This window comes from Dasypus novemcinctus, chromosome 2 (assembly GCF_030445035.2).
Source record: "Dasypus novemcinctus isolate mDasNov1 chromosome 2, mDasNov1.1.hap2, whole genome shotgun sequence".
Taxonomy (NCBI): domain Eukaryota; kingdom Metazoa; phylum Chordata; class Mammalia; order Cingulata; family Dasypodidae; genus Dasypus; species Dasypus novemcinctus.
Window position 1 is genome coordinate 154,985,564 of NC_080674.1, and position 1,002,717 is coordinate 155,988,280.

General features: G+C 40.1%; 5 protein-coding genes, 1 long non-coding RNA gene, 3 other non-coding genes and 2 pseudogenes across 40 annotated transcripts in view; 6 read left to right on the forward strand and 5 right to left on the reverse strand.

Annotated features, from left to right (window-relative positions):
* Positions 1 to 79,380: 79,380 nt before the first annotated feature.
* On the forward strand, positions 79,381 to 80,711 carry POU4F3 (POU class 4 homeobox 3). The gene is made up of 2 exons (XM_004476580.1): positions 79,381 to 79,500; positions 79,815 to 80,711. The coding sequence occupies exons 1-2, from the start codon at positions 79,381 to 79,383 to the stop codon at positions 80,709 to 80,711; spliced, it is 1,017 nt and encodes a 338-aa protein (XP_004476637.1).
* Positions 80,712 to 182,523: 101,812 nt separating this feature from the next.
* TCERG1 (transcription elongation regulator 1) lies at positions 182,524 to 247,992 on the forward strand. 13 transcript variants are annotated; one of them, XR_188901.5, is made up of 24 exons: positions 182,524 to 182,628; positions 185,120 to 185,345; positions 188,512 to 188,664; positions 189,762 to 190,155; positions 194,398 to 194,640; positions 198,884 to 198,946; positions 200,114 to 200,314; positions 200,954 to 201,066; positions 201,809 to 201,897; positions 221,257 to 221,417; positions 222,610 to 222,666; positions 222,805 to 222,871; positions 223,984 to 224,034; positions 225,408 to 225,543; positions 226,369 to 226,458; positions 233,646 to 233,764; positions 237,042 to 237,192; positions 240,548 to 240,712; positions 240,945 to 241,127; positions 243,272 to 243,451; positions 244,146 to 244,229; positions 245,638 to 245,738; positions 246,555 to 246,648; positions 246,924 to 247,992. XR_188901.5 is itself a non-coding variant. In XM_004476581.4 (23 exons), exons 1-23 carry the CDS (start codon positions 182,570 to 182,572, stop codon positions 247,123 to 247,125), a joined length of 3,288 nt encoding a protein of 1,095 aa, XP_004476638.1. In that variant the 5' UTR covers positions 182,524 to 182,569; the 3' UTR covers positions 247,126 to 247,992. The 13 variants fall into 13 exon arrangements, 11 of the variants coding, with proteins under 11 accessions (XP_004476638.1, XP_004476639.1, XP_004476643.1 ...); XR_011646826.1 differs by lacking the exon at positions 223,984 to 224,034; XM_004476581.4 differs by lacking the exon at positions 246,555 to 246,648.
* Positions 210,647 to 211,714, reverse strand: LOC101441016 (POU domain, class 5, transcription factor 1 pseudogene; annotated as a pseudogene).
* Positions 247,993 to 249,228: 1,236 nt separating the features above from the next.
* Positions 249,229 to 252,281, reverse strand: GPR151 (G protein-coupled receptor 151). The gene has a single exon (XM_004476640.3). It carries the CDS (start codon positions 252,261 to 252,263, stop codon positions 251,004 to 251,006), a length of 1,260 nt encoding a protein of 419 aa, XP_004476697.1. The 5' UTR covers positions 252,264 to 252,281; the 3' UTR covers positions 249,229 to 251,003.
* A 233-nt stretch (positions 252,282 to 252,514) lies between these two features.
* Positions 252,515 to 252,645, forward strand: LOC111760041 (small nucleolar RNA SNORA24). The gene has a single exon (XR_002793842.1). It is a non-coding gene; the product is annotated as a small nucleolar RNA SNORA24 (small nucleolar RNA).
* An 84,940-nt stretch (positions 252,646 to 337,585) lies between these two features.
* Positions 337,586 to 835,276, reverse strand: PPP2R2B (protein phosphatase 2 regulatory subunit Bbeta). 15 transcript variants are annotated; one of them, XM_071210511.1, is made up of 12 exons: positions 835,098 to 835,202; positions 834,900 to 834,977; positions 585,637 to 585,721; positions 583,030 to 583,054; positions 432,535 to 432,632; positions 428,665 to 428,830; positions 422,957 to 423,069; positions 389,502 to 389,679; positions 378,229 to 378,393; positions 347,174 to 347,343; positions 340,875 to 340,966; positions 337,586 to 338,293 (listed from the first exon to the last, which is right to left on the reverse strand). In XM_071210511.1, exons 3-12 carry the CDS (start codon positions 585,646 to 585,648, stop codon positions 338,014 to 338,016), a joined length of 1,299 nt encoding a protein of 432 aa, XP_071066612.1. In that variant the 5' UTR covers positions 585,649 to 585,721; positions 834,900 to 834,977; positions 835,098 to 835,202; the 3' UTR covers positions 337,586 to 338,013. The 15 variants fall into 15 exon arrangements, with proteins under 15 accessions (XP_071066612.1, XP_071066599.1, XP_071066604.1 ...); XM_071210498.1 differs by lacking the exons at positions 834,900 to 834,977; positions 835,098 to 835,202 and adding exons at positions 606,044 to 607,646; positions 796,401 to 796,694; XM_071210503.1 differs by lacking the exons at positions 834,900 to 834,977; positions 835,098 to 835,202 and adding exons at positions 606,044 to 606,237; positions 606,761 to 606,852.
* LOC139439860 (enoyl-CoA hydratase, mitochondrial pseudogene) lies at positions 517,629 to 521,754 on the reverse strand (annotated as a pseudogene).
* On the forward strand, positions 562,918 to 563,024 carry LOC111760044 (U6 spliceosomal RNA). Its single transcript, XR_002793845.1, has one exon. It is a non-coding gene; the product is annotated as a U6 spliceosomal RNA (small nuclear RNA).
* Positions 743,843 to 743,929, reverse strand: LOC111760040 (small nucleolar RNA SNORD35). The gene has a single exon (XR_002793841.1). It is a non-coding gene; the product is annotated as a small nucleolar RNA SNORD35 (small nucleolar RNA).
* Positions 835,277 to 839,134: 3,858 nt separating the features above from the next.
* Positions 839,135 to 861,915, forward strand: LOC131274370 (uncharacterized). Its single transcript, XR_009181627.2, has 2 exons — positions 839,135 to 839,341; positions 859,048 to 861,915. It is a non-coding gene; the product is annotated as an uncharacterized lncRNA (long non-coding RNA).
* A 131,618-nt stretch (positions 861,916 to 993,533) lies between these two features.
* Positions 993,534 to 1,002,717, forward strand: part of STK32A (serine/threonine kinase 32A) — a 154,304-nt gene continuing 145,120 nt past the window's right edge. For 4 of the 6 annotated variants that reach the window (XR_011646840.1, XM_058280458.1, XM_058280470.2 and 1 more), the window contains exons 1-2: positions 993,538 to 994,167; positions 998,365 to 998,511. Coding sequence is in view for 4 of the 6 variants with exons in the window: in XM_058280458.1 (XP_058136441.1) it covers positions 998,460 to 998,511 (52 nt within the window). In the remaining 2 variants the exon portion in view is untranslated. Of the gene's footprint in view, positions 994,168 to 998,364; positions 998,512 to 1,002,717 lie in introns of all 6 variants that reach the window. The other 2 variants (XM_058280464.2, XR_011646843.1) reach the window with 2 other exon arrangements.

A 1,002,717-nucleotide genomic window follows, 5' to 3' on the forward strand; every position in this document is an offset into this window, starting at 1 on the left:
AAAGTATTACTTGTAAGTAACATTTGATAGCCATGTTCTTTGTTCATGGATGGATCTTGATTTCTCACAGATAAAGCACAAATTTATGAAAGCAATTATTTTTATATCAACTTGAGGATATTTGATATGCCTGCCAACAATAGGGGAGGGTGTTTTCCTTAAGCAGAAGAGGGAGAAGGGACGGAACACCTAGAAGAGATACATTAGTTCTAAATGTGATGTGTATTTGTAAGAAATAACAGAAGAAAGTGATCTACATTAAGGACTGGGTGGGTGTGAAAGAGAAGGAAATTCCATTGGGCTCCTTTTTCTCATTTTAAAAATAGCTCCTAAAATTATAAAATCCCCCTTTAAATGATTACATACTATCATAAAAGGGCAGTTCTTTAAATTGCAGCTTATATAGGAAAATGTTAAAGAATGGGAGGGAGTACATTCCATTTTCATTCTTCAAAACTGAACTTTTTTTTCTGTTACTGAATTAAGTAAATAACAAATGAGCTGTGTGTGGCCATTTGTGTTCAGTAGATCATAATGTATCCTATGTATGTATGTATTATAATAAACAATTCTGGGACACTTTTTTTTTTTTTTGGCCAGACAATCTATCTGTTAAAGAGTAATGTTTCACGAAAATGAAACTTACCATTACAGAAATTATTGGTTTTCACATCACAGAGAAGGGAGGTTGGAGTTTTGAGCTGGAGCCCTAGAAAGTAAGCACAGAGAAGCAGATACATTAGACATGGCAGAAACCCTGGGAAGAGAGATGAGCCATTCACGTGCTAGTCTACAGCTTATCTTGTGGGGAGAAGAGAGCAGCTGAGCCCAGAGAGGGATGAACCCCAGAAGAGAGATGAAACTCGTCCAAGCCTTCAGCTGATATTGGAAAAAGCTGGAACCATGGAGTCAAGGGAGAGGGAACCTGAACCCTTGCAGACATTGGCAGCTATCTTGTTCCAATATGTGGCAACAGACTTTGGTGAGGGAAGTAACATCTTTTATGGCTTGGTAACTTCTATCCCAAATAAATACCCTTTATAAAAGTCCAAAAAAATTATTGGTTTTATTAAATATTTTTACTGATTCTGATGTGAATCCTGTCAAAACCAAGGATAAATTTTAAATCGTTAGTCCCAGAATACTATCTCATCTGGATCTAATTCTTCTACAAGTGAACACAAGATATGAGAGTGTATGTAAACATGTAGGATCATTTTGCATGAAGAGGATTGGTTGCTTTTAACCAAATAAGCTAACATTATCACACAGGAGAATACTTTTAGTCTCAAAGACATACTTGAGCCGACCAACACTGACTCAAAAAAAAAAAAACAACCTTTATGCATTCATGCTAAATTGATTTTATTGCCTAGTAATCTTCTTTCAACAGGATCATCTACCATTTTGGGCTCTTACCAGGTTCTGCAATCAACCTGAGGTTAACTAAACCATTCCAGCATTCTGAGATAGGTGACTTGATACAGGTGAAATTAAGGTCATAATAGTGTTTGATGATTGTTTGCAAGATAGTTGTAGTTAGGGTGTACTCATTTTCTTAGGCTTCTCCAAACAGATTTTTTTTTTTGGGGGGGCAATGGGGTTATTAAAGAAAGCATGATGAACATTGCTGTTATTTTTTCTGTTAAATTATCTTTCCTTTTTTTTTGAAAAAAAAAAAAAAAATGCCCGAGAAGGCCTTTTTCTAATCACTTGGCTTGTTCTAGAGGAAAATATCACTTCGGCTTTCTAACTACTTCAGAGTTCTACTACTTTGATATAGTGACCATATTAGCCAAAAGGGGTGCTGATGCAAAGTACCAGAAATCTGTTGGCTTTTATAAAGGGTATCTGCTTCCAAAGGGACAAGGGATAAACGTTTGTATTACCAAAAGGAGAAACTGGAAGGGAAACATGAGTCGCTGGTCCAGAACAGTTCTGAAAATGTGCAGGGCATACTTCATTAGATTTTTTCTTCTTCTTTATTTTCTCTTAAATGTTACATTAAAAAAATATGATGTCCCCATATACCCCTCAACCCCCTACCCCACTCCTCCCACACCAACAACCCCCTCCGTCATCGTGGCACATTCACTGTACCTGGTGAATACATTTTGGAGCACTGCTGTACCACATGGACAGTGGTCTACATTGTAGTCTACACTCTCCCCCATTCCACCCAGTGGGCCATGTCCTTTTAATCGAGGCTGACAGAGGTTTTGTTTATACGGCTCTCTCAAAAAGCTTGTTGGTTTAGCATGCAGGAAGTAGGGGTCCAAGCCATCAGACAGTAAAACTTTCCACAAGTCCTTTCTGGATAACTGCATTTTCAATCCTGACTTACAAGTTCAAAGTTTAGTTAATTCCTCAAATGATGCACTATCATCTGGGGACTTGATTTCCAGAGGCTTGGAATTTCCAGACTCATTTTTGGGTTTCTTTGTGCCCAGCAATTCAGGTCTCACTTATCTCCCTCATCTAGCATTTTGCTATAAGCTGCAAGGAGAAACCAAGCTGCATTCTCTGAGTTTACTTTGGAAAGTTCTTCAGCTAAATGTCCAGGTTTGCCATTTTCAAATTCTACCTTCCATTTACTAACATCAGGAGTCAATCTTGCTAAGTTCTCTGCAACTTTAAAACACTTTAAAGGCTCATTGCCTTTCTTCCAGTTTCCAATATTAGTTTCATAATTTACTTCTAAGTCCTCATAAAAAGTCTCTTTAGCATCCATATTCCTACCACTGTCTCTTCAAAGCACTCTAGGCCTTTTCTATCAAACATCTCATAATTGTTTCCTTCTAAGTCCTTATCAAAAATAACTTTAGGCTCCATATTACTACAAACAGTCTCTTCAAAGCAATCTAGGCCTTTCTATCAAGCATCTCACAATTCCTCTAAAAAATACCCCTCACCCATTTATAAAACCATTCTAGCATTTTGGTAATTGCAAAAGCACAATGGCACTTCTGGTACCAAATTCTGTATTAGTCAGCCAAAAGAGATGCTAATGCAAAGTACCAGAAATCTGTTGGCATTTATAAAGGGTATTAATCTGGGGCAGAAGCGTGCAATCACAAGGCCATAAAGACTAAGCTACTTCCCTTGCCATGTGTTGGAGCAAGATGACTGCTGGTCTCTGCGAGGGTTCAGCCTTCCTCTTTCTCTTAAGGCTCCCTGGTAACAGCTTCTTCTGATCTTGGCTATAGCAGCCTATAGCCAAGATGAGCACAAGGCTCATCTCTCTTCCTGGGGCTCTTTTCTTTCCAGACTCAGCTGCTCTGTTCTCTTCAGCTGCAAACTATCAGGCTCATCTCTTCCCAGGGCCTCTGGAATGCTCTCAATTCCTCTATGTTCTCTGTGTATCTACTTCGCTGTCTTTGAGCATTGGTTTATATAGCCCATGGGGGCGGGGGGCACTCAAACAAAGTCACCTTAATGACATGGTCAAATAAAAGCCCTAATCTTGATGTAATAAAGTAAAAGAGAAACCTATGAATCTAAAAATACAATCTAATATGCCCAGAAGAACGGCCTGGTTTACAAACACAATCTAGTATCTATTTTTGGAATTCATAAACAATACCAGACTGCCACGGTGACACTTTTGTTCTTAAAGTATTTATAAGTGGAGTAAAGGTTTAAAAACTTGATGATTGTTCAAAATTGTTCTTACTTAATTCTTTGTGGGAAAGTAGGGGTGGAAACAAGCCTTTTAATGACTTAACCTTGTTTCTGTTGATTAAATTAAGCTTATAACACTACTTTGTAAAAATCTTAAGGTGAATATCTTCTTAATAGTTTTCCAAAGGCCTTGTGATTTCATCTCTTCTTAAATTTTCCACCAGACAGCTATTATTGTGAGATAATGGTATATTTCTCCCAATTAAAATTAGATAGCAAGGATAATACAAACCTAGCCAGATTAATTTAGTTTCTTGTTAATTTGTTTTCAAGATTGAGGCTGCTCACATATTAAATTTGAGTTCTTATACTAAATGTTGCCTGTTTTTATATGTAAACATGTTTCTATATAAACCATTGAGTTCTAGTTCCTGAATTGCCCTCCAACGAAAAGTTTATTTACTGTAGAATCTGAGTTCTGAACATTTAGAGCCTGTAGAGGGCTCCAGAAGACAAAATTTACTCTGCTGTGTAGCCCTGACTGAATCTTTTCTTTTCAGCAGCTCACCCTAAGTACACATTACAATGCCACCCAGTATATCTACACACACCAAACAAAAGCCTTACAAAACAATACTTGCATTAGGATGTGGGGAGTGGGGTATATGGGAAATTCATATTTTTCAATGTAACATTTTGTGTGATTTATGTATCTTTAAAAAAAAGATAATTAAAAAAAGGAAAAAAAAAAACAATACTTACTCTTACTACCCAATATACCCCTGATTATTTCTCTTTGTTACATAAACATTTTTGGTCAGGACCTACTAGCTGGCTTTCACAAGTGCAGTTTGGAAAACACTAGCCTATTGAGTTGCAGGGTGACTTGAGTTATTCAATTACTCTCATGATATCACTGGTACTATTTTGAGTAAAAAGTGATATGACTTTATCTTCTGTGTTTATTTTGCTGGGACAAATAATTAGAGCTCTTAAGTTGACCAAAGGTGAAAATAATGTATACATTAACTTCTTAATGATTACTTAATGCTCTTGAACATGAATGGCATTTTATAATTTTTCATTTTTAAATAGGTGACTTGTAAGTGACTTTTAAAAACATGTCCTGTAATTATATATTTTTGTCACCATTTGTCCTAGGGAGGGGGGTAGAAGATTGGCATATTGGTGCTACTTTTTATAAAATTCAAGTCACTTTGCAGAAACTATTTGCCCCCTCCGAGATGGCTTGCTCATCTGTTTGCTCATTATTTTTCTCGTCTGCTCCTTTTTTTTTTTCTTTAAGAGGCACCGGCAACCAAACCTGGGACCTCCCACGTGGGAGGCAGGTGCTCAATTGCTTGAATCACATCTGCTCCCTGTTCATTTTTATTTTTGCTCATTGTTCTTTGTTGTTTTTTAAAAATATTTATTTATTTATTTATTCCACACCTCCTCTCATTGTTTGCACTCACTGTCTGCTCTCTGTTAGTTTTCTTTTTTTTAGGAGGCACTGGGAACCAAACCTGGGACCTCCCATGTGGAAGGGAGGCACCCAATCTCCTGAGCCACCTCCACTCCTGCTTGTTGTGTCTCTCATTGTGTTTCTTTGCTATGTCTCTTCATTGCATCATCTTGTGGCATCATCTTGTTGTGTCAATCTGTCATGTCAGTTCTCTGTCTTACTTATCTTCTTTAGGAGGCACCAACAACCAAACCCGGGGCCTCCCGTGTGGTAGGCAGGCATCCAACTGTTTGAGCCACATTTGCTTTCCTGCTCTTTGTTATTTATTTATTTATTTATTTATTTATTTATTTATCTCCCCCCCCCCCAATTGTCTCCTCTCTGTGTCCATTTACTGTGATCTTCTATGACCGCTTCTATCTTTATCAGCGGCACTGGGAATTGGTGTTTCTTTTTGTTGTGTCATCTTGTTGTGTCAGCTCTCCGTGTGTGCAGCACCATTCTTGGGCAGGCTGCACTTTCTTTCGTGCTGGGTGGCTCTCCTTATGGGGTGCACTCCTTGCGTGTGGGGCTCCCCTACATGGGGGACATCCCTCCGTGGCACAGCACTCCTTGCGCACATCAGCACTGTGCATGGGCCAGCTCCACAGGGGTCAAGGAGGCCCAGGGTTTGAACTGCGGGCCTCCCATGTGGTAGGCGGATGTCCTATCCATTGGGCCAAGTCCGCTTCCCATCTGCTCTTTGTTTTGCTTGTTGTCTTGCTTGTTGTTTTTGTTCGTTGTCTGCTTGATTGTTTTTGTTTTTGTTTTTGCTTGTCGTCTGCTCATTGTTTGTTTGTCTTCTTTACGAGTCACAGGGAATTGTACCCAGTACCTCCTATGTGGGAGGCAGGTGCTCAACTGCTTAAGCCACATCTGCTCCCCAGAAATTATTTTTGAAAGAACTGCCTGTGAAGTTCATAACTCTAATTATATTGATATATCAATAAGAGATTGTTTGGTTTTAAATTTAATTTTGTACTTAATTTAGAGTTCACCTTAGCCATCAAGCATTCTAAACAAACCCATTTTGATATCTCTGTGAGAAAAATTGCATATACTCCAACATTGTATCTTTTCCAAACATATTACTACTGTAATTTTATAAAAACTATTCTGAGATAAACTATATAAAAATAATTACCCATTCATGTCACCTTAGACAAGCATTTTACTTGTATTTCTCATACCTGTTCCTTTTGGGGCTCTTTAAGCAATAAAGCCTGTTTCCTGCAATGCCATGGTACCAAGCAAATATTTGCAATTAAACTTGTTGACAATTGTAATCATTTGTTGGTTTGTTGGTTTTTGTGGTTTTTTTGAGGCATGTATTGAATTCAAACTGTAAGAGCGAGTGAATAGTTTGTCTGCAGTAGGTGTTTTGCAACAATCCTTTTAGGAAAGTGCTCCTACCTCTCTTGTTCAGCTTTGAAAACTGAGTTTTAGAGAGGTGAAGTGACTGCCTGAGGCCACACAATTGACCAGTGATGGGACCACGATTTGAACACCGCTCTGACTTCAGAGCTCATGCTCTTAACCGCTGTGCTCTACTGCTTCTAAGAAAATGGAATATTGCAAGTCTGTGGAATGCCACTGGTCTTATGTATTAGTGTCTGTCAAACACTGCTGTTCTGGCTCCATCTATCTCATCTGCCTTGGGCTGGAAACTGGCTCCCTTGGGGGGGCAACATACTCTGTTTTTAGGTAGCATATTGGAAACCATAGAGAACAGTATTTATGCTAATTTGTGGAGAAACATTTTAAAGTAATTTTCTGTGACCTCCACAATATGCAGTCAGCCAATTTGATATATTTTAAAATAATTTGGCTATATCGTAACCTGTGTTTATTTTATTTTCAATTTTATCTTAAATATTTTCCCAGTGGCAAACTGAATTATGATAATCTTACAATATTTCTACCTTGCTTCTTTGTGCTTTTCAATATTTCTGGTGCCTTCTTCCATTTAACCTTGGCATTAAAAAATAATATTGTACATAAATAAGTTTACATGCTTTGATTTAATGATGTTTTCATATAGTACACTGAATTTTCTAGGCAGAAAGTGCTGAGAATAGCAGTGTCTGTTTATAGTTATGTTTATGACAGATTTTTTAAAAGAATATCTTCTCAGTGAATAAAACTGATGCTTATGTCGTTACTCTGTTTATAGAGCTGTTTGATTTTTACATATTCAAATTTCATATTTTAGTAATGTCATTCCAAATCCTTGTGGATTTCTAATTTTAGGTATTTTGGCATGAGGAAATCCTTGACTAGTAATGGTTATAGTGATAATTGTCATCTGAAAAAATAAAAGGAAAACAAGATACAAGTTTTGCTGCGGATGGTTTGAGGGAGACCTTGCATTCTCTGACAGCAAGTCAGAAAACTAGGCATGCTGTAAATAGGTTCAACAGTAAACAGATTTTATTTTTGACAAATTTTGTAGCCACTGGGAATGTCTCCACTATGGTAAGTATACCAGGGAAACTGCTGAGATAAATGAGATTGTAACATTCTACTGGTAATATAGCACATGCTTTCAGAAAGGTGTTTTTCCCCTGAAAATATAACTGGATTATGTCGTGTGTTTTTAAAAACATTTTGCCATCATTTAATGCTGAAGAAGAAAACATGAGTGTTGTTTTACTTTGAAGTATTAAAGTTAGGGAAGGATCTACTTTTTTTACAAATTTTCCATCAATTAAAGTATTTCCCTGTGATTTATTCAAATCCTAATAAATTATACATTTCTGCTCTTTAGCCATTCATGTGAAAATTATCTGGAGTCATCTCAATAGAATGATGCTATATGGCCTCCTGAGGCCCCAAGTGTATGCCAAAGAAGTTTCATCCACTTTTTACAATACAAAGTGACAAATATTGATAAATCAGATAAAGCTGAAGAAAAGTCTTTGAAGGTTGAAGAAATGATTAAAATCTACTTAAGGGTGAGTATTTTTGTAAGGACTCTATTTTTATGGCAAGCTTCTGTGCTGAGGTCCTAATATTTTTTTTTGTAAAGCTATTTGTGAATTGCAGACATCTATCAATTTCTCAGAAATGGCCATATCCAAAAAAATAAAATAAAATAAAATAAAAAGCCTCGCTGGTACATTCAGTCATGTTCAGAAACTGTGAAAACAACTTTACATTATCTGTGAAAACAACTTTACAGCATATTTTGCCTCTCCTGTTTTACAACCCAGAAGGATTGACTTTTTATTTGTTTTGAGGTTTTGATTATCAAAACTTGGCAGTAGTTTCATGCTTCATAGATTTATTTAAGGTGCAGAAAGGTACAGTAGTCGGTTTCACTTGTTTTCCTTTCTTTGTGGCCTAGATGAGTCAGAATCCAAAGAAATCTGCACACTTAAAATAGGAGAAAAGAATAATTTTTGATACTGTTCAACATTGTAGTAGGGCCATCTTCTACACCTGTTGTCTAGAAACATGGTGAATTTTTTTGTGCCGTAATAAGAACTCAGTAAAATGTATTAGATGAGACAGGGTAAAATATTCTGCACATAGAAGCCCTTTAATAACTGGTAAGTGACTTAATGGTAAACTTGGAAATGTAATAAAGAACAACATACCTCTGCCTTTTATTTGGTTAATTTTCAGTTTCCCTAGTCAATTTTAATGGTTATAAGAAGAAATTATTGTAAATTTGGAAAAGGATTTGTGAAGGTCATTATTTTCTATATACTTCCTATTAATATTTTAAAATTTGTCTTGGTTTCTTTAGGCATAGTGCCATTTTTGAGTGGTTCTTTTAACACCAGTATCTCTAATCTGTGAGAGGGATGGCAAGCAGACCCCTGAGGGCCCACAAACCTGATACGGGCAGCTCAACCCCCACTACCAGGGGCATTCCTCAGTCATGCAGTTATCAAGAGAACCCTAGCCTTTCCGTCGAAATGAATAATATTGGCTATTTTTTGTGAATATGTGATATGTGATTCATTGTGCTGTGTTTTTCAAACTGTTTTTGTCCTTTCAACAACTCTTTGAAGTACATTATTATTTTTCCCTTATTGTACAAAGTACAACTGAGGCACAGAGATGTATCACTCATCATCTCAAAGCAAAGCCAAGATTTGAAGTAAACTTCTGCTTTATACTGTGTTCAAGTCACAGTTCTTGCCAGGTATGTGACCTGGGATTAATTACTTAGTCTTTCAAAGGCTCAGTTTACTCATATAAAATGGGATTTATAATATTAGTACCCATTTAATGTTCACAGGATTGTAATCAACCTTAAAAAGGTAATACCACTGAAAGTATTTTGTGAAATGTAAATCACCATTAGTAGACCTTCTGAATTTCCTTGAATTGTCAGAATGGAGTTATTTTTAACCACAGTTGCATTTCCTACCTTAGTTATTAAAACTTGTGGAATAACCCAAGTAAATATGTTAGCATTTTTGGAGGCGAGAGAAGGGAATGCTTCATATTTGAGCTTGCACCTCTATATTTCTGTAATACACCTCATTAGTCAACTAGGTAAAGACAACGAGACTCTAGATAATAACTTTTCCTAATCCTAAGCAATTGTCAGTGCCTGTTACATGTAGCCAGGAGGTGAGGCAAATACATGTGTTGATAGTTTCACAAATCACTGAGCACAAATGGTCAAGAGGCTTGCTTTCCTGACTAGAATCCCCTCTCGTGACTCCTCCTTATACCACAGAAGAGCATAAGTATTTCCCCAAAGTCTGGTGTTCTTTGATGTGGGTATATATTTAACAAAGCAGTACTTCACAATTACCCTTATTATTGCTCTGTTGTCTGCCATACAATCTGCGCAACCTGATAAATCCTTTAGTGTGAATCTGTTACATAAAACAAAAATTTTCAATTCTATAGTGTATATACCTGTATATAAAAAGATGATAAATTAATTATGCTTAAGAGTGGGAACAAAGGAAAACAATTAAAATAGAAAATATGATGCAAATATTTTGCCTAAAGAACATATTTGTTTTGGGAAATCCTCTACAGGAAAAAATTAGCCCTTTGTGTGTAGAAGGGGTAGGGGCAGGTAGGTGGGAGGTAGTCTAACAAATGCAATTTTTAAGATTTACTAACAGTTCTCTCAAAAGAGCTTAAAAATTATCTAGGCATTCAACAGTTCAGAAGTTTGCTTTTATCAAACAGCTTTGGAAATAATGTTTGTAGTTGATTTCCAAAAAAGAAAATCCTTGTACAAGTACCAACATTCAGGTTACAAATAACCACACTGAAAAGAAAGCACTAAAATGTTTTGACTGTTAGCTACAGTTTAATGTGCTGTTGTACATGAGAGTCACACTTATACCTGAAGTTACTACACTTCCAAATGGGACAAAGGAACAATAGGATAACTGTTGAAAAGATATATCATTCGTACAGAATATGTGAAATAACTTTACATTACTCATTCAAGGATTTTCTGAATAAATGGTAGGGAAATATTTCAGAACAAGCTGTCATTTTCTCCATTTTTTACTTGTGTAAAATCATCATCCAGATGATATACTCTGAAATGAATTATGTTATTAATAAAACTAAATTAGTTCTGGTATACATCCTCATATATACAGTCATATAATATTCGATAAAGCCACCAAACCCTCTCAACTGGAAGAGAATAGCCTCTTACAACAAATAGTGCCTGGAGAACTGGATATCCATATGTAAAAGAATGAAAGGGGATTACCAACTCACACCTTATACAAAAAACAACTCAAGATGGATCAAAGACCTAAATATAAGAGCCAAGACCATAAAGACTTTGGAAAGCAGTGTAGGGAAGCATCTACAGGACCTTATAATAGGAAATGGCTTCATGAATTTCACGTCAAAAGCACAAGCAGCAAAAGAACAAATACATAAATGGAACTTCCTCAAAATTAAAGCTTTCTGCACCTCAAAGGAGTTTGTCAAGAAAGTGAAAAGAGAGCCTACACAATGGGAGAAAATATTTGGTAACCATATATCTGATAGGAGACTTATATCCTGCATATATAAAGAACTCCTATATCTTGAAAATAAAAAGACAAACAACCCATTTAAAAAATGGGAAAAAGATTTAAACAGACACTTCTCCAAAGAAGAAATACAAATGGCTAAAAAGCACATGAAAAAATGCGCCAAATCTCTAGCTATTAGGGAAATGCAAATCAAAACTACAATGAAATACCATCTTACTCCCATAAGATTGGCGGCTATGAAAAAAACAGAAGACTACAAATGCTAGAGAGGATGTGGAGGAATGGGAATACTCATCCACTACTGGTGGGAATGCAGATGATCCAGCCATTCTGGAGGACAGTTTGGTGGTTTCTTGAAAAACTAGCTATAGATTTGCCATATGACCTAGCAATTCCACTGCTGGGTATATACCCAGTAGAACTGAAAACAAGGACACAAACCAATATATGCACACCAATATTCATAGCAGCATTGTTCACTATTGCCAAAAGTTGGAATCAACCCAAATGCCCATCAAGAGATGAATGGATAAATAAAATGCGGTATATACATACAATGGAATACTACTCAGCTATGAGAACGAATACACTACAAACACATGTGATAACATGGATGAATCTTGAGAACCTTATGTTGTGTGAAGCAACCCAGGCATTGAAGGACAAATACTACATGACCTCAATGATATGAAATAAGTAAACCGAGCTGCCTCAGAGAGCTAGAGACCGGATGACAGGCTTAAAGGAATTTGGGGGTTAGAGGAAGGATGCAAGCTGAAACCTACCTGGGTGAAATCTATGATAAGCTGGAGGTAAGTATTTGTACAAGGAAGGGATAAAATGGGGGCATAGAGTTACCTTCGGGTAGGGCTTTGCGGGCTTGAGCGGGGTTAGGGATGGGAGGATGGGTAATATTGCCCAAGAAATTGGGGGGAGGGTGGGGGAACATATAAACATAGGAGATTGTCATGTATGTGGTTGAGAATATAATGTTGAGAAAATCTTTTCAAAAATACAATAAGGAAGGTTACCTGTTTAAGATGCTTAAAGGGGAGAATCTGATGCAGGACAGGCTTCTAGGGAGTGTGTGAGTGCTCATTTTGTCATAGAGGGTTATATCATTGGATGGAGACCCATATAATGAGAGTGAAGGTATATCCACATCCTGGGGAGGACTGATGTTCTCAAATAGAGGAAATTGTATCTCCTGAGAGAAATGGTGGCTCCCAATATGTTAGGGCAGTGGAGCATATCAAGCCCTCAACATTGTTGCAAGTATCTCTGAACATGGCCCTTCAAGCAATGAAGATTGATTGTCACTGTGGGCCCTGAGGGGAGGGGGAAAGAGGTATTGAATAGAGGGAATCAATGTAACTGTGGGGCAATGGAAGTGTTCCACAAGATTATGCATGGATGGATATAGGACATGTTAAATTACACCAAAAATGTATAGGGGCCTATAGGCTAAAATGTAAATCATAATGTAAAACATAAGATAACTAAAAATTTACAAGATCATATAGTCTAAAATATAAACCACAATGTAAACCCAAGTATTATCTTGTTTGAAAGCTGTTGTCTTAATCAGTTTCAGTAAATATAGTATGAACATGTAAAAAGATTATTGCTGTGGAAGGGAAAAGGGTTTTATGTTGGATATGTGGGAGTACTGTATATTGTATATATGAATTACTGTGATCCAAAACTTTGTGAAGACAAGCTTAATAATTAGAAAAAAAAAAAGGAAAAGAAAGGACATAAACACTGAGGAAAAGATGGAAGAAGTTGCCTTGCAAATTTGCATACAGGGCAACACATTGCAGTGATGGAAGGCAAAATATCAAAAACAAAGCTTTTGCATTTTTAAATTTTTGATACCCCAATTGATTTTTACCTTAATTTTTCTAAATTAATATGTATTCTATATCTAACCTTTAAACTCATCACTATATTCCTTTTTACTATTAACGGAACTTGGCAATATATTGGGTTTCATTTTCGAAGAAGTTTTGGATCTCAGAGAGGTTCAACAATGACAGGGGAGGAATACAGGTGTGGGATGTTATTGATAGGGGACACATGGTTGGCAGGGAGTTCTCCAGGGCATATATCAAGGTACATAAAAATGTTTGTGTATTTTCATAGTGGTTACAATTAAAAACAACAACTGAGGGAGTGCTGAGTTCCTAGCCAGGGGAGCTCTATCACATTCCCTAATGGAACAGCAACAATCCCCCAAGTGCAATGGCAAAGACCAAGAAAGAAGGATGGTCCAACAATGAGCCCTTGATACTAATGACTATGCTTGTGAGCCTGTGTGCCTGAAATAAGAACAAGGCCTAGAGCAGCAGGGTGCCTAAGAGTTACCTCCTGAGAGCCTCCCAATTGTTCAAATGTGGCCAGTCTTGAAGCCAAACTCAGCATGTAAATGCATTGCCTTTCCCCCAGCGTGGGACTTGACTCCCAGGGATGAGCCTCCCTGGCACTGAGGGATTACTACCAAGTACCAGCTGATGATGTAACTAGAAAATGACCTTGAATAAAAGGGTCAACTTGGACCAGCAGAATATCTCAGCCTACATATATCACAAGTTAAAAATGCTTTTGACCTGAATAAAAGGGGGAAATGGAAAGGGTAAATAAGTTTATATGGCTATGAGTCTCCAAAAAAGAGCTGGGAGGTTACTAGTGGGGTCGCCCTTACGCACACCTCAGCCGAGTCCCAGAGACAGATAAAATAGATACAACCCCAGGTATTGGTTCTTCTGAGGGCTACAGAGACCCACAGGTTCTATGGTCATGGCAGATGGAGTTCAGTGCCATGTCAGTTGGCCCTACTTTGGAGTTAGTGTTTCTATGTGATGGAGCTGGACTCAGATGTGATCTTTGTTCACAAGCCTCTCCTGTTACTTTTACTGGACCTGTGGTTGGTGCCGGGGTTTAGTGTATACACAGGGGACCTGAATCTCTGGACTGTCCATGTGATAGGCAGGCCCTGAGCCTCAACAGAGTTGCAACTCCTATCCTCTGGTTTATTGGACTTACCCCACTCAGCTAACATGGAGGTGAAGAAGATCAACCACCACACCAGAGAGCCAAGAGTGCCTACAACTGAAAGCAGGAGAATTGCATCCAGCATCCATGTGGAATCTAAGTTCCCTCTTGATATAGATGTAGAGTGGACACAACCATTCCGGGGTCCACAGGATGGAGGAATAGAGTATGGATTAGAGTGGACTTACTGATATTCTATTCATGAACTATTGTGATTAGTAATCAAAGAAAATGTAGCATTGATGTGGAAAAAGTGGCCATGGTAGCTGCTGAGGGTAGGGAGTGAGAAGAAGAGATGTGATGTGGGGGCATTTTCAGGACTTGGAGTTGTCCTGGGTGGTGCTGCAGGGACAGTTACCAGACATTGTATGTCCTCCCATGGCCCACTGAGGACTGGGGGAGAGTGTAAACTATAATGTGGACCATCGACCATGTGGTGCAGCAGTGCTCAGAGATGTATTCACCAAGTGCAATGAATGTCCCATGATGATGGAGGAGGTTGTTGTTATGGGAGAAGTGGGGTGAGGGAGGTAGGGGATATAAGGGGACCTCATATTTTTTTAATCTAACATTAAAAAAATAAAGACAAAAAAATAAAAAAATTTTAAAAAAACTAAATTAGCACTCCTTTCTCAGTGGGTTCCATTATAACCATTTAAGCAAATGTATTGGTTTACTGAACATTTTAGAAGATTTCAAATGTTTTAATCACTCAAAGTTGAAAATATAAACACATTTTGTCTGGACATGATTTAACTTTATTGTGCTTTCATCCCACTCATCACTTCCGATATACCACACAATTAAACAAAGTGACTAGAGGGACCCTATCTTTTTTTTTCTTTCTTTGAAACTGTTTTTATATCTCTATTTCACACTTCCTAAGAACATCACTTGTCTATCCATAAAATTGTACGATTATTTATTTACTCATTCTGGGTAGCAAAGGATTCCCCATTAGGAAGAAAGAAGTTTGATTCCCAGCAACTTGATTCCCTCAGGAATAGCCAGGGGTATTAAGTCGCAGGGAGTATCTTTTCTTTATTTTCTCTTGTTTTTCATTATTATTGGAGTGATCAACTTAATGTGACTACCCAGAAGCCACCTTCTGGGTTGCACTTCAAATTTAAAATCAAAACCTTGGATTGCAGGTGTGAAATTTCTGGTACTAGCTTTATCTAGATTGGATCTGGAACATTCAGTGAAAAGGCCTCTTTCCACTAATAATGAATATTGCCTGTAGATTCCATCTTAACAGTACACTCTAACCTTTTAGGTAAGCGCCTGGAGGAAAAACGAGCCTATTTTATGACCAACACAGGACTTTTCCCCCTGGCAGACCTAAGGATTATGTAAACATTCAAGCCTCTACTTTGTTACAGTACTTTCCACCCTGGGATCACAAATTACATGAGTGGGGATTGGATGTGGCTCAAACCTTTGAGTGCCTGCTGCCCACATGGGAGGTCCCAGGTTCAGTGCTCCGTGCCTCCTAAAATCCAAAAACAAACAACAAGCAAACAAACAAAAAAACCAACTCAGGGGAGCTGATGTGACTCAGTGGTTGAGGCCAACTTGAGGTCCGGGGTCCATTCCTCCACCCCATTAAAAAAAAATTACCTGAGTGGGGCTTTCAAGTATGAGAAAATCATTTTCTATTGTCTCTCCATGCATTGGTAGTAATGCTGAAAATCTACTTGCAGAATTTTCAAAGAATTTGTAATCTACTTCACTGGGTCAGGAACAAATGAATGTCATTTGCCCATTGTTCAGGAGCATATTAAATTACATTATAAGCACAGAAGAGACATCTTTGCCATTTTCCCCCATACCTGTTGATTTTGCATAACTGTATTAGCTCAGATTTTTATGAGAATTTTCTCCTTCTTCCAAGCAATCGAAGGCTGGCAACATGAAAGAAGAAGAGAAATTCTGAAAGAGTTCTTTTATTTATTATTTCTTTCAACTGATAGCTGGTTTAATTGCTATTTCAATACCCTTTACAGATATTTTAATAAAGGGTGCAATTGTGGGGGTATTATCTGTCCTGTTCCATAGAAAAATACTTGAGCAGAAGTCTGTGCATTTCAGTTAAGGTAAAGAAGAGGTCTGGAAAGCATAACTTTGAATATTTTCATAGGCAAATTAGAAAGGTTTGTTTCAAGGTGGCACAAAACACATGAGTGTTACCAGTTTTAGGTAATCAGCAAAATATTTATCTCCCTTTTCCCTCCCCCCTTCCTTTTTAATATGCTTTTATGTGGAAAGTGGACTTGGCTCACCTGATAGAGCATACACCTACCAAGGTTCAAACCCGGGTCCTCCTGACCCGTGTGGTGTGGCTTGCCCTCACCAGGAGACCCTGAGCATCGAACCCTGGACCTCCTATATGATAGATGGGAGCCTAATTGGTGAAGCCACATCCGTTTCCCTGGATTAATTACTTTCTACTCTGTGAGTGATTGTGATTGTATTTATGGATGCCGAAGTAAGTATGTCCTGCAAGTTAGAAGTATATGGAGAAGGAAATTGGAATTTGACCAATGTAGGTAGAAAGACCTTCTAAATATAATGTTGCCATGCAGCTGTGTGGCTTTTTGAATCCAGCTGGTCTATGTACAGAAAACAGTGCCACATGAATTTACAGATTGTATTGTTTAATGTAACATAGAAGGGACACAGAAAGCTTTAACTGCATGTTGGGTTTTGTTAATGCAATTAATGGGCTCTATGCTTTGTGCAGCCCCTGCATATTTTCCTAACATTTGAACAAATGAGCTAATGTACTACTTCCAGGGAGCTTGGTTTCAGGTAATAGGCTGTTTTCTCTCTGTGTTATTTCTATTTTAATTTCACAACTTAATGCCAATTCCAGTGATCATTGATGTTAACAAGGTATCTGTATGGGGGTTGGGTGGAAAGCAAGGGCAGGATAAATACTGTAGAGATCTACTTTTCTTGTGTTGTTTCATGCCTTTATTTGCTCTATAATCTCCTCTGAGTCCTTGGCTAAATCCATCTCAGATGAGGAGCCTCAGAGAGGAAGATGTCCAGGGTTATTGAAGGAGTGAGGGTGGATTCCTGTCAGTAAGAGGGGCTTATGTGAAAGGTAATTCTGATCCAGATCATTATGTTGGTCTGCTGAAGATGACAATAGGGTTCTTCCCTGCCCCATTTTGTGGAAAATAATGCAAAATCACATGTGCAAAATTTGACTAGATATTGAAAACTGCTCTCCAATTTTTTCCCTGGTGAGTAAAACAATATTTCAACCACATTTATTAATGCCCCAGCAGTGACACTCATTCACTACTGACTCCTACAGAGATTAGACAGGATGCAGGTTTATGAACTAGCAATAACTCCTGCTTCTTTCCCACATGATAAAGCATTAGAGAATACAAGTGAGGCAGAATAACTTCATTATAGGGTTTAGCAGTTTGATATTATTTATGAGTTCCAAAAAGAATGATTGTTTGTAGACTAATCTATTCCTCTGAGTGAAGTACCCTTTGACGGTTTTAGATTTAGCTGAGATGCCTTTGATTAAATTATATTAAGATTAGGGCTTTGATTCAACCACACAAGTAGGGTGTGACTCAGGGTTGAGTCCCTGTCCCCTTGGTGGGCTATATAAATGGACACTCACGGTGTCTGGACATCGATTTGGAGGGAAGGTAACAGAGAGGATTCGTTTGTGAAATATACACGGAGATCCCAGCTACCTGTAGAGGATTCCCTTCTTGGGTAGGCGGAGATGAGGCATCTAGCCCCGCTCGGTGGGGCCGAGCCAGGCCGAGCCGGGCCGCGGTAGCGTTTGGAGCCGGGCGGGGCCGGTGCAGGCCCCGGCTGCGGGCCGCGGTAGCGCTTGGAGCCGGGCGGGGCCGGTGCAGGCCCCGGCTGCCGGCCGCGGTAGCGCTTGGAGCCGGGCGGGGCCGGTGCAGGCCCCGGCTGCCGGCCGCGGTAGCGCTTGGAGCCGGGCGGGGTCGGTGCAGGCCCCGGCTGCCGGCCGCGGTAGCGCTTGGAGCCGGGCGGGGCCGGTGCAGGCCCCGGCTGCGGGCCGCGGTAGCGTTTGGAGCCGGGCGGGCCCGGGTCAGGCCGCGGCGGGTACGGAGCCGGGCAGGGCCGGTCCAGGCCGCGGTGGCGGGAGGTGGACGCCGGAGCCGGCTGGGCCGCTGTAGCGAGCGGAGCTGGGCGGAGCCAGGCCAGGCCAAGGCGGCGTGAGGAGCCGGGCAGAGCCGGTCCAAGCCTCCGCGGGGGGCGGAGCCGGGCCTGCGGAGGTGTTTCTGGTTTTTTTTGTTTGTTTGTTTGTTTTTTGTTTTTTTTTTTTTAATTTTACTTAATTTTTTTTTTTTTTTTTTTTTTTTTGAGCTTCTGCAGTACTGGGGAGTTCGTGGGCCCTGGGCGGCCTATTGGGGGTTTGTGGGAAGGGAGGTGCTTGCAGACCCATTTGGGCAGACAGACGGGGGGGTTTTAGGGCAAAGTGGGGGGAAGTTGTTGTTTTAGATAGTGTTGCAATTGTGACACGTGTGTACTTGTATCTCTCTTCTCCCTATCCGTTCCCCACCGTTTGCCCATCCTCTTTTTCTTTCTTCCTTTCTTCTTGCCTTTCTTTTTTCTTTATTATAATTAGTTTTTTTTTTTTTTTTTTTCGGTTTTCTCTTTCCCTCTTGTCCCTCATCTTCCACTTATTTTTACTTTAATTCAAGTATACAATAGGTGCTACAGGGAACACCTCACATTTGCTGGGTTTTCCCATCCTCCACTGCCTCATTTCTGTGTGAACTGATTTAGGCTACCTACACTATCCCCCTTCCCCTGCATCTTGATATCCACTATCATCTACTGTCTCTCCTATATTCCACCCCCCACCTCCCGTTCTTTGATCCACAAAGTGTCTAACTCTTAATTTCTAATACCTTTGTTCTGTTTTCTGTCTATTATCCACTCTTGAAACTATTACCTTTCTTTTCTTTTTCCCTCTCTCATGAAAACAATAGCTGTGTAGTTCATACCATATTCCTCCCAAATTCAGTCATCAACTTCATAAAAGGTACTCTACCTACAGCTATAACTCTATACAATCTACATGAATCTAACCTCCATCCTTCCAGATCTCATATTCCTGCTTTATTAACATACATCACCAATACAACTTTACACTTTTCCCTTGCTTACACAATTGCCTTTCCCCAACACTAATACTTTCCTCTAAAGTGAACTTAACCAACAACAAGTAACTAGAATAAGAAGAAAAAAGTGACAAAGAGAAGATATAACACCTGTGCAAAAATAACAACTAATTAACCTCCAAGAGCAGACAAAGAAGCTAAGGAACTGATTAAATTCGTCAAAATAAAGAGATGACCAGAAAGCAACAAAAATCTACGAACCAAACCAATAATCAGGAAAACATGGCTGAATCCAATCAACAAACCAACAATCACGAAGGGGAGCAAAACTTGGCACAAGCAATGAAAGATCTCAGAACATTTATCACCGACAAATTTGATGCAGTAATGAAAGAGGTTAACAACATGAAGACATCACTTGGAGGGGAAATTGCAGACATACGCAAAAACATAACAGATATGATGGGAATGAACACCACAGTTCAAGAAATCAAAAATACACTTGCAGCAAATATCAGCAGACTAGAAGAGACAGAGCAGAGAATTAGTGATGTGGAAGACAGTACATCAGAAATCAAACAGATAGTAGAAGGGGTCAATAAGAAGATAGAAAAAATCCAATTAGGATTTAGGGACCTGAATGACAATGCAAAACGCTCAAACATACGTATTATAGGCATTCCAGAAGGTGAAGAGAAGGGAAAGGGGTCAGAAAGAGTGTTGCAGGAAATAATGGCTGAAAACTTCCCAAATCTACTGAAAGAGACAGATGTACATATCCAAGAAGCACAGCGCACTCCACAAGTCATAAACCCCAACAGGCCCACCCCAAGACATATACTTGTCAAATTATCCAATGCTCAAGACAAAGAGAAAATCCTAAAAGCAGCAAGAGAAAAGAAAACCATCACATACAAGGGAAGCTCAATTAGATTAAGTGCTGATTTCTCTTCTGAAACCATGGAGGCAAGAAGACAGTGGTATGATATAGTCAAGGTACTAAAGGAAAAAAATTTCCAACCAAGAATACTCTATCCAGCTAAACTAGCATTCAAACATGATGGAGAGTTCAAAATATTCGCAGACAAACAGAAACTGAAAGAGTATACCAACAAGAAACCTCCCCTTCAAGAAATTCTAAAGGGAGTTCTGCAGGAAGAAAGGAAAAAACAGGAAAGGCAAAGTTGGAGGAGAGTATAAGACCAACAACAACAACAAAAAAGACAAAAAAAAAATATACAAACAAAATATCACAAACACAAATCCAATCAAAATATGGCTAACACAAATAATTCCTTGATAGTAATAACACTGAATGTCAATGGATTAAACTCACCTATCAAAAGATTCAGACTGGGACACTGGATAAGGAAATATGACCCATCCATATGCTGTCTACAAGAGACACATCTTAGACCCAGAGACGCATGGAGATTGAAAGTGAAAGGCTGGAAAACAATCATACAAGCTAACAATAACCAAAAAAAGGCAGGAGTAGCTATATTAATATCAGACAAAATAGACTTTAAATGTGAAACAATTGTGAGAGACAAAGAAGGATACTACATTTTAGTCAAAGGGAAAATCTGTCAAGAAGATCGAACAATCATAAATATCTATGCCCCTAACAAGGGTGCCTCTAAATATGTCAGGCAAACGCTGGAAAAACTAAGTGAAAGAATAGATACATCTACAATTATAGTGGGGGATTTTAATACACCACTATCAACTCTGGACAGAACATCTCAAAAGAGAATCACCAAAGAAACAAAACATCTGAATAGTATATTAGAGGAGCTCGATCTAATAGACATATATAGATCGCTACACCCAAACACAGCAGGATATACATTTTTCTCAAGCGCACATGGATCATTCTCCAAGATAGATCATATGCTAGGCCACAAAGAAAGGCTGAACGAATTCAGAAAGATTGAAATCATACAAAACATTATCTCTGACCACAGTGGAGTCAAGCTGGAGATTTGCAAGGGAAAGAAGCCCAGATTTCACACCACGATTTGGAAATTAAACAACACACTCTTAGAAAAACAGTGGGTCAAAGAGGAAATCTCAAAAGAAATCAATGACTACCTTGAAACAAATGATAATGATAACACAACATACCAAAATTTATGGGATGCAGCAAAAGCAGTACTGAGAGGGAAGTTAATAGCCATAAATTCATATATCAAAAAAGAAGAAAGAGCAAAAATTGAAGAACTAACTGCACATTTGAAGGAATTAGAAAAACAACAACAAAGTAACCCAACAGGAAGAAGAAGGAAGGAAATAACAAAGATAAGAGCAGAACTAAATGAAATAGAAAATAAGAAAGCACTTGAACAGATAAACAAGACCAAGAGCTGGTTTTTTGAGAAGATTAACAAAATTGACAAACCTTTAGCAACACTAACAAAGAAAAAAAGAGAGAAGATGCAAATACACAAAATAAGAAATGAGAAAGGCGATATCACCACTGACCCCACAGAAATAAAGACTATCATAAGAGGATATTTTGAAAAACTATATTCCAACAAAAATGACAATCTAGAGGAAATGGACAAATTCCTAGAAACACATAAACAGCCCATATTGACAAAAGAAGAAATTGATGATCTTAACAAACCAATCACAAGCAGAGAGATAGAATCAGTTATTAAAAATCTCCCAACTAAGAAGAGCCCAGGGCCAGATGGCTTCACAGGTGAATTCTATAAAACATTCCGGAAAGAACTGACACCAATCCTGTTGAAACTATTCCAAACCATCGAAACAGAAAGAACATTACCCAACTCCTTCTATGATGCCAACATTACCCTAGTACCAAAGCCAAACAAAGACATCACAAGAAAGGAAAATTACAGACCAATTTCTCTAATGAACCTAGACGCAAAAATACTTAACAAAATACTTGCTAATCGTATTCAACAACACATTAAACGAATTATACACCACGACCAAGTGGGATTCATCCCAGGTATGCAAGGATGGTTCAACATAAGAAAATCAATCAACGTAATACACCATATAAACAGATTGAAGGAAAAAAATCACATGATTATATCTATTGATGCAGAAAAAGCATTTGACAAAATACAGCACCCTTTCTTGATAAAAACACTCCAAATGATTGGAATACAAGGAAATTTTTTGAACATGATAAAGAGTATATATGAAAAACCTAAAGCCAATATTGTTTACAATGGAGAAATCCTAGACTCCTTCCCTCTAAACTCAGGAACAAGACAAGGATGCCCACTGTCGCCGCTCCTATTTAACATTGTCTTAGAAGTACTTGCTCGAGCACTGAGGCAAGAACCAGAAATAAAAGGCATTCAAATTGGAAAGGAAGAAGTCAAAATTTCATTATTTGCAGATGACATGATCCTATACATAGAAAACCCTGAGAGATCTACAACGAAGATTCTAGAACTCATAAATGAGTTTAGTAAAGTCGCAGGTTATAAGATCAATGCGCAAAAATCAGTAGCATTTCTGTACACCAATAATGAGCAAGATCAGGAGGAAATCAAGAAACAAATACCATTCACAATAGTAAATAAAAAAATCAAATACTTAGGAATAAATTTAACTAAAGAGGTAAAGAACTTATACACTGAGAACTATACAAGATTGTTCAAGGAAATCAAAGAAGACCTAAATAAATGGAAGACTATTCCTTGTTCATGGATAGGAAGACTGAACATTATTAAGATGTCTATCCTACCAAAATTGATCTACACATTCAATGCAATCCCAATAAAAATCAATGCAGCCTTCTTTAAGGAACTAGAAAAACTAACTATGAAATTTATTTGGAAAGGAAAGAGACCCCGAATAGCCAAAGACATACTGAAAAAGAAAAATGAAATTGGAGGAATCACACTACCTGACTTCAAAACATACTATAAAGCTACGGTGGTGAAAACAGCATGGTATTGGCATAAGGAGAGACATATAGACCAATGGAATCGAATTGAAAGCTCTGATATAGAACCTCACATATACAACCACATAATATTCGATAAAGCCACCAAACCCTCTCAACTGGGAGAGAGTGGCCTATTCAACAAATGGTGTCTGGAGAACTGGATAGCCATATGTAGAAGAATGAAAGAGGATTACCATCTCACACCTTATACAAAGATCAACTCAAGATGGATCAAAGACCTAAATATAAGAGCCAAGACCATAAAAACCTTAGAAAGCAGTGTAGGGAAACATCTACAGGACCTTGTAATAGGTAATGGATTTATGAATATCTCACCAAAAGCACGAGCAGCAAAAGAACTAATAGATAAATGGGACTTCCTCAAAATTAAAGCCTTCTGCACCTCAAAGGAGTTTGTCAAGAAAGTAAAAAGGGAGCCCACACAGTGGGAGAAAATATTTGGCAATCATATATCTGATAAGAAACTTATAACTTGCATATATAAAGAACTCCTACATCTTGAAAATAAAAAGATAAACAATCCATTTAAAAAATGGGAAAAAGACTTAAACAGACACTTCTCCGAAGAAGAAATACAAATGGCAAGAAAGCACATGAAAAAATGTTCCAAATCTCTAGCTATCAGGGAAATGCAAATCAAAACCACAATGAGATACCATCTTACACCCATAAGATTGGCAGCTATGAAAAAAACAGAAGAATACAAGTGCTGGAGAGGATGTGAAGGAAGGGGAACACTCATCCACTGCTGGTGGGAATGCAGAAGGATCCAACCATTCTGGAGAACAGTATGGCGGTTTCTCAAAAAACTAGCCATAGATTTGCCATATGACCCAGCAATACCACTGCTGGGAATATACCCAGCAGAACTGAAAACAAGAACACAAACCAATATATGTACACCAATGTTCATAGCAGCATTGTTCACTATTGCCAAAAGTTGGAATCAACCCAAATGCCCATCAACAGACGAGTGGATCAATAAAATGTGGTATATACACACAATGGAATACTACTCGGCTGTAAGAACAAACACACTACAAACACATGTGATAACATGGATGAATCTTGAGAACCTTATGTTGAGTGAAGCAACCCAGACATTGAAGGACAAATACTACATGACCTCAATGATATGAAATAAACAAGCTGCCCTAGATAGCAAGAGACTGAACGATAGGCTTGCAGGAAATCGGAGGGTGGAGGAAGGATATGAGCCGATGTCTGCAGGGGTGGAATTTAAGACGAGATGGTGGTAAGTATGAACACAAAGAAGAGATAAAAGGGGGGCAAGGGGTTGCCTTTGCTTGGGGCTTTGCGGGTTTGAGGGTGGCTGGGGAGGGGCGGGTGGGTAACGTTGCCCAAAAGTGGGGGGAGGGAGGGGTAGCATACGAACCAGGAGAGGGTCAGGTGTTGGTGGAGAGTAAAATGCCGAGAAAATCATATCAAAATATAATAAAGAGGGTTACCTGTTTAGAATGCTCGGAGGGGAGGGTCTGATGCAGGACGGGCTCCTGGGGAATGTCTAAATGCTCATTCTGCCAGAGTGGGTGACACCATGGGGTAGAAACCCAAGTAGTGAGAGTGGGGGTGGACCCACATCCTGGGGAGGACTAATGCCATCCAATAGAGGGAACTGTATCCCTCGAGAGAAAGGGTGGCTCCCAGGGCATTGGGGCAGTTGAGCAAGTTAGGCCCTGAACACTATTCCATCTATCTCTGGAAGTGGCTCCTCAGGAAACGGAGGTTGGCTATCACTGAGGGCACCAAGGTGGAAGGGAAAATGGACGTTAAATGTGTGGAACCAAAGTAAATGGGGGGTAAGAGAGGAGTTTCTTGAGAGTACACAAGGATGGATATAAAACATGTAATATTACACCATAACATATAGGAGATGACAGACTGATAATGTAAACCATAATGTAAAACATAGGATAACTAAAAATGTAAAGAACTGTGTATCCTAAAGTATGCACCATAATGTAAACACAGATGTCACCTTGTTAGAAAGCTAATGTCTCAGACTCTGTACATCACTTTAAGTAAATATGATATGAATAGGGCGTAAGAGTATCACTGTGGAAGGGAAAAGGTTTTCTGGTGGATGTGTGGGAGTGCTGTATATTATATATATACATTGCTGTGGTCTAGGACTCCAGTGAAGAAAAGCTGAATAATTAGGGGGGGGGGGGGGAAAAAAAAAAAAAAAGAAAGAAAAAAATAGGATGTGGAATTTTTTCAAGTCAACATTCTTTATCTAAGTTCTTTAGCTAACTTTATCCAAGTTCTTTATCTATCCTTTAAACTCATCGCTATATGCCATTCCCTAGTAAGGGACCATGACATTATATTGGGCTTCAAATTTCGGGGAGTTCTGGATCACAGAGTGTTTCAACAATGGCAATGGAGGGATACTGGTATGGGATACCAATGACAGGTGATATATGACTGACAGGGAGCTGTACAGAACATATGTCCAGGGTGCATGGTAATGTTTGGATATACTCATAGTGGCAACAATTAAAAACCACAGTAGGGGGGGTACTGGGTTCCTGGCCAGTGGTGCTCTGTCGTGGTCCCTAGGGGAGCAGCGACAGTCTCCCAGGTACAGTGGTGGGGACCGGGAGGGAGTGAGGGTTCAACAGTGAGCCCCTGATACTAATGACTATGCTTGTGAGCTGATAAACCCAAAATAATAACAAGGCCTAGAGCAACTTTGTGCCTGGGAATTTCCTTCTGTCAGCCTTCATGTTACTCAAATGTGGCCAGTCTCGAAGCCAAACTCAGCATGTAAATGCAATGCCTTCCCCCCAGCGTGGGACATGACACCCGGGGATGAGCCTCCCTGGCAACGAGGGACCACTATCAACTACCAACTGATGATGCAACTGGAAAATGACCTTATACGGAAGGTTCAATGCGGATCAGCAGAATATCCATGTCTACATAAAATACCATGACTTTAAAATGCTGTTTGACCTAAAGTAAGGGGGAAATGGAAAGGAGAAATGAGTTTATATGGCTACGAGTTTCTAAAAAAGAGTCTGGAGGCTGGCAGAAGGTTTGCCCTCATGCACAACTGAGCAGAGTCAGAGAGACAGATAAAGCAGATACAACCCCCAGATATTGGTTCCTTTGAGGGCTAAAGAGACCCATGGGAGTTATGGTCATGGCCGATGGGGTTAACTACCAGGGCAGATGGCCCCTCTTTGGAAATGGTGTTTATGTGTGATGAATCTGGACTCAGATGGGATCTCCCTTCATAAGACTTTCATGCTAATGTGCTGGAGGTGCAGTTAATGTTGGGGTTTAAGATATATTTAGGGGATTTGAATCTCTGGACTGACAATGTGATAGCCAGATCCTGAGCCTCAACAGACTCCAGCACCTACAATCTGATTTATTGGACTTACCACACTCAGCTAAGATGGAGGTGAAGAAGGACAACCACCACACCATGGAGCCTAGAGTGATTACAACTGAAAATGGGAGGATTGCATCCAGCATCCAGGTGGAATCTGAGCCTCCTCTTGACATAAAGGTGCAATGGACACAACCAATCCAGTGTCCACATAGAAGAGGTGGCATTGGATTGGGAAAAGTGGACATAATGGACAAAGGGTATGGGGAAAGGCAGGAAGAGATGAGAGGTGGAGGCGTCTTCGGGACATGGAGCTGCCCTGGATGGTGCTTCAGAGGTAATCACCGGACATTGTAAATCCTCACAGGGCCTACATGATGGAATAGAGGAGAGTATGGGCCATGATGTGAACCAATGTATATGAGGTGCAGAGGTGCCCAAAGATGTACTTACCAAATCCAATGGATGTGTCATGATGATGGGAACGAGTGTTGTTGGGGGGGGGGAGAGGGGGGGTGGGGGGGTGGGGTTGAATGGGACCTCACATATATATTTTTAATGTAATATTATTACAAAGTCAATAAAAAAAAAAATTAAAAAAAAAAAATAAATGGACACTCACTCAAGAAGACACACAGAAGAAGATACAGAGGAAGACAGAAGACAGAGGGAGTAGAGAGCACTCCATAGACATGGCAGAGGAGAGAACTTTGATCCTGGAGCACCAGGGAGAGATGACAAAAAGAAACAAGCCAGGGAAGTGGCTGTGGCTCAAGCAATTGAGTTCCCATTTACCATATGGAGGATCTGGGTTCGATTCCCAGGACCTCCTGATAAGAAAAGAAAAAAAAAAAAGACATCCCAGACCTGTGTGGCACAGAGAGGCACAGGCCCCACGTGGCAAAGCAACTCACCAAAAAGACAATGATGCAATCAGATAGAATAAAAAAGAAACAAGCCCTATGCCAGCCTGTAGCTTAGAGAGAGGAACCCTTGCAGAGATCAGCAATCATCTTGCTTCAGCATGTGGCTACTGACCTTGGTGAGAAAGGAACCTTGAGTCCAACAATTTAGGGCCTTGTAACTAAGCTTTTACCCCAAATAAATACCCTTTATAAAAGTAAACAGATTTTTGGTACTTTGCATCAGCACCCCTTTGCCTGACTAATACATAGGGGATAAACTCAAATCCACCCTAATTTATAACAGCAGCTCTTTCATAATCTTAATCATAGCAAATGACACAAGACACCTAAATGTGCTGTGACACAATGTTGAGAGTCACTGCCATAAAGCAGTATCTCTGAAATATGACTATACACCAGATTCTCCCAAGGAAATTTTTAAAAATACATGTTTCTGGACCCTAGCTCTGAAGATTCTAATTCAGTAGACCTAGAGAGGCGCTTGAGTATCTATATATACTCAATAAATATATATATGTATATATGTGTGCACACCTTTATGTACGTATGTGTATATATTTATATGTATGGATGTGAATACATGTATATACACAGAAGTTTATGTTTGTGTGTGTATGCATATATATGTACATGTGTATATGTTTTAGTGTCCTTCCTCAAAATAGTAACAAGGTGAGGTGCAAAGTCAAGAAAAAAGGCCTCATAAAAGCAGCAGAGTTGCAACCAACAACTACACTCCAGTTCATTGGACTCACCCAGGACAACTAGCAAAATGATGGTGAAGGACAACTCCCATCCCAAAAGCAAAGAGTATCTACAACTGCTAGTAGAGCAATTCCTTTCATCTGCCCCATAAGATCTAAGCTTCCTCTCAATCTGAAGCAGAGTGGGCATCACCATCCCCAAATCCTCAAGGTCGAAGAATAAACAAATAAAATGCAGGAATGCAACCATGGACCAAAGTAAACATGTTTTTTTTTAATTCCTTTTTTTTTTTAAAGATTTATTTATTTATTTAATTTCCCCCTTCCCCCGGGGGTCTGTTCTCGGTGTCTATTTGCTGCGTCTTGTTTCTTCATCCGCTTCTGTTGTTGTCAGCGGAAGGGGAAGTGTGGGCGGCGCCATTCCTGGGCAGGCTGCACTTTCTTTCGCGCTGGGCGGCTTTCCTCACGGGCGCACTCCTTGCGCGTGGCGCTCCCCTACGCCAGGGGATACCCTTGCGTGGCACGGCACTCCTTGCGCTCATCAGCGCTTTGCATGGGCCAGCTCCACACGGGTCAAGGAGGCCCAGGGCTTGAACCGCGTACCTCCCATGTGGTAGATGGACGCCCTAACCACTGGGCCAAGTCCGTTTCCCCAAAGTAAACATTATTATTGTAGTAACTGGAGGACTTGTAACATTAATATAAAGATAGTCGTTACCAGAGTTTCTGACGGGAGGTGGAACATAGGGCAATTTTTAGGCACTGGAATTGTTGTGCATGATATTGCAATGATGGATACAGGCCATTATTCATTTTGTCAACCTATAAAATTGTATGGTGCAAATGTAAAGCATAATGTGAACTATAGAGCATGGTTAGTAGCAATGCTTCAGTATTTGTTCAATTGTAACTAACGTACCACACTAATGTAAGCAGAAAATTTGAGAGGGGAGGAGGTGGGGTATACAGGAATCCCCTATACTTTTGATGTAACTTTTCTGTAATCTAAAACTTTTAAAAAAATAGAGTTAAAAAATAAAAAGCATTTGGATCTCATGGCATCCTGGATCCCTGGCCTTTTCCCCACTCCTCACCAGCTTGGCATGGAACTAGCTGCACTCCCTGGGCAGATCCCTGATCCCAGTCCAGAGAGATCAGAGTAATCCTTGAGCATATACCTGGAGCATGAATACCTGGCCAAATCTGTCTGATGGTGGTCTGAGGGATATGCCATTATAGAACTTGCCCTGTGTGTAGAAGGCAGCTCACAGAACTCTCTCTAGAATGCTGTGGGAGAGCAGTTAAGTCATGTTGCCTGGGGCAATGGATTGCTGGCTATAGGACATAGAGTGCAGTGCCCTGGATTGGGAGGAAACTGTTTCCTAAGGAAGAGGGGGCGTTCAGAACCATGTAAATGGGGCAATTCCTTGGGCAACATAATCACAGCCAAGATAAGATGTATGGGCAGAAAGGATCAGGTGGCCCCTACACTTTGGTCTTGAGCTATTCTCTGTAATGACCATCTTTGTCCCTCATAACTGTTTTTGACTTAAAGTCTATGTTGGGAAGCGGACTTGGTCCAGAGGTTAGGGCGTCTGTCTACCACATGGGAGGTCTGCGGTTCAAACCCGGGCCTCCTTGACCCGTGTGGAGCTGGCCCATGCACAGTGCTGATGCGTGCAAGGAGTGCCCTGCCACGCAGGGTTGTCCCCCGCGTAGGGGAGCCCCACGCACAAGGAGTGCACCCCATAAGGAGAGCCGCCCAGTGCGAAAGAAAGTGCAGCCTGCCTAAGAATGGCGCTGCCCACACGGAGAGCTGACACAAGATAATGCAACAAAAAGAGACAGAGATTCCCATGCCACTGACAACAACAGAAGCAGACAAAAAAGAAGAGGCAGCAAATAGACACAGAGAACAGACAACTGGGGCGGGGGGGAAGGGGAGAGAAATAAATAAAATAAATCTTAAAAAAATATATATATATATGTTACCCGATAGTAGTATAGCTGCTAATGTCTTTTGGTTACTACTTGCATGGTATACACTTTTCCATCCTTTTACTCTCAATTTATTTAGGTCTTTGAACTTAAGGTGAGTCTCTTATAGTTGAATCTCTTATAGTTGAATCATGCTTTTTTAATTCCATTCTGCCAATCTCTGTCTTTTGGCTGGAGAGTTTAATCCATTTTCATTTAAAGTTGCTACTGATAATGCAGGACTTCCTTCTGCCATTTTGCTATTTTGCCTTTAAAAGTCTTATACCTTTGTCCCTCAATTCTTACATTAATGTCTACATTCATATTTTATTTGATTTTTTATATTGTACCACAATTAGTCCCTCTTTATTTCTATCTGGGTATTTTTTTCATATATTTTCATTGTGGTTACTATGGGTTTAATATTTAACATCCTAAATCTATAACAATCATATTTGATTTGTGTGATGATTAAGGCCCTGTGTCAACTTGGTTGGGTGATAGTTGTCCAATTGTTTGATTAAACATGCACTGGCCTGATTATTACTGTGAGGAACTTCTTCAGAGTTCCCAGCTTATAGCTTGCCCTATGAAATTTGGACTTGTGCAGTGCTTCTGGCAAAACTACCATCTGTGGAGTCACAGAATGCCTTATCCACCATCATGGTATTCTACATAGCATTGCTTTTGATCAAAAAACCCATTTCACAGCAAATGAAGTGTGGGAATGGGCACATGCACATGGAATTCACTGGTCTTACCATGTTTCCCATCATCCTGAAGCAAATGGGTTGATAAAACAGTGGAATGGGCTTTTTTTTTTTTTTTGAGGTAGCAGGACCAGAGACTGAACCTGGGACCTCGTATGTGGGAGGCTGGTGCTCAACCACTGAGTCACAATTGGTTCCCCTGATTTGGCTCCCTCATCTGTTTGCTCATTGTTTTTGCTCATTGTTTTTCTTGTTGTTTTGCTCATTGTTTATTTGTTTTCTTTAGGAGGCACTGGGAACCAAATTTGGAACCTCCATGTGAGAGGTGGGGACTCAACTGCTCAAAGTATATCTGCTTCCCCTGGAATGGCCTTTTCCTATATATATATATATATATATTTTTTGGGGGGGGTGAAATGGACTTTTGAAGACTCAATTATGGAGTGGCAATATCTTGAAGGGCTGGGGCAGTGTTCTCCAGGAGGCTGTGAATGCTGTAAATCAGTATCCACTCTAGGTTACTGTTTCACCCATAGCCAGGATTCATGAGTCCAGGAATCAAGGGGTGGAAATGGGAGTGGGACAACTCACTTTTACCCCTAGTGATCCATTAGAAAATATTTTTTGCTTCCTGTCCTATTTCTCCAAATCCTCTCCAACTCTTGTAGTTTACTGTTTTTTTAAAAATAGTAGCCATTCTAGTAAAATGATAGCTCATGGTTTTGATTTGCTTTTCCATAGTAGCTAATAATGTTGAGTATCATTTCATGTGCTTTCTAGCCATTTGTATATCCTCTTGGGAGAAATGTCTATTCAAGTATTTTGCCCATTTTTAAATTGGGTTGCTTGTCTTTTTATTGTTGATTTGTAGGATTTCTTAATATACTCTGGATATTAAACCATTATTGGATATGTGGTTTCCCAATATTTTTTCCCATTGGGTAAGTTGTCTTTTCACTTTTGTGATAAAATCTTTTGCTGCACAAAGTTTTTAATTTTGAGAAGGTCTCATTTATCTATTTTTTCTTTTGTTGCCTATGTTTTTGATATAAAGTCTAAGAAACCACTGCCTGGCACAAGACACTGAAGATGCTTACCTATATTTACTTCTAAGAGTTTTATAGTACTGGTTCTTATATTTAGATCATTGATCCATTTTTAATTAATTTTTGTATGTGGTGTGAGATAGGGGTCCTCTTTCATTCTTTTGCATATGCATTCTCCTGGAAGCATTTGTTGAAGAGATTATTCTTTCCCAATTGAGTGAACTTGGCACATTTGTCAAAAATCAATTAACCATAGACATGAGGTCTATTTTTTTAACTCTGAATTTGATTTCACTCATCGATGTGTCTATTTTTGTGCCAGTGTCTTTCTTTTTTTTTTTTTTTAAAGAAAAACAAAGAAACTGAACAAGACACAGCAAATGCAAAACAATGAGGGGGTGGGGAGAGATATATAAATAAAAATAAAAATAAATCTTAAAAAAAAGATAAAGAATATCAGTAAGACACAGTGAGCACTAAGAAAAATTTGAAAACCTGAATAGGAAAAAAAACTCATGGGAATGAAAGACACAATAGGTGACAACCTGTCTAGATTGGAAGACAATGTAGATGAAACAGACAAATTCCTAAAAATGCATAAACAACCTACATTGACCCTATCAGAATTACAAGAACTTAACAAACCAATCACATTTAAAGAGATTGAATCAGTCAAAAATCTCCCAATAAAGAAAAGTTTAGGACCAGATGGCTTCACAAGTGAATTCTACCAAGCATTTTGAAAAGAATTAACACCAATCCTGTTTAAACTCTTCCAAAAAATTAAAGAGAAGGGAAAATTACACGTTTTATGAAGTCAACATCATCCTAATATCAAAGCCAGATAAAGATACTACAAAAAAAGAAAATTACAGACCAGTGTTTCTAATGAGCATAGATGTAAAAAGTCTCCACAAAATACTTGCAAAAAGAATCCAACAGCATATTAAGAATTATACACCATGACTAAATGGGATTTATTCCTGTATGCAAGGGTGGTTCAACATAGGAAAATCAATTAACCTAATATACCACATTATCAAATTGAAGGGAAATAATCATATGATCATCTCAATCAATGCAGAAAAAGCATTTAACAAAATCCAGCATCCTTTATTGATAAAAACACTTTGAAAGATTGGACTAGAAGGAAAATTCCTCAATATGATAAAGGGCTTATATGAAAAGTCCACAGCCAACATCATACTCAAAAGGGAAAGGTTGAAAGCTTTCCCTTTAAGATTGGGAAAAACACAAAAATGCTCACTATCACCACTGTTATTCAACATTGTGTTAGAAATTCTAGCTAAAGCAATTAGACAAGGAAAAAAAAAAGACATCCAAATAGGAAAAGAGGAAGTAAAACTCTTAGTATTTGTGGATGACATGATGCTGTATTTAGCAAATTTTCAAACGTCTATGACAAACTACTTGAGCTAATAAATGAGTTCAGCAAAGTGGTAGATTACAAGATCAACATGCAAAAATCAATAATGTTTCTTTACACTAGTACTTAAAAATATGAGGAAGAAATCAGGAGGGAAATTCCATTTACAAGAGCAACAAAAAGACTCACATACCTAGGAATAAATTTAACCAAAGAAGTACAGGGTCTATATTCAGAAAACAACAAAGCAATGTTTAAAAAAAATCAATGAAGACCTAAATAAAGGGAAAGACATTCCATGTTCATGGATTGGAAGACTAAATATTGTGAAGATGTCAATCCTACCCGAACTGATTTATAGATTCAATACAATACCAATCAAAATTCCAACAGCCTACTTTACAAAAATAGAAAAGGCAATTACCATATTCATTTGGAAGGGTAAGTGCACCCAAATAGCCAAAAGCATTCTAAAAAAGAAGAGTGATGTGGAAGGAATTTCACTGCCTGACCTTGAAACATATTACAAAACTAGAGTGGACAAAAGAGCATAATATTGGCATAAAGATAGACACAAATCAGTAGAATAGAATTGAGAGTTCAGAAATAAATCTTCACCTCTATAGCCAAATGTTTTTCAACAAACTTATCAAGGCCATGTTAATAGGACAAAAGAATCTCTTCAACAAATGGTACTGGGAGAAATGGGTTTCCATAACCAAAAGAATGAAAGAGGACCCCTATCTCACTCTCTACACAAGAATCAACCGAAAATGGATCAAAGACATGAATATAAAAGCCAGGACCATAAAATTCCTAGAAGAAAACTAGGGAAACATCTTAAAGATCTTGTGTAGGCACTGGTTTCTTGGATCTTACACCCAAAGCATGAGCAACAAAGGAAAAAATAGATAAATGGAATCTCCTCAAAATTAAACACTTTTGAGCCTCAAAGGATTTGTCAAAAGTGTGAAAATATAGCCAACTCAATGGGAGAAAATATTTGGAAATCACAAATCTAATAAGGGTTAATAGCCATGATATATAAAGAGATGATACAATTCAAGAATAAAAAAATAAATGACTCAATTAAAAAATGGGCAAAATAATTGAATAGACATGTTTTCTAAAGAAGAAATACAAATGGCAAAAAAAAAATCTTCATGAAAAAATGTTCAGCATCACTTATGATTAGGGAAATGCAAATCAAAGCTACACCTATTAGAATGGCCACAATTAAAAAGATAATTACAAGTGTTGGAGAGGATGTGAAGAGATAGGAACACTAATGTTGGTGGGAATGTAGAAAGGTACAGCCACTGTGGATAACTGTCTGGTAGTTCCTAAAGAAGTTGAATGTAGATTTGCCATGTGGTCCAGCAATACCACAAGTGGGTGTATACCCAGAAGAACTGAGAATAGTGATACAAGCAGACATCTGCACACCGATGTTCATAGAAGTGTTATTCACGATTGCTAAAAGATGGAAACATCCTAGGTGTTCATCAACTGTCAAATAGATAAACTGTGATGAGCATAATGATGGAATATTACACTGCTGTGAGAAGAATGAAGTCATAAAGCATATGACAACATGGATGAACCTGGAGGACATTATGCTGAATGAAGCAAGCTGGACACAAAAGGACAAATACCGTATGACTACACTACTATAAACTAAATATATTGTGTAATCTCATGGACTTAATAACTTGATATGGATCACCAGAACATAGAATGAGGTTAGAGAATAGAAAATTGAGGGTCACTGTACAGAATTGGTAAAAAGGATGTGTATTAATCTTTGGAAATGAATGGAAAAGGTGAGAGCACAACATAATGTATGTAACTAGCTATACTATTATATAGGTATGACAGTGTTTTTAAGGAAAAATCTAAGGTAATACTTAGTACTAAAAGGATAGCCAAAAAAAAGGTAACACGGGACTGTATAGCATAGTGAAACCATATGTGAAATATGAATGGGGTAAAATTGCATATAAAACTGTTTTTCTTTGATGGGAGGATTGCATCCAGCATCCAGGTGGAGTCTGGGCCTCCTCTTGACATGGAGGTGCAATGGACACAACCAATCCAATGTCCACATAGAAGAGGTGGCATTGGATTGGGAAAAGTGGACATAATGGACAAAGGGTATGGGGAAAGGCAGGAAGAGATGAGAGGTGGAGGCGTCTTCGGGACATGGAGCTGCCCTGGATGGTGCTTCAGAGGTAATCACCGGACATTGTAAATCCTCACAGGGCCCACTTGATGGAATAGAGGAGAGTATGGGCCATGATGTGAACCAATGTATATGAGGTGCAGAGGTGCCCAAAGATGTACTTACCAAATCCAATGGATGTGTCATGATGATGGGAACGAGTGTTGTTGGGGGGGGGGGGGAGAGGGGGGGTGGGGGGGTGGGGTTGAATGGGACCTCACATATATATTTTTAATGTAATATTATTAGAAAGTCAATAAAAAATAAAAAAATTAAAAAAAAAAACTGTTTTTCTTTGAAACTGAAAAAATGTAGTTAAAACTGCAAGATGTTAATATCAGACAAAAAAAATTCAATTAAGTGAAAGAAACTAGACAAAATACTACATATTGTGTGATTCCATTTATATAAAATTTAAATATAAATCAATTTATAAAGATGAATTAGGTTATTGGTTTTGTAGGGCTGAGGAAGGAAGGAGGGATTAAGAGGTGACTACTAAGGGGTAGGGAGTTTTTCTTTTTGGAGTAATGAAATTGTTCTAAAGTTTATGTAGTGATGAATACACAACATTGTGATTATACTAAAAGCCATTGATTATACAGTTTGGATAGATTATATGGCCCGTGAATATATCTAAAAACAACAACAACAACTGCTTAAAAAATAAATAAATGTGCAAGAATAGCCAGAAGTAGCAACTCTGTACTGCAGGGAAAGCATTGATTGAGAGGTGATGAATTTTCTTGCTTGTTTGTCTGTTTTTTATTTATTATTATTGAAATAATGAAAATGCTCTAATAATGATTTAATTATGAATGCATAAATATGTGATTATACCAAATACCACTGATTTCACAGTTTGGATGAATTGTATGCTTTATTAATATGTATCGATAAAATTGATTTATTTATAAATAAATAATAAAAGAAGATCTGCCCAAGATGAATGCAAAGTTCAGGGTCCTTCCCGTCTTTTTTGAGCCTGTGTCTTGTGCTTGGCATGTGCTTGCTAGTTAGGAGCTTCCCTGTTTACAGGAGTTTGAGTGCTCCCTCTTCTTCCCAGGAGACAGACCTTCCTCCTCTCCTGGGTGTTTCACTGCTGGATTTAAAGCAGGTAAGCCTTTTTTCAGGTCATCTGTCTCAGTTATTTCTTACACTGCTTTCATTGTCTCAAGATGCTTTGCCTGGAGGGCAAATTATTGGAGAGGAGCACACCAGAGAAGAGCTTCCCAAGACAGTCTTTTCCAGTTGGAATGAGGCCAGGGACCCACAAAGGAGAGATGGCTGGCTCCAAACTGCCCTAGAGAGAGGATGAGGGAGGTGCCAGGAAAAGTGCCAGGAGCTTCGTCCATGGCTCCCCCAATCTGTGCTTTCTTGACCTGCCTAGCAAATGCAGCCCTTTAACTGCCTGCCACAGCTCTGAAGAAGTGTACTGTCTTTAAGTTGGCTCTGCCACCTTTGTGTGGGACAGAATGGAACAATGTCCACCCTCAGAGCCAAGCACTCAGTGATTCGTAGTAGCTAATCAAAAGCCATGATCAGCAATTGGCCTTTGCCCACCCCAGAACTTGGGGAAATGGATCTTTATATCCCTTTCTGGCACTAGCAAGCTACACCAGGGGCCAGACATCACTGCTGTGTCTGCAAAAGTTGGGGCTTGGCAATGGTAACTGCTGCACAGAGAGAACAACTTACTGGCATTTACTGTAATTTACCAGCTTCTGCCTCCTGCTTTTCCCCAGATGCAGTGTTCTACTCGACTCTTGTGTTCTACTGGACTCTTGTGTTCTACTGGACCCTTGAGTTTCAAAATAGTTAATTCAGATAGTTCCTGTCTGTTTAATAATTATTCTGGTGGAGAGACTTATTCCTAGAGCTTCCTACTCTGCCATCTTCCCACAATCCCTTGAACTAGTCTCTAAACTCATTGTGTGGATAATCCCTGAAGGAGAGCACTTGCACGGGTCAATCTGTAAAGGCTAGGAAAATGGTTTTCTTTCTCTCTCTCTCTCTCTCGTCTCTGTCTTTCTCTCTCTCTCTCTCTCCTGGCAATCAAGGAAAATTCTGTCAGAACACTACAAACTTAATAAACAGATTCCCCAGAGTCTAAATTTCAGGTATAACATGTTAACAATCCAGATTTCAACAAAAGGTTGTAAAACATAAAGAAACTGGAAGCAGAGGCCCAGGAAAAGACAAAGATTAAAGCATTAGAAACCATCAATGAAGAGGACCAGACCTGAGACATACCAGACAAAGGATTTAAATAAAATGGCCCTAAACATACTCAAAGAGGAAAGCAGATGTAGCTCAAGTGGTTGATCTCCTGCTTCTCATGTACAAGGTCCCAGATTTATTCCCTGGTATCTCCTAAAAACAACAACAACAACAACAACAACAAAAAAACAAATGAAAAAAACCAACTCTCACTGGGGAGCAAATGTAGCTCAGTGGTTGAGTGCCTGCTTCCCATGTACGAGGTCCTGGGTTCAATCCTTGGTACCTCTTAAAAAAACAAAACAAATAAATATGTATATACACACACTCAAAGACCTAAAGAAAAATATGGACAATGAACTTAAATCAGAAAAACAATAGATCAGGGGTTCTTAACAAGGGGTCCATGAGCTTGAATTGAAATTCAAAAACACATTTTTTTTGGGGAAGCAGACTTCACCCAATGGATAGGGTGTCCGCCTACCACATGGGAGGTCTGTGGTTCAAACCCCGGGCCTCCTTGACCCAGCGTGGAGCTGGCCCATGTGCAGTGCTGATGCACGCAAGGAGTGCCTTGACATGCAGGGGTGTTCCCTGAGTAAGGGAGCCCCACACGCAAGGAGTGTGTTCCATAAGGAGAGCTGCCCAGTGCAAAAGAAAGTGCAGCCTGCCCAGGAATGGTACCGCACACATGGAGAGCTGACACAACAAAAGACACAACAAAAAGAAACACTGACTACCGGTGCCACTGATAAGGATAGAAGCGGTTACAGAAGAACACACAGTGAATGGACACACAGCAGACAACTGGGGGGGAGGGGGGAAGGGGAGAGAAATACATTTAAAAAATAAATAAATAAAAACCCCACATTATTCTTGTGGGGACATATTGCTGTGGGTGTAATATATTTATTAAATAATACACAGTATAGTGTGGACTTAGTAAGGGGTTTATGGTTTTCATCTGACTGGCAAAGAGGTCCATGGAACAAAAAAAGGTTAAGAACCCCTGCAATAGATGAACACAAAGAGAATACCAATAGAGAGATGGAAATTATGGTAAAAAAAACAAAAAGCAAAACAGAGCTGAAGACCACAGTAACAGAAATTAAAGGAGAACTGTTGTGGCTCAGTGGTTTGAGCACCAGCTTCTGACATACAAGGTCCCATGTTCAATTCCTGGTCCTGGAATCTAAAAAGAAAAAAAAAAGGAAAAAGAAATGAAAAGTTTCCTTGAGAAGGAGTCCAACAGCAGATTGTAGCCAGCAGAAAAAATAATCAGTGAACTTGAAAGCAAGACAATTGAAATCATTCAATCTGAAGAGCAGAAAAAAGAAAGATAGCAGAAAAGTGAACAGAAACCTGAGGAGCCTGTGGGACACCATCAAGGACACCAATGTGGGAGTCCCAGAAGGGGAAGAAAGAGAGAAATGCACCAAAAGCATATTCAAAGAAATTATAACTGAATTGTCCCAAATATAATGACAGACATGAATATATATATCCAAGAAACTCAATGAACTCCAGACAGGATAAACCCAAATAGATCCACACCACTGCATTTTATAATCAAACTGTCAAATGCCGACAAAAGAAAGAGAGAATTCTGAAAGCTGCAAGACAGAAGCAATGTATCATGTACAAGGGAGCCTGAATAAGATTAAATGTTGATTTCTTATCAAGAACCATGGAAGAAAGAAGGCAGTGGGGGAAAAAATTGCTAACCAAGAATTCTCTATACCGCAAAACTAACTTTAAATCATGATAGATTATGACATTCCCAGATAAACAAAAGCTAAAGGAGTTTGTCACCACTAGACCAGCCCTACAAGAAATGCTAAAGGAAGTTCTGCATGTTGAAAAGAAAGAACAATAGACAATAGATTGAAGCTGAATGAAGAAATAAAGATCTCAGGTGAGGGCAATGACATGGGTAAATATAAATGCTAATACTTGTATTTTTTTGTTGTTGTTGTTCGTGACTCCACTTTGCACCTTCTACAGGATCCAAAATGCAACTGGATGAAACATATTGATAAATCAGTGATTTTGGACTCATAATATATAAACATTTTTCAATGGGAACTACATAGAGATGAAGGGATGGAGGTGTATAGGAATATAATCTGTATATACAATTGAAGATAAATTGGCATCAAGCCAAATGAGATTGTTATAGATTTAGGATCTATAAGTTTAAGTTCCATGGTAACTACAAAGAAAATATCAGAGAATATGTAAGCTCGCAGAGACAGAAATTAGAGTACAGTTGGCCAGGGGTAGGGGCAGGAGGAATGGGAAGTTAATGCATAATGGATGTAAGGTTTATATTTGGGGAGATAGGAAAGTTTTAGTAATGGAAGATGTCAAGGATGCCACAATATTGTGATTGTGGTTATTCCCATTGAATGGTATGCTTAGGAGTGGTTAAGATGGAAAATTTTATGTTTATATGTAGACTCACAATTAATAAAAGAAAGCAACTAAACAGAAAATGACTATTAAATACAATACATTATCTTGGATTAGATCTAGCAGGGGAAGAGAAAAGGCTCAAAGGGACATTTTTGGAACTTAGGAAAATATTGGAATATGGACTGTAGGCTTTATATCAATTTTAAATTTCTTGAACTTAAGGATAAGTGAATATCCTTGTTCTTAGGGAATATACCTGGCAGTATTAAGTGTTTAAGAAGCATTATCTATATAACCTATACTCAAGTTTCTGGAAAATGGATTCATAAATAGATGGACAGACAGAAAGACAGACAGACAGATAGATACATAGACTGATACAGCAAATGTGGCAAGATATTAAAATTAGTGGATCTAGTTATCTGGGGGTGGTGGGGGTATGTTGGAGTTCTCTGTAAAAAAAAGAATCCAGCAGATTTCATTCTGACCAAATCTGTGTGAAGACAAAAATAAAGGCAAGAATAATTTCAGATTTATATATGATGATTTTATGGATTATAACCTTACTATTCATTTAGAATCCATGAAAGAGGTCAGTTTTAGAATGCTTATGGGAATTGCACGGCTTTCTAAATGTTGTTTTAAAGAATTGGAGTATAATTCTTTTCATTCTTTACCATGAGTTTTAGCCCCCATAAATTCAATTCTTCTTATTATTGTTTAACATAATATTTAAATATTGGGAAACATGAGCAGAACTTGCTCTGACAATGTGACTGTGCCTTGCAGTTTAAACAAATACTGTCCTGGGGCAGTGATGCGTTTACTATTATTGTTTCCTGTCATCACTATACATATACATGTTTTTGCTATTTGTGCCTCTTTTATACTCATTCTATTCTTCAAGATTGTCTTTATGAAGATACATCTGTTTAGCTTTGGTGATTAGCAGAAACATTAGCAGACCTACTGTTTCAGAGCATAAATAATTAATGGATGTTCCTCATTAATTTCTCCTGAAACTGACTCTTGTTAGACTACAGTTAGATATATTTCTTGAATTAAAAGCAGATATGAAGAGCAGGGACTCTCTGCCTATTTTGAGAATAGACCGTTTACTCTTGAGGGAAATTTATGACATCTGAGTCCATCAGTAGCAATAAAAGAAATCTGTTTTAATGAAGTGCAACACATGTCTTTTGTCACAGTTTTAATTTTTTAAAAGGGCAGAAATATTCGCATCAGAAATGTGAAATAATTTGCTAAGGGCTTTATATCACAAGATGTCGGTTTTGCTGATTCTCACACAAACTTGCCTTTCAGCCAAACAGATCCAAACAAGGATTCCTCCAACCCCTGCATTCGATCCCCTCCCCTCCCTTGGCCCTTTTCATTACTGCTGGGGGGCTGCTCTGACTTGATATACATGCAGTGGAAACCTTGCCTCAGTTTATAGTTTTTAGTTCCCTTCCTTGCTATTTATTAATACACATTTCTTTTAGATCATCGGTTCCAATTAATGGGCAGAAAATAAAAATATAGGGCCTGAGGCAAATAGCCCAGAGAAATACTTCCCTGAGGGTTTTAGCCTAATTAATAGTTAAGTTTCCTTCTATGAAAAAAAATTTCAAATGCACATCCCTTGTTCTGCCACCCAGAGCAGGCAAAGCGTACCCACAAACATGAACAAAATATCCTCTTGGACTTCCCAACTATCTTAAGAAATTAAGCTCTAAGCAGGTCTACACTTCACCTAACCAAAGGCAAATTGTAGTTAGTAACAAATAAAACAAGTGAACCAAGTTTGTAATACAGAAACGAGAACCAAAAATGTAGTGATGAAGTATAATATCTTCCACATGTCTGTGCTAAATTTCTGAGCAGTGGCAGCCATTGCAGGAAAGAGAAGCTGTATTTTGAAAATGTCTTCTCAGTTACTGCCAGGTATTAATGAGAAATGTTGGTGTCAAATGAAAGTTCAACAATATCAGATTGATAAAATAAATTATAATATGGCAATACAACAGAACAGACCCCATCCACTCCAAACAAAATAAAAATAACTTATAATAATAAAAGTCATAATAAAATAACTTTTTGACCACTATGCCAGACACAGTGCTAAGTGTTGAATAGTAGTTTTTAAAGAATGCTTTTAAGAATAATAATAATTCTTTAAAATATATATTATTATCCCCATTTTAGAGATGAGAAAATGGAAGCACAGAGAAGGTTAAGTGTCTTGCCCAGGGTCACACAAGGAAAAAACAGCAGAACTGGGCTATGAATCCTGGTAAGCTGAAATAGAAAAATTGATTTTCAAGTTGATTGTTAAGAGAGAAAGGGGCATTATGAAAATGATTACCTAGTATGCTCTCATTTTATTTAAAATTTTTTTCTTTTCTTCCTTTACCAATGGTCATGTGTCACTTTTGCATTTTTGCAATTGGAAAAAATTCCTTTTATATTTGAGATAAGTACATTGGGTAATTTTTAAAAATTGGCTATTTATAGGACTACTCTATGTGTCTACTCTAATTAATGTCTACTTAATATTAAGTTGACATTCTTTCCCTTGAGCTTGCTGTCTAAATTCAGGAAAGAAGAGGCAATTTGTAAAAAAAAAAAAAACTCTGGAGAAAAGTATAAAGCTCTAGCTCTCTGTTCAGTTTGTTTCCACCATAAATTCGATGCAAAAAGAAAAAGCTAGGCAATGATTCTTATGTCTAAACAACCGCAGCGTAGCCTGCAGGCTGAGGCTGAAAACCTGAGTGCCAGTAGTTAGGTTAAGAGACTCAAAAGGAAAAGTACACACTAGCATGCTCACAACTCAATCTCAATATTGGTTTCTTTTATAAATGGAGCCATAAAGTTGCATTGAAGTGAATATACATTATTAGTATCGCTTACCATGTTTATGATCTGCTTCACATCAAAGTGACATAAAAGCAGAGTTAGTACCAATTAATACCCAATTGCTCATCAAACTTTAATTTGTATTTGCTTTCCCCTGATTGATACATCTTTTATAAGTGAAAGTCTCCATCTCTTTATAACATATGCTATCATTCAAGGCCACTTGTTTTAATCACTCTGCAAACCAGCATGAAATTGTCTAATAATTCACCCAGGTTTTGTCACAAATGCCTGAAGTTACGGCAGTTTTTAAAAAGGAGCAGCAGTCCTCTTCAGAACATTTGGAATTATTAAAACAGTGGATCAGATCCCTGGCTAGGAAGCAATCTTGTTCGACTGATGAATGAATAAAATGATGCTTTTTTCAGAGGCATGAAGTTTATTTCTGTTTTTATGCACTGGTTTGGGTTTTGAACTGCAGAATAGAATTGATGGCTGCAAGGCAGTGGCGTAGGTTTTGGGAGAAGATTGCAGTTCAGAGGTGTCACCTGTCAGCTTGGCCTTGCAACAGCAATTTTCAATAGTTCCTCATCCACTGGCAGTGCTAATTTGGATCAGACATATGGTAAAGAGCACTATCTTTCATTTTGTCTTTTATTAGGACTTCTACAATTTGTGATTTTGTCTGGCTGTTACAGAGGCTTGAGAGTTCTAAGGCACCAGGGGAATTCCCAGCCTATGTGAATAGGATCTTCAGGCCCACCAGAGCCAAAGCAAAGGCTTCTCAGCAGTCCAGGCCACATCCACGTTTTAAAGGTTCTTCATTTATTAAAAAGCAAAGGAATTCCAAAATGGGCTATGAAAATTGGCATAATGTAAAATCCTTACTTGAAATAATGTAAATGCTTTGAACATTTAAAACAGAGGGAGAAGAGGAGGAAGAAAAGGAAGACAAGAAGAATTACAATGACTTTGTAATAATCTCATTCAGAAAAAAATCTCAAAAGACTAAAGGTCCCACCCCAAAGAGCCTATTGGTAGGTCCTGAGCCCTTGCAAGCCTCTTGTGGAAGGTCAGAGACTGGGCAGATGCCTGAATTGAGAGGGGTGGAGGTGGACGTTGGAGAGTGTCTGGTCGTTTGAACTATTTTAATATGTGGTTCAAACCATCTTAAAGTGTATTTTTTTCTCCAAGCCTACCTTCTCCAGGGCAAAGAAGGGGTTGGCTGGAGGGTACAATCCCTTTGCTACATTGTCTTTCCATCCTCCCATCCAGTTTTTTTTTATGAGGTACTTGAGATTGAACCCAGGACCTTGTACATAGGAAGCAGGTGCTCAACCACTGGGCCACATCTGCTCCCCAATGAGAGTTGGTTTTTTCATTTGTTTTTTGGAGGTACCAGGGATCAAACCTGGGGCCTCATTCATGGGAAGCAAGCTACTTGAGCTACATCTGCTCCCCGCATTGGTGTCTTGAAGAGGGAACAGACAAACGGAGTGTGTCTAGACCAAGCAACCCAAAGGCAACTCTCCCCCAACCGTGGAGCAATACGGCATGGTGGTAAGAACACAGATTATGGAGTTAGACAGCCTGCTTTCAACTCCTGACTCTGCCCCTTCCTATCAAACCTCCATGCCTCAGTTTCTTGGCTGTAAACGTGGAATAATAACGATACCTCCCTCACAGGATTGTTGTGAAGATGAAACTAGATTGTCCTCTGAAAGCACATGGCCCAGTGCCTGGCATGGCATAAACAAATACAACTAGGTATTATTACCAAACTGGCCCTTGCTGGCCTCAAACCTACAGAGCCGGGAATATGGGTGAGTGGGTCCTAAGTCCTGCTACTGACCAGGTCAGCTAGGTGTTGCTGCAAGAAGCATTACATGTCCAGGAAAACCCCAAAGACAGCTCGCTTTATTTTTTAAGTCATGAAATATTTCAGACTTCCTGTAAGGCTTCGAAAAGAATATAACCAACCTCAAGGTACCCACCACTCAGCTTAAGAAATAAAACATAATGAACAATAAAGTGCTATACAGCTATTAAAATGAATGAACTAGAGCAATGTGGATAAATCTCAAAGGTAAAATGTTGATCGAAAAGAGCATGTTGCAGTAAGATGCATACGCTATGATGCCATTTATAGCAAGTTTATACACATGAAAAACAATCCTATGTATGAATTGTTTAGCAATGCATACATATGTATTAAAAATGTCAAGATATGGAGGGGAGTGATAAGCAATGTGTCTTAGGAAAGCTTTGAAGAAGGGGGGGCTTTAATTCTCAGGTGTCCTAGCTTTGTTCTCAGCAGGACCAACGCCAGGAGCAACTCCCTCCCTGCTGTCTTTAAATGGATGTTAGCCCCTATGGAGACAGAACTCCAGGCAAGCAGTGTTAAGTACACTGAAAGCAAAATTCTTCCTTTGAATGTACTGGGCTCCCCTTAAAGTCCAGGGGTGCTCTCTCTGCAGGCCTCAGTCTCTCTTTGATGCCCCAGTACCTCACGCTCATCATGACATGACATTTTCAACCTGAGTTCTGAAGGTTGGATGTAACAGAAAAGCAGCCAACCAGGAGCATAAATGTATATGAAATGAAATCAATAAAAAGTGCATTTTTTCTTTCTATTGAAGATGGTCCTGGGAGGGCACATCACAGAAGCTGGGACAGTGCTAGGGAGATGCAACTGGAAGGAAGAGGTAGGTAAGAAGGGAAAGAAGTGTGAGCAGGGGTTTGGGGGTAGGGAGCTGGGCGGGGGGGTGCTGGGAGAGTCAGTTAGTGTTAATATTCACTGTGTGAGCCAGGGTTTAGTGGGAAAAGTTCTTCATTTTCCTATATCACTTGAAAAAAAAATTCACTTGTCAGTGCTTATGGGGTGAAACAGGGATTTCTGTTTTGTTCATTCTACTTGATCCTAAGAGGTCATCACAATAAAAATTAGTTCTGAGATCTTATTGATTTCAGAACTAGGTTGATATCTGATCATGAGCTTATGATGAGATTAAAAACTTAGATTAGGCAAAGAGAGAAATGCTTTTATTCAATCTTTTTTTTTCTGTAATAACAATGGTGAAATTTTTATATCTTATAATAATAAAATGCCAGGCATTGCAATGAGCCCATTGCACGCATTATTTTGTTTAACCTTCATGATAAACACACAAGGTGGGAATTGGAGAGTTAATGTGGAATGGGACAAACACCATGGAGCCAGGATTGAACCCAAAGAGCCTGACTCAAAATTTTATGCTCTATCACCACCCGTTATACTACCCCCACTGAAAGACATGATGCAAGTAAATGCTTTGTTTACCAACAAAGTAATCCTCAAACTGTGACTAAACTTTACCACAGTGCTCTTCTAATTTCAGGGCCGTGGAGATTATCAGAGGTGGCCATCTCTATCACATAGCTTGTATTATAAGTGTATTATAAGTGATAATGTGGTTGGTAGTTGGAATCTTAACCTGGGAACTGGGGACCTATTTTCTAATCCCTCCATTGTTCTAAAACTACCTCACTGCAGCAGATACCTCTTTGCCCGAACTTGCTCACCCCTCTTCAAACTGTCTTCCCTTTCCCCAGTGCTGGGCTCTGCAGCCTGTTTTTTATTACCTGACCTGCCTCTGGGGCCTCACGTGATTGAAGCAAAGGTGGACACCTGACTCTGGGGAAGGTAATCCACTGGTGGAATGAATCAGTCAGGCTGTTTTCTGGGAATTTGAACAAAGAAAGAGAGGGTTTAAGAATAATGTTATCTCATTTCGAGGTCAGAGTGATGTTGGGTAGGGATTCCTGAAGTCATCAGCTTCATAACTGCATCCTAAAGACCAGAACTTTTGATTCTCATGCTAGAGAAATTTGTATATTATGTGGTTCCTTATTCATTTCTTTTAGTCCCCTTTTCTTTTCAAGAACTCTTTACTTGAGGTCACGAAAACTTTTGCTACTACATCATCGCTGCTTATGTTTTCCAGTATTTCAGCTTAGTTTGCATCAGTTAAACTTTAGAATGCTTGTCTTCTTAGAGCAGAGGTAGGGTGGGGAAAGACACTCATTTAATTTCAGAAAATGCTATTTCCAGAGCATAAGATTACAATATATATTGATTTGTATTAACTTCATTTTCAGGGAATAATAGGTATTTTCTGAGCTCTTGTTGCCAGAGTCCAGGCACACAATTTTTACGCCTGTAATTTTCTGGTACCATCTTGTGACATTGCAGAGAGCTAAATGTGAAAGTGGTCCATTAAAAGGGTTTTATATCTCTTTGGGTTCCTTGGTTATAAACAATAGAAACTATATCTGGCTAACTTAAACACAAAAGGAAATACTGGAAAATAGGGTAGCTTACAGAAATCATTTCTTCTCTCCCCAAGACTGGTTTGAGCAAGAAGCCTTGAGGAAGAGCCACCAGATATAGGCTTGTTATTTTCATGAAGGAGGATCAATCCCACTTAGTTAAGTTACGTAGTACAATAGGTTTGTTCTTGTGCGGTGCATGACCATGTGTGCTGTGGCATGGTCCTACATTCTGACACGAGATGGCATGGTGCTAGGTGTTGGTTGGGTGACTGCTAATACAGTAGGAAGAGATGAAGGAAGTTTTTTTTTTTTTTAGTTTCATTTTATTTTTTAAAAAATATTTATTTATTATTATTATTTTTTAATTACATTAAAAAAAATATATGAGGTCCCATTCAACCCCACCGCCCCCGCCCCCCACTCCCCCCACAGCAACACTCTCTCCCATCATCGTGATACATCCATTGCACCTGGTAAGTTCATCTCTGAGCATCACTGCACCCCATAGTCAATGGTCCACATCATAGCCCAGACTCTCTCACGTTCCATCCAGTGGGCCCTGGGGGGATCTACAGTGTCCCGTAATTGTCCGTGAAGCACTATCCAGGACAACTCCACGTCCCGAAAACGCCTCCACATCTCATCTCTTCCTCCCGTTCCCCACACCCAGCAGCCCCCATGGCTACCGTTCCCACACCCATTTCACATTTCCTCTGTGGACATTGGATTGGTTGTGTCCATTGCACACCTATGTCAAGTGAGGGCTTAGATTCCACATGGGTACTGGATGCACTCTTCCCGCTTCTAGTTGTAGACACTCTAGGCTCCATGTTGTGGTGGTTGACCTTCTTCAACTCCATGTTAGCTGAGTGGAGTAAGTCCAATAAGTCAAAGTGTAGGAGCTGAAGTCTGTTGAGGCTCTGGGCCTGGGTGTCATATTATCAGTCCAGAGATTCAAATCCCCTACATATATCTTAAACTCAGCACCAACTACAATTCCAATAAAGTAGCATGCAAGTCTTGTGAAAAGAGATTCCCTCTGAGTCCATTTCCATCACGCAGAAACACCAGCTCCAAAGAAGGGCCATCTGTCATGGCAGTGAACCCCTTCTGCCATGACCATAGAACCCGTGGGTCTCTTTATCCCTCAAAAGAACCAATACCTGGGGTTGTATCTACCTTATCTGTCTCTTAGACTCTGTTCAGTTGTACATAGGGGTATTCCTTCTGACAACCTCCAGACTCTTTTTTAGAGACTCACAGCCTTATAATCTCATTTCTCCTTTCCATTTCCCCCTTACATTAGGTCAAACCGCTTCCCGAAGTCATGTTATTATATGTAGACAGGTATATTCTGCTGTTCCGCATTGAATCTTTAATTCAAGGTCATTTTCTAGTTGCTTCTTCAGCTGGTATGTGGTAGTGATCCCTCGGTGCCAGGGAGGCTCATCCCCGGGTGTCGTGTCCCACGCTGGGGGGAATGCATCACATCTACACGCTGAGTTTGGCTGTGAGAGTGGCCACATTTGAGTAACATGAAGGCTGTCAGGAGGAAACCCCCAGGCACAATGCTACTCTAGGCCTTGTTCTTATTGCAGATGCATAACTCAAAAGTGTAGCCATTAGTATCAAGAGCCCACTGTTGGGCCCTCCTTCCTTCCTGGTTCTTGCCGTTGCACCTGGAGGATTGCCGCTGCTCTCCCAGGGCCCACAACAGTGACCCCCCGGCCAGGAGCCCAGTACCCCCCCAGCTGTTGTTTTTAATTGTTTCCACTATGAGTATATATAGACATTACCATATACCCTGGGCATATGCCCTGTATAACTCCCTGTCAACCATATATATCCTGTCAATAACATCCCATATCAGTATTCCTCCGCTGCCATTGTTGAACCACTCTGTGATCCAAAACTTCCCGTAAAGTGAATCCCAACATAATGTCAGCTTCAGAAGAGTCTTAGATCACCAAAATTCATATATACAATATACAGTATTTCCCCAGATCCACCATAAAACCTTTTCCCTTCCACAGCAATAATCTTTTAACTTATTCATATCATATTTCCTGAAACTGATGTACAGATTCCGAAACTATAGTTTTCAAACAAGGTAACATTTGTGCTTACTATGTGGTCCATACTTTAGGTTGTACAGTTTTCTAAATTTTTTAGTTATCCTATGTTTTGTCTTATGGTTTTCATTATTAGTCTGTCGTCCCCTATATGTTTTTGGTGTAATATTAGCTGTTTTATATTCATCCTCGTGTACTCTCACATAACTCCTCTTTTGCCCCCTTATTTACCTTTGTTCTATCCATTGCACGTCCATTTTCCCCTCCCCTTAGGGCCCACAACGCCTGCCAATCTAATGCCCTGGGAGCCGTCCTTTCTCACGAGAGATACAGTTCTCTCTATTCGACGGCATTAGTCTTCCCCAGGATATGGGTCCACCCCACCCAATGGTAGAACCCACCTTGCAAAATGAGCCTTCAGCTATTCCCTCCGGAGTCCGTCCCGCATCAGACCATACCCCCTGAGCGTCCTAACCAGGTGACCCTCCTATTTATACTTTGATACGTTTTACTCAACATTTAGTTCTCAACGAACTTCTGGCACTCTCCCATGTTTGTATGTTGCCCCTCCCTCCCACCTATTTCTTGGACCATATTACCCCTCTTCCCATCCCCAGTCCCCCTCAAACCCAGAAAACCCCACCCGAAGGTAACCCCTTGCCCCCATTTTGTCCCTTCTTTGTGCTCATACTTACCCCCAGCTCATCACAGATTCCACCCCTACAGACATTAACTCACATGAAGGAAGTTGACAGCCTCCATCTAGTCTTCACCCAAAATCTGTATCATCTGCAGAGAAGGAGAATCTGATCTGTAACAACACAGACAGTTTCCTAAGATTATTCAAAAGTCAATAACTATTCCTCCTCAAGTCCCCAAATACGTCTGTTTCAAGCCAGAAAATGCCTCCTCCTTTTGTTTACTTACCTCTTTCCAGCGAAAACAAATTTTTAGTTTTGGATCGTGTCCACATGTGTAATATAAGAGCTTCCCGGTTTATTCTCTATTTAGGGTCACAAAGATCATTGTCCTCTAAAATATTCATCACTTACTTTAAAATAATTTTTAGCACTCAAGTAATTCATGTTCATTGTAGAAAAATTGAAAAACAGAGAGAGAGAACAGGAAGAAAATGAAAAGTCTAGATAACCTCAGATAATTTATCTAGAAGTATACAGATACGTCTAGAATTTTTCTCAATGTTTAATGTATTTACATACATAAATGCTCACAATTTTAAAAAAGGGAATCATGCTGATTATATTGCTTTCATTATCCTTTTCATCCAATAATAACTTGTTATAATTATAAAATATTTCCTTTACATTGTTTTCATATTTCCAACAGCTTCATTTTTAAATAGCATTTTCAGTTATTCATGCATTATGAAGACAAAGATGATTTACCATGTTCCTTACTTCTCATTTGTATTTTGATTTGCCCTCTTACATTACCGCTAACCCTAGATTTTTCTGAAGTAATACAACACATTCTCTTTGGAGACACAATGATGGTTTAAAAAAAACCCAAATTGCATTGAGCACCAAAATTTCCTTTATGAGTGCTCAGATGTATTAAAAGTCTTTAAGCAATTGGATGCATTCTTTATATGGAAGAACTAGCATTGTCTCCATTTTACAGCTGGGAAGAAGGAGACAGACAATACTTGAGACTGTCAGAGAAGTCATTGGTGGAGCCCAAAAGAGAACTTGAAGTTCTAATACCCAGCTCTCTAATCAAACCACAAAGCCACACTGCTTCCCCTTTCTGCTGCTTCAAGGCTGGGCTGGAAAGGGAAAGCGCTGCCTCTCACGGAGCGCTGAATGGTGATTTGCCATTCAGGCTGCTCTGTCAAGAGAGGCATAGACTCCCCAGCTCTCAATTGCGGGTGGAAGCTTGTTTTCATGTGCAGGACCCATTGATCTGTTTTGACAATGACTCCTGAATTATATGGCCCCTAAATGTTTGCCGCCAGAGAGATCTATACTGTGGATGCGATGATGGGTACTTACTGGAAACTCTTGCCTGATATATGAGTTTTGCTGTTTTGTCTCAATGAAATATTCCTGTGCACTTGGAGATCTCTCTCCTCTCAATTCTTTCCCTCACCTCTGGTATAATGAGTTGTGCAAGAAAATAGTGAAACAAAAAACTTTCAAATATCTTAACTTTAAGAATAAAGCCATATTTCCTATGTGAGTATAAAGTGGCAAAAGCTTTTTGGAGGATGATTTGTTAATTTACTTTGAAAAAGCCTGAAAAAATCCATTCCCATTTACCCAGCAATTCTGCTTTGAGTAATTTATCCAAAGCTAATAATTGTGGAAGAGTGTGAAGATTGAATTACAAAAGATCTTCTTTTTCATGTCATTTACTGTGGTGAAAAAATTAAACCACTTCAAAGTCAAACAATAGGAAATTGGTTAAATGAATTGTGCTTTGGCTATAGAATGGTATTATATGCTGTCATTAAAAATAATCTGTATTTTAGTATAAATCATTTATGATATAATGTTAAAGAAAATAGTACACAAAACAATTTAGGCAGTTCAATAATCTGTTTTGTAAAAATAACATATGCACACACATTTTCACCCTTACATAAATGCACACACACACGCAAGGTGGTCCTGCCTGCTGTTGCTCTGTCTCCTGCTGTCTCCCCCTGGAGTCTTTCAATGGTCCCATTCCCATTCCCCATTCCCCAAGAAGTTCCCTCTTCCTGAAACATCTTCCTTCTCTCTTCACCTCCACATCCCTTCAGCTCTCCACTAAGCATCACTTCCTTAGGAAAGCCTTCCCTGGCCCTACAAATAGGTTTAAAGATTTATTTTATTTATTTCTCTCCCCTACCCCCGCCCCCAGTTGTCCGTTCTCTGTGTCTGTTTGCTGCGTGTTCTTCTTTGTCAGCTTCTGTTGTTGTCAGCAGCATGGGAATCTGTGTTTCTTTTTGTTGCATCATCTTGTTGTGGCAGCTCTCCGTGTGGGTGGCGCCATTCCTGGGCAGGCTGCACTTTATTTCGCACTGGACTGCTCTCCTTGGTGGGGATCCCCTATGCAGGGGACATCCCTGCGTGGCACAGCACTCCTTGCGTGCATTAGCACTGCACATGGGCCAGCTCCACACGGGTAAAGGAGGCCTGGGGTTTGAACCGTGGACTACGAACTTCCCAGGTGGTAGACAGATGCCCTAACCACTGGACCAAGTCCGCTTCCCCACAAATTGGTTTATATTCCCTGTTTCATGCTCTCAGAAGACCATAGAGAAGACAGACATTTTCTGCATAACCCTGTAACCATCATTAGTGCTGTTGACCAAATACAGTGTAACCACACGTTTGGAAACAAAATAACATAATTTTGTCACAAATCATAATGTAATATCAATAAACTATTAAGTATTCACCTATGTTTTCAGAAACTGTGGACACCCAGTACTTCTGATTCCTCTCCTTCTAAACACATGATTGAATGGTGCCTACCTTGCCCCTATGGGGGCAAGAATAGCCAAGTGATTTGTTTTGGCTAATGAAATGTAAGCAGAAATGACTTGCATCAATTCCATGTAGAAGCCTTTAAAGGGTGGTCCAAAATTTGCTCTAATTTCTCCTCTGCCCACCCATCACGGATGGGCTACTGTCCAATGGTAGTGACTCAGTCAGCCTTCATCACTAAGTGAGGTTGACCTGGGCAGAGATCACTTGCCACCTGCACTGACACATGATGGGTGTGAGAAAAATTAGGCTTTGTTAGTTTAAACAACTAAGATTTAGAGTTGTTTCTGCAGCATAGTCCAGTTTATCTTGACTAGTATAAGCATTTATCACAGTTGTGGTTTTTAAATTAATAGACCTTTTCAGGACTTGAGGTTGTCCTGAATGATATTACAGGGACAGATGCAGGACACCATATATCTGGCCATAACCCACTGAATGGACTGGGAGTGACTGTAAACTACAATGTAAACTATAACCCATGCTGTGTAGCAGTGCTCAAAAATGTATTCATCAAATGCAATGAATGTGCCACACTGATGAAAGAATTTGGTGATGTGGGAGGAGTGGATGGAGAGTGGGGGTATATGGGAGCCTCTTGTATTTTTAATGTAACATTTTGTATGATCTATGTATCTTAAAAATCTATTAAAAATCTATTAAAAATAGACTTCATTTTTCAGAGCAGTTTTAGGTTTACAGAAAATTGATCAGATGGGAAACGGACTTTGGCCCAGTGGTTAGGGCGTCCGTCTACCACATGGGAGGTCCGCGGTTCAAACCCTGGGCCTCCTTGACCCGTGTGGAGCTGGCCCATGCGCAGTGCTGATGCGCGCAAGGAGTGCCGTGCCACGCAAGGGTGTCCCCCGCGTAGGGGAGCCCCACGCGCAAGGAGTGCGCCCCGTAAGGAGAGCCGCCCAGCGTGAAAAGAAAGAGCAGCCTGCCCAGGAATGGCGCCGCCCACACTTCCCGTGCCGCTGACGACAACAGAAGCGGACAAAGACAGAAGCGGACAAAGAAACAAGACGCAGCAAATAGACACCAAGAACAGACAACCAGGGGAGGGGGGGAAATTAAATAAATAAATAAATCTTTAAAAAAAAAAAAAAAAAAAAAAATTGATCAGATAATACAGAGAGTTCCATATACTCCCTCTTTACCCACATTTTCCTCTATTATTAACATCTTGCTTTACTGTGGTACATTTGTTACAATTGATGAACCAATACTGACACATTATTATTTCACATTTGGGCTATCTTTTTGTATTCTATTTTTTAAAAATAGAATTTCATTGAAGTATATAATTCATACATGAACATAAATAAGCAGTAAATGTATAATAAAGGTTGTGAACTTACAAAGCAAGCATGCATATCATCATACAGGGCTCCCATTCATTACCGCACCACCACCACCTTGCATTGTCGTGAAACTTTGTCACGAACTATGAAATAGCATTGTCAAAATACTACTACTAACTATAGCCTATAACTTACATTTGGTGTATTTTCCCGCCAACCCACGTAATTAGTAACAACCTGTATTAGTAGTACGCATTTGTTATAGTTCATGAGAAAACATTCTCATGTTTGTCCTGTTAACCACAGTACATTTTCCACTACTGGATTCTCTGTTATACAGCCCCAAGTTTTGTACAGTTCATTCAAAGTGTATACTTGAAGCCCCCTAATGTTTCTTAGAATTGATATAATGTCTTCCCTGTCATTGCTGCAAAAATATTACAATATTACTATTAACTATTGTCCAAAAGTTATATAGATGCAATTTTCCTGTGATTTCTAACACTTTGTAAAAGAAGAACATTCTTATATTTATACTATTAACCACAATCTTCATCCACCACCGAAATCACTATGTTCTGCTCTATGGGTTTTGACAAATACATAATGAAATGTAGCCACCATTACAATATTATACATGAAAGTTTCACTGCCCTAAAATGTCCTGTGATTCCCCTATTCAACCCTTTCTCTCTCCCTTCAAATCCCTAGCAACGAGTGATTTTTTTACTGTCTCAAAGTTTTGCTTTCTCGAGAGTATCATATAGTTAAAATCAAACAGTATGTAGACTTTTCAGACCAGATTCTTTGACTAAGCAATATGCATTTTAGTTTCCTCTATGTCTTTTTGTGACTTGATAGCTCATTTCTTTTTATCACAGAATAATGTTCCATTGCACGAATGTGTAACAGTTTGTTTCACTTTTTGAAAAACATTTTGGTAGTTTCCAGTTTGGGGTTATTATGAATAAAGTTGCAGTAAACATTCAGGGGCAGTGCAGGTTTTTGTGTAGCCATAAGTTTTCACCTCTTTTGGGTAAATTTCTAGGAGCACAATTGCTGGACTGTGTGGGAAGACTAGTTTAGCTTTGAAAGGGTTTCTTAGACTGTCTTCCAAAGTGGCTATACCATTTTGCTTTCCCACCAGCAATGATTGAAAGTTTAGTTTATTTTTCAGCCAATGTTTGTCTTCAGATATTATTACTATTACTCTGATCTTCCACTCTGTTTGGTTCCTTTTCCTGATTTCTGTCTCTTTATCGACATTCTTCTTGTGTTCATCTACTGTTTTCCTAATTTCCTTTAGTTCTTATAGCAGTTTGATATCGTTGTGAATTCCAAAAATTGATATTGGATTATGTTTGTAATCTGACCTGTACTTGGGCATGATTGAGTTATGATTGGGGCTTTGATTGGGCCATGTCATTAGGGCATTGAGTCACCATCCCTTGGTGATAAAAGACATGGCAAAGGACAGAGCTGGGAGCTTTTAATGTTGGAGTTTTGATGTTGGAGTTTGAAGCCTGAAGCTGGAGCCCCAGGGAGAGAGACAGAGCCATTCACCTGATAGTCTATAGCTGACCTTGTGGAGAGAGGCAAAGTCTAGAGAGCCTCATAGTCTACAGCTGACCTTGTGGAGGACGCAGAGGAGCTGAGCCCAGAGGAACCCAGGAAGCCTGAACCCTCACAGACGTCAGCAGCTATCTTGTTCCAACATGTGAAAATAGACTTTGGTGAGGGAAGTAACTTATACTTTATGGCCTGGTATCTGTAAGCTCCTACCCCAAATAAATACTCTTTATAAAAACCAACCAATTTCTGGTATTTTGCATCAGCACCCCTTTGGCTGACTAGTACAGCTCTTTGTGTTTTCTGTCAGCTGTTTGTGCATATTTAGGACAATTTTAAAAAGTCTTTGTCTGGTATGTCCAATCTCTGTTTTTCCTCATTGATGATGTCTATTTATTCTGTTCCTTTGCATGAGCCATCATTTCCTGTTTCTTGGTATGTTTTGTATGAAGTACAAAGGAATTGAAGGGTGAAAGTAATATATAAGGAAATAATATTTTTCAAAATAAAAATTATTTTTAACTGAAAATTCCTTAAACGTAACACATGTCTGAACCAATCAGTTATGTATGAATTTATTTTTGTCTGTCCTAGTGGCTTTATAGCCTGCTGGAGGCAACATGGTTAGGGGTACCCTCTGAGGTCACACAGACTAGATTTCACTCCAGGCTCTGCCACTTCCTGTCTTTGTTCTCCTAGTTACTTAACATTCTTTGCCTCAGTTTTCACATCAGGGATGAAAATACCTGCTGCCCATGCTGGTAGTGAGGATTAAACAAGGTAGTAGACATAAAGGCTTACTACAATGCCTGCCCATAGCGAAAGCTTGGTAAATGACAGCTACTGTTATTGCTGCTATTGTTTTTTTGTCATGCATGACCTTTAGGGGATGACTAAATGACTGGTGAGAGAATAGCTTTCATGTATAGGAAGTAGCTTATTTGTCTGCACAAATCGTAATGAGTATGTTCACTTAGCCCTGTGAGGAAGGTACAGAGAGTATTCCTATTTAACAAATGAGGAAACTGAGACTCAGAGTGATTCATTTGTTTCCCCCAGGTCACACAGTTGGGCACAGGTAAGGTTTCCAGCTCATGTCCTTCTGGTTCTAGAACTGGTGTGCTTAAGCTATTATGCCGTCTTCCACTGGAGCAGATGCATGTCACTCCTCCTCACACAGCATCTTTTGTGATGTACCTGCTTGGCCCCCACATAGTAGTCCCGTTTGCTGCTACCCATTGTTGTGTACACATCCTAATGTGGCATTTCTCAAATCTGGTAGAAGGTCCACTGGCTTTATCATCACCTGTAGTTTTCAACACCAGTCACTACCATGAGCGAAGCAGGAGTGGATCATGGATGACCAACTGTGTAATTCCCTGAGAGCATCTCATCTAAACATACCGTTTCCCAAATCTGAGAATTTAAAGACTGTCTTTGGAGGTTATCATCATGCCATATGTTCTTTTCTTTTCTTTTTTTTAAAAGATTTATTTATTTATTTATTTCCCCTCCCTCCCCCCCGCCCCCCCGATTGTCTGTTCTCTGTGTCCTTTTGCTGCGTGTTCTTCTTTGTCCACTTCTGTTCTTGTAGCGGCATGGGAATCTGTGTTTCTTTTTGTTGCGTCATCTTGTTGTGTCAGCTCTCCATGTGTGCGGTGCCATTCTTGGGCAGGTTGCACTTTTTAGCGCTGGGCGGCTCTCCTTACGGGGCGCACTCCTTGAGCGTGGGGTACCCCTATGTGGGGGACACCCCTGCATGGCACAGCACTCCTTGCACATGACAACACTGCGCATGGGTCAGCTCCACACGGGCCAGGAGGCCCTGGGCATCAAACCCTGGATCCCCCATATGGTAGGCAGATGCTCTATCAGTTGAACCACAACTGCTTCCCTGTTTTTTTTGTTAAAGGAAGACTTTTACTTCATTTCAAAGCTGGCTGCATAATTAATTCCATTTGCCTCAAAATTAAACATATTGGGATAAGAAGTCCATTACAAAAGGGTTGAAATCTTTACATACCTTTAAAAAGTGTATGTGATACTTTAAATCTGCATTTCCAAAGTAAGCTCTAAGAGGAATTCTTTTCAGTGACCCATGGCTCCCTAAATGAAACTGACCCACAGTTATACTTACCAGCATGTGCATGTGTGGACTCTTAACTGCCTGATTTATCCATAACTGGTCGAAGGAATGGGGCTAAAATTCACACTCAGGTTCTTGGTGCCATTAGTTAATTAGCAGGACCTTAATGCTTGGAATCTGAATACTGCCAAATGTTGCAAAGAATAAACAAAGACATCCACTTATTTTCTCAGCTTACAGAGATATTGCCACACACTTACTAAGTTGGTCTCACTGGGATGCTTAATTAGTAATAAAATGGGATTTTTTGTCATTTCAAGATTAGGGGAAGCGGACTTGGCCCAGTGGTTAGGGCGTCCATCTACCACATGGGAGGTCCGCGGTTCAAACCCTGGGCCTCCTTGATCCATGTGGAGCTGGCCCATGCGCAGTGCTGATGCATGCAAGGAGTGCCCTGCCACGCAGGGGTGTCCCTCGCATAGGGGAACCCCACACACAAAGAGTATGCCCCATAAGGAGAGCCGCCCAGTGCGAAACGAAGTGCAGCCTGCCCAAGAATGGTGCCACACACACAGAGAGCTGACACAACTAGTTGATGCAACAAAAAGAAACACAGATTCCCGGTGCCGCTGATAAGGATAGAAGCGGTCACAGAAGAACACACAGCGAATGGACACAGAGAGCAGACAACTGAGGGGAGGTGGGGGGAAGGGGAGAGAAATAAACAAATAAATAAATCTTAAAAAAAAAAACTTGGAAAAAGAAGATTAGTTGGGTGAGACTTTCTTCAAAAATCATAAAATAGTAATCCATCTATATTTACAAATGTGAGTTGTTGAATATCTGGTTATGTTTCTAGTAGCAAGTACTGGTAGCTGCAAGTACCAGTCTCAAAATATTTTTCTTATTACTTATGTGATATATAATAATCTTCCTAAGAAATGCGGAAAATACAGATGAATAAATAAATCAGGGAAGCGGACTTGCCCAGTAGTTAGGGCGTCCGTCTACCACATGGGAGGTCATCGGTTCAAACCCCAGGCCTCCTTGACCTGTGCAGAGCTGGCCCAGGTGGAGTGCTGATGCGCGCAAGGAGTGCCCTGCCACGCAGGGCTGTCCCCCGCGTAGGGGAGCCCCACGAGCAAGGAGTGCGCCCCACATGGAGAGCCGCCCAGCGTGAAAGAAAGTGCAGCCTGCCCAGGAATGGCTCCGCACACACAGAGAGCTGACACAAGAAGATGACATAACAAAAAAAGAAACACAGATTCCCATGCCGCTGACAACAAGAGAAGCAGGCAAAGAAGAAGATGCATCAAATAGACACAGAGAGCAGACAACTGGGGCAGGGGGGTGGAGGGGAGAGAAATAAATAAATAAAATTTAAAAAAAAAAAAAGAATAAATAAATCATGCAATACCTTACAATAAAATGCTAGACAGTCATTAAAAAACTAAGAAAGACCTGTATGTACTGACGTGAGCAGAAGCCCACGATAACCACTGCCACCCTCACATGTACCATGCCACAGCCATGGCAACAGCTACCACTTATTGAGGGCCCGTTTCAGACACTGAACAATCTGCAGAAATTAATTTATTTTCTCCTTAAAGCAGCCCTATGATTAAATGCCGAACAGTATACCTTGAATGCAGACACATCACTCTTTGGCACTTTCCTGTCTTAGTTTCCTGGGGCTTCTGGCACAAAGTGCTACAAATGAGGTGGCTTAAAACAACAGTGTGTGGTCTCAGCTCTGGCGGCTGGACATCTGAAGTCAAGGTGTGCAGGGCCGTGCTCCCTCCGAAGTCTGTAGGGAAGGCTCTGCTCCACACCTCGCTCCCAGCTTCCAGGGCATTCTTGGGTTGTGGTGAGACTCAATCACTGCCTCTGTCATCACGTGGCTGTCTTCTTTCTGTGTCTGTCTGTGACTCCTCTCCCCTTCATATTGAAGGCCCCCCTTACTGCAGTGACCTCATTTTAACTTGTCCAAGTCCATCGGTAATGACACTCTTTACAAATAAGGCCACTCTCAGAGATGCTGGGGATTAGGACATCAACATACCCTGGTGGCACAGAACTCAACCCATCACACTGCCCAGTAGCACTTTCTGGTCTCTAAGATGGAGCTGGGTTTGAACAGCGGAGCTCCACCTGAACATATGCTCTCCCTCTGTAAGTCTCTAGAAGTCCCTTAGTAACTTTGCAGACAAAATGGGACAATTTTAAGAAGTGAAGTTGCAACAAGATATTTTGAAACTAGAGAGCTATCTCTCTTGAATATAAGGGGCTTTCAATTCAACAAACTTTACCAATGTTCTATGGCAAAATAGTTCCTTTGGTGGTCTAGACAGGACCGAGCATTTGCACTATATATAGACTTTAGCTAGTTCTTAAGAAGCATATTATGGGAACTTCTTAAAATTAATGTTATTTACCTGCTAGGATGTAAATGCTAAAAAGGATGTGGTCTACATTATGGACAAGGGCTCTGTAAAATGTGATACTAGAAAATGGAAATTTTACGAGTTCTGGGAACAGAAACAGGTGATGTGAGTGAAATAGGGGAAAATTATAATTTTTGCTGCATTGCTAGAACTTAATAATCCAAGGTACTTTTTAAAAAAATTATGACTAATAGAACTACAACATTCCTGGGTTAACTGTCTCATGTTGACGCCATCAAGTTGTCTGTTCCTGAAAAATAACCTTTCTGCTTAAAACAATGGTTCTTTACACTGGTGTTCATGGGGCTAAAATTGCAGAATTCTAATCTATACACGTACTTAGTGTTGTCAAATTAAACTCCAAGCAGGGGGCATGAATCTCACTATTTTGGGTGGTAGCCTCATCTCATCTCACTTGGAAACTTCTAGGATGGGTGGTAGTAATGTGTAGTGAATGGATAGATGAAACCTTAACAAGCTTTTCTTTTAGATGGTCCTCACTAGTTCTGTGACCTTGGGTAAGTTGCTTAGCCTCTTACTACTCAGTTCAACTCATCTCTAAAATGGTAATAATAATACTACCTACCTCATTGGAAAGTTGGAAGGACTAAATCAAGAAATCTCAGTAAAGCCTTTAGCACAGTGCCTGACACAGCATCGATTGTCTTCACCAGGATCATCATCATCATCAGCATCACAGAAAGGAGTCAAGGAGCTGTCATGGTGTGAGGAGATCAAAGACTCCTGCTGCTGATGGACCTACAAGGCCCCAGGGCTACATCTGATTATAAACCACCCAGCTTTTCTTGAACTGGGGTTAGTTTCCATGAGCCCCACTGTTCCAGGGCCTTCATGAGACATCAGTCTCCCTCATTTCTATGGAATCTTTACAATACTTTCCTCCTGTTTTGAATGTTCCTTGACACCCACAGCCTTACTTCAGACAAGTACTTTCAGAGGCATGGAGAGAAAAGTAAAACAAAATTAATTCCACAAAAAAGAGAAACTATCTGATTGACCCTCTCAAGCTAAAGCCTAGTTCTTTGGGTATAATGCTAACCTCAAAGCCTAGTTTTTTGGGTCCTTTAGAAGTATATTATAATTTACAGTTTGCAAATACTTTCTTATACTTTACTACATTCAACTCTCACCAACAAACTTGGGAGGAAGGTAGAACAGAGCATATATTATTATCCTATTTCTACAGATGAGAAAACTGAGGAAGGAAAAGCAACTAACTTGTTTAAGATCACACAGGTTTCTAGCCTGTTGTTTTTTTCACTGCATCAAAGAAAAAAAGTGTTTGCAGCCATTCTCTCATTCTTTACCCATAGCAGACATCACTAATCAACCACAGCATTCTTTTCCACCACCAGAACTCATGCCTGGAACTTATTCTTGTCACAGTGTTCCAAACAGTTCTTGCCAATTTGAGCCTAAGTAATGCAGGAGCTATAACAAATATATTGGTCATTCCTGGACAAGACTTGCTAGCCTTCATCTTTGCTCTCATCATCTAATTCACTTAGTTTATCAAAGCAGAAGCATTTTTCCTTAGAAACCATATGCCTGTGGGATATGTTGTCAACGTGAGTATGTACTTTTCCAAGGCAGGAATCCTGTGCTGGTCATTTTCATATCCTATGACTTGTAATAGTACCTGATACAAATAGACATTGAAACATTTTTTGATGGATAGATGAATGGATGGATGGATTTAGTGATTTATTAGGCCTATATGAGCAAGTCCTGAGTGGAAAAGAGCCTCCACTGCTGATGGTTTTATAGACTTTCTCTTTGGATGATGGCTTGACGCCTTCGTGTCTCCTAGGATTGGTCTGTCAATCTAGCAAGTACTGTCCACCTTCCAAACATCATTTATCTCCATTTATCAGAAGATATTATTAGACATTGTGCTGCTGAGGTAGCAAATTAGTTAAGGCTTTTAGTTCTGGGCCTGTGATAAGAAATTTAGGGAAATGTTTTCTGCAGGGGAGGGCAAGTACATGGTCTCTCAATTACTCTGGCCTGATGACAGCTGCTAGCACTCTGCTGAATGATCAATAACTGGCTGCCAGTCCAGTTATTCCTTGTTGGCTATTTTAAGGACTGCCACAGAGACCTATCATGGACTCATGAGAAAATATTCTGAAAGAAGGAAGGCCATTGTTTCTCTCTACACCAGGATCTAGCTTTGACCTCGGTCATAGGGCCCAGAGATGCTTGTAAATTCAGGACTCCCTTCAGATACGAACCATTGAAAGCTACTTACAGTGGGGCAAAGGAGCAGCCATTCCTATGCACTTAACCATCCACTGGGGAGCTGTCCCACTGGTGCCTAAACTTTGGCAATGTTGGTGAGAATTTGAGATTCCAGCTATTTCTACCTTCTCTGGGTTGCTTTTTGTTTCAGTTGCCTCTTTCTCAAATGAGCTAAAGGGAGTTTACAAGGATTCCACCAGTCACCAAAGAGTCTTAGTTTAGGAAGAGAGTTGCTTTTACAAGGACGGATTAAAGTCAGAAAAGAGCATTTCCTTCCATTATTTTTATATACAGAAACTCTGGGAAGAATTTACAGAACTGGGGAAAGTGTTTGACCTAATAAAATTGCTTATGGTCTTGCAGTTTATTTAGTCTGCGATGTATGATAGAATTGGTTCCACATATGCATTTCCATTTCCTGTACTCTTTTGGAGAGCAGATATTACAATCCCTTTCATGGTAATGATGGCTAATAAAAAATACTTAGTGTAGATGCCAGTTAACTTTTTCTTTTAAAAAGCAGCATACTTCAAAAATATGAAAATGTATAGAGAATAATAAATTAACCCATGTATCTATCCATAACTTAGAAATAAAGTTTAAATACAATTGAATCTCCCCAGTGATATTCTTCTCCCCAACCTTCATTCCCACCCTAACGGAGTCACTCTCCTGATGCTGGTGTGTATAATTCCCCTGCAGGGCTTCACACTTCTGTATGTAACGAGAGACAATAATGGTCTTCTGCATGTGTTAAAACTTCACGTAAATGTCATCGAATCAGTTTTATCCTTCTGCAAAATCTCTTGAAATGAACTTACTGGACTCACCAATATATATGTGGGATTTTTTCCCCCATTGATACATGTAGTTTAAGTTATCTTTTTTTTTTAAGATTTATGTATTTATCCTCTGTCCCCCCCATTGTCTGTTCTCTGTCTATTTGCTGTGCATTCTTCTGTGTGTCGGCTTGTCTTCTCTTTAGGTGACACTGGGAACCTAGCCTAGGACCTTCAGGACTGGGAGAGAGATGCTCAGTCGCTTGTGCCACCTCAGATCCCTGCTCTGCTGCATCTCTTATTGTCTCTCTTCTGTGTCTCTTATTGTTGTGTCATCTTGCTGTGCCAGCTCTCGGCATAGGTTCAGCTTTCCTGCACGGGCCAGCACGCCGCTCAGGCCAGCTCATAGTGTGGGCCAGCTTGCCTTCACCAGGAGGCCCTGGACCTCACATAGGGAACATGAGAGCTCAATCACTTGAGCCACATCCACTTCCCTTAAGTTAACGTTAAACATCAAGCAATGAAATTTTTCAGGACCAATTTGAGAGTTAAAGTGTGGCCTTCTCTAATCCCCAGAACAGTTTAGTTCTCTGCTGTGGATTCTCTTCATACCCTGTTCTTTTTTCTAATGTTTAATCATAAATGCTTTTAATATTTTTTGTTTAATTATTAACTAATGAATATATATGTCATGTCTGTCTTCCCCTTCTAGAAGGTAAGTTCTCTCAGGGTGGGGACCATAAATGTCTTGCTCATGGCTGTACCTCTTGCACTTAGCCCATTGTTTGGCACACAGCAGGCAGATAAATGGAGCAGGCTTTATTGACCAGGATAAAATTTGGATTCCTTAGAATTACATGAAAGGCCTTTTGTGATCTGGTTCCTGCTTCCATCTTGGGTCCCAGTTCCTGTCCCTCTTTTGAACTGACTCTGCCCTCCACTCCCTTACCTTCTCCCTTTGTCCCACTAAAATCTGTAGTTCCTGAACTCTCTTGGTCTCCTGCCTTTGCACATACTGCTCCCTCAGACTGGATTATCTGCTCACTGTTGTTTGCCTGGAAAACTCTTTCTCATCCCTTGAGACATGTCTGAAATTACACCTCCCCTGGGAAGTCATCTGTAACAATTTCGAGTAGGATGTGGTGCTCCTCATCTATGCCCACACAGCACCGTCAAACTTTCTCTGTGCTTTAATTCATTAATTTATTGAAAAATATTTCCTGAGCACCTCCTACAAACCAGGCCTTATTCCATGTTCTGGAGATACTGAGATGAACGAGGCAGACACGGTCCCTGTCATTAGTCATTTATAAACAAGTCGGCAGGATCTATGGAGGAAATAAACAGGGTGATGTGATAGAGTATGATAGTTTGGAGCTATACAAACTGGAAAAGCATGTTCTTATACTTAATCTATGCTACAGGTGTGAATTCATTGTAAATAGGGCCTCTGGTAAGGTTACTTCAGTCAAGGTATGGCCCAACGCAATTTGGATGAGCTTTAATCCTATTACTGGAGTCCTTTATAAGCAGAATGAAATTCAATCAGATAGAGAGAAAGCCTGGAGAAGCAAGAAGCTGAAATTCAGCAGAATCTAGAAGAGAACTGAGAAGCCAGGAGAGGTGCCATGTGCATAGCCATGTGACAGAGGAGCCAAGAGCCAAGGATCAGCAGCAGCAACCCCAGAATGCCAAGCTTTGGGAAGAAAGAATTGCTTTGATGATGCCTTGATTTGGATGTCTCCTAGCCTTAAAACTGTGAACCAATAAATTCCTGTTGTTTAAGGCAACCATTACATGGTATTTGCTTTAACAACAAGGAACCTGAAACACAGAATCACTGGGCTGTCTTCTTTAGGGAGGGTAGTTGAAGAAAGACTTTCTAAGAAGCTGCCATTTGAGCTGACACCTAAAAGGATGCAAAAAAAGTCAACCATGTAAGAGAGAACTGGTTGCTGTATTTCTCACAGTGCTTTTCCCCAAGCCTACCTCCCCTCTGCTGGGAAGAGAGGAATTGCATGCAGTATGCCTGCTTTCCCAATGCCTGGACTAGTGCCCAGCATACAGTAGGTGCTCAGTGAATGACTAATGAATTATTTCATAAATGAATAAATAAAGGAGTCAAATTTTTTTGACAGAATGAACCTTCATTATCAACAGGCTCATTTCACATGAAATATTCACATCAGCCCAAATTGGGCCTATCTCAGGTGCTAATAGCTGTGAAAGAAAGGAATCCCACTGAACCCTGTGACCAGGCTATACCCAAGTTCAGAGAGAAAAGGGTTTGCTTCCTTTTGGAGTTTCCATGCTTTTAGTAAAGTCACCCCATGCAGACGCTTCGTGCTAGACCTGCTGCAGCTTAGCTCCATTGTCACTAATTTGTCATTAACATTTCCACAGCATTAAGGGTAATTATCCCCAGTGGAGTAGTTGGCATGTGGCAGGCATGATTTCACTTAATCCTCATGAAACCCTATTATCTCCATTTTACACATGAGAAAACAGAGGCTCATTAAGTCCATACACCTTGTCAAGGTGCAGCCAGGACTCACCCCTGGGTCTGTGGCCCTCGGAAGCCTGTGCTCTTAGCCCCTACACACCAGGCCTGCTTCCTGAATGTGTGACCTGTGGGGTTAGAAGGGTTCCTTGCTTGGTTGCCAGTTGCCATCTTGAAATTCTTAATAATTTTTTAACAACGGACCCATATTCTCATTTTGCTCTGGGCCCCACAAATTATGTAGCTGGTCCTGTCTACACTACTTTGCACCCCATACCAACACATCAGATGTGGTGAGCACGCTGAGTATTGATGACCCTGTGTCCTTCTCTGCATGCACTGAAGCCCAGGATGGACACTCCTTGCCTCAAGATCTGCATGCTCAACTTTTAAAATACATAGCTTTTTTTCTGATTATCAAGATAATACACCCAAATGGAAACTATGGACTATAGTTAAGAGTGCAATTATAATATTCTTTCATTAATTATAAAAAAGGTATCACATTAATGCAAAGTGGTAATAATAGGAGTGTATATAGGAACTAGGTACTTTCTGCATGAATTTTCTGTAAACCTACAACTTCTCTAATAAAACATTAAAAAATAACAATACAGGCAAGCCATGGGGGTGATAGACAAGGGCACTCTAGTTCTATCTATAAGGATCAAGTTTTTATAAAGGGAAAATTAATTACATTGGGTATAAAATTTTGCATCCTATGTGTAAATTTCTCTATGCTTAGAATAACTTTTAGATTTACTTTTGAATGGATCCCTTAAGAGGAAATCCAAGAATTTATATCACTCAGGGAAATCTTTGTTATATTTGTAATCTACTTTTGTTCAACTATATGCTAGGTAAACACCTTTGACTTTTAACTACAATATTAATTGACATGTGCTGTGAAACATTCAAATATTATTCTTCTTCCTGGTAAACATCCACCTCATTTGGAAAAGGTAACTTAGAACTCCTACATTCCTTCTTTCACTTCTAAATCCAGCCCTTAAATCCCCTTCTCTTTGCCAAAGCTGAAACCAACCTGGTAGGGTTTACCACTTGATCTCATGCTGGTGATCCCTGGACTTTCTCTTGCCATGAAAAGACTCATATTGTGGAGGCTGCAGTGTTGTGGCTGGTCAGGTAACTTCTGTTACTTAGCAACTTTCTCCTGCTTTGTTAAGTTGGGCTCTTCAATCTCCTTAATGAATAAGAGCATCAAGCCAGGTAATTGATGCCTGGACATTCAACTCATGAATAATTGACTGTCTGGGTAATCCTAGATACATTTCCTCGATCAGATTGTACAATGGAACAGTCATGTCATAGCCAGTGTCAAGTTTTGTGGGTTTTTTTTGGTGTGTGTGTGTCTTAATCAGTTTTATGATGTCAAAAATCTGCTTTCTTGACCCAAAGGCTCAGATGAACAATGGAAGCAGTGATCCTCCCAAACCCAGGACATGCTTCCTCTTTCCTCCACAAGAGCTCAGCATTTCCCCTTCAGTTTGGGCTTAGAAAAGTTTCAGCTTTTCTTGTTTATCTTTCAGGTATCTTTTCCCACATACATCGGGAAGGTAATGTGGTCTAAAGGGGAGGTGGGGACTGGGAGTCGGGTTTCCTGGGCAATGCCACTCACTTACTCTGCAGCTCCAGGCCAACCTTTAGATTGCCTGACTCATTTATTCATATATTTATTAATTCAACACATATTCTGAGCACCTACTGTGTGCCCGGCACTGGACATTTGTGATAAAGTTGGTCTTGTCTGCTTTCATAGAGCCTATATTCTAGTGAAAGCACACAGGTAATAAAGAAGTAAACGAAAAAAGGACCTATATTTAAATAGTGGTAAGTGCTAGATTGAAAAACAAAAACAGAGTAATAGGATAAAAAATGACTCATAGAGAGCCACCCAGCGTGAAAGAAAGTGCAGCCTGCCCAGGAATGGTGCTGCACACACGGAGAGCTGACACAAGATGATGCAACAAAAAGAAACACAGATTCCCGTGCTGCTGACAACAACAGAAGCGGACAAAGAAGAAGACACAGCAAATAGACAGAGAACAGACAACCGGGGTGGGGGGATTGGGGGGAAGGGGAGAGAAGTAAAAACAAAGAAAGGAAAAAAAAAAAGAAAATGACTCATGGAGGATGGAGTAGATGGAAATAATTTTATTGGGTGGTCAGGGAAGATCAGGGGATGTCCCTGACAAGGTGATATTTGAATTAAGATCTGAATGACAAGAAAGGGCCAGCCAGGAGAATAAATGGCAGAAGTTTCTAGACAGAGGAACATGAAAGGCAAAGATTATAAGATGGAAATGGGGTTAGCATGTTTGATGGACAGAAAGAGGGCCCATGGGATTGGAGCAGAATGATGGGGATCATGGTGTGAGGTGTGGTTGGTTCTAAAATCTTGGGGTTGATGCCCAGTGCCATTCACCTTTGACCCCTTCCAAGACCACAGAAAACTGCAGCATCCCTTGTCAGTCATGGGGGCCTAAATGAGGTAATGGGAGTGAAACTAAATTTTTCAAATTATATGCCTCATGATGGTGCAAGCATTCGGATATGAAAATCAGAGGTTGTCAAAACTCAGCACTTACACTTATTGAGGCGTAGGCTGTGTTTGCGGCACTCAGTATATATAGAGGTGGCCAGAACAAAGTCCTGGTCCCCATGGAGTGTAAAGCCTATTAGGAAAATAAGCCCAAAAAACTAATAAATCAATGTAACACAGATATTGTCTATCAGATGGTGATAAGTATAACAGAGAAATAAACCAGGGAAATGGCCTAGGCTGTTTGTGTGAGGGGAGATGGTTGAAACTTTAAAAAGGGTGGTCAGAAGAGACCTCGCTGAGAAGGTGACGTTTGAGCAGACACCTGCAGGTAGTGTGAAAGTGAGCCATGTGGCTCTAGGGTGGAGGAACATTTCCCAAAAAGGAGAACAGCAAGAGTGCCGTGTTTTTTTTCTGTAAAACCTCCCAGTCACCTACCTGCCTGGGTCAGATGGGCCCTTCCATAGACTTCTATTAAAGTACATATCACTCTCCTGTTTAAAATCTTCCATTGCACTTGCATCTAAACACAAATTTCTTACTCTGGCTCATGAAGTCCTCTTTAATCCACCTGCCAATCTCATCTCCCTTTCTTGTCTCCCTTGTTCCATAGGCTCCAGGTACACCCCCTTTCTGGTCCTTGAACATACAAACTTATTCCTGACCCCGGGCGTAGCATTTATTCTTCTCACTGCCCAGAAGACACTTCCCAGTCACTGTCACACAGCTGGCTCTTGGCTGGTTCTTTCTCCTGGTTCAGGCCCCTGCTCCTCAGGGAAGGCTTCCCTGATCTCCACCAACCCCAAGCAGCCCTAGGGCCACTCTCCGTCAAAGTGCCACTCCCACTCAGCAGTTGTCAATAGTTCTGGATCAGGAAGACTGACTTACCAGTTACTCACAAAGGTTGTAGTCATTTCCTTCAGCAGTGAAACCCACCCATTATGTGTAATGTGTTCCTTAAAGAAAAAGGAGGCTATAAATGTGAAAGGAAACATTAACAAGGGTACCCACCTTTCATACTTTGAGGCTTACAGCCCTTTAGCACATGGCATGATATTCTTTTCCAGAGCCTTCTGCCAGGACTTTGGATTTTTAAAAGATTCAGCTGCAAGTGTGTGCACAAGTTTCTACACTGTTCAGGGATGCAAGAGCAGAAGAAATGGATGGCCTGCCATTCTCACAGAAAAAATCTGAAAAAGGAGTAGATTATTTATATAATCTACTAGAACTTGAATCCTGAACCCAGTGACAGGGCCAGAACTTCATTGTCCTTTTAGCTTTTTAAAAATTGCTTTGAGAAATATAGTAAATTCTAGATAAATATACACGGGAAGAAATGGAATGGGGTATTGTTTGTTTACAGTATTTTGTTTTGTTTGTTAAGTGATGAATTTTAGTAGGAAGGTAACTGTGTCTGCAAAGCTGTTCTGAGCTATTATATTAAAATATACAAGATCATGTCAAAAGATGAATGATCTTTCACCCCACTTTACCCAAGCAGGTTAGGCCAGATGGAAGACTTGGGTCTTGGAATATATCACCACCAATTCCACCTCTGACACCATCGTCAAAAACGGTCCCCCTCCAACACACACAAATAAATCCATTGGCTTGAAACATCCCAAGATTCCCCAGGCTGGCAACCCTCAGTACTGCTGTGTTCGGGGCCACATTACAAGCAACAAGACACATACACCAGTGTATCCTCCCAGGTCAAATTTAATGATGGCGTAAATAGGTCACTGTAAATTTCTTTTAAAACCACATTTTGGTGACACGTTACCAGAGGATGGGAAATGAAATAGCTTTAAGAGCAAATTGAATACTTTCCCCTCAGTAAAGAATGATTGGTCCTGGTCCCCCGATGTAGAGCAAGGGGCAGTGATGGATTCAGATGGAGATGAATCTACCTACTCTCTTTCAGACAGAGAAGGCTGCTCAACCTGACCTGCTGGAAAGAACCCAATGAAGGACCTGGGCTGAGGCGGCTGCTTTGTACCTCAGCCTCCCCGTACCGCCCCGCTAGGTAGACATCCCTCCCCCATGTTCAGAGGTCTAACCCTGACTGAGTCATCACTGTTATTTCCAGTTTGGTGGATTTTTTTTTTTCCCTTTCAAATTCAGGAGACCCATCAATTATTTAGCATGCCATGATCTCAGGCAGTGACACCTCCATTGGTCTATACAGTGTTTCTGAAGGAAAACCATCTGGCCTTCCTTAACTTGTTCATCCCTGGGCTTCTCTCCCTGCTTGCAAGGTGTAGCAGCCACAGAGAGAGCCAACCCATCAATATTTAACAGGCTTAATTAAAGTAAGCCGAGAGGCCTCGGCCTCTTGCAATTGGCTCCCTTTTCCAAAACAATCTCCTGGCATCTCAAGTAGGGGGCACAGGCAAAAGAATAGGAGTTTGACCAAAGCTGGGGTGAGGGAACCCAGACTTCTTCTTAACAAGACCTTCCAGAGTTATAAACCTGTGCAGGAGAGTGGAGTGGTAAATTCCCGGGCTCTGGCTGCGGGGCTGGGAAGAAGGAAAAGCTCCTCCACCCCACCCCAGTGTCTTGGGCTCTCTTTTGACAACTCTTGAAAGAGACTAGAAGATGGCAGAGGGGAACCGCTACCTGAGGCTGGGGTGCATCCATGAAACTAACATGAATTACCTGTTAACCCTGGGGCCCCAGAGAAGGTTTCACAAACCAAGGGCTGGGGTTTGGGTTATGGCGCCCGTGTCTTCCCACACTGTCCCCAAGGGGCCTACGCCTGCACCTCCATCCTGCCTAGCCAGCCGGAGAGCAGGGAGCCCTGGGATTTATACATCTATTAATTACCTCCAGCATGGAAGAACTGCCTATAAATACAGTGGCACTTTAGATAAAACTTTCATGCAGCTATTTAGATCCTTTAAAATATAAATGATTTCCTCTAAATTTTTTATCATAAATCAGGGCATGGAGCTAGGCGACAAGACGTCTATTTCCCCCCTGATGGGAGCAAAGTCTTCACTTGTTTCCTTTTTTCTTCCCCCCTCCCCCTTTATCCTCCTCCTCCTTCTTCTTCCTCCTCTTCTTTTTAATTTCCAGGGGCTAGTTAATGACTCTGCTTCTCTCTTCTGGACCCAGGACTTGAAGGAAAGTGAACAAGTGGCAGCAAATTTCACCTCATTTTCCTAGTACGTGTTGAAAGACTTGGGTCAACAGATCTGAGTTCAAATTCTAGCCCTGCCTCTTATTTCCTGGTGATGTCAAGGAACACACTTAACTTCCCTGTGCCTCAGTTTCCATTTCTGTGAAATGTAGGTCATCATGATACCTGCTTCAAAGAGTGGTTGTGAGGATTAACTGATGTAATGCACAGAGAAGGTACACTAGTAAAAGCTCAAGAAACGAAACAAACTGTGTGCTGTTAGATGTCATTTCACCTCGCTGAGTCTAGTTTCCTTATCTGTAAAGAAAGGTTGGGCAATAATGCTCACTTCTGGGGAGTTATCGTGAAGGCTGAATAAGACCACAGCAGAGTAAGATTCTTTTATTTTTTATTATTATTATTTTTAAAGATATGTAGATCACAAAAAATATTACATTGAAAAATATAGGGAACGGACTTGGCCCAATGGATAGGGCGTCCGCCTACCACATGGGAGGTCCACGGTTCAAACCCCGGGCCTCCTTGACCCATGTGGAGCTGGCCCACGTGCAGTGCTGATGCGTGCAAGGAGTGCCCTGCCACACAGGGGTGTCCCCCGCGTAGGGGAGCCCTATGCGCAAGGAGTGCACCCCGTAATGAGAGCTGCCCAGCGTGAAAGAAAGTTCAGCCTCCCCAAGAATGGCACCACGCACACGGAGAGCTGACAGAGCTGACACAACAAGATGACGCAACAAAAAAAGAAACACAGATTCCCAGTGCCGCTGATAAGGATAGAAGCGGTCACAGAAGAACACACAGCGAATGGGCACAGAGAGCAGACAACGGGGTGGGGGGAGGTTGGGGGGGAGAGAAATAAATAAAAAATAAATCTTTGAAAAAATATATAGGAGAAGTGGACTTGGCTCAACGGATAGAGCGTCCACCTACCACATGGGAGGTCCACGGTTCAAACCCCAGGCCTCCTGACCCATGTGATGAGCTGGCCCACGCTCAGTGCTGATGTGCGCAAAGAGTGCTATGCCATGCAGGGGTGTCCCTCACGTAGGGAAGCCCCACGTGCAAGGAGTGCACCCCATAACGAGAGCTGCCCAGCACGAAAGAAAGTCCAAACTGCCCAGGATTGGCGCCACACACGCGGAGAGCTAACTCAGCAAGGTGACGCAATGAAAAGAAAACACAGATTCCCAGTGCCACTGACAAGAGTACAAGTGGACACAGAAGAGCACACAGTGAATGGACACAAAGAGCAGACAACTGGGGTGAGGGAGGGGGAAGGGAAGAGAAATAAAATAAAAAATAAATCTTAAAAAAAAAATATATGAGAAGTCCCCATATACCCCCCCACCCCTCTCGACTCCTCCCATATCAACAACCTCTTTCATCACTGTGGTACAGTCATTGCATTTGGTGAATACATTTTGGAGCACTGCTGCACCACATGGATTATAATTTACACTGTAGTTTACACTCTCCCCCATTCCATTCAGTGGGTTATGGCAGGATATATAATATCCAGCATCTGTCCCTGGAATATCATTTAGGACAACAGAGTAAGATTCTTAAAACAGAGATCATGTGGACATTGTTCATCACTCTATTCCCAGACCAAGCATGTACCCAGTATTGAGGAGGTGCTCAGTAAGGGTCTCATGAGCATGTGAAGCGATGGAGCTTCCCACTCTGCTTGTAGAGGACCCATCAGAACCATCAGAATTTGGTTTCAGATTTGGCCTCCACTGCTTTCCAAAATCCACACTTAGAACCTTGACATATCCTTGCTGAGTGGGCCTGGGGAGGCTGTTTCTTCCAATTCTCTTGTAATGATGAGGAAGCAGGCTCATAGCTGGTGGGTGACTTGCCCAGCAGGTCAACACATATCCATGTTTGAATCCAGACCTCCTATGCTCTGTCTGTCACCCCTTGCTGCCTCTTCAGAACCATACCGGCTGGGCAAGAGCTATGGCCTAATTATTTGGCTACAGAAAAGATGAAAATCAACCAAATCACATAGGGATGGACATTATGACTTGGAGCTCTAAGAAGCCTGTGAAATAATTAGCTTCATTTATCAGGAAGAGGACCATGTGTTTATTGAGTCTAGATTCTTGAGGACAAGCAAAGGGCTGGCCATGCTACTGATGACACATATATTCCAAAGTCTAGAGCTCAAAGATGAAGACAGCACCAGCAGGACCTATATTAGGAGGGATAGGGGAAGAGTATGAGAAAAATCAAGAATTGACTGTAGGAAGTTAGTAAGAAGAGTGTCCTGGCCAATCGCACCTCAAATACAAACTGTGGACCCTGATTTTCCAGGAAGTAGTGGACTAAACCCAGAAAACTTGGTGGCCTCCTTCTTCCACTTTGGAATTCTGTAGCCCAACTCCTCCATAGCAACTGAAGCACCCTTTGAAAGTAGAATTCCAAATCTATCACTGACCTGCTTGTATCCCTCCAGTTGGTCCTCCTTTCCTGGTAATTAGATCAACCTCCCTACAGGATCTGGCTCTTACCTTCTGGCAGACCTCATCTCCCCCATGCGCCAGCTTGCTCCCTGCAGCCTTCTTGCTCTTCCTTGAACACCCTAAGTGTGCTCCCAGTTCAGGGCATTTGCACTTGCTGTTGCTTTTATTCTTCAGCCTTGACTTAAAGTTCATTCCTTCCCTTCTTGCCCATGTACTCCCTATTCCATCACCCTGATTTATTGTTTCGGTAGCATTTATCAATATTGCAGAGATCTTTTTTATTCCTCACCTTTCACTAAAGTAGAGCTCCAAGGGGGCTATTTGTCTTGTTTGCAGCTGAATTCCTCTCTAGCTCTTATCATAGGGCCTGTGCATAACAGGGGCTCAATAAATAAGTGTTCAATGAAAGAATGCATGACCTGGAAGGGCTCTCAGAGATCTCTTGGCTGGGTCCTTTCATTTTACAGGTAGGGAAACTGAGGCTGAAAGGAGGCAGGGATCTGCCTGGAGTCCCACGGCCTGAGACCGGTACTCAGTCCCAGGCAGGAGAACCCAGGGGAACCAGAGGGCTCCTGGCGCGTGCTGCTCCCTCACCGGTGATCGGCCTCCAGCTCCTGAGTCCCTCTGGGCTTCTCCAATCTTCCCAGGCCACACAGACAATAGAAGGCGAGCGGCCGACTGGCGAGTCCCACAGCAGCTGTGCAGGCGGGAGTACATGTGAGAAGTTTGTGAAAGGAGACGAGAGAAAGAGAGGAAAGCTAGGCGGGCGGCTGCGAACACCTGGCCCGGCTGCTCCGCCAGCTGCCTCCCCGCGATGGCATCTTGAGTTCGGGCCACTCTATTTGGGCCAGCTCTCATTCCACCTTCCTTACACCCCTGTCCCCCGACTCTCCAAGGTGGGGCTGGGAGGGGTGGGAGTGGGGGCTGCTGGCCTCTAGCAGTGGGGGCACTTCCCGAAGCGTGCCTGGAACCTGGCCAGCCTCGTAGCCTTTCAAAGGGAGGCCTCCTTGCTTTCTGGGAGAGAAGTTAAACTGAGATCACTCCAGCTCCCGAAAGTCCCTGGGCTCCGCTGGCTGGTGACAGTGAAACTGGTGCCAGCCCAATTGTTGGTCAAGAGCATGGGCTTGGGAGTGAGACAAACCTGGATTTCAACCCCCAACCTACTACTGCCTAACTGTGTGGCCTTGGACAACTCCATCTCCCTGTGCCTCAGTTTTCTCATCTGTTGAGGCTGATAATCATTTCAACCTCTCCAGCTTGATGTGGGGGTTAGTATACAATAGTTCTAAAGTGCTTAGCACACAGTCTGCACACAGGAACCACTCCACACATGGTTCTTGTCAACGTCACCACTGACATACTCTTGGCCAGAGTCCTGGAAGGATATCAACGCATTCACTCATTCTTCACAAATTATATTATATTCTTACATGTGCCAGATCTGTAGACAGAGGAACGCTGGAGACATGGGCTCTGGAGACACAGAGACAGGTATGACTCTGGTTCTTCAATGAAGTCCTAGCGTCCTTTAGAGGCTGAAATGCCAGGTTTTCAGAGCCTGCAGTTGATTCCTACACACTAACAGTGAAAACCACTGACCAACCAGAAAATGTCTCTGCCTCCCCTCTGCTTCCCTACAGGGCTAGTCCTTCTGGAAGACATAGTGCTTTGTGTACTGACAGTTACAAGTGACAAGTCTTCCCTGTCCCCATCAGACTCTGAGATCCTGAAGCAGTGACCTTTATACCTGCATCACCCAGCACAACAGTCAGCCCTCAATAGGTATTCTAAAAATAGAATGACCCTAATGCCAACTCAGCATAAATACCCATGTGGTCCTTCCTTGGACCCTCAGACAGGCGTGTGTGTGATATGCATACATGCACATATGTTGGTGTACTTTGACGCCATTTGGTGGGGCATGAGCTCTCCCCCCAGGCCCCAGTTTACCATAGTCCTTGTCCTCCTTTTATATACCCAGCTGGAGTTACTAATTTATTTTACTAGCCTTACCCTGACCGAATTTAAGTGTGCAAATTCTGGAAAATGTAGAGGATAGTATCAGGTGTCTTCTTAGGTTCTGCTTCCAATTGCTTTCTTTATTGCCTTTTGCCAGTCTTCTCCAGTCTATTAATTCCAGGGCCTTCTCAAAAAGATTGATCCCAAGAATGGAACTGGAAAACTCAGGCAATATAGGGGCCAGATGCAAGAGTGTGTTTTGATTTGTGATACCAACACCTGAAGGTTCTGAAACGGGGGGCTGGTGAGGTGAAGGTTAGTCCCGGAGGCTTAAGGGAACAGGTTGGTTCTTCTCTGGCCCTGACCCCTGGTTAGTATGTCCCAGGCCTTTGAGGGGACAGAGTAGAGGAGGAGGGTGGGTTTGGGTGGACCTTTCCATCCCAGTATTTGGTGCTCAGGGTCACAGATGAACAAAGGAATTATGGAGTGAGGATGGGTCTCAGGGCACCATGGGGCCAGGCAAGTTGCAGACTCTTCTCCCTGGAAGAGCCAGTGATCCTACCTCTCTTTCCTCTTCTCCCTTGGTGCTCCAACACAATCCTGGGCATAAAACAAGACTGAGTGGTTTTAAATGCTGATGAGTGATAAAATAACTGCATTTGGCTTTCAGGAAGTTGACAGTCCTTGAGAGAAGTGCCTGACTTGCTCAAAATATATTTCATTCAGATTTGCCAGGATGTTATTCTTTTGTTAGAGCTAAAGCACTTACCACTCATGTAGTTCAACCCTCTCCTTGTGGGTAAAATGAGGTCCCTTAGATCACAGAGACCTAGTGTTAGAACCCAGCCTGAAACACAGGCCTCCTGAGACCCCACAAATTCTGGTGTGTATTCCAGGTTGCTTTGTGTCTTGTGCATCAATCCACACACACCTCACTGCCAGTTTAGACTGGAAATTCCTTGAGGGCAGGAATGGAGTCTAGGTCACATCTGGGTCCCATGGAGTCTGGCACAAAGCAGGTGTTGGATGAAGGAGCTGCACCTGCAGACAAACCTTTCTCCAGAGAGATGAGCTGGTCCCATACTTGGGGACCAACCATTTTGAAGAGAAGGTCCTGGAAATTTCAGAATGGAGATGACCATCCCTGCTCCCAATCTTTCTTTTAAGCTGGGGGAGGAAGACAAGAATTTATTAGAAGATTTTAATGTGCCAGGCACTGCACCAAGTGGTTTTCTCAGTATATTCCTCACAGCCATCACAGGGGGGGTTAATCCCATTTTATAGATAAGGAAACTGCAGTTCAGAGAGGGTTAGATGCATTTTTGGGGTCTCTAAGCCAGTAAGAGGCAAAGGCTCGTTTGGAATCTCACTGGCAGGTTGAGTCACAGCCACTAAGCACCAGGTTGTGAGGAGGCGTACTGAGCACTAGGTTCGGTGCTCAATCCTTTCCTTAATACTCTAACTCCAAAACATCTTCACCAACACCCAAGGGGCAGATAGTCCATTTAGGACCAAGAAAACCGAGGCTCAGAGAGGTTTAGTGACTTGCTCCAAATCATACAGCCGAGTTCCTAGTACTCGCAAAGGGAATGGGCCGCGTTTAGATTCTCCGCACGTAGGCTGGGTTCTTTTACCCAGTCGCACAAGAGGTTCCAGGGGGAAGGGGCCAGCTCTAATGGGGAGAAGAGGGATTCACCGGTGGGAGAGTAGGGGTAGGGGCAGGATCTAGGCAGGGTTTCCTTTTAGGCCACGGGGTGCTCTCCTCCACCACCTCACCCCCGCACCAGGTTAAGATTCTGGGAAACCCAGCACCACCCAGCCGGCGTGCCCGCTCTCGCCTGCAGGTGGGAGTCTCTGAATCCCGAAAGCGTCTCCTTCGGCGGAGACGGCGGCCGCAGCGAGGTGGAATCAGCTGGGCGCGCGGGGCTGCTCGCTCAACCTGGAGGGCTGTGCGGCCGGGGCCCAAGATTGCCCATCCATTATTCACGGTGTTTACTAGAGCGGGGGAATGGAGAAAGAAAGGAGAAGGAGAGGGGAGGAGAGGGGAGGGAAGGCGGGAGCGGGGCAGTAGTCACGCCAGGGCCCTCCAGCGCGGAAACTCCGGGAAGGAAGACGAAGTCGCTAAGTGGTTGAGAGGTCGCGTAGTCAGCCGCGGCGCGGGGCACAGAGCAGGCCTTCAGTAAATATTTGGGGGAATGAATGAGTGAGTGAATGGCTCTGCTTCTGACCGGCTGTGTGGTCTTGGGCAACTCACTTAATCCTTCTGACCCCCGTTTTCCTCATCTTTCAAACTGAAAAGAGTGCCTACTCCATAGGGTTGCTGTGTATAGAGTCCCGTGGACTCTCTCAACCGCCTAGCACATACTAGGAACTCAAAAATGGTAGCTGCGATTATGGACCGTGACACTTTAAAGCGCAGGCAGCCCCGCAGAAGTCCTGAACTGCCACTGTTCTAAAAAGTATTCAGGAATCTTCCTCAGACTGGGTTGTGAGTTGTTGGGGCCCAGGTTGTTGTTTTCCTCAAGTGAAGGCAAAAAAAAAAAAAAAAGGTAAGCTTGGGGAGGAAGGCACAGGCCTCCCGGGCTGGGCGGGCACTTCCTGCGCCCCCCACCCCGGCGGGCGGTTGGGGGGTGGGGGTCCCCGGGCTCGTTCTGGCAGCCCCTCGCCCTCCCTGGGGCTGTCTGGGCCTCTCGGAGGCGCCTCTTCGCTGCGCCGCGGGGCTGGACTCTGGTGGACGGCTCGGGCGCGGGGCCAGGAGTGCCCTGGAAATGGGCAGTTTGGCGGCAGCCGGGCCGACGGGGGAGTGTGTGTGTATGTGTGTGTGTGTGTGTGTGTTGTACGCGTGTGGCGGGCGGGGGTGGAGTAGGGTCAGTTTACGACTCCCGGGTTGCCCCGGGCTGCCCTTCGATCCGGGCAGCGCGAGTTGGGACAAGAAGGAGCGGTTTGGGACTTTGGGGGGGGGGGGGGGGCGGAAAGTCCACGAAGAAGAAGAAAGAATCCGGAAGGTCTGCGGGCTGGAGTCGGGTGGGGCGGGGCGGGCCCGGAGAGGCCTGCCTGGGCCGGGGTATAAATGCCGTGGCGGGGGCGGCCGCGGCGGGCGCGGAGAGGCGCGCTGCGAGCTGCTGCCTCGCCTCCCGGGCCGCCCCTGCGAGGCTCCGGCGCTCGAGCACGCCTGCGCGCGACCCGGCCGCTCCTGGCAGGCTGCTCGTAAGATGAGTGAAGAAGCAGGTGGGGGAGAGGGGAGGCAGAGAGCGAGAGGGCGAGGGGAGCGTCGGCGCTGAGCGGCGCTCACTTGGAGCGCGGCGAGCGAACGAGAAGAGCCTGATCCATGTCCCCCGCTGCCTCCCCGCCAGGCGCGTGAAGATGATGGCCATGAACGCCAAGCAGCCTTTCGGCATGCATCCGGTGCTGCAAGAGCCCAAATTCTCCAGCCTGCACTCGGGCTCCGAGGCCATGCGCCGAGTCTGTCTTCCAGCCCCGCAGGTACGTAGTGGAGCATAATTACCGCTCTAAGGCACATTTTTGACAGACACTCGCTTCATGTTTTTTTCATGTCGCCCAGAACAATTGCTGCTGTCTGATCCCCTCTCCTTGTCTCCCCCGCGCTCTCTCCCCGCGCACTCTCTCTCTCATTCATGTCTCTGATCCACACGTCTGTTCCAGCAGAGCCGCTGCCTCCGTATTAATTTTTATGACCTGGGCTTTGAGGAGAGGCATCTTGGTTGCTTGAAAATGTGTTTTAATCCTGAGTTGACAGTATTCCCCACTGACCGTGATGTGCGCCTTCTCGCTTGCAGCTGCAGGGTAATATATTTGGAAGCTTTGATGAGAGCCTGCTGGCACGCGCCGAAGCTCTGGCGGCGGTGGATATCGTCTCTCACGGCAAGAACCATCCGTTCAAGCCCGACGCCACCTACCATACGATGAGCAGCGTGCCCTGCACGTCCACTTCGTCCACCGTGCCCATCTCCCACCCGTCTGCTCTCACCTCGCACCCGCACCACGCCGTGCACCAGGGCCTCGAGGGTGACCTGCTGGAGCACATCTCGCCCACGTTGAGCGTGAGCGGCCTGGGCGCCCCAGAGCACTCAGTTATGCCCGCGCAGATACACCCGCATCACCTGGGCACCATGGGCCACCTGCACCAGGCCATGGGCATGAGCCACCCGCACGCCGTGGCGCCTCACAGCGCCATGCCCGCATGCCTCAGCGACGTGGAGTCGGACCCGCGCGAGCTCGAGGCTTTTGCCGAGCGCTTCAAGCAGCGGCGCATCAAGCTGGGGGTGACCCAGGCGGACGTGGGCGCGGCTTTGGCCAACCTCAAGATCCCCGGCGTGGGCTCGCTCAGCCAGAGCACCATCTGCAGGTTCGAGTCTCTCACTCTCTCTCACAACAATATGATCGCGCTCAAGCCGGTTCTCCAGGCCTGGTTGGAGGAGGCCGAAGCCGCCTACCGCGAGAAAAATAGCAAGCCCGAGCTCTTCAACGGCAGTGAGCGAAAGCGCAAACGCACGTCTATTGCGGCGCCAGAGAAGCGCTCACTCGAGGCCTACTTCGCCATCCAGCCAAGGCCTTCATCCGAGAAGATCGCGGCCATCGCTGAGAAACTGGACCTTAAAAAGAACGTGGTGAGGGTCTGGTTCTGCAACCAGAGACAGAAACAGAAACGAATGAAGTACTCAGCTGTCCACTGACTGCAGCGGGGCTCGGCGTCCGGGCCCTGGAGAGCCGAGCGCACGCCCTCTGGGGGAGGGGGGGCGGTTATGGGGAAGTCCAAGACAGTTCCCAGGCAAGTCAGGCTCTCGCCCCTGAAACCACGGACTTTCCCATTTACCCCGCCTAGCTACCTACTAGCACTGGCGCGCGCTCGCTCCCTCTTTCTCTGTCTCTGTCTCTGTCCCTCTCTTCCTCCTTCCCTCCCTTCCTTTTTTATTCCACCAAAATCATTTTGGCGTTTGCGGAAAAATCCTGGAAGATGGCCGCGAGGGCTCTGCGCTGTCCGAGGTGCTGACACCCGCCCTCTGGGGCGCTGGATGGCTCCGCCTCAGGGTAGAAACTAAAATGCAGGAGTAGAGAATTTATCCCACAGCCTTTGGGACGAAGGCACTACTTTGCTAAGCGCAATAAGACAAGGGAAGAGGGTATGAAGGAAGCGATAATTAATACAAAGTCTAAAGATACTTAACTGGGGCACAAATAAATACTGGAGATTTAAAGTACATGAAGTATATGTATGTTTCCAAAGGATCACCTTATGCTTCCACTCCCCCGACTACATTCTATCCATCCCATCCTTTGGTTTGCCGTAAATTCCCTTAAGGTAGCATGGATTAGTTTCAGGGAAAGTGTGCGGGGAGCGGTGGAGTCTGAGCTGTTTTTCTGCAGGAGGGCTCCAGAAAAGGTGGGTCCTGGGTGGCTAGAAAATCTGTGATCGTCCAGGTTTGTAAGCAGCAGAAAATATCTGCTCTGGCCATCCTCTACGGTCTGCTGGCATTTGAGGGATAATTACCGCCTGATGGAGAGAGAGGAGAGGGTGATATTCCGGACCATTTGAGGACTCTCCCACCTCAATTCGCTGCTCCGGTCAGGCTCCCAGTGAAGCTGCTTGAAAGTGACCGTAACTTCTCAGAATCATATGCAAGACCTTCCAACCTCGTTGAGCTTTTATTTTGGTTGTTGTTAGCATCATTAAATACTATTATTTATTTAACTTCGTTTCTTTCCTCCCCCCTTGTGTGGGTGTCTGTCGATGGAGATACATTTACAGCTTTGGGTGATAAGGGGCGCCCCGGCTGCCAGGAGCCTTCCCCCAGCTGCTCTGGTCCCATCACATAAATTTTTATTCTTTCGTTGCTTCATAGTTTGAGTGTTGCTGTGTGACCTTTTGTTTCGTTCTCAGAATAGATACAAATACAGTCTTGTTTTCTCTTCCTCTTTATCCCTTGATTTAACTTCGAAAATAAATGCTTTATTTTTCAACCCGAATTGCAGTGGTTTTCTTTCTCGGAGTCTAAGGTGGTACTAGTCTTAGAAAGGAGTTAAAAGTGAGAATTCAGAAGTGCCGAGGTCACTTACGGCCAGCCAGCATGCATCTAGCCAGCTTCCTGCCATCTCTTTCCCCCTCTATTGCCCTGGCGTCTCATTGGGTCACTCGGATCTACTCCAGAGAAAGCAGGCTATCCGACACGGGACCTCGGGGTTTCAAGGCACTTCCCTCCAGGCTTCCCCGCGAGCGAATCATCAGTCTCTGTTCCCTCAATTTAGCTCATATTGCAAACTTTGAAGCTTGACATATCGAAGTTCGAGCCCCAAATGCCTCCACTCACGAGTCTGGGACAAGTTTCTTAACTTCTCTGAGCCTCGATTGCTCATCTGCAGAATGAAGATGCTAATACATACCTCACTGGGTTATCGTGAGGACTAAGTAAGATCGTTTACTTAAGGCGTCTTGGCACAGTATTGGCACATGATAGGAAGCAAATTATTATTTAAAAAGATTCAAACAACTGGGAGGAGGGAAGAGATAGAGACAAAGGGAGAAAAGTGTCAGCAGGAATGGAGTCCGCTGGCGTCCGAGGAATTGCTACCCTAAAGGTTACTCTATCACTGCTTCTCGCGGAGGTAGGGGTGCTAAGTGAGATAGGGCTGTAAAACTTCTGGCACATATTAGGTGCTCAACAGATGCCAGGTCTCCCTTTCCGTTCCACTTTCTCTAAAAGGGAGGAGGAAACCTTTTTACTTGTGAGTCGCAAAAACACCTTCACGATTTAAAAATTAATGCTTCAAGTCCAGGAATCGTATGCACTTTTCCCATTGCGTCTTCAAAGAGCTCTGGGTCATCAGACCTCTCCCGCATGAAATTTGGAGCAGAGCGGGTCTCCCCCCGCCCGCGCGGTGCGTCCCTCGACAGCAAAATCAAACCTGGAGCCGGGCTCCAGGTCCGGGGTTCCAGCCCCTCGCCCCCGCCTCGCGCAACAGCCCCGGCGATTTCTCCACCTCCCTCTCCATCGGGTGTCCTTTAATAATAAATGCCCTTATGCCATTACATTATATTGTGGGTTTTGAAAATTTAAAATACGGCTGATGCAATATTAATTGCCTATAGTGGTATAAAACACAGGGCCAGAACCTAGCCGAGTTGCAGAGGAGGCGGCAGTGCGCATCGCGCACCCCCGCGAAGCGTTCCAGACTGATGCGCCAGAGCCCGCTGCGAGGTTTCCTGCAGGTAAGGGCCTTCGGTTTCTCCCACCCGCAAAATAACACGATATCCGCTTTCATCCTGTTTCCCCTTTAGATAAGGTCCGTTCTGCCAGTTTTTAGTGTTTTCTCTGTGTTTTGAACTAACTACCTCAAAAGTTTGGGAGACTTTTTGGGAAAGGGCTAGAGGAGCCTCCTGAGCGCAAGATCTGCGCCAAGACAGACCCCGCGCGCTGGTCAGACGCGCACTTCTGCACCTGGTTCGCTTCAGTCGCCTTGGACCTCCTAAGTATTTTGACTTGTCCCTCCCTGCCGGCGGGATCTGCGGCCCAGTCCGCGACGCGCTCCAACCTCTTCCACCCCACGAGCGCGCCGGGTCGGCGCCGCCGCCTCTCTCCTAGGGCCATCTCAGGAAGTAATGGGAGATGTGGTTTCCCCGGGTTGGTGCAGTTGCCTCTGCCCCTCGCCCGCCTGGTGCAGCCCTCTCTGGGGGGTAGGCACCAGCAGATTTAGTGTTCACACAGACTGTCTGCATCCCCAATGGGCCAGTTCCTGTGTGGCCCTGGACAATTCATATCACCTCCCCTAAGCCTCCACTGAGACCTGTAAAATCTCTGAAAAAAATGTTTTAAATAGTAATGGAAGATATATCTGGAAAATACCTGGAGCAGGTTTTAATTTCCCAAATAATGCCTGTTTGCAACACTCACTGCCCAACCGTGGGTCTCTTTAAAGTACACTGGAAGAAAGCAAGGCTAATATCCTGGACCGCCTGTATGGAGAGCTGCAATCAGGCCTCTCAGGGTTGAACCTTGAGGGTTTTTGGTGGACTCAGGAGGAAGAGGAAGGCTTCTCTGCACTGGTGTGGCTCAACAGGGGCCTGATCCAGTGTGTGCAGCCCACCCAGGTCAGCACCGCAGAAGCCCTAGAAGACAGAACCTGGAGCTATGAGTCCTGGGCTTCTTCGTCAAGGCTGTATGCTCTTGAGCCAGAGGCTTCCTCTGTACTTAAGAAAGAGTTAGTTTTGTTCACTGCTACATGCCCAGAGCCCAGTTCAGGGTCCGTCCCAGAGAGGCAGACAATAGATATCTATTGAATGAACAAACAAGGTTCTTCTTTTGTAAAATGAAGTTTCCTTTTCTAGCCAATCCTCTGTGGATTCTAGGACTTGTAGGGAAGAACAGATATCATCAGGGAGAGGCAAGCCTTGCTGGTAGCAGAGTCAGGGTCAAGACTTCCATTTAAAGGTGTCTAGTTTCCTTCTTGTTTAATTTGGAAGAGGCTGTGCCTCACCCTGTGGGTATCATAGGTACAGAGGGTGGGTACCCACTGCATGAGCCCTCAGCACCGGGTGAGGAAGGGTGGGAGAGCAGGGGGTGACTTCTGCCCTGAGTGTGCATCGCCCTCTCTTGCCCTTAACTGAGAGCCTATGTTCCTTTACTTTCCTTCTGAGATGGAAAGAGCTCCAGCTCTGGAGTGCACTGGTCTGGGGCAGAATACCTGCTCCACTTCTTACTTCTGTGGAAGCTGGAGCAAACGACTTTAGGACTTCAAGCTTCGGTGCTGTCATCTGTAAAACTGGAAATAAGGATTGTCTCTCAGGATTGCTCTGATGATTAAATTAAATGATGTAAGCCAAGAGCCTGACGTGTAGTAGGCTATAGAATGAGGGTGGCGGTGCCTACAGGCGTGGTAGTCAGGGATAAGGCAGAAAGTGTAAAAGAAAACGCTTTGCACGCTTTGCATCCCTGCTGCAGAAGGGACATTGAGTTCCCCTCTCCAGGGTTCCGTGGTGCTAATCCATAGTTCCACTGTGAAGCTTCCAACCTGAGGCTCTTGGGACCTGGGGCCTGCTCCCCGGGTGGAGTCCAGGCAAAGAGCTAGGGTGGGTGATCGAGACTAGGTGCAGAGCTCCCATCCCAGGGGTGGGGCTCCCATGGGCGGAGGAGGCGCGGCGGGGGGGGGGGGGGGGGGGGGAAGGTGGGGCCTCAGGGTCGGGCTCCCTCGCCCGGCTCCCACCTTTGGGTCCTGTGCTAGTATGCTTGAGTGGGGAAAGCAGAGTCTAAAAGACGCTCTTTTTTTTTTTATACACGGACATACTGAGGTCCAGAGAGGGGCAGGGACTTGGCTGGCTCTTTTTACCTAAAATACCTCTCTTCCCCAGCTCCACTATCACACCATCTGGTTTTGTTTATCAGTTCTTATCACTCCTTGATAGCACCTCGCTTATTTATTTAGCAGTAAAGTAAACGCGCTTGAAGAGAGCAGGCACCTCGTCTGTCGGAATTCACGGTCTCCCTGAACCCAGCGCAGGCCTCTCACTGAGAGAGCGCTCCACAAACGCTTATTGGGTAAATAAAGGAATAATAATATCTAACATTTACCGAGGGCTTCTTTTCTGTCAGGAGGGGCTTTGCGTGCATTAATTTGTTAATCCTTGATCGAACCCATGAATTGGTACAATTTTTAATCCCATTTTACAGATGAAAATATTGAGGCACGGAAGGTTCCTGTTATTTGTCCATGGCAAATCGTGCGCACAGCTAGTCAGTGGCGAGGTGTGGCAAAACCTCGGTTTTTTCGCCTCATCTCTCCCAGCAGTGAGGACAACCATGACAGGAAGCCGGGAAAGGGGTCGGCATGGGGGTGGGGCGAAGCAGGCACTGCACGTTCGGCTGGAGACGCCTCGGGGAGGCGGTGGAAGCCGAGGACGCCCGCGATCCTCGCCGGGTCCCCGGAGCTCTCCCGCGCGTCCCACGTCAGCAATTCTTCCCGGGGTTCCGCGCCGCCCTCCCCATGTCCGTCGCTTCAGTTCTTTTTCACGCAAACAGCTCTAAGCTTCCCTCCGATTCGCAGCAGAGAAACTCAGGCCCCAGAATGCGGGAGCGTGGTGGGTCGCCGATCCCGGTGCGCGGTAGTTCTCCCCCGCCCCTCTCACCCGCTGAGCCGCCGGAGCCCCCGCGGTGGCCCGCCCCGGCGCGCCGACGGAGCCAGCTCGGACCCTGGCGGACGAATTAGTCTCCACTTCGATCGCCCTTTTCCGATCAGGTCAGGTTTCCCTCCGCCCCCGACGGCGCTTCCGCAGCCGCGCGGCTCGCAGGACTCCCCGGCTGGGTCAGGGTTCGCCGGCTTCCTCCGGTGTCTCCGGAGGGGGCTTTCCTTTGGCGGCGTCCTGGCCTGCGCGGCCGGGCGTTGCGTCCCGGGAGTAGTTGCAGAAAGTGCGGGGGCGGCGAGGCCCTGGTTCTTCCGGGGGGATCTCCCACCCGCTGCTTCCAGCCCTGCGTGCGCGGAGTCCTTGTGCACTTAAAAGGTCAGCTCACTGCCCCCTCCCCTCAGCTCGGCTCTCCCAGCGCTGGGCTCCCAAAACAACATGATCGATAGGTTTAAAGTTTTTGTTGTTTGGGATTTCACGAAAAAAAAAAAAATCCAAGTACTTATTCTGGGAAAATTCAGAATTTTGTTGGATTTCTTTATACATATTTTATGGTTTAATGTTGTTTTTACCTGGAATACATAGGGAGGGGGGCTCCATCACAGTTTCGTGGGGCAGGGTCTCTGGCCAAACCCTGTCCCCAACCCCCAATCCCCAGTCTCTCCATCTCTCTTGTATTTATCGCCCCACCCCCACCCCGCCTCACAACACTAGCTGTACTCCAAGTCCCAACATCCCCGCCCAGGAGAGTCCCCCTGTGCCTGGGGCTTTGCTAGGCGGCTCACCTCTCGGCAGATATAGTTAATGTCCAGCCCTCATAAATCAAGACCATAAAAAGCTTACTTTCATATGCACTCAATTTCTACCAAACCTAAACTAATTGCATAAATTCCTTTAGGCCACTCAGAGCTGCTCTCTGGGTTGGGATCTGATCAATTAGTCATTAGGCACTCCATTAGCTGGGGTTTAAGCTGCCTCATATAAATGTCTCCTGTCAATTTGCTTGTAATTGAATGAATAAAAAAGGGTACAATTATTAGCACAGAAGATGGGTGAGGAGAGGTCAATTTTATCCAAATAGTCTAAAAATGTCTTAATCTAACAACAGCAACAACAGTAACAATTAGAAGGCGTTTGGACAGCAACCACTTTGTGAGTCCTTGTAGGTGTTAAGGAAAGCTCTGACCTGAGACTCCGCAATCTGAGTACATATCTGCCTTCTACCACCTTGGGAGACTGAAGATTTACTCACACTGGGACTTCAGGTTTTTACCTATAAAATGAGTTGTTGGAGGTGATTTTCTTTTTTTAAAAAAGTAGTTTTATATTTTGTCAAAATAATTAATCGTGCACATAGTTTAAATATTGACTAATACCGAAGGACAATTTTGAGCAACCCACTGGTCTCAACACTTTTAGCTGTTCCTTCGGGTAGTTAATTACATAGGTAAAAAACAAACAAACAAAAACCAAAACACCAGAATGTGCTTTTGACAGTCTTCCTCCCTTTCTCTTTAAAATTCAGGTATTATTGATTAATATTTTGAGTTAAAAGTATATGATTCAAATTCAAAAGAACTAAAAGATCTGCAGTGAAAAATCTTTCTCCCATTCCTGACTGACACCATCAAGTTCCTTTTGTTGAAGGCAAACAGTATTATCAGCTTCTTATGTATGCTTTTGAGATATTTTATTAGCTGCCATTTCTTGGTTTGTCCTCCTTAGTCATTGTTTTTAACTTCTTGCTATTATATTGGAGGACTAAAGTTAAAGTAATCTTGAATACTCTTCCCACACCAGGGGTCCTGGGAAATCTTATATAAAATCACTACTTTAAATATGAATATGGCGGAAGCGGACTTGGCCCAGTGGTTAGGGCGTCCGTCTACCACATGGGAGGTCCGTGGTTCAAACCCCGGGCCCCCTTGACCCGTGTGGAGGTGGCCCACGCGCAGTGCTGATGCACGCAAGGAGTGCCGTGCCATGCAGGGGTGCCCCCGCGTAGGGGAGCCCCACGCACAAGGAGTGCGCCCCATAAGGAGAGCCGCCCAGTGCGAAAGAAAGTGCAGCCTGCCCAAGAATGGCGCTGCACACACGGAGAGCTGACACAACAAGATGACACAACAAAAAGAGACACGGATTCCCGTGCCACTGACAACAACAGAAGCAGACAAAGAAGAAGACACAGCAAATAGACCCAGAGAACAGACAACTGGGGCAAGCTGGTGCGGAGAGGGGGAAGGGGAGAGAAATAAAATAAATCTTAAAAAAAACATGAATATGGGAACTCTGTATTTTTAGCATGATGTTTTTGTAAACCTACAATTTCTCTAATTAAAAAGAAAAAAGAACGGAGTGGGCAGTTGAAAATTCCGATCCTTCTTTTCTCCTGACCAAACAACTAACTTGGAGGTATAGACACCAGAATGGAGAAATACTACCTGCACTCAAAGATAGGGTGTTTATAGGTTAATTTAATTTCTATCCCTTCTCTTTCCAAATAGAATTTAATGCAATCTATCTGTTACTGCTATAGAATCAGATGCTATATCTGTGATAGAGATACCTTTATCTAATAGATACTTCAGTTCATAGAGCGCTTGGCTTTATTAGATTCCATTAAAAACCTGTCTTTTCTTCACTTACTCCAAGTGAGCTCATCTCTCTTGTAATCTGGGTTTTTCCTTGGTGTACACAGCTATGACAGGACCCCTTTACAGGAGAAGCCATTGACGACATCATTTAATCATTCACCTTGGGTTGGATATTGAGCAGGAGACTTTGCAGAAACTTGAGCTAAGCTTCTGCATGAGAGGGAGCTAAGAGCTTTGGAATGTAAGTTTTACCTCTTACAGGAGTCCAAGGTACTGATTTACTGCTGGGAGATGTACAGGGAGCTCCTGGGGTGGGGATTGATTTGTATTGAGACCTGCACACTCTTACACGAAGGAATTTCACTTCTTGTAGTGAAAAGCACGGATTGGAAGCAAGTTAACAGGGATAAGGGGAATCTGTACTCTGGCCTTAGCTCCAGGCCTTACTTGGTCCTGTGTGACCTTGGGGAGTCTATTCAGTTCTCAGTGCCTCCTTTTGTGAGTGTATGTGGAAAGGCTGGAATGGTCTATATTTGAACTGTATTTTGGCTTATTTACTTTTTCTATTTTGCTTTTGAAAAGATAGTTGTACAATCAAACTACAGTTATAGAGCAGGAAGAAGGGGTGGTCAAGTGTGGTGTATCCTGGCTTCCCAGTCCTCGGCCTTCTAAAACTATGTGGCAGAAACATCACCCCCTGACCCTCCTGCCCCGCCTCACCTCCCAAGACCAATGGTCTGTAAGTTCAAAAGTAAAAGGCAGGATGAGTGTGGAGCAAGGGAAATGAAAACTTTTTGTATGGCTAAAGAGCGCTGACTCTGCAGGTCTGGGGAGATCCAGCCCAGTGGGGAGCAGAGGAACTGGGGGTTGCTGTGGGCTGGGCAGGTGCATGGGGTACCGGAGGCCAGGCCTGCTCTGGCTGGAATCCACAGATTAGAAAGTGTTGACCACCCCCCCACCTGTTCTCTGCTTTCAAACCTTCATTTCTCTACCCTTCTGACTTGGACTTGCAGCTGTGGGTTCAACCTTTGGGCACTGACATTGCCAATTGCTCGGGTGAAATGAATGAAACATGGACTGCCTTCAATTCTTTGTCTCTGACTCTGCAGTTTCTCCTGTCTCCTCCACACATTTTACTTCTTCTTTGTTTTTTCCTCTAGTATTTCACTCTTGCTTATGGCTTTGTGTAGGGTGGCCCTGTCTCTTCTCTTAATACTCATAGGCCATTGAGTGGAGGGCCTGTATTTCTTGACTGTCACAGAGACTTACCAATATATATATATTTTTTATTGACTTTGTAATAATATTACATTAAAAATATATATGTGAGGTCCCATTCAACCCCCCCCACCCCCCCTCTCCCCCCCCCAACAACACTCGCTCCCATCATCATGACACATCCATTGGATTTGTGAGACTTACCAATATTGACTTAAATGCTTTCTTTCCACTGTTGATGTTAGACACGCAGTCCTAGATTGTGAGCTGGGGAGAGTTCTTAGAGATCCTCTGGCTGGAGAGTAGATGCAGTAGTTCCAGGGGGAGCTCAGGAATCTCTGCTTTTCACAGTTTCCCTGGGTGATCCTCATTACTTCCCTAGATATAGGAGGATTTCTCAGACTTGTTTTATTTTCCACCGAAGTGCCCTGCCCTGGAGTCTGGGTATAGATCCTGAAGCACAAACTTTCTTTCAACTGTTATTTCATTAACAGTGGTACATATTCTGCATTCCATTCTGTAACACACACACACACACACACAACTGTGTTAGTTGTGGAGCAAATTAATGGAGCGTCTAGAGAGTATGGGCCATGATGTGAACCAATGTATATGAGGTGCAGAGGTGCCCAAAGATGTACTTACCAAATCCAATGGATGTGTCATGATGATGGGAACGAGTGTTGTTGGGGGGGGGGGGGAGGGGGGGGGTGGGGGGGTGGGGTTGAATGGGACCTCACATATATATTTTTAATGTAATATTATTACAAAGTCAATAAAAAATAAAAAAATTAAAAAAAAAAAAAAAATGGAGCGTCTAGAACCTTTGGTTACAGCCACAACCGTGAACACTGACATGCATCCCAGAAGTACAAATTGCCTCGTTTCAAAGTAAATTCTACTGCAACCCTGTGAGTAGGGCAAAAAGGAGACCTAAAAGCAATTTAGTAAATGTATAGTAAATAACATTAAGACAAGCAACATATCTACTGATCACTTTAAGATAGTAGGTTTTAAAGAGATATTTGTTGTGCCAGTGAATGAGCTATTCTTGCTAATTACCCTTCATACTATACCCCCCCTTCAAAATGTGAAGGGAGGAAAGAAGAAAAATATATATTTTTAAGATTTTATTTTTTATTTATTTCTTTCTCCCCCCTGCCCCATTGTCTGCTCTCTGTATCCATTTGCTGTGTGTGTTCTTCTGTGTCCACTTGGATTCTTTTGAGTGGCACCGTGAATCTGTGTCTCTTTTTGTTGCATCATCTTGCTGCGTCAGCTCTCCGTGTGTGGGGCACCATTCCTGGGCAGGCTGCACTTTTTTCATGCGGGGTGGCTCTCCTTGTGGGGTGCACTCCTTGCACATGGGGCTCCTCTATGTGGGGGACACCCCTGCATGGCAGGGCACTCCTTGTTCACATCAGCACTGCACGTGGGCCAGCTCACCACATGGGCCAGGAGGCCTTGGGTTTGAACTGATAGGTGGATGCTCTATCGGTTGAGCCAAATCTGCTTCCCAAAAGGAGAGAATTTTAAAGAACAGACTGTTCATATAGTAGAAATACTATCCCTTGAAGATGTTTTTCATATCTAGATGAAGCATATATTGTAATCCATATTTTATACATTATGTACCAGAAATGGCAAACAACTTGTCCATGGTCACACAGCTAATAAATGATAGAATTATGGGGTTAAAGCTGGAGCTGTCTGTACTCTTTCCATTATGCTATACTAGCTCTTGTAGAAGAAAAGGGACTTAAGTTTTCAGGGGTGAAATAGTTGAAGGGCTATTATGTGAAAGAAGGCCACTCTTGTTCTATGAGGCCCTGAAAAATATAACTAGATAAGAAATTAAAGTCACAGAGAAAAGAGATTTCAACCCCTTATGAAGAAGAAGATTCAGGCAGTCAACACAGGTCAAGGGTGGCCTTGAAGGATTCAAGCAGAAACTTGAGTGAGTTGTGCTGAGGGGGATTTCAGCATCAAATGTGTGCTTGGATGAGATGCCATTTCATCCCAACCTTAGAGCTGATGCTGCTATAGATGATTGCTCATCCTAGATCCCACCAGCGAAAAGCCTTAAGGAACCATGTCATCAAAATTTTTGCAACTTCTTTAAAGTGGCGTGGAATATAAATGTTATTTATAAATTTTTTTCCTTTGCATTTGCCTTTTGGAATACCAAGATAGAGTCTTGAAGTTAATAATAAAAAAATCTTTAGGCTGTGCTTCTTTATCAATTTAATGTATTAGAAGAACTCAAAAGCACTTTACTGCTCATAGAGTTAGCAGTTAGCATAGGGAGCCTCTGGAGATTTCAGGGATAAATTGGAACGTCATTTGGAAGCTCTTACTCAAAAATGGTTTTGTAGAGTAGGGACTAAGTTTGAGAGCTCTGATTGCTTTTTGCCTACTGACACTGCTTTTTTTCTTACCCTTTGCTGTTTTTTCTTCCTTAAAAAAGAAGAAAGCTTCCTTTCTTTTGTGCCCCCAGCTCTTTCCCTCCTGGTCTCTTTTTCCCTGATCACGTATGTCTACGTGTTTGGGAGGACTGGTTACTGTTTTTAAGTTCTTCATCTGAACCCTCAAGTTTTCCAGAGACATCTGGCTATATAGAAAGCTTTAAGCTAGTTATAATACCAAAAGGCAGACAAAAACATGCACTTAGGATATTTGCAAGGCAAAGGAGGGGGAGGGGGAGAGGGAGGGGAGAGAAAATAAATAAAAAATAAATCTTAAAAAAAAATCTAATTCAGAATTGTGCTGGACTTCTTCCCATGGAGTTTATGGGAGGTTTTTTTTTTTAAATTACATTCAGGGGAAGGGGCAACATAATTTATTCAATACTTAAGGCTTCTAAAGATCTTTATTTAACCCAGCATAAAATAAAAATGAAAAAAGTAATTATGATTACTTCAAACTTTTTTTTCTTTATTCTCTAGCACAAGTTTGATCAAAGAACTGAAGTAATATGGAGTCTCTTCTGATTTCTGTGAAAATGCCTGTCCTCATTGGAAATAGTTGTGGTTTTGTAACATTTAACCAATATTTGTTGAGCAATTACTCTGTATCAGATCCTGCTCAAAGTGCTGAGATGGAGCAGAGAATTCCACTGACCTGGTGCCTGCCCAGTTGGAGTTTACTGGGTGGTTGAGGACTAGGGATAGCGCTTTCTCTGGGCCTCGGGAATATGTTTGATAGGTGTGGACCAAGCTAACCCGAGCTTTGCCTGTCTGTAGTATTTGGGCCCCAGTCCCGCCCTCTCTGACTCACTCTGTTAGACTATATAGCCGATGCATGCTACCCCCACCCCCCACCCCTTTCTCTTTCTCTTCAGAGAGAAGACTCACAGAAGGTGGAAAGAGGAGATAGAAAATAGCCTCCAAACCCCTGTGATTTAGCTTCAAATCAGGTGGCACCAAGTAATGAAACTTGTCTATGATTTAAAAAAAAAAATGACAGGAGGAAGTAACAGTCAATTTAAGAGGAAGGTTGTGATTCCTGACAACGGAGCTAAAGCAGTCCACTGCTGGAGCGCCCCTCTGTCTCCCGGCTGCCCACTAATCGCATGGACCAAGGTTTCACAGGGTCCTCCTCTTTGTTCACTGAATGTTGAGAGGGACACATCTTCTCCAGGACCTGCCTGTAGCTGGACATTTCACAGTTTAGACTCAGTTCCCTAAGGTTTCCTGGGGAGAAGGGAGTGTAAGACCTGCCTCTTTTTTTGGAGGATGAGGGGTTCAGTGCCAACAAGGGAATTATCATGGCTTGTGTTCTAGGACTGAGAAGGTTAGATAGTCAGAAATTGGGTGATGCTTACATTATTCCCAAGAGTCAGAGCAGGACGTCTTTTCTTTTTAATTTTATTTTCAAAATCAAGGTTATATGGGTCATAGTTTTAACAATTCAAATCGTTTAACAAAGCTTGTTATGAAAAAGAGCTATGAACCAGTCCTCCTCCTCTTGTACCTTGATTCCCTAAGGCAACTACTTTCAATCCTTATAGTTGTTTTTATTTTCTAATTTAAAAAAATATTTTGTTGTTGTTGTTGTTTACAAGGGATTAAACCCGGACCTTGTACATAGGAAGCAGGTGCTCAAATCACTAAGCTATACCCGCTCCCTCAGCTGGTTCTTTTGATATTTACTATTATATCTCTAAAAATCATGTTCCAATTACCACCTTTTTATTGCTCTGTTATAGGCATTATCTATTGACTTCCCCACAATGAATACGAGGACTTAGCTCTGTCTCTCATCCTCCCAACCCAATTACAATCCCCTCACCATTCCAATATAGTTAAACCTCAATTTTGGCTAGATCAATATTCAGTGCTCATATGTTCTATATGAAATAACATCTACTGCTAAGCCTTGCAAGATACTAAAGTTTTATTCCTTTTCTGCATAATATTTTATTTTTCTGGGCATTAATAATGATTGCTTTTTTCTTTCTTTTGTTTCTATGTGTTTATTATTAATGAACCCTAAACACTCCTCCTTTATGTAAATTTACTCTCAATACTTTCAAGCACATTAGGTGTTCTGTTAGTTTAATCTTCTTGAAGAAATCTGTATTGGAGCCTTCTGACTTGCTTCAGGTGACCTGGTTGCTCTCTAGGCCTGCTAGCAGCTGCTATCCTAGATTCCCCTAAACATCAACCTGGGGATTCCCTTCACCTCTTTTGAATTAAATCCAGTTTCCAAGGACCTATACTTTCTTTTTAGGTTTGTGTCCCATTTAGGTGGCCTGAGAAAGCATGTAAGGGAGACTGATTTTTTGAAACTTTTAGACCTAAAAGTCTTTTTATCTTATAATCACACTTAAATGAATCTTTGGCTGACTATAGAATTCTAGGTGGAATTAATTTTTCCTAAGCATTTTGAAAGGATTGCTTCATTGCCATTAGTATTTACCTGGTGATACTGTTGAGAAGTCTCATGTCATTCTCATTCTTGCTTTTGGTAGGAAATGTGCTTTATCTTTCTTTAAGCTTTTAGGGTATATTCCTTTCATTTATTCCGCTAAGCAGTTTTTAGCCTTGAAATTCATGACCTTAATTCTGGGAAATTTTTTTGCATTATTTCTTTGCAGTTTTCCTTCTCTCTCTCTCTCTTTTCTGTTATACTTCTGGGATGCCTGTTATTTGGTTGTTGGTTTGATTCTCCAATTTTCTGACCTTTACTGTTTTTTCTATCATATTATTCTTTATGGGCATTTTCCTCAATTTTATTGAGTTTTTCATTTCTCTTATCATTTACATTCCAACAGCTCTTTTAGTTTTTAAATTTAGAAAAAGTTTGTTCTTGGTTTGTAAATGCTATATCTTCAGTTATATCTCTAAGAATATTACTAATAGCCGTCCCCCCCCCCCCCCCAGATGGCTCCCTCTTCTGCGTGCTTGTTGTCTGCTTGCTGTGTCTGCTCATCTTCTTTGGGAGGCACCCCTTATATTAGTTACTATTTAGTTAATACAGAAAAAAAGTGGATTGGAAGCTCTGGGAACATGCATTGGGTTTGTTTACTTTGGTTTTCAGTATAGGGTGATCTGAAAGGGCTGTTTCCTTGGAGGATTCCCTAATGGTAGTATTTTTCCTTTTTTAGCCTGGTTAGGTTCTTAAAGAAAACCCTCCCAATTTCTGCTAAGGGGATATATGTCTCACGGCCCATGTTCAAGGTGCTGAGTAAAGGAAAAAGAATGGAGGGTTCAACATTTAGAATGCAAAATTTCACTTAATCTGTATTTTCAAAATGGTATCCCATCATCCACTGTGCCTGGTGTCCCAATCACAATAACTTAAAAAAAACACAACATTTTTCAGTGAATAAATCACCTGCATTCTGCTGGGTTTGAGGAGAGGCAGTGGCCCAGCTGTGCAAACTGGGGGAAATAATCGGTGGGTGTAACTGTTTCTTCAACAATCCTCCCATTTGCAATTTTACCCTAACTCACATTAGCAGAGACACATGATACAACCACTTCATGAGCTTTTAGAGAATCTGCTGTGCAATTCAGGTTGCTGCTCAGCTTTTTCATTTCTGATTTAAGATGCAGTTTTCTTAGGTCTTTTAAAAGTTATACTTAAGAAATGCAGACTCTTATCTGCCTGCCTTCCAGTTTCCAAAAACAATTTTTTTTTGCATTTGTGTGTTGCCTTTCACATTCTTTTTGTCCTGGTAGACTCATGCTTTAAATATCTTTGGCATTTTAAGATTAGGTTTTGGGAGAGAGTAGAGCTGATGCATGTGTTCAACCTCCTTCTTTAAGTGGAAGTATTCGACCCGGGATTGTATACCTAGGTCTCCTGGGAGAGCCAGGGATGGGCTTTGAGCAAGTCTGTGAACCTCCTGAAACTGTATGTAACTATGTGTCTTTATGTGTATATTCCCATCCTTACAAAATCTATAGCTTTTGTCAAAGTCTCAAAGAGATTTGTGACCTCTTCAAAATCCAAGGGCCATTTCTCTAAAGGCCATGTATAAGTTACATTGGGAAGAAGATGCTACAGGCTTGAATATACTCAACTTTAGGAGAAGCCCTGAGCAGCTCTAAACTCTTCAGCTCTACTGCTAAATGAAGGTTTCAATTGCAATTTTCAAGGAATAGTTCTTGAAAACCAGTTCTTTCCTATGCATTTTGCCACATGATATAGCTCTCCTAGGTCCAAATAACCACTTCTCTGTCCTTAAGAGCACTCAGATGTTTGAAATCATAGGCGGAAAATAACTGAACTAGATGATGTTTTTATGATTATCCAGTCAGAGGTAACAAACTTAAACGCCAGACAGACATTTGCATGAGAAAAATTATACATGAACAGGGCAGCAGAGAGTGGTGCAGATTATGGTAAACCAGAGAATACATGCCTCATTTAAATGGGGCAAAAGCTACTTAAGGGAAGAGGACTTGGCCCAGTGGTTAGGGCATCTGTCTACCACATGGGAGGTCTGCGGTTCAAACCCTGGGCCTCCTTGACCCGTGTGGAGCTGGCCCATGTGCAGTGCTGATGTGCGCAAGGAGTGCCGTGCCATGCAGGGGTGTCCCCCGCATAGGGGAGCCCCACGCGCAAGGAGTGCACCCCGTAAGGAGAGCCGCCCAGCACGAAAGAAAGTGCAGCCTGCCTAAGAATGGTGCCACCCACATGGAGAGCTGACACAACAAGATAACACAACAAATAGAAAGACAGATTTCCATGCCGCTGACAACAACAGAAGCAAACAAAGAATACAACGCAGCAAATAGACACAGAGAATAGACAACTGGGGTGGGGGTGGGGGTGGGGGGAAGGGGAGAGAAATAAATAAATAAATCTTTAAAAAAAAAAGCTACTTAGCATCATCCAGCAATTGCCATGTAGGTATGAGCACAATGTGAGAAAATCTGATTTTTCAAAAGTAGCTGGAAATATGGATTTCTAAAATGTGATATTATATCTCTGACCATAAAATAAATTTTGAAATGATATGGGCCAAACTAAAATATATGTAGGACAGATTTAGTTCACAGACCATCAGTTTGTGATATCTGATATTACATTCTTTTTCTTTTCCATATAAGGACACTAAGGCTTGGAATTTGAGGGTACTGCCATGTCAGGGTTACCCAATGGAAAGTTCTAGACTGGTCCTTGGGTGGCCTGGATTGTTGTGCGCTCCTGTATAGAACAGTCAGGATGGGGAGGGAGGGAGAAGAGTGAACGTTTGCAGTGGGGACAAAGGTGAACCTTTAGTGAGGAGACAGGGTGAAGAAAGGACCAGGATGGAGAGAGTGCTGCTTTTGTTCCCAACAACTGTACTTTTCAGGTTCGTAAGAATAATACAGAACTGGGAAGGGACTGGTGGTGGCGGGGAGCGAGGCAACAATGGTGAGGAGTTTTAAATGATCCTAGAATGGTCCAGTGCTGTCTAATAGAATTTGCTGTGATTATGTCCAGTATGGTACCCACTAGCCACATGTGGCTACTGAGCACTTGAAATGTGGCTGACACAATGGGGGATCAGAACACTTTTTTATTTAAATTAATTTAAGGGGAATCAGAAGGGGAGGTCAGTGGTTGAACACCTGTTTCCAATGTACAAGGTCCTGGATTCAATCTCCAGTACCTCCTAAAAATTTTTAATTAATTAATTAAAATGTAAAAGCCACCTGTGGCTAGTGGTAACTGTATTGGGCAGCATAGGATAGACCAGTATATCCCGAAGTGTGTTATGTCTTCCTCTATGAGTGGTATGTGGATACTTATATGGATACAAAGAAAAACATTTCTATTTTTATAACTATACACACCACCTCCTACACATACACATTCACACACACATGCCAAGCATACTGAGCCCATGATTTCATGACTATCATCTTCTGGTTGAGAAGGGAGTAGATTTAAAGGAAAAAATGTTTAGCAAACATTTTAGTAAATATATATAGTAAAATAGTATATAGGTGCTGGGAGGGAATAATTTATAGGTGGTGCACACATATGGCAAATATCTTCATGGTCATACAAATTACAGAAATTTTGCAAACAATGAGCTATAAGTGTATTTATCAAACTGTGTTCCACACACTAGTGACTCAAGAACTATTGTGTCACCATATGAAAAGTGTCTCATAGGCAAGTAAAATAGGCTCAGGACATTTTCAGAGAGGGGTTTAGTTTGTTCATTTTAACTGTGGAACTTCTCAGAGTCTCTGGTAAGTTAGAATGCATAAGCAGCACTTCTCAAACATATTTGACCAAGGAATGACCCTTCTCCCTCTTATTTTCTTAAAAGCCACTATTGTTTTGAGGGGTGCTAGTGTTCCTCAAAACCCAGTCTAGGAAACAATGTGGCCCACCTTGCCTTTGAAGAGCCACGTGGTAAATGTTTTAGGCTCTGTGGGTTATTTGGTCTCATCTCAACTCTTCAGCTCTGCCCTTGCAGTGCAGAAGCAGCCAGAGACCATACATAGACAAACCACTATGTTCGCAAGAAACCTTGATTATAAAAACAGGCATCGGGCTGTGTTTGGCCCTGGGCCGCAGTCTGCAGATCTCCGACCCTATGTCTCCCAGTGCCTCCCAGATCCTCCCCAGTCTAAGGTGGTTCTTAGATCTAGAGCAGCGGTTCTTCTTTTTCTTCTTTTTTTTAATCATGTCATTTTTTTTTAAATTTTATTTTTTTAATTCATTTTTTAAAAATATTACATTAAAAAAATATGAGGTCCCCATTCACCCCCCACCGCCCCCACCCCACCACTCCCCCCACAGCAATACTCTCCCCCATCATCATGACACATCCATTGCATTTGGTGAATACATCTCTGGGCATCACTGTACCTCATGGTCAATGGTCCACATCATAGCCCATACTCTCCCACGTTCCATCCAGTGGGCCATGGGAGGATCTACAATGTCTGGTAATTGTCCCTGCAGCACCACTCAGAACAACTCCAAGTCCCGAAAATGCCTCCACATCTCATCTCTTCCTCCCATTCCCCACACCCAGCAGCCACCATGGCCACTTTTTCCACACCAATGCCATATTTTCTCGATTACTAACCACAATAGTTCATGAATAGAATATCAGTAAGTCCACTCTAATCCTTACTGTATTCCTCCATCCTGTGGACCTTGGAATGGTTGTGTCCATTCCACATCTATGTCAAAAGGGGGCTTAGATTCCACATGGATACTGGATGCAATCCTCCTGCTTTCAGTTGTAGGCACTCTTGGCTCTATGGTGTGGTGGTTGATGTTCTTCAACTCCATGTTAGCTGAGTGGGGAAAGTCCAATAAACCAGAGTGTAGGAGCTGAAGTCTGTTGAGGCTCAGGGCCTGGCTATCATATTGTCAGTCCAGAGATCCAGATCCCCAAGATATATCTTAAACCCCAGCACCAACTACAATTCTGATAAAGTAACAGGAAAGGCTTGTGAAAAGAGATCACATCTGAGTCTAGCTCCATCACGCAGAAACACCAACTCCAAAGAAGGGCCAACTGATATGGCAGTGAACTCCATCTGCCATGACCATAAAACCTGTGGGTCTCTTTAGCCCTCAGAAGAACCAATACCTGGGGTTGTATCTACTTTATCTGTCTCTGAGACTCTGCTCAGGTGTGCATAAGGGCAATCCTTCTGACAACCTCCAGACTCTTTTTCAGAGACTCATAGCCATATAAACTCATTTGTCCTTTCCATTTCCCCCTTAATATAGGTCAAAAAGCATTTTTAACTCCTGTTATTATAGGTAGACAGGGATATTCTGCTGGTCCGAGTTGAACCTTTTATTCAAGGTCATTTTCTAGTTACGTCATCAGCAGGTACTTGGTAGTGATCCCTCAGTGCCAGGGATAGAGCAGCGGTTCTTAATCTTTTTTTGTTCCATGGACCCCTTACTAAGTCCACACTATACTGTGAGTTACACAGTATATCACACCCACACCAACACATCCCCACAAGAATGATGCTTTTTTGAATTTAAATTCAAGCTCACAGACCCCTTGTTAAGAATCCCTGTTCTAGAGGCTCTTCAAGGCCTCCCAAATGCTCATTCTGTTGCTCTTTGGTCATATATCCTCACTTGGATGATCTTTGGGAGACACTTCATTTCTGGACAATGCTGAGGCAGAATCCTGGCTCCCTTGTCTCTCAGCATTTTCACTTAAAAACTCTATGGCTCACAGAGTCTCCTCACAACAAGCATGTGCCCCTTCAAATGGAGAACAGCATGTTCTCATATAAGAGAGTGGGATAGAATCTTATCAGACAAAACATTGGGTGAATGAGAAATCCCCTGTTTAGCCCAGGTAGTCTGTCTTTTTGGAAAATTGAAAAACCATATCCAGTTTTACAAAAATCCACCCCAAAGCCCTAACAGATTCAGTCTGGAGCAGAGCCACTGATTCCTGGAACCCCACCTCTCTGAGCAGCGTGGGCCCCTTGACAAGACTGCGCCCCACTGAAACCCGTCTTCAGCTCAGGGTGGCGATGGGTAGGGGCTGCTCTGGGCAGCTTCAGGGCCCTGGAAAGGGGAAGAGGAGCTTCTTCCGAGGAAGAACCTGTAGAGAACGGTAGCCACAGCTCTTGGCCGCTGCCAAATTATAAAAGTAGGTAGGAAAGGAATGAGGCTGCAGAGAGGGAGGGGCACTGCCAGAAACATTTTGCCAGTTTCTAGCTTTGCCAATGATTATAATGAATTTGATCTCATGGCAACTGGAAAATGGAGACTGTGGAAAGAGCAGGGGCTCTGGAGTCAGAGAGACTTGGGTGTGAACTTCAGTTATTAGTTATGTGACCTCAGGCAGGCTGCTTGGACTGGCCTCTCTCTCCCTATCTGTAAAATAGGAATGATGATAATATAACTAATATAAAAATATTTTAATATATATATGTTATTAGAGAAGTTGTGAGCTTATAAAGGAATTATGTGTAATGTGCAGAATTCACCCCCCCCAACACCGTATATTGTTGTGGAGCTTTTGTTACGGATTCTGAAAGAACATCATCGGACTATTACCACTAACTATGGCCTATAGCTTACATTTGGTATATTTTTTCCAAATACACTCCCTATTATTAATACCATGTATTAGTATTGTACATTTGTTACAGTTCATGAGAGAACACTCTCCTATTTGTACTGTTAGCCACGGTCCATCGTCTACCACATGGTTCCTGTGTTAGGCAGTCCCATGCCTTGTATCCTCTACCCAAAGTGTGCACTCAGTGGCTCTCACTTCCATCACAGAGTTGGGCAGTCAGTAAATTTTTGAATGAGTACCTAATATTTCTTGAGTATTCACTACATGCCCTGTACGTACTGTGCTAGACTCCAGAGAAAGACTGAAGAGGTTCCTGCACTCATGAAGCTTACATTTTTTACTGGGGGATGGAGAGAGGAAGAGATTATACAAGTAACCTAGAGAAGTACGTGAAGGAAATAAAGTGATATGAAAGAAAGTAACTGCCAGAGTTGTAAATACCCACTTGGGCTAGGGTAAAAAGGCACGGGCCTCTGTGGAAGTGACATTTAGAGTGTAAAGGAGTAAAGGAGCCAGCTCTTATTTATTGTGTCCTTAACTTAAGCCGGTCACCTGCCCTTCATTTGATGTTCACAATAACCCAGTGAGGTAAGCACTAAAAATTATCCACAATTTATAAGTGAGAAGAGTGTGGCACAGGGAGGCTCAATATTTTATCGAAGACCACATAACAAAGGAGGGGCCAAGCAGGAACCAAAACCCATGCCTTTCTGATACCAAATCCACTGCTCTTTCCTTTATACCCAACTTACCTCACAAGGTGTACTGAAGCTCAAATAAGAATATATGTCTGCGGTGGACTTGGCCCAGTGGTTAAGGCGTCCGTCTACCACATGGGAGGTCCGTGGTTCAAACCCCGGGCCTCCTTGACCCGTGTGGAGCTGGCCCATGCGCAGTGCTGATGCGCGCAAGGAGTGCCCTGCCACACAGGGGTGTCCCCCGCATACGGGAGCCCCACGGGAGCCCCACGGGAGCCCCATGGGAGCCCCACGTGCAAGGAGTGTGCCCCGTAAGGAGAGCCACCCAGCATGAAAGCAGCCTGCCCAGGAATGGCGCTGCACACATGGAGAGCTGACACAGCAAGATGACGCAACAAAAAGAAACAGATTCCTGTGCCGCTGACAACAGAAGTGGACAAAGAAGATGCAGCAAATAGACACAGAGAACAGACAACTGGGGGGGGGGTGGGGGTGGAGGAGAGAGAAATAAATAAATACATCTATATAAAAAAAGAATATATGTGAAAAATAAAAAACAAAACAATAAAAAAATATGTGACGTGTTCAGCTGAGCACCTGACATACAGGTGCTTTTATAATAGCCACCTACGGTAGGTGCTTATTAAATGCCAGCCCTGTCTTCATCTCCCTCAAATCAAATCCTTCGGGCCAAGCTATTAGAGAGCAGACCCCAAGCCTTGATCCTGGAGAGTCCTGTGGATTTCTACACCGAAATACGTCCATTGAAACAAAAGAGGTTCTTTGGCTTGAACCCCCGTCCTCTTCCTCGACTGCAGTCCAACAAAGAGGGGAGGGAAGAAGGGGTCAGATCTAGGTTCCAGGCGAGCTCAAAACAGTGTCCCGGGAAGTGATCATGTAGACCAGGCCTCTTAAGGTAGGTTTCTGAACCCCGCATACCCCCCACCTGCCCTTCCCTTCCTGGTGTGCTCCCTAATATCCTGCTCTGCATCTCCCGAGAACTAGTGCTTCAGAGATGAAAGCCAAGGAAATGCAACAAGCCATCGGCGGCGCTCACTCAATTGATTTTTACACAAAATTTGCCTTCATGCACGAAGAATGGAAAAATGATCCCATAAATAATGGATAACAAAAACAAATGCAGGGAGGAAATCAATAGTCACACGCTTGATACCGCAGGGAGATGGGAGAGGAAAAAATGGAGCCCGTTCCAGCTAAACGGTACCCTGGGGAACCCCTTTCTAGCACTTCCTGCTGGGGAAGGAGAGGCATATCTTGCCCCAGCAGGACCCCGGAGCCAGGGAGCTGAATCCTTGGAGACGGGCCTGGGAGAGTTGAGTCTTATGGCGCCTCTGGCTTCAGTGGCTCTTAGGGAGATCTGGGCTGTCCCCATGTTTCAGAGACAGTCTCAGGACTTTGGAGCCATCCACCTCTCAAGGACCTGATTTCCATCCCACAGACCAGGGTACATGCCCTGCTTCTTTTCCTGAGCAGTCGACAGACCTGGGGGACTCCAGACACCTCTTAGAGCTGCCAAAAGGTTCCCTCTTTATCTCATCGTAGCAAATTGCTCCCAGATCTGGGGCTCACAAAAGCAGCATGGCAAGGTGGTAGAGGATCTTACTACCTGTGTGACCTTTGCCAAGTCACTTAACATCTCTGAACTTTAGTTTCTTGACTATAAAATGGGGCTTATGAAATCTCATACACTGATAGTAGGGATTCAATGACTTGCTGTATCAAAAGCACCTGGGATATAGTAAATACTCAAAAACAAGGTAGGTAAAAATATCTCCAAGTTACATCTAAAATCTGTGTCTTTCCTTTCTTGCTCACTTCCACTGAACGCATTCACCAGTGATGGGGGAGAGCATCTATTCCTCCTCACTCTTGCCAACACGCCCAGTAAATCCTTAGCATGCCACATGTTCCTTCACCTGCAGCCTTTAGCTGGCTTTGCAGCCTCCACTCCAGTTACTTCCTCTCTATATGAACTCATGATCCATTCACAAGTATTGCTGCTTTCCCATTGTGTCATACTCTTTCCTGCTGCCATATCTTTCACATGCTGTTCCCTCTGCTTGTCAAAATTCCATTCATCCTTCAAGTCCTTGCTCAAAAGCCCCTTCCTCTGTGATACTGCTCCGTCTTCCCAAGCCTGAGTCGGTTAGTTGCTTCTTCCTCTGTTCTCCCGTAGTACCATGTACATGCTATCACACGTACATGTATCACACAGGTATTACTCCTCTCTATCCTCAGTGATAATTGTTAAGTGCTCAGGTAATATTTATTGGATGGATAGGGAAGGTAATATGCTCGGTTCTGTTTGGGGAAACAAAACTGAAAAGGCAGGAATCCCTGCCCTCGAGGAGCTTGCGAGGCTTGTTGAAATTTTCTAGCTCGGGGTACATGTTCATTTTCTTAGTTTCTATAGTGGTCACAAAATTCACATGAACATTGCAATGAATTTTACACAGGGGTATGGAAATGCATGTGTGACCTAAAGGGAATAGAATACACACGAGTCCAGATTAAATTTTAGAAATTTAGGGGTAAGGAACAGGCAAGGGAAAAAAATGACTTTGTCAAAGTAAATAGGAAATTCGAAATGGCGGGTGCATGACAAGAACACACTGTCCAGCCCTCGAGTCTCCCAATGACATATTTCACTACGAGGCTGACTCAGATAGTTGGATCCCACACAGAAGTGAGAGCAAATACAGTTTGTAGTTAAAGAAACCACAAAAAGGTAGAGAAAAAGTTATCAGAAAAGTTGAGATGAGAAAGAAGCAAATACTGAAATGCTGAGTTTAAGCATACCAGGACCAATCACTGAAATGAATGAGAGGAGGATTTTGAGCTTCTCATTCTCTTGATTACCCGATTTGAAGCCCCAAACCTATCAGAGGAGCTTGATCCTTAATGTGAATTATTATTTTATAAATTATTAAGAAGAGCAATATCTCTCCATTTACTGAATGTCATAACAAAAGAGATAGGAGGGAAACCAAGACATTGTCTACCCAAAGAGCCCAGCATTTGGACAGTGTAAAGTCACTAAATAATTCAGCAGCTATTTGAAAGTATAGTGTTTTGTAATTTCGACAGAACCATCTTAGTCTGGCTCTCTGTAGTGCAGAATTTTAAAAAGATGCTCGCCTTGGTGAAGATCTATTTCTAGGAGAAAAGGGAGTTGAGTGGAAACGCTGGTCAGGAGAAAGAAGGCTGTCTAATTAGAGAGCTTTATGTTTACTCTGATTTTAAACTTTCATGAGAATGTCCAGAGTGAGGTCTAACCATTTCCTAGTAATTTCTTTCTCTGTGCCCACATGTTTGTGCTCCGACTCTACATATCTATACCCTGTACATTCATGGTATATGAGGTGAATGTAATATACTGATAGAAAGAAGATGGAGCAAAGAAATGTAGCCCCAAGAACTTTCCCAGTGAGGGTGACCATGACCTGGTCTGGCTTATTCAGAGAAGTCGGTAACACCATATCAACCATGCTTGTAAGAGGATGCACCCTGAGAGAGCTGGAGTGCTGATCTTAAAGGAAGCCATCATCCATAATTTTTTCTTGGTTTATTTATATCTGAGTTTAACTCCAGGGAGGATTTCATGCAGTTTACCATTGATGTACAATTAAAACAAAGCATTCTGAGAATGACCAGGAGGCTTGGATAGCATCAAAATAAGAAACCACCTTGGTATCTAGGTTCTAAGACTCATGGACCTTGGGCAGGTGACTTCATCTCTTGGTGTCTCAGTTTCCTGATCTTTACGAGGCAGATAATAATCATGCTTAGCCCATAGGGTTGTGAGGATTATGACAGAAAATAATGCAAAGTAGCAGAGTGATGCCAGGCACATGGTAAGTGTTCAGTATGTGTTAGTAACCATTATTCCTTGGCCTTCAGTTCTTCTGACCCCCACAACTTGGGGTAAGGAGATAGCTAGTTACAGAGAACAGAGATCTGTGTTTAATGTGGCTATCGAGTGAGAGCCTTCTACAAGTACTTATTGGCAAGACAGACTCCTGTGGATGAGTTATGTAAGTGGCATCCCAGAGGTCCTGGCTTGGATGCAAACCAATTAAGTTAAGCACTTACCGCAATCACAAGTGCAACTCATAGGTTTTAAAGTGGTAAGAGAGTATATGTGAACTTGGCTTTGCAGTACTTTGTTTTGACAAATCCATTAGAAATATGGTTTGTGAATTCTTCAGTCTAGTTCTAAATTCTGGGATGCTTTTCATCTAATGACATGTAGAATTCTGGATCTACCTCTTTCTAGCTATGCAATTGTGGATGTTTGCTTATTTTTCTCGTTTTGTTTTTTTTATAAGGTACTGTGGATTCAACCCAGGACCTCGTACATGAGAAGCAGGCACTCAACCCCTGAGCTACATCCACTCTCAATGAGAGTTGGTTTTTTTTGTTGTTGTTGTTGTTGTTCTTTAGGAGGTACTGGGCATCGAACCTGGGACCTCGTCTATGGGAAGCAGGTGCTCAACTACTTGAGCTTCATCCAAAAAAAAAAAAAAAAGCGTTCAGTGTAGAATAGGAAACAGAAATCACCCTATGAATTTTGAAGCACAGAACAATTTAATATTGTGGATTAATTTCCTATAAAGTTGTTGGAAGGGCCGGAGGCCTGGGCTATAGGAATGACCCTTAGAACACTGCTGAACACCATGGGAGCTATACATTTTGTCACAGTCAGGACAATGAGAATTCAGCTGAAGCTTGCCACTGGTACAGCTGAAGCCAGGAACACACTATCTTTGCTGCTGTCCAGGGGTAAGGAAGCTGCCATTGCCACTGCAGGTGTCTGGACACTGGACCAGTGAAACTAGCTGCCACTACCGTGACAACTGGCTCTGGAAGCTAGAGATGAGACATTAGTGTTGCCATAATTTTTCTTGCTGGGTGAAAACAGCAAACATAGCAGAAAATTGCCCTTCACCTTCGCCTCATTCATGCCTTCTAAATCTTGTCCGAGTGCATCAAATACATGAATTCTATCTCCCACCCAGAACCCTAGTTTTAAGGGAGTCTGGAAAAGAGGAAGTCATCTCAAAGAAGGATGAAATTGATGCTGAGTACCAAATGATCATAGCCCACAAATTGACTACCTCATACTACCTGATAGAGTTATTGTAGAGATTAAATAAGATGATGAAGTACATTGAGCACTACCTAGCAAAGAGTGGACAATCAAATTATTTTTGCTATGACTGTGGTGGGATTCAAGGCTTCATCTTCTAAAAACACTCAAAGGGAGTAATTCTTTCTTTGGGTGCCAGGCTCACCTTTCTGTGAGGATAGAATTGTCTATCTTGTTCACTGTCTTCCCAACACAGGGATACACCATAGGTGCCTATAAAAGCCTTCCTTGTCTATATGCCAGTGCTTCAGGGAACCTCTCCAGGCCATGCCTCCTCTCCTCCTTTCAAAACCCTTTCTCTCAGGAAACAGATGTGGCTCAAGCAATTGGGCTCCTGTCTACCATATAAGAGGTCCAGGGTTTGACGCCCAGGGCCTCCTGGTGAGGGCAAGCTGGCCCACGCGGTAAGCTGGCCCATGTGGAATGCCAGCTCACGCAGGAATGCAGCCCCATGCTGGAGTGCCGTCCTGTGTGGGAATGCCGCCCAGTGCAGGAAAGTCACCCTGCACAGGAGTGCTGGCCAACGCGGAGAGCTGGTGCAGCAAGATTACGCAACAAGAGACACAGAGGAGAGAAAATAAGAAGATGTAGCAGAACAGGGAGTTGAAGTGGTGGAAGAGAGCAATCACCTCTCTCCCACTCTGGAAGGTCCCAGGATCAGTTCCTGGAGCTGCCCAATGTGAATACAAGCAGACAGAGAAGAACAACAATGAATGGACACAGAGCGCAGACAAAAGGGGGAACGGGGTGGGGTGGGGGTGGGGGAAATAAAATGCCCATCCTTTTACCTCAAACCAAATTTCTAATTCTTTGCTTGCTCTCTTCATGGTGAGACCTGGGTAGATGCTTGTCTTGAATTCAGTTTCAGCTGTGGGCATTTAAGCATATGGCTTGTCTCTTCCCTCCCCTTGTTGCTTCAGCTTTGGCTGTTCTGCTGATTCTAGCCTCTGGTCGCTCTCTCAGCTTTTCAGGGTTTTTCTGTCTGCAGGTGATCCCAGGGTCCTCTCTCACGTGGGAGGGCAATATGGAGGCTCTTCCTCTCCTCTCTCCTCCAGTTATATAGGACTCCAGTAAAGGATTAAGATCCACCCTGCATCCTGCAGTCTAACCAAAGATCCTTAAACAAATCAATCAAATCAAAACTGATCTAATCAAAAGGTCCCTTAACTGATTGCAACCAAAAGTCCCACAGAAAATAGGCTTACATGCACAGGAATGGGTTAGCTTAAGAACATAATTTTCTGGGGTCCACAAAAGATTCAAACCACAACAAAAATGAAATTATATTTTATTCTCTATTCTTTGTTGCAATCCTGGGCATGTTACTTAACCTCTTTGAGTTACCATTTCTTCATTTACTCAATAGAGATAATATTAGTTCCTACCTCAGAAAATTATATGATGACATATGTAAAGCATCTGGCACATACAAGTGAAAAATACACTTGACCTATTATTACTATTGTTGAGTTATTATTTATTCATTGACATAGTGTTTAGAAGTCATTTGAAAACTAGGTGATGTCAGCAGGTAAATAAATTAATATCCTTGGGTCTGTAATCAGTGTAAGGAATTAAAACATGTCATTTCCAGGAAGCCAGGAATACTGCTTAGCATGGAATAACCCTAAGGGAAATTTCCAATAAGTATGGGCAAGTTTAGTGTTACTTACCTAGTTTGTTTATCCAGTTTGAACTGCTTTAAAGCTGTAGAAGCCAGTGGAATAGATAACATGTCCTGAGTTGTTTACTATCTCACATTTCATATGAACTGGTTTACCTAAGCTTGTTAGGTGGAATTCTAAGATATTCTAAATACCATGTGTTCACTATAGTATGAAAGGCCATATTGAAAATTTGTAAACAACTCATGTGTAACTACACAAAAATGCCAAGGTAGGCCATGGTATGTGTACTCATTAACTTAGCCTTCATGAACATTTATGGTGTGCCAGACATTGAGCTAGGGCTGTGAGAAAAAGGTAAACAAGACAGAGACCCTGTCCTCAAGGTGCAGGGACTGCTGTGGGGCACTGACAAAGAGATAATTATTGAACAATGTTATTGAAAGTAATCATTTTAGGATTATTTAATAACGTTGAAAGAATAAGACAGTAAGTTAAAAATGTAGGAAATACAATGGTATATAGATGGTCATCAGGGAAATGCAAATAAAAACTGCAGTGAGATACCACTCTTTGCCAACCAGGATGGCTATTATTATTATTTTTTTAAATCAGGGAGTAAGAAGTGTTGGCAAGGATGCAGAGAAGCTGGAACTCTGGTGGGATTGTAATATGGTGTGGCCACTGTGAAAATCAGTTTGTTGGTTTTCCAGAATGTTCAAAATAGAATTACCATATTACCTGGAAATCCCACTTTTTTGGTATATACTCAAAGGAATTGAAAGCAGGGACTCAAACAGATTATGTGCACACCAATGTTCATATCAGCATTATTCACAATAGCCAAAAGGTGAAAGCGATACATTTGTCCATCAACAGATGCATGGATAAACAAAATGAAGTATATACATACAATGAAATATTATTCAGCTACAAAAAGGAGTGAAGTACTGATATGTGCTATAACATGGATAAACTTTGAAGATATAATGTTGAGTGAAATAAACCAGATAAAAAACACAAATATTGTGTGATCTTTCTTAAGTGAAATACCTAGAATAAGTAAATTCATAGAGACAGAAAGTAGATTACAGATTACCAGAGATTGGGTGATGAGGGGAATGGGGAGTTACTGCTTAATGTGTGCAGAGTTTCTATTTGAGGTGATGAAGAAGTTTTAGTAATGGATGTTGGTGATGGTAGCACAACATTGTGAGTGTAATTAATATCACTGAATTGTACTCCTGAAAGTGGTTAAAATGGGAAATTTTGAGTTGGATGTGTACTACTACAATAAAAATGTTTTAAAAAGGTAGATTTCACGTCCCTTGATAATAATTATTTCCCAGAAAAAAACTGAAAAGAAATACGGTATATCAAAATGTTGATTAATCATTTTGTTAAAGTGAGGGGATTATGTCTACATTTCCCCTTTCAGTTATCTATTTTTCAAATTTTCTCTCTTTTTATGTATTACTTTTTAAATGAAGAATTTAAACATAAAGTGTTTTAAAAAGAAACTTTCATTTTAAGAAAAGTCCTGAAATCAAATCAGAAATCATCCACCTCCTATCTCTTTGGTACCTTCACCTTGACAGCTGCCTCAATTTAGGGTTCCTTGCAAGCAACGACTAAGACTTGAACTTCAGTGCAGGTACTTTTTTTGGGAGGCAATCCCAGGAAGCCTGACTGAAAGAATGTGGAACATGAGACATGGAATGTGGAGCGTGAGACAGGATGCATCATTGAGCTGGTTACCACCATGGCAATTGGGGTCCTGGGGACTCCTGAAGAGTCATGTTAAATCTGCATCAACTAAACTGTCTCTCCAAAAGATGAGAAGCTGGGTCTTTATCTACTGACTTCCAGTCCCATCGTTAAAGGATTGCTCTTGGAAGCATTAACTCTTTCCTACTTCCAGGCTGCACTGCACCAGGGCTAAGTGACCATCCGTGGCCTTGGAGAAAGTCTTGAAACAGAATATCAGAGAGACATCGGGTTGGGAGCTTGAGGTGAGATGCTGACAGCATGCATAGAGCTAACCGTCAGTGTAGTGAGATGAGGTGGACAGAAGGCATGGGCAGGGCACACAAAACACCTGCAATGTCCAAAAGATCTCAACTTAAAGTTTATGTCCTCCTTGCTGTTTATTTTGGACCAATAACTCAGAGACCTGGAAAGCTGGTTTATCACATTTGGGAACAGCATGACAGTGGGAGCAATAACAAATCCAATGACTACCAAGTTCTGAAAGATCTCAAGTGGCTGGAATGATGGGACAAATTTAAGGATGCAATTTAAATAGCAAGAAATGCTAATTAATAATTTAGATATAGCTCCAAACAACCAGTTGCAAAGGCACAGGTTTGTAAAGCATGGCTTTACAAAGGAAAATTTCAAGCACAAAAAGACATGTAGATTCAAGTTAAACATGTGAACCGATGGAAAATTCATTCACTCTCAGACCACCATCTCTGCATTGAATGAGGAAGAATAAAAGGCCCACAGAACTTTGAACTAGCCAGGCAGGACTGCTGGGCTGGGGCATGGGTGGGTACACCAAGTGGAGTGTGGATGCAGGAGAATCACCAGTGCAGGCCATGAGTGTTGCCCAGGTGGGAGCAGGAACCATGTGTTTTGGGCTGAAGGAACTGAGGATGATTAGCCTAGAAAATAGAAGCCCCAACGGGGCAAGAGGGGAAAGGAACATGAGTTCCTTTAAATACCTTTAAATATCTCAAGGGCTCCTGAAGGGAATCAGTGAGAGGTTGTGCCCCATGATGATGGGAAGCAGGAAGTGCGGAATCAGGGACACCCGGGTTTGTTGGAATCCTATTCTGATGTTAGCTGGCTGGTAGCTTTGGTCAGGTTGTCCATAAAATGAGAACAGAAATGATACCTGTGGTATTGTGTGGATAAATGAGATTTGCATATAGTTTGTTTTGCTTAGTACCTACCACATATATTAAGTGCTCAAAGAACAATGATAGCCAGATGGGTTTGAACTTAACTTATGGAAGACCTCTCGCACCATCGGAGTGGCCCAAAAATCGGATAGGCTGCCAATCCAGTGAGATCCCCGTCACTGACGGTGGTCAGCCGGATCCTGGAGGGTCTCTGCTTGACCCCTTGGAGGAGATTCGAAAGCTTTGTTGTCTTTTGCATCGCTGAGATAACCTGGGGTCTTCACCCGGCCTGTGTTCCCTCTTGTGCCCAGCTTAGAGTTACAAGGGGCAAGGGTTTCCATGGGAACCCTGAGGCATTCAGAGCTCTGTGTCTGAACCTTCATCCCAGAGGAAAGAGGCAAGCATTGTAACTGTCTCCCAAGGAATAGTGTGCATTTTAAAAAATTGTCTAATTAAATATTAACCTCAGAGAGAGCATGAACAGGTCTCTTATGTAAATTTTGTGCATCTCATAACCATCTGGGAAAGGATTTAGGTAGACTACTCCAAGGAAAATAAATCTATATACACATTTCCTTCCTCCATGCCATCACTGACAAGTGGCCTAAAGGGCTGACCTGGGGTCACTACCCTCTCTGGGTCTCCTTTATTGACTTGAGCGGTCCTTTCACTGGCATTTGGGGGAAGGGAGTGTGCAAGTGTCAGGAGGGAGGCCTCCGAGTCAAATGACATCTTCTTTCCTGCCTTTCTGTCTCACCTTCTACTTTTTTCTTCTATCTCTGGAACCCCAAAGTATTGAATTTATAGGAGAGGGTGGAGGGAAGAGGCAGAAGAAGTGGTGGCGTGATTTCTGAGTTAGAGAATCGGGATGAGTGGGAGAGCGGAACATTCAGTAGAGTGGCTGGGAGTCAAAAGACTTGGATTTTTGCCTTAGCTTCGTGAACTTGGACGAGTCCTACTGATCTCTCTGGGCTCTAGGTTCAACATCTGAAACAAAAATGAGGATTTGAACTACGGCTCATTAATTTCGTAAGCAAACATTTTAAAAAAGCATTTCCCCGGGTAGTGTGATGAAGAGGGCCCAGTTTCTGCTCTTGAGGAGCTCTCAGGATAGCTCAGAGGGTCTTAATCTAAAGTCCATGTATCCCATAATGGTCACAATATAGCGTCCAGCGAATCTGTGAAACCCCTACATTGCACCCCAGATCTATGTATATTTGTATTATTCTGGGGGAAGGTATCTCAGCTTCCATCAATTTCTTAGAGGGATCCATGATCCTCCAAAAAATTAAGAAACCCCAGCCCTATTGCAGTTCTTTCCATACCTTTGTCATTTGCATTCTCTTTGTTATCTGTTTTACCTGTGTACCACCTGTGCTTAATTTAATTTTTCTTTAAAATAAAATTGGATGCAAAATCATATCTACTTTAACAACAGTATCCATGAAATGTGGATTTGATGCGCAAAAAATGTACCCAAAATCTTAAAAACAAATACAAATCCATTAAAATAAGAATTGCTCCATAGGACACCACCGCAAATCTTCTTCAGTACCACCGGCACTACACATCTCACCATCGATACGTTGGACAGCACTGGTCTGGTGGTTCCCTTGAAACCAGTCCAGCTGTAGGTTACATGGCTCATTAGAAATTTCCTACCCACCTTCCATCTACCCCCTCCTCGATCTCCTCTGTAGCCAGTCAGGGGTCAGGCATTAACGCCCTTCTTTTCCGTGGTGTCTGACTTCGTGATCAGGCATTGTCTGAGGAAGCTGCCAAGCACCCGAGTTGTCCGCAGACCTGAACTGGCCGTCAGGGGACTCGGAGTCTGCACCTTGAGTCACCCCTCCTGTCTGCCGAAGCCTGCATGGCTGGCCTTGCCGCCGCCTGGCTGACTTTTGCGTAAATGACAGGGGCTGGCAGAGGGCTGGCAGTGAGTGGAAGCAGTCCTGACACCCGAGCTGTGTGCGGTGCGCTAATTACACTGATGTGGGGTCTGGCCCACGTGGTCCTTTGCTCAGAGGAAGCATGCAAGGCAGGCGCTGGGAGTGAGCGGCACTACAGAGGAAACAGGGGAGCAGCAGCACCTAGGCACATCCATAATTTATAAAACGCCAGCAGCAACGAAGGCAGAGAGGGACCAGAACCAGGAGAACAGACTAGCATAAAGCTTTTTAATGGTCTTTTTCTATTAATGTCAGATGGGCGACGGTTTTTCAAGCGGGTGGAAGGGTTCCAAGTACCCCACAGTTCAGTCACAAAAGCTAAATGCTGCCATTTACCCCTCCTCCCTGAGCTTCGTGGAAGAGCTCAGCTGCCCCGGAAGCCAAATGTAGTATTTGAGGTTCCAGTGCACATCTGATCCTTCTAGAGAAGCGGCCTGCTCTTAGAAAGGAGTTTCCAGCAGAAGAGTGGAAACTGCTTCCTTCTGTAGTAATAATAATACTATCCACAATTTAGTATTCCTGACACAAAATTACCTTGCAGTGTAGTTTTTAAGAGCACAACCTCTGAATTCAGAATTCACCAGTGGTGAGTACATGGAAACCTGTGCAAATGCTCTATGTCTCAGTCTCCCAACTTGTAAAATGGAAATGATAAAATTACCTACCTCTTGGGAATATTAGGATGATTTGCTGTGATAATGTATGTAAACTTACCTAACAGAACATGTAGTTCTTAAAAAGCACAAAGCTTTAACTTCATTCCAGGTGCTTCCAAATTCAGTCTTATTTTTCTGCTACTCACATTTCCCCTGAAGTAACCACTATCCATGCATATTTGAAAAATGCTTTTGCTGTGTAAGTAGCCTTTTAAAACCTTCAAGTGGTTTTTTTAAATTTTAAATTTTAGATTTATCCATAATGTTGCACGTTATATGTAGCTCTGGTTTATTTATGTACTCTGTTGTACAGAATTCCATAATTGATTTTCTCTTCTTATATTGCTGTTCATAATATATAGTAATTAGGGCATTCCAATTCCTTTACTTTACTCATAGCCCCACTCTGAATTTCCTTCCACTCTTTTTTTTTTCTTATTTTTCCCCACTCCCTCTGCTCCGTTGTCTGTTCTCTGTGTCCATTCGCTGTGTGTTCTTCTGTGTCTGTTGTATTCTCATTAGGTGGCTCCAGGAACCCATCCTGGGACCTTCTGAGCCGGAGAGAGTGGCTCATTCTCTTGCTCCACCTCAGCTCCCTAGCTCTCTGTATCTTACATTGTCTCTTCTCTGTGTCTTGTTTTGTTGTGTCATCTTGCTGTGTCAGCTCTCCGTGTGGGCGGCTCTACTCCTGGGCGGTCTGCTCTCCTGTGCAGGGAGGCTCTCCTTGCACGGGGGCCACTCCTTGCACAGGGGGCACCCCTGTGTGGGGCGACACTCCTTGTGCACAGCAGCACTCCTTGTGGCCACACAGGCCAGGAGGCCCTGGGTATCGAACCCTGGACCTCCTATATGGTAGGCAGAAGCTCTGTCCATTGAGCCATATCCGCTTCCCTCCAGTCTTTCTTTTATGGATTTTCCACTTGGCTTTCAAGTCAGGAGCCCCCACTATGCCCCCTGAAGTATCTTTCCCACTGGATCAACAAGTCATATGCATTAGAAGTAGAAAAAAATTTCTGTGACTGTTTTCTTCAACACTTTCTATAGGTAAATTTTTACCTAAGCTCTCCCTGTGGATTCAGAAACTCCTTGGAATCAAGTATATCTCTTATGCCTAAAGTCTCCTCCCTCATCAGCCTGAATCACTGAATACCAAAACTGGGGGCAAATCTGACATATCAAGCAGGAAAAAGGTGAAGGCTTTCAGTTATATTGAGTAATAGCTAATCACAATTGAACTGCACAAACATTTTAAGATGAAAGGAAATCCAAGGTCTCAGTGGATGGAATTAGGCACAAAGAAAGAAAAGCAGAGTTGTAAAGAGGTAAAAGGGACTCAACACAAAATAACAACAACAAACACCCATCTAGGTTTGCAAAAGGAAGATGCTGATGCTAAAGCAGGTAAGAAGTATCCACCAACCTCAGATGAATGACTTTAATTTAGATGCTAAGATTGCTCATTCCAGTATACATTGTATTATTTTTATACTTTACCAAAATTTCCCAAACCTAATTTTCCCAGTTAGTTAGTCCATGTTAGAGTCTGCCTAGGCCCTGTAGTCAAGGAGTTTACAATCTAAACAATATTGATGTAGCCTGACCATGCACAAGTATGCCTTAAAAATAAGACAATCTGACATTTGAGAGCAATTTGGCAATATCTAGCAAGCTTGAGGATGTGCATATCCTACAACCCAGACATGCTGTGTCTAGAGACACAAGAAGACATGCACAAGGATGTTTACTGGGGAGGCAGATGTGGCTTAAGTGATTGAGCTCCTGCCTACCACATGGGAGTTCCCTGGTTTGGTTTCTGGTGTCTCCTAAAGAAGACAGCAAGCTGGTGCAATGGGCAGGCATGACAAGCTGACACAACAAGAGACACAAAAAGAAAAACATAATGAAAGACACAACAAAGCAGGGAGTGGAGGGTTCCCGGTGACTCCTAAAGAAGTCAAGCAAGACAGAGAGCTCACTCAGTGGGAAGGTACAGCAAGCTGACGAAACAAGATGACTCAACAAGAGACAAAAGAAGAAAAAATAAACACAATGAGAGCCACAACAAAGCAGGGAACAGAGGTTGTTCAAGTAATTAGACACCTCCCTTCCATATCGGAGGTCCTAACTTTGGTTCCCAGTGCCTCCTAAAGAAACAAGGAAGATGAACAGACATAGCAGGTGCAGACAATGAGGGGGGTGGGGAGAAATAAAGAAATAAAATAAATCTTTTAAAAAAAAGGTCTAAAGTCCCAGCAAAAGGAATATGAATGAGTCTGCTGCAGGGTTCTGCACAACAGTTTAAATAAATGCACTAGAGTTATATGTAGCAACACAGATAAATCTGAAAAAATATACTATTGTTTAAGGGTACTTAAAAATTAAAAAAAAAAGTTTTATTTATTTCTCTCCCCTTCCCCCCCCAACCCAGTTGTCTGCTCTCTGCACCCATTCACTGCGTGTTCTTCTGTGACTGCTTCTATCCTTATCAGTGGCAACAGGAATCTGTGTCTCTTTTTGGTGCGTCATCTTGTTGTGTCAGCTCTTCATGTGTGCGGCGCCATTCCTGGGCAGGCTGCACTTTCTTTTGCGCTGGGCGGCTCTCCTTATGGGGCGCACTCCTTGCGCATGGGGCTCCCCTATGTGGGGGCACCCCTGCGTGGCAGGGCACTCCTCGCGCGCATCAGCACTGCGCATGGGCCAGCTCCACACGGGTCAAGGAGGCCCGGGGTTTGAACCACGGACCTCCCATGTGGTAGGCGGATGCCCTATCCATTGGGCCAAGTCTGCTTCCCTTTTGTTTTTTTTAAAGGATACTTATTTTACAAAAACAACTTTTAAGTGCACGTTAGGATAAGTGGTGGCTTCAAGGGGGTTGGAAGGAAATGGGACAGGAAAAGGATTTGAAGTGCAAGTCCAATGTTAAATTTTGATCTTGAGCAAATATGTTAAAATATTAAGATTTATCACATTTGCATGGTGGATTCTTGATTTCTTATATTATTCTCTATGCTTTTCTATATAATTGAAATATTTAATAATAAATTCAAAGTACTTTATGAAAACCATTTTAGAGGTCAACTGTAATATACTTTTTAGTTTATACTTTTGGAAAAGGATTCACCTCATATGTCCACACAAAACTTATGCATGAATGTTCACAGAGGTATTACTCATTAGAGCAAAAAGTGGAATCAATCCAAATGTCCATCAACTGATAAATGGATAAACAAAATTTGGCATAACCATATAATAGAATATTATTCAGCCATAAAAGGAATGGAGTTCTGATGCATGGCATGACATGGGTAAACCATGAAAACCTTATGCTAAAGTGAAAGATGCCAGACACAAAAGACCACAGATTGTATGATTCTATTTATATGAAATGTCCAGAACAGGAAAATCCATTCAGACAGAAGGTAGGTTAGTGGCTGCCAGGGACTGGGGTGAGGGAGGAATGGGGGTGACTGTTAATGGGTATGGTGGTTTTTTTTTTGAGGTGATAAAAATGTTAGATAGTGGTGATGGTTGCATACCTTTACAAGTATACTGAAAACCACTGAATTATACACTTTAAAAGGGTGAAGCATATAGTATGTGAATTATATTTCAATTTTTTAAAGTTTTAAAGGATTCCTTAACAGTTCTCTTAGTGATTTGCAACTGAGTACAAAAAAAGTACATCTATCTGCATAGAAAAAGAGCAAAATGTTAACTAACACTAGTTATCTCAGAGTAGTGGGATTAGGAGTGGGCTTTAATTTTCATCTTTATTTCTTTTCTATATTTTCCAAATTTTCTACAACATTTTCTAACTTTACAGTTTAAGAAGTGTGTGTGTGTGCGTTTTAAAAGAATTGTTTTCAAGTTATTCATTGCTGACATAGCTGGAGAGCACAGATAGTTAAAGATGAGCTAGAAGTAATGATAACTGCTAAAATTTACTGGGTGCATATATTGTGCTAAGCACCATCTAAGTACTTACTTCACGTGTATTTGCTTCCTGACTTAAGTACCGTCCCATTTTACAAATGTGGAAAATTGGGCTCAGAATGATTAAGCAACGTGTTTAAGGGTACTACAGCTAGTAAGAAACGGTGATTGAAATGGGTTGACTTCCTCAAAAGCCAGAGCATTTCATTCCCACTATTTTTTAGGAGGCTCTGGAGACTGAAACTGGGACTTCCCATGTAGGAAGCAGGTGCTCAGCCCCTTGAGCCACATCCACTCCCCGAGTCCCCCATAATCATGCTTCTAAAGACTGAAGTTTTGGCAGAACTCATTGGCCAATGGGAAAGTGGGTATTAGTTAATCCAACAAAAAGTACAAAAAATTCTTATTCATTTACATGTTCTTTCCAGAAACACATCTATTTTACAAAATAAGAAGTACCTGTTTAAAAAGTGTCTTATTTGCCTATACCCCTTTTGATCAGAAGCTATGTTTTCAAGACTAAGTTAAAAAGAGAAAGATACTGGAATATCTTTTTGTTGTTATTTATTTATTTTTTCCCTACCCCCGGGGATGGCTCTCCTGTCTGTCTGTCTGTTGTCTGCTTGTCTTCTTTAGGCAGTACTGAGAACCAAATCCGGAATCCCCCATGTGGGAGGCAGGAGCCCAACTGCCTGAGCCACATCCACTCCCCTGGCCTATCTTTTTGCACACAATGAAGAGATGACTGGGTTGCACAAAGAACAATGTAGTCTGGATAATAATGAAGTATATGAGATTATTTAGCTACAAAGGCACTAGGATTCTCAGCCTGCCTCATGTACCCAACACAAAGAAAAATAGGTATTTGATAACTCTCTAGTTCCTCTGTCTGGGGATGCAGCTAAATGGAATCATAAAACTCAAAGCATACTTTGGGGTCTGAATATTCTAGTTTGGCTGTCTCCACCAATCAAATGGGACAGGTAAAGGAACTGTGGAGCTCGGATGCTCCATCCAGCAATATCTCAGGCTGAATTTGAGGATTTTGAAACTCTAGTTTGGAGGAAGAAGGAAGATTGGCTGGAGAGAGGGCAAAAGGATTTTCTGCTATACCAAACAAAGATTCGTCTATATATATTATAAGTCTGAGGAGGAGGTGGAGCATTAAGAAGCAGGTAGCCAAAGAAAGAGCAAGGGAAGTCACACTGTGGCGATTTTTGGTTTGAATTATTATTATTCAAGGCTCAGGTACATGAGATCATTCATGAATCACGTTCTCTGGCCCACCTGAATCTCTTAGGGGGTGTGGTGAATGCCCAGTTTCTAATCCTCTTCTGACACTTCAGTTGTCCTTTGGGAACATCTATGCCCCCTCTTGTGGGACTGTCAATCAATGCATCTTTTCCTCTCCTGGCCAAAGGTGGGTTTGTGACCAAAGCAAGCCAGGCTACCTCAATCAGGAGGAAAAACAGATTTAAAGCACCATGGTGGTACTACCCTCAAGAGAACCTTCTTATCAATTCCAGCTGTGCATGTGGATACCCTAAAACTGCTTTGGCTTCTGTCCTTTCTGAAATCTGATCTGTATTTCGAGAGAGCTCCCCCATAACCTTCCGCTGCGTTCTTGTTTGTTTTGCTTAAGTGGGCTAGTTAGTTTCTGTGACCTAACTGAAAAGTCCCTAATATGTGAACTTTCCATTTCATGATGCTTCAGTGGCTGAAGAGAAATTTGGAGAATTTGGAAAGCATTCTAAGGATAGTCACCAAAATAATTAAAGGATGATAGATTTGTAGTAATGTATTAGTCAGGGTTCTCCAGAGAAACAAAACTGACAGGATATATTTATGTGTGAAAAATTAAGATATTTATTATAGGAATCAACTTATGCAACCATGGGGATTGGCAAGTCCGAATTCCATAGGGCAGGTTGCAAATTGGAAGCTTGATGAAGGTAATATTGAATTCCCTGGGAGAAGCCGCAAGTTGGGAATGCCCATGATTGTGACAATGAATTCCCTAGGAGAAGCTGGCTGACTGAAAGAGAGAGAGAGATTCTTCTTTCTGACTGCTGAAATCCTCAGTTCTCCCTTTGATGGCTTCACTGCTTGGGTGAGGAAACTCCTCTCATTGCTTAAAGCAATCTCCTTTTTTGATTGTAGATGTAATTGACTGCAGATGCAACCGACTAATGATTTAGATCTACAGTAACCTGAGTAAACAACTGGACACCATAACCTCTCCAATGACCCACACATGAAATTAGTGATCACAGGGGCCTACCTAAAGAAACTTAAATGTGTCCTGAGAAAGGGCATTTGAGATGAGTTAGAATAGTAGTCTTTGGCTGAGTCTATACTCCCAAACAAGATGGAGAGTTGAGGAAATTATCCTGGAAATTCATACAAATGTATTTCCCCTGGAGTATTTTTCACCTGGGATGAATGTGTCATTTAAGAGATGATTTGTGTGTAGGTTGCCACCAATTCTTCACATTTTATATGTAGACATAACAAACTTCTTGAAAAAATTGTTTACACTATTGTCTACATTTTTCCCACCTCCTAATTACCCCTTAATTCATTGCAATCTGGTTTCTGAGCTGACAGCTGCCATAGTTAAATTCAATTTACATCAGTTTTGCAAATGTTGGGTTTGAAGTGTCCGTGAATGGGCCCTTTTCAGACCTCATTTTATTCGGTCTCTTGGCAGTATTCGTTACTGTTGACTGCTTCCTCCATCTTCACGGTCTTCCTTTAGTTTCCATGACTCCATATTCTCCTTGAATTTTACACCTACTTCTCTGGCTGATTCTTCTCAATGTCTTTTGCAGGCTCCTTCCTCTACCTTTTTTTTTTATTTTAAAAATTTTATTTAATTGTCATTTTTTAAAAAGATACATAGATCACAAAAAATATTACATTAAAAAATATAAGAGGTTCCCATATACCCCACAACCCCCACCATCAACAACCTCTTTCATCATTGTGGCACATTCATTGCATTTGGTGAATACATTTTGGAGCACTGCTGCACCACGTGGATTATAGTTTACACTGTAGTTTACACTCTCCCCCAGTCCATTCAGTGGGTCATGGCAGGATATATAATATCCTGCATCTGTTCCTGCAATATCATTCAGGACAATTCCAAGTCCTGAAAATGCTGCCACATCATACCTCTTCTTCCCTCTCCCTGTTCTCAGCAACTCCCATGGCCACTGTCTTCACATCAATGATACAATTTCTTCCATTGCTAAAGTCATGATAATTCTATAGTAGAATATCAGTAAGTCCACTCTAATCCATATTTTATTCCTCCATCCTGTGGACCCTGAGATGGTTATGTTCACTCCACCTCTAAATTGAGAAGGGGTTTAGATCCCACATGGCTGATGGATGCGATTCTCCTGCTTGCAGTTGTAGGCACTCTCGGTATGATGGTTGACCATCCTCACCTCCCTGTTAGCTGACCTAGGTAAATCCAACGAACCAGAGAGTAGGTGTTGCAACTCTGCTGAGGCTCAGGGTCCAGCTGGCACATGGACAGTCCAGAGATTCAAGTCTCCTGAGCATACACCAACCCCAGCGCCAACCACAGGTTCAGTAAAAGTAACAGAAGAGCATATGTAGAAGGTCACATCTGAGTCAAACTCAATCACACTCAGGAGCACAAATTCCAAAGTAGGGCCACTGGCAAGGCACTGAACTCCAGAGCCATCTGCCATGACCGTAGACCCTGTGGGTATCCATAGTCCTCAGGAGCTCCAGTACCTGGAGTTGTATCTACTTTGGCTGTCTCTGGGATCCTGCTGAGATGTAAGAGCGACCACTCTGATTACCTCATTTTGAAGTCTCTTAGCCATATAAACTCATTTGTCTTTGCCATTCCCCCTTTTATTCAGTATCTTTTTCTCGTTGCATCACAAGCAGGTAATAGTCTACCTATCTCTTAACCTTGGTATTCTACATGGTTTTGATTTAGGGTCTTTCCTTAATACTCTACCCATTTGATAGATGTTTTATCCACTCTCATGGCTTCAATTACCATCAGTTTGCATATTTTTCTCAACTGTTCCTTTCTCTCTCTCAGACCTTCCTGAGCACTACATCCTGTGACTAATTATCCTGTGTACATCTTCTTTTGGGTATGTCGTGGATACTTCAAACTGAACATTTCCAAAACTGATTTTCCCTTGTATGTCTTATCTCAACTAATACTGTCACTAGCCAGACAATTTTAAAAGTCAGAGACTGAAGCATCATCTTTAATTCTTCCTTTTCCCTGACTTCCCAAAGCCAATACATCACTAAACCCTATCAAATTAGACATATAAAATATCTCTCAAGTCCATCCATTTCACTCCAGCTCCACTGCCACATCTCTAGTTCAGACCACCATCATCTCTCACTTGCATGACTGCAACAGGCTCCTAGGTAGTTTTCCTATCCCCGGAAGTATTTTCCTCTGGTTCTTTACCCATGTAGTATAGCCAGAGAGAACCTTGGAAGCACAAATTGATGTCACTTCTCTGTTTAAAACTAATCTATGCTTCCACTGCCTCAGGATAAAGCCCAAATTCTTTACTTGATGATAATGGCTGACCCTTCCTCATGTGCTCCTGCTAGCCTCTCCAGCCTCATCTCTATCTGTTCTTTCCTTTCTCTATATATTCTAGACATACTGAACTTCTCACACAACTCTCTCTGATAGTCTTTCATACATATCGTTCTCAGTGCCTGGAACACCTTTTGTCCCTTCTACTTTTCACCTAACTCTTGCTCAATTTACACATCTCTTCTTTCTGGAAGACTTCTGTGAACTCTTCCTCCTGTCCTTCTGCCCCTTAACTCAGTGTCTTTGCTATGTGTTAATATTGAACTTTGTTTTCCCCAATCATATCCCCTATCACAGCATATTGAAATTACATGCATGTAATCTCAGAGAGATTATGAGCCATGGTTTCCCACCATTGTATATCCAATACCTAGCACCTGGTTAGTACTCATTATACATTTGTTGAATGAATTAATTAATAACATATAAGAGTATAAGAAAAGTTGGCCAGTTATCTCTTCTCACTACCCAGAAACAAGAAGAGGAAGTATTTAAATGGGAACATGGGACATTTGATTAAGCTATTTGGGAAGGATTTCTACAACTTTGGGTTACTAAACATTAGCCTGGATATAGCAAGCAAATGGTGGCATCTCTGCAGTGGACATAAAATTCAAGAGAGAATCTCACCTACTTAGAAAAGCTGGCAAAAGAAAGGACTAGGTAATATATCCAGATCATTTTGGGTCATGAAAAACTTACCAAATTTGGGACCTGGCTTTTTAATCACTTTTATGTTATGAAAACACATATTGTTAAAAGATGAACAACTTAAAGGCTGAAAAGAATTACTATAATTATTCCTTTGCATATATCCTCAACAAACTTGCTCCTCTTTCAATTCATCATACTGGATTGGCAAAACCATAGCTGAGGTTGTATCTATGCAGCTGAACGAACTAACGAAAAATTTCATAACCACATTAACTGGTCTCACTTTAAATGAATGCCTTTGAAACTCAATAGGACCCTTATGCTGCTAGGCAATCTTATTATCTATTCTTGGTCCAGTCATTTTCCTATATCCTACACAACTGTTTCACACCATTTCCTTTCCAAATCTCTAATACCTCCTCTGCCATACTTATTTTCAACTGTTGAAATGATGACTCTGTTTTATACTTTGCTGAGAAAATTGAAGCTATCAGTAGAAAACATTCTTATACTCCTATACCACCACATCTACTCACCTTCCAAGATATGCACCCACATACTCTGCCTTCTTATTACCATAGATAAACTTCCTATGCTCCTATTTAAGCCGATTTCTTTTCTTCTGCACTAGATCCATTTTCCTCTCACCAACTTTAAGGCATAACTCTGGGAAACCTCTCCTATCTCCCCACATGATAATTTTTTTGCTCCCTACTGGATTATTCCAGCTGCATGTAAACATCCTGCTATTTCCCCTATCTTATAAAAATTATCTCTTGACCCCATTCCCCTTGTCAGATTTTACCTACTTCTTTGCTCCCCTTGTCAGCAAAATTTCTCAAGAGTTGTCTGTGCTTTGTGTCTCCAATTTCTCTTGTCTCATTCTCTCTTGAACCCAATATAACCAAGTTTTACTCAAATTGATCTCACTGTGGTTACCAAAGATCTCCACATGGCTAAATCCAATGGTCAATAATTAGTCCCCATCATCCTAGTCCCATTATGAGCATTTGACCAGTCAATTACTCTCTTTTCTCTAATATAATTTTTTCACTCTTCTTTCAGGATGTCATATTTTATTGGTTTTTCTCCTATTTCACTGGTTAATCCTCCACAGTTTTCTCTCCTGTTACCTCCTCTTCTCTCCAAACTCTTATTTGCAGTGCCGCAGGGCTCAGTCCTTGGACCTCTTCTTCATTTACAGATACTCCACTGATCACCTCACTAAGCCCCATCTCAATGATGTTTTGTTTTTTCCCCCTTATTTCTCCCCCCACCCTCCATTGTCTGCTTTCTGTGTCCACTTTCTGTGTGTTCTTCTGTGCTGTTGTATTCTTAATAGGCGGCTCTGGGAACCCATCCTGGGACCTTCTGGAGTGGGAGAAAGGTGATCATTCTCTTACTTCACCTCAGCTCCCTAGTTCACTGCATCTCATATTGTCTCTTCTCTGTCTCTTTTTTGTTGTGTCATCTTGCTGCATTAGCTATCCGTGTGGGCAGCATCACTCCTGGGTGGGCTGCACTTCAGGGTGGGGCTGCACTCCTTGCATGGAGGGCGCTCCTTGCATGGGGGACACCCCTGTGTGGGGCGACACTCCTTGCACGTGGCAGCAGTCCATGTGGGCTAGCTCACCACATGGGCCAGGAGGCCTTGGTATCAAACCATGGACCTCCTATATGGTAGGTGGAAGCTCTATCACTTAAGCCACATCCACTTCCCCCAGTGCTGTCATTGCACACATTTATGTTTCCAGCCTTCAGCTCTCTCTTGAAGTAAGACTTGTATATCCTAATGTTGCCTCAATAATTCTAATCAGATGTCTAATAGACACCTAAAATTCAATATGTTGTCCCCACCAAACCTACTTCATTCTCAGCCTTACTCATCTCAGTGTAGTAAAATTTTATCCTTCTAGTTGCTCAAGCCAAAAACCTTGAAGTCATTCTTCACTCAATCCATCAACAAATCCTATTAACTCTTCCTTGAAAATATATCTTCCCACTTCTCACCACCTCCATGGCTACCACCCTAATCCAGGCTTCCATCATCCCTTGCAATAGCTTCTTCCACCCTTTGGTCTATTCTCAATAAAGCACCCAATGTAAGTCAGATTATGTCACTTCTCTACTCAGAACCATTCTCTCAGGGTAAATATGCAAGTCCTTGCAGTGGCCCACAAGGCCCTCTATGATCTAGATTCCTTCTTCCTCTCTGGTCTGATCTGATCTGATCTTCTGCTACTCTCCCATGGCTGGCCATGCTCCACTCTCTGGCCTTCTTGCTGTTCCTATAATATGACAGACCACTCTCCCTTTGGGACTTGGCTATAGCTGCTCCTTCTGCTTGGAATATTCTTCCCACAGATATCTATTTGCCTCTCTCTCTTTCCTGCAGTGATGGTTTGGAGCTGTATGTACTCCAGAAATCCACGCCTGTGGGTATAAACCCATTGTAACTAGGACTTTTTGATGAGGCTACCTCAGTTAAGGTGTGACCCACTGTAATCAGGATGGGGCTTAATCCTATGAATGGAGTCTTTTATAAGTGAAATGAAATTCAGAAGAAAGAAAGCCACGGGAAGAAAGGAGCTGAAATTCAATGGAATCTGCAAGAGATAGAGAGGCCAGGAGAGGCCGCCATTTGCATTGTGCCCAGGACCAAGGATCAACAGCAGCCAACCTCAGAATGCCAGTCTTTGGGAAAAAAGCATTGCCTTGATGATACCTTGATTTGTACTTTCTCTTAGTCTCAAAACCACAAGCAAATAAATTCCCATTGTTTAAGCCAACCCATTGCATGATATTTGCTTAAGCAGCCAAAGAAATGAAAACACCTCACTTAAATCTTTGCTAGAATCTCACTCACTCACCTACAGACCATCCTATATAATACTTTCAATGAACAGTACACATGAGTCTCCTGACCCTGCTCAACTTTGTTTTATTTAAAATAACACCGATTACTTTCTAATTTACTTATTTATTATTTTTACAGTTTATTTTCTGACTCCTTATAGAATTTATATTGTACCAGTGCAGATACCTTATTCTGCTTGGGGGTATGACTTTTCCAAGTCTCTAGGACAGATTTTCTCCATTTTGGCACTATTGGCCTTTGAGCTGGATAATTCTTCGTTGTGGGAGAAGCTGTCCTGTGCATTGCAGGAGGTTTAGCAGCCTCCTTATCCTACGCCTACTAGTTGCCAATAGCATCCCTCTAGTTTTGATGACCCAAAATGTCTTCACACATTGCCAAATGTCACGAGGATCAAAATAGTCTGCAGTTACAAATAACTGATCTAGAAGAATGTTGGACACTAGCAGACATTCAATAATTATTATAGAAGGAAGGAAGGGATGGAGGGAGAGAGGGAGGAAGAAAAATTTTAGGTATATTTATTCCTTGTGCATTCTCCCAACATTCATAATTTACCACAGTCATCACCAGGAGCAGCTTTCCCAGTCAGAGCAGTAAGAGGCTAGTTCTCAGTCACTCAAATGACATGATGGCTATCTCTGTTATGGCTTTTGTGAAAGACAATTTGTGGGGGAGAAAAGTGTGAACCTAAGGGTAGTAAAAATGAAATCAGCCATCAGAATAAAGATGCCCTGAGATGCATGCTGCCTGGGAAGGTAATGCTTACCTCCTTACAAGAATTGCTCAGATTTCCTCACTAGGATTTATAGGCCTTGACCAGATGAATGTTCACTCTGCTTTGATTTTCTTTCACCGCTTTCTTTCCTCATTTTTGGGGTTTCAATATCTGTTTCACTCCAAGGATAATAGTAATAAAAATACTGTTAATGATAAGAGTAATATTTTTTGAATGCTTACCATGTACTAGTTCCTATGTATTATTATTTACTTAATGGCAACTTTGTGAGGCAGGGCCTACTATTAACCTCATTCTACATGTGAAGAAACATAAAGCTACTTACATGTAATAAGTTTAGTATAAGTAATATATTTAATCATAAGACCCATGTAAAATCAGTTTTATTAACTGACATCTGCATATGTCATCAGAGGCTATCATTAATTCTCCACAACCAGAAAATATATAGCACATAAAACAATAAAGAAAACAACATTAAGGTTTTGCTGGTTCTTTGATTTGAATGTTCTTTTTAGTTCCAAAGAAAAATACTCTGTAGGAAAGAATGAGGCCATTGGTTCTACTTGGTGAAGAAACTGAATGGGCCCTTAGCATGATTTGAGGAGTAAGGCAAGGCTGCTCTTATCTAAGAGAACCGAAGATTCCTTTCAGCTGAACTATTCATTTACTTTACTTATTACTTTTTATGTTGCCAGGTAAATCATACATATGAAAAGCCAAAGAAACCAAAAGATCTTGAATTAAAAGTAAGTTCCTCTCCTTCACCTGACCCCAGCCACTTAGTTCTTTCTAGAGGCAACTGCTGCCTCCAGTTCCATGTGAGTCTGTGTGGTCCTTTGTTTCACAGCCACTCCGGGAATCCAGCGCTTCCTCTGTCAAGAGCTTTCCTGTTTCCATAGCATGTAAGCAGACATCTCTACGCAGGAAAGAATTTGTTGCTCAACCCCATGCTTGCCTCCTTCACATCACCCATCCAGGGTCCTGAGACAAAATTTAACAAGGTCCTGCATTTGTCCCACAAGTCTCTGTTCCCTCTCCACCCCTCTTGGAAAAATCTGAATACAAACTATTCCATGGGCATTTAGTAATAAAACAGAAACAAAATGTATAGAAGCACTTGCTGTGGTTGGCTTTTTTTTTTTTTTCAAAGCAGTGTTCCTTGAATTTCCCTTCACACATGCTTCTCCCCTCCTCTGCTGTGCTCAGATGCCAGCTGTATGTTGCCAGGGTCCGAAGAAGGACCTGTGGGTCTCCCCTGGCAGATGCTGCCACTGTTTTAGCCTGAAGGCCCTGCAGGCAGCCCCTGGCAACATTTTTAATTCAACATCAAACTTCAACTTGAAATTTAAAAAAGAGTGGGGAAGTGACAAGATGTCAATGCCTTGGAACCTAGCAAGTAGGGCTTATAAATGTCTCCAATCTGGATTTCTTTGAGCTGGGGATGATTTCATGTTCTTTGTGGCCAGTGTGACTGTACCCCATCAAAGGGACCCTGTGGAATGCCAATAAAGCTAAAAACGGATGCTACATCTCAAGAAGAGTCCCCGGTTCTGGTCAGAGAACCTTTAAAATGAAGGCAGTAGGAAAATATTCAGAGCATATTTTTTTAAGTCAAAAAGGCAGGTTGCAAAACATCGTCTTTAAAGGGACCCATTTGCGGGGGCAAATGTATATGTGATTGCACAATCGTCGGAAAGCTATACTCCTAAAATTTCGAATTCTAGGATTATATAATATTTTTAAAAATTTTATTAGACTATATAATATTTTAAATTTCTTCTTTAGATATTTCTCTATTATCTGAAAAGTTTTACAAAGATCCTATAGATTACTTTTATAGCCAGAAAATGCTACCTGTATAAAATTTGAAAATAAAAGCAACATCAAAGCTGGGTCTCCATTCTCTTAGTGCTCACAGATCCCTAGAATAGAAAACAGCAAGTCCTCAAGAGTCTATATAGCCTGACTCATGCTCAGATCTCCAGTTCGGGGGGCTAGTTCCCCTAGCAGAACATTTGGTACATTGAGATCTACAGTTGAGTAATAATAGCTTCCATTTGAATAAAACTTCATAGTTTACCATTGCTTTCATCATCCCATTTGACCCCCACAGAAACTCTGGGAAGTAAATGGAGCAGCCATTTCTATACTCAGTTTGCATATAAAGAAACCGAAGCTTAGAGAAATTTAAGAGGGATGCAGCAGACTTGGACTGAAGCCTTGTCTTCAGAATTGAAGTCCATGGCATTTCCCCCCACCTACTTTAAGATATATGTGCATCAGGAACAATCTTGTGAATTCCTGACCATGAAGAGCTCAGTCAGGGCAGTGATGAAAAAAGCTTTCCTCTGGAACCAGTAAGGTAAACCTGGGAAGCATTGGGGCTAATAATTCTGAAGGTAATGCATTGTCAACCCTTGATGTTTACATTGCTGGATGTCGGTCTTGAAGTTCACTGACTTGTGATGCCCTACATGGCCTCTGATGACCATCTGTAGGTTTTTAAGCCACTGAATTTCTGGCAGGGGCTGTCTTTTGTCCATCAACCAAGCTCTGGCACCTAGCACAGTGTTTGGCACAATGTGGTGCTCTTTGTTGAAGAAACAAAGAATGAATGACTTCAGCTCAGAGCTTTTGGGGAGGGGCAACCCTCCTTCTCTCCCCCAGGTTCTGAGTCTGGCTCTCCCCGTGCCTCACCTCCCGGCCTCTCAGCTCCTCATCTCCTACCAGACCGACACCCTGTCTGCTGATTAGAACTTTGACCCAGAAATGAGTGGGAGAGTAGAGATGAGGGAAATGTGGGGATCGTAGGGAAAAAAAGACATATTAAGAAGATAGTGATGGGCAGTAAAATTCAAGGTAATAATAATAATCCCCTTCCCCCAAAAGGGAAAGCAATTTCCCCTCAATTTTAGCCACTTTGAGCGCTAGCTATAAAAATAAGAAATGAGAAATAGAGTCGGTACTTGTCATTTCAAATACAAATGGGCATGTACACGCAGCCTTTATGGCTAGATAACTTCCACTTCCAGCGCTCAGTATTTATTGGTTTTGACTTATTGATAGAACATCCTGGGGCCTGAAGTTCTCCTTCCCACAGAGCAAAGACACCATCAGCAACCGCTTTCTCCTCTCAACCCATGAATAATAATGTGGATGATGATGACGGTGTTATTATTATCATTTGGTATTTAGCCAACGTCTTTCCCCGAAGTACTTAAAGCACTTTATAGGCATTGCCTTATTATTCCTCACAATACCTCCCTGGAGAGAGGGTGAGAACAGAGATCTGATTTCCATTTCACTGAGAAGAGAAGCTGAGACCCAGAGCAATGAGAGGGCTGCTCCAAGGTCACCTGGAGAAATGGGGCTGAGGTTAGGAGAAGAACCAAGGGCTCATAATGGTTGTTTAAGGGCGCCTTCCCACCTGCCATGAGGGAGAATGAGTCATTAGCTCATTCACTGAGTTGCAAGTGTAATAGGACATTAAAAGGGAAATTTTGGCTGAGGCATATCCTAAAGGGAAATGCTGGAACAAGATACAAACATTTTAAAAGTCGTGGCTGAGAAACCCCTCACTCACCTTATGGGCATAAAAGGACCAGGAACTGGAGATTAGAGAAGGATGTTCAGAGATTTCTTTGTAGAGCGATGTTGATGTGTTCAGAATTTCATCCATCTACGGGGAGGGGTGGGAGTTGCACTTTACCTCAAGCACAAGCAGAAAGGTTTCCATGAGAGCAAAGAGTTTAAAACGGCTCCTTTGCTGTTTGGGGTATACAGTGGTCTGGTGTGTGTTATGTCCGAGAAAGCTAAATAATAAGAGATTAGATGCAGTAAACTCTAACAGTGGAATGGAGGTATGGGGCTTGGGATCTGGTTGCTCTCCTAGAGTTTTTTATTTATTTATTTATGTCTCTCCCCTTCCCCCTGCCCCTCCTCAGTTGTCTGCTCTCTGTGTCCATTCGCTGCCTGTTTTTCTGTGACCGCTTCTATCCCTACCAGAGGCACCAGAAATCTGTGTTTCTTTTTGTTGCATCATCTTGTGTCAGTTCTCCATGTGTGCAGCACCATTCCTGGGCAGGCTGCACTTTCTTTCGCCCTGGGTGGCTCTCCTTATGGGGCACACTCCTTGCGTATGGGGCTCCCCTACGTGGGGGACACCCCTGTGTGTCATGGCACTCCTTGTGCGCAGACCTCCCATGTGGTAGGGGCGGACGCCCTATCCATTGGGTCAAGTCCGCTTCCCTCTCCTAGAGTTTAAAGGAGCAAAGAATGCATGTGTTTCCTAGTGTGGGGCCAACTTAAGTTTTTTTTTCTTTTTTTTACTTCAGACAACAGATGTTTTTATTTATTTATTTTAAAATTTAATTTAATTTTTTAATTTTTTAAAATGTTTAAAAAAGATACTTAGAGTACATAAATATTAGGCCAAAAATATAGAGATTCTCATCTGCCCCACTCCCCACACCTCCCGCATTCTCCCACCCACATAAACAACATCCTTCATTAGTGTGGCACATTCATTGCAATTGATAAGCACATCCTGGGGCATTGCCGCTGAGCATGCAGAGTTGCACCACCTTAGATTCTCTCCAAGGGGCAAGGGGACCATGGAAGGAAGCAGGAAGTGGAATCCAAGATGGCCAGGTGCTGTGGATGGAGATGTGAGCAGTCAGCCAGAATGGGGATGCATTCAAGGAAACTGAAGCAAGAGATCTGCATTGAAGGGATCTTCAAACCACTTGTGAAAGCCCCTCAGGAGAAAGAGCCGGCTACGCTCAAGTCAAGTCTAGAGTGCACCCTGATCCTAAATCACGACCACTGTCAATGGAGGACTTCACTGCTCCTGTTACCTTTTCTTCTTCAGCCCTGCCCTGCCCCTGGAGGATGCAGGGTCCTGCCCTTACCATGGGGATGCAGAATTAGAAGTCCTAGAAAAGAAGCCTATCACAGCCCATTTCCCAACTCCAGCCCCAAACCACTGAAGGGGTGGGAAGGCGTAACCACAATATTTAACTTCAAGTCATATTAGATCTTTTTATTGTTACATGGTGCCTGGGCATTTTAATTACTAAGTTGAGATACCATTTTATGATTAAAGTGAATAAAAGTTAGCTAAGACTAAATAGAGAAGTCATGGCACCTGCCTACATTTTCATCAAGGTCAGAAGAACAACCCCCACAGAGCAGATTTAAATGGCTTATATAAAGGGCAAATTTAATTGCTTTATGATTACATTCTGTGAGCTGTGCTCATTCAACAAAATGGTTACACAAGTGTCCATGGGTTTGGGGATTTTTTTTTAAAAAAAATTTATTTATTTATTTTAATTCCCCCCCCTCCCCTGGTTGTCTGTTCTCTGTGTCTATTTGCTGCGTCTTGTTGTCTTGTTTCTTTGTCCGCTACTGTTAGTGGCACGGGAAGTGTGGGCGGCGCCATTCCTGGGCAGGCTGCACTTTCTTTCACACTGGGCAGCTCTCCTTACAGGTGCACTCCTTGCGCATGGGGCTCCCCTACGCGGGGGATACCCCTGCGTGGCATGGCACTCCTTGCGCGCATCAGCACTGCACATGGGCCAGCTCCACACGGGTCAAGGAGGCCCGGGGTTTGAACTGTGGACCTCCCATGTGGTAGACGGACACCCTAACCACTGGGCCAAGTCCGTTTCCCTGGGTTTGGGGATTGTGCAAAGAAACACTGAAATGCTGCAAACCTGTCCCATGCACCATCATTTATTCCCAGCTATATCCAGTATCATAACAGCAGCTCTCATTTGTTAAACAATGACTCTGGGTTAGGCATGGGCAAAACACTTCATATACATCATCTCATTTAAAGTTCTTGGTTACCTTATGAAGTAGAGATTTCCCCCCATTTTCTAGATGAGAAAATTAAGGCAGAGAGAGGTTAAATAACCTTGCCCACAGGCACACAGCTAGTAAGTGACTGAGCTAGAATTCTACCTAGGTTTGCCTGACTCCAAGGCCCCACTTCTATTCAATGTCCCCGTCTTCAGAATCGGACAAGCTGTTCTTGCCCCCTTCAATGCTAAATGCACCTCCCAACCGCAGCTGCATAGAGTTAAACATTTTTTCCTCTGTACTTGTATATCACAAAGTTTAAAACCAGCCCAAACTGCATGTCCTGAATTTAGCCCCATGCCTTGGTATACAGCTAGCACTCCATAGGTAGCTAGGGACTGACGGATAATGCCTAGATAAACCTGTGGACTTTGGAATCAAATTGACATCTGCCACTTGATAGCTGTGTAATCTTGGGCAAATTACTTACCTTCCCTGAGCCTCACTGTCTTCATCTGTGAAATGGGATTGATAATACCTCCATTGGAGAGCAGTTGGGAGGACTTTGAATAAGTCTATTACCACTTGGTATAGCTTCAATAGTTATTTGTCAACTGGGTCACTAAGTCAGAGGCTGCCTTGTGTTATTCTTCACACACACATGTAAGCCTCAGTTTTCCATAAGATCAGAGGTTCCCTAAGGCCTGGGCCGGCTCTCCTCCTCTCTGCAAGTGTTGGGCAGACACTGCTGGGAGGACACTAGTGTCTGACTAACATTGCCTTTGTTATCCAAGATTGCATGGTCTGGAAGCCTCCTATTGATGCAGATAAGTCTACAGGCAGGAAAAGAACATTTCAGGGAAATGAAGTAAGAGCATGTGGCTAATATAGGTGCTCAGTTAAGTTGTTGGATGATAAAAAAAATTGCTATGAGCCAGTGCATATCCTAAGTGCTTTATATATAATTTATTGAGTCCTCATGCAACCCTATGAAGTAGACTCTATTACTTCACCTTTTTTTTTTTTCTTTTGGGCTTGAGAAAATTGAGGCTTAGAAAGGTTAAGTAACTTACCCAAGGCCACACAATTATAATGGGGATGTTGGTTTTGAAACCCATTAACAATGACTGGACCTAGTAAGTGTACCTATAAAAATTCCCCCTCTGTTCTCTCTTATCCATGATTCTAGTACTAACCTAGTGTGAGGTTAGTTGTTTATATGTCTTGTCTTGCCTTTAATTTGTAAGCAGTTTGAGTGCAGGGACTATGTCTTTCTTATTTTTGTGTCTTTTGAGGGTCCTGCTCAAGTGTGCTCATTAAAGGCTTGTTAAATAGAAGGCCTGTCAAATCTATACCCAAAATATGGATCAAATCCATCCACTTCTCTCTAAATCTTTTGCAAGTCCAGTGCAGGCGACTAGCATCTCTTTCCTGGAGAACTACAAACTAGCTTCCAACCTGTATCTCTGCTTCTATCCTTGGCCCCTTCAATTTCCACACTGCAACTGGAGTGATCTTTTTATACTATTGTAATAGGAATAACACATTTAAAATGTTAAACCAATGCATCATTCCTTATCATAAACAAGAATCTTACACAACCTATCTGCCACTGCAACTTCAAAGAGTACACAGTAATGCCCTTCTGGAGGAAAGAAAAAAAGATGCAGGAATTCCACAACAGAGGATGAAGAAGAGGGATGCTAGCCCCTTCCACTCGGGGGCCTGATTATGGAACACAATGACATGTGTGGCCCATTCCCCCTTGCTAGGTAAATTGATGGGAAACTTGCCCTGCTTCCTGATTTGGACTCTGGGAGGGGATTATTTCACAGGGTGCCTCCTGGGCAGATGTGAAACAGCCACATTAGGCTAAAACTGGTGACAAGTTATGGGTTAAACCACACACACACACACACAAATCTCCCCTTGGCTCCCTTGCAGCAATGAAAGTGTCCAGAGGTTCCCATGTGCTCTGTAGAGGGATGTGGTGGAGCTGTTTGGAGACTTACAAAATGTGCCTTAGTTTGCTAAAGTCTGCTGGGAGCAACGTCCCAGAAATGTGTTGGCTTGTATAATGGGAATTTATTAGGTTAAAAGCTTATAGTTCCAAGGCTGTGAAAGTGTCTAAATCAAGGCATCAATAGATGCTGTCTCAACAAGTTGCAGCTGTAGGAATCAAGCACATGGTGCTATCATCTAAAAATGCTTTCTCTCCCAGCTCAGTTGTGGGCAATCAAGCATGTGGCAGGACATAGTGGTGGCTCTGCCATCTCTGTCTTCTCCAGGCTTCCTTTCTTCCTGACCTCAGCTGTGAGTAATCAGGCATATGGCTTGTTTCTCCCCTCTCCTCCTGGCCTCATCTCTTTCAGCATCCCAGGGGCCTCTTTCCATGCCTCTGCGCTCTACTGATTCCAGCCTCCAGCCTCCAGGACCTCTCTCTCAGCCTTTCAGCATTTCTCTGTCTCTGCAGGTTTTTGTGTCAGCTACTTTTAGCACTCCATTTATAAAGGACTCCAGTAAGATTAAGACCCACCCTGGGTCACACAATCTAATCAGGAGCCCTTAACACATGTAATTTGATCATGTTCCCACCTACAATAGGTTTACATGCACACGAATGGATTAGCTCTAAGGATATATTTTCTGGGATCCACAAAAAGCTTCAAACTGTGGCACCGTGGCAAAACTGAGAGCTGCAAGGCTGACTCCAACCAAGACTTGTAGGGTAGCCGTGGACAGGATGCAGGTAGCTGTGCAGCACCAGCAGGACCAAGGTTGGGCTCAGACAACAGGGGTGGGCAGACTCTAGCACTCACCAGTTACAGCCTTCTGCAGCAAGGAAGTGATGAGGAGAGAGCCAGGGGCCATCCTTGCTGCAGAGGCCAGGAAGGACTCAAAATCCAAGGGCCCTCCATAGCCACCACAAGGACTCACATGACCTCCCTACCCCTGAGAGGCCATCTGAAGTAGAAAAAGGGCCAAATCCTTCAGGTATTTTCCTGGAAGTTGACTGTTGAAAACAGAGGAGAATGACGTATGAAAATTGAAGTTTTTGCTCAAGTTCATTAAGGTTTAAGGTTGGATCCACGTGAGGAAATAAAGAGGTTACATTTTCCTTGCACATCTGAATGTGGTTGAGTAAAATGTCAATCCCACTGCATAACCTCCAGATGACATCACTGGCCTACTTACACCCTTCAAAGTTTCCAAGTTGCAGGTAGATTAAACCTTAGCTTTGCCCCATGGCCTACAAGGTGCAGCATCATCTGGGCAAAGCTGACCTCTCCCACCTCCCCCTGGTCTTGCATCAGTTCTTAGAACATGCAAACCTCCATCCTGCTTCGGGGACTCGCAGTGGCTGTCTGCCTTGCCTGGAATCCTCTACCCTTTACATTCTCACAACTGAAATCTCCTCTTCTTCATATCTTAGCTTAAAAGTCAGCAACTCAGAGAAGCCTTCCTCGGACAACCTAATCTAAAATAGGCCCCTCCCTCCTCTTATTCGTTATCCTCTATCTTGATGCTCTCTTTCCTTTGGAGCAATTATCACCATTCAGAATTATTTTATTTGTTTCATCATTTACTTGCTTACTTCCTGTCTTCTCACCCAGACTCTAAACTTTATGATGACTAAGTTCCTAAAAATTTGTTGAAAGAAGGAAAGATGGCTTATATCTCTGGCATGAATGGACCTGCTTTGTCATTCTATCACAAACTATTTACTAATCATCGTAGCAGGTACTGTCAGCCTGGATTCCTTTTAGCAGGCTGGTTCTTGCAGCCCCCAGTCGTGGCAGATGTTGGCTGGTACCAGCACATACACTTATGCTCTTCTCTAAAGGACTCTTCATGGGAGGAGTTTACACCCTAATCCAAGGTCATCCCATGGCATGTGACTGAATGATTGAAGGACCAGAACAGTCCTGCTCCTTCAGCTCTGGGCAGGTCAGTCTCTGAGGTGCAGTTTATGCTGCAGTGCTTCGTTGGTATCAGTTTGAGACTAGACTTTTCCTGAAAGTACATGCCACCTAGCTCCTTCTCTGTTCTGTTCTGCTTCCCTTCCTCCCCCACGGTTTCTTCTGAGAGCAGCCCCTCATGAGTCCTTCGTCAATCACTTGCTCAAGAACCCCTATCTCAGCCTCTGCCTTTAGAAGTGACCTAAGCCAAGTCCCTTTTGTTACACTGCGCTAGGCAGGGAGCTTGAGGGTGGGGATACACAGAGGACTGGATCATGGGCTAGCGCTGGGCAGGGACCTATGGCAGTGTCACCTTCCTTTTCCCCCATTTTCCCCACTGATTCAACTGTGCAGATGCCATGGATGTGCCATTCAGAGCTCCTTAAATTATTGAAGAAGCTCTGAAAGGAGGGAATGTAAACGAAGATGAAAGATTCCAATAGAAGACAGACAGGTCCCACTGCTTGGGGACGACCTAAGCTATCATGTCTGGGGAACAAAAACCCGCACGTTTTCGCTTCCTGCCGTGAGAAAGCTCCAAATACTTTGGAAGCTGAAGAAGCAGCTCTGACAAACACAGGGAAGAGCCAGGCCAGGTGGGGCTGATGGCTCCTTTTCATCTCCCCCATCTTTGGCTCGTCAGGAGGCGGGCACTGTAAATCTGACAGCAGCGGCTGAGATGAGGGCAGCCCTCTTTTCATCTCCCCTGATGTTTTCGGAGCCACAGAGGAGTGGGAAGCCAGCCAGGACCCCGCCGTCAGAAAGGTGGTCCCAGCTCACCTCTCGGCACCCTCCAGAAGAGGAGGACAGGGACGGAGGCCATCCAGCCCCAGCTCGCAGGCTGCGTAGGGTAGGGTGGAAATACTTGTGTGGAGCCCGAGACGGTGCCTCCGTCTGAATCAGCCTCCGAGTTACGACAGGCACTTGCAAGTGAAGGAAGGAGACTGAATTCAGGTCAAGAGTAGAATCCAAGCTGGAGCACTTTTTAAAAAAAATAGATGTAAATTTATGTATAGTTTTCCAATTTAAAAGGTTATTACACACTCATACAAAATTTAGAAATTACAAAAAGTATGTGATAGAAGAAAGAAAGAATATAAGCTTGAATAAAAACCATCTTTTTAGTCTTCATTTGATATAACCATCATTAATATTTTAGTGTCTTTCTTTCCAGTAGTTTATACTACACATGCAAACACCCATACCCACTCACATATACAATGTTTATAAATTTGGCATAATATTAACTAGAGTTTTTCATTTAATGCTATACTGTGAACAGTTTCTTATATCATTTTGTAGAAATTAGAACATGTTTTTAATGACTATATTACATTATAAGAATTTGTCATCAAGCATCTTATCAGACCACTCTTAAACATATAACATTTAGGTTATTCCAAATTTTTCGTATTATAAGTAAAGCTTTTATAAACATATTTATACAAAGTCTTTGATTATATTGCTGATTATTTCCAAATTAAATGAAGGGATTTTTAATGGAAGTGTTTTCATCTGAAACAAACTTCCATGCCTATTTTGAAGGCCTAACTAACTGTATTTATTAAGAAATATATAGTCAGCCAGCTTGGTATTAGCATTGAAATTGATTCTAGTCCCAAACTGAGAAATGCTCAGCAATGGATTCAAATCAGCTGGGCAATCCAGCCTTGCCAATGGCAGGCTCCTTCCACCACAGCTGTGGGTACAAGTCCCATTTGAAGTTCAGGTTGGATAGGGAAGCTATCCAGTGCTGAAAACAGAGCCCTGGATGTAGAAGTAGCTCAATGAATGTTTGTGGAACAAAGGACTCAAAGGCTAAGGTGGGTGTGCTGACTTTGGATTCAGTTGATACCCAACTCTTCTTCTCACTAGCAAGGTTTCTTGAACTTTCTGAGCTTTGGTTTTCTCATCTATACAGTGAAAAGAAATAGAATTTGACTCTGAGGGTTGTTGTGAGGCTTGAAGGAGCATGATGTACCCAGCACAAGGTAAGCATGGGCAAATGATATTACTATTATTACTAAGCTTTGTGTACTTCTTATGGCAAATGACATAACAAAGCAGGATTTTCCAGGAGTGAAAACTGAATTCCAAGGAGATCTCTGAATAAATAAAACACTGCAGTAAAATCCTAGTGTTTCTAAACAAGTTTAGTTAAAAAAAAAACCTTCAGAAAAAAAGTCCATTTAGTTGATAATAAACATAAAACACCAATTTTGAAATAAAGAGGCCAGTAATGTGTTACACAATTCAATGTACCTATTTATATCTATTTCAAAAGACTCAAAGTTAAATGATTATAAAAAGATCTTTGAGAAATATTGGTAAGGAAATAAAGCAAGTTATCTATGTATTGCGTGAAGTACATTTAATTCGAATCCAAATGTAGTAAGTGTGTCCATTTATAATAAAAGCCTAGAGATGTAAAAGCATCCAATTCGGCTTTGATTTTAAAGTGGAATATTTATTTCCTCAAACACATTTGATGTGGTCTGTCTAAAAGAGCCTATGAATATTCACAGCCCACACATGAGCTACATGTCTACTTACATATAATACACTTTTTACCCAAGCTGAAAGATGTACCTTTTTTCCTTTGGAAAGAAAAATCACTAAAGTACAGTTAAAAAAGGAAAAGCAAACAGTTCCTTAAATAAGTTGCAGCATCCAGAGGGACTGCCAGTCTAATAAATTGTTTAACTGGTTTGGGATGATGAGGCTGACAAGCCAACATGAAGTTTAAAAAGGACATCTGCCAAGGTGGCCAGTATGCCTGGGGCTCAGGTTGCCTCCAGTGCCTCTATCAGGCAAGATGAAATTCTCAGAAGCCCCACATGCTCTGCTGGAAGCAAAGCACAATTCACTGACCGGCATCCGTGGTTGATCTAGCCGAGCCCTTTCCAACTGCAGGGAGTCTTGATGTTGGGGCCCTAGAGAGTCTTCTTCACTTAGGACCACTGGGTGGACACATCTCAAATGGGAGTTTGGGATCCTGGGCAAGGGTGTGCACGTACACAGGTGCACTTCATTGTATTGAGTAGCTGTGATTCTCAAGATAATTTGGGTGTCATAAGATTTTTAGTAAGTTGACTACTGCTTTCCACATATGGGGGACAGTAATGTAAAGGAATCCTATAGCAAATTCTGTTCTAAAATGAGGAATTCCTTTGGAATAGATTTACTGTCTTCTATAGTTATGAGGTGGGATATGGCATGAACAAGCAGTCAGCAAATACTGGGGAGAGGTTTAGCAGTGAAGTGCCTGGCCTTTGGAATCAGCCTACATTTGAGTTCAGATTCTACTACAAAGTTGAGTAGTGTTGTTTACCCTCACCAAGCCTCTATTCCTTCATCTCTAAAATGGGAATAATAATATCTGCCCTACAAAGCAGTTGGAAAAAATTAAGTGAGCATAGGCCCAGGAACAGAAGTAAGCACTTACTCAATATTAGCCCTCAAAATGACTGCAGCTCCTTGAAGTGGAGCCACCACCCAGGATGCTGCTGAATCAAGGTTGTGACTAACACAGGCTTGAAGAAGAGTGAGAACCTACACACAGATTTGACTCCTCCTCCTCTGCTTCCCAGTCTTTGCCTGAAGTCTTGTGAAAGCTCTTCTTCCACTCCCTCCTGGTTCTCTGCATGTCTGTCTTCCATATTCCTGAAAGCCCTTTGAAGGTCCTATTAGATGTGTATCACCAGGGCCTGGCACAGTTCCCTGCACATACTAACTGAAGAACTGAATTAGTTCAAACTGTAATTCTGAAGATCTCCATGTGTGGCATCAGGCATCAAGAAAAGGGAAAAGAAGACCCCATGAGTTAGGATTCTTTTACTTGTACACACAGAAACTCCATTCTAAATTGACTTAAGCACAGGTAAAGGAAAAACCCAGGACTGGGGTGGGCTCAAACGATGCCACTAGTTCCTCATTTCTTTTCCTCCATCTCTTAGCTTTGCTTTCTCTGGTTGGCTCCATTTCAAACAAGCTAGCTCAAAACCTAACACCTTCTGAGCTTCTAATCCAGCAGTAATAAATCAAAGTTTTGTCCCAGTAAAAGACTCATTGTAACTCTAATGTGGTCATGTGTCTGTCTCTGAGCCAGTCATAGTGTGATATGTTGATTGGCTTACACCTGAGTTGTATATGCCTCCCTGAGCTGGGAGTAAGAACAACTCCCCTTTAATTTTATGAATTGAGATTGGAGTTGGGGTGGTGTGTAGTAACCTTGCCCAACAAGAGAGCTGGCCTTTACCCTCAGCTTCTGGGAGGTAATCACTAAGCCCTTGGAAGGTTATGGTTATGAACTTGACCTCCTGAGGGGGTGGAAACTGAGATCTGACACATGGACAATCAACCATGCTTACAGGAAGGAGGCCCAATAAAAAGTCTGGACACCAAGGCTCAAATGATCTTTCATGATTGGCAGTATTCTGTGATGTTGCCACACATTGATTCTGGAAAAAATGACTCCATGGGGAAAAGAAAACAGAAATACCATCTGTGGAATTTCCTGTATTTTGCCTTATATAACTCTTCCTTTGGCTGATTTTATTGTGTCCTTTAGCTGTAATAAACCATAACTGTGAGTAAAGCAACTTTACTGTGACTTCTTTAATGACTTGAAGTGAATTATCAAACCTAAGGGAGGTCTTAGACCCCTGGGTTTGGAATTAATGTCAGAAGTAAGGGCAGTTTTATGTGGACTGTTCTCTAACTTCACAGTTGACCAACTTTTGCAGTGGGTTCTCAAGGCCGGTAATGGGTGGCAAAACCACAGATGTTGGGAAACAGATGTTGCTCAAGAGATCAGGCTCCCATCTACCATGTGGGAAGTCCTGAGTTTGGTTCCCAGGGCCTCTGGTGAAGGCGAACTGGCCTGTGAGGTGAGCTGGCCCACATGGAGAGCTGGTGCAACAAGATGACTCAAAAACGACAACAAAAAAGGGACCCAGAGGAAAGACAATGAGAAACACAACAAACCAGGACCTGAGCTGGCGCAAGTGACTGAGTGCCTCTCTCCCATGTGGGAAGATCCCAGGATTGGTTCCTAGTGCCTCCTAAAGAGAAGACAGGAAGAGAATACTAGCAGACACAGAAGAACACACAGCGAATGGACACAGAGAGCAGACAGAGGGCACAAGTGGCAAGGAGGTGGGGGAATAAATAAATAAAATAAAATCTTTAAGAAAAAACAAAACCCACAGATGTCTACTACAAGGACTAATATAGGGATGCCATCATATTCATGTAACTATCATTCACGTATTCATTTATTCAGTCAACATTTATTGAACATCTCCAAAGTGCCAGAGACTGCACTAGGTGTAGGGGGCATAAATGAACAAGTCAGACATGGTTCCTGCCCTTTTGATCTTTAGTGGTAGTGATTCTTCAGAATACTTTGCCCAATCCCTCCTAGGATTTATTCCACATGACATGGGGTCAAGTAATTTACTTTATTGTTTTGTTTTCATTTTTTTAAAATTATTTTTCCTTTTTAGTTTTTCTTTTACTTTTTGTTCATTTTTTCTTGTTTTTATTATTTTTCTTCTTTCTTTTTTTTACTGTTTTCAGGTAATTTATTTTTAAAGCCTTCAGTCCATTTATTTATTTTAGGCTATAGTGAGATGTTTAACATGGAAATATATTGTGGGCCACTGGAGAAAAGATCTGATACTCAAAGATAAAAATGCTACCACCAATGAGAATAATCCTTCATGATTTGTATGGAATTTTAGAGACTGCAAAGAGCTTTCAATATTCTCATTTATTCCTTATAATATCCCTAGTATTATTATCATTGATATTATTATCATCTCATTCTACAGCTGGGAAAACTAAGGCTTTGAGGAGTAAAATGATTTGCCCAAGGGTTTGGAAGTTAGGACTCAAATCCATGTCTAGTTCCTTTCTAATTTACTGGTATTTTGCCAATTATGGGTCCCTTACCAGTGGCACACTGATAGCACATCACAATAAATGACCTCACATAGTGAGAAATTTATTTTCACTTCAATTCTCCTTCAATTATTTTATTTCTATCAAGGGCAAAGTCTCTGTGTTAAGGAGTCTTCTTTTTTTTTGGTTATTGTTTTTCTTGTTTTATTCTATTTCTCTTTTTTTATTTGTTAAGAGGTCTTTAACACCTTTCACTATTTCTCTCACTCTCTTGCTCTCTCACTCTCGTTCTCACTCTTTAGCTCTCTCTTGATTTTTGAAACCAAGAAAGTGCAGGAGTCAGACTCAGACTCAGACTCAGAACTCTGCCAGGCAAAACTGAGGAGTTGGAATCTAATAATATCCTTTTGTTTTATTTATGACAAGTGATATTGGTTTTCCATTCTTGAGATATTGTTTCCCTTTGAAATACTTTTTTTGAAGTTAAAATATGTTGAATTAAAGCATATACTAAATAAAAAATGATATAGGTGTTTTATGAGTATGTGCCAGTCATGAAAACTGTACCCAGATCACTGCATCTGGGAACATTGCATGGACCAAGCAAATAGGGAAAAGGGTCCTGGAAGGGAAGGTGCAATGTTTCTGTCACTTCTCTTTTACCCAGGGAGGAAGAGTATTGAGTCATATCTTACTCCATGTAAAAGACATGGTCAAGATTCTCCAAGATGGTGATTCTGATGCTGGTATCTGCAGACTGATGGCAATCCAAAATGATGTCTCCAAACCCTTTGCAAAAAGAAAAAATAAGGGCAATATATATGTGAGTGCAAGAATGCCAATTCTTCGGTAAGAATGCATTGTTCTGGAATTATGGGTTTTTTTTTGTATGAGTGCATGTTGTGTTTAAATGCTCATTCTTTAGTGACTAGTGGATGATATAGGTGCCCATTGTTTATTGTGACTGTTTCAATATTTTTGCTTGGCAAAACCAAAAGGTGTCCATTCTTATCTTGATAACCCCTCCCAATATTTTTTCCCTATGTTTTATTGAACCTCTGTTCTAGGAAACTTTAATTGCAGGAAACAGCCTGCCTTCTGTTGTTAGAGGAAGACGGTATTGATAGAACCAGCATTATAACTGTGGTTACTAGCCGTGCGAAACAGCAAGCCATGAATCCTTACTGACACAGGCACTGCTGTTTACCATTGAAGAGATCCCACGTTCTCTCCAGTGTAACTAAATAAAGATCGGAGATTAGAGAAATAAGGTAGCTGTTAAATTAAAGAGGAAAAAGTTCAAGTTTCAAGGAGGCTGTCACAAATACAGACAAGCAAACAAACCAATCCCCAAACTCCTATATCAATAGGAAACTCTTGGTGAGCCTAAGGACCATCTCAGTTGGGGCAGGAACGCTGACAGCCTGTTAAAATGACTGCCCAGGTGCTCTCAAACTTTGATGGTGGAAATGTAAATTTGTCTGCCAGGTTAACTCTTTGACCTGGCAATTCCTTTTCTATGAATTTGCCTGAGGAAACATCATAAAATGGACACAAAGAATTAATTATAAAGATGTTCATTATAGTGAAAAGGTAGATAAAAGTTAAATACGAAAACAAAGACGTGGTTGGGTAAATCATGGCACATTCGTACACTAGAATACTGTGTAAGTACATAAAACTATGTTGCAGAAAAGTACTCAATATTATGCAAGGATGTTAAGAATGCGTTATTAAATGAAAAAAGCACAAAAGAGCAAAAGAGTGAAACATGTACCTAACATTGGATGCAGTATGATTTAATTCTTATTTAAAAGACTGATATAATGTGTCTGGGTGGTGAAATCATGGGTGAATTCTGTTCTTTTCTTTTTGTGTAAAGGTATTTTCTCAAATATCTATGGTGAAAATGTACTACTTTTACTTTAAGGAAAAAAAAGCGTTTTAAAAAATTGGCCCTGTTTAACCTGTTTAAAATGGGTCAGCAACCATACTCTTAAGCTTAAAGGTGTGTGTTTGTGGACTTGCATTTTGCAGTGCTGACGTGCTTCCCGAAGGGAGACACTAAACCTCTCTGCAAACTCTTTGTAGATTCCCATCTGTGACTTGATAAATATTTGATGCAGTGGCCAGTCAACATCCCTACATTAGTGAAACTTCTGCCCAGGAGCAACTGCACTGTCCTCAGCTATGAGATCGGAGTAAGTTAAGAGTGTATTCATTAGCCACTTCAAAGGGTTTGGTTTTTTTTGCTGGAAATTTTGCAGACTGGATTATTGGCCCTGCTGTCTAATGCGTGAAGACATGAAGACAGAGCATGGCGAGGAGAACCCTGCCTCTTCGCTTAACTTTCTCCTTCCCTTGTATTCCTAGCCTATGAGGCAAATTAGCAGCCCCTTTGGTTCAACAGCTGTGAGTATCTAAAATGAGTTTAGGATCTGTCCAGTAACTTTGAGGCCAAAAACCTGGAGTCCTGTTCCGTGCCTGATGTAGTCTTGTACAGTGGGATGCACAACTTGTTCTCTCTACAGCGCTGTGGTTAAAACTGATCATTAAAATGTCAGCACTTCTGCCCTTAAATGTCTTGAGTTGATCAAAAGAATGGGTGAACAAAATGTAGCAAGGCAGAGCAGGAAACTGAAATGAGCTGAAATTAATCCCAATTACAGGAACTTTCAGAAGGACCCCGGCAAACTCTTACTCGTTATGGAAGACTATCAGAATCCATTTCCACTCATCCAGGCTTGGTGCTGCTCCTCTGAACTTCTGCAACCTGTGCTTCTCTTGTGAGAGCCCTTAGGCTGTATCATAATTGCCTGGTTCTTTCTGTCTTTCCCTAGTAAACAGTGATTCTCTAGACCGTCCTGTTTCCCAGGGCCTAGCATAGTATCTGACACTTAGAGAAGTGCAGAATAAATATTTATTGAATACATTGTTTCTTGAAATTACCGCTGCAGAGGATTTAGAAAACTGTGGATCACATGGCATCAAATTTGGAAAAAACCTCCATTCATTGCTTGCCGTTCCTCTCTCTATAGCTCTCCCAGCAAGCACTTGCCCAGTTTGCTTGCACACCTCTAGTGACAGGGAGTTCATCTCCTCTCAAAACACTCAAAAGTAGACTTTGGAATGCCTGAGGAGGATGAGCAAAAGAGGAACAGGGCAGGTCCTCAGCAAAACTGGAAAATAGATGTTAACCCAGATACCTTGTCACTTCTAGTTCCTCCTCTCTCTTTATTTCTTGCTTCTTGAGGCCCTCTATCCACTTCCTTTTTTTTCTGTAGGTGCTTGCTCTCAGCTAAGGGTCAAGTAAACCCCACCGTGGTGGCTACCGACAGAAGTTGAAGGCTCTGCTTTTCAAACCAGAGGACCAGACAGTGTGCCAAAGAGTCTTTCAACTCCAAGATAAACAGGGAGTCTCTTCTGAAGCATTATTTTTATTTGAAGATCTGGAGGGAAAATTTTTTGTCTTTAAAAGATGAATATAGTATGGAGAAAAAACATATTTGTATGAATTTTAAAGAGGAAGCACAAGACTTAAAAGAAGGTGATGAGAATCTTTTTTGAGCTGAACCCTCCCTTGGTTCAGGACGGGCACAGCAAATGCCCATTTGATTCAGCTTTGACAGGCCTCGTGCAAGTCACTTAACCTAAGCCCCAGTTTCCCTAGTTGTAAAATGAAATTAGAATATTTGCCTCTTGGGATGTTGTGAGCTACTATCTAATGAGAACCTAGCAGAGCCTAGCACATTATAAGCACTTAATAAATAGTAGTTCTTATTAGCTTTAATTTTAAAATTAGCACACACAAAAAAGCATAGGCTCAATCAGACCCACCCCTAAATTTGTGGGCTACGTGCAAAAGTATAAATGGAGAACCATATGTCTAAATATTTAAAAGCTGTAAACAAGTTAACAAGCTGTTAAATCTAATAAAATATGTTCTGTTTTTCTATCTTTGAGGCAAAATACAAAACAGGTTTTTATATTACTGAAAGCAAAATATTAAAGTTGAAGTTTAGTTTTTTTAAAAGCACGTCTGGGAGTTCTGTTGTTTGGCTGATGTGTGGCTGAGAAATAACAGAGATGTACATATTTCACACATTACTCTATATTTCTTCCATAACATTTATTTTCTTTTCTCCATTTTAGTAAAATTACTAATTACATTGTTACAGTCAATATTTTTACATACTTTGTAGTAATGCCAAATTAGACAAACTTTCTTAAGTTGCAATTTTTATTTTTTCATTAATTTCAATATGGTGAAAACTTGCTGTTAAGCCAACAGCAACTGAACTTGTCATTCAAATTATTGTAGCAACATTTGCATTCAGAAATCAACAATGTATTTTACATATAAAGTTCAAATAATATGATGGTGGTCTTATGAAAAATTATTGTTATCATAGCAAGAAATAGAAAATATTTTAATTTTATCATATAAATTACTACCACTGATATTGCAATTTTTACCTTCTAAAAGCAATATCTAGATCCGTAAAATATTTTTAAGTTCTTTCAAATTTTTCAAGGCTGGAATATTATTTAAAAAAACAGAAGATGGCAACATATTCTGTGCTTTACTGGAATCTCTCTTAAATGGAGACAATACCTTCATCTCTAGTTACCCCCAAAGTAGTCGAAATGGAGATTACCTTGAGGATTATTTGTATGTTAATATTCTCTTTTATAGTGATACAAATGTTTTTGTTTTCTTGTTCAATTTTCTTATATTTTATAGGAATGTTACATTTGTTACATACTTCATATGCACCTTGTTTGTTTAGAGAAACTATTTTCTCTACATTAAAAAAAAAAAGTTAGTCTTATACAAGGAAAATAGCCAAACTTGCATCTTTGAATTTTTGTAAGCTTCTGCTAACATAATAAAAGCAAGCAACAGTTGACACCAAATAATTGTGGATAGTAAAAATTTAAAAATAATTTTCTGCCAACGATCACAATCTCTTTACTTAAAGGTCATCTTTTATTTCTCACACCGCTCTAGTGCATCTTATTATCTTACGCAAATTAAATATATTAAATCTTATTGCTTTATTAGCAATTAGTCACCATCCCCTCTGTGAGTCCAAAAGTGGTTGTAGGAGCAAATATGACATGTTTCTCATCCAAATGCTTCATCTTTGGGGAGAAAATATCCCACACAGTTACCGAATTGTTCCAAGGAAAGTCATTGCCTATGGACATAGTTGAGACTACAACTCTTAGTAAGAAATTCAAACGTGCATTCTCCGTGGCTCACAAAAAATGCTTGTTCTTTACTAACTGCTGTTATCATTAGCTTGCCCTCAATATTCTTTTAAATCAGTGCCCAAAATTCAAAGTCATTTTTGCAATTCTGCTTTTTACAAAGAGTATAAAACCAATGAAATACTTGTTAATTTTGACCTTTTCAAGTTTTATATTCTAATAGCTCCATAATAGTTGAATAAATGTTAGTTGTTCCAAACAATTTTGTCCTAATATAATCTTGTTAGTTTTTAAAACTGTATATGTAATTTCTCCTTTTACTTTAATACTATTTTGAATTATCCGCTTTTTCAAATGATCATAATTTTTATTAGTTTTTATCCTTTTTGTATGCCTGACTATTCTGGCATCAGATTTGAAAGTTAGGTTTTCTAATAAACTAGAAATTTTCCATTGTTTTCTAGAAATATTGTGCTGCTGTTGTCACACAAAGCTTGGTTAAATGTGGTGCATCTAATATTATTCTGAAGAACATAACAGTTATATTTGATATTGGCCTTGTTTTTGTTGTTGAAGGCTAATTATTGTTGGCTACCGTTTCAGGCTTTTTTCAGTTCTAGTATTTGCACACATTCTTTTGGGGGGAGGGGTGAAAGTAGCGTTTTGTTTTCTTTTAATGGAAAGTCTAAATATTTACAGCCACAAGTCCTTTTACTGGTCAAAGCTGATTGTGAAGGCTGTGAAGTATATAATAACACCACCAAAAATGTTGTCTTTCAACTTAGAAAATAAAGCGTCTCTACAGTTTCCTTTTCCATTTGAAATAATTACAGTATAAGTGAAATACCTTTTCTGTCATATTTATCCAATGCAAAACTCATAACTGATCATTTGAGTCCATAGAAAACTCATAATTAACAATTTAAGCCAACTTATATTTTTCTGGAGGCACAATTTCAGAATATGGCAGACGTTTTTTAAGGATCACTACCCAATAAATGGAATGCTTTAGAGTTTATATCTTTCTTGTCCAATTTGCTGATTTAGTAGTGAATGTAATTTTCTTTATCTGCTGTTGGGCAGGGCAGAATTGTATTTGTTTATTCTGAGTCGTGTATTTGATATAAAAAATTATCTTTTGCATTTTCATTTTTGGATCAGGGGAAAAAACCTTCATTAGTAAAAAGCATAAATTTAGAAGTGTCTCATTTGACCTGTGCAAGTTGTGGATTTGATAAGAATGATTTTCTCGCTCATTTTCATTATTTTGCTCAGTAATTAAATTTTCATTTAATGAAGACTTTTTAATGTCTGTTTGTGAATTGTACATGGGTCACATGCCACAGAAGTCTGCTTATGTTCTGCAATTCAAAAAAAATTGAGTAGATCACCTCTTTAAATATTTTCTACTTTTTAGTCTTTTGCTTTACTTTTCTGAACTCTACTTACATATTTTGTGTTTCTATCCCAGTCTCAACCTGTTCTCATTCTTCATAATCTAAAGACTCAAAAATTTAAATTATATATAATGGCATAAAAAAATGTAGCTAAAGTAAATGGTAAAATATTGAGAGATTAAAATATTTTTCTTTTATGATCTCAATAAGGTTATTTTTCTTCCAAAATATTCAAAATTATCATTAAAATTCAAAGGCAAAGTACATATTATAATTAATGAATATTAAAAGTTAATGAAAATTATTTAAGTAACACTTACAGTTTTTAAATTTAAACAAGTCTTGTTTTGATACACATAAAATTGTTTGCAATTCTTGCATTTAATGACCATAAGTTGCTAATGGAAAGAATTGGTTTTATGCTTCATGCTTCAAGCATGGTTCTAGATTGTATATAAACAAATTTAAGGATAACATTATTTACTATTGCAAAATGTTCGTTGGCTACTATTGTAACTATTGCAAATAGTTCTCTAATGTGCATGTACTTACGGGCCCATGAATTGGAACTAGAAGAAAGCAAGAAAATGGATCTTTGCATTCCTGGAAGATTATACTTGGTTATGCAAGAATCTATAGCATTCGTGACATCTGAGAGGAAGGATTTGACAAGCAAATTAATTTGTCTTTTCTCTTACCTAAAAGCTTCCATGGCTCAAATTCTCCCCACACTCCTAAGACATGCCCTTTTGTGATGTTGGCAGCAGCAAAACCCATGATTCTTCGTGACATGTGACAACATTTTGTTCCCAGGAAGAGGGCAAATGATGTGGAGGGTGACGGGAATACCCTGTATCTTCATTGTAATGGTAGTTATACAACTGTGTATATACTCATCCAAAAGCACTGAGCTTTATAAAGGGTGAATTTATGTTATTTAAATTGTAGATCAATAAATCTGACTTTAATGCTAATAAACAGAAAGAAAAAGGCAGAATTTTCAAACAATTAAAGCTAAAAAAGAGATAGTCAATGGAATGAAGGAACCACCTGGTAAGGATACTATAGAAGGAACTGGCTGATAGGTCATTGATTTGTAGACATTGATTTGTAAGGTCCCTATCACTTGCACTAGTTGTGTCCTTGTTTATACACTTCTCTACTCAGGGAAGGGCAACCATTAGCCTGTATCTTACTATTGTGTGAATTAGAACAGGCATCTCCTCTATGTGGAAGAGGTACAGGGCAATGGAGCAATCCTTGGCTAGCCTTGATATCTCTGGGTAGGCAGAACAAGAAAACCTGTCTTGGAACAGTTCATAGGAGGAAGAAGGCAGAATCTTTTTTTTTTTTTTTTTCTTCCTTTCTTTCTATTTTCCTTTGGTCATGAATCATCCCATGGAGAGTTTATTCTCTTGTATCTGAAGTTACCTTATGTGAACCTTTCAGCAACCATTTGGAGGCCAGACCTCAAACCCCTATGATATGGCAGTTATCTAAGTCCAGAAGTGACAAGAGAAGCAAGGAACACAGGGCATGTGACTAGTCAGTATAGCTGCACAGAGGCAGCTCGGCGGAGTCCTTAACCTGCCCTGACAATGAAGGACCAGCTCTGGAATCAAATGGACCCAAGTGGATTTGGTTGAGTACAGCTGGCAGTTGAGGCAGAACAAGCAGCTATATTCCAAAAGTCAATGGCACCAAGGGAATCTGAAAAGATATTCCAATTCAGGGCTCAAAAATATTCGTTGAATGAATGAAGGAATGGAGAGAATTATGGGAAGATGGTAGAGTGGCAGTAAGGCTTTTAAATCTTTCCAAATCCCCTGTCCCACCTCCCACCCACACACACACAAAGACAAGACAACTATAATATTAAAATCCCAAACATAATGTCAACATGGGTGGATATGATAGACTCACAAATCCCAAAATATAAGCAGGTGGTGGAAAACCACCTATAGCCAAAGTTCCATGTTGAATCAGTTTCTGTGCAGCAGGAAGCAATGACATATCTGATAGACATGAGATCAGGAAGACTCTAAAACTGACAATAGGTGAAAAGCAGAGTGGACCAATTGAGAACAGCAACTGCAACTAGGAGGGATGAGTGTGTGGGGTCCAAGGTAAGGTCAAAAGGAGCTGAAGCAGTCTTGCCTCTGAATTTTCAGTTATAAATCTCCTTTTCAGGGGAAAGTCTCATATGAAGGATAAACTTCTAAGAATAGAATACAAATGGGGCAAGATGTGTAATAGGAATAAAGGAAAAGGTCTGAATGAAAAGCAGAGGAAACATCAGAAAGTACAAAACCTTCATTAGTCTCCCTGGCTCTCAGTCTTTTCATTCTTTTTTTTTTTTTTAAATTTTTTAATTTTTTATTGACTTTGTAATAATATTACATTAAAAATATATATGTGAGGTCCCATTCAACCCCACCCCCCCACCCCCCCTCTCCCCCCCCCCCCCAACAACACTCGTTCCCATCATCATGACACATCCATTGGATTTGGTAAGTACATCTTTGGGCACCTCTGCACCTCATATACATTGGTTCACATCATGGCCCATACTCTCCTCTATTCCATCAAGTGGGCCCTGTGAGGATTTACAATGTCCGGTGATTACCTCTGAAGCACCATCCAGGGCAGCTCCATGTCCCGAAGACGCCTCCACCTCTCATCTCTTCCTGCCTTTCCCCATACCCTTTGTTCATTATGTCCACTTTTCCCAATCCAATGCCACCTCTTCTATGTGGACATTGGATTGGTCAGTCTTTTCATTCTTAAAGTGAAGGCATTGAATGATCTCTAAAGGCTGAAAATGCTTGCCTATAACTAACACTCTAGCCCCTTTTTATAAGGACTCCAGTAGGGCCAACTTACTCCAGGATGACTTCATCTTAACTTAGATAATTATATCTGCAAAGATCCTATCTCCAAATTAGGTTGTATTCCCAGGTGAAGGGGGTTAGGACTTAAATATATCTTTTTGCGGGGCACAGTTCAACTCATGAAAGACTTACAGTTAAAACACCAAATCACTTAAATGGGAAAGGAAATAAAATTATCATTGGATTTTATTTTGGAAGAAATGGAGTAACATATTGATATATTCAAGATACTCAAGGATAAAAAAACATCAGCCAAGGATTTTATATTTCTCCAAAATGCCACAAATAGTTATGAACATGAAAGAATCAGAGAATATTGTTCCCATGAGCCCTTCCTGAGGAATTTACTAAAGAAAAAAATTTTTAGGCCACCAAAATGGAAAGATGTTGGCATAAAGACTGGTAGTGAGCATTAAATATATATTGACCTATAAAACTATGTTGGCTATAAAAGTATATAGCTAGGGAAGTGGATGTGGCTCAACAGATAGAGCATCTGCCCACCATATAGGAGGTCCAAGGGTTTGATACCCAGGACCTCCTGGCTCATGTGGTGAGCTGGCCCACTCACAGCACTGCTGTGTGCATGGAGTGCTGGCTCATGTGGGGATGCCCCCGCTTAAGGAGTGGCCCCTGCACAAGGAGAGCTGCCCTGCGTGAAACCGCAATCATCCCAGGAGTGGTGCCACACATACAGAAAGCTGATGCTGCAAGATGACGCAACAAAAAGAGACACAGATCCCCAGTGCTGCCTGATGAGAATACTACCAGACACAGAAGAACACACAGCAAATGGACACAGAGAGCAGACAATGGGGTGGGGTGGGGGGGGTGGAGTGGAATAAATAAATCTTAAAAAATACGTGTGTATATATATATATATATATATATATATATATAGCTAGGCAATGTAGATGTTGTACAGTTAAAAGAGGAGGATGACAAGATAGATGAAAAAAAGAATATGCTTGTTGATTGTCTTATAGCAACTAACTTGGGGTAAAAGGACATTTATTCAAATAAGTAACTTAAAAAACAAACCTTCCAAAATATCAAATGTATTTGAGACTGCAAATAAAATAGACTGCATAGAGAAAACCTAATGCTTCATAAGATATATAAAAATTACATAATATACCTATTATATTGCATATACATAAAAGATAAAACAATGTGAAGTAAAACAAGGAAGGTGCAAAAGTGTATACATACTACCAAGGCAAAATAAGAATATATGTGTGTATGTTCTTTTGCAAAAAAAAAAAAAAAAAATTTTTTTTTTTCCAAATAAGAAAGGACGAACCAGAAACAAATAAAATTGGTATAGGGAAGCGGATGTGGTTCAAGCAATAGTCTACCATATAGGAGGTCCAGGGTTCGATGCCCAGGGCCTCCTGGTGAAGGCAAGCTGGCCCGTGTGGCAAGCTGGCCCATGCAGAGTGCTGGCCTGCACAGAATACTGCTCCATGCAGAAGTGCTGGCCCATGCAGAGAGCTGGTGCAGCAAGATGATGCAACAAAAAGAGACACAGAAGAGAGGTAATAAGAGATGGAACAGACCAGGGAGCTGAGGTGGTGCAAGAGAATGATTGCCTCTCTCCCACTCTGGAGAGTCCCAGCATTAGTTCCTGGAGCTGCCTAATGAGAACACAAGCAGACATAGAAGAACACACAGTGAATGGACACAGAAAGCAGACAATGGCAGGAGGGGGGGAGAAATAAATAAATAAATCTTTAGAAAAAAATTGGTAAGGTACAGGGGTTGAAGAAAACTCTAAGTTACCTTTTCACATAGTTTTGACTTTTCAGCTATGTTTCTGTTTTACATATTCAAAAATTAAATTAAATTGACAAGGATGGAGAGTCCTAATTTTAAACTATAAAATGAAACAAATGAGCTTATTTCAAGTAACCTTGAAATAGATCTTTACCTTTAGTGGGTTCTGTTCTAAGGATTTTTAAAAAAACTATGAAAAATCTTGCACTTTATTAGTAAGTTTGTTGTTGGTAGTGGTATTGATGTTGTAATTCAGATACTATTGGGTTCTCACTGAGGAAGAAAGTAGGTGAAAATGTGGACTGGGAGGAAGAGAGTTTTTCTTGTGGTGTTGAACTGGAGTTGGGGAATCAAAATGAATTCAGTGTTTTTAATAAAATATACTCCTGGCTCTTTCTAGTGAAATAAGGGTCTAGAGGCAATGACACCCCAATTGCAGTGAACACATGTACCATTCAGATCTTGGCTTCTGAGAACTTTTTGCCACTAAAAGGAACCAAGACTCCTTGGAGAAATGGCTGATTTCCAGGTCTGGATTAAGGAAAGTATAAGATGAACTGGGCACTTCCTCTGTTAGAGAGCAAGGAAGTGCTAAAAACGCATGGGGATACATCAGAAGGACACAGAGACCAGTTTAAGGGGTTCTCATTGGTTATGTTTGTGACAAATTGAGAATTAAAGGAAAATTGAGGCTTCCCATTGATCAAGATGGCAGTGTAAGATGCTCCACAGTGCCATTCCCCCACAGAATCTTTGAGCTAGCAAAAACTGGCAGAGCCACCTTCCTTAAAACTCTGGAAAACAGTTAAAGGGTTGCAGTAATTGGGTGAGGACCGCATCAAGAAAACAGAGCTTTTAAAACAGTAGGAGAAACCTGCGGGGTGCACTTACTGGGCCCTCCCTCGCTCCGTCGCAGGCCTGGTGTGGAACCAGCCTACGTTTAGTGTGGGTCCCTGGCCCTGTTCCAGAGGGAAGGAACAGGGCGTCCCCTTTGTGCACACTGGGTGCCTGTGTGTTGGTGCCAGTCTATCAGGTAGCAGCCTGAAGACTGAACCAGGAACCTCCTCTCTGGCTTACCCTCCTAGAACTTGCCATGCAGTCAGAAGCAGCTGGCAGACAGCAAAAGCAGTGTAAGAAAGAGCTAAACCAAACTGGCCTGAGGCAAAGGATTGCCTGCTTTAAGAAATACAATAGAGAGCGTCCTGGAGGAGGGTAGAGCCTATTTCATAGGGAGTGAGAGGCATTGGAATTTCTATAAATGGAGCAATTCCTAAGGCCACCAACCAGTGTTAGCCCAGGACAAGATGCAGGCTCAAAAAGATGTAGAGGACCTGCACTTCACTTTCACCTCAGGCTGATCTTCTTGATAGGAAGAGCTAAACTCTGAAAGGAAGCACCAGCTAACACAGAGCCAACTTGCAGACTGTGAAAGTGTTTTTGGTTTTGTTTGTTTTGTTTGTACTCCTGACTCTCAAGGAAGTCTCTGTCATATCACTACTGGCTACAAACCTAAGGAAGAGGGAGCTCAGGGACTAAAATCCAGAGTTAACATTTTAAAATATTAAAACGCACAGTGTCTTGTAATAAAAGATTACAAGACGAATGAAAAAACAGGAAATGATAGTCCATCTGGAGGAAATGATGGAAACCATCAAAGAAGAGCAGACTTTGGACATACCAAAGAATTGTTAACAATTATCCTCAATATGCTCAAGGAGGTAAAAGTAGACACAGAGAAAGAATTAAAGCATATCAGGAAAACAGAGAATGAACAATAAGAGAATCTTAATAAAGATAGAGAAATGTTTTTTAATTATACAAATGGAAATACTGGAGTTGAAGATGATAATAACTAAAATGATAAATCCCTAGAAGTTTTCAACAGCTGATTGGAACTGGCAGAAGAAAGAAGTCAGTGGACTTGAAGACAAAACAATCAAAATGATACAAGCTGGGAAGCAGATGTAGCTCAAGTGATTGGGCTCCTGTCTGCCATATAGGAGGTTCAGGGTTTGATTCCTGATGCCTCCTGGTGAAGGCAAGCTGACTCACACTGTGCTGGCCTGCCGAGAGCTGGCACACAAGATGATGCAACAAGAGACACAGAGGAGAGACAATAAGAGACACAGCAGACCAGGAAGCTGAGGTGGTACAAGAGAATGAGTGCCTTTCTCCCACTCCAGAAGGTCCCAGGATCAGTTCCCAGTTCCACCTAAAGAGAAGAAAAGCAGATACGGAAGAATACACAGTGAATGGATACAGAGAGAAGACAGTGAGTGCAAACAACGAGGTGGGCGAAGATAAGTAAATAAATATTTTTAAAAAAAACATGATACAGGCTAAGGGGCAGAAAGAAAAAGAATAATAATTAAAAAAAGCACAGAGCCTAAGCAACCTGTGGAAAACAGTTTGGCAGTTCCTCAGAAAATTAAGTATAGAATTATTGTATAACTTGTTAATCCAACTTCTAGGGATTCCCCCAAAAGAATTGAAAGCAGGGGCTCATACAGATACCTGCACACCAATGTTCATAGGGCATTATTCACAATTGCCGAAAGATGGAAGCAACTCAAGTGTCCATCAGCAGATGAATGGATAAACAAAATGTGCCATATGCATATAATGGAATATTATTCAGCCATAAAAAGAAATGGAGTTCTGATATATGTGAGCACATGGATGAACCTTAGGACATTAGGCTACATGACATAAACTAGCCACAAAGGGACAACTATTGTATGTTCTCACTAAAATGAAATAATTAGAATAAACAAATTCAGACTCAGAAACTTGAATACAATTTACTAGGAGCCTGGGGGGAGTAGAGAATAGGAGCTAGTTGCTTATTTGATAAGGAGTTTCTGTGTGAAGTAATGAAAATTTTGATACTGGATGATGGTGATGGTAGTACAACTGTGAATGTAATTAACTCCACTGAATTATATATTTGAATGTGGTTAAAAGGAAAAATTTTAGGTTGTATATATGTTACTAAAATTAAAAAATTAAAAGACCATAGGACTGTACAACATGAAGGGTGAACCCTACTGTAAACTATGGACTCTAGTTAATAGTATAATTCTAGCTGTATTGTTTCATCAATTGTAACAAGTTATCACATTAATGTAAAATATTAATCATAGGGAAAATTGTGTGTGTGGGAGTAGATAGGAGCTCTGTATTTTCTGCATGATTTTTCTGTAAACCTCCAACTTCCCTAATAAAAAATTTTTCCTTAAAGAAAATTGATAGTAATGTATTATTGTGGATTGATTTGCCATCTGCCAAAAAATATGTTCAAGTCATAATACCTGGTACCTGTGAATGAGGCCATATTTGGAAATAGTGCCTTTGCAGATATAAGTTAAGATGATGTGATACTGAATTAGGGTGGGCATGATCCAAAGATTGGAATCCATAAAAGAAGAGGGAAATTTAGGCACAGACACAGCTGGGGGAAAAACCCTGTGATGACCGAGCTAGAGACTGGAGTGATGTATCTACAGGCCAAGGGACACCAAGGTTGTCAGCAACTAGGACACGGGAAGAGGCAGGGAAGAATCCTTCCCTAGAGCCTCCTGAGAGAGCAGGACCTGCCAAAGCCTTCATTTTGGACTTCTAACCTCAAGAACAACATGCAGATAAGTTGCTGTTGTTTGAAGCCACCAAGTTTGTGGATTATGGCAGCTGTAGGGAACTAACCACGCATAATCTGAGGAATTCACTATGATGTTCGACAAAATTAAAAAGTGAATGTGTGGAAAGTGAAAGCTCCTTTTCTTAAAATAGTAGAATGCCAGATAATAAATGTAAAAGGAACGATAGTACTAGAAAAATTGTGGTTTTTGTAATCACCAATATAATTGATTCCAGCAAGGGTTATTAATGGATGCTACAACATTAGGTGGAAGTTAATGGGGAACAAGGTAGTTTCATGTTCTCAAAGGATCACCTCCCAGATTACCTATAACTATGTGGAAGGAAGGGTATCTTTACAATGGAGAACTCTGACAGGCAGCACGTTAATCATCTGGTGAAACTTGCCATCACCAATGATGGGACACACTGGTACTGTGTACCCCTTGCTGTGACACATTGAGAAGGACCCATCATCACCTCAGTGGCTAAAATAATCATTAAATCTAATTCAGAGGAAGTAACCAGACCATTCAAATTGTGGGACATTCTATAAAAGAATTTACTTGAAAGCTAATGGCAGGAAAGACCAAGGAAAAAAAAAAAAGGAGAATTATTTTAGAATAAAGACTATATATAGAGATGTGACCATTAAAACAGTGTGTGATTCTTAGTGAATCCTGGATAAAAACAATGGCAAAAACAAGACAAAACCTGTTTTGTCAAGAACAAAAATCCAAAGGACATTACTGGGAAAATTGGAGAAACTTGGTAAGTATTTTATATTAGATAATATTATATCAATGTTAAATCTGTTATAATGATAATTTGCTTCTATAGGACAATGTTCTTCCTTAGGAGATAAATGCTGAAGTGTTTAGGACAAAGTTTCATAAAGTTTGCAACTTTCAAACAATTCAGCCAAAAGAAAAATACATTTGGAAACATGTATACCTATCTGTATCTATTTCTATATCTGTATTGGTACTGGTGTCTTTATATCTATTTATGTATCCATCCATCCATGTATAAGGGAGGGGGAGAACAAAGGTAGCTAAATGTTAGCAAGTGGTGAATTTAGATGAAAGATATTTGGGTGTTTATGGTACTATTCTTTCAACTTTTTCGTAGGCAAACAATTTTGCAAAATAAAAGATTGGTGGAAATAAAAATTAACAAATGGACTGGAGGTGAAAACCTGATCCCAGGAAAGTCAATCTACAGCTAGCAAGCTAGTGACCTAGGAAGGACCTGAGCAAACTGGCCTGAAAAGATGAGCTCTATTATATCAGGCAGGATCCTTTTGGCTTCAAATAACAGGATACCCAAGTCAAAGTGGCTTAAACCATATAGACAACCTCATTATCTCATATAACAAGAAGTCCAGAGGTAGATGGTTCCAGGGCTGGCTAATTCATCAGCTCAAAGGTGTCAACGCCCTCTTGTGCCAGTTACTCTGTGGTTTCTTGGTTATACCTCATTGTTACAGATGGGCTACAACAGCTTCATGTCCTTACACGACACATCCACAGCAGGCAGGAAGGGGGTAGGCTAGCTCCTCCTTGGGCTTTACCTCTTGTGTCAGGGATAAATATCTTTCCCATAAGTCCCCCCGAAGATTCCCCTTACATTTCATTACCCTTACAAACAAATTCATTGCCTGGGGTCGTTCACCTGAATAAAACCGATAAGGTTGTTAAATGGGCACCAACATTGATGACCACAAGAGCCAAACACTCACTCAGGAATCTGAGTCAAGAAACCTGGCCTGAGTTTGCTGTTTCCAGTCCAGGTGATGGTGAAAGGACAAGAAGAAGTTAAGGTGAAGCTACAGCAAAGTCATGGACAAGCCAAAGTTAAGATAACAGAGAAACATTATAGAGAGGTTGAGGCAGCCATTTGGTGGAAAAAGGAGAATGGAACATGTGTGTTAAGATGAGTGAAGCTGTCTGGAAGGTTAGAAATTGCTCCCTCAGCTGCCCGGATCTTTGATGGTTTCTGGTTATGATTTCGGTTCCAGGTCACTTGGAATGTACCTGCTAGGACTCCTTATTTGCAAGTAATAGAAAGAAAAGACAAAAACAAAAACAAAATAACAAACAACAACACCACATATATACACAACTACCCTAGCCCAAAAGGGGAATTAGTTATAAGTGTACAGGGATGTCTTCAACCACCCAAGGCAGGATTAGCCAGGCCTTAGGAAATATGAGAACCTGCACATGCTCAGAATCAGGTGGCTTCTCTCTGTCTCTTGCCTCTGTGTTTCTCGGCAGTCTATTTCATTCTCCTCTCTACAGTAGGATGTCTGTTTTCCTGGTCCTCTTGTTGAAATTCATCCATCTATCCCTCCTGAATTTGCTTTAAAGTTCTGGCACCACACTCAAGTCACAAGTTTCAAATTCTTGAGTTTGGCCTGATGTCCAGTGTGTCAAGTTCATAGGCCTCAGGTCACAGCCAACAAGCATGGAGTAGGGTGAGCAGTATTTGGAGAACAGGGTTACTGACTTGAGGTTGGGAAGATACCCTTAAATATCTAAGGAGATAAACCACTATCTCCTTAAAATTTTGGTTCTCAAATACCACCTCCCACCATGGGACATTTGGCAATGTCTGGAAACATTTTTGGTCATCACAGCTTACGCGGTGGGTGCTATTTGCCTCTAATGAGTAGAGGCCAGCGATGTTGCTAAACACTCCTACAATGCCTCCACAACAAAGAATTATCCAAACCAAACTGTCAGTAGGCCTGAGGCTGAGAAACCCTGTGCCCCTTTTGATTCTTGTAAATATTTTTTCAACCAAATGGAGCATCTATACCCCCAGGGCACAGGCTCATGCCCAGTACATTGTAGGACGTGGTAAATATTTGCTGGAGAGAGAGTGAATGAAAACACCATTCTAAAACTGTTTGGACACTGATTCTACTGCTGATTACCAGGCCTCAGTGTGCGCTGTCTGGTAGGAACCATGGAAGCCTAAAAAGGCAGAAAAAGTTAAGGTTCTTGCTCTTGGGGGATTGTTAAATAAGAAGAAAGGATGGAATAAGCAGAAACAGATACAGACAGAAGACAGAACTGTATGTACACAAGCTTGCTCTTGCAAATGCTCTGAACATAAACAGCAGCTGCCTAGCTGGTACCTGCTCCTCCCCACACACCATAAGGGAGAGCTGTAAATCCGTTAAGTCCTAAACAGCTGTTGGGTATGATACAAGAGACTTTTTTCCCCCACAATAACTTGTCAGGCAGGAAGGGACAAGCTCCAGGCCATTAGGCTTCTTTTTTGACTTAGTCAATACAACATCTGCTTTGATTTCCTAAGGAGCTTTGTCAGCTTGAAATATTAGAGAGTAAAGGAGAGAGAGAAAGAAAGAAAGAGAGAGAAAGAGGCCTGTAAATGGTTCAGAGAGGAGAAGGCTCCAGGAATAAGGAGTAAGGGAAGTTTGTAAGGTTGGATATTTTATTGAAATGCCTGATAAACTTAGCTTGCTACTTAACAAGGGGAATAGTTCTGAAACAATAAACTTTATTTTTAGATAAGTTTTAGATTTACAGAAAGATTACACTGAAAGTATAGGGAATTCTCATACCCAGCCCCCGCCCCCACACCCACAGCCACACCCACACACGGTTTCCCCTACTAATAACATCTTACATTAGTGTGGTATGTTTGTTACAATTGATGGACCAATATTGAAGCATTGCTACTAATCAAAATCTACAGTGTACATTGTGGTGTCCACTTCGCGCTATACAGTTTTTCAGGCTTTGACAAATGTGTCTGCCATTGCAGTATCATACAGAACAATTTCACTGCCCCGTGTCCCACCTATTCATCCCTCACCCTCTCTTCTGAACCTCTGGCCGCTGCTATCATTATCACTTTTTTGTTGTTCTCCGGCTTAAAACTAGGAAAACTTAGAGGAGGTAACGCGTGGTCTTTGCTGCCCTCCACTGATTATAACGAAGACTAGCAGATGCTTTGAGAGAAGGAGAGGTTTTATGTACCTTGCTTAACACTCCCTCATTTAATCTCTCAAAACATATTCAGCGAGTTTATACTCTGTGCAGGCTCTGCACAGTGGTGAAATATGCAGACAGGTTCCCTGTTTTCAAGCAGCTTACGTTCTAGCAAAAGAGACACTTTGCATAGGTCAACAAATAAGAAACATTTACGGTTGTTCAAAGTACTCCGAAAGTAAAAACAGGATACTGTGGGGGGGCAGGGAGGTAGCAGGAGCTGAGGCTGGAATGGTGATAGAACCAGTGGTGCTGAGAGCCACGAGCCTCCAGGCAGAGGGGTGAGTGGCTGAGAGCTCCACAGGCAGGGAAGGGCTTGGTCGGCCCGGAACCCAGTGTGTAAGGGAGGGGGGCGCAACTGGGGAAAGGGTCAGAGAGCCAGGCAAGAGCCACATCACTGAGGACCCCACAGCCCTGCGAAGGAGCTTTGGACTTCCCCACTCCCCCAGCGGCTCCCTCGTCTGATTGCTTGTTGTTTTTGCTCGTTTTCTGCTTGTTGTCTGTTTTGTTTGTTTGTTTTTCTTTAGGAGGCACCAGTAACTGCACCTGAGGCCTCCCATGTAGGAGGAGGGCACTCAACTGCTTGAGCCACATCTGGCCCCTGCTCATTTGTTTTTGTTCTTTGTCTCACTTGTTGATCTTTTTTTATAATTAATTTTTTATTTTTACAGAAGCTTTAGATTACATAAGTGTTACATGAAAAATACAGGGGATTCCCCTAGGCCCACCCCCTCCCCCTCGCACACTTTCCCACACTAATGACATCCTTCATTAGTGTGGTACATTTGTTACAAGTGATGAACCCATATTGAAGCATTGTGCTAGCCGTGGACTACAGTTTACATTATAGTTTACGCTCTGTTCAGCACAATTTTGTAAGTTGTAATATACAATGGCCTGTGTCCATCTCTGCAATGTCATGCAGGACAAATCTAATGTCCCCAAAATGCCCCCCATATTACACCTATTCTTCCCTCTCTCATGCCTCACAACCTCTCATGGCAACTGCCTTTGCATCAAAGGATAATTGTTCTTCCAATGCTAGAATGATAAGTTTATAGTAGAATAATAATAAGTCAAATTTAGTCTATTGTTCATTCCCCAATCTTGAAGATTTTGGGGTGGTGATGCCCACTCTGCTTCTAATTGAGAGGGGGCTCAGGTCCCATGGAGCAGGTGGATTGAGCTATCTTGCTCGCAGTTGCAGAAACTCTGTTCCTTGGGATGGAAGTTGTCCATCATCATCTCCTTGTTAGCTGTCCTGGGTGAGTCCAATGAACTAGAGAGTAGTTGCAATTCAGCTGAAATTCAGGGTTCAACCTGCACACGGACAGACCAAAGATATAAGTCTCTGGGACATATATTTATCAAACATAGTGCTAATTATAGGTTCAAATAAAAGGGGAAGAAGAGCCATGTGTACCTATAAATGAGTCTAACTCAGTTACAGTGGGGAGCATAAATTCCAGAGTAAGGCTCACTGACAGGATGCTGAATTCCTGAGCTATCTGCCCTGCTTATAGTTTCTGAATGTCTCTAGAACCCTCAGGAGCCCCGCTATTCGAGGTAGTTTACTATGACAGTCAATGAGATCCTGCTGAGACATGCACAAGCGTAACGTCTGGAATGACCTCCCAACTCACTTTGAAATCTCTTAGCCATAAAAACTCATTTGTATTTACCATTTCTCCTTTTTGGTCAAGGTCTTGCTCATTGTCTTTGCTCACTGTCTGCTCATTGTTTATGTTCTTTAGGAGGCACTGGAAACTGAACCTGGGACCTCCCATGTTGGGAGGTGGGTGCCCAACTGCTTAAGCCACATCCAGTCCAGGAGCTTGGATTTTATTATTCTGGATATATTTTATTTGGAAGAGGAAGCTACTGAAGGTTGCTAATTTTGTTTGTAAAAGATTATTCTTTTCAGTAGTACCTATTAGCTGTAGGATATCAATAAAGATTTTCCAAGAAATATCAGAAAGAGTTAATAGTACATACATTAAGAAAATAAGTAAGCATCTGGAAGCTTACTCTGTCTCTTGTGTGGATGGTGGATTGTTGGGACACAGAGCTAGAGAAGTGGTTGTGCAGAGGTCAGGGTTACGCTATGGTGATGCCTTGGAGAGGGACAAATACAGATGGATTTTGAGATGCATTCTGAAGTTGCACCTTCAGGACCCGCTGATGGTTTGGATGTGGAAGACGAGGATGAGAGCAGCTAAGGCTTGGGGTAAGAACATCAGCTCTGACATGCAATTGATGAGAAGTGGCATCTGCAGGCTCCGTTCCTGGCTTCTCGTGGGCCAGCAGGCGAACCTATTGGCCTGTGTGCATTGCTGTCTTCCCTTATGCTCGGTCTGAGTGATTATACCTGACAGGGCTCAGGGAGGCATCCCTCATAAAAATGGCTATAAAGCCTTTTTCTAATGTGAAGCTGCCCATAAACGTCAGGTGATGAGAATTACTGTCCCGCAGACTCATAAAAGGGAGAATGTGTCGTGGCTTGAGGAAGCCACAGCGACTGTGAGGGCACAGAGCTGTCTTTCCCAGCCGTATTTCAGTTCAGGGAAGATACAACTGGAGGAAGCTGAGTGCAGATTGGGGCCAAAGTAGCTCAGAGCCTTTTATGATAGGCCCAGTTATCAAATCTGCCAGCTGAGCCTCCCTTCGTCTGGCCCAGAGTGTCTTCAAGGTAAAGCGGAACATGTCCTTATCTTGTACTAACTCAATCAGGAGGAGTAGTGGGGGACGTGGTGTTAGTGAACCTGGTTTCAGGAAGCTTCTGATTCTGGGGAAAACAACATATTGTTTCCCACTTTTCCAATCCTTGACGCACCTGTCAACTAAGTGGTACATAGCACCCAGGTGTTCCTCCTGCTTTGAGAAGCTTCCCTGCTCACCATCTGCCTGGCAATCCTTTGGTGCACCCTGTATGCCTAACAGCCAGGCCCCCAAACCTCTTTGTTTCTGTTCTTTTATTTCTCTTTTTTTAAAGATTTATTTATTCCCCCTGCCCCCCACCGTTGTCTGCTTTCTGTTCTTCCCCACACCCCGTTGTCTACTTTCTGTGTCAATTCATTGTGTTCTTCTGTATCTGCTTGTATTCTCATTGGGCGGCTCTGGGAACCCATTGTGGGACCTTCTGGAGTGGGAGAGAGGCAATCATTCTCTTGAGCCACCTCAGCTCCCTGATGTGCTGCATCTCTTATTATCTCTCCTGTGTCTCTTTTCGTTGTATCATCTTGCTGTGCCAGTTCTCTGTGTGGGCCAGCACTCTGCGTGGGCCAGCCCACCACGCAGTCCAGCTCACCTTCACCAGGAGGCCCTAGGTATCAAACCCAGGACCTCCTTTATGGTAGATGGGACCCCAATTCCTTGAGTAACATCACTCCCTCACTCAACATAGACCAAAAAATAACTGGGATCTTATGATAAACATGGCATTGCACAGGGGTCCTGGAAACTGGGATGGGGGCACAAGAGTAGGATATGAATGCCAATTAGAGTAGAAACTTCGGGGAGCACACTGAAAAAGTAGAACTACAGTGAGTAATCGTGACTAACATCCATTGAGGACTGCCCACACTCCAGGCCCCAACTCACAAGCCTTGGTCTCCCACCCCTTTGCTGGGCTCACTGGCATCTGTGCTGTGATTTCTTAAGCTCCATAAGAACAGGGGTTGAGTGTTATCATCACTGTTTCCTTTGTCTAATACAGGACTGGTGCAAATTAGAAAGGCAGTGAAAATTGTGGAGCGAAGGAATGTGTCATTTCACTAATAATGAATTCCACTAATAATGATTTGATTTAATATTTATTTTTTTAGTTCAGTTACTTTGGTCTAACAAGTTCTTCTGCAAGGGACCTGTGTCTTTTAATGGCAATTCTGGAAGTCTCCTAATTCAAAATTCATGAAGTTTTGGTGTTCTGACGCTGTGGGTAAGTCATTTAATTTCCACATTCCTCCCATTCTGCCATTTCTATTTTGTTCTAAAATCCTTTTTGTATATCCTATCATATATATAATCCTGCAATATATCATATATTAAATCCTATAGTTCTTGGTGATAACAGAGTTCACTGGCATGGGAATCTGGATATGATACAGAGCAAACCATGACCCCAAACCAGAACACAGAGTAATGCCTGTGATTTTACTACGCACTCGATCTCTGAGGTTGGATACTCCTACGTCCTAATCTGGGCTGCCCAAGTCCAAAACCTTGATGTCTAAATCTCCCCATGTGCACCGCACTCAAATCCACACAATCACCGAGATTTACTGATTTTTACCTTTTAAATAGTTTGTGAACCTGCCCCTACTCCCCCATCCTTACTGTTAATTGTCTTAGTCCAAGTTCTTGTTGTGGATACTTCCAACAGTTTTCTACTACGTTCCCTAACTGCAAGCATGATCTGTTCTAATGAACTATTCTCCTTACAGCCGGGGTAATCTTCCTAAGAAGCATGTATGATTATGTCACTCTTCCACTTGAAACGCTTGAATAATAAGTTCTTATCACCTATGAAATAAAATATAACCTTCCACCCACATTTCTAGCACCATCTCCTGATGCTCCCTGATATACCAAATACCTCAGTGTTACTGACATTCTTATAGTTCCCAAAATTACTTTTGAAATGCTGCCCCTAAAGCATGCTTTCCTGGTCCCCGTCTATTTCCTCAGTTTCCACCTCCTCAATGAAGTCCCCCCTCTAGACACATCTCTCCTTCCAGGTCTGCCTGAATTTTAAGAAGTATGGCATAACATTCAGAGCAAAGGCAGTAGGGTGGGATTGCCTGACTCCCACCACTTGAGGTGTTAAGACAACGTTGCTTAAACTCACTATTCCTCATTTTCCTCATCTGTGAAATGGGAATAATAAGTAGCTATCACACACGCCTGCCATGAGGAATTAAATGAGAAGTTCCATGTAAAATACTTGCATATATTAATCCTTACTAAATGCTCATAATTTCTCTTGGCTAACATTTGGTTTGTCTATTTTCTCTGCCAGATGTTGTACTCCATGGACAGTAACTCTTGTGTCTTTAGCAACTATGAGAGTTCCTAGGATGTAAGTGTTCATCAAATGTTTGTCAAACAGACAAATGAATGGAAGATTTACTTCTGAATCCAAAATTAAATTACTTATTCAGAATTTTTGGTAATGGAAAAGAGTGCAATGAATTTCTAAAATGGTGAGTTAGAGAATAGCAATAAAAAATTATTCCTGCATCCCATTGTGGTATCCCACCCATGTCCTGAGACTGGCATAATGCTTTGTGACCCACTGTGGGTGCTGAGTTTGGTGGATTTTAAGAGACAGAGCCTTGCACACAAATTTAATTGAGAAAGCACAATGTCATAAAAACCCGGGTTCTGGTCCTGTCTCTTCCACTAACTGGATATGTGACCATGAGCGAGTTAATAATTAACCTCGCAGGGTCTCTGTTTCCTCATCTGTAGACCAAGTATGCCAGACAAGATGATCTCAAAGGTTCCCTTCATTTCTTTGATCAACTGAGTTGTAATTTCTCAGGGTGATAATTTGAGAACTTGTATAGGAAAGATAGTAAATGAAACAATTGTATTATAAATGTCTTCAATATTACCTTTATATGAGGATTTAAGAATTTCCTTTAAAATTTTGAGAAAAGAAACAGAACGAATGTTAATACTAGGGTTTTAGAGCTGAATGAACCACAAAAGAGAAAACTGTGATATAAGGGGGTAAAAAGAGAGGCTCTCTACCGGCCCTCACAAAAGCATTGTGCTGACTTTATACAACAGATTTGATTAAAACATTTATTATGTTAATAAACCAAGAGATTGTAACTGTGATGTTGATTATTCCAGTTAAAATCCAAATTAGGGTAATCTTAGAGAAGTGATTATCATTTAATAAATGGAAAGTTACAGAATCAGATCGTATCCTGTTGAGAAAATGATTGGAAACAAAACACGGATGCCACTCTAGAGCAGTGTAGACTAACCTGTGGCCCCCAGAGCCCAGGTGTCCATGGAATTATCTTAAGGGGTCACCAACCATTCATTGTCTACTAACTGAATCAGCCAATGGTGTTAATAAAAATGACTTCACTTCTCTTTGTTATCCTGTTCCAACCCAAAACCTGAAGGGCATGGGCTGGGGCAACCACTGTGACCAAAGAACACACCGGGTACTGAGTCAGACATGAGTTCACTTGGATTTACAGACAGGAGAGAGTCTCTGGTGGCAGTGGTCCAGAGAATGAAGGTAGTGCTCCACAAAGGGGCAGGAAATGAGGGATGATATAAGGGGTTTCAGAAGGTGATATAAGGGGTCTCATTCCTTAGGGTATGCGAACAGAGTTTCTGCTAGGGTCCCATGATATTCACATATGGGGTCTGGTGATGTTATTGCAGGAATGAAGTTTTACCACTTTGAGGAGATTATGGTTTATAATACCATCTATACATCCTTTCCCCTCCGGAGAGCGCTGTTAACTTTTAACTTATGTTTAGGTCGCAAAGGATATGTGCTGAGGACTGAGGGGGAACCCGGGCCCCACATTCCCATAAAGTTTAACAGAAAAGAACACACATACACACACACACACACACACACACACACACACACCCTTTTTGTTCTTTCTAGCTGAAGAAATAGGCTTAGTTACCTATGCAAGCAATGAGGAACTGTTCGGTAGGCATAGAGTACTCCATTGCAAGGACAGGCACAGAGGGTCTCAGGGCAATGTATATCTCTATTTAGAATAGTGAAATTATCAGGCTATCAGGACCTGATACCATTAAACATTCAAATCAAATAACTCACTGCCCTTATTTTGCTTCCAATCTCATTGAGCTGCTTTCTCATAATTTTGCTTGTTTTGTAAGTTTGCCCACAGGGAAGACAGGAACATCTGGTCCACCTGGAAGTTGGAATTTCTTTGTAAATTAGTAAATTGGCATTTTGGTTTGTAAGATGGTCCTTTTTGTGTTCAGTTTAATGCAAGAGTTCTTGACCTATGGTTCCAGTCTCATTTGCCAACAAAATCTGTTTGGGGGGCTGTAAAGCGAGGGTTGCAATCTCAACCACATGTGTGTCCTGAAGTCTAGGCTACCTTGGAAGCTCTAATAGAACCCATGTAGCTGTCCCTCTTTTGGGGACACTTCTGCATCATTGTGCCCACTTGCTCTTACCACTGGCTAAGCATCTTCTCCAATCTTCTCATTTTATGGATGGACAAATGAAGAAGTATATCTTAGGGTAGGGGCTGTGGAACACCCCCTGCACTTAGCATCTTTGAGAGCTAGCTACCTGAAATCTTAGAACAAATTTTAAAAAACTTTTTGTTTTGAAATAACTTTTTTTTTGCAAACATATTTCTTTTTTTAAAAAACATTTTTTATTTTTTTAAGAGATACTTAGATTACACAAAACATTACACACAAAAATATAAGGGATTCTAATATGCCCCACTTCCCACACATTCCACCCTTGCCCACTTTAACAGCTTCTTTCAAAAGTGTGGTACATTCATTGCTATTGATGAACACATTTGGAGCATTGCCACTAAGCATGGATTATAGTTCACATTGTAGTTTATACTCTCTCCCACTCAATTCCGTAGGTTATGGCAGGGTGATTTTTAAAAGAGTTGCAAAGGGAGGTGGATGTGGCTCAAGTGATAGAGCTTCTGCCTACCATATGGAAGGGCCTGGGTTTGATCCCTGGGGCCTCCTGGTGAGAAAGAAGAAGAGAAAGTGTGCCCGCATTGCAAGCCAGTGACAGCATGAGTACCCGCATGGTGAGCCAGTGCACTGCACAAGTAAGTCACACAACAAGAAGATGACACATCATAAGAGAGATAAGGCAATAGTCAAAGTGAAGTGCAGCAGAAACCAGGAACTGAAATGGTGCGAATGATAGGGAACCTCTCTCCCCATCAGAGGTCTCCAATATTGAATCCCGGTGAATCCTAGAGGAGGGTAATTAAGAAGACAACACAGACAGCAAAAATAGCAGGGTGGTAGGAGGGGAAGAGGGGAAAGTAAATAAATAAAAATCTGGAAAAAAAAAAGAGTTGCAAAGTTAGTAGAGCACATTCCCATATCCTTTCAGATAGCTTTCTTTAATGTTAATGTATTACATAAGCAGAGTATATTGATTCAAACTAAGAGATACAGTACTATCAACTAAACTACAGACTTTATTTGGATTTCCCCAGTTTTTCCCACAAGAGTCCTTTTTCTGTTCCAGGGTTGAATCAAGGATCCCACTTTGCATCATGTCTCCTTAGTTGTCTCCAATCTGTGACCGTTTTTCTATCTTTACCTGTCTTTCATGACCTTGGCACTTTTGAAGAGTACTGATCAGGAATTTTATAGAATGCCCCTCGACATATGTTTGTTTAATATTTTCTCAAGTTGAGACTGAAATTATGGATTTGGGGAAGAATACCACAAAAGTGACGTAAACTCATTGCACTGTGTCAAGGGTATATCATTGATGATGTTAGCCTTGATTCTTGGTTAAGATGGTGTCTGCCAGGTTTCCCCACTGTAAAATTACTGTTTTTCTCTTTCCATATTCTATTGGCTAGAAGTGAGTCATTAAACCCAACCACACTCAAAGAGAGGGATATTAAGCTCCATGTTCCCAATGAAGGAGTATTAAAGAATTTGTGGGTATATGTTAAAACCACAACAGTATTTTATAAATGGGGGAAGAGGGAGATTTTGGGGCTATGAAATACCCTGTTTCTCCTTCAAGTTTTGCCTACCAATTTTAGTATTTATAAGTGGCTTTTGCCTGCAGGAATTATTAATACTGTCATGTTCCATTGGTGATTTTCTATATTCCTCACTTCTACACATAATAGAAACAATATGTTTTTGTTGTTTTTTTTCTTTTTTAATCTTTTTGTATGTTGTATAAATGAGCCAAAGACATCTTCTGTGTAGTGGCCCTGTGTGTTGTTTACTTTTTCACAGAAGCCTAGGTCCCTTAGAAAAACCCACTGGTGCCAATCTCAAATTCTCACACATCCACTTCTTTTAAAAGTAGCTCCAATAAGCGAATTTAACCCTGAAAGTTAACTTGCTTTGCATACCCAGCAAAACTGGTGTAACACCTGCTCTCAACCGATAAAATAAGACCCTGTACAAGGACCCAAGCTGCTTTGGCACGTTGGAGCTCTCTGATCTTAAGACCTCATACCTTTGCTGACTGTGCCATTGCTAAACAGGGGAGCACTTTACTTCCTTTCTCCTTCCTCCAGGTGTCTGGGAGTTTCCTCTTGCTCTGCTTGCCATCTGCTAGCTCCCTCCTGCAGCTGGCTTCAGGAAGGTTTCCCGCTGTGAGGGAGTTTCCCTTTCTCGCAAACCAGTCAAACTGCCACCCCTGATGAATAGCTTGTGTGTTATTGCCATCTAGTGGGCAAATCTGTTTTTCTTGGCCAACTCCAAAATCCTCACATTTAAACTCAGCACAATATAATATAAAATTTAAACCATTTTTAAGTGTACAATTCAGTAGCACTAATTACATTCATGATGCTGGGCAACCAACACCATCATCCACTATGCAAAATTTTCATCCCCCAGACAGAACTTTGTTAATAATACATTCACCCATGTTGTGGCATGTATCAGAATTTCATTCCCATTTTTTGGCTGAATAATATTCCAGTTGTGCATCACATTTTGTTTATCCATTCATCAGTTGATGGACATTTGGTCTGTTTCCACTTTTGGGCTATTATGAATAATGCTGCTACGAATATTGGCATATATTGGTATACAAGTATCTATTTGAGTCCCTGCTTTCAATTCTTTTGGGCTTATATCTAGATGTAGAACTGCCAGGTCATATGCTTCACTTTTTGAAGAACCACCAAACTGTTTTCCACAGCAGCTGCACCATTTTATATTCCCATCAACAATGCACAAAGGTCCTAGTTTCTTCCTATCCTCCCCAACAGTAGGAACAATAATTTTTAAACGGATATCTACTTGTATTGAAGTGTATTTCATGTCCTTGTTATATGGCTCCTCAACTTGGCCAAGTTAGATAATTCCTTCTCTTACAGATGTCCTTTCTTCTGGAAGATAGGCTCATTGGTTTCTTTTCTGCTACCTTTTCTCGTCATCAGATTTCCAGTAAGTTTTGGCATTTAAAAAAATCAGGGAGGGATTGTGGGAAGATGGTGGGTAGGAAGCTCCAGGAATCACTCCCTTTACAAGAACAACTATTAAATAGGTAGGAACTGTCAGAAGCAACTATTCTGAAACTCCAAAGCCCAGGAGAACACTGTGTAGCACGCAGGGAAGAACGAGAGGATGAGGCTGATAAATTGCAGTAAATACCAGTGATTTGCAATGTCTGCTCCAAGGCAACCATCACCCATCACCCAACTTTGCAGAAGGCAGCAGTAAGGTGCTGGTGCAACTTGCTGGTACCACGGGGGACATAAAGACCCAGTGCCGCAAGATGCGGAAGTATATGGTCCCAGCGCTGATCACTGCTTTTGATTAGCTACTTCAAACCCAGAGAGGCTAAGAGGCCAGATGCTGGAATCAGAGGAGCAGCCTGCAGCTGAAGCAATTAGCCCCGGAAGAGAGCGGAAAGACAGCCATGTTCCTGAATGCCCATAGCTGAGCTAAGGGAGAAAGAGGCCAAAAAGGAGAAGGCAGGGACCACCCTATTTTGCATTACCACATGGCAGGACCCAGAATCTCCTGCAGCCATCCTTTGGTGAGGCAGCATCTCTGATAATGCCTTGATTTCGACATCTTCATAGGCTGAGAACTGTAAGCTTTTACCCTAACAAATTCCCATGATAAAAGTCAACCCATTTCTGGTATTTTAACTTTGAAGGCTCTAGCAAACTAAAACAGACTGTGTAACAGAAACAGTGAACCCTAAGGTAAACAATGGGCTGTCGTTAATAGTGCAATTATAAAAATGTGCTTTCATCAGTTGTAACAGATGCACCACACAGAAGCAAGGGATGAATAATAGGGTGGTATACGGGAACCCCATACTTCTGCATAATTTTTCTGTATACCTGCAACTTCTCTAATATAAGAAAAAGAAAAAAAAAATCACACAAACCACTGCTGGCCCCTTTCCAACAAAAAGTCAAGCATGAGATTTCTTTTCTCTTAATCTCCTTTATGAGGATGCTCCTATTCTTTACATATCTTATTTAGCTTGTGTTGGATAGCTGATGTCATGAATTCACTTTTACTTTCTTATCTATTCTCAGACATACTAATAATGTAAGCAGCTACAGTTTGTTGTATATCACTTTAAATATATTTATGCAGTTCTCTAAATTTTAATGTTTCAAGGGCTTAGAATATTTTCTTTATTAATGGAAAATTTTAAGTATGAAGTAGTAGTGAGTCTGGTATTATAAACCCTCATCTACCCATCATCCAGCTTCAACAATTATCAAGGTGTAGTAGCAGACCTTGTTTCATCCATAATATCCTTGCCCCACTTTATACTCTTTCCCCACCCTTGCAATGGTTTATTTTGAATCTAACCCCAGATATTACATTATTTAATCTGAAACCTTTCAGTGTTTATTAGAATGTTTTTGCTGTCAACTAGAAATGATAATCAATAAATTTACTTATTCACTTATTTGCTGATTGACACTGAACTACATTCAGGGGAAAGAGGGATTAAAAATAATGCATTCCCTACTTTCTTGGAGTTTATAATCTGATTGAGAAGGTGGACAATGAAGTTGCTATCTGTGTGGCCCTAGTTACCTCTTAGTTCCTTAGTTTTTAGTTACATAACTTGTCTAAGCCTCAGTTTCTTCATATATAATAAGGAGATAACAGTGAGACCTTACTTAGATGGTTGTTGTGAAGAGTAAATGGGTAATGCATAGAAATGTGAGCATCAAAATGATTACTGATTTTAGTTGATTGAAACATATTGAATCTATTAAAAACCCATGAATCCATAACAATACTCAAAAAAAGGGGAAGCCAGATAACTCGATTGTCCCCAGTTGAGATGGCAATCAAATCATCTTTTTACTGTGGAAACCAATAAATAAAGGGAAAGAATTAAACATTTATCACCTTTTAAATAGAAACTGTATTTTAGGGTAACTAAATAGCCTCCATTGTGAAGGAAATCTCTAATTTACAGGAGAATGCCATCCAATAAATGTGGAAGGTATCATATAATTAGAAAATCATTATTTTGCCACCCTGAAGCAAAGTATTGATTCAGGAAAGGATAAAACCATTAGGCCATTAGGTTAATGGTTGATAGATAGGGTGGACATTTACCTCATTTTGCCTGAGATGGTTCTGATTTATGACTGTTGTCCAAGTGTAATTATTAATAGTACCCCTTTTTAGTCTCAAGTGTCACAGCTGGGATGATCGTCACCCTATTGATAGTGAACTGGAGCCAAAATAACATCATGCAGATAGTATTCTGATTATGATGGAAGGTCTGATTTTCATCAACTTAACCCAGTGTCAATCTTAGCATCATTAAGAGTGGGACAGCTACATATTCATATGTCTTTTGATGTAATGCAGTTGAAATACAAAGCATTACCTCTTGATAAAAATGTTTAAATCTGAGCAAGTTTTCAGATCTAACTTCCCTCTTACAGGAGTGACATGGGTTAGAGGAGGCAATCAGAGAGAGCCAGAAAGTGAGCCTGGCCTGGTGTCTTTAGTAAGGCAGTGTCATGTTAAAAGGAACTGTTCCAGGTTAAAAGTGACTTAAGGGACTTAACAACCAGATGCATTGCATGGTTCTAAATTGGGTCCTGCGTTGTCCAAACCAGCAGGAAAGGAGATATTGGGGACAGTTGGGGAAGTTTGAATATGGACTTGGTAGTACTGTTCATTTTGTTAGATGTGAAAATGTATTTTTTTTTTCTATGTAGAACAGTTTCTATTTAGAGGTAGAATGTTATGATGCCTGTAATTTAACTTTAAAATACTTTGGCATTAAAAACAATGAAGTTGGGAAGTGGCTCAAGCAATTTGGTACCTGCCTACCATATGGGAGGTCCCAGGTTTGGTTCCCAGTGCCTCCTAGAGAAGATGAGCAAGACAGTAAGCTGATGTAATGGGCTGGTGTGGCGAGCTGACACAAGAAGATGAAGCTACAAGCAGATATAATGAGGAAACATGATGAGAGACACAACAAGCAAGGAGTGGAAGTGGCTCAAGTGATTGGGTGCCTCTCTCCCACATGGGAGTCCCAGGTTCGGTTCCCAGTACCTCCCCTCCAAAAAAAAAGATGAGCAGACAGGGAGCACAAACAACATGGGGCGAGGGAGGGAAAAAAAAGCAATATCCTGGAAACCTCAGAATAATGGTTACCTGCTTCACAGGATAACAGTGAAGGTCAAATTATAAATAAACAAACAAAACAAAACAAAACAAAACAATGAAGTCAGTGGACAGGGAAAGAAGTAAAATAGAATATGTAAAATGACATACATATACATACATACATTAAACATTAATGCTCAATGAATATTACATATGTAGTAAGTGATTGGAGTGTTACCAGTTAATGTAGGTTGCTATAGGAACAGACTATCATAGGGTAAACTATTTAAACGGGTGCTGGGGAAAACCAAGTTTCCTCTCTGAAAAAAAATAGCATGGCGGAGAGCTGTTAACATGGTCCCTAATCATCCCTCCCTCCTAGTTTTAGTCCTTCTGTCATCCTCCCCTCCTCTTGAGCATGGGCTGGACTTAATGATTTGCTTCTTATCAGCAGAATATGGGAGAAGTATAGAATTTCACTGCCATATTTAGGTTATAAAAAGTCTGTGGCTTCTGTCTTGGGCATTCTCTATCTCAGATTTCTCCCACTGGGAGAAACAAACTGCCATGTTGTGATTGTCCTTATGGAGAGGCCCATGTAGCAAGATAAGGAACAGATTTCCTCAGTCCAACAAATGAGGAGGAACTGCTGCTTGCCAACAACCATGGGAATGAACCTGGAAGCAGATCCTTCAACCCCAGTTGAGTCTTCAGCCCTGACTGACAGCTTGATTGCAACTTCATGAGACCTTGAACTAGAGGCACCAGTTAAGCCACACCTGGATTCCTGACCCATGTAAACTGTGAGGTAATAAATTTCATTGCTTTAAGCTGATAATATAGAAGTGATTTGTTATTCAGTTAAAGATAAATAATTTAGATAGGAAAGGGTTTTTGGATGAATGAGGGCAGTAAGAGCCTTACAAGCTGAGGGAAAAGGCATGAAATAAGTACCTGTGGTGAGAAGAATGGGTAGCTTCGAGGAACCGAAGGAAATTGTATGTGATAGTATATATATATTTTAAAAGCTTATATGTGATTGGGACTTAGAGAGAAATGAGGAAAGATGAAGTTGTAGAGATGGGGATGACATAGATTTTGAGGGCTACACAGACTATATCAAACTATGTCCTTTAGTCTAAGGGAAATGAGAAGCCAATGAAAGGATTTAAGTAAGGGAAGTTTTAAAAGCTTAACTTTGTATGTCTCAGAATGGACTAGAGAGAGGCAAGAGTGAAAGTTAATCTGGGGGTCCTACGGTCATGGCAGATGGCTCTGGAGTTCAGGGCCTTGCCAATGGGCCCTACTTTGGAATTTTTGCTCCTGAGGGGGGTCTCAGATATGACCTTTCTACACATGCCTCTTCTGTCACTTTTACTGAGCTGTGGTTGGTGCTGGGGTTTGGTGTATGCTCAGGAGACTTGAATCTGTGGACTCTCCATGTGCCAGCTGTGCCCTGAGCTTCAGCAGAGTTGCAACACCTGCCCTCAGGTTCATTGGACTTACCTAGGTAACAAGGCTAACAAGGAGGTGAGGATGGTCAACCACCATATCAGGGAATCAAGAGAGTCTACAGCTGCAAGCAGAATTTCATCCATCAGCCATGTGGGATCTCAGCCTCCTCTCGATTTAGGGGTGGAGTGGACACTGCCATCCCAGGGTCCTCAGGATGGAGGAATAAAATATGGTTTAGAGTGGACTTACTGATATTCTACTATAGAATTATTATGACCGTAGCAATAGAAGAAATTGTATCATTGATGTGGAGACAGTGGCCACGGCAGTTGCTGAAGGCAGGGAGAGGGAAAAAGAGGTGCGATATTGGCGCATTTTCAGGATTTGGAGTTGTCCTGAATGATATTGCAGGGACAGATGCAGGACATTATATATCCTGCCATTACCCACTGAATGGACTGGGAAAGAGTGTAAACTACAACATAAACTATGATCCATGCTGTGTAGTAATACTCCAAAATGTACTCAATGCAATGAATGTATCACGTTAATGAAAGAAGTTGTTGATGTGGGAGGAGTGGGTGTGTGTGTGGGGAGTGGTGTATATGGGAACCTCTTATATTTTTTAATGTAACATTTTGTGTTATCTCTGTATCTTTAAAAAAAAGATAATTTAAGGAAAAAGAAAGTAAATCTGAAGGAAGAGCAAAATCATCTTAGGGTATTTATGGAAAACAAATGCCATTGCCTTTTTCAGCTCAGACTCTGAAAAGGTCAGCACTACTCCATGACCTTCTCTGGTTATGCAAAATGGGTACAGGGATGGACATACGGCTCATACCAGCTAAAAAGCTGGCTAGTCAACATCACATCTTGTTTTCTCCCTGAAGTATTTGAACCTATAGATAACCAGAGACTTGACAGCAGGGCTGTTGATGTTGGGAGCTGGAACACTAGTAAGTGAGTTGAGTCTGGTGTTGCCTTAATATCCATAGTGAAGAAAGAGTAAGAGGAAGAAGTAAGTTTGCAGAAAGAGGAGACTAGAGAAAATGGGCAAAGATAACAGAGAGGAGAGGCATGGTGGCACCTGAGAAGAAAGGAACAGGGAGAGAAGCTCCTTGGGTCCTGGCAACTTCCCAGTCCCTGTAAAGTCTCTGCACAGGGCCTCTTCCTATTCAAAGATTTCATGATTTCTCAGTTTCCTCTCCAATACTCATTTCAGTTGTGTTAGTTCTTTTCTTTGCAACCAAAATATGTCTTGACTATAACAGATTTCTGCAACATGATTCAATAAATCATTTGATCTCTATAGATATAAAATATGTGTGTGCATGGGGGATGGTGTGGGCAGAATGCAAATGCTCTCCCATTTGCTCTTCTCAACACTTGTAAGCTGCTGAGGACGTATCTTCAGCCTCTGTTTATTTGTGAAGATGCATTTACAACTGCTCTGAATTCTCAGAGTCCTGAGCCCATTCAGACAGTCCATATGCCAATACAACACCATGGTCGAATATACAACCAATGATTTCTGGGTCTCTCACAATCCTGAGATCCAAAAGAGATTAGGAGATGGAAAGTGAGAACCCCTTTTCTAAATTCCACAGTTAGGTCATATGCCAATGAAGTAGTAGTTAGAAGGTAGGTGCAATTGAGATGGAAAATCTGGAAAAGTATTGTGCACAGCCTTGAGATTTCTCTTTGGGGAGTAGTAGTTTGGGGAGACTTTATACTCTAATTGCTGTTTGGGGTTAGAGCATAGTGGTCATGAATGTGAACTCTGTTACCTGCCAGCCTAGGTTTGCATTCCAGCTTTGCCACTTGCTGGCTGTGTGATTATTGTTAAAAATTATTGTTTAATTTCTCTGTGCCTTTGTTATCTGTAAAACAGGAATAATAACTTTGCTTAGCCCATAGGGTTTTTGTAAAGGTTCAAATGTGTTAATACAGTCAAAGCTTAAAACAGTGTCTTGCAATTAGGAAATTCTCAATAAATGTTACTTATTGAATGAGATGCTTATATAACATACTTGGCATATTAAGAGCTCAACAAATATAAGCTACTATTATTATTTTATGCTTTGACCCAGTATTTTGATAGAGAATGGCATTTCCTATTCAGAGTAATATTGTGTATACAGTTCTAGTTTCTTGGCTGATAGCTCATTGTCTTCACACATACATGTCCAAGAAGCTGGTAATTATCTTGATTTTGACCTATTAGGTAAAGAGCTAGCTAGCAAAATGCCACAAATTAACAGAGTTAACAAATATTATTTATTGACTGTTTACTATTTGTCACCTGGTAAATAGATTATAAACCCTCATAGCAACCCATTATTTTCCAAAAACGGAGCTGGGGCTATGAGAAGTGAAGTTACTTGACCAAGATCACAGAGCCAGTAGTTGGTAAAGCCTGGCCTAGAATCTTGATCTCATTTATTCCAAAGCCTATCAGCAGCTTCTATACATACTGACTGGGAGATAGTTAGCAGGTATATCCAGCCAGGTACTGTCCATTTCTGAGACGTCTTTAAATGCTTCAAAGATCAGTATTTCCATAAAGAACTAATATAGCTGCCCACCAGTAATACAGCTGTAGAGCCCACTCTGCCTCTAACTTAAGAGGGGCTTAGATCCCACATGGCTGATGGATGGAATTCTGTTTGCTGTTGTAGACTCTCTCGGTTCCCTGATGTGGTGGTTGACCATCCCCATCTCCCTGTTAGCCAACATGGGCATGTCCAACAAACTGAAGAGTAGGTGCTGCAACTCTGCTGAGGCGCGGGGGCCAGTTGGTATACAGTCAGTCCAGAGATTCAAGTCTCCTGAGCATACACCAACCCCGGTGCCAACCACGGGCTCAGTAAAAGTGACAGAAGAGGCATGTGTAGAGAGATCACATCTGAGTCCAACTCTATCACATTCAGGAAAACAAATTCCAAAATAGGGCCCAGTAGGTGGTCTTTTAAAAGTATTTACATTCTAGAGGAGAGAGGAACAAACAATACATTAACCATGCTATCTTTCTGGTTTGGGCGAGACTCAAGATTTAGCAGTCTTCAACTGTTTTTGGTGTGAGACACACTTGTGCTTGAATTCTGGCTTCACCTCTTAGCTGTGTGACTGTCACCTCAAACCAGTCATGTAACCTCTCTGAGCCTCATTTTCTCCATATGTAAAATGGGGATAATACATCTCAAGAGCTGCTTTTAAAGAGCGATGGCAGGCTTAGAGCCCTGATCATATCAATTGGTCCTAAGCCAAAAATGTTGCTTAAACTCTAATATACTAATTTTTGGGGTCAATTGGGCAATGATGGCATTTGCTTTTCTGCTCTTTACAGCTCTGTACATTATCAATATCCTAAGAGTGATCATACTTTGACAATTAGCTGGTATTGATTCATTTGTTTTCTTAAGAGATGCCTTGATCTCTTTATGTTTCCCCTGCCATACATAGCTGCTATTGTTTCTGTTGTTCTAATTTATTTGTATTTATATTTTGTACAGATGGAACCAAACAATATGTAGTACCTTTTGTCTAGTTGCTTTCACTTAGTATATTTCCTTTTTTTTTTTTAACCCTTAATGGAAGATTATTAGAGACTGAGAGGTGATTATTAAGGGGTAGAGTTTGTCTGTTTTTTTGTCTATTATTATTATTGGAAAAATGTAAATACTCTAATAATCATTAAAGTGATAAATGCACAACTATGTGATTATACCAAATACCATTGATTGTACACTTTAGATGGATTGTATGCTTTAGTAATATGTACTGATCAAATTGATTTAAAAAATTAATTGACTGAAAAAAAAGATGTCCTGAGTCTCTAATTTTTCCTCACATTCAACAATGTGAGAATAGCTGTATAGATACACCTCAGGTTAGATATTTGCAGTATATTTTCTACAACAACAGAGCACAAAATACCTGAATTTCAAGGACATGTTTATGTGAATAAAACATAGCAATGAAACACTAGTCATATATAAATATATGATTATCAAATATATATATATACACACATGTGTACAGCACTTATTCCATAAATATAAGATGTAAATATCTTAATATATATCAATCTAAATAAGATAAAAACATCATATAAAACTCTTATATATCTGCAAGGAGTTTCTTCTATTCATTGTTGTCTAACAGTTTACAGATGGCAGTGATTTGGTTTCTATAGTTTCTATAAGGTATCCATATCAGCAGTCGGGACTGGTTTGTAATGAGGCAGTTATACCAGTATTATTTTCAAAGCAGTTGCCCAGGACTTGGGATGCATGCTGAGGTTGAGAAAAGGATCTAGCCCCACCTCTCTTAGACTCCAGTTTGTCAAGTGTCATATCTTTACTGGAATTTTAACCTTCCCATACTTCTCCAATTATGCTAAGAACTCTGAATTCAGCCATTATGACCTATTATTACAGTCAGCTGATTTTGAATATTTAACTAGAATTCAGTCAGTACTTTTTAAAAAAATTGAGGTGTTTAATATTTTTAATTGAAAAATAACCTACATATAAAATTCACCCTTTTGAAGTGTACACTTAGTGGTTTTACTGAATTCACAAGGTTGTGTAATTATTACCCTATCTAATTTAGGTGTATTTTCATCCCCAAAAGAACCCCAACCCTATCAGCAGTCACTCCCCATTCTTCACTCCTCCCCCACCCCCAGGCCCTGGCAACCCCATTCTACTTTTTATCTCTATAGATTTCCCTTTTCTGGACATTTCATGTTAATGGAATTATACAATATTTGGCCTTTTGTTTTGGCTTCTTTCATTTAGCATAATGTTTTCAAGGTTTATCATTGTCATAGCATGTATAAGTATTCCAGTCTTTTTTATGGCTGGATATTATTCCATTGTATGGATATACCACCATTTGTTTATCCATTATCAGTTGATGGGCATTTGAGTTTCCACCTTTGGGGTTTCATGGATAATGCTGCTATGAACACTCACATACAAGTACTTATGTGGACATACGTTTTCATTTCTTTTGGATCATGGTGTTTAAGAGGGTGATTTTGCTATCAGACTGCCCTGGGGTTAAGATCAGGCTCTGTCATTTAGTGCTGTGTGACCTTGTGCAAATTACTTCTTTGATACTCAGACTCTTATTCTTTAGTGTTTTGTGAGGCTTAAAAAAATAAACTTGAAAAAAATAAGTAATAAAATTTTGAGATTCAAAGAGTGATGCTTTAAACTTTTAAGTTGTGTAGGGCCTTGCCTTCTGCAGTTCACGTATCTTAATGTAGAAACTTATAACATACGTGACCTTGTAACTAATTACTTACTATAATTTGGGAGATGTTCTTGTAGTTAATAATATATTATTTAATGAAGATAACCGGGTGGTGACTTTAAGAGCCCTGTTACGGTAAAGCCGGGAAACTGCTCATTTCTCCAGCAGCTCTGTGATTGGCTTAGGCGCCACACCCGCCGATTTTTGATTGGCTGACGCAAGTGAAAATGGTCCCGGCCTAAGCTACGGGCGACCAATATGGCTCCATAATTGGCTCTCCTGGAAGTTGGCAGACACGTGGCTAGCCCAGGCCAGGAAGTACGTGGGAGGACTTAGGTTTGCTTACCGCGAGAGGGCGCAGGCAGTTCCTCGTTGCTACCGTCGCATTTCCCATAAAGCCTCCGCGCGACCAATCAAGGGGCTGTCTCTATACCGCTTTCAAAGTCGGCGGGTCCTCTACCCAATAGGAAGGAGGATCCCGTTCCCACCTCTAGGATTGATGGACACTTTCCCCAATCATTTTGTAGATCTCCGCTACCTCCGCCTCTCTCGCACGGGATTGACGGTTCTCCCAGCCAATAGGGAACGCCGGACCGGCGGGTGGATGATCGCGGCTTTCTGTAATGGCGGAGCGTGGCGGGGACGGGGGGGACGGTGAGAGATTCAACCCGGGGGAACTCAGGTAAGGGGCGCTGCTATTTTTTATATTTCGTTGCGCTGGAGTCCTCGGAACTGGGCCTGCCGCGCTGCAGTCCGGACGAAGAGTGGGCCGCGGGGCCGTGGCGGCTAGGGTCCAGGACCGCATGGGGGTTAGAAAAGGGGTAAGGGGAAGGTGGCTTGAATGAGAGAATCGGGCCGGGGGCAGGGCCCCGGCTCCTTCGCGTTTTTCGGGTGCTCACTGCTGCTTTCGAGGGGCCCCTACGCCCGTCGCGACTCGCGGCTTGGCCTTCAGCCTCGGGGCCCCGCCGCTGCCGCGTGCCGCTTTCGCCTCAGCGGTCCTCAGCCTGTTTCCTAGCCACTCTCGCCCGCGGGCCCATTTTCCCTTTTCGACGCCCCTCGACCTCTCGCCACATGTGGCTCAGCCTTCTCCACGCCCTCGCGGCCGTTTGTATCCCCACATTTGCCCTTTTTCTTCGTCCCGCACATCCGTTGCCTTTCTTAACATCGGGTGGCTTTCTTCCTTTCTTTCCTCTTTTTATTCGCTGTTACCCCGTGATTGTGAATACGATTACAGCAATCGTTAGGTGCTTCTATGTGCTAGTTATAGGTTTGTCTCATTTAATACCCACAACAACCCTTTGGAGTATTTGTTATTGTCATTTTGCAGGCCGCTGACCCGAGTCACTTTCAGTTCAGTTACTTGGCTATCTTGCAGGCGAGGAAACTGAGCCACATAGAGGTTGAGTCAGTAGAACAAGGTCGTAAAGGTGGAGTTGCTGCTTCAGGAAGTGGCTTGAACGCAGGCAATCAGGCTTCAGAGCCCGCGATCTTGATAGGTGTTCTATTCTACTATACATGCCTTGCCCTAAGGAGTGCAGTTACCTTTCTTCCCCTAGGACTTCAGTGCTTATGGAATTTTTCATTAGAAGTTGATAAAGTAAAAATGTCCTGGAAAAATCCTTAAGTGATTTTTGAGGAAAAAACAGGTCTTATGCTTTATTTACATTTGATATATGTTTTTTCTAAATGGCAGTAAATGTCATTTCAGTTGTTGAATTCCCATTCTGAATTGCACCATTGTCAGCATTTGAAAATTGAAAGAGCTGTGTAGGTTATGAGGATCCTGTAATATTTTCTAGAACTTATTTAAAAGTAAGTTGTTTAAGGAACTAGATAACAGTTTCAGGAGAAAATGGTTTCTTTTAGATTCTTGATTGTTACACTCACAATAAAATCCTTATTCTACTGTTGTCAGTTGATAATGTCCTGTATAGCATTTACTCCCTCCAGTACCAGAGCCAGTCTAGAGTTAGTATTGAGTTGTAGCTCTTTAGCTTCCTTTCATCTGGAACATTTCCACAGCTTGCTTTTGTCATTTATGACATTGACGTTTCTGAAGAATACAACCCTTCCCTTCTTTTTTTATATAGAACATTCTTCACTCTGTGTTTTATCTTTATTAGATCAAGGTTTTATGTTCTTGGCCAGAATGCTGCATAGGTGATATTGTGTCCATTAGGTACCCAGTGTCTACTTATCCTTCTTAAATGATACTAATATTTTCTTCCATTTAAAAACTTTTTTTGAAATATGTCATCCATACGTAAACGTACATAAGCAATAAGTGTATAGTAAAAGCTGTGAACTTAACAAAACAAACGTGTATCTTGTACAGGGCTCCCGTACATCACCCCACCACCAACACCTTGCATTGTTGTAGAAAATTTCTTATAAATTATGAAAGAGCATTGTCAAAATGTTAATACTAACTGTAGCCCATATCTTATGTTTGGTGTATTTTTCCCCCAACGTACCAGATTATTAACCCACTGTATTAGTATTATATGTTTGTTAAAGTTCATGAGAGAACGTTCACGTGTTTGTTCTGTTAGCCACAGTCCGTCTTCCACCACAGCATGCACTGTGTTTATACACTCCTATGCTTTGTACAATCCTTTCAAAGTGTGCACTTGGTGGCTTTCATTTTTATCACAGAATTGTGCTGCTATCGCCTCAATTTTAGAATGTTTTCGAAACGCCGAAAGGAAAAATCCTTATGCCCCCCCATTGTTGTCCCTTAGAATTGATATGTCTTTTTTGCCATTGCTGCAGAAATACTACAGTATTACTGTTAACTATCATCAGTAAGTTAAATTCATCGTAATTTTCCTGTTTAAGATGATACTAATTTTTGATTATCCAGTAAAGGTGTTGCCCAATATCTCCATTAAATTAATATAGTGTTTTCTTCCTCCTTCCTAGAACGAAAACACTGTGTAGAAGGAGGCATTTTAAGACCATCCAAATACTCTTCTGCTCAAAATTCCCTCCTAGATGTAGCATCCGTTTTTTCATTCTTTCTGATCCAGTTTTTACCATGATAGTTACAAAGTGGTGATTTTCCAACTCCACTTGCTCTTAAGGGCCTTTTAAATTCCGTGTTATTAGAACTCAATAGCTACAGTCTTATAATTCTGAGGAAAAAAAAAATTATTCATTGCTTTCCCACACAGGATGGCTCAACAGCAGGCCTTAAGGTTCCGAGGCCCTGCTCCTCCACCAAATGCAGTAATGCGAGGCCCACCACCTCTCATGCGACCTCCTCCACCTTTTGGTATGATGCGAGGCCCTCCTCCACCACCTCGGCCCCCCTTTGGACGTCCTCCTTTTGATCCTAATATGCCACCAATGCCTCCTCCAGGAGGGATTCCTCCACCTATGGGCCCACCACATCTCCAGGTAAAGAATGTAGAGGTTGTCATTTCTTTGTTGGCATCAGCATTGATACTATATATGGCTTTTGCCTTAAAAACTCGTGTTCTGAAATAATTCCGATTTATAAGAAAATGGAATCTAAAGAGAACAGCCATGTATTAATGTGTTGGTTCCAAAGCAGTGGTAGTGGTAATTAGTATAGAAATTCAGACCAGATATTTAGATGGTAGTAAAAAATATATATATATAAAATTAGGATTGAATAGGGTAGTTATGACCTCCTTTATTTAGTCTTTTACAATTGTCTTTAATAATTGGTCATCTTTATGGGAAATGAAGTTTGAAATCTTAAGGTAGGGTGAAAGAAAATTATTTTTAATGATGTATGTTGCCAACAAATAAAAATACATATGTATATATTCCTGAGTAGCTCTTCTCCCAGAAATGATGCCTAGGATAGAACCTGGAAAGTGAAAACAAACACATTTACATTTTTTTTAGGCACATTATTTGTTTTTTTCCCTCTCTTGGGGGAAAACAAAAACAAAAACCGATAAGTTATCCTGCTACTTTAGAAAATGATTTATTATGGGATTTATTTAAAAACTTTCCCAGTGTTGAAACTTTTAGGTATCTAAGGTGTCTAGACTTGCCTGTTGCCTAAAAATGAGGTCATGAAGATATGAACTCTCGAATGTCTACTTCTGGGATTGTATTCTTTTTGTTTGAGTATCTTGATATTTTCCTAGTTGTGCAATTCTGAAACCAAATATCCTGTCGATTAGCTTGTATAGTCAAGAATTAACTATACTAAAAGAGAAAGGTAATGATGTGCTGTGCTATTTCAGTTATGTTAACTCTGTTTAGATAGAGTTGTATGTTTGGAAGAGACAAAAGTTTTAACATTAATTTACTGCCTTACCAGTAGTGAATACCCCTTCTTTTAGACAATGTTTTAGATTTTCTCCAAGATTAGAAAAAGAAATAGCTCTTGACCTACTGACTGGTATGGCTTATTACATGTGAGTTTGTTCTCATCTGTGTCATTAAGAGTTAAACCTACATCATTTTAATAGAAAATATTATAAAATGCAATGAACTAAAGTAACAAATTGAAATATATCAAGTGTTGTAATGGGATACTTTTGATGTGTCTAATGCTTTTCTTGTTCTTGATGGATAATTGTATGATATTTACATTAAATACAAGTGATTTCAAGCTAGGAGTACATGAGACATATTTGGGGTGGATATTTTACAGAATGAGTCCATGTGCTGATGATTGAAAGAAGCTAAACTGAGTTAAAAAAAAATGAAGTGTGGGAAAGAAACCATTTTTAGGAAAATGAATTGTAGTTTCACATAATTAATTTAGTGTAAGTTCCATTCTCCAGAGTAAGGTGCTTTGGATAATTGAACTTTCATGTTGCTTGTACATTATAGAGGAAATCTTTTTAAATCCCTGTTCAAATCTATTTTAAAAATATCAGATCACTTTTGTGCTTTAGTAAGTAAGATTCAGTGGTGACAGTTGAATTGTTTGGTTCAGGGTTTTGGTTGTGTCAGCAGTCATTTAAGAATGACAAGGACATTTCAGATTGAAATGATAATGGCTCTTGGATATTAAAAAAATTCCCATTGAAAGTAACGTGTAACTTTTTCAATATATTTTTTAAACTTAATTGATGCTCATGTCTTTGAGCTACATTATTATGTTAAAAATGATGAAAATTTAAAAAAATAAAAAATAAACTGCAAAAAACTAAATAAGAAAAGAAAGAAAAACAACAAAAAATAAAAACAAAATAAAAAAATAGATGAAAAAGTTCCTAGCTAAAACATTTTTTCCTTATAAGAAAAGAGAATAAAGGGTTAGGTATATCTGAGTTTTCTGTTTTGGTTGTTGATGTCTTATTTTGTAAAATAATGTTTCTCTTATGGTTGTATAAAAAGTTCAGTAGCTTATGACACCACCTGCAAATGACTGCAATAACTTTAAACACTTCCAACAGCAAGTCAGTTCAATTCTGACTGTACCTACCCAGAGTTAGGCCAGACTCTGTGAGACTGCCCTTCAGACGCCAGTTGCAAGGTTGGGGACCCAGGCCACCCACACTTCTGACCAGCTGGCTACAAATTCTGCAGTTCCCATTACCTCCTCAGATTCGGTAATTTGCTAGAATGACTCACAGAACTCACTGAAAGTGCTGCTATACTTACGATTATAGTTTTTTTCTAGAAGGATAAAATAAGCCAAATGACGAGACACATATGGTGAGGTTGGGGACGGTCTCAGACACAAGCTTCCATGTTACCTCCACATGAAGTCAGAATGTGTCACCCTCCTGCATGATATACCTTATCGTTGGTGGGAAGCTCACCTAAGTTTTGAGTGTCCAAAGTTTATATGGAGTTTTATTATATAGGCTTGATTGAATTCTGTCACGTGGTTGAATTCTGTCTCTAGCCTTAGCATTTGATTTGTCATCTCCTTAGCATTTGAAATATCTGGTGTGTTCCTGGGCCTATCATGAATAACAAAGACTTTTCTGTCATGGGAATTTCCAAGGATGTAGAATTTACCTTCCCAGGAAGCAGGACAAAGACTGGACCTCTTTGGAGGCCAAATTCCTTACTATGCAGGTTGTTAGGTCTTGTTGGTGAGCCAAGGAGGCATCCTTGTGTCTGGTGTTAATGTCCTTTCCTTGGACCAAGGCTTTCAAAAAGGTTGTATTTGTTTCTATGATTCGTAAGATGTTAAAGACCAAGTTCTGTCTGTTAACTAAAATTTTTTTGCTGGACTAAAATAGGCCTTAATGTTTTTTGAACATTGGCTAGTTTAGTCCTCAAAAGAATATAAAAAGTGTTTTTTTCTTTTAAAAGGAATAGATGAACTACATATGAATGTATGAAAAATGCAGATAAAGTATAAAGAAAAAGGAAAACTCAACCATAATGCTATAACCCAGAGATGGCTATTATTAGTACTTTGATGCATTTCTTTCCAGTTTGTTTAGTAATAATTTTTGTTACAGAAAAATGTTTTTTTACACAACCTAAATGAATGTATTTGTACAGACTATAAAATTATGGTTTCTCTTATACTGCTTTACTTTTGGGTAGAATTCAGTTAAAATTTATATGTATTTCAGATAAATACAAGTGATTTACTGTTCTTGTGAATTAACAGAGACCACCCTTCATGCCTCCACCCATGGGAACCATGCCTCCGCCTCCTGGTATGATGTTTCCACCAGGAATGCCTCCAGTCACTGCTCCTGGTACTCCAGCACTGCCTCCTACAGAGGAGATATGGGTTGAAAATAAAACTCCCGATGGGAAGGTAAATTATAAAAAATATTTTAAGTTATCTCCTTGGTGACAAAAGAGTAAACATTAGAGTACTGGCAGATTAAAACACATGACAGCATCTTTGCCAATTAAGAATGAAACTATAATGTATTTAATAATAAGCTGTGTGGGAATCCTATATTTTATGCATGATTGTTCTATAAACCCATGATTTCTCTAATAGAAAAAGAAAGTGAAAGAATGAGCCTATGACAAGGGATAAGATAGAACTCCAGGAAAGGCTGGCTGGATTATTGGACTTTTGTAGTGACCTAAGGATTTCTAGAGTGCTAACATACATTTACCTGTGATTTGGAAGTATGTATTTTAAATATATGTCAGGGGTCTCTTGATTTGCTAGCAGGATTCAGTAGAGTAAGAATTTAGTCAGTCATATTCAGGATAGGATTCATTACAGTGAAAGGATACAAAGCAAAATTAGTGAAGGAAAAAGGTGCATTGGGTGAGGTCTGGAGAAAACCAGGCAGAAGTTCCCAAGAGCTCTCTCTGTGTGTACTCACACGGGATATGCTTAATTCCCGCGTGGAATTGTGAAATTGTATGAAGCCTGAGCTTAGGAATCGAGTGTTCTCTTTGGAGTCTGGTCACATAGGAACCCACTGCCTAGCATGCACCAAAACTCTGGACTTCCAAAAGGAAAAATGATGTTCAGTATAAACCACATTGTTTGTATAAACAGTTTAGGCTTAGTGAGTCATTCTTATCAGTTAGGGAATGGTGGTTACTCTCCCCAAAACCACGTTCTCAGACACCAGCCAAGAGCCAACTTTGCCGGCAGGCCTTTGCTAGCAGTCTCAGGCCTGTTATTTTATATCTTTTCTGCACAAAATATAACATTGGTGTTCCTTTTTCTGAGTGTGTTAAAAGTGTGATGTTTTCATTTATAGGAAATTAGGAAAAAGAAGGCAAATTTACCTATAGTCCCCTATATACGAATAGCCAATTTTGATATATTGTCTCTTTTCTAGGTGTTTTTTTTAAAAAAATGCCTTTTGAGATAAATTAGAGTTCTTATTGTTTTTATTGATAGTGATATCCTATAATATCAATGCTTTGCCTTTTCTGTAGGTTTATTATTATAATGCTCGGACACGTGAATCTGCATGGACCAAGCCAGATGGAGTTAAGGTTATTCAGCAGTCAGAACTGACACCTATGCTTGCAGCCCAAGCGCAGGTTCAGGCCCAGGCCCAAGCCCAGGCCCAGGCGCAAGCTCAGGCTCAGGCACAAGCTCAAGCACAGGCCCAGGCCCAGGCACAAGCTCAAGCCCAAGCCCAGGCTCAGGCTCAGGCTCAGGCCCAGGCCCAGGCCCAAGTACAAGTACAAGCACAAGCAGTAGGACCTTCCACCCCTACGACTAGTAGCCCAGCTCCTGCAGTATCCACTTCAACATCATCATCAACCCCATCCTCTACCACTTCTACCACAACGACCGCCACTTCAGTTTCGCAGACAGTATCAAGTGAGTACCAGCCAGCTTGTGTTTTCACTTAGGGGCTGGAGGAATGAATAGGTAGGGATTTCATTCCATAGTGATTTCTTGAGTTCTTGGTGTTGTACTTGATGTTATTTAAATATATTTTTGACATGTAAGACTTTTGGGCTAGAGGAGAACAGAAATTTGCATTTGTAGAACATATTTGCCTAGTTGCAGTTGATGGAACTAAATTGGGGGATTGCAGAATTAGCTGTTTACATTGGCCCATAGTAATGTGGCTGGGTGTTGTGGGATTTGGAAAATAAGTATAAGACTTAGCCTCTACCTTAAAGTGCTTCCGGTTTTTCTAACTGAGGAGACAAGAATAATGTAAGTGAAGCAATCAGAGGGTAGTAGTGCAGAATTATAGTGAAAAGAAAAGATATTCAAAAAAGGGAGAGAATGAGTGAGGTGGACTGCATGGGCATTGAGATTGTTTATGATGGAGGATGTAGGGTAGGAGTTGAATAAGCCAACAAATGAGAAACGGTCTTTTAGGTAGGAGGAACAGCATGCAAAAAGGTCAAGAGATGAGAAGAAAAATGTAATTTATGAAATTGTTAGTAGGAAACTCTTTGGAGGCAGTAGTTAGTGGTTAATAGATTGAATAAGTGTGTGACCAGAACCAGGCAAATCGGTGAAGCAGGCATTAGGGAGCCTGTATAAATGCAGTGCTTTGGAAGTTTATTTCTGGTGCTGGTTTTGTGGATTGTGTTGAAGTCAGGGAGACTTACTAGAACTTTTCAATAATTTTGTTTAGGTGTAAATAGGGCCTCGAGTGGGATGCAGACAGATAAGATGGGGAGTTAAGAAAGACACAGAAAGGCAAGAGAATTTTCAAGTATAAAGTCATAGAGGCTAAAAGGGTGAATGAGAGTCAGTTAACAGCAGATTTCAGGGTTAAAGAGAGAATAGTTTATTTATTTGCTCAAGTGATTGCCATTCTTCTTTTTTGCCTTTTTTTTTCTTTTTTTGTATATATGTATAACTACTTATTCTACAGGCTGAGACAGAGCCTAAAAATATTTAAGTAATTTTTATAGATTTGATTATTTGCTTTGATTCTGCTCTTAAGATAGTTGTCCTTAGAGGGTGATATAATTTGGATTATTTTGCTACCTGGGTAAGATAAGAGTAAATAGGTGTGAGTTGGGTATTTTTGGTTACTTTGTTTTGGAAGCTTGAGCTTTTTATTGTGTAAATGTTATTGTCCTGTGAAAAATATGTTTATGGGGGTAATATAATCATAGTAGATTTAAATTTGAATTCATTTTATTGATATAAGAAGTAACTGAAGAAGTAAAGTCAGTGTAACATGAAGGGCTTTTTGAGAAAGACTGCATCATAATTTTTAGACAATTCAGGGGAAAATGTGCTAAATAGGAAAACGCAAATAATGCTTTATAGGTTGGCTTTCTTTTGTAGTTAAGGGGAATTGTGATATGGAAGTGTTACTAGCTAACTGGCTGAGAGTCTCTGCCTTTTTATAGGCTTAGTGCTTCCAAAATCTGTGTGTGTGGCAAGGTAGAAAATTGGCTATTTTTATGGGGTTCCTATGATAGTCATAGGAGAAAGAGTTTAATAAAAGCAACACATTTCTTCAAGGATGCTCTTTCTTCCTTATGTTCTGTTCCCTTTTTTGGAAGGAGAGTAGTAATCTTCATTTTGTTTTAGAGAATGATTGGAAGTCAGATACTTTGTCCATTTCTGTATCAAAATGGTCTGGATAGGCCCATGGCTAGCTTTCTTTATCAGCTGTATTCTGTTCAGAAATCCTGATTGCCATTTTTTGCACTGTCCTCTACTGATTAGGAGGCCTTTATTCTACGAACAAAATAATAAAATCATGTTCATGTGCTTTTTACTACTTTTTAAGTATCAGTTTTGGTGTTGTCTTTCTAATGTCCATTTTTATTTGACTTGATTCAGTATTATGAGTTGTTGTCATACTATAGTCTTAATATTTTTCCACCTATTATAAAGTCACTTGTGTTTCTTAGTTAAGCACTGTGGATGCATTGATACTATATTGGGAGCTAAGTGCTTTAGTGGTTATTTTAGTATTTGCTATTTGGTATTTAGTATTTAGTATTTGGAGTTAGGAATTTACCTACTAGAGTCTTGGATGTCATTTTCCCAGCTCACCATTTAATTCTTTTACTGCCTTTATCCCTTTCCTTTCATGACTCATGGCCACTCAAATTCAGAAAATCCTGACCTGGCAAGTAAGCGGAATGAGTTGAATGAATACTTTTTGCCATTTCCATTGCCACTCCGTTCCACCTAAAATTTGTAACTCATTTTACTTTGGATCATAATTAGTAATTATCTTATAATACTTTAAATAATGTAATTCTGTGAACTACAGTATAGATCTGTGGGTAATTGGGACAAAAATTAAAGAATATTTATATTTTAATCCCAGTTGAACATTAACTCATTTTATCATGTGCAAGTTTGTGAGAAATGATGATGAAATCCTGCTTCTCAGGGAAATTTGGAAGAATAAACTAGATATATTTCCAGCCATTACAGTAGCTTATAAATGCTAAATGATATATGTATGGGACTGGGCAAATGTTGCATGTGATTTGTGTTTTTCACACTGTTATAAAATTATATTAATATGATACTGTACCTTAAGGCTAGGTCTATGCTAGACCAACAATTCATTCCTGGGCCCCTGAAGATACTTGTTTGGCCCTGCTGTCTATTTAGCCAAGGTGAGTTCCTCATTAACAAGTATGAAATTGCTCACATCTTTCCAGCCTAAGTGAGTTTTTCATTATTAACAGCTGGAAAAAAAAATACAGATACTGACAGATTTTGTTGTCAGTTTGGATTATTGGGTGGTTTGTATTAAACAGTGTGGTTTTCCTTAGAATAAAAATGGCATAAAGACTTGGGAAAGCACTGTTTTTACTTCATTTAATTTCATAAATTAATTCCTAGTCCAATACAGGTAGACTTGGTACTTTTCTTTACATCAAGAAAAAGATAAACTATTTATTACCAGTGAATTCCAAAATGAATTTTGTTTTGGAACAAGATGGATTATGAATAAATAAAAATGTTTTGTAGTAATATTTGAGAACTGCAACTTTTAAAAAAAGTACGAATGCATATTTTTCTTTGGTCACAGTTTGATTTAAAATGTGATTAATAGGGATGAAACATTTTTTTACATTTAGAAATGGATTAGCAGAACCCAAATTATTCTGAATTTCACATTTTTCCTGGTCTCACATTTGGGAAACCTGAGGCTTTTTTGTTTGTTTTGTTTTTTTAACTGTATTTTGAAATAGAGGAAACAGGTATTTTTTAACTCCATTCATTCATATCCAGTTGGTCATAAGTTACTTGCATGTTTTTCTGTTTTTTTTCTTGCTTGGACAATCTTGTGTTATAATTGCTTTTCCTACTTCTCCCTTTCCTTCCTCTGCATCTGTCAAATTAATTCATGATGAATACTGATAACTCTTCCATATAGAATCTTCAGTCTGTTCCTTCCATCCCCATGTTTTACATTCATGAAATTGTACAAATGCCATGAATGCATTCTTTTTAAAAAGTTCAAACTAATGAAGCATATCTCTAAAAAGTGAAAGTCATATCCAGAGGTAACTACTGTTAATATATCTTGGTATGTATTCTAGATAATTTCCTCTGCATTTATGTAAGTTCTCTCCTTTTCCTACCCAGTAAAGGGCAGACTCCTTAGCCTAATGTTCAAAGCCTTCACCTCAGCTTCTGGCCTTCCTTTCCAGCTAAACTCACTGTTGTACTGGTGTACGCAGGGTTTTACTATTTGACTGCTGGCCCTCTGTTTTTTAAATAATTGCTTGGTGTACTCTACCCTTTGCCTTTACTTGCACTTTCTCTACCACTTGCTTATTTCCTCCTTCCACTCCCTCTTTTCCTTGTTGAAATTCGAAATCTTTCAAAGCCCATCATCCCAGTATAAAATTTTCTGTACTCCTCCATCCCCAGAGTTGGAAGGTCTTTGGGTCTTGATTTATACTCCTGTACATTTATCCCATTTCACTTTATATTTTTGTTATTTTTATGTATTTCATGTAACTATTTTCAAGCTTCTTGAAGACACAGACCTTTTTACAAATTTCTTGACAGTGCATGGAATGGGCCCTTAAATACTTATTGAATAAATGAATGTAGTAACATGGTTTATAAAGGAATGATACATATTTTTGTTTTATCTTTTATCAGCACCCACAACACAAGATCAGACCCCAAGTTCTGCTGTTTCAGTTGCCACACCCACAGTTAGTGTTTCAACTCCTGCTCCTACAGCCACACCTGTGCAAACCGTTCCCCAGCCGCACCCCCAGACGTTACCTCCTGCTGTTCCTCACTCAGTACCTCAGCCAGCAGCAGCAATACCTGCTTTTCCACCAGTAATGGTACCTCCGTTTCGTGTTCCCCTTCCTGGCATGCCAATTCCACTTCCAGGTAAACCAACAGTTTATAATAATAATCTTTCCAAATGTTTTCCATATTGTCAGTTTGTTCTCATGTGTCTGTTGCATTTGAAATTTGCCCTGAATCTCACCTGTTTGAAATATTTTTGAAAGATTCATGGCTAACTACAGTATTTTTCTTAAGTTTGGTCCTTTTTGTTGTTGTTTACATGTCTTAAAATTAGAGCCACATTTAAAATTACACTTATTTTGGATAATAGCCTTAGTTAATTAAAAGTGATTATCTTTTTGTGTAAATGTGTTCGGAATGCATTATTTTTATGGGATTGAGTTTGTAGAGTTGAGAAATCTCACGTCTTAAGAGCTAATACAAGTTGAATGATTTATTTATATTGTGCACTGTTCTAAACAATATTGGTATTAACTCATTTAATTTTCACAAACATCTTTGCGGTAGGTACATATACAGTTTAAATTAACTGCCCAAGGTCACATAGTGATGGTACTGGGATTTGAGCCTGGGCTGTCTAGATCCAGATACCACGCTCTTAATAACGCTGTTACACTGGGAAGAAATATGAGTCACTGAACTATAAAAAAAATTCATATAAAACAGAAACCAGAAAGTTCCTTTGTAACAATTGTGTGAAAGAAAGTCTGACTACCAATTAAAAGTTAAGTACTTAATTATGGTGAATTCATTTGTTTATTGTCTTAGGGGAAATCATTAAGAGTAGGGAAAGAACTAAGATTGCAGAATCCCAGGGTAGGGATTAAACAGCCATAGTGTTGGGCTTCCTAATTTGAATACATTTGCAATTATCAAACACATTTGTGTTGAATGAAATTTATCACTGTAAGGATCCTTGATTCCTGGTCTGTTCTTTTTAGGTTATAGATGAAAGTATTGAAACCTTAGAGTAGTCAAGGTTAAAGCGCTGGTTTATAGCAAAAATTAATAGAACCTAGACTTCCTGTCTGTCAATTTCACATTTCTTCTACTATTTATTATTGCCACTTCATTATACCAGTTTCTGTTTGAGAACAGAGTTGTAATACAGCTTTTCTTAGGTTTATGTACTTGTTAATTAAGCATCACTGCTGCCTTACTGGTCATCTTTCTTTTCACCATTTTAGAAAGGACATTTTCAGATATTACACATTGGCAAGAAGGAGGAAACCAAAAATTTCTAGAATTAGTATGTTTTTTTCTTTTTGATAGAAAAACCTTTTACATATATTTTGGTACAGTATTACATAATTAAAGCCCAGTATGTGATGTTTAAGAAACCCACTTAAAAATAAGAAAAAAAATTTTTTTTCTAATACTAACGTTATCCTTTTTCTAGATTAAATTTTATAAAAGCAGTTGGATATGTTCTCCTTTTTTAGAGGAAATTTATTTCTAGAGGAAATTAAGCTATTAAATGGAGAATAGCATGACATTTGGTATAATCTCTTGTTCCAGTCTTGGTCTGTGTCAGGGTCAAGAACAGTCTTAAGACCACATTGAGACTTTGGTTTTGCCTTAAAGATTCTTACTAGGTCGAGTGGATGAAAGGTAGAGTAGCAGAATTCTTTTTTATAGAAAGTAGAACTTCATCACAATAAAATCCCTCCAGCTATAATTGCATGTCTTTTGTTTGTTTTAGGAGGTACTGGGATTGAACCCGGGACCTCGGACATGCCAAGTATGCACTCAACCACTGAGCTCCACCTGCTCCGCTGTAGTTGCATTTTGATGTCATGATTTTCCCTGATCCTGATCCTGTCATTAAAAATTTTTAGAATGGTATTGACCATTTGGGTTACCAAGGAGTTGGTACCTGTGAAATGTTTGGCAGAAGAAAGTATTCAGTAAATGGCAGTCACTGATGATGTTTTGTAGGTGAGTTGGAAGAGAAATTAGATAATTTATAAGATTATACCCTAGATACCAAGACTCTTTGGAGAAGGAGCTAGTGGTAGCATAGAAACATCTTTGATATTAATATTTGTTTATATATTAGGGCATCTTTGATATTAATATTCATTTTTCTCATTTTCCCTTTCAGTTCAGTCAAGGTGCTTTAATGAAAAAAAAAAGAAAAACATTTGTTTTTCTCCTCCCCAGATCTTTGATTTCATGTACAGTGTGATTTATCTCTCTCTCTCTCTCCGCCCCCCCTCCATTTTGCCTTCTTTTTTTCAACTTGGCAATAACGTGAAAAGGAGGGATTTGGTTGTACTGTATTTCGGTGTCTTAAAGTCTGTTTGAAATAGCATTGTCTGGCTTTAATGAGCATACTTAGGAAGCGGTAGTCAAATAAAATGAAGCAAAAGTGAAATAATTAGGTAATATAAGAATAAGAGGTGAAAATTGGGGATAATAAAATTGGATTAGCATTGTAGGATTTCTAAAACTATAAAGTCTTAGAATTTTAGGAAATTAACTGTCATTGACATTAGAATGATCCAAAATGTTAAGTAGAATTTTCTAATTTCTAATAGATCATATTTGAGGACAGAGTTGTAGGAAAATTGAACAATTGCTCCCTTAAAAATAAGGTTAAATTTTTTTTTTTGAGTCTTCATGATATACATGTAATCACCTAGAGAAAAATCCTTATCTTTTTAGCATGAGAAGAAACATACATAACCTTTTAGTATAGCTATTATGTTGATGATGAAATAGTAGAGTTCTGTTGACCCATTTCATTTTAACAAGGGTAGTTAAACCCAAATGTGAATAGATTTTCTTCTGTTTAATTTGTTTTTGAAATTATTTATTGAGAATTGTTTTGGAGAACGGTCTTGGAGAATGAAGTTCATATATTCTAAGAACTGAATTTCTAGTTCTAACTCAATATAATAGGTTCCTGCAGATGGCAGTATTTATACTAAATTAAATTTTATACATGCTATAACTTTCTTAACCAAATGAATTTCCCACTGCTTTCTTTAAATGTTAGGGACCATAAAACTATACATAGAACTTTATTCAGCATGCTTTTTTGAAAATTCAGTGCTTTTGTTTTAGTTTCAGAATTGAAAGTTTAGCCTTATTCCTTATTTTAAAAAGTAATTAAGAAATTATGGACACTTCTAAAATTGGCAGTAGTTTCGTGTGTGTGTGCGTGAACATATTACATTTTACAAACCTAGAAGTTTAATTTTGGTCTCTGAATTTGGAGAAGTTTCTTTTCCTGTCTTTTAGTGAGAAAATAGTTATTTTTATTATTTTAAGATTTCTGAGTGCCAAGTTATAATGTTTTGTTTTTGTCAGCCAAAAAATTAAAAATTAAAAAATTATTTCCCCTATACTTTTCTTTAACCTTTAGCCTTTTCCTTTAAAAAAAAAATTCACTTTCAATTTTGAATATCCTCAGTCACCCTTAGTTTTCCAGTTTTTCCTTTCATTTCCTTTTTTTAAAAAAATGATTTTAATGTGTCATGAGACTTCGTCTTCAAAGAACTTAGTAATTTGTATTCTTTAAAACAAGTGCTACTTCTTCACCCTGCTTAAATAATAGAGGTTTCTGTAGCAGTCAGCCTGCATAGTTCTTAAGAGATACTAAAGGGGCAGCCAGCATTATTTATTTATTTATTTCGAGGCGTTACCCTGCTCCACAGTGTTTGAAGCCCATGAGATTCCATAGAGCAGGCACTAAACATGGTTAGTCATTAGTTGAATACTACCCTCCTGTTTCTCCTTACTCGTCTTTTATATAAAGTTATTTGCAGTGGAATATTTGATCTGTCTTATACCTTATTTTCTTTTCCTTTCCACTCCTTTTCCCTTTTTCACTTTCTGCTTCTGCACGGCTGTGCTCTGTGCCTCAGCTCCTGCATGTAGATCCAACTTAGCAGCAGCAGAGAGAAAGATAAGTGTCTTGTCAATGTCATGCTGCATCTGCCTTTCACTGGTGTCTAAGCAACAGCAGCATGGGTTTCATGTCCTGCGGGAAAATGTCCCACATGAGTGAGAACTTGCTATGTTTATATAATGAAGGGGCTGTCCTTAACAGAATTTCAACTCTTTTGAGACTCCTTCAAATGTAATCAGAGCTGGTTTGATAAAAAGGTAATTGATGCTATGATTTAGAATTAGTGTCACTGGATTAGGCACCACTTCCCACAAAATGTCAAACAAAAAGAAAGCTTACTCTATTCTTGGTCTTTTTCATTGGAAATAACATTCTAAATTGTAGTGGTAAATTTATTTCCCTGAATCCCAGTGGTAGCTGACATACAATGGCAGCTTTCCAACGTATGCTTGCTTATCCATTTTACAGGTGTAGCAATGATGCAAATAGTCAGCTGCCCGTATGTAAAGACAGTCGCTACCACCAAGACCGGTAATTTTTAAAACCATCTTAGTTTGTTTTGTCTGTAAGTTGGCATGGTAGTGAATGTTGTTGTTTATCCTTTTATTTATTTATTTATTTATTTATTTCCCAAGTGAGTGGATTTTTTTATATTTTTCTTTTTAATGAGCAGTATAAATGCAGTTGTCATATTTGGCCAACACTTAATTTTCCCAATTGCCTGTAGCATTAGCTTCTTTGGTTCACAAAAGCAAATAAGGTCAGATCACTTTATATCTTAATTTGTGTAATAAGTGTAAACAACTTCATTCTCATATTCATAACATTTAATTTTGTTTTTGATATGTGTTTTTAAGTTAAATATAAAAAAATCATTTCCATGTGTAAAGTGATGTGATTATGCTTGCATGCTAGTGAGTACATGTGTGTGAATATTTATGTGTATAGTATAAATTTACATTTTAAAGTTATTGAAGTAAGATAAATACCTGAAACTTAAATTCTTATTTAGTATTTGGGCTGGTATTTTTTTTTAAATTTTGATTCATGTATCTTTATTTTATAGTATTTCATTTATGTAGTATCAGTTTATTTAGCTAACTTAAAAAGTATAAATCTTGGTTGGTTTTTAAAAATTGGAAGTAACTTTGCTTTCTTTTAGGAATAGAATAAACTGACTTAAAAAGTTTATAGGACTATCTGACCTAGTCATTTAGTATATTAATGTAGATTTGATAAACTAGTTTAAAACGGAAAATCTTATTCATACCCCTTTTCTTCAGTGTCTTAGAAATAGAAAATAGTTTTGCCTCAGGAAATATGCTCGGTTAAATATGCTTATTGCCTTGATTTCATTAGCATTTGAAAGATTATCTTTATAAAAATGTATTTCCAGTCATAGGGAATGTGCCATTTATAATTTAGTATGTTAAGACCTTGTGGCTTGGTGAAACCAAAATTTCTGACTGAGCTTTAGGTACTGCTTGGGTTGGGTTTCGGAGTCTGATTGAATTAAGGCATTAAAACTAAAACATTAGGGAAACAGAATGAAGTAATATTTAAATCACCATTTTATATGATTTTTTTTGTTCCAACTGGTTCATTCTGTTATTAATGAAATAGAAAGATTTAATTTAAAGTTTTATTTTATATTGCAATTTGGTACTTGATCTAATTTCTTTATTTTTCTTTTTTTAGGTGTGTTACCAGGAATGGCCCCTCCTATCGTACCCATGATACATCCCCAGGTTGCTATTGCAGCTTCACCTGCTACCTTAGCTGGAGCAACAGCAGTGTCTGAGTGGACTGAATATAAAACAGCAGATGGGAAGACTTACTATTATAATAATAGAACATTAGAATCAACCTGGGAAAAACCCCAAGAACTAAAGGAAAAAGGTATAGTTGTTTTAATGACTTGGGAGGTAATATGAACCATGATATTATAAATGGAATGTTATTTGTAATTCTGAGTTAATTCCTTTTTTAACGCTTTTGAGGGATTTTCTAATTACTTAGTTGTCAGATTATTTATTTCTACTGAATTGATAATATTCATTTGTTTAAAAAGCAGTTCTACTTAACTTCTGTCCATCTGGAGAAATTAAATGAAATTGTATAATTCTTTGTATCCTTATTGAGATTGATAGTACTTATGAGGAAGGAATGTATGTGTAGTATGTGTACTGAAGAAAAAAAATTAGGCCCTCTTTTTCATATTACAAGTCCCTGTTTCTGCTCCTAGGTATCGTAAGCTCTTATTCCTTTCAGTGAAATGAATGAGTGCTACAAATAATATATGAATTATCTTAAGACTTTCTGTTCCTCTGGCCAGCAGTTCTTTTCTAAAGACAGTGTCCTGATTGTTAACATAAGGTATTTAAAGTTGAACAGTATATTAGATTCAAATCAATGATATTATAAAGCAAGACATTTTATTTTTATGGTAAATAACTAGAAATCAGAATATTTTAACTATTTAGTCGCTGAAAGTTCTTAGAATATTATATCAAAACAAAATCTTGTTTTTTTAAATAGAAAAACTAGAAGAGAAGATTAAAGAGCCAATCAAAGAGCCCTCTGAAGAACCTCTGCCAATGGAGACAGAGGAGGAAGATCCTAAAGAAGAACCTATAAAGGAGATAAAGGAGGTAAAGGGCCGTGACTTGTCATCCTGGAGCCAGTTTACTTGTAGATGAAAATCCCCTTGGTAAATTTTTAGATAATTGTTAAGTGTTTGATCTTTGAAATTTTATGGTTCCTTGAAGTTTCCAATTCAGTTTTTCCCCTTGAAAGCTTCATTAACTTCATAAGCTAAACAGGCCCATAGAAAGAAAGGGCCTTGGACCAGAACCTTAGACATGATCTTATCTCCTGACTTCTAGACTGTTACATGTTAAAATTATAAGTGTAACTTCATACTTGGAAAAGGTTGTTTATGTTTTATCTGTGTGCTCTTACTGTTGTATTCTGACATGGAATGAACCCCGTGTAGAATGAAAAGAGCTATGCTTTTTGGAAGCTTCCATTATTCAGTGAGGAACGAATGGTTGCCATGTTTTATTAGTAGGACAATTAGCAGAAATAAGAAACAAGAGTAAGTTAAGAGATCTCATTTAATTTGCTATACCATAGTTCCCCATTTCTGTTCCTAAGCAGATGGTCAGTGAGTGTGAAATAGGACCAGCTACTGCTGCTGGGATCTGCAGTGGTAGGATTAAGCTCTGTTTAGGGTGCAATGATTTAGAACTTCCTTAAGAATTCCTTCTCAGGGTCTCCCTTCCACATTCTAGCAATGACCTTGTGCAGGTTGCACTTTGAGGGATTTACAGGGATTATTCAGCTACAGTTTTGTGATATTAAGTAAATGGGAGTTATGTCATTTCCTTATAGGAGCCCAAAGAAGAAGAGATGACTGAAGAAGAAAAGGCTGCCCAGAAGGCAAAGCCAGTAGCTACTACACCTATTCCTGGTACTCCATGGCAAGTACTTAGTGTGTTTTGGGTTTTTTTGGTCCTCATATGGTTGTACCTGATTGTTATGTGGTTTATCTTATAGAAAGTACAAGTACTGTTTAGAGGTATATGTCTAATTTATGTTTTGTCTACTAAATATTTTCGTTCTTGTTCATTATCTTGGGATGTTCAAACCTAAAACTTAGTTTTTCCAGTCTTTCTCCTTTTATGGTACTCTCCCTTAATGTTTATTGTTTATAGTTAAAGACTTGAACCATTGTGGATTCTGAATCTACTTTTATTGTTTAAAAATTTCAAAATGCGTTTATATATGTGTGTATTTGTGTATTTTATAACTGTCTATAATTGAATTATGTAAAATACTGTCTTTTTAACTTAAGTGCAGAATAGTGTTTTTCTTCTCTTTGTTTACTTGGTTCTCCCTTTTCTTCCTCTCTCCTCATCAGTGTCTCCTTTCTTGCTCTAACTCATTTACTCTGTGTACAGCCACAGTGCATTGAGTTGGCTAGTCTCCTATGTCTAATGATATTTAGGTTCCCCTCCAACTTTGCCTTGCTTTTTTTTTTCTTTTGTTTTGTTTTACTTTTAATGAATAAACATCTCTTCTAGATGCTCCTATGATTTTCTCCTTTGTGGTTCTGTTCATGGAATCATCTGCCTCTTGTGATTGGGAATGTTAAACTACTCTAGTAGTAGATCAATATTTTAGTTGATCCTACTTGGTATGGGTGTCATCTGTGGGTAAGATGGTAGCCACGAGTACGTGCTTGTGCTCATCTTTGGGGGTGCCACTCAAGGACTTTGTCCGAGTGTGTTCCAGAGTTATTTGTAGACATGTGGGGAAGACCCCAGTTTTCATGTTTGTCAGGAAAATATCCCATCTTTTTTCTAGGCCTGATCCCACCACTGGAAAATAGTTAGAGTATAATTATTTGTTTCCCCCGACTAGTATAGTTTCAAGAAAATAAGGGCTTGCCCATCCCTGGCCTGCCTAAGCCTCGGCCCGTCTCCCAAGTCCCTCAGTCCCTCCCTCCTTCACTCCCTCTCTCGACACAAAGGCTTCAGCTGGCCTGCATGTCCAAAATCTTTCCAGGTTCCCACCAAGTCCCCCCACCCGCCCACCCCAGAACCTGAAACCAACCCAGACAGGCCCAAGTGGGGAGCTTGTGTCCCACTGGGCATTCGTCTTGGCTGGTACTTTGTGGTACTCCAAGACATTCTCCATGTTCTGCCTCCTGCCCCCATGCCACTCAGCAGCAGACATGTTCGGGGTGGAGGAGGGTTTTCCTTGCTTTTTTCTCCCTTGCTTTTATAATTAAAGAAATAATATCCTGTAGAGGCAGTCTGGATTTTATTATTGCATCTCTGCAGTGGTCTTTAATAGAGTATTCCATTCCTCAATTGCTTACGAAGTAATAAGCAGACTAGAGGTGTGATCAGATTCTGCTTTGATCTTTTTGGCAAGACTAGTTCATAAGTGATAGTGTGTACTTTCCTTCGGATGCATGTAGTTGTCTCTTTTAGCAGCCATCGATGACGATTATTGCCTAGAATGAGTGGCTTTTGACCACAGGAGCAGTTGTGCTCTTCCAGTGGACATTTGGCATGTCTGGAGACATTTTTATTGTCACATCTTAGGGAGGGATACATAGGACAGTCTCCTGCAACAAAGAATTATCCAGTCCAGAATGTCAGTAGTGCTCAGCTTGAGAAACCCTGGCTTATATCCATTAAATCTGTAAGGGTTGAAAGTGGTGGTATTCTATTTCTCTTCATTCCCTTTTCATTTGTTGGCCGGAGTACTTCCATAGATACTTCCTCTTATCAGCTGTTTGGTTACCTAGCGGTACAAATTGCATAGGAAAGGAAGGATTTACCAGTTTTCAGAATAGTGAGTTGGTTCTCATGAAGAGTAACGAATATGTTTACTCATTTTCTTTTTTGAGTATTATTATGAGTTCATATATTTAAATATGTATTTCTTTCCATTTCTGTCCATTGCAGTTATTTATCCTTACTGATGTTTAGTTGTCTCATATTTAGCCAGGCTCCTGAGTCTTTTTATTACAGTTCTATGATAGTTTTATTTTGTGACTCGATTGTCCAGACTTACCTTTTGTATTCCCTGTCTCAGACCTGGATTCAGCCATTTTGGTTTCTTTTTGTGACAAGTGGCATTTGTAGTTCACAATGTAGATTATAGGGATAGTTTTTGTTACTGAATTAGTCATTTTTTTAGCACTATTTGGTAGACATGTGGAACATAGTATGTTTTGAAGGCACTTAGAATCGTTTTCTGATGCACAGTTTCATTTTGTTTAAGAATTATGGATAATTTTTTGCCTCATCCCAAAAAGAAAGTTTCAAAGCAATCTTTTCAAAGAATATATTCCTGGAATGTGGTTTCTCTGTTTGAGTATTGTAGAAAAAAAGTTGGTACACACAGGTGTGTCCCTTTCTACCTGCCCCGCCTCACCCCACAATTTTCAGTCTCTAGTCTGTCTAGCAAAATTTTCTTTTTTTTTTTGTAGGTATTGGGGATTGAACCCCAGGACCCTCATACATGTAAAGTAGGTGCTCAACCACTGAGCTACGTACCTGCTAGAGCCAACATTTTCCTTTGAATTTATGTAATTGGTGATTTTCTTATCTCTTTTTCTCTCTGAAATATCTTTAATTTGCATGTTAGGTCTCTTGGATCTATTATCCTTCAAACCTTTTACTTTTTCTCTTATGGTTTGTGTATGTTTTAAAGAGATTTAACTTTTTAAGGGTTTTTATTTTATTTGCTCATATTTCATTTATGTTCTTTAGTATTTCTCTTAAACTTTGTATATGTTTTAATTATGGTACCTGATTTCCTTCTCTCTGGCTGCTGGGACACCTTAACCTTGGGTAGGTTGTTCTTTTCTCATTTGGCCAACTGGAGCTTAATTCTTATTGTGTGGGCCTACATTGTAAAAGCTGGCTGCACTTCTCTGCCAAGGCACCTGTATGTAGCTTCTCTGCACTCCCTAACAGCTGTTTTTAGTCTTTTATAAGTCAGGGATACCTGATAGTCCCATATGGTGTCCGTGTCTCCTTTCTCCCAAGCATCCACATATGCTTGAATGCCACATTCTTGGGATCTGCTGTTCTCGAGTTGTTTGCCCAGCCCAGATAGAAGCCCTGCATCCATTTGCTTTGTTAGGAGCTAAGCCCAAAGTTTCAAAGTTTTGCTCCTTGGCTCAGGAGAGGCAAGTAGTTTGATATTGGAAGTGGAAAGGAAGGGAAACTATGTTCAGATTATGTTCCCAGAATTAGTTGTATACATATATATGGTATTTATTATTATTAAAGTATACATGAATGCATGAAAAGCTTACAATATGAAGGAATTATGTGGAGGGGTTTGTGTCTATATATACATCTTAGTGTCTTAAAAATAAAATGTTACTCAGTGCTTTTTACTAAGTATTTCTCAGAAATCTTAAAGTTTTAGTATTTAGAAATCTACTTGTGATGGCATAGTTTTCCATTGTATGAAAATGTATGTTTCCTACAAATGGATATAGGTACATAGTTTTCTCTTCCATCGCCTTCCCATTTGTTTTTTTGATGCATTAAAAATTGGCAGACATCAGTGTACTTCATGCCTAAGCACTTTAGCATGCATATCATTAGCACAGGGCAGTTTTGTGACAGCAGAATTCTTTGTGGTTTCTTTGTTAATTCTGAAAATGTCATGAAGCTTCTCATGCACAATTACCACCAGAGGGCTTCCCTCAACAGGGAGTTTGTAATTTTATTTTTCAGAGCTATTTGAGCACACTTGGTATTTTGTAGCCAAAATGATGTAGTAGGATAGTATCTCCCTCTTAGTGTAGTAACTGCTGTTAATATGGATCAAGCAGTGTTTTAGAAATTGGCATGGAAAATTTAGGCTTAATTTTTTTTCTCAGTGAAGTTACATACATATCACCCTAAGATGTTATAAGTGTCTTAGAATGGTGCCCAAGGAAATTCTTGAGGACAATTCTGTACTAAATAGTTGGATAAAAATCTACAATGCTCCCCCACCAAAAAAAAATTAAATGTAATGAGAGGTTGAAATTATTATTCCATAGGATTGGTGAACCTTAGTTTTTGGCTAGGGGCTTCTTGTCAAAAATGGGTTTCTACTCTGTCATTTCCACAAAAGGTTTTGGATTTAGTAGTACATTATACATTTTCCCTTATTTTTTGTGTTCTTGAGGTACAACTGAAGTACAGTAAGCTACACATATTTAAGGTCATTAGCAAGATAAACATTTTTATTACCACCAAAAGTTTTTTTTTTAGATTTATTTATTTATTGCCCCCCCACCCCCCTGCCCTGGTTCTCTGTTCTGTGTGTATTTGCTGCATCTTCTTTGTCTGCTTCTGTTGTCAGCGGCACGGGAATCTGTGTTTCTTTTTGTTGCGTCATCTTGTTGTGTCAGCTCTCCGTGTGTGTGACACCATTCTTAGGCAGGATGCACTTTCTTGTGCTCTGGGCGGCTCTCCTTAAGGGGCACACTCCTTGCGCGTGGGGCTCCCCTACAAGGGGACACCCCTTCGTGGCTCTGCACTCCTTGTGCGCATCAGCGCTGTGCATAGGCCAGCTGCATATGGATCAAGAAGGCCCAGGGTTTGAACCGTGGACCTCCCGTGTCGTAGATGGACGCCCTAACCACTGGGCCAAGTCCGCTTCCCTACCAAAAGTTTTATGTTCCTATCCCTTCCTCAATTTCTATCCCCAGTGATCTCTTTGCTTCTTAGGTTACAGATTAGTTTATATTCAAGAATCATAAGAGTATGAATTTTTTTTGCCTAGTTTTTTCTTTATATACTATACAATTCCCCATTTAAACTGTGCAATTTAATTGTTTTTAATATATTCAGAGTTGTACAGCCATCATCACAGTCAAATTTAGAGCATTTTCATTGCCGTAAAGAAACTCCGTGTTCATTAATAGTCATTCCCTATTTTGCCCCCCACCCCCCCAACTCTCCTAGCCCTAGGCAACCACTGATCTACTTTCTGTCTGATAGATTAGACCTTTCTGGACATTTCATATAAATCATATATTACGTGACCTTTTGTAACTGGCCTACCTAGTTTCTTTCATGATAATCGTTTTGAGATCCATGCATGTTATTGTGTACATCAGTAGTTTGCTCTTTATTGCTGAGTAGTATGTCTTTTTATGACTATCACGATCTGTTCATCCATTCACTTGTTGACGCACATTTGGGTTATTTCCAGTTTTCATCCATTCCACTCCTAGGTATTTACCCAAGAGAAATAAAAATGAATATTCAGAGTAACTTTATTTGTGATAACCAAAAACTGGAAACAACCCAAATAAATTACTAATAAAACTGCTATGAACATTCTTGTGTAAATCTTGTAAGCATTTCCTGCCCCTCCCCCCCTTTGGGTAAATAGAATGGTTTGAATTGTATGGCAAGCATATGTTTACCTTCCTAAGAAGCTGCCAAATTGGTTCTACCATTTAAATTCCCATCAGCAGGGCATTAGTGTTCCAGTTGTTTGTCATCTTCACCAACACTTGGTACACTCGGATTTTTAAAATTTTAGATATTTTAGTGGGTGTGTAGTAGTATCTCTTGGTTTTAATTTGTATTTCCCTGGATACTAATGATGTTGAGCATTTTTCATATGCATATTTGCAATTTGTACATTGTTCATGAAGTCTTTTAACATCTTTGCCTTTTTTTATTTTTTTTAATTCATATTATTGAGATGTGAGAGCTTTATATATTCTGGTTACAAAAGTCCTTTGATAATACCCATTGTGAATATCTTCCCTCAGTCAGTAGCTTACCTTTTCATTTTTGTAACAATTTCTTTTGGAATGCCAGAGTTTTTAATTTTAACATTCCATTTTTCATTTTATTTATAAAGGATGGTTTGTGGTTTTTGTGTTTAAGAAACCTACCCCTAGGTCAGAAAGTTTTTCTCTCATATTTTCTTCTAGAAATTTTATAATTTTAGATTTTACCTTAAGGTTTCTGACCGATTTTTTAAAAATCAAGTTTATTGATACACATTAATAACATAAATTCATCCAAAGTATACTATTAGTGGTATTTTGCTGTAATCACATATTTGTACGTTTGTTACTTCGGTCATTATTAGAGCATTTTGATTATTTCAGTAAAGATAATAAAAAACAGACAAGAATATTCCTTACCTTTCAATCTCTATGCCTTCCCCACTGTACATAGCTGCCGTTTCTAGCTATTTTATCCAAAATATATAATCAATGGCTTTTAGTACAGTCATAATGTTGTACATTCATTATCTCAAAAATTAGGACAATTTCATTACTCCAGAAAGGATTCCACACCCCTTAGCATTCCTTCCTCAGACATAACCACTAATCTCCTTTCATCTTTATAAATTGATTTCTATATACATTTTATATAAGTGGAATCATACAACATGTAGTACTCTGTGTCTGGTCACCTTCACTTAGAATACAATTTTTTTTTTTCTCTGACTGATTTTGAGTTAATTTTTGTGTATGCTGTGAGGTAAGGGTCCATGTTCTTTTTTTCCCCCATATACGTAAGTAGTTGATCCAGGACTATCTGTACTGAATTCTTTCCTTTTTCCATTAAATCGCCTTGTAATCCCTTTGTCAAAAATCATTTGTCTATTTCTGGGCTTAAACTTTCCACCAATACCAAATTATCTTGATTATTGAAGCTTTATAGTAAGTTTTGTGATCAGATATGGTAAGTCCTTCGACTTTGTTTTGCTTTGTTTTTTCAAATTAACTTGTTTAAGCCATATCCTTTGTATTTCCATTAAAGTTTAGAATCAGCTTGTCACTTCCCACCCCAAGTCTGTTGGAAGTTTGAATTAGATCACATTGAATCTATAGATAAAGTTGGGAAGAATTGACATCTTAACAATATTGAGTCTTCCACTCCGTGCTTGTGATTTAAATCCATAAATATGCTTTATTTTTCCATTTATTTAACCTTGACTCTCTTGTTTCTCTTTTGTTGTGTCGTCATATTGCTGCGTAACTCACTTGCGCGGGCATTGGCTCACCGAATGGGCACTCGGCTTGCCATGTGGGCACTGACTCACCATGCAGGCATTCACGTGGGCACTCAGCTTGCCATGTGGGTACTCGCCACGCAGGCACTTGGCTCATCCTGTGGGCACTAGCATGGGCACTTGGCTTACCGCGCAGGCACTCAGCTTGCCATGTAGGCACTGGCTTGCTGCACAGGTACACTTTCTTTTCTTTTTTCATCAGGAGGTCCCAGGGATCAAACACGGGTCCTCCCATATCGAAGGCGGAGGCCTTATTACTTGAGCCACATCCACTTCCCTCATTCTTCTTTTTCAAGATGAATTTAGCTATTTGGGGTCCCTTATCCTTCCATACAAATTAGATGATTGGCTCTATTAGTCTGCTGAAGGGGTACTGATGCAAAGTGCCAGAAATCTGTTGGCTTTTATAAAGGGTATTTTTTTAGGGTTAAAGCTTATAGTTACAAGGCCCTAGAGAGTCCAACTCAAGGTTGTTTTCTCACCAAAGTAAGTCGTCATGTTGAAGCAGGATGGTCGCTGATTTCTGCCTGGTCTCACCTTCCTGAGCTTCCTCTTAAGGCTCCATAGACCCAGCTTTTTTCTTATCTCAGCTTTAGGCTGGCATCAGGCTTATCTCTCAGGGCTTACTGTATCTCGGCATAGGGTTTATGTCTTTCCGGTCTTTCTATATCAACTGCAAATGGCTCATCTCTCTCTGGAGCCCTAGGATCAAAAATGACAGAGCTCTCTCTTTTCCTGATGTGTCTTCTTAAGTGAATGTCCGTTACTATCATCCCACCAAGGGATGGGGACTCAACCTGATTTCTACCTTACTGAAGTAGCCCAATCAGAAGCCCTAAATTGGTTTTATCAAGTAAACTTAATCAGAGGCTCCTCAGCTGAATCCAATATAATCAAAAGGTTTCACACGCAGAGGAATAGATTAGTTTACAAACAATCTTTTCTCCTTTTGGGATTCATAAAATAATCTTAAACTGCCACGTTGGCTTTTCCATTTCTGCAAAGAAGGTTGTTGGAATTTTGATTGGGAATGTATTGAATCTGTAAATTGCTTTGGGTATTGACATCTTAGTGATAGTCTTCCAATCCTTGAACACGGAATATCCCTCCATTTGGTTTAGTCATTTTAAATTTCATCTAGCAATGTTTTGTGATTTTTTTTTTTGTACAAATCCTTTACGTACTTGGCTAGATTTATTCCTAGATATTTGATTCTTTTAGTTGCTATTGTGAAAGGAATTTTTTTCTTGATTTCTTGTACTGATTGTTCATTGCTTGTGTATAGAAACACTACTAATTTTTGAGGGTTGATCTTGTACCCCATAGTTTCATTTATTAGCTGTAGGAGCTTTGCTTTGGATTTTTCAGGGTTTTTTTTTTTTTTTTTTAATCAATCTACTGTGCCCCAGGATTCTTTATTGAAGAACAAAGTGATGACTGGTGTGAGGATTAAAATCAAGAGCATCATTCAATGTCACCTTCCCAACAATGGGTTTCCCCCAAAACCCCTCTGCCCCCACCCTTTGTGGTACCAATCCCTTCCTTGGTGAATTTAGAATTTAATCACAAAAGCCCCAATTACAAGGTTGCAAGCCCAGGGTGCCGTCTCTCCAGCTTCCCCTTTTCCTCCTGCCTCAGCTCCCAGGAAGCTCCCGCACCTTAGCTGGAATGCATGGGAGAGCCCAGGCTGCCCACCTGGCAGAGGGGAAGGCTTCCCACTCTGGGAAAGGGACAGAGGAGTTCAGGGTAGCAAAGTGAGGGCCCCCGTAGCCCGGGGCCCTGAAGTGGGGCCCTGGTGCCAGAGGAAAGAACACAGGTGCCCCTGGGAAAGGAGAGCCAGCAGCCTCGAATTCCTCCCGCTGTGGACAGTCACTGCTCAACTGCTTGCCTTTCTGGCGCTGGTTACAGAACCACACTCGGTCCACGTCCTTCTCCAGCCCGAGCTGCTGGGCGATGTGGCTAATATGCTGCAGCGTGGGCTTTGGGCACTGCAGGAACGTGTTCTCCAGGTTGCCCCTCACTCTGTTCTCGATGCTCGTCTGCTTTCTCTTCTGGGCCTGCTGCAGGAGGGTCTCCATTTTGCATAACTCCTGGAGTTTCTCATTGCTATCCGCCTCCTCCACCCACTTCTGGCGCAGGGGCCACAGCTTGCACATGTTCTTGAAGCTCAGCTGCAGGGCCTCAAAGCGGCAGATGATCGTCTGGCTGAACACCTTGCCGAAAAGCACCTCCAGAGTAAGCCCCACGTTGGCCTGGGTGTACCCCAGGATGATGCGCTTCTGCTTCAGGAGCTTGGCAAACTGCTCGAGTTCCTTCTGCAGGGCTTTGATGTCCTGGGGCTCCTCAGGGTTCTGCTCCATCTTCTCCTTGTTCAGCTTCTCTGCTCCAGGGGCTGCAGCGTGGGGCTCAGGGGAGGCCTCGTCGGGGCTGCCCTTGGCCCCGGCCGTGCCCTTGGCCGGTGCGAGCTCCAGGCCGCCCTAGGGCAGCAGCCCCACTCCCACCTGAGGCCCGCAGAAGGCGGCCCCTCCGCAGAAGTCGTAGGGCAGGAGGCTTGGGGGCAGCCCCCATACCTCTGCGCCCGGCCCCTGGCCCACCAGGAAGGCCTTGGAAAAGGCCCAGCCAGGCCCGGGGGTCGACCCAGCTGGCGGCCTTAGGTCCTTCAGGCCCCTTGCCACCCCCGCCCGGCGGCAGCGAGAAGGCAAAGTCCGGAGCCAGGTGTCCTGCCATGGGGAGCATGGCACCCTGAGCCAGGGCCTGCTGGAGTGAGTCAGGGTTTTTTGTATATAGGATTATTTCATCTGCAAATAGGAGAAGTTTTACTTCTTCCTTTACAAATTGGATGCCTTTTATTTCTTTTTCTTGCCTTATTACTTTGACAAGAACTTCCAGTACAGTGTTGAATAACAGTGGTAACAGTGGGCATTCTTGTCTTGTCACATCTTAGAGGGGAATCTTTCAGTAGTTCACCATTAAGTAGGATGTTAGTTATGTACTAACTGTATCATGTTCAGAAAGTTTCCTTCTATTCCCAGTGTTCCATTTGTTTTTATTAAGAAATATAAGAAAAAGTGCTGTATCTTATCAAATGCTGTTTCTATGTTGTAGCAGTTTGATATTATTGATGAATTCCAAAAAGAAATATTGGACTATGTTTGTAAACTGGTCTTTTTCTTTGGACATACTGGTTTACTTGATTAATTAATTATGTAAACCTCTTGTGCCAGATAAAAGGCATGGCAAAGGACAGAGTTGATGCTTTTTGATGTTGGAGTTTGATGCTGAATCCTTAAGTTGAAGCCCCAGGACGTAAGCTCACAGAGGAATCAGAAGCAACCCCCAGGAAGAGAAGAACCCTGAGGCCAGGAAGAAGCAAGCCCTAGGAAGTGAGGAAACCTGAACCCAGGCAAGACCCTGGAAGAGAGGAACCCAGGAAGCCTGAACCTTCGCGGACGTTGGCAGTCATTGCTCCAACACGTGAATTTAGACTTTAGTGAGGGAAGTAACTTATGTTTATGGCTGGTATCTGTAAGCTCCTACCCCAAATAAATACCCTTTATAAAAACCAACCAATTTCTGGTATTTTGCATCAGCACCCTTTTGGCTGACTAATAATGTGTCAATTGAGTTGCTTATGGTTTTTCCTTCATTCTTTTAATGTGGTACATTATGTTAGTTGCTTTTCTTATGTTGAAACAACCTTGGTTCAACCCATTTTATTGTGGTGTATAAATTCTTTTAATGTGCTGTTGGATTCGGTTTGCTAATATTTTGCCGAGGATTTTTACATCTGTATTCATAAGAGATATTGGTGTGTAGTTTCTTGTGGTATCTTTATCTGGCATTGGTATGAGGGTGACACTGATTTCATAGAATGAGTTGTGGACTGTTCTCTCCTTTTCTACTTTTTGGGAAGAATTTGAGCAGAATTGGAGTTCAGTCTAATTTGGAATATTTGGTAGAATTCCCCTGTGAAGCCATCTGGTCCTGGGCTTTTCTTTGTTGGGAAGTTTTTGATTATCGAGTCAATCTCTTTCCTAGTAATTGGTTTGTTGAAATCTTCTATTTCTTCTTGAGTCATTGTAGGTAGTTTGTGTGTTTCTAAGAATTTTTCCATTTCATCTAGGTTATATAATTTTTTGACATAGTTTGTAGTATCCACTTACAGTCTTTTTTATTTCAGTGGAGTTGGTAGTTATATCCTCATTTTCATATCTGATTTTTGTTATTTGTATCCTCTCTTTTTTTCTTCAGTCTAGCTAAAGGTTTGTTGATTTTATTTTTTCAAAGAATTTTTGATTTTGTTGATTCTTTTTTGTTGTTATTTCATTTATCTCTGCTCTGATCTTTGTTATTTCCTTCATCTGCTTGCTTTGGGTTTAGTCTGCTCTTGTTTCCTTTTTTTTCTCCTGAGGTACCAGAGATTGAACCCAGGACCTTGTATGTGAGAAGCGGGTGCTCAACTACTGAGCTATACCCATTCCCCTAGTTTGCTCTTTTTCTACTTCTTCCAATTTTGAGGTTAGATCTCTGATTTGAGTTCTTCTTTTTTAAGGTTAACATTCTGAGCTGTAAATTTCCCTCTGCACTGCCTTCTGTGAGTCCCATATGTTTTGCTATATTGTATGTTCATTTTCTTTTGCCTCCCTTGTGACTTTCTCTTTAACCCATTGGCTGATTAAGAATATATTGTTCAGGGAAGCGGATTTGGCCCAACGGATAGGGCATCCATCTACCATATGGGAGGTCCAAGGTTCAAACTCAGGGCCTCCTCACCCGTGTGATGAGCTGGCCCACGCGCAGTGCTCATGTGCTCAAGGAGTGCCATGCCGTGCCATGCAGCGATGTCCCCCACGTAGGGGAGCCCCATGTGCAAGGAGTGTGCCCCATAAAGAGAGCCGCCCAGTGTGAATAAAAAAGTGCAGCCTGCCCAGGAATGGTGCTGCACACACAGAGAGCTGATGCAGCAAGATGACACAACAAAAAGAGACACAGATTCTGGATGCCACTGACAAGAATACAAGCGGACACAGAAACACAGAAGAACACACAGTGAATAGACACAGAGAGCAGACAACTGGGAGGGGGGGGGTGGGGAAGGGGAAAGAAAGAAAAAGAATATGTTGTTTAGTTTCCAGATATTTGTAAATTTTCCCTTTTTCCCTCTTACTGATTTTTAACTTCATTCCATTGACATCAGAGAGTACACATTGTTTGATTTCAATATTTTAAAATTTATTCAGACTTGTTCTGTGAGTTAACTTATGGTCTATCCTGGGGAATGATCCATGTGCACACAAGAAGAATGTGTATTTTCTTTTTGTTGGGTGCAGTGTTTTATATATATCTGTTAAGTAATGTTGGTTTAGTGTATCCTTCAAGTCCTGTACTTACTTATTGGTCTTTTGACTAGATGTTCATCTATTATTGGGGGTGGTGTGTTAAAGTCTCCTACTGTTAATGTGGAACCATCAGTTTCCTTTCAGATATGTCAGTATTTGCTCCATTTATTTTGGGGTTCTAGTGTTAGGTGCATAGATAGTTATATTGTTATATCTTTCTGTTGAATTGTCTTTTTATCAGTATGTAATGATCATCTTTACCCTTCATACTGTTTTTGATTTAAAGTCTATTTTATCTGATATTAGTATAGCCACCCCAGCTCTCCTTTGGTTATTGCTTGAATGGAATATATTTTTTCCATCCTTTCACTATCAGCATACTTGTACAGTTGACTTTAAGTTGTCTTGCAGAAACATACAGTTTGGTTCGTGATTTTTTTAATCTATTCTGCTAACCAGTCTCTGCCTTTTGACTGGAAGAGTTTAATCAATTTATATTTAAAGTCACTATTGATAATACAGATCTTCTGCCATTTTACTGTTAACCTTTGTAAGTCTCATAGCTTTTTTGTCCCTCACTTTTCCTAATACATACTTTTATATTTATTTGCTTTCCTACTTTGTATCATATTGAGTGTCTTCTCATTTTTAATATCTAGATATATTTTTCATCTCTTTTCCTTGTGGTTACCATCTGGTTAAAATTTAACAGTTACATTCAGTTTGATTCCAACTTCCAGCGTGTGCATATACTTTTCCTGAACTATCTTGGCCATCATTTTTTTATACTGGTTACCTGTTATATCTTTCTATGTTACATGTCCAGAAACAGATTTATCATTACTTTTTATGCACTTGCATTATAGCACCTCTGGGAAGTAAGAAGTGGAGTTACATACCAAACAATACAGTAATGCTGACATTTATGATTACCCATATGATTACCTTTACTGTAGGTCTTGGTCCTGCTTTGAACCATTTTCTAGTGTCCTTTTGTTTCAGTCTGAAGAATTCCCTTTAGCACTTCTTGTAGGGCAGGGCTAGTGGTGATGTACTCCTTCAGCTTTTGTTTATCTGAGAATATCTTATTCTTTCATTTTTGAAAGGAAGTGTTGCTGTTTATAAAATTTTTGGCTGGCAGTTGTTTTTCTTCAGCACTGTCATAACCCACTGCCTTCTTGCCTCCATGGTTTTTTAATGAAAAATGGTCAGTCTTATAGAGATTCCCTTGTATGTAGGATGTTGCTTTTCTTTTGCAGCTTTCAGAAGTCTCTCCTTGTTTTTTACATGTGATAGTGTAATCAGTATATGACATGATATATTTTTCTTTGTTTATCCTGTTTGGTGTTCTCTGAGCTTCTTTGATGTGCATAATGTTTTTTTGCTAAGTTTGGGAAGTTCTCTGTCATTGCTTCTTTCACTATTTCATTTGCCCCTTTCTTTTTTTTCCGTCTGGAACTTCCATAACGTGTTTTGGTGCACTTGATGGTGCCTCATAGCTGTCTTAGGTGCTGTTTGCTTTTAATATTTCTTTTTCTGCTTCTCAGCCAGAGTCATTTCAGTTATCTTCAAATTAAGTGATTCTTCTGCCAGCTTCATTCTGTTCTTTTGTGCCTCCTGGGGATTTTTCATTTATTATGGTCTTCAACTCCATTAGTTCAGTTTGGTTCCTTTTAAAAATTTCTCTCTCTTTACTTAGATTTTTATATTGTTCATTCATTGTTTTCCTGATATCTTGTAGTTCTTTCTCAGTGCTTATCTTCATCTCCTTAAGTGTTTTTAAGATCATATTTGATCGGTATGTCCACATCCTTGTCATCTTTGTTGGTATTTTCTATATTTTTATCTTCTTCTTTTGGGTGGATGGGCCATACTTTCCTGTTTCTTTGTTCGTCTTCTACTTCTTCTCTTGCACACTGTACTTTAAGAAATTTTAAAATGTTGACTCTGGGATTTACTTCCTGAGATGTAGGTTTCCTGGTTTGTAACTAGCTGGTGATAAGATAGATTTTCTTGAGCTTCAGCCCTCAGGTCAGGAAGGTCTGCCGATGGCGAATGCCCGGTGCAGGGTTTTCCCTGTCTTACTGGGCCTCAGTCTGTCCTGGGCTTGTGTTTGTTGTTGGAGTTTCTCTGTTTACAGGAATCTGGTTGTTCCTTCTGTTTCCCAGGGGACAAACCATCCCTTCTGGGTATCTGAAGCTAGCAGGCCTCTGTACCAGACTGCCTGCCTCTGTAGTTTTTGTTGTTTTTTTTTTTTAAAGTCACCTTTCATTGTCTCACACTGTTTTTGCCTGAGGGCAAACTCTAGGAGCAAGGTTACTACTGGAAGAACTTTCTCAGTTAGGTCTTTCCTAGCCAAAACAGGACCAAACACCACCAAGAGGATGCAGACAGGCTCCAGAGTGCCCCTGTTGGATGGGGCCAGCCAGGAATGGTGTCAAAAACTTCCGGTGGTTTCCCAAAACTGAGCTTTCCTGACCTGTCCAGCAAATGCGACCCTCAAGCTAACTTTCCCCTGCATCTCTGAGGAAGCCCTTTGTCTTTAAATCTCTACTGCCTTTGCTCCTGTGTGGGGAAGGTTGAAACAGTGACTGCCCTCATAATCCTGATCCAGGATCCACATTTTCTATAATCAAAAGCTGTGATCAGTCACTGGCCGTGCACATCCCTTTTCTTGGGGAAGTGCACATCCCTGTTCTTGGGGAAGACAATTTTATGTCTCTGTCAACAGCTGCTAACCAGGGACTGGACCCTTGGTGGCCTATGATGGGGGGTAGGAGATGGGTGCCAGTAGCCGCCACACGGGGGAAAGCAATTTACAGTTCTTTATGGTAATTTTAAAGACTCTTCCTCCTGCTTCCTCTGGCCTCTGGAGTTTCAAAATAATTGTTTCAGAAAGTCCTGCCTGTTCAATAGTCCTGGAGCTCCCTACTCCACCATCTTCCCTGGAAGTCTTCCCAAAAGTTGTCCCTATTGTTAGTGTTTTTATTATAATTTTTGATCTTTTGAAACGAGATACTTTTTCTCTTTTTTTTTTAAGGTTTATTTCTCCCTACCACCTTGTTGTTTGCACTTGCTGTGTCTGTTCACTTTCCTTGTTTCATTTTTTTTTTTTAAGATTTATTTTATTTTGCTTATTTTCCCTCCCCCCCACCCTTGCTGCCTGCACTCGCTGCCTGTTTTCTGTGTCCATTTGCTGCACGTTCTTCTGTGTCTGCACGTTCTTCTGTGTCTGCTTGTCTTTCTGTCTTCTTTTTAGGAGGTACCGGGAATCTCCGATTTGGGAGAGGGGCACTCTTATCACTTGAGCCACCTCAGCTCCCTGGTTTATTGTGTCTATCATTGTCTTTCCTCTGTGCCTCTTTTTTGTTGCATTATCTTGTGTCAGCTTGCGGTGCAGGCCAGCTCTCTAAGGCGTGGGCCAGCTTGCTTTCACCAGGAGGCCCTGGGAACTGAACCTGGGGATCCCCCCCCCCCGCCCAATATGGTAGACGGGAGCCCAATTGCTTGAGTCACATCTGTTTTCCAAATGTGTGTGTTTGTGTGTGTGTGTGTGTGTGTTACTGGGGGCTGGGAATGAACCCAGGTGGCAAGCCAGCCCTCAACCACTGAGCCACATTGGCTCCATTGGCTCCCCTGAGTTGGTTTTTACTGTGTTTTTGCTTGTTGTTTCTTTCCATTTTCCTTAGGAGGCACTGGGAACCGAACCCAGGACCTCCCATGTGGGAAGCAGGTGCTTAACTGCTTGAGCCACTCCACTCCTCAGCCTTCATTCTTTTAATATGGTACATTACATGGTTGATTTTTGAATGTTAAATTAGTGTTGCATTTCTGGGCTAAACCTACTTGTCATGGTGTATTATCCTTTTTATATATTGTTGACTTTCATTTGATTTACTAATATTTTATTAAGGGTGTTTGCATTACATTCATTTGGTATGCTGATCTGTAATTTTGCTCTTTTGTGATGTCTTTGTCTGGTTTTGGTATTAGAGTTATGCTGATTTCATAATGAATTGTGTAATGATTGGTGATCTTTATTCCTCTATTGAAAAAAATTGTGTAAGAGTGATGTTACTTTCTCCTTAATATTCTTTGGAATTAAAAAATGAATCTGGGACTTGAGTTTTCTTTTGGAGGTTTTCAATAACAAATTAAACTTCCTGAATGGCTATAGTGCTGTTTTAGTTTGCCCAAAGGGCTGCCAATGCACAGTACCAGAAATGGGTTGGCTTTTATAAAGAGGACTTACTTGGGGTAAAAGCTTACAGTTCTAAGGCTGTGAAAAGTCCAAATCAAGGTACTGTAAGAGGTGCTTTCTCACCAGTTAGCGGCCATGTGTTAAAGCAAGATGGTGAGCAATCTCTGCCTAGGTCTACTTCTTCAGCTGTAGGCAAACCTGACCTAGGGCTTGTCTCTGACCAGGCCTCCTCACTCGTCTCAGCAGCTCTGCTTTCTTAAATTCAGCTGTAAGCTATAAGGCATACGACCCATTTCTCCCTGGGCTTCTGCTCTTTGAGCCTTTCATGTGGCTTCTGCTCCTTGCAGAAATGGAGCGTCTTTTTCTCATATGTCAGGATCACATATAGCAGCTTCCTTTTCCTGTATCTGTGTCTCCATTTTTATCAGACTCAGCAAAAGGGCGGAGAGTCCGCCTTCGTCATGCCTCAGTGATGTAGTCCATTTGAAAGCGTCTCACACCTGCAGGAATGAATTAGCTCACAAGCATAATTTTCTTTTTTAGGGATTCATAAAATAACTTCAAACTGCTTTAAGTTTTTCACATTTTCTATTTCTTTTGGCAATTTGGTGTTTTAAGTTTTTTTATTTTTTGTCTAAGTTGTTGAATGTAGGATCTGTTGATAGTCCATTTTTCATTCTCCCTTTTGATCATTTCTACTTAAAAGTTTGTTAGTTTTGTTGGTCTTTTTAGAAAAACCAACTGGTTACTCACCTTTTATTTTTTTCCTGTCCTTTATTTTTTCTTTACTTCTACTTACTATGGGTTTAATTTACACTACTTTTTCTAGTTTCTTACATTGGGGTCTTAGGGTTATTAGTCTTCGTTCTTCGTGTGTCTAATATAAGCATGTAAATCTGTAAGTTACCTTCTGAACTCTGCTTTAGCTGCAGTCTACAAAGTTTCATATGTTGTATTTTCAGTGCCATTCAGTTCATATTATTTTAAAATTTACTTTTTGACTTTTGCTTTTGACTCATGAGTTATGTAGAAGTCTGTTGTTTCATTTCCAGATACATGGGGTTTTTCTAAATACGTTAGCAATTTAATGACCCTATTTATAATACTTGTTATGATTTCAGTATCTTTACATTTACTGACACTTACTGATCACCATATGTTCTTTCTTAGTATCATGAAATTAAATGAAAAGACTCTGTATTCTATACTTGCTGATGGAGTGTTCTATAAATGTTTGTTAGATCAAAGAGATTAGTAATATTCAGCTCTTTTTTGATTTTTTTTTTTTTTTGGTCAGGTTGGTCTGTCACTTGCTGAGAAAGATTGGTATTAGTTTTCTGGTTTTTTGGAATTGCCTATTTTTCTCTTTAATTTGGTCCAGTCTTGCTTTTGAGACTCTGTTAATAGGCTCATATACATTTTGTAATTTTATCTTCCTGTAGAACTGTCCCTTTTATCACTATGAAATGACCCTCTTTGTCTCTGGTAACTTTGTCTTGAAGTTTATTTTCTCTGTTATTAAAATAGCCATTCCTGGTTTCTTATGCTTCTCGTGTTTGCATGGTACCTTTTTCTTCCATTTGAAAATGTTGCTGGCCATTTTTGTCTTCAGTTTTTTTTCTGCCCTCATCTCTTTCTTCCCTGCTTCTGGGACCCCAGTGGCATGTATGTTAGACATTTTGATATAGTCCTGTAGGTTTCTGAGCTTTTGTTTATTTTTTTTTACTCCTCTGCTCATCAGATGAAATAATTAATAATTTATCTTCTAGGTCATCTCTGCTCTGCTCTTGAGTCAGTCCAGTGAAATTATATTTTAGCTATTGTATTTTTCACTTCTGAAATTTCCATTTGGTTCCGTTCTTTACAGTTTCTATTTTTCATTGCTGAGAAACTCCTACATTTCATTTCAAGTGTGGTTTTCTTTATCTCATAAAGTCTCTGGTAATTTCAGTTGGTAGGTCTTAGGCTTGGCAACTGCTGATTAACAAAAACAATGGTTTTTGTTGGAGTTTTAGCTGCCACCATGCTCATGTGACTGTAGTCACCCTCAGAGGAAAGCAATGAGGGGGCAGAAATAGGGAACTCATTCCTTGCAGTCCTTTCTCTAATCTTTTGGTTTGCCTCCTCCACTTCAAAGAGTCCTTAGGTATTTGTTTTTCTGTGTTTGAGTTTCTAGTTGTAAGTAACAGGAGCAATGGGTTGTAGAGGGCTACGCTGCCATAGCACAGTCAATACTTTTCTACTTTTTATGTAAGATGTAATGAGATTTAAGGGCTTCATAGAAGGTCATATTTGCATAATTCTGGTTTATTAAAAAATATTTACAACTACTTAATAAGTAGGGTCATCTGTTTTTGTCTTTAGATCTGCTTTATACTAGTAGTATTTCTTGCCATTAAAATTGAACTTTGTGATAGTTTAAAATTTAATGTTCTCATATTGCTTGTGCCAGATGAAGTTCCTGAGCACTCTAAACTGATCTCAGATTGCTCTGTATTTCTTGGTTTTCTCAAGTAATATGTTCTGCTGCTTTCTTTTTACCTTAACCAAGCAGCGCCTTCTACTCTAAAAACCAGGTTTGCTTCTCTACAAATAATTACTAGTAATAAGAATATTTCCCTCATCACTCTCCTAACAGGGTGACAGTAAAAGACCTAGAAATGAAATATACTCTATAAGGAAAAATTGTGTTCTATAACATTAAGAAAATATTTTTAATCAATCCTTAGGTGTGTTGTTTGGACTGGTGATGAGCGGGTCTTTTTTTATAATCCTACCACTCGTCTTTCTATGTGGGACCGGCCTGATGATCTGATTGGAAGGGCAGATGTTGACAAAATTATTCAGGAACCTCCTCATAAGAAAGGAATGGAAGAAGGGAAGAAACTAAGTAAGTTTATTTTTTTAAAAGGAGGTACTGGGCATTGAACCCAGGACCTTGTGACTGAGCTACATCCACTCCCCTAAGTAAGTTTTAAATTAGAAATTTATCCTTTATATTATTATTCTTTTAATATTTTGATAGAAAATATAAGTACTATTTACAAAAAATAACTTTCAAGGAATTTTTCTTTTTTTATTAACTTATTGTCCTTGTTAAGATTTTTGCTAAGTCCAGGATAGGTTGATAGTATGTACTCTTGCTTCATGTCTAGTAATAATACCAAACACTTCTTGAGCCTTTCAGGTCAACAAGAGCTAAAAGTAATATATTTTTGAAATAACCAAAATTATGGAATATTTTTACAAAATACTTTATTGTTCACTAAAAGGATATAATATTCTAAAGTAGATTAAATTTGGGAAAGATAAGACTTATTCCTGAGAGAGTAGAGATTCCTAAATCTTACTAAGGTTGTCTTTTAATCTGCTTCAGGTTCAGACAGCATTCCAATACATACACAATGAGCACAAAGATTTTTAGATAATTTTTATTACATATTTCTTTTTGGTAATTTTTATAGTATTTCTGTTCCTGGCATATAATGTAAAAACATGATAATTAAATCATTTAACACTTGAAATCAAACAATTCCAGTGTTATTTATAATAATTGAGTTTTCATGGGTTGTATATATGTAGTAGTACCATTTTCTGGTTACGTTTGATTTCCAAATCATTGAAACTTTACGTATTGGAAACCAAAGGTACTAAGCACCATTTTTTTCTTTTGGCTATGAATTAGTATGATATTTTATAACTGAAGTATTAAATAATGCCAGGAAAGTATGTGATTTGCTTTTTGTTTTTATGAATCTGTTTTTAAGTATTTGATCTCATTGCTTGATAAATATATTAACATGCATCATAAAAAGGCACTGTGAATTCTGAATCAAGAAAGTCTTATTTTATATAGTTATAAATTTATGGTTTGGGTAAGAAACATTTCAAAGTGAATTTTAAAATTTAATACAAATGGAGGATAAACAGAAGGAGGTATACAATTATGTCTTTTTAATATTTTATAAAGGAGTGATTATTAGAGGATGGGTATTTTATACAAACATATTATTATTTTTTAAAGAAAAGATGGAATGTATGTGTATACATAGTCATTAAAATTTTTGAAATGTTTTTGCCAGGGCATCTGACTCCAACAATGCTGTCCATCCAAAAGTGGCAATTCTCTATGAGTGCAAGTGAGTGAACTAACTATAAATTGTAGCTTCTTTATAAAGGATGTGTTCTGATAGTGGTTAGCAGAAGGATTCATGCCTAAATGTTTCGATTGTTGCCTGCTTACTAGTATTCTGACAAAGTTAAATTTTATCTTATAGTTAAAGAAGAACAAGAATTAATGGAAGAAATTAATGAGGATGAGCCTGTAAAAGCAAAAAAACGGAAGTAAGTACTACATATAGTTTATTTAATTCAGATAGCTTTTATCTTTTAGATGTTTATTAGGTTACTGTCAGGTCATGATTGGAAGGCACAGGTAACATATATCTTGTTAGGAGATGGAAGTCGTCGTGATAACTCTCTTTTAGGCCTGATATTTAGCTTTGCTTTTAGAATGTAGAAATGGTATCCCTTCTTTTGCTAGATTTACAAAAGATTTGGTTATTTAAGTATGTATTATTATGAAGCCGGATGACATTTTAGGAATCGGCTGATGGGTTATTTTCAGAAATTTGTTAGGCATAAATATTAAAAAAAATAATTTTCCTCTCTAATACAGACCCCATTGGATACCATTCCAGAGCTCCCATAACCACAGATATAGATGTCTCTCTATTTCTGTGTATTTGCCTTATTACTTAACCTAGTCCTTGAGTCCTTACAACCTGGTGAGGGAGTAATCCTTGAGCTTGGAAACTGCTCTGAGGGAATGAGATTGCTGTAAATGAAAGCATTGGCTTGGCCACTGCTCTAGAATTGGGTAAAATGTGAATGCAACTTTGGTTTTTTTTTATGGGGGGAGTGGAAAAGTGGGAGAGAGGTTTGTGTGAGGGGAATGGGACCATTATTTAGCAGCAAAAAGGAAAGTTTGAAGACATTTTAGAAAGTGGTTGGTCGCAGTCCTTATCTGAAAAAGGACAGATTGAATGCAGCCAAATTTGGCAAAGAACAAGTAAGACAACCCCTGTCCCCTGTCAAGGGTGGTCCTTTAAAAAATTTCTTAATGGGCAAAACATTGAAGAAAATACAATATTAAAGAGAACCACTCATAATCTACCACCCTAACCCAGTTATTCTCATTTTTGCAATTGATTTTTTAGTTCTTGAGCAAATGTATAAGTATTTTCATTAGTTGTAATAAACCAGTTATGTGTTTTTTATTTAAAATAGTCTATCTAGAATATGACATTTGTTTTCTTAATTATTGTAAATGACTGTATTCATTCTGTTTATGTACCATATATTTTGGATGTTCCTATGATGTTAAACTTTTAGGTTGTTTTTAATTGTTTGTTCTTATAGACAACTTTGTAAGGTTTTTTAACTGCTTTTATCAGGAGAATGTCAAAGAAGTCCTTTATGTGGATTGCCCGAGCTTCTCTATTTAGGTACAAAGCTAAAAGCCTATTTTTCCTGGCTCAGTTTTCTTTTATTTCTTTTATTGAGATAGATAGTGATAGTTTGTATTGTAACATTTTGATTTAGTATACTTCTACAAAGGTTATTTGTTTTCATTAGTTATTATATTTATTGGATGTATTTTAACTCTTTAACTATTTAAATAGTTCTTAAATTATATAATAAGAGGGTATATATATTGTTTGGCAAATTGCTTTTATCTGTTTGTTTTGTGCATATCGTAGGTCACAGACTATCTGGCTAAGTTCCTGCAGGTCACGGACTGTATCTTCTATTTCTTTTGATTCGTTCCCTAAGTTGCTCATTACCTCTCAGTTATCATATTTGTGGGCTAGCCTTTAGTTCCATTTAAGTCTCCTGGGCTTGGGCTACCCTCACTTGCCTATATAATAGCGTGCTTTTACATTTCCTCATACTCTTGATTTCCTGATTCCCTAAGTTTGTATAGAGAATATGAAACATTTTTTTTTTATTATATTGAGCAGATCATATTTAGAAAGGATGATCTGCTCATATATACCCAAGTATTACTGAATTACCTACTTTTTTGGACTATTCATGATTGGCCTTATTTATAGCGCAGATGTTTGAGAGGTGACTTGATTTCATGTTTAAATGTTATAAATACCACATAGGAACAGGGCTACCCTCAGCCCTGAGGTGCATTTTTGGAGGAACAAGAAGTAGTTTAGTTATTGGCGAACAGTTCTAATTCTGCCTAACTACTCCTGGGCCCATGTTGCTCTCTGGGACCTGTCCTTCAACTTAAATCTCAACCTATCACCCAGAAAGTGAGTAATAAAATTGTCAGGTAGGTAAGGTATATGTATCACATATCCATTTGGCCAAGTTTGCAAATATTTTAATTTTATTTTCAAATTAAATGTTAGAGATTACTAAGACTCGTACCTTATTTCTATTAGATGTTTTTCAATATTTTATACATTTATAATGTAAAACTTTCTAGAAAATATTGTTTTTCCTCTCATTTCAAGAACTAAAAAAATATGTATTTTGTGCTGTTTGATTCTAACACAGTATTATTGAGATATTAAGGTCATTTGGTGTATCATCTAGTGTCAGGGAGAGACAGCACCTTAAAGGTACATTTGTTTACTAACAATGTAGCCATTGTAACATTGTTAGAAGCTCATTGTAACTTTATTATTATAATGAAAGTTGCTGTTCCCTTAGGGTTCATTAGAAACCCTCAGTATAATTTGTTTTGCCAAAATATGCTGCTCAGTAGTGAGTCTTGAAAATTCCATTGATTTCTAAGAATTTTATAAGGTTATTTATTAATATTTTGTCAGTTGATGCCCTATATTTAATTTTTTTATAGGAGAGACGATAATAAAGACATTGATTCAGAGAAAGAAGCTGCCATGGAAGCTGAAATTAAAGCTGCCCGAGAAAGGGCCATTGTCCCTCTGGAGGCCCGAATGAAGCAGTTCAAGGACATGCTGCTAGAGAGAGGGGTCAGAAAACAATCTTTGGGGGAGATATTTCTGTTTTGTATAAGTAATATAAATATGTCTTGCTAAAAGGTCAAACCTAAGGTTAGTGCTCATGTTATGGGGGGTGGGGGTGGGGTAAGGGAAGCCTGTCAAATTACTGTACTTCTTTTTGAAACAGCCTTTGCTTGGCTAATCATATCATATTTAACTAAATGCCATTTTACTATCCTTTTAAGTACAAATAACGTTTAACATTTATTGGGTCATTAAATTTTGGTGAGTAATATAAAGGCGATTATTAACATTACAGAATGGCGGACTACTTGGGATAGGTAATGTATATAAGATCCTTCCTTTAATATTTTCAGAATGGTCTGGTTAAAGGAGAATTGGTAATTTATGGTATTAATATTAGTGAAACTTAGCTGAAAAGGGATTTTAAGCTTTTGGTGGTTATATTCACAGATTCATTTCAATAAGTAAAAATGTTCAATTTTAAATCTCAGTATTCATAAGATTGGAGCAAGCCTGGGAAATCAAAGTACATATCTTCAAGGCCTTTTCTCATAAACTGATTTGTAAAATGTCACACAGTAGTGGTTATTTTAATGAGTAATTAAGTGTGTTATTTCTATATAATACAGAAATGTTCAGAGCCAATTAGTGTGGAAATTTGCTATTGCTCACCTCCCACTGCTTGTCATTTATTAGTGATGGAAACTTCAGGATGGTTTTTATTATGTCTCCTTTATAAATTGATGTCCTGTAGATCTCAAGCAAAATTATATGACCTTTATGTTTTTAGAGCAAGCTTAATTATGAGGCAACACATTTTTTATTTTAAAGGTGTCTGCTTTTTCAACATGGGAGAAAGAGTTACACAAGATAGTTTTTGATCCTCGGTACTTACTTCTCAATCCTAAAGAGAGAAAACAGGTAAAAGTAAAATAACATTATTTAAGAAATATATATCCTTTGCCAACATAACTTTTAAATAGAAAGGATTTGTGTTAAATCAGTCCTTTAAAAACAAAGCCTCGTATCTTAGAAGATAGTCATCCGCTATATGTGGTCATTTCTGCATCAGAAATATTTGCATAGTTTTGCCTATTTGGACGTGGAGATTGCCTCATTGACTTTTTGTCTTTTTGCCTCATACACACTTAGGTTATATCTAATACAGTTTCAAACTTCATTTCACATGAATTTTTTATCTTTTATTGGGCAAAAAGTATAAATTTAGAGTGGAAAAATAGCAAAATAGATGAGTAAAAAGGAGAAAAATCTTCATCCTCTAATCTTACCTAGCAAATATGGCCACCACTAAACATTTGGATTATAGTCTTGACCATTATGTGCCAATATATACATATATATGGATGTATATTGTTTATAGACAATACTCAGACATATATTTCTTTCACATAGTACCCACACAAAATCCATGTCTAAGCATCTGTTAAAGTGTCTGATTTCATCATAAACTTAGAGAAATGATGGATATTTCAGGGTGTCTGCTGATGGTGTCAGCATGAATTAGAGTTACCTTGTACTGAGTTCCCATTTATTCCCATGATGATTCAGTGACACATATCATCTCATGGTGATTGCTGCTTTCTCTAAAGCATTGCACACTTCCAACCTATTTAATTTTTGAATTACCTGGACCATCCCAGCACTGATCTCTGTAAAATGTGAGTATGTTGAAGCCCTTGCTATAGTGCTGTTGAGCTATAAGATACCAATGATCCATCTCCTGTTTTTATAATTTAGTGGTTGGAGTAGTTTTCCACACAACTGTGCCATCGTGTATGTAGGTCTGGTCTTGGATTTTAATGGATAGGATATTATGGTGAGCCAGAATTGTATTTTAGTACTTCTGATAGGAAGACATGGCTTTCCAAATGCCATATTTGCACCTGCATTTCAAGTATAGCTGTCATTTTTAACAACGACTTGTTTAGGCGGGTTTGCTAATCTCAATTGTTAGCTCTAGCAATATCTACAAATCAGCCTTGGTTCTTTTTTTCCCCCCACTGTCTGTATCTGACCTATCAGCAAATCTGTCTTCGTAGTAATGCATAGCTCTAGTTATCTAAAATTATCTTGTTTGTCATCTCTCCTCTCTTATAGGAGATACATTCTATGATGTCAAGATCTTCTCTTTTCCACTGCTCTGTGTTGTACCTGGAACAATACCTAATCTAAATTGTTCTGAAGACTTACTTTAAAACTTATAACCCTTTCCTCTTCATGGGGCTGATTAATAGTTTCTGACAGAATGAAATTATGAGAACTAAAATTTCTTTTCTAATTTTAGAGGTATTCTGGTGATATCTCATTAATAGAGTTATCAATTATTCTCTTTTAAAAATGTTCTCATCTGTTTTGAGTAGAATTCTTTTCTTGCAGTAAGAGTGTAAGGAGAAATTAAATTTAACATTAATTTTGCCAAAGTTTTTTGAGTACTTTATTAGTTGCATGAGAGTATAAAATCATGGAAAAATGAGCTTTTGTAATTTATTTTGTAATTTCATATCTAATTTGTACATTGATTTTATTTTTTATATTTTTTTCTCAAATTTTTAAAGAAGCCTTAGATTACATAAATGTTATGAAAAATACATGGGATTCCCATATACACCCCTCCCCCCCACTTTTCCATATTAACAACATCTTTCATTAGTGTGATACATTTGTTAGAATTCATGAACACACACTGAAGCATTCCTATTAACCGTGGACTGTATTTACATTATAGTTTACACTCTGACCCGTACAACTTTCTCGTTACAACAAAATTTGTGATGGCCTGCATCTGTCATTACAGTGTCATGCAGGACAGTTCCTGTACATTAATTTTAAAAACACATAACTGTAACCATTAATTTCGACTTGTGATTTTTTTGAATTCTTGCTTTTGATAAAAGATCATTTCAGTAGTCAGAAATGCTTTTATTTCTATTTTTTAATAACATTTTAAAGTGGTTAATATATTTCAAAAAAAGCAATCCATTTCCAAGTTTGTTATTTGGTTCTGATGTATAAAGTAGTTATGCTAACACTTTAAGTTGTATGTTATTATTTCTAAATGAATATTTGAATGTAGCATATGTTCTTCAGAGAATTTTAGGATTGAGAGTGTTAGAATATGGTAATGAATTACCAAAAGAAGTATTTATGATTGCCAGTGGCCCATTCAGTTACTGTTTACCAAATCAATATCACATTACACATTAAATTAAATTGATATGAGAATCATATAATAGAGACCCAAACTTTAAGCAGACTTACATTTTGAGGAAAAAAGCATGTAGAAAGCGTACAGCTTGATAAAGTTTTAGAAAGTGAATATACCATGTAATTACCTAGATCAAGAAATACAACACCAGCAGCCAAGAAAGCCCTCTTGAAGACTTACTTTTCCCCCTTTACTATAGTCTTCACTAGAGCTCTCATTATAATCAAATAATAAGTTGAAGGCTTACTTATATTTTTCCTTATGCCTATAAAAGTGAACTTAGCTAGGAATTATTTTTAGCTAGGAATTATTTTAAAATATATTCATGACATAAAATTTTATTCACATATTGACGTTGTCAGAAAGTGCCTGCTTAAAACAGGGACATAAAGCCAAGTCTAATGGAAAGAATGACACAAATAATTTGGAAAAACATGGAAGCATGACAGAATTCCTAATTTTCTATGAGGTGTTCATCTGTGTCATCTCATGTGGGATATCCCAAAGAAGGAATGTGTTCTCTCCAGTTTCTCAAAGAAAGTTAATATAAAATTCACTTGGATTTTGTACATTATTTAATACTCATACAAATAAGGAAGTATAGGCTGAAAAGGAGAGAGGGTTTGGAAGTAAATCATTTTGCCTCTTAAGCTGGCATGTATTTTTGTATGATTTTCTGTGGTGCTATATTTAGAGGATATTGAAATTGACCTCCATGTTTAGCAGGGGACTGGTTATATATTTGTAGATATTTTTATTTATCTTTTGAAGATTGAGGTAGATAAATATCGACTGAGCTGGAAAGATGTCTAAGTTGTTTTAAAGAAATTTTTTAAAAGTGTTTTCCTTTTTCCAAAGATGTTCATGCACATATTAAGGAGCCAAATCATTCCATAAGGTATGTTAGGTAAAACACTAGAATGCTGTCCCAATTTTATCTTCCTGAAGAAATTTCTCACAGTCTTCTGACTTGGCTTCATTCTGGTCTGATTGCCCTCTATACCTCAAGAATGACAGTTCCTTACCCTCACTCCTAGCATTTCCTTCATCTCTCTTTTTTAGACCAGAATCACCTGTTCCCTACATCATAAGTCTTCTCTCTGAAGTCTTCTCTTCCTTGGTTTACTCCCTTTTTACGGAATTCATCTCTCTAGTAACTTCTTGAGAGAGCATGCCTAGGAAATAAATTTTTGGAGGCCTTAAAAATTTTGAAAAATTCTTTATTATATCCTTATTTGGAATTGTTTGGCTGGGTAAGGTGTTTGAAGTTGGTAATCTTTTCATTCAGGATTTTAAAGGCGTTGCTCTGTTTCTAGTTTTTAGCTTGTTTTTTTTGAAGACAATTTTTGCATGCATGCCTGATTATATACCCTTCTCTATAACTGTTGTCCTTGGTGTTCTGAAATTTCATGATGATATGTGCCCTTGTGAAAAGGTCAATTGTGCTGGGCCTTTGGTGGCCCTTTAAAACTGGAAGCTCATATCCTTCACTTCTAAGAGATTCTTCTGTATTACTTGTATTATTTTTTAAAAATTTGCTTCCTTGGGAAGCGGATGTGGCTCAAGTGATTGGGCTCCCATCTACCATATGGGAGGCCCCGGTTTTGATTCCTAGGAAGTCCTGGTGAAGGCAAGCTGATGGTTGGTGCTGTGAAGCTGATAGCCTGTACTGCAGATAGCTGGCACAGCAAGATGACACAACAAAGGAGAGACAGTGAGAGATGCAGCAGACCAGGGAGCTGAGAGGCTCAAGCAATTGAGTGCCATTCTCCCATACTGGAAGGCTCTGGGATTGGTTCCCCGTCCCTCCTAAAAGAGAAAGATGAGAAGGAAAGACAAGCGGACATGGAAAGAACACACAGCAAATGGACAGAGAGAGCAGACAGCGAGTACAAACAATGGGGGGAGGGGGTAGATAAATATTAAAAAAAAAAAAAAAAGATTTTGCTTCCAACTGTTTTTTTTTTTTGTTCTTGGGCAGAGATTTTGCCCTGCTTGACTGGTCCTAAAAGTTTATCTTTTCTGTCCTGTTTTCCACCTCTGTCTTTTTGCTTAACTTTTCAGATGATCTTTTCCCACTTTTATTATCCAGTCCATCAGAGTTTTCATTTCTGCTGTCATCTTTTTATTTCTGAGTTCTTTGAATAGTTTTTCTTGTTTCATGATTATAGTATCTTTTCATAGTTCTATGAAATTGTTGAGGATATTTCTTTCTTTAAATTTTCATTTTCCTGCATAGTCTCTGTTTCTGCTAAATTTTTTTCTGTTTGGGACCTTGTTTCTCATGTTGAAGGTTTTCCTTACATATTTCAGAGGCCTTGATTCTGCTCAAGATTAGGAATAAAGCACTAAAATACTTTGGGCACTGTTAACTGTGAGCTTTTGGGCTGGCCTTCATGATCCTGGGGCTTTACTGTAGCATAATAGTTCTCATCCAGGGACAGTTTGGTCTCCAGGCCATTTTTGATGGTCACAATTGAGGGGATGCTGCTAAACATCCAACAATATGCAGGGCAGAAACCCCTGAGAAAGAATTATCCAGCCCAAAATGTCAACGGTGCTGAAGTTGGAAGCCCTTCCTGTAGGGTAATTTAGTCTGGGTTGTATTGTTGCGGTTCTCTGGAGCCACTATTATTTAGACTGGTCAGATTTCCCATAGGGACTACTAGTCTTCTGACTAGAGGGCACCGATCTTGCTGCATTGGTTCTGAGAGGCCTGTCTTAATATGTGGTATGTATGTAAGAGTTTACTTAATCTGGTATACCTCATTCCCAATTCATGTTCCCCTAGTTCAGAAATACCCTGTTTTTACCTTCTAGAGCAGGAGTTGGCAAATGTGTTATGTAAAGGGTCAGATTATAAATATTGTCTGGGCCATATGGTCTTGGTTGTAATGGGCAACTTTGCCATTGTAGTGCAAAAGCAATCATAGACATATATTTAAACATTAGCATGACTATGTTCCAATAAAGCTTTATTTATACTAATTGAAATTTGAATTTCATTTAATCTTCATGTATCCGGAAGTATTCTATCGATTATCTCTCCCCCCTCCCCGCCAACTATTTAAAAATGTAAAAGCAATTTTTGGACTATATAAAAACAGGCAACAGGCCGGACTTCGCTGCAGACGTGGTTTGCCCACCCTTGCACTAGAGAATAACAACTTGCCTTTTACTGGGGTTTAGGGGTACAGTCCCCCAATTGTGTAAATTAGGGAAGGGGAATCTAGGATTTAAGTGCTTCTTAAACAGCCCTTCAATAAATACTCTTAACTGTAGCTGTTTCCCACCCCCACTTCCATAGGTATCTGTTGTTCCCATTTCCTGAGCTCTTTGAGGATTCTCTGATGAAGTATTTGGTTGCTTATTTTCTCAACTGCTGGTTTAGGTTCATCTTTTTTGCATGCCTGCCAAATATTTTATTTTTTAAAAGATACTTAGGTTATATAAATATTTGTAAAACCTATCCAATATGCCCGGCTTCCCACACCTGCCACATTTTCCCACATTAACAACATCATTAGTGATGGTACTTTCATTGGAATTGATGAACACATTTTGGAGCATTGCCAGTAAGCATGGATTAAAGTTTGCATTGTAATTTACACTCTCTCCCACCCAATTCTGTAGGTTATGGCAAGATTTATAATGGCCTGTATCTGTCGTCGTAGTGTCATTCCGAATAATTCCCAAGTCCCAAAAACTGCCCCTGTATTACACCTGTTTTTCCCTCTCCCTGCCCTTAGAACTTCCAGAGGCCACTACCTCCATATCAATGATATAATTTCTTTCATTGCTAGAATCACAGTAAGTCTGTAGTTGAATACCAGTAAGTCTACTTTCATCCATAGTTCATTCCCCAATCTGGAGGATTCTGGGATGGTGATGTCAACTCCACCTCTAATTGAGAGGGAGCTGTGATCCCATTGGGTTGATGGACGGGACTCTCTTGGATGCAGTTGTAGACTCTCAGTTTCTTGGTATGGTAATTACCCATCATCCTCTATGTTAGTTGTCCTGGGTAAAATCAGTGAACTGGAGAGTAGGTGTTGCAAGCACCATTGAGATTCAGGGCCCAGCTGGCACATGGACAACCCAAAGATTTAAGTCTCTTAGACATACACCTACCGACTCTAGTATTAATTAAAGGTTCAAATAGAAGGACAGAAGAGCCATGTGTAAGTAAACCAAAACTGAGTCCAACTCTGTTACTCTGTGGTGCCCTGCCAGATCTTTTACCACTTACCTATCTGCTTTTCACCTTCCACAGTTTTTTCTTTTCCTTGTCCTTGTTGGTTTGTGGCTTTAAAAAGAAATCAATCTGCTCTTAATTTGTTGGGGTTTGAAGAAGGAGGGAAATAGATATGCATATTCAATTTATCATTTTTACTGTAAATTATTAGGTGGAAGAAAATGTATATTGTAAGTCATGGTTACATCTTGGTGAAAATAATTGTCTTAAGAGGATTGTAAGAAAAAAAGTAAAGTGGATTCCATTGCTAATGATGCTTTTGTCTAGGAGAAGGGATTATGAAGACTATGATATCTCTCATGCATTTCTGAATAGCTTAAAATTTTTACAATAAACTTGTATTCAATTTGTAATCAGGAAAAAATAGAAAAAAAATACAAGGGCTTTTTAGCTTTTTTTCTTTTTTCTGGAAGCCTAAATGGAAGGCTGTGTAATATTGTTAACAAAAACTGTCAAGTGAGAGTTGCTATAGATAAGTTGCAATAATTGCATTACCTGTAATTATATTCGCCCTGTTACATTTTGGATAAAGATATTAGTTTAGTATTTTTTAATAGACTCCATAATTTGGTAGTTAAGTTACCTATATGAATGACTGTCATGTCAAATTGTTTATTTTTGTGAAAGGTGTTTGATCAGTATGTAAAGACCAGAGCAGAGGAAGAACGCAGGGAAAAGAAAAACAAAATAATGCAAGCCAAGGAAGATTTCAAAAAAATGATGGAAGAAGCAAAATTCAATCCAAGGTATGTAGTTCATTACCATCAGTTATCAGTTTTTAAATATATATATATATGTATAACTATCTTTTGGATAATTAGACGTGAAAAGTTCCCTCTTCAATTATTTCTGCCTTTCTAACCTTCATTCTTAATGTATTTATTAGAGGTGCTCTATATAAGAGGCATTTGTTTTTCAAGAAGGGTACCTTTGTTTTAAATGCTTCCTGAGGTAGCAAGTTTCCTTCTCTACAAACTGGTACATGATAGAAAACTTGCCTCTATTTTCTTAAAGCTTTATACATAATAACTGGCAGTATCGGAGTATTATTTTGATTGAATTGAAGTGATGAGCACCTCTCTTTCAAAATTTTCTAGGTGTCCAGATTTATGGTTTTGTCAACATTTTCAAATGGTTATTAGTATATATTGGATATATATAATGGGCTGAAGAAAATGGGGCATTTTAAACTTGTGGGTCTAGCATTATAGTAATAATAATAATGCTAACAATTATTGGGCATTTATATGTTTATATGTGATATCTCAGTCCTTTTTTTAAGATTTATTTACTTAATTTTTCTTTATCTATCCCCCCTCACCCCCCTGACCCCAGATGGTTCTCTCTTCTGTCTGCTTGCCTTCTCCAGCAGGCATTGGGAACCAAACCCGGGCTCTCCCTCCCACATGAGAGGCGAGTGCCCAACAGCCTGAACCACATGTGCTCCTTGCAGGCTGTGGCCCGCTGACCTAATTTTAATTTTTCTCTTTGAATTGGGAAAAAGATCACTGTGGCAAAACTCTTTAGTGGAACTTGTAGGTGTAGAGCCTAGAGTTTGTTCCAAGGGACAGAATGACTGGGGAGTGTGTACTTATTATTTTAGTGCCTGTTTTTTCCATGTCTTTTTTTTTTTTTTTTTAATGAAAATTTCACACATACTGCCTGACTCATGGTCATTTTATTTCTATCTCCCCATCCTCTAACACCATTTGCCCCCATCCCTCCCCACCGCCCCATCACAAGGATTTATTTATCCTGTATATTTTAAAGTAGTCCTTCTCAGAGTTAAGAAAATGAGCAATATAGTCAATGGATCCAATGCTAAAACTAGTCTGTTCTGATTTTAAAATATAAAATATTTTACCTATTCTATAAACAATGTAAGTATAGAATAATTGAATTCTCACTTCTACACATTGATTTAGTATTTTTAAAAAAGGCTTAGTTATAGTAATAGTTAAGTTTTCCATTTTAAAATTATACGGGAAGGGGCTAAATTTATTATGAAATAAAAGCAAACAGTGGACTTAATGTGATCTCTTTTCTGGGATGCACATTATTTCTTTTAACTTCAAATTTTATTATAGCTACTGATCTATTGTTCAAACCAGATTTTCAGTGTATCCTGTTTCTGAAACGTTGAATTAGTGAAATTTGATTTTGTGAGCAACACCAGTTGTGCACAAAACATTATTAGAATCTGCTTTTGGCTAGCAGAACTTAAAAGTGACAGGGTTGTTAGTGAGTAGTACTACTAATCTTTAGGTGATATTGTATATTCTACATTTTGAAGTAAACCAGCCAGTTTTTCTTTATAATAAAAGCTGTAATTCAGTCTTTGTGTTTAGCATATAAGAAAATGTGTTTTATTTTTCACATTGAAGTAGTTTTTAAAGGGAAAATGAGCTTTATTTTTCCCCTTTAAAAATGTGCTAAATATGGGAGCATTTTTTATAAGAGTAAATTCTTATTGTGTAAGGTTAAAGCTTCAAATATTGAAATATATAACACGTATTTACAAGCTATATAATGTTTTTTTATTCATGGAAAAACTTCTTTTTTATACTTTGCCTCATTAGTCCTCAGAGACCTCATATTTATATTTAACTTGCTTGGAGTTTGCTGAGCTTTTAGGATGTATATATTGGTATTTTTTTGGTTTTGTTTTTAATCACATTTGGGAAATTTTCAGCCAGTGTTTTTATGCTCCAATTAATTGATTTCCCTTCTGGGATTCTAATTACACATATATGACATATTTGTATTTGATATTATCTTACTCTTTTACAAGTGCTGAGACTGCTCTGCCCAAATACCTTTTTTTTTTTGGTCTCCTCTTTTAATATTTGTTGATCTAACTTCAAGGAATATTTTCCAGATCTGTGCTGAAACTCCCTTTCTCTTCACTCATTAAGACCATCGCTTTGGCAACTCACTAGTAGACCCACGGTCCATGCCTCAGACTGTGTACTTTTCTCATTTTCTTGTTTCTTAATAATCTCCCTTGCCTATCCTTAAAAATACATTCCTTTTTGTTGTATCAGTATTAAGTATAATAGTTGCCTTTAAGGTGTTTGTTTAGTTAGAACATCTGGCCATCTTGGGTTCAATTTCTGTGGACTTTTTTCTTTCTATGGATCTCCTGTTTTTTTTATATGTTCAGTGATTTTTAATGGAGTATTGGATACTGTGGATAATATTTTAGAGACAGGATTCTGTTACTCTAATATCTAGCATTTGTTTTTCACTCTCAGCCCTGCAGCAGCTTATATCTAGTAATCCTTGGGTGGTCTTTTCCGTTTTTGTATAATCTGGTCCTTGGCCATGAACTTGGGCAGTCCATTCTCTGTGGACATTGGGGGTCCCTCTCTATATTAGCTTCCTCTTCTGACATTTTAGCATCCAAACTTTTATATTTGCTGCCTTCAGGCCAGTGGGACTACTGTGCTCTGCTTAGACTCTAGCTCTGTGCAATGCTTGGGAAAGTGTCCCTAGGCAGAGGTGGTGGGTCTTACTTCATGAGTTTCCCCTCTTTCAGAGATCTCGGTATTCTTGCTCTGCCTGTTGTCTACTGCTTGAAATCAGTTGCCTCATGTATTTTGTCCAGTTTTATAGTTGCTTGTGGCAGGAGGACTAATTTACAGTAAGAGTTATTCTGTCATGGCTGGAAGCAGGAGTCAGCCTCATCTTAAAATGGGTGGAAATAGATGGCTCCTAAGTCTCTTCAAGCAAACAAATTCTTTGGTCTCTGGCATTTTATAATGAATATATATCCTTTGGATGGGGTTTATTCTCCTCCCATATACTTGTCCCCTCAACACCATGTGTATGTCCTTAACCACTTGTTCTCTCTTTAGCCCTTTTATTCTTTTCTGTACCTCATTGATTACTATTTAGGCAGATATTAGGACCCAGTATCTCTTTGGCACATTTTCTTGCTGGAAAAATGGTATTTTTTTGCTCTGCCTTTCTTTAAGCAGAAATGGCTCTTCCAAAATTTACACACTTGCCATTCTGTTACAGAGCTACTTTTAGTGAATTTGCAGCCAAGCATGCTAAAGATTCACGATTCAAAGCAATTGAAAAGATGAAAGATCGAGAAGCCTTGTTTAATGAATTCGTGGCAGCTGCAAGGAAGAAAGAAAAAGAAGACTCGAAGACCAGAGGTGAGAAGGTAAGATGCAGGGGTGTGATTGATGGGAGAGAGAAAGGCAAGGGACTAAAGCTCGTGCTGTTTCTAACCTCAGTTATGGGCATGAATAATAGTACTTGCTTGTACTGTTTGGGCTTTTAAGTTAACTTTTAAAATTGTTTATATGTATGTATTCTATCACTTTATTTCCACACCGCTTATATTAGTAGCTTCACCAGACTGCATAGGTTTGCTTTAAATTTGATTAATACTCATTTTTTAAAGATGCCTGGTAAATCCAGAACTCATTAGGTTTGCCGGTCAGTGTAGCAGTAAGATTTCAAGATTCTTTATAGGTGGTAACATTTAAATTTCAAAGAGATCTTTATCCTTTTTTCCCCCTCTTTAAGATAGTATTTTTAGTGACTTCCTAATCTTTCAGTAAACATATCTTACATATAAATTATTGCTTATCAGAATTAAAGGTCAGTTATTAAAGATTAATGAATTCCAAATGTCATTTGATAGAAGTGTCAGGAATGGAGAGTTAGCTCAGCTCATCACTGGGAGGAGGAGGCAGGCTGGTGGGGAGATGGCACCAGTAGTGCATGAACCATCAAAACAGGCAATCGCTTTCCTTAGTGTCCCAATATGCTCTGTGAACAGAGAAATAAGTTTTGGAGCCTAATCATTCTTGACATTTAAAAAGTTAAAGTTATACAAATTCTGTTAAACCTTGGAGGGAAAAGAATACCACTCTTGTAAAGGAGACACCTCTTTCATTTAAAAAAGAAATGGTATCAGGTGAAATAACTTCTGTCAGAAATATCAGACTTCTGATTATCTGCTTTTTTGGGCAAAGTAACTTTTTTCACAATTATTTCACTATTAATGTTTTTGGTAAAGGAGTATGCTGCTTAGAGGAAATGTGTAAAATTTAGTTCTGCTATATAAACATTTAAATGTGGAATTAGAATCATGTTGATGGAATTGTTTGCTACTTTTGACTTGTAGTAATAACCTATTCTGTTAAAGCCAACTAAATAAAATTAATATTGTATGATTGCTTTTAGACAAATCAAATGTATTTCTTGTTTCATTTGAAATTAATGTTCTTTTTCTTAAAAAATTCTTGTAACCATTTTATGTATTCTGTTTTATAACAAGTGGATAGATTTTACCGTTTTGTGCTGTGTGGCCTGTCAATCGGTTCAGCCTGACAGCTGTCAGTCACTGACATGGAAAGTGTTATGGGATTCCCTAGTGAGGAAAGAATTGATACCTCTCTGTGTGGTGACTTTAGCCTCCTGCAGTTCTGGTACTTTTATTTTTTTAAAGTAAGGTTTAAATATAGTAGATTTTATATTCACATACTATGGAATATTTGGTTAATGTAGTTTTACAATTTTTATGACTTTCATTGTGTATTCTTTGGAAGTATGTTATCTGTATTGTTGTGTTTTGTTTTATTCACATTTTAATTGTATAATTGAACAGTAAGATCAGCAACAGTAGCATGAACCTGTTAAGAGTTTCTTTCCTTGATCTTAAACTATTTTTTAACTTGTCTTTGTGGAATTGGTACAGTTAAATCAATACCGGAATAATAACGGTTTAAAAATAATTACTTGCTGAGTCAAAAGCCTGTGAAGGACATTGACTTCTGGTGAAATTCTTGTTTTCCTTAATTAAATAGGCATTTTCAAGCTAAAGGTTTGATCATTTCCATGTACTTCTCAGGGGTAGTTTCCTATTTTATAAAAACTCCTTTAAAATTCGAGTTATTTTTATTAGACCTGTATTTGTTTTGTTTGCCAAAGAACCTACCCTGGAATTTTAATTTACAAAATATAACCAATTTACCTTTTGGAACAGTACATTTGAGGTTATACGTAATGGAATTAATCCTGTGTTAGGGAGTTGGCATTGTTCTCTGCTCTCTCTCTTTAAACTTTCAAACATAAGTATTGTTGCTCCTACTACATTAGACCAAGGAGACTGTTTTCTCCCTATTAAACCAAACACCCTAGATTGTAAGATTTTTACTTATAGAGGGAAGAAAATGGGGAGAATTGGGCCTTTAAAGTTCACTGTGTTTATATTTCACAATTTAACATAAATTTGCCCTCTTGCTGTTAAATGCATCTAGAAATTTGAATGTTCTTATCAGGTATGAGGTAGAAAAGATGAACAGTTACATTAAGTATTTCCTTAATCACTGTCTGGAAATACTGGGTGTAATCATTTATCATTGATGTAAATAAAACCAGGAGTCGAGTTCAGTAGTAGGGGAATCATACAGATGATTAGCTCTTTTTTTTTTTTAATCGATGCAGAAACTCTGTTTCTTATAACCTTACAAGTGTTGGCCAGAAAGGACCTCACCCTCCTTGTTAATCCTGTGATATGGGAAATGAAGTTGGAGGAGGAAATGATAGGGTTGGTTAGAATGAACAGAAAAAATGAATCACTTACTTTTTTGTACACACACATCTTAAATTTTGGGTCATGTGGGGAGACAACATATTTAATCTGTGTAGGGGAGAGGTTCTTAACAGAGCCTGAATTTGAAATGTTTTGCTACATTGGGGGTTTCCATGATAGGAGTATAAAGTAATAGAAATGAGGTTAATATTTAGAACATTTAGGTCCTTAAGGATACATAAAAATAAATACCTCATTTACTCCTTTCCTCTTCTGTGTTAAAAAACTGAAAAAATATAGTTTGGGAGAGGGGTTAAAATACGGCAGACTGAATGCAGTTTTTTAAGTAATGGTTTTAGCCTACATAGAAATTCTGTAATTTTCTTACATATCAAGGTAGGAGCACTCTTTTTTATATAATTAAAATTCAAAATTTTACCCCATTCATGTTGATTTTAGACATTTGACAAAATAGTTTCTAGCTTTGCAGTGATGTAACACTTGCTATTTGTGCTCAACCATTTCTACCCCCTTCCATTCATCTAATTTTAAAAATCAATCATTATGATCTTGATTTTAAAGTATTTTATTATCAGTTCATTATCCTGAAACTTGGCTAAAAATAATTGCAGCTCAACGTAAATTCACATTCCCTCCAAACACATTGGTAGTTCTGAGATCACCAGATACATATAACCTATTCTGTATTTGAGTAACTTATTTGGAGAATATCATTTATCTTGAATTTGGCAGATTTTAAATGAGCCTTGTGCTTGGTTGATTTTTATATTTTAACTACAGAGCAATTCTGATGTTCTCTTTCACTAAAATTTAATTTCACTCTATATGCATTGAACAGTTATTATTCTAACCTTTAAGGTAAGTAAACATTTTTTTCCCTTAGTTGTAAACATTTAAAATACAAGGAGTAGCTCATGGCACATTATTTTTTTTCCCCTATGTTAAAATATAGATTAAATCGGACTTCTTTGAATTATTATCTAATCACCATTTGGACAGTCAGTCTCGATGGAGCAAAGTAAAAGACAAAGTAGAAAGTGATCCACGTTACAAAGCTGTGGATAGTTCATCAATGAGAGAAGACCTTTTCAAGCAGTACATTGAAAAAATAGCCAAGGTAAGTGTTTGCCTTTTCTCTTGCTTTTGCCATGGAATAATAAAATTCCTTAATTGTGTTATGAGGTTATTTGTTATTGTTTGGGGATTTGGGTATTTTTCTCTCTTGGTGGAAATGAGATATATTCTTGGTAAAAACTAGGTTTGAAAGTTTCTGTTTGGCAAACTCTTCATTCTGTGAAAACATTTCGATGGAAGTTGGTAAGAAGGATAATGTAATTTTATTTTTACAGAATTTAGACTCAGAAAAAGAAAAGGAGCTTGAAAGGCAAGCTCGCATTGAGGCAAGCCTTCGAGAACGAGAAAGGGAGGTTCAAAAAGCTCGTTCAGAACAAACAAAAGAAATAGATCGAGAGAGAGAACAGCACAAAAGAGAAGAAGCTATCCAGAATTTCAAGGCTCTTCTGTCTGACATGGTGAATATTAATCTTTTACTTTTTTCCTCTGAAATACTGCATATTAGCAATCTAAGTATTTCTTCATTATGAATATTTTAATGTATTACAAGTTGACTTTAAGATATAATTTGGTAAGTTATTTATACAGTATTATAAGATCAAGTACTTGGTTATTAGCACTGTTAAAATAGGAAAACCCTAGATACTTTGCATATTCAAAAGTTAGATGTTGTATATAATACATTCATATTCTTGTAGTCTCAACTTTACTTTTTATTGTTCTTGATGGAAATTATCAAACGATTACATACTTACCTGCCATAGTAATAAAGCAAGTATGCTGAACATAACCTTTTTCTTAATGATTTAGGGTCATCATTGTGATGATCAATTATTGTACATGTAGATGGTATGAGATATAGGACTGGAGGTGTACTGACCCCAGGAGATACCCTGGAACTTTCTTGAAAATCCTTCTGCATTACCCCTCAGGGTTGTTGAGGTATGTAGGGTTTTTTGTCCCTACACTGAATGCCCCCAGAATGCTCTGCTGTACCACTTGTTATTGTTTTCTCTTCTCTTTTTTTCATTGTCTCTTCTACTATTTCTTTTCTTTTTCAGTCTGGCGCATCTCATTAACTATTGTTGCTCTGCTACTTTCTGGACAATTAGAGTAATTTCCTAATTTTTCTCCCTGCCTTTAGTAGTTCCTCATATTCATCCTCTTTTTTGCAATCACAGAAATCATTGTAAAAAGGAGATCTGATATTGTCTCTCTCCTGATGCTTACAGTGGGTGGTGATTCTCCCTACTCCCAGCAGTTACCTTACAGGTCACATTTAAGCTCCTTAACATAATGTAAAAGATGGTTCATTCCTTCTCCCCTGCTTTTTTTACCCATGGTTGCCTCACTTCCCTCCCTGAGCTCTTGCCTTGCTGAATTTACCTTAGTGTACCATACCATCCTCCCATTGCACATGCCAATCCCTTCCCCTATAGAATGCTTTTAACTACTGTTCTCACCACCTTGACAATCTCTCTCTTCGATTACACTCAAGTATTTCTTCTGTGAGGCTGACCCTTACACATCTAGGCAAATTTGATCCCACCATTCCTTTTACCACCCCTGTGCTCAATACACACCTCTGTGGTACTTATTACATGTTATTACAATTATTCGCTTACATGCCTCTCTTCCCATCAAAAAGTGAGCTCTTCGAAGGAAGGGTTAACAGGTTACTGATTTTGTATTCTCAGTGTTAAGCACAGTATTAACATGACATATTCAGGTACTTGATAAGCATTGGATAAATATATGTTTTTATATTTTTCTTCTTTTTTACTTTTCAGTCTCCCTGGTTTCTTAGTGTTGGTAGCCATATGACTTAGGTTTTAAAACCATTTAGCAGTGAAGCATACCTTTCTGCTGGTTGATGAGCCAGCCAGACCCATCATATCTTCTGTTACCTTCTTGGCTGTGTTCATTCTTCCTTATACTCAAGTGTTACTTCTAGTATGTTGTTGATAAGTCCAAATAGGAGCCCAAGATATGTTGAGTGTTGCCGTTTTTTTTTTTGTTTTTTTTTTTTAATTTTGAACTGCTAAGTGCTATAATAGGACAAAAATATATTCCTCTTTTATTCCTATCCATTTCTTTTACTAGAAATTGGTAAGATGTTATATAGAATACCTTAGTGCCTTTAAAATTCTTAGGGGCCGTGGTCAATGGGAGATTGCTTCTCTTCATTCTTCCCTGCCTCAGAATCCTTATTTGATAGCCTAGGTGAGCACTGGGAGGTAAGATTTCTGACTCATAGAAGCAGGTTTTTAGTGACTTCTTTTCTAGGTCATTTGAAAGGCACATTGCTTAGTTACTTGTTGATCAACTCATTGCTACTTTAGTGTAGTGTCCTGATCTAATGAACTTGCTGGAAGCTCTTTTTATTTTTTAAATGGCCTTTTAACACAAAATTGATTTATAATACCTGTCAAGTGAATATGTTTTTTTAGAAGATGTTATTTCTTAATTTCAGACTGGCTCCACCTTTTTAAAGTAAAAGTAATTTAAAATATAACACTCCTAAACTAAGCAAACAAGCCTCTTATTGATAAAGTGTAAAAAGACAAGTCTCTTTGGTGATATATAAGTTCTCTGTTTTTAGGTACGTTCTTCAGATGTGTCATGGTCTGATACTCGGAGGACTCTCCGAAAAGATCACCGTTGGGAATCTGGATCCTTATTGGAAAGAGAGGAGAAAGAGAAGCTTTTTAATGAACACATTGAAGCACTTACCAAAAAGAAGAGGGAGCACTTCAGGCAACTTCTGGATGAAACATCTGCGGTGAGAAAGATTCTCTTATTTTTCCCCATTTAGTCTAGATGAGTCTTCATTAATAATTCTAAAAATTAGAACATTGATAAGATATTTTAGTTTCATTGTCTTTAGGTCCATTACTGGAGTTCATGGGTTTTATTGTCACTTTCTTTTTCTCTCTCTTTTTTTTAAAGTAAAATGTTGATATTTTTATCTGTATGTAGAAGTTGCTTCATTTTGCAGTTTTCAAATTCATATCTGCTTCTATGGTGACTCAAAATGCCCTTTCTTTTTGTGTGATCAATGTGATCCCTGATAATAGATTTAGATTCACTTCTTTTGCTCCATTTTCAATTTGGTACTGTGGCCCCTTGTTTGGCGATTTGTACTTTGTTATCCAGGTTTTGTTCCTATTTATCTGCTCTCTTTTTTGGTGATGGTTTCTTCAGAAGTTATGATGTTTGCCCATGTAAATACAGGGTTTGCAGGTGATTGTCTTAGGCCACCTTGAAAGTATGGCCATGAAAATAACTCTTGTGGCAAGCCAACAAAAAGAAATTGCATTAAAGCTGCTTCCCTGTCCCTAACTAGTCCAGTTACGCTTGGGCATTACAAGAGATTGCAGGTCAGTGTGTAATATTATGTACCATATGTGCTGCAGTTTGACTCCATAAATAAAAATGAGTTGTATTTATGTTTTTATTCACTTTTCTTTTCAAAGATAACCTTAACATCCACGTGGAAAGAAGTAAAAAAAATCATTAAGGAAGATCCTCGGTGCATTAAGTTCTCTTCTAGTGACCGGGTAAGATGATTTTTGTATCTCTGTTTTACTGCTAATTTATAAATATTAATTTGGTGCTGAATCTACAACATTAGTAACTTTACCTAAATGGAGTCATGTTTTAAATTCCAAGCAAATTTCCTTTTTTTTTTTAACTTTTATTTTTTAATTATCTTTTTTCAAAGTTAATAGATCACACAAAATATTATATTAAAAAAGTGAATTTTCTTTTAAATGTATGAGAAATGAATTTAATTTCTAGGTTCATATTTTGTTTCTTTCAAATATATTAAAGATAGCACAATAGGGAATTAGCAGTTTTAGTCCTTGGCATTAAGCCTGTGTTTGGTGGGGATATTAATTTAATGAGCTATAGTTTGTCTTTATTGTACAAATAGGTCCCTCTAGACAGATAAAATATATTCAGGCTGATATTTTGTACCAAGCTATCAGAGGGACCTGACTCTTAAGCCACTGTAGCAGAAAAGCATAACATGATACCGTGATACCTTGTTTTTGTATTATCTAGAGATTTTGGAATAGAAGAAATCTTCAGCTATGTGAGGTTTATAGAAGCTGGGCCCTGTTCTGGTACAGTCTTACTCCTCCTGTGTAGTAATCAGGCTCACTCAGAGGTGTCATTGATGCCAAGAAAAATGTTGTATACTACCGTCCATTTCATTTCTTGGTCTTTTATTTGTTCTGCCTTCCCACTGTTGGCCTTTCCCAGTTGTTTTCTCTAGGTATGGAGTCTGAAAACCATAGATATAATATTATTATTCCTCCTCCCACTCTCATAAATTGGATTTTAGATGACTGGACTGCAAAATATCATGGCTGGGAAAGGGTGGTCAACTGAGAGTCTAGAGCATCAAGTCTCAATTTCTAACTTTCCTGACCATTTTGAGTTGATAATAAGCTCTTTTTTTTTTTTTTTTAAGCCCAAAGAGTTTATAATTCTTGGTACCATTACCATACCAGAAAGCTAAATGCTCAATGTAAGCTTAAGTTCAGAGTATTACTTTACAGTTGATGTATCCATAAATTATACTGCATTAATATCTTTGTGCTTAAAGATAAACAGTCTATAGGAAATGAACGTAATTTTTAATTTCCTTATTTTTGTTACAAAGAATAAAGGAAATGATCATCATAAAACACTCAGCAAAAGGGTGGCAATGTAGCAAGCCCCCAAATTTTAGCCACTAATGATATATTATATGACTCCTTATTCTTGCTTTCTTTTTGCCTTAAAAATATGTATCATATTTTGCATTTTACTGAATTTCATGTAAACAAAACTGTGCTCTACCGTCTTTTTCCTTGAATGTTCTACTTTATGATGTGACTTATAAACTGAATTTTAAAAAATTGATGATAAATTTGGAATTGATGGATTTTCCCCCCTGATCTTATTATCTTTTTGCAGAAAAAACAAAGAGAATTTGAAGAATATATTAGAGACAAATACATCACAGCCAAAGCTGACTTCAGAACGCTTTTGAAAGAGACCAAATTTATAACATATAGGTGTGTGCAATGAAATGTTTCATGTTGGCAATCATTGTCTTTACTAGTTCTTATACTCTAATGGCCAAGGCATACTTTGCATTCACACACATTTGACATTATTAATTTTTAGGAATAAGAAGAAGCCAACTTCTTTTATCAAAGGCCGAGTACAGCCCATATCAATCTTCCTTTTTTTGTTTTTTGTTTTTTGTTTTTTAAAGAAAGGGCCCAGATGTCAATTCTTATTTTGTGTTACCCACCCATCCAGTTTTTTAAACATACTTTTGTTTTTACTTCACTGCTTTTTTAAAAGGAGTACCCTCAACTATACAAGAATTGTATTTCCTGAAGAGACTCTTTAAAAAAAATCCTTCATTAATTAACTTTGCCTCCTCTGATGACTGTTCAGTATGATTAATGATTCTAAAGCTTGAAATCATCTACTTAACCTCAGCAAAACATTATTCTCAGAGGAAAGCAGTTTGCTGGATAGTTTTAAATTAAAATTTTAAATTATAAAAATTAGAATCTTAAAATAAGATTTCTCTGTAGCACACCCAACAATATATCATCAGGAAAACAATTAACCTTTGCTTACCTATCAGTATACAGGAAAGCATTTTTTTGTTTTATGCTCCAACTTTTCTTCCTTTACAAGAAAAAAATTGATTCATCTGAATGAAGGGTATGTGCACGGGAGGATAGATAGTGCTGAGGGTGTGGTTTTTAGGTATTTTGTCATTTGGATTTTTTTGGTCAGGATCCTTAATGTTTTGCATCAGCTTGGGCTTTTAAATTAGATGTGAAGTAAGACTTCTTTCTACATTTTTATAGTTAATTTAGTGAAAGATGTGAAAGTGAAAGCTTGTGAAAGATGCTGGGATTGGCAGCCCCGCAGACTGAAGTCCTCTGTTCATCCACAGAACAGGTACAGCACGGGCAAGATTTACCCACCCACCCTCAGCCCTGATCTGGAGGGACCACCAGTAGGGGTGGGAGGGTAATTCAGCTTCTGAGGCCCTTTCACTCCTTGGAGTCTTTGCTGAGGCGACTTACAAAGGTGACCACTGCAGTGAAATTTTTCTTTAAAAAAAAAAAAAAAAATGGAAACACAATTAGGAACCAGATGAACATTTCCAGCTCATTTCTGAAAGACCTGTGAACAGCAGTCAGTAATCCATGGACTTCTTTCTCTTATTTCAGATCTAAAAAGCTAATCCAAGAATCTGATCAACATCTGAAAGATGTAGAAAAAATTTTGCAGAACGACAAACGGTATCTAGTACTGGACTGTGTGCCAGAGGAAAGGCGTAAACTGATTGTGGCATATGTCGATGACCTGGATCGCCGGGGTCCACCCCCACCTCCCACAGCCTCAGAGCCCACAAGACGATCAACAAAATAATTCTGAATATTCTTCCAAAGGGGTATCTATTAGTTCAAAATGCTTGCATGAGCCAATTTTCAGATTTTTACATATATGTGCATTAGTCAACCTATTGCAAAACCATCTGACGAACAGAAGGAGAAGCATTCGTGAATAGTTTCTGAACAGACAACACTTTGGAAATATTTATGCTTTTCTTTGTGTGGCATGACTGACATACTCAAATATAGGCCGTCTCTAGTAGATCTAAAATCTTGAAGCTAAAAATCATCCTTTTATGAGGTGTGGAAGTCAGTGACTTTTGGTGACGTTCTTCCTAGCAGTGTTATACATGCAAGATGTAAGAGCATTTGTGGTTTGAACTTGCAAGATGCAAATACCACAGACTCCAAGAAAACCTATGTTGGGGTTTGTTTTGTTTTGATTTATTTTTTAAAGCGGGTAAAAGATGAAACACTGAAAATTGAATTCTTATCTTCCAGAGGCTAAGATTATTATAACGGACATGCTTTTACCTTTGTCTCTAAAAGAACAGTTTAGTTTTATTTGTTCACTTATATGCCTTTGATTATACCCTCTGAATTGTAGGCCAAGTCTTGTTATTTAGCCTAAGAGAAGATTTAGTAATGTCTTCTCAGGTATATGGAACTATGGTCATTAACTAACATGTTGGCCAGGATGGGACTGCTGGTCAAATGCATTTTATTCACCATTAAGTGATCTTTATCAATATTCTGGATTAGGCAACAAATTACCTTTCTGGGGTGTTCCCTGTAAACTATACTCCTGTTTGAATGTTAAGCTTTTGTTCCTACAGTTTAATTTTAAATGTTTGGATGTTCAGTTTATGTATTTGAACAACAATAAACCAACCCTTTTTATATATGCGGATTGTAAATGATTATTGTTAAATAATGTATAAAGACTTATTTTAAATCTGTTCTTAAAGAAGCAGCACATGTAATTTGGCACAAAGGTGGTTGGCTTGAAATCTTGAATATTGCCATTTTGAAAGGCTTTGAATAAAATAATTATTTTCAGTGTAAAAGGGAAGAAAATGTTAAAGAACCGTTTTGGTAGTCAGTCTCTTAGTGATATCTTATTGCTTCATAAGCAGAAACATACCAGTTTTTATTTGTTTTCTTGTTTTTGTCTTTTATTTTAACATATCGATGATTTGTGCCTTTTGGGTATATTTTCAATGCGTCATGCATATCACACCCTGAAACTTACCTTTGATTTCCAGTTGTTTTTTCCAGCATTACCTCCTTAGTTAAAACCCTCTATATTTTTCTTTCATAGGTTTCCATTTTCAGAGTGCCACATAAATACAGTGTTTAGAAAATATGTTAAGGGTATCATTTCTTTTCCCTCTTATCTCATACCTTCTATAATTGTAACAAAACTTAAAAAAAGAGGGTAATACCAAGGAATTCATATTGTGTTTCTTTTGTGTTACAGCACACATTCACAAGCATATACATACACATCTATATTAATAGTTTGCTTAAATATATTACATGCCACAGAAATTGTAAACTATGGAATTGATTTTGAGACTAAAGTCTTAGCCCATAAGCTCATTTTCATAAATTCATGGAATGATTTTTAAATTCTATGAGGAGTGAAACTGGAGTTTTTGACTAAACACAACTGTTATAGGTATATATGACAGTACTATAAAGGTGAACTTTCTAGAATTTCTTATTTTGTTACTCTGAATTACACACAGTTTTGCTTGTCCATTCACTGCTGTTTCTTACAGTAGAAAAGTCTGAAGAAAATAGTTTTGGTGATATCTAGTATAATTTTCTATTTTTATTTTTGAGGATTTGGGTTTTATTCATAAAAGGGGCAAACCAAACTTTTCTATGCAGATTTTTATAAGGGATCAAGTCAGGACTTTGTGTATTTTCTTAATGAAAGGTTTACTATAATCATATTGTGTTCCAGTAATCTGTACCTTGATTTGGTGCTTACCAAACTTTAAAAATACATGATTTATCTCATTCTGAGACCTGTGCCAGTGTTAAGGTCAGACTTCCTCAAAAACCCCAGTGTGCCAAATAATTATTTTGAGATGATAATTCAAGGTAAAGACAATGTTAAGCCTCCAGAAACTGAATTAAAACTTCATTTATTTGTTTACAAGTTAAAGTTTCAAACATACATGCTACACATACTTTATATATAATGAACATAACAGTCTTTAAATAATTCATGACTGACAATTTTAAAGGTAATCCCCTTGTATGAATACTTCATCACAAAACAGTATTTTGAATACTTGACTTTTATTGTACTGTGATTTTGTGAGCCTCAAATAAAATTTGTAATGAATCAAGTTAAAAAGAAAGCCCTATCTTCTGTGTTAAACAAGCAAACTGACTATTGTAAACACACACAAAAACAAACAAAAAAAACCATGGACTGAACAGTTTGTTTTTAATGAAACAATTAAAATTGTTCATCCCACAGCATATTCATTATAGTTCAGATTGTCCATTGCTTAACGTAAGGGTGTTTGTTTTTCATGAGAGAACCCCTCAGTGAAAAAACCCCTCAGAGTTCCATTACAAAGTAAGTAATCAGGAATCATGATTAATAGTCTTTCAATAGGAGAAGAAATGTATCATGATCATTGTTTTATTGGGTATGCTTTACCTTACTACAAAATGAATAGTTATTGCCTGTTCAAATTTTAACCATTTGTCCCAGAAACAAAATTTTAATTCCATTGCTTTTCTTTCTACATTGACCTTGTGCTTTTTATTTTCGTATTCTTTTCAGCCAAATTTCCTGTCTTGTGACAGTTGAATACCATATCTTCCATATTCCTTTCTTTTCCTTTTATTAATCTTGATCATTTTTATAACTTATAAACCTGAGACATATAAAGTCGAACAGGGTTTAAATTGTGTTATTGGTAATTTTAATGCCATTTATGAGAAAGGTCACCAGCTTCATCCTTCCCTTATATATGAGGGTGGCCTTTAGTCATAATTAGTAGCTATATTAACTGTTGCTTATAGTTTATCTGGAGAGGGAGACTATTGGGAGGAACAGATTTTGGCATGTAGAAGAATGAGAACTAACACTTGCATTTTTGAAGAATAGATAGGTTTTGGAAGTGAAGGGCAGTTTGTAAGTTCTTCATTCATATCAGCATACAGACTGTCATGCTAGGTTGCCAAAATCCTGTCTTAAAAACTGAGGACTCATTGAAGTGTCTATATAAAAATATCAGTGAAGCAGGCTTAAGTATAAGGCTAAGTTTGAGTTTATTTAAACTTAGCCAAAAATAGCCATTAGTTTGAAATTAGTTTATAATGGGAATTAAGGTATTGCTCATTCTACATTTGTTCATGAAAATTGTTTCAAATTTTCATTAAATATGTGAAGGTAATTAAGGAAAATTTAATCATTAGTGTATTAAAAATCTCTTTGATGGACATAGATTTTGAGCTTTGGCTACAAGGAATAAAATTTGATAAAGTGGAGTTAGGAAGAAAGTTATGGTAAAGGGGTTCAGCCCCAGAAAGCTTGGCTAGCTTTGTCAGAGATTAGCTTTACTCTAGCCAATACAGGGCTGATCATAAGAGGTACTCGATACAAAAGCCTTTGTGAAAAAGTCACAGAATAGCTGGGTTTTCTAGTACACTGCACTTAAAGAGGATTCTTTGGACAGTGAGGTTATAATTATAAAATACAATGAATACTTCTTAACATGGTGTTCTACTTACCAAATTGTACATTTTGAAAATGCAGATTGTGAAGCATTTTGAAAATTCCTAGTGATGATTTTATTGTATTTTATATTATAAGGTCAGCAATATTGATAAGCAGCAGTACAAGTAAATACAGTAATCACAATTTGTTTTGCTTTGAAACGTAATCTACTTATAGCCCCCTGTCTCTTGATCTTCATGTTCCCAGGGGATAGGGTCATTGTCTTGTACAGAAGAAACAGTATCCCTCTCATGCCAAAACTGCTCTACATCAGGGAGGATGGGAATCTCTGCCTTCTCAGTTTTCTCTTTGCTGGAGGAGGAAGAGCCAGGTTTCTCTTTCTCTGGAAAAACGGATGTTGAGGATTCTGGAGATGGAAAGTTATCAGGAATTACCTCTGAATTACCAGCGGGTGTTTCCCAAGACTCTGGGGCAGTTGAAGCATTTTTGGTTATCATCCATTTCCATAAACCTTTCAAGCCTTCCTTGAACTCCTCTGACATCAGGAGAAAAATGATGGGGTTTGCTGAAGAGATAGAAAACATTAGGACTTGAGACAAGGCTATGAAACCTTGTGGTGGGGTCGGGTGCCCAGCCTTCAGATGCCATACCCACAGCCAAGCTATCCATTCAGGGAGCCACAGAATAGCAGAGGTGATGGTGATGCTAAGCAACATCACTGTGAGTTGCTTTGAACGAATCTGGTTTCTAAGATTTTGAGTCTTAGTTCCTCGTTTTTGACATTGTCCGTAAGCTCTCCAGAAATAAAAGCTGGCAAAGAGGAACGGAAGGCAAAATACTAGGAGAGGGTAGAGCTTACCAAACATAGACATGAACTGTTCGGCCATAGCTGGTACATCCAAAATGCACATTTCCACACCTGCATGATGCCTGGTGGTGCTAAAGAACCATTCTGGCAGAGGTAACAGGCTAGCTACAGCCCAGATTGCTGCCAGCACTGACCAGATGGTGCAGTTATGGATACTTACTTGCTTGGCTGGATCACTTGCATACATGAAGCATACTTTGGCCACTGCAACAATTGTCAGACTCTTGGCTGCCATGCACATGTGAATGAACCAGTCAGAACACTTGCAGACAAACCAGCCTAGATCCCAAATACCTTTGGAATATGCTGTAGCCCGGACAGGTGCAGAAAAAAGCAGAAGAGAGAGATCAGTCAGGCTGAGATTCAGAATCAGGGAATGGATCATGGATGGCTTTCCTTTCCAAGCGCTGTGAAGGAGGATGCCAACCACACACAGGTTCCCCACGAAGCCCACCAGGCAGACAGCCACCAAGAGAGCTGGGACTATGGTCCTCCAGTCCTTGGAATCAGAGGGCAGGTACCCTCCGGCAAAGTGGAGGTGGGCAAAGGACACGTTCATGGTGCTGGGGTTGGAGTCTGCGAAGGCAGCTGCCAGCATCGGCGTTTCCACACACTCTTTAATGGAGTTAGCTTATTTAGGCTTGCCTTTCTGCGTAGGAAATAAGTACTCTGTCGTCAGTGTCAAATGACATCTCTGGGCCCTCCCCTTCCTTATTTCCTGAAAGCAGAATATGGAAGAAGGTTGACTGCTAAGCTCGTCTCTGCTGCATGTGATAAATTTATGATTGCACTGAAGGACAGGCAGCAGGGGCCCACGGTAACTGCTCATTAGCAAGTCTAATGTCAGCCCTCTGTGTATCCTTGGGTCCTGTCAGCTATGGCATTCTCCCTTCCTAACCATGGAAGAACATACTCTTGTTTATTGGCAAAGCTGTCACCATTTAATTGGTATCAGATTTTGACTTGCACAAGTAACATTCCTCTGTTAAAAACCTGGAATGTGCTGAGTTGTTGGGTAAACTTTGCTAACTTTTTCAAATGCTTCTAGGAAGCTATACTAATGCTTCTGATGGATGCTGGGCAACATAAGATGTCAAGAAATCCAAAGCGATAAAGGTGAAGTCTTGTTCAGCATCTTGCCGTGGATCATCTTGTATTGGGAATAATGTTCCGGGAAGTATCAGGACTATCTTTTTAATATAGGCCTAAATACTGTTATTAAATAAAACATAGTATTTAAGCAGAGATTGAAATTTTAAAAATTGTCAGCTCTGTGGAGTAATAAAAACAATATCCCTCAAAGATAAATGAGGAGAGCATACAGGGGAGTGGGTTATGTTGGTGGGGGAGGGGCCTCACTAGAACCAGTAAAGAGAATTGCTTTTAACCAGCTCTTTCTCCTGATTGGGGCTAGTAATCCAGCAAACACTACATCTGAACAATCAAGTTTTAAACTTGGCATCAGAATCACCTGGATGGTTTGGTTCAGTAGGTCTGGGGTTGGCCCCAGAATTTGCATTTCTAACAGGTTTCAGAGGATGCTGATACTGCAGGTTGGGAGACCATACTTTCTTTTTTTAAAGTTAATCACACAAAGTTACATTAAAAAACATAAGCAGTACCCATATGCCCCACTCCCCACCACCCACCCCATCATTTTTTTTAATGGTATTTTTTTGAAGATAACGTAGATCACAAAAAATGTTACACGAAAAAATATAATACGTGCCTATATACCTCCCACCTACCCCCATCCCACTCCTCCCACATCAACAATCTCTTTCATCATTGTGGCACATCCATTGCATTTGGTGAATACATTTTGGAGCACTGCTGCACCACATGGATAATAGTTTACATTGTAGTTTACACTCTCCCCAGTCCATTCAGTGGGCTATGGTAGGATATATAATGTCCAGCATATGTCCCTGCCATATTATTTAGGACAACTCCAAGTCCTAAAAATGCCCGACATCACATCTCTTCTTCCCTCTTCCTGCCCTCAGCAACTACCGTGGCCACTTTCTCCACATCGATGCTACAGTTTCTGCCATTACTAGTCACAATAGTTCTATAGTAGAATGTCAGTAAATCCACTCTAATCCAGATTTTATTCCTCCATCCTATGGACCCCGGGACAGTGATGTCTACGCCACCTCTATTTTGAGAGGGGCCTTAGATTCCTAAGACATGGATGATGGATGTGATTCTCTTGCTTGTAGTTGTGGGCTCTCTCGGTTCCCTGGTTGACCATCTTCACCTCCCTGTTAGAGACCATACTTTGAAAACAACTATTTTAAACCATTGCTGCTTTCCCTCCCCTACCACCATGCAGAGATGAACCCTTACCATCACCCCTCCCTGTTGACACCTGGCTGACACGAACACAATTGAATAATGAAAAAGAGAATTGGAAAGAATTCCTAGTAAAAAATTTGATGATGAGGGGAGTGGATGTGGCTCAGGCGTTGGGCACTTGCCTTGCATGTGGGAGGTCCTGGATTCAGTTGCCAGTGCCTTCTGTAGAGGGCGAGCAAACAATGAGCAGACAGACAAGAGAACCATCGGGGTGGGGTGGGGGGGGATAAGTTAAAAATAAATAAAGTGAATATTTTTTAAAAATCTAATGATGGCTGACTATGTTTTGTCTAACTATTGAGTTTTTAATGGAGAAGGTTTACATACTAAAAAGACTTTTCAACAAGTGATGGTGATGAAGGCGAGCAAATGGTGACTTAAGCGTCTTTTCAGAAAGAGTAATTCCTAAAGGATTTACTGACATAAGAGAAGCCAAAGAAAGGTCAGCAATTTCTATGTGGAAGGCATTTTAGAGATCAAAAATGACAATTTAAAGTTTGGGAAATTAAAAAATTGTAGGATAAAGTTATTCTTGTTTTATAATGGGTAGTGGATACTCAGGAGATCAGAGGAATTCGAATTGTTCAGGGAAAGGGCTTGTGGCATTGAAATGAAGACACGCCCTACCCTGAGTGTGGCTAAATATAAATGCTCCGTATCATAGGGTGCAGAGTATGCCGGACAGAAAGTCAGACATCTGGGTTCTGGTACTTACTTTGCTTTACCATTTTTTCTCAGAAAAGTAACAAGATGATATTTGAAAAATTCCTCAAAGCCTCAAAACTCAATAAATAGGTGCTGATCAATACGACTATTGGTAGAGCTGTTAGTGATGCTGGTTTTTTGTGTTTTTTTTTTCCCTAGCTTTTTTTAAAATGAGGTACCAGAGATTGAACCCGGGTCCTCCAGGATACATGGGAAGCAGCGCTCAACCACTGAGCTACACCGGCTCCCCTTCTTCCTTCCTTTCCCTTTCCCTTCCTGCTGGGAAGTGGTTGTACCAGTGACACAATAAATTGTAGTCAATGCCTTGGGACTAGAAAAGCTACACCCATATTCCTAAGTGTCTCAACAATGTAGGGCGACTCCCATTAGTACTGTGGGCAATGAAATATCCTTAAGCACACCATTTTTGGGGTAAAGACATCTATTGCTATCTCATGGTGAAGAAAATGCAGGGGCAGGGAGGCATGCAGAGAAACTTCTTGAGTGTCACTTACAGAAAGTGGACATTTTGCAAATTATAGATGATAAGGAATTGAGTTCCATGTGATGTATGTGGAAGAGTTCAGTTTAGGGCCAGGAAACAAATATACTTCACATTATGTTGTACAATCTTATGACTCTCAAGGCTCCTTGTGATTAGTAATCGAAGAAAATGTGGCATTGGTGTGGAGAAAGTGGCCGTGGTAGCTGCTGGGGGTAGGGAATGGGAGGAAGCGATGAGATGTGGGGGCATTTTCAGGACTTGGAGTTGTCCTGGGTGATGCTGCAGGGACAGTTACTGGACATTATATGTCCTCCCATGGCCCAGCGGGTGGAATGTGGGAGAGTGTGGGCTATGGTGTGGACCAGTGACCAGGAGGTGCAGCAGTGCTCAGAGATGTATTCACCAAATGCAGTGAATGTCTCATGATGATGGAGGAGATTGCTATTATGGGGGGAGAGTACAGTCTATCCAACTATCCAAAGTGTACACTCAGTGGCTCTTTCATCACAGAGTTGTGCAGTCATCAATTCAGTAAATTTTTGTATGTTTTCCTTAGTCCAAAAGAAAAAAACCACATAACCCCCTTATATTGATCCTTAACATAGATATAGTACCTTCTTTGATATTGGTGCAAGAATATTACAATATTGCTGTTAATTGTATTTTTCCCATGTATCACTATATTCTTACTGCCTTATAATAGTGACGTACATTTGTTCTAGTCCACAGAAGAACATTTGCACTTGTACTATTAACCACAATCATCCACCTCTGGGATCACTATGTTATTCAGTCCCTAGATTATTCTCTAATTTCTTTCAATTGACATTTATATCCCTAAACTACCCCTTTCAGTCACAATTCCATTTATAAACCAGCTGTGTTAGTTATGCTCACTGTAATGTGTTGCCATCAATTCTATCCATTTTCACACTTTTACAGTAAAGCTAATAAAAAATTCTACATATATTGAGCATCAGTACCCCTTCTCAGTCCTCATCCTATCTCCTAGTAACCTATAGTCTAGATTTTATTCCTCATATTTAGTTCATATTAGTGAAACCATACAGTAGTTGTCCTATTGTGTAGATTTATTTCACTCGGCGTAACGTTCATCCATGTCATCATGTGTGTCCCAATTTCATTTCTTCTTACAGCTGCATTATATTCCATCATATGTATATACCACATTTTGTTTATCCAGTCATCAGTTGATGGACACTTAGGTTGTTTCCATCTTTTTGCCATTGTGAATAATGCTGCTATGAACATCAGTGTGCAAATGTCTGTTTGTGTCGCTGTTTTCAGTTCTTCTAGGTATTATTCCTAGTAGAGGGATTGCTGGATCATACAGCACTTCTATATTTAGCTTCCTGAGGAACCACCAAGCTGACTTTCACAGAGGCTGTACCATTCTACATTCCCACCAACACTGAAGGAGTGTTCCTATTTCTCTGCATCCTCTCCAGCACTTGTTTTTGTTTTTAAAGATTTATTTATTTATTTAATCCGCCCCCCCCCCCCCCCCCCGTTGTCTGTTCTCTGTGTCTATTTGCTGCGTCTTGTTTCTTTGTCCGCTTCTGTTGTGGTCAGCAGCAAGGGAAGTGTGTGTGGCGCCATTCCTGGGCAGGCTGCACTTTCTTTCGCGCTGGGCGGCTTTCCTTACAGGGCACACTCCTTGCGTGTGGGGCTCCCCTACACGGGGGGCATCCCTGCATGGCAGGTCACTCCTTGCGCGCATCAGCACTGCGCATGGGCCAGCTCCACACGAGTCAAGGAGGCCCGGGGTTTGAACGCGGACTTCCCATGTGGTAGATGGACGCCCTAACCACTGGGCCAAGTCCGTTTCCCATGTTGTTTTCTGTTTTTGTTTTTGTTTTAAATAATGGCCATTCTATGACGTGTGAGATGATATTTCATTGTCATTTCAGTTTGCATTTCCCAAATAGCTAGTGATACTGAACATTTTTTTCATGTGCTCTTTTACATATTTGTATTTCCTCTTCGGAGAAATGTCTATTTAAATATTTTATCTGTTTTTAAATTGGATTGCTTGTTCTTTTATTGTTGAGTTGTATGATCCCTTTATGTAGCATGGAAATCAAACCCTTATCAGATATGTGGTTTCCAAATATTTTTGGAAATATTTGAGTTGGCTGCCTTTTCACCTTCTTGACAAAGTCCTTTGAAGCACAAAAGTGTTTGATTAATTTTGAGGAGGTCCCATTTATCCATGTTTTCTTCCGTAGCTTGTGCTTTTGATGTAAGGTTTAAAAATCTGCCTCTTACCACCAGGTCTTGAAGATATTTCCCTACATTTTCTTCTAGGATTTTTATGGTTCTAGCTTTTATATTTAGGTCTTTGATCAATTTTGAACACTATTGAGTTAATTTTTGTGTAAGGTGTAAGGTAATGGTATTTCTTTCTTTTGGATATGGATATCCAGTTTTCCCAGCACCATTTGTTGAATAGACTGTTCTGCCTGAGCTGGGTGGGCTTAACAACCTTGTCAAAAATCACTTGACCATAGATGTGAGGGTTTGTTTATGAACCATCAATTCATTTCCATTGGTCTGTCTATCTATCTTTATGTCATTACTATGCTAGGTAATATGATTTAAAGTCTGGAAGTGAGAGTCCTCCAACTTCATTCTTCCTTTTCAAGATGTTTCTGGCTATTCAGGACCCCTTACCCTTTCAAATAAATTTGATAATCTGGTTTTTCATTTCTTAGAAAAGGCTGTTGGAATTTTAATCAGGGTTGCATTGGTTCTGTGTGTCAATATGGGTAGAATCGACACTGTAACAGTATTGGTCTTCCAATGCATTTATTTAGGTCTTCTTTGATTTCTTTTAGCAATGCATTTAGTTTTCTGAATACAAGTGCTTTGTGTCCTTGGTTAAGTTTATTCCTAAATATTTGATTCTTTTAGTTGCTATTATAAATGGAATTTTTTCCCTGACTTCCTCCTCAGATTGCTTATTACTAGCTTGTAGAAACATTACTGATTTTTGCATATTAATCTTGTATGCTGCCACTCTGCTGAACTTGTTTATTAGCTCTAGTAGCTTTGCTGTAGTTTTTTGGGCTTTCTAGGTATAGGATCATATCATCATCAAATAGCAAAAGTTTAACTTCTTCCTTTCTAAATTGGACATTTTATTCCTTTTTCTTACCTGATTGCTCTAGCTAGAACTGCTAGCACTATATGGAACAACAGTGGTGACAGTGGGCATCCTTGTCTTGTTTCAATTTCAGTGAGAAAGCTTTCAGTCTTTCACCATTGAGTACAATGTTCGCTGTGGATTTTTCATATATGCCCTTTATCATGTTGAGAAAATTTCCTACAATTCCAATCTTTCATAATACTTTTATCAATAAAGAATGCTGTATCTTGTCAAATGCCTTTTCTGTGTCAATCTAAGTAATCACGTGATTTTCTTCTCTTTGATTTGTTAATGTGGCATATAATGCTAATTGATTTTCTTGTGTTGGACATCCTTGCATGCCTGAGATAAAATCCATTTGATCATCATGAATAATTCTTTTAATGAGTTGTGGAATTCTATTAGCAAGTATTTTGTTGAGGATTTTTGCATCTGTATTCATTAGGGAAATGGGTCCTAATATTCTTTTTTCATATTATCTTTATCTAGCTTTGGTATTAGGATGATATTAACTTCATAGAATGAGTTCAGTGGCATTCCTTTATGCTCATTTTTTGGGAAGAGTTTGAGTAAGACTGGTATTAATCTTCCTTGAAGATTGGTAGAATTCACCTGTGAAGCCACCTGGTCCTCTTTATTTTGGGGAGTTGTTTAATGACTGTTTCAATCTCTTTGCTAGCGATTATTTTGTTGAGGCCTATTTCTTCTAGAGTCAGTGTAGGTTGTTCATATGTTTCTAGGAATTTTTCCATTTCATCTATATTGATTACTTTTTTTGGTGTACTATTTTTCATTGTATCCTTCATGTCAGGAACAAGGTTGGAGCCACAGAAGTGCCCAACAATTTAGTCCATGCAGGCCCAAATTGCCTGCAGTTGCCCAGAGAGGTTGAGGAAAACACCCCCCCACTCCTGTCCTCTTGGGGGCAAGGATGTAGCCACATGGGTGCCAAACAATCTCATCTGTGTGGAATGAAAGTAACTGCAGTTGCCCAGAAAGGCTGATGCAGCTCTCCCCAGCTTTCTCTCTGCTGGGGGCAGGACTGGAGCCTGGGCTAGGGAGCAATCTGACCTGGGTGGAAAGAAGCAGGTCCCTACTTGGTCCCCACTGTGATTTTCAGTCAGCCCCATTTCCCCTTATGCTGGGGGCAGAGCCCTTCAGACTTGAATAGGTTCAAACATCAGCTGTTCTTAGGACTGGACTTCAACTGGGTGAATTTTCTAATCAGTAGCTAAAGTCAGTGCCTGACTGTCTTTCCACCCCCGGTTTTTGGAAATGAAGTTCCAACTCCAGCCACAGAATATATCCTGAGGTGGCTTGTGCTGCTGGTGGAGGATGGGTACTGCCCACCTCGACATGGAAAGCTCTCTTCATGAATCTCCCCGCAAGTGGGCAGTCTCGTCCTTCCTTTCTTTCAAGATGTTGTTGGATGCTCTTCTGGTTTCCTGGGCCTGGAAACAGGTGATTTAGATAGCTCTGGGTGATTATTGACTGCCCTGTAGGATAAGCTGACTCTTGGAGTTCCTTATTCTTCTGCCATCTTGCTCAAACTCCTTCCCCATTGTGGTTTTGCTTTGGTTTTCTCTAATGGCTAATGATGTTTGAGCATTGCTTCATGGGAAGTTTGATTTTTTTCCCTCTCAGCTGTGATTTTATCAGGAAAACAAAACATTAACCATAAAAATAAATTATTTAAAACTGTAAAACATTAACTTATAAATGGGTAAGGTTATGATTTATTATTTAAGTTAAACAATACTTTGGAAATTTAGGATTATCATTATTTCTACTGGATGATGATACTGTATTTTAAGATACTTGGATTTGCATCTTAAATCTTTTCTTTTTCTTAGAGAAGTTGTGAGTTTACAAAACAATCATGCATACCATACAGGATTTCCATACATCGCCCCACCACCAACACCTTGAATTGTTGTGGAATAATTTTAACAAAGGATGAAGGAACATTTTCAAAATATTACCACTAACTATAGTGTATATCTTATATTTGGTATGTTTTCCCCACAAACCACCCTATTTTTAACATCATTTATTGGTATTGTATGTTTGTTTTAGTTCATGAGAGAACATTCTCATATTTGTACTGTTAACCACAGTCTGTTATCCACCATGGGGTTCATAGGGTTATATAGCCCCATGCTTTGTAAAATCCATTCAAGTGTATACTCGTGGCTCTCATTTTCATCACAGAGTTGTGCTGTCATTACCTCTGTCAATTTTAGAACCTTTTCATTTCTCCAAAAGGAAAAATCCCATACTTCCTTATACCCCTCTATTGTTGACACTTAAAATTGATATGAGATCTTCTTTGTCATTGCTACAAAAATATTACAATATTACTATTAACTATAGTCCATGTGACATTAGTTGTATTTTTTCCCATGGATTATATTCTTACCATGTTATAGAAGAACATTCTTGCATTTGTACTATTAACCAACAAAATCATTATGTTATACAGTCCCTTGATTATCATCCGGAAGTTTGAGTCTTAGGATGCAGCTGAGGGAAACGAAACACTGTCATGTAGTACTTCCCAAATATATTGAAATTGATCCTGGGAAGAATTCCTCAGTGTTTCAGTAGAGATAAATGTTTGCCTGAAAGATTATAAGGCTGAGTTTTCTACATTCTTTTGGAGGAAATTTATTTTAACTTTTTAATTGGAAATAGTTGCAAATTTACAGAGAAAAAAATTCACAAATGGTTCAAAGAACTTCCTGTATACCTCATCCAGTTTCATCAATTATTAACACTTTGCAACATTTGTTTTGCTATTCTCATTCTCTATGTATGTGTATATGATCATCATTTTTGGAAGCATTTGAGAATGGAAAATAAAGTTTTGAGTTTTCGTCCTGAATTTTCATTAGTCACAAAAATCAAAATGAGATTATGGGTTTGTAGCAGAAAAGAATTCTTTCCTTTGACAACCCTTATTATCCCACACAATTTTCTATTTTTCTTTTGATATATCACTACTCTTGCATCCTGGTATTTGACAAATGAGATACATAGCTTGTATATCCATTTTTTCTAATTTCCATTTAAAGGATAAATGTAACTTACCAAACACAGAAGAAAAAGAACATCATTTGCCATTTCTCTTATTTACATTACAAATAGATGTTATTTTAATCTTTGTTGATGTAACATATTCACTTAAAAATACATGGTTACAATTATGTATGTACTCAACATTTGTCAGTTTTCCTTATTTTATTTTGGAAAGTTGTGTAATGATTGAACTCCTTTCCTGTTTGATAGAAGGAATTCTTGGGGGAAATGATATGCGTGAGATGGACGGAGCAGGCCATTCAGAGAAAAGATTAAGAATTATTTGGTATGAATACATCCATTTGTTGGTGAATAGATAAACAAATGAGTATAGCCATATAATGAAATACTATTGTGCAATAGAAAGGAACGGTAAATGTTATAACGTGGATGAACCACTGTGCTAAGTGGAAGAAGCCAGCCACAAAAGTCCACTTATTAGAAGATTCCATTTATTTGAAATGCCCAGAAACGGCAAATCTATAGAGACAGATTAGTGGTGCCTAGGGCTGGGGGTGGGAAAGGGGAGTGACCAATAGCCCAAAACATCTTTTTGGGGTGATGGAAATGTTCTAAAATTGGATTGTAGTGATGGTTATGCAACTCTATAAATTTACTGAAAACATTGAATTGTACACTTAAAATGAGTGCATTTTACGGTATATAAATTATACCTCAATAAAAGTATTTTAAAGAAAAGTTATTTGGGATGGAGAAAAGGTAAAGTGCAGCTGTCCCCACTCCTAGAATGCTGAGTAGCTCCTGGCCGCAGGGATACTCTATTCAGGGTTGTGATGGAAGGAAGAAAAGAAGGAAAAGAAGGAAGGAAGTAGGGAGGAAGGAAGGATAGGAGGGAGGGAGGGACTTATGAAGGGAGAGACTGTGGCCCAGAAGGACCAGGTCAAAGGATTATGTTAGGTGAGAAGGAGGGTATGGAGGGGAGCAGGGAGAAGTGAGATGCAGAATGTTGGGTCTTCGAGTTCGTTGACTCTTTATGCCTGGTTTCCCTGCCTTGGAAATAGGCTTCCAGCCTTGCCTTCTCCCTCTACTTCCATGATCATGCTAAATCCCTATCGACAGTGCAGCTACGCACCCCAAGGCCTCAGCTGGGTCCCAGGCTGTTTTTCCCAGCCGGTTCACGCGTCTTAGTGATGGTGCCAAAAGGGGACCCCCAGAAGTTAAGAAGCAGTAATAAAGCAATGGAAAATCTGAGCCCTAGGCATCTTCATTATTATCATTATTATTTGCTTTATATTTAAATTGCAAGGGACCTCAGCCAGCTTAATATTCAAAAGAACCCAAACAAAGCTTTTGAGTGGCTTCTGATAAAAGTAGAGCTAAGTAAGTGTAACCTCTTACGGGACTGGGCAAAGTTTACTGGATGGTTCAGTTCCCAGGAAAAGCTAATGAGAATCACAATCATTTATTCAGTGAGGTCAATCTCTGTGTTAAGCATTTTAGGCACCGAATCCTCTCAACAACCCCTGGAGAGGGGGTGTTATTATTTCCCCCTTTTTACAGATGATGAAATTGAGGCACAGAGAGGTGACATAACTGCCCAACGTCATACAGCTAGTAGATGACAGAGTTGAGTGAGAAGCTCCCACGTGTTCAGAAGCAGGGGATACTATTCTCTAAGCAAGGAAACTGTGAAATTGGTATAGTTCAGTCCAATAGATACTGACTGAGACCTTTGGTGATGGGGCTACAGGGCTGAATAAAAGCCAAACCTTGCTCTCTAGGAGCTCACTGGGCAAAGGTGGAACGCCCATGTAGCTTTCTTTCAGTGGTATTTACTGAGCCAGTTCCTCCTGTGCCAAGCCTAGTGCTAGCAGAGTGTGATAAGAGTCCCTTTTCTTGAGGAGCTACAACCTAGTGGGCGAGACAAATAAGACATTTCAATGACAGTGTTGCAAAAGTACTGGCTGCTGTGGGTGCCTGGAGGAGGGGGGCTGTGACTGGGACCTGGGAGCTGGCAGTGGGGCTGAGGGGAGCAGTCAGGAAGAGGCTGCCTAGAGGAAGTGATTTTTAAGCTGAGACCCCAGCTGTGCACCTTACCTCCTCATCTCTGCAAGAGCCTGTTCGGAGTTCATCATTATTGTGCATTGTATGTCCCTGTAGGAAACACACCAGAAAAAGGCTGTTGCTCATTAGACAGGTTAGCCTGTTTTACTCCAGGGCTCTAAGAGTTAACTTCTTCTACTCAGAAGTTTTCAAGCAGATGAAGCACCGGTGGCAGCACGGAGTGGATCAGGCCAGGCTTTCCTGAGCAGCTGCAATTTGTTAGCAGGCTGGAGAGTTTGTAGAGCAAGCTCCGCTCCCGCTCGGCATGGGAATTGCACAGGCTAGAACTCAGTGGCCGTTTCTTTACCATCTCTTCACTCCCACCCCTGAATGTTAAAGAAAGGCCAATGGTAAGTGTTTCTTTCTTGTTTTGCCGTGACTTCTTTCTCCAGTCCCTTGGTTGTGCTCCTTTTTGTCCTTGCACTTTGCGTTTGGTATTGTGGAGTAGCGTTTGCTCTGAGTCCTTGCTGAATGACATATCCTGTTATTTAGTCTGGTGCTCTGGCGTGTGTGCCTGCAGGTGCAGCTGGCTGAAGAGCCAGAGCTGTCTCTGAGTAAGTGAGTAGGTATGGCTGGTCTGAGTGGCAGGCCTACAGGAGAACATCTATATAGCAAACACCTTGTTGGTGGTTGTGCAGCTCCTGCATCTCACTATCAGGGAAAATGATGGAAGACTGGTTGAGCTGTTAGTTACAAGGTGGTCTTAAAGTCTGGCAACAAGATTAGAATATTATTATGTTAGGTAATATCAATAAGTCATTTGTTAGGTGTTTATGTTTCCAGATTAATGGTCACCCTGTATAGTTTAAATTCCACAGAACTGGGTCTGTGTGGCAGTTTGATATTGTTTATGAATTCCAAAAATAGATATTGTATTGGGTTTGTAAAGTGGTCTGTTCATCTGGACATTGTTAGATTGTATTAGATTCAGAGGTTTCACTTTTACTTTATTAAATCAAGATTAGGGCTTTTATTTGACCATGTCATTAGGGGACTAGGTTTGAGTCCCTGCACACACACACACACACACACACACACACACACACACCTTTGTGGGCTATATAAACAGATGCTCAATCAAAGACAGGGAAGTAAATACACAAGAGAGAAGAACACAGAGATTACTTTTGGACACTGGAGCCATGGGGAGAGAGCTGAGCTGTTCCCCTGACAGTTTTTGCAGCTGAAGAGACCAGAGCCCTGAACAGCTGAGAAAGCCCAGAAAGAAACGAGCCCCTCGGGGTTGGGGTGGGGGGAAGACAAGCCTTATGCTAACCTACAGCTTAGAACGGAAGGAGCTGGGACCATGGAGCGTTAGGAGGAAGAGGGAGGCTGAGACGGCAGCCATTTTGCCCTAACTCGTGGCAACAGACTTTGGTGAGGGAAGAAACTTACACTTTATGGCCTTGTGACTGTAAGCGTCCACTGCAGATAAGTATCCTTCCTAAAAGCCAACAGAGTTCTGGTACTTCGTATCAGCACCTTTTTGGTTGACTAATATAGCCAGTACTATAATTAGGAGATCGGAACTCTTGTCCCTGAAAAGATGAGTCTGGCAGGGAGCCCTTTTGGACCGTCTAGATCAAATTCATTTTCTGGATTGTACAGACTTGTCCTAGGGCACTTGGTTCCTTGGTAGCAGGGCACAGGCTGGAAACTAGGTTGGTGTCTTCTGTTTTCCACTCTGTCTTGAATTTTTTCCTGCCAGTGTTCTCGCCTTTGCTAGTAACTACTCGTTTTCACTTTATGGCTGGCACTTTGGAAAGCAAAAGGATGGTGAGAACATAAGGAGATGGCTACCTTGTGCCACTTATGGAGATCGTTAAACCGAGTAAATCAAAGTTCTAGCCAAACTCAATGTGGTTGATACTTTGAGGTATTTTATTTTACTCCTCATTCTTTTCTTTTTTATATTATTTTATTTTTATTTTTTAAACTTTTTATTCCCCCCCCAATAGCTACCTCATCCCTCCTCCCCCCTCCCCCATAGCTACCTCATGTGTCTGTTCTGCTCGTCATCATCTTTAAGAGGAACCGGGAATGAACCCAGGATCTCCCATGTGAGAGGCAGGCGCCCAACTGCTTGATTATTTGCGAGAGTTTGATTTTACATTTGTTATGCTGTGAATTGTAGTTGCAGCTATGACTTTTGTTATGTCACGAGGGCCCTGTGAGAATTGTCTCACGTATCAATTTCTCTACAATGAAAACATAAATCGCTCTTTTGAGGAGGCATGTTATCTTAGGAGAATAGAACCATTTCAGCAAGTAAAACACTAAAATATCAACATGGGCCCGGAATGATTAAAATCATGCTTTGAATGTAAGAAAGCCATCCCTGGCTGTAGCTATCTTATTTTGTAGATCTTGCTTGCCATGGGTCCTTCCTGAGTGACATGTCCCGCTATTCAGAGGAAAACACAGTAGGTTAAAAATTCAAAATTCCATTGCCAGACCAGGTTGGATAATGAGTTCTTTTCACATTCCTACCCATCCTGAGTGATCAGGATAGATGTGACTTTCTCTTCTCACCTATTAGAGCTGTTTCCATGACTACAAAATCCAGTAGGTGGCGCGCCGTCTTCACACATCCCAAGACTGGATGGGCTGCCGAAGGAATGCACAGTGTTCAGAGAGCCAGGGCCAACTCAATGCCTTCTAGGAGAAATGTTAGGAAAGGAAGATACTTTGCCTTCCCTGATCCGGGACGTGCCTGCCTTTTGAAAATGGGAGAGGCAGCTCTTGTCGTCTGAAGGTTTTGCCTTTCATGTTTACTCTCGGGAGAGAGAAAAAGTGGTTTTTAAAATATGTTTAATACCTCCAAGAACAATATCTTCCTCCAAATCTTTGAGTGAAATGATATTTTGAGGGAAGGAAATGGAGGCTAGAACCTGATTCCAAATGTTTTAACCTGAGTACAAAATGTTTACGAATCAGCTTTTCTGCTGAGTGCATTAGAGACAGCAAACACTGATCACTTATCCCCTCTAATCACAAATGCTTGCTTTAGGAAAATGTTGGGAACACAGGAAATTATTCTAAATTTCTTCTTCTAAAACTATCCTGCATTATTTTACCTTTGCTTAGTAGTTGTAGATAAATGGAAATATCGTGCAAGTTTGAAGTTATTCTCATGAAGTATTTCTATAATTTTTACCTTCATTAAAATTTTGTGGGTTGGCTATAGGAGGTGGTAATATCACCGTTTTATAGGGGGAGAAACTGAGGCTCCCCAGAGTCAGGACTTGCTAGTAGCTCCAAAGCTGGTTAGTTGCTGAACTCAAATAGACCCTTGATTCCTGGTTCCTGTTCTAGGCTCTTTGCACCAGACCAGCTTCCCAGGGGAATGTAAGAATCTCAAGAGATGTTTGCAAGTGCTCTGTATTAGTTTCCTTTTGCTGCTATGATAAATTACCACAAATTCAGTGCCTTGAAAGAACATACAGTTATAATCTTACAGTTCTAGAGGTCAGGAGACCTAAAATCAAAGTGTCAGCAGAGCTGCATTCCTTCTGGAGGTGCTAGGGGAGAATCCATTTCCTTGCCTTCCTGCACTGAGGCCACCTGTGCTCCCTGGCTTACGGTCCCCTTCTGCCATCTTCAAAGCCAACAGGATGGCATCTTCAAATCCCCCCCTCCACACACACACCTGTGCTTCCCTCGCCACATCTTCCTCTTTGGACTCTGGCCTTCCTGCCTCCCTCTTAGTTATGGTCATCTGCAGGGGCAGATGGACCTGCACCCAAAATTTGATTCAGATGTTGGGACTGAGGATGCCACACGCACACCCAGAGGGTATGCAAAGGTTTATTACTTACGTGATTGAGGTCTCTGGATGGAGCAGGAAAGGCCCAAAAAGCAGGTCAGAAATGGCTTGAGAGAGCAAGGAAAAGAGACTGGCCTGGAATTGCATCGTGTAGGAGATGGAGCCAGGTGAAATTTCTCACGTGTGGGCAGGGGCTTGTGTGGTTTAAATCTCCCACTGGTGCCGAAGGAGGGAGCACCCCAGCTCTCTAATAATTTTTCCCAGATGTGGGGCATGTGGGAAAGAGGAGCTGGTGTGGCTTAAGAGCTGTCCAGAGTCAAACATCAATAAATGGAGTGAGAGTTTTCATTACACTTCACCCTTGATGTTTGATGACTGAAACATGCCATGCATTTACTTACTTGTTTAAGTAAGTCATATGTTGCTCTATGGCCTAGAAGGAAGGTGAACATTTGTTGAAAGGTTTGTTCAAGAGCCTGGCATTGTATATTCTGAGAAGTGAAATGAATGCCTTGGTCACTATCAGGAATGCCTGGAGCTCCAAAGTGGATAAAGAGTATCCAGCTGAGGCTTTGAATTGTGGTCTTAGTCTATGTAGGGACTTGTATGACCTTGATTTATAGTTTGAGCATCTGAGAGGTAGGAGATTCCCAGAGTTCTTTACCCCAACGGGCATAACTCTTAGGCAAGGACCCAAGAACTTGTAAAAAATGTACAGATGGGGTCAGGTTTTTGGCCAGGCCACCCAGCGCTGAGAAGACTGCTTACATTTGGCCAATTGTGCTGCCCCTTTGATTCTGTCCTTTCCCATGGTGAAGGGATGAAAAGCAGCAACACTCCACTGAGCTCCATCATGCATCGTCTGTAAAGTGTACAAACTCCCATTGCTTTTTATTCAGTTGTTCCCAGGGCTTTCCCAGATAGTCAAGGGGTCTGGGAGAAGAGTGACCTCCTCTGGCACCACGGCATCTGGCAAGGGACTGATGCGTGGGGAGACCACCCCAATTTGAGGTGGAGCTATGCCAGGGGTTTGGCTCCATACTGTAGCAAGACAGTCTCAGTAGCTGTGCTGAGCTTGCAGGGTGCTTCTTCCATGGCACAAGGAATAATGGGTGGCTGGGTGATGACGGGCATAGGCTCAAGACCTACCAGAGCTTATATTTCCAGGAGAACCAGTACGTGGCCAGCAGTTGCCTCTCTAATGGTATATAGTGCAGGGCTGAGGGGGGCAGTTTCTTGCATCAGAAGCCCAATGAGAGGAGTTTGCTGAAGCCTCTATAGAGAAGGATTCTCCAGGGACACTAACTCGAGTGCCTGTTATGGCCTTTGACTGGAGAGGCCCCATTCAGCTTTGTAAGTAACAACATCAGTGAGAATAAGTAAAATTTGTAAGTGAGGAGTATGTTGCCTACACCCTTCCCCCCCCCACAACCCCCCAAAAAAGCCTAAAAGGTGTTGAGCTTATTTTAATTTCAGGGGCATGGAGAGTGTCGCTGATTGTTTCTGGACAGTGTCAGCAATGGAGCAGCACTTGGTTTACCACATAATTTTCAGGAATTTAACCAAGCTGGCTGGGCCTTGTAATTCGTGTCGTCTCTTTCATGAGTTTTGCTGAGTTGATTTGTATTTGTATGTCCTCAGCTGAGTGTGGACGAGGATCCCTTCAGCCTAATGTCACACCTGTGCTCCTGGAGAAACGTGGGAAGTTGAGGTCTTTCCTGCACAGGCTGTGAGCCAGGCAGAGCTGCTGATGTGCCCTGTGGGTAGTTGGGTAAAGGTCTGCTGTGGCTCTTCAGAGGTGAAGGCACACTGTGGCCAAACGGCTGTTGAAATAGGCACTAAATAGAACTTATTAGCCAAATCTAGTAGAGCGAAGTATTTACCAGTTGCTGATTGGATGGCGTCGGCGATGCCAGTAAGATTGGGTCTGTGGGCCATAGAGGATGGGATGTTGGCATTGAGGTCACACTAATCCACCACGGAGTGCCACTCATTCTTCCCAAGTTTAAGAACAGGTCAAGGTAGACTTAAAACGGCAAGTGGGGACAACTGCCCCTTCACTAAATAGGGCTCATATAATAGGTTTAAATCTTTGAAGGCCTTATTTTAATTTACATGGGGCCATATTAACTGTTTTGCTGGGGATAATGTCTGTGGGGTCTCATTTTCCTGAGTCAATTTTTAAGTAGCAAAGAATTGACTTACTTTTAATTTATTTATCATTGGGTCAGAGTGTCCATGCCCACTGTAGGATATTTCAGCGTTCAAGAGGTGCCAGGATGGTGGAGAATTTGGGTAAGGCATAACAGCTCTGACGGTTAAGGTGAGTCATACCTATTTCTCCTCTATTTCATATTTAGTAATTCCCCTATGATTATGGGTTTGCTTGTCTAAATTTAGTGACTTTCCCAGGTATAACTATAATCTGAACACCAGTATTAAGGCCATGAGGTTTGCCACTTGGTGCATTTCAGGTGTTAAATTCAATTCAGAACCTAGTCTATAGATCTACAAAAGCCAATCAGCACACCTTTGCCCTTTTATTTTTATTTTTTTTAAAGATTTATTTTATTTATTTCTCCCCACCCTCTTGCAGTTGGCAGTTGTTGGGTCTGTTTGTTGTGTGCTGGTCTTTTTTTTTTCTAGGAGGCATCAGAAAATGAACCTGGACTTCCAATGTGGGAGGGAGGTACCTAATCGCTTGAGCCCTTCCACTCCTTGCTTTGTTGTGTCTCTCATTATGTATTCCTCTGTGTGTCTCTTGTTGTATCATCTTGCTGTGTCAACTTACCACGCCAGCCTGTTGTGTCAGCTTGCTGTCTTGCTCATCTTCTCCAGGAGGCACTGGGACTGAACCCAGACCTCCCATGTGGTAGGGGGGAACACAGTCCTTCAAGCCACATCTGCTTCCCCCCTTTGCCCTTTAAAAAACATATTTTCCTTTAGTAAATTTTGGATTTCCAATTGTGTAAAATTGTGGACTTCAGTGTCAGGTTTTCATTTCCTCCCCTGTATTCAGGCAGGTTGGATTTATTCTTTTATTTTTCTTTTTTGTGATCATTGGGTATACCTGGGAGTGATGGGGTTCCTTTCTATCCTGTTAATATTTATAAGTTTTTTTCCTCCAGAGAGTCTCACATCAGTATTGTCAGGGTCGGGGGTCTCCCCTATGGTGATGGTTTCTCGTTTTAGGATTTAAGGACCCTGGGCTTAAGGTGGGTTTGAATGAACCCCTTCACTGTGCCGTCATCAGGCCCTTTGTTGTGACAGAGGCACGAGTGGGGGCCGCAGCGGCAGAGGCACTTAAAGGTGCGGGCGAGCCCTGCGCTCTTAGGGGTGTGGCCCTCAGGACCCCACCGAATGGCTGCTTTTTCTCCTCAGTGTCTTTCGTGAGCGACCACTTGGTGGGCCCGTTTCTCAGTACTGGGTACAGTGTTGCTGCTGTGCGAGCTGTAGATCGTGGACCAGTGCCTACCGGAGACACAGCGATCCAGTCACAGGTAGAGCTTGATGCCCAGACTAGCCTCAGTCCCAGCTTCATTTGAAAACACAGATAGGTTTGGGCTGAGACACACGACCCAAGGCCCCAGTCTCATGCTCCTGTCCTAAAGGCCGTCTACTCAGCAAAACTGCTGATTCGGGTCAGTTAAGTCTCTTGCAGAGGCTCAGCAGGACTCAACAGTGCTCCGTGAAGCATCACAGCGCAAAGCCCAAGCCAGCCAGCAGACAGCGATTCCAAGCGCGTGCTTGCCAGCAGCAGGAGAGCTGGTCAGCCAGGCAGAGAAGGGAAGAAAGCCCCAGTGGTGACGGCGGTCGCCTCGACGTCCTGCCGGCCACCGTCATGGTCACCTGCAGGGGCAGATGGACTCACACCCAAAATTTGGTTCAGAGGTCGAGACTAATGATGCCACATACACACCAAAAGAGGATGCAATGGATTATTGCTTATAATCGACTTACCTGGGGAGAGCAGAGAAGTCCTCTCAGGTGGGTCCAAAATGCCTTGAGAGAGCACAGAAAACAGACTGGCCTGTGTGAGGGGCTGGGGCTGGGGCTGGGGCGGGGACGAGTTCCACACGTGGTCAGGGGCTTGTGTGGTCTAAACCTCTTGCCCGTGCCAAAGAGGGAACCCCCCGGCTCTCTAATCAGCCTGCTCAGATGTGGGGTACATGGGGAAAAGGGAGAGGTGAGGCTTAAAACCTTTTAGACTACTCATTACACTCTAATTAGGACACTCACTGTTACAGTGGGTTCACCCAGATAATCTGGGATACTTTCCTCATCTCAATATCCTTAATTTAATCACATCTGCCAAGCTCTTTTTGTCATGTAAGGTAGTATATTCATAGGTTCCAGGGATATAAGATGTGGGCATCTTTGGGGGTACATTAGTCCATCTATCATGTGTTCTAAATTTTTTTTTTATGGCAGTAAATTTGGGAAATGATGGTATGAACAAACTTAAAAAGGAATTCTCTGAACTTTTATAAGCAATTACTGCAGCTTACATTTGTTGAGACTTTTCCTATTTGGGAAGTGCTTTTGTTAAATTTTTACGTGTATTATCTCATTTCATTCTCATGACAATACTAAGGAGTGCTATTATTCCCATTTAGCAAATGAAGAAACTGAGGTTCAAAGTAACTTGCTCGGGGCCCTAGGGCTCATAGAGCAGCAGAACTGGGATTCAAACTCAGATATATTCGACATCCAAGACTGAATCTTGGGGATTCGCAGTGTAAATATTTGAATTTGTAAGGGAAGGTGCTTAGGATGCTGCATCCGCCAGCTTAATTTAGCCAGGATCAGAGCCTCTTCCCAGGCTGGGGTTTCTCAGCACACATCTTAGGAGCTGATGAGCTCAGCGACGATTACCAGCCTTTCTGTGATGAGGGGCGGGGGAGCCTCGGGCCAGAAAGGACTGTTGAGGACTTAAAATGTGCTTAGAACAACTGAGGGACTGAATTTTAAATTTTACCTAATTTTAATTATTTAAATTGAAATGGCATCTGGGGCTAATGGCTCCCACATTGCACTGCACCACTAGTTTTATGTTCAAGTCTAGCCCAAGCCCAGGCCAGGTAGGTACTTTACTTTTGAGGATAATACATTATTTGACAATTAAGTGCTAGCAACGGCTGTTTGAAGAATGGTTTTTTTTTTTTTTTTTTTAAAGATTTATTTATTTATTTAATTTCCCCCCCTCCCCTGGTTGTCTGTTCTTGGTGTCTATTTGCTGCGTCTCGTTTCTTTGTCCGCTTCTGTTGTCGTCAGCGGCACAGGAAGTGTGGGCGGCGCCATTCCTGGGCAGGCTGCTCTTTCTTTTCACGCTGGGCGGCTCTCCTTACGGGGCGCACTCCTTGCGCGTGGGTCTCCCCCACGCGGGGGACACTCCTGCGTGGCAGGGCACTCCTTGTGCGCATCAGCGCTGCGCATGGCCAGCTCCACATGGGTCAAGGAGGCCCGGGGTTTGAACCGCGGACCTCCCATATGGTAGACGGACGCCCTAACCACTGGGCCAAAGTCCGTTTCCCGAAGAATGGTTTTTAAAAGCTTTGAATATATTTCAGAAAAAAGAAGTGTGTCTTTGTGGTGGGAGGTAATAGTAAAAACAGGATTTCAGATGTCATGCAAGGGTCCAGTGGGAATTTGGTAACCCATTGAGACCTTGTCATTGATGGAACAACCTGGAGTTAGAGGCTGGCAATGTCCCCTAAGGATTGATGTCCAAGTTGAAGACTCTTCAATGATTCAACAAGAATATATGAAGATATAGCCCCACTTCCTTGATTTCTCTGCAATTCTGTGGTTGTGTCAAATCTTTGAAGCCACTTGTTTCAAGGGAGACAGGATGTGTGATGTGCACTACTGAAAAGATCACCTGTAACGCTACACGAGACCGTAATGGGAGATGTAAATCAAGTACCAAGTTGCTGTTATGGCCCGGTGGTGTTCATTCTTACTTCAACTGCGGAAAACTCTTTTCAGACGAAATCTTAGGCAGAAGCCAAATCTCTGTGTAGCAGGTTGAATACCACACCTCCCTAACTGCGCCCCACCCGCCCCCGGCCCCAGTTCATGTCCACTCAGAGCCTCAGAACATGGCCTTATTTGGAAATAGGGTCTTTGCCGATGTTATTAGTTAAGATGCGATCGTACTAGATTAGAGGTGAGCCCTGAATCCACTCAAGAACAGGACTGGACAGAGACACACGAGGCAGGAGGCCACGTGAGGACGTGATGGGAGGCAGAGATGGGAGCAATGCAGCTGCAAGCCAAGGAACCCCAGGGGTTGCTGGGAGCCCCAGAAGCAGGAAAGCAGGGAAGAATCCTTCCCTAAAGCCTTCAGAGGCGCATGGCTACTCAGCTGACACCTCGGTTTTGACCTTCTAGACTCCAGAATTGTCAGAGTAAAGGCCTGTTTGAGACTACTCAGTTTGTATTATTTTGTTACAGCAGGCCTGGGGAGCTAAGACAATCTGCAGCAGACTGTCTGCAAAAGGGAAGCAAGTATTGGGGTGGATCCTGGGCCTATTCTCTGCAGCCCCCTTCTCTTGCTGTTGTGGCCCTTGAGGTAACTCTAGAATGCTTTGGAAGCAAAGAGGCAGGGGAATTCCTGCATCTGGTGGGGAAGACTGCATGGGAATGGTGAGATGTAATACCAGGTGTCTCTATATGCAATTTTCAAATACATTTTAAAATTAAATTTAAAGAGTAAAGAAATCAATTCCTTCCCTCTCACCAGCAGGAACTTTTCTGCTGTCAAGCATATTTTATACACGTATATGATTTTGAAAGTCTCCTACGGGATGCCATTGCAAATACTCTTTTTCTCTTCATATGCTATCATACGTAACTTTCTGTGTGATCAATGTAGATACACATTTTTGAAATGGCGAACACTAAGAGTTCTCTTTCATGCTTGAAATGGACAGAGTGTAGGATGGTGAGGGATGGGTGTCCTTTTGGATTTCATGTCACTGATCTAAACCAAGCCATTCCTGTTAACCTTGGATACATTCTTTACTCAGAACCAACGTTAACAATGGCTCTTCTGGAAACCTTTCCCATAAACCCCAGATGTCACTAAATAGGCTTTAAATCTAACTACAGCCTTTCACATTTTTGCGTTATGTGGGTACAGAGATTACGTGGATAATTGAATTATATTAAGTCCTTAAATTCTTCATATCTTCTATTTCAAGCTCTTTTCCCACCCAAACTTGAACAAATGAAAAAAATAACACCTACTGCTGGGCAAGCAACTGTCAGCAGATCTTCAGCAGTCTTCTTAAAATTATTGTTGCTTCCTTTCAAATAGTAATTATAATTGCCCACATCTGTGGAGGTATCAGGCTCCTTAAAATACATCTTTCACAAATATCCTAAGATGAATGCATTTTTATTTTCATTTTATCCAGATGAAAAGAAGTTAATGAAGTAAATGATTCAGGGTCACATGGCTAGTAAATGACTGGCTTGAAATTGGAACCCGGGCTGTCTGGCTTTGGCACTTGAGCTCCAAAGTGTTAACCTGTCGCCAAACAAGGCTTTCTTTCCAGTAACTCCACTACTGGGAATGAGTTATCAAAGAAGCTATGAAATTAGCCACTGGTAAGTGTATAATTGTCCTGTATGTTTTTCTGATGTTAAGTGGTTATTTTTCCAGTGACATTGACTAACCTTGCAGTTATTTCCTCTCAATAGCAGCCCTGCTTCTATGAAACAAATGTCATAGTTTTGTGAATACCCTTCCAGATACTTCTTTATGCATATGTACAAATAAATTATATTCATTTATATCATTTTGGATGGGATCCTACTAGGTTCCATTGTAAACCTCTTTTTACAAGTGGCCCCAGTCCTCTCATTAAGTCCTGCCTTCCCTTGCTCGCAATAAACAGGCCAAGGGGGATGCTGGAATCAACATCTAAGAACTATTCGATGAAAACATTTGGTATTCAAGCTTGTTTTAGAAGGCTCATATTTTGTTTTTCAAATGTCTATAGCTGAATTATAGCAAAAACTTAATTAGAATATGAAGAGATGGGGAGTGTGGATAATTTTCTGAAGATCATTTTTATTTCTCCTCTTGATATAAAAAAATCTCTTCTTCCTAGTTCACTTTTCTTAGTTATCTTTCTTCAGTTAATTGAAGGTTTGGTGCTCCAGGTTCAGCATTCTGAAGTTAATGATCACCCTGCCTAGCTGGGGAAGGAGAGGGTGCTGGCCGATGTGCTGTCATATCAGCTTGTCCCTATATCTAGGATTTCAGAATGAAGCCTGGCTCCAGCTCCCTTACTTGGCGATGTCTTTCTTTCTCTTAAAACCCAAGTCAAGAGGGGAGATATTTGATCAATCCAATTAACTGAGGTTTCAGATTTTCCTATCACTGGCATGGTAAAGACAATGGAAGCCCGAGATGTGGCTGTCACTCATGAGGAACTTACAACCTAGACACTTCTGGAACAAGAGGGACACCTAGAAAATAGAGGCTGATAATTATACGAGGTAGTGCAGTTAAAAGTGTTCTGCCAATGATCAAGTGTTACACAAATGTGTAATTAAATATCGCCTACCTAGGTTTTGGCTGTATTTAAAAGATAAGAAAAAAAATCATGAGTATAACTTGTGGTCCATTGAGCCCAAGATTCTTGTCAGTGCTGATACACTACATACAATCTTGTATCCTGCTTCTCTCTTTAGCATTATAGAATACACCTTTTGCCATGTTTGCTAATCTCTGCCAAGCATTTTTAATGGCTGCATAATGTTCCTTGTGCGGAAACAGTATAATTTACTGCATTAAAATGCATAAAAAACGGGGGCTGTTGTCTCTGGTCATTAGTTATTATATATAAAATGGTCCAAATTCCAAATCCCCCATGTATATTAGTGAGCTGATAATAATTGTATTAGTTGTGGATTGGTTAGGGTATAGGCTGGACTACATACAATAGAGGTCCAAAATTACAAAGGGCATAAAAAGAGTAAATTTGCTTCTTTTTCATCAGTATGATGATAAATGGTCCAGGGCTGATATGGTGACTTTCATCAAGAAGTTCATCCAAGGACCTCAGCTCTTTTACCTTGAACTTCATCATCTCTAGTAGATACAGACTTCTGCATAATCCAGAGGGTTCTCCATCACCCAGCCAGGTTTCATATATTGCTCTCCTTACCTCCTGTTGAGTAGAACTTAGTTGTGTGGCTCTGGTTAGCTGCAACAGAGACTAGGAAATGTGGTCCTTTTCTGAAGCAACCCAAAATGGGCTTTTCTATAACTATGGAAAGAGAGAATGTTTACTGGGTGACAACCAATGATTTCTGCCACAGGAGTTTTACCTAGAAGTAGAGTTATTTGGTCAAAGGCAACCAACATTTTAAATACTCTTTTTTTTTTTTTTTTTAAGATTTATTTATTTATTTAATTTCTCCCCCTCCCCTGGTTGTCTGTTCTTGGTGTCTATTTGCTGCGTCTTGTTTCTTTGTCCTCTTCTGTAGTCGTCAGTGGCACGAGAAGTGTGGGCGGCACCATTCCTGGGCAGGCTGCTCTTTCTTTTCACGCTGGGCGGCTTTCCTCACGGGCGCACTCCTTGCGCGTGGGGCTCCCCCATGCGGGGGACACCCTTGCGTGGCACGGCACTCCTTGCGCGCATCAGCACTGCGCATGGCCAGCTCCACACGGGTCAAGGAGGCCCGGGGTTTGAACCGCGGACCTCCCATATGGTAGACGGACGCCCTAACCGCTGGGCCAAAGTCCGTTTCCCGTAAATACTCTTGATATATGGATTGCCACGTTGCTTTTCAGAGAGGTTGAACCAGTTTACATTTTCACTGACAGGAAATGAAAGTGCTTTTGTTCAGAATAAATTCAATATGCGATAGGGATAGATACCGGATTAGAAAGGAATGAGTAGATTTATAGTGATGAAGAAATAGAGTTGATGGGTATAAACCGTACTGTGTAGAATTTTGGTGGTAAAGGGAAGAAATAGAGGCAACCATCTACTTTAATTCCTTTAAAATATTTTAAAAAAGAACATTATTTAGGTGTAGTTTACATGCCATAAAATTTACCCATTTTGAGTGTACAATTTAATAATTTCTTAGTAAATTTACAGAGTTGTGTACCATAATGCAATCCAACTTGAAAACATTTTCATCACTTTAAAAACAGCCTTTGTCACTCCCCTTGTCTACTACTAACCCCAGGCAATCACTATTCTACTTTATGTCTCTCTAGATATACTTTTTCTGGACATTTAATAGAAACAAAATCATACAATATGTGGTATTTGGATTTGGCTCCTTTTACCTAGCATACTGTTTTTGAGATTCATCCATGTTGTAGCCTGTATCAGTTGTTCAATCTTCTTTATTGCTGAATATTATTCCATTGTATGGATATACCACATTTTGCTTGTCCATTCACCCATTGATAGACATTTGTGTTGTTTCCATCTTTCTGCTATTATGAATAATACTTTTTTAGAAATAATAGTGAACAAGTACTGATTTATTACCAAGTGGATAGCCCTGTGCTGTGTGATTTACAAAAATCTGAGTCCTTATAACAACACTGTGAGGTTATCATCTCAAATGACAAGTCCAACGCTTAGAAACATTTAGCATTATTTTGGTAGATCATCTGCAAAGGTGGCCACCGTCAATCTCCCTACCCTGTTTGCAAATTCACCAAGAGAAGTGTCGAATACTTTGAGGATGCACTGGTCTTGAGATTTAGTTTCACCAAGTTATGCTATGCCAGTTCCAGTTTCTTCATTGAAGAAACCTCAGTTTCTTCATTGAAGAATTTCAGAACTTAAGAATTTTAGTACCTTCTACTTTTGTGTTTTTTGAGGAAGACAACTACTGTATTCTGAGAGAGAGAGAAGACAAAGAAAGGAGGACAGAAAAGGGAGTTGGGGAGAGGAACAGGAAGAGTATGAGAGAGACTACAGAAACTGCAGAAGGACACGGAGGCAGCCAGCCTGCCAGTGAAGACATTTTGGACTTTTGAAGCCAGCACACCCAAAATCACCAGTTAAAAACAGCCATATGAATATCACATGTTTGTAATGTTTCGTGGATAGAAGATAGAGGGACAGCCCTGATTAGCTCTGCCCAAATCCTGACTTTCAAAATTAAAAGAAAAATAAGTTGTTTTAAGCTACTTTTTGAGGTGGGTATTTACATAGTCATAGATAATTGAAATAATAAGTTAAACTCATGTACCTAGTATATTCAGGATTAGAATTCACACCGAAGATTATCCGAAAGCAAAGCCTGAACTTTTTACCACCCCTTTAAATTACCTTATTGAGGGAAGCAGACTTGGCCCAGTGGTTAGGGCGTCCGTCTACCACATGGGAGGTCCGCGGTTCAAACCCCGGGCCTCCTTGACCCGTGTGGAGCTGGCCCATGCGCAGTGCTGATGCGCGCAAGGAATGCCCTGCCATGCTGGGGTGTCCCCTGCATAGGGGAGCCCCACGTGCAAGGAGTGTGCCCCGTAAGGAGAGCCGCCCAGCACGAAAGAAAGTGCAGCCTGCCCAGGAATGGTGCCACACACACGGGGAGTAGAGCACACACGGGGAGTAGACGCAGCAAGATGATGCAACAAAAACACAGATTCCCGGTGCGGCTGACAACAACAGAAGTGGACAAAAAGAACACACAGCGAATGGATACAGAGAGCAGACAACTGGGGTGGGGTGGGCGGGCAGGGGAGAGAAATAAAAAAAAAAATCTAAAAGAAAAAATAAATAAATTACCTTTTTGAAGAATGCTTTGATTACCATCCACATACATGTCTTTCTATTGTACATTAGCAAGAGTGGAATTGTTGGGTTATACAATAAGTTTATGTTCAACTTTTCAAGAAACTGAGAAACTGTTTTCCAAAGAAAACACCAGTGCACCACTCCCACCAACAATGTATGAGCTTCTGTTTCCAAAACTTATCGTCTGTCCTTTTGATTATAGCCACGTGCATTGCTACGTGACAGAGGAGCCAAGGACCAAGGACTACCATCAGCCAGTCCCAGAATGCCAGTCTTTGGGAAGAAAACATCGCCTTAATGATGCCTTGAATTGAACTTCTCCTAGGCTCAAACCTGTGAGCCAGTAAATCTCCAATGTTTAAGCCAACCCATTGTGTGGTATTTGCTTTAGCAGCAAGGAAATTAAAACAGCATCTCTTGATTGCCTTCTTTTCATTCAAACTGAGATTTTCCTTATCCTTGTTACTATTAGTGATCTTTGGATCCTGGATATTTTAGGGTATTATGTTAGAAGACTCTGGATCTTATTTAAATCTCTTTTAGCAGGACTATTCTGACCCTGTTGGCAGGAGGAGGGGAACACCACTGTGTTTTTCCCAGGTGGGTGGGGGTGGAAGTCCTAGGTTCCCACTATGGGAACACCACCCTGGGCCGGGAAAGGAGGGTGTATCTCCATTTATCTAGAACTTCTTTAATTCCTCTCAAAGAATGTTTTAAATATTATAGTGTCCATGTCTTACGCTTATTTTGTTCATTTATTCCAAAGTATTTTATTCTTTTCAAAGCTTTTGTGAATGGAATTGTTTAAAAAAAATTTTTTTTTGAGGTACCAGGGCTGGGAATTGAACCCGGGACCTTGTATGTGGGAAGGCCAGCACTCAACCACTGAGCCACAGTGGCTCCCCTGAGTTGATTTTTTCATCTGTTTGCTTGTTATTTGCTTCTTTTGTTTCTAGGAGGCACTGGGAACCAAACCCAGCCTCTCCTATGTGGGAAGCAGGCACTCAATTACTTAAGGCATATCCGCTCCCCATTAATTTCATTTTTGAATTATTTATTGCTAGTATATAGAAATACAATTAATTTTTATATATTAACTCTGTGTTCTGTGACCTTCTTGACTCATTTATTAGTCTAGTAGTTTATTTGTGTGGATTCCATAGGATGTTCTACATACAGGTCGTATGTGCAAATAGAGAACGTTTTACTTCTTCCTTTATGATCTAGACACCTTTTATTTCTTCTTGCCTGATTGCACTGACTAGAGCCTCCAGTACAACGTGTACAGAAGTGTTAGAATGGGTGTCTTTGTTTTGTTCCTAATTTTAGGAAAGCATTCAGTCTTTCTCCATTAAGTATGATGTTAACTATCGGTATTTCATAGATGTCTTTTAGCAGGTTGAGGAAATTCCCTTCTAAGACTAATTTGTTGAGAATTTTTATTATAAACAAATATACGTTCTTATTTGTAAGATGTGTAATCCAGTAGCATAAGAAACTTGTGCCCTGTGTAAGGAGGTGGCCTATGGGGAAGATGAGAAGGCACTCTGTTCAAAGTGACCTACTAAGTGTTATAAAATCCCCAATAATAACTTGTCTTTAGAGTTAATATTTGGTCTACTTCCTAGAACATACGGGTTCTTGATTTTGTTTTTGTCCTTCATAAACAAACAGGTGATTGCCACGAAGCTTCCAGTAAGAACAAATATTTTTCGTTTTGTCATGCTTAGTGATCTCTGTGTACCTTAATGGGGTTATGTTTGAAAACTGTGCTTCTTGTTACCACCTGCAATTTTATTTTTCCAATTCCTGTCCATTTTTAATGTTCATGTAATTGCACAATTACACAATTGTGCAAAGTCTACTCTGCTGCGGTCTGATTAGAAGGCAGTGCCCCCTTGTGGCAGCTAAGAATACTAGTTGTTCGGATGCTGGAGACAGGCCTGGATACGGTGTTGTAAAGGTGGGTTGTGGGTGTGGCGTGGAATGCCTTGGATGAAGTAGAGAATGAAGCCTTGGCAAGTGGAGGCAGGGATGTTGAGGCCTGGTTGGAGCCGTAGCTTGTAGCTCTGAGGGCTGTATTCTGAACTGCTGATCTGCTCTTTGTATTATTGCTGGAGAAAGGATTCTTAAAAGATGAATTTAGTTTGCAGAGAGCTTGCTTAATCTAGCAAACAATAGGAAAACTGTTTAAAACAGTAGTTCTCAAAATTTTGGTCTCTGGATCCCTTTAAACCTTTACAAATTATTGAGCATCCCAAAAATCTTTGTGTGGGTTGTAACTACCCATATTTACCTTGTTAGAAATTTAAACTGAGAAAAATTTAAGGTATTAATTCATTAAAAATAACTCAATTACGTGTTAATGTAAATACTATTTTTATAAGCAATAACTATACTTTTACAAACGAAAAAGAATGGTGAGAAGAGTGGTATTCTTTGACATTTTTGCAAATCTCTTTAACGCCTGGCTTCATAGGAAGGGGCTGGTTGTGTAGCTGTTTCTTCACTCAATCTGTTGCAGGAGCCCATTCATGTCTGGAAAATGACATCGTATGTTCAGAAGGTAATGAGAATAAGAGCGAAAAGGGCAAATAACTTTTTAGTATAATTATGAAAATGGTTTTGATCTTGTGGGCCCCTGAAAGGGTCTTGGGGACCACCCAGAGAACGGCTATTTTATAAGATTAAAGCACATTTGTGATAAGCAAATATATGTAGTTGAAGATAAACCATTCATTTTTCTACATTAACTAGATTACTTAATGAAACAGCTCTGCTGGGACACCAAGTTGTACTTGAATCAAACAAAATTTCTCTAAGAATTATAATTCTCAGTTGTTACTAATTCCGGTTTTCCCTGTACCCCTGTGGGTTTTATTGTACTTCCACGGGAGTCTTTGATTAGGTGCACATGGCAATTATCTTTATGTTTCTAGTTCAGCTGCAGAAAATTTGGTTGGCATTTTATGTTATTTGTCTCTTCCTGCTGCTAGTTGGGAATGTGGTGATTAATTTGCAGGGTGTGATCAAAGTGTTGCTTGACTTTCATGTCATATTTTATCTTCAAGAGAGAAGATAATGGTAAAAATAGAGTAGAAATCTCTAATCGAGTATCTGTCTTTCAAAATACAGCTGTCAAAGTATATTGAGTTGGAGTGGACTATAAAATCTTTTCATGGGATTTCCCTCTGCTTGGAGGGCTTCACTTTGCAGAGACTCAATAACAAAGAACCTTCTGTTCTGATCTGGCCCCTGCTATTGTGAACACCATGCTGGGAACAAGAAGGTTAACATCACAACCTTTGGGATGGGTAAGTACCGTATAGCTCGCAGAAACTTCAGGACCAAAGTAATAGGCTTTACTTGTAACTTGAAAATTATTTTATTTTATACACTATTTTGAGTAAAAGCCCTATTATGTAAATCAAGCAATTCTGAATTCTCGTCACCAATAAATCTTATCTGTAATGAGAGAAATTTTAATTAGATTTTTGGTGACCCCGTTCACTTATTTAGTACTGGTCTATTAAAACCAAATTCAGTTTGTGTTTCTATAAACATATCATCTCATGCTGGGTGAGGGTCAGGAATGGGGATAAAAGGAATTTTGTTTTTGAGTAGACACACTATCTGCAATTACCAGCAGGTCCGAATAATTCGGTAGTTTTCTGCAGTTGCATAGATGTGGACAGCAGAGGGCGAGGAAGTAAAGCACTTTGCTGCTAACTCCCCAAATGTGGTGCAACTCGTGAGGGTTGAAAGGCCAGACTGTGAGGTTGCAGAGGCCTTCCTGCACGGGAGAGGCTCTGGGTCTCAAAGGACCAGCTTGTACTCGGTTCTAGCTGGTGGTGGGCCTGTGGGAAGAAGGCCCCAATATTGTCAAGGCTTCTGATTACTTAAGAGAGCCAACAATCCAGATTTCTCTGTGAAATCTTCTGTTTTAAAAATATGGTTAAAACATTTTTTAAAGCACCCTTCAGGCAAAGACAATCAGAAAGGGCAAACGTTTCTGTTATTTTTTTAAATTAATTTATTGAAGTATATTACTCACACACAAACATACATAAACAATAAGTGTATAGTAATAGTTGTGAACTTGCAAAGCAAACATATATAACATCATACAGGACTCTCATCACTCACCCTACCACCAATACCTTGCATTGTTATTAAACTTTTTAAACTAATGATTAAAGAGCATTGTCTAATACGCTAAATACCAAAGTATTTTTCCCCCAACATACCCTATTACTATTATCTTTATATCATTTATATATGAACACACATAAACAAGGGTATAGTAAAAGTTGTGAACTTACAAAGCAAACACGCATAACATCATGCAGGGGTCCCATATATCAACCCTCCACCAACACCTTGCATTGTCGTGAGATATTTGTTACAAATTTTGAAAGAATATTGTCAAAATCTTACTACTAATTATAATCCTTATCTTACATTTGGTGTGTTTTCCCCCCAACACATCCTATTATTATTTTTAAAATATATTTTTTATGACAGAAGTTGTAAACTTATAAAACAATCATGCTCACCTGCAGAATTTTCAAACAACACCCCTCTATCAACACACCATACTGTGGTGGAACATTTGTTACAGATAATATCATCTGACTGTTACCATGTCCATATGTACATTTGCTCACATTTTCCATACTGCCCCATTATCAACACAGTACATCTTTGGCATAGATGCACAAATATTATATTATTATTGCTAACCACAGTCCATAGATCACTCCAGTTGTATTTTTCCCATGCTTCTCCACATTCCCATCATCCTGCAGTAGTGATATACTTTTTTTTCTTCTTCTTTATTTTCTTTTATATGTTACATTCTAGCTCACAAAGGACACTCTTGCATCTGTCCCATCAACCACAATTCTCATCTACCTTTTGGGTTACTGTGCTATTCAGTTTCTAGATTATTCTCTAGCATTCTGTCATTTGGCACTGACATACCTAAGACTACCATTTTCAGCCACATCCCATTATAAAATAGCTGTTAATCACTATTTGTTACCATCCACTCTATACATTTCCTTACTTTTATAGTAAAGCTAATTAAAACTCCTACATACATTAAACATCAGTAGTCTATCTCAGCCCTCCTCTTATCTCCTTTAAGAATCCACCACATACCACCAGGTCTTGAAGATATTTTCCTACAATTTCTTCTAGAAGTTTTATAGTTCTTTTATTTTTAGTTTTTTGATCTATTTTGCATTAATTTTTGGATAAGGTGTGAGGTAGGGGTCCTCTTTCCTTCTTTCGGCTATGGATATCCAGTTCTTTCAGCACCATTTGTTGAATGGTCTGTTCTGCCTGAGCTATGTGGGTTTGACAGGCTTGTCAAAAATCACTGGACCATACATGTGAGGGTCTGTTTCTGAACCATCAGTTTGGTTCCATTGGTCTTTGTGTCTGTCTTTATGCCAGTACCATGCTGGTTTTACTACTATAGCTAGGTAATATGATTTAAAGTCTGGAGATAAGGGTTCGCTTTTCCTTTTTATGATGTTTCTTGCTATTCAGGACCCCTTACCCTTCCAAATAAATTTGATAATCATGTTTTCAATTAAAAAAATGCTGATGGAATTTTTATCAGGATTGCATTGAATCTGTATACCAATTTGAGTAGAATTGACATCTTAATGGTATTTAGTCTTCCAATCCATGAGCATGGGATGTTCTTCCAATTATTTTGGCCTTTTTTTGATTTCTTTTAACACTGAGTTGCATTTTTCTGAATACAAATGATTTACATCGTTGTTAAGCTTATTCCTGACTATTTGAGTTTTATCTGTCATATTCTATTTTCACCAGTCTTTTGACACTTTTGGTTACTTTTATTGATATAATCTTCATTTCTAGACTCTCTTCCAGGCCTCTCTCTCCTGTCTTATCTTTTCAGGCTCTAGCACACCCTTTGGTATTTCCTGAAAATCTGGTTTCTTGCTTAGGAATTCTCTCAGTTTCTGTTTATCTGTGAATATTCTAATTGCCCCCTCATTTTTGAAAGGAAGTCTTGCTGGATTTAAGATTCTTGGCTGGAAGTTTTTCTCTTGTAGTATCTTAAATATATCAGACCACTGTCTTTTTGCCTCCATGGTTTCTGGTGAGAAATCAGCACTTAATCTTATTGGGTATCTCATATATTATGCATTCCTTTTCTCTTGCTGCTCTCAGAATTCTCTCTTTGTCCTTGGCATTTGGCATTTTGATTAGTATGTGTCTCAGAGTTGGTCTATTCGGATTTTTTCAGATGGGGTAGTTGTGCTTCTTGGACATGGATAACTATGTCCTTCAATAGGGTTGGGAAATTTTCTATCATTATTTCTTCAGATATTCCTACTGCCCCTTTCCCCTTCTCTTCTCCTTTTAGGACACCCATGACATATATGTTTGCATGTCTTTTGCTGTCATTTAGTCCCCTGAGACCTTGTTCAATCTTTTCCATTCTTTTCTTCATTTGTTCTTTTGTTTGTTCACTTTCAGAGGCCATTTCTTCAAGCTCACCAATCCTTTCTTCTGCCTCTTCAAATCTGCTATTATATGATGGCAACTTTTAAAATTTCACTTATTGAACCTTTCATTCCCATAAGATCTGCTATTTTTCTATGTTTGCTTTCAAATTATTCTTTGTACTCATCCAGTATCTTCTTAATATCCTTTGTCTCTTTAGCCATCTCATTAAATTTATTAAGGAGATTTGTTTGAACATCTATGATTAGTTGTCTCAACTCCCTTATGTCATCTGGAGGCTTATCTTGTTCCTGTTACTGGGTCATATCTTCCTGTTTCTTGGTGTGGATTGTAATTTTTTGGTGGTGTCTTGGCATCTGGCTTACTAGAGTATTTATTCTGGGTGCAGTTTTTCTCTTTAGTTTAGGGCTTCCTGTCCTTTCTCCCTTGCTGGTTGTGTAGTAGGAGTCAAGGATGTATTTGGTGCTAAAGCTGTGGAGGCTCAAGATGCCTCATTGCCCCAGGGACTGATGAAACTCCTCCCAATTTTTCCCTTTGCCAGGGATAGTGTAGCAGTGTAATATTATTGATGAATTCCAAAAAGAAATATTGGATTATGTTTGTAAACTGATCTTTTCCTTTGGGCATATTAGATTATATTGAATTCATAGGTTTGCTTAAGTAATTATATAAACCTCTTGTGCCAGTAGGGCATTGAGTCCCCACCCTTTGATGGGTGGGGATTCACAGATAAAAGGCATGGCAAAGGAGAGAGTTAAGGGTTTTTAATGTTGGAGTTTTGATGTTGGAGTTTGATGCTGAAGACTTAAGCTGGAGCCCTAGGAGGTAAACTCACAAGGGAAAGAGATGCAAGCCCCAGGGAGAAAGGAAATTTCAACCCAGAGAGAAGCAAGACCCTGAAAGGGTCTGAACCCTTGCAGCCATTGGCAGCCATCTTGCTCCAATATGTGAAAATAGACTTTGGTGAGGGAAGTAACTTACACTTATGGCCTGGTATCTGTAAGCTCCTACCCCAAATAAATACCCTTTATGAAAACCAACCAATTTCTGGAATTTTGCACGAGCACCCCTTTGGCTGACTAATACCAGTAGGGACAGAGTCATAGCTGTGTGGAATAATCCAAGTCATGTAGGCTTACACTGTAGTTGCCCAGAAAGACTAATGAAGCTTCACTTCCCTTTCTCCCCTGGCTGGGGTGGGGATGGAGCTGCAGGTGTGGGCAGCAATCTATGCAGTGCGGGTCCAAGATGACCACAGTTGTCCCAGTAGACTCCTGATTATTCAGGCTGGGGGCAGAGTCAAAATGGCAGCCACCAGCCTCTCCAACTTGGACAGATTCACACCCCAGCTGTTCCTAGGGTTATACCTTAGCCAGCCAGTCTACTAATCAGTAGCTGAAATCGGTAGCCAATTGTCTCCTCCTCCCCTCTTTTTGGGAAATGGAGCTTCCAATTCCAGCTGCAGAATAGCTCCTGGGAGGCTTGCACCACCAGAATAGGATAATCACCATCCTCCGCGGCTTGGCCGATAATTTCCCAGAGAGGCTGGCGCAGGTCCCCCCAGCTTTCTCCATGCCAGAGGAGGGGCTGGGACTTCTGTTAGAGCTGCAAACTGATCTGGATGAAAAGAAGCCAGTCCCTACCAGCACTGTGATTTTGAGTCCACTCTGCTTCCCCTTGTGCCAGGCGTGGAATTAAGATGGTGGCTACTGGCCTCTTTCTGACTTGGACAGGCTCAAATTTTAGCTGTTCTTAGGATTATACTTTAACCCACTGAATTTATTCATCAGTAGCTGAAGTTGGTGCCCAACCATATCTTCCTCCCCTGTTTTTGGGAAGTGAAGCTTTCAATTCCAGCCCAGAACAGCTCCCGAGGCGGCTTGTGCCTCCAGTAGAGGATGGGCATCAGCCTCCATGGTGTGGAGTGCTCTACTTATGAGTCTTCTCTGCAGATGGGCAGTCTCCTCCTTCCATTCCTTCAAGGATGTGTCAGGATGCTCTTCTGGTCTCTTGGAGCCTCAAACAGTTGCTTCAGCTAGCTCCAGAGAGCTCTGGGTGTTTGCTAACTGCCCTGTAGCAGGAGGTGGCTCTAAGAGTTCCTTACTCCGATGCCATCTTGCTGGTTGTCCCGTTTCTGTTACTTTTTATAAAAGGCAATTTCCATAGAATTTCTTTAAAAGAAGAGTCTGTTCTTAAAGCTGTGGGGTTGTGGGAAGGGAGGGCAGTATGGAAAACAAAGGTAGAGTTGTTTTAGGATATCAGGGGAAAGTCTTACCATCTCTACTGAGATGCAGATTTCAGGATGAAAAAATTTTGTTTTGGAATCCTGAGACAGGAGATGACCTGCCTGCTAGACCAGGAAAACTCTCCTTCAAACAACCAGGTACTTGAAAATCTACTCTGCTGCTGAGGGAAAGCCTGTACACTCCAGGTTTTGTGGGATTTTTTTTGATGGTTTAATGTTTTATTATTTATTTATTTATTTATTTCTTCTTTATTTTTTTAATGTTACATTAAAAAAATATGAGGTCCCCATTTCCCCCCACCCCCCTTCCCCCCTCCTCCGCCCATAACAACGACCTCCTCCATCATCATGAGACATTCATTGCACTTGGTGACTACATCTCTGAGCACCGCTGCACCTCATGGTCAATTGTCCACACTATAGCCCTCACTCTCCCACATCCACCCAGTGGGTCATAGGAGGACATACAATGTCCAGTGACTGTCCCCGCAGCACCACCCAGGACAACTCTAAGTACTGAAAATGCCCCCACATCACATCTCTTCCTCCCACTCCCTACCTGTGGGATCTTTTGACTTAACTATTTGTCTGTTTTGCCTGTAACTACTGCCACCCTTCTCAGAATAGTACCTTGACTTTTCATTTGGAAAATACAGTGACCCTACGGTGACCTCACAGCCTGCGCTCAAGTCTTCCTGCAACAGCCTGCTGACGGGTCTCCCTGCATCCACCCTGGCCTGATGTGGCAATTTGAAATTATTTTATGAATCCCAAAAAGAGAAAGATTATGTTTTAAACTAATCTCTTCCTCTGGGTGCGATATCCTTTAATTGCATTAAATTCAGTTGAGGGTCCTTTAATTAGATTACTTGATCAGATTGATTTAGGGCTGATTGGACCAAGCCAGTGAGGCATGACTCAGGTTTGAGTCTCTGCCCCTTTGCTGGGTCTGATAAAGACAGACACACAGACACAGGAAAAGGAAGCCACCGTTTTTGATCCTGCAGTGTGAGAGAGGACTAGAGGATGGCTTAAGCACGAAGCCCCAAAGACTGGGCCCACGGAGCAGCTCAAGCAGAGACAGCGAGCCCAGAGGCGATGGCTGAGACCTTGCAGAGATCAGCTCCTATCTTACTTTGCCACATGCCCAGACAACAAAATCAACAGTAGCTGACAAAGTAGCTCCTATGGTGCCTTGGTTTGGACTTTTTGCGGCCTTTGAATTGTAAGCTTTTATCCCAAATAAATCCCCTTTATAAAAGTCAATGCAGTTCAAACTAAAACGCCTACCTTCAGACTGTTCTTTGTTCCTTTTCTCTTTGCACCAACTAAAGCCATCTTCTCAGAATTCAAATTTGATCAAGTCTTTAGTGGCTTCTTATTGCATGTAGGTTAAAGATAGAACTCCGCACAACCTGGCCCATGCCCATTTTTCTGATTTATCTTTATTATTTCTTTCTCCTCTTTAGACTCTAGTCACTCTGGCCCTTGTGTTTACCATGTTTTCTTATATCTCAGAGCTTTGGAACAAAACTGTTTGAAGTCCCTAAAAGAATTTAGATAAAATTATAGTTGAGACCACAGGTAACAAGAAACAAGGAGTGAAGGTAAGGTTGACCAAGCATTTTTGAGTTATGGTTATTCTTTATCCTTTATTTAAAGACATAAGGGAAAAGGATAGGGAATATTGACAAACTATTTACCATAAAATTTGAATTAAATCTATTCTAATGGTCTTATCATAATGTTGAATTTCTAAATGTTCATGAAAAAAAAGGCAAGGAACTTTCCTGTAATATTCAGAGTCTGGTTCTAATTGTATCTTCCAAGGATTGTGGACCTATAACTTAGAAGCTACTTATATTTGTAGGGAAAAGAGCATTTATTGATATTATTGTTGAAAACGCATATCACACTTATGACATTAACCACAGACCATTAACGTACTGATCATCCTATAATTAACCCAAACAATACATTTTAAAAAATCAAACAAAACCCCAACTTATAATGAATCTTACCCTTAACCCTCCTGGCCCAGTAGTTTAGGTCAACACTGTCCAATAGTCCTTCCTGTGATGACAAAAATGTTCTACATCTGTGCTTTTCAAAATGGTTAGCCCCTGAAACGTGGCCAGTGCAACTGAAGAACTGAATATTTAATTAAATTTTTATTAGCCACATGTGGCTACTTGCTGCACTATTGTATAGCTCAGGTATAGCTTATCTGGTAGTTAAGACAGTATCTGAGAGACTTATCTTCTTCAGAATTTATTTTTGCAAGTTAAAATAAACTTGGATGATTCTAACATTAATTTCAAAAGCACCATATGAACTCTTATTTTTTCACAGGGCCTATGCACATGCAAGGTCCTGCTGTCTGGAATATTATTCTTTTTCTTGCCCAAGCTAATTCCCCCTCATCTTTCAGACCTCCATTCAAGCATTACTTCTGGGAAACCTTCCCTGATGTTTCTCAGAAGATCAAATCTCCTATTAACAGCACCATGTCCCTCTCCTTCACGGGAGCAAATGTGTGTGTTAGAGGGAATGATGCCAAGGAGAAGGAGCGCTTGGTCATGCCAGAGACAGTGAAATAGCCCAAAGAGTGGTCTTCACTTTAGGAAGTGAACAGATATGGGATCCACATCACATGGGTGGTAGGTGTTTGGTCTTTAGCAGGAGGAGGGCCTTCCTGTGTTGTGGTAACAGGGCAGAAGGAGCAGGTGGGTGCAGGCACAGGGAAGTTTTTACATTTGGAGGTGGAAAGATGTGGGAGTTCCTGTCTGGTTCCTATTTTCTTGATTAAGTTTGGGGTGAGGTTGTCAAGTAAAAGGGGGACAGAGGGTAGAAGGTTTGAGGAATTAGGAAGATATATGACCTGGCTACTCCAAAACTGCAGAATTGCTGAGTATGAGTGAATGCTTACTTGAGATTGGGGATCCTGATTTCTAATGCTCACTCATGAACTTTCCTCTGACAAGGCTTGGCTTTACACGTGTGCGCACAGAGATAGCTGATGGTTGGGTTATTCAGGGTTGGGGTTTTGCCAAATCCAGAAAGAAATGAGAACAGACATGTGGAAATCAGAAATGGTTCCTCCCCATTTCTGCCCCATGGTTGATCTGAAGTTGGTGAATGCTAGTTGAGTTTGGACTTGAAATCTTGGTCACATGCTCCATATCCTCCTAAAACTGGTCAGTTAGTTTCTAATACCTGTTATTTGGGGAGCTACCAGAAGACCAGAAGAATACACAAGTCAGGCTTTCCTCCCAGCCCTTGGCTACACAGGATGGCGTTGCCCTTGTCACACAGGAGAACACCAACACAGCTACTGAGAATCCTTCTCATCACTGGCACATCCGTACATCTCCCTCCTAGAAATACTTATCATGAAAGAGAACACAATTCTCTGACAGGGAAGATAATTGAACCTAGCCCTTGTCTTCTGGGGCCTAATGATTCAACAACTACAAAGCCCTGCATATACTTCAGCTGGGATTCATTTTTATCTAGAAGAAACCAGGTTTATAGCCTGCTCCATAGTCTCTGGTGGTCTGTCCACAGGAGAAACTTCTCTGATGGGGTACCCAGGTGTCAGGGTGGGGGGTCCTTTGGGGAGGTGGTTGCTTAAATGACTGAAGCCTCCGATCCCCACAGTGCAGGAGTGTGCTGAAGGCACTCTGAGCACCTGAGCCCTGCCAGCAGCTGATGCTTCATGCTTCACTCCTCTTTTTTATTGAATTGTTCTGTTTATTTTTCTTTTTTTCTCTTTGTTTTAAAATCAATTTTTAGTTACATAAATATGTGAGTTAATTCTCTTAAGAATTAAACAGGAAGATAGAGCTATGCTTTCCTTTGACCACTCTTTGCACTTGCAGTTCTCCTTTCCTTTCCCCAGAGGTAACTGCTGATATTAATTCAGTGTATAACTTTGCAGACTGTTGGATTTGCCCACTGTATAATTTAGGATTAGATTTAGCCTGTATATGATAAGAGAAACCCAAATAACAATAGCTTAAATACGTTAGATATTTCTTCTCACATAAGGGAAGTCTGGAAACAGGCAATCTATAGCTGGTATGGTAGCTTCGTGATGTCATCATTGACCCAGGTACCAATTTGCCATCCTCTGCCCTTTGCTTCTTGTTAAGGTCACCTCTTTGTGGTTGTCCAAAACTCTAGCCATTGTATCTGCATTCTGGGGAAGACAAAGAGGAGGAAAGGAGGCCATGTTTGCATACACTGCTGATAATATCTCATTGATCAGAATTTAGTCACAAGGTCATACCTAGCAGCAAGGGATTTGGAACCTGTAGTCTTTCAGCTGAATTCATTGCTATGACAAATAAAAGCATGGTTAAATGCAGGGGGAGAAGACAGTTGGCATTCTTTCCCACACAAGGATGTGTGTATAAAAGTACATGGCATTATTTTCGTATTGTTATATTGTACATATAATTTTGTAACTTGGCCTTTCCAGTACAATGTGTTTGAGAGATGTTAGCATGTTACCACATACAGTTCTAGTGAATTTCATTCACTTTTGCATATTGTGAATATGCTATAATTTTTAAGCAATTTCTTCACAGATGGTCATTTAGGCTATTTTTGGTTTTTCACTATTACAAACAATGCTGTGGTGAACACTCCTGAGCACGGCTTCTTATGCACACTTGGGTGCCATATTCAAGAACAGACATTGAGAAGTGAAATTGCTGAGTTGAAGTTTAAGCATATTTAAAATATGTTAGATATTGCCAAATTTGCCTCTAAAATCACTTTGTCACTTTATACCCTCTCCATCAGTGTATGAGAGTAATGTTTCATCTAACTTGGTCTATACTTACTATATTACTGTGAAATTTTGAGCACCTTTTACTGGCTTCAAAGGAATATCTGCTGAGGCTGAAGAGCTTTCCACCAGGTTTGTAAATTAGATTTTAGTTAAAACTTCATACTTCCTGTCTGTTTTATTGTACTAGCCTGCTTTGACAATTACCACGAAATAATTTGGCTTAAGCAATGGAAATTTATTTGCTCATGGTTTTGAAGCAGAGAAAATATCCAAATCAAGGCATCATCAAGGCCACGCTTTCTTCCGGAAGTCTGCCAGCAATCTGTGGCTCCTCTGTCACATGGCAAGGCACATGGTGGCAAGGCACATGAATGGCAACATTCCCCCAGATGTTCTTATTTGTCCTAATTAAAGTCATCCAGCCACTTTCCCACTTCTCTTCCGGGTTTTGTTGATTTCACCTTCCTGCTTCTGTGGCTCATTCCATGTCTGTCTATCTGTCTGTCTGTCTCTATTCATTCTGTTTATAAAGATCTCCAGTAATAGGATTAAGACCCATCCTGAATGATGTGAGTCACACCTTAAGTATTTTCATCAAAAGGTCCTATTTACAATTGGTTTGCCAACATAGGAATGAATTAAAGAACACGTTCTTCAGGGGTACACACAGCTTCAAACCACCATGCTGTCTGTGAAGTATTATAATTTTACCACAAGCTTTTCTTCTGGTTTTGAATGTGGCTGTTTACTTTCCAGCCACATCTTGGTCATCAGGGGAAGAGGATTTGTGTCAATCATAGAGAAGACCTTTGTGTACTGAGAGCCTGTAACTAGAAGCTACTGTTTGCTAAGCACTTACTATATATTGGACATATTTATGCCCTAAATACTTTCCATGTGTTATCACTGTTCTTCACAATAGCTAGGCAATATCATCTCCATTTCCATAGGTGGGGAAATGGACACATTCAAGGAAGTTGAGTAAGTTGAGCAGATAGAAAACAGTAGAGTTGGGACTCAGAACCCAGGCTCACCAAGGTATCGTAACCCCTCTGATAAATTGCATATGCCTGTGGTGCTATAATGTTATAAACCCAAACCCTTATTGATTACTCCATGGGCAGTGCACTCTGATAACTAGTGCTATGTATGTTGGGGATAGGGTGGGAGATGAAGAAGTGAATGGAGAGTATTAAAAAGATCTTAGGTATTACCTAATTCTTGTCTTCAGGGCCCATTCCTACCTAGCATGAGAGTGTGTACTACTCACCCAGTGTTTGGCAAAACTACCTTCTATCAATAATGAACTTTAATTTCTAAGTGCTATAGAATTTCCTGGGGCAGGAGATCCCCTGGCATGGGAAGAGGTGGATTGGGAAATTTTATGGAGGATCCTAGTCAAAGCCACCATCTGCAAGAGCCTCCTAACTCATCCCTCTCCCCCTGCTTTTGTTCCACTTGAAACCCAGAGTGATCTTTTAAAAATGAAAATCGGACAAGGCCACTAAGCTCTAACTACATGGCCCTTCTTGTTGGAATATGCCAGTACTCATTCTTACTTTTAGCCTTTTGCATTTGCTCATCTCTATAGAATGTTTAGCCTGGAGATATTCTCAGGTGTTGGCTTAAATCTTCCATCAAGGAAGTATTCCCCCAAATGTTCTTATTTGTCCTAATTAAAGTCATCCAGCCACTTTCCCATTGTACTCCTTAATTTCTTTCATAGTGTTCACTTGAAAGTTCTTGTTCATTTATGTAAGTGTTTATTGTGTGTTTACTCCCTGTTGGGGATTAATGATAAACCCCCTAAAAATATGTACTTATTCTTAATCCATCCCTATGTGTGTGAACCCACTGTAAACAGGAACTTTTGAAGATGTTATTTTTAGTTTAAGGTGTGGTCAACTGAATCAGCTTGGGCTTTAATCCAGATTACAGAAGTCCTTTATGAGTAGAATGAAATTCAGTCATGGAGGAAAAAGCCATAGGAAGCAAGAAGCTGGCAGACAAAGAAGTCACCTCCATGTGATGGAAAAGCCAAGGATCACATGGACCAACGATTATGGGCAGCAAGCCCAGAATGCCGTAGTCTTTGGGTTAGAAAGCTTCGCCTTGCTGACACCCCAATTTTGTGCTTCTCCTAGCCTAAAACCATGAGCCAATACATTCCCATTGTTAAGCCAAATCACTGCATGGTATTTGTTTTAGCAGCTGGGAAGCTAAACCATCCTCACCAAGGCACTAGACCATAAGCTCCACTGAGACAGGACCTTGTCTGTCTTGCTCCTACTTGGATCCCCACCTAGAACAGAGTCTGTTGTAAGAAATTTTGAATGAACGAATGAATGAAGTGGGCTCTGGAAGCTCAAGGTTTAGTTGACTTGTGAGCTTGTTCCTTGGAATCTGTTCTTTCTTTTAGGGCATAGAGGCAATTAATATTTAATAAGCAACTGTTACATGCTAACCACAGAAAACTGCTTGACCTATGTAACCTCATGCAAAGTTTACCATAATCCCATGAGGAATTGTTGTTCCCATTGTGCGGAGACTGAGGCAGTTAGCACACCCCATGAGGACACTTGGGTCTTATCAGGACTTGCACCTAGCTCTGTCTGTCCCTTCAAAGCTCATGCCCTTCTTAATTCCCTAGAACCCAACATATCTAGCAGTTTTCTACTCCTGGGGCTTTACACAGTTGGGTTCGAATAGTACCATGAATAAAAAGGTGCATGTGGGAAATCGATGCGGCTCAACCAATTGGGCTCCATTCTACCATATAGGAGGTCAGGGTTCAATGCCCTGGGCCTCCTGGTTAGGGCAAGGTGGCCATGGTGGAATGCTGGCCCATGCTGAAATGCCGCCCCATGCAGGAGTGCCCCCCTGCATGGGGATGCCGCCCAGTGCAGGAAAGCTGCCCTGTGTAGGAGTGCCGGCTGATGCAGAGAGCTGGTGCAGGAAGATGATGCAACAAGAGACATGGAGAAGAGAAAATAAGATGTAGCAGAACAGGGAGTTGAGATGGTGCAAGAGAGTAATCACCCCTCTCCTACTCAGGAAGTTCCCAGGATCGGTTCCCGGAGCTGCCTAATGAGAATACAAGCAGACACAGAAGAACACACAGCGAATGGACACAGAGAGCAGACAACGGGGGTGGGGGACAAAAATAAATAAAATAAATCTTAAAAAAAAAAAAAAAGGGGGCATGTGTAGGAGGGTGTCGTCAAGCCAAATGCCACCGGGAAAGGCTTGACAACTTCTTCCTACTTCTCCCTTCTTGTGGTGTTTGGATCATAGTCAATCAGCTATTTATTTCTACCTTTTACAGGCGCAAAAGCAAAGCATTCACACATTTTCTTGGTATCTTGCCCCGTTTTGCCACTAAATAAATTTTCTTAGGCTGGCCCAGCTTGGCAGGAAAACACGCATGTGTTATGTCGATGTATTTAAAAAGTGGGTAATTCATTTGTTAAATGAATACAGCAATTATTAATTTCAATTTATCCTGTTTATTGGGAACAGCTGTTCATTAACATTTATTTAACTGCTAATTTTAGAGCCAAACTAATTACCTCAAACACAGCGCTGTGGTGTCCTGTATGGAGAAGCACTCTAAATGCCCTGCCTGCTGGAATGCTATTTCCAGGGTGCTATTTTGCAGGTGACCAGGTGGGGGCTCTACTGATTTGAAGTTCAGAGGGTATGTTGCAAACTTGTCCATCAGGACAGAAATGCTGCCAGGTACTTTAAAGCCAGAGGGGCAAATTGTCCCCAGGGGCCAGGCACGGAATAAAAGTGAGTGAAGTGGGAAGGTATCAGAACTAACACAGCCTCGCTGTCTTTGTTGCCTTTTTTCCTTCCACTTTCGATAGGCATATGGTTATGAGACATTTTTCCCTATGGTAAGAACATTATTCAGGAACGGTGCTAAATGGCCATTGACCCTCAGCTTAAAGGTGAGGAGTGATGGGGACTGTAGCAACCTGGAGAGCCTACCACTGGAGGGGCAGGGTGTGTGGGGGGTGGTAGCCGCTTCTCAGATGAGGCAATTGTCTGCTGGGAATGTGCACCCCACAGAGCTGGATCTCCTGTTTTTTTTGTTCTTTGTTTTTTAAAGAGAAACCAGATATATGGATTTTTATGTTAAGTCTCCCAAATTTTACATGGTAGCTCAAGTTTTCAGAGTATGGTGCAGGCCAACAAAATATACCTGTGGCTTGACAGCTGCGCTTTAGCAGCTTCTATATTAAGGGCTTCCCAAAGTCACTTTTCTCTGTGAATAGTACTGAGGTGTCTGGTGACTTGTCTTCTGAGGCCAAATCTAATTTGTTGTTCAGTCATTTCTTTGGTCCATAAAGTTATCTTTCTCATTGAAAATATTTAATCCTAAGCAAAATCCTTAATCTTCCTGTGCTTCATTTTTCTTATTTTTAAAATGAGAGAGTTAAATTTTTATTTTCTATAAGATCTAACATTTATGATCCCAGAACTTTAGATCATATGATTTTAATATGATTTAAAACCAAGCAGGAGGAAGCAGATGTGGCTCAAGCAATTGGGCTTCTGCCTACCATATAGGAGGTCCAGAGTTTGACACCCAGGGCCTCCTGGTGAAGGCAAGCTGGCCCCTGTGGCGAGCTGGCCCATGCCGAGTACTATCCCGTGCAGGAGTGCTGGCCCACATGGAGAGCTGGCACAGCAAGATGATGCAACAAAAGGAGACACAGAGGAGAAATAATAAGAGATGCAGCAGACCAGGCAGTTGAGGTGGCACAAGAGAATGATCGCCTCTCTCCCTCTCCGGAAGGTCATAGTATCAGTTCCTGGAGCTGCCTAATGAAATACAAGCAGACACAGAAGAACACACAGCAAAAGGTCCCAGAGAGCAGACAATGGAGGGAGGGGGGAAAATAAAAAATAAATAAAAATCTTTAAAAAAACAAGCACGCAGGAAACACAAAACTTATAGAAAATATTAAAATACTAAAACATTTTTTTTTCATTTAGAAGCCATTTTACTTTGAGTCTTTTATTTCTCTCTTTTATGGGGAAATCTTCGCCATAGGCCAGAGGGTCTTAAGCTTCAGTGTGTTTAAGCATCACCTGAGCTCTTGTCAAGATGCAGATCCCCAGGCTCCACCCCTGAGATTCTGACTCTGTATGGCATCTGGTGGTAAGTCACCCTCTGGGATTTTTTTTTTTTAGGTACTGGGGCCGGGGATTGAACCCTGGATTTTCTATGTGGGAAACCGGTGCTCAACTACTGAGTTACATTGGCTAATACCTAAGTTGGTATTTTCATTTGTTTGCTTGTTGTTTTTTTTTTTTTTTTTTTTTTGCTTTTAGAAGACACCAGGGACCGAACCTGGACCTCTCATGTCGGAAATAAGTGCTCAGCTGCTTGAGCCACATCCACTCCCGACCCCCAGGGATTCTGATGCCATGAGCTTCAGAGCATGCTTTGTGAATTTGTGCTTGATTTTGTTTGTTGGCATTTGGCATCTGTTTCCATCACCTTCTAAGTCTGCACACTCTATCATTATAGGGTCTGGAAAGTTAAAAATTACATTTCCCTGACTCCTTGACCACTAGGATTCTGGATGCAATTTAGGTTCTGGCAAGGAGATGCCTTTAAGATTTTGAAGGTAGAAGGGAGATAAAGGCCATTCTTCCTCCCTCCCCCCTCCTCCCCTCTTCCTTTCTCCCTCCCTCCTTCCCTCTCTTTCTCTCTTTCTTTCTCTTTTTCTTCTTCCCCTCCCTCCCTGAGATTTTCTGCTGCCAAAATATGTGAGTATTGGCAGCAGCTGAACTCTCTTCACTGTTTATTCTTTGGTGTCCTAGTGCAGGAAGCTCTGGCTTCAGCAGTGGTGGTAGCCATGGCAACAGCAGTAGCCTGACATCTCAGTGGCATTAAGAGCTCCTGCTGTTGGAATTTATAAGCTTGATGTCAGAACCTATATTAGTCAGCATAGGTGAGGTTGTGCTGTGGTAACAAACAACCTGAAAACCTTTGGTGATTTGTAATAACATGTTTGTTTCCTGTTTCTGCTGTGGGTTCACTGTGGATTGGCCAGGACTGTGTTCTGTGTCTGCTCACACTAGCATCTAGGCCAATGGAGCAGCCATCAACTCAATGGCAGAGGGCTGAAGAGTTCCAGGAACACTGTGCTGGCAGCACATGCCACTTCCTCCGGAAAATAAATGGCCAGAACTAATCAAATGTCTCACCCAACTGCAGAGGGACCAGGAAGTGCATCATATCACGGTCCCAGAAGGCAGAGAGCTGGAAATACTTGGTGAATAGCACTCACAACTACCTCAAAATCCTAGAGGCAGCCTCCTAAATTCTATTCATCTCACTGTTTCAGTGATTTTGTAAGAACCTAATTACTGGATTGAATCCTGTTCTTCTTGAAATATCTAGAGTGGTTTCTGTTTCCTGCACTGAACACTTACCAGTAAATAAAGACTACCTTAGATTGTGTTTTTTTTGAAAATGCTTAATCACATGTTGTTTTACCTTTGGAGGTCTCACCTTAATGTTCTCCATTAATGAAATGCTATTCTGTGTTTATATAATTAAGGAATGTATACCATCTGTGAGAGTTTGAAATTATTTTATGAATCGCAAAAAGAGAAAGACTATGTTTGTAAACTAATCTATTCATATGAGTGATACCCTTTGATTACATTAAATTCAACTGAGGTGTCTTTGATTAGATTACCTGTTAAGATTGAGTTAGGGCTTTTTAAAAAAATTTGACTATGTCTAATTGGGTGTGACCTAGGCTGAGTCCCCATCCCCTTGCTGGGTCTGATATAAAATGAACACTCAGACAGACAGACACAAGAAGACATGGGAAGAGAGAGCTCAGTCAGTTTTGACCTGGCCATATGACAGAAGATGAAGGTTCAAACAGTCGAAGCCCTACGGAGAGATGAGTCATTTTACCAGATAGCTCACAGCTGAGATTGGGAAGAACCCTGTGCCAGTCTGCTGCTGAAATCAGGAAGAAGCTGGGCCCATGGAGCCTCAAGAGAAAGAGGAAGCCTAGAGGGGAAGGCAGAAGCCAGCCAGAGATGGGCGATCATCTTCCTTCAACACATGGCAACTGACTTCGGTCAGAAAGCAACTTTGAGTTGGACTTTTTGAGGTCTTATAACTGTAAGATTTTACCCCAAATAAATACCCTTTATAAATGCCAAAAAATTCCTGGTACTTTGCATCAGGATCCCTTTGGTAGACTGATACACCATCCATCAAAACCTGGACTTCTAGAGACCCTCCTTTCTGTTTATGACAACTTCAACCACCTATCAGGTCAACCCTCCCTTGGCATCACCCCACAGTGATGCTCTCCACAAAGCAATCACACAGAGTGCTCCAGCACACTAAGTGATCATAGTGTTCCCACCACACTAAACTATCACACAGAGTATTCCCACTGTATAAGGTATCACACAGAGTGTGAGTATTCCAGAGCACTAAATTATTACAGAATATTCCCACACAACTTACCGCACAGTGTTTCCACCACACTAAGCTATCATACAGAGTATTCCCATTCTCCTTGGCAATCTAGTATAGTATTAGAGTGTGGCCTCTGAAAGTAGATAGCTGCATTTGAACACCAGCTCTATTTCCTGGTAGTTTGACCTTAGAAAAGTTCTTACTCTTTCTTTGCCTCATTTTTTCTTATCTGTAAAATGGAGATAATTTCTATTTAATCAAGTTGTTTTTACATAAAGCCTTGAGATGGTGACTGGTGTATGCTCAATAGATTTTAGACCTTTATTCTTTGCCCAATTTTCCCAAAGTGTGATACATACAGGTCTAGTAGATTTTTGGGCTGGTGGTGGTGGTGGTATATCTCCCTAATATTAGATAACTGTTCTTCATACAAGTATACCTCTTTCAATTTTCTTTCAATCTTTCAAGGACAAAGTCTTGGTTTGATTCTAACCACTAATAGCAGGAATTATGTGAATGAAGTTTGGAAAATCCTGAATCAGTTCATGGACAGATTTCTGCACTCACTTAATTTGCTGCTGGTCCCCATGATTATGTAACCTCTTCAATGAAGAGCTTATTCATACCCATACATAATAGCCTGATTTGTGGCTTCTCTTGCAAAGCAACAAGAGAGTAAATGTTAATCTAGAAGCAGCTGGAGGCTAATTCCTGGGTTAATATGTCCTTCTGAATTTTACTAGCTTGCTTCTACACATATCCTTAACAAGAAATAAAGTTGACATCTTCCTAGTTCCACAAAATTCAGCTCTAGCTCCTCTCTCCCCTTTTTCTGTTAGTAGTACCACCATTTTCCTAGATGGATTTTAAAACTTCATTCTATGTAGAGTGTCATTTACATCCAGTTAACACCAAGTCTTGTGTTTCAATCACTGAATTTTCTTGTTTATTTCCAGTCTACTTTCATTAGGTTAATTCATAATCTTATCCCTCTATGCCTTAGTCATTGCTACAGCTTCCAGAATGGCATGTCTCCTTCTCCTTTTCTCTTTACCAACATGCCCCCTCCCTCCCATTCCCAAATTTACCCATTCTTTTGATAAGGTGACTTTTCTCTTTGCCAAAACCTTTGATCATGCACAGCCTGGGATTTTTATCTACAACAGAGGTTATACATCATTTTACCGTTTAATGTCAGTCTATTGGGAGTGGCTGCCTGGGGAACTGTGAGGAAGATTTCCGGGATCTGAGAAGAGTAGTGGGGGAGATAAATCAGTATTGTCTGCCTTAAACTTAGAGTGGATGGCAGTTGGCCAACTTGGTCAACCCTCAGCTATCAGTATCCAAGATCACTTATTGTTCTTATAGACATTCTGCCTGTTTTCTCTGACTTTAATCCTTCCATTATACCTCTCTGAAAACCCCATCTTTTTTGTCCCATCATGACAAACACTGGATCTTTATATTTTTGTTTCCCACACAATGCTGTGTTCATAATAACTGCTTAATAATATTTGCTAAATGAATTGCAGAATATGTCTTCTATTATTGCTTTGAATAGTCTAGGCATTTTGTTTTTACTTAGCTTATCTAAGAATTTGTCTTAGCTAATCTTATGGATTTGTCTTGCCTTTAAAATTAGATTGGGTACTATTGTAGGCTGGGATGAACCAGGCTTTGTACTTACTGTACAACCCTTTTTGTCTTACCCATAGAGGCTTAAACAGTAATGTTTTGATTTGAGTACTTTTGTCCTTGAGGCTTGTTGGCACACCAGGGTTGGGTTTAGGGACATATGTACTTCCCAGCCTATTATTGATTTTTGGAGACCCTTGAATTTCCTAGGAAGGAGTGAGGATAAGGAAAACTAGACAGATGACTGCCTGACAAAATACCCTCCCCTATACCTATTCCTATCTACTCTTCATCTAGCTAACAACTCTCATTTGTCATCTCAGCTTGTTGGCCACATCTCTTCAGAGAAATTTTTTGTCTTACCTGAGTAGCTGCAATTCCTTTCTGATAGCTGTGATAATTTTTATTACTTTGCATTTATTTTTGTGATTATTATCTTTTTTTCCCTGATGGCTCTGACTACCTTTGCTTTTTGTTGCATCCCCAAGCTCAGCAAGTTTCCTGGCACATAGCAGACATTTAGTAAATATTGCTCGGATGAATGAATGACTTCCTAGTACATTAACTCTATCTATCTATCTATCTGTTGTCAGTGGCATGGGAATCTGTGTCTCTTTTTGTTGCGTCATCTTGTTGTGTCAGCTCTTTGTGTGGGCAGCACCATTCCTGCACTTCCTTTCACGCTGGGCGGCTCTCCTTACGGGGCACACTCCTTGCGCGTGGGGATCCCCTACGCGGGGGATACCCCTGCGTGGCAGGACACTCCTTGCACGCATCAGCACTGCGCATGGGCCAGCTCCACACGGGTCAAGGAGGCCCGGGGTTTGAACCATGGACCTCCCATGTGGTAGACGGATGCCCTAACCACTGGCCGAGTCTGCCGCCTACATTAACTCTTAACTAAATTTTGACTCGTTAACCCTCACTTAGCATTATCACTACCACAACTTGGTGATTATAATTCGAACATGAGGATGGGTCAAGGATTTGGTGTGGTGGGAGTGTGGAAAACATATCTCTAATAATTATATATTCTAGAGTGTAGTAATCTTAAACCCAATGCTAAATTTCCCATTAATTTCACTAAAATTTACCCAATATTGAATATGACTTCTTTTATTTTTGACTGAGGATGTCCTTCGGAGTCTTCCAAGGTCTCACATTCATCCTGTACATATCATCACCTACCTTGGTTCTGTGGAAGGACCAACCAATACAAGCACAGCTTAGGACTGTCAGAGTAACTCAAACAAGTCTTACATTTTTAGGAGAATAATTCTTTTCCTCTGTGATATCAAAATGACTTCAGGACCACATTTTCTAAGGTACTATTTCACATTTAATTTAAGCTCTAAACCACTGGCTAATATGACCTGAAACCAAGGTGAGAATTCTGCCCTTTAAAAAAATTCCCCACTGAGCACATCAGAGAGATGCAAATAATTAATTACTAAGTCAGTCTTCATTTTCTGCATAGTTACACTGGACTAATATTTAGACTTCAGCCAAGTTTTGGATGCAAACAATGTGCAGGCACACCCGTGTCCTTTGTCAATTACAAGGTTTGAACCTGCATGCTAACCTCAGGAGGACCTTTCCTACAGATGGGACTTCTTCCACATTTCAGTGGAAGAATCCTCAGGTGCAGTGCTAAGGGGTATTCTCGTGGTGCAGTGGAACCTGGAAAATGGATGAGAGGAGCTGTCATAAGAGCATGTGCTTGCCATAGAGCAGAGGAGAGCAACCCAGCCTCCGGGATGACAGCGATGCCAAGGGCGTTCATGAGGGACCTTAGTATTCTTGGTGTCATCCCTCCGAGGCATGGGGCCTTTATCTTGAATGTCTCTAGTTCTACACTCCTCCCCATGATCCCTCATTATGAATTCACCTAAAATGAGTCTGTTTATATCATCTACCTGTATCACTTCTGGTGGCCAGAGTGTAGTTGTTAAAAATAATACTAATTACAGCAATAATAATAGCTGTCATTAATTGGCCATCTGCTATGTTCTAGTGGTTGCTAAGGGGTTTACATGTGTTATCTAATTTATTCCGCATGACCACCCTATTGTTGTAGATGTTTTTTATTTTGGGAGGGGGCAAGTGGTCCTTGTGTATCTTCATGCAACTCTCCCTTGTGTGGGGGAATCCAGATAGTGCCCTACTTCCAGGGGGGTGTCACAGCTTCCATTTCCCTGCTTCCCGCATATAGGTCAATCAACCAGATACTTGTATTGGGTTCTTTGACTATGAGCATGTGCCAAGAGACAAAAGGCAGAGACAGGGGATAGTGGGATCATTTGTGCTGCTGGCAGCAGTTCTCTGGGCTGCTAGTCTTCTTGTCCAGCCTTCAGAGTATTCATGGCTCCTGCTGGTTTTCTACTTTGCTTCTGTATGTGGACTCTAATAAATTCCTCTTTTCCTTGAACTCCATTGCTTACAACCAACTACTTCTGACTATCAAATCTATGAATTGGGTATGGTTATTCTCCCTGTTTTACAGTAGAGGAGGCTAAAAGCAGATCAGTTAAATAACTTGATCAAGGTTACATAAGAGTATATAGCAGGGCTAGGACTCAACCCCACAAATATTAGATACCAGGGCCCATTCTTTCCATTGGCCACCTGCCATGCGAAGGAACTCTTAGCTCTGCATGCCTGGTTCATCAGTTGTGGTTAAAGCAGCTCAATAGGACAATGGAATGACTATTCTTCAGAAAAGACACATGGCTAGGTTTTTCCTCCATTTAAGGAGATTAAAGCTGCCTTGATTTCTTTACTCAGGTTGATATATTAGATTCCTCCTCTCTTTAGCCTCTTTTCCCTTCTTTAGTATACCAAAGGGTTGCAAATCCATGAGTAATTTTTTAATTAAACACTAGTTTTTTGTTACTTGAAATCTAAAGCACCAATTAAAATGTACACAACTGCATAAAACTTTATCACTTGAGCCCCAAGACTGGAAAACAGTGACAGGCTAGAAGCAAATTACATGCATTTATCAGTAAATGGGGCTGTGTATGCTAATGGACTTCAGCCTAGGAACTTGAGGCATGGCTGCATAAGTTGGCTAAAAGTACAATTCATTAACAGCATCCAGTGAGGGATGGATTCACAGTATGTAGTGCCAATATAGGTCCCACAAGAGCAGCTGAGTAGATGCATTTACTTTTGGAATGAATTTTGCAGGTTGTTCAGGAATGGGATAGAGGTAGGGATTTCAAGGAAAACAAGACCAGGCTGACCCAAACAAGGTGTATTAGTCAGCCAAAGGTGTGCTGATGCAAAATACCAGAAATCTGCTGGCCGTTATAAAGGGTATTTATTTGAGGTAGAAGCTTACAGTTACCAGGCCATAAAGCATAAGTTACTTCCCTCACCAAAGTTTATTTTCACATGTTGGAGCAAGATGGCTGCCAATGTCTGTGAGAGTTCAGGCTTCCTGGGCTCTTCTCTTTCTCAGGTTTTTCTCTGGGTTCAGGGTTCCTCTCTTCCCAGGGCTTGCTTCTTCCTGGGCTCAGGGCTCCTCTCTTCCTAGGGTGTGGTTATCTTTCCTCTGTGAGCTAACTTCCTGGTGCTCCAGCTTAAGGCTTCAGTATCAAATTCCAACATCAAAACTCCAACATCAAAAACCCTCAACTCTGTCCTTTGCCCTGCCTTTTATCTGTGAGTCCACACCCACCAAGGGGTGGGGACACAACACCCTAATGGTGTAGCCCAATCAAAGCCCTAATCATAACTTAATCATGCCCAGGTACAGACCAGATTACAAACATAATCCAATATCTAATTTTGGAATTCATAACCATATCAAACTGCTGCACAAGGCATAGGAGCATATGAGAAGATTAGCCCTTGCCACATGCCTGGGATGTGTAAATTACTGTGCTAGTAGATTTACATTTTTTTTTTAATACTAAAGGCAACTTTTTGATATAGACAGTATTATCCACATCATACAGGTGAGGAAATTGGGATTCAGAAAGGTCAATTGCTGGAGGTCACATAGGGAGGAATAATTAGGACTTGAACCCAGTTCTGACTCTAGAGCTATATTCTATGACTTCAGCAGGTTGTTTTACCTCAGTGGACCTGTTTTCTGAGGTAGAGGATCTCCAGTCGTCAAAGCATTTGCAGACATTGGCTTTGAAATTGGACAAACCTAGTTTCACATCTCTTCCTCTTACTGGCTATATGAAATCTGAAAAATAACCTCTCTGAGTATTGGTTTTTCTATATGCAGCATTGAGTTGAATACGTTTTCATGAGATATAAAAAGATTGCAATAATATATGGCACAATGCAGGATGCAAGTTGACCCTGAATCCGTAGTTATTGATATTGCTGTTATTTATTTTCGTAGCTTATTTTGCCTTTTAGGATTATGCATTCCTTGTGTTTACTTTCCTCTGTACCTCTAAAGTACGGCAAGGCCTCCTTTTCCTAACTCCAGTTTTTCCTGGCTCTTGCCCTGATGTTTAAGCACTTGCAGAGCCCTCTGTTAGCGCTGTGGTGCTGGGGAATGCCCATGGGAGTCAGGCCATCTCCGCTAGGACTTCTTTTTATTATTGCAGGTGATAGAACACACAATTCTAACAAATTAAGCAAAAATGGTTCTGAGTTTAGACTCGACCAACGCATGTAATGCAAAGCCAAAGAATGGATTTGGCTTCAGACTCTACAGGGTCCAGGGCTCCGACAATGTCCTCAGGACCTGGTTTCTCTCTGTCACATGGTTTTTTTTTTTCCCTGTAGTAGCTCAATTGTAGATGAACACTCTTTCAGGGTGACAAGATTGTAGCAGTTCCAAACCTACGTCACCCCAAGTTCATGTCCTGGGGCAAAAGCGAGAGAAACCACAAAAGTCTCAAATTCCCTCTAGATTCTCTAAGTCAAGTGCTCTACCCCCACTGTCAAACCCAGGGCCCTGGGATGTTGATTGGCCCCACAGGGTGGGTGGGGCAGGTGAACCCAGAGAACTAGACTGGGAGTGGGGGAGGGAGTCAGGAATGAAGTGGAGAGGGATGCTGGCAGCAAAAGTGCCAGCACTGTAACAGGAGCACAGTTGCTGCCCCTTCAGATGATTGCAAGTTTCTTAAAGAGCCAGATAATAAAACTTGAGTCTTTGTGGACCACGTATGGTTTCTGTCACTTCCTCAACTCCAGCATAAAAAGAGCCATAGATAATTTGTAAACAAATGGGCGTGGCTGTGTCCCAATAAAAGTTTATTTATGGACACGGACATTTGAATTTCATATAATTTTTATATGTCATGAAATATTCTTCTTGTTTTGAATTTTTTTCAAACACTTAAAAATTTAAAAACCATTCTTAGCTCAGTTGGCTATGGCCAACTCCTAGTCTAAAGGTAAAAACAAAAATCTCCCAGAGCCTTTGCCCTTTTTTCCTCCCATTACCACATCTTTTAATCTGGTATAGTACCTGTAGAAGAGGGAGTTGGGGCCATCAGTCAGCATTTGGTGAGGAGCAAGTGTTTGTTGGGCAGTAAGACTCAATTCCAAGTCACCACGAGCAGTTCTGTGTTTATCTGTATTTGTGGGCATCCAAGATTATAATTTTGGATGCACTAATTTCCTTTGCTTTGTAAATTGTGGAGGGCTCTTTGAGCAATCACCGAGCATTTTCTTGCCTTCCAACTGGTCTTCTGAATAGCCACAGGGGGTAGAAAGTAGATGTACACTCTTAGATCTATTTATACTCTAAGTTTTGGCAGTAGCCAAAGTAAAATTCTTCTTATTCTATAAGGGAACATCAGTATTTTACATTAAAAAGTGTCAAATTGTTTCTCCTCCACATATGTGAATTTGACAGAGGGAAAAGAAAATAGGGTTGAGATTTCAATGAGATCAGCATTATGATTATGCACTAGTGCTGCTTTCAGTGAAGTTTTTTACGTCCATAGTGAAATTTGAAATATCGAGATACGTTCATAAAGCTGAAATGATTGTGTCAAAGGATTTTTAAAATCCTGAGTCTATGTCCTTCCTGTCTTTGTTTATAAAATTATGCTAAAGATAGAGGGTCATCTTTTTTTCTTTTTAAGGCCAAGAAAAAGCCAAACAAAAAAATTCCCAAAACATGAGCATTTCTGTTTTTTTGAAGGGGAAGTGTGAGTAAATTCCATGAAATTCAAACATCTTAAAAAGAGTGGTTATGAAAGTGTGATCTCCACAATTTTTGGGGCATGCTTCTTTTTCTACATAAAACTTTTAAACATTGAGTCCTAGCTTATGCATATTTATTTATAAATTGCATATCTATTACTGACTCCACATAGATTAAATATTAGTGAAGCAATATTTTTAGATGAAAATAAATATTTCACATTTTAATGGATCAAATTGCATCTTGGAGGCCATTGGTTTAGAAGCTTGGAGCTTATAATTTAACAAGGATCTTCTGTGCTTCACAGAACCTGAGAAAACATTTCATTAGAGCTGCCTGAACTGGCTTCCATAGAAGTCCTTCCTGATGACTTATAACATTCTGGAATCCTATGCAAGATGGTGCATGGATGTTCCTTTTTCGGGAATTTGGGTCAAAAGTGTAAGTCAGATTCTCAATGATTAAGATCTACTGATTAAAGGCAAATCCACTAATGTAGTCCAGCTGCTCTGTAAAACAGAAACCGGAGTAATTTGCAAGGGTCAAGGCAGTAAAGTCTGAACTGAGACTGGAATTCACATTTACTCAGTGCCTAATTCATTGTCTTTCTAATTGTTCACATCTATTATTTTGTTTCAATCTCATTTTTTGGTTATTAGGCATTCACATACAAAATTATATAACAATTGCCCTCAATTGTAAAATGGATTTTCCACATTATAATGCTAATAAGACTTTATTGAAGCATAATTTACATAGGGTAAAATGCACACATTGTAAGTATACAGCTTGATGGATTTCAGCAAATGCACCTCTATGATTAAGATACCGAACTTTCTCATCACCCTAGAATCTTCCTCATTCCCTTTCCTATTCAATCCTTCTTTCCCACCAGAGGCAATCACTATTAATGATTTCTGTCACTGGAGATCATTTTGCCTAGTCTTGAATTTCATGTAAATAGAATCATATGGTATACACTCTTATTTTTGTGACCAACTTCTTTCACTCAACATAATCTTTTTGATTTTCACCCAAGTTGTTGTATGTGTAGATTGATCTTTTTTTTTAATTGATGAGTAATCTATTTTATGACTCTACCACCATTTGTTTATCTATTCTTCTGCTAATGGGTATTTGGATCATTTCCAGTCTTTGGCTACTATGAAGAATGAGGTCATGGACATTCATGGACATGTCTTTTTGTGGATATGTGCACTCATTTCTCTTGGGAATATATCCAAGAAAGAAATTTACGGGTCATAGGGTAGATGCTGTTTAACTTCATTAGAAACTGTCAAACAGTTTTCAAAAATGTTTGTACTATTTTACATTCCTAACAGAAGTGTGTGTACAATTGCTCTGCATTATTACCAACACTTGGTACTGTCTGTCTTTTAAAATTTAGCCATTCTGGTGGATGTGTGGTGTTTTTCTTCCACATTTTGCACATGTGAAGATGAGATGCTTTTTAAAGTGAATATCAAAAGAAAATTGTCAGGCAGAGGAATAACAGATCAGAGATGATCTTTGCTTGTGTTCAAACGAAGACTTCATGGGTTGCCATCTTGCCTGGGAGATTTGCTTGGTTACCACTGTTTTTTTTTTTTCATTAGAGAAGTTGTGGGTTTACATAAAAATCATGCATAAAGTACCGGATACCCATAAACCATCCTATTATTAACATTTTACATTAGCATAGAACATTTGTTACAATTGATAAAAGCACATTTTAAAAATAATTGTACTATAAACTATAGTACATGGTTTCCCTTAGGGTTCACTAATTGTGTTGTAAAGTCCTAGGCTTTTTAAATATTTTAAAAATTCTAGTAACATACAACCTAAAATTTCCCCTTTTAATCACATTTAAATATATAATTTAGTGGAGTTAATTACTTCACAATGTTGTGCTACCATCACAACCATCCAATACCAAAATTTTTCCATAGTCCCTTAAACATTCTTAATTCAAAAGTTATAACAAGTAAACAGTGAAGTATCTCCTTCCTACCCTGTTCTTCTCACTAGATGCATCTAGTGTTACGAGTTTCTTGTGTAAACTTTAGGAAATGTTTGTTATAAATACAGGCATATATGTATCAGGTCTTTTTTCTTTTTTTTGTACAAATGGTAGCAGATTGGTACACTGTTCAATACTATGCTTTTTCACTTAACAATTGACTGTTTTAGTTTGCAACTTTCCCTCTTCTAAAGTAGTGTCAAAGAGATCAAGATTACAAGTCTGAGTTAGGGGAAGCAAAGTGTTGCCATGATGATAACTCAACTGCCCAAGGCCAAAAGTGTTTCAGAAAAATCTTTGCTCCAAAATAGAGTTTCAAACATTGCAGGAGGAAGCTTAAAAAGACAGAGGCACATTGTTGGAGGAGCAAAGATATGCAGTTATTGCTAAGTTAAAAATCATGTACCTTTAATGCAGTATTTCTCTTTTTTTCCCCTTGAAGTGCTGTTACTTTGTTGGTGGGCATTTCAGCTTTTGGCATCTTACCACAGAGGCAACAGAGGTTGAGGAAGATGAAATTCATAGGTGCTCTTTTCCTGGTTTGGAATCTAAATACTGTCTGTCTCTCGTGCAGTGGCCCTGGAGTCTTTTAAGAAACTGATTAAAGATGTGGGCTTCGGTCCCAGAAAAATCTGTTTAGGTACACATATATTTAACTTTAATTTTAGGATATTCCTAGACTCCCTGAAGCTCATTGGTGGTAAATTCCCTGAAGTAAACAATTGGTTCTGATTTGGCGGGGGAATAAAGATAGTTTGTGCTTTATTGCTTATTGATTTGTTAGAATAAAAATCATGGTAATGTACAGATTGGGCTATTAGTAATCAGATTGGGCTATTAGTAATGAGTCTTTCATATTTATAACTTTAGGAACTGTGGTAATTAAAAAATCCTTATTGCAACTTTTTTTGGAGCACATGATAGAATATATCATAACTTACAAATTACTTCTTTCTATCATTTCCTTCCAAAATATATGTTCGAGTTTGATCACGTAGAAATTATATACCAGAGTGTAGTAGTTAGAAACATGGGCTTTGCTGTCAGAATGGCATGGGTTAGGGGAGCAAGCCTGAACTTCTGCTCTGCTACATTGGTCCAGGACAATTTAGTCTTTCTTAGCCTTACTTTTTTTCATCTCCAAAGTAGAGTTAACAGTTTACAACATGGTGTGAGCATTATGTAAGATAATGAGTGAAAAGCTATTAGCGCAGTGTCTGGCAGAGAAAAAGAGCGATGTTAATGCTATCTGTTAATTCTGTTGTAATGACTAAGGTTCTTAGTATTTGGAATTGTATCAAATGAATCTATACTGTATTCATCATGGTTTTAAAAGATAAATAATTTAAATACCTTGAGACTAATTGAGAAGTTCAAGAGTATGACAAAATCACAGTTAGAAACATGTGGTTGGAGTTGTTGGCCACTTGGGGGAATGGATTTTATAGAGATACTAGAAATATTAAAGAACAGGATAATTATTGTAACAGTAATCTTTTTTTTTTCTTTTGATCACCTTCTCTAAAATTTATTCCATTCTATTAAATAACTTGCATTTATAGCATGCATTAGCTGGTATGTAACAGTAACCTTAACATCTTGTATGTGTATATATTGGTCTTCTCCCTGATAAAAAGCTCTTTATCATCACTACTGTTAATCAGATAGGTGAATGGAACCCTATTCATAAAGCAAGGTGAGGAACTTCCTAAAATTATAATGTATGCACCTCCAGGAGCTGGTCTCCTGATTCCTGAGAATTAAAGGGAGTCTTAGGAGTATACCTCAAAACCTAGCTTTGAGGATATGTGTATTTACATGGTGTATGTGTATTCACAAATACCACGTTTCTCAAATTAGGAAAGATTGTCTCTATCTTTCCTATTGCAAAGACAAAATCACTGTGACCCTTTTTTCCTTTGTTGTTATTATTTTTAATGGAAACAGGGAACAACTTAGCAGGCCTTCTGAAAACTAACAAGACTTTTGCCAAGCTCAGGTTGTGTGTGTATGTCTGTGTGTATACGTATCTCTATATACGTGTGTGCTGGTGTGTTTCTAGTCTGTGTCTTTTCCCAGTCATCTCATGGCTGAGAAAAGACATGAAAAAATAAAAACACAAGAAGTCCATTCATCACTGGGTTCTGCCTCTCTGCCTGACTAGGGCTCTCCTGGGAATCTTAATAAGGTGCCCTGAGTCTAAGCTCCTCTCCCCACCCCCCAGAACAATCCTGGGAACACTATAATTTGAGGCTCTTCTATCACCTTCACCCCCCAGGCACCACAAGACCTCCCTTCCCCCATTCATCTTTGGGCCCTTCCGAGATGTGGGCAAAGGAAACAGTAAAACGGATAGACTGATAATCTTGTGATCACATCGATCTTCAGATGCGTTGAATATTATGTCAGTTATTCATCGCTCAGGATATCATTGCAGGGAAAAATCACATTAAGAGGCACCAAGAAAACTAAAGGTTATAAATTCTAATCCCAGCACAGTCACTGGTGGCTCCCGTGTTCTCTTAGGAAATGTTTCCTCCCTAATCTCACCTTCCACTAGGCAGAGAGAAAACTGGCTTCCCAGAGGTGAAGAAAGGCTGACTACATCTGTAAACATAATACTCCTACTGTTCCTCTTAATTCTCATGTATCTTGAGATTAGGTCTAAAAATGTACTTCTCTGTCAGTTGACTCTTTGTGATAGTTTAAAATGATTTTATGGATCCCCAAAAGAGAAAGATTATGTTTTTTAACTGATCTATTATTGTAGGGTGATACCCTTTGATTGCATTAAATTTAGCAGAGGGTCCTTTGATTAGATTACTTGATAAGATCAATTTAGGGCTCTTGATTGGACTACATCAGTGGGGCGTGACTCAGGTTAAGTCTCTGCTCTCTTGCTGGGTCTGATAAAAACAGAGGCACAGAGAGAGACATACACAGACACAGGGAAAGGAAGGCACCATTTCGACCCTGCCATTTGAGAGAGGACTAGACGATGGCTTAAGCTTGAAGCCCCCAAGAGGCTGGGCCCACAGAGCAGCTCAAGAGGAGAAAAGTCCCAGACAGTACCTGAGGCCCAGGGAGAGATGAGCCATATGCGCAAGAGCTTGTAGCTGAACTCAGGAAGAATGTGGAGGAGCTGAGATTGCTAGAGGAGGCATGGAGAGTGACAAGTCCTATACCTGGTTGTCCACAGCTGAGCTCTAACTTCGGCAGAGATCGGCGGCCATCTTGCTTCAACACGTGGGGCTGACTTTGGTGAGAAAGCACTTCTTATGGTGCTCTAATTTGGACTTTTCATGGCCTTAGAACTGTAAGCTTTTACCCCCTTTGTAAAAGCCAACCCATTTCTGATACTTTGCATCAGCATCCCTTTAGAAAACCAAAACACTCCTTAATGAAGGATTTTCTCCTAGATGACACAAAAAACACATATCCGTGAAGATGGCAAAGGCCACAAGATAAATATATCCCAACCCAATATATCAGAGAGGTTGACAGAAAGAATGTGGGAGTGCATAGACTGCCACCAGGCAGTGATCAACCTCTCAAGTCCAAATGTCCTCATTTTCTGAGTTAGAGCTCATACTGATTGCAGAGGGTAATTGTGAAGATGACATGAAAAATTCTAATGTGCTTGATTCTGCATCCTCCAACTTCAAAGAATTGCTCGTTTCTTTATGCCACACTCTGTGGGGAGTTCTCAAGCCATTCTTGTCTCTGAAGGTGGCTGGGGTCAGGCTTCTATGTTTCTGGAGGGGTCTGCGCTGGAGACGGATTCTCCTAGGGGCCTGGTCCAACAGGTGCTGCTCACCTTCCCAGCCCCCTTCCTGCCACTGAACATGACTCCTTTATTTCATTTCCTCAGAGACACGCAAGCACAAGGAACATCCATCCTTCTATTCACTCATTCAGTATTACTCCTTGAGCTCCTATTATGCTCTGTGGAGGAAAAGTTGTGAGCCTACATCCCAATGGGAAAGATAGACTGCAAATGAGTCAACAAGCAAGTACATAGGACATTTTGGATAGCAGTAGGTATTATGAAGGTGGTAGAGTAGGGTGCTACCCTGGAGAGTGAGGTGGGGTGGGCAGTCAAGGAAAGCCCTTTGGAGGAGAGGATGACGAAATCGCGACCTAAAGGATAAGAAAGAGCTAGTTACATGACGATCTGGAGAAAAACATTGCAGGCAAAGGGAGTGATAGGGTCAAGCCATGATAGGGTAAGGAGATTCATTTGTTCAAGAAGCAGAAGGGAAGAGTCGGACAGGAAATATGCTGTGAGATGATCAGAGAGGTAGGCAGGTCTAAAATTTATGGGCCATAGAAAGGAATGTGGATTGTGTGAGTAGAGGATTTTAAGAAGATGGGTGGCATGTTCTGATTTACTGGGAGTGGGGGGAGATGACTCTTGCTGCCGTGTGTAGAATAGACGGTAGGGGGAAAAACAGAGGTGGGAAGAGCAGTTAGGAGGCTGTGGTAGATCAGGGGAGTTGATGGTGGCTTGGACTTATCAGTAGGGAACTGTAGATAAAAGGTTGGGCTCAGGATATATTCAGGAAGTGGTATGGGAAGACCTGCTGATGGATTAAACGTGGGTAAGGGTGGGGTGAGGGAGAGAGGATGGAGTCAAGGTGGATTGTGGATTTTATATTTTGGCTACTTCAATACCTATAAAGAAATGACAATTTTTGTTCACAAACTGTATCAGCCATTCCCTGAAGTAGGAATTTTCTCATTGGCTCTCTCCATGGGCCCTGACTTCCTGTCTCCTCCGTCTCCTTAGTCTTCTCTGCTCTCTGTGAGCAGTTTCTTTAGCAGGCTGAATGTTTTTGAGCAGGGGATGACATTATTTACAGCTTTTTATTGACAGCCTACTGAGAGCCAAGACTTGGGCTATTGCCTACAAAGAATATGGAAAGATTCTTGGAGCCTTTATTATGCTAATAGTTATTGTTATATTCCTAGAGGGAGCCTTTTCAAATTCATAAGACCACAGAGTACCCCTTCCTCCTCTTTTCCCCCTAAGACTTTCTGGAGGGACAGGCGCTTCACATGGTGGTTAAGCAGAACACGCTGGTAAGGAGTTCCTGCTGTAGGCTCAGGATCTTGGCTCTGCCATAATTTGGCTGGGTGAGCTGGGGGCAAGATGCTGGGCATCATTAAGTTTAACTTTCCAAATCTTTGAAATGGCAGACCCATTTTATAGGTCAGTTAGGAGAATTCTAGGTATGAGCCCTGGCAGTTACATACTTAATAAGAGTAAATTATGGTTGTTGCTGTTTTTTTAAAAAAAGTTTTATTATTTATTTATTTATCTCCCCCCTTCCCCCCCCCCCGTCATTGTTTGCAGTTGCTGTGTCTGTTTGTTGTGTGCTGGTCTTCTTTTTAGGAGGCACCGGGAACTGAACCTGACTTCCCATGTGGGAGGGAGGTGCCTAATTACCTGAGCCACCTCCACTCCCTGCTTTATTGTGTCTCTCATTATGTTTTCCTCCTTGTGTCTCTTGTGTCATCTTGTTGCATCAGCTTGCTGCACCTGCCCATTGCATCAGCTTGCTGTCTTCTTTGTCTCTTTGTCAGTGCCTCTTTAGGAGGCACTGGGTACTGAACCTGGGACCTCCCATGTGGTAGGCAGGAGCTCAATTGCTTGAGCCACATCTTCTTCCCTGTTGTTGTTCTTACTGTTATTTTTATTAACGTGGATAAAGTCTTGTGCTGTTAAAATGAAGCACTAGTGGGGCATGATCTTTTGCCACATTCAGCCGGTTATAGAAACAGAGGTGGAAAGGATCTCAGAGGGCATTTCCCCCAACATATTCTGTAATTGGAACAGAAACTTTTAAAATGAAGGCCTTTAGAGGGATTACTTGTGGCTGCAGATTTCACAGAAGATGTTTTGGTGACTACTAGTCACTCAAGGATCTGCTCAAAGAAGGATGTTTTAGTCCAATACCCAAGAAATACTGCATAATAGATTCCCTTCTAGTTGGATCCTAACTTGTCTGTACAATACAGGCTCTGGCGAGTCCTGTCAGAGAAACCTGTCAGAACCTGTGAGTACAGCTTTTCCCATTTGCTTTGACTGGAGAATCCTTTTGTCCACAAGCCTTAACATCCTGTGGAATGAGTGTTCCTTGGAGCGTCCTTTAGGAAATACTCCTGTAGCTTAGGGAAGTCGCATTTGAAACTGGGGTTTGCTTTCTGAGACAATTCCCTGAAGCAGAGGTCGTGGCAGCCACGAGGCCCCTCCTGACAGAGGGTCTAGGGAGAGGCAGTCCATGAGTGGTGGAGGCTTCATCTTCTGAGCAGCACTTCCCACCTGCCCCGCCCCGGGGCATGAAGCCTCTCATCAAGCTCTGAACAGCAAAGCCTCTTCAGGAACAAGGGAATTTACAGACACGGTGCACCGTCAGCCCACGGGGTCTGATGGGTGACTTTAGCCAAGAGGGCGGGTGTGTGCCAGGTCACATCCTGCCCGTTCTTCTCCCCCACGTGGGACCTGAGAGGTCTGTAGTCTGCATCAGCTAGAGAGTGTATGTGTGTGGTGGGGGAGAGTGGATTGTGGGGAGCTGAAAAAACAAAAAACGATGAAAGGGAGACAAATAATAGAATTTCTTCCTTTTTTGAGGGGTAAACAGAGATAAGCTCTTCAGGAAAAAAGGAAACCTGGCAGGTAGGGTGTCACTTTCTAACGGTTCAGAAAAACCTCGCTTTGAGGTTTTGTCTGTCACGTGATGGCAGTAAGAAAGAGGCTGATAGCCCACAAAAGGGTTCTCCATCATTCTCACTACTTTATCGCCAAGAAGCTTTGCCCGGGGAGAAGTTTTCTCCTTTTCAGATTTCAAGCTTGAACTCTTGTACATCTTCTCATTCTAAAATTCAATAACTTTGTTTCCACACAGGGACGTATTCTGAGTCACAGCTCCAGCAGGGGAGAGGGTCACCCCAGTGTTGCTGCAGAGTTAGAGGTCCATGAAGGAAGGTGGAAGGACTGGGTGCCTGTGGAAGCACCATTTAATTATGGTTAATAAAGCCTTAGAGCTCCTGTCAAATATTTGAGCTTTAGGCTCAAAAATTTAACTTGGGGTTGATTAAGCCAAAGGCTTCTCAGCTTTCTGGAGACCACACTTTGAAATTCATGGGCTTCTGTTATAGAACTTTCCCTGTGGCGTTGTATTTTGTATTATGTGCCTTCAAGGACTGTAATTTAGTTGGAGAGACGGCATGACTGACAGGTAGTTGGGCAAAGCATCTGGGTAAGAGAGCAAGGACTCTGGAAGCTAAGAGAAGGAGAGACACTGAGAGGCTGGGGGAAACCAGGAAGGCTTCATGGAGGAGGTGAGTCTTGAGCCAGACAGTCATTTTTAATTAACTTAAACAATTTCCAAGAATTAATATATAGACATGGTAATATTTTAAGTGCTACAAAAAGATATTCAGTGAAAAATAAGTATCTTTCCTTTCTTAGATCCCAATACCTTGTTGTTGTTTCTTTCCCCAGAGGGAGGCAATTTCTTATATGCCCTTCCACAGGTATTCTATGCTTACACAAGCATATATGTGTGGGATTTCTTCTTGTTTTTTTTTTTTTTTTTCTTTCAATACAAATGTTAGTATCTTATAACCACTATTCCTTTTTTTTTTTAACTTAAAGTTTGTTGGCCAAATATTCATACATGTAGAGTTGACTTACTCTTTTTTAATATCCAAGAATATTCATTGTATGCAAGTGTATCAGTCAGGGTCTCCAGAGAAACAGAAGCAACAGGATATATGCGTATATCTATCCAGAGGTTTGTTTTAAGGAATTGGCTCACATGATTGTGTGTCCAAGAGCTGCAAGTCAGGTCCACAGTTGGGAATTTCTTCTAAGAGTTGATTTTGAAGTCTTGAGTCTGAAATCTATAGGGGAGGCCAGAAGACTCAGAAACTCAGAAAGGAATAGAGGGTATAGTCTTTTTTTTTTTTAAGTTTTATTTTATTTATTGATCTCCCCTTTTCTCCTGTTGTTTGCTCTCTGTGTCCATTCACTGTGTGTTCTCCCGTGTCTGCTTATATTCTTGTCAGGTGGCACTGGGGATCTGTGTCTCTTTTTGTTGCATCATCTTGCTACGTCAGCTCTCCATGTGCACGGTTTCACTCCTGGGTGGACTGTGCTTTTTTTTGTGCAGGGCAGCTTTCCTTGCAGGGCACACTTCTTGAATACGGGGCTCCCCTACACAGGGGACACCCCTACATGGCATGGCACTCCTTGCCCATGGAAGCACTGCATGTGGGTCAGCTTACCACATGGGCCAGGAGGCCCTGGGTTCGAACCCTGGACCTCCTATATGGTAGGCAGATGCTCTGTCAGTTGAGCCACATCTGCTTCCCAAGGGTGTAGTCTTGAGGCAGAATTTCTTGTTCTCTCTGGATCCTCAGTTCCTTGCTCATAAAGCAACTGATTGAATGAGGCCCACGCACATTATTGAGGGGAATCTCTTTTACTTAAAGCCAACTGATTATAGATGCTAATCCCATCTACACACTACCTTCACAGCAACAACTAGGCCAGTGTGTGACCAAGTAACTATAATCTGTCAAGTTGACCTATAAGATTAACCACTAGTGCAAGTATCAGAAATGCTTTTCTAGTCTCCTCTTGATGGGCATTTATGTTGTTTCCAGTCCTTAGTTACTAAAAGCAGTGCTACTATAACTATCCTTATGTTTATGTCTTTGTGCACATGCATGAGTGTATCTGTATAAAATATATTCAGAAACATGAAATTTCAGGGTCAAAGAGAATGTAAGTTTTACATTTTGATACAAATTAAAGAACTGAGCAAATGTGCTAGAATTACTTTTCATTCCCTGCTGGTCTACAATCATGATCCGTGTTTGCACTGGGCTTTGTAGAATGGATAAGATATGGAGGGATGTGAAAGTAATTTTCAGAAGAGAACAACTTAGGTGAAGAGTCATAATTAAGAATGAATATACATGTTTGAGGACTATGAAGAAAGCTGCCATGTTAACTACGATTTATTGAATGCAAGTTCTTTACATATATTATCTCAATATCTCTATAAGTCAGGTTCCATTATTGCTACCGTTTTATAGATGAGGACAGTGAGTCTTTATTGAGAGGTTAAATAATTTGTTCAAGACCACACAGTCTGCAAAATAGTAGAAAGTGGTACTAACACCAATGCTGGGGCTCTTAAACTCAAGTTGATAGTGTGTGAATTATGTGTGTGTGTGTACAGGAGAATTTAAGAGGATTTCAACTCTTCCTAGAGTTTTAGCAAAGAGTGACTATTCTAGAATCTTGGAGTTGTAAGGTCAACTCTTTAATGCCTGTCCCTATATAGGAACCCTTTATATATCATCTCTGCCTGGCGATTGTCTTCTGTGGTCTGCTTGATACAAGGTTTGCTGCCTCTTAATCAGTTTGGTTTGGGTTGAATACTATGATCAATGAGAAAATCCTTTCACACATTGAGTTAAAATCTTCCTTCATTCCCTTCCACTAATTTGATACTAGTTCTGGTTTTTTGAGTCATACAGAATAAGGTTTGATTCTTGTTCAAATTCTCTCTCTCTCTCTTTCTCACATAAAAAGAGGGAAAGTATACTGTATTTCAGTGTAACAAAAGTTGATTTGCATAGATTTTGGTTTCAGTAGTTTGTAGAACATCCAGTTTTCTTTTATATGAATCCTTGGTTTGGGCACAGCCTTTGGCCAGTGTTATTTTTCCCACGGTCTCAAGGTTTGAGTTTACCCAGACTCACCAGACATCCTATATCTACTATTAGATAAAATCCAAAAGTTATTTCCTACAGGAGCTAGAGCATCTTAATTTCAGGATTTTTCTTTGAAATGTGGAGCCATGCAGGCCTGGCACATTCCCGGGAAATGGAAGTGTGGGGCGAGAGAAGGATGCTTGAAGGGTGAGATGGAGCAACTCCGCAGCTCTGGGGGATCTGGGGCTAGTCTGGTGCAAAGGGGTGTGGGTGTGGGTGTGGGTTGAGTTTTGTCCAAATCTGGGCCAGGACCATTGGGGGAAGAATTGACCCTTGGGTATAAATAATATCAGGAGAAGTTGCTCCCTTGGTTGGTGGTAGGTATGGTGGAACTTTAGGTTATTCTGCCACCAATTTCAAATATCCCATCGAGATGCTAACCAGACTGAATGAGGAAATAACAGAGAGAGGATTGAGAGGAGCTTCAGGGCTCTCTTTGTGAATTGTGAAATAAAGATTGGAACATTTCATGTCTGGAAAAGCCTTTTAACCACAGGCAAGCCTGACTCCTGCTTTAAGCTAATAGAGTACAAGTCTTCTGTGCATATCAGAATGATTTTAAAAAATAATATTTCGTCGCTTCCAAGTAGCTTTGACTAAGTATTTTGCAAAAATAGATGTCTGGACAGTCTAGTAGAGTGATTGAGGATGTGGGTTTTGGATTTAGATTTGAATCATGCTCTGCCTGGTTGTGCTCTTCAGCAAGATACTTAATTTCCAAGCCTCAGTTTTATTCTTTTATAAATGGGGATAATACTATCCATGACAACAAATAGAAAAAATAAGAAACTAAAGAAAAAGTATCCATGCCATACATCAGTGGTGAGTCTTAGGTGAGATGGGGGTCTGACACATAGCTGATGTTTATTGACTATTTTATATTATTAGTAAGATCTGGTTGAATATAACTCTTAGATGAATAGCACATAGTTTGTATGGTGAGAGCTCATTTACTCAAGTACTTGAAAATGTTAATTTCTTCAGTATACTTTTATTTCATAGGCCATGCACAGATAAAGCCAATTAAAGTTATTTTAGATTGCTATGAATTGTAGGGTAGCGGGGTTGGAATGGAAGTTTTATTTTTTATTGGAATAAAGCCACCATTCCATCAATCTATTCCATGCCTCAAGGCACCCAATGCTCTTTCATTCATCTTTGTTCATTGCTTGAGCATCAGGCAATCTGCCCAGAGCTATTGTGGAGGTCTAAATTCAGAATCTACCTACCTATAAGGTCCAGAAAGATGGATGACTTCAGCCACCTGAAACTGTTATTAGAAAACACCTACACTAACCTATCAAAAGAATGAGAGGGAGGGAGAAAGAATGCCCTAGAGAAAGGGCGGATGTGGTTTAAGAAGGGAGTTGTGATGGATTGGTTAGCACCTGCAAACAGAAGGTCGGAGCCCGGGGCTCTTCTGGCTGTTGCAAATCCAGTCCAGATGTTCCGTGACTTGCTCAATTGCTGTTCAACTTAAGTCCATGCCATTTGATGGAATTTTATGAGACATTTTACAGCCATTCCCTGACACTGCCTGGGGAAAGAAGAGCCATAAAATCCAACCTTCTTTCTTGTTCCATTTTGTGAGATCCTTCCTGCAAAAATAGCTTTTATGTGGTTCAAAACCGTTGACTACTGTTGGTTTCTACTAATAGATATAGGCCAGCCTCACTGAGGAGGCAGCTTTTACTGTTCATTTTGGGAAAGGAGCATATATTTGAAGGTATTAATGGTTCTTTTTACCAAGAGGGAACAATAGCTGAGCCTGACTCTTTTGCTTGACCAAAAGGAGTACAATATAGCTGAAGCTCGCCTTTTTGTTATGTTACTCTCCATGGATGTTTAAGAGGTAGGCTTTGGAGTAACCTAGATTCAGACTCATGTCTTGCCTTCATTTCTTCCTAGCTGCGTCATCTTGGACAAGTTAGGAACCTCTCAGGACTGGTTTCACCAACTGTAAAATGGGGACAAGAGTAGCATTTCATAGGGTTGTTAGGGTACTTAACATACTTAGCATAGTGCCCAGCACAGAGTAAGACCTTAATACATGTTATCTAATATCATCAATCTTTCTCCATGGCTTATCTGGTAGTTTTGAGTGGTTGGTCTATTTTCCTTGTCACATATCATTTTCTTCCTGGCATGTTTCAGTCTCTGAAACTATCTTCTTTGTTTATTGGTTTGTTCACTTTGTTTGTTGTGTCTCTCCTTCCACTATGATATGAACTCTTAAATGGCAAGACTACATGCCTTGCTTCAACTTGTTCAACTAGACTAGTGAAGGCACATAGAGGTGCTTTATAAATATCTGTTGACCAACTCATCCATTTCAGCCATTTCTCTTCTCTTTCTTCTCTATGATTCCTCCACAAATAGCTATTTTATTTTAGCATTAAGGGTCCAGCCAAAGATGAGAATAAAAAGTGACTGCTGCTTTGGTTTGAATGAAGTCTAGGATCAGGAAAGCTTCTAGGGAAAGTAGGATAAGACCAGTCGAATTGGGATAAAGAGAATTTTTTTTTTTCCTTCCTCAGAGACCAGTGTGAATATTTTCATAGAACTCTGGTTTCAAGGTTTATAAAATCATTTGAACAAGTTTAAGCAAAAAAGAAATATTATAAGGAGTATGGCAGTTTGAAATTATTTTATGAATCCCCAAAAGAGAACGATTGTTTGTAAACTATTCTATTTCTCTGGGTGTGATACCCTTTCATTGCATTAAATTCAGTTGAAGAGCCTTTGATTGTATTACATGATAAGATTGCTTTATGGCTTTGGATTGGACTACATCAGAGAGGCGTGACTCAGATTGAGTCTCCACCCCCTTGCTGGGTCTGATATAAATGGACCCACCGACAGACAAACACAGAAGAAGGAAGCCTCCTTGTTTGATCCTGCCATGAAAGAGAAGGGATCACATAAGCATGAAATCCCGAGGTTGGGCCCATGGAGTAGCTCAAGAGGAGTTGGCGAGCCCAGAGGGGAGAGAAAAGACTCCAGTTTTGCCCCTAGCTGAGCTTCAATGAGAGAAGCCAAAAGAGACAAGTCTATGCCTGGTTGCTCTCATCTGAGAATAAAAAGGCAACTGCTGCTTCAGCTTGGTCTAAATGAAGTCTAGGATCAGGAAAGCTTCTAGGGAAAGTAGGATAAGACCAGTAGAATTGGGATAAATTGGGGACAGTACAGCTTGGAGGGGCAGGCGGAGATCGCCTATCGTCTTGCTTCAACATGTGGTTAGACTTTGGTGAGAAAGCACCTCTTGTGTGCCTCACAGCCTTGAAACTAACCTTTTACCCCAAATAAATACCCTTTATAAAAGCCAATCATTTCTGTTACATTGCACTGGGGCCCCTTTGGCAGACTAAAAGGAGCCAGGAGTCTTTCTGGGAACCTAAGGGCATGGCTGTCATCAGGCCTCAGGAATGGACTGGAACCAGAACTGCTTTCAGTTCTTCTGAGTATATACCTAGTAGATGATTGCCAGATCATATCGTAGTTCTACACTTAATTTCCTGAGGGAACGCCAAACTGTCTTCCACAGCAGCTGTACCATTCTACATTCCCACCAAAAATGAATAAGTGTTCCTTTTTCTCTACGTCTGGATATATTTTTCATATTTTTTGTAGTTACCAAGGGGTTGAAATTTAACATCCTAATTATATAACAATCAATTCTGATTTGATATCAACTTAACTTCAGTAGGATACAAATACACTGTTCCTGTACTTTTCTGTCTACCCACCTTTTTTTGTAATCATTACAAATGATATCTTTGTACACTGTATGTCCAAAACCATAGATTTATCATTAATTTCTATGTCTTTACATTTATTCTTACTTTAAGAAGTAAGAAGTGGAGTTATAGACCAAAAAATACAATGCAATCATATTGGCATTTATAATTACCAACATGGTTACAGAAATACCAGAGTTCTTTATTTCTTTATGCTTTTTACTATTTAGTGTCCTTTCAGTCTGAAGAATTCTCTTTAGCATTACTTTTAAGACAGATCTAGTGGTAACGAATACCCTCAACTTTTGTTTATCTGGGAATGTCTTAATCTCCCTCTCATTTTTGAAAGAAAGTCTCACTGGATATAAAATTCTTAGTTGGTAATTATTTTTCTCTCAGCACATTAAGTATTTCAACCCACTGCCTTCTTGCCTCCATGGATTCTGATGAGAAATTGGCACTTAATCTAATTGGGATTCTCTTGTACATAGTCCCTTGCTTTTTTCTTGCAGCTTTCCGACCTTTCCCCTTCTCCTTGGCATTCGACAGTTTGACTAGTATGTGTCTGAGTGCATTTCTCTTCAAGCTTATCCTGTTTGGTATTCTCTGGGATTCTTTGGATGTGCATAATCACATCTTTTGCCAAGTTTGGGAAGGTTTCTGTCATTATTTCTTTGAATAGATCTTCTGCTCCTCTCTCTTCTTCTCCCTCTGGAACACCCATAAGGCATATATTGGTATGCTTGATTGTGTCCCACATGTCTCTTAAGCTATTTTTGCTTTTTACTAATTCTTTTTTCTTTTTTCTTCTCAGCCTGACTCACTTTAGTTTTCTTGCCTTAGAGTTCACTGACTCTTCTGCCAGCTCCAATCTGTTGTTGAAACCCCCTGGGAATTTTTCATTTCAGTGATTGTGGTCTTTAACCTCAGTAGTTCTGTTCAGTTTCTTTTTAACATTTCTATCTCTTTATTGAGATTCTCATATAGTTCAATCAGTGTTTTGCCTGATAGTCTTTAATTCTTTCTTTGTATTTTCCTTAATCTCCTTGAGAATACTGAAGACCATTTTTTAAAGTCCTTTTCCAGTATGACCACAGTCTTGTCTTTTTCATTTGTATTTTCTGGATTTTAATCCTCTTTCTTTAGATGGGCAATCATGTCATGTTTCTTTGTTTTTCTTGTAATTTTTTTACACACTGTACATTTTAATGTTTTAAATATTAACTCTCTGATTTAGTCCCTGAGCTTTCTGTTTCTTGAGTTTGTCTCCAGCTACTGACATGACAAGAGTTTTTATTGAATGTTGGGAGCTATCGAAACTAAACAAGCCCATGGAAACAATACCTTTCACAGTAATTATAAATTGGCTTTGCATTGACTTGTGCTTTCCTTCAGAATTCAGCCCTCCTATCAAGAATGTCAGCTCAAGGTGAATGCAAAGTGCCAGGTTTCCTTGTCCTTTCTGAGCCTGTGTCTTGTCCTTGGCTTTTGCTTGTTAGTAGCCTTAGGAGTTGCCCTATTTACAGGAATTTGAATGTCTCTTTTATTCCCTGGGAAACACAACTTTTCCTCTCCTGGGTGCAACATCACAGGAATTAAAGCATGTAAGCCTTTGCCCCAGGTGGCCTAACTCAATGCGTTTTTACATTTTCCCTGTCCCAAGCTGCTTCTGGAGGGCAAATTCTGGGAGGGAGTGGGGCAGACTCCATTGGAGTTTCCTAGGTCAGTCTTTCCCAGTCAGAAGGAGGCCAGGGATCCACAAAGGGAGTGCCGGCCCCTCCACACTGCCCCAGGGAGGGGTTGAAGGAGGGGTCTGCAAGGGTGCTGGGAGATTTTCTTATGGCTCTTTGAAGTGCATTTAATAAAAAAAATTTTTTTATTTGGCACTTGTCTAGTAAATTCAGCCCTTTGACTTTTCTGTGGTTTTGAGGAAGTTATTGTATTAGTCAGGGTTCTCCAGGGAAACAGAACTTGTAGGAGATATCAGTAAATATTATGAGATTTCATAAAATTGTCTCATGTAACTGTGGGGGTGTACGAGTCCAAATTCTGTAGGGCAGGCTACAAGTCAGGAACTCTGATGAAGGTCCTTGATGAATTTGCCAGGAGGAGCTGGCTGGCTGAAGTAGAGATGGGAATTCTCTCTTCTCATGCTGAAATTACTTCTCCTTTTAAGGCCTTCAACTGATCAGTTGATCGTATAATAGATGTAATCAGCCATAGATGCAATCAACTCACTAATGATTTAAGTCCATGAGATGTCCTTGGAAGACAATTAGCCCAGTGTTTGCTTATTAAACAACTGGGCACCATTACCTGGCCAAGTTGACACATTAGCCTAACTATCACAGGCACTGTCTTTAAGACTCCTTGCCACTTTTGCCCATGGCAGGTTGGAGCAATGCTTGCCCTTACAGTCAGGCCTCAGCAATCTGAAATATCTGATCAAAAGTAGTGATCAGTGATAGACTGCACACTCCCAGATCTTGGGGAAGTAGGTCTTTTAAGTCCTATCTTGGCACGAGCAAGCTGCACTAGGATTTGGGGTTGAGGACCTCACTGTTGCCAGCTCTGAGTCTGGGGGATGGGTGAAGGCAGCCGCTGCACAAAGAGTGAAACTCACCAATATTTACTGCAGCTTACCCGCCTCTTCCTCCCACTCTTCCCTGGATGCTGCAGTGTTCTACTGGACCCTGGAGTTTCAAAAGAGCTGAATCAGATAGTTCCTGCCTATTTAATAGTTCTTCTGGTGGAGGGACTGATTTCTGGAGCTTCCTACTCTGCCTTCTTTCCACGGTCATCCTCTGAAGCATATATTCTTTTATCTGGTTTCTTTCACCCAACCTTTTGTTTGAATTATTTATCCATGTTTTTGTGCAACATTGTAGTTCAATCATTTTTAACGGATCAGTATTCCATTTTGGAAAGGAATACATATTTTTATTCTACTTTTGATGGTAACTTGACTTATTTTCTATGAACAATGTTGCTCCTGGTTTATAAATGCACATTTGTTGCATATATGCTTAGAAGTGAAATAGATTGCTAAGTCATAGTGTATGAATATTTTTAACATTAGTAGATAATGCCAAACTGATTTTCAAAGTGGTACCTATTTAATATATTACTAACAGGGCATATGAGCTCTGGTTGTGTCATATTTTTGCCAATATTTCTTAGTATTGGTCCATCTAATTTTATTCATTTTGTGTATGTACAGTACTATTTATATTTCCTTGATTACTAAATGTAACATATTTTTTTAATGTTTATTGACTTTTTCGGTATCTTCTTTTTTGAATTGTCTGCCAGTCTCTTGATATTTTTCTACAGGTTTTTTTTTTTTTTAATGCAGAGTTGTAGAAACTATTTTTCAGAGGGAGCTCTTATCTTCCTATGCACCTTTGTTCATCTTTCTTCTTGTGCCTCTGATGCTTTCTTCCCTATGCCTTTGGGTGGTCCTCATTCTTTGTTTCTTAAAGAGGGCATCCAAGATTGTCTCCTCAGCCAACTGATATTCTCACTCTACATTCTCCCTGTGTAATCTCCTCCACAAAGACCACTGCACCCTGATGACTAACACTCTTTCAATCCACCTCTCAGTGACACACCTTTATATCTAGATACTGTCTGGGGCTCTCTCTTTACCATACAGGTCCACTGCCTCAAACTCAGCATGTCCAAAGTTAGACTCCTCATCTTTCTCTTTTCCTCCTGTCTAAACCTACTCCTGTTCCTTCATTCTCCATGTCTGTCCATGCCATTGCTGATTGTCTTAGTTTCCCAGCTTCTAAAACAAATATCATACAATGGATTGGCTAAAACAGTGGGCATTTTGACACACAGTTTTAAGGCTAGGAGAAGTCCAAAACTGAGTATTGGCAAGGTGATGCTTTCTCCCAGTGGACCATGGTGCTCTGGGGCTGGCTCCCAGTGATTATTGATCCTTGGCTTTTCCAGCATATGGCAATGCACATGCTGAGGACTTCTTTCTCCTCCAGGTTCCATTGACTTCCCTTGACTACTGGCTTTTCCCTGTGGCTTTTTCTCTGTGGCCTTCCCTGTAAGGCCTCCAGTAACAGGTTTAAGACCCATCTTGATTCAGTTGGTATGGTGGTTAGAAGTGTATATACCCTGGAAAAACATATTCTTAACTCTAATTCATTCCTGTGGGTGTAAACCCATTGTAAGTAGGTCCTTTTATACAGTGGGGTTAAGGTTTAACCTACCCATTCAGGATGGGTCTTAATCCCCTTACTGGAGTTCTTTATAAATGGAATGAGTATCAAGAATATGAGATATATGGAACCAAGAAGAGAAGGGAAAGACCATAAAATGCTGCCATGTGCCTTGCCATGTGGCAGAGGAGCCAAGGATCACCAGCAGCTGGTCTTTGGGAAGAAAGCATTGCTTTGATGATGCCTTGATTTGGACATTTTCACGGCTTTAAACTATAAGCTAATAAATCCCCATTGTTTAAAGCAAACCCATTTCAAGATATCTGCTTTGAGCAGCCTAGGGAACTAAAACAGTTGGCCATATCTTAACTGAAAAAACTCATAAAAAGGTCCTATTTACAAGGACTTCACACCTATAGGAAAGGATTAAGATTAGAACATGTTTTTCTTGGGTACATAGTTCAATCTGCCATACTTATCATCTTAGATAGCAATCTAGGCAGCTTTATTAGCTTCTTTCTTTCTTAGATCTCCATCAAATCAGTCTCTGCATTACACTGATTTTAACTCTTCAATTTTTCCTCTACCCCCAGTTCAGATCCTCATCATCTTTCTCCTAGACCACTTAAACAGCTTCCAAAGTAGGCTCTCTGCCTTCAGTCTTATCCACTTCAAAAGCATCATTTATACAGCTGGCAGAGGGATCTTCAAAAATGTAATTCCAACTATGTCAGTTCTCTCCTTAAAATCTTGCAGCAGCTCTCCGCAGCCCACCGAGTGATGTCAATCTTGTCTACCCTACCTCACCAGCACTCAGCAATTACTAACCAGGAGGCTTTCAGCAAAATCAGATTGCTTGTAGTACTCAGCATTGGTGTGCTTGTCAACCGTGTATCTGTTCTCATGTTATTTCTCACCTGGTTGGTCTGGTCATCCTTTAGGATTTAACTCAGTTTCTTCTCCTCCAGGAGACTGAGTGTTCTAGCTCTTTAAACCAATAATAACACTCACATCTCTGACTTTGTATTTACCCTGTTTTCTTGAAATTATCTGTTTGGAATTGCTTTTCCTATTAGACTGTATTCCTTGAGGACAGAGACTTGTTTATTTCTGTAGGTTATTGTGTGGGACATTATCAGGTATTGGATCATCGATGTCTGTAAAAATGAAAAATAATTTATAGCATTTAGTGTTGTGCATAATGACATGATATTTAGTGTGGTGAATAAATCAATGGGCTCACCTATGCAAACCTGTGCCAATGTGCATGTCAGGAAGTCTTAGTGTGAGGCGGTTCTCCTAGGACCACGACAGAATGCTGCTTGAATGGTACCCCAGACAGAAAAGTTGAATGCTTATTCAGTAGGAATTGAAATTAGTCAATTAGATTTGAGTAGACCCATTATTTCTAGGTACATGGGAAAAGAACCCCAATAAAATCAAACTGATCTTAGAGGTTCACAAGACCTGGTTTTAGTTCCTGGTCTTGGAGTAACTCTCTGTATTACTTGGGGCAGATTGCATCATCTCCCTGGTTGTGAAAATGTCTGAATAAGTTGAAATGTCTCCAAAAACAATAATGTTCAATTATTGCTCATCACCCAGGGCAGTTATTCTAACCAAAGAGTAGTTGTGACTGAGTAATATAATGAGCAGGTGAAAAATGATGTCGTTAGAGTCTTATGTGTAGTCATTTAACTTTATTATCAACCAAGCCAGCAGAGTTTTAATTTGTAAATGGATCCCCAGCCCTGATGTAAAATACAATTAAAAAAATTTACAACCTTTGTTTCCAGGTTGTGTCCTTAAGCAGCTGGGAAGTATCTACCATTCCTATAGGAAGGGTCATGAATTCAGAGATTATTCTCTTAGAGAGGATGGTCCATTAGTTGAAGCTCTGTGTGTGCGTGTGTGTGTGCGCACATGTGCACACGATGTCAAGAAGAATCCACTTTGTTTAATACTGGAGAAAGGGAAAAGCTGTAATCACCTTTCTTGCTGTAACCTCCCTAATGTCACTCCGGGGACACAGTGGAACTCATCTGAGCCTGATGGAGTTAGTTAACCATCCCCATGCTGGCCCAAGTGAAGAGCTGCTTTGAGCCATGTTCCATTCCAGAAATTGCATGCTCTTTTTGTACTTTGGAAAAAAACCATATTTTGAACTGAGCTTTCTTGTTTCTTGACGGACACTTTATCAGTTTCTATGACATCTGTCACATCTTTGATGAATGTACTAATCTTTGAATTTCAGGTCTTTCTTTCATCAGGAAACATCACAAATATTAGCTAATTAACCCTTAAACTTTTTCAAAAAGAACATGAAAAATAAGAGCTTTGTCCTTCATTTCGACAGGGAGGAAATGAGAGGCTGAAAAATGAAGGATGCCATCAAGTAAATGCACCATTGAATTAAGACAATAACCCTGGTGTCCTCCCCTGCCCTCTTCCTATTAGAGTCCCATCATGGGCTCAAGAACCATTCCACAGTGTATTTAATAACAGGACTGCGTTGTGCTAGCATGTAATATGACTGACCACTTTGCTTCGCAGAGAAATAGATCATGTTTAACATGCAATTGTAATTGTTTGCTGTTCTCTTTGATAAATTCAGACTCCTGCGCTTGGAGTTGGAAACTACTGGCCTAGATAAAATATGACTTTCAATTATGCTATAGTCAGAGAAGCTGAAATAAGAAAGCCAAACTGGGAGAAGTCAAGTTTTTCATTAGAGTGACGTGGACATATGGACTAAAACCCAACATTCACGCCTTACACATTTGCTGCCAACACAAGCCTCCGTCCACCTCCAATTTATTGTGGTACTTCTTGGCCACCCACAGAGCCTCCCCTCCTGTATTGTGGACACCCAAGCAAATGAAAATGCCAATCTTTTCCCACCCTTGTCTTACTATATTAGGCATGTACTCAGCTCTGAGAGAGAGATATCTTTGGGGACCTGGCTTTGCCTTTCCCTAAGAACATCCTGGGGAAGGTTTGTCTCACCTCTTGCTTCCAAGTGGGAAGGCTGAGAATAATAGCTCTTGTCACTTCCCTTTGCCTTGTTATGGGGAATATTTAGTGCCGGAGTGGAGATGTGGGGGTAATATCGGATGTGATAATGTGGCTCCCTGCATCAGTGAACATGGTATTGATTGTAAGCTGTCAACCTTTATGCATGCTTTGCAGGGTCCCAGAAGGCTAACGACTGCAGGGAGGGAAATGTTTCAGGCAGGGATACATGAGCTCTATTAACTAACTCTGCAATCAGAGCCCAGTTACTTGCTCTTAATGCATTTTGGCTCACCAGCTCTCAATTTTTTATTATTAAAAATTCCATAACTTGGCTGAGCAGTCCTGTGATGCCATTAGGATTTCCATATACCAGGTTCCCCTTAATTCAGACTCCCAATAGGGCACCGCTCATCTTGTAAGCTTCCCGAGGGCAGGGGCTGTGCCTGTTTTCCTTGATTTATTTGTTCATTGATTCAACAAATAACCACTGAGCACCTACCATAGCCCAGATACCACTCTATGCTCTGGGGATAGAAGAGTGGACTAAACTATATCTCAGTCCTCATAGAATTTAGAGTGGGCAGGAAAGGCCTCTTTCAGAAGGGGCATTTATGTCAAGTTTATTATTCCATTGCCTGTGCCTAGATCATAAATATTGTCTGAGTTCTGAAAACCGTGGTTCCCCAATGGAGCAGCTCATAGTCTAACTATTGGAATATTCCCTGATATGTCAACCTCACTAAGGCTATGCATAATTCTTTTTTTCACATGATGCATTATTGACCCTCCACCTTGTCTCCTTACTCCTCTTGGTCTGCTTTCCTGCCTTTTAGTTGTCAGTCATTCTGGAATATTGTAAATTTCTTAAATACATCATGTTCTTTTCTGCCTTCACATATACTATCCTGACATCTGGAACACTATCTTCCTTTCTTTTTCCCTGCATAACTTACCCCCTACTCATCTATCAGGTTTTATCTTAGGAATTGCCTCCTCTGGATGAGATGATCCTCCTTTATTTTCTCCTGGCTCATCCTAGCATATATCATACATTTTATAGTAGTAGCAGAACAATAGCAATAAACATACATGGAATAATTATTGGGGGCTAGATACAGTTCTAGGAATTTTGTGCGTATTAAGTCCTTAAATCTTCGCAGTAATTTTAAGGGACGGGTGCCATTACTATTCTTATTTTATCCATAAGTAAACTGACACATTGAGAAATTAGGTAATTGCCTAGGGGTCACTTAACTTGCGAATGGTGGGTTTCGGTGGCAGACTTGGCATCCTGGGCTCTGAACCATGGCATTCTACTGCTGCTGTTGCCTGCGAGCATGCATGTATCCCCCGGGACACTGTAAGCTCTGTGTACACAGGACTGTCACTTCCGCTTCCCCAGGCTGCCTGGCACAGGGCTTGGCAGGTCATACATGGTCAATCATTAAATGTTTAGTGAGTAAATGAATGAAGGGCTATCACCCACTGGAGCGACTGCTTAGAATGCTGAAAGGCTGCTTTTCCTCTTCATGACGAGGCTGTCTCCTCCCTCAGGTCCACTCTAGCCTCCCTGGGGTCCTCCTTGGTCCTCACCAGAATTTACTGCCACAGCAGGAATCACAGCATGTGTGGTCTCTGGGTTTCCGTAGGAGACGTGCCCTCCCTGCTGCCACCTTTCCACTCACACCACCGTCAGCATCCAAAATGACTGGGGGCAGCAACCGAGAGCGGAGATGGGTGAGGAGGAAGGGCTTCGACGCGGCTGTCCAGCCGGCAGAGCCCGGCTCGACTCTCCAGGGAATGGGGGGAGGGGGCAGGGAGTGGATTAGGGACCTGGCCGTAGCTAACTCCTGTTTCTATTCCTACAATGGTTACTGTTTCGATAGCATCTGAGTCAGAAATCAGCAGAGGCAGCAGATCACTTGGATTTTGCCACCAGCAGTTTAATCAATGGGCCGTGGAAGATCTAAATTTGGGAACGGTTAAACAGTAATAATAAGGTCAGGGTCAGGAGTTAGAGACCTCTGTGAGCCACTTGACTTCACTCTCTGCTTTGGTGACAGGTCAAATTTGTATTTCTGGTCAGCTGTCAGGCAAGATTTGGTCACAAAGAGATGGTGTGCTTGAGAGTGTTCTCACTAGTCGGGAAAAAAATGAAAAAAAAAACCAAACAAGACAAGGTTCTATGCATTACTGCTCACTCGGATGGAAGAAGTATAGGATTTGGAACAGAACAGATCTAGATAACATTTTGGGCTCTTGTCACCATAGTTGTGTCATTTAACCCTCAATCTCTTTTCTCTACTACAAAAATGGAATAATATATTTACCTGTCAGGTGATGGTATGATTTGAAAAGTGTCTACCTAATGCCTGTCCCTTAAGTGTCCAGTAAATATTGACTTCCTTTTGTTCATTCTTGATGCTTTTATTCTTTACATTTTATATTTGAGTACAGTGCCTGGACATGAATGCTCAATTAATATTTGTTATTAGGTGGATGGATGGATGAAGGAAGGGAGGAGTAGGGCAGCTCCAGCAACTTGAAAGTGTGCTTCTAATAAAATGAGAGAAATGTTGGCTCCATGCTCCCATGCTGTATGCATTTCTGCCTCAGGACCTGCACATGTTCTCTCCATTGGAAATACTGTGTCAGGCTTAGTCGGGTGAATTTATTTAAAACTCTGCTTAGGTGTAACCTATTCTGAGAAACCTTTCCTAACCACTCTTCATTAACCATTTCGTCTTCTGTACTATTTCTATACCTGTACATGACTCATTGTATTTTAAATATGTCTACAAAATGCAAGTTGACCATATAAGACTGTCATCTCCTAGATGACTTTTATATCTCAGTCACCCCAGCCCCTTACCTAAGGCCTGGCTGCCTGACATATACCAGAATAAATGTTTAATATTTTCATGAACCAATGGGCTATCACTGGGACTAGTTTTCTAAGTAGTTTCTTCCATCTATCTATCTATAACGTGAGAAGCTTAGAATTGAGATGACATCGTCCTTTTACTACCTTTTTTCTCCTTCCAAACGAAATATACTTGAAAGTTGGGACTTCTGATAAATCCACAAACTGAAAGAACATTTTTCTTTTAATGATAAACCTCCTGTCTCAAGCCATTTTCCATCCACTAAGTGGAAGTTAGAGAAAAAGAGTCGTCACGACAGGTTTGTGTTAGACACAGACACTGAACCCAGACCCAGTTTTCTGGGCATCGCCCACCTCCTCTTTAAGAATCCTTTGAATTCATTTATTCTTCTTCCCAGTAGTGTGCCATGTTGAACCCCCTGAAAGTGGCTTTCAAGACTTTTTATCAAATTGCCTGGGCTCATGTCTTGGCTCTGTTACTTATGAGATGTGCAAATTTGGTCAAGTTATGTCATGTCTCTGGTCCTCAGTTCCCTTATCTTGAAAATGGAGATAAGAGTAGAGTATCTGCATCCAGAATTTTGGAATTAAGTGAATTAATTCATGTGACATTCACAGAACAGTGTCTGGCTGGCCCCATAAATGTTCAATAAATGTTAGCTACTCTCACATACTATTAACAGAAATAGTACAAACAGTATTTTAACAGCTCTGGCTTTATAGTCATAGGCCTTGACTTAGAGTCCTAGTTCCATCTTCCATGGCCATGTGCCCTTGACTAGGCTGACAACTTGAGTCTGTTTCCTCATTTGCAAAGTGAGAATAATAATGGCGTCCGTCTTTGGGGTGTTGGGGAGAAACCAATGAGATGATGAATGGAAATCAGTGTGTCCTCAGTGTGTGTTGTGGCTGTTAATATTTTATGGTGCTTTAACCATATCAAAGTAGTTATAAGTGGGTTTCTTTTGATTCTCACAATAGTTCGGTGAGTTTGGACACATGGCTTCCTGACCATTTTAAAGGCAATGAGGGAAGCGGACTTGGCCCAATGGATAGGGTGTCCGCTTACCACATGGGAGGTCAGAGGTTCAAACTCTGGGCCTTCTTGACCCGTGTGGAGCTGACGTACGTGCAATGCTGATGCGTGCAAGGAGCGCTGTGCCACACGGGCGTCCCCATGTAGGGGAACCCCACGTGCAAGGAGTGATCCGTAAGGAGAGCTGCCCAGTGCGAAAGAAAGTGTAGCCTGCCCAAGAATGGTGCCGCACACACATGCTGGCTGCCTACCACATGTTGATATGGTTGGGTTAATTAGAAGATTGATGAGAGGTTTAAAGATGCATCTTTTGTTTTCAATAGAAGAGTAAAGGCAGGAGTCATTCTTTATGGACTTAAGAAGCAAGTTGGTTTTTACTGCTCATCTACCTATACATATCCCATTACTTCATGCTGGCTTTTATCTTCCTTCCCATAACAAGAAAACATGAATGTGTGCCCAATTTCAGTTTTTGAATTGTCTTATTTAAATGTCAGGAACTGAATGTTATATTAGGGTGATTTTAGTAAAATGTGTGTCTCTCATTTTCCCCTAAGTCAACTGATACCTTCCAGTTGTAACTCTTATTAGCAACTGTCTTACCAAGCAGCTGACCTTGCAGTGGAAAATAGGTTCAGGTCCTTAGAGCCAAACATACTCTTAAAAAGGTGGCAAATCAGCTTTCAGGTAGCTTGTACTATCAGCCAAAGAGACTGATTTCTGTGTGCCACCCACTAAGCAGCATCACCAGTACCAGAGCTAAAGAGGATCACGACTATAAAGTACCTAGTTCAGTACAAAGCAGGAAATTCAGGAAATGTGGTGGTTATTACTTCCTGAGGCCAACTTTCTAGGACCTTACCCATCCTGTTCCTGTCTCGGAGTCTTGGGATGTTGCTTTTGATGCAGCGTGTGCATGGGGTAAAGGAGAGAATGGCTGCCCTCTGTTCTCAGCGCTGAGACCTTTGGCAAATTCCTCCCACTCTCTGGATCTCAGGTTGTGCTGGGGGGAAAGGGGGTTTGACTATAGTAGAGGCTCTGAGTTCACACATGGGTAGCAGGGGGGCCTGTGAACCCCTTAAAACTGTGGCCAAAATTCTTCATGCATGTGTTTTAGGGAGAAATCTTGACTCCAATTTGTAAAAAAACCACTGTCCCCTGAGACTCTGACACCACCAAGGGCTTACATGCACTGTAACATCAGTTAATCAGTGTTCCAGGATGTGAGAAACACGCTCCCTGTGGGACACAAGAGCATTTTTGGTGGTGCGTGGACACGTTTGTTATATTTATGGTTATATTATTTTAATATTAGGAAAAAACTGGCACATCAAAACTGACATATTCTGAATATTATTTCTTTGAAGGAGGCTAAGTCTTGCTTTCAAAAAAGTTAACTTAAATGTTAAATGAGTAATAGTACAGAAGTGGGTAGGTGCTTAATTGGGAAACAATGATCCACCCCAGCTCCCACCTGGTACAGCCAGAGGAGCCGAGTCAGAGGAGTGGACAAAAGACCATAGAGGAAGCTGATGGTAAACTTGGGACAGTAGTCCGTTGGTTCTTCTTTCACATCACAATTCTCTGTGAGTCGAGACGTTTCTGACTCTCTCAGGGCTCCTCCTAGAACACTGTCTCCTCAGTCCAGGCACCCTGCCAATGAGTTTCCACCTTGGTCACTTCACTTGAGATGCCTGGAGAGAGGATTTCATGGCAGGGAACATGAGAAACATTGAGAAAGCCACGTCTTAATTAGCCTGCTTCCTCAATGTGGAGAGGTGTTTTTTCATATTTTAATGTTTTTGAAGTTGGGTTGCAGCTTATAAAATTGTGTTCACTTGAGTGTTCTTTCCTGTCCAAAAAGCTGTTATGAAATGGATAGCAGTTTAGAACTGACACAATATGGTTCTTATACTATTTTTTTTTTCTCCTCTAAAACAAATTACACTTGAAAGTTGGCACTTCCAATAAATCCACAAACTGAATGAAAATTTCTCTTTAAATTAAAAGACTCTAGTCTCAAGCCATTTCTCATCCTTCACATGGAAGTTAGAGGAATTGAGTCACTATGGCAGGTTTGCTTTAGATGTGGAGACACTAAACCCAGACCTAGCTTTCTGGGCACTGCCCACGCCTTTCTCTGAGCTGTCTCTCCTAATGTAAATCCTTTGAATTCACTTATTCTCTTTCCCAGATGTGTGCCATATAGAACTCACTGGAAGTGGTTTTCAAGAGGTTGTAAGTCTGAAATAATTTCCAGCTGGGCAGTAGGATGAACCAGCCTCCACAGGCTCAAGCAGATATGGCTCTGATGTCAGTTGTTGATTCCCCTAGCTTTCATTTTGTAGGAAGAGAGCACCCTTGTCTATTTTTCCAAGAGGGTGTGCTTGGTCAGACTTTACAAATCAACATTTTTATTGACCATTTTTGTTCTACCTACAATAAGTTTGATGGCCTTGGCACTTTAGGTTACAAAACCCAGGAGGAGGGAAGGGGGCTGCTCAGGAAACACCAGACAGACAGATCAGCCTTTTCTCAGGGAGTCAGGGGTTACCATTGTCTCAAACCTACTACTTCCTTTGGAATATCAGAAATAAGCAACCAGGACTCGGCCTTTAGAAGGCAGTGGAATAAATAAGTTGAAAAAGAGAAAAAGCCAGTGAAAGTGTAAGTAGACAATTCTATGGAGACATTTAAAAGGACAAAAAGCAAAAGTAAAAATGCAGCAGATGGAATCTGGCCCCACATGGCCTTGCCAAGCTAACTCTGAGAAGAACTGTGTAGAAAGGGTTCTCTTTATGTTCCCCGAAGCATTTGTGGTGTTTCCCAGCCAAAATCCCAGGCTGTTTCTATGGCACTGACTAAAGGAGAATATAGTGGGTCGGTGTGTTCCCTCCCTTCTCATCCTGTGGCCTTTTCTCAGCTTCATGAAAAGGAGTAAATCCTGGCTCAGATAAAATGTTAAAAAGAAAATGGAAAAAATCAGTGATGAAGGGGTAAGAGACGCTGACTAATTTTAATTTTTCACAAAACAAGGAGAATTTCTCTATGAGTAAACGGTGTTTATTTTTTATTTTTTTCTCAATCAAATGGAGTTGCTTAATTAAAAAAAAAACTTATCTCTTTTCTCCTTAAATACTACAGACAACCTCATTTTATCTCAGCAGACACCTAGAAACAGAACACTGGACCCACCAGAGAAACCGGGTAATAAAAGCATCAGAAAGTCAACTATGGAAGAATTACTGTTAGCTGGAAACTCTCAATTCTAAACAGAAGTGTCCCAGACCTATTGGGTTTGACAAAAGTTTCTTAGAACTGGGGAGCTGGGAAAGTTGGACTCCTTTGAATTCTATTCCAATTGTTTTCTGCATAGGGAAATTAAAGTCAATGCATTAAATGAAGACCCAAAGAAACATTTAAAAACGTGTTTGACTAGTATTCAGTATGTGAGATTAAGTAATAACTTGTCCTCCTAGTTAACCTTGTCCTGGAATATATATAGGTTATTTGTAGCCGCCACTGCGATAATATTTTCTGAAGGATGCCAAGCTGTATGCAAGATCTTTTTGCTAAAGTCCAGACTGTCGACACTGATCTCGTCTTTTCTCCGTTTGCCCCCCACGCATACTTTCCGGGGTTTTAGGATAGCCCGGGGTTTGCTGTTTTCCCTCGAGGCCTCAAGGGTAACATCACGCTTGGTGTTTCGATCGAACATCCTGAAGAAATTGTTGTAGGAGCCCGTCATGATGACACTGCAAGGCAGAGAGGAAAGAGGTGACGGCAGAGTGCTATGGAGAAAGGCAGTCACATATCCCTATTGTGTCTTTCCAGAGCAAATGACACCACGCTGTGGCCAGCTCATGGCACCATTAAAAAAAAAAAAAGGGCTCTGTATGCTGTAGCATGACAGATGGCTTTCTTTTGAGTCACTAAGAGCAACAATTACTTTGGCTGGTAAGGAAGGATGGTGATAATCTGTGTTGTTATTAATTAATTTTAGGAGGAATTGGGGATTGAGCCCAGGACCTCGTATATGCCCACTGAGCTATATCTGCTCCACCTTATTTATTGATTTTTGACTGATCCTTTGGGTTCTTAGGCTCAGTAAATGAGTCCAGTGGTTTTAATGATCCCAGCCCTAGCCTGTGAGACTAGAATGAACTGATGAAAGTAGAGACACTTTTGAAAACCAATCTAATGACTAATCACCACCCAGATTTAAAGCACGCTGCCATCCAGGGGATTCCTGGGTCATCTGATCTCTAAGTCTTTACGGCATTAGCACGATGGGAGAAATGCTGACAGTATAGGTCACCAACCCATGGTGAATCCTCTCCCATTTTAAGAACTAGCTCTAAATTCAGCTTTTCAGAAAATTTATATAGAAATGGATGCCATCATGGTCACACTAGGGAACAGAGTAATTGCACTCAAAGTTTTAACGGATTCGGGATGGTGAAGACAGATTGTTTCCACACTTTTATAAGAGTTTTCCATTCTCAGGGATATCTGCAATTGATCAAGAGAGGAGGGAATGCCAAAAGCCCTTCAGGAGCAAGGGACAGGATCTTGGGTGGTGATAGTTCAGGATAGTGACAGGTGACAGTGCTTCTCAAATTACACTGCCTAGGGCCTGCTGGCCTGGACGTGGTGGGAACCCACCCGTCTCAGGCATCTCGCACATGATGTGCCTTGTGAGGAGGAAGGAACACTGACAAGACTGGGCCACAGCAAGGGGTAAGGATTTGGGGTACTTGTCAGTTGTGCCAGGCAAATTAACCAAGGGTTAGAGTTTGTTGGTCTAGCCCAAGAATCGAATGTCTCGAAATGTGTTTGTCTCTGTGCTAGAGGGAACTAACTGCTGTTACTTGTCAGGCAGTGTGCGGGTGCCTTACCTCCATGCTCTCATTTCAACTCAGTTGTCTAGGAAGGCATTTACAGACAGGAGAAGAAAGGACTGCATGATGTCCCACAGCTAGACAAGTGGCAACGTCATGATTCAAACCCACATCTGCCTGAATCCAGGGCATAAGCATTTAGCCACTTTGCCTCACTACTTCCCATGCATTGATACTTGCTTCTTCCATCTATCACCTTACCTGTTTTTAAATAAGAAAATCTTTTTTTTTTTTTTTGAAAAAAAATCTCAACCTTACACCCAAATGAAAATTTCTAGCAGTGATATTATGAAAAGAATGTTGATCTTATGATTCAAATTCAAAACTTCTTACTCTTGTATCTACCCCTTATTCATTTGTGAATTTGGGCAGGTTACTTTTATCTCTCTGAGCCTCAGTTTCCTCAACTGTAAAATGGGGATGATAGGAATAACCTTCTGGGATTGTGATCAGGATTAAATAAAACAATGTGTGTAGATGCCTGGTATGGAGAACGTGCCTTATCAGTATAGTTTTAAAATCTAGGCTAGGCTAAAGGAGAAATTGGGGCAGGGCTTCCAATAGCTGTTCTGGTTTCCTAGAAAAAGAATAGAGCTGGGATTGGCTTCTACACCCTTTGGGGACTTTTGTTCATATGTCATGGTTTCTCTCTCTTCACTCTGCCCTCTGCCAGCTGGATGGGGTGACCTGAGCGCTCTGTGGGTGATGATTCCTTCCAGGCCTGCTAAGTGGGAGGTTCATTTAGGTGCAGTGGCCAAAAAAGCCAAATACTGGTCAGAGGGGGACAGGCTGTGTTCACTCAATGCTCGAGGCTCTGCTGGCCTGCCTTGATGATATGTCAGTGCTTCTGAACACTATTCTTGGTGCCACCTTCACCAAGAAACTAAATCAGCCCCTGGCAGCCTACACTTGGTTCTCATGGAAGACAGAATCATCTGTATTTGTCAAGCTAAGAATGAACTCTCTGGAGGTAAATGAAGTATTGTTGAAATCAAAGGCCTTAAAACAGTAATAAATCACTTTCAGGGAATGTGATAAATGAGGCTGACTAGAGTTCAGGTAATGAACCACCAGGCCTTTGGCCAGTTCTACCCTAGCAGCTTCAAGGGATTCTTTCAGATCTAGAAGCATACTTGACTGCAGTCATCATTTTAGGTATGTTGACCTAGCTCTGGAGATGTCTTATGTGTAATATGGGGTTTCGGGGCTGACGGTAAATTGTCTCCTGTGCCAGTCCTGAAGAGGACCCAGGGGTCTCATTGCATCCTCCCCTTCTTGGAGAATCACTCTGATCCACAGAATGCCTCCCTGGTGGGCCTCAGAGCTAATTTTGGGTTTTCTTTTGGGTAAGCCATGCTTAGGATAAATTTCTCGTGTCCTCTTCAGGGAGAAGACCCACCTTTGGAAAGTTTTCCAGCCCCAGAGCATTTCTTACCTGTCTGATCCATTCCACACACACTCAAATTTATCAAAAATGCAGTCATTTTCGTAGAGAGAGCACAGTTTGCTGCGGAGGTAGTCATGAACCTGAGGGGAAAACACATCAAGACAGATGGTCAATTACTATTTTCAAAAATCATTTCTGTGCACACTTCCTCTTCTGATGTGAGTTGTTAATGCTTTCAGTGTCCATGTGCCTCAGACCGGAGGGCACTGGGTCTGAATCCTGGCTTGGCTCTTCTCGCTATGGGACTTTAGGATGGGGACGTGATTGGGGTTGTTGACAGTGGCTTGGAACAGGGTCCAGGAGGTAGTAGATGGCCATTCTCTAAGCAGATTTGCTGACAGGTATCAGAGGACAGCATTCATTCAGTCTTTTATTCAACAAATATTTATTGAATGCTCTGTGCATGGGATAGAGCAGCGAACAAAATATACTCGTGGTGCTATTATCCCAGTGTTGGGGGAAGAGACTGAATAACCAAGTAAATATGGTAGATGTTTTAGATGGGGATAAAATTAAAGTACAAAAAAGCATGGACAAAGGGATTCCTGCAATGGAATGAGGTTAGCTTCATCCGATATTCCCTTCGATGTTTTGGGTGTTTGAAAAGCTCTGAGTTATTTGTTCAGTGAAAGTATTTCTAACTCTGCAGATTAATTTCCCCCACCTTTACTTTCTTGTTCCCAAACAGTTCTAAGTCTTGTCAGGGTAATTGCTTGCTTCAGGGCTATGGGACAATTAGATGGGGAAGAGGGATGCAAAGGTGAGGCCCTTGTCCTGCATGTAGTATCCCTACTTAAATGAACTCATTGACTTCTCCTCTCTCTTCTGCCCCTATTACCTTTTGAGCATTTTGGAAGTGGCTCAGGCCTGATTTAGAAGGCCTTTGCTGGGAAGCAGACTTGGCCCAGTGGATAGGGCATCTGTCTACCATATGGGAGGTCCGCGGTTCAAACCCCAGCCTCCTTGACCCATGTGGAGCTGGCCCATGTGCAGTGCTGATGCGCTCAAGGAATGCCGTGCCATGCAGCGGTGCCCCCCATGTAGGGGAGCCCCACATGCAAGGAGGGCACCCCATAAGGAGAGCTGCCCAGCGCAAAAGAAAGTTCAGCCTGCCCAGGAATGGCACCGCACACACAAAGAGCTGACGCAGCAAGATGACGCAACAACAACCAAAACAGAAACACAGGTTCCTGTGCCGCTGACAACAACAGAAGCTACAAAAAGAAGAACACACAGCAAATGGACACAGAGAACAGACAACTGGGGTGGGGCAGGATGGGGTGGGGGGAAGGGGAGAGAAATAAATAAATCTTAAAAAAAAAATAGAAGGCCATTGCTGTCTTTAGGGATAAAGATCTCAAGTGATCTTTTTTTTTTTTTTTAAAGATTTATTTATTTATTTAATTTCCCCCCCTCCCCTGGTTGTCTGTTCTTGGTGTCTATTTGCTGCGTCTTGTTTCTTTGTCCGCTTCTGTTGTCGTCAGCAGCACAGGAAGTGTGGGCGGCGCCATTCCTGGGCAGGCTGCTCTTTCTTTTCACGCTGGGCGGCTTTCCTCACGGGCGCACTCCTTGCGCGTGGGGCTCCCCCACGCGGGGGACACCCTTGCGTGGCACGGCACTCCTTGCGCGCATCAGCACTGCGTATGGGCCAGCTCCACACGGGTCAAGGAGGCCCGGGGTTTGAACCGCGGGCCTCCCATATGGTAGACGGACGCCCTAACCACTGGGCCAAAGTCCGTTTCCCTCAAGTGATCTTTGTTATGAATCTTTGAGTGAAGAAGCACAAGAGTCAGGGTAAAAAAAAAGAGGGTTGATTCTGGGTCTTGAGCAGGGGTTGGCAAAGTTTCCCTATAAAGGGCCAGTTAGTAAATATTTAAGCTTTGTGAACCATATGGTCTCTGTTGCAATGACTCAACCCCGCCGTTAGAATGCAGAAGCAGCCACTCATCATACATAAATGATTGGAGCTGTGTTACAATAGCACTTTATTTACAAAAACAGGCAGTGGAGAAGATTTAGCCCATGGATTTTAGTTTGCCAACGCCTGGTCTTAACTTTCCCCCCCAAACCAGCACAGACTATTTCCTTGGAGGGAAGTGACGGTGGAGTTTAGGTATCAATTGAAGGCTGAACTTTTCTTCTGATGGTTGGAAGACCTTGCCTTTAAGAATTGGGCTCTTTTTCTTGACTTTACCATTGACTTACTTCTGGGCTTTGAGTAATATAGGGAAGGAGAGGGAGAGGAGTGGGGCATCTAAAAAGGAAGGATGACAAGTTGGGAATTAATCTAGTAGACAGTGAAAGCTTAATTTGTTGTTCTGTTACTCCAGGCTTCCCACTTTCTGGGGAGAAACTTTTAGCCAAATAGACTGTTCATTTCTAGCCCATCTACCTGTACTCCTTATTCTCTGTTATGGAACAATATGAAAGCAAGGCACAGATGTGAGAGTTCTGAGAAGGCAGAAACAAGTTTTGAAAACACTTGTTTAAAAAAGTTTCTACAACTTGGGACTTCTCAGAGCCTTAAGATGCTCAAGCAATTGTAAAATTATAAGCGGGTGAACAGTGTATTATATTACTTCCCTAGAATCATCTTTTTTTTTTTTTGGTGGTGGTAAGGTGCTGAATAGTGACTCGAAAATAATTAGGATTTTGATAGGTAGTGAGGGATCAGAAGTAAAAATTTATCAACACAGCAGTTAAGGCCTCTCAATCTGCCCCCTTCTCTCTGAACCTTTCCTGATTGCTCACCATTCACTGTTTGTATTTAGCTTTATAGAAACACCACAGGTCAGGTAATAATCATCAAAATGTGTGTGCTTTGAAATTGGGGTCCTGTTAGCAGGAAACATGTTCCTAAGAACTTCATAAATAAATCTTGAAAGATAAAGGTGGGAAGGAATCCATTATTTCCCCCTCACTGGCACCTATGTTCTGGAGAGTGCTTGGCTGTCTCCAGTTGAGGGCACCTGAAGGAAAGGCACGTGTACCATGAAGGGATGTGGCCGTTTTGTTCTGTTGTGAAGAAATGAATCCTTAGGCAAAGCAGACTTGAAAATAGCTAATCACCCTTAAGTATGGATCTTCTCGTTCATTGAAACTTGTTTGTGATCAGTTCATACAGGAATGAAAATGCATAGCAGGAATATCATCTTTCTCCTTGCCAGGGCAGGCATTTTTTTCCCCCACTGGATCAGGCCTCACCATCTTTTTCAACAGTATTCTAGATGCACTTGAATCAGAGAGGTCATCTATTCCCATATTTGATATAGTATATAAATTGAATAAAATTGCTTTGAAATACATCCCCTAAAGTTGAAATAAGTAAATAAAGTCATGATACTTAATTTTAGTCTATGTGCTATGATATCTACTTCTTGGTGTTCTGCAAAGAAAAATGAGAAAGATTTCCAAGTCTGCCACCACCTGAACATGGTTTGAGAATTATGAACTCAAGATGATTACTTCATGTCATAGCTCTGTTCTTCAAATAAAAGTGCTAATTTCTCTTGCCCTCCCCCCTCCCCACCATGTGGCCTCAATCTACTCTCTTCTAAGAAAGGCTTTCCACTGGTCACACCTCTGTAAATGCCACCCAGGTTCAGGCCCTGGTTCCTAGGCCCTCTCTTTCGTATTAATAATTGTAATGCTATATAATTTTTCTGAAGCAGCTGAAAGAGGACGCTCATGTTGACCCCAGCACTGTGCAATGTAGAGCTATGGAAGCAGGTGAGTGTTTATCTTTGTTTTCTTTGTCTTATTATGGACCTTGGCATTACTTGATCCCTTGAACAATTCTCTCTCTAACCCCACCTCCTATCTTTTTAGTCTACTCCCTTTAGTATCTTGATTCCATTGATTCTTCAAATCCATTGACATATTCTGTCCATTTCTACCTGAGATTCAGCAGCGCATCATTACAATGACTCCTTTGGCATATACCTTTAGGTCCATTGCTTTCTCTCTGCATCCACTGTAATTGCTTGGCAAAGCCTCATCCCTGGTTAATTCTAAGATCCCAAGCAGGTGAATGTGGCTGGGAGAAAACAGTCAATCATACAGAATGGCCTCACTTTAAAACAATAATATAACCCTTGAGTGGATTCTTGAGCAATCCAACCACATCTGCTCAGTCAATTCACTCTCTTAGCTGAGTATTTTATACGTAGTAGTCCTTCTCATTCAGCTGATAACCTTGCCTCTTGTGATGCTATAAGAAGAAAACTTCTACCTGTTCCCATCACAAAATTTACAAGTACCTGTAGCCATATATTTTGCCTACCTTTCCATTTAAGACCACTTTTGCCAAGGACCCCAACCCTTCTTGCTTCCCTCAAGGACTCTGCAGCTTCAATTGTTTGTTCTCTACTGGCTTACTCCTATCAGCATAAAACATGCTGTGATAACATCCTAGAGCCTGTATCACATTTCTCTGTTCTCTTCAGAAGAAAATTTCTTGAAAAAAGCTGATTGTATTACTTTGTTTATATCTTCTACTCACATTTTCTCTTGAATCCACTCTAATCAACATTCATTCATGCTACTCTACCTACACACCTCTTTCATTAAGGTTGCCGATAATCTCTACATCACTAAATCCAATGGTCAATTCTCAGTCCTGGGCATAGTTGACGACTGTCTCCTCCTTGAAACATTTTCTTCACTTGCCTTCAGGACATTCCTCTTTCTCAGCACATTCTTCCTCCCTGGTCACTTCCCCCAATCTCTCTTGCCAAATCCTCTTCTGTAAATACTGGGGCTGCAGGGCACAGTTCTTAACCTCTTCTTTTTCCTAACTATTCTCATTGCCTATGTGATCTTATCCAGTACCCTGGCTTTAAATTTACTTTCTATGAGTGTATTTATTTCTGTGTTCCAGCTATATATATATCCAGATTCACACTGAGCTGTTCTACTTGCTATCTCCATTTGGATGTTTAATTGGCTTAACAAGTCCCCAAACAAACTTTGATTTCCATATCTTAACAAAATGACAACTCTACTCTTTACTTGTGCTGGATAAAAACCTTGGAGTGGTCCTTGATTCTTCTTTTTCTCTTATACCCTACATCACCTTTGTTGTCAAATCCCATTGGCTCTACCTTGGAAATATATCCAGAATCTGGCCACCTCCATTGCTGATACCCTCATCTAATTCCCCATCACCTCTTGTGGTAACTTCCTAACTCATCTCCTTGCCTCCTCCCTGACCCCCCACCCCACAATATTCCTTTTGAAATATAAGTAAATTCTGGACTTAGGTAGTGGTTTGTGAATGTGCTAAGAATCACCATCTAAGTCAAACCACTCTGTCTGGAATTTCCCCACTTCTTTTGACATGATCGAAGATATGTTAAAGTCAGACTTTTATTCCTGCCTCTGGAACGTTGCTTCATTGTGACCTTGGCTAGAATTAACGTCTCTAAATACTCTCTCTCTCTAAGTCACATTTTCTTTCAATAAAGCCATGCTGAACAATGCTTCACCTTGTCGGCAACTTCACACATCCTTCTTGATTCCTCTTCCCTATTGCATTCAATCAACAAGTAAGTCTCCTCGACTCTCCATCTCACTTGTCTCCATCAATATGCCACCACTGCAGTCAAAATTACCATCATCTCCTCTTATCCATTTAAAACACTTTCATCTGTTTGGCATCCAGTAAAGTGAAACACAGTAAAAGCACAAAACTCATGTCATTTCTTAATGTAAAACAGTTTAATGGTCCTTGATTGTACCTGGCCTAAAGACAAAATATCCTAATCTCTTTATAAGGGCCTAGAAGACCTCTCCACAGTCTTATCTTTATGGCCTTGTGTTCCATATTCCCCTGGAAAGAAGTCCTTTCTGAATCTACTGATTTCAGGCCTTTGAACATGATTAGCCAGGAAAAATACACAGCATTCACGACTCAGCTTAAGGGTCACTTCTTTCAGGTCACCTTTCTTAACCTGGCCTTCCCGGTCCAGGATGCCCACAGCACTCAGTGTGGTCCCTTCCACACTTGCTCATTCTCTTCCTTGTTTGTCATCTGGCTTCCCCACCAGACAGTGGACTCCATGAGAGCTTACTTTATTTGTCTTGTTCACCTCTGTATCTACAGAATCCATTGTATCATAAGTGCTCAGTAGAAATTTAGGTTAAACTGAATTCAGGCCCCTTCCTGTGCACCCCTGTCTTAAACCTTATATCAAATTTATCATTATGTACTGTCTTCTATTAAATTGTGTTGTAAACCTTTACAGGAAAAGATATACCTGGAAGCCCACAAAGGAAGTGCTTGTTACCTGGTAAGTCTCGATGGGGCGGTTTTCCATGTTGAGATCCCAGACTTTAACGGTCAGGTAGTCCCTGGTCATGATATACCTCCCACTGTGGCTGAACTTCACATCCGAAATCGAAGAGATAATTTCAGAGAAAAACGACCTGTTGCTTGGATCTTCGGGCTCTTCAAAAACTGTAGGACAAAAGCAAAATGAGATGAACTTAGCACATCCTTATCAATTGCCTCTAACATATTTGGGCCACCTAGAAAGTTATCAGGGTCTAACTTAGAGCAGGGCTGGTGCCGAGAGAATGTAAGTAAGTTCTTAACAGAACTGTCAGCTTCCTAGCAGCAGAAAAAGCTGCCATTGGTTTCTGTATTTTCTTTCTCATTGGACTTCCTCATCCATAGATCTGGCTGTTTCCAAGCTCGGGATCTATGGGTCTAGCTCCATTTCATGTTTCACCTGTTCTCTCAGAGTCAATGAACATATCAAAATCTGGAGTCGAAATAGCTTTATCATAAAATTCACCCATTAAAAGTATACAGTCCAGTGGTTTTTAGTATATTCACAGAATTGTGCAACCATCACCAGAATCTGAATCTAAAAAAGAAACTCCATACTCAATAACACTCTCTGTTCCCAACCTCTATAGTCCTAGGTAACCACTAATTTACTTTCTGGTTCTATGGAATTACCTATTCTGGATGTTTCACATAATTGGAACCATACAATATGTAGCTTTTCGCGACTGGCTTCTTTTACTTAGCATAATGTTTTTAAGGCTCATCCATGTTAGAGCTTGCATTGGTATGTCATTCCTTTTTATTTTGTTGCTGATTAATATTCCATTGTGTGTGTGTATGTGTGTGTGTGTATGTATATATGTTTATCCATTTCATCAGCTGAATGACATTTAGGTTGTTTCTAGTTTTTGGCTTTCATGAATAATACTGTTGTGAATATTCATGTACAAATGTTTTCTATTTTCTTAGACATATACCAAGGGGTAGAATTACTGGATCATATGGGAACTCATTTAAAACTTTTTCCAAAGTAGCTCTACCATTTTATATTCCCACCAGCAATGTATGAAGATTCCATTTTTTCCTACATCTTGTCAATACTCATTATTGTCTTTTTGATTATAAACATCTGAGTATTAGATGTTTTCTTCATCCTCCACCCTACATACTCTTCCACATTACCTCCTGACAATGTCTTTTGCATACACTATACATACCTCTTTGCAGGGATATCTAGGCTCTTATTTCTCTCAACAGCTTCAGCTGGTTTCTACTTAATAGCAAAAAAGGCATAACTCCTCACTATGATATTAAAGTTCCTCATGGGTTGCCTCTAACTCATTTTTTAATTTCTCTGGTCCAAATTGGATGTATAGAATATATTTAGACATATTCCATTTCTATTCTTTGCCTGTGCATTCCTTCTCCAGTTATCCAAACTCTGCTTGATTCATGTACCTCATCCTCTCCAAACAATTATTTTAGCCTCAGATAGGCTTTCTTTTCTCTCAAGGCCTATTGTGCTTGGTCTGACCCATTTATTTAGCATTTCCTCAGGTACACTTCTCACATTATTATCTAATAATTCGTGGGTTTGTCTTATCTCTTCAAATAGGATGTGAGCTTCCCCCCAAAAAGAGTATCTACAACTGCAAGCAAGACGGTTCCATCCATCTGTCCCATGGGATATAAGTCCCTCCTCAGTCAGAAGCAGAGTGGACAAATCCTCAAGCTAGAGGAACAAATAAACATTAGGGGGGAATGCAACTGTGGACTAAAATAGACTTATCATAATTCTAGTTTTGGAGGAACTTGTATCATTGATAAAAAGGCAATGGTCACCAGAGGTTCTGAGGGAAGGAAGAGGAAGAATAGATGTAGCATGGGGTACTAGGGGACATTGGAAATGTCCTGTATGACATTGCAATGATAGATACAGGCATTACATGTTATCAAAACCTAAAAAATTGTGCAGTGCAAAGTGGAAACTATAGTCCATGGTTAGTAGCAAAAAAAAAAAAGTGAGCTTTTTGAGGGCAGGATTTTGGTTTTACTTATCATTATACTTACTTATGTTTAATAAATAAATGTTGCTTGATTGGAATCAAAGCCAGAGAAGTTAATGAATCCTTTGCATGCGTTAAGTTTAGCCATATGCGTTTGCTAATATTCACTTATCTTTGATCTACAAAAATGGCAATTGTGTATGGTTCAACTTAGTAAGTGTTTATATCAGAATTTTAGGCTGAACCAAATTCCACGAAGAGATCCCAAGTATAGAATATGTTCTCTTTCAAACTTTGGTGAATTAAATTATGAGCCACACCAAAATATTAATTTTCATAAAACCATTTAAAAGGAAGACAAAAAACTCGTCAATCAGATGTGAACTTGAGAAAAAATCCATTGAAACAGAAAAATGTGAGTTCGTTACGGTCTCTTCTTCTAGAGCTCAATGCATGCCCTTATCTACTGGGCTTCAGTTGGGGATTGAGTGGAGGCCTCTGGATCCTGCCTACTGTAGCCTCACAGCTGAGAACTAGATGTGTAGACACCCTTTACATTAGTTTCAATTCAAGGCAATCTCCTGAGGACTAGAGACTTAGAAACTGAAGGCACACCCCATGTCACATCTTAACAATGGCAGGAGCCCCAATCTCCTAGGCGTGGTCACCTCCTTGTGATGCACCTGCAGAGAGCTGAAGATAGCAAGGGACAGGGTTTAGCAAACTGCACTCTCGAATCAGATTCAATTCCTGCCTTTGCCACTTACTAGCTGTGGACATTGTATTTGCTCCTCTGAACTTCAATTTCCCCAGCTGCAAAATGGAAATAGTAATTGTACCTACCTCCTAAAAGTGAGGTGCTGTTTGTAAGGCCCAGCCTGACACACTGTACATACTCGATAAACTTAAGTCACTATTTTTGTCATCAGCAGCATGTCTGCTTCTGTGTTGACCAATCATATGTCATTCATCAAGATCCTCAAGAATTTGGGACTGAGAACGACAGAACTTGTGAGCTATTTAAATGAAATAATATTTACAAAGAGATCCTCTCCCTTTTATACCTAGGAGGCTCCAAATACTTGGCATATAAAGGCTGTTGTATCAGCATGATAAAACCTTCAAATGACACTCCCACAAGATGGGGGTGAAATAAAAGCAGACAGTTCTTTAATCAACCCACCAGTAATAATTTACAGAGTGCCTACTTAATGTAGGACATAGGGGACAGGATATAGGTAATGTCGCAGCACAGTGTTTTGCAGTTCATGATATGCCTACATATATTCAAGACCTAATATCAACTCCATGAATTCTTTTCATTCAAGCAGCAGTGACATTGGATTGTGTTAATAGTTACTATTTATGGAAAGCTTGTAATATTCCAAGCACTGTGTAAAGAAGGGCTGTACAAATTTAATGTTATTTAATCCTTACAACAATCCTATGAAGTAGAAACTAGGATTCCTAATTTATAGATATTGGAAACTGAGGCATTGAGAAGTTTATAACCTGGCCCAGGACAAATATGTAGACCAAGGTAGAGATGTGATTTGAACTCAGGTCTGTTTGACCTCAAAATCTGTTTTTGATCATGATGCAATTCTACCTTGTATGCATACAAGACCTTATTTTAGGACCTGTAAGAAGATATTAGTGCAGGGTGAACCCTGAATCTCAGCAGAGTTGTAGCCAACACCTACTCTCTAGTTCATCAGACTCACCAGGACAACTAACAAAAGGATGATGATGGACATTGCCCATCCCAAGAAGCAGAAAGTATCTGCAACAGCAAGCAAGACAGTTCCATCCATCTGCCCCATGGGATCTAAGTCCCTTCTCAGTTGGAAGCACAAATTCTCAAGAAAGAGGAATGAACAAACATTTGAGGGGAATGCAACTATGGACTACGGCTATTATTCTAGTAATAGAAGAACTTGTAACATTGATATAAAGGCAGTGGTCACCAGAGCTTCTGAGGGGAGGGAGAGGGAAGAAGAGGTGGAACATGGAGGATTTTTGAGTCATTGGAATCATTCTGCATGATATTTCAATGATGGATACAAGCCATTACAAAATTGTGCAGTGCAAATTGTAAAACATACTGTAAACTATAGACCGTGCTTAGTAGCAATGCTTCAATATGTGTTCATCAGTCTTAACAAATATACCACACTAATGAAAGATGCTGTTAATGGAGGAAAGTATGTCAGATGGGAGGGTGTGGGGTAATGGGAAACCTCTATATTTTCAATGTAACATTTATGTAATCTAAAGCTTCTTTAAAAATAAAGAAAAAAGTGATAAAAGTAAAAAAAAAAAAAGTAAAAAAAGTAAAAAAAAAGTAAAAAAAGGGATATCAGGTTAGAACCACATATAATTCTGGAATTGTAGAGCCAGGAGGAACATTAATGTTCATTAGTCCTACTCTAGCCCAAGATCACAGCTGGGGTGGGTGCCCAAGACAACCCAATTCCTGAGTCAGTATTTTTCCCACTGTATCACATGATCTCTGCAAGTAAATGAACTGTGCCAGAACCAAGGGTGCCACCCCTGTGTTGAAAGTGAGAAACTCTGAACTGAAACATCCCTTGAGGATAGTGTATATGAAGATGACAATGGATTGTGAGTAGTGGGGCAGAGAGAGTACTTAAGGGAGCAAAATCATTTCAAACCCCCAAGAGTGTGCCTTCACACCAAGGCTCACGCCAGCGTTGCCCGTCATAGGGTGGTGAGCCCAGGACTCAGCAAGACCCTGTCAAGCCTCGAGAAGCCCAGACTCCCAGGCTGCCCCTCACTTGGACTCCGAGCCCTGTGGTTAGTCAGCAAGGCAACCTTTCCTTCCCCGAGCCTCTTGGTCACTTTCTCCCGGTTTGCAGACATGGACATGTAATATTTTTACTTATTTGCATTTACTAGAATGCAAGCTCCATAAGGGCAGGGTCTGTTTTTTCCTGCTATAGTTCTTAGAATGTAGTAGGTGCTTGATAAATATGTTAAATGAATGAATGTTGACAAACCATTTTACTCTTTAAAGGAAAATAATACCTATTTGTTAATGAAAGGTGGTCCTAAAAGGAACCCTGCCTCTAGGCTATGCTTTCTTGGCCCCAAACGCAAGTTTCTTTAAGTTCTTGAAAATTTGGAAAAAGACATTGCATTGGCAGGCATTTGTAAATTCAAAGTTTTCACTAACTCAGGCGGAACAATCACTTATGTTATTTAACTGTTTCATGTGCGCACACACGTGACTTACTTAGAGTTTACAAATAAAGAATAATTGTTGAATGGATACAACATAGATCCAGTCCTACCCATAGGAGCTCACAGGCTATGGGAGGACACAAAGTTTATTAGACAAATTCAGTTTCAGTTGTCTCAGAGTCTACTGCATTATTACAGTGGGAAAAAAAGTGTTGGGGAACTGACCAGTGGAAGGGGAGATGGAACATTGGTATGTGCTTCATGTAATTTACTTCGTGTTCCCTCCTACCACCCCTCCAACACCTTAGACACTCAAAATTTGTCAAACATGGTACAAAAATATCTGGTGCTCAAGAGAGAGAGCTTCTCAGACAAGTCAGAACAGGCATTTCTCCTGTGGACCCTTGGCTTGGCTTTAAAAGTCCTGCTGACCTATAGGGCTTCCAAATTGATGTCCAAAAGAGACATCAAGAGAAGAAATAGAGAGAACCAGCCTGGGGACAAGACGAGCTTGGCTCCCTTTGCGATGAAGCAGTCTTGCTGAAATCCTAATCACCCAGATCTGTTTGCCAACAATAATAGTAACAACAATGCATCTGCCACCATTTCTTAGTCCTCATGCTTGGCATACATTATCCCACTGAATGCTCAAAATGTAGGAGGAAGCTACTATTACTGTTCTTCTTTACAGACAAGGAGCCCGACCAGGAGAGATTAAGTAACTTCCCCCGGATCATACAACTGGCAAGTGGTAGAGATGGGCTTTCAGCTCTGACCTAGCTGGGTACACAATCAGGCCTTGCCTTGCTTGGTCAATACCATCCCTCTGTTTAAACAGTTAAGTCAATCTGGGCTTTCCCATGTTCTAGGTATACCTTGCGAATTCCCACTTCTCTGCCTTCTTCCTCCTCATCTCTTCCTGTGCCCTCATGGGGCAGTGGAAAGAACATCAGGCTGGGAGTCAGGGTGCTGGGTCGGAATCAAGGCTGTCACAAATCGGCCGGCTCTTACCATCTACCGAGCACTTACGATGCATGTGTCACCTGCGTTAACTCATTCAATATTCATAGGTATTAATGCTTTCTCTTTTCCATAAAGCAGCCAGCTCAGGCACAGGCATTAAGTAAACAGCAGCTGGCCCATGCGCAGTGCTGATGCGCACAAGAGTGCCGGGCCATGCAGGGGTGTCCCCGCATAGGGGAGCCCCATGCACAAGGAGTGCGCCCCGTAAGGAGAGCTGCCCAGCGTGAAAGAAGGTGCAGCCTGACCAGGAATGGCGCCGCACATGCGGAGAGCTGACACACAAGATGATGCAACAACAAAAAAATAAAATAAAAAAACAAACAGCAGGAGGATTTGAACCCAGAGAGTGTCCTTCTAGCTGAAGTTCTTAACCTCGGTCCCACTGCCTCTGACTAGATGAGTTTGGGCAGCTCTCTGGGCCTGTTTCTTTACAATATAAAGGAGTTAGGATTGCCAACAAAGTCCCTTCCTGCTCTTAGATGATAAAGCCTATGACCGTCCGCTGGTCTTTCAATTTCTCTCCTCATCCTCATTACTCTTGTGTAGCCTTTCCAGTGGGATTCAGCAGAGCACTAATAAGTCAGTATTCCTGATTTGGAGATTAAATGAGCTTGGGAAACTCCAGTCCTATTTTGGGGGTTGACACTGCACATTAGCCTATTAAAGGTGCTGAGAAGCCCTGTAGTAAAAAAATTAACATACTTTAAAATATGATCTCTTAAACTTGGCACCACTGCATTTGGGGCTGGATAATTCTCTGTTGTTGGGGGTTCTCTTGGGCATTGTAGGGGGTTTCACAGGACCCTTGGCATTGTAGGGTGTTTTTGCAGGACCCCACCTAAATGCCGCTAGCAATCTTCTCTGAGAAAAGAAAATGTCACCATACATTGACATATATCCCCTGGGGGGTGAGGGGCATAATTGTCCCTGGTTGAGAACCATTGCTATTGATTGAATCCTATTTACCAAATCTTATTTGATCACAATGCTCTCACCCATTCCATCCCTTCCCCTCTTGATTTTCTTGGCAAATCACCTACATACAGCCCAAGGCTCCTTAGACGACCTTTTGGGTAACGATGCTGTAGTCAAAAGTGACCACTATTCTTTTGAATCCTATGGGCTATATTGTGTGCCCTTGGTAAGCATGTTTTATGTTATAACGTGTACACATATGATGCATCTCCGTGGAGCTCTAAGTGGCCTGTGTCTGCTGGCAACCTTTAGAACAGTGCACAGGACCATTCACCCCGGTGCACTCATGCCAGGCTAGATGAAAACAGTCCCAGAAATCTGGGAAAGAGTTGAAATCACAAATATGAGAGAGGAGTTACAAAGAAACACGCTGACTTTAGAGAAACCCAAGGCTAACATTACAGTAATTCAAGAGGGAAAAAAGGCGGCTGAAAGGAAGTGTGCAGTGCAGTGTCACGGCCTCTGGGGAAAGGAGAAGTGAGAACGCCGGCAAAGCACCGCGATAGGCTGCTCCTGGGGTGCCTGCTCTCTCTGGACCTCTCGCTGGTCACTGACAGGACTCACGCCCGGGAGGAAGGACGGGACTCAAGGCCACTACAGGTGATCCTAAAGGCTGCCTCATTCCTAGTCCCACCCGCTGTGGCCACTAAGCGCAGGGGGCCCTGAGGTCAGCGGGCCTGTTGAAAGCCCAGCTCCGCTGCTTACGAGTAAGGAAGCCTGGAACAAGTTGCTTCTTTTCCCTCATCTGTAAAATGCAGGTAGTAACAGTGCCTGCCTTAGGGTGGCTGTGGATAGATGAGCTCCTCTCCCTTGAGCACGTAGCACAGGGCCTGGACCCAGCAGGCTACGGGGAGCAGAAACAACGCAGGAGTAGGCGCCGCTTAAGGCAAGGTTAGTGTGAAATGAGGGCAAAAGCCTGATGGGTCTTCCAGGTCAGCCAGCTCTTAAGAACTGCCAGGTGTCCTACCAATTTCCAGCTTCCCTGTCTGAGATGTTAGACAGATACACAATCTAGCTCTTCCTGGATTATCATTTGAAATCCACACTACTAGGTACAAATGTTCTAATTTGGTGTTGAATAACGTCACCACCCTGGGTTTGACGACTTGGGCAGATGAGAGGGAGATTAAAGGAAACTAGCTGAGGGGCTGTGAAAGTTTGTTCACAATGGAAAAGGAACAGATCCAGAATCATGCACGGGGTTTTAAATTGTTCACTTCTGCTGACATTTCTTCTACGAAGAAGCACAGCTGGCACACTTTTCCGTTTGGAGACATGGTTGACAATTTCCCCATAATGGGGACACAACTGGCAATTTTCCTACAGAGCGAGGCAGATGGCAATTTTCCCTCAAAGATATGCAGGCAACAGTTTTGCCCCTGGAGAGAAAAGGCTCGCCGATTGAGATGCAACCAGTAATTTTTGCTATCCAGAAGACACATTCAATAATTTTGCCCAATGAGAGAAATGGACAACAATTTTCCCACGGAGGGTTAGAACTCTCATACAAATAAAGCTGGCCTTTAGCCAGCTGAGGACAGTGAGAGAAGTCATTTAAGATTTAATTAGTGGCTCATGTACCACCAGGGGCCTAATGGCACAGTCTCCAGACATGAGCTGGAGATTGAGAATTTAGATGGTATTAAGACTCACATGCAGGTTTCTGAATTGGGGAATAATGAAGCTCAGTTGTTTAACCTTTGCAGTTTGCTTTTTAAATTGCCCTTTATTAACTCCACAAACAACTGTTCACCAGTGATCAATGCAGCAATATCATGCATAGCATGATGGAAACTGAGAAGTTAGCTTAAAAGAAGACTGTATAGGTTCCTAGCTTTTATAACTGCTTTTAATATATTTCTGTATGTATTATAGTTTCTTCATAAATATAGTCTCTTAATAATCATGCAAAGTTAAGCAATAATATGCATAAAAGGATTTTTTTCAGACAAAAACACAAACTAAAAATTCACAGTTGGGGGAGTGGATGTGGTTTAGCAGTTGAGTGTCTGCTTTCCACACGGAAGGTCCCAGATTTGGTTCCTGGTGCCTCCTAAAGAAAAAAACTGAACAATGATTAAAAACGAGTAAACAATAAGCAAAAAAAAAAAAAAAAATTCATAGTGTGGGAGAAACGGAGAGACAATGGGTTCTTCTGAAGAGGTAGGACTTAATAAGAAGTCGAACATTGAATGATTACAAAAAACTGGAGGTTGTAGAACTTTTTCTATAACAGGCCAGAGAATAAATATTTTAGGCTTTTGTGGGCCATTCAGGCTCTTACAACTACTCAATATGGCCTCAACTTTGCCATTTGTAGCACAAAAACAGCCGTAGATAATACATAAAGGAATGGATGTGTATTACAATAAAGCTTTGTTTACAGATACTGAAATTTGAATTTCATACAGTTTTGTGAAATGAAATAGTAATCTTTTGACTTAAAAATTATTAAAAAATGTAAAGCCATTCTTTGCTAGCAAGTTGTACAAAACAGGTGGTGGGTTGGATTTGATCTATGAGACATGGTTTGCTGACCCCTGGGTCTGTTGATGATTTTGGGGGTGAGGAGGGAATAAGAGAGGTGCATACTATACTAAACAGAGGAATCAGCATGAATAAATGCCCGAGTGATAAGTGAATTTCTGGGGGGCAGTGGTTTCCTACGGCTGAGTGGTACAGAGTGATCAGGTGGAAGGGCTGGAAGATGAGACCAGTGCTTAGCAAACTGCAGATTCTTTCCTCAGGTGTGCCTGTCAGGCTGGGGTAGAGAGAAGGTAATGGACTCTGGGGTCAGACACACTTGTGCTAAAACCCGTGCTTCCACTATTTACAGGCTGGAATGTCTTTGCCAGCTTTCTCTACTTCTCTAAGGTTCAGCTTCATCATCTTTAAAACACAGATATTGATATCTACTTCGCACGGCTATAAGAAACAAATGAGATATAGCACCTAGCACCATGCCTACCTGGCACATGGTCAGAAGTCAACAAATACGAGTGCTACAACCAAGGTTTATTACACACCTGATAAGAGTGAGGCACTTTGACAGGTGATGGGATGACCAGATTGAGCAAGACAGAAAAAAGATGCCCATGCTTTTTGCCATATCCTTCAACAAAAAAAGTGGGGACACTGATTTATCCAGGCTGGGGGATCTTCTTATCTCTTCAAGAAAGAAAAGTTGCCCATTTTTCCTGGTAGTAGGCAGGATAATGACTTTTCAAAGATGTCAATGTCCTAAGCCCTGGAGTATGTTATGTTGCATGTCAAGAGCCTCACATGGAATTAAGGTTGCTTATAAACTGACTGAGATGGGGAGATTATGTGGGCCAGCCCAATGTAATTGCAGGATGCCTTATAAGTGAAAGAGGGAGGCAGGAGAGTCAATGTCAGAGTTATGTGATGTGAGAAGCCTGACTTTGAAGGTGGAGGAATGGACCATGAGCTAAGGAATGAGAGAAGCTTCTAAAAGCTGGAAAAAGGCAAGAAAACAGATTCTCCCCTAGAGCCTCCAGAAAGGAATGCAGTCCTGCCAGCATGATTTTAGCCTAGTGAGACCTATTTTGGACTTATGACTTCCAGAACTGTAAGATGACAAGTATGCGTTATTTTAAGCCACTAAGCTAAGTTAGAGGGTAATTTGTTACAGCAGCAATATGAAACTAATACTCCCCTTCATAGTTTCAATAAAGAAAGGGATAGAGTTTGTGAATCCTCCATCTACTCTGGGAAGCTGCTCTTATTTCCCTGGGCCTCAGTGCCAGCTCTCCATCCTTGTGGATTCTGGGTCCCTGAAGAGCCCATTTCCTGTCAGCAGCTGCTCTTCCTATCTTTGGACAGGAAAGGCAGCCCAGAGCAGGCTGCCTCTGGGCATGGGTTGTAACAGGTTCACTGCTTCCAAGAAAGCTGATGAATTGCCACAGTTCAGCTACCCTTTTCTCCCAGCATTTTCAGAAAAACCAAGCACAGCAGCTGCACAGACAGAGCAAGCCAAAATGCTCAAAGACAATTAGGACTTAGCAGTACAGTGCGAGATTACACATCATCCTGCTGAGTCCTGAATGATGGTTCTTTCCAAAGCAATGCCACTTCTCTGCTCAGACCCTTACAGTGATGCTCCATTGCCAGTGGTCAACAGTCCCACACCTTTGGCGGGTATTCCAGGCCCTTCGTATCAGGGCCTAGGTCAGCACTCCAACAATGACTGACAGTCTACTCATTATTTGTACCAGGGTCAGAGAATGCCTGCCTCTGGAAGCCAGGCAGGTCATGAAGTAGGTGAAGCACACATGGGTAGGTGACAGGGAACAGTAGTGACTGTGGCAAACTAGAGTGCCCACACCCTATGAAGGGGCAGCTTCCACTCAGCTCCGGCTGATTGCTGCCATGCAGGAATATGGGTCCAGCATTGCCAGATCACCCCAATTCAATGTTTGGATTTTTCTAAGGAATCCTGATTTTTCAATATTAGCAACTAAATAAAATTTTTTGAGTGTGTGGACAAACATAAGCCATCTTGTAAGCCATGTGGACCATAGTCTGTGGCCTCTGTTTTATGCCTAGTAAAATGATGGCTGACATTTATGGAGCACTCAGGATGTGCCAGGACTCAGTCCATGCTCTGTCTCCTCCTATGCCTGCTCTCTGTTTCTCTGAGGCCTATTCAACTTTCAGAGCTCATTCTCTTTCAGGAAGCCTTTCTGGACCATTCCAGCTCACTGCAGCATCTCCTTTTCTTGCTAGTTCATTTGCCTCTCTATACTTAATTTTTTAAAACATGCATTTGTTCAGAATTCACAAGGAGCTAATCCAGATCAGGGAATGGACCTCACAGACAAAAGATGCCAGTGGTTACAGTGGCACCTGGTACCTGCCAGGCATTGTGCATATGAAGAATTAGCTCCATTTTGCAACTGAGGAAATGGAGGCCAAGAGAGGTTGGGACCCAAAGGACCATGTGGTCCTTGTGTCAATACAGCATCTTTTTTTTTTTTTTTTTTTTTTTTTTTAAATACAGCATCTTAAGGGCTCACGAGCTCTAGGATTGGACCTTTTTCACGAAAGAGCCTCAGCTGAACTTTGTGATCTACAGAGAAGGGATATGAGAGCCTCAGCTTGGCTGAGGAGTTACGTGTCAAATCTAAAGACTGAATTTAGGCTGATGGCCACAGTCAAGTTCATTAATGAGGGACTGTCTGTCCTCCTTTTGTGAGGAATAATCATCGATTAGCCACGTGGGGCTGGTTCCTTTTTGAGAACTGTCATTCTGGAAAGATATTGATTGGAGGAGGTCTCTGAACACATTCTCTCCAGCAGGCAGCAGTAAGGAGAGGCGCACCAGCCGAGACAAGATGAAGAGTTGGCAGGAGGGGTCGTTGCAGGATCTTAATTAAGAAATCTGGTAACAGGGAGGCCTCGCTTTTCAAGACTCATATTTGGTCTTTCCATTCTATCCCTCTCTCTGTAAGACTGGTGAGTGCTAAGATATCCATGGATCCAGAGGCCTTACGCTAGTACTGTGGAATTGTACATTCTTAGAGCCGGGGCTCCAGCAGCTCGATGACAATGGCCATAGGTCTTTGCATTCTCTCCATACATCACAGATTCGAGATTTCTTGGTTCTCTGCTTTTTCTCTCCTTTCCCCCTAAGATCTCTCTCTTTCTCTTTTAAAATAATTTGCTCCCAATAGGAAGCTTTGTAGCAGCTGCTCCAAGAGAAGTCTGAGCTCCCCGGGGAGCCACTGCCCTGGTGGAAGAGCCTGTGAGTGAGTGGCCGTTATTAGGGTGATTGCTGGGAAGGTGGTTGTCATGGCACCGCTGCGAGGCCAGGCTCGCACTGCCAAGATGTCCCGGCTTCCAGGCTGAATACATAATCACTGCCATGAGAGGTGTCCCCGTGCAAAGGGAGAGGGGAGCAGCTTCCTGCTGACAGTAATCTCCTCGCGGAGCACGGTGAGGAGTTCCCGGCTGAGCAGGAGGGCACAGCTCTGCAGGGGCCAGGCACAGCGTGGACAGGGGTCTGGGCTGGGGGATGGCCACTGCTTCGTCTTCTCATGGCTCAGGTGCTACGCCTTGCTGTTTCCAGTACTAGTTTTCTGCGGGAAAACACTGACAGCCCTGTGTCTCGAATGCTTCTGGGGGTCTGCACACACAGAGTTGTAACAGCCATGCACATGAGTGCCTCATCTACCAGGCATGGTGCCAGCCTCTTCGTGGATGTTAAAGCCTGTCCATTTTCACAGCACTGAGGCTCGGAGGGGCAGCTGCCTGTGACCAGAGGCCAGGATGGGCAGAGCTAGGGTGAAAACTCAGTTCTGGCTCTGCAACCCAGCTCTGGTTCTGCCACCCATTTTAGACCCATGGTGCATCATTTCTCCTCTGGTGCATTGACTAGAAAGGGTGACTCTTTCAAACTGGACCTGAGAGCAGCCACTGGGAGCCCCCACCTCTGGGAGCATAGTCCCAGTAAAATGAACTGAATGGGTCCAAGGATTAAAATGCTGACTTGGGTTTCGCTATTTGTGTGCTCCAACCAACAGCAGATTAACTGGGTTGAGATGCCTCCTTATGGACTTACTATGATGCACAGGGGGTAGAGATGGGGTGGGGTTACAATGTGGAATAATGACAGAATTTATTGAGCACCTACTACCGACTGAGCCTTTCCACTGGCTCCCATCCTGCTTCCCACACTGGGACTTTCCTTCCCTGCCAAGGTGCCTCCAGGACCTTGAAGCCACTGTGCTCAGATAGAGAGAGGGCATCTTTTTCAATCTCTGTAGAAAATGAAGGCATTGTTCTTCAGTCAGCCCTTTTGTTTAATGATTTGCTCACGGGGAAGGAAAGAGGCTGTGCCCTGTTCTCATTTTGAATTTGGCTGAAAAAGAGTAAAAGGTCTATCTCCATTGTTGCTCATGTATTTCTCACAGATTCTCGAGAAACATGGAACTCTGATAGGTTGATTTCCTGAAAGCCGCACTCTAGGGTGCTCTGCCCTAGTGCTTGGCTTCCCAGCTACCCCTCCTCAGGCCTGCTGAGTCAAAGCTGGGAACTGTTTACAGATGTCAGCCATCAACAGTATTCACCCCTGGGTGTGAGACCTGGGTTTAAATCCAGCTGATCACAGTGGCACCTGGTACCTGCTCCTGGTAGAGGCTCTACCTATAACCAGATCTTTGACTTTGTGTAAATGACTTGCTTTTCCAAATCCTGGTTTTCTCGCCTAAAACTCCGAGCTCATGGATTGTTGTGATAATAACAAAATACTAACAAATACTGATTGCTGACTATGGGCAGGCATAATCTCACTGAATCCTCCCAGCCATCCTCCAATGCAGATACCATTGCTAGCCCCATTTCATAGAGGTGTACAGTTGGGCTAGGAGAGGTTGAGTGGCTCGTCTAAGTTACCTGCACCCAGGGTCGTCTGACTCTAGAGCTTACACTACTGTCCACTATGATTCACTTACTTCCTCTAGTCTCAGCAAAGCCAAGTTTCCATTCTAGGAGGGTCTCACAAATATTTATAACTGGCCTTTACGATTTACCTTCTGGAACTGCAACAGTTCTTGGAACTTCATTTCAGAGGGTGGCTTTCAAACGTTTCTGACAGTTGTTCAGTAGGATTTTAAATTCCTTACAAGGCAAATCCTTCCCATCATTCCAGGCCCTGCTGGATCCCCCCACCCCCCACTCCCATCATATCTCTTCTGGACAGTTGCATTTCTTCTCTGAACTTCTAGAGCATGGTCCTCCAGCTCTGGTCAGGACACAGAAGTCATAGTGCAGAATATGATAAACTATTGTGATGTTATCCTTAAAGTAGCTCCTGTATATTAGTTGGTATTAAATAATATACTATCTTATAAGAGAGTCTGTTATACATACCATAAAAGCTTGAGGAAAATTTGTAGGAGAAAAGATTAAAATTGAGACAATTCTGAGTTATAGTTTGTTTGATTTTCCTGGGAATCCAGTGCCTTCATTTTCCACATTTGGTTTGCAAATCATGGCACTAGTGTATTCTGATGACAAACGTCACATTTTATGTGGTGTTGGAGTCTATTGTAAACAGATCTCATTCATTGAGTCAATAAGTTTGACTTAGTAGCCATGATATGTCAGGTTGCCTATGGGTAACCAGCAACCATGCGTTATATTAATACAGATTTGTGGTTTTGTGGATTCACTATGTCATGAACACAGAAGATGCTCAATAAACAGAGACTGAAAAAATGCCAAGCATCAGAACTTTGAGGAATATCTTGGAAAGGCTGAGGATAAGGGCATGTGGCATCACAGTTCATTTCAACAGTGTAATGCAATATTCAGCATAAACACTTTTTAGTCAGCATTTTCTCCCCTTTGACACATTTCACATTCAATTTAAAATGAACTTTACATTAGAAATATTTCATAATTTTATATCCTCTTGCCCAACTGTAAGTACACAAAGGCAGTAATTGCATCCTATATGTCTTTCTATCCCATTGTGTTTAGCACAATGCCTTGTTAACATTTTTTGACTGATTCATTGCTTTGTTTGATCTCACCGTCTTTTTCCTTTTATGCTTAATGATCCCATTTTTCTCAAATGTTAACTCTTCAGTGGCAATTTCACTACATTACAGGGATTTTTAAATGACATCCAAATTTCAGGCTCAACTAGTTGACTCCAGGATTAAGGATGCCTGTACATAAGAGAAATCCTATTTAAATCCTTCTGTTCAGGTTAAAGATATCAGAGAAGATAAAAGCGTGTATCATTCTAAGCCTCGAGGGGGCCAGCCTTCCCCTCCCTCTGGTGCCTCTGGTCTGTGCTGGACGACGGCGGGAGGCCAGCAGGGGCTTTAAGTAAGTCAGCAGATAAAGGGACTTGTGCTGATGGGGCTAAAAGCTGCTCGAGTGGACAAGAGACCTCATAACTCAGTTATTGATGCCTCCTACTGAGCTGTCAAAATAGAATTATATGAACCGCACAGGGGGCTCGAATTAGCCGATACAGTTAAACATGGGTCAATTACACACGCAAGAGATTCCCGCTTCCTTCTCCACCCTCCACTGCCAGGCAAGTACTGAGGGTGACTGCATGCATTCTATGAAGTAAGAAATCAACCCAATCGGTGTCCCTGTTCTAGAGCTGTCCTTTCTGGGCCTTGATTTCCTCAGCTATAAAAAGGAAGTACTTTCAACTCAGAGTTTTTGTGTGTGTATGTGTGAGGATAAATTAAGATAATGGATGAGAAGGGATTCCGGTGAATGGTTACGTGGTAAACAGCAAAAATACATCAATTTAATCATCTTATGCTTTGCTTTTTAAAAAGGAATCTCAGAGTCAACAGAATTTTTGAGTTTCTGCCCCAAACTGTCCTTGCCTTAGCTCTTGCCAACGTTCAATGGCACCTTCGTCTAGGCAGGTGCTTATTCCAAAAATCTGAGAGTGGTCCTTGACTCTTCCCTTTACCACAGTTATTGATCCAGTTGAGGCCCCCTCTCTATCAGAAATATGTTGAATTCCTGATCCCCAGAGTCTCAGAAGGTGACACTGTTTCCAAATAGGGTGTCTGCAGATGAAACCAGGCAAGTTAAAATGAGTTCATGCTGGAGGAAGGCGGGCCTGTGATCCCACATGGCTGGGGTCCTCATGGCACAGAGGGCTGCCAGGAAGCCACCAGAGAGGCCAGGGCACGGGCATGGAGCTCTTCTCCGCAAGCTTAGGAGGAAGCCTGGCCCTGTGGACACCTTGATTTTGGACTTCTAGGCGCCAGAACTGTGAAACAAAAATTTCTATCGTTTGAAGCCAACCAGTCTGGTACTTTGTTACAGCAGCTCCGGGAAACTAAGGCACTGCCCTGTCTAGTTCTGAAGCAAGCTCTATTTACTTCACATCCAAAGGATAGCCCAAATCACCGTAGTTTTTACCACGTCCACTGTCCCCATCTTTGTCCCCATCTTCTGCCTGGTCTGTCTGAATAGCTTTCCAACTATTCTCCCCACATTTACTCTTCCTGCCCTGGTTTCATTCTTTACCTAGCCAGAGAGTGATCTATTTAAAAATTCATGTGCGTATAGCCACTACCACATTGCTCCTTTACATGAATCCCTCCTATATCTTTCCTTTTTGATAAATACAACCCAAATTCCTCACCATTGTTGCCATGCTGCCCAGCTCCCATGTCACTTTTGAGGAACACAGGATGGGGGGGGGTGGGGGGCAAGGCGGCTGTCCTGAGCACACGGTCCTCATGAGCCCGGGCCACCGCCGGCCCCTGCAACCTCCGCTCATGCGGCGCCTCTCAAGACACTATAAGCGCTCATCTTCCTTCTGCCCCTCAACCTGCAAAGCACAGTCCAGGTGCAGAGTCATTGGCTGCTTCCTCTTTCCCAGAAGCGCTTTCCCACCAAGCCGTGCATTATCTTATTTGCTTCTGTGTTTGTTGTCTGTCTCCTCCGACTTGAATAAAATGCCGCGAGGCCAGTTCGCACCGTTTTCCTAGCACCTGGAACAGTGCCTGGCACATGGTGGGCAGCCGTAAATGTCTGTTGAGCAAGTGGATAGTAGGTTGATCACCGTTATTTCACAGACTCCTCTGCCATCTACTTTGCCAGTGAACACCAAAAGTTAACTGCCATTTTTCCAATTTGTAAAAACCTGTCGCAAAATTTTCAATCTTAGTCTGTATTTTAGTGTCACTCTTCAGTTTTGGGTGCCGAGGAATGCTTATTAATTTTAACATTCATACATGTTAAACATAACATGCATATTCTGTTGTATGTACATATATATCTATGCATACACACAGTGCAATCCCACAGTTAGAAATGAGTAAACATGTGCAAAGAGAAGAACCAGATGCAAATTTGTCAAATTGAATGACTACAGCTGTTTAGTTTTTCAAGCATTTCTTTAGCACCTTCACTATGCTAAGTACTGAAGGAAAAGAAAAAAGAGCCCTAGCCTTAACAGAGGTCCCATTTAGTGGGAGCGATACAGTCAGAAACAGACCATTTCAACCCACAGTATGAGCTCTAGGGCAGAGGGCTCTTAGCCCAACGTGGGGGCGAGGAAGGCTCCCTGGAGGAGAGGCCCTCTGAAGTGAAACTGCTCTCACCTCCAGTGAGGAAGGATGGGCTCTTACAAGATCCTGCCCTGGCCAGGGCGTGTCTGGACTCTGGCAGGCCAGTGTTCCTCCCTGGGGAAAACATCTCCCGCCGCACTCCCTCCACTGGGGTTCTCTTGAACCTGGAATTCTGGATGCTCGCCCGGTGCGGTGCCTGGGACGGTCTCACCAGTGATGGCCTGCCACAAGCCAGGGTGACAGGCACGCTGTCCTTGAGACGTCCCAAGCCTGGGACAGCCAGAGCCCCTATAACTTTAGGGCCAGCCTTTCTTCATGTGGGGCCGCGCACATGTCCTTGAGCCAGTTTGGGGCTTTGTTGCTCTTTCATCCAAGACCCCAAGCAGGGGAGAGGGCAAAACCCGGGAAGGTGTCAGCAGTTAGTGAATGACCCTCGTCTATAAAATTAATAAGCCCTTCAGTTCTTAGGAAAATCCACTCAATTGGAGTCTCTAGGATGACTAATTGACAGAACTGGTTAAATTAATCAAAAATGGAAATGAGGGCTGGAGGAAGGGGGAAGGGCTTCTATTTTTATTCTGTGGCTTGCGCCTTGCCTGAGCTGCTAATTGCTGCTAAGCCTGAACAGGGTAGAGCAGCTTCAGACATTGGATGGGGGTGGGGTGGGGCGGGGTGGGGGCAGGACTTCAGGGGGTTCTGCTCCTTGTAGCGAGTGTCTGGCTTCCCTCCAGGGTGGGGTGTGTGTCTGTGTGTGTCTGTAATCCTGTCAACAGGCAAAAGCATTTTAATAAAGGGCCATGTCTTTTTAACCTAACCAAGCTCCCCTGAAACAAACAGTGTTAATTATGCCCCAGATCAATACTGAACCCCTTTTGGAAGTGGTGCCAAACCTCGGAGGTTTTACAATTCATAGCAGCTGCAGTCTCAGCTGATGTCTTTGGAAAACATTCCTTCAGAGACCTGGGGAATGAGCCGCAGGTTTATTAAGGGATCTAGTGACCTACAGAACCAGGACTGGGCAATTAAGTTGGTAGATGAAGGTGAAGAATGAGAGAGTGGATTTCATGTTCTGTGTAAGGGCAAAGTTATTTCCAAGAACAATTAGAAACACCAGGCCGGGAGAGCGAGCTGATGGGGACAGTATAAATTGGAGCCCCTTGAAATTATCCTTCTGGATGCCAGCAAAAGGTCCTGTTCTTTCTCCTGCTGCTGCATAAACCGTAAGTGGAAGGGTTCCTTCTCCTGGAAGCAAATAGTGCAAGGAGGAGTTGGAGGCAGACAGACCTGGGTTCAAATCCTAACTCCTCCTCTGTGACCTGGGGCAAGTTTCTTCACATCTCTGTGCCTCACTTGTAAAATGCAAATATGAAGACTAATCTTAGTGGGTTGTGCGGTATGCATGATGTACAGAAGGGCTTAAATATAATAATCCACTGAGAATTGGAATTTCTGGTTTTGAACTATTAACTTGGATTCTCTTTGGAACTGATGCTGTTCACTTAAATGTCTCAGCCTTAAGACCTAAAGTGCTTATACTTTCCCTCCCCCAGCCTGAAAAAATCAGTTTCTTCTCACATCAGGCCTGTGACGGGCAGATGTTAAATCCTCTGCTGGGTTGATGCTGACTGCCCTACAGATGGGCAGCCTGCCTGGGTTTCATCTAAAGGAGGGAATTTCCATGGCCACGTGTCGGTGGGCAGATTTGCCAGCGGGGAAAGGCCTTGCTGCAGGCGGCAGACTCAGGCTTGCTGGTGGAGCCCGCTCAGGCGCCTGGAGCTGCAGGGAGGCCCCTCCCATCGAGACCCTCCCTGGCCAGCCTTATCAGCTGTAAGCCCTCAGCCCAGGATGGGTCCTCAAAAGATAGGTGAAGAGGGAGGCAATTCTGCCCAGACTGCAGCTGGATTAGGATGCACCCGAACGTACCCTGTGCCATCAGCCACTGAGCACTGCGCTCACACTCGTCATTAGTTCACCCTGCAAATGTGCCCGGGGAGCCTCCCGTGTGCCATGCAGGGAGTAACTGCTTTTTCTTCAATTAATTAATTAATTAATAGCCAAAGAACTCCCACGATCATTCTCTGCTCTCAACTTGACTGCTCAGAAGCATGCAACACCCTCAATCCCAGCCTCTTTCTAAATCACTCTCCTCTCCTGGTTTTGTTAACTTCTGTTTCATTTGGTTTTCCTCTTACCTCCCTGGCAACTCATACTTAGTCTCTTCTAAAAGGTTGATATGATGTGGGGGCATTTTCAGGACTTGGAGTTGTCCAGGGTGGTACTGCAGGGACAGAGGCTGGACATTGTATGTCCTGCATGGCCCACTGGGTGGACAGGGGGAGACTGTAAACTACAATGTAACCCATTATCCATGTCGTGCAGCAGTACTCCAAAATGTACTCACCAAATGCAATGAATGTCCCACGATGATGAAAGAGGTTGTTAATGTGGAAGGAGTGGGGTGAGGGGGTGGGGGGTATATGGGGACCTCTTAAATTTTTTGAATGTAACATTTTAAAAAAAGAGAGAGAGAGAGGAAAAAAGGCTGCCTCCACTTTCCCCACACTACCCCATCACTAGATGCTTGCACACTCCCAGCCTCGGTCCTGGGCACTTTGCTCTTCTCCATCTACGCCAGGGGTTCTTAAACTTTTCTGTTCCATGGACCCCTTTGCCAATCAGGTGAAAACCACAGACCACTTACTAAGTCCACACTATACTGTGTATTATTTAATAAATGTATCACACCAACAGCAACTTGTCCCCACAAGACTTTTGTTTTGAATTTCAAATCAAGTTCATGGACCCTTGTTAAGAACCCCTGCTCTAAACCCTCTTCCCTAAATGACTTTGCTTTGTCCCAAGACTTTAAATGCCACAGCATGGTCATGACTCCTCAATTTCTATCTTTAGCTCAGATCTGTCCCCTGACTTCCAGGCTCCTGTATCCAATTGCCTACCAGCCAATTGGATATATCATAGACATCTCATAGACATACATCTGTGGATTGGATATATCATAGACAGCTCAATCCATTCACATGCAAAAGAGGACTTTTGGTCTCTCCACTCCAAACCTGTTCCTTTATTTCCTCATTTCAGTATATATTATCACTATACTCTCAGTTGCTCAATCTCCAAACCTAAGAGTTATCTTGAATTCCTCCCTTTCCTCCACTTCTCCAGTTCCAATCTCTCAGCAAGCCCTTTTACTCAGACCTCCTAAGTTGATCCTGAATCTGTCCACTTATCTCTCTGCACTGTCCCCAGCCTGGTGAGAGCCACTATCATTTCTCCTCCCGGCTGTGGCAAAAGCCTCCTAACTGGTCTTCCTGCTTCCATTTTTCTTCTTTCTTTCTTTTTTTTTTTTTTAGGAGGTATGGGGGAGTGAACCCAGGACCTTGTATGGGAAGCAGGTACTCAACCTCTGAGCTACATCTGCTCCCCCATTCTTCATTTTGGCCACTAACTTCATTTCATTTGAAGGCTCTTTTAAGACCATACACAGAGTCTTCTTTCCCCCTGCTTAACTCCCTAATGACTTCCCATCTAACTTAGAATGTAATCCAAGGGCTCCGGCCTGATCCCTAAGGCCTGATGTGATTTGGCCCCAGCCACCTTCATGGTGTCATCTTCTACACTGCTCTCCAGCCCAACCGGTCTCCAGCCAGTGACCTTTTTGTCTGTTCTTTGAACACACACTTTGTTTCTGTTTCAGGGCCTTCTCAGTTAGGTGCTCCCTTTCTGCTTGGATCCTTTTGATAATTCAGGTCTCCATGCAAAGGCATGGGGAGCAGGGAGGAGCCCCACCCCAGTTACCCTCTAACTCTGTTCAATTTTTTTTATAGCTCTATTGCTGTCTGAAATGATCTTGTTTTTTGATTTGTATGCTTGTATATGCCTTCCCTCTCCCAGATAGAATACAATCTCAGTGGCAGGAACCAGGAGGCATTTAAGAAATCTTAGCTGAGGAAGGGACTTCTGGTGTCCTGGTTAAGAGCTTCTGGCCTGAGTCAAAGCCCAGCTCTGCTGCTTGTTCTCTGGTGGCCATTAGCAGATAATTTCCCCTCTTAGCTCATCCTCTTCTATAAAATGTGAATATTAGTATGTACCTCCTAGGGTTACAAGTATGGAGATAACACATGCATATTTGGATTCTTTCCTGCACCCAGTAAAATGTGATTGATATTAGCTATGATTATGACTGTTGAACTGACCAATTTTTTTTTAAAGATATATAGATCACACAAAATGTTACATTAAAAAATATAAGAGGTTCCCATATGCCCCCACTCCCCACACCTCCCTCTCCTCCCACATCAACAACGTCTTTCATCAGTGTGGCACAGTCATTGCATTTGATGAGTACATTGTGGAGACTGCTGCACCACATGGATAATGGTTTACATTGTAGTTTACACTCTCTCCCAGTCCATTCAGTGGTTATGGCAAGATATATAATGTCCTGCATCTGTTCCTGCAATGTCATTCAGGACAACTCCAAGTCCCGAAAACGCCCCTACATCACAGCTTTTCTTCCCTCTCCCTGCCCTCGGCAGCTCCCATGACCACTGTCTCCACATCAATGACACCATTTCTTCCACCGCTGCTGCCCTCCCTCCTCCTGTTCCCTCAGAGACGTGGTGGGGAAGTGCGGCAGCGTCACCGTCGCAGCAGTGACAGACCCTGGGCTCTTGTGAGCGCCAGGCTCTATTCTGAGGCTTCCTGGGTGTCATCTCAATTCATCCTCGCAAGCACTCTATCAGGAAAGTCCTAACACTGGCTGCATTTTACAGAGGTGTAAACTGAGGCACGGACAGTGTGAGTCACTTGTTTGAGATCACCTAGTTCAGAAGCAGACAGACTGAGAGGGAGAACCATGACCGTCTCCCTCCCCTGCCCTGGCCCCGGGTCTGAATTCACTGGTGGGTGGCTCAGCCTGGCTGAGGGAGCGGCTGGGAGGAGCAGTCGTGCTGGGCTCCTCCCTTGCCCAGCCCCCGCCCCTAAGCCAGGTGCTGTTGGGGGGCAGGCTGGGGGCAGTAAAGATCTTGCCTGGCTGACTCCCTTCTAGAGCTGAGGCGCCCAGCAGAGTTCTCCTGTCACCCACCAACCTTCTCCATATTATAGGAGTGAAACCACAACCTTCAAGAAAACATGGGGAATAGAAGGGCCGCCCGCGTTTCACCGCCCTGCCACCGTCCCTGCCAGTCTTGGTCCACGTACAGGTGTCTGCACAGTGCCGCATTCCTGGCGAGCTTTTAACTTTGCATCCTGCTTTAACATTTGCCATAAGCATCTCCCACGGCCCCATCTTTAGGTGTGTCCACAGCTGTTTGGCAAGTTAGGTTTCTCAGGTCCTTTGGGTACCCCCTTTTCTCTTTCCACCCCCACCTGAAGATTCCACCTGCTGCTTTTCTTTTAAGTGGCTAAAACAAAATCCACAATTTGGGGACCCTCTTCAACCTCGAGTGGCTTTTGAGTGGGAAACAGGTTCCCCCTCATCTCTTTCTCTCACAGCCTGGAAGTCAGCTGAACTTCCCTTTGTTGCGAGGGAGAGTTTTGTGGCACCACAGGGTCGCACCCATGACGTAACAATGCACACCGGCGGGGGATCACAGAGACTCGCGCTACAGGCTGCTGTTGCCCCGTCTTTGTCTACTTTCCCCCTGCTTTCCTCTAGAGCCATGCTCCTGGTGTGTTCACCTCCTGCCAGGGGCTGTGCTCAGAGCCCTGTGTGTATTAGCTTTTCACCCTTAATACCTGGAAGAAAGTATCAACTCTAATACCTTGCCCAGGCTTCCTGTGGCCAGAAACTGTTGGCTCCAGGGCCTGTGCTCTCATTTTCATGCCTCTGCTTCTTCCACTGGTCTTTCTAAATGCCACTGTCTTTCTACCAACAGATGATCAGGGAGACCTCACTCTATGCTGGACACTATGCTAAGTATGGGTAATTCAGTGGTTAGAAGGATAAACAACGGTCCTGACCTCATAGAGATTACATTCTAGTGGGGGAGACAGAGAGAATAAAATGCAAATAACCATGGCTAACTTCAGACTGAGATGAGTGCTATCACAGAAAGAAAAAAGGGTGAAGAAATAGAAATCTGGGGTAGATGGTGTAGGCAGAGAAATCCTCTTCGAGAAGGAGACATTTTCCCAGAGGCTTAAAAAATGAGAACCTATAGGCAGGTGGGGGGCATGGTGGGAGAACACACCAGGCAGAGAAAGAGCCTGTGCAAAGGCCCAGAGGCAAGAAAGGGCTGGATACGGTGGAGGCAGAGGAAGCAGAGTCCGGGTGGCCAGAATGGGCCAGTCACAATTAGAGAGGTAGGCAGGGATGACATCATGCAGGACTTTAAGGCATTGAAAAGGACTTCAGATTGAATTTCCCTTCCATTCCCTAGGATGGCAAGCGCAATACAACCCCGACACTTGTGCATTGGAAGGGAAAAGCACCCCCTGGGCTGGCAAAGTGTTACTGCCACCAGCACCTATTGTTCCAGGCACTGGAATCTCCAACTGCAAGCACAACTCTTGTCACTAGAGCCAGAAGCAGTAGAAGAAAAAAAAAAAGGACCGAGAGAGAAGGAATCATTCAACCCCTGCTGAGTATGCAGAGTGAGGGACATATGGAAATTAATATATGCAGCTCTGATAACACGGATCTCCTCGGCATTTTGATTAAACGCCGACGGTTATTAAATACCCTCTTTCTCAGAGCTCATCTCCGAAAGCCAATGTTGCTTTTCATTTTGAACTCTGATGAACTGTCTCAATTCCGTTCGCACACCTCGGCCGAGCTGCGGTCGACTGAAGCCCGGCATCTGAGGAGGATGGAGAAAATCAATATGAAATGTCAGGCGAGAGGTCATATTGAACTTGTTTTCCCAGCTGGCAGGAGCTGGGGGCTCAGCAAAAGCCACACAAAGGGAGACGTGCACCAAAGAAGGTCGACACTTTGGATGAGTCAGGAAAATGAATTTTGTTTGCTTCTTAATTAGATTAGGAGGCGGCAGGAAGCAAAATTCCCAGCAGCCGCTGGTGTCGGCCTGGGGCACCGATGGTAGGGCTGGGGCGGAGGGTGGCAGGCTGCTAGCCTGCTGCTGGGTCTCCCGAGGGACTGTTCTCAGGACTTGCCAAGGGTGTGTGGGGCCCAGGCTGGAGAGAGGAGTAGCCCCGGGGCGCCCCAGGGGGCGTGGCTTGACAGGCCTGTTGCCTGGAAGACTTTTGAAAATTATATATAATAAACTGATTTAAAGAGGTTTCAGATTACAGAAGAGTTACATTGAAAGTATGAGGGGGAAGTGGATGTGGCTCAACTGATAGAGCGTCCACCTACCATATGGAGGATCCAGGGTTCAAACCCTGGGCCTCCTTGACCCATGTGGAGCTGGCCCATGCGCAGTGCTGATGCACGCAAGGAGTGACGTGCCACGCAAGGGTGTCCCCCGCATACGGGAGCCCCACGCTCAAGGAGTGCGCCCTGCAAGGAGAGCCGCTCTGCGTGAGAAAAGCACAGTGGGGCTGACCTGATGCTGCAAGATGATGCAACAAAGAGAGACACAGATTCCCAATGCAAGCAGACACAGAAGAACACACAGCGAATGGACAGAGAGCAGACAATGGGGGAAGGGGAGAGAAATAAATAAAAAATAAATCTTTAAAAAAAAAAAGTATGAGGGATGATTCTTCCCTCTGCTTTCCCCAGTTTACTTCTCAGCTCCGAGGCCATTCCCTTGGGATGAAAGGTCCTTGCATAGCCTCTGAAAGCACTACGTGGCTCCTGTCTTACCGCTTATGACAGCTGTAATGCTCTATCTGAGACTCTGGTTAGCGAGCCTTTCCTCCTTAGACGGTACACAGGTTGAACAGTCCCTCCCCCCTCCCCCAAATCCATGTCGACCTGGTACCTATGAATGTGACCTTTATGGAAATAGTATCTTGGCTGAGGTGAGCGATTACGATGAGGCCATACTGGATGAGGATGGACTTCAACTCCAATAGGACTGGTGTCCCTCTAAGAGGGAAATTTGGACACAGAGACGCAGCCACAGAGAGGAGAGTGCCATGGGATGACAGAGGCGGAGACTGGAGTTGTGTGGCCACAAAGCCAAGAAAGGAATGCCAAGGCCTGCTGGCAATCAGCAGGAGCCGGGAGGGAGGAGGGGACAGACTGTCCTTTGAGCCCCAGGAAGAACCAACTCCACCCGCTCCTAGAGTTCAGACTTCCAGCCTCCAGAACTGGGAGAGCACATGGTTCAGTTGTCTTCAGCCACCCCGACCTATGGTATTTTGTTACTGGAGCATACAGACTGTGAGTTCTGGGAAGGAGGAAACCAGGTCTGTTTGTGCTTCCCATTGAGCCCCCCAAGTCTGGTACATTACCTGATATATAGTATGTGCTTAACAAATACTACTTAAATAAACGAATAATGGGGCCTCCTACAAAGGGCAAAAAGCTTGGGGTTTCAAGTCTCTTCCAGCCACAGTCGTGAAATGAGGGGAATTCAGGAGGAATAACTGCAATAACAGCAGTGGCAGCTGATGCCATTTACTTACTCCTGTGTGCCCTGCAGAGTGCCAGGATCTTACACATACAATGATGTATTATCATATGGCTGTTCATACTATTTCTACTTTCAGTGAGGAACTTGGTGCTCAGAGAAATTAAATTAATTCGTCTGAGGCCACATGGGTACTGAGTGTCAGAGCTTCTTCTCTAAACCATTCTAGTTCTGGAAATTTCTAATGCCTTGTCTTTTCTTCATCTTAAGTTCAGGATTGATTAAGCCTCTCAGGTAGTTTATTCCTCAGTATCCAGAACCTGTGTGGGTCTCTCCGACTCCATAGCTCAGGCTGGTTTCCAGCACACTGGGCTAAGAGGCTGCCAGGGCTTCTCATGCTGCATCTGGCACTCTCCTGGGCTGGTGGCCCTTCCAGCCTGGTTCTGCCTTCGCAGCCAGGCTGAGCTCTCAGCAGAGAGCCCTGTCTCCTTCAGCAGCTCACGCTCCCTCTCCCACAACACTTCTCAAACTGAACCCCAACCTTCAAGGTCCCCCAGGATGGCTTCCCATCAGTTCCCATTTCCCTATTTCCTATTTGTGTCAACCTTCAGGCATAAATTTATTTACTGAGTAAATATCGATTGAGCACTGAATCATGTGTCAGGCCTTGGCGATACAATGTGAGCAAACTGATTTAGTTTTCATCCTCAGAGAGCTTACAGTCCGGTGGGGAAGGACACTGAAAAACTAATATCATGTGTCACGAATGCCCACCTCTAATATTGCTTACACCACACAGGCTCATTTTAAAAGAAAATTTTCCCTTTTCCCCTCCCTTCTTGTTGATTTACATAGTCACCACCCTTACCTAGCTTGTGAATTTCCCTTTAGTGAAACTAAAGCAAAACCTTCCAACTCTCCTACATTCCTTCTTACTAGCACTGAGTTAATCTTCCATAAACATAAATTCTATAACTGTTTCCTAGCTATCTGATGTCAAGTCGCTCCCCATCTACAAGGAGCCCATACATGCATCCTTGGGGGTCAGGCAAGCAGGGGAGGATGTGGGGGGCGTACCAGGGGGTACAGGAAGCCATGAGCTACGGGTTGCGTCTTTTGGGAACATCAATTTTACTTGAAATTTGGAGGTGGGGTGGAAATGTAATTACTAAACAGTAGATGTTTTATGGGGATAAAAATGCAAAAGTCACAAGAAATTTTAAAACTGAAAAATAGGACTTCCATAGGAGCCGGGAATAAATGAGTGGTGAATGAGTGAATGGATGAATATATAAGAGCATAAACTTTTTTTTTTTTAGGTACGGGGGCTGGGGTTTGAACCTGGGACCTTGCATATGGGAAACTGGTGCTCAACCACTGAGCTACGCTGGCTCTCCCCTAGTTTTTTTCATTTGTTTACTTGTTTTATTTTTGGGAGGTGCTGGGAATCAAACCCAGGACTTCATACATGGAAAGCAGGCAATCAACCACATCCGCTCCCAGAGAGCATGAACTTTCAATCTCTTAAGAACCGTCATCCCTGTATGATCTCAGTTCTTCAATATCCCTTTTTGCCCAAGGCTGACACTTCTTTATAAGATCCTTTAAAGGTTCAACATACTTTGCTAACTCCAGGTTTTAGCACGTGCCATGCATGCTGCAGAAGACACCGTGCTTTCTCTTTGTCACCAAACCAAATCCTACTTATACCTTGACCCTTGACCAGTGAGGCTTGGCCTTCTCTGTGAGGTCTACCCCAAATGTCCTACTCTCCTCTGAGTGCCTTAACCCTTAATTTTCTCAACCACACATTTTCATATTAGACACTCACTACAGTAAACACTGATCTGTAAATATTTCATGGGAGTATCTTGCCTCATCTGCCAAATTTTAAATTCCTTAAGAAATAAGTCTTACCTTTCCACTGTGCTTTTCTAATACTATTAAGAATATCAGCGATAGCCAAAAAATCATGCTGAAGGACTGACTAAATGAATTTTAGTCTACATCAGCGGGTCTCAACTAGAGATGATTTTGTACCCTCGGGGATATCTGGCAATATTTGGAGACAGTTTTGGTTGTCACATCTGAGGTTGTGCTACTGGCATCTAGTGGGTAGAGGCCAAGGATGCTTCTAAACATCTTGCAGTGCACAGGACAGCTGCCACCCCCTCCCCAAATTGTCTGGTCCAAATTGTCAATAGTGCTGCTGTTGAGAAACCTGGTTTGGATTATTACATCTTTCTAAGTGGCTCCCTGTTCTCCTTATTCACCCAGCCAGCATCCAGCCTTCACCTTTCTGCCTTCTGCCAGAGTGACTTCTCTAAAAGAAGTAATTCTTGTCATATTACTTTCCTAGTTACTTTAGAGACTTCTCTGATTTTGGAAAAAATTCAAGTTCTTTATCCTGGCCTTTATGACCTGGTTCCTACCTTCCTCCCAAGTCTCAATACCCTGCTTTCTCCAAGTCACTCCCTATGTACTACCCTCATCAGTCATCCTAGATTCCATAAATGTATTATGATCTTTCATGCCACAGGACCTTTGCACATACCGATCCTTCTGCCTTGAACACTTCTCTTGGTAGCTCTTGTAAGCACTGTTCTTAGATCAACAGTAGCACAAGCATTAGAAAATATTTATTATCTATCATGGGCCAGACACTGTTTAGGTATTAGGGAAACAGCAGTGAACAAACCATGCTGTCAAAGAGTTGATAGTCTAGGCAGTTACTCTCCAATCAAACTGCAGTGATGGACCTGTTCTGAATCTATACTGTCCAACATGGTAGCCACTAAGGCATGTGTCTATTGAGTACTTGAAAAGTTGCTAATCTGAACTGAGAGATGCTGTGTGTAAAGTGCACTCTTAATGTTCAAGATTTAGTATGAAAAAGGATGTAAATAATCTCATTAAATTTTTAAATATATTTATCTCATTTAAGCCCCATTGCAAACCCATGAAGCGGTTATTATTATCTTACCTCTTTTACTTATGGAAAAATGTAGGCTCAGAAAGGTTAATGAACTTGGCCAAAGTCTGCCGTCAGGCCTGGCTCTGACCTGAGTCTGTGTGATTCTAGAATCCACACTCTTAGCCATTACATTATGCATGCCATCTCCCCGATGCTATACCAATTAGAGCAAATCAGTAAATGAGCAAACATAAATGACCAGAATGACCATAGAATATTCATCTCTCTCCTAGACACGCCTACAAAAAGAGGAGTCAAATTACTCATGTCTCATGTGAACTGAAAACGAAAACTGGGACAGTGGGACAGAAAAGTCTTCATTTTCTGGCTTTCTGCAGCAAATTGGGGTGGCAAAAGAGCATCTAGCAGGTCTAGTCTCCCTTGAACACCTTGGCATCTGTAAATTATTCAGCCAACATGGACATGGGTGGCTGCTACCCTCCAGGCAGTCTTACTCTGGGAACAGAATCTTTTACAGAAAGTGTCCCTGTTAGCTCCGGGGCCATCTGGTCTACCCTGGCACTCACCATCAGAATCTAAGCAGGTCTTACCTGCTTACCGCCAGTCTTAACCTTTTGCTTCCAAGCACTCAGCTCCCAGTAGCTTTGGAGCTGCTTTGCTCATCAGTGCCCTAAAACTCCAGCATGACCCGTGGTCCAGTGAGGCTGGCTGCACTTTGCTCCAATTCCCTCCTCTCTGAAGCTTTGGTGCCCATTTGAACCACTGGGGCTTCAGAGTGTTGGTTTCCACAGCACAACCTCTCAAAGTAGCCACTGAACTCTTTCCCCACTCTCATCCTTGATTCCTTGTGTCCTCTCAGCCTCCCACAGCCCACTGGCAGGCCCTGATAACTCTAGAGTCCATCTACTCCTCTCCATTTCCATATCACTGAACCTGTCTAGCCCATTCTCACCTCTTGCCTGGATTTGTCTCCTAACTGGTCTCCCCCATCAAGTTCTCAGATTTTCCCCACAGCAGCAAAAGTGATTTTCTTAAAACATAATTTGGATCACATCATACCATTATTAAACCCTTCACTGACAGGGATCATGTCACATTCATTTCCGCGTTCCATTGCTTTCAGCGAATGTTTGTGGACTCCAACACGAGATTTCATCTTTATTGAAATGCCAAACACGGAGCTGACTTCTGAGCTAGGCCCGCAGTGACTTCTGTGCTCCCAGGGTATGAGACCACACGAAGGAGCTCAAAGACCTCCCTCTCTCCTCCCGCGTGCCAGGGACCAGCGGCCCATCTGCCCCATCGTCCCTGGGGCTCTTACTCACATTTAGTGTGCCTGTCACACAGGGCCGACGCCCGCATGTCACACAGCCGGATTGTCCCTTTGCTGCTGCTGTACACAAAGGTGTTGCAGTGATGGGGGTGGAACTCGGCCGCCGTGATCACCTCCGTGAGCTCCTCCATGTTGGCTGGCTTAATGTCCACGATATCTGGCACAGACGAGTCAAGGAGGGACCCAGAAGAGGAGGGGGAGAAACTCGGGGCTGATTAGGAACAGCACCACCTCACGTTTGCAACATGTCAGCATCTACCACACACAGGGTGGGGCCTCATAATAAAGCTGTGAGCAAGTAAGTGGGGTCATGGGTCCCAGGCAGATGAAGCTCAGGGACTTTAAGAAAATGGCCCAGGGTTACCCACTGGTTAGAGGCAGGATTAGAACTCAGGTCTCCCTGACTCATTCTAGGTGTTTAATCCTCCATAACATGGAGAAGGCATCCTATTCACCTTCAAAGTTACTTGCTCACATAAACATGCTAAATGTGCCAGGTTGTGAAGACTTCCATTTCCCACTTTACAACAGTGGTTAAGGAACTAGTCCTATTCCAACTGAATAATTCAACTTGTTTGAATCCCTGATCTTGACTCTTGACTCCTGGGCTGATAAATAACATCTAGTATAGATTGCAAACCCTCTTCCATAAAATGCCTGAGACCTTCTTTCAGAATAATGTTAAGGATAATGGTAATAATAGCTGCTACTGTTTATTGAGCACTTACTTTATGCCAATCACTGTGTTAAGCATATTATATACTTTATCACTTAATCCATACAAGGACTGTAATCAACAATTTTTATATGACTTGTTTTCAGGAGTAGAAATGGAGACTCAGAGTGTGTAAAGTAATTTTCCCAATATTGCATGGCCAAAGAGTGGCAGCACAAGGATTTCATCCCAGTCACAAAATCTAGGCTCTTATTAATAATTATGTGTGGCAGTTTGATATTGTTTATGAATTCCAAAAATAGATGTTGGATTGTCTTTGTAAACTTTTTTCTCATCTGAGCATATTAGATTATATGGGATTCAGAGGTTTCACTTTTACTTGGTTAAATATTGATTAAGGCTTTGATTGGGCCACGTCAGTATGTCATTGCATCCCCACCACCTTGGTGGGCAGGGACTCACAGAGAAACCTCACCACAGAGAAGGGAGGGTGGAATTGTGAGCTGGTGCCACAGGAAGTTAACAGAGAAGCAGATACATTAGACATGGCAGAGGCCCTGGGAAGAGAGACGAGCCGTTCGCTTGATAGCCTACCGCTGACATTGTGGAGAGAGGAGAGCAGCTGAGCCTGGAGAGGAATGAGCCCTGGGAGAGAGATGAGACTTATCCCAGCCTACGGCTGATATTTGAAGAAGCTGGAACCATGGAGCCAAGAGAGGAAGAGGGAGCCTCAACCCTTGCAGACATCAGCAGCCATCTTGCTCCAAAATGTGGCAACAGACTTTGGTGAGGGAAGTAACTTACTCTTTATGGCCTGGTAACTGTACGCTTCTACCCCAAATAAATACCCTTTATAAAAGCCAAAAGATTTCTGGTACTTTGCATCAGCACCCCTCTGGTTGATGAATATATTATGGAAAATCTGTGTGGGAATTTAAATATCAGACAGAAGCCATCCAGTGGTATGGTGGGATAGTTTTAGACTGCCATGAAACATAGCCTTAGTTTATCATCTATTATTTTTCAGTATTTTTCTTTCTGATCAAGAATTATTATGCCTCTATGTTTAAAGATCATAATCCTTGTACACTGGAATAAACAATCTGGCCTTTCATTTATAAAGGTGACTTCAACTGAAACATATTCCTTCTTTTTGGTGTCTCACCTGAGTTCTTCCCCAGACAGAAGAGTAGGCTTGTGTTGATAACATCATATCCCTACCTAGAGCTTGGGGTCAAGGGTACACTTTGGAAAGGCACCTGGTGGGGGTTTAGGTGCTGTCTGAGGACCTAGCAACTTTCCTGCAAAGGAACAGGCCTTCCAATGCAGAAGCAATTACAGGTGACCCAAATGATTTCCACTTTTCCTAGGCTCTGCCATTTGGGAGGCACTTTTGTGATTTTGGCCCCATCTGTATGTCATCAAGTAATATATATTTTTAAAATTTTATTTTATCTCCCCGCCCTTGTGGCTTTTTTTTTTTTTTTTTGCATGCTGTCTGCTCTCTGTGTCAATTCGCTGTGCTTTCTTCTGTGTCTGTCTTTATTTTTTTATTCCCCTCCCCCTTGTGGCTTGTTTTGCTGTCTGTTCTCTGTGTCTGTTCATTGCACGCTCTTCTGCATTTTTGCTTGTCTCCCATTTTGTTGCGTCACCTTGCTGAGTTGGCTCTCCATGGCACTTGCAGGCCGGGAGTCTCTCTGTGGAGCCCAGGCGGGGGGCTCTCCACAGTGTGCGGGCCAGCCTGACTTCACAGGGAGGTCCTGGGACATGAATCCAGGGCCTCCCATATGGTAGACAGGAGCCCAGCTGATTGAACCACAGCCGCTTCCCTCAAGTAATATTTTTTGCTAAGGTTTTTCTTCCCATTAACTTTAAATTGGCTTACTTTTTTCTTTCCTTAGCCTTGTGTAGCAGTTCGATATAATTGACGAGTTCCAAAAAGAAATATTGGATTATGCCTGTAATCTGATCTCTACCTGGGCATGATTGAGTTATGATTAGGGCATTGAGTCCCCACCCCTTGATAGGTGGGGACTCACAGATAAGAGGTATGGCAAAGAACAGAGTTGAGGGTGTTCTGATGTTGGAGTTTGATTCTGAAGACTTAAGCTGGAACCCCAGGAAGTAAGCTCCCAGAGGAAAGTGAAGCCTGCCCCAGGAAGAAAGGAACATTGAACCCAGAGAAAAGCAAGCCCCAGGAACATAGGAACCCAGGAAGCCTGAACCCTCACAGATGTTGGCAGCCATCTTGCTCCAAATAGACTTTGGTGAGGGAAGATAACTTAGGCTTTATGGCCTAGTATCTTTAAGCTCCTACCTCAAATAAATACCCTTTATAACACTCAGCAGATTTCTGGTATTTTGCATCAGCACTGATTTGGCTGACTAATACACCTTGTCTAAGAAGTACCCAATATTCATAAAATCATGGGTTCAATGTGCTAACCACACTTTTCATAATATGCATACAAATAAATGCATAACAATTAAAACAAAAAACCTTGAGCACCAGGAGTTCGAGCATCAGGTTTAGAACACACTACATTAAATCTACAATCAATAATCTGATATAGACTGTCCTGTTAGGTTGGGACAGGTGCTTTCATTAAGCAGGCAGCAGGGTCCCCTCCTTAGAGTTTAGATGAGGTATAAGTACATGCACTGATAGTTTTAGTCATACTCACCCTGACCATGCAATCGTCTATTATCAGACATCACCTTTACTCCTGTTACAACTATTCTAATATGCAATTTATTGTGACGATGGCTTTGTATTTGGCTGTGCCTCCTTCTCCTTCCCTCCTCCTAAATCCTGCTACGTTCTTTCTAAAATTAGCTTGAGACTGAAGTACTGTTACATTTTACTACGATTTCTCCACCAAACCCAGATGCAAATTACTTGGGCCTCCAGGGCATATGGGTCCCCTGGATTCATGAAATACTACCGTTCAACGCAACTGCTGCTGGGGTTATAAATATTATTGCAGTTCGCCCTGCCTGCTGGGGAGCAAGGGCTCGTGCCAATCGGCGCCCAGCTCTGAAGATCTCCTGACCCTCACCCCGGGTTTTGTGGCCACAGCATGTGGTGGGGTAAGCAGAGGTTAGTGCTCGGCTGTTGTCAGATTTCACTGCCTTCCAGAAAGAGCCTCGATCCCCTACTGTGTCAGCAAGCAGGTTTCTATTTTCCCAAAATAGGGAAAGAAAATCAGGGTGTCAGCTTTCTCAGCCTCTACCAGGATAGCTCTAAAAACAAAGCTTAACTGGAAGGGATCTTTGCTGTGTGGGAGGGGGAGGTGTTACATCTACAGTTCTTTTTTTTTTTTTTTTTTTAAAACACCTAAAAATAAAGCCCCAAAGTCAGAACTGTGAAACGAGGTGCCTAAACATATCTTTGAAAGCAGGAACTTCCCACACTGCGAAGATCACCACCATGGGGCTGTGCCCACTGGGTGTGCTTAGGGCTGCTTCAGGGTTCCTGCCTCCCTCAGCCCAGCACCTCTAAGCCTGGCTGTAAACCTCAGTCCCAAGCCACTGCCTGCTCCTACTCTCCCTTCCTCCCTCCCTTTGATAAATCACAACTCTACACCTATTTTCAGTAAGCACGATGATAGGATGAGGAGGAGGAAAATAATGACCAGCAGCTGAAGTTTATCAAGTGCCAGCCTGCCCTGTGGGGAGCACTTGACATGCACCGTCTCAGTTAACCCTCATCTCAGTCCCATGAGGTTGGTACTATTAAAAGCCCCATTTCTGGCTGAGGAAACCAAGGCAGTGAGCGAGGGAAATTACTCCTGGATATATGACTAGTCAAGACAGAGCTGGGATCTGAACTCAAGTTTGCCCAGCTCCAGAGCCTGTGTTTTTACCGCAGTGCCACTCTGCTTTCCCCAGGAATGGGCCAAGCTTTGTGAATGTAGTAAGTCTGGCTCTCTTGAAACTACCCCTGGCTTATCTGAAGGGGCCTGCATTCTTGGAATTCACCCCCTCCTTTGGTGAGCACCTTTTTCTGAACCAGAATATTGGACATGGCATCTGGCTCGAGATTTGTGTGTCCTATGATCTCTGAGTTTTTGAACCAGAAGTGGGAACAGAAACCTGACAAGGGATTTCTTGGATTGCTCTCTGACAGAGGATTTGCTGACTTCTAGAAACATTGGGGGATGATGTCTGGCTGCCAGAAATTCAATGGGCTTATGAGGATGATGGGAAATGATGCTTCACATCTGCATCATCTGGAAATTCAGGCCTTTCCCCCCACGTTGTTCTAAACGGAGATCCATGCCTTTTAGCAGATGTGGCATTACCCTTCATGTCGGGAGGGAAGGAGAAAGGAGATGAGCAACGCAGGCTCCCTGGGTTATCTTGAAAATGGAATGATGCATTTTGACAGCCAATTTTCTCTTCCCTATCCTTTAGTGCTCTCTATCCAAATTATTTCCCTGTTGTCCTAAAGAACAAAATGGCAAAAGCAAAACATAGAATTTGATTCACGGCTAATATACAATGCAGACAGCCAGCAGATTGCTATTAAATTAACCCTGGGGCTTGACAGATCTGTTCTTCCTGACCCCAACTGCTTACGGCATCCCTTATTAATGCTGAACCCAGGAAAATTACCTCTGCTAACAAAAGGGGTTAATCTGGCTCTCTGCTGGGACTCTGGAGGCAGTTCTGAGGACAGGAGGGGGCCCAGCTAACTTGGCAGCTGCGCTCTATGGTTGGAAGACAGAAGGCAGGAAGGTGAGGGCACTGCTGTGCCAGGCAGTAGCCTAAGGCATCATTTAAAATAATAATTGAAGACGCTGGGAGGTCATCCCTTAAGGGATTCACTTTAAACAAATAAGAAGCCAGTGCCATAAATTACATCGGCGGCGGGGTGAGGGAATGGAGAGGGTTATGGCAGAATGGTAAGAGGTAGCACACGGGCCAGGCAAAAGTCATTTCCCTAATCACAGGTCTGGAAAAAGCTTTCTACACAAAAATGTCCATTGCAACATTACTTACAAAAGAAAAATGTTGACAACAACCAAAATATGCAGAAATAATCGAGTCACAGTTAAGTCCATTGTGATCTATCTCAGTTTATGCAGTGAAATTAACTCTGAAGCCTGTAAAAATATAATTATGCAAAATTCTATCTACAGTATGCTCCTAACATCATTTAAAAATTATACTCTGACAATACTGAGCTAAAAGGAAAGATACTAAAATGTTACTGGTAGTTCTATCTGGGTAGTGGGTCTATGAATTTTTTTTTCCTTTTCAAATTTCAGTATCATTTCCACATTTTATTTTGATGAAGTTTTAGTACATTAGGATGAGAGTAGACTTGAGAGATTTTCTATGCTTATTATATATTGTATTGTAGGTGAGGGAAGTTAGATAAAAATGTATTTACAGGCTGACCATCGCCATTTAAAAATCTATATATGGTGAATAGATGTAGCACAAATGGTTTAGCGCCTGCTTCTTATGTAACAGGTCCCAGGTTCAATCCCCAGTACCTCCTAAAAACAAAACAAAGAAATGAAAAAAAAACCAACTCTCATTGGGAGCAGATGTACCTCAGTGACTGAGAGCCTGCTTCACATGTATGAGGTTCTGGGTTCAATCTCCAGTACCTCTGAAAAAAAAAAATCTGTATGTATGTACATATCCATAAACATATATACACACAGCAGAAATAGGCAGGAAGGAAATGTAGTTTTATCTTGTAGGTGGATTCGATTCTAAATGTAAATTGCCCTTGAATATCCCTTTAGTTACTCTAGCTTGGGTCCACTTTACTAAGAATCTACAATCTGTCAGTAATAGTCTGAGTGCTGGGGATACAGCAGTGACCAAAAGAGCCAGAAAAATCCCTGATCTAATGGCGCCTATTCCTAGTAAGGGACATGGTTTATTGACCATGTCAATAAACAAAGTAAATACATATAATATATAGTGTAGTAGATAGTGATAAGTGCTGAGCTGCAAAATACTGCAGGGAAGGGAGGGAGGAAGTATATGTGTATGGGGAAGGGGGTTTTAGATTGACTAGTAGAAGGGTTCCTGGGTAAATTAAGTCTCCAAAGAGCTTGCTCCATGGGAGGAGAAATCCCAGTTTCTGCGTACCCACTCACAAAGCCCTAGGCTGGCCTCAGATGCAGAGGAGAGCCCACACCTGCAGGCCGCCAGGTTTCTTAATACAGGGGCTCAGTGAGGAGGCTGTCCTGGCACACACAGGCCAACGTACTGGACGTGTCACTAGAAGGGATACTCTCCTTTTACACTGAAGGTCAGTCTGAGATGGATATGTGCATTTGATCCCATGGCAGGAGGAAAGCTACTGCAGCAGCAAGAACGAGAAATCTACACTAGGCCCCACAGCTTCCGCCAAAGCCTACCTGGCTGAATCCCAGTGCATTGAAAGGAAGGCCGCCACTGACTGTGGTACTGAAGAATGACAGAAGCTGGAAGCCAAGAGGCAAGGCTGTGTAGTTCCCTTATCAGGAAGTCAATCCCAAAAGGCCTCAGCTCAGTTGACAAATGAAGCTGATGCATGGGGCTACTAAGGTCAAGGTCAAAGGTGAAGCCCAGTTGACTTCTCGCACAGAAAACCTGTGAAATGACCAAAGACTGGACTTCTGCAAAGCATAGCCTCTGCTTGCCTTTTTGTCCTTGTTTCCATCATGCTCCACCTCACTCTCTGGCCTCTAGTCACAATGGCTTTCATAGATTTCTTCCAACATGTCGTGCTCTCTCCTGCCACAGGACCTTTGTACATGCTGCACCAATCTCTCCATACGTTTGTGTCAAGTTAGCTCATACACTTCCTCTTTCAGAGCTCAATGCAACATCACTTCTTCAGTATAGTCCTTTTAAAGTTCCCTAGTTGATGTAAGGTTTTTTTAACAATTATGAAACCATATTTCCTTTCTTCATAGAACTCTGCTTATAATTATATATTCATTAGCATGATTATTTGATGAATCTCATCTTGAAAGATGAAAATTTGTCTGTTTCTTTTCACTATTTGTATCCCCAGGGCTTAGTTCATTGCCTGGAACAAATTAGGTGCTCATAAATTATTTGTTGAGGGCTGTATCTTTACTTTTACTTGGTATGGGTCAACTGACTAGGTCTCAGATTTGATCAGGTAAGAACTTAGGTCGGCTCATTTGTCAGTCCTGAGAAGAGAGTTCCAGGGATCCTAGGGATAACTTGGGTTTCATGAAGGAGCAACATCTTTTTATAGAAACTGTTCCTTTATTGTAAAGTTAGAGCTGCCCTTTGCCTCAAAGAATTATAATCTAGAATTGGGTCATTTCGGTCCTGATGTGCTTAATCCACTCAGGCCAAAGCTTGACGACTTTAAGCCAGAACCTAGTACACAAGATAGAGGAAGGCTGTGGAGAGAAGGGAGAGGATGCAAGAGCAAGTACCACGAGGCAAGGAATGTCTCACTTGGGTAGGTTGCTGAATACAAGGTCCTGGACTTCATTAGAGTAATATTCATTACTATAAATACATAGATATGAAGACAAAAGAGCCCATGTAATGCTTAGGATCATCTTGCCTATCACTAGTGGTACTCACACCATGCTTTGGGAAAACCCACATTATTTTATCCTGAACAACGTTTCTTTTGCTGCCTGAGTGTATTAGAGGCATTATAGAGATGGGGGCTAAACAATATATGATTTGAGACCTGCCTGGTAGTTGGTGTTTTTTTTGAGGCTGTTTTGAAAGGTGGTCGCTTCCTACCCCAGAGGTGGCTGCACTTCAGTGATGATAGGCTAAAGGGTCCCAGATTGTAGAGTCTGCTCAGTGCTTAGGGCGGTCTGGTTGCAAAGGCCTATACAGATATCAGTTATCATCATTCTCATGATGACAATGATTATTTTACATATGGCTGCTTTAAGGGTGAATGGCACGGTCTCATTTGTATGCCAGCATCTGGCAGGCTGTCACACATCTGCAGAATATAACCTAAATTGCGCTATTAATATTTCCCCTTTGCATTCTCCCCAAGGCATCTGTCTTCCAAAATGCCTAAAGAAACTTCCCTCCTCCCTTGAAGGCCTTGAGGCAAAATTCAGAAAACGCGTCACCTAGACTGGGAAAAGCAGAAGCTCAGAGTGACAGCCAGCTGAGCCTGAGCAGACTTCTGGCTCTTGGAATAGATGCCAAGGGAGAGAGGGAACCACCACCCACATTCATTCTATTAGGAGCTGCACTGCCAGGCAGAATCTGTAGGCAGGTGCTCCCAGGCCCAGACGGCATGCTGCGTGTCTATACTGTGGGCAACAGAAGACGCAAGCAATGGCCAGTTCTCAGTGTTTCCAAACATCCCTCATCATTGCTTAAAGCTGCCTTCCATGAAAAGCCTAGAAACTACTGGGTACTGTCAGTCATGGAGACTAGCTACCCGTGTACCAAACCAGGGCCTTTTCTCTTGGTAGACAGGTAGACCACATATCCCAGTATGCCTCATAGTCAGAGGCGACCATGTGACTGAGTTCTAGCTTGTGGAATACATGCCACGGCAGGGCTAGGTCCATAGGAATCTCCCATGTGTGATGGATGCCCCATGATCTCCCGGTTCTGCTGTGCAATGTAGATAAGCATGGTGACACTGGGGGCCACAAGGCAGAAGCCTGCGTTTCTGAATCAATGATTGGAGGAGGCTTCCTGCTCCTCAGGATCATCAACACTGGACTTTACAAGAGGAAACAATTTTTTAACTGTGTTTGAGCCATTATATTTTTAAATTTAATTATTTTTTAAATATCAGGGCTTTCAGAGTTTTACCATAACTAATACAGTTTTGCACCAGGTTTCCAGCTGTCTACTGGATTACTCCACTTGGATGGCCTAGTGAATTCAAACCCGACTAGTCCAACCAAAATGGTATTTTCTATGTCATAATATTCTATGCACTGGCATTCAGAAATGGATTATACAAAGCCTATGCCCATTCTAAAATGAGGAAACTGAAAATACACAAATTTGTGTGAAAATACACAAATAAATAATTTTAATAGGGTTAAGTATTATGAAGATAAAAGGAATAGTAGTATCCAAAGGTTATTGGACACTAATTGGGAATTAATTGGAGAAAGTGCCTCTGAGGAGGGGACATTCGATTGAAGCCTGAATGATGACATGCAGTTGGCCACTTTCTGGGAGCAGAGTATCCAGAAAGAAGAGCACATGCAAAGAATGGAAGTGAGAACAAGGGTTTTCGCGGGATAGAAAGCAGAGTGGATTAGTGCACTGCGATATGAGAGGATATCAAAGAGGAAGGCAGAGCCCAGATCACGTGGGATCTTATAGTCCAAGGTAAAGAAGTTCAAAGGGAAGGTATTAGAGGGTTTGAGCAGGGGAGGAATAAGATCTGAATTACAGTCAAAAGGACAATTCTGACAGTTATGTGGAATATGTATTGTGTAGGAGAGCAAAAATAATGAAGACCAGTCAGGAGATTACTGCAGTCACACAGGTGAGAGACAAAGTGACTTACATTATACTCTCATGGGTTGGTAGCAGCAGAGATGGAGAAAAGTGAGTGGACTTGAGATATGTTTGGAGAAAGCACTGGTAGCGTTCATGGATAGATTGGGTTGGGGGTGGGGGAGGCTGGTGAGTGAAAGAGAAGAACCAATACTGACTTGTAGGTTACTCAACTGCCAGGATGGAGAAACCATTAAGTGAGGCTGGGAATTCTTGTGAAGAATCAGGTTTGTGGCAGGATTAAGCACATGATAGGCATTCAATAAATAGCCAATTGTTCTAACTAAATATTGCAGTAAGGGGGTGTTAGTGGTGAGAATACTCGTTCAGCATTTTCCTTGACTTCTCTAAATTTTACTTTAATGGGAGATAATAATACTTAAGTTATGGGTCTGTTATATCATATATGCCTTTGATGGATAGAGACTGGAAAGAGGTGTGATTGCAAGTAAAGTTCTGTTTCTTGGTCTGAATTTTGGTTACAAAGGTGTGCTCGGTTTGTGAAAATTCATCAAGATGTAAATTATGATACGTGTCCTTTTCTGAATGTATTTAAATAAAGAGGTGAAAATGAGATACTATTTAAAAAGTTACTAGTACAGTGCTTGGCACCTAATAAATGGTAGCAGTTATTATTTTCACTATTATGATACAATGGAAACCATTTCATATATACCTGCAGTCCATGCTATCCATATAGACTATTTATAAATCCTTTAACAAGAAGTAGTAACCCAATTGAACGCTACAGTCTTATCTACCAGTTGATAAGAGTCCTACCTATTTTAAATTCATGACACATAAATGCCTCCCCATGTAGGCACCGATTCAGAGTTCCAATCCAGAACTAATCCTGGCCGCCATTTGTGAGTAATTCAATATTCCCCTATTTGTATTTTGGTAATCAAAGAGCATCGTGGATGTCAGGGTGATTTAAAAAGGGAAAGTTCTTAACAAATGTTAAGTGTTGCAGTGGTGTTAGCTCCTTTCTATTCCATTCCACCCCCCCTCCCCCCCCCCAGCCTGCTTCTTACCTCAAGGATAACTCTGAGGATTGAATGCCCCATTTGGTACTGGCCATAAGGAAAGGATACTAAAACTTTGATTGGTTATTTCAAAGTTCCATAGGTTAATCCTCAGGTCATCAGCTGACATGTAGGTTTCGTAGTCGCTGTTGACAGATATGGAATTGATGTGATATGTGTGTGCGTTGGCAAATACTCTCCGTGGGGTGGCCTCCACCATCAGGTCCATGGGTCTCAGGACAGGTACCTGGGATGGAAGAGAAATGAGTCACTTTAGAACCAAAGCTCTTCTCTAGGGAAAGGGACCCCACTGAGTGTTGGTGTTTACATCCTTTATTACTGCACACAAAATCACAGCCACATTAAAGAAGCTCATAGAGAAAGGAGGAGACCAATAAAAAATCACATATTCTGTTCCCTTCTGCTCCTTTGAATTTTACTCCTTGGTCAAGGGAGGTCATTATCATTTAGCTGTGGTGGGAAACTTTATCCTTTATCAATTCTAAGCATTCTTTCCAGGCTCTTCCAGTGTCTTCATCTCAGGGGAACTTGGAGTCTACTCTGGGGTCATCAGCATTCAGGGCTGTTGATCCAGTTTTTTTGTTTTGTTTTGTTTTAAACATGAAATCTACTTCAAAAAGGAAATTGTGGGAAAAATTTAGAAAAATCTACTTCCCCTTTGATCTAAATGTAGCCTGCTCATCTTTTCATCTCATGGCTTTAGCGGTCCTGTCCGCAATCCTTATGGGCACTTTGGGAAATCTTAAAGCCACTTGAGGTCCTACTAGCCCGAAGGCAATCATTAACACACATAGGGAACCACGGACAGCTTGGTTTACCTGGGAAAACTTGGTTTATACCAACCAGGGTCGACGTTCACGTACAAAAGTGTCCCCGTCCACAAAATAAATTATATGGTCACCTTAATAAAACTAAAAGGTGATCAGTATTTGTTGAATAAGTGAGAGCATACAAGTTTATATTTTCTTCCACATGTCAGAGATGCAGGCATGTTAAGTAGTTTCCCACATATGAAGCTCTCTCTGGCAAATACGAACAAGGACTCATCACTCTTCTAACTCCCTCTTTGGATTTAAGGGTACTTCTGACAACAACTGGGTGAATTGGCTCCTGAGAACACAAATGCCTGAGGGGGGTGGACTTAAAAAAAATAACAAACGATAAACAAACCACTGCTACCAAAACACAGGTGTGTTCTTTTAATAGAAACAAGAAAAGAAAATGACCTACAATGATTTTCTGTTCCAGGAAATCTTTACTTGCAACTGAGCCCCGAATGATTTGATACCAGGTGCTAGATTAAGACTTCAATTTCAAGACTGGCTTCAGCCCAGGGGGTGAGAAAAAGAAGCAAAAACAAAGGAAAAATTTCGTGAAATACCATCACCTCGACAATATAACCTTTCATAAAACAGAATTCTCCAAGTTCAGTCTTGAGGGAGTAGAGGTCACCTTGGAGGGAGATTTTTAATTAAATGAATGATTCAGAAGAAGCGGAGAGTTCTGTACAGGTGGTGCTGGATATCCTGGGAACCAGAAGTGGCTTGAGATGTGGATTTAGGAAGAGTGAGGGTGCCTCTGAATATCAGGAAAGGAATGGGGGAGGGGGTGGGGTGGACTGTGGGCTCCCCCTCCCCCTTATTTATGGAGACTGGCTCTATAGCATAAGCTCTGGATGACCGGAACTGGGAGACCTGGGTTCTGATCACAGATTCACCACTTGCTACACCTACAGGCTGTGTGACTGTGGACAATAGACACACCCCTTCTGGGCCCTGGACATACAATCTGAAAAACCCTGACAATACCCACTGTGCCCTAATTATCATGAATGATGGCTGTAAGGGTTTGTTGAGATGATTTACGCTCTGATTCACCTACCCTTCCAGCTACCATTTATCCAGGACTGTGCGAGACCCTGAGGGGCTCATTGGTGAGCACAACCAGACGTGAGTCCTGCCACCACACCGCTGGTCTGATCAGGAGAAGTAGGCATGAATTAAATCGTCTCATCGGTAAAATGCGATAGGTGCCCCAAACAAGAGGCCACAGTGCTGAGGTTAGGGCCAGGGAGGTCTGGAAGGGCTTCCCGAGGAAGTATGAGTGGGTTGAGTTGTGAAGGATGAGGAGGGGTTTAACCAGGCCAGAAGAGGGAAAAATGTCTTAGTCAGTGAAAAGAGCATGTGCGAGGGTCCTATGGTAGGAGTGAGCAAGGCAAGAGATGAAACAGAGAGTGATAGCAACCTTGTGTGAGATGAGGCTGACAGGGCAGGCAGAAGGCAGCCTCCAAGACAAGAGCTGTGCCATTCCCCTGAGAGAAATGGAAAGCAATAAAAGGATTTAAAATGATGGTGACATTACCAGGTTTAGATCTGATGAGACCACTCTGGAGAAACAGGGGAGAACAAGACAGAGAACTGATGAGGCAGAACTTTGAAAGGGAAGGAGCCACACTGGTGAGCACCACCTGAGGATGCACGGGAGTTACCGCTTTGTAATGGAGGAGAAAGTGACTTTTTTTGCCCTTAGGAACTCTACCCTCAGATATTTATTGGGCATTTTTACTCTGTGTCAAGAAGTCTTCATACATTATCTCGGGCAACTCTTTCAATAACTCTGTGAAACAGATACCAATACAAATTACAATTACAAGGAAAAAACTCAAGCTTAGAGTTTTTAGCCCAGGGTTGCTTGCTACAGGTGGCATAGCCAGGATTTGAGACCAGGGTCTACCCAACTGCAAAGCTAGTGCTCTTTCCACAGTGCCAGGCCACACACATCACACGATGTAGGAAAGGATAAACCTCTGTAATTGACGTGAGTAAATTGCCAGAAGAGTTTATGGAATAAATAGTATTATTGGCAGTAATAGTGGTTTTCATAGCCACAGTAGTACTCTGGTTTATACTGTCTCATAGTTGTTCCTGGTATTTGAATAGGGAATCAATTGCATGCCCATTTTGGGCTTTTGGAGACACATGCCATGCTTTTATATCAGTTACAAAGGAAATCCACACCTGGAGCTTTGGAGTACTACCTGTTTCCTCTATGCCCCCAGAGGATCCAGAGGTCAAAGCAGGCTCCCCAAGGCCAGAAGAGAAAGGGAATCTGCAAGGACTTCCTGTGGCTCCACTCTAACTCTTCCTGGGCCTCCTTTATTACCATGCATTATCTGCAGAGGTGTCCTGTGGCTGTGGAAATGGGGAAGGGACCGTGACCACCAGGATCAAGCGGCTTTTCAGAGTAGGCACTGCCAGCCCAGAGCTTCAGCTTAATGTGGCTGGTCTGCAGGCTAATTCAGGCTGATGTAGTCCATGATGTCACACTGAATGGGTGAGGGCTCTGTGTAGGTATCTGGGGACAATGCCTCCTTCATTTTGCTCAGATAAGGCAGGGGGCTGAATGTCGCTCTTGAGGCATTCCAACATCATTCTAGAGCCCAGGGAAAGGGATGTCTGGCAGTCCAAGTAGGACAGTATTAGGAAGCCATGGTGGGACTGTGCATCCCATCTGCTCTAGCCACTTACTCCTTTCTGGGCCAGGCAATGAAAAGAGGTGGAGGTTCTTCCCATAGCCATGTCCATAAGCAATTATTAGGGCTTTATGGGGACGGTTTTAGCTGACGTCGATGGATGTCATAGAGCTCCTGTGCACTATGCTGGTCTCTGTTTAGATCCCCACCCCTTACCCCTGCACCATCATGATCTGATTTAGCCCCTCAGTAGCCACCCTTACCAGCTGATTCTTCTTTTTGCCTCATTTTACAGATGACGTGCAAGAAGGTGAAGTATCTTGCCCAGCCTCACACAGCAAGTCAACTGAGGAGCTGGGCTACGAGCCCAGGCAGGTTGGTGCCAGAAAGCACACTTAACCATTATTACTAAGGAAACTATTAGGATGGAATAGGAAGTTGCCATTTCTGCAAGTCAAGAATTGTGAAATGTCACTAACTTCATGTGGCTCAACATAATACTTTAGAAAGACTGTGTTGTAGAGATGTCACCTTGAACTGCCGAGCAGTGGGCTTGGAAGGGACTTGGAGCCTCTTCTAGGCTGTCATCTGGCTGTGGGGGAGGGAAGAGGGGCTTCAGGCTCAGCCTCTCCTGTGGAGGCTGATTCAAAAGGACAAGCACCCCAGGCCAGCTGCCTTGCCTGCACACCCAGCATCGTGTAAGAATGGCAACTGAATAATGGCTCATGGCCCAAGAGAGCAGCCTAGAGTCTACAATAAAGCCGAAGTTTACAGGGATAGAGTTCAGTTATAGTACCCCGACTGCTTAGGAGGATTTAAATGCTTACATGTGCAGTTCAACAGTAAACTTTCATTGATATTCCAGGAGTTGGCTTGGTAGATACTATTATCCTCATTACACAGATGTGGAAACTGATGCACAGACAGGTTAAGTGATTTGTCTAAAGTCACACAGCAAGTCTGAGGCAGAGCAAGCACTCATGCTTGGCACTCCTTGACTCTGGAACCAACCAGATTCCAGGCCCTAGGTATGCACTCCTGGAATCTGGGGATATAAAAGTAAACAGATGTTCTAGAGCAGGTCACCCATGCCTAAATGGAGGTCATGTGCACAACCAGGCAGTACTGGCCAAAGGGGACCTGTGACCCACCTGGGGGGGGGGCAAGGGAGACCTCAGAGAGGTCAGGAAGATTGAGCTAGAACTTGAAGGGTGAGTGGGAGTCCACGGGGTGTGGGGTGGGGGCCATGGAGAGGGGGAGCTGTGTTCTAGGCACAGGGACGGCATGTGCCAAAGCTCCGAGGGAGACACCAGAGTGGATGTGTGCAGGTTGTGAGGTATGTTTTCAGAGGGAACGGCGGCGATTTAATTATCCTCTCCGACTCGCTGTGGGGCGCTGGCGATACAGCAGTGAACAAAGCCAAGTCCCTGCATACACACTGTGGGTATATGTTCTCCTGCATGTATGTACAGGAAGAGTTGAGGTAGGCAAGGGCATGGAGGGCGGGGGGTGTCCTATTTCAGATGGGGTGGCATTGAGAAGGCACCTGAACCAAGTGAGGGAGGGAGTCCATCGCTCTCGGGGGAAAGTGCAAGTGTCAAGGTCTTGAAGTGGGAGTGCAGGAGGGAGTGAGGAGAGGGGAGGGGAGGTGGTGAGGTGGGAAAGCTCCGGGAGCAGCCACTAGCTGTCACATACCGACTCCTCTTCCTGTTAAGAATTCCTGCCTTCTTGCCCTCTTCCTCCTCCCTCTCCATTCCTTCTGTCTTTCTCCTTTTTTCTCATGATCTTTCCTACCTCTCCTCTTGGGATACACCAGGTCATCTTTCATTTCCCAGAACCCCTTACCTAACAAAATGAACATCGCTGGCACTGGGCTTCCTTGGACCGTGTCAGTGGTTCTTCACCGTCTTCCTCAGCACCTGAGCAGGTGCTGCCGGCTCACAGCGCCCAGCTTCAGAGACAGTAAAAGCTGAGCAGAGCCCTGGGAAATGGGAAGCCCTGAAAGCCCCCACTTTAAAAGACATCTGTGAAAACACACAGCAGGGAGAGGCTAGAGGTGAGAACGCACTGCGCCTTCATGTGTGGACTTTTTACAGAGAGAAAAAACAACGACTGTGTTTACCATGGCAACCTCCAGCACCCCTGCAAGGTGGCAGGTTTGAGGCAAGACTGAGAAAGAGGGATGGCCAGAGAGGAGATAAAGAACAGAAAGAAAATATGGTCATGGAGAAGGAATATAAAGAGATGCCCATTTGTGGAAAAACGTGAATGGTTTTTAGCTGGTTCCGTAGCCCTGGGTCAAATTTGATTTAGTTGAGCAATCAAACATTTGAATGCCCTTCCTTGGCTGTTAAGTACAGTCAACATAATCAACAATATGGGGTGTGTTAAAAATTACTATAGGAAGTGGATGTGGCTCAAGCAATTGGGCTCCCGTCTACCACATAGGAGGTCCAGGGTTTGATGCCCAGGGCCTCCTGGTGAAGGCAAATAAATAAATAAATAAATCCTTAAAAAAAATTACTATAAACATAAATTCAAGCTTTCTCCCTATCTCCTTGTGAGTGTTTAATAGATGCTCCCTACTCCTTCCCCCCAATAATTCAGACTACTTTATATTTAGACTGACTGGATATATTCAGGTCATGGGGCTTAGTGAGTTCTATGTCATCAATTAGAAAGTGAACATAAGGATGTTATGACCACAATCTCACCCGAGATAAAACCTTCAATAAACATTTGTTGAGCACCTACTATGTGTAGTAGTAGATCATATACTCATAGGAAAAAAAAAATCTCTATATTTGTTTTAGAAATGATTACTGGGATGCTTTTAACATTAAATTGGGGGACTGGAGTAGAAACGTTTAAGAAAAACGTGTTCACATAACCTTTTAATGGGTATTGGGGGTATCAAATCATTATGGTATTTAAATTCCATTGGATGTATGACATAATAATTTTATTTTCTACTGCCAATGTTTAAAATACTCCTGGTATCACATTCTCTGTAATTATTTAACACTGCAGTGGAAACGCTTGGGTCCCAACTGAAAATGCTCGGGAAGGTGCCTGGCTTTTCAAAACTTCTGGGATACACAAGCCCAAATTTGAAGTCGTGCAGACTGGGGCTTACGTCCCCACCCTGACCAGTCACAGGGCTGGGGGCTTGTTTCTCAACCTTTCTCTGCATCAATGCTCACGTCTGTAACGTTCGGGACAGCAACTCTCTAAATAACGTAAATTACCTTGTGCCAGGATTGTGCTAAGCATTTTAAGCACATCATATTATTGACTCCTCATAACCACCCCTATGAGGTAGGTCCCAATATTATTCCCATTTTACAGGTGAGGGTCCTGAAGCAAAGGGCGGTTATGAAACTGGCCCGAGGTCATACGGTTACTAAGGGGTGGATGCCTTCGAAATCCAGCCCTGTGGGAGCTATGATTAAACTTCTTGCCATTAACTTCGAATCGTATGAAAGTGGTCCATTCTGACAGCTTGCCTGGGAAGATTTTCTGAGTTCTTCTATTGGTTATGGGGTTTTAGCACCCCTTCTGTCCATCAAGGGCATTTAGTCATGATTACAGAGCTTAGCTGCTCTAGAAAAGTGGCTGGTGGAATGATTGGTCACTGGGTAGCAATTAACTTCATTGAAAAGGAAAAAAAAAAAAAAAGCTGAAAACTCTCCTGGTTAGGAGTTTTCCAAATAGCTTCTGCCTACATTGTCATGAAAACCTTGAGCAATGTGGATGCTCATTCAATTACTAAACCAACCTGGGGGAGAGAGTCTGGCATTATGTGTACCCATTATTAAGGAGTAATTCAGTGTAACAAACCCAATCAAGTATGTACAAAGACTGTCAAATAAAATAAACTGCTAACAAATTAAATTACTTTCCATTTTCATTGGGAAGGATGCCAGTCATTTTTCATTATAAAAAATATGAATCTTAATTTCATTTTTTAAAAACATGAAAAGTAGCATTTAAAGGCTTCTTGTGCTGTCTACATTGAGGTTTATTTTCTCTATGCACATCTCTCCTGGCCCTGGGGCATTTTCCCTTAGAGAATTAATGAAGCATTACGCCTCACCCCAGTCAGAAAACTTGTTTTCTCCGTGGATCAATGGTGGATGGAGTTCAAAAAGCTGGAGCAATAGGTTGGCTCCAGCTTACGGTGACATATCAGCGCTGTTGTTTCCAGAATGGAACTGCCACTCAACAGCACCCCGCCAAAAACCCCAGGGAATCCTATCCAAATAATATAATTTTTAGATTTCCCTGCTCACACCCTTCATCAGGCTCAATATGTCCCTGCTTTCTCCTTTTATTGGCTTTGGCATACGTATTTGTAATAAGCCTCAGAGAAAAAAACCCTTCAGAACAAATCAGGTTATGTGCTTCAGGTTCTTAAATTCTTTGAACTATATTCTTTTCTTTGACAAATATTAATTAAATACCATCTATGGGCCAACTACTGTACCAGGAGGTGTGTATACAGAGACGATCAAAATAGTTATGTTGTGGAACTTAAAGACAATAATGTCTCAAGGTAAATATATTGTTTTAAAATGTCATTGATGTTAAAAGAGATGTATATTTTCTCATGAGAGAGAAAAAAAACACAGAGGGCCTAATTTAGATTGCAGAATTACGTAATTCATTTTTGAAGAAGTGACTACTGACCCTCCAAAAGCAGGGCCATAAGCATCCTCTAAATCAGTGGTTCTGGAGACATTGTTAATTGTTATAACTGGGACAGTGCTACTGGCATCTAGTGAGTAGAGGCTAGAGATGCTGCTAAACATCCTACAAACACAGAACAGTTCCCCCACAACAAAGAATTATCCAGCCCCAAATTCCAAGAATTCTGAGGTTGAGAAACCCTGCTCTAAAGGAAACCCTTCGAAAACAGAATCTAAATATAGAGTGGACAGAACAAACCCAGGATCAAACCCCACAATAGTTCCAGTATATAAAGATGTTCTGGGTTTAAAAGCTCTTCATACCTATATCCATCCATCCATCCATCCATCCATCCATCCATCCATCCATCCATCCATCCATCCATCCATCTTTAAAGACTCATCTCCTGTTGCCAACTGCAAGAACAACACACAACCAAAAAAAGCTGCCTAGGGAATTTATATATATATATAATATATCTATATTTTAAACCCAGTGAATCAAAGATGGTTTTCATGGCAGACTTACAATTTCCTGCTCTCAATGTCTTTAACTTCTTTGGACTCTCTAAGGAAAGGAAAGGAAAAATACCTTTTCCTTAGAAGATAAACTCGCTATCTAATTACCAGCCCATGCAGCAGCCTGTAATTCTGCCAGTTTTATCTTTTTTTTTTTTCTCGCAGGCACTTCCATTTTCTGCCAACCTCACTATTTCTCAAAGAGTGTTTCTTTGCTCACTGCCTTTCCTGTTATTTCCCTTGATGTTTCACATTGTGTAATTCTACAGGAAAAAAAGACATCTTAAAATATCTCAGTAGAGGAAAATTTCAATTAACACTTATAACTAGGAAAGGGATGGTGGTCAGAGAAGCAGTTGTTTAATTTTTAGTTAGTTTGGTTAGGGTTAATCACACAAAATTTTTTTTTCAACTGCTATTGATAAAAAAGCTCTGTTGATGAACTTCCCCTAATAGTCATTAGGAGAAACACCACTGATTCTTTGACGACTGGGATCTGCACGGGGTGGGGAGGGAGGGTACACGGGAGTATCACACTACTTTCATTTATTACTGGGGGATATATAGAACCAAGAAGATAAATACAAATTTGATATTAATTTCAAGATTCTTAGAGTTGGAAGTTAGCTGATAAGCCATTTATACCAAAAAGATTTGGATGTATACCAAGATGAATCTCTAGGAACTGTGAAAACACAGCTTTTCACAGATAAGGAAGAAAGTTATATACAGAGCAAAATGTGTCAGTTCTGCCTCCCACCAACAGATGGCGGTAGTGATTTCTAATGACGATTGGAGTTAGGAACCATCTGAACTATGAATGACCTTTCAGAATTTGCAAGTGCGGTTCCCAACCCTGGCTGCACATTTTAATGCAATGGAGGTTCTTATCAAAAACGGACGCTGGGGCCCAATGTCTGATCAATTAAATCGTTATGCCTGTGAGGTGGAACCCAAGTGGTGGTATTTTGAAAAAGTCCCCAGATGACACTAGGTACAGCTTGGACAGAGAACCAATGAAGAGTCTGAGGGTAAATTAAATGGAAGTATTTCCATACACCAAACTCTTAAAGACTGTTATCCTTTGGGGTATGAGGTTATACAGCTTAAAGTGAGTTTTCGGTTCTTTACTGATTGAAGGCTTTTTTTTCTTAACTTTTAAAAGAACATTCTTATTATTTTTATAAAAATATATAGAAAGGAAATAATTTATGGAAGGTAAAAATGATAGAGAAGGGCTTACTATCCATAATATACAAAATATACAAATTAGTGAAAAGACAAACAACTCAATATAAATACAGGCAAAGGATATGAATAGAAAAGGAAAAGCAAATGACCAAGAGCTATAGAGAAATATGGCCGAACTCATTAGTAGTTGGGGAGATGTGAACTAAGATTTTTAATCTTCCAGACCCTTATAAAAATTTTACTATATGCTAGTCACCCTTCTAGGCCTTTTGTAACTATCAATTCATTTAATACTCAAATACTTTATAAAACAGGTATTCATAAAACACTCCTTTAATTGACGAGGATAACCAAGACACAAAGCAGTTATGTGTCTTGCTATAAATTCACATAAGTAGTGCTTGCTGGAGCTGAGATAGGTACCCAGGTATTCTAGCTAAGAGTCCTTACCCTTAACCACTACACTATGCTGCCTCTCGGTAAGATTTCTACTTGGATGGGCAAAATTTTAAAAGTCTGATAGCATCCTATCAGACTGGAGATGGAGATGGTATGAGTAAATGGATACATGCTGGTGGGTGGGAGTATGAATTGCAATTAACTTTTCAGAAAGTAATATGGAATAGCTATTAAAACTTTTAAAATGTGCACATCTTTTAGCTTAGCAAATAATACTGTAAGGGAATCTACCATACAGAAATGAAACATTTGTTGCAGCATTTTAAGTTATAATTAATTTGTATCAAAAGTAATACAAAGCAATTATTGACTATTGAATATTGATAGACTATTGAATGTCTATCAACAGAGGAATGTTTTAATAAGTTTTAGCATCCCCATATTTTAGATATCGCTATTTCAAAGAAAAAGATGAACTTACCCAGAGGGATATTTATAATATTGAGCAGAGTAATGTGTATTGTATGATCTCAATTTTGTAAAAACAAACTAGAATCATATCTCTTCATCTATTCTTGTTAATGTCTGTTTAGGCATAGAGAAAGGTACGGAAAGACACACCAGAAACTAGTAGCACAGGTTACTTTAAGATGCGGGTCCACAATAAAGTATTATTTGATTTGTCTTTATAAATATGCATTACTTTTTTTAATCCACCCCCCCCCCCACAGCTTTTTGCATGCTGTCTGTTCTCTCTGTCCATTCGCTGTGCGTTCTTCTGTGTCTGTATTTATTTATTTCTCCTCCCCCTTTGTGACTTCCATGCTCTCTGCTCTCTGTGTCCATTCGCTGCACTCTCTTCTGTGTTCTTGCTTGTCTCCCTTCTTTGTTGCGTCACCTTGCTGAGTTGGCTCTCCGTGGCACTTGTGGTGTGCGGGTGTGCCTGCCTTCACAAGGAGACCCTAGGACTTGAATCCAGAGCCTCCCATATGGTAGACGGGAGCTTGTCTGACTGAGCCACAGCTGCTTCCTAATATGCATTACTTTTGTAAAGTAAAAGAAAAAGAAATCATCATGTCCAATGTTCTACCAGGGGAGAATTATTAGGATTCCTCTGTCTGCCCTGGACTCTCCCTGGGAAAGCTCAAGCAGCTCTAAAGAACATGCCTTCATCCTTCTGAGCTTTCCCTAACCGTCTACTTGCTAGTTCCTTGGGTCAGCCAGGAATTAGACCACTCCTACTCCCTTCCTCCACACAACGCTCCAGATATCTGAGGACAGAAATCAACCCATTACACTCTTCCTTCAATAAATTATCCCAAGACTCAACCTCCAAACGCCACACCTCACGAACGTCAGGGCTGCTTGGTCTCTACAAATGCTTCGTTTTACTCAATACAACAGTCGAGCTGAGAACACACCAGTTTAGAACACAGAGGAACCTTTATGCTTCTAAACAAAAAATGTGCTTCCTACATATACAGCTGAAGAGTGATTTACCTTTGTAATAATTCACTTTGCTTTGTCAAAAAAATCCCCAAGTTTTTTTCCCAAAAAACTAAAGTCAAGTCAAATCTTTTCTATACTACTGATATTCTGAATCAGAATGTGATTTCCTAACCCTTTCTTCCTGGACTTATTCTTTCCCTTAAAAGTAAAAAACTTTTAAGGGGTGGGAAATGGCATGTTGTCAACGTAGGAGGTAGTGGTCAGAATCTAATGAACTATGGATTCTGGGCAATTGGATTTTTCTGCATACTGAAGACTACTGGTCAGAAGATAGATGAACTAGTTAGGAAGATGAAGAAGACAATAACAGTTTTCTGATCAGGCTTGAGAGTGTGAGGTACCTTAAATTTCTTGTCTCTTAATAGCAGGACTGAATTTGAAGGTAATAATGATCCTGGAAAATAAAACTATTATATGAAGTAAGTGGGGTAGAAAGAACTCTGGAGGGGTGGGATTGATAGTTCCAAGTTGAGAGAGCAGGAATAGGTAAAGAAGAGTGGTAAAGAAATTGGACAAAAGAAGAAGAGGGTATCTGAGAAAAGCTACAGCACATGGAAAACTGAAGAGGAAAGACGGGCAAGCTTCTTGAACTAGGAACAGAGAAAGGAGAAGGCAAGAGGGGTGAAGTAATATTCTAATCTGGGCTCTTTAGAGTTTACAAAACAGAAACCTACTCAAACTTTCTTTAAAAAAAAAAAGGAGGGGGATATTATTGTAGGAGAGATCTTGCAAATGATCAGGGTGGGAAATGGAACATGTGAAATGGAGCAGGGACCTGGCTGTCAGGGACCTGGGAAACTCTACTTTACTTTTGGTTTCTCTGTCTGTCTTTCTCAGGGGCCACATGGTCTCTTGTAGTGATTCTCTCTTCATGTTGGTCTCTGAATACAGTGTCCAATGAGCCATCGAGCCTTGACTCCATAGCACTTTCAGTCCAATTGCCCAGCACTACCAGAAAGGAGAGAAGGAAACAGAGCAGGAAGAATGCAAGAGTCACATCCTTCTACTGAGGTCTCATCCCTGTCCTTTGGACAAACCATATCCATAATCACCTCGACACCTTTTCCTATGATGCACCCCTATTCACCCCTTTTCTTTCTCCCCAGCCTCGTCTCTGTCTTCCCTGGTCCTGATTGCTCCAGTTAATAGAATGCTCCTCATCTTCATTCCACGGATGGACCTAATCCAGAGGAGGATAATCAAATATTTTTAAGGGCCCTAAAGAAAAATGATTGAATCTTTAGGGTCCTTCCTCACCCTGGAACAATTCTGACAACCCTTCTGGAATCATTTTCTAACTCGATTTTTCAGTGTTTCAGTTTAGTAAATATGGTATTTTATTCAAAGGGAGCAAAGCACAGTTGACCACTATTCTCTGGAATTTTCTTTTGGAGAATTTAGAATGCTGCTATCATAGAATTTCAGTCTTTTCTTCTTCTGGCATTGAACACATTTCTCCTTTATAATTTACCCTGACTCCACTGCCAATCTTAGAAGCTCTATGAGCCCTTTCTATGGTTGTCTTTTATAGACTAGATCCTTAAACTCTATTAGGATAAGAGTTTAGCCTGAATTGAATACAAATTGACAAATTACTTTTTCTCGAACAGCACACTGTTTTGAATGACTTGTAGTTTGAATAGCTTTAATTAACACTTTCACGCTGTTATTTACTAAGACCCTCAGATATTTTTTGCTCATTTACCTTGTCTGCCTTTCCATGTTATAGACATAAAGGGTTGATTTTTTAAATGAGTATCAGCAGTATACTTTACCCTTTTAGAACTCTATCCAATCTGTTCCCCTTGCATTTTCAAGGTTGCTGTCCATTTTATAACTCATTTCTGACCTCTCATTTGGCCCTAACTTTGTGAAAAATGAGCCTATAGAATAGTGGGGAACAGGAGGAATGGTGGCAGGGATGGAAGCTATAGCCTTTGAGACTGAGTTATAGGACGGTAAATTCTATTAAAATATTCTTTTCCTCCTGAAGGAAAGAATCTGAATTATTTTTCTAATAGACAATGCAGAGGACATCCTTTAAAAAACACAAACCCCTGAAGCTACCAGTTAAAAGGAAGGGAAAACTCTAATCACACAGAAGGAAAAGAGGACAAATATGCAGTTCATTGAAAATTACTGTAGTTGAACATCAAATTACTGCACTTGAGCTCCACCTAGTCACATTCCATTGAAAACTTACTTCACCTCTAATCTCGGAATAATAAATGCACATATGCATTTAATATTTGAATTCAACTACATATGCTTAGCAGAGGAACAGACAGAAAAGAAAGAGGAAAGCAACATTAAATACTTTTGTCTATTGCCACTGTAATCTGTTCAGTTGTTAGAGGTCCCTAAGTAAGAATGAGATGGGGGTGGGGGAGGGAGATGAATCTGCTCTTTCCTTAGACAGTTTGGGTATTTGTAGGGGATTCTCTTCACAAAAATCCTGCAAGATTGATAAGTGTTTTCTCTATATTTTACAGTGAATTGAGATCGGTGTTGTTAAATGACATAGTAAATGATGGTTATCCAGTTAGGATAATCCGAATTCATGAACCATACTCTAAAATGTAAGGGAATCTATAATCTGGAGACTTTTTAGGCTTTTTAGTGTCCTAAACTATGAATCTTTAATCTTCCTTTGTCCAAGTCTAGTTAATAGTTTATTCTAACAGTTAAAGAGTTCAGGATTAGCCAAACAGTATTTACTGAGCATTTACAAGGTTGCAAAGTACGTTTGTATACTATGGCTATGTAATCACATCTCCTGCACCGCTCGGCCCCCCCCCCCCCAAAAAAAAACCAGCTAACCAACCAAACAGCTCACAAAATGAGAAGACAAGACAAATTAAAAGTCAAATAATACAAGAAACTCATCAAATAATTTATAGGCACGAGCCAAAAGAGCCTTGGAAGCCATGATAAGGACTTTGGAATTCATTCTAAGTGACAAGGAAAACCATCTGAGGCTCTTATTCAGGGAAGTGAATATGATTTACATTTTTAAAAGGACATTCTAAGTGCTATGTGAATATAATATTTTAGAGAATAAGAACGAATGTAGGGAAAATAATTAGAAGGCTTTTTAAATAGGAGAGATGGATAGAGGTTAAAAAAAACAAGCTTTGAGAGTTCAGGAAGGAAATGGAAGAGAAAATGAAACAATTACAAAGATATGATCCACTTTAAAGCAACAATAGTAAAACGGGAAACATGGAAAATGGTGATCAATATGATTCATAGGCTTGAGGAAATGATGCAAAACAAAATGAAAAGAAAAAAGTACAGAGATATAATCTTCAGATAGAGAAGACTCTCTCTATTGAAACAGGGGGGATCCAATGTATGTATAATTGGTGTTTGTGAAGAGCCCCAAACAAATGAACAGGGAAAAATTTCAAATCTATTTTAAAAATACATGGAAAGTGGGTTTTACACAAATTGCCAAGAAGTAGAATATTACAAAAATATACATAATGGAAATATTGTTCTTAAATTCAGACTAGATATGGTCACTTAGAAGGATTAAGTGTTTAAAACCTATCCTCCATTTAAAAAAATCAATATTTGTAAGTGTTAGGAGAGGGGTTAAAAAGATGTTAACACCAAAGAGATGTTGGCTTGATGTAATCAGAAGAATTTTTAAAAGGAGTGAGAAAGGAATCACTTTTTCAGTTATGTGACTCAGTGTTAATTAAAGCTGTAGCTTATATCAATAGAAACCCATACCCCAGACTTTGGGAAACAAAGTGATATTTGAAGGTAACTAGCATGACATCTGGGACAAATAAGGAGATTATTATATGTTAATTTCAAATATTTATAGAAAATCTACTTTGTCTCAGGCAAAATGTTGGGTCTTGGAATAGAAAAACAAATAAGTTACTCTGCCCTTAGGTTGCTCAGTGTTATTCCATGTATCTTTTCACAGTTGGGAATTGCTCAACAGTTGGTTTGATGAACTGTTTGCATAAACAAATAGAGCATCTATCTCTCACCTGTACATAGCTGCAGATTTGAAACACCAGAAAGAGTAAGATTATATCTTTTATACTTGCTTCCTATAATTTTAATAGTACCTAATGCTTATTGAGGGCTTATTAGATGCCACTCTGCTCAAACACATCATGTGTTTTATCTCATTTAATTCTTGCAACCGCCATATAAGGCAGGTAGTATAAATGACACTTAATCACACTTTACAGATGAAAAAACTGAGGCACAGTCCTGATAGGAGGTCCTTTCCCAGTGATAACAAAACTACATCCTCTGCTTACCTTGACTGGCTAAGATACCTATGGGCTCCCCCCGCCCGCTCCCCCCCACTGCAATGTCTTTTACTAATTTCCATTCCAATTCCTTATCCTAGTGTGATCAGAATAGGAGTATGTGACTTCAATGGTGGCCTGACTTCTGGTTATTAAAGAGGAAACTGCAGAGAATAGGGAATCAGGTACAGATGGGGACTGTTAGACTGAAAATTAAGTTAAATGATAAGCAAAACAAAGGGAAAGAATAAAGAGAAGATTTCACTGGAGGTTAAGAGAAAAATAATGAGCTCTTTTTCCTACACAAAAGGAATATGTAAGTGGTGAAGGAGAAAGCCAGGCTGCTAGAGCTTGGCAGGGGGTAATTTATTGATCGACAAGTAAGAATGTGCCAAAAAGAAAGACATAGGGGAGGAAAATTATTTGCTGCAGTTTTCACAAGAGGAGACATCCAAGGAGGCAAAAGGAAATGTAAATTTCCCAAGGAAAGAAGATTATGAAGTCAGATTCTTGCCTTTAGGTCCTCAAAAGGCAAAGCCCTGGCTTTGATGCTGAACACGGATCAAACCACACAACTGGCCGTCAATACTGACGAAATCTGAGCTGTTTGGGGTGTAGGAAACTGGGACTAACTATCCCTCAATCTTCTATAGATGGAGTCAGAGAAAATCTAGATTTGCTCAGCAAAGGGGCTCAATGGGTCTCTGCGGACTCTCCTGGAGAAAGGGGTAGGAGTTAGAAGCCGAGGCAAAGGAATAGCATCTCAAGAAGGAAACTGCTGGAAAGGGTGAAGCCTCAAAAGACACAGAAACGATAAGCAGAATTTGCCCAAGTTTTCCATATGAAAGTAACATTATTTCAACAGGGGAAACCACTAGCTGAAACTGAGAGAAATAAGGACAGCTAGCGGAAATGGAAACCATAAGAAAACAAATAAAGGTGGCAGACAAACCTCCCTTCTTAGATAAACAGTATACACAGCTGTTCAATTTGGGTTCATTTAACACTTTCTTGTTCATTTCCAAGTCCTCTAAGGAGTCTGACTCAAGGCTCTCTCCAACTACTTATTTTTCCTTCATGTGTACTCTCTTGCTTAAGGTGATATTCTATTCTAGGTATATATATATATATATATGTAAAAGGCCTTTGTCTTTAATGATTGAAAATGAGATACATCTAATTCTTAAGTTGTGATACCAAATATTGGGAAGCATTTTCATTTTTTTAAAGTTGCAGATTTAGGCAAGCTTAGTTTGCAGACTGTTTGGAATTTCAATCTCAACATATATGGCACTTGCAAATGCTTCTGCTCATACATTTTTTTTCCTTCCCCAGAAGGGACAAATGCCAATAAAGCTCATCTGCTTGAGTTATGGCTTTTTCCTTTCTGATAATCAGTGAGAATTATGCAAAGGCACAGTGTTGTTATCAAACAGAAATACAGAGCGATCTAATTCTACCTGACAATTTGGCTTGGCACATTGTTTCTCTAGAATCTATTGCCCTGCAGATGCTGGCAGGATGAATTCTATAGAAAAACAGTCCAATTAAGGGGAACATTTCTGGAAAGTCAATTCTGATGTCCAATGTTGCATCTGAGTTTGCAAACGTTAAGTGGATTAGCAGTGAGCTTGTGCTGAAAGAAAAAAAATAAATATTCTTTTCTTAGTGGCCCAAACAAAGGGGAGAAATATCAAGAGAACTTTTCTTTTTTTAATTTAAGGAAAAATGACTCACTGGGAACATTTTCTTCATTGTTACTAGAAAAATAAAGACAGGTAGTGTAATATCTGGCAGTGGATCCTTTGATCTAGGGAAAAGCCCTGACCCAGGCAGAGAATTGTGCATTTTTGATGACTGGTGATTGGAAGCTGAGGCAGAGAATATACAGGAAGATTCAACCAGAGTCCTGGGTTGACTTTTGACAGCTTTGCAGATAACGGTTACTGCCATCATCCCAAGGCCACTCACCTGAGACTTGGTTGTGGCTTCTCCCTATAGAGTAGTAACTACAGGGCATATAATGCTTCTTAGGTCAGTGAGAATTTGAAAGGTCACCGGTCTTTCAAAAACAGGCATTGAGGGATGGGGTATAACTTACCTGAATTTATCCACAGAAACTCAGACTGATGATTTACTATCCATAAAGATCTTTTCAAGGATTACACAGTTTTATTGAGAATCTTCAGTAGTGGCCCCCTGAGGCTAAGGATGTGAACATCACTTAAATATTGGGGTAGATATGTCTTAGTCATATGACCAAGTTAGAAGATTCTTTCCTTTCATCTATCCTCACAGAAGTATATCCTTCCCTTGAAAAGCAGCAACTGGGACCTACAAGTTATCTCTCTGTGATGAATCTTCCTGATTTCCAACTTGGAGTTAGTTAGCTGGTATTGAATAGTTAATTCTAAATAAATAAATACAGATACTGTGCTAGTATTTTTTTCTGATAACGTCTTATGGAGTTGTTCTTTAACAATCTTATTCCTATTTTACTGATGATAAAACTGTTACTTTGGGAGCTTAAATAAATGGTTCAAAGCCATACAAAGACAGAGTTTGGATTTAACCCAGTGCTGTAACCCTAAAGCCTTTTAAACTGCCTCACTAGACTCTTCCAGACAGTTTCAATTGTGAGCTTTCCAACCCCTGGAAGATAAATGCAAAGAAGTCTGCCATGTCTCTCTTCTGATAGTCAGAACATTTTGCTCATATACTCTAAAAAAACAGGCAATTATTTTGTTTTCTTTTGAAGTACCCACTTGGCTTGTTCCTTCAGCTACCCCTTTCTCGATTAGTATTTTGAGTTTGTTCACATAAGATAGAATGTATTTCTCTTTTGGGTTCTAGGGAATTTCAGCTGGCAGCTTATATGTTTTAGGTTGAGCTGTAATTTTGAGGAATTACTTCCCTTTCAAAGATACCGAGGTGTGAAGGAGAAAGTTCCCTCATCATTGGAAGTGTGAATGTCTGCATTGGACAAGTGCATTGTGCCCTTTCAATACAGGTGGCACTGTCCAAACTCCCTCTCCAAAGCTCCCAGAAGGGGGCTTAACTGATAGTCCTGCCCTTTTTGTTGACAGTAGTTCACATGAAGCTGAGAATGAGTGTTTCTTGAGCTTTGCCACACAAGTGGTACTTTGGGTTTATTCAGTGCTGTGACTTCTCCAGTTGGAATCTTCTGGGCTCTTACATTCTGCCAGCTACTTGGTATTTTATACAATACAAAGTGAATTGAAAATTTGAATAATGTTCTGTCAATTTAAGCTTTTAAATCTTTAACATCTTCATTCAGTTCTTTTCAGTTGATGGCCACACTTGTACTTTAATTTTTGCCCCTAGGAATATCCTAATATTCGGGAGCAAAGAACAGTCATAGTTGGCCTCCTAGCTATCTCAGAGCTTTTTGCCCAGTGAATGGGAGAAAGGGAAATGACAGTAATAACAATGATTGCTATGGTGATTACACAATAGGGAAATCTAGGATCAAACATAGAGCAAGTGCAATCTGAAAACATGCCCCCTTTGGAGTCTGGGAAAGCTTTGGTGGCTGCTATTGTTAGATTAGCAGTGACAGCCATTAGTAAATGCCAAAGAAACAAACTGCCCCTTCCTGGAGCCAGTGGGCATTTGTCTCTGTCGTGGCTCTGGGCATGGGCTCCCTCTCTCTGCTTGGATAGCAGAGCACATCCTGCTGCAGAGGCAGGCAGGAGCTCTCTAAAATGGTTCTGCACTGCTAACCAACCCCAGCCACTTCTCTTTCTCTGGCCCAATTCTTGCACGGACAGTTGAGGCAATGATTTATATGTCGTAAGCCATTCTGACAAGTGCACTCTATCTTGGCTTCCTCCAGCCCAAGGACTAATCGGAAGCTTATCTTTTCCTTTGTGTAATAGGGAGCTGTCAGTTTCTATGACCCTCCAAACAATTCAATCACTCCGGGGAGGATTCACCTTGCAGGGAGGATGCCTTGATATTGGAGAAGCTCAGGGGAAGCCATGCCCTGACATGCATCAAAACAGTGGCAGTCAAGGGGCTAGAGGACAACATGGCCAAGCTGACAAAATGCCATTTGCTTCCTAAATGTAAACTTTTCATATCCTCGAGGAACTACTTAGAAGCCAGTATTATCCAGTCTTGAGCGCAGAATGTTTAGCTGTCTGAACAAAACAGGGTAGAGAAGAGAGGGCTTTGTTGCTCTTGGGAAGAAAGCAAGTTCCTTAAGGAGGCCTGGCCCTGCCCTGCCTCCCTGCCTGCACCAGGCTGACCCACAGCACTCCAGCCATTCCGGCTCTTGTTCAGGCCTGTGATCCTCCATGGTGGGCTTCCCACCCCGAGGCCTTGGTCCCGCGCCCCTCCTCTGCCTGGAATGCTCTTTCCACTCTCCATCTTACCTACCTCCTCGTCAGCTCAAACGTTAATTACTCAGGAAAGCATTCTCTGCTCTTCCTGAATGGGTCACATTTGCTCCATCATCTGCTTTCCTAAGCATCACACATGTCTTCTCTGTAGCCCTTATCACAGTCTCTCTTTTACATTATAGAATTTTGATTCATGCCCTTTCCAACAAGTAGACTGTAAACTCTATGAAGGCAGGGACAGTGTCCCTTATATTCACAGCTAAAATGCCAGGGCCTATCACAGCGCCTGGAATATCTGGTTGGTATTCAATAAATACTTGTGGAATCAATGAAAAAAATGAATAAACGAGAAGCCTAGGTTGGGTCTATGTTGTTACTGATTTGAACGTAAAGTACAGCAAGGGCACATCTAATTGGGTTTGTGTGACAGTCACCCGTGGGTCCATCTACAAAGATAGCAAGCAATACTTGTGGGAAGGAATGATGGTGGCATAAAGTATGGCTCAGTTTGGTCACTTCTATCTCAATATCTAGCCACTAACTTCTGAATTGCTGTTCTATTGTCTGTGTCGAGAATCTTATACTTACTTCCCCCACAAGAGGCTTCTTTCAGATGCTATTTGAATTTGGAGAGCAAAATATCGGAAAAAGCCAAGATTATCAAACTTTCAAAATTTTTAAACATTACTTGTCTGGTATTGAAATATCAGGATAATTGGATGAAGTTTTTACGGATGTTTTGGCATTAAACAGACAAAGTACTTGTTTAACAGAGTATTGCATAGCTCTCAGTTCCTGGAAAAAAAAAATGAAAGGAAGTGGGATCACAGAACAGAGAAGAAAATGTTGAGAAGAAACCCAGGCAGTGTCCACATACATAATATGATGGACATCATAATATGATGGGCACACCAAGTTGGTACTGCCACTCTTTTCAAATAAAAGCTCGCAGCCAGCTAGTTCCTCATTGGACTATAACCTCATGAGGGCTTGAACCATACATTCTGCCCCTGACCATATGTGCAGAGCCTTCCCTAAATAAATGGCACATATGATAGAATTTAGATTAGGCAAAAGGAAACATTTGTGAAGCATTTATGATGGCTTTTAGATTGGCTAATGGGAATTTTCTGCTTCAGAAAGTCTCTTAATGTAGGATAAAGTCTACTCTGGCTGAGATGGTTGAAAACCACTGCTGTTGGGAGGCCAGGTAACTTGGTGGCTGAGAGAGAGAGTTCTGCAGTCAGACAGTCAGGAGTGAACTCTGGTTCTGCAACTTGCTAGTGGAGACACCATGCAGAGTTTGCTTCCTTGGTATGGAGCACAGTTTCCTCATCTGTGAGATGGCAGCAATAGCTCTTAGCTCATGGAGTTAGGGTGAAGACTAAACAAGGAAGATAAAAAGTTCTTGGAATAGTGTCAGGTACTGGTAAGTTCTCATTAAATGTTAAATGAACTCAACAGTCAAGACAACGGCTCTTTTAAGGTTCTCTCATCACCATGTGATTCTGTGACTTGCAGAACAGTAAGAGAAGAATGAAAATGATACAATCCTCTCAGCCAGCATTTCCAAAGTGAGGTCTATAGCCCTGCTACTCAAAGTAACAGCCCCATGAACTGCTTGCTACTGATTCATGCATGACAAGAAAAGGAGTACAAGCCAGAATCAATATACTGTTTGATGCATTGAGAAAGTCTTGGTATGGAAAAAAGTGTCACCTGAACTAAACAGTGGAGAGTGACACAGATGATTCACATTCTGGTGTAAGCAACTTATCCATTGTGGACCAGCACTGGTCTACATCTTCAGTTAATGTTCTAAAGAACAGTAATCACACGAATTGAGGACAGCGTCTTTATGATTAAGTAAGGTTGGTGGAAAATACTGTATGCCATGTATCTTTCTTGGGGTTTGAAACTGCATAGTATATATATTATAGCATAGTAAAGGTTCTGAGAACTCCTGAAGGAGATACATTTGTTTAACTTAGGGTTTCCCTTATTTGAGCATGAAACATTTGTGAGTGTATTTGTGTGTGAGTGTAACACGGCTTCTCGCCTTTTCCTGGTATAGTATATGAATCCAAGGGGTAATCTGAGTGTGACCCACCCTCCCCCACCCCAATAAACAAAAACCTAACACTTTCAGGTAGAAAAGACCTTTCCTTGTGGCCCAACCATTCTAAGGAAATCAGAGAATGAAACATTTTTCCTACCACCTAAAGGAGTTAACTCTAACATGCAGCTGCCTTTGGAAAATGTTTTCCACCAACTGGCTGATTATTTTTATGTGTCAAAGGAAAGCAAGTATCTTGCTATGCCTTAACCCCTAGGGAAAAACTTGAAACCATTTTCTCTGCTAAGACTGATATTTAAAATGCTTACATCAACGCATGAGTTGAAGCCTGGTTTGCAACATACTGGGATCAAAGTGATCATGTCCTCTACTGAACTCGATTCCAAATCCATTTGCCTTAATTATTTTCTACAAAAATCTTATGTATAATGAGCAGAGGTCCTAGAAATCCTCTTGTGATTTTAAATTGGTTCTTTTTACAACCTGGTAGGGAATGGGATCTACGTACAGTTTTTTTTCTTTTAACGTACGTTTTTTTGATCTCCTGCTAAGTAAGCCAAATTGAAAAACAAATAACAAATGGTTCCAGGCTTTGTGAACACACTCGGGTTTCGTGAGCAGGCGCTGCATGTGTACTGCGTTGACGGGCACGCCTCTACGTGTGCATGCATGCACACGTGTGAACATGGAGCTTCAGGGTCTGTGGACTCATATTCCTCATCCCAGCAAGAGTAAACTCCCACTTCAGGGCCAGAAACAATGTCACCCCCATTGTCTTCATAATTCAGATCATTTCTTCTGAAAGACTCAGGAAATGGAGATATTTCCCTCCCTTCAATCATCCAATTATGCCTTGCTTTTCCACTTTCCTCTAAAAGTAAACAGAGAGCCCTTTAAATGAAAAGATGAGAGAATCCCACTAATAACTTCTCTTTTGGGAAGAATCCATCTGGGTCAGTGTGAATTAGGTTTGAGACAGTGACAAGATCCTTGCCTGCAAAGCCTGAAAAAAGCCAGCAGCCTTGCCTGGCCTGGGCAACCTTCCCACGGGTCTGAAATTCATACCATTTAATGACCAGAGTTAGGAAAAGAGAATGGGTCATGGTCTGGAACATTGTCCTGCCTCTCTATTAAGGGATCTCAAGATAAACTGCAGTCAAGGTCAAGGAGACATTCAGATTTTTTTCTTTAATGTGATTCTGTTCTTTTTCTGACACTAGTGAACTTCTCAGCTTGCCACTATCATTGAGTGTACATATAGGGAGTATCATTTACTAGTTCCTATCACATATAAGAAGCCATGCATGACTATATTTATACATCAATATAATCTAAGTATCTTTTTAAAAAAAGTATATATGTATATATAAAAAGAAGCCATGAACGCCTTCCCAAAGGTTTGGGACAAAGAGGGAAGTAGACCTTAATCCTAAACCATGTACAGGATTCAGCTTATATTTACATTTATGTTGCATATAATAACTACATGGCATATGTGGCATAACAAAGGCAGCTTTGAGATGAAAGTATTTTGTTATCAGTAAATAAACCCTGAACCCAAGGCAATTTAGGAGAGTTAGTACAAACACATACTCTGAATAAAGAATAATGGATAGCTGGTACCCAAATATAATACTGCTTGGAACCTTTTCAATATACTCATGAAGATTTTCTGAGACTCCGACATCCAGGTGAATGACAAGATGGGAAGGAAGAGGAGAAAGCTGATAATATATACCGAGCATCGTGTGATTGCAAGGTATCATGCTAGACAGTTTTAACACACTACTCTATTTCATCTTCTTGGCCTTTGTGAGAAGAACATAGAATTATTTCCACTTTAGCGATGATGGCTGAGGTCTGGTCAGAGTCTTGGTCATTCCTTGGAGACTGTGTGGGACAATGTTAAGAGCATGGAGTCAGATTGGATCTGCTTAGAAACATGACTCTGCCAGTCAACTACTTGGGCTAGTCACTTCAGCTCTCCTTATCTAAGGTCCTCATCTGTGAAATGGGTATAACAACAGAGACCACCTTCGCAGGGTTACTGTCAGGAGTCAGTAAGATGGTGCTTCCTGTAACATATCTAGCAGAAGATCTGGCACATACCAAGTACTAAACATCTGCAATACGATTATGTCTACAGCATACTGGGCACTAGGTGGGTTGTCCCATGACTTATCAAGGATAAGAGGGAAAAGAACTTGAATTAGTAAAGGTCTAACAGCTGGCACTCAACTTTAGCCAGAGTGGTTAGCAGATGCTCAGTCTAAATAAAATTTCTTACTTACTACAGAGGCAACCATGTTTCAAGAACAATATTGTTAAGAAGGTCAACCACCACACCAGGGAGCCAAGAGTGCCTACAACTGAAAGCAGGAGAATTGCATCCAGCATCCATGTGGAATCTAAGCCCCCTCTTGATATAGATGTGGAGTGGACACAGCCATTCTAGGGTCCACAGGATGGAGGAATAGAGAATGGATCAGAGCGGACTTACTGATATTCTATTCATGAACTATTGTGATTAGTAATCAAAGAAAATGTGGCATTGGTGTGGAGAAAGTGGCCATGGTGGCTGCTGGGAGTAGGGAGTGGGAGGAAGAGAGGTGATGTGGGGGCATTTTGGGGGGTTGGAGTTGTCCTGGGTGGTGCTGCAGAGACAGTTACCTGACATTGTATGTCCTCCCATGGCTCACTGGGTGGACTGTGGGAAAGTGTGGGCTATGGTGTGGACCATTGACCATGAGGTGCAGCGGTGCTCAGAGATGTATTCACCAAATGCAATGAATGTCTCATGATGATGGAGGAGGTTGTTGTTATGGGCGGAGGAGTGGGGTGAGGGGGGTGGCAGGTATATGGCGACCTCATATTTTTTGAATGTAACATTAAAAAAATAAAGAAAAAAAAAAAGAATAATATTGTCGGGAAGCAGACTTGGCCCAGTGGTTAGGGCGTCTGTCTACCACATGGGAGGTCCGTGGTTCAAACCCCGGGCCTCCTTGACCCTTGTGGAGCTGGCCAATGTGCAGCGTTGATGCGTGCAAGGAGTGCCGTGCCACACAGGGGTGTCCCCGCATAGGGGAGCCCCACGCACAAGGAGTGCACCCCTTAAGGAGAGCCGCCCAGTGTGAAAGAAAGTGCAGCCTGCCCAAGAATGGCGCCGCACACATGGAGAGCTGACACACAAGATGACGCAACAAAAAGAAACACAGATTCCTGTGCCACTGACAACAACAGAAGTGGACAAGGAAGAACACGTACCAAATGGACACAGAGAGAACAGACGACTGGGACAGTGGGGGAGGGGGAAGAGAAATAAAATAAATAAATAAATCTTAAAAAAAAAAAGAATAATATTGTTCTCAGATGGATCTACAAGAAACCCTGAAGTGGGACAGGGGGAGGGAAGAGGAAAATGGAAAGACAAAAAATTGAACCAGAGGGTGCAGATGTAGCTCAGTGGTTAAGTGCCCATCTCCCATGTGTGAGGTCCCAGGTTCAATCCCTGGTACCTCCAGGAAAAAAAAAAAAAAAAAAAGAATCAGGAACTTCACTTCAGAGTGAAATTTAGAGGATTTAAGATGTTCCCTGAGTCTAATGATCATCCAGCTTTGGTAACCCATGGCTTTGTTCCATGTACCCTTTCTGCCTCACCTTCCCTAAAACAAAAGGTAAAATCCACCTGTGGCCAAGGCATAAGCTCCTTCTACAGTTTCTCTGACAGGCCACTCTACAGCCTTGCTTACTAATTTGTTTCGTGGTTTACATTAAACATTCAGATGAGTATACCAGGCATTCTAATTTAATACAAGAGGCAGGTCAGCAGCATGAATCACAAAAACATGAAAGCAAGTCCAAGCACTACCAGTTACTTAGCTGTCTGACCTCAGGCAAGTTGCTTAACCTCTCTAGCTTCAGGTCCCACGTCTCTAAAATAAGGATACTAGTACCTACCCTCATAGGTTTCTACCGAAGATTTAATTAGCCAGTGGATGCAAAGTGCTCCTGGAACACAGCAGATGCTCAATAAACGTTTGCTACTCTGATTAATATCCAACTGAATCAGATCCTTTAACTAACATTGAACAGAGCCAGAGAGCAGGACAGGATCATCCGCAGCGCTTGCCCCCAAAAGGCAAAGCATGTCAAAACACAGAGGCTTGCCGGTAAGGGTAGCGCCTGAGGTTCCTGTGGAGTACTTTCCCATCCCAGAGCCGAAACCCCATGACACAGACAGATACAATAAGATAATGATGGCAATCAATAACAATAACAGAAATTATTATTTATTTTCATAAACACAGTATGTGCGCCCCGCTGAGATACACGCATCACATGCCAGCGTTCACTTGCGGGGCAGTCAATCAATGGGAGATCTCAATATCCGCCCACCTCGGCGGGCGGGGGAGGGATGGAGCGGAGGTTGAGAAATTACCCACACCAGAGTGACACGTCCACAAAGTTAATCTAATCCGGGGGGGCCATCCGGGTGCCACTGCGAGCCTGTGAATATGGAACAGGCTTGATTGATTTTTCACCGCAGTAGCTAAACACTTCATTGTTATTTGCAGCAAATATAAGGGAAGGAAAGATGAAACCATGAAAGGATTGGATATTAAGCCCCCACAGTAGCAATAAATCACAAAATGAAGTCTAAAAAATTAGAAACGGTTAGAGAAAGGCTATATCTGTGTCCTGAGAGGCCTTGGTTATCAAAGTATAAACCCAAAATTAAAACCTGGGGCAGTGAAGGCTGATCCTGACTCCCCCAATAATTTGCCCTGAAACTGGCCTGAGGTTTCCCGTCCTCCCAGGCTGAGCATCACCCCATGGCCACCATGGAGGAAGGGTGGAAGCAGAGAGGTGGAGAGAGAGAAAGGTCTGGCTTCCCAGTTCTAGCTGTGGAGCCTGGGGGAGCTACCTGGCCTCGCAGTCTGAGTTGCCCCCTTTGAGCATGAGGATCATCACATCTGCACCACAGAAAAGAGGGAAGCAGGGCTGCATGTCCTGCTTTTGGCACCCTCGGGGCTGTCGGAGGAGACCTCAGTGGGAAAGCCCACCCATCCTTTAGGAGCATCCGGTGAAACTCTTCCTGATTCTGCACCTTCTCCCTCCTGCATGCCCTCTGAGCTGCAACGACGATCTCAGCTTTTCTCAGGACACTTAGCCCCATCCAGTATTTCTCAAAGTGTGGCCTCGAGACCACCGGTACCAGAATCATCTGGGGGTTTTCAGGAGGGGTCTTGTCAAAGAGATCATCTCTTAAGGTCTAACTCAGACCTTCTACATGGGAATCACTAATGGTGAGGCCAGCAGAGAATTCCAAAAAGCATCTGGGTGACCATGACACATACTGTAGTTTGAGAATCATCACCTAAATTAATTTCACATTACAACGACTGAAAATGTGCCTCCCCTTTGCTCCTTGAGCACAGGGAGTCTGTTTCATTCATCAATGCAGGCTCACTTTGTAGTATGCACTTTGCACAGTGCCTAGCATATACTAGGCACTCAATAAACAGAATGAAAAATACACTGAAAGTTCTCATGTGTTAGATACTATCATTCCTATTGTCATTGAAATCAGTAGCCAGGCAATAAATAGTCTCACATAAGGATGATGGGCAGAAGCTCTGGGAAGAGACAGACCTGGGTTCCATACTTAGCTTTGCTACTTAGTATCTGCCTGGTCTTAAGCTGGTGCTTACCTTTCTGAGTCTCTGTTTCTATATCCGTAAATTGGGCATGAAGCCTGTCACAAGGTTATGATGAAGACAGAGTTGTAAAGTGTACACAGGATGCTCAGCCCAGAGCCTGCCATTAGGAAGGGCTGAACAAATGTAGTTGCTGATACTAGTACACTTAGATCAGTAGTCTGTTTAGTCAATTCTCTAGAAAATAGATTGGGTAGTTAAACGAGTTTTTTTACTAAGAGGATTGCTCTTTTGGGAAAACTAGCTAGTGTATTTAGTTAACCTGCCTAATTCCATGGTCTGTCAGTAATAATCCTCAAAAAGTGAGAGCTGGTAAACGCTCACGTCAGTTTGCCATGTTATCTTAGCCTGTGGCTAAGGAGGTATCTAAATGACCACCAATGTGATTAGAAAACAGAAGTTAGAGAGAGTAGTACTCAAAAGCCCCAGATTTGTAGTCAAATGGACTAGGTTTGAATCCCAGCTCTGCCACTTTCTCATCATAAGATCTTGAGCAAATTCCTTGCCTACTTGGAGACTCAGTTTCCCCTTTTGTGTAATACATTCATTCAACCAATATTTACTGAGCACCTGCCATATATGCCATGCATTGTTCTAGGTGCTAGAGACGCATTAGAGAACAAAACAAAGTCCCTGATTTCACGGAGCTTGCATTTTACTGGGGCAGGGGGAGACAATGAACAAATGATATATTAGGCAATAACAAGAGCTAAGGAATAAAGGGCAAGATAATGATACAGTGAAAGGGAAGGTGTTAGTGTGCTATCTTTGATAGGGTATTCTAGTAAACCTTTTCTGATAAGGTAACACTTGAGCAGAGACTTAAATGAAGTGAGGGGCTAAGGCTTGGGTGATTCAGAGAGGAAAAAAGAACCTACCTGAGAGGCATATTATGAAATTAAATGATATCAGGATATAAAATGTAGTACCTGGCAGATAGGATGCACTCAATAAACGGTGGCTGCTATTATTATTATTATTATTACTACTACTACTGCAACTACTACTGCTATTATTTCTACGGGCTCCAGGAGGGTTTGGATAAAATCCATTAGAATACTTAAGCTCATTATATCGCCTTCATATTTTGGGAGGTTGTAACAAATTGGGGGCTCACACCATTTAGACCCCATATTTATAACTTGTTAAAAAGCAAATTTCACCCTGGCATAGGTTCCCAGGGAACTGGCAGTCAACCATAATCAGGAAAATTATAACTCCAGCTACATTTTATAGGGAGAAGTGCACAGAATATAATTTCCTACCACACGGTTCCCATCCCAGTCTGATTAAGTCATTCGACAACGAGCTCCTGTTACCTAGACGGGGCTCAGGGAGCCTCTCACCCCTGGGTATTGGGAGGGTTGGAAAGAAGAGCACAGAGAATCTTGCTGAGTGGAACTGCGTAAGACCTCAAGATCTTTAGTTCTCCATGTTGAGCAGAGGGCTCTGGAAAGTCAGTGTGTGTGTGTGTGTATGTGAGAGAAACAGAAAGACACAGAGACAGAGAGACAGAGACAGAGAAAGACAAAGAGAGACACAGAGAGCGAATATCTGATCTGGGATAAAGATGGCACTAATTATTAAGAAAACCATTTCAAAATGCCCAGACATATGTGCCCCAGTTTAAAAGCCATAAGCTCCTAAATTATGTGACACTGGATAAGTTATGTTCCCTCTCTAAGCCTGCATCAGGTTTGAGGGCACAGGTCCCAGAGCAACGTAGATCCAGATTTGACTCTCAGACTTGCATGATCTTGGGCAGTTACTTAACCTCTCTGAGTCTTATCTGTTAAACAGGCATTTGAACAGTGAACTACACCTCATGGGGTAGCTAATGCAGGTAAAGAGCACAGTATTGTGCATGGATATAGTAAGGGCTCAATAAATACTAGAAACCAGCATTTTCACCTGCCAAATATCTGTCCTCTTCTCCTCATTGGCTGCTCTGAAGGTTAATCAAGGGATTAGATAGGGAAACACTGTGTGATATAGACGGTACTTTATAATTATGAGGCGTTATTATTAAATTCTTATCATGATTATTGCTTTGAAAGTTATCCTATTGAGCAGTGGATCCAGTTCCCATAAAAGAACTTCTCATAGGCTCTCTAGGTAATGAGTAATTGCATTTAAAAAGCTATCTTCCTTGAAAAAGGAAAAAAAAACCCACATTCTCACTTTGAAATTCTGAGCCTCCCAGAACTGAAACAGAACAGGTTTACCACTCAATGAGGATTAATTAGCTGTCGGGTATTATTAAATGTTCTCGCTCAAGATCTACAAGAACCGGAAACTATGAAAGTGAGCGAGAGGTAATCATAGTCCGGGGAGGGAAAAAAAAAAAAGCCACAATTGCTGGCGATGCAAATTTCAAGAGCAGAGCACATTAGTAAATTATAGTCTGAATTCTATCATGTTGGCTCGTCCTGTGTTTGGAGTCATTGTTCTGATTCTCTGATCTTCAGGGTTGCCTGGTTCCTTCTTCTACCACTGGGCTCAAAAGGAAGACAGGCTGGCCTTTTCAGGGTTTGCTTAGAAAGAATGCTGGGCTGTGGATGTTTTCAACACAGTGCCAGCTCTCTGTAGCCAAGGTAGGGAAAGGAGGTGAAACCAGATATGGGTATTTACAATTTTATAGCAAATGTGTCTCCCACATTGGTACTGTAACTGCTGAAAAGATTGAAAAGCAACAGAGGCTCATTAAAATAATAGTTTCAATGAGCGTTAGAAGTTAAGATCCCGTGACCACAGAGCTCCATGTCTCAACCAACAGGGGCACGTGTTAAAAAGGCAGATGCCCCTGAACGACCTGACTTGCTGACTAGAATCCCTGGGAATGGCGTGCATGGCTGCAGTACCACTGAGTTTTGCTGCCCTCTGCTCTGCAACTTAGAAACTAAGCATGGAGAGAAGAAAAGTGATTCATTGGCCCAGGGTCATATATCTAGTTAATAAAAACAAGATCCACATCTGTGATTTTCTAGTTCCCCTCCACCCCTCAAGGCCTACTTCTGTGTTGGAAATACATAAGTCCACTTCATTAACATCACTGTCTTGCCATGGGGAGAATCTCTGCTTTTGGGGAAACTTAAATATATGGTTCTCTCTCTTCATCATGGGGATGGAATTCTCCAAGGTGCTAAACATGGGCACATGAAATCCCACAGGCTCCTGTGAACAGGAACATGTAGCAGGAACCAGAGATGGCATCTAAGAAATCAATCCACCCAGCAAACAAGGATGAGTTAAAGCCTACGTACAAGCTCATTGTATGACCTTCGCAGTGGCACCTAATCTATCCGTTTTCCCATTGGACTGCCATCTTCTGAGGGGCAAAAGAATCTTATTCCTATAGGATCATCAGCAGTGCCTGCCACTTAGTAGACGTTGGTGAATGGGTTTATAGAATGAATTCAAAAGTGTATAAAGAGAAATAATATGAATTTTCTCATATACCTAAGTCCCGCATTGGCAGAGGGCAATAGCAGCAATGCTAATGAAGATGACAGTAATAGTTAATTAACAGCAAGAAACGAACATTACCACTGAGTTCTTTCTGTGAGCCAGACACTCAGTGGCTAAAGTCTTTATTCCAACACACTGTCTTCTGGAGTTCACAGTAATCCCAAGAAGTAGCTACTATCATCGTCTCCATCACAGAGATGAGAAATTAGAGGCACGAGGAGTTTAAGAAATTTACCCAATGTACCACCCAGAAAGTAATGGAGCCAGAATTTTAAGCCAGACAAACTCAAAGTTTATACTCTTAATTGCTCTATTATCCAGTGTTCAAAAACTCTGAACCTCGAGAGCTTCAGGGGTAAGCTCGCGCTGCACCTGCCCGGTCAGAAGAGGCAGGCTTGCGGGGCAGTTATGCAAGGTTGAAAGCACCAGCTGAGGAGAGGAAACAGAGCAGCCAAAGCTTATCGGCTAAGGAGTTCAACTGAAGACCACGTGCCCCTTAGCACAGAGTAACACGCAACAGCCACCGTGGCAAGCAGAGTCTGTGCCCAAAAAGACCTGCTGAAGGAACATGTGAAGACCTGATGAATGAATGATGAATGAATGAACGAACGAACAAGGGCACTAACTAGCACACAAAGACCATCTAATTCCCATATCTACTTGGAAACCTCAGGCAAGAAGCTCTTTGCCCCGTGAATATTTCATTGTCTGCCTTCTCAGGGTTTGGTCTTCAGTAGAGCAGCTGGTTTCTGAAAGCCCATCTTGGACAGTTTTGAAAGTCCCCTGGGGCTAGCATGGTCCCAGCATGTGCCTGCTTTACCACTTTACTATGTCCCAAACCAAACTTATTATCCAGTCTTAAAACTATTTACCTACATCTGGAGAGCCTTCCCTTTTTTTTTTAAAAAAAATTTATTTATTTTTTATTTATATCTCTCCCCTTCCCTGCCCCCCTCCCAGTTGTCTGCTCTCTGTGTCCATTTGCTGTGAGAGCCTTCCCTTTAAAGTCTATTTTTTAAAGAAATCCGTTTTAAATACCACCTCTCTTGAGGCCTTTCCTGGTTGCCCAGAACCAAATGTAATTTCTCCTCCCTTTGATCAAACTGCAACTTTCTGTCTCTCTGTCTTTCTGTTGCATTTGTCTCACTCTATTCCACGTCAAAACCATTTGTACATTGGTGTCCCAAGTCCTCCTTCCATAGCAGACTGTATGCATTTCTGGAGCCCAGGAAGGAAGGCACTCCACCTATTAGCAGAGATGATTTACTGAGAACTAGGAAAACAGAAAGGGCTTTCTTTCCTCCTCATTCCATTCTATCCTCCTAAGTCCATGAGCAGGATGTATTATAGTCATTGTTTTGCAGATGAAGGCATGAAAGAAACTTGCATGACTAGGGCCCACAAAGGTTAAGTGACTGAGAATCTGGTAAGGGGCAGCATTCGAACGCAGGCCAGTTAAATTCTGAAGTTTGTGTTCTGAATCACAAGACTTTCCATCTGGGTAGTCCCATGCCCCGCCTAGCACAGAAGGTGCTCAGGACACCTTAGATGATGTGAACAGACAGAAGCTAAGAATATAGTAACGTATGGCAGTGCCACTTGGGCAAATCCTCAGGGACAGGAAGAAAGCACCGGTTTGTCGACATCAGGGGTTGGCATCTTTCCCGCGCGCTCCATCTGTTGCCAGAGACTCAGGCGTGGTGAGTCTCTGCCCCAGCTCCCCCACTGCACGTTCGTGTTCTACGCCACGGCAGCAGCCCGCAAGGGGCCAGCCTGGGGGGACCTGCCTGCCCCTGCCGGCCGCAGGACAGCGCACGCTCACCCGCAGGGTGGTGATGGTGGCAGGGTCTCGGAGCCGGCCCTCCTCATCTTTCAGGTTGTAGCCTTCTGGCCGCTTGTCACGCTCGCTGACTTTCCACAGCTTCACGGTTTTATCTGCAGGAGGCAACCAGAGCAAGTCAGAATTACAGTGAAAATAAAGCTGGGAAAAGGGTAGAGATTTCTGGGGAAGAAGGTGTGGGCAGAAGTGGAGGTAATGATAGAAGGAGTTGCTATAGGTGCTGGCTCCAGGGAAGGGGTTTCAGAACATAAATCTTGTGTCTTTTGGAGGCAGAACTTCTGTTTCAGAACAAAAATGTATGTTGTGCAGAGACAAAAAGCTTTCCTTGACAACTGGCTTTTTGGGTCATTCAATACAAATTGTTATTGAACACTGAATAATAATAGTAGCCATGTATATGTTACTGTCGTAGCACTTTACGTGGAGAATTTATTTCATATAATAACCCCGGGGAGGTAGGTACTATTATCCCTCTGTTTCGGTGTCCCATATCACTGAAATGCTGTCCTTGCCAGGACCTGATGGGCATGCCATAACCTACACCTTTTCACTCCTTGACCTTTCTTATTCTCACTGTTCACTACCCCTCCCTGTCACTCTGCTACTGCCACATGGCTTCCTTACTGCTTCTTTCATATACTAAGCCCACTCCTACCTCAGGGCCTTTGCACTGGCTGTGCCTTCTGCCAGGAAGCCCTTTCCTTCTATTTCATGCGATTTGCTCCTTCACTTTGTTCTCTTGGTTGAAGACCTAACCTCAGAGAGGCCTTTTCTAACCAACCTATATAAAAATGCTATCTCCACCATTCTCTCTCTTATCCTGTTTTATTTTTCTTCAGAGTACTTTTCACTACCAGAAAATTCATTACATGCTTAGTTATTTATTAATTTTCTGTTTCCCTCACTAGAATACAAGATTTTGGTGGAAGGGATTCTGTTTCGTTTATCACTATACCTCCAGCATGTTGAACAGTGCCTGGGAAATAGTAGATGTTTAATAAACATTAGTAGGATAACCAATGAATCTAATCTACTGGAGCATATTGTTAGGAAATAAATGGTAAGGAGACTAATCAAAATGCTTTCTCTTTGTAGTCTTTGAGTCCCCAGTCAGAAATCACCTTTCTTAACTTTGTCCTAACCCAGGATTTTAAACCTCTTTATGATGCCTATCATTCACTAAAGCATTAAAACAGGCTTGAGAGCTCCCATGCCAACAGGGGCCAGAGAGGTAGGAGTGGGGTAGGGGGATGAACGAAGGAGTACGGGGCTCAGGTCAGCTGGAGATGGAATTCCCTACCCACAGGCTTTCAATTCTAATTTTTTTTTCAAAAGAAACACGTTTGGGCCAAACAAACCGTGCCTGTGGGCTCCATGCCTCGCTGGGCCCCACATTCATAATTGTTCTGGTTTTAACTTCTCTAGAAGGCAGAGTTGTAGTTGCCTTCTTTGTGCTCTCCTCCGGGCACAAAGTGGGCTTTAGAATCAGACACCCTTGGACCCAATCCCCCCTCCAGCTCAGCAGTCATGTGGCCCAAGGACTGATATTCCCAGGCAGGAAGCATGAACCTTCTATTTGTTGAGTGCCAAACAAAGAGGGATTTCAAATCTAGTAGGGAAAAAAAAATGCAGGCTGCCCAATTGGTGCAGGCTTACAAACAAATAGGCTTAACTCCTCTACGCCTCAGTTTTCTCGTTTGTAAAATGGGGCACTTCACGGGGCGCTTCAGAAGATGAAATGAAACTGCATGTAAAGTGCTTAACACAGTGTTGGGTTTCCAGGAATGGTCCAGAAATAACAGCCATTTTTAGAATGAGCAAACTGACCAATAACGTGTTGTCCTGTCAGCCAGATCAGCAAGCTTTAGCTTCATCCCGTGCTGATCTCAGCACACTCTTTCCTCTGTGTACTATTGTCAGAGGAGAAAAGACACCCCTGTACTGTGCCATCATTAGGGTTCCTTTCTCCACTCCTCCTCTTGCTCCTCCACTTCCCCTTCCCACCTCCTCACGCCCACACCCCTGGGAGGCTCCCTTCCAGACGGAGAAGTGCACCACAGCCCTGCTTGCCTTGAAGCTGCCTGAAACACATGCCTTGTCCTCGGAGCTCTCAGTGCACAGCATTGTGAAGTGGACTTTCAGCAGCAAGTTGGTCCCTTTAGCAGATAAGTGTCTCCGTTTTCTAATATCTGGGGATCACCGAGGCTGGTCACGGCTGCCCCTCCTCGCAAGGCTGCTCAGCGTGAGATCAGGGCAGCTCAACTGCAGACTCAGCCTGCCTTATACGGGGGCAGGATCCTGGCAGCTTTTCCCAGCTGCAGGGTTTAATTTAGAACTTTCTATCTATATGCCAGCACTCCTCTGTTCTCGCCCTCTGTGGATATCCTGCTGCATACTAAACTGTTTTTCAGGGTGAGAAAATGAAACACGGGCCATATTTATACCGCCACTTCTTGATTAGCCACTGATCAGCTGTGGCCCAGAACAACCCAAATCATGAATTTTAACACCCAATATTTTCTGTTGCTGGCTTTGGAATGTACCCTGCTCATATCTGCGGGGCCATCTTTATCTTATTTTTTTCTTATTATGAATGACAAATTGCTATACAGAGAAATAGAGAAATCACCGTAAAACATAAATAAAAATCACCTATAATCCCCCTGGCCAGGGACGATCATTGTTAACATGTTGCATAGCTCCTTGTATATTCTCTTTGTGTGTTTTCTTTGGTAGTACAAACATAGAATGATATGGTATCTACTATGTATTATATTTTCCCATTTTATTTTCTTGAATTTATTACATGAGTAGTACATGTATTTGTAATTAGAAAATGAATATAAAGGTAAAAAATTTAAAATCTCCTTCAACTCTACTACACAGAAGAACATTTTGTGTAGACCCTTCATATTTGTGTGTACAATTACATAACTGCTTAAATAAACATACTTCATTGTTTAGAAATGTTTTGCCTAATCATATGTTTATCCACTCCAACATCCATCTATAGAGATGGATATACTTTATAGTAATGAGAACTGGTTAAGGCAAAAAGGTATACTAGAGGGAGATTTATTAATAAACTATAGAAGAATCATGTGAGAGAACACTATGCAGTCACTGAAAATGTTTAGAAGAATACTTGGCAATTAGGAAGACATTCTGTTATTTTTATGTTACCACCTAAAAAAATCCCTTGCTGAACAGTTTGTAGAACATATCAGATTTTTGTTAAGAAACAAATTTTTCCATCCTTTTTGCATTTTTTCTTTCAGAGATATTAACTGTGGTTCTTCCCAAATGGGAACACTTTTATTATCTTCATTATGTTCTCTACTTTCTAAATTTTCTACAATGAACATGTACTAGTTTCAGGGCAAAAGAAAGAAATTCAGGATAACTTCTCCTCTCATCAAGGGTACTAAAGTGGAAGTAAAAATTTAAGTAAAGCGATGTGTTTTCACGAAGTAATTTTAAGTTCTAGTTTCCAAGTGAATGTTGGTTTTATTTTTCATTAAAAATTATAAAGTGGGGAATATATTCTAGTGGAAAGTAAAAACTGTATACAACTATAGTGAGATAAGCACCTTAAAAAATTTTTTTTTTCAAAAGGGATAATTGATGGTGAATTCAATCCAATTCCCCATGGCTTGGAAGCCTGGAGTAATTCTTGACTTTATTATCACACAATTCTTCTTGACTCAGTATCTTGAAGCTTTATGCATAAAAAAGTCTAAGGAACATGTGGCTGTTACTATGAGCAATGAGTTTTTTCTTTCTTCTGGCTGGTTCTCCGAGTAGTTTATCATCACTTGTGGCAGCTTTTAAACACAATCTTATCATTTATCTTCATTTTCTCTTTCATACAGTAATTCCAATTGTCTCCCATTAAATTTTGCATGTTAACCTATTTAGCTTAAGGGGATTCTCAACCTTAATATTAGTATAAAAAAGAAAATCACATAAGAACATGGGAATTCTTCTTATAAGAATCATTTTGAGATGATGTTGGCATATGAAATAGCATCCCAAATGGGAAGATAATATCCTTGTTAATCAAAAAACTATTTAAAAACTCAATTAACAGAACATTATGCTATATAATTAATCTTCATTGCATTTCGCCAATTTCTTTCCCATCCCCTCTACAAAGTCGTTACTGTCTCTGAATTTTATTGCAATAATCAATAGGATAAATTTCATAATATACAATAAGCTAGCTATATAAGATAGACACTTTTTTCTGCCTGAAATAATTAAGTCAAAAAAGTCTCTTTTATTCTAAGTAGTATTGAATCTGAGGTGCTTTTGAGCCAAACTTAAACAGCAAAATTGAGTGGGAAGAAATTGAAACAAATTCATTGTGGTCTGTCTTCCAAGAATCCAAATTGGTAAACAGAACAACAAATGTAGTTATGAGAAAGGATGAAATTACTTGGGATCTAGAGAAACAGGGAAGTAGGGATCTGATCATGTTGAGATGAGATTAACTTGAATAAACCCTTTATATTTGAGGGATTTTAAGTTCATAGGCATTAGCCCCTCCCACTCCCCTTTTAAAATAAGGTGAACAAAAACTCATAGAAATGAAAATAAATAAAAATAAAAAGAAATTTACAAATCACCCATAATATACAGATCAAAATGAATCAACATGAACCTTTTGATGTGTTCCTTCCTATTCTCTCTCTCTATATATATTTGTTTGATCATATACACATGGTCTGCTTTTTTTTTTCTTCACTTGCCAGATGCCTATTTCCCTTTCTTTGTCAATGCTAGGGGTTGGCAAAGAACAAATTCCTTGTGTCTTTATTTATATTTAAATGTATAATCCTTGCAGATTCATATACAGAATTAAATAAATCACCATCTGGTTTATTTGCTTGAGAAAGGGTATTTAATTTTTATATACTGATCCCCATAATTATCATGCTGCTCAGTTAGCACTCTTTAATATATGACTTTATTTTCAGTTGTTCTGAGCAAGTCTAAGGAACATGTAGCTTTTACTATGAAAACTTATTTCTTTCAGCAAGGCTAGTACAACCTGGAGGGCAGCTAATTCCACTGAAAAAAAGACTTGTTGAGCTAATGTGTAATAAAGCTCTTATTCGACTCCAACATCCTCTCTTTCTGACCTCAAAATCCCCCCAAACCTACAAACAGATAAGAATATGGAGGTAGGGAAATAAACCATTTCTTGATGTGCTCTTTCGAAGGTTCCCATCTCTTCTTGATGTGTGTTCCTAGGTTAGAACTTGATTGTGTTAGGGACAGAGACATCTGCTTTACAGACCTTAAAATATATTCTGGGATTAATAACTTCTAAACAGTATGCCATGCAGAGTTCCCTGAAATATATTCCCAGAATAACATCCAGTGAATTTTAAGACACGAAGTCACATTCCAAAAGCACCAGCAAATGATCTGCATTAGATGAAAACTGCTGATAACAGATCATAACATAATTGGGTCATAAGTTTGTTATTTTTCAAAATAATAGCTACTATTTATTAAGTGCCTAGTCTGCCAGGCACTGTACTAGGCATTTTGAAGATATTATTTTTGGTTGTTTCAAAAGCCTGGAAGGTAAAGACAAAAAACAGGCTAGGAGTGATTGAAATACATGGTTCAGCTGACTCTATCTCTGAAAACACCCAACAGGAAAAGTCAATGCCACGTACCATTAGTAGACAGAAGAAAGTAGGCTGCATTCTGCTGAGGGAGCCATCTTATTTTATTGATTTTTTCTTCTATTTCTAAACTCTTCAGGTAATCGAACTCTGGTTCATGGCTCTGGAATGTGCTGTAAACATTGTATTCACCCCTACGATGAACCTGATTTTTACTCTGTAGGAAGGGGAAAAAGATACAAAAATTAAATCACATAAACCAACTGTAAATTCACCACTTTTTTTTTTTTTTTTTTTTTGAGTACAATGAATAAGGGTGGGATGGATAGGATGCATCCTTGTGGGATGAGGGCAGAGGCATGACAGCCACAGGATATCTTAGCACAGGGTCTCTAAACTTTTTTTTTTATTAAACTTTTTATTACAGATTTTTCAACATTAACATGGTCTCAACTAATTAAGATTTTTCAAGATATGTCTTGTTAGAGATTTCCTCTCACTAGGTTTGCAATAATTCACAAGCTTTGATTCAGTTCCCCCTGATATGCATTAAGGAAAGATAAACCCTGCCCCATAAGCCTATGTGTCTGAAAACACAGCACTTGCCCAAAGGGTTGAACAAAGAAACCACATGGAAACAGGAGTAAAGTGAGATAAAGACCTTCTCTCCCTGCAGATCAAAGCACCACCTGCTCCTCCAGCTTTCCAAGAAAACGGAACTCCCTAAGTCACTACCCTCTCGCTATACAAGGGAAAATGTTCACTTCTAGGGCTTCTTATTGGCCCTTGCACCTCACTCGAACCCTCACCACCCGCCCTCCCCCCCCACTGATTATCATTTCCTTGCCTAGGAAAGTTTGGTATAAATTCAAATCCCCCCTTTCTAGAAGTGGCATGAAGTCTCTCTTCAGACCCCATTATGCCAGTGGGAGTGAAGTCTATTCTTCAGACCCCCTCCATTGGGAGAGCTTCTCAATAAACTTTCTGCCTGCAATCAGTCTCCGTGTCCAAGTGAGCGCCCCTCTTTTCTCCAGCATGTCTTAAACAATTTAACCCAGAAATGCTGCAAATTTCACACACAAAGAAACACCAAAGGATGATGAAGAAACTAAAATTTTAAGTTTAATTCACTTCCAAGGGTCATCCTATGCCCATTCTTTACTTTCTAGAATCTTGTACCATAACATCAGAAAATAATGGGTCTGTAAAGCTTTTGATCGTGCACCCCTTTTGGTAGGACATCTGAGCAGCACTCCAGTGTATATATATTTATAAATTATGTATATTAGCTTCTGTAGTAATATATGGCATAGATCATAAGTATTCATAGAGATAGAAATTAAAATAGCATTAGACTTTAGAGTCATTATAACTGGAAGTTCTCATTCTGCGTCCTAATGGATGTCTTAGATACCCTTTAGAATGAGTCATCCCACACAGGAGTCTGCATACACTTGCATCAATCCCTTACAAAAGTACAAAGTTGTAGCATCTGTAACGTATAGTGTCCTTTTAAAATCTCACCAGATCACGACATAACCTCAGAGGTAGACATGGCAGAGAAATGAAAAAAAGAGGTTTGGATATATTAAAGTGACTTGTCCAAGGCCACATACTCATAACTAGCAAATCTGGGCATAGACACCCCCCCCCCTTTTGTTTCCAACATAGATAACAAAACTGTCAAGAGCACAGAGGTGGCATCTGTGTCATTAAGAGAATGACGGCAATTTACCTCTGGCTTTTCCCTAGCACTGATTATGCAAAGAGCAAACAGCAGACACTAAATAAATGATGAGAGGATGAAAAACAAGGGAAATGGATACTGCAAAAAGGACGAGAGAAAGAAAAAAGGGGAGAGGGAGAAGAGGGTGTGAAGGAGAAAGAGAAAGAAAAGGGGGGAAGGGAGTTTTAATCCAGGCATTTTAGGATCTTATTTCCAAGATTTTCAAGATTCAGGCTTTGGAAAATTCTGTTCAAGAATTCAAATCCAGTTCTTATCAAACATTTGTTATAAAAGCTTGACTCTTAATAAAAGGCTCAGTTTTCAAAAGTATATATTTCTGAATGGGTATAGAACATCTGAACCCAAATCTGTTTACCAATGGGCGACAGTGCTGAACCCCGAGTGAAATACACTTGCGAGGGCTCAGTTGTTCCTCCCAGCAGGCTTTGCAGGAGTGTGCCTCCTGAGAATTCACCTACAGAATTCACTCACAGAAGTCAAAAAGCAGACCTGACCTAGATGGCTGTCACATGGCCTTGTTTCTCAGGCATGGCATTCATTTCAACCCCAAGATGGGCCATATAGCTAAACCACCTAACGGCATGTTATTTATCCACGTTGACATTTAATTTTGCATCTTACTGCAAAAAGCCATCCTGCTTTTGAAAATGTGTCCCCCATCATTCTACTAATGAACCAGGCTCCCCAAATATTTCAATAAATTAAAATAGGTGAACCCTATAAATAGCTAATGGAAAATGTGGAGCAGAATATTACTGGCAACATGCTGCCTTGGGTAATTTATGCTAAATAGCTCCTTGGTTCCTCTTTATCATCACTGTGAACCTAATTGGATTTTTTAAAAAATTGGAGAAGAAGGTTTTAAAATCAATTTTTAAAAGGATTCAATGCTGACATACTTGTTTCTGTCCTGCTCATGGCAGAGAGAACCAGTCTACCTTAACAATAAATTTATAAGAGTGTTGATTTGCCACCATCCAAATCAGACTGTCAAGTGTGTGGAGTGAGTGCCAGACCAATTAGCACCAGGCAGCTCTGGAAAAGCAGGAAAAATTCCAGGTCACGAAGAGCTATTAGTTCCTACTTGCCAACCACATTTTCGTGTTTTCAGGGCCAATAGAATAGGCTGGTGCCTGATTTAATGCTGAACACTTGAATTTATACAGAACCCCGAGGGATTCTGATGCCCTTATAGAAATTAATTGCAAATATTGTGCAATTACCAAATATATCACCTCTAAATGAGGCTTTCCCTTTTCGAGGGGAGGTGTAACACAAATGGCTTGGAGGTACCAGGCAGGCTTTAAATTGCTAGGGAAGCCTCTTGTGAAAACTTCCTCCCACACTGGACCGCCCCCCAGGTTCCAGAGCGGAGCACTGGGTAGACCTCCGAGGCAGGCGGTGGCGGACAGGACAGTCACCAGAGCCCAGGCCAGCCAGCTGGAAGGGCCAGGCCCAGGCCAGGGAGGCTCAGGGAATCAAATTGGGCCATAATCCCATTCTGTCAAAACAGAGCAGATACCGCCCAACTCAATTTACATGAAAAAGAGGAAACAATTCCTAGTGGAACCTGAGTCCCAGGAAGAAAAGGGCTTTTGGAGATTCTCTGAAAGCCAGAACTCCTGCTCAGAAACTGTGCTGCATATGGCATTCAGCTCCAGGGACCTTCAAGTCACCTACTATAAAAGGTGTGTGGTATGCGCTGCTCAGATGTCATTTGGTGGCACTTCACTCCCTTTGGTAGGGTGAGCTATCATTTTCTTCTCTATTGACCCAAATTGTCCCCTTCACATCTGTTGGCAAATAAAGCCATTTTTTTTCTTCTACATTATGGCAGTACCCCAAACCAAGGCAGACTGAATTTCAAATCCTAATCTAAAAAGAGGAGTCGTGCTCAAGCACCCATGGAATTTCGCAGGTTAGCTGAGAAGCAAAGCCCTTTTGAATGTGCAACACAAGGGCTTAAAAAGATAAGTCCATGCCCAGAAAAGTCTCTATTTTCAGGTGCTTTTATGAGCCTGAATGTGGAAGTGTTGATGTTAATAACTTTTTGGCAGTTTTTAGTTCACTAGCAAAGCAGCAAGGTTAAGGGCGACACGTGAGGATTAAGGAACAGTAGGAGGCCTCCTTTTAAAAGAGAAGAAAATGGGCATTTTGCATTCATTGCCACTTACCTCCTGCTCTCGTTGAAATATTACAACCCGACCCCCCTTGTCCCCTGTCGCTAGTAATTCTCCCGTGTGGTTGAATTCTACCGTAGAGATAATGTCAGCTGAAAAGAAGAAGACAAAGGCAATTTAAGTAACTGCACATTTACTTTGGGCGGATAGATAATAGACATACTTTTCTGTACATTTATGGGTTTAGGGCTTTGTCTCTAAAGCCCTAACAAAGATTTTATGTTCTATATTTTAAGTAAATTTCCTAGATGCCCACTCTGCACTGTGATCTCTTGGAACATCTGGAGAGAACAAAAAGGAAAGCACGCTCAGACCCTTTTGTTTTGGATAAGAGAAAATTAATTTCCTTATGGTTCAGGGAATGGTAACTTTCTTTGCCAATTTCTACCAGCCCCAGACCCTTCACCCACCAGTGGCATTTTGTATTCCCTTTGCTACTGCACCTAGAAACTTCTCCAAATGGGTTTCAGATAGAGCTGAGGACTGTGGTGAAACAGGGCTGGGATGCTGGGAGGCTCAGACACCAAAACTCAAGTAACAAAGCAACAAAGAAATCATTGGGGAAACTACATGAGTCGAACTTTCAGAGAAGGGCCCCCCACAATGCTCCAGCTTGACCCATGCTTGTCCCCCTTTTCATGTGAGCTCAACACACGCCTCTAGAAGCTCACAGCCTTGTTACAACCCCAGGAGAAAGATGCTGTGAAATGGGGTCATGAGGTCAGAGGGAAGAGGGCAATTTGTACTCTGTATTTCTAAACAGAGAAAATTCACAGGCACCAAGAACTCCGATCACAGATAATTGCTGAAGGAATGCCAGCCAGCCTGCCAAGTCTTTCTTCTACGCTGGTTACCCCCGGAGGAACACGGACAGGTAAATTACCTATGATTGGATTTATTAGGGCTATTTTTAGAAAAATGTCAGAGGTTAATTCTCCTACAATTATTCCCCTGCACGGCTCCAACAATTGCTACTGAGAGTGCAAATGAGTTAAAAAAAAAAAAAAAGAGGCAGGGTAATTATGACTATGGCCATCGACAGAGGAACGTTCTGAAGATTATATCTATTTGAGCAATGCAAAGGCGAAACAGTGAGGTGGAAAACTAAGGCAATTACCCCTGAATAATTCAAATCTCAAATCTTACTTTTATATCATCATTTCAGAATTTTCTTTGTATGCCTGATTTATTCAGGCAAGTAGTGTGAAATTCTCCACTTACATATAACTGCCCTTTTCCGTACACGAAAATGCTACAAATGGTCATCCTTTGTGTAGAGGTTAAAAAGAATAAGGTATAAGCCATAATCACTTTCAAGCTAGGTGTATTTAAAAGAACAATTCCTGATCTTTTGCTTTGGCCCTTCATGATTGATATCGGGGGTAGCAAACTCAAATCCTACAGGACCAGACAGGTAATGTTATGGATCGAAGCAAACCAGGTGAACTAAAAAGCTTGTGTCCCCCCTAAGGGACAAGTGGTTACTTAGCTTCAGCTAATTGTGGCTGTGAAATATTGCATGCACTTCCAGGTGTTCTGCTTTTTTTTTTTTTTTAAAGAAACTGAAAATGAAGGTTTTTATGCAAAATCTCTTGAATTTTAAATACTAGCAGCTAATGTTTTTTAAATGTCATGCCATTAAAAAATAATCTCATCTATAGGCCAGATATGGCTTGTAGGTCACCAGTTTCTGTAGAATCTTCATTCAGAAAATGCCTTTATTTGCAAAAAAGAATGAAGCTCTGACACATTACAACATGGATGAACCTTGACGGTATTAGTATTATTTTTTAAAGATTTATTCCATCCCCCCACCCTGTTGTCTGCTCTCTGTGTCCATTCACTGTGTGTTCTTCTATGTCTGCTTGTATTCTCATTAGGCAGCTCTAGGAACTGATCCTAGGATCTTCCAGAGTAGGAGAGGCGATCATTCTCTTGCAACCCCCTGATCTGCTGCATCTCTCATCATCTCTCCTCTGTGTCTCTTTTTGTTGCATCATCTTGCTGTGCCAGCTCTCTGTGTGGGCCGGCACTCCTGCACGGGGCAGCACTCCGCGTGGGCCAACTCGCTTTCACCAGGAGGCCCTGGCCATTGAACCCTGGACCTCCTAAATGGTAGACGGGAGCCCAACTGAGTCACATCTACTTCCCTTGAAGTGAGTGAAATAAGCCAGACAAAAAAGTACAAATGCTATAGGAGCTCACTTACATGAACTAATCAAAATATAAAAATTTACAGAATCAGAAACTAGAATACAGATTGCCAGGGCAGGGTGGGGGGTGATAAATAGGGAGTTAATGCTAATTGGTATGGAGTTTCTGTTTGGGGAGAGGGAAAATTTTGGGTCATGGATGGTGGTGATGGTAGCACAACATCGTGAATGTAGCTAACAGCACTGAATTATATATTTGAAAGTGGTTAAAATGGGAAGTTTTAGGTTGTATACATGTTACTGGAATAAAAATGAACAAAAAACAACAACTTTGGAACTGTACAGCACAGAGTGAACCCTAATGTAATCCATGGATTATTGTTAATAGTGTAATTATAATCAGATTGTTTCATCAATTGTAGCAGAGTTACCAAACTAAATGCAAACTGTGTGTGTGGAGAAGACAATATATGGGAACTCTGATGTTGCATGGTTTTTCTGTAAACCTGTAACTGCTCTAATAAAAATCAAATAAAATAAAGAAAATGCCACCTCATTCCTTATTGACGATCTAAACAGGAAATGTAGTCCATTTACTCAGAACAACCCCTCCACTGAAAGTCCTTAAGGAAACACACACACACACAGACACAAAATAAGCTTCATGGTCTCCAATCTCCTGATATAAAGCTTGAAAGACCAGCTATATAAATGTGTGTGTGGAGAAAGAAAGTCCAGAAGTCTAGCATGGCTGGAAAGTCAACCTCAAGTGAATTCTTTGACCACTGTCCTTTGTTACAGTTTGTACACCTTAGCAAATAACTTTCCATGTTCAGAGGAGAGAAAGAGGCTGCATAACATTTGCAGTTGCTTCAGAACCCCCTGGCTGGAAAGCACTGAGTGCTAGAATACATATCTAACCTTAGTTACCTTGTCTAGCTTTTCACAGGGACTCCAGGTCTAATGAGCAGTTAGCACCGAATTATTCACAGAGCTTCCTGACTTGGGTAGAATTTAAAGGCTGCTTCATTTCACTTTCAAGCTTCTGTCAGGTAGTAAGGAAGGAGTCACAGCTTTCAAACTAAAGCAAACACAAACACCCCCCAGGGAAAGGGAGTGGTGTTGAGTAAGTAAGGAGAGGGAGAGGGTTGTGGGCTGACCAGATCTGAAGCTTTACAAAGCCAAGCCTCTGCCTTCAGAGCTAAGATTCTGCTTAAGAGCATTTTATACTCTTCCAGTGGCAGCATTTTAATGGGCAGCACCAGAGTTGTGGATGGACTGGACTACCCGTGCATTTATAACTAACTAAAAGGCGGACCTTCTCTTTTGGTGAAGTTGAATCTCGGAAGAACGAGGAAAACCTTTTTCCAGTGTGAGCAAACCCCTGGTCCAGCTGCAAAGTAAAGGTCACTCAGAGGGAAACAAAACTTGCTTTACAGGAATAGCATACACATTGTCTTTCGACTCAGACTCACTACGAAAATGCCTTTACTCTCCATTTAAAATCTATACATGTCAAAATAAGGTAGGATTCAAGTTCAAGTCTAAGTCACATGATCCATGCCAGTATTATTAGAACTCTGCATTATGGCATGTTAGACTTGGTTTCAGCTAATAAAAATTTCCCTTTGTTTTTGAAGTATTTTCATTTTTTGGGCTATGTCTCCCTCAAGAACCTTGGAAAACAAAGGCTGAGTAGCATGACAGGATTCTGAAATTCCTCAGCCCTCTTCTTGCAAAATTCTTACCTTTATTTTAATCCTGCCAACTGGTTGGTTTGAACATTGGGTTGTTTATATCGGGCTATTCCCTACCTCCCTTCAGAGTATATACCTTTGCAGCTCAAGTTAATACCTGTTTTGAACTTTCATGCTTCCTGACTCATTTATCATCGCTAAACCTGTGGGTGGAACGAGAATACCTTACTGTCCCATCTGTCTCTGCATATCTTCATCTATGACTCTTCAATAATTGATGCAAAACTCATGAATCACCCAGCATTCCAATTTCAAGATACTGAAACTTCTGATACAAATACTCTTGTGTCTTCAGCATGCTCTTTAGTAGAACAATTTAAACTGGAAAACATGCTATTCAAGACAAATTAATTTTTGTGGGTATAGAAAAAGGATATGGTGATAATGATAAACTGCCAACTTGGAGAGGGACTACTTCATCTGAAGACATGGTTAACAGAAATAAATTCATCAAGTTCAACCTGACTTTGGCCTTTAAATGATTAGTTCATATGACAGCTCAACATGTCATTAAATCCCTGGCTGAATCATGCCATTGAACAAGAAGCTATAAGCTTGAGCATTTTTCCTCTGTTTTATATATATGAAGCTAAAATGTACATTGACTAAAAACAAAACAAAACCCCAGTTTCAGAGGTCAAAGGTAGTTAAAATGATTTTTTAAAGAAAACCCTCGGCAATGTGAGGCTTGCCCTGCTCCACATCTATGTGTGCTGATTTAATTTCCACAAGATGGTGACCTGGTAACCTCATTTCTAGTTTAACATGCATTGTTAAGGAAGAATTTTTCTTTTAAAATCAACCTCAGCATCTTACAAGTGTCCCAGACTGGTAATTTCATACATAAATTCTTCATTTACCTGAAAAATAGAAATGGACTTGGCTATTACTATTTATGTAGTATAAGGCAGAAGCAAGCTGAAGTGGTCTCTATATTGTCCACTAGGACTTAGTGTATATAGGCAGCACCAGAGCAGCAGGGTAAGGCAGGCACCTGGATTATCAGATCAAATAGCAGGGTGACTGTTTTGATAAAATGAGGGCTCAGTTTAGACTTAGAGAAGCTAGAAATCCAAAGCCTACTGATGGAATAAGATCATGCTGATGAGGTCACTAGCTCTGGCCTCTCAGCATTAACTATGGGAATTGAAATGAGAGGGTAATACAATTTAGTCTTCAGTACCCATTCAGTGTTGGACTGTTCAAGAAACATTTGGTAGCTATGAAGTCATTTACCCTACATGTATGAGCTGACTTTCTCTTTCTGCGCTATGCATTCAATACTTGGTTTTATTCATGATGATCCAGTTGGCTCTAGGTAGAGTTTCCTATTTCTTTTCAGCTAGGACAAGAATCTCAGCAAGGAAGGAAAACAGGTTTCATAGCACATGACAAAGATGAAATGGTAGTAGCTGCTGGAAGTGTTGAGTTGAGAGGGGCTTGGGGGTCACTTCTAGACTGAGAGGCTATGGGTCCTGAGGGTGAGAGGTGACACAGGTATCCTGTATTATTTCCTGTAGAGGGGCTTCTAGCTAGATTAGCAAGTGAGAGTGACTTTGTGGATCATTGGACAAACAGGAATTTTAGGTTTCCCAGTGGGAATTAAAATTACTCTTTCCATCTACATTAAATTGTGGATTCATTCTCAAGTCCTGGGTCACAGTTCAAAAGCAGCAACCATTTTCTCTGTTAAGTTTTGATAACTGAAATAGTTCCTTAAAGCATATTTTCTATCGATACAGGGTGGTGAAAAAAAAAGTCTGGTTATGGCCAGTCACAAGATAAGTCCAAGTACTGCTTCTGGGATTGTGACAAAATGGTCTTGTTGAAAGATGTTAATGTATTATAAAAATTTAAAAAAGAAACAGGCAATAAAATAGTATATATCTGTGGCATTTTGAAGCTGGGTGGACCCCAGAAGATCATGTCCTTAGAGTTAATCCCTTCCTGTGCATGTAAACCTATTGTGGGTGGGAGGTTTTTTTTATTAGATTCAGTTAAGGGACCTTCATTTTGATTAGATCACTGGGTGATCTTATCCTCTACTGGTGGGTCTTAATCCTCTACTGGAGTCCTTTATAAGATAAAAAATAATAAAAAGCTGCAGACACAGGAAAAAAGCCTCAAAGACATAGAGAAGCCTGTAAAAATCAACAAACCTAGGAGAGAAAAAGCCATAGACAGAGTAGCACAAAGGTGAAGCAAGGGAAGCAACAGACCTGGAGGAGAAGGGAGAGGGGAGAGGGGACAGGCTGATCTCCCACAGCTGATCACCATGTGGCTGATCAACCACAGCTGCAACTTGGTGAGACAGCACCTCGTGGCAATGCCTTGATTTGGACATTTTCATGGCCTCAAACTGTAAACTTTTAATCTAATAAATTCTCATTATAAAAGCCAACCTATTTCTGGTATATTGCTCCCAGCAGCTTTTAGCAAACTAAAACAGTATCATATGATTGTAATTTTCATTTAGAAGTATATCTTTTCTAATGGGTAAAGCAATATACACTTATTAAAACTTCTATTAGTACAAAGCTACTTAAAATATAAAATGAAGTTTCCTCTACAATCTTAGGCCCCCAGAGACAACAACAACCTCCTACAAATACACAAACTTCCTACCCACAAAAGAAAATATTAATAAAAACTCTGTCAAGATAGAGTACAAAACTGTTACTCAGTTTTGGTTAGGATTGTGTGGATGGTTTGTTTTCTTATAATCTTTTCCCAATTTTTCAGTATTTTCTATTTTTTTTACCATGACCATAAATAATAAAATACTTTTCACTATAGATAACTTTAATTAGTTTTCAAACTGAATAGAAGTTTTAACATTTATCTCAGTGAGTTTTTAAACTACTATTAAAATTTATTTTTAAATTCACTCTTTGTGGATAGAGTTCTAAGGGCTATGAAAATACTTAGAGATACATGTCTACCATCAGTCATATATCCATCATATCCAAGAAGTTCCTTCATGTTGCACCTTTGTAATAAGCAATTTTTTAAAAAAAGGAACAAATTATGAGAATAAAATGAGCTGACCCATACAAGAGCCTCTAAAAGTTAACAATGCTGTACAAATGCAAAAGCTTAATTCTATTGGTCTCTATAGATTTGGTGAAACTCAATTTAGGGTCAATAGTCATTTCTTGACTATACAGAGTCAAAGGTTTAAAAAAAAATTCTGTCTAGATATTGTCACTATTTAGAATTTTGTTTAGAGTAGTGGGAAGTTCAATTCATCAATACATCGTTGTTGACCTGCATTGCAAACTTTGGCTTATAGATAAAGGTTTCTGCCCTTTGTTCTTTACTCCTTTGCCTTTTAATGACTCCGAGTTTGAGTCCCTTGGTCAGGAGAAATAACTTCCTGACTTGACACCACCTCTCGGATGCATTTATTTAGGTCCTAGTGACAGAGTGATAAATATAAAATTTTGAGTAGTAATAGCAAAAAGATCCAATCTTGCTTATCAATTTTGATCTATTGACAGAAAATGCCTATCGAGAATTCTGAGGTTGTAGCTGGGCTTAGTGGGAAAGAGTGCTGTGATCAATTAGTCATGTCTGCCATGGGCATGGGCTGATGAAGAGAATGCACTGGCTTGATTCCTCTGTAATCAGACCTGTAGTCTAATCTCTAGATACTGAGTCCTTTTCCTATCACTCGAGTATAATTAACTCCATGCATCCTGGGTTTAACTTTAATCTGGTATTCCTGTTGTATGACAGAATGCAGTTAGAAGCATCCAAGAGCCCCAATTCCCAAGATCTTATCACCACTGGTATTTGCTATTTATCCACAAGCAGAGTGCTAGGAGATGGGAACTGTTTAAGTGTCAGTCTGCCCCTCTAGACCAAATTCATTAAGAGCAGGTGTTGTATTGTGGAGGACATTCTTGGTTGGCTACTCCTACCCAGTGCCTTTATTCTTGCCTCTTTCCCCCAGTGGGGACTGAAAAGCCAGATATTTGCTTTCTAGCTTTCCTTGTAGCCAGGGATGGCCATGTTACCCAGATCTGTCAATGAGGCATAGGGGAAAGTCTCCTGGGGGTAGGGATTGGGCAGGGGTTGGTGGGGATTCTGGGGAAGAATTTTTTCCATGAATAAAAGGAAGGAAGCAAGTAAGGGAGGCCTTCTGGCTACATGGACTACCCTTTGTTTCCAGTCTTTGAACCAAATAGTTGGTTACCTGTGGTCATGATTTGTGCAGCTATAGCAGCCATCATGTGTCCGTGAGATAACAAGCCTAAGGAGAAAAGGCTAAGAGGCTGAGTTTGATAAATGGAAGAATGGGGCAATGTCCTCGATGATATCATTGAATTGCAAAACCTACCTTAGAACAACTTAGGTCTGGACTTGTTAAACAATAGATAACCCATGGGTTAAGCAACTGTTACACAGGATGTCTGTTACCTGCAGCCTAATGCAAATAATAGATAGGTCTTTCAAATGTTGATTTTCTCATAGCACTTTTCACGGAGTCAGATTATTATTATGATTATTTTTTAAAGATTTATTTATTTCTCGCCCCTTCCCCTCCATTGTCTGCTCTCTTGTGTCCATTCGCTGTGTGTTCTTCTGAGTCCACTTGCATTCTCGGCGGCACCAGGTATCTGTGTCTCCTTTTGTTGTGTCATCTTGCTGTGTCAGCTCTCTGTGTGTACAGCACCACTCCTGGTCGGGCTGCACCTTTTCCACATGGGGCAGCTCTCCTTGCGAGGTGCACTTCTTGTGCGTGGGGCTCCCATACACGGGGGACACCCCTTCATGGCATGGCCCTCCTTGCACGCGGCAGCACTGTGCATGGGCTAGCTCACCACACAGGCCAGGAGGTCTTGGGTTCAAACCCTGGACCTCCTAATGGTAGGCAGATGCTCTATCAGTTGAGCCACGTCTGCTTCCCAGAGCCAGATTATTACTGAAAGCTGAATTGGAAAAGATCTACACTTGTGCGGCAACCTCCCTGCACAAACCTGTCACCAGCATATTTTGATTGCACTCTATCACACAACCACTTTTCCTTCCCACTTGCTTGGTTCCCAGGCTAGAGGAGGTTTGATTTTCCTCCTTCCCCTGCTGTGGAAATGGTGCAATACTTCTCAACCATTCAAATGTGAAAGCAGCTTACTGGGCTAGAATGCCAACTCCAATTTATTCATGGTGTCCACTGTAAAATTATGACTTCAAAGGGACCAAGCCATGTCCTATTTAGGAGCCAAACTCTTCCTGCTAATAGGCAGGAAGCCCACCATGCTTGCTGAGCTGTGAAAATCCAGATGGTAGGAAGCAGGTGAGTAATGAATGCCATGCTGCTCCTATTAAAATGCACACAGCTTCTCCACACTGACCAAATCCCCAGCACTAACCAAGTGTAAGCAAATCTAGGGACATGTGAGCTGATGGAGACTGCTTTTTCATTTATAACAATTTCCTGCTATAAAGAAGCCTAGAAGAGAGCATTTTCCTGTAGTTGGAACAAAATTTGCCTAAAGGGCAAAAGAGTCTAAAAATTGTATGTCCTTTAAATACAGAAAAATTCAGGGAGGAAATTTATAGCAATCCAGAATTGCCTACAAGCCTGAGTGGTTTACAGTCAAGGTGCCTACCATCTGCCACCCACTCTTTCAAAAAGCAAAGGGCTAATTAACTGCTTGGGCAATGCAAACTCTGTCACTCTCTCACCAAACATTCAGATCTATTATCTGTATAACATGCAGCATCTACAGTTGATCCCAAAGTGAGGTCCACAGTGAGCAAACTCATCACATCTGCTGGTACAGGAGCTCTTGGGCAGACCTGTACCAGGCCAACACACTGAACACATCGGCTAGGTATTTATTTGGTCAGAGATTTTCTGTACCGTATGCCACAAAATCAGTAAGAGAGGTACTTGCCTGGTGGGAGCTAAAATTCCCCATGGTTGTGGGTTGGTTTAAATGTCATTTCTTCAGGAAAGTCTTCCGTGACTTCTCCCACCAGCAGGACTGTTTCCTTTATTACACATCCTCACTGCTCCCCGTGCTCCTTCCTAACAGTTACCATTACACAACCAGCACTTCCTACAAGGGTGAGAGAACCCTGTTAAACGCCCATCTCACTCTCTCAATTGCAAACTCTGCAAGGAGCTTATTCATCACTGACCCTCAGTGCCTCGCTGAGTGTCTTAGGAGAGCAGAGAGACTTCTTGAGTTTTTTCTTTAATGGATTACTGAATACAGCCAAAGGGAACTAGTACCAAGGACTCCAACACGTAGAGGAGGGACAACCCTGAAAAAAGTACCAATGAAGAAAATATTTATGCTAGATAAAATTTTTAAGAAATGGGAAGCAAAGGGAAGTTCTCATTTGGAATAGTGAAGATCTTATAACTTTAGATAAATTGATCAGTAAAGAACAAGGTTAATCCTAAAAAGCCTTTGAAGCATCGGTAGGGATTTAGGGACTCTGTAACTCATGGGAAGAGTTGAGAACCAGATAGATTGGTGAATAAAGGGTACTGGGGTAGGGTACTATTTGGGAGAGGACTTGGAAGTGGAAGAGAAACAGCCAAAAGTAGATTCTGAGCAAATGAGTCTGAGAGGTACAGTATCTATTTACTGAACACTGACTATATGCATGTTGCCGGGCTGGGTGCCAGGCATAAACTAATAAGCAAAACAGCCGTGATCCTTGCCCACAGGGGGCTTTCAGTGTAGAGGACCAGGAAGTAGTGAGAGATTGGGATATAGGTAGAAATGTTGGATCAGAGGTGGTTCAAAGACCTTGAAACAAAGGTCTTTGAGCTAAAAAGAATCTTAGTTCTGACCTCGAAGGCAACAGGAAACCACTCCAGGAACTTATGGTAACTCATACCCCACTCATATTCTTACATTCAAGAAATCTCTTCTTCTCCAAAGGACAAACTAAATACTAGATGCAACCTATCTTTTTGTCTAAATCTAAATGGACCTAGAGATTAACGAAAAATATGGTAGAAAAAGATTTGTACATTTCTTCCAAATCATATTTGTATATGTCAAACAAAATAATGATGCTGCTAGTAATTCATAAGGTATGATGCTATGATGGTTCTCAATGTTCGTTGCAAAGAAGTGGAAAATATTAGAACCAAATGTACCAATTACATTTCCATGAGTCATTTTGCCCCTCTTCTTTTCTTTATCTTTTTTTTTTCCTTGCTAGAATTTATGGCATTTTAAAGAATATTATAAAACACTACTCCCTCTTTGATAATAAGCACATTATAAAGGGCCTAATGTAATAACTGATACACAGTAGGTAAATAGTAAAAGAGAGAATGTATAAACTATTGTTGATTGTCAGCAGCAGCATTACCCAACCTTTAATATTCATCAGGCAAAGCCACTATAGTCTATCTTTACTGCTTTTTCCTATCTTCTGAAAGTTATATATTTAGAAAATCTATTATATTTGATTTCATATTCATGTAGCAGTTTAGATACCAGTGAATAATACAAATTGTGGAAAAAGCAGGAAAGACTGAAAATTGATAAGTTCATTTATCCACCCATTTATTCATTGAAAAAGTATTTGTTGAGCACCTGTGATGTGTCAATCACTATTCCAGGTACTGCAATACATCAATGAAAAAAAATAGATAAAATCTTCATCTTCATCGGAATTCATCCTAGTTGTGGGGAAAGACAATAATCTGTTAATATAATTATTTAGTATGTTACATATTTTGGAGGAAATAGGTTGAGTAAAGAGGATTAAGAGTGCCATAGGTAGGAGAGAAGCTGAAATTTTAAGTAGTTTGTTTGAGCTGGGCCTCATTAAGCAGGTGACATTTCAGCAAAAACTTGAAGGAGCTGAGAGAGTTAGCGATGTAGATATCTACAGGATATGGGATATGAAAGAAAGAGAGGAATCAAGGATGATTCCAAGGTTTCTGCTCTTAGCAATTGATCTGATGGAGTTGCCATACTGAAAATGGGGAGTTTGTGGGAGGAGAAGTTTTTCTCTGTGTGTGGGGGGAGGAGATCAGAGGTTCCGTTTCAGGCATGTGAAGTGTGAGAGGTGTATAAGATAAGTGGAAATGCTTAGGTGGTAATTGGAAATAGGAGCCTGGAGTTTGGAAGAAGGGTCTGAGCTGGTGGGAGTTATTGGCATCCAGATAGTATTTAAAGCTAGGAGACTGGATAAGATCTCAGGGAGTGAGTGTCTTAAAAGAAGAAAGAATATTTAAAAGACTGAGAAGAGAAGAAGAACCAGCAAAAGAAAAAGAGGTGCATCCAGAGAGATAGGAGGGACAGAAGGAAAGCTCAGCATCCGGGAGGACTTGTGAAAAACAGACAACAGGGCACCGTCATGTCAAGCACTGCTGATGCGCCAGGCTTGGCCTGCAGGTTTCGCATTGTGGCTGTCACTTTTAACTTTGACAAGGAGTCTTTCTGTGGAAAAGTCAAGGTGAAAGCCTAACTGGAGCTTGTTCCAGAGAGAATGGGAGGAGAGGAATCAGAAATATTGACTCTTTCAAGGAGTTGTGTTGCAATGGGTAGCAAAGAAATGAGATGGAAGTTGGTAGGGAAAGTAGGGCCAAGAGTGTTTCTATAATGTCAGAGAAATGACATATTTATATTCTAGGAAAAAATAATGTTGAAGGAAAAAGAGGGTGGACTTGCCAAACAAATAAATGAATGTGCAAATAAACAAAAATCAGCATTGAGGCCTGCTCTGCCACTATCAGTTGAAATAATATTAAAATCAGGTACAGGTTCAATTCTTACCCACAGCCAAAAGATGGAAAAGAAAAAAAGATATTGAAAACCTATCTTTATTTAAAGTTTAAAAGGGCAGCAGACTTGGCCCAGTGGTTAGGGTATCCGTCTACCATGTGGGAGGTCTGCAGTTCAAACCCCGGGCCTCCTTGACCCGTGTGGAGCTGGCCCGTGTGCAGTGCTGATGCGCTCAAGGAGTGCCCCTGCCATGCAGGGGTGTCCCCACATAGGGGAGCCCCATGTGCAAAGAGTGTGCCCCATAAGGAGAGCTGTCCAGTGCAAAAGAAAGTGCAGCCTGCCCAGGAATGGTGCCACTCACATGGAGAGCTGATACAACATGACGCAACAAAAAGAAACAGAGATTCCCGTGCTGCTGACAACAACAGAAGTGGACAAAGAAGTCTCAGCAAATAGACACAGAGAACAGACAACCAGGGTTGGGGGGGGGAAGGGGAGAGAAATAAATAAATACATCTTTAAAAAAATAATAATAATAAAATAAAATGCCTCAGATACAGGTTTTGTTTTTTTTTTTAAATAAAGTTTAAAAGGATTCTCAAAACATTGGTGCTATATGAGTTTCTCCAGTGCATCAGTATTTCAAAGAGCCAGGTGATCTCTATGAATGAAAAATAACCTCTTGGCTTTCTTTCTCACTTCTTTCCTTCCCTCCCCACCTTCCTTCCCTCTCTCTGTCCTTAATTTTTTTTCTCGAAGCTGAGAGCAGAAAGGACTCTATTCCTTTTTCTACATACCTGAAGGCCTGTTACCTCCTACCTGCCTTCCAGGCAGAAAACTGAATATTGCTTTAAAGTGATGAGAAAGCTACTACATCACTTCCACATGGGTAACCTGACCTCCTCATGGCCTTTCTGGAGTGACTTTCACCACTCTTCTTAATGTCTGATAGAAGGAAACAAGCCTGTCAGAGGGAGGAAAACACACACACACATCTTACCCCATGGAAGATTTATAGACACTTTGCAAAGGGCCAGGCCCAGATGAGGGTGCCAGGAACTTTCCAAGTGATTTGTAGGATCTTCTTTCCAAGCTTTAATGGAAAACTCTCCTAGATGCACATTCCTCTACTACAGTTTGACTACAGGGAGAGAATTGCAACTGTCTTGCAGAGGACTCATGGAAGACTCAGAATTAACTAGCTATTGATTTCACCTCAAGATATTTCAGTCTAGGAAAACACCAGTCTTGCACAGTTTTAAAGAGCCCAGTGATAATTGAAACTACCATTCACTGACTTGGCCTACTACAAGTCAGGCATTGTACTAGACTCTCCAATATGCTTTCTACCTAAATCGATAGGACTATACTTGTTTATTGAACACCAACTCTGGCCAGAATCTGTGATTTCTGTTTTATATTATGTCAATTAATTGTCACTCAAACGCCATGATTTTAGTATCTCCACCCCACTACCCTACCCCCACCCCCATTTTTCAGATGAGAAAAATGGCAGCTCAGGGAGGTCAAACACTTTACCTAAGCTTAGAAGGACAATAATTACTGGAACTGGGATTTTAACCCAATGCTAGTTCCAAAATCCGCATCTATCTTATTTTCCCTCTGCCTTCTACTATTTTGTGTCCTTACTCCCTTTTATCTGTCATTCCTAATTTTCTTTCTGATCCTCTCTTGGCCTTCCCCTTGCAGCTACAGGTCTACTTAGCACAACAGAATGTGTCTTCTGGGTTCAACCTTAACTTTCCCATCCTATTTCCTGTACTCCTTGTCACACACCTGAAACTTGAGTGAAGTTTAATATTTCTGGCTCCCTAAGAAAACATATTTTTTGCTGACCAACTTTCATGCCATTTCCTTTACCCCAGACATTCTTTCCATTACTTGTGCCTGCTGACATCTCATTGTCTCAGTCAGTATGTCCCTCAAGGGCAGATCTTACTCAATAGTATAGTCTGGGGACATAGCATAGGGACTGGCACCAAGCAAGTTTGCAAAAAATGCTTGTTGAATGGCTGAATGAGAAAAACAAATACATGAATCTTCTGAAGGCCAGCTCAAATGCCACCTGCTCTCTGAAGCTTCTATGTGTTCCCGTGATTGGAAGAAACCCCTTTCTTCTCACAATTCCTAGTACCTTTGCACTTTTCAGAGGTTATCTACACCATTCTCACTTAGGTGAATAGTTGCCCTATTTTCCTTACTGAAATGTATTTCCCTAAGGGCAGAGTTCATATTTTACTCATCTTTCACTCTGCCAAGCAAAAATGACGTTTGATAAAGGAATACAAAACCTGACCCCTCTCTAAGGATACAGTTTACTATAGCTCTTGACCTTTCTCAGGAGGTCTCGGAACTCTTTGAGGATCTGATAAAAGCCATGAATCCTTTCCCACAAGCTGTAGATATTTCTATGGACATGAAAGTTCATATCCTATTATCAGGCAACTTCTGGACCCCAACTTAAGATTCTCAGCTTCGGTGGGTTCTGGAACCCTCACCCTGACCTCAGAATTTGGCCTTTGTAATTCCTCAATCTAGAGTTTATTCTCATAGAGTTTATCCTTTATCCCCTCCTTTCCAAGACACAGATGAAATGAGTCTCTACCAGAAACAAGGACAGTTTCCATTTAAATGATTCACTAATCTAGATAGCATTTTCTTATCAGCTTGACTCATTTATATTGGATTTTTGTACAAATATTGATAGACTGTTTGAATACCATGTTTGTGGTGTCTCCCTAACTAGATTACAAGTTCCCTGAAGACAGAATCCTATTTGTTTCTTATAGTAGACAGCATCTCTCTCAGTATCTAGAATCTCATTCTGTGCACTGCAAACCTGACATGAATGGTCTCCAGTTGAAGATTTAGGATTCTCATGGGAACAACTGATTGTTGGCCAATGCAATACTTACGAAAGTTCTCTCCTAAACTTAAAGGCACATGTGCTTCTTTTTGCATACAGCTAATAATAATAATAATAATGATGATGATGATGATGATGATGATGTTATTTTTAATGGTTCATTGTGCTCTAGGTACTTCTGGAAATCAAATGCCAAGACTATTTTCAGAGCATTTCCTCCAAACACAGCAGATGGGAAAAGGGTGAAAATAGGATCATATTTCTATGTCTCCAAGGACTCCGCCTTGGAGAACATTTCAAATGCTGATTTCAACAACCCAAGTTACTGCTATTGGGGAATATGGGCTCAGGACTTGACAGCAACTATTAAACACAGTAGCAAAATTCCTTTCTTTCTAACATAAGCCGTAGCAGATACTTAGCCTTGAGTGTAACACATTAATTATTTTCTGCAAAGTTCTTGGGAAGAAACAAAATGTCAGTTTTTTATTAAGCAAGAGACAGAATCAAATCATTAAGTACTTCAGGTATAGGTTCAACACTGGCCACAATTCCAAATACACCTCCTGTTTCCTCAGCTGAACTTAAATCAACTGTAAAATGTACCAGAAGCCAATTTGGGGAAGCCTTGGAATAATGCCACATTTTGGTAATTTATCACTAAGGAAACAACTGTCCTTTCCTACATCTCAAACCTCATCTTAAACATCTCCCTTTCTTGCTGCATTCTAGCCCCACTCAGGGCCATGTTTTTTCCCACTTTGGAGTCTTCAAACATGTTGGTCTCTCTGCCTAAATTATACCCTTTTCCTCTATTTCCTCTGTTAACATCTATTCCTGAGTGATGCCTCTTTTGACTGCCCATTCTAAAGTTGCTCTATTTTGCTCTTTAGGGAACCCTGCTATTTTCCTTAAAAGCACCTCATAACACACCATTCTGTACTTGTTTTGGTGTTTATTGTTAATGTCTCTCTCCCCTGTAAGACTATGAAATTCACCAAGGCCGAGATCATAGTTAAATTTTTCACCATGTTATTCATGGCACCCAGCCCAATGTTTGATACACTGCAGACAGGCAGTGATGTTTGACAAAAGTAGGGTTTTCTAGCACACTTGTTAATAGTTGTTGCCTGCTCACTTGGGTTTATAGTCTTTCTCTAATATTGTTGCTACCCACTCACCCTTACCCCCACCCCCAAATTTGTTTGGCTATCAGTTGAATATACCAGTGTACTCCTCTAGGAACTGGGTGTAACCTACCTATGGGAATGTGAAAATTTAAAAGCCAATTAAATCTACATTTGCCTCATTCTCCTGAGGAAGATCTGCTCTTAGCTAATCACGTACATGAAAACACATGCATTATAAAATATACATACACTCTCTGATTCTTAAATTCTAGCCTTTGTCTAAACCGGTCTCCAAGTTCCTGGAAGAAAGGCAATAGAACACCAGAGACAGGGTGGGGAGATTTTTATATGCCGACCAGTCTGACCCAGTGAACTATTTGAGTCGAACACGCAGTTGGAATTGGATTGCCTGATTGCCGGGAAGGGATTTCTGGATTAGACAGTTCATTAGTGGCTGAGTCAGCTTCTCGGGCCTGAAGGTCTTTGCTTGCTCTGCATGCCTGGAGTTTGCAAAGTGACACAGGGTAGGCTGCCTGAGTGACAGCTGCCAGTGAGTCACATGGAATAATGGCTTAACTAGCAGCTGCCACTCCTTCCCCTGGGCTCAGGAGCCTAAGCGTGTAGGAGGTTTGCTCACCAATTGAAAGCTTATCTACTGGGTACCATCTATATGCCTAACTTAGGGCATTGTCTTGAAAAATAATTCTAAGAGTTGGTCACTGGCAGCAACCCACCCTGGTTTAAATTCTAGCTTTACCACTTGGTACCTCTCTGAATAGCTAATCTATGAAATGGGGGTGATATGATACTGAGGATTAAATGAGTAAATTTATGTAAAATACTTAGAATGGTGTCTGACGCATACAAACAGCAAAAAAAGTCTTAGGAGAATACCATTAATGGACTTTACTTATAAATTATATAATGAAAGGTCAATGGCATGAACTTAGATGTCAGAGATACCATTTAGCACTGTCATTTGCAAGTGATGTGACTTTGGCAAATTACTTGAGTTCTTTGAACCTCAACTGCCTCATCTGCAAAATAAGGATAATAGTAGTACCACTTTGGAGAATTATGAGAAGCCAGACATAAAAGGACAAATACTGGACACTCTTACTTATATGAAATAATTACAACATGTGAATTCATAAACTCAGAAACTGGAAGACAGGTTATCAGGGGTGGTGTAAGGGTAAGGAATGGGGAGTTAATACTTAATTTTTACAGAGTTTCTACTTGGTGTGATGGAAAAATTTTGGTAATAGATGGTGTTGATAGCAGTATAACATGGTGAACGTAATTAACTCCATTTAATTAAATATTTGAAAGTGGCTGAAATGAGAAATTTTAGGTTGTATATACGTTACCAGAAAAAATTTTTTAAAAAATCCCACAGGATTGTACAACACAGTGAACCTTAATGTAAACTATAGTTAATAGTATTATTATAATTAAGATTGTTTCATCAGTTGTAATAAGGTACAACACTAACACAAAGTGTTAATATTAAAAAGGAGAACTGTGCATGAGGTGGGGTATATGGGAACTCTATTTTCTGCATGATTTATCTGTAAACCTATAACTGCTCTAACACAGACACACAATTGGCATATTAACAAGGTGCCTGGCATATTATAGACACCAAAAATAAATGATAATTTGTTATTCTTCCAAATGAGTAACTTCCCTGGATACTAGGAAAGAAAGAGCAAGGCTCCGCAGCTCCACGTCCTAGGGCTAAAGTCCAGAGGATACAAATTACAGTCGTTGGGTGATAGCTGATGAGCAGAGGTATTTCAAAATTTTTAAATAAGTTGCCAGCATTTAAAAATTGGGAGGTTTTGTATTTAAAAGGTATAGATTTCCAGATTCTTTAGAAAAATAAAAAGATTGGCACCACTGGGCTGGCATTCCTACATGGCACCAGGCTTGAGTTGGAAGAGGCTGCCCCTTTAGACGGGGCACCTGATCTCGAATTTGCTGCGTTTTCTACCAGTTCTTATTGGACTCCTAACCTTGAGCTCCCACTTGTCCTCTTGTGGTTTTCCTTTATCTTGCTCCATTTATGTTTCTTGTCTGGCCCCTGTAGGCAACTGTATTAGCAGCTGCTGACCTGGACTGTTAGTTGGAATTCTCTGGAAACTGGTAATGCTACAGGGCGGCATGCAAGGAAACCCCTTTATCCACACAGCCACAGCCCATTCATCTGCGCTGGTAAAGGAAAATGCAGAATGGGGAATAGTCAGTACCACTTCCATAGGCTCACCTTTCCACTGAGGTGAGCACACCCATGGAGAACTGCCTCTCACCCTAAAGTTGATCCCATAAATTCACGATTTACACTCCCTAACTCTTCTCCAGTTCCATTCAGACTGAGTGAAGAGGATGTGGGCAAAAGACAGGGGTGTTATGTATCAATGCTTTAGAGCCGAGTTTCCTAAAATTATTCCACAGATTATTCACCCCTTGAGATGCTGTTCCTCAGGGGGAAGAGGTCAAACATTTTTGGGAAATAGTACATATGCTATTGCCCCTTCTTATGGATTTATCTGGGCAGATTAAAGACTCAAGTCCTGTAGGAAAGAAATTCATCCACAATTCATACCCTTGGCAGATTTTTGGTGAACACCTTCTATGTGCCAGGCACTGTTCTAGGTGTTGGGATTAGCTTTGACAGACAAGATCCCTGACCTCAGGTAACTCATTCCAGTGTGGATACATCATTGTGTTCCCAAATTAATCTGGCTATAGGATGCTCCTGGGAAACCCTGCTTTAGATATAGCACATAGACCCTTGAACATCCAGTTTCCAAAGACCCTTCATGAGAGGGGGCTGCTGAAGCATAAGAAAGCGAGGTTACTCCTGAACCCTCCTTAGAAAAACATGATTGGTTTCTAGAAAAAGTCAATGAGGCCACTAGGGCAGTCTTAGTTTGGGAAGAACCACAGCCCCAGCTGGGGCTTCAGATTTGGCAAAGGTTTCTGAGAATATCACACAAAGGGTTAACCTGACGTTCACCTCCATGAGTGGAGCTGTTTTTCTCTGCCTCTAATATGACTCAGTTGGAAATGTATTTGTTTTTCACTGTTTAATCTTCTGCATCACCCACTGTTGATTAGATTTAATTAATTTATGCTTCTAATGAATTTAGAAACTTGCAGTGCTGTAGCAGGAAAATTTTCAGACAGCATCTGGCCACCAAATGGATTGATTACCTTGTCTGCGAAACTATCTCAAACATCTGGGGCCTGATTTTGTGAAACATTCAGAAGCTCTTCCAGAGGTAAGAAAACACACATGGAGCAACTTAAACACCCATTGAGCAGAAAGAAAGAGGGTGCTAGAAATAGGTAGGGCTCACTTTGATTTGCAAATCTGGATCCTGGCTCTCCCCCAACATGAAATCACATTTTGCTGTTCATTGGCACAGTTTCAATAGCGCCAAATAGACTGATCTGAATCTATTTTGTTGAACATAATCAGAATCCACCAGGCCCAAGCCCAGGCTGCCACTGTGTGAACTTCTTTGGCACTTACGTACGTGTAGAAGCTCCCACTGATCATTAAGATGAAACATTTATAGAAAACATTTAGAGAGAAGCACTTTGCTCTCATTCTTTCAGCAAACATTTATTATAGGCCCACTGTGTACCTGGCACTGAGCCATGTGCACCTCTTCATTAGCTATTCTTGGCAAAAACCCTGCAGGGTAGGCAGGCATTTTGTATCTCACAGATAAAACCGAGTAACTGCAAAAGCAATAATTATTAATGTTAATATGAATACTACTAGTAAAGGATATGGAGATAGACACACACACAAACACACAAATTCCAAGCTCTATACAAACCTTTCACATGCATTAACTCATTTAATCTTCACAATAAAACCATGAGCTATCATTGTTATCACACCCATTTTACAGATGAGGGTGCTGAGGACAAGGAAGTTACATCACTTGCCTGAGTGATCCAGCCCAGAGTCCCTGTTGGCAGAGCCTGCCTTTAAACACAAGCAGTCTAACTTGAGAGCCCTTTCTCTTACCTGCTTTGCTATATCATCTCTGGATATCACCTACGGAAGACCTACAAGGTTGTTAGGAATAATCCTAGGGACTTTACTGTATTATATATTAATCTACATCTATGCCTTATAAAGTGGTATTATTATTCCCTTTTCAGAGACAAGGAAGCTGAAGCCCAGAGACATTAAGTAACTCGTCCAGGTCACAAGAATTAGTAATGGAGCTAGGGCTCAACTCAGGAATGCAGGGCTCCAGAAGGCATTTCCTGAGTCACCTGCTAAAAGATGGGAGAAAAGGAGAGAAAAGGGGGTGTGGTGAACTCAAAGCTTCCTCAAAGCTGTACCACATGTCCAACTGGTTGGGCAAGTCTGAAGAGAGGGTGGCATAGCCACTTTGCATAGCCCAGCCTATACCAGAAAAAGAGGAGCTAAAGAAAGTAAAAAAAAATTAAGAAAACGGTTTCATCTTGTAGAGGTAGGTGACAGATGCTGGAAATCTTATTGCCAGATGGGTGTTTATCTGGTTCATATTCAAAGACAAAGGACCAAAAATGAGGTAGGCTGCCTGCCATAAAAAGCCTATGAAAGTGATCATACAGAATTCTCTGAACAAGGAATGCAGATTCTTGCACAATTATATATTGAAGTCCAAGAAACCTGGTTGGCCTTTGTATTTTTGGTATAGTATTATTAATAGTAGCATAAATGAACATGGTTCCTGTGATGAAATATTAAGTAGGGTGATTACCCTCCTTCGAAAGGTCCTTCTTTCCTTTCACTTCTCTCTTGTCCACTGTGACAACCTCACCAAGGCACTGCCCTTTGCTGCCTCTGGATCTTTGTATATGTTCACTTCCTGCCTGTAATCGCCCATCTCAATCTTCTTGGTTTAGCAAATCCCTGTTCATCCCCCAGCCTCTGATTGGGCATTTCTTCCCCAAGGAAGCCTTCCCTGACTTTCCTATGCTGAGTTAGGTACATACCTCACCTTTTAAGTGCAACCTGTATTTCCTTCTATTTTGTACTTATCATATTGTAAAGCACCTGCTTGTTTATTTTTGGTCTTCCCTTTGAGAGAGCACGTGTTAGTTACCATGGTATCCCCAATGTATGGGTCTGGTACATAATAGGTGACCACAAAATATTTAATTGAATGGATGGATGGAAGAGTTGTGCACCTTGCAACATCCTCTTGGCTGGCTCCCCTATCTGAAATCCTTTACCTTCATACTTGGTGTCACATCTTAGAAGTCACTAAACTCTCCTTTAAACTTTCTTCATGTCATTTCCCTCTTTATCACTTCCCTTCAAACACTTACCTAGAAGTCAGAATAGTTACAACCTCTGGGGAGAGGAGATGAACCTGGAAGGGCATTAAGAAATCTTATGGGGTCCTGGGGGGGTTCCATATCTTGATCTGGGTGATGGCTACATGGGTATATACATATGTAAAAATCATCGAGCTGAACACAAAAGAATAATGCACTTTAAGTAAACAAAACCTCAGTATAAATAAACAAATCCTTTAAATGCTCACTTCTGTTGAGAGGACAAAATATGGATCTCTTGGCCTCAGAGTTTGAGGTTCTTCATTAATTGATTCAACCCTCAACTTAGTTGTTCAAGTTCACTTTCCTAAAACACATGTCCTGATTTTCTCAGAGGTCCTCAGATTCATCTCACTCACTCCTACTTTTGTGCTTAAAGTCATGCTGTCAGTCTTACCCAAAATGTTCATTTCTCTTCCTCTGACCTTTTGGATGTTCCTCCTATCCTTGAAGACCCAGGTCAGAGCCATCTGTCTCCACCAACCTCATTAACATCTCTTTTCTTTGGACCCATGCCTATTGTGTCTGGTTCATTCATTGAAACAAACATTTCCTGAAGACTGTGAACTCCTTGAGAACAGGGACTTGATCTCGTTTTGTTTTTAAAAGTCAGTATAATGTCTGGTACAATGGTTAGATTATATATATAAACACACAAACATATATATATTTGTTGTTGAGTATTCTGAGAACCTACATATGTGCCCTTACCCTTGGCCTACCCTATGAAATTGTACAGAGATCAACATGACAGGTTGTCCATGTCCTCTCTAGGAGAAAAGCTTAGTATCACTGTCAAGACCACTGGATTCAGACCTGGTTTCAAATCCAAATTTTGCAACTCATTGGCTCTGTGATTCAGTGCAATCAATTGCCATCACTAAAATTCACTTTTTCAACTGTCAACTGGGGACTTTCTACTAGGGCTGTATGAGGATTATGTAAGAAAATAAATATTTTTTCATTTTATTAGTGAACAGTTATTCAATTAGTTGTTTTGCTAAATATAACAATCATATTCAAATAAAAGTCCATGCTCTTAATATTATCATGCAAATGTGCTTGACTCCAGAGAACACTTAACACATGGCAGATATCATCTTCAGAATTATTAAATATGAATGTATGTTTCAGCAAGAAAAATCTGTAAATTAGAAGGTAAAAACATTGAAAGCTAGAAGAATAAGGCACATTGTGAGATACATACACATGCACAAAAACAGAGAGTGAATTTAATCTGTAGGCAATTCCTTAGGGAAATTCCATCACATCCCATTAACATGGTCCCAAAGGCAAGAGCTGGCCTCTGATCTTTACACATTTAATATCTTCCGAAAAAATTCTGAAACCATAATCATCTTGAAATGGTGTATAAAGGCTAGTATATCTGATGGTTTCATGCAACTGCATTCTACTTTAGTTCTAACTCATAAAATTCTTTCATCATCCCAATTCCTGATGTTTCCCTACAAACTTTTGACCCTAGGATGGCTCTCTGCTCAATAAGATTTTGACAGTGAGGAAAGGAGAGTGCTGAGGAACAAATTCTCAGTGTGTTTTTACACATTCATTTGAAAGATAGTTTAATACTTCTAATTCATATATCCTTCTATTTATGCGATCAATAATTCAGAGCAGTTTCTCTGCAGCATTTTAGTGACAACAGAAAGGGCAGGCTATTTCTCCTCTTCCTTCGCTTTCCTTTCTTCACTTAGTCGTGCCTGGAGCCTGGAGAGTACAGACTCTCAAGAAAACAGTTTCCATGGTGATTTTTCCTTTGAGTACCCGACTGTATTTCGCTCTTTCTGGAGTGAATTAATGCTTTTTATTGCTTTCATGCTAAATATATTGAAGATTAGATTTGATTTCCTCTGCAGTGATACAGTTTTATCAGGAAAATGGAAAGTAAAAACACAGCATGAAGAAACTATCTTCCTGCCACTACACTATCAGAATGAAAAGGAAAAAAAAAGTCATTTCAGAGGGAAAAATAGCCAGCCACAGGGAAATGGATGCAGGTCTCTGGAACCTGGGACATGTATGCATGCATCTAACTATTAGACAGCCTGCTTAGGAACAAATGTCTTCATACCTTCATATGATGAAGGTGGTATAAATTGACCATAAAACACCAAGTTAGAGACTATGCTGATTTTTAATGTGTGGTCATCTTCTCAGCACAGAAGATAAAAGATCATATAGAATAGGTAAAGTTTCAAACCCACGACACTGCCCCTCCTATGTGTTTTATTAGGGAAAGCTTTGCTTTCTGCTAAAGCTAAATAATTGCCCTCTTTACCTTTCAAAAAGGGTGACACTCCTAAGATGCCCATAGTACTCTGAATTTCCTGCCACAGAACATATCATACCGATGCTTGCCATTCACTTGTTTATCTTCCTTGCTAGACTTTTGAAGGGTAGGGAGTATATCTGTCCTGTTCATTGTTGTATCCTCTAGCAGAGCATATAGGGGAAATGAAAATTATAACAAGAAAACCAAGGAAGGGTAACTGAGGAATTGGGTTCTCCCTTGTAAAGCATCATATGTTGGCTAGAGATGGAATCTTGCATAAATAAGAAATCCAAATCTCAGCAACAGCTACTGGTTTTTGCTTTGTCTCCTGTCCTGAGCTCTGCTGAAGGGGTTAAAGGAAGACTCTGTATGGGAGGGGAGGGGCAAAGAGCAGGCTTCAGCCAGTGACACCTCCTTCTCTGCCCTCAAGTGCTCACCAGCATAGCCTGAAGTCAAGTAATCACTGGGTACCAAAGAACCAGGATGGAAGCTGGGATTTCAGCCAATTCAAGCCAACCAGTAAGTCTTGAGCATCTCCTTCAAACAAGGTGCTCTCCTAGGTGCTGTGGGGACAAAGAACTTCTGCCCCCAGAAGTTTAGAGTCTAGGAGGGATTCTCTGGGGATCACGCAGAAGGCACCAGGACCAAGTACACACGCCTATTCTTCAGAGTTATGTATTGACAAGACCAGGAAGTGACGTCGAGTGAACAACACGTTAGGCACTCTTCTAAGTACCATATGTAAATGAACTCTCTTGATCCTCACAGCAAACCTATGGGTTGGCACTATTATTTTAATTTCACAGATAAAGGAACTGAAGCTTAGAGAGGCTAAGTAACTTGTTTAACATCAAAGCTAGTTGGTAGTGGATCCAAGATTCAAACCCATGCAGTGTGGTCCTAGAGCTAATATCTTGACAATGATCCAATTCAGAATCTCAGACTTGCGGGATCTCATCTAAGAAAACTGCTCCACCAAGCATTTCCAAGAGTCTCCTTTGTTGTACAAATTATCCAAAGTCTATTATGGTCATAAATGCTTTTGGAACAATCATCAGAATGCATAGAAGACCCCATATGAAATTTCAGATTTCGAAAGGAAGATTAATTCTGTGGCTAAATAGAAGTCTGAACAGAGTGACTACTTCCTTGGAACTATGATATGAACTATAGCAGGACTGTCTCTGACTCCTAACATTTCCCTAAGAAGGGACTAACTGGTGTATTACTGAACATTAACTTTGATCCTATAGAACTGATACACTCCAGTGTTTGTGAGGTAGCTCGATAAAAGGTTTCTTTTGGAACTTCAGTTTCTAAACCATCTTGCAGGAAATTCAAAACTGATCATTGGTCTACTGAATTGCATTCCGTAAAAAACAGTGGCAGAACAAGCTCTCCATGTATTATTAGCTCGTAAAAACTTCCCTTCATCTCAAAGAGTATAGATCCCTTCAACTATGTTAAACATATGCATTTAAAAAAAGAACAGGAAGGAAATGCATCAAGGCTCCAAAGGCAGGATTATGAGGTTTCAAATTTTATTTTTGCTTTGTTTCTCAGTTTTCTGTAATGAACATGTCTCATTTTAAATTTCACAAACTCACACATTTTTAAAAAATGCAATGATTCCCAAACAAAAGAAAAGTGTGGATAGCGGACAAAAAGATACCAATATAATGAGTGTTTTCTATTGGAGCTCAGAATTAGGAAGAGAGAAAAAAAGTTTCATCTCCAGCATTATCCATGCCACTGTGTCTCTCCTATGAATGGAATATCCTAAATGAGGCCCTTTTCCCATATTTGATGAGAAGAATGATATTTAAGCAGCCAAAATCTGAAATAAGTGTGTATGTTTATTTTTCTCCCAGAGGTGAGAATGGGGGCTCTGAGATGATGCTCATTATACACCCAGGGTCACAGAGTTAACTGATGTCTATGTGTCTGCCAGACTCTAGTGCCTGCTTTGTTGTTGTTGTTGTTTTTAACACTTGCTCTCCTGCCCTTCTGAATTGAAGAGAATAATGCTCCAGCTTTTGGGTAGGATTATATTTTTATCACTAGAAACAGAGGCAACCAGGCAGCCTGAATAGCCATGGGGAGTCTGATCAAGAAATGTATTCTCTGCAGTTTCAGAAGAAACTGATGAGGTTCTCTAAGGCTCAAGGGAGAGAGGACAGTTCTCAACGTCTATAAGAAGTAAGTTTGGAAAGGAAAACACATATTCGAAGTGTCTCCCTGCTGGAGCTACATGTGGCACACCAGCTGGATCCTTCTCCAATCTCCTCTTTATTAGCCAATCCAACCATATTTTTAAAAATCTTGTCATTAAATAAAATATTATACATATCATGAAGACAGCTCTGATGATAGGCTACACTCCAAGTGAGCTAGCATGGATGAAGATAAGAAGAGGAATACACAATTGTTGTCAGTTACCAGCTTTTAAAGCATCTGCAAAATCTGCCATATTGTTGGATAGCTGCTGTTCAGTGCATTCCCAGGAATACAACTCTGCTTCTTGGACATTCTCGGGGTCTTTCGGTATCTGGATAGCGGCGCTTTATTTATAGTACTGGCCAGAAATTACATTCTCTTGCCAGAGACCCTATTAATTCCAGAACATATCTATTGTCAAATAATTAGCACCTTGTATAGTAGAGACAAAGCCATTTCATTTCTGTGTATTCTTCTGTCCTCCCTCTCCATTTTCCTTGGCTTTCCATAGAATTTAATTGAGTATTTAATTTGTGGGTTTTTTTTTTGTTGTTGTTTGTTTGTTTGTTCGGTTTTGTTTTCCCAGGAGGAACCAGGGATTGATCCCAGGACCTCATGCATGGGAGGGAGGTGCTCAACCACTGAGCTACATCTGCTCCCAAGAGCTCAGGTTTTGAAGTCAGATAGATCTGGAGTAAAAGCATAGTTCTGTCACCTACTAGTTACAAGATTTTGGGAGAATCAGTCACCCTCATTCTCAATTTCCCCCTTTGTAAAATAGTGAGGAAAATCTCCCTTTTCACAGGATAGTTGTGAGGATGAAATAAGACAATGCAAGGAAAGGGGCTAGCACAGCGCCTGGTGTCTGGTAAGTCCTTAACACGTGTTAGAAAGACAGAAAAAAATATGACATGACTGACAAGAATTTGGGACACAGTGGATATACTCACTGAATTTTTTTTTTGCCTTTTTTCATGAGTTTATCATCTCACAATGGGTTCAAACTAATTTTTATATCTAAACTGTTGGCTAGAGCCTTTCTTTATGACCCTCAAGTTAGAACCATAAACATCTCCAGTGACTTGTTGATTAAGATAAGGCCCAAGGACTCTCTCCTCATTTACTGTTTAAAAACAACCTTTCTTGGAGATTGTTGATAAAGAGCAGGAATATTTATGACTCAGGCCTCTTGGCAAAATCTCTGATTCTGACTCATTCATTACTCACCCAGAGAGAGGAGGAGGCAGTTGAAATCATCATTCACTTCTTCTTCTCGGTTATGGAGAAAGGTCAAAGGTAAGCTACCAGCACAGGGCTGAGTATAAGAAGCGGAGTTTCAATAACTCCTCTTTGACCGCCAGAGAAAAAAGGAATTTCTGATACACGTACACTTATGAAAATGTTCGCAAAGCCCTCCTTCATACAAGTGCTACGGCATTGCTAAATGCTGATACTCTGCCTGGTGTCCCAGGCTTTCAGCTCCCAGCACAGAGAAACTACAGGTCCTCCTCGAGCAAGGGAAAATCAAGTGAGAAGGAAGAATGGACAGGAACAGAAAGGAAGCATGACCTGGAATTTCCACAGTGACCATGACCTTGAGCTCATTTATAAGAATAAACAGCTTATAAGAAGGGGGGCAGTGGGAACACAACCCTGCAGAAGTGTAAGAGGAAATATAGTAGCTTTCCAAAAACAAAGCTAAAAACAACAATTATTCCCAGGCACAGTGAGAGCATTGAAGAGACCATTACTCTCACACTGGAATCACCAACAAATATAACACTATAAAACCTACAGAATGTAAGAAATTTAAGAATATGCAAATCAAAGGGAAAAAGTAACAGCTAAGAATTAGTAAGCACTTTGTGCTAGGCCCTGGGGTACAAGCTCTAAATGCAGTCTTTCATTCAGTCCTCAGAACCAAACTGTGAGATTGGTTCTACTTCTATACGCAGTTTATAGCGGGAGAACTTGAGGCTGAGAGAGGTTAAAAAACTTGCTCAAGACCACACAGTTAGTTAAGTAGACAGATTCTAAAACCTATCTGCTACCACTGCTCCAGTAAAGAAAAGTTGTGCTTGACACAATACTATCCATTACCCACTCCAAACTATGTACTATAAACTGTCAGATGGTCAACTACCCATAAATTGTTGCACACTCACTGCAAAAATAATTTTTAAGTACTAGATAGTACTCTTGGCCCTATGTACAAAATATGGGAGAAATTTGGGGCTAAATTTGGATCTTTGGGTATTATTTCCTCTGCAAATATAAATCAGACAGGTTACCAGTCTAGAGACTCTGTTACACTTAGCTGTAAACACTCCTGGAACATAGTCAGTGCAAGTTATGTGGGGACATGGAATAAAATTTATAGTATTTCCAAAGCACAGGACTGTTAAAAAAGAAAAAATGGCATTTATGGGAATGCTCAAGGTTATTTGAGTTCAATGGCCACGGATATATTTTTGCAAGATAGCAAATAACTTGGAGGGTGTGCATGGAGACTTCTGTCTAGTTTCAATACAGCAGATATTTCCAACACTGCTACCCGTGTTCCATATTTTAAATAAATGTAGAACTCAAGAGACTTCCCATAAACACTGGGCTTTCACAAGAAGCATGCGGCCTAATAAGAGTATACTTTCATAAACTTGAGATTAGAGGGAGAAGACAGATGGGATACATAATTGCCAAACGAAGGCTATTCTTGCTTGGGCTGGAGCTGTAGACCAACCTCCCTGCGGAAGCCTAGATTTGGCATCTAGTTTGAGAACGGCACAGGTAGATATGGGGAAGGGAAATTAAAACAAACAAAAAATATGCAAGCAATCATTCTTGGGGTAGTATAGGCTGTCGTTACTATGATGGGTAAATTCTGCTTGCTAGGACCCAGCCTCGAGGTCTTTTTGGGGAACTGGTTGGAGCGCATCTATCTTCGGTGCTGAATTTAGTCTGAATCGCATCAATCATAGTAGTAGAAATGGTGGAAGTAGTAATCGTAGTAGAAATAAGAGCAGCAGCGAACATGAACTGAGCATTTCCAGGCACAGTTTTTAGTACTTACACACATTACCTCATAGAGTTGTTGTGACGGTAAAACAAGTCAGGTACTTTCATTGTCGCCTTTTTACAAATGGAGAAACTGTGCAAGTGCCGCATGTGGAAAATTTCACTTAGTCCTTACAGTTACCTATGTTGGTATCTTATTGTTCCCATTTTACAGATGAGGAAAAACGGGTGCAGAGAATGGTGAAAGAGCTGGAATTTGCCTCCAGGTATGTTAGATTTTAATGCTTATGTTCCTGGCATTACTCTTCCGCGTCTGGTATCCCATCCTGGCCTCAGGCCCCTCATACTCTCCATCCTCCTCCTCCTCTCTCTGCCGGTCCTAGTGAGACTGAAACGTGGGGTCTCTGTTTCCTCAGCTGTCAGGTGGGATAAAATCAGTGCCTACCTTAAAGGGCTGGTGTGACGACCTAAATCCTATACGGTGTGGAAAGGTGTGCATGCCTCCCACGTAAAGACCTGAGGTTCGTCATTAGAACTAATTCTAATCGGCACTCCTGCCCCCCTCCCTGCCCCTGCCAACAGCGCTTCCTTCCAGGGCCCAGAAGGAGCATAAGGATGAATTTTTCGAGGAGAAGATGTAACAGGGCCAAGGGTTAATGTGCGGGAGATGAACTGAGCCAGATGAGAGGAAAAGGTGAGGGGGAATTGGTTTGGATTTTATTGCTGGGAGCCCCCATCTTTGTTATTATTTATATAAATCACTTGGCTGGGAAGGCACTACCAGCCAAGCCTCTGAGTGTGCCGATGATAATAAATAGGGTAGCCCAATAAATAATGGGGAAAATCAGGCTGCCAAATGAAGAAGGATTTAGATCATTTAAATCCTAGGCTATAAGTTGTCAAATCTAGTTTAATACTGATAAGTGTGGGATAATAACTCATAGCAAACACTCCCCTCCCCCCCCCCCCAACTCCCCTACCACAGCCCTTCTAACCCCCTCTCACATCCATTGCAAACAGAAGGCGAACCCTGAGGGAATTGGAGAATGAAAAGGGATGGTATATCCTGACCAGAAATGAGCCCAAGTTATTACATAATAATCCCAGATGCCTTGGCTTCGGCTTAGAGCAAACACAGAGAGCTAATAGAATGCTGCAAAGTTCCATTAGCTGCATAAGAGCTTCTAAATTGGAGCCAGTTTTATACTATTAAATCAGATAGGGGAAGAGTCTCACAGTTGGGTGTAATGAAAAAATGGAAAGGATTAGGTAAATATAAAACCATGGGCATTGCTGGAGTGGCTATGGAGTGGCCAGAGGGTGCAGTCAACTTCGAGGGTCACTCCTGTCAAAACGAGAGACAACTGAGTCATCAGAATGGCCTTTTCTCAGCAGCCCTGGCTGTTCCCACAGGACTCACACTCACATCCAAAGGCATGACTTTGAGGGCACAGAACCAGGATCCAACCTGAGAATGCTGGAATGTTGGGAAGCTGAATAACCCAACCTCGCTCGATTGGATGATGATGTGTTATTCATGCCACAAATGTACTGAATGCCATCTTTGGGCTGAGCTTTGTTCCAGAGCTGAGGACACATCATTACACAAAGCAGACCGTGATGGTGACAGTTTCTAACAACTGAGCATTTACAATGTGCTCCAAGTTTCCACACATTAGTTCTTTTAAGCCTCACAGCAATCTAATGATGCTGGTACTATTATCACCATTATTTTATAAACAGGTACACTGAGGGTCAGACAGAGAGTAACTTGCCCAAGATCAGGTGGGAAGGGATGGTGCTGACATCCAAACTTCATCTGTCAAAAGCCCATCTGCTTTACACTGCTTCCAAATGAGAAAATAAATGACAGCCGCCACAGGTAGAATAACATCTCTGCCAGCTTCTCCCTCCTCCCTGCACCATCCTCTTTCCTAGGTGTGTGCACAGGTACAAGTAAGTGAACTCAGGTGACTGTTGACTAAAGTGAACTAAAATGTTCTTCCTTGGATGTAATATGGTAAGTACTACTGATGCTACCAGCATCGCAGCTCTGCATTCTGTTCAGTTGTTACCTCGTGGTCCATGTTCCTGGATCACTTTTGGCTACCTCGATTGGCTCTTTTTAGAAGCAAGAACTTACTTTCATTCTCTTTCCAAACACTGTCCTACAGAAGTACAATGTGAGCCATAGATACAATTTTAAATGTTCTAGTAGCAACATTAAAAAATAGATAAAATCAACAATATTTTATTTCACCCAATTTATCCAAATTATCTATATCTAATGAATATAAAAATTACTAATGAGTTATTTTGCAGTTTCTTCTACTAAGTTTTCAAAGTCTGGGGTGTATTTAAACTTTGAGCATGTCTCAGTGTGGATCAGCCACATTTCAGGTACTCAGCAGGGTGGCTACCATATTGGACAGTATGCTCTAGTCGCATCTTGAGTGTTCATCAACTGGCCCTAGCTAGATTAGAGCTAGGCGCTGTGCCTCCTAGTGGCATTTATTGAGTGTCCACTACGTGCCAAGACCTGTACTGGTCTTTTCATCCATAACACACTTAGTTCTCTCAGCAGCTTTGCAAGAAAACATTGCAGGTGATGATTTCTGAGGAAAAGTGATTGGAAGCTCCAAGACTGTAGTGAATATTTAATGTTGTCTCTGTAACACAGCATACAGCCTTGCACAGAACAGGATACAGCAAAGATCTACAGAATGAATGGAAGGTTACTTGGCAAGCCTGCAGAAGAACTGGGATTTGAATCAGATATGCCTGATTTTAAAGCTCATACTCTTTCTGCGATGCCACCTTAATTCTTGTGGGTCTGACAAAGTCCCTAAAGTGATGTGCAGTGATTCTGTAATGCTTATTAAGCATATGAATCTTTTATCCCAACCGCATAATTTATAGATGCTGAGCTCTTGATCCAGGTGTTCCCAATCACATAATTTAGAGACGCTGAGCTCTTGATCCAGGTGTTGGTGTTCTATCTAGCAGTCTCTCCCTCTTCTTTTACTGTATTGGTTTAGCCAACAGTTATTAGGCACACATTTAGACCTTAGAGTTGCAAAGATCAACACATGAGCCCCACCTATGAGTAGCTCAGTCCAGTTGGGAAGAGAGATGTACCACAGAGTGTTTAATACAGTTAAATGCAATAGAAACTTAGATTCACAGTAATACTGGGCTGGAAGTGACTCTAAGTGCCATTTTACAGTCTATTTGTGTTCCCAAAAATAGGTTCTTGAAGGAGGAAACTCATGCATATTGACTTCCCAAAGCATTTCTCAGAATGCTAAGCAAATGACAGGTGAACATTTCTTCATTAACTGGCCTTGGTTCTGCCCCTACTTTCATGTGTACCAAATACTGAGTCAGATTCCTTACAGGCAAAGAGTGGCTTTGTTAGATTTTGCCAAAGTTCTAATTAGAGACCATGCTTCTCAGAGAACACAGGGATAAAAGGGTTCTTCATTTTGGCATATAAGAGAAAAATCTTAAAACTGATTCCTCTGAGGGTTTTTCAATTAAATCAATTAGTTCTAATATTTATCTGGTGATGATTACATATTAGCTTGTATAACAAAACTGTGAATGTGATAGTACTTGTCCTTTAGGATATCAATGTCTGGTGAGGGATAGCAACATATAAAGAGGTAATGGTTTTACAGGGTGATAGGAACTAAGATAAGGATGCAATGGAAACTTCTATGAGTAGCATCTAACTTGAACTTAGAGAAATCATGGAATGCTCCCTGTATTAGTCAGCCCAAGGGGTGCTGATGCAAAGTACCAGAAATGTGTTGACTTTTATAAAGGGTATTTATTTGGGGTAGAAGCTTATAGTTACCAGGCCATAAAATGTAAGTTACTTCCCTCACCAAAGTCTGTTGCCACGTTTTGGAGCAAGATGGCTGCCGACATTCAGCCTTCCTTTTCCTCTTAAGGCTCCATGGTCCCAGCTTCTTCCAATATCAGCTGCAGGCTAGGATAAGTCTCATCTCTCTGCTGGGGCTCATTTCTCTCTGGCCTCAACTGCTCTGTTTGCTCCACAAGGTCAGCTGTAGACTATGAGTCTCTCTAGGTTTTGCCTCTCTCTCCAGGGCTCGATTCTCTCCAGGCTCAGTTGCTCTGCTCCCTCCACAAAACCAACTGTGAACTATCAGGTGAAGAGTTCTCTTCCCGGGGCCTCTGCTGTGTCTATGGAGCCGTCTCTGTTCTTCTTGTTCTTCTCTTGTGTGTTTACTTTCTGGTGCTCCAGCTCAAAATTCCACCTCTCTTCTCTGCCCTGTAGTTTCCTCTGAGTCCCTGCCCACCGAGGGACCAGGGACTCAATGTCCTACTGACATGGCCCAGTCCAAACCCTAATCACAATTTAATTTAATCATGCCCAGAGGAACAGACCAGTTTACAAACACAATCCAATTTCTATTTCTGGAATTCATAAACAATATTAAACTTCCACACTCCCTGAAGGAAGCATCTGGAGTCTAGTCTTCAAGGACAAATGAAAGTAAGTCTGGCCAAAGGGCAAAGGATAGGGGAGAGAAGTATAACAGGAAAAGGGCACAATTTGAAAGAAGACTCACAGAACATGTCACATATGGAGACCAATAGAGTTTAATATGACTGGAGCATAGAGTGCTGGGCTGTGCAGAGGAAGGGAGTGTCTCAGGGACACAAGAAGAGGGGACATCAAGGGTTTTAAGAAGAGAAGTCAAAATTGTGCTCGGTAAGAACATTTTATTGTAGCCTGTGCTGCTTCATTTAGTGCTTATTGCATTTTTTTTGGTCACCATTTTTCTCTCTCCACCACTGCACTAAGATGCCAAAGACAAGGACTCCTGCCTTATTTCTTGTTGTATCCCCAGTGCCCTGGTGCACTATTCCTGCATTATTGATGCTCAATCTTTATTTTGATGAAATGATGAGTGACATGTGTGGGAATTCTTGGCAAATTGGAGGGGATTTAGTCTGCTGAGGGCATGTTACTCTGGGGGTCCTTTACCAGGTCCTGAAATCACAAGCAAAGCTTATATGCAAAATAAGTTTGTTTTTTTTTTTACAGAAAGGTCATAGTATTTCAGGTCTAAGACCTTATGAATTACTGCATAAATGGGAGAGGCATGTGAAACATATTTTTTGGAGTCTTCTCTAGCTAGGGAAGGTCATCTGAGAAAGGTGGAACACTAAACAATGGTTGACAAAGAAGTAGCAAGTGGATAGACAGATGTCAATGGGACCTAAATGTTTCCAAGTGAAGGATATATAAAGGTGGTGTTAAAAAAACAAAACAGTTCTATGGTGGCAAGATGATGTGTGCTAGAAAAGGAGATGGTGCAGCAATTTCCTTTTCCCCCACTTCTCTGGAGTTGGCAATGGACAGCTACCCAGGCCTTAAGGAATAGTGTTCTGCAGAGAGCTACAAGTGAGGAGCTTTGAAACTACCATGAAAAGAAGCCATTGCACATGAAAAGCCTTAGAATTATAGCACCCAAGGAAGAAAAAGATATTGTCTTTGGAAAATACATGTATCTCATCTCATTTCTTATATTGGTTTCTTTTTTAACAATGCACATGTTTTGCTTTTATAGAGACACATGCGGAAAAAAATTTTCACTTTTGAGAAAAAAACAGGGATAAAATGCAAACATGAGCAATCTAAAATAAAGAAAATCTCAGGAGGGCACTGTACTTCTCAAATTGTATTCCACTGTGGGCTCGCTGGCAGTGATTAGCGGCCCACGAGGTCCGGGCAGCCTTCCACGGCTCGGCGGGAAGCCCCTAGGCCAGCGCGTAGGCCTAGGTTCTCCAGGCGTGGGGGACGCGCGGTAAAAACCACGGAGACAGCCTGAGCGCAGGAACAAGTCTGCTTTATTGCGGAAATACACTTGGTTATATAGGGTTGGGTAGAGGGAGGGGCAGGAGCTGGGGCGGGTTAACTACGGGGCGGTAGTGGATAGGCAGAGTTGTGCAGGCGGCTATGAGGTAGGCAGTAGCCAGGGAAGAAGGCAGATTATATATTGGCAACGTGGGCGGGACTGGCGGGAAGGACAGCAACGGCTGGAGGAAGGAGATAACAAAGGCTGGGGGAAGGGATGCAGCAACATTCCACCAGTCACAAAACTCACAACCACCACATTAAAACGCAGATTCCCAAGCCTCACCCCTGTTTTACTGATTCTGTCTCTTCAGGGATGGGACCTGGGAATCTGCAATTTTATAAAATCTCCCCAGGTAATTCCTCTGCCATCTGCAGGGATTTTGGGAGCACCTGGTAGATAAGGATGAATCACACATCCAGTAAAGTAGTTTCAAGCCTAGGAAGCAAGCTTTCTTCTTCACGTGTATATGCTTTAGACATTAAAACAGCATGGGGCAGAGGTGAGCTTAATGAACCCTCTTCACTTTCATTTAGTGTTGTTGTTCTTTTAACTTTCCAAAACATCAAAACATTTTCATATTTATTTTTTAAAAGGTACTTATAATCTGAAGTTGGAGATGGTGGTGCCAGGGGGGTGGGAACTGATGTAAATAATGAGCTGGCAGGGTTGTATATTCATATAAATTCCACTTTTCTGGGAGTGGGGAATGAACTCAATCATGGTATCCTGCAGACAGCATACTTCCTCTTGGCTCCCCTAGTATTTTTTTTTTACTCTCATATCCCTCCAGAGGGAGAGACTCAAGAGCTAGAGGCAATAACAGTAAGGGAGTACCTCTCTCAGGAAGCATGGCTGCATGGTGGGGGTACGCAAGTACTCTGTAGTGCTCGGAGGATCAGGTCACAGTAGAAGGGATTGAGTCACCATCTATCATGTTTGCTAGAGCTGCCAGTCCTGCCTCTGCTGGGAGGTTGGCCCCCAATACTGAGAGTCCAAGATTTTAGGTGGCCTAACTTTTCATTTATTCTATCATGCCATATCCAATACACCCTTGTAAGTCACCTTAAATTCTTTCTGAAACACAGTAGAATAAAAATGTTCTAGTTCAACAATTCCATTTTGACAGATCAATATCGGCCTAGTTTCCAAATATAAACAGGTGGACTGAACTGTTTCTGTGCTTCCAGCTAAGAAATTGTATTTTTTTTGTGGAGGGAGACTTGGGCGGGTATATGGCTCACTGGTGATTCTTCACGGAGGTAATGGGATTTCCCTAATCGAGCCCATTAGACTATCTTCTTGTAATTATCTCAGGGGCCAATCTGTCTATGTAATGGGCTCTGGAGGAATCAAACCTTCACGTTCTTACAAAGGAAAATGTTGTGTATATGTCAGAAAAAAACCATTTTGAAGAATTACTGGCTAACCATCTCAAAAACAGCCGGGGTAACTTTGCTGTGATATTGCAGGAAATTGTTGGATTTGGGACTTTATTGCTCCAAGGGGTATTTCTTTTCTTTTCCTTTTTTTTTTTTTTTTTGGTGGGCTTTTTAATAAATCTAAAATGTGTGGCACTGGGGACAACACACCATATGGTGAGGTTGGGCTGCTGCTGCCTGCTTGCTCTGTGAGAGGGTAGCAGAATCTTAAGGTTGGCGAGACTGCCAAAATTCTGAATGGCTTGGGGTATAACTAAGGACCAACTCTGCTGCCTGGCTGGTTTGAGCTGGCCAATTGTCCTGGTTCCCCTTATACTGACATTTTGGACATGCACTACCATTTTTTGGCCAGTGTTACCTGAAGATATTCTTGTTCTGCAATAATATTCCAGTTTGTTCATTCCCATTTTTGGCAAAATTTTAGTGTGCAGGGTAGAGAGAGTGGAACTCCATAGTGAAGAGGAAATCATGAAAACTGGAATTAAATAATTCTAAAAACATATAAATATGTAATACATGAATCAGGTTCTGTGCTAGACATTTTTCTTGTATTGTCTTTTTTAGTCCTGTTTAACAACTGCACTATGGCTGAGAATTGGTGTATAATTACTAACTGGTAGGAAATGAAGGGGTAGACAAATGACTGGGGTGGGGGTGGGGGCAGGAAGAATTCTTTTTCTTCATGTGTCACCACCAACAGTGAATTCTAATAGGGTTTCCCAATGTATCCTGGACTGGAAGGACTTGAGAAATGATGTAGGATTCATACATTCCTACATGTGACTTTGCTGAAAATTTATAAAACCATCATACTAGAAGACATCATTCTTCAGGATTCTCTCCAGTTGTAATACATGTAAGATGCCTACTGGGGACTGAATCATATCTCCCACAAAAGTCATGTTCAGGTCCCAATCCCTCGTCTTAGGTGTGTGAACCCATTTGTAAAGAGGACCTTTGAGGGAAGCAGATGTGCCTCAAGCAGTTGGGTACCCGCCTACCATACAGGAGGTGCCAGGTTTCGTTCCTTTTGCTTCCTAAAGAAGATGAGCAAGACAGCGAGCTGATGCAACAGACTGGTGTGGCAAGCTGATGCAACAAGATGACGCAATGGAGAGACAATGAGGAAACACAGTGAGAGTCACAATAAGCAGGGAGTGGAGGTGGCTCAGGCGATTGGGTACCTCCCTCCCACATGGGAGGTCCTGGGTTCAGTTTCTGACGCCTCCTATAAAGAGATGAGCAGACAACAAGCAGACACAGAGCAGACAGTGAGCGCAAACAATGAAGGGGTGGGGGTGGGGGCAAAAAAAAAATCTTAAAAAGAAAAATGAGGGCATTTGAAGATGTTATTAGTTAAGGTGTGCTCAAACTGAATGGAGGTGGGTCTTAATCCAATATGGCTGAAGTCCCTATAAGTGAAGGAAATTGGGCATAGAAGATGCCAAGAGAAAGAGCCAGAGGGTAGAAGTCAAGTCGACAGAACCTGGGAAAAAAAGACATTTCCATGTGCATTGTCATGTGATGGAGAAGTCAAGGAACCCCAAAGATTGTCAACAAATCAGAAGACACACACCCCAGGAGGAAGGAAGCCTTCTAGTCTCTGAAATCATGCCTGTTGTGAAACCAACCCACTGTATATTTGTTTTAGCAGCCAGGAAACTAAAAACAACTCCTTTTTAAATAAAAGTAAAGACGGTGTGGTTTCTCTATGCCTAACAAGAAAGAACTGGCATTAATTTCAAGCAAGTGCCTCTGATTATTATTACTTTTTTTCTGGACTAAATGCCATTATCATCCTGTCAACCTCTTCCCCCAACCAACTCCAAATCAAATTTATCAAGTGCTAAGATTCTATAGCGCTTTTTAAAAAAATTATTTTATTTTTTTCTGTTTTCTATAGTGCTTTTAAAAAAAATTATTTCTTTTTGATTCTGTTTAAAACTTATTTCCATTCTCTTCCTTGTCAAGTTGATTTTCCCCAAGCTTCCTTTTCTAGTATAAGGAAGAAAACAGGCACCAAACTGTTAAACCAACAGAAGGAACTGTACACCAAGTCATAAGTTAAATGCGCTCCAAATATGCTCACAAAATCATGGAACAAATATCGCTGCCAACCAGTCTGCCTCCATATTGAGCGGTCTGCAGCCAGGATTACCAAGATTAAACCAGGGCTGGATGATGTGCAAAAGCGGGCCCGACTGACCTTATTGATTCCTCCCCGCTGAGAGAGACTCACAGGTTAGCAGAAAGAAATCAATTCAGCTGCATTAAGCTAAGGCAAGTGCAGATTTATTCATACCATGCCTGGAAATATCTTTATAAGATGGCAAAAATATTTACGTTTTTACAGATACACGCATTTATAAAAAAATACTCATATATTTACTTAAAGAGGTACCAGCTCCCTCTTTCATTTTATAATATTTTAAAATCTGAACTAAAATAGCATAGGAGCTAAGGCCAGTCCTGCGATTCCTCCCACCTACAATTTTGGTTCTCTTTTTTAAATAAAAGAGGTTATTTATGTTGAGATATAACTTGGCTGCTTTAGCTCCACCCCAGATTTGTGGATGGAGTGGTAGAGCAGACACAGATACTGCAGCAAAAGAGGCAACTGAAGTCATTTGCTCTTGAGGAAATCATCATTTTAAGCTTTTTAGATTAAAGGAACCTAGCCTTTAGGCTACAATGCACCATGGGGAACACAGAATTCATTCTCACTCCTCCCCCAGTGAGAGCCCACAGGCCGGGACTGAAGAGCGCTTTCAGAATGAACAATGGGTGGAAAGCACTGCCCTTCCAGCAGAGAAATGCGGAATTCCACTCTCACCCACACACGTGTCACCAGGGAACCATCCGTGTGCTCCATCAGTACTGGGACACCAGCCAGGTGATCATTAGTACTTGGGGGCTCAGCCTTAACCTAAGAAATCACCAGAGGAGCCAAAGGAGGGCTCCTCCTCATTCCTCATCTTTAAGAAACAAAGAACAACACATTCTACTGCAAGAAATTGTGGCTCTGCTTGAGAATAGCTTAGAGCTTGCTGTTCCTATAAACAGGTTATCTATCTACTTCTGAGCAGGCCTCTCCAGGTAAGACATTTATCCTCTGCCACCATGGCCACTCATGGCCATTCAGGCCTTTGGAATGCACTGCCAGTTACTTGGATGTACTGCTGGGCTTCTGGTGGACGGCCTGGAAACCAACAGAAGTATCTTTCTCAAGCACACATGGTCAGCACCACAGGGATCAGGTGGTTAAGAGACAAAAGGTCAAACTTACATTCAGTTTAGATGGGAAACTGCCCATTCCCAGTTCAGTGGGAAAATAAATCATCGCCTAAAACCCTTCAGCTGTTCAAAGATGGGCACTATGGCCAGAGTCATCTGTCTTTGCAACAAGTGCTTACCCCATGTTTTACTTTCTTAGGTTGCTCAAGCAAATACTAAGCGATGGTTTGACTTAAACAATGGGCATTTAAAAAGCTCACCATGCTAAGGTTAGGAAAATGTGCAAACCAAGGCATCATCAACGTAAAGCTTTTTCTCCTGAAGACCGTGGCATTCTGGGGGTTGCCTACTGGTGATCCTTGCTCCTTAGTTCATTGCAAGGTGACCTCTCCTGGTCTCGCCCTTCTCTTCTGAGTTCTGTTGATGTTTATCTTCTGGCTGCGCCCTCTGTGGTTCTCTGTCTGTCTGAATTTCATTCTGCTTATAAAAGGACTGCAGCAATAGGCTGAAGAAGACCCATCATGACTGAGCCTTAACAGCGCAACCCCTTCAATAGATCCTCCTTACAGAGGGCTCACACGGGCTAGAAAGGGCATGTTTAAGAACGTGTTTTTCTGGGGTACATAGCTCCAAACTACCACAACCCATTTGCCCACAACTCTAAAATGTGTCTTGACCATGACAGGGGCATGGGATGATGAGTGAAAAATTCTGGACTAGGAGTCTGAGCTCTTATACCAGTACTACCTCATGGTAACCATATGCCCTTGGAACAAGTAATTTAAAACTTCCCAAAATCAGTTTCCTCAACCATAAAGGAAAAGAAAGAATTACAACTGATATTCTAAAGTTTTGAATTTTTTGTCCATTAAAAACAGGTTAACAAAGACCTGATTTCCAGGGCTGTTATGGAAGACTTAATTAGACAATGAATACAATAGCTTTTTATAACACAATAGCACTGTTCAGTGCTATATGCTGTTAATTATTGCTACATGGACAGGAGAAAATCCTTTAAGGGCTTGCTTTATCTTAATCTTTATCATGAGCAGTTTTGCACAATTTTCAAGGGTCCTGTTATCTGGTAAATCACTGAATCCCTCTGAACTTCAGTTTTCCCATCTAATCTGTTTGCCTTCCACATGAGGAGAGAAAGAAGTAAAGGAGGTGAAAAGGTATTTTAAAACCACAAATTGTCCTAGAAATGCAAGCAATTATTATTTAGGGAACTCATTTTGACTTTTGGCATTACAATGCACATGCTGTTAGTTCTTGGCTCAATGACAGATTTTAATTGGCCTGGCTCTGCAAACCTTACAGAGCTATTATGCGTTACACCTGTGATGGCCCTGCAGCGTGTTAATCAAGACAATTAGGCTGGGGACCCAGAGAACCACTTCCCTCCATTGTGCGTAATCCTCTGCACTTTGAGAAGGAAATTAACAGCTGCTTTATGGTATCTGATATTATCTCACTTTCTTGGCAAGGGATCCCAATCAGATCTACCTCAACTAAGGAACATCTATCAGTGGTTCCTGGAATAACACAACATCTGTGAAGAAATATTACCTTTGACTTTGAAACAGCTCTTTGGCTGGGAGTTTTTAAAAAAAAGGACACGTGTGGCACTAGCTAGATGAAACAGCCCCTGGGTGACAGCCAGAATCAGAAGAAAGTCGATGTCTTTTAAATGATATATTCCAGAGAAGAGAGGAATAGGGGACGAGCAGATCAATTTAGCTCTCAAAGCAGTTTATTCTCTAGCTGGCAAAAGAAAAAGGAGAATGAAACTTCTGGGAAAATACAACTGTCTGCTCCTAGGCTTCGCGCTGACATTACAAAAGCTATCAGAATTTTCTTCCTTTTCCCACCCCTGCACGCACATCTCTTCTAGGAAGCATGGGAAACATATTTTGAGATTTGGATTCTTTTTCACCCTTGGGCAAAGCAGCCTGGATTGATAATTAGTGATTGAAGAGGTGGCAAATATGAATGCTGGCAATGTGCTGATCCTAACATTCTGAATTTACATGCACTGATCTTATTAAATCTTGCGAGAAAGAGGTCCTGTGGAGGATATTTTGCAGATGAGGAGACTGAGGCGGCTCAGGAAGGCTAAGCTGAAAACTCTGGATTCAAATTCAAGGCTCTTGACTTCAAGCCTTTGGCCCTTCCCATGAAACACCGTGCTGTGTCTCCTAGAGGGGGAAGGAGCCTCCTGCGAGGGGCAGGGACCATGCCCGACTCGTTCCTGTGACCTCAGTACTTAGCACAGTGCTTGTCACTCCTAGGCACTTACTATGGAATTTGATTTTGAGAAGAGGAGTTTCCCAAATTTTTTAATATCTCAGAAATGTCTGAAACTAAAATGCCCATCACTCCTTTCCTAAATATCCACTCTGCAGTGGCTGCTTCAGAGGAAATGGCTCTTGTTGCCCTAAAGGCAGGCGGTTCGGCTGTGAGACAATCCTGGGGAGCGGGGTGTGTGCTGCAGCAGGTGGGTCATTCCAGTTGGAAGCTAGACCCTGGCAGGGTATGCGTTTGGTCTGGGTCTCCTCTGTTCTCTAGGGAGGCCAAAATGAACTTTCTATCTGTGGTTTCCAATCTATGCACCAAAGCACCCCATAGCATTGCAGCAAACTTGCAGGGGTGCTGCAGGATATTTTAAGTTTTTAGGGAAATGCCATGATAGTCCACATCGGTCAGATAGATACTGTGAGAACTACTAGGAGGAGGGAACTCATCATTTCAACATTACAATGTGGTGTGTTCCCTTCAGTAACATCCTATCTGCAAGGCTGCATTTTCAGTAGTTAATGTGATTAAAAGCATGTACTGCATAAAAATAATTTGGAACTGGAAAGGAGGGTGGCAGTTTCCAATCTGATTCCAAGATTTGAGAAGCTCTGCCCAATAGGTGCACATATTTCATTGTAAGTAATTGTGGTTAAAAATGAAATAATATTTCTTTCCATTTATGTGTATTTTTTTTTTTCAAACAGCTACTAAATTGTTAGGGTATAAACCTTTTTTAAGTGGTTTGGACCTAACTACTTAAAAAAGACTGTTAAGATTTCTTTTGGCCCAGAAGCACCATGAAATAATTACTGTGACACTAAGGGTACCATGAAGGGAGAGAGTGTGGGAACCTCTACTCCATATCAGTCCTGGACTATCCTGAGATGTCCCAGGTCTGTCCCTTCCTCTGAGTTTCCCCCTTACAGCAATGGTCTTTCCCATTTCTTTTATTCTTGGGTACAAGGAACAGTTCTCTTTTCTCTTAATTTTACTATAAGAAAGACAAGCATGTGATGACACTGGGTAACTGACATTTGAGTAGTGGTAGGAGTACATTAGGGAGTGGTGAGGACATTGGCAAATAGAGGAGTCCACTCCCTGGCTAAAGGAGAGAGCTACGACTCAATTCCAGCAAAGTATTGTCATATCATCATCAAATTAACATTGTCAGATTTTTCCATTCTTTTTTATTTTAAGATCTTAAAATGGGGGTGGGGTGGTGGAGTGGGGAGTAACATTGCTTAATGGGTATGGAGTTTCTATTTGGGGTGATGAAAAATTTTGGAAATAGATGGCAGTGATGGTTGCACAACATTGTGAATGTATTTAATTCCACTGAATTGTATGCTTAAAGATGGTTACAAATGTAGATTTCATGTTATATATACTTTAACACAATTTAAAAAGAGAAAAATTTGTACCAAATTTTATTTTGCAACTTTTTTTTTTTTAAAGATTTATTTATTTATTTATTTAATTTCCCCCCCTCCCCTGGTTGTCTGTTCTTGGTGTCTATTTGCTGCGTCTTGTTTCTTTATCCGCTTCTGTTGTCGTCAGCGGCATGAGAAGTGTGGGCGGCGCCATTCCTGGGCAGGCTGCGCTTTCTTTTCACGCTGGGCGGCTCTCCTTACCGGCGCACTCCTTGTGCGTGGGGCTCCCCCAGGCGGGGGACACCCTTGCGTGGTGGCACGGCACTCCTTGTGCGTGGGGCTCCCCCACGCGGGGGACACCCTTGCGTGGCACGGCACTCCTTGTGCGCATCGGCACTGCGCATGGCCAGCTCCACACGGGTCAAGGAGGCCCGGGGTTTGAACCGCGGACCTCCCATATGGTAGACGGACGCCCTAACCACTGGGCCAAAGTCCGTTTCCCTATTTTGCAACTTTTGATGATTCTGCTACCTACCTCCTTTCCTTCTTTTCTTTTTTTTTTTTTTAAGAAAGGTGGGGAATCTTCTTCTTTGAATTTTTTTAATCCCTGCCCCCCCCTTGTGGCTTTTTGCTTGCTGTCTGCTCTCTGTGTCCATTTGCTGTGCGTTCTTCTGTGTTTGTATTTATTTATTTCCCCCTCCCTTGCGGCTTGCTTGCTGTCTGCTCTCTGAGTCCATTTGCTGCGTGCTCTTCTGTGTTTTTGCTTGTCTACCTTTTTTTTGCCAACCTTGCTGAGTTGGCTCTCCATGGCACTTGTGGGCTGGGCGGTGCTTCACAGCGTGCGGGTGAGCTTGCCTTCACAAGGAGGCCCTGGGACATGAACCCAGGGCCTCCCATATGGTAGATGGGAGCCCAACTAATTGACCCACAGCCACTTCATGCTTGAATTTTGACAACAAAATAAAAGTTTTTTTCTGAATCCAGAGGCTTTCGTCTACATGATTTTTTCTATATCTAGATCCTGCACCAAGGAATAATGCCTTTAGTTTAGGCTGAATCAACCCCGAGATATAAAACTCAACTCTTCTATTAACAGGCCCCCTACATGTACAAACACATACACACACACGCGCGCACACACACACATTTTTTTCTCATACATTCAGTGTGGTCATGGCAGCTCATTTACTTAGCTCTTAACTGCAGATCAGACACTGGGCTAAGCATTGTAACTACATGACCTCATTTATCTGCCTGTGAGCACGGGACTTTCATGATTCCCACTCAGGTGGGAAATTGAGGCTCAGAGCAGCTAATAAACAGCTCAAAGTCAGTCAGCTGTTAAGTGGCTGAGCAGAGATTTAAGCCCACTGCTGTCTGATTTCTAGAACCTGTGCTTTTTTTTAAAAAAAACAAACTTTTAATTCTTACACAATTGTAGATGCACATGCAATTACAAGAAATAATGCAGAGTTCCCATGTACCCTTCACACAGTTTCCCCCAATGGTAACTTCTTACAAAACAAGAATACAGTACCACAACCAGGATCTTGACGTGGATACAGTCCAGACAGAGAACAGGCCCAGCACCACAAGGACCTAAGTTCCCTCCCGTGCCTTTTCTTGGCCATGCTCGCATCCCTTGGCCACCATAGCCTCTTTAACCCCTGGTACCCACTAATCTAGTCTCCATTTCTGTAATTCTGTCATTTCAGGAATGTCATATAAATAGAATCATAAAGTATGTAACCTTTTGGGATTGGCAGTTTTCACTCAGCATAATTCTCTGGATATGCATCCAGGATGGTGGGTATAGTGTTAGTTTTTCCTTTTCATTACTGAGTAGTATTCCATGCCTACATACATGTTTATTTAACCAATCATCTATGGAAGGACATCTGGGTTGTTTCTAGTTTTTGGCAGTTATGAATAAAGCTGCAATAAACATTTGTGTACAGGTTTGTGCACAAGTTTTTATGTGAACATACGTTTTCATTTTTCTGAGATAAATGCCCAGGAGTGAGTTGCTGGGCCATATGGTAGTTGCATGTCTAGTTTTAAAAGAAAATGCCAAACCATTTTTCATAGTGGCTCATCACTGTACATTCCCATCAATGTAAGAGTGATAAGTTTCTCTGCATCCTTACCAGCATTTGTTGTTGTCATTTTTATTTTAGTCCTTATTATAGGTGTATAATGATGGCTCATTGTGGTTTAATTTGCTTTTGCAAAATGGCGAATGATGTTGAATATCTTTCATGCACTTATTTGCCATCTATATACTTCTTTTTTGGTGAAATGTCTTCATGTCTTTTGTCTACCTTCCAATTGGACAGTTTTTTTTTTTTTAACTGATGAGTTCTGAGTGTTCTTTATATATTCCAGAGACTAGTCCTTTTTCTGATATGTAGTTTGCAAATATTTTCTCCCAGTTTGTAGCTTGTCATTTCATCCTCTTAACAGGGTCTTTCACAGAGCAAATGGTTTTAATTTTCATAAGGTCAATTATCCTGTTTATGGATTGTGCTTTGTGTCAAGACTAAGAAATCTTTGCGTAGCCCTAGATTTTTTTCCTATATTTTTCTTCTACAAATTTATAGCTGTTTTATATTTAAGTTCATGATCTATTATACAACTAATGGGAGACTCAGGTGGAGGTTCTTTTTTTTTTTTTTGCCTGTGGAGATCCAGTTGCTCCAGCACCATTCTGTTGAAAAGGCTATCATTCTTCCATTGAATTGCTTTTGCTACTTTGTCAAAAATCAGTTGGGCAGCAAATTTGTGTGAGTCTATTTCTGGATTCTCTGTTCTGTTTCATTGATCTATATGTCTATGCCTCTGTTAATACCACCGACTTTCTTTTTTTACAGTAGCTATATAATAAGTCTTGAAGTTGGGTGGACCGAGTCCTCTTGCTTTATTCTTTTTCAAAATTATTTTAGCTATTCTAGTCTTTTGAATTTCCATATAGATTTTAGAATAATCTCATCTACATCTACAAAAAATCTTGCTGGGATTTTGTAGGAATTGAATTAAAACTTCATGCCAATTTTGAGAGAATTGACATCTTCACTATGCTGAATCATCAAGATCTTCTCATTATAAACTGATAATATCTGTTTATTTTAGGACAGAGGCCCCAAATTCAATTGCCCAAAAAGGGCCCATGTACCAAGTTTAAGAACAGTAGCCTTCTTTTGATAGCAAATTGGATACAGACTTGTATGTCTCCACTAAAAAGGAAACAATAGCTCAGGGAAAGTTAAACGACAGACCACTCAACCTCAACATTAGAAATTAATAGGGAGTGGTGGGGATTGCTGCTTGCTGGAGTAAGCATGCCCCCATCAACAGGGAGGTACTACTTAATTCCTCTGCTTGTTGCTGCTTGAGAACATGGGCACAGCCTTTCAACAGAAGCCAGAAAGCCATCTTTTTTGCTAAATCTAAAAACATTGGCACCTAGTTTGACTTAACACAAAACAGGGTCAGATACATCTCAACGAGCTGACTTCTATGACCAGTGGCCTCTCTGTGGTCTCTGAATAGAGGAGAGCATAAGAAAAGGCCCCAGCCTCAAGGACCTTACCCCCAGCAGTCAGATACCACAAGGCACTGTGGAGGGGCCGTACGGGCGTGCAGGAAGACCCTCACCTCTGCTTCTCGAGGTCAGGCACGGCTCCCAGGGAAGTATATCTACAGGGCAGCTCAGAGGAGAGACATTTTGAGTCTAGCTGTATGTATACTAGGAGTGAGTAGGAGACACTTTTCAGGGAATCCAAATTGTTGTTGCCTGAGATACTCATGGGAAGGTTAAATTCAGTTGATGACTCATTATGTGCTATTTAATGCACAGCATCGCAGGCAAATATTGACAGGATCATAGCAGCAAAGCAAAGTTCTACTCTGGGCAGCAGAGAATGTAGTAAGGAAGAGGTCATGTACTCCAATGCCGCTCCAAGTGTTGTGTTACTTGTTAGTAGGAATGACAAAGAAAAAAGGCTTTCAGAGGTGAACAGTTTCTTCCTCACATTAAAATCTGAGCTCCTCACCATTGCTTAAGAGGCCATGTAAGGTCTGGGCTGTGCCTGCCTGCTCAGCTCTCTCTTCTCTCTTCCCTATCTGACCTTCTTTCTGTTCCTCCAACACATCAAGTGTAAGGTCTTTGCAGTTTGTCATTCAGTTATATTCATTCAATAAACAGTGATTGAAGACCACTTCTCCAGGTACTGGAAATACCAGCAGTAAACAAAGGTTATCCAGTTCCTGTCCTTATGGAGCTTCCAGTTTAACAGGAGAAACAGAGACAAATAACATTATGCCTGGTGTAATGAGTTCTATGAAGAAAAAATTAAATAGGGCTAAGGCTTAGAGAACAATGGACAGTGCAAGTTTTGATAGGGGTTTGGAGAAGGCATTTGAGCAGAAGCCGAATGAAGTCATGGAGCAAAGAGCAAAAGAACAGGGCAAGAGCTTTCCAGACAGAGGGAACCACAAGGGCCAAGAACCTGTGGTGGTAGCACACTTGACCTATTTGAGGAGTAGCAAGAAGGGCAGCGTGCCTGGAGTGGGAAGAGTGGAAGACAATGGGGTTGAAGAGGGGGCCAGATAATGCGAGGCTTTGTAGGCCTTGGAGCATTGTGGGTTTTTCCCTTCAGCATAAGGAGAATCCTTTGAAGCATTTTGAGCAAGGGAGTGACATGAGCTGACTTTCAGAGAACCGTGGATGGAGACAGTAGAGGCAGAGGAAACTGTTAGGAGTTTTTTACAATAGCCCAAGCAAGAAACGGTGGAGACTTGGGCCAGAGTGAGGGCAGTGAGGGCAGGAAGAAGCTGTCCAATTTGAGACATTGTCATGAGAAAGCTGATAGGATTTGCCTTGTCATTGCATCTGGACTGTGAGAGAAAGGAGTCCTGGATGATTCCAAGGCTTTTGTCCTGAGTAACTGCTCTATTCACTGAGATTGAGACAATTCTGTGTCTGCAACTTCACGAGGCTGGTTCCTTACTGTGATTCAGGTCTTACTCCAATGTCCTCTCTTTGGAGAGGCTTCCTATGACTGGCCTTCATCCTATGTGCAGTTCTTGGTTTTATTTTATTTCTCTGACTTAAATATCTGAAGTTAGCGTATTCATTTTTATTTAACTCATTTATCATCTGGATCCCCCACTGGAAAGCAAGCCCCAAAAGAATAAGGATCAATCTCTTTCTTTAGTTTATTGCTCTAGCTTCAGTACCTAATTTGATGCCTGGACCAGAGGATATGATCCATAAATATCTGTTGAATGAGGTCTGGAAAGTGCTCAATGAGTTTAACTAGTTCCCAAGGTTTCTTTCATGGGGTTCTTTTCGGAGCCTTTAATAAAGCCATTTGTTAATAGATTAAATAACATTGATGATCTACACTATGAGAAGTACTTTGCCAGACTCTGGAGAAACAGGAGTAAGCAAAAAAAGCACAGTTCAGACCCTCAGGGAGCTTATATCAACCTAGTAGGATAGTAAATAATTTCACAAACAGCATTTCTACTGTGTTAAGAATTGTGAAGGGAAGGTGCACAGTGCTTCGAAAGCGTGTGGTCTGGTGACCCCAACTTGTGGAGCACAGGGGAATCTTCTGTGGGCTGAGATAGACAGGAGTTGCTGTGGGTTCAGGATTTCTGAGAAGGGAATGTGCTATGACTCTAGATCCCAATTGTCATGGAACTTCCTGTGAGAAGAAACATGTTTTGGCAAAAGCTGAACTAGTCCAGCCTTCTCAGGTATTGGGGCTCTGATGGGTGAAGAACTTGGGTGAAGATGGGAAGCTGATTCATGACAGAACTAGGGTTTTGCACTTGATACATCTGTAAAATGGGCAGGCTACCTATGTTACTGAGTTGCTGTGAGGATGAAAAGTGCTGACGTCTATAAGGTGGTTTGCACAGGGCATGACACAGATGTAGCACTAAACACCTAATAATTATCATTAGATTTTAAATTCTTGAAGGGGATTCATCAGGTTAATGCTCTTCCTACACACATAAACCTCACACACAGTAGAGGCTCAATGGATATTTGCTGAATGAAGGAATGAATAATGGTTGCCTCAATGACACATCATTTTGTATCCGGCCACCCTTACCTGAGATGGACAGAGTAAATAGAAATAAAAAAAGCCAAATCCTTTTGTGTGGTTCAGCTGCCTAGGGGTTGGTAGCTGCTCCTAATTACTGATATTATAGGAGAGAGATTCTTGCCAGCCGAGGACCCTTGGAAGCTTGAATGGAAGGAAATCAGTCTGATCCTTGGTATTAAGCTAAGGATAAGTTATGTGGCAGGAGGGCCCAGAGGATTCAGTGATTTTATGTATCCATGTTACTGGCAATAGGAAGACATAACCAAAACCAGAAATAGTTACTCCTAAAATGGCATTTTCCTTTGCACTGCATTCTGTGTGCTGGATTCCTATATATTTTTTCTCAGCTGGTATGGTAATGGAAGTGGTTTTGTATTAAGACTAATCAGCCTGGCTCTCCAGGAGCACCTTGTACCTGAGAACATCTGAATCCTTTGTAAACAGCAGGTAAGCCTCCTGCCTCTTGGGGGATGAGCTCCTGGATTTTTGCTTAAATCAAGTAGAATTGAAAGGGAGAAGCTCCCCATCATGAGTGGGTATCAGAAGGGATAATTCTCAGGCCTCTCAAAAGCTCAGGCTTGAAAAGGACCAAAATAATCTGCAAGTTCCCAAAGATATTTGCCTAAAAAGGTTCGTTACAAATCTCGCATGTGTTGGAGTTAGGGATGAATGAATGATTGGAAACTGGAACAGCCATTTTAGAGGACAATTTGGCAGCACCTATTACGATAAGCAGACCTTTCAACTCAGCAATTCCACTTCAAGTTTTATAGAGAAATCCTGGTATATATGCTAAAGAGGCAAAAGCTATGTCTCAGTGCTGTGTTGGGTGAAAAAAACCTGGGATCAGTCTTAAGGTCTATATATCAATAGGGGAATGATTAAATAGAGAGTGGGATACGATGCAGCAATTTTTAAAAAATGAGGTCGACTAGATGCAACGACATGGAAAGCTAAAACAGATTATTAAGAAAAAAAAAAAAGCAAGTTGCAGTATGCCATATGTGGTGGTTTAAAAATACATCCAGAAACTCTTTGATACTCTTTCCTTCAGGAAGTGGAGCTTGCGTTGTCTCCCCTTGAGTAGGGGGCCAGACGTAGTGACTGGCTTCAAATGAATAGCACAGGGCAGAAATGACACTGTGCCACTTCCAAGACTAGGTCATAAAAAGGCTTTCACTCTTGAGAGAGCCTGAAGGCTTCAGCCAACAGCCATGTCAGCGAGCCACTGTGGAAGCAGCAGCTCCAGCCCCAAAAGACTGCGGCTCTGGCTCACATTCAGATGGCCACTTCCTAGAGACCCTGAGCCAGCACCACTCAGCTTAGCTGTCCCTGGATTCCTGACGCTTAGAAAATGTGTGAGAGAATACATGTTATTGTTAAGCCATTGAGTTTTGTGGCAGCAAAAATAACTAATATACCATTAGAGAAATAATATAAATTTTAAAGATTTAATGCATATGCACCCAAGACAAATATGTAGAGAAAGGTCTGGAAGAAAAGGCACTTAAACTGACTACAGTGGTGCCTTTTGAGGAATGACTAGGAGTGGGGGTGTGTGTGCAATTAGCTTCATGTGTACGGTCTCCGTTTTTGTTGTACGAGAATCTGTACATGCATTACAGGAGTAATTAAGAAAAAATAAAATATAATTAGAAACCCCATCCCTTTGGAATTTCATGGCAAGTCCGATAAGGCTGAGGCTTACCTTTGCTCATCTCTAGGAAAACAGTTTGCTTAACACACTTGTTTAAGAATAAACAAGGTTATCAGTGGAACTCTCCAACCTATTTAAGAAAGCCAACTCCTGTCAGTTACTCTTAAAAATCATCTTAGCATTAGTCATATAAAATAAATGACTTTTTAAACTCATATTTCTTATCTACTGTTAAAGCAGGTCAAAGAGACCTTTATTTGGACAAGACCTATTAGAAATATTCTTACTCCCAAAGAGTAGTCAATTTTTTTTTTTTTGAGTGACAAAGCTACCTGTACTAAAAAGGTCGAGTTACGTATTAATGCACATTGGTCTGATTTTGTTGTCAGACTAAGATTATGGAAAAGGTATTTTAAAAGTTAACTTTGTGTGGGATTTCTTTTAGGCTCGTGCTAATTTGTTTTTCAATTTAGCAGCCTGGGGGGCCGTGTCCTTTAACGGCATTTCTGTGGTGAGGACCCTGATCCCCGCCAGTGGGGAGATTCGCTGCAGGCACCAAAGCTTCATGCATTTTCAGTGGAATTGGGTCCAGAGCTTACTGCAAAATGCCTTCTGGGTGAATGACCAGAAATGCAATCACAGCACATTCATTTCAAAAATCCCTTTCATGTATCATTAAAAAGCAGCCTGCATATTTAAATTTGTATCTCCCTGACCCTGGAGTTTGGAAATGCAGAAGAATGGATTTCTGTTTAGTTTTGGGATGACGGGAGGGAATAAATGGGAGGCATTTCCTTTCCTTTACTATTAGGTAGCTTTCGTGCTTCTGAGAAATTCTGAACCTTATGCCACTATCCTATGGAATGCAGGAATAAGAATAACTAACATTTACAGAGCGTTTTACACCCTACAAAGTGCGATAGCATTCACTGCCTCATTTAACGGGCAGAGAGGCTCTTAATTATGCTTTCTGATGAGGGGACAATGATTCTTTCAGTTCCAGCATCTGCAGAGATTACTCTGGTTTTCCTTTTATATGGACACACTAAAGAAATAACGATGTGGCACTCTAGCTTCCTCAGGCTGGAAAAGAGTACACTGCAGCAGGTGAGCGATGTATTCATTTTCCCTGTGCTGGAGCAAGTTCCATGTTTCTTTGGAGTCACTCACATGTATATTTGACTCTGCTACAGGAGGACAGGCTGGTATAGAAGGTAACTCATGGGCCTCTAGAATTCTGGCTCTGCCATTTTCTGGCTGTGTAGCTTTGGGCAAATCATTTGATCTATCCACTAAATATTTAAAATTATTTCACTTATCAGTTTTTGCATCTGAAAAAAATAGGTCTGATGGCAGTAACAGAAACATGATCAGGTTTTCAGGAGAATTAAATGAGCAAATATTGTAGAATGCTTAGAAGAAAGGCTGGCATAGTCATTCGGTAACCGGAGCTGTGGTTATTATCATCATGGATGTAGAGATAAATGTTGCCTGGGGATATAAAGGTTAATTTGACTACTCTCCAAGGACATTTTAGGCTGGCTGGGTGACAAGAGACATTCATATTCGCTCATTCAGTCATTCATCAACATGTATGGAGCAGCTCTCTACTGGGCACAGTTCCAACCTCTGGGATACAGCAAAAATGTTCCCGGTCCTTACAATGTTTACATTTTGGTGGAGAAGGCAGACAGAAACAAAATTAAATGAAGGCTAATGAAATGTTAGGAGGGTAAAAATTGGGAGTTGAGCTAGAAAATGAAGGGCTGGGTGAGAGCAGGGTATTCTTTTATTTTACGTTAGGAAATGTCAACCTTTCAAGACGTGGGGAAGTATAGTTCTAGTAGAGGGAAGAGCATGTGCGAGGGCCATGGGGTGGGAAAGAGCTGGGCCATTTTTAGGAACTGGCTGGGGCCTGAGAGGTGGGCAAGGTACTTAGACCATGATGGGGTGTTACGGTTTCATCCGTATTTTAAGGTGAAGCTACTGAAGGTTTAGGATTAACACATGCCACGCAGGGGTGCCCCCGCATAGAGGAGCCCCACGCGCAAGGAGTGCGTCCCATAAGGAAAGCCACCCAGTGCGAAAGAAAGTACAGCCTGCCCAGGAATGGTGCCGCACACACGGAGAGCTGATACAGCAAGATGATGCAACAAAAAGAAACACAGATTCCTGGTGCCAGTGATAAGGATAGAAGCGGTCACAGAAGAACACACAGCAAATGGACACAGAGAGCAGACAATGGGGGCGGGGGAAGTTGGGGAGAAATAAATCTTTAAAAAAAAAAAACGACTAACATGGTTTTACACAAATTTATGAAATTTAACTCAGATTTAATATGCAGTAAATTTATTATATATAAATACCTACTATAGATATATTTCTTTTATGATAGAACTAGCTTCTATGTGGGGTGAGAACTGTGGAATGGAGCTACTACAGTAGGAACACAAAAAGAGAAAAAGAGTCACAGTCTAGCAGAGAACTACCACCTGCCATTGGAGTTCACAGCAGAGACTTGGAGAACAGGGAACTGGTCATCATTGGAGGTGACCATGTAGAGAGCATTGCCTTTGGACATGCAGGCATGTCTGGAAAACATAGATAGCCTCCCTAATTTTTGTGTGTCTTATACAGGCCATATGGGTCTTCTCTGTAGTGCCCCCAATTTAAGGTATGGATCACTGACATCTGCATATATGACTGATGTGGGGGTGGGGGGCTGGATTATCTTTTGTATCCCAAATTACACTGATACTTAGAGTACCCTGTGGGGCTAACCCTCAAATTCCTGAAATAACCATGGCTTGATCTGTACCCCTGAGGTGGAAACCTTCGCCCCAACCCATCTTGGCTTCTGAAGGCCAAGAAACCTTACAGGGTTCAACATCCAATTTCCACAAGGCATTGAGACAAAATGGAACCTTCCATGCACCCCAAAGCAGGATCAACGGAATTGAAGCTGGACAGATACAGGCAGGCTGAAGTCTGAATGAAAATGATCAAGGAAGGACCCAAAGCTCCCAATGATACCTGAGCAGACCCATCCAAACAAAGGGCCTGGCATCATGAAACCATTCTTGGGTGCATTTTTGCCCACGTGATAGTTCTGTTTTATGCACTATTTCTGTCTGGTAGGCCACTCTACCTCTTGATAATAGCATCAGTGATGTCAGCATTCTCTGCAATTGCTTAGACAAGCATCCTCTTTGGATTAAAAGTTTACAACCACCAGATGACTGAAACTCAGAATGAATGCCCAAAAGGAACATGTGAACTGGCATCAGAGGAGCAGGTCCAAGTCCAGGTTCTGCCATTATTCAGCTTGGTGACTCATCCTCCGAATTTCAGTTTTCTTGTGGTTCACAGTTATCAACATCTACCTCAAAGGTTTGTAAAGAGTACTAACTATAAGGTGTGTCAAAGTATTTTTTATTAAATTAGTAAAATACAAATATGGCTTTATCATCAAATGACTTTGAATGTTTATATGGCATTTTAAAATGTTCTACATAATTTCAATTGCTGGATTTAATTAGCCAATGAGCTAATTAATGAGTTTCCTGCTAAATTCCAGGCTCCATGAGGACAAATTCTTTGCCTGATTTTTGCTCACTCTGAATCCCCAGCACTCAGGAAAGTACCAGTATTGGTAGGTGCTCAACGCATACATTTTGAATGAAAGAAAGAACAACAAACGAAATTCCTCTAGCAAATGGACAAACACCCCTTTATGGAAGACAGAATATTACTTCCATTTTACAGGTATGGATTCTGAGCAACAAATGAAAATGTCCAGCTAAATGTATGAGAGAGCAGGACCTAGTCCCACTGACTCGCCTGTCTCCTGAGTTTGCCCACTTCAGATCCCTGCTTTCTTTACATGGCATGCTTTTTCAAATGGAATTGAAGTCCAATGCTTTCCTCTAATGCAGTCTTTCAGCTCCCTTCTGAAAGCCATCTGCTTCTTTATATGTCAAAACTTATTGATTTATTTGAAAACTTTTAATTAGAAGCTTCCAGGCAGTGGCTGAGTTAAGTTTAGAAGCTTCCAGCTTGTCTCATATGCAGCAGCTGCAGTAAGGCAATAAGGCTTATGATTTAAATTCATTATTACCTCCATGTTGATGTCATTTTCTTTCCCTTGCTATTGCACTGTTCCAGGAAGTTACATAAGGCTTAAGAGCCACCAGACTAATATTGTTTCTAAGAAATGACCTTTGAGGGAATTTTCTTTATGTGATCAAAGATGCTGGTAAAGCTATGATAGTAAGTAATATACTTCCCTTCTACCTTACCTTTTGTCTAAAGATTATTACTGAGAAATTTTACAAACATTAATTAAGCCAACCTCATAGCACTATAGGAAAAAGGTATTATCCACAGTAGGAAACTAAAACTGAGTTTAAAGTCACATTAGTGGCACACTTAGAGCCAGCCAATCAGCAACAGAATTATGACTATTTTATTCTACCACAGAATTGTGGCTATTTTATTCTGTCCCACTTTTACCCCACCTTTCCTCGCAGGCTTAGAAAACTCTTACTCAGCCTATCAGGCCCCACTCGTGCGTTACCTCCTCTGGGAAGCCTCCTTTACCTCCCTACCTTCCAAGTTGAATTAGGCTCATCTCCTCCTTTCCACTCCCAACAGCCACTGCATGCACATTCACTGAGCCCTTATTAAAATTTTCGCACTGTTGCCATTCTTGCTTATCGTCTTTCCTGGACATCAGCTCACTGAGGACATTCACTGATGCTAATTATTTTGGTGCCCCCCCAAATCTATTTGAGCCTGGCATATAGCAGATATTCATTACACATTTGTCTAATTGGACGAGGTTTCTTTTTCAGTTATCAAAACACACTTTCTATAGTATAGCCAAATTCCCTTAGCCCATAGTTTAGTACCGTATTGATAATAAACTTTCCAAAGGAAGGCTCTCTCCACCCAAACTGCTCTACTTTCTCTGAAGAGCATACAAAAGTGGTACACCAAGGAATACTGGTCCAGATCACATTGAATAAAACAGCTTCTACTGGGTTTGCCTTACGGATACTTCAGGACTCTAAGGGATTTGATGCTCCACAGAGCGCTTGGACAAATGGATCTCAGCCTGTTTTGTACAGCAACGCATATTAACGAAGTGTCCACATGGGGGGCTCTGATTGGCAAAACCATTTCTACCCTGGCTTTCCTTTCTCTTTCATTCAAGAGAGAGGGCACAGGGGCAGAAGTGAGAGGGAGTGATGGTATCATAATTACCTTAAATCTACTCTAATTTATATTAAAAAGCAACACATTTGAAAACTCCAGCACTGTGCTGTTATTAGTAGTATACTATCATGAAAAGTCTGACAATTACTGTAATGTACCAACAATGTGTTACAATACCCTATTTATACCTAACTAGTTGAACATGACTCTGGAGGCAGGAGAGCAGGCCAATGTTCCTAAACAACATTTTGGGTAACAGGAAAGGTATGTGTTTTTGAAGCTGAAAAACCCTTTCTATATTATGTAAAAATTAAATGAGATAATTGCATACAAAGCATTTAGCACAGCATGTAACACAGCTAACACCCAATAAATTCAGCTAGTGTTAATAATAACCACATTAATAATTACTATTTATTGAGTGCTTATTATGTGCCAGGCACTATGCCAAGAGCTTTATGTGTACCCTTTTAGCATTCCCAACAACGTTATAAGGTATTGTTTTAATCCCTGTTTTACAGATGAAGGAAATGAAATTCATAGAGTTTGTCATTTTCACAGGTAAGTAGAAAACACCAAGTCCAAATACCTGAGAGCCCAATCAGATTTCCCACCTCTTTTAAAGCAAGTGTGGGAGGAGTGGGGTGGGAGGGTGTGGGGTATAAGGGATCCTCATATATTTTTTAACGTAACATTTTTTTTTTGCGATGTATATTATCTTCAAAAAATATAATTTACAAAAATGATGGGGTAGGGGATTGGGGAGGGGATATATGGGAACTTCTTATGTTTTTTATGTTTTTTTTAATGTTTTTTTAATGTAAGGTTCTTTGTGATCTCTTAACTTTAATAAAAAAAAGTATAAAAAAATAAATTAAATGACAAGCAGTAAAGATAAATAACTAAATAAAGCAATTGTGCAGCACTGTGTGCCCCACAATGGGTCAGGCAGATATGGGATGACATGAACTCTCTGCCTTCTGGCAAATTATAGGTAGCAGGAAAGGACAGGAAAGACACCCAAGGAGATGAGAGGTAATAAGACAGTACATGATGGCTTGCCAACTAATCAATTTAGACCATATTTGTGGTTTGAAGAACGGAGAAGCTGGAATGGTCAGCAGAGACCTTGGAACTTGAGTTGTACCTGGAGCTGTTTGTTGAGCCTACTCTACTGTGACTTTGGACATAAGAAATGTATTGGAAACATCTGGAGCCCCTTCTCAAACTTCACTCCCCCCACCCCTACACACATCCTGTGAGAATCACTGTTGAAGTCTGTCACTGGGTGTTGACGAAAATATTTAGTGAGTCTGGACTCTGTGGTCAGATTACCCGAGTTCAAATTCTGGCTATGTCCAATCTCTCTTTGAACCTGTTTTCCTATCCATAAAATGGGAAATAAAATTACAGTAATGAAAAATGAATGTAAAGTTTTTAGCAGTGTGCCTGACACCTAGTGAATATTTGATGCATGGTAGTTAATGCAAGTAGTGGTGGTTTATTTCCCTGACTTGATGAGGGAGAAAAAGGCTGGGAGTCACCGATATGAGATGTGTCAGACAGGAAATGGCTTGTGCTGGGCCTATGGCAAGGAAAGGGCAAAGAAGGAGCTGCTGATGGGCACTACATTTTAGTTATCTTGGGTCTTGAATTTTCCAATCTAAAGACATCTTAGGCTGATGACTCTTAAACAGCTTTGACTCCAAATGGCCACTTAAACATAATAGATTGATATGATTTCACACAAAATGCCCTTAGGTAGGTCTGGTAGAATTCCTTGAATGGACAAAATATTAGAAAAAAAAAAGTTAATGATGTTGGCTAAAACACAGGAAGTTTACTGCAGGATATTGAATAAACTCTCATAGGAGGGATTTTTAGAAGCGACTATAAGCAGTTATAAACGATGTAGGCTCAGTAGTAAGACTCTTCCTGAATTCACTCAATTTCCTGGAGGCCTCAGTTTCCCCATCTATTAAATGGGGATAATAATAGTACCAATACCTCCATACAACATAGATGTGAGGATTAAGTGAGATAATGAATATAAAACACTTAGTACAACGCCGGGCACAGAGAAATCACTCACTCAATGCTCACTACCCTTATCAGTCCAGGCACTGTGAAATCTTAATTTCAAGCTACAGCAATGAATGAAATACCTAAGATCTCACATAATAGTTTTTTTGCAGCTGTTTCTTAAATGTCCGCAAACTCTAGTCTAATTCATTCTGTTCACTCCAGGCCTTCAGGATCAGGTCCAGAACACAGCAGGTGCTTGATGGTTGTGACCCGAATGATGAGTGGATGTATGAGACCCAATCCTTATGTTTCAGGAATGCACAGAAGGCCAGAGAGACGCAAGGACAAGGAACTACAGTGCAGGGTGACTGCTGTGCCCCAGGTGCTCTGGGTTCTCAGAAGGCCTGGGTGACAAGCAACATTGTCCTGGAGGCCAACCAGACCAAGTCCAGGTCTGCCCGGCCTCAGGTAATAAGTAATATGCATTGAATGCTACCCGGCATCTGACTGTAGTCACTTAGAGCTCTCTAGTTGCATCTCTGTCATTTGGCTAATGTTCCGCACACATCTGTGGGGTGACCTGTGACTCTCCTGCCCCCAGGAGCACCTCAGTGAGCCTGTTTCGTTAGGTTTCTGCCCAAAGCACTTGGCTGTAACAAAGTGGAGAGGGGAGAAATCAATACAACCTGAACTGAACACACACGTGAAACATCAGCCTTTAACTCTGAAATCTCCCTCTTGTCACAGGCATCCAAAGTGCTTTTGCTCCATGATCTATCTGCTCAGAGCACAGTAAGCAAACATGAAGTGGGGTGGAACATGGCTGTAGGGCACAGGCAGGGAAATATAATATATAATAAATGGGAACCCACCTCAGTGTGGTCGAGGAGAAGGATCACACAGCCTGCTCAAATGCCAGCTGGGGCTCCTTGGATAGGTGTCTCAACTTCCCTGAGATTCGCATTTCTCATTTGGAAAGGATAATAACTAAGATTAGTAAGACTGTTTTGGTAATTTGGTGACCAATAATGAATGTAAAGCACCCAACACAGGACCTGAATCTAGGCAGATGCTCAATAAAGGGGAGCTTATTAGAATAGCTTTTCTGTTGCTCAGAAGAGGTAAGCAAGGCCAAATGCAGAGAAGAGTGGTGACTAAACAGACTAGCAAATGCTAGAACACTTTAGGTTTCCTACAGTTCTGTCAAAGAATCATCACCTTCCTGGTGCGACATATTATGTTAGGGCTGGGGATCCAAAGATGAATAAGACAAGGGCCTTGTCCTCCAAGAACATAAATAATTTTAACTCACTTCTTAAGACAGACTTCACAGAAAAGATGAATGCACAAGGGAACAGGGTACACAGCAAAGAGGTACCTAACCTAGCTCAACGTGGAGAAGGTGGAAGCAAGTTGGGTCTGAAGGAAAGCAGAGTCAGCAACAGGAGGGAAGGTGGGCATTCCTTCCGGGTTAGCTGAACAGCATCACTGAAGAAAGCGGCCTGAAAAAGATGGAGTGGGGGTATGTGTGTGCAGGGATGTAAGAGTCGGGCACTGGGCAGGCACCAGATGAAGAAAGCTTTGTCTGCCCACTTTGAAGGGAGTTTACCATGAGAGGATGGGAGTCCCTGACGGTTTTTAAGTAGGGACACATTTGCACTTAGACATTTCACTTTGGCTTCAGGGTGTGGTGGGAAAATCTACTAGGCCATGAGACCATTTAGGTGCTATTTCTTCATTCCTTTCCATGTCAAGCAAATATGCAAGCCTACTCTGGCCTGTTCTGGGTGGCCCAAATTGGGATTCATACATCAAGTATGACTTCTGGACACTTAATCATTCCCTAATGGACAAGCTGTTTCCAGCAGATGTCTCTGGGCTCTCATGCTCCCTGTTCCCCCCGAGTCCCTATTTCTTGATCACATACTTGTCCACTTTGGTGGTGCCTAAAAGATGTTGTTCATTACTCTCCATTACGCATTTCCACTCAGTTGTAAGCAACCTCAGTGGGGAGGTCACAAGTTCCAGCCCTTGTGCCGATTGCTACAGTTAGGATAACTAAAGTCCCTCGAACTGTGCTAGCCCCAAAATGCCTACATTTATGGATCATTTTCAACCCTTTAAAGAAAGACACACACACATCTGTGCTCTGTCCTAACTGTCCTACTAGATCTTCAGTTATTAATAAAAAATTAAGCTATTTTATTTAATCACATATTTCACTGCAATACAATTAAGAACCTCATTCTTCTCAGATTTGAGTTAATGAGGCAATGATTAAACTCTTGGCAGAAAACATAGTTGTAATGCAGATTTCAGAAGGAATAAGTAGATTTTGTCAAAAGTGTGTGATACACTATTTTATAACACATGTGTGTCTCTAATTAAGTTCCATACAGGTGTTAACATGTTGTAAAAAACTTACTGTCAATTTAAGAAAGCCCACTCAGAAATGATTGTAAATAGTTACCTGTATTTACAATTCCCCTGCCAATGTCCACATTTGTAGATTAAAAGACAGTTTTCAGGTGCTGCCTAAATGCTTTCACATTCCTGAGCTTGCACGAGCACAGGGCATCCATGCCCGGGTAACATGTGTTCACACATAGGACAAGGACAATTTTCAGAGTTTCTTGCATTCTGATAAGAAAAACTGGATAAAGTGGTGAAATAGAACAGTACAAATAAGGTAAGCCTATTCTTCTTTTCTCCTTATTTCTCTGAGCTTGTGTTTGATAAGCAGCAATACTCAGAAGATGGAGGGAACATCAACTACACACTATGAGAAATGACTACAAACTCTTTATGTGGCATCTGTTTTTACTGGGGGCACCTGTACCACTCTAAATTGTAAAAACTAGCTACAGTACAAAAGGTACAACGTGCTCCATTTGAAAACACCAAGAGCACTCATTCTTTCCTCACATCCTGTGGGCTGGCTCTTATGCTTTTATGTAGATTCCTCTAGCGCTGCATACATTATTTTTAGAACTTGGTTTCCTCATCAGATTTATAAGAGAAGATAGTTAATTCAGGCTTTGTATCCACAGGAAGTGCTTGGAATAAACTTGAAATCATAGGAGATTTTGTATTTAGATAAAAAGAAAGCTTTAGTTCTCCCAAACAGACATTAGAAAGACTTTGATTAAGTCACCCTGGCACACAGAATGGTTTCCAATGGAGCGCCACTTCCATGGCGCATCCATAACTTTCAAATCCGGCATAGAGTCACCTTGAGAAAGTGTTTAGGCCAGCGATTTTGCACAAAATCTTTTGCACAAATCTCCATTTGTCATAGTAGTGATTAAAGAATCAATTTAAGATGTTCTTTTAAAGAAAATGAAAACTAATAAAAGTCACTAACAAAATGAGGAAAAAAGGATAAAGCCCACCGAATCTACCTGAGACCTCTTTTCACCTTCTGTAATATTCCTGGCTTAAAAACATAAGGATATCTTTGCTAAAATTATCTGCTCATGAAAAGTTGCTGTTCCATATATTCAGTAGTCTTTGATATATTTTGCTGATGACAAATTCTATTCCTCCTCAAAAAAATTCATTACGTTTTAACAAGAAGACTAGGGGGAAAAATGCAAGAGAAAATGTGTCTAAATTAACCCGTAATTAAAGGAAAGACCATATTCCAGAGATATCACTCCTACATTATTATACCCCAAATAAACAGTAGGAAGAACTGTGATTAAATCCCCAAATGAGCAACCGGTGGGAAGGAGGAGCAAGGTCTGGGTTTTAGGCAGCTGAGAAGACTGGAGTTAACATCTGACAAAAATTGAGGTGGAAACATAAAATTCCTCCTGATAACAGCAATTTTTATTATAGCTAATGTTATGCTAAGTACTTAACTAGATTTTCATTAATCCTCATGATCATTTCATGAGATAAGTTATCTCCATTTTCAAATGAGAAAAATGAAGCTAAAACTGAGAGGTTAAATGCCTCAAAGTTATACAGCTAGTAAGTTGTGAAGCTCCTTCACAAGTGGTGAAAGCTATGGAACCATGCTTCTGCTCTACAGTACCAAAGAAAAAGCTTAGCAAAGTACAGAACATCTTAGTAAAGTTTTCCAGTTTCTCCTCACATATATCTAGACTTTACTAAATATTCAGGTCAAGGAGGCATATTTGCAAAAGTATGGAATGTCCTTCAAAATTTGAACCCTTATGCCCAATCTTATTCTTACATGTTCAAGGAATCCAAAGACAAATCAAATTAGTTATTTAGTTTAAAAGCAAATTTCATTTAGCTCATGTTTTACCTGGGGTTAGCAATCCATGGTAAAGAAAATCCCTGGTGTCATGCTCCCAAGACTGTTACCAACTTTCACGAGGGAAGTGGTGACTGCCCTGCTGTGTAGCTCCTTCTTACATGGGACAGAGTTAAACTTCAACACTGGAGGACTCAACTGTTGTGGTCAATAAGGACCAGAGCCCTTGGAACTGCGGCTGCTTGAATAGTAACACCCAAACATTTAAAAAATAATTACCTGACCTATTCTAGGGGAAAAGATCTTTTTAAAGATTCACAACGAATGTTTACATTTTAAAGGTTCTAAAAAGCCCAGCTATTAGAAATTGGTAATAATTTTGTTAGAGCTAATATTTCCCAAACTTTTCGGGGGTGGGGGAGGTAGGGGTAGAGGGGGCAGAAAAACAGTTAGTTTCATTTTCTCTACTTGTTACCATCTCCACTGTCATCCTCTAGCTCCAGCAAGCCTCATCTCTCATCCAAGTCCACTGTCATACCTCCTAATCCAGTGTCTAGATGCCATTCCTGCTAACTTCCTATCCTTTCTCCTCAATAGCCAGAGCAAGCTCTTTAAAAATTGAGCTACATTATCTTCACTTCCTGTTTCTGAGATTTTCTTATGGTTGCTCATTCTTCGTCAGTTTAGCTATCTTCTCTTTAGAGAAAGCTTTGGTAACCATCCTAAACAGCAACCCTCTTCTTCCCCCTTTCCAATCTATCAGTCTGTTACACAATCTTACCATGGTAGCATCAGCAACACCTGGGAACATATTAGAAATGCAGGTTCTCAGGCCCCTCCCCAGACCTGCTGAATCACAAACTCTGGGGGTGGAGCCCTCCAGGTGGTCCTGATGCAGCTAAGTTTGTACTGCTCTATCACAGTATTATGCTAATATCCTGCACACTTATCACAAAATGTAATTCTTTTTCATTTGTTTACCTATTATTATCCAAGTCCCCCATTAGACTCATAAGCAGACCCTATGTCAGTAGTAATTGTGATTGCTAGGGGTTAATTAATATTTGCTGATTGAATGACATGGAATATACCCTTAAAAATACTGCTTTAAATTAGGGCTTATATTAACCTGTGGCTAGACTTCGAGTGTTATGAGCCACATGCCACCAATTTTTCTCTCCACTCATTTAGTCAACATTTATTGACATCTTTTATATGCCAGGCACTGTTCCAGACTATGTACATACCAAAATGTTGTTCTGAAATAATTTACATACAAGCAGGACAACAGGTAAACACAATTATCTCATTCGATTAGTATATAATAGAGCTTAGCAAAACCTATCAAAAACATTAAAAATATCCATGCACTTGTCCTGACCTTGCTATTCCATTTACAAAATTTAATTCTAAAAATATCCAGGGATGTGCACACAGGTTTATTAAAAGGATGTTTGTCACAACATTATATGCATAAGCAAAAAATCAGAAACAACCTAATTCGAAAACTATCCTAGATATAGAATACTAAAAAACTTGGAGTAATTTAAAAATTCTTAACATTTAAATTGTTCACACTATATTAAGTTAAAATTGTATAATATACAGCTTTTAATTCCATAAAATGGAAATACTTATATATTTGAAAAGTATATACCAAAGTTTTAAAAGAAAATATGTAGGTGGTGTTTTAACAGGTAACTTAAATTTTCTCCTTTCATGCTTCTCTATATTTCCAATTTTTCTACAATTATGGTTGGAGGAAAACATTAAGGGCTACAGCTGGGAGGGGCAAGTAAATGTGCTATGTGGAATGGAGGTATGGACACAGCGGAGGGATCATTTGGGCTGGATCTTGAGAACTCATGGGAGCAGCTGTCAGGAAGAAGTGTATGCAAAAGTAGGGAGGCAGGAAAGTGCAAAGTATGTTTGGGGACCATGAGGCCACAGCTTTCCACCAAATTTAGTCTACAGAGAGCAATCTGTTTACCTTCTCAAAAGAAAACAAAACCCCATTTGGACAGTGGCGTTATTAATCAATAAAGAGTTTATATGGCTATGAGTCTCCAAAACGGAGCCGGGAGGTCGTCAGAGGGGTCACCCTTATACACACCTCAGCAGAGTCCCAGAGACAGATAGGGTGGATGCAACCCCAGGTGTTGGTTCTTCTGAGGGCTACAGAGACCCACAGGTTCTATGGTCATGGCAGATGGAGTTCAATGTCATGTCATTTGGCCCTTCTTTGGAGTTTGTGTATCTGTTGATGGAGCTGGACTCAGGTGTGATCTTTTCTCACAAGCCTCTCCTGTTACATTTACCAGAACTGTAGTTGGTGCTGGGGTTTAATATATACCCAGAGGATCTGAATCTCTGGACTGACCATATGATAGCCAGGCCCTGAGCCTCAACAGACTTCAGCTCCTACACTCTGGTTTATTGGACTTACCCCACTCAGCTAACATGGATTTGAAGAAAGTCAACCACCACACCATGGAGCCAAGAGTGGCTACAACTGAAAGCAGGAGGATTGCATCCAGCATCCAGGTGGAATCTAAGCCCCCTCTTGATATAGATGTGGAGTGGACACAACCAATCCAAGGTCCACAGGATGGAGGAATAGAAAATGGATTAGAGTGGACTTAATGATATTCTGTTCATGAACTATTGTGATTAGTAATTGAAGAAAATGTGGCATTGGTGGAGAAAGTGGCCATGGTGGCTGCTGGGTGTGGGGAATGGGAGGAAGAGATAAGATGTTGGGGCATTTTCAGGACTTGGAATTGTCCTGGGTGGTGCTGCAGGGACAATTGCCGGACATTGTATGTCCTCCCATGGCCCACTGGATGGAACGTGGGAGAGTGTAGGCTATGATGTGGACCATTGACCCTGAGTTGCAGCAGTGCTCAGAGATGTATTCACCAAATGCAATGAATGTCTCATGATGATGGAGGAGATTGTTGCTGTGGGGGGAGGGGTGGGGTGAGGGGGGTGGGGGTATATGGGAACCTCATATTTTATGAACATAATAACAAAAAAATTAAAAAAAAATCGGAATCTACTTATACATCAAGGGGCGAGCCATGTTCCATGAAGCTCTATTCTCAGCATTTCGAAAAACTACAGACAGTTTTCCATTGTGAGAAGGTAATACATGTAAATAGAAACCATATCGAGGTTCACTCTGGCTGGATTATTGTAAGATAACGTCAGATGGAAGAGGAAGGAGGACATTCGAAGACAGCCTTACATCTTAGACCTGAAGTAATCAGTGCCAGCATTCTAGAATCAAGCCTAATCCCATGATCTGGACTTTGTCAATGGCCAAGGATACTAAATGAGCAGTAAAAGATCTCTTTGATGCTCATTCATCAATCAGCACCAATGCAGAAATTTCAAAGACCATGATAAGTGGCTTGACAACCTGGAGACAGATGATAAGGTCTCAGCGTCTGATCACTAAACCCACAATAAATCCCTTGTGAACAGGTGCTACTAATTCTGTTTTTAAAATACCCATCTTGTGCTGTCAATCATTTTCAGGTCACTTACATGTGAACCTGCTGACCTCAGGCGTATTCAGTTTTAGTTAAAACTCAGTTGAACATAAATTTTGGGAAGGGTACATGTGTTTTAAATGAAGGGGAGTGCCTTGGAGACTATACCAGAGATCAGAAAACTCTATCAATAGAGCAGTTACAAACAACGAGTTGTCTAGCAAAATCAGTTCTTCCTTTTTTCAGCAGGAATGGAGATTTTCTGGGCATGATTAGGTAGAAACATCAAACTATTTTTCCTTTTTTCTTAGTTACATAACCAATCTATGTTTCTCAATCTCCCTTGCAGTTAAGAGAAGCCATGCTTGACTGAGTTTTAGCCAATGGAACATAGATGATGGTGATATATGCCTTCCACCTCCCCCCATGTCCTAGCCTGGTCCTTAAAAAAAACTCCCAGGCACAATTCTCTGTTCCCACCTGCCAGGAGAATAGAAAGGAATTCAAGAACCTACAGGAGGAGTTGAGCATATGTGTGCCTCTAAGCCAGAAGTCCGACTTTGAAGCCATCCTACACAAACTTGCACATGCACGCAGTCATGGACGTTTGTGGTGGCTTGGGGTGATGTACCCCCTGAAAAGCATGTCCTTAATCCATTCCTGTGGGTGTGACCCCTTTATAAATAGGGCCTTTTGAAGTTGTTATTTTTAGGTAAGGTGTGGCCAACTGAATCAGGTTGGTCTTAATCCTATTACTGGAGGACTTATAGAGAAGGCCAGGGGGAGAAGCCATGGGAGAAACCCAAAGCTAGAAGACAAGGGAACCCAGAAGAGGAAGGAGAAGATGCTCCTATGTACATTGTCATGTGATGGAAAAGTCAAGGAACCCCAAAGATACCAGCCAGTCATAAGTTATCTACCCTGGGAAGACTCACGCACTCTAGCCAGAGAAACTTGAGCCAATAAATTCCTGTTGTTGAACCAACCCATTGTATGATATTTATTTTAACAGCTGGGAAATTAAGATGATGTTCATTGCAGCACTGCTTACTGGAACAGAAAATGGAAGCAACCTGAATTACATCCATAGAAAAGTGGTTAAATAAATTGTGGAACATCCATACAATAACATATAATGTAGCCTTTAAAAAGAATAAGATGGCGCTATGTGTCGATATGGAAAGATCTCTTAAACAGACCTACTGTTGAACACAAAGAGCAAGTTACAGGATAATATAGCAAACATTCACTGACTATTTATATGTCATGCACCATTCTAGGTTCTACAGATAAAGCAGTGAACTACAGAGATAAAAAACCCTTGCCCTTATGGAACTTGAGTGCAGAGAATGTATATGTTAAAATCCTAACTATATTAATAATATGCATATATTTATTTTTAAATACAGACAAAAGATCAGAATGGTATCCATCAAATTGGTCATGGTGATGACATCTGGAGAGGGGAGTGATTTGGGTGGGAGTTAGGGCATGATATTAACATTTGGTCTATATTCCTCTGTGCTGTTTGAATTGTTTTTTATGCATTTGTATTTTACTTGAGTAGTTAGAAAAGTACCAAATAATAGAACAACAAAAAAAAGTGCTCTGCCCAGGCCAAGCCTTAGAGCCCCTCAAGGTTCACAACCAGAAAAGGGCAAGGCAGGCTGCCTCCTTCCTCAACTAGCACCATCTGCTTTATTTATGTACACCCATAGGAAAGACTTTATTATTATTTTTCTGATCAAAGGCTTCTGTGGCAACAGAAGTTTAAAAACAATGAATCTCATTCATAACTGGACAACTAAAATATATACACAAAGGAATAAGGATGGAAATTGCATTTAGGCATAATACCAGACTAATCCCAGATCATTTAAAGGTTTTGTTGTCCAGACCTTCCAATATAAAGGCTCTTCTGCCTGTAAAGAACAAGATTTTAGCTTTTGAGATGTCAAATAGCACTCAATAAATATCATAAATGAGTTCTGATATGGAAAACGCATTTTCAAATAAAGGGTTTTGCTTTATTTTATTTTAAAATTGTGTTAGCACCCAGAAGACCCCTGTAATAGTGAAGATAAAGTTAATCCAGTAATGCATTCACCATAGTAAACCTTCAGAACAGAAACACATTACTTCCCTCTGATGGAATTTTAAATCAGTGTAAGAGATTAAACAGTATTATCCAGCTGGTGGAGAGCGACTGGGAAAACACAATGGATTATGGGAAATGACCATCATGGGCGCCACTGTTTGTGTTCCAGGGGCTCCGTTTGGATCTTCCATTATTATATGTCTGATATGATTCTGGGGAGGTGGTGTCTTTTCTCCTTAACTTCTCATTTCATCTTTTCAAAAGGTCCATACAAAACAGAGCCATGCTTCACATTCTTCTTTCAGACTGTGGTTTATTCAGATCCAGGTTTGAATTAAAGCTGTGGAAATGATCTCACAACTCCATTTTTAGTGTTTCATTGACCAGGGGAAATAGAAAACATTTTCCCTTGGATTAGCACATCCTCTAAAATCATGAATTATGGCCTAACTATAAAATCAAGCAAGGAAGCATGTAGCTCAGTGGTTCAAGTGCCTGCTTCCTACATACAAGGTCCCAGGTTCAACTCTCGGTACCACCTAAAATAAATTAATCAACGAAACAAACTGAAAGAATTCAGGGTGAGTGGCTTGAGTGATTCACAGAGCCTAAAGGGAATCAAAGTCCATTTCATCCTTCTTTTTCCTTCCTTACAGCTTGCTTTTCATGGGCTCCAAGATTTGGGAGGTCACTTGAGTATTTTCCTGTACATATAAAAGAAAGCAACTAAACATTTTAGGCCAAATTCTCTCCCAAACAATCCAGTTTATTCCTGAAACATCTTCACCATAGATGCCATTTTTAATTGCTGTATCTTTTTAAGTGCAAATTATTCAGATAATCTATGTCTCTTAGCACTCAGTGACAGCCTATTTACATGGGCCACCTCTTCCCCAAAATTCCTCATCCTTGCTCTCAAAGTAATCCTGTGGTAAACTGTGGTAATGGATAATGTCATCCATAAAAGGAAATGAAATATCTCTGTACTTATAGGAAAAAAAGAAAGAAAATGTACATTTTGTAGGCCTGATGAATTTGCAAAACCCTAAGCATGATGAATAAGTAAAATACTTTTTAGTATCCAAATGTCCCTTCTATTCTTTGGAATCTTTGGCTAGTACAACTTGGTGAATGACTTAAAACTGCTTTGTTAGGTTTCTGAAAACTGATAGGATAGTTTGGTAACACATCCCATGGGGTGGTTATGAGAGTGAAATGAGATGATATATGTGAACTGTTTCACACACAGTGCCTGGCACATGGAAAGCATTCACTAATGGTAGCTATTTTTGCTGACAGCAACACATTTTTCTTACATAAATGGAATAAAACAAATACAGTCTGAGAATGAGGGCCAATGATAGAAAGCTAATTTTAGCCAAATTTTAGTAAAATCAAGGAAGATCTTTTCAACAATGACATATTAAAAATGAATGCACTTGGGAAGCGGCTGTGGCTCAATCAATTGGGCTCCTGTCTACCATATGGGATGCCCTGGGTTTGCTTTCCAGGGCCTCCTTGTGAAGGCAAGCTAGCCTGTGCCTGCGGAGAGCTGGTGCAGCAAGATGACGCAACAAAGGGAGACAAGCAGGCACAGAGGAACGTACAGCAAATGGACACAGAGAGCAGACACAAGCAAGGCACAAGGGGGGGAGGGAATAAATAAAAAATAAATAAATCTTTAAAAAAGAAATGAATGCACTTACAAAAGTAGAAATAAATATGTTTCCACTGATATAAAAGATCTAGAATAAGCAAATTTATATATAAGTAGATTAGAAGTTAACAGAGACTAAGGGAAGGAGGAATGTAAAATCTATTGTATACTTGGTACAGAGTTTCTGTTTTGGGTAATGACAAAGTTCTCATAATGGCCAGTTGTGATGTAGCACAACATTGTAAATGTAATTAATGCCACTGAACTGTACATTTAAAATGACAAAAATGACATATACTTGTTATGACAATAAAACATGTAGAATCTCTTTCTAAAAAAAAATGAACGCACTAGGGGAAAGGGTGTAGCTCAAGTGGTTGAGCACCTGTTCCCCATGTACCAAGTCCTGGATTTAAAAAAAAAAAAAAAAAAACAAACACTACTCTGAGGGAGTGCACTTCCCAACACTGGAGATTTTCATCTGAAAATTGGATGACCACTGGTCAGCAGAGGGATCCTAAAGAGAATTCAGGCAATTGGTAGGATGTCGGACAAGATGAGGGCCAAAATGCCTTCCAGTTTTAAGAGTGTAATCTTCTATGAGTGTTATGTACAACCAGACACATGTCCATGGTTAACCTATTTTTCTTCTTGCTTACAGAGTGGCAAAAACGTTTGGGTTCCAGCATTCCTGAAGACAATTTTCTATCCTGGTCTGCTGACATCTCCCTTGAAAGTATTCTTTGCTATAAACATCTCCTGCCTGAAATGTCCACAGAGCGTATCAGATTTCATAAGGCAGATAACCTCAAAATAACTGTTAAATTCCAGAATGGAACAGATCTCTCTATGAAATTGTAATGTAGAAAATAAAGTTCTCCTAACCCTAACTGTCTCCAAGAGAGTGTTTGCAAGGATAACATTGTGGGATGTGACATGATGAGAAAGGCCTTAATAAAGATGCGAATGCAATTTCCACACGTGCTGCCAACCTCAAATATGCAGCCTACTCAGAGGCAATTTGAGTAAAAATTGTCATGGCTATTGTCAGTGTTGTCACTTCTTGATTTTCTTCCTCCCAGGGGATATGTCTTATTCATTCTTGGACTTACTGATGACACCCAGCACAATCCCTTGCAGGCATTCAATAAAGGTCATTTGAGTTGCATTTTCACACTCCCTAAACTTCCTCTATGGTGAGTTTTCTAACGCAAAGAGAAAGGAACGTGAAGAGAGGAGATGGTTCAAATGTATAAAGCAGGGACTAATGACAGAGTCATCAAAATATAAAGCTGGGCCATAGAAGGCACATTTAGGTAATAATTTGGAAAACTCAGAATCTAACACATCTGTGCCTTATATTCTCTACCCGCTGTCTTGCCTGAAAGGAGGATACTTAAATCTGCACCGGTGGGCATGACCACCCATCTATGGAAATCTGAGCCAGAACCAATCTCCTTTGTTGGGTCTTCAGGATGACTGTTAGCTGATCAGAAAACACTGAATGTGGGGGATTCAGTGTGGGGCAGAATGAACACAGCTGGCTGGCACAACAAGCTGTTAGGAACAACAATAAAAATACCATTTGATTCGTGGGCTGAGTCCTTCCATCTTGGGAAATCTCTCAAAGTTGCTAGAAATGACATTTCAGCTCTGATTTTCCTGGCCAAGACTGTTTCTTAATCCAGAGATTCAAAAATAGCACTCCATCTACATGGTGTCAACACAGTGACACTTGAGTCTCTTCTCCTTTAGTCCTTGAGAGTGATTTTAGCTCTTTAGGAGATAGCATGGGAGACTAAAGCCTGGGTGCTGGAAACAGGGCCATGCCCACATCTCGTTTCCAGAAAATGGATTACTGCAAGCTATTGACTCTTGCATTTCCTATCTTGAGATCTGAATCCTGGGCCTGATGTACAGTGAGGCGTGCTATTGGCATTTGCAGAAACCTTGACATCCCACACTGCAGTTCATGATTGGTGTCAGACAAAGGAGTGTATTAAATGACTGCCAGCCCGATGATAAGCCCAGTTATTACCGAGGTGTAGTTTCCCCTGGCCTAAAGACTCATCCTGGTGGCACTGAAGCATGCCGGGGAGAAGATAAAATTTAATTAATAATTTCCTTAGAGGCCAACAGTCTATTACAACTATGTTCCTTGCTGGTTTCTGCAATGACCTTATAGCTCATAAACATTACAGATGCATGTGTGGTCATAGTCTTATCCGCAGTTTTAATTTATGGCTCAGGTTGCACTGCATAATCAGCTGGACTGAAATGAAGATTTTTAGATGCTATTGCTAGAAACGTTGCAGGCTCTGCATAAGGTAGGTGTTGCCTCTCTCCCTTCCGTTCAGCCCCGTGCCTAGAACAGACAATATAATTTCCTGGATTAATACACATTATGGACAAAGATGGGCATGATGGTGAAATCTGCTTCTGATCTGCAAAGGATATATTTTGATTCCTGTTAGAAATGGAGAATCTGAACACTAATTTAAGGTAGTTCTTTTGTATGCCCAGAGATGTTAATCTAATTTTAGAATTAGAAACCCAAAATTGCAAGAAACAATATAATATGGGGGTAGAACTCTCCTACAGTAAAACCCCATTTCTTTAACACCAGACTACAATTTATTTTGAACCTATTGTGTGCCCAACCCTTTACAGAGCTGTAAGAGAAACAAATAGGAAGTCTTAATTGTCTCTGTTATCAGTCCTGAGCACAAAGTCAAGGTATGTGTTTCATAAATGTCTTCTGAATGAATGAATCAATGAATTGATAGTGGGATATTTTATATTTTCAATCATTGAAAACATGGGTAAAATTTATATAGTCAGAAAAATCATAAGCAAATCTATTAAAACAATAGTTACTACCTTTCTAGAACTGAGAACCAATGTTTGTTGAATATCTACAGCCAGACCCTTTGGTACTGGGAATACAGGGGATGCTGCAGCAATCACTGGTGCAGATTTTTCAAGTGTGACTGTCCGATAGCAAAAGTGATTCCCCTCAACTTGCTAAAAAGCAAAACAAAACACCTCAAACTCTAAAAGTGGCAGTTAGATTCTCTACTAATTGGCCTTTAACTGCATTTTCTGCCCTTATCTTTGGCGTATTCCTCTCGCCATCCTGCGCTCTAGCCTATTACTCCCCATTTCCTCCATACACCCAAGCTTCGCTGCAGTGCCTGGAATGAATAGAGACTCAAATACTTGTTAAAGGAATGAAATAAAAAAACTTTGGTCACCATGCCTTTTGCTATTGGCATTTTCTCTGGGTAGATGTTCTTCCCCAATTGCTTGACCATTAAAATATCTGTTCTTCAGAGTCTACCTCAAATACCACTAGAACATAGTAATCTGTTGGTGTCCATTTCATTCACTCATTCATTCACTCATGCTCATCTCTCTCATATCATTCTAAAATGGCATCAACATATGTTAGTTGAATTGCATGGAAGGATAGGAATATCTATGGCTTTATGGGGACATAGCAGGACATAGTCTTCAGTGCCAAAGCACGTCATCTTCCTTCCAATTCTTACCCACATCCAGATGATGATGAGAGTAGTTATCATTATGTAGCACTTATTATTTGCTCTTCACATATAATATTCATATATAATTAATCACTTTCACATGACACCACCATGACATATGTATAATTATCCCCCAAGTTACAAATGAGGAAACTCAAACAATTGCATTTTGTAACCTTCCCCTTAAATCACACAGCTAGTGATAATGTCAATATGTCAACCCAGGTATAAGTCTAAACCTGTGTTCTTAGCCACTATTATCCTATCTCTCTCATAACTCTTAACTCATCATAAACAGATGTGAAGGTATGTCTAGCTAGCTACAGATCTGAAGAAGAAAACCTGGGTACTCCCTGGGCATTTGCCAACTATCCAAATTTGTGCAATTATTGGACCGACTAGATATTTTGTCGACATGAGCACAAGCATCTTGATATTTGGAAAAACCTGATGCTCAAAAGCATGCATTTCAGATTTATAAGAATGCCTGTCTCTATATAATAACCCAAGCAAGGTATTTTTCCTGAAAATAGAAGAGATCTGAACTGAAAAACAAGACCAAACATTTTTAGACAAAAAACACATATTGCTTAACAAGTAACAGTGGAAAATGAATTTTCCTTTCAAGCTATTACAACATTTCATAGAATCAGAGTTGCCTGAATGTGGTACTTTATGTACTTGGATAATCTGAAGATAGCACAAGCAGATCAAATTCAACTAAAGTTCAAATATGGGGAGAAGGAAGATGCTACAACTGAAATGAATTTCGGATCAAACCAGATTCTTCACTATCCACTGCCATAATGAATTAGAACTCTACTGTCCAAACACTGTTGCTTCAAACCAAATAAAAGATATTATTTTGAACCCACTTTACATGTGGGATATCTAAGACTTCAGTATTAATTCAGGACTCTCAAGATCCAAAAGTTTCCTGTGACATACCCCATGGTCTCTCACCAACTTATAAAATTATAAATTCCCAAAAGATGGCTCCAGTAATTGATATTTTAGACGATCAATGACTATTCTATGCTTCCACTTTGCAAAATTTTCTATTTCACTCTTTTGATTTTTACTATTGCCCAAATCATACCACAGAAGAGGACATGAGATCCTCTAGACCTAACATCTCAATATTTGCTTTCTTTCTTGTCCAATTTTTATAGAGTTGATTTATATTTACTGAACTTATGCTTCATATACGGTGACAACCTTTGTTTCTGAACTCCCCTTGGCTACTTCACTATATCAGATGAACTTATCTGAGGAGAGATTGTGCGTGTGTGTGTGTGTGTGTGTGTGTGCATGTGAGTGAGACAGACACAGGGTTGAGAAGGGGGAGTATGGTTAGACATGTGGATATAATAGTTTCATATAATAATTTATACATATGGAAAAATACTTGAAAACTGCTGTCACATAGTCTGACTCAAATTCTGCTTTTTAGAAAATTTCCCCCAAATATGTAAAAAAATATATATATGAGGTATAGTATGGTAAGGGTTATTAAGAATAATGAAAAACTGGAAACAACCAATGTCTAAGCCTAGAGTCTAAGTTCAATAAATTAAGGTGCATTTATATTGTAGATTATTATATAGCCACTGGAAATCTGTAATAGAAGAATTTTTAATGATATATTCATGGTCTATTTCTATTACAGTTGCAATCGTGGTGATAGTCTCACCCCCAGGGTTAATTCACAACTCAGGTTGCACTGTATAATCAGCTAGGCTGAAATAAAGATTTTCAGATGCTACTACTAGAAACATTATATGTGTGGTATATATTTAGTCTAGTCTAGTCTAGTCTCTGTCTTTGTTAACGTATATGCATAGAATAAAGAGAGAGAGATTTCCAAAAGTCACAGAATATAACTTGGAGTGCTCTAAGAATCCCTTATTTCTTACCTTTCATTTGCTATCAGTTGTTGACTAAATAGCATGAATAATTTTAATTTTTGTGTTTTTATGCTTTTATGTTTTTTTGCTATTTTCCATCCTCCACATAATTTTTTTATAATCAGTTAAATGCCGTGCTATTAAAAAATAATTTCTCAGAGGCTATAAATGGTTTAAAAACGACAGCATTTCTCTAATACAAGGCACCAAAAAGGAAATGCTTGGAGTTGGGTCCCTTTCTTTGCAACTGTCAACAGACACAGGTTTGCAGCCAATACAACCTGCACATCCCAGACAGTAGGTGAGATGAATTTCTGTGAACGTGAAACTAAACCCCTTCAGGACCAAAGACTTCTGAGACTCTGTTCCAGAGCATGCAGAAATTTTGTTGCTATCTTGTTGGGGGATAGGAGAAGCAAGAGGACTGTGCTTCTACCTAGTAACCAAACCAGTAACTTATTAGAAGAATATTAGGGAGAAATAATATAGAAGTATGTGCATGCATGTTCTTGTGTGTGCCTGCTTGTATGTGCATTTTAGCACATAATTTAGCAGAACTTGACCCACAAAAGAAGGAAAGGCACTGGGATGCAGAGGGATCAAAATATCACAGGACCTTTTGTGCCAAGCAGAACAGGCTGGTTAAAAATTTGCCCCTTCTTTTATTGGAAATAATAATAAAAAAAACCACAACAATGTTCTAGCTTTTTTCAAAATTGCATCCAACTTTTGTCTGTACTATATAACTATGTACAAAGAAGGTTTTCTCACTAAATCACTGTAAAAAGAACGTGAAATCTCAGTAACTAAAAATTTGAGGGCAGGCTAAGTGCCCTAAAACTTTGATTTGGATGTATTTGGGGGAAAATACAGTCATTACTTTTAAGTAAAGGATGCTTCTATATCAACCTGAAAAAATTGCTGTGAATGAAAAGTCTTCTAGACTAGTTTTAATTAAGTAGAAAATATTTATATTAACTGCACTAACACCAGTGGGAAAATTCATTCAAGACAACCACTCTTTGAGAATATTGGACATTTCCCACTATAATCCTATTTACCCTATCCACATCTCTAGTTAAATATCATGAATTTCGGTAATGCCAAACTTGTTTTAATATAGTTTGATTAACATGAATTCAGAATTGGAATTCTAAGTATATGTAATCTAATGATATAGACTTTTGATCTTAAATCTAGTATTAAAAGTGCTAGTTCTTAGTTGACAAATATATCAACGTAACTTTTTTTTCAGCCAAATTTCAGCTCTTCAGAATGATGGCTGCTACATAGATATGAAAATATTGTCCACTGTTCTATTAGGATAAATATCTCTACCACACAAAAGAAAATTCTATTCCCTTAACTTTACAGGATGTCAGCTCTTTGATGAATTCAATACTGAGATGTTAGAATTATGTAATTTTAGGACTGCACACACAAATTAGAAGCAAACTCAGAATAAATAAAAGGGGATAGAGAATAAACTTGTAGAAACTATGATTACAAAGAGCAGCAAACAGAAAACAAAAATTGTCCAAGACTATGTGGAATAGTATTAAGGAAAACGCCTCTCAGAGGTCATTCCTGAGCTTTAGGATGACTCTAGAGGCCCCCTAAGCTCTCTCCACTTCCCTCTGGCACACTCTTCAGTAAGCTCTACTTTAAATGCATTAATGTGGTTTACCTGGTTGTCAAGTTAAGTGCTCCCTGGGATAGTCAGCCAGGTGCCAATTATGGAGATGCCCCTTCCTGTTCATCCCACATCCTGATATGGACAGCTCTGCCATTTCCTGAAACTCTTGTTACCACAGCATTTCACCCACCTGGGGAGTTACTGCCACTCCCCACTGTCTATAGCTTCCCCCGCCTGGAAAACTGGCAGAGAAGAAAATGAAGGAAAGAAACACATTTAGGTACAATGTAACCTCCACGTTCCTTCCATAACAGATCAATCATCAGAGAAAGGGAAAATGCTCCTGGAAGCAATTAAATGATAGTGCCTCTAAGATTTTCTTTAAGTCAATTAACTCTGGATCCTTTTCTTTGTAACTAAGTATATTAGTCAGCCAAAGGGGTACTGATGCAAAATACCAGAAATTGGTTGGTTTTTATAAAGGGTATTTCCTTGGGGTAACAGCTTACAGATAGGCTAAAAGCATAAGTTACTTCGCTCACCAAAGTCTATTTTCGCGTGTTGGAGCAAGATGGCTGCAGACATCTGTGAGGGTTCAGGCTTCCCGAGTTCCTCTCTTCAAGAGTTTTGCTTCTCTCTGGGATCAGTGTTCCTCTCTTCTCAGGGTTTGCTTCTTCCTGGGCTCAGGCTTCCTCTCTTCCTGGGGCTTGCTTCTGTTTCCTGTCTGAGCTTACTTCCCGGGTTCTAGTTTAAGGCTTCAGCATCAAACTCCAATATCAAAACTCCAACATCAAAAACCCTCAGCTCTCCCCTTTGCCATGCCTTTTATCTGTGAGTCCCCACCGACCAAAGAGATTCAACACCCTAATGACATGGCTCAATCAAAGCCCTAATCATAACTTACTCATGCCCAGGTACAGACTAGATTGCAAACATAATCCAATATCTATTTTTGAAATTCATAACATATTAAACTGCTACAGAAAGCTAACAAATATAATACTTGTTATTTACTTTATAATAGCCAAGTCTAAGATAGAATGCCTTACAGAGATTATTTTGTTCATTCTTCACAACTCTGTGAAGTAGTTACTACAATAAATCCCCATTTTACAGAAGAAGAAACAAATACAGAATGAGGCTAAGGATTTGCCCAAGGCCACATGGCTCTTTAGTAGCAAATCTGGAATTTGAAATTTAGGTCTGTCAAAAACCAATCAATGAATTCAACAAATGGAAAGAAAAAGAAAACAGTACTTATAAGCACTGTTATTTTCCTTCCCTTGGTCCGGGTGAGGGTTGCAAATTCAGATGCCAAGCAGGAAATTGCAGGGAGTGGAGCAGGCTGGGATGGGCCCATACCAGCCTGGCACCTCACACATGATCTTGGGTAGGAGGCCAACTGCTGCCCTCGGCAGCCAGCTGTGGTCAGGAAAGACGCATGCGTCCATGGGTTTTTAAAGGGGAGACGTAAACATAGATATTTTAAATTTTTAAAATCATCTGAAATTTAAATGTTGATGACTCCTTGAAAAAAATATTAAACACTGCGGGCCGATTCTACACTGGCTAAACAAAAACCATCTCCTTGTAGAATTCAGTTCATAGCTAACCAGTTCTACTTTTTCTTTTTCTCAGGCTCAAATTTGACAGGGGTGATGAGAATAGCACTGCTGACATTAACAGTATAGCCTTGGTGATCCAACTACTGAACCTTATTCTCTCTCTCATTCCACTTTGGTAAGGAGCTCAGTACCAAATTGTTTTCCTACCTCTCCTCTCAAGGCAGATTCCAAACAGAGCAGGCCTGCCTTCCCGGCTGGCTGACAACTCGTCCCTCCCGCTCCCGCAGGCTGTTGTGTTAGCCTCTCTGGAGCTGCCTCGGGCTTTCTTATGTGGCTCCTCCATTTACTGGCTTCTGCTGAGTCTAGCTATATTTTGAGTCTTGGAGGAGAAAGAAAAAAAAAATCCTTTTCAGACTCCCCAAAAATATAGTTCGGCTTCAACCTTCTTTGTCCAGACTGTAGAGATGATGGTAAATTCTATGCCTACCAACAACATTTCTTCTCCTTTGCATGCCCTGGTGAAAAAGTAAGAGTAATTGCTCTCCAAAGTAGGGAAGCTGAGGTTGGGCAGAGAAACCTGAAATCATAGCAATAAATACTTTGGAAAAACTTTAAAATCAGGGGTGTAGGGTGTGATTTAAATACAGCCCTTTGCTTTACAATTAGACCCTGTGCAATAACAGAAGCAAACTTCCCTCTGGTTTGGGTTTTTGACATACACAAACCTCTGTATTTTTTCATCTCCCTGAGTTTCTCTCAGAGACCTTAGCATCAGCAAATCAATCTTGCTCACTGTTGTGCCCTCAGCACCTCGCACAAACATTAATAAATATTTGTTGAATAAATGAATAAAATGAAAGAAGGGCTCAGACCAGTTGGGATCAAGATAACATCTATGCAGTGATGCATTCATTCAAATACGACAAAGGAGTGGGAGAGAGAATTCTGAGTGTATTTGTGGGTGAAGAAGAGAGAGAAAGCACATGAAACTAGGGGGCAAATAGGCAAGACATGGGAGAAAGAAATGAGAGGGTAAGATATGCAATGTAACCGGCTCCCCAATCTCCAAAAAACTTTCAGTAAGATATTCACTACCGTAAATGATTTAGGAATCAAGTTAGAGAGTTAGGAATAACAGTATAGCTATCATGTGTGCCCAGCCTGAAAAAACAAATACGAAGGCAGCAAAGGCCTCTCCTTCTGGAGGATCTGACAGTCTAGCATGAAGCAGCCAGGGAAATAAAACCTTATACCATAGCACAAATAATTGCTCAAAGGTTCTCACAAAGCATCACTGATTAATGTAAAACAATTATTGAGCATTTACTACATGCCAGTCATGGGCTGGACCCTCATGATACGGCAAACAAGACAGCCAAGGCCTCTTGCCCTCCAGGAGGGTAAGGCAGTAAGTCTAAGGAATGGGATGGTACCCGTGATAGGGGCTTTGAAGGGCGTAAAGAGGGGGACGATATATGATATCGATGATGAATGGGATTCCATGTTACCTACGTGGTCAGGGTTAGTCTCCCTAAGGAATGACGACTGAGCTGAGGCCTGAAGGATGGGAAGAGGCCACCCAGATGAAGACCTGTGGATAAAGCTTTCTAGGAAGAGTGAAGAGTTGAGTGCAAATACCCTCAGGTGGCATAAGAAAAGCATGGTGGGGAGGTGTGACTGATGGTCAGAGAAGCAGGCAAGGGCCAGACCAGGAAGATACATAACATTACCAGGTCTGGAAGGATAATGGGTGGACTTACAAAGACTCAGGGCAGATGAGAACTGCAGTGCAAGGGTAAAATGTAATCACAGCACAAGGGCTGTAGCATGCACCATCTCTGGGGGAAATGTTCTCAAACACTCTCCCTCCAGGGGGTGGGAAATAATGTAGTGTAGTTAATTGCCCTTTGGGGCTCCTCCTTGTATAAATGTAAAACTAGGGATTATCTAGCCCCAGATGCAAATGAAAAGGGCACAATGGGTCACTGGTTTTCCTGAAGACTCTTCTCACTTGAGGTAGAAGTGAAAATGCCAATTACCCTCATTTCTGCGGAAAGGAAAGAGGTGGGGAGGATGGGAGAGGGGAAATACCCAGAGAATTGTGCTTCCAACTTGCTTGCAGATTGGCTTGAACATCATAACCACCACCCCCAAAATAAGAGCAAAGTGGGGGGAGCGGGGGTCCCTGTGCTCTTGGGACTTTAAGCGATTAAAAAGAGCTGTTATTTGGCTGATTTTCACACTTCATTAGCATATGCATAATTTAAGGAGAAACATGCTGGGGATAGGAGGGGGCTGGCAGGAGTGAGGGCAGCTCCCTCACCCACAAATTGGAAATTGGGGGCAGTAGCATTGGGAGTGCTTAATTATGCCAGCAAAGCAACATAGATAGCTCTGCAAAGAGGGATGAGCGTATGATAGAGACTTGGAACAAACACAGAAAGACACACCACGAGCACACCTGCACCGAGAGCTATAAGGCAGCACTGCCACACTATTCCTCTCAAAGATAGAGTCACGTGTGTTGATTCTCATGTGCCCCAATTCATTTCCCGCCGACACCCTCGATCAGACACCCACATTTTTCTTTTTCAAAACTCTGGCAATGCCAAAAAGAATGAGGTATTATATTATGATTGCCCACATTCCACTAAGCATTTGACGAGAGGAAGAAAGAAATGGGGTGGTGTTTTAGGGATAGAATACAATGAACTCTAGGAGAAGGGTCAGGCCTTCAAACTTTAATTCTGAATTATCTGAGTAGATTACAGGAAAGGAACAAAGGCAAAAGACTCATAAAGAGTTCTTCAAATTTGGTAATTTTCAGGCTTTCTTTCCTCCACTCAAAAAAGTATCCTTTAAATCCTCAAAGAGGGTGGAAAAGAGGCAAAGGCAAAGAGAGCCTGCAATGGGAAGGTTCAACAATGCTTGGTTATCTGTCTTTCTGGATTTATTTCCCTGCTTGTGCCCTTTGAAGGGATATATACGTAAGTTATAAAGTGGTGCATGGAATGGTTTGGTGTCTTTCGGAAAAGAAGTAGCAGGGCATTCTACAATTCTCATACCATATCTCGTCTTATCACCATGTACAATATCATATGACTAACTTTAAAATGATGTATCAATATAGTTTTGGCATCATCTATTCTGAGATGATTTGCAGATCCTTTTCTGCTTTGGAAGCTGCTTCAGCATCAACTCTCCCTTCTCCTGATAGCAGAACTTTTTCTTTTTTCTCAGTTCAATCTGTAGTGTATTTTTTTTAATGTTATTTAAAATGTAATGGGGGGAAACGGACTTGGCCCAGTGGTTAGGGCATCCGTCTACCACATGGGAGGTCCGCGGTTCAAACCCCCGGCCTCCTTGACCTGTGTGGAGCTGGCCCATGCGCAGTGCTGATGCGCGCAAGGAGTGCCCTGCCACGCAGGGGTGTCCCCACGCAGGGGAGCCCCACACACAAGGAGTGCGCCCCGTAAGGAGAGCCGCCCAGCGCGAAACAAAGTGCAGCCTGCCCAGGAATGGCGCCGCCCACACTTCCCGTGCCGCTGACGACAACAGAAGTGGACAAAGAAACAAGATGCAGCAAATAGACACAGAGAACAGACAACCCGGGGGGGGGGGGGGAGGGTTAAATAAATAAATCTTTTTAAAAAATAAATAAATAAAATGTAATGGGTTTTTTAAAATGAGCATTTATCTTTTTAATTGTATTTTTTGAAGATACATAGATCACAAAAAATCTTACATTAAAAAATATAATCCTACGATGATGAAAGAGGTTATTGATGTGGGAGGAATGGGGTGAGGGGGGTGGGGGATATGTGGGAATCTCATATTTTTTGAATGTAACATTCAAAAAAATATAAAGAGAAAAAAAATAAGAGGTTCCCACATACCCCCCACCCTACCCCACCCCACTCCTCTCACATCAACAACCTCCTTCATCACTGTGACACATCCATTGTAGTTGGTGAATACAGCTTGGAGCACTGCTGCACTGCATGGATTATAGTTCATATCATAGTTTATACTCTCCCCCAGTGCATTCAGTGGGTTATGGCAGGATGTATAATGTTCAGCATCTGTCCCTGCAATATCATTTAGGCCGACTCCAAGTCCCGAAAATTCTCCCACGTCACATCTCTTCTTCCTTCTTCCTGCCCTCAGCAACAGATACAAACACACATAGACACATGGATGTATTAATATATACACTATTCTTTGAAAAGTGCAGTGTATGCACTATTATGTGTGTGTGTCTATGTGTGTGTGTATCTATCTTGACGCCATAAGTTAATCAGCATAACCCATCCCCCTGGCAACAGTGATTGGTTCAAGGATAAAAAGTAATTCAAATTGGACCAATGAAAGGCAGATCTAGGACTTTTGTTGGTACATGTGAGGAGACGCCATTATACTATTTTCACTCCCTTTATAGCAACTGCATGCAGCTCTCCAAACATGTCAAGCATTTTCATACCTCTGTAATTTTGCAGATGCTATTCTACTTCTTGAATGAATGAAGAAATCCATTGGTTCTTCCATATGTTATTTTGGCTTGAATCCCCAAACCTTATGCTACCATATTTAACTTAATAAGCATGCACTCACTACCATATACCAGATCACAGATACAACTGAATGGACTACCTCCCTAGCAACAATTCTCCCCTTCTCTTGCCAAATTTCAAGGAAAATTTGGATGCCACTGATACCCCTCTCAACATCAGAATTTGGCCCTAATTGGCTTAAGACCACTAGTTATCTTGCTGGCAATAGGTTTAGGGATGGGTACAGAGTCCACACAGAGGTAATGTAATATTAGGAGATGTTTCCTGAGGATTTAAGGAGATGTGAAGCCCTGCGCAAAGGCAGCCAATTTTCCATCATAAAAGAGAGAGCCAGGAACAGCTGTTGGATCTCCACAAAACAGAGCAGACAGACTGTAGGCCCAGGATGACTTATCTGGGCTCTGGATTGGATTAAGTCTTACCTGAAGCTGGTGTTCTTTTGAACTTTTGAGCTGTGTATTCCAAATTTTTTATTAAGCAAGTTTTAGTATGAATTTTCAGTCCTTTCAGCCAAAAGAATTCTGGCTGATATCTGACAAAAATATTAAACAGCTCAAGAGCCAAAACAGAAACCTGTGGAGAATTATAAACTATATTCTAAGTCAACTCCCAATTGTTCTTTCATTCATCCATTCAAAAAATATTTGAACACATATATGTGTCAGGCACCGTTCTCAGAGCTCAGGGATGCAGCAGTAAATAAAACAAACAAAAATACTTTCCAAGCATTCTAGCATAGGGAAATATGTAATAAACAATAAATTAAAGTATACAGAATGCTGGAAGATGAGGATAGGAAACAATAGAACCGGTTAAGGCAGTTCGGGAGGGCCAAGGATGGAAGGGGACTGACATTTCCATTAAGATAGTTAATACAGGCTTCATTGAGAAGAAGACACTAGAGCAAAGTCTTGAACTAAGGAAATTAGCCATGCAGGTATCTGGGAGAAGAACATTCCAGGAAGAAGAAACAGCAAGTGCTAAGACCCTGAGCTGGCTGAGTTTGAGCAGCAACGAGAGGGAGTTGAACAGGGAGAAAGCAATAGAAGATTGGTCAGCCAGGCAGCTAGAGGGCTGATCACGGAGGGCCTCGTAGGCCACGACGAGGGCCCTTTAACCTGAGTGAGATGGAGAGTCGCTGGAAGATTTTGAATGGAGGAGTGACCAGATATGACCTACAATTTTAAAAGGAATCAGTCTGGCTACCATGTGGAGAACAGATTTTGGGGTCAAGGAAAGGGTAGAAGCAGGGACTTAGAACAATGCATGTTGGAGAGGGTCTTGGATCAAGGTGGCAGCAGTGGAAGAGGTAAAAAGAGTTTGGACCCTGGATTCTTTTTTAACTAGAGCCAATAGGGTTTTCCTTTCTTTCGATTTTTATGTTTAAAAGAGCACCATCAGACCAGAATGTGAATATACTGCAGGCATGGATTCTCATGAGCACTGGGTGAAGACAGACCCCTACGCCACCAAAGGACGCGAATTGTGACCTCATCAGCCCACCACCGCCTGCATACAGCTCGCAGTGTGAGAGAAGCTGCCCGGCACTGGCACTAGACTGCCCTTTAAGAAAAGAAGGGCTTATTTGCTTCCTAAAACTGGCAGAGCTGTATTTTTTCTCTTTATGTGTTTTTCCTCTCAGCTCGTCCTGGTCCGTGAAGCTGGACTTTCTCCACAAATGCAGACATGGCTTCTTTCTGGTTTTCACTGGCAAAAGTTGAAGAAAAGGGTTACTTCTCAAACTTACTTCCTCCTATCAATGTCATTTCAAAAGCTGCCGTCACTGATTCTTTGGCCATTGCTGCTACAATTTTAGAATTGCTGATAATATTTTCTATATACTTGGTGGCTTCTTCAGCCAGTGTGTCAAAGGGAAAAATTCTGCTTATAAGACCAGTTTGTTTGGCATCGTGGGCCAGACGTGGTCACTGGGGAGAGCCATCTCTGTCTCCAGGGACTTCCCAGTGGGCGGGTGAGCCTCTGGGTGCCCCTGTACCTGGAATGGCTCCCAGGAAGATTTCTGCAAATAGAGGTGTTTTTCTTTCCCCCACAACAAAGATGCTATCACACATCACAGCAGGTTCCCAGCTTCTGTCCAGGGTGTAACCATGGACAGCAACTATAACTGGTTTCTTGACCTGGCCCCAGTCAGTCCTGGAGGCCCAGGAACTTGGAGTAACAGCTCTGGAATGTCCGGTTCTGTATTTCCTCAATATCAGCTCCAGCTGCAAAAGCCTTATCCCCGCAGGGGAAAAAAACAGCCCAAAGGCTGAGTTGCCTTTGAAGGCCTCCAGGGCCTGTTGAGTTCCAGGGTCAGGCCACTTGGAAGGTACACTGAGAGCTTTGGGCCGGTTCAGTCCGATCAGATCCGCCTTGCTATTCTTCCCTTCTTATTCTGTGATGCTGCACCCATGGTGCAGGAGTGTGGCGCCAAAAGCTGGCTCAGCATTGCAGCGTGCCATGGACAAGAGCAGCAGGTGCACAGGGAGGGCCATGGCACCCCGAGGATGACTCGAGTCAGTCAGGAGCTCTGACGCATTGCTTCTGGAGTGTGACTCAGGAATGACTCCTAGGTTTTTGGCCTGAAGAACTAGAATGAAGTGCCATCAACTGAGAAGGGGACAGCTGAAGATGGAGAAGTTTCATTCAGGGGACGATCCCCAGTTCATTTGTAAATGTTAAGTCTGAGACGTTTTATTAGACATCCAAGTGGAGATGTTGAAAAGGCAGTTGGTTGTACATCTGGCATTCAGGAGAGAGGATGGGAATAAAGACATAAACTTGGGAGTTGTCGACATACAAATAGTATTTAAAGCCCAAGACTGGATGAAATAACAAAGGGAGTCACTGCAGATGAAAAGAGAGGATATAAGGACCAATTCATTTAATTATCTCATTTAGTCCTCAGAATAACAACATTACTGCTACTGTCAGTTCATTATCATTATTTTTTATTGCTATCCTAATTATACAATTGAGGAAACTGAGGCCTAGAGAAGTTAAGGCCACACAGCGCTTTGACCAATATAACACAAGCTCAGCTGTGTTCAAACATGTACGTAGCCAACTAGAGTCTGAAACCCAGGAAGTCTGACTCTAAAACCTGTGCTCTTAATTATTAGTCAATTTTGCCACCTATTCCCAAGCAGGATTGTTTAATAAGCCGATGGACATTTAGGATTAGAGTTAAGAAGAGGTTGCAGGACCTGAGAGAGGCCAACTGAGCTAAAGGAACTGTTTCCTGCCTCCAAGATAGGACTGGGCTGCAAAAACAATGCCCAGAAAAAAGGTAATGGCTGAATTTCTGTTATCCAAACACAAGGAAGTCACTTGGCTCAGTGATCCTGTAACTTAGTCCAATTCTCTCGTGGATATTGTTTTTTAAAAATGCAGACTTCCAGCCACCCACTTCTAGTGATTCCCATTCAGTATACAGTCACTGGAGCTTGGGAATTTCATTTTGACATGACTCTGGAAATTCTGAACACCTTTTGGAAATATACTACTATAGGATATTTGGATTATCTCTGCCCAGTAAACCTCTACCAAAAAAGGACAATAAAATTGGACTTTATTTATCTTCATTTCACGGATGGGATTAGAATAGAAAGAAGATATCTGGACATGGCTAATGCTAGAGCTTAGCTTGTAAAAATAGTTTGATATTCTTTATAAGGATCTTTAGTCTTTCGTCAACTGTAATCAACTGCCACTTGAACTGAAATCAGCCTTATTTATTATTTATATAATAAATGAAACTGGGCTTCAAGTTTGCAAAGCAAATGGTGGGTCTTTGCTAAATATTCACTGAAAAGATGAAGTGTGTTAGAATTTTATGTCGTGTATTTGTCAGCAAAGACATAAGCTTAGTTGAATATCTTCACCCAAAGACAGTTGCAATCTAAGTGTAGTAGCATTTCACTTAAGCTATCAAGCAACATCATTTACAATAGAAACTGCCAAAGATCTGCACTGCCAAAGAGCTATAAATAGAGTGGGTTTCTGTGAATGCCTGCTCCCTTTTCAGCTCTGATTAAATAGATAAGTCCAGAGCTTCTCAGAAATGCACAAATTATAAACTCCAATAATTCAACAGTTGAATAAGCCCAGAAAAACATGAGGAAAATAGCTAATATTTGTTCCCAGTGTAGTTAGAATCTAAAGGTAATTGCAAAAATGATTTCCTCCAATACCAAATGCCATTACCAAATGTTTGCATATCCTATTGCTTTCTGTTTCTACTCGGAGTTTTAAAAGCAGTCCTGACAAATTGCCTCTATTTTAGCAATGTGACTAATCACCATATTAATAGGATGTAGTTTCATTTTAAGAATTTTTCCAGACCACAGACTCATCCCCGTGGTTTCATGGGGGACAGGGGTGGCAATCAATGAGAAGGGACTAATTTCTAAAGCAGGTAAACCCAGACAAATAACAATGATTTCTCTCCTGACCTCCACTCTACCCCAACCTCCTCTTCTTTTGGGCAAGGGAAAATATGGGAACAAAGAAGAAATAATTTCTCATTTCCATCCAACCACCTGTCCATGTCCATCAATAATGCATCCTTCTAATCACATTTTATTAAACATTTACATAGCAGTATAGTGTACTAGTTAAGATCATGGGCTCTTATTTGAGCGATCATGAGCAAGTTATCGGTTTCCCCATCTGAAAACTGGGACTAGTGAAAGTATTCATCTCATTAGGGCAGTTAAGAATATTAGATGGCTTTGGATGAATTGTATGCTTTCTTAAAATATATCAATAAAATTGTTTGTTAAAGAAAAGAATATTAGATGGGATAATGTACATATAATTGCCAGCAGAGGGTCTGGGGCACAATAGATGCTCTACTGCTGTGATTGTCACTTTTATCTATGCATATACTCAATTGGACACAAACATGCACGCACACAGGCTACCCCTACTTTTTTGCCACTTTGCAGTTCACTATTTCACTTAGCCAGTTGCTGCCTAATAAGCATCTCTGCTTCATCTCTTTCAGTTAGCCACTCACTCCATGGTTGTTGCTGTTGGCTCTAACAATGGTACATCAACAGATGATAAGACCCATCTAAGAATGGCTTTGCAATACTCTGATATCTGAGGAGGAGTTCAGGAATGCAGGGGCGTTGTCTTCTTCATAAGCTGGGGAATGAAAAAGACAAAGGGCATCCTCATCATGTGCCGGGGAGGTGGATGCACTAAAGTTATCTGCTCCCATGCTCCGAGTCAACACATACTTGTGCTACCACCATGTCATCATAAAGAACAGAGTCATCATAAAGGATGGAGTGAGTTGAACTTGAGACTCCCCATCTGGCCTGACTATGTACAATGCAAATGTTATTAAGGGATAGGTTTAGGTTATTAGCTGATAGGATCCCACTTCTGGGGGATCTGACTGCTTTGGTAGCTGCAATTGGAAAAGCATTCTTTTTCTTTGAATTTCCATTCATGGGGTGTCCATCATTTTCTAAGCACTATGCTACATGATTTGGGGAAATTGGCAAATAGGCAAGATTCCTGAACTCAAGGTAATAATGACAAGGTACAGGACACATGATTTCTCTGACAAATGCCAGCAGCAGACCTAGACCACTACAGATACTTAATAAAGACTTGCTGAATGAATGAACAAATGCACAAGCTGAGCAATCTCACCTACAAGACCAGAGGAGAAAATGAAACGAATCACCCCAAATTGAGGAGCCTCTCTTGCTAGTTACCATTGCCAAAAGACATTTTTCGCTTTGCAGCTTCTAAGCCTGGTCTGCAAGCACAAGCCCTGACTTAGAGCATTGATTCCTGGTGAGCACTGTCACCTTGTGATTACTGCTATTAATTAAGGTCCACTCTGGCCTTTTGAGAGCATAGAGATAGGCACTTGATACAGCACAACTGGCAAGGAGAAGCATCTGCTTAAATCATCAGCCTGGGTCCCCATCCCACAAGAACGCCATTTTTTAGAGGGGAAGTAAGAAATTGGCTAAATTCTTCTGAAATGTTGGGAGCTAACCCTTTGTTAGCTCCTGGCATCCCTGCTCTCCTCTGACAGCATGGAAGTCGTCCACCAAGAGCTGTACATTAACAGGCACTATTCCGTGACAATCAATACAATAAATTGCTCCCATGCATATCCTATCAGCTACTAGCTGTAATGTGAATACAATCATGCTTTAGCTTTCAAGACACTCAAAAACTGAGAATGTACCATCTGTGGATTCTTGTCATCACATAAAGCAAATAATTGTTTTCTTAAAAATCCATGCCACTATTGCTAATTTTTTCATTTCCACAAGCGATACCACTAACAACCTCTGGGTATTTACACAGTTTATTTAATTACGCAGAGAGTTTGTGTGTACTGCGCATTATACAGTAGGTCCATGTATACTGAGCTAGCAATCCTGATTTCTAAAACCAGGTCTCTTGCTTTGTTTCTTTTCTCTGTCTTTAACAGAAGGACAATAATACCCGTTTTTCTGGCCTCTGGAGGGATTAATGTGCCTAAGAGCTGTAAAGCTGAAAGATGCTGCAACTGTGCTGAATATGATAGAACAAGATATGCTTTGTAACCTCATGCTTAAAGAAACCTATCTACTAGGCATATCCGGCTACCAGCAGCCGAGCACTTTACTGTCGTCAAATGGTATTTACTGAATATTCAATAACTGTCTTGTGAACTCCAAATTAACAGGAGACTCTGGAGAAGGTAATTTTAAAACATCATCCCCCTCCTTTGTTATCTGTATTTGTTTGTTTCAGAGTCTGATATTGTTATTGGGACAGAGGACCCCAATGCACAGCTGTAATTTTCCTTTGAAAGCTTAGAAAGCCGCTCCTAAAAACGCCCAGCTTAGATGTTGGAGTTCAGAGGTTGGCAGGGTGCAGCTGGGCAGCCACAAGTGCCGGCGAATGCCACGAATATGGAAGAAAACTGGGGCCTGTCTCAGGTGCAGGTGGGGAAATGGACAAACAAGCCATTAATCTTCTTTCTTTCTGTAACTACGCCATCCTAGACAGGAATTTGTCTTATTTTTAGTCTCCTTCTTAGGAGCTTTCCATTTTTATCTGTTTCTCTGGGGGCTGGGTGAGTTTGTTTTTGATCCTCTAATTGGCTTTTACCCTCCAATCCTTTCTGGTTTCCCCAGAAGGCAAATTGGCCCTTTCCCTGCCTACTTTTCCCCAACTTTTTCCACTTCATTGCCTCATTTTGCTTCTGTTTTTCATCTTCCAATGAGACTTCCCCTTCCCTTTCCCCTAACGTCTCAGTGGAGAGATCTGTCAAGCCTCCCAGGACCACGGCTTACCCTCTCTTCCCCTGCTGAAGCCCTCCCCAGTTTCCACGGTGGCAATTTATTTCCCTTACCCACAGCATCCACAGTCCTTAGTTTTCATTCTCTCTGCAACACATTCTATGATGATTTGTACCCATGAGCTCCTTACTGGTAGGGATATGCCAGAGGATAAACTTTCAGACACCATATGACACTCAACAGAGTACTGTGTCTAGAGGAGGTGCTTAGGAAATATTTCTGGACAAATGAATGCTGTTTGGACAAATTATACTTGGCACTGGTACCAAAAACAAAAACAAAATAACAATAGCAGTAATTAATATTTCCTCAGCACCTAGAATGTTCCAGACACATGGCTAGGATCTTTCTAAACCTTATCATAATTTTATTCCAGTGTATAGAAGAGGAATCACAGCCCTGAGAGGTTAAGCAACTTTCTCTAGCTAACAAATGGCAGATCTGGGTGTCAGGTCCAGGTCAGTCTGACCCTGGAGTTTGTTCTCCTAGCCATTTTGTTGCAATGTCCTCTTTTTCCTTTTTGGGCCGCTTAGATCTATTCAGACTCAACAAGAGTGACTTTGTCTAAGACTTTATAAAACCTTGCATAAGGAAAGGTGATGGACACACTGAAAACTCAGAGGTGACTTTTTAATTTCCATAGGGAATGCCTGCTGATGCCTGACAGAACAAAGCCATGGCCATAGAGTTTATCTACTCCCTAATTTTTAGGGTGGAAGTGACTTCGTTCCTAAACGACACAGACCATCTAGGTTTCTACATGAAATTTTGTTACCTAACAATGACCATATCAGTTAATTGCACTGGGGTAATTTAAATAAGAACACCATAAACATTTTAACTCTGAATGAGACACACAAAGGTGGAGAGGGAATGGGAGAGGGCCAAAGGAAGGACTGCTTTGTGAGGTGGTGGAGAAGAGTGAGTGGGGGCCTCTGTTTACTCTGTTAAATACCAGCACAGTAAGAGCCCAAGGTCAGCATAAGAAGTGTGAAACCTCACGATGGACTATAGTTAATAGTGCAATTATAAAAATGTTCTTTAATGAATTGTAACAAATGTACCACACTAAGGCAAGGTGTTAATAATAGAGTGGTATCTGGGGATTGTCTATTTTATGCATGATTTTTCTGTAAACCTACAACTTCTCTAATTAAAAAAGTGTGAAACCAGTTAGGGATTCTCAGCTTCTGGCTGACGGCGCCTATGCATGGGGCACACCTGACTCCTGCTGCACTGCAGTTGCTCAGCCTTGCTGCAGATGGCACAGTGCCAGTCTGGCCTGGACAAGGCACGTCCACTTTTTAGTCTTAGGCTAAAAGAGCTACAACCCAAAACAATAGAGGGGAACAAAAGGGATTCAGCAACAGTGGGAATGAAGCATGAATCACAGATAGAGGAGATTATCATCAAAAGCTTTACAAAATCTGCCAAAGCAATATAGCTCTCTGCTAATGACTGTGACTGTAATTTCTGCATATTTTAACAGATGTTCTGTTTATAAAACTGCAAACGGATTTAGGGGTTATGAATAAAGCCAGGAGACCCCAGAGATGTTTCTTTGTACGATCAACTGACCACAGGCCATTTGTTTTACAACAAAGATGCTCAATGATCCATAGTCCCTGATTTATACCAGTCCACGTACACTAATGGTTGATGTCTCCATGGTACTTCTCATTAGCATCTGAAGGGGATTGGAGGAAAAGAGATTATGGGAATAGCTCCCCATTGCTTGACATGATAGTTCATTAGTGGGTGCGGAACCTATCTGAAAAAAAACTAGATAATCATAAGCTGAAATTTGAATTATTACAATAATTAAGAAATCCAATTTAATGATGTAAAAAAAGAACGTCTTTGTGTAAACCTAGCTGTATGCAACCTGGTAAGCTAGAAATGAGAGGGTGTTTTACATTGTCCAAATAAAAGGCAAATCATGCTAAACTTCCAATAATAATTATCATCCTAATAGTAAATGTTGTTGACTTTTACTGAAGACCTACTATGCATCAGGCATTCTGCTGAGTAATTTATATAAGTTGTCTCACTTCATCTTCACAACTGTATATTATAAGGATTTCTGTGGACTGGACTGGAAAGGAATCAAGTTTGGGAGCATTCCCAGCTACTAGCTACATTGTTCCTTCTCATCACCCTTCTCCTTCTCTATGTGTGTTCTCTCTAATGCTATCTCTAGCAAATTTCTCTGCTTACTCATCCTCACTGCTGCCTCATTTCCTTACAGCTCTGACTTGAACACATGGTGTCATTTTATCTAAAACTCTCAAAACTAAATGCCCCATCCTGATGGCATTGTCTAGCTTAAATTCTCAAGGGAAGGAATCTAATTGGCTCAAGTAAATTTTTTTTTGGCACTAGGCCTTGAGAATTTAAGCTACTGATTTGCTGCCTGTCAGTCTTTGCCCTGTAGTCCAATCAGCTGTGGATGTATGAGGAAGGGGTACAAAGAACACAAAATGGGGTCTCCCTGTTTTAACACTTTGAGTGGAATCCACTCTCTCTTTAGATGAGAAAGCCCCCTTCAATACGTCTAAATTCAGCCCTGAGGGTGGTAGAAAAGGGTATAGACAATGGAGTCAGGCCACCTATAGAGAGGCCTCTTATTAGATGTAGGACTTGGGCAGTTACCTTATGAGCCTGAGCTTTATTCATTCATCCATAAAATGGGAATATTATAACCACCTACTTCATAAGGTTGTTATAAGAATGAAAAGGATGTGCAAGTACTGGACACAGTCCCTGTAAGAAAAACCATACTTAATAAATGTTAGCTATTACCACAATTTGATTAACACATTTGATTAATAATAAATTATAATTGCAATCACAATTCCTAAGCAGATAAACCCAAATTCAAAGATTAGTTAGTACTCGAGTGGCTCCACTTAACCATGCTGGGATGAGAGAAAGGAGCAGCTGCATGTGTCTGCCATTCAAATCAACTTGGTAATTCTGTTTTTATTGTGAACAGACAAAAGCTGGGTCCTCAACTGGTTCTCAATGATGAGAGTCTTTGTGTCTAACAGAGGTGCCAGGGGTGCTCTCAGGCCCTCCTCAATGACCCCCACAAATGCCCAATTGTCTTGGGGCACAAGAAATAACATCTGGCTCTATGGAACTCACCCAAAATTTTAAACCCTGGCCCCCAGTTCCATGCCCCTTTTTTTCCATCTAGAGTCCTACCTTCGAAATCTGCTTTCCATCATTTCTCTGAAAAGCATCCCGCCCTTCCATTTGAAATGTCTGGGTCAGTACCCAACATCTGGCACAGCTACCCCCAAATTTGTTGGTTAATTAAATTCTACCCAAGAACTCAACAGGGGGTGGCAAATGAATACCTGAGGGCACTGCCTGGCTCTGGAAGTTTCATTTGAGTGCAAATTATCACAATATGCATGTATTCGTGAGCACAAAGGAATTAGTAAATGCTCCAGAAACATCACCTTATTCCATCTGTTGCCAAAGTTCACATTAAGTACCAAATACAAGGAAGGATAACGATTAAGTGAAAATGAACTTGTGCTTGGAATTTCAATATCCCCAGGTGATACAAATAGGCACATTTAATTTGCTCTGAAAAATCCCAAACTCTGGGACCTGAACATATGGTCTGAGTTATTTAACCAAATAAGACATGGGATTTCCTACAAGTAGAGTTTTGCTAGCAGGTTGGTTAACAGTTCTCCCTCAGCTTGGATTCGCCAAATCATAGTACGGGGTAGGACAAGGATTTACTAAAGTCTCTCCACAAAGGGCACACTTACAAATAAAAGAGACCAAAATTTCATGTTCTGCCCCAAGGCCCAGAAGCCACCACTGGTTATGCAAGGGCTTTGAACCCAAAGGAATTCTGGGGAATTGGAAGGAGTTCAGCTTGGCTCGAAGATTTAAGTTTCAGATGAATTTTTCTTCTGTCCTCACTATCAATATTAATATGATGCTCAAAGAGTTGAAATTAGAGCCATAAGGAAAGTTCATACCATAGAAGGAAGGGTATGAGGGGAGAGTAGGAGTGAATTTAGCTTATGGATCATCCCATGTGTAAGATCCAAATCCTACTTCTCTCTCAAAGATGTTTACGTCACAGAGCATGTGCCTAAAACTGTCAAAACCTCAATGCTTCAGTTATTATTATCTAGCCCGAATTAGAGCACTTTTAGAGTATTTATTAGGAGACCAAATCCCCAGACAATTTATGTTACAAAATTTTCCTATGCTGTGTATTTGTCAGTCCTGCACAAAACCCACCATTAGAACCACGCAAGCCCATGCACATGCCTTGTGTGGGCGAGTATTCTAACGCAGTGCTGGATCTTATCAGCTACATTCGTTAACTTTAGTACAATTGAGACACTTTTAAAGATAAAGGTCATTAATATTTCAGCACATCATTAAATTTAAATTCAGAACTGAGAACTGTTATAAGTGGGAATCTAACCAGTTTTAATTAGACATTTAATAAAAAGTCTCTATGTGAAGAGAAACACTCAATGAGTATCAGGAGAAAAGGAACCACAACGGAATGAATGTTTGAAAAATGTTATATCCTTGCAAAGTCATGTGACTTAATTTGAGTCGTCACTAGTAGATCCAGCAAATTACATTGCTCAAAACAGATAAAGGCCATTATACACATTGTCAAAACCTACCAAATTGTGCAATGCAAAGTGTAAACCATAATGCAAACTACAGACCACGGTTAGTGGCAATGCGTCAATATGTGTTCATCAGTTGTAAAAAATGTACCACACTAATGAAAGAGGTAGTTAATGGGGGAAAGTGGAGGAGGGGGAACGGTATATGGGAATCTCCTGTATTTTTATGTAACACTTATGTAATCCAAACTTTCTTTAAAATTAATAGTAAAAAAAAAAAAAGACCCCATCACTCTATGATATATGCTGCTCGTGCAAACACAAGAAACCGTCATCTACTCAGTTTGCAGTACTGGTAAGGAATGGCAAGGAATATGAACTCCAGAGTTAGGCACCACTGGGTTTACACCTGACACTTAAACAATGAGCTCTTTGGCAAATTATTTTGCCTACCTAGACCTCAGTTTTCCCATCTACCAAGTAGGGAAAATAATAGGACCTGCCTCATACAGTTGTTGTGGGAATTAAATCCGGTGATAGTTATAGGCAGTTACAATGTGCCAGGCATTGCTACAGGCAGTTAAAGATGCACTATTTTATTTAATTCTCCCAATAGTCCAGTCAATTAGGTACTTTTACCTCCATTTTATTTTATTTTTATTTATTTATTTTTTAAATTTTATTTAATTCCCCCCCCCTCCCCCAGTTGTCTGTTCTCTGTGTCTATTTGCTGCGTCTTGTTTCTTTGTCTGCTTCTGTTGTCGTCAGCGGCACACAAAGTGTGGGCGGCGCCATTCCTGGGCAGGCTGCACTTTCTTTTGCGCTGGGTGGCTCTCCTTACAGGGTGCATTCCTTGCGCGTGGGGCTCCCCTATGCGGGGGACACCCCTGCGTGGCAGGGCACTCCTTGCGCGCATCAGCAGTGCGCATGGGCCAGCTCCACAAGGGTCAAGGAGGCCCGGGGTTTGAACCGTGGACCTCCCATGTGGTAGACGGACACCCTAACCACTGGGCCAAGTCCATTTCCCTACCTCCATTTTAAAGGTGAGGAAATCAAGACTTAAAGAAGATAAGTGACTTGCTCCTGGTATCACTACCAGCATTTGGCAGCTCCCCTCCACACCCACTCTTTTTAATTGACTATCTTCTCTATTACACCATAAACACCTTGAGAGCTGCAGTTGTGATTTGTCACTCAATAAATATTTGTCAAATGAATGAATCTTCTAATATTGTTTAGAAAGGCAAAAATCAGTCTCTCTAGAAGAAACGAGAAGTCCCATTGAAAGCAGAACTGAAGGTAGGACAGAAGTTGTAGACCTCCTGAAACTAATTATTTTTATACTGGACACAAATCTCTTCAAGTTGGAACAAAAACTGTCCCAAAGAATAAATGCAAAGTATGTGCTAATGCCCTTGAACTCAAACAAAAGCAGTTACTCAAGGAAAAGCTAAGTGTTTAGTGATTCACAGTCTGTGATGGGCTCATAAGAAGAAATGAGGCTGAGTAGGAAGAAGGCAAAACAGGTGGGGGCTTCGCATCTGGAAGTGAAGAAAAAAACTAACGCTTTAGAGGAGGGTGCAACTTTGCAGGCTGCAATAGTTGCTTCAGTCTTCAGAATAAAGCTGTTAGGTCCCAAGATGGTAGCATAAAAGATAGCAATTCTCCTCACTCAAGCTGTGGGGTCAGATTTTATGTGCCGGGAAGTGATTAACTTTATTGCAAGGAGAAGGATTTAATTGCAGAGAGTGATTAGCCAACTGCTTAGATCAATAGAATGCAGGTCAAACTGTGCTTAGAAATACGCATGGCTCTTATTACATGGAAAGTTGAGGACTGAGAAATCATTTGGGGACTCTGAGTCATTTGAGCATGAAGTCAGCTGCAAATCTTCCCTTAGATGGCAAAGACACTCTTTTCTTTACCCAGCAATGAGGGCATGCTGACTCAAGGAACATTTGCCCCCTACTCTTGGAATTGGAGAAAGCTGATAAAAACAGCTGGGATCCTTGAATGCTGTTTTTAAAAGCAGGGAAAGAATCCTGCCTGGTCTAGCTCTTCATTCTCTAATGACAACGAAAATCAATGACTTTGAAAATGGAAAGCAGATAGATTGTTCTCATTTATCCCAGAAGACATTTGGGCAGAAGACAGAGGAGTGACATCATCTAATATACCTCAGTTTTTGTGCTAGCCAAAGCCCTCCTATTCAATCAGTTCTGTATTGGTAATAACCTTTTGAAGGATTTCATTGATAGCAACGAAACATGGGAAGTCAGATACTCCTGGAGTTCAAACTGCACCTTAGGAGAAAAATGGATTGGTTTGAAAGTGGTAATTGCTTAAACGATCCCTTCCTGGCTCACAAGGCATCCCAACAAACTGAGACTGTGCATAGGGTCATGGCTCAAAGCGTAAGCTGTGTCTCTGCCAGCTCACCCAGGTGGGGACCCCAAAATGAACCTCAATCTATGACCCTGATCTGATAAGTAGAGAACACAAAATCATTTCATTATCTAATTCAATAAGTCTAAAATCTTAAATTATTGGCATTTATCTCTTAGAATCCAAATCATACAACAGAAGAGATCTAGAAAACTGTCTTACCCCACCAAGGCCTCTAAAGCAGCTGAAGAGATAACATCAAGGGAAGCAGATGTGGCTCAAGCTACTGAGTTCCTGCCTACCACATGGGAGGTCTGTGATTCAGTTCCCGGTGCCATGTAAAGAAGACAACAAGCTGGCATGATGGGCAGGTGCAGCAAGTTGACACAAGAGACACAAGAAGAAGAAACATAATGGGAGACACAAAAAAGCAGGGAGAAGTTCCTGATGCCTCCTAAAGAAAAATGATCAAGACAGCAAGCTGACACAACAGGCAGGCATGGCAAGCTGATGTGACAGGCAGGTGCAGCAAGCTGATACAACAAGAGACACAAGAAGAAAAAACATAATGAGAGATGCAACAAAGCAGGGAACAGAGGTGGCTCAAGTGATTAGGTGCCTCCCTCCCACATTGGGGTTCTGGGTTCAGTTCCAGGTGCCTCCTAAAGAAATGAGGAGGAAAACAGACACAGCAAGTGTAAACAATGCAGGGGTGGGGATAAATGAATAAATCTTAAAAAAAAAGAGATAAAATCGAGTAAAAGGCCACATCTTTCAGAATTCTCTGGGAGGCCTGCAGGTGGCATTTCACTTATCTTGGTGATACATTTGTGAAATTAGTTGGTTGATAATATGAACAGATTGTGCCACTGAACAGATGGAGGTAAACACACAGTGAGCATGCGCACGCACACACTCATTTGTCCAAGGTCAAACCAAGTCATCCTGAATCAGTGGTAGGCACAAGACTTGTTCTAAGTTTCAATCTCTGGGCAAGTTGTTTTTAAAAACTGTGTGGTTCATGCCTACCAAGGAAACATTCTTCCCTGAGGGTTTGGGGCTTCATTTCTATCTTTCCCACTGGGAGCTGCCATGAATTTTAGGTCCCCTAGGAATAAAACATATGACTCCAGGAAATGGCTTGTGCACAGGCTTTATGCATATGGCTTCTGCTCTAGTGGTGATTACTCTGGAATTCTATGCTTGTGATGCACAGAAAAGAAAGAAAAGACACTTGACTCTTCTCACTATTTGTTGGTATCTGATATCCTAAATGCTGTCTCTTAAGTCCCTTCAAGGACTTACGATGATGTTTTCAATCATACTCAGATCCAATCCAGAGCCTCCCCAAGATGAAAACTGAAGTGACAGAGGTGCTATGGCATAATGGAAGGAATTCTGCATTAAAAGTCAGCCCATGTACCTAAAAGAATTTAAATCAGGGCTCGAATAGGTATTTGCACACCAGTGTTCATAGTGGCATTATTCAAAATAGCCCAAAGGTGGAAGCAACCCAAATGTTCATCAACAATGAATGGATAAACAAAATGTGGCATATACATACAATGGAATATTATTCAGCCACAAAAAAGGAATAAAGTTCTGATCCATGCTCCAACATGGATGACTCTTGAAAACATTACACTATGTGAAATAAGCCAGGCACAAAAGGACAAATATTTATGACTCAATTATATGAAATATCTAGAATGGGCAAATTCAGAGAGACAAAAGTAGATTAGAAGTTACTAGGGGCTGAGGGGAGGGGGAAATCAGAGTTAATGTTTAATGGGTATATATTTTCTGTTGGTGTGATGAAAAAGAGTTGATAATGGATGGTTGTAATGGCTGCAACAACATTGTGAATGCACATGCCACTTAAAAATAGTTAAATGGCAAATTTTGTTATATATATTTTATCAAAATAAAATTAAGACAGAAAAAAAAAAAGTCGGCACATTTGGATTTTAGCTCCAGTTTAACAAGTAGTCACCAACTAGAATAGCATGGGCTAACGGACTAATCCTGTGTTATCCTCAGGTGACAAATGGAAAAGGAGTACATGGCAGAAAGACACTTTGCAAACTGCTGAGTGTCATGTAAGGCAGGAGACTGCAGCCACTTGGGGAAGTGCAATGATGTACGTGACGCTGGAGCGAGTGAGCAGGAGGTGGGGTTAGTTTTAGCCTTGGCTTGACTTCTAATCGTCCCATGACCTTAGGCCAGTGACTTCCCCCTCCGGGTCTCCACTTCCCCATCTGAAAGATCAGGGAATTGGTTTTAGGACCTAGACTCTATTATTCTACTGTCTTGCTGCCCTTAAGTGTGGACTCAGCGCCAGGGGCGTCAGCAACACCTGGGAACCTGGTGGAAGTACAGAATCTCCATCTCCACCCCAGACCCACTGACGACGAATCTGCATTTTAACAAGATCCCCAGGTGATGCGTTTGTACATCAAAGCATAAGAATCTCTGGTCTTGAAGACCCCTTCCAGCTTTTTCATTCTATAATTCTCCTATAAATGGTACCATGCATAACACTGTCACGGAACATCTACTTCGTGAGACACTGCATAACTTACTATTCATGGCTGAGGAGGAGTGGCAGTATTTTGTTGCTTTTTTTAGGTATGCTTTAGTCAAGTGAGTCCAGTTGGTTCTGGGAAAGGAGCAGCATTTTTTGGTTCCGCCTTCTCTCTCTGATCACAAAGGTCATTGACACTATTATCCAGATATGGGCTTAGATAGATGAAGATCATTATTTTATGTTAAAAGGTAATAATAAACCAAATTTGCTAAGACATAAATTGTGCCAGTCATAGTATTAGGTGCTTTCAAATATTACTGTATTTAATACTTAAAATGGGCCTGGGAAGGAGGTGCTATTTTTATCTTCATTTTGCAGATGAGAAATGTGAATCTTGGAGAGGTAATGTGCCCATGGTCACACGGCTGGACCTTGTCACAGCTGGGATTTGAACCTGGATCTGTCTCCTGCCAGGCTGTTTCAGCTTCACCATCACATGACACACCCTCCCTAGCCATTTGGTTGAAACTCCCGAGGCACCTTCTCCTAGGTGTTCCCACTCACCCTTGGTGCCTTGCACATCATTCTTGCTGCTCTTCCCATCTTCCATTTCAGAGTTGTGTAGTCACTGTGATAATTCAAATTGAAATGACATAGAGCTAAATAAGTAGTCCAGTTCCTCATCTGCGATAGCAACATCTCAATTGCTCAGAAGTCACATGCACCTAGTGGCTACCATGTTAGACAGTGAAGACAAAGACAATTTCCATCATCACAGGAAGTTCTATTACATGCTACAGAGAAGAATTGCTGGAATTATTACTCTGTCTTTGGCCTTGTTCCATATTTCACAAGTCCTCAATTTGAAAGCTCTACTCCTACATGCACACACTTGAAAGAGCCTCCTCAGCACACCCCAGCTGAGAATAAGAGGCTGTCTGGTGAGGAAGAATTGAGAGGCCCTGCATCCAACAAGAGGAGAGTCCAAAAATTTGATCCTGATTTCAAGATCAAAGACCACATCCACAGAGGAGAAGTCAGAGCTTTGGTGTGTGTTGCCAGACATCCCAGCCTTGGCCTTTATGATTCACTGTGACAAATACTCATTTCTGTCAAGGGGGAAAAAGTCCAATCAGGCAGAATTTTATTTCTTCCCTGAAATAAAACAGAACTGACTAGCCAAGGTATCTCCAGGGACATCTGCTATGGGGCCTTAAATTACCCAGTAACACTTCCAGTCTATCCCACTTCCAGGTTGCAGTTTGCAATCAACATTTATCTCTATTGGACAGACCATCTGCAGGTTTCTAATACCAGTTTATTATTACCTTGTAAATATAAAATCCTCGAGGCAGGAATGCCAGCTGCTAACACAGGAGTGTGTATGAGCCACCCACTTTTCCAGTAATGAATGTCCCTGGGTCTCTGAGATGCCAACAGAAACATTTCAAGGACTGGCCAGACATTGTGCTTTGTGTTGACGCAGTGTTAGGGGCTTTGGGGGCAGCCCTCTCTAGTGAATTCACCCACACAGCATGCTTTTCCCTTCTCTGTCAGGTGTAAAGTTTCCTGCTTGGTTGTCAGCCTTTCTACTTTGGAGATTAAGGTAAATAACAGGGACAAAAATATTCTTAACCAATGCTCAGATCCAGACCCACCATATCAGTCTGTCTGCCAAGTTTTAATGAATAGTAGCTATTATTTTGAGGTCCCAGGTTTCCATTCTCCACTAACTCAGCAAATATGTGCAAAGGACCAGCTTTGTGCCAGACATTGCATTATGATCTGTAGGGCCCCGAAGAGTTCAGAGTCTCATGGGGTTCCCAAACTAGTGAGGGGGTCAGGCATATTATCTAGTAAGCATGAGAAGAAATGTACCATGATAAATTGTAATGTACGGTGGGAACAAAAAAATAAGTTGCTGTGGTAGAAATTAACAGGAGGGGCTTTATTTAGATGTTGGTGGCCAGATAAAAACCCTCTCTAAGGAGGTGGCCTATCAGCTGAAACCTGAAGGACGCCAAGCAGCTTAGCCAATGTGGCCAGAGTTTTGTGAGAGAAGGTTGGAGATACGAGCAGGAGGTGAAGCGTAGCTGCGTCTGACAGGGCTTCTGGGGCCTTTGTAAGGAGTATAGCTATCCTTCCAGGAACAATGGGAAGTTACGGGAGGGTTTGAAGCAACAGGACGACATGTGCTTTATGCTTTTAGGTCCTTCTTGCTGTGGTATGAATCACAGACTGGAGGTGAGGGGTGGGGGTAGGGAGTGGAAGCCTGGAGATGGGGGGGGGGCTTGTGAGAAGTGGGGGGGGGGGGTACTGGTGGCACTGCCGCTGTGGGGATAGAGGTAAAGGATTGCATTCGCACGGTATTTTATGGGGAACTCAGAAAGGACTTGTGAGCTGACCGCTGAGTGGGGGTGAGGTGAGGAAAAAGCAGAAACCAACGAAGACTCCCAAGGTTGCACAAAACTTGCCCAAAGCTACACAGCTTGTGAATGGCTAAGCCAGGATGTGACTCTTCTCTGCCTGTCTCCAAATCTGGTGTGTGCTCTCCCCTTTTACTTCACTCATCACCACCGCAGTTTATCAGTTGCTGGCAGCAAGTCTCTATAGCTTCTCTCTTTGTATTGGTCCATATTAAATGTTTTCTCCAGCTCATCCTTCTGCTTAAAGCATTCCTGCCACCTGGAAACCTGTCGCCGCCCCCCCCCCTTGCCACCCCCCACCTGGTTGACCCTTCTCTTTCTCTAGAAACTTTGACTTGGTTTCCACCCTCCTGCCATTTTTTCCCTTAATGCCCAGTATATCAAAGTGTAAGGCAATTACTTGTCTCGTCATTTAATTTCCACCCTAGACTAAAAGCTCTAGGAATGCAAGGATTGTGCCTATGTTGTCCATCACTACCCACGAAGGCCTGGCACAAATCCCAACACTCTATTAGGTAATTATTCAATGAATATTTGCTAAATGAATTCCTAGCTCACTTGTGAGGTTGAGATGGGGACTTGGCCAATTTAATCCGAGGGATCTAGATCCTGGATTAGTGCTCTCGTTGGCATGTTGTAGAGAAGTGGGACCCAGGAGATCTGGATTAAGTTTGGGCTTTTGTTCTGTGATGTTTGGAAGGCCTCATTTCCTCTCTGGGCCTTTGTTTCCTCTTAGCTCAAAATAGCAAAGTTAAACTTGGTACTTGGACATCAGAGTGGAGGAAAAAAAATCCAAATTAAATAATAAACGCGAAAAAGTTTTACAACTACACATATGGATGATACTTCCTTTGCAAGGGGATCACTGTAACTTAATTTCCCTTTAGAATGGCTCAGAAATGAAGATTCTGGGCTCTCTAGTCTCATGGACCTGAGGAGTCTTGCTTCTAATAGTTATTAGCTATTAAGCTGGGGCAAAACATCTTCTCTGAGCACATGAGGATAACAGCACTAATTTCACAGGAATGTTCTGGAGATTAAATAAGCTCTAGTATATAGATGTGCACACTATATAGAAACACCTAATAAATCTCAGTCATTCTTTTTATTTAAAAAAATCCCTCTTTATACACACACACACACAATGTCAATTAAATTCTAAACCAACAATTTGTAGATTAATTATTTGAAAATATATATTTTAAATGTCACTAAAGATGAATATATTATGCCATACCCAAGTTCAGGAGCAGGATCTTCAAACACAGTTTGCTATAAACTTTGTCCCTAAAATACTACGTTACTCTAAAAGCAAGATGCCTTTTCTTTGTAGAAGTCAAGTCAAAACAATGCTCAGGAGGCAAGAATCATTGTGCCGCACTGTTCAGTGAAAGACAAATCCAACAGCACTGGCAGCTGCCAGAGTCCTCAGTGATCTGAAACGTACCATATGGGGAGACATTTGTTTTTTTTTTTTTATAAAAAACTTTTTAGCCTCAATAAAGCACTTCCTTTTAAAAACTCCATCTCCTAATTCAAAATCAAAACCTCCCATTTTCCACCGCTCTGCTCTACTGCCACTCTGGTTATTAGAAAACCTGCTGCTAGAACGTGTTTGGCTCCCGAATAGCCAAATAATCAAAAGATGAAGGACTGACTTAAATTGCAGGAAAGAAAATGGTGGGAAAAAGGGCAGGCAAGAGGAGTAGGGCCGGGAATAAACAGGGAAGGACTTTAGAGGGCAGGAGGCAAGAGTCTTGGTAAAATCCCAAGAGAATAGGCAGGGATGTAGGGGAAGGAAAGGGGAGACAGGACACCACATGAGGAGAAAGCAGCAGGGAAAGGGGACGTGACCCTGCTAAAAAGCCCCACTGGGAGAACATCAGGAAGGCAGGGGACTGTGGTGGCTAAAGCACAGACTTGGGACTGTAGACCAGCGACTGAGTCTTGGCTCCTGTGCATGCTAAGTGTGGACTCTGGGAAAGGTATACCTCTCTGAACCTCAGTTTCTTCATCCACAAAATGGGGTGCCCAAAATGATTAAATGAGCTTATATGTAGAGGACTTCAAGCACAGTGTCTGTACACAGAATACATTAAAATAAATGCTTAAGAATAGGTGATGGTCAGCAGAATGGGTGCAAATCCCTTATAACCCATCTCCAACTTTAAATAAATATTGAAGGAAAGGGAAATAACTGAAAACAAACAAACAAACAAAGACAAACAAAAAACACTCTTCAGTCCCTTTATTTTTGGGGGGGACAATGTTAATTTTCTGATTTATCAATTCATTCAAGTGCTGCTTTCTCCTTTTGTAGCATCTGTACTTGGAATCTGAGGATGATCGGTTCTTAGGGTAGGAAGGGGATGCATACAGAAGACATTTATACCACTTCTCCCGCAGAGCCACAATCTCCTCCACAGCTCCCCCAACAGATGTGTGAGCTGGCTCTCCCTGCACCAGTCTGCTGGTGGGAAATCCAGTGCCTCCAGCCAAGTGCCTTCTCTTCCTTGGCTAAAAAAATCCCCCCTCTTAGCAAGCCAAAGTATATCTCCTGCCACTGGTCCTAATGAGGCTTTCTGGAGTTAAAGTACCCGTATTTCTTCTTCCAATCTATAGTCATTCAGCAGCCCCCCTATTCCCTGTGCTTCCTGAGGGCAGAGATACTGCACACAATACCTGGCATATAGTAGGAGCTTAATAAGTATCTGAAGGAATGACTGATATTCTCAGAATCAAAGGATTTACAGAGAGAGCATCTACTAGGGGTGGTAAACACAAATTCCTTCAGGAACCCAGGCAGGTGGCCGGGGCTAATTGAAGAGTGAATGTTCTGCCTAAAGGCATTTGAATCCAAATGATTTCGTAGAGTCCATGAGCTGAACAAACCCATTTACTGGTGGGTTGTAGCTTGTTTGGGACTTCATTTTCATCTTATCTACCCTCTGCCATTGGAAATTTGAATCTCCTCAATTACATCCATTACAAATGCTAACTCACCCTTAGAATATCCCCAAGGATAGTGGAAGCAATACTGTCCCTCCCAAACTCTTAATTATTTAAAAATTTGTTTTCTTGAGCTAAAAGCTGCTTCCTTGCGATTTTCACCCAGTTGTCCTAGCTGTGCCCTTTGAGGCTGGCAAAACAAATTGAATTCTTATTCGTTTGATTCTCCTGAAAATATTTGAAGGTATATACCACCCTTCAACCCCTGCTAAACCTTCTCCAGATTGAAGTTCTTTCTGCTGTAACTGATGTCAAGATTATGAATCTCCCTCCATGCTTACCACTCTGCTATCAATATTGCTCTTCAAAATACCATAAAAGAATGTACAGTATTGTTAATAATAGTGGAAAACTTTGGGAAGGAGTCAACTATACAACAATAGGAAGTTAGTAAAGTAAATTTTGGCACATTCAATGGTAGCCAGTTTATATGCTTATTAAAAATCATGCTAAAGAGCTTAGAAAAATGTATATATAATAGATTAAATGAAGAAAGCAAATATAAAACAATGCATACATGTTCCCAATTTTATTTAAAACTACTTTTAAGAAACAAAAATTGGAAGAAAATGATAATTTAGAATGAAAACTAACTTTGTTCAAAACTTAGCTCCATAACCAGACAAAAAATGAAGGTGGTTATTATTTTTTAGAATATACCATTCAGAAACAAAAATTTTGATTGTAGATCCTTTAGCACAGAAGAATCTAAGACGGTCCCTCCCTTGATCTGGGCCAGTGTTTCTTAATCAGGGGCTGATATAGGGGAAACCTTTTCAAAATCCACATGCTTATTAGTCCCTTCTCCTCAACCCCCTACTGAGATTCTTATACAGTCAGATTGGGGCAGGGAGGGCAGGAAATATTTCGGAGAAGACTCTCAGGTGATTTTGATGCATACATTGGTTAAGAATCTAATAAATTAGACACTAGATTTCAAGTAATGCTGCCAAACATCATATCCTCTTTCCTGGCAGGCACATCACTCTTTTAACTCACTCTGAGTTAACTGAGACCACCGAGGCTCATGCTGATGAGTTGCTCTTAAAGGCTACATGAATTCAGGTGGCTCTGTGAGACCCCAGGGAAGGTTCTGGCATTGATCCCCATAGAGTTCATGTATTAGATTTGGCCCATCAATCTAGACTGTCAAGATCTTTCTGTTCTGGCTCTTCCTACTAGCTGCAAGTCATCCTAAAACTCAGTGTGAATAACATTTAATGTCCTTGTCATGCCAACCTCCTCTTTCCCAAGGTAGACATTTCCAGTGTCATTAAGCCAAACACCCATTTTTCTCTTTACCATACAACCTGGCCACCCTCTGCCACAGGTGGCTAAGGGCAGGTAAAGTCTGGGCATCACTGACGACACAGGGGCCACTGTTTCCTTTTTTGTCTGGCTATATTTGAATATGATGTGGAAATGTCTCTTTTTTTTTTGTTGCTTAAAAGTCTTTAACCAAGGTTTTCATTACTGAAGTAATATTTGCTTATTGTAAGAAAATTAAATATATGAAAACATGCGAAATAAAAAGCACTCCCATCTTCCAGCCCACTTTCCCAAGGTGGTCACTGTTAACAACTTAGTGTGGACAAAATACTTGGCTCGGTTCCATTTCATCTCTTGGATCAACAGCCAAATGTTTCTACCACTCACTTCATAATAATTTATTTTGGTGCCAACTTGTAATTATTGATTCAATTCATGTCTTTCACTTCCATAAAACACCAACTGAGTTGGTCCAGTTCATGACCATGAGAGACAGAGCAAGTTACAACGCTCCTGCTCCCTCAGCAATGTGACTGGATGGTTGTCGTGAGGCCTGCTATGTGGAATGGAATAGGAGAGCAGTTCCCAAATGCTGGTCTTTCTCAGGATCATCTGGGGAGTTTTTTTGTTTTTGTTTTTTTAATTGTATTTTTTTAAAATGCACTTTCCCAGGATATATTCTCAGCTGATTTTTACTAAGAATTAGCAACGTTTGGGTCCAAAGGGCCTTATTCCACAGGCTTGTTTCTCCATTGCCACTCATCCTGCTACTCCTCCAACTGATTCCTCATCTTCTCAGTCACAACCACTGCCCCGTTGAAGAACTGCCCCAAGCAAGTTCAAAATGCAGCAGCACCCTTGAGCCTGGACTTTGCCATTTCTCACAGACTCCCCTCACCTACTTTCCCTCTTAGAATTTCCCTTCACAGAGAATAAAATTCAAGTTAACTGACTATTCCATTCATCCCTGTTTTCTCCGTGTCTTTACTCTCATTGTTCTGTTTCCCTGCAAATCTTCCTTGGACCTTTCCTCCCTATATCTGCCTATTTATCTCTGCACCCTTCAAGGATCACGTCAAATGGCACATCATCCATGAAAACTTTCCTTTTAATGCCCACCTCCTGCCTCCTATCAAATGAGAAAGTGACCTGCTTTTCCTCTGAAATCCCTACTCCACTTTACATCTTGTATTATAATTTACTGAATAAATCTTATATCTTTGACTAGATTATGAACTGATTCATGAATGTATGTTGAATGAATGAATCCGCAGATAAGCATACAAAAGGAGGATTGTGGAAGAGGCATCAGTAGGATCCTACCTGTACCCTACTGCCCCCAAGAAAACATCAAAAGCCTGTAAATCCACCAGCAATCAGCCTATTGGATGTGTAGACATTGTCTGGTTTGGTGGGTTCCTAGCAGCGTATTTGGTTTTGAAAGAACTGTTAATAATGCAGATTTATCACTACTTAAATCTTTTCCCATGGGTCTGCAGTTAGAGGACTATTACCTGGAGGACAGGTGAGACCCCCAAAGACTGCAGGGCTCCCAGACTAAGTGACATGTCCCTTCCGGTGGCTCTGCCATAACCAGTTCTGACTGTTGCATAGTCTGCTTATCATTCTGCAAAGGTTCTTCTTTGATTTTAGGCTCAAGTCCAAACCTGGTCTACAGGTCCTGCATGGTCTGCCTCCTGACTTTCTCCTGGTCTCAGTCGATAACATCCTCTCACTTGCTCACTCTGCTCTAGCCCCACTCCCTTTTCCCCAAAGTGGTGGATCTTCTTCCACCTCACAGCCTTGCTTACACTCTTCCCTCTGCCTGGCGTGGCAGGCACACTCCCAAGTCTTAGCTTAAATGTCACTTCCTCAGGGAGGCCCTTCCTTATCCTACAAGATTATATCAGGTTTTCCCAGCACAGTGTATGATGACTCCATTATAAAGGAGTCATCACTCCTGGTGTTTATATATTCCTCTTGTGATTATATCTTCAAAGTCTCTCTTCCTCACTAGATTGTAAACTCCACAAGGTAAGGGAACAAAGCAATCTTGTTAACGGCAAATTCCCTAGCACATGGCACCAAATCAGGCACATATGGCATTCAAACAATATTTGTTGAAAAAATTAATGAAGTGAATTCCAAGGGCATTCATTTGTGCTAAAAAAAAAAAGGATATAGAAAAATCATGGGCATTTTTTTCAATGCCTCCACCTCAGCCTGCTCTACTTGCTTGGTGGGCACTTTTTCCTCATCCTTATTCCATATGAGACCCCTGAGATTTATAAACCACCACATGTTTATTGGAAATGGCTGGGTAGAAGCATCCCAATATCAGCCCCATTGATCCAAGGGAATTCACGTATTTTGAGGACCTAGATGTGTAGACACCATCCCACACACCTTAGGTTATTAAATTTCCTCAGGGACCCTATGGAGTTTATTATTTCTATTTTACAGATAAGAAATGTGATACACAGAGAGACTTAGTGACTCATCCAAGTACACAGAGCAAGTAAAGGCAGGAAGAGTCTGACATTGTTCAACAGGTATTCACTGGGAAGAGTGCTGGCTTAGAAATCAAAAGATTTAATTTCTATTAATTTCTTAGGTGACCTTGAGCTGGCCATTTATTCGGAGGTTTTGACTTCCTGTATATAGGGATAATATCTGAAGATGCATTGAGACCAAGCCTTCAAAAGTTTCTGAGCAGGAATAAAGTACAGCACGCTGGAAGGAGTTCTTATCCAGCCTCATTTCCCCTACCCTCAAGAACCAACAGATGGCCTTCTCTTCATCTGAAAACCAAACACTCCTACCAAGGTCAGCTATGCCTACAAATCAGTGCAGGCTTTCTTCTCCTACACAAAATCGCCAGCTGGAAATCAGCTCTAATTCTTTCTCTTGCTTCAGGCCTTGCTCTGAATAATATATTCTCAAAACGAACTATTTTGGGGCCAAGAAATCTGTAAATCTGAGCTGATTCATCACTTTTGCATTCAGGCAATTACTTTCCTCTTTCTTCTGCCTTGTCAGATAGAGACATTTTATCTCCACTAACAATTCTTCAGTGGACTATGTGGAGAGTTGCCCTCCTGTCATAAGATTCTTTGCAAAAGATTAAAAATCTAAGGATGAGTCTCAAGAAATAAATATGAAGGAAATAAAACATTGGCGTGGGATGGAGGTAAGTGGGAGAAATGCAATCATAGCATGGTGGACCCAAAATGAATGGTGACTTGGAATCTCTGTATTCAGAGACTGGTACTACAAGTGTCAACCCTTGAGTATCCCAGCTAATTGAAGGATAGGGAGGTAATAATAATAATAACAGTGACAATAATTCCAGAAAAAAGATTATTTAAAAACCAGTGCTAGCTAACTTTTGAAAGCTTACAGCTTTTCTCCATAAGATTTACCTTTTTAGCTGTGTTTTGTCTGGATAAGTATGTATTAAAATGAATCTGCTTGTGCTCAGAAATGTATAGCTCTAAATGCCTCTGTTAAAGAAGATCACAAGTCCCTAACCTAACTTCACACCTAGAGAAACTAGAACAAGAAGAGCCCAAAGTTAATAGAAGGAAGGAAAGAGTCAAGATTAGAGCAAAGATAGAGGAAATAGAGAACAGAAAGACAATAGACTCAACAAAACCAAAAGTTGCTTTTTTGAAAAGATCAATAAAATCAACAAACTTTATCCAGACTGACAAAGAAAAAGAGAGAGGGGACACAACTAAAATCAGGACATGTAACAACGCGGATGGACCTTGAAGCCACCGTGTTGAGTGAAATAAGCCAGTCCACAAGGACAGCTGTTGTAGGATCTCTCCTATATGATATACTTAGAATAAGCAAATCCCAAGAGGAAGCACAAGGGCGGTGACCAGTGCTGGCTGAGGCGAGCGGGGAGTAGTTGCCAGACAAGTATGAGTTTTGGTGTGGAGGTGAAAATCATGAAAGTTACCCAGCATTGTCAACATACTTAATGTCAAAGAATTGTCCACTTAAAATGGTTTAAATGATTTTGTTATGGATGCTTTTATCACAATTTAAAATAATTTTTTAAAAAAACTTGGACCAACAACTCACCAAGTTTGGTGAAAGACATACACTTTCAGATTTGAGAAGTTTGGAAAAGTTCAAACAGGATAAACTCAAAGCAATCCATGCCCAGACGCATCAGTAAGGAAATGGCTGCAAACTGTTACAAAGAAAACGTTCTTGAAAACGACCAGAGAGAAACAACACATTAGAAGTAATGGAGTAAGGTAGTCTTTTCAACAAATGGTAGTTGAACAAATGGAATCCATATGCAAAAGAAATAAAAAAGAAAAGCACTGATCGAACACACCTTGTACAAAAAGACCTAAATGAAAAATGTAAAATATAAAGCTTTCAAAAGAAAACATAAAATGTGGTATAAACATATGATGGAATATTATGCTGCAGTAAGAAGAAATGAAATTGGGATACATATGATAACATGGATGAATCTTGAAGACATTATGCTAAGTGAAATAAGCCAGACACAAAAGGACAAAAATTGCTTGGTCTCACTAACATGAACTAAATATAAAGAATAAACACACGGAGTTAAAACCTAGAGTAAAGGTTATTAGGAGATAAGAGGAGGGCTGTGAAGGAGTACTGATGCTTAATATATGTAGAAGTTTTAATTAACTTGGCTATAAATGTGGGGAAATGAATTGAATTGATAGTAACATATTATAGTGAGTAGCAGCTGGTTTATAAATGGGATTGTGACTGAAAAGGGTAGTCTAGGGAAGGAAATGTCAGTTGAAAGAAAGCTAGAGAACAATCTAGGAACGGAATAATACAGTGAACCCAGAGGTGGATGAGAATAGTGGTTAATAGTACAAATGCAGGAATGGCTCTCTATGAACTAGAATGGATGTACATCACTATTGCAGGGTGGTGGGAATGTGGAGAAGCATGGGAAAAATACCATTCATGTAACTTCTGGACTATAGTTAGCAATACTATAATATCTCGGATCAATGCCAAAGGTGTACAGTATTAATAATAGGGGAGTATGGAAAAAATATGCCAAATATACGCTACGGACCATAGTTAGTGGTAATGGTCTGATGGTATTATCTCACAATCTGTAACAAATGTTCCACAGAGTGGTGTGTTGATGAAGGGGTGTGGTGTGGGAATTCTACACATGTGTACAATTGTTTTGTTAGTTCATAACTTCTGTAATAAAAACATATTTTTAAAAAATGAATCTGCTTTCACAGAAGAAACAATATAGGAGATATCCTTAAAAACATGGGAGGTAAAATGGAGCATCCAGTCAAAGTATAAAACCAACTGCCACATATGCTCATTTGTGGATAATTGAGAATTGGTCAATGTTCTCTCAGGGGCAGAGCATAATCCTTCAGAAACCCTATGTTAGGTGGGATTTTTCAATGTTACATAAGAGAGCAATGTGATCACAAAAGCATTTGTTCCTGCAATATTAGATGAGAAAGGCCAGGCTGTGTGTGGGGTCTTCCTTTCTATTATTCTCCCTCTAGGCTATCTATCATTTGAGATTGAGAGCCATATTTCCAAATCCACCCCCAACCCCAGCATCTCACACTCAGCGAGTCCCAAGTTTACCTCTCTCCAAATCTGTCTCTGTTCTCACTTTCTCAACTAAGTTCCTGGGACTCCATCTGCCGCATTGCCTGGTCCGAGACCCAGGATTCATACTGAATACCTCCTAGCTCCACTGCTTATCCAGGTACAAGCCCTGTTGATTTTATCTCTAAAATGCCCCTCTAATAATTCTCCTCCCATTCCCTACCCGTTACACTGCCTTAATTTTGGACTTCACCATCTCTCACTGAATAAGTGCACTAGCCTCTTCACAGGTCTCCCTCCTTCTGCAATTCTATCTTCTGAACAGTGGCACCTTCCAGCCACGTCCTGCTTTCTTACTGTTAGGGACTATCATTCCTACTCTCTACTATGAAACACACACACATACCACACCTCCCCACACAACAAAAACAAAAATACAAAAACCCAAATACATACAAACATACCACAGGCACAAAGGCATACATTCTCAAGGCACACCACCCTGCCGGCCATTCCCCCAGCCCATATCACTCTTTCCTATTTTCAGATCTGTGCACAGGTTATTTTTCCTCCTGAGATGCCTTTTCTTCACCATCACACAACCCATTTATGTCTTACTTTTCATTCCAGATTCTAGCCCAAAAGGACCTGGTCTCTGTGAAACCAGCTGAACTTGACCGCCTTTCCCCAGGCTGTCAGAACACTTTGCATATGCACATCCTAGTGTACCAAGAAGGTCTGCTCACCTTGTCACCTTACTAGGTTTTGGAGTCTTAAAAGGCAGAACTTAATAGAATGGGCTTTGAGAGCAAACACGGGGTAAAATTCTCGCTATTTCTTACAAGCTTGGGAAAGTAAATTCTCTATGCCCCATTTTTTTTTTTTGCTTGAAAAATAGGGATACTAGAACCACTTAACAAAGTTGGAATCAGAAATAAATGAGGAAATGCATAGTACCTAGCCCCTAATTAAGGCTCAGTAAAATGGCCACCATTATTAACTATTCAGAGCCTCTGTGCCCAGGACTCTACAATGTTTAATTACATGAATTTAGCTTTCAGCTGTACTCTTGCCCCACCACATTTCATAAAAGCATATTCACATATTATTATCACACTGGATCCTCCTAACATTTAAGTGAGAGACACGGAGGGGACATTTTACCAAAGGTGCAGAGCAGGTTGAGAGGATAAGTAACATTGCCGAAGTAGCTGTGAGTCAGCAGCCTAGGTGGGACCCCAATGCAGCCTTCAAATGCTATTTTCATGTAAAGTATTGTTTCACATTTCAAAAAATCAGTCCATCTAAAAACGGTATGGCTGACCAATCATTTGTATCATGTTGGGGGCTTTTCTAGATATGCTAATTTTACAAGAAAAGAAATTAGTAAAATAAATCAGTAAGATGCCAGAAGGAGAACTGGTCCCCCAATTTAGAGCATAGTCTTGCAAATGAGAATGCAGATTTTCAAAAGTGATCTTTGGAAAGCGTAGACCAGATTACATCATTCCCTTACCCTTAAGCTCTCCAATGCCTTCTTGCCCTCAGCATAAAATCACACTTCTTACCATGGCTTCAAAGCCTCAATATGGTTTGGAACCTCCCTACCTCTCCTACCACTCTCTCTCATTCACTATGCTCAAGTCACACTGGCCTTCTCACACAGTGCAAGCCTATTACTGACTCAGGGCCTTTGGACCTGCTATTTCCTCTGCAGGGAGGTCTTGTCTTCTACATTTTCTCATCTTTGGCACCTTTTTCTTATTTAGATCTTAGTGTCAGGGCCTCTCCTATCTATTATTTAATGTTGGCTTCCCACAGCTCTGATCTGCTCATATCAATTTATCATCATATAAAATTTCAATTTGCTTTTTATACTCTTCCTCCAATTAGAAAAGAAACTCCACAAGAGCAGAGACTGTGTTGAGCTCATTCACTGCTCTATCTCCAGCACCTAGAACAGTTCTAGCACACAGTAAACACTTGTTAAATGGATAGTTTTTATTACCACAAAAATACCAAGATAAATATTTCTATGCTTTCACAATATAGATGGACAAGCCCCTAAAATTAGATCTCCTAGGAAGAAGTGAGCCAGCGTTAAACATCATTCTTACATCTTTGAGAAGAAAGGACAGCAGTTTTTATCCAAGGAAAGCTCAGTATTCTGGCAAAAGGGACTGTCTGGAGATACTTCCTCTGTTTGAATGAAGAGATCACCCATGCTTCTGCTCCAACTTGGAACTCAGCCCCTGCTTCTGCTTTCAGTCTGGAGTTTTAATCTGACAACCTGCATGTCACTGCCTATGGTGGGCTTGCTCTGGTGCCAAAGTGTTAATTAACTTGGAGGACATATCACATAAAGAGCAAAATGAGCACCAAGAGGGGAAGAGGTGATCTTCAAAGTAATCTCTAGGATTAATTTTTAAATGATCTAGAAAATTCATTTCAAATGTCATAGTGTTTGATCAACTTTGAAGTTAAAAATATTGGAAATGGACTCAATTACACCTACTTTTTCTTCTCAAGCAGAGAATCAATTTTCCTTCTAACATAAAATAATAGTCAAAATAATAAAAACTAAATTTGTTGAGTGTTTTCCCTTTTTCAGGCCCTATGGTAAACATTTTCTATACATTAGGGCTCAAAGACCCTAGAAACAGAGAATGGAAAAATCAACAGATATCCTTGGGAAGTGTACTCCTACTCTCCTTACTTCAAGTTAATTATGCTCCTGCAGGTTCTCTTTGAAAGAAGCAGAGGTTATCCCCTGAGGTGTAGTGAAGCACAACTCCCCACCTACCCTGAGAGGTGTACCCTACCAAATCACTATTCCAATCACAAACAGTCTGGGAACCAAAATTCTTGAAAGTTCAAAAAAAATGCTTACCATTATTTGACTAAGGGGGATGGATAGCCCTATCTCTTTCCCAGACACCTATGCACTTAGTTGAAACACATGCTTAGCTAAATCAGAGTGAAATTCACTTGGGTTCAAACTTCTCTGCTAAAAAAGGTAAGAAATAACAAACTCTATATTAGAAATATATATATGGCTATTATAAATACACAATTTCCCATAAACATCTTAGTCTAAAAATATTTTGAAAATCAAATTTGACTTGTGTTAAAGACATGCTTCAATTCTACCTGTTTATATCTATTCCCCCAAACAAAGCATCAAGCACACTTGTATGATTGATGTGCTGACTCTCAGGAACTGGCCACAGGTGACTGCTCTTTCCTAGCACTATTTCATGAAGTGTTTCAAAATGGACTGAGCATCCATTACTCACACCATAAAACACACAGAATAGAAACCATCAGTTTTGGGTGGCATAGATGCAATTCATCTATGAAAATGGTGATGTACAATCATCTTCATTTTCTTCCCCAAATGTAATCCAATATTCTTCCCAGGACTATAATTCAGACAACACTCTATCAATTTCTGGGAAAGCCAAGGTACCCATTAGCCCACTTATAATCTGGCAGGGTGATTTTGCAAAACTCAGCAAAACTAAAGTTCCTATTGCCTAATTTCAGGCTAATTTGAAAAAGTAAAGATGGAAAAGACTCAACCAAACTTATGCTGTAATGGTCCTTGCTTATGAGTAATCCAAGGGCTATCTGAAAGTTTAGGGCTGGAAACCTATTTTTCTCCTGGATTTCTGGTGGTTGATGTGAATCTAAAGCGAATCCAGGCAAAAACCCCAAAGATTCTCTCAATAAATTCCATTTTCCTCTTCCTCATTTTTAAAAAACTGAGCCACAAAACTTTCTTTATCAGATGCCACAGGAAATTACACAAAGCAGGGTTTGGATTTGATAGATGGAATTGTATCAGATTGTATACCAGCAGAATTTACTGAAAAATCAAAAAGCTTATTGAATTTTAGACTATTTATTTCAAAAGTTCAGAAATATAGTCAGTCTCCTCTTCCCCCACCTTAAAAAACCAGATGGAGATCTATCACATGACAAATCATAGGGAAGGTAAAGACATTGATGCCCAGGGCTCAGGTTGCCTCAGCTTATGTTCCCTATAACCATCTCTTTGGTCTTCGTACCAGTAAGGGCAGACATTGCTGGCACAGCAGCCATGCTCTATTCTCTCTGATTTATGAGTCAGGTCTTCGACTCTCTAGAGCAACCTCTTCAATAGCTTCAGGATTAACACCTATGGATTTCCATTTGGTCCTTATCATCACAGAAGAGGGTTATCCATACATTGAATAGTTGAGTTTGGGTCTAAGCATTGGGTAAAGGGGGAGAGGGGGTATGCACTGAAAAAGATAGATTCATGGGACTGATTCGTGGTAGAATTGTAATTATTGAAATAGGCTTTAACAAAAGTAGAGAGAAAGCACTATGAGGGTACTTCACAATAATTAATTGAGCCTCCCCTAGTTTTAAATTAAGAAAAACACAAAAATCAATAATTTCAAATGTGTCGTACTTATTGACACTAATGAAACCTCCTGAATAAGCATTTAATGCAACTCCACTGCTATTGTAAATTTATGTTCCTCACTGAGTGAGCATTACAAGGTCAGGTCAGCTCCCCTGGGCTTCACAAAGCTGATGTTATGAAATAGACAGTCCCTCACTTATGTTGTATAGGATACAAACCTTCAGAGGGCTGTTGAGCTGTCCATGGTGCTGGGAAAAGTAGCTCACTTTCCCCCCCTTGGTTCAGCAGGAGACACAACACTTGAAAAATGACATATCTCACAATGCAGTGTCTTACACTTACATGTTTATTTGGAAAAGGAAGTCACATACAATCACCTAATACTAAGATTTCCTAGCAAGCTTTGGGTTTGATGATGCTACCACAAGACTCTCCTTTTACTCTTTTACACTCAGATATCACATAACCACTTCAAATTACATTAACTTGTATTTTCTGGCATTCTTCGTAATATAAGTGTTCTTTCCCTCTAAATAAACTGCAAATTCAAGAGTTGAGGAAATATTCATGAAAAGGCTGGAATATTTGGAATAAAATGTAGGTTCCATTACTTATTATCTGGGATGTTAGAGGCCATCCTGAAAACAAGTTCTTTTGAGAGCAGGGAGGTGAAAGGAAATTTATTACAACCTTTGCCTTGTGAAATCTACTCCAAGACAAATACCCCAGATTTCATGATGTAACAAAGTGAGGTGGGACAGGACCCTGGAATCATCAACTTACCAATTTATCAATTCGTCATCCCTAAACCCAATAGAAATTATTTCCTGTAGCATAAAGGAATTCGAATAACATGTATTTTGATGGGGTTTTGTTTTCTATTAGAATTCGAACTTCAGAAATGTCCACAATTCTATACTTTAAAAATTACATTTTTGTGCAATTCCTTCTTCATCTATTTAAATCCTTCCAATTCTTAAAGATTCAGTTGATATGCCCCTTCTTCCATGAACATTCACAGATGGCTCCAAGTTAGAGTAATTTAATTTTTTTCTGCATCCATGTATCACTTCTGCCTACACTATACATTTGGAACCAAGTCATCTACTGCCCTGGGATATCTCTTTTCTCACATTGATATTCAACATATATTAGCTGGCTTTTTTATGTTTACAATTTATTCCTTCAACCTTATTGAACACTGGCTCATAGTAGGTGCTCACTAACTATTTGAGCTGAACATAGCGCTTACTACACTTTTTGGAATTGCTGGTTAAATCTCTGCTTCCTCCCTATCCTTTCCCCACATTAAGTCCATGAAGGCAGGCCTACCTTTCTTCTCAAGCTCAATACTGCATCCTTGGTGTCAAGCACATTATAGGGGCACCTACACACACATACACATTCACATACACACAATTGGAATAAATGAAGGAATGAAACAAACAGGCCAGCTAAATTGACAGGGATGACTGCTCTACCTTGTATGCCCACACTCCCACCTATAGGTAAAAAAAGTTTCAAATCTAGTTCAAGTGGATAAACCACATCATTAAATGAACTTATTTTATTTGAAATGGAAATCACTTTCAAAGTACCATAGATTTTTGTTAGGAAGGTCTGTTCCCTGGTATAAGAAAGAAGGAACATGGATGAAAGCTTATGTTAGGTAAACTTACATATGAATAAAAGGGGAACAAAAAAAAAGTCAGCCAAAATACAAGAATTATACTGTTCTCAAAATTTTTATATCCGGAAATGATTAAGGTACTGTTCTTCAAGATAGAGCTGAGGAGGAATTTCTATGAACCCTTTTCAAATGCATGCCAACTGACTTTACATATTTGTATATTTATTCAATAATATTTATTATAGTTGGTGCTAGGAATAGGGAAGTGAACAAAATCAACACAGTCCTGCCCTCATAGAACCTACAGTCTAACAGAATGAGAAAATAAGGGAAATGTCTCCAATTTATTTATATAATAAGCATTGATAAAGAACCAACTCCATGCACAGAGGGGTTTTCAGTTTTCTGGCCTCAATGAGTCTCTGATATTATTGAGTGTAGAACAGATGACACAGCAGCTAATCTGATTTAATAAATCCTTTAATTCTCTTGGTAAATACTGGGGAAGCAAGAGGATCATGAAGAAAGAGAGTCCAGAATTAGACTTTAATCCCTTTTTCCATCTTCTTTCTACTTCCTCAAATAGAAACACTAAGATATTTCCTTGCTCAGGGGAAAAAGAATTGGGAGTTTCCATGCTCTATTTGGAGTGTTTGTGTGTATTTCAGTCCAGGACACTTTCTTTCATGGTAGTGCCCTTACTCCTGCAATGGTTTCAGTTCAGAGATGTTAAGGAGAAACTCCCTACCGCATGGACTTACATATCTTCCTGGGTTCTAGGAGCCATGATGCACATTCCCTAGCTTAAATAATATTCTTTTTCTCTTTGCTGTGAAGGAATTGTCTATTATACCTTCAAGTTAAGTATTTCTTTCTTTTAAAAGATATTCTCTTGCAATTTTACACATAGCTTTTGGATTAATATCCAGATTCATGCATCATACAGGATAAACCTATGTATCCAGGACCAAATTAAAGGGTGACATCCACAAAAACCAGAAACAAGGGCTGGTGTATTGCTTTAAAAGTTCCTTATTTATAGATAGCTTAATTGCATTAAGTGGCAAAGAGTAGACTGCTTTGTTGGTAATGAGTTTTTATGGTCTTAGTCTTCAAAAGCTCAGATTCCATCTGTGACAGCAGACTGTTGTAGAATTCAGCTATTAATAGCTGCTGGTACACATTTACTCAGAGTCAAGAGGCCCAGGGCTGTTGAGACAGCCAGATGGAGATCATACCAGAGGGTGAATGTACGGACAAAAATGATGATCTATTTTTCCTCCAACACAAAACAGACAATGATTAAAAAAAAAAAAAAAAAAAAAGACAATCCTATTTTATTGTAAGCCAGACTCTCTGAAGAGACTTTTCTTTTGCCTTTGGAATTCTCAGGTCTGGTTCTAAATCTTGTGATTTATCACTCTTTCTGATGTTCAAATAACTCCTTATTTAGGTTACAAAGAGAAAAATGTCCAGATGGGTTAGCAACCCTGATTTAGTAAAATGATACCAAGTACTCATTTAGAAAATCAGAAACAAAACAATTTGGTTATTATTCAAGGGAAAAGTCAACATCGATAACTCAACAGTCTTCTGAATCAGAGATATTTTCCTTAACACGAAGAAAAAGGGACAAGAAATGAGCTGTACAGCAGTAGACATTTCTTTACCCAAAGAAAAGACCCCCAAAAGTCTATTTAATGTGATTTAAAGCGATTATGGTCTTAACTTATCTTTATTCTAATGAGAGTAAGAAAACTACACTGCAGGACCAGAGTGCCACAGCTACCACACTTTGGCATTATTCTGTTAATTAATTCTTTTAAGCCAAAGTTTTATAAACATCAATCTCTTTTTTAAAAAATTTATAATACCCTGCCAAGTGAATAAGGGAAAAACTATCCTTCAATATGTTATTCATTATAAAACTGAATGACTAAATTACAATTTGCAAGAGGTACATTTATCAGTAGCAAAATATGAAGATTTTGTTTTTTCCCCCACTTTATTAGAGAATTTGTAAGTTTACAGAACATTTATGCATAAAATACTGGATCCCCATATACCGTCCAACCACCACAGCTTGCACTGGTATAGAAATTTTATTGCAAATGATGATAGCACTTTTTAATAACTGTACTATTAATTAAAGTCCATGGTTCAACTTAGGGTTCATTTTTTGTGAAGTGTAGATTTAAATTTTTTTTCTGTTACCATATATACAATCTAACATTTCCCTTTTTAGTCACATTCAGATATATATTTCAGTGCTGTTAACTGCATTCACGATGTTGTGCTACCATCACCACTGTCCATACAAAACATATTCATCATTCCAAATAGGAACCCTGTACATTTTGAGCCTTAACTTCCTAGTTTCTATCCCTAAAAACATATTTTTATGTTTTTAAAGCATATAAATATTAATGTGGGAATGCTTGTAGGCAAGGGAAAGCAATATCATTGAAAATGGGCAAGGAATGAGCATATCTTTTTGCCTGGTCTGCAACATAAGTATAACAACATGGACCTTGGGAAGCCAAGCACAGCTAAAAGCAGGAGGTACAAAGAACTAGGGCTTGGATGGGAACCCTCCACTCTCGCACTTTAAGAAAGTTCCAGGCAAACGTGGGGATGGTTTGTTAAGGACCTGGAACCTATTTCATACAGACACCATATAGAGAGTCCTGGAGATAAAGCAAATGAAATTAACCTAACAAAGAGGCAAAGGTCACAGGATCAGAGAGATTCATCAGGAATGTAGGATGTCTCAGACTATTCAATGATTCCAGGGTCTGTCCCCTGAACCCTTAATTTATAGGCAGGGTCTTTTAAAATAAAAAGAAAATAGTCCTAAAATCATGATAATCCCATTTTATTACAGGCAAATGGTTAAGAGTATAGATTCTAGAGTTAGACTGCATTGAGTTCAAAGTTTTGTTTCCATTTTACTAGTTGTATAATCCTGGGAATATTTCTTAAGTCTCTATTTCCGCCTTGAAAAAAAAAAAAAAAAGATAGGGTAAGAGTACCTACCTCATAGCATGGTGAAACACATAGTACAGTACCTGCCTACAGTCAACATTCAATAGATATTTCTTCTTCTGCATTCTCTTTTTCTACTTCTTTTTATTACCACACAGAAGCACAATGCTTCTGTTTAAATCCTTGTGGGGACACTTTGATCAATCTTTTTAATTTTACTCATCTGTAAAATGGGGCTAATAATCATACCTACCATATACGAATACAGGAACTAAATTAGATAATATATGCCATGTGCTAAACACACTGGCACAGGCTAACTCCTGTATGAAAATTAGTTAGTATGATTTCATCATCATAACCATGTCCACTCAATAAGGTGTCCTCAAGGATACTTAAATGTGATAATATATATAAAACCCTACCACAGTGCCTGAAACAAACATTAGCTCTCTCTTCCTGCATTCTTGGTTACTCAGTTATACGTATCACATAAAATAATTAACAATTGCCATCTTTGCATATCATCTTTAATACTTATTGGTCTCCAGGGCTATTAGGTGACTTGCTACCATACAATCATTTAACTAAACAATTGGGGTATACGGATCACATGTGCTCAGCAAACTACACAGCGGTGGCACTTTCACCTTCATTTTTATGCTTATGTTAATATCAGAAATTCAGCAACATAAAGTATTTCCAGGTACTTCCGCTGGAAGTAGCAGCTCACAGGCTGCTTTTACATCTTAGTTTCTTGCATGTCATCTGTGAAGTTCCACATTAACTTATCACTTCAAAATCCCTTCAACACCAAGAAATCAAGTTTATCATTAAAAACTGACCTTACAAATGTATGCAGGGCGCAGGGCTTTGAGTGAGCAAATTCTATCAAGGAATTTTATTCCCTATGTAGCAGGGAGACTCTGCTGCATTATGTTCCCTTTCATAGAATGTTTAACTACCTAGCTCATAAATTCATTGCCATCTTTAAATCTTTACTAGTCACAGCAAGAGTTGACACAGGATCTAAGTTGACACAGGATCTAAGAGCCTAAGTTCTTAGGCTCTTCAAAACAAAACCTGTCTGTATTGTCATACCAAGTTCCTTCAATCTGTTTGAACCCTGGCAATGGAAACATGGCATTTTCCACCTTGACTCTGCCTTCAATTTGACAAGGAAGTGTCTAACTTCAGGACATTCAATGGTTATGATATCTTGACACCTCACCTACTGTGGGAGTGACATGTTGAAACAGTTTCTCCATTCTCAGAGGCATTTTCATATTAAGCTCTGGTGAATGGAAAGTAATGAGATGGACTACAGAGTGTAGTCAGGCAGACCATCTCTCTCTCTCTCTCTCTCTCTCTCTCTCTCTCTCTCCCTTTCCCATCCTTTCTCTGCCCCTAGCAGCACAGCTGACAACTTCAAACATTTATTAATATTGATCCCTTGCCCCCTAACAATCAATATTCAATGTCTGAAGAAAAAATAATATTCAAGATGCAGACCTGCATTTATTTTCACATAATACTGAGAAGAAATTAGGGATGACTCATTATATGAATCAGTTTATATCTTTAAGATTAAGAAATGACTGCCACTTTTACATCTATCTGAGGGTTTTGCTAATGCGGCTCTAAAAAGTCCCTGGTGAAATGTTTTTACCACATTTCTGGTTACAATAATCTATTGTCTAATGATTTCCTTATTAAAATGTGATGTTTATAATATCCAGAGTTTTTTTTTAAAAGAAGGATACTTCCTGTGCATGGTAGATCACTTGTCTTCTAATAAAAGAATGCTAACATTTATTGAGGACATACACTGCCCTAGACAAAGTCCCAGCTGCTTACATACATAATCCATTTAATCATATTATCCCTTTTGAGGTAAGTCCATTATTATGATTCACATTTTATACAGATAAGGATGATGACATTTTGATAGAATGGATCTCTTGACTAAGGTTACAAAACAGTTAGCGGTAGAACTGGAATTTAAAATTGTTCTATTTGAATCAAGAGCCGAAAGTGTTAACCACTCCTTTACGCTGCACCTTTACTGGTGAACTGAACTTCTCCAAGTTATTCTTGTTTGGGTTTAGCTATAAATATTGCACTTGTCTAAATTTATCTAACATGCTTATCAAACAGATTTCACTATTGAGGTTCAGACCTCTATTCAGGGCCCTGATATATTTTTCCAAATGAAAAGTCATAAGCCTTTATAATCTTTCAGGAAGGTCAATGTCTTTGGTTTGTGTTCCAAAACTGGATTTCAGACTTCAGAATAAAAGATGATCTCAAAAGTTTTGAAGGGTCCCTTTGGCCATTTGTATTTTACACTCTAGCAGGAACATTTTTAAAAGACTTGTAATTCAATTTAATATATTATTTTTCATATACATTTGGAGAGAAAATACCACAAATGCTCCTTTAAAAACTTATCAAGAAATACTGAAAATAGAAAAATGTGGCCAGACTAGATAAAAAAATCTCAGTGACCATTATGATTTCCCCATTTACCACCCAATGAGGAAATACAGAGCCTCTGCAGCAGGCGGGCAGGCCGGGCCCCACCCTCGTGAGTCAGGTTTAGCTTTGGGGAACATGTTCATCCTTGGTTTTTCAGCTGTCCACAAGAAACCTGTGATGGAATGACCATGGCTTCATGTCCCTCCTTTTCCTCAGGCTTCCAAGATATAGGGAATAGGAATGTGCACAAACCTTAGCACTCAGTATATTCCAGCCCTCTCAGTAGACAGAAGAGGATAGAGAGGCGCAGCAGGGTAGAGAACTGGCAGCACCCGTGCCAGGTCCTGGGTCCCAGAGCCAGTCCCACCTCCCTCTACAATACCATATTCCTTCTCCAATTTAGGCTGAACTCTACAGATAATCGGGAAAGGATTCATTGCTTGTGAATAAGGCCAACAGAAAGTCCCTTCTTCTTCATATTGCCAACCAGTAACTGCTTTATTACACAGAAAACAAATTTGGTAAAGAGATCCCTGTACATTAAGCTATAGGTATAGCCTAATGATCTGGGTTGGAGTCCCAGGTCCAACAGCTATAAGCTGTATGACCTTGGTAAGTTATAAAACCTTTCTAAAACCAGGCTTTGGGGAGCAGATGTGGCTCAAGCAGTTGGACCTCCCACGTGGAAGGTCCCGGGTTCGGTTTCTGGTGCCGCCTAAAAAAGGCAAGCTGATGCAATGCACTGATGTAACATGCTGACATGACAAGCAGGGAGTAAATGTGACTCAAGTGGTTGGGCACTCCCTCCCACATGGGAGGTCCCAGGTTTCGTTCCTGGTGCCTCCTAAAGACGACGAGTAGACAAAACTAGCAGACACAGTGAGTAGATAGATGAGGGAGCCATCTTGGGGGGAGCACAAGAATAAAATAAAACCAAGTTCTACTTTGTATAAGAAAGTAATAATAATGGGGGGTGGGGGTATATGGAGACCTCATATTTTTTGAATGTAATATTAAAAAAATAAAGACAAAAAAAAAGAAAGTAATAATAATAATACAAACTCGTAGGGTTGTTTGGGCCATATAAATGCAGTAATATGTTTAACACATAACAATATGTCTGACATCATAAACATTCAATCATTATTAGACTACATTGTAACATAAAATTCACCACGAGGTGTACAAGTAATTCTGCTTACTAACCCCTCCCCATGCAATTACCAACAAATCTACCAGACATAATGTACCTTTGGCTAAATTCTTAAATGGATGAAAACAATTTTAACTTTCTCCCTACCCTTACCCTCCCACACACACCCACTTGGAATATGAACTCCCATAAAACCACTTAAAATATACACTTTGTATCCCACCACATTAGAGAAGCCTATACATAACAATGGAGTGGTAATGCATTTGCAAGTGCCCTATACAAGGAACTCCATTTGCCAAAATTACAGTATTGGGATCGATAGCAAGGATTATATTTATTTTCTGACTTCTTTTGTGCTGTGTCAGAATGAGCGATGACATGTTTCCAAATTCCAGCTAACTCTACTCCACCCATATTTTTTAAGTTGAGCTGACACTGTTCATCTTCTAGAGTGCTACTTGCCTGCTTTCCTGAAATGAGTCGTTTAGAGTTTGCTGCTCTCTGCTCCTCTTAACTTTCAGGGACATAGGTGCCTTTGAACTGTGACTTTGCCTAATGATTGATACCCTGGTCTCTGTCACTTGGAAAACACAAATATTTGTGGGACTCTGAGAACTGTTCTTTGTTGAGATAAGTCATTACCCAAGGTTACATCTGCAGAGATAGCTGCAGGTACAAATGTAGCATTAAGACATACTGAAGGCCCTTCCAGTTAGATTTTTATTAAGTAATTGGCACAGTACTACCTTGCTAAAGTAAGCTGAGTTTTTGATCATTTGTAGCCATTGAAGTTACCTCTTCCATCAAAGACATTTGGAAACCATGTTCCACCAAAGTTCACAAGACCTCAGAAAATATCCTGTCTATTCATTCATTTATTCATTCACCCATTTATTCAACAAATACATATTTAGAATTCAGTGCTAGGTATTCTGACAACAAATATCAGTAGCAATAATAACTGTAAATCATATCCTGGAGGAATTTATAATCTAGAAGCAAGAATAATCCAGGTATACAAGTATAGTAGGTTAGAAAGTTATAGAGAGATGTCAGAAGAAAGTGATGTGGCTATAAAATGGCCCAGTAATATAAAGTATTAGCACAGCACTGTTCAATAGAAATAAAGTACAACCCATTATGTAATTTTAAATTTTCTATTGCCTTATTAAAGTAAAAAGAAAGAGGTGAAATTAAAATTTAAAATATATTTATTTAAACCGATATATCCAAAATCTCATTTCTATGTGCAATCTATATTACAACACTATTAATGAGATATCTTACATTATTTTTTTAAATAAGTCTTTGGAGTCTAGTGGGTATTTTACACTTACAGCATAACTCAATTCAGACTAGGTAAATGTTAAGGCACAATAGCCATATGTAGCTAAGGGCTACCCTGTTTGACAGCATAATTCTAGAAAGTTTAAAGAGGGATGAAGGAGGGTGAAGGAGAATGGAATTAGGGACTTATGAGGGATCTAGGTATGTGAGGTATTTAGGAATCTCTCTAGCATGCTGTCCCATACTGTGGTAACCCTGTCTTTCCTGAACCCCTGGAGAGCAGGCTTTGTTTTCATATCCCTAATAATGAGCTTAGTATGTACCTATATATGGTGTTAAAGAAGTCTTTACCTGAAGAACAAATGAAAGAAAAATAAGAATAACTACCACTTTATGCTGGACCCTGTGCTGGTATTTTGTATACATTCCCTTAACACTTAGGAAGAATTTGCAGGGAGCCACTAATTTTCATTTTACAGGAAGGGAAGCTAAAGCACAGAGCACTTAAGTGATGTTAAGGTCATAGAGCTAGAAAGAGATGAGGGAGAGGGGAAATGGGCAGGCAGACAAAATAGGAAGGAGAACATACAGAGAAAGAAATTAGAGTAGCCTAGATACAAGGTGAGATTAGATGAAACGGACAGTTAAGGGAGCACATCACAGGATGGGTGTGAGAACAGGGCCCAGGATATGTGAAGCCTCTACCTCCTCCCCATAGTGTGTGTGTATGCGTGTGTGAGTGTGCATGCTTGTGTTACATGCCAACATCTTTATGACTAACTGAATAACTTGTTGAACAACTCTTAACAAGATTTACATTATTCACTGGACCTCCATTTTGTTGCTCCTGACAAGGTTTCCTTAAAAATAATCAAGAAATAAAAATAAATTACTAGCTTCTAAAAGCAAAGGACATTTTGGGAAGTGAGAATCAGAGAAACGCTAGTTGGAAAGTGTCTCAGAGGTGGAAATAACCCAAGTGTCCATCAGTAGATGAGCAGATAAACAAAATTCATGTATACTTACAATGGAATATAATTCAGCTGTAGAAAGGAATGAAGTTGATACATGCTACAACATGGATGAACCTTGAAAGCTTTATGCTAAATGAAATAGGTCAGACCAAATATGATTCCACTTACATGAAAGATCTACAATAAGTGAATTCACAGAGACAGAAAGTAGATTACAGGTTACTGGAGTTTGGGGGTAGGAGGAAATGGGAATTAATACTTAATGGGGTCAGAGATTCTGTTTGGGGTGATGAAAGAGCTTTAGTAATGGATAGTATTAATGATGGCACATCATTGTAAATGTAACTAATGTCACTCAATTGTACACTTAAAATGGCAAATTTTGTTATATATATAACACATTTTGTTATGTTATTACAATAAAAATGTTTTTAAACATAGGAAGTGCCTTAGAGGTTTAACCCAACCTTCTGTACTATACCCTGTTCATCTCTGACAAATAGATATCCATTCTCCTTGAGAAAAAAACAAAAGAAAACAAAAACTTTCTCCTAAGACAATCTCACCATCAGAAATTTCTTCAACATACTAATCTCCAGTATCTCTGTGTGTAGCTTCTAATTAGTTAGACACAGCTTCTAATAGTTCCCTACAGAATACTCTTCTTCAAACAGATATCACATCCCAGGCTATGTGATGTTGGTAGGGTTGGCAGGAAAGCAAACGGTTCTTATGCAGTATACAAGTATGGATTCAAAGTAAGTTCTAAAAAGTAGATGGAGTTTCCAAAAACTTAAAATCATGCCATTGGTACAACTGGAAGGTAACTAATAACCAGTGCTCATCCCTATAAAATTTAATACTTTTAACATTCTTACTAAAGCTCAGAAGAAAAGACATTAAATTTCCTGACAATGCTAAATAATTGGTGACTTGGAGAGCCAGGATTGTATTAAAAACAAAGTCTGCAGCCTCTACAATTATAGTGGGGACTTCAATGCACCATTATCACCATTAGACAGAATATCTCAATAGAGGCTTAAGAAGCAGAGACCTTCCATAATACATTAGACAATCTAGATCTAAGGCATATACAGAACATTATACACAAATACAGCAGGATATACATTCTTCTAGAGCACACATGGATCATTCTCCAGGACAGACCATATGCTAGGCCACAGAATGAGAATCAATGAATTCAGGAAGATTGAAATTATACAAAGCAATTTCTCTGATTATAATGGAATGAAGCTGGAAATTAATAGGGGACAGAGACAGAATAGGCACAAAAATATGGAAGATAAACAACACATTTTTAAACAATCAGTGGGTCAAAAAGGAATTATGGCAAAAGAAATAAGTAACTACCTTGAAATGAATGAAAATAGGACCACTACCTATTAAAATCTATGGGATGCAGCAAAAGCAGTGCTGAGAGGGAAATTTATAGCCATAAATGTTTATATTTAAAAAGGAAGAAAGCTAACTGCACACTGGGAGCAACTAGAAAAAGAACAACAAACTAATCCCAAAGCAGGCAGAAAGAAGGAAATAAGAACAATTAGAGTGGAACTAAATGAAATTGAGAACACTGGAAAAAATTAACAAAATGAAAAGCTGGTTCTTTGAGTAGATTAATAAAATAGATGAACCCTTGGCTAGACTAACAAAGAAAAAAAGAGAAGTTGAAAATACATAAAATAAAAAAACGAGAGAGGGAATATCAGCACTGATCCCACAAAAATAAAGAGTATCATAAGAGGATACTTTGAAAAACTGTATGCCAACGAGACGGATAACTTAGATGAAGTAGACAGAGTACTAGAAACAACAAGCAGCCTACACTGATGACAGAAGAAACTCATGAACGCAATAGACCAATCACACAGAACAAGATTGAATTAGTCATCAAAAATCTTCCAACTAAGAAAAGCCCAAGACCAGATAGCTTCACAGATGAATACTACCAAACACTCCAGAAAGAACTAAAACCAATCCCGCTTAAACTCTTCCAAAAAATAGATGTGGAAGGAACATTGCCTAATTCATTCTATGAAATCAACATCACCATAATACCAAAGCCACATAAAGATGTCACAAGTAAAGAAAACTACAGACCAATCTCTTGAATAAATCTAGATGCTAAACTTTAAAAAAAAAAAAAAAAACAAAAAAACTTGCTAATTGTATCTAACAACACATCAAATGAATTATATACCATGATCAAGTGGGTTTCATCTCTGGTATGCAATGATGATTCAAATAAGAAAAATAAAAATAATATACATTAACAGATTGACAGAAAAAAATCACATGATAATCTCTATTGATGCAGAAACAACATTTGACAAAATACAGCATCCTTTCTTGATAAAAACACTTCAAAAGATAGGCATGGAAGGAAACATTCTCAACACCATAAAGGGCATCTATGAAAAACCCACAGCTAACATCATATTCAATGGTGAAATGCTAAAGACTTTCCCTCTTAGATCTGGAACAAGACAAGGATGCCCACTGGCACTGTTTTTATTTAACATTATGTTTGAAGTACCTGTTTGAGCACTTAGGCAAGAAAAAGAAATAAAAGATATCCAAACGGAATGAAAGAAACAAAAAGCTCACTATTTGCAGATGACATGATCCTATACATAGAATCCAGAAAAATTTACAACAAAGCTTCTAGAGTTGATAAACAAGTTCAGTAAAGTGGCAGGATAAAAGATCGACGTGCAAAAATCAGTAGCATTTCTGTATACCAATAGTGAGCAATCTAAGGAAGAAATCAAGAAAAAAAAATCACTTTAGCAACTAAAAGAATCAAATATCATGCTCACTTTGGCAGCACATATGCTAAAATTGGAAGGCTATAGAGAAGATTAGCATGGTCCCGGCACAAGGATGACATGCAAATTCATGAAGCATTCCATATTTAAAAACAAAACAAAAATAATCTAATTTCTAGGAATAAATTTAACTAAAGATGTAAAAGACTAGTACACAGAAAATCATACATTGTTAAAGGAAATAAAAGAAGACCTAAATAAATGGAAGAATATTCCATGTTCATAAATCAGAAGACTAAACATCATTAAGATGTCTGTCTTACCCAAACTGATTTACAGATTTAACACAATCCCAATAAAATTATGACAGCATTTTGTACTGAATTGGAAAAGCTAATTATGAAATTTATTTGGAAGGACAAGGGATCCTGAAGAGCCAAAAACATATTGAAAATGAAAAGTGAAATTGGAGGAATCATGCTACCTGACCTTAAAATACACTACAAAGCCACAGTGGTCAAAACTGCATGGTATTGGCACAAGGACAGACATACTGACCAATGGAACCAAACTGAGAGTTCTGATATAGATCTTCACATGTATGGTCAACTGATATTCAACAAGGCCACCAAACCCACTCAACTGGGATAGAAAGGCCTCTTCAACAAACAGTGCTGGGAGAATTTGGTATCCATATCCAAAAGAGTGAGAGAGGATCCCCACCACTCATCTTATACAAAAATTAACTCAAGATGGATCAAAGGTCTAAATATAAGAGCCAAGACCATAAAGCTCCTAGAAAACAATGTAGAGAAGCATCTACAATATCTTATAGAAGGAAATGGTTTCATAAATTTTATACCCAAAGCATGAGCAACAAAAGAAAAGATAGATGAATGGACTTTCAAATAATTTTAAAATTTTGTATTTCAAAGGAGATTGCCACGAAAATGAAAAGGCAGTCTATTCAATGGGAGACAATATTTGGTAACCATTTATCTGATAAGGGCCTAATGTCCAGCATATATAAAGAAATCTTACAACTCAAATAAAAAGACTACCAATCATTTAAAAAATTGGGCAAGATTTGAAGAGACACTTCTCCAAAGAATAAATACAAATGACTAAAAAGCACAGGAAGATGGGAGGTCCAGGGTTCAAACCCAGGGCCTCCTGACCCATGTGATGAGCTGGCCCATGTGCAGTACTGATGTGCGCAAGGAGTGCCGTGCCACACAGGGGTGTCCCCTGAGTAGGGGAGCCCCATGCACAAGGAGTGCGCTCCGTAAGTAGAGCCTCCCAAAGTGAAAGAAGTGCAGCCTGCCCAGGAATGGCCCCGCACACGTGAAGAGCTGATGCAGCAAGATGAAGCAACAAAAAGAGATGCAGTTTCCCAGTGCTGCCTGACAATGCAAGTAGATGCAGAAGAACACACAGCAATGGACACAGAGCAGACAACAGGAGGAAAGGGAGAGAATTAAAAAAAAAAAAAAAGGCACATGAAGAGATGCTCAACATCACCAGCTATTAGGGAAATACAAATGAAAACTACAATGATATCATCTTATACCTATTAGACAGGTAGCTATTAAAAAAACAACTACAAGTATTAGAGACGATATGGAGGAGAGGGAACACTCATTCACTGTGGGAATGGAGAATGGTACAGCCATTGTAGAAGATAGTTTGACAGTTCCTCAGGAAGCTAACTAAAGAACTGCCATACAATCCAGTAATCCCACTGCTGTGTATATACCCAGAAGAATTGAAAGCAGGGACATGAACAAATATATGCACACCAATGATCATAGTGGCATTATTCACTTTTACCAAAAGTTGGAAACAACCCAAATGCTCATCAACAGAGAATGAATAAGCAAACTGTGGTATATACATACAATGGAATATTATTCAGCTGTAAGAAGGAATGTAGCATTAACACATGGGACAAAATGGATGAATCTTTAAGACTTTATGTTGAATGAAGAAAGTCAGTCACTGAAGGACAAATATTACATGACTTCACAGATAAGACTTAAGCAAACTGAACAGATTCACAGAGTTAGAGTCTGGAAGACAGGTTATCAGGAGTCACAAAGGGAGTAGAGTATGGTGAGCCAATGCTCAATATGGGCAAGACCTACAATAAGGTGGAAAGGGGTGGTTGGGCAGTGGATGGGGGTGATGTTGGTACAGGGATTTGAGGTGGGTCAATGGTGCTGGAATGTGAGGGCTAGGTTGAACTATCCATGGAATTTGGGGAGGGCTGGAGAAAAGAACGGGTGAACTCGGGATTTATAGGTCTGTGGTTAAAACTACAGTGGTGAGAATGTTTTTTTTTTAAATATGGTGGGGGAGGGTTACTGGTGTAGGGTGTTGGGGATGGGGGTATATGTGGGAGAGGGTGCACCTGGGCATGCTTCTATGGAATATGAAAGTGTTCATCTTGCCACAGGGTATTATCTCAGTGGGTGGAGACCAACACAATAAACAAAAAAATGTTACACTCCCATCCTGGGGAGTCCTACTACAATGACAATTAGAGGGGTAAGAATTTCTCAAGAACATACACAGTGCCTAATAAAAGAAAACATCGCTATTGCCAAACCCTCAATATTAATGCATGTAATTATGAAACTTATTCTTCAAAAATTGAAACTTAATGGGGGTGGGGGGAGAATCAAATAGATGGAACATAGGGCATTTTTAGGGCTTTGGAACTGTTCTACATGATCTAGCAATGACAGATATAGGCCATTATAAATTTTGCCAAAACCTATAAAAGTGTGTGGTACAAAATGTAATCTATAATGTAAAACAATGACCATGGTTAGTAGCAATGCTTCAATATGTTCATCAGTTATAACAAATGTACCATGTAAGATGTTATCAATAGGGGAAAATGTGAGAAGGGGATGGGGCAGGATATAGGGGAATCCCCTATATTTTTTAATGTGAGTTTTCTGTAACATAAAGCTTATCTGAAAACAAAGCAGGATGACGTGTGGGGTGTGACATGAGCAGCAATGGCATTCTCAACCTTGGGCTCATGTATGTGGCTCAGCGTGTGGGGATTAAGGGCCACACAAGGCCTAAGCTTTGCCTCAGACCATTCTGACCAAATCCATGGAAGTGCTGGCTCATGGGGTCTTCAGAAAAAGAGAGGCGGCAGAAGAGGAGTGATACTTCCAAAAGCAGACTAGAAAACAACTGGCAGCCTTGAAGAAACACCTTGATGATGAGATCATTCATTCTAATAAAGAGATTGAGCGTCTGCAGAAAGAAATTGAGTGGCACAAGCAGAGGATCAAGAAACTCAACTATGATGATTAAATGTACACCATTAACAAGAGAATGGTTACATAATCATTGTCCACTTCTAATGGGCATAGTTATTGTTTAATTAATATTAGTCTGTGTGTTGCCAAAAGACTATAATAAATTGTTAACCAGTGTGTGTGTGTGGGGGGGAGGGGGAATAAAGCAAAAGAATTAAGACACTGGGAAACATACAGAAGAAACTCACTGTACCTAATAGATAATAATATATTTATGGCAATGAAAGACACAATGAAAAAATTTATTTTTGTATTTTGTGTTTTAAATTATTATTTTTATTCATTTTTTGGGGGGCTTTGTTTTTGGGGAGGTTTTGAGTTGCAGAAGGGTCACAACTGTGGTGGGGAGAATCAATGGTATAGGGTGTCAGTGATGGGGGATGCATGGGAAGGGGGGCACTTGGTGCATGCCTTTATGGAATATGAATATGTTCAAGTGGTAATGGTGTGTTGTCTTGGTGGGTGGAGACCCACACAATAACTGAAAGAATATTGCATTCTCATCCTGGGAAGTCCTGCTACATTCTCTAATTGAGTGGTAAGGATCCCTAGAATACATGGGTAGTACCTTGCAAAGGAAGACTAGACCAGAATGCCAGGCCCTTGATATTGATGCTTGTTCTTGTGAAATTGAAACTTAGTCTAGAATTATATATTAGCTAAGAGTTACCTCCTGAAAGTCTCCCCTTGTTGCTCAATTGTGGCTTCTCTCTAAGCCAAATTCAGCATATAAACTCACTATCTTCTTTCTGGATTGGGACATGATTCCCAGGAATGAGCTTCCCTGGCACTGAGGGATTATTACCAAGTGCCAACTGGCAATCCATTTGGGAAAATACCTTGCCCAAAAGGGGGAAATATTAAATACAAATGAGTTTTTATGGCTAAGAGATTTCAAAGGGAGTCAGGAGGTCATTCCAGAAGTTATGCTTTATGCTCATCTCAGGAGGATCTCTTTGAATGCCACAGTAAACAATGTCTCAAACAGGGGTGCTCCTGAGGGCTCTAGAGACATCTTGACATTATAGGTAGTGCAGACAATCTCAGGAATTCAGCACCCTGTCAGTGGGCCTTACCTTGGAATTTATGTTTCCCATTGTAATAGAAGGATTTTTTATTTGAACCTATACCTATAATTAGCACTATACTCATCAAATATATGTACCAGAGATTTAAATCTTCATGCTGGTTGAGCCCTGAATCTCAGCAGCGGTGCAACACCTATCTCCAGTTCATCAGACTTGTCCAGGACAACTAACAAGAGATGATGATGGGAAATACCCATCCCCAAAAAACAGTACCTACAATTGCAAACAAGACAGTTTCAGCCATCTGCCCCATGGGATCTAAGTCCCCTCTCAATCAGAAACAGTGAGCATCACCATCCTAAAATCCCTCAAGACTGAGGAAAGAACAAGTATAAGGGGGGAATGCAAGTATGGACTAAATTAGACTTAGTATATATATTTTAGCAATGGAAGATCCTGTAACATTGATAAAAAGGTCATGGTCACCAGAGATTCTGGGGGGTGGGATTGGGAAGAATAGGTGTAACTTGGCATTTTTGGGACACTGGAATTGTTTTAAATGACCTTGCAAAATCAGATACAGGCTATTACACATTTTGTCAAAACCTATACAAATGTGTGGTGCAAAGTGTAAACTTTAATATAAAGTACTGACCATGGTTAGTAGCAATGCTTCAATATGTGTTCATCAATTGTAACAAATGTACCACACTAATGAAAAATGTTAATAGGGAAAAGTGTGGGAGGGGAAGGAGGTGAGGTATACGGGAATCTCCCTACATTTTTGATGTATCATTTATGTAATCTAAAGCTTCTTTAAAAAATAAGTAACAAAAAACAAAAACAAAGTCTGCAAACAGGAACAATAAAAACATGGTAAAGTTCTTTGAACAATGTGATAAATGAGTTAGACCTAACAGACATATACAGAACACTGCATCCAAATTCAGCAGGTTATATATTCTTCTCAAGTGCCCATGAATCTTTCTCCAGGATAGCCCACATTAGGGCACAATGCAGCTCTCAATAAATATAAAAAGACTGGAAATATACAAAGTGCCTTCTCAGATTGCAATGGAAGGAAACTGCAAATCAATAATAGACAGGAAAAAAGTAAATTCACAAATGTATGGAGACTAAACAACACAAAAAATAATCAGTGGGTCAAAGAAGAAATTACAAGTGAAATCGGTAAGTATATTTACTGATTGAGACATATGAAAATGAGAGCACAACTTATCAAAACTTATGGGATACATGGAAGGCAGTCTTGACAGGGGAATTTATAGCCCTGAACACCTATATTAAAAAAAGAAGAGTTAAACTAAAATATTGAACTGAACTAGAAGAAGAACAGCAAACCAATACCAAAGCAAGCAGAAGGAAATAAATAATAAAGATTAGAAGAGGAATAAATTATATAGAGGAAAAAAAAGAGAAAATTAACAAAACCGAAAGTTGGTTCTTTGAAAAGATCACTAAAATTGATAAACTCCTAACTAGACCTATAAAGAAAAAAAGAGAGAAGATGAAAATAAATACAATCAGAAATGAAAGGGACGTTACCACTGACCCCACAGAAATGAAAAGGATCATTAGAGGAGAAACTGTATGCCAACAAACTAGACAACATAGATGAAATGGACAAATTCCTAGAAATGCACAAACATCCTGCAATGATGCTACAAGAAATACAAGAACTTACCAAACCAGTCACATTTAAAGAGTTGAAACTGTCATAAAAAATCTGCCAGCAAAGAAAAGGCCAGGACCATATGGCTTCACAGGTGAATTCCATCAAGCATTTTGAAAAGAATTAACACCAATCCTGTTTAAACTCTTCCAAAAAATTGAAGAGGAGAGAAAGTTATCCAACACATTTTATGAAGCCAACATCACCCTAATACCAAAGCCAGATAAAGATACTACATGAAAAGTAAACTACAGATCATTCTCTCTAATGTACATAGATGTAAAAGTTCTCAAGAAAATACTTGCAAATCAAATCCAACAGCTTATCAAAAGACTTATATATCATGACCAAGTGGGATTTATTCGTGGTATGCAAGGCTGGTTCAACATAAGAAAATCAATCAATGTAATCCATCACATTAACAAAGTGCAGGGAAAAAAACCACATGAACATCTCAATTAATGCAGAAAAGGCCTTCAACAAAATCCAGCATCCTTTATTTTTTTATAAAAACACTTCAAAAGAATAGAAGAAAAATTCCTCAATATGATAAAAGACTTATATGAAAAACCCACAGTCAACATTGTACTCAGTGGGGAAAGGTTGAAAGCTTTCCCTTTAAGATTGGGAACAAGACAAGGATGCCCAATGTCACCACTGTTATTCAATATTGTACTAGAAGTTCTAGCTAGAGCAATTAGACAAGAAAAAAAAAATTAAAGGCTTCCAAATAGGAAAAGAGGAAGTAAAACTGTTTTCTGAAAACATGATCCTGTATTTAGAAAATTCTGAAGTATCCACAACAAAGCTATCTGAGCTAATAAATGAGTGCAGCAAAGTGGCAGGATATAAGATCAATATGCAAAAATCAGTAATGTTTATGTACATTAGTATTGAACAATCTGAGGAGGAAATAAGGGGGGAAATTCCATTTATAATAGCAACAAAAAGACTCAAATACCTAGGAATTAATTTAACCAAAGAAATACAGGACCTATATGCAGAAAACTATAAAACAACACTAAAAGAAATTTTAAAAGACTTTAGCAAATGCAAAGACATTCTGTGTTCCTGGATTGGAAGAATAAATAAATGTCAATCTTACCCGAACTGATTTACAGATTCAGTGTAACACCTATCAAAATTCCAACAGTCTACTTTACAGAATTAGAAAAAGTAATTAGCAAATTCATTTGGAAGGGAAAGTGCACCCAATAGCCAAAAGCATCTAAAAAAGAAGCTCAATGTGGGAGGAATTTCACTGCCTGACCTTGAAACATATCACAAAGCTATAGTGATCAAAACAGCATGGTACTGGTATAAAGATAGACTGTTGATCAGTGGAATAGAATTGAGAATCCAGAAACAAACTCTTACCTATATGGTCATTTGGTTTTTGATAAACCTACCAAGTCCATGTTAATGAGACAAAACAGTCTCTTCAACAAATGGTGCTGGGAGAACTGGATATCTATAACCAAAAGAATGAAAGAGGACCCCCATACCACCCCCTATACAATAATCAACTCAAAATGGATCAAAGACCTAAATATAAGAGCCAGGACCATAAAACTACTAGAAGAAAATGTAGGGAAACATTTTCAAGACCTTGTAGTAGGTGGTGGCTTCCTTACACCCAAAGCACACACAACAAAAGAAAAAAATAGATAAATGGGACCACCTCAAAATTAGAATTTTGTACCTCCCAGGACTTTATCAAAAGGGTGAGAAGGCAGCCGACTCAATGGAAGAAAATATTTGGAAATCCCACATCCAATAAGGATTTAATATCTAGAATATATAAAGAGATGTAACAGTGCAACAATAAAGACAAATGACCCAATTTAAAAATGGGCAAAAGACCTAAATAGGCATTTGTACAAAGAAAAAATACAAATGGCAAAAAAAAAAAAAAAAAAAGCACATGAAAAAATGCTCAACATCACTAATGATTAGGGAAATGCAAATCAAAACGACAATGAGATATTATTTAACATCTATCAGAACGGCCACTATTAAAAAGACAGAACTACACGAGTTGGAGAGGATGTGGAGAGACAGGAACACTTATTCACTCTTGGTAGGAATGCAGAATGGTACAACCACTATGGAGGACTGTTTAGCAGCTCCTAAAGAAGTTTAATATAGACTTGCCACATGACCCTCCAATACCACTACTGGGTATATACCCAGAAGAACTGAGAGCAGTGACACAAACAGACATCTGCACACCAGTGTTCACAGTGGCATTATTCATGATTGCCAAAAGTTGGAAACAACCCAGGTATCCATCAGCCGATGAAGAGATAAATAAACTATGGTATAGTCACGTGATGGAATATTATGTAGCTGTAAGAAGAAATGAAGTAAAAAGTATATGACAATATGGATCAACCTGGAGGACATTATGTTGAGTGAAGCAAGCCAGACACAAAAGGACAAATACTGTATGAATGTGTTACTGTGAACCAAATATATTGTGTAACACATTGTATTATTATAAAACAAAAAGTATATATATCCAGTAATTTTACTGAGAAATCTATGTTTTTATTCACCTGTGTTTTCTTTTTCTTTTTAAATTATTGTTTATATTTTCAATTATTAAATGTACAAAATAAAGTTAAAAAAAACATGATAAAGTTCTAACTTGCTGGCTTCTTGGCTGTGTTTGGACAATCACCAACCCAAGAGGGGGTTGAGAATAGAATGCAAATAGTATCACCTATCAACATTTCTGCAACTTCATTCACCCTTCTCTCCAAATGTTCATTTACTTCCTGAGGTATCAGGAAGAGGTGTTCTAACACAAATCTTCTGAGTTTTGCCAGGAAGTCAAGTTTATCTTTCACATCGTCTCTGGGCAAATAGTACAAGCATAAGCAAATGGTTTTCAAGGCCAATTGTTTGAAAACTTGAGTCTTCTGTAGCCTGAGCTGAAAGAGCAAAGAGCTCAAATAAAAAGCTCATAATGAACCCATTGCTATATGCCATTTCCTAGTAAGGGACCCTGACATTATATTGGGCTTCAAATTTCAGGGAGTTCTGGATCACAGAGTGGTTCAACAATGGCAATGGAGGAATACTGGTATAGGATACCATTGACAGGTGATATATGGCTGACAGGGAGCTGTACAGAACATATGTCAAGGGTGCATGGTAATGTTTGGATATACTCATAGTGGCAACAATTAAAAACCACAGCAGGGGGGGTACTGGGTTCCTGGCCAGTGGTGCTCTGTTGTGGTCCCTAGGGGAGCAGCGACAGTCTCCCAGGTGCAGCAGCGGGGACTGGGAGGGAGTGAGGGTTCAACAGTGAGCCCTTGATGCTAATGACTATGCTTGTGAGCTGATAAGCCTAAAATAAGAACAAGGCCTAGAGCAGCATTGTGCCTGGGAATTTCCTCCTGTCAGCCTTCATGTTACTCAAATGTGGCCAGTCTCGAAGCCAAACTCGGCATGTAAATGCAATGCCTTCCCCCCAGCGTGGGACATGACACCCGGGGATGAGCCTCCCTGGCACCGAGGGACCACTATCAACTACCAACTGATGATGCAACTGGAAAATGACCTTATATGGAAGGTTCAATGCAGATCAGCAGAATATCCCTGTCTACATAAAATAACATGACTTTAAAATGCTGTTTGACCTAATGTAAGGGGGAAATGGAAAGGAGAAATGAGTTTATATGGCTACGAGTCTCTAAAAAAGAGTCTGGAGGCTGTCAGAAGGATTGCCCTTATGCACAACTGAGCAGAGTCTGAGAGACAGATAAAGCAGATACAACCCCCAGGTATTGGTTCCTTTGGGGGCTAAAGAGACCCATGGGAGTTATGGTTATGGCAGATGGGGTTAACTACCAGGTCAGATGGCCCCTCTTTGGAACTGGTGTTTATGTGTGATGAATCTGGACTCAGATGGGATCTCTCTTCATAAGACTTTCATGCTTATGTGCTGGAGTTGCAGTTAGTGTTGGGGTTTAAGATATATTTAGAGGATTTGAATCTCTGGACTGACAATGTGATAGCCAGGTCCTGAGCCTCAACAGACTCCAGCACCTACAATCTGATTTATTGGACTCACCACACTCAGCTAAGATGGAGTTGAAGAAGGACAACCACCACACCATGGAGCCTAGAGTGATTACAACTGAAAGTGGGAGGATTGCATCCAGCACCCATGTGGAATCTGAGCCTCCTCTTGACATAGAGGTGCAATGGACACAACCAATCCAATGTCCACATAGAAAAGGTGGCATTGGATTGGGAAAAGTGGACATGGTGGCTGATGGGTATGGGGAAAGGCAGGAAGAGATGAGAGGTGGAGGCGTCTTTGGGACATGTAGCTGCCCTGGATGGTGCTTCAGGGGCAATCACCGGACATTGTAAATCCTCACAGGGCCCACTGGATGGAATGGGGGAGAGTATGGGCCATGATGTGGACCATTGACCATGAGGTGCAGAGGTGCCCAGAGATGTACTTACCAAATGCAATGGATGTGTCATGATGATGGGAATGAGTGTTGCTGGGGGGGCGGAGAGGTAGGGTGGGGGTGGTGGGGTTGAATGGGACCTCATATATATATATTTTTAATGTAATATTATTACAAAGTCAATAAAAAAAAAAGCTCGTAATGTAGGTTATGTTTATCTGCACATGAATTTCTATTTAGAGGAGATGCCTCAAAGACTAGAGAAAGAGGATGGGCTTAAGTAACAGCTTTGAGTGCTAACTCAGGCTTGATACATTGCTGCCTGATTGAGTACCTTTGGATAAACTTAATTCAAACATTTAATAGGATGATTTTTCTGTGTTGAGCACTGTGAAATGGAAACCTTGTCCTCCCGGAGCTTAAATTCCAAGTAAGTTAATTACTTCCATACATGTTTTCACATCTAAAAGAAGGAAACACACTACTATTTGCTGGATTTTTATAATTAAATGATAGCAAATTTAAAAGTATCAAGCCCAGTACCTAGCATATAATAGTTGTTCAAAAAAAAAAATCTTAGATTCTTTTCATTGTCTTTGGGAAAAAAAACCTAATATCTTCTTTGATTAAATTTATACTTTAAAATCATAGCTCTAAAGCAAAGAAAAACACACAGCAAACAGTTCCTTAAATTAATACTCTCCAAATAACCCATGTCTCTTGGGAAGTCCATCCGTTTCAGATACTACCCCTTCCAACAGTCCTACTTCAACTCTAATTTGTTTTTGTGCAAAAGAAATATAAATTGCTTCTTTTTCCAATCACCAGCAAGTATGGTGTACTAGCCAGCCAAAAGGGTGCTAATGCAAAATACCAGAAATTGGTTGGTTTTATAAAGGGTATTTATTTGGGGTAGAAGCTTATAGTCACCAGGCCATAAAGCACAAGTTACCTCCCTCACCAAAGTTTATTGCCATGTGTTGGAGCAAGATGGCTGCCACTGTCTGTAAGGGTTCAGGCTTCCTGGGTTCCTCTCTTCCCAGGGCTTGCTCTTTCTAGGCTCAGCACTCTGTTATCTCCATGAGGCCAGCTGTAGACTTTGAGGTGAATGGCTTGTTTCTCTTCCTAGGGCCTTCTCTCTTTCCTTATGACTAACCTCCTCTGTGTGCTTACTTCCCCAGGCTCCAGCTCAAGACTACAACCTACCTTCTCTGCAGTGTGGATTCTCTGATTCCCTGCCCACCAAGGGGGTGGAGAATCAACCTCCTACTGAGGTGGCCCAATCAAAGCCTCAATCATTATTTAATCAAGTAAAAGTAAAACCTCTGAATCCAATATACTCTGATATGCCCAGAAGAGAAGACCAGTTTACAAACATAATCCAGTATCTATTTTTGGAATTCATAAATAATGCCAAACTGTGTAGCACAGAAATCAGAGCTATAAATGAGACTAGCCTAAGAATTAGAATATATTATATAGAATTATATAGAAAATATATTATTGATTGCCTATAATATGTCAGACATTGTGATAGGATTGAATTAATGAAAGAAAACAAATATGATTCTCTCTAGTTGGGGAGATGTTTGCCATGGGGAAGCCACAACCAGGAGAAGACATAAGACAAACATGCATACTACAATCTCTAATGTCAAGATTCATAAGAGATGACATGGTCAAGGAGGGTTTTTGGAAGAAAAGGTAGGATTTGAGCTGAGACTTTTCAAGGTTGGAGAAGACCGTTCAAGGCCTTTTACTGTCCCTATATATAAAGATTGAATGCACTAAAACTCAAGGAAGAAGCTAGTTACAAAAATGCTTTCTCTCTCTGAATTCATAGAATCTTCTCTGAACTCTTTCATTATTCACTAGTACAAATTCTACCTGGGTTCCATCTCATCCAAAAGGCAGCATTAACTACTCTTGGGCAAAAGATAATTGGTTTGGATTTCACTACAGAGTTTGCATAGGGACTGTCCAATCCAACTGCCTCTGCTGCCAAAAAGTTAAAGCAGTCCAGGATAAATGTACTGTTTGCATTTTGTATTGTGAGAACCCCCCTTCCTACCTCCCAAACTTCCCTATGGGCAAGAGATAATTATAACAGCTGGTGCTGCCCACCTACTAGCCAGAAGTGGAAGGGATCAAGCTAGTAATGAAGATATTTGATGCTAGAAACCTTTTAAAATTCTAAATCCTATTTGAATTGGGAAAGCTCTGGAGATAAGTCCTTTGAGACAGGGCTCCATCCATTTCCCCATGTAACATGATTCTGAAGTCAGAACAATCACCTTCCATTCGTGGCATGGCATATAGTATCCTTCCCTCAAAGTACTATATATTTACTCTCAGCTACATTCAGCACCTTTCTTCATCCTGATCTTCTTCAATCTTCTAGATCAGAAGTACTTGGACAGACACTGGGGGATGAACTTCAGGCAAATCTGTATCTCTGAAATTATATGGCCTATTTTATGTTTGGGGCATATTAGCATTTTTTCCCCCTTTTAAGAGGAATCATAGCTTTCATTAGATTCTCCAAGGGCATGCCATGACCCCCCAAAAGATAAAAAATTGGTAATCTAAATCTATTAGGTTAAATTTCTATTTAGGCCATTTCCAAATACTTGCACTCCAACCAGCACACAAGGAAAAGGGGGGGATATTTGAAAAGCGATTTCACTGTTTCTTATCTGCTAATAACAACCAAGTACTAATGATGTTGCAAGGCTTGGCTCCTAGACTCTCAATTAGTAAATTAGTATAAAGTAATTCCTTCAAAATACAGATCTTTCTATGTTCCAATGCTTAAAAATTGTCCAGGTGTCAGGCTCAGTGAATAATGATCACCCAGGTTCTTAACGGCATCATTTTTTATTAGTCGTCTAATCATATGCGGTAGCCTACTGAGCACTATACAAGGAGGAGTACATAAACTCAGTTACTTCGGAGCCCTATCCAATTGCCTTATCAATAAGGAAGATTATGAAACTGTACCTCCCCCACTTGCCCCATCAGTGATAAAGAGTAGAAGATTAGGGTTCAAACAGCCTCAAGAAAAATGTATTCCTAATGAGCTCAGACCTTATTTTATACATTTCTAAAAAGAGGGGGCTTGGAATGGATTGGATTAATACCAGAAAAGTCACTGGGTTCTCTGACAAGAAAGCAAAATGTGCACATTAGAAGATATAATCTCTTTGCCTATTAAGGCCAACAACTAACCACATGACCATCTACTTCCCAGACCCTCAGGTTATTTTCCTATAATTTGGATGGAGATTCTGCTTACTTGATCTACCTTACACAGTTATCCTGACCATGAGATAATGATTTCAAAAATATACTGAAATATTTCCAACCCCCATCCTCCCTGGATCCTTACTTCTTCCACACATACGCAGACTTAGCAGGGCCCCAAGAAAGATGCCACAGTGCATTTGAGAACATTAGCTTCAGGAACAGGCAGCTCCTTATCTGGAAAACCAGGAACCTCCATTCTAAATACATTTTGGAAAAGAATGTGAGATTCCATTCAGGAGGCATCCCGGAAACTGAAAACAAGAGATTATGTTACAAAGAAGAGCTCAACAAAGCCAGCTGGGTTTGGCACCTTTAGTTATTTCCTTTTTCTGTTTAGTTTTCAGAACTTTACATCCATATATCATTATATATGCTTCAAAGAACTTTCACATCTTACTCATCTTTCTCTCATTAGTCACCTTGTGAGGTGTGCAGAACAAACTTTTTTTCATCTTTGACCTACTGCATCTTTTCTTCAGCCTACACAGTGATGTAGGGTTAAAAAGTCTTCTTAATCAACAAGTCCCTTTTCCCAAAACCCTTCATAGCCCTTAGAATAATATTCCATCTCCTTTATTTTACTCTCTCATTAACACTTTATTTTTAGAACAGTTTTATATTTGCTGAAAAATTAAACAGTACAGAGAATTCCCATATACCCCAACACAGTTTCTCCTATTAACATCTTACATTATTCGTATGGTACATTTGATTCAATTAATGAACTAGTGTTGTTACATTATTATTAACTAAAGTCCATAGTTTATTGGAATTTGTCTAATGTGGTTTTGTTTTCATACTTAGACTAGGGTTATGGGTTTGGGGAAGAAGATCATTGTGGAAAAGTTTCATTTTCCTCACATCGTATCAAGGGTACTACTGCCAACACAATTTATGACTATTGATATTGATCTTGAATACCTGGATGAAGTAGTATTTGTCAGGTTTCTCCACTCTAAAGTTACTCTTCCTCCCCTCCTATCACATTCTATTCTTCAGAAGGAAGCCTCGATGTGTAGTATACACAGAAAGAGTGGACAGTTATTCTCCCCCTCCTTTAGAATGGAGCAGCTACATAATTTATTTGCAACTCTTTACACAGAAGGTATTTCTCTTCCCCCTATTAATATGTATCAGTATGGACTCATGATCTCATGGATATTTATTTTGGACTGTGGGTTATAATCCAATACTACCTTATTTTGTTACAGCTTTGACCAATGGGAGCATTCTCATTGGCTCCTGTGTCCCTTTGACATAGTCCATCAACATAGGTGTTTTGTTTTCAGCACTTTCTTACTTTCTGGCTTTGCAAGATCCTACAGGCTCCTACTGTATATTTCCTGCAACAATTCTACAATCCGCCACTTCTCCAAGGAGCCCTGGTTCCTTTTATTAGAGAATGGTATTAGAAACTGATGCTAGGTGTGCTGCTACTACTCGAGTGTCTTTTCTTTAAGGCCCTCTCAACTGACACAACAAAGAAATGTAGGTGTGAATACAAACCTATCCCTCCCCAATATACACATATGTATACATATTTCTATATGTAACCATCTATATCTATCTATCTATATTTTTTTAAAGATTTATTTCTCCCTCACCCCTCGTTGGCTGCTCTCTGTGCCCTTTTGCTGTATATTCTTCTGGGTCCACTTGTATTTTCGGCAGCACTGGGAATCTGTGTCTCTTTTTGGTTGTGTCATCTTGCTGTGTGAGGTGCCGTGTGTGAGGCGCCACTCCTGGGTGGGCTGTGCTTTTCTCGTGCAGGGCGGCTCAATGTGGGGTGCACTCCTTGCGCATGGGGCTCCCCTACGCAGGGGACACCCCTGCATGGCACAAAACTCCTTGCGTGCAGCAGTGTTGCACATGGGCCAGCTCACCACACGGGCCAGGAGGCCCTGGACCTCCCATATGGTAAGCAGACTCTCTATCAATTGAGCCACATCCGCTTCCCTATATCCATATTAAGTTAAACTGAATTCTTACTGATGTCTCCAACTCTAATTCTTTATCATATGAATCACTCTAGCTCCTTTTCCTTGCCTATCTAGAAATTCTCACCCAACAGTGAGAAAGGATTGTAAGCTTCTTAAAGACAGCATCGGTGCCTTATTCACTGTTGTTTCCAACTACCGTGTTTGGCACATACAATGTACACGTTGGCTTGCTATTGCATTTAACCAATAATTTCAGTTCTGGAAGGAACTAGAGATAAATTTGCAAATGTTACCAAATATGGATTTCAAAGACTAAAATCACAACAATTTATTAGGGCAACAGTACAAAAGGGTACACCAACAAAGGTCTGATTTAAGTGTTTTCATTCCACTCAGTGAAAAAAAATGACAGTAATACATCTAAGCCACTTAAAAGGGATTCAGGCTTCCCTGAAAAGGATTCAAGTAGCATAAAACAGTTTGTTTCTCCACAGCAATTTACATTTATTAAAATAGATAATAGGCATAATCATTGTCAAAATAGAGCTTCTACCCTGTATAATGTCTTGATACATTCTCTAAGTTCCTGACAAACAGGCACAAAGCCACAGCAGATTAGACTTTAAGTGGGGTATCACTCTAATAGCACAGCAGAAAAACCAATCTCACCCTTCTGGGAAGGAAAATAAGACCTGAAAGCAGGCTTTAAAGACGAAAGGTAAAGTACAAAGGGAAAGGTGCTAAAGTGATGTATCAGCTGCAAGGAAACTGGGCTCTAAGGTGACACTCTGCATTAATGATGCTAATTTATGTCTGGGTAAGAGTGTGTGCATGACACGGAGGAAATCTGAAGAGGTCTTTATATTATACTGTGGAGGGGCTCATTTTGAATCTCTTGGAAAGGTATGTGCTTTATACAGGGACTGCCTCACATGGGCATATATTATGTAGTTATGTAGATTCTGTGTCAGTTTCTTATGAATGAATTACTTGTTTCCTTACATCTATTCTGGACTCCTTTTAATCTGTTCTTTTTTTAAAGAATTTATTATGCTCAAATATGTGTAACAAAAATTTTGCCATTTTAACCCTTGTCAGTGTATAATCCAGTGACTTGAGTTGTATTATATACATTATATAGTATATGTAATATTACTGTCATTACCACCACCCATTATGAATAGTTATCACCCCAAAGAGAAACTCTGTACTCACTAAGCAATAACTCCCCATTTACCCTATCCCCAGCCCTTGCTAACCTCTAATCTGCTTTCTGTCTCTATGAATTTACTTATTCTAAATATGTCATAAGTGGAATCATACAATATTTCTTTCTTTGTGTCTGGTTTATTTCAGTTCCAATCTATTCTACACTGTAGCCAAAATGACTTTTTGAAAAACAAATTTGTTCACTAGCTCCCCATCTCCCCCACATTAAACATTTTAACAATTTCTCATTGCTCCCAGGACACAAAGCAAAAATGCCTCATATAACCTCAATGCTCTGCAAGATGTGGTTTCTGACTAAGCCCACCTCTGGGAACTTGAGCCACACTGGCTCAACACACAGCCTCTCTATTACCATAGGGCCCTAGTCCATTTGTTTTTGTCTACGTGGATCATTCTCCCACTTCCCCTTCAACAACAGCTAGATTCTTCTAAGGCTTCAGAATTTAGCCCAATTATTCTTCACTAGGGAAGCCTTCTCTGTGCAGGTCCAATCCTCTTACTCCATACTCCCAAAGCACTACAAACTCTTCCATTACAGTGCTTGTCACAGTTGTGATTTTGATTAATTTATCTCCCCAGAGGAGAGAGATGTGTCAACCTGTACATCTGGCACCCAGCCTCATGCCTGGTACACAATAAGGGCCCAGTAAATGAATGGACAATGATCACACTGTCAACCCATGCCACTGTTAAGGCTTTCCTACTCATGAAGCTCACCTTTGGATTCTGAAGAATGCTATTTCATGCCAGATACTTGATGGGTCACCCTAGTGATGGGCACAAGAAATACCACTGTCAGGCTTTGGTAGTTTCCAAAGAAACAGGAAGCCCCTTTTATCATATGGATTGTTAATGCATTGAAATGGGCATAGGGGGATATGAAGTAGTAATCCTATCCAGCACAGGTCAGCTACAGTACTACTAGTCCTATCCCTTAAGATCATTGTTATCAAATAATTTTGCTTTTTTTCCCCACAATATCCAAAATGCTGCTATTACAAGTTCTAATCATTCGGCCTGGATTTCATTCAACATTCAACAAATACTTACTATAACATATTTATTATTTTCCAGGCACTGTGCTAGACCCTGGGCTGTATGGTAATAGAGAAAACGTGCTCACCTTCAAGTGAAGGAGACAGCCAACACACTAACATAAATGCAATCATTTCACATTGTTAGTAGTACTAACAAGGAAGGAAATTTGTGTTCTATATGGGTAAGGTCATTCCCATTGTTTCATCTTGATCTTAAGTGGCCTGGATGTCCCACTGGGCTAACCTGCACCATTTATTGCTCCCTGGTATCAAACAGATTACAGTATTTTCTTTTCAGTTGATGAAGTATTAGAGGATTTTATGTTTTAGTGTCAAGATGTCCCATAAAAATTTAAACACATTCACTTCCTCAAATTAAAGACTAGGCAAAACACAAGGTAAAGCTTTCTATAGAGTCACTATAACCCCTCAAAATCTCTGTTGTCAATTTTGAAGCACTCCCAAATGATCAAGACACCTTCTTCTCTAAGGTGTATATCTCAACAGAGTATTGACTAGTGCCAAGAGATTTTTCACTTGGTTTCAGTGAAAGGTAATGCAAGGAGTAGCTGGTGGCACAGAGAGCCTTAAAGGCGTCTATGGGGAGTTAGATCACCATTATAGTCCCTGAGGTCCAGAATAGTGTTTGAAACATAAATGCCCCACAATGATTATATGTGAAATGTTTGCTGAAAGAATGATGATGCTTTGAGGAAATCAGCCAGTTAAGCATGGGACCAGGGTAGAAGTGAAATAAAGACAATGATTAAAATTGAAGGGACTTGCTTTCCCAAAGAAAAGGTCTAAGAGAAGTGATACCAAGAGCAGTAGGCTTTTAGCCCTTTTTGTCTAAGGCTGCTGGGAGAATCTCCAGAACAGACAACAGCTGCCTGAGGTGCCACAGCTCAAGACTAACGCTCCAGCCTACTTTCTCCAGTGGAGAAGAACAATCAGCAGATAAATTCTTCTCTTAACTCTTCTGAACAAATAAACTAATTGTGTCTTTGTTTTTAACATAACAAATTATCGCCTGATTAGAGGTCATTAGTGACCGTTAATAAATGAAACTGTTTGCGTTTCCCTAGTATATTTGAATTACTCAGTCTTGCCATTCACACTAGGTCAGTCAAGCTTCCAAAGGGAAAGCCCCCTTATTGGTGTCTCTTGCTAGGCTTAAACAAACTAACAATTAGCCTTGGGAATTGAAGTATGATGCAGTAGAATTCATTATTTGGTTAATTCCTGTTCTCCCCACTGCAGAACCATTTCCTTTGTAGGAAGACATACTCTTTGTGCCAAATAACCCTCTCTGTGAACCTTCTCGGCAATTCCCAATGATTGCTAATGCATTGTCCAGCAACAAGGACTTGTTTATGTGATGCTAATACAGACAGTCTTAAGCCTACAACACAGTTGTGTACTAGAGTCCAGAAACGTGCAGGGAGCACACTGAGGACTGTCAGAAATATGGTGGTGTTCGGAACAGAGTCTAGATGGCAAACAGTGGAGGCAGAATAGAGTATTTATAGGCATAGGTCAACTGGGTAATCCAGAACTTAAAAAAGTCCAGTCTGGGGTTTTGGATTATCCATATTAGAAGCAATATTCTTGAAAAGAACTGGATAATTGCCAAACGTCCATTTCCTTTTGTGCTGAGCAGTCACAGAGGGGGCATAGAGTGATTAAGAGAGATTAACGATCTCAGAAGTGGTTGACATAACAATTGCCATTTGGGAGCAAATCCATAGCCCATCCCATCTAATTGCTTAAAACAAGTCCCCCAGGAAACCCCACTTTTGACTACTAACATGCTGAGGGCATAGAACTAGAGGAGTTACTAACAGGGCAAGCAATGGCAGCCCATACATACATTACTGAAACTAAGTTTACCTTAACCTAGCTGAGTAAATGACTCATGCCTTAGCTCAACATGTACAATAACAGTATAGAGTTCATTGAAGCTAAAGAAGCCTTCCCAATCAGTTATCTCACTCGTCTTTTCATCAGCCCTATGGAAATGTTTGGGTAGAAATTATTAATAGCACAGTAATGGTTAAAAAAAAAAAAAGCAGTCTCCAGAGTCAAAACGTGGTTTTCAAATCCTGGGTTTTCTACTTATAAAGCAGAGTAAAGTCAAGCAAGTTACTTACCCTCTCTAAGCTTCAGTTTTCTCATCTGTAAAACAGAGATAATACTGGCACCTACCTCATAAGGTAGTTATAAAACCCTAACAAAGTAATTAGCATCTATAAAGTACTTAGTACACTACATGGCACATAAGTGCTCATTAACTGCTATTGTTTATCTCTTCCTTCTCCATCTCTATCATTACCACCATCATCACCCCCACCACCCACCATGCCACCATTCCCAACAGGAAGTTAAGGTTATTACTAAGTCTGCCAGGTTTTCCTGAAGTCACCCAGCTACTAAGTAAATGAGCTATGACTAACCCATTATCAAATGACCATACCATTCTCCCTGTCTAGGATACTTTTCATTTGTCTCCCCTTCACCTGAATCATTCCTCCCTGTCCTTCTGGTCTCAGTTTAGCTATCTCCTTCTCCATGACCCCTCCTGTGAGCCCTCTTACATCATCTCACAGTGCCTGGACTTGTCCTATCACAGAACTCCTCATACATTACAAGTGCCTGTTGTCCTGTCTGTATCCCACATGGACCATGGATTCCTTAAGGGAAGAGACCAGGTCTGTGTACTACACCAGTGCAGAGCACAGGACCAGGCACACAGTGAGAGCTCAGTGAAAACTTAATGAAAGGATGGAAGCCAGACTCTTCTCATCTGCAGCCATGTATTCAACTATTATTTTTCTTTGGAGCACATTTTTAGAAATCAAAAGATAGCCATACTTGGCTGGCTTCACACCATATACTGCTATTACATAAGAATCTTGTTCTCATGTTGAAAACTCAAGGCAACTTTAATCAAATTCTAATGGATTCCATCTCTGAAAAAAGTAGCTGAACTTGTGAAATGGGAACCTTGAAGTGACTCTTACATTCTATTAAAGAAAAAATACATTCATTCCTGTGTACACCTCATACTTATTCACTAAGCTATGCACAATGCTTACATAGTCACCAGCTTCTTAGCATTTTGAAAAGGGCACAGTCTTTGTACTTTGATAGGAGTTCAGAAACATTTGGACTCCATGAGGCACAATGAAAAGCAGGAGTTTGTCCTTGCTTGTCTCTTCCAATATAAGCTCTTAAAATCCTGACTCTGAACTGTCCCTGTCTCACTTGCAGTTTTTATTTCAGTGCTTTGGGAAATTTTGAGTCTGATACAGATAGAAAAACATGACCAGATAACAAAATATTCAATTCTCCTTTTCCTCCCTCTTGGAGGAAGTATAGGGGGCATAAAAATTGGATGTTTCATGGAAATTCACACAAAGGGTATCTAGTCTTCTCATTAAAGTGACATCATCCAAGGCAAACCAAATAAAACTGAAACCCCCCCATTGATTCCCTATTAGAATGCGTTGAAACATTACTTGTTAGGGATGAAAGAGGGTACATTTAAGTTACAACAGATATAAACCCTTAATTAAAATAGGCCAGAGAGAAAAATGGTAATTTTTCTATGGCAAGGAAAAAGCTGAACTCTGCCCCCACAAACACTCCAAGGTATTATTTAAAAACAAACCCTCTTATTTTATCATCTTATATTAAAAACACATTAAGAAATATCACCTGCATGGAATCAGCAGGAATGTACACAGCCAAGGTTGCACAATTCCCTGGAGACACCAAAGCCTAGCACATCTTTGATATTCTCTGATGGGGATTATACATCAACATATACACATTCATTTATGTGCATATAAATATATAAATCTACCCTTTGTTTTCTTCCCCCTTTTGTCTTTGACCACCTTTTTAATTTGATTTGCTCCATGATAAATATTTATTTGGGACCTTCCTTCTTCCGACTGCCTCTCTTAAGGGAAGCTCTTTTCTTCGGAATATTTTCTCCCTCTTCTGATCTGACTCAGAGTTCGTATCTACCTCTGTCAAAAACTCTACCTCAAGGGAGAATCTCTGAGGATGCTTTTCCTCAAATACAAATAAAGATCTTTCGTGCTGAATTTTATTTTCCAGAACTCAAAAATAGCCAAATGCGGAGGCTATAAAGTCAGCCTCACCACCAAGTCTCCAGAAGTGACTCTAAGGGCGTCGAAGGAGTCTCTGGGCTGCCTCCTTCAAATCAAGTGGAACTACTTAAGGGTCATACTGAAAGGACTTAAGAGTATCTCGTACAGGTGAGAAGTTTTTGTTTTTCCTACATAGTGGCGGCTAGAAATGCTTTTTCCCACCCAAAATGATTTAGTGAGATCCTCCATTCTTCATTAAACACAAAGTAGGATGCTCCTAGGATCTCTTCCTTTGCCTTCTGACCCCTTTTTCTTTGCTAGAGCAGTTAGTCTACCTTCCTGTTCACTGGCCTGTTCTACATACCTCCTGAGAATCAATAAGCAGGGTCTGCTCTTGTCTAACCTATAACCAGTCATAACGTATCACTCCCATGGATCAACAAATTCTATTGAAACGAGGTCTTAATTCTTAAAACAGTAGGGCAAATGATGCTTCTTAGCTACACTAACTTTCTTTTCAAACGCAAATGATTTTGTTTGGATCCTACAGTACAATAATTGTTAAGCAACAGGATCTATTCAACACTTCTATATTGCCATTTTATTAAGAACAGTAGGTATAAATAATAACATTAATACCTTTATTTCCATAGGTGCTTTCGTCTGGATAATTCATGCTTCATTCTTGTGCCACTATTCTCTGTCTTGGGTTCTCCCTTGGCTCCTGTGACAAACATGGGGTTCAGGTCCAGACTCCTGGGTAACGATGCTCAACTTTGGGTAATATATATGTGGACTTACACACTCCCACACCCCTACAGTCTGTCATAAATTCAGATTAATCCAGTGACCCAGCCAACACTACAGAGATTTTGGTGTTTCAGCCTGCTCACCTGAAAGTGTGCTGCCTTCTGTTTTAGAGACATAGCACAAGGGTTCTCCAAGTGTCATCCCTAAGCCAATAGCAACAGCAACCTCCCGGGAAACTGTTAGAACTCAAACTCTCAGACCCCATCCCAGGCCTGTTAAACCAGAAACTCTGGGGGTGGAGCCCAGTAATTTGTTTTTGAAAAACCTTTCAGGTGGTTCTAATGTACATTAGTTTGAGGAGGCTGGGTGGGGTGGTTAGGAGAGCTGTCTTCAGGTAGAGAGGTGTCACATGGAGGAGATACGAAGCTTTTTGAGTAAGGTTTCATAGCATAGGGCTGAGAGCAATGGGTGAAAACTACAGAGACAGCTCTGGTATAGGGCCACTTTTCAAGCGATTAGAAATAATAAACAGGAACAGGCCATCACATTGATTAGAAGTAGCTCTGTTTCTTTCTCTGGAAGTATTCGGAGTTATAAAATTATACTCTGAGAGTCTATGAATAAGGCAACATGAGAAGTACTAAAATTAATGATACAAGATTTAAAACAAATCAAAACAAAGTTAACCCTTATTAGTAAGCTTCAACATATTGCAAATATAAAAAAGAGCCTATAATTAATCTATTACCATTAATTTTTTAAATATTTCAAACTATTATGTTAATAGCTACCTCTTGATGGTACATTAGGTAAATAATGGCTTTAGTTTCCTTAATGCTTTTTTTCATATTCAGATTCCAAAGCAAAAGACTACATTTGTTATTTCAAAAGGGATCAGTCACCACCAGCCAGAACTGCTACTGGATCAAAGTTTAAAGTAGGGATGTTATCTTCTTACACTTCTGTTTTTAAGTCAAAACAATTGTCTTTCCACAGTAAAGATTATGCTTTAGGACATATCAGTAACTAATAATAACCATGAAAATAGCAGCCTGACATTATTAAACAGTCTCTATGTACTTGGGACTGCCCTGAGAGCATAACATGCTTTGTCATAGTCACATTCACAGCAGCCGTAGAGGTGAGCACTTCCATCCTCATCTGTAAAACGACATTGTACTGTTCCTTACCCTTATTTGTAACCAGGGCTTAGGGAGGTTAAATAGCTTGTCCAAGATCATAGAACTAGGAAGTGGTGGAGCCAGGATTCCAACCCAGCATCTCCTGAGTCTGTGCTCTTAACCAATTATGTATATTTTCTAGCATAATTTTGAACCCTAGGGATTGGTTGAGAAGAAAGACTATATGGTCCAGTGAAAATAGTACTTATGACAAATCAAGGCCTCTGGAAATACTCAAGAGAACCTGACCACCCCTTACTGAATGTTCAATCTATGTAAAGGTCTGAACTATACAACTCCTGTCAATCCTTACAACAAGTTAGTTACTATTATTGTCTCGATTTTACTACGGGCAACTTCAGTTAGAGAATTTAAGTAATAGGCCAACCTTCCTATTACATAGCTCCCCCCACGCATAATTAAATGAAAACGAGGCAAAAGATGTACATAGTACATAAAAACAACTTAGTAAATTTAGCTTCCCTCCCTTATTTTTCCAAGGATAAAAACGGCGTTGGTGATGATTGATCCACTGTCTTTCTTGCTTAATTTCTTACTTATTACAAATGGAAGATATTTGTAAGTTAAATATTTGGGTGAAGTACACAGTTATGAAATAGATCTAAGTTCACTGGCTTCTCCGCATCTTTATAATCACCAAACCCTAGCTCTCTGAGTCTTTGTGGTCCCAGACCTTTCCATTTGGCAATAATCACAATGACTTTAGGAATGAGCACTGCCCACACCCAGCTCAGCAGTCACCGAGCTGCTGCTCACCTGAAGAGCCTGGTGGGAAGGATGCTGGCGGCCATTAGAGAGTTAGGAAAAATGAACATTTTCCCCCTGAAACTGTGAGACTGCAATTGGTTGGAAGATCAGTGAAAAGCTGATTTATCTAATATTCTAATATCATGAAAAGAGCTCTATTTTAAAGAATCAGACTATGTGGGCCTCAGTCTTGGCTCCAACACAAACCAGCTATGTGATCATGAGCCAGTTTATTTACTCCACTGGAACTCAGTTTCCTCATTGAGGAAATTGAGAATATAAAGCTTTCTCTTCAAAATGTGTTGTGCATAGTAGAAAAGAGCTGTGAAAACACTTTACAGAAACCTAAAACGCCTTCATAAACGTATGGTGGCATCAATATTTTATGTAGCTCCTTCCTCGCCTACAATTTGGCTCCTAACATTTTAACCTGGGTAGCCACCTGGCTTACTGACAGACTAATTTAAAAGGCAAGAGGAAGGGGTACTTGGTTTAAAACTGACCGATATCAGAATGCATCTGTGGAACTATTTGCTCCATTGTTTTGATAGTTAAGAGGGATTTCCATTGGCCTTACTTCCCTGTAAGTAAGCTTGAGAAATTCCCGAGGTCAGGGCATGTAGGCAAAAATGGCCTGAGAAAACTTTCCATGTGAGCAACAAGGAATATCCCACCTACTATGTCAATGAGCAGGACAGAGAGACAGTCTCAGCAGCTCGACCATGCATTGTGCCAAAGACTCCTTTGGGTTCTTAGTCAGATTTCAAGGTGCCCCATGTCTTCACTAGAGTAGAATTTGGCCTATATGTAGATTAGTTGGGACATTAGGGAATGGGGGTAGTGTGAGTGGAGAGACGAAGAAAAGATAGTATTTAGTACTATTGACTGTTTTCACATCTTATTGGAAAGATTCATCCAAGAGATAGAAGATCAAGAATGTAAAAAATTTAGGCAATGTCTTCTTTGTTGACCTTACATTTTTCTTGTACTATTGTGTCGCCTCAAGTTATTGGACAGATTAAAATAGCTTCATGATGTCATGGCATTATCTTGCTTTTCCAGTTATATTTCTATTCTTTTCTTCAAATATTTTTTATCAACCCAAACAGGTAAAACTAAAGCAAGGAGCATGCTATTCTAAGTATAAATTTCCCTTGAGCCTATAATAAGAAAGGCATATTCATTCTTTCAAGTCACTAGTTGTGGAGCTATAAATCTGACTGCTTGAGCAATCACCTCAAACTCTGGCTCTACATCATCTTACCAAGTTAACTTTGCAGTAACAAAAACAGAGGTCATGGAGGTTGTTCAGATCATGATAAATGACTGGGAAGAAAACCCAAGGCTTCTCAGACATCAAATATACCATACTCTCTAAAGCCAAGATCATCTCCTGAGTGGGAGGTGGCATTTTCCTGTTTAGGTTTCTCTGATAAAACGTTCTCATGCTCGGTCACTAGCAGCCACATCTGCAGCCATACACTGCACTTGACCAACTGCCCCATTTGCAGACCTCTCCAGTAGGGCTTGTTGTCACTAATCCACTGATTAAATATTTTAAGACTGGCCTTTGCAAAACATGCCAGAAATTCCTTCAGGGTAATTAAAACCACCTTCTGTGTCAATAAATGCAGACCGTGAGATCCTTCGTGTACAGTGGGGCAGGCTCTGACCGGCTGTCTCTAGGACATTTTTCCTTAGATGGGCTTTCCGTCACTGCAATTGATTCTCACTGTCTAATCCAGACCCTTGCCTGGTTCCTTTTTGAAATGGTTGGCTGAGGTCAGAGACATTGTCTTATCTTTATTGTTTGAACCAAGACACAAGGACCAAAGAGGTTCTGAACCTAAGGGCCAAGCTCACTGTCAATGCCCTTTCTGGGAGCTTGAAAGGGATTCTTGTTACAAAATTTGATGGTATCTAGTATCCACTTATTACCACTCTTCTGGGGTTCAAATTGATTTTTATTTGAAAAGTTAGTAATGTGACTTTGAAGTAAAAGGAACAACTTAGGTGAACATTTACCCAGAGCTTAGTTCTTTGTGCATAGTAGACACTCTATGAAATATTTTTCAAAACAATGACAGCTTTATTGTTTTTATATTTGATCCTGTAAACAATGTACGTGTTTTTTTTAAACTGTCATACATTATAGACATTATAAAGGTAAATAGTAGAAGTTACTGAAAGTTCCATTGGCCTGAGATAACCATCTTTAATATTTTGGTAGCCATTCTATTCAGGGAATTCTGTATGTACACCTGTAGAAATTTATATGAGGAATCATTATATATATCCTTATTATAATGGATGTAGCTACCTTTAATTTTTTAAGTCTTTTTTTTTTTTGCTTACTTCTCCCTTCTCCCTCATAACCAAAGTTAATAACTTCTATTTTTTCATTCTGATATCATATACCAGCTCATATCACGTGAATGAGTTTTCAGTTGTTCAAATAGTTGCTGGTTGGATAAAGAATAGGATGGAAGAACAAACAAACAAATGAATGGACGAAAGAATGAATAATAGGCTATGCTCTTATTGTTTTTTATTCTACCCCCCGTCCCCCCAGTTGTCTGCTCTCTGTGTCCATTTGCTGTGTGTTCTTCTGTGACTGCTTCTATCCTTATCAGCGGCACTGGGGATCTGTGTTTCTTTTTGTTGCATCACCTTTGCTATGTCAGCCTTCCATTTGTACAGTACCATTCTTGGGCAGGCTGCACTTTATTTCACGTTGGACAACTCTCCTTACTGGGCTCGCTCCTTGCACGTGGGGCTCCCATAAGCATGGGACTCCCCTTCGTGGCATGCACTCCTTGCGCACATCAGCACTGCGCATGGGTCAGCGCCACATGGGTCAAGAAGGCCTGGGGTTTGAACCGCGGACCTCCCATGTGGTAGGCAGACGCCCTATCCATTGCGTCAAGTCTGCTTCCCACTATGATCTTAATTAGCTAGTAAAGTTTGCAAGTGGCTACGCAAATCACATAGCACATCTTTTGACATCTCCCTTTATCGTTGAACTTTAGTAGGGATAGGAGAACCTGATTTCAACATTTTTAGAACAATCTGCAAATTTAAACTCTCAAGTAAAGAATATGTCACTGACTGCATGCGATGCTAACTACAGAGGTTACTGATATACTCTCAAACTCAATTAAATTAAAAAAAAATTTATTTAGCACCTGTGTGTCAAGCTCTGTACTGTTGTTTATAGATTAAACTAATGAAGTAAAGATATAAGAACAGCCTTCCAGGAGTTTCTGATCTAGTGAGGGAGACAATATGTAGGTTCTGCTTCTTACTGGCTGTCTAAACTTGAGTCTCATTCCACAATGAGGAAATGGGGATAATACCTATACCTCAGAGGTTTGCTGTGATGATTAAAGAACTCAAAGAATTCAGGAAAACATCACAGGGAAATGAAGGTCCCACGCTTTGTAGATCCCAGGCTAAGGGAAACAGCAACATGTAAAGGCAGAGAAGCAAGAATGACCTGGTGTAGTGAGGACAAAACAAGTCAGCCTGGTTGGTTTAAAGACCAGCTAGGGGAGACAAGGAGATGAGGAGGCAGAAGGAAATACTACCATTTATAAGCACAGGAAAAAAATTGGGAACAGCACTCTTCTTAAAGGGTCAAACAAATGTAAAAAATATTTCTTTGCCTTTTCAGTATGTGCCAAAGTCTAGATCAAGGCCATGCATGTGGGTGACTCAAAGGAGACCTGCTTGTCAAATAACTGGAAAAAGAGAAAACCTGGTCTGCACAATGGGCTCAAGTCCAAATTTCTAAGACTTATAGGAAAAATTCTAATCAGAAAATTTCCATCCCAAATTGTGCTGAGGAAGCTTGGGGACAGAGCAAGCATGTTGGCAGCAGAAGCACAATATGATCATCAGACTGCTTCTGCATCTTTCAACTCAGCCCACAGAGTCCTTGAGGTCCTGGTGAGACCTCAGCATGTTTTTGATTTCCAACCCCTCAAAGGGTTAGAGGACCTACTGGAAATATACCTTGTTCACATAGGTATATTTCCTATGTGAACTCCATCAAAATTGTCCCCCTGTCTCCTATGAAGTAACTAGACAGTTCTGACTTCCACAGCATACTATTGGGTTTCACCCAGCCTAATCCTACAGAACTGAAATGAAAGGGAGAAGGGATTAGAATTTAAGTCACTGCAGGAGACGTCAGTTGGAAGCACTGGACTATCCCAGTTTCTTCTGTTAGTTCGGGGTCCCAGGGCAGTTCTCCTCCTCTCGTATCTCCTTTTAAACTGACACCATTGAATTCCAGGCAGTCTGTCCCCACTGATCTTCCTGCTCTAATCAATATTCTCTCATAACACCAATTCCACCTTTGCCTTCCAAACAGAAAAGAGATGAGAAGTAGATTTTAATGTTAACTCCTAATTCTCCATCAATACTTGGTGTTTCTAGAAGTTTCTTTAATATTTTTGTCCTCTGAGGCAGTTATTGGGTCACCGACTTACCACAAATCTTCATCCATTAAACATTGATCACCATCCACCCATCAAACTTTAGTTATTGAACACTTAGGTCAGACCTTGTATACCTGTTTTTATACTTTATAAAATATCAAACTTAAAAAAGTGGCTCAAAGAGTTTAATATTCTTACTTCAAGACAGCAAGACACATCATGGGGAGGTGGTTAATTGCCCCAAATATTCATGTTAAATGAATTGAGACTTCAAATTGACTCCCAACTGTGATCCCCAAAGACTGCAGAAATGCAGATAGCCAGTATACTTTGAAACGGGACTGAAAAGCACTGAAAATATAACCACAGTGGTTGTTGATAGAATTTGGACTTTTCATTTCCATCAAATCAACTTTTGAAGAAAACTAAAGACTTCTGACATCTGGAAGTCTTAGGCCAATGAAAATTAGAGTCTAGTTTTCTCAGACTTGCCTGGGTTCAAATTTCCTTGAACCACACATGGTATTAACAGTCATTTACAAAATTAGTCGACTAGCAAAAAAGTTAATGCAGCTTTCAGAAATGCCAAAGTTGTACTCTGCCAGAGGTTAGCTCATTAAACAACCAACAGAGTTTGAAATTAGAAGGGGTTGTCATATTGGGTCAATTATTCTTTGAAGCTATCTACTCATCAGTTTGAGGAAAATTAACAATTCTGGGTCACCAGGTTCCATAACTTAGCTACAAATGATGCCCTGGGGCCATGAGTCATTTTATCTAACACGGGTGGGTACTGACTCCCAGGGAACAAGCTACACCCCCATGTATTTAATGGTAGAGGCTGAGAATTGAGCTTCTCCTCTCAGAAAGGGCAAATGCACCTGAGACTTCGGGAGGAACAGGGGCCATGGTAACACACTGCAAGTCAATGGTTATATCTTTATGATTTTTGTCCCAATCTTTACCCCACATAAATTCACTAGGATGAACTTAAACATCCTGAAAGTCTGTAACAATGTGAGGCAGAGGCAAAATATGGCAATAAAACTGGGAAAAGGTCCACAGCAGTTGGAAAGGTATTTCTTGGTATGTCTTTTTAGAGGGCAATTTATTATCAAGAAATGTAATGGTTCTTATCATCATTTAATTCAACATCCATGCCTTTAAAAAATTGTTTTATGGGAAGTGGCCTTGGCCCAATGGATAGGGTGTCCGCCTACCACATGGGAGGTCTGTGGTTCAAACCCCGGGCCTCCTTGACCCGTGTGCAGCTGGCCCATGCACAGTGCTGATGCACGCAAGGAGTGCCCTGCCAAGCAGGGGTGTCCCCCACGTAGGGGAGCCCCACGCGCAAGGAGTGCACCCTGTAAGGAGAGCTGCCCAGAATGGCACCGCACACACGGAGAGCTGACACAACAAGATAACGCAACAACAACAAAAAAAGAAACAAAAGAAACACAGATTCCCGGTGCCACTGATAAGGATAGAAGTGGTCACAGAAGAACACACAGTGAATTCGACACAGAAAGCAGACAACTGGCGGGGGGGGGAAGAAATAAAAAATAAATCTTAAAAATAAAAAACAAAATAAAAATAAAAAATTGTTTTAAGAAAATATCCAGAGACATAAACAAAGATTTAGATTCCTACAATTGTTTATCACATAATTACAATAGCAAAAAAAAAAATTGCCAATAACCTGAACTTCAAGCATTACGTGATAGGTAAAATTACTATTCAACTATAGGATGTTATTTTTTAAATGCTCACAGTATTGTGTTTGGGACAAAAAAGCCCCAGGTTTTACATCATTTTACAATGTAATTCCAGTATTCATTCATTCATTCATTCATTCATTCATTCCCATTCTCTCCCTCTCTCTCCCTCCCTTCCTCCCTCTACCCCCCCCCCCCCCTCGTGCGTGCGTGCATACACACACACACCAAACATCCTGGAAGGAAATATACCAAAAATGTTTATAATGATTATATCTGGAACTACCTAGAGGTTAATTTTATTTTCTTCTTTAGATTTTCTGTATAGTCCAAATTTCCATCATTATGCATGCATATTCTCTATAGCATCCTTGTCTTTTCCTATATAGCATTTAACAAGATTTATATTCATATTCTTATATTTGTGCTTATTTAATGTGGATTTTCCCAATAGAATGCAAACTCTATAACAGCAGGGTCTACAGCTATAGTTTTAAAAAACTGACTATTGAGTGAACATTTGAGGGGGACACTGTTTGAAAGAGGTACGGTTACTTGCGGGGATTCTAATGCACTATCAAGCATTCTGTAATGTCTAATTTCCAGCTCACTTGCTCAAATGGCATGCCATTTTCGTTGCTTACTTTTGCCTCCTACCATCACACAAGGCATTGTTTTCCATTAAGAAAAGTCTTTACCATTCCTCTCCACCTGTTAGAATCCCACCAAGGCTGTTAAAACGTCTCCCTAGCACTTAATAGGACTACTCATTTAGAAGTTCAACATTTATTGAACTTTAGTTGGATCCCAAGCACTGTTTTAGAATAGGGGTTGAAGAACCACAAGAGACCATCTGATTTTGTAAATAGATTTCACTAGGATACAGCTCTACCCATGCACTAAAATGTCAGAGACTATATGGTCCACAAAACCTAAAGTATTTACTATCATGCCCTTTACAGAAAATGCTTACTGACCCCTGTCCTAGGATGCCTATATACCAAAATTTCAGCCTATTTGAAGGTTATATGGGCTCCAAAGTACATACCCACGAGCTTCGTAAAAAAATAAAAAATAAATTACTGTAATATACCTAATTATTGTTTTATTATTATTATTGTAATATACCTAAATTTGTTCTTAGGAACATACATTTTTGTGTCAGACATACCTATAGTCAAGTTCTGGGGGTGCTGACTGCTACTGGGCAGATTACGCAAGTTATTTAAGTGTCACTTTCCTCATCAGTAAAGTAGAAATGTACTCCCTCCCTTTCTCATTCTCTCAATAAATGTGTCATGAGTGCTATTTGCCAGGCACTGCATTAGGAAATGGATAAACAATGGTGAATAAATATCTAAAAGTCTCACCTCATTCAGGTTTAATTGTACATGTTTCTGAGGACTGTTGTGAAGACTAAATGACATAATACATAGAAAGAACATAACCTCATTCCTGGTACATTGCAAGCACTCAGCATGTAGTGGCTTTGCCTCCCCATTATAATTACAGTAGAAGCTCTTTTAATGGACTTCTATGTAGCTGACTTACTGGATGAAACAATGCCTTCCATTCGCTCTATAAAATGGGGCTAAAGCTAATTTAGTAGGCTAACTTCTGGTACACAGACTCACTTCTGTTTCTTCTGGTTGAGTTGCATGTTTACTGAGTCAGTTGTGTTTGTTCCCCATTTGCTTGATGGAGTTATAATTGTTATTTAAATATCATGAAAGGTGATTAAAAGAATGATGTAAAAAGAATGAGAATAGTTATTTCCTATGAAAGCTAAGGTAAATATTTTCAAAAAGACTTCAAAAAGAACTGTCTAACTAAATGTGGGAGAAAGAAATAATTGGGAGACAATCATAAACACCTAGAAGGACTCTCAAGTGTCCACGCTTGCATTCGACCTCAGGGAAACCAAAACTGAACATGATCTTCATCATTTTGGTTGTGGTTTGGGCAAGAAAACTAACAACCCCCTATCAGTAGACCTATATTCAAAGATAAGGCCTTGGCTATACATTAACATGAGTTAATGCTGTTTGAAATACGTATTTTCATTTTTTTTCCCTACCTTAGCCTTTAGATTTCACCAACCATTGGTCCCAAATACATGGAGTAAAAGAGGAATTCTTTCGTATTTATTTAATTCTACATAAATGCAATAGTATGTTGCCTCATCTCTTGCCATATTTTTATAGGTAAGGAAACACTCAGAGAGATGGAGGAATCTGTCCAAGGTCACAAAGTGCATTGCTGGAAGTGGGTCTAGAACCCAGGTATGCTATGATTCCACACCTCAGCACCCTAATGATAATAGAGAGGTAAACACAGCTTGGTTTCACTTAGCCTGACATATATAGTTAATTAACTATTGAGATGGACAGAGTGCCAACTGGCCAAATAGATGGTAAAGTGCTTGAGAACAAGAACTCAATCTTAAACTTTACCATACTCCCTAGCACATTTCACACAGCACCTGGCAATAAATAATTTTTGTCTTGAATTCATGAATTTTCATTCCTACTACTTATACCAATGGAAGAAACTGGGGCCTTTCTGATTTCTGAGAACCAGGTTCACATGGGGTTTATAACTCCCTCCAGGGAGCACACACTAGCAGGGAGAAATTCTGCTGTGACTGTCAGTGGTGTCATGGAGCGCTCAGTCTCACTGACTGGCACTTGCTCTTCCCTTGTCAGCGCAGCAAGATGAGCAGCACCCTGCTCACCAGATGGTTATTTGTTCCACCAGCCACCTTTGCTGCATCCCTGATTTGCTCCAGCCCAGGAGAGTCTCCAGCATTCATGCTGCAAGGCAGCTTCTGCCAATAACTTTGCCAAATGGCTCCTTTCAAAGTCATGGGCTGCCCAGACAGACTGGCTCCTCCATCTGCAGCAGCTTTTGGCAAAGAGATGTTTTCCCTTTTGGCACTGCCTCTTGGCTGCACCAAAGCTATCTTGCCAGAAGGATGATCTGACCCATCAGTAAGTATATCCAGGCCTGGAGCTTTTGAGGTCACTGAAAGCCTATACCTGTGTTCTCCCATTCACACCCCTGACCAAAATGTCAGACCATATCATAGAGACCTAGAGGATCACAAATACAGACATAATACATCATAGAAACCTAGAGCCAGAAAAACCTATAGCACACCTATCTCTCCTCCTCCACTGTCAGCCTCATTTCCATAGATTAGGAAACTGACTCCCAGAGAGTGGAAGTAACTAATTATGTGGAAGGAACCGGGAATCATACCCAGGACTTCTGATTTGCCTTCATTACAACTGTTTATGATTCTGCTTTGCCTTTCAAGTTTCCCTCATTTTATTTTCAATATCTTAGTACTGGTATTTTTTCAAAAAAAAGTATTTATTTTACAAAATGAATGTTTTCTCAGTGTCAACCCTGTGACTTTTATTTTACACAGGTGTGTCCATATGCTACATTTAGACCATCTATTGCAGAGTTTACGAACATAGGCTTTAGAATCAGACAGATATGGATGTGACTTCTGTCACTTCCTGTTGTGTGACCTTGGACAACTAATAATTAAGCTCATTCTGCTTCCATTTTTTTTTTCATTACAAAGAGGCACTAAGAACAGCATTAACCCATAGACTTGTGAGGATTAAATTAGAAAAAATACTTTAGAGCCCAAAGTCAGTCCCTGGCTCAGTGTAAACCCTCCACAATTATCAGCAATCAATATTATTCTTTCCTAGCACTCAAGTCCATGATAATTTTGGAAGATGCTATACTGTGCACATATAAGTATATATGCCCAGTACACTCCCATTTTCTATTATAGGAAATTCAGGTTTATGAAGTTAAATGACTTTTCCATGATTATGCAGAGAATAAATGGAGAATCAGAGATTTCTTCTTACTATTTTGCTAAGAAATGAGTACCAGTATTTTGGCTTTAAGGATGATAAAATAAGGGAGGAGAACATTTGCACAAAAATGTATATACATGAATAATCACAGTCACATCTTATGTAATTTAAAAACCTAGAAACAATTTTATATCCATCCACCATGGAACTATTAAAGGAACGACAGTACAGGCATATTATAGAGGAATTATGTGGCCGTTAAAAAGAACAGGGCAACCTAGGTGTTCTGACATGGAAAGATCTTTTGGAGTAACACTGAGTGGGAGTGAGGGGGTACAAAGCAAAATAGAAATAAAACAAACAGTAGGATTCCATTTATGCAAGCAAACCACTCCCTCTCCCAATGATCCACTTGCACAAGGAGGAAACATACCCAGCTAATTGCTAACCCTTGGGCAGGGAAGTGGGGCGGGCGTGGGAAGAAGGGAGATTCTCGCTTTGCTCGATCTGCTTCCATGATGTTTGGAACATTTCAAGTAAGAAGGCGTTTGTGTGATTTTGCTTAATAAAGATATAAAGGCAGAGGGAAATGTGAATTACACTCAACAGTGTTGGCAGGCATGAACCAACAGCACTCCTAATTGGGTGTCTCTGGCCCAGTTTGACTTCTGCAATCTCATAAACAATGGTAATCTCGCCAAGTGGCTTGAACAGCTCTCCTCTCAGGTAAAACCCTCACTGGTGCTGTTTTGTATTTAGGGATCCAAGTTTTGTCTTTTAGACCACTTGGGACCTCTCGGCATCTTGCTGCAATATTCCCTAGGGGAGCTGTTTTCAGCATTTTTGCCTTCCACACATCTTGTACATCTGTTGAGGGTCACAGAGCCAGGTCCCTACATTTAGTGGAGGGGGCAGCCAGTCATTCCGTGCCTGCTTCAGGTTGATACTACTTAAAAGGTATTTACAGCAGTGTAATCAGGAAGGCTTGATGGGGGAGGCTGTCGTACCCCAGCAGAAAGCCCAGGACTGCTGGGAATGCATCTTCTCATAGGTAAAGAGCTAATTGACACATTCAATCTAGCAGATTCCATCTTTTTCAGGTTAAACACCTGCCTGTACAGGTCATGCTAGACCCCTGGAGTTGAAACATCTTTTTTCCCCTCACTCATAGAGCCCCCTGCATTTCCTTATATGTGTTGTAAACAATCATGTCTCTTTATGCCCAAGCGCAGAACTGAGAGTCTGACCTCTCCCTACACCTCTCCCTATTTCCCATAGGTCCTTCCTTCAAAGAAACCAACCAATATGAATTAGTTTTCCATGGATTCCACACATGTATAGCCTATCCCATCATCCCCAGCTCCTTCCATAATGAATTTGGAACATAAGAACTCAAGAGATCCTTAATTATTTAAGAAAAAGTTCTTAGTGGACTTGTGGAAAGAATCTGAGCTTCCCATGGGGTAGCTCGTCTGTTATGTCAGAGCTGACTTTCAGACTGATTCTAGAGTTCTTTTGTAAGGGCAAAAAATGGAAATTTGGTGGTAAAGAAGACAGGTTTGGTGAAAGCAAACTCATCCTATTGAAGTGGAGTGAGTGGAACGAGGCTGGGGAGATCCCCTGGCCAATGAACGGCCTCAGACACACCCAGATGTATATGCAAAAGGACATGCTGCCTTCCCACAGCTGCCTTGGCTCCACTCTGTTCGTGCTGGCCCAGGCAACTGTGTGATTCACAACTAGCCCTGGAGAAGGAATGCCGGGATGGTCCAGTAGGACCATCTCATTTCAGCCTGGGGAAGAAATTTGTTAATGTCCTAAGCTGAAGGTGGGGACATTGAGAAGGCTCTGGAAAACCAGTGAGTTCTCACATCTTGCTTGCTCAATTCCATAATTTCTTTCTTCCTTATTATAGGGTAGAATACATCACCAGGAATAAGTCAGCTAAGGACTCCAGCATTGATTGGGTGGGGAAATCATTTCCCATTCTGTGGGGTGATGAGAAAGGCCCAGAGACATGCACTGCAGTATGGGGGACAGATGGAATGAGTGAATCCAGCAGCTCTGAATGGGCACTGTGGAGATTATGTGGAAGATGGAACACAACCTACATTCTCCCCACAAAATCCTGAGAAGAGGCAGCATGGGTAGGCGAGGAACACAGGCCACAGTCCCCCTAGTTCTGGGCTTCAACCCTGCTGCCACTACTTACAAGTAGGTGACTTTACTTGTTTCTTTGTTTCTCTGAACCTCTAAATTTCTTATTCTGAAATGCAGGGCAAATATAACCATTCTCACTGGGCTTGTTGAGGGATCTTAATAAAGTAAACATATGAGGAACACCTAGGATAATGCCTGGAATACAGACAGTTCTCAATAAATGCTAGTTTTCTTCTTTCTGCTAAATGTCTAATTTGGACCCTTAACTTCTTAAATGCAAATGCCAGAGTCTAGGAATGTCAGTTTATAGCTATGCTCCTTTCATTGAGCATTACTAATATTTTGACAGGACTGGCCTAATATTATTCACCACAAGTTCGTTGGTACGTTTCTGACCAGCCAGCAAAAAGGCTTGAGATTGCCCTTGGGGACCTTGATGCTAATAATGAATACTTGCTAGTGATTTTCAATGCATTCTGGTTATTATATTTAGTAGCAGAACATTTCCCATTCCCAGAAAGGTCATTTACAATAGTATAAGGCAGCTTCTTTCCACCTTCCACTTCAGATTTTTCCGAGAACAGCAGAGAGCACAAACATTTCATCCATTTGCATCAGAAATACCACTCTGATCTTATATTTGCATCTAAATACCAAAGCAACTTAGGGAGCTACAGCGCAGTTCTCCATCATATGACACCATCTCCTTTCATTTTTCCAGTGCCTTCCCAGGACCTTCATATTGAAGGCCATTGTCATGTACCTCCCCAGCTTTATTCATCACAACTTTTCTCTTTCTTGAGGGTGTGTGGGGTAGAAAGGGAGACCTTCCCTTGTTCACTTTTATTCTGGTGCGCCTAAGAATCTACAACAATGCACAGATGGCTCAGATCTCATGTGGAGACCATGTAAAACCAATACTCACCCAAGATTGGACCCTTTTTCTAGCACATTGCTGAGAAATGGCCATATTGCTTTGTTCCATTAATTTCAGTGTGTGGTTAATTACTGCTTACCAAGGCAGCCTATTCCACTGTGAGGCACTTTATGTTACAATTTCTTCTATCAAGCCAGGATGGGTTTCTCACTCACTGGCTCAAACTGTGCCTGTTGGCATGCTCTTCCCCTCAGCATCTCATCATTCACATGGTTCTGAATATCATTAATATGCTGGTGACCTCTAATTCCAAATTTATATATCTAGTCCAGGTCGTTCTTTCAGCTTCAGACCCAGATATCCAACTGCTTACTTGAGAGTCTCACTGTGAGTCAGGATGTCTCATGGACCCTCAAACTAATCAATTTCCAAAATCTGTTTCTCTTTCGTGAAAAACCCCACTGTGCATTCATTCTTGTGGCAAAATGCTGAGAGCTGCCCTTGACATTGCCTTCTCCATCCACATCCAATCTTTCACACCAAGTGAGTCTTAGCCATTCTTTTTCTAGTGTACTACAAATCCATCTCATTCCCTCCATCTCCACTGCTCTCACCATCCTAGAGTACAGCCATGGCCTCCTAACTATCTCTCCTCTTTTACTCTTACTCACTTTTTATACTTGGCCCCCTGACCCCCATCCCTCATATGCGGTCACAAGACTGGGCTTTAGGAAAAAACAAGCCTGATCATATTTTCTCCCTGATCAAAATCCTCTAATGGCTTTCTATCCATCTTTGGAATAAGTCCAAACTCCTTATGGTCAACAAAGCTCGATGTGACCTGGTCCCTGAACACCTCTCTAGTCTCTTTTTTCCAATACTTTATTATGAGAAATTCCAAACAGAGAGCAAAGATTTTAAATTACAGAGAATATCCATATACCCACCACCTAGATTTTACCATTAACATTTCATACTTGCTTTATCACGTATCTATCTATCCATTTGTTCACCCCTCTATCTTATTGTTGGTGCATTCCAAAGTAAACTCAAGACTCCAGTCTCATTTTCATTCCTCTTCCCCTTGATACCTACAAAACAGCTATAGTAATCTTTTTACTCCTTGAATCTGTCAGACTATTTTATACCTCTGGGCTTTTGTACCTGTTGTTCCTTTTGCCTGAAATTGCCTTTCCTGAGAAGCTGTCCCTGAACTCTCAGTCTAGATTAGTTCCACCTTATATATGCTGTCATAGCATTTTGTGCTTTTCTTGAATATCACTTACCCTAAATGGCCACTATACATTTATTTGCATAATTATTTGTTTAATGTATATCTCCTCCACTCAACTGAAGCTCCATGAGGACAGAGACCATGTCTGTCTTGGAACATGATGGACCACCTCTGAAAAAGGTAAATAAATATTTGTTAAAGGAATTAAGGGCAGAATGAATCCATTATTGGAAAAAACTACTTGTAATAAGCAAACTTGTTCTTTCCCTAATATGTACAAACAGCATCATCTTTCTAAGGCCTCTGAGGGCAGATGGCACTTATTCATTGTAGTTAAATTGCTAAATGGCAAGATCCATGGCTAGTCCAAGAGGACGCTGTGGTGGGTTTTGGTGACATCTCTTTCCCATCTCCATTAGCCCTCTTCCTCAAGTTCACCCCAAATTAACACAAAATCCAAGGAAAAACTGAACTTGCTATGTAAAAATACAGGTTAAGTAAAAATATCAATAGCTATAATTTATTGAGGGCTCACTTTTCATTAGGCACTATCCTAAGTGCTTTCCCTGTATTAAATAATTTTTCCCTGTGGGATAGGTTCTATTATTATGCCCATTTTATAGCTAAGGAAACTGAGATCAGAGCATTTGTTTTAAAACATGTTCCCTTACTTTCCCTTCTAACCAGATTGCCATTCCAACCATATTGAATACTCTGTCTATGGCCCCATTGGTAGTACGAAGCTGAATCTAGGAAGCTGAATCTAAGGGAAAAAGGGTTTTCCTTGGCTGTAACAGAAGTCTAAAAATATAGTAAGAAATCCACATATAGAGCAAAGAGATTTGAGAGATGAAACATTGGTTAGGAAACCTCCTGTCCCATAGCTGAAAAAGCCAATCGACCGATCACATTGACTTTATTTTTGTGGTCATTCCAGCTTCACCCAATACTCTTCCTCACACACAACCCATTTGTCCACTTTCAAAGCATTTCTGCAAAGAATTTTACCCCAGATGGAAAGAAACACAGCTTCCACACAAAGATAAAAACCATTTGATTTTCTCCATAACAGAAGCTGATGGTTAAAGGAAAATGAGGCAGTGGAAGAGCATGGGCTTCAGAGTTGGAAGACAAGCTTTTCCACTATCTATGTGATTTCAGCTAATTAGTAATAGCTCTGAGCTTTGTTTGCCTCGGTTTCCTCATCTGAAAAGTGAAATAACATCCACCTAGCAGGGTTTGGGTACATTGAAATGCTACATATAAAAAGCTCAGCACAGTGCAAGGAACATAGTAAATGCTTAAAGAAGGAAACTTTAAAAAGGGAAGAAAAGATAGGAAAAGGAAGAGTGGTAATTTTAATATCCATAACAAAAGGAGTCATGGGAAATGTTTCTAACAAATGCATTTACTTTCTTTCTGAGAGAGAGAGGCCGACAAATAGATTCGGGTAAAAGTATCCTTTAGCATTTGCATTGCTCTTAGCTGGATGAATTTGCCTGCAGCTACCACTTACAATGCAAATTGAGCTTAGAGTCCTTCACACTAACTACACAGCAAAATCTTTCAGCTTTAAATAGAATACTGCAGTGTGGAAGGATATGAGGAAAGGGAAGAAAAATTCACAGATAAATGCAAAGGAGATTTTGGAAAAAAAAATACCCTGACATATCTGAGCTGGTAGGGGAAAAATGCACAAATATCAAAGGAAACAAAAAGAAAAGCAAGGTCTATAGAAGGACTTAGAAGCTAATTCCCTAGTAAATGGGTTTAAGTTTGTAAGGAGAAAGAGAACTTTGGGGCAAGATCCCAATGAAGAGAATTTAACAAAGAATATTTTGATCTGCTGCTCATTCAAATTGTATAAGCACTTCCTAAAGTATTCATTGGAAGGGGAGAGACTCTTCCCCCTCTGGCCAGCACAATTTCATGAATGTTTCCCACAGTGAATAGCTTAAAACCTAGAGAACGTCCTGCTCTACCCATCTTCCGCTATTTATACCATTTAAGTTCCACCTTTTCCTTTTCATATCTTTACCAAAAGAAAGAGCTCTGGGAACTTGTGAAATAAAGGTTTGCTAAGGTTGATGTGTGTGTGTGTGTGTGTGTGTGTGTGTGTGTGTGAGAGAGAGAGAGAGAGAGAGAGAGAGAGAGGGAGAGAGAGAGAGAGAGAGGGAATGAGGAAGGGAGAGAGGGAGAGACTGATTGTCACATAGAAAGACTTCAGAAAGCAGAATTCTTTGCTCTAAACTTATGCCTTACTTTTGACTTTATGAACCCAGATATTCTATCTAGAATCAGCATTTACAAAAATGGCATAAACTAGGAATAAAGGTAGTATCCAGGACCCTGAAATCAACAAGGAATGTCATGTTAACTCAGTTCTTCTTTCTGCAAATAGACAATGAGCACTTCCTAAGCACATGGACCCAACCTGGCCATCTTCTCAGGTTGATTAAGTTCCTACTCCTGAGCTTTGAGGCATAATGCAACATACTGCATACAATTCATGAAGTTGGCCTTCTTTCTTTGTAGTCACAAACAGAAAGAAATGTCCCCCAAAAGCAAAAGACCCAAGGACAACTTTTATCTTGGACACCATGCTCAAACACAGAGCTAGTCATATTCTAGTCTACCTGGTAACTGAGTTAGTGACAAAGTGCTGAGACTGTGGCAGAACATCCTACAACCATATTGTCATCATGCAAATAAAAAGGATCAGCAGTGGTGCACGGTATGAGAGAGGGATGGGCTGAACATCTTTCAAAAACCCTCTAAGCTCCTGGAGCTCCTACAATTCTGCTTCTTCTCTCTAGCACTGTGGGCACATTCGTCCTGATGTTCTCTGATAATGATGATGAATGGAGAATATATTTTCAATAGTGCTGGGCACTGCCTCTACTAAAACTTCCAGGGATGTTTATAGAAAATGCCACCTTTACCCCCAAATTGTGTGTCTTTTTCTCTTTCTTTCAGAGCTTGAGCTCTTCTACTCCCCACATCACATTTCTCTAATAGTCTCTTGATTAACTATTATCGAATTATTAGCATCCAAGTATAATAAGAATAATCTTAAATAAATATACTTTGTTACAGTTTCCTTAGGCGCTTTTGCATACATATCCTCATATGGATATTAATAGGTGAGGCCTAATGCAACACTTTACATGAGTGGCTATGGATGAAGGCCTACAGGTAGAAAATGAAAGCAAAAATGCAAAAGTTCTGACATTTGAGAAAAAAAAGCCTCCAATCTCTATTCCCATACAAAAGGCAGAATGAGATTCCACCTGCTGACTTTTCCTGCTTGCTGCATGGCACTCAGGCTAATGTTAGAACAAGCTAGTAGAGAGAGAGATGACAATTTCACCTCTTGGCAAAGCTCAGCTTGCCGAACCCTCTCGTTTTCTGCTGGCTGTTGATTCAGCAGAAACTACTGCTGCAGAATTCATAATGGTGATTTTTAAAGGCCCCACTGATCGCATTGCTCGCCCCACGTGTCAGACGCATTCGCTGGCCGCCAGAACACTATTTCCCCAGTCACCTTTTTATTTCTTGCTAATGCATTTCCAAAGGGAGAGGGGCTCGCCTTTCTGCAAAGGGCCTTAAGGGGTTTGAATTGTCTGAGCAGGTAACTCGGCTAGAGAGATGAATGGACAGGAAATGAAACCATGCCCTCTCTGAAGCCGACGGGAGAGAGCACCCTTTGGCTCAGGGAGGGGTGGACCCGCGGTTATTCCAGGTTCCTCCCTTCTTGTCTCCTCTTAGGACCCCTGCAAGCATCTGCTACTCAGGGTCATTCTTCCCGCCGGGGTCCACACCCTGAAAAGCCTCATCCCCGAGAGCCTTTTAAACTCCCGGGGGCCGCGGGTCCACCTGCTGCTGAACGCCGGGCTCGCCTCGCGGAGCCCGGATGGATGTCTGGCGCACTAGCGGCTGCCCCTTGGAGCCGAGACCCCGCCCCAGCCCTGGGGCCCGGAGGAGTCTCCGCCACTACGCGCCCAGCTGCCAGCCGAGCACAGCGATCCGCAACTTGGGGCCGGCCCCAGCGGCGGAATGCGGTGGGGCTGGCGTTACCTTCGGTCGCATAGCTGTGGTCGCGCAGGAAACTGTTGTTGATTTTGCGGGTATCAATGTCCTCCTCCATTGACAGCAGGCTTACTTGCGTGGGAACCAGAAGCCGGCAGACAAGTATCCATGATCCCTCCCCGCAGCCAGTCTCACAGGAGAGGGGGGCAGGGGAGCCAGTGGGACTGCACCATGGTCCGAGCCTAAGGAGGAGACGGGGAGGCGGGGAGAGAGAGAGAGAGAGAGAAGAAAAAAAAATCCAGCAATGGAGCTGTCACCTCCTCCACTCGGGATCTTCTAGGCTGCGGCGGCGGCTCCTGCGGTGCGCTCACACCAGCTCCAATTCCCAGCGAGGATGCTGCGCCTGCCTCAGCTGCCTCCGGATGCCAAGATGCGCCGTGCCCCGAGGGGTCTGGTCCCGCCCGCCCGTCCCGGTGGCGCTGACAAGCCGGGCTGGGGAGATGCCCAACAGGTTCCTCTCGTTGGCAGGCGTTCCAAAATGCAAAAAAGATCCCTCCTCCCGCCCCCCCGGGAGAGCGGGCAGCCGCGACAAAATGGTGCCTTTCTGGACCCGAGCTGCAGTGGCGAGATGGCAGGGGCAAGATTCAGGCTTGTCCGGCCCGGATGAGGGTGCTGGTCCCACGAGAGGGCGGCTCCGACGCGCGGGGGCTAAGGAAGGCTGCCGGGAGCTGGGCAGGGCGCTGCGGCCGGCGCCAGCGCACTCACCCTCACACCCACACGCGCGCGCTCGCAGCTGCTGCTGCTGCAGAAGGAAGCTGGAGGCGGCTGGTGCATTAAAGGCGAGGCTCCTCCCAACCGCGTCAGCAGCCCTAGGTCTCTTCCCCAGCAGCGGTGGTGGCCGAGGCAGCGGCTGCGGCGGCTGTCTGCTGCAGTGGGGCGCACGCAGCCGTGAACCGGCGCCTGAGCAGCAAGCAGCTAGCTGACGGGTTCACCGGGAAAGTACAAACGCGCTCTTCCAAACTGCCCGCTCCGGGATCCCGCAACCACGGACAGTGTCTCGCTTGCATCCAGAACCCCTAGCTCGCTGCCTGTCTCTGGACACCAGCCCTTCAGGACGTCAAGGGGAAGTAGGTTCCCTTGGGTACGCAGGAAGTCTACATCCAGGTCGCTTTTGCCCACCTTATATAATTCATGAGGTTCCTGGATGAAGTTAATGGGCGAGGCCTTGGGGGCTCCCGAGGGCTCAGAAAGAAGCGAGAGAGTGGGGAGAAGAGCTGCTCATAACCCAGCTTAAACCCTCTGTGCTACGAATAGAAGGGAGAACAGGGCCACAACTTCGCAACTGAGTTCACATCTGACTCCTCCATTCCAACGGAGCGAAAACATCTGCTGGTGTTGAGCGTCTGTTTACCCTATATCTACACAGGCCTGAGTTACGAATCTAGCCAACACGGGGGCGGGGGGGGGGGGGGGCGCCTGAAAAAGTCCACTCCCCCTACCCCCTTTCACTTCATTGTAGTCAAACTGTCACTGTCCCGATTAGATTTTGCTTGTGCAAACACAACACCGCAAGAACTTCCAATTTGCTTTTGACAAGGAAGGTGCATTGGAGCAAAGGATAGCCCGGTGCTCACGGAGAGATATTGCTACCCTGAGGGAATTTCAAGAATCCAATTAATACAAAGGAGACCTGTCTTTCTACTTGAAGGAGGAGGAAAATACAGAATTTCCTCCCTCACCTATGTTTCCCCAAACTGCAAAACAATTCCGCATTTGGGAAAAAGAAAGAGAGATCGTTATTTTTGTGAAAGACCCAAAATCATTTATGAAATGACCAAAGTAGAAAGCCAATTTGGAAAAGACATTTCCCTGGTTTCCTCTTGTAGAAGTTACTCATTTCTGTGGGTGTCACTGCAGGGAGAGGCATCATCAAATGTCTTGCTCAGTTAAGCTCCACAAGTTTACCTGGATGAGCCCAGAGGGACCTGTGAGTTAATTATATACATGCAATGCTTCGGCTAACACAATTTAGAAAGTATTTGAAGTTCAAAAAAATGGGGAAACAAGTCCTTAACTGAGGTTGGGAATTGTCATTAGATTTCCATGAAGAATAAATGTTTCTTGTAAGTGGAAAATAGCATTTTTCCCATCTCCAGAAAGTGAAGGAGGAAGAGACAAGAGAGTGGAAATGTTCTTTGATCTATTTTCCAGGAGGGGGTGATGGCTGTGTGGTGAGGGGGTGGGGATGGGAAGTTCAGCTTCCAATAGATTACATTCTATTCTCATCTGCTGGTTGTCTTACATACCTATTTTATTATTTGTCCAAATTTCACATATCTAATTTCAGCAGCAGATGAAGAATGGTGCAAGTTGATTTAATCCAGTTCAGGTGCTTTAACACCAGTTGCATTGGCTGATGCTTCTATATGAACTGCATCCATCTCCAAGGCTCCGGTGTTAAGTTAATCTGCAGTTCTCTTGGAGATTGGCATAGTGGTGGGAGAGGAAGAGGAGGTGACAGAGGAGAAAGGGGCTAAGTTCACCTCCTAGTGTGTCCAAGAGGCAAGAAGACATTTTATCTTCAGTTGAAATGACCTGAAGTTTCCACAGGAGGCCTTGGATTAATATATGGGAAATCCTTCCCCCTCATCTTCCTGAGATCAAGCTGAGTGATGAATCAGGCGGGCCCAGGCTCATTGGCCAGGTTCTGCTTGGGGAATTCTCCCCGTTAACCAGTGGGGGAAGTGGCCCCTCCATAGATTAGGCCTCTGGGTTTACTAAATTTTCCTTTTGACATTTCCAACAAAATTCCTTCTGCATTTCTTCATCATTACAGGCATTTCTTCTCTAAGACACAAGTTCTGCAAAGGCAAATTAGGCGGATCTCCACAGATTGAGTAGATTTTTGTTTTAAAAGATTTATTTATTCTTAAAATTTATTTCTCTCCCCTTTCCTCCCTACCCCCCAACTGCCTGCTCTCTGTGTCCATTTGCTGTGTGTTCTTCTGTGCCTGCTTGTATTCTCGTCAGGGGCACCAGGAATCTTAATGTCTTTTTTGTGTCATCTCTCTGCATCAGCTCTCCATGTGTGTGGAACCACCCTGGGCATGCTGCACTTTTTTTGCACTGGGTGGCTCTCCTTATGGGGCACACTCCTTGCACGTGGGGCTCCCCTAAGCGGGGGACACCCCTGCTTGGCACGGCACTCCTTGTGCGCATCAGCACTGCACGTGGGCCAGCTCAGCACACTGGTCAGGGTCAGGAGGCCCTGGGTTGGAACCCTGGACCTCCCATGTGGTAGGCGGCTGCTCTATCTGTTAAGGCAAATCCGCTTCCCAACTGAGTAGATTTTGAGGTTTCTATTTTGCATATCACCCTTTGATAGTACGAGCAATGACAAAATCCACCCAAAATGAAGAAAAATGAAGTTGTTGCTTTGTGATTTAACACAATGACATGATAAAGTAGGTAAGGGAGAGAAAGGAGCCCTGTGCAATCCTGTAGTGGTGTGAGGACTGCCTACGCTACTTCCCTGAAGACTTGGGGACCTTCATTCTCTTCCTCTGACATGTCAAGTTCTTTCCAAAGCTTTGGCTTTTGCACATGCTGTGCCCAATGCCTGTTGGCATCCTACAGGGTTTTGTCTCAGCTAACTGCCCCTACTTAATTGGGGCATTTCCTGACTACTCCATAGTCCCCACTTCTGGTACTTTCTGTCTCATCTTTCTTTTTCCTTCCCTATGGCATATTGCATTTTGTAATACTTGTTTACTTATTATTATCAGTTTTTCCCACTATATCTCAATATTTCATCTCAAGTAGTTATCTTAAATGGATAAATATTTCTTGAATTTTTTTCAGTGATATTAAGGTTTGTCACCCTACCTTTTTATAATCTGTGCCCAACCCTCTCCACAAACTGTTGGAAGCCTGAAATGTTCTAGCTCATAGCTCCTTTTCCTGTGCAAATAATGTTTCTATTCATTCATGCATACATATGCACCAAAGAGATTTACTAAGCACTTACTATATGCCAAGAGACTGGGGATACAGAAAGCAACAAAGGAGTTCTCTTACTTCATAGAACTTAAATTCTATAATCTGATTTTAATAATATGAGCTTTCTTAGAAATGTAACCACTGCATTATAAATCGACCAACTGTAGCATAATATTAAGTGCCCATGCTTTGATATCAGGCACAGCTGGTTGGTTTTCTGCAACTTAGTATTGTGTCTTGGAGCAAGTTCCCAGATCTCTCTAAGCCATGGTTTCTCTATCTATAAACCAGGAATAAGAATAGTATCTACTTCATAGCATTATTGTAAGAATTAAATGAGAGAATGCTGAGAAAGAATATATTGCTGTTACTTGTTGAACATCTACTTTCATCATCATCATCATCTATATTCAACAAATATTTAAGCACCTATTATGAAAGACTCTGGGATAGGACTAGAGCTTCAGCAGTATCAATGCATGAGATAGATAGTCAGCCTCTGCCAATATGGAACTTAGTGTCCAATTTACAGTAATGTAAAGGGGACCATAGGCAAGAAAAGGGAAGGCACAGGGAACTGCGTGGACTTAATAGGCTGACCTAATTCAGGCCTGTGCTGACATCGAAAGGGGCAGATACAAACAGTCTTCTCAAGTTACCCATTCAACATGACAGCCTGTGATAAGTCTCTTTTTGACCACCCTTTCATGCCCCACCCCCAACACTCACATATAAGTAGGTGAGTGTTTCCTACATCCAAACCTTTGAAGTCATCTCATCCAATGAGCATCTTAAATATCTACAGTTAAACATTTTATTAAAACCTTTGACCTAAGCCAGTCTGGGGGTCCACTAGGACTACGTGTCAGGTGGTCCTGGTTTGTGTCCCGGCTTAGGCATTTGTGAATTTCATGACCTTTGGCAAAAAATTTAACATCTTTGAGTCTCTGTATTTGCAAAATGGAACAGAATAATAGGAGTCACTTCTCAGGGTTGGTGGGTGGCTTCAAAGCCATTGTAAGGAAAGTAACTAATCCAGGTTTGGCCCATAACCAGGCGTCACTAAAATGTCAGTTCTCTCTCCTAGGGGTGCCTCCTCTTTCCATCTGCAGAAAATTGAAGAGATGTACCACAAGTCAAGCATTTATGTGAACAAAAGTGACCTAGAAATGTGAGTTTTACCACCTATAGATCTGTCTTAATGAGCAACTAGAAACTGGATACCAGAAAATTTACCATCTTGCAAAAAAAGCTCCTCATAGGCCACGAAGTCTTGTGCAAATGGAACAAATTTCACATTATGTGTGTGCAGACCTAGTCACATTTCTCTATGTGGGAAGCATATGGAATCCCTCTCTAGGACCACTTAGCACTAAAGTCACAACTGTGTCTCTGAGGTGGTTTATGTTCCAACTGCCCTGAAGCCGACCTCTTGAATTTCTAGCAATGCTTGCAATTCCTTTTTGTGCGTATTATAACATGAGTGCTCCTTCAAGATGTCAGTTAACCTAGGAAAAGAAAACAAAACCTTTTGCCCTCAAGGAGTCATATGAATTCTAGGCCCTGAGCACTTAATGGGTTTCACCAACTAAAACGTTCCCTCCATTATTCAAAGCACAGAAACTTGTGCAAACACACAGGAGGGTGCTGGAGCCAGCACATACATTGTGCTGATTGTGCACATCTCTTCCCAACTCCCTTTTTCAGCGGCATCATTTTGGTTGCTTAAAATCTGAGATCTGCCATGGTGGGATATTTGTATTATGGAAATTTTTCTTTTTAGAGCTGGTTGTTAAATATTTACCAGCACACCAGTACATTCCTTTCTGCTGTACTCCATTCCCCCTATGTGCTCTACTGGAGCCAACATATTTCTACTCATTCCCATTGCCTGTCTAAAGTTGCCTCCATTTGCTTGACACTGTCTCTCAAGCTATGTTAGATTTCCAGAGCATTCCATCATCCAACCGAACTTCTGCCATAATGTAAATGAACAATTCTTAAAATCCTACCTTTACCACGAAGCTTTCCCATATCCATCAAAGGAGACCCGATGCCTTTGTCTTATCCTTTCCAGGCTGGTTATGAAGTTGCCTTGGTGAGTATGTGGGTGATTTCCCCTATAAGCCTCCTAGACCTGATAATGTAATTTGATAATTTGTAATTTGGTGTGTCCCCACTCTTAATGAATCATTCTTTTCTACTGTTCAGGCCCCAATGCCCCCTTATTTTTGCCCTTGCTTTGCTTACATGCAAAACAAAAGTATCCTTTGTTCCTGATTTCATTTGCCAGTTCTTTGACTTGTCTTGATAGGATACATTTTAAAAATTCTTTTATTAGTTAGGATACTGATGCAAAGAGAGAGAAGGTACAAAATCCAAAAGCCCAGAATTGGAAGTCTGGGAGTAAACATCCACTTGTACCTTTTCTCAATTCAGTGGATTTAGAAAGAGTTAAATTTAGGCTGTCCTTTGCAAGATAGTTTTAATCTGCATTATGTCAGTTAGGTACAACTTGAGGATTTCAAAAGCCAGTTTAGTAACACTACCAAGTATCTCTTAGTACCTGATTACTTTTCTCAAGTAAAACCTATTATAATTTAAATAAGAATATAAATGGGGAAAACTCTTCCAAATTTCTTTAAAATGTGGTAAACAGTACACTTTACAGAATTTATCCTAAGAAAACAATCATAGATGTGGGTGAAAATATAGCCATAAGGTTATTTCTCAGAGCATTGTTTATAATTATAAAAACCTGGAAATAACCTAAATGTCCAATGATACAATTGGTTAGACAGATTACGGTGTTTTTTTTGTTGGTTTTTTTTTTTAATTATTTATTTATTTTTAAAAATTACATTCGAAAAATATGAGGTCCCGTTCACCCCCACCACCCCCACCCCCTACTCCCCCCACAGCAACACTCTCTCCCATCATCGTGACACATCCATTGCACCTGGTAAGTACATCTCTGAGTATCACTGCACCCCTAGTCAATGGTCCACATCATAGCCCACACTCTCCCACGTTCCATCCAGTGGGCCCTGGGGGGATCTACAATGTCCCGTAATTGTCCATGAAGCACCACCCAGGACATCTCCTCGTCCCGAAAACGCCTCCACATCTCATCTCTTCCTCCCATTCCCCAAACCCAGGTGTTTTAATATAACATACCATGTGAACTTACTGTTGAGTTCATATTAAGTTCATATTATTTAAGGGAATTATTGAGCCATGGGCACAATAATAATAGCAAATAGCTAACATTTACATGCATTTTCTACGTGCTAGGTACCCTGCCTAAGACATCACTTACATTATTCTCATTTAATTCTTACAACAAACTTACACAGTAAGTACTATTATTATCTCCATTTTGTTGAGGCTAACAGAGTTAAATGACATACCCAAAGTCACACAAATAGGGACAACCATCTGTCTCTGAAGTCCATGCTCTTAACCATTGTGCTTTGAGCAGTTGTATGCATACTAGTGCTTCTCCATGGGCATGTGTGTCAGAGTGGGTGGGGGTCACATCAGAATCATCTGGAGCCACTTTTCCAAACTACCCGCTATTAGATTTTGATTTGTCCCTCCTGGGGATGAAGAGTCCCTCTGTTAAAAAGTCATTCATTACTATTGTGTTGATAAGAATGTAGAGAAATAGAATGGGGCAGCTACTTTGAAAAATAGTTTTGCAGTTCCTCAACAAGTTAAACATAGAGTTACATATGGTCCAGCAATTCTACTTCTAGAACAATGAAAACATATCTTCATCCAAAAACTTGTACATGAATGCTCATAACAACATTATTCATAGTAGCCAAAATGTGGAAATAACTCAAATATCCATCAACATTTGGATAAATGAAATGAATGAACAAACAAAATGTAATATATTCATACAATGGAATATAATGCAGCCAGAATAAAAAGAATGATCCATGCTACAACATGGATGAACCTTGAACCATTATGCTAAATGACATAATATGTATGGTTCTATTTATGTGTAATGTCCAGAATAGGCAAATCCCTAGAGATAGAAAGTAGATTAGTGGTTATCAGGGGCTGGAGGGAGGATGGAAAGGGAATGACTGCTAATGGGTTCAGGATTTCTTTTTGGAGTAATGAAAGCATTCTAAAATTAGCTAAGGGGCAATGGTTGCACAACTCTGAATATACCAAAAACCACTGAATTGCATTCTTTAAAATGTACATTTCATGGTATGTGAATTATTTCTCAATCAATCAATCAATCAATAAAGCTATTATTAAGGATTTTTAAAATCCCTGTGACCATGAACCATGTTACTTTCAGTATCTAATGACAAGGATAGATATCGATGTTACGTTGTTTAAAAAAAAACCACACAATAAAACAACATGCACTGAATGATTCCTTTTTTTGGTTAAAAATGTGCAAATACTAATATAAATATATCAAAATATTAGCAGTGATTATCTGTGGTTTTCTTTTATGTTCATATTTTTGTCAAAGAAAATTTAGAACATGTATAATTTCTGTAGTAGAAACTTTATATTTTAAAAAGTTGCTTTTCTAATGACATGAAACTTTTAGGAGGAAACCTTTGTATTGAAAAGATCAAATCATTTCCTTCACAACAGGAATTTGAGAGTCACTGATATAAAAATGTATAGAATATCAGAATGTATAGAACAGCTCTGTCCAATAAAAATATAATGTAAGCCACATTGTGATTGTAAATTTTCTAGTTGCCTTATTAAAAAGCGAAGAGTAGGTGAAATTAGTTTTAACAACACTTGATTTAATCAAATATATCCAAAATATTATGTCAACATATAATCAATATAGAGTTATTAATGATATACGTATATTTTTGTTTCACATTACAATTTTGAAATCCAGGGTGCATTTTACACTTATAGCACCTCTCAAAACTAACCACATTTCAAATGCTCAATGCCTCTTGGGGCTAGTGGCTACTGCATTGGGGAGCACAGGCATAGAGGAACTATTTCAAAAACTTTACTCCATTCACAAAGATTGATTTAATGTATTATTATAAAGAGAAATCTGTATCTACTAAGAACTTAAACTAGAATGTAATGCTAAAACCAAACCAAGCAATGTCAATCTGATGAATCTCATGACATATATTATATTTCAAACTAAGTATATATATGAAAATAGATACATACACACATATATATTGTACATATATATTATGTAACAGCAAGTTTTAACCCAACCTGTATTTACCCCTAAAACTAGTAAACTTGATGGATTAAATAAAAAAAGATCAAGACTCTGAAAATGCTCCTATGATAGCATATAACAAACTCAAATATTGAGAAGGATATACTACGCTGTTCAGTTGCTGTAATAGTTACCACTTTAAAAGCCAAACTGTTTAGTTCAACACGTATGGCTTCAATTTGAATAGGAGAAGAAGCCAAATAACCATATGTCATTGATAAAAAATTAATTTTAATAGCTGGGCATCTGGATGCTATTATGACCATTCAAGGTGGAGAAATTTAAAAGGAACAGCTACAGGCATCTGGTTGAGAACTATTAGTAGTCTTTTATATTGTGTTAGACAGTAGAACTTTGTGGTCACATGAGCAGTGGATTAATTTCCAAGTACTTATTGAATTATACATAGCATTGCTCTTAACACATATATGTAAAGTTTTGTGTGTGCAATTGAGCCCTCCCTCCTTCCTTACAGACTTTCTTCACTGATTCCTCCTGATTCTCCTTGTTACCTCAATGCACTCTCCTTCTCAGACTCACTTGCTGGCTCTTCCTCACTTCTCTGACCTCTAAATGTACAAGCATTGAGAGTGTAGTCCTTAGAACTCTTCTCCATGCTAGGTGACCTCATCTAGTCTCACAGCTTACCGCTCCCATAACCATAAAACCCCACACTTGAATTTTTAACTCATATCTCTCACCTGACCTCCAGACTGATATCACCAATAGCTGACCTGACATTTCACAGGGGCATCCACAAGGCATCTCAATTCCTAATTCTGTTCCCACCATACCTGCTCCACCTTCCTATTCCTGGGCTCAGAACTATGGTTTCATCCTTGATTTCTCTTGCTCATTCCCCACATCCTTCCAGGCCATCAGCAACCCCTTTTAGTTCTAACTTCAAAATATACCCAGAATCCAATCACTTCTACCACCTCTATGTCTACGACTGTGCTCCAAATGCCATTGTATCCCACCAAGATTATTTCAATAGACTAAATGGTCTCTGATTCCTCCTTCGCCTCCCTACAGACTAGTTTCCATGCAGCAGGCAGAAAGCTCCTTTTAAATGCAAATCACTTCAAGTCACTTTTCTACTCAAAGCCATTTATTGGCTTCCTACATCATTCAGAGTAAAAATTTCTTAAAATGCTGAATAGATTTGACTCCAGCTATAGCTCTATCCATATTTCTTTTCACTTTTCATCTGCAGCACTACGAACTCCTGCCTCCTGCCTCCCCACACCACACAGACACGCTGGCTTCCTTGTTTTCATCATGCATACCAGGAAGAACTCTCCCATCTCAGGACCTTTGCATCTGCCATTTCCTCTGTCCCAAGTGCCTTCCTCCAGATACCAGCATGGCTGAGTACTTCACTCCATCCAAGCATCTGCTCCAATACCAACTTTTGTGGGATACCTTCCTCAATCACTCCATAGAAAATAAGATAGTGACCTCCTCCCCCAGCACTCCCTATCCCTGTATCTCTATGCAACAGTATATATTTATTTGACTTGAGCTAATATTCCAGTGGAATATAATGTTTAAGAAGACAGGAACTCTTTTATTCCCTGCTTTATCTCCAGCACCTAGAATGGTGCCTGGCACATATTGGTTACTTTTGTGGGTCTTTTGAAAGAATGGCAGAGCCAACGTGTATTTGCTTAATAACAAAGATTGATGGGGGGGGGGGCCTCAATGCACATTAACTTTAGGGTGTTAAACACACATTCAGCAAGGTTAAAGCTAAAAAGCAGCTTAGAGAATTGCATAAGATGGTGGAGTGTGATGCTTCAGGGTTCCATCCCCCGACAGAAGTTTTGAACAACCAGCAAGAACTGGCAGTAATGTCTTTCTAAAAGCTCCAGAAAACAGTTAAAGGATTGCAGTAACAGGATGAGTACTACGTCAAGAAAAAGGCCATTTAAGAGTTATAAGATCTTGGGAAGTAGATGTAGCTCAGTGGTTGAGCACCTGCTTCCCATGTACAAGGTCCTGGGTTCAATCCCTGGTACTTCCTGAAAAAAACACAAAAAACCTTATTAAAAAATGTTATAGGTTCTCCACTATTATAAAGTCAGAAAACTGTATATGTTGGAGAGGATATGGAGAGATAGGAATGCATATCCACTGTTGGTGGGAATGTAGAATGGTACAGCCACTGTGGAGGACTGTTTGGCAGTTCCTAAGGAAGTTGAATGGACTTGCCACATAACCCTGCAATGCCACTACTAGGTATATTCCCAGAAGAACTGAGAGCAGAGACGTGAATAGACATCTGCCCGCCAATGTTCATAGTGGCATTATTCACGATTGCCAAAAGTTGGAAACAACTCAGGTGTTCATCAACTGATGAATGAATAAACAAATTGTGGTGTATACACATGATGGAATATTATGCAGCAGAAAGAAGAAATGAAGTCATAAATCATATGACAACATGGATTACACTGAGGACATTATGTGAGTGAAGCAAGCAAGACACAAAAGGACACTGTACAATTGTGCTATTATGGACTAAATATATTATGTAAACTCATGGAGTTAATAATTTAGAATATAGGTCACCAGAAAATAGAATGAGGGAAGAGAATGGAAAGTTGAGGGTTAAACTATGCAGAATTGTTAAAAACGTTGTTTATAAATCTTTGGAAATGAATAGAAATGGTGAAAGCACATCATGTGTGTGTAACTAGAAGAGTTATTATATGAGTATGACAGTAATTGAAAGGGCAAGTTTAAGGTCTTGTTTATTACTAGAAGGAAAGCTAAAAAATGTATCATGAGACCGTATAAGATAGTAAAACCTCATGCAAAACATGAATGTGGATGATATTGCATATATGACTGCTTTTTTGCAAAATATAAATAAAATATACTAGAGAGAAGGAAAGAGAATAGCAGCTATGTACAGCAGGGGAAGCATAGAGATTGAGAATTGATGAGTTTTGTTCGCTTGTTTTTTATTACAAGTATTATTATTATTGGAATAATGAAATTGCTCTGGTGTGATGAATACACAACTATGTGAATGTGTTGGGTGGCACTGATTGTACATTTTGGAAGGTTTTATGCTTTATTAATATGTATCAATAAAATTGATTTGTTAACAAAAAGTCATAAGATCTTGTTGTACTCTGGCTGGCCCCTCCCCCATCCCTCACCAGCTGGTGCAAAGCTGGTCCATGCTCTCAGTGCAATCCCTGGTCCTGTTCCTGAGCAGCAGAGTAGCCCTTGTGCACTTACTAGGAGGATATATATCTGGCCCATTCTGTCTGCTGGTGGTGTGAGGGATTTGCTGTTCCAGAACTTTCTGTGTAAAGGGAGGAATTCCTAGGGCCACGTGCACATGCCCAAGACAAGAGCCATGTGCAGAAAGCATCAGGGAGGACTCTATGTTTTGGCCTGGAGCTACTCTCTAAACTCATAGTATGGATAAGCCCTGAAGGAGAGCACTGCAAAGGTCAGTCCTCAAGGACTGGGAAAGGTGTTTTCTTTTTTCTCTACTTTTAAAAAATGTTCACTCCTGGCATTCCAGGAATGCTGTCAAAATACTAGTTGAATACATGCTTAAGGAACAGGACCCTCAGATTCTAAATTCCAGTGATAACACACCAAAATATTAAAATGTCCAGATTGCCACAGAAGATTATATAACATACAAGGAAACAGGAAGCCATGGCCTAGACAAAGTAAAGCATTAAATGTTTAGAAACCATCAGTCAGGAGGATCAGACCTGGGACATTCCAAACACAGACTTTTTTAAAAAGTCCTAAATTTGTTCAAAGAGCTATGGAAAGCATGGAGAAAGAACCAAAGAAAATAAGTACAATGATAGAGGAACACAAAGAGAATATATAATATGGAAGTTATGAAAAGGAACCAAACAGAGCTGAAGATCACAGCAGCAGAAATTAAAAATTCCCTAGAGGGCTTTGATAGCAGATTGGAGCTGGCAGAAGAAATAATCAGTGAACTTGAAGATAGAACAACTGAAATCATTCAGTTTGAGGAAAAGGGAAAAGAAAGAGGAAAGAAAGAAGAAAAACAAACAGAGCCAGAGGAACCCATGGGATACCATCAAGTTTTCCAACATCTGCATTATGGCAGTCACAGAAGGAGAAGAGAGAGAGAAAAGGGCAGAGAGAATAATCAAACAATGGCTGATAACTTCCCAAATTTGATGAAAGACATGAATATACACATCCAAGATGCTCAACAAACTCCAAACAGGATAAACCCAAATAGAACTATATCATGCCATGTTACAATCTGTCAAATACCAAAAATAGAGAATTCTGCAAGCTGCAAGCTGTTATATACAAGGGAGCCTCAAAAGGATTAAGTGCCAATTTCTCATTGGAAACCATGGTGGCAAGAAGGCAGTGGGAAAATATATTTAAAGTTCTAAGAGCAAAAAAATTGTCAACCAGAATTTTGTATCCAGCAACATCATCTTTCAAAAATGAGGGAAGAATTAAGACATTTCCAGGAAAACAAAAAATGAGGGACTTCATCATTACTAGATTAGTGTTACAAGAAATGCTAAAGGGAGTTCTGAAGGCTGAAAGGAAAGGACACTTAAACAATTGACTGAAGCCACATGAAGATCTCTGGTAAAGATAATGACATGGGTAATATAAATAACAGTATTAGTATATTTTTTATTTCTAACTCCACTTCTTACTTCCTACAGGATCTAGAATGCCTAAAATGTAGTGGCAAATCAATGATTTTGGACTCATAATGTATAAATATATAATTTGTGATAAGAACTACATAAAGGTGGTGGGATGGAGGGGTATAGGAGCATAGTTTATATGCACTTTAAAGTTATTAAGTTGGTATCAAAGCAAACAAAAATTTTATAGATTTAGGACAATATGGAGTTAATGCAAAATGAGTGCAGTGTTTCTGTTTGGGATGAAGAGAAGGTTTTACTGGATGGTGGTGAGGGCACTGTAATATCGTGAATGTGGTTAGTCCCATTGGGTATGCTTGGGGGAGGTTGGCATGGGAAGATTTACATTGTATATATGTTTCCACAATTTTTAAAAAAGAAAGAGAAACTAAAGAGCTAATGACAATGAAGTGCATTACATTATACTTGATGGGATCTAAGAATGGAGGAGAAAAGTTTCAACAGAACATTATTGGGACATAAGAAAAAAATGGAACATAGAATGTACGTTTTATATCAACATTAAATTTCTTGAGCTTGATAATCGTAGTTGAGGTGATTATATAAGCGTATATCCTTGTTGGTAGGAAATGTACATAGGATTGTGTTCAAGGAGTAGGAGTAGACAGTGTGCAACCTGCTTTCAAATGTTTAGATAGATTAGAGAGATAGATGGTAGAAAGAATGTATAGTAAATGTAGCAAAATGTTAAGATTGGTGGATCTGGGTATCTAGAAGAGTGGGAGTATTTTAGAGTTCTCTGCCTGAGGTTAGTATGATTTTTGCAACTGTCCTGTATGTTTGAAATTAATTCAAAATAAAAAGTTAAAAGAGTGACTTAGAGGGAAGCAGCTGTGGCTCAATCAGTTGGGCTCCCATCTACCATATGGGAGGCCCTGGGTTTGTGTCCCGGGGCCTCCTTGTGAAGGCAGACTCACCTGCATGCTGCAGAGATGCTGCCCAGCCTGCAAGCACTGCGGAGAGCTGACTCAGCAAGGTGACACAACAACAACAAAAAGAGGGAGACAAGTAAAATCACAGAAGAGCATGCAGTGAATGGAAACAGAGAGCAGACAGTAAGCAAGCGGGGGAAGGGGATGTGGCATTAACTCAGCCCTTCGTTTTGCTGATGACATAAGGTTAGAGAAAAGAAGTGACATGTCAGATCACCTGGTGAATTAGTGACAGATCCAAACCAGGAAATCTGGTGTCCTGGCTCCCAAGCTCCTCCTCCCTGCCCACGATGAATCTCAACTTTTGTTGTGCTGGGTATACCACTTTTTCTTAAAATAGTAGAAATTTACCTGACAATTACATGATGAAGATTAAAGTATCTACTGATGTTGCTTAATTCCTCCATATTTTAAGGTCATTATCAAGGGGAGAGATATTTGGAAAGTCACTTTGGGGCCAGTGCTGCACAAAACTGTGAAGTAACAGAACTTCTGTTTGTACCCCTGAACTCTAGTTCTCTGCCCTGAGGTGGGTCAGGAGAGGGCTTCAGGAGCAGATGTCTGGAGTCTCCTGACCCACAGCTGCAGAGTTCCAGGGAGGAGGCCTTCAGGCTTACTCAGAACCAGCTCTCATCATCTTCTCCCTGCCCCACCGTCTGCCACTTTAACTTCTTTGCAAAGTATGGGACTTTTGGGAACTACAGAACATACAACATTATAAACTTAGCCCATCACAGGGGAAAACACTGAAAAATTGCCAACCCCAACCATTATAACACTTTAGTGATAAATGGTAGAAGCCAGAATTCAAGAACTAGTTGGCCTGTAGACTTGTAAATAGGCTATATAGTTTTTAAAATTTAACAAATATGTGTGGAATAAAATATGGAGTAAAAACAATTATATTAAACATCCCTTAAAGAGAGACCTCTGTCATTTCCATTTCGCATCTGCAGCACCACCAGGACAGAACAAAGGATAATAACCAAAGTTCATGAATTTACATCTGAAAAATAACATAGACCCTAAACAGTGATTTTTAATATTTTTGAGATCACAGATATTTTTTGGAATTTGAGGAAGATATTGAAGTGTCCTCAGAAAGAAAAACATAGGTTAGAGCACTTTTAGTTTCGAAATGTCGACTCAATTGTGTCTATTCCATAGATGAGAAAAAGAGAGAAAAAAAAGGTCTGAGACCAAAGAAAGGTCCAAAGTTGAATGCAAGTTTAGAATTACAGCGTCACTACCTCCTGTGCATATTTTTACATGGAGAATGAGAATAGCTATCATATATACAGCACTTAATAGATAATGCTGTAAGGCCAGATGTGGGTCTCCTTTCTTAGATGGGTCAGTAAAATGAAATAAGTAAATAGTTAAAAGTGTAGCTTTTAAAAATTAGACTCCTTGGGTTCAAATCTTGGGTCGATATTTCCTAATAGTATGGTCTTGGGCAAGTTGCTTAATCATTTTGTGCTCCAATTTCATTTGCAAAATGAATACACTAATAGTTTCCACTTCACAGGCTGGTTGTAAACATTAAATGGGTTAATATACATAAAAATGCCTAAAATAGTGCTTAGCACGTAATAACATCTAATAAATGTTAGCTGTCAGTTTTAGGAGTTGGTTACTATCTTAGTTTGCCAAAGTCTGCTAATGCAAAATACCAGAAATAGGCTGACTTTTTATAATGGGAAATTTATTAGGTATAAAAGCCTACAGTTCTGAAGCTGTGAAATGTCCAAACCGTTCTCACCAAGGTTGTCTGCTGGCAGATCCTGTAGTCCAGTCTATCTTTGCTGAGGTCCCTGCCTTCCCTTCTGGACTCTCAGTCTCCACGGAGCTCAGCTGTGAGTGATTAGGCATATGGCTTGTCTCTTCAGCCTTAAGCTGTTCCATGGGCCCAGCCCCTTGGGGGCCTCTTTCTGTGCCTCTGTGCTCTGCTGATTCTAGACTTGAACCTCTCACAGCCTCCTGGGGCTTCTCTGTCTTCCTGCGGTCCTCTCTCACATGGTACAATCAAAATGGCAGCTGTCTTTCTCTGTGTCTCTCTGTGTGTTCTCAGTTTATGTGAAACCCAGCAAGAGGACAGAAACCCAATCTGAGTCATGACTCGCTGATGTAGTCCAACAAAAATGATCTAATTAAGTGATCTAATCAAGGTCCTTTAATTGAATCTAATGCAATCAAAGAGTCTCACACCCACAGGAATGGATTAGTTCAAAACATAATCTTTGCTGGGATTCAAGAACTTCAAACTGTCACAGATATTTTAATTTGTACGTGCCTTTTCATTGCCCACATGGAACCTGGATTTATTCATGGTTCCAGTTCTTATCCTTGACTTGTTTTGGCAGATCTGTTTTTATAAAACTTTTTAAAGCTAACAAAGATTCCATTACAAGGGAGTATTGCACTGTTGATGTCAGAGAAATTATAATGGAGACATACTCATTCAACTCCAAGCACTTACACCTGCCTACAATGTGTTTAGCACTAGTCTTTTTAGGGTCTAGTAAGGAGATCACAACTGGATTGCAGAGATAATGGCCAACATTTATGGGTAAATAAGAGAATAGTTAAGTGTGGACTAGCCACAATCTAAGACATTAGAGGCATCCTGGAGAGCAAGAAGAGCCTCAAAAAGTAAAAAGGACAAATAAAATGCCTGACATATGCCTTGAATGCAGGATCAGCTACTTAATTTGCAAAGCCCAATCCAAAATAAAAATGTGGGACCCTTTATTCAACAAGTATTAGGAATTTCAAGACCAGGAAAGTAGAACACTAAGCTGAGCCTGGAGCCTTTTGCTCCTCACACAGGACCGCCCATGGAGCTGGTCTTGCCTTGACAATTGGAAGGACTCAGGGAGGCATTCCAGCCTTTAGCGAGTTGACGCTTCCTAAGCTTGTTGGTCGTGCCATGCATATCCCTGCCTCTGCATCCTTCTTGTGCTGTTCCTCCTAACTAAGTTTCATTCTTTCCCCAACCTCTCTTTCAAAGCCCAACTTAAGACTGAGTTTAAAGGGAGCATGATAGAATGAGAAGAATTCCAGATCTGAAGTTAGAAGAGGTAAGGCCAAGCCTGCCTTTCACAGCTGTGGGCAAGTCTCTTAATTTCTCTGAGAGTCTGTTTCCCTCACACACAAAATAGGGAAACTAATTTTAAAAGTCTCTCGCAGGATTTATGGGGGGATCAAAAGGTATCACAAATGTAAAAGAACTTTGAGATAATAACTCTTATATTGAAAAAAGTTTTTAAGTTTTTTGATAAAGCCTTCCTTAGATTCTAAAGGCAATAGCTAGTACTCCTTTTGAGGCCCCACTGCATTATTAAAACATACACACACACACCTCCCACTACCATCACCTACTGGGCATATTTGAATTTACTGTTTTACACTCCTATTTACTGCCTTAAGGCCCTCGTGCCTTGGTCTTTACCCCTTCTGAAGCACCCTCCTTACTAAGTCAGAGCTATCTTACAAATCATTGATCTGGGTCTGTCACTCTTTTGTTTTACAGCCTGCATCACTTCCCTTTGCCTAATGCAGTCTCCTAAACCCAATGGCACAGAGTCATTAGTGTCTTTTGAGGTGTTATTCAGTTTTCTGGGAAAAGAGGAACTGAGTTTGGAGAAAGAATCTCTGCTGAAGATTTATGATGCATATTAAAAACTCTAAGTCCTTCAACAAAGAAGTCAATTTAATTTTGTTTAAAGCAGAATTTTCCATATTAATTTGACCCATTAACATTCTGTAAGATACTTGTGTTCTGCAGAAAAACCTGTAGGATGACACAGGCTCTACAGAATGGCTCATAGATTGGTTAAACTAATTCCATCCTAGATTTCTAGCTCATTTTCTGTCATCCTCTTCACAAACCCTATGCTTCAGGAATAGTGGGCCACTTTCAGTTTCTTGAAGACCTTTGCACTTCGCACCTGCTCTGCCCCTGAGAATAATGTATTTTCTCCTATCCATCCTCCTATTTATTCCCTGGTGAGTTGTTACTCGTTATTTAAGGTCCAGCTTAATACCCCTGTAAAGATTTCTCTGACATCCTTGGTAACCACCCTCTCTTCTACTTCCAGTAGTTAATTGGATTTACAGAACTCTGTATATAAAAATAATAATTACTGCTGTTTATTGAACACCTCCCGTATACCAGGTTTTTAGCTTCAATGTATTGTAAGCAAACTTACATGATTAAAATCATGTCTATTTTACAGATAAATAAATACACAGATTAAGGAACTCACTGTTTTTTATCTTTTGAATGGTACCCATTGTCCACCTAGGTGCTCAAGTAAAAAACCTAAAAGACATTTTAATACCTTCTCCCTTTACCCAACATCTAGTCAAGGGCTGAGTCCTGAAAATTCAAGCTCCCTCACAGTCTTAAAATCTACCCACTTTTATCCATCTATAGTGCCACTAATTTAGCTTGAGTCACTATCATCTCTCAGCAATTTTTCTACAGTAGCTTCTTAGCAAATCTTCCTATCTCCGTGTTGCAATAAGTCTGAGTCTCCTAAAGTGTAGATCTAGTCATGCCACTGCCCGCATTCACAGTCCTTACGTCGCTGCCCATAACTCTTAGAAAAAAATCCAAGACACTTAACCCAGTTTAAAAGATCCTTTAAGGACTGGCTACCACCTGCTTCTCCACCTTCATTTCATAGTAGGTAGGACCTCACAATCCACACTGGCAGCCACACTGCACCTCTTACAATTTCCTTGCTGTGCTAAGAGTTTTCTCACCCCTGGACCTGTTTAGATTGCTTCTTCCTGTTTTTGAAATTCTCCTCTTTCTCTGCCTCATTTTGCTACTTCTCACTGGTCCTTCAGGACCGAGCTTTCTAAACAAAGGTCAAAGTGAGTGCTCTTCCTCTGTGACCCCATAGCACCTGGGCACCACTTGCTCTTCTTCAGTGAGATCTTTGGGTCCAGGAGCTGTGTCTTAATCACTGTTGTATCTCAGTACCTATCAGTGGCTGACACAGAACACAGAACAAACATGCAGTAATCATTTGAATATGAGTTAGTTTAAAAATGAATGGATGAATGAAAGCAAAACTGAAAGGTCGGTCTTTAAGTTGCCCTAAGAGAAGGATTTAAGAGCTTTATTGCACACATCTGCTTGCCTCTGACTTTTATGTCAAAACACACTGTTCTCCTTTCAATTTCCAAAAGCACCACATGGCTCCCACTGCTGGGCTTTTGCATTTGTCTAGAATGCTCTTCCTTCTTCCACCCACTGCTTAGTTAACACCTTCTTAATTCTTCCCTTCCAGAAGAGAACAATTCTCACTGAGGCAGACCAAATCAGCTCCTGTGCTTTGTTCACAGCCCAGTGTGCCTCTCTTCCATCACTCTCACTGCCATGAACTTCTACATCTATGTCTGTGACTAGAGACTTTTCTTCAGTAGATAGCAAACTCCAAAGAAATAGGATCATGGTTGTTTTTTATTACCATCATTTCCAGTGCCTAAGTATAGTGCCTGATAAGAAAAATAAAAGTTCGTTAAATGGATGCGTGAATTTAAAAAAATTCTGTCTCATCAGCAGTTTGTTTCATTTTAGCACTGTGTAGATAAGAGGTGCCCAATAAGTAATACTTGTTTGTTAAATGGAAATTAGAACTGATTTTCTTTGTCCAGTTTATAAACAGTTGTTAACTAGCATGCTTGAGGCAAATTAAATTCAGTCCTACAAATTAAGCAACATTTCTGCATTTTCATACAACCTTTCAAGATGTTCATAGCTTCCCTTGAAATGCATGTTGTCAAAAGAATTCCATCACTGCCCAGCTCCTGAACTCCACCTCATTAGGCAAATAAGGAGCTACAAATTCCATCTGCACCAAAGGAAAGGACAACAGCTCTAATTCATAGATTCCATAATGTGCACATAATTGGGAGGCTTGAAAACCTGTCATGTCACAGATTAGTCGTGATTCTTCAATAATTAAAATGGCAAAACAAACAGTTGTGAGAAGTCATTACTGTCTGTCAAGTCATTGGCTAAATAATATTGACTAAATGATGGCCTGTCTCAATTTTCTTTTATTCTGAGAGATGAGCAAAAGAGAATAGGCTTAAACAAAAGCAGAAGGACTGGGGATGACATCCTCAACATGGCAATGTAAGGCATCTCCTGGAAAAGCCTCCCCTGAGAGTCAACTCATAAAAGGACAAATCCAATTTGCTTGGATCTGGAGTACTGGAAACTGGAGAAGGAATCCACAAATGCTGAATCAAAGAAAAACAAAAACACCAAAATCAGGTAGAAGATTTGTGTCCCAGACCTGCCAGTCCAGAGCCCTCCCCACCTTAGTCCCACACAGCTTGGTCCCTCCTGCCACAGTTACAGACCATATAGCCCCTCACAGAAGCAAGTTAAAAGTCCACCACTTATCAAGGCACAGACCCAAGTCCACAGAGACCCAAGGTGGAACACAAGGGGCTGAGGAGTGCTGCATGCAAGTGAAAAAGGAGACCACAGTAGAACTGTTGGCAAGAGGGACACTTGCTCAATCCAGTTTGTGTTGGTAAAACAGTAGGATATATATATATATAAAAGACAGCACACAATGAATGGACACAGAGAAGAGACAATGAGCACAAACAGTGGGGGAGAGAAGTCTTTAGAAATATATATGTGGCTCATATTTGTGGCTTATATTATTAAAAAACAAGCCCACAGCCAGGTCCTGAGAATACTTGTCCCTTCACCCTACATATCATCACCCTACATATCACTGAATGATATTCCACCTCCTTCCTGGTACTTTCAGCCATCTTAAAAGAGTAACTGTCACCTACATCTATATCTGCCCCCTGTTAAAAGTTTTTTGCTTTTAGCAGTTTTTAAAACAAATTTTACTGATATAAATAAAGCATACAAAAACAAACAAACAAACAAACAAAAAAACAACAGCAGGATATAGATTCTCCTCAAGTGCACTTGGATTGTTCTCCAGGATAGGCCACATGTTGGGTCATGTTGGGTTTTGAAACTGTATGTACCCCAGAAAATTGTATATTTAAAGTTAATTCTTTCTTGTAGGTATAAACCTATATAATACGTAAGATCTTTTCACGAAGTTACTTCAGTTGAGGTCTGGCCCAAGGTGAGTCTTAATCCTCTTATTGGAGCACTTTATAAATGGGGTGAGTAGAGAGCAAAAGCCACAGGAGTAAGAAGAAAACTAGTACAGGTCACAAAACAAGTCTCAATGCATTTTTTTAAAAAATATTTTTTAACGTTTTTTCTTCCCCTCTCCCTCCCCCTCCCGGCTGTTTTTGCTGTCTGTGTCCATTTGCTGTGTGATCTTCTATATCTATTTCTCTTTCTTTGTCTTTTCTTCTCATCTTTCTCTTCTAGGATTCACCAAGATTTGATCCTGAGGACCTCTGATGTGGAGAGAGTTTCCCTCTCACACAATTGTGTCAATTGTGCCACCTCTGTTCCTGGTCTCTGCTGTACTTCACCTTGACACTCTCCTTCATCTCTCTTTTGTTGTGTCATCATCTGCTGCGTGACTCACTGGCATGGGCACTGGCTTGCTGTGCGGGCACTCAGTTTGCCACATGGGCACTGGCTTGCCATGCAGGCACTGGTTCACCACACGGGCATTCACGTGGGCACTGGCTCACCATGTGGGCACTCATGTGGGCACTTGGTTCACCACATGGGCACTTGACTTCCCATGTGGGCACTCACATGGGCACTCAGATCATTACACAGACACTCAGCTCACCGCATGGGCACTTGGCTCACCACACAGGTACTTGGCTCACCACATGGGCACTGGCTCCCTGTGCAGGCACGCTTTCTCTTCTTTTTCACCAGGAGGCCTCAGGGATCAACCTGGGTCCTCCCATGTGGTAGGTGGCGGCCTTATCACTTGAGCCACATCTGCTTCCCTCAGTGCATTTTAAGAGACTGAAATTATATAAAGCATCTTCTCTGAACACAATGGAATGAATATGGAAATCAATAACAGGCATCAAAATAAACATATATGGAAGTCAAATAGCAAAATCTTAATCAATGGGTCAAAGAAATTATAAGGTAGATCCGCAAATATCTTGAGATGAATGAAAAAGTGAGAAAACACATATCAAAACTTATGGGAAACAGCAAAGACAGTGTTGAGAGGGAAATTTAAAGCCCTAAATGTTTTCATTAGAAAAGAAGAAAGCACTAAAATCAAAGTCCTAACTGTACAACTGGAGTAACTAGAAAAAGAACAATAAACTAGCACCAAAGTAAACAGAAAGAAATAACAAATTAGATCAGAAATACATGAAATAGGGAAGCGGACTTGGCCCAGTGGATAGGGCATCCGCATACCACATGGGAGGTCCGAGATTCAAACCCTGGGCTTCCTTGACCCGTGTGGAGCTGGCCCATACGCAGTACTGACGTGCACAAGGAGTGCCGTACCACGCAGGGGTGTCCCCCACATAGGGGAGCTCCACGCTCAAGGAGTGTGCCCTGTAAGGAGAGCCACCTAATGCAAAAGGAAGTGCAGCCTGCCCAAGAATGGCGCCGCGCACATGGAGAGCTGACACAACAAGATGACTCAACAAAAAGAAACACAGACTCCCGATGCCACTGATAAGGATAGAAGTCACAGAAGAACACACAGCAAATGGACACAGAGAGCAGACAAGTGGGGGGGGGGTGCGTAAATAAAAAAGAAATCTTTAAAAAAAATAAAAAAATTAAAAAAGAAATACATGAAATAGACAACACTAAAACAATAGAATTAACAAAACCAAAAGTTGGTTATTTGAAAAGACCAATAAAATTGACACAGCTTTAGCCAGACTGAAAGCAAAAAAGGAAAGATGCAAACAAATAAAAACAGAAATGAAAGGCGGGATGATACTATTGAACTCACAGAAATAAAAAGAATCATAGAAAGATACTATAAACAACTGCATGCCAGTAAATTAGACAACCTAGATGAGATGGACAAATTCCTAGAAACACACTACACTGACTACAGATGAAAAAAGACCTCAGCAGGCCAATTACAAGTAAAGAGATTAAATCAGTCATCAACAACCTCCAATTCAAAAAAAGTCCAGGACTAGATGGCTTCACAGGTGAATTCTACCAAACATTCTAAGAATTAATTCAATCCTGCTCAAATTCTTCCAAAATATTGAAGAAGGAAAAAAGTATCTAACTTATTCTATGAAGTCAACATCACTCTAATAACAAAGCCAGATAAAGTTACTATAAGAAAAGGAAATTACAGACCAATATCTCTTACAAGTACAGAGGCAAAAATCCTCAGCAAAATACTAGAAAATCAAATCCTACAGGACATTAAAATAATTAAACACCATAATCACATTGGGTTTAACAAAGATATGTTAAGGGTGGTTCAACATAAGAGAACTGAATAATGTAGATACTACATTACCAAAATGAAGGGGAAAAAACATATGATCATTTTAATTGATGCAGGAAACATATTTGACAAAATCCAGTATTTTTTCTTGATAATAATTGGAAAAATAGAACAGAAGATAATTATCTCAACATGACAAAGGGCATAGATATTTTTAAAAAACCCACTGCAAACATCATACTCAATGGTGAAAGACTGAATGCTTTCCGTCTAAGATATGGAACATGACATGGATGCCAACTGTCACCACTGCTATTCAACATTGTACTGGAATTTCTAGCCAGAGCAGTTAGGCAAGAAAAAGAAATAAATGGCATCCAAACTGGAAAGGAAGAAGTAAAATTTTCACTATATGCAGATGACATGATCCTATATATAGAAAGTCCTGAAAAATATACAACAAAGCTATTAGAGCTAATAAATGAATTCAGCTTAGTAGCAGGTTACAAAATTAACACAAAATATAAGTAGTGTTTCTTTATACTAGTAATGATCAAGCTGAGGAGGAAATCAAGAAAAGAAATTTCATTAACAATAGCAGCAAAAAGCACAAAATATCTCAGAATAAATTTAACCAAGGATGTAAATGACCAATACATGGAAAACTACAAAACTTTGCTAAAAGAAGTAAAAAAGATCTAAATAAATGGAAGTACATTCCATGTTCATGGGTTGGACAACTAAATATTGTCAAGATATCAATTCTACTCAAAATGATTTATAAATTCAACACAATCCCTATAAAAATTCCAACAGCTTACTTTGCAAAAATGGAAAAGACAATCAACAAATTTAATTGGAAGGATAAGGACCCTAATAGCCAAAAATATTTTGAAAAAGAACTATGACTGACTTTAAAACTTATTATGAAGCTATAGTGGTCAAAACAGCATAGCAATAGCACTAGGATAGATATATAGACCAATGGAATCAAATTAAGCGTTCAGAAATAGACCCTAACATTTATGGCCAATTGAATTCTGACAAGGCTGCCAAGTCCACTCGGTTGGGAAAGAATAATCTCTTCAAAATATATAGGTTACCAGGAGATGGGGTGGGGATAGGGAATGGAGAGTTAATGCTTATATGATACAGAATTTCCATTTGGATTGATTGTAAAGTTTTCATGATGGCAGCACAACATTTGAATGTAATTAACAGCACTTAATTATATATGTGAATGTGATTAAAAGGGGAAATTTTAGGTTGTGTATATGTGACTAGAATAACATTTTAAAAAATAGGACTTTACAACACAATGAACCGTACTGTATGCTATGGACTATGGTAAATAATACAATTATAGAGGAACATCTGAGGAAGGTGGCAGAGTAGGGAGCTCTAGGACTCAGTCCTTCCATCAAAACAACTATGAAACAGACAGGAACTGTTTGAGACAACTATTTTGAAACTCTGGAGAGCAGAGCACTGTACAGGATCCAGGGAAGATTAGGAAGAAAGGGCTGATAAACTATGATAAAGAACTGTAAATTGTACTATGTGTGGTGGCTACCAGTGCTGACCCCCACTCTAATGCTAGGCTGCTTTGGGGTCCAGTTCCTGGCTAGATTGCTGATGACAGAGAAGGACATAAAAATACTCTTCCCCAAGAACAGGGGTGGAAATGGTTGATCACTGATCATGGTTTTTGAATAGCAATTCAGATTGCTGGGAGTCCAGCTCTGAAGTCAGCCATTGCTTCAAACCTGCCCTGGACAAAGGTAGCAAAAAACATTGTTTTAACCCTCTGGCTCCCTGGACAGAGGTGGAAGAGATGTAGATTTAAAGATGCAGTACTTCCTCAGGGCTTCCAGAAACAGCTGAATAGCTGCAGTAACTGAGCATGGAAGGAAAGCTCAGCTTTGGGGAGCCATTGGAGAAGATTTTGGCACCCTTCTAGATCCTCTTGCCAGGGCACTTCAAACCTAGTCTGCACCTCCATGATGGGTTGCTGGTCCTGTTTTGTCTGGGAAAGATGGACTTGGGAATGTCCTTCCCAGGATGACCCTCCTCCTAGAATTTGCTCTCCAGGTAAAAGCAGCTAGAGACAGAGGAAGAAGTAGAACAAAACTATTGAGGCAGACTGCCTGGGACAAAGCCCTGCTGGCTTCAGACAAATGGCAGAGAGAGGCCTGTCTCCTGGGAAACAGAGGGGACAATCAAATTCTTATAAACAGAGGAATCCAAAACAACTAACAAGCAAAAACTCAGGACAAAAAAGAGACCCAGAAAGACAGGGAAACTTCTGCACACTGTGTTTGCCTTAAGGAGACCTTCCTGATAGGGAGGCTGATGCTTAGGAAAATCTGTCTTACCAGGAAATGGTTAGAAAACCAAGAAACAGACACCCCAGGGAATAAATTCCAGAGTTGACATTTAAAAATATTAAAGTATACAGTGTGCAACAAAAAGAGTGCAAGACAAAGAGGAAATGATGGCACAGCCAAAGGAAGAGGGTAAAAATATGGAAAACACCAATAATAAAGATGAGAATGTGGACATAAAGAACAAAGGATTTTAAAAATGATCTTAAAAATGCTCAAGTAGATGAAGGAAAGCACAGAGAAAGAACTAAAGAATATCAAGTAAACAGTGATTGAGCAATATGAGAATCTAAGTCAAGAGATAAAAATGTTAAAAGGAAACCAAACAGAATTATTGGAATTGAAGACCACAATAACTGAAATGAAAAATGTTCAGGAGGGTTTCAAGAGCAGATATGAGCTGGCAGAAGAAAGAATCAGTGACTCTGAAGACAAAACTGTTGAAATAAGTCAGGCTGAGGAGCAGAAAGAAAAAAGAAATATTAAAAGTGAAAATAGACTAAGACAGCCATGGAACACCATTAAGTGCACCAATATTCACATAGTGGGAGATCTAGAAGGAAAAAAAAAGAGAAAGGGGCAGAAGAAATTGTCAAAGAAATTATGACAGAGAACTTCCCAAATTTAGCAAAAGACGTTGTGGCCGTTTGAAATTATTTTATGAATCCCAAAGAGAGAAAGATTATGTTTGCAAACCAACCTATTACTCTGAGTATGATACCCTTTGATTGCATTGAATTCAGTTGAGATTGTTGATTAGATTACTTGATGAGATTGCTTTAAGAATTTTGATTGGAATAAGTCAGTGAGGCATGACTCAGAGTCTCTGCCCCATTGCTGGGCCTGATATAAATGGAGACTTTGCAATGTGTGAGAGAGGATTGCTTAAGCACAAAGGCCACAAGAGGCTGGGCCCATGGAGCAGCTCAAGAGGAGACCAGCCCTGGTATATACCTGTTAGCTTACAGGTATACTTGTAAGCTGAACTTGGGAATAAAGTGGAACAGTCAAGACTGATATAGGCAGCCCAGAGAGGGACAAGCACTATGACTGGTTGCTCAGAGCTGAGCTTTAAGGGTAGATTCTGGAGGATAAGAAGAAACCTGGGCAGAGAATGGTGGCCATCTTGCTTCATCACATGGCAACACACGGGATCAACAGTAGTTGACTTTGGTGAGACAGAATCTCTGCTGATGCTTTGATTGCTGGTACTTTACATCAGCAGCCCTTTGGCAAATTAAACAGACATGAATACACAAATCCAAGAAACTCAGAGTCCACCAAACAGGATAAACATGAAGAAATATACACTCCCTCATATAATGATTACACTATCAAATGAAAAGGATGAGAAGAGAGTTCTGAAAGCAGCAAGAGAAAAGCAAACTGTTACATACAAAGGAGTCCCAATTAGACTGAGTGCCAATTTCTTATCAAAAACTATGGAGGCAAGGAGGCAGTGGGTTGAAATACTTAAAGTGCTGAAGGAAGACAACTGTCAGTCAAGAAGTTTACATGTGTCAATTTTTTTTTCAGAAATGAGGGAGAAACTAAAACATTTTCAGATAAAAGCTGAGGGAGTGCATCACCACTGTGCATGCTCTAGAAGCACATTTAAAGGAAGTTCATACTTAAAGGAAAGGACACTAGGTGTGGTTCAAAGTAGCATAAAGAAATAAAGACTGTGGTAAAGGTAAACATTTGAGTGACTATAAACACGAGTGTTACTGTATTATATTGTTTGATAGGTAGTCACACTTCTTCCTACAGGTGCTAAAATGCAAATGCATAAAAAGTAATGATAAATCTACATTTGTGGACATACAATGTACAGAGATATAAGTGATAACAAGTACATAAATATGGTGTGGGGGGTCAGAGGGTTATAAGAAAACTATATATTTTGTTGACTGCAAGAGACTTACCTTAAATACAAACATACAATTAATTTGAGCGTTAAAGACCAAGGGAATAGAAATGAGAGCTCAGAAATCAATCATCACATTTATGGCTAACTGACTTTTGGCAATGGGGCAAAGACCATTCAATTGGGAAAGAATAGTGTCTTTGACAAATAGTGCTGGGAAAGCTGGATCTCCATGTGCAGAATAATGAAAGCGGACCTTGACCGCACACATATACAAGCATCAATTCAAAATGGATGAAAGATCTAAATATAAAAGCCTGAATTATAAAACTCCTACAAGAAAATATTGGGAAGCATCTTCAGGACTTTGTGTAAGGCAATGTTTTCTTAGACTTTATACCCAAAGCACACTTAACAACAACAAAAAAAATAGATAAAAGGGACCTCATTAAAATGAAACCTTTTGCACCTCAAAGAATTTTATCATTAAAGTAAATTGACAAACTATACAACGAGAGAAAGCATTTGGAAACTACATATTTGAAAAGGGTTTAATATCCAGAATGTATAAAGAAATCCTTCAACTCAACAACAAAAAGACGAACAACCCAATTTTGAAAAATGGGCAAAAGACTTGAATAGACATTTCTCCAAAGATATACATATGACCAAAAGATGCTTAAAATCATTAGTCATTAGGAAAATGCAAATTAAAATCACAATGAGATATTATTTCACACCATCTAGCATGGCTACTAGGGGAGATCCAAGATGGTGGTGTGGAAAATGGTGGGCTGTAGTCCTCTTCCAGAAACTTAGGGAGAGTAGGCAGGTATACCTGGCAGAAGGGAAATGTAGGGCTGCAGAGACAATTGGAGAGGGCAGCTAGAAAAGGGTGATTCATTTGGCTGGGGGAAAGGGAAGCCATAGGAGACAGGGCATTCATGCCAGCACACAGATGGCTTACAGGGACTAGGAAGCCAGAGGGTTACTTGGCAGGAAGACCAGCTCTCAGCTGGCTCCAGAGTGATAAAAGCCCCCAGGTGACCAGCGGAACATCCTGGTACTTGGCAGGCTCTTAAGGTGGGGGAGCTGCAGGACAAACAGCTGTGGGCTCAGCACCCAGCAAACTCAGGGGGAGAGATGTGTTGGGGGTAGGGGAGATAAGAGGGGGGGGGAAAACTAGCACTGAAGCGGCTCCTGGGAGAGGGGAGAGGAATATGATTGGACATGCTAGCACACCTATCTGCCCTGGGAGAAAGAGATGAATTGGGCCAGTGCAGATATGGGTTGACAGGTAACTTATAGACCTAGAGAGAGGGGAGCCAGAAGAGCCAGCTGGCAACTGTAAGAAGCCCAACTGACCTGAGGGGATAAAAGGTGGGGGAGAGGCAGATAACAAGTCTTCAGAAGCCCACCTAACCAGTGGAGTGGGTGTAGCTCAGAGGTTGAATGCCTGCCTCCCATATATGACATCCCAGGTTCAACACTCTTGAAAAACAAACAAAAACATTAACTGGCCTGAGGGATAGGGGGGGTGGGAAGAGGTGCCTCAAGAGCTGCAGGGATCTGGAATTAAAGGACAAGCCACCTTGGGGCAGGGAACTTAGAGATTAATTTTTTAGGTCTTTTGATATATTTTTATTTTACTTTATTATTTAGGGTTTTTTCTCTACACCTGGGTACCTTACCTGTGGAGGACAGGCTGCAGAGTGATTGATTGGTGAGCACTAGCAACCTGAGATGGTTTATAGTGTCCTGAGAGGGAAGGCTGTTTTTTTTTTTCTTTTTTCCCCCTAGTTTCTTATTTGTTTTCTTTCTTTCATTATTCCTTCTTCAATAGCTTTTCTTTCATTACACCTTCACTTGTTTGGTCTTCATTTTCTTTCTTCTCATCTTTTCAGTCTTATTTTCTATTTTTTTCTGTTTCTTTTTTTATTCCACCTTTTTAATACTTATTCCTTTTTATTTTTTTATGGTTTTTCACTCTTATTACTTTTTATCCTGGTTCTTTTATGGTTCCTTTTCCATCTTTTAAATATTATTATTATTTTTCTCTTTTTCTTTCTTTCCTTTCTATGTTCTTGATAATTTTGGGGGGAGAACATGGAAAACTACAAGAACATAAAATAAGTGGAACCAAGGGCCAAACAGGACCCTTAAAACAGAACAAAATAGAACCCTAGTGCTGACAGAGAAACTAACCAATTGAATAAGTCCATGAAGGTAAACAGATGCCTAGACACCAGCAAAAAATTATAAGCCATACCAATAAACAGAAAGACATGGTCTAGTCTAATGAACAGACTAAAAAACAGGAAGAGACACAGAATGTGGAACAACTAATCAAGGATGTCCAAATAAATTTCATGAATCAACTTAATGAAGGGAAGGAAGAGATAAAGAATATTGAGAAAACACTGGGAGAACATACAGAGGAAATTGTAAACAATCATGAAAAGATACATGATTTGATGGTGATAAATGCACAATGCAAGGAATTAAAAAAATACACTGAAAGAACATAATAGCAGATTTGAACAGAGGAAAGGATTAGTGATGTTGAAGATAGAACATCTGATATCACACAGATGGCAGAACAAATAGATAGAAAGAAAAAAATCAGCAGGAACTCAGAGAATTAGATGACAGCACAAAATGCACAAATATATGCATTATAGGCATCCCAGAGGGAGAAGAGAAGGGAAACAGGGCAGAAGAAGTGTTGGAAGAAATAATGGCTGAAAATTTCCCAACTCTTTTGAGGGACATGGATGTACATGTTCTGGAAGTGTAGCATACTCCTAGCAGTATAAATCCTAAAAAGCTTACCCTGAGACACATAAAACTGTCAAATGCTGAAGGTAGAATTCTGAAGATAGCAAGAGAAAAGAGATCCATCACATATAAAGGAAGCTAAATAAGATTACATGCTGATTTCTCATCTGAAACCATAGAGGCAAGAAGGCAGTGATATGACATAGTTAAGGTGCTAAAAGAAAAAGAAACTGCCAGGCAAGAATTCTGTATCCAGCAAGGTCAGCATTCAAAAAATGAGAGAGAATTCAACATATTCACAGGTAAACAGAAATAAAGAGAGTTTGTCAATATGAGACCTACCCATCAAGAAATACTAAAGGGCGTGCAGCAAGTTGAAAAGAAAAAAACAGGAGAGAGAGGGTTGGAGGAAAGTGTAGAAATGAAAATTATTAGTAAGAATAACTAAAAGGATAAAAAGAGAAATAAACACAAAATATGATATATATAAACCTAAAGAAAAAATGACTAATGTAAGTATTTCCTTGACAGTAATAACATTGAATGTTAGTGGATTAAATTCTCCAATCAAAAGACACAGATTGGAAGAATGGATAAGGAAAAATGACCCATCTATATGCTGTCTACAAGAAACTAACCTTAAACCCAGGGACACAAGGGGGCTGCAAGTGAAAGGTTGGGAAATGATTTTACATGCAAATAATAACAACAACAACAAAAAGGGTGGGAGTAGCTATACAAATATCAGACAAAAGAGGCTTTAAATGCAAAACTATTGTAAGAGACAAAGAAGGACACTATGTCTTAATAAAAAGGGTAACCTATCAAGAAGAAAGAACAATCATAAATATTATGCACCTAAACAGGTTGTCTCCAAATACATGAGGCAAACAATGGAAGAAGTAAAGGGAAAAATAGATGCTTCTACAATTATACTGGGGGACTTTAATACACTATTATCATCATTAGACAGAACATCTCAACAGAGACTTAATTAAGAAACAGAGACCTTGACTAATATTTTAGAGAATCTATACCTAATAGACATATAAAGAACATTACACCCAAATATAGGATATACATTCTTTTTGAGTGCACATGGATCCTTCTCCAGGATAGTCTACATGCTAGGTTACAGAACAAGTTTCAACATGTTTAGAAAGATTGAAATTATACAAAATAATCTCTCTGACCACAATGGAATGAAGCTGAAAATTAATAAGGGGCAGAGAACCAGAATAGGTACAAAGATATGGAAGCTAAACAACACACTTTTAACCAGTCAGTGGGAGGAAATTGCAAAAGAAATTAAGTAACTACCTTGAAACAAATGAAAATGAGATTTAAAAAAAGCAGTGCTGAAAGGGAAATTTATAGCCATAAATTCCTATATTAAAAAAGAAGAAAGAGCTGAAATCAAAGACCTAACTGCAGAACTGGAGGAACCAGAAAAAGAACAAACTAATCCCAAAGCAAGGAGAAAGAAGGAAATAAAGATTAGAGCAGAACTAAGTGAAATAGAGAATTTTTTAAAAAAACACTAGAAAAAAACAGAATGGCTGCTATTTAAAAAAATGGAAAATTGCAAGTGTTGGAGAGGATGTGGAGAAATAGGAATTGTTGGTGGGAGTGTAAAATGTGCAGCCGCTGTGGAACCCAGTTTGGCAGTTCTCAGGAAGTTAAGAATAGAACTATCATATGACTTGGCAATTTCCCTTCTAGGTATATCCCCAAAGGAACTGAAAGCAGAGTTCAAATATATTTTCACACTAATGTTCATAGTGGCCCTATTCACACTCACCAAAATATGGAAGCAACCCTAGTGGCCATCCACTGATGCACGGATAAATAAAATGTGGTATATATCCATAATGGAATATTATTCAGCCCTAATAAGGAATGAAGTTCTGATATATGTGACAACATGGATAAACCTTGAAGATGTGTTGAGTGAAATAAGCTAAACACAAAAGGACAAGTACTATATGAGCTTACTCATATGAAATAATTTGAATAAGCAAACTCACAGAGGCAGAATCTAGAATGCAGTGACCAGGGAATGGGATGGGGGTAGGGAACAGTGAGTTAAGCCTTAAAATGTACAGAGTTTGTATTTGGGACAAGACAATGGAAAAGTTTTGATATTGGATGAATGTAATGGTAATACAAGATTTTGAATGTAATTAACAGTACTTAATTATATATATATAATGTAGTTAAAAGGGGACATTTTAGGTGATACATATGTACTAGAATAAAATTTTTTTAAAATCCCTGGACAGCACAATACAAACACTGAAACTCAAACCATGGACTATAGTTAATAGTACAATTTTTAAAATGTGCTTTTATCAATAGTAACAAATGCACCACATCAATACAAGGTGTTAATCATAGAGTGGTATATGGGAACCCTGGATTTTATGCATGATTGTTCTGTAAAACCACAATTTCTGTAATAAAAAAATGCCATAGCATGTTAGCAAAAAAGGCAGAGGGACTGAGGAGACACAAAAAGGTAGCTAATTCTTGTGAAATGATGCAACCTTTGATATGTCTATAAATAATCGCTTCTTTTTTCTTTTTTCTTTCATATTTTTAAGAGGGTGAGCAATGACATTTTAAGACTGCTCATCTCATAATAAAATCAGGTGCTGTTTAATGGGTGCTTACCTAGTTCCAGGCATTATGTTCATTTCTTTTTTAAGAAGCTTTATTGAGATACAGTTCATATATTACCATAAAATTCACCTTTTTACAGTGTACTGTTCAGTGGATTTTAGTATATTCACTAACATGTGCGACTATTACCACAATTTTACATTTTCATCACTTCAGAAATATACCCCTTACTCTTTAACTCTCATCCTTCTTATCCCCTAATTTCCTTAGCCCTAAGCATATACTTTCTGTCTTTATACATCTGCCTAACCTGGACATTTCATATAAATGAAATTAAATATCTGTGACTGGCTTCTTTTACTTAGGATGTTTTCAAGGTTCATCCACGTTGCACTATATAACAGTACTTCATTCCTTTGTATGCCAAATAATATTCCATTGTATAGATTTACCACATTTTTAAAAATCCATTCATTAGTTGATAGTTGGGCTGTTTCTACCTTTTGGCTATTATAAATAATCATGCTAAAAACATTTGTGTAGAAGTTTTTGTGTGGACATATGTTTTCAATTCTCTGGGTATAGACCAAGGAGTAGAATTGCAGGTTCATATGCTAATTCTATGTTAAACATCTTGAATTGCTGCCAGACTGTTTTCCAAAGTGGTTGCACCATTTTACATTACCATCAGCAGTGCATTCTCCCCAACACTTACTATTTTTTTATTCTGCCCTCCTAATGGGTATGAAGTGGTATGTGCTCATTAATTTATGCACATATTATCTCTCATGACCACCTTGTAAATGAGGTATTATTAGCACCATTTTATGATTAAGACAAACAAGATTCAGAGCTATCTTAGATCAACTAGAATGTGGCGGATCTGGGATTTGAACCCAACTTTACTTGACTCTTAACCAACTATTCTGTGGAAATTTCTGCCCCAGTCCTCATACCCAGGAAGTACATATAAAATACTTGTCAAAAAACAAAGACCTTAGAATCCCATAATTCCTTGAAAAGAATATGTAGATGATATTGCAGTGGCATATTTGGCCATTACACATTTTCATCAAAATCTGTAAAACTGCCCCAGTACAAAATGTAAACCGTGATGTAACTATAGACCTTTGCTAGCAGTAATACTTCAATATTGTTTCATCAATTGTAACTAATGTACCACAATAATGTAAGATGCTATTAATAGGGGAAGATACAGGAGGAAGAGGGAGTGGGTTATATGGGAATCCCCTATACTTTTGATGTAACTTTTCTGTAACCTAAAACTTCTCTAAAAATAAAGCTTATAAAAAATAATCAGAGGAAAAATTTTTCTGAAAAATAAGTCTGTTCAGTTTGAAATGCCCTGTGCTAGTGACAACTTTTGAAACTAAAGAAATCCTTACACTTTGTGTTCAAATTTTTTCTTTTTTTTTTTTTCTTTTGGTGATTCACTCCTCTATTACTCAGAACATAACACACCTACACATGAAATAAAATGGAATATTCCAAGACTTAAAGGCATAAGAGAAGGCTGTCGACACCTGAAAGCAGAAAAACACTTTGGTATAATGGGATAAGTGGAGGCTCAAACTGTCAAAGAAGATGGCTTTTATAATTTATTTATTTTTTATTTGACTTTTATACTTTAAAACAAAAGTTCCAGGAAATAGAAGCTGACCAATTAAGAAAGGCTATCATGGTCTCTTAAATAGGTAATGGTATCCCTTGATTTAGGACAAGCAGAAAAAGAAAATTAAGTGAAATAGTGAACTGAGCATATATTTATCATCTCTTTTCCCAAGATTTCTTTAAAATTATAATAAAGGGGCAAAACAGCTACAACCACAACAATGAAGAAAAACATAAAGTAGGTCACTAAGTAGATTATGGATTTCTATGCATTTCTGGGAAAAGAAAATAGATGGAAGGGTGATGACAGATGACGAGTTGCTACAGAAACCTGGAGAGTCTCAGGACTTAGAAATGCTAAAAATGACATGAGATAATGGCTGGAAAATGGAGGGGGTGGTGCTAAAGCAAAATCTATAGATAGAATTGATTCACCTGCTTTTCATTCCCTCTGTTCAATTTCTCTCCCAACTCCACTTTGGAGGATAAAATGGAAGATTCTTCCTTTTGGAAAAAACAAGTCGGGGCAGGAGGGAGGGGGCTAATATGGCAAGTGTGGGAATTTTATCTTCAGAATGAAATTCTCTGCATTCTGGCATTTTGGGATCACAAAGTATAAAATCAGATCCTTGTATGCTAACTTTATAATTAAACCAGCCAGTTGATAAGTCTTATCCATGTTCATTCAACTATTTGATTGATTCATACTTACATATGACTGGAGAGTTTAGGATCATCTAGATAATTGAATGACATTTACAACGTGAAAAGAAAAAGATCAAGATCAACAGCAAAACAGATGCTAGGGGAAACATACTTTAAGGAACAGAAATAAATTTAAATAAATCCTAATTAGTACTTGCAGAAATATTAAAAAGGAGAATACATCTACAAATGAAAAAAATGAGAACAGGATGGTATGGAATAAAAACAAGAAGAGATTAAGAAAAATGAATGAAATAAAAAATACATGATGGGAAAAAATTTAAATCATTAGAATGCTAAAAGATGTAGTCAAGGAAATCTTTTAAAATCAAACAACAGCAACAAAAAGAAAATATTTAAATATTTAAAATATTTAAAATAAGGAAATTAGGGGATTATTCTGTGAAGCCCAACATCCAGCTGATAGAATTATCAGATAGAATTATCTTTGATAATTTCTTTGAAATACTTGAAGAGAACATCCACAAATTGAAGAACATGACTCTTCCAGATGAAAAGGACCCCACTGGATATCTATATCAAATTTTTTTTAGCTGTTAAGAAGTCCTTTATTATAAAATTGTAAAATAAGCAGAAAAATAGAATTGAAAGAAATTACAAATTTTAAAAGACAGTGCAAGACCAGGCTAGTTTTAATAGAATCAATTAAAAAATAGCATAACAACAAATATTTATAAATGTAAATAATAATTAAAATATAATAGAAATTAATTATAACATAATTCAAATTTTTTTATTATAGCTCTAACTATTGGACATAATTATCTCTAAGAATGAAATAAATTATTGGGTTAGTTATTTAATTTTCATTTAGGCCATAATTCTTTCTAGATAATGAAATTCCTATTTGGGAATTCTTCACATCTTATTGGAATGAATTACAGCAAATAATAATTTGCCAACTCATAATTTTATGAGGCAGAAAAACTCAATCTTGTTCAAGAGTAGTCATGCTAAATAATTATTGATCCAGATAGATTATTTTAATTAAAAAGTATGAATAAGGGAAGCAGTTGTGGCTCAATTGACTGGGCTCCCATCTACCATATGGGAGGCCCTGGGTTTGTGTTCCAGGGCCTCCTTGTTGAAGGCAAGCTGGCCCATGCCCACAGAGAGCTGATGGGCCATGCACTCATGGAGAGCTGATGGCCTGTGACCATGGAGAACTGGCACAGCAAGATGACGCAACAAAAGGGAGACAAGCAGACACAGAAGAACGCGCCGTGAATGGATACAGCAGACAGCAAGCAAGCCACAAGGAGAGGGGGGATAAATAAAATAAAAAATAAATAAATAAAACCAAAAAAGTAGCAAAAAAAAGTATGAGTAAGAAAACGTTAAAGAGAAATGAAGTATCCAAAAATATCTCTCTCCTCCAGTCCTCCTCAGTTAAATGCAAGTGTTTATTTTATACAAAAAAAAATTAAGGAATACTGATCACAGGAACAATTGGCCAGTTGCACTGAGTAATTATTGTTCATATATTATAATATTGTTATTTTACATTTATCTGATCTACTCCAGCTCTTTTTTGGTTACTATTTGCATGGAATACATTTTTCTAACCTTTCACTTTTAACCTGGTTGTGTTCTTATGTCTGAGGTGCATCTCTTATTGACAACATACAGATGGCTCATATGTTTTTAATCCATTCTTTCAGTCTATGTCTTTTGATTGGGGAGTTCAATCCATTAACATTCAGTGTTATTACTGTAAAGGCATTACTTACTTCATCCATTTTTCCTTCAGCTCTCTGTTGTCATATCATTCTATTTGTCTGTCTTTTTAGCTTCAGTTTATTCTTCCTAATACTCTTCATTTCTAAACACCGCTTGTTTTTTCCTTTCAGGCTGCAGCACCCCCCTTTACTTTGCAAGTACCTCTTGCAAATCTGGTCTTTCGGTAACATATTCTGTCAGTTTTTGTTTGTCTGTAAAGACTTTGAACTCACCCTCATTTTTGAAGGACAGCACTGCCAGATACAGAATTCTTGGCTGGCAGTTTTTTTCTTTCCATGCCTTAAATGTATCATACCACTTTCTTTCTGCCACCATGATTTCTGATGAGAGGTTGGCCCTTAATCTTATCAAATTTCCCTTGTATGTAATGCTTTGCTTTTCTCTTGCTGCTTTCAGAATTCTCTATCTCTGAAAGTTGTCATTCTAAATTGTAGGTGTCTCAGGGTATGTCTATTTGGATTTATTCTGTTTGGTGTGGTTGTCCTTCTTGGATATTGATATTTATGTCCTTTATAAGGGTGGAAAGTTTTTGTCATTATTTCCTCAAATATTCTTTCTGCCCTTTTTCCATTCTCTTTTCCTTCTGGGACACTGATAATGTGAATGTTTGTGTACTTCATGTTGTCATTTAATTCCCTGAGACCCTCTTCCATTTTTAAAAAATTTTCTTCTCTTTCTGTTCTCCTGTCTTTCCCTGTTCAGATGTTCTGTCTTTGAAATCACTAATTCTGTCTTCAAGCAATTCAAATCTGTTCTTATATGCCTCTGATGTATTTTTAATTTCATTCATCATGTCTTTCATTGCAAAAGGTCTATTACTTTTCTTTGCAGGCTTTCAAGTTGTTCTTTATGCTCTCCCAGTGTTTTCTTAATGTCCTTTATTTCTTTACTCATATTTTCTTTAAATTCTTTAAAGTGATTTAGGAGAGATGTGTGATTATCACTGATTAATTATATGAAATCCTGTATCTCTTCAGCATATGTGGTTTGTTCTTTTGGCTGGGCCATCTCTGCCTGTTTCCTAGTATGGCTTGTAATTTTTTGCCTATAGTCTAGGCATCTCAATATATTGGTGAATTTACTCTGATGGCTTATTTCTCTCTCTTGCCCATTTGTTTTTTTACCCTACTGCTCTCTTTGATATTTTATTCAACTTATTTTTGGTCTTTAAAATTGCCCAGCTTAAGTTTTTAAAATTGGTCCAGGGACTCAGTAGTGGGGCACAGATTTTCTCCCAGGGATTGGATATAGAGAATGCAGAGACCAAGTTTTTGTCCATGCAATTTCTGGGCCCGCCAGTAGATGGCACCAGGCAAAGCACCTTTCTACAGAGGTATTTCAGTCTTCACTTTCCTGTGTTCCTGTATTTTTTTTTACGATTTATTTTTTTATTTATTTCTCTCCCCTTCCCCCCTCCCCTCCCCCCACTCCCCCATTGTCTGCTCTCTGTGTCCTTTCACTGTGTGTTCTTCTGTGACCGCTTCTATCCTTATCAGTGGCACCGGGAATCTGTGTCTCTTTTTGTTGCGTCATATTGCTGTGTCAGCTCTCCGTGTGTGCAGCACCATTCCTGGGCAGGCTGCACTTTCTTTCACACTGGGCATCTCTCCTTATGGGGTGCACTCATTGCGCATGGGGCTCCCCTATGTGGGGGACACCCCTGCATGGCAGGGCACTCCTTGTGTGCATCAGCACTGCACATGGGCCAGCCAGCTCCACACGGGTCAAGGAGGCCCAAGGTTTGAACAGTGGACCTCCCATGTGGTAGGCAGACACCCTATCCATTGGGCCAAGTCCGTTTCCCTATTTCTGTGTTGAATCTTCAGATCAGAGATTTAAAACAGGCTCTGCTGGTGGAATTCACTGAAGAAAAGCATCCCTACCTCTCCTCCCTTTCCCCCTCAAACAGCTGTCAGGGAGGAAGATGACAGGGAGGAGCATCTCCTGAAGTGAGCCAGGGGTTTTCTCCAGCTTAATATCTTATGGATGGGGGAAAGGAACACTTCCTGGCAGCCAGAGGGGATTGGTAACTCACATTTGTTGTTTCAGCTTCTTCATCTCTCTGTCCCTCCCTCTCCTGGGAATTTTGTAGCACTGTCCTGGTCTGCTGACCTTCAAAGCAGGTCCCTCAGAAAGCTTTTGGCTCTTTCTCCAATAATTTTGAGAGAGCATTCAGCTCTGTCAGTCTGCCACCATCTTCCCACAACCCTCAATTATTTTTAAGAGACTCATATCTACATAGTCATTGTGTATTTTCAGAACACCAAAGACAAAGAAATCATTCTAAAAATTTCCTGGAAAAAAACATAGGCCATCTATATGATAGTAATTATGAGATTGTCATTGGAATATTTTCTTTAGGAAGTTTCTGTTCTCAAACAACAAAGGTACATCTTCAAAGTTTCAAGAAAGAATAATTTTCAAACAAGCATTCTATACCTAGCCTATCATTTCAGTGTGAAGACATAAAATTCTAGAAAAAAGGTGTTCCTCCTACAACTTCTTTGGAGGTTATTATTGTAGAGTAAGGAGATAAACCAAAAAGAGTAAGACATGGGAGTCAGGGGACAGTAATGGAAAGACAAGGGTGTGAGTTGTACAACAAGTCTAGAATTTTGATGAGAACAGGACGACAGTATTCCAGCAGCATTGACACTGTGAGTGAAAGGGGATTCCAAGAAACAAATAACAAAATGCTATTATGAAACAAATGGAGGCTATGCAAAAGGAAGTAGTGCAAGAAAGAGGAAAAGCAATTAGAAATACAAGGAAAAATAAAATATTGAATAATAAATGAAGTAAAAGCATAACAAACTTCTTGACTCTGCAATAAATATTAATAGGCATAATAAGGCAAAACTGTTTACTGAATTGTTCAATCTGTAGAGTTAATCTATAGACAAAGCATAGAATAATTATAGCTAAAGAAGGATTTATAAATGGATAAACCTTCGCATGATAAAACTAATACAGATGATACAGTCTGGGAGGAGCAAGATGGGAAATGGTGTAGAGAGACAAGAAAGGAAGAGAAGGCTGGGGTGCTCATCTTTTTATCTTACAAATTGAACTGTTAATATATAATTTAAAGTTATGTATTAATTTTAATAACCAGAGGAAATAAAATGGTGGTATGTGCTATAAAAATCTAGTTATAACACTATCTGAATTTGTTTACTTTGCACTACTTTTTTTCCCTAACAAGAATTTAAATGCCATGAAAAAAGGGACCTGTTTTGTTCCCTGCTGTATTTCTAGTGTTTGCTATATATTAGTTACCCAACAAATATTTTGGGCCTAAAAGAATGAATGAATATTGGAAATCAATAGTTTCTATCTAAAATTGATAAATCAAGATATAGTGAAATAAGCATATTATTTAAAGAAATGAAAATAGCCATTAGAAGAAACAATGAAATGAGTTAAAAGATATTGCTTTTCGGTAATAGGACAAGGAATAGAGTTGGGGAAAAATAAGGCAATCTGTACACTTTTGCTCACTTTGATTTTCTACCATGTCCATATATTACTTTGATTAATCTTTAAAAGCATTTCAAAAAATAAAATATTGGAAATACTTAATCAGACTGGTCAGTTGACTTATTCCAATTTCAGTTTACTACTAGATTTATTAAGACTGGATAGAAGTGACTGAATCGCTGGGGAGTCTAAAATTTAATGAGTTATATCTTTCTTTTGCCAGATGTTTTGCCAAAAATATTTCCACATTCCTTTAAGAGAAGTATTATCACTTTCACCATTTATAAATAAGATTAACCCAGTGAGATCAACCCAGTGAGTAAGTGTCAGAGACAGAGCGTGTATCTGAGCCCATCTGCCATTCTTCTTCCAGAATATATCAGTGGGCTTTTGAACCCCCAAATGCATACTAGCTTATAGGGGGAAGAAGCAGCAGTGCAGAAGTAGGGAGAGTCATCCATTACTGGAACTTTGAGGAAAGGGGTAGGCTCTTGCCTGTTAGAGAGCTTTATGTCGTGGTTGCTACCCTAGCAACTTCCAAAGGTTAGTGTCCAAAGATAGTGACAACATGACTAAATACATTTGAAGAGATTTCACAAATTGAGGCACGCCTAATTTTTAAGTCAAATATGATCAAGAAATTTCCATTAGCGTTCATTGGCTTGTTGGTGCTAACTTAAAAATATAAGTACAGATGAATTCAAATGAAACACAGACTCCCCAAATGTTTCCAGTGGTCTCATTCTATCTACAGAAACATGTTTACAGAGTCCTGTTTATGTACTTATAGAACAAATATTATATGTGAGGAAATTTGTAGGTGCTATGCCAACAATGAAGTGAAATACTAAATTAATGAACAGGATATGGTAAGAGAGAACACGAAATGCAAGAGGAAATGAGTGGTTACTTGGATAGAATGGTTAGGGAAGAGCGCTCCACTACATTTTACCTGATTCAAAGGATCAAGGGTTGGTCTAATGGGTAGTGCTTCACTAGGGAAGGGAATAGAAATGCAATTATCCAAAGATAAGAAAAAGCTTGGAGGGTTCAAGGAGCTGAAATATTGAACCAAAGTAAGGGTGAGGGAGAATGGCTCAAGATTAAATTGGAAAGGTCATTAAAGACATAGCACATAGGACCTGTAGGCTATTGGAAGAAATGAGAATAAAATCCAAAATATGATGAAAAACCTCCTAGGAGCACTGAAGTATGATCCTATGCTTTATCTACTGTTTTAATTTGCTAGGTTGACAAAAGCAGATACCATAAAATGGGTTGACTTTTAACCTTGTGAATTTATTAGCTTACAAGTTTACAGTTTCAAGGCTGAGAAAAATGTACAAATCAAGGAATCATCAGGTAATGTATTCTCTCCCAAACCTGGCTACTGGTGATCCTGGACTACTCTGTCACATGACAAGGCACATGGCGGCATCTGCTGGTCTCTCCCTTCTCTTGCCAGTTTTATTGCTTTCAGCTTCTTACTTTCATGGCTGTTTTTCTCTCTCTCTGCATTCATCCTGATTATAAAGGACTTCAGTAAGATTACTACCCCCTTAGGCCACATCTTAACTGAAGTCACATATTCAAAAGGTCCTACTTGATAATTGAAGAAAATGTGGCATTAGTGTGGAGAAAGTGGCCCTGGTGGCTGCTGGGGGTAGGGAGTGGGAGGAAGAAAGGTGATGTGGGGACATTTTTGGGACTTGGAGTTATCCTGGGTGGTGCTGCAGGAACAGTTACTGGACATTGTGTGTCCTCCTGTGGCCCACTGGGTGGACTGTGGGAGAGTGTGGGCTATGGTGTGGACCATTGACCATGAGGTGCAGCAGTGCTCAGAGATGTATTCACCAAGTGCAATGAATGTATCGTGATGATGGAGGAGGTTGTTGTTAGGTTGTTCTTATGGGGACCTCATATTTTTTGAATGTAACATTAAAAAAACAAATAAAGACTCCATATGGTATGAGAAAAAAAAAGGTCCTACTTGAGATATGTTCACACCCACAGGAATGGATTAAGTTTAAGAACATGACCTTCTGGGGTGCATGCAGTTTAAAACACACATCTACTCAAAGACGTCTCTGGTTCATGTCCACCAGACTCAGACATCATACGCCTTCCTCTCAAAAGCTTCCACTTCTATTTCTCCTTTTTCCCTCCCTCCCTTCCAAATATTTATGAGTCAACTCTTTGTCAATATAACTACTGGGTTCCTATACTAGTCAAATAGCAAAATATCACTGTCTTTAATCTTTCTAGTTCCTCACATTACATCCAATCAGCAATTATATCTAATGAACTTTTTGGCAAAACATTTCTCTAGTTCTACCTTGTTCAGCCTTTTGTTACTGCTAATCTAAATTTAATTTTCACAAAAATCCTAAGATGTCTGGCTCTGGATATACTGTGATATGCCAGCTTAGTATGGTGTTCTTACTGATTGCCTTTTCTATGCCTTCTTCTCTTTCTAATCCCACCTGTCCTTCTTATGTTCAGATTAATGGTTCATACACAGTGCTCTGATCAAGCTGAAATCCATCTATTGTTTCCCATTGCTATCAGAAAAATATCCAGACTTCTTAACTTGGCAACCATACTCCCATGATCTGATTCTATCCTATACTTCTCAATTCATAGCCCAATTCTTTTCTACAAAGAGTTTTGCTAAACTGGAATCATTTTATATATAATAATACTAATGCAGGGATTCTCAAATTGTGGTACCAGCACCTCAGGGAATCCCAGAGACCTCTTTAGGGGGTCCATAGGCCGAACTATGTTCATAATAATACTAAGATGCTATTTGCATTTTTCACTTTAATTCCCTGAAGAATTTATGGTAGGGTTTTTCAGAGGCTACATGACATGTGCTATCACAACAGACTGAATGCAGAAGCAGATATGAGAGACAAGCTGTCTTCTATTAAGTGAGATATTAAAGAGATTTTTTAAAAATATAAAGCAATGCTACTCTCCTCACTAGTGATTTTTTGTTTTGGAAAATACAATAATTTTTCATAAAAACATTTTACTGATGTTAACATACAATGAGCTTGTTATTGCTCTTTTTAAATGAATTAGTATTTTTAAAATGTATCTGTTTTAATTTCTAGTCCTCTCTAATTTTGAAGCTTATAAAGGGGTCCTGAAACCAAATAGTTTATGAGCCTCTGTCTTAATGATTAAGAGTATATGCTTTAACTTCTTGTTGCTTAAAAGTGACCTCTTTCTAAGCTGAACTCAATGTATAAATGCACTAACTTCCCTCCAGTGTGGGACATGACATCCAGGGGTGAGTCTTGGCACCGAGGGATTACTACCAAGCACCAACTAACAATGCAACTGGAAATAAACCTTGACCAAAAGGGGAAAATGGTAAAGATAAATAAGTTTATATGGCTAAGAGACTTCAAAGTGAGTCAGGAGGTCATTTCAGAGGTTATGTCTATGCATGTCTCAGCAGGTATATTAGTCAGCCAAAGGGGTGCTGATGCAAAATACCAGAAATTGGTTGTTTTTTATAAAGGGTATTTATTTGGGGTAGGAGCTTACAAATACCAGGCCATAAAGCATAAGTTACTTCCCTCATCAAAGTCTATTTTTATGTGTTGGGGTAAGATGTCTGCTGATGTCTGCTAGGGTTCAGGCTTCCTGGGTTCCTTCCTTTGAGGTCTTGCTTCTCTCTGGGTTCAAGATTCCTTTCTTCCTGGTGCTTGCTTCTGTTTCCTCTGTGTGCTTACTTCCCAGGCCACCAGTTTAAGACTTCAGCATCAAACTCCAACATCAAAACTCCAACATTAAGAACCCTCAGCACTATCCTTTGCCATGCCTTTTATCTGTGAATCCCCACCCACCAAGTGCTGGGGACTCAACTCCCTAATTATGTGGCCCAATCAAAGCCCCAATCATAACTCAATCATGCCCAGGTACAGACCAGATTACAAACATAATCTAATATCTATTTTTGGAATTCATAACCATAGTAAACTGCTATAGCACAATCCACTGACTGTTAAATTAGACACTAATAGTGGGGCTCCTGGAGGGCTCTGGAGACACCCAGGTACTATGGTCAGGGCAGACAGCTCATGAGTTTGGCGTCTGGTCAGCGTGCCCTACTTTAGGCTTTGTGCTCCCTAGTGTGACAGAATTAGACTCAGTTGTGGTTTCCCTACACATGGCTCTTTGGTCCCTTCTATTTGAACCTATAGTCAGTGCTGGGGTTGGTGGGTGTATGTCCAAGAGAATTGAATCTTTGGATTGTCCATGTGCCAGCTGGGCTCTGAGCCTCAACAGAATTGAAACATCTATTCTCCAGTTCATTGAACTCACCCAGGGCAACAAACAAGGAGGTGATGATGGACAACCACCATACCAAGGAACTGAGAGAGTCTGCAGCTGCAAGCAACAGAGTCCCATTCATCAGCCCTATGGGACTGAAGCCCCCTCTCAATTAGAGGTGGAGTGGGCATCACCATCCTAGAATCCTCAGGATTGGGGAATGAACTATGGATTAGAATGGACTTACTGGTATTCTACTATAGACTTATTGTGATTCTAACAAAGGAAGAACTTTTATCATTGATGTGGAGCAGCGGCCACTAGAGATTCTGAGGTCAGGGAGAGGGAAAAATAGGGGGCATTTTCAGGACTTGCGAATTGTCCAGAATGACATTGGAATAACAGACACAGGCCATTATATATCTTCCCATAACCTACAGAGTTGTGTGGGAAAGGGTGTAAACTACAATCCATGCTTGGTGGCAATGCTCCAAGATGTGTTCATCAATTGCAATGAATGTACCGCACTAATGAAGGATGTTGGTAATGGGGGTAAATGTGGGTGGTATGGGGAGCAGGGCATATGGGAATCCCCTATATTTTTTATGTAACATTTATGTAATCTAGATATCTTTAAAAAAAAAAAGAAGAGTGTATGCTTTAAAATCAGATTGATGTGGAGTTCAAATCCTCATGTTACTGACCTCAGGAAAATTAGTCATATTTGAGTCCTCAGTTTACTAACTCTCTATGGGCTAACAGAAGCAAAATGCTTAAGCCAGAATTGGCACATACTACACACACAGTGAATGGTAGATTTTGCTGATGTCATGAACACCACAATGAATGACAATTACTACTGTCATTCTACAGAATGCCTTGTGCTTTTTCACCTTAAGTTATTAGTGATATTATTGTTTCTGTAGGGACTGTCCTCTCAGATATATCTTTACTTACTGAAAGTCAACTGTGGTAGGATATTTCATAGAAATAAACTGTCATTATCTTGCTCTTCCTAGGACCACTCCTCAAGCAGTAGAGATAGCTGTTTCTGAGCACTCAACTCAGGGAGAAGAGAGAACTAGGAAGACAGGAATGCTAAATTCTTTGTAAGCTTTTAGCTAGACTTTTATAGCTTATAGCAGAGCTATTAATCTTAGAATCTTAAATATAAGAGCCTGGTGCCTACGAGAAGGGAAAAGTAGATTTTTGAAGGTCAAAAGGTTGATTTAAATGCCTGGAAGATTGAAAGCATGACATTTATTCTATGAAGAAGAAAAAAGGAAGAATGCAAGTTGATTGCATAAGAACATTATTATAAAAGGAAACCAAGTTGGACCAAGCGGCAGGAAGGAAGACCATCAGGATAAGTTGGGAGACTGGATGGCCCCTGAGTCTCTGATAAGGTCTCACTGAGCCTAGTCCTGCGATAGGCAGATGAGTGAGAGAAACAACAGATAGGATGTGGTAAACCTCACAGAAATCAAGTCCTATGGTCTATCCCAGAGAAGTTGTAAGCTTATCAGGGAAATCTCATGTCTGACCAATGTGATACCTGAGTGATGGTTGTAACAATTTTTCACATAGATTGGCTGAGAGTCCTGCAACCTCAGCATAGGAATAAAGAGACTGTTAAAAGTTCCTGTAACTCCCTGAGAGAAAAGCAGAAGCATCTAAGAGCATGCTGGTAGACCCAAAGGTGCCTGGAGTCAAAAGGAGTGCACGGACCTTGAGAATGGAGGCTACCTCAGGACCATTTTGAACAGAAACATCTGATTACACTAACATCAGGAACCAGATAAAACAAGCCACACACAAGCCTAGCCTGAGAGAAAATATATACAAAATATATTTGATAAAGAACTTGTATCCAGACTATGTAAACTGTCTCACAACTCATTAATAAGATGAACAAACTGGTAAAAATTGGCACAAAATAAAGATACTTCACCAAAGTGTGGAAAATAAGCACATGAAGATGTGCTCAACATTATTAGTCATTATGGAAATGCAAATAAAACCACAATGAAATACCATTACACACCTACTAGAATTGCTAAAATTGAAGGCTAACAATATAAAATATTGGTGAAAATGTAGAGCAGGTGGAACTCTCATACACTGCTGATGGAATGCAAAATGTTAGTAACTTTGTAAAATATTTGGCAATTTCTTATAAAGTTAAACACGTACTTACCGTTCAACTCACTTGTATTTACTCAGGAGAAATACAAGCATATGCCCACACAAAAATTTGTATTTGAATATTCATAACAGCTTTACTCATAATAGCAAAAAACTAGAAATAGGCCAAATCCTCACCAACTTGTTAATGGTGTAGTACATCTTTATAATGGAATTTATGCTATTCAGCAATTATAAGTAACCATAAATAAATGCAATATAAAGTTCAAAATCAACGTGCTAAGGAAAAGAATCAAGAAATGAAAGTCTATATGCTATATGACTCCACTTACATGACATTCTAAAAAAGGCAAAATTGTAATGACAAATGGCAGCTCAGTGCTTCTTGCCAAGGTCAGAAAGTGGTGGGAGGTGATTGATTTCAAAAGAGTAGAAGACAATTTCTTGGGGTGTGAGAAATACTCTCTGTGCTGCCCAGTGCAGTAACTTCTACCTACAGGTGGCTGCTGAGCACTTGAAATATGGCTAGTATGCCTGGGGAACTGGATTTTTAATTAGATATAATTTTATTAAATAAAACTCAAATAAATTTCAAAGTTTTAATAGAAAACATATAAGTAGTTTTGGTGCACATTGGGCATTTAAATCTTCTTTTTCAACTGAGAAAGTTTAGCTTTGCTGATGCCTTGATTTTGGATTCCTAGTCTCAATAAATTTCCATTGTTTAGGTCAACCCATTGTATGGTATTTGTTTTAGCAGTTCAGAAACTAAGACAATTATGAATTGGCAAGATTACATTTTCTTCCATTAGCAGAAGTGGAAGTTAAAATGGTGGAATAAAGCTGTATTTCTGTGCAGGTGAGTTGGTGGACTATTGTGACTATGTTTTTTAATCCATCCACATGCCTTTTCCTGAAGGCCCAGTTCCAGCAGCGCTTTCTCCCAGAACATCTCCAGGACTCTGGTCAAAAGGAATGTTTCTCATATTCGCATTCTCAAAGTTGGCTTATATTCTTTTCACAGAAATTTTCATGTAACAGGTAGCCGAAGAATGTTGAATTAATGTCACCACACAAGGAATACAAAAAGATGCTACAATAGCATCTGTGTACTGTCTGGAGAAGGTACTAAAGACAAGGTAAGTGAGAACATTCCTCCAGAGCCTGACCCATTAGCTCCAGGGCAGAAGGCACCAGGTTCCAGGTATGTCAAGCGCCCTTATTAGGGGAAACCCCTTTCTCCCTTGCCCTGGCTAAAGGCTGTTCATTTGTCAAGAACCCGCTAATTTCCTTCCTTCTCCCATATCACTTCCATTTTCTACTCCTTTGAAATCCTACACTACTTTAACTTCTTAGCAAGTGTGAGTTTTCACTATTTCATATGTGTTTATCCTATCTCCCTCAACCTAATTGTGAGGTTCTTTGCGACATGGATTTCATTGCCACAATATTATAGCACTTCGGGTTAGGCATTCAAACTAACTGACCAGGTGCTGGCAGCATTTAATTCACTTTGAGGAGAAAACATAATTTTCTTTCTTCTTATAAATATGACCGTAAAGAAAACTCATAGAGAAGAATAGCAGCAGGTATACTACTGAACATGCCCCAAGCCAAGTTCTTTATAAACTTTCTCACATTTGATCCTGAAAAACAATGGGATCCCTCAAACCATGGTTCCTGATCTTCCCTGAAGCACCTTGGGCACCACAGCAAACTCACAGGGGTGAGAGCTTTAAATTTATATTTTTGATGGAAACATGTCTGTTAGATGTCATGCAAACTATTAGCTTGAGGCAGATAAAGTTTCAACCTTAGATTGTGCTACATTCCTTTCAATGATGGCATAACTTTGCAGAGCAAGTATGTATAGCCATCCCAGGGAGCTCAGGATGGAGGAATAAAATATGGATTAGAGTGGACTTACTGGTATTCTACTATAGAATTATTGTGACTCTAGCAATGGAAGAAATTATATCTTTGATGTGAAGACAGTGGCCGCAGGATTTGCTGAAGGCAGGGAGAGGGAAAAAGAGGTGTGATATTGGGGCATTTTCGGGACTTGGAGTTGTCCTCAATGATATTGCAGGGACAGATGCAGAATATTATATATCCTGCCATAACCCACAGAATGGACTGGGAGAGAATGTAAACTACAACATAAACTATAATCCATGCTGTGTAGCAATGCTCCAAAAGGTACTCATCAAATGCAGTGAATATGCCACACTAATGAAAGAAGTTGTCGATGTACGAAGAGTGGCGTGTGTGGGGAGTGGGATATAAGGGGACCTCTTATTTTTTATTGTAACATTTTGTGTGATTTATGTATCTTTAAAAAAAGATAATAAAAAAAGGCAAAAAAAAAAAAAAAAAGAAAAAGAGCAAGTGTGGTGGCAAAATCCATATGGAGCAGAAAATGAGGGCAGTGATGTCCAAATGGATTCCAAGGCTAAGAAGTTTCACAGGTTCAACAGGTACACCCACTCCATAAATAAGTAATTGTGGTTAAAAATGAAATTAAAACATTTTTCTTCCATTTTATGTCTATTTTTTCCAAAGGGCTCCTAAATGATTTGGACATAAATACTTATTAAGTTGTTTGGAACTAACTTCTTAATGAAGGAACTGTTAGCTATTTCTTTTGGCTAGGGGCCCCATGAAAAAACTACTGAAATACCAAGAGTTCTGTTAACTGAGAAAGTTTAGAAAACTCTGCCCCCTATTTACATATTATTATCCCCATTTTATAGTTGAAGAAGCTGATAACCCAGAGTGTTAAGGAACTTGCCCAGGGGCACACGTCAGTGGGTGGCAGACTTAGGATTCCATTCCAGGTTTTTCTTAATATAATACCCTTGCTCTTAACCATCTGGATTTACTTTAAGATCCTTCAGAGCAGCAACCAGAGGCAGTCACCAAGGAGAAAGCAGATGGTCCAAGAGAAGCCACACTGGGAGAGGAGTTCCCTTGGGGGCAAGAGAGGGTGGTGGGAGGTCACAGAAAGAAGCAGGGTCGGTGACCCCAGCTGTTTCTAACCACCAACTATTCCCGCAATCAAAATTTACACTGAGAGATTAAGTGACTTACTCAGGGTCCCATGAGGCGCTCATTCAAACTCCTAGGCTATGACATACTCCCATATTAAAACCAGAGGCAAGAGGGAGTAACTTAGTTTTAAAAATAGAGCAGTTCTGGAATTCAGCTCATGAGCTTCTGGGATGTTCCTGGATTTTTATTCCAACTGCAATCACTTCAAGGAATGACAATGTGACCCTTTTCTCATATGAGGATCTGGGAACATTTTCCTCACCATTATGCACATATTACTACCCTCTTAAGAGGTCAGTAAAACCTTTCACTTCAAAATCTGATTTATTTGCATCCCTAATCTCCTGTTAGTTATGCAATCTGCATAATACCTATGCGTGAAATATTTTTAACCAAGCTTTCCAAAATATAGAGGGAAGCCTCATAATAATGGAAGACATTAACTATCCTAAACAAGAATCCATTTGCAGATTAAATTTGCTAGAAGGTCAGCTTGCAGCTGCCATTGTGTTGCAAGCCCCACGTGTCCCTCGTGTCACATTCTGTGACATATCTTGAGAAGAGTCAGGGTCTTTTCCAGTCTGCTGATTCTCTGTATCAATTAGAATAGATTTAAGAGTCCCCAAGCTCTGGTTTCTAGGTGGCCTTGCACAATATTATTAATAATTCATCATACCTGTGCTGATTACATATCTAGTGTTCCAAACACTAAGGTCTACCCCATGGCTAACTTCTTTATCAGTTTCATATCTCATTGATATCCATTTTTCTAATTACAGCTAGGAAATTTAAATTTCATTTGTTAACTTAAAATTAATGAGAAGAACCTGTTTGCTTTTTATAAGATTTGATTCATTCTTTCTCATCTCCTAAGTAATACTGAGATATTCCATTCCATGGGATAAATCCTATAAATTTTCAGTTTTCATTGTATGAATTCATTTCGACTGAGTCTAGTAATTTACAATTTGAAGTCTAATAAGTTTTTGCAAATAATTTTTATTTTTATGGGAGCCCAACAGTGAAGAGGGCAGTAGGGTGTTCATTTGGAATTTCAGAAAATTTTAGGGATAGGAGAAACATTTTAAAGAGCTCTTGGATTCAAAACCTACTTTGATCATTTATGAGCTGTAATGCCCAGGACAGGTTATTAACCCAGAGCAGAGACGAGAGTGAGGCAAGCCAGGTGCCCAGAATGCAAAATTTAAGGAGCTATGCATTTTCATGCCCTTGAGAGTGAACATCTCCTTCCTTACATTTTGCACCCAAGCACCTTTCCTGTCTCACCCTGGCCCCGGCCCTGATCTCTGGGCATCAGTTGCATTGTTTGCAGAAGGCTGCTGATAAGAGCAACCTTCCTCCTGGAGCTGTAGTGAGGATAAAATGAGATAATTCATAAAGGAATATAGTAAGCACTCAATAAATGCTTGTTGCTAATGTATTATGAATGCATTACACTGCATTATGTAATTTTATATAATGCTATTTTTATAATTTCTTTTATAATTATTTTACATTTACTATTTTATGATAATTATATAATTTTATCATGTTACCTCAAGCCTTTTATATTTTGTTAGAATAAGGTGCCTAATCATTACCATGTCCCTAGTGTCCAGCATGGTCCTTGCTTACGTCAAGAGCAATATCTCCTAATATTCTTTCTAAGAATCTTTGTAGTCCAGTCACTTTCAGATTCTTGAATTCTCCACACTCCATTGTCCGCCTCCCCATTGCAGTGGCTGTTCCCCACCTGAAGTTCTTTTCCATCCCTTTCAATAAAGTTCATTCTACCTCATCTTCATGTCACTCTTCAAACATCAGTTCCTTAGAGCCTAGATCAGCTCTTCAGACATTTTCTTGGTTTTAAAATAAATAACAGTTGGTAATAATGCATTTATTTGTCTGATTATTTGATTAGTATCTGTCTCTCCCATTAGATGTTAAGTTCCAAGAGGGCAGGGACTCTTTATGCTTTACTTGGCAATTTATCCTCAGTTTAGTAGCGTGTAATCAGTGGGTATACAATAAATAATTGTTTAGTGAATGATATCAAAACAACATTGTCATTGCCCCTCATTGATAGGGCTATCCTCAGCCAGAGAAAGAAAATGCACCATCCCACAGATTACTGGACTTGGTATTAACAGCTCCTATTGCTTGTTTTTCGGCACAGTGGGCCCCATAACTCTACATGGCCACATGTAGGTCCTGTTTTCTCCTATGTGTAGCTACTGTCTCTGCATATGTATCAGTTCACAGATACTTTTAGAGCACCTAGGATACGTAACACTCTAAGCTTGGCTGGATACATAAAACTGAAAAATATACTTCTTTCACTCAGCGTAGTTGGGGGTGGGGGAAAAGGGGTGAATCACATGTATGAAGTTCTAATTTGAGAAGGTGTAGGTAAGTTTTCTAAGAAAGGTACAAGCTACCTTCCCCCCCCCCCCCCGCCCCTGAGATGGCTCCATCATCTGTTTGCTCATTGTTTTTGCTTGTTGTTTGTGCTTGTTGTCTGCTCATTGTTTTTGCTCAATGTATGCTTGTTCGTTTGCCTTCTTTAGGAGACACCAGGAACTGGACCTGGGACCTCCCATATGGGACTCAGGCACTCAGCTGCTTGAGCCACATCTGCTCTCCACAAGTTACCTTAAGGAGAGTGACCCTGTCATTTGAGAGATCAGTGGCCACTTTTTGAACGAGGTGATTTTTTTTGAGTTGAAGAATGAATAAGAGTTATCCATATGAACTGTGGAGGGAAGAGAATCTGTATGCCCAGTGTCTGGAAAGGTGAGAGCAAAGGAGGAAGGATTTTGAAGTACTCTGTACATTTGCAAATAGTTGACATAGTCCATGGCCTCTTCTTTTATTTCTTCATTCATTCATTCATTTATGCATTCATTCATTCTACAACAAATGCTTATAAATTCCCTCCAATATGGCAGGAACTACCTTGGTATGAAAATATACTAGATATAAGACAAGTCTCATGCTCAGATTATATGCTGTTATGTTCAAATCCTGTCTTTATTTGAGAAACCTTCTCCTGTTATGCAGGAATTGTTGATAAGAAAACCATGTGCTCAGCCCTGTAGGTAGATACTTGCCTAATGCTTCATTTTAGGTCATTTTTTAAAGGCAGTTGTCCTTTGGAGACCCTGTCTGCTCATGAGGGTTGAGTGAGATACTCTGAAGGCAAGACTGAGCATATATTTGGCTGAGTCTGTTTGCTGTGATTTCAGAATAGTAAGTCAAGTACTTAAAACAAAACAATGCTAAATAAATGTTTTGTTCTTATTATTACTATTGTTAACAATTCAGGATGGTAGCAAAGGTAGAGGGAAAGGACTTATACATTGAAAAAGGCATGCTTCACATGCAATGGCCCAGTTGGAAGCACCTACTCTCCAGTTCATTGGACTCACCCAGGACAATTAACAAGGAGATGATGATGGACAATGCCCTTCCCAAAGAACAGAGAGTGTCTCAACTGCAAACAAGATAGTTCCATCTATTTATCCTATAGGATCTAAACCCCTTTCATTTAGAAACAGAGTGGGCGTCACCATCCCCAAATCCTCAAGATTGGGGAATGAACAACGGACTAAGGTAGACTTATTATTCTATTATAGACTTATTATTCTAGCAATGGAAGAACTTTTGTCATTGATATAAAGGCGGTGGCCACTAGAAGTTCTGAGAGGAAGGGGAGGGAAGAATAGGTGTCATATGGGGTCATTTTCAGGACATTGGAATTGTCCTGCATGACATTGCAATGATGGATACAGGTTATTATATAATTTGCCATAACCTACAAATTTGTGCAGAACAGAGTATAAACTATAATGTAAACTACAGTCCAGTCAGTAACAATGCTTCAATACGTGTTCATCAGTTTTAAGAAATGTATCACACTAATGAAGGATGTTGTTAAATTGGGAAAGGGTGGGAGGGGGAGGGGGTGAAGCATATGGGAATCCCCTATATTTTTACGTAACATTTATGTACTCTAAAGCATCTTTAAAAATACGCTTTAAAGCATATTTTAAAAAAATGATAAGGTAGGAATCCTTAGGGTTTACTGTCTCCCATTATAGTGACTAGTCATTTTAGCCCAAACTTTTAAACTAGTTTTACTCCCATGGCAGAAATATTTAAGACAGCTCTCTTCTTATTAAGAATGTAAAGAAATGGATGCCAAAAAAAAAAATATTTACAGGAAGACAGATTCTCTTTGTACTCTAGGACTCTTTATATTTTGATTTCCTGGTTTTCAATGAATTTTCTACAACTGTCACATTGAAACAGCTCCCTCAGCCTCCTGTTCTTCCATTTACCTTTATCTGAGGACCCCATGGGATATGGTCCTTAACTTATATGATTATTTCTAATTTATAAAGATAAATTGAGACCTGCAGAATGTGAGAAATTTGGCCATGATCTCAAACAAATACAGTAAATATATTTCAGATACTGTTCAGCAATTCAAGGTCAAGGACTAAAAGCTAAACTCTTAAATCCTTTAATGAATTGAACGATAAGGGGTGATTCTTAAAAGTAATGGGACTTTCCCATTCTCCACTATGTGGTTTTGGTGAGATTTTCAATCAGGGCTAATCCAACTCCAAATCTATGGATTACAAAAAATTAGCAGAGAAAATTAACTACGTATATATGAAAGCACAATTATAAAAATAAAATTTCCTCTGTATATGAGTTTTTTTGAAAGTGGATTTAATGCATATGTAAATTAATTATAATTCATGATATTTCTTGCACAAATCATTACTTCAGAAAACAATGCAATCATTGAAAACTAATATTGGTATTTTGAATGTTATAATATTTTTAAAAACTTATTACAAAAACAAGAAAAAATTATTGCAGTGTATTTTCTCTTTCCCCTGAAGAGGGCCTTTTATCATAAGCAAGATGAAGTGCAAAATAGAGCCCAAGCATGTATAACTAGGGTTCAGAGGAGACTGTTCATGGAGTCCTTTGGGAAGCAATGATTAGGGAGGCAGTAGTTTACAAGCTGTCCCACTGGACTGTATCCTTGTACTTCATTACAGCCTTTACCATATCCAAAAGCTAATGTTCGGTATGTTTTCCTGGTCTCAGCTATCTAAGAATTTGATCTCTTGGCACAATCCACCAAAGTACTCCAAATTTGGGAACCAATTAGGCATACAAATTCGGATAATTAAGCTATTAGTATTGCAAGAAAATGTTGTTGCCTTAATTTAAGAATGAAACATCAATGGATGAGGATGCTGGCAAAGAAGAAAGGTTACCTACTAATGATTAAATATAATAGGATTGGATTTTATGAACAAAGGCATTTCCTTTGACATCATGATGCAGAAGGAAGATGTGGTAACCCAAATGGGTGCTCCAAAAAGTAATAGTGGGCGCTGGGGCATCTTCTGTGGTTCAATTCAGGGCTAGAATGCTTAAAGTAACTTTCCAGCTCAAAATATCTCCCTAACTAGTCTACCCCGGCATTAGTCCACTCCAGCATTAGAACAGTGGCTTCCACAAAGGACATTTTCATCTGGATGTCCCAGTTAAAACACACACATTCTAGAGCTTAAAGTCATTTTTCCTTTTCCTCTAACCCAACGTATCTAATTTATCAGAAAATCATATGGTTCTACTTTCTACATAGTTCTCAAATAAGTACTTGCCTATTTTCAATTCCTCCACTCTAGTCCAAGGCACCATCATCTCCCCCCTGAGCTATTGCCACCAGCCTCCTCACTGGTCTACTGACTTCCTCTTTTGCCCCTTGTAATCTATACTCTGCTGAGTGACCAGAGGAAAACGTTTTTAAAAACGTGAATCAGATCATGTCATTCTTCTCCTTAAAATCTTCCAATGCCTTCCACTTGCATACAGATTAAAATCCAAACTGCTCACCTTGGGATTCAGTTGAAAATATTCTTCCCGCAGTCCTTTGGATGCTTAGCTCTTTCTCATTCAGCTATCACCTCCCCCTCCCACCTTGTCAATCTAAAGACATCATCCTCCCTAAACCTACGGACACCGGGTACATCTACCTTCCCCCTACTCCATTAGTATTTCTTCATGAAAATTGCCACTGTGTGAAATTTCAGTGCCCTAGGCCAGGGGTTCTTAACCTTTTTTGTTCCATGGACCCCTTTGCCAGTCAGGTAAAATGAATAGTACTGTAATTCATTCATAGCATACATTCATAAGTGAAGGAAATACTAGATTTCAGTTAGAAGTCAGAGAAAATAAAGATAGTAAGTTGATTTTTTTTTTCAATTCAAGCTCATGGACCCCCTGAAATCTTTTCATGGGCCCCTTGGGGATCTGTGCATCCCTGGTTAAGTACCCTCCTCTAGGTGTTAAGACTCTCTCATGAAGTTGCTCCTGTACTGAGTTAAACTGTCGCATCCAAGTGCAGACTTAGAGAAAGAATCTGCTCTAATCATCACACATCCTGAATGACTCACTCATGGATTCACTGCCCTTTGTTTTCTGCCAGGGTACCATTTTGTTTTGTCCATATATTATGCTAGATTCTGAGCCACTATAGCAAAAATCAATTGCTCTTGGCTTCTTTCACTGTGCCTGAATTCTTGTCCTTGTCTCTTCCATGCTAAAACTTAAAAATCTTTTTAAAAAAGAAGTCCCATGTCAACAATGTTAATATGTCTTTATCTTCACATTCCTTTTTGCAGACAAGTTATTTTTTTAAACATACTACCTCACTGCACTGAATACCTTTTGACTTTCTAGTGATGGTGGATTTGTCAGACTCATGATTTTCACACTGGGGCTAGCTGTTTCCCTTTCAGCTGAAAGCTCCTTGAATACCATGCATTGACATGCCATCTCTAAAGGAAATCTATAATTTCATTCACTTTGAAATGAATGTGCAACATTCAGTCCGTAGTTGGTACTCAAATACCTTTTCTCAAACACAACACTATCCAAAACAAAGGGAAGCAAAGGGTTAATGTTTAAAACAAGGCATTTGAGTTATTAAAATTCTTTCCAACCCAGAAAAATTAAAAGGGAAATTCTAACAGATGTTACCTCCTTTTAAAAATTTTTTGACTGTTCAGAGAATACTCTTTCTCTTTTAGGGTATAGTATGGTCTCATTGTATACGTAATTAATCAAATGATTTCAAGTATGTGCACTTGGCCGAAAAAGACAAGCATAAAGCAAGTTGTTCCCCTGATTCTTCTTTGTCTGTCTTGGTGCTGTTGTATCTGCAGACTCTATGCCATAACCTGGCACATGGCTGGCACTCAAGACATGGAATAGATGAATGAATATATGTAGCTGGTACGTAACAGAACTGGTATTCTAAGTCATCTCTGTCTATGCCAACAATTAAATTGGACTGATTTCTCAAACTCATGTGAGCAAATTTAGCATTGTTTTCCTGTGCAACTCTTTGACCCTTGCTGTATACTATCTTAGTATGTCTAGTCTGTGTGTATTTTTCTCACCAAGAGCTTATAGGTGCCTCAGGGTAGGGTCATTCCTTGTACAGCATTGCATATATGCATAAGAGCCAAAAAATGCCTTGTACATTGTCATCTACCATTTATTATGTATTCAAATAAGAAATTTACTTTACAGATAAGGATCCTCATTTATTAATATAAAGAGGTACAAAGTTATGCCCAAGACACACTATGATAGAGCTGATTCTAGAACCTAATTGACGTGGCCCTTCACATTTTTATGAACAAGGTAGGTTACGTATAAATAAGCAATATCTCCTGGGTCCCAGTTCATGCTCTCTCTGATAACACAATGGCTGCCAAAGTCAATTATTTTACTCTTTCAGCCCAATTTTATTTCATGCTCTAGATGTAACAAAGTCAGGAGAAGGAAAGTGAACAATCTGAGAAACTTAGAAATGTTAAGTTCTGTTTTCCTCATCTTTTACTGAGGCCTATCATTATATTTATTATCCAAGATGCAAAGTATTTAATAGTAAAGCACCAACCAATTTGACATTTCCCCCTGGAAATTATTCATCTCAAACATTGATACATGTCACCTGGCAACAAAATTTTGCCCTTTACAGGCACCCTATAACTTTGTGCATTATCAATCCCCCCTCCTTTTCTTGAAAACATATTATCTGGTCTACCTACATTTTTGTATGTTTAGGTTCCACCAATGCATCCATTATGAAAATGACAATATTGTCAGAAAGAATTATGACTTCACTGCTTAAGAAGCATGTGAATTCCTGAGGAGGTAACAAGGCAGAGGAGCAGAAAAATAGGAAGAACATACATGAAAAGAACTTTGCCTTGGGCCTTGCACCCTTCTGCATTTTGCTGGGAATGGGTTTAGCAGCCTTCCAGAATTTATGTTTGTGCCATAACAAACTTCCTTTACGTCTTTTCCCATAGTACAGGGTAGGATTTTTAACTTTTAACTAAAGTTGACAAAACTAAAAATAATGATACAGTAAAAAATGATGATGATGATGGCAGCACCTACCATTTATAGAGGGGCGACTAGTACTAACACTATGCTAAGTTTTTGTATACATTACTTTATTCGATCCTTATAACTCCTCCATGCCTCAGCCCCTACCCCCTCTTGATTTAGATGTGGAGTGGACACAACCATTCTAAGATCCACAGGATGGAGGAATAGAGTGTGGAATAGAGTGAACTTACCGATATTCTATTCATGAACTATTGTGATTAGAAATCGCAGAAAAAGTGGCATTGGTGTGGAGAAAGTGGCCATGGTGGCTGCTGGGGGTAGGGAGTGGGAAGAAGAGATGAGATGTGGGGGCGTTTTTGGGACTTGGAGTTGTCCTGGGTGGTGCTGCAGGGACAGTTACCAGACATTGTATGTCCTCCCATAGCCCACTGGGTGGACTGTGGGAGAATGTGGGTTATAATGTGGACCACTGACCATGAGGTGCAGTGGTGCTCAGAGATGTATTCACCAAATGCAATGAATGTCTCATGATGATGGAGGAGGTTGTTGCTATGGGGGGAGGAGTGGGATGAGGGGGTGGAGGGTATATGGGGACCTCATATTTTTTGAATGTAATATTGAAAAAATAAATAAAGACAAAAAAACACAAAAAACAAAAAACAAAACAAGACAAAACCCTTCAAGGGGAAGCAGACTTGGCCCAGTGGTTAGGGCGTCCGTCTACCACATGGGAGGTCCGTGGTTCAAACCCCAGTCCTCCTTGACCGTGTGGAGCTGGCCCATGTGCAGTGCTGATGCGCGCAAGGAGTGCCCTGCCACGCGGGGGTGTCCCCCGCATAGGGGAGCCCCACGCGCAAGGAGTGCACCCCATAAAGAGAGACGCCCAGCGGGAAAGAAAGTGCAGCCTGCCCAGGAATGGTGCCGCCCATACAGAGAGCTGACATAGCAAGATGACGCAACAAAAAGAAACACAGATTCCCGTGCCGCTGACAACAACAGAAGCGGACAAGAAGACGCAGCAAATAGACACAGAGAACAGATAATCAGGGGGAGGGGAGAGAAATAAATTAATTAATGTAAAAATAAAATAAAATAAAATAAAACCTTTCAAGGACTCCCCATTGACTTAAAGATAAAGTCCAAATGTCTGATAGTTTAGGAGACCCTCTAAAGACACCATCAACCTTTGCCTCTCTATTAATCTTATTTTATGACACTCTGCCCCTCTCTTGAATGGTCTCTCTATTTGCAAACACTTTTGGTTCTTCCAGTGTTCCATGCTCCCTCTTGAGCATGGACCTATAAAGATGTTGCCTTGGCCTGTAAACACATTACTTCCTCTTCTCACCTGGCTAACTCCTGCCTTCAAGTCATTAACATCTTTTTCTTGAGAAGGCCATCTCCAACTCCTCATAAACTGGGCAGAGTTCCTTTGTTGTTTGCTTCCATGGCACACTCTCTTTCCTCAACTGTAACTCATAATACTTGTAATGCCTAGCCCAATGTGCATTTTTTCTGCTAGATAAAATCCCTGTGGAGGTTGGTACCAGGGCTTCTTATTCAAGGTTATTTACTTAGCATCTAGCTGAATGCCTAATCTGTAAGTAGATACCAAATAAATGAATGGAAATAAATTATATGCAAACTCTATGTATGAGCATTCTTATTTTATAGATGAAGAAACAGGTTAAGAGGAGTTATATAACTTGCACAAAGATATACTGTTAATAAATGGTGGAGTCAAGTTTGAACCCAAGACTGATTCCCAGACCCATGTTCTTAATCAATCTACAGCTTTGCTTCTCAAAATTTCCTCCATCTATATCAGAAAAAATAAAAGCAATTACTTTGGAATATTTAGCTCAGAAAAATTGAGTAGAAAAAGTGCAGGATTCAGGGAGGTGAACTTTCTTCCATCTAATTTCAGAGCAATGTGAGAGAAACTGGGCAATTTTCTATCTTTCTGTACCCTGGGTGCATTTGTGTAGATCCGCAAAACATGGTTTCTCCCTCTGAACTATAGGTGGTAGTGGGTAACAGTCAACCTACAGGTGTAGTTTATAGTCCTTCCACAGCTTTATATGGAAAAAGAGAAAGTGAGTTCCTCACATTTTGAAAGAGTTGCCCAGGCAACAAAGACAGAACCAGAGCAACAGACCACCCAAGCGGGACAAGCTGCAGCATCCACACTCTCCCATACTGATCCTCACATCTTAATTCTGTGGGGCACGGCATTCATATACGAACACCTTTAATGGGGTGGTGCTGAACGTGTTACCTTTCCCAAGTGGACACACTTTGTGAAGGTATCCTCATGGACAGCATAAACAATATCTCCACATTCTTGCTGTGTGGCCAGGTGATAAACCCAATGTTTAATTTGTAGACTGTTCCAGAATAGTAACTTCAAAGGTGAAAAGTTCAGTATTTCCAATTTTGTGGTTTGTAGTAAGAGAGCTGGCCAATGGAGTAAAGATTGTTTTTCAAAATTATGCTAGACCAGTGTGCATGTAATGGCAATCCCTAACAGAGCTCTGTCACTTGATAACTGTTTGAACTTTGAGGAGTTATTTAGCATCTTAATGATGAATTTGTTCACCTATAAAATGAGGATTATAAAGATAAATAATTACCAAAGGGGTTTTTGTGAGGATTAAATGAGAAAATGCATATAAAATGCTTGGGATAATGTGTGGCACTGGATAAATGAAATTTATAGTGCATTTTGAATGGATTATACAAAGCATGGGACTGTATGAAAAATGAATACTGGGGAAGCGGACCTGACCCAGTGGTTAGGGCGTCCGCCTACCACATGGGAGGTCCGCGGTTCAAACCCTGGGCCTCCTTGACCGGTATGCAGCGCTCATGTGCGCAAGGAGTGCCGTGCCACGCAGGGGTGTCCCCGTGTAGGGGAGCCCCACATGCAAGGAGTGCGCCTCATAAGGAGAGCTGCCCAGTGTGAAAGAAAGTGCAGCCTGCACAGGAATGGCACCACACACACGGAGAGCTGACACAACAAGATGACGCAACAAAAAGAAATACAGATTCCCGTGCCACTGACAACAACAGAAGCGGACAAAGAAGAACATGCAGCGAATAGACACAGAGAACAGACAACTGGGGCGGGGGAGATAAATAAATACATCTTAAAAAAAAAAAAAAAAGAATCCTGTGGTAGAAGATTGAATGTGATGAACAGAACAAATATGAGAACAATTCTCTCATGAACTGTAACAAGTATATAATACTAACCCAGGATGTCAATAATCTGGTGAGGGGAAACGGACTTTGGCCCAGTGGTTAGGGCGTCCATCTACCATATGGGAGGTCCGCGGTTCAAACCCCGGGCCTCCTTGACCCGTGTGGAGCTGGCCATGCGCAGCGCTGATGCGCGCAAGGAGTACCCTGCCACGCTGGGGTGTCCCCCGCGTGAGAGCCCCACGCGCAAGGAGTGCGCCTGTGAGGAAAGCCGCCCAGCGTGAAAAGAAAGAGCAGCCTGCCCAGGAATGGCGCCGCCCACACTTCCTGTGCAGCTGACGACAACAGAAGTGGACAAAGAAACAAGACGCAGCAAATAGACACCAAGAACAGACAACCAGGGGAGGGGGGGGAAATTAAATAAATAAATAAATCTTTAAAAAAAAAAAAAATTATCTGGTGAGTTGAGGGGGAAATATACCAAACATAAGATTAGGGCTGTAGTCAATAATATTTTGATGATGCTCTTTCATACTTTGTAACAAATGTTTCACAACAATGCGAAGTGTTTCTGGTGAGATAATGTATGGGAGCCCTGTATGATGATATGCATGTTTGTTTTTTAGGTTCACAACTTTTACTATGCATTTATTGTTTATGTATGTTCATGTATGAATGATAAACTTCAGTTTAAAAAGTTAAAAAAAGAAAGTGATCATATCTATTAAGGTATATTTAGGTTTGTGAAAAGGTAGGTGGACAGAAGATTAATAGTCTCTTTGTTTGAGTCTTGTTAGCATGAGTTTAATATAAAAGCAAGTCAGAGTCAAGACGACTCCTAGGATAATCTGCAATGAGGGCTGTCAACCCCTCGTGACAGAGGCTGCCCTTGCTGTAACTGCAAAGCCTTTGCCAAGTCTAATACAGGCTGAGGCACACAGTGGGTGCTCAAGAAATGCCATTGAAGCTGCAAACAATGGGCATGTGCGGGCAGTTCAAAGCACTATAGGCATCTGGGTGTTTAAAGGAAATTGTCCCTTCCTAAGAGTCATTCAACGAGTCCTCCAGTAACAACCCACTGCTTGATTGCTTTGTTCAGAAGTACTTTCCGACTCAGTTATCCCACAAGACATCCTGTTCATTGCACATAACTGCATGACTGCCAGTCTCTACTAAGCAATGGCTTTTCACAATGGCTTGCTGGTGTGTGTGCGTGTGAAGGGAAGCAGCTGGCCACAGGAGAGAGCGTCACAGAGCAGGACAAAGCTCTACTAATCTGCTCCCAGCTCACTGTTGGGTCCTATTATGCTCGGGGTGCACGAGTGTGTTTGTGTGTATGTGTATGTGTGTGTGTGTGTCTGTGTGTGTGTGTGGCGAGGGAGTGGAGAAGTCAGCAGTACTTATCCACTTTTGGAAAAAAAGGCCCAAATCTCATACAATCTACTAGAATATTATTCTTCAGGCATAATTTAGATTCTCAAAAAGTATTGTCTCCTTTGATTGCTAAAACCTGTTTGGTGAGAATTAAAATGGAAAATGTATAAATGAGTACTTCTTAGAAATAGATCATTTCTGGTCTACCAGACCAAATTAACCTTTTCTTGGGTGCAAAGTACAATATAATGGCTCTGGTGTTTGTTCTTGACTAAAAGAATCAAGAGAGAAAAATTCTAGAATGAATAATCTCCGAATGCTAATTTTGCAAAACTAATATTTGCAACCCACTCATATTGTAAATCATCTGGTTTCTGCTATTTTGAAAAACAAACCACATGAAGTACTAATTAATAAAAAATATCATGTCTTATTAATGCTCATACAGTAATTACCAAAATCACAAATCCATCTGCTAAGTAGTCAGCAAACAAGACAAATGACTGTGCTCAGTTAAACAGATTATCAAATGCCTTTGGGAGTCCAATCTAATAGCCCTAACTAAACCATGAATCAAGCAGCTCCTCCTTTGCCACGTGGACAGGCAATAACAATCCCATCTCCCCATGTGAGGGAAGACACCCAGTTATCTCGCCCTCTCTGGAGAGAATGCACTTTCATGCAAGAGTCAGTGCTACTCATGTATCTTCCTTGTACAACCTTTGTACTGATACTGAAGATTCGACTTCTTAAAATGACACAAAGGAAAACACCCAAAATACGTCACTGAAAGCTAAACATAACTGCAATGGCTTCTGCATGTGCAGTGCACAGCAGGGAGGCATCTCAGCTCCCAATGCAGAGAGGAAATCTCTTCTTTCTGTGACTTTCCATGTCCTTTTTTCTCTACTCCCCATGTGACATTTGTTACCTGTACACATTTCATGTCTCTTCTCCTAGCCAGGCATCTTGAGAACAGAAGCTGTGTCCTCTTATTCTGTCAAGCACAACAACAGTGGTAGCTGCCTACCATTTCTGTGACGATTTCTCTGCCAGTCACTTAGAAGAAAGCTTTAATTTATATTATTTCATTAAATATTCACAAAAGCTGCTAGAGGTAGGTCACATCTTCACTTATGTGTGAAGCAACTTAGGTTCAGACAGCTTGGTTCTGAAAGATGCCAAAGCTTGTGATTTTAAACACTACACTAAACTGATAAAGTGCCTGGGCAGGGCCAAGTACATAGTAGACATTGATAAATGCCTTAGCATAAGTGAGTACCTCATATGAATTCATTCCCATATCCTATTGCTAGTTAAGATTAAACCTTCAAAGTTATTTTCTTTCATTTGTATTTTTCTCAGTTGTGCATGATGCCATGGATTATTATTAATATTAGGTATCCAAAACTCTCAGAAAATCTCCCCTTACCTTTTTACATCAGAAAATAAACAGCTCTCCAGGATTCTATCTCTTAGTTCAGCATCTGCCAGGATGATATTCACAATTGGGCACATTCGATGGCTTTTCATTTGTGTCGTTGTTTCTCACATGTTGGGCTGCAGGAGATGGTAGGAGGCTGCCCAGTGTTCTTGGCACTTCGTCCAATCTCCCCTCAACATCCTAGGATCCACAGTCACATGGTGGGGGTGGGGAGCTCAGGGCCTGGTGCCACTGACTTCACAATAGTCCATGTTTCCCATTGGTAGGGTATTGGGCTTTTGCTGATTTAACCCATTGAGCATGCAGTATTCTCCCTCCATCCTGATAATAATACCTCTACCACGCAGCCCATGTGCTTGGAAGAAGCACACCCCACTCTCAGCCATAGACTAGAACTCTGGTTGGTTTATGCCACATCCTATCAGCCATACCACAGCAATTAGTTCTAAGCAGAAGACTCAATTCAGGCCAAAGAGAAATAAGGAGATGGCTGCTGGGGCTTTTGGGAAAAATTCTTCTTGGCTCAGAGAGCTACCAGGAATGAGATTTTCTCCTTGCTGGATATTCATGTAGAACAAGAGAAAACCATAAGATGCTGGAAATCATTTTGGAACTATGAAGGAATCCAGTCATATGACTAAGCAAGAGCTACAGAAGACCAAAAGAAAATGGAAAATTGTTTTTGATGAATTGCTACCTGCATAATCCAGACTTATCTCAAAGCTGGGCCTATTTCTATATTTTTCAGCTACAGGTGAGTTTAAATTTCATTTTTTCGTTAAGGACTTTTTTTTAAAGGTTTATTTTTTATGTATTTCTCTCCACCCCCCACGCCCCAGTTGTCTGCTCTCTGTGTCCATTCACTGTAGTGTTCCTCTGTGACCACTTCTATCCTTATCAGCAGCACCAGGAATCTGTGTTTCTTTTTGTTGCATCATCTTGTTGTGTCAGCTCTCTGTGTGAGCAGTACCATTCTTGGGCAGGCTACACTTTCTTTCGTGCTGGGCAGCTCTCCTTACGGGGTGCACTCCTTGCACATGGGGCTCCCTTACACAGGGGACACCCCTGCGTGGCAGGGCATTTCTTGTGCGCATCAGCACTGCACATGGGCCAGTTCCACATGGATCAAGGAGGTCCAGGGCTTGAACCGCGGACTTCCCATGTGGTAGGCAGACGCCCTATCCATTGGGGCGAGTCCACTTCCCCTGATTAAAGACTTTTGAGTTTGATTTTCTATGACTCAAAATTAAAAGGTTCTTAGCCTATATGAATGGCAAGTTTTATTGCTTCATGTTCATCATCGTATTCATTTTTTCAAAGAATATTAAGTATGATAGTGGCCTGAGAACCATAGGCGGCCACTTAATAGCCAATCACAAACTTTAAGCAGGCAAAATTTACCTGTCAAAGCCTAAGTAGAATTGACCTGTGTGATTTAGGGCCAAGATCTCACAGATTTCCCTCAAGTGTGTTTGACATTAGTGAACCGGGTTCCAGTCTGTTGTTTCTACAGCAGTCATAAAGCCTAATTATGAAGACATTATGAGATCACCGTTCAACTGGACTAAGATGTAATGACCATCCTAACAGATCAGCTCATCCTGGCCCAATTTCCTAGAGGTTTTCTTGGGTTCTACATATATTTAAAAATTTTAAATGAATTAATAAATATGCACGACTAGTGAATGACGTTCTAGTCTAAGATCCTATGCTGCCATTGCTTACAAGGACAACTGCCCTGGAAAATCATGAAGTCAAAACAAGTAAGGGGATTACAGGTTTTCTTGTAAAACAATCTGCCACAAAGCATGTTTGTTGCTGTCTCATTTTGATGTGATAGCTTGGATCTTCTCTCTTAGAACTCTAGTTGGGAAGGATGGGCCCTTCCCAAGTGCTATAGAATTTGGATATAAGTAAAGGGGAGGAAAACAGGAAGAGACTGGAACAGATGGCACTGGATCCCTAAAGCGGGTACATCCAAAGACTGAGAAAATTAGACAGTTACCTCTTGTTGTTAGGACCTGCTTCATGGGTAAGCAATTTGTGCAATTGCCCAGGGCCCCATGCTTAGAAGGGGCCCTGGCTTGTTTCAGTGATATGCTGTTGCTGTGGTAAAATTCTTAGCATTTTTGAACAAGGGGCCCTGCGTTTTCACTTTGCCTTGGCTTCCATAAATTATGTGGCCTATCCTGTTCATTACAGGTCTCTGGTTCCCTTTTTACCAAAGTATTAAAGGAAAAAAAAAGAATAGAAATTCTACCAAAGAAATGCCTTGGATTTTCTATATGTCTCCCTCTTGTCTCCCCCCCCACCCTTGCAGCTTGCTTGCTGTCTACTCTCTGTATTCGCTGCACAGTCTTCTGTGTTTTTTGCTTGTCTCCCTTTTTATGTTGAGTCACCTTGCTGAGTCAGCTCTCTCTTCACAAGGAGGCCCCTGGACATGAACGCAGGGCCTCCCATATGGTCGATGGGAGCCCAACTGATCGAGCCACAGCTTCTTCCCCGTCTCCTGTCTTTTACGGCCACCTCTTCCTTTTTGACCGCCTTCTTTGCATGGAATAAATATTTTTAGTGTTCCATTTTCATTCTTCTGTTGATTTACTATATATATTTTTTGTTATTTTCTTGGTTGTTGCTCTAGCAATTACAATATGCATATTTATCACAACTTACTTTATTTTTTTTTTTTTCCATTTACTTGTTTTTTTTTTTTTTTTTTAATTTTTTAATTTTTTATTGACTTTGTAATAATATTACATTAAAAATATATATGAGAGGTCCCATTCAACCCCACCCCCCCACCCCCCTTCTCCCCCCCCCCCCCCAACAACACTCGTTCCCATCATCATGACACATCCATTGGATTTGGTAAGTACATCTTTGGGCACCTCTGCACCTCATATACATTGGTTCACATCATGGCCCGTACTCTCCTCTATTCCATCATGTAGGCCCTGTGAGGATTTACAATGTCCGGTGATTACCTCTGAAGCACCATCCAGGGCAGCTCCATGTCCCGATGACGCCTCCACCTCTCATCTCTTCCTGCCTTTCCCCATACCCTTTGTCCATTATGTCCACTTTTCCCAATCCAATGCCACCTCTTCTATGTGGACATTGGATTGGTTGTGTCCATTGCACCTTTATGTCAAGAGGAGGCTCAGATTCCACCTGGATGCTGGATGCAATCCTCCCATTTTCAGTTGTAATCACTCTAGGCTCCATGGTGTGGTGGTTGTCCTTCTTCACCTCCATCTTAGCTGAGTGTGGTAAGTCCAATAAATCAGATTGTAGGTGCTGGAGTCTGTTGAGGCTCAGGATCTGGCTATCACATTGTCAGTCCAGAGATTCAAATCCCCTAAATATATCTTAAACCCCAACATTAACTGCACCTCCAGCACATTAGCATGAAAGTCTTATGAAGGGAGATCCCATCTGAGTCCAGATTCATCACACATAAACACCATTTCCAAAGAGGGGCCATCTGCCCTGGTAGTTAACCCCATCGGCCATGACCATAACTCCCATGGGTCTCTTTAGCCCTCAAAGGAACCAATATCTGGGGGTTGTATCTGCTTTATCTGTCTCTCTGACTCTGCTCAGTTGTGCATGAGGGCAAACCTTCTGCCAGCCTCCAGACTCTTTTTTAGAAACTCGTAGCCATATAAACTCATTTCTCCTTTCCATTTCCCCCTTACTTTAGGTCAAACAGCATTTTAAAGTCATGGTATTTTATGTAGACATGGATATTCTGCTGATCCGCATTGAACCTTCCGTATAAGGTCATTTTCCAGTTGCATCATCAGTTGGTAGTTGATAGTGGTCCCTCGTTGCCAGGGAGGCTCATCCCCGGGTGTCATGTCCCACGCTGGGGGGAAGGCATTGCATTTACATGCTGAGTTTGGCTTCGAGACTGGCCACATTTGAGTAACATGAAGGCTGACAGAAGGAAATTCCCAGGCACAAAGTTGCTCTAGGCCTTGTTATTATTTTGGACAACTTACTTTAATTAATACTAATTTAATTCCAAAAAATATAGAAACTACTCCAATATAACTCCATCCCCTCTTTCTTTCTTTGTACTATTGTTGTATATACTGTGTATATGTTAGATGTGTATATATATATATATTTACATCTATATATGTTATAAGCTGTACAATATAGTGTTAAAATTGTTTTAGACACTCGTGTCTTTTAAAGAAGTTGAGGAATGAGAAAAATATATAGAATCTTTATATTAGTCTACATAGGTATTATTTGCAGTGCTCTTCATTTCTTCCTGTGTATTTGAGTTAGCTTTGGGTGTTATTTCCTGAAGTACTTTCTTCCTTCAGTATATCTTATAAGGCTGATTTGCTAGCAACAAATTTGCTCAGACTTTGTTTATCTGGGAATGTATCTATTTTGCTTCACTTTAAAAAATACTTTTTTAGTATTTTTTTAAAAGAAGCTTTAGATTATATAAATGTTACATAAAAATATATAGGGGATTCCCATATGGTTCCCCTCCCCCACCTTCCCACGTGAACAATATCCTTCATTAGTGTGGTACATTTGTTACAATTAATGAACACGTATTGAAGCATTGCCACCCACTGTCGAGTATAGTTTACATTATAGTTTACACTTTGACCTGCACAATTTTGTAGGTTATGACAAAATATATAATGGCCTATATCCGTCACTGCAATATCATGCAGGACAACTCCAACATCTCCCAAATGCCCCCATATTACGCCCATTCTTCCCTCTCCCATGCCTCAGAACTTCTGGTGGCTACTGCCTTTATATCATTGATAAAAGTTCCTCCATTGCTAGAATAATAAGTCTATAATAGAACAATAATAAGTCTAGTGTAGTCCACTGTTCATTCCCAAATCTTGCGGATTCTGGGATGGTAATGCCCACTCTGTTTCCAGTTGAGAGGGAGCTTGGATCTCATAGGGCAAATGGATGGATCTATCTTGCTTGCAGTTGGAGGGACTCTGTTCCATGGGATGAGCATTGTTCATCATCATCTGGTTAGTTGTCTTGGGTGAGACCATTGAACTGGAGAGTAAGTGTTGCAACTCTGCTGAGATTCAGGGCTCAACTGGCACATGAACTGGTCAAAGATTTAAGTCTCTGGGACATATATTTAACAAGTATAGTGCTAATTATAGGTTCAAATAAAAGGCCAGAAGAACCATGTGTAGGGAAACAAAAATGAATTTAATGCTGGGGAGCATAAATTTCAAAGTAAGTCCCACTGATAGGGTGCTAAATTTCTGAGCTTGTCTCCCCGGCTTATAGTGTCTGGATATCTCTAGAGCCCTCAGATGCCTTCACTTTTGAAGATTTGTTTTGTTGAATATAGAATTCTTCATTGACAATATATTTATTTCAGCTCTTTTCTGCCTCCTGGTCTCCGTTGTTTTAAATGAAAAGCCAACCATTAATTGAATCGATGCTCCCATGTATATGATGTCATTTTTCTCTTGCTGCTTTCAAGATTTTCTCTTTGGCTTTGGCTGATAACGTCAAGGTGCAAATCTATTTGTATTTGTCCTATTTGGGTTTATTTAACCTTCTTGGGTGTGTAGATTAATGTTTTATTTATTTAATCAAATTTAATCAAATTTGGGAATTTTTCAGCTATTTTCTTCAGATTTTTCTGTTCCTTTCTCTTCTTTCCTGTGGGACACCATTACACATATGTTGCTATGCTTGGTCTTGTTCCACAGGTTTCTAAGCTTCTATTTTTCATTTTACTTATTTTTTCTCTCATATAGCATAATTCCTATTGACTTAAATTTCATTGATTCTTTCTTATGTTATCACAAAACTGCTGTTGAGTCCCTCTAGTGAATTTTTCATTTGGGCTGCAGTACTCTTTGACTACAAAATTTCCCTTTAGTAGTTTTTAATAATTTCTACATCCTTATTGAAATCTCTACTTGTTGATCTCTTGTTGCACTTTCCTTTAATTCTTTACATATGGTTTTCTTTAGTTATTTGGATGTATTTATAATAGCTGCTTTGAAGCCTTTGTCAGCTAACACCTGCTAAAACTCAGTGACAGTTCCTGTTACTGCTTTTTACCCTGAGTATGGGGCACATTTTCCTGTTACTGGGCATGTGTCATAATTTTTGCTAAATATGAGACATTTTAAATAATACATTGCAGCCACTCAGAATTCTGCTATTTTTTCCCCTGAAGGTTGTGGTTGCTGGTGATTTATTTATCAACTTGCCCAGGCAAATCTCTGTGTGAAAGCTGTTTTCCCTGAAACCACTAATGCCTCTGCTAACTTTTTTCTTATTAAAACACGTATTGTTTTCGTTATTAAACTTGGCTTGCTAGAGATTGCCACTTTGTATAGCTTAGTGGTCAGCTAATGATTGCACATTGACTGTGCTCAAATACCTCAAACCAGTAAAATTTCCATCCCCTGACGCTGGATTTGTTTGTAGGTAGGGCACACATTCAAAGTTTAGGCGACTTCAAGCCTTCCTGGGTTGTAGTATCTGCCTAGCCCTTTTGAGTCTTTCATGCACACAGACTAAGCATTAATCAGAAATGTGTGAACAGCTTGGGTCCACTTCAATCTCTACATGTGTACAGGTTTATCCAGGAACACGCTTTTCCTAACCTACAGCTTGGGGCTGGAGGGGCTGATGGCCCTTCTCACTCAGCTACCTCCAAGAAGCCATCTCCACTTCTATTGACAACTTTTTGTCAAATGAGTCCCCTTCAACATTGTTAGAGAAGCTGTTGGTTCACATGTCCTGCCCTAACTTGACAGAACCCGCAAGCTGGGGTGAAGCGAATGAGAGAAGCCCCAGGCCAGAACATCACAGATTCCCACAGTTCTTAAGTGAAGTCAGCAGTTTTTTTAAAGAGCATAAATGCTTTCATATTGTTGCTTGCCTTTGGTTGATTTACAAAGCACCAAATGGTTGTTTTTGTTAATTTTCTATAGTACTTTTTGGGGAGAAAATTTGCTCAGTTTCCTCCCTGAATCATAGCTGAAAGTCCTGCCCTCGGTCTTCTGTTTTAACATTTCCCTTTATTGCTCTTCTTCCTTCACGGATTCCATTTCACACACTTAAGTCCAAGGTATGCTAATGACTCAAAAGCAATAAAATGTAAGATAATTTCAGAAACAAATTATATACTACTATGGAAATAAACCACACGAATGGACTTGGTGCAAATTTAAAGTGAAGTCTCCAAACACCACCTGCTGGTCTAAGTCTTACGAGCTTTCCTCTTGGCAAGGAATGGCACCTATCTGATGCTTGCCTATTGCTATTAATTAGTGTTCCACAACTATGGCAGTCATCACTAATTGTGAGTTTTTTTCCCACTAAGACCAGAATGGCCTCAAAATCCTTCCAAAACAATGTAATTCAAACCATCGGAGATGGCTCAGGAGATGAGACTTCTTTGTCTTGCCTTCTTTTAGACTCCAAATTGGAATTTGCTGTTCTTCATACTAGTTGCTCTGCTTCAACTCTTCAGTCAAGGATTTGGATTTGGTTTCCCTTCTCCTTACCCCCCCTTGTTTTCTGTTTTCTGTGTCCATTTGCTGTGTACTTTCCTGCGTCTGCTTGTCTTTTCTTTAGGTGGCACCAGGAACCAATCCTGGGACCTTCTGGAGTGAGAGAGAGGTACTCAATCTCTTGTGCCACCTCAGCTCCCTGGGCTGCTGTGTCTCTTATTGTCTCTCTTCTGTATCTTTTTTTGTTGCATCATCTTGCTGCAACAGCTCTCCACTCAGGCCAGCTTGCCACATAGGCCAGCACTCTTGCCTGGACCAGCATTCTGTGTGGGCCAGCACTCCACATGGGATAGCTCTCTGCTCAGGCCAGCTCGCTGTGTGGGCCAGCTTGCCTTCACCAGGAGGCTCCAAGAATCAAACCCTGGACCTCCCATATAGTAGATGGGAGCCCAATTGTCTGAGCCACATCCACTTCCCAGGAACATATATTTTATTACCTCAGGCTTAGTGCCTTTAATTCAGCTTTTCTTCTGGATCTCTGCACTCACTCCTTTGGTGATTTCATTCATTCTTTGATTTTAAATCTGACCTACTTCTTGACTCTTCCTGGATTTTTATTTTTAGATCATGCCACCTCCTAATCTTCAACTACCTACATCTTACTTGCACCTAGAAGTAGAAGGCTTAAGGCCATCTCCAATCCCATTGACCAAGACTGAACTGATTTCCCACCTGGAATCTGTTCCACTCTAGGTTTTCTTCATCTTGATTGATGATACATTTATCCTTTCAGACTTGGAGTCACCCTTGATTCTCCTTTATCTCTCTCCCACCACCAGGAAATATTGTTGGCTCTATCTTTAAAACAAGTCAGGATCCTACCCCTTTTATCACCATCACTATTGTCATCCTGGCTGAAGCCACATATATCTCTCAATAGATTATTTTAACTGGTTTCCTAATTTTTAACTTTGCTTCTTTTTAGTCTATGATCAATAGTAGCTGAAAGGATCCTTTAAAAAATAGGACCAATCATGGGAGGGGATGTGGCTTAAGCAATGGAGCTCCTGCTTCCCACATGGGAGGTTCCGGATTTCATTCTCAGTGCCTCCTGAGAAAACAAAAATGAACCAACTCAGGGAAGCCGATTTGGCTCAGCGGTTGAGCACTGGCTTCCCATATAGGAGATCCAATTTCAATCCCTGGCCCCGGTACCTCAAAAAAAAAAAAAAAAAAAAAATGTAAGGCCAATCATGTCACTCCCCCAGGCAGAACAGCAAAATATTCTGATGGTTTCTCATTTCACTTAGGTTAAAAGCCAAAAGCTTTTCTTTGCAATAGTCTACAAGATATGTCTTTCCAACTCCTTTAATTCTCTGATCTTGTCTTCTTTCATACTACCTCTAACTACTTTCCACCCACACCAGCCTTCTTGATGCTCCTGGAAAACAAAAAAAACATCATGCTGGCTTTTTGAAGACTTTGTACTGGCAGTTTCCTCTTCCTTGAAATGCTCTTTCCTTAGAAATCCAGGTGGCTAATTTTCTCACCTCCTACAAGTCTGCTCAAGTACCACCTTCTCAAACAAGTTTAACCTGACCACCTGTGTCAATTGGAGATTATTTTTATGAATCCCCAAAAGAGAAAGGTTATGTTTGTAAATGAATCTATTCCTCTGGGTGTGGTACACTTTATTTATATTAAATTAGGTTGAGGGACCTTTGATTTGATTGCTTGATAAAATCAATTTAGGGCTTTTGATTGGACTGTCAGTTAGGCATGACTCAGGTTGAGTCTCTGTCCCCTTGCTGGGTCTGATGTAAATGGTCACACAGGCAGAGAGAGGAAAAGGGAGCTGACATGTGAGAGAGGTTTCACCCACTGTTGAGCTGCAAAGAAGGAAGTCCCTGAAAGGCTCAAGAAGCTGAGGCCCAGAAAGAGAGAGAGAGAAGGCTCGGTAAGAGACAAGCCCTATGCCAGGTTTGCCTACAGCTACAGAAAGGAAAGACCTTGGCAGAAATTGGCTGTCATCTTGCTTTGCCATGTGTCCAGACAGCAGAATCAATAGTAGCTGACTTTGGTGGGGAAGCACCTCTTATGGTGCCTCGGTTTGGACTTTTCATGGCCCTGGAACTGTAAGCCTTTACCCCAGATAAATCCCCTTTATAAAAGCCAACCCATTTCTGGTACTTCGTATGAGCATCCCTTTGGTAAACTAAAACATCATCCTATTTAAAATTGCAAACCCATCCTTCCCATCTGCCTATCCATCCCTACCACTTCTGGAAACTCTCACCCATCTCCACTTTCTTTTTTGTTTCCAAAGCTATCAATTGTATTATATAATTTACTTATTTATTATCCTTATTGTTTTTATCTGTCACTCCCTCTCCAGAATGTAAAGGGACAGGGATTTTTGTTTTGTTCACTGACATATCTATAGGTTCTAGAAATGTGCCTGGAACATAATAGGCTTTCAAAAAACATTTGATATTCAGTGGTGGGTCTGCAGTTCTGATACAGGTGCTTTTGAAGACATGAAATAAATGTGACTATAGTTCCCAAAGAAACTTCAATGAAAGCACAGTTCAAAGGAATGCAAAGAGAATCTCTGTGAATAAGAGGAGTACATGGTAAAAAAAAAAAGAGTGGTTGGGAAATGATGGAGATTATATTCTCATTTGGGGCAGTAATGGAGCACACTCACTTATTAAAGGTTCTGAGAAGTTTTGCAGGCAAGAAATGGACATAATTTTATTGTTATTTTTTAATTTTTGAAACAATCTCCAACTTAACAAAGAAAGTTTGTGCAAGTTAAATGAGTAGGAAGAAGTTCTGAGTGTGGGTTCTATAGAAAGTCTACCTGGATTTGTAACTTAACTTTGCTATTTACAAGAGTACTTCATGCCCTAAGCCTTAGCTCTTTCATCTATAAAGTGAGAGTGGTATCTATGTCATAGATTTTGAGCTATGATTAAATAAGATAATTAAGCAGTGTCTAGTATATAATAAGAACTCACTTTAAAAAATTATACAACTATTTGAGTGCTTATGTTCTGTCAGGTAATGTCCTAGGTGTTGGCCACACAGAAGTAGAAATAGGTCCCTGGATTCATAGAGCTTGTGTTCCATAGGTAGAAGACAGACTATAGATAAAACAACAAATAATGAATACTTTCTGATGGTGACAGTAGTATGAATACAATAAATCAGGGATATCTGATAGAAAGAAGGGGACAGTAGCTGATTTAGGTAGGATAGTCCAGAAGATCTTTCTGAGGAGGGGACATTTGCCCTGAGGGCTGAAAAGTGAGGAGTCAACTAAGCAAAGATGTCTGGAGAAATCCCATCCTGGGTGGAGGACAACGGGAGAGGTGGAAGGGGGAAATAAACATGACTTGTTCAGGAATTAGATGGAAAGTTCATGTGGCTGGTAAGGGTGAGTACTGGAGAAATAGAATCTTTATCATTTTAAATAACACTAGGACATCTGGTCTTTATTTTGGGAATGGCTCCTCAGTTTATAATCCTATGGGGTGAGGTGAATAGTTCTAGAAGGACAGTGGCAATGATCCAGTGGCCTGGAGAGGAAGGAAGATGCAATTATCAGAGTCCTAGGATTCACAGGAACGGAGCACCTGCTTTGAACAGGTTTCCCAGGTTAGAGAGGTGGGTGACCTTTGCTATCCTCTTGCTGTAAAAAAAACAAGACAGTGAAATTAAGGTGGATTCACCTCAGAGATGAAGTTAATGGGGATGTGAATCTTTTAAAATACTGTTGAAAAGGCCCATATGTGGGTCTCTTTGGCATTGTGGTTTCTCTTGACTTTAGATGCTATCATTCTTGTTGAAGTCTACAATCACTTCTCTGGGTTGACAAGTTAGTCTAAAAATTCTCTTTTGGGTATTCTCTCCACATCTCCTTCTTTCTGGAGGGCAGAAACCAATCTCTTGAGTATAACTAAACAACCAGGAAAATGCTCAGCAAACACAAGTTATTACTTTTAACTGGTGCAGGCTCAATTATTCACCATACCATAATTAAGTCCTTTTCCAGGAACAAAACCCTCCCTACATGTCCCAGGAATGTAAATTCTAAATTCTCATTAGTGTTTATATGACCCTGCCAAATTAGCCTGAAAATTTTGTCCCCTATTGTGCTGAGGACATTTTTTAAGTGCTCCTCTCAGGGATATCACTGAAAGAGAAAGTGGTATCTCTGTAACCCAAACAGAGTCTTCTGCCATAATACATTGGTAAGTGACAATGTGATGAAATTGTTTTATGTGTGTTTGCTTTTGTTTCCTATCTTCATGTTTCCGAATGCGGAAACAATCTGTTCATTAATCTAATAAAGAATGGGAAATGGAGATAAGAAGATTGCCGAACTCCCTAAGGCTTCAACACAAAATTTCTTAGCAGGAATGTTTGCTCACAACAGGCCTGCTTGGGAATGCCCAGAGATGGCACCTGCGCCACTCAAGTATCTCTCCTTTCTAAAGGGGCAGCATTCTCTTGATGAACTAAGCCCAGGTGATAGCATCTTACAGCGCCAATTCAAAGACCCAAGGGTTGCTCATTTGCCTACAGGAATTACCTGTCTTCTTTCTCTCTCTCTCTCTTTTTTTTTTTTTTTTTTTTGCCTTTTGAGACATTTCATTGTTCTTAACACATCTAGCAGGGTGTAGGCAGAAGGCATTAGGGAAAAAACTCAGACCAGTTTTAGCTCATTAGTGGGTTTAGGAAAAGCATGGATGGGTGATAGAAGGGCCTGAAATTGTTGTACAAAGTAAGGTTTAAGACTTCTCTGGGGGTTTTAATTAGCTACACCTTAGCATATTCTTTCAATACCATGGATAATTGTGAGCTAACTCCAAAAAAAAACACAACTTAACTTCCTTAATGACTAATTTATTAGAGATTATTGCCCCAAATTGTCAATTTAGAAGTATAATTTAAAAGAGAACTGTGTGAGTGTTAGAGCATGGGTGGGTGTGTTCGTGCATCTGTGTACATACAGGTGTGTGCACAGGTATGCATTTTGTGGGTTTCTTCAAACCCCAGCACAGGTGTGCGTTTTGTGGGTTTCTTTTACTGTGGGTTTCTTTAAACCCCCACAGCCCATCTGAGTCCAGTCATCAGCCACAGGGTGATAACATTTCCCATCATTCTTCTCTGGGCATCAGGAGAGTTCTCGACTCCTTGGGTCTTCCTTAGTACCTTTGTACTAAATTATTTGGACTGGCTCAACCCCTTCACTTAGTAACTATTCATATTCTTCCATTTCTGTTCTCATACTAGTTCACAACATCCCCATGGAATTAGGATTCTCGGATTCAAACCCCTTTTTTGTGTTCTAGAGTTTATCAAGTTATCAGCCTGCACCTCAGTTTTCTATCCAAGTTTTGAAGGATCAGTTGAATTACCTAAGATTTCAACTATTTGGGCATGAGAGGTCACAAAGAGACAGCAGAGCTGGCAGTCCCCATGGCTGAGTTCTTTCCTCCTGACTGAGTGCTTTTTTATGCACATCACATTTCTGATAAACAAGGTTGCAGAGCAGTGAGAAAAGGAAAACTAACTGTGTACTGCATGCCAAGAGATAACTCACACTGACTTTTGTCAAGAGAGCCTCCCTGAGAGGGAGGGCAGGTAGAGAAAGCTATACCAATAGAGATACTATAGCTGTGATGGTATAAAAGAAACCCTCAGAATCTGGAAGGACAGTCTGGGAAACAGAGTTTCTTTACCTGTAACAGCATTAAGCATTTTTAAATTTCCATATGGGAATTTTATTGTATGTTATTTTAATCAAAGCAGGTTATAGTCTACCTTGGAATAATAACTTCTGTTTGCTCCTTGAGAAACTTTGATTAAAAAAAAAATATATATATATATATGTATATGTATCCTTTGCTTCAGCATCTGAGATTACAAATAAAGGGGACTGGAAAATAATCCCACATGTTTCCAATTAGGTGAATTGTTTGCTTGTAAAGTTATTTCCCAAGCTTTTTTTTTCAATTAATATATTAAATCCTCAAGGAGTACCCTGGATAAATGCCCAAACTGCTCTTTGGTTAAATAGAATAGCATAAAGTCTGTATGCAGGGAACCCAATCAGTTTAGGGAGCAGGTTAAAACAGCACTATAATTATTTGTGTTAAAAATCAAAAGGGTTTTCATGATTGGGAGATGTATTTTTCATTTTCTATCAGATAAGCATTTTGGCCATGATATCTGATTATTGAGGAAAACCAAAAGAAAAGAAATAACCTTATTATCAGCCACATGTGTGATGCTATTACCAACAACTTTGTTTTCTTCTGAAATTTCCTCCACAGTCAGATTACCAAGCATCCAGATAAAATTAAGTGAAACACTTGTTAGCCAGGAGCTTGTGGCTTAGTTTGACAAACAGAACCCATGAGGTGCCCTGGAGTTAAAGGGAAGAAGTCAACTTTCACAAGTGCAAAAAAAAAAGTGTAGTGTTCCTGGGGAAGGCTTTGGTCTCAAAGAATGAATTTGCAGCTTTTCTACATTTAGCTATAGCTAAATATTTGAAACTTGGATTCTATTTCATTGGAGCTGTATGAGAAATTGGAGAACAAATAATATCAAGAGTGAAAGGTGGTGTTGAGGTGAAGCAGGACTATTATTCCAACAGCGTAAAGCACATCCTTCCAGATCGGTTGGGAACATCTATAAAAAGGGAGGGTTGGACTGGAAATAGAATTGTGGAGAAGACAAGACTTGCCTTTGGTGCAGAAAAAGAGATGGGAAATCACCACTCTCCTAGAGAAAAGCATTCTTACTCCACCAGTTACCCATTGATTCATCTCTTTGTGTATATATATATTCATTCCATTACTATTTATTGAGCTTCTACCAGTTGCCAGACACTGAAGATATAACAGTATATGAGATAGTCTTAGACCCAGTCCTTATGGAACTTAGAGTCTACTGAAGGTGCTAACATGAGGGAAGGTCTGGTAGCTATCGAGTGCATAGTGGGCCACACAACATGGTGAGCTGTTAGGGAATAGATTCCCCAAGAGCATGGCATTTTAGCAGAGGCCTTAAGGATGGTAGGTGTGAATGAGGTAAAGGAGTGAAATGAAGGAAGAAGAGAAAAAGATATGCTGATAGTATGTTGGAGGAACTAAAAAGAACTTGGTTTGTCTTTGGTATAGAGATTGGCAGAGCATGGTAGAAAACGTGGTTGGAGGAGTGACCAAGTCTTAGAGCCATGCTGCTTTGAGAGCTGATTTCTGAGGTCTGCACGGGCTTAGATCCAGTGGAGGTGGGTTTCAACCCCAGTTCTCATCTTTTTTCAGCACGTTCACTTTTAAGCCTCATTTCCTCATCCATATAATGAGTGTTTTAATCTTTCAGCTGCTAAAACAAATATCATATGATCGGTCGGTTTAACAACAGGAATTTATTGACTCACAGTTTCAAAGGCTAGAAGGCTTGCTTCCTCCTGGAGTTGGTATCTTCTCTCTGACTGGCAATCTTTGGGGGTTCCTTGGCTTTTCTATCACATGGCAATGCACATGGTGGTGTCTTTTCTTATCTCTTCCAAGTTCTGTTGCCTCCAGCTCTTGCTTCTCCTGTGACTTCTCTCTGTGGCCTTCTCTACAAGGCCTCCAGTAATAGCGTTAAGATGCATCCTGGTTCAGTTGGCCACTGAAGTAACCTCATCAAAGGTCCTATTAACCATGGGTTCACAGCCACTAGATTAAAATTAAGAGCATGTTTTACTGGGGCACATAACTCCAAGTCACCATGATGGGATATACATACATACTTCATAGGATTACTTGGAAAATTAAATAATGAAATACAAGTATACTGGGGGATAGGAGGCATTCAATACAAGGGAACTATTGTCAGTCCTTTTAAAATGTCAAGTGTTTCTCGTGCCACAGGTATTGCCATTCCAACAAAAAATAGTGTCTCAGAGAAAGTAAGCTCTGTTGTCATCATTTCAGGCATCAGCAAGTCTAAAAATATGCGCTGAAATTTGGGGGTGGGGTACTTTCCTGATGGGTCTCAGCTACTTATTCTTTATGAGAGGTTAGTCCCGTCTTTAGTGTCAGGAAAGCAAAGACTTCCCTATATAAACAGTGGAGTCACCTGCTGAAATACCATTTTAGGCATTGTGTCCATTTCATTACACTCATCGTCCCAGTCATTCATGCTCCTAAGATCCCCAAATCGCCATCACATCCTCCCTCTGGCAAGGAAGTAAATACATGAGACACCACCTTCTTGTTATCGACCTTAAGACTCCTTGTAAGCAGGGGTGAGAGTGGGGATGGGGAACTAGACAGTTATTATGGATGATTTCTAAAAATGACGGGCCTAAGGATCATCATTAGATGAGGGGAGCTTGGTTTCTCTGTGTGAGTTCTGTAAACTCCTGCACTGAGAACTTACTCCAAATCAGTTATTGGGGATCATAGAGCTAAAAACATACTTTATGCCTGCCCAGAGCATATGATCTACTGGGAAAGACAAATAACTAGTAAGCTCGCATTTTAAAATTTGGTTTTCATATGCCAGCTCCTGTGCCAATGCTTCACATGTTTTATTAGAGTTCATCCTCTAAGTATCGCTTTTGTCAAAGGAGTAGTAACTTCAATTTGCAGATAAGAAAACTGAGACTTAAGAGCTGGGGTTGATCTAAGCAGTCTTACCCCAGAGTCTTGCTTTTGAATGCTATGCCCTATCCCCTCCTCAGACCTTATAGCACATAAATAGGTTACTATGATATGAGGTATTAAATGTACTAACTACTAAGTTCTGTGGAAGCACAGAGAAGGGGATTTTGACCACGGGCAAAGAGAATGGAGGGGAGAGCAAGCCAAAGCAACTTCCCAGAGGAAGTGGCTTCAGCACCTAGGTCTGACAGCTGAGCAGAAGTTGGCCTTGCAGAGTGTGGGGACAGGAGGGGTCTTTTCAGGCAGAGTGAGCAGCAATTATACTTTCATGGAGGATTAGAGAAGGAACAGCAGGAGCTCAGCATAGCTCTTGGTTATCTATGTCAATAAGGGAAACACGTGGGAGAGATAATCTAAAATTTATGTCTATTTGGCTTCTGAGTGGATAACGTTTGTATTTATTTATATCCTGCCTTGTTCCTCAAAGGTTTGGAGGTAAAATTCATCCCATAGATTTTATGCAGTGACCTTCCTAATTAAGTTTTTCTCAGCACTCTCATATCACATCTTTGTATTCCCTGAGCCATATGCAGAGAGACTGGAATAAAAGTTGAATTGAATTTACATACTTTGAGCATGGAATAAGTAGTTAGCAAGGGCAGCTTGTCCCAGAAGCTTGGTGGGTGGCAAGGAAAGCTGGGCCAAACTTAACATGGCTTAGATTGATATACCGTATTTCACTGAATCTAAGATGCTATTAGCTATAGGGCATGCTATTACTTTATGTGCTACTAAGGAAGAAAAGATGCTGCAAATTAAACTATAATGCAATTTTATGTCACCTATTGCAATTTTATGTCTATTGCAAGGTGCAATCTGATTTCAAATATGTTAAAATGTAAAAACTGTACATCTTTAAGAAGAAGATATATAATGATGATACTATCCCCAACCCCAAATAGAAATTCTAAAAGATGATAATACTCTGATTGAAGGTGAGAGAAATGAGAACATGTACCATTTTGGATGGAAATTTGCCCAACCTTCATAAAGCCTAAAGATTTTTCAAAGACTTTGGCCCAGCAATTCTACCTCTAGGAACTTAACTTAAAGAAATGTAAGAGTTTATAAGCGTATCATCCCACAATTGTTTATAGTAGCAAAAAATAAAGAACAACCTAAAATCTTCATTATGTATGTTATGGCAGAGTTATACAATAGATTAAAATGATAGAAAAATATTTATTTAGATGGATTTTTTCTTATAATATATTAAGTCTTAAATATCAGGTAAAGCATTCATTGTAGGATGAAATTACTGCTGTGAAAGAAAAATATATTTCTTTTCAAATTTGCATAGGAGTAAAGTCTTAAAATATTAATTAGGTTGCCTGGATGAAAAAACTTTTGTTGATCTTATTTTTTTCTTTTCTCTATGTTCTACTTTTTCTAACACTGAAAAACCAGAAACTAGTTAGATACAGGCTTTTAAGCCGATAATATGCCTGTGAATACTGGAAAATTAACTACCTTGAGTTCGAAACTTCATTTTCTATGGAGTAGGATCCTGAGTCTTTCCCATTTCATAAATGAACCTGGCCCGGATCCCAGCTTGTTCCAAGAAAGGCCCTGGTGATGGGTTTGGAAAAGTTTGTTTGATTCCCAATAAGAAATGCAGCTGGATCATTCTAGAGTTTTCCCTTAAAATGAGAAAATAAGCACTCTAGACCACAACTATACAAAGAGGGCCAGGGAACTAGAAAGTTGTGATGTCATCTTGGCTGAAGGCAAATGAGATCCTGCCCACCAGGCAAAGCAAGAAGCTGAGAGGGGAGATGACAGGGCCCAGGTGGAAAAGACCAAGGGCCTCAGGAAGCTGCCGTGAGTAAAGATAGAACCCACCCAGCCCCAGCCCCTCTGTTGATCAATTTACGTATTTATACAGCAATTCCCTTGAGTTTCAGGCCTGTAAGTGGGAGGGGGGGTGATGGTGAAAAGTAAAGGTTAGGCCTGAAATTTTACCTGGATAAAATGGTACATCCTCTGTATCCTTCTCTAAGCACCCTACCTGCTACAGATTCAGAGGTTTGTGCAACTCATTTACAATTCTTCACAGATGAAGAGGTAATTTTATGATGAATGCATCATTGGTAGCTTGGACCTCACCTTATGGATAAAGTGCAATATCTTGAATGTATCTATTTATTAAGTGATGTGGTATTCCCAAAAGGGAAAGGAGATACGTGCTTTCTTTGACTGGTTAATCACAGAATTCCTGTTTGAATAGGAAAGACAGTAACTATGCATCCTACTTTTATGTTTTATCCTATCACCAAGTGAGTTGCCATTTGTTGTATTTTTTCCATATAGCTTTATATTTCTTTATTACTTGTTTTAAAGAAACAAACTGTCCTTTATAATTTCCATTATATATCTAACTCTTCATAACTAAAAATTTAGTTCATATAAAATAGTTCTATTTTGTAATCATTTTTCTTTCTTGTTTATGGACAGGTTTGCTATTTCTTTTTTGTCTGCTCTGCAAGATTTGATCCATTTGCAATCTTTGAATATGTACATAGTACCTACTTATGTACCTACCTACCTACCTATCATCTATTTTTCTTTTGTATAACATTTGACAATTGTAACCTAAACAGTAAGAGATTTCAAGTGACACAGTATTCTAGGTCAAGGGGAGGGGACCCAGCCCTCGGGGGTCAAGGTATTCTAGTAGGCATCTGCTGTTTGTCTTGCATCACTCACCTCCTCCTTTGGGTAAGAGCACTCTCATCTATTTGGGGAAACCGTCTCTCCACCCCATGTTGCCTTAATAGGCTGCCCATCCCAGTGCTCTGCCATCCTGGCTGCAGGTCCAGGCTTGATAATCAGAGTATCTTATCTACCTGGCCAGGCAAATTGACCCAGCTCTGGGTACCTAATCCAAACCCAACAATCAGAGACCTTCTCTTCTCTGGAATGTTTATGTCTCCTCACCAAGAGAGGAGGATTTTTCTCTTCTCTTTCATCTTGGATTGTGAGCCATGAGAACACAAGTCTGGAGATAAACTTGACTCATTCCAGCCAGGTGGGAGAAGCCCATTGACAGGAGGGAAAAACAAGGCCAACATCCAGGGAAGCGCAGAGCTACAAGGGCACACAGTGATGAACAGATATACTTAAAGATGAGGCATTAGAGAATGGATGCCCCAGCAAAATCCCTTGCCTTGCTTTTTTGGTATAAACTAGTTGGAGTTGAGTTTCTCTCATCTGAAACTGCCCAAGTTCTTGATCCTGATACTTTGGGCACCTTCAAATTATACTAGGCACATGCGTATGCTCTCAATGCATGTAGAGTTGTCTATGCTCAGTTGAATGCTCTACCATAAGAACATCTAAATAGGTATAATGTTTTTTAAAACAGCATTAGAGTAAAGTTATCTAAAAAAGAATATGAATGACTTCAGCCCCAGCAATATATTTTCTACAAGCTGTAGCCTTACCACAGAAAGAAGTATTCCTTGTCTATTGGTTTCTTGCCCTGAAGATCAGACTCTAATCTGAACTGGCACATTTGCCCACTTCCAATGCAATTAGATTTTCCGTTTCTCCTTGCCAAAGATCAACCACAGTCAGAAGGCAGGGTTTCCTGGTGTCTTGTCTTCTTGGTTCTCAGGAGTATTAAAGACACTTAGAAAGAAAACTATTATGAGGCTATATAAGATGCAGAAAGATTTTACAGAAATCCTGGTTGACTTTAGAAGGCAACTGGAAAACAGGACACTCCTCTCACCCTCTCCCTTCTCAAACAAATGCCATATGTGTGTTCACAATGCATTCTGGCTCACTGCTATGTGGTTGACCTTCGATAATGAAAAGATGCCCAAACACTTGGGACCTAATTTTCCTTTCAGCTCATTGCTACAGTCATATTTAATATAACTGAGGAAGAAAAAGAAAATTATGGCAAGTAGGCATGGAATTTTTTAAAGTACTCCATCTATGAGACAGATCTCTAGAACACATCATGATAATTGTGGTGGTTCACAGAGAAAAGAGACTTTTGGGGGTTTTGGAAAATGATACTTCCATTAGGTGAGGATGTGTTCACAACCACTTCAGCACTGTGTCATCTGTGAGAAATGGGACTTTTCATTTCATTTTTCTATGTACCACTAGCTCAACCCCAGATTCATATATTGGATGAAGAACAGTTGATATAAAGGTTTGCTATTCCATGTGTGGCACAGAAGGATGATGAATCTTCTTACTACATCAATATAATCAATGCCTTTTCCCTCAAATTAAAATAGCTTCGTTGTTGTTCTGATTGTAACACTGATACATGGTTATTGTGAAAATAATAAAATAATGAAGAGCAGTATAAACAGGACATTAAAAATCATCCAGATTCCTACCACACACATACAAAAATAACCCTTGCTAACAATTTAGGGAACATCTGTTCAGATATTTCTCATAGAAATCAAAAGGTTTCTTTCCTTACCATCCAAAATAAATCAAGTTGAAAGACAGAGGCAGTTAAATGATGTCTCTGGTGTAATGCAAATTATAATAAATGATGCTGTGATATACCTTCTTCTCCCTGACTAGTGCAAGTACTTCTTTAGGATAAATGCCTACATGTAAGATGGCTGGTTGGAGGGAAAAGCACCTTTTACTTTTTTATACGTTACCAAATCATCCCCCAGAAAGAATGTACCAATTTGTGCTCTCACCAATAGTTCACAAGAGTTGTATGTTCTCCCTGCTTTGCGCTATAGATTACTGATACCAATGATATAGTACTTGTTTTTAGGTCCATTTCTTTGATAAGTAACAAGATTCAATATGCTTTCATACATCTACTGGACATTTTAAAATCAGAGTGCCCTTGTATGCAAATAGAAAAGAGCTCTTTATAATCTAGGGATATTAATTCTATCATTGTTATATATATATATATATTTGTAATTTTCATTTGGTTTTTGCCCTTGCTCATAGGGTTTTTTTCTATCTTATTTTTCAATTAAATTTAATAGATCACAGGGACTGTTACATTAAAAAAACATTAAAAAAACAAAAAATATAACAGGTTCCCATATAACCCACTCCCCACCCTCCACCTCATCATTTTTTAAATTGTATTTTTTTGAAGATATATACATCACAAAAAAATGTTACATTAAAAATTATGAGGTTCTCGTATACCTCCCATCCCCCTACCCCACTCCTCCCACACCAACAACCTCCCCCATCATTGTGGCACATTCATCACACTTGGTGAACACATTTTGGGGCACTGCTGCACTACATAGATAATAATTTACCCTGTAGTTCACACTTTCCCCTAGTACATTCAGTGGGTTATGGCAGGATCTATAAAGTCCAGCATCTGACTCTGAAATATCATTTAGAAAAACTTAATATCCCAAAAATGCCCCCACATCACATCTCTACTTCCCTCTCCCTGCCCTCATCAAATACTGTGGCCACTTTCTTCACCTCGATGCTAAAATTTCTTCTACTACTGTTCACAATAGTTTTATAGTAGAATCTCAGCAAGTCTACTCTAGTCCATATTTTATTCCTTCATTCTGTGGACCCTGGTTTGGTGATGTCCTCTCCACCTCTAGATCAAGAGGGGGCTTAGATTACACATGGATGATGGATGCAATTTCTCTGCTTGCAGTTGTGGGCACTCTTGTTTCCCTGGTGTGGTGGTTGACCATCTTCACCTCCCTGTTAGCTGACCTGGGTAAGACCAATGAACCAGAGAGTAGGAATCACCACTCTGTTGAGGCTCAAGGCCCAGTTGGCATATGGGCAGTCCAGAGATTCAAGTCCCCTGAGTATGCACCATCCCTAGCGCCAACCACAGGTTCAGTAAAAGTTACAAAAGAGGCATGTGTAGAAAAGTCACATTTGAGTGTAGCTCCATCACACTCAGGAGCACAAATTCCAAAGTTGGGCCCTCTGCCATGGCACAGAACTCCAAATCCATCTGCCATGACCATATACTGTGTGGGTCTTCATAGCCTTCAGGAGAACCAGCACCTAGGGTTGTATCTACTTGGCTTTTTCTGGGTCATAGGGTTTTTTTATGTTAAAACTTTGATTTTTAGGAATATTCATAAATATATTTTCCTTTATGGATTCCTAAGCATGGTTCTTTTATCTTCTAAAGTAATAAACATGATTCTATGATTCATCCAGAATTTTTATAATTTGATTTTTATCATTTCAACCTTTGAGACATCCAGAATTTATTTTGGTGTACAGCGTGAAGTTACAATCCAGATATTCAGATAGAGTCAGATGTCATTTCTTTGTTTTGATTTTAATTCACTCCCCAAAATTGCATTGTTTGGGATTGTGAACAAGTAAATTCAGTGTGCTTCCTGTTTCCCTTTCCAAGGGACCAGGTTTATTTAATAAAAGGCCTTATACTAATTCACAAAAAAATGTACACTCTAAAAGCAATCAGGGACATAGCTTTGGGAACTTGGGGGTTATATGGGGACCTCATATTTTGTGAATGTAATATTAAAAAAATAAGTAAAGACAAATAAATAAATAATTTTTTAAAAAAGCAAAGCACCAAAAAAAAAAAAAAAAAATCAGTGCTCTTAGCCTCCATTCCCATAATTAAGTGAAATTCTCAGCGTTCTCACTGTAACTACCTTTTTTCTCTCCCACTAAAAATAGCTATGAGATTGTAAGAGTGAATGACATTATAGGGTTAATCTTGAATCCATTCTTAATTTATATTCTTTAAAGTGCAAATATTAGGAAACTTGCATCTTTTAATTAACAGTAGTTCCAATTAACTGCAAATAACCTCCTAACTCTATAAAGTGCCCATGTTTCAGAGCTGTTAGACATTTTTGATGGTGAAAAATCTAGAGTTCAGAGAAAAGTATTCTTTTCCCAGAAAATCTGGAGGGACCCATGTGAGTGGTCCCAAATTAAGTTTACTGAAACAAGCAATATTTTCTGAGGAGCTGAAGACAATATCCCTGAGAAACTTGATCCCTGGGCCTTCACCTGGACTCACCACCAAAGAGCACTTGTTCCCAAGACACACCATTCTTCACACTGGCCTTTTAATGCTAACTTTCCACTGGGCAAGTGGGCCATTTTGTCTATTCTTTAGGCCTGATCAACAAGTATACAAGGGGAGGCAGCTCCAATGCCTTACTTTTAAAAATAATTTATTGAAGTATATCACTCATACATAATCATACAAAAACAATAAGTATATAGTAATAGTTGTGAACTTATAAAACAAACACATAAAACATCATACAGGATTCTCATATCTCACCCTACCACCAATACCGTACATTGTTATTAAACATTTTTAACTAATAATTCAAGAGCATTGTCAAAATATTACTACTAACCAAAGTATTTTTCCACCAACCAACCCTATTATTATCTTTATGTCATTTCTATATGAACATACATAAACAATAAGCATATAGTAAAAGTTGTGAACTTACAAAGTAAACATGCATAACATCATATGGGGTCCCATGCATCAACCCTCCACCAACACCTTGCATTGTCGTGAGACGTTTGTTACAAATTATGAAAGAATACTGTCAAAATCTTACTACTACTTATAGTCCTTATTTTATATTTGGTGTATTTTCCCTCAAACCCACCCTATTGTTATTTTTAAAATACATTTTTTTATGACAGAAGTTATAAACTTATAAAGCAATCATGCACATGTGCAGAATTCCCAAACAACACCCCTCTATCAATATACCACACCGTGGTAGAATATTGTTACAAATAATATATCTGATTGTTACCACATCTATAGTGTACATTTGGCACACATTTTCCATACTGTCCCATTATCAATACAGTACATCTTGGCATAGATGCAAGAATATTATACTATTACTGCTAACCACAGTCCATAGGTTACTCCAGTTGTATCTTTCCCATGCTTCTCCACATTCCCACCAACCTGCAATAGTGATGTAAATTTGCTCTAGCTAACAAAGGTCATTCTTAACATCTGTACCATCAACCACAGTTCTCATTCACCTCTTGGTTTACTGTGCTACTCAGTTCCTTGATTATACTCTAGCGTTCTGTCAATTGGCATTTACATACCTAGACAACCATTTCCAGTCACATCCCCATTTATAAACTAGCTGTTACTATGTGTTACCATCAACTCTATATATTACCAAACGTTTCAGTAAAGCTAATTAAAACTTCTACATACATAAAACATCAGTAGTCCATCTCAGTCCTCCTCTTATCTCCTTTAAGAATCTACCACCTACCACTGGGTCTTAAAAATATCCTCCTATAATTTCCTCCAGAAACCCCACGGTTCTTGCTATCATTTTTAGTTTCCTTATCCATCCTGGGTCAATTTTTGGATAAGGTGTGAAATAGGAGTCCTTGCTTCTTTCTTTGGCTATGGATATCCAGTTCTTTCAGCATCACTTGTTGAATGGACTTCTGCCTGAGCTGTGTGGGTTTGACTGGCTAGTCAAAAATCACTTGACTATACATGTGAGAGTCCATCTCTGAACCATCAATTTGGTTCCATTGGTCTATGTGTCCACCTTTATGCCAGCACCATGCTGTTTTTAACCACTATATAGCTAGGTAATATAATGTAAGGTCTAGAGATAAGAGTTTGTTTTTCCTTCTTAAGATGTTTCTGGCTATTCAGGACCCCTTACGCTTTAATAAATTTGATAATTGTGTTTTCAATTTTAAAAAATGCTGCTGGAATTTTTATCAGGATTGCATTGAATCTGTATATCAATTTTAGTAGAATTGACATCTTAATGATATTTAATCTTCCAGTCCACGAGTATGGAATGTTCTTCCAGTTATTTAGGGCTTTTTTGATTTCTTTAACATTGCAGTTCTCTGAATATAAGTGCTTTACATTATTGGTTAAATTTATTCCAGACTGTTTGAGTTTTATCTGTCATATTTTATTTTCCCCACTCTTTTGACACTTTCAGTTACTTTTATTGATATAATCTTCATTTCTAGACTCTCTTCTGTCTTTTCTTTTCAGGCTCTAGCACACCCTTTAGAATTTCCTAAAAATCTGGTCTCTTGGTTAGAAATTCTCTCAGTTTATGTTTATCTGTGAATATTCTAAACTCGTCCTCATTTTTGAAAGACAATCTTCCTTGATATAAGATTCTTGGCTGGAAGTTTTTCTCCTGCATATGTTATGCATTCCTTTTCTCTTGCTGTTTTCAGAATTCTCTTTGTCTTTGGCACTTGACATTCTGATGAGTATGTGTCTTGGAGTTGGTCTATTTGGATTTTTTCAGATGGAAGTACACTGTGCTTCTTGGACATGGACATTTATGTCCTTCAATAGCATTGGGAAATTTTCTACTATTATTTCTTTAAATATTCCTTCTGCCCATTTTCTCTTCTCTTCTCCTTCTGGGACACCAATGACACATATGTTTGCATGTCTTTTGCTGAGATCTTGTCCCCTGAGATCTTGTTCAAATTTTTCTGTTCTTTTATTCATCTGTTCTTTTGTACGTTCACTTTCAGAGGCCATTTCTTCAAGCTCACCAATCCTTTCTTTTGCCTCCTCAAATCTATTATATAATTCCAATCTTTTTTAAAATTGCATTTATTGCACCTTTAATTCCCATCAGATCTGTTATTTTTCTATGCATGCTTTCAAATTCTTCTTTGTGTTCATCCAATGTCTTCATAATATCCTTAATCTCTTAAGCCATCTCAATGAATTTATTAATGAGATTTGTTTGAGCATCTATGATTAGTTGTCTCAATTCCTTTATGTCATCTGGAGGCTTATCTTGTTCCCTTAACTGGGCTATATCTTCCTGTTTCTTGGTGTGGATTGTAATTTTTTGTTGTTGTCTTATCATCTGACTTGCTAGATTACTAGAGTATTTATTCTGGGTGCAGATTTTCTCTTTAGTTTAGGGCTTTCAGCCATTTCTCCTTTGCTGGTTGTGCACTAGAAGCCAAGGATGGAGTTGGTGCTATAAACTGTGGAGGTTCAAGCTGCCCTCATTACCTCAGGGATGGATGAAGCTTTTCCCAACATTCTCCTTTGTCAGGGGTAGGAACTGAGTCACAGGTGTGTGAAATAATCCATGTCATGCAGGCCTAGACTGTAGTTGCCCAGAGAGACTGATGAAGCTCCAAACCCCTTTCTCCCCTGCCTGGGACTAGGATGGAGCTGCAGGTGTGGGCAGCAATCCAGGCAGTGCAGGTCCAAGATGACCGCAGTTGCCTGGGTAGACTTTAAATTATTCAGTCTGTGCCTGACAAATATACCTGCAGTTACCTGGATAGGCTGGTGCAGGGCCTGCCAGCCTCCTCCCACCAGAGGTGGGGCTGAAGCCTAGGCTAGGGCTGCAGGCTGATCTGTGTGAAAGAAACTGGTTCCTATGGTCACTGTGATTTTTGGTCAGCCTGGCTTCTCCTCATGCTGGGGGCAGAGTCTAAATGGTGTCTACCAGTCTCTTTCTGACCTGGACAGATTCATACTTCAGCTGTTCTTAGGGTTATACTTTAGCCAGCCAAATTTACGAATCAGTGACTGAAATCAGTGACCAAATCTCTCTTCCTCCCCTGTTTTTTGGAAACGGAGCTTTAGATTCCAGCCTCGGAATAGCTCCTGGGGCAACTTGTGCTGGCAGTGTAAGATAATCACTGGCCTCCATGGCTTGGCCAATAATTTCCCAGAGAGGCTGGTGTAGGTCCCCCAGCTTCCTACCTACCAGAGGTGGGGCTGGGGTTTATGCAAGAGCTGCAGTCTGACCTGGATGAAAAGAAGCTGGTGTCCCCCCCCCCCCCCCAGCACTGTGATTTTCAGTCCACCCTGCTTCCCCTTGTGCCAGGTGTGGAGTTAAGATGGTGGCTACCAGTGTCTTTCTGACTTGGACAGGCTCAAACTTTAGTTTTTCTCAGGATTATACTTTAGCCTGCTGGTTACTCATCAGTAGCTGAAGTTTGTGCCCAGCTGTCTCTTCCTCCCCTGTTTTGGGGAAGTGGAGCTTTCAATTCCAGCTGTGGAACAGCTCCCAAGGTGCCTTGTGCCTCCAGTGGAAGATGGGCACTGGCCTCTGTGGTGTGGAGCATTCTACTTACAAATCTTCCCTGCAGATGGGCAGTCTCCTCCTTCCATTCCTTCAAAGATGTTGCAGGATGCTCTTCTGGTCTCCTGGAAGCCCCAAACAGTTGCTTCAGCTAGCTCCAGAGAGCTCTGGGTATTTACTAACTGCCCTATAGCAGGAGCTGACTCTAGGAGTGCCTTACTCTGCCGCCATCTTGCTGGTTCCTGCCTTGACTTTTCATACCAGTGACTTGTTAGTTAGCAGCAGATACCAATCTTCTCATTCTTACCTCTTTAAATGAGTAAATGAATACAAATTAAAGTTTTAATCTCAGACTGTAACATCAATGGTATTTTCCCTACAAGTAGTTTCATAATGGTCTCATTACTGCTCCTTAGTGCAACACATTGAGACATTTCAATTGCTGAATTGCTACTACATATATTCTTTGAGAACAGGTATCCAGGTAACCATGGCAATCGTGTCTCTAGGCGGCATGGGAGTGGGGTGGGAAACTATTTCATTAATTGAAGGAAAGGGATTGAAAAGAGATTTTCAAGCTGTAGATGAGAGAGAGAAAAAAAGGGTGGATTTCACAATCTTCTTTTCTGCTCATTATTAAATTATGCAACCTAGAGAAACTCTAAATTATTTGAAAGGTTTAGAGAAATCATAAGATTAAATAGCAGCAGCATTCTTAGCCTTTCCACATTATTACAGTGGAGTGACCTGTACCAGATTATATTTTGGTAGGTTTTTATATAGTTTGATTGAAACTCGATGTATCTTCTGAAAAAGCCAAATTGTGTCCTGTGATTTGAAGGAGAAAAAAAAAATACTCATATAAGCAACAAGGCTGTGTGTAGGCGGCGTAAGAGCTCTATAGATTTGTAAGAGCTCTATAGATTTCAAGTTGATAGCTCCTGCAAATGCTGATTTTATCAGTAAAATTAGTTTTCATCCTTACTTCCCTGCCCTTCCTCCATGCTTGGTAGTCCTCAACATTTAACATTTTTATTAAAAGTGTAAAAAAATTACTGTGAAGAAAATGGGAACATCTGGAGGAGATGGAGAAAAACAAATGTCTGATATGGCTTCTCAGAGGAATCTAATATTTTGGTTTCATTTGAAAGGTACTGCAAATTGGTGATTAGATCAACTTCTGTTATTTAACCAAATGCACCCTTGTCTAAGTTGATGCTTTGACTGTCTGACAGAAATGTTCTAACAGGCAATTTAGGATTTGTAAAAACCCAATTATCCAGATAGACAACCTGACTTCCAATATATTACGGCCATAGTTTATAGAATTTCTTTGCAAATTAAGCCAACATATGACACCTTAGTGACCCATGTCAACTTTCTCCAACTCCTGATGAGTGCCCACTTTGGAGCTCTCTGCATGCCATATCATCTAATTAATTCAGGAGGAAAAATGTCCAGAGAACATTAGGTGCAACCATTATCAAACAGGGAAATGTGGACTTGGATATATAGTTTGGGTTGATTCCTCAAAGGGTAAATGCACTGTTCCTCAATCACTAGGAAAGGCAATCAGGAAGTTTTATTTACAGAATTGAGGAAAGCAATAAAAACCTGGATGGGTAATTATTAACCAAATGGGTTTCATTTTAAAACAAACATTTCTTTTCTGCCAAACAGATTTCTGTCTTGGAAAGTGGCTAATTTTCCAGAATTAGGCCAGAAGTCCTGGTGTGAATTATTATAAGCATTTGGGTACAGTCCAAGTGCAACGTATTGATTACCTTGCTCCCCATTGCAACCCTGAGGATTTTAGTTTCAAAGAACTGAAGTTGAGCTGCTATAGCAGCAGGTGCTGCTGTTTTTGAAGGGCTGTGTTTCCAGGGTACACCCACTGGGAGAGCCAATGGGAAATAAAAATAGCAATTTGTTTTCTTGAACACTTAGAGGACAGTAGGGGCAGGCATATTAGACCTTGCCATCTTGGATAACATGGTATTATGCTATGCACATGAGTAATTTTTGAAGGCAGAAAATCATCATATGAGGCAATCTCATTTGTAAAAGAGCATTGCTAATGGTCTGGAGGAAGGACTGTTGTTTCTAAGAATGACCTGAGCACTAGAAAAGAAGGTGACACATACCTGTGTCAGTTAACAAGGAATTACTAGGGACACCTGCCTCTTGGCCTGTGTGTCCTCAGCTGCTGACTACTCTTACTATACAAAGACAAATACTACTGATGGGGGAGTTGGGCAGTGGAATTTTTTACATTTGGGTTGTTAATTCTAATCCAGCATTTAGTTTTTGAGCCAATCTGGTAAGGTGATTCGTCTAAAACTTCTTTACCTTGTGTTCCATTTCTTAAATGTTAGCCCCTGAAGCGACAGCCTTACACACAGGGCATACAGTTAGCCAGAAGCTAGTATAGCACAGTCTCCCAAGGTGCACTTAAGCAGCCAACTTGCAGTGGGACCAGATGCAGAGAGAGAAGGCCCTTGTTTATTTCTTTACAGGTCTCTGTGAATTTCTTTCTTAGAGGTCCGATAGGACACCAGCAAGAGATCACAGGCCAAGCGATACTTAAAATTATGGTGATCAGTTCCTCTCTTTTCAGTTCTGAGATGGAAGTTAGATTAGCCCACTGAGAGTTGCCCCTTCAAAAGACAGTGTAAGCAACAGTATTACTTTTCTGAGCCCCAAGTCTATTTGTTGGCCTCAGCATCTCAGATAAATGTGGGTCTCTTAGCATAAGCTAGAACTGTAGGTGGTGAATACTTTTATTATCTCAAATCATACTAGAATGAGTAGAGAGATTACAATTTGTCACTGAATGTGGATGTATGGAGAATTTTACATAGAGTATATAAAACCTTTTCAATGTCTGATTTGCAATCCAAATAGAGAAGCTAACCAAAGGTCTTGATGAAATAACATAATTGAAACTTAGCTTCACTACTATAAATGCCCAATTCATGTCAGAGTTAGTCAAGACCCTTCCAGAAGGACTGTTCCAATCTAAACAATTCCCATGTCATGCACTGCCCCTCTAAAGTGCCAATAGGATGGCACGTGGGTAGGTGGTGGGGGGATGAAGGTAGAGGGAGATATTTAGGCAGTTTAGGAAAACTCAAGAGGGTGCCTGAGAGCTGCTTTCTCTAGAAATCTAAAGCACAGTTCCTAATCCTGCATCTTGTTCAGCTTTGAACATTTTCACAGCAACACAGGTTACTGTTTACTGTTGTCAACCAGTAACCTGCTCTTTGACTCAGTTTGAGCCCAAAAGAACAAATTGTGGCTTTCTGCATGGCAAGTGATCAAACAAAGCTCAATGCTTGAGGTTGAGAAAAATACTCCATAATATGCTGCAAAAGCCTTGGTCAACTTACAGATAATATTCAAAATTTGAACTTCTACCCTAGTGGGCATTTGTTATTTCTGCCCAGCACTTACTCCCTCTTCTTGTGACAATGGTACTGCAATTCTGCCTTACAGTACATCTTTCCATTTTCTGCCCTTGTGCTTTGCCACTGTGTCCTGACTTCCAAGCTCCAAAAGTGGAGCATGTGGCTAAACCAATCTGTGCATTCTTCCCTCTAGTGATTGGGTCAGGGACAGCAGGGACTGGCACTTGATTAGGTCAATCAGTGCCAATGAAATTCATTTCTGGGTTTTGCCGAAGCTGCTGGAGAAGTGGACTTCCTCAGTTGCTGAGCTTAGTGCTTTGAGTGTGAAATGATTGAGGCTTGGCACCCCAGCCAGAGAATGGAGTCAACATACAGGAAGTCAATTTGAGAGACTGGGGTAATGACACAAGGTGCTAAGCACATGGCTTGAAGTCATATACCTTTATGCCCAGGGCCAGCTCTACCCTGTGACTCTGTGTAATGAGGCAATGTCTTCTCTTTTTGCTTAAGTCTCTTTTGTTTAATGTTTATACCAACCCTCCCCATCTTATCTCCTGCCACTACCTTTTTGTGTTTCACCATCTACCACTTAAAACTAGTATCAGTGACCCCCACTGTCCACATACACCATGTGTTCTCATGTACCCCTGGCTCTGCTCATTCTATCAACTCTTCAGTTGCCCTTACCCGCCTCTTCCTTTCCATGTGGCTAAATCCCACTACTCATCTTTCATGGTTGAAAGCCAAATTACCTTCTCTATAAGGCTTTCTTTAATACCCCTTTTCCACTCCACCACTTTTCCTGGTCCTTTTCTCATAATCATTTTCTTTTATTCTGTACAACTTTAACATTTTGTAAGAATACTTTTTGAGATTGTCCATCTCTCCCATGAGGCTGTGAGTGCCTTAAGATCAGGGAATGGGCTTTATTTGTCATTTAGAGGCAAGAAGCATCATTAAGAGCACAGGCTGGTTTTGGATTGGATCCAGACTAACTTGGTTCAAATATTGGCTCCATTACTTCCTAGGTCATGTGACTTAAATACAGTAGCCACCCTCTCTATGCCTCAGCTTCAGTATCTGTAAAATGTGGGATAATGTGACTATTTGGTGAAGTTGTTATGAGGATAAAATGAGTTAAGTAAAGTGCTTAGCACAGAGCCTGAAATATGGTAAAATTTCAATGACTATTGGATATTATTATTATATTTCTAATGTCTAATAATACCTGGAATAAAATAGGTACTCGAAAATATAAATGCAACCATGAGAAGAAGGCTTATACTAAGTAGAAAGAAAGAGAAAGCAGAAAAAACTGAATCAGTATAATTTAATTTTCTTCAATTCATATGTCCCTGTGAGAAAATATTGAGGCAGTAAAGAAAATTTGGCAGTTTTGAGGAGATTTGTTCATATACATTCATTTGGTATAGAAACTTCTAAGGAGAGAACATTGGCCAGGCCCTGAGTCAAAATTGATGAAGATATAATACTTGCCTGCAAGGAGCTAGCAGTTTAGTAGATGAATCTGCAAGGTAATTAAATACGTTTGAGTGGATGTACAGTAAGATGTGTTTGTATACATACCATGAGGGCACAGAGTGAGGCTTCCTGAAACTGATATGCATCATCCGAGGGGTTTGCTAAAAACACAGAACCTAAGCCCTTACCCCTGGAGCTCCTGATACTGGGTCTGGGGCCACATATCTGTATACATAACTGAGCACCATAGGTAATTTTTGGCATAGAAGACAGGATGATAATCTTTGCCTGGATGGGTCAAAGAAGGTTGTATGGAGAAGGTGAAGCACATGATGGGTTCTGATGGATGATTGGGAATTTGCCTAAATTTGAGATGAGCAGGACAACTGAGCTTTGAGAACAGATATCCTGGTACTGCTATTAAAGATAGAGCACAGAGCCTGACCGTTGTTCCATCGATCCCAATATATGCAAAAATTATGTTCTTATTTTGAGTCCAGCGGTGCCAGCTTGGCTTCACAGTGGGTTGTCTAGACAGCCCTTGAAAAATTCATATACCCCAAAGGTCCAGATTCAGTGGGTCTGAGGTGAAGCTTAACAACAGTTCTTTTTAAAAATATTCATGTGATAATAAATGGGCAGCTAAATAGGAAGTCTATGGGGTCCACAGCAGGATCTAAACTCTGGACCTGGCAGCCAAGAGGCACGTGTTCTCCTGGGGTATGGTAGGTTGGACATGAATCAGGCAGGGGTCAAGGCCTCATGCTTGAAGAAATATCAGAAGAGGGTGAACAAACTTATGATGCATTTCAAAGGTTTACATTTAATAAATTAATGCTTTTAGCATAAAACATAGTTGTGGCATTCACAGGGTAATTTATACATGTACATGTAAAATTTTTTGTGCATTTAGTTTAATTCTTAGTGCATTTGGGCAGTATGGATACAACATTCAAGTGTGTGAATGTTGCCATGTTTCAATCCTGGTACTGTAGCCCTATGAATGTATAAAACTTTGTGTAGGGAGATGGCCAAACACCTTAATTTTAGATTTTTCATATTTGTGAGACCTGGTAAATGGTCCTTCTATTTAAAGGCTTCCACTTACCAGCTTGGCTCTTCTTTAAATTCACATCTAGACACAAACCCCAGATTTAAGTGAAATACATATTTCTAAGAATGGGACTTATTTTTTAAAGTTCTCCAGTGCCTTAATATATCTGGTCTGCCCTGGCATTTGGGAATCACCAAGATATCTTTATACTTTTGTAATTTTGAGTTCCTTTAGATAAAATTCTGCCTGCCCTAATAAACTGAAAATATTGTCATGATCATCATCTTTCCATGGGAGGAGTACATAACTCTTCCTTCCTTTCTGATTATTTTTATTTTATATTTTGGGGGATGGTCACATTTTCTACAATGACCATTTATTATTATAAACCAGGAGAAATGACACCCTAAAGTGCTTGTGGTGAACTGTTTCCCCTCACACTGTATCCATTCATTCTTTTGACTGGTAACAGCATCTGGATAGGGCCTGTCCTTTCACACTGTCTGTGGTCTTAGTGAGCCTGTCAACCCAGCCGTCTTACATGTGATCTGAGCTAGGACAATCAAGTTTTCTCAAAACTTTGCACCCTGAGCTGAGCTATGCAAGGGCAGGAAAAAACCCAATAAGGTTAGAGCCAATTCATTCCTGGAATAAATTTCTGATGTGACAGTCAACTGGATACCTGGACAATTGACCAGAGCTGCCCTGGTTCCTGACCTTTCTCAGCTAGACTGAATTTGCTGAACTACCTATGTTCTGCCAACAATTTTCTGTGTTGCTAAAGTTAGCCAGAATTGGTTTTTGTTGCTTGTAACTGAAGAACCCTAGGTAGTACAATGTCATAAGCAAATCAGTAACAACAAAATCAGTAATACAAAGTTTGTATTGTATGGAACCACAGGATCAGTTCTGGTGGTAGAGTATAGCTGGGATGGTGGGAAAACCAAAGTTAAAAAGAGTAGGTGAGCAAATTTGGCCATTAGGTGTGTGGAAGCTCCACCCTTTGGAGATGTGTGATATGACTGGTTATTCACTTTGCACACAATGTTAGCAAATGAATGGGAACAGTGAGTAACAGGTTGGAGGGGTGGGGTCTATAAGCACAGTAAGTTTTGGGATACCCAAAGTAAAACCCATAATGGATGAACTCTGTAAAAACAATAAACAATAATTAGAAGTCCAAAGATAAATACCAATTACATGCCTTCCCACTTCCTCAGCCCCCTAAACACAATGGATCACTGATTTATAATCTAGAAAATGTAACAAGAAATGCACAGGAGTCTGCATCTGAATAAAACTACAGATTGTGCATAAATCTGCAGTGTGGCTCCTGTTAGTGTTCACCACCCTCATTTACACAACCGATAGCCTGCTACATTAAACATACACACACATGCACTGACATAGACATACCTACAGTCGCGATTTATAATAGGCCTGAAATACAATGGGCCAAGTTATTTGCAAAACTGTTACCAGGGCATATGGGCATAGCTTATCATCTGGGGAGCAATGGATATACTCAGCTCTAAGCACCGAGCTCACTGAGTTGCCATGCATTACCACAGAACAAGTACTCTACCTTGAACTGAGGGGAAATTCATTTAGGAGGGGAAAAGCAAAAATGAGTTCAGAAGTGTTAATGGAATTGGTGTTAATGGAATTGAATTAATGGAATTGAACCTGTTCTTTAAATAACAAAGTGATATAAAGTGATACAAAACAGAATCTGGTGACTTGTCGGAAGGAAATGGACCCAACCAAGTGAAGGAGTCGATGTGGTGTAAGGGCCACAGCTTGTGGAACACTTAGTGTTAAGCCTTGCTTGGAGCCCTTTAGAAAATGCAATCTCTGTTAATTTTACAACAAGCTTATGAGATAGTATTATTACCACTTAATAAAGGTTTAAATGATTATTGACTACTGATGCTGGACTTCTCCATAAGAACGCATACTTCCATAGAGTACTGATACATGAGACAACATAGGTAAACCTCAAAAACATTGCTATGTGAAAGCAGCCTGACATAAAAGGTTTATGATTCCATTCACTTGAAATATCCAAAATAGTTAGAGATCTAGAGAGACAGATCACAGATTGGTGGTTATGAGGGGCTTAGAAGATGGGGAAATGGGGAGTGACAGCTTAATGGTTATGGGGTTTCCCTTTTGGGTGATGAAATGTTTAGGAACCAGCTTGAAGTAGAGGTTGCACAAAACTATAAGTGTACTAAATGCCAGTGAACTGTGCACTTAAAAAGGGTTAGTTTTATGTTATGTAAATTTCACTGTAATAAAATTTTTTTAAGAGTGCATACATCCTAAATAAATACGGTTATTTTAATAAGAAAGTCAAAGACAGAAACTAGGTAAAGATATGTTCAGAGAGAATTTCAGAAGCTCTGCTAAATAGCATTAACTAGTTTCGTTGGCCACTAAGGCAGAACTGAGGTTTGCAGTATTTCTAGGATGGAGTATGAGAACTTTCTTGAATTGGATCTGAGAGGTACTACTGGGGGAGGTGCAATTTTCTTTGTAAATACCATGTTATGTCAGTGTGGTAGCTTAAGGCTTTTATGGACCCCAGAAAATTATTTTCTTTAGGCTTTCCTTTCCTGTGGATGTAAATGTATTGTTGATGGGAACTTTTGGCTAGGGTAATTCCATAGGTTGTGACCCAGGGTGAGTCTTAATCCTTTATAAACAGGATGAATATGGAAAGAGAGACAGAAAAAAGCCATCAGAATATAGAGAAAGCCAGAGGATGCCAGAAGCTGAAAACAATGAAACTCGGAGGAAAAGAGAGAGACCAGCAGATGCCACCATGTGTCTAGCCATATGAGAAAGGAGTCCAGGATCAGCAGCAGCCAGTCTTTGAAGAGAAGTGTCTCCTGATGATGGCTTGATTTGGACATTTTTCTCAGCCTTGAAAGAGTAAGCTTGCAACCTAATTAATCCCTACTGTAAAAAGCCAACCCATTTCTGTGTACATAGCATTTTGGCAGCCTAGCCAACTAAAGCAGTCAGTGTGTCCTGAAGAAAAGAGGACTACATAGTTCAGTTTTACCAAGAGATTTTTTTTCAACTTGGATTGCTACATGAAGCCATTTTGTCTTCCTTCTCTGAATACCTCACTACTTCTGGAAGGTATATTCCTGGTATCAACTCTCCAAGACCTCCAAATGTTTAAGGACACGCTACTGAAAATACTGCCCTGCTAATGTGGCATGGTCAATGAACTGTTGAAATGATGCCTGGGCCAGTCTCTAAATTGGCAGATCAGCTGGACTGCCAAAAATGTATGAATTGAAAGAGTCCAGATCCATACAGAAACACTTCCACCAAGTACATGCATGTGTAGACATGTGTAAGGGTGTGGTGGGAAATGCAATGAATGTCTCATGATGATGGAGGAGGTTGTTGTTATGGGGGAAGGAGTGGGGTGAGTGGGGTGGGAGTATATGGGGACCTCATATTTTTTTAATGAAACATTAAAAAAATAAAGACAAAAAAGAAAAAAGGGTGTGGTGGGGATGGTACTATAGTGTTTTCTTCACTCAGCTCTTACCCAAGACTTATTTTCTGTTCCATAAAATAAACCAAGTACAAGCATACAATGTTGTGGTTCCTGAACTTCCTTGACCATCAGGATAAAAATAGCCAGCATTTCTTGAGCACTTACTACATGCCAAGAACTGTGTTAAATATATCATCTCATAAACGTCTCCTGAAAGCCCTGCCAAATAGCTACCATTTCCCTTGTTCATTGATGAGGTAACAGGCACAATCAAGTTAAATTATGTGGCCATCGACACAGCTGGTAAGAGGCAAGACCATAATTCAGATTTAAGGAGTCTTTATCAGAGCTCACACGGTTACCCATGATGCTAAAATATTCCAGGGTTGGAGCCTAGGAATCTGAATATTTAGATGCTCCCTGGTGATTCTTATGCAGCAAGCTCAATTCTGAGAAAAAGAATCCACTGGTGAGTCTTAATGTGCGTACAAATCACCTGGGGAGCTTGTTAAAGTGCAGAATCTGATTCTGTAGGTCTGGGTTGAGATTTCTAATGAGCTCCAGGTGATGCTGATGCTGCTCATCCTCAGACCACATCTCAAGTCATAAATTGTAGGGCATGGCACGTAGTTATACAGTGGTTTACATTGTTCTCTAATGAAATCTTGAGATCAGGTATCTGCAAATAAATTATAAACACCTGAAGTGTCTTGTAAAGTATCTCCATCCCATCCCCTAGCAGTGCTAGATGTGTAGAAATAAAGCCATTCATAGAATACTTGTTAAGTAATTCTTGAGAGAAATTCTCTGGCTCTTTTAAAGCCCAAAACAAGAAGAATTGGAACCAAGGAACAGCTTGCTCTCAGAGCACAGGGACCATGTCTCACTTCTACATGGAGGAGATAAAGGAATCTGTTCCTGTGTTTGGCCACTTGACAGGTTATCATCATCAACTGTCATCCTTTCAGTGAGGACTGGAAAAATGGGCTCTAAAGGGACATCAACAAAGTCGCCAGAACTCAGAACAAAGGCAAATGACATGTGTCCTCAAGGTTTTTAACATTTTTAATCATCTCTGATGAAAACCAATCCTCAGGTGTCAGGGTACAAATATTTGTTGTTCTTTTTATATTATTACAAGCTCCTTGCCCAATTTATTTGCCTTTACACTCTAACCCCATGAATGGAAGAGCTCTGCCTGAATTCTTCACTCCCGCTTTCTTCATCTTCCTATCTGATCCACAGCTATGTAGAGCTGTCATCACAGAAAACTAATTGCTCTGGTTGCTCCCCAAAGAGCTTGCTCAAGATCTTATCTAGCTTTGTTTGACCAAAGATTAGTCTTTTGATCTTGGAAAGAAAAATATGTCCAACTCAGTCAGCCATTTAAAATAATCCAGGACATTGTCATCATACCTTTTTTTAAAAAATTACCACTTCAAACTTAGGGTGCTCTCCATCCCTTTTCATAAATCCTCTGACCCCAAACATATACAAACTGATGCACAGACTTGAGAGTACACATATTTCCAGAAGAATATATACTATAGATGTGTATACATACTTACATGTATATGTATATATATGTGTATAAATGTTCATATGTATGTGAATATATGCAACAACACATTTTGGGACACAAAGAACTTATTATTGAGATGACTTGAAATTATTGAGACAGCATGAAGAGGCAAGGCTTTATCCAAGTGGAACACAGTGCCCAGTATTTCCTCACCTGCAGTAAATACATATCTTGACCTCTTACAATGTAAGCCTCAAAATTGAGTGAACCTGAACTGCTTCAGGTGCGCCTTATTTAAAAATGCAGTTTCTAGACTCTGTGCCCAGCAAATCTGATTTAGATCAGGGGTTGGAGCTCAAGAATCTGCAGTTTCTTAAGTATCCAAGGTGATCTTGCTCTAGAAACTCACAGATTAGAATGGCAGACACCGTGTAAACAAAAAATTGCAATCCAACCTGGTAAACTAAACAACAGAAGTGCATGCTATGTATAGTGCTAGCAGTGAAGAAAGGGCTAGTAGAACTCAGTCCAGAGTAGGGAAGGATGTTGGGGATGGTTTCCCCAAGGGCGTTTGAGTCTTGAGGGAAAAGTAACAGTTTAGCAGTTGCCAGTTAATTGGATATAAGCAAACAAACGCATCTTCTGAGGTATGACAGTTGAAGATAAAGTTAGGGGGCAGTGGGCAAAGTCAGAGGCAGGTGGCATTATGGTTATGTACCTTGGGGGCACCAGTCATATCACAGTCATCACAGGTTTATATATTTATGATACTGATTTATTGACATATGGCAGCAAAATATCTTGAAGAAAGGGTATCTTTTTCTAATTTGTGGAAAGGCCATTGGGCTGGTGGTAGGAATAGGGGAGGTGAAATGTGAGGACCATCTTCCTTGCAACCCACATATCACTCCATAAATAATATGGAGATCCTGGAGGAGGCCATTTCAGCCCACAGTGTTGACTGCATGCCAGAAGTTATAGACCTGCTCAAAATGTCAAGTGAACTTAGGACTGGGAGGAAATTGGGGAAGTGGGAGAAGCTGAGCTGGGGGAGGGTCACCAAATATCACATTTACTGTTTTCTTTCTCTAAACGCCGGTGTCAAGGCATTAATCAAATAACCAATATCCAGTGTTCCTCAGTTATGACACCAAGCAACCATTAGTCACAGATCCCCTTTCAAACTTTAGACACAGTCTAAGAAGAGCAGAGTCTTTTATTTCCCAGGAGGACCCTCAATTTTCAATGTCCCTAGTCCTTATCTGTTTCTGAGAGGTTAAGTAACTTATCCAAAATTAAACAGTTAATAAATAGCAGAACCAAGATACAAACTCAGAAATGTCTGACTCCAAAAGTCACAGTATTAATCAGTACTTAATCCTGCTCCTATCCACTCCTTCCTTCGAATAATGAGCATCATCACTATCATCATATTAGCTAACTTTTTGTGAGCTCCTAATCTCTACCAGGAATTGCTTTAAGCTCTTCCTGAGCATTAGCTCATTTAAACCTCACAACAAACTTCAGAGGTGGGTTCATTATCTCCACTTCAGAGATGAGGAAAACAAAGGCACAGAGAGATTAAATTATATACCTGAGATCATATAATTAGTAAGTGGTTGGAGCTAGGACTCAAAATAACTCAAGATAGGTGTTGGCATATTGCTTAAACTGCTAACATACTTGTATTTTGTTCTTACTAGCAGCCTTTTTTTTTTTTAAGATTTATTTATTTTTATTTCATTTAATTTTTTCTCCCCTCTAGTTTTTTGCACTCGCTGTCTGCTGTCAGCTCTTTGTGGCAGCGCGGGCTATCAGTTCTTGCACGGGCCATCTTGCCTTCACCAGGAGGCCCCAGGAATCAAACCCGGGACTTCCCATATGGAGACGGGAGCCCAATCACCTGAGTCACATCTGCCTCCCACTAGCAGTCTTAAAACCAAGGTGTTTTAATAAACATAGAGAAAAACAGAATGGTTCATCTAGGTTAACATTTTAGTTCAGTTGGAGAGTACAGTAGGAATTTGAAATTTCCAAGTGTAAGGTCTTTGTCTTCAAATATAATCTTTGGAAATGAAATAGAATTTTGTACTAAGTGGGCAAAACCTTCCTACCCAGCACATCTTTGTTGGCATTAATTTCTTCATTCCATTGTTCAATGATTGATGAGTGTTTTCTGAGTATCTGTGGTTTCAGGGGCTGGGGAATCAAAGTGAATTGAGACATGATCCCTATCCTCAAAAACCTTACACGCCAGTAGAGGAGTCTCACAAGGAGACCAGTGATTGCAGTATAGCCTATCAGGTGCCAGGAGAGATTGTGAACTCGCTGAGGAAAGGGTCTCTGCTTTATCTCCATCCAGCAGCTAGCCCAGTGCCTGTGTGAAAACACAAATATTTATTAATACATGTGTGAATAGATGTACTACAGTGTTGCTAAGGAAGTGGTGTATGGGGAAGAGCTGAGCTAGGTAGGGATGGGACAGAGGGGATAAATAGGAAGGTTTCTATATCCTTGAAGATGGTGCTTAACTGTGTATTGAAAACTGAAGAATTAGTAGGAGTGAGTCAGGCAAGGAAAGTGGTCAGAGAAAGAGGGATGGGACAAGAGCACAGTATAGGAGCTGAGATGCTGATGACGGGACTTCGAGAGGCTTCTCAGGTTGGCTGGGGTGTATATACAGAACTATGACATACCGACATGCTGGGAAGAACAAGGAACTCCATGGGGGACAAAGGGGAGAAATAGAACTTAAGAGGTCAACAGGAGCTAGGTCATGATGGGTTTTGTTTCTCAAGTTAAGTATTTGAACTTGAAAGCCATAGAGGAACTCTTGATAGGTTTTAAACAGGAAAATGTCATGATCAGTTTTAAATGATTGTAAAATTTTATACCCCTCTTCCTTAACCTTCCACAGGGATGGTTTTATTTGATAGTGGTTCAGGCAGTTGGATTTGATAATGGATCCAATGCTCAATTGGATCAGAGCTTAATGAGTAGTGGTCATCTGAATCTGACCTCAGCTCTGTTCTAGATCAAAATGACTATATAACTCTCTCTGGGTTTCTTACTTAGCTTCCCTCGGCCCTACTGAGAGTAGCAAGGATATTCCCAAGCCCTTTTTCTGCTACAAAGGGCATTCCATAGAGCAGATATTATCACACTCCATTCCTGTAGAACCTACTGGGAAGAAAACCCACACATGAAAATGAAATGAAAATGGCCCAGGGTCTGAGAAGAGCAGCAGACAAGAGAGGCATAGTAATTAGAATGGAAAACCCCCAGACCCTAATGGAAATGGACTTGTAGTGTAGACAAATCTAAACAAATCAGACTTGGAGCTCAGGTCAACACATCACTCAGGCAGGGCATTCGCCCTAAAGCCCAGATGACAGTTTTTACATGTTTGGGGAAGGTAAGTAGTAACAGGTTTGATTTCTAGCATCTTGAAGCTGCAAGCCCTTTTTTGTTGAGTGTGGTTCTGTACTCCCAATGCTTTATAACTAGTTTCTGATTATAGAATCAACTTACGGTTGTCATAAAAATTCAAATAAAAGAGGAAAAAAAGCCTCTAAGTAGAAAAATTATTCTTCCTCCCACCAACCAGTCAGTCATTCATAACATTTTGATACAGCTCCTGCCCAGGCCTTGTCCTCGAAGGTGCAGAGCATTGCTGTTGATGTTGTCTTTTGAAAGAATATTAGTTCAGTTGTATAATTTGCTTTTTTTTCAATTATTATATTCCATGAATATCCTTCTGTGATAATATGTTCACTGCATCATTTCTAAAACTTACAGAGTAGTCCATATTTCGATATACTATCATTTTTTCAGTCTCTTCTTCATAGTCATTTGGATGGTTCATAACCATAAATACAGCTATAGAGGAAGACAGTCATGATGGACAGTCACGTGGTTACCTTCTCTCCTGCTTTTATGATTATTTACTTAGAACAAAATTCTAGAAGTTGATTTGCTGAACCAAATGGTATGCCTTTTAAAACTTGGGCAACATACTGCCAAATTGCTCCTCCAGAAAAGTTGTATCAATCTACTGTCTCAACGACAATAAAAAAGTGCCTATTTTGATCCATATTTAATAATTTTAGGTAATATCATTGTTTCTAACCTTTGCCTACCTGACAGCTGAAAATTAGCACCATGCTGTTATTTTAATTTTTTACCTCTTTGATTTCTAGTGAACTTGAGCATCTTTAATCTAGTATTAGGCATTGATTCTTTTCATGAATTACATTTACATGTTCTTAGCTCATATTTTTATTTGGTGATTTTTAAAAATCTTTCTTCTTGATTTATAAGAGCTTTCTTATATATTAAGACAATTGGCCCATCGAAAATCTGTTTTATAGCCAGGAAATTGTAATTTGGTTTAGTGCACCTGCAGATAGCTTCCAATCTGAACTGCCCAACATCAGTATTGGATGTTTGAGTGTAAGCAATCCACAGCCAGGAAGACATTGTCCCCCTGCCCCAGAAAATTCTCTTTCTGAAGTAAACGACATAGGGATTTTCTATGGTGACCCAATAAGTAAAATGATCTGGCCTATGACCTGCTTTAGCTTTGGCAATTTCTGGCCCCTGCTTTTGTATGTCCTTAGAGAATGGAGTGGATTAGGAGTCATCATCAAAGACGGGTTCTTAACCTTTTTTTCCATGGATCCCTTTGCCGGTCAGGTGAGAACCACAAAATACTATTGTAATTTATTGCATACATTCATAAGTGAAGGAAATGCTAGATTTAAGTTAGAGGTCAGAGAAAATAAAGATAATAAGTTTTTTTTTCAATTCAAGTTCATTAACCCCCTGAAATCTGTCCACAGACCCCTTGGGGGTCCTTGGATCCCTGGTTAAGAATCTTTGATCTAAGTTGTTTTCAAGAGAAGGGAGTTTGACAAAAGCTTATTCTAGGATGGTCTAGGATTCATTTGCTTAAATAGTAACCTGTAATCTGCAAGGAGAAGTAATAGGTCAATATATTCAATACTCCCAGACCTATTTCTGTTTCAGGGTCCTTTTTAACTTGGTCTTTTGAATCTGCACACGTTGGGAGCTCCTCTTTACACTCTGTATTCTAAGCCCTAGGAGCACTTGAGATGTGCAAAGAATGATGCTTGTTTTATTCTCTGGGTCAGTCCAGGTTTTTGCTCATGCCAACCCTTCTCCATTACCTCCTCTTCACTTCCGATGTTCCCCTTCTCCTTTGTCAGGAGAGAGTGAAAGGATCTAGCAAAGTCTGAATATGTGTTTGGAAAACAGGTAAGGAGATTTAAGGATAAAAACCTTAAAGCTGTAAGTCTAGTTGGAGACCTAATTAGAGATACCGTTTCAGAATTACAAGCATACCATTTGATTCTGATCACTCTCATTTCATAGAGGGTAAGGAAGTTGTCCAGGGTCACAGAGCTGCATTGTGGTAGAACTGGACTTCTAAACCAGGTCTCTATTACTCCAACCCCATCTCATGAGCCTGCAATGCCTCATAACTCAACATGTCCACTTCCAGGGAACAAGGCCCAGGGGGCTAACTAACCGGCCTAGGGCACTCAGATGTTCTTGGCAGAGCTGAATGGAGACCGCAGGCCCCCGACAAGGAGATGACAGTTGGTTCCCTTCACTGTGCTGACTCATCTTTGAGATGATGAAGCAATTTAATGGGAGAACATTATTAAATATGAACAAATTGGATTGAAGCCATTACTCAAGAACATTCTGTATAAAGTGGGCTAAACCTATGTTCATTGCTTGGTTCCCAATTTAGGGGTGTTTCCTAGGAGCCCAGAACAATTAATCCTCATACCAACCCTTTGTGGTGGTTATAATCCAGGTGTCAGTTGCCTACAAATGAAAATCAATGCAACCAATCTTTGTGTGATATTCCCTGTCTTCATTGAGGTTTGGTGGGTTAAACCTTGAGCTGCTATCACAAAGAGAATTTCATTTGAAAAATGCCCCCCAGATATTCTTTTCTCAGAGTTCCTCTTCTTTGCACCACCAGGGAGAAGTATTGCTCTCTGCCTCAAGGCTCCTGGGCTCTTACGTCCTCTGGCGGATTGGTACTCCACCCCACCCCTGGCATTTCTTATCCTTTTGCTGCGCAGAGCATTACTGAGCATATTTCGTTAGTCAAACATTCCCTTGGGGTCCCACTTTTCTCCCTAAGCAATTATTCTGAACAAACATGACATCCTCTATTTTTTTCCCTCCATCTTTAGGTAATGCTATTATCTACATCTTGACATAATGTTGTTATCCCCATTATAAGGAGTTTGAAAGTCACTGAGGGTAATTTGCCCAAAGTCACATTGCTATCAGGTTGCACTGCCTGAATTCAAAGCTGCATTTGTCTGCATCCCAAAATTCTGGCTTTGTTTAACGACACTAACTCCCTAATTCATTGTATTAAAAGTATTGACCCACTTCAAAATATTGCGTAAAAGAGCTATCCTCTAAAAAGAAGAATTAAAATAACTTGACCTTTCAGATCTCATTCAGAAGGTTCTCATAAATATGCCTATCTGCTATGTCTAATTTACCTCTTTCAAGGCTGAATTACCTTTCATAGGTAATTTGTTTCTTGAGCTCCTCTAGGCAGGTGGGCCCTCCAAATGTAGCCCTTAAACCACTTAGACTCTGGGACTCAAAGATGGTTTTGTCCTGTCTGTAATTCAGTGAAGCAGTTCCTAAATGTGTTCCACAAAACACTGATCCTTTGATACTCTTAAATATGTGGTTCTGTGACCAAATACTTTGGGAAACTGAGATAACAAAGATCAAGTAGGTGTTTCCCAGTTGTGTTCAGTGGAACCTCAATGAGCAACAAGTGTGAGCTGTTAGTTAATAGATATTCTATTGAAACAAAAGTCTGAGGTCAAATAATTTTGGCAAATTGTAAATACCCTAATTCCCTCTTGAAGATTCATGGTCAATATTAGCACATTAAAGGTCCTGCCAAGTTCTGCTAAAACATTGTTTAACTTTGACTTGGTAATTTCCAGACTTATTTGAGCTCTTTTGAGTTTGCAGCCACATGCAACAGAACCCACACTGGGTAGGCCTGGGCTTTGAATTCTGCTCTCCCATATTTTGAAAGGCATATGGGACAGGGCAAGGGGCCTGGCAGAGGGCCCTCTTTAGGGATTCCTGGCCTGATCTTGTCACCAGCTTGTGGCTGATTGTGAGCAAATCCCTCCTCCTCTCTGAGCCTCAGCTTCCCCATCTTTAAAATGAAGGCATTGCATCAGATTGTCCCTACCTTCCCATCCAGTTGAAGGACAATAACTTTACGAAATGTAAGGAATTGGCCACAAACCGAAATATCATGATAACCTGTGTGTGCTTATATCTTCTTAATCTCATTCAGTGACTCAGAAGCAAACTGATAATAATCTTTTTCAAACTATAGAAACACGTATAAATAGTATTTATATAGACATATGAATATTTACTTATCCCCATCTGCTAGCAAATCTTAGAAAGTCAAATATTCTCTGGAATTACATGTTCATTCATGTTTTCAGAACTTGGATGTTCTCCTTGATCAACCAGTTCTCCCAGGACAGTGGAAAAGTCACTGAAATCTCCACAGTGGGACCCCTATGACTTATATTCTTTATTTGTAAAAAGAAAATAACGACAGTCTGCCCTTCATTCCTCTAAGACATTTAGTCAGAACTGTCAGTCATGGTCAGAAAAACTCTTTGCTCTGTCTAAACGCCTACCACTGTTTGAGGTCCTCAGATGTCTTGCTGCCCCCTTGGCCTCTCCTCCAGCCCCCTTCCATTCATAGAGCTGAGTGCGTGCTCTGCAAACACTCCTTTGATAATATTAATACTGACATTGCATGGGGGAGAATTTCATGCCCCAATAAGAGAATTTGCTCTGCTTCAAGGACATTTTTCTCACTAATAATTCTTCTTCTTAAAATGCAGAGCAGGGTAGCATCATGGTTAATAACTAGGCTTCAAAATCAGACAAACCTAGGTTTGAACCTTGCACTGTCACTTCCAGCTGTGTACCCATATGCACGCTACTTGCTGACCTTCAGAGTCTTCATCTACAAAGTGGAAATAATATGATTCATACGGGAAGGCTGGTGCAGCAACACAATGCAGAAATGTTTGCATAGCTCATTGTACAGTGACTGGGCATGTAATATGTGCTTAGTTGTGTCCACTAAACACATTATTTATTTTAGACATAAAATGCAAGGAGATCCAGAAGAAAAAAATTGTCACAGTACCAAAGCAGGGCTACTGCACAGTCATCAGAAAGGATAACTGTAATTAGTGCTCATAGCACATGTTCATTAGGACGGCTGCAATATTAATGCTAGTCAGGGGCCCGCTTTACGTAGTGCTGTCCTTGTTCATTAGTGAACACTGCCACCTGGTGGATGAATACACCACATGCAGGCAGAGAAACAGCAGAGGTTATGCCAGGTCACCTGGTCCCACAAGGAAGAGGCGTTTTTACCCATCCTTGTCCACATTGATTTCAGATTCTTGATGTGGAGCCAGCCCCAGTGGTAGATTTGTGGATTCCTCCATGTATATGTTCCCTTCCATCTTCATGTAGTCTTCAAACTGCCACGAAGATGTGTGGTTGGAGAGAATGCATTCTTTCACTACAGCTAGTGTTGGCCCAAAGGTCAGAGCCTTCTCTGAAAATAGTATAAAAAATAGATCACCCATGTCCACCAACCGCTATGACACTCTATCCCATCATACTATTTTATTTTCTACATAAAGAAGACCCTTACCTGAAAACATTTATTGCAGTGTCTCGCCCCCTCCCTCCCCTGCCCTCTTAAAGGAAGGAGGCCCTTAGCGCAGGACTGCAAGCCCAATTCCATTACGAGCACCAAACTCCAGACACAGCGCATGGCACATCGTCGGTGCTCAGAAATACTTGTTGCTTATAGAACTAAAAATAGCACTCAGTAGTGCTAATAATCACAGTGGTTTTTGTTGGTGGACTTGCCTTCTTTTGCCAGGCACAAAGCTGAGTTTTGTACGTAGTTTGTCTCATTTAATTGCTATAATCACTCTGCATGGAGGGGTAATGTCACTATGCACATGGAATCAGAAATTTCCAGGGCCTAGAAGTGATCATTCTGGTTGAATAATCGTAACTCCTCTTTGCCTAGCATTACAGTGCCGTACCTCATTTAATCCTCACTCTTTTGAAATCTGTACTATGATTTTACCCATTTTATAGAGTTGAAAGCTAAGTCTCATAGAAATGAAACAATTTGCAGAGAGTCACTTAGTTTTGATGTTAAACTCAGGTCTTGTCTAATTCTAAAAATCACGCTCTTTTCACTACAATACATTGCCCTCTATGAGTGACACAGTTAAAAAGGGATTTCTTTATTCTGTCCTGGCTAAGTTTATTTTGTTGTTGTTCTTTTTATTATTGTCTTTTTTGTTTTTAAAGATAAATAGATCACACAAAGGTTACATTAAAAAACATAAGAGGTCCCCATATACCCCACTCCCTCCCCACTCTTCCCACATCAAAATCCCTCTTCATCAGTAAGGCACATTCATTGCATTTGATGAATACACCCTGGAGCACTGCCACACTGCATGGACCATAGTTTACATTGCAGTTCACACTCTCCCCAAGTCCATCCAGTGAGTTATGGCAGGATATACAATTTCCTGCATCTGTCCCTGCAATATCATTCAGGACAACTCCAAGTTCTGAAAATACCCCATATCATACCTCTTTCTCCCTCTCCATGCCCTCAGTAACTCCCGTGTTCACTGTCTCCACATCAATGATACAATTATTTTAATTGCTAGAGTCACAACAATTTCATAGTATATACCATCAAGTCCACTCCAATCCATATTATATTTATATTATATTCCTCCATCCTCTGGATCCTGGGATGGCAATGTCCACTCTACCTCTAAATCAAGAGGGGGCTTAGATCCCACATGGCTGATGGATGCGATTCTCCTGCTTACAGTTGTAGATATTCCTGGTTCCCTGGTGTGGTGGTTGATCATCTTTACCTCCCTGTTAGCTGACCTGGGTAAATCCAATAAACCAGAGGGTAGGTGCTGCAACTCTGCTGAGGCTCAGGGCCCAGCTCGCATATGGACAGTCCAGAGATTCAAGTCTCCTGAGCATATACTAACCCAAGTGCCAACCACAGTTCAGTAAAAGTGACAGAAGAGGCATGTGTAGAAAGGTCACATCTGAGTTCAACTCCATCACATTCAGGAACACAGATTCCAAGGTAGAGCCCACTGGCAAGGCACTGAACGCCAGAGCCATCTGTCATGACTATAGAACCTATGTGGTTCCATAGCCCTCAGGAGCACCAGTACCTGGGGTTGTATCTACTTTGGCTGTCTCTGGGGTCCTGCTGAGATGTGCATAAGCATAACCTCTCTGGTGAACTCCCAACTCATTTTGAAGTCTCTTAGCGACAAAAACTCATTTGTCTTTACCATTTCCCCCTTTTATTCAAGGTATTTTTCTAGTTGCATCACCAGCTGGTGATTGGTAGTAATCCCTCAGCACCAGGGACACTCATCCCTGGGAGCCATGTCCCATGCTGGGGGGGAAGGTAGTGCATTTATGTGCTGAGTTTGGCTTGGAGAGTGGCCACATTTGAGCAACACAGAGGCTCTCAGGAGGTAACTTTTAGGCACCCTGCAGCTCTAGGCCTAGTTGAAATTTCAAGCACACAGGTTAATAAGCATAGTCATCAGTACCAAGGGCCCATCATTGGACCATCCTTCTCCACTGGTCTTTGTCCTTGCACTTGGGAGATTGTTGCTGTTCCATTGGGGAATGTGACAGAGCCCCCCAGGATAAGAACTCAGCACTCCCTCAGTTGTCATATGTAACTCTATCCACTATAATACCCAATGAACATCCAAACATATCTATAAGCATGCCCTGGAGAACTCCCTCCCACCCATGCATCCCCCATTAATGACACCTCACAGCAGTGCTCCTCCCCTCGCTAAGCTTTTGAAACAAGCTGTGATGGTTAAATTCACATGTCAACTTGGGTAGGTGACGGTGTCCAGTTGTTTGGTCAAGTAAGCATTGGCCTAATTGTTACTGTGAGGATATTTCATGGATTTCAGTCATTGGTATACTGATTGCATCTATGGCTGATGTATCTCCAACCAACTAAGGAGATTGTCTTCAACAGAGACTTCTCATCCAATCAGTTGAAGGCCTTCATGGGAGAACTGATGATTTCAGCAGTTACAAGGAAGAATTTTCATCTCTACTTCAGTCAGCCATTTTCCCCTGGGGAATCCAGAATCTTGCCTCCTGACCTGGGGATTTCAGACTTCCCCATCCCCACAGTCACATGGGCCAATTCCTATAATAAATCTCATATCCCTTGTTGGTTCTATTTCCCTGGAGAACCCAAACTAATCACAAGACTTGCTCCCAAGCTGGGCTTTCCTACAGCTAGGTCTTTAATGATCCTTTGCTGGCTTCTGCATCTTCACTTCAATGATAATAACTAGCAAAGATTTATTGAGACCCTGACTATGTGTCAGGTGGGGTTTGACATGCTTTACCCTGAAGGATCTCCTTTAATCCTTACAACAGCCCTGTAAAACAGGTTCTATTGATATTATCCCCATTTTACCAATGAGGAAACTGAGGTTAAGTAACCTCAGAGAGGTTAAGTAACTTCTCCACAGTTACTTGGTTTCTAAGCCAGAGCTCCAATTTGAAACCAGACACCCTGCTTCCAGAATACACTCTGAGTGGTGTTTCTAGGGGGGCTCATCCTGATGTATCCCTTTGCTGCAATCAGGTAAAGGGCAGGCCCTCAGACGGCTTCCTAGGTGCTGTGCTTCCCTGAAGGTTTAAGCCAAAGTCCTAATAGGTAAGGAGGCAGGGATGCTGGGCATCTACCTCTCCGTTCCCCTTTCCTCTCCTACCTCCTAGTTTGCAGTGGTCTGCTTGTGTTTACTCTTCAAATAGTTTGCATCTGTAGGAGCAGCAAATCCCCAAGGGTGCACAGGCCAAAAAGAGAGACCAACTCAGCCCAAATCCAAAAATATCTTGACTGCAGCAAGCAAGCTAGCAATGCAGAGGAGGAAATTTTCCCTTGCAAGGCCTGGACACTTCCCAAAGACAGTCATCTCAGCTTACGTGAGCAACATTTACCACTCGTGAATGCAAACACGGCCCCAGGAATCCAGGACAATCCTGCCAAATATGTGTTCATTAAAAGTTATTTAGGGGCCACCCATATGCATTTTTGGAAACTTGACCCTGTATTGAATTATCTGTCTTGGCTCACCTGATCTGGGCCAAAGAGGCTCAGGCAACACCCAAAGGGCAGTGGCAAAGTCGTTCGGTGGGTATCAATTCAGACTGCTGGCACTTCTTTGACTCTTTCCCTTACTGCAGCAGGCAGGGCACCCATATTCATTCATCTACTCACGTTTTCATATGTTGTTGTACTTACACAGTTATACATTTATTCCATAATACGTATTAAGAATCACCTCTGCTTTACGTTAGTGTCGGGTGCTAATGACCCGAGTTAGACATAGTACTGTGCTGGTAAAAGCTTAACAACTGGCTCCGAATGTAGTGCTGATGTGAATGGAGGTCGATATTTTCCTTTATATAAATGGCAAGAAAAAAGTGAAAAAAGTGAAACAAGAAAGATGTGTGTCTATGATATTATGAACAACTTCTTTGCTGAATCAGATAATAGTTTGAAGACTGGAAGACTGATTTCTCAAAAATTTTGTTTTAGCTACTCACAATGTAATGACTACAGACACCATGATATACTTTTAAGTTTACTCTACATTATTCAGATTTTCGCCACCAGTTTGTTGAGTCCAGATAATCAGCAAAACAATAAATCAAGCTCTGGTTTATAGCATTTGCTATTTTGATGTGTAAATACTCCCATTGTAGCTAATTTCTAACTACCAACATTGTGTCACTGAATATAGAGTGGAGAAGATGTACATGATCTCATGCCCATAGATAGCAGTAAAATCTACCATTATGCGTGGAGTAGTGTTCAAAGCAAGGGGGTGACATGAAATAAGATTGGGGGAGAGGAGGAGTATACAGCCAGCACATGTACGCCACATTAATAGAGTCTGTTCTAATTTAATTTTTTTTCCTGTTGATTAGTCAATTGCCTCAACAAAATTTACTGATTTAATCATTATTTTCCTATCAATCTGAAACACCAATTTGTTCATATACCATATTCTACTGTGCATGTGAATATATATTTCTAGATACTCTGTTTTGTTCCATTGAGCTACTTGTCTGTTCTGGTGCCAGCGTCATATGGATTTATTTAATGTAAGTTGATTTTATATTGTGTTTAGGCAAACAAAGTTCCCTCTCTTATTATACTTTTTGAAATTAGTGATTTTTGCACATTCATTTTTTCCTGAATAATTTTACAATTAATTTTTAGGTTATCTCCCTGCCATCCTGTCACCATCACCTTCCCTTCCCTCTCTCATAATACAAAAAATCATAAGGATTCAGAGAGGAATTGACTTGACAGGATTGATAGTTTTACAATATTTCTTTCCAAATACAATCTTGTGATATTTTCCATCTCAGATAATAACAACTTCAACTTTCTATTTTTTTCAGGCCAAAAACCATGTAGAGTCATCATTGACTCCATAAGTGCCCTTGTTCTTTCCTACCCCCCATCCAACCCATCAACAAGTCCTATGAAATCCACCTTTAAAAGTCAGACAGAATTTATCCACTTCTCACCCCCTCCGCTACTGCCACCTTGGTCCAACCCTGGTTATCTCACCCCAACTTATGAATTGTTCTTCCTGCTTTTACCCTCCATCCTCTGAAGTCTATTCCCATCACAGGAGACAGGGTGATCCTATTAAAACATTAGTCAATGTGTAGCACTCTTCCACTCCAAACCTTCCAGTGGTTTTCCATACCACTGACAGGAAAAGCTGGTGTCCTTAGAAATGGCCTCATTTCCTCCTTCTCTCATTACCACACACTCTACTCCAGTAAGAATGGCCTCCTTGCTGTTTCTCAAACACATCATGTGTGCTCCCCTCTCAGGGCCTTTGCACTTGCTGTTTCTTCTCCTTGAAACACTTTTCTCCCAGGAAATGCCTGGCTTTTTCTTCACATTCTTAATGCTTTTGCTCATCTTTACCACTGAGGTCTTCCTTGACCCCTCTATCTAAAATTGCACTCCCCTTCCAATATTCCTTGTACCTCCTTTCCTGTTTTGCTTTTCTCCATAGCATTCATCACCTTATAAAATTCTATGTAATTTCCTTATTCATTAAATTTTCTGTATCCTTCCACTAGAATATAAGCTCCATTAGAACAGGGAATTTCATCTGATTCATTCACTGCAGCATCTATAGTACCTATACTAGTACTTGCCACATAGTGCTTAATAAATAAATTTTGAATGAATTTTGAGTCTTCCCATATACTTATATAAATATAACTGTAAATATGCATTTATATGCATATATACATAGTTTTATCTTCAATATAGCTTTGTGGTTTTCGTATCTTTGAGACATCCTTAAAATAGAATTTTATTCTGTCATCTAAAAGAGTGAGGTAGACTTGTATCTATTGTTATAGAGAGGTGTCTATAATATATCACAATAAAAAAAATTCAGAACAGTCTGTGTAGTATGATTCTGTATTGGTAAAAAATAAAAATATGAGTATGTGTCTACAGTTGCAAGTAGACTTCCCTTACTTTCCAACCCTCTTACTAGAGTTTGGCATATACTGTAGATAGGGTAAGAAAAGGAAGCCTTGGAAATGCAGGGACAGTGGCAGAAATCCTTTGAGAATAAAAAAACAGATTTTGTTTTGCGAAAAGAGAACTTTGCAAAGAGAAGGCAAGTTTAGCAGGTAAATGGCTTAAAGATCTTATGTGTATTCTAATCTTTGACTCATTTACACCTCTGCTTCACTCCCCACTAGTCTGACAACTCACCCCAGAGATTGAGTTTAAGGAGCAGGGGAGGAAGCAAAAGAGTTTAGAGGTGGTAAAAAGAGGAGAGAGGGAGGAGGGCAGAGAATAGAGGCTTCGATGTTTGGGCCCAAAGTGGGACAGATGTGAATATGAAATAAAAGAATATTATCTCTTCTTTTGTTATTGAGGACACCATAATATTGATTTAGTAGTTTTATCACATTTGACTTGAGTTGATATGTAGTCATTTTTGGTAAAGTTTTATGTGTGCTTGAAAAGCATGTGCTTTTTCTAATCTATGGATACAGGATTTCATATCCATAATACTCATTACATGTACTACTTGTGTTCAGTTATTTTATAACCTTACTTGTTTTTGTTGTCTGTTAGACCTATTGATTTCTGGGAGGGAGAGATTTGAAAATTTCTCCTTATATTGTGTAATGGTTAGGCTAATGTGTCAACTTGGTCAGGTAATGCTGCCCAGTTTTTGGTCAAGCAAGCAATGGGCTAATTGTAATGCAAGGGCATTTCATGGACTTTAATCATTAGTGATATGATTGCATAAATGGCTGGTTACATCTACAATCAACTGAGGAGAATGCCATCAGTGGTGAGTAATGTCTCATATAACCAGTACAAGGCCTTAAAAGGGGAAGTGATTTCAGCATTCAGAAAGAGAATTCCCATCTCTATTTCAGATAGTTAGCATCTCCTGGGGAACTTATTAAGGACTTTCATTGGAACCTCTGGTTTGCAGCCTGCCCTATGGAATTTGCAATTGTGCATTTCCATGGTCACATGGGACAATTTTTATAAAATCTCTTACTATTTACAGATATCTCCTGTTGATTTTGTTTCCCTAGAAAATCCTGACTAATACAGCTTGGTTCTGGAAGTGGCTCTTGAGAAACAAAACCTTAAAAATGGTATTTCTGAATTGGTTCTGGGAGTTTTGCAATTGACTCTCTACTCTGATTAGATTTAATGACACTATTTCCAGTAATCAAGTGGCCACTGATAGTCCATGCATGAGTTTGCAATAGAGATACACAAAATATCATCACTGTATATGACTACTTCGATGCTTATAAGAGGCAAGGATCTGGGTGAGAATGTTTTTAACACCTTAACAGAGTTTTGTAAAGCTAAAAGTTACAAAGATGTTGGCTGGCTCTTCCTAAATATGCTGGATACAGTTAGGAAAGAAATGGATGAGCTGAAGGCTTCAAATTGGCAACTTAAGTGCCTTATGAATCATGTGAAAGTTTCTATGTATGCTCAGAAAGAAAATCTTTTCTTCGGCTATAGACTTGAGATGTCTGAAAACCAGATTCAGAGTATCATTGTACTAGTAGCAGAGTTACAATGGAAACTAAAATCTCAACCTTGTGAGGTGTCTGCTGTTAAAGTGAGGGCATTGATTGGAAAGGAATAGAATCTTGAGAATTGGGATGGAGACATAAGGGTTGATGATGATACCAGTGGGGGCAGTGAAACCCTAAATTCTGCTGAGACTTTGTCAGATAAACCTGTAATGGTCTACCCTGAGAAGACCACCCAATGTCAAGCTTGCATCATCCAACCTCCAGTCTGCCCCAAGCATTCCAAACCTCCTCCCTGCCCTGAGGTTACCACCCAACTTCAAGCCTGCACTGCCCAATCTCCAGCTTGCCTTAAGGGGTCTTGACATCTTCCTTGCCCTGAAGAAACCATCATCCAACCTCCATCCTGCAATCCAACAACACCATTTGAAGAGGTTAATCCTGTCTCACCAGATGAAACTGCAAGGGAATGCCCTGAAGTAATTGGCTTGCAAAGCACTTCTAATCTTCTCCTTATGCACCCCCACCACCCCTCTTCTCTTCCAGACCTAAACTAGACTAAAATCAGAACAAATCCCCAAAGATGAAGTACCAAAAATGTGACCAATGAGGACGTACACTATACTCTAAAAGAGCTGCATGAGTTTTCCAATTTTTATAGACAAAAATCAGGGTAATATGTTTGGGAATGGATATTAAGGGTATGGGATAATGGTCGAAGGAATATAAAATTGGATCAGGATGTATTTATTGATATGGCCCCACTAAACAGAGATTCTGGATTCAGTGTTGTAGCTCAAGAGGTTAGAAAGGGCTCTAGTTGTTTGGGTGGCTGGCTGCAAACTGGACGAAAAGATAGCCTAGAATGCCTGAGGTAGAGATGCCTGATTTACCCTGATATACTGTAGATGATGAAATCCAATGGCTTAGAGAGATTGGAAAGCCACAATGGATTCACCATTTAAGACCTGCTCACTCACCCCTAGGAATGCCCAGAGGACACAACTTTTACCAGGACTATAAGAAATAAATTTGTGAGATCAACTCCATCTTCCTTGAAGAGCTCTGTGGTTCCTCTTCTGTGTAGATCAGATATTCCTGTGGGAATTGCTGTCACAGACCTAGAATCCTTAAACACTATGGGGATGATTGGATCCCAGGCTGGCAGAAGCCATGTAGAAGCATTTAATTGCCAAAGACAAGGTGAACATGGCTTTGAAAGACACACTCAAAGCAGTAATTAAGAGTCTGAGTGGAGCAGGTGTAGCTCAGTGGTTTAGAACCTGCTTCCATGTACGAGGTCCCAGGTTCAATCCTGGTACATCCTAAAAAAAAAACAAAAACTGAGTTACAAAGACCTATGATGTTGACTAATAGATTATGGGTTACGTAGAAGTAAAATAGATGGGCAGTCTGCTAAATTCCTACTTGATCTGTACAAGCCAAAGAGTTCTAGGTCAAGTGAATAAAACCATAACTTAAATAAAGAAACAGAGGGTCAAGGTCCCTTAATAAATTCCCAAACTTGAGACAGTTTACAGACCCAGAGCCTGTTGAATAAGGGGAAGGCCAGTCCCCTTGGGGAAGGATTCTGTTACAGTGCCAAAAATTTATACTGTTAATCTACCTCCCAGATTTCCCCAAAGAGACCTATGACTTTTTACCAGGGTAACTGTGCATTGGGGAAAAGGAAAGGATCAGAAGTGACATTAATTCCAGGAGACCCAAAACATCACTGTGGTCTACCATTCAGGGTAGGGGCTTATGTAGGTGAGGTGATTGATGGAGTTTTAGCTCAGATCCATCTCACAGGGGGCCCAGTGTGTCCCAGACCCATCTGTGGTTATTTTCCCTGTTCCAGAGTGCATAATGGGAATAGACATACTCAGTAACTGGCAGAATTTTCACATTGGATCTCTGACTTGTGGAGTGAGGGCTGTTATGGTAGGAAAGGCCAAGTGGAAGCCACTAGAACTGCCTCTTCCTAGCAAAATAGTAAATCAAAAGCAATACCAGATTCCTGGAGGGATTGCAGAGATCAGTGCCACCATCAAGGACTTAAAGGATGCAGGAGTGGTAATTCCCACCACATCCCCATTCAACTCTCCTATTTGACTGTGCAGAAAAAAGGTGGATCTTGGAGGATGACAGTAGATTGCCATAAACTTATCCAGGTGGTGACTCCAAGTGCAGGTGCTGTTCCAGAGGTGGTATCATTTCTTGAGCAAGTCAGCACATCTCCTGGCACCTGGTATGCAGCTTTTGATCTGGCAAATGCTTTTTTCTCAATTGCTGTTAGTAAGGACCACCAGAAACACTTAGTTGGTTTCTTTGGATTTTGGAGACAACACATTCCTCGTTTGGGTGTGCTATTCCAATCCATTTACTGAGTGACCAGAAAAGCTGCTAGTTTTGAGTAGGGACCAGAACAAGAGGAGCCTCTGTGACAGGTCCAGGCTGCTGTGCAAGCTGCACAGCCTCTTGAACCACATGATCTAGCAGATCCAATGGTGCTGGAAGTGTCAGTGGCAAATAGAGATGCCGTCTCATTTTGAGATTGTGAGAATCATAATGCAGACCCTTAGGATTTTGAAGCCCAGCCCTGTCATCCTCTGCAGATAACTACTCTCCTTTTGAGAAACAGCTTTTGTCTGGCTTCTGGGCCTTAGTAGAGACTGAATGTTTAACCATGGGCCACCAAGTTTCCATGAGACCTGAGTTGCCTGTCGTGGGCTATTGTCTGACCCACCAAACCTAAAGTTGGGCATGCACAGCAGCACTCCATCATAAAGTGGAAGTGGTATATATGAGATAAGACTTGAGCAAGTCCTGAAGGACCAAGTAAGTTACATGAGGAAGTGGCCCAAATGCCCATAGTCACCATTCCTGCCATGTTACCTTCTCTTTCCCAGTCCATGGCTATGGTCTCTTGACTGAGGAAAAGAAAACTTGGGCCTGGTTTACAGGTGGCTCTATATGATATGCAGATACCACCCTAAAGTGGACAGCTGCAGCAATGTCCCTCAAGGACAGTGGTGAGAGCAAATCCTCTGAGTGGGCAGAACTTTGATGAAGGCACTTGGTTGTTCATTTTGTTTGGAAGGAGAAATGGCCAGAGGTGCATTTGTACACTGATTCATGGGCTGTTGCCAATGGTTTGGCTGGATGGTCAGGGACTTGGTAGGAACATGGTTGGAAAATTGGTGACAAAGAGGTCTGGGGAAGAGGTATGTGGATAGACCATTCTGAATTGGAAAAAAACATGAAAATATTTTTGTCCCACATGAATGCTATCTGGAGGGTGACTTCAGCAAAGAAAGACTTGAACAATCAAGTGGATAAGATGACCCACTCTGTGGCTAGCACTCAGCCTCTTTACCAGTCACTCCAGTCATTGTCCAATGAGTTCATGAACAAAGTGGCCATGGTGGTAGGGATTGAGGTTATGCATGGGCTCAGCAACATGGCCTTCCCCTCACCAAGCCTGATTTGGCTATAGCCACTGCTTAGTAGCTGCAGAGAGCAACACTCAGCCCCTGATATGGCACCATTCCTTGAGATGATTAGCCTGCTCATCTGGTGGCAGGTTGATTACATTGGACCACTTCCATTATGTCAGGGGCAGTTATTTTTTTCTAACTGGAATAGACACATACTCTGGATACGGGTTTGTCTTCCCTGCATGCAATGATTTTTCCAAAACTACCATCCATTGACTCACTGAATGTCTTATCCAACACCATGGTATTTCACACAGCATTATTTCTGATCAAGCAACCCACTTAACAGCAAATGATGTGCAGGAATGGGCATATGCTCATGGAATTCACTGGTCTTACCATGTTCCCCATCATCCTGAAGCCAATGGATTGCTAGAATGATGGAATGGCCTTTTTTTTTTTTTTTTTTTCTTTTATAAAGGGAATTTATTTGGTGTAAAAGCTTACAGATCCTTAGAGGCTATGAAATCAAGGCATCATCAGAGATGCTTTCTCATCAAAGGTCAGCTACTAGCAGATCCAGCAGTCCTGCCACATGGTGAGGCAAGATGGCGGGACTCCTGGACACCTCTCTACTTTCCTGGAGCTCAGCTGTGGGTGATCAGATATCTTTCCCTGGGCCTCATCTCCTTAAGCCTCTTGAAACTTCTCTGTCTTTCTATAGGCAAACCTCTTTCTCACATAGCTGGGTCAAAATACCAGTGTTCTCTTTTCTGTGTCTCTTTTTTTTCTCTCTCTCTGTGTTCTCAGTTTATATAAGACCCATAAAGAGGGTGGAGAATCAACTTAGGTCATGCCTCAAGCCCTAAAGTGATCTAATCAAGTGATGTAATCAAAGGTGTCTTAACTGAATTTAATGCTATCAAAGGGTATCACACCCACAAGAATGAATTAGTTCAAAAACATAATCTTTTCTGGGATTCACTATAGAATATCAAACTGCCACATATAGGAAAATAATGTCACTACAGAAGTTCACAATTATGTACCTGAAGGCATAGATCAAATCACATATCTCATATCAATACCTTTGAAAATATACAATTCAAACATTTCTAAAAACTTCTAGAAAAAAAAAAACCTCTTCTTGGAGTTCATCTTAATTTCACTGTGAAGGACTGAAAACCAAGCTACAATTTAGCTGCGTTGCTGATGGAATATGAAGATCAAGCTTTTACTGGGTTTTCATAATGATTTCCTAATTTAAGTTTCTGGTCAAAACATCTACTGATATCCAGACCTGTATTTACCTGGATATCGTCACATGATGGTGCCTTAGGTATCTTAAAGTTAATATGTCCAATAGGTTATTCTGTTTCCTAATAAATCTGTTTTTGGCCTTTTGAAGACTCAATTATGGTGCCAACTAGGTGGCAGTAAGTTGCAGGGCAGTGTTCTCCAGGAGACTGTGTATGCCCTAAATCAGCATCCACTTTATAGTGCTCTTTCTCCCATAGCCAGGATCAAGAGGTGAAGATGGGAGTGGCATCATTCACTATCAACCCCAGGGATCCACTAGGAAAATTTTTGCTTCCTGTCCCTGCAACCTTAAGTTCTACTAGTCTACAGATCTTAGTTCCAAAAGGAGGAGTGCTCCCACCAGGGAAGACAACAATGAGTTTATTGAACTAGAAGTTAAGACTGCCGCATGGCCACTTTGGGTTCCTCATGCCTCTGAATAAACAGGCAAAGAAGAGAATTACTCTACTGGCTGGGGTAATTGACCCTGACTATCAATGGGGAAATAGGACTGCACCTACATAATGGAGGTAAAGAAGAGTTTACCTGGCATACAGGAGATCCCCTAGGGCGTCTCTTAGTACTACAATGCCCTGTGACTAAAGTCAATGGAAAATTGTATCAACCCAATCCAGGCAGGACTAACAATGGCCCAGGATCTTCAAGAATGAAAGTCTGGGTCACCACTCAGGCAAAGAACCATGGCCAGCTGAGGTGCTTGTTGAAGGTAAAGGGAACATGGAATGGGTAGTGGATGAAGATGGTGATAAATACAAATTTTGACCACATGACCAGTTACAGAAATGAGGACTGTAATGGTTATAAATATTTCTTCCTTGTTTTGGTATATTTATATATGCACATAGAACAAATATCTTTGATTTCTTCCCTAACATTTGCCCTTATCATATGGCATGAGTTGTATTAGTTTCACGTTGTAGTAGTTGAGGATGTCAAGTTTAAGAGTGAGTATTACCTAAGATCTCGCACCTTATTCTGGAGGGATTTAGTGCATTTCAGGTAGTACTCAGGACAGTTGAATATTGTTAGGTGGATATAAGTGTGTGTGTGTGTATATATATATATATATAGAGAGAGAGAGAGAGAGAGAGAGACACTAAGTATGGTTTCAAGTGATGTGTATGGCTGCCAAATTGACAAGGGGTGGACTGTGACTAATTTGTCAACTTGGCCAGGTATTGGTGCCCAGTTTGGTCAAGTAAGCAATGGGCTAATTGTAATACAAGGGCATTTCATGGACTTTAATCGTAAAGGAATCGATTGCAAAGATGGCTGATGATACTGACAATAAACTGAGAAGATTGCTGTCAGCAATGAGTGACATCTTATCCAATCAGTTGAAGGCCTTAAAAGGGGAAGTGTTGGAAGTGGAAATGGCCCAGTGGTTAGGGCGTCCATCTACCACATGGGAGGTCTGCGGTTCAAACCCTGGGCCTCCTTGACCCATGTGCAGCTGGCCCACGTGCAATGCTGATGCATGTAAGGAGTGCCCTGCCACGCAGGGTGTCTCTGCACAGGGGAGTCCCATGCGCAAGGAGGGCACCCCCATGCGCAAGGAGGGCACCCCATAAGGAGAGCCGTCCAGCACGAAAGAAAGTGCAGCCTGCCCAGGAATGGCACCGCACACACGGAGAGCTGACACAAGAAGATGACGCAACAAAAAGAAACACAGATTCCCATGCCAACAACAAAAGCAGACAAAGAACACGCAGCAAATAGACACACAGAACAGACAACTGGGGCGGGGGTGGGGTGGAGAAGGGGAGAGAAATAAATTAATTAATTAATTTAAAAAAAAAGAAAAAAAGGGGGGGGAAGTGTTTTTAGCATTCAGAAAGAGAATTCCCAACTCTACTTTGGACAGCCAAAGTCTCCTGGGGACCTCAAGGACCTATATTGGAGCCCTGGTTTGCTGCCTGCCCTACAGAATTTGGACTTCTTCATCCCCACAGTCAGGTGTGACAATTTTATAAAAGCTCATACTATTTACAGGTATCTCCTGTCTGTACTGTTTCCCTAGAGAACCCTGGCTAATACAAATGGATACTCAAATTCAAGAAAGAATGAAGCCCCAAAAGATGAACTAAGAAGACATTCACATCTAGAAACAGACCCAGTGAAATTCTGGAGTATTTAACTTACTATAATTCTTACTAATTTCTCTTGTTTATTGTATGTCTTCTATATAAGAGCATGCAGGAATGTTTGTCTATTTTGTTCACTGTGGTATCCTCAGCTCCCAGTTCATAGTAGGAACTCAAGTAAATTAAACCTGTTGAGGTAATGAATTAAATCATTCCACTTATTCATTTTGGGTCCAGTTTCCTTCTTATTGAAATTCCTCTTTCAATCCTTCTTTTAGAATAGTCTTGAATGCTAAAGACTTTTAGTTCTCATGATAGGAAATTTCTATTTTGCCTTCACTCTTGTACTAGAGTTTAGCTGGATAAAATTCTTTATGACATTTTTTTTTTCCTTTGGAAATTTGAATCAATTATTCCTTTGTTTTCTGGCTTTCAATGTTGATGTTGAGAATTCGTCTATCAGTCTAACATTCTTTGGAAGGTAAACATCCTCTTCTCTCTGGGTGTTTTTTGCTTAATTAAACTTTGAATTTTCAGAAAATTGCAGATTCACAAACAGTTGTGAGAAATAATACAGAGAGATTCCTGCACCCTTTACCTCATTTGCCCCAATGGTAATACCTTGCAAAACTGTAGCACAATATTACAACCAGAATATTGACATTGATACAATAAAGACACAGAGCATTTCTATCCCCACAGGCATCCCTCATGTTGCCCTTTTACAGACACACCCACATTCCTCCCCTCCCCATTCCTTCATAACCCCTGGCAACCACTAATGTTTTCAATTTCTATAATTTTGTCATTTAAAGAATATTATATAAATGTCATTGAGAAATTGGACATAAAAACTGAGACACTGAATATACAAACAGACAATGGCCTGAACTTATATGACAATAGGACTCTGACTCATAATCTGTGCAGCAACTAGATGGGGAAGCCAAACCACAACCTTGGCAGAAACCAGCACAGGCAGCCAAACCACACACTCTTTAGCAATTAGCACAGAATGGTCAGGACTTGATTAATAATGTCCAGTTTCCGTATTTTTTTGCCCTCACTTCTAACTCAGGCTCAACCAAAGAAAGTCAAATATACTCACCAATCCAATCACATAAAATGTGGGGTTTCTACTTAGCCCACCTTCAGCTTCCCCATGCCAAAAACCTTCAAGGAGAGCAAATTGAAAACCTTCCCTTTTATGCATCACAAAGCTTTTATACCCCCCTCCCTGCCGTTGACTATCTTCCAAACTCAAGTTATGGTTTCTGATTCCTTTAATATAGAGCCAACTTGGAGAAAATACAAATATTCTTACCTGAGTGGTTTTCATTCATTTCCCAAGTGTTCTCAGAGGTCGCTCTGAAATATGGTCTGCATTGCCCCTTGTCGCAGACCCAGCGAAACCCACAGACATTGACTGTGCCTTTCTCCTTGCAGTGCCAATGAGGTAAGTCAGTGCTGGGTCTGAACTCTGCTCACTTTGTGTTGAATTCCTTGACTATTTATTCCATTTAGTAATAAGGGTTTGTTTGGTTGTTTTTTCCCCTCATTTGTTTGGCATCCCTCTTTATCCTTTTTTGCTCTCTTTGGTACTTCCATTTTGTGTTGTACTGTTTAAAAATGTGTGAAAAGATAGCCTACTTAATGGGAGAAAATATTTTTAAATCACTTATCTGATAAGGGTTTAATATCCATGATCTATAAAGAGATCCTACTGTCAATGATAAAAAGACAAATGGTCCTGTTGAAAAAAGGGGAAAAAACTTGAACAGACATTTTTCCAAAGAGGAAATACAAATGGTGAAAAAACTCATGAAAAGATGTTCAACATCACTAACTATTAGGGAAACGTGAATGCAAACTATAATGAGATATCATTTCCCATTTATTAGAATGGCCACTACTGAAAAAACCAAGAACAAAAAACCAGAAAACTACAAGTGTTGGAGGGGATGTGGAGAAATAGGAATGCTTAATCACTGATGGTGGAAATGTAAAATGGTACAGCTACTGTGGAAGACTGACATTTCCTAAAGAAGTTAAATAAAGATCTGTCAAGTGATCCAGCAATACTACTTCTAGGTATATACCCTGAAAACTGAAAGCAGGGACACAAACAGACATCTGCACACCAATGTTCATAGTGGGATTATTGTCAAAAGATGGAAACAACCCAGGTGTCCATCAGCTGATGAATGAACAAAAAAATTGTGGTATATACATTCAATAGAATATTACTCAAATGTAAGAGGAAATGAAGTCATGAAGCACATGATAACATGGATGAAACTTGAGGACATTATGTTGAGTGAAAGAAGCCAAGGACAAATATTGTATGAGTTCACTATTATAAACTAAATATAATGAGCAAACTCAAGGAGTTAATTGCTAGAAGATAGGTCACCTGAAGATACAATGGGAATAGGAAATGGAAAGCTGAGGCTTAATCTGTGCTGAAATGGTAAAAAGTTTGTTTATAAATGTTCTGGAATGGATAGAAATTATGACAGCACAATTTAGTGTTTGTAATTAGCAGTACTAATATATGGGTATGAGAGTGGTTGAAAAGGAAAATCCAAGGTGTGTATATTGATCACTAGAAGGAAAGCTAAAAAGTGAAACATGGGACTGTATAGAATAGCAAACCCTCTTGTGGGCAATAAGTGTGGTTAATAGTACATATATAATGATGTTTTTCTCTGTAACAGAACAAATATATATTAATGTTATTAGATGTTAATAATAGGGTGATATGGGCAAAAATACAACCAAACCACCCTATAAACTATAAGGATAGTAATATATTAATATTCTTCCATTAATGATTAAAAAAAGGAAGTATGCTAAGTGAAAGAAATCAGGCACAAAGTTCTATATATTGTTTGGCTTCATCTGTACAAAATGTAAATACAAATAAAGCTTTAGAGATGGAAATAGATTAGCAGTTATATAGAGCAGGGGAAGAATAGAGGGACTGAGAATTGACTACTAAGGGGTAGGAGGTGTTTATTTTTGGAGTAATGAAAATATTTTAAAATGCTTTAATAATGGTTATAGTGATGAATGCACAACTCTGCCAAATGCCACTGATTGAATACTTTAAATGGACTGTTTGGGTCGTGAATGTTTCAATAAAATTGATTAAAAAAATAAGAATCACAGGACAGAATGCAGGTTTAGGCCCTATTAAATTGTTTGAGCCAGCTTCACAGGCCAGCTAGGTTGCAGTTTGTACTGGACCACTGTCTTTCAGACAAACTTTGCTGTGGGTCATTAATAAAATTAAACTTCTCCTTTTCTCTTAATTGCTTATTCTAAGAATTTGGCTATGCTCCAGAGAGAACATTCTTTCTGGTTGTCTGCTGGCTGGGGGCTTCAGATTGTTGGGTCTGCATTAGCAGGCAGCACACAACCATCATGCCAGGGAATAAATAAACGAAGAGCACAAGCATCACTTTTAACCAACCATTGCCAGCTCTTATGGGATCATCTAAGTCTAAATCCTTTCCTTCTCCAGGAAAAATTCCTGCTCATTACAATCCTAATTCTTGTGCTCCTCTCTCTAAATGGCATGATTTTGTCCTTCAATGGCCACCTGGGAATATTTGACTTCAACAAAATTGTTCATTTGACAGGAACCTCAGAAAAGAAAGAGAGTACAATTTCTCAGGCCCAAAAGGCAGCATTTTTAATTACTATGCAGAAACACCTAGACAAAAATTCTGATTCAAAATCTGCTTCAGTTAAAGATCCTTTGACCAATGGCTAACGATGTTAAGCATCTTTTCATGTGCTTTGGCTATTCATATTGTCTTCTTTGGAGAAAGATGTATTCAAGTCTTTTGCCCATTTTTTGTTGAATTGTTTTTCAGTTGTTGAATAGCTAGAACTTCCAGTACAATGTTCAGTAACAGTGGTGACAGTGAGTATCTTTGTCTTTTTCCAGATCTTAGAGGGAAAGCTTTCAGTTTTTCACCACTGTGTATGATATTAGCAGTTGCTTCTTCATAAAGGCCCTTGATCGTGTTGGGGAAGTTTCCTTCTATTCTTGTTTTTCTAAGTGTTTTTATTAAGAAGCAGTGTTGGATTTTGTCAAATGCTTTTTCTGCATCAATTATGATGATCATGTGTATGTTGCTTTGTTCTGTTAATGTGGTGAATTACATTAATTGATATTCTTATGTTGAACCACATTTGCATACCTGGGATAAATCCCACCTGATCATGGTGTATAATTCTTTTAATGTGCTGTTGAATTCTGTTTGTTAGTGTTTTGCTGAGAATTTTTGCAGCTGTATTAAGAAAGGATATTGGTCTATAATTTTCTTTTCTTGCGGTAACTTTAACTGGCTTTGGTATAAGGGCGATGGCCTTGTAAAATGAATTCTAAGATCAATTGTTTTGGAAGAGTTTGAGCAGTATTGATGTAAATTCTTTTTGGAATATTTGGTAAAATTCCCTTGTAAAGCCAACTAGTCCTGAGTTGGGAGGTTTTTTATTACTTTGTTGGGAGGTTTTTGATTACTGATTCCATCTGTTTTACTAGTTATTGGTTTCTTAAGATCTAGTTCCTCTTGAGTCATTATAGATAGTTTGTGTGTTTCTAGGAATCTGTCCATTTCATCTAGCTGATCTAATTTGTTGGTGTACAGTTGCTTATAGCATCCTTTTTATTTCAGTGTGGTCACTAGTAATAGCCCCCTTTTTATATCTGATTTTAGTTACTTGTATCCTCTCTTTTGTTTTTGTTTTTTCTGCTTTTTTAGTTAAAGTTCTGTTGATTTTATTGATGTTTTCAATTTTTGGTTTTGTTGATTCTATTGTTTTTTTAATTCTCTATTACATTTATTTCCACTTTAGTTTTCATTATTTCCTTCCTTCTGCTCACTTAATGTTTAGTTTGCTTTTCTTGTTCTAGATCCTCTAATTTTGATGTTAGATCTCTACTTGAGATCTTTCTTCCCTTTTAATATAAGCATTTTGAGCTATAAATTTCCCTCTCAGCACTATCTTTGCTGCATTCCATAAGTTTTGGTATTTTTAAACACCAAAATTGTGTTTTAATTTCATTCACCTCAAGTTATCATGGATTTCTGCTCTTATCCTTACTATTTCCTTCCTTCTTGCTTTGGCTTATTTTCCTTTCTTTTTCTAGGTTCTAGAGATGAAAGCTTAGATTCTGATTGAACCTGGCTACTATAACTCTGCAGATCAAGGCAGTCAGCTCAGGTCTGCTACTCCTGGCCATCAACCGCAACTCCAATTATATGGAATATATTCTCCAACCACAGTGGAGTCAAACTAGGAATCAATAACAGAAAGATTTCAGAAAAATCTCTGAACACTTGGAAACTGAGCAGTCCACTTCAAAGTGGACTTTCTTATATTGGCTGGGCTGTTCATATATTCGTAGATCACCTGAGTGGTATGTTTTCTGTGCCATGCCTTTGGGACAGTGAAAATTGCAGCCCTACCCTTGGTAACTATGACAACTCCAGTCCTGGAAAAACAATTTAGCAGTGCAAACTCTATAAAAATGCAGACCAAATGTGCTAAAAGCTTATCTAGAATGTATGAAGTCCATGCTAAAAGCTTACCTAGGATGTGGAAGATATATGCTAATTCAAGCCTATTGAGCACTGAAACAAAAGAACCATTTGGCCCTTCCCCTCTGTATAAAAGGAACTCAAAATTCTTGTTTGGGCTCGGGTTTGAAGCAGAAAGCTCCTGAGTCTGGCTGGCCATCAATAAATCATTTTTGCCTTCTCAAAATCATTCCTGAGTCCTGGCCTTTCTATAAACAAATAATTGAACCTCTCTCAACTTCTACAACACTTCCTATGTTGCAGTGATGGCAATATTGCCATATGGGAGCTGCACAACTGGATGCTAGTGACATAGTACCAGGGTCACTGAGAGTCAGCTGTATTGACATTTCCAGTGATGGTGCCCAACCTCTAGACAGTTGGTTTGGACAACATGGTCAGATCCAGGGACCTGTACAAAGAGTGACAATAGAATGACTTCACCTATATTCTCCCCTCGATACTGCTCCACTGGAGCCATGAATATAGAGGGCAGCAATATGGAAATCTTCACATAAATAAGCCTGACAATTACATGTTGCATCTCTATGAGAGTTGTATGCTATCTCTAAAATTCACTTATTGTGGTGAATGATTTGTGTGTCCTGGAAAAGATAACTTACTAAATGCCTGGCAGACCCCCTATGGAGCCAGCATATTCCAGTTCAAAGAGCCTTTATCTGCACTTAGTTGTGACATCTACGTGAATGATAAATACCATGTTACTGGCTTAGAGGACAAGAAGACTACACAGCCTATGAAATCATCTACTGAACACATGTGGGTAATGTTGATAGTTGAATTGGGCCTAAACATTTTGAAATTGTAGAAATTGAAAACTTTTAACCTTAAAAGAAAGAGCACAGAAACATTTATCCAAATCTTGGCACAGAACTACAGTGAGTTTACAAAGAGGAGGCAAGGAGTGCTTCTAAAGAAGGTTACTATGGAGGCAGAGTGGATAGAGGGGCTAGGGGTTGCAGGACTGAGGAATGGAAATGGCTGACCCATATTAGTGTCTGTCATTTTCTTTCCATGTGACTGCCTGCTACCAATTGTTCCTTGCTCTTTACCTCACCTTTGGTCCTCTGTAAAGCAGTGGTGTCTCCAATGAATTTATTTCCTGGTTTTGCATTTTGCGAAATGGTTTTATTTTGTATTTTTACTGTAAGTTAAACATTTTTGTAAATTGTGAATATGTTTGGTTTATTACGGTAAGGGCTTTAGTATGAATTAAAAAAAACATACATTTTATAATATATGCATTTAGTGCTATAAATTTCCCTGTTGTCTTTAGCTGTGTCCCACACCTTTTAATGTTGTATTTTCATTTTCATTCACTTTTAAGTATCTCGTTATTTCTCATGAGACTTCCTCTTTGACCCATGGATTATTTTGAAGTGGACTGCTCAGTTTCTAAGTGTTCAGAGATTTTCCTGTAATCTTTCTGCTATTGATTCCTAGTTTGACTCCACTGTGGTTGGAGAATATATTCCATATAATTTAATTCTTTTAAATTTGTTGAGATTTGTTTTATAGTCCTGGATATGATCTATATTATATGGTGTATATAGGATATTTACACTTAATGCAATTTTGATAAATTGCTTCTTCATTCTACAATTTTGGTGTTTTTGCTGTTGTTGTTGCTGTTTCTTCCAGGTTTCTTTTTTGCTTGGTTTATTTCCCAGCTATATACTCCCACAGTAATCAGTATTTATATTAACATTAAATAGGAGTAGTGTCTGCATTTTTCATTATTTATCCCCAGTATTTAGCACAGTTTCTGACACATAATAACAGTCAATATTTGTTTAATGAATAAATGATCTGTTGATCAAAAAAGCCTATAAAGGGCTCCACTGAGGCTGGTGCCACAAGGAAATGGTATTATAATTGGGAAAGTAATCAGTGCTTTCTGAGAACAAATCTCTAAGACTGAATACAGGTTTGAATTCAGAAAAGACATGGACACTTCCAAGTTCAATGAAGCAAATTGTGAGAGACATACTACAAAAAAGTGGAGAGAAAATAAAGGCTGCCTTTGCTATCCATCCACCTGCCTTCCCATAAGTTTAACTCTGCATTCCCTGAGACCCTACTATATGCCAGGGATCATTTTCTCAGGGAATCAGAGGAAAATGCTATGCAGTTTCTATTTTAGTGTGAACTCCAGAAGGTATAAGAGATAAAACATACCAAAGATGATATAATTAAGGTCAGACCAGAGAAGATGTCAGGAATCATAAGTGTAACTCACTGTAAGCAAGGGCACAGGAGGGCAGGAGTCCACCCTCTGGGTCTTGTAGAGGTGACAGGAATCATTTGTTACTCTTGTACGTGCTAGAACTGTCCTAGGTTCATGAAATCAGTAGTATAAATTGGGAAATATATGTCATCCTTCAATGTGTTCTGAAGCAGGGTTGAAATCTCAACCGTTTCATCAAGATGAAAAAATGAAACACTCAACAATTTTTGGTAAGAATTTGGACTGGAGCCACCAGCATCCTGGCCGTTGGGAACACAAATATTCTGATTGCAGGTATTTTTCAGGACCAAGAACAGTAGAACACATATGGGTATGTTGATAAACATGTCCCCACGTGGATATTGGTTAAGATGGGCCTTTGACAGATTCACTAATAAAAAATGCTACCAGGTCATCAAAGAGGCAGATAAATAGTAATTGGGAGATTGGGGAAGTCTTCACAGGGGAGAATTTCAGCGTGGCCTTAACTGATTGGGTGAAATTTTACTGTAGGAAGCAAGAGTGGTAAGAGGCAACTTAACCAAAAAGAGTGTGAAAGTGTAAAGTATGTTAAGGACTTCTAGTTTTGGGGTGTGGCTGAGACATTGTTGGCACAGTGTAAGGAAATAAAAATGAAGAATTTGACTGGGTTTGGGAAATGGAGAAACTTGAGAACTATACAGGGTAGGTGAGATTATCCTGATGGCACCTGGCAGCCATTGAAGACCCCTGTAGCATCATACAAATTGTCTGGTCTTTGCTCCAATTCCTGGGGAGGCAACATCTGAATCTTTGGGATTTCCTGTGATAGGAGAATCTTTTTTTACTCATAGTGTACCCAGGACCACATCAGATAGTTCATATGTTATGAGGTGGAGGGGACAGCCATGAAAGACCAATCATATGATTAGTGGGTAAAGATTTAAGCCTTGTCATGTCCTCGAACCCTAGAAGTAGAGGGGGCCTGCAGGTTGAATTCTACCATGTGGGCACTGATTCCACCAATCCTTGGGCACACACACATATATATATAAACTAGGGACATTCAAAGCTCCAGTGAGCTTTCATGATCGATAAGATACAAACTTGGAATCTTGTATTTGAGATCCTCCCACCCAGAACTTGACCTATGTGTCTTTTCTTTTGGCTTCTTCTTTTTTGTATCCTTTCACTATAATAAAAATAAAATCATACGTATTTCACCTTCAGTGAGTTCTGTTAGTTATTCTAGGGAATTATCTAATCCACAGGGTGGTAGGAACTGCTGCATCTGTAGCCAGTTGCTCAGAAGTGGGGGTGGTCTGGGTCCCTGAACTTGTGACTGGTACCTGAAGGACATCTTACAAAAGGTTGTCCTTAACCTTTGGCATCTTGTAGTCAGATCCAGAACTGAATTGAGTGAGTTATTGCAGTACTTGCAGTTAGTCTCAGAAACTATTGTGGAAGTTGCAGAAGTTTTTGTAAATCCAGATAACCCCTAAATAGGAGTATGGTTTGATCATGGAGAACTCTCGTGGCTATATGGAAGATTGGTTTCATTGGGGGCACAAAGGTGAATTAGGAGGCTATAGCAATAGTGATAAAGAAGCAGTGGAAAGGAGAAAACTGCTGTTAAGATGTGGTGACTGAATAAGGAGTTTGAAAACCCAAGTTTTCTAGTTTGGGGTGCTAAGTTGATGAAGATGTCATCAACAGAAAGAGGGAACCAAGAAGGACCCATTCTTCATCCCATTACCTCTCCGCCCCTCACTCTGTTCTCCACAAAGCCTGATGCTCTCAGACCCTTCTGGATCCCTGGACCCTCTAACATCACTTACCCACTCCAGAACTGCCCTGTTTAGACAGTGTCAACTTTCATATCCACTCTCCAGACAGACTGGCTTTATGACCTTTAGAAAAATCCTTTAACCTATTTTGACCCCCACTTCCTCATTTTAAAATAAAAGGACTAAAACCAGGATCATGCGCACTTCTAAGTCCTAGATTTTTGTAATTTAGTTCTCTAGCCAGGACCAAATATAGTCATTGGTTAAACTCTCAGGGAATCCCCTTCTAACATTGAGTTGGTATTTAAAGAAGGCACAGTGCCTGTACTTGTCAGCCAAAGGGGTGCTGATGTAAAACACCAGAAACCAGTTGGCTTTTATAAAGGGTATTTGTTTGGGGTAGAAGCTTACAGTTACCAGGCCATAATGCATAAGTTATTTCCCTCACCAAAGTCTTTTGCCATATGTTGGAGCAAGATGGCTGCAGATATCTGCCAGGGTTCCTGGTTTCCTCTCTTCCCAGGGCTTGCTTCTCTCCAGACTCAAGGTTCCTCTCTTCCTGGGGCTTGCTTCTCTTTCCTCACAACCAAGCTCCTCTGTGTGCTTACTTCCTGGGGCTTCAGCTCAAAACTCCATCATCAAAACTCCAACTTTCTTCTTTTGCCATGTCTTTATCTGTGAGTTCCCACCCCTTTGGTGTTGGGACTCAACACCCTTCTAACATGGCCCAATCAAAGTCCTAATCATAATTTAATCACACCCAGGTACAGTCCAGTTTACAAACATAATCTAATATCTATTTTTGGAATTCATGAATCATATCAAACTTCTACAGTGCCCAACGAAGAAACCCAGCAGTACCAAGAGATTTCAAGCAGCAGCCATAGAAGTCTAAAAGGGGAGAGGGAACTTGGGTAGAAGAGATCTCTGATTCCATGATCGCTACAAATACCCATTTCCTACCCTCTCCTCTGGTGTAGACATCTCTGTCTACAAGTGGAAACCACAGAGGAATCATCGTGAAGGAGAGCATGAGAGCATCAAACTTGACTGTCTACTTGGGCTTTCAGTCTGCCAGCTGACCTTTGGGTATAACGCTGCCTGAGCATGCACGTCACCTACAGAAGTAGCCTTTTCACCTATGACATCCACACCCTTGACAACTCCATTTCAAGTTTCCTTTTCCTCTTATTTTATATTATTTAATTTAATTTAATTATTTTATTGGGGGTGGTGGGAGCAGGGAGCAGAGAAGCAAAGGTATAAGGAAATCCATTGCCCTAGACTCAGACATACAGCCCCTGCCTATTGTTGGGGGGTGGGTGACAATTGTCCATGAAGCCTGCAGGAATTTACTAACTACATTTCAGTCAAGACCAAATTCAGAAAGACCACCCACCCCCTGTACAGCCTTCCTGGCATCTGCTGAGCCATTGGCATTATTGGCAGCACCTGTAGGGGCATCCCCAGACTATCCATGGAAAGAGCCATCATCTGCATCAAGCTTCCTTTTAAAATTAAAACATGACTTCATAGAGTAGTTCCTGGAACAACAATATCAGCATCTCCTGGAAACTTATTAGAAATGCAAATTTCAGGCCCCCACTCCAGACCCACTGAATCAAAATCTGCTTTTTAAATTTTTTTTAAATTTTATTCTTTTTTTAAAAGATACATAGATTACATAAAATGTTACATTAAAAAATATAATAGGTTCCTATAGACCCCACTCCCCACACCCCCACTCCTCCCACATTAACAACTTCCTTCATTAGTGTGGTACATTCATTGCATTTGATGAGTACATTTTGGAGCATTGCATGGATTATAGTTTATGTTGTAGTATACACTCTCTCCCAGTCTGTTCAGTGGGTTATGGCAGGATACATAGTGTCCTACATCTGTCCCTGCAATATCATCGAGGACAACTCCAAGTCCCCAAAATGCTCCAATAGAGTGGACTTACTGGTATTCTACTATAGAAATATTGTGACTCTAGCAATGGAAGAAAATCTGCCTTTTTAACAAGCCCTGTAGGTGAGTCTAATGCATGCTAATGTGCGAGAACCATTGATGGAGAGAAAAAAGAAAAAACACATTACTCCTAAATAATACATGAATATTTTTATAAGCCCTGCATTATTTTGAGCACCAGGCAGACCCAGTAATATAATGTGCTTAACTATTTTGAATGGATGAAATTTAATTTTTGTGAATAAAGGAGATATTTTATGAAACCTAGCAGGGTCTCTATAGGCAAAGGAAGTATGAAATTAGCCAGGAGACTCAGGTCTAACAAATTTAGGTAATTAAGGCAAATAAGTGCTGGGTTTTTACTTGCTTCATCTAAATGCATGGGGCTCTAAAAACTTCTCTCTTTTTTTAAACTATGTAATCTTTGATTTAAATGAAATCTAAACTGAAACCCCAAAGGTAAAACAGATAATTGGCTTGTGCTCCGGGGAAACAGGCCTGGGGCTAGAACTCTACCTCCACTTGCTTCGTTCTCTCCTGAGGCACAGAGGGCCCCAGGCCAGCCCACCAACCGCAGAAAATGGTTTTCATTCCCTCTGCATTTTGCATACCTGATGCAAAGTCCTCGGGGAAATTCTACCACATTCATGGGACATTTCAATAAATACAAAAAAAATTTTTGTTTTCATTGTGATTGTGTTTTTCCCTAAAGAATAAGGATGGGAGGGCCCAGGTGAGCACAATGGAAATGCAGGTGCTTCTGATGTAGGCTATGGGTGGGGGGCTGTTCATCCGTTTGTAGATAACCTGAGCTGCATGTGTCCTGAGCTGTGCGCATGAGACAGTGATAACTGCAGCCCTGCCCTTGGTAACCATGACATTTGACAACTCCAGTCCCAGCAAACCAGTTTAGCAATGCAAACACTATAACTTTAAATATTCAGGGAGAATACAAACCAAATGTGTTAAAAGCTTACATGGAATGTATGAAGTCCACACTAAAAGCTTACCTAGGATGTGGAAGATATATGTTAATTCTAGCTTATTGAGCACTGAAACAAAGAACCATTTGGCCCTTCCTCTGTATAAAAAGAACTCGAAAATCTTGTTTGGGGCTTGGGTTTTGAGCAGAAAGCTCCTGAGTCTGGCCAGCTATAAATAAATTACTTTTTCCTTCCCAAAATTATTCCTGAGTCCTGGCCTTACAGAAGGGAGACTGAACCACCTAGCCAGGAATATGCTCTCAATGAACACCAATAATGGAACCTGGCAATCTGGGAAGCCTATTAAGTTGCCAGCCCAGTAAGTGGGAGTGATTCAGAATCTGTGTCTGACACCATATTCTGCTTGGGTAGTTGAGACTGAATGTGCGGGTTTTATTTCTACAAGGCTTTTTCTGAAAAGAAAGAACCCACTTTTATTTGCATGCATGTTTGCAGCCTTTTAGATACACAGAAACCTGACTTTATCAGGTGTTGAGTCTTCTCAGAACTTTGTGTCAAGTCTCCTATGGAAAACATCCAGGGTCAAAAAGTCTTCAGTAGAAAGAATTTTAGGCATTTTTAATCAAATGGTTTCTTAACTATTTTTATTTTATGAGCTAAACTTTTTCTGCAAAATAAATTTTATCCAGAAATAGATTAAAAAAACAGAGTTCATTCCACCTGCCCCTTCAGCCCACCCACCTTATTATCCACTGACTTTGAGCGATTCAGCAAAGCCCCAGTTTAAAAACCACTGAGTGTTAAAAAAAAAAAAAAAAAAAAGAAAGACTGAAGGCTGAAGGCCAAGAGATAAAAGGCCTCTTCAAAGGTCCAGGGTTAGAAAGCATCAGAACCTGGATTTAGAAAGTAGATCTCTGGTTCTGAGATCTTTCCTTTGCTCATTAGGCACATAAAATTACTCATTTGGCTGGCATAGGTTCTAGCTTCTAGGCATTCATTCATTCATAGTATAGCTCAAGTATAATCAGAGGTAATTTGTAGCATGAACAGAACAAATTGTAGTTGTATCTTAGCAAGCACCTTAGAATAGGCATAAGTTTCCACAGAGGAGCACGTAGCCCTGTCAAGTTTCATATTTACTAGACCTTTTACTTCTTTCTTTCTAAAGAAAATGTCTCTATTCTTTTTTTCTCTTTATTTTTTTAAAATGTTACATTCAAAAAATATGAGGTCCCCATATAATCCCCACCCCCCCTCACCCCACAACTCCCACATCAACCTCTTTCATCATCGTGGGACATTCACTGCATTTGGTGAATACATTTTGGAGCACTGCTGCACCACACGGATAATGGTTTACATTGTAGTTTACACTCTCCCCCAGTCCACCCAGTGGGCCACGGCAGGACATACAATGTCCAGCATCTGTCCCTGCAGTACTGCCCAGGATGGCTCCAAGTCCTGAAAATGCCCCCACATCATATCTCTTCTTCCCTCTCCCTACTCTCAGCAACTACCATGGCCACTTTCTCCACATCAATGCTACAATTTCTTCCATTACTAATCACAATAGTTCCATAGTAGAATATCAGTAAACCCACTCTAATCCATACTCTATTCCTCCATCCTGTGGACCCTGGGATGGTTATGTCCACTCTACCTCTATATCCAGAGGGGGCTTAGATTCCACATGGATGATGGATGCAATTCTCCTGCTTGCACTTGTAGGCCCTCTTGGCTCCCTGGTGTGGTGGCTGACCATCTTCACCTCCCTGTTAGCTGGCTGGGGTAAGGCCAATAAACCAGACGGTTGGAGTTGCAAGTCTGCTGAGGCTCAGGGCTTGGTTGTCACATGGACAGTCCAGAGATTCAGGTCTCCTGAGTATACACTAACCCCAGCACCAACCACAAATCTGGTAAAAGTAACAGAAGAGGCATGTGTAGAAAGTTCACATCTGAGTCCAACTCCATTACACTCAGGAACACAAACTCCCAATAGGGCCAACTGACATGGCACTGAACTCCAGAGCCATCTGCCATGACCATAGAACCTGTGGGTCTCTGTAGCCCTCAGAAGAACCAGTACCTGGGGTTGTATCTGCTTTGGCAGTCCCTGGGACCCTACTGAGGTGTGCTTAAGTGCGACCCCTCTGCTGACCTCCCAGCTCTTTTTTGGAGACTCATAGCCATATAAACTCATTAGTCCTTTCCATTTCACCCTTTTATTCAAGGTCAAAAAGCAGTTTTTAACACCTGATATTACATGTAGGCTGAGGTATTCTGCTGGTCTGAGTTGACCCTTTTATTCAAGGTCTTTTTCTAGTTACATCATCAGCTGGAGCTTGGTAGTAATCCCTTGGCACCAGGGAGGCTCTTTGCTGGGAGTCATGTCCCACCCTCGGGGGAAGGTAATGCATTCACATGCTGAGTTTGCCTTAGAGAGTGGCCACATTTGAGCAACATGGAGGCTCTTAGTAGGTAACTCTTAGGTACCCTGCAGCTCTAGGCCTAGTTCATATTTCAGGTGCACAGGCTCATAAGCATAGTCATCAGTATCAAGGGCTCATTGTTGGACCATCCTTCTTTATTGGTCTTTGCCATGAAACTTAGAGGTGCCAGGTACTATATGTATCTTAAATGCTAACCAGAACAGAAAACTAGAACAAGTCTCCAAGGCCTTCAAATAAATATTGAAGCTATGGTTAATTTTCTTGTTTTCAAATCATATCTGTGGTTAATTCTCTTTGTTTCAAACTTGTATAAAAGCTATAGAAAACCTTCCTGGTGGAGAGGCAGATTTGAGATTGATTAGATCTCCTGTCCTCCACTGGCCCGTAAATTCTCTTTTCCTTCCCAGGTTATTTCAGGGTGTTTTTCTATCCTGAAATGCTGAGTGAACAAACCCAGCCAAGGGCCACCCTGGCCCTCCTCAATTTGGCACCCAACGTGGGGCAGGTGTCCTTGTGAGCTGCTGGCTGGATACCTGACCCCAAGATAAAGTGATTATGGACTCTGGCTCTGGGAGGTGGGAGTGTTTTACTCTGGGAGTTGCGAATGAAGTCTCTTGCCCTGGGCATCTAGGATCCTTAAGGTGGTGGACTGCAAATGAAAACAGACTCTGTTCTGTGTTATATGTGAGAACTGTATTGTCTTTCTTCTCAGCAACACAATAAAGCTATAGGCGACAGGCCCCAGGGTAAGGAGGTGCTGCTGAAAAGGGCTGCCTAGGCCTTGGTTTCTAGGTACTTGTTCGATTAAATTTTAACTAGAAGTAAAAGGAAGAGCATCCCCCTAGGTTGCATTATTAAGCATTGAGAACAATCTGGGTATGAAACTGTTAGTAAAAAGAGAATGATCCATCTTTGTAAAGAAGTCTGGCCTCAACATGCATTGGATGATGAACAAAAATGGCCAGCCCAAGGGTGCTTAGAATATTATACTATTCTACAATCGCACTCATTCTGTAGATTAAGTAAATAGGAAGAAATTTGTTATAGTCAATATTTTATGGCACCAGCCCAAAATGAAAAATTGCAGAGGGAATGTTTTGGGTATATTGCTGATTAGTCAGGGCCCGAACTCCCAATGTTCCCGAGGCAGAGATGACAAGGGATCATTATCTCAACCAGCTAAGGAATTGGATAATCAACCCTCTACTTCAAAGTGAGTTAAATCACTATAAAAATGAAAGCAGCAAAAATCAGAAAAAACTTCTTCCTGATTCTAATCCCACTGATGCTGATGAAGTTTGAGATGCCATCACTGTTTAAAATACTTCTAGGCTTGAAATTGCCACAGCCCCAGTATCTCCTCCTTCCCCATATCTGGGGGAAGGAAACAAACCTGAATCACTGTTAGACACTCCCCCACCCCCACCCCAAATGGCCTCTCCACCCCACACCCAAAGTGGTGAAACTTTTGGATGGGGTTCCTCTACTTCGGATGGGCAAGGCCAGGGTCAGCTTCCCCTCCAACAAATACCTGCAGGAATAGATGAGCAAGGACTACCAAAGGGCTATCTATATGCACATATTCCATTTTCAATATCAGATCTATATAATTGGAAAGATCTGGTCCCTAGCTATAGAGAGGACCCCAGAAGGATGGAAAATCCTTTTAAATCTCAAAAACTTAAAGATAAATCTCTCTCAGCCCCACCTCTGGGACTCCTAACCTAACGAAATAATTTGAACTATTTGTACATGAATGGCATGTAGGAGTATTAGTACAAGAATTTGGAGGAAATTTCTGGCTGGTTGCATACTTATCAAAGCAACTTAACTCAGTTGCTAGAGGCTGGCCAGCCTGCTTAAGAGCAGCAGCTGCTTCCTGTGATCTCTAGGAGGCAGAGAAATTCACACTGGGCTCTCCCGACTGAGTCTTTACCCCACATTATGTTCTTACTATGCTAGAACAAAAAGAGAGTCAATGGTTAACTATGGGCCTCCTGAGCAAATATCAAGCCATTTTATTAGAAAACTCAAATGTCATATTAAAAACTCTATATAAGCTCAATTTGGTTACCATATTGCCTGAATTTAAGGAAAGACCAAAACAGGAAAACTCCCAGGTATGATTGTGTACAACTCCTTGATGAAATATACTCTACCCTCCCAGGACTAACAGACATCCCATTACCAGACCCAGCCCTAGAATTGTTTAAAGACAGAAGCAGCTACATGGTCCATGGAAAATGCAGAGCAGGCTACTCAAAATTCACTCTTACTGAAATATTAGAAGCAAAGCCTTTGGATGGAACTGGATTCAGATGTGATCTCTTTTCACAAGCCTTTCCTGTTACTTTACCAGAATTGTAGTTGGTGCTGGGGTTTAATATATACCCAGGGGATCTGAATCTCTGGACTGACCATATGATAGCCACGCCCTGAGTCTCAACAGACTTCAGCTCCTACACTCTGGTTTATTGGACTTACCCCACTCAGTTAACATGGAGTTGAAGAATGTCAACCACCACACCATGGAGCCAAGAGTGCCTACAACTGAAAGCAGGAGGATTGCATCCAGCATCCATGTGGAATCTAGGCCCCCTCTTGACACAGATGTGGAGTGGACACAACCAATCCAAGGTCCACAGGATGGAGGAATAGAATATGGATTAGAGTGGACTTACCGATATTCTATTCATGAACTATTGTGATTAGTAATCGAAGAAAATGTGGCATTGGTGGAGAAAGTGGCCATGGTGGCTGCAGGGTGTGGGGAATGGGAGGAAGAGATGAGATGTGGAGGCGTTTTTGGGACTTGGAGTTGTCCTGGGTGGTACTGCAGGGACAATTACCGGACATTGTAGGTCCTCCCATGGCCCAATGGATTGAACTTGGGAGAGTGTGGGCTATGATATGGACCATTGACCATGAGGTGCAGCGATGTTCAGAGATGTATTCACCAAATGCAATGAATGTCTCATGATGATGGAGGAGAATGTTGCTATGGGGGGAGTAGTGGGGTGAGGGGGGTGGGGGATATATGGGGACCTCATATTTTTTTAGTGTAATATTTAAAAAAATGAATAAAGACCAAAAAAAAGAAATGGTAAAGGGTCATAGGGATTAAGGTAAGACACAGCATCAAATATAAAAGAGCATGGTTCATATCCAAGGGTTGTTTGGGAGCCTACCAGTCTTGAATTTGCTGGTGTCAATGAGCCTATTTGTGTGGATTTATCCTTTGGTGTGTGATGAGCACATGAGCATGGATGGGCACATGAGAGCCAATATCTGAGCAATTTCAGAGCTTGATTAACAAGGAAAAAGTGAAAAACAGATTTTGGTTAGCAGGAAAAGTTTCTTTTAGGGTCTTCTGGATGTTTAGACTTCCATTTCAAAATCATGAAAACTTCGAAGGAGTTTAATCAGAAGAACATCACAAATACATTCATAACTGTGATCCAGTGTTAATAAATTATTTTGTATGTGATTTTGTGCATTGTTTGATACTACAATAAAGGTAACTAACACACACACACACAAAGAGGCAAAGCCTTTGCCTGCAGGAACTTCAGTACAAAGAGCTAAACTAATTACTCTCTTAAGGGTCCAGCAACTAAGTGCAGGACAAAAGGCAACTCTAAACATGCTTTTGCCATCCTACATGCACATTTGGGAAAAAAATGGCTCCATACTAACCACTGCCAATGAAGATAAACATGTAGACATGATCTTACAGTTGTTAAATGCAGTTTTATGACCAAAAGAACTGGCAGTTATTCATTGTTAAGGACATCAAGTTACTAATAGCGAAGAAGCTAAAGGCAATAGACTAGCAGATAAAGCAGTCAGAGAAGCAGCTGAAAGAGAAATTCCCCAGCAACCCCCTTGCTTTGTTTTATCCAAACCACCCACTATTATCTTACAGTGAATGGGAATCTGAACTAGAGACATTTGGAAAACCACAGTACTCAGAAAAATATTTAGTAAGGGCAAAAGAATGGGGATTTATAAGTTTAGCTAAATAAGGATGGTTACAAAATACATATAGTGATATGAGTAAAAATCTTGTACCGGAAAACCTACTCAAGCCCATCATAGCACAATTTCATCAAATTGCACACTATGGACAAGAAACCCTTTACAAATGGCTCAGAAAGGTTCTAGTTGGAGTTAACTTACATGAACTATTCAAGCTATACCTGATCTATGTGTAACATGCACTAGAGTCAATCCTTGGCCCCATCCAAAAGTACCAGTTTTTAAAAAATGGAGTATAATATGGGGAATTAGGCAGAGGAGAAGACTGGCAAGTTGATTTTATTGTAATGCTTAAGGCCCCTGGAAAGTGGCAAGTTGATTTTATTATAATGCTTAAGGCCCCTGGATATTTCAGATATCTGCTAGTATTTGTTGACACTTTTTACTGGATGGGTAGAAGCTTTCCCTTGCTGAACTGAGAAAACCCCATGAAGTTATTAAATGTTTGCAAGAAGGAATTATTCCTAGGTTTGGACTCCTTCTATCCATTCAAACTGAAAATGGTGCTGCCTTCATCTCTAAAGAGGTCAAAGATGTTTCCAGTTTATTGGGTATTGATTGGCGACTTCACTCTTCTTATAGACCTTAATCCACAGGAAAAACAGAGTGAATGAACTGAACATTGAAAAAACATCTAGCAAAAATTTGCTTGGAAACACAATGAAAATGGGATAAAGCCCTGCCCATTGACTCCTGAGGATAAAAGTAGCACCCTGAAGAGGACTAGGTTTAAGTCCTTATGAAATGACACATGGAGGGCCATTTCTAAAAGTAGAATATGCTGGAAATATGCATCCTAGTTCTGAGTTAGCCACTAGTCAATGCATAAAATCCCTAGGAAGGACTTTAACTGAAATCAATAGCTATGCTTCCAACTATCTTAAGTTCCCCACAGACATTCCTTTGTACAACTGCCAATTTGGAGATTGGATATGGTTGTGTACAAGGAGAAATGTACACCCCCAAGTGCAACTAAATCCCAAATGGGTAGGACCATACCTGGTATTACTTTTCACTCAGTCTTCTCTTAGGTCATCAAACTGTGAATACATCACACTAGAGTCAAGCTACAACTGATCCTGCACAGTGACTCTCCTCCCCTCAGCTGGAAAGCTGTTGCCATCAACCCACCCAAAGACCCTGAACATAAATATAGCTGTGAACCTCTAGATGGATTCAAATATTGTTTAAGAGGAGTAACTGGTAGTTATTGTATTTGCTATTAATTGGCTTTTCTTTGTTTTCCTAGGAAGGTGGATCCTGGTTAACTTAATACTTTCATTTATTGAAAATTAAGGATTTGTGGACAGTTGCCAACCTCTAGCATTTCTGGACTACTCTGAGCTACTTCTGATACTCCCCCCAATTCTTTGAACAAGACTCAGTATTACTTACATTCAATGGATCAGTTTTTCTACCATGAAACTCCATAACTGCTACATTCCATCTCAGCAGCAAGCAGTCAGCTTGAATGACTACCAAATCCCCTCAAATTAATTCCATGATTGGAAATAACAGTATAATCAGGGGGAATTTGTAGCATGAAGAGAACACAATGTACTTATAACCTAGCAAGAACCTTAAAATAGGCAGGTTTCTATAGACGAGCACATAGACCTGTCAGGTTTAATATTCACTAGACCTGGAATCAATAGGTGTATTTCCAAGAGACATGAGTTTCTAGGTTGTCCACATGCCAGCTGGGCCCTGAACCTCAGTGGAGTTGCAACACCTACTCTCCAGTTCACTGGACTCACCCAGGACATCTAACAAGGAGGTAAGGATGGACAACTATCCACTCAGGAACAGAGAAATTCTACAACTGCAAGCAAGAGAGTCCCATCCATTAGCCATATGGGATTGAAGCCCCCTTTCAATAAGAGGTGGAGTGGGCATCACCATCCCAGAATCCTCATGACTGGTGAATAAAATATGGACTAGAGTAGACTTACTGGTATTCTGCTATAGACTTATTGTGATTCTAGCAATGAAGAATTATATTATTGATGTGGAGACAGAGGCCACTGGAGGTGCTGGAGTCAGGGAGAGGGAAAAAGAGGTGTAATGTGGGGGCATTTTTGGAACTTGGAATTGTCCTGAATGATATTGCAATGACAGATACAGATACCCTGCCAAAACCTACAGAAAGGGGTGGGAGATAGTGTAAACTACATTGTAAACTATAATCCATGCTGTGTGGCAATGCTCAATTGCAATGAATGTACCACATGAATGAAAGAAGTTATTAATGTGGGGAAAGGTGGGAGGTGTGGGGAGTGGGGCATATGGGAATCCCTTATATATTTTTTATGTAATATTTACCTAAGTATCTTTTAAAAATAAAAAATATGTTAAAAAAACAGAGTAAAAAAAATAGAAAACAAACAAACAAACTTAAGGCCCCCAAACAAAAAGAAAATGTCTCTATTCTTATTACCATGAAACTTAGAGGTACCAGGCATAATATGTATCTTAAATGTTAACCTAGAGCAGAAAACTAGAAAAACTCTCCAACACCTGAGTCTGTGATTAATTTTCTTTGTTTCAAATCATATCTGTGGTTAATTCTCTTTGTTTCAAACTTGTATAAAAGATGTGGGGGCATTTTCAGGGGTTGGAGTTGTCCTGGGTGGTGCTGCAGGGACAGTTACCGGACATTGTATGTCCTCCCATGGCCCACTCGGTGGACTGTGGGAGAGTGTGGGCTATGATGTGGACCATTGACCATGAGGTGCAGCGGTGCTCAGAGATGTATTCCCAAGTGCAATGAATGTCTCATGATGATAGAGGAGGTTGTTGTTATGGGGGGAGGAGTGGGGTGAGGGGGGAGGAGTGGGGTCAGGGGAGTGGGAGGTATATGGGGACCTCATATTTTTTGAATGTAACATTAAAAAAATAAATAAAGACCAAAAAAAAAAAAAAAAAAAAAAGCTGTAGAAAACCCTCCTGGTGGGGAGGCAGATTTGAGATTGATTAAATTTCCTGTCCTCCACTGGCCAGTAAATTCCCTTTTCCATCCCAGCCTAGATTGTATGTCTGTCTCTCCTGCTGCACTGATCAAATGAAACTAGCTGAGGACCACTCCAGCCCCTCTTCAATATATGGAGCAAATAATATTTATTAAACACCTACTATGTTTCAAGTGTCATGCTTGCCACTGTGGACTCAATGGTAAACAAAGGAAGATGTGGTGCCTGCCCTTATAAATTCTAATGTGGAATAAATATACTGATTATATGATCACACAAATAAATGTAAAATTGCAATTGTTATTTAGTGTGAAAGAAAGTCACAGAGTACTATGATAACATATAACAGTGCATTTCCCAGATAAATTTCAGCTCCCTTCTTTGTTCTTTAGGGAAAAACAATCATAATTATGACCTGGGGAATATCATCTACTCTGAGTTGTCAGGGAAGGTTTCATGGAAAATGAGAAACCATGACTGAGATCTAAATGTTGAATGGTTGTCTTAGTTTGCCTGAACAGCTATATACCAAAGAACTGTGGACTGGTTGGCTTAAAGTTTTTGGGATAAATGGATATTGCATGTGGAAAGAGCATGTTTTTTGGGGGTGTAGAGGGTAAACAGTTATGAATAGAATTGTGAGCCCCATAAAGACATATTTATGGCCTAACCCCTGGTCCTGGGATATAAACCCATTTGTAAATAGGATCTTTGAAGATAATATTAGTTAAGGAAAGGTCAAACTAAATCATGATGGGCATGAATCCAACATGACTATAGATTTGGACCCAAGGAGGAGGAGACAGAGGAGACAGATGGCCATGGGACAGAGGTAAAGATTGAGTTATAGATTGCAGTTACCACCAGAATGCTACAGACTTCAGAGTACATGCGATCCTGTGGATACCTTGATTTTGGACTTCTAGACACCAATAACATAGGACAATAAGTTCCTATTGTCTAAGTCAGCCAGTCTGTGGCATTTGTTATAGCATCCCTGACAAACTAAGACAGCGGTTATGAAGGCAAATAAGGGAGGAAAGAGCATTCCTGGCAAGGAGACCAGCATGTGCTAAGGCCATGTAGCAAGAGAGTGTATGGCAAGCTGAAAGGCTAGAGTGGTTGGAGCACAGAACCAGGGAAAGACCTAGCCAGGCTAAGACCATTCAGGACTATGGAGAGCATATTAAGGAGCCAGTTTTATCATAAAAGAAATGGGAAGCCATGAAAAGGTTTTAAAGTGTGTAGTATGTGTGGATAGGGTAGGGTGGGGATTTTTATAGTCATATATTTCTTTCAAAATCATTTCCAGTGAGAAGAACAGATTGAAGAAGTGCCCAAGGAATAGACAATGGCGAATTGATCCTGAATGACGGCAGGATGGAGAAGAGGATGAATTTAACTGCTATATGTGACTTAATGGGAACAAGATTCAGAGGTGAATGGGGTATAGACATGAGGACAAGGAAGGTGGTAAGGATGATTTCTAGTTTGTGATTTGTGAATACTGATGGTGAATATTGCAGTAAATCAGATTTGTCCCTTCCCACATTTGCCAACCCAGTGGTTCTCAATCCTGGATGCACATTACAATCACCAAGAAAGAAGGGAAAAAAACAATTCTCAATCTCTATCCATACCCATTCTGATTTATTTGATCCAGATGAGGCCTGGACATTGGTATTTTTTCCAAATTCCTCTGGTGATTCTAACATGCCCTCAAGGATGAAAACTACTGCTCTAAGAAATCTCCCGTCAAGGAAGCTCAAGTGGTTCCTCCTTTGATTTTATGTCACCATGGAAAGAGAACACCATGATCTTCATGGCAAATTGGTTCACATCCCAGAAAGAAAGAGCTTTCCAAGAAATCCTGGCAAATATAGCTTAGAACATATATTAAAATAGTTAGCCACACCTGGCCAGTGGAATGGGAGACTTCTGTAGAGTGAAAGGACCCCAGACTACAGGGAAGTCCCGGTCGGCAAAAGGGCAAGATGGTGGCAGCGTGAGCTTGCCTGGTAGTGTCTCTGCAGGGGGCGGCTGGGCAGCGTTGAAGGCTCTGTGGGACCGCGCTGTTTCGGGGATTTTTGCTGGTTGGAAGGTGTCTGGACGTCAATTCGGTGGGAAGGTAACAGAGAGGATACGTCTATAATATATAAACGGAGGTCCCAGCTGGGCGCGGGAAGTTCCCTCCTTGGGTGGGCGGAGCCGCGGTAGCGGGCGCTCCGGCAGCTCCGGAGCCGTGGCGGCCAGGGTTTTTGTTTTTTTTTTCCTTATTCTAGAGGCTTTGTGGTGCTGAAAAATTCGCGGATACTGGGCTGGCTGGTGAGGGATTGTTGGGACAAGACTCCTTTGCAGATTGATTTGCGGAGACAGACGGTGTTTCCCTGTGAAGCGGGGGACGTTTTAGCCTCCGGACAGGGGGGCTTCCGCCTGGAGCCCCATCCCCACAGGTCCGGCTGCCGATCTGCAACGGAATTGGATTTTGGACAATAAGGGGACACAATTGGGAGACTGTTGTAGGGTGCAGTGAGGGAGGAGGACACGTCTGGAAGCAGATTGGGGAATATTTTGCGAAGTTTGGGATTTAGGATCTTAGAGTCTGTTTTCGGCGTTTCCAGCTGAAGCCCACCCCACCCGGCGGGGCTTGGGATCTGGGTCATTGAACTGGCCGTGGTGTAGAGGTGCCCTCAAGTGGCCGTTGCGTGTGAGCACAGGGAGGGAGCTGTCCAAAGGCTGATACCCTGAGGAGTTAGGTGAATTTCAGAGATCAGACATTCAATATAGAATTCGCCGATCTGGCTTCCCCCACGGGGCTGGCACCCAGCTACGGGGATCCCTGAGGGCTGTGTTGCACTGCGGGGCTCCTAAGCTTTCTGTGGACCAGATTTGAGGTTGCCAGGTCTGGGTCCCCTGGACTCTGGCGGTCCACACCCCAGACTCACAGCTCTTGAGTCTTCAGTGTCTCAGACTTTCCACCCCCGAATCCATCACGCCCTGGGGTCTACCTGGGGTCCTTGAGTGCTCTGGACCTTAACGTTGGCGTTTTATCTTTATTGGTTCATATTGTTTTGTTTTTATTTTCACTTTATCTTATTTTCTACTCTTTTTGACGCCCTGATTGCTAATATTGCATTATCCTCTAGTCTTTTCTCCTAGCGTGCCCCCCAAAGTCCTTTTTTTTTTTTTATATATATATATACAGTTATTTAGGGGTTTCTTTGCTTGTTGTTTTAGATAGTGTTGTAATTGTGACACGTGTATACCTGAATCTCTCTTCGCCCTATCTGTTCCCCACCGTGTGCCTATCCTCTTTTTCTTTCTTTCTTTCTTCTTGTCTTTCTTTTTTTTCTTTATTATAATTAGTGTTTTTTTTTTCTGGTTTTCTCTTTCCCTCTTGTCCCTCATTTTCCACTTATTTTATTTTAATTCAAGTACACAATAGGTGCTACAGGGAACACCTCATATTTACTGGGTTTTCCCATCCTCCACTACCTCATTTCTGTGTGAACTGATTTAGGCTACCTACACTATCCCCCTTCCCCTGCATCTTCATATCCACTATCATCTACTGTCTCTCCTATATTCCACCCCCCACCTCCCATTCTTTGACCCACAAACTGTCTAACTCTTAATTTCTAATACCTTTGTCCTGTTTTCTGTCTGTTATCCACTCTTGAAACTATTACCTTTCTTTTCTTTTTCCCTCTCTCATGAAAACAATAGCTTTGTAGTTCATACCATATTCTGCCTATATTCAGTCATCTACTTCATAAAAGGTACTCTACCTACAGCTATAACTCTATACAATCTACATGAATCTAACCTCCATCCTCCCAGATCTCATATTCTTGCTTTGTTAACATACATTACTAATACTACTTTACACTTTTCCCTTGCTGACACAATTGCCTTTCCCCAACACTAATACTTTCTTCTAAAGTGAACTTAACCAACAACAAGTAACTTGAATAAGAAGAAAAAAGTGACAAAGAGAAGATATAACACCTATGCAAAAATAACAACTAATTAACCTCCAAAAGTAGACAAAGAAGCTAAGGAACTGATTAAATTCGACAAAATAAAGAGATGACCAGAAAGCAACAAAAATCTACAAACCAAACCAATAATCAGGAAAACATGACTGAATCCAATCAACAAACCAATAATCACGAAGGGGAGCAAAACTTGGCACAAGCAATGAAAGAACTCAGAACATTTATCACCGACAAATTTGATGCAGTAATGAAAGAGGTTAACAACATGAAGACATCACTTGGAGGGGAAATTGCAGACATACGCAAAAACATAACAGATATGATGGGAATGAACACCACAGTTCAAGAAATCAAAAATACACTTGCAGCAAATATCAGCAGGCTAGAAGAGACAGAGCAGAGAATTAGTGATGTGGAAGACAGTACATCAGAAATCAAACAGATAGTAGAAGGGGTCAATAAGAAGATAGAAAAAATCCAATTAGGATTTAGGGACCTGAATGACAATGCAAAACGCTCAAACATACGTGTTATAGGCATTCCAGAAGGTGAAGAGAAGGGAAAGGGGTCAGAAGGAGTGTTGCAGGAAATAATGGCTGAAAACTTCCCAAATCTACTGAAAGAGACAGATGTCCATATCCAAGAAGCACAGCGCACTCCACAAGTCATAAACCCCAACAGGCCCACCCCAAGACATATACTTATCAAATTATCCAAGGCTCAAGACAAAGAGAAAATCCTAAAAGCAGCAAGAGAAAAGAAAACCATCACATACAAGGGAAGCTCAATTAGATTAAGTGCTGATTTCTCTTCTGAAACCATGGAGGCAAGAAGACAGTGGTATGATATAGTCAGGGAAGTCCCAAGCTGTGCCACTAAGCAGATCAAATGGATGCATTGGACAGACCATTGCTTCTCAAACCTGAGTACACATTGGCAATTCCTGGAGGTCTGGTTCAAACACAGATTGCTGGGCCCCAAATCTAGAGTGTTTGATTCAGTAGGTCTGGGAAGGTGCTGGAAAAATTTGTACTACTAAAAAGTTCCCAGGTGATCTGATGCTTCTGGTCCGGGGACTGAGGCCAGGATTAAGGTCAAGAAAGTGAGGTGACTGGTATGAAGTGCAGGGTAGGACCTTGTCATCATTTAAAAATTTGATCTTTTGTTTATCATTCATTTTTGCATTCATTTTTTAAAGATTGCATTAAAATATTATTTATCTTGATTGCTGATTTTTTGGTACTCCTTAAAATTTTGCACTCAAGTTCCTCACTCACCTGATTATAATCCCAGCTCTGCTAGAGAGCACCAAATACCACTTGGTTTAATCATCTGAGTATGCTGTGCTGATTAGGTTTGCCATGACTTTTTTAAAGACTTATGCTGATCCTTTTTCTTCCCCCCAGTGTTGAATCTTATTCATGAAGTCATGATTTTCCAATTTGTCCCCTGAGGGTTTGCATTTCCTTTACTCTGAAGAAAACAGTCTGAAAGGTCAATATAATGAAATGCAGCATTATAAATGAAAACCTTTTGAAAAAGCAAGAAAAACCTTTTGGATCAATACTCATTATTTAATGAACATCAATGAAATAACTGTCCTGTACCTTCCAGAGAGTCTGTGAATCACTCCCATTTATGTTGTGGGACATAAATATTTGTGTAAAGAGGAGAATGACTTTCATTGGCTCTTGACAGGGAAACTGTGGTTTCTGTAAATGTAGTAAATAGTTGTCAAATTTGGTAATAAATTTGTGCTCCCAATTTCCAGATTTTTTGGCAGGGCTCTCGTTTTTTAGAGAGCTAGAAGAGCTGGAGGTTTTCAGTGGAGGAACACCAGGCCCTTCAGCATCCAATCAACTATTGTCACATTGGAATCTTTTCCTGTCTGACTGGCTTCTTGCCTGCCATGGTCCACCATGGGTTCTAACCAAATAGGACTTTCTGCTGCTTTTAAACATAGTATGAACACTGTTGAAAGTATCTCTGGATGTGGCTCCTTGGGAAATGGAGATTGGCTGTCGCTGTGGGCCCCAAGGGGAGGGGAAAATGGATGTTGAATGAATGGAACCAAGGTAAATGTGGGGGCAAGAGAGGAGTTTCACGAGAGTACACAAGGATGGATATAAAACATGTAATATTACACCAAAAACATATAGGGGACGACAGACTAATAATGTAAACCATAATGTAAAACATAGGATAACTAAAAAATTTAGAAAACTGTATATCCTAAAGTATGGACCACAATGTAAGCACAGATGTCACCTTATTTGAAAGCTATTGTCTCGGAGTCTGTACATCAGTTTCAGTAAATATGATATGAATAAGTTAAAAGATTATCACTGTGGAAGGGAAAAGGTTTTATGGTGGATGTGTGGGAGTGCTGTATATTGTATATATGAATCACTGTGATCTAGGGCTCTTGTGAAGAGAAGCTCAATAATTAGGAAAAAAGAAAAGAAAAAGATAGGATGTAGAATTTTTCCAAATCAATAGGTATTCTATATCTAACCTTTAAACTCATCGCTATATTCCATTTTACTAGTAAGGGAACCTGACATTATATTGGGCTTCACTTTTCGGGAAGTTTTGGATCACAGAGTGGCTCAACAATGGCAGGGGAGGAATACTGGTATGGGATGTTATTGACAGGCGATATACGGTTGACAGGGAGTTAAATAGGGCATATGTCCAGGGTGCATGGAAATGTTTGGATATACTTATAGTGGAAACAATTAAAAACACCAGCTGGGGGGTACTGGGTTACTGGCCAGGGGGGGCTCTATCATGGTCCCTAGGGGAGCAGCGGCAGTCCCCCAGGTGCAACAGTAAGGACCAGGAAGGAATGAGGGTCTAACAGTGAACCCCTGATACTAATGACTATGCTTGTGAGCCTATACACCTGAAATAAGAACAAGGCCTGGAGCAGCACTGTGCCTAAGAGTTCCCTCCTGATGGCCTCCGTGTTACTCAAATGTGGCCAGTCTCGAAGCCAAACTCAGCATGTAAATGCAATGCCTTCCCCCCAGCGTGGGACATGACACCCAGGGATGAGCCTCCCTGGCACCGAGGGATCACTACCAAGTACCAGCTGATGACGAAACTAGAAAATGATCTTAAATTAAAGGTTCAACGCGGATCAGCAGAATATCCCTGTCTACATATAATAACAGGAGTTAAAAATGCTGTTTGACCTAAAGTAAGGGGGAAATGGAAAAGACAAATGAGTTCATATGGCTATGAGTTTCTAAAAAAAGAGTCTGGAGGTTGTCAAAAGGATTGCCCTTATGCACACCTGAGCAGAGTCTCAGAGACAGATAAAGTAGATACAACCCCAGATATTGGTCCTTTTGAGGGCTAAAGAGACCCACAGGTTCTATGGTCATGGTGGATGGGGTTCACTGCCATGCCAGTTGGCCCTTCTTTGGAGCTGGTGTTTCTGCATGATGGAGCTGGACTCAGATGGGATCTCTATTCACAAGAATTTCATGCTACTTTACTGGAATTGTAGTTGGTGCTGGGGCTTAAGATATATCTAGGGGATTTGAATCTCTAGACTGACAATATGATAGCCAGGCCCTGAGCCTCAACAGACTTCAGCTCCTACACTCTGATTTATTGGACTTACACCACTCAGCTAACATGGAGTTGAAGAATGTCAACCACCACACCATGGAGCCTAGAGTGCCTACAACTGAAAGCAGAAGGATTGCATCCAGTATCCATGTGGAATCTAAACCCCCTCTTGACAAAGATGTGGAATGGACACAACCAAGCCAAGGTCCACAGGAAGGAGGAATACAGTAAGGATCAGAGTGGACTTAATGAACTATTCATGAACTATTGTGGTTAATAATCGAGAAAATGTGGCATTGATGTGGAAAAAGTGGCCATAGTGGCTGCTGGGTGTGGGGAAGGGGAGGAAGAGAAGAGATGTGGAGGCATTCTCAGGACTTGGAGTTGTCCTGGGTGGTGCCCCAGGGACAATTGCCGGATGTTGTATGTCCTCCCATGGCCCACTGGATGGAACGTGGGCAAGTGTGGGCTATGGTGTGGAACACGGGACATGGGGTGCAGCAAGGCCTGGAGATGTACTCACCAGACGCAATGGATGTGACATGATGATGGGGGAGAGTGTTATTAGGGGAGGAGTGGTGGGGTGGGGGTGGTGGGGGCGAATGGGGACCTCATATTTTTTAATATAATATCTTTAAAAAAAAATGAATAAATTGAGTAGAATTTGGAAAAAAAAAAAAAACATAGTATGTGAACCTACTGCTTCCTGTATCCATCAAGTAGTTTGTCTACATGGAAGTGCCTTCCTTGCTTCTCCACATGTCAGAATCCTATTTACCCTTTGAGATCTAGCTCAAATATCACCTGATCAAAGAAGACTTCTCCAACTTCTCAGGCTTTCATGTCCCCATAATCCTTTCTGTCATTCCCTGTTTAGGATTCTTCTATCCCAGCACACCATTCTTGAAAAGTTGATAAACCTTTATCATCCTTTGGAGGAGGTCAACTCTACTTTCTATGTGACTGATTGTCAAGGCAGCTTTGCCTAACTGTCAAACTTTAATCAGCAACAAAAATAACAAAAATCTAGGTTCAGGCCAGAGAATTTGAACTTCATTTTTCTAATGCTCAATTCTTATAAAAATCATCAGTATGGGAAGCAATACTCAAGAGTCAGATCAACGAAGAGTACATTCTTAAGTCACACTGTTTTTGCCTCTTTACTGATCTATGTTTTGATGGTATACAATCTACCTGACCTAAGAAATATTATAAGGTAGCTGGTATAGCTCAAGTGGTTGAGTGTCAGCATACCACATATGAGGTACTAGGTTCAATCCTGACCCCAGTACCTAAAAAATTTTTTTTTAATTAAAAAAAGAAATATTATAAGAATGTTTCCCCATGAAACCCATTGTGATATTGCTGTCAGGAAGTTCTTAAGGAAAACCTGCAAATGCTTTTATTACCCACTGAAGAAACCATCCTCATGCTTGAGGACCAAGAAAAGATGTGCTTTTTCTAATTGACTGGTGAGCATTGATCTTGTTGGTGGCTATAGATCCAATCCTGCTTTCCTCTTTTGTCCTGGCTGGGAGAAAGCATTGAGTAAACACTTGTATAGCAGTTCTGATGTGCATTTGAAAATATTGATCCTATTTGTGGCTTCATATCATTTTTCAAAGTTTATTTATTTTTTAGTCTTACTTCATTAGTTTAATTTTCTCCCTTTCTGTTTATCTATCTACCTCTATGAGACACTTGAAATCCTTTTTGAAAAGTCATAAGGGATAGATCCTTAGATAATTAATATCTCCTTAAAGGCAGAAAATATATCTTATTTGTTTTGAATTTTCAGTACCTCATCTAGAACTTGACACATTGAATGAGTTTTTAAAGATAAAAGGGGTAAGGATGACATTAAAGAGGGAGGAGCTGTGCATTTTGGGTGGTAGAGTTATCTATACCCTACTTATATATCTATATTAAAAATGGGAAAAATTCAAGAAAATTTTTATGACATGCAAGATACACAAGATATTTTAGAATACATAAAAACCTGCTCCACATGTTCCCAATTGATTTTAATTTTGCACCGATAGATGTTTGGTAGACATGGCTAACAATTTCACAAGTTTAAGTATGAACTTATTGTTAGAGCCATTATTCACTAGTTTTCTAAAGCATATCTGTTTTTTTGGTTCAAGGTATTAGACCTGGAAATAATATAATGCATTTTTATCCTCAGTATAGCCATCCTAACACAGAAATGTTATGAATAGAAAACGAGATGAAAAAATACTTTGTAAAGTTAAAAGTCTTAATCAAAAACAATGTGTTATGTATATATTCATAAGCACACACTTTACAGGGCATTCATTTATGTGTCAGCAGAAAATTCCAATTTTTGTCATCTAATGTAAAAGAACAATTAATGTAGTGTATAAAAAGCATCTCATATAAAGCAAGTAATACATGAGAACAAATGGACTATTTGGAATCATCCTGGACTCCTCTCTTATACTAACACTTACTCCACATCCAGTTTGTCAGCATATCTGGTCACTATCAACCAGCTTAAAAGCTGGTACCCTGGACTGTCACATCCTCAATTACTGTAATAGCCTCCCAAATAGAACCCCTGCTATGGTCATGTTCCCGTTCAGATGACTCTCCATGAAGTTTGGAAACATAAGTTAGATCATGTCACTCCTTTGTTCAAAATCCTCCAGTGGATATTCATTTAACCCAGAGCAAAAGCCCAAATCCCTATGATGTCCCATCAGACCCAATGCTCCGTTCTGTTTTTAAAAATATTTTTTAAAATGTACTTGTTATGTAAATGTTACATAAAAATATAAGGGATTCCCATATAGCCCATTCCTCACCCCTCCCGCACTTTCCCACACTAACAACATCCTTCGTTAGTGTGGTACATTTGTTACAATTGATGAACACATATTGGAGCATTGCCCCTAAGTGTAGATTACAGTTTACATTATAGTTTAAACTCTCTTCCACACATTATTATAAGTTATGACAAAATACATAATGGCCTGTGTCCATCACTGCAATATCATTCAGGACAATTCCAATGTCCCGAAAATGCCACCATAGTACACCTATTTTTTTTTTTAAAGATATTTAGGTTACATAAATGTTACATAAAAAAAACCAGGGGATTCCCATATGCCCTGCTCCCCACACCACCCACACTTACCCCCATTAACAACATTCTTCATTAGTGTGGCACATTCATTGCAACTGATGAACACATTTTGGATTATTGCTACTAAATGTGGATTAAGATTTACATTGTAGTTTACACTCTTTCCCACCCAATTCTGTAGGTTATGGCAAGATATATAATGGCCTGTATTTGTTAATGTAATATCTCTCAGGACAATTCCCAATTTCCAAAAATGTCCCCTATTACACCTGTTTGTCCCTCTCTCTGCCCTCAGAATCTCCAGTGGCCACCAAATCCACATTAATGATATACTTTCTTCCCCAATGCTCCATTATTTTTTTTTTTTTTTTAAGATTTATTTGTTTTGTTTCATTTACTTATTCTCCCCCTCCCCTTGTTTGCACTCACTGTCTGCCATCAGCTCTCTGTGGCAGTGTGGGCCAGCTTACCTTCACCAGGAGGCCTGGGGAATTGAACTGGGACCTCCCATATGGCAGACAGGAGCCCAGTCACATGGGCCACATCTGCCTCCTCCCTCTGGTAAGCTCTCTAGATGCCTTTTCTACTACTGCTGCTTCATCATTATACTCCAGTCACCTGGCCTCTTTACAGTATCTAAAACATGACAGGTGCACTCATATATATGTTTATTTGTTAATTGTCTGTTTCCTTCAACTAGAAAAATTCCATGAAGGTAGAGATTTTTTTCTGTTTTTTCACTGATGTTGCCTCAGTACATAACACAGTGTCTGATATTGTTTAGTTTCCTTGTTGCTACAGCAAATACCATGCCATGGTTTGGCTTAAATAATGGGAATTAACTGGCTCACAGTTTTGAGGTTAGGAGAAGTCCAAAATCAAGATGTCATAAAAAATTGTTTTTGTTTTAAAAGATGTCATTAAGGCACTGCTTTCTCCCAGGACACAGTGGCGTTCTGGGGCTGGCTGCCAGCCGTCGGTGATGGTTGACTTTTCCACCACTTGCAATGCACATGGCAGCCTCCTCAGACCTCTCCCTTTGCTTTTGGGTTCCTTTGACATTCAGCTTGTGGCTCCTCCCTCTGGCTCTCTGTCTGTGTCTGACTTTTAATCTGCTTATAAAGGACTCCAGAAATTCAGAATAAAGCCTAATGTGATTCAGCTGGGCCACACCTTAACTTAACACCTTGAAGAAAGTTTATTTACAAGGGGTTCACACCAATCGGAATGGATTAAATTTAAGAACATGTTCTTCTGAAGTACCTAGCTCCACGCCACCACAGACACATAGAAGGTACTTAATAAATGTTTGTTGAATGAATGACTAAACCATCCCTGACCCGCCTTCCTCTAACTGATTTTACATGCTGTGGTAGAATAATCTTCTTATCATGCCATTGCCTTGCTCTAAATCCCTCAGTGGCTCTAAATGGGTCCAGAAGGGAGTTCCCATTGCTCAGTTAGAATGCCCTCATTACTATTTCAATTTATTTTTTCAAGATTCTTCTTTTGTTTTCTTCAGACTCATCTACCTTGCTTTACATTGTACACACTACAAACTTTCCCATCTCTGTGCTTAGATTTAAGCTGTATCTTCTGCCTGGAATGCCCTTTACCTCTCCAAAGGTACAAATTTTACTCATATTTTAGTGCCTAAATCATTTGCCATCTCCTCTACAACACCTTCTTTGATATCTCCAGCAGGCAGCAATTAGTCATTCTTTGCTGAGACCTACTGAAGACCAATTTTTTCTCCTTACATATCACTGTATTGCAGAGAGTAAAGTATAGGGATAAGAGTTTGGAATCTAGGAGTGTGACCTTGAGCATGCTCCTTAAGTCTGTGAGTCTGATGTCCTCAATTAAGGTTAGCTATTATCATCATGAACAACAGCAGCTGCTGCATCATTTCTTCCTTGAAATACAGTTAGGCTATTTTCCTGCTAAACTTTAAGTTTCTTGAAAACAGCATAAATATCTAATTCACCTCTACAAACACCTAGGAACTCAGTATATATTTGAGTAAATTTGAGAATCAAGGCTATAACCTTGTCTTCTGAGTTAAAGCGAAGACATTTGCCGTCTTGAGTCTCTTTTGTGATCATTTTCCAGAAAGTAAATCCATTCTTATACTTGTTTTAGTTCTCAGATATGGCTGGCATGGAGATTGAAGCTCACCAGAATTAGGTTTTCTTATTATGTTTCCTAGGATACCAAAAGAATTCATTAGTTAAGAACATATCAGCATAAATCTTTCTGAAAGATGTCCAAGAAAACATAAGGTTAAGGAAGAAAATAAAAGAGAAAAAATCAAGTTCAATAAGATCTGGTACCTGCCATTGAGGAGATAGCTCCATAAATGTAGGTGCCTTTTAGAGTCAATATACATAGTAAGAGGTAGAATACAAGCAAGCTGGGGTGCTGTGGGAGTAGAGAGGGAACACACTCCATCCTTTGGGTTGTTGAGGAATATTTCCAGAGGAGATAATATCTGCCTTAAACTTTTACATGTAAGTGAATTTAGCCAAAGGAGAAAAGTGGAAAGGGTATTCTATCCAGGCAGAAAGCATGGAAGAAACAAAGACAGGAAAGCCTGAAATAGCATGATATGTGCTAGACCTTACAAGTAGTTTGGTATGATAACAGCTTCTGTTCCAGGGCATAAGTGGGAAAGTACAAAGCTGGGGACAGTTGAGAGCTAAGTCATGGCATACTCTAAATGCCGTATTCTGGAACTTAAATGTAAAGGAGAGCCATTAAAAGATTTTAAGACAGAAGGAATGAGATCAGATTTATGCTTTAGAGAGATTACTTTGTCTGCAGGGTTGAGGCTAGACCTGAGGATCACAAGAATCAAGGGAAAAATCATGTCAGGGGGCTATTGAAAAACTCCAAGCTAGAGAAATGCCTACAACAGGGAAGTAGGATGATAACAGAGGGCATGTAATGACAATAAACGCTGGATAATAAAAGCAGCAGAGTTTGGAGACCAGTGCATGAATTCAATGGCAGGAAGGAGAAGCCTGGGTTTCTGTTTCAATGACTGGGTAGAAATTGGTGTCAATCACCAAAGCAGGGAATGGATTGTAAGTGGCCGGACATGAGAAGGGGAGAGGAGTTCAGTTTTAGTAACACAAGCACATCATTGTTCAGAGCCTTAACCTCAGTGAAAGGATCAGACCTGAAGACAACATTTTTGTGTCAACAGAATATAGGGATATATAAATCATAAAAATGAGGAAACTCATTCCAGGATAGAGTTTATTTAGAGACCAGAACACCAATGAACATAATACTTAAAGAAAAGGATGTGGAGGCCACTGAAGAAACATATTAAGAGTGTAGAGAAAGAGGAGAATCAAATGAAAAAAGTTTGTGGAAGCCAAAGGAGTTGAGTATTTCAGGAAAGAGAATAATCAACAGGATCAAATATAGCTAAAATGTAAAGTAAGGAAGGAATGGACTAAAAAGGGTTTTTAAGATTTGGCAATGAAGAATTGTTAGGTTTGATCAAGAAGAAAAATAAGGGTTAAGCCTGCTGTTTGAGAGAGATGATGTAATGCTGACAAATGACAGTGAGAGGGGAGAGGCAGCCAGCTTTTCTGTTGCTTATCTATCCAATCAAGGAGAATGATTTTCAAACTGGAAAGGTAGAGCTGATGCCTTTTAAAAGGAATTAAAGACAAAGATTGTTTGAAGATAGTAAATACAGGACCTCATTGATTTAAATATAACGAAGCCTTCCAGGCACAGGTGAATTAAATTCCAGGACACATGCACATACACACACATAGCCTGACATTAGGATTTCAGAACTTTCCTTCCTAAAGCTTTAAGAACCATAGATAAGGATGTCAAAGATGCTAAAAGACTGGAGGTTAGCAAAAAAGGATGGGGAACTAAGAAAAATTGTTTTCAAATATATAAAGCACTATCACACAGAATAAGAAAGAGTTTTTATTTTATGTGACTCCCCAAAAGACAGAACTCAAAGTGTAGAAGTTGCAGAAGGGCATATTTTATCTAATTATATAAAAGGATTTTCCTATATCTAGCCATGACATGAGACTTTGAAAGGTAGTGTTACCCTGACATAGAAATGTTCAAGCGTTAGAGCACCTGGTCATCTGTCAGGATGAAGAGTTGAACTCAATGCCTGACATTCATTTCCTTGCCTCCCCTTGAATATATCATTAGTTGGAAACAGCACTTTTTCCTATTGACTTTAGAATATAGAATAAATTATATGTTATCCCTGGATTATATTATCTCTATGGTCCCTTCTAAGTTGGAACGTCCATGTTTCTAGATTCTAGAATCTACAGTGGATGCTGAAAAGATGAAGTAAAAGGAAAGCTCAGTTAACAAAATTATTTGGGAAATGATGAGGACTGGAAAGGATATAAGAGTTCGTGTTGTATTAGGCTTTATTTTTCATGGGATCCCTTGCAGGAGAACCAGGATTATGGACCGAATATGGGAGTATTCCATACAGGTTTCAGACCATTAGGTTCGTAAACAAATATTTGCCAGTGTCTCACAGTTCCAGACACAATGCTAGGTGCAGGTACTGTGTAGAAAATGTGTCAACGGAGGCACTAGGCACACTTAGAACAGAAGATGATGTGGTTATAAAAGACCTTTTATCTTCTCCCCATTGGCCTGTTAAAATGAATTAGAATGATCAAAGTCATAACATTGAGTTCTTGTTTTGTATAGTTCAGCCTATAAATAAAATACCACTCTCTGTTTATTACTGCAAGAACATAATTCACAGAGGAAGGTTCAGAGAGGTCAGTATTTATGACTACCTGAAGTGTTTCATTTGCAAGAATTATAAATGGAAAATCTGGCTCTTAGTTAGAAATGAGATCTTCTAATACATAAATTTGCCCCATTGATTTTTATGTATTTCTTAAACTGCACTGCCTCTTTCAATATTGTTTTGGAACAGAGTGATCATAAATATTTAAATAACTGCTATTCAACAATCAAAGAAATTAACAATAATAGCTGTTTAACGATACAGATGCAATCTGCTGAAGTCAAGACAGGCAAGTTGAAATAGACAGGGTTCAAAGTAAAGTATTACTTGGTGCTGTTCTAATAACCAAAACAAGAAAAAGTTCATAATATCATGCCTGCAACATATTAGGTACTTAGTCAATATTTTTGCAACAGAATGTATGCATAAAGGTAGCTACCACTAAATGAATGTAGGAGAGAAGGAACATTTTTGCTTTCACATTGACTGAAAGGATGGCGTTAGAAAAAACATGGTGAATGAGATCCAATGCTAACTAAATACTTTCAATTCACTTTTTAAAAAATCTATGGATCGGGTTGAAAGAATATGTTCCAAAAACACAGAGTGATTTAAATCCAGTGTCCACCATAAAATACAAGTGGCCCTTGTCTACACAATTATTCTAGGAAATATTCTTGTGTCACCTAAACCCCTAGTCTTTCCATTGTAGTATCAGGAGATGTTAAAGTAGTCAGCACATTAAGCATGTCCCAGAGAAACCTTCCTCAATCTCCTGGGCCGGTGAGGGTTGCCCTGCAAGTCAGCTCTGGGACTGTGCTGTGAGGAGTGTAATTAGCTGATAACCTCCAGCTGCCACACCTTCAGGATTCACTACAGCCTCAATTCCCAGGGCAAGCTCTTCTTCGGTTATTCCCAACCATGGCTGTGCTATTAGGCACTGGCCATACCTGACCAACAAAGGATTCCTCTAGAAGGCAATCTTTGTCCTGGTGCTCTCCATTAACTAGGCTGAGATTTTCTCAGAGCATTGCAGTCTGATGCTCTTCCTTGCTACCCATTCCTGCTCTCCTTTTACAGATGTCATATTTGCATTGCTGTCTGTACCTCTCTCACTCCTGTTTCTTGTCTCCTTTATCCTCCATGAGCATTCCCTTGATAAAGGTGTTAAGAATTGAAAAATGTCCCCCACAAAGACAAGTTCAAATCCTGATCCCTGGTCCTGTGGATATGAACTCACTTATAAATAGGACCTTCCCAGATCTTGTTAAGGTGAGGTCAAATAGAATCAGTGTGTGCCTTAATTCACTATGACTGGGGACCGCATAAACAGGAAATTTGGACACAAGGAAGAAGAGACAAAATGCAACAGATGGCCATGTGATGGAGGCAGAGATTGAGTTATGCCAGCAAGCCACCACATTTGCTACAGGTTTCGGAGAAAGCATAATCCTATTGACACCTTGATTTTGAACTTCTAGCCTCCAAAACTGTGAGAAAATAAATTTCCCTTTATTTATTTTTAAATTTATTTATTTTTCTCCCCTTCCCCCCCACCCCACCCTGGTTTTCTGTTCTCTGTGTCTATTTGCTGCATCTTCTTTGTCCGCTTCTGTTGTTGTCAGCGGCATGGGAATCTGTGCTTGTTGTGTCAGCTCTCCGTGTGTGTGGTATCATTCCCGGGCAGGCTGCAATTTCCTTCGCGCTGGGCAGCTCTCCTTATGGGGTGCACTCCTTGCGCATGGGGTTCCCCTACACAGGGGACACCCCTGTGTGGCAGGGCACTCCTTGAGCGCAACAGCACTGCGCATGGGCCAGCTCTACACGGGTCAAGGAGACCCAGGGTTTGAACCGCGGACCTCCCATGTGGTAGACAGATGCCCTAACCACTGGGCCAAGTCCGCTGCCTAAATTTCCCTTTAATCCAACCAGTCTCTGGTATTTGTTATAGCAGCCTTGGCAAACCAAGACAATCTTGTAACACTTTTAATTCTATCTTGGCATCTCCTTCCTGGAGACCTCAAACTAATAAATCAGTGAATACCCACACAGTACATTATATCTTTTCTTCAAAGCAGATATCATATTTTATAATTATATATTTATGTAATTATTTAACAAATGCTTCACCTCTTATCAAATTTTAATTTCTACTGTGATAAGAATATGTCCAGTTCATTCCTAGGATATATAAAACTGTGGCAAATAATAAATGATTTATAAATATTTACTAACTAAACTGAATGAGTAAATAAATGAAAAAAGTGATAGTATTACATTGTCATGAAATATTTGGGGGTTTTATTAAAGAAGTTGGAACAGAGTATCACAATCAACTTTAGTAAGAGAAGGGGACAAGGAAGGTAGACAGACGGAAGGTTGAAAATAAGCCAAAAGTACTTGTGAAGTTACTTAACTGTATCTTTCTGCTAATGGGATTTTGATAGGGATTGACAGGTGAATTCAATAACACAAAGTTCTCAGAGCTCAGATTCTCAGAATCTTGTATTAATTCCAAATGATTATAGTACTGATGAACCTAGTTAAAATTAGTCTTATCCTTGAAGCTGAGAAACTGGTGTGCATAACTGAAAAAGGAAGAAATTTCCCAAACCAAACCAAGAAAATTTCCATGAATACTGAGAACTTAGAAAAGCATTTTAGGAAAAGGCCTATATAAATAAAGTTTAAGGGAATTGTGATAGCCTACCTGATATACTGTCATTAATTCTTGTAGTCACTGCAGAAATTTTGAAGTCTCTTATAACATGCAATAGGTAGCATATGTTAAGGAAATAGAGTCTACTTGGTGATGGCAATATGTCAAGTTAAAAAAAAAAAATGTATCTGAATTTCATTTCTGGCCATGGTGGGGTAACTGGTTCCAGGTTAGCCTTTCCACTGTAAACAACTAGAAAACTGATTAATATATCGAGAGAAAACTATTTTTAGTTATTAAACATCAAGCAGCATAGAATTGTGATGCCTGAGAAAAGGGAAATAAGCAAGTTAGACCATATAATTCTCCTTCTGGCTAGAGGCATTTGATGAACCAGGCATAGGAAAGGGACACCCAAGCAAAACATGTCAGTTTTGATGAGCTGAGGAGTTAGAAAGAACTTCAGGGATTCTGGGGCAGGAGGAACTGATGAGGCAAATTCCAGAGAGGGGAGAGTAGAGAAACATCTCCAGAAATTCCTTGTATGAATGTATCCCAGTTTACTTGGCCATTCTTCTCTTGATAGATGTTGAGCTGTTTCCAGTTTAGGGCTATTATGAACAGTGCTTCTATGAACATTCTTGTACATATTTTTGGTGAACATACATATGCATTTTTATTGGTCTATACTCAGTAGTGGAATAACTGGGTCATAGGCTGTATGTATGTTCAGGTTTAGTTGATTTGCCAAGAAGTTTTCCAAAGTGGTTGTCATAGCTTTTACTCCTACTAGTATTATACGAGATATCCAGTATCACTTCATTCACAACAACACTTGGTATTTTTCTTCCAATTTAGGTATTTTGTAGGCTGTGTAGTGGTATTCCATTGTTTAATGTACAATTCCCTAATAACTAACTGAATTGAATACATTTTCATGTGCTTATTTGTCCCTACACATGCTCTTTTTTGATGTGTCTGTTTAAGTCTCTTGCCAATTTTTCGTTTGGTTGCTTGGATTTTTCTTGTGTATTTGCAGGAGTTCTTTACAATCTAGTTTTAAGTCTGTTATCAGTTATCTATTTTGTTAACATCTTTCCATCCTATTGTTTGCCCTTACACTATCTTAATCTTTGGATGAATAGAAAATGTTAACATTAATGTAGTCCAATGTTTGAATATTTCCTTTTGTGGTTATCACTTTTTATACCCTGTTTAAGAAGGCTTTACCTACCCAAGGCCATGTATATTACATCTTCTCTTTCTTCCAGAAAATTATTGTTTTGTTTTACATATTTAGAACATTTCATCTGGAATTGTTTTATGTGATGGGGTTAAAATTATTGTTTTTCACAAAAGAGATAAATTTTCCCAACATAATTTAGTTAAAAGACGATCTTCTCTGTTTTGCAGTGTCATCTTTGCACAAAATAGAAGTCCACATAAAATCAGATTTGTTCTAGACTTTATTATTTTCTATTGATCTATTTGTTTATCCTTTGTCAATATCACAATATATTTCATGTAATGTAGCTTTATAAGAAATCTTGAGAAGTGGTTAATCCTCCAATCTTTTTTAAAATGTGTTGGCTATTTTTCTTCCTTTGCATTTTTTTTAATTTTAATTTTTTAAAGATACTTAGATTACATAAATGATACATACATCCTTTGCATTTCAATATATATTTAGAATTAGCTTTTCATTTTTCCACAAAAATATTCTGGAATTTTTATTAGGATTACATTTCTCTATAGATTAATTTGGGGAGGAACTGAGAATTTTACCATGTTAAGTCTTCCAATCCACAATCATGATACATACTTCTGCTTACTTAATTCTTCTTTATTTTCTCTTAATAAAGTTATTTTAGTGTTTGTGTATGTGTGTTGATGTTTTGAACAATTTTGCTTAGATTTAATTCTAAGTATTTTTGGTTGCTATTATAATCATATCAACTAAAAACATTTTAATTGTTCCTATTATATGGAGATACAAACTAATTTTTACAAGTTAGCTATCTAGAGACACTGACAAATTACCTATTTATTATAACAGTTTGTAAATTCTTTTGTATTTCTACCTACACAATCATGTTATCTATGAATAATTACATTTTACGTATTTCTTTCTATTTCTTATATTTTTATTTCTCTCTCTTACCTTATTGTACCAATTAGAAACTCTGGTACAATGTTGAATGGCAGTTGTGGTAGAGGATGTCTTTGTATTATTTCCAAACTTCAGGGAAAACTTTCACCATTTTACCATTAAGTATACTATTTGGTATAGAGTTTTTCTTTATACCCTTCATCAGGTTAAAAATATTTCTCCCTATGCCTAGTATACTAAGAGATTTTATCACACGTATTTACAATATAGTTCTTTTTTAATCATCTGAGAATTTTTGCTTTTAGTTTTTCAGTCCATTTATAATTAATGTAACTAACCTAACATGATCATCTATATTCTATTTGTCCCACCTGTATTTCTCATTCTCTCCCTTTTTGTCTTCCTTTGGATTATTCATGCATTATTTTTAAAGATTTATTTTTATTTATTTCTCTCCCTTTCCCACCCCCCCCCACCCCTACCCCAGTTGTCTGTTCTCTGTGTCCATTTGCTGCATGTTCTTCTTTTTGTCCACTTCTGTTGTCAGCAGCATGGGAATCTGTGTTTCTTTTTGTTACGTCATCTTGTTGTGTCAGCTCTCCATGTGTGTGGCGCCATTCTTGGGCAGGCTGCACTTCCTTTGTGCTGGGCAGCTCTCCTTATGGGGTGCACTTCTTGAGCATGGGGCTCCCCTATGCGGGGGACACCCCGGTGTGGCACGGCACTCCTTGCACTCATCAGCACTGCATGTGGGCGAGCTCCACACAGGTCAAGGAGGCCCGGGGTTTGAACCATGGACCTCCCATGTGGTAGGCGGATGCCCTAACCACTGGGCCAAGTCCGCTTCCCTATTCATGAATTTTTAACATTCTAATTTTCCCCACTATTAGCTTGTTACTTATACATTATTTTATTCTTTTAAAATAGTATTTATACTAAAGATTACATTACACATTTATTATTAGAGTATAATTTACATTAGTGATTTTACTACTTCATAATGAAAGCTAAGAGCATAGTTTAACTAGCTTAACCTTTCCCTTCTGCCTTTTCTGTTAATTTTGTCCTATATTTTAAACTTTACATGATGCTATTATTTTTGTTAAGTTTTTCAGTCAATATTCAATGCTTTTCATTGTTGTTCATTCATTTCTGCATTTTAATACATGTATGCTTGCAATAAATTATCTTAGACTTTATTTGAAAATGTCTATATTTTGCCTTTATTTTTGAAGAATATTTTTATTGCATATAGAATTCCGGAATGGCATTTATTTCTTTCATTACTTTAAAGTTGTCACTTCATTGTCTCCTGGGTTCTATCATTTCCATTAAAAACTCAGTTGTCTAATTGTTTTTCCTTTCATGATATTATGCCTTTTTTATTTTATTTTTTATATCAATGTTACACAAGATAATAACTACAGTAACAATAAATTTGCTTTGTTCCATGGTTACAATCCCCCCTTATTTTTCTTCATTCCTAAATGATATTGGATGGTGTCCATTCTGACTGCTTCAGACTGAGAAGGGATGTTGATATTATGGGGCAGAGGAAAAGAATTGATTTTTGCAGTTGAAGATAACTACTTGTTTGGGGCATGGAACTCATCATCATTTTGTTAGTTGTCCAGGGCAAGCCCGAAGAACTTGAGAAAAGAAGTTGGCCACAACCCTACTGGGTTAGCTGAACAACCTGAATATTTAAGTCTGAGAAACATACTTAACAGGTACATTCAAAATTTTGTAGTTTCAAATGAGAGGATTAGAAGAATCATGATTAGGAGAATTATAAATGAGTATGTTATATTGGGAAAATGGGTTTTCATATATTCCCAGATAGGGCCTGCCAAGGGGGTACTGATTTCATGAGTTATGTGGTTTGCCTATGGTGTCCAGATATCCCTAGGACCCTCAGGAGCATTTTTGTTTGAGGATTTGTTTACTATGGAAGTTTGTGACATCTACTTGAGACATGCCTAAGTGTAACATCTGGAATGACCTCTGAACTCACTTTGAAATTTTTATCCATACAAACTTTATTTGATTTTCCCTCTTTTGGTCAAGGTCTTTTTCCTAAAGCATCACTGATTAACCTTTCATAATAATCCCTCAATGCCAGGGAGGCTCATCCCTGGGAGTCCTTTTCTTGTTGGGTGGGAAGGTTGTAGTTGTGTTTTGTCTCTGTTTTTGTCTCTGTTCTTTTTCTTTGGTTTTCAGAAGTTCTACTATGATGTACTTATTGTGATTTCTTTCTTTTTTTTTTTTAAAGCCTTGATTGGGGTCAAAAGTACTTAAATCTGTGGCTCATTGGCTTTCATCAACTCAAGAAAAAAAATTAGCAGTATCTTCTCAGATATTGACTTTGCTTATTGTCTCCCTTTCCTCCACCACTTGGAGTTCAGTTACAATTATATTAGAACTTTTTACTATATACCACGCATCTTTTAGGTACTTTTTATTTGCCATCCTTTTCAATTTATTGCTCCAGCCTCAATAATATTTATTGACCTGACTTATTGATCAGTAATCTCTGCTGCTCTAATACAGCAGCCCTTAAATCCATCCATTGAGTTCTTTTATTCTCCTAAGATTTTCATGTATTGCTCTGATAAGGACTTACTATTTACCTACCCTTCCCCCTCTCTTAAACCGTGTTCTTGTTTGTTGTTATTCTTGGAACATGTGTGCTTTGTAATTCAAGAAGTTTGTGGCTAAATTTTACAGAAATACATTGTCCCTAGAAGCCTTCTTTTGTTATTTCTGCCTCCATTTAAAAGAGTGCATTATATTGTCTGGTTGGAGTAATTAGATATTGTGTGCATATCAGACACCTCTCTGTCAGCCTTGAAAGGAGTTACTGATTCAGATGCCTGCTGACTTAAAAGAAGACAGATCTCAGTTAATGTTAGAGTCTCCACAATAAAGGTCCCTGTCTTAACTCTAACAGCAAAGCAATTATTCACGTAGCTGACATAGGCCAGATGACTTCTAATCAAGAAAGCACCACTCCACTTCTGAGAGAGTCAGGATCCCTATGCTGGCTCCCATTATGTACGTTAAAGAAGAAGCAATTATCTGGAATTACCTGAGGATGGAGGGCTATAGGAGAGGAAAATGGGGGAGAGGGTTAATCACAGGGCTGTGTTTTACTTTTAACTCTGGCTGCTCCATTCTCCTTTGCTCCTTCTTCATCTATCCAACTTTGACATTTTGGAGTTCTAGGACTTTGTCCCGGGCCTCCTTCTCTTTTCAATCTCTACTTTTTCACTTAATGATAATCTATGCCCATGACTTTAAATATAATTTATACCTCTAACTTTACTCTTCCTAATACTCCAGACTCAGGTATCTAATGTCCTATTTGATGTTATCTTATGGATATATAATACATAACTCAAAGTTAATCTTCTGCAAGCAGAATTCTGATACTCCTTTATAGAGGCCCTCCCTAAACACCTATTCTAATGTTACTCACATAATTCTAACTGTATTTTATTAATAGTGGTTTCAAGTGTCAAACTTTATTATATTTGCTTAAGTCACTTTGCCCAAAATCTCAGAATTTGTATGTGTTAGAGCCAGGTGAACCTGGGCAGTCTAATTTTAGAGGCCAAATAAGCCATTATCCAACTTTTCAAGGAACCCACAGTTTATTTGGGGAAAAATGTATGTTTACATATGAAATAGCTAAATTACAATAAAAGTGGATGCATGATCAATGATATGAATATGCTTATGCTGCAAGTTCATTTAGTGAAAATGACAATGTTAAAATCAGACTAGAATAAAGACAGATTGACTCCTCACACCATTCAAAGAAAACTGAGTCCCTTGCCAGTAAATTGTTAGCCAATTAGTAAGTAGTATGGGAACCTATCTTTGAATCTGGATTCCTTTTTATTTCAAATAGAGCTTATTGGTTCAGATTCTCTGCCATCTAATACTTTGAAATTTCCTTGGGCATTTTTGTTTTGAAAGGAAGTTGCTTTTGCCTTCTTTTTAAAAGAAAAGTTTCCCTTACAACAATCCAGTTCACCTTATAAACAAGCAAACTGAGGCTTGCAAATCTCAGGTGTGATATAGCATGTGTATGCTGTAAAGAAGAATCAAGGCTGGAAAACTCATATTGCTATCAACTGCATACTCCTTGTGCCACTTGGTGTTTTATTTCCAGTTCCTCAGAATGGGAGTTTTATATTGGAAGGGTGTGAGTGTGTGTGCATGTATGTATGTGAATGAACATGTGTATGTTGGGTGAGAGAGGAACCACTGTGCGCCATGGCCATATGTTCACGAATGTCATCAGTAGAACATTACTGAAAGCCTCTGAGAGCCTCAGGAGTGTTGAGAGGAGGATGATTCAGGCCGGGAACAGCATTTCCTGACTACCCACTCATAGGCACATGGCCAGAAGGGCTAATTTTATTCCTAGTCTTCAGATTCATATGAAAAGATGATATTGCTGAAGCTGGTGATAAGAGGCTATTGGTAAGAATTAGAATGATTAATTGTAAAATCTAATATTCTGAGGGCAGGGACTATATCTGTTTTATTTCATCTTTGAATACCAGTATCTAATACGCTGCCTGGCATGAAGTCAGGACCTAATAAATATGTATTGGATGAATGAATGAATAATAAATAGAGGTAATATTTTATATTTATTGTAGTAGATCCTGCCAGTGAATAATTTCTCTCCTGAGTCACTGAAGAATTGGCAACTCAGATTTCATTGTGAAGGATATTTTCAGACCTAAGGCTCTTTGATCATTAGCAAAGCCATTCCCTGGTGTATGTTAGGGGTGTGCTTAAATAATTCAGCAAGACATATACTTTGAGTGCTACTATCTACACATTGATAGAGGGATCTGGGGATGGCACAGTGAACAGTTAGACAAGTCCTTGCTCTCAAAGATCAAGCATTCTGGTAGATTGAGCAACATAGTAAACATAGAACATGACTGGCAGTGATAAATGCTATGAAAAAGGAGAGAAAGGAGAAGAGGAGTGATGGAGGAATGCTATTAATATAGTGTAGACCCAACCATCGTCCCTGGGGAAAGCATTGTTCAGGGCCTAGAATCAATTTAATGAGGATTTTTATAAGGTCTGCCTCTTGAAATTACATTGAAAACCTTTCAAGGGATTCAATGGCCCCGAAATCATAAAGGTTTTGGAAAATTATATTACACTTTAACTATCTAGAAATCTGCTCACTGAATGACTGGTGGGATCAAATGATGGTAGCAATGATCAAGAAAGTAATTCTAGAGCAACATATGGAGGGATTATAATAGGCAACATGCTTTGCATACTTACTACATGCTGGGTTTGATGTTAAGCCGTTTATATTCATTATCTCGATTTATCACCAAAAGATTATAATGCAAAAGGCATTATTTTTATCTTTTTTTAAATTTTTTTTTATAGAAAATAAGGCATGGAAAGAGTCACTCAGCTGGTGGGTAAAAGATCCAGGATTGAGCCCATGCAGTCTGACTTCAGAGCCAAATTATTCCCTTACAGAATTAAGTAAACTGCTTCCAGAATCCAAATGTTTTTAACCATTAAGATAGACTGCTCCTTGAAAATATAACAAAAAATACGGTCTAAATATATGAAGGGATCTACCTATCTATCTAAAAAGTTGCAAAGTCTACCACAAAAGGCTGTGGTATTCCAGACAGACCTTGCTTTTCCTCAAATATATCCAGTTTATTCCTGCCTCCAAGTCTTTGTACTTGCAGATCCCTCTGCCTATTATGCAGCTGGCTCTTTCTCTTCGTCAAGCCTCAGCTCAAATGAATGTCTTCAGTGAGGCCATCCCTGTCTGTCCTCTTCCTGGCAGTCCATGATCCCCATCCCCTCTCTATCTTATTTATTCTACTTTGTTTTCTTCACAACCTTATCACTATTTGAAATTTCCTAGGGGTTGATGCTTACTTCTCATTGTCTGTTTCCCCTACTAGAATGTAAGCACCATGAGGTCAGTGTCAGTGTCTGCTTTGTCCACTGACATTTCTCTAGAACCCAATCCTGTCTGGTACATTGTATGTAAAGACTTCAAAAACACTTAAATGAAGTAATTGTCCTTGTGGTGAGCAGATCAGCAACCTGGGAGCTGTCCTTCTGTGAGGGACTATGTAACTGGGAGCATCTGCCCACCACTCTGTGTAGAATGAGTCAAGTGCCAGGTAGGAAGAGAGAGAAGTACAACTGAGATCTAAGAAATACTTGTCCACAAGTACCCAAAATGGGGGGAATGGGCTGAGGGCTATTGAAGAGGCTGGGAATGAAGTCTATTTGTAGGAGGACCAATGTGAAATCTGTGTGCTGAAGGGAATCTCTATAGTTTGGTATGCACAAGGTTATCATGTCAACTTCATCTGACTGTCCTTATGTCTTGTTTTATTTTAGTTTCCTACTTTTTATTTTAGTTCTAAGCATCATTTTGCTTATAATGAATGGTATAGCACCTGTTTCCCCTTATCAGAATGTAAGCTTCATGTGAACAGGTATCCTCTGTCTTTTATATTCAATGTCTAGAACTATGCTCAACACAAAGTTGGTACTCAAAAAATGTGTATTAAATGGATCAACAAATGGTCCAACATCAAACTGTGTTTGTGGACAAAGGCAGGTAGAATAAGAGAATGGAACAATTGTCTTTTGAGTCCCTGCTAGATGCCAGGCACTGTTCCATATGCTTTCACATACTTTACTTCACTCGTTTACCCTGTTAAATTGCAAGCTTTGAGAGCCTAACCTTTACTAAGCTAAAGTTTATGGAGTGGAAGATGCATTTCTCTTTCTTTGCTATATAATCAGGTTTTGCTTTGGAGTGTTCTTTAAATGAAGGTTCAGTATCTCCGGGAGCCTCACACTTCAATTAATTCATTGACGTTTGTGCTACAACTTGATAGTGTTGTATCAAATAAGTATTTTTGCATGATGCGCAGAGCATATCTGAAAGTCAATAGAGAATCGTTACTAAAGTCTTGGCCACTGCCTGACCTATGGGAACATTTTCATTTATCGTCTCAGTTAGGATTTATCTGCATCAGAGCCAAAAATACACTTTCCAGAGGACTGGAAATGAGTGCAAATAAAGTGATTTTGTAGGAACCTGATCCCAGCGTATGCAACTAGTCTAGCCTGGGTCAGTTAGACAGGAAAGAAATTGCAAGTTTGCACAGGGGCATGTTTGAGATTGGAGTGGGAGAAATTGTAGGAGAGCTAGTTCAGATAATATCTGACTGTCTCAAGTGCCCAGCCCTGAGCTGCAGGCACGGCTGGACCATTGCTCAGTGGTGTCTAAGAGGCCCAATGTAGGGAAATGCGTAATATGTATCCTGCCCCTGAATTACTTTGTTATGTACCCAATGTGAGAAGGATAGTACTTAACTGGGAACATTACTGAAGGCTTAATACTAGATAATAATCTTTTCAGCTGATTTTGTGTGTAAATAGGGCCAATTTCAAAGAAGAATGAGCTTCCTTTTAAAAACTGTAACTTAATAGTGCCATTACACATACCTTGTTTGGTCATTAAAAGTATCTTGAAATTGGTTTTCTCCTGAGACCTTATCAAGACACAAACAATTTGAAAAGAAATAGATTCTTTACAGAATAGATATTTTTGTCCTTTCTACACAGTCTCTACTCGGATCTGCACATTGTTTCAAGATATTCACAGTACTATTAGGAACAGTCAAACCACTTTCTAAGGGGATATAGAGGCCAAAACACCACAGTGAAGCTGCAGATTGGGGTTTAGTCCCAGCTCTTAAACTAATTAGCAGTGTGGTTTGGGGCAGTTCACTTGGTCTCACACAAGATGGCAGGTGGGGCTCCAAACAGGAATTTCTGGAGCCAGCTCTGGTTTTCTGGTTTGGTGAGAATTGCTGAGAACTGATTGGCTGTGCTCTCCCATTCACAGGCTGCAGCAGCTCAGAAAACTGCTGTATACACATGCAAGGGAGGAAATTAATTTTGCCCTTTTGCTTCTGAGTTCATCTCTAAGACCCTCCCTTTAACAGGTCTGTAGCTATGCTCTTTCCAATTGAGACTTGGAGATTGGAGTGTTTATGAACAATACAACCAACCCCTTTTGTTCCATGATGCCATATCTGGAGTTCCCACACCTTGGACTAAACATGGGGAAGGAAGGAAACCATGCAAAATTTTATATATATATAAGTAATATCCCTGAATACACACACACACACACATAGAGTTTACGTTCTATCATCCTAATGCAGTGTTTCTTGAAGGTCTGTCCTTGGAATTCCTACATCAGAATATTCTGGAATGTTTCTTGAAATGTAGATTTTTGGGCTCCACTCAGGATCTATTCAGTCAGAGTTTTATTGGAGGGGGCCTGAGCCTTTCAATATGCATTTTTAACCAAGCACCGTAGATCATTCTTAAGTGCACTAGTATCTGAGAACCACTGTCCTAGAAGAAAAGAAACAAAAGACTTGGTGCAACACCACTTCTCTACTGCTGCTACTAAACGTGATCATTCACTCATTTATTCAGTGGAGGTTTATCATGTGCCTACTACACCCCAGGTACAGTGGTGAACAAAGCACAATGCACCTGCTCTCATGGAGCTTGTGGAGAAGTGAGGGCGAGTGAATAATAAACACAAATATGTAATGCATCAAGTAATGACAACATCTACAGAGTGAAATAAAGGACAATGATGGGGACGTGCTCTCTTTCAGATAGGGTAGGCAGGGAAGGCCTGTTTGAAGTGTGATATTTGTGCAAAGACCTAAAAGAAGTGAGGGGAACAATGTGGCTGAAGGAAGAAACTTCCAGGCAGAGGGAACAAGTACAAAGGCCCTGAAGAAGGAATGCTCATGATGTGTCTGAGGTGCAACGAAAGGGCCAGTGTGGCTGGAATTCTGTTAGTGAAGAGGGAAAGGTAAGAAGATGCAATCAGGTACAGATCACACAGGGCCCTGTAGGCCATGGAAGGACTTTAGATTTCACTGAATAAAATAGGAAGCCGTGGGAGGGTTTGAATAAAGACTTTAAACTAGTCAAATGGCCATTGCCTTGTCACTTGTTTGCTTTATTTCTAGGCTGTGGAAACAGTAATGTCTGGATTGGTGGGAGTGGTGATATTATATTTCACTTTTATATTCATTCCATTCCCTTGGCCGTTGTTTATTTTTTTTCCCTGGTTGAGTTCCTGAGACACTGTAAAATAGATATTTTGCTCAAGGATGGGACAAAGCATAAGATAGCATTGTTAGGGTGGGCAAGTCTAGACTGTCTTCATTTATTTATTCATGCATTTATTTATTCAACCAACTACCCAGTCTTTTCTGAGGGCCCACTATGTGCAAGGCACTGTGCTATTGCTTCACATGCATTACTATACTTATTCTTACAACATAACTGAGTTGGATTTATGACCATCATCTTCCAAATAAAGAAATGTAGGCTTACTCAAGGTCAGTCAGTAGGCCAGGGGAAGTGTTGGAGCCTGAATTCAAAACCAAAGATTCAAAAGAAAAGCCTGTACTTTTCCCTGCATGTCAGAGGTAGAGAACAAAATTGGTGTCAGCCTACCTGGGTTCAGATCTCATCTCAGCTAATTGCTAACTGTGTGACTTGAACAAGTTATTTCCCTTTCTGTGCCTCAGTGTCCCCATCTATAAAATGGGGATAATAAAAATTTCTTCTTGGTTGGACTGTTATTAGAATGAGTCAATACATTAAAACACTTAGGATAGGACTTGATATCTAAATTAATTTCAGAATACTTGAAATAATTTGGACAACTCTCGTCCCAAAAAGCAAAGAGTATCTATAACCACAAGCAAAACAGTTGCCCCCATAAGAACTAAGTCCCCTCTCAATCTGAAGCAGAGTGGACATTACCATCTCCAAATCCTCAAGATTGAGGAATCCACAGATATAAGGGGGGAATGCAACCATTGACCAAAGTAAACTTATTACTATTGTAGTAACAGAAGAACTTGTAACACTGATAAAAAGATAGTGGTTACCAGTGGTTCTGAGGGGAGGTGGGGAGGGACTAACCGGTGGAGCATAAGACATTTTAGGGCATTGGAATTGTTCTGCATGATACTGCAATGACAGGTACAGGCCATTATCCATTTTGTCAAAGAGCTATAAACTTGTACAATGCAAAGTATAAACTATAATGTAAACTATGAACCATGCTTAGTAGCAATGCTGCCATGTTTGTTCATCAACTGTAACAAATGTACCACACTCATGTAAGATGTTATTGATGGGGAAAATGTGATGGGGGGAGGGAGTAGAGTATATGGGAATCCCCTATATTTCTGATGTAACTTTTCTGTAACCTAAACATTCTTTAAAAATAAAGTTAAGAAAAGGTCAGTCATGTCTTCCTAACCTTTGCTCATCACACTGATTTTAGGTCAACTCTCTCCTGGAAGGGTCACCTTGCTGTTTATATATGAATATGCATAGCATATGTACTATTCTATCATGAGACTTTGAGGCACCAGTAATTTTCTTACTAAACATGATATGAAAACATTCTTAATGATTCTGTCCTAAGACAGCCTTCCTCTTCCTTCTAAATACCATGATTTGCAAGGGCTGTCTTTGGAAGAGCAAATTCACCTTATTTCTCAATGCCTGGAATGTTTACTGCCTCTTTAAAACAGAGCATGATGCTCCTGGCATTACTCTTGAGAATAAAAATTTCTTTGTCTGGATTTCAAGATAATATAGACAGGTTTCTGTGTTCATAAGACGGTTCTGGTCAGAAGCAGTCACAAAGAGACATTCATAGGTTTAGGACATACATAGAGCTACCTGCAAATATAATATAATGCAGCAGGAAGGACTGCTTTTAGGGACCATATAGCTTTGTTTTGGGTGTATAATTCCTTAAAATATGTCCATCCATGATTAGCCCCTTTAATCCATTCTTTTCACACCAGTCAGAAATAACTTTATGTGCTGCAAATATGATCGGTTTTTCCAAAATTTATACCTTTCAATAATTTCCAGTTGCTGTTTGGATGAAGACCAAACTCCTTAATTCACACTCCAGAAGCAAGCAGGTTTACACCACTCTATAGCCTCATTGCCCCCTGTTCTCCTTCTTGTCCCTGGGCTCCAGCTGTAACAGACCTTCTTCCAGAACCTTGCATTCACCACGACGTTCTGGCAACTGGACCTTTGAAAACAAAGTCTCCTTAGCCTGGATAAAATTCTCTCCCCCATTCTGCCTAGCTAAGATCTACTCATTCTTCAGATCTTAGCTTAAGTGGCATTTTTTAGGGCAAGTTTCAGGGAAAGTATTATCAGGGAAAACTTTCTGATCTTCTAGTCCCTGACAAAACTCTGTTTAACCTTGTCCTAATGTGATGTCCTCTCCTTTTCAGCATTTATCACAGTTTACATGAATTTACTAGGTAATCTTATTTTCTTCCATTAGAGCAGGAATCTATCTATTTTTATCACCAGTAAAAATGCCTAGCCAACGTCTGACACTTAATATCATTTATGTGCATGTATGCATTGTATGTTTTGAATGACTGAATGAATAAGTGAATAAATGAATAACTTCTCTTACAAGGATGTTCAGTGGTGACTGAATTTGCCCCTAAAACTTTCTTAAAATTGTCAAACAATGGGATCCATAGTGGACTTTCATAGACATGTCTAAAGCCATATATATTTATTTGTCTCCTGTCTGCTTTCCCTAACTGTGCCTTTTCAGACACTTGTGAAGATAAAGGCCTTGGGCATCTCAGCCCATCTTTTCTTCCAGCTCTATCTGCCAGTGCAGGAACAATGACTCAGAAAACTAATGGGCCAGTCTCTCTAATGATGGCAATGATTTCACTGCCGGTGATTTTTCTATTAGATTTATAAAATTGAGTCAAAATGAAGCAACTGCCTTGGGGCACAATAACCAGAGAAAAACAAGGAATCCAGAAACACAAATCAGAATAGCACTGACCAGTGTATATTACAGGTAAATACCTCAAAAGGTGATGTAGGTTGACAGAGTGATTAAATGAACATCAGAAGCACCTTTTGATGGGAAGAACACAGAATTGGCAATCAGATCAGGTTAGTGTTACCAGCTGTAAGAACTGGACAGAGATATTGTCATAGCAAGCATGGCTACCAGGCACATTCCACTCGATATTTTTAATTCTTCCAATAAACATGAAAAGGAAGTGTTATTGCTTCCATTCTTAAAGCTGAGGAAACAACTCAGAGAATAAAAAACATTGTCATGATTGGAATTCTGGCTTATTTGATTCCAAAGCCAAAAGCCTTTCTGACTAAATAGCGCATTGCACCAGTCCTAATTACCTTCACCTGTAAAAATGGAGATACTACTTTCGGATTGTATAATTACCTCTATATGATAACACATGAGAGTGCCTGATGCTCAGTTGGCTTTTATGAAGCATTAGTTTCCCTCCTTTCTCTTTCCTAAATTTCAGCTGCTGAGGCTGTTGTGAACTTTATTAGGAATTCCTTAAAATGGTTACCACACCCAGCTCACAAAGCACAAATCACTTGACCCTCACCCCAACACTGAGATTTTATTATATTCCTATTTAACTCTGACACCCAGCAAGATTAACCCATTTCCAGGGGAAGGTCAGTGTCAGTAAAGGACCAGAGTCCAGGTCTCTGGACTGCTGGCCCAGGATTCTTTCCATCACCACCTTGTAACTGAATACTCTGTGCAAGACTTGATTTCTGGAACCTCCACTGATATCAATTATATTAATAATAATAGCAGCTAACTTTTATTGAGCTCTTAATTTATTCTGGGTACTGCGCTATATACTTTATATGCATTATCACATTTATTTATCGAAACAATTCTTTGATATGGGTATCAGTTTAGCGCCCATTTTATTGATGACAAAACTAAGGCACAAGAAATTGAATGACTTTCTTTAAATTAGGAGATTTTTAAAGCCAGTACTGGAATATAAAATCTAGAAGTAAATTTACAGCTACTGTGGAGCAGACAGAAGCTCAGTATCATTCCATTGAATGTGGAAGGGATGGCAATGACCTTGATTCTTCCCAGGACAGTCACTTTTCTGCCAGACATCAGAGGCCTTGACCAAAAGCAGCCTCTTTTGGGTTGCAAGATTTCACTCTGTCATTTCAAAGAGATCCTCAGTTGATCAATCTCTTTCTCCCAAGTGCTTTCCCTTGAGCTTGTGATATAGTAGTCACACTTGACTGTTGTTTATCACAGACTAATTCCCAGCTCTGATTGCAAAAAAAAAATTTACCTGGGAACTTTAAAAACTAAGCTTCCTGGGGCTTACTTCCACAGACCAAATTCAACTGGGCTGTGGTGCATTGTCCACAGGTGATGCTCATGCACAGCCAGAGTTAAAACCTACTGTTAGAGTTGTGTGCAGAGAGGTATCTCTCCCCTGCTGGAGTGTAGCTTCTTAAAAGTAGGGATGGGCCTGTTACATCTTTTAATTTCCCACGTGCTAAGAACAATGCCTGAATTATAGTAGGCAATATAGTGAGGCAGATAAAAGACTGGACTCAGGAGTGGCGTAGTCTGGATGCAAACCCTGATCTATCACATATTAACTGTACAATTTTGAGAAAGTTACTAATACATTCTGTGCCTTGTTTTCTAATCTGTGAAATGGAGAAAATTTTAATACTTTTCTTGTGATGTTTTTGTAAAGTATGTAACATAGGACCAGGCACATAATGAGCCCACAATGAATATTAACTACGCAAGTAGGCAAAGAAACTCAATCGCAATGGAATTACTAAGACCAATATTTGCACCTGTCACTAGAGTACAGCCTATGGGCGTACAAAAGAAGTAATGGGTATTTTACAAACAGTATTTATTACTCTCATAACAATGCTTCGGTATGACAAGCAAATACATCAGGTAACTTAAGGCCCCGCAGTGGGTAATTGTCAGTGCTGGGATCAGAACTCTGGTCCATCTAGCTTCAGAGCCTACTCTATGCACCTTATCACTAAGACTTCATGCCACTCATTCATACATTCAATCAACAAGTATACGTTACATGTTTACTATGTGCTAGAAAGTATTCTTGGTACTGGAGGTATGGGAATAAACAAAATAGACAAAGCCTTGGCTCTCATGTAACTTACATTCTCTAGAGGGAGAAGACAGGAAATATTAAGAAATAAGTAAATGAACATATAATATGTCATGTAATGACAAATGCTATGAAGTAAAAATAAAAAGTTAAAGTAATCACAGAGTGTGTGTGTGTGTACACAAGTAATACTTTAGATAGGAGGGCAAGGGAAGGACTTTTTGGTGAAGAAACATTAGAGTGAAGTGTATGATAAGACATGATTTGATTCTGGATATTTTGAGGAGGTCAAGCTCAGAGAATTTACCATAGAACTGGAAGAAGAATATGTGAGAAAGGAGGAACTCAAAGAAGACTCCAAGGTTATTATTGTCTTAAGTAAATAGAAGAATGGAGTTCTTATTTACTGAGCTGGAGAAGAATGCAAGACAAACAGGTTTTACTTGAAAGGAAATCAGGAGTTCTATTTTGAGATCTCTATAATGCAGCTAAGTGGAAATGTTGGGTAGGCATTTCAGGTGAGAGGTTAGAACTGGATTATAAATTAAATAGACGTTATTTCGGACCAGGGGGCTGAATAAGATCACATAGGACTTGGCCCAGTGGTTAGGGTGTCTGTCTACCATATGGGAGGTCCGTGGTTCAAACCCCGGGCCTCCCTGACCCGTGTGAAGCTGGCCCACGTGCAGTGCTGATGCATGCAAGGAGTGCCCTGCTGCAGGGGTGTCCCCCTTGTAGGGAAGCCCCATGCACAAGGAGTGCACCCTGTAAGGAGAGCCGCCCAGCGCGAAGGAAAGTTCAGCTTGCCCAGGAGTGGCACTGCACACACAGAGAGCTGACACAACAAGATGACGCAACAAAAAGAGAAACAGATTCCCGTGCCACTGACAACAACAGAAGCGGAAAAGAAGAACATGCAGCAAATGGACACAGAGAGCAGACAAGTGGGCTGGGGGCGGGGAAGGGGTGAAAAATAAATAAAATAAATAAATCTTTAAAAAAAAAAAAGAGTTCTGAGTCCTGGGCTCCAATATTTATAGGTAAGGGCGATGATGTGGAACGAGCAGTGAAGTCTGCAAAGGACTGGCCAGTTAGGGGGAAGGAAACCATGAGAATGTGTGGGCTTTGAGGCCAAAGTAAAAATTCTTTCAATAAAGAAGCACCAATCATCTTTGTCCAAGCTGCTGAGAAGTATAGGAAGAGGAGGCTCCACAGAGGATGCCTAGATTCATCAATGTCGTGTCCTCTGGCGACTTGCACAAGAGCAGCTGTGGTGGAGTGCTGGGAAGGAGGGAATCGGAGGAGAGGGAACCGCAAAAGTGAGTGGAGATGACCCTTCTAAGGCTTTCTTTTTTCCTTAAAAAAGGAAGCAGAGAAGAGAGCAGTAGCCAGAAGGGGATACAACCTCATGAGATGGGTATTTCAAAGTGGAATGATTTAGAACATGTTTGTAGGCTGCAAAGAACAGTCCTGTGAATAGGAAAAATTTGATGTTAGCAGAAAGGGGGTACGATTGCCAGAGGATGTGCTTGAGTAGGGGAGGGAAAGGGATCCCCTTCAAAAGTGGAGGCTGACCTTAGAAGAGAGCAGGGATGATTCAGCTACTTAACCTAGAAATGTAGAAAAAGATTGAAAAAAGTCATATCAAACACTGTGAGACTCCATCTCATTTAATCTTTACAGTAACACCTTGAGGAGAGTATTTTTAGTTCCCTGTTACAGAGGAAATACCATGTACATCTGAGAAAGACTAAATCTAGGTGTGGGTTTGTGAAGATGAGACAGATCTCTGAGAAAATGAGTAGTCAGGGAAGGCTGTGGGTGGAAGTGTGTTTGACATGGGCCACGAAGAATGGGTTGGTTCTAAGAGAATTCTACAATGGATTGAGAAAAGAATTCTAAAATCATGAAAAATTAGAGTCCCATAAATGTCAAAAAGACAAAATACATTAATGAATTCATTCTTAGCATGCACCCTGGAGCCAGGCTGCATGTGTTCTAATCCCACCCCTTTTACTTAATAGTTATGTAACCTTGGACAAGTTATCCACCTTTTCTATGTCTTGGTTTCCTTATCTATAAAATTAGGGTAAAAATAAAAGTTAAAAAAATAAAAAATAATAGAAAAAATTAAAAATTTTAAATTTTAAAAATACCCCCAAAAACAAAGAATAAAAAAATAACAAAGAAAAGACAAATTTTTTTAAGACACAAAAAAATTAGGATAATAATAGTACTTAATTCACAGGGTTGCTTTGAGGAATATATAACACCCACACTTATACACACAAATACATTTATATGCACACACAATGGAATTGGGCCTAACAAATAGTAAATACTATCTAAGTTTTGTTTTTTATCATTACTTAGGAAATAATAGAGTTAAGAAAAAATTGTGTATTTTTTCCTGTGTGTGTATGTGGGGAGTGAGGGGAGGACCTCCAGGAAGCCTACGTTTGGGTGCCACTGGAAGATATTCTACTTAAAGAAGTTCCCTCCTCTTGAAGGAGTTATTACTGATAGGAGAGAGGCGACTGTGTTCACTTCCTCTCCCACTCAGTCCCTCATTTAAGAAGGATTTGTTGAGTACCTACTCAGTGTCAAGCTTTGTGCTAAACCAGGATGCTAATCCCTGTTGCTCAATTTGCTCTTGGCCACACAGGAGACAGACAGACATGTAAATAGACTGTTTCAATATACCCTGAAGGCTGCTCTCACACTGAGACTCAGAAAGAAGTGTGCAATGCAATGAATAGATTAGTACTGATTTTAGATTCAGATAGTTTGTATTTGAGTTTTGGCTCTGTCCCTTGGTTAACTGTGGCTTTGGGCAAGTTGTGTCTCTAAGTCAGTGTCCTCATTTGCAACATGGAGATGCTGACGTCTGTTTCAAGGGATTTCTGTGAGGAACAACTGAGATTATACAGCCTTTGAGGTGCAGCTGCTGCTTCTCCTTCTCATTTCGTCTTCCCACTACTATTGTGATTTGTGTGACTCATAATAACAACTCTGTCTTTGGAGCTGGTCGAGGAAGTCTTCCTAGAAAGACTTGACTTGAGATGAGTAGGGGTTAGCCACATGGAAATATGAGGAGGACAATTCAGGGAAAGGAAGTAGCATGTGACAAGGCAAGTTACCCTGTCTCTTTAGGAAGAAAAAGTACACTTACTAATTTGTTGGATCATGAAAAAAAGCATTCCAATGTCCGATGCCAAATGAAATTCACCAGAAAATATTGGGGTAAGGTTCCTAATACTTGTTCTCTCATTCCTGTGGGTCTCCCCTTCCTCTCTGCCCTAATCCCACCCCCACCCCTGCTCCCCAATTCCAAGCCTACCATCTCTCACATGATATATTCTGGTAGCTTTGGGACTAGAGTGATTGTTTTCAAATGTCTCCACGTAACAGCCAGTGTAAACTTTAAAAAGTCATTGTAACCCTCTCTTCTATCCTGAATCTTTTCCACTTGGCTGTGATTATGATTTTGTTCTTCTAAGCCTGAAACCATTTTGCTGGGCATCCTCTTGTACCATGGGGGAGGGAGTTATTTGTTCTCTTAAGGAAGTCCACAGAGAATAGAAGACAATATGATTGTCTTCTCAAAACCCTGTTCATGCATCAGCATTAGGTGGTTGCCTTTTCTTATATTTGTGTTGTTATTTCAAGTTGAAGAGAAGCACTCTAATTAAACTAGTGCCCTGAAGTAAGGCCCCAGAATGCACTGCAATCTCAGTGATCAAAACAACTTATATTCATGTAGGATTTAATACTTTTCAGAATGTTGTCATACATGGTTCACATATTGATTAAAACATTATCCCGACAACGGCCGTGATATTTGTTCTACTTGCATTCAACCAAATGTTGTTACACCTACCTGTGTGCTTAGTATTGTGGTGGTGATGAGAGTACAACAGAGTAAAACTACAAGTGAGTCCTGCTCCTATGAGGCTTCCAGTCTATCAAGGAGCCAGCTGTTAACAGAGCTGTTATTTATGTATTTATGTATTTACGATGACAAACTGGGACAAGTGTGCTGAAGTAAAGAAACCCAGTTCTCTAAGAGCTGTGATTAACTGAGGGTCAGGAATTATTTCACAGCTTCACCTAAGAGTTGAAGCCTAGAATTAAGGAGGCAAGGAAGAAGGGAAAGCATGCCAAAGGTCTGTGGCTGGAGAGAGAATGTTTAAGGAATGGAAGGCAGCCTGTGTGGCTGGAGGTCAAGCAAGATGGTTTGAGGCCAGACTGAAGAGTCAGGAAGAGATGAGAATAATGTGGCGACTTGCAGGCCTTTGAAAGCCATTGAAAAGTTTTAAATGTGAGCGTGTTTGTGTTTGGGGCAATGGGGTGGTAACATGATCATATTTTCAAAGATTATTCTGGCTACAATATGGAGAATTGAATCTCTATCTGATGGATGAAGGAACAGGTTTGAAGACTGAAAATGGCAGAGGGAAGGAAAAAAATATTTGTTGACCACATATGTTGATTTATCCTACATGCAAATGTGTTGCCAAGCATAATGTGCCTAGATAATGCCTTGGATATAGTAAGGACAATATGTAAAGGCTGTTCATTATAATTTTTATTGCTGCCACCTTGAATGTGGCATTCTAAATTATTTTTTACAACTACCTTATGGGATATTATCACCCATATTTTACAAATGAGGAAACTGAGGCTCAGAGAGGTTAAATAACAACCAAACGCCACCCAGTTGGCATGTGGCAGAGCTAGGACTCAGGAACCCATGAACTTATTGAGTCAAAGAAACAAAAAACAAAAAAAACAATGTCAAGACAGAGCTGGGAGAACAACATAAGGCTTCTGTGTAGGATGATTCTGTCCTCTAAGAAGTCCAGGAATTGTGAAATTCTTAAAGATGTTCTAGAATTACTTGTAAGGGGGTTGTTTGGGTCATTTATATTTATTTGACTTCCACAAGGCTCTATGCAAATTATCCATTTTTACTTTTCCAATGAAATAAACTGTGAAGTTCATAGCCATAACTTTTCCAAAACAGCCTAGAGAGTGTCATGATTGCTAATATTATAAGCAGAAAACACAAACTCAGATTTATTCTGACATAGTTTTCTCCTCAAATAAACTTTAAAGAAAAATAAGTGTACTAGTTTCTGGTGACACAGAGATATGTTTAAGGAAACCACTCATTGGTTAAGGTGGTGCAAAAGATTAAGAAAAACCTGACTATCTAAGAAAATACATGGGAGTGGGTAGGACACAGAAACAGAGAGCACTTATGTGCTGTGATTTACTAAGAACTTTATTTCTATTGTCACGTTGAATTCTTATAACATCATGGGAGTAGGTTTTTTAATTTACATTTTATAGATAAAATTGAATATAGAACACTTAAGTGACTTGGTCCTGTTTGTGGGCCTCGTGCCTCTTGCACCTTCCCCTAGCGCCTTATCCATGACGCTACTGTTCGACAGATGCTATCATCTTTACCCATTGTCTTCATTAGGAAAACAACCAATTAAAGGCATCTCTCCTCATCCTCTCCCCCCCTTCTCCTAAATCTGGTGACAGTGGCTGATGCAGAGATAGATTATTTGATATGAACAAAATGGGGTTTCCATTTTGGTTGGATAAATCTGTTAAATTTGATTTCATAAAAACAGTTTAAAAAGTTCTTGTTGTGGTTCATTTCTATGATGTAGATTATTTATTTTGCTTAATAGTCAAACCAGCAATTGAGTAGACCAAGTGTTTGGGTTTCTCATTCTAAGCTGGGAGGGAAGGAAGGGGGCACCTATCAGAAATATCAAAATCGTTTAGGCAACTTCTTTTATGGGGTGAGCTGAGGTGTTTTGTATTTGGAAATTATTCCCCTGGAGATTTTGACCCATGTCCCCATACCACCCCCACCCCCACACCAACTCTCTCTCTCTCTCTCTCTCTCTCTCTCTCTCTCTATATATATATATATATATATATATATATATATAGGGACTTAGAATTTTCTTTCCATGGGGGGGGGGAGATTTCTCAAATGGTCATTCCCACCAGTAATCTTTTAAGGGAAATATCCAGTTAGACAAAGAAATCTATGAAATATAAATGTTTACGAAAAATGCTATTCAATTGAGTGATGATTCCACACCTCTACTCCCTTTTCCTCAGGGTACTGACTGAAGTCACCTTATGGTACAGCAGAGTTTAGGTCATGCAGCTCTCATTTTATAGACTTAGCCCCCAATCTTAGGTCCTACTTTAAGGATAAGAAATAAGGGTGGGTTTTCACAACAGGCTGGTCACCAGCTCAGTTCCAGAAAAGCGTGGCTGGACCTGAGGTGGAGTTCCCATCCTCACCACCCACTGCCCTTTTAATCAAGTACCTTGGTAGGACAAGCCCTAAGGTTGACAGCTGGCCAGGCAGTTACTTTCCTTGAAATTGTTCTTTTTCAGGGATGTGTCAGATCAAAACAAATAGGCAAATCATATACAGAAGATGCATGACCAGATACTGGATGTAGAAGTGTTGAAACCTGCAGTGCTTAGTAGAAAGTGAACTGCACATAATGCTTACAGGGCATATGCACGTGCACACAGAAAGTACCCACGGTCTGCATAGCATGCTATGTTAGAAGGCAGCAGAGGAGAGCCCCAGAATGAACAAGGACTGAGGGCTGTTTATACAAAGATCAGCTCACCCTTGCCTTAAGACATCAACTTAGCACCCCCACAAGACACATTTCCAGCTAGTGCTGAGAGTCAGCGCTGCTCTGATTGCGCTGCGACTAAGTACAGACTCCAGGTGAACCTATCAAACAATCAACACTATACAGTCAGGTAGGAAGCTAATTCTCTTTTGCTAATTGCTTTCTTGGGCATGCACCAAGTTACTCAACAGACAGTGACAAAACAGATAGCTTAGATAAATGCATGTGGCAGCATCTCCTGAAAAACAATTTTTTCTGAACATAGTTCCAAGGACTTGTTTGCATGTTAAGTGGAAGGAGGGAAATTGACAAAATATTTCTGAACTGTTTTCTAATCAGCTGTATCAGCTTTGAGATCACCTTGTCAACATTCACCTGCTCTTCAGAACATAGTTCCCTTTCCTTGTAGAAGATAGGCTGCTTTTAGAAGCAGATCTAAGTCTGTCAGATACAAGCCTTTGCCAGGGATGACAGTCATCTAGTAGCTACAGAAAGCAGTGTCAGCAGAGCCTGTGGGAAGTCATACACCAGCCCACTTTTTCTCACCCACCCAGACACTCTCCCTCTCGTGTCTGTACCTTCTGTGTGGCAGCTGGAAGAGAGGATGGTGTTCGGAGGTCTGAAGATGTAAGGCAGGTAACGAGAGAAGCATTTCATCTTCCAAAAAATAAAAAATAAAATTCTAAATAAAAAACCAGTCTTCCGAATCCATAAGGATTCTCTCGGCCTTTAAAGCTGGCTACATCACCAATATGTTCATGTAGGTTCTCTCCCAGATCGGCAAACCTGGGAAGCCTGAGGAATAACTGGAGATGGGTCCCATTTTGCCATCAGCACCAGGAAGCACTGCCTTACATTTCTGCATGCAGCTCAAACTCAGAAGCCCCCAAGCAAGCCGGGATATAGCCTCTTCATTGGCTGCAGCTCCTCCGAGCAGGATTTGCTGAGTAAGTCAGCCCTGCCTGTAAACACACGCTGAAATGCCCTGCCTGAAACCTCTACCTTTTTGCATGTGGTCAGAACCTCTTTTAGAAGCAGAAATCCAGCAGGATATGTGACCATCTCTAGTTTAACTGAAAGATCAGATGAAACAAAGACAGCATAGTGTTCCCCTCTGAAGAGAGATGGCTGTTAAAAGGAGCCACCGTACGCAATACCATGGATCTCAGGAATATTAAAGTACAGTGCAATGAAATGGGTCTCTGTCCGAACCTAATCTAGATTTAGTTCTTTTTTTTTTCAATACGAAAGCCCAAACAATAGTTCCATTTATCATTTAGGTAAAGCCAAAAGCTGGGTTGAGTAGTTGGTGACAGAGGGCTAACACAGACAGATTCTGTGCTCCACCGTTGCTTTTATCCCTGCTAGCACTCATGCTGTAGTAATACTTAGTTCCCAGTTATCTGCTGTGCAAATATAAAGTCAAAGCCTGAGAACAGAGTCTAAAGCCAGTGGAGCTGACACTCCATCAGCCCATGTATCCGGATGGAACTTGGAAAAATGGAAAAAGTAAATTGATCCAAGGATTATGCCAACTTTACCAAAACTTTCAGAGATTTCAAATCAGGGAGAGAAAGAGAGATGAGTATAGTATGGTAGGGAGAGAAAGAAAAGAGAGAGAAAGAGAGAGAAACAGTTAAGGGATATGACCAAATACAAGTAGTTTGGAGTAGGGAAGTCGATTTGGATATGGCCCATAAAATAATAACGACTTTGGAATATTTATCACTGGTAGACAAGCACAAGTCATCAGTTTGGGATTTGTAAGACCTGTTTAAGACGCTATTGTATATGAAGAAGAGAAAGAGGTGAGTGTCCTTTGTGCGGCATTCTGAGACAAAAGAAAACAACTTTTAAATACTCTGTAAAATAAAACCAATATACCCCTGAGTGGAGTTTTTAAAAATAAGATTTCATATCAAATGGAAAGCCTCCATGGGCACACCTCTCTACAAAATACTTAACTTAGCCTTGGAGAGTACACTGCTCTGCCCAGGAAAGCAAAGTCTTAGAGTCATAAAGTAATCAAGTGCCAGTCCTGGCTATGGTAATGTAAACCGACTGGTCCAGTACACCACCTCTCTAATTTTTGGATCATGTGATTTGATAACAAAACTATGACGGAGCCATGACATTTAGTTCTACTAGAATCGTGTGATTCTTTACCTCCTTAGCCCCAGGGACTTGGCAAGGTAGGGCCATCCAAAGTAAGGTACTCTTTAAACAGTGCCTCCATGGTCTGCTTTGGTTTTGTGGGCAACGTCAAAGACATGACAGAAGAGCATATTGAGAGGTGCCTTCCTGAGAGATGCTTTACATCCAACTTCTATTGAGTGGTGGGGCAGAGTGGAAGGAGTACAGGCTATGGGGTCAATCAGACTCAAGTTTGAATCCTAGTGCATTCATTGTGTGGTTGAGTAGACAGGAATAAAAATTTAACACCTTTGAGCCTCATTTTCTGTATCTAAGAAATGGGAACAATAAGAATTTCCTCAAATATTCTTGAAAAAAATATTTGAGACAATAAGCATAAAGTACCTGGCACATTGCAGACACTTGAAAAACTGCTGGTACATTGTAGACACTTGACAAACTGCTGTTATTGTTGGTCTTAGTTTTCCAGGCTGCTACGACAACTACCACAAACCACAGGGGTCAGCTCAAACAATTGATTGGTTCATAGTTTTGAGGCTAAAAGAAGTCTAAAATCAAGATATTGGCAAGACTTGGTTTCTCCCCAAAGACTATAGTGCTGTGGTAATGGCTGCTGACAATCCTTGGGGTTCCTTGGTTTATATTTCTGAATCACATTACATGATGACATTCTCTTCTTTCTTATCCCTTGACTTCTGGGTTCCCTTTGTAAGGCCTCCATGCCTTAACCTACTGAATGTACTGGGGGACAGTGTGAACTACAGGGTAAACTATTACTTGCGTGGTGCAGCAGTGCTCCACAATGTGTTCACTATGTGCAATGAGTGTGCCACAATGATGGAGGAGGTTGTTGGTGTGGAGGAATAGGGTGGTGGGGTGGGGGGTATACAGGAACCTCTTGTATTTTTTAATGCAACATTTTTTGTGTGTGATGTATATATCTTCCAAAAAAAAAAAAAATACAATTTACAGCACACCAAGAAACAGGAAGCTGTGGCCCAGTTAAAGCAACAAGATAAGCCTCCAGATGACATAAAGGAGTTGAGACAAACTCATTATAGATGTTCAAACAAATCTCCTTAATAAATTCAATGAGATGACTAAAGAGATTAAGGATATTAAGAAGACACTGGATGAGCAAAAAGAAGAATTTGAAAGCATACATAGAAAAATAGCAGATCTTATGGGAATGAAAGGTGCAATCAATGAAATTAAAAAAACATTGGAATCATATAATAGCAGATTTGAGGAGGCAGAAGAAAGAATTGGTGAGCTTGAAGAAATGGCCTCTGAAAGTGAACATACAAAAGAAGAGATGAAGAAAAGAATGGAAAAAATTGAACAAGGTCTCAGGGAACTAAATGGCAGCAAAAGAAGTGCAAACATATGTGTCATGGGTGTCCCAGGAGAAGAGAAGGGAAAAGGGACAGAAGGAATATGTAAAGACATCATGGTAGAAAATTTCCCAATCCTATTGAAGGACATAGATGTCCTTGTCCAAGAAGCACAACATGGGGAAGCAGACTTGGCCCAATGGATAGGGTGTCTGCCTACCACATTGGAGGTCTGCGGTTCAAACCCGGGGCCTTCTTGACCTGTGTGGGGCTGGCCCATGTGCAGTGCTGGTGCAAGCAAGGAGTACCCTGCCACACAGGGGTGTCCTCCGCATAGGGGAGCCCCACACGCAAGGAGAGTGCCCCTTAAGGAGAGCCGCCTAGAGTGAAAGAAAGTGCAGCCTGCCCAAGAATGGCACCACACACACGGAGAGCTGACACAATAAAATGACGCAACAAAAAGAAACACAGATTCCCGATGCCACTGATAAAGAGAGAAGTGGTCACAGAAGAACACACAGTGAATGGACACAGAGAACAGACAACTGGGGCGGGGGGAGCGGCAGGGAAGGGGAGAGAAATAAATAAAAAATAAAAATCTAAAAAAAAAAAAAAAGCACAACATACTCCCATCCGAAAAAATCCAAATAGACCAACTCCAAGACACATACTCATCAGAATGTCAAAAGACAAAGACAAAGAGAATTCTGATTGCAGCAAGAGAAAAGCAATGCATAACATATAAGGGATATCTAATAAGATTAAGTGCTGATTTCTCACCAGAAACCGTGGAGTCAAGAAGACAGTGGTCTGATATATTTAAGATACTACAAGAGAAAAACTTCCAGCCAAGAATCTTATATCCAGCAAGACTGTCTTTCAAAAATGAGGGCGAAATTAGAATATTCACAGATAAACAGCAACTGAGAGAATTTCTAAGCAAGTGTCCAGAATTTCAGGAAATGCTAAAGGGTGTGCTAGAGCCTGAAAAGAAACAACAGGAGAGAGAGGCCTGGAAGAGAGTCTAGAAATGAAGATTATATCAATAAAAGTAACTGAAAGTGTCAAAAGAGTGGTGAAAATAAAATATGACAGATAAAACTCAATTAGTAAGAAATAAACTTAGCCAATGATGTAGAGCACTTGTATTCAGAAAACTGCAACTCAATATTAAAACAAGTAAAAAAAGCCTTAGATGACTGGAGGAACATTCTGTGCTCATGGATTGGAAGACTAGATGTCATTAAGATGTCAATTCTACTCAGATCAATGTACAGATTTAAAGCAATTCTGATAAAAATTCCACCAAGCAGTCCTGAATAGCCAGAAATATCATAAAAAGGAAATGTGAATCCTCATCTCCAGACTTTAAGTCATAATACCTACCTATAGTGGTAAAAACAGCATGGTACTGGCCTAAAGACAGACACAATAGACCAGTGGAACCAAATTTATGGTTCAGAAACTGACCCTCACAGGTATGGTCAAGTGATTTTTGACTAGCCTGTCAAACTCACACAGCTCGGGCAGAACAATCCATTAAAAAACAGTGCTGAAAGAATTGGACATTCATAGCTGAAAGAAGGAAAGAGGACCCCTATCTCACACCTTATCCAAAAATTAACTCAAAATGGATCAAAAAACTAAAAATAAAAGCAAGAACCATAAAACTCCTGGAAGAAATTATTGGAAAATATTTTCAAGCCCTGGTGGTAGGTGGTGGATTCTTAAAGGACATAAGAGAAAGAGATGTTTAATGTATGTAGGAGTTTTAATTAGCTTTACTGTAAAATTGTGGAAACGAATAGAGTGGATGATAACACACAGTGAGTAACAACTAGTTTATAAATGAGGATGTGACTGAAAATGGTAGTCTAGGTATGTAAATGCCAATTGATAGATGCTCGAGAATAATCTAGGAACTGGATAGCATAGTAAACCAAGAGGTGGGTGAGAATTCTAGTTGATGGTAGAGATGTAAGAGTGTCTTTTGTTAGCTAGAACAAGTGTATATCACCACTGCAGGGTGTTGGGAATGTGGAGAAGCATGGGAAAAATACAGCTGGAGTGACTTATGGACTATGGTTAGTAGTAATAATATAATATTCTTGCATCTATGCAAAAGATGTACTGTGTTGATACTGAGGCAGTATGGAAAATTTGAGCCAAATGTACACTATGGACATGGCAATAATCATATGGTATTATTTTATCTGTAGCAAATGACACCACATTGTGGTATGCTGATGGAGAGGTGTTGTTTGGGAATTCTGCACATGTGCATGATTGTTTTATAAGTTTACAACTTCTGTCATAAAAAAATTTTTTAAAATAATAATAGGGTGGTTTTTGGGGAAAACACGCCAAATGTAAGATAAGAACTATGATTAGTATTAAGATTTTGACTGTGTTCTTTCATAGTTTGTGAAAAACATCTCATGGCAATGCAAGGTGTTGGTGGAGGGTTGACGTATAGGACCCCTGTATGATGTTGTGCATATTTGCTTTGTAATTTCACAACTTTTACTATACACTTAATTGTTTATATATGTTCATATATAAATGATATAAAGATAGTAATAATTGGATTCATTAGGGGAAAAATACTTTTTAGTAGTAGTATTTTGACAATGCTCTTTAATCATTAGTTAAAAAGGTTTAAAAACTATGCCAAGTTATTGGTGGTAGGGTGAGATGTTATATATGTTTGTTTGATGTTACATATGTTTGTTTTGTAAATTCACAACTATTATACATTTATTGTTTATGTATGTTTATGTATAAGTGATATATTTCAATAAATTTTAAATACAGTTTACAAAAATGATAAGGTGGGGGAGTGGGGAGAGGGGTACATGGGAACCTCTTAGGTTTTTTGTGTATTTTTTTATGTTTTTTAACATAACGGTTTTTGTGATCTATTAACTTTAATTTTAAAAAGTATAAAAAATAAAAATAAATAAATTTTAAAATATATATATTAAAAAAAGGTTCACCCTGGTTCAATTACCATACCTTATCTAAAAGTAACATCTACGAGAGGTTCTTTTTACAATGGGTGCATATCCACAGGGACTGGGATTAAGATTAAGAACATGTGTTTGTTGAGGTCCATAATTCAATTTACCCCATGTTGTTGGCCTTCCCTGAGCTTCAAAAGCCAGACTTTGGCCCAAGAGCAGCCAAAGAGTGGAGAGTGGTGAAGAAGGGGGCTCAGAAGTCAGCTTGAGTTTAATTCTGTCTTTGATATTGACTTACTGTGTGATCTTTGGCAACTTATTTAACATCTCTAAGCCTCATTATATGTCTAATAAGAATGATAATAGAATCTCATATAATTTTGTGAGGGCAAAATTAAATGGTTCATATAAAGGGTTTAGCACAGTGCCTAACACATTTTAGTACTTCCTCAATTTAATTGTTATTATCTATAATAGTAATATTAGCCCTTAATCACAGTTCCTTTCTATAGACTTACATATTTGGTCTAACCAATGAAATTGTAAACTACCTGAGGAGGAGATCAATATTTAGTTCATCTCTGCATCCCCAATGTTCTGTATTTGCCTGGCACCAAGAGGTATCCAATAAATATTATTAATAGTTGAGTAAGTGAATAAATGAATAAATATGAGATTATGGGAGAAAACTTATGGATGATGTTTTGAACATTTTGTGGGGTCCTTCATGACATGAGTGAAGTGAATTTGAACCTATTGTAAAGCTGGAATAGATCATTCAAACAAAGGTGTTATGAAATTGATAAATAGCTATGTCTCAACCTTGTATATTTTAGTCTTGATAATAATAGGAATTTAGTAAATGCCTTCTGAGTAAAATACTTGGTAAATACTTCCTGAGTGAAAATATGCTCACTGATGTTGCTGCCCAAAATTATCCTCAAAGAACTAAATAAAAAGACTGTCTTCTCCACTGGAAACAAAAAAACAATGGCTCTAGCATCCAACTCCCAAACGGCCATCGAAACCAGTCAGAATCCTAAAGACCTCAATTGAAATTGTCTTCTTTAATCCCGATGTAAATGTCTGAGTTAGTGCCACACCTAGGTACTCTCTCTACCCATAGGCAGAATGAACAAGAGTGTGGAAAAACAAATTTGATGTTTCCTTGAACAAGTGATTCTGATGCAGATGGATTGCATTGTACCATTTGAATAGTTTCCATGAGCTTTCACATCATTTTCCTCTATGGGTCTCTGAACAACCCCGTAATACAGAAGAGAAAACAAGCTGAGAGGATATAATAATTTATCTAAAGATAGCCTCAAAGGAGATCCACTGTTTCTGCATCAGAATCAGTTGGTGAACTTGTGAAAAATACAGATGTCATAGCACCCAAGCCTACTGACCCAGAGGATATGGGAATAGACACAGGATTTGTACATTAGATCTTAGATTAGATCTTAAGAAACGCTGGAGTAATGTGTTTAATTTTATGTTTTGACCTGAAGCATAAGTGTTACAGAAAGTTTTCCAAATAACCTTGTCCTAAATCATGATTTTTAGCCAATAATTTGTTGCTTCCCTGACTATATATCAGATACTAGGCTGACTGATAGGAATACAGGATAAAACCTACAGTCCCTGATCAAGAGAGTGTATATTACAGAAAAAGACTAATAATCTGTTATTATTCAGCCTCATAAAGGCTGTGACAGCAGGAAGATGATCTGAAAAGATTCTTAAATAAGGTGTTTGGAGATTATAGAGACCCCAAAGGTCAACAATAGAATTTCCATACTTTTGCTTTAGGCATTATTTACAAAAAAGCTTTTGTTAAAGGGCAATTATCAGGAAGTGGTTGTGGCTCAATCAGTTGGGCTCCCATCTACCATATGGGAGGCCCTGGGTTCATGTCCCAGGGCCTTCTTGTGAAAGCAGGCTTGCCTGCACACCAAGGAGCGCTGACTCAGCAAGGTGATGCAGCAGAAAAGGGAGACAAGCAAAAAACACAAAAGAGCATGCAGCAAATGGCTACAGAGAGCAGACAGCAAGCAAGCACAAGGGGGGAGGGGAAATAAAAGTTAAAAAATTGTTAAAAAGGCAATTATCTGCAGAGGGAGTGTAGTTCAGTGGTTGAGTGCCTGCTTTGCACATATAAGGTCCCAGATTCAATTCCTAGTACTTCCTTTAAAAAACTTAAAAAGGCAGTTATCTTACTGGGAGGCATAGTGAATGAACAGTTAGCAGTCATTAACTCCATAAGCAGAATTAGACTGATAAACCTAATGTTATTAGACATAAGAGCAGGTGCATCAAGAAAGGGATGACAGCTTTATAAGGAAGGGGTTTCTAAGATAGTGGCAGAGGTGCCTAGAGGAAGGGCCCAAGATTAGAAAGACATCTCTGAAAGGGAAACCAGAAGCTTAGGAGAAGGCATAAAGGTGACCTATTTTGCTTCTATATGAGAAGAACCCTGGCATCTGGCAGAACAAAGAGTGAGACTAAGAAATTTGCTAGATGACTTTCACAGTTGAAGTTTTGACATCAATGGCATAAGAGCAATTAATTGTAAGTTTCTTGAGTGCTGCACTTTGGACCTGACAGCTCCAAGATTTTTCCTTACTGATCTATTGGGGGATATAAAGCAGTCACTTCTGCCCTGCAAAGTCCCAGCATGGCTAATGGACTTGGACCCTCCAAAAGCCTGTTGCAACAGTGTCATTCCCAGCTCTTATGGGAAAGTTACCCTGAGATGATTCCCTTTTTAGCAGGTTCTTGCAACTGCCTTTGGGGTTGTTTTATCTTCGTATCTTCTTCATTTTTTTAAGAAAAGAAACTAAAGCCCAGGAAAAAATTAGCTTATTTAAAATCAGTCAGGATGAGCCCATTCAAATTTTTACTCTCAAGTCAAAGCAGCACAAATCCCTATTCATTCTTCAAATTTGAAATAAAATATCATATCTTCAGGGACACTTTTCCTATTGGCTCAGACTGGGTCAAATCCCCATTATAGACTCTCCTTTTATAACACTGATTCATTATTGAACATATTTATTAAGCATATGCTTTTGCTTGGAACTGTGCATGATACTAAGGAATTGATAGTAATCAAGATAGTTACAGTACCTGCCCTCTTCTTGGGGGAAAATAATTGTTCCTAGGTGTGATACTTTGAAATTTTTTTATGAATCCCCAAAAGAGAAAGATTATATCTTTGAACTAATCCATTCCTGTGGGTGTGAGACTCTTTTGATTGGACTACGTCAGAAGAGAGGCATGACTCAGGTTGAGTCTCCATCCTCTTGCTGGGTCTGATATAAACAGAGACACAGAGAGACACACATGCAGGAAAAGGGAGCTGCCATATGGATCCTGCCACACGAAAGAAAGGTCTCCAGGTTTGCCCACAGCTGAGTTCCAGGAAAGGAGCCCCTGAGAGGTTCAAAGAGCTGAGGCCCCGGGAGAGCAGAGCCATATGCCTGCTAGCTCACAGATGAACTCAGGGAGAAAGTGGAGCAGACAAGACTGAGAGAAGAGGCTCGGTAAGAGACAAGGCCTCGGCCTGGTTGCCCTCAGCTGAGCTCCAGGAGACAGCAGATGGTGGAGGGAAAGGCAGAGACCTGGGCAGAAATCAGTGGCCATCATTGCCGCATGGCAGGACCCTAGAATCAATAGTAGTTGACTTTGGTGAGACAGCATCTCTGATGGTGCCTTGATTTGGACATTTCACAGCCCTGAAACTGTAAGCTTTTACCCGAAATAAATTTCCCCTTATAAAAGCCACCCCATTTCTGGTACATTGCATCAGCAGCCCTTTGGCAAACTAAGACACCAGGGTATAGGGCCATGGTGAGGATTAAAGGAGATAATTCAGTAAAATGCTTAGAAAAGTTCCTGACACCAAGTAAGTGCTATCCAATTACTGTGATAATTGTTGTTTAGCATCTCATTCCTTTGCCAGATTCTAAGTTGCAGGAAGGTAAAACTTTAATGTTTCTGTGCTAAATTCTGAGCCTGAAGTTCATTGCCTGGTGCATAATAGGAGCTTGATAAGTATTGTCTGAATTGAATCAAGTATGAGCTGGACAAGAAGAATTATAATTTCTACTACCTTCACCACTCCAGCCAGAGTATAAAATTCACAACTTTGTAAATTATGATCTGAAGATAGAGAACCCTTTCTTGTTTAACTCATTCATCCACTGATAAATATAATATTTTTAGTATCTCTTAAATGCCAGGCACTCTTCTAGATGTTGGGGATACAGCAGTAAATACTATATTGAGGTTTTGTTCAATGAGTCTATACTTCAGAACAGGAAGACAATAAACAAGTAAGCATTACATTAGCAAGATTATCTCTGATGGTGAAAAGCAGAATGAAGAAAATAAAATGGAGGCTGGGGTAGAGAATGATTGCTTTGCTTGGGCCATCAGGGAAGACTTCTCTAAGGAGATGACAATGTGAATGGCCAAGCAATGGTTTTGGCTCTCTCATCCATCCTGCTGCTACTGCAGTGTACCTTCACAACAGTTTCCTCTTCTAATTTAATTGTTCTTAAATTATAATTCATCTAATGTCTGCTTTTTTGTTCTAATATAAGTCCTGTGAAGGCAGAGACCATATCTGTCTTGGCATTCCCCAGACCTAGCTGAGGGGTCAGTAGAGAATTGATGTATATTTTTGACTTGCACGTGGATCAATTGATCAGTCAGCTCTCTTTCTGTGTGACTAAAGCACTAGAGAGATGGGCAGTTACAGATAAGACTAAAGAGGGCTTTGAAGGTGGAGGCAAGGCTGACTGTAGAGCAGATGGTACCATGCAGCAAATGAAAAAGGAAAACCTATAACCGAAGATTTTGGCTGTCATTGAAAAGACTATAGAAGGAAGAGCATAATAAAGCCAAGTATATTTTCCACCAAATTGTGTATGCTATCTCTATAATACCTATAAAAGACAGACAAATAATATGTTCGAATTTATAAAGAGGCGTTGGAACAATGGATAGTATGATATTTTTAGTCTGAGCTATGGAAATATGATGTTCTTTTAGTGAGATGCCAATAATCAGAGTAATAACGGCTACCACCAAATCTTACTGAATTTTGACTAGGTTCCAGTCACTCTGCTAAGCACTACACTTAGAATAGTTCTAAAATCTGGTCCTGCTGGAAAATCTACGGTAAAGTAGATGTTATTGTTTTCTCTATTTATAGATGAGGACATTTACCCAGAAAGGATAAATAACCTGCCAATTGCAAGCAAGTGGAGGAGCTAAGGTTTCGGCACAGGCCTCCGCTTCCACCCCTCACGGTCTTGATGCTGCATGGCTTCCCGGGTTACATGTCCTTTGCACTCTTTTCCCTGTAGTCTAGCACAGATGGAAGACATGACCTGGAATTAGATGAACCCCTTGCATTACTGGTTTGGACCTTGTAGGCATCTGATCAGGGCTGGTCAGGTTTCCTTTTGACCTATTTAAAAGAAAGGGTTTGCTAAGAAAATGACTAGCATAACCATGCAGGGAAAATCTAACCAAATCCATGCACCTACTCTGGAGATTCAGTATGCAATGAAGGATTACTATTTCCAAGACAAGGTGAATGTCTAAGGCATAGGGTGTAAAGATGAATAGGGAGTATATAAACAAACAAACTATAAATAAGAAAAAGGAAGAAATATAGAAATAAAATTTTAAAATGTGAATATATTAAAAATTACAGAAAGGGCATAAGATAACGGATAAAATGGAAAATCTCATACCTAATTGGGACATTTGGACAGAATCCAAGAAAGCTTCCTAGAGGTGATGGCATTTGAAATGGGATTGGAAGGATAGAGGGGAGTTAAATCTGTGGAAATGTGATTATTACTAAATTAAATTATTAATTTATACCAATTAATTAGTATGTAGAATGCCTCAAAGCCTTTGTTAAAAGAAAGCATTCCAAAGTAAATTCAGAATATGTTTCCTATTCTTCAAAAGGAATTTTCCTGTCTGTTTCCCTTCCTGCACATCTCTGGATTTTAATTAAGCCCTGAATGATTGGAAAAAGAATCAACAGGGTGATAAAACAACATTTTAAAAATATTTCCTCTGACTGTGATATCTATTTTGGCCTTAGAGTATTCCCCAGGATTAGGCAGCAGTATTTCCTTTTGGATAGATGAGAATATTAGAGAATATTAAGGCAATCCAGCACATGAACCCAGATGGCAAGGTCTTAGTTCTGTGACCCATACGCCACCATTTAGAGATAACAGCAAAAGCACCTGAGTTATCAGATTTAATGTTGCCTCTAGAAAACACTTTTAACCCGATTTTTCCCTTGATTCTGAGAGGTCATAACAGTAAATCTTTCAGGAAGCAAGAGGGGAGAAAATGTCCCACTTGTTGTTCTCGAGATGGAGCAAGAGCAGCTCATTTAGCAATGGATATTCCCTTGGGAGTGCCACACTGCACACACAGCCGGCAGAGAACTTAGTTTGACCTGCACAGTGTTTTACTTTTTAGTTCAAACTTCACATCTTTAAACAGAGTAGGCCCTCACTAGTTCTTACATAGGAAGGTATTTACACATTTATAATATTCCCCCCTTATTTCAGTCTATGAATGTTGCTTTGCAGCAGGGGTTCTCAACCTTGACTCTACTGACGTTTGGACTGGATAATTCTTTGTGGTAGAGGGCTGTCCTGTGCATTGTAGGATATTTAGCAGTATCTCTGGCCACTGCCCAGTAGATGCTAGTAGCATTCCCCAGTTGTGCCAGGCCAAAATATATTCAGACATTACCAAATATCCCCAGAGAGACAAACTAATTCATTCCCCCCTCCTCCATTATGAAATACTGATTTAGAGTAATATGGCCTCCATGTCCTGGACTTGGGTAATGGCAGATTAATTGAGAGTAAGGGTAACTAAATTCTAACTGTAATTCTTTGTGCCTTACTTTCCTCACCTCACTCTTCTGCAGGTCTGGTGTCTAGATTTTATGAAATAATATTTGTAAAAGTGCATTGAAAATTTAAAAATATAATGCTGCTGCCATTTGTTCTCTCCTGTATCTTTAGGCAACCACTGATTCTGGAACATTGAAAAATGGCAGATATGTTCTGCAATAAATAATTTAAGTGTGAAGGAATCACATTAACCAAGTATACAGACAGGGAAATGAACTTAGCAGTAAGATAAGTCACTCCTTTCACGAGGATGAATTTTTTTTTAGAGTGTCTTATCTTAGTGGTCTTTCCTGCTGAATGTAAAATGGTTGTTCATTTGTTTGTTCAAGGATTTACTCAATAAATATTTGTTAAGCACTCACTATGTGCCAGGCACTGCACTGGGCATTAGGAATACTTAAATGATTGTAGTTGTAGTATACATGTAAGGCACAGGCCTGCCTTCACAGAGATTATCTAGTAGAAGAAATATACAAAGAACAAGAAAATTATAATGCATTCATTAAGTGCTGTAATGGATAACCTTCAGGCCTCCAAAAGGGCCACGAGGTTCCGAGTTCAGGGTTAGAGAAGACTTAACGAGGGAAAATAAAACCAAAGTGGAGATTTGAATGATGAGTAGGAAGTTGCCAGGGAAAGAGTGAAAAATAGTTCAGGCAAAGGGTAGCGCATGTATGTAGCGCTGGAGGTTAGCGCTGGGAAGTCAAGGCACACTCAGCATCCATCTCCCAGCCCTGGTCCAACCCCCACCTCCTCTTCCTCTTTTGCTTGTTTGTGTGAAGATGTTTGGTTTGTTTCCATTTTGCAAGAAACTGAAAGCAACCCAGGGAAGACATTAGATCTCAACTGTGAAAAACAACCTACCTAGAAATGAAATAGCTGAATGAACCCAAAACTGGTAACAAGCAGCTACAGCTGCTTTCCAGGGCATAAACTCTGCACAGGTTCCTTGGTGCATGTTTTTTCCTCATTGGAGGGATCCCCTCCCCCTAGGCTATATAAAAATACAATACTCAGGCAGCACAGGTGTCCCTCATCTCTGATATGAAGCTGAGCATGTGAAGCCACGATCCACTGACCCTGATCTAAGGAGTTGGCCTTCCTGGGCCTGAACCTTTGGCCTTCCTGAACTAGCCATGATAGGAACTCTTCCCTGCTCTTTTGTACCCTTTTAGCTGGGTAAACAATAAAGTGGTTATTTGTTTAAAAAAAACTTTTGTTGTGACTGAGCCTGTGCTCCCATGACATAGTGGGTAGCAACTTACTCCACAGATTTTGGCATAGCAAGCAGGGTGCACAGGGAAGTGTAAAGTGGGTTGATTCTCTGGAATTCTTTTCAGTGCTCATGTGTTCCTTTTGTTATATGTCATCTGGAGCATCTTCCACAGTATACAACTCATGGTTCTTTGGATTAAACTTAAGGTCACCCCTGCCCTACCTGGGGAGAGGTACTGATCCATGGCTCTGGGATCTAGGATGTATTGTCTCTGTCAGTTGGGGGAAGAATGTCCTTAAATGAGACTTTGAGAATCCCCTCATAAATGCCAGAGTTGGCTAGTTGGTTCCACCCTGAGATCAATGAGGTTGGGGCTTCTACTGCCTGGTGTACACTCCCCTGGCTTATGGCCTCTTATATCTGTTTTCATCCTGGAATCAGGCATACCTGCACTCAGGCCACCCAGACTGAGTTTAGTGTGAGGCTGGTCATTTATTCAGGAGACTATTAGAACTGCAGATGGGGACCTGGAAGTGAAAAAAAAATCAGCTTTCGCAGAGAAGGAGATATTGGATATGAAAGATGGAAATGGAGAGAAGTCTGCAGAGGATCTCCTCATGTTGTTGCCGCAAGTATACAATGAAGATGCCACTACAACTTTGATCAAACAGGCTAAATGTGGGAGTTTTGACTGCCTTGTGTCAAACCCTGTCCTCCAACAAATTCTCCCTTAAAATGGTGTTAAGGGAAGAAGAGATGGTGGGTGGGGAGGGAGTGGCTGACAGTGTAGCTGCTCGCACTCTGCAGCCACAGCTTCTGTTTGACTGGATCCTTCAGCGAGTCAGATGAACATGTCTCCTGAATTACAACTAAGCCTTGGAGTAAGGAGGAAGAAGCCATGATCATGACGCAAAAACTAGGTGTTGGGGTGTGGATATTCCACTCCCTCTGGAGGAGTTTAGCCCCTTACCAGACTTCTACTTCACGGTGGATTATTGATGATTTTATCAGAAAGAGGCCCTCTGAATGGAAGGACAAGCTAGTTCTCCTTCTCATCCAAGGGCTTCCTCTGGGAGATGCAATGGAGTAAATTTATTGTACCCTTCCTCTCTGAGCAGGGACTCTTGTATTAGGGAGGTGGCCACTGTGGTAACTAACCAAGGAGCCAGACTGGAGGCAGTAGGCACCCAGCTGTTAATCTGGCAAATCCTGAGACCTGCAAAATGGGACAGCAGTCATGGCATTCCCTTGGGGACCCATTCACCAAACTATGTTCTTATGGCTACTAGAGCAAGGGATTCCACCTACAGCAAGGGAAGGACACCATAGATGGATCTCCAATGGAGAACTTTGGAAAAACATAAATTAGAAGGAGGGCCATGGGCTCAAGAGGGACAATCTGCCCCTGCTGACCCCCTCCTCATATTCCCCAGGTACAGGCAGTGGAAGAGGAGGAGGATCCTGACCATCTCCTGCCTCTCCCTTCAGCCCTGATTGAGAACTTTGGCTCTCAGGAAGGATCTCTTTACCCACACTTAATTAAATTGAAAATGGCCTGGGGTGGGGTCAAGAGCCCCGTCCACCTTCCAGAGACTGAATGCCATACACCCCAGTGCATGTACAACTTGGGAGCAGTGAACAAACCCTTACGGTGCTTTTGGGTACAGGCAGCTAGGTCATCATCATTCTGGAAGATATGTTGGGAGGTTTCAGGTATTCCACATGGGTGTGGGAACAGGAGGTTATTGCTACTCTATGGGTTTGTCCCTTTGGCCCCTTGAATGCCACTTTGGTGGTGATTCCCATCACGGAGTGCATTATAGTGATTGAAATCCCTACACTGCTGAGCATCACAGTAATGGTTATGGGGATATGATTTCCCATCCTGGTGAATTCTGGCCATTATGGTTGAGCAAGTGATAGACTGCACACTAGTACTCCCATATCCTTGCCACATTATTCAACAATGGTAGTATCGACTGCCTAGCAGGGAAAAGGACATTACTGAACTCATAAAGGACCTTTTATCTACAGGTGTCTTCCATGCCACCAACTCTGCCTATATTATCCCAGGCTGGTGGAAAAAAGCACGTGGAGTGTGGCAGCTAACTATAAACTATTGGCACTTGAATGGAGAAGAATCCCCTTTGGTGCCCATGGTACCAGACACTGTGACTCTCACAGAAGTTATTATGGCCTCCAAGACATTGCATAGACATTGTGCAGTCATTGACCTGGTGATTGCCCTTTTCTCCATCTCACTCCAGGGTCAATTCACTTTCATGTGACATGACCTACATCATAATGACAGTGTACTGCTGCTGCAGAGGCACTTAAACTTGCCCAATATCTGCCACCAATGTGTGGGACCCCTGCCCTCAGGACTTCAAGTATCCCATTATATTGATAGCATCATGTTGATGGGCCAGAGCAAGTAGCAAGCTGTGTTGTGATTGCATATATTGCTACTTGGGCTTTGACAGTCCAGATGGACCATATATCCCAACAAGAAAATAGACTGAGAAAAGTGTGTCTCTCCTACAGAAGATGCTTTATGACCACCCTCTCAGGACTACTTATTGCTCTCCAACCTACAGATTTTTCCCAGTGGCAATCTGGAAAGAAAACACCTCCATCCCACTGAGCCAGGCCATCATGGCAGCAGGGAATCTAACAACTGCTGGATTCATCATTCTACCCCTCATTCTCTTTTCCTCCTTTATTGTGTCCCGATTGCTACTCAAGGAGCTTATTTCCTCTGTCTCACATTGGTACTAACATGAAGAAATCCTTCACTTATGCCCTGTGACAAAGATAACAGGACAGCCAATAACTGTCTTCTTTCCCATGCCCCTGGATAACTTGTTGGGATGCAACAACTCCCAAAATAATGAAACTGCAAATGGCTGTCATTGTTTCACTAGTATCCCTGGGATGACCAGGGACACTCTAGTAGTGAACTGTGTCCCTCCAGGGTTTATCTTCCTCTGTGAAGGAAACAAAACTGTTTGGCCACTCCCTGTGTAAGTTGTTGGATAGTGACAGGACAATGCACCTTCAGGTTTGACTGTTCCCTTGAAAATTCATAAACAATCTGAGAGTTCTCCCTGGACTGTTCCCTTCAATTTATCATCCTGAGCAAAATATGTTTGCCTGGGTGGGGGGAGGAGTCCATGATTCTGGATTTGCCTCCTCCAGCTGATCATTATCGCCCTGGCTGGGAGTAAGTGCTAATAAACCCAGGATATGCTGTCAGTCACCTAGCATTGCTGAGTTCACAACATGAGCCCTTCAAGCTCAGCAAAAGTCTTTATACTCTCTAGTCAAAGTAGTTACTTGATAATCACAGTGCCTTAAAGATTTTCTTTTAGCCCAACAATGGCATGTGTGCTATTACTAATAGCTCTTGTTGTAAGTAGGCTAATACCTCAGGGGAGGTAGAACAGGAGGTGATTAAAACCCAGAAGCAAGCCCACTAGCTTCAAAGTGTGCACTGTGCACTTTGTGCGAGCTCTTCAGCTGGCTCCAAGGTGTTGAGGAGAATGGATGCAATCATTAAGCCAGACGGGTCTGATCGCCCTGCTTGGAGTCATGGTGTGCGTAGGAATCATCAATGCCTCTTAATGTGGGGCAGCCACTTGTGTTCCCAAGCATTTGCTATGGTTATTGTTGAGAGCCACGGGCTGGTAGGCTCAACCCCACCTTTGTGACTGAAGTGGGAGGTGGGTTTATGATGTGGAAGCTAAAGCAGTGTAGGCTAGGCCTGGATGAGAGGCCAAGAGGTGGAATGCTGGGGAAGTCACAGACATACTCACTGACAATCTCTCAGCTCTCACTTAACCCCTTCCTCCACCTTCCCACCTTTTGCCTTTTGCTTGCTGGAGTGCTGCTGTTTGGAAGTTTTCCATTTCGAAAGAAACTGTAAGCACCCTGAGGAAGACCTTACAGCTCACCTCATCGAAACAAGCTGCCTGGAAATTTATCAGCCTAACCAGACCTTGAACCCAAAATTGGGAAAAAGTATCCTTGGCTGCTTGCCAGGGTAGCAACTGCACAAAGGTTGCTTCTTGCATGCTTTTTGCTTAATGGTAGGGCCTCTACCCCTAGGTTTTATAAAAACACAACATTTAGGCAGCAAAAGATTCCTCATCTCCAATGTGTAATTGGGCATGTGGAGCTGCCATCCACCAGCTCTGACCTGAGTAATAAAGTGGTCATTTACCAAAAAATCTTAGTTGTGCCCAAGCCATTGTTTTCACAGTACCACATAGCAACTTGCTGCACAGTGAGGAAACAAGGCATTTCAAATGGACTGATAATGTGATAGCCAGGTCCTGAGCCTCAACAGACTCCAGCACCTACAATCTGATTTATTGGACTTACCACACTCAGCTAAGATGGAGTTGAAGAAGGACAATCACCACACCATGGAGCCTAGAGTGATTACAACTGAAAATGGGAGGATGGCAGCCAGCATCCATGTGGAATCTGAGCCTCCTCTTGACATAGAGGTGCAATGGACACAACCAATCCAATGTCCACATAGAAGAGGTGGCATTGGATTGGGAAAAGTGGACATGGTGGACGATGGGTATGGGGAAGGGCAGGAAGAGATGAGAGGTGGGGGCGTATTTGGGACGTGGAGCTGCCCTGGATGGCGCCTCGGGGGTAATCACCGGACATCGTGGATCCTCACAGGGCCCACTGGATGGAATGGAGGAGAGTATGGGCCATGATGTGGACCATTGTATATGAGGTGCAGAGGTGCCCAAAGATGTACTTACCAAATCCAATGGATGTGTCATGATGATGGGAACGAGTGTTGTTGGGGGGGGAGAGGGGGGGGTGGGGGGGTGGGTTTGAATGGGACCTCACATATATATTTTTAATGTAATATTATTACAAAGTCAATAAAAAAAAATGCTTGAGAGAAGACAGTATGTCAGGAGCAGAAAGTGCAAGGAGGAAAGTGGTGAGTGATGCTATAGAAGGGAGTAGGGGTTGGCTCATGATTCATCCCATAAGCCATGTTAAAGAGATTGAATTTGACCTAAGACAGTGGAACCCCCACTGAAGGCTTTAGAGAGATGAATGATGCGACTGAATTCTAGAAATATTATTTTAGGTACAATGTGAAGATGGACTGGTGGTGGTCAAGACTGGAAGGAGGTTGGGAGCAAACCTAAGAGCCTGCTTCAATATCTAAAGAGAAGATGGTATCCACACTAAGATAGTGTCAATGGGGCTAGAGAAAGATTAAGGGATGTTAGAGATTTTTGAAATACCTAAAAGGAAGAATGGTTTGCGTCTTAGGGATTGAGTGCATGAATGTGTGTTGAGGGTGGTAAGGAAGGCAGTCGAAGATGATGCCCAGATGTTTGGATAGGCTTTTGGAGGAAATAACTGGGTGACTAAAGCAATTGCTACTGGGAAAAAGGTAACAACAAGGAAAGCTGGTTTGTTTAAGGGGCGCCTGCTGAGTGCTGGGCATAGAGCTAAGTGCTAACAAGTATTGTCTCATTTAAGCCTTGCAACATCCCCATGAAATAAGATTTGTTATTCTCAGAACATTAAAACCAATAATCACATGCTCAAGGACACACAACTGGTAAGGACAGAGCCAGGATTCAAACCCAGTCACCTGCCTCCATAGCCTATTCTGCTCTCTAAACCACTACATATAACCATTGTTCATTCACTTAAGTGAACTGACTTAAACCTTCTGGGTTTGTGTTATAGGTCTTCCACTTACTAGTGATGATTTTGAGGGATTCATTGAATCTCTTAAGTTCTTTGAATCTCAATTTCTTCTGCTAAAATCTGGGTGTTGAAATACCTCCTTGCCCAGGGCTAATATAATATTAATAACTATGACAACAAACTTCTACTGAATACCTAGAATATTCCATGACGTGTTATAAATACTTTGCATATATTAAATAATTTAACCCTTGCAAGGGCACTTGAGATACCTTCAATTATTGTCCCTATGTTATAGATGAGGAAACTGAGATACAGAAAGATTAAATTCCACACTAAGAGTTGTAGCTGGGATGCGAACCTGGGTGAAGACCCCTGGAGACTGTGTTCTTCACCACTGTGCCATGCTGCCTCTCCTGAGATGTGAGATCTTAGAAAGTGACTGTCACACCAAGAGCCTAGTGCCTGGAATGTTGTAGGTGCTTCTTTCTGACTGAAGAGATTTTATCAAGTTTCCAGGAAGTACCAGCTACTGGTTAGTTAACAAGACAGGCATGGCCCATGTCCTAAGGCCTTTCTTGTGCTTCTGGAAAGCCATTTCTAGTAATGGTTTTTCCATTTCAAGGTAGGCAAATCAAGCCTCTCCTACCTTTGAGAAGTGAAATGTCGTTGATTTATGGGAAGCACTTCAGAGGAGGACAAGGGAGCCAGATACTAGACGCTGATCTTTCTCCACTGCAGTGATTAACCTGGGTGTCTACCTAAAGACCACATAGGGGCCCTTGGAGGGCCCTCCCTCCCTCCCTCCCTTCCTCCCTTCCTTCCTTCCTGATCTATTTGTAGGCAAGGAGTCAGAATTTCAGCATCTAGATGAAAGAAAACAACTAGCTCATTCAGTGGAATCAGAAAACTCTGTCTACTAGATGTTTGGTGGCCAGGGAGTCAGGGACATAGACTCACAGTATTTTTAACTGCAAAGGATATTCGAGAGTGCAGCTAACCCCACAAAATCAGACAGGCACTCAAGTAGTGGAGACATTAAGAGGTAATGCATAAGAGTAAACTGGTATTTTGAATGGGTCCCTTTTCCTTTTGCACCCCAGTTCCTCCATCTACAAAATGAGATTAAAACTAATTTTGCAGTTTCCTTCAACCCCAATATGCTATGAATCTGAGTATTCAAATCATATAGTTACCTGTTTGCTCATTAATATTTTTAACCACTAGGACATTTAATATATTCTTAATGTTGTGCAACTATCAGCATTATCTAGTTCTGGAACATTGAACACCCCAAAGGAAATCCTGCACCCATTAAACAATCACTGCCTCATTCCCCACCTCCCCCTCTTCTCCCCCCCCCCCCCCCCCCAGTCCCTGACAACCACCAATCTACTTCAATCTACTTTCTGTCTCTATGGATTTACCTAATCTGGACAAATGAAATCATACATGACATGGTTTTGTGTCTGAGTTCTTGCACTTAGCATAATGTTTTCAAAGTTCCTCCATGATGCAGCATGAATCATTATTTAATTATTTTTTATGGACAAACAATATTCCATTGTATGGATAATACCACATTCTTTTCTCTGTTCATCACTTGATGGTCTTTGAGTTATTCCCACCTTTTTCTATTATGAATAGTGCTGCTGTGAAGACTTGTTTTTAAATTACTTTGGGTATATACCTAGGAGTGGAATTGCTGAAGCCACATGGTAGTTCTGTGTTTAACTTTTTGAGGTGCTGCCAAACTGTTTTCCACAGCAGCTGTTTACCATTTTACATTTCAACCAACAATGCAGGAGGCTCCAATTTTTCCACATCCTTTCCAACCTTGTTATTTTCTGTTGTTTTATAAAAATTATTATAGCCATCCTCAAGTATGTGAAGTAGTATCTCACTGTGGTTTCTATTTGCATTTCCCTAATTTGCATTTCCTGAATGAGCATCTTTTCATATGCATATTGATCATTTGTGTATCTTCTTGCAGAAATGTCTTAAGTCCTTTGCCCATTTTAACTTGGTTGTTTGTCTTTTTGTTATGACTATTCTTATAAATAATTTATTTTTAGTTATGGCAAAATATACATAAGATAAAATCATTTTAACCATTTTAAGTGGACAATTATTTGACATTACATTCATTGACAATACTGTGTAACTTCCACCACTATCTATTTCCCAGCTATTTTCATCAACCCAAATCAAAACTCATACTCATTTAAGCAATAACTCCCCATTTCCCCTCTCCAACCCTAGTAACCACTATTTTGCTTTCTGGTTCTTTGAATTTGCTTATTCTAAGTATTTCATATAGGAGAAATTATACAATATTTAGTCTTTTTTATCTAGCATATTTCACTCAGCATGATGTCTTCAAAGTTCATCCACGTTGCAGCAGCTACCAGCACTTCACTTCTTTTTACAGCTGAATAATATTCCATTGTAATGATATACTATATTTTGTTTATCCACTCACCTGCCAATGGGCTCTTGGATTACTTCCACCTTTTGAACAATGCTGTGAAGAACATTAGTTTCCAAATATCTGTCTGAGTCCCTCCTTTCAGCTGTTTTGAAATATATCTAGGAGTGAAATTGTCAGGTCATATGATAATTCTTTGTTTAACTTTCTGGGAAACTGCCAAACTTTTCCATAGTGGCTAAACCATTTTACATTCCCATCAACAATAGATAAGGGTTCCTATTTCTCTGCGTCCTTGCCAACACTTGATTTCAGTTTTTGTAACAATAGCCATCCTGGTAGTTGTGACGTGGTATCTCATTGTAGTTTTTGTTTTGTTTTTTTTAAGATTTATTTATTTATCCCTCCCCCGCTCTTTGCGGCTTGTTTTGCTGTCGTTCTCTGTGTCCATTCACTGCATGTTTTTCTGTGTCTGCTTGTCTCCGATGTTGGGTCATCTTGCTGCGTCAGCTCTCCATAGTGTGTGGGCCGTCAGCTCTCCATGGTACGCTGGCCAGCTTGCCTTCACAAGGAGGCCCCAGGATGCAAACCCAGGGCCTCCCATATGGTAGACAGGAGCCCAACTGATGAGCCACAGCCACTTCCCTCATTCAGTTTTAATTTGCATTTCTCTAGTGGCTAATGATGTTGGGCATCTTTTCATATACTTATTGGCCATTTGAATATCTTCTTTGGAAAAATGTCTATTCAAATCCTTGGCCCATTTTTAAATTGGGTTGTTTGTCTCTTTGTTGTTGAGTTTTAGGAATTCTTTATGGATTCTGGATATTAAACCCTTAGGGCTTCCAAATATTTTCTCCTTTTCTCTAGGTGGTATAGGTTGTCTTTTCCAGTTTCTTGGTGATGTCCTTAGAAGCACAAGAGTTTTAAATTTTTATGAAGTCCATTTTATCTATTTTTTCTTTCATTGTTTGTGCTTTTGGTATAAAATCTAAAATCCCCATTGTCTATTATGAGGTCCTGAAGATATTTCCCTATATTTTCTTGTAAAAGTTTTATAGTATTAGCTTTTATATTTAGGTTTTGATCCACTGTGAGTTAATTTTTATATACGGTGAGAGGTAGGAGTCCACATTCATTCTTTTGCATGTAGATTTCCAGTTGAATGGATTTGTGGGCAAATAATACTTTGAAGGAAGTGGACTTGGCCCAATGGACAGGGCATCCGCCTACCACGTGGGAGGTCCGCGCTTCAAACCCCGGGCCTCCCTGACCCGTGTGGAGCTGACCCATGTGCAGTGCTGATGCACGCTAGGAGTGCCGTGCCATGCAGGGGTGTCCCCCGGGTAGGGGAGCCCCACACGCAAGGAGTGTGCCCTGTAAGGAGAGCCACCCAGTGTGAAAGAAAGTGCAGCCTGCCCAAGAATGGCACCGCACACACGGAGAGCTGACACAACAAGATGATGCAACAAAAAGAAACACAGATTCCCAGTGCTGCTGATAAGGATAGAGGTGGTCACAGAAGAATACACGGCAAATGGACACAGAAAGCAGACAACTGGGGGTGGGGGGAGAGAGGGGACAGAAATAAATTAAAAATAAATCTTAAAATAATAATACTTTGATTAGAAGTAAGGGGTATTAATTGTTCATTTTTTTGTTGGTGATATAAAGGCAATTAACTATTTAGAATTTTCATTCAATTGCTTTGGTATTATGTTGGTAGAACCTTAGCTTAGAATCCTCTATAGATATTTATTATTATTCTCAAAGATGAGTCTTATGCTTGTTTATACCAGATGTACAAAATCTTTTAGTAAATACATGAGTCTGATCATCATTTTAAACTCACAGAGAAACAAGTTTATTAAACTTTCCAAATATTAAATATTAAAAATAACAGTCTGAGTCATAGGATTACAAGCTGTATTTATTTTCTTTTAATCTGTTTCCATCAGCATAATAGCTGACATTTACCTAGCCTTTACTCTGTATCAGCTTCTATGCTTTATGGGGATCATTGTATTTAATCCTCACAAGTCCATGAGGTAGAAATGATTATTTTTCCCATCTTCAGAGGAGGAGAGTGAAGTTAAAACAAACAAAGTTATGTAACTTGTTCAAAGTGATGCAGAAGGAGGGGCCGCTGGGATTCGAACCCAAAATGTCTGTTCAGAATTCAGGCTGTTAACTTGGCTAAGTTAGTCTTCTTGATTCTTTCAAGTTTGTACTAAGAAGAAAAAGAGTATAACTTTATGTGATAAGAAATGAAAGTATTTAAAGTGTAATACCTGTATGTTTTATGTTGCTTTTAGATAAAGTTTAGATTTTTTTTAGTTTTAATTTCATGAACTGCATAAATTTCTACTTAAAAACAATATCTAAAGATAGCTTATCTTTAGCAAGTTTTATATTGCTTATTAAAAATATTCTCTCTCAGGTATCTCTGATGAGAAATGGCATTTTATATGAATCAGGGACTAATAAGAATAAGAATTTAGATTCTGAAGCACGTGTTCAATGGTAAGTTATAGAAAATTACCATCAGTTTTCCTTGAAAATAGTTACTTAATATCAGTATTTGGTAATCATTACTACTTGAATATCATGTGTATAGACCTTCCAGTCTTGAAAATATCTGGAATATTTGATTAATGATGTGCAGTAAGAAGTACACACTGAGAAATGACTTATGCCTAATTTGGGAAACAATTGCTCTAATCATTCAGGAGAATCACTCCTGAAACAATAGGTAATAATGACTCTTAAAAATCAGCTGACAAAATATAGAAATGTCATGTGTTGCAAACTGTTTCTATTGCTGACCTAGGCAGAAATTATGCTTCAGCTCACATGCAGTGTTTTACTATGAGACATGAAGCATGAGGACCTCTAATTTGGATGCAAAAGCAAAAACAAAAGCCAGTCTGAGTTGAAAGGTGGGTTTTAATTTTCACAATATAGCTACAAGGAAGGTTGTATACTGAAAGACCTAGGCTTCTACTTGAGCGTCAGATTACCAGTCGTGCATTTTACCATTATGCTGTAAAATATCATAGTATCCTATGCTTAAATTCCTCTAATATTTTCCCACTGCATCCAAAATAAAATACTTAGCATGGCTTGAGAGACCTCATCTACACTTGTCTCCGCTTCCCTTGTCAACCTCATTGGAAATACTTTCTGCTGCACACCACTCCGGTACCCAGGCCTTTCTTCTCATCATGATCACATTGCCTCTGCCTCAGGGCCTTCACATTCGCTCTTCCCTGTGTGTAAATACTGTTCCCACAAGGCTTTTGAACTTGGCTTCTACTCAATATTGCCACTTCAGAAAAGTCTTCCCAGAACAAACTGTCTAATGTAGCATACCTTACCCCCTGCCCACCCAATACTACGTTTCTGCATGTTATGTTCTTTATAGCATATATTAGCATCTGAAATTATTGCATGTTATTGTAAGCATGCTTTTTTGTTATCTCCCCCATACTAGAATGTGAGCTCCATAACATCATAATACTTAGCGCCCAGTACATATTTATTGAAAAAACATGAATAAAATTCAATATTCTTACCCCTTAACCATAACTGATATAACGTTTACTACATCATCTCTTTTTTTAAAAAAAGTTCTACTTATTAAATTAAAAATAAACATGCTGATGAAATAGGCATAACACTTACTTGAAACCTTGAACACAAAACCAGGAACCACCCTACAGTGTCTATGTACTTAATTATTTATTCTAGGCTTTTAAATTCCATTAGCAAATAGCCTCGGCAATAAATAGGATGGTGCTGAGTCTGCTGAATTATCAACCTAGAGAGGAAAAAAGGAGGCACGTAATCTTCCCCCACACTCCAGACCTCAGCTTCAAGGCAGGTAGTCCAGAGAAACTTGGCATGTTGATTTGCCTGACTTGTGCCAAATGTTATGAAGATCAAGCCAATGACCCGCAACACTTTGCCCAATAGCAGTAATAGAATTGGTTAGCCAAATCTGCCTTTTCTTCTGGTCTTTGATACTACTGTTTGACTACTCCAGTTGTACCACATTACTTGTTGTAAAGCCCAGATTTTGTTCTGGTATACTCCATTCAGGAATGGCAATCCTCTACCAAACTTAGATGCCAGTCAAATTGCGTAAGTTCGTTAGGCTAATCATATTCTCCTTACCAGTCATTGGTTTAGGGGTGGATATATGGTTCAAACTGTGGCCAAGTGTACAGGAAAATAAATTTTTTTGAGATATCTTGGAAAAAAAGTTCCTCATTTTAAAAAAAGCACACTGTCCTTTCGCAAGATATTGTTGTGTCTATCTGATTATGATGTCCAGAATGGCTGTGGTTGTCATGGGACATTCCAAGGACAGGAAGGCAGGAAGGTGGAGAGAATCTGGGTTCCCCATGCTTTAATTCAGCCAGTGAATTAATCAGCTCTGGGGGTTCCCTGACTCAAGATTTTTAATTACATGAAAAACTGGATTACAGCAATAACAGTTTGGCTGGGCTCCCTGTCTCTGACTTGACCCCCTACAACCTATTATTGACCTAATGCTAGAAAGAACAATTTGCCACTCTATCTCACTCAGGCAGAGCTCCACGTCTTTATTTACAATAGCCTACAAGACCCTCACATCTGGTCTGCCATTGTCTGTCTGTCTCCATCTCTCACAACTTCCCCCTTTGCTTACCCAACTTTAGCAACACTGGCCTCAAGTTTAGTCATTGAACATACCAGATAAGTTCTTGCTTGCCTTGGGGTGTTTGCACTGGCTGTTCCCTATGACTAGAACTCTCCTCCACAGATATCCATATGGCTTGGTATCTTGCCTCCTTCAGATCTTTGCTAGAATGCCATCTTTTGCATGAAGTCTTCCCTGAGCATCCTATTTGAAAGTGAACATTCTACTCTGTACCCTGTATTGCTTTATTTTCCTCCTTTGCACTCACAACATTACATTCTATATATTCCTTGTTTTTTAAAAAAATTTATTGACTATATCCTCCACTAGAATGCCTTGCTCTTAGTAGGTGCTTAGTAGATATTTCTGGCACTAAGGAAAGGATAACAATTCTTTTATTATTTCAGATATTTTGTGATGAGTTTTCTGTTGCAGCTGAAAGCATCTTGAGTGATGGATTTCACTTGAGCTACTTTGTGGCTAGAGCCATGAATTTTGAAGACAGTCAACCCTATTTTAAGTTTACAGCTGGTGAATCTAGAACAGAATCTCTCCCTACTCTAACCAATAGCATTTTTTAAAAAAATTTTTTATTTATTTCTCTCCCCTTCCCCTCCCCCCCCCAGTTGTCTGTTCTCTGTGTCTATTTGCTGCGAGCTCTTCTTTGTCCGCTCCTGTTGTTGTCAGTGGCATGGGAATCTGTGTTTCTTTTTGTTGTGTCATCTTGTTGTGTCAGATCTCAGTGTATGCGGCACCATCCCTGGGCAGGCTGCACTTTCTTTCTTGCTGGGCGGCTCTCCTTATGGGCGCGCTCCTTGCATGTGGGGCTCCCCTACGCAGGGACACCCCTGCGTGGCAGGGCACTCCTTGCATGCTTCAGCACTGCACATGGGCCAGCTCCACACGGGTCAAGGAGGCCTGGGGTTTGAACCGCAGACCTTCCATGTGGTAGATGGATGCCCTAATCACTGGGCCAAGTCTGCTTCCCCTCATAGCATTTTATATTGTGCAGTAGAAGATCAGCAGTAGAAAAACTGCTGGAGAATGATTCAAAAGTTTGTTTTCTGGTCTCTATGAGACCTTGAGCAATTTTAAACATATCCCCATGAGCTACATATTATCTGTAGTATGTATATTATCTTTTATACTTATAATGTGGAATAATAAGACCTACTCTAACTATATAGTAGGGGTTATAAGAATTAAATGCTTCATGTATGTGAAAAGTAAGAAAGTGATATGAATATCTGTAATAAGTTGTTTTTAATCTTTATACTTTTAAAAGTATGTATAATTTTTGTTGTTATATATTGGATTGTGTCTACCCAAAACATATGCTGATGTCCTAACCTCCATTACCTCAGAATGGGACCTTATTTGGAAATAGGGTCTTTGCAGATGAATTAGCTAAGATGAGGTCATACTGGTAAAGGGTGGACCCTTAATGCAATATGCCTGATGTCTTTGTAAGAAGAGGAGAAGAGACACAGAGACAAAGACATACAGGGGAGAAGGCCATCCAACACAGAGACAGAGTTGTGGTGCATCTATAAAACAAGTGTATTAGTCAAAGAGGTACTGATGCAAAGTACCATAAACCTGTTGGTTTTATAAAGGGTATTTATTTTGGGTAAAATCTTATAGTTACAAGGCCTTAAGGAGTCCAACTCAAGGTACATAAGAGGTACTTTCTCACCCAAGTCAATTGCCACGTACTAAGTAAGATGGCAGGCCTGCTCTCTCCTTCCTTCTTCCTCTTAAGGCTGTAGGGACCCAGCTTCTTCTGATCTCAGCTGTAGGCTGGCATAGGGTTTGTTTCTTTCTGGGCTTCCTCAGCTCAGCTGCTCTCTTCTCTTCAGCTGCAAACTATCAGGTAAATGGTTCCTCTCTATTCCTGGGGCCTCAGGATCAAAGTTCTCTCCTCTGCCATGCCTATGGAGCTCTCTTCCTGTGTCTTCTTCTATGTGTCTTCTTGACTAAATGTCCATTTATATGGCCCACCAAGGGGAAGGGAATTTAAACTGAGTTGCACCCTACTGACATGGTCAAATCAAAGCCCTAATATTAATATAATTTAATCAAAGACATATCAGCTGAATCTAATACAAGGGGAATCACACCAGAGAAACAGACCAGTTTTCAAACATAATCTCTCTTTTTGGAATTCATAAATAATTTCAAACTGCCACACCACACAATGCCAAGGATTGACTGCAAATACCAAAAGCTGAAGAAACAAGGAAGGATTTTCCCCTACAGATTTCAGAGGGAGCATGGCTTTTCCAACACTTTGATTTTGGACTTCTAACCTGCAGAATTGTGAGTCAATAAGCTTCTGTTGTTTTAAGCCACCAAGTTTGTGGTATTTTGCTACAGCAGCCCTAAGATACTAATAGAGCTTAATCAACAGTAATACTAGAATTTTAGCCATTGATTAATTACTGGAAACTATATTCATTCCATAAATCTTCAATGAGCCCCTATTCAATTACAGACTACATTTCAGGGTATCTCTATCACAATGGTTAGGAGCACAAACACTGAGGTCAGCCAGGGGAGTAACCGGGGTAACTTGCTACATTTCCTGAGCCTCATTTTCCTCCACTGCAAAATGGGCTTAAGATGGCCCAGACCTCTCATCTCTGTGGCAAAAGTGAAATTCAATAATATATTGATAGCAATTATTGCAGAATCTGGCCCAGTAAAGCCTAATTAGATAGAATTATCATTATTGTTAATCTACCATGCCAGGTATTATGCAAGTGCTGTTAAAGATTTCATTATTTTCTTAACAAAGATTTTCAGTAATTTTTCAAGATAGCCCAGAGAGTCTGAGTAATTTTCCCAATAAAAATAGTTGAACCAGGAATAAAATTTGGGTCTGTGTGCCTAAATGCCTGTCTAGTTCTTACTTCTTCAGTTCCAGCTTGGTGGCAGCTACTCTAGGCAGTCTTCCTACCCTGCTATGGGTTGGGTGACCTACCCTTTTATCTAGCACTTCCCCCACATGCACTGGACTGCGATTGATAATCACTTATTCTTCAGGAGAATGTAAACTGCTTAAATGGGGGAAGTCTCCATATCTTGTTCACACTGTGGCGTCATCCCCCAGGTCAGTGCCTGGCACATAAATACTTGTTGATTAAATTAATTTAAAGTGATTGGAATTAGGAAAGGGTTGAAATGAACAGATGTGTAGTTTTTGTCCTTCTTGGCTTGGTAATTTCTAAATGAACCAATGCTTTCAAAGAGAACAGGAGGTATGAATTCAGAACTGTGAAAGGAAACTTTCCCTTTCCCAACTACAGTCCTGCAAGCTTCCTGTTGAGTCTCATCAGGCCACCTTCAAAATACAGCAAGCCCACAGCTCTCTCACAGCCAGATATCCTCCATCACAGCTGAGAAAAATGCTTTCATCTTGTGGCAACTTGTTCATAATCAGACAAATTTTGCTTCTAGCAAATTGAAGCCCCTATACAAAGAAAAATTGCCAGGAAATCCCTCTGTAGACTACTTGATGTTAAAAGGAGATTCCAGGCTTCCTTTTGACACATAGAGGAGAGATTTTTATAACCTTCGATTCCGGGAGCAGAGAAATGGGCTGCGCAATAGCCTTGTATTTGTTAGCATTCTGCTATCTTTTATTTATTTATTTATTTAATACTTTTAAAATTATTTTTTAAAAGATACTTAGATTACAGAAATGTTACATAAAAAGTGTAGAGGATTCCCATATGCCCCACTCCCTACCCCTCCCATGCTTTCCCACATTAGCAACATCCTTCATTAGTGTGGTACATTTGTTACAATTAATAAGCACATATTGGAATATTGCCACTAAGTGTGGATTATAGTTTACATTGGAGCTGAAACTCTCTCCCACACAATTTTGTTAGTTATAACAAGATATATATAATGGCCTCTGTCATTGCAATATCATTCAGGATAGTTGCAATGTTCCAAAAATGCCCTCATATTACATCTATTTTTTCCCTTTCCCTCCACGCAGAACTTCTGGTGTCCACTGCCTTCATATCAATGATAAAAGTTCTTCCATTGCTAGAATAACAATAAATCTATAGTAGAATAGCAGTAAGTCTACTCTAGTCCATTGTTCATTCCCCAATCCTAAGGATTCTGCCTCTAATTGAGAGGGGGCTTAAATCCCATGGGGCAGATGGAACTATTTTGCTTGCAGTTGTAGACTCTGTTTCTTGGGATGGTCATTGTTCATCATCATCTTGTTAGTTGTCCTGGGTGAGTCCAGTGAACTGGGGAGTAGGTGTTGCAACTCTGTTGAGATTCAGGGCCCAACTGGCACATAAAAAGCCCAAAGATTTAAGTCTCTTAATCTATCAATTCTAGTACTAACTCTAGGTTCAAATTGAAGGAGCAGAAGAGCCATGTATAGGGAAACCACAACTAAGTCCAACTCTTTCACACTTGGGAGTATAAATTCCAAAGTAGGGCTCACTGGAAGGGTGCCAAATTCCTGAGCTGGTAGCCCTGTTTATAGTATCTGGATGTCTCCAGAGCGTCTGCTATTTGTGGCAATATTTACTGTGGCAGTCAATGAGATCCTGCTGAGACATGCATAAGCATACTTCTGGAATGTCCTCCCAACTCACTTTGAAGTCTCAGCCAAATAAACTCATTTGTCTTTACTCTTTCCCACTTTTGATTAAGGTCTTTTTCCAGTTGCATTGCTAGTTGGTGCTTGGTAACAATCCCTTGGTGCCAGGGAGGCTCATCCCTGGGAGTCATGCCCCAAGCTGGGGGGAAGGTAATGTGTTTATATGTTCAGTTTGACTTAGAAAGAGGCCACATTTGAGCAACAAGGAGGCTCTCGGGAGGTAAATCTTAGGCAACCTATAATGAAACTAGGCTAAGTCTCAACTTCAAAGGAAAAGCTTCATAAGTACAGTCATCAATATCAAGGGCCCATTAAAGGTCCATCCTCCTTTACTTGTCACTGCCCCTATACTCAGGGGATTCTTGCTGTCCCATTAGAGAATGTGGCAGAACTCCCTGGGATGGGAATTCTATATTCTTTTGGGTATTGTGTGTATCTCCACCCACTGTGACAATGCCCCATGAACACTGGAAGTTATTCATATGCCTTATAGGTATGCTCTAGGCGAACCTCCTCCCATGCATAAAGATCTTGGAAGATAATGTAGGGAAGCATTTACAAGATCTTGTATTAGGAAATGGTTTCATGAACTTTATACCCAAAGCATGAGCAATAACAGAAAAAAATAGATAAATGGGATCTCCTGAAAATTAAAAACTTTTGCACCTCAAAGTAGATTCTTAAGAAAATGAAAAGGCAGCCTACTCATTGGGAGAAAATATTTTGTAACCATATATTTGATAATGGCCAGTATATATAAAGAAATCATATACCTCAAAAATAAAGAGACAACCCATTTAAAAAATGGGCAAGTGATATGAACAGACGCTTCTCCAAAGAAATCATGAAAAGATGCTCAGCATCTCTAGCTATTAGGAAAAAGTAACTCAAAACTACAATGAGATATCATCTTACACACATTATACTGGTGGCAATTAAAAAAAACAAAGGACTGTAAGTATTGGAGAGGATGTGGAGGAATGGGAATATTAGCCACTGCTGGTGGGAATGCAGAATGGTGCTACCACAGTGGAGGACAGTCTGACAGTTCTTCAGGAAGCTAACTATAGAACTGCCACATGATCCAGCAATCCTACTCCTGGGTATATAACCAGAAGAATTAAAAGCAGAGACATGAACAGATATATGCACACCAATGTTCTTAACAGCATTATTCACTACTGCCAAAAGTTGGAAACAACACAAATGTCCAACAACAGATGAACTAGAGAGCAAACTTTGGTATGTAATACAATGTAATATTACTTAGCTGTAAGAAGGAATGCAGTATTAACACTTGCGATAACATGGATGAACCTTGAAGACCTTATGTTGAAAGAAGCAAGCCAGGCACTGAACGACAAATATTACTTGACCTCATTGATATGAATTAAGCAATTTGAGGAGACTCATAGAGCTAGAGTCTGGAAAATAGGGTTACAGGATACAGAAGAGGAGTAGAGGGTTGTGAGCCAATGCCCATTTGGGCAAAATCTATGATAAGGTGGAAGGGTGTAGTTTTGAGTGGATAGGCATGACAGTGGTGCAGTGATGCTGTTAGGTTGGATGGCGCTGGTCTGTGAGGGGGTAGGGTGGGGATTGGGTATCACTGATGACCTTTAGAAGCACTCAGAGTAGTGTCTAATCTTCCATCCTTTCTGCTCTCACAATAGCCCTCTGAAGTTAGGAAGGAAAGAGTAGAATTTCTCAGCCTGTTTCTCAGCTCACCTATGTTAGAACCATTTGGGATGCTTTGAAATATGTAAGTTCCAGACCTACTGAATCAGAATTTCTAGGGATAGGACCTAGGAATATGCATTTTAACACCCTCCCCAAGTGAGTCATAAGCATGGTAAGATGATATCACTTAATGACCTGTCTAAAGTGACTATACTGGGTAGCTGAACCAAGCTTAAATTTAGAGATAAACACACTTCAAATCAGTGCTTGATTAATAACCACACATTGATGGCTTGGGGTTGTTAATCCAGAAAGCACCTGTCTAAAATGATAGGATCTCTTCTTCCTGAAATGGGGATTCTTATCACAGGAGATTACACCTTATATCTAGGAATAGGAGCTGAGAGGCAAGTAAGGTTTTTAAATCTTTTAGGCAAAGATCTGTGGGGTGAATTTACTATCATCCTGTGGCATTTATGCTGCATAAACATCCAAGAAAGGTTACTTGTCAATCACTGACTTCTTACTCTGAAATGAGAAGGTCACAAGTGCTTTGAGACAATCAGCATTTTTCCTTTATTTCTTTCCTTTTTTCTTGGTTATAACAGTCATTATCAAACAAAGGATGCTGGAAAAACCATGTCTATTATACCTCCATTTCTCAAACATCAGTGCAATGATGAACCATTCTTCCAAATGTCTTAGGTAAAGGACTCCTCTTTGCTAGAAAACCATTCACAATTATTGGCTTTTACTTGCAGGTATATGGAATGTGCCTCACACAGGCAGTCAAATTGATGTTTTTCTCTCATTAGAAAACTAAATCAATAGACTGCCTCATCCTTCCCTCTATGTGAGTGATATCTTCAGAGGGAGGGGAAGGAAAGAAGGTTAAGCCCATGTAGTGAAACAAAATAAATAAAATGGTTATTTCCCGTGAGTTAGATGGAATAACTCGTATTGGCAGATATCAAAGGACTTTAGAATAAGAAACAAAGAAAAGACCTAGAAATGAAGCAACAGGAAGAGAACCATTTCCCTACAGCTGGAAAAAAATGGAAATCCCACCAGATAATTCTGAGGTCTTCTCATGCACAGAATTATACATCAAATCTCAAGAAATTGTCTGATGTCCAGAGTGGGCAATTTCCAGCACGTAAAATGAATCAATGATGAAATGGTGAAATTGCATGAGAAGAAATCATATATTATATGAAATGTTCATACTAGACAAATCAAATAAAAGAATCACACATGGTGAATCAGAACTTACCAGTGTGTTTTCCAAGAATTAAACTAAGCAAAAAGTGCTTAGATGGTATCCTAACCAATAGGAAATGGTGAAAGTTTCAGGTCATCTCTGAATCTCTCTCTCCAAAAAGCCACAATCGTATATCCTTCTGTTTTAGCATCTATACGAGGAAATCTAATAGCTTTCTTACACTTAATATGCTTAAAATAAAGCTCATGATTTTCCTTCCTAAATGTATATTTCCTTTCCTGGTTGTCCAGTCTCAATAATTGGCATCCATCAATGACCTCTTTTAGTTTGCCAAAGTGTTGCTGATGTGAAATACCAAAAATGGACTGGCTTTTATAAAGGAAATTTATTTGGGAGTAAAAGCCTACAGTTCCAAAGCCATGAAATGTCTAAATCAAGGCATTGTCAGAGATGCTTTCTCACCAAATTCGGCTACTGTTGATCTTGGTGTCATGCCATGTGGCCATCAGGCATATGGCAGGGCTCATTTCCTGAGCCTTGAGCTGCTCCATGGGCTCAGCCCCTCAGTGGCCTCTTTCTGTGCCTCTGTGCTCTGCTGGTTCTAGATTCTGCGACTTCTCTCAGCCTGTCAGGGCATCTCTGTTTTCCTGCAGCCATCTTTCTCACATGGCAGGATCAACATAATAGGCAGTTCCCTTTTTCTGTGTGTGTCTGTCTCTTTCTGTGTCTCTGTTTCTAGCAGACCCTGCAAAAGGGTAGAGACTCAACTGAGCCATGCTTCACTCCCAAGCAGAAGGGTCTCACACCCACAGGAATGAATTAGTTCAAAAACATAATCTTTCTTTTTTTGGGATTCAGAAAAGAATTTCAAACTGTCACATGACCCAATTGCTCGAGACCAAAACCTGGGAGTGCTCTTAATCCCTTACCTTCCTTCATCCTTAAAATCCAGTCCATTACTTCCAAAATAGATCTTGAAAATTTTCTATGTGCTAAGTTGTTTAAAATTGCTGTTTAATATTCTTATAACAGTTCTTTAAAGTAGATTTTATTATACCAATAGGACCAGTATTTAGATCGTTACAAAATACTTAAAAAGTATTACCTTCTATTATAGTATAAAGGTAGTACTGGGACTAGGTAAAGTGCCAACAATATCAGTAATCAAGATAAATACTATTTTAATGCAATATTTTTAGAACTCAGAAAATATCAAGAAAACAGAAAATGTTCAATAATTATGATTAGTTACTATGATTATATCATTGGAACACATTTTTAAAGGAAGAATTCCTTTGTCAATTTTATGTGGTCCTATTTTAAGACTTTTTAATTTAAACTATCAATTGTCCTTTAGAGAGATGCTAGTGACTTACTCACCAGCAATCAGCAATGTATAAGATTGCCCATTTCCCAAATTCTCCAATTTAAAACATTAATATATAATACATAAAATAAATAAATTTTTATAGGTATTTCATCCACCTAATCCTTAGAACTATCCTAATGAGTACCTATATTATTATCCCAATTTGCAGATGAGGAAAACGGAGCACAAAGAGATTAAATATCTTGGCCAAGGTTGGTAGAACTGGGAAGGAAATGCCACAATAGGAATAAGTGAAGTGAAAGTGAAAACTTGAGTGATTTTTTTACCTGACTTTGATCAGTGTTGAAGACTAACTTGGGTAGATCAGGGCAATTAAAAAAATGAAGCTGCTTTTTTCTAGTAGTAAGTGAAAGTCATTCATTAATCCACTCAACACATATTCAGCTGCCATTGAGGCAGTATTAGTGCAGGTTTAAGTGACATCCAAGATGTGCTGGAAAGGAAACCTAGAGGTGAGGGGCAGTGTGTTAGCCACCGACCTGATTCTCCTTTTAAAAGACATTTCTCCCTTGATTTAACATTGTGAAATAGATTTTCCAGATGAAAGTCTGCAATGACTATCATTCTGACTCTGACTCCATGACCCAATTAACAGTTAGTACATGCAAGTTCCTTATTTATCATATTCAATAAACATTTGGACCATTGTTTTCAGTTCACCTGCATCAATGAAGGTCATCTAAGGGCATAGATGAATAATGCAAATTCCAGGGCCTCATCCCAAAGCTACTAAATCAGAAATCTGTCTTTGAAACAATGGTGAGTGAGCAAGGCTTTGGAGTCCCATGGACAGTGTTTGAAACCTCACTCAACTATTTATTAGCTGTGGGGCCTTTGGCAAAGAACTGCATCTTAAAAAACAACAACAACAACAACAACAAAAAAAACAACTTCAATATCCTCACAGGTAAAGTAGGAATAAAACTGCCTGTCTCAAGGTTTTGACAAGGATTACACTAGAATGAGGGCTTAATAATAATATATATATAATAGTAGCTTACAAATACTGAGTTCTTAAAGTGTCAAATGCTGTACCTGCATCATGTTATTAACTTGTCTAAAGCACATAGTAGAGCCCTCCCCTCATAGTAAGTCCTCAATTGATATGTTATACTTAGAGCGGACACAGAAAACTTGTAAATAGTCGGAAGTCAGTCAGAATGATAAGATTTAAGTCCAGAGTCTGAGAATAATGGTTAACTTAAAACAACCCACCTAGCCTGGGGAACGCAAATGCCAGTACCCTACATCAGAATCATCTGGCTGAATTCCTCAAAACATATTTTATCAGCCTGATTCTCTAAACTCTAACTTAGTACTTCTTGGGGGACAATGGAGTCTATTGTTTAAAAAGCACCTCAGATGATGTTGATGCAAAACCAAGATTTAAAACAACTGATTAAGTTGATCTTGAGTTTGTTCAAGACCTATTAGGTTAGGGACTAGGTTATTTTTCCACCTTTTCTGTTTTATCCCTAATATCTAGCACAGTGCTACCAAATAGAAGATGCTCAAAAATATTTGCTAATTAGCTGAGTGTAAAATGGGTCCATTAATACCTCCTGTGTCTACCACATATGTGCTTTAGGAAAATTGTTTGTTAGTCTCCACTTACAGGTGCCTCAAAAAACTAGTAGATGTTACCCAAAGTGTAATTTTATAGTTTTATTCATTAACTTACTTTAGGGTGCCTACCTTAACCCTTGAAACATTATTCATTTGGCTTCTGGGTGCCCACCATTAGATTAAGTCTCTAAAAATGGGTTACAGCAAGGTTGCAAATAAAATACTTCCTCCAAATGACTCAAAATAATTTTTATTCAAATTATATTTTACTCAGAATTAAAATGCTAGGATGACCCCAAAGTCCACATATGTTCATGAATGTTAGTTTCCTTATGAAAGTTCAACCCTGTAAACTGTTCACTACTTCATCCATTAAATTTGGTCTTAGACCTCATATCTTTGCCAACCATCAATGCAAGAAAATATGTTTCAGGCAACACTACAGCAATCTGCCAGAGCAGCTAAACCTTGATTTAAAATACCCAGAAGTGCTATTCTAGTTCCTTCTGATTGCTTATCATTTAGCTCTTCTGAAATGCAGGTAGACATCCTTTGGGAGAGTCATGGAGGTTTCCAGGCTCAGCTTATTACGGGAGGAAAATGAAGAGAATTAACAAAAAGTTCCTTAGGAAGAGGAAAACTAATGCATTATCTCAGGTAAAGGGTCCTGGAATAGAAAAATCTCCTGAGAACCAGAAAGGCCAATATATACTGATATTGGGACCCATAAGCTGTATGACTAAAGTTTAATTCTTAATTCTCCCTACGTGCTTCATGCGTAGAAGGAATCTTCAACCTAGAACTGAACGATGAGATTAATAGCAGATAACTTGAAATGTTTGGCTCAGAATTTTACAGAGCCGACAGATCATCCTGAAATGAGACTTGCCTAGTTTAGCCTCTCTCTCTGTAAACCTATTTCACTGAAAGTGCATTTTAGTGAAGCCTCATTGGTGGAAATAAAATAAGCTTCACCATAGAAAAGGAGGTAGAAAGAAATGATTAAATCCATTTCTGGTTCAGAGCACTCTTCTGGAATATGTGGAGACTTAACATTCATGGAAGCAAGGATGAAAGTTTACAAAGCTGGAAGCAGCACAAACCCTCAGGAGGCAAGGTAAAGATAACGTGGAGCTTTTTCCTACCTTCTGTGGTTCCAATCTCCATAGTGCCTTTTAGTTGACTGAAGCACCATAGTGTGTCCTGGGTGAGAGTCCCAATTCCTGAAAGCAACACAAGGAAACATTCGAGGTTAGGTAAGAGTTCCCACTTGTTCTTAAAAGGCCAACAAGAAAATATGTACACAGTGTAATCGACGCATTTCTAAAAGGAGATTTGCACACCAGGTATCATGTTGTTGGTGAAGACACCCCAGTTAGTCCCGGGAGGATGGTCCGTCTGCAGGCACCACGTCCTGCTGTGAATCGCTGCTCTGTCTCTTCCCATCTAACCATGCCAGGACTATTCTGAACTGGAGCAATTGGAGTTCGTCCCTTCTCAGCCCCTGGCAGCATCCTCAAGCAGTTACGAAGGGCCTGCAGTCACACCCTGTGTGACTGCCCCTTTTCATAGGAATACTAATGCTTTCGATTGTTTTCTTTCTGTAGTGGTAGGGAATGAAAAGAGGCAGTTCCTTAGAGGGCAAAGAGGAAAAGAAAAGCAACTTTAAAAACAAACCAAAAATCTGGGTTTCATAGCTTGTGTGGTTGAACGGCCAGGAAGGGGTCAGACATCCAAAGAATTTTCATCTCTCCAGTTTGCTCCTTGACTATTTGCCAAGGTCTGAGCTGGACTGGAGAGTAGGGAAAGAAAAGAAGGTCGGAGCTGAGGGATGGGGTGGGGCCAGCACAAAATGGGGGTGTCAGTTTCTGATAAACATGGCCTGTTTAGTTCCTATGGAGATTTGTGTTTCAAATTCCAGTTGAACATTAAATTTTCTGATCCTCAGGCTTGTTGTGACTTCCGGTTCCTGCTAATTTACGAATTCAAGTCAAAAGGTTCCTTTCAAAGCGCTTCTGGATGGTGCTGCTGCCAGTTTGCTCCTCAACAGCATGAATGTCCCCTTCAATTCTACCAGGTTTTAACATTCAGGGTGATATTATATAGTCAGGTTTTAGGAGAGGATGTGAATTTAAGAATGACTAAATTCAGTAGGAAAAAAAGCAGATCAAAACCAAACTGACCTTTTACAAATGTAAACAGAACTGAGAAGTCATCCGCATTGTCAGCAACAAATTTTTATTGAACTCCTATATGGAAACATGCATTTACTCAGCCACATGAGACGAGACTTGTTCCACATACACTTTTCTCACTGTCGTTGACTGTGATGGAAGCAACATAAGGCCATCACTTTGCAGTTAGATAGGGTTTTTGTGTTGGTTCTGATCTGGATAAGTTTCTAAATATGATGAGATTTTGATTCCTCATTTTTAAAATGGCATAAACTCAGTTGTTTGGAATATTAAATGTGCTGAGCAGAGTGCTCATCAAACACCTTAATAAAGGTGGCAAATATTTAAAAATATTTAGTAGTAAAAAAAGAATATTAGTTGAGAAAGTTCGGTGAACACTTTACATGGAATATCTTCATTCTCACACAATTCTATAAGGGTAATATTATCAGCCCATCTTACAGGTGAAGAAACTGAGGCTCATGAAGCGTTGGTAACTTGCTAACAGCCAGACCTAGGATATGGCAGAGCTGGGATTTCAATCCAAGTTGTCTGAATCCCAATATTCTCCATGTGTGTGGGTCAGCCTGCCCATTAAATTCCAATATTCCCAGTGTGCAAGGGTCAGCCTCACCATTTAACTGTTAGGGCTGTCAGGTTCAGAGAGTGGTTTCACAGTTTAAGCTAGAGTCTCATTGGAAGGCTGAGCTGTAATGCCATTCCAAATGCTAAGTGTTGAAATATCAACGTCTCCTCTAAGACCACATGGGACTAAATCTTCATCACCTGGGAGGAGAGACAGACAGCATTTTGCAGCATTTATTAGGGTCCTGCAAAATCACACCCACAGGCCTATTCCTGATCCTTTATTGTGCTTCCACCTCAGGCCCTGGATTTCAGCAGCGGATACCCTTTTTTAATAGGTTCTTAGTTTTGCCTGTGTCAATTCACAGGTGTGATGGTTTGAATTATGTGCCCCAACAAAGCCATGGTCTGAAATCCTGTGGGTGTGAATAGGGCCCTTTGAAGATATATTATCAGTTAAGGTGTGACCAAACTGAATGAAGGCAGGCCTTAATTTGTATGACTGGAGGCCTGATTAAGAGAGAAAATTCGGCTCTCTGCCTAGAGGAGACCACACCAAATCTTGGTGTGTATTTCCATCTTTCTCTTCCATTTTTCAGCAAACTCTGTTCTTTCCCCCATTTCCCAATAAATTCTTTTTACTGGCCTAATTTTTAAAAAAAGCAAAAAAAAAAAAAAAAAAAGGAAATTCAGGGTCAGGTAGAGAAGCTAGAAGCCAGAAGTCAAGGGGAAGTGGAAGTTGAGACCAAGATTAGTAGCAAGCCAGTACCAGAACACTACAGACTTTGGACAGAAAGCATGGGCTTGTTGATGCTTTGATTTTAGACTTTCGGTCCTGTAAACTTTGAGCCAAGATTCCTATTATTAAGCCAACTCTTTGTGGGGCATATGCCACAGCAGCCTGGTGAACCAAGATACCAGGTTTTTCCCTATTTTTTGTCTTGGCACAGTTCCCCTATCCTTGGGCTTAACTCTGGATGTAGACTCAGAAACTGCCATCACAAAACATGTACCTTAAAGCAAGCAGATGTTTACCACTCTGAGGTAGGTACATGTACACACAAACATCAACACACACATCATGGCAGATTTAAATATGAGCCTGTGTATATGTATTCATATTACTTCAGGGCATTTTATTTTTCAAGTTCTTGCTTAAGTGAGAAATCAACTTATTTCACACCTGAAGAAATTGTCATAATGAGTTACTGACTTGTTGAGAGTCACAGAGCAAGGACTCATGTGACCTATCCACACACCAGTGACAGTTCCTGATGATTATCCATAGGTAGGGTTGCCCATGCCAGTGAGCTCAGTTGACAGTGCTTGGTTAATTGGTGTGAGGAGTCAAGGCAGCCAAGGTTAGTGTTGCTTTTCTTGTCCAGGGCAGGATTTGATTGGACAGTTTCTGTCTTACACCATTACCATCACATCACCACATAATGCCATTAATGATGCAAAGAGAGTTTGAACCATGCCATCTCTACTCTAAAAGTGGTAAAAAGGAGCTGAAAACATAATGCCTAGATGGCTTAGGCTATGAAACATCCTGTACAGGTGTATGATATTTAAAAGAGCTGAAACTTGATTTGAGTCAGTGATCAAAACTGGTGGGAATGGTGGAAGCTGGAGGACTCAGGCATTGTCTGGAATGGGGCATAGAGCAGGGGTTCTTAACCTTTTTTGTTCCATGGACCCCTTTAACAGTCAGGTAAAAACCACAGACCCCTTACTAAGTCTACACTATACTGTGCATTATTTAATAAATATATCACGCCCACACCAACACATCCCCACAAGAATAATGTTTCTGTGAATTTTCAATTCAAGCTTCCAGACCCCCTGAAATCTTTCCATGGACCATTCGGGGGATCTGTGGGCCCCTGGTTAAGAACCCTTGCCATAGAGGATTTCAACCCAGTGTTGTTATATTGGCTGCATATTTTTAGAAGATGTCAGAAATTTGGATTATTACATGAAACCTCTGAATTTTTAAATGTTGTTAATCAATTCAAATTAGAGCACTTTATGGTTTTCACAGATAGGGCAAACAAAACTGCATCTGAAGGCAGAACATGGTCTTTGTTATACCAATTTGCAAACCTCTAGTTAGAGTTTGCAAGACAGTTTGCAAGACAAATTATAAGACACCTGAGATAAAACCTAGTCCATCCTCTCTATTTCACAGATCAAGAAGTGAGTTCCCAGGAAAGGAAAGAACTCACAAAAAAATAAAGTTATATCATGGAGTTTTTCTTTTTGGAATTATGAAATTGTTCTAAATTTTTTTTTTGGTGATGAATGTACAACATTGTGATTATACTTTAAAAACCATTGAATGTACTTTGTGTAGATTGTATGGTATGTGAATATATTGCAAAAAACTGCTTTAAAAAAATAAATTTGCAATAGTTGCAGACCAGTATTCTAAGATGATTCCAACTCTGACACCAGATTTCCTTTTTAGCAAAAGGCTACATGTCATGGTGATGGTTTGGTGAGCACTCCATCTAAATTTCATGAATGTTCTTTAGAGAAGGATGTTTGATTACTAAAGTGGATGATTGGGAGAATTAATTTGGCATACTGAGAAAAGAAAATTTGTTTCTTTTAAATTATAGGCCTTGACAGCTTGTCTAACCCTGGTGCAAAATGACACTCAGGTTGCTATGGTAATGGTGTCAATAAGCTGACGTTTTCTACCAGGAGACTGGTGCAGATCCAGCAGCTAAACATCCTGGAAGACACTTGTTCCTCTCTCCTCAGCCATGGCTCAGGAATATCTTGAACCTCACCTATTGGATAACCATGAGGTCAGCTCACTGATGGTACGTACATGTCTCATTTCCAGGATCATGTAATTGCTGATTTCTGAGTCCAATCAGACCCTGAAGATCATTTGGTCCCATCGCCTAATTTAAAAGCAAAGGACACTGGGGTCCTGAAGGGGCACAGCCACATGGTGAGTAAACAGCAGAATTAGAGACAGATCCCAGGGCTCTGGTGCCCAGAGCAGGGCCCTTCAGAGCTGAGGCCAGACTTTGTGCTCCTCTTCTGCACCACTGTGGTTGCATGAATACAATGAACAGAGGGCATGACACCCAGCAAATAAAGCTCCTTATTGATTGGGAGGCCATTGTAAATAGTTGTGTTCCCGGGCTTAGTACCAAGAGTGTGCTTCTTTCTGCAGTGGGATGGGAGGCAGGAGATGTAATCCTGGCCCAGAAAATATTCTGAGAGGACTCTCTCTTGAAATTGATGATGTTATGGGCTTATAGGCTGAAGATATGTATGTAAAAGCATGGAAAGCCTCAAACTGGGCAATCCATTCTTGAGTGTGTCACTATCAGGATACCATGATTACTTAACGCAGGCACTAAGCATAAATGAGTAGCTTGCTTATACACCAGTCCCAATTTATGTTATAGAAGTCGAGAGAGGTTCAATTATTTGTGTATAAAAAAGCCAGGACTCAGGAATAATTTGGGGAAGGAAAAAGGATTTATTTACGACTGGCTGGGCTCAGGGCTTCTCATTTAAAATCCAAGACTGAACAAGTTTTTTGAGTTCTTTTTATACAGAGGAAGGGCCACATGGTTCTTTGTTTCAGTGTTCAATAAACGTGAATTAATATAGATCTTCCACATCCTAGGTAAGCTTTTAGCATGGACTTCATACATTCTAGATAAGCTTTTAGCACATTTGGTTTGCATTTACCCTGAATATTTAAAGTTTATAGAATTTGCATTGCTAAACTGTTTCTCCAGGACTGGAGTTGTTGTCTTGGTTACCAAGGGCAGGTCTGCAGTTCTCACTGTCCCAAACGCACAGCTCAGTCAGGTTATCCATGAAGCGATGAACAGGCTCCCCAACCATAGCCTACATCAATACACCAGCCGCAACTTGGTGTGCAAATCTTCCCACCTAGGATGCCAGATCACTAAGAAGAGAGACTCAGCTGCTCCAAAAACAGTTAAACAGTAAATATACGTAGGGTCTATTTTAGCAATTGCCACTGTTTGATAAAGGCAGGCCATTTAGTCTCCCCAACCTGCCAGAAGCTGGTGAAGAACAGATGAGCAGTGAAGGTAAAAATGTCAGATTTTTAAATCAAAGCTCATGCTCTGCATAGGATTGAATCAACCATTAGAGTTATTTTAGTAAATCATCCTTGGATTGATTTGCTGGGTTTATTTCACTGGGTGATTTCAAATGAAAACCCAAGTTTTAATTGAGGAAACAGACCATTATAACATTCTATCTGATGGAAGAAAAGAAAAGGAATTGGAAGTGGCTACCTTTGCCTGATATTAAAAAGACAGGCTCATTAGGAACTAGTGGGATTTGCTCTAGGGGTGTGGAGGTAAACAGATGAAGAAATCTTGGATTATTGTTGAGAGACTGGAGTTACTCATTCTTTATTGATCTCTTGATTTTATATCCTAAGAATTTATTTGCTGAACAAAAGTAAGAACATTTTTATACTATCAAAGAAATAATCAAGTTGCAATGTGTCTGGCTGGAAATCTAACCCTATTTTACAAAACAAAGGAATTGGAGGTGCCTATCAAGGAGATTGATGTAAATATTTGTGTGTTAGTTATTAATATTAATACATTGAGAAAGCTGTTATTTCTTGCTCAGTGCATCCCAGCATGTAATTTTGGGACATAACTTAAAAGTAGTATAGATTAAAGCATTGCATTTTGCTTATCTTCTCTCTATATACACTAATCATTTTGTAATAATTTTCTAATATTTGTAGTAAGGTTTTAATAAATGGCAAATTGTAGTCCTTTCTCCTCTCTTTTTAAAAAGCTGTCTGGAGATACAACAGATGGCATAATAAACTGGATATATTTAAAATGTACAATTTGATAATTTTTTATTGCCTTGAAACCATCGTCTTGAAAACAAGAATCAATATTTTAAACATAGCCAATACTCCCAAAGCTTCCTCCTGTCTCTTTGTAATTCTTTTCTTCAGCCCTTCTCTGCTCACATCTCTTCCTTCCCCCAAATTCATGCAACCACGCTCTGCTTCATCTCTATAGATTAGTATGTGTTTTCTATAATTTTATATAATATGATCCTATGATATATACTTTTTTCTGGCTTTTTTTAGCAAAATATTTTGGAGATTTGCCTATGTTTTTGTGTGCATCAATAGCTCATTCCTTGTTATTGCTGACTAGCATTTCATTAGTTGAATATACTGTAGTTCTTTCATACATTCACCTGAATTTGGATTATTTCCAATTTCAGGCTATTACAAATAAAGCTACTATAACGTCTGTACAAATATTTGTATACATTTTATTTTATTGGGTAAATACCTAGGAGTGGAATGGCTAGGTAATATATTAGTTATATATTTAACATGCTAAGAATTTTCCAAACTGTTTTCCAAAGTCATTGCATGACTAGCAGTATATGAAAGTTCCAGTTCCTCCCTATCCTCACCAACGCATAATATGGTCAAGCTTCCTAATTTTAACCATGATTTTGGGAAAGTAGTGGCACCTAATTATGTTCTAATTGTGCGTTTTCCTAAATAAGCATCTTTTCAGGGGCTTATTTGCTATTTATTTATTTTCTTCTTTTGTTTGCCTTGTTACAATGGCTAAAACCTCGTATACAATTTTAAATAGATGTAGTGAAAGTAGACATCTTTGCTTGTTCCTATTCTTATGGAGAAACATTCAGTTTTTCACCAGTAAGTCCAGTGCCAACTGTTGTTTTTTCCCCATAGATGCCATTTATCCATTCCTCCAGTTGAGGAAGTTCTTTTCTATTCCTAGTTTGCTGAGAGCTTTTATCAGAAATACTTACTGGATTTTGTCAGATGATTTTTCTGCATCTATGGAGATGACAACATGTTTTTTTTTTTTTCTTTTAAGCTTTGTTTATGTAGTGAAATATACTAATTGATTTTTGAATGTTAAACCAATCTTGCTTTCCTGGGATAAACCCCATTTGGTCATGGTATATTATTCTTTTTATATATTGTTCAATTTGATTTGCTAAATTTTTTGTTTAGAATATTTGCCTTTGTATTAATGAGGGAAATTGCTAGTAGCAAATGCTGGCCTCATAGAATGATTTGGGAGTCATTCACTCCTCTTCAATTTTCTGGAAGAGTTTGTGTACAATTTGTATAATTTCTTCCTTAAATATTTGGTAGAATTCACCAGTGAGTTTCATTTTGTGAATGGCTTTATAGTTATAAATTATAAACTGAAAATGGTTTTAAACAGTACATTCAATTTTTTAAACACATATAGTGCTAATCAGCTTATATATTTCTTCTTGAGTTCCTTTAGTAATTTATGTCCTTTAAGAGAATTTATCCATTTCATTTAAGTTGTCAACTTTATTGGCATAATGTTCATAAATATTATTTTGTTATCCTTTTAAGTGTGAAGAATATGTAAGAATGTACCTCTCTCATTCCTGAAATCAGTGATATATGTCATCTGTCATTTTTCCTGATCAATCTGGCTAGGTATTCCCAAAGAACAAGATTTTGCTTTTCTTGACTTTCTCTATTGTTTTTTTTTTTCTCCTATTGCATTGATTTCCTTGCTCATATTTATTATTTCCTTTCTAGTTTCCCTTGTTTTATTTCTTCTTTGACCCATAGTTTATTTAGAGCTATGATATTTAGTTTCCAAGTCTTTGGAGGATTTTCCAGAGATTTTCTGGTATAGATTTTTAATTTAATTCCTTTGTGGTCAGAGAACATACGTTGGTTGATTTAAGTCCTCTTACTTTATTGAGACTTATTTTATGACCTTAGATATGGTTCATCTTGGTAAATGTTCCTTGAGTATTTGAAAAGAATGTGTAGTCTGCTGTTGTAGAGTAGAATGCTCTATAAATGTCAATTAGGTCAAGTTGATTTATTGTATTGCTTGGGTCTTTTGTATCTTTATTTTTTGTTTTTGTTTTTTTAATTTAAAAAAATTTACTTTTTTATTTCTCTCCCTTTCGCCGCCCCCACCCCCCAGTTGTCTGCTCTCTGCGTCCATTCACTGTGTGTTCTTCTGTGATTGCTTCTATCCTTATCAGTGGCACCGGGAATCTGTTTCTTTTTGTTGCATCATCTTGTTGTGTCAGCTCTCCATGTGTGTGGCGCCATTCCTGGGCAGGCTGCACTTTCTTTTGCGCTGGGTGGCTTTCCTTATGGGGTGCACTCCTTGTGCATGGGGCTCCCCTGCATGGCAGGGCACTCCTTGCGTGCATCAGCACTGCACATGGGCCAGCTCCACATGGGTCAAGGAGGCCCGGGGTTTGAATCGTGGACCTCCCATGTGGTAGGTGGATGTCCTATCCATTCGGCCAAGTCTGCCTCCCTCTCTTTTGTATCTTTACTGATTTTCTGCCTACCTGTTCTAATATATTATTCAAAGAAGAGTGTTGAAATCTCTGAATATAATTGTGGATTTGTATATTTCTCCTTTCAGTTATGTCATTTTTTGCCTTATATTTTTGAAGCACTGCTATTAAAAGCATTAACATTTAGTATTGTTATTTCCTCCTGATTAATTGATATCTTTATCACTATGAAATGATTTAGGTAATATTCTTTGCTTTGAAATTGACCTTGATGTTAATATAGCCACTCCAACTTTCTTTTACTTAGCATTAATGTGGTATACTTTTCCCCACCCTTTTACTTTTAACCTATTTGGTCTTTATATTAATGTGTGTTTCTTATAGTTAGCATATAGTTGGATTTTGATTTTTTAATCCAATATCAATATGAAAACCTCTGCCTTTTATTTAGAGTTGTTTAGACCATTTATATTTATTGTGCTTATTGATATAGTTATGTTAAATCTTATTTGTTTTTTCTTTGTCCCACCTGTTCTTTGTTCATCTTTTCCTCTTTTTCTGCCTTCTTTTGTTTCCTGGTATTTTAAGTTTCCATATTATCTCTTTTTAGGGGGAGAGGAGAGATTTGATTCTTAGTCACTAGTTTTGAGAAGTTTGGTTATTATGTGTCTTGGCGTGAGCTTCTCAGCTCTGTGGGTATATAGTTTTTATTCAAATTTAGGAATTTGAACTTCTGTTCAAATTCTTTCTCAGCCATTATTTTCTCAAATATTTTTTCTTCCCTCATGCTTTCTCCTTTGGGACTCTAATTACATATATATTAATTCACTTAAAGTTAACAAACAGTTCACCCATGCTTTGTTCACTTTTAAATCATTTCCTCCCTCCGTTTTACTTGGGATAGTTTCTATTGCTATGTCTTTAAGTCCATTTGCCTTTTCTTCTGTAATGTCTAATCTGCCATTAATACCATTCAGTGTATTTTTCATCTCAGACTTTATTATTTTCATCTCTAGAAGTTTGAGTTGTCTTTTTTATATCTTCCATGTCATTACTTAATTTTTTAACCATATGGAGTACAGTTATAACAAGTGCTTTAATGTCCTCTGCTAACTCTAACATCTGTTTGTTCTGAATCAGTTTCAATTGATTGACTTATTCTCCTCATTTTAGGTTGTATTCTCCTTCTCCTTTGCATGTCAACTAATTTTTACTGGATACCAGACATCATGAATTCTACCTTGTTGAATGCTGAAATTTTTGTTTTCCTGCAAATTGTCTTTATTTTTCTTCTGGGATGCTTTTAAGTTACTTGGAAATGGATCTCTTCACATTTTGATTTTAAGATTTGTTAAGTAAAACTAGAGCTGTGTTTAGTCTAGAGCTAATTATTCCTATTTCTAATGCTAGACCCTTCTGAAAATTCTACATGATGGCTGATGAATTATGATGTTTTCCAGTCTGGTTTGTGGGAACAAACACAATTCCCAACCTTGTATAAGCACTGGGTACTGTTCTTTCACAAATCTTTTTGAGTAGTTATTTCCAGTTTCCTATAGTTACCTCACATGTGTGTGCTAATTGATACTCTGCTGATTACTTGAGGAAAAGCCTCTCAACCTTTCTTGAGTCTTCTCATTGTACTGCTCCCTCTGAATTACACTGTCATGCAAACTCCAGCTGTCTTGGTTCATCCAATTCTTGTTTCTAGCTCCTCAATTCTGGGAATTTGATGGGATACACCTGAGTTCTCCTTCTCTATGCTATGACCTGGAAACTCCCTCAAGGCAGTAAGCAGGGGCAGTTGTGGAGCTGACCTCATTTCCCCCCTAACTCTCAGGAATCATGGTCCTTCACCGATTTCCAGTGTCTTATAAACCACTGTTTCTCACATTTTCCCTTTTTTTCAAGCAGAAGTATAAATCTTAGTCCTTCTTGGTCAGAAGTAGAAGTACAAAAAATTAGAATGACTTTTTAAAAATACTCCTTCAGGTCATAGAATTTCACTTCACTAAATCAGCAGTGAACACATAGCTGAAGATATATGCATTGGGTTCATCTGTTCTCTGTAATCATTTTTATTCATCGGATATTATGTTGCATAGGGTCAGTCCTTGATAAACAAACAAATATTATGTTATGTTTATGTTGCACATGGCTTTGATATTCTCTCAGGTACTTTCATAGTTCTTTTGCCTCTTAAGGTCAGTGACCATAAGAAGTTCCTGGATATCTAGCTTCCCTCTGTGGCATCTCATCCTCTCTGTGACTTTTCAGAATGTGTCTGTCTTGTGTACAACTTCCTAAAGACAATATATTCTGCTAAAGGAAGTGTGAAACAGTAAAATCAATTTTTCTAAGTCATTAGCTAACTATTTTAAGAGATTCTTTAAAAAGTTCTTCAAAATTACATACACATTTAAAACCATTTACCCCAGGGGTTCTTAACAAGGAATCCATGAGCATGAATTGGAATTCAAAAATACATTATTCTTATGGGGACTTGTTGGTGTGTGTGTGATATATTTATTAAATAATATATTGATATTACTGTAATCTAAAACTTTCACGAAGATAAGCTTAATAATTAGGGAGAAAAAGAAAAAGATAGGACTTAGACACTGAGGAAAAGATGGAAGTAGTTACCTTGCCAATTTGCATACAGGGCAACATTTATTGCAGTGATGGAAGGCAAAATATCAAAAAAAAGTTTTGCATTTTTAAATTTTTTGATACCCCAATTTATTTTTACCTTAATTTTTCTAAATTAATATATATTCTATATCTAACCTTTAAACTCATCACTATATTCCATTTTACTATTAATGGAAACTGGCAATATATTGGGCTTCACTTTTGAAGAAGTTTTGGATCACAGAGAGGTTCAACAATGGCAGGGGAGGAATACTGGTGTGGGATGTTATTGACAGGGACACATGGTTGGCAGGGAGTTTTCCAAGGCGTATATCCAGGGTACATAAAAATGTTTGGATATTTTCATAGTGGTTACAATTAAAAACAACAACTTAGGGAGTGCTGAGTTCCTAGCCAGGGGAGCTCTATCACAGTCCCTAAAGGAACAACCACAATCCCCCAAGTGCAACAGCAAAGATAAAAAAAGAAGGAAGGTCCAACAATGAGCCCTTGATACTAATGACTACGCTTGTGAGCCTGTGCACCTGAAATAAGAACAAGGCCTAGAGCTTCAGGGTGCCTAAGAGTTACCTCCTGAGAGTCTCTGTGTTGCTCAAATGTGGCCAGTCTCGAAGCCAAACTTAGCATGTAAATGTGTTGCCTTCCCCCCAAGCATGGGACATGACTCCCGGGGATGAGCCTCCCTGGTGCTGAGGGATTACTACCAAGTTCCAGCTGATGATGTAACTAGAAACTGACCTTGAATAAAAGGGTCAACTCGGACCAGAAGAATATCTTTGTCTACATATAATACCAGGAGTTAAAAATGCTTCTTGACCTGAAGAAAAGGGGGGAAATGGAAAGGACAAATGAGTTTATATGGCTATGAGTCTCCAAAAAGAGCCAGGAGGTTATCAGAGGGGTTTTCCTTATGCACACCTGAGCAGAGTCCCAGAGACAGATAAAGTAGATACAACCCCAGGTATTGGTTCTGCTGAGGGCTACAGAGACCCACAGATTCTATGGTCATGGCAGATGGAGTTCAATGCCATGTCAGTTGGCCCTACTTTGGAGTTTGTGTTTCTGTGCGATGGAGCTGGACTCAGATGTGATCTTTGTCTACAAGTCTCTCCTGTTACTTTCACTGGAACTGTAGTTGGTGCTGGGGTTTAATGTATACCCAGGGTACCTGAAACTCTGGACTGACTACGTGATAGCCAGGCCCTGAACCTCAACAGACTTGCAACTCCTACACTCTGGTTTATTGGACTTACCCCACTCAGCTAACATGGAGGTGAAGAAGGTCAACCACCACACCAGGGAGCCAAGAGTGCCTACAACTCAAAGCAGGAGGATTGCATCCAGCATCCATGTGAAATCTAAGCCCCCTCTTGATATAGATGTGGAGTGGACACAACCATTCTAAGGTCCACAGGATGGAGGAATAGAGTATAGATTAGAGTGGACTTACTGATATTCTATTCATGAACTATTGTGATTAGTAATAGAAGAAAATGTGGCACTGGTATGGAGAAAGTGGCCATGGTGGCTGCTGGGGGTAGGGAGTGGAAGGAAGAGATGAGATATGGGGCATTTTCGAGATTTGGAGTTGTCCTGGGTGGTACTGCAGGGACAGTTACCAGACATTGTATGTCCTCCCATGGCCCACTGGGTGGACTGTGGGAGAGTTTGGGCTATGATGTGGACCATCGACCATGAGGTGCAGCGGTGCTCAGAGATGTATTCACCAAATGCAATGAATGTCTCATGATGATGGAGGAGAGTGTTGTTATGGGGGGAGGAGTGGGGTGAAGGGGGTGGGGGATATATGGGAACATCATATTTTTTAATGTAATATTAAAAAATAAATAAAGACAAAAAAATAGCATTTCCCATACTGGCAAAGAAAAAAATATATATATATTGGATAGTGTGGACTTAGTAAGGGGTCTGTGGTTTTCATGTGTTGGCTTCAAACAAGAATGCTATTGTTTCAGGAAGTGAATTTGGCTCAACCGATAGAGAGTCCACTTACCACATGGGAGGTCCAGGGCTCAAACCCATGGTCTTCTGGCCCATGCACAGTGCTCATGTGCAGAAGGAGTGCCGTGTCACACAGGGATGTCCCCTGTGTAGGGGAGCCCCAGGTGCAAGGAGTGCACCCCATAAGGAGAGCCGCCCCACGTGAAAAAAAATGCAACCTGCCCAGAAGTGGCACCGCACACACAGAGAGCTGATGCAGTAAGATGACATAACAACATGAGACACAGATTCCCGGTGCCACTGACAAGAATACAAGTGGACACAGAAGAACACACAGCGAATGGACACAGAAAGCAGACAACTGGGGCGGGGAGCGGTGTGGGGGGAAATAAATCTTAAAAAAAAAAAAGAATGCTATTGTTTCTATATCAAAATCCAGGTCCAGCATTTCTTCCTCCAGGAAGGAAACAGTCTCCCCCACATAGTAATTTGTTCTCTTTGTTATTGTCATATTACTTTGTACTTATTTTAAAATGATGTATCCTTCCTTTCCATCTTATTAAGAGACTCCTGATTTTTTCAGGGCTACACATTGCCCTATTTTAACAAAACTATTTCACTTATTATCTCAGACTCCCTTGTACCTAGGTTTGGTCGTGTAACTCATATCTGCTTCTGCTGGGGGATTCTGGAAACATTTTTTGCCTCATGGATACAGATGCTACTTTCCCCTGCTGCTACCATTGCCCCACTTCTTCCTTTCTGAGATGATATATGATAATGGGAGCAACAGCAGTTTTCTGGCCATCCTAAGAGAAAGAACCACAGAGACCTTTGCTCTAGTGTCTTCAAGCCACTGAACCAACATAGCAACTGCTTGCCACTGGGCTTTTCATGGCAGAAAACAACAAACAGCAACAGCAACAGCAACTTAATTTGTGGGAGATAGTATATAGTCAGTTACAACAAAATTCAATCTCATACACAAATGGAGAGAGAACATTATCTCTGTATAATTGCATGATCATTTTTATTTCTTGCACAATAAAAACTGAACAGCCAGTTTTAGGATTTTAAGCAGCAAATCAATTCAGAACAACCTATTTTGCTCATCTTCTGGCTCACTACTTTAAATCTTTAACCAAAATGTCAAGTACTAAAGCACAGCTAGTACTACATTATAATTCTTTATTTACTTCTCTGTTTATAGCATGAATTCTTTGAGGGCTTTACACTGTATCTTATTTATTCTTTCACCTTTAGAGTCTAAACTTCTCCTGGTATGTATTAGAACATTGAGAAGTAGTTGTTTAATTGAAATAAAATAAAAGGAGAAGAAGCTTTTTAATCCCATGCTAGAAGATGCTCCCACAGGATAAAAATCAGTGCTCAGATATACATGGTATGATAGGCAAACAGAAGGAAGCCAGGATTTAGGGCCAGCACTCTGTCCTTGTACCAGTGTTTCACTCCCTATAACAGAAAGAGGAACTCGTGTGGCTCCACAAGGATGAAAGTGACTTCTAGAATCCTGAAGAAAAACATCTTGGACCAAAGAAGCCTTGGTAGATGCTTTAGAAAATATTCCTCCACTTTTAGAATATTTTCTGCCTGTAATTGCATGCCACCTAAGCAGGTAAACGTATTAAAAAATAAATACCATATTTACTGCATTGCTTCACTTGAAATGGATGGTGGACTATAATGCACAGTGGCAAAAAGCCAAACAGTGGCCTGCTCGTTTTATTTGGTTTTCTTCTGTACTGATTGTTTACTTATCAATTTGCCTTGTATCTGGGAGGTGTGGTATCCTCTGGGGAATGGGGTCTGAGACCAATGGCAACCAGCAACCATTCCATCTGGATTTCTCAGGCCTGTATATACAGGTTGAACAAGTTGCAGGACATGAAATCCCAAGTCCTGAATCACCGACAACTCAGACTGAGCAAGTGTGAGATCATACTTCTGTCTGAAGGATTGCAAGAACATCTTTGCCATTTGTTTCCCTGTGATGTAGAGGACAGATAAGATGCCCAGTGGAATCAGGCAATTTTGACATTGTAAATTATTTTGGATTTTGTGATTTTACATATTGGAAGTTACTCTCTTCGAATCCACATGCCTGAAATCCCAAGAGAGGTCACTCCCAGGGTGGGGCCTTGAGTATTGTGAAGAGATCAGGAAGAAAACAGGGTTCAAAAACCCAATTTCTCTGGAAGTTGGAGGAATGGATTACAATAAGAACTTTACAATGACGGCCTAATTTGCAGTCATTAACTTTTACAGGCATGTTTAGACTACCTAATAAATAATACAATTATACTTATGGAATATGCAAATGGAGTCTAATTTGCAAATAAATGCCTGAAGAATTTTTAAAACTTCAGAGGCATCCCAATCTTAGGATTTGCAGCATTCTTATTTGTGTGGTTTTATTTATTTTGTTTTATTTTATTATTTTATTTTATGACATGCCATAAATTCAATTAAATTCTATGGACAAGAACATTTTAGTTTATTTTTTTTTTCTTGCTGAAGAAAGAAAATGATTTTTAAAAAGGGGCAAGCAATGAGCACATATGCAAGCAGGAAAATCAAACAGTGCCACATCAGAATAAGAGGGAAGGAAATCCAGCTAGCTAAGCAGGTACAGCCTTACTTGTCATCCTTCACCCTCATCCTCAACTTTCTTCCCTTGATATGGAAAAAAAGTAGATGCAATTAGAATCTGCAAAGTTAGAAGCTAAAATAGTGCTGACAGCAAACAGAAACAGAAAGTAAACACTCACAATCTGCAGGTAAAGAAAATACTGTAAGGGATGGTCTTTCAAATATATTCCTAGAACCTAGGGTGGCCTCTGGCAGCCACACAGCACAGAAGTTTGGCGAGGCCCAGTACAAATGGAAGCTACAAAGTCCCCCCGTGCATATACTCGCAGAGTTAACCATAGTAGGGACAAGCAGACGGAAGTGCATAAGCAAGACCTCTGATTCCATTTACGCATTAGGATATGCTCTCTGGCCCGGGAGTGACTGTGTTGAGGTTCTTTTCCACACTGGGCATGGAGGAGCCCGTCTCACTTAGTCCTCTCAACAGTCCCATAGGGTGGGTGTTTATAAGCAAAGAAATGAAAACTCAGAGAGGTTCAGGGCCTTGCCAAGCCCACATCACTAAGAGTGGCAAAGTGGGGATCAAAAGCCAAGTCTGAGGGCCCCAAACCAGGCCTCCCCACTCCAGGGCATCTCATCTCCATCAGGTGCCTCTTGCTAAAAGAAATATGGAATTCTGGTGACCCATATTCTGCACTACGCATATGGACAAATGAAGTTTGCTGATTAAAAGGGAGCTCAGAATGAATCCTTTAGTAAGTGAAGGATTCATTAGCAATGGCAAATTAGTGCATTTAACGTCAAAACACCCCACAACTCTATGTATGTATGTGCCAAACGTAAAGATTTAGAAAGATGGCAGTCAAGAGGGCCATTAAGGAAGACTTCTTGAGGTTCATTTTTGGATGACCTGAATTTCTCCTCAGTCTATCCATCTCTCAGTTCATTCTCTATAATGCAGAACATCTAAATATTAGGACTTTTTCTTGCATTTCAGCCTTTTCTTTCAGGTCACATGGTTCTCCTGGGAGAGGCCTCTTCTCCTGTTGGAGCCCTGGTGACTGGACAGTGTCTCCTGAAGCAGCCATGTCTGTGGGGAGCTCTGAATTGACTAGGCACATCTGGCTCATCTGTTGAACCCCAACGAACTAGCACCAGAACTACCAGCATGTCATTCTGCAGGGAACGAGCTACTTTTTGCCTTCCATGGTTTTGTGCAAAGGAAGATGAGATGTGTGAATAATAAATAGTAAGAAGAGCAGTTACAATGGCAGGGGAGATGAGGCTGGCCAAATGTCATTGGGATGTGCCATTTCTCCCAGCTTTAGGATTGATAAGCTTCTATTTCTTGTTGCATCATTTACTCATTCAGTAACATTTTGAACAATTATTTAATGAGAGCCAACTATGTCTGAGGCTCTGGGGCTATGACAAGCCAGGTCACTGTTCACATGGAGCTTGTGTCCTAGGAGGTGGGAAGACAGACAAAAATGAAATAATTAAATACATGATTTGTTAAGTGGTGAAAAAAATCTCTGAAGAAAATGTAAGCTCAATAGGGGGAATAAAGAACTGCAAGAAACTAGTTTATGTAAGAAGATCAGTGCAAAAAAGAATGATTCCATTTTTGGTGTTTAGCTGCTGAAAGGTTTTAAGCCTCACCACTCCCTCTTTACCTTCTGCCCCACATCTGAGCAAGGTGATAAGAAAGCCTGGGCACTCCCTCCTTTGGCATCAATGAGAGAAGCAAACCATGTAAACTCTTGCTTGTGCGCAGGAGCCTTCACCCAACCCGACCACTACCACAGTAAAACCCAAGCTGTTCTCCTTTCCCTGCTTTCTCAAGCCATTTTCAAGCCAGTGGGGGAGGGATATCCTGCTCCCCCAGAAAGCCTCATTATGTAAGCAATAAACCTTTCATAGCATCTTGCAATGTGTGTGTGTGTGTGGCATCAATAACTTTGACATCCAAAACAAACTTTGGATTCCTTCCTCTGCAGGTGGTCACAATAGTCACATAAGTATCCTAAGGCAGCCAACTTGGAGAAGTTATCTCAGGCAGAGGGAACAGGTAGTGCAACATAACTAAGGCTGGTAAAGGTTTGGCATGTTCAGGGAACACCAGGAGGCTAGTGTGGCTACAGATGGGTGAGAGGAGAGAAGTAGGTGGCCAAGACAGAGAAGTTGTGGTGGCAGGGTAGGTTACATACAGCTTGAACACTGACAGCATTGTTAGGATTTTTGCTTTTTTCTCTGAATGAGGTGAGAAGTGATTGGAGGGTTTTAAGCCAAGAAGTTACTACTCGGGCTGCGGTACAGAGAATAGAGAGCAAACAAATGAAAAACACCAAAACACACACACACACAACAGTAAAGAGGCTATTGCAATAATCCAGATGAGGAATGGCCCAAAAGGGTAGCATTAGACGTGGTGAGTACTGGATATTGAGTATGAAAGACAAGGTAGAAGAATGACACCAAGACTTTTTAGCTTAAGAGACTAGAAGAATGGAGTTACCACTAGCCAAGATGTGGAGAAGAACGGTGATTGGAGGGAGAGAGAAATCAGGCATTTTAGATATGTTATGCTTTAGATATTATATGGACATTACACATCAATACCATCACTTGCTATGAACCCTTGTAATGTGCAAGACATCTGTGAAAGACTTTATATACTATCTTATTTAAAAGAATATTTCCATTTGTTTAATATTCATCTTTCCCAATGGAGTATTGTTCCTTGAGAACAGTGGCAATGTTTCTTTCTCTCCATTGCACCTCTAGCACCAAGTACAGTGCCTGGTTTGTATAGGCACTCAGTGTATATTGAATGAGTGAATGAATACATGAGTGATGCGGTGAGTCCTCCTTACAACTCTGTGTAGTAGGAACTAGGCCAGCTAAAACCCTGCTTCCACAGCCCGTCTGGACAAGTTCAGAGAGCCAATGCATTTCACCAGTGTAATGACCAAGGCAATGCTGTTGGACTCAATCACCTCCTCTTTCCCTTTGGCACTGGTCAAACCTTCACTTCAACTTAAGGTCATGCAATGTCATTTTATTAAAGGCTGCATTCATATGAAAGCTGATGGTTATGCTGATATTATTTTACTGCTATGAAATGTAGGAGAACACAAAGAAAATACATTTCAAAATAAAATATTTTAAATTTATTTCCTTGAGATTTTTTGTCTTTATTTTTTTAATGTTACATTAAAAAAATATGAGGTCCCCATATACCCCCTAACCCCCTCACCCCCCTCCTCCCCCCATAACAACAACCTCCTCCATCATCATGAGACATTCATTGCATTTGGTGAATACATCTCTGAACACCGCTGCACCTCATGGTCGATGGTCCATATCATAGCCCACACTCTCCCACATTCCACCCAGTGGGCCATGGGAGGACATACAATGTCTGGTAACTGTCCCTGCAGCACCAACCAGGACAACTCCAAATCTCGAAAACGCCCCACATCTCATCTCTTCCTCCCACTCCCTACCCCCAGCAGCCACCATGGCCACTTTCTCCATACCAGTGCCACATTTTCTTCTATTACTAATCACAATAGTTCATGAATAGAATATCAGTTAGTCCACTCTAATCCATACTCTATTCTTCCATCCTGTGGACCTTAGAATGGTTGTGTCCACTCTACATCTATATCAAGAGGGGGCTTAGATTCCACATGGATGCTGGATGCAATCCTCCTGCTTTCAGTTGTAGGCACTCTTGGCTCCCTGGTGTGGTGGTTGACCTTCTTCACCTCCATGTTAGCTGAGTGGAGTAAGTCCAATAAACCAGAGTGTAGGAATTGGAAGTCTGTTGAGGCTCAGGGCCTGGCTATCACATGGTCAGTCCAGAGTTTCAGGTCCCCTGGGTATACATTAAACACCAGCACCAACTACAGTTCCAGTAAAAGTAACAAAAGAGACTTGTGGACAAAGATCACATCTGAGTCCAGCTCCATCACACAGAAACACAAACTCCAAAGTAGGGCCAACTGATATGGCACTGAACTCATCTACCATGACCTTAGAAACTGTGGGTCTCTGTAGCCCTCAGCAGAACCAATACCTGGGGTTGTATCTACTTTATCTGTCTCTGGGACTCTGCTCAGGTGTGCATAAGGAGAACCCCTCTGATAGCCTCCCGGCTCTTTTTGGAGACTCATAGCCATTTAAACTCATTTGTCCTTTCCATTTTCCCCTTTTATTCAGATCATAAAGAATTTTTAACTCCTGGTATTATATGTAGACTGAGTATTCTTCTGGTCCGAGTTGACCCTTTTATTCAAGGTCAGTTTCTAGTTACATCATCAGCTGGAACTTGGTAGTAATCCCTCAGCACCAGGGAGGCTCATCCCCAGGAATCATGTCCCATGCTTGGGAGGAAGGCAACACATTTACATGCTGAGTTTGGCTTTGAGACTGGCCACATTTGAGCAACACAGAGGCTCTCAGGAGGTAAGTCTTAGGCACCCTGCAGCTCTAGGCCTTGTTCTTATTTCAGGTGCACAGGCTCACAAGTGTAGTCATTAGTATCAAGGGCTCATTGTTGGACCTTCCTTCTTTTTTGGTCTTTGCCGTTGCACTTGGGAGATTGTTGTTGTTCCTTTAGGGACTGTGATAGAGCTCCCCTGGCTAGGAACTCAGCACTCCCTCAGTTGTTGTTTTTAATTGTAACCACTATGAAAATATCCAAACATTTTTATGTACCCTGGATATATGCCCTGTAGAACTCCCTGCCAACCATGTGTCCCCTGTCAATAACATCCCACACCAGTATTCCTCTCCTGCCATTATCTTTAGTCAGAATAGGCTGTAGCCTATACTTTAGCATGAAGGAGACCCAACAACCCACTCCAAAGGCACAAACTGATATTCATGACTAAAATTCCACTGCTACAAAGTAGTTCAATAATTTTCCCTTTTCATGAGTCCCACAATGAAATGGTGTAACAACTCAATCTATTCTTTTTTATTAATATTTTAATCATATCACTGACAACATAAAAAAGTAAAGAAGCTTTGGTGGAGGTAAGAAGTGGAAATGATCTCTATGTGACACTGTGGCTGAGTATGATGGGTGGCATAAGGACATTAAGGATATAAGTTAGGAGTGGGATTCTAAAGGGGCAATGAGACAGAAACAAAGACATACCTCACCCTTTCTCCAATCATAAGCTTAATCTAATAAGATCCAGGTTTTGATCAGCGAGTAGTATTAGTGCTGGTTTTTTTTTTTAAATCTATGTCCTGTACTGTAACACAGGGCAAGGGCGCAGGAGTGAAGCCATCCTCTGTGGCTGACACATTGGCCAAAGCATTGTTCCACCTTTATCTGAGAAAAAGTGGTTCCATAGGCAAATAAGTATGGGACATTCTGCTTAATTATGTCCCTCTCTTGATATTTACAGTGGTCATTAGCAGATTAGATGTTAAGATAAACTGTCAATTGTAGAGATCAGTTTATCCTTTTTTAATAGCATTTTTAAAAAACTTATTTTTGTTTGTTTCTAAACACCCTTAGAAACATGACGTTCTGTAGAATATAATTTGTAAGTGGCAGAGCTAAAACACTTTATCTGGAAGTTAATAGTATGAAAGAAAGGAGGCTGCCTAGCTTACTGAAGAACTCAGTCTTGGAAACTAGAAAACTGGGTTCAAATCCTTCATGAATCCACTTAAAGACTTGGTGGCCTCAGGCGAGTTACTTAACCTCTCTGTCCCCCTGTAAATTAAAGTTCTATTTCATTTTTATTGCTAAGCATGCTGATAAGATTAAATGAAATAATGCATGTAAAGTATCTTGATATAGAAAAACTGGTAACTAAGCTTTTATAATCTGGGCTTACCACGTCCTTTCTAGGACTCTGCTTCCACACCTGGCTATCATCCCTGGTTTAGAGTAGCCTGGTAGATTTTGGATTAAAATCAAGTTAGGTTCAAATCCTAGCTCTCCCATTTACTAATTGTGTGGTCTTGGGCAAGTTACTTGGCCTCTGTGGACCTCAATTTTCTTATCTGTGAAATAGAGCTGCTAGGAGAAGCAGAACAGTTAAGGTCTAAATAGTGTCCAGCCAAGGGTCTAGATCAGAGGAAACCGTGTTCTGATTTTACTTTTCCTCTCTGGCTTGACTGTGATATCTCTCCTAAATCTCCGTGCTGAGCATATTCCATCCTAGTAGCCAACACACCTGAGAATGGGGATCTCCCATATCCTTCTTCCACACCCTTCCCAAATTCTAGCTTCCTTCCTGGGGCAACTGGTGCTTATAATTTATTTCCAGATCCCTGACCCAGCTGCAGAGAAAGACAACAGAAAACAATTTCTCTTCCCACAGCTTCCCACGCATTAGTTTTCCCTGAATGTCTGACTTATGACTTCTAACTCCCCTCTGGCTGTGATTACTCAGGCAAAGTGAAGTGGACAGATGGAGCAATTATTTGGAAAGCTCAAGCTAATGGAAAAAAACACACACACACACAAAAGAAAGCAGGAAAGACAGAAAAAGAAAACCCTGCACTGAATCCTACAGTTGAGGGAAAGAGTTTATTGGTTTAAATTATTCCTATTGCCTGCTGGCATTGATTGTATTTTGCAGGTAACTGCTCAGCTCTCAACATTAGTTTGCCCATGTCGAAAAATGGTATCTTCTTAGATATTTGTATCACAGGTAGCCCTCTCTTGAATGAATAGGTATGTTTGGGGAAAGCATGTTTATACAGAAAACTTTCATCAAGTGACTTCAATCCATTCACTGGCTTTCATGATGAACACAAGTAGGGAACAAAGGGACTCTGGACATGATAAGAAATCACACTTTAAAATAAAATATATTTTTGCAATCATGCATTTGAAAAATTTCAGAGTAAACCGTAATTAATGTTGCATAGCTATGGAGTCAAACAGTATGGATACAATCTCTACTCTGCCAGATTTTTGCCCTTAGAACTTTGATAAATTATTTAGCCACCTATTCTCAGTTTCCTGAGATAATACCAAACTGGAGATAAAAATGGTACCTAACTCATAGAGTGATGATTAAATAAAATAGCAATATATCCATCAGACTTCACATACTGCCTGGCATATAGTAAGTTCCTAATAAATGGTGGCTGTTATTAATTAATTATTAATGAATTGCCTTATGATTTAAATTATAAAAGTTAAAAATGGAAAAGCTCAGCACTTCAGATAACAGCAGTTCAGTGCCTCATATTTTGTATGAGTTTTGAGCTATTATTGGTCTGGTTCAATTCATATGCTGCTCCAACTTGAAATTCTCTGGTTCACACTCGCTCATTATGAGGTACCTATGTAGATAATCATGTAGACTTTGGTGTCTGTTATTGACAAATACAGTCAGCAACTGGTTCAATCCCAGCCCAATGGTAAGTGCAGGTTTGCTGGGGAGACCACTGAACTTAACAAGCCCTTCAAGGCGGAAGTAGGTCTCTTGCCCTTCAGCTAGACACCACCCTGCCTGAGTTCAGGGGTGCATGCCACATAGCCTAAGGTCTTGCAAACTGTGTTTCAGATTTTCTACTATTTTAGAACAGGAACCAAAAGAAAACTTGGATGGCTCTGAGTCTAGATTTTTCTCATCTGTAAGAGTCAGCTAGAGAAGGCAAGACCTTTTCTGAAGATGATAGAAATATTAATAACTACCACTTATTATGATAGAAATATTAATAACTATCACTTATTGAGTACTCAATATAGGTCAGGTCCAGTTCTGGATGTTTTACAGAAATGATCTTATTTGATTCCCACAACTACCTTCTGTGGAGGGAGATTATTATCCATCCTACTTTACAGAGGTGGAAGCAGGCCCAGAGGAGTTAAGTGACTTGACCAGATCACACAGCTTCCAGGTGGTAGAGTCTGGAATTGAATTGTGTCTTCTGATTGAAATGCTAGAACATTTAATGAATTACTCTGTTGTCTTTTTGCAAGGGTCATTTTCACCTGGGGAAAAGCTGAAACATCTACCACGTTTGGAAGAGCAGTGACCTCCACTTTCAAGTATTTTTGTGGAAAACCCTGTCGTCTTTGTTGGAGCCACACTACCAATCCATGGCAGCCCGTAAGGAAACCCACACTCTAATTGCAGGTGTCTCCTAAGTAATGATAATGAAGATAATTGATACTAATTACAACAGATACTAATAGCAACTACAATGTACTGAACAAGTATAATAATGCATGCCCGGTACCATGCTCAGCACTTCAAAATTCACACAGCTAACCCTCACAGAAACTGCCAGAAGGCATGTGGTTGTGAATTGAGCATCAGCTCTGCTGTCAGATACATCTGCAATTGATCTCACGCTGCCACTGATCAACGGTGGAATTTGGGGTAAATCATGCAGTCTCCTTCTCCCTCTCCTTAATTTCCCTCACTTTAAACATGAAATCTGCTATGAGACTTAGGTGAGATGCTGTGGAATAAGCACTTAGCACAGTGCCTAGAAGGTGGCAGTCCCCAGTAAACGTTAGCTTTACTCTTAATCCTGTTCTACCAGATGAAGAGACTAAGTTGCAGAGAAGGGAGATGAAGTCCCTGAAGCCACATGATTGGCAGAGTCTGTAGGTAATCTCTGTCAATTCCCTCCAAGCCAGATAGCTCTGTCCACCTGACCAGCGGTTCTCAGACTTGGCCTCACCTCAGAAACATCTGATCAACTTGTTCAAAATCCAGGGTTTTTGGCTCCATCTAGGAGATTCCAGTTCAGCAGGACTGGGCTTTAAGTGCTGCTGCTGCACCCACTCGTGCCACCTCAGTCTTTGGGTTCCCTCTGTCCTGCCTCCTGTAAGGAAGTATGTCTGTAACCAAGGACTGCAAAGAACCCTTACTAATCAGTTTACGATACTCTTCTTTTCAATTCCACTTCTTTTAAAAATGAATACAAGGTATTGGTTGAACAGTTGCTTTCTGGGCACAGTATCCAAGGACTTTATTTATTTATTCTTATATTTGGTCTACTTTCAGAAAAAAATATTATGATGCCTTCTGAGAGCTTAAAACCTTCATTGGAAACACTGACAAAGACATACCAGCCCACAGGAAACAGGGAACTTTCCTCATTTGTTGTTTTCACTGTTCCAGTTCTTATTAAGCAAACATGGGCATGTCCCTCTATAGCTCTTCTTTTCATTTCTCAAGTCACTCTCCTTTCTCCACCCTCCCAGGTTTTTGTGCTGTGTTCAGTGACTAAATCTTCAGTTGGCTCTGGTCTTCAGGGGTCTCAGCCAAAGCAAAAGGCTGTATCCTTTTTGAAGTCACAAGCTGAATAATTTGCATCTCCCTGTTTGTAAAAAAAAAAATCGACGATGGCAACCAACTTTCACTAATCACTCACTGTGTGTAAAGCACAATTTCACAGGAACTATAAGCAATGGATACCATTGTCTCTTCCATTCTCCACATGTGGAAACTGAGGCATAGAGAGCCTAGGTGTGTTCTTCAAGATCATATTTTCCTTCATCTTCTTTAGCTCAGGTTGTACTCATCTCTTGAAATGCCCTCTCTTATGGGATTTCTCTGACCCTTTGGCTTAAAAATTGAGTCTCACTGGTCAAGTTTCCAATCATGGAAATGGTATCAATAGACAGGGGTGGGGGAGTTGGTGTCAGTCAACATGGAAGACCTAAGCCTCACTAGTCTAAAGAAACAACAGGGTGAAAGAGAATCCCAGATCCAAGTCTCATTACTGACATTTAATATTAAAACCGATTTCAAGAGAGAGACACTGGAATAGCTGAACAATTACAAAGCCACCTTAATAAACTCTCTGTTTTTTGCTTGTCACATACCAGAACTGGATTCAGGATCTAAAAGTCATGGTGAAAGTGGAAAAGCTAAATTTAAGCAGACGATCCAAATGAAGTCGAACAGAGGAAACAATTATATTTCATAACCATGGTTTGGTAAGGGATGTTTTCAAAATATAATTTCCCTGTTCAATGTGTATTTACCAAGTATACCACGTAAACTTCACTTTAGAAAGCATTCAGACTGAAGAAAAAAGTGATGCACCATTTCTCTGGCATTTATACCCAAATTTCTTTTGCATATACAATTCCCATGAAGTATGAAATGTATATATTAAGATGACGGAATAACACAGTCTCCAAAGGAGACTGACCTGCTTCTCACTAACACAGGGTCCACCCCCAGTGTCTCCAGGGCCCTGACACAGCTCTCAGATGCAGATGCAGCATTTAGAAACCATGTCAAGTGGGTTTCAGGTTGCGGTCTGGAAATAGTCTATGTATCTTTTCAGGTGACCAGTATATAGTATCTATACATGTCTATAGTATCTATACACACATTGGGAATAACTAATAAAACATAAATGGGCAGAATAGTATATTAGTTAAATATACAGACTCTGCGATTAGATAGCTGTGTACTTAAATCTGGTTCTGTGACCTTGACGCCAGCATCTTACCTCTCTGAGTCTTGGGTCTCATGTGCAGAATGAAGATATCGATGACATCTACTTCCTAGGGTTATTGTGAGGATATGTAAGGACATGAATATCAACATTTAGCAAAGCCACTGGGTAGAGAGTGAGAACTCAATAAATAATAGTAACCAACCCTGTTATTAGGACGACTATCATCACCAGCACCACTACTGTATTATTACTGATGACACTATTACTACTGCTACTGCTACCGCTACCACCAGCACGGCTTTATTATGAGTACTACTGTATCTTAATACATTTTTGAAATGTCCCTCCCATCCTCTCTTTCACTTGTGTTCTTTCAGTCCTTCTATTTATAATTGAGAATAAAATTGTTTTTCCTGCCGAAGAGGCTTGAGGTTGGAACACTTATTTATCTGAGCAGATGTGTGTCAGTGTTGCTCTGAACAAAAGGTTCCAGTATGCCCTGCTGATATATTTCATGATAAAATGATGTGTGGGTTAAACATAAGTTCATATTTCAACTCAAGTGCCACCTCATTCCACAAGCATTTGGCCTACACTGATGTGTCCCTTCTCTGAACAAACTATCTTATTCTCTAATTCTTTCATGCTTAGTGAACCTTATCTCCCCCCATTAATAAGCTCCTTGAGAGCAAACTTGAGGACCATAAACATGCTAGGCATTCCAAAAATATTGGCATATGAAGTTGGTTTTGAATAAGCCATGAGTTTAAACCCTATACGGATATTCATCTATCATGTAACCAAAGTGCAGAGTTAGACCAGTGACAGCTGGATCCAGGAGCTCGGATGACTCCGTCAGGGTCCAGTCTCTCCATCTCTTGAATCTGCTTCCCTCTTTGTTGGCTCCAGGCAGACTCATTTCTTGTGTTGGGGAACTCCATGCTCATAACCTTACAGCTCCAAGCCTAGAGGAAAATAGAGTGACTTTCTCCACCACCTCTACATAGGTCCCTTTTAATTGAACAGGCATCAGTCACGTGCCTACCCTGGGGCAGGTAGTTAGTCACCCCTTGCCCCAATCATCTGGGCTCTCCAAAGGAAATTCTGGGCTAAGGGGAATGGGTTTTGGATGGAGGAAAATGTCTCTATAGAGATCTCACTTGTCTTTGGTAACCACCTCAGCTTCGAACACAGTAAAAAACCATAGGCGGTACAAACTGTAAATTTTGAGATATAGTTTTACGCTTCAGGCTTCCAGACTAAATCCTATTCTTTTTTTCCTTCTCCCTGAGTGATGTTTTGTGGCTTGATCCTAAAAAAGTGGAAATGGTTTACTCAAAATCAACATTATTGCAAAGTTTAGACTAATTCAGGGACGGCAAGTCCATAAAGGGCTAGTCTTGCCCTCTCCCCTTAGTATGCTGCCCTCCCAGACAGAAGTAATCTCTCCCTCCCCTGAACTGCTATTTTCCCTCTCACACGTCACATGTGTGCTTTGGCACTTGCCATATGGTCTCTTCGTTCTTATGTATACTAGTCAAGACCTTGTTAAATCATAGAAATCCTAAATCATAAAGACTTTAGAAAAAAACATAAGAAATATTAGTTTACAAATCTGAGCAGGCAAGGGATAATTTTCTTTCATAAATGACTTAATCATGTGATGTCAAAAGGATAGCGTTTTGCTGTTTCTCAAGCCTCTTCTTAGTAAATGTTCTATTTCAATCCCACTGCTCTCAAGACAGCCGTCATAGCTCTAGCCTTTATCTTTTATTCACTTATAATGGAAAGAGAGAATCTTTCTCAAGATTCCCATGACACTGATTGCTTCTCACCAACTTTAACTGGAGCTTGTACCTAATACTGAATCAAGAACTACCCAAAACAATGAGGTGCACTGATTGGCTTAGGTCTAGGTCCCAAGGGCTAGGTGTGGGGTAAAAACTAGACAGGTTTAAAAATGGGGCATGGGGAAGGAGTCATTCCTAGAGCAACTGCCAATCAGGAATCAGAAAGGAGACTGGATATGGGGCTAAAAAGAATAACAAATGTGAATTTAACTCTTTTCTTCAATAGTTTGTTATTCTGCCTCTTGGCCCCAGTTCCTAGTGTAGTACATGGCATATGTTGAGTAAGTGCTTAATAGTGTTTGCTGAAGGAAAGAAGAGAGGGAGAGAGGAAGAAAAGAAATAGGTGGGTTAGATGAACCACTGATTTGACATTTCTAACATTTTCACAGTGCTTCAGTCAATACCAACTTCTTTGGGAATGTAAATTTTAAATAGGATTTGGTATTTGGCAATACAAAGTTACTCAGTTTGATTAGACTTAGCCTTTGCCAACTAAGTTTTCCACAAGCATTAGCTGTTGGCTCCCTTTTTTGCAATGTTTCTTGATAAAAACCCAAGAGAAGAAATAATTCAGGTCTAAATGAGGCTAAATTCTTACCTCTTGGTTTCTGAATATATACACTGGACCCTAGAGCTATATGACAGAAGAAATATTGCCGATTTTGGAAAGAGTTTTGAATTGCTACTTACGAAATTTGTCTGGAAAACTCATTTAGCAGAGGCTGCCTTGATGAGGTAATTTACCATATCACCACAGCTCTAGCACACATTAGCCCAATGAGGGTTCAATAGTAATGATGCAAAGAGAGGTTAATTACAGGAGGAAAATAGAAACTAAAACAGCTTCAAATTTGCTTCTAACTCATCCTTTTCTTACCTTCCCTCAAAAACCAGATTATCTGAGCACAAACATGGACATTGGAAATTTAAAAATTCAGAATCAATTTTCTTATGCCCCTGTGGAAGCTGCTTAACTCAATCCTTGGCCCCTCACCACACTGCTCATCTCTTCCATTAGCTACAAAGGATGGGTGGGCTCAGTTTCTCTGATGAGGATTGATGAATAAATCCCCCTAAATTCCTTCAAAGATTGAATTGCCATATGCTCAACATTTTCTTTTCTAAAGAGAAAATGGCCCTTGTTCAATATACTTTTTATTTCAAATGATCTTGAATGAATTCTATCTACTTTATCAAATTAGAAGCTAGGAGAAGCCACATTGTTAAAGGGTCAGCAAAGGTGTGTTTCAGAATTTAACACCACTGGTAGATAAAATATTCTATTTGTTTGATTCAAACTCTAGAAACCCAGCCAGGGGAATATTAAGCCTGTATGATTTTTTAACCTTAATGCAACTATCAAATTATCAGTAGTCACTAGATGGCTTAGCAATAGGGTCCCAAGTAAAAGGACTGACCCTTTATGTGATAACTACAAAGAAACAAGTAGGAATCAGGGGGAGGAAAACAACACAGAAAAAGGCTCAAATGGAAATTGGCTTTATTAGTTAGTTTAACTCCATTCGACACAAGATGTCACTCCGCTAAAATATTATCTGCCACTATAATTTTTGAAAAATTTTGAACTTACTAATCAATGTTAAGGGGCAAAAACTGAAATCAAACCACTGAAATTAATTTCAAGAAAGACAAGTCTTGTACTGGCTTGAGGTGTAGAATTTAGGAAAAGGATAATGGGTACCATGAGGTATTTACTGAAACAAAATAAATGGTAGTAGATTTTGTACAAAAAATAGGCTTCAAGATAAGAGTAAGAAACACTCATTGAACAAATTTTGGAAAATTATTAAAAGTATAAAAATATTAAAATTAGCCAATCTCTTTATACTGAAATATTTAAGCATTTCAGTATTTGTCCTTCCACTCTTACCTGCATTTCTTATTTTCCTTTTTTTTAAAACATTTTTCTGATTTGTATTCTAATTTCTAATTCTCATAAATTCTTTAGAGAAAATTTGGGGATAAGGAGAAATAAAGCATTTTTAAATTATTCATAATTCTATCAGCAGGCAGCTTACCACTAATAATATTGTGTATATATATTTGTTTCTATTACTTTCCTGTATACTTTTCATATTTTTCACAAAAAAATATGCCCTTTTATCCCCTTAAAATTAACAATCATGCAGTCTAAAAATTGTACTCTGGGGCATTTATCAAAGAGAAGTGAAAACTTATGTTTTACACAAAGCCTGTATATGAATGTTCATAGCAGATTTGTTGGTAATAGTCAAGTCTGGAAACAATCCAAATTTCCTTCACCAGCTCAATGGCTAAACATTCTGTAGTATATTCATACCATGGATTACTACTCAGCAATTAAAAGTAACAAACTATCTCTACTTTCAACAACTGATGGCTTTCAGGAGAATTATGCTGAGTAAAACAATGCAGTCTTAAAAGGTTATGTTCTTTATATAACATTCTTGAAATGATAAAATTATAGCAACAGAAAACACATCCGTGGTTGTGAGGGGCAGGGCAGGGCGCGGGGCTGGGAGGTACCTGTATCTATGAAAGGGTGCCACAGGGATCCTTCCTGGTGATGGAATGATTTTGTACCTTGAATATAGTGGTGTTTACACAAATGTACACATGTAAAAAAATTGTGTGAAATTAAATGCACGCACATGCACATACACATGCACACACACAAATGGGTTCATGTAAAACTGATGAAATATGAATGAGACCAGAATATTGTATCAATGTCAATTTCTTGCCTCTGATAGATATTATATTTATACAGGATGCTATCATCTGGGGAACCAGGAGACAGATTTACAGGGTCCTTATTTTTGCAACTGCAAACGACTCTAAAATGATCTTAAATGAAAAGTTGAGACAAAACAAAAACAAAACATGGCATGAACATTTTACTGTGTAAACAATTTTAGATGGGGCCAGTCACTGAAAATATAATTTTAATAATTCTATAATATCATATTATAGAAATTATTATTTATCTAAGCATGTTTTCACTACCAGATATTTAACACTGAGCTATGTGTAGTGTTAACATATCCATAAAAGTTCAGAGAATATCCTTGTGTCTAAAACTTTAACCCATTTCAGAGTATTTCCTTAGAACAATGTCTCATAAAGTGAGTGCTGTGGGGTATTACCAGCTAAAATGTAAAAATAAGATTCATGTTTTAATACATTTGGGAAACAGGTTTGTTCATTCTGGGAATTCTTAAAATCCTTAATAGAAAAATGTACATTGTGAAACACCCAGAAGTGATAATATAATCCATGTTTCCAAAACTTAGTTGCTCTGGGAAACTCCATGACAGATTAAAGATGAGTGCTAATTTTTAAAATCTACTCTACCCCTGCCCCCATGAACTTGGTGGACCCTATGACTGCTGTGATTAGTAGAATACAGTAGGCATAATGCTATAGCAGTGTGGTCACAAGCCTTAAGAAACTGGCAGCTTCCACTCACTGTCTCTTGAAATGCACACTTTGGGGGAATCCAAAACTATGTAAAAGTGATCTGATATCCTGCAAATGCCATGCTAACCCAAGCTAGCTATGTGGAGAGACTGTGTGGAGGGAAATGTTCAATGGAACCCAGCTGTTTCAGCAATTCTAGCATTAGATGTGGGAATTACACCATCTGGATATTTTAGACCAACAGATACATCTACAGTAAAACTAAGGAATCAAGCCAGATTGAGATTCCAGAAATATTTATTAATGATTTCCCTGATATTTCCAGTTCTTTGTGGTAACCCAGTGGGAGTCTGAATCACTGTGGAATAAAGGTAAGCTATTTCCATTGTGCCCTGCCCAAATTACCATCCCACAAAATTGTGAGCACAATACAATGTTCTGGTAGGTGGAATTATATACCCCAACAAAACAGGTTCTTAATCTTAATCATAAACAGCACCTTTCAGAGGATGTTATTTTTAGTTAATTGTGATGAATTAAACCATTGTGGACCTTAATCTGGATTCCTGGAGCCTTATAAAAAGAATCCAGAAGTCATAGAAGCAAGCAAGGAGCCGGTATTGCCACTTGACAGGAAACAGAGTAAGCCAAGGAATCCAAGGATCGCAGCAGACAGCATCAGAACACTTCAGGCATTGGGGAGAAAGTGTTGCTTTGCTGATAACTTCTTTTTGGACTTCTTCTAGCCTCAAAATGGTGAGTTAATGAATTCCCATTGTTTAAGCCAATCCGTGGTGTGATATTTTTGAAAGTAGCTCCAGCAAACTAAGACAGTTGTTTACACTACTCAATTTAGGGTCATTAGATAACCATTACATCCCCTCTTTTTTTGTCCATAGACAGTGCAGCATAGTGTTTACAATCATTTCGCTTTAAGATTAGGGTACCAAAATAGTCTGTAATTTAGTAACTGTGTGGGTAATTAGACTCTTCAAAACTGAACTGAGTTTCCTCACAGGCAATAAGGAAATAATAAAAGTACCTACCTCATTGTGTTATGAGGCTAAAATTGGATTATAACGTGCTTAGTGCCATGGCTGATACGTAAGAAGAGCTCCACCCCATCACTACTCAACCTAGGCTGTTACATTCTACAGAAGGTGAGCTACTGCAACAAAGAATGCATGTGTTGTTTTTACTTTCTTAATACATATGGTCAAATTACTTCCCAGAAAGTATGTGGTAGTTTATACAATGGGCTGAAAAGTTGAGAACATTTTTTATTCTCGAGTAGGGCCTGGTATGCCTTTTCTGTAATGGGTCACTTAGTAAGTATTTTAGGCTTGTGAGGCATACAGTTTCTGTTGCAATTATTCAACTCTACTGTTACATTGTGAAAATAGCCATAGACAATTTGTAAATGAACGGATGTAGATAATTTCAATAAAACTTTATTTACAACAATTAGGTGGGCTGGATTTGGTCTTCAGACATTACTTTGCCAACCTGTATTCTAGAGACTGGATCCAGAAGGTGTTCATCCTGGAGGTGTGTTAATAAGAATGTCCAGAAAATGAGAAACATCTTGTAGGATTTACTACCCTAGATGTCCTTATGGTCTCCTCCTTCAAAACAAACTAGCTACTTTTATAGGCAAATACGTGAAAACCTGGAGTTGTGTAGCTGCAATTTTACCATATTGCTCTCTGCAAGATGAGCAACATCAGCTGCTTTTACAAACCTCAATTGGTAATGATCTATGTATAAGACATACATCCTCTAGTACTTGGTTACACTTGCAATTAGGAAAGTCAGCTTTTTCTTGAAGCAAAAATGATTTGGATTCTTTTTAAAGCACAAAGTAGATATTCAAAGTTAACTAAGGCAGGAGGCATAATCACTAAATATAGATAGTATTTTTTGACAGAAAAAGTCCTGTATTAGCAAAGAAAAGACTTGAGTTATATTTCCCAGTTTTAGCCACTAACTGGCTTTATGACTCTGTGAAGTCACACCTCTGGGCCTCAATGTGTGTTAATTTTGCAAAATGGAATGGAAAGTTCCTTCTTTGCTTCATAGCATTTAGAAATGTACAAAACGCCACTTGAAATTTATAAATCTTATATTTTATTATAGTTAACTATTTAGGTGTCATCTCCACAATTAGAATATGAGCTCCTCGGGGACAGGAATTACGTCTTACAGATTTAAAATTCCTGCTTCTCAGCAGTATTTGGCATACTGGATGCTCAACAAATGTTTGCTAAATGAATAACTAAATGGGTAGATGAATGCAAGAATTTGTAAACATCAAAATGATTAAGAGCAGAAATAAAATTGAGGCTTTTTATCATGAAGCAAATCAATATATTTTGAAAAAATATTTTAAGGGAACAGAGGATTATTTATACCAAGAGTGATACTGGATGTCCTCCTCTGAATCCCTTGAGATACGCAAAGACGTCAAGTGCCAGGTAACTGACTCTGAATCTAGCTGTCACTTCTGGTTTTCAGAAGTTCCTCTGCAGTACCTAAGTTTAACATACCTACTAAGTGATCTACCTTGGACTTACATATAGAGTAGCAGTAGAAATCTTTTAAAAGGTGGGTCTATGATAGGGTAGGGGGAGGGAAAATGTGACAAATGATATCTTTGGAGAGAAAAAGTTGTCTTAGAGGAAAAGTTGTCAATGTTTACTGGCTTAAGGCATTATTCTTTCTAATTGCATTGGCTTTTTAATAGAGGACTTCTTAAGTAATCAAGTAAAAAATATAAGAAATTGAACTACTATAGAAAATGGAATGAAAAGTAAAAGTTGTTCCCTCACTACTAGTCAAATTTGCACAATCATTTACTCAACTTTATGTATGTCAAATTGCTATAGAATACAGCACAGAAAGGTTAATGCTATTAATATGTGCTTCTGTTTATAAATTAAGCCAAAACATGTAGTTGCTCAACCAATGGAAGGTTATTCATTGCTCGTGCAATAGACCTGGACAGATATTAGAATATTAGGAAATATTGGGAAGTGTGGCATGCAATCACAAAAGGATCCAGGTTCTTCCCATCTTGTGGCTCTACCATTCCTTGTTAACAATCCAGACAGCATAAAGAGGAAGAAAGCATGGAGGGGGCAAATCTGCTCATGTGAAAGCTTCACCACTCTTCTACTCTTCTATTCACATTCCATTGACTAAAATTTCGTTCATGGCCATATCCAATTACAACAGGCTGGGAAATGTAGTGTAGCTGTGTGCTGAGACAAAGAAATGACAAAGGATTTGGGGGACAGCTTTCAGTCTCTACCACAAAATCTTTCCAAAAAGTTCAATGCATATTTAATAGAGAACTCCTTTACACAGAAGTTCCGTTAAGAATAAAAGGCAAGGCCTCTAATGAATTCATTTTAGGTACCTTGACAGGTGATGGGAAGTTGAGGAAAAGGGATGGAGGTTTTTAAAAGGGGAAATTTTCCCACTTTCTTAGGCTCATATCATATAGTTAGCTGCCTACTTTTCCTTTTTGTAAAGATAGTTTTACACTATGACTTTTTAAAATGTTTATTATTGATACTATGTTACTCCATTATGCAACAGTTTGGCACTTTCAAAGGAGAGGACTATGGTATAACTAGGTGATAATGTGGGCTCTAATCCCTCCTCTTGTAAGGTTCAAAAAGCCTCTGGCTGTTTTAGTGAAGTAACTCAGCAATCTGAGTTTAGTACAGACACATCGTCAGTTTATGCTGATATGAATGTCAAGGGCAATTAAAGTTAATGATCAAAAGCTAATCAATCATCTGTCTTTGCAAAATAATAACTGTGTGCATGTATTTAGAAATTCCAGTGTTCAAGGGGCATTGCTATAAAATACTTGATCATAGAGCATATTTTCTCTCCCCAGTGATAATTTTATGTTGATTTTGTTTTCCTATCCAATTTTAATCTGTCGTAAAACAAAATAAATAAGTGGATTATTAATAACAACATCTAAGTTTCAAGTCTATTGGAGAAGAACAAATTGATCTTCCCTAACAGATAAACAAATCATCTGTATCTAGTTCTCATTTCCTCAAACTGCATCACTTGTTCATCCCTGAACCAGGGTGATGGGATATGCTGATTGGGTTGATACAGTCAGGACTAAGAGGACAGCCAACTCCATAGGCTGACCAAAGGAGGAGACATGATTTTTCGAATGAAATTTAGAGTATTTTTTTTTCCAAGAAAAAGGGATAATCGAGGCCAGGCAGTAGGAGTAACACAGAAGGAGTAACCGATAACCATGGCATCCACATTTATTCAGGGATTTCTCTGTGCCAGACTCTGTTAAGCTATTGATGCATTATCTAATGTAATCATCACAACCTTCTGAGCAGGAATTATTAGTACTCTAATCTAAACTTAGAGGTAACTGAAGCTCTGGGGCAGTAGATGACTCACCCTCATTTTGCCAAGTTAATAATTGGTGTAACTGCATTGGAACACTGTTCTGACTTTCGGAAAGTCTAGGCTGTTTTTCACTACAGTGTCCATCATAGTTTCTACTTCTAAGTGTGCATCTTAGGCAGAAATGTTTGTCCTTTTAAAAATATTTTTATTAGAGAAGTTGTAGGTTTACAGAATAATTACATGTAAAAGAAAGGATTTTCACACTCCACCCCACCACAAACAACTTGCATTGGTGTGAAACATTTCTGACTATTGATGATAATCTATTTCTATAATTGGACTATTAAGTAAAGTTTATGGTTTAACTTAGGGTTTCCTGTTTATGTAGTGTTGTTCATTGATTTTTAAAAATTTTTATTCTGTTAACATATATACCATCTAACATATCCCCTTTTAATCAGATTTAGATACATATTTCAGTGCTGTTAATTGCATTCACAGGTCGTACTACCATCACCATCATCTATTACCAAAACTTTACAATCAACCCCAATAGAAATTCTGTACAGTTTAAGCACTAATACCCCATTTCCTACCCCCAACCCAGCCCCTGTTCACCTATGTTCTAGATTCTGACTATGAGTTTGTTTATTCTAATTATTTCACATCAGTGAGATAATATGATATTTGTCCTTTTGTGTCTGGCTTTTTCACTCAACATGATGTTTTCAGGGTTCTTCCATATTGTTTCATGAGTCAAACTTCATTCCTTTTTAATGTTGTATGTTTTTACTACATTTTGCTTATCCATTCATCTGTTGATGGCCACTTGGGTTGCTTCCACATTTTGGCAATGGTGAATAATGCCACTGTGAACATTGGTGTGAAAATATCTGTTCTATCCATTATTAAGTGTGGTATATTAAAGTCTCCTACTATTAATGTAGAACCATCAATTTCTTCCTTCAAATCTGTCAGTATTTGGTTTATGTATTTCGGGGCTCTGCTGTTAGGTGCATATATATTTACAATTGTTACATCTTCCTGTTGAATTGTCCCCTTTATCAGTAAATAATTACCATCTTTATCCGTCATAACTGTTTTTTACTTAAAGTCTATTTTATACAATATTAGAGTAGCTCTCTTTTGGCTCCTACTTGCACGGTATATTTTTACACCCCTTTTCCCTTAACCTCCTTGGATCTTTGACTTGAAAGTAAAATCTGCCAATCTCTGCCTTATGACTGAAAAGTTTAATCTACTTATATTTAAAGTCATACTGATGATACAGGACTTTCTTCTGCCATTTTGCTCTTTAGCCTTTGTAAGTCTTATTCCTTTTTTGTCCCTCACTTCCGTTAATGCCTACTTTTATATTTATTTGATTTTTTGTGTTGTACCTTCTCATTTCTATCTGGATATATTTTCTTCTATTTTCTTTGTGATTAACACAAAATTAAAATTTAACATCCTAAATATATAACAGTCATATTGGTTTGATACCAACCTAACTTCAGTAGCATGCACATATATTTCTCCTGTATCCTACTCTCTCCCGCCATTTTTTTACTCATTAAAACTTATATCTTTGTAAATTGCATGTCCAAAAACTTACATATATCATTACTTTGTTTTGCTTTGTTTTGTTTTTTATTTTTTAAAGATACTTATATGACACAAATGTCACAGAAAAATATAGGGAATTCCCATATGCCCTGCTCCCCATATCTCCCACATTTCCCACTTTAACAACATCCTTCATTAGAGAGATACATTTGTCACATTCAAAATGTGATGAACATATTTTGGAGCATTGCACTGTAGAGTTTGATATAGTTATAAATTCCAAAAATAGATACTGGATCATGTTTGTAAACTGGTCTGTACCTGGGTGTGATTAAATTATGATTAGGGTTTTATTGCACTACATCACAAGGCTGTTGAGTCCCCATCCCTTGGTGGGTAGGGATTCACAGATAAAAGGTATGGCAAAGGACAGAGCTGGAGGGTTTTAATGTTGGAGTTTTATGCTGAAGTCTTAAGCTGGAGCCCTGGGAAGTAAGCACACAGAGGAAAGAGAAGCAAGCCCCAGGAAGAGGGGAAACCCGAGCCTGGAAGGAAGCAAGCCCTGGAAAGAGAGGAACCCTGAGCTTGGAGAGAAGCAAGACCTGGGAAGAGAGGCACCTAGGAAGCCTGAACTTTGACAGACATCAGCAGCCAACTTGATCCAACACATGGAAATAGATTTTGGTAAGGGAAGTAATCTATGCTTTATGGCCTGGTATCCGTAAGCTCCTACTCCAAATAAATACCCTTTATAAGAGCTAACAGGCTTCTGGTATTTTGTATCAGCACCCCTTTTGCTGACTAATACAGAATTTGGTACCAGAGAGTGGGGTCATGCTTTTGCAATTACCAAAATGGTTCGTATGGTTTTATAAATGGGTAAAGGGTATTTTTTGGAGGAATAGTGAGATTCTTGATGGAAAAGGTCTAGATCACTTTGAAGAGACTTTTAATAGCAATATGAATGTTAAAGAGACTTTTTATGATGCCTTAGAAGTAAATGTTGAAACTATTATTGGAAACCGAAAGAAAAGTGATCCATATTTTGTAGTCACAGATAACTTAGCAAGATTAATTCCTGGTGTTGTATGGAAGGCAGAATTTGAAAGTGGTGAGCCTAGGTACATAGCTGTAGAAATTTCCAAAGTAAACCTGGAGAATGCAACTTCGCTTCTGCTTGCAGCTCATAGCAAAATGATAGATGAGAGAGTTAAGGTGAGGACTGAACTGTTGGGCACAAAGAAAACAGAAACTGATTCTGGAAAGTCCAAACCTCTGGAAATCAAGCTCCCAGATGATAGTGCCCCATTGGAGGACTTAACTAAACTTGGAACTTGTAAATCAGGATTGAAGATGCAGTTATCTCAGAAAAACTTGTGGAAAGTCTTACTGTCTGATGGCTTGGACCCCTGTTTCTTGCATGCTAAACCAACAAGGTTTTTGAGAGAGCTGTATGAACAAAACCACTGTCAGCTTGGGCTAAAAGGCACATGGAAAGGAGAGATTGAAGGATAAACAGCTTAAAAAGGAAAACCATGGAAGTTGAGATCTGGAATTAAGACATTGCCTTGGGCCAAAAGAGGAACCCCACCCATGTGTACAGAGAAGGTGAGTTTGCACCAGCAGTTGAAGAGGATGGATGTTCCCACCAGATGTTCAGGGAGAGTTTTGCTGCCCCAAGGTACAGAGAAGGTGGAGCACATTTCTCATGTATTAGGGCACTTAAGGTCAGCACCCCATAGGTCTGAGAGGGGTGTGTCTGTTCCTCATGGATTAGGAAAGGTCAGGTGGTCTGCTTGTTGTTCTGAGAGAGTTGAGCCTGCATGCCAAAGGTTAGGGAGGCTGTTGCCTTCATCTCACTGTACTAGGGGAGTTAAATCTCTAACCCAAAGATTGGGTAATGTGTGGCAATCACCCAAGTGCTCTTCAAGGGTGATGTCTGGAGCTTGGTAAACACCCAGTGCTTGATGAGGGTGGAACCAAGAAAATGGCATTTGGACAAGATTGTGGTAAGGGTGGGTTCCCTAAAGGCACCAAAGAGAAGAAACCATCATCTTAAGAATGACTCTCAGACTTTGAAATCAAATGGAGGATGCCCTTCAGGCTTACTGAATTGTTCTGGACCCATAACTCATGTGTCCCTCCCAAGTTCTCCTTATTGGAATGAAAATGTTTACCCTTTCTCCATTTGTGTACTGGAAGCAGATAAATTGTTTTTGTAATGTCAAGGGTCTACATCTGGGTGGGGCTTTGCCCCATGACAAATCGTATTTCTTTAAATGCATTGTGATATGATTTAGTATTTGCATTGTTACTGATTTAAGGTTTTCTTGAATATTGTGATGTCTTTTTGGAATTCAGAGGGTGGAGTGTAGCAGTTTGATATAGTTATGAATTCCAAAAATAGATATTGGGTTACATTTGTAAACTAGTCTGTACCTGTGTATGATAAATTATGATTAGGGCTTTGATTAGGCCACATCAGTAGGTTGTTAAGTCCATACCCTTGGTGGATGGGGACTCACAGATAAAAGGCGTGACAAAGGATAGAGTTGGACGGTTTTTAATGTTGGAGTTATTGCTGAAGTCTTAAGCTGGAGCTCCAGGAAGTAAGCACACAGAGGAAAGAGAAGCAAGCCCTGGGAAGAGAGGAATCCAGGAAGCCTGATCCCTGGCAGACATCAGCAGCCATCTTGCTCCATCACATGGAAATAGACTTTGGTGAGGAAAGTAACCTATGCTTTATGGCTTGCTATCTGTAAGCTCCTACCCCAAATAAATGCCCTTTATAAAAGCCAATAGGCTTCTGATATTTTACATTAGCACCTCTTTGGCTGACTAATACAGTCCACTAAGCATAGATTAAAGTTTAGATTGCAGTTTACACTTTCTCTCACCCAATTCTGTAGGTTACAGCAAGATATATAAAAGCCTGCATCTGTTGTTGCAATGTCATTCAGGACAATTTCCAAGTCCGAAGAATGTCGCTGTATTACACCTGTTTTTTCCTCTCCTTCTCCACATAACATCCAGTGACCACTGCCTTTACATCAATGATATAATTTCTTCCATGCTAGAATCATAATAAGTCTATAGTAGAATACAGTAAGTCTATTTTAGACCATAGTTTATTCCCCTATCCTGAGGATTCTGGTTGTTGATGTCTACTCCACCTCTAATTGAGAGGGGTCTGCATTCCCATGGGGCTGATAGATGGGACTCTGTTGCTTGCAGTTGTAGAATCTCTTGGTTCCTTGGTCTGGTAGTTGCCCATCATCACCCCCCTGTTATTTGTCCTGGGTGAGACAAATGAACTGGAGAGTAGGTGTTGCAACTCTGTTGAGATTCAGGGCCCAGCTGGCACATGGATGGCCCAAAGATTTAAGTCCCTTGAATGTACACATTCTAACTCTAGTACTAATTATAGGTTTAAATAGAAGAACAGAAGACCCATGTGTAGGGAAAACACAACTGAGCCCAACTCTGTCACACTGGGGAGCATAAATTCCAAAGTAGAGCCTACTGGCAAAGCACCAAACTCCTGAGCTATCTACCCTGACGATAGTGTCTGGATGTCTCCAGAACCCTCAGAAGCCCTGTTATTTAGTGTAGTATCTACTTTGGCAGTCAATGAGATCTAGCTGAGACGTGCATAAGTGTAACCTCAGGAATGACCTCCCAACTCACTTTGAAGTCTCTTAGCCCTATAAACTAACTTATCTTTACATTTCTCCCTTTTGGTCAAGCTCTTTTTCTAGTTTCATTGCTAGTTTGTGCTTAGTAGTAATCCCTTGGTGCCAGGGAGACTAATCCATGGGAGTAATGTCATATTTATATGCTGAGTTCAGCTTAGAGAGAGGTCATATTTGGGCAACAAGGAGGCTCCCAGGAGGCAACTTTTAGGCACCGTATAATACAAGGCCATGTTTAAATTTCAAGAGTAAATGTTCATATGCACAGTCATCAATATCAGGGGCCTGGCATTGGACCATTCTCCTTCACTAGTCATTGTCCCTGTACTCGGGGGACTCTTGCTGATACATTAGACAATGTGGCAGAGCTCCCCAAGATGGGAATTTAATATTCCTTCTATTATTGTGTGAATCTCCACCCACCGTGACAATGCCCCAAGAACATTTGAAAACATTTATATGTCTTATATGTATGCCAAGGTGAGCTTCCTCCCATATATCCCCTGTCACTGATACCCTGCACCAATGACTCTCCCCTGTCACAGTTGTAACTCCTCTGTGATCCAAAACTTCTTCAAAAATGAAGCCAATAAAATAGCCAAATACAACTAATAAGAAAATGAAATAACAATGAAAGGTTTAAATAAAAGAAATAAAATACAAAAAAAAATTTTTAATAAAAATTTGGGATAATAATAGTGAAAAAACATTTTAAAAACTTTTTTGACACTTTGCCTTTCATCAATGTAAGATCTGTTGTCCTATATGTACAGTGACATTTTCTTCCATTTATTGCCCCAGTGTCTTACTTTTTTCATTTTGTCCTCAAGGAAGTTTTAGGTTACAGAAAAGTCAGGTACCAAATAAGAGGAGACTCCCATATACCCAACATACTCCCCCTTTTCCCCCTTTCCCTATTAATAGCATTTTATATGTGGATGTGCATTTTTTACAATTGATGTGCAAATACTGAAACATAGCTACCAACTATGGCCAATGGTTTTTATATTGGTATATATTTTTGTTCATACACTTTTATAAACTTTGATGCAATTCAACATGGCCTATATGCATCATGGCAAGATCATATAGAACACTTTCATTGCCCCCAAAATGCTCCGTGTTCTATCTATTCTATTCCTCCCTCCTCCCCCCCTCAGGACCTATGGTAATGACCAGGCTTCTCTCCTTGAAGGACAAGATTCATAGTTACTTGCAACAACATTGAGGGCTTGACATATTGGTCTGTCCTCCCCTATTAGGCAACACCTATGCTTTCAGGAGACTCCTGCCCCTCTATTTAAGAACATAGTGGGCCTCCCAGGATGGGTGTCCACCAACTTGCCACTCATTATGTAGGTGTTCACTCCCTGATATAACACACTATGGCAAGATGAACACTCACACACTCCCTAGAAGCCTGCTTCAGGTGCGCGCTGTCTCGAATGCCCCCCACATGCAACACCCCAAACCTGCAACCCTCACTTGCCAAATCACCAAAAGAGCATTCCCAACATAATAGTTTCAATCATGTAGCTGCCAATCCCCAGTGTTCACCTTCTCCCTCCCCTAACTCTCCCCCCAGTTCCATGGACAGTCTAACCCATCCTCCCCACCCCACCCCCCCTGACAAACCAGCACCACCCAGCCCAACAATATCATTACACCACTGTCATGCCCCTCTACTGTACAGCTACACACTTCTACCTTATCATAGATCTTGCCCATATGGGCATTGACTCACAAACTTTCTCTCCCTTTCTATTTCCTGTAAACCTATCTTCCACACTATAGCTCTGTGTGTCTGTTCAATTTATTTAATTCATATGAGTGAGGTTATTTAAAGTTTGTCCTTTAGTGCCTGGCTTGTTTCACTCAAGATAAGGTCCTCAAAATTCATCCATGTTATCTCGTGTGTTAATACTGTATTCCTTCTTAAACTGAGTAATATTCCATTGTATGTATATACCACAATTTATTTATCCACTAATCTATTGAAGGGCATTTGGGTTGACTCCAAGTTTTGGCAATAATAATGCTGTTATGAACATTAGTGTGAATATATCTGTTCATGCCCCTGTTTTCAGTTCTTCTGGGTATATACCCATCAGAGGAATTGCTGGATCATATGGTGGGTCTATAGTTAGTTTTCTGAGGAACCGCCAAACTCTCTCTTCCACAGCGGCTGCAACATTCTACATTTCCACCAGCAATAGATGAGGATTCCCATTCCTTCACATCCTCTCCAACACTTGTAGTCCTCTGTGTTTTTTTTAAGGCACCAGTATAATGGGTGTAAGATGATATCTCATTGTAGTTTTGAATTGCATTTCCCTAATAGCTAGTAATGTTGAGCAACTTTTCATGTGCTTTTTAGCCATTTATATTTCTTTTTTGGAGAAGTGTCTATTCAATTCACTTGCCCATTTTTAAATGGGCTGTCTTTTTATTTTTGAGGTGTAGGATTTCTTTATATATGCTGGATATTAGGCCCCTATCAGATATATAATTTCTAATATTTTCTCCCATTGAGTAGCCTGGCCTTTTCACTTTCTTGGCAAACTACTTTGAGGTGCAAAAGTTTTTAATTTTGAGGATGTCCCATTTATCTATTTTTTCTTTCATTGCTTTGTGCTTTGGGTGTAAAGTTCATAAAACTGTTTCCTAATACACAATCCTATAGATGCTTCCCAACATTATCTTCCAAGGTCTTTATGGTCTTGGGTCTTGTCTTTAGATCTTTGATCCATCTTGGGTTAATTTTTATATAAAGTATGAGATGGTATTCCTCTCTCATTCTTTTGGATATGGATATCCAGTTCTCCAAGCACCATCTGTTGAAGAGGCCATTCTCTCCTAGTTGAATGGGCTTGGTGGTCTTGTCAATATATCAGTTGATTGCATATGTGAGGATCTACATCAGAATTCTCAATTCAGTTCCATTGGTCAGTATGTCTGTCCTTGTGCCAGTGCCATGCAGTTTTGACCATTGTAGATTTGTAGTGTGTTTTAAAGTCAGGCACTGTGATTCCTCTGATTTCATTTTTCTTTTCCAATATGTCTTTGACTCTTTGGGACCCTGCGGCGGCTTGCTTAGCAGATAGGATGTTACCCATTGCTAATGGCCTTTTGGAGCCGATAAGAAAAGGGGCCCTTACCTTGAGAGCGTGGAGATGGGAGCCGAGGTGCGCGGTGAGACGAGGGGTCGGAGCCGGTGGGGCTCCGATGGTGGTCGCGGGCCAAGAGAAGGCCCCGACGAGGGGAGGGCGGGACGACGAGCAGTGGAGCAAGGCAAATGGGAGCAAGCGCAGAGGGGAGGAGGCAGAGGTGAAGGCAGCGGTGGAGGTGCTCAGGCACGCGCTCCTGAGAGTTTTATTGGCGCCTCTTAATCATAGTGGGTCGGTATAAGCCCCCGACATGGAAGGAGAAAGCCATCCAGTGATTCTCCCAGACCGCCGTGGATTGTATGAGGTCACCAAGGTTCAGGAGCAGCAATGCAGAGCGAAAAGATAGGGGTGAGAAGAGAGGAGAGCATAGGGCTATGGTAGGGTTACTTCAGACGTGCAAGTGCATGCTCCCGAGAAATCCAAGGCTCCTCTTAATCATAGCGGGTCGGTATAAGCCCCCGACATGGAAGGAGAAAGCCATCCAGCAATTCTCCCAGACCGCCGTGGATCGTATGAGGTAGCCAAGGCTCAGGTAGCAGCAATGTTGCATGAGAGAAGTCCCAAGGTGAGAAGAGAGGAGGGCGTAGGGCTGTGGTAGGATTACTTCAGATGTGCACGCGCGCGCTCCCGAGAAATCCAAGGCTCCTCTTAATCATAGCGGGTCGGTATAAGCCCCCGACATGGAAGGAGAAAGCCATCCAGCGATTCTCCCAGACCACCGTGGATCATATGAGGTAGCCAAGGCTCAGGTAGCAGCAATGTTGCACGAGAGAAGTCCCAAGGTGAGAAGGGGGGGGGGCCACCAGGTTATGGAGTGAGGCTGTGGTGGGGTTGCCTTGCCCCACGTTGTGCTGTGGTGGGGTTGCTTAGCCCCACGTTGGGCGCCAGCTGCGGCGGCTTGCTCGGTCAGTAGAGGTGGGGTCTGGCTGCGGACGAGGGGTCGGTCCAGCTCTGGACGAGGGGTCGGTCCGGCAGCAGACAAGGGATCGGTCTCACAAGGGGTTGCGCGGTTCGGCTGACGGGGTCGCCCGGCGAAGCCGGGGACGAAGGGGTCGCCCGGCGAAGCCAGTGACGAAGGAGTTGCCTGGAGAAGCAGGCGACGTAGGGGTCGCCCAGAGAAGCAGGCGACGAACTGGGGACAAGGGAGGCCAGGCCCTTGTCGGGGGCTCTCAGGACTGGAGGGCGCATGGCAGAAGAACTACCGCGGAGACAAGGTAAACACGCAAGTCCAACTTTATTGAGGGAGAGGCAACAGTTTTATACGGGCTGGGGAAGGCTGATTGGTCGAAGCCACGCCCTGTTCTGATTGGTTGCCGGTGAAAGGTCAGTGGGCAGTACTGGACGGGGGAGGGGTGGTGGTTAGGGATTGGCTGTCGCTGTTGCTGGGGGAAGGGGCAGGGTTTAGGGACTGGTGGCTGCTGTTGCTGGGGTGGAGGGCAGACTTGAGTTTCCCGCCCACGCCTGGCTGTTGCTGCTGTCGGGGGAGGGGAAAAGGGCAGACTGGATTTTTCCGCCCACGCCTGGCTGTTGCTGCTGTCGGGGGAGGGGAAAAGGGCAGACTGGAATTTTCCGCCCTGCGCCTGCACAGGGAGAAGGAAGAAGAAGGGTGCCGCCCCACAGGCATCGTGTGGCGCCACCCGGGAGGAGGGGCGGCCGCGGAAGCATGGCTGCCAAGAAGGGGAGACCCAAGGGCACTCTGCGCCCATGCCGAGCTCCCTTCAGGGGTGGCGGTGAGTCCGACCAGCCACCCTATTATGGGGGCAGCGGCTTGGCCTGCCGCGGCTGCTCCCCCGCCAGGCCAGCAAACCACACTTCAGCCTGAGGGGTGACCGCAGGACCCCCTTGTCCTTCCAAATAAATTTCATAGTTAGTTTTTCCAGTTAAGTAAAAAAAAATGCTGTGGTGATTTTTATTGGGATTGTATTAAATCTATAGATCAGTTTGGGTAGGATCAACATCTTAATGATGTTTAGTCTTCCTATCCATGAACAGGAAATATTCTTCCATTTATTTAAGTCTTCTTCGATTTCCTTTAACAGTGTTGTGTCATTTTCTGCATATAAGTCATTTATATCTTTAGTTAAATTTATTCCTAGGTATTTGATTCTTTTAGTTGCTATTGTAAATGGGATATTTTTTTCTTGATTTCCTCCTCAGATTGCTCATTATTGGAATACAGAAATGCTACTGATTTTTGCATGTTGATCTTATAACCTGAAACTTTACTGAACTTATTTATGAGTGCTAGAAACTTTATTGTAGATTTCTCAGGGCTTTCTTTGTATAGGGTCATGTTGTCTGCAAATGGTGAAATTTTCAGTTCTTCTTTTCCAGTTTGGATGCTTTTTAAAAATCTTTTTCTTCCCTAAGTGCTTAAGCAAGTACTTCTAACACAATGTTAAATAGAAGCATTGAAAGTACACCTCTTTGTCTTGTTCCCAATCCTAGAGGGAAAGCTTTTAGGATTTCACCATTGAATATGATGTTAGCTGTGGACTTTTCATATATACCCTTCATTATGTTGAGAAAGTTTCCTTCTATTGCTATCATTTGAAGTGTTTTTATCAGGAAAGAGTGCTGTATTTTGCAGAATGCTTTTTCTGCATCTGCAGAGATGATCATGTGACTCTTTCTTTCACTCTGTTTAAATGGTGTATTACATTGATTGATTTTCTTGCCTTGAAACATCCTTGCATACCAGGAATGTAACCCACTTGGTCATGGTGTATAATTCCTTTGATGTGTTGTTGAATATGGTTATCAAGTATTTTGTTAAGGATTTTAACATCTAGGTTCATTTTAGAGATTTTCCTATCTTGTGCTATCTTTGTTTGGCTTTGTGTTAGGGTGATGTTGGCATCTTAGAATGAGTTAGGCAATATTCCCTCTACATCTATTTTTTTTTTGAAGAGTTTATGCAGGATTGGTGTTAGTTCTTCTGGAATGATTGGTAGAACTCACCTGTGAGGTCAACTGGTCCTGGGGTCTTCTTAGTTGGGAGGTTTTTGATGACCAATTCTATCTTGTTACTTGTGATTGGTCTGTTCATCAATTTCTTCTTTCATCAATGTAGGTTGCTTATGTGTCTGTAGGATTTTGTTCCTTTCCTCTAAATTATCTATCTTGTTGGAATATAATTTTTCAAAGTATCCTCTTATGATACTCTTTATTTCTGTGAGTTCAGTGGTGATATCCTCTTCCTCATGTCTTATTTTATGTATTTTCACCTTCTCTCTTTTTTTCTCTGTTATTCTTGCTAAGGGTTTGTCAATTTTATTAATCTTCTTGAAGAATGAATTTTTGGTTTTTATTTTTTCTAGTGCTTTCTTATTTTTAACTTTATTTAGTTCTGCTCTAGTCTTTGTTATTTCTTTCTTTCTACTTCCCTTGGGGTTAGGTTGTTGTTTCTTTCTCTAATTCCTCCAGGTGTGCAGTTAGGTCTTTGATTTTAGCTTTCTTCTTTTTTAATATAGGCATTTATGCTATAAATTTCCCTCCCAGTAAAGCTTTTTCTGCATCCCATAGGTTTTGATATGTTGTGTTGTTATTTTCATTTATTTCATGGTAGTCATTGATTTCTTTTGGGATTTCCTCCTTGACCCATGTTTGTCTAAGAGTGTGCTGTTTAACTTCCATATCTTTGTCCTAATCTGGTTCTCTGCCCCTTACTGATTTCCAGCTTCTTTCCACTGTGGTTGGAGAAGTTACTTTGTATAATTTCAATCTTTCTGAATTCATTGAGAGTTGTTCTGTGACCTGGCATGCGGTCTGTTCTGGAAAATGATCCCTGTGCACTCAAGAAGAATGTATATCCTGCTGTATTTGGGTGTAATGTTCTGTATATGTCTATTAGGTCCAGATCCTCTAATGTATTATTCAAAGTCCTTGTTTCTTTACTGATTCTCTGTCAAGATGTTTTGTCTAATTGTGATAATGGTGTATTAAAGTCCCCACTACAATTGTAGAGGCATTTATTTCTCCACTTAGTTTTTTCAGTGTTTGCCTCATATATTTTGAGGCACCCAGGTTAGATGCATAAATGTTTATGATTGTTTTTTCTTCTTGATAGTTTACCCCTTTTATTAATATATAGTGTTCTTCTTTGTCTCTTACTATCATTTTTCATTTAAAGGCTTTTTTTTTTTTGTCCAATATTAATATAGTACTCCTGCCCTTTTTTGTTCTTGTTTGTTTGTAAAATTGTTTTCCAATCATTCACTTTCAGCCTCCTTGCATCCCTGGGGTTAGGGTGGGTTTCTTGTAGATAGCATATAGATGGAAATTATTACATTAGCCATATTTTCTTTAGGTTTATGTATGCCATATGTTGTTTTTATTTCTTTTTATCTTTTTAGTCGTTCTTACACTTTCCTCCAACTCTCTCTCCTGTTTTTTCCTTTCAACCTGCAGGACTCCCTTTAGTATTTCTTGAAGTGCAGGTCTCTTACTGACATACTCTCTTATCTGTTTATCAGCGAATATTTTGAGCTCTCCCTCATTTTCAAAAGCCAGCTTTACTGGATAGAGAACTCTTGGCTGGAAGTTTTTTCTTTCAGCATCTTAACTATATCATACCGCTGCCTTCTTGCCTCCATGTTTTCAGATTAGAAATCAGCACCTAACTTATTGAACTTCCCTTGTATGTGATGGTTCTCTTTTCTCTTGCTGCTTTCCATATTCTCTTTTTGTCTTGAGCATTGGATAATTTGAGGAGCATATGTCTTGGACTAGGCCTGTTAGAATTTATACTGTTTGGGGTGTGCTGTATTTCCTGGACATATATGTCCATCTTCCTCAATGGGGTTGGGAAGTTTTCAGCCATTATTTCCTCCAACATTCCTGCTATCCCCTTTCCCTTCCCTTCTTCCTCTGGGATGCCTATAATGAATATGTTTGTGCATTTCATGTTGTCATTCAGATCCCTAAGTACCTGCTGAATATTTTCTCTTTTTATCTATCTGTTTGATTTCAGATGTACTGTCTTCCACATCACTGATTCTTTCCTCTGCCTGTTCAAATCTCCTGGTATGTGCTTCCAGTGTATTTTTGATTTCTTGGATTGTGCCATTAATCACCATCATATCTGTTATCTTTTTATGTATGTTTACAATTTCTTCATTATGTTCTCCTAGTGTCTTCCTAATATCTTTTATCTCTTCCTTCACTTCATTAAGTTGATTCATGATATTTGTTTGGACATCTCTGATTAGTTGTTCCATGTTCTGCATTTCCTCCTGGTTTTTAGTTTGTTCATTGGATTGGTCCATATCTTCCTGTTTCTTCATATGGCTTGTAATTTTTTGTTGGTGTTTAGGCATCTGTTTATCTCTATGGGTTTATGTAGTTGATTAGCTTCTTTATTCTATGATTTTATTTTGTTGTTGTTTTATGTGTTTGGTAAGGTTTCACTTTGACACTTCATTTCTCTTATTCTATTTCCTTTGTGTTGTCTATGTTCCAATTAGACAATTCTTTGTCTCTCTGACCCTCACTCTCTTCAGAGTTGTGAAGCAGTTTCCTGGTTTGCTGTACCCAAAGCAGATCCCCAAGGCAGACTTTGGCTCTTTCTCTGTTGTTTTAGTGAGAGCCGAGCCTTATATGTCAACCCGATGGCCATGTTCCCACAATCCCCTATCATTACTTTTTATGCATTTCCATTTTAGCACAAGTAGGATGTAAGAAGCAGAGTTACATATCAAACAGTACACCACAAAATTACTGGAATTTATAATTACCCAAATGGATAATTTTCCAGCTGGTCTTTATTTCTTTATGCCACTTTGAACCACTGTCTAATGTCCTTTCATTTCAGTCTAATGAACTCCCTTTAGAATTACTTGTAGGCAATTCCAGTGGTGATGCCCTCCATCAGCTTTTCTTCATCTGAGACTATCTTAATTTTTTCTTCATTTTTGAAAGAAAGTCTTGATGAATATAAAATTCTTGATTGGCAGTTGTTGTTGTTTTTTTCCCAGCGCTTTATGTATTTCAACCCTCTGCCTTCTTGCTTCCATGGTTTCTGCTGAAAACTTGGCACTCACTCTAATTGGGACTCCCTTGTGTGTAACATGTTGCTTTTCTCTTGCAGTCTTCAGAAAACTCTCCTTCCCCTTTGCATCTGATAGTGTGATCAATATATGATAAGGTCTATTTATTTTTTGCATGTTTTCCTGCTTGTTGTTCCCTGGGATTCTTGTATTTGCATATTCAAGTCTTTTGCTAAGTTTAAGAAATTCTCTGTCATTTTTATTTGAATATTCCTTCAGCCCCTTTATTTCTTCTTCTTCTGGGACTCCCATAATGTATATATTGGTGCACTTGATGATGTCCCAGAGATATCTTAGGCTATTTTTGCTTTTATTGTTTCTTTTTTATTTCTGCTCCTCAGTCTGACTCATTTCCAGTGTCTTGTCTTCAAGTTCATTGAGTCTTTCTTCTGCCAACTCCAATTTGCTTGAAACCCTGCTGGGCACTTTTTGTTTCTGTTATCATGGTCTTCAGTGCCAGTAGTTCTGTTTGGCTCATTTTTAAAATTCCTATCTCTTTACTAAGATTCTCATATTGCTCATTCATTGTTTTCCTTTATCTTCCTGAACATTTTAAGGATCACTTTTTAAAGGCTTTGTTTGGTATGTCCTCAGTTTCATCTTCTTTGTTGGTGCTTTCTGGATTTTTATCCTCTTCATTTGGATCAATCATCATTTCCGTGTCCTTGTTTGTCTTCTACTTTTTTGTTGTACACTGCACATTTTAATATTTTAAAATGTTAACTCTGGTACTTATTTCCTACAATGTCTGTTTCTTGGTTCTGTAGCTAGCTGATTACATGATGGAGACTTTATGAGCTTCAGCCCTCCTACCAAAGGTCTGCCCAAGGTAAATCAGTATGCAGGATTTTCCCTGTCTTTCTGAACCTGTGTCTTGTCCTGGGCTTTTGCTTGTTAGTTGTTTAGGATTCCCTTGTTTATAGGAGTTTGGTTGTTCTTCCCTTTTCCAGGAGATACACATCCCTTTTTCAGGTATTTGAAGCTGGCAGTCCTTTTCCAATAATGTCTGCTTCTATAGATTTTTATACTCCTTTTGTTTTCTCAAGCTGCTTTGGCCTGGATGGCAAATTCTGGAAGGAGTTTGCAACAGGGTAGACTTTCACAAGTCTGTCTTTCCCAGCAAAATGGGGCCAGGGACCCATGAAAGGTGTACAGACCAGGTCCAAAGTATTCTGTGGAGGGGATCAGGAAGGGTGCCAAGAGTTTCTCTTGGCAGCCCCCTAAAGCTAAGCATTCTGGCCTGCCCAGCAAATGCAGCCCTTTAGCTAACTGTCCTCTGCAGCCCTACAGTCCTCTGGCCCTACCTTTAAACTAAAAATGATTGGTTTGTCCAATCCTCTGGTCCTACTTTTAAACTAAAAATGACTGAGCTGTCTAAAAGTCATATACAAATTGTCATTTGCAGCCTTTGAGATAGGAATGAAAGGGGAAAAATCACTGTTACCTTTTATTATAATGCTATGATTAAATATAGTATTTTTCATTTGAGAAACCTAAGGTAAAGTCAGAGTTTTAAATTTAACTCAATACAATCAATGTTTTAAGGTAATATCATTTGGAGGAGCAGAATTGTCTAGCTCTTTATTCAGTGATAAATTTCTTCTCCTTCATTGATCAGGTTGGCCACACTTGAATGAATTTTATAGTGCCTTCAAGAGCTTTGGAATTCTCCACTTGTTGGTAAATCCATGGAACTGAAGTGCCTGCTGCCACAATTTTTATTCCCAGTCTAATGAGCTGATCAATAGCTTCCAAATAAGTAATATATGCACAAGGATAAGTTGTTTTTCTCCCAAAAGGTCTTTTACAAGGAAAAATCTCCATGGGTTCTGACTATTGGATAATGGCTATACTTAATGTATTGGATACTGCTTTTAATGCAAATTTTCCATTAGGCAATACTGTGGATTTTAGTATCTTCAAGTCAGGGGGAGATTCCATTAGCCCTCTTTATTAGGGCTATCTATTGCCATACTGATCCTCCTGCTGGAAGAGTAAATACCCAGGATCTTTAACTAAAGACTATTAGAGATTTCTCTTAATCAGGGTGACTGTTCCTCCCCTGAGGATTCAGGAGAGGAAAATTTTCCTTTCTACTGCCTACACAGTAGAAATATTGAATGTCTAAAGCAGGGGTTCTTAACCTTTTTTATTTCATGGACCCCTTTGCCAGTAGGTGAAAACCGTTGACCCTGTACTAAGTCCACACTATACCATATATCATTTAATAAATATATCACATTCTCACCAACACATCCCCATAAGAATAATGACTTTTTAAAATTTAAATTCAAGCTCATTGACCCCTTGTTAAAAACCCCTGGTCTAAAGGAAGGAGAATTTGTGTACATCTTTGCTTGTTTGACCAGTGTTTTAGTTTGTTTGTCAAAGGACTGCCAATGCAAAGTGCCAGAAATCTGTTGGCTTCTATAAAGGGGATTTATTTGGGGTAAGAGCTTACAGTTCCAAGGTCATGAAAAGTCCAAACCAAGGCACCATGACTTTCTCGCTAAACCCAGCTAACTGTTGATCCTGGCGTGTTGCTATGTGGTGAAATAAGATGACTGATCTCTGCCCTGGTTTCAGCCTTCCCCTCCAGGCTCACCCTTTCCTCTTGAGCTGCTCCATGAGTCCAGCCTCTTAGGGCTTCATGCTTAAGTGATCCTGTAGTCCTCCCTCTCCTGGCATAGGGCTTGTTTCTTTCTGGACTTCCTATATCAGTCTCGACTGTTCTGTTCTCTTCCCAAGTTCAGCTGTAAGGTATCAGGCATATGGCAGGGTGGGTCTCTTGAGCTGCTCCATGACCCCAGCCTCTTGGGAGCATCATCCTTAAGCAATCCTCTCTCTCATATTACAGAATCAAAAACATGCTGGCTCTCTTTTTTTGCTCTTCTCCATGTGAGTCTGTTTATGTTAGACCTAAGGAGGGGGCAGGGACTCAACCTGAGTCATGCCTCACTGATGTAGCACAATCAAAAGTCCTAAAGCAATCCTACCAAGTAATCTAATCAAAGGCCCCTCAACTGAATTTATTACAAGGAGTATCACACACAAAGGAATAGATTCACACAGGGGAATAGATTAGTTTACAAATATCATCTTTCTCTTTTTAGAATTCATAAAAAAATCTCAAACTGTCGCACCCAGCATAATTTTGCATAATTCTGATGCTAGGTATCCCAACACTTTTTCTCCTCTGGAAGAGGCAAGTCAGTGGATAGACTTGATATTACCCTTTTTATGTATTCATAAAGATCAGTGTTTCCATGACAGAGAATTAAGGAAACTTGTTCCCCTTCCATACCTTCCTTATCTGAATTTATATCATTTTGATAATCATCCAAATTTTATATATATATTTTTTACTCAGACACATTTTGATTTTTACCAAGAGCCTATATTGGGAAGCAGACTTGGCTCAATGGATAGAGCATCTGCCCACCATATGGGAGGTCCGCAGTTCAGACCCAGGACTTCCTTGACCTATGTGGAGCTGGCCCACGTGCAGTGCTGATGTACGCAAGGAGTGCTGTGCCATGCCGAGGTGTCCCCGGCATAGGGGAGCCCCACGTGCAAGGAGTGCGCCCCCCGTAAGGAGAGCCACCCAGCGTGAAAGAAAGTCCAGCCTGCCCAGGAGTGGTGCTGCACACACGGAGAGCTGATGCAACAAGATGACACAACAAAAAAGAGACACAGATTCCCGGGCTGCTGACAAGAATAGAAGTGGACACAGAAGAACACACAGTGAATGGACACAGAGAGCAGACAACTGTAGGGGGGGTGGGGAGGGGAGAGAAATAAATAAAATAAATCTTAAAAAAAAAAAAAAAGAGCCTATAAGTACAGTGTTGTCTACCTGACTGGGAGAAGAACATATAAAGTAAGTGAAGTGACTTGAAGTATTCTTGATAATTATTCCTTCATAAACTCTAATTCTCTTACTTCAGCCAGAGTTTACTGGATGGCTTTAAGGAATGAAGCACACCCAATTATTATAAGTTTACAGCAGATCCATGGGTATAACATTAAGTTACTTGTTTTCAGAAGTGACTTATTTAGCAACAAGTTAATATTCTCCAGTTCTATATTGTGAAAACTAAGGCATAGAATTGTAAGTGAGTTGCTTAAGATCATACAACATGATAGTTACAGAGACACATAATGTTGTTACTATGTTAAAACCTACTAATACAAACCATAGGCTTTGTTTCTCAATATTTTATCATACAATTTTCAAATATACAGCAAGGTTGAAGGAATTTTACAGTGAACACAGATATATCAAACCAAATACTGTGAGCATTTTACTTTGTTTCAACTTACATCTCTTCATCTATCCATTTATCAGATCACTTAATTTCTTGACATATTTCCAAGTAAATTGCAAATGTAAGAACACTTCTCCTAAATACTTCAGCATGCATATCGTTAATTATAGGTCAGTATTTGTTTGTAGTTTTTAAATGTAAAATTTACATAAAATAAGGTTAACAAATCATAGCTGTACATTCTATGAATTTTGACAATATCATATATCTGTAACTCAAATGACTATCAAGGTGGAGAACATAACCTTCACTCTAGAAAATTTCTTCATGTCCCTTCTCCTTCACTCCCTAAAACTTTGCTGTCAATGGCCACTCCCCTCCCTACCCCCCATTCCAGAGGCAAACACTATCCTGATTTTATCCACCCACCTTTGAGTAGTATTGCCTGGTCTAGAATTTAGTATAAATGGAGTCATATAGTATGTACTCCTTTGTAAAAGCCTTATTTCACTCTGCATGTTTCTGAGAATAATCTGTGCCCTTGTGTGTATCAGGCTTTTTTTGTTCATTGCTAACTTAAATCCTAATGTATGTGTATACCTAGGTTTGTTTATACATTCTCCTTTTGAATGATCTCAGGGCTGTTTCCAATTTGACTTTTAAGTTATATTAATACTTAAGATATTTTGTACAAGTTTTTTGAACTCCTGTTTTCCTTTCCTTTGGGTAAATGCCTAGAAGTAGAATTTCTATTTCCTAAGGTAGGTGAATGTTTTGTTATATAAGAAGCAGTGTAAACATCTCCAAAGTTGTCATACCATTTACATTCCTGCCAACAATGTGTGAGGGGCATGATTGCTCCACAACTGTATCATTTCCTGTTAGTCATTAAAATATTAGACATTCCAGAGGGTATATAGTCATTTCATTGTGCATATCTCTGTTTAATAATGTTGAGCATTTTCTCAGGGGCTTACTGGCTCTTAGTATATCTTCTTTTGTAAAGTGTTTATTCAAATATTTTGCCCAATATTGGGGGGGGGGGGTATGATTTTAAAATCAAGTTATAGGACGTCTTTATAAGGCCTAGATAAAAGTATTTTCCTATAAATATGGTTTGTGAGTATTTTCTCCAGGTTGTGGCTTACCTATTCATTTTCTAAATGCTGTTACTTGATGGGCAGACATTTTCAATATTAAAAAATTCTAATTTATCTTTTTTTCCTTTACTCCTTTCTGTGACTTTTCTAAGAAACATTTTGCTACCTCTGAGTCAAGAAAACATTATGCAATGTTTTACTCTAAAAAGTCCTATACAGTTCATATAGGGGTTGAACTTCATTTATCCCTTCATGAATATTCAGTTATTCCTGCCTGGTTTGTTGAAAAGACTTTCTCTCTCTATGTTTCTTTTGATGACTTCATTAGAAAAAAAAAAGTATAAATGTGGATAACTTTCTGGAGTCTCTGTTCTTTTCTATTGATCTATTTGCCAATCTTTATATCAGCTAAGCACTGTCTTGATTATATATATTTATAGTCCAGTAGTGTAAGTTTCCCAACATTGTTCATTTTCAAATGGATTTGGATTTCCTAGGTCCTTTGCTTTTCCCTATAAATTTTAGAATCAGCTCAATTTTTTCAAAAATACTTGCTGTAATTATGTTGGGATTACATTTATCTATAGATCAATTTGGAGAGAATTGCCATCCTTATAATACAGAATCTTCCAATCCATAAACATGGTATTCTTCTTTATTTACTTAAGCCTTTTAAAATTCCCCTTATGTTCTGTTGCTTACAGTTTGGAGGTCTCATATGTTGTTTGTTAAATTTATTCCTAAGTATTATATATAATTTATACTCCTATAAATGGAATTGTTTTTAATTTTTATTTCCAATATATTTTGCTGCTCATATATATACTTAAACTGATTTTTGTATATTAGCTTTTCATCCTGTAACTTGCTGAAGTAACTTACTGTTTCTTAAAGCTGTTTTTTATATTCCTTGGAAATTTCCATGTAAGCAATTATTTCATCTCTGAAAACAGAGTACTACTTCTTCGTTTCCAAAATTTATGCCTTATATTAATTTTTTTGCCTTATTGTAATGGATAGGCTCTTCAGTACACTGTTAAATAGAATTGTGGAAGAATCTTTCTATTCTTCCTGATGATGGGGGGATGTATTTATTATTTCAGTGAAATATAAAGTTAGCTGTAGGTTTCTCATAAATGCCCTTTATATAAAAACCAGGAAGTTTCCTTCTATTCTTAATCTGCTGAGAGTTTTTAATAATAAATGGATTTTTTAAAAAGTTGTAAAATGTTTTTCTTCATTTAGTTGAAAGCATTACAGTTTTCTTTAAACCTTTATTCTGTTAATATGATGAATTATATAAAATGATTTTTTAATGTTAACCAGACTTGCATATTTGAGAGAACTCTTACTTGGCCATGATGTATTATCATTTTTAAATATTGCTAGATTCAATTTGCTAATATCTTATTGATATTTATTTATCTTTATTCATGAAGACTATTGGTGTTTAATTTTATGCCTTTGTCGGTTTTTTAATTATTTTTGCTTCATAAAAAGAGTCAAAATAGTTCCTCCTCCTCTATTTTTAAAAAGATTTTGTGCAATATTTGCATTGCTTCTTCTTTAAGTGTTTGATAAAATTTTCAAACAAAACCATCTAGCCCTGGAGTTTTCTTTGTGGGAAGTTTTTGATAACAAATATAATTTATTTACTAGATAGAGGCTATTCAGATTTTCTGTTTCATCTTGCTTTACTTTGGTTAAATTTTATTTTTATTTCATCTTGGTTGTTGGATTTGGTGGTGCACAGATTTTTAATATTACTCTACTGAATTTTAAATGTCTATAGAATTTTTTTGTAATAATAAACTTTATTTTAGGTAAGTTTTAGATTTACAGAAAAATTACACTTAAAATATAGGGAATTCCCATATAAGCCCCTCTCTCCACACATACACTTACACTCATCATTTCTCCTGTTATTAACATGTTAGATTAGTGTGGTACATTTGTTACAATTGATGAACCAATACTGAAGCATTACTACTAACCAAAGTCTATAAAATCTTTTGTTCCTGATGTTTGTAATTTATTTCTCCCTCATTTCTTCTTAACCAACTTAGTTATGTTGACCTTTCCAAAGAACCAATCTTCTGATTTTTAATTTTCTCTATTGCTCTCTCTTTCAATGAAAATCTATTTCATTGATTTCTGCTTTTATCATTACTATTTTCTTCTCCCTACTTACTTTGGATTTACTCTGCTCTTCCCCTTCTGGCTACTTAAGTTAGAAAATTAGGACATAGCTTTTAATCTTTTTGTTTTCTAATATAACCATTTAAAGCTTTAAATTTCACTTCACTTACATTCCACGTATTTTAACATATTGTATATTATTGTATTAAGATAGATTTTTTTAAACTTTCCTTTGTGATTTCTTCCTAGACCCATCGGTTTTGTTGTCTAATTTTCAAAAATTTAAGATTTCCCTCCAAATCTAATATTACTGATTTCTATTTAAATTCCATTGTGGAGAAGCAGACTTGGTCCAGTGGTTAGGGCATCCATCTACCACATGGGAGGTCCACGGTTCAAACCCCGGGGCCTTCTTGACCCAAGTGGAGCTGGCCCATGTGCAGTGCTAATGCGCGCAAGGAGTGCCCTGCCATGCAGGGGTGTCCCCCATGTAGGGGAGCCCCACACACAAGGAGAGCTGCCCAGAGCGAAAGAAAGTGCAGCCTTCCCAGGAATGGTGCCACATACATGGAGAGCTGACACAATAAGATGATGCAACAAAAAGAAACACAGATTCCCGGGCTGCTGACAAGAACAGAAGCAGACAAAGAAGATGCAGCAAATAGACACAGAGAACAGACAACGGGGGGGGGGGGGGGGGTGGTGTAAATAAATAAATAAATCTTTAAAAATAAAAAAAATAAATAAAAATTAAATGTGATCAGAAAATTTTCTCTCTACCATGTCAATCCTTTTTATTTCATTGAGAACTTATTTTATTGCCCAGCAAATGGTCTATATTGGTGAATGTACTAGTTGTTCTTGAAAAGAATATGAATTCTGCAGTTGTGGGATGAAATGCTCTATGAAATTAGCTCAAGGTGTTTGAAAGGGATATTCAAATCTTCTCTGCCTTTATTTATTTTGTTCAGGTTTTCTATCAATTATTGAGGCAGAGGTGTTAAAATCCCCAAGTATGTTTGCAGAATTCACTATTTTTTCCTCTAAATGTGCCAATTGTTTCTTCATATTTTTTAAAGCTCTGTCATTTGATGGGTATGGCTTTTTGGAGAATTAACTTTTATAATCATTGTGAAATATGCTCTTTATCTCTGGTAATATTCTTTGTCTTGAATTCTATTGTTCCTGGTATTAATTAAAATGGAAATATTTTCCATTCATTTGCTTTCAACTTAACTGTTTCTTTGTATTTAAAGTGTACCTCTCATACCTATAATTGGGTTTATTTTTCTTTTTCTAACAATATCTGCTTTTAGTTGGAGTGTTTAGCTCATGAACACTTAATGTAATTATTTATATGGTTGGATTTAGGTCTTCCATTTGTTATTTGTTTTCTATTTGTTCCCACCTTAATTTTTTAAAAAAACATTGCTGACTTTATTCTGTTTCCTTTTAGACTATTTGAATTTTTAAAATTATAATTTATCTATTGGCTTTTTAGCTATACTTTCTGGACTATTTTAAGTGGTTTCTCTAGGAAGTACAGTATATATTATTAAAACTTCAGATACTGCTTAGTGTTAATATTGTACCACTTCAGAAAAAATGTAGAAGCATTTCTACCATATAGGTTAATTTATAAGTCTCTTTCATCCTTTATACCAAGGGCTGGAAAATTAAAATCCATTGGCTACTTCTGCTCTGATACCTGTTTTTGATATATAAAGTTTTATTAAAAACAGTCAAGCTTATTTGTTTACATATTGCTATGGATGCTTTCATGCTACAATGACAGAATTGAATAGTTTTGACACAGACTGAATGGCACTCAAAGTCTAAAATATTCACTATCAAGCTCTTTACAGGAAAGTTTGGTGACTCTTACTTTATACCATAGTTTTCCATTTATATTGCCTCATAACATTTATGGTTGTATAAGAAAAATATAATTTTTGCAGTAAGTAGCCATGTGATTTTAAAGAAATTAAGTTTGTAAAATTGTATTTTATGTTTATTTGGATATTCACCAGGTCAGTCCAGATTACAAATATAATCCAATATCTATTTCTGGAATTCATAACCATATCAAGTTGCTACACATACCAATATATACCTTGTGGGAATCCCAGAAGGAGAAGAAAGATAAAAAGGGGTAGAAAGAATATTCAAAGATATAATGGCTGCAAACTTTCTAAATTAATGAAAGATTTGAATATTCATATCCAAGAAACTCAGGGAACTCCAAATAGGATTAAAGCAAATAGACTTACATCATGACATATTATAATCAAACTGTTGAAAGCCAAAGAGAATTCTGAAAGTCACAAGAAAGAAGCAATGTGTCATGTAAAAGGGAGAGTCAGTAAGAATAAGTGCTAATACCTCATGGGAAATCATGGAGGAAGAAGGCAGTGGGATAACACATTTAAAGTGCTGAAAGCAAAAAAACAAAACAAAACCAACCAAGAATTTTACATCTGGCAAAATTGCCTTTCAAAAATGAGGGAGAAATTGAAACATTCCTAGATTAACAAAAGCTGAGGGAGATCATCACTACTAGACAAGCCCTGTAAGAAATGCTAAAGGGAGTTCTTCAGGTTGAAAGGACAGGACACTAGACAGTAGATTGAAGTTATAAGAAAAAATGAAGATCCCTGATAAAGGTAGCAACATGGGTAAATATAAATGATATTGTTGTATTTTTGCTTTATAATCTCAGTTTTTACTTCCTAAAGGATCTAAAATACAAATGCATAAATGTAATGATAAGTCAATGGTTTTGGACTTACAGTGTTTAAATAATTAGTGACAAGAATTATATAAAGGTAGGGAAGTAAAGGGGTATAGGAGTATAATGCATATATGCTATTGAAGTTAAATTGGCATCAAACCAAATGAGATTGGTATAGATTTAGAATGTTAAATTTAGGACCCATGGTAACTACAAGGAAAATGTCAGAAAAATATGCACAGAAAGAAATGAGAAGGGTTGCTAAAGATTCCCTAAAAAATAGACAAAAGATTTGACTAGACATTTCTCCAAAGATGATATACAAATGATCAATAAGCATATGTGAAGACACTCAACATCATTAGCCTTTAGGGAAATGCTAATCAAAACCATGATGAGATGCCACCTCACATACACTGGAATGACTATTATTATTTTTAAGCAAATCAATTTTATTGGTACATATTGATAAAACATTCAATTCATCCAAAGTTTACAATCAATGGTATTTGGTATAACCACAGAGTTGTGTGTTTATCACTTCAATCACTACTAGAACACTTTCATTTTTTCAATAATAATAATAAGCAAAAAGCAGACAAATAAGAAAATTCCTCACTTCTCAATCTCTATGTTTCTCCTGCTGTACATAGCTACAATTGCTGGCTATTCTTGAACAATTATGTATTTGTTTATTAAGAAGTTTTATTGAGATATATTCATATACCATATGATCTATCCAAAGTGTATAATCAATGGCTTTAATATAATCACAATGTTGTACATTCATCATCTCAAAAATTTTAGAACAATTTCATTACTCCAAAAAGAAATACTCCACACCACTTAGCATTCCTTCCTTAGAACTACATAATCGCTAATGTCCTTTCATCTTGAAAAATTGATTTATATTTACATTTTATATAAATAGAATCATACAATACTTAGTACTCTGTGTCTGGTCTCCTTCACTTAGTATAATGTGTTTTTTTTGGTCTGATATTAACGTTTTGTAGTATTAACCTACATTTGTTCAGCTTCAAAGAAAAATGGTCTTATATATGCAATTTTATCCATATTCACATTTCACATACATTATATAACATATTTAGTTCATAATAGGGAAATCATACAATATTTGTCCTTATGTGTCTGGCTTGCTTCACTCAATGTAATGTCGTCTAGGCTCACCCATGTTGTCACATGTTTCATGACTTTATTTTTTTCTTACTGCTGCATAATATTCCATCATGAGTATACTCCACAATTTGTTTATCCATTCATCAGTTGATGGGCACCTGGGTTGTTTCCAAGTATTGGTTATTGTGAATAACACACCTATGAACATTGGTGTACAGATGTCTATCCATGTCATTGCTCTTGGTTCATCTGGGTATGGTATTGTAGAGCAATGGTATTGCTGAGCCATGTCTATTATTTAAAAAAAAAAAAAAAACAACCAAAATGTAACATGTCCTGGTGAGGATGCAGAGAAATGGAAATGTTGGTAGACTATTGGTAGGAATGTAAAATGGGGCAGCAACTGTGGAAATGGTGGTTCTTCAAAAAAAATTAAACACAGGTGTACCATATGACTCTGCAATCCCACTTCTAGATTATATGCCCAAAGAACTGAAAACAAGGACCCAGAAAGATATTTTATACCAATGTTCATAGCAGCATTATTCACAATAGCTGAAGTGTGGAAGCAAACCAAATAACCATCAGCGGATGAACTGATAAACAAAATGTGGTATACCTACAAAGGAATATTATTCAGCCCTGAAAAAGAATGAAGTTCTGATACATGTCATTACAGGGATAAATCATCAAGATATCAGGTTAAGGAAAATAAGTCAGATACAAAGGGACAGATATTGTATGATTCCAATTTATATGAAATTGCTAACATACAAATTCATAGAGATAGTAAAGTTCAGGTTACTGGGATGGAGGGAGAAGTGGGAGTTAAAGCATAATTAGTACAGGGTTTCTATTTGGGGTGAGGGGAAATTTTTGGTAACAGCTGGTGGAAAGGGTAACACAACATTCTGAGTGTGATTAATCTCACTGAATTGTATCTTTGGGAGTAATTGAAATGCGAAAATTCATATTGTGTATACGTTTCCACAATCAAAAAAGGAGAGGGAAGCAGATGAGGCTCAAGCAGTTAGGTACCTGACTGCCACATGGGAGGTCCCAGGTTTGGTTCCCAGGGCCTCCTAAAGAAGACAAGCCAGACAATGAGCTGACCCAATATGGTGAAGCAATAAAGAATAACCATGAGGAAACACAATGAAAGACACAACAAGCTGGGGTAGAGGTGGCTCAAGTCATTGGGTGCCTCTCTCCTCCCAGTTCAATTCCTGGTGCCTCCTTAAAAAAAAAAAAAGAAGATGAGCAGACAACATAAAACAAAAAGAGAGAGAAAGAGAAAAAGAGAGAGATTAAAGAGGCAATGATAACTAAAGACAATACTTGACTCTGGACAGGAACTAATAATGAAGAGAAAATGCCCAAAATGACATGATTGGGACATATGAAAATAATTGGCATATAGACTATAAGCTTTGTATCAATGCTGAATTTCTTGATAGATAACTGAACTTAAGGTGGTTACATAATTGAATATCCTTGTTTTTTAGGATATGTTCTTAGGATAAGTATAAAGTGTTCAATGAGTATGCACCTACTCTCAAATGTTTAGAAAATAGAAAGATAGAGAGACAAAGATATAGAATGATATGGCAAATGTGGCAAAAAGTTGAAAGCTGGGTATCTGGATTGGGTTAGGTTGGAGTTCTCTGTCTGGGGTTCATATTAAATTGGCCACTGTCCTATAAGTTTAAAATAATTTCAAAATAAAAGTTTTAAAAAATAAAGATAGGATACTTTTGTTTATTTTACCCCTGATTGTTGCAAAGTCAAAACTCTCACAACAGCTTGTTCAAGCTGGGTATTATCATCTCTTGTTTTAGGAAAATCAAATCTCAAAATGTTTGAATGACTTGCCCAAGGTCCCACTACTAGTATTTTAGTTATCTATTGCTGTGTAACAGACTACCCCTAAATTAAATGTCTTCAAACATTAAGCATTTTATTTGCTCATGATTCTGTGAGTCAGGACATTTAGAGCAAATGACTTGTCCCTGGTCCACCATACCTTGGGCCTCAGCCAGGATACCTTAAATGGATGATGGTTGAGGACTCTGAAGACTCAGTCCTTGCTGTTAGTAGGGTTCCTTGATTCTTTTCTGCAAAATCTCCATATGTATAGCTTGAGCTTCATCACAGCATGGTGGCCTTAGGTAGTCCTGTGGCTGGCTTCCTTCCCCTGAGCAAAAGCAGAAGCTTCCATTTCCCTTGAAAGGTAGTTCTAGAACTGATAGAATACCATTCCCCCATATTCTATTGGTCAATGCAAGTGAAAAAGCAGGACATCCCTGGAAGGGAAATAGAAGGCAAATACAGGGATGGAAGGAATTGATGGCAGCAATTTTTGGAAACTACCGCAGTTAGAATTATATGGTAGAACCAGGATTCTAACTTGAGTTTGTCAGATTGCGATGCCAGAATCCTTCTATTGAACGCTGCTTAAAGGAACCTGGAAACTCTCCACCACGAGTGTAATCACTATTAGTAATTTTCCTCAGCTCACTGTAGTCAGAAGGCATTGATCACAATGACCACAGCCAAGCCTTGGTGTCCTCGTCTCTACAGGCCCCCATCAGCAAGGAAGACTGCTGGGGTGAATTTGAGGTTTGACTCAAGCTGCGCAACTAATTTGCAATCCAATGGATTCCTCACTCCTTAACTGTCTCCGCTAGAGATTCTAAGATTAAAACAAAGTATACTGATCTTATCTATTATTTGATCACATGCCTTGGATGGTCAGCTCTCCCTAGAATCTAAGCTTCCTAAAGGCAGGGATTTGATGTCTTCTTCACTACTGTATCCATTCACTGTTCTTTAATAAAAGTCTTACCTTCTCATTTAAAAACTCTCCATGGGCTCTTAATTGCCTTCAGGGGAAAAATCTCAACATCTTAATATGGTCCACAGACTTTCCATGATCTCACTCCTGCTTACGTGTGTATTCTCATCTATCTCAAATTCACTCTTCCTTAATATAATGCTTACATTATATATTTTTTTTACAATTCAATCTGTGTTTTATTATACTCTAAAATATACAGGAATCGTGATGTACTGAAAGTATAATGCTTACTTTTGAAAAGCATCTGCTATGGACTAAGCATATTCAGTACATTAGCTCATGTAATATTTAAAACAACATTTAACACAGACACTATTATTCCAGTTTTACAGATGAGAAAATTACGTTTCTGTGGACATGAAGCCACTTGACGAAGTGAGAGTTGTTATTGAAGCCATGTCCATTGTCATCGTACCACCGTGCCTCCTCCCAGTGGTCCAACCACACTCAGCTATATGTATTTCCCTGAAGAGCCCACGATCTCTTAGAACTGTGTGGAGAATCAGTCCCTCTTCCTGGAACACTTTCCATTGCCTTTGCTTAGTTTGCCATTACTCATCATTTAAAAGAGAGAATTCAAATATCATGTAATCAAGGAAGACCTTCCTTATGTTCCCCCCTTATACAGGGTAGATTACAGGTCCCTCTTGCTTCCTCCCAATACTCTGTGTTGCACTTCACACTGTGTTGTAATCTTTGCTTTACCTGCTTTGCCTCTTCCATCGTGAGTTCCTGGAGGGTGGGACCACTATTTATTTTTCCCACAGAGACTATTCCAGCCTGGTACTGTCAAATATAGTAACCACTAGCCACACATGTCTTCTGAGCACTTGAAATGTACCTAGTCAAAATTAAGATGTTCTGGAACATACACATCAGATTTTGAAAATTTAGTATGAAAAATAATTTATCTCAGTAATAATTTTTTTATACTGAATACATGTAAAAGGTAATATTGTGAATCTATTGATTTAAATAAAATATTATTAAAATTAGTTGACTGTTTCTTTTTAAATGTGTTACTGGATATTTCAAATGACACGCATTATATTTCTATTGAACAGCAGTGCTATAGTGTTTTGTCACATAGAAAGTTCCAGTAAGTCTTTGCTAAAGCACTAAATAATCTGAAGATGCGCCGTGAAAACATCAATGTTGATGAGCTTCAGATAGGCCACTAGTGGAGAAGATGGAGACAATGTGGTGTGCGTTTCTGCATGTGCTTGGGCTGGACTTCAGATACAGATGGCAGGTGGATGGGCCAATGGATGACTGTCTTACCAGCTGTGTGACCGTGGGAAAGCTAGTAACTGGTCTGGCTCATTTTCTCAAAGATAAAATGAGGATGAGAATAGATTCTTCCTTATAGGAGTGTTGTAAGGATAAAATTAGTTAATTTCATGAGTCATCTCACATTTCAAACACTACCTGGCATGGAATAAATGCTCAAAACATGTTGGCTCATACTATGACTGCTGTGGCTCCTTGGTGGGGAAATGTAGAGAGAAGACCTCATTCAGTGTTCTGTCACATTTTGTGGAAGCTCATAGTAGAGAATTACTGTCTCTGTGCTCTCAGCACTTAAATTCTCTTTTGTGGCAAGCTGTGGGGTCAGTGCAAGGTCTTGGGTGTCCAGACCAGGCTGTGGATAAATGGCAACCCTGTCATCTCTAGGACTATCAAACACAGACAGCTTCTCTTCCTTGAGCCACTGGGAGCTGTGCATCTGGAGAGCAGCGAGCTTAATTAACTTTCAGCAAGAGGAGCACAGCAAAAGTAGTAAGAGACCTAATTTTCAAATAAAAAATGTAGAAGGCACCATGGGCCACACATACATCTCAGCCACCTGATTCATGGACTATGCCTTCCATCTAGAGTTTCCAAAATGTGTCTTTGACCCAAGAAGCGAGACAAAGGAAAGAAAGCTTAAACTCGGCTCCAGGTGCACTTAATGCATCTTCAAACCCACTGGGGACTCCCTCTTTCTTTGAACACCTGTAATGTGGTCTGGGCTTGCAGATTAAATGCCTTTCCTTTCATATCTGTGAGGAGTTTTTTCAATCATCAAATATATCTGTAGACTTGATTGTTCTGGGGGCTGACTGGGGTGTTAATGATATTTTTTGGCACTCTTTGATAGCTAAAACAGCAGAAATAGTTGGGTCTTTCAGTCTTTCTGCATTTCTAGTGAGGCTTTCAGTTCTGGATGTAACCCTGGTGCAGCAAAGGTTGAGTAGCACAAGGAGAAGGGCTGGAAAGAACAGACCCAATTTACAATGTCAGCACTAGTGCTCATTGGTCCTGTAACCATGGACTTCACCTCTCCTCTTTGAACCTTAGTTTTCTCATTGGTAAAATGGGTACAAAAATAACAACCTCACAGGGTTAGGGTAAAGAGTAAATGAGATCATATATATAAAATGCTCCTAGTGTAACACCTGGTATAGGAGTTTGATATTATTGATGAATTCCAAAAAGAAATATTGGATTATGTTTGTAAACTGATCTTTTCCTCTGGGCATATTAGATTATATTTGATTCAGAGGTTTACCTGGCTAAATAATCAGGTAAACCTCTTGTGCCAGCAGGGTGTTGAGCCCCCACTCTTGGTGGGTGGGGTCTCACAGATAAAAGGCATGGCAAAGGATAGAGTTGGAGGGCTTTTAATGTTGGAGTTTTGATGTTGGAGTTTGATGCTGAAGCTGGAGCCCCGGGGAGAGAGACAGAGCCATTTGCCTGATAATCTACAGCTGACCTTATGAAGAAAACAGAGGTGCTGAGCCCAGAAGAACCCAGGAAGCCTGAACCCTTGCAGATGTCGGCAGCCATCTTGCTCCAACATGTGAAAAGAGACTTCGGTGAGGGAAGTAACTTATGCTTATGGCGTGTTATCTATAAGTTCCTACCTCAATTAAATACCTTTTATAAAAACCAACCAATTTCTGGTACCCTTTCTGGCTAATACACCTGGCATGCAATAAGGGTTCATATATGGTCACTATTGTTTTTGTTTGTGACTAACAATAGCCATAAAAAATAATAGTAAAGCAGCATGCCCCTACACTGTCCAGCCCCTACAAAAAAAATCATAGCAAACATTGTATTTTCTAATAGCTCTGCCTAACTAAGTGCCAAGACTTCTTTATTGAGTATTGAGAAGATTTATTTATTGTTATTCAGCTAAAATATGCATTTTTACATTTATCAGCCTCTTTTGAATACAGAAAACTGTACCAGCCTCTAGACAAAGGGAAACAAAAACATTTTCAGATATTTCCTAATGGAACTTAGATTCCTGTTGAGGAGCAAATGATGTTCTCCCAGTGCTTCTTATATATTCTGAGCCACTTAAGTTTTATAGTTGAGGCATAAATTCTCATTCTGCTTGTTTAATTTCGAGATGCACAAATAAAACGTGAAAAACAAAACAAAAAATACTTACTCCTGGGAAGCAGATTGGGTTCAACTGATATAGCATCCGCCTACCACAGGAGTGGCACCACACACAGAGAGTTGACGCGGCAAGATGATGCAACAAAAAGAGACACAGATTCCTGGGCCGCTGACAAGAATGCAAGCAGACAAAGAAGAACACACAGAAAGCAGACAATAAGGGGGGGGGCGGTTAAAGGAGAGAGAAATAAATAAAAACTAAAACTGAAAAAAAATGCTCTTTCAAAATGTTACATTATACAATAAGGAAAAATAGAGATGAGATAATTTTCACATGCCATTTCATTCTATTTACAGTGGAAACAAATTTAGTCTGAGTGAGCCTAAACATGAATACAGAAGTGGTTGAACCAAAAAAGATTAAACTGCTGAAAAGAGGGAGTAAAATTATGTATTTTATGAGTTTAAAGCTACCCAAACAATGACATTTGCATCCCTTTAGCAGTTTTAATTTTCCCTCTCTCTCTTTTTTTCAAAAGATTTATTTATTTATTTATTTCTCTCCCCTTCACCCCCACCCTGGTTGTCTGTTCTCTGTGTCTATTTGCTGCGTCTTCTTTGTCTGCTTCTGTTGTTGTCAGCGGCACAGGAATCTGTGTTTCTTTTTGTTGCGTCATCTTGTTGTGTCAGCTCTCCGTGTGTGCGGTACCATTCCTGGGCAGGCTGCACTTGCTTTCGCGCTGGGCGGCTCTCCTTACGGGGCGCACTCCTTGAGTGTGGGGCTCCCCTACGTGGGGGACACCCCTGCGTGGCACGGCACTCCTTGTGCATATCAGCATTGCGCATGGGCCAGCTCCACACGGGTCAAGGAGACCCAGGGTTTGAACCACGGACCTCCCATGTGGTAGACGGATGCCCTAACCACTGGGCCAAGTCTGCCACCTTCCCTCTCTTCTAAGTTATGTCTATGTAGCCAAAGAGGGAGTGGGGGCATGTATAATTCAATAATTCGATCTGCTTCACACAATAAATTTTCTTAATTTTAATACAATAATGATGCTAATAATGATAGCAGTTAATGAGCTATTGCCGTAATTCTATCACTTTATATACATTTTCTTTCTTTTTTTTCCATTTTCTTTTTCAATCCCACAACAACCTTAATAGGTAAAGAACTGTCCAAACAAATGATTAGAAAGTGGTGGAGACAGGATATGGTAGGTTTTCAACCTGTTGAATAGAATACATGCACTTTGCTTCTTGAAAGTCCCTATATGGCTATCAAAAAGAGAGACAAAGTACAGAACTGTGATTTGATTTGTTTTGTTTTCAAAACCTAAATATGTATGGGATTTATGTGTTGGGTCTTCTTTAATAAGCAAAATCGCTCTGAGCCAGTCATCAGGGTTAACTCTTTGTGCTTTGGGCCTGGGCCATGCAGAGCTAAGACTCCAGGAGTTCTTGTATTCGTCTGTCCTTTCTTCATAAAGCCTGAGCCTACTTCTATGAAGGATATGACCCTGGCACATTTAAATCTGAAGGGCAGGACTGAGCAGAACTCTAAACTGCCATTTCCAGCAGTTTGTCCTTCCCTTTGGAGAAGACTGAGATAAGAAGGCATAATGGGCACATTTGCCAACATGCTCCAGATAACTGAAGACAAGACAAAATGTTTTTGATGCATTCAAGATGGGACAAATAGTCCATTACTGAGATCTGACTTAAAGCCAAACCAAAGCAAAATTCTATCAGGGAATTGCCTTAAATCAACAGAAAGCAGGAGTTAATTGGAATATTGGAATAAAGGTAAATGATAAATGAATTGTGTGCAGAGGAACAGACTGAAGAGGGTTTAAAATGAGGAGAGAAGACAGTGGACACCAACCTTCTTTTCTTTAGAGCCTACCATGCAATTTTTTCTAACCAGTAACTTATGTAATTAAACTATCCACCCCCTTTTTAGGCTTAATATTTAGGGCCACTCTCTTTGGTAATAAAGAAGTCACTCTGCCCAAGAAATTCCAAGAATCATATTAGGACAATTGGTAGTAAAGTAGCTTTTATAGCTAACAGTTTGGGTTTTACTACTTTCAAGGTGTGTAACTTTAGGCAAGTTACATAAACTTTCTTATCTTCAGTTTTCTCATCTGCAGCAAATTGTTATTTGCTTGTATGTTTATTATAAGGTTTGATGGTTAATATGTTTAAAATTCCTAATAATTTTATTATCACAGAGCAGACTCAGTAAATGTTAGTTATGATTATTATTCATAATATCTTATACTTTGGAGTTGGCAATTTGTCTACTAGAATTATATGTTTAGTTCAGGGCTTGGATCTTAGTCAAGTGTTCTTTTTATCTATCTATCTATCTATCTATCTATCTATCTATCTATCTATCTGTCTATCTATCTAATCATCTTCATCATACCAAGATATAGACCTAATGACTTTACATTAAATTATTATTATCATTATTTTTAGGAATAGTATATTAGTATATAGCATATATATATATTGCTATATTGTATAATTTATATATAGTATATATAATATATACTAGTATATTATCTACTATTAGAAATTATATTAAAATGTGCATAATGTATATAAGTATAATATATAATACTTAAGAATATATAAAACTTAATATATTAACATCATCGTTCTTATTAAGTTTAACTCCATAAGTATATAAGGTTATACCAAATATTGAGGATGACAGAAGGCACATAGATTTCAATAATTGGTATTACTTGAATATAAAAATATGCATTCGATACGGATGGCATTAGGAAAACATTAGCAATAATAGCCAAAGCTTTTTGTGTGTCTATTCTGTGTAAACACTATATATAGAATTCTAAAGCGCTCTTCATTGAACCTTTGAAATAATCTTCCAAAGAAGGTACTGTTAGGCCCATTTTATAGCTAAAGAAAATGAAGCCCAGAGAAGTTCAGCAACTTGCTCAAGATCCACATCCCTCTGAAGGAATAGAGATGTTTGAGATATTATCGTTATTCCTTTTTCAATAGTCTCACATCTAGGTTATATTTCACTAATACATCCGGGGCTTCCCATGAAGTAATTTGAAAATTAATGAAGTTTCACTGCAGTAGACATTCATTCTATTAGAAAAACTGAACTCCAGAAACAGAACAGAACAGAAACTCCATGAAAGCACTGGCTCACATTTTTTACAGTGAAAACTTTTTTTTTTTTGCTTTTTATTTCAAATAATAATTACCTGAACTTTTTTAAAAAACCAAGCCATTATTAGCTAATGGTTACTGAAAAGCCAAACCTTTCCAACCCACTTCATATTCTCTTTCAACCATTTCAGGGCAGAACAATGTTCCAAACTATAAACCTATTCCTTGTTAACATTGACGGTCATGCAGTTAATGAAAGGCTTTGGATCGGATATACCAGCAGCCACAATTAGCCTTTCCGCGGCAGCTTGATACTCATGGTTGGCTCACGTTTAATGCATAGACACCATGAGAGGGCCTCGCCTTCACTGCTGTGCCATGCAGCTTCCTTTTTTGCCTGCCTCCCATGGCTGTCTGTGGAGTGGCAGCCCTAGTTAGCAATTGGGAGCACAGGCTCTGGAATCAGGCAGATTGGAGTTCTGGTTGGACACTTACTGAGTGTATAATCTTGGAAAAGGGTCTTGACCTTGCTGGGCTCCATTTCCTTATCTGTAAAATGGAGCTAATAGTGTTTATCTTTCAGGGCAGGGGTTCTTAAACTTTTTTGTTCCATGGGCCCTTTTGTCAGTCAGGTGAAAACCAAGGGCCCCTTACTAAGTCCACACTATACTGTGTATTATTTAATAGGGAAGCGGACTTGGCCCAGTAGTTAGGGTGTCCGTCTACCACATGGGAGGTCTGCAGTTCAAACCCCAGGCCTCCTTGACCCGTGTGGAGCTGGCCCATGTGCAGTGCTGATGCGCACAAGGAGTGCCGTGCCACACAGGGGTGTCCCTGCGTGGGGGAGCCCCATGTGCAAGAAGTGCACCCCGAAAGGAGAGCCGCCCAGAGTGAAAGAAAGTTCAGCCTGCCCAGGAATGGCGCTGCACACATGGAGAGCTGACACAACAAGATGATGCAACAAAAAGAAACACAGATTCCTGTGCTGCTGACAACAACAGAAGCGGACAAAGAAAAACACGCAGCAAATAGACGCAGAGAACAGACAACTGGGGGAGGGGGGCGGAGGAAGGGGAGAGAAATAAATAAATAAATAAAATCTGAAAAAAAAATAAAATTCAAGTTCATGGTCCCCTGATTAAGAACTCTGTCTTAGGGGTTTGTGAGGATTAAATGTGCATGTTAACTACTAAGAACTCACCTGTAACATAGAAAGCTCTCAATAATGGTAGCTATTACCAAGGAAAATTTATTTCACATAGGAATTCAATGGAGATATCTGATCACAAACAAGGGCTTGGAAAATAAATACGTAAAGATTAAGTATTGAAATTGAAGGGGCAAAATGTCTAATGTGGGTTTATTTTTTCTGTGAGTTCTACATTTTGCTAAGACCTTTGAAGATTCCTAAGGAGACCTGATAGAGAGGTGTTGGCATATGCTGGGGAATCGTGTGTCCTTTCGTGGCAGGCTTAGTTCCATGCCCAGAACTGCCATGTGCCATGGAAACCAGCACAAGCAACCTGACAAAGCCCCTGGAGGGTTAACAGATTTTTTTCCAAGGCATGGCAACTATCCAGAAAGAGGGATGCAGCTGAAAATAGCAAAGGAGGAGACCCAAGAGGTTGTGAGGTCACCTTAATGCTGAGCAAGTTTTCAGTAATTTTATCTGCTGTGCCTCCTAGCAACTTTTCTCCTGTTAATAAGCTGTAAGTAAAACAATACTGTCAGCAAAATGTAGAGGGAAGTAAGCCCAGGGTAAAATAATGATTCCCATCTCTTTCTAAACTCTCATGGTTCTTTACAGTCATTGCATACCATATTTTTTTTGCAAATGGAAGTTGACAGCTAGCTTCAGTTGAAGGAAAAAAGGCAGCTAATTTTGCTCGTCTGTTAAGTTTGTTAGCATATAAACCTGGGCTGAGAGTCAAAACCTGGGTTGTGGATATGGCTTTGCTGCAAAGTCAGGGCAGAATGTGTACAAGTCTTCTCACCATTCTGGCCTCAATTTTTTCACCTGTAAAATTAAGAGCCTGTAAAGGGAAGCTGAGCTTCATGAAGGCAGGGGCTGAATCGCTCAACCTAGAGCAGTGTCTGACATACAGTAAGTACAGATGTTGTCAAAGTCGAAGAGCTCATACAATTCTTTACTTTTCTAAAGCGGTTCCGTTGTATGATCATATGTAAGATGCTAGAGCTATGATTCAAGACTTAGCCAAGTGACCCTTTATAAGAAACGATGTTCCCTATTGATAGCCTAATACTGCATGCTGACTCTGTGAGGGCAGACACCCAGCCCAAGCATGAATGAATCCTTCTCAGAACTACTGGGTGGTGAAGAACAATTGCTGTCTTCCCTCTGAACCTCTGTCACAGCATCTCCAAAGCATTAGGAGCCAGGAGTATTTGGAGGAAGCCTAACTGTGAGGAAAGCAATAGCTCTTGCTGTGTCCTTCACAGTTTAGAAAGCACCTTTTCAGCTACTGTCTTATTTGGTGCTCACAGGAGTCCTGTGAGGAAGGGAAGCTGCTGGCTTATCTGAAGCACAAAGAATGTACCCATTTGACAAAAACTAATTCATTGGTAAATGGAACAGTCAGAATTTGCACCTAGGACTTTTAACTCCAAAGTCACAGCTACTTAGACAATTATATATTAAGAGACTATGGTTTTGTGTGATCTACGCATCTTTTAAAAATAAATTTAAAGATATGGTTTTAAAAACTTAATTATGATGACTATCTAGAAGCAAGAGAAATGTTAAAAATACACAGAATGACAAAAGAGTATAAAATGATTACAATAATGAAAACTTTGTGAATGAACAGAAGAATGTAAAGTAATAATAGAAAATAAAAATAGGAATAGTTAGAGTGAAAAAAGAAAAGGTAATCACACAAGGCAGAGCCTGCTCTCTCTGCCTAGAGTGGCCGGCACCAAATCTTGGTGTGTATTTCCGTCTTTCTCTCCCATTTCTCACCAAGCACTGTACTTTCCCTCATTCCCCAAATAAATTCTTTTTACTGGTCTAACCAAAAAAAAAGAGAGAGACGATGGAATCCCTAAATGTTCTTCAGCTATGTCCAAGGATCCGGTGCCATGAGCAGAATAGTAATTAGTAGTAACTAGTATTTATTGATAACTAATATGTGTCAGCTTACTGTGTTCCAGGCACTGCTGTCAGCACGTTACAGGGGTTAACAGGTTTAATCATCACAACAATGCAATGAAGCAGGTACTGTTTTTTATTCCCAGTTTCATTCTGAGTGAGGCTCAGATTTTAAAGTAATTCACCAAGTTGACAGAGCTAGTGAGGGAGCCTGTAGGTAGTCAGGGTATGTTATGTCCTCCTGACCCTTCCCCTAGTCCCAATTGGTAGCGAATTGGTGGTGGGAGGGGCAGTTTACAAAGGGCCCTCTCTGCCTTCAGCTCACCAGAACCTGCCGGAATGCCCAGAGAGGTCTCTCTATGGTTAGGGCTAGAGATTGACCAGTGTCTATCACTCCAGGTTTGCAGCTGCTGGCCCTGGCACCAGAGGGGTATTTTTGCCTGTCCCCTTTGGGAACTATATTGTGTTCTTCTTCTCTAGTTCTAGCCTCTGTGCCCTTTCATTTTGCCACAAGATTTCTCACTGATTCAGGCAGGGCTGAGAGCAGAGCTGTCCTGGTGGTTGTCAGGAGCCCAATTTCTCTGAACAAGACTTAGACAGCAAAGGAGGGGCAAAGAGGGAAGCAGGGCCATCAGCACCTCAGTCGCATTCAGACCCTCAGCTTTTCAAGGCCCTACTATGTGCCAGCCACTGAACTAGTTCACTCACGCATTCAAAACACATTTACTGAGCACCTATTATGGTCCAGGTGCCCGTCTAATTGACATGAATTAATTTTAGCATGCCATCGATCATTTATAAATATCAGGCCCTGTGATAGGCACTATGGCCATCACTGATGATGATCACAATACAAATAAAATTTATTGAACTTACGATTGTCTTAAGCACATTACATTTACTTACACATTTAATTCTTACAACTCTTGTGAAATAGGTTCAATCCCTATCTCCACTTTATAAATGATAAAAGAGATGCCCAGAGTTTCAATAAATCAGCCAAAGTCACACAAATGGTAACTGGTGGAGTTTGAATAGAGAGATGACTAAAAGTCAGGCCTAAACTTGGAGAGGTATCAGTTATCATAACTTATTTCTCCTCACAACAATCTTGCAAAATAAGCATTATTGTTTCTTTCATAGTGGATCATGCATTTCACTTAGGCGATTTCAATTCTATGTGCTTAGTGGGCAACACACACACACACGATGCACAAAACACATTTTTCATGGAGAATAAACTCTAATGGCAAAGCAATTTGCCATCAGGCATTCAATGAGACAATGACCTTTTCCAGTGTCTAGGTTTACACAAAGCTGGGCCCTATAAGCTTTAAGGCTGCTCTGTTGTATTTGACAAATGAGAAATCATGGCTCAGAAAGCTTAAGTGATCTGCTCAAGCTCCATTACTAGCAGGTGGCATACCCAATCAGTATTTCTTTCTACCAAATTATATTTGCAAGTAGACCTGTGGGAAAGTTGCTTATCTTGTAAGGTGTCTCTAATACCCATTCCAGACCTACTGATTATGACTCTTGTTTCTTCACAGCCTCAGTAAAAGCAGACTGAAACTTACCAAATCAGTGATCTTTTGTCTGAACAACTCTGAAAAGTTTCCAAGGCTAGACTCTTGATTTGGTTTCCCATGCAAACTTTGACAAAAGAGGTGTGTGTTTGCTAGAATTTGAAGATTTAGGATCTGTCTGATGTCAGGTTTGGATGCCTGAAGTAAAATGCTCCAAGTATAAGGGAGAAACCCTGCATCTATACAGTAATGTCCTTAAAAAGGCAGATGCAAATTATTCTTATAAGAAGGACTCAGGATGGTTCCATTGAAATAGACAATTGGCCCATGGTAACCTATTGAGGAAGTTTGGAAAACCTCAGAGATTTCTCTTAACTGTTGAGACAGATGCCACAAAAGGAAATACTTAGAAGCCTCTCTTTGGTTGCCCTGACCGAAGACAGAATGTTGGAAAAGATAAACTTGTCCCCTGGGTATGAAAGACACAAAAGTAAACTTAAGAAATTGGGGCCAATCATTTTATCTCTCTGGTCCTCAATTTCCTCATTTTTTTTTTTAAACAGAGGGATGGATATTGAAACAAAGCTTTCTGTAATATATTAGGAGACATGGGGTTCTTTCAGAATCTGATGAAATTTCTAGATTCTCTCCCCAGCAATATGCAAGTTTTTAAATGTTATGTAGTTTGTGAGGGTTCAGACTTCCTCCTTCTCTTAAACCTCCATGGCCCAACTTCTGATCTCAGCCTCACAGACATTGCCCGCCATCTTGCTTCCACATGTGGCAAGAAACTTTGGGTGAGGAAGTACCTCTTATGGTACCTTACACTGAAGTCTTTAGGACCTTGTGACTATAAGCTTCTATCACAAATAAATACCACTTACAAAAGCCAACAGATTTCTGGCACTTTGCATTAGCACCTCTTTGGCTGACTAATATAATTATACATTTGAATTCAATAGTAGAATGCATTTTTAAATATGTATGCATTTCCATTTCCATTTTACAAATGTAGATGCATATTAAATAATGTGTATGTTTCCTAAAATGTATATTAATCCAATTGCCAATAGTTATTTAAACCATATTTGTAATGCAGTCACTCTTGTTCTATTTAATTAATAAAATAATTTTATTTTGCCCTTAAAAAAAATGACTTCCTGAAATCTAGAAATGGACCCCTAGATGTCCATGGATCCTAAGTTTAAAACTCAAGCCAAATTTATCTTTCAGTTTGATTTCAGGGGAAAAAAATGTATTCATTCTAGTAATCATGAAGTCTTGGATTTTTTTTACTACTCAGGAATGACATCAGTTCTTGCTTTTTTTTTTTTTAATTTCAAGTGACTTAGTAGGTCATATCAGAGTTCTAAAGGGAAGAAGTCTTTAGGCTTAATGGATGTGTGCCTAGATTTAACAAAGATCCTAGGTTCTTCATTAATAATCGAGAAAATGTGGCATTGGTGTGGAAAAAGTGGCCATGGTGGCTGCTGGGTGCGGGGAATGGGAGGAAGAGATGAGATGTGGAGGCATTTTCGGGACTTGGAGTTGTCCTGGATGGTGCTCCAGGGACAATTGCCAGACATTGTATGTCCTCCGATGGCCCACTGGATGGAACGTGGGAGAGTGTGGGCTATGGTATGGACCATAGGCCATGGGGTGCAGCAATGCCCAGAGATGTACTCACCAGATGCAATGGATGTGTCATGATGATGGGGGAGAGTGTTACTGTGGGGGGAGTGGTGGGGTGGGGGCGGTGGGGGTGAATGGGGACCTCATATTTTTTGAATGTAGTATTTTTTTAAAAAATGAATAAATTGAGTAGAATTTGGAAATAAATAAATAAATAAATATTTAACTTCGTGAATGGAACCTTTTCTTGAGAAGAGCTGATCTACCATGCTCAGATAGGGTATATAATTACTAACCAAATAACTTCCAAGAACAAGGTGATCCTTGATGTCAAATAGGATTGTTGCTGGGAAAATGTAATTAACTACTGTCTTCTAACATTCCTTAAAACTTTAATTTGGATGCTCTCTGTTACAGAAGCAGTTATCTGGGAATTTTCATTCATTCAATCAATATTGCTTGGGCAATAACTATATGAAAGTACTTGGGAAAAACAAAGATGATTCATTCAACCACTTTTTTCAAAGACATATTAAAAAGAATTCTTTTTATACTGTTATGTTCATTCCAAAATCATATATCTGTATTTTTCTACTGTCTATTACTTCTTCTGGTTATTTTTCATGTTGCTGATTTCCCTGTGTATTTGATATGTGTGCACATGTGTTTCAAGATAAGTTCATGTTCCTTGCAAATGTATCTGTAGTAATTGGTGGGGAGAGGGGTGTGCTAAGTTTGAGGTTACATTCCTTCAAAGGGAAACTATTTCTTCTGGGAATTCTTTGGGGACACTACCGTTTGGAACCTCTTTAATAAATTCAAAAGGATTTCCCTTTGTACCTAGCAGGCAATGTGAATTTGACTGCAAACTCACATGAGGGTCAACTTGGAGTTATGAATCTCAGGAACATTTTTGCTTATTTGTTTTATTTTTTCCCCCTGTATGCAGTGCTTTTCCATCTAGGGCAGCAGGTTTATTTCTCATTCACTTTATTTGAGGCTGTAGACATTAGGAGATCTCAGAAGAGATCTCATATTAAATTCCCAGCCTTGGGAGTGAGTAGGTTTTTTCACCTGTCCCTTGTGCAACCTTCAACATAGAAGCTCAATGTCACCATTTTTTCGGCAAGTGCCTTCTGAGATCATTCTTGCTTTCCTTCATTTTCCACTCTACACTTTCCTCATGTCATGTAGTCTGTAGTTCATCCAGCATAGATGTTATACTACATATTTATAAGTGTCTTAAGTTTTCATTTACACTTCCAGAATGGCAATTCTCATTTGAAAACTCCTAATTTTAAAGCCAAAAATCAGAATTGGTGACCACAAGCACTAATCTTAGTGTGGATAAGAGCAGTGCTATGCTATTCGAGTTATGATTTTGGACCAGCAACATCAGCATCATCTGGAAACTACAAATTCATAAGCCCCACCACAGACCTATTGAATCAGAATATCTGGCGTTGGTGCCCAAGAATCTTTGCCACAATCCCTCCAGGTGATGTACAAAACATTTCAAAAGGTATTGTTCTAGAATGAGGTTTTCAACTTTTTGTGTTTCCCGGACCCCTTTGCCAGTCAAGTGAAAACTGTGGACTCTTTGCTAAGTCCACACTACATTGTGTATTATTTAATAAATATATCACACCTGCACCAACTCATCCCCACAAGAATAAAGTTTTTTAAAATTTCAGTTCAAGTTCACAGACTCCACATTAAGAACCCCTGCTCTAGAAAGTTTACTGCTTTGGACAAAGGGCATTAAAAATACCTTGTCTTTCATGGAATGAGTGATTTTTTCAAGATATATGGATTGGCTTGAAATATTATTCAGGTTTTCTGTCCTAGCATGAAGAAGGTAAAAGAATATGTAATTTCATACCTTTTAGAGTGTTGTTGTTGGTGTAGGATTGTGTTTGGTAATGAGCCCTGCCAGTTAAGCCTGATCTGACCAGGAGATTAGTAAAATCCAGTGAATTTAGCCACTGGCATGTTGCCCATCTGCCTCACACAAAACATTGTGGAGTAAGTAAAGCACTGAGATCTGGGGCTCCACCGAGACTCTAAGAATGAGTTCTGAGACTGGTTCATACCTGCTTGCTAATAAACATTTCATAGTGTAACATATCTCATCTGACATTTGCTTTAGTTTTGATATTCCACCTCACAGTAGATATTTTGGAGGGGAAGAGACCTACAGCCCTCACTAGCCTCTAATTATTGGAGATTATCAACAGAAGCAGAACAACCAAAACTGGCCAAATTCATAACACCTTTCTTGCCATATCAGCAATGCATTTAAGTATTTATTTTTCTATCTTATCCAGCAATTTTAGCTGTTTTCAAGCAGAAGAACCTCTCAGGTATCTAGTCATCTATACCTATGGAAATAGAAGATCCATTCAATAAATTTTTACTGAATATATAGATATTAGGTCAGGCACTGGGGAGCTAGAAGTGCTCAAAACAGACCTGTTTGCTCTCTGCATTCATGGAATTTAGGAAGCAAGACAGACAATGACATATATGTGTGTGGTGTGTATATACATATGTAATCAGCAGCAATAAAGGCTAAGGAAAATGAGCAAGATACAGCAAAGGAGAATATGGGAGAGGGATATACTTAAACAGAGTGGTCAGATGTTGGGAGAGAGAGGGGCTTTGCCAAAAGAGGTGACATTAAACATTTCAGCTGGATCTGCAGGATGAGAAGGAGCTGGTCTTGTTGGATGGGGAGGGAGAAGGCAGAAAACATTCCAGGCTGGGAGAAACACACAAGAAGACCTTTGAATCAGCAGCAGCTTGATACACGTCCACCCAAAAGAAGCTTAGAGTTTATGGGGACAGTGAGACTCATACCTAACCTGTGTGATGCTCTCACTGAGAAGGTAGGAAAATAGGTTTCTGGTTTTCTCACTGTTAGATGGAGGAAGGATCAATTTGACATAAACCTTTTAAGAATTGTAAATAATGACTGAACTTCCAACCACCATTCATGTTTAAGCATCTTTGGGAACCGAGACTATTCAATGCTTTTTCACATGCCCAGATTAAGGAACAAAGAGCATGTTTATAAAATACTCAGTTGCTTCTAAAGTAATTGGAGGTTTTTAAAGACATCAATATAAATTGGTTTGATATAAATAGAATATAGGAGAACAGGCACACACACAAAAGCCATTGATACATGTATAGGGTATAAGATACAGATATAAATAAACTATAAACACAGGAAAGACCAAATAGGCATACATGCAATAAAAAAAAGATATATTTTCTCAGTCATACTATGGAGGAAGAATAAGAAAAGGGGAATATAGAAGGAGGAGGAGAAGGAAGAAATAAAGGAGGAAGAGGAGGAGGAGGGGAAAGAGGAAAAGAGGAAGTCAAGACAGACAGAAGAAGAGGTTGAGCAAAGGCTGAGGCTGGAAAAAGGAAGTGTGCACTGCGAACAGCAAATCATTTAATTTGGCAGGAAGTTCTGTTTGACAAGACCAATCATTGAGCAGCACGTGATAAAGACCATTCATGAGTTTAAAATTCAATTACATTCTTCTTTGGCCTTTTAATTACAGAAGTATAAAATAATGGAGACAGGACCGTCTTGGTATAAAGCAATGATTCTTTCCCAGGACCCACAGAAATAACACAGAACACTACAATGGTGACGTGTTAAAAGAAGGAGAATCCAGGGAGGTTGATGCTAATATCAGCCTAAGGCTTGGAATCCTGCTGATGTATTTTACAGCCCTGTGTTGGCAAAGAACACGTGGAAATGTATTTTCACAATTTAAATCTGAAGACTTTAGGAGAACATTGCCAAGTGCACAGATGCAGGGCTGGTAATTATTATCATGGACAAAGCACCTGAGGACTTTGTGTGAATTATTAAAATGCTGTACTAACTTATTGCATTTGAGTGTCAATTGACTGGATCTCAGTGTTAAGATCATTTAACTTCAGAACTAATCAATAAAATGTCTAGTTAGCCCCTGCCTCACAGAGTTGCTATTACTGTTGCCTTTATTGAATTACATGGTCTGGAAATTGGAATGGTAAAACATCGATGCAAATACAGAAGCTCAGGGTTTTAGAAGTGGTTGGGAGAAATAAGAGACATGAAGTTTGCGTCAATGTCTTTATACCCTTGAGGAAATAACATCATCAATTTTCCCAAGAAATGTCATCCTGATGCTTTAATTGTACAGCACCCAGAAAGAAAAACATTATTAAAAGAGGACTTTAGTGGAAGATGGATGGGAGACAGGGGAAGTCATGGAGTGTTCAGAACTGCCAGTAATTGAACTTGCAGATTGATTCCTACCATAGGCATCTACAGATAAATTAACCTCACTAGCTCCTCTGAAAATGTAGACAATAAACACCTAATTTGAAAGATTGTTGTGAAGGTCATAGAAAGATGGGCTTAGTATATCCAGCAAAATTTCTGGCACACAAGTAAATGTTAAATAAATGGAAGATTTTGTTCTTATTTATGTAACAAACTTAACCAATCAGGAGCCAGACTTAAACCACATGAATGGTCATCTAATGATTTTATCTGCCCAATACCTATTCCTGCTTCCTCTACTAATTACTTCTCAGTTTTACTCTGTAGAGTGACTCCTTCCCAAGTATACAGTTTTAGGGGGATATCAGTCAGGTTCTTGTCCTTTCCTGCCAAGAGTCTTGAAGACCCAGGCTAGGTCAAACTGATGCTTACTTGCTAGAGGGTCACCCAAACCCTGAGAAGAGATCCACTGAAGAAATTGGACATTAGCTGCTAAACTAAGGACAAAGTCCTTTCCAAAGCCTGGTTCTTAAGCTCTTTTTAATCTTTGAAGTTTTTAATTGGTTTTTGTTGCCAGAAAACAAAGAACCCCAGCTAATAGAGACTATAGAACTTGGAAGGTATCTTCCAATTTATTTATCCTGATCCCGTTATTTTATGAGTAGACTGGAGCCCAGAAATAAGAAAAGTTCTTTCATTTGTTTGTTTTTTGAGTCATAGTGACAGAGCTGGGACTAAAACACTTTGGAAACTTGCTCCAGTACTCTTCTTTTTTTTGGTCTTTATTTATTTTTTTAATGTTACATTCAAAAAATGAGGTCCCCATATACCCCCCACCCCCCTCACCCCACTCCTCCCCCCATAACAACAACCTACTCCATCATCATGAGACATTCATTGCACTTGGTGAATACATCTCTGAGCACCGCTGCATCTCATGGTGAATGGTCCACACCATAGCCCACACTCTCCCACAGTCCACCCAGTGGGCCAGTACTCTTTTCTTCACTGGGTTTTTCTTGATAGGAAAGAAACTTGCCTTTCAGACAATTATTGGGTAGTGAAAAAGTTTCTACCAAAGCCCCCAGATTGGTAGCAAATGTCAGCAATGTGGTTCTGCTCTAGCGATGGATGCAGCAACTCTGTGAGAAAAGATGCCCCTGGCCACTTAGCCAACAACTCACACTAACCTCTGGACAGTCAAAGAACATGATGCAGAGGGGTTGCTCCTCACTACTTTTAAAGAAAAAGGAGGACCTGAGCATGGTGGATTGAATTTTGTCCCCTAAATCCTAACCACTGGTCTAATGAATGTGATCCTATTTGGGAAAATAGGTAATTTTCTTAAACTGTCTAAGTGATAAAGATGAGAAAGAACTGAGGAATTGTTAGAGATTAGAGGAGACTCAGAAGACTTGATATTATTTAAGATGAAGTGAAACTGGGTTAGGGAGGAGAAGAGGAAAAGGTGGATGCAGACAGGAATAGAAGACAGACTGCAGTGGAGGCTGAGATGGAGGTAAGCCACAGCTGCAGTGCTCTGTGGATTGCCAGCAAGTCGCTGCCCGAGTCCTGCAGAGAGAGCACGGCCCGGTCAGCGCCTTGATTCTGACTGCTAGCCTCCAGAACTGGGAGACAACAAATTTCTGTTGTTTTACATTAGCCAGTTTGTTGTACTTTGTTATAGTAGCCGCAGGAAACTAAGACTTTGCATTTCTTGGCTTTGTGGCTTGCAAATTATCCTGGACAAGCAGAGGTTTTATTCAACTAGTAATTGCCTCAGGTCTTCCTTCCACTCTCCCATCTTTGGTTCCTTCATTTCACCCTTCCTACTTCCCTCCCTCCAAATGGGATTGGTTTCGTTTTTCTCACTATCTATATAGCTCTGAAGATTTCACTACTTTTATTAATGAAGGATGGACAAAAGGAGGGGAAAACTGATCAGCAAATCAGCAAGTTAGTATTTAATGTTCTCTTTTTAACAAGGAAATGATCAAAAATTAAGATTACATTATGGTTTTATGATTTTTAAAACTTGCATAAATGGTAATAGTTGGTGAAATTATGTAGTGTAGGACAGTAATTAACATATTAGAAACAGGAAGCAGCACACAACTGGTTTTAAATACTCTGCCCTGCAATTACTGCATGTGTGACTATAGACACGAAACATTCAAATTCCAAAGCTTTCACTTCTTCATCAGCAAAAATGGAGGTTATAAAAATGGTATTTACTAAGCCACACAAAGTTGGTTATCTAATATAACTTTCATTTCAAACTTCTTTGTCCCTTGCTTATATCTATTTGAGGCAAAATGTTACTTTTCCAGCTCACCTTGCAGCGAGATGGCTATGGTAAGTGAAGTTACAGTTCTAGTCAATGAGATGAAGCCTTCCCTCCCCCAGAAAGGAAACTGTGACTTTGTGGCTTGCAAATTATCCTGGACAAGCAGAGGTTCGTGACTGTGCCCTTCTTTTCCTTTGTTTCTTGCTTTAAGTGATGCCAGGAGGTATAGCTGCCATCTTCTGACCATGAGGAAAGAAACATGAGAGAAAGACCAAGGTGATCACTGGGATGCTGGTCTTGCTAGGGAGCTTTGACCCAATATTTCTGGCCACTTATCTCGCAATTACTTGTTGTGTAAGAAAATACTGACAGAGGTCAGGTGCTCTGTTATCAGGTAGAACTACATGAATTGTCAATATTCAAGTGTTTTTAACTTACAAAAATAGCAATTTTTGTGGTTCGGCCTAATATTTGCAGTCAAAATATTTCTAATCAGTAATTTTCCTCAGAATTTCTAAAAGGATTAATTTATATAAAATTCTTTTCACATTGCCTGGTACCTTCTCAGGAAAAGTTATTTACCAATTATTCTCCATATTAAAATGCAGTTTTATCACATTTAAATGTTTCTGAAAATAGAACAAAGCATACAATGACTGTAGAAAGTTAATGTGGTACTGTTCTTTTTTTTCTGAGAGGATGTTATTAAATAGTTTTTCTTATAACCACTTGCATTTTTAAAAATTGATTTAATATGGCACCATTATTAAGTTATGGAATTAACAAGCATTTTTCCATATTAATTAATAGTTAACTAAATTAAGCTTATAATAGGTGCCTTTGTTCAAAATGAGTTATTTATTTATTTATGTATTTTAGAAATTAGACCAAAAATGGCCTTCTTTTAGTAAAGGAATATTTTTATGCAGCTGACTTTCCCCCATGTTTTGGATCCAATGATAAAAGATTAAAAAAAAAATTTAACTGTGAGATCTTCCAAAAATTGGCGAATTGAATCCATTTAAACTGAAATCAGCTGTTTCTGATGTGATCATTTTTTTTATTGACTTTGTAATAATATTACATTAAAAAAATATATATATGTGGTCCCATTGAACCCTACCACCCCCACCCCACCTCTCCCCCCCCCCAGCAACACTCCCTCCCATCATCATGACAGATCCATTGCATTTGGCAAGTACATCTCTGGGCACCCCCGCACCCCATGGTCAATGGTCCACACCATGGCCCACACTCTCCCCCATTCCATCCAGTGGGCCCTGTGAGGATTTACAATGTCCGGTGATTGCCCCTGAAGCACCATCCAGGGCAGCTCCATGTCCCAAAGACGTCTCCACCTCTCATCTCTTCCTGCCTTTCCCCATACCCATCAGCCATCATGTCCACTTTTCTCAATCCAATGCCACCTTTTCTATGTGGACATTGGATTGGTTGTGTCCATTGCACCTCTATGTCAAGAGGAGGCTCAGATTCCACATGGATGCTGGATGCAATCCTCCCACTTTCAGTTGTAATCACTCTAGGCTCCATGGTATGGTGGTTGTCCTTCTTCAACTCCATCTTAGCTGAGTGTGGTGAGCCCAATAAGTCAGATTGTAGGTGCTGGAGTCTGTTGAGGCTCAGGACCTGGCTATCACATTGTCAGGCCAGAGATTCAAATCATTTTAAAAGCTTTCTTAAAATATGTCTGATGTTGGGAAGTGGCTGTGGCTCAATCAGTTGGGCTCCCGTCTACCATATAGAAAGCCTTCGGTTCGCCTCCTGGGGCCTCCTTGTGAAGGCAGGCTTGCCCGTATGCTGCTGAGAGCCTCCCAGCCCGCAGGTGCCATGGAGAGCCGACTCAGCAAGGTGATGCAACAAAAGCAAGGGAGACAAGCAAGAACACAGAAGAGCCCACAGCAAATGGACACAGAGAGAGCAGACAGCAAGTGAGCTGCAAGGGGAGAGGGGAAATAAAAAAAAAATACAGACACAGAAGAATATACAGCGAATGGACACAAAGAACAGACAGCACACATACAAAAAAGCAGCAAAGAGGGGATAAAAATAATGTCTGGTGTCCTATAATCTGTGTCCAAGTCACTTTTCCAATATATCTGGGGCTTCTCTTAAAAAGACCCCTTTATGCCAACCAGTATTGGGGTACCTGCTGTCCCCAAACCTTGCCATCCCCCAGTCACACCTTTTCTCTTTTCATTGAAGAATGAATTCTCTACTCAGAATAGCAGTGTACTTTTTTTTCCCCATAAAACTTCAGTATCAAATTTTTTTAAGCACTTATTTATTTCAGTAATTGTTCTGGGTTTGTAACTCAGCATGTCATAGCCAACACTGTAAATGCTTTGAAAACAGAGAGCTAGAATAGAAAACATCACAGTGCAATAAAGGTAGTAAACGTATTGTTTCATGAAACAATTTTCAGTTTTATATAGCCCTTGTTTTTAGGTTCAGGTTTTGCAGTGGAATGTGGCCAAAAATGTTTAAATGCAACTGTTCTGGGAGCTGGAGATTCAGCAGGGAAAGAAAGATTGCTCCCATCGGAATTTAATTCTGAAATGGGAGGCAGACATTAAACAAACAAGCAAGCAGATAATATATCAGGCAGAGATAAAAATTGTGAAGAATATCGATGGATAATGGGTGGCTAGAGGGATGGTATCCAGGGGTGCTCTTCTAAATGGCGGTCAAGGAAGGTCTCTCTGCTGAGGTGACGTTTATACAGATTCCTGAAAGAAGTGAGGGAGTGTGTTCTTCAGATATGGAGGGAAAGGTATTCCTGGCAGAAGAAACAGCAAGTGTACAGGTCCTGAGGTAGAGGTAATACAGGATTACCTCTGTTTCTGTTCTGAAAACAAAACAGGAAGGAGACCAGATAGAGGAATGGGACATGGGTAGGAGACAGGTCATAAAAGTAGGGGCCAGATCATGTCCATCTTGGTTTTCATGGAAAGGACTTTGGCTCCAGCACCTCCAGAAAGCTGCCTGACATGGTTGAAGATAATAGCCAAAAGAGATTCCTCTCCACCTGAGAGGAATAGAGTTTACTATCCTTCATTTACTCCTCATTGCCACCATTTTGTTATGTAAGTCTCTGTCAATCTGGGTTGTAAGTTCTTTGAAGGCTCTTCAGTATGTGTGTAAGTAAGGGCATGGCTACAGAGATTGACAGATAGAAGCAGAGGTTGATATATCTCCACTATGGTACCTAACAGAGTACCAGGCATATATTAAAGTGGATACATTTTTGTTGATTGATTGTTGCCTACATCTGCTAAAAGGTTAACCATAGAATTTCTGTACCCACTGAATAGTCTTCGTTTGCAAACATATGTTTATCTTCTTTCCAGGTAGCACCAAGAATTGCCCCTTCCCCCAGCCCCTAGTAACCTCTAATCTACTTTCTGTCTCTGTGAATTTGCTTATTCTAGATCTTTCATATAAGTGGAATCATGCAATATTTGTCTTTTTTGTGTTTGGCTTATTTCACATAACATAATATTTTCAAGGTTCATCTATTTGCAAATTGGCCTTATTACCTTAATTTAACAGATTATCCAACAGAGGTTCAGAAAGCTTTGGCAACTTCTCAGGGTGGCAGCTAAGAAGTGGCAACACTGGGATTTGAATGCCTGTCTTTCTGACTCTTAAGCCCCTGCTTCTTGCATTGGCATGCTTCTCTAGGTGGTATCCTCATCACAGAGAGGGGAGGGGGAAGGTCTCATGTACCGGGGTTGTGTTGTAGCTTCAGAGGGGACCTTGCACCCCAGTATGGTCAGCTCTGAAAACTTTAGTTTTATGCCCAAGGATCTGCTAATTTGCTAATGTATCTTGTGCAAGTCATTTCTCCTCTGAAATGTGTATCTATAACAAGTGGATTTTGAATAAGCATATGAGAGTGAAAAACAGATGGTTAAAAAGTAGGTTGTGCCGTGTGGAGCTGGCCCATGCGCAGTGCTGATGCGCGCAAGGAGTGCCCTGCCATACAGGGGTGTCCCCCATGTAGAGGAGCCCCATGCACAAGGAGTGCGCCCCGTAAGAAGAGCCGCCCAGCGCGAAAGAAAGTGCAGCCTGCCCAGGAATGGTGCCGCACACACGGAGAGCTGACACAACAAGATGATGCAACAAAAGGAAACATAGATTCCTGGTGCCCCAGATAAGGATAGAAGCGGTCACAGAAGAACACACAGCAAATGGACACAGAGAGCAGACAACTCAGGGGGTGGGGGAGATAATAAATAAATAAATCTTTAAAAAAAGGTAGGTTGTGCAGAACAACAAATTTATAATTATGTGTCTTAAAATCTCAGGGGTTTGTAATTCAAAACCTGACCTCTGTGCTGCAAAGCAGTTTTTCGTGTTTTTTTCTCTTTTTTCCTTTTTCTCCCCTACTTCTTTGGCTATGTCCCCCTTACTTTGTATATTTTCTCTTGAGGCTATTGGGATGTTTATGCAGTCTCCATTAAGGTATGTGAAACACATGAGCTGTCCAGGTATGAAGTTATCAGTCTGGAACATAGCTATTATTATTTATGATTAGTATATAGTAGAATATGCACTACCATGAAATTCATAAAAGGGTCAGGACTTAAATCATACCTGAATAACTATCTGTAAGTTAGAATCCTCTCCATCCCCCAGATATTCCAAAATAACTTGGAAATGAAAGGGATCTCTGGAAAAAACTTTTCACCTGGCTTCAGTGTATCTCTCTGAAATAGAAGTAAATACTGGGGGTGGGGTGGGGAGGGGAATCTTGCCTCCGTGGAGTATTTGTTACATCATGAACTACTCTTTCCAGTACTTTGCTTAACATTCAACATTAATTTCTCTAGAAACGGAAACTTTCACTTTTTTGTAGCTGTGGCAATTAAAGGACGCTTTGGCTGGGCACCTCTGACTTCCAGCAGGTCTGCAAGCACTGTGGCCTTTCCTCAGCTCCCACACCAGTAGTTTCTCTCATTTACATACCTTGTTGTTTTTGTGTGAAATACAGGTAAATGCTGCCCCAATGTAGTAGCACAGGTCAGAGCTATAAACATAATTCTTATAATAAATGAACTGTAATTATTAAGAGGAAGCTATAGTTATTGATTAATCCCCACTTTTACCCCAAAACAAGTCACTTTATCTCTAAAGATATGCTTTTTTTCAGTATGTTTGTTTGTTGTTACCTGTACTCTAGTGAAAGTGTGGAGCACAGCAACATTTGATACTTAGATTACTATAATGTTTAGATTCAAAAAGGCCAGAGAATGTCTGGGAAACGTGGTTTCATTCAGGTGGCTATCTCGGTCTCAGAAGGGCATTAGGGGTCACACCTGCTGGGTGCAGGAACACAGAGGCGACTTCCCCAAGTCCACAGAGAGCCGGAGGCTGCCGAGGCTGTAGAATACAAGTCTAGTGCCAGAGTCCATGCACTTTTCTTGATTTCCTTCGTGCCTGGCAATCTCTCTTTATCATCACCAAATCTTATTTTTATAATAAAAACACATACTGAATATTTTTTGTGCTTATATGCCATTTTTGGCTCTGAGAGATATGAACCTGCCAAAGTTCCTGGGACAGGTTAAATCCCTTATCTTCAGCCAGAGGTTGTCTTTACCTCACATGAAGCTGCCCTTGATTCTCAATTAGCCATGTAAACGGCGGTGAACAGATAACAAAAAACACAAGATAGTCAGAAAGTTATTATAGTGTATAAAGATTTGTCTCCAAGGTTGTTCACTGCAGCATTTTCAGATGGAAAAAAATGTATCTCTTTTTCAGATCTAAACAGAATAAAACATTTTTGATGAAAGGCAGCTAGCCTTTAAAAACATAAATAAAGCTGCTAAATATCCCTTACTGCAAAAGAACACCAGAAGATATACAAAAGATAAAAGCTGAGAAAAGATGACACTGTTACAGATTGTGCACTTACAGAAGGATGGGTTGTTGCGAACAGCTTGGCTGGGAGGCGATAACGTGCTGAACCATGTCAGTGAGCCCCGTGAGCTGCAGGACTGAGGCTCACCCTGGAACGGCCATAGTTCTGGAGAGTGGCCAAGGACACTCACACGGGAGTCATGTGGGAATTAAGTAAGAACAATACCTAGTTATGGAGAATACATGAGACTTTTAATGTTATCCTGTAGAATACATCAACACCAGACTGTACAGATGGTAGCAAAGCACTTAGAAACCCTATTACCAGAGGCAGGTTGGCAATCAAAGAAACCTGCATTTGAGACTAAGCTCCCAGAGTTCCTAGCTGGGTGTTACGGGGTAGATCACAGCCTTGTTTTCTCCTAATGCTGTTGGGAGAATTAACTGAGTTAACATATAAGAAGGACTTGACATAGTCCTTATCATGTAATAAGTCCTCAGTACATGTTCACAAATATTTTCATTGTTGTTGTTAATATCATTACCATCCTATTGCAAAGAGTGTATTTTCCATTCCTTAAGTGTAAGCTGTACTTCGTGACTTGCTTCCAATAACTTTATAATGAGAAACCTGACAAAACACTTTCTTAGCCAGGTGATCAAGGTCAACATCAGCTGTGATAAGTCACGTTGACAGTATGTATCTTCTATATGCTGTCATGAGCATGGCACTTTACCTCTGTTGTCTTCTTCCCTAAAACTCATAATCTCTGTCTAACCATAAATAAAACCTCAGATAAATCCCAATGAGAAGGGCATTCTACACAAGAGTGGACTAGTCATCATGAAAACTATCAAGCTCATCAAAAAAAGGAAAGTCTGAGAAAATGTGATGACTAAAGGTAATGTGGTATCCTGGATGAGATCCTAGAGCAGAAACAGGCAATTAAGAAAAAATTAATAAAATACAAATAAAGCATGGAGTTTAGGGAATAATAATGTATCAGTATTGGTGCATTTGTTGTGGCAAATGTATCAAGGTAATGTCAAATGTTAACAGGGAAAGCTGGATGGAAGGTATGCAGTAATTCTCAGAATTATCTTAGCTTTTTAGGATCTAAAATTATTCTAAAATTAAAAGGTTAAATAAATAAATAAATAAATAAAGCTGTAATACCACCTGGTAGGGATATCGCAAATGTTTTTTCACACATCAGAAGGGAGAAGGGGAAACGGACTTTGGCCCAGTGGTTAGGGCGTCCGTCTACCATATGGGATGTCCGCGGTTCAAACCCCGGGCCTCCTTGACCCGTGTGGAGCTGGCCATGCGCAGCGCTGATGCGCGCAAGGAGTGCCGTGGCACGCAAGGGTGTCCCCCGCGTGGGGGAGCCCCACGCGCAAGGAGTGCGCCCGTGAGGAAAGCCGCCCAGCGTGAAAAGAAAGAGCAGCCTGCCCAGGAATGGCGCCGCCCACACTTCCCGTGCCGCTGACGACAACAGAAGCGGACAGAGAAACAAGACGCAGCAAACAGACACCAAGAACAGACAACCAGGGGAGGGGGGGAAATTAAATAAATAAATAAATAAATAAATCAAAAAAAAAAAAAAAAAAGAAGGGAGAAGGGGCAGCTAGTAGACTTTACATCCTCCAAGATCTGACATTAAACTAGTGTGGGGTCACTTTTCCACTTGATATGTGTAGAAGCCACCTCTTTGACCTACATCTTACTCTATCAGTCCGTTACTACAAGCCGTTTTCTTTCTCTCACTGTGCAAAAATCCCCAAACCTTGTGGTACATATTGAAAATCTACACCCTTTCAGTCTTTAGTACAAATCAATAGTCCACACCTTTTGGGTTTTAGTACAAATCAATAGTTCATCTTGGAAAATAGATTTCCTCTTCCCTTGTGCTTTACATCTGAGCAACTTCAGAAAGTTGGAAAGTAGGAAGGGCTGGAACCAGAGTCCAATGTGCCTTTTTTGACACTGATAATCAGTCAGCCAAGGAAGGCAGCATGCTACAAATGCTCAGCTGCAGGGATCGTGCTTGGTAATAAAACAGACACCCGCTAGGGACCCAAATAAATCGAATGATATTGCCTCCCCTGTGATGTGCTGAAAAACATGCAACCCCATGAACTCTGTTTCCTGATCTTTTTTTTTTTTTAAAGACTTATTTTTTTATTTATTTCTCTCCCCTTTCCCCCCTCCCCCCGAGTTGTCTGCTCTCTGTATCCACTCGCTGCTTGTTCCTCTGTGTCTGCTTCTATTCTTGTCAGCGGCCTGGGAATCTGTGTCTCTTTTTGTTGCATCACCTTGCTGCCTCAGCTCTCTGTGTGTGCAGCACCATTTCTGGGCAAGCTGGACTTTCTTTCGCGCTGGGTGGCTCTCCTTACGGGGCGCACTTCTTGTGCGTGGGGCTCCCCTATGCGGAGGACACCCCTGCGTGGCAGGGCACTCCTTGCGCGCATCAGCACTGCTCATGGGCCAGATCCACACGGGTCAAGGAGGTTCTGGGTTTGAACGGCTGAACTCCCATGTGGTAGGCAGCCACTCTATCCATTGAGTCAGGTCCGCTTCCCCATTTCCTGATATTTCAGTGCACATTGTACCTTGGACACAGTAAACCATCTGGTATAACTAAAGGGGTAGAAGTCTTAGAGCCTGAAGACCTGTATTAGCTATTTCTTACTAGATATACAACCTTGGATAAGTCATTTAATTTCTCTGAGTTTCAATGTCCTCAGACATAAATGGAGCTAATATTATTTATTTAATGGCACACCATCCATCCTGTATCTAAGCCAGAAATCTAGAAGTCATCCTTATTTCCTATGTTCTCTCTCTCTCTCTCTCTCTCTCTCTCTCTCTCTCTCTCTCTCTCTCTCTCTCTCTCTCTCTCTGCAACATCCTATCTGTATCTGAATTCTGTTGATTCCTTGGCTTAAACATCTCTGAAATCACTTTGTCTCCATTCCCACCTATCATGTTCAGGCATCATAATTTCCTTTCTGGACCCATGCTATATCCTCCCTATCCCTAGTCTAGTACTACCATAAATCCTTTCTTCTGCAGCCAGTTATCTTAAAGTGCAAATCTCATTATCTTGTTCCCAGTTTAAAATAATTATGTGATGCCTCAAAATTTGTAGCCTAAATCCAAATTAACCAGCACAGGGTACAAAGCCCTCCATGATCTTGGTCTTAACTATGAGTATAGTTAGAACTCTCTCAGATACAAGTGACAGAAATAGCTCTCAAATAGGCATGAAGAAGATAGTTCATTAGCTAATGAAAAAGAAAACAAACAAGCCCTGTGGCAGACTGGCACAAACTCACATAGTCTCATTAGAAAGCTGTCTCCTTTTTTTCCTTTCCTTTGCTTTCCTCCTTAACAGTTTTAAGCTTACCTTGCACCTATTTAGCAACCCTACTGGGAAGAGAGCACCTTTTTTTCATTAATTCCAACAAATGTTACAAGGTAAAATCTCAGTGGTCTGCCTTAGGTCATTTTCCCAGCCCTATGCCAACCCCTGTAGCCAGGCGGATGGACTAAAGTTAACTAGGCGGTTCTAGGCTTTGTGCACCCTGGGAGGCAGGTAAGGTCTTAAGCCATGAGCAGCATCACTGTGATAGATTGTATCATGTCCCTGTGCCCCAAGCCATGTTCAAGTCCTAACCCCCAGTCATGTGGGTATGGACTCATTTGTGAATAAGATTTTGAAGATCATCTTTAGATGAGGCCACATTGAATCAGGGGGCATTAATCTATATGACTGGAGTCTTTATAGGGAGAAGAAATCTAGACAGATGCAGACGACTGAGCTGGAGGAGTTGTATAAGCCACAGGACAAGACAGAAAAGACCGTGTGATGGGGGCAGAGCTCGAATGCCAACAAGCCACCACCAGAATGCTGCAGACTTCAGAGAAGGCCTGGCTTGCTGAGATCTTGATTTTGGACTTCTGATTTCTAACCTGTGAGCCAATAAATTCCTGTTTAAGCCAACCAGTTTGTGACCTCCTTTTATAGCAGCCCTGGCAAACTAAGACAGTTAACCACAAAAAAAATCTGGGGGCTATCACCAAAAGAAAAGGAAATGAAAGCTAGACCACCATATACAATACCTATTTTATGTCCTCATCCACAATAACTATTCTCCTACCTGAGGTGCCAGATATATATATATTTTTAAATTTTTTGCTACAATTGTTGGGTCAATTACTCCAGATTTAGTTTATTTAAAATAACCACCTAATTTGTGCCCAGTCAGCTGTGAGCCAGGGTTATTGATACCTGCAGGCTCAATCAGGCTGGAGGTGCATGATGGCTCCCTCTCCAGATTGACTCTTGATGCTGGCTGAGATAGGAGCTCAGCAGGCTGTCACCTGAATGCCTACACGTGGCTTCTCCAGAATACCGTCTCAGACTAAACAGACTCTGACATGGTAGGTCGGGGCTCCAAGCCCTGGCATTGCACTTAAAAGCTGCATTACCTATTTGGACCTGGCCTCAGAAAGTATGCAGCGCCATTTCTGCTGCCTTCTATTGATTACTTCCCAGATAGAAAGGGGAAAGATATAGACAGCACATCTATATGAGAGGAGTGTCAAAGAATTTACAGCCGCATTAGTTCCTATTGTTAGATGAACACAGTACACCATGTCATTAATTTTTTTTCTCTATGCATTGACTCCCTTTGACTAGACTGTCCTTTCTTTCTTCCTTCTCTACCAAGCCCTACTCACTGTACAAGATGTATTCCCTACTGCAAAGTATCCCCTCTCCTTTTCAGACAGTAGTGCTTGTCAGCTCCTTTGGACCACCACATTCTGAGTACACCACATTCTGAGTACATACCTCTCTAACAGTGCCTTTTCACAATGTATGGTAACATTTTGCTTCTGTCTCTATCACTGGACTATAAGCTCCTAGGAGGCTGGGAGCTAAACTTAGGGGCCTCTGTACCTCGCATAAGAGGTGGTACTCTTAGGCCCTCAGTACATACTGATGAATGACTGTATTAGATTGTATGGCCAAAAAGCTTTTCCAAAGTTAAAGTACTATTCCAACAAAGGCTGTCATTATTTACAAGAAAAGTGAGACTTTTACTGAGGAAAATGTAATAGCTTCTGGTGATGGCTTTCCACCTGATAAACTCTAAATGAATAATCCATTTGACTGTAAAACAACAACAATAACATTATTTTAGATTATTTTCCTTTCTTTCTCTGACTTAAATACTAGTGACACCTAGCTATTTGTCCTTCATACTTTATATATTATTTAGATCAATATTCCCAGGTTTATTGACCAGTCACCTCTCCATGAACCTATTCTATCAGGCCAATCCTTTTCAACATCCCTTTATAAATTTGCACCTAATTTTTATGACCTAGTTTTTCTGGATGTTTACTCACTTATCTTTATTTATTCACTTTAGATTTGCTAAGGGACTACTATGTACCAGAAATTATGATGGACATTAGGGATTCAGTGAAAAAGCAAGTTACAAGTCCTTTCAACAAGAAGCTCAGGTCTTATGGAGAATGATTATCAGAAAATATCAATACAAGGTGCTAGGTGCTAAGATAGAGACTTGAAGCAGGGAGCATGGGTGAGGGCCATTGAACTTGGCTTGGGTGGGTAGGAAAGACTCTTCAGGAAGAAATTATCTCCAAAGATAAATAGTAGTTGGACTAAAAGAACAGGGGCATTCCAGGGAGAGAAGGTCCTGGGCAAAGCTATGGAGACATGAGGGCAGTAGTGTGGGAAACCAATAAGCTGTTTCATGCTTGGTGTGTCAATGAGACAGAAAATATAAGTTCCTAGAGATTTTAGCTATCAAAAAGTTGTGAAAGCCATCTTGGATTTCAAGCATTTAGAGTCTCTGGAAATCTCTGAGAAACTGGAAAGCTAGTAATTTACTAAAAGAGTTCAGGAAACAATTGTAGAAAACCAAACTTAAGGGACTTAAAGAAATTATTATCCAGTCATTTATCCATGCCAATGGGAATAAGCTGCAAAAAGATCAATCTATCTCTTTATAGATAGATATATAGTCTAGTTTCATCTTTGCCTTTTCCCATCTGGGAGACTTTGGAAACAATTCATTAGAACTCTGTGACAGTTTCATCATCTAACAAATAAGAACATATGATATTTCTGCCTATCTCAGAGAGTTATAGAGAGGATCAAAAATGATGGCATAAGCAGAATCAGAGGTTCCTTTAGTGCTACTAAAGGACAGTGGCTACTTTTGCCCAACCAGCTTTCTTTCCAGATCAAATGGCAACAGACCACTTCTCTTTATTTTTTGGGACCACTCCTCTCCTATAACATGTGTGAGCATGTGACCTTGGTCTGAACGGTCAGAGTACTATTTAACCCTGTCCATATTAAATGGTGCAAGAATAAGTACATGTTTCAATTTCAGAATAAGTACATGGATTACCAAGTAGTTCCACCTGGTTCAATTGGAATAAATCCCATGATTCATAGAAAATTTGGAAAGGAAAAATTTTCATTCAATGGAGTTGCTAAATCAGGATGCTTTAATCCAAAACCATAAAATGGTAATAAAAAGGAAAGGACAAATATTTTCTCCCATTCTACGAGTTGTCTTTTCTTAATGGTATCATTTTCTGTACAAATGTTTTAAATTTGATGTAGTTCAAAGTACTTAATTTTTTAAATTTTCACTTGTGTTTTTCAGTGTCATATCTAAGAAATCATTGCCTAATTTAAGGTCACTAAGATTTTCTCTTATGTTTCTTCTAAGAGTTTTATATTTTAGGGTTTACACTTATTTCTATGATCTTTTGGCTTGTTTTGGGGGTATGATATGTAGTAAGGGTCTAACTTCATTCTTTTGCAGGTGGGTATCCACCTGCCCTGGAACAATTTGTTGAAAAGACTATTCTTTGCTGCATTGACTTGTCTTGGCATCCTTGCCAAAAATCAACTGACCATAAATGTAAGGGTTTTTTCTGGACCCTCAATACTCTTCCATTGATATATGTCGGTACCATAAGACAACAATACACTGTTTTTTTAATTACTTTAACTTAGTAATACATTTTAAAATTAGGGAATGTGAGTCCACCAACTCTGATAATTTTTTTCAAGACTGTTTTTGACTATTCTGGGTCCCTTGCATTTGTATATGAATTTGAGGATTAGTTTGCTGATTTCTACAAAATATAAAAGGCAGCTGGGGTTATGATAGGGATTGCATTGAATCTGTAGCTCGGTTTGTGGAGCACTAACTTCCTAATGACATATGTCTTCTGATTCATGAAAATAGGATGAATTTTCCATTTAGTTAGACCTTTAATTCTTTTAACAATGTTTTGTAGTTTTTAGACAGTAAGTTTTACACTTGTTTTGTTAAATTTTTACTTAAGTATTCTTTTTGGTAATATTTTAAATGAAATTGTTTTCTTAACTTCATTTTTTAGAACATACATTACCAGTGCATAGAAATACAATAGGTTATTTTTTGTACATTGGTCTTGTATCTTGCAACCTTGCTGAACTTGTTCATTAGTTCAAATAGATTTTTTGTGGTTCCCTTATGATTTTCTATGTACAGGATCATGCTGTCTGTTATTAAAGACAGTTTTACTTCTTTTCCAGTCTTGATCCCTTTTATTTTTTCCCTTTTCCTTAATTTTTCTGGCTAGGACTTCCAGGAAATGTTGAATAGACATGGTGAGCACAAACAACCTTGTCTTGCTCCTAATCTTAGTGAAGAAAGAAGTATAGTATTAGTTGTGGGTTTTATGTAGATGCTTTTTATCAGGGTGAGGGAGTTTTCTATTTCTTGTTTGTTGAGCTTTATTTAAATCACAAAATGATATTTTCTATATTTATTGAGCAAAATGTATTCTTGCTGGAATTATTGGACTTCAAGGAAAAAAATTCTTTGAGAATCTAGGCACAAGTTCAGGTCACTATAAAGAAAAGAAAATCAAATTGCTATCAAACTTCCCAAAATGAATGCTTTATGCCACAAGAAAATGGAGTGACATATTTAAGACATTCAAGGAAAGTAAATGTTAGCCAAAGATTTTATAATCAGCTAGTGACTTTCAAGTATAAAGGCAGAAGACAAACTGCCACCAATATATATGAACTGAGAGAATAATGTTACCATGAACTTTTCCTTAAAATTCCATTGGGAGTAAGCTACAGACAACCAAAATGATTGGAAAGAAATCAACATAAGTCTGGTGGTGCACACTAATAAATATTTACATGTAGAACTAAGTCTAAATGAGAGATTTAAGGGAGAGAGTATAATATGTAATAGATATGTATTCTGACACTATGCACAGTAAAACATTTTAAACAAGAGGAAAGAATGAAGAAAGGACATGCAAAAATAATGAACTACTTTCCATAGTCATATCAGTAGTAATGTTTTGTACTGATATTCTAAAGTGTTTTGTGTATGACTTAAAACAATGAATAATTATCTGGTATGCTAATTCTATCATTCTCAGTGCCCTTAAGAACCAGAATTCTTAGTGTGGCAATACATAGATACAAGGTTAAAATAGAAGAGGTTAGAGAGAGAAGTTGTGGGTTCACAGAAAAATCATGCATAAAATACAGGATTGACATATACCATCCTATTATTAACACCTTGCATTGATGTGGTACGTTTTGTTACAATTGATGAAAGCACATTTTTATTATTGTACTATTAACCATAATCCATGGTTTAACTGTGTAGTGCAGTCTCATGAATTTTTTAAAAATTTTATTCTAGTATCACATACACAACTTAACACTTCCCCCTTTTAATCACATTCAGATATATATTTCAGTGCTGTTAATTACTTTCACAGTGTTGTGCTACCATCACTACGTCCATTAGGAAAACATTTCCATCACTCCAAATAGAAACTCTGTACATTTTAAGCCTTAACTCCCTACTCCCTCTTTCTTCCTATCCCTTGGTAATTATATTATAGATTCTAACTCTACAAATTTGCTTACTCTAATTTTTCATATCAGTGAAATCATACATTATTTGTCCTTCTGTCTCATATTTCACTCAATATGATGTCTTTAAGGTTCATGCATATTGTTGCATGTAGGAGGACTTCATTTCTTTTTACATCTGAGTAATATTCCATTGTGTGTATATATCACACTTTGTTTACCTATTTATCAGTTGATGGACATTTGGGTTGCTTTCATCTTTTGGCAATTGTGAATTATGCTACTATGGACATTGGTGTGCAAACATCTGTTCCAGTCCCTGCTATCAATTCTTTTGGGTATAAACCTAGAAGTGGGATTTCTGGGTTAGATAATAATTCTCTACTTTATTTTGTGGGAACTGCCAAACTCTCTTCCACAGTGGCTGCACCATTTTACATTACCAATAGCAATGAATGAGTATTTCTGTTTCTCCTCATTCTTTCCAATATTTGCACTTCTTTTTTTTTAATAGTAGCCATTCTAGTGGGTATGAAATGGTATCTCATTGTGGTTTTGCTTTGCATTTCCCTGATGGTTAATGATGCTGGACATTTTTTCACGTACTTTTTGGCCATTAGTCCATCTTCTTTGGAGAGATGTCTACTCAAGTCTTTTGCTCATTTTTCAATTGATTTGTCTTTTTGCTATTAAGTGGAAGAATTTCATTATATATTCTACATATTAAACCTTAGGTACACTTCTTACATGCCTATATTTTGTGAGTTGGATTTGACCCAGGCACCTCCAGGTTGTAGTCTCTGAGAAGTCTATTTACTTTATCTATCTCTCTCTCTCTAGCCTATCTATGTCTACTAAAAACCCAGAAATAATGACTAACCCAACAGCAATGAGTATTTCAAGCATCTAGTTTGTGATTTTAAAATTGCATTTCCCCCTAAAAGAAACCAAGGCTACTCAGAGAATTAGTTGATTCCAGGTCGGGTGCAGGAAATGTAGACAATGAGCTGGAACATGCCCTAACAGACAGCAAGGAAAATTAGTAAATAAAGGTAAAGAATAAAGCACTTATCCTGCCTTTCATTTATGAACTGTACTATTGGTTAATCAAATGTTAGTTGAGACAAAGTGTTTCTTTCTAGAAATATTCCAGCAAATAATTGAGGCAAGACTTAGACTGTCACAAGTTTGTTATACCTAATTAATAATTTGGGCATTTATCATTAGTGGTTATTAACTTTATACAAGAGACAAACAAATATATGTGATACCTGATGAAGAACATATATCCACTTACAAAGCAGTCTTGCCAAAAAATGTATTGTGAATTTGATTAAGCCTCTAGATTTAACTGCCAATTTCTAGAAAACACAGAAGAACAGGTTAAACAACACTATGAGAATGAAATAAACAAAATCCTCACTGTGGAGAATTCTATAGCAGAAATTACACTTCTTAAGTTCAAAATAATAAAAGCAAAAGCAAGGGGAGTAGAGGTGGCTCAAGCCATTGGGCACCTCCTGCCCACATGGAAGGTCCCAAGTTCGGTTCCTGGTGCCCCCTAAAAAGAAGATGTGCACAGAATGAACAGACACAGAGAGCAGACAGCAAGCACACACAACTGGGGGGGGGGCGGGGGGGAGGGGAATGGGGGGTAGGGCAGAGAAATTAAATAAAAATAAATATTAAAAAAAAGTAATGGAAGGTTAATCTTTAAATGAAAAGAGATTTAAAAGACATATTTAGAAACAAACAGAGCTAAACTGCCATGTTTAGGGTTATACACTTCGGTACTATTATAAAACGGATGACCATGAAAGCCAGGATATTGGTTAGGGAAAGAGGGGCTTTGACTGGGAGCACCTTGCATGTCCTAGGGTGTCTGGAAAGATTTTCTCCTGTCATGGGTGGTGGATTCAGTAGTGTCCATCAAGTTCCATATGTTTTTGTGACTTTCTTTGTTAGTGTTAGGTTTAGTTTGCTAAAAGCTGCCAAAAGCAATATATCAGAACTGGGTTGGCATTTATAACGGGGGTTTATTGGCATGCAAGCTTACAGTTCCAAGGCCAAGGAAAGTGTCCAAATCAAGGCATCATCAGGCAACATTCTCTGAAGACCAGCTGTAAGCAATTCTGGACTCCTTTACCACATGGAAAGGCACATGGCAGCATCTGCCAGTTTCTGCCTTCTCCTCTGGGCTTTGTTGCTTTCAGCTTTCCTCTTTCTGCTCCATCTGTGGCTCCATCTCTCAGCTTCTGTGTGTTTTTCTCTATTCATCCCATTTATAAAGGACTCCAATAAGAGAATTAAGACCCACCCTGGGTCACACCCTACTGAAGTCATCTAATCAAATGGCCCTTAACTAGAGTAAGGGTCAAAAAGTATGATCTACAATAGGTTTGACATCCACAAGAATGGATTATCTCTAAGGATGTGATCTTTTCTGGGGTCCAAAAAACCTCAAACTACCACAGGACTAAACTTAAGAATAAATTAAATTAAGAAATAATAAACTTTAAAATTTGAGAAATTAAGAAAAAGTTTCAAAAGAACAGTGATGAAAGGCCAATTATCTTTCTATAAAGGCATAACAATCAGAATGGTAACAACTCCATAGCAAAATCAGAAGCCAAAAAACAGTAGAATAATCTCCTAAATGATGCAGAGAAGAGCCATCAATCTAGAACTTTTTGCTTAGGAGCACTGCCACTCAATATTGAAAAAAACAAGGTGAAATAAAGGCAATTTTACCACCAATAGGACCTCCATAAAGGAACTGCTGAAGAAGGCTCTTCCCAAAAAGCAAACAATCTCAAAGGAAGAACCGAAACACCAAAAGACTTGAGAGCAATGAGGGTAAATCTAAGCAAACCATAACTGAAAAAAGTTATAGTAAATATTGGGAGGGGGAGGGTAAAACCATGATAGAACTAAAGTACAGAGTAATGGCATGCAGGTAAGAGAGTGATCACAGTTCAAGTGTTTTGAGCACCTTGCATTGCATTGAAGAAAAGTAAATATTTTGATTTACTTTATGAAGTTATATGTGCTTAAGAATCTTTTGGAAAATAATATATGTCTTTCAAAACAGGAGGGGGTCACTGGATTATTTTAAAAGCTCATTTATTAAACAAAAAAGGAGGAAAGGCAAAAAGAAGCATGAAAAAAGACAAGGAAAACAAGAAGCATTTTTTTAAATAAACTTTATTTCAACTTCAAAAAATAAAATAACAGTAACAGGCAGCTTAACAAATTATGGAATCATTATTTTAAACAATCCAGTCCAGACACATTTATCATATTTAATCCTAAAAACAAACTTAACTGCATGGTTTTTAAGAAGCCCAGCAGATTTTAATCTACAGCCAGGGTTGAGAACTTCTGCTATAAGGCAAAAATACAATTAGGGACAAAGAGAGTGATTGCATCATAATAAAAGTTCCAATCACCAGGAAAATAAAACAGCTTTAAACTTGTAGGTAGCTAATAATATAAGTTTAAAATTTAGGAAGCAAAAGTGAACAAAAATATGAGGAGAAATCGATAAATCCACAATCACAAGAAGATATTTGAACATTTGTCTGTTTTTAAAATGATAAATCAAGCAGATAAGAAATTACTAAAACCATAAAATAATAAACAAAAGTTTGATACGTGGACACATAAAGAACCCCGCGCCCATCAAATAGAGACCTTTTTCTCAAGTCATGCATAAACAATAGTCATAGACTGGGGCCATAAAGCAAGCATCAACAAATGTGGGAGAATGATTAAGGCTGATCTTTGACCATAATGCAACTAAGTTAAAAACAAATGACAAAAGATAACTCTCGTTGCATAATTCCAGAACCACTAAAACCATATATCTAAATAACTCACAGGTCAAAGAATAATTTAAAATGGAAATTAAAAATACTAAGAACTAAATACCCACAGCCAAAACCAGAAACCAGAAACATGGAGCATGCAGCTAAAGTGGTACCTAGATGAAATGAGTAGCCTAAACTGCTTATATTTATTAGAAAACAAGTTGGGCTGAAAATTCATGTATGAAAAATTCTACTTTAAAAGTTAGAAAAAGAACTTCAGATTGAGAGCAAGTAAAAATTTAAAAAATAATTGAAATAATGAAATAGCAATATAATAAAGAATATCAAGAAAAAAAATTGGCATTTTAAAGTCAAAATAAAATATACAAACCTTGCAAGACTGGTCAATAGAAAATTGAAGGAAAGATATCTAAGTACATATCAATGAAATAGGAAATCCAATAGATTGGATCTACAAAGCTAGAAGTTAAAGGTGAATAAAATATTCAAAGCTCTTATAAAACTATTCAAGACAAAAATAAAGGAATAATAAACAGCGCTAGAAATGGTAGTGTTAAACTACAATTAAAGAACAGATTTTAAAAGTCCGCAAACCAAATTTATCACAATAAATTTTTTAAGTAGATTTTTTTAGGGAAAAAAAATAGCTTACCAAATTTATTCCAGAAGAAACAGAAAACATGAAGCCATTTATTTTAACATTAGCCAATAAAGAAATTAAAACAGTAATTAAACATTTATTCCTACACACACACAAAGTACCAGCCTTCCAGAGAATAGAAAAGGAGAAAATACTTCCCAATTAATTTCATAAAGCTAAGATAACTTTCAGATGAATATAGTGAAAATAGGGGAAATTAAAACTAGCTGCTCTTATCATTGTAAATGTAAATATCCTACAAAAATATTAGCGTTCTGATATAGTACTATATAAAAATATTGCCTTGCTATGATGAAGTTAGTTTGCCCCTAGGAATCTATAAATAGCTAACTCTTAAAAAAATGAATGAATATATTTCCTAACATTAAGATATTAATACAGAAAAATCATACCTCATCCCAACGGATGTAGCAAAAAGAGACATTACTAAACCCCCTCTTGATGTAGAGGGGGACTGGACATAGCCATCCCAGGTCCATAGGACGGAGAAATAGAGTATGGATTAGAGTGGACTTACTGGTGTTCTGCTGGGGAACTATTGTGATTAGTAAGGGAAGAAATTGTAGTAGTGATGTGGAGAAGGTGGTCACGGTGGCTGTTGATGCTTGGGAGAGGAAAGAAGAGATATGGTGCGGGGGCATTTTCAGGATTTGGAGTTGTCCTAGGTGGTGCTGCAGAGACGGATGCTGGACATTGTGTGTCCTGTCGTGGCCCACTGGGTGGATTGGGGGAGAGTGTGGACTACAATGTGGACCACTGTCCATGTGCTGCAGTGGTTCTCCAGAATGTATTTGCCAGGTACAGTGGATGTGCCACAATGATGGAAGAGTTTGTTGATGGGGGAGGGGTGGGGTGGGTGGGGTAGGGGGTATATGGGGACCTCATATTTTTTGAATGTCCTAACATTTAAAAGAAAATAAAGAAAATTTAAAAAATAAAATAAATGAAATGAAATTTGTTTCTATACTCATTCATGATAAAGCAATCAACACAGGAGTAGAAGAGAACTTTCTTAATCTGCTTAAGGACATCCACCTAAATCTACTTAATATTACTTAATGTTAAAAAGAAGGAACAAATTCTCATTATTTAAAGTCAATACGATTATTTGCATTGAAAACCAATGAGAAGATACTGATATGTCTTGTTAATTAATAAGAATGTTCAGCAAATTTGCTGGATATAAGATAGAGAATAATCAGCTGCATTTCTATTATTTGACTAGCAATGTAGTTAGCAAATATAATTTTGACAGCACAAAAATGTATAATTTTAAAATACATTTTTTTAAAAGACACATAACATTCCTAAGGAAAAATCATAAAGGTTTTTTAAAAGATTAAGTAAGAATTAAATAAACCAAGAAATAAGTCAGAAGACTAAATTTAATAAAGATGTCCATTATTTCAAAATTAATTTATAAATTCAATTCCACTCATTCTTCATGGAATTTGACAAAGTTCTAAAATTAAAATCCTGCAAAGGTCTAGGAATTGCTAAGTCAGTTTTAAAGAAAATCCAAGTTTGTGGTTTTTATCACTAGAAATCAAAATTTATTATAAAGCTATAGCAATTAACAGAACAGTGGTAGATATAGATACATTGACTAATGTAACAAAATTAAAAGATCAGAATCAGATTCATACATACAAAGAAACTTGATCTAAGTTAGAGGAGGTGTTACAACTCAGTGGGGAAATGATCAACAAATGGTCCTGGGACATATATGGATGAAAAAAACTGGATATTTACCACATAACTAAATGCAAAAAGCAACCTTCAAAACATGTAGAAGAATACACAAACCAACTTTATGATAATGAAATAGACATTTCTTATTAAATAATGTAAAAGCATAAGTACAAAGAAAATTAATAAATTCAATTATACTAAAATGACATCATCTGTTCATGAAGACACCAAAAAGAAATACAATTTATATCAAAGATATTTTTTATAATAAGACAACAAAATATTAGTGTGTGTCACACACATACATACATATATTCCTCCCACAGATATATATTCCCTACATATCTAAATTAGAAACATTGATAAAGTCTATGAAGTCAATTCACATAGCAAAACTCAAATACATGAAAACAAATGTTGAAGCATTCACCTCGGAAATAATCATTAAAACTATAATACCATGGACAACCTTTTCTCACCCATTTTACAGGCAAAAATATTTGAAGAATTGAGAAGGATTTGAATAAATAGGGTTTTTACATGCTGATGATGGCACAACTCCCATGGGGACAACTTGATAACATCTAATTAAGTTGAGGGTATTTATACCCTAGAATCCTGCATTTCCACTTCTAGCAATATAGAACTATTTTCATACATAAGAACAAGGAAACACATATTACCATGTCTATCATCTGACTTATGGGCAAATAATTTGGGGCATATTTATAAAGTGGTATATAATACAGCTGTAAAATGACTGAAGCTACCGTTATCAAGATGGAGGAATTGGAAAAATACCATGATGATAACAAAAGGGCAAGTTAGAGAAAAATTACCACATGGTACCATTATATAAAATTTTAAAGCAGGGTTTCTTTAGAGGTCTGTGAGCTTGACTTGAAATTCAAAAAAACATTATTCTTGTGGGGATGTGTTGGTGCAGGTGTGATGTATTTATTAAATAATACTCAGTATATTGTGGACTTAGTAAGGGATCTGTGGTTTTCATCTGACTGGCAAAGGGGTTCGTGGAGCAAAATAAATTAAGAACCCCTGTTTTAAAGCATGTTGAAGCAATACTAAAATGACTTAAAGCTACATAAATATGTAGTAAAAGTACACAGAACCGATGAGAATGATGAACACCAAAATAAAAATGGCAGTTATCTTTGCAGATGAAAATGGATTTCAACTGGATTCATCATGATAAGTTGTTTTAACATTGTGGCAGATACATAGTCCTTATTAAACTATTCTCTATATCTTTTTGTATATTCAAAATAATTCTTAATTTTTAAGAGAAAATCACATACTATCATGAACAGGCATTTATAATATATTATAAATAAACAGTGTAAAATATAAGCAAACAGACATATATCTATTGCCCATTTAAAATAAACCTTAACATTCATAAAAACAGGTTTGCAAAGGAAAAGAGTAGAAAAATAAACATTATAATGTTAAAAGTAGTGTTTCACATTAGGATTAAGATTGTCTTTTGTTTGCTTTTGTTTCTACTTTATTTTCTCTAGGGAACATAATTAGCTTTCAATGATTCTGTTCCATTTATTAACATATTTCTAAATGTCACAGTCATAAAAGCGGTGATAATCAATGTGACTGTGGTGATAAATTTTTAAGAAAGCAAACAAAATCAGAAAAACGCTTCAGAACTACAGTTCTACCTGCAATATTGTCATTGGCAGAGTTGAGAAAATAATGTTAAAACAGGACAATAGCCCAATCCTCAATGATCATATCAACTAAAAACAGATGACAAAAAGTGAAACAGGCCTATAGGTTGAGCATAGAAGTTGCATTTGAAGCCAGTGCTCTTTGACATTTTACACATATGGATGGTCTCCACTCTGCCTTTTTTGTTCTGAAGAAGAGCTAATGTCTTTAACAAGAGTGTGAAATAGCTGTCCAAGCATGTCTCTTTTGCCACTGTCTTTTTCACACCAAATGTTCTAGTTTCTTTTTCAAGTGAGGAAAAGATAGCACTGCAACCTTCCCCTGACTATGGGAAATGCATATAAGTGAAGTGTGGTTTGTGCTGGGGTTTTGTTTTTAACTCACCTCCTTGGTGAAGATGTGCCTCGCCTCCAAACAGACAGCTCAGTGTGGGAGTATAGTGCTTCTGCAACTTGCTATGGGGCTCAGCTTGTGATAAAACAGAAATAACTGAAATGTTGCACATTTTCCAGCAGGATTTGAGTCCTATCAACCACATATAAAAGGGGGGGGTAGGGGTAATCCAGGTTACATAAAGGAATACAAAAGTGTTCTTGAAAATATAGGAACAGCCTGGTTTGTCATCTCACAAACGCCTTAGGAAGTGTTTATTGTCATCTATTCCGTAACACCTGTAGTGAGGGTCTTGTCATCACGTGATCAAAACAGAACACCCGGGAAACAGACTTTGGCCCAGTGGTTAGGGCGTCTGTCTACCACATGGGAGGTCCGTGGTTCAAGCCCCGGGCCTCCTTGACCCGTGTGGAGCTGGCCCATGTGCAGTGCTGATGCGCGCAAGGAGTGCCGTGCCACACAGGGGTGTCCCCCGCGTAGGGGAGCCCCACGCGCAAGGAGTGCACCCATAAGGAGAGCCGCCCAGCGCGAAGGAGGGAGCAGCCTGCCGAGGAATGGCGCCGCCCACACTTCCCGTGCCGCTGACGACAACAGAAGCAGACAGAGAAACAAGATGCAGCAAAAAGACACAGAAAAGACAACCGGGGGAGGGGAGGGGAATTAAATAAATAAAAATAAATCTTTAAAAAAAAAACAGAACACCCAAATCTTATTTGATGCTCACCTGTGCTAGATATTATCTTACATACTTTACATTTATCACCTCAATTAATCTACCCAGCAATTCTATTCTAAAGTAGCTACTTTTTAATTAACCTCATTGTATAGATGAGGAAACTGATGCTCAGAGGGAAGTTAATGAAATGTTAAAGCCATGAAGCTCGTAAATGATCCAGCTGGGGTTTAGAGCCAGGTAGTCTGTCTAGGGCAGGGGTTCTTAACCTTCTTTGTTCCACTGACCCCTTTGCCAGCAAGGTGAAAACCACAGACCCCTTACTAAGTCCACACCATACTGTGTATTATTTAATAAATATATCACACCTGCACCAACACGTCCCACAAGAATGTTTTTTTGAATTTCAATTCAAGCTCAAGGACCCCTTTAAGAACTCCTGGTATAGGGCCTGAGCTTTTAACCTCTATACATCTGTCCTCCACATCCAGTGAGGCAGTGCTTTCACCTACATCATCCCTTCTCATTACCTTTCTATAACCATCAGTGCTAGACATTGTAATTCTTGTTTAAAGACAAAGTAACCAAGTCTCTGAGACTTGCCCCAAATGATATTGCTATCTAACTTCGCAGCTCATGCACTCAGCACCATGACACATTTGCTTTCTTAGAACCACATCTGGAATAGAGTGATTTCAAGTCTCTTCCTCTATGAGCTTCTCCTTCTCCATCTATAAAAAAGAAATGGAATCATATTTTCTCTCTTGAAAACCTTAATGGGTTTTATGTGGAACAAATGAGAATCAAAGCAAAAGAACTTTGAAAAGTATAAAGATATAAGAAATTCACATCTGCACCCATTTTTCAGCTAAGTTTCCTTATTGAGCATCGACTATTAGAAAATGCCATACCTTTCCCACTTGTGTTTATAAGGCTGTGAGTAATAGCACATTCCCTAGTTTCCATCCTTAGCAGGACTCAAATAATCATTCCAGCATCCAACTCTTTTCTACACAGACCTATACTTAAAGACTAAGCTGAATTCATCTACAGCTCCAAGGTGGACGCTGACACGTCTAAATCCAAGAATTTCAGTCCTCTGGAATTGTGAATCTTCTGGGAAACTTTGGCATAAGAGAGCAACACAAGCGCTCCCCTGACTTGGGGATTTGGTTTAGGAATAGTCATTTACCTAACTTGGGGCCGATGAGATGAGTAGTGATGATATGGTATGCGGATGGAAAGTCTGAAACCACTGTAGCAATTTGTCTACTGTAATGGAAGTTGGCCATTGAATTCAACTGACACCACTGAAAATGGGAAAAACCTAATAAATGTTAGCTTTGTTGTTCTTAACCTACTATTTTTGACAGTTTCTGTCAAAAATTTGATGGTCCTATAACTTTCTTATAGGTAATTATTTTTGCAAACATCTTCATTTAAACTTGCATCTTCAATCTCCAACCCATCCTGGTTACCAAAGTCACCAATATTATTTCATCCAACTAATATGCATGAGAAGGCCATTTCCTGTTTATCTGGTTTTTGTCTTGTTTTCTAAAGCTTTATGGCCCTCAAAGGTGGAGGTTTATTGAAAGTAATGAGCTTTTAGGTTTGTTTCCAGTTGGAAAAGCATACAACACTAGGTTAAAAGCATACAACACTTTGCATTTCACAAATTAATATTAGTTCAGTGTAATTGTGAAATTGAATTGTTCTCTCCAAACTTCATCTCACTTAGTGAACCTGAAGTCTTTTTTCCTTCACTGGAGAGTATCACTCACTGTTTAAGCCTCTATGAAAAACAGGGAGTATTAGCAAAATAGGCTAAGTGGCTGGCAAAACCTGATGTAGAAGAGTTCTGGACTAACACCCACAAAATAGAGGCATTTCTTACATTTCCCTGAAAGAAGAGTTTTGAAATGGAGAAAAGACAACTGGGAATGGTTTACTTCACACCAGGGATGGCCCTCATATAATGACCTGGGTTTTCTCTATTTCCCCCAGTGTTGTATTTTCAGGTTGTAGTTGTATTAGTCAGCCAAAGGGATGCTGATGCAAAGTACCAGAAATATGTTGGCTTTTAGAAAGGTATTTATTTGGGGCAAAAGCTTATAGTAAAAGGCTCTGAAGAGTCTAACTCTGGGCTCCTTTCTCAACAAGGTCAGTTGCCACATGTTGAAGCAAGATGGCAGGTGATCTCTGACTAGTCTCTCCTCAATTTCTCTTAAGGCTCTGTGGCCAGGCTTCTTCTGATCTCAGCTGTAGACTGGCATAGGCCTCATCTCTCAGGGCTTCCTATATCAGTCTGGCATAGGGCTTGTTTCTTTCCAGGCCTTATCAGCTGCTCAGCTGCTCTGTTCTCTCCAGCTGCTCATCTCTTCCCTGGGCTTTAGCTGTTTGAGCCTTCTCCTTTCTATCACATGGAAGGACTGAAATGACCAAGTTCTCTCCTTTTCAGTGTCTTCTTCTGTGTCTTCTTGAGTGAGAATCTGTTTATATCAGCCCACCAAGGTGGGTACTCAAATCAATCATGCCCTACTGACGTGGACAAATTAAAGTCCTAATTTAAACAATTTAAGCAAAGATATCTCAGTTGAATCTAATACAATCGAATGGTATCACACCCAAAGGAATAAACATAATCTCTCTTTTGGGGATTCATAAATAATCTCAAACTGCCACACCAATATCTTGATGCCAGGAAAAAACAAATTCACACTAACTACCAGCAATTTTCTCTCCTTAAAAGCTTTCAGATCTACCCATTCCTGTATTCATCACAGCAGCCACTACCCCAAATTAAGGCCTCATCATCACCCCCTGAGTTACTGCAACAGCCTTCTCATTGTTTATTTTTTTAATCCATCCTGGTACTTTCCAGTTTTTAACGCTTACTGCTGTCAGAGCTACCTTTCTAAAATGCAAATCTGATGATCACGTCACTCTTCTGTTTAAAGACTCTCCATGGCTGTTCATTGTCCTTCAGGACAAAATCCCATCATGGGCTAGTGTTCAAGACCCTTCCTGACCTGGCACTGCCCACTGGCAACCATGTACGGTCTCTCCTGTCACCTGCCCCTGCTGCAGCTGCACTGGCTCATTGCAGTGCCACAGCAGGATCCTACCCTCTGACAAATAGGATAGGGTCAAATTTTAAAGAGCCTTCCATGCCCCTCCCCCAAAGATATCTCCAAGATCTCTTTTAACTATGAAATTCCAAAAATTGACAATGACCCTCTGAAAGATATTTGTTGGTTAAATGTCATTGTGTCGACTATTTAATCATATGAAAAACAATAAAGTTAGGTTCCTATCTCACACTGTACATAAAACCAATGTTAGGGACTTTAAAGCACTCTATGTGAAAAGAAAAGTTTTTAGAAAAAATATATTTCTGTCTTTAGTGTAGGAAAAGATTTATTAAACGAGACACAAAGAACCCACTCCAAAAGGAAAAAAATAATTGACACATTCAACATATTAAACTTTATCACCAGGTACTATAAACAAACAAAAAGATTAGCCATAAACTGAGAATATACAGTTGTCACACATGTATTTGACGAAGGGCAAATACCTATGATTATAAAGAACTCTTGTAAATCAATAAAAAGGCCAATGCAAACAAAAACAATAGAAAGGCAATTCACAGAAGAGGGAACCTAAAAACCTGTTTTTAAAAATCTAAATTCTCTTAATGATCTCAGATATGCATACTAAAAACACAATGAGAAGCAATATCACATCCACCAAAAGAGCAAATCATAAAAGTCTGTAGAGAGGGCCAGGCAGTGGTAACTCTTACACACTACTTTGGTAGAGTAGCATGTATGGCATTTAATGAACCCTTCAGGGTGCTTGGGGCTGTGAATACAAATTAGGAGTTTTGAACCTGGAATAAGATCTCAGATTGAAAAATGAATGCACCATGAGATCCTAAAGGCTGTGCCCAGGAGTAAAGCTGGGATCAGATAAAAAGCCTGTGCCAGAAGATCATTTATCTATAGGGGCTGTGCAGAGGGACTAGAGCCAGGTAGGGGCCAGGAGCTCTAGACATGTGGGCACAGGGAAAGAGCAGGAAGGTTACAACAATGGAGGAGTGAATTCCCAAGGCTCTTTCTCACTTGGCTGCAGGACTCCATAAAAGCTTCTGAAGCCACCCCCTGGGTGGGAGGAATTAAGAGTGCAGATCCAATTTTAGGTAATCAGCAAATTTCAACACACTAGATCCAGTGTTTATATAACTCCAATTTGGAGAAAGAAGAAAGAGTCACTATTCCTTTCTTAAGGATAATAAACTTTATTTTAAAAGAGGTTTTAGATTACAGAAGTTACAACCAAAGTATAAGGGATTCCCATATATCCCACTCCCTTCCCCTCCCAGATCTTCCTCTGTTAATAACACTTTACAATTGTGTGGTATATACAACATATATAAATTATATATATTTGTAAATAAAAATATATAAATTTATATAAAAATTAATTTATTATTTATTAATAAATGTTTATTAATGATTAATGAATATCAAAACACTGTTACTAACCAAGATCTATGGTTTACATTGTGGTTTAGACTCAATTCCAATGCCCTAAAAATGCCCTATGTTCCATCTATTATTCCTTCTCCCTTCTCAGAACCTCTGGTAACCACTATCTTTATAACAATGCTACATGTTCTTCCATTACTGCAACACTAATAAGTTTACTTTGTCCACGATTGCATTCCCCCCTTAATGTTTGTTCTTTCCTCAGTCTTGAGGATTTGGGATGGTGATGCTCACTCTGCTTCCAATTGAGAGGGGGCTTAGTTCTTATAGGGTTGATGGAAGGAATGGTTTTTCTTGCAATTGTAGATACTCTTTACTTTTTGGGATGGAGGGTTTGTCCATCATCATCATTTATTAGTTGTCCTGGCTGAGTCTGATGAACTGGAGAGTAGATGTTGGCCACAATTCAGCTGAGATTCAGAGCTCAACTGACATATGAACAGACTGAAGATTTAAGTCTCTGGTACATATTTTAATGGGTATAGTGCTAATTAAAGGTTCAAATAAGGTAGAAGAATCATGTGTAGGGTAATTATAAATGAGTCTAACTCTGTTACATTTGGGAAATAGGTTATCACATATTCCAAGGTAATATGTATGCTGATTTAAAGGGATTTTGTGCCTTGCCTATGGTGTCTGGATGCCTCTAGAACCTTCAGGAGCATCACTACTTGAGGTTTTGTGCAGAGTGGCAGTTAGTGAGATCTGCCTGAGACATGCATAAGTGTAACCTCTGGAATGACCTCCTCACACATTTTGAAATCTCTTAGCCATGAAACTATTTTGCCACATCACTGGTTGGTGCTTGGTTTTCATTCCTTGATGCCAGGGATGCTCAACGCTGGGAATAATGTCCCACTCTGGGGGGAAGGTAGTGTGTTTCTTTGCTGAGTTTGGTTTGGAGAGAGTCCACGTTTGGTTAACAAGGAGGTTTTCAGGAGGCAAGTCTTAGGCAATGGTTATTATTTAGGGTAAGTTTCAATTTTACAAGAATAAGGTTCATATTTACATGCATTAACATTGAGGGCTTAATATATTGGTCTATTTTTTTCTTATTAGGCTCTGCCTATGTTTGCGAGATATTCTTGCCCATCTGTTTTAGAACGTAGCAGGACTCCTCAGGATGGGTGTTTACTATTTTGTTGTTTTCTGTGTGGGTCTCCACCCACTGAGATAATACCCTATGACAAGATGAACACATTCATATTCCATAGAAGCATGCCCCTGATGTACCCTTCCCCCCCCCCCACCAACACATTGCATCAGTGACCCTCCTCTGCCATAACTGCCAAAACAACATTCCCACAATTTTATTTTCAACCACAGACCTTCACCTCACCAGAGTTCACCTATTCCTTCTTCTAGCCCTCCCCTCAGTTGCATGGATGGTCCACCCCCCCAATCCTGCTCACCCTCACACTTCAGCGTCTTTAACCCCACTCACATTCCTGCACCAACATCACCCCTATCCACTGCCAAACTACCCCCTTCCATCTTTTTTCTTGATTTCTCCCTCAGATTGCTCATTTTTAGGGTACAGAAATGCTATTGATTTTTGTATGTTGATCTTATTTCCTGCCACCTTACTGAACTCATTTATCAGCTCTAGAAGCTTTGTTGTAAAATTTTCAGGGTTTTCTATGTATAGGATCCTGTCATCTGCAAATACTGAAAGTTTTACTTCTTCCTTTCAACTTGGAAGACTTTTATTTCTTTTTCTTGCCTAAGTGCTCAAGCAAGTCCTTCTAATACAGTGTTAAATAATAGCAGTGACAGTGGCCAGCTTTGTCTTGTTCCACATCTTAGAGGGAAAGTCTTTAGCATTTCACCATTGAGTATGATGTTAGCTGTGTTTTTTTTTCATATATATCCTTTATCATGTAGAGAAAATACCCTTCTATTCATATCTTTCAAAGTGTTTTTATCAAGAAAGGATGCTTATCTTGTCAAATGCTTTTTTCTGTATAAATAGCGATCATCCATGAGTTTTTTCTTTTGATCTATTAATGTAGTGTATTATATTGATTGATTTTCTTATGTTGAACCATCCTTGCATACTTGGGACAATACCAACTTGATCATGGTGTGTAAGTCATTTAATGTGCTGTTGAATATGCTTGACAAGTATTTTGTTGAGGATTTTAGCTTCTACATTTATTAGAGAGACTGGTCTGTTGTTTTCTTTTCTTGTGGCATCTTTTTGTGGCTTTGGTATTAGGGTAATGTTGGCATCATAGGATGAGTTATGTAATGTTCCCTCCACTTCTACTTTTTTGGAAGAATTTAAGAAGAATTGGTATTAGTTCTTTCCAAAATAATTTGTAGAATTCACTCCTGAAGCATCTGGTCCTGAGCTTTTCTTGGTTGGGAAGTTTGTGATGAGTCACTATTCCTCAAGTATCCACAGCCAGGAAACTATAGGGTCAGGATTCTCATCTGTGGTGCCTCAGCTCATGGTTTAACTGCAACCCATTTTTTCCACAACATTTTTCTCTTTCAAACTAAAGAAGAAAATGCACCATCCAATATTCATTGAGTGACTTCTTAGTCCAGGAACTATGGAGAATTCAATGTAGCCCAATAGACTGTCCCTCCAGGCCTCAAGGCTCTTATCCTATGATGTGGCCAAGCACTGTTTATTAAAATATCAAAGTGTTTTGTTTTATGGTTTTCCTCCTTCTTTCCAAGAAGATAGCAAACTGTTTCCTCTTCCCAGAATGAAGTAAAGATTTCTGGAAAACAACTTTCCTCTACCCCCTCCATTCTTCATTCTCCCTTCTGCCTCTTCTGTCTTTTGAGTAAAAATTTGAACTCATGAAAGTTATGATAGGTGCTTCATAAGTAGAGGGGATAAAGGGAAGCATTTTTAAGGGAAGCCAGCAAAGGGTTTCCATCTCTAACTCATCTCTCCTGATGTTGGTCAAAGGCTTTCTGAATCTGAGATATACCCAGAGAGGTCGGGCTCTCAGCTCCAACCTAGACCAAGTGTCCTCCAAGCAAGGACTACAAGCAGCAATTGCTTGATTGGAGGAGATCAAATAGGCTTTGACAATGGGCATCTCTGTGGCAACTGTTATGAACCCCTTGGTGCTCTACAAGACCCATGGGACTATTAGGCAATTGGGTGTGGGAAAGTTGGAGACACCCCCCAATAATAACAGATTACACTTATCGTCAGCCTGGTAAGGTATGGGCTCAGTCACATTTCATATGATTTATAAACAACAACAAATGTGACATTTCTTGTATACTGTGTTTGTACAGTTGCAATATACTGCCTAAGAGTTACCTCCTGAAAGCCTCTTGTTGCTCAAACGTGGCCTCTCTCTAAGCCAAACTCAGCATATAAATTCACTACCTCCCTCTGGCATGGGACATTCCAGCGATAAGCCTCTCTGGCACAAAGGGATTATTACCAAGCATCATATAGCAATGAATCTGGAAAAAGACCTTGACCAAAAGGGGAAAAGTTAAATACAAATGAGTTTTTATGGCTAAAAGATTTCAAAGTGAGTCAGGAGGTCATTCCAGTGGTTACGCTTATGCAAGTTTCAGCAGGATCTCATTGACTTCCACAGGAAAAGTGCCTCAAATAGTGGGGCTCCTAAGGGCTCTAGATATATCTAGAAACTATAAGCAGGGCAGACAGCTCAGGAATTTGGCACCCTGTCAGGGGGCCTTACTTTGGAATTTACACTCCCCAGTGAATAGGTACTCTACACATGGCCCTTCTGTCCTTTTTATTTGAATCCATAATTAGTATTGGACTTGATAAATATATGTCTCAGCGACTTAAATCTTTCATCCATCCATGTGCCAGTTGAACCCTGAATTTCAGCAGAGCTGCAACACCTATTTTCTAGTTCACTGGACTCACCCAGGACAACTAACAAGGAGATGATGATGGACATTGCCCATCCCAAAGAACAGAGTGTCTGCAACTGTGAGCAAGATAGCTCCATCCATCTGCCCCATGGGATCTAAGCTCCCTCTCAATTTGAAGCAGAGTGGGCATCACCATCCCCAAATCCTCAAGACTGGGAAATGAACCATGGACTAAAGTAGACTTATTATTATTCTACTATAGACTTATTAATATTCTAGCAATGGAAAAACTCTTATCATTGATGTAAAAGCTGTGCCTACCAGACATTTCTAAGGCATGGAAGAGGGAAGAATAGGTGTAATATGGGGGCATTTTGGGGACTTTGGATTTGTCTTGCATGACATCGCAGTGACAGATACAGGCCATTGTATATTTTATCATAACTTACAAAATTGTGCAGGACAAAGTATAAACTATAATGTAGACTAATGCTTCAATAGCAATGCTCATGAACTGTAAAAATATATACCACAGTTAGGAAGGATGCTGTTAATGAGGAAAAGTGTGGGATGGGGGGAGGAAGTGGGGCATTTAGGAATCCCATATATATATATATATAAATTATTTTTTTTAATTACCAGGGCCTGGGGATTGAACTCAGAACCTTGTATGTGGGAAACTGACTCAACCATTGAGCCACATTGGTTCCCCTGAGTTGTTTTTTTTTCATTTGTTTTGCTTGTTGTTTGTTTTTGTTTTAGGAGGCACTGGAAACTGAACCCAGGACCTCCCATATGGGAAGTAAACACTCAACTATTTGAGCCACATCCGCTCCCTTCCCTTATATTTTTTATGTAACATTTATGTAATTTAAAGCTTCTTTAAAAATAATCAAATTAATTATATGTATTTTTTAAAGTATCCTGCTATTTTGCCCAGAACTATTTCCACAGCATCATACTGCTAGTTGGGAAAGAAGATTGCCCTAAAAAGTGGTGCTCCCCTAAGCATTTAGAATGAATAAGCTGTTGAAAGGAAGGTGTAGATAGATGAGTTCAGTAGATTCAGGTAAGGCTGTAGGTACCTTCAGAAAAACAGGCAGGATTTCAGAAGTAAACTGTCTCATGCTACCCTCTTGTGGACACTTTTATTCCTATAAAAGTGTCTGCACAGCAATGTCACAAAGCTAACAAAGTGAACTTGGTACTAATAGATTAGATTAAGAAATGAAGGAAAAGCCTCCAGTTCAAAATCAGGCCACCTCTTGGCCAATTTAGCTTTACAAATTTTAAAGCCTTTGTTCTATGATTACTGTCTCAGGGAAAATGGTAAAAGTGTAGGCATTAATAACATGGGCTTTTAACAAAACTGCAGATTAGGTCCCAGCTCTGGAACTTTAGGGAACTTAGGTAGTCTTTTCTGAGATTCATTTTCCTCTTTTGTAAAATGGACATAATAACAGAATATCCCTGATAGAAGGATTAAAGAAGAAATTCTACAGAAAATTCCTTATAAAAGTGTTAGATACATAAGAGCTCAATATAGATGACATTCTTATTTTCCTTTTTCTTATTATTGTTCTTATTAGCATCTTGATAACTTTGCAAAAATAAAAGCATATGCACATGAATTAAGTCTTGATAATTAACAGACTTATCAAGGGTTTACCTTAGAATGGTGTGATAGTGTGCATTTTTTCCCACACATTCCATGATTTCTGTAACGTGGTTAAATTGCCTTACCGTGGTTTTCTGTATACCTACATTAAGGGTTCATGCCCCACTTATAAAAACTTCCTAAATATTCCTCCACTATTTATGTCTCACTTCTGTCCTTTTTTCACTCACTGAATTTGATTAAAATCTAAAGCAGAGAAGTCATTTGTTTTAGACCTAAAGTGAAGACCCTCAGGAACATCAGTTTGTGCTGGAAGATCTGTCAGGTGGGTGGATCTTAAGGCTTTGCCCTCTTTACAGTTAGGTGTTGCTGTGTAAAAGTCAATCCACGAGTTAGTGGTGCCACGCAATAATGATTTCTTCTTTCTCCTGATTCTGAGCAGGTCCTCTGGTCCTCCTCTCTACAAGGTTGTGCTCACGGGCTGCCCTCAGCTGGGAGGGCCGGGCTTGCCGGGCACCTCCCGCCACATGGACCCTCCTCCTCCAACAGGCTACCCTGGGCTTGCTTCCTGGTGGGTCAGGGTTCCCGGGAGCAGGAGAGGGCAGGCCCCATCACATGCACTTGTAAAGCCTCTTCCTGTGGCACATTTGCCAATGCCCCATCAGCCAAGGCAGGTCACGCGGCCAAGGCTCGCTCACAGAGTTTAGAGATCGGGTGCACATCTTGTTGGAAGGAATGTCAAAGTCACCCCACAGACGGGTGTGCATGGAGGCATGGGGGGGATAGTGACCGTTTTTCCCAACAGTCTACTTACCTCCTGAGTTTGACAGCAATCACAACTGTAACACCACAGTCCTCAATAATAGCAGCTGGTGGATATGAGTGTTTTTTAGCAGTCTCCTGCTTCAAGGCCTACAACAACCAGGCTACATAGGGAGAAGACTGTGGATACTGTAGCTCATGTGCCCATTTGGCTGCTCAGCACCACTCTGTTGCTCTCATGGGGGAATAGAGACCCAATGTTTCTGGATATCCTGATTTTTCCAGGAGATGGAAGAAACCTGGATTTTTACGTAAAATCACTTGACGTTTAAGAGCTGTCAACTAATTCAATTTTTTAATCTTTGTGCTGGGGCAAGTAAACTCTTCTGGAGGACACTGGAAGACCACTTGAGTTCTTTGGCACACTTAGGCTGGAACTAGGTGATTTATGTCCATATGGATGTGGAAGTACTGCTTCCTTTTAATATGTTCGATGCGTGAGGGAGGATAAACTCCAGAGCAACAGACTCTTGCCAGGAAAAAAAGTGTCCCCAGTCTAAGTGTGATTTTTAAGACTTCTGTGGCATTTTGCTGGAGCAGGCAGTAGAGCACAGTGCTTACATATGTGGAATTCAGAGTCAGATAGGCCAGCTCTGCTAATTACCAGTGTGAGACTTTGTTCAATGTACTGAGTTTTACTAAACTTTGCTTTCCTCAACCATATAATTGATGATAATATCTGAGTTACAGGAAGCGGACTTGGCCCAGTGGTTAGGGCATCCGTCTACCACATGGGAGGTCTGTGGTTCAAACCCCAGGCCTCCTTAACCCATGTGCAGCTGGCCCATGTGCAGTGCTGATATGCACAAGGAGTGCCCTGCAACACAGGGGTGTCCCCCGCGTAGGGGAGCTCCACGCACAAGGAGTGCGCCCCATAGGGAGAGCCACTCAGCATGAAAGAAAATGCAGCCTGCCCAGGAATGGCACCGCACTCACGGAGAGCTGACACAACAAGATGACGCAGCAAAAAGAAACACAGATTCCCAAGCCGCTGACAACAATAGAAGTGGACAAAGAACACGCAGCAAATAGACACAGAGAACAGACAACTGGGGTGGGGGGTAGAAGGGGAGAGAAATAAATAAATAAATAAATCTTAAAAAAAAAATCTGGGTTTCCCTTCCAAGGATGTGAGAATTAAATGGGATAGCATGGGGAAGCTCATTAGCAGAGTACCGACACATAGTACAATGACTAACACAGACCCTGGGTACAGTAAGCTCCAGACAAATGGGAGTTGCTATTCTTATGATTTTGTTATAAACACCATTATTGCTCCTTTCCATTCTCCACACTACTGCCAGACAGATCATTCTAAAATACCAATCCTAACATACCATTCCTCTCTACAAAATCTCCTGTATGCTACTTGACTGAAGAATTAATCCAGATTCTCTAAGCAGGCAGCAGGAATCCTGTGCTCCCACCTTCTCTAGACCTCGGCCCTGAATCCCAACCATGTTCCTCCCACTGGCCTCCAAACGCCCATTTTTACCAGCCTCCCAGGCAGGTTCCTGGAATACAACTGGCACGGGCCTTCAAATGTCCGCACCTTTGCTTGGGGTGTTCATCTGCCTAGAATTCATTTCTTTTCTCTTTTACCTGTTAACTTTAAAATAACTTTTGAGGACTCAAAAGCACATTAGAACTGATAATATGAGCAACAGAAAACATGAAGACAGATGCGTAGGTTGGAATCTAAGTTTTGCCACAAGGTGTATGAATTTACCATTATCATTATTAAAAGAATATTTTGTTTATAAAGATACAAAACAATATTTCCCTGTCAGAATAGCTATATGCTATTTGCTTTCCTCAATAGATAGTGACCACCTAATAATAATAATAACAATAATAGCAATTATTCATAGAGCTTTTACATATTTCAGGTAATGGGCTGAGCAATTTATCAGTGTATCAGTGAGCAGTGTATCATTTAATCCTCACATCAACACTAGGAGAATGGCACTCTTTTTATTCTTTCCTTATAGAAGAAGAAATTGAGGCCAAAGAGTTAAGTATCTTGCACTGGGTGCAATATACAGTTAGCATATTGGTAGCATTGTTATTTGAACTCGAATAGATTGATTCTAGATAGGGTTACTCAAACTAGGGTCTGAAGTTTCCTAGGAGTATCTAGGAACATATTTTAGAGATCTGCAAATTCTCTAAAGAATTTTTAAATCCTTAATTTCATTTTGTTATCCTAAAACACTATCAGTAATTCTGGAATACTGTAATGATGAATTTAGAAGCAAACACTGCTGCTTGCTCTCAGCCCCTGCATTCAGATCTGTGCACTTGGCACTTGGTGGCATTATTTTGTCATTCTTTTGTCACAGGCTAATGAGAAAATAATGAGAAATAATGAGAAAATAACAGAAGAGCTAACATGTCAATATCATGTTCAAGACACATGAAGGTCAATGCATACGTAAACAAAGATGTCTTGGTATTTTCAGTGGAGAAAACTGTGGCCCATAGTGCTAGAGCAGGGGTCCTTAACATTTTTATTCCATGGACCCCTTTGCCAGTCAGGTGAAATGAACACTAGTTATTGAATACATTCATAAATGCTAGAATTTGTTAGAGGTCAGAGAAAATAAAGATAGTAAGTTGATTTTTTTTTCATTTCAAGCTCATGGACCCCCCTGAAATCTTAACTCCTGTTTAAGAATGCCTGCCAAGAGGCATGCAGCATTGAAAAAAGTTCACATCAAACAAGTCACTACAGTACCCCTGCTGTGACAGTTTAACTTCGGCAAAAGAAGATTAATTCCCCATTAAATTGTGTTAATTTGAATTTTGTTGGTTTTACTTTTTGTCTATATTTAATTTACAAATATATTTTGATTTCATAGTTGTGTATAGGCTGTAAGTGTAAGAGACATATCTAGATTTATGTTTTTACTTATAATAAGTGACATTATAGTAAAATGCAAATGAACTCACTGAATGTAAGATTTTTTTATTTAAAATGATTCAGCACATTCCTCAACTGTAAGAAACATGGCATTATTCTACAGTGCTCCTCAAATATAGGAAGTATAATGGAATAATTTAGAGTTTAGGTTCTAAAGTGAGATTGCATGGGACTGAGTCCCATCTACAACACTATTAACTGCAAACTTGGGCAAATTGCTTTATTTTAAAGAGATTCTATTTCATAATTGATTAAATTGGATTTCTGAGAGAACAAAAGTGAGATAATATAAAAGGCACTTGGCACAATAGAACCCACTAGAGCTGATAATATGAACAATATTCATAGATAACATGAACAATAAAACCCATGAAGACAATTTTTGCCCAATGAATAACTGGATTCATTTATAGACTTTGATACAGGGTCTATATCTTGCCCAGCTGTGATTCTGAATTGTGAATTTACTAGATGGAGAAAGATAATTTAGTTCTTATAAGCCATGCCTGTCATCTCTAAGATGAGACAGTAAAATTACTGTGCTTTGAACTCAGCCATTTAATTTCTTAAGACACCTTCCTTTTATTTTAGAGAGTAACTTTTAAAAATCTGGGATCTCTTCCAATAAGGCAATTAGATTGGTTTCCCAGAATTTGTTTCTTATTTCCAATCAAACACATTTTTTACTCATCTTCTCTGTCCATGTATTTTGGTCCAAAATACAGGAAATTTACTGCAGATATTGCCTTATTTCTTTAGGTATCAGGCATCCTGTTGGCCCATGATTTGACAAGTCACTTGGAATAATTTCAGAAGAAGAAAAGTATAATATTTACAAGAAAGCTTATGGTTATCAAACACCAGGAATGTTGAATTGCGGCTTGATGGTGCTTTAACTAATTATGTAATAAAATTAGCCACTATGCCATTATATAATATCTTAAGTAAAAGGAATTGGTCACTAATGGCCAGTGCTGTGCAGTGCAAAGACTGTACATTTTGGAGCCAGCCAGTCTTATATTTGAATCCTAGATTGCCTGTTAATAGAGTGAACCTGAAAAAGTTTCTCTACCTCCTTTGTCTTGACAGCCTTTACTTCCAATTACAAAAGAATCATCATTTTAATAACATGAATATTAGAAATTCCCTGCATTTTTGTTTCTACCTTCCCAGCAGGATCTTCCTACCCAATAAATGGTTATACCTATTTCATAGTGCTTGGCAAGGTACTCATTATTCATTCTTCTACTCCTTCATTCAGCAAATAATTTATTAATTGACTACTATTTGCTATATTCTAACAACTGCTGGGGATTCAGTAGTGAGTAAAATAGGCAAGTTGCTAGTTTTCAAGGAGTTTACATTTTATCGAGGTTAGAAAATAAACACAGAAATAATTAAGGTGATTACAAATTGGAACGTATACTAAAATGTGATGCTAAGATGGCAATAAAACAAATTCATAGAGAGTAAATGGGGCCTTGGCTAAAGGGCTACCTTAACAAGGATGGCCATAGAAGTTCTTTCTAGTTGGGGGATTAAAGAGATCAAGAATGAGAAGCAGTTGGCAGAGTGGGGGTCTGAGGGAAGAGATCCTAGGCAGAGGGAAAAGCAAGTAAATAGCTGTGAGTTATAAAGACAGTGGTTAGGGCGTCCGTCTACCATCTGGGAGGTCCGCGGTTCAAACCCCGGGCCTCCTTGACCCGTGTGGAGCTGGCCATGCCCAGTGCTGATGCGCGCAAGGAGTGCCGTGCCACGCAAGGGTGTCCCCCGCGTGGGGGAGCCCCACGCGCAAGGAGTGCGCCCGTGAGGAGAGCCGCCCAGCGTGAAAAGAAAGTGCAGCCTGCCCAGGAATGGTGCCGCCCACACTTCCTGTGCCGCTGACGACAACAGAAGCGGACAAAGAAACAAGTCGCAGCAAATAGACACCAAGAACAGACAACCAGGGGAGGGGGGGGGGCGGGAATTAAATAAATAAATAAATCTTAAAAAAAAAAAAAAAAAAAGAATCAGTAAACAGATAAGCATGGCTGAAGCACATTGAGCACAAAGGAGAAGGTGTAAGATGGCATTGGTGAGATATATCACGTTAACCCTAGTAAACCATGGTGACGAACTTGGATTCCATTCCACATAAAGCAGGGAATCACTGAGGGATTCTAATCAGGAGAGAGATTTATATTTTTAAGAGTGATCTGGATGCTTTGTAGAGAAGGGATTGCAGGAAAACAAGAGAGGAAACAGGGAGACCAGGTAGCACATGGGGCTATTATAGTAGTCCAGGTGACAAAAGGGTGATGACTTGGACTAAGGTTATGTACAACAAAATGGAGAGAATGGAATTTAAGGGAAGTCGATGATTTTAGTCCACGTCTCTGAAAGAGAGTGAACATAACCATAATGATATATTGTCTCTTCAGTGTCTTTAGAGCCCCTGCTTTTTAAATGTAAGTCATACAATCACCACACCATTGAGCCTAGAGTGATTACAACTGAAAATGGGAGGATTGCATCCAAGCATCCATGTGGAATCTGAGCCTCCTCTTGACATAGAGGTGCAATGGACACAACCAATCCAATGTCCACATAGAAAAGGTGGCAGCGGATTGGGAAAAGTGGACATGGTGGCTGATGGGTGTGGGGAAAGGCAGGAAGAGATGAGAGGTGGAGGCGTCTTTGGGACATGGAGCTGCCCTGGATGGTGCCTCAGAGGTAATCACCGGACATTGTAAATCCTCACAGGGCCCACTGGATGGAATGGAGGAGAGTATGGGCCATGATGTGGACCATTGACCATGAGGTGCAGAGGTGCCCAAAGATGTACTTACCAAATGCAATGGATGTGTCATGATGATGGGAACGAGTGTTGCTGGGGGGGGGTGGGGGGGTGGGGGGGTGGGGTTGAATGGGACCTCACATATATATATATTTTTAATGTAATATTATAACAAAGTCAATAAAAAAATAAATAAATAAATAAATGTAAGTCATAATTACAATGCCCTGTTTGTCCTTGCCAACCTTATAGAGACAAAGAGGAGTTACAATAAATTCTTTGATTATTTTGGGACAGAGAGCTAAAAATTTACATCATTTAACATAACTTTTTCCCAGGATTTTGAGACTTCTCCTGCTCTCCAGAAGCTTATGTGCTAAAACCAAGCACTGTCACAAAAACAAAAGTTTGAGTGAACATGTTGGACACATAAAATTTTCATGACCAAAACTTTTTTAAAAAGGGAGAGGAATTATAAACTAAAAGAGTATTTGTATGTGTTTAGGCTTTGGTGAGTAGAATTTGAGGACCACGCCTTTTTGGACAATTATATTGGTAGGAATTTCCTCTGTTTAGCTATGAAAGATTCCAACTTTCTTGGTATTTTGAGCAAGAAATGTGTGTTTTTTTAAAATCAGTGGGGTAAATTTTGAAGTATCTGAAACTTACACTGGTTTGTTGAAGAAGGAGAGGATCTGGTTGGAAATAACATAAGAAAAGCTAATAAGTGATAGTTATGCAAAAAATGCTATTTATAAGATAGATTCTAATACATTGTCTTGAAAGAATCTCAAGATAATCCTATAGGCAGTGCTTCTAAACTCCTTCCATTATGGAATACATTGAAATCAGAATATTTTTACAGCACACCAAAGTAAACAGAGAGATTTGAGAGTATCTATAATGGATATGGGGAAATTTTACTGTATTTTGTTTATATCATTATAAAAATGAAACCAAAGTATTAGGGATTATTCAAAATATTTAATTTGTATAACTTCCAAATAATAGCATGACAAAACTCTTGATTAAGACTTCGTGATAATGAGCTCTTCAAATATAGTTTAGACATCATCCATGAAATACCTATTTTTCTAAAGTGTATGGAAAAAATATTAAAACATAATTTTGCCCATTCAAATATTGGCAAAAAATTATGTTGAAAATCTCTTATAGTCTCTCTGTCTTCTGTTGACAAATATTGTGATATGAAAATGGATTTTGAATCTCATCAAATGTTTTATATCAAATATTTCAGAAGAATGATGGAATTTTCATTTGCAGAACTCATAGGTTTTGTTAGAGAAATCATTCTATAGCCAGTTTGGTTAACACTAAAGTGGTACCATCTACTGAAAAAGGATAAGCATATCCCATAGGGAAGGCAGAGATTTTGGCCTCCGATTGGGGCTGCAATCCCAGGACCCTGTTCCAGCATGTCAGAATCATTACATGCTCTTTCCACACCAGGAACACAAACTTCTCCTGTAGCTCAATTTGTTCTTCGGACACAATGGGATCATGCTAATTCTGCAGCTGGCTGCTAAAAATAGGTTGCCTTGGACACTTTCAGTTTGCTGCAGTAGAGTCACAAGTGCCAGTGTTGCTATGCTGCTTTCTGTGTCTGGCTACTCTGGGATAGCCCATTCCTCTCAAGGTGACCTTGAAGGATCCTCAGACAAAGAAGCTAGCAGGCAGAGGCAAGAAATGTGAGGCTTTGGCCACCTCACTCTCAACCCAGCTTCCTGGAGGACTGGGGTTTGGGGTGAGGATATATCTTGATGAGCCTGTAAACTCTCCCTGGTCAGGGACATCCGCGCTGTGGTACACTGGTTAGGATGCTGGGCTATGAAGTATATGTATTAATTTCTAGGGTTGGTAGCTAGACATCTAAAATCAAGGCTATGCCAGTGAAACCTGTAGAGGAGAATCCTTCCTTGAGTCTTCTTAGCTGCTGGTGGTTTGCTAAAACCCTTGGTGTTCCTTGACTGGTAGCTGCAGCACTTCAAGCTCTCCCTCCATCGTCTCATGACCACCTTCACTCTTGCCTGTCTCGTTTTCTCTCTTTATAAGACACCAGTCATATTGGAGTATGAGTTTCCCTATGCATCTTAATTTAATTAACTCCATCCGCATAGTCTTACCTTCTAAATAAGGTCAAATTCTGAAGTACTAGGGGTTAGGACTTCAAAATATTTGAGGGGGGTGCACAATTCAATCCATAGGGATGTGTAAACAAGATCCTGGTACAGAATGGTGAAACGCCTTGCTGATTTTCCAACAATTAGAAAGCAGATAAAAGACAAAAGTCAGCTCTTAAAAATTGCACACTCTATCCAATATCTCATTTCCTCTCTTGATGGGAGAATTAGGAAAACCAGCATGACCAATCCTGAATGCTTTTTGTGAATTCACATTTATAGGGACATGTTTTTTTTTTTACATGATGAGTGAAAACCTGTAAGGTTTTTTGATGCACCTATTTAACCTGCAATGGCACAGTGAGAATTAATTACGTTTTAGCTATTGGTTTCATAAACTGTGGCAGTAGAAAAAAATAGTTTCTCACTATTGAGAAGCCTGATGTCTATAAACTCTGAGTAGGTCTTTGTTCTGATTAATAAAAGAACCTTTTCCTCTTCAACTGATGGCTCTGTGGAGTCAGGCTGTCACGACGGTGGCCTGTGCCTGCCAGTGTTCAGGCAGCTGAGAGAGCTGCGAAAAAATAAAACAAAATAGAGTTACTATTTGTTTTAGACTGCTAGGCTACAGAAAATATTATTTCAAAAATAGGTTGGCTTTTACAATGGGGATATATTTTCTAACAAGCTTACAGTTCTGAGGCCATGAAAATGTCCATATTAAGGCATCATCAGGCAATGCTTTTTCCCTAAAGACCAGCTACCAGTGATCTGAACTCCTCCATCACATGGCAAGACACATGGCAGCATCTGCTGGTTGTCCTTCTTCTTCCAGGTTTTTTTGCTTTCAGCTTCTTGTTTCTGTGGCCTTTTCTCTCTCTTCCAAATTACATTCTCTTATAAAGGACTCCAATAAGAGGATTAAGATCCACCCTGGGACCTTACAGAAATAACCTAATCAAAAGGACCTTAACTTACTTTTTTAGACACTGGGGAAGAAATGGAAGAAAACATCACTGTACTTACAGGATGACAGATATTACAGTGATGAAAAGCAAAATGTCAAAAATATTTTTAATTATTTTTTTAATATCCCAATTTTTAAAACTTTATTTTAGTTTCAATATTTCTAAATAATTATGTATTTTATTTCTTATGTTTAAATCTATCATTATTACTTCATTTTCCTAATAATATGTTTGGCAATATTCTGGGCTTCATTTTTGAAGTTTTGGATCACAGAAGGGTTACAACTATGGCAGGGGAGGATCATTGGTGTGGGGTGTCAGTGACGGGGAATACATGGGAGGAAGTTCACCTGGGCATACATATAAGGTACATAAATGTGTTCAAGTATTCATAGGGCATTGCCACAGTGGGTAGGGATTCACACAACTGAAAGAAGATTGAATTCCCATCCTGGGGAGCTCTGCCACATTCTCTAATGGAAAGCAACAATCACCCAAGTACAGGGGCAATGACTAGTGCCCATTGATGGGCCCTTGATATTTATGACTGTCCTTATGAGCCTTTGTCCTTGAAGTTGAAACATAGCCTAGTGTTGTAAGGTGCCTAAGAGTTACCTCTGAGAGCCTCCTTGTTGCTCAAATGTGGCCTCTCTCTGAGCCAAACTCAGCAAATAAATGCATTACCTTCCTCCCAGATATGACTTCTCTACACATGCCTCTTCTGTCCTTGATAAAGGAGAAGTCACATCCGAGTCCAACTCTGTCTCACTAGAGACCAGAAACTCCAAAGTAGGGCCCACTGATGAGGCACCAAACCCCAGAGCTTTTCAAGTCTCTTGGACATACACCTACCAAATCCAGCACAACTGGTGCTGGAATTGGTAGGTATATGTCTTAAGAGACTTGAGTCTCTGGGCTGCCCACATGCCAACTGGACTCTGAGCTTCAGCACAGTTGCAACACCTACTCTCCAGTTCATTGGACTCACCCAGGACAACCAACAAGGAGGTGAGGATGGACAACCACCACACCAAAGAACCTAGAAAGTCTACAACTGCAAGCAAAAGAGGCCTATCCATCAGCCATATGGGACTGAATCCTCCTCTCAATTCGAGGTGGAGAGGGCATCACCTTCCCAGAATCTTCATGATTGAGGAATAAAATATGGACTAGGGTAGACTTACTGGTATTCTACTATAGACTTATTGTGATTCTAACAATGAAAGAAATTATATCATTGATATGGAGACAGCAGCCATCGGAGGTGTGCTAAAGTCAAGGAGAGAGACAAAGAGGTATAACACAGGTGCAATTTCAGGACCCGGATTTATCCTGAGTGACATTTCAATGACAGATATGGGTTGTTATACATATGGCCATAACCTATAGAATTGTGTGGGAGAGAGTGTAAACTACAATGTGAACTACAATCCATGATTAGTGGCAATGTTCCGAAATGTGTTCATCAATTGCAATGAATGTACCACACTAATGAAAGAAGTTGTTAATGTGGGAAAGAGTGGGAGGTGTGGGGAGTGGGGCATATGGGAATCCCTTATTTTTTTTTAATGTAACATTTTATGTAATCTAAGTATCATTTAAAAATAATAATATATATATATAAACAAAACAGAACAAAAAAGGCCTTTAACTGAAGTAACTTAATGAAGAGGTTCACACCCACAGGAATCGACCAGCTTTAAGAACATAATTTTCTGGGGTACATACAGTCTCTAATCACTACAATATGGATAAAAGATGTAAAATGGAGTCAGGAGATCATTCTGGAGGTTACCTTTATGCAAATGTCAGCCAGATGTCACAAACTGCCAGAGGATACAAAGCCCCAAGCAAGAATCTTCCTCAAAACCCTAAGGACATTGGAAAACCATAAACAAACCATAAGATAAATAACTCAGTAAACTATCTAAACTGAAGGACAGTTGAAATACCCCAAATATCCACTAATCACAAACAACTTATCTAATCATTTTCTTTAAAAACCCTTGCCTGGAAGAGCCAAGATATGACACTATTTGGGTTACTACCTGAATCTGTGCTCCCTAAATTGCAATTCTAAGACCCCAAATGAACACTTTTGTTGCCTTACACCTTAGTTTATTTCTCGGTTGACTGATCAGAGCTGGCATGTGGACAGTATGTGGCTCTAATGGTGACCATTGTCAAGAAACTCAGATCACCTGATTCCCTGAAACTGTGAGGAGAATGTCTAAGTGGCACCTGAGGAGGTCTTCCTCACCATAATCAGTGCTTTTGCTTAGAAACAACTATCCCTGACCTGTCATCAGCTTCTTAGGTCTTATGACCCACCTCCCATCTGCATCTGCATTCAGAGAGTTACGCACAATCCTGGGCCACTCTAAGATGTGGGAACCCATTGAGGAGGAAGGGGTCAGGTGGACACCAGAGGAGTCCTCTGCTTTGGGAAAGTTCTGAGGGGGCTGCATGTTTATGTTCAGCCTGTGTATACCAGTATGTCCATATTAATGACTTTGATAACCAGTGATGATTCTCTTTGGTCAATGCCCATGCTATACAGTTGTGAAATAGTTTGAATATTGCCCCTGATAATATATACTTAAAATGGTGTTAGGAGCTGTGAAATACACAAAAGACAGTTCCCCTGCTTGTTTTGCTTTTATTACTATATACTAACAATAAAATGTTTCACTCAGGGGTAGATATCTATTTGTCAAGTACTTTGCATGGTGTATCACCAATAATTCTTACAATAATCCCATAAGGCTAGTATTAAAATTATCATCATTTTATAGTTGTAGGAACAGAGAAATTAAGCAACTTGCCCAAAGTCACAGTGAATCAGAGTGGATGTGATGCCTCACATCCAAGCAGTCTGATTCTAGAGCAAGATATGTGTATGTGTGTAAGGTAAACAAGGAAGTAGAGAACAGTAATGTGTATTATATTCATAAATCTAAAGAGAGAGTATGGAAGACACAAACTCTTACCAATCACTGTAGCCCTGGTCAAGAGGTGGAGAATAAGCAGTATATTTTTATTAAAGGAAAAAGGCATGGATTAATATTCATCATTTTGCCTAAGGGAAAGACTTGGTGTTCAGTGGGAGTTGCAATAACTCCCTTTCTTTCTCAGAATAGCTAGTGAGTAGAGCACGTGCATTGACTCATTCATTCAATACATATTTATTATTAATTATCTTCTATGTTCAAACTATATTGCTAGAAATTGGTGATATAAATCTTGGACCAGGCTTTTAAGGAACTTGGGGTCTGGATGGAAAATTGAATTATGAGGTATTATAATACTCTGAAACACATATATCTGGAAATGATTCCCTTGTCTGTCTCTTCCCAGTCTTCCCAGTCCCCTATTCTGTTCCCTGGGATCAGAATCCCAAAATAGACTGCCTGCAAGCAGCTCATGTCTGTTGGAATGATTTTGGTGGAGGGAATCCAGGCTAGGCAGTTGATACTAGAAATGTCCCAGGAATTGGACCCTCAGGATAGGATTCTAACTAGATCATCCACCAGTCAGGCAGTGATCAGGGTCCCTTTTCTGGGGGTTGCAAATGGAGATAACCCTGGAAGTGTTTATGGCACAATTATTGAGACTACCACTATGGTGGATTGAGATAACATGTAGATGGGAGGCAAAGTACTGGCTCATTTGGTAGTAGTATAGGCAAATGGTATAGACACATGGAGTTGGCTCCCTTTTACTAAAGGCTTTGGAAACTTAGAAAAAAATTGACAGTCTCTCAAGTTATCCAGCTATCAACACAAGGAACACTATGAAAGTCAGAAGGCCTCCAGTCAGCATTTCAAGGTCCTTCTTTCCTGCAGCCATAGGGCAGACAATGACAAGAATCCTAGGATTTACTAATAAGAGTAGCAGAGCTATAAAGAGACCGTATGCATGACACACTGTGGGTTTTGGGTGCTGTCTTCCAAAATGTCATAGTTCATTGAACTAAAGACCCCCAAGTGGTGCTATTGTCCCCCAGCAACCAGAGCACATGGGTCAGAAACCAAGGATTAGAAGCTGAATTTTAACTAGAAAATATCCAACTTTTTCTCTACCTCTTGACCAGGGCTATAGCAGTGAGTAGGGGTTTCAGTGTCTTCCATATGCTCTCATTTGATTTATGATTATGTATCATCATTCCCCAATTCCTTATTTCCAGACTATTCTTACCCAAACTGCTGGCGTAATTTGTGGTTTTCTTTTTCTACAAATTTAGTCTTCTCTCAACTAGAAATTCAAGTTCCTGCGATGGGGACACTTCAACCACAGCATTCAGTAAGAGTTACACCAAACTTGAAGCTACGGCCACCATCTGGTTATTTAGGACTTCTCACACCAGTGCCAAGCAAGCAACAGTTACTATATTTGCAAGGATTATTGGTCCTGACTATTTTGAAGAACTCGGGTTGACGTTACATAAATGGGACAGGAGATAGCATATTTAGAACCCAGGTTTCTCTTGCTACTTCCATGTGTAGTAATAATTGCAAATGAGCAATCGCAGTAAACATAGGCCAACAAGGGCTCTGACACCTCAGTCATGAAGGGTGGGTAACCAAGCATTCAGCAGAGACCCACTGAGAATGAGGGAAATTTAGAATGGGTGGTGGAGGAGGGAGATGAAGAATGTCAGTTATAGTCTAAGGACCAAATGCAGCATGTTCTACATACCAGTTAAGTAGAGGGTATATGTGTATCTATTTATAGCCATCTGTCTATCAATCCTTATCAACACACATATTGATTATTCTGAGCAGTGTGATTATAGGCAATTTTGACTTTCCTTTATATTTTGTTCTTGCTTTTATTTTAATGTTATTTTTGTGATGAAAGAGAGAAAGAAAAATCAGAGAGCGCTCAATACTACCATTGGGCTAATCACACAGAGGCCCTGGAACTCTCCGAGGAGAGACATCTTTCCTAGTCTGGGAATAGGGCATGGAGGTCAGGAAAACTTCCTGGGGGAAAGTGATTTTCTGTTCAATCTGGCTGGACAAGGTCTTATATTCTCAGCTCTCTTCACCCACCTTTCTGGAATTCAGGTGCAAAGGACTAGCTATTTTCAATTAATTCATTTAATCAACAACATCTACTATGCCCTACGTCCTATCTAAACTTTGCAAATAAAGCTACATCTTTGCTTTCATAGAGAATATAATTTAGCTCTTGTCCATATTGAGGTCTATCTGTTTGGCCCTCTGACCTCTCTCTTTTGAACATCAATACAGATTTTCAGTGTTAGAGAAATGCAGAGAAGTGGAATATCCTTGTGGAATCAATGAAGGAATGCTTAGTGGAGACTCAGGCCTGAAAGTCTTTGCCCTTTTCAGGCATAGACTACCACCTCTGCAACAAGCCACTGTGGGGGAGTGAGGAAGCAAAGAAATTGCTGGAAGCAATAAGAAGATATGGAAAATGCACTGACTAGGAATCTGCAAACCTAGATTCTAATCCTGGCTCTGTGGTTCTTCCAGGACATGTGTTTAGGCAAGTCTCATAACTTTAGGTCAGCTGTTAGTTATTTTAATTCTAGGCTTTGAGTGTACTCTGTTTTCCACTGAACTTGATAAAGTTCAGTCATGAAGGAAATGTTTTGGTTATCCTTTAAATGGGACTGTGGCTAAAAGGGGTAGTCTAGGGACATAAATGTCAATTGAAAGAAAGCTAGAGAATAATGTAGGGACTGAAGAACATAGTGAACCCAGAGGTGGATGAGAATTGTGGTTAATAGTACAAGTACAAGAATGTCCTTCTGTGAACTAGAATGGATATACATCACTATTGCAGGGTGGTGGGAATGTGGAGAAGCACGGGAAAAATGCAATTAATGTAACCTATGGACTTTAGTTAACAGCAATACTATAATATATTTGTATCAATTCCAAAGATGTACTGTGTTAATAATTGGGGGTATGGAAAAAACATACACAATAGGCCACAGTTAGTGGTAATAGTCTGACGATATTATCTCATGATCTATAACAAATATTCCTCAACAATGTAGTGTGTTGCTGGAGGGATGTTGTATGGGAATTCTACACGTTTACGATTGCAGTGTATTCAGAATAGTGAGATTCCAGATGACTTTTACAATTTTCATTGTGCTTTTTCTAATAAGTAACAAGTAAAATAATTTTTCTTATACTGCAAAAAGTGATTCAATAGCATTTTTCCTAAATTACTGCTAAATTGGAAAAATAAGTTGCTTTCAACTAATGAACTTCTAAGATTCTTACTTGAGAATAGTCTTGAATGTGAAAAATGATTATTAACAAAATAAATCTGAAGACATCAGCTACAATAGTTGTCTAAGAGTAACCACTCTATGTACAGTAAAATGTTGGGAAGAAGAAGAAACCAAATAGTTAAAGATGGTCATTTCTTGAGTGTAGGACTAAAAGTGAAAGACTTTATTTTTCTCTGCACCTCCCTGTATTGTTTAAACTTTTTAAAAAAAGTGTGAATATTATTTTGCTACTAAAAATTAAATCAATATTTAACAAAACATATTAATCTCTTCAAAATTACTCTCTTATAAAAACTTAAGATACAGCCAAGTCTGAAATGTGATCATCCTTTTTAAATGCACTGCATTCCAAACATCTCTGTGACAAAATATAGAATTTCATTTACAGAATTATAGATGTTTAGAAAGAGGGAACATTGGAGACCATCTAGTCTGAACTCCATCTGACAAATGAGCAAACTGAGGTTCAAATCTCATGGGACCTCCCCGTGGTCAGAAAGTGGTAATAGCTTAGGTTCAATCACTAGGTATTTGTATTGTTTTAATCATTAACCAAACAGAGACTGAGAACCTGCTCTAGACACTACTCTGACACTGCTCTAGATACTAGAGAATCAGTGAACAAAATAGAAAAAATCCTTGCTCTTGTGGTGCATTCCTTGGTCAGTGGCTTTGCATGCTGGATTCTCAAATGGACTCTGGATTATCAATGGTTCTCAGACTGGTGTTTCAAGGGTTACCTAGGCATGAGGGAAGCAGGGGTGGAGGAGAGTTAATAAGTGAAGTTGTTGCAACCCCCTTGAGCAAGAGTGACTCCCTTTTAGTTTTTTTTTTTTTTTTAAAGACTTTTTTAATTTATTTAATTTCCCCCCCTCCCCTGGTTGTCTGTTCTTGGTGTCTGTTTGCTGCGTCTTGTTTCTCTGTCCGCTTCTGTTGTCGTCAGCGGCACGGGAAGTGTGGGCGGCGCCATTCCTGGGCAGGCCGCTCTTTCTTTTCACGCTGGGCGGCTTTCCTCACCGGCGCACTCCTTGCGCGTGGGGCTCCCCCACGCGGGAGACACCCTTGCGTGGCACGGCACGGCACTCCTTGCGCGCATCAGCACTGCACATGGCCAGCTCCACACGGGTCAAGGAGGCCCGGGGTTTGAACCGCGGACCTCCCATATGGTAGACGGACGCCCTAACCACTGGGCCAAAGTCCGTTTCCCCCTTTTAGTTATTTTGTGTATTGAAATTCTACCTATAGTTTCAATCACAGGATGGGTTCCAGCTCTTCAAAGTTGAAGTTATATGGACTGAAAAGGTAACTCCTTTTTTTGGTGTATATTAGAATCAATCACAAGGAATCTATGCAAATTCCTTGACCAACCCTCCATTCATTCTGACTCAGTAGGGCTGCATTAAAGCCCTGGAATCTGCATTTTAACTGGTCCTTAGGTGATTGTTGAGGATAGTAAAATATCCACACTTTGAGAACTGTCAGGATATCTAGCCCCTCGTACTTCTGTAATTTTCTAACAAGAAATAGCAAGTATTATCAAATAAGGATTTAATTTCCAGAAACAAAATTCAATTCATATTGATGTTATGGACTATTTGTAGGAGGAGGAGTGCACACATCTCAAACTAGGAGATCATCACAACTTTTAAAACACGGGGACATTGTCCCAGTTTGTCTCTATGTAAATGGATATTTCTTCAAAGCTAAGTCAAATAAGTAATGTCCTTATGTATTAAGGTCTGGATCCAGCTTTAGTAAGAACTTTGCCGGAATCAGTAATAACTATTGAACAATGAAGAAGGAATTTCAATATGCTGAGAAAAAAATGTGATCCCTAAAAATTAGATTTTCCCAAAGAATAGCACACATACTGCAAATCTGGAGGTTAGAGTTCACTGTAATTTCTACAGCTTTTTTTAATCACTGTAAAAGTACCACATGCATATTGGAGATATTTTGGAAATTACAGAAAAGTAAAATTTAAAAAAAGGTAAATCGCCCTAGGCCCATAAAACAGCTGACTGCTATAAATGTGTTGGTATGTATCCTTCCTGGATTATGTACATATATTTAAAAAGAAAATGTACTATATATATATATTTTTTTTTTTTTTTTAACCTACATTTTTAAAAACTGTCAAGGTACAAAAAAAATTTGGGAAAATGTATAAACTATGGAGAAAATCAGAACAACAATTTAAGTCTTGTAATTAGGAAGAAAGATAAAAAAACAAATTATGCTGATGATATATGCAAGTTTTATATATATTATATGGCAATGAAATATTTTATTAAAAACACATTAAGTTAACATAACACTTTAAAAAAAACTAATTTAAAACTCAGATTTTAGAAAGAAATTTACCTTGGCCTATAGCAGTAACTTTTCAAAAACCAAAATTAGAAATTATTTAATTTTTAGGTTGTACAAAAGAGCTGTCATGTCTCTTTATCACCAGAAAAATATGACCCTTCAATTGTTGGCAAGGCTTTTGTGGGAAATCACCAGGGCGGCACAATTGAGCAGTGTCAGTGGAAATCATGAAAGGGAAAAGTAGAAATTGAACACTGACCACACTGTGCTCCTTCCAGAAAATAGAAAGAATGCTTCCCTTCATTTACAACATTATTTTCTTTGACTTTCTGGCTGCATCTGGGATGAAGGGGAACTATTTATAACACAAAGATTATTTGTTCCATATTATCAAGTTAATATACAGCAAGGGCAATGGATTTTCTTTTTTACCCTACCAATAATTTGGAGGGGAGTACTTAGCAGATAGTTAATGGCAGTAAGAAGCCAGGAGTATCTACTGTTAAATTAGAAAATAATTGGGAAAAATAAGCCTATATGTAAAAAATCACAAATAATCCTGTTTGAGCAATAATATTTATTATCACAATTTTCTACATAGTATTGCATTAACTAAGGAATCTGAAGCACAGTGTATTGTTTATCTCCATAGCTCTCTTGTGCCAAAAGAGGCAGATACAATGCTCCCTTTATGCCATGGGTAGAGAAAGAGATGTTGAATGTGGCTGGCATCAGGGCAGACCCTGAAATAAAAACCAGGTGTGGTTAATACTCAAGTTTTTACTTGGCATATGCCACATCTGTACTTTTCAAAGACTTTATAGAAATATCTGAAACTGGAGACAAAGAGGGGAATGATATTTAGAATTCGCATCTGCTTATGGGTACGTTCCTTTTCTCTTTGGCAACCAACTCCCCTAAGACAGAAGTAGATAAGATGCCCTAACCAAACCACCCTCCCTATCCAGGGAACCAGGCACAGTTCCTGCTTGTCCCTGAATAGTGAGTTTCAATTCCTGCCAGCCCATGGAATTATTCAAATGCCAACCAAATGCTCCTGCGGGAATCAGAGGTCATTCCACTTGCTTGACCCTACAAAGCCCACCTCCCACAGTTCCTGGGTGCTTGCTCTGTTCCCAATAGGGACCCCTATGTGGCCCTGTGTGGTTTGTGGTGTCCTCTCCCCCTTGGCTGTGAGTTTATGTGACAAATAAACTGCGGTCAAAACCATCTATCCATAACCCTAACCTATAACCATAGGGCGGGAATCCCTCTGTCACTGGTGGGATGAACAGGGGTGATTACAACACACAGCCACGCTCATTCCTTTACATATTGTCTCTGGCTGCTTTCATGCTACAGGGTCAGAGTGCCTTGGTTGCAACAGAGACCATATGGCCTAGTCTAAAACATTGACTATTTGACCCCGCATAGAAAATATTTGCTGACCCCTAGACTGGAATATGGTGAGGAAATTGTTGGATTGGATGCCAGGTCAAGAGAAAGGATTGTGAGGTCAGAGCAAGTAACATATCACGGATACATGCATCTGTCAAAACATATCCAATGGTACACTTTGAAAAGGTGAATTTTATTATAAAATTTTAGGGTTTTTATTATTTGTATCATGAAGTTTTATTATAATTAAGTAGCGATAAAAGAAATAAAAAGGAGCCAGGCATTTATTGGGAACAATATAAAGCAATTTTACCGAAATGTGAGTGCTTCGTTATGAAGGCTATGTATAAATTTAACATGAAACTTCTTGTGTATTTCATAACCCAGCTAAGAATTAAGATCAAATAATACTCTGCCTTGGGAATGTACTTTCTATTTTAATTTTCAAATGGTGTGCTCTTTGCAAATTATAATATTTTTATAGTTATAAAAAGCAAGCTATATAAATTCTTTATTCATCTAGGTCAGAAGCTAGAATAAGCCCCTCCTTCCCTCTCAGGGATAATGGAAGGATGTACAGTACCTCATCTGAATTCCTAGGTAAAATGCTCTATCTAAATAGAAGTATGATCATTGATACATATTTATATATAACGTTAGCATGACAATCCCTTTTAATTGGTTTATCAGTAGCTTTTATACCATGCAAAATAAAAATTGCTTAATATTCACTATCAATATACGTCAACATTTGACTAGTTCAGAATCCAAATGGATTCTTTTTTTTTATTTCTCCGCTCCCCCCTCCCCATCCCGCCCCGCCCCAGTTGTCTGTATCTATTTGCTGCATGTTCTTCTTTGTCCACTTCTGTTGTTGTCAGCAGCCCGGGAATCTGTGTTTCTTTTTGTTGCGTTATCTTGTCGTGTCAGCTCTCCGCGTGTGTGGCGCAATTCTTGGGCAGGCTGCACTTTCTTTCGCGCTGGGCGGCTCTCCTTATGGGGCGCACTCCTTGTGTGTGGGGCTCCTCTACATGGAGGACACTCCTGCGTGGCAGGGCACTCCTTGCGCGCATCAACACTGCACATGGGCCAGCTCCACGCAGGTCAAGGAGGCCTGGGGTTTGAACTCTGGACCTTCCATGTGGTAGACGGACGCCCTAACCACTGGGCCAAGTCCGCTTCCCCAAATGGATTCTATAATAGTTTCAAACTAGGCTTCTCTTGTCTTAAAGGATTCCAGAGCTCTTAATGACTCCATGCTTATGGAAAGAAACATAGATCTCATTAGCTCATAAACAATTTAATTCTCATTAGTATTTGGGTGTTCTTATTACTAGAAAGCAAAAACTGACAGAGAAGGAGGAACCAACTGAGCAGTAGAGAAAGCATATTGGGTGCCCAGTGAGAAGAAAATGTGAAAATCACATAGTTAAGTGGAACGACGTCCTCTACAAGAAAGTTCAACTAACTCTCCATGGCTAGAAGAAAAAATCTTTCTGATAAAGATAAATTTAAGAAATAGAGAGCAATTTAAACAATGTCTAACACTCAAATATAAGCAGAAAAAGTGAATTAATAATCCAGACACTCTTCGAACTCCTAATTAGTTGCATATGGGTAGCCTGGGTGTTTGAACATATACATTACAGAATCTAGATGAATAGTGAATGCATTAAAACATATTGCCTAATTTAAATAAGAATATAAGTGGCAATGTTGTCTGAGTTAATTAGGTCCACTATAATGTACTGTATAGCATTCCAGAGGAACAATTCAAGAAAAAAGAGATAGCTGGAATAATCCTGAGGCAACATATTTTAGTGAGGCCAACTTGTTCAGGGTTCCAATCTGGTCTCTAATGCAATCTGCCATGTTACTTAGTCAAATGTTTCAACCTGAGTGAACATTAGATTCTGCATGAAGTACTATGGGAGAAATTATTCCCCTCACAGGTGCTGTGAGAATTAAGGTCACATAGCAAGCACATTATAATATATAGTTCATTATATCCCCATAATTTTGTAGTTTTGTTTAAACACTGTAAAAATATTCAACAGTGTCAATGTTAAATAATCATTACGTTTAAAATATAAGTTCTGCATTTATTTTTAAAAAAAAGTTTTAGGAGGTACCAGGGATTGAACCAGGGGCCTTGCACATGGAAGGCAGGTGCTCAACCACTAAACTACATCTGCTCCCTTGCATCTATTTTTAATATTTAGAGTCATGAATTTCCTAATACTACCCTGGATCTAAATAGATATATTTGTAGTTCACATTTTTTAAAATTGTTTAATTTGCACATTCTTTTAAAAGCTGTGCTTTTGTTTAAATATTCTCTCTTATTGCCTGGACTACCCAGATCCATGGAAATAGTTTCTTTGACTTTCCACTGACATTGCCTCTTTCTATTTTATTGATATAAATGCATCTTTGTTTATTCTAAACAAAAACAAAAACAAAAACAAAAACCTGGAAATAAAAGCCAAGTAACTCTGCCCTACTGAAGCAGGGACCTTATAAACTGAGGGCCAGAGTTCAGTTCTTTCTTATCTGTTGAAGAAATGGTTCCATTTATTCTGCATGAAAAAAGAAAGTCAGAAATTTAGAAGCCAGATATCTAAATGTATTTTCACTTAGAATCTTTAGGACCATAACCAACACTCATCAAATAAACTAAAAATTGTCGTTGTTTTTGAACTGCAGATGTTACAATTTGCATGGGGAAAACAGGGACTCTGAATTTAGGAACATCTGGATCCAAATCCCAGTTTATATTTACTGATTAATTGACTTCAGTAAATTACTTACCTTTTCTGTGTCTTAGGTTCCTTACTTTGAAATGTGGATAATGATAGCTACCTGGAAGGACAGATGTCAGGATTCAGTTAGTGTATGTAAAGTGCCTTTAATAGAGTAGGTGCTCACTAAAATTAGTTACCATTATACACAATTCCCTTTCACCAACAGAAATAATTTCAAGATGATTACAATTGCTGTAATTTTGTCAATGTGCATTCCTTAAATAAAGACAAATTTGACAAAACAAATTAACCCATGGTTTTGAAGTGAAAGGAAAGAAAGAGGAAAACAGCCCACATGACTTGTAAATAACATGGGAAGGGAAAATATACCCAGGTCCCTTCAAATAGTAGACTCAATTTCAATGCTCCCGTTACCCAAGAGTTACCTATAAGAAATGAAAAGTTCCATCCAGGAAGTTCAAAGAATACTTTAGTAAATGAATCTGCTCAGAATAATGAGGTCAATGTATCAGGTGAAATTGTAGGTAAAGAGTTGTTTTGATTCGGAGTTCCAGGTTTAGCACTCAGAGTCCCACATCATGATAACCCTCTCAACTCCAAGTAAATTGGGAAAATTGGTGGCCCAAAATCATATGACATGTTTTATAGCTATAGAATAGCAGCTTTAGAAGGGATCATAGAAACTTGCTCTAGAAGGGACCATAGAAATTATCTAATGCAACCTTTTTATTTTACAGGTGGAAAGTCACATCCTGAATACAGGCTAATGTCTCTACAGGCACAGAGCTAAACCTGAAGTATGTTTCTAATGGCAAATGAGCTCCTCTATTCAAATTCCAGATTTGAGAAGATCATACAGGAGAAAGAATTCTGTAATCATGAAGAACCTGGCCCTTGCCACCAGACTACCAGGGCTTGTATCCTGTGACTCTGTGCAAACTATTTGGCCTCTTTAAAGCCCATTAATCTTGACTGAAACTTAATATTGCTTGCATTAAATGAGAGGAGGCAAATAAAGTTCGAGCTCAGTGTTTTGTACTTAGAAAGCACTAAATATTGGTAGTTTTCATCTCTTCCTCCTCTCTTCCTTACATTATTATTCATTTCCATTATTAATATAATACTCATTATTTGCTGCTTTACAGCAAGGGACGTACAGCCAAGGATACTTAAGTTTCTTTATTGATTTTTGCTAAAATTCTGAGACTTTTAAGAGGATAGTATTTCACTCTTGGGATTTTCTTGAAAGAAGTCATTGGAAACTTGTATCATGCTGATCTGAACAATTTTTAACACTTTTTGGGACGATCCCTCTTTGACTCAGATCGCTTTAGTAATTTGTTTCAGGGCACATCACTTTGGTTCTTCCAAGAGAGTTCTTTCGACATGCTCTCTCTCCAAAATGATCCTGAATCATTCTCTACAAAAGCCAAACTATTAGGAGTATTGGCCAAAATATGGGCATCCTTAAATAAAGATAAATCTATTTGAAATGATTGCAGGTATCAATGATAAAACAGAGTTTGAGTAGCACAATTACGAATCCAAGGTAATCCTTCATGAATACACCTAATACTAAGAGGATTATGCCTACTTTGGGACACAAGAAGTAAAATACACAATTTTTCTGTCTTCTTTACCTTTAATAGTTCAATATTGTTATTTGTTAAAATGTAAGTCACTTCCTTATCCAGGATTGTACAAAATGATATATTAAATAGAATTTTTAAAAACCAAAACTGAAGTCTCCAAGGATCACAACACCCTTTCTTAGATGTGAAGCAGTGGAGGTAAATTCTGAAAGGAACAAAGGACAGCATTTACCACTGATTTCATGGTCACTCTAAGACATTTTGGTTTCCTTGTTTGATTGGTATCCTGAATTATTCCATATTTGCCTTTTCTAAACTTCCTAATGAAATAGCCACCAAAAATAAAAAAAAATTTACAACAATCCTGCAAGAAAATATCTCTAATTATATCATGGATATGCCAGACTGAGAAACAATTTTTATGGGGGAGTGGGAATGAAACACTATTCCAGAACTCCCAGAAACTTTAAGAACATGATTCACAAACAAAACACATACATTATTCCAACAAAACTTAAAATTCAACCTAAACATGAAAAATACTTACACATTTTTACATTTTGAAGTATCTCCCTAAGCAATTAAAGAAAGAAATATCATTTAATCAGATACACTTTCCACATCACAGCACACCTCCTTGTCATTCTTTCCACTTCTCCTGGATCATTTGTGACATATTAAGAGAAAGGAAGAAGAGAAGAAAACAACAGATTGTGTAGTTATTACTTTGTTATGCTACACAGGCAAATATAAACCCTGCTACCTGTTTCTCCTACATCTTCCTGGGTCAAAGGATGCATACATGTGTAAATGTCAGTTTACAACTGTGGTGTGTATGTGTATGTGTGTGTATGTTGGGAGTGAAGGACCTGGGAGGAAATGGGTGATAGGCGAATACAGTCACTCCTCTCACTTTCCACATCACAAGACAATGCTCTCTTTTCTCTCATAAGCATAAGGCATGTACTGGTGATATAGAGAAAAAAGTAAGATGTGAGTTCCTCATTTCTTTCTTTATAATACACAGAAATTGATTTAAGAAATTAAATAGTTTGTACATTTTGAGCTGTCATTCATAAATCATTTGGTTGAATACTATGAGGACTTGACATCAGATAGAACAGGTTTAAATTTCTTGGCTTTAAAACAATTTTATGGGAACGTTCTCTCTTTTGCATTTTTTATCATTGCATTTAAGACATAGAGGAAGGGATTAAAATTGCATGCAGGGAAGCAGATTTGGCTCAATGGATAGAGCATCTGCCTACCATATGGGAGGCCCAAGGTTCAAACCCAGGGCCTCCTGACCTCTGTGGTGAGCTGGCCCAAGTGCAGTGCTGATTTGTGCAAGAAGTGCTGTGCCATACAGGGGTGTCCCCGCATAGGGGAGCCCCATGTGTAAGGAGTGCGCCCCATAAGGAGAGCTGCCCCATGTGAAAAAAAGTACACAGCCTTCCCAAGAGTGGTGCCACATACATGGAGAGCTGATGTAGCAAGATGAAGCAACAAAAAGAGACACAGATTCCTGGTGCCACAGACAAGAATACAAGCAGACACAGAGGAACACACAATGAATGGACACAGAGAGCAGACAACTGGTGGGGGCAGGGAAGGGGAGAGAAGTAAGTAAATCTTAAAAAAAAATTGCATGCACACACAGGCATACACATGCATGCACCAACACAGAGAAAGTCTAAATAAAATAAGTGTATTGACTTTGCAGTAAACCAGATGTGGGAGTTTGTGAAACTTATCTAAATTATTTCACTTCCATTTTCTGTTCTGAAAACAGTAGATAATACCACTTGAGTTGTGAGGTAGTCAAGCTGATTAGATAAAGTCACATGCCTACACACTGCCTGGCATCCTCTATCTCATCCAGGATATTGTCCTTGCTGTTTTCTCCACAGTAAAGTGCCTCCTTCCTCCACACCCAGACAAGATAAGTCCCTTGGTTTCTGCAAATCTTTGCACATGCTGTTCCCTCTGCCTGGAACACACTTTTCTTTCCCCTTTGCTTTATCCAACTAACCCGTAGTCAGCCTTCAGAACTGAGGTTAGATAGTACCTCATTGTGAAACTTTTGCTGACACCCCTAGACTAGAATGTGTGCTTGTTTATGTGCTCATGGAGCACCCTAACTTCTGCGACCATGGCCTTAACATCCTTCCTTAACTGATTCAGCTAATGTGCCTGAATTCTTTAGTAGATTGTGTGCTCCATAAAATAAGAAAGCATCTTGTTTAATCTTGTATCAATGGCTCCCAATAATGATCTTTCAAATTAGTGCAGATGATGGTGTTGTATAAGATGGGTACTCTTTCATAATTTTTGTACAAAAGAGATACATACTTACTGGACACTCACTCTCCACCAGGCCCTACACTATGTATTTTCATGCATTATCTCATTTAATCATTGCAACACTCCTTGGGAGTATGAGTATGCTTATTATACAGATCAAGAAACAAATGATTTACACATGGGCAGGCAGCTTGGCAGCAGAATAAAAAATGATCCCAGGCCTGTCTGATCCTAACCATTATTTTCTCAACAATAATGCTCTACTGGGCAAGTTTTCCAGAGAACAATAAAATTGCTCATACCTCAATAAATGCTTGTGAAATAAATGAATGCATTGATGGATAGAGTAAGCCACGAAATATCCTTTCCTTCTGCACTTTAACTCATACCCACTTTTCTTCTCTCTCTTTTCAGTAAATTATTTTCTAATAAGAATGTAACGGAATATTTTGATACTATATCTATCTTTTTATCTTGGATACTAGATATAAAAAGTTCCCATTACAGCATAGGATTGTTTTCCTTTCTCTCAATTAAACTATGTCAAAGTCACAGGGTGAGTGGTAAAGATGGCATGGTACATGCTGCTAGTTCACTAGATGTGTACTCCTCGAGAGCAGAGATTAGTTTATTTATCTTTTATCTCTAGCTCCAGCCATAGCACCTGTCCACTGTAGGCAAATAAATGCTGCAGGAATGGGTAATTAAACAGATAATGAACTTGAGGTTACAGGATTTGTAAAGACAGTTCAGAAAGTTTAAACTTCAACCATTCAATGGCATTGAAAAGATAGAGTATTGTGAAAAATGTTATTCAGAAGGTTATAATACGCAGTTTCTAAAAGTGATGTTATTTGTAGAAGTGCACAAACCACGTAAAACTGAACATTGAATTGAATTTTAAAAATATTTGAGACTTCTGGGAAGATGGATGATTAGAGAGGCACAGGAGTCACTTCTATTTCAGAAAAATAGGTGGAGGACAGGCAGAAACTGTCTGAAAAACAGTTCTAGGGCTTAGGACGCCTAGGGAAGCCTGGACACAGAAGATAGGGGTGAAGAAAAGGACTCGGAGGGGAAGATCCATCAGGAAAGCTGCAGCCAGAGCTGCTGGTGCCCATTCCCCCACCCTTGAGCAGACAGCATTGGATCCTCCAGCCCTTGGCTGGTGGCTACAGATTGAGGGATTTGCGGGATCCCATCCCCAGGAAAGGGCAAAGGGAGGGACTCAGCCACATGCTGATCCAGCTCTTGGCCAGCAAACTTGGTCTGCGGTGTCCCACGGATCACCCCTGATCACCCCTTTCCAGGTTGGGCAAGGACACAACATTGCTCTCCCCTGGGAGCTGGCAGAGAACTAGAGAGAACCTGCCCTCTGAAACACCCACCCTACTAACCTGAACTGTTTGCTGAGTGGAAATTTAACTTCTCCCTGGGAAAACGGTGTGTGTGGCCAGCCTAGGGAGGAGAGCAGCTTCTGATCAGTGAGTTTGAATTGCAAGGCTTGGCTCTGAATAGCTCACCCCGAGGGGAAAGTATCCCCCACGTAGATTCTATACCTCCCACACCTTCAGGATTCCGGTGAACACATTCCCACAAGAGTTCGAGCAGTGAGATATTCTGAAGAGCTCCATCTGCTGGCAGGCCAGGGAAGTGCATGCAAAGAAAGCATAAAAGAGGTTGTTTGGTACCTCTACTGGGCCCCCCCCCCCCCCCAAGGCCCCTGGAATCTGGTCTGCTCGGCATTACTAGGACCACGGCCCTGGTTTGAGCCAACAGGAACAATCCTAAAGAACTAGAACAAGTTGAATCAAGAATCAAAGAACAGCAGTAACACACACCCATGCAACTCTATATCCCTAAGCAAGAGAGAAAAACTGACCACTAATGATGCATTTGGAAAAGACCTTGACCAAAAGGGGGGAAATATTAAATACAAATGAATTTGTATGGCTAAGAGATTTCAAAGTCAATTGGGAGGCCATTCCAGAGGTTATACTTATGCATGTCTCAGGAAGTTGACTGACACAGTTAACAGTGCCTCAAGCAGGGGTGCTCCTGAGAACTCTAAATACATCTAGACACTACAGTCAGGGAAGACAGCCCAGGATATTGGCACCCTGTTGGTGGGCCTTACCTTGGAATATATGATAACCTTTCTCCCTGATGAATCAGAGTTAGACCCATTTATAATTTTCCTAGACATGGTTCTTCTGCCACTTTTATTTGAACCTATAATTATCACCAAACTCATTAAATATATGTCCCAGAGACTTAAATCTTCTGACTGTTCATATGCTGGTTAAGCCCAAATATTTGAGGGCTGCAAATATTGTCCAGTTCATCAGACTCACCTAGGGCAACCAACAAAAGAATAATCATGGACCACACCCATCCCCCAAAACAGGGAGAATCTACAATTGCAAGCAAGACAGCTCCATCCAACTGCCCCATGGGACCTAAGCTCCCTCTCAATCAGAGGCACAGTGGGCATCACCATCCCCCAATCCTCAAGATTGCAGAATGAACTAATGTAAGGAGAAGATATAATTATAGACTAAAGTAGACTTATTTTTATTGTAGTAATGGAAGAGCTTATGACAGTGATAGAAAGGCAGAGGTTCTGAGGGGAGGGAAAGGGAAGGTGCAACATGGGGCATTTTGGGGACATTGGAATTGTTCTGTAGGATATTGCAATGATGGATACAAGCCATTATACATTTTGTCAAAACTGATAAAACTGTACAGTGCTAAGTGTAAGCCATAATGTAAACTATAGACCATGGTTAGTAGCACTGCTTCAATATGTGTTCATCAATTGTAACAAATGTATCACACTAATGAAAGATGTTGTTAATGGAGGAAAGTATGGGAAGGGGAGAGGGTTGGAATCCCTTATATTTTCAATGTAACATTTATGTAATCTAAAGATTCTTTAAAAATAAAGAAAAAAGTAATAAAAACACATTAGAGGCATACAACAGCAGATTTGAAATCATAGAGAAAAAATCAGTGATAAAGAAGACAGAACAGCTGAAATGGAAACAGAGAAGAACATAGAGTAAAAAGAATAGGGAAAACTGAGCAGGAGTTCAGGGAGTTTAATGATAGCATAAAGTACAATAAAATAAGTATCAGAGAAGTTCCAGAAGGAAAAGAGAAGCTAAAATGTGCAGAAACAGTATTTGAGGAAATAAAGATCCAAAATTTCCTGAAAGGACAAGACAGGAGAGAGAGGCTTGTCGCAGAGTGCAGAAATGCCTCAAAAAGAGTAACCGAAATGGTAAAAAGACAGATAAAAACAAGATATGACATATGAAAGCCAAAGGATAAAGGGGTTGAAGTAAGGAATGCCTTTGCATTAACATTGAATGTTAATGAATTAAACTCCACAATCAAAAGATGCAGGCTGAAAGAATGGATAAAAAAACATGAGCCATTCATATGCTGTCTACAAGAGACTCACCTTAGACCAAAAGGCAGAAGTAGGCTGGAAGCAAAAGGTTGGGAAAAGGTATTTCACACAAACACCAAACAAAAAAGAGTAGGGGTAGCTAGACTAATTTTGGACAAAATAGACCTTAAGTGCAAAAAAGTTATAAGAGATGCAGAAGGCCATTATATACTAAAAAAGGAAGAAGTAATGGTCACAAATATCTGTGCAACTAACCATGGTGTCCCAAAATACATGAGGCAAGCTCTGGCAAAATTGAAAGGAGAAACAGATATTCCAACAATAGTTGGAGACCTGAACACGCCAATCACATCAATAGAAAGAACAACTAGACAGAAGATGAACAAGGAAGAGAGAACTTGAACAATATGAAAAATGAGCTAGACCTAACAGACATATACAAAGTGTTGTGCCACAAATCAGCAGGTTTATCCATTCTTCTCAAGTGTTTATGGATCTTTCTCCAGGATAGACCACATGCTGGGTCACAAAGCAGATCTCAGTAAATATAAGAAGATTGAAATTATACAAAGCACCTTCTCAGATCATAATGGAATGAAGCTGGAAATTCATATTAGGCACTAGAAGGGAAAATTCCTAAATATATAGAGGCTAACCAACATACTCCTAAACAATCAATGGAAGTCAAAGAAGAAAGTATAAGAGAAATTAGTAAATATCTTGAGATGAATGAAAATGAGAACACACCTTATCAAACATATGGATACAGCAAATGCAGTGCTAAGAGGGAAATTTATAGCCCAAAGTTCCTATGTTAAAAAAAGAAAGAAAGAAAGAGCTAAAACCGAAGACCTAACTGAATACCTGGAAGAACTAGAAAAAGAACAGCAAACAAATCCTAAAGCAAGCAAAAAGAAAGAAATAACAAAGATTAGAGCAGAAATAAATGAAATGCAAAACACAAAAACAATAGTGAGAATCAACAAAACCAAAAGCTGGTTCCTGAGAAAATCAACACTCTTAGCTAGACAAGCAAAGAAAAAAAGAAAAAGAAAAAAGAGAGAGGGAGAAGATGCAAATAAATAAAATCAGGAATGAAGGGGGACATTACAACTGAGTCCACAGAAATGAAAAGGATCATAAGAAGATATTATGAGAAAATGTATGCCAACAAATTAGACAACCTAGATGAAATGGACACATTCCTACAAATGACAAAACAACCTACATTGATGCTTCAAGAAATATAAGAACAATCAAAAGTAAGGAGACTGAATCAGTCATATCAAAAATCTCCCATCAAAGGAAGACCAGAACCAGATGGCTTCACAGGTCAATTCTACCAAACATTTCAATAAGAATTAATACCAATCCTGTTTAAATTCTTCCAAAAAAAATTGAAGAGGAGCGGAAACTACTCAGCAGATTTTATGAAGCCCCAAATCACCCTAATACCAAAGCCAGATAAAGATACTACAAGAAAAGAAAATTACAGACCAATCTCTCTAATAAACATTGATGTAAAAACCCTCCACAAAATACTTGCCATCAAATCTCACAGCATATTAAAAAAAGTTCTATACCACAATCAAGTGGACTTTATTCCTGATATGCAAGGAAATCAATTAATGTAATATGCCACATTAACAAAAAGGGGGGGGGAGGGAATCACATGATCATCTCAATTGATATAGAAAAGGCATTTAACAAAATCCAGCAATCTTTCTTGATAAAAAAAAAACTGTGAAAAACAGGAATAGAAGGAAATAAAAGGCGTATATGAAAACACACAGCTACCAATGTACTTGATGCTGACAGATTGAAAGCTTTTCTGCTGAGACTGGGAACAAGACAATGATGTCCATTGACACCACTGTTATTCAGCATTGTCTTAGAATTTCCAGCTAAAGCAATTAGGCAAGAAAAAGAAATAAAAGGCATCCAAATTAGAAAAGGGGTTGGGGTTTATGGGAATCCCCTATATATGTATTTTAAATAGCATTTACATAATCCAAATGTCTTTTTAAAATTTTTTAAAAAAATTTTTAAAAGAAAACCACACTCACAAAAAACAAATTGTAAATGAGGAAGTAAAACTCTCACCATTTGCTGATAACATGATCTTACATCTAGAATATTCTGATATTTAGAAGAAAGCTACTAGAGCTAATAAATGAGTTCAGCAATGTGGCAGGGCACAAGACCAACACGAAAAACAGTAGTGTTTCTACACACTAGTAATGAACAAACTGAGGAGGAAATCAGGGAAAATTCCTTTACAGTAGTAACAAAATTACTCACATTGAACAATCAGCAAGATGGTGGCAGAGTAAGGAGCTCCTAGAGTCAGTTCATGCTACAGGGCAATTATTTATCACTCAGAGCTACCTAAAGCACCTGTTTGGGGACTCCAGGAGAATAGAAGATCATCCTTCACCATTCTTGAAAGAATGGAAGGAGGAGACAGCCTATCTGCAGAGAAGATTCATGAGCAGAGCACTCCACATCCTGGAGGTCAGTGCCAATCCTCCACTGTGGTGCAAGCCACCTCAGGAACTATCCTGCAGCTGGTATTGAAGCTCCACTTCCCAAAAATAGGGGAGGAAGAGATGGTTGGACACCAACTTCAGCTACTGATTAGTAAATTCAGTGGGCAAAAGAATAACCCTAAGAACAGCTAAAATTTGAACCTATCTAAGTCAGAAAGAGGCTGATAGCCCCCATTTTGACTCTTTCCCAGCATGAGGGGAAGCTGGGCTCATTTAAAATCACAGTGAATGTAGGGACCATCTTCTTTCACTGGGATCAGTCTGCAGCCCTAACCTAGGCTTCAGCCCCTCCTCTGACAGGGAGGAAGCTGGCAGGCCCTGCACCAGCCTATCCAGGTAATTGTAGGTATATTTGGCTGGACAGGGTCAGAATTCTACCTGGGCAACTGTGGTAATTTTGGACCGCCATAACATAGACTGCTGCCCACACCTGCAGCTCCATCCCTGCACTAGGCAGGGGAGAAATGCATGTGAAGCTTCATTAGTTTCTCTGGGGAACTACAGTCTAGGCCTGCACAACTTGGATTATTATACATAGCTGTGGCTTGGTCCCTACCCATGGCAAAGGAGAAAGTTCGGAGAAGCTTCATTGGTCCCTGGGGCAATGAAGACAGCTTGAGCCTCCACAGCTTATAGCACCAACTACATCCTTGGCTCCTTCTACACAACCAGCAAGGGAGAAAGGGCAAGAAAGTACTAAACTAAAGAGACAAACTTTACCCAGAATAAATACATCTAGTAAGCCAGATGCAAAGACACCAACAAAAAATTACAATCCACACCAAGAAACAGGAAGATATATGACGTAGTTAAAGGAACAAGATAAGCCTAAAGATAGCATAAAGGAGTTGAGACAACTAATCATAGATGTTCAGACAAATCTCTTTAATAAATTCAATGAGATGGCTAAAGAGATTAAGGCTTTTAAGAAGACATTGGATGAGCACAAAGAAGAATTTGAAAGTATACATAGAAAAATAGCAACTCTTAAGGGAATGAAGGTGCAATAAACAAAATTAGAAATACACTGTGGAGAACCTGCAATACGGCAGCAGAGTAAGGAGATCCTAGAACCAGCTCCTGTTACAGGCCAGTTAATAAACACCCAGAACTATCTGGAGCTAGCTGAAGTACCTGTTTGGGGGCTCCAGGAGACCAGAAGAGCATCCAGCCACATCCTTGAAGGAATGAAAGGAGGAGACTGCCCATCTGCAGAGAAGATTCATAAGAAGAGCACTCCATGCCATGGAGGCTGGTGCCCATTTTCCTCTGGAGGCACAAGCGACCTCAGGAGCTGTTCCTCAGGTGGAATTGAAAGCTCCACTTCCCAAAAATGGGGAAGGAAGAGACAGTTAGGCACCAACTTCAGCTACCAAAGAGTAAATTCTGTGGGCTAAATGGAGAACAGTAAGAAGAGCTAAAGTTTCAGCCTGCCCATTCAGAAAGAGGCTGGTAGCCACCATCTTAACTCCAAGCTTAGCATGAGGGGAAGTGGGATGGACTGAAAATCAGTGCTGGTGGGGACCGGCTTCTTTCCATCCAGGTCAGATTGCAGGTCTAGCCTGGGCCCCAGCCCCACCTTCAGCAGGGAGGAAGCTTGGGGGGGGGGTGGGGTGAGGGGGACCTGCATCAGCCTTTCCAGGAAATTACTGGCCAAGCCAGGAAGACCAGTGATCGTCCTACTTTAGCAGCCCAAGTTGCTCCAGAAGCTATTCTGTGGCTGGAATTGGAAGTTCTATTTCCCAAAAATAGAGGAGGAGATGGTTGGCCACTGATTTTGGCTACTGATTACTAGACTAGGCTGGCTAAGGAATAACCCTGGGAACAGCTAGGGTGTGAATCTGTCCAAGTTGGAAAGAGGTCAGTAGCTGTCATTTTGACTCCACCCCCAGTATAAGGGGAAGCCAGGAGCAAAAATCACAGTGACGGTAGGAACTGGTTTCTTTCACCCAGATTGGCTTGCAGCCCTAGACTACGCTTCAGGCAGGGAGGAGGCTGGTGGGCCCTGCATCAGCCTATCCAGGAAACCTCAGGTAACTTTGGCTGGCACAGACTGAATAACTGGAAGTCTACTGGGGCAACTGCGTTCATCTTGGACTTATGCTGCATAGATTGCTGCCCACATCTGCAGCTCCATCCCTGCCCCAGGCAGGGGATAAAGGGGTGTGAAGCCTCATTAGTCTCTCTGGGCAACTACAATCTAGGCCCCCATGACTTGGATTATTCCACACAGCTGTGACTTTGTCCTACCCCTGGCAAAGGAGAAAGTTAGGAGAAGCTTCATTGGTCCCTGGGGCAATGAGGGCAGCTTGAGCCTCCACCGCTTATAGCACCAAATACATCCTTGGTTCCTACTATGCAACCACCAGTAAGCGAGAAAGGGAAGGAAGCCTTAAACTAAAGAGAAAAACTGCACTCAGAATAAATATTCTAGTAAGCCAGATGCCAAGATACTAACAAAAAATTACAATCCACACCAAGAAACAGGAAAATGTGGCCCAAGTAAAGGAACAAGATAAGCCTCCAGATAACATAAAGGAGTTGAGGCAACTAATCATAGATGTTCAGACAAATCTCCTTAATAAATTCAATGAGATGGCTAAAGAGATTAAGGATATTAAGAAGACATTGGATGCGCACAAAGAAGAATTTGAAAGTATACATAGAAAAATTGCAGATCTTATGGGAATGAAATTTTAAAATCATTGGAATCATATAACAGCAGATTTGAGGAGGCAAAAGAAAGGATTAGTGAGCCTGAAGAAATGGCCTCTGAAAGTGAACATACAAAAGAGCAGATGAAGAAAAGAATGGAAAAAATTGAACAAGGTCTCAGGGAACTTGAAGACAGCAAAAGACATGCAAACATACATGTCAAGGTGTTGCAGAAGGAGAAGTGAAGGGAAAGGGGTAGAAGGAATATTTGAAGAAATAATGGTAGAAAATTCCCCAACCCTAGATGCCCATGTCCAAGAAGGACAATGTACTCCCATCTGAAAAAGTCTGAATAGACCAACTTTGAGACACATATTAATCAGAATGTCAAATGCCAAAGGCAAAGAGAGAATTTTGAGAGCAGCAAGAGAAAAGCAATGCATAAGATAAAAGGGATACCCAATAAGATTAAGTGCCAATTTCTCATCAGAAACCATGGAGGCAAGAAGACAATGGTATATATATTTAAAATAATGCAAGATAAAAACTTCCAGTCAAGAATCTTATATCTGGAAATACTGTTTTTCAAAAATGAGAGTTTGGAATATGCACAAATAAACAGAGTCTGAGAGAGTTTGTAGCGAAGAAACTGGCTTTGCAGGAAATACTAAAGGGTATGCTACAGGCTGAAAAGAAAAGACAGGAGAGAGAGGCCCAGAGAAAATCCAAATATTTAGGAATAATCTTAACTAGCCTATGTAAAGCACTTGTATTCAGAATACTACAAGTCGTTTTAAAAAGAAATTGAAAAAGACCTAAATAATTGGAAGAACATTCCATGCTCACAGATTGGAAGACTAAATATCATTAAGATGTCAACTATAAGAGAAAAAAAGATATCAACTCTACACAAATTGATATACAGATTCAATGCAATCCCAACAAAAATTCCACCAGCATTTTTTAAATAAATGGAAACCATGTTTACCAAATTTATTTTGGAGGGAAAGGGTCCTAGATAGCTAGAAACATATTAAGAAGGAAAAGCAAGGTTGGTGGATTCTCACTTCCAGATTTTAAATCACATTACCTATCTACAGTGGTAAAAACAGCATGGTACTGGCATAAAGACAAACACATAGACCAATGAAGCAGAGTTGGTAGTTCAGAAACAGACCCTTGGGAAGCAGATGTGACTCAAATGATAAGGCCTCCACCTACCATGTGGGAGGAATTGGGTTTGATTCCTGGGGCCTCTTGGTGAAAAAGAAGAAGAGAAAATGTGCCTGTGCAGAGAACCAGTTCCCACATGGCAAGCCAAGTGCCTGTGCAGTGAGCCAAGTGCCTATGTGGGTGCCCACGTGGTAAGCCAAGTGCCCATATAGTGAGCTGAGTGTCCATACGACTGCCTGCATGGCAAGCCAAGTGCCTGTGTGGTTAGCCATGTGCCTGCACAGTGAGTTGAGTCCCCATGTGAGTGCCTGTGTGGCGAGCCCAGTGCCCACGTGAGTGTCCACATGGTGAGCTACTGCCTGCACGGCGAGCTGAGTGCCCACACAAGTGTCCATGTAATGAGCCGAGTGCCCATGTGGTGAGCCAGTGCCCATGCAAGTGAGTCACGCAGCAAGAGGATGACGCAACAAAAGAGAGACAAAGGGGGGGGGGGTGGTCAAGTTGAAGAGCAGCAGAGACCAGGAACTGAAGTGGTGCCATTGATAGGGAACCTTTCTCCACATCAGAGGTTCCCAGGATTGAATCCTGGTGAATCCTAGAAAAGAAAGATGAGAAGACAAAAAGAGAAATAGATGCAAAAGATCACACAGTGAATGGACACAGACAGCAAAAATAACAGGGTGGGGGAGGGGAAGAGTGAGTGGAAGGGAAAAAGAACAGATAGAGGGATGTTGTATGGGAATTCTGTACATGTGCATGATTGTTTTGTAAGTTTACAACTTCTCTCATAAAAATATATTTTAAAAATAATAATAGGATGGGTTAGGGGAAAATACACCAAATGTAAGATAAGGAATATCGCTAGTAGTAAGATTTTAACAATATTCTTTCATAATTTGTAATAAATGTCTCACAACAATGCAAGGTGTTGGTGGTGGGTTGATGTATGGGTCCCCTCTATGATGTTATGCATGTTTGCTTTGTAAGTTCACAACTGTTACTATACACTTATTGTTTATGTATGTTAATATATAAATGATATAAAAATAATAGAGTTGGTTGGGGGAAAAATATACTAAATGTAAGATACTTTGGTTAAAAGTAAGATTTCGAGGATGCTCTTTAATCATTAGTTAAAAATGTTTCACAACAATGCAAGGTGTTGGTGGTGGGTTGATATATGGGACCCCTGTATGATGTTATGCATGCTTGTTTTTTAAGTTCACAATTATTACTACACATTTATTGTTTATGTATGTTAGTATGAGTGGATATACTTCAATAAAAATTTTTTTTAAAAGACTCACATATCCAGGATTTAATTTAACCAGCAATGTGAAGGACCTGCATCCAGAAAATTACAAATACTGCAAAAATAAACCAAAGACGATCTAAATGAAGCCTAATATATTGCCAAATTCAATTAATAGGAAAATGAAATAGTAGTGATAGGTTTAAAGATTAGAAATTGCATATAGCTTTCCAAGATAGTTCTACCACCCTCCTCCACTTCCCACTATACTCGCTATACTCAAGTCACACAAAACTTTTTATATTGCCCCCAAAATATTATGCTTTTCCATGCCTCCGTTCTCCATACCTGAAATGCCTTCCTCTGGTGATCCTACACATAGTCCTATAAAGCTCTGTTTACTTCATGGGTGAATGGTAACTGCTTTGAGGATTAATGTGTCTCTTTTTGTATTTTGTATTTGGGCTACTCAGTGAGAAGAATGATAGAAATAAATAACTGAAATAATTCATATTTGGGGTGAGAATGAAGGAAGTATTGGGGAAACAACCTCAGGTATGGAAATGAAGGTTTCTGAATGGGAGAAATGTGAGCTGGCCCCTAAATGATGTATTGTCTAGAACTCCATCCATGATAAAGTGTCTAGAATCACATCCATGCATAATGAAAAGCCATTCAAATGTCCTCATGTGGGGGAAAGCTAGGCATGATCTGTGAAGAGCAGAAGGCCTGCATGGCTGGAGGGGATGGAATGAGCAGAGGAATACTGGACCTGGACGAATAAAGGTGGGCAGATTGGCAGTGAAGAATGTTACTTTATTCTAAATGCAGAGGATCCAATAGACAATTTTAAGCTAAGGATGACTTGCTATGATTCACGTTAATTAAGTATTAATGTTTGCGTTATGAGTCATGATGTTTTTTAAGTCTGGAGACCTAACTGGACAAGACTTCCTTACCCATTTACGCCGTTTACGCTACACTTCCATCTCCTCTCCACTAGGGGGACCCAGAGATTGTCATAAATAGCTATCCTAGTTAGTCTCCCACAACTTCGTTGTGGCCAAGTCTCAGTTCTAAGTTTTTCCAATATTGTTTCAGGTAAGAAGGTAAACATTTGAACATCGACAAAAGAATAGGAACAAATGAACAAATAAGAGATTACAACATGATCGGCATGTTGATGCAGGATGCATCTGATAGACTGCATATGATATACCAGGAAGGAATACTACATTTCTCTACACTATGTCAAGCATTCACTTCAACAATTACATTTGGCCTGATTAGTAGATTTATTTTAAGCAGAAGTGACTAGCAACAAAAGAAAAATTTCTAGATCTCAGAAGTATTAGGGCAGAACCTGGAAGCCTGATCAATAAAAATGATAACCTTAAGTTTTGCCAGTTTTGGAGCATTTACCATATGTCACCTAGCACCATTCTAGGTGCATCATTGTATACAGTAACTCGGTTAACCTAACATCAATCAAAGGTAATAGGCCTGACTTTTATCCCCGTTACTGAGATTGGAACTCTGAGGTTGAGGGCCTTTAAATGACTTGGCCAACATTACAGAGCTATTAAGTGGTAGAGCTGGAATTTGGATGAAAGGCTGCTTGACTCCAAAGCCCTTTTTGCTAACAATGACACTAAGTCGAAGAGGTTTCCAGTGACTTAGGTTCCAGTCTCAGCCCTTTGCAATTTTAGTATCCTTAGTGAGAAAATGAGTATCATTTTCTTCTCAGAGAAAAAGAATAATCAGGTAATAATACAAATTTGTCCTGCATCTCAAATGCTGTGAAGATAATCAAAATGTTTTATATACTACCAGGTTTTACACAAAAACAACCCATTTTGAGCCACGTGCCTGATCTCTGCCTTAAAAAGAAAACACTCCCTTCAAAGTGAATTGCTTTAAAAGTCTATTTCTTTTCTGAACTTGGCTGCTTTTAGCCATCTTTTGGAATTTGCCCCAATTCCACATTAAAAGTTCATTTGTATGTAATATTTATTTTTCTCCTTCCGGAGAGTTTCTTCCTAAGTAGCTGACAACGGAGGTATTTATAGTAGAAAGATCAACAGCTTAAGAGATAACTTTCTACTTGCTTTGCTACCAACTCACTGTGAGGCTTTGGGAAAATCTCCTTTTCAGGACAGCCAAATGCAAAATGAGTGAGTAGGATAATTGAAATTAAAGTTATTCCAAGTCTTAAAATAGTAGGCTAGATGTGGCCAATGGGCTGAAGTGAAGAAGGAAAAGGGAAGGGCTATGTCATAATATGACAATGGAATTATTCTGAAATACTTGTTTAATGAGTAAATTAGGGAGCTTTTGACCATAAGGTAACCACCAAAACCTTCAATAATTTCAGCAGATATTTAAGATACATCAGGCACCATTCTAGGAGCTGGCACTAAAATGCTGAACAAAGTCGATGAGGTTCCTGCCTGCTGTGGAACTTTAATCTAGATAGAAATCAAAAAGTGGGAGTTGGGAAAAGTCATTTCAGCCAGACAGTTTGTTCGACCAACACAGTTTTAAAAACTTTAAAAGTTTGCAAGTTTTAAAAAATAAGGGAGATTTCACACAAAAGTTGTCTTTTTCCAGCAGAATATCTGGCAAGGCTGTGCAGGTGTTTCCACATGGCAGTGAAATGCTGGAGCTGAGCAGAAGCTGCTCCCACCCCACCCCCAGACCCTCAACCTCCAGGTTCTCCCCTGCCCCACAACTGCTGGAGGTCACAGACGCTTGCTATTTCAGTAAAAAACTCTCTGGTAATTCTCCTTTGGCTAAGGGTGCATGACTCTTCCTTTGGAGGGAAGACAATATTTTTTCACCCGGGTTGAGTATTACAAAGGGGAAGTACAAGGATGTGCCATGGTAGGGAACAAAGAAACTTCCAGTGGGACACCTTTATCTTCCTTGTGCCCCTTGCCCCTCTCCCATCCCCAAGCTCTAACATGGAGTGTAACAAAGATGCATGGAAAAATATGGGGATGGGAGCCGGGGACACCTGAGTTTAGAAAAGGTTCTCTCCATTGTTATTCCAGACCGGGCAATCATTTTTCGTCTCCGTGCTTTGATTCCCCCAGTACTGACTGCTAGACCGTAATCTTTAAAGGGTGCTTCCTGTCGTGTTCCGTAAAATTCGCTACTCTCTCTTCGGTCTTCCCCACACGCCAAGGAACGTCTTAATGGAAAGAGCCTTGCCCAATTTCCCCACCTAGGATCTGCTGGGTCATACCCACCACTCCCCATATCGACCATCCCAGTCAGAGTTGCCCGGGTCTTTTCAGGGGAAGGGTCACTTCAGGGGAACGGCGCTTCTGTCCCGGGAGTTGGGGCGCCTTCCGCATTTCCGCGCCCCGGACCCGGCCAAGGCGCCGCGGAATCTGCGCGGCCCGCTCGGGGCCGCGCCCGCAGCCCTCTTCTTCCTTCTGGCCATCCCGGGCCCCTCGTCCGGCTTCCGCCGGCGACACAACGCACTGCAGGCAACTGCCCCTCGCCCAGGGGACTGCCGGGCCATTTCAGCGGGGGGCGCCGGCCGCGGAGCCGCGGGGAAGCTGCTCTCCAGCCCGGGAGCCGCCCCTCCCGTGGGAGCTGCGCGCGCGGGCGGCGTCGGACCTGCCGCGGCCTCAGGTGTCGCCCCAGCCCGGCCCCGCGCGCCAGCCTCCGGCGCGCCCTGGCAGGTAGGAGCCTTTCACTGCTCTCCTCATTTCCGAGCTTCTGTGTTAGCCGCTGCCCTCCTGGTGGAACTATCAGCCTGGGCTTTCAGGGAGCAGTGAAGGAGGAACCGGGATCATGGTGAGTGGTAGTCTAGTTTTTTTTCTTTCTTCTTTTTCTCTTCTTCTTTTTCATAAGCATGCATACTAAGGGTACTGTTGGGAAGCTAGGAAGTTAAAAGGGAAGAGAAATAAGACCAAGGCAGTAGGTCAAGATAACTTACTACAACCTGATAAGGACTGGAAGCAACCCTGCCCCACCCCTTCCGCCAGCCTGTCACGGACTCGGGCATAGACGCACTCATGGATTCTCATGAGTGGAGGTTTTCTGCTTGTTTCTCTCATCAACCTTCTAAACAAGCGAAAACTGCTCTTGATGGTTGGCTTTATCTCCAACAGGATTTTTTTCCCCCAAGGCTGAGGGATTTGAACGATTTTGCTCAGATAAATAAAACATGGTGTAGTCATACAAGGGACTGCAATACAGCAGGTAAAAAAGTAGAAATCGGAGTAGTAAAGATCAGCATTGCCCAGATCTCATAATGGTAATGGTAAATGACCTCCGGGACATGCGAAATATACCTACTCCATGATGCCATTTATGTGATTTATTTTAAAACAGATGTCAGAGATGGGAATGCGTAGAAAGTCGACTGACACACCAAATTCATGACTGTGGTTGTCTTTGGAAAGTGTGAAAGGAGAAAAACTTGGGCATGAGGGTTAAAGTGAAAATAATTTTGACCTATAATTTTTACTATATAAAAATAATGAATCAAAGTTGACAAAATATCAACAATAGTCAACTGAGAGTATTGCTAACTTGAGTGTTAGTCATATTTTTGGACTTCTCTGTGTTTCTAAATATTTCTGAACTTAAGAAGTTCTGTTTTTCAAATGCAAATGAAATAAGTTATGTCTATGCACATTCTGTGACAATGAAACTTAAACAGTTCTATCAGAAGTTGCAACTTCCTCATATCACTCCCTATGTTCTCCAATTCTTGAGTATGATTCTTCTTTTACTAGGGAGGGTTAGCAGTTTGGAGAAGTTCACCTGTGCCAGATCCCCGAAAGAAAAGGCCAATGATCAAACTCTGGCATTAGGGAACTAGACCATAGTTAATAATATGATAATTGGCTAAGTCAAGGTAGAATCTGAAAACGCCCTGTGTTCCTGCAGGGAAAATGGTCTTTCTCTTATATTTCCTAAATTTAAGATATCCATTGCCAAGATGGTAGCTGTCCTCTTGACATCTTGGTACGATGCTTACGTAACACTGCAGTGTTGGTACCAGGAGGTCAGGAAGGGTGTGGAATTTGGAGGAGAATGAGACCCCCTTCAGGAGAGTGAAAAGGATGCCTTTCTTTTTTCCTGCCAGAGAAAGGTTGTTTTCTTTTTGGGTATGACAGAAATTTATTGAGTTTGGTCATCCAAGTGAGAAGAAAAAGAGAAAGACCATTCTCAACTGGATTGTGCGTGTTGGTGCAAGGGATGCAATATTTGGCCACCACCCAGTATTTTCATCCTGCTGCTCCTTCCCCAAACATCCATAAATGTGGTTCCCTGTTTATTTATTCTCTTCTTGCTAAAGTCACTGGATCTTTGGTGAACAAAATTGCCTACACATTAGAACGGAACTCTGAAATGTGGGAAATAGTGATGACATTTCTCTCTGATTTTGACAACTTGCATGGTCAATGACTGGTATATCTTACATTGCATGAAAACAGGCTATTTGAGAAAAGCCTGAGATGTAAAGAATAATGTAGGGTTGACAGGGTATGGGTGTGGTGTGAAAGTTACATGGACCCCAGACTCTAAGCACAAAATAAAAGAGAACGTAGCTGCAGTCTGCAGTGTTATCCATTGCAGTTTCTTAAAATTAATGTTCTCTTTAGGACTAATCTCTTCTTTCTAATGTCATCTTCAGCCCTTACACCAGTTCCCACTCATTTCAGACTTTAAATGCCACAATAAAATACAAAGAGCATCCGTTCACTTCTTTCTAACCCCTGGTAAATCACAAAGGACATCCCACTTGCTTTTTCCTAACCCCTTTTCGGCTGGAGTTAAAAGCATTCTGTCTTTCCAGCTGGGGAGACGATTGCATTCACTCTGGTTCTCAGTAATCCCACTGAGCTTCCTGCAGCCACCTGTTACCACCTGCCCACCACCCCTCCCCTCCTCCACACAATGTAATTGGTTGCTTCCTAATTGCGGACTCTTTCCTTGCTCTCCATTTGATGATTCTTTTTAAAGCCAGTAAAGCACTTTGCCAGCAGTTGGCTTTTAATATGAAAAGTAGCATTTCCTTAATGAGTCTGCCTTTGAAATGAAGCTTACATTGTCCTATTGGGAAAATGAGTTTTTTTTCTAAACTTGCTTAGGGACTTCGCAAGTTCATTTTCAGTAACTCATCCTTAGCCCAGGCTCTTCAATTCTGCTTCTACTTTCTAGTATGTATTTCCTTCATATGTAAAAAAGCCTAAGAGGAAATGAATCAACAGGTGTTAAGTTAAAAAAAAATACATGAAATTGAAATTACTGCTATTAAAAATAGAGGGGAGGGAAGCAGCTATGGCTCAACAGTTGGGCTCCCATCTACCATTTGGGAGGCCCTGGGTTCACGTCTCAGGGCCTCCTGGTGAAGGCAGGCTCGCCCGCACGCTGTGGAGCACCACCAGCCTGCAAAGCACCATAGACCCTGCAGAGCGCTGCCTGGTCCGCAGACGCCACGGAGAGCCGACTCAGCAAGGTGGTGCAATAAAAAAAGGAGACAAGCAAAAACACAGAAGAGCATGTAGAAAGCAAGCCGCAAGGAGGCAGGGGAAATAAAATAAATACAGACACAGAAGAACGCACAGCGAATGGACACAGAGAGCAGACAGCATGCAAAAAAAAGCCGGGGTGGGGGAGGGGAATAATAAAAAAGTCAATGTCAAATTAAAAAAAAAATAGAGGGGAGCAAATATAGCTCAAGTGCTTGAGTGGCTATTTCCCATGTACAAGGTTCCAAGTTCAATCCCCAGTACCTCCTAAAAACAAAAACAAAAAAAACAAGAAATCAACTCTCATTGGGGAGTAGATGTAGCTCAGTGGTTGAGTGCCTGCTGCCCATTTATGAAGTCCTGGGTTCAATCTCTAGTACCTCCTTAAAAAAAAAAAAAAAAGCTGATAACATTTGTTCTTTGTATATTATGTGTGTGCCAGGCATTGTGCAGTTGCCTTACATACATCATCTCATTAACTATACCCCATTGTCCCAGGCATGAGATTTGCTCAGGTTTTATAACTAAGCAGAATGTTAAAATACTGTTTTATATAAAACCTCTATCTTAACCCTTTTTGGTAGATCTGAAGATCTGTGGGGCCACGTAGCGGTAATCTCTTAGATCTGAGAGCATTTACCTCTTTTAGATTGAGCCTGGATTGCTCCCACCGTGGCCCCATGACATACAGCTCACTCACTTGTAGAATCTGCCCAGCTCTTGTAGACATCTGAACTTGTGACTCCTGAGGTAGGCTCTGTCATTTCTCTCATTTTAGAGGCAAGAGGTTAAGTAAATGCCCAAAGCTACTATTAATTTCAATTTCAGGACCAGAACTCACCATTATGTTTAATAAAGAACAAAGCCATAAATTCTCATCTTTCAATACATTTTAGCTCTCATGTATGATTTACTCGGAGTTTCAAAGTGGCCAACAATTATGGAGCACTTACGCTGTGAAAATGCTTTACATATTGTCTCATTAAATCATATTTAACTACCCTGTGAGCAAAGAAGCATTATCATCACCAAGTTCAGGAAAAAGAAAAAGGAAACATATTTAGGGAAATTCAGCAGCTTTCTGATGTGGTAAAACCCAAACCCAGACCTTGTTACTCTTACATTATAGCACCTTCCAGGCTAGGGAAGAAAAGAGTCTGCACATTGATGACTAAAGAAAATTAAAATTGTTGATCACGCATCAAAAAAGGTGTAAATTAGCATATTTTCTCAAAAATCTAGTTCATAAGGTATTTTTATTTTATAGTTGTTAAATAAAGCATTGCCGACCTTGTTTTAGCCTTTTCTTCCTGCTTTATAAGTCCAGATCTCCTGACGATGAGGCCAAGTCATTTATTGTTGCTTGATGTTCTCTGTTATTTCTAAAACTATCATTCAAGTGCAACTCTTCCCCTGAGTTATTAGCTTCCTATTTCAACCACAGTCTGTACTCAAGGTTCCTAGAGTACGCCACATTTTAAGGATACCGTTTCTTTTTCTGTACTAGATATCTAGCTAAGACCTGAGGACTCCTTTTGAATGACTGTGAGTGCTCCTGCCAGGATAATGTAACTAGAGGATCCAGGCTGGGCAGACTCAACCATGGGAGCCAACACTTCAAGCAAACCGCCAGTGTTTGATGAAAACGAGGATGGTAAGAAATGTGTGATATTTATGCCTAAATTGGAGAATTTTGCAGAATTCAAACTTAAGCTCCTGGATTTACAAATAAATTGCAAGCAAGATGTATAGGGTCTTTAAGGAAAAAGGTCAAGCTGCAAAGGTCAACCAGAGGAACTTGTACATTAATAGTCGGAGCTTACCTTCCACTTTCCTTGGGATCTTGGACAATTTTAAAAATCACAGCTGTTCCAACGTCCTCCTTTATCCAAAGAGAAATGTGATTGGGCACAGGGTGAATAGAACACCTTGAAATTAAATGGTTTGTTTGTTCTCTGTGCTGTTCCCTTGACAGTTGAAACTACCCCATTTTTCTTGTTATAGCAAATTTCTTATATTATCAAACTGCATGTGAATGGTAATCGATACTCATAACAATAGTCATACAAGGTAGGCATCTTTTGAATTTCCAACTGCCACACTTCAGGGCTTCAGGCGAAATCCTTAATGTCATGTCCTAGGTTAAAGAATCAGCTTTATTGGAGAAGAGGAAAATTTTTCAGGTCAGGCTCAGCAAGAAAAGTAAAGGCACAAGTGCCCCTGATTCTCCCTTCATCCCACAAAGAGACAAGCTAGAACCAGGCATGGGCCTCCTCGTGCCACTCTTAGTTCCTGTAGTGGAAGTGTGAGAGCAGCTTTGTCAGCATATGCATGGTGCCTGCTGTTTATGGGTTTTCTGGGAAAAGGGGCCCTGGGGCTCAGCTCCAGGTCCCCCAGCATGAGTCCCAGAGGCACTGCCAGAGAGTTCTGCTAACGGGACCACAGTGGGAAAGAACCATGAACTGAGAAGTGGGAGATCTGAATGCCAGTCCTGTTACCTGTGATTCTCAAGAAGTGTATTTACTCACCCAGTCTTCTATTTCCACATCAATAAAGTGAGAGGATAGGGTATCCTGAAGGTCCCTTCCAACTCTCTAAGTTTCAGTTCTGAGATCCTAAAGCTACTTTACAAAATTATGAAGCAACGTCTAAATCATCAAGTAAAGGTTACTGTGTTGGTTAGAATAACAAAATGGGCATGGTTGCTCTCTCACATTACAACTGAGGCATAAATAATCCAGGCTGGTATGTGGCTTTAAGGGATCAGGGACCCTGGCTCTTACTAGCTGGCTTCTTTGTTTCTCTTCTCATCCCTGGAGTTTTGCCCTCACCCTTACAACCCACGATGGCACACAACCACATCCAAACACCAGCCGCTGATAAAGGATGGAAAGGAGGGAGATTGCAACTGTTCCTTTGAAGGATACTATCTGGATGTGACACATGTCGTTTTCATTTATATGCACATCTAGCTACAAGGGAGGACAGGAAATTTAGTTTGTTATCTTCTGTAAATAAGGAGTTCTGTTTTATCATGAAAGAAGGGGAGAATTAGTTGTCTGCCATGGATTGGGGACAGCTAGAAGCCAAACATAATTTTAGTATTTGAATCTTTGGAATACAGTTACACTTTTAAAAACAAAATATCTGACTGATCAGAATGCTTTGTACCCAACTATTCACTATCAATTTAGAGGGACATCTTTACTACCTATGCAAAAGGAACCCATAAATTAGTTCAGAAATGGTCTTAAGAAAATGCTTTTCTTTTCCATTTCTTACTTCTGTTGCTTTGCTTTGATTTACCCAGTGTTAAAAGCAAGGATCTAGTGAACGAATGATGTTATTTGACTTTTCCATCTCTAAAATGGGAAGACAAGGAGGGTTAGTTTTCAACTGTTTGGTTCTTTGTGTTCCCTGTGGATTGAGAGGTAATGTGCATGAGGCTGGCTCTCAGAGAATAGAACAGAAAAGAGAGACCAGCTTCATGCTTATAACCTGCTACGATATGTGTCATTTCAAAGCACTAGGGGAGCATTATGGTGAGAAAGCATAATTCAACCAACTCTTCTCCTCGGAGGTGCCCAAGGAAGCTACATACCAAAGGATTGTGGCCAATGGGAAATGTACCACTTTATTAATACTTGCAAGTGACTTTGGAAAAATTAGATTGGAGGGGCATTAGGCTTAAGAGTCAAGCTGGTCTTTCTTAATACCTTCTAGGACCATAACTTTCTGTTGGTCAGTCTCCTAGCCCAATGAAATGAGTCCACTGCAACACCCATAAAGGGAAGATATGAGCATAGAAATATGTCTTCGTTCTTTCTGGAGGGCAATGCAAACAGTTGCAAGGCAGCAGACGATAGAAGGGCAAGTTCATCTATTATGACTCTGTCACTCTGCTAGACATGAGGAATAGAGGCAGAAACAGGATTGTGCAGTCCTGTTTTAATGGTGGGAAGCAGACAAAAAACAAACAAATAAATACATAAGCCAGATAACATCAGGTCATGTTATAGGTGCCGGCAAGAAAATGAATCTTACGGAGAATGACAGTGATGATGGGGGGGCCACTTTAGAAGAGGTATGGTTGAGGTTGGTCTTTCTTGGGAGGTGGCATTTGAACTGAAGTCTGAAAGACTATACAATGATATGAGAAAGTTCAAAAGGAGGAAAAGTCACGTGCAAAGTTTAAATGATAAAATTCGGGATTAATTGATCCTATGTCATAACATTCTCTGATGAGTATGAGTTTGTCAAAAGGTCTGTATTTAATTGGCCAATTAACTTGCTCATTTAAAATAGCATTAAGTTTATTTTTTGGGAAAAGTATGCCATTCTAGGGAATTTGCTTTTATATTTTTATTAGCAAATTCTGTAAACTTTATTTGGCTTCTTGCACAGCTTTGGATTAAGCACAAGAAAAAATTTTATTTGATTACTTTGAAGTGGAAAAAAAATCACTGACTAATCAAAGAACATTAATGCCTATATCATTTTCATCTCCATATTTTTGTATAAATAACCAAATTGAGTCAGAACCTAGGACACTAAAGTGAACCAGTTATTTTTAAAATATTTCATTAAAAATTCTAATTTGGAAAATTGTTTATTTCCTTCAAAGTGTTTAGTATTTTAAATATGTAAATTTCAGAAGAAAATTTGAACCAATTTTCCCAACAATTGTTTCAAGATTTCTTTCTCATGGAAAGGTGTTTTGATTTGCTTTGAAGAAAACTAAGGAATAAGATAAAATGTTATTGGATGTGCCGTGAAATGAGCTATTCTTGATGGAATTCATCCTGACACCTTGAAAGAACCATTACATTAGTTACTTATGTTGATCTTCATTTAGTGAAAACAGAGGGTAAGATAGTGGTGCTGAACATAATAAAATATTTTCATTTGATTACTAAACCATCTTTCATGGAGTATATCCCAAATTATGCTTCCTACCTTTTTGTTTTGTGGTTTTAGTTTTTACATTTTAATGCAAGCCCACATCATCATTACTTTTGTGTGCTTTACTAATGAGAGAGGGAGAGCCTAGCATGATGGCTTAAAAAGACATGAACAGGTTCAAATCTCAACAGTGCCACGTGCTAGTGATCTGAGTATTTTCTATGAAAAAGATCAAAGAAACTTAGTCTGATCCACTGTTATCAGACACTAGAATCAATTTGATTAATTTTCAAGTATTCTAAATTGATTTGAAACACCATGAAAATGTCCCCAAACTCAAATTACTAGAGATTTAATTTGAAGAGAAATTTCCATTGGGCAAATGATTTAACCTTTGTAATTTTTCAATTTCTTTATAAAATACATGTAATAATTGGGCATGCTTCATTGGGTCATTGTGAGGACTAAAATAATGCTAGTACTAGTAAAACCCTCAGCAAGGTGCCGTGCATTAAGTCACCATGCAAGAAATGCTAATTACTATTATTATTTACTAGCATCAGAGTCTCTTAGCATGAACTTTTTGAAATTCTTCAACTTCTGAAATAAAATTGATCAAACATAACTATGTGTGGATGCCACAGTCAGTATGCCTTATTCATGATCCCAACAATTGAATGGGACTGAGTGAATGGCACATTTTATACAACCTGAGAAAACCTATATAAAATCCCTCCAAAAGAAACCATTGGCTGCACCAAAACAGCCTCATCTGGTTTCTCATTTGCCCTCCACCCCCCAGGGTTATTTTAAGGCAAGATCAAGAATTTACTTTTTCTGACTTATCTATCCAAGTAACCCCATTTGATCAACACAGAAATTGCTTCCTATACCAAACCACCATGTGGATAATCCAAGAAATAAATACAGAAAGGCATTTTGAATTTTCTGAAAGAAA

Coding starts and splice junctions, on each gene's coding strand:
- PPP2R2B (XM_071210487.1), bottom strand. CDS start 796,474: ATGCTTCTCTCGTTACCTGCCTTACATCTTCAGACCTCCGAACACCAT. Junction 428,831..432,534: donor TATTTCAACGAGAGCAGGAG/GTAAGTGGCAAT, acceptor CCCTTCCTACAG/AGTAAAAATCAGGTTCATCG. Junction 389,680..422,956: donor CCACCATCACCACCCTGCGG/GTGAGCGTGCGC, acceptor CTTCCATCCCAG/GTACCTGTCCTGAGACCCAT.
- POU4F3 (XM_004476580.1), top strand. CDS start 79,381: ATGATGGCCATGAACGCCAAGCAGCCTTTCGGCATGCATCCGGTGCTG. Junction 79,501..79,814: donor TCTGTCTTCCAGCCCCGCAG/GTACGTAGTGGA, acceptor TCTCGCTTGCAG/CTGCAGGGTAATATATTTGG.
- GPR151 (XM_004476640.3), bottom strand. CDS start 252,263: ATGCTGGCAGCTGCCTTCGCAGACTCCAACCCCAGCACCATGAACGTG.
- TCERG1 (XM_004476581.4), top strand. CDS start 182,570: ATGGCGGAGCGTGGCGGGGACGGGGGGGACGGTGAGAGATTCAACCCG. Junction 198,947..200,113: donor AGTCGCTACCACCAAGACCG/GTAATTTTTAAA, acceptor TTCTTTTTTTAG/GTGTGTTACCAGGAATGGCC. Junction 201,067..201,808: donor CTATAAAGGAGATAAAGGAG/GTAAAGGGCCGT, acceptor ATTTCCTTATAG/GAGCCCAAAGAAGAAGAGAT.